The sequence below is a fragment of the Caretta caretta genome, chromosome 11 (genome assembly GCF_965140235.1).
Source record: "Caretta caretta isolate rCarCar2 chromosome 11, rCarCar1.hap1, whole genome shotgun sequence".
In the NCBI taxonomy this organism is placed as follows: domain Eukaryota; kingdom Metazoa; phylum Chordata; order Testudines; family Cheloniidae; genus Caretta; species Caretta caretta.
The window spans coordinates 39,107,401-40,260,833 of record NC_134216.1 but is presented as its reverse complement, the minus strand read 5'-3'; the positions used below and the strand labels follow the sequence as shown (position 1 = coordinate 40,260,833).

At 40.9% G+C, this 1,153,433-nt stretch overlaps 17 protein-coding genes and 2 long non-coding RNA genes across 64 annotated transcripts; 7 read left to right on the top strand and 12 right to left on the bottom strand.

The window, feature by feature from the left end:
* The first annotated feature begins 16,439 nt into the window (after nt 1-16,439).
* On the top strand, nt 16,440-145,988 carry TLK1 (tousled like kinase 1). 2 transcript variants are annotated; one of them, XM_048869419.2, is made up of 21 exons: nt 16,440-16,854; nt 65,398-65,516; nt 69,073-69,144; nt 80,690-80,765; nt 86,669-86,715; nt 87,354-87,446; nt 92,166-92,255; nt 93,109-93,201; nt 94,915-95,025; nt 96,299-96,435; nt 98,044-98,232; nt 108,406-108,472; nt 117,904-118,001; nt 124,979-125,060; nt 126,150-126,241; nt 126,335-126,424; nt 127,216-127,385; nt 129,486-129,621; nt 138,718-138,829; nt 139,171-139,278; nt 144,239-145,988. In XM_048869419.2, the coding sequence occupies exons 1-21, from the start codon at nt 16,710-16,712 to the stop codon at nt 144,413-144,415; spliced, it is 2,304 nt and encodes a 767-aa protein (XP_048725376.1). In that variant the 5' UTR covers nt 16,440-16,709; the 3' UTR covers nt 144,416-145,988. The 2 variants fall into 2 exon arrangements, with proteins under 2 accessions (XP_048725376.1, XP_048725377.1); XM_048869420.2 differs by lacking the exon at nt 16,440-16,854 and adding an exon at nt 46,128-46,280.
* Nucleotides 145,989-187,844: 41,856 nt separating this feature from the next.
* On the bottom strand, nt 187,845-226,373 carry GORASP2 (golgi reassembly stacking protein 2). Its single transcript, XM_048869367.2, has 10 exons — nt 226,207-226,373; nt 205,062-205,142; nt 202,167-202,370; nt 199,466-199,552; nt 198,755-198,885; nt 197,539-197,671; nt 197,294-197,417; nt 196,124-196,210; nt 190,074-190,184; nt 187,845-189,151 (listed from the first exon to the last, which is right to left on the bottom strand). The coding sequence occupies exons 1-10, from the start codon at nt 226,267-226,269 to the stop codon at nt 188,859-188,861; spliced, it is 1,314 nt and encodes a 437-aa protein (XP_048725324.1). The 5' UTR covers nt 226,270-226,373; the 3' UTR covers nt 187,845-188,858.
* Nucleotides 226,374-254,426: 28,053 nt separating this feature from the next.
* On the bottom strand, nt 254,427-301,134 carry GAD1 (glutamate decarboxylase 1). Of its 2 annotated transcripts, none has more exons than XM_048869399.2 (17): nt 300,697-301,134; nt 299,113-299,259; nt 295,673-295,735; nt 288,110-288,268; nt 286,792-287,034; nt 282,790-282,880; nt 278,325-278,437; nt 276,931-277,046; nt 276,744-276,823; nt 276,483-276,537; nt 275,205-275,321; nt 274,845-274,909; nt 270,023-270,101; nt 267,264-267,413; nt 262,805-262,912; nt 261,803-261,892; nt 254,427-259,520 (listed from the first exon to the last, which is right to left on the bottom strand). In XM_048869399.2, the coding sequence occupies exons 2-17, from the start codon at nt 299,180-299,182 to the stop codon at nt 259,347-259,349; spliced, it is 1,773 nt and encodes a 590-aa protein (XP_048725356.1). In that variant the 5' UTR covers nt 299,183-299,259; nt 300,697-301,134; the 3' UTR covers nt 254,427-259,346. The 2 variants fall into 2 exon arrangements, with proteins under 2 accessions (XP_048725356.1, XP_048725354.1); XM_048869397.2 differs by having other exon boundaries at nt 300,638-301,133.
* Nucleotides 301,135-328,119: 26,985 nt separating this feature from the next.
* Nucleotides 328,120-373,695, bottom strand: ERICH2 (glutamate rich 2). Of its 19 annotated transcripts, XM_048869446.2 has the most exons (13): nt 373,236-373,693; nt 373,100-373,148; nt 365,743-365,776; nt 361,268-361,304; nt 358,179-358,212; nt 357,842-357,890; nt 357,553-357,589; nt 353,506-353,595; nt 352,324-352,418; nt 344,708-344,895; nt 341,738-341,795; nt 334,617-334,688; nt 328,120-329,764 (listed from the first exon to the last, which is right to left on the bottom strand). In XM_048869446.2, the coding sequence occupies exons 1-13, from the start codon at nt 373,241-373,243 to the stop codon at nt 329,622-329,624; spliced, it is 894 nt and encodes a 297-aa protein (XP_048725403.1). In that variant the 5' UTR covers nt 373,244-373,693; the 3' UTR covers nt 328,120-329,621. The 19 variants fall into 19 exon arrangements, with proteins under 19 accessions (XP_048725403.1, XP_074974054.1, XP_048725416.1 ...); XM_075117953.1 differs by lacking the exon at nt 358,179-358,212 and having other exon boundaries at nt 353,502-353,595; nt 373,236-373,695; XM_048869459.2 differs by lacking the exons at nt 373,100-373,148; nt 373,236-373,693 and adding an exon at nt 365,279-365,415.
* Nucleotides 373,696-388,547: 14,852 nt separating this feature from the next.
* SP5 (Sp5 transcription factor) lies at nt 388,548-391,364 on the bottom strand. Its single transcript, XM_075117949.1, has 2 exons — nt 391,055-391,364; nt 388,548-390,302 (listed from the first exon to the last, which is right to left on the bottom strand). The coding sequence occupies exons 1-2, from the start codon at nt 391,103-391,105 to the stop codon at nt 389,253-389,255; spliced, it is 1,101 nt and encodes a 366-aa protein (XP_074974050.1). The 5' UTR covers nt 391,106-391,364; the 3' UTR covers nt 388,548-389,252.
* Nucleotides 391,365-394,314: 2,950 nt separating this feature from the next.
* Nucleotides 394,315-735,502, bottom strand: MYO3B (myosin IIIB). 7 transcript variants are annotated; one of them, XM_048870179.2, is made up of 39 exons: nt 730,432-730,476; nt 730,181-730,220; nt 697,340-697,384; nt 693,598-693,781; nt 685,531-685,665; nt 681,748-681,852; nt 681,389-681,488; nt 673,741-673,817; nt 658,274-658,419; nt 625,611-625,676; nt 605,076-605,231; nt 586,104-586,200; nt 585,004-585,120; nt 584,428-584,532; nt 581,858-581,941; nt 580,746-580,948; nt 580,121-580,219; nt 579,305-579,419; nt 578,748-578,874; nt 578,393-578,603; nt 576,627-576,774; nt 574,676-574,829; nt 572,064-572,152; nt 570,086-570,215; nt 554,372-554,416; nt 541,885-541,964; nt 539,304-539,324; nt 531,587-531,664; nt 527,596-527,801; nt 511,273-511,384; nt 509,810-509,972; nt 509,001-509,081; nt 499,457-499,577; nt 483,931-483,994; nt 482,955-483,090; nt 432,511-432,617; nt 432,090-432,136; nt 430,413-430,579; nt 394,315-394,944 (listed from the first exon to the last, which is right to left on the bottom strand). In XM_048870179.2, the coding sequence occupies exons 3-38, from the start codon at nt 697,354-697,356 to the stop codon at nt 430,444-430,446; spliced, it is 4,062 nt and encodes a 1,353-aa protein (XP_048726136.1). In that variant the 5' UTR covers nt 697,357-697,384; nt 730,181-730,220; nt 730,432-730,476; the 3' UTR covers nt 394,315-394,944; nt 430,413-430,443. The 7 variants fall into 7 exon arrangements, with proteins under 7 accessions (XP_048726136.1, XP_048726138.1, XP_048726137.1 ...); XM_048870181.2 differs by lacking the exons at nt 539,304-539,324; nt 554,372-554,416 and adding an exon at nt 568,789-568,824; XM_048870180.2 differs by lacking the exon at nt 539,304-539,324.
* LOC125645114 (uncharacterized) lies at nt 495,785-502,590 on the top strand. Its single transcript, XR_007359186.2, has 4 exons — nt 495,785-495,897; nt 498,063-498,236; nt 498,717-498,857; nt 502,041-502,590. It is a non-coding gene; the product is annotated as an uncharacterized LOC125645114 (long non-coding RNA).
* Nucleotides 735,503-749,318: 13,816 nt separating the features above from the next.
* Nucleotides 749,319-960,432, bottom strand: UBR3 (ubiquitin protein ligase E3 component n-recognin 3). Of its 4 annotated transcripts, none has more exons than XM_075117938.1 (40): nt 959,896-960,432; nt 933,085-933,224; nt 929,962-930,120; nt 927,847-927,990; nt 927,156-927,205; nt 921,953-922,019; nt 918,226-918,356; nt 913,161-913,389; nt 902,759-902,938; nt 901,006-901,139; nt 897,930-898,016; nt 897,233-897,298; nt 897,028-897,117; nt 895,791-895,919; nt 895,646-895,698; nt 894,574-894,707; nt 892,652-892,736; nt 890,781-890,923; nt 877,877-877,973; nt 869,278-869,419; nt 862,608-862,712; nt 858,649-858,822; nt 858,344-858,376; nt 856,639-857,099; nt 851,421-851,509; nt 828,545-828,694; nt 827,879-828,012; nt 823,372-823,482; nt 820,546-820,758; nt 819,501-819,637; nt 811,070-811,155; nt 798,916-799,021; nt 787,798-787,898; nt 769,902-770,026; nt 765,966-766,073; nt 764,767-764,892; nt 759,702-759,881; nt 758,234-758,443; nt 755,093-755,232; nt 749,319-751,735 (listed from the first exon to the last, which is right to left on the bottom strand). In XM_075117938.1, the coding sequence occupies exons 1-40, from the start codon at nt 960,333-960,335 to the stop codon at nt 751,618-751,620; spliced, it is 5,607 nt and encodes a 1,868-aa protein (XP_074974039.1). In that variant the 5' UTR covers nt 960,336-960,432; the 3' UTR covers nt 749,319-751,617. The 4 variants fall into 4 exon arrangements, with proteins under 4 accessions (XP_074974039.1, XP_074974040.1, XP_074974041.1 ...); XM_075117939.1 differs by having other exon boundaries at nt 820,558-820,758; XM_075117940.1 differs by lacking the exon at nt 858,344-858,376.
* Nucleotides 789,599-802,564, top strand: LOC142068543 (uncharacterized). The gene is made up of 4 exons (XR_012664371.1): nt 789,599-789,751; nt 793,129-793,295; nt 794,725-794,939; nt 802,503-802,564. It is a non-coding gene; the product is annotated as an uncharacterized LOC142068543 (long non-coding RNA).
* Nucleotides 960,433-960,460: 28 nt separating the features above from the next.
* METTL5 (methyltransferase 5, N6-adenosine) lies at nt 960,461-973,163 on the top strand. Of its 6 annotated transcripts, none has more exons than XM_075117943.1 (9): nt 960,461-960,767; nt 964,657-964,779; nt 965,609-965,723; nt 966,239-966,420; nt 966,986-967,068; nt 967,495-967,546; nt 968,436-968,485; nt 968,993-969,114; nt 970,351-970,465. In XM_075117943.1, exons 2-9 carry the CDS (start codon nt 964,671-964,673, stop codon nt 970,370-970,372), a joined length of 735 nt encoding a protein of 244 aa, XP_074974044.1. In that variant the 5' UTR covers nt 960,461-960,767; nt 964,657-964,670; the 3' UTR covers nt 970,373-970,465. The 6 variants fall into 6 exon arrangements, with proteins under 6 accessions (XP_074974044.1, XP_074974046.1, XP_074974045.1 ...); XM_075117945.1 differs by lacking the exon at nt 960,461-960,767 and adding an exon at nt 963,362-963,952; XM_075117944.1 differs by lacking the exon at nt 960,461-960,767 and adding an exon at nt 963,362-963,956.
* Nucleotides 970,120-983,188, bottom strand: SSB (small RNA binding exonuclease protection factor La). The gene is made up of 12 exons (XM_048870186.2): nt 983,040-983,188; nt 977,220-977,294; nt 975,106-975,209; nt 974,759-974,933; nt 974,412-974,519; nt 974,205-974,305; nt 973,918-973,989; nt 973,787-973,829; nt 973,071-973,211; nt 972,110-972,296; nt 971,802-971,936; nt 970,120-970,563 (listed from the first exon to the last, which is right to left on the bottom strand). The coding sequence occupies exons 2-12, from the start codon at nt 977,283-977,285 to the stop codon at nt 970,466-970,468; spliced, it is 1,230 nt and encodes a 409-aa protein (XP_048726143.1). The 5' UTR covers nt 977,286-977,294; nt 983,040-983,188; the 3' UTR covers nt 970,120-970,465.
* Nucleotides 983,189-983,267: 79 nt separating this feature from the next.
* On the top strand, nt 983,268-987,534 carry LOC142068542 (myb/SANT-like DNA-binding domain-containing protein 7). The gene is made up of 2 exons (XM_075117947.1): nt 983,268-986,413; nt 986,996-987,534. Exons 1-2 carry the CDS (start codon nt 985,834-985,836, stop codon nt 987,076-987,078), a joined length of 663 nt encoding a protein of 220 aa, XP_074974048.1. The 5' UTR covers nt 983,268-985,833; the 3' UTR covers nt 987,079-987,534.
* Nucleotides 987,535-993,213: 5,679 nt separating this feature from the next.
* On the bottom strand, nt 993,214-1,005,321 carry KLHL23 (kelch like family member 23). The gene is made up of 4 exons (XM_048869866.2): nt 1,004,930-1,005,321; nt 1,002,660-1,003,874; nt 1,000,197-1,000,349; nt 993,214-996,910 (listed from the first exon to the last, which is right to left on the bottom strand). The coding sequence occupies exons 2-4, from the start codon at nt 1,003,870-1,003,872 to the stop codon at nt 996,600-996,602; spliced, it is 1,677 nt and encodes a 558-aa protein (XP_048725823.1). The 5' UTR covers nt 1,003,873-1,003,874; nt 1,004,930-1,005,321; the 3' UTR covers nt 993,214-996,599.
* Nucleotides 1,005,322-1,016,988: 11,667 nt separating this feature from the next.
* Nucleotides 1,016,989-1,020,337, bottom strand: PHOSPHO2 (phosphatase, orphan 2). Of its 3 annotated transcripts, XM_075117937.1 has the most exons (4): nt 1,020,211-1,020,337; nt 1,019,552-1,019,659; nt 1,018,793-1,018,841; nt 1,016,989-1,018,503 (listed from the first exon to the last, which is right to left on the bottom strand). In XM_075117937.1, exon 4 carries the CDS (start codon nt 1,018,479-1,018,481, stop codon nt 1,017,756-1,017,758), a length of 726 nt encoding a protein of 241 aa, XP_074974038.1. In that variant the 5' UTR covers nt 1,018,482-1,018,503; nt 1,018,793-1,018,841; nt 1,019,552-1,019,659; nt 1,020,211-1,020,337; the 3' UTR covers nt 1,016,989-1,017,755. The 3 variants fall into 3 exon arrangements, with proteins under 3 accessions (XP_074974038.1, XP_048725828.1, XP_048725829.1); XM_048869871.2 differs by lacking the exon at nt 1,018,793-1,018,841; XM_048869872.2 differs by lacking the exons at nt 1,018,793-1,018,841; nt 1,019,552-1,019,659; nt 1,020,211-1,020,337 and adding an exon at nt 1,019,392-1,019,544.
* A 59-nt stretch (nt 1,020,338-1,020,396) lies between these two features.
* On the top strand, nt 1,020,397-1,036,944 carry CFAP210 (cilia and flagella associated protein 210). Of its 4 annotated transcripts, XM_048869864.2 has the most exons (10): nt 1,020,623-1,022,125; nt 1,022,226-1,022,452; nt 1,022,647-1,022,836; nt 1,023,235-1,023,408; nt 1,023,513-1,023,706; nt 1,026,365-1,026,521; nt 1,030,192-1,030,331; nt 1,031,310-1,031,502; nt 1,033,038-1,033,202; nt 1,034,332-1,036,944. In XM_048869864.2, the coding sequence occupies exons 3-10, from the start codon at nt 1,022,762-1,022,764 to the stop codon at nt 1,034,692-1,034,694; spliced, it is 1,461 nt and encodes a 486-aa protein (XP_048725821.1). In that variant the 5' UTR covers nt 1,020,623-1,022,125; nt 1,022,226-1,022,452; nt 1,022,647-1,022,761; the 3' UTR covers nt 1,034,695-1,036,944. The 4 variants fall into 4 exon arrangements, with proteins under 4 accessions (XP_048725817.1, XP_048725816.1, XP_048725821.1 ...); XM_048869860.2 differs by lacking the exons at nt 1,020,623-1,022,125; nt 1,022,647-1,022,836 and adding an exon at nt 1,020,397-1,020,601 and having other exon boundaries at nt 1,022,229-1,022,452; XM_048869859.2 differs by lacking the exons at nt 1,020,623-1,022,125; nt 1,022,647-1,022,836 and adding an exon at nt 1,020,441-1,020,601.
* Nucleotides 1,036,945-1,049,785: 12,841 nt separating this feature from the next.
* Nucleotides 1,049,786-1,091,981, bottom strand: PPIG (peptidylprolyl isomerase G). 2 transcript variants are annotated; one of them, XM_048869856.2, is made up of 14 exons: nt 1,091,683-1,091,981; nt 1,081,011-1,081,071; nt 1,077,356-1,077,435; nt 1,077,172-1,077,246; nt 1,074,025-1,074,132; nt 1,073,442-1,073,486; nt 1,072,396-1,072,483; nt 1,071,044-1,071,073; nt 1,070,765-1,070,904; nt 1,058,858-1,059,062; nt 1,056,783-1,056,950; nt 1,054,973-1,055,057; nt 1,051,375-1,051,511; nt 1,049,786-1,051,059 (listed from the first exon to the last, which is right to left on the bottom strand). In XM_048869856.2, exons 3-14 carry the CDS (start codon nt 1,077,414-1,077,416, stop codon nt 1,049,940-1,049,942), a joined length of 2,262 nt encoding a protein of 753 aa, XP_048725813.1. In that variant the 5' UTR covers nt 1,077,417-1,077,435; nt 1,081,011-1,081,071; nt 1,091,683-1,091,981; the 3' UTR covers nt 1,049,786-1,049,939. The 2 variants fall into 2 exon arrangements, with proteins under 2 accessions (XP_048725813.1, XP_048725812.1); XM_048869855.2 differs by lacking the exon at nt 1,081,011-1,081,071.
* Nucleotides 1,091,982-1,095,438: 3,457 nt separating this feature from the next.
* FASTKD1 (FAST kinase domains 1) lies at nt 1,095,439-1,117,098 on the top strand. Of its 3 annotated transcripts, XM_048869853.2 has the most exons (17): nt 1,095,439-1,095,657; nt 1,096,791-1,097,003; nt 1,098,575-1,098,682; nt 1,098,896-1,099,373; nt 1,100,365-1,100,433; nt 1,101,585-1,101,710; nt 1,103,429-1,103,827; nt 1,105,181-1,105,291; nt 1,106,566-1,106,697; nt 1,108,615-1,109,101; nt 1,109,922-1,110,036; nt 1,110,924-1,111,052; nt 1,112,717-1,112,848; nt 1,113,396-1,113,509; nt 1,113,876-1,114,011; nt 1,115,422-1,115,536; nt 1,116,927-1,117,098. In XM_048869853.2, the coding sequence occupies exons 4-17, from the start codon at nt 1,099,039-1,099,041 to the stop codon at nt 1,117,014-1,117,016; spliced, it is 2,490 nt and encodes an 829-aa protein (XP_048725810.2). In that variant the 5' UTR covers nt 1,095,439-1,095,657; nt 1,096,791-1,097,003; nt 1,098,575-1,098,682; nt 1,098,896-1,099,038; the 3' UTR covers nt 1,117,017-1,117,098. The 3 variants fall into 3 exon arrangements, with proteins under 3 accessions (XP_048725810.2, XP_074974037.1, XP_048725809.2); XM_075117936.1 differs by lacking the exon at nt 1,096,791-1,097,003 and having other exon boundaries at nt 1,098,962-1,099,373; XM_048869852.2 differs by lacking the exon at nt 1,096,791-1,097,003.
* Nucleotides 1,117,099-1,123,095: 5,997 nt separating this feature from the next.
* On the bottom strand, nt 1,123,096-1,132,576 carry KLHL41 (kelch like family member 41). Its single transcript, XM_048869858.2, has 6 exons — nt 1,131,406-1,132,576; nt 1,128,036-1,128,193; nt 1,127,840-1,127,947; nt 1,125,754-1,125,939; nt 1,124,525-1,124,671; nt 1,123,096-1,123,466 (listed from the first exon to the last, which is right to left on the bottom strand). The coding sequence occupies exons 1-6, from the start codon at nt 1,132,513-1,132,515 to the stop codon at nt 1,123,355-1,123,357; spliced, it is 1,821 nt and encodes a 606-aa protein (XP_048725815.2). The 5' UTR covers nt 1,132,516-1,132,576; the 3' UTR covers nt 1,123,096-1,123,354.
* Nucleotides 1,132,577-1,133,150: 574 nt separating this feature from the next.
* On the bottom strand, nt 1,133,151-1,151,821 carry BBS5 (Bardet-Biedl syndrome 5). Of its 4 annotated transcripts, none has more exons than XM_048869869.2 (12): nt 1,151,572-1,151,818; nt 1,149,785-1,149,867; nt 1,146,338-1,146,403; nt 1,143,948-1,143,997; nt 1,143,426-1,143,553; nt 1,140,023-1,140,158; nt 1,138,896-1,138,991; nt 1,138,284-1,138,346; nt 1,137,226-1,137,360; nt 1,137,023-1,137,106; nt 1,134,997-1,135,020; nt 1,133,151-1,134,879 (listed from the first exon to the last, which is right to left on the bottom strand). In XM_048869869.2, exons 1-12 carry the CDS (start codon nt 1,151,631-1,151,633, stop codon nt 1,134,778-1,134,780), a joined length of 1,029 nt encoding a protein of 342 aa, XP_048725826.1. In that variant the 5' UTR covers nt 1,151,634-1,151,818; the 3' UTR covers nt 1,133,151-1,134,777. The 4 variants fall into 4 exon arrangements, with proteins under 4 accessions (XP_048725826.1, XP_074974035.1, XP_074974036.1 ...); XM_075117934.1 differs by lacking the exon at nt 1,151,572-1,151,818 and adding an exon at nt 1,151,308-1,151,492; XM_075117935.1 differs by lacking the exon at nt 1,138,284-1,138,346 and having other exon boundaries at nt 1,151,572-1,151,821.
* Nucleotides 1,151,822-1,153,433: the final 1,612 nt, after the last annotated feature.

The following is a 1,153,433-nucleotide window of genomic DNA, read 5'->3' as shown; positions in this document are numbered from 1 at the left end:
ACTTTCCTGTCATATATTGTAGTTACTTACATAGTTCTTAGTTAGTGTTAATGCATATAGTAGTGATAATAGTTGTCCCTATTGTTGAGGGAGTTTTGTTCCAGGGGCTGGGCATGCACCAGACCCTGTGCTTCAAACCTGTACCTCCTATGGCAAGCTGATGCCAGTGAGTGGCTGTCTAAGGTGCCTCAGGGAAACACATTAAAGAGAAGTGCCAGATCTTCAGACTGCACACTCAAAAGAACAGAGACATTCATTTAGGCCTTACTCATGGACCAGCTCTCGGACCAGTCTTGGAGCTGAGCTGCTCTGAATTGATGTTGAGCACTTTGGCTTCCATGCTCCTGGCACTGTTCTCCGTCTCTGCTGCCAAGGAAGAAGCATAAGAAACAGCGCAGCAAGAGAAGGTGCTCTCTGTGCTGAACAGGGACAAAGGCGGACTGACCAGTGTACTGAGACCCGAACCGGGCCACTCATCCTCCCCAGAGGCACTGTTAGCACCAGCAACTCTGCCTAGACCGTTGAGTCCAGTCTGGGACCTGCCTCCAACTCCTGGGAGCGACCATGTGCCTGTGGACCCCTACAACCCCACAGGCTTTCCAGGTGGCAAAGGACCTGATGTCCCTCCCGATCCCGCAAGGCTCCCTGCCAACTAAAGTGACCGGGGGTGGAAGGGAACAAGGGGCGGTGAGGTCCACAATAGCACTGTCCAGGGGCAAACCCCTCATGGTACCAATACAGTGATTTCCAACCCGCCACTGGTCCCCAGGTGACCGGCACTGCCCAGAGACAGACACAGGTACTATCCCGCCATAGTCTTCAAAAGAATCCTCTTCAGAGTCTGAAGGGGAATCCTTTGCTCCATCTAAGTCCTACCGGTACCTGAGCTACTCACTGGGGTTTGGTACCAGCCCCCTGACTGACGCATGGCCACTGGCCAATGCAGTGGCAGTATTGGAACTTGTGGGGGTTTCCCCTGGTACCAGGCCCCCCTTCCTACCACCCACACTCAGTGGAGTCCGAGAGGTGTGTCTGGCACCGGACCCTGACTCCAGTACCACCCCTGGTGCCGATGTCCAGGAAATGACCCCAATGGACGTGGTGCAGGTGGAGGAAGAGGAGGCAGGCCCTCCTCCAGTATAGGCCTCTTCCTCACCATCCCTGGATGAGGCAGTTGCAGGCTCTAATAATCCACTCCCACCGGACGACTTCAGAGCCCACCAAGAGCTCCTGAAAAAGGTCACTGCAAACTTGGGACTGGAAGTCAAGGAGCTCAAGGAGTCTGCATGTAGCCTAATTGACATCCTGGCTGCAGCAGCTCCCTCCAGAGTGGCCCTGCCTGTTAACAAGATGGTGATGGGACCCATCAGGGCACTATGGCAGACTCTTCCTTCTCTGCCCCCACACCTAAAAAGGGCAGAGAAGAAGTACTATGTCCCAGCCACTGGGTATGAATACCTTTACTCGCATCCCCACCCCCACCTGGGTCCCTGATAGTGTCAGTGGCGAATGAGCAGGACAGACTGGGTAGTCGAATGCTACCCCCAAAAATAAAGAGATTGGACCTGTGCTGATGCAAGATTTGACAGGTAGCCTCCAGTTGCATATCTTCAACTAGCAGGCTCTACTGCAGAGGTACAATTTTAACCTATGGGACTCACTGTCCAAATATAAAGATTCCCTGCTGCAGGAGTTCACGGCCATCCTAGAGGAGAGCAAGGCAGTGGCCAGGACCTCTCTCCAGGTGGCTCCAAATGCAGCCAACTCAGCAACCAGGACCATGGCATCAGCAGTCACCATGAGGCGCTGTTCATGGCTCCAATCATCGGGCCTCCCTCATGAAGTGCAGCAGTCTGTCCAGGACCTCCCCTTTGAGGGTACCTCCCTGTTCTCCACACAGACGGACTCCAGGCTTCAGCCCTGTGCCAGGATCTTCGGCTGTGGGACTTCTACGAAAAACACGCTATTCACCTTAAGGCTTCATGTCTTTCGGGAGCCCAAAATGCACTGGCAGATTGCCTCAGCAGATCCTTTTCCTTTCACCATGAATGGTCTCTTCATCCGGAGATCCTCAGTGTCATCTTCCAGAAGTGGGGGCCTCCCCAGGTGGACCTGTTTGCCACCAGGCTCCCTCTCCGATGTCTTCCTGCTTTTGTGGGCAGACCACCTACTATACGCCTTCCACCAATCCCCTTGGTTCACAAGATCCTCTTAAAAATCAAATGGGACAAGGTGAAGGTTATCCTGATAGCTCTGACACCAGTATTGGTTCAGTATACTTCTGGACCTCTCAGTGGCAGCTCCACTCGTGCTCTCACCCCTCCCAGACTTGATTTGACAAGGCCAGGTCTGGTTGCTTCACCGAAACCTTGTCTCCTCTTCATCTGATGGCATGGTTGCTCCGTGGCTGAACCCTGAAGAGCAGGTCTGTTCGGAACAGGTTTGGCAAGTCTTGCTAGGTAGCAGAAAGTATTCCATCAGGGCTACCTACTTGGCCAAGTGGAAACATTTCACTTGTTGGGCCTCCAAACAGAATTTTTCTCCATCCATCTTCACGGCAGTCTATCTTGGACTATCTGTTCCATCTAAAACATCAAGGTCTGGCTCTCTCATTTATTAAGGTTCATGTGGCAACCATCTTAGCCTTCTACCTGGCAGGGCATGGCAGATCAGGGTTCTCTCATGAGATGATAATTAGGTTTCTCAAGGGGCTGGAAAGACTCTACCCTCAGGTTTGTGATCCGATCTCCCCCGGGATTTAAATCTGGTCCTGTCAAGGATCACAGGGCCTCCCTTTCAGCGATTAGCATTGTGCCCCATACTCTTTCTCTCTTGGAAGATTGCCTTCCTGGTGGAGATTACCTTGGCCAGAAGGGTCTCTGAAATCAAAGTCCTGACATCAGAACCTCCTTGTGCAATGTTCTTCAAGGACAAGGTCCAGCTGCGCCCCCATCTGGATTTCCTACCAAAGGTGGTGTAGCAGTTCCACAACAATCAGGACATTTTTCTTCCTGTCTTCTTTCCAAAACCTCACAAGACCACTGAGGAACGTTGGGTTCATACGTTGGATGTTAGGTGAGCCCTCGCTTTCTATATTAAGAGAACTGAGTCCTTCCGCAGGTACCCTTGCGCAGGTACCAATCCAGGACATCTGCAGAGCTGCAACATGATTGTCAGTTCAGACCTTTGCTTCGCTCTATGCCATCATCCAACAGGCCTGTGACGATGCCAGTTTCAGGAGAGAAGTGTTGCAATCAGCATGTCTATGAACTCTGAGCACACCTCTGGACATGAGTGGACAGGAGTGAGCACTCGAAGAAAAAACGGTTACTAACCTTTTGTAACTGTTGTTCTTTGAACTCTCTTCCGAGTTACTTACAAGAAGGAACTGAGAGGGTGCGGGGCCGACAGCACCCCTTATACTGGTGCATACACGCTTGGCTCCAGAGGGCACTAGAGCCGGTCTTACAGATACCACTGTGGAAAAAATCTCCAGCAGCTGTGCACACGGTGTCAACACACTTAGCATAGAATGGATATGAGCAACACATCTCGAACAACAGTTACGAAAGGTTAGTAACCTTTTTTTTTCCCCTTTCTGTCTTACTACTTTGCTAAATTCCTTCTCTGCCTCCACTTAACTAGTTGTGCCTAATACCAGCTTTCAGGAAGTACACACATCATACATGGCTATAAAAAGATGTGGTAGCATAATCTGAGGTCCATACTGTTCTTGGTTAAGTTATTTGGGGGGGGAAGTTGCTAGCTTGTTTTAAACGGTTGACAACGTTTTAGTAAGCCTGCCAGCCTGTCAAGGCTCATCAGAATTCTCCTGCAGGGTTTAGGGTTAGGGGTTAGGGTTAGGGTAAAACAAATTGATAATTGGGACCTTTCCACTGTATGTGGCCACACATCTAATGTTTTGAATTAGAATTCCTCTATTTACTGTCTTGTTGTCTCCTTGTATCCCACTAAGTACAAATCTAGGATGAAAGACCAAATAATGAGGAATTAGATTTAGTGTTTTGTTTTGAGCTATGATTTGAAGGTTGGTTGGAACACATGAAAAACCTATTGTGGTGCAGTGTGTTTTGTAAATTACTACAAGCCCCAGGTTTCAAAACCTTGCCATTTTGGGGTTATTGGAAAGTAATAAAGAAAATCTTCTAAAATGTTAATGGAATAGAGTCTCTCTTTCATGGTTGGATAACTAAAAAATGACCTTTTGCCATTTATGAAAAAACAGTTTTGAAACCTGGGATAAGGCTAAGTTCACCCAATGGTGCTTTTGTTTCTTTAAAAGAGTATCAGCAACTCTCAGGATGAACCTGTCATCTCAACTGTAATTATACGTTGACACTTTGTGCTTGTGTGTATGTATATAGATTGATATTATCTGAATACCAGTAACTGATACACAACACTACTGTATATAAAGTTGAGAGTTTCTGATGACAGCATGTTAATCACAAGAGTAAAGCTCATGTGGTTTATGATATCATCATAATCCTGAGGTGCTGACATACTCTTATTCACAGTTTTCCTGTGGGGTGTTTTTAGTTACTATATGTATCACTTATATTTTTTCTTGTTAAAATCTTTTATATTAAGCTTATTTACAAGTGTCCCATTGTTTTTCCCCCTTTTTAAATTAACCCAATTAATCATGAATCCATAAAAATTAAAATACTCTGTACCTTCCTATTTATTTTAAAAATATTTATTCTTACTTGATTTCAGAATACATATCAAATTCAGGGCAGTGGAATTGTGCTTTCAGAGACAATTCAACTAATTAAGAACACAGTTTAGTTAATGTGAACACTGTAATATAACTTCTTCCATGTGACTAGTTATTTCCATCAATGTGCCATTGTCAGTTCTTCATTTTAGTGAAGTGGGTTTTGAATGAGGCAGTTCCAAAGACAAATCCATGCACAAATGGTGTGAGCTGAGTTTAAGGTTAAAAACCAGACAACTCTTGATGCCCAAAATCAAAGATTACTGGAGTCAGAGAAGCAGCATCGGTGTTGTGTTCTTGAATGTCTATTATCTATTGCTGAATATCTATCGACAAACAATCTTGCTTTTAGAGGAAGCGTTGAGAAATTATACTAGCCCAAAAATGGCAATTTTGGGGCCTTGTACAACTGCTGGGAAAATTGGACAAAGTGATGAATGAACATCTCCAAAGAGTAACTGAAAATGAAATACATGATCACTATTTGGGACCAAGAATTCAAAATGAACTGATCATGCTAATGAGTGGTAAAGTGAGAGACAAAATTGTTTCATTGGTTTCTTTGGCAAAATATTTTGCCATAATTCTAGATTGCGCTCCGGACATAAGTCATAAAGAACAGATGTCATTAGTAGTGAGATTTGTCGACATTAGTGATTCAACACAGATTACAATTAAGGAATCATTTATCACATTTTTAGAAGTAGAAGACACTACAGGTTTTGTACTTCTTCAAGCTCTCCTTGATGAACTAAAATGAATGGGATTGTCCATAATGAACATTAGAGGACAAGGCTACGATAATGGCACCAATATGAGAAGATGCATTTCTGGCATGCAGACTAGATTGCTGGCAGAAAATCCACGAGCCTTTTTTGTTCCGTGTGTATGCCACAGCCTTAATTTGATTTTGTGTGATATGGCCAAGTCTTCTGTAGAAGCTATTTCTTTTTTTGGTTTGCTGCAACACATTTACGTGCTCTTTTCGGCTTCCACTCAGTGATGGCAAATATTCAAAGCACATGTCAATGGTATTACCGTTAAGTCTCTATCTGAGACATGCTGGGAAAGCAGAGTAAAATGTGTAAAAAAGTTGAGATATCAATCCGAGGAAATTTACGAAGTACTGGTTGCTATTTCAGAAGAAGCCAGAGATTCAAAATCTAAAAGTGAAGCACAGTCATTGGCCTCTGAAATATTCAGCTTCAAGTTTCTAACATCTGTTGTAATCTGGTATGACATTCTTGTTAAAATCTCAAGTGTAAGCAAAATAATGCAGAGTCCAGTGATGCAGCTTGATTCAATACTTACCTTACTAAACAACACACAAGACTTTTTAGTGAAATACAGAGAAAACTGATTCAAAAAAGCACAGGTCACAGCAAGAGAGTTTGCAGAGGCACCCAGTGTAGAACCAAAATTTCCATTTCTTGTCCAAAGTGACAAGAGTTTCAAGGAAAAAACGGCAAGCAGAATATGAAGGAGCAGATGAGCCCATAGAAGATCCAGAAAAGAAACAGAGGTTGAATTTTTTAATGTTGTGATGGTTAAAGCAATATCTGCCATTGATGAAAAATTTAATACTTTACAAGTACATCATGAACAGTTTGGATTTTTGTATGACATGACTAAATTCAATGAAATAGGAAAACGAGAGCAGCTAATGACAAAGTGCAAGAAACCTTGAGAGCCTCCTGAAACACAGTGATAGTTTTGATTTAAAAGGACTTCAACTGTACGAAGAATTGAGTACATTATCACCGATGTTGCCACATGCAAAGTCGTTGATGAACACTGTACAGTTTATTCATACCAGCAAACTTGTTGACATATATCCTAATATGTACATTGCCACTTGTATTCAGCTGATAATTCCTGTAACAGTAGCATCAGGAGAACGGAGTTTCTAAAAACTAAAGCTCATTAAAAACTATCTCCGCTCTACAATGAGTCAGGAACGCTTGATTGGTCTTGCTATTCTTGCAATCGAACAAGACATCACTTTGTCATACAATGACATTATTACTGATTTTGCAGACAAAAAAGCCAGAAAGATTGCTTTTAATTAAAAACAAATCCTTGTTTCAGTACCTCTTCATAGAAATTTCCAATAAAATGTTGACAAATTTAAAAAATTATCTTATTTGAATCATTCTGTCAATAAATCAGAATTTTTTCTATAGCGCTACTTCTTTAGTTCAAGTATAGTACATAAGCATTATACTGTGCTTAATTTGTTTAAACTGGTTTTAATAAAGTGCATGTGGCAAGTTTTCCAATACTGTAAGCTTATGTTTGTGTTGCTAAGAGCAAATCTGGCATAGGGGCACCAGTTTAATAATACTGCATAGGGCACCATAAATCCTAAGGATGGCCCTGAGTACATGGTAGAATACTAAATGTGTGTGACATTAAATGTTTTTGTCACAATAGCTCATAAGTTTAACAGTTTTTGAACCTGATTCTTTTTTGTGCTATGGCGCCTTTGCACCTAGGGGCTTTGTATTTAAATGCAAAAGGAAACGGCAGGTAGAAAAAATCATATTTAGAAAGAATTTGAGCAAAACAATGTTTTTTATTTATTTTTTTCTTAAAGCAATTTGTAAAAATCAGATAGGACATCCTAGTAGTATGACATTGAAATGTCAGTTTTAAAAACAGCATTTATAATGAAATTAATTATAACATTTAATTTAAAATTGTACTAGTACAAATTTTCAAATTAGCTTAGGCTTTGTAAAACTGTCTTAAAGCAGTTATTTTTAAAGGTAATTCAAATCTTGTTTAAAATCAGTAATTTAAATCTCCTGGAATTAGAGCTATCTACCCATATATTACAGTATATACATTATACAATTAGCATATAATACTTGATAGGCAGCTGTGAGTTACAAGGAAATCGTGACCCCAGAAATTACATAAATAATAAATACTCTTATTAAATATACCAGTGTACCAAAATTAAAATAAACAATCATAATTTAAAAAATAAATAAAATCATATTAAAATGTGTCTATTTCTTAATCACAAAATAAATGCATTATACACAAACACACACACATTTTTACTATGTAAGTGGAGATAAATGAGATGTTTCTTTTCTTGCTTGAAGTGCTTCTTATCTGGATCTGTCAATCTGCTTTCACTGATGCCCAAAATTTCAAGTCCATAGTTGTTTATCTCCCTCATGATCTGTGACATCTTTGGTGTTTGAAACATTATTCTCATGCTCCAGTAATTTACTTTATCTAGGCTTGGGACCAGCAGCCACATCAAGGTGCAGCAAAGCTTAGAGAAGAACAGGCTCAATTCAGGCCCAAGGGATCCCATGTAAATTAGCTAGTCACACTTAGGACATCACAGAAGAATGTGTAGAATGGGCAGCTTTCCTTATCATCAATTTACCTGATTTTTCAAAAGGCATTTGCCAGCCTGAACAGACTTACATTGTAGAGTATTATTCTGTCCTATGGAATCTGAACTAAAGTTATCAACATCATCAAGGCCATATACAGAAATGTAAAGTGCTCTGTAAAGGTGGACAACCAGACAACAGAATGGTTCAGCATGGATACTGGTCTGAAACAGGACTGTGTTTCATCTTGCTGTTGTTTGGCATTGCTATAGACTGGATAATGAAGAAGTATATTAGCAACACAAACACTGGTATAGCCTGGGTAGATGGCAAATACCTGGACTTTGCTGATGGTATTGTGCTACTGAATGACACCTCTGAAAAGTTACAAGTAAAGACAAACAACTTGGCAAAAACAGCAGGCCACGCAGGGCTCAGAATTAGTTATGCTAAAATAAAGATCCTGGAAACCCAGACATCAAGCAGTAACATCACATTACTAGGCAAAAATATCAAGAAGGTAGAAACTACCTGGTCAGCATCGGCTTGGTCAATGGCGACTCCAAGAAGGAATTGATATCAAGGATAAGAAAGCATTTACCACAGCATTTACTAAACTCAACAATGTATGGAAATCAAAGGTATATAGCACAAGAACAGATCTCAGAATTTTCAATTCAGATGTAATCTCAGGTCTAACATAAGAATTTTGGAAGCTAGAGATCTCCCAAAATGTTATACAGAAAACTAGATGCCTTTGAAAATAGGTGCCTACAAAATATTCTGGGCATTGGTTGAAAAGATTTCATAACCCAACAAAGAGAGCCAAGAAATTACTGAACCAGCAGCTTGTTTCCACAGAATCAGAAGAAAGAGCTGAACATTTGATCTTGACACAGTGGCGAATTAAAGATGGATACATGGATGGATTTTTAGCAATAAGCTTCAACTTTTAGTAAATTTGGACACAGAAAGGGACGCTACCTGTCTATCACCCATAATTTCCTATACCAGGCATTTAAGTGATTCCAGTGCAGGGGTTATAAGGGTCCTACCATATAAACTATAACTCAGGGTAGGCTCTCCTAAGCCTATTGCTAAGGATCAGCTCACTATGAGTCCTACCAGTCCTCAGTCCATGAGTAGGGCCCTACCAAATTCACGGTCAATTTTGGTCAATTTTACAGTCATAGGATTTTAAAAATCATAAATTTCATTTCAGCTATTTAAATCTGAAATTTCATGGCGTTGTAATTTTAGGGGTCCTGATCCAAAAAGGAGTTGTGGAGGGGTTGCAAAGTTATTGTGTGTGGGGGGTATGGTACTGCTACTCTTACTTCTGCACTGTTGCTGGCGGCACCACTGCCTTCAGAGCTGGGCAGCTGAAGAGCAGTAGCTGCTGGCCAGGGGCCCACCTCTGAAGGCAGAGCCACCGCCAGCAGCAGCGCAGAAGTAAGGATGGCATGGTATGGTATTGCCACCCTTACTTCTGTGCTGCTGCTGGCAGGGTTCTGCCTTCAGAGCTGGGTTCCTGGCCAATAGCCGCTGCTCTCCAGCTGTTCAACTCTGTGGGCAGTGCAGAAGTAAGCATGACAATACCGTGACCCTGATAAAATAATCTTGCAACCCCCCTACAGCTCCCTTTTGGGTCAGGACCCCCAATCTGAGAAATGCTGGTCTCCCCCATGTAATCTGTATAGTATAGGGTAAAAGCACACAGAAGACCAGATTTCACAGTCTGTGATGCGTTTACCATGGCCGTGAATTTGATAGGGGGACAGAGGGCACACAAGCGTGAGGACCTTGGCCCACGAGGGCCACAAGTCTCTCACCCTATCCCATGAGCCCAAGGCCCATCAGCAACATCCTAGGTCTTTTACCTCTGGAAACTGTTCATTTTATCCTTTTAATTGTACTGGAAAGCAGCCGCAAGTTGCGATGAATTAACAGCTCAACCAACTACTGTAGTTAGTGCTGCATGTACTCTAGATGCCAACACACAGATTCCCACATGGAGTTATCAAGTGGGAAGCCAAGTGGTGTGAGGAAATGCCCAAAAGAAGCCCTAAGAAGAACCCTGAGCAGGGAGGGCAGAACAATTGATCTCAACACCGTAGAGCAGATGGAAGAGATTAATTTCTGGACTGTGTGCCAATATGGGTGAGGGAAGGATGCAATATATATAATGCAAATGGGGATAAATTGCCAAACTAGTAAATAACTGTATATATCATATACATTTGACATTATTACCTCCAGTCATGTCTATTAACCCATCTGTGCCAGGGCTAATTACATTCCAAAACTCTAAGCAGCCTTCCAATAGTTGTCATTTAAAAAAAAACAAAAATCAAACTCATCTTGTCATCTTGCCACAGAAATGTTTCTTCTCCATCCCCAGTCCCACATGAATGTGGAGTTTCCCCCCTACTCTAAGGTATAGGTTTAATAGCCACACTCAGCCCAGAGTCAGTGATATTTTAAGGTCCTCATTTTTTTCTGTTACTTTCATAAAAATTATAATTAATTAGTACTAAGGGTGTCCCGGTGAAGATCTGAAAAATCCCCTTTTCTACTACATAAACTTTCCCCAACATCTCTGCTGCCTCCATATGAAGTCTCTCTCTTGACCCTTGGTAACTGTAGAATTATCAGCAATAATGGTGAAGGGTTTGGAGTAGGAAGAGAACTCTCTCAGCAGCTGGCCCATGGACATGGAATACACTTCCTCAAGAAGAAGTGGTGTTTTATGCACGAAAGCTTATGCCCAAATAAATCTGTTAGTCTTTAAGGTGCCACCAGACTCCTTAATGTTTTTGTGGATACAGACTAACATGGCTACCTCCTGATACTTCCTCAAGAGAAGCTGAGGATAAATGTGGAGTTTACCATACCTTAATGTTTAAAATAAAGTCAGTTTATGTTAAGAATGTTTGTTAAAGTTCTGCAAAAAGAAAAGGAGTACTTGTGGCACCTTAGAGACTGACAAATTTATTTGAGCATAAGCTTTCGTGAGCTACAGCTCACTTCATCGGATGCATACTGTGGAAAATACAGAAGATGTTTGTTTTTATACACACAAATCATGAAAAAATGGGTGTTTATCACTACAAAAGGTTTTCTCTCCCCCCACCCCACTCTCCTGCTGGTAATAGCTTATGTAAAGTGATCACTCTCCTTACAATGTGTATGATAATCAAGGTGGGCCATTTCCAGCACAAATCCAGGGTTTAACAAGAACGTCTGAGGCGGGGTGGGGGGGTTAGGAAAACAAGGGGAAATAGGTTACCTTGCATAATGACTTAGCCACTCCCAGTCTCTATTCAAGCCTAAGTTAATTGTATCCAATTTGCAAATGAATTCCAATTCAGCAGTCTCTCGCTGGAGTCTGGATTTGAAGTTTTTCTGTTGTAATATCGCAACTTTCATGTCTGTAATCGCGTGACCAGAGAGATTGAAGTGTTCTCCAACTGGTTTATTAATGTTATAATTCTTGACATCTGATTTGTGTCCATTTATTCTTTTACGTAGAGACTGTCCAGTTTGACCAATGTACATGGCAGAGGGGCATTGCTGGCACATGATGGCATATATCACATTGGTGGATGTGCAGGTGAACGAGCCTCTGATAGTGTGGCTGATGTTATTAGGCCCTGTGATGGTGTCCCCTGAATAGATATGTGGGCACAATTGGCAATGGGCTTTGTTGCAAGGATAGGTTCCTGGATTAGTGGTTCTGTTGTGTGGTATGTGGTTGCTGGTGAGTATTTTCTTCAGGTTTGGGGGCTGTCTGTAGGCAAGGACTGGCCTGTCTCCCAAGATTTGTGAGAGTGATGGGTCATCCTTCAGGATAGGTTGTAGATCCTTGATAATGCATTGGAGGGGGTTTAGTTGGGGGCTGAAGGTGACGGCTAGTGGCGTTCTGTTATTTTCTTTGTTAGGCCTGTCCTGTAGTAGGTGACTTCTGGGAACTCTTCTGGCTCTATCAATCTGTTTCTTCACTTCCGCAGGTGGGTATTGTAGTTGTAAGAATGCTTGATAGAGATCTTGTAGGTGTTTGTCTCTGTCTGAGGGGTTGGAGCAAATGTGGTTGTATCGCAGAGCTTGGCTGTAGACAATGGATCATGTGGTGTGGTCAGGGTGAAAGCTGGAGGCATGTAGGTAGGAATAGCGGTCAGTAGGTTTCCGGTATAGGGTGGTGTTTATGTGGCCATCGTTTATTAGCACTGTAGTGTCCAGGAAGTGGATCTCTTGTGTGGACTGGACCAGGCTGAGGTTGATGGTGGGATGGAAATTGTTGAAATCATGGTGGAATTCCTCAAGAGCTTCTTTTCCATGGGTCCAGATGATGAAGATGGCATCAATATAGCGCAAGTAGAGTAGGGGCGTTAGGGGACGAGAGCTGAGGAAGCGTTGTTCTAAGTCAGCCATAAAAATGTTGGCATACTGTGGGGCCATGCGGGTACCCATAGTAGTGCCGCTGATTTGAAAGTATACATTGTCCCCAAATGTCCCCATCTTGGCTAATAGACGTTCTTGTTAAACCCTGGATTTGTGCTGGAAATGGCCCACCTTGATTATCATACACATTGTAAGGAGAGTGATCACTTTAGATAAGCTATTACCAGCAGGAGAGTGGGGTGGGGGGAGAGAAAACCTTTTGTAGTGATAAACACCCATTTTTTCATGATTTGTGTGTATAAAAACAAACATCTTCTGTATTTTCCACAGTATGTATCCGATGAAGTGAGCTGTAGCTCACGAAAGCTTATGCTTAAATAAATTAGTTAGTCTCTAAGGTGCCACAAGTACTCCTTTTCTTTTTACATATATAGTATACTCCTCACCTCCTACTGGATATAAACATCCTCACAAATACAAGAGTAACTGGGATGGAGACTAGAGGACCAGGAAATAAGACTTCTTCACACATTTATGGAACAATTACAAAATAACTATGAAGAAATTATGAAACTGCAGGTTGCATGCCTGATTACATAAGAATGGTCACAGTGGGTCAGACCAATGTTCCTTCTATCCCAGTAACCTGTCGTTGACAGTGGCCAGTACCAGACATTTCAGAGGGAATGAACAGAACAGGGCAATTTCAAGGGATCCATCCTCTGTTGTCCAGTCCCAGCTTCTGGCAGTTGGAGGTTTAGGGACACCAAGAGTATGGAGTTGCATCCTTGTCCATCTTGGCTAATAGCCATTTATGGACCTATCCTCCATGAATTTACCTAATCCTTTTTTGAACCTCGTTATACTTTTGACCTTCACAACATCCCATCACAATGAGTTCCATAGGTTGACTGTGTGTTGTGTAAAGTACTTCCTTTTCTTTGTTTTAATCCTGCAGCCTATTAATTTAATTGGGTGACGCCTTGTTCTTGTTACGTGAAGGAGTAAGTGACATTTCCCTATTCACTCTCTCCATACCATTCATAATTTTATAGATCTCTCTCATATCTCCTTTTAATCATCTCTTTTCTAAGATGAACAGTCCCAGTCTTTTTAAGCTTGCCTCATAGATGAAGATGGTTGTCTGTGTCTGGCATGGTAGCATTGAGAATCATGGCATTAATAATCAAAGCTGTACTCGGCAGTAAGTTACATGTACAAATTAGAAACTACTAACACTGAATTCCCTATATACCCCAAACTCTTACTGAAGTCCATGGGAGTTTTGGGTGTGCAGGGAATGAGGAATTAGGCCTTATGTTTGTAGCTGTGCCTTAATACCAACTACTCAATACATTTAAATATATTAATACTATATTAGATATAGATTAAAAAAATAAAAATCATATCTACAAATTATATACAGTACTGACATACCATACCAGACCATTATTGTTGTTGCTAAATATTTATACTATTGTAGCACCGAGAGGCCCCCAGCAGGATTGAGACTCCCTTGTTCTAGGTGCTGCACAAACACATAAGTCATGGTTCTTGCCCTGCAGCATTTAGAATCTAAGAATACATAAAAAGAAAAGGAGTACCTGTGGCACCTTAGAGACTAACCAATTTATTTGAGCATAAGCTTTCGTGAGCTACAGCTCACTTCATCGGATGCATAAAAGTGGAAAATGCATGTTTTTATACACACAGATCATGAAAAAATGAGCGTTTATCACTTCAAAAGGTTTTCTCTCCCCCCCACCCCACTCTCCTGCTGGTAATAGCTTATCTAAAGTGATCACTCTCCTTACAGTGTGTATGATAATCAAGGTGGGCCATTTCCAGCACAAATCCAGGGTTTAACAAGAAAGTCTGAGGGGGGGGGGTAGGAAAAAACAAGGGGAAATAGTTTACTTTGCATAATGACTTAACCACTCCCAGTCTCTATTCAAGCCTAAGTTAATTGTATCCAATTTGCAAATGAATTCCAATTCAGCAGTCTCTCGCTGGAGTCTGGTTTTGAAGTTTTTCTGTTGTAATATCGCAACTTTCGTGTCTGTAATCGCGTGACCAGAGAGATTGAAGTGTTCTCCGACTGGTTTATGAATGTTATAATTCTTGACATCTGATTTGTGTCCATTTATTCTTTTACGTAGAGACTGTCCAGTCTGACCAATGTACATGGCAGAGGGGCATTGCTGGCACATGATGGCATATATCACATTGGTGGATGTGCAGGTGAACAAGCCTCTGATAGTGTAGCTGATGTTATTAGGCCCTGTGATGGTGTCCCCTGAATAGATATGTGGGCACAGTTGGCAACGGGCTTTGTTGCAAGGATAGGTTCCTGGATTAGTGGTTCTGTTGTGTGGTATGTAGTTGCTGGTGAGTATTTGCTTCAGGTTGGGGGGCTGTCTGTAGGCAAGGACTGGCCCGTCTCCCAAGATTTGTGAGAGTGATGGGTCGTCCTTCAGGATAGGTTGTAGATCCTTGATAATGCGTTGGAGAGGTTTTAGTTGGGGGCTGAAGGTGACGGCTAGTGGCGTTCTGTTATTTTCTTTGTTAGGCCTGTCCTGTAGTAGGTGACTTCTGAGTATTCTTCTGGCTCTGTCAATCTGTTTCTGATAAAGGGTCTGAGGAAAGGGAAACTAATATATGCAATCTGTGAATACATTTGGATTATCTTTATTATTATAATTAGACAAAGTATCCACTATCTGTATCTGCCCCTCAAGCCATCATTAACTGGCTGATTTCTCATAGGCATGGAAGCAGAGATGGGTTTTGAGAAGAGACAAGGAGGAAAATGTTGTGGCGTTGTGGGATGGAATTCCATGCACATATGTGGATAGGTGGTGATGGTGAGGTGTGTGTATGGGAGAGTCAGTGCAGCAGGTAGGGCTGTGTTAGGGGCATATGGGAAGGTAGTGGTGAGGTGTGTGTATGTGGGGGTGTCAATGCAGGAGGCACAACTGCACTGTGCAGGATCAGTGCAGCAGACACAACTGTGTTAGGCAGAGGGGTGATAGGGTCCATGCAGCAGACACAACTGTATTATGTGGCTGTGTGGGGCAAGGATGGTAGGGTGTGGGGGGGTGTCAGTGCAGAAAACAGGGCTGTGTAAATTGAGGAGGACTGCCGCAGGCAGGGCTATTAGGTACATGGGGGTGGTCAATGTAGCAGGCATGCCTGTGTGAGGTGTGGGTGGCTGTGTGTGTGTGTGGGGGGGGTCAGTGTGAGCTATGGGAGGTTGTGTGTGTGTGTGTGAGGGTAAGTACAGCAGGCAGGGGGGTGTGAGGGGTTAGAGTGTGCGTGGGTCAGTGCAGCAGGCAGGGGGGTGTGAGGGGTTAGAGTGTGCGTGGGTCAGTGCAGCAGGCAGGGGGGTGTGAGGGGTTAGAGTGTGCGTGTGTGGGGCACCAGTGCAGCAGGCAGGGCTCTGAGATGGGGGATTCTGTACATGGGGGGGGGGGTCAGTGAAGCAGGCAGGGTTGTGTGAGGTGTGGGGGTCAGTACAGCAGGCAGGGTGGTGTGAGGAGCTGTAGTGTGTATGTGGGGGTTCAGTGCAGCAGGCAGCGTGGAGAGGGGCTGCAGTGTGTGTGTGGGTTCAGTACAGCAGCCCGGGCTGTCCTGTGGAGGGGGGGTGAAGGGGTGTAGTGTGTGTGTGTGTGGGGGGGGGAGGTCAGTGCAGCAGCCAGGGCAGTGAGGGGCTGTAGTGTATTGTGTGTGTGGGAGGGGCTGTAGTGTATTGTGTGTGTGTGTGTGGGGGGGGTGTCAGTGCCCCTGCCGGCGGGGTGAGACCGGGCAGTGCCGGCCAAGCGGCCGGCAGGGGCAGGTGTACGTGCGGGTTCCCTACCCTGCCCGGCGCGCCAGAGGTGCGCGGCGCTCGCTGCTGGTGGTGTTTGCGCATGACCCCTCCCCGCCCGCCTGCTCCCTCCCTCCTGGTGGCGGAGGTTAGCCTGAGCCTCAGACACAGGCGGCTGCTCGGCGGCGGCCGCGGCGACGCAGTGCAGAGGTGCGGGCAGGTTGCGCCGGCCCTGAGCCCTGTCTCCTTCGCGCCCCGCCTCTCTCCGGAGCCCTCTCCCCGCGGCGGCCTCCTCTCCCCGGTGTCGGGCCGGCCCCCCGGCCATGAGCGCGGCGCTGGGTGTCCCCCCGCCGCGCCGCCTCCCCCGCCGCCCCCGGCGGCTGCCGGGCTCCAGGAAAGTAGCTTGATGAGTGTCCAAAGTAGCAGTGGAAGTTTGGAGGGGCCGCCATCTTGGTCCCGGCTCTCCACGTCCCCACCGAGCCTGCAGGGCTGCTCCTCGGCGGCGGCCTCCCTGCTGCACAGCGCGCCGCCCGGCAAGCCGCCCAAGGAAGGTAAATAGCGCGCTCAGTGCCCATGGCGCTGCGAGGGGGGCCCGGCCCTTGGGGAGGGGCCCAGCCGTCGCCGCCGGAGGCCAGTCCCAGGCTCGTAGGGCCGGGTGCGCCGTGAATGGGGGTGAGGGCCGGCGAGAGACTTGTCCTCCTTGCAGGGGTATTTCCTCTTCAGTACAGGGGGGACCCCCAGATCCTGCCGTGCGGGACCCTCCCTTCTCCTGAGGGACAATCGGGAGACACCCCGTGGTCCCTAAATCCAGCAATCTCTCTCCCATCCCTGTTTGTTAGCAGTAAAAGCGTTTTGATATTCTCCTCCCCCCCCACCTTTTCCAGGGCTACGGAGGGGGATTGATTAATGTTTGTTCATTTCTTTGACAATCCTTATAGAAGGGGCTAAGTGTACGTGTTAATTTTTCATCCCTTCGCTGTGATTTTTATGGCAGAGACTTGCATCCTCTGTTCCTTTCCTTTCCAAATTTTATTCTCCACCTCATATTACAAAGTAAAAGTGATTTGTTAGATGTACTGGGTGAATGTGGCTGTTGTTGCTTAATGGAAAGGGTCGGGTCCTTTTGGCATCATGGAGGTGGAGTAGAAAAAGAGACCGAGATCAAGGAATTTGTTCCCATCGGGGAGACACTTTTCTGAGCAGCTAATTTGGAAGACAAAAGTGACACGAGACCTTAAAACCACCACAGAATGACTGCAACTTTCTCCTCTCCTCCATCACATCTTAGATGATGATATTTTTCTACTCCCTCCCCTGCTCCTCCCCTCTTGTGTTATACCGACAGTGAGAGCAGGGTGTTGTGGGTGTTTTCAGGGAATATCTGTATGAAGGTTATGTGCAAACAAGTCTCTTTTTATTCTGTTTGTTATTGTCCATTTTTCTTCCTTGCACTTGAAATACATTGCCACAAGATGTAGCAATTATACAGCTAGTGAAATGCTCAGTGCTTTTAACTAAAATGACTGCTTGCTGTATACCAGTTACTGCTGGAGAAGTTTTATACCCAAGTGCGTATATTTGGAAAGGAAAAAATATGCATATTAAGCAGTTGTATAATTTGACTTGGATGTTTGATTCAGTACTGAAGGCCTCAGAATATTGAGTGCTTCTGTTGTCTTGTACAGAGAACACTGGTAGCCATGCTCAGAACTTTCAAACTTAAAATAGGCTAATAAGGTCTTAGAGAGAAATTGGATAGCTTCATTTAGAGGACACTTGTGCAGTACTACAAGTTTTATCAGTGAACAATTTAAAGACTTGTCAATGTGTTCAGCCCCTTGAAAATGTTTAAGAATGAGTGTGTTCTCGGTCTCCATGCCAGTAGTTGTTAGACTTGCATCATTCCTTGTGACTTTTGCACATGCTCCTAGATCTGAGATTGGCATGAATACCCCCCAGAAGATATATGGAAAGGTTGGATGTATGGCATTACGTTAAAGGTGCCGAGTAAAGTGGCAAGAATTTTGTACTCTTGCCTCCTCAAGCTGAATCTTTAATAAGAGAAGACAGTGGTTTGTGTTTTATATATATAAAAATGTTTGGACTAGATTTACCGGGCTTAGAATTGTACATATTTTACTTTGTGAATTTTTTTAGGCAATATATTTTTGGATGCATTTATTAATCTGTCATAATTGGGATACTTGGTGTATAAATCTTAAATTACTGTTGCAGTGTTAAGTTTGTAATTCTTTTTGTTAATGAGTGTGCAACAGTACAAGTGCTGCTTGAACAGCCTTGACAAAAACAATACACAGAGGCATAATTTTACATTTATATTTCTTAGCATTTAAAACTGGTTAACAGTATTACTATTTTTTCTGGCTACTGTAATTTAGGTTGTGCAGTTCAGAGGTTAGAGAGCAACTACAAAACCTGCTCTGTGCTTCAATGTAGCATAGTGTATTTATGTACTATAGAAATATCATTTATTCCCTGTGTGAAAACAGCAGACTCTGCTTTTGCCTCTTTCTTACTGTAGAGCTACTGAATTATTTCTGTCGTTTAAAAGAATGTGAGATATAAACAGTCTTTGGGGTTGGTTTTTTTAATATAAATCTCTACCCATTGGGCATTAACACTACACCTTACATTAACGCAAAGGAAACTTGCATGTCAGAAGAGCGTCGCATCAAGGTAATACGTCCTATAAAATAAAAATTAGCTATTTAACAATAGACTTGCACTATTTTCCATTTATGCACATCAGTAAGCTCTATAAATGAGTGATGGTTAGAAAGTTCTGTTAGGTAATAGATTCATAGCTGTTTTTTCTCCCATTGATTAGTGCTTGTAGTTCCCAGTGATGTTAATGCAAGTTACTTACAGAATCATAGAACTGGAAGGGACCTTGAGAGGTCATCTAGTCCAGTTCTACTTGCTTGTCTCAAGTAGAGCCTGAACCTGCATGTCCACGCTAGGTTAGGGGGTCTGTTTATATTTTGTATATGTTTGTGTAAATAATAATTTAGGTTGGCTGATACTATCAGGTATGACGCACTCAATATTAAAATGAGCTTTGCGTCCAATTCAGATGTGTTGATGTAACTCCAGTCCAAGTGAGAGTTGTGCCTATGCATTTGAAGGCAGCATGGGAACTTTATTGGATACGTCATTCATGCTTTGATTTATCCAACCAGTCTATATGATTCATTTTGAAAGTTCAGCCTCCCCAAATCACATGCGCTGGCTCCTAAAGTGTCTAATTCATTAACAACAAAATAATAATAAAACTGACATTCAGAGTTCGGAAGTTCCAAAAATGTTCTCTGAAGCTCTTGTACAGACTCCATCATGACATTTTTTTAATGTAATTATGTCCCAAGAAATTATCTTAAAAGTCATGCTTACATCTAAGGAGCTGATCCTCTAAAATCCTGTCATCGCCCTTTCCTATTTGCATATATGTGTAATCAGTACTTGTAGATGCATGTTATTTACATATATCAAACCTTAACTCTATCTCTTGTATATATGCATTATAGTTTTTAATCGGTATGTGCTATTTCTCAATAATACCACATATCACAACTTTTCTACCACTTCTGATACGCGTGTGTACTGTCTTACAGTACTGTATACTGCTGTGTATTACAGTAACTTGTATGTGAGATGCTTGATACAATATATATGGGAGTCCTACAAGATGCACCTTCAAGAATATAAAACTATTATTTTGCATTATTTGAGATATAGTATGTGATTATGTAACTAAAGCTTAATACGTAAATAATAATACGTAAAACCAGTACAGATTTAAGGTAGCGCTATAACCTTAAATTTGGAAATGTTGATTATTTTTTTAATGCTGTAGCTATGACTAGCATTCTTTTAAAGTTTTTTTTTTTTTTTTGGGTTGGAACACCCTATTTTGTGCCATTTACTAGGTATTTAGGAAGGAGACACTTGGTTGTGCAAGTTATAGTCTTCAAGGTATGCAGCGGCTGAGGGTGATGGAATGTAGTTGAATACCTTATGTTTGCTGTTTTTTTGTGTATCACGCAACATCTGTTACTTAAGTACTTACCAGATATTGCTGTTGGTAGTGAAAACTTCAGTAAAAAACAAAAGGCCAGATTCTGCTCTAAATTACAGTGGTATACAAGTGTTGTATATCTGAAAATCACCAGTATAATGTAGTAGAATTGGACCAAAATTTAATGCACATGATTTATTAGTTAGGCAGAAATGTAAGTTTTGTATGTATTAAATTGATACAACTTTGCAAATACTTAAAGACATTTGAGGAGTTCCTATAAAAATACTGACAGACGTTGGCAATTTTTTCCCCAAGAAGTTTCTTGACAAATATTAATACTTATTATTATTCGTATTCCTATAGCACCCATACTATGCTAGGTGCTGTCCGTACAAACATGAAAACTCAGTCCCTTCCCTGAAGAGTACCCAATCTTGGCAGTGTTCCCAAATGCAGGTTTGCCTTGTGCATGGTACATATAGAGCAGGGGTTCTCAACTGGGGTTTGTGAGGTTATTACCTAGGGGGTCGCAAGCTGTCAGCCTCCACCCCAAATCCCACTTTGCCTCCAGCATTTATAATGGTGTTAAATATATAAAAAAGTGTTTTTAATTTTTTTGGGGGGGGTCTGACTCAGAGGCTTGCTATGTGAAGGGAGTCACCACTACAAAAGTTTGAGAACCACTAATATAGAGTGTTGTTCATAGGTATGAACATAAAGGCAGCCTGTTCATAGTGGTTCCTTGTCTAAATTAAATTTTAAATACATGTATACTTGGGCAACTTTCAGGGATTTTTTTCTCCGTTATTACTTGTGTGAAGTGTAAAACTCAACAACTGCAAATTAGTTACGGGTAAATTCTTAGCAAGTCCACTGTCTCTTGTTGTTTTTTGACATCTAGTGGGAGATGCGTTTTGAGTTTTGAATTGTTTTATTTTACTTTATTTTATTTGACTTTGAAGAAATCAGTTGACATAAGGCAATGCAAGAAATCTGGGAGGTAATTCAGATTTCACGGTGATACTTTGCTTTTACTTTGTTTTAAAATGTGAATGAATGTAACACTCATGAAAGAAAAGGTTTAATGTTAGTACTGGCTTATGCTTCCCTACATATTTTTACCAGTGTGCTCATCTTCTTGTTTTAGGTTTCCCATTAACAAGCTGACAGTCATGCCATATCATGTGGATTTGTGATGTGTACAAAATGAGGAATGGGAAAGGTCACTAAAATCATTTGTATCTTTGCCCTTTATGGGGGTGGGATACAGCAGGTGCATTACAGGAGTTCTTACCTGACCAAATCCTCTGCTTCTGCTGGCTTCCAACTTGTAGCCAGCTACACTTTCCCCTTTTCTGTACACCTTTGGAGGAAAGTACTAACACTTCAAACTTTAGGAAGTCAAAACGAGGGGAGCTACATTCTTATGTCCTTTCTGTAGGAAATGAGCCCCTATCTTGAGTAAGTATCTTGGGTACTTACATAGATTTGCAAGTGTCGGGCTCTCTTTCTGTTGACCTTAGGTTTTTGCCAAATAGATCCCCCTCAGGATATAGATGGAGACTTTTGTAAGTATTCAATATTGTGTGGCCAGCAGCCAAGGAGATGTCTTCCCCTTTCCTCCACAGTTTCTCTCTGGACTTTTGTGGATCTTCTAGGATTTCCAGGATTAGGGCTCTTATCCAGTGTCCCTTAATATAATTTGTACAAAAATTAAAAAACAACCACAAACAACCACAAAAAACAACAACAACAACAAAAAAAGGTAAAATGTTACCTTTCAAGAATGTTAATTTGACCAGTACACACACAAACTTCAGAAAAACCCAGCAAATTCAGAATTAAGATTAAATTTACAAAAAAACAAAACCTTTGGAAGTATGGAAATTCATAGTGAAGGTAGCCAAGTTATGTTAACTCTGCCTCATGTTGATTCTAGGCTACTATTTTTCCTTCTTTGCATGTAGAGCATAAAAACTTGGCAGTACAGAACACTGCACTCTATAACTTTGATATGGTTTTTCTTATACAGTAACTAAAATCTAGCACATAATATTTAAATGTAGTTGAATTGACATTCTTGGCCTATATTCTATAGAATGTAAGGCATTATGTTACGAGATAATTTTATTAGTACAGCACCTTGTGCATCATTAAAAGTGATGTGCATCTATCTGAGCTAAACTTTCACCACCTATTGTTGAGTGCTCAGTACTATAAATAAACAAGTTAAGAGAAACTGTCAAGGTTCCTTCCCCACTCTGAACTCTAGGGTACAGATGTGGGGACCTGCATGAAAAACCCCCTAAGCTGATTTTTACCAGCTTAGGTTAAAACTTCCCCAAGGTACAAACTATTTTACCTTTTGCCCCTGGACTTTATTGCTGCCACCACCAAGAGTCTAACAAGTATATAACAGGGAAAGAGCCCGCTTGGAAACGCCTTTCCCCCCAAAATCCTCCCAAACCCTACACCCCCTTTCCTGGGGAAGACTTGATAAAAATCCTCACCAATTTGCATAGGTGAACACAGACCCAAACCGTTGGATCTTAAAAACAATGAAAAAGCAATGAGGTTCTTAAAAGAAGACTTTTAATTGAAGAAAAAGTAAAAGAATCACCTCTGTAAAATCAGGATGGTAAATACCTTACAGGGTAATCAGATTCAAAACATAGAGAATCCTTCTAGGCAAAACCTTTAAGTTACAAAAAGACACAAAAACAGGAATATACATTCCATTCAGCCCAACTTATTTTATCAGCCATTTAAACAAAACAGAATCTAACGCATATCTAACTAGATTGCTTATTAGCCCTTTACAGAGTTTTGACCTGCATTTCTGCTCTGGTCCCGGCAAAAGCAACACACAGACAGAGAGAACCCTTTGTTTCCCCCCCACCTTCAGCTTTGAAAGTATCTTGTCTCCTCATTGGTCATTTTGGTCAGGTGCCAGCAAGGCTATCTTTAGCTTCTTAACCCTTTACAGGTGAAACGGTTTTTTCCTCTGGCCAGGAGGGATTTAAAGGTGTTTACCCTTCCCTTTATATTTATGATGAACATACTAGATGACTTTGAAAAATGGTGTTAATATTCTGTGCACAAAGTGCAGGCATTAAGTGGATTCACTTAAGAGTGGTAATATACACTTCAAATAAATTTGCTTCTAAGTTGCTTATCTGCTGCTCAGTGTTAATTTTAAGCGTATCACTAACTGAAAGCTTAGGCCTTGTGTACACACAGTTTTTATACTGGTTTAACAGTTTCAGGTAGGGGGTTGATTTTTTTGTTTTACCAAAATAGTTAAATTGATAGAACATTACAGCTGTGTCTAGAGGTTATAAATGCTCTTTTATACCGGTATAACTGCACCCACGCTAAGGGGTTGTAATGCTTTATACCTGTACAGTTAAATTGGAACAGTCTTGTGTGTAGACATGGCTCTACTCAGTCGTCTTTCAGGTACTAGCTACCGCAAATATTTGTTGCTTCCTGAAACACAATGCAAGGATAAGAATGTCATAACAGAACTTTGTGATGTCAGTACCTGAAACTCTATTGCACTATCCGTTTTGTTTTGTTTTTTTCCAGCAAAGGGGAACATTTTTCTTTCTTCTACTGGCTTAATTACAGATGACCGCTTATTTTAAAGGTAATATAATGTGCAAATATCTTTCAGAATGAAAAATCATGAGAACTATACTACGCATTCTGCATGCCACCAGACACAGAGTTAAAAGTTAAATTTAAAGTTAAATTTCACATTATTTTTTGAAGATCAACAAAGCCCAATCATGCTATGTACTAGTGGGTCTTGCTTGGTATTAGAGTCCAGCATGCACTTTACCGGCATTTTCAAATAAATAATCATTGATGGCTGCTTGACATAATAATCTGCCCAAAGTAATACTGAAACTAACCCCATTGAAGAGGTCACTGTGAGTATTATGTTATCCCAAATCCTTTTAGATACTTGGTAATTTTCTGAGCCTTCTCTATACTAGAAGGAGTTTGCTAGTATAGCTTGTATCCATCCCCTAAACAAGTCCTTTGTTGGTATCTCTTATTTTTCTTATTTAGAAGCATCTACACTAAGTCTTATATCAGCAAAAGCTGTCAGTGAAAAATCACTCCCTTCCCCCCCACCAACATAGCTTTGCCGTTTTAAAGTTTTAAGTATAAATCAGGCCTCAGACATATATGATATAGACACTCCAAGCACTGTGGTTAACAAATTTAACTTTTGGTGGCTTCCCAGTAAACATTCACATGCTTCTAGTAGGTACAGGAGAATTGTTCAGTACGACTGGCTGGTGAGAGGATGCTCATACCCTAGGTATAAATCTTAAAGGTTAATTACAAAAAGAAAGTAAAGAACTTCCAGACTACATATGTAAAGGCAACCCAAAAGAAGAATACCAAAGGTTCTTTGCCTTAAATGCCCAAGCTGCTGCTTGTAGCCCACATGATTCGGAGAGAAAGAAACAGTAGTAGACCCTTGGTTTCAGCTTTGGTGGTGGTGTGCTTCTGGTGCTCCGATGGTTACATCAGGGGCTCCTCTGTTGTCACTCTGCCATCCACTCAGTTGTTGGTCTGTGTCCACTGCTGAATGGCTTCTGCTTCTGGGCAGGACAAGACTATGTGACACACCCTGTTCCCTACACTCCTTTGGCTGAGGCTGGCTTAACTCCCTGCCTGCTACTCGATTCCCCCAACCCCCTCTCCTCTGTACTAGATTTTCTATTTCTCAGCAGTTCCACTGAGTCTGTTCCAACCCCCTATCTATTAAGCTACCAAGCCTCCTTGCTGGGTTGCTGTCCCTTTCTCAGCCTTGTACTCGGCCATGCTCTTTTCATGCCCCCCCAAAAAAGGAGTACTTGTGGCACCCAAGACTCCCAGAGACCTTCTGATCCTCCTAGTCCTAGCTATTCTAGGCTCTGTCTGTGACTATTTTATCAGGCATTGCTACCTTGCCTTCCTGCTGCTGTCTCAAGCCTGCTGCTTACATGCAACTGGCCTTCAGGCAATTCCTGGTTCTTTTGTGCCTTGTTTCCTCCATCTGGTCACTTGAGACCCCAAATATACTCTACTGTCTTGTTAATGATTTGGGTCCCTGCCCTGGATGACCAGAAGCCAAATCCTGTCTCTCCAAGTTATTCTAAATACAGGTAATGGGAGAGGATGCATCCAATAATGAATCAGCAGCTCATTACAAATCAGGTAACACATTAAAAACAAAATAAAGTATCCCAGAGTTCTCTTTTTAACTTTATTTTAAGATTAATTAAAAAAACTAAACATAATTGAAAATTATAGTGAAAAAGGGGTTTACTCTTTTCGGCAGGCAAGTGAATATTATCTTGTAAGATGGCTTATTTGGCATTGGTGACTTAACATGACAAAATTTCTTGTAAATTACATTGTTGTAATTACCCATTGTGCTTATACAAAACTTTAAGGAGAGCCATTCTCTTAAACAACACAACAAATCTCATGTCTGCTCTGCATCTTTTAAGGGTCGAAGTCTTTAAATCATGATTTGAGGACTTCAGTAATTCAGCCAGAAGTTATGGGTCAATTACAGGAGTGAGTGGGCGAGGCTCTTCGGCCTGTAAAGTGCAGGAGGTCAGAACTGATGGTCCCTACTGGACTTTCTATGAGGGTATAATAACTCTTTTGAAGTAGTTCTGCTTTTTAACGTACTTTGCAAATATTTCTTCATACGTCGTGTGTAAAAATATATTTTAAAGCCATTATACTGGAGGTTCTTTACCTTTTTGCAAAATGCATTCGATCTGATGGATAATGAACAAATTGCCTAGTTGGGAGACTAGAGATTTGCTTATGGTTTGTTTGGGGTTTTTTTGGCTGGGGGGTGGGGAGACACAATTACCTCAGATGTGGTCTAGTGACAGCTTAAAATAGATAATTGATTAAATGATTAGGTACCCCCAAAGGAAATGTGTAATATTTTGAAAAATCAAAAAAAAATCCATAAAAGCACAAATGAGGTCATACAAGCCATCTAACATTTACTGATTGGGGCCAAAGAACTGGCCCCATTGATTGCAAGTGTACAGATCATTCATGATATTCTCTTTGGCTGCCAAAATGAATGGGGAACATACAAGCCATCTTGGATCCCAAAATGTTCAACAGATTCTCCTAAAAATAAATAAGTTCATGATGGAGATCTTAAAATGTGTAATAGCAACTTTAAACTCTTGTGATTTCCTTTCATTGATAGACTTGTAATAAGTGTATCTCCACATTTCCATTGAGGGTGTGTCCTCACAAGTTGCTTGCACTTCTGCTACCACTGAACGTGCTTCCAGTACAGGGTCCTTTCTTCTGGTCTATTGACCTCGTGTCGGGATTTTATCTAGGCCATGCTTGAAGCCCTGTGTGAACACAGAATCCATGCCTGCCTGTTTCTGGACAACTTACTCATCAACTTGCTGCAGAGTGAGAAACTGATCGTAGATTTGTGATCCAAGAAAGATATGGAAGGGTGTGCCTTTGTTATGTGAAGAGCAACTAAAGTCTACCCAGATAAGTCTGAAGTCTACAGAAAGTTGTCTGCACTGCACCAGCCAGTAGTCAGAACCAAAAAAGACACCAAGGCTTCTGTGGTAAGGTGGATCAAAGCACTCAGCTTGGAATCAGTTTTACTCAAAAACTTCATATATTATTCTACTGAGAGCTGCAGATGAAAGATGAAATTTCAGGAGGGATTGTCGACTATTTAGAGAGCTAGCTTGGGAACCAGAAAACCTGCTTTGCCATAGACTTCCTCTGTGACTTGGGGCAAGTAACTGGGTGTGTGTGTTCCCCATCTGTAAGATGGGGGTAAGAGTACTTCCCCATCTCACTGAAGTGTTGAGGAGAAATACAGCAAGAGATTGTGAGCTGCTCAAATTCTGTGATGATAAGAACTATATAAGTATCTATGTGAGGTAGAAAGGTGTCAGGACCACATTTTCATCTTTCATACTCATCTCTCTGCACATTCTCAAGATGCTGCAGTGTAGATATCATGTCCTCTGAAGACACAATATTTGGCAGGGGAGTCCTTCTGAATGTGTGATGCTTTTAGTAATCTCTGACTTCTCTATTGATACCGTTTATTGCACATAGTTGTTCAACTAATCTTTTCTTTCCCAGGATGACTTTTACTGCTGTGAACATCCCTCAGTTAAGTTGTTGGACACGAAAAGGACAGAGACGGGTAAATTAGTTCTTGCCAAAGAATTTCTTGTATTCTTCATATCTCAAAGTGACTCTCTCTTGGAAGTTATTTCTAAGGAGAGAAAGATTTAAGGTGTGTTTTCTTTAGATCTGTTGCCAATAGGTGAAGGTTTTCTTGCAAACAGGTATTAGTTTAATTTTATAGCTATATTGAGTATTTTGGTTAATTAGAATTGTAGTATTTTAAAACTATAGAAGTTTGTGTACTGGGAACAGATCAGAAAGATAACGGTGCTGTGCCTCTTCTAGGACAGAATGTCTGGAGTGTCGCCAGTTACCTACCAAGGAGGGAGAAGGAAATTCATTGTTAAAATTGTGGAATATAAAGGGTCCAAGAAAGAACAAATTTTCCCTTCTTTAGTGTTCTCTAGTGCTTTAAAATACAGTGAAATCTTATAAGTAATAGAAATAATTATTTTTAAAATTTCCATTTAAGACCAGGGCATTTACAGTTGCTCTTCATTAAATTATATTTGATATTTTGAATCTATTGGTTTTGTTGAAGGTATTGTCTGAAGATAGAGCATGGAAGGCTTTTTTTTTTCAGTAAAACGTATTATTATTTATTATAGGAGAATTCTCTATTCTGATAAACAAATGATTTAGCCTGCAGTCCGTTTCGAAAAATGTCTTTACTATACGGAAGCAGTAAATTACAAAATGTTGAATAACTCCAACAAATACTGAATCACGAGACGAGGGGTCGGCAACCTTTCAAAGAAGAGGAGTCATTTTTTTGTTTTTCTCTTTGACCAAAATATTTTGAGAGCAGCATCACACGCAAAGCTACTTGTAGAGTTAGAATTTATCAACTAATAATAATTAAACATATTAAAGTTGCTACTACTCACCAATACTTTTAATGTGACTTCTGCCATTTGAATTTGAATACAAACAGGAGTGGGCTCCGGGCTGGGGCAGGGGATTGGGGTGCAGGAGGGGGTGCAGGATCTGGGAGGGGGTTCTGGGTGCAGGAGGTGGTTCTGACCTGGGGCAGAGGGTTGAGGTGTGGGGGCGGGTGCAAGATGCAGACTCTGGCCGGGAGGTGCTTACCAGGTGGCTCCCGGCTGACGGCGCAGCAGGGCTCTGGCCCCATGCTGCACCTGGAAGCGGCTGGCTGCTGGCACATCTCTGTGCACCACTGATAGTGGGGGAGTTGGCTCTGTGCTCTGCCCCCACCCTCAGCACCGTCATCACAGCTGGCCAATGGGAACTGCGGGGGCGGTGCTTGAGGGCGCAGGCAGCGCACAGAGACCTGCTGCTCCCTCCCCCCAAGGGGCACACAGAGATGTGCCAGCAGCCAGCCGCTCCCGGGCGCGGCGTGGGGCCAGAACCCTTCTGCGCTGCCAGCTGGGAGCCACCTCTGGTAAGTGCCTCCCAGCCAGAGCCTGCACCTTGCATCCCCTCAAAAAACAGCTGCCTGCAAGGAGGCAGCCAAAGAGACACATGCTGCTCCAGAGCCGCAGGTTGCCGACCCCTGCACTAGACCTAAACTAGCAAAATATGTATGGCGATAGCTATTAAGGATTTAAATTGGTTTCATTAGAGACTCGACTGATTTATATTTGAACAATAGTAGCAAAAGAAACTGTATGCTGTGGTGGTTTTTGTTAGCATGTGCCACATATTTTGAAGGTTTTCAATGAGTAGGCTTTGCCTTATATGCATATTAATTTTGATAAAGTGTTGTCGTCAATAAAAATCATGCCTTTTTCTGAAGCGGCATCTAATACCTGTTTTACTCTTGCTTTGTTGGAATGTTCTTGGAATTGATGTAACAATAATGTAGCAAGAATTGTATGATTCACAAAAGGGAAAACTCCAGTATGCTTTCATTTAATTTTATTCTATCAAAATTTGATTTTGTATTCTGAGGATGAAAACGACACTTCATGAGGGAAGGAGGTAAGTAAATGTGCCTGTCTCCCTAATCTTCATTCCTTTTTGTTGTTACTTGTTCAGCAATTTCCACTTGCCCACTGTATGTGGTACTCTATTATCAGGGCCTGGAATATTTGCCAGATGCCTACTAGCCAAAAGTAGATAGGAAAGATGAGTAGGGTGTCCCCAGTTGTCCTCTGCCTCTTTTTCAATTGGCAAATGTTGGTTGTTAAACTATCCCTCTTTGCTTGACAGTTTTTATGTAATTATCCTTAATTAGTTCTCAGGTTTTTAGTAATTTTAATAACTTTTTTGTCCATTCAACAGCCACTTAAAATGATAAATCCAGAGAGCAAGCCTTGTTTAAGAGGAGTATATGACAAAATGTTTTATAAATCTTTGTATCATGTGCCCCTAAGTTGTTCTTCATGTCTTAGGGCTTCAGCCTTGTATGCTAGGACATGGGCCAGTCTTCTCGCACCTGTTCAGTCTGTGCCTGATTCACGCCAAGGTGAATGTGGGCCACCTCCTCCTTGGATGTCACTGGGGGGAAAGGGGGAGAAAGGCAGAAGATCTCAGACTCGTTCAGATGTTTTGGTTTGGAAAATTTTCAGTGCAGTTGAATGACACTTTTGAAAATGAGTCTTGCTCTAAAGGCAGACAAAGATAAAGGCGTGAACAAAGATTAAATTAAGAGAGCCTGACTAATCAGCCAATCTATAATTTAAGCTATCACCTATCTAGTAACTATTACAGCCTAGTTGCTGCTGGAGCGAAAGAGGAGTGGACCAGCTGTGGTTCACTTTGGGTATGTTTACATGGCAAACAAACACTCTTGGCTGTCCCATGCCATCTGACTCAGGCTCATGGGGCTTGGGCTGTGGGGCTGTTGCACTGCTGTGTAGATTTCTGGGATAAGACCCAATCCTGAGACAGTCCTAGAGCCCGTGCTCCAGCCTGAGCCTGGAAGTCTACCCAGCAGTGAAACAGCCCTGCAGCTCAAGCCCTGTGAGCCTGAGTCGCCTGGCCCAGGCCTGCCATGAGTGTCTAGTTGCTGTGTGTGGGGCTAGGCACACATTTAAGACTGAGCACATGGCATGAGTTGCCCATCCCTGCCGCTGGGGACAACATACGATACAGGAGCGCCTTCTACCTCCACCTAATAGCTGTGTCAGTCTTCCCTCAACTATAGCATGGGCTCAGCAGTCCATCTACCCCTTCTCCTGCTACTAACTAATGTAGTTTGTTCTGTAGATTAAGTGGTAGAAGTCTGTGCTATAGAGCTGAAGGTTCAGGATTCAAAGAGTACTGATGATGTGAGATGTAGGAGTTGTTACAGTTGTACATCATAACATTTTTACCTTTCTCCTTTTAAAACAAACAGAAATGCCATTAAAAGAAAGCTATTTAGGTTGCGACGTCAAACATTTGAAAACTAGGAAATTCCAGATTCTGTTGCCCATACAACCTTAACACTGCTCTTTTTGTGTACGCATTATGAGACTCTAATTAACCCAAACTCGTCACATACTGTTGTTCTTCACAGTGCTTCATTCAGTGCACAGGATGGACTGTTCTCGGAAAACGAATTGGTGCCATGTTGTGAATGAAGCTATTGTCTCTGGGATTCCTACTCTAGAAATTGGAATGTGTGAATTTGAGAATTAGGTGGGGCCAGGAGGAAGAGAGAGGATGGTCTTATGGTTAAGACAGGTGAATGCCACACACAACTTGGTTCTGTCCTTTTTTTCTGCCACTGACTTTCTGTGGTGAAGCTGAGCAAGTCACTTAAACTAAAATGTTGGCAAGTAGTCACTAATTGTGGTGGTCTTTTTTTTTCTGGATGCCCTGAGCACTGAATTTTCAGAAATGCTGAGTGCCTGCACCAGAAGTCAGTGGGAGCTGTGGATACTCAGAACCTGTGGTAATTCTGCATTGGGGACTGGAGGAATGAGCGCAGGATTGAGTCAGTAGGTTTTAAGTTGTAAACTAAGCTTTTTCACTGTGTGGCCTTAGGCATATCTCTGTTTTCCCCTCTGCAAAATGGGAGTAATACTCTTATCTCACAGGGGAGAGCTGTATATAAATGTTTTAATATTTGAAGCGCTTGGATGCTGCAGTGATAAATGCCTTAGAAAAGACTGAGTAAATGAATAATTCCACATTCAGTGCAGAGTTAGGAGGGTGCACAAGTAAGTAAGGCGGGGCCTCTCACTGAATGATGAGGCTTAAAAGTATTGAACTGATGCCTTATTTCCTGTACACTAAGTGAGGAAAGACCCCTGTTGGGGGGGGGGTCGGGGGGAGTATGGAGTATTTTAGAATGATTTATACATATGCACAAGGGGACAGAATTAAGGTTGTGTGGGCAACCCAACTTTCAAGTGGTTGACTTTGCAACCTAACTAATGTTCTTTTAACATAGGTGTTTTTAATATGTTATGTACTACATATGTCATACAAATGGTTATAAATGAAAATAATTGAAAGTTGATTGAGCCACATGAACTTCAGTTTAAAATGGTGGTAGTTTTAAAAGTAAAGTAATCCATTAGCCTTACAGTTGCAATTAGAGATGGTGTAATAAGACTTTTTTTCTGTAGTGTGCGTTTGAGAGTTTTGATGTGTACACCTGAGTTTTAAAGTTAGTCAAATACTGAAAATGATGGTGTATTTTTGCTTCTGCTCTAAAATAATAATTGATCTAGTATCTCTCCTGAACTATAAATAATTTTCATATACACTGTTGGAATAAAATATACCAATAATAATTTTCATATACATTTTTTATGAGTCTTTTCTGCTGTGGCTCTGTCTTTCCTCCACAGTGGGGGAAATGTAGACATATCAAAGTTTTATGACATTACCTCTTTCTTCTGCTTGCCAGATGACTTTATTTCCCCTGTCTGCCCTTTCTGAGAGAAGGAACGATTGTTGTATTTGTTAGACAGGACATGAACATGGGGCCTGCGCCATTTTAAACTCTGACAGAACAGCCTTTTCATGGTAAATACTGACTTGAACATTCAAAGCTTCTGACTTGTCTCCTGAAAATGTACAGAAAATGTGTTTGGCTGGTAGTGGTTTCCAGTGATCCTTTGGTCAGATGTTCATTCTTGCTGTCAGCATTGCTCTGGATTTTAAAGATCTTTCAGCATCCAAACAGAAATTGGGACAGATGATGAGTTCTGTGTTAACAGATAGTGACATATGTTACAGCCCCCAAAAAGCCTAAATTTATTCTGAATTGGTCTGAGTCTTGACCTCTCAGTTGAAATGGATTTTTGGCTAGTGCATTGGGCTGGGACTCAGGAGGTCTGGGTTCTTTTCCTAGGTCAGCCACAGACTTCCTATATGACTTGGGGAAAGTCCCTTAGTCTCTCCTCTTGTGTATCACTTTCCCATCTGTAAAATGGGGATGTGTTCCTTCCCTATACGGTAAACTCATTGTTTGTTGGATCCTCAGATACTCTCTTGGTAAGCATCATAAAAATAATCGATAAAATAGTTCTTCCTGATTGTGGTGAGTGGAATGCAACACTACTGCTTCAGTATGTTATGAAATGCTATAAAACAAAACTAAGGATATTTTATGCACTTTTTAGTTCCCTGAGAGGCAGTCATGTCCCATAGACTCTCAAAAATGTGTGTACTCATTTTCATTTTCTGCTGTGATGGCCTTTTCTAATCTGTCCCCTGTCTTAGTAAAGTACAGTCATAGTAGCAGTACTTCTGAAGTAACTTACCTTTACCCGAGTGTTCCTGAAGACTCCAAATAAAGTGAAGATGTTCTCAGTTCAGGAATAAGTTGTTGTGACCCTCGGTGATTCAGCATGCAGTTCCTGTTTGAGGACTCTCATTGTAGGGAGCACAGATGGAAATGACTGTTCTTTCTTTTACGAGGAGCCTGAGAGGAGGAAGTTTTATCATTGTACAAAACACAGAAAATGAAATGGTCATGGACATGCCCAGTGCCCCAGCCCCATGGTTCTTGGTACTTCCCAAGTTGCTGCCAGAACTGACAACTATCTTGAACAAAGACTTCCCTAGAAGTGCTTGGTTAGAGTAGACACTTGGCACCTCTTCTTCCTCCATCAGCACCTCCGCTCATATGCTATTATTAAAATAGACAGTGGAGATGTTTTTTGAGGGTGCATAATGTTTGAACTCCCTAAATGTTTAGAGATAAATCCTCTAGATAGTGAGAGTTAACTGGAACTTAACTTTCTGTCATCACTGTCTTTGGCTACACTAGGAGCTAAGTATATTTTTAATGTGTTAATTTGTCAGCTAACACGTTGTAATGTATTTTCCTACTGTAGACATGGCCAGTCTCTGCTATTCTATTGTAATCCTTGATGATGCTGAAAATACACCTTAAATCCTTGTGCCAAATCAGAAAGTTTCTCCCTTTGGTTACCTAGTTGTGTTGTAGGCAGTGCATAATAATCCAAAAAACTGCTGCAGGTAAACAATCTGGATGAAAGAGTGGGTGGGGAAAAAATGGCATCAGCTGTTAAACTACAACACAAATTCCAAGAACAACATAGGACGCCACTGCTTGTGGAAAACATACTCTGGGTGTGTGCATCTAGTTTATACAAGTTCATAGCGTTCCCTTCTGTTGGTCCTTTGTGAGACTCATTCAAAAGTACCATGTAGCCAAAAATCTGCTAAAATTGAGGAATATATTTTTAGCAAATGTTTCATTATTTGTAATTTTCACAGCTTTCTCAGTTCAGTATAGTTCTTCACAAGTAGGAACACTTCCAAGAGGGATGTTTCTTCTTGGTGTTTCTCTCTCGCAGGGTGTTGTATTGTTATTGTCAATGATGCAGAAAGGTTGGAGAGCAAGTTCAGAATGTAGTTGGGACCCTGAAGATGAGGAAAAGAGAGGGGAATATATGCTTTCATACTATTATCCCTAACCAGATCAGTCTCAGTATTGTTCTCAAGAACAGAGAAGAGATTACTGAATCTGGAATGATATCTTAAATATCAGGATTCCTACGCCCAATATGATCATTCTTCCCTTTTGGCCACTGCACATGTTTTTGTGTGCTGCTACTCCCAGGATATAATTTGTTGGTCTCTTCTCTAGTCCAGTAATAGCAGTGGAGAAAGATAAAAGTACAAATAATTTTGATCTTCATACTGCAACCTTATGTCTTCTGTGTTATCAAGCTGTAACAATTCTGTGGAAATAGCATGTTACTGATGTTATGTGAGTCTGTCTTTATATTCTTCTAATCAATTATTTCCTGCACCCAAGCTAAACATTATTCAACAGACTCAGGAAGGACCTTGTCGTGGTTCTGTTGCTCATAGCATTATTTGCTATGCTAACGCTTCCTGTGCATGCTGCAAAAAGAGGCACCTTGAAGTTTGGGAATAGGGCAGACAGACACATAATGTTGGATCTTCTATACTCTTTCGCATCGTCTCTGTATTCGCCTTTTTATGCTTACTGATTTATTTGGGGCCTCTGTTATCGGGATGGCCAAACCATTGCAAAGAAGTTTGGAACATGATTTAGTGATTTGAGGGGTGGGGTAGGAAAGCATGCCCAGTGAAGAATTTCTCTAGAAAAAGCCAGCTTAAAGAAGTGTCTGGCTAAAAACTGACTTTAGTTTTTAGCCAGAACCATTTGCCAAAACAAAACAAAAGTAGACTCTTCTTTTTTTACATAGAGGAAAAATAACACTTAAATGAGGCACAATATCTCAGAATTTCAATGAATTATGAATCTTTCCAAAAGACACTTAATATTTTTCAGAGCCAGCAACCATTGTCAGATTCAGTCTTAAAAGCATTTCTACTATGTGCTGTTCGTGAAAGTACATCAGGTACTGGATCAGAATTTTTATTTCAAAGGTGCTGGAGCTAGCCTTATTCTTCCTACTTCCATGATGGTCCTGCCACCTGGTTTAGTGCTTATCTTTCCATATGTTGTAGCAGAGGTGTAGAAATGTGTGCAGAATCTGAAATAAGGTATTCTTGGCTCCTGAAATCAAAGTATGCAGAAAATTTTGATCCCAAGTAATGCAAACTAGAAAAAGAGCAGCAGACTTGGTGGAAATTGAAGTAACAGTTATTTTGCACTCTGAGGGATTAGAACCAACTTTCCCTCAGTGTGGTAGCTATAGGGTATTTATTCTGTGCATTTGGGGTTTTTTTTTTTTTTATAGTTTTGTATTATGTCTCTCCTCTATTCCCTACTTCTTGGTATAAGAACAGAGGCTGGAGAAAAAGATTTGTATTATCTTGTGACTGTTGAACTAAAAATTAGTTTTGGGATAGAAAATGGGACAGAAACTGCTCTGAAAGCTGGCAGTTGAGTTTACGATTTCAGAGTGTCTGGAGAATGAAAAGCCACATCAGGGGATGCCAGTGAAAATATGAAAGGAAAAAATACTAAAATTACATTATTCTTGAAAATCTGTGAATGTTGTAGAACAGTGATCATCTAACACCCTAACAAAAGATAAGAACGTGACTAGAAAACTGACATTGAATATGCATGTCTCATAAGCAAATGTAGGAAATAAGTCTATTCTTTATTCTTAAGTGTGTGTGTGAGAGTCACTTGACTCAATTAGCTGAGCTTACTATAATGATGCAAAAAGTTTGTGGCCACGAAGAGACCTGAGAGTTCTTTTACTCAGTATTTGGGAGAAGGACCGTCAAATTCAGAAATAAGAGCTAAGGACGATGAAGGCAATTCTTTTGGTCTCTACTGGACAGACAGATGCTGGCTGTGTAAGCACTTGATGAAGTAACTTCTGCTGACTATTGCCGTCTGACAACTTTTACAGTAGTCAAAATGGAGACAACAGTGTAAAGTGGGTGGCTGTCCAGGAGGCAAGGGGAGGAGCAGTTAAAAGCAGTTAAAGGGACTGCTTTTTAATTTTTTTCTCAGTGTTGGTCTGCTGGCATTCTGCATGTGGTGTTCATCCATAATAATTCCCTGGAGACAGAACTGTTAGAGGCTTATTCCTTCCCTCATCCCCACTGACCTGCTCCTGTCTAATTAACCTTTCATTGCAGATTTTTGGTTGGAAAACTGGAATGAGGAACTGGCAGCAGAAATGTGGGTCACGTGAGGAGTGCGGGCTAGAGATCAGTTAAGAGTTTCCAGCATCAAGGAATTGGTTTGGGTTGTAGCTTGCTCTGCAAAAATGACTGCCTTTTCCTAATGTTGGAAGCTTTCTCCAGTTTCTGTTGCCTACTCCAGCTCTAGCAAACTGCTGAAAAAATGAGAACCGCCAATTTGTAAATGGCCAGAATTATTAATAAACTAAAAAAAAAATCACTTGAACCAGTTTCAAAATGTAGCTACTAAAAGCTTAAAATGTAATGTTTCTTCAAAAAAAATGCCCCAGAGAATTTTATTCCATGCTTTCAGTGCAAGAAAGATGAATATAGAACTATATACTGCCTGACTTCCAGAAGTGTTAAGTGCTCAAATTTCCAGTTGACTTCATCAGGAGTTAGATGGGCTCAGTAGCTCTGAAAATCAAGCAACAGGTTTCTCTTTGTATACAGATACACATTACAACTGTTTTAAGTCACTGATTGGATGCAAACTGGTTAAATTGCACATCAGTTCAATTCTGTTTGTTCAAGATAGATATGGATTTAATAATGACAACTCAGACCTGTTCTTCCATTTTGTGTCAACGAGTGCCCCTGTGCTTTAATGCACTCTATGGAGTATGCTTTTCTTTTGTGATTATTTTTCCCCCAAATATGGATACTGTTTCAAACAAAAAAGGGCCCCGCTTATTTTACCCTTCTCCAGAAGCTTCATGTAGACTGCATGACTGATCAGATATTTCCACCTGTACTAAACATCTGTTTGCCCCCCCCCAAAAGAAGATAATTAGGGTCTTTTTCATAGTTGAAATTATTTCCTAGAACAGCATATTTTGAAAGCTATATACATTTAGAAAGTAAAGATCATTCAGGAAAAAAGTGCAGACTTTTTGGGAATGTAAGTTACAATAAGCAGTTTTTCTCATACAGAAACCACAAGCTAGAACATACCAGTACATAACTAATGTTGATGTCTTTAACTTGGAGTGGTAAATTACATTGAAATTCAAGTTAGGAACACAGGTCTATCTTATCCATCCTTTCTTTTGGGGCAAGAACACCTTTTCCACAAGCTGCTCGTACATTCACTTTGTATCTGCTTTGCCTCTGTGAATTGCTAGTGGAAAAATAGCCAACATACTCCTTCACCACTTTGAAATGCTTTTGAGTATGTTTTGTTTTTGTTTTTAAAAAGTGCTAGACTTCACAGTACTTAAAGATTTGAGTTTTAAAGGGAGGTTGGCCACTGGTCCACTGAGGTCTGAACCCTGTTTCTGCATAGAGCTGGGTGACGTATTTTAATCAAATAGCTTATTTGCTGAAAAATTCAGTTTCAAGTAGTCTGAAACTATTCATAGAATCATCGAATCGTAGGACAGGAAGGGCCCTCGAGAGGTCATTTAGTCCAGTCCCGTGCACTCATGGCAGGACTAAGTATTATCTAGACCATCTTTGACAGATATTTGCCTAACCTGCTGTCGCGGGGGCTGATACACCCCATCACCCCGTGGGGGTGGCGGAGAAGTGCATCACAGCCCCGCGATCGAGTCTGAAAGGTTGCCCCGTGTCTCTGGGCTGCGCGGCTTAGTGGCCTTAGTCGTTAATACGGCTCTTGCTAGCACGGTGGTGCGGCCTAATGGCTAGAGCTAATACTACAGTCCTTGCTGTCAGGGCAATGCAGCCTACTGGCCAGAGTCAGTACTGCAGTCCTTGCTGTCAGAGTCAATACTGGTGAGTTGGGCCACCACCCTGGGGTGGGTGGTGGCCAGGATAGGGGGACCCTGACCTGCCCTCTCCACCAGGTCCCAACCCAGGGCCCTATTGGTGGTGGGGTTACCTGCCACCAGCTCAGCAGTGGTCCTGCTGAAACACGCCGAGTCTTGGTCTGGTTCTGTAACCGTTTCCCCTGAAGATTTCTTGAGTCACTTGCTACCCAAATCACTACAGTTCGCCATCTCTGGGACTCTGATCTCTCCACCCCCTGTGGTGTCCCAAGCCTGGGTGTCAGAGTCAGTCGCCGTCTGGCTGGCCTCTGCGTGTTGGAGTGCAGGCGGTCCTCTCCCAGGACCTATGGACGCACCTCCTTCCCTGCCAGTGGTCAGCCCAGACTGAGCTGCTCCGCTGCCTTTTGTATCCTGGCTCCTTGGCTAAGAGAGAAGGGTTAACCCCTGCTGTACCATTGTGGGGCTGATACACCCCATCATACCTGCTCTTAAAAATCTCCAATGATGGAGATTCTACATCCTCCCTAGGCAATTTATTCCAGTACTTAGCCACCCTGACAGGAAGTTTTTCCTAATGTCCAACCTAAACCATCTTTGCTGCAATTTAAGCCATTGCTTCTTGTCCTTTCCTCAGAGGTTAAGGAGAACAATTTTTCTCCCTTCTGCTTGTTTACAACCTTTTAGTTACTTGAAAACTGTCATGTCCCCTCTGTCTTATCTCCTGAGCGAACAAACCCCATTTTTTCAATCTTTCCTCATAAATTATGTTTTCTAGACCTTTAATCACTTTTGTTGCTCCTCTCTGGATTTTCTCCAATTTGTCCACATCTTTTCTGAAATGTGGCGCCCAGAACTGGACTCAATATTCTAGTGAGGCCTAATCAGCATGGAGTAGAGCGGAAGAATTACTGCTCATGTCTTGCTTGCATCACTCCTGCTAATACATTCCAGAATGTTTCCTTTTTTTTTTTTTGTAACAGTGTTAAACCATTCACTTGTATTTCATGAATTCATGTTGTTTGCTATAAAGTTTAGACTGAATGAATGAAAAAAAAATTGAAAAGTTTTGGTAACGTCAGAACAAAAGATTTTGTTTAGGCCTGAGTTAAAAAGTTTTGTTTTGATTTCAGGAATTCTGACAAAAGCAAAGTAAGTTAAGATTCACAAAACGACCAGAGGAGGTAGTGGTCCTGCTCCTGCCACCTCTTATAAGATTTAACTTAGTGGTTAGAAGAAAAGGAGTACTTGTGGCACCTTAGAGACTAACCAATTTATTTGAACTAAGGTGCCACAAGTACTCCTTTTCTTTTTGCAAATACAGACTAACACGGCTGTTACTCTGAAACCTTAGTGGTTAGGACACTTACCTGGGATTTGGGAGACAATCTCTAGGCCTGATGTGGAGAAAGGATTGCACGTTGCAGGAGAATGTCCTAACCACTGGTCTATGTGGGCTATGGAATATTCTGATAAGGGACTTTTTCAATCTCTCTGGTTGAAGCTGTTCCACTTTGAATAAATACTTAACAAGTCATTGGAGCAGGGACATGAATTTGGGTCTCCCACATCCTAGGTGAATTCTGTAACCACCAGATTGTAGGGGCATTCTCGGTTCTTTTCCTGTCCTAATGACGATTCATTTGTCATCCATAGTTGTAGTTCATAGTTGCTTGTGACCTCTGAAACATAATTGCCAGGGAACCAGAAAAATCCATTATTTCCTAGTTCTAATTCTTCATTTAGGTAGGTTTCCTTGTCTGGGGGTTAGCCTGTTAAGAAGGCATCACTGTTTGTTAGGGCTACATCACTACTACTGCACAGTTGCTTGCTATGTTTTTGGTTTTATTATAATGTATGTGCAGACATGGTAAGCTGCAGTGGTCTTTTCCACAACCCCTTTTCTTCATGGCAGGACAGGTTAACCTTGTGAAATGAAGACATTCATTGAAGATGGTTTTGAAACTGTTGGGTAGGGGGATTGAAATGAAAATAGGTTGATTTGAGGCTAGCTGCTCAAAAGGCCAAAAAGAAGCTATTGTGTATATAGTAATAGTGGTGGTTGTTTGGGTGTCTGTCTTGTTTAGATTGCCTTGGTGGGCTGCTCTGGAAGTTCTCTTTTGGGCATTCAGCTGTGGCAACTGTCACATTAGTGATTACCTCAGGTGGCGTAGATCACTGAACAATGCTATCATTTGATTACAGTGGACTGTAAAGAGATTTAATTGTAGGGCATGGGCCCTTGGATCAAAATGCTAGTTGTAGAAAGAGGGAGACAGCAGGAAAGACTATGTATTAAGTGTAAACCAGGGTCAAATGTTGCACTGGGTTTCACCTTATGTTTCTTTTTGGGTGTCTGTGTGTACATGGACCCAGCTCTGTGTGTCACACCTCTTAATGCAGGGTTGATGCTTATTAAAGTTACCACCAATCATGATATAATTAAGGGTGAAGCCTCCAAATTTGCATGTACAGCGGAGACTTGATTGCTTGCCATTACCTGTGTTGGCAGAATTGTGTCAGGCCCAGTATGTTGTTCAGCATAGAGAGGATTGCTTGTAAAGCTGTGTGCTGTTTGCGGCTCTGTGTGTGTATATGTCTGATTCAGATGTCCATCTCATTTATAAGTCTTTGGGATTGAGATAAAATGGGTCTAGTGTTAGTCTCCAGGATATTTCACTGCATATCAGAATGCCATTTTGAGCTCTGTAATGGTGCAGGTGATGAACTATTTTAGGTTACTATAGTGTCCATACAAATGACAGCTCTTCTGAGTTAGCTCAAGATCTCATGGACACCATGGCAACCACTGGACTATCTCATTTGGCTTCTGACTTCCATTTGTGTAACTTGAGTACAAGCTGAACTTTATGTTCAGATTTGGTTTGGAGACTTGTGCGCAGCAGGTTACATCCTCAGCATGGACTGACTGACTGCATCCTTCAGTTTAGTGCTGGAAAGTATCGTCCTCATCAGGGTAATGGAACTTTTTTGATGATCCATCAGAGTTTAATAAGATCAGTGGTGCTTCCTGGGGGATCTGAGCGAATACTTTTCAGTTGACAGTTGTATCAATGACCTGGGAGGACTTCAATAACTAACCTCAGATAGGGAACAGAGTATTTATAAATATTGTAAGTTCATTCCATAAGTAACCAGGATATATAAATGGTCTGCAAGAGATGAAATGAGAGAGAAGATGGCTGGTTTGCTGGTTACAGAAGTCTCATGCCAATTCTGGTTAATTAAAGCATAAAGGTACGATTGGCGGGGTTGGTTTTTTTTTGTTTTTTTTTTAGCATTATGCAGTGGATTTGTAAGAAGCAGAATTTTTTTTTTCTTCACCACTAAAACACCTGAAAAGTCCTGCATTAGTTTGGGTTTTCTGTACTTGGTACATAGCCAAGTTTACCTTGTTGCTTTTCATGTTATTTTGATAATTTGCTTAGGTCTAGATTGAGTTGTTTGCCTCTCTCTAAGCATAGCAAGTTGAACCAATGGGTTTCCTTTAAACACAGTCTACTTAATTTCCTTCTGATTTTGGGCATCTTATTGCTGTTCTTTGGTCCTGTATCATACAGAATAATTTTCCACATTAAAATGACATAATCAACTTCAAATCTAGTCAGTTTCAGGCACTACACCTGCCCAAGTCCTGTTTCCAGTTTTTGTGGATTTTGTTTTTGTTTTTGTTTTTAAAATGCTTTTCTGATTCTACTTGCTTTGTGAAATATCTGGTTATAAAAGGGAAACAGCAAACTGTCTATACACCAATTGCTGTGAAAGCATAAAGTAAATAAACAAAAATAGAAGTATTTTCTCTAAAACTTCAATTACAATAATCTTAGATGTTACAAGTAACAAGGTATGTAAATATTTTTGAGACAGAAATGTGACTTTCAAATTGTTGGTTTTAAGCAAGGAATGCTGTTATGATCAATATGATTTATTCAATTAGCTGAAAACACTATAAGTAGAATTTTATGCCCTCAGTCACTTGACATGTATATTTCTTCACATCCTTGACTTTTTTCTTTCAGCCAAAGTTGTTGCTTCATTGATCTGCCAATAAGTGGTTATGTTTGTCCTGAACTTAAATCTAGTAAAGCAGCTGCTGTTTGCTTGTTTCTTTTTCCTGTGCATAAACTTTGGATAACATTTTATGTTAATACTTTTTTTGTTGATATAAGGCTTATTATGGAAAATAATACTGCAATTGGATATTGCACTTTTCTTGCAGCAATGGGGATTATGTATTATCCCCTTTTAAAGATGGGGAAATGGAGGCACAGAGAAGTTAAAACCTGTTCTACACTTAAAACTTATATTAGAATAGTTACGATGTTCCGAGATGTTAAAAAACCACATACCTGGTCACATAGTATGCCAACAGCCTCCCCTTGTCCCCTCCTGGTAGGTGCAGATATGCTGATAGAAGAAGAGGGCTTCTGTAGACAGAGCTGAGGTCATTGGGAGAAGGTGTATGCCTATACCAGCAGAACTCCTCCTCCTGTCAGCATTCTCTGCATCTACACTAGGGGACTGTGCTGGCATAGCTATGCCAACATGGTGGCTACATTACAGAGCCTAAGTGACTTCCTCAGATTATACAGCAGACTAGTAACTTGGGGGTAGAACATTCATCACTGGATTCACAGTCCCATGCTCTAGCCTTTTGGTGAGCCGTACATATTATATAACTATTTAACAGAGAACTTTTTGGAATGAGGTTTGAGTTGCCAAACCAAAGCATTTGTTCAGATTTTTCCTGTATATTATGGAAGTATAATTAATTCTTCTGATTTGTCTCGCTTCCTTAATGCATTTAAGGTGACCCCTTGTGTATCTTTTTGTTGAAAGAGGACAAATGAGTGCTGTAGTGTCACTGATTGGAGCCATGACCTTCAGACTGCAGAATAGATTAAAAGGTTCTTAATGTTTAATGTGCAAAATTAACTATCTTAAAAATTAAAGCACAGTATCAAATAGCATAAGCCCAAAGTTATGTTCTGTTTCTTTTCCACTGTGGTCAGAGGGGCAGAAGTAACTTTTCCAGCACAAGGTAGGGGTATGTCTACACTAGAAGCGCTACAGCTGCACCAAGGGACTGCACCACCGCAGTGTAGGTTTTTCTGTTGGTGTAGTAAATCTACTCCCTTGAGAGGCGGTAGCTAGTTCAATGGAAGAATTTTTCTGGTTGACCCAGCGTTGACCTAGCTATGTCTGCTATGGGGTTTAGGTTGACTTAACTACATTGTGCAGGTCATGACATTTTTCCACAGCACTGAGCAGTATATGTAGATCAACCTAATTTTTAGGTGTAAACCAGGCCTAAGGAGCAGGTGAAATAGGGACCTTGAGAGTTGGCTAGCTTCTCCTGCTGTGATTTTTTTTTTTTTTTTGCTACTTTTATGAAAGTGAAATTGACTCATTTTCACTTTCAGGCTGAAGTGCAAAAAGTAAATAGAATAAAAATAAATGTTGAAATTACTAACTTTATTCTCAGTTATATTTACATTGTCTTTAAGAAACAATGGCTGGAAACTAGATCTTTTGAAGATTTTTTAAAATTTTCCTCCTGTAGATAGGCTGGTAATGCTGTTCTGAGCTGGCAAACTCATTTTGACAAACTTCTTTGCTTTTGAGATTTTACGTGGGTTGAAGTTAACTAAAAGTTGTGTGGTCACTACACAACTTTTTACCTAGTCAACAGTCTTCCCTGAGGTCAGAACAAGTACTCAGGTTGCTCCCACTGTAACTGGAATGGAGAGTGGAATATAGGTGCAGAATAAACTATTACTGGGTTGTTTTGGAAGTGCAGGGTGGGGGTGGGGGGAGAATGACTGAAAGGTATATTTTAATTGTAGGCTGAAGACGAAGTTAAATTTTTATCCTTGTTAGCATCATTTCAACTTTGTACTTAGCAAATGAGGAACCATCAATTCAACATTGAGTAATAATAGCCAGTATTCAGTACTGGATTCTTGTTTTCCTAAATCCTCTAGAACAGAGAATAGCTATTCCTGTCTAAACTTCCCTTGTCTCCCACAAAAACAGCTTCAAGCCTCCTTAGGGAAGGCAGCCTCAGAGTTTGAGCAACGTTGGAATATTAAAATGTTTACGACAGATAATCATCAGTTCTTCTCTGACACTCAGAGATGAGCAAAGATATTTTAAGAATTTTATACATCACATGGACCTCTCTACTCATGCATAAGAAATATAACCTGAAGTGAGAGAGTGTCAAGTTGACTTGTCCAGAGTGTTTTCAGAAACAGCTGCCTAATGGAAGTGATTGAAATTTTGGCAGAATTAGAATTGACTGTCCTTGCCATTGTTTACCATAAGTGCTTGTTTGGTGGTGGTTAGAAATGAGCGTGCCTTTTAAATCTTCCTTAAAAGCAGCTGATAATTTAACTGCTTGTTGTAATAATGCTCTCTGTACTCCTGTGAACACCATCAGTGAGGTGCAGTGAAGCTTGGGAGCTTTCATTTATTTTTCTAGTCCTTGATCTGGGTAAATTTTTGTTTGTCGTCAAAGGCTAGTTTTTGACATTTTCTAAATGAGGTCAAGACTCGTAAATACCTTCTAAATTGTTGCTATAGGCAGCAATGTGGATGTGGTAATGGTGAATTCATTTTGATTAAAAAAAAAAAGTTGGTTTCACCATCTTTTAATAATTATACACAAAACACCTACATTAAAAAAACAGTATTTAGGTTGCAAAGTCAAGCAGTTAGGAAATGCCAAAATTAAGGTTGCATGTGAAACCTTAATTTGGCCCATTTCTATGTATACTATGATACAGTCTATAATTACAAGATCACATGCTATTTTTTTTCCACAGGGTCCTTGCCTCATTCAGGATGGACTCTACAGAATTTATGAGCAGCTATCTGATACTTTATCGCAGGGTTCTCAAACTAGGGGTTGGGACCCCTGAAGGGGTCGTGAGGTTATTACAGGGGGGGTTGCAAGCTGTCAGCCTCCACCCCAGACCCCACTTTGCCTCCAGCATTTATAATGGTGTTAAATATATAAAAAAGTTTTTAATTTATAAGGGGGGGGGTCGTACTCAGAGGCTTGCTATGTGAAAGGGGTCACCATTACAAACGTTTGAGAACCACTGCTTTTATCGTCTAATTACTCAGTGTGTGTGATCCTCTGGCCTTATTTGCCACATACTATTCAAACCCTTCCTAAAAGACAAAATTATTAATTTCCTTCCATATTTTTCTATAGCACTCATATTGTATCTGCCTCACAAACATTTATTTATTTATCTTCATAAAACCTGTGAAGCAAGGGGGTATGATTCTCCCCATTTTACAGGTGGGAAGCTGAGGCACAGAGCGATTAATACCCAAAGTATTCACTGATTTTGGGTGCCCATTTTGAGGCACGATGGGTCCTGGTTTTTCAATGTTCTTTCAGAGCTCTGATTGACTTCAGTTACATCTGTGAGGGCTCAGCACTTCTGCAAATCAGACCTCATGGTCTCAAGCTGGGCACTTGGCAAATGAGGAACACACAGTTAGTGACCACCTGTGAAAAACTTGCCTAGCATCACACAGACACGGGAACTCTGTGGCACAGGCCGCATTGAATCCAGTTCTCCAGAGCAGCATTCAGCTGCCTTCACCATAAAGAACATCCTTTCTCTTTCTGCAATCCCCTGCCTCATGCATTGCATATCTTTCAATTTCTGCAGCAAATGAGGCTGGGTCCTGCAGCTGACAACCTTCTTTACTACTTCACCTTAATCTTTTACTATTTCATCCCCAGAACAAATCCAGTCTGTGCCCTGAATGAGGCAGGGCTATTATGAGTAAAGCCACGTCTTTTCCCGGAGCTTCATTCTTGAAAACATCTGAATCATTTTGACTGAAATTTTCCAAAAGTTCAGCCCGAGGCAAATGTCCAGCAGGGAAAAGTCAGCCCAAATGGTTAAAGTTTGAGAAAGTTATAAGCAACTGAAAACAGGGTCTTGCAATGGTAAGTGTCAGGCAACCTTAATCGGTGCTGCTACTAGTCCGGCCTATATAAAAGCGCCAAGCATGGGGAAGTTGTTAATCTTTGAATTTTGTCCAGCTCTTGTATAAGATTGCCTCCACAAATTCATTATACTGTTTAGATTGCATATAGAATCCCTAAATAATATTTGGTATCACATATTTGGTGAATATTGCTTCATGACTCTGTAAACTCAGGTTTTTTTGCCTTGCATGTATATGTGTATGTCTAAAACAGTCATTTTCACATCCTCATCTGACATAAGTCAATATTAGCACTAGTGAATAGTTTAGCTCAATCAACTGCAGAAGTTTTTTGGATTTGAGAAGTACCAGTTCCTGTTGCCTGTCAGTGTAATATTTGGAGGACACACCCATCAGTTTCAGATTTGCAGATTCTGAATTTGCAGAAACTATGATAGGTCTTCTGACTGTACAGGAAATTTATGAAATCAGTAGCCTCTCCCTGTTAACTCCTTTTTGTCAAGCAATAATCTACCATTTCATCACCATTGTGTATCCCGGCAGAGACTGAAACATATCAAAATGTTTGAGAATTTATCAAATCAAAGTCAACAGGTCATTATAAATCAACCAATTTCCAATGAGCGCCAATTTGACCACCACCAGTTTTAATCCATATAATTTTAGGGATGTATATTAGATTGCAGAACCAAGAGCTGGTGTCCCCTCTTTTGCAGAGTACACAGTCAAAATAATACACAGGCTAGTGGTGATGACTTTCTCCTGGCTTTTTTTTTTTTTTAAAAATGCTGCATTCTGGTGCATCTGGAACTAAACAAAGGAAGAAGATTCCAGCCAAGCAGTCCAATAAGATATAATTTTACAAAGTTTCTGGAACTCAGAGATTTGATTGAAGATGGAATCATTCTCTTGTAAACTTCCTTTTCACAATTCCCTATTTAGGGTGTGCATGAGAAGTTAAAACATTAATGAAAAGCATTTTTTCTTCTTTTAATACAAAACTTTCAGATTTAAAATCTGAAGTGTAATGTGTACACACAAGCTTGTGAATATTTTAGGGCTGTCAAGCAATTAAAAAAATTAATCGTGATTAATCGCACAATTAAAAAAAATTGTTAATAGAATACCATTTATTTAAATATTTTTGGATGTTTTCTACATTTTCAATTATATTGATTTCAGTTACAACATAGAATACAAAGTGTACAGTGCTCACTTTATATTTATTTTTATTACAATTATTTTTACTGTAAAAAACAAAAGAAATAGTGTATTTCAATTTACTTAATACAAGTACTGTAGTGCAATCTCATGATCATAAAAGTTGAATTTACAAATGTAGACTTATGTATAAAAAAAAAACTGCATTCAAAAATAAAACCATTTAAAACTTTACAGCCTACAAGTCCACTCAGTCCTACTTCAGCCAGTTTACATGCCAGATGCACTAAAGATTCATATGTCCCTTCATGCTTCAACCACCATTCTAGAGGACATGGGTCCATGCTGATGACTGGTTCTGCTCAATAACGATCCAAAGCAGCATGAACAGACGCATGTTCGTTTTCATCATCTGAGTCAGATGCCCCCAGCAGAAGGTTGATTTTCTTTTTTGGTGGTTCAGGTTTTGTAGTTTCCGCATCTAAGTGTTGGTCTTTTAAGACTTCTGAAAGTATGCTCCACACCTTGTCCCTCTCAGATTTTGGATGGCACTTCGGATTCTTAAACTTTGGGTCGAGTGCTGTAGCTATTTTTAGAAATCTCACATTGGTGTCTTCTTTGCGTTTTGTCAAATCTGCTGTGAAAGTGTTCTTAAAACGAACATGTACTAGGTCATCATCTGAGACTGCTATAACATGACGTATATGCCAGAATGTGGGTAAAACAGAACAGGAGACATACAGTTCCCCCCCAAGGAGTTCAGTCACCAATTTAATTAACGCGCATCATCAGCATTGAAGCATGTCCTCTGGTATGGTGGCCAAAGCATGAAGGAGTATACGAATGTTTAGAATATCTGGCATGTAAATATCTTGCAATGCTGGCTTCAAAAGTCTGTTCTCACTTTCAGGTGATGTAAATAAGAAGCAGGCAGCGGTATCTCCCTTAAATGTAAACAATCTTGTCTGTCTTAGCGATTGGCTGAACAAGAAGTAGGACTGAGTGGACTTGTAGGAGGCTCTAACTTTTTACATTGTTTTTGAGTGCAGTTATGTAACAAAAAAATCTATATTTGTAAGTTACAGTTTTACGATAAAGAGATTGCACTACAATACTTGTATGAGATGAATTGAATAATACTATTTTTTATCATTTTTACAGTGCAAATATTTGTAATAGAAAATAATATAAAGTGATCACTGTACACTTTGTATTCTGTGTTGTAATAGAAATCAATATATTTCAAAATGTAGAAAAACATTCAAATATTTAATAAATTTCAATTGGTATTCTATTGTTTAACAGTGCGATTAATTGCAATTAATTTTTTAATTGAAGTTAACTTTTTTTGAGTTAATCGCCTGAGTTAATTGCAATTAATCGGCAGCTCTAGAATATTTGTTTTACATTTAAAAAAATAATTTCTCTCTCTCCAGGTTTGTGTTTTGGTATGAGGATTTTTGTTTTGTTTTGTTTTTCACACTACCATGGAGTATATCCTCTTAGGAAGCACGTACCCACAGCAGATGTCAACATTCATCCTAGTAATCACAGTGATAACTGTGAAACCACAATTTCCCCCATAACTTAGATGAGAAAATAACTTCTTCAGATCTAGGAATGTACAATAAATGTAGCTTAGATGTTAACTCCTTTAAGGGCAACCAGTGTAATGTTCAAGTATCTGCAGCACCATACTCCTGACTATCGAGGGGTAGCCGTGTTAGTCTGTATCCACAAAAACAATGAGTCCGGTGACACCTTAAAGACTAACAGATTTATTTGGGCATAAGCCTTCGTGGGTAAAAAACCCCACTTCTTCAGATGCATGGAGTGAAAATTACAGATGCAGGCATTATTTTATTATTATATTACATTATTTGGGCACGAAAGCTTATACCCAAATAAATCTGTTTGTCTTTAAAGTGCCACCATACTCCCAACTGTGTGTTGTTAATCCCCAGAATTGTCTTGGAAATGAATGATAGCATTGCTGTTGAGTATAACACTGACAAAGTACTAATTAATATTTTTCAAACCTTTGGCACTAAATTTTCTTTATACTCTTCCTTGTATGTCTTCTTCCTTCTCCTATTCCTTTCTTTTTTATGTTCTAGTTTGAGATGTTTACAGCACTGTTGGCTCTATGAAGATTTTGTTCTCTTTCAGCATGAATGTTGAGAGGGAAAAGACAAAGATGTCCTAAGGGGAAAAATATTGGAATGGAAAAATGGATCCTGACTCCTGACCTCATCCAAATTTACCCTGCCTGTTTTTGCAGTTGTTCTGTGCTTCATGTGTTGATTTTTAGGGAGTATGCTGCTGAGAACAGTCATTGTCCTGAAGCAGATCATTATCTAGCCTAAAGGTGACACCATGTAGACGAGCTAGTCGTAGGAGGAAGTAAGGTGGATTGGGTAGGAGTTGGGGCATTGCGGCTGAAGAGTGATCACAGGTGTGGGAGAGCTCTCTTTTGAGACAAGAACTGAAGTAAGAAATTGGAGTGGCAAAGGAGAATTGGCTGTAGGCACAGAGTGGGAAACAGATTTTTCAGGTTGCCTATCCTTCACCCTAGACAAGAACTTCATCCAAGTTAAAATACAGGCATAGTCAGAAAAATAAGTGGTAATGATCTGATGGTCCTCCATATTTATTTTGAGTCACTTCTTGATTTTCTTATCTTACACACTTTCTTAACTTTCAATTCAAATAATGGTGTTCTAGCTGCCAGAATTGCACGCTCGGTGTTAGGGCTAGTCTACACAGGCAACGCTAAATCGTTGCCACGGCAGTGCTTTAACATGCCTTGTGTGGTCGTGGCGCTGTTAATTGCCAGTGTAGACAAGCCCTTAGACTTGAATATCAAGCTATGGTCTCTGCCTCTTACACGTTACCAGTAATAAAGATTTGAGAATTAAATCTTAACTGATAATGTCATGGATTATGCATAAGGCTGTGCAGAATCCAGTTCACTCTTCCATAGCTGTATTTGCTTTGCAGTGCTATCAGTGGTAAGAAGCTTAGTTATTTCTATTTTAGTGGAAAAGCTGGTGCTCCTTGCTACTGGTAAAATGTGTGCTGTAGATTTTGGTTATCTAACTATTATAGTGGTACCAGGTATATATATATTTTGAAGTTGTAGAGACTTCATGTTGCTGTCTGCCTCCTTCACTGCTAATTTGGTCAAGTGGGATGACTTGACTCCTGAATTCCCAGTACTGGATAATTATGGCCGTGGGATTGTGATTCACTTCCAAGTGTGCTGATAAGTGAACGGCTGCATTTTATTGCTGCTATCTTGGTTTTGGATTTTTCCTTCTTGTATTACTTCTGCTTGGCTTCACGCCATTCTACTGCCATCACCATCTCATTTTCTTGCAACATCAGTAATTCTCTCTCATATAAACATGCTTTTCTTTTAGGAAAAGGAAGTTTTTCAAGATTCTTTTTGACAGCCCAGGCCAGCTTGGTTTTCTCTCACCTTCACTGCCCCACCGCGCAACCCAAGTGTTGTATTTGGAGTGGTCCTGCTTCTTAGTAAAAAACCTGTTCTTACACTTGTTTAGACTTAAGTTTTATTTGATGAAGAGTAAGAATCTAGATAGAGAGCTGGTGGTAAAAATTTCATTTTGTAACCTAATAGTTAGAAGTTTTGAAAATCTGTTTTAGCTGTAAGAAGTAAAGAAAAAAGGGTCCTTCAGGACACTGTGCAAGGCACATCTGCCCTTCCAGTCTTCGCTGGTTGAGATGATGGGTGTTCATTGAAGATCTGGAGTTGTTAGCAATGAGTCTTCTGTTGAGATTGAGCCATTTTGTAAATGTGTCTAGTTGAATTACTCTTGTACAATGTTATGTAGGTGCTTAGAGACTTGGTCTGCTTATTTGAAAGAACTATTTAAAATATTTAGTATGAAGTCTGAAAAAAATTAAATAGTTATGTCACCATCATTGGGGTAGTAAATAACAGAAAATGTGATGGAGGGCAGATGAAAAGGCAACCAACATCAAATCCAAATTATTCAATCGTGTACCCAGCAATTTCATTCCTACTTCAACACCACTCTACTGAATTGTCCCCATTGCCCCCAAACAAACTTAAGGTAATTGGAGAGCAGTTGGAATTCTTCTAGCTAGATCGTGGTTACATATGTCCTCTGACAGTAGTTTACAAGCATTTACGTTTGAGTTTAAGATCTCCAGAGACCTCAGAAGGCTTATTGCAGCTTTGAGGAAACAAGTAGGCAATTTATTTGTGCAACTGCTGCCTAAAGGATCATGGAGCAAGCCTAACTATTCTTGGAAAACTAAGTGGAATCTGGAAATGAATGCTTCCTTTTAAAATGCAAGGTATTGAAGTAGAAAGTATTTCAGTAGAACTAGAAAGGATAGGCACTGGTAGCCAGCAGCAGTGTTCTTCCGTTCTACTATTATCAGGAAGGTTTGGATTAGATTTTTTTGTTTTGACCTAACTCTCCTGAGGTGAAAATGGAGTATTCTGGCTGAACTGATTGTGTTTTATGTTCTGAGCCCGCCACAAAGGAACAACTGAAATAAGGTCTGAAAGAGTCCTATTCAGCCCCTGATGTGCATGGGATCTTAACTCTGTGTGTGGGGTGGGGAGAGGAGGACTGGCTGTGATCTTCTGTGGTGTGGATGACTCATTGTCTACCAATTAGTATTTCTCATTGCCAGGATAACACAATTAAATGCATGTGGTTAACAGATATTTTAAGACCCTATAAGCATTATTACCATATACTTATATAAAAAGCCTCAAATGCACAATTATAATAAAATAAGGATATTATAATGTCTGATATACATAATATAGTCATTGCTTATTAATGTATTATAATTGTTAGGATTATCTTGGTATTCATAATTACTTTGAACTTTGGTAGTGATTCTCAAATAATCCAGTAGATCAAAACATTGATGGTCCTGCTCCACTATAAAGTAGGTCATTTTCTAAACTCCAGTTATTTATTTTAAAATGTTGTAGTGCCCTTACACTTATAAAACGTACACTCTCCATACATTTGGATAGTAAAGCAAAAGAGCAATTGTGTAACTGTACCTGCCTAACAAACTTATGCTGCTTCTGTTTCTTGCCATTTAAACTCTCTGCTTTTCATAACTGTGCTTTATGATATGTTTCAGAGGGATAAATTCTCACTGTGAGGGTGGGTCATTAGAATACACGTAAAGATATGTAGGTACATCTGAAAGCGTGTGCTGCTTTTAGAAACCAGCTTATCACATAGTTTGAGGAGCTCACCATTATTTTCTCTGGTACATTGGCCAAACCGGACAGTCCCTATGTAAAAGAATAAATGGACACAAATCGGACATCAGGAATGGTAACGTACAAAAGCCAGTAGGAGAACACTTCAATCTTCCTGGACATTCTATATCAGATCTGAAAGTAGCCATACTTCAACAAAAAAACTTCAGAAACAGACTTCAAAGAGAAAGAGCAGAACTAAAATTCATTTGCAAATTTAACACCATTAATTTGGGCTTGAATAGGGACTGGGAGTGGCTGGCTCATTACAGAAGCAGCTTTGCTTCTCCTGGAATTGACATCTCCTCATCTATTATTGGGAGTGGACTACATCCACCCTGATCGAATTGGCCCTGTCAACACTAGTTCTCCATTTGTGAGGTAACTCCCTTCTCTTCATGTGTCCGTATATTTATGACTGCATCTGTAGTTTTCACTCCATGCATCAGAAGAAGTGGGGGTTTTACCCACGAAAGCTTACGCTCAAATAAATCTGTTAGTCTTTAAGGTGCCACCAGACTCATTATTTTCTTTAAAAAGAAAAGGAGTACTTGTGGCACCTTAGAGACTAACCAATTTATTTGAGCATAAACTTTCGTGAGCTACAGCTCACTTCATCGGGTGCATACTCTGGAAAGTGTAGAAGATCTTTTTATACACACAAAGCATGAAAAAATACCTCCCCCCACCCCACTCTCCTGCTGGTAATAGCTTATCTAAAGTGATCACTCTCCTTACAATGTGTATGATAATCAAGTTGGGCCATTTCCACCACAAATCTAGGGTTTAACAAGAACAACTGGTGGGGGGGGGGGGGGGGGGGAATCAACCTCAGCCTGGTCCAGTCCACACAAGAGATCCACTTTCTGGACACTACAGTGTTAATAAATGATGGTCACATAAACACCACCCTATACCGGAAACCTACTGACCGCTATTCTTACCTACATGCCTCCAGCTTTCACCCTGACCACACCACATGATCCATTGTCTACAGCCACTCTGCGATACAACCACATTTGCTCCAACCCCTCAGACAGAGACAAACACCTACAAGATCTCTATCAAGCATTCTTACAACTACAATACCCACCTGCTGAAGTGAAGAAACAGATTGACAGAGCCAGAAGAGTTCCCAGAAGTCACCTACTACAGGACAGGCCTAACAAAGAAAATAACAGGATGCCACTAGCCGTCACCTTCAGCCCCCAACTAAAACCCCTCCAATGCATTATTAAGGATCTACAACCTATCCTGAAGGATGACCCAACACTCTCACAAATCTTGAGAGACAGGCTAGTCCTTGCCTACAGACAGCCCCCCAACCTGAAGCAAATACTCACCAGCAACCGCATACCACACAGCAGAACCACTAACCCAGGAACCTATCCTTGCAACAAAGCCCGTTGCCAACTGTGCCCACATGTCTATTCAGGGGACACCATCACAGGGCCTAATAACATCAGCCACACTATCAGAGGCTTGTTCACCTGCACATCTACCAATGTGATATATGCCATCATGTGCCAGCAATGCCTCTCTGCCATGTACATTGGTCAAACTGGACAGTCTCTACGTAAAAGAATAAATGGACACAAATCAGATGTCAAGAATTATAACATTCATAAACCAGTTGGAGAACACTTCAATCTCTCTGGTCACGCGATTACAGACATGAAAGTTGCGATATTACAACAGAAAAACTTCAAATCCAGACTCCAGCGAGAGACTGCTGAATTGGAATTAATTTGCAAACTGGATACAATTAACTTAGGCTTGAACAGAGACTGGGAGTGGCTAAGTCATTATGCAAGGTAACCTATTTCCCCTTGTTTTTTCTTACCCCTCCCCCCAGATGTTCTTGTTAAACCCTGGATTTGTGCTGGAAATGGCCCACCTTGGTTATCATACACATTGTAAGGAGAGTGATCACTTTAGATAAACTATTACCAGCAGGAGAGTGGGGTGGGGGTAGGTATTTTTTCATGCTTTGTGTGTATAAAAAGATCTTCTACACTTTCCAGAGTATGCACCCGATGAAGTGAGCTGTAGCTCACGAAAGCTTATGCTCAAATAAATTGGTTAGTCTCTAAGGTGCCACAAGTACGCCTTTTCTTTTTGCGAATACAGACTAACACAGCTGTTAGTCTGAAACCTGTCATTATTTTCTTTGACATGATTGCAAACAGTACAGTACACAAGATAAGAATGCTTGAAGGGCAAACAATTTTAAGAGGATTCCTGTTTAATTAGTTTTATTATAGTAGTGCCTAGAGACTCCAGCAGATGTTAGATTATGCTTAAATGTGGTAAAACACAATCCTTGCCCTGAAGAACTTATAGATAGTCATGACAGACAAAGGGTGGGAGAAAACATGTCAGCTAAACTTGCTTATATCTAATCAGTTAAGATCAGGGTGGATTTGATATAAATCATGTTAGGAAGACTCGATTTAATCATGGATTTCTACATAAAAGTGTATTATTGTTGGTTGTTATAACCTTTAATACATATTCTCACAACTCAGAGAGAGGTGTAGGTCTCATTTTCAGAAGACACACGCTATACATTTTTAAAGTGATTTATTTTGAAAACATTTCAGATTAGTTTTCCAGCTATTATCAGAAAATGAATGATTGTTCCGTTATTTCATTTACCAAAGATAATTGAAGCAGATATTTATGAAGTCATTGGGAGATGAACTATCTCCAATTTAACAGGTTAATCATTAATATGTGGAGGATTTTCTTGCAATGCTGTATTAGGAGGAGAACATCACCAGTCAGACATTTAAATTGTTTTATTTAAGTAAAACAACAACGTTATGTATTCTGGATTTTTTCTTCAACAGCAAACAGAATATTTTAGCAAAACAAGCATATGCATTTTTGAATTTAGTTAAACATTCGAGATTTTTAAAATCAGGTTTGTTTGGGTTAAAATTATTTTTAACTAAAATAGTTAACTGAAATATTTTTTTAAAAAATCAACTGTGTCAGCCAGGTCAACATGAGAAACTTAAAATATTGGCTTCTGCAGCTAACTCTAGTTGTCTTCACCTTTATTTTCCTGTTTGTTCATAATCTGGAAAAGAAAAACAAGCTTTCCTGCTTTTTCAAGTCCCAAACGATTTCTCAATTGGGAATGAATTAGTCCAAAGGAAGAAAATATTCTTTCTACACCAGCAGCAGAAGCCACTGCTGTTAAAAGTGAGATTATCACTTCAACAGTCTCTGAATCCTAGTGCTTAAGTGACTCCACTAATTCACTGGTGTGACTTTCTTTAAAACATCATCAGCAAACATATATTTCTTGAACGGTTCACCCTCAGCTCTGAAGTTTATTATAGTTGGCATTATGGAGGGATGATTGCTGGATGTCCATGTCATAGCCAACTTCTCTTCTTCAGCAGTTAAGGTTTGACCCTGGTACCAAGTTGTCAAGGTTCCTTCCCCACTCTGAAGTCTAGGATACAGATGTGGGGACCTGCATGAAAACCCCCTAAGCTTATTTTTACCAGCTTAGGTTAAAACTTCCCCAAGGTACAAACTATTTTACCTTTTGCCCTTGGACTTTATTGCTGCCACCACCAAGCGTCTAACAGATATATAACCAGGAAAGAGCCCGCTTGGAAACGTCTTTCCCCCCAAAATCCTTCCCAAACCCTTCACCCCCTTTCCTGGGGAAGGCTTGATAAAAATCCTCACCAATTTGCATAGGTGAACACAGACCCAAACCCTTGGATCTTAAGAACAATGAAAAAGCAATGAGGTTCTTAAAAGAAGACTTTTAATTGAAGAAAAAAAGTAAAAGAATCATCTCTGTAAAATCGGGATGGTAAATACTGTACAGGGTAATCAGATTCAAAACAGAGAATCCCTCAAGGCAAAGCCTTAAGTTACAAAAAGACACACAAACAGGAATATACATTCCATTCAGCACAGCTATTTTATCAGCCATTTAACTAAAACAGAAGCTAAGGCATATCTAGCTAGATTACTTACTAAGTTCTAAGACTCCATTCCTGTTCTGTTCTCGGCAAAAGCATCACACAGACAGAGAGCCTTTGTTTCTCCCCCCCTCCAGCTTTGAAAGTATCTTGTCTCCTCATTGGTCATTTTGGTCAGGTGCCAGCGAGGTTATCCTAGCTTCTTAACCCTTTACAGGTGAAAGGGTTTTTCCTCTAGCCAGGACGGTTATAAAGGTGTTTACCCTTCCCTTTATATTTATGACATGAGTATTGAGAATATTTGCAAGAAAATGAGCTGAAAATAGTGCTTGTCCCATTCATTTTTTTTAATGCTTGTAATTTAACTCTGTCATTGCATATTTCTCTTTTTAAGATCTCACTCAGTCCATTCCAAATTTCAGCAGCATCATCAATAAGAGAGCTATATCCCTGCATTTTGTTCAAGGCTACAGAAATATGCTGTAGGGTACTTAGCATGCGTTCAACATTTCTCTTAAGCCCAATGTTGAGAACTTTGGCTGTGACAGTGCCATCTATTTTGTCACGATTTTGTTCACAAACTGTCATCAGATTAGGCCAGTTCTTGATATCGTGCTGAAACCAGTCCACTACTGAGTTCCATCGCAAGTCTTGTGGGAGGGTTAGCTTGGTTCCTCCCACTTTTTTCAGAGCAGCTGCTGCAAAGTGGTTGTTTTGGAATTATTTTGCAATTTCAACATTAACCTTTATTTCTAAAAAACTGAAGTCTTTGGCTAGGAGGTGAAGCAAATGAGCACTGCAACTGTATGTTATTATCTTGGGACTCTCTTCTAAATAATTTCTTCTCATCTTGCCGGATACATTTGCAGCATTGTTTGTGACCAAGCTGTGTACTAGACATTTGAATTTTTTTTTCCACAGTTTGTTTAGCTTTTACTTCTACTACTTGTAAGTATTCTGCTATGTGTGCATTTCCTGATGTATCAGTTGTTTCTGTAAGGAAGATATTTCCTTCTTCTGTTGCCACAGAAGCACAAACAACAGGATCATTGTGGACATTGCTCCACCCATCAAGACTCAGGTTAACAATTTTACCCTCTAGACCTTTTGCACACTGCTCAATTACTCTTTCATACACTTTATCTAGCAATTTGCCTGTGACATCTGCTCTGTTTGGTGGACTGTATGCTGGTCTTAATGACTGAACCACATTAATAAAGTGTGAGTTCCCAATCATATGGAAAGGAGAGTTTGTTGCATAAACAAACCGGGCAATTTTTTCATCTATTACCTCTTTTTTGTAATCTGCTGGTTTTTATCACAAACTTATCTATGGTTATCTAAAGTACAAATAAGTGATGGTCACGTTAACACCACCCTATACCGAAAACCCACCGACCACTATGCCTCCCTTCATGCCCCAGCTTCCATCCCGGACACACCACATGATCCATTGTCTACAGCCAAGCACTGAGGTACAACTGCATTTGCTCCAACACCTACAAGATCTTCGCCAAGCATTCTCAAAAATACGATACCCACACGAGGAAATAAGGAAACAGATCAACAGAGCCAGACATGTACCCAGAAGCCTCCTGCTGCAAGACAAGCCCAAGAAAGAAACCAACCGAACTCCACTGGCCATCACATAAAGTCCTCAGCTAAAACCTCTCCAACATATCATCAGTGATCTACAACCCATCCTGGACAACAATCCCTCACTTTCACAGGCCTTGGGAGGCAGGCCAGTCCTCGCCCACAGACAACCCACCAACCTGAAGCATATTCTTACCAGCAACTACATACCGCACCATAGTAACTCTAACTCAGGAACCAATCCATGCAACAAACCTCGATGCCAATTCTGCCACCATCACCGGTTCATTCACCTGCACGGCCACCAATGTAATATACGCCATCATGTGCCAGCAATGCCCCTCTGGTATGTATATCGGCCAAACTCGACAGTCCCTACGTAAAAGGATAAATGGACACAAATCGGATATTAGGAATGGCAATATACAAAAAGCTGTAGGAGAACACTTCAACCTCCCTGGACACACAATAGCAGATTTAAAGGTAGCCATCCTGCAGCAAAAAAAACTTCAGGACGAGACTTCAAAGAGAAACTGTTGAGCTTCAGTTCATTTGCAAATTTGACACCATCAGTTCAGGATTAAACAAAGACTGTGAATGGCTAGCCAGCTACAAAATCAATTTCTTCCTCCTTGGTGTTCACACCTCAACTGCTAGAGGAGGGCCTCATCCTCCCTGATTGAACTAACCTCGTTATCCCTAGCCTGATTCTTGCTTGCGTATTTATACCTGCCTCTGGAAATTTCCACTACAAGCATCTGATGAAGAGGGTATTCACCCACGAAAGCTTATGCTCTAATACGTCTATTAGTCTATAAGGTGCCACAGGACTCTTTGCCGCTTTTACAGATCCAGAGCAACATGGCTACCCCTCTGATACTTGACACCATGCAAGGCACTGTATTTAGCCGTATGGAGTGGAACTCCATCAACCTCATGAAGAAACTTGCACAAATACAGACAGATATCATCTTCCTTTCCAAATGTAAACGGATGGACATCATACCAAATGGACTGAAGCTGAAAAATCCATTGCTATCTACATACTGCACAGACCACAGTGAGAGATTATGCCACACACTAGCAAAGAAACTGAAGAACCACCTGATAAGCATCCTATACAGCAAACAGGAAAACATCAAAAAGGAGCGCTCCAACCTGGAGACTCTCATAAATAACCAACCTTCCATACAAACGGACTTTACTAAAATAAGACAGGAGATCCACATTACACACTTCACCTCTCTACAAAGGAAAAAGGACTGTAAGCTGTCTAAAATCATACCTGCCACATGGGGTCACAACAGTGGTACCCCTAACTCACCCAGCAATATCGTCAACCTATCCAGCTACACACTCAGCCTGGCAGGATAGTCTTCAGAATCCTGTATTTTGAAGATGGAGTCTCCTTAACAAAATAAGTTGTTGCAGTTATTTCATTATTATTACCATACTGCTAATTTAGTATTACTCATTGCATTCCCTGACACTCTATACTACTACAAAGGTAAAATTGTAAAAGGAAGATCTGCCTATTTCAGCTATTTATTTTTTATCACAACTGCATCTAAAATGATAGTACCAGAGAGTAACAACTATATTTTTTGCTCAAACGTGAGAATTCAAGAATAGTCCAGAAGGAAGACAGGCAGTCCTTAAGAAAGAAGTACGAAATAAAAAAGTTTACCAACCTGAAGATCCTGTATGTTCAGACATGTTCCTTTCATCATCTTCAACACAGCTTCCTCCTGAGAAGGAACACTTCTCATGATGTTGTTTCATGTGGGGAACCAGGCCTTGCATTTCTTTGTTGCACTGTTTGCATTTTACACGCATACCTGTCTTACCTGCAGGTAGAGTAACTTCATTAAAATATTCCCAAACTGGATCTTTTTTACGGCCTGCTGCCATTACAGGTTTTCCCTTTTAGTGAGAGATGGTAGATCTCAAATCAATGAATGCTACACTCAGAAAAACCTCAAGACTTCTGAAATATGCTGCTCAAACAGTTTCACTTTTGTTTCTACTGCCTGTCCCTCCCTTCTCACATTTATCTCCAGACTTCTTCTCCTTGTCCAGATCTATTCTGCCCCCAACAATCTTCTATTCATTGAACTTTCTGAAACTTTGCACTTTTAGAGAGAGGTAAGGGATTGACTCTGTGTACACAAATTTGCAGAGGGACAATAGGGTTGAGGTCTGTTATTTCTCACCTCTATATATTTATTTAAGAACATTTTTGCTGTTAAGAAGCATGTTATCTCTGGAGACCCAAATCCACAGTTTGAGAACTGCAAAATTACGCATCTCTGATGGTCTCTTCTATACTGAGCCCCATTGGGTAGGTAGAAAGATTAACCTAAATAATCTATACAGAAGTCCCTGGAACCCCATAAGATTGGGTCCCTAATCCATGAATTATTGGAACGCATTTAAAAAATGTTCTTAAACATTACATGAATATATTCTCATACTATAAAATTAGAATTTATAATCCCTATTCCATAATGAGATATCTTTGAGCTATAATGTATCTTAATTAAAACGATCCTCAAAAAGCATTTTATCAAAAACATTCAATTTTTATGTATTTTTAAATAATTGATTTTTATCCACCCTGGTTAAGATTAACATTTAAGTATTTTCTAGAGAAACCATACACATACATCAGCACCTCCTTCATCTTTACAGAGGATAAAGTTTTATTGGAAGAAGTTGTCTAATGGTTTTTGGTGTTTGCAAAGAAATTAAAAGCTGAATACGTTTTAGATGGGATGGGATGTATTGGTGAAAAAGGCTTGATAAAAGGTATTACTGTAAAGCTATACTTCACTTTTCTTACATATTTCACTTTTCATATTAGCGTGTCAACAAAGTGAACAGTTAAACTTGGGAAAAATCTTGTAAGTGAAATTTGAATGTATTAAAGATAAACTTGCCTTTTTTAGTGAGGTTGTTTTTGGGGTAGGAGGGAGGGAAGTCAGCTTCTGTGACCAACAGGTCCTTCTCAGGTATAGCTTCCATTACGAATAGCGTGTATTAAGTCAGTTATTCTTCCAAGGAGGTAAATTGGTTAAGTTGTCTTTACTGTTCAGATTTCTGTAAGGTGTATCAGATTGCTATAATATGTAGAACTTAAAATTTTTTTTATAAATGGTCTTCCATATCCTGCATTGTACATATGTTCCTTAATCTGTTTAAATTACAATGTTCTTAAAATTGAAAAAATAGCCTTTTTGTTTTGGTTTGTAAACTGAATAAATTATAGCCTAGTTATTAAAGATACTGAGGACTTACAGATACCACTTGAAATCAACTTAAGTTTTAGGTGCTCAACACCTTTGAAAAATCAAGCCAGAAATAAAATAAATATTTTAAGAGAAGAATTTGTAACAGCTTTTTTTTTTAGTAAATGTAAGTGAAAATTGAAAGTGTTACATTTTTAAAACGGTGATTAAACAGTGTAGGGATATTTTTGGAGACTATAGAGAGGAGATTTTCTAGGCCCAGTATGATGATAAATATGAATAAAATAAAGGGCCTTTCATAATCTAAATTCCTGAGGCAGCACTATGACTGCTAGAAAGCCAATTATAGTATTCTCCTGCACCACTGCCAAAAAAAAAGGGGGGGGGGCTCTATGTGTACATATTTGGTGAAAAAACACTTGTGATTTACTTCACATATCTACTGCACTTTGTAAGGCTATGCCAACAACAGACTTCCTGAGTGTGTCCGCTTCCTGGCTGTCTAATTTCAGCACATATGCAAAGTTAAGCACGTGTACTATGAAGGAATATTTGTTTATTTTGAGTCCTCATGTGGTTTCTCATTCCATAAGAGTAGTTCTTGGTAGTAGAATCCTCAGTAAAGAAGAGAGACAATAACATTACATTCTTTGATGATCTTTCATCATATTTTCTTACAGTCTTATGTTGGGACAGTGAAGGAAAAACACCAAGGAAGAGATTAAGGCGATTTGAATTGGCAAAATAAGTGTCAGCACATTCCCTGTCAACAAAAATCAGCTGTGGTTTTGCACTGACACACACTCCACCTCGGCCAAATAGTCAACCCTGCATGGGTATAGATTAATCAAAATGAGCAGCCTGGGCACAAAAGGGTGCAGGACAGAAAAGTCTGTTTAATTGTTCTACAGTAAAGGGTTGTGTTTTATATACAGGGATTACTAATGCTAAATAAATAGTTCAATTAAATACATACGCAAATAATACAAACTAATTGTGCCTTATGCTCAGGTTAACGTGGGAATCTTTGTTTCTTAATTTCATCTTTAACAATAACAACCCTGTCTGCTCCTCCCCCACACATGCACATTTTCAAAATCTTCTCATTTGGGGCTTGGGCTGTGGGGCTGTTCCATTGCTGTGTAGACTTCCAGGCTCAGGCTGGAGCCTAGACTCTAAGACCCTGCAAGGTGGGAGTGTCCCAGAAATTGGGCTCCAGCATAAGCCTGGAAGTCTACACAGCAATGAAACAGCCCCAGCCTGATCCCCAGAAGCCAGGTATGCTGTCTAGGGTTTTATTTCTCTATTGATACAACACCAGGTAACCATGTGCGATCAGTTTATTAATCAAAGATAGATCAGCATAATACAGAAAGGTTAGTACATTACCAGTCTGGAGAACAGGTTTGCAGTGGTTACGTCTTCGCTCTGTCTCAAGTTGTGAGGTTATTTTGGGTGTGAAAAATGGCTAGAATCGTGATGGTCAGATCAGTCACGTGTCTAGTTGGTGTGGAGATATACCCTATATAGATTCTGGTTGACCAAAACTATTTGCAGATTTGAGATGAATTCAGCAAATAGTTTCAGAGGAAGGGAAAAAAAAAGGAAGAAAAAGATTTTGGAAATCTCAAAACATTTCTTTTTCGACTTTTTGTTTGAGCGAGAAATTTCATTTAGGAATTTACCACCTTTTAATTAAAAAAGAATACAAAATGTCCCCCCACCTCCAAAAACAAAATAAAATGAAAAACTGGAAAAAAATGTTTGGGGCCAGTCTAAAGTGTTTTATTTGATCGAAAAGTACATTTTTCCCCGACAAAATGAAAAAAAAAACAACCTATTTTTTTGTTTTGTGTTAGTCTGAAACAGAAGTTTTTCAATTTTTTTTTTTCAGGTTGACAACCAAACCAAAAAACTGGTTATTCCCACAGGCCTATTAAAAACTAGGTGTGCAAAGATGAGATCTACTAATTCTAAAATCCAAAAACCATCAGTTCAGTTCACAAACTACAGATAATACTTGCTTTGTTTAATAAATCGTTAGTCTTAAAAGCAAAGTATGTTTTGTTAAACAATTTTTCTTATTTAGTCATCACATTTTAAGGTAGTTTAATCTAACTAATTTTTTAAAATATGCTTTTTAAAACATTTTTAATTGAATTCTAATTTCCATCCAAATAGAGCATGATGAAAATCATGAGTAAAAATATCAGTCTAATAAATCAGAAATGCATCATTCACCATTTTCTAATATAATAAAAATGTCAATATTAAGACTCTTAAGTAAATGTATGTTAAACTAATATAATTGCTGAAATAAATGTGTAGGTACAGCATAGCCTCCTGGTTAGCAAAAGTGCCAAATTTAGTGTAAAGGCTATATTTCATTGCAAATCAACGTTTTAATGGTTACTAACCAATAAGAAACAACCTTTCTTCAGGAAAATAACAGAAAAGTACAAATGCAAAACAACTTAAACATCAATTATTTAAATTAAGGTTTTCTGCTTGCTGATTAAAATCAGCAATTTAAATAGCTTTGATTTAAATCAGTCTACCCTGATGCCCTATATTATACTGTATTTGTGCTCCTTGCTTTTTAAAATCTTTTAAGATTAAGTGGGATATAGTTTATACAAAAAATGCTATGTAAAATGTGTGGTTTTAAATATGAAGTAACTTAACTTTGTTTTAGAAAACTTTACTAAAACTTTTTAGTGTTTTCAATGTCACTTGAAAATGTAACAATCCAGTAGTTAAACTGGAACAAGCAGAGAGCAGTTGCACAATATAAATAATTCTCTGTGCAAATTCAGAGTATTAGGAATGTCCTCTTCCTCTGTCGGATTGGTTTAGATCCATAAGTGGTTTATAACGTAATCTAGAGGGTTGCATGCTTTGCTGCTTCTGTAGGCCGAGCTCACTGAACACACATCCCTCCATTCCTCGCCCAGGAGCTCCTGATGTGCCACCCTGCCATTTCTCTGTATGTCAGGGACTCCTTGCAACCCATCTACTGCCCTGCTTCATGCCAGTGGCTCTGTGCACCCCACCACTCCCCCTTCACTGCATATGGGGGAAATCTGTGCCCCCCCCCATTGCTTCCAGCTCTCCTCAACTTGCCAATGGCTCTTTGTGGCACCCATGCAAGGGTTTCCCATTCTCCCCCTGCAAGGGCTTCTATGCGTCCCCCATCCCTCTGCTCCCTCATACGTCCATTCACCCCTTCAACATAATGGCAGGGACTCTGTGCTGCATGTCCTCCTCCCCTGTTGGACCCTAGTCATGCCAGGAGCTCTGTGTGCCCCTGTTTTTCCCCATACCCAGATTCTCTCTTCCTCTCCACCATTCTTATTTCTTTTCAGTCTGGGAGACAAACTATTCAAGGTGACAATATATTTAAGTTGTATTGGACCATGGGCAGAGCTGGTGGAAGGGGTTATTGGTTCTTTGATGCTCAAATAAATTTGTTAGTCTCTAAGGTGCCACAAGTACTCCTTTCTTTTTTGTGGATACAGACTAACACGGCTACTACTCTGAAACTTGATCTAGACAATTACTGAGGTGGTTGAAGTTGCTGGATCTGCTAACATGATAAAGGGGCTCCTTTTGTCTCCTGTTTTCCTCTTCTGGATTTCTGATTTTCACCAAAATTAATAGAGTTCAGTATAGAATATTCCTTGAAATTTTGGAATTGGTTAGATGTTCACAAGTTACTGTATAATAGACAGATATGCCCTTGAGCTGAGTGTGAGACCTCGCTTCATGCAGCTTGTTATGGTCTATACTATAGTGAAGATTTTGTATAATTATTTGGAAACTTTCTTGTGCAAGCAAGTTTGTTATAGAATATAACTAATTAAAATTATTTCTTAGGTGCAATGGATGAGCTTCATAGCCTGGACCCAAGAAGGCAAGAATTGTTAGAGGCCAGATTTACAGGAGTAGTGAGTGGCAGCACTGGGAGTACTGGAAGTTGCAGTGTTGGAGCTAAAGTAAGTAGAATTGGGTGGCTATTTAAACCTCTCTGTGAAATGTTAATTTAATTTAAGAAAATATACTATCTATAAAACATACACCATGTATAACAATGAGTCTCATCAGAAAATGCTGTAGCCTATCTGGGGTAGGTTGGCATGATTTATTTTCTAGTTTAGTCTCTTATTCCAGTAAAAACATTGGTTTATGGGTTCCATATACTTTATAAAAGTTTTTCTTTTGGTAGGATGTGCAAGGGTCACTGTGAAAATGGGATATATGACTCCTCTAGGACAGCTTTCATTTTGGGAGAGAGAATGAAGGGGTATTCCTTTACATATGTACCTCCCGCACATCCTCATTTTTCCACTGTCTGAAACCAGCAAGACACACAGGAGTTGCACCTAAGTACATCTGTGTTTCCTGTTCAAGCAATTAGTTGAGATTCTAGAACTTTCCTCTTCTCTTGATGGGCAGTTTCCCTTATTTCCTGGGAAGAACAGTTATGAAAAGGCTATCTCTATCTAACTGCTGCAAAAGAGTTGTTAGAAGTTTGCAGAACATAAGGTGAAAACCATAATAAATAGATTCTTAAAATGAGTGCTCCTGGTTGGTTTCTGTGTCCAAATACCAAATATACAAATGTCAGAGGAACACCAGATATGACATGAAAAAGAACTACCTGAAGATGTTCCTAGATAACAAGGAAGATCCCTGAGAAAAGCCTACCAATTCTATTTATTCTGGTTATGTTTCAACAGGAACTTCAATTCACAAGTCATGATCTAGTCTGAGGTCAGTCTCATTCTGCAAACTGGCTGAATAATGGATCAGTGATCCAGTGTCTCCAAGATGAGCACTTGCTCTGGCAAGAGTTATAATTTTGCATCATAATATTTCTGCACAGCCTTGCTTTTGAGTATTGGATTTGTGGAAGAAAAGAGAACAATCCATTGATCAAGGAGGTAGAAAATGGACAGCCTAACAGATATCAAATGCATTGGCAATAGGGCAAGCGTTTCCACTAAAGGGCTTTCTGGAATTCTTTGTCAAACAGATCTCTGAATAGATATAAACCAGGCCAAGAAAAGACCTGTTTTACATTACTTCTCAGGCTGCATGACTTCATACATTTTTATAACCCAAGGATATTTATGGTTTAACTTCTTATTTTTTCTTGGCAGTCGAATCCTTTTATATAGGGAAAACTATTTCCATTTAAAGAGTAGGAAAATACTGGCAATAAGTTGTAGTTTTCGGATAAAAGAGGAGGGTTCTGCCATTAGGTTTGAAACCCACTCTAGTAAAACCTTTCTGCAACAGAAACATCTCAGTCAAAGCATAACTTGAGGACGTTAGATGATGGGGCTGAAAACTCAAGTATGACAGATGACAGTGAAAACCAAAAGGAAGCTGAGAATCTTGATAATCCTGACGATCAAATTTGTAACAAGAATAGGTATGCGGAATGTGTGTACTTTGCACAATACAGGAAAGCTGGCACGGGTTACATGAGAGGAAAAAAAATGATCTGAACGTACTGGATGTCTGTGAGAGGAAATGGGCGAGGAGAGGCAAGATGGTATGTGTGCTTCAATCTTATACTCAGGAGGAGGAATGTATTAAGTGTAGGAATTATGCTGGATAACATCACAGCAAAGACACTGTTGGCTTGGGAGCCAGTGAAAGACACAATAACCGCCAGGCTGTGAAAAAGACGCCCCTGTAATAATAGGGCACCATAGATGGTGGTTAGTGGAGATGTTGCACAACTTTGACTTTGCCAGCAACGTTGCTTTACTAACTATAATGTGGAACTGAATGATTGTTCTTACATCAGAGGTAGAATAGGAAGCAGCAAAAATTGGATTGGAATTAAAGAAAACCAAGATCATGAATGTAGGAAGCCAGACAACAGGTGCGAAAGTGCAAGTGGATGGAAAAGAAATTGAACAGGTGGTAGAGTTTTGCTATCTGGGCAATGTGATGACATTTGAGGGTGGCTTCGATAAGGATATTTATATGTGATTAGGAAAAGCAGACATCACTTTTGGAAAGATGAACAATATCTGGTCAAACAGGTCTCCACGCCAAACTAAAGATGAGATTATATCATGCAATTGTACTGAGAATGCTACGGTATGGAGCAAAGAGCCAATGATCGTGGCTAACAAAAAGAGATTGGAGGCTGCCCATCACAGATGATTGGGAAAGATTCTATATGTTTCATGGAAAGACATCATAACAAATGTGAGGGTATGGGAACTGACAGCAGGACGTTCTAGAAAATACCAAAGAAAGAAGCCTCAGGTGGTGGTGATGTGCATTGTATTTAAGATGGGAAGTGTTGAATTGAGCAAGTGTTGAATTGATTAAAGAAGGGAGAAAAAAGAAAATGAAGAAAGTCAGGGAAGAACTAGTAGAAGACAGTGACACAGGATATTGAATGCACTGACAATTACCTAGGAAGAAGTACCAGACCTAGTAAGAGATCATAATCAGTAGAGGAACGGGGCTGCCTGATGTCAGTGGCACTGGAGGAACTAAGGTCTAAGGTAAGATAAGGTTCCTGGTGTTATGTGGCTATTAGATAGCTTTTGGTGTTGTTTTTTTTTATTCTCTCAGAATCCTAATCTCAAGACAAGAAGACTACAGTCCTTACAAAAAGAAAGAATTGTTAACTCTCTCTTCACATCTACTAGCCTTAGTTGGTATATAAATGCATACTCTGGAGTCAGAGCTTTCAAAAAGTGTCTATCAGATACTTTGCTGGTCCAAAATAAGGCTGGAGGAATGTGGATTATTCTAGAGGTTTAACTTTTTTTTTTTTAGGAAAGCCTTTCAAAATGATGACTTGATTCTGTATCTGACATACTTCTTGGGCCACGTCGACACTACCACTTACGTTGGCAAAACTTACGTCACCCAGGGGTATGAAAACACATCTCGAGTGACATAAGTTTCGCCAGCATAAGGGATAATGTGCATAGAGCTATGTCGGTGGGCTTGCTTCTCCCATGGACATTAGCTTCTACCGCTTGTTGGGGGTGGTATAATTATGTTGATGAGAGTTCTCTCCCGTTGGCGTAGAGCTGCTACATGAGAGATCTTAATAGCAGTGCAGCTTCATTGGTACAGCTGTGCTGCTGTAAGCTCTCTAGTATAAACACATCCTCATTCTTAACCTCTTAATCATTTAAGTGGTTTCCTTACAGGTGTTATATTGGCGTGACTGTTTCATGAGTTAGTGGTCTGTCCTATAAATTATGTTCGTGCATTCTTTTCAGAGAGGATGTGTACATACAGTTGTTTACTTTCCAATTTTGTTACCAAACTACATTGTTCAGAAAAGCTTTAGAAGCAATTAAGAAACAGAATTTACTGTGCTGGAACACACCATTTGTCCATCAAATCTGGTATTCTGCTTGCAGGTCATATTGTCTCTGCAAGTGATCACTGTGTCTTGAAGCTTGAAATTTGTTTACCCTTACTTTGCATAACTGCAAATACTGTAATTTATTAGCTGTTTTAAAAATCTGAACATAGTATATGATATATTATTTTTCTCAATAGGCCTCAACAAATAATGAAAGTTCTAATCACAGTTTTGGAAGCTTGGGATCTCTAAGTGATAAAGAATCGGAGGTATGTATGTTTACAAAATTAATTACAAGTACAATATTTTAATGCAAACAAAATACTTATTATATGTTCTATTGTAGTTGACACTTTTATATGTAAGCTTCTTAAAGAAAATATAATATTTCTATATATACAAGAAGATTAAAAAGTGCATGTAGTGGTAAAAGCTGAAATTTGTTACACCTTTGGACCAAACTAATTTTTTTGAGATGGAGATGTGTATGGTAAGACTTCATAAAAGTGCTGTCATGGAGTGTCCTACTTGGAGTGCCCTCCTACAGCTGGCTGCAGCATGACAGACATACCTGCCTCAGTTTCCCCTTTCATAGTCCCAGAAATAGTCCAAATAGTCTTCCAAAGTATAACTATAGCCTTTGGGGTTAATTTTATTATAAAAGTTCCATGCACATAAACCATAAGAAAACAAGTCCCAATGCCAAGTTCTACAGTTACAGTCCTGTCTCCACACAGTACATCAAGTAGAGCCCCAGCATCCCTCATCAGTGCCCTGGCTATCCAGTGCAACCCCAGTGTCCCTCACCGTGTCCTGGGTCTCCAGCACAGTCCCAGTGTTCTTAATCAGGCCTGGGGTGTCAGCCTTCTCTGGTTTTGAGAGCCAGCAGGAACCTTTCTCTGCTGCATTCACCCTTCAGCCCTCTCCAGCCTTTTCTGACGGTGGCTTTCTCACCCAGGAAGGATAGCTGGGCTTCCATGGGCTTCCAAGCCCTCAGCCCTTTTCAGCTTCCCAGCACTGGCTTTGACTTCTGATAGTCAGCAGGCTAATCCCTTTGTTGGCTTCCTTGATAATTCCTCCCTCTTTCCAGGGAGTCTCCTGACTGGCAGCCTTAACTCACTAGGTCTCCCTCTTGCTGGGGCTCTTCCTCCCTCAGATTCTCCCAGTTTCTTTATAGTACCATGTGCTGCCTGGCTCTCTTAACTGGCCAAACTGTGGGCACCTGTTCAGGCACTGGAGAGCTGGACCCTGCTTAATTTAGTGGGGCCAGCCATCCTGTAAAAACCTCCTTTGGACCTGTGTTCAGAGAATTTTCACTTTTTAGCTTATGTTGGTTCTGCATTGTATCATGAAAGGTTAATTACATTTTATATATAAATAATAACTGTATTTTATCTCAGGCCTGTTATTAAAAAAAAGGGAGAGATTCTGTGCTATGCCTCTAAGAGCAGCTGGGGGAAAGATTAAGACCACCTATGTGCCCTCCTGATCCTGGGAGGCTTTGGAGAGGTGAGGCCTCTAGCATAACTCAAACAGCTCTGGAGGATCTGTCTGAGTTACAACAACGTCCTTGGGTTTCCCTGTGCGTTGGAGTGCTGTCCAGAAACTGCATAACTCTGAGTGCTGTGGCCCTGTCATTGAAATGCCCTTATGTTAGGACTCGCAGGTGAGAGCGGGGGCCTCAAAGTGGTGGTCTTCATAATGCATGCACTCGGGAAATCCCCCCTTTAGAGCACTTGCATACCACTTCAGCCCTTTTACCACTGGGGGGGACAGCATGAGGGTTAGACTCTCGCCCCAAGACTTGATATATAGCGATGCTACATAATGATTAAGATTAAGATTCTGTCGCAGGTATTTTTAATAAGAGTCAGGGAAAGGTCGCAGGCAATAAACAAATATTCACAGAAGCCTGCAGCCTGTCCCGGACTTTTAATAAAAATACCTTGTGGGGGACAGGGACAAACAGAGCGCTGACCGCTGCTGCTCCAGCCCCAGAGGGGCTGACCCAATCCCAGCTACTGCTCCAGTGGGTGGGGGACCGGTCAGCTGTTCCGGTGGCCCTGCTCCAGAAGTCCTGGACGCTCTGGAAAGTTATGGAATCCGTGACCCACGTGACTGTCATATCCTTCATGAAGATAAATTCATATTTTGGAATTAAGAATGGTGTGTATAGCTTGCTAAATTTTTACCTTAAGGCAGTAAAACTTTCACCAGCACAGGGAAACCTCCTTAGCCACTGTTTAGTTGTAGCTGTGTAAATACTCTTAAAACTTAATTAGTTTGCCAGTATTTATTATTCTGAGAAATACAGAAATGTGTTCAAAGATCAGACATTAGATCACTTTCCACTTCTAAAACCCTTTTTTTTCATAGTTTACAATATCTATAGCATCTGAAACCAAAATTTTTACCACCTTTATTTTTTTTCTTTTTGTGTGGTGTGTAAACTAGTTTTCTTATTGTAAGGATGAGTTTCTGGAGTTTTGGCAGCATTTTTTCCCCAAAATGTGTTTTATAGGAAAAATTGTAGGTTTTTTCATGTTGGGAGGAATACCTATATAAAAATTACATGGACTTTGTAAATGAAATATAAAAGAGTGGAGAAGAGCAGGAGTAAATTTGCACCTGTCATGCTTTGAATGTTTTTTAATATCGTTCAAATTAGAAACAGCTTTGACTTTTTCACATATGAAGTGAGGTACTGAACTTTTAGTCTGTAATTTCAAACATAAACTCTTTCTGCTGCTGGCTCATTAGCCCTATAAAAATGACAAATCAATTTTCAGAATTATTCCAACACTGCTAGTTCAGTTGTCTCCCTCATCTCTCCAGTCTTTGCCTTGAATCACTGTGAAAATATATTGCGTATCACTAAAGGTTAGTGCACTTCTGACATTCTGACCAAATGTGGGGTCAGTCAGTTGCCATTAATGGAGAGAGAGACAGAGCACTGGAAAGGACATTGTTGCGCCAAGTGGTTTTTGGATATCTAACTCTCTGTTGCCCATCTTATATTAGTATAGTTGTATGGACCCTCACACTCCAGAATAGTGTGGCAGAGGGCTCTGACTCATTGGGGATTCCCTTTTCCAGAGAAAATCTGCAGTCAGCATGAAGGACAGTGCAAGTGATGGAATCTTCTCTTATAGTAAATTCGCATTTGATAAATATTAGTGGGTCTCTTGTGCACCATGTGCTCCAGTACAGTTAATCTGTACTTTTTTAATTGGACCTTGTGATGGGGATGTACTAGGCCCTTCAAGGCTCCCTACTGGACTTAACCACATAACAGTTATAAATAGTTTTTAGTTCTTAAATAACCTATTTATTGATAGTTTTAGAACAGAATCAGATTACAGCCCCTTCCCCTCCCCCATGGTCCAATGTTCAGGTACCGGACTATGCTCAGAATTCCATGCTTCAAACTATGCATCTCCTGCCCGCAATCCTTCTTGGTCAGTGATGACTATCAGTGCTCTCTCTACTGCCTGGAGGAAGCTCACATTGTGGCTCAGTACAGTGTTTGCCAGTCTTTCCCCAGTTGTACCTGAGAAAGTGGGCACTTCGCCTCCACAAGTATCTCCTGGACATGGCCATTAGACCACAATCAGACCCAGGCCAGGGAACTCCCCCATACATCATCCTGAATCAGCAAGGAGAGCGCCTCCTGCTGCAAAGTCCGCCTCTGGTGCTGGAGAATCCTCTCCCACAGATTCTGTGACAGTGCCTAGTTAGGAAGCACTGTCATAAACATGGGACTAAGTCTTCCTCTAAGTCCACTTCAGAAAAATCAGACATCCCATCCACCAGCATTGCCTCTGAGGACTCAGTACGTACTGTCTTAAGTCCCAGAAACTTTGGGCTCCACTGGCTCCAGGCCGTGTTCCATCGGTACCACCATTTCCAGCTCCTCACAAGACCCAGGACCCCCGTCACCTGCAAAGACAAAGTTTACTTACACGTACACCCCAAATTTATCCCTGTAGTAGTTAGTTTCACCTTAATTAATCCATTCATTTAACTTTCATTCTTTCTGAAACTGCACACTCCCTCGATGTGTGATGAGCTTTGGCCTTTTACCTGAAGAGAACAAGACCAATCAGGACGTCCCTGAGACTGTTTATTGCGATAACAGAGAGAGCTGGGGGCATGTCATCTCCACCCAGAGAATTTCTAAATTGGTATCCGGGTGCATTCTACATTGGTATCCGGGTGCATTCTTCTGTCAACTCTTGAATCTTCCTCCCCCTACAGGGGTATGAGCTCACTCCACAGAGCACAGCAATCATGGCATCTCTTCAGGATATACCCTCCTAGACCTCTGTAAAGCTGCTATGTGGAGTTCCATCCACACATTTTAAAAGCATTACGCCCTGGTGCAGGACTTGGCTGCTGATGCCTCCTTTGGAACGGTGGTCCTCTGCTCAAACCTACTGTCCTGATCCTTGCACCCTCCTCCTACTTAGGTATTGCTTGTCAGTCACCCACAGTGGAATACAATAGGGACCATCACTTGAAGAAGTGGTTACTTACCTATAACTGGAGGTTCGTTGAAATGTGTGGTCCCTGTGTGTATTCCACTACCTGCCCTCCTTCTTTTCTGCTTTGGATCTTTCTGATTCATGGTGGAGAAGGAACTGAAGAGCTGGTTGATCTGCCCTGCCCTTTATTGCCTTGATCAGGAGCATGAGGTGAGCCTGGGTGCATGCACAGACCAACAGATACTATTTTCAAAGTTCTCTGATTCTGGGTGCATGATGCGCATGTCTAACCCACAGTGGAATACAGGTAGGCACAACACATCTAGAAGAACCTCCAGTTATAGATATAATCTTCTTTTTCACAGTACACAAAGGTTCAGACATGTATTAGGTTGCAGGATGCTGAATAAGTTCCACCTTGTCTAGACTGGAAATTTGTCCTGCTTACAGCCATAATCGGTCTGCCATTAGTTTAACTGCACTGGTATAACCCTTAAAATGGACAAGCAAAGCCACTACTTGCATCACTGGAGCTCACCCCATTTTTAATATGGGTAGGCTTGCCTGCTGTAAATAGCTAGCTTTGACCATCTACACCAGATATTGCAATGGGTAGCAATACCGATGGCTATAATCCGGGCAAATCTCCAGTCTAGACAAGTCCTTTATCTAGTATGCACCAAACCTAAGTATGGGTATCTTGAACTCTCTGGCTGGAATGATAGTTTGCTTAATCTGAATTGTTGTCACATGTTGTATTGCTAATTAGAAGCATTGCTGGTTAGCTAGGAGTGCTTTCATTTTAGGAGAAGTTTCATCATGTCCAGGTAACTTAAACCTTAAGGAACTATGTTTTTATAATTAACAAGGTAGAGAGCTCAGATTCTGCCTAAGCTGCTGAAGCTTATTTCAGTTGTCTAGTAAGTGTGTGTCCCTTCCAAAACAGGTTCCCCAAGATGGCTGTAATATACCAAGTTTACCAGTCACAAAGAGGATGTAGATCCTAAGTCTGACATTGTTTGTTTGTTCACCCTTTTAATAATTTTGCTAGCCAGATAAATTTTGTATCTTGTCCTTCCAGGATGCATTTTCTTGGCATTAATAAATAGACGATTTTCTTGGCCAGAGGGGTGTGACTGCCTATACTTTTTATTTATGGTTTTTCACAAGAACAAAACACTCAATTTTCTGCTGTGGCAGTCTACTTAAGAAAAAAGTCTTAATTCTCTGGCTTTTTTTGTCCATCTTTCTGGCAAAGGAGAAAGATATAGCATTACAATACTGCTTTCACATTTTATCTGGTTAGATAGAATTAGAGGGTGGCATAGATCTAGCTCTGATCTTTGTTTATTTTGTCTGAATCCCCTGAGAGCGATTGTGTAACTTCCAGAGTACTGGTAAGCAAAAATTGCCCAACTTTCAGTTATAGAGCCTTTTGGCTAACTGACAGCCGTGCAAACTCAATGTTGTGTCTAAAAGTTCTGCTATGTTCATTCTGGCTTGTGCATCATAACTAGTTAGAGAATCTTTGGGACACTGTCTATAATTGGGCTAAACAGGTTAATTTAAGGCCCAGTTTGACCTCTAGTTGATATTTAAACAGTTCTGTTGGTGACACACGGGTTAGACTAGTGTTCATCCTCCCAAAGCAGTACTGGTTCTTAAGTGCTAAAAAGAGTAAAAACTACTAACAATGTAAGTAAAAAAAAAAAAAAAGAGAGAGAGAGACAGACAGCAGAAAAACTTTTGAATGTATGCCAGGAGCAAATCTGACAGGTAAGAAGTTGCTATTTTAAAATTTCTTTTCTAACTATAATTGCATGTTGAAGATCTTGCATTGTCTGAGACATGGAGCATGATCTACTTGGGTAGTATCTCAGTTTTTCAAATAGAAAATTTCATTAAATTTTTATAATCTATTTACCTCTTTCTAGTTAATCTTGAAGGAAATTTGTAAACAATTCTAGAAAGCAACTGAGTGTTACTGCTAGTTGTAGAAATGCCTAATTAACTTTTTAATGGCACTACTTGGAGAACTATTAACAGCTATACAAAGAAATTAATGGTGCTGCCTGGTAACTCTCTTTGAACAATATTGCAGTGGTATAGGTTGGAAGTTAAGGGAGATGACAGTGGAAGTGTTCCATTGCACGCTGGAAATTATGCTACGTTGTTGCAATTCTGTGAAAGAAAAACATAATCCTATATCAGGGTGGTGCCTATTATCTAGGACAGAGCTTCCCAAACTTTTCTTGTTGCGTGTCCCCTTCCAGTAGTACCAGCTGCCCACAAACCTCTACCCTTCTCATCACTGGTACTTTGTGTTTTTTTCTTAACACTACCTGTCTTTAACCATCTGTCCATATTTCACTGTTACATAAAGATATAGTTATAGTGCAGGGGTAGGCAACCTATGGGACGCCTGCCGAAGGTGGCACGCAAGCTGATTTTCAGTGGCACTCGCACTGTCTGGGTCCTGGCCATTGGTCCGGGAGGCTCTGCATTTTAATTTAATTTTAAATGAAGCTTCTTAAACATTTTAAAAACCTTATTTACTTTACATACAACAATAGTTTAGTTCTATATTATAGACTTATAGAAAGAGACCTTCTAAAAATGTTAAAATGTATTACTGAAACGCGAAATCTTACATTAGAGTGAACAAATGAAGACTCGGCACATCACTTCTGAAAGGTTGCTGACCCCTGTTATAGTGTGACATACAACCAAAAAAAAACCTCGGACTAAGTTCTGAGCTCTGCTAGGCTGGACAATTGCTGGGTAACTAAACCTGCGCTGTACGGTGATTGGAGGTGGGGGCTCTGTACATCAGTGTCTCGGTGTATCTGTGTTCTCATTGTTACATTTTGAAGTAAATTAACTACCATATTTATATACAACAAATTCCCACTGAGTTTTAAAGCTTTGTCTCAGTAGCCTATTATGAAAATGCAATAAGTAAAATACAGTCCACCATTACATAATTCCTCCTGTGTACCCCCCAGAGATGTCTCATGTACCACAGTTTGGGAGCCCCTGATCTAGGATCTTGTATGACCTCCATCACCGGAGATCGGCGGTTCTCAAACTGTGTGTTGGGACCCCAAAGTGGATCGCGACCATATTTTAATGGGGTCGTCAGGGCTGGCATTAGACTTGCTGGGGCCTGGGGCTGAAGCCAACGCCCTAGGGCTTCAGTCATGAGAAGCGGGGCTCAGGTTACACACACCCCTCCCCCACAGGGCTGAAGCCCTGGGGTAGGGTGACCATCCATCCCGTTTTTTGGGACTTTTTCTTATATAGGCGCCTTTTACCCCCCCACCCTTTGTCCCGTTTTTTCACAGTTGCTATCTGGTAACCCTACCCTGGGGCTTTGGTCCCCCCACTGCCCTGGGCGGTGGGGCTCGGGCTTTGGCCCCCACAATCCTCCTGGGATCGTGTAGTAATTTTTGTTGTCAGAAGGGGGTCACGGTGCAATGAAGTTTGAGAACCACTGCCATAGATTATTTGAATGCCTCAGAAACACTGATGAATTTATCCTCAGAACATTCTTGTGAAGTAGGAAGGTCAATTATCCTCAATTTACATATAGGGAACTGAGACACACAGAATAAGTGATTGATCCAAGGTCACACAAGAAGTCTGTGGCAGAACTGGGAATTCAACCCAGATCTTCTGACACAAAGTACAGTGCCTTAATCACAAGGCCGTATTTCCAAGGCTGTGGTGATTATTTCTAAATTGTAAAGTACCTTTGTATATTGGATTCTTAAAAAAAAGTAACAAAAAAGCCCCCAAAATTCAGCAACCACACATTTAAAAAAAAAAAAATTTAAAGGGCCCTAAGCAGAGCTATTCACTGCGTTATGTCTCCTGCTGGAGGTTCCTTCTATGTTCTCTGAAAGATGATTTCTGGATTTCTGCCATGCCAAGTCTTTATTTTTTGCAGCTGTGATGATTCATAAAAAAATTAAGTGGAGGATGTCTTTACATTTTGAATGAGCAATCAGAAAAATGGTGGCACTAAATAAAGGAATGTGCTTTCTTGACCCATTTTTCAAAAGGTGTTACATTCTCTTCAAAGAGTTTGTAGTTATGCCAGATATTATGATGAGAGATTGTAACATTTTACTCCTTTAAGTAACATCTGGTTTGTTTTCACACTAAATGTAATATTTTAAAAGAATAAATTTAAACTTTTAATGTTACATAAAAGGGTTTTTGAAATGGTGTCATAAGAGTTGGTTATGGTAGACAATTTGTCATATGAAAGGTAAAGTAGGAGCTTGAAGATATATTCATAAGGTGAGCGGTGCTTCCCTTTGTGATGCTGAGACCTTAACTGTATTGCAACAGATTGTGAAAAATAATGTAGAAATTTAGATCTTGATTAGAAATGCAATACTAATATTAGTTTATGTAGTGAGAATGTTAGTTTATTATCAAACTCTGATGCAGTACTGATGCAATCACGCTATGCTTTGTTAGTGATAACGTGGTATATAAAAATATATCTGTATTTGACATTTTTAAATTTCTCAATGCATGACATACTTTTCCTTTCTTTTTTCCAGTGTATATTTATCTCCTGTTTTGTATGCCAGGCAAGGATGCAGAAAATATAGTAGAATTTAGAAATTAATCATTTTTCTGTGTCACTAATACGAGTATTAAAATCTAGGATTTTGGAATAGCAGAATTTTAATAGAGATGCCTTGCAAATATAGGTTCTGATCTGCATGGGTGGACCTCAGTTAATTTGGTTGGATTCCACCCATGCGGATCAGATTGCAGATTTGGTGTGACAATGAAAAGACAATTTAGTAAATGCTATATTTCTTGTACTACTTTGATACAAAATAGTCACATATAATTTTACTGAATGTTTGTTCCTGAAAACTATACCTGTATTTCAGTGTCCTTTTACATGTGAATGACATAAGTTTACTAGATTCTGTTCACATTTAAGGTATGTAGATTTTGATTGGAGTACAGATTGGCTATGTGCAATTCATGGTTAATCTTAAACCGAGTTCTGTGGATTTTGAGTGCTTCTGATAGTGTATGAATACCTTGGTCTTTCCCACCATTATAAGTTTGTATTTTCTATTCTCTGCAGATAAAGAATTCTTTAAAACTCTTTTTATAGTCTTTGGCTGTAAATCTGAGTGGTGAAGGGGGTAAGATTTAGGGGGAAAGTAAATTTTAAAAAATATAAACACATTAATTGTATATAGGAAAAATTTAATGATTATTAAAAACTGAAAATCTCAGCACCATTAAGTGCTGTAGAGAGGGAAAAACATTACATATTTAAGACACAAATAGTACAAATTGGTGGTTTTCCACATTTTTTCTTTGAAAAAATTCTATATGCTACTATGAATTGTTCTGCAAGTAAATATAAAATATTTATATAGATCTGTATTTCTATCTTAACCCACAATTTTGGAAAGAGAGAATAATTATTTTAGAGACAGACTATTACAAATGAATACGTTTTATAAAAGGAAATATTAAGGCCAAAATTAAAAACTAACAAGCCAAGACAGAAACAAGTGGTAAACCACAAAATACACAGGTAAACTAGGGCCTGAACCACATGAAGTATAGGGGTCTTGCAATATGCCAGGTTTGTGTTTTTCTTCATAGTTCTGGAATCTGATATTGGTGGCTTTCTAAAAATGTTTTTTCTTGTTTGTAAGTTTTGCTGAAGTTTTATACGTGAAGGCAGCTTTATTATTTGGGAAGTGTTCACCAGGAAGATATTTCCCCAGCTCCATAGCTCTTGAATTTGTTGTAATTCGTATGGTTCCATTAGAAGATGAAAGGTGCTGCTTGGTTTCTGGAAAACATTTTGTGGTGATTTGAGCTGATATGCCCAAGTTTTGCGTACGCATTGTGCATTATCATATGAATATTGTATTTACCAAAGTGAAAATTACCTCCAGTATAATTTTAGACATCTTATTAGAGTGCTAGTACTGTTTGCAGTTTACAGTTAAACTAAACAAAACAAATGAAAAGGATTAAAAGAAAATTGAAATATTTTTCTACAAATCACTGGAGTTATGATTTTTCAAAATGAAATTTAAATTCCTACAGAGGTTTATAGATGAGAAAGCTGATAGTTATTCTGCAATTGGAAAATTAACTTTTTGGGAAATTTGAAATGATTATGTAGACATATTTAATAGTTGTAAAGAATGTACAGTTTTAAAAAAATATAATTTGGCTATTTAAGATGCTGTATTAAAATGCTAATAATGGAATAACAAATTTGAGAATAAAATCACTTAACTATTTTCCAACAAAACTGAAAGCAGAAAAGGAAAGAGGAAAAGATTACTTTTTAATGTCATCAATACTTGGTTAAATCTTGTCAATTTATCACTTAACATTAACTTGCTTTGTTCGCAGAATGTTCATTAAATGTTTAGACTGAACATAACTTTAGATAACAGTGCATCACTCAACAGCATAATATAGAGAAACATTTGTAAGCATCATGTTTCTGTAGAAAGATACGTTTTGAAAATAGCTTTGACAGACTTTTATTCTTATATCAAAACTGTGCAGTATATGGAAGTCAGTAGTGTCCAGAGCTGTCAGCCCGGACTTGGGCCCCTTTCAACTGGGCAGTGTACAGATATAGTAAAAAAGCAGATTTTGACCATAACACCTTATTATCTCATTTAAAACTATAGTAGAACCTCAGTTACGAACATCAGAGTTATGAACTGATAGATTAACCACGCACCTCATTAGAAACTGGAAGCATGCAATCAGGTAGCAGCAGAGACCAAAAAAAAATACAGTATGGTGTTAAACATAAGCTACTAAAAATATAAAGGGAACGTTTAAAAAAAAGATTGACATGGTAAGGAAGCGGTTTCTGTGCTTGTTTCATTTAAATTAAGGTAGTTAAAATAAACATTTTTTCTTCTGCATAGTAAAGTTTCAAAGCTGTGTTAAGTCAAGGTTCATTTGTGAACTTTTGAAAGAACAGTCATAACGTTTTGTTCATAGTTACAAACATTTCAGAGTTACAAATAATCTCCATGCTCAAGGTGTTCATACCTCTGATGTTCTAGTCTAAACACAACAAACAGGTGTTATAAACCTTATGAAGGGAAGGAGTACAAGAGTAAGTACTCATATTGTCATCTTTTTCCTTCAGTTAAAATCTGAAATGATATTCCGGCTGAACTGAGACCATGTTTTATGAATGAGACTTTTTATTTATTGCATGTAACAATAATATAAATAAGTAGAGCTGTTGCTGGATCAGATTCTTTTGCATTTAAAGACATTAATTTGCTTTTTGTAGACTCCGGAGAAGAAACAATCAGAACCTTCCAGGGGAAGAAAGAGGAAAGCAGAGAATCAGAGTGAAAGCAGCCAAGGTACACCAAACATTTTTTGAATTATAGCAGATCAGTTAGGTATTACATGCATTTAGTCAAATTATATTTGCTTGAACACATAAAATTTAGGGTTTGTCTGCACAGTCCTGCAGTGCAAACTATGGGGGTATGAATTGCAGTGCACAGTAAAGTGTTATACTGTAACTGTCCTGTGTAGACCCTGCTAGCGCAAACTAGAAGGTTCCTAGTTCGTGTTTCAAACAGGACTACATCAACGCAAACCAGGTATCTTTTAGTTCATACTAGCAGGGTCTACACAGGACAGTTACAGTGCAACATTTTAGCACTCACTACAGTTCATGCCGGGTAGTCTGCACTGTGGGGCTGTGTAGACAAGCCCTTAGACAGCCTTACAGAGTTCTACACTCATTGCCTGAGACAAGTGGTGATTTTAACTGGTGAATAAAATATATCTTTTTCCCCATTATCAGTCTTGGGTAGGTACAGGCAAGTACATTCTGTATCTGAGCTGTTAATTGTGTAAAAGAATTTTGTATGGCTGCACTTAGCTCTTGCCATTATGACATTCTACCTGTTTGTTCAGAACTGCCGTAATTCTTCTCACTAGTATGCCTCTGCAGTTCCTTTTCTTATTCCAGCTGATGAGCAGGAATTCATGGTTTTAAAGTTTTCATTTGCTTGCTCTTCAGATAAATTTCCATTATCCTGAGTGACCTTTTTCCATCCAACAAATGTTCATAGGGGAGGATTAAATAGTTGGGGGATCACTAGAATGAAATAGATGACTTACATCTGATATGACTTGACTTTGACTTGAATCCAGCCATAACTGTTACTATCCAGTGGCTGTTTGGCCTTTGTGAAATGTGTGGTGCTCTCAGTCCATTTCCTAGTGGACAATATATATACTTGTTCCTCAAAACACTGTTATGATACTTACCAATTGGTACTCTTTTAGACAAGTATGGGGTTCATTGAAATATCCTGTCCCATTTTAAGGTGACTTCTTTAGGGCAGGAATGCTGGAGACTCATAAGTCTCTGGGTACTATCTAGCATATAAAGAGAAAGTAGTTGTGAGAATGGGGCTTATTTTATTGTTTTGGTGTTCCATTTGAACTAATAAATATCCCTTTAAATGCAAATATATAAGCCAGGAGCATTGTTCATTTGCCTCTTGGTCATTTACTGTGTTTTTTATTTTGTCTTTGTGGTTGGTTCTTGTCCTGCCTCCGAGTTGATACTTGAATACTTTACCTGTTCTAATCACTGGTAGGCCTTTTGAACTGGCAGTTCAAACTATGTAGAAATAATTCTAATGATCAAGTTTGCTATTTTAAAATACTGTGGCTTAGCTGCCACTTGCGCCTGATTTTCCAGCCAAGGGTATGTATTCCATTCTGAGCTGAGTGGTGTAGGTTTTAGACTCGTTGGTGATGTACACCTGGGCAATCAGCAAACTGGGACTCTGGCAGCTGAGGGAATAGAATATCAACTGATTAAAAGGAAATTAGAGCCAACTGTGAGGGCTTATGGGGTTTGTTCATAAAGACAATGTAGTTGGATGTTCCCCTTCCCTTTACCAGAGTGATTGATAAAGCATGACCTGCCCAGGAAATTACTTGGGAAGGAGAAGGGGTTTGGGGTCTTTAAATACAGAGCCTTCTTGGGAGCAAAGATAAAGAACTCCTTCAAATGGATGTTTGGTATTTTTGGATTGGAGAAATTTATTAATTTGTGACTGCATAGTTTAATGTTAACATGGTTTTAAGTCACTTGATAAATCACAGTCACTTGTTTGGGTATGAAAACTTATGTCTCTGGGACTGATTTCTATTAAATATCTCTGGTCTGCTTGAAGCTACAGTGGCAATATTTCACACATACAGATAAATAAGTTGGGAGTTTTTCTTGTAATGTCTTGCCAAGACCTGAATTTTGGGTTTTATATGTTCGGTGCAATAGCTGATGACATCACCGACATATAAAACAATGGAGGCAGCTGCATTCCTTATAATGCTTTAGATGTTAATGTTGTTAACTGTTACAGAAGATACTCTGAAAACTAGAATAAATAAATTAAATAACTGGCTTGCATTATAAAACAATATTTTTATCCATTTCTTTTAATACTTAAATTATTCTAGGAAATTTTTTAGTATTGTCCTCAAGATTAGTTTCTCCTCTAGCTACTTATGCATGGTGTAAAGTATAATGCAGGCAGTCTAACTTTGTCTTGCAATATTTTTTTTTGTACATTTTTCAGGGAAGTGTAGGCTGTCCCTTCCCATGTTAAGCCAAAAAAGCAAAGTGTAAGATATGTTGCTTTAAAATATTTCTGTTTAGGTGATCATTTTGATTTGAGTGTTTACTGCTATTTAAATGTATAATTTATTTTGTTCTTAAAAAAAAAAAGTTTCAGACAATATGACACTCTCCTCTCACTTGACTTTTGGTCTCTTAACTGTTGTGGTACAGTCACCTCACAGAGGCTTTGCCTATTATAAACTTTTTTGGAAAATTTCCCACAGCTGCTTTTCTAGTGCTCCCATCATTGCTGCCCCTCATGGAGTGGAACAAGTGGTAGTAAAAGCAGGAAATTTTAACCATTTCTTAGAGCAGATAACCTGGTAATAAAAGCTCTTATGCCCTGGTTACCATTTTGTTACTGCCCATAGAACTTTATAACTACAATGTATCCTAATGTAGACAAGGCAGTAGCGTCCTCCATGCTAGATAGGACAGAATTTCAAATGTGAAAAACAAGCAGAAAAAAATCTGTTTGTAGCATAGAATCACCTTTCTGGCCTTCCTTATGCATTATAAAGAAGCAAAGGCACAAAGCCCAGTTTTTTTCCTTACAGATCACTTTTAATGCTTCTCAGCTGACAAACTTCTTTCTTACCCATCCAGGTCAGCTTTTAGATAATTGGCAAGACTGGTATGGATATGGGGAAAGTGATAAAATGGTGCATTTGTTTAAAAATGTAATAAACCATCTCCTTCTTTACTGAAACCATGAAGAGTAGGGGGTAGGTAAGTGTAGGGAAATGGCTTTTATGAAAGAGACACTTGCAGTATGTGCTGGAATCCCCTAAACCGTGTCATTAAATGCCATCTTGCTTAATTAGGGTGATTCTAAGGGAACAGGTTTGTTTAATATGTTTCAAAAACTGTAAGAATTAGTTAATGGCAGAATAAGTCAATATAAGTTGCATTGTACACTGTAATAACTTAATGTGTTGTCGAGCTAGTTATCACTGAGTTGTCCCTCAGCATGATAATTACAATATATAATTACAAATGCTGTTGTGTTCTGTTCAGGTGTGTACAGATTTGTTAGCATAAGTTTCCTTCTGGTTCTTTCCTTTGTTCGCATCTTTCTGTTTTCCTGGTCTCTTATGGCTTCTCAATAAACCATCTTGCCCCTAATATGTCTAAATATATAATGATTTGAATGCTTTGTAAAGGCAATTAATGGAAATAAAGGAATATCTCCTAGCATAATGTATTTCTAGGTGTGTCTGATAATAGGTTTGAGTGCTTAATTTGAAACAGCTGTATGTCTACTGTGGTGTGACAATTAATGGGGTCTACAGTAGTTGTAAGAGACAGCTGCACCTTCATGATAGTGCTTACGTGAAACCAATGAACAAAAACCTCTAGAAGCTTAATGGCTGAAATATCAAATGCATTTTTTGTGGAAAACAAATGCATATGTATTTCTTTTTTAAAGTAAATTTTCTGTGGCTTGGTTCCCCAGTGTGGTTCCGCAGTTCTTCTCTTCTGGTGTCAGGAAGTGGAATAGCAAAAGATAGGCAGTCTCCCTCCCCTTTAAGGCACTGTTCCCAGTCTCTTCCTTCCTCTCAGTGAGGAAAACAAAAAACGCTTCACACTGATATGATGTTTTTAGACTTCAAGCACAGGCACTATGAAAAATAGCACAGAGGAAACAGACAGACTCCCTCGAAGTGGAAAGTGTAGCCTGAGAGTGGGTGCTTCCTGCAGATCATCACTGCAAGGCTGGTGGGTCTGAATTGTCTAGTCAGCAATTCAGCAGTCCCCTGTCTTGCCAGTGGGAGCAAACCTGTATTGCGTGGCTTTCCCTCGCTTTTAGAGCACTCCCACTAGATTCATTTTAGAGAAAATGCCTAGAAGAGCAGGGGAAAAAGAGCTATGGTGCTTCATCCAGGTCCCTTACCTATTCCTTCCTTTGTTCTGAGGGGGAGGCAGAGATGCTTAATCTTGAGACCATTGCATGGACCAAAAAGAATACAAAGCCCACCTGCTCTCTGTATGGAAGGACTCTACCCTAATTTACCCCAAGCAGTTCACTACACTCACTCCTTTGTGGAGCTTTTCTCTCCCACTCCCTCCTCAGTAACCTACCTTCTCTCTTTAGGCTCCACTAGAGATGCACAATGAGGACCCATCCCACTGGGACAATTTCCTTAGGTTTATGTCCTATCTTAGGCCTCCTGTGAAGTCCCTGAGTCCTCAAAAGGGTGCTCAGTGCTTTGCTCAAACCTTGTTGAATTCTTAGCTTTGGTGCTTCTTACTGTGCTTTCCTTGAAAGTGGAATTCCTTAGTCGAGGTCGCCTTCACCTGACAGGGCTTATGGCATTTGTTTGCCATCAACACTGTCTTGTTTTTCTTAAGGAAAAATTAATGCTTTGCACTTGTTACAGCTTCCTTACCAAAGCAGTTTCTTCTTTTCACCTGAACCAGGAGATTTCCCCCCCCCCCCACCCCAACTTCTGTCTGATCACCAAAGCCCAGAGGAAATCCCCTGACACTGTGTGGATATATGTGGGACAGTGAAGGTGTACCCTGTCTCAAACACAGGAGTTCAGAAAGTCTCATTCCCTCTTCATGCTCTCAGAGTCCCTGCAATGGTTTAAAGGCTCTGATTAACTTCCCCTGCTGGAATCTGTTGTTGCATTTGGAGACTCTCCTGCATCTGTTCTGTCAAAGCCGTGTCTACTTCCATAGCTGAGAAAGAAACCTCCATAGATGACTATGCATGGCAAAGACTCGCAGCTCTGTCTGCAGTCACCTTCACCAAGCACTAGAGACTGGATCTGTCCTCTTGGTCAGAGCATTCTAGTCATTCCTCTGAAGATTTATGACTGACTTGCAAGGGGAAAAGAGCTGCTATCATCTCCACAAGGTGATACTCATTCTTTCTACTCTCTGTTCAGCCCCTTTGCATCTTTATACTGCCCCAGCTATCACAGCCTACTGAGTTAGCTGGTCAGTAATTTATTGTTGCCTCCGTAAATTGGTACTGTACTTCTAGTTAGATTTTGTCCTCACTGTTTTTGCCCACTCAGGTTCAAGAACTGAGCAAAGGGACTAGTATAGAAAGTGAGTTGTAGGCTAACCAGATTTGACATTTTTGGCAAGTCATTAACTGGTGAGCCTGGGGACAGAGTGCCTAAAAGGTGGAGGAGCTTGGCACCAAAACTCTTGCCTGCTGATGTTAATGATGAACATCTCATCATGTTAGTTGGGGATAGTCTTGTGGCTAAGGCACTGGAGTAGGAATTAGGAGAGATGATTTAATTCCTGGCTTCTCTGCTACAGTCGTCTTGTGAGAGTTGAACAGGCCATTCTCTCTGTGCCTCAGTTTCCCATTTGTGTGTTTTTTTTAAAAAAAAAGCATAATTATACTTCATTGCCGTATGTGGATGATGTGAAAATAAATTAGTCAAAGTGCATGGAGTTCTCAGATGCTGTGCTGATGGGATGCCATATGAATATCTAGATAGAAAGATCACACATTGGCTCACCAAGCTGCAGAAAACTGCTTAGCAGATTCTAAGACTTTATTTGACATACTGTATACTTTTCACCTCCATAGTAAGTATAGCGGTCTATTTTTGTCACTTCTAACGTCTTTAATTTTTTCTTTAACTTCAGGGAAAAGTATTGGGGGACGTGGTCACAAAATTAGTGACTATTTTGAAGTAAGTTTTTTATTTATTTTGAAAATTATTTTTTTGACTTCTTTAAGATTGGAAGTAACTGTTTAAGATACTAAATTTAGTTAAATTCACAAGCATAAATGTAAAGAGTACTGCACTACTTAGGCAACAGATTTGTTTAGATTGTCACCTGCCTTGATTTAGAAACACAAAATGCATGGCTTTCTATACAAAAGTAACACATACAAGTCATGTCTACACTGTGAGCTAGCAATGTCTTTTAAATGTTACATTATTTTTACTAGTGTGGACAGGAGCTCAGTCTTTGAGAGAATAGTGATCTTTAATAGACCTTTTTATTTTTAGATCTAACAGTTATGGTGGGATGTTATCTTGGTCTTGCTGGAGCTGAAAAAGGATGAGGGGAATGGATGGTTTAAAATGAGTAGTTTTTAAAACATCTTTGGAGCTGTTTGTAAAATTTATATTTAAAAATTAAAGCTACATCTTAAATAGTGGTTTTTGGGTTTTGTTTTTTGTTTTTTGTTTTTTTTGCACTCTCTTGCCTTTAGACGTATAGGTTGTGCAGTAATACAGTAAATGATACTTTTTTTTTTTTGCCTTACAGTCGATTTTCGATAAGAATGTTAACTAATTCTTTGGCCATGTTTCCTCTTCAGTACCAAGGTGGAAACGGCTCCAGTCCTGTAAGAGGCATATCTCCTGCAATCCGTTCTCCTCAAAATTCACATTCACATTCCGCCCCTTCTTCTGTAAGTTTGAACTATTAGTCTGTTCAATTTCAGCATTCAGTTCAAAAGTTTTCAGTCAGTGAAAATAGCCTTAATTGGGAATCACTGATCATAAATAATCACTGTAAATAGTGAAACTTTCTAAACTTACTTTCAGAAAGAAATCTATAATACTACTTGTTTGGTTCGAGAAATAAAGTTCAAATTTTTAAAAATGCTTTCAGTAAATTTTAGGTGTATAAACTAGGATTACTGTCTGATTGAAACGTTGTAAAATCGGAAGGGAAGCTCCAAGTTAATTATTACACTGTATAACTTCAGGTAACTGGTCACCAGGTGTGGGTGGTTGTTGAATTCCAAGTCATTTATTTAAAATAAATTCATAACTTTTTCACTAAGTAATTTCAAAAACAGGACATAATAGCATCTGTTCACAAATACCCTACACACATTAAAAACATATTTCTTACTCCTTTTTGCTAGGAAGGAATAGTGAAAAATCCAGGTTGTTTTGTTATAAACAAAGATGCTGATAAACCAACAGATTCTAGTTAAATTTAAATACATGACTACTGTATCCCATATAATTCTCCTTACTAGTAATGTTTTGAAATGTGAAAGTTGGGATTTAATTTGAAAATAAATAGTTTCCGCTCATATACAGGCTTGCAGTGTTAATGTTGGACTTGCCTTTGTTTAACTCCGGGTGGAAGGACCATTTCTGGACAACTACACTTTATTCTACTTGCTATCAGCTTCAGAATTTGAACTCCAAATTTCCCTTACGCTCTGTTGCTCAGGAAATGTTTTTGAGTTTTGCTATGTATTAGAGCTGTCGATTAATCACAGTTAACTTATGCAATTAACTCAAAAAAATTAACTGTGATTAAAAAAATTAACCGCGATTAATCTCACTGTTAATAGAATACCAATAAAATTTATTAAATATTTATGGATGTTTTTCAACATTTTCAAAAATATTGATTTCCATTACAGCACAGAATACAAAGTGTACAGTGCTCACTTTATATTTTTATTACAAATATTTGCACTGTAAAAATGATAAACCCAAAAGAAATAGTATTTTTCAAGTCACCTCATACAAGTCTTGTAGTGCAGTCTCTTTATTGTGAAAGTGTAACTTACAAATGTAGATTTTTGTTTTTGTTACATAATTTCATTCAAAAACAAAACAATGTAAAACTTTAGAGCCTACAAGTCGACGCAATCCTACTACTTGTTCAGCCAATGGCTAAGACAAACAAATTTGTTTACATTTACGGGTGATACTGCTGCCTGCTTCTTATTTACAAAGTCACCTGAAAGTGAAAACAGGCGTTTGCGTGGCACTTTTGTAGCCAGTGTTGCAAGGTATTTATGTGCCATATATGCTAACATTCGTATGTCCCTTCATGCTTCAGCCACCATTCCAGAGGACTTGCTTCCATGCTGCTGCTGATCATTTAAAAAAAACAGTGCGTTGTGACTGAACTCCTTGGGGGAGAATTGTATGTCCCCATCTCTGTTTTACCCTCATTCTGCCATATATTTCCTGTTATAGCAGTCTCGGATGATGACCCAGCACATGTTGTTTGTTTTATGAACACTGTCACTTCAGATAGGACAAAACGCAAGGAAGGTACCAATGTGAGATTTCTAAAAATAGCTACAGCACTCGACCCAGGGTTTAAGAATCTGAAGGGCTGTCCAAAATCTGAGAGGGATGAGGTGTGGAGCATGCTTTTAGAACTCTTAAAAGAGCAACACTCCGATGCTGAAACTACCTAACCCGAAACACACACACACACACACACACACAAAATTAACCTTCTGCTGGTGGCATCTGACTCATGATGTTGAAAACGGACTGATGAATGTTCACTCTGCTTTGGATTGTTATCGAGCAGAACCCGTCATCAGCATAGATGCATATCCTCTGGAATGGTGGTTGAAGCATGAAGGGACATATGAATCTTTAACATATCTGGCACGTAAATATCTTACAATGCAGGTTACAACAGTGCCATGTGAATGCCTGTTCTCACTTTCAGGTGTCATTGTTGTGATGTGTTTGGTCACAGAGACCCCCTTGGGACTGTCACCTGATGTGCTGAAATGACCTCTGAGCCCATTTTCCCTGATGGCTTGGGACTCCAGAACCCTGCCTTGTTGAGCCAGACACTTTAGTCAGCTGCAACAGAGACCCATGCCTGAACCGCGCCTCCAAAGCTGCAGGCTTTAATTGAAAACCATTCAACAGGTTACCTGTCTCCAGCACCCAGAAACGCAGCTCCCAATGGGATCCAAACCCCAAATAAATCCATTTCACTCTGTATTAAGCTTATACAGGGTAAACTCATAAATTGTCCGCCCTCTAGAACACTGATAGAGAGAGATGCACAGCTGTTTGCTCCACCAGGTATTAATCACTTAATCTGGGTTTAATAATAAACAAAAGTGATTTTATTAAATAAAAAAAGTAGGATTTAAGTGGTTTCAAGTAATAACAGACAGAACAAAGTAAGTTACCAAGCAAAATAAAACAAAGCACACAAGTCTAAGCCCAATACATTAGGAAACTCAATACAGGTAAATTTCACCCTCAGAGATGTTCCAATAAGCTTCTTTCGCAGACTAGACTCCTCTTAGTCTCGGCCCAGTCCTTTCCCTGGTACAGTCCTTGTTCCAGCTCAGGTGGTAGCTAGGGGATTTCTCATGATTGGCAACCCTTTTTGTTCTTTTCCACCCCCTTTTATAGCTTTGGCACAAGGCGGGAATCCTTTGTCTCTCTCTGGGTTCCCACCCTCCTTCTAAATGGAAAAGCACCAGGTTTAAGATGGATTCCAGTACCAGGTGACATGATCACATGTCACTGTAAGACTTCATTATCCATTCTTTCAGGGTTGGCCTGCACGTACCCAGGAGGGTTTGTGAGTAAACAGAGCCATTCGCAACCAGTTGTTCTAGCTAATGGGAACCATCAAAATCCTAAGCCACCATTAATGGCCCACACTTCGCATAATTATATTAGGACCTCAGAGTTAACTTCATATTTCTAGTTTAGATACACAAATGATACATACATACAAATAGGATGAACACACTCAGTGGATTATAAGATTTGTAATGATATCTTACAAGAGACCTTTTGCATAAAGCAAATTCCAGTTACTTTATATTCACATTTCAAGCATATTTTCATATAGCATATGGAGTGCAACGTCACAATTTGTAAACAAGAAGCAGGCACCATTATTTCCTGCAAATGTAACCAAACTTGTTTGTCTGAGCGGTTGGCTGAAGTAGGACTGAGTGGACTTGTAGGCTCTACAGTTTTACATTGTTTTGTTTGTGAATGCAGGTTTTTTTGTACATAATTCTACGTTTGTAAGTTCAACTTTCATGATAAAGAGATTGCAATACAGTATTTGTGTTAGGAGAATTGAAATATGCTATTTCTTTTTTTACAGTGCAAATATTTGTATTCAAAAATAAATAGAAAGTGAGCACTGTACACTTTGTATTCTGTGTTGTAATTGAAATCAATATATTTGAAAATGTAGAAAATATCCAAAAATATTTAAATAAATGGTATTTTATTAACAGTGCGATTAATCGCGATTAATTTTTTTAATTGCTTGATAGCCCTTCTCTCTCTCTGAATATATGTGTGTGTGTGTGTATATACACACACACACTCTCTCTCCTTCCCCAAAAAGTGATTTCTCTTAGAGGTTTCAGACTGTTGTCTCAGTGATGTCTGGTTCCATAATATACAACAGGTTTCCCCTGTTCTGGGCCCTCTGATGTCAGAGAAGCCCTCCAAAACTAAAGGAAACCCAGCTTAGTTATTTTTGAGTTGTCAAACTTAGTCTAAGGCTTTATATACACTGGAAACTGAAAAAAATACACACACACACACCCCCGAACGACAAAAGTTTGGCCGACGAAAAGCACTAGTGTGAACAGCACTTTGTTGGCAGGAACGCTCTCCTGCCGACAAAGCTACCGCTGCTCATTGAGGGTGTAAGTTTTTTGTCGGTGGGAGAGCTCTCTCCCACCAACAAACAGCAGCTTCACTGCGCGCCTTTTAGTGGCACAACTGTAGCAGCACAGCCATGTCACTAAAAAGTGCGTAGTGTAGACAAAGCCTCACAAAAATCTAGCTGAGGGACATTGGAAAAGGATGCAAACTTATGATACTAGTTGCTACCAGACAAAAGTTGGTAGACTTGGTATACAAGAGTCATTATTAGATCAGCTTTGTTCATACTATCTAACTGCTGTGGTTGATGCCAATTTTTTTTTTTTTTTGAGCATTAGTGTGAATTGATATGTATTGTGACTGTTTCTGCAAACTTTATTCTATTCCTCTTAAGGTAAGTAACGGTCTTTAGAAATTTTCTAATAGCTCCTATTCCACAGAGAGTAAGACTAAATCTGTCATCCTTTTCCCTAGAAATGGGATCTAATCTTAGTTCTTTTAGAGTATGTTGCACCTCTCCAAAATACATATGTCATTAATTGCATGGTGAATAGCTAGATGCAATACTCCAAAGATAGATCGGTCATATAGTTAAAAAGTATGGTCTTTCCTTGTTTTGTATTTTAGCTTGCTAATTACAACCAATGGTCAAGTAGTTATTCTCACAGGATTTTGAGATACACATTCAAAATTCTTTCACTTTGCAATCTGAGTATTTCAATTTGAAACTGATATCTTTTGTTTATGTATTTTAGGTTCAACAGAATAGTCCTTCTCCTACGGCATTAGCTTTTGTGGACCACCCTGTTACACAGCCAAAACAGTTATCATTTAAAATCACTCAGGTAAACACTTTTGTGTAGACACTTCCCATGTTTTTTTTAGAATACATGAAAACATTGATCAGTGACCATTTATTTCCGTGTCTGATAACTGGTTCAAGACCAGTAATTACAAAATTTACAGGTTCTGCAAGCATTTGTAGTGGTCTGCAAAAACACTTCTGTCCTTGATAAATTTTGAGCTGCTAGTCATTCTGATTACCATCTTGCTTTTTATGCTCATATAGCATTTCATGAACCATTAGAGTTAGATGAATGCTTTGTACCTTTTGCTCAAGATTCAGGTTGTCATGTGATCTTAAGTGTTGGTTTCTAGCTCTATCAGTATTTAAGATAGCAACCACTGTGGCAATGAGATATGGTCAGATACAACATGGCCTTTCAGAGCTAAAAGTCAAAGTTCTTTGTCAATGAAAATGGCAATCCTTTTTATGCCCTGAAGCACCCTTATTGTTGAACCGCTGTTTCGTCTGGCATGTCCAGCCCAATCCTCTGACCCTCTCTCTTTCACAGTTGGTTAGTTTAAAACTTCCTTACTGAGAGGGATACCATTTCAGACCAAACAGATACAATTTAACATAGTGTTATTAGTAGACTTTTTCATTCAAGCCATTTCGTGTTTATCCCTTACTGAAAAAGAAAATTAATTGCTCTTTAATAGATTGGCTTTCAATTAATGAAGAACTTTATCAGTTAAAGTGGTTTGTCCAAACTCTTAACTCAACCCAGCCTGTTAATTGGCAAAGACAATTACACTAATTTAAAATAATTAACAACATTGATGCAAAAATGAGGAAAATCATGTGTTACAGCTGCCAAAGAATGGAATTAAATATTTGAAAATGTTTTTGTTTAGACTGATCTCACGATGCTGAAATTAGCTGCACTGGAAAGTAATAAAAATCAAGACTTGGAAAAGAAAGAAGGTCGTATAGATGATTTGCTCAGGGTAAGTGTAAAAGACTGAATAAAAGATGTCTATTTAAAATATCGGTTAGTGATGGTATATAGAAAATATTTGTACTACCATATAAAGCTGAAAATATATTAAAGTTTTAATATAAACATATGACAGAAAACACCAGATCTGTAAAGATTAAAATATTCTATAAAATCTGCATAAGTGCTTTTTCTGAGAAGCAGCATATACTATAAGCTCACTTCATCCGATGAAGTGAGCTGTAGCTCACGAAAGCTTATGCTCTAATAAATTTGTTAGTCTCTAAGGTGCCACAAGTACTCCTTTTCTTTTTATGGATACAGACTAACACAGCTGCTACTCTGAAACCTAGCATATACTATGTGATAACTAAGTGCATGAATCTCATTTTTTTTCTGCTTCAGTATTTAAAAGAAACATGTCTTTGGCATATCTAACTATTAAACATGGTTATAGACTTCTTGAGGCTCCAGACAAGGGTGATATTGTATAAGGCAGTGTGTTAATTTAATTTCTTTGGCTTTTTACAAATCTTGATATATTTTCACATGACCTATTTCTTGCTTTAATTGTAAAGTAAAGCATTCCTCAGTAGGACAACTTATTACTGCCTACGTTTTCAAGATTACCATGACAGAAGTACCGTGGGCACAAAATAACTGCCTATAATGAGAAGAAAATGAAGTACTTTGGAAAGTTCCTGTACTAGAGTAAGGGGGGTTGGGGTGGTTATACTCCAAAAGTAGTTGGGTTGCAGAGGTAACTATATCAACAACTAGACAAACAGGATGTGACAAAAAGCAGACAACAGTGCGCAGATACAACAAATAGAAGTCTTTAAAGGAGATGAGTGAAAGGGATTGTAATAACTTCACAAATTGTATATGTCTTATCTAATTTGTGTTCATGAAATCTTGTATGTTTCTGTTTTTACCTGCTAAGCAGTGTAGAAGTAATAAAGATAACATTGCAAAAATTCTAGTATGTTATAGCTAGAACAACGTAACTTCAGTCTTCTGAGGTCATAATGTGAATACAAAGAGCATGCTTTAAACTTTTCACTCCCTTCCACTCCTCAGATATTTTTTTAATTTGTCAGTGTGAATTTTTATTTTTCTGCGGGTTATGAAAGAGATTATTGTATTTCCATTTGATTCCTGTATGCATCCGATGAAGTGAGCTGTAGCTCACGAAAGCTTATGCTCTAATAAATTTGTTAATCTCTAAGGTGCCACAAGTACTCCTTTTCTTTTTTCATTTGATTCCTGAAATCCTTTATCTGAAGAGGAACTGGAGCTAGAATTGAGCTTCCTATTTAATATTAGAAGGGTGGAAAAGTACTAGTGCTAATGTACGAGATAAGATGTATTTATTTACATATTTTATCTGATAAAATGCATCTGACACTTAAATATGAAGATACAATTCAAACCTGTGTAATGTTAGGTATCATTCTGGTATTCAGCTTCCAATGATCATGGATCCCCTTCTTTGGGGGAGGGGGAAAAATAAGGCCACCTCTATACAGACCTGATGAGGCTGATGTACTGAGAATAAGGTTGTTTTGTTTATATATTTGTATATATGTAGGCATTCTGCTTTAGTGCATGTCACTGAAGATATACATTTGTATTGATAATAGTTATATGTTTTTGATTTGTAGTATTTTCCATAAAATAACACTGATCTGAAATATAACATTTTTTTTCATATTGTTCTTAGGCTAACTGTGATCTTAGAAGACAAATAGATGAACAACAAAAGCTACTTGAAAAATATAAAGAAAGGTTAAACAAATGCATTTCAATGAGCAAGAAACTTCTGATTGAAAAGGTAAGGTTGAACACTGTTTTTTCAGTGTGTGTGGTGGAAAGCACTATAGATAGTTACCTATGGAGTGCCGTTATTAAACTCTCCACCCCATTTTCACTTGCTCGTAACTTTCTGTTTGGACTGAAACTTTCTATGTTTTTGTTTTCTATGTTCTCAGTCCAGAACTAATTAATTTTAAATTTGAGAAAAATACCTTCAGCCATTTTTGAAATATGGAAGAGTAGAAAAAATGCATTTTTGAACATAAATGTTTGTTTGCTCACTAATAATTCAATCACTGTTGAGCATAAAATATATGACGTTAGCATGTGGCTTTTCCTCTGGGTGACATTCAACCTTTTTGTGAATTTTGGGCAAACTGTTTTAAAATAAATGTACAGGTGATTGAAAAATCACTTCTGAACATGCTCACTGGGGACATTCTTTTTGTGAAAAGCACATAAGAGAGCTAGGAGAATTTCTACTGTAAATAGATCCACTGCTACCTTCCATTTTCAGCTTAATATTAAGAGCAGCAAAAGCAGGTACTTACCCCTCTGCCATCCCATTCACCTAAATGAGATATGAAATTCAAATTTAATGCTAACATTCTTAAACACTAGCAATACTGCTTTTCTTAAAAACAACCCCAAAAAGTCAAGGAAAATGAATGGAAAAATTAGTTTAATGCAATGAATACAAGACAAGTCAGGACGTTAAGAAAAGAAACTAAATTTTTCCTTAAATCTGCTGCAAGAGACTGCGGAAGAATTCCCACAATGCAGGGTCACCCCGAATGCCTATACTGTCACCATTGCTAGCTCCAGCATCAGGGTATGCTGAGAACAGGATGTAGCAGGCTTGTTGTTCATCATACTAGGGGGAGTGTGGGCTGCTCTGGAGTGTAGAGCATCCCATAGACAGCTCTTGTGCTGGGGACACACCAGCCTGCTGAGCAGCCCTGAATTGTGACAGTGTAAAGGTAGCTCAAATTCCCCCTGCCTTCTTCCCTCATTCTTTGAATTCCATGTAACATTTGCAAGTAAAGTCAAGATTGGGTTTTCTGGCTCATGTATCATTATGAATAATAGCTAAATTCTGATAATGTATAAGCCAGAAAAAATAACATGTATCGGTTCTGCAGAGGTAATTGGAATATGAGTAGTTGAAACTTATTTCCATCCATCATTCTTTTACCTACTACTCAAAAAAAGACATTAGAGAGAGGACTGTGTTTTTTGCTAACTTGTAAACACTTTAGAAAAACTGAATGGTAATATTTTGATTTTCTTAGAGCACACAAGAAAAGCTGGCAAGCAGAGAGAAGAGTATGCAAGACAGACTACGCCTCGGGCATTTTACAACAGTTCGACATGGTGCTTCATTTACTGAACAGTGGACAGATGGCTTTGCATTTCAAAATCTTGTGAAGTTAGTCAATGTTATGTTTTTAAAATTCTCAGTAATTGTCAGTTCCCTCCAGTGGATTTTTTTTTTATTACTAAGAGCTTCTAGGATTGGAGCTGCTTTTCATATGTAGTATTTCACTTTGCTTTTTGAAGTTTCAGAATACAGTACAGAACTCCCTTAATCAACCAACAGAATGTAGAATGCTAAATCCTGTTGTTTTTGAAAGAAGATGATTGGGCCTCTCTTGATTTTAACAAGCCTTAGAACAAGTGTGAATTTACTAACTGAGCAGCATTTCATTAATCATCACAATTGATAGAAAAAGTTGTAAACCTAGATCAGTGATTCTCAAACTGTGGTCCACCGACTACTGGTGGTCAGTGGAACAGTTGATGGTCTGTGGAGGGCTTGCTGGTCACGTGGTGCTGGCTCCACATCCTTCATTATAGCAGCTTCTACAGACATCCAGGCTCTTCATTGCAATGAAGGAGGAGCGAGAAGGAGGAGCAAACCTAGCAGCCGCCACTAGGGGCTGCTGCTAGCATAAGCGGATGGGGGAAAGGAGCCTGTAGCCGCCAGCAGGAAAAGAGCTGCCTCAACAAGGTACTTCAGCAGAGAATGGGGCAGAGAAGGAGCTTGGGGAGATGGGGCAGAGGGTGGAGCTATGGAGTGGGAGGAAGAAACTAATTCATGACTTCAGATACATGCTTTGGAAAGTAAACTGATTTGACCTTTATATTGTTAAGTATTAATGTATTCACTAGAAACTCTAGTTTTCTCAAGAAAGATGTGGGAATGCAGATGGCGTTGTGATTGGGTAGGAATTTGGTCTGTGACGACACTCTTCAGAAATGGGTCCACACTAAATGTTTGAGAACCCCTGACCTAGTTAATATCTAATGATTTAGCTTTTACAGTCTTCCTTATGTGTTTTGTCCATACATACAATAGTTATTTATTGTGTAACCCAACTGATTATTTATTTAGGAAGGTCAGCTCAGCTAAAGTATCTGATTGGTAAAACAACCATATTAATATTCTGCATTGACATCTCTGACTTTTTCTTTTCTTTTGGTGTTGGTTGTAAGTGATAATGTCCACTTTGTCAGAATACCATTTGTTTCCAATCTGGAAAATCAAGTATGTATGTTACACTTTTGGAAACCTATTACAAAAGAAAATTATACCAACATGTTTCCAAAACTTTGTGAGAATACGCCTTCCTAATAGGGAACATTTGATTTCTCTTTAACATACTCTGAAATACTCTTACTCTTCATTTGTACAAAAATGATTACTGACAGAAAAAGTACGACCTTTTCAATTACCCTCCTCTTGCCAAATTGCAAATCTGTAGCGTATTATCCGACAAAGAATACACCAAGAAACAAACATACAAAATCAAATAAAATCATGCAAATTCTTCTTCTGATCCCCAAAATAAATATTCACATTTACAGTGCCTAGTTAAGAATGCCTGAAAGAAAAGCTTTTCATTTTTACCAAGAAAAGAGTTCGTGGTAATTCAGTGGATTAGAATCCATCGTTGCCATTATTAGAAGCCTGTTTTTTAAAATATTATTAGCTGTAAAAATATTAATAATTAATGCAATATTTTTGGTTTTACAGGCAGCAAGAATGGGTGAATCAACAAAGGGAAGATATCGAAAGGCAAAGAAAGCTCCTAGCCAAACGAAAACCTCCATCTACGAATAATTCTCAAGCACCATCTGCCAATTCGGAACCAAAACAGAGGAAAAATAAAGCTGTCAATGGGGCAGAAAATGATCCCTTTCTTAGACCCAGTTTACCACAGCTGTAAGTTTACCAATTCAATCAATCTTTTTCATCGTTTCCTAGGTGTTGTCCATTTTGTTTGCAGCGCAAGTAGTGGCATAACCCCAACAGTTATGCCATATGCCAGCAAGTTAGGGACTTACTCTGTTCTCACTGATGGCTTGTCTAAATTGAGGAAACTTGCACCAAAATCTATGTAGCTGCAATGTATCATTGCAATCTTGGGTAAATTGCATCAGTCTGTTTTGCCTTGATGCAATGTGTCTACTGGTCTCTAATTAGACATGCCTAATTCTAGTATTCTACACTTGTAACTCCACTGATTTCAGTGGAGTTAGCCTTCTTCTCCTTTCAGTTAAATTGATGTAAAGAAGGCTTTGGTGACCAATTCAGCTTCGACTGAAGAAGATAATAGTCTTTCAATTGGCTTCGAAAGGAGTTGGATACATCCTGTAGTATCTGAAGGCCTGCATCTAAATTAATAATGCGCTAAAAAAAAGTAAATGATCTTGCATCTTTTCTTCTAATTTAAATACTTTAGTGCTGGTTTAATGCACACCATCAATTTAAGAATTACCCTTCTGTCTGAAAATATTTTACCTACTATGGAAAGAGATTGAAAAAAAGAAAACTTTGCTTTTTTTCAATTTATTTACTTTGTTTTTGATTGCATTTCATCATATATACTGTATATTCATTATCACTATCTCCCTGTATAATTTCTCCTCTTTTGTTTGAGTTTTCCATACAACATCAGGAGGGAAGCACATTTTTACAAATATGATAATGTGGTTATTAAACTACAAAAAGTTGGCCAGCGCACCAGGAGAAGTACTTCAAAGTTCTTTTAAACTACTATTTTGAAATTGGCTAGATCCCAGGTTGATTGTGACCATTAATCATCAGAAAAATCATTATTTTAAATATTTACAATTATAACAATGTTCATCTTTTTCTGATTATCAAATCCAATATCCCCTTCACCTCTGCATCATTTGTTTCTGGCACATTTTGCACATGGTGGCAGAAGAATTGAGACTAAAAGGGGGCTGCAACAGGATTTAGAACTGACAGACCTTTAAGTTAATACTGATTGTGGTTTGTTTCTAAAAGTGATGCTTCTCAGAAAGTTTACTGTAGGAAGGCTGTTCAGAGATGCTAATTTAAAACACAAAAACCCTTAAATTTTCATATATAACTTACCACTTAAGAAGTGCTTCTTTCTCATATAAATGCTTCCCTCTGCAGCTGTATTCTGACGTTTTCTTTTGAAATACTGCTGGAACTAAAATGGGCTCTTCTCTAAAATATTTGTTTTCAGGGGAACTAGCTATTTCTTCTTCCACAGTTTGTCAATCCCTAACTCTTTGTTCCACTTAAGAAAAAGGAATACATACACTGGGATCTGTAAATCTTGTGTTGTGTTTGTAGAGACTTTAGCATTCTTGTTGTTTTATAAGATCTGCAGGGCAGCTCTGTAGTCACTTTTACTTTCTACCATACAAACAAAGCTTGTGCCAATGTAAATGTTCTATATATTAAAAGCCAAGCAATTGTTACTGTTACTCTTAGCCATGAATATACCTGACCAGTGTATTTGGCTAAGTCTTTTTAGTCTATATTCATGTTAAATTTTCTGAGATTTTCTGCTACTTTAGTAGATGATTAATTAGTAGATGATAAATTTTGCTTCAGTTGCATGTTTCACAAGAGCATTGCATATTTAATTGTACCGTGAATCTCTCTTGTCCAATTTGTTCCAGATTCACAAATAGCTATTCCTGTCCTTCCTTCACAATGTTCTCAAATTAATTATATTTACAATTTTCAAGTTCACATTTAATTTAGGTTTGATTAAGCAGATTAAATTGAATACAAATTGAGCATTGAAGACTTCTTTTGACAACTGTATATCCAATAAGTTAATTGCAGTTTGTTTTTTATATTTTAGTAATCAAATGGTAGTTTACACATATTAATCATGATTGAATCAAGACTAGCTGTGCATTTGTATACGTTAATTTGGTCCTGATATAACTGCTGTTTTATGTATAACACTGCCTGCCTATTTTGTCTTTGTTGAACAATTGTGTGTTATTTGCTGGGGTCCTTTATGCGACCTGGGATCACCAGAACACAAGGGCCTCTTGTGTTCCTTTGCCAGGAGCTTTAGGGGTTTTTCAAACTTTTAATTAGGATTTGTTGTAGTCTTGTTAGTGTGATACCTCTTCTTGTCTGAAAGATACCTACAGTAAAACTGCTGTTCCCCATTACAGAGCTAGACAGATAACACATGTCCATGTGTTAAAACAATTATTAATTATGCTTTTTCCAGTCTAGTATTCAGTATTCATTTACTCTTTCTGATCTCCATTACTGCATTCATATTGTGCTCATCAGTGTGCCCACATCACTCTGAGAATAATAGTTCTAATTAGCCCATAGCCGAAGGGAAGAGGCTTTATTTATACCTAACGGAGGGAAGTACAGAATTGCTGAGATTAATTAACTAAAACAGAGGTACATTAGTACAACATACATGTATGTGATTAGGCATACCTTTACACTGCTATGCTGAAAAAAATGATCTGGTAACAAAGCTTGTCAGCAGAGAGTCCCTCTGGCACCACCTTATTTAGTTTTGACAATGGCGTAGCTTCTTGTGTAGAGAAAAACAAATATTTTTTTAGCTTGGTTACAAAAAAGTGTGATTGAAACCAGGGTTGAAAACAGCTTTTTGTATATGAACAGTTTTTTAAAACAGTTTTCAAAACCAATAGAAGGTGATGGCCGTGGCTTTGCCAGTGACAGGTCATTTTCCTGATGTAGTTGGATGATTAAAGGAATAACAACTTACCATGTTTGTCTAATGAGTTTGAAAGTGAATCAAAGTATTCATCAAGATGGCAACTGACCACCTGAAGAAACCCTCAATGCTTGTGTTTAGATGCAATTGACTAAATGAGCAGCGCAATGTAAACACTATCCTTGTCTGCCAGAGCTCTTAGTAATTTTTGGTGTCCCAAGTGGTTAATGGTTCCATGTGAGATTTCTTTATTACCGAACAAGCAATTTTTTATAATAAGCTCACTTAATTGGCATCAGTTGAAATGTACCTCAACAACTGTTAACTTGAAGTGCACAGATAAACTCCTCAACTCTTTAAAAAAATCTATCCCAAATTTAATTCTACTTCAAGTGAGGCAATTAAGTGTTTAATGCCAGCCCCCACTGTTTGAATTTCTGGAAACAGCCATTATGTGCCCATCTATAAAAAATTACAGACCAGTCATTTTAACTTCTGTACCTGGAAAGATAATGGAGCAAATAATTAAGCAATCAATTTGCAAACATCTAGATGATAGTCAGGTGATAAGTAACCATCACCATGGATTTGTCAAAAACAAATTGTGTCAAAGCAGCCTGATAGCTTTCTTTGACAGGATAACAAGCCTTGTGGATAGGGAGGGAAGTGGTAGACATGGTATATCTTGATTTTAGTAAAGCTTTTGGTACAGTCCCTCATGACCTTCTCATAAATAAACTAGGGAAATACAACCTAGATGGAGCTACTATAAGGTGGGTGCATAACTGGTTGGAAAATCGTTCTCAGAGAGTAGTTATCAAGTTGTTCAAAGTCATGCTGGAAGGGCATAATGAGTGGGGTCCTTCAGGGATCATTTCTGGGTCTGGTTCTGTTCAGTATCTTCATCAGTGATTTAGATAATGGCATACAGAGTACACTTATAAAGTTTATGGATGACACAAAGCTGGGAGGGTTTGCAAGTGCTTTGGAGGATAAGATTAAAATTCAAAATGATCTGGACAAACTGGAGAAATGGTCTGAAATAGGATGAAATTCAGTAAGGACAAATGCAAAGTATTTCATTTAGGAAGGAACAATTAGTTGCACACACAAAATGGGAAATGACTGCCTAGGAAGGAGTACTGCGGAAAGGGATCTGGGAGTCATAGGGGACCACAAGCTAAATATGAGTCAACTGTGTAATGCTCTTCGCAAAAAAAAGTGAACACCATTCTGGGATATATTAGCAGGAGTATTGTAAGCAAGACCAAACAAAAAAAAAAAGTAGTAATTCTTCTGCTCTGCTCTGCTCTGCTCTGATTAGGCCTCAACTGGAGTAACATTTCAGGAAGGATGTGGACAAATTGGAGAGAAACCAGAGAAGAGCAACAAAAATGATTAAAGGTCTGGAAAACATGACCTATGAGGGAAAATTGAAAAAATTGGGTCATTACAAAAAACTAATTTTACCATACTAATTTTCCCCTACTGTTACTCGCAGCTTCTTATCAACTGTTTTAAATGGGCCACCCTCGTTACCACTGCAAAAGTGATTTTTCCTCTCTTGGTATTCTATTGTTAATTCAATTGTCTTGTTAGACTGATCCCCCCACTTGGTGTATGTGTGTTTGTGTGTGTACACACACACATACGTATATATGTATGTGTGTGTGTATATGTATGTGTTTGTGTGTGTATACACACACACACACACGTACAAACACACATACATATATACCTGCTACTGTATTTTCTACTCCATGCATCTGATGAAGTGGGTTCCAGCCCACAAAAGCTTCTGCCCAAATAAATTTGTTAGTCTCTAAGCCCTGGTCTACACTAGGACTTTAGGTCGAATTTAGCAGCGTTAAATCGATGTAAACCTGCACGATGTAAACCTGCACGTCCACACGATGAAGCCCTTTTTTTCGACTTAAAGTGCTCTTAAAATCGATTTCCTTACTCCACCCCTGACAAGTGGATTAGCGCTTAAATCGGCCTTGCCGGGTCGAATTTGGGGGTACTGTGGACACAATTCGACCGTATTGGCCTCCGGGAGCTATCCCAGAGTGCTCCATTGTGACCACTCTGGACAGCACTCTCAACTCAGATGCACTGGCCAGGTAGACAGGAAAAGAACCATGAACTTTTGAATCTCATTTCCTGTTTGGTGTTGAATGTGATTTAATGTGCTCCTAATTGCCAAAGTGAGCTGAGCGGCCTCCATGCTTGCCTTGGTATGGCGTCCGCACAGAAAAAAGGCGTGGAACGATTGTCTGCTGCTGCTTTCACGGAGGGAGGAAGGAAACGGGGGCCTGACGATATGTACCCAGAACCACCCGCGACAATGTTTTAGCCCCATCAGGCATTGGGCTCTCAACCCAGAATTCCAATGGGCAGCGGAGACTGCGGGAACTGTGGGATAGCTACCCACAGTGCAACACTCCGGAAGTCGATGCTTGCCTCGGTACTGTGGAAGCACTCCGCCGAGTTAATGCACTTAATGCACTTAGAGCATTTTCTGTGGGGCCGCACACACTCGAATATATAAAACCGATTTCTATAAATTCGACCTAATTTCGTAGTGTAGACATACCCTAAGGTGCCACAAGGACTCCTCGTTGTTTTTGCTGATACAGACTTAGCCCAGCTACCACTCTGAATCCTGAAAAAAATTGGGTTTGTTTAGTCTGGAAAAGAGAAGACTGACGGGGGACATGATAACAGTGTTCAAGTATGTAAAAAGCTTGTTACAAGGAGGAGGAAGAAAAATTGTTTTTCTTAACCTCTAAGGATAGGACAAGAAGCAATGGGCTGAAATTGCAGCAAGTGAGCTTTAGGTTGGACATTAGGAAAACTTCCCAACTGTCAGAGTGATTAAGCACTGGAATAAATTGCTTCGGGAGGTTGTGGAATCTCCATCACAGGAGATTTTTAAGAGCAGGTTAGATAAACACCTGTCAGGAGTGGTCTAGATAATTAGTCCTGCCACAAGTGCAGGGGACTGGACTAGATGACCTCTCAAGGTCCCTTCCAGTTCTCTGATTCTGTGTTCTTCAGATGAGTAATAAATTATTGCTTTTAGAAAGAACAATTTTGGTTTACATAGTGACTTCCTCCCTTCACTTTTCAGCTTTATCTGTTTTGGTGCTGGTGATTTCCTAACCATCACTTCCTCTGTCACTCCATTTATTCAGTGGCAGTGTCTCATGCAAATACTTCAGATTCGATCCCTGTGTCTAATTTAAAATGTTTGTAGGAGGGGATACTAAGCTGTCAGTTATGCTAATCTAATTGAACAAACTTGTTTAGAGCGAACATTCTGTTGAGCATGGAGGAAGTAGAAAATATATTCAGCAATTTTTTCAGAATTATATGTTTAAGCACCAACAATGTGCCTGGGTCTTTACAGGACAAATAAAGACAGCCCTTGCCCCAAGCAGCTTAGTCTATAAGACAAACAGAGATAAGATGCATCCGATGAAGTGATGAAGTGAGCTGAGCTGTAGCTCACGAAAGCTCATGCTCAAATAAATTGGTTAGTCTCTAAGGTGCCACAAGTACTCCTTTTCTTTTTGCGAATACAGACTAACACGGCTGTTACTCTGAAACCAGAGATAAGACCCAGAGCAGATGTTGAATTAGAACATTACGGGTGAGATTTTTGAAAATGCATAGCATTGGCCTAGCTCTGTAAAAACCTCCAATAGAGTTAGGCTAGCTCTGGAGCACTTCTAAAAATTCCATCCTAAAACATTTTCTTTTTGTTGTGTAAGGAAGGTATGAGCAGATGTATTTGAACATTTTGTTGTATTCATATCCCCACTTTTTTTTTTTTTCTTGGGGGGAGGTTGAGAGGAGAGATCATTATACTAGTAGCACCATGTTGGTTGTGATCCACTATAGATTATGTTTAAGGCTGCGAGTCTGTCATGGAGGTCACATAATCCGTTACTTCCATAACTTCTGCAGTGGCTGGTGCTGGCTCAGGGGCTGCCTGAGGCAGGCAGGCAGCCCCTGGGCCAGCAGCAGCAATTTGGGTGTGTGGGAGGAGGCTACGGACAGGAGGTTGGGGGGCACTTACCATGTGGTGGGAGGCTCTCACTGGCATGACCCTGGAGTGCCTAGGTGACTGGGGGGGGAGGCGCTCCGTACTGCCTGCCCCTGCAGCTCCCATTGGCTGTGGTTCCCGGCCAATGGGAACTGTAGCAGCCAGCGCTTGTACTCCTCTACCAGCTAGGAGCCGCAGGGATGCAGAGCCAGGTAAGGAGCCCCTGCCAGCCCCGGGCCACCTCCCCCAGCACCTGCAGGATCTCCGGACCACCCGTGCCTCTTTCCCATCCCCTTTCCCTCCCCCCACTCATTTTTAGTCACAGGTATTTTTGGTAAAAGTCATGGACGGGTCACGGGCCGTGAATTTTTGTTTACTGCCCGTGACCTGTCCATGACTTACTAAAAATACCTGTGACTAAAACATAGCCTTAATTATGTTGCATCACAATTTCTGTTTTAACTCCTTGTCTTCAGTCATTCACTTCTGAAATTTTCAGGTTTTAGCTGAAATTTAGCTGAAATTTTCCATGATTAGGTCTGTGCCTGGTGATTATTTTTGATAAGAGAAAAATCACTGAGCTGTTCTTGCATGAGAGGAGAATGAAGAGAAATATGTCAGTCAAATAGGGGTACTCCTCAGTATTTTTGTCAAGAGTTTTGAAATCTATCTATGAAAGAGACTATCTAAATTATGTGGCCCATCTAACAATTAGAAAAACTAAACCTGAAAATTTGGGTGACTTGCCTGGGCAGTACAATGATGTAGTGGCCTATAAACCAAAAAAAAATGACACCAGGTACGTTGTTAGAACTTAACATGTGATAAATAGGAGTAATATTGCTATTAAAGTTTCTATAAACTAATATGTGAGGGGTAGCACACCAAGATTATGAAAGGACCAGGTTTCCTAAACTGCCTTAGTTCCTTCCTTTTTTCAGCTAGCTGTGGCTGAAGGACTTTCACTCAGTGCCCAGAGTGATTTCTGGAGGATTTGATATAAAACTTATGTTTCCAGTGATTAGTTTGTGTTTGTGCCTTTATTCTAGATCAGGGGGTTCTCTAACTTTCTTATTGTGGCCTCCAAGTACTTTCATAAGAACAGCAGATTTAGGTGGTAAGCATTGTGTCTCTCCATGTTTCTAGAAGTAGACACGCAAACCAATAGTTTGTTCTTGCCATGATGTGTGTCGGGTCATCATATCTTGACTCCTTTGGGCAGCTGAGGCTCTTTGCCTTTCTACTCAAGGAAACTTAACAAATCCAGTCCCTGTATCAGACACTGGACATAGACCTTGTGGAGAAATCTCAGTCAGGGCCTTTCTTCTGTGAGTGTCTGGCTCAGCCTTGGTGCTGTCTTGTGCAGCTGGCAGGTTCATCGTGACAGTTCTTGGAACTGGAGTGGTTGGTTTGTCCAGGGCTCATGTTCTCACTTGTGCTCACTTCTCTGGCCTATTGGGACAAGCCATTTGAGGCTCCATTCATTTGCTCTCCATTTAGCATGTGGGCTATCTGACCTTAATGACAGGATAGCCTCTCCCTTGTGGGTTTGAAGAAGGTCAGACATAAAACCTATTGCTAGTCACCCATCTGCTGCTCTCAGACAGCTAAGGTTTTTTCTTCACTGCCACTTCCTCTGCTGCCCACACCAGTATCTGTAAAATTGTCCCCTCGGTTGGTGTGCATAACTGCCTTTCACCCAACAAAGAAGAAGTTGTCGGGCACTTTGAAACAATATTGTCTTAAAAGGAGGATTGCTTCTTCCTCAAATTTTCTTGGGGACGTGGCCACGTCCTTGTTTGTTTGCCCCCTGATATCAGCCGGTTTCACGAGATGTTAGAATGTATGACTGAAGCTCTGAAATTCAGATGTCCGTAGACAGCCTTTTTAACTGTTCGAATGAAATCCAGCAGTACTAAGAGAAAGAGGGTCTTGCTACATTAATAATGAGCTACTGGACCCTGCTAAAGACATCTGATTGATTCCAATGTCAATCCCAACCATATTTAAAAAAAGGCAGTGACAATAAGGAATTCCAGTATTTCTGTACCTATATTGGCTCATTAGTGGTGTCAGTAGTAATTGAAAGATTGACAAAAATCCAAGATAATTTTTACCTTTCTACTGGGTAAGGACACCAAAAAGCTTGACTTTTGGTGAGAGATGTTTAGTAAATTTCTCTGGGGATCTGTGTGGCTAGGTACCAATTGCATCTTTGGGAAGAGATGTGTCTTCTCATTGACCACCTTTCTGACAAGTAGAAAAATGCTCTAAGATGGTGACTGAAAAGTGTTCAGTGTCCTAGCATGTCTTACAGGCATGTCATGTCAGATGCTTTGATTCTTATGGTGGCATTAGTTGTTTTTCCTCAGTACTCCTACGTTATTCTAAGGCTCAGATCTGTGGAGACCTACTCCTATTTGATGGGGAGAGCCCTTTCAATTTTAAGATGAACGAGGTGCTTCAAAGAATAGAAGACTCCAAAGTATAACAGTCTCGGGAAGTCCTTCCATCAGTCCTGACGAGGGAGAACTCTTTTTGGTATTAGAGACCTTACATGACATTCTGAAATTCCGGCCTCACTTCTGGAAGGTGCAGACTTTGCAGTATCAGAAGAAACAGTGGAAAGTATGTCAGGCAGTGAGCTGATTAATCTTCTTCCACTCTTTTTGTCATCTTTAGGATCAAGCCTTCAGATTTGACACATTGAATGAGAACTGAGAGGTGGTTTTAACTTTGGTTTTTCTCCATTTCCCCTTCTTTTGAGGATCTGTTTAGTCTGTTTCCTTGCAGTTTTGAGTGGAATTACTACAACTCACTGGGTAGTTGAGGTTGTTCAACTTGGATGCATGATGCAGTTCCGCTCCATGCTACTTCCTAACTACCTTCCCTAATTTCTATGATTGGAGACAATGATCTGGAAATCCTGAGTCTTAAACTAGATTCTTTCAAACTGTCTATGGATTCCTTTGTGGTAGTGCACTGAGTGACATATTTTGAGAACCAAGCACTGAGGCAATTGCTAAGATTTTGGGGTGGGAGATGGTCAAGGAGAAGATCTCGTACTAAGTAGTGGTCTCCTGAATGGGAAGTGGTCCTAGCATAAACAATTAATGTTTCAGAGTACCAGATAGATTTCTATAAATAATGGAATGACATATTATTTTAAAAAAAAAAAAATCCAGACACAATTTTAAATGTGATGTTGTGTTGGTAGTTATAAATGGTAAATAAAGAATGCTATTTACTGTTGTTTGACAAATACATTAAAATATGAATATTTCTGTATCTTTTATAAGATAGTAAAATCTATAACTGTATATTATTATTTTTGCAGATTGACTCTAGCAGAATATCATGAACAGGAAGAAATTTTCAAACTTAGATTAGGACATCTTAAAAAGGTATGTGTAGTCATTTGCTCTGTGATTTTTGCTGCTATGCATCAAAGTGCAAAAACTAATACTGTCACAGTGTAAAAAGAGCTTGTTAGAGCTGTCTTACAAAATTGATTACCAGTAAGCAATGAAGAGTTCTGTATATGCTGAATAATGACTTTATTCCTTCCTGTTCCCTAATGTGGCATATTCTGGAGTATTGGAGAGACAGCATGCTTAGCTTCATGAAGTACTGAGTACATTGTATCAGTCTGCACTGACCTCTTGGATCAATGCAAATAATGAAGCAAGCAATTTACAAATACCTAGAAGATAATAAGGTGATAAATAACAGTCAGCATGGATTTGTCAAGAACAAATCATGTCAAACCAACCTGATAGCTTTCTTTGACAGGGTAACACGCCTTGGGGGTGGGGAGGAAGTGGAAGATGTGGTGTATCTTGACTTCAGTAAGGCTTTTGATGCTGTCTCGCATTACCTTCTCATAAACAAACTAGGGAAATATAATCTAGATGGAGCTACTATATGGTGGATGCGTAAATGGTTGGAAAATCGTTCCCAGAAAGTAGTTATAAGTGGTTCACAGTCATGTTGGAAAGGCATAATGAGTGGGGTCCTGCAGGGATTGGTTCTAGGTCCAGTTCTGTTCAATATCTTCATAAATAATTTAGATAATGGCATACAGAGTACACTTACAAAGTTTGCGGATGATACGAAGCTGGGAGGGGTTGCAAGTGCTTTGGAGGATAGGATTAAAATCCAAAATGATCTGGAGAAATGGTGTGAAGTAAATGGGATGATATTCAATAAGGACAAATGGAAAGTACTCCACTTAAGGAGGAACAATGAGTTACACACATATGAAATGGGAAGTGACTGCCTAGGATGGAGTACTGCGGAAAGGGATCTAGGGGTCAGAGTGGATCACAAGCTAAATATGAGTCAACAGTGTAATGCTGTTGCAAAAAAAGCAAGCATCGTTCTGGGATGTATTAGCAGGAGTATTGTAAGTAAGACACAAGAAGTAATTCTTCCGTTCTACTCTATGCTGATTAGGTCTCAATTGGAGTATTGTGTCCAGTTCTGGAAAGATGTGGATGAGTTGGAGAAAGTCCAGAGAAGAGCAACAAAAATGACTAAAGGTCTAGAAAACATGACCTGTGAGGGAAGGTTGAAAAAATTGGGTTTGTGTAGTCTGAAGAAGAGAAGACTGAGAGGAGACATGATAATAGTTTTCAAGTACATAAAAGGTTGTTACAAGGAGGAGGGAGAAATATTTTTCTTCTTAACCTCTGAGGACAGGACAAGAAGCAAGGGGCTGAAATTGCAGCAAGGGTGGTTTAGGTTGGACATTGGGAAAAACTTTCTAAGTGTCAGAGTTGTTAAGCACTGGAATAAATTGCCTAGGGAAGTTGTGGAATCTCCATCATTGGGGATTTTTAAGAGCAGGTTGGACAAACACCTGTCAGGGATGATCTAGATAATACTTAGTCCTGCCTTGAGTGCTGGGGACTGGACTAGATGACCTCTCGAGGTCCCTTCCAGTTCTATGATTCTATAATGTAGGGATATTATTGTTTTCTGGTCACTGAGTGAAGGAAGGTTGACTCAATGGGTAGAGCTTATCAAATGAGACTGGTACGGACAGGGCAACTTTTAATCTTTGTTTGGCATTAATGGTATTTGCTGCATATACATTTTATCAGCTATGTAACAATACATTAAATATGAAATATCAATATACGAAATACTACTGTTATCTTTCTGTAGGCCCCACAGATGAGGTCACTGGGAATTGAGGGGACTCAGCTTCCTGCAGTGAGATGCTCCATACCTCGTTGTCCCTTCCACTAAATCACATTTCTGATCTCTGCTTAGGAAAAGGGCATATTACTCCAGTTCTTAGTTTCAATGCAAGATGCAGTGAATAAGGCTACAATTCCCTCATGGATATTTTTAGTAAAAATCAGGGACAGGTTGCGGGCAATAAACACAGTTTCACGGAAGCCTAAGACTTGTCCCTGACTTTTACTAAAAATACCCCAGAGGGGGGAGCAGGGAAGGACAACAAACAGAGCACTGCTGGGGCTTGTAACTACTTCAGCCCCCTGCTGCAGCTGCAGCCCCATGGGGGTTGACCCAAACCCAGCCGCTGCTCAAGCGGCCCTGGAGACTGCTACTGATCAGTTGTTTTGGCACCATTCCCCCCAGCTGTTCCCAGTGTGTTTTCCTCGGGGCTGACAGCTGCTCCAGCCTTGCCCCAGAAGAAGTCACAGAAGTCCTGGAAAGTCGTGGAATCTGTGACCTCTGTGACAGAATCGTAGCCCTAGCAAAGAATGTTATACACATACTACAATTAGAATGGTTAATGTGAAAAAATTAGAATGGAAATAGCAAGATAGTTGGTAACCAGGCAGTGTTCTATTTGTGCAAATAAAATTTCTTGTCTCTCCCCTCTGGCTGTCTTTGTGTCCAGAATTGCCACATTTCAGCCTGAAGGAAGATTAAGAATTTCTCTTTTGTTTAAAAATGTTTAAACCCAGATTATGCTAACTGATTTGGTGTTACGATGCTTTGTGTGTCACACCTCTGAATGTTACAATCTGTCAAGTTCGTATTGTGTACAGAGGAAACAATGCTGTGGAAATAAATATTTTGTGTTGGCAGTATCCTGTCCATAATTCCAGGTGCGCTGATATGCTTTATTCTTGTTATGAACTTCCTCTGTTAGAATAATTCGTGAATTCAGCCGTTCCTTTAACAATGTGTTTTAAAGTAAAAATGAAAATTGATTTAAGGTCAAATATCTTTGCTGAATATCTTGACTAACCAAGTTGTCAGGGGCATTCAGCACAGAAATAAGTTTTACAAACCATTTATTTTCAATTGTATTTATCATTTGAAAGTGGAAATGATATCTGTCATATTGTGACTAAAGTTGAAGCTCTCTGTGAATCCTCATGATACTTTTTGACTCAGTAAAGATCTGAGAATGCTGTAACATTCTGTAACATAAATACCATGGATAAACTAGGTTGCAATGACAGTTTTGATATTTATGTCACATTCTGGAATAGCTTCAATCAGACAGGAAATGCAAAGGGGGTGTCACAAAGGAAGGAAAGGGGGTTTTTAAAATGTTAAAATACATATCCCCTTTGAAAATTCCCATATAATTTGATTAGTGGAGGCATTAAACACAAAAATTCAGGCTTAGTTATTATTAATTCCTCCTTGGCAGAGTACCGTTAATGGTCTCTCTGATCTGGGTGTCTGATCTACAGTTTCCAATATCACTGTTTTTTTGACATTCATTTCTGTCTTGGCATGGTTACTTTTTTATTTGTTTCTTAAACATTTTTCTTGAAAAATAGAAGAAAATATATTTAGTTTTAATTAATCAGCATAAATGTATTTGACTCTGTTCTTGTGGTTAAAAAGCAAATTGGAAGCACTTACTGTTCTTGGAGCAGGCATGTTTTTAGACTTCATTCTGGGGAGGAAATGCTTTTTGTCAGTCAGTGACTCAGCAACAGTTGAGTAGTTTTAGATAGATTGTTTAAAAAGCATTTAAGGCCCCACTGCTACAAAGGTTTACACACATGCCTAACTTTACTCATGTGAGCAGTTCCTTTGTTAAACAGAGGGACCATTCAAATGGGAAAAGCTAAGCATATGCTTAAAAATTACAAACTATTTTACTTGTAAATAATTCTGTGTTTCGTTTTAGAATCGAGTAATATACCTGGTCTGGTAGTTTGAAGCTAATGCAGCAACACAGGAGAACTAAAATGAAAGCTTAAATCCAATGTATATGTGTCTACTGATCGTTTTCCTTGCAGGTAGACATTTTGAAGTTTCACTAAAATTTCTCCATTTACTTCATATTAAAATTAATTGTAAGTCAAGGATATCGTCAAAATCACCAAAGTGGAACTTACAGTTTAAAACAAAAAAAAAAGTAGATTTTCAGATTTTATTTTTCACACCAAACTCAAGGTTTCTAGACTTTTCTTTGCATTGATTTTATATATACATTATTATATTTACATTTTGTACATTTGAATTCTATATATAAGCAAGTATATGTCCATGTTCACTAATGGCTCAGTTTAAAAATACAGCTAAATTAATCAGTGGCAGAATAAGTGTGTGTGTGTGTCTGTAAAAAGTAATATTAGAAAAATATTTATTTGTAACTCTATAATGTGCTAGATGTCCTTTTTTAGAAAAAATAATCAGTCTCCTTTTTGCTTTTCATTTTATCTTCACTTTTATTGGTTCTTCTCATCTCCTAGTGTTCCCTAGATATGTGTTTCTCTGCCACCATAACTCTTCCTTATTTCCATCTGCATGCCTTCTCCATCTGGTTCTTTGCTGCCTGGTCCTCCTTCCCTTCACTCTCTAAATGCTTTCATGTTGCTCCTTTCTTTGCTCCCCTGGGTGTGGTGCTTACAAATGGTCCTCTTGTTTCCCAGCTCCTCAAGAAATGTCTCTCCTGCTAGATCCTCATGGCTCTTGTTCTTATGTTTTTACATAGCTGGTTCTTCCTTGTTTACAGGTATTCAAAACCTTAGTGTCTGAAGTAACATCTGGAAACTGTGAGACCAGCCAATTCTCTTTGGCCTAACACTGGTCTAATGAACCACATTTTGAGAACCACTGAATTGCATAATATATGAACAGAACTCCAAAAGAGGCAAACAGGATCCCCCCTCCCCGTAGTCTCTGAGAATAACACTGGCAAGAAGAGACAAATAAGGTTTTTTTAAGAATGGGTGTGTGTCAAATTCTTTATAGAAGACTAATGGCTTATGAGAAGCTGCATATCATTTCAGGATATTCACCTGAAAGCTGCCAGGGTGAAGCTAAATATGAAAAAAATGGCTTGTTAACATACAAACAGGAAAATGCAAATAGTATTGTATACTAGGAAAAACCAATACTCCACTTAGTTTTGCCAGCAGAAGAGGTACCTTGCACTAGTCCAACTGCTGAAAATTGGGGATTTGGTCCTTCTTATCATTGAAAATTTATCTTGCAGATAGTTTTTTGTCCTGTCTGTGATGGGGAGGGATTCTTGATTCCATTGGCAGTCTTTTGATTGATCTGTGTCTTAAGACTGTTGGAGATATATTCATTTAATTTATATTCCAGATAGCAACAACATAGATTTGAGTCAATTATGCAGTATAGGTAATACTTCTTTCCTAGGGGGTAATTTTTCTTAGCGGGTATCATCTTAGAGTAATTCCATAATTACTTGCTTTTGTGTATGGATTGATTTCCAGTCCGCTTTGTAATTATAAAGGTTAATCAGAGAGGCAGTTATTCTAGAAGTAAGGTATTATCCATTCTTTCTAAATTACGTTCCAATTAATTTAAACTTTCTAAGCAGAACTATCTAGAGTGGAAACCTAACAAATAGTACAGGGAAAATATGAAAACATTGTCTCTGACATTTTCTGTTGAACAAGCGTAGACCAATTTACCAATAAATTTATTCTAATGTTTCACATTATAAGCTTGTAGTTGCAAAGAGAGGTATTCTATTCCCTTCGTGGGTCATTCCACTGAGGCAAGGCTGTCAACTCTCCCCCCAGTTCATGCAAGTCTAACTCTGTGGAAACAATGGTGCTCAGTAATCTGGCAGAATCACACGTTGTATTGTCACAATTATGAAGTGATATTCACCCAAGAATTCTGAAGGAACTCAAATGTGAAATTGCAGAATTACTAACTGTAGTCTGTAACTTACCATTTAAATCAGCTTCTGTATCAAATGACTGGAAGATAGCTAAATGTGACACAAATTTTTAAAAAGGGCTCCAGAGGTGATCCGGACAATTCCAGGCCAGTAAGCCTGACTTCAGTACCAGGCAAACTGGTTGAAACTATAGTAAAGAACAAAATAGATGAACATAATTTGTTGGGGAAGAGTCAACATGGTTTTTATAAAGGGAAAGTATGCCTCACCAATCTGCTAGAATTCTTTTAGAGGGTCAACAAGCATGTGGACAAGGGGATCCAGTGGATATAGATAGTACTTAGATTTTCAGAAAGCCTTTGACAAGGTCTCTCACCAAAGGCTCTTAAGCAAAGTAAGCTGTCATGGGATAAGAGGGAAGGTCCTCTCATGGACTGGTAACTGGCTAAAAGATAGGAAACAAAGTGTAGGAATAAATGGTCAGTTTTCAGACTGGAGAGAGGTAAATAGTGGTGATCCCCAGGGGTATATACTGGGACCAGTCCTATTCAGCATTCATAAATGATCTGGAAAAAGGGGTAAACAGTGAGGTGGGGAAATTTTCAGATAATACTAAACTACTCAAGATAGTTAAGACCCAGGAAGACTGCAAAGAGCTACAAAAGGATCTCTCAAAACTCGGTGACTGGGCAACAAAATGGCAGATGAAATGCAATGTTGATAAATGCAAAGTAATGCACATTGGAAAACATCCCAACTATACATATAAAATGATGGGGTCTAAATTAGCTGTTACCACTCAAGAAAGAGATCTTGGAGTCATTGTGGTTAGGTCTCTGAAAACATCCACTCAATGTGCAGCGGCAGTCAAAAAGAGCAGAATGTTGGGAATCATTAAGAAAGGAATAGATAATAAGACAAAAAGTATCATGTGTCCTCTATATAAATCCATGGTACGCCCACATCTTGAATACTGTGTACAGATGTGGTCGCCCCATCTCAAAAAAGATATATTGGGTTTGGAAAAGGTTCAGAAAAGGGCAACGAAATGATTAGGGGTATGGAGTGGCTTCCGTATGAGGAGAGATTAGTAAGACTGGGACTTTTCAGCTTGGAAAAGAGACGACTAAGGGGGAATATGATAGAGGTCTATAAAATCATGACTTGTGTGGAGAAAGTAAAAAAGGAGGTGTTAATAGGGGTCACCAAATGAAATTCATAGGCAGCAGGTTTAAAACAAAAGGAAATATTTCTTCACACAACGCACAGTCAACCTGTGGAACTCTTTGCCAGAGGATATTGTGAAGGCCAAGACTGTTATAGGGTTCAAAAAAGAACTAGAAAATTCATGGAGGATAGATCCATCAATGGTTATTAGCCAGGATGGGCAGGGATGGTGTCCCTAGCCTCTGTTTGCCAGAAGTTGGGAATGAGCGACAGCGAATGGATCACTTGATGATTACCTGTTCATTCCCTCTGGGGCACCTGGCATTGGCCACTGTTGGAAGACAGGACACTGGCTAGATGGACCTTTGGTCTGACCCAGTATGGCTTATGAACACAGTATGTCAGTGGTTCTCAAACTTTTGTACCGGTGACCCCTTTCACATAGCAAGCCTCTGAGTGTGACCCCCCCCTTATAAATTAAAAACACATTTTTATATATTTAACACCATTATAAATGCTGGAGGAAATGCAGGGTTTGGGGTGGAGACTGACCACTCCCAATCCCCCCCCAGCCCATGTAATAACCTCATGACCTCCTGAGGGGTCCTGATCCACAGTTTGAGAACCCCTGCAGTATGTCAGTAGATAAAATATAATGTAGACACTGTGCTAAATAACTGTACTGAACATTTCACAATCTTAAAGAAAAAAAATTGTAGGCTGGTACTTTTAATGTCCCATGTTCACCTATTTTTTGAAAATGAATAGTTCATTATCTGCCAGTATTGATTTCCAGGTTTTATGATGATCATTCTCTATTAACATAAACAGGATTTCAGATATCATTTCCCTGTTTTTTTGAGGAGTCCCATTTTAAAAGCACTTCTTACTGCTGCTCAGAAATTCTCAAAATCCTTGACTCCAAGTTTGGCTGTGTTAAATATAACAGCTTTGTTCATACCCAACTCTCGTGCTAGACATTACAACATGTGTGAAAGGTGGAGTAGAGTGCATACCAGTGTGATTTTTGTTTTCATTTTAGGACAAAAATGTAAAAATACTGAAGAATATTTTTTGAATCTACCTTTTTTTGAAAGTAGTAATAAAGTTCTAAACTTTCTGTTCACAGTACTTATTCAGAAATAGTTTGGAAATACCTTAATCTGAGATGTTTCAGAGGCACAGCCGTGTTAGTCTGTATTCGCAAAAAGAAAATGAGTACTTGTGGCAGCTTAAAAATAAATTTGTTAGTCTCTAAGGTGCCACAAGTACTCCTTTTCTTAATCTGAGATGTGTGCAAAATACTACTGGATGGGAACACTAAGAAAGCTAATAAAGAGTGTATTCCATTGACAGCGCAATAGTCATAGTAATAGGATGATGATGCTGGTGCAATGACTTTATATTTCAGTTAAATTTTAAACTTGTTAAACTCATTTTCTACTTGTAGGAAGCATATTTACTGATGCTAGAACATCAGTTATTAATATCTGTCTTTCTGCAAGTTAAGCACCATTAAATTGTGTACTTGTACTATGGGATATAAATCAGTGATACTCAAGAGAGCCACAATAGTGTGAATTCATTGTAGCGTGTGTGTGTGTGTATGAAACAATGAATGTGTGTGTCTGTGTGTGTGTATATATATATATAAAATTCCCAAAGCAAATAAGTTAATAACATAGTGCAAATTGATAACTTAATTTGTTAATAACATAGTAAAAGCATCCTGATTTAATTATTAACCAATCTAAGTTATTAACCAGTCACACAGTGTTTTAATATCATGTGCTGCAAAGAGCTGCATTAAAGAGACACATTAGAGAGCCACTTGTGGCTTGCGAGCCTCCGTCTGAGTATCACTGATATAAATTAATTGTAACTAAAGGATGTTTGAATAGGCAAGTATGGAGAGTACCGATGAGATTTTCAAAGGTGCTTAAATTAGGGGTTTTGCTCCTGATGCACCTACGTGCCTTTGAAAATCCCACCGTAAGTCTTTGACAACATACATTCAGCATTTGTGATCTCGATAACACATAAACGGGAGAACTCTGAAATTACAAAAATATTCTTTGATCAGTGTTACAGATCAAATGCTTAATTAAATAATATTTAGATTATTATGAATATTATTGCCTTGTCTTGCTTTGTTTCACACTTGAGCTTTAAAATATTTTAAAGCATCTTTTCTAAAACTGCACATATCTCAATTTTTTTTTTCACATTATACATCAATTTCAGACCCAGATAATCTCTCTCCCTGGCTGAGGTACAAAACCAGCTGCCACTCGAGTTGAGTAGCATCCCCACAGTACAGGACAAAACTGAACATCCCATTACTTATAGGTTTCATGGAGAGAAGGATTCCTTGAAATTGGCTTAAACCTTATCTCTATGAATTGTTCAGGTATTAAGAGAAAAGCAGTTCAGTTTTCTGGTTCAGCAGCATTTTGTAATGTAATGTTCCTCCATCACTACCAGTATTGATGCCTGGGTAAAAATATCCTTTTCAAACAGTGAGTAAATTGAGCTTTTATAGTTCATTCATTTCATTTGCAGGAAGAAGCCGAAATACAAGCAGAACTCGAACGTTTGGAAAGAGTTAGAAATCTTCACATACGAGAACTCAAAAGAATAAACAATGAAGACAATTCACAGTAAGCCACTAGATTTTAATTTTGCATGTTTATTCTTAAAATAGTAGTTTAATGTAGTTTAAAAACCACCTTCACCAAAATTGAACAGGATATACTATAACTTTTTATTAGGTGTTCTCTCTTTTTATATTTATCTTGCCTTAAATGGACTGTAATTTTACCTAAAAATAATGGTTATAATATAATTTACAAGGCATATGAGGGATTGAGCATGTAGAGCTGAAAATGCAGAAAATCTAAAACTTGCTACATCACGGTTCTGACATAAAGAATAGTTATGAGGGAGTCTAAAGCAACCCACTCATCTGAAAGTAATGCCTGTAGACATGGTGAAATCTTGATGCACTTGTGGAAATTTTATGTTGGTGTAACAATGTATTCAGCTCTATTGCGGTATTGTTCACATATTTATCAAAGCTCCAAAAAGCGCAAAAAAGCAAATGACTTAAGTCAAGTATATATTACTGATACCTATTACAGCATTTGAATTTGTGTGGTAATCGATTGTAAGATAAAACTTGCATCTAGAGTTAACTGTGACTCTATATATTACATAACTGAGTAAAGTGAGCTCCTCTATAATGGTAGAGGATACCAAAAGTTTAATTTTATGTTTACCTATAATGAAACTACATATATGGTTTCAGCACTTCCAAAAGTGTTAAAGTCCACAGTAACGCAAATGGATGAGTTTTTAATCTATAATATTTTTAATGGTTGCCATATGCTGCGAAAAGTGTGGTTGCTGTGAGGCTGTAGCATTAGGGCCATATTTTGCCATTGTTTTGGATTCAAGAAGTAACTGACATTGATGTTTTGCATAAAAACCAATGGCACAACGGTGTCCTTTATTAAAGACAAAAATTTCTAGACATTAGGTGGCTGTCCAATGTGTAGAACTCAGATGCACTGAACATTTGGTTAACTGAAGAAGAAAGCATACTTAAAGAAGCAGGATTAACAAGAAGGAACTTACTGATTCTTGGAGAATGGCAGGTTTTGGCTATCCTATGCAGTAGTACCTGGTATGGTTGCCAATTCTGGTTGGACGAATTCCTGGAGATTTCACCACATGACATAATCTTTCATTAAAGATTAATCTTTAAATCCTGGAGACTTGGCAACCCGAGTACCTGGATAGAAAAGCCCAAACTGTGCTTCCTGTTCTGAAATTGAGAACAGTACCTGTCACACAGGCTCTGTAGGAGTCCATGTACGTCAGTGCTGATTTTCTGCAGTAGATGATTATAAATTCTGTGTTGGAAAATGAAAAACTTCCTATCTTGTGTATGTGTTGGGTGGATGGAAGTACGAGTGTACCATCACTTAAAAAATAGATTGGATCCTCTGTTTCTGGTGCTCCTGGAGGACACTGTGTCCCTAGAGCTATGAAATCAACCTCACTGTTATATATGATACCCTGAATTTGGTTGGTGGTAGGTATAACTATCTGCTTTTAAAGTGTTTTGTTTTTCTTAGACAAAAGTTTTCATGAACATACAAATAAATTTTGATAATGAGAAATGAAACTTTTGATGTTTCATAGATGGCCACAGTAGATAGTAATGTACTTGTTACTTCTAGTAACTACATGTTACTATGGCTATGCCCGAACACATACTTCAACCCACACTTTTATGTAAACATAAAAACCCAGCTACTGGCAAATCCTAACATGCAAGGCCTTACATAAATTCTGCAGAAAACTAAGGAAGCAGTCCCAGATCAGAGAGAGAAAAGTACATAGCAGTGTCTCACCACTATGGCTCCATGTCTAGTTGGCAGCCGGTGTCAAGTGGAGTGCCCCAGGGGTTGGTCCTGGGGCCGGTTTTGTTCAATATCTTCATAAATGATCTGGAAGATGGTGTGGATTGCACTCTCAGCAAATTTACGGATGATACTAAACTAGGAGGAGTGGTAGATATGCTGGAGGGCAGGGATAGGATACAGAGGGACCTAGACAAATTAGAAGATTGGGCCAAAAGAAATCTGATGAGGTTCAATAAGGATAAGTGCAGGGTCCTGCACTTAGGACGGAAGAACCCAATGCACCGCTACAGACTGGGGCCCAAATGGCTAGGCAGCGGTTCTGCGGAAAAGGACCTAGGGGTGACAGTGGACGAGAAGCTGGATATGAGTCAGCAGTGTGCCCTTGTTGCCAAGAAGGCCAATGGCATTTTGGGATGTATAAGTAGGGGCATAGCGAGCAGATCGAGGGACGTGATTGTCCCCCTCTATTCGACATTGGTGAGGCCTCATCTGGAATACTGTGTCCAGTTTTGGGCCCCACACTACAAGAAGGATGTGGATAAATTGGAGAGAGTCCAGTGAAGGGCAACAAAAATGATTAGGGGTCTGGAACACATGACTTATGAGGAGAGGCTGAGGGAACTGGGATTGTTTAGTCTGCAGAAGAGAAGAATGAGGGGGGATTTGTTAGCTGCTTTCAACTACCTGAAAGGGGGTTCCAGAGAGGATGGTTCTAGACTATTCTCAGTGGTAGAAGAGGACAGGACAAGGAGTAATGGTCTCAAGTTGCAGTGGGGGAGGTTTAGGTTGGATATTAGGAAAAACTTTTTCACTAGGAGGGTGGTGAAACACTGGAATGCGTTGCCTAGGGAGGTGGTGGAATCTCCTTCCTTAGAAGTTTTTAAGGTCAGGCTTGACAAAGCCCTGGCTGGGATGATTTAATTGGGGATTGGTCCTGCTTTGAGCAGGGGGTTGGACTAGATGACCTCTTGAGGTCCCTTCCAACCCTGATATTCTATGATTCTATGCTGGAAACAACGTGGTGAGAGGATTCTTAATACACATGTGGTGGGTGCACAATAGCTCCATCTACAACAAATACAAGAATCATACCTACTCGGATTATTCTTATCATGGATCTCTGTCATAACCGCTGTACTCATCTGATCAACAGTTAAAAACAAAATTGCACACTTTATGAAGGAGAAATACACATACCCCATCCCATCTTACAAAGCCTGATGGATTCAGGGAGTTTGTTACAGTATGGGCATGGGTAAACTGAATTTCTCCTATTGGGATCCAGGAAGGACCCCCCTTAGCCTAAGGGGAGGATCCATAGGACCTGGAAACCAAATGATTCCGGGGGACAACTAATGAAATAGCAGGCACAGGAATGCAGTCAAAGGGTCAAATGAAGGGAACCTGATGGGGACACCAAGCAGAGAACCCCGGACAGCGCCCACTGCTCCTCGAAGGCATCAGGGGAGCCAGTGGACGCCACCCAGAGGAACTCTGCCCGGATGCGTGAACGGGCAGAGGATCGGAAATAGGCCCCACAGTCACAGGAGGTCCCATCCTTCAACCTCCTCTCCCTGGTTTTATAGATGGCCATTTTAGCCAGGGCCAGGAGGAGGTTGACTAGGAGGTCCCGTGACTTTGTGGGGCCAAAGATAGGGAGTGTGTAGATGAGGAGGTGAGGGGAAAAGTGCAGCCAAAAACGTAACAGGATATCTAAGAGGAGCCAGAATAGGGGCTGCAAGTTGGTGCACTCCAGGTAAACGTGCGCCAGGGTCTCCCTCAACCTCAGAAGGGGCAGGTGCCCGGGACGGGGGTAAACCGCACCAAGTACATGTTTGTGCTCACGGCCCTGTGAAGGAGCCGCCAACTGATATCCCCAGCGGGCCTTGGGACTAGGGTGGAATATAGGCTGGCCCACCTGGGCTCCTCACCCTCTAGAGGTGGCAAGAGGTCCCGTCACTTTGTGTCGGGGTGGGACGCAAGGGTAAGGAAGTAAAGGGTGTGGAGCATGAGCATGTATAGCTGTTTCCCTGGCACAGTCTGAAAACGAACCAGCTGCAAATTGTGCAGCCGGCTCACATTGAAGGGACTAGGGGGAAGCCAGTCGGGTCTATGGGGCAGGGGCCCAATGAAAAGGTCTGGAGGGCCTGGGGTGGAAGGTGGGCAGGGCATGCCCTCTCGCAGGACCCGGTCAAGGTAGGCCTGAGGAGCGGGTGATAAGGTGGCCCTCACCTCCTGAAGTACGCACCAGGGAGTATGAGGCCTGGAGAGCCCCATGCGCTGTGCAAGCATCAGGGGATCCAGCCAGTCTCCCTGGTCGTAGGCCAGGAGGTCTCCCGACTCTGGTGACTTCTGCCAGGACCAACCTTTGGCGCACCGAGGGGGACTCTGCCACCTGCACACGGAGCTGGGGGTTGTGTAGCAGGGGCTCCGTGAGGAGATCTGCCCCCTTGGTGGCTGCCACGGACCTGGTAGCTGAGAACAGTTTCCAGGTCCGGAGTAGGTCCTGGTAGAACACCGGCAGCCGAGAGAGTTCTTGCGGAAGACCTCTTGGATGGAGATAAAGGAGCTGCCGGTCATATTGGAGCCCTTGGAAGCGGCGCAGAAAGGCGTGTGCCAGTACTCTCCATGCCAGACTATCTGAACTATAAAAGAGCCTCTGTAGGGTCTGCATAGGCACTTCAGGCCCTGCCCTCCCTCCTCCAGGGGCAGGTGGAGGACCCCGCAGAGACCCAGTGCGCTTCTGGCCAAAAGAACTCCAGAATCGCCATCTGGAAGTTGGCCAGCAAACCCAGGGCCGGGACTAGGGTGTTGAGCCGGTACCAGAGCATGGACAGGACTAGTAGATTAAGCACCAGTGCCCTCCCTCGAAGGGAGAGGCACCGAAATAGTATTGTCCATTTCTGCAGCCGCTCTGTCACCCTGGCCTCTAAACCATACCAGTTTGTCGGCGGAGACTGATGCGTAGCAGAAAGGTAAATGCCAACATAGAGCGGCAGACCCGCGCTCCACCAAATGGCCTGAAGCTCGGATGGGAGGGAGCTCACCTGTTACCCGTCCCTGACCACCAGGCCAGAGCTCTTGACCCAGTTGACCCAGGTGGAGGAGGCTGCCAAGTAGACGGCCTGGCAAGCCTCCACCCGTGCCAAGTTGCCTGGGTCCTGGACCACGAGGAGCACGTTGTTGGCTCTTGCAGCACCAACCCTGTCAACCTCCGACAGAGGAGACAAAGGAAGGGCTTGATTGCCAGAGCGTACAGCTGGCCCGAGAGGGGGCACCCCTGCCGTACTCCCCGCCCGAAGCTGACCAACTCAGTCAGGGTCCAGTTGAGTCTGACCAGACACCCTGCGGAGGCGTAAAGCACTGGAGAAAACGCGCAAACTGGGGTCTGAAGCCTAACGCTCGCGGTGTCCAGGAGATACCCATGGCCCACCCTGCTGAACACCTTCTCCTGATCCAGGGACAACTGGTCCTTTCTCCTAGGCACAACTGACTTTGTCCTTGGCACAAAGACTAGGACTACTTTACCCTTGTTAGTTCTGAGTGGGTGGGAAGAGGTCTACAGTAGAAGATGGCTAAGCCCCACAACCTGAGAATGTTAGTGGGAAATGAACAGATTCAAAAAGGCTGATGATTTGCACATGTGACTATTAAGAACAGGACACTATAAAAAATATTAAAGCATTGCCACAATTCATTGTTGAAGAAACATATTACAATAATATACAATGCTACAGATGTAAATTTCGGAAATCCCACATATTGGCCAAAAGGTAATCAAATCATTCCCATTCTCCCGTCAGCCTTGGGGCAGCAGGGACATGCTTTGTCTGGGCCAGCAGGAGAAAGAAAACCCTTGGCCCCTTTAAGAACTTGTACTTGAGCCCTCCTCTCCTTATGGACACTTAGCCTCTTTATGGGCTTATGAAGGAGCTCTGTGGCTCATTGGTTGGACAGAAGAGTGCAGCATAAGCCTATGTCTCCCTTGCATCCAAAGGGAGGAATTATAAATCCTGCCCTGGGATGCCATCCTGTGCTGAGAAGGAAAGCTTCCCCTCTCTCCTTCTGGGATTAGAGTAAGAATAGATTTTGGGGCCTTGCTGGTGGGTAACACTAGTTTTGGGGCTGGGAAGGAACGAAATTTTCCCTCAGTGAAGTTTGGCTTGGACAAAGTACATTTTTCAACTTCCTCTCAGCAGCCCAGGGACCTGAAGGGTGGGATAGGTTGTAAAAATTAATTTTATTGCAGCTTGATAGGTGTGCAGTGCAGGTAATTGTTCCAAAGTGGTCCACTTCCCTGGTGCACTGGAATTGGAAGTGGATTAAGAGAAGGCATCTTGTAAAGAAAGTGGAGAATGAGGTTGGTGCTCCTAATGTCTGGCATAATAAGGACATAGCCCCCTCTTCTCCACTTCCTTTACCCTTGTTTGAGGGAAGGGTGGTAGGGTCCCAGCATGTTTATGGGGTGGGGGCTGTTGGTATGGGTAGAACAGGTTATCAAGAAAGGGTGGCCTGTCCTGGACAAGTTACTGCCAAATAGGTCCAAGGTGGGTTACTTAAAGTTGCAGCCTAATTAAACCACCTTCCTGGTGTCTTGTCTTCCTGTAGTATATTGGACATGGGACAAAGGCTAAACTGAGGGATGGGGGAAGGAAAAAGGAATGTTAGGAAATATTTTGGGTTTGTTTTTCTTTTGAAAACAAAACTGGAACTAGTGATGTAAAATGCAAATAGAAAATAAAATTTGTGTTGTCACTGATCCAATAAAATTTGAAAATCAGAAGTAGCTCGAACACTTTTTCCCAGACAGTATATACCCAAAAGAACAGCTGAAATTTTGTTTCTCATTGGATTCAACTCACATATAGTAAAAATATAAACAGTTAAAAGCTTAATGGTAAAACTTAGATTTCTCATAATCTCTCAAAAAAGACTTGAACAAAACTAAGTGTCTGAATGGCAGTGTTTTGGTAGCAGTTGTTGATTTAATACCATATAGTGATAACATTAATTTACTATTTTAAAAACTGCGTAGCTATATTACACAGTGCTGCCTTAAAATTATATTTAGTTGAATATTACTGAACAGGGTTTTTCTCTTATCAAAAAATACTCGGATAAATTAGGTTAAAATGATAATATGAAGGGACCTAGAATAGAGCTTGAAATGTATCTGTTACTTGAAGTCTTCCTACTTTCTTTTTAAGGTTCAAAGATCATCCCACATTAAATGAACGATATTTGTTACTTCATTTACTTGGTCGAGGTGGCTTCAGTGAAGTATATAAGGTAATCTGTATTTTGGTCTGCTAATGTAATATTTCATAGCCACATAAGTTTATATATATAATTTTCTTACTTTTGATCTCCCGGACTAAGGGACTAAGAAGGTTCTAGTTAGACGTGACAAACCCATGGAAAAAAATGCAGAAATTGAGCTTGTTTTTGGCTTAATTGGCTTGTCAGTTGCTTGTTGGCGTGTTTTTGGCTTGTAGCTTGTTGCTTCTTTTTTTTATCAGCTCCTGGCAAGCAGGGGCAAAGGGGGGAGAGAGTCAGGGGTGCACAGCGGGCCCACCACAATCCCAGACTGCACACCTGGGGGATCTAGTCACATAGAGTGTTGGGTTCTTAGGGATTGGCTTGTTTTGAAATGGGATTAGCTTGATTTTTGGCTTATTGTGAAAGTTGGGGTGCTTATTTACCCGTGAAAGTTGGCAACTGTGGTTCTAAAATAGTAGCACTTCTTAAACAAAGGCTGGAAAAACTCCTTAGCTTATTTATGGAGGGAGAGAGCATCACTGAGCTGAGCATCACTGATCATACTTATGTAATCAATAGACAAAGGCTCCATTGGTAATAGGGAAGAAGCCAGGATTGTGACTGTAGACTTGCTGATATGTAAACTAAGGAAAATGCATTACACAAATTGGAAAATTAGGGACTTGTGGTACAGCCATAGAAGGGAGTACGTGCCACTGAAATGAGCCTTCGTGAACCCAGACATAGATGTAACCTCTTGGTTAGTCATAGCTTCTCCGGATACATTTATTTTTCTGAATATAAAATTGGCAGAAGTCTTGCTGGATAAGAAAATATCTGAGGAAAGTGGAACAAAATTGTCAATGTTATGATAAGCTATCTAGTGCAACACCATGGCTCTAGAAACTGCATGTAGTGTTACTTGTGTAATAAAGTTTGTATACGTCAAATTAACTGGGTCTTCACGATTATGAAGTGTTTTTCTATAACACATCTGTGTAATTTCATTTTGCTTAATTTGTCTGTAGATCTGTGGATTATATGCTGAATTTGGACCTTTTTGGGTGTTGTTTTTTTTGGTCATCTTTGGTTGTAATTGTCCCATATCTGGTTTTCTAGGCTTTTGATCTTTATGAACAAAGATACGCTGCTGTGAAAATACACCAACTTAACAAAAGCTGGAGAGATGAGAAGAAGGAAAACTATCACAAGTAAATATTAATAATTTAGGATTCTTGTGGTAAATTGAACTGTGTTCTGTTGATCATGGAAAGTTAACAAACATATTAAACATCTTCTTTTAGACATGCCTGCAGAGAGTATAGAATACACAAAGAACTGGATCACCCCAGGATAGTTAAACTCTATGACTACTTCTCCCTGGATACAGATACGTAAGTGAAATGACACTGGTTTTAGAACATTCCAAGTATTCTTAATACCTTACTTTTATTAAAATGAAGACTGTATTTGAACATTAAGGGTGAGATCCTCACCTCAGCTCTGACCTCATTATCTAAAATGACTGGAGCAATAATGTAAAGGGGCATTAAAAGCCCCAGTTCTGGCTGGTAGAAAATTCCCCATGGTGCAGACATTGTGGAAGACAGTCGTAAGGCTGCCTTCTGGGGACACCCTCGTATAAGGGGCATGTTGGGATGGACTGCAGCATGCAGTGCTGCAAGTGAGTCCAGGTAGCACTGTAGTACATAGGACAGCCCAGGGAAGCTACTGCAACTTAGACAGACCTCCAGGGCTGTCTTAGTTACACCAGGGGCTTCTCCAGTTCCCTGTGCAGCCAGGATTAGGAGTATCCATAACCACTTCCATGCTTCCCTTGGGCTGTGCCTTTAAGATACCCAGCACAGAATTTCACTGTAAGAGATTACACTATGTTTTTTATCAAGAAACTTGTCTAAGTATGCAAAAAGGAAAGTTTTTACATGGCCTCACTAATATTTGTGTGGTCTCTTTTCTGTTGAATACAAATGCTTTGATGTTGGGTTTTTAATTAACTAGTTATGCCAGTTTCCCTTAATTAAAAAAGCTAGATTATTTTATTCATATAAATGAAATTGTTAACTTGTCATTATCAGTCTTTAATTTTTTTTCATATGATTGTGCAGTTAGATGGCAATTTGTACTCTGCCTTATCTGACGCTGTATTTCTGAATTTTTACTCTAGGTTTTGTACGGTGTTGGAGTACTGCGAAGGCAATGATTTGGATTTTTATCTCAAGCAACATAAACTGATGTCAGAGAAGGAAGCTAGGTCCATTGTAATGCAAATAGTAAATGCACTACGGTATCTCAATGAGATCAAGCCCCCTATTATACACTATGATCTTAAGCCAGGTAAATGAAAAAAGTTACAGCAGAAAATGCAATAATTTTGTTCTCTCGTATTTTATTTGTAATCCGTGTTGGAAAATCTCAGATTAATTTCTGGTTGTCAGTTCTTAAACATCTCCAAAATCCATCTTTCTCTTACATCTTTACAGCTGAAACCTTTGTCTGTTCTTTGCTAACACTTGCCTCAACTCATTAATTATTTTGTGTTTTTAATTTATGGGGTAAGTCCCTGTCACAAGGTGCAGCCCTCATCGCCAGACTGGCGCCTTCTGCTGGTCATGCTGGGGATTAGCTCGAGGCAGATGCCCACATATGCAGTCTGCACACCAGCACTCTGTCTCTGCTCCTGCCTACGGCTCCTCTATTAGCTCCCAAAACGGCAGCATCCTCTTCTCAACTCAGCCCTCTGGCTAGATCGTCATCTGTTTCCCCCTTCCAGGAGGGGATCTCTATCCAACAGTTGAGCCACTTCCCCAGTGACGAGTTCGGGGGGAGACCCAGGCCAACCCACTAATGTGGCCCAGGAACTCAGTAAGTAGCAGCCTCCTGCTGCTGCTCTATAAACTCAGTCAGTGCTGCTATATTTCCCTGGGCCACTTCTCTGTGGCCCTAGCACCTTCTTTGCCCTTACCTCAGGGCATTCAGCTGGGCTCCCTGCAGCAACTCACCCTACTCTTCCCTTTTATCTGAGCCTTTGGGGCCTGGGTTGCTCCCTGCATCTCCTCCCTAATTGGCTGTACTTCACAGAGCCTCTCTGGGCTGCTGGGAGGACTCACTTCCATTACTCCTTCCTGGGCAGGGCATGATTAACCCCTTTTATGCCTGTGTGGGGTACACACCCCATCACAGATCCAGAGAACATGACGGACACCTTCAGAAATACAAAGAAAATAATTTTTTGTTTCATTCCCCTCTGGTCTTTCCAGAATGCTGCTGTGAAAATCATTTCCCTTTATTGCGCATTTTCCTTGTTTACTCAAATCCTTTCACTGGCTATCACCTACATCTAGTTAAGGATTTTGCCTTCACATTGAAGTCTCTGTGTAATTGCACTCATGCCTACAAGTGTTGTCCTTCTTTGCTATAATCAGGCCTCTTTCCTAGCTGCTCCCTTTGTATCCTCCTTCCACTGTTATCTTCATGTCCTCTTCCATGCTATCCCCTTATGCCTGGAACGCTCCAATTTTTCTTGCATGTCTAATGACCATCATCTTTATTCAGTTCTCTCCTTAAATCTTAGTGGATGCGTCTTCCAATGGAGAAGTCTTCCAATAATGACTCAGCATAGAGTAAATAAAGTGAAAGTGACCATTTTAAACAGATTTACACCATCTTCTACCTTGGGGCTTCATTTGGCCATCTAGTTTGTTAGTACTCTCTTTGTGAATCTTAAATTGTTAACTCCTTAAGGCAAAGCTACATCAACTGTACAACATCAAGCTACCGCTTAATAAGTAGGACACTGTTAACATGGATTTCTTCTAGAGAGGATAGAGTTGTATGGTATGCATGCTCTTTTGCACAGTTCCAGGGATGACCGTTCTCATATAGAACAATTCTGAATATATTTTTATTAAGACAATTTACATTCTCTTTCAAAAATATTAAATTAAGATTGGTAAAAAAAAAATTGTTTAAATAATGAATAAAGTATAATGCTAAAGAAAAACAAAAATAATACGAGAAATTCACTGTGCAGTTTAAAAACATGAGGGGGAGGTCCTTGGCCTGTCTGCAGCCCCTTTGCACTGTTTTTGGGGGGCATATAGAGGCTGGCCTTAAAGCCAATTTAACCAGCTTCCTGTGAATTCTGTGATGCTGGTAGAACATGTTTTTGGGACAATACGTGGGGAAAAAGCACCATAGCCAGAGTTGCTGTGATCTGGTGTTTCCCAGCTACCCAATCAGTCCCTTGGGGGGCCACTGCAGTTGGGAGAAACTTAGAACTGCGCAGGGGGTCAGTGATTTGAGTAGGAGGGTAGAAAGGTGGTGTTCAGCTGTTTCAGCCGTATCAGGCACTGCTGCAGATTGAACCTATTAAGAAGCACTTATTTAGTATTTTTGTGATAAGATTGCACATTCATAATTTTTTGTTATTGTTAGGTAACATCCTTCTAGTAGATGGAACAGCATGTGGAGAAATAAAAATCACTGATTTTGGTCTCTCTAAAATAATGGATGATGACAGCTATGGTGTGGATGGAATGGACTTAACTTCACAAGGGGCAGGAACTTATTGGTAATTTTAAGTTTGGACAGATATGTTGTTTAAACTCTTATTGTTCAAATTTCAATAATGTAAAATCAGTTTTACACAGATATCTAGGATTAAAAGCATCAGATGTAAAATGGTGAAAGGAAAATGATTTATATGCAACATTTAGCCTGTGGATCTTAGTGCTCAAGAAACATCATAATACTGAATTTTGTAGGATGCATAATATAATAAAATGTTTATAGGAGTACAAATAACGTCTACAGTTACATTAGCTAATCTGTTTTCAAATCTGGGGATCAGCTAAAGTAAGAAAGAATCACCCTGGCCCAAAGCATAGAGTTGGACAGTTAGGTGCAATATGAGGGTTTTAGTATGGGGTTTTTTCCCCCAAAGTGTTGGGTGTTGGAAAAATGAAGTTAGACTAGGAGGACCTTTGATTACTTCTAGTATGGCAATTCCTATGTTTCTGTTTTTACTTCTCCTGTGGAAGTCAATTTATACTTCACTCATCATCTTCCAGGAAGGCAGCAGCCAGGATATATATTTGAACATTCTGAAAGAATCACCATTTTAGTTCAGAATGTTATAAACATGTTTTCCAAGAAGAAAATATATATTAAACCCTTTGACTTTTGGTAGTTCATGACAGCCATCCCAGGAGTGATGGGTTTGCATAGATGCTTAGCACTGGGAAATCTTAGTGGGAGAAATGTTATCAATTCCAAGAACTTCAGATCCCCAGATCATCATCTTCAGATAGACCATGTATACGCACACATTAAAATAATTCCTTTAGTCTTAAAGGTTCAGTTGACTGGAAAACTGACCAGCCATACTATATGTGTAGGGATAATATATATATTGCAGTTTTTATTACATATGTACATATAGGATAAATCTACTGTGTTAGTATAAAAATGTTATAGAGTGTTTTCCAGTATTGTGTATGTTAATTAAAATTTGTACACTAGGTTAGACCCTTAGGAGGACCTTTGAGAATTAGGCATTTCTCATATGCGTGCCTGAAATCTTCATTACCATGCAGTGAAATTGCAACATATGTCCTAAACGAAGCATTTTAAAAAATGTATACCTAAATACATTTCCCAGATCAGCACAAGTGTAAAAGTCTTATGGAAAAGTAAGACTGAATACACTCTGACCTCTCACTTTATGCAAAAGCCCAAAAACTATGAAGGGCATGGCCAGTTTATATCTTCATATGACTATTTATTTGAAAAATGTATGTGGGAAGTGGAGGGGGTGCCCGCTTCTCCTGCTACTTAGAGAGTTTAAGGCCAGAAAGGACCATCAGATCATCTAGCCTGACCTTCTTCATATTACAGGCCACCAACACCATCCAGCACCTGCATGTTAAACCCAACAACCAAAATTAGACCAAAATATTACAACCCACAGGAGACTAGCCTATTCAGTGCCACAGACAGAGAATAGGAGGGACCAAGGTGCACCAGGGCTCAAGGCCCCAACAGTGGCAGGGAAATGATTAAATGAGATACAACTAAATAATCATGCTACGTGACCCACATCCAGACTCTGTAGAGGAAGGCAAAAAAACTAGGGCTGTCAAGCAATTTAAAAAATTAATTGTGATTAATCGTGCTGTTAAACAATAATAGAAATACCATTTATATAAATATTTTGGATGTTTTCCACTTTTTCAAGTACATTGATTTCAATTACAACACAGAATACAAAGTATACAATGCTCACTTTATATTTATTTTTATTATAAATATTTGCACTGTAAAAATAAAAGAAATAGTATTTTTCAATTCACTTAATACAACTACTATAGTGCAATCTCTTTATCGTGAAAGTTGAACTTACAAATATAGAATTATGTATTAAAAAAACTGCATTCAAAAATAAAACAATGTAAAACTTTAGAGCCTACAAGTCCACTCAGTCCTATTTCTTGTTCAGGCAGTCGCTCAGACAGACAAGTTTGTTTACATTTGCAGTAGATAATGCTGCCCACTTCTTGGTTACATCACCTGAAAGTGAGAATAGGTGTTCTCATGGCACTGTTGGAGATGGTGTTGCAAGATATTTACGTGCCAGATGCAGTAAAGATTCATGTCTCTTCATGCTTCATCTACCATTCTAGAGGACGTGCGTCCATGCTGATGATGGGTTCTGCTCGATAACAATGTTCATTTTCATCATCTGAGTCAGATGCCACCAACAGAAGGTTGATTTTCATTTTTGGTGGTTCGGGTTCTGTAGTTTCTGCATTGAAAACTTCTGAAAGCATGCTCCACACCCCGTCTCTCTCAGATTTTGGAAGGCACTTCATATTCTTAAACCTTGGTTCAAGTGCCGTAGCTATCTTTAGAAATCTCACATTGGTACCTTCTTTGTGTTTTGTCAAATCTGCAGTGAAAAAGGTTTTTCTTAAAACGAACAACATGCTGGGTCATCATCTGAGACTGCTATAACATGAACTATATGGCAGAATGCAATAGAACAGGAGACATACAATTCTCCCTGAAGGAGTTGAGTTACAAATTTAATTAATGCATTATTTTTTTAACCAGAGCCATCAGCACGGAAGCATGTTCTCTGGAATGGTGGCCAAAGCTTGAAGGGGCATACGAATGTTTAGCATATCTGGCACGTAAATATCTTGCAATGCCGGCTACAGAAGTGCCATGTGTACGTCTGTTCTCACTTTCCGGTTACATTGTAAATAAGAAGTGGGCAGCATTATCTCCCGTAAATGTAAACAAACTTGTTTGTCTTAACAATTGGCTGAACAAGAAGTAGGACTGAGTGGACTTGTAGGCTCTAAAGTTTTACATTTTGTTTTTGAGTGCACAAAAATCTACATTTGTAAGTTGTGCTTTCACGATAAAGAGATTGCACTATGGTATTTGTATGAGGGGAATTGAAAAATACTATTACTTTTGTTTATCATTTTTACAGTGCAACTATTTATAATTAAAAAATATAAAGTGAGCACTGTACACTTCGTATTCTGTGTTGTAATTGAAATCAATATATTTTAAAATGTAGAAAAACATCCAAAATATTTAATAAATGTCCATTGGTATTCTGTTGTTTAACAGTGCAATTAAAGCTGCAATTAATAGCGATTCATTTTTTTGAGTTAATAGTGTGAGTTAACTGTGATTAATCAACAGCCCTAAAAAAGCCCCCAAGGTCACTGCCAGTCTGACCTAGGGGAAAATTCCTTCCTGACCCCGCATATGAGAATCAGTTAGACCCTGAGTACGTGAGCAAGAACCAATCAGCCAAGCACCTGGGAGAGAGAATGCTTGATGCTGCCTTAGAGCTCTGTCCAATATCTCATCTCCAGCTGTGGGTCCTCCCTAATGTTTCAAAGAAAGGAGAAAAAAACACCCACCCAGAATATACTGGGGAGCAAATGAATAATCCCTTACTGACTCCTACTGGTTGCCAGGTGAAACCCTGAAGTATGAGCTTCAGATGCATAAGACATAAACCAAAAGTGAGCCCCAGGGCAATTGAGCCCTTCCCCCTAACACCACGAGCAACCTCATCATACAGTAGCTCTCATAAATTTGTTCTGCTCTCTCTTAAAAATAATATAGTTGCTTGCCTGCTCAACTCCTTTTGAGAGGCTGTTCCAGAACCTTATCCCTCTGACAGAAACCTTCTTCTGATTTCCAGCCTGAATTTGTTCATGGACAGTTTATATCTGCTTGTTCTTCTGCAAGCATTGTCCTTCAGCTTAAATAGCTCTTCACCCTCCCTGAGAGCAATCATATCCCCTAATGTATTTTTAGAGAGCAATCATATCTCCCCTGCGCCTTTGTTTTACTAGACTAAACAAGCCATGTTCTTCCAGTCTTCTCTCATAAGATGGGTCCTCCATTCCCCTTATCTTATGGGCCCTCCATTCCCCTTATTCCTACTAGCTCTTCTCTGCACTTGCTTTAGTTGAAATTAGTCTTTCTTGAACATGGGTAACCAGAATCGTACCAGTATTCCAAATGAAGTTTTACCAGTGCATTACATAATGGCATTAATACTACTTTATCTCTACTGAAAATGCCTCATCTGATACTTCCTAGGATCACATTTGCCTTTTTCACAGCTGCATCACACTGGTGGCTCATAATCATCTTGTGATAGACCCACACATCCAGGTCTCTCTCCTCCTCTGTCACTTCCAACTGATGAGCCCCCAGCTGAAGCAGAAATTCTTATTATTGGACCCTGAGTGAATGACTTTGCATTTTGTACCATTGAATTTTATCCCATTTCTCTCACTCCCGTCTTCAAGTTCATCCAGATCTTCCTGTATAATAATCCAGTCTTCCTCTGTATTGACAATGCCTCCCAGCTGTGTCATCAGCAAATGTCATCAGCACACTTATACTTTTTATGCCAAGGTCATTAATAAAAAATGTTGAACCAGATTGGCCTCAAGACTAATCTTTGAGGAACTCCCCTAATAACCTCCCTCTAGTCCAGTAATTCACCTTTTAGCATAACCCACTGCCTTGTCCCCTTCAGCCAATTACTTATCCACCTTACAATGCTTGTACTGATCCCTATATTCCCTAATTTAAGAAATAATTTCCCATATGATACTGTTGTCAGACGCTTTACTGAAGTCCAAGTATATTGGTTTACTGCACTTCCCTTATCTAAAAAAACAATTATTTTCTCAAAGAAGGAAATCATGTCAGTTTATCATGTTCTACCTTTGTTAACCCTTATTGCATTACATCCCCTTTACCAATTTCCTCTATGAATGTAATTACTCTTTCCTTCACAACTTGATCTAAAACTTTACATATTACTGAAGTCTGACTAACAGGCCTATAAATGCCCAGATCACTTGTTTTCCCTTTCTTAAATAGGTATTTTACAGTCATATGGCATTACCCCTGAATAGACAGATTTATTAAATATCCTTGCTACTGGACTAGCAATGTCATATGTCAGTTGTTTCAGTATTCTGGGGTGGAAATTATCTGGTCCCACCGATTTGAGCACAATAAGATCTTTAAATTTTCCTCTACCTGAGATGTAGAAATTTCCACTTCTTGACACTCATTTCCATTACATGTACATATTCTGTAATGTCATCCTTACTGAAAACTGAGGCAAATTTTATGTATTTAGTTTTTGGGCTGTATCTAGATTATATTTAATCTCCATCCCATCCACACTGCATAATGGCCCAACCTCATCTTTCCATAGTTTCTATATAACTAAAAAACTTTTTATTTATTTAAATGTCCATGGCAAGAGCTAATTCAGCTTGACTTTTGGTAATTCTCGCTTTTCTCCTCCTTTTTCTAACCTCCACAATGTAGATCTTTTTTTGCTTTTTTTGCCTTTTCTTATTCCCTATAGGTTCTCTGCTTACTCCTAATAAATTTTTTAGGTGGTCATTCATTCAGCTGGGTCTCTAGCCTTTCCCTACAAGTTTTTTTTCCCTTTTCTTGTGATGCAAATTTCTGATAGTTTTGTATAGTTGATCTGAAGAAATTCCAAGCAACCTCCACATTTAAGTTTTTTCTGCTCTTCATTACAGTTGACTTCTTTAACTAATTCTTTTAATTGACCAAAGTCTGCCCATTTACAATAAAAAATTATAGTTCACAACCTGGTTTTGATTATCTTTTCACTTAATTTAAATTGAATTAGCCCATGATCACTTGATCCAAGGTAATTTCCTATGATTTGCTCTTCTTTGATGTCCTCACTGCTTACTAAAAGCAAGTCTAAAATTGCATCAACTGTTGGTTCAGTGATGATTTGAGGAAGAAAACTGTCATCTATCACATCCGGGATTACATGGGTCTTACCAATATTAAGAGCATTTGTTCTCCAATCTGTATCCAGGAAGTTAGTCTGTCATTATTATTGTTCCTAAACGTATTTGTCTCTAATAATATTGGAGATCTCTGTGTATATGCGAGTCTGACCATGGGGGTCTATAGCAGACCTCTGATACTATCGCAACAAGACCCTCTTTTTACAATCCTTCCATAAAGTGAATTTGAAACAGATTGTATGGACAAAACAAATTCTGTTTTGTCCATACAATCACTTTGTATTTCTTTAGTGTACCACTTCGTTGACGTACAACCCTTACCTTTATTCCTCTCTCTCTCTGTCTCAAACAGCACATACCCTTCAGTACCTGTATTCCAGTCATGAATGTTCTGTAATTGCTATAATATCTGGTTTCACTTCTGCACCAGTAGCACCAATTGCTCCATTTTATTGTCCAGACTCCTGGCATTTGTGTACAAGCATTTCAGTTGTTTCCCTCAGACCTCACCTGGTTTTCTTCCTTGTGATGTTCCACTACTACTTACTATAGCTTCATTTAGCTGATTTTCCTGTTCCTGTGTATTGAAGCCAGATGTGAAGATTTCACGAGTCTCTCCCAGTCTTGTCCCCTCATCTCCTGGTTTAAAGCCCTTCTTGTCAATTGTGCCACCTTTAATCCCAGAAATTGAATACCCCTTAATTAATACTACTTGGTTTCAGGAATAAGCTCCACACCTATTGATGAAAAGAGGGAGCACTTTAGGGAATTGTGTTTGCTATGAAATCTAATCATGTTAGAATATAACCTTAAAGAGTTAGTTAACAGTATACTGGCCACAGTTTTGTAATCATTGTAGACAAGGATAAATTAGATTCAGCATTGTCACCAAGACATGGTCGAACAGAATCAAGATTAGCTGACACAATGTGAAATACAACTTGCCCTTGTCTGCACTGACTGCAAAGTTATGTTCCGAATTGTGTTGGAACGTGCTTTTTAAGAGTCAGGTTAACTAACACATACATAAAATGTTATAACCAAGACAAGCCCTAGGACTTGCTCATGGCAGCCATGTGAGGAGGTAGTAGGAAACACCGTCGCTCTTGAAGAGCGAGGATATTAGCAGCTGTAGGGCAGGATTAGCAGCAGCAGGCTGTAGAGCCAGTCTGAGATACCCCAAGGAGGGAAATTACACTCACACCCTTCCTGCATCCTACCTTCACTAGGTAGGTAGGAGGCCCAGAGACATCCCACCAGTGTATCTGTTCGGTGGTAATGAAGGCTGGGGATAAACCAGCTCTTCTTTCTTGTGCACTCAGGCACTTTTACAAAAAGCTATTATGATAAAACTACCTACAGAACAGGGAAACCAGTGAGTGTCTTCATTGTTTATAGAAACTTCTTGGCTGGGGTTTGCTGTGCCCAGTACCTCCCTGTTCTGAAAGTGCTTTTGGCTTTTCTACTCTTTGCCATAGCAGCCCTTCAATCCTGCTAGTGGGTGTGAAGAGTAAGTAGGAGGGTAGTGTTGGCCAGCCCGTTATCCGCCAATTCTTCTGAGCACTTAGCCTCTTTTTGTTAGTTTACCTGCAGTAAGGAAAGAAGTCAGGGGCTCAAACTTAATTTTAAACAGAAAAGTCAACACTGTACCTATCAGTTCTGTAACTTTTTCCATTTACTAAGTTTTAAATAATAGAATTTGTTTTTACCTTTTTCTTTAGCTAACGAAACACAGAACCCCCCACATTGAAAAAACATAATTTAGGTAGCAAAGTCAAGCACTCAGTAGTTAGGAAATACTATATCCATATGGCAGGGGGAGGAGGGGGAGAGAGAGACACATTAATATTTGGAAATATTTATGTCAAATGAAAATGTTAAATAATATGGATGTGTTAGGATTATTTTCACTCATTGTGATATCTCTCTACAACTTGATTGACTTTTTCACTTTCTAGTCACTGTGTCAGGCTAAAGGTATTCTCTAGTCCACAACTCTATATAGCTTGTGTAAAAATGTCTGTGTATGTATTGTTTTGTTTCATTAATGTTTCAGTTTGGCCCTATAATTCGGTATAATTTATTATTTGCTGTGTTTCATCTTTTAAAATTATTGGTATATTAATATTCTGTTACTGGCATAATAATGCCTGTAGTCATTTATACAATACATACACATAAAATCACCTGACAAAATTTTCAATCTTGGGAGCCTAAAGTTGGGTGCTTAATTCCATATTTAGGTACTTAAATAAGTGGCTTTATTTTTTAGAGATATTAGGCACCTTGAACTATTTCTGATGTTATATCTACTTAAGCCTCTCAATATTTATTTAAGTGCCTAACTTTAGGGGAATCTGTTATTAAAATTTTGGTCCTTTACCTCTAGCTAGTCTGAAATGCCATGTGCACTAATTACATTATAAATTAGTACAAGTTCAAAAAATAGTAAGGTCCATGACCTTTATACCACTACTAAATTTCAACACATCACATTGCCAAAATGATTGGATTTTCTTTAGAAACTAGCTGTTTTCTGTCTCCTAGTATGTCTTGAAAAGGTTGATTCATAGAAGGAAATGCTGTAAGATAATTTGAAGAGGGAGTTACTTCATAAGGAATTTGTGTAAATTGTCATTTACAGAAGCTGAATGTCTATGTTCATTGTATCTCTTTTAAACTATTCACTACCTACTGTGTGTACTATACAGTGTATTTTCATTTAATTGATATACAATACGTTGCAGTAAGTCATCAGGTGTGAAGAAGGGACAGTAATGGAAGGGTTACATAAGCTTTAATGTTGATTCATGTAAAATACTGTATAGTCATTTTTAGAGTTTTCTGCTTCTATAATAGGTAGAAAACAATCTTGAGATTTACATAGACATTTTAATAAATACATATTTAATTTATTTACCTCCTGTGAGAACAGGCAACAAAAAGGGAGGAGTGTATATCCAGTCTAGGGACCCAATCTCTAAATAATTAGTATCTCAGGCATTAGTTATTTTGCCCACTCCTAGGAATATGAGATAAAGAATAAGGTCTATTTTATTCAACATGAACTTCACTTTCTAAAAATTGAAATCTCACTGTATAGTTGATTAGTTCTATTACCTGTGTCTGACACTATGGACAATTGAAAATTACAATGTCACTCTTGATATTAAAAACAAACAAACAAACAAACCCACAGACTTGAAATAACTGTACCCATGTTAAAGAATCAGGTGCAGTCAGATGTATAACTTTGTGTTTGAACATGTTCTAAAGATTGTGGGCTTACTTGCAGTGACAAGGTTTTGGTTTTACAGGTACTTGCCTCCAGAGTGTTTTGTAGTTGGGAAAGAGCCGCCGAAGATTTCAAACAAGGTTGATGTATGGTCAGTTGGAGTAATCTTTTTCCAGTGTCTTTATGGAAGAAAGGTGAGACAAAATGTGTTTAAAAACCTTGTACAGCTTTAAGACAAGCTTCTCTACCTATATTTCCACTACGCACTGAAATTGTGGTCATAAAGACCTTAAATCAATGTTACTTCAGTTTCTGAACATTGATACTATGTTCGTTGATGCCTCTTTCAAACAAGAGGTAGAGGAACAAATAGTCTAGCCTGACATAAAAATGTAATTTTACTTAAAAGTGGTGTTAGATATTTTTGTGAGCACAGAGACAGTTTAAAATAACATAAATTAGAGTGAAGATATGTTGTCACTGAAATTGATACTTGGATGCTTCATGAGGAAATTTATCTGAATTTATTTTTCAGCCATTTGGTCATAATCAATCACAACAAGATATCCTACAAGAAAACACAATATTAAAAGCCACAGAAGTCCAGTTCCCAGTTAAACCTGTTGTAAGCAATGAAGCCAAGGTAAATTTTCTTTGAACCTAATTAAGTAGCATGAAGCAAATACTAAATTTATTGATTGGTTTTAGAGTATTTACTTTAGAAGCAAGCTATAAAATTACCAGTAATTTAAGAATACCACGTAAGTGGGAAAGAGACAGGTTACAGCCTCTGGTTACAGCCTCTCTTTACAGTTTGAAATTATTTCAGTTTTTTGTAGAATATATCTCTTTTGGGACTTAACCAAGATCAGATGCCCAAAAGTAATCTGGGACAGACCTACTTCATATTTTACATTTACGTAGTGCCTTTCCTCCAAAAGGACTCCAAAGTGCTTCAAACCAGGCCTTCTCAAAAACTGTCATCACTGATGCTGTCTTTTTGTGGTGTTTATTCCCTAGAAGACTCTGGCTGCCTCACTGTATTAGCTAATTAAGTCATTTCATTAAAAGTTTGTTTTGTAACAGGCTGCTTCTGAAAGTAGTGGATGTTTGTTACCTAATTTTCTCAATCTGAAGAACCAGCATCACTGCTGGAATGCATCTGGAAAATGCCTTCTACTATTGCTCCTTCTGAAATTCATAATGTACCAGCCACATTAACTCTAGGCTGATTAAGTAGTACGTTTTCAAGATCGGATCAACTTCAGGAGGGACAAGAATATCAAAATAGCTGGGCTGCCATAGGGCATGCAGGGCAGAGATCAGTACATTTAAAAACACATTATTTTGGGACTGGAAGAAATGTCTAACCCCTTCTGCCTAGACATATTATTCAAGATTCTACAGAGAAGTGAGGATAAAAGGAGATTCCAGTGACTTTGGTGATTATAGCTGTGGACACCTGTACCATAAACTAGGTTCTAGAAATTGGGGCGGGGGGAAATAAATCTGAGGTACTTAATTTAAAATTGTTCTTATGCTTACTCTGGATATTAGTGACTTGACTCAAGCAAAAGACTCAGTGCTGGTTCAAAATAATGCTATAGGAAAAGGATTGGGCACTACTTCCAGTGTTGGAAAACAATTAATGTAACAATGTAAGGAATACATCTTTTGGAATCCAATTGGTGTAGAAGTAGGAGCAATGTGGAATCTTGTTCAAATAAGTAAGATTCTGGCTCTGAAGGTTAAGAGGGAAAAGTAGACATAATTTAGTAACTCTAGAGACTACTTTTCAAAAAGATGTGAATCTTTTTGGAATGAGTCTTTTTGTTATGTTTTGCCTGCATACATTTCTGTTGGTGATATTCTTAAAAGGAATTTCATATAGAGCAAGTTTCAGTTAGGGGTCACATAAAGTTTATGTAGACATTTCAAGAAGAATTGTTTGTCCTTTAATTTTTGTTCTCCTTTTGGAAAAATTGGGTCTCTTGTATTCAGTTAATGGACACAGGCACATACAATATGAGAACAGCATGTGACTGATAAGCTTACATTTTTTAATAGTTTATGCCCCTTACCTTTTAGTTTGACCCTGATGGTTTTTGTGATTGAATTTATTGAAGGAAAACATGAGGCAACAGCTATTTAAATGTGGTTATAGTCAGAAAATGGCTATTTAAAACTGGCAACTTATCACTCTATTTGTATTGTGAGTAGTATTTGCTTCCATTAGTGACATAAAATAATTTTTACTCATCTTTTACTGTTATTAGCATTGATTATCTACTATACCTATATGAGAGAGATGAATTCTTTTCTGATATGCACACCATCGTCAAGTGTAAACTAACATGCATTTGCAGACTTTGTATTGATGGCAGTGTGGAAGCAAGAAAGAAGCCAGACCTGGCAGTTGGAAAAAACACATTGTAAACTGAAAATTTGATCTAAAAATTATTTAGATTAAATAAACATAGATATTCTTGATGATATTTTTACAGTCAGTTTTCAGTGTGTGACTGTACTTTAAGGTCCTCATGTCATTTTCTTCCAATTTGTGTTTAGCTCTCTTTTGCATTATGTTGTTGTTTATACTGTGTTATAGGTGCACAAAGATTTAAAAACAAAACCCTGCCCCAAGGACTTAGCATACTATTTCAATAATTCATTTATTTTTTAAAATGTTAAAATGCTAAAATCCAAAAATGTCCAAGAACTGCTGAATATTAATATACAAACACATATATTTGCATGATTTTTTACTTTATTTTTCAGTAGGAAAGTAACATATCTTTATATAAAAAGACCTGCAGTTATTGGATATGCAGTAGTTACAGTAAATTATGATGAAACTGCTATGTACAAGTCCAGTTTCTATAAAATTTGCATCACTAACAAATGCATGTTTTTCTTTGATCTTCAGTCTTTATTTTAGGACAAAGGGTAAAAAACTGAATTGCTTTATCAGGGAAAGGAGGATTTTTCCCTAATCCTCCCACACTCTAATTACTTAACTAAATACTAATTATTTTTTTCAGGGTATGTTAGTTAAATCCATAGCACTGTGTCACAGGGTTAATGGCCCCTCTAAGAGGGAGCAGGGTCCAGTACAGATGCTATCCAGTTGGGCTTAAGGGAAGGCACTAGGGCCTTATAAAATGGGAGATAGCAGCAGGGGAAGGATGGCTACGCAGGACCTCTCTCAATCCAAGGAGGTAAGGGTGCTGCTAGAGGAAGCTGCAAGAGGGGCTGCAGAGAGAACGAGACTCCTGAACAAGAGAATAACTAGGGGAAGATCAGGACAGCAGCAGTGGAGGGTTGACTGCTGACCCTCTCTCTGAGCCCGAGAGAGTGTGTTAAAGAAGGCTGAACTCTAGTTAGGAAGGGCAGGTAGTGGCTGCTTGGTGCAGAGCAGATTTAGAGAAAAAAACAGCTCCAGGATTGGCTGAAGGCACCAGATCTAAGTATGAGCTTTTGTGTTGTGGTGATGGACTTTATTTTGGGACTTAAAGGCTCATTTTGAACGGTTTATGATGTTAAAGTCCCAGGCAGGGTAATGTTAATCACCAGAAGGCTGTGTGGAGTTTATTACAGAGCCCTGGGAGAAGGGGAAACTGAGGCAGGTCTCTGCAGAGCCACACTTGACCAGTAGGGAGCACTATAGGGAAAGCATGCCCTTTTACGTACTGGTGATAGGGATTACCCATCACTGAATGCCAAAGCCCTAGCCCCCATTAGGGTGCGGAAATTAATGTGTAGCCTGATGCTGGGCATTGGACTCAGGGACTAACAGCAGGAGATTGGACTTATTTAGGACTGGACAATGCCTTAGTATTTAACAATTCTGAGGTACAGAGAAGGATTCTGAGTTGATTATAGAATATATATAGGGTTGGAAGGATCAGGTATTTATCGGTAAATGTCAATTTAACTGTACCCATGAATCAACAAAAAATATTTCCATTGATAATTGAAATGTACAGGTAAGCAAAGTAAGAAAAATGTTTCTAGAGAACTTACTAGGAATTGATTTAAGGATTTTTTTACTTTTTATATTTTGAAATATGATGTTTACAATTTGTGTGTTAATGTTATTAAGCTTTAAGTTTTTGAATCTCAATGTCCACTGTTGTTAAATTATTTTCTGATCCTCCCCCGTGATTTCTCCCAACTGTAAAACTTTAAATAAATTAAAAATTGAAAAAAAAAATGTTTAAAAATAAAAATCAATATTATCCACAGAAATTATTTTTTTTAAAAATCAAATTTTGTCAAGCCTAGGGGAAGTAGGTTGGGGGCTAGGAGTTTGCTGTGAGGGGATTTTTCAGCCAACTTTTTTAAAATACAGGATGCTTAGAGGTACAGTGCCTTTCCAGCCTGACATCCAGCACCATCAAGAGTAGTTTTTTGCTAGATTCCCGCACATCTAGGCAAACCAGTGTGATAAAACCTTCTTAATTTACAGAGGACAACTAGAATGGAATAATTTAATCAACTTCTCATCTACTCTCTATCTGATTCACAGTAGAATTTCCTATGGTTTCCACAAAGGAAAGTTATAGAAATCTTCTAAATTCTGAAGATGCTAATTTCTTACATGCCATATGATCTTGTGAGAATATATTTGATTACACATTCAATAATTCTAGCACAGTCTGACAGCTGCTTAATTTCACTACCACAGAGCCTCCCAAATTCAATCTTTCTGAAATGGACCAAGATGATTCCTTCCCTCCCACCCACCCACCAGTGCCAATATCCTATTTCTGGAACATTGCCATAGCTATCCTCATTATTACAGAGAACATCTCTAAATCTGCTAGAGAGAACAACCCTTCTAGCATCACTGAATGGAAAAATAAGCATGTATCTGGAAGGACCATAAAAACCCACTGGCGAACATGCATTCTCTCTCCACATTCTCAGACTTCTGCACTTGCTTCAATTTATTGGTTGCAAATATTATTTCAAAACAGTAATGTGTTTTGTGTTGAAGGATGTTTGTTTTCATGTAAAATGTGGATTCCGTAGTTTTTGTCTGTTTATGAAGTTTTTCAAATAAGATTGATTTTTTTTTTAAAGTGACACTAGATTTGTTGTTACATGCTAGCAGACTAACAAGTATGTAAACAAGTGCCACTGAGAAATGGTTGGTGTAAAGTCAAGAGTAAGGGAAGAGCAGAGCACAGAAGCAGAACTTTAAATCAATGTAGGTGGTGGGAAAGGTAGTGAAGAGGTTTTTCAGTTTTGCAATCCTTAAGATGAAAAAACCTTGCATGCAGAAGAAGGAAGATTATCTTCAAAATTGCTGTTACAAGCGAATATTGTCATAGAAATGCCAGAGGCTTCACTGAAAGTTGCCATAGAATTCTGTCTGCTCTGCATTTGTTGTACCCTTCCTACCATTTTGACATAAGTGTTGCAGAATTGTGGGGACCCACTAGTTAGTTACAAATTACATTGTCTTGCTGAATTGAGCTGCTTGAAAACAACTCTTAAACTGTTTAGAACTTGTTAAATCAACTGGAGGAAGAATTGACTCATAAGCAGCATTCATTTTGTTTGGAATACTAGTAATTTTTCCCCCCCTGCTTTTCTAGGCCTTTATCAGACGCTGTTTAGCATACCGCAAAGAGGATCGATTTGATGTCCACCAGCTGGCTAACGATCCTTATCTTCTCCCTCACATGAGAAGATCAAATTCTTCAGGAAACTTACATATGACTGGGCTGGCAGCATCCCCTACGCCACCTACTTCAAGCATTATTTCGTACTGAAATTTCTCCAAGTGAAGACTGGCATGATATATTTGTAGTTTCCAGATGCAGACTAGTTTGTGAACATTTGAGTGTTTTTACACAGGACAAGTTTGATTACTGTGTTTTCAGACTGAAGTCCTTCTGCTTAGTGTCCATTTGTATGATGGGAATGGATCATGGACTGTGAATAAATATACCCTTCTGACTGTAACCTTTAAACATTGAAGAATGACACTGCTTGTTGCACACAAATCGATGTGCTATGTTTAAGAGTAAAGAAAAGGTTTGGGGGTTTTTTGGGAACACTGTAAATAATCTTTTTAATACTTATAAAGTACATTTGGTTGATACTGGAGAGTGCTAACATGAAGGGTAGTTTTTCATTATTTAAATAAGAAAAGTAATGGACAAATTTGAACACACAGGAAAGGTTCAGTGTCTGGACATAAAAACAAAACAAAAACTTACTTCCCAAGTGGTTGAAACCAAAGTAAGAAGTGAGTGTCACAGCTGTATTCTGTATTAAGCTTTTCAGATAAAGTTATAATATTTTGTTTGGCTATTTGGTCTTATTTAAAGGCTGTACCTCAAAACCCATGTGTTCTTGTTTCACTGAGATTTTGAAGGGTGATGCATAGTTTCTGGTACATTATCCCTCAAATAGTTAATTTTGAACCCATCTACATTCTTCAAATTTATTGTACTTGTCACAAGTTTTGACAATGCTGCCACTTTCCAGGCCTTTGATAAAAGTAAATGATAGCATATATCCAAATGCAGACAGGTTATGTATGATGTTCTATGCAGGATAATGATGAATTCCCTTCTACTGCTATTGTAAATTGTTGTACAGAGGTCATATTTTCAGTTATTAAATTTCAGCAACTTATTCCTGTACAAATGTTTAAAGTATGGCTTTTTCTAATTGGATATTGTATTTTTTTTAAGTCTCCTTGAAGGCGCTTTTAATTGCTGCTAAATTATGTTGCTTTTACTTTTGCAAAAGAATCAGATGACCTCCTTAAAGTGCAAGTCAACTGTACGTTATAGAGAGATTAAAAGTAGATGATTCATTAACAATCAAGGCATGTAAAAGAAATCTGTGTTGGACATATACAGTACAGATCTTTAAGTCAGTTTCTTGTGCTCTTAACCTGTGGAGCACATTGATACTAGATGTAGAAGTTGTTCATGGTTATTTTCTATTTCTGGAAGTTCCTATCAACAAGGAAATGTTTCTTGTGGCTTGTACAGATATTTTAAAATGTGAAACATTTTCTAACTGCCTTGTATGGTAGAAACTTATTCTTCAGAACTCTGTCTCTCTTACGTACATTATTCCTTTTACTGTCCCATTCATGATGCTGAATTCGTAAATGTAATTTTGTCCATGCTGCAGAAAAAGGAGGCTGTATTACCACAGGTTTTCATTTACTATTGTACAGTTAAACTGTGGCTCTTGTTTCTGATGTTACAAGCCATTTTGTTTTCATTGTACATAAAGATACATTAACTGTCTCTTTAAGATGCTGCTGAAATTGTAGAGAATGTAGCCAAAACAGTAATAAAACAATGACAGTTGAAATTTCAAGTATGTATAAAGTTATTGCACCTGGGGAATCGGCTTGGCAGTGCCTATCAGACACTGCTAGAAGTAATTCTTTTGCTCACAAAAAAGCCAGTAGAACTTAAAGGGTCCCAAAATATTTCAGACAACAGTGGTATTGAAGTAAACTGCTGCTGTTCTTTCTTACAGAGGCAATACTGTGGTGAGTGGGGCTCATAGAAGTCATTATCTTAAGTGAAGGTTTCAAACTACTCTGTCTCCCACAGAAGAAAACATAACATTTTAGGTCCAAATAGTGACTTTTCCTCCTCAAAAGTGCAGGGACCTTTCTCCCCATTGTACCACCCACACTGCAGAGACAAAGCCATTTCTCTTGCTCTCTGAGCTCAAGTGGGAATTGGAGTAGCTAGAAATGTTCTAGGCACTCTAAAGGTTGTGTTACCTTCCCACACCATGTCTGTACTGATATCTGCAATTAAGTCAAGGAGTATTTTTGCTTAAGCAAAAAAAAAAAGTGCAAGATTGAGTAAATTGTATTCTTGTTGTTCAGATTGTGTTAATTATGTATTACATCTATTATATGGTAGTGCCTGGGAGGCCCTGTAATAAGATACAGCCTGTTCCTGCCCAAAAGAGCTTACAATTTTATAAATGTTGTTACCTAAAAATTAGTTTTCACACATACTGAGTCTTGAGGCTCTGGAACGTCATCTGCTCTGGGAAGAAGGAATTTGATTGTTAATTACAGAAGTACTTAGAATTTAGCTTTATTCTGTATGGACAACATCAGTTTTTCCTGGTGTCAGTTCAGAATGTGAGATGCTATGGTGGAACATATCACAATTGTTTGTTTTTCTGTATTTTTGACGTTTTTATATCAAACTTTTATACAGATTAGAGCCCTAGCTCTGTAATATAGTCTATTCTTTTCATATAGCTTTCTAATCTGGATATATCATCACTAGATCCAGAGTTAGTGCATTTTAACTATCATCATCCAGGTGGCTTTTCTACAGAGGCTCTTCCTAGCCACGCACCCTAGAAAAGGTGCTGCAGCCCCAAACATCACACAATAAAACACCAACTTTGCTTAAACAAAGTTTGAAGCTGGGCATCAGTGGCTCCTGGGTGATCTATGTTAATACAGTAATTTTTCTTTCATCACTTTTACACCTGTGTAACTCATTAGCTTAACTGATGTTACTTCTGATACACAGTGTCACAGTTTGGATCAGAATCAGGCCTTACAGCTCCCCCAGGCAATTCAATGGGGCATTTTGATCCCAGATACGATATGAAAATAAAGGTGATTGAAAACTGGCTCAGGGTAACAGGAGAGTTTGAGCAGTGTTTGACCTTTTTATGTACCTTTGCTCGCTCTAAAGGTCAATCTAAATGGGAAGCCATAAGAAGGAGCTCTGGTTCCAGGTCCTGTCTCACGTTGCAGGAGATGGGGGAAGCAAAAGACTGCTTGATATGGGAAAATGCAGAAACTTTAAAAATAAAGATATTTATCAGGAACAACACTGTAATATAGCTTTGATGTACCTAATGGAAGGCTGAGAATGAAGACTTGCTTTCCTATTACTGTACTGCTTTTTGATGGCCTAGAAGTCAGTGTGTCCTATCAGTGACCAATGTCTGATCAGTTTCTTTTCAACTCATTAGAAGGCAAATAATTTGTTTGACTTTTTACATCTCTTCTCCCCAAAAGTTTATAATAGTAAAAATGATCCCTGGACTGGAGAAAGCTTTGAGATTCTTCAAGACTAAAAGTGTTATATAAATCGGGGAGAATATTAAACTGGCATAATATATTGTTTTTACCTATTCTTTCACTATGTACATGGAGTCGTTTTATATTTGCAATAAGACAAGCCAGTTTTATCTCAAGTTAGTACCCTCTAGTGCCTAACGTTCAGTACAGTATGTTTGGGGGGAAATTCTGTTTGTACTGACATTTGCAGCTTCAAGTGTAGCTTATGATAGAGAATGTCACATGCATCTAATGCTCTGCATGTGTATGTTCCTAATTAGTCGATATACATTTAAAAAATTTTATCTCGTATCTAGCTGTCACTAAAATTTTTAGATAATCATCTGACTTACGAGCAGGGAAAGAGAAATGAAATAAATGTAGGCAACATACTTTCATAATGAACTTTAGAAAAACAAGTCTAATAAATCTCAAAAGTAGTCAGATATAGAATTTTTGCCTTCACCTAGAAGTGAAATGGGAGTGTCAATCAGAAAAGCTGCACATTGTTAGCTGTGGTTATAGTGTTCTGTTACAGGTCACGTTAACCACAGTTAACAATGGTTGGTTTCTCTCACACAACACCCTTTTCAAGCTCCTCAGAGATGCCAGAATAGTCTGTTTGGATACTAATATCAGATTTGTTCGAACTGCTGTGCAGAACATCATGTACCACATCTTATTGTTCAGTCAGTTGTTAGACACAGTGTTCAGGAAAACTAGTTAATGTTTTAGTGTGCCCCAAGAACCTCAGCAATACCAGCAAGAAAACAGGAATTGTGTTGCATTGCTGGCCTTCTGCCCAGATCCTATTGACTGCACACACTATGGCTATTAGTGAACTGCTGCATAATTAGTGGAGCTTTCAAGAATTATAAAGCTCTGAATGCTTTTGGTATGCAAGTCATGCATAATGCTAGGTGCAGAATCACTGATGTAACAGCAAGATTCCCTGGAGGATGCTATATTTTAGTTAGACTGAAACAAAAAAATTAGCAACCCCTAAAGACTTAAGAGGTGGTTGGCAAGGTGTGTTTAAAATTAAATACCCTTGATACATGCTATATAGCTGTTAAGTAGCCATGATGTGCATTGATCAGACTTTACTATCTATCTAGAAAAATGAAAACTCTGGGGGTGGGTTGGAGCGGAATAGGTAAACTTGAGGGCCAAGGAAAATAATATAGGTGTGTGTCTACGAAGCTCACCTCAGCAATATTGAACTGTCCTGTTTGTTGCCAGGTGACAGTAAATTTGAGCCAAATTCTGCCCTCAGTTTTTCCAGTGTAAATCCATGTAACCTTAGTAGAGTTACTCTAAATTTACATAGCTATAACTAAGGGTAGAATGTGGCTCATTTGTGTGCAAGACAGCAGCTACACCAAGTTGTCACCTGAGACAGCATTAGGATTCTTATGATCTTCAGATGTTAAAAAGATGGAACCATGTTTAGGTGAGGGGTAAGCTTACCATCCAGGATGGTGTCAATGCATAAAGTTGTATGGGTTCTCATGGAGTCCTGCCATGTATGATCCTTATGTGTGATCTATTTACTAACGTTGGCTGAGCTTTTTTCAGAATTTAAGGTTTTTTCTTCAATATTCATTTCATTTCAATTGTATCGAGTAAAAAAGAAAGGCTGGGGAAATACAAATGCATCAGCCAGAGAAACATTCACGGGTGGTGTCAAACAATAATCCATTGAGAGGTTTCTCTTTATTGTGCAATGAAGATGGACAGTGAGGGAGCTCCAGAAGTTGGTTAATCAGTTTATTGCATGTACCAGTAAACAAGTATCTTTTCCCTTACTCTGATGGTGTCAGTTCTTACAATATGTCACCTCTGGTGCAGCTTTAGGAACCAGTGCTCTGTGTGTTTACTAGATAAATAGAAATGATGGTCAATGGCCTATGGATCTTATGAGGGAGCTGATGGATTTTCGTGCATGGCTCATGCTGGAGTCACAGGATCCAGGAGTGAGAGTTCTGCAGGAAGATATATTGGGAGAAGTGAAATCAAAGGAAAATAATTCTTTTTTAAAAATTATGCTTTAAATTCAGAGTGTGAATATTTTAAGGGGTGGGTTATTTAATAGACTTGCATGGTGTTGAAAGGTCATTATTAGCGCCACTTTGGTGCATGCATGCTGTATATCCCACGTATGCAGGGATTGAATTGCAATGGAAGAAGGAATCATGCTGTGTTGTTACCAGATTTACCCATTACTTTGGGGTACGCTCATTTATTAGGGTTATTTTTTGGCGGGGGGGGGGAAGGTGTTTTAATTCTATCAATGTACTACTTGTGTTCTCATCCGGAGCTCTACTTCTCCCTTCTGCAAGTTCCCTCCCAATGGAGCTATCCTGCAGGACCTAGGTTCCCCAGGGCTGAGTTCTTCCAGCCCCAGAATCAGACAACACACACACATTAACAAAGCGTGTCTGAGAGAACCAGGTTAATCAGCCAGGTGGTGGTGGTAGCCGAGGGTCTGGAGTGCTGGAGACTGGCAGAGCCCCCAGCACGATCAGTCAGGAGAAGATGCAATCCCAATGGAACTGATGCAGATTTTGGATCCAGGCATCAGAACTCTTACTTGAGCTTTCGTAGGGAAGAGAACGATAGTTCAAGGGAGATCTTCAACTTTGGTATACTCCCTTGAGCCATCAGTTTACCCAGATTTGTTTATGGGTAAACTGATGGCTCAAGGGAGTATACCAAAGTTGTTTTGTTCAGGCTAGACAATAGGAACTGATCATTCCTGGCTATAGGTGGTGTTCCTTGGAGGGAGCTCACAATGCAGTTAGGCAGCTTCAGTATTTTAGATACCAATAAAGGATTTATTACTAGAATTGGTCTGATAATTACTGATCTGGGTGTGTGCAGGCATGGGTTCATTAACATCTGGAGCAGAGATTCCTCATCATGCAGTGCTTCCCTCCTTCAGTGCAGTTCTTGCCTTGGAATCTCTGTTCTCCATTCTGTATGCTAATGGAGATGCCTCCCTGTCCCATCTTTGATTCAAATGAGTCTAGGCCCTGGTCTACACTAGGACTTTAGGTCGAATTTAGCAGCGTTAAATCAATGTAAACCTGCACCTGTCCACACGATGAAGCCCTTTATTTCCACTTAAAGGGCTCTTAAAATCGATTTCCTTACTCCACCCCGACAAGTGGATTAACGCTTAAATTGGCCTTGCCGGGTCGAATTTGGGGTACTGTGGACACAATTCGACAGTATTGGCCTCCGGGAGCTATCCCAGAGTGCTCCATTGTGACTGCTCTGGACAGCACTCTCAACTCAGATGCACGATTGTTTGCCGTTGCTCTGACGCAGGGAGGGGCGACTGACGACACGGCTTACAGGGTTGGCTTACAGGGAGCTAAAATCAACAAAGGGGGTGGCTTTACATCAAGGAGTATTTCAGGCAGGACTTCACGGAGGGTTCCAATAAGAAATGGTGCACCTAAGTTATTGTTCTTATTGGAACAAGGAGGTTAGTCTGGCCTCTGATTGATACATGGCTAGATTTACCTCGCTGCACCTTCTCTGTGAGTGACTGCAGTGTGACCTAGAGGAATGAGTCCCCTAGACGGGAGGCGGAGGGGGGTTTGCAAATGAGTACCAAACAAATCTGGTCTATTTCTTGTTTTGATCCACTCCATCTATCTTTTACATCTTTGGCTGGCAGCAGACGGTGCAGAAGGACTGCATGCCATCCACATCTCATGGCTGCTCGGCAGAAGATGGTACAATAGGACTGCTAGCCATCCTCATCTCTTGCCTGCCCGGCAGAAGATGATGCAATAGGACTGCTAGTGATCCGTATCACCTGCCTGCTCACCATAAGATGGTTCAATAGGACTGACTGCAGGACTAAAGAGAATTACTTGATCAAGTCATTCCAAATTTAGTCCCTGCGCCCATGTCTGCCCAGGCGCTCCTGATTGACCTCACACAGGCAACCAGGAGCACCTCAGACATGACGATGATGGCTACCAGTCCTATTGCAGCGTCTGCTGCCACAGGCAATGGGTTGCTGCTGCTGTGTAGCAATGCAGTACCGCGTCTGCCAGCACCCAGGAGACATACGGTGACGGTTACCTGAGCAGGCTCCATGCTTGCCGTGGTATGGTGTCTGCACAGGTAACTCAGGAAAAAAGGCGCAAAACGATTGTCTGCCCTCGCTTTCACGGAGGGAGGGAGGGAACGGGGGCCTGACGATATGTACCCAGAACCACCCGTGACAATGTTTTAGCCCCATCAGGCATTGGGCTCTCAACCCAGAATTCCAATGGGCAGCGGAGACTGCGGGAACTGTGGGATAGCTACCCACAGTGCAACGCTCCGGAAGTCGACGCTTGCCTCGGTACTGTGGAAGCACTCCGCCGAGTTAATGCATTTTCTGTGGGGACACACACACTTGAATATATAAAACCGATTTCTAAAAAACCGACTTCTATAAATTCAACCTAATTTCGTAGTGTAGACATACCCTAGGGGAGTTTCCTTAATGCTGTCATCCTTGTCTGGAGGGGTTTAGGTGTGTCTCCCACTGGCTTTTAACAGTGTGTGTTAGCGATTTGGAACCATCAAGCTGTGCAATAGTTAATCTTAGGTAGCTCTGGGATGATGTAGCCCTTGTTAATGTAATATAAGGCAAGGTATATAAGGGACAAGGACTAATTCCTGCTGTTTGTTTGTAGAGTACCTAGCACCATGAGGTGCCTTGCTTCTGATTTGGGGCCTCTGCATACTCTTGTTATACAAAAATGAAGCTCAAGTCTGAATTTCACAATGTGGGCTTCATTCCCAGCTCTGCCAGAGACTTCCTGTGTGAATTTGGGTAAGTTACTTCACACTCCCTGAGCTTCAGTTTTCTTCCTCTGTCAGATGAGAGCAAATAATACTTCCTTACTGCACAGGATAAATTCTTGGGCATTTGTAGAGTGCTTTGAGTGCAAAAGTAGTACAAAATATCACATGGTATCCCTTAAGTCTCATGATAAACGGAATCTGCATAACACCAGACCTTCTGTGCCCACTAAACATCAGACGTGTCCCTGTAATCTGTTCAAGTGGCTTTTATTACTTTTGTAGTGAAGGAGTCTGTCACTGGGAGCAGGTAGACCCAAAGGGTTGGTTGGTGGGTGAATGCAAGTCTAATGGGTAATTGTTCTTCATTCTCTCTAAGTTCCAGGCCAAGTTCCTTTGAGCTAATACACTGTGGAAGCTGTCCTGGTGGTAGTGCTTCAGGAAGTAACAGGAGCCCACGGTGTTTGCTATCAGTGGGGAGCCTCAGTTTTGAGTCAGGTGGGTGGGGCTAATTGGCTGTAGCCTATTGGATGAGGGGTATGGCACTATAAAGCCTGCTCCAGTCTTGATAGATTGTTTGCTTAGGCAGAGGCCTGTGCCAGCTTTGGAGGACTTAATTATCCTGGGACTGATGTTAGCCTGAGTCTGGTTTAGGCAGAGGCCTAGCCTGGACTTCCAAGACTTTTGTTTGGCCTCGATAAAGGTTTGTTCCAACTCGGTGGGGGGAGGGGGTTACTTTATTTGGGAGCTATATTGTTATGAAATTTCTGTGGTAATTCTGTCATTTATGTTTCAATTGGTATGGGACCTACATTTTTTTTAAGTACTCCCCCTCTCCCCATCTTTGGTGCTTCTAGGTCTTTTTCTACCTCTTTTCTCTCCATGGGATCTGTCTCTGTGATCCACAGTTCACACTTGTTAAACTGCTGTGTGACAACATGCATTGACCTATCCAGAGCCGGCAGTGCAAGTGAACCTTTATAAGGCTTGAGTGTTCAAAAGGGTCAGAAAGCAATAGCTCTAGCCTGGTAAAGCATTTGGTAAACTAAGTGCTGAAATGCTACTGCCTTTTAAACAAACACATTGCAATTAATCTGGCTTCACTTTTAATTAAAATTGCTTTGAAATAATCAGAAACAAAACATGCTTTAACTTCAGAAAATCAGATGAATGCCACTTGCAAATGACTGCAAGAGAGGCTGAAACACCATTGTGTCTTTAACAGAAACAAGTGTACATGTAGATGGAGTTCACTGACTGAGTCAGAGCAAAGAGTCTTAGCAGCTCCCTGGGAAATGCCATGCTCAATGAGCAAGCAGCTGTGCTTTGGTGAGCTCTAGAATCTATTGAGTGCATTTGTATGATTTTTAATAGGCCACCATCTTCTAAAAATAAATGTTTAAAATGTGTGACATTCCTGGGAAGGAAAGCATGTCTCTGGTAATTGGGAGAGAGATCTCAGGGACTCCAGCCCTTCTTTAGTCCGACTGTCTTCTTCTGATGTCACAAAATACGGAGTCAAGCAACAGAGGATGTATTCATAATAAATGTATTGAACACACATCATTTAACCACCTGAAAGAGAGGCTGTAGGGCAAAGCGGCAGTGTTACCAGACAGCATATTTATCTAGATTGGTGAAGAGTAGAGGAGGTTTGTCAGGAACTGCTCGTGGATCTCCCAAGCTAGCTAATACAGGAAACACTTTGTATTTGTCCACACTAAGCTTCACCTGCCAAAATAACATAAACTGGAAGGAACAACCTAAACTGCTTCTATGCATGTCTTTGTCTACAAAGTGTTTCCCAAACTGTGGTGTGGTGTGAGATGCTGCTGGCTCCACCGGCTTGTGTGTAGCTCCAGCCACGACAGCTGGAAGGATGTTCCCTGAGCTTGGCATGAGGGGCCACTGCTCTTTAAAAGCAGCTGTCTCTTGGGCTGGCCACCCTCCCTCCCAGGTGCGGCCACTCCACAGCTACCATGCTGCCACCAGAGCACTTGCCATCCCTGCTTTACCAGCAGAGGGGGACCCTACAAATCTGGGTTGGGGCAGCAGGACAGATTCAGACCAGCAGAAGTAGAGCTGAAAAACAGAGTTACATTTCAAAAGCTCAGGTCCTAGCTGGAGTAAAGAGACTAAAGCAGGCAGCATTTTCCCTCCCTCCCTGACTTTATAAAGCTGAGAGAGGGCAGCTGTGGCCCTTGGTAAATGGGCTTAATCAGCGCAGGTGAGACTTATCACCCAATCAGGAGCTTATAAGAAGGGCTGGCACCTGTTTTAGGGTAGGCAGACAGCAGGACTCCAAAGGGTGGAAGAGACTGCTCTCAGACTCTGCAAGGAACTTGGTATGTATCCAGTTCATCCCATCCCAAATTACTCTCAATTTGAGTTTCTTTTCATGCTTGTATTAAGTCTTTGCTGGCCACCCCAAGCCTGTCTGTGTATGTGTTACCTGCTCCTAGAGAGGGGGCTTTACTTCCTTTTGTCAAAAGGCATTCAGGTAGTGGGCGAGGGAGGCTTCCTGAGTAGACTCAGCCCACCCCATGAGAACATCAGCAGTGTAATTAGGGGGCTGCCAGTATTTTACTCACATGGGAAAAAATAGAAAATACCCTCATTTAACTGGTTTCAGAGTAACAGCCGTGTTAGTCTGTATTCGCAAAAAGAAAAGGAGTACTTGTGGCACCTTAGAGACTAACCAATTTATTTGAGCATAAGCTTTCGTGAGCTACAGCTCACTTCATCGGATGCATGCTGTGGAAAGTATAGAAGATCTTTTTATATACACACAAAGCATGAAAAAATACCTCCTCCCACCCCACTCTCCTGCTGGTAATAGCTTATCTAAAGTGACCACTCTCCTTACAATGTGTATGCTAATCAAGGTGGGCTATTTCCAGCACAAATCCAGGGTTTAACAAGAACGTCGGGGGGGGGGGAGTAGGAAAAAACAAGGGGAAATAGGTTACCTTGCATAATGACTTAGCTTTGTGTGTATATAAAAAGATCTTCTACACTTTCCACAGTATGCATCCGATGAAGTGAGCTGTAGCTCACGAAAGCTTATGCTCAAATAAATTGGTTAGTCTCTAAGGTGCCACAAGTACTCCTTCCCTCATTTAACTGTTGCTGAAGCATGCAGCCCAGGGTGTCTGTGCTGCAGAGCAGAGAGGGGGGAGGGGCTGGGCAACTCTGTGTTCCTGTTTTAACACTAACTAAACAGGGGGGGAACAAAACTAACATCCAAACCAATGCACTTGTGGGGGGAATTGTGTGTACTCTTGTTCCTGAGAAAAACACTAGCTTGTGCTGAAAGCAGGGCACTGTAATCAACAGTGTAGCTCTGAGGAGGGTGAGAGAGCGTGGTAGAAAGATATGAATCTAAGAAGGGCAGAGAGGCATCTGCATTGGGATTTTTTTTTTTAAAATAGAGGACCCCTGGCCCATTTCAAATGCAGAAGCTTTTCTCTTCTGACATATATAATGAGCCATGGAGAAGAGTCCTTTCTAGCAGGGATTACTGAGCAGTGCTCAGAGAGAGGTAGCACTCCAGCAGAGGTTTCCATTTGGGGGGCAGAATTGTAACCATGTTCCCCAAAGCCCCACATATCCCTCTACCTCACCTCACTGCACCTGGCGCTAGCGGATCCTCCTCCATCTCCCCTGCTGTGTGTTTGCTAAGTTTGATCAATTATGAGTATTTAGCACTTTCCTGTGACTCCTTTGGCTGCTGTCAGCATGGGGATCTAGACAAAGTGTCTCCTTAGTTTGTCCTAGTACAGCAATTTGAGCTTTCTTCACCCTTTACTAAGCATGGCTGATTATTGTAATGTGTGTGGATTAAAAGAAGTAACCAGTTAAAGGGGGTGGAGTAGTATTGTATATTAATGATGAAGTAGACTGTAAAGAAATCAGAAGTGATGGAATGGATAAGAGAGTCTGTCTGGGCCAAAATCATTATGGGGAAGAAATCTACCCGAGGTTCCCCTGGATAGTGCTTGGGGTGAGCTACAGGATCCAGTTTGGATATGGATAGAGACCTCTTTAATGTTTTTAATGAAATTACTACTACTGGGAATTGTGTGATTATGGGAGTGCTAATAAAATTTGTGGAATATACAAAATTGGCTGTTTTTGCCAATACAGAGGAGGACCAGAATATCGTACACAATGATCTGAATAACCCTGAAAACTGGAGTAATAGAAATGGGATGAAATTTAATAGTGCAAATGCAAGGTCATGCACTTAGGAACTAACAACAAGATTTTTTTGCTATAAGCTAGGGGCATATTAGTTGGAAGTGACAAGAGGAGGAGAAAGACCTGGGGTTATATTGTTTGATCACAGGAGCTGTCAATGTGATGCAGCCTTGAAAAAGGCTGACGCAGTTCTACGATGCATCAGGCGAGGTATTTCCAGTACAGACAGGGAAGTGTTAGTACCATTATACAAGACTCTGGTGAGACCTCATCTGGAACAGGGTGTGTAGTTTTGGTCTCCCATGTTTAAGATAGATGAATTCAAACTGGAACAGGTGCAGAGAAGGGCTACTAGGATGATCTGAGGAATGGAAAACCTACCTTGAGCTTGGCTTGTTTAGCCTAACTAAAAGAGGGCTGAGGGAAGATCTGATTGCTCTCTATAAATACATCAGAGGGATAAATACCAGGGAGGGAGATGAGTTATTTAAGGTAAGCATCAATGTTGGCACAAGAAAAATTGTGTATAAATTGGTCATCAATAAGTTTAGGCTTGAAACTAGATGAAGGTTTCTAACCATCAGAGGAGTGAAGTTGTGGAACAGCCTTCCAATGGGGGCAAAAAAGTAACTGGCTTCTAAACTGAGCTTGATCAGTTTATGCAGGGAATGGTGTGATGAGACTGCCTATATGCCATTGTAGGCAATCTGTGACTGCTAGCAGCAAATATCTCCAATAGCTACTAATGGCATACTAGATGGAGAGGGCTCTTGAGTTAATATAGAGAATTATTTCCTAGGTGTCTGGCTGCTGGGTCTTGTTGCCCACATGCTCGAGATCTAACTGATTGATTGCCATATTTGGGGTCAGGAAGGGATTTCCCCCCAGGTCATATTGGCAGAGACCCTGTGGGGGTGGTTACTTCCCTCTGCATGAGTGACCTGCAGGTTTAAACTGGTGTAAATAGTGGACTATCTGTAACTTGAAATCTTTAAATCATGATTTGAGGACTTCAGTAACTCAGTCAGAGGTTAGGGGTCTACTACAGGAGCGAGTGGGTGAGACTCTCTGCCCTGCGATGTGCAGGAGATCAGACTAGATCATCATGATAGTCCCTTCTGACCTAAAGTTGATGAATCTTTGAGTTTTGTTTCTTGGATTCATCATGTATATATTTGATATGTGAGAATTCTCTGCCAAGAAATTAGTCTGGTAACAGGCTTTATCCATTTGAAAGGATAGTGGCGCATTATGAGTCTGCAAAACCACATCACCTTGGGAATGCTGTCAGAGGCAACATATATTGTGATGGGTTACACCCCCCACCCCTTCCAGGATGCCGCCTGATATACTGGAGTCCCACTGAGTCTGCCTTTTCCACCAGTCTGGGTTCCCTCTCCCTGACCTGCTGTGCCAGGCCCTCAAGCCTCCTCTAGCGCACACTCACACAGAGGTAGGGACATACCCAGCTGCAGAAAGACCCAGACAGTGAAATCCGCTCGCAATGGGAATAATCAGCAAGGGGATTGCCCACTACTCAAGTGCACACCCCCTCTGGGGTGCTAACCCAAAATTGTATTGTCTTGTGCTACACAGAAAACTGTACAGCATAGGCGTATGAAATTTGCTCTCTCCCTCAATGTGGAGGAAGATATGCACAGCTTTTTGCCCCCCAGTTATGAATTGCACAAACTGGTTTATAGAAAACAAAAACAAGTTTATTAACTACAAAGGATAGATTTTAAGTGATTCTAAGGGACAGCAAACAGATCAAGGCAGATTACTGAACAAATAAAACAAACATGCAAACTAAGATCAATACGTTACTACTTGTAACTCATTTCTTTAATTTCTCACTCTAAATGTTGTTTTAGGCATTTCTTTCACAGGCCAGACAACTTTTCCAGCACAGGCTCAGCAATTCTCTCTCTCTCTCTCTTCCCTCCACCCCCCACCTGGAGGTCCCTAAACACTGCCAGTGTGTGGCTGGGAAGTGTTGGATGTAAGCGTGAGAGGCTGTGGCATATTCACTACTTGATTGCACCCTGTACTCCTAGTGGAGTTTTCACAGGATTGCCAAGAGGATGACACACGATGGGTTGTTTTTCTGGCTTTTATTACCAATTGAAGAGTATTATAAAATATATACACATAAAGGTTGAATTCGTGCTGCCATTTGTCAGGGGAGCTGCAGGCACCTCTCTTATAATAGATTTCACTTTAATGCCTTTGTTCCACAGTTTCAGTGATCATTACTACTTTCTATATATGCTGCATGGCAAACTTACAGCCTGGAAATATAATGAGAAGTAAATGAGGTGGGCTAGCTCTTTTTATTGACACAAATGAAATCTGTTGCTGGGCTAAGAGAGCTCCCAGCATCGTGAGTTAGGAACATATATTGCTGTTGCATTGACAGGTTTGACATGAGTTGGGGAATGCATTTGGGAATGATGTGAGGAGAAGGAGAATTGGATCCCCTCGTGCCCCTGAAGGATGAACTTTCCAGTCGTAGAATAAATTCTAAATTGATACTTTTCATATGAAGAGTACCACAAATGCTTTACCAGGAGAACACGGACTTGGGTGCAGTTATTGTCATACCGGGAGAAAGGAGAAAATGATGCAAAAATGGAGTAGAGGAGAAGAGAGCATTTGAAACATTAGTCATCTGAAATAAATAGCAGCATAGATTACCAAGGCTGGAGTCAGGCAGCAAGGACCTGCTGAAGAACTTGTGCTGGAGACTAACTGTTGGTTAGACAATTGTAACTGCTCTGGAAAGGACTTTGCACACCTGGGTAGAGAGAAATTTAATTGATGCTCAAGCTTTTTCCAGAGTTTTACATGTGGAAAGTTTTACAAACGGCAGGACCCTGGCATCCTTAAATCAGAGGGGTGGAATTCTGAAACAAATAATTTTGTTAGAGTTTAAGATTAAGTGCAATTAAAGAAAAATGGTCCCTACTGAACGCACTAGAGGTGAGGAAAAATCCTTAAAGATTAAACTACAGTAGGGATATGAATTTAATATTAACCTTGCTGTCAGATTTGTTTCTGCTTGTGATTTCCATATTTTTAATAGAGTTTTTTTAATAACTTCCTCTGTGGCACTCATCTTCTCTTGCACTGCATTTAGCTACCTTAATTGTAATTTAATTGAGGCTTTGGTTTTGGAGTTCTCCTAGTCTTCTCTCTCACTGAAATGTTTAGTGGCTGGGACCTGCTTCTTCCTGGCTGTGCTTCTCTTTGCATTCAAAGTCCATAGGACTGTTGCAGACTCCGTTGGCTGGTTTTTGCAGCTAGGGCATAACTTTTCTGTTTCTTGTTTAAGTAAATTGTCACACTCTGCTTTCCCTACATTGCTTTTCTACTGAGTCAAAGGACACAGCACACCCTAATATTCTTTTTTTGACAGGGTTACTGGCCTAGTGAATGGGGGAAGCAATAAACATCATATATCTTGATTTTTAGTATGGTTTTTGACACTGTGCCACATGACATTCTCATGTAGTCTAGAGGAAATTACTGTAAGGTGGGTGCACAACTGGTTGAAAGACCATACTCCGAAATTGTTGTCTTCTCTTTGGCTATCCCTCGATGCGAGGTTGATGTCTGCCAAAGGGGTTCATTGATGAGTTTTATGGGTGTGAGCCCTTTGGCAGAGGCCTGTGCATGAAATCTTTTAACGTGGGGAAACTGGTGTGCAGGTGGTAACCACATGAGACCTGACAGGAGGAAAACCCTGACCCAGTGGGAGACTGTCCTTTGATTTCAGTGGGCTTTGGAGATGGCCCCACATGAACAGCATGTAAATATTGATTTACTGATATATTGCATTTGTAAATATGATGGTAGTTCAGATTATGTATATTTGACTCTATAATACTCTATCTTTCATTAAGAACTGCAAGACTTGGGCACCATGGAAGCAACACAGTCTTGTTATAAATTAACTGAGATTTTTTTAAAATTAAATCCCAGAGTCTCTTATTAGTTCTATAAACATATTTTGCTGCCAGGCAATTTTGCAGCAGAGATGCATTTTAGAAGAGGCAAGCTGAACGTTTAATGGCAGCACAGGCTGATTTGAAAAGTATATGCCACCTAGGAGCAATAGGCTTAAGTTACAGAAAAAGAAATATTTCTTAGGAAATGATTAGCCAAATCTAATTCACTTTCAGGCAGCCTCTCACTGTCTGTATTGGCCCTTGCTTCTCTCTCTGGGGTCTGAAAGATGTCTTTTAACTCCTGGTTTGCCCTTTGAAGTTAACTGATTGGAAATAGCCCACCCCCTGAGACTCTCAATTTCTACACTTTTAAAATTAGATTAATTGAAGAGAAGAGAGAACCTGTTCGCCACTAACCTTATTTGAATGATTTCTCCTCAGGGTATTGGGGCTATTAGTGAGGAGTGATTCTCCTGTGTGGTATCTGTGGGTATTTGGCCCATGGCAATCCAAGACACAGCCCGTTGTGCTGATCTAGGTGCTTCTCAGTGTGGTGTCTAGGTGCTAACATCAGTGCAGTGAACAATTTAGTTCTGAGTTCACAAGCACCTGTAAGATCCAAATCCAGTGGAATGGGCCCATTTCAGCAGAGTTGTAGGGAGATAGGAAGTAGGGGGAGAGGATGCTGGGAACCCATGGACAGGGTCATCACCGCCAATGCTCATGGATTTGTTCTTTTAAAGGGGATCTTTTTGAAGACTTGGGTCTGAACCCAACTTGTTATAGCTGGACCCTGAGTTGAATGGTAATATTTGTCCAGATCTCCCCTTCCTCTGCAGACCCTCCCCCCACTAGTCAGAATTCCAGATATCCATGGCATAAGGGGACGGAGGCTGTAAAATGCCAGGGTCCAAGGCCCCCCCCTTTCACTTTAGGAGGCAACAATTCCACAGCTCCCCGAAGGAGGACACTAGAATTGGGTTTAGGGGCTCCCACACTGACCCCAGCTCTTGAGTATAAAGAAATCCAAATGCAGCCATGACATGCCAGCCACCAGAGGTCACTGCCCTCGCCCTGCATTGGTGAGGCTGGAGAGCATGACCATGTGCCAACAGCTGCCTCACCTGCGGACTGGGTCTGGGTCTGAGGAATTCTCTGGAGGAGGTGGGCAGTGAAAAAATCCCAGACAATCCTCTCTAACCAGCTGTGAGTCAGCAAGAGGAAGAAGCTTACCTGTGGCTGGCAATGTCTGCAAGTGGGGATGTAAAACTGCCACACAGTGTGTGTCTTCAGAGTCTATTTACACCAGGGAGTAAAGACTGAGCTATCTAGTGGTGAGCAATGTCGCCTCTGTAAAGTTAGCTTGGGGCTTCATAGTGTCACTGGATTGCCAATAATGAGCTCAGCACAGGAGTCACTGGCTGCTTTAATTATCCTTCCTGGGATTCGTAAGTGTTTCTGAAGAGCTGGTGGGAGACGGAGCAGCCTAGACTTCTGAAGGGACTAGACTGCAACAAGTGTCTGGCATATTTAAAAGATACCTTAGTGCAGGATACTCCCTGCTTCTCCACACAGTGTTCACCCTGCACCCCGCTCTTCAGTATACACGCTGGATGCCATGTTATGCTATCAATACACTCCCTCTGTTTCTCGGGAATCAAGTATAAGCATTTCTGCCAAGTACTTTTTATAGAAGTTTGCCAGGTGGAGTTGACAGCCTCCTCGACTGTGTGACCATGAGCGAGTATTTTCTATTTAAATGCAAAATCACAGAGTCTCTAGTCTCTCTGTGCAGCACGTGTACCCCTGGTGCAAAGAGTTTCTAACAGGCAAAGGGAGGCATTTCTGAGGCTGCCCTTTGTTAGTATTGGCAGCATATACTCGCTTGAACGGCACCAAATACAGAGCTGGTTTTCAAGATAATTTTAAAATTTTTTTATTATTATTTTTTTTAAGACCAGGACCGGTCTTGTTCTTTACTGGGGCTTCATGCATCTAACAATTGCATCTCTTCAGTGACCCTTTTCTCTCAGCCAGCAGGAGGATTTCATAGGCTTGGAGCAGCCTCTGAAATGTGGTGTTTCCCATCATGGTGAAGGAGAGAATTTGTGTTTGTATGCCCTTTGTATTTCAGCATCTTCAGTGCCAGAGCAGCCCAGGGATGTTGGCTTTGCTAGAGAACTCTGGCTCTATTGATTGATGGACTTGCTGTGCAACAGGCATCAGGGCAAAAATGTTTGGGGTGTGGATATTAATGAAATACTATTATTTGTATGTAACTTGTTTTATAAGGTTTCAGAAGTGGAATTAGCCCCCCCCCCCGTAGACAATGGGACTCTGCGCTTAATGATATAGGAGAACCTGAAGTAGGCAAGGTTCTTCCCCAAGGAACTCGCAGTGTAGAGGCCTGATCCTACCAAGGCTTAATGCTAGCAGTGTGCTGACTGCTTTGAGTAGTCTTACTGATGGCAAGAGAGAGAAGACTGCTCAACTAGCCAGCACTACACCAGTAGGAAGTGTTTGCAGGATAGGGCCCTCAGGATGTTGGGAATGTTACCCACTGGTTTAAAAGGTGGGACTCCTGGCAGTGCAATTAACATCCCCTCCCCTCTCTCAACTCAGCCCTCACGTTGAGGGTTATGGTGAATTCAGCCCTCGCACCTGGGGTTGAAGTATGCATGCCGAGCAAGTGACTCCTATGTTCCCAAATGTGACAGCTAGTGACATGTGAGGAAGGTCTGTTGCTGTGTGCCTCAGAAAGGGACCCAGTTAGCCAATGCTGAGGGTGCAAGATTTGGACTGTAATGGGTGTTGCTGTTTGGGTTTATGTTGGCATCAGGTAGGGGCATTAAGGCTTCTGGATTTTTCATAATTCTTAAACTGAAAAATACCAGAAAGTTATTCCCTTTGGCTGCTTCTTCTGAATCCCTATGTCAATTTTTCAGGCTTTGTCAGTTTTTTGCTCTTTCTGAGCCACACAGCAACAGACATTCCTCACATGTCACTAGCTATCACATTTGGGAACATAGGACTCACTTGCTCAGTGTGCATACTTCAACCCCAGAGACATGTATGACAGCCAGCACAGGATGCCTCCTGTAAGCAGTTTAAAATCTAAAAGGCATTAGAAACATGACATCTGCCTCTCTTGGGCCCTCAAATGGACTATGATCTGTGATTCTCCAGGTTGAGACCAAATGCAGCAAGAATCTTATTGTCAATATGTAGAATTAAATTTCTAGCAGAGCTGGGCAAAGCCCCAGACTAGCTACTCTACAAAGCTGGAACTCCAGGCAGGTTTGCTGGTAAATTTGCAACGGTTCTTGAACCTTTCCAATGACCCTTGGCTACCTACTACTTCGGGTGAAAACCAGACAAATCATCATGGTACCTAAAGGCTGAGGTTTCAAATTCAATCAAACAGAAAACTCCAACTCAGGCGGCCTGAACCCAAACTCAAAAGGTGCCAGATTTTTCACACAGTTATTCTCTAGGCACTGGTGTTTTAAATAAGGAGCAGCCCAAACCAAACTTCATTTCTGCACACCCCTTTAATTTTAGGAAAGTTTGGATCTGAATCACTGCTTAGCTGCCCCGGCTCTGTAGTGGAGTTCTGCAATTTGCTAAATCCCAAAGTTGAAGAGAGTGTGCAGATTTTCCCAGTGTCCACTAGATGGTGCAGCAAATTGCAATATTCTGATTGTCAAAAACCAGCTTGCAATTTACACTTTCCATCTGTGGGACGAGTGCATGTGATCAGGAAAGTGGGCTTTGTGCACCAAGCAATCTGTGCTTTTATCATCCGTGGGATATTGATATGCGGCTAAGCACATGACTTTCTGGACCTGCTCACATGGTTCACCAGAATCTAGAGACCATCCGTTCTCGAATTCTTCTCCTCATTAGCATTGGATGTCAGGTACTTGCTAGTTTGTGTGACAAAAGCAGTTGACTTGGTCTTTGCTTGGCTGGCTTTGAATTCAGCACATACTTCTTACTGCTCATATTCCCTTTTATTTTAGTTTTTTCCTTAGATGTAAACTTTGGAGAAAAGTTTATGGAGGCTAACAATGGAAAAGACTTACTAGGTCAGCAAGGCCATTTGCTCCAGAGCAGGAGTTCTGGAACCGTGATTACAGCTCTGCTAGCAAGAATCCAGCTGAAGCAGGGCTCTGGTTACCACAGTGTGAGTTGCAGTGTATGCTAGATGGATCTTAAAAGTAGCTTATTCCTATTGTTATTTATTATAATTGAGTTGCTGCCCATCTCATTGTTGTGTAATTCTTACCCTGCTAGAGCGCTCCCAGGTGCTCTGATATTGCAGTGATGACTCCTTATAAATACCTAGATAGATATACCTAATAGTCTGAGGCAAGATTCACAGAGATAATTTTCGAATGAAACTGGCTGGCAATATTGTAATTCAGCTCTATTTAACTCTGGATTTTAGTCATCTTATTGCCATCTTGACAGCTGAAATGACAAAATTGCAACTCAGAAGCTTTTTAAGTATCACATTTATCACTTTCAAGTCATACATTTCCTTGTGATGGTCACTACTTAAAATTCCCAACATAGTATTCCTGGAACATGTGAAGTGATAAAGATGAATTAATGATAGGGCATAGTTTTCAGTTTGATTTGTAGTGTGGCATTCAGGCAAGAAATAGCATATCTGATTACAATATAGCCTATACAAGGGAGTTTTGTACTCTACATTATAATTTTAAAATACTAGTTTCCAGTCTTAATTGCAAAGCAATTGTAGTTTTTCATTTCTAAAAAAATGCATTAAAATACATTTTACCATTACAGCTTTTGTTAGATCTTTTGTCCCAAGCAAATATTTCCACGTGATAACTGACTGAGTGCTTCACATCTGTTGGTTACATGGCTTTCTGATAGAGCTTTAATCTTGTCTTTTTTATTATTCAATATTATGTTGTACTTCATTGGCATAACAAAGAAGAAAATGCTCTTGTCTAATAGCTGCTATGGTATCGCCATCCACAAGGGATAATTAAGGATGTGACAGCCCTGACGTTCACATGTCTTTGTTCATCAATTTAAAACTGTGGTTAAAAATTTGCTCTGGGATAAAGCTTGTACTATATATGAGATCTCAGCAATCAGCTTAGTCTCTTTTTAATTAGAAGTTTGAGTGTGTGGTTTGGTGATGTGGCAGGGCACTGTGTGGCCAGGTGGCATTGTATGGCATAGTGACTACCCTGAATTATACCTGATGCCAGCCTGGAGCTAGAGCATGGTGTCTGCCCTGCCAAGGACTGGGTAAAATGGCAACAGACTGGCCTCCCTGAAACTGCTGGTATCCTGTCACATGATGCTTCAAAAACAGTGAAAATAACCCTGCATACACATAGTCAGCTGCACAATTTAGAGGCTTGCAGACTTTTCATAGTGTGGACCACATCTTACTAGAGAGCTTCTCTTGTGGACACCTCCCTTCTCCTCCTATCTGCACAGATAACTTCCCTCTTCAATTATGGTCTAGCAAAGTATGCCTTTTCCAGCTGAAACTACAGGGAAAATTTCATACACACTACAATAATGCATCTGGAATCTTATTTGCCCAACACCAATGCTGTTCCTCTCACTAAAGAAAGGTGAACTCATATTCAATAGCTATTTTTTTTCATTTGTACTTTACATGCATCTAACCTAACAAAACCCAGTCAGCACTTAGTGGTAGCCTGCAGTTCTCTGCTCTGTTGACAAGTCACAGAGCCCTGCATTCTATTACGGAGGGTAACATCTGCAACTGCAGCTTTGCATAACAATTATAGTCCCTCTATACAAGAAATAAACTCCTATGCTGGTGAGAAGTGGATTTGCTTCTTTTAATGACCACAGATGGTCATGGTGTGGGGGCTTTCTCTCCCACCTGATAGATACCGAGCAGTGAACAGTATGTTGAGCCACTGGGGAAGTGCTACCTCAGCAGGAAGAGTATCCCCAGCTGAGCCAACACTATTTCCTGAAGCACCCTGGGCTGGTTGGTTTGGCTGGCTTGTTTTGGTGTTTCTTTTGTTTTTCATGCAAGTACTGACCAAGCGTGATCCTGCTTAGTGCATGAGAGATGACTAGAGCACAGCTCAAGCTGGTATGTCTGGCCTAGTGAATCACAAAGAACTGAACTTTCCAAAGGGCAACAAAGATCAACAGAACTGTCTCAACCATCTTCCAGAATCTACCTGCACTTGTCTGCTCAGAGCCATTTCTGAACAGCTCTATCTTTAGAGAGCATTATTACAAGAATGTATATCGTTTTTTAAATGTTCCCTGGCTCTTCAAGCCAATACGATGGAAGCAAGAACCTGGTGTTCTAACTAACTCCTGTATATTAGACTTTAATTCAATTATCCTTTTAATTTTTGCATTACCTGAGTGTGCGAAGCATGCATTTATCATTGCATCTGTTGCTCATTCTCATTCATGGACATGAAGCTGAGCCTATCTGAGGCTTTGAACCTCTTTGGGTGCCCACTACTAGGATGTTGTTGAAATTGATCTTTGCAGATGTGCACCAAGCCATGCCACAAATATAAAGTATTTTCATCCATGCAATAAACTTGTAATTTTTTTTTGGCCAGAGAGATTCACTCTGACTGAATCAATAGTCTGTTTGCTGTTAAACTGATTAATAGCACTTCTGACTCAAATGAAATTTGCTAAAAGATTAGCAAAGATTGATGCTAAGCAAAGTCCAGCATATCTGCCATCAATATGCTTTCAAAGACACTGAAGTTACTTTAGAAATCATTCATTTTTCTTTGTAGATAGGGCTTCTTAAAGTCAATTAATTTTAACACTCATGAAAAATGTCAGCTTGACAATCCTGGAGACAGAGGTCTCTTAGTTAGCCACATAATAGGCATAGCACTTGTTACCTCAGAGGCAATGACCATGTTGTCACTTTGTCCTGGAGGGGGTCTCCTCTAGGGTGTAAAAGAGGAGGCCAGCTGCCAGTTAGTCCTGGACCTCTTTGTTGGGGCTGTCAGCTGGAGTACTGATTGTTATGGTGGCTTTTTAAAATTTTGCATATGTTCACTGAAAAGTGGACTGTCACAACCAGTCAATTTAATCAAGGCCAATGGCTAGGAATAATTTTATTGCCAGCTTTGAACTAGAAATCGAGTTGAAAGAAAAGTCTGAGGAAGGATGAGCTTGTGATCAAGTACTAGATTGGGAACACAGGAGATGTGCGTTCAGTGCCCAGTTCTGCCACAGACTTTCTGCATAAGCTTGGGTGCCTCACATCGTCTCTGTCTCTCACTTTGTTGGTTTTTTAAAAATGGGATAACAACAATGGTCCCTCCCTCCCACCGTTCCACTTTTCAACTCCCAGGCTCTCAAAGGAGGGACAGTGACCCTTGAAATGAGGGACATGTTTGGAAATGAAGGACTTCAAATTTGTTACTGCCCACCCCTAGGAGTATACGCTTCCTGCTCCTCCCTTTCAGCCCCATTACCACTGAGCCTCTAAACACCCCCACCCCAAACATTCCCCTCCCCTTCGCTCCTTCCTAATTGCCAGTGCTACCTCCCTTGCCCCACCAAACACACCAGCCCAGTCTTCCATAACAGACCGCCTCCTTCCCTTCCCTGGGCTCCCTCCAAACCTGTTTCCCTCCCGCCCCACAAAGACTGCTCTGAGTCAGTGTCTCCCCACGTGCCCTGCCCCCCCAAGCTCCTCTCCATGCCTGGATCCTCCTGAACTTGTCTCCCCCACATCTCAACCTTCTTCACTTGGATGACAATAGAATTGTAGGACTGGAAGCAGAGGTGCTGGAAGTAAGAAAGCTGGGGGTCCTGCTGCACCCTGTGGCTTGAAGTCATTTCCATTATATACATGGTTTACAGTTTGGTTCAATAGCTCTCAGCTCCTCCATGATGCAAACTGTTCCAGCACCACTGAGTGGAAGGAACCTTAATAGGTCATCTAGTTCTGCCATGAATGCAGGGAACTGGACTATATATTATCTAGACCATCCCTGACAGGTGTTTGTCTAGCCTGCTCTTTTAAAATCTCCAGTGATGGAAATTCCACAACCTCCCTAGGCAATTTATTCCAGTGCTTAACCACCCTGACAGGAAGTTTTCCCTAAGGTCCAACCTTAACTGCCCTTTCTGCAATTTAAGCCCATTGCTGCTTGTCTTATTCTCAGAGGTTAAGGAGAACAATTTTTCTCCCTTCTCCTTGTAGCAACCTTTTATGTACAGTACAACCTCAGAATTACGAATTGACTGGTCAACCACACACCTCATTTGGAATCAGAAGTACACGATCAGGCAGCAGCAGAGACACCCCCCACCAATGCAAATACAGTACAGTACAATGTTAAACTTAAACTATTTTAGAAAAAAGGGGGGGTGCTAAAAAAATTGACAAGGCAAGGAAACTGTGCTTGTTTCTTTTAAATTAAGATGGTTAAAAGCAGCATTTTTCTTCTACATAATGAAGTTTCAAAGCTGTATTAAGTCAATGTTCAGTTGTAAACTTTTGAAAGAGTAACCATAACGTTTTGTTCAGAGTTACAAACATTTGAGTTATGAACAACCTCCATTCCTGAGGTGCTCATAACTCTGAGGTTCTACTGTACTTGAAATCTGTTATAGCGTCCCCTCTCGGTCTTCTCTTCTCCGGGCTAAACAAAACCAGTTTTTTCAATCTTTCCTCATAGGTCATGTTTTCTAAACCTTTAATCATTTTTGTTGCTCTTCTCTGGACTTTCTTGAATTTGTCCACATCCTTCCTGAAATGTGGAGCCCAGAAGTGGACAGAATGCTCCAGTTGAGGCCTAATCAGTGCGGAGGAGAGAAGAAGAATTATTTTTTGGCTTGCTTTACAACTTTACAGCACTCCTGCTAAAACATCCTAGAATGATGATTGTGGGTGTTCTTTTGCAACAGTGTTCCACTGTTGACTCGTATTGAGCTTGTAGTCCACTTATACCACCACCCCCCTGATCTCTTTCCACAGTACTCCTTCCCAGACAGTCATTTCCCATTTTGTATGTGTGCAACTGATTGCTCCTTCCTAAGTGCAGTACTTTGCATTTGGCCTTATTGAATTTCATCCTAGTTACTTCAAACCATTTCTCCAGTTTGTCCAGATCATTTTGAATTTTAATCCTATCTTCCAAAGCACTTGCAACCCCTCCCAGCTTGGTATCATCCGCAAACTTTACAAGTGTACTCTGTATGCCATTTTCTAAATCATTGATGAAGATACTGAACAGAACTGGACCCAGAACTGATCCCTGCAGGACCCCACTCAATGTACTCTTCCAACTTGATTGCAAACCACTAATAACTACTCTGGGAATGGTTTTCCAACCAGTTATGCACCCACCTTATAGTAGCTCCAACTAGGTTGTATTTCCCGAGTTTGTTTATAAGACGGTCATGCGAGACAGTATCAAAAGCTTTACTAAAGTCAAGATATACCATGTCTACCACTTCCTGCCAACCACAAGGCTTATTACCCTGTCAAAGAAAGCTATCAGGTTGGTTTGACATGATTTGTTCTTGACAAATCCATGCTGACTGTTACTTATTATCTTTCTTGGTACTGAAGTTAAGGTGATTGGTCTGTAATTCCCTGGGTTGTCCTTATTTCCCTTTTTATAGATTGGCACTACATTACCCTTTGCTAGACCTCTGGAATCTCTCCCATCTTCCATGACTTTTCAAAGATAATTGCTAATGGCTCAGATATCTCCTCAGTCAGCTCCTTGAGTATTCTAGGATGCATTTCATCAGGCCCTTGTGATCTGAAGACATCTAACTTGTCTAAATAATTTTTAACTCATTCTTTTCCTATTTTAGCCTTTAGTTTTTTGGTGGAGGAGCTGGAGCTGAGTGCTCGTGCTCTCCTCTGAAGCAGGCTCACCCTCTGCTCTGCCCACAGAGCCTAAGGATGGGCAGGCAAGGACTCTGGCTCCTGAAAATCCACCTGCCCAATAGGCTGCAAGGGCTGCATTACCACCTGAGACTGCAACGGCAGGTGCATCCTCCCTGTGCTGCTGATCAGCTCAACAATTGATGGGCAATGTGGGACTAGGTTTAAAAACTGGAGCCAGATGTGGGATGTCCTGCAAAACATGGGAGGAAGGAATGGTATGCCACCATTTGCCTGTCTTGTGGGTATAGACTGTAAAACTTTGGGGCAGGCACTGTTTCTTACTATGTTTTTGTACCGTACCTAGCACAATGAAGTTGCAATATTCTTAGGGACTCCTGGGCATACTATTGTAATGCAAATAACAATAAGCTACTACTAAGCCTAAGTGTCAATTTCCAATGCTCTATGGAAAGATGGCAGTGTCAGCACTTATTTGCTCATACCTCAAGTAAGCAGACACAGCCCCTGAAGCAGATGACTTTCTAGAAGTGAGAAGTATCAAGGGTAGGAATGGGGTATGGAGAGGGTTAAAATTGTGGAAGCAAACACTTGCCCTTGTTGAATTCTTAGGAACTATATTTGTTCGCTAAATCTAAGCACCATTACGCCATGCTAATGAGACAGAGGCACTTATTTTCATTTGGAAAATAATTATCACTGATTTCTTCATTCGTAGTTTTAAAGCCCACTCATTCTAGCGAGGTGATTGGCAAAAGTTACATTTTCCCTGAAGCATATTTGGCTCAGAGTTGAAATTCATAGGTAGATTGGAAAAAATTTTAAGAGTGTAACTCTCCTCCTGGCAATAACTACTGATAAACTCATGTAAGCAAATGTGTTGTACATATCACCAGGGACTCAGTACCCATTAGCCCAACAAGGCACCTCTCCCTGCCCATTTAGTGAAGACTTGGGAAGATTCCTCTGTATGAAGTATTAGTGAGACCATTACTGGAATACTGTGTCCAGTTCTTCTGCCCACGCTTCACAAAGGGTGATGTAAAATTGGAAAGAGCTCTTTGCTCAGCCACAAGAACAATTCAGTGTCTGGAAAACCTATCTTACAGTGAGAAATTAAAGCAGCTCAGTCTCTTTAGTGTAACAAAAAGAGGGCTAGGAGGTGACTTGGTCTCTAAGTACCAACACTGTGAGAAGATTTCTGACCACACAGGGTTCTTTAATCTAGCAGACTCCGGAACAAAACAAAATCCAATGGTGGAAACTTAAGCTAGATAAATTCAGACTAGAACTAAGGGGCAACTTTTTAAGCGATGGTAACTAATCATTGGAACAATTTACCTAGGGATATAATCAATACTCTATCACTTAAGTCTATTAAGATTTGATGTCTTTCTAAAATATATGCTCCAGCTCAATCAGAAGTTATGGGGTTGGTACAGGAATTATGAGTGAATTGTATAGCCTGTATTAAGCAAGAAGTCAGACTAGATTACCATAATTGTCCCTTCTGGCCTTAAAAATCTGTGAATGTATAAACTAAGCTGGCCGAGGCTGTAATGGCTCCACTTGGATTTGTAGGCTTTATTGCTGATGATAGGTCAATAGTGCCCCTACCCACAGCAGCACCAGGGAGAGTCAGCAGCAGAGAGATGGAAGAGTTATGAGTCAGGGAGAAGGACATCTGAAAAGCAGGGGCAATATCTGAGACTTAAATCAATACAAATGTTTAGTTTGTTCAATCATGCTGGTTAAGAGGGGTCTTTCCCATTTTGTCTTTGGTTGGCCTAGGACTCAGGGCTACTTCTATTTATGCCCTAGTAAGTCAGATGACCAAGGATTTTTGAGATGGTTCACCCAAGTCTACCTACTGTGAATTACAGGGAAAATAGTTCTAGACTGCAGAACTAGTATCTTAATGACAGGTCAGCACATTCCAGAGAACCCCCACCAGATTCTCTCACACTGTGCCTGCAATTCACTGTTGACGAGGGGGAGAAGCATCATGAGAGGTGTGTGTGATGACAATGATTAAAACAATCTGTATCTGTTGCAAACATATGCCCATAAGGTAAACCATCCCCCATACCTCAATCATTGACCATAAATACCCATCCAGCTAATTAGAAGAATCAGCTGCAAAAAAAAAAGTCTTGTACTATGTCTTAAAGGCTGTTAGTTGGGCTTTGTTGAACATGAAGGGGGAGTGAAAGCAGAATGAGAGATGAGTGTCAGAATCCTATAAAACAATTGTAAAAGGTCTATTGGGTCCAACAATTCAGTGCAGGTTTGTTCCTTGTGTATATTATTCAGGCCTTTGTCCTTTAAAATGGCCCTACGGATGGGGATGCCACCATTTTCCGTGGGAGATTATTTCAGACTAACAGATCTCTGTTGTAGGAAGTGTTTCCTGCTATTCAGTCTAAGTTTTCCTTTGGTCAGATTAATCCAATGACCCCCACCAGATGATCCTGAGTAATGCCTCTCCTTTTTTGCAATTACATCCATTCAATACAGAGAAGGGCTACTAGGATGATCCGAGGAATGGAAAACCTGTTTTATGAAAGGAGACTCAAAGAGCTTGGCTTGTTTAGCCTAACCAAAAGAAGGCTGAAGGGAGATATGATTGCTCTCTCTAAATATATCAGAGGGATAAATACCATGGAGGGAGAAGAATTATTTAAGCTCAGTACCAATGGTGGACACAAGAACAAATGGATATAAACTGGCCATAAGGAAGTTTAGACTTGAAATTAGACTAAGGTTTCTAACCATCAGAGGAGTGAAGTTCTGGAACAGCCTTCCAAGGGAAGCAATGGGGGTAAAAGACATATCTGGCTTCAAGACTAAGCTTGGTAAGTTTATGGAAGGGATGATATAATGGGATAGCCTAATTTTGGCAATTAATTGATCTTCGACTATTAGGTAAATATGCCCAATGGCCTGTGATGGGATGTTAGATAGGGTGGGATCTGAGTTACTTCAGAGAATTCTTTCCTGGGTGTCTGGCTGGTGAGTCTTGCCCACATGCTCAGGGTTTAGCTGATCACCATATATGGAGTCAGGAAGGAATTTTCCTCCAGGGCAGTTTGGCAGAGGCCCTGGGGATTTTTCACCTTCCTCTGCAGCATGGAGGATGGGTCACTTGCTGGAGGATTCTCTGCACCTCGAAGTCTTTAAACCACAATTTGAGGACTTCAATAGCTCAGACATAGATTAGAGCAGTGGTTCCCAAACTTGTTCTGCCGCTTGTGCAGGGAAAGCCCCTGGCGGACCGCGCCAGTTTGTTTACCTGCCGCGTCTGCAGGTTCGGCCGATCGTGGCTCCCAGTGGCCGCGGTTCAGTGCTCCAGGCCAATGGGAGCTGCTGGAAGCGGCGGCCAGTACGTCCCTCTGCCCATGCCGCTTCCACCAGCTCCCATTGGCCTGGAGCAGCGAACTGCGGCCACTGGGAGCCCCGATCGGCCAAACCTGCAGACGCGGCAGGTAAACAAACTGGCACGGTCCGCCAGGGGCTTTTCCTGCACAAGCGGTGGAACAAGTTTGGGAACGACTGAGTTAGAAGTTTGTTATAGGAGTGGGTGGGTGAGATTCTGTGGCCTGCATTGTGCAGCAGGTCAGACTAGACGTTCATAATGGTCCCTTCTGACCTTAAAGTCTATGATTCTAATACCTACAGCTATACCGCTGTCTAAGAGGAGAAACTTGTAACATCTCTCTCCTTACTAACTGCTTAGCTGAGCTGTCCAATCAATCCATCAACCAATCACTTCCCACGCTCATCTCCTTAATTTGCTTCCAACTTCCAGAAAAGATGGCATTTTAGAAGTTGCTTCTTCCCTACGATGGTTATTTTGGTTGTCTGTTTATATAAATACTTCAGCATGTTAATAGATTAATTTATTCTAATCGATGGGCTTCGTGCTTTAAATCCTTTGCCTCTTTGGGTGAAGCATTTTTATCCTATTGTTTTTTACAGCAGCTAGACATAACCGATCCCAGGGAAACTGAGCATTAGTGACAGCAGGCAACAGGGATATCTTCTCTATTCATTAGACTTCCAGCCCTATGAGTAAAGGTTTCTCACTTAAGGCCTCACTGCCAGCAGCTAACTGGGAATATTTCCAACCCTTTCAGAAATTATACTGGTAACCATCGACCTGAGATGGCTGATTTATCATCCCCAAAATTTGATGGTGTTACTCCCCATCTGGAAGATGAATGGGGATCCATCATTTATTACCTTCACCTCAGAAACAGGCAGATTCCCTTTATGGAAACAAGAGGTTATTCTGTTTCTCTCTGGGTTAACAGTCAATTCTCTCCTCCCCTTTATTTCATTTAGGGTTTCACACACACACTGTCTCTTGAGCTTAGGGCTTGGAATCAGAGATTGTTGCTACCCTCTCCAGAGTGAGGAGATAGGAAGTAGGTTAGGTCCATCTCCATAGGAACACATAGCCGCCTTCCTAAGCCAATTTCTCCTGTTCTACCATGGCAGCCCAACCAAGAAATGGAAAACATTCTTGTGACTCTTCTTACTTCTCCAATCTAAATTACACCGGGTGCTTCTTTTCATAATATCCCTGCATGCACCATTTTGTGATGTGATCCCTTGAAGTCTCACATGATACAAAAAGATGGGCCAGATCAATCCTGGCAACGCCTTGGCCTTGCAGGAAAGGGTGTTATGGATTCAGAAGTTGGCACTTCCTTAGTGATTCAGTACTGAACCAACGCCACAGCACGGTGTTGGGCGAGCACTGTGCTGCTGGAGCTAACTTTGGAATAAGAGGTTGAATGGAGGCTCTGACCACTTATGGCGATGACCAAATCTATGAAGAGCCATGAGATCTTTCAAAGTTAAAATCAAACGATGGTACTCTGCCTTCTTAAATCTAATTTTCTATTGTATTTTTTTATTTGCCTCTTCTACCCTCCCCAGATTATTGGATTCTGTTGCTGTGAGCTGTCATACAACTATTCTCAACACCACATTACTGTTCTTTATTCAAGTTTCAGCCCACCATGAAAGGGAAAAGGACCAAAAATGGATTAGAAACAGTAATGAAACTGACTAGTCTCTTTTCATCAACTGAGCCAAGAAAAATAGAAATCAGCATAAAGAAGGAAAATATGATTTTGGAAGTTTTCTCTAAGTGTTACCGATAAGACTGGTAAAAGAATCTTTGTTATAAACATTTAACCTCTAAGCGAAAGGTAATTTTTTCCAGTTTCAGTTATTCTCACTACCCAGCATACCATCTGGCAATGCTTGGCTTCCAGTTGGTTTCTATTTTCTTAGCAATTGCAGTTGCTCTCCAAAATGATTTTATCCGAGCACTGTTCAAATTTACAAAATCACTCAAATCCCCTAATGTTAGATTGCTGGGCTTGCTGGAACTGTCACTACTGGGATCATTTTCATTCTGTTTTCAATGTCTTCTGAACATGAACACATGTTAGGACATAAACAAAGCTGTGAAATCAGTCCCATTTCCTTCCCTGCAATTCTAGCATTTAAAATTCTATTTAGTCAAGCTTTCTTCAATTTGATTGGTACCCAGTAAGTACTAAAAATGATCTGCTGCTGCCACCCCAGCTTCTGAGCGGATTTACTCTAATATTCTTATTGTTTGTCTCAACCATTACTGTTCATGTGGTTTCCTAAATCCCTTCTCCATGCTCTTTAGACTTTGCATAATAATAAATATTAATACATGTGTGTGTTGGTGTATAGGTGTGTATGGATGTAAAGTTCTGTACATAAGATACTGAGTCTTTAGTTTGGTTTTATTAAGAATGTTTTCAAGATTTAAGAATTGGTCTGTTGGGAAACTTTTTCTACTTAAGGTGGGATTTTCAGAAGCACTCAGCAGTGGCATAACTTTGCACCTATTGACATAAATGGGAATTAAATTTATCATAATTTACCTCATCATTCCTGTATGTTTTAGGCCGATGCTTACAGGATCAGTCTCAGAAATATGGTAAAGCTGTTAGCAAGGTATCAGCCAACCTGTCCTATCCCCACACACTGCAGGGTGTGGAAGAAGTGGAATATCTTTGCATCTGCTTGACTCCTCTTTATTGAGACTGTATGTGCAAATATGCATGCAGTGGTGGTGAGGCTGTAGACTATTAGAGAGACAAGGTGATTGAGATAATGTTTTATCTGAAGTTGGTCCAATAAAAGATGCTACCTTACCCACCTTGTGTCTCAGTGCAAATATGTAGCAGTTCAGACTCAGTGCTGAGACAATCAGCCATTTCTGGCTAATGTTCATTTATATAAGGGCAAGAAATCTGAAATGGCCCATCTGCTTCATGAAAGTTAACACACACTAAAATAACAAGGGCAAGGAAGAGACTTGCTATTAGCATAGGGTCTGTGCTGGAAACTAAGGGCTAGAGCCACAAAGATCCCCAAACTACCTGCTCAGATGCTGCCTAACCCTGTAGGTGCCTAAAATTCTCTAGATGCCACCCATTCCACCCATAAAGTCCCATGGCCCTTAAAAATCTGCCAGTGAGCATGTGCCCATCTCGTGCCTAAGCCCTGGTGGGATCCTCAATCTAGGAATTTCCCTGCTTGTCTTGCTTTGTGGGGCCCATCTGGTAATCCATTTCAGATGCTGCCTAACAGATCAGGTCCTACGCAAAACACAGCCAAATGGGGATGTGGTAGTACTCCCTCACCTTTACATTTTTAGCTCGGTGGTGGGCGCTCATCCAGGATGTAGGAGACGCAGGCAATGCGATATTCTAGGGTGGGGCGCTCTCAACCTACCTGGGGAACAAATATTCAATAATGGGCTTTTTCTATCTAGCAGCCAAGGGTGTAACACGATCTAACAGCTGGAAGTTGAAGGAAGACCCGTTCAGATTGGAAATAAGGCGTATGTTCTTAATGAGAGAAATTAACCATTGGAACAATTTATCAAGGGTCATGGTGGATTCTCCCTCGCTGGCAATTTTAAAATCAAGATTGGATGTTTTTCTAAAAGATCTGCTCTAGGACTTATTTGGGGAAGTTCGGAGGCCTGGGCTATACAGGTCAGACTAGATGATCACAGTGGTCCCCTCTGCCCTTCGAATCTATGAATTTTCCTGTTGAAGATGTTCCACTTCTGATAAATAAATATGCATTGGGCCAGAGAGTGAGAATAAGTCTATAGTGTGGCAGTTAGGGTACACAGCTGGGGGTAGGAGATCCAAGTTCATATTCCTGTTTTGATTACTTTGAATGTTTATACACACATCCTAGCAGGGGCCCCTTTAATGACATACATCAGGAAATGTGTTTCATTGTAGGATTTGCCTGTAGATCTAGAGATCCTGTGTAAACTGGAGTCTGCAGTTTGAATACACCTGCCAGCTGTTCTGGTTTTGTTACTACTGTAACAAAAGCTAAATGATGTAAAGAAACTTAGCTGGGAGTTCCTTCCTCAGTGAACAAAGCACTTCAATCTTCAACTATTGTGCTCCCTATTCGTGGCACAGCTCTCAAACTAGGGGACTGTTGTTAGTATGCGTTGCTGTGCTGGCAAAAGTAGCATCCAAAATTCCTGAGTGAGAGCGGCACACGGGGAGTCCATCTCTTCAGGGTCTGCTAGGTCCAGTCTCTTTCTTCTGGAGAGCTGTGGCAATGTCAGATGGTGCATTTGAGGCGGACTGTCCATACAAATAATGGACAGAAATGATAACTGTTCTGTGCTAATGAGTAAAAAAATTGTATTATGAACTTCAAAAAAAAAAAAAAATCTTTCTAACCCCAACTTGTTTGCCAGAAATGCTTGTTCAGGTGTAAGAGGCCAGGCTGTTAACTTACCACCCTTAGCCCTGGTCTACAGTACGAGTTTCAGTAGAATTTAGCAGTGTTAGGTCGATTTAATCCTGCACCCGTCCACATGACCAAGCCTGTTTTGTCGACTTAAAGGGCTCTTAAAATCAATTTCTGTACTCCTCCCCAGCGAGGGGTTTAGTGCTAAAATCGACCTCGCTGGGTCAAATTTGGGGTAGTGTGGACACAATTCAATGTTATTGGCCTCCAGGAGCTATCCCACAGTGCTCCATTGTGACTGCTTTGGACAGCACTCTCAAATCTGATGCACTGGCCAGGTAGACAGGAAAATCCCTGGGAACTTTTTAATTTCATTTCCTGTTTGGCCAGCGTGGCGAGCTGATCAGCACAGGTGACCATGGAGTCCCAGAATCACAAAAGAGCTCCAGCATGGACCGAACAGGAGGTACTGGATCTGATCGCTGTATGGGGAGAAAAATCCATGCAGGCAAAACTCTGTTCCAAAAGACGAAATGCCGATATATTTGCCAAAATCTCCAAGGGTATGATGGACAGAGGCTACAACAGGGACACACAGCAGTGCTGCGTGAAAATTAAGGAGCTCAGGCAAGCCTATCAAAAAACAAAGGAGGCAAACAGTCGCACTGGGTCAGAGCCCCAGACATGCTGCTTCTACCCCCCTACCACTACCCCACCACTGTCTGTGGACACCTGCAAGGGGGGAGTCTCATACAACAGGGAGGAGCATTTTGTGGATGAGGAAAATCAGGAGGAAGTTGAGGATAGCGCAGAGCAGGCAAATAGAGAATCCCTTCTCCCCGGCAGCCAGGAACTCTTCATCACTCTGGAGCCAATATCCTCCCATCCCTCCCAAGGCAGGCTCCCGGACCATGAAGCTGGAGAAGGCATCTCTGGTGAGTGTACCTTTGTATATATAATACAGGGTTTAAAAGCAAGTGTGTTTAATGATTAATTTGCCCTGAAGACTTGGGATGCATTCGTGGCCAGTATAGCTACTGGAAAAGTCTGTTAATGTGTCTGGGGATGGAGCAGAAATCCTCCAGGGACATCTCCATGAAGCTTTCCTGGAGGTACTCTGAAAGCCTTTGCAGAAGGTTTCTGGGGAGATCAGCCTTATTCCATCCTCCATGGTAGGACACTTTACCATGCCAAGCCAGTAGCAAGTAGTCTGGAATCATTGCAGCACAAAGCAGGGTAGCGAATGGTCCTGGGTTTTGGTGGCATTCAAGCAACATTTGGTCTATGTCTTTCTGTGTTAGCCTCAGGAGAGTGATATCATTCATAGTCACCTGGTTGAAATATGGGAAATTTGTTCAAGGGGACATTCAGAGGTGCCTGTTCCTGCTGGGCTGTTTGCCTTTGGCTGAAAAGAAATCATCCCCGCTGTTAGACACGTGGTGGGGGGAGGCCCATTCATGCTGAGCTGTTCACGTTTGGCTGACAGAGATCTTCCCTGATACTAGCCACATGGTGGTGTGTGTGTGTGTGTGGGGGGGGGGTGAGGCAATCATCCCAGAGAATTGGGGGGGGGGGGGGATGGATTATGCTGCACATTCACCCTAAAACAGTAGCCCCTCCTTTTAAATGGCCAACCCAACAGGCTTTGCTTGATATGGGAAAGGAGGGCACTGCTGTTTGAAACTGTTCCCACATGTTATGAAGGTTGAAGAAGCCCAAACCCTTTGCCTTACCATGGCTGCCTGCAAGCTGAATTCTGTTGCCCAGCCGAGGGTGTGTGATGTCTCGCACCAAACTGGCAGGCACTCAATATAAGAGGCAAAATGCGACCTTGTACCAAAAGCACATGTGCTATGTAATGTGAATCGCTTGATACAGTGTGAAATAGTCTTCCCTTTGTTCTCTAAAATGTATCTGTTAAAATACTACTCTCCCTTTTCTTCCTCCCGCAGCTGAAAATGTTTCTACGCTCTCCCTATCATCTCCATCTCAGAGGCTAGCGCAGATTAGAAGGTGAAAAAAAATGCACTTGTGATGACATTTTCTCAGAGCTCCTGCAGTCCTCCCGCACTGAAAGAGCTCAGCAGAATGCGTGGAGGCAAACAATGGCAGAGTCTAGGAAAGCATTAAATGAAGCGATGAGAGGAGGGAGGAGTATGATGAGAGGAGACAGGATGCAACACTGAGGCTAATGGGGGAGCAAACTGACATGCTCAGGCGTCTGGTGAAGCTGCAGGAAAGGCAGTAGGAGCACAGACCTCTGTGGCAGCCCCTGTATAACTGCCTGCCCTCCTCCCCAAGTTCCATATCCTCCTCACCCAGATGCCCAAGAACACGGGGTGGGGGAGGCTACGGGTACCCAGCCACTCCACCCCAAGCAACAGAAGGCTGGCATTCAATAAGTTTTGAAGTGCAGTGTGGCCTTGTCCTCCCCTCATCCACCACTTGTCCTGGTGCTTCCCTCCTCACCCACCCCTCCCAGGTACCTTGCAAGTTTTCCCCCTATTTGTTGTTTCAAAATCATGCATTCTTTATTAATTCATCAACCAATGGCTTTGCCTCTGAAAACGGTGATTGAAGTGGGGGGGGGGGAGGTCGGTTGACTTACAGGGAAGTAGAGTCAACCAAGGGGGCGGGTTTTCATCAAGGAGAAACAAACAGAACTGTCACACCATAGCCTGGCCAGTCATGAAATTGGTTTTCAAAGCTTCTCTGATGCGCAGCGTGCCCTGCTGTGCCCTTCTAAGCGCCCTGGTGTCTGGCTATGCATAATCGACTGCAAGGCCATTTGCCTCAACCTCCCACCCCACCATAAATGTTTCCCCCTTACTCTCACAGATAGTGTGGAGCACACAGCAATAACAATGGGAATATTGGTTTCGCTGAGGTCTAACCTAGTCATTAACTGCGCCAGCGCACTTTTAACCGTCTAAATGCACATTCTACCACCATTCTGCACTTGCTCAGCCTGTAGTTGAACAGCTCCTGACTACTGTCCAGGGTGCCTGTGTATGGCTTCATGAGCCATTGCATTAAGAGGTAGGCTGGGTCCCCAAGGATCACTATAGGCATTTCAACGTCCCCAATGGTAATTTTCTGTTCTGGGAAGTAAGTCCCTTCCTGCAGCTGTTCAAACAGACCAGAGTTCCTGAAGATGCATCATTCACCTTTCCCAGCCATCTCACGTTGATGTCGGTGAAACGTCCCTTGTGATCCACTTGCAGCACTATTGAAAAGTACCCCTTGCAGTTCATGTACTGGCAACCAAGGTGATCCGGTCCCAAGATAGGGATAAGCATTTCGTTTATCACCCCACCACAGTTAGGGAACCCCATTGCAGCAAAGCCATCCTCTATGACCTGCACATTTCCCAGAGTCACTAGCCTTGATAGCAGCAGCTCAGTGATTGGATCACAGCAGCCCCTACAGTAGATTTACCCACTCCAAATTGATTCCTGACTGATAACAGTCTGGCGTTGCAAGCTTCCAGGGGGCTATCCCCACTCGCTTCTCAATTGTGAGGGCTGCTCTCATCTTGGTATTCTTGCGCTTCAGGGCAGAGGAAAGCAAGTCATAAAGTTCCATGAAAGTGCCCTTACGCATGCGAAAGTTTTGAAGCCACTGGGAATCATCCAGACCTGCAACACTATGCGGTCCCACCAGTCTGTGCTTGATTCCCGGGCCCAGAATCAGCGTTCCACAGCATGAACCTGCCCCATTACCACCATGATGTCCAAATTGCCAGGGTCCGTGCTTTGAGAGAAGTCTGTGTCCGTGTCCTCATCACCGTGCTGCTGTCGCCTCCTCGCCTGCTTTTGCAGATTCTGCACAATAAGGCACGAGGTGTTTACAATGCTCACAACAGCAGCGGTGAGCTGAGAGGGCTCCATGCTTGCCATGGTATGGCGTCTGCAGGAGAGCAGACTTGCAGTGGAAGTGGTGGATGGCAACGGATGCTATTTATACAGAACAACGTGAGGACCTGTGAGGTGGATTCATGGGACCAGGAGAGCAGAGTTGCAGCGGAAGTGGTGGATGATGACGGTTAGCAGTCCTACTGCACCATCTGCTTAAAGCAGTATGGCATCTGCATGGAAAAAAGGCGCAAAATGATTGTCTGCTGTTCCTTTCATGGAAGGAGGGGCGACTGATGACATGTACCCAAAACCACCCGCAACAATGTTTTTGCCCCATCAGGTGTTGGGAACTCAACCCAGAATTCCAATGGGCAGCGGAGACTGCGGGAACTGTGGGATAGCTACTCCCAGTGCAACGCTCTGAAAGTCGACGGTAGCCACGGTACTGTGGATGCACTCCACCGACTTAATATGCTTAGTGGGGACACACATAATCGACTGTATAAAATTGCTTCCTAAAAATTTACTTCTATACATTCGACCTAATTTCGTAGTGTAGACATACTCTTAGTGTGTGCTATGCTACACTGTACCAGTGCTGTGCTCTGATTTCTCTTCCCCCAGCGCAGTGAATAACCACCTCAACCAGATGCTGCTCTCTTAGAGTGAAATTTGGTCTTTTGTTAATGTGAGATGCATTGGGTAAGAGAGAGGAAGGCAGCCAGTCGGAGGGTCCCTGAACCATCCTGCCTCTTGAGGAGAATTAGTGAGTAACTTAAGGAAAGAGCATGAGAAGAACTCAGAACACAGAATCATAGAACTGGAAGGGACCTTGAGAGGTCATCTTGTCCAAGAAGTTAAAAGGAGTTTTGTGCAAATAAACACCGAAGAGTTTGAAGGGAATTAAATAGTTGGGGGGTTGTAAAAGTGCTAAAGAGAATGTTAGTCTTTTTTTTTTAAAAAGAGTGCTTAGTTTAATAATAATAACCCAATGATGGCAGTATAATTTAGTGCAGTGATGCCTGGTAAAACCCTTAGTAAAAAAACAAATTATGGACAGGGGGGGCAGGTGGTGGTAACTACCACCACTAGATGCTTTTCCCCCCCACGAAGTCTTCCAGCTTTTCGGAATGGGCCCTTCCCAAAGAAAATGTCTACTACTACTCCCTTGTGCTGGTTGCTGCAGGCAGAGTGATAATCTGATTTAAATTATTGGACTATGACTAATTTAGTCAAAAACAGAAATGGGGATTTCTATATAACTGGACTGCTTCCAAATGTACTAGTGGGAATATATGCTGGGTACAGCTGTGCTTAAAAAAACATGTTCCGAGCAGGGCCAGAGGTGTTACTCAGTTCAAGTAACAGATTGTTTAAAACTAGGGGTTGGGGGTGCACCTAATAAGTTGAAAAAGAACTACTGCCTGTTTAAAAAAACCCAAGCTGCTTACTAAAGCCTTAACCAGCTAAGAGCCTGAAAGAAAAGAAGGGAGTACAAAGACCAATAACATTCTAAAATACAGCACTTCTCATAGCCAAGACCAAAAACCCCGTTACCATGCCTATTTTTAGTTAAAAAAATAAAGGAATTGTAAGATGGGGGTCACTGAACAACAGGATTGTGGTGCTTCCTGTGTTGGACCAATGCGGGTTAAAATAAACCACTAGTAATTAGCCTGCCGTGGCTCTTTGGAGAGTGGAGGCAGGCAGCAGTGCTGGTGGATGGCGAATGCAAAAGACTTGAAGTGAACATTTACCTTGAATAGTCAAAAGTGGGGAAAAAATAGCTACATCTGAAGTCTGAGCTAGTGCCAAAGATGTCAAACCCCCGCCCTCTGAAGTGTGCGGGGAATAATCCATTAGCAAGCCCTTCTTACTGGAGCCAGCTACTGCCCCCTGCAAACAGTCCAGCAACACCTTTGCTTCGCCTGCAGATGCAGGGTGCAGCAATAGCCCCACATGGCTGTCAGTTTCACACACGCTTGGGGGAGGGGGGACTTCCCTCACTGAAGAAGGAAAAGATCTCAGGTTCCAAGGTTGCCCTTTTCTGGCCTGCGCAGACTTAAACTGCCACAAACCCACCTCACCCCTGGACTGCAGTGATCAGGCTGGGCTGGTCTCCAAGCCCCAAACAGGCTGCTGCTTGTAATGCAGTTTTCAAGACACGCTTCAAAACGCACATGCCATAACTAGCCTGGTTTTTTTAGTTCTTCATAAAATTGCCAGTGGGTTCTTGGAGTCCAGCAACAGCGAGCCAGAGCAGGTCCCCTTACTGGTCTTCTCTGCCTCCAACTTACCGCTGGGTGGAGGTTAGGCATAATGCCTTAAAATGTTGTGCTTCTGTCCAGCTGTCACAGAGTCAAATGTGGTGAGTTTCTGAGAAAGACCACAGACACTGCTGGGCCTTTATTGGGCATTTCCTTGCCAGTTAAGGCAAAGAAAAACTACCCAGTGCCATCTAGTGGCACAACACAGCTTTCTCCCTCCGAAGGCAGCAGCAAGAGATTCTACAGGTGTAACGAAAAAGGACTCCAGTTATTTTAATTGACTCACTGTACAGGAATATTTTACTCCCTCTAGTAACACGTTTGCATATGATGGGATTGGGAGTAGCTTTCCATGTATCAGGCCAGAAAATACCTCAGTGAGATTTTGTTCAGCCTTCAGCATGAGCATCCAAATTTATACAGCTCCTTCACAATGTGAGCAGCTGGTGCTGGAATGGCAATGAAGACTTAGTACTCATTATGTACCAACTTTTAGTAGGTAATAAATTTCTTGAGCTTGCCAGTAATTAAACATAATGCCAATTCCTGGCTATTGATCAGCATGGCTCTTGCCCTGTGCTTACAGAAAAAGAGTGACCAGATGTAGCTTTCAGAGTAGCAGCCGTGTTAGTCTGTATTCGCAAAAAGAAAAGGAGTACTTGTGGCACCTTAGAGACTAACTAATTTATTTGAGCATAAGCTTTACGTGAGCTACAGCTCACTTCATCGGATGCATTCAGTGGAAAATACAGTGGGGAGATTTATATACGTAGCGAACATGGAGAACATGAAACAATGGGTGTTACCATACACACTGTAACAAGAGTGATCACTTAAGGTGAGTTATTACCAGGATGAATAGCTATTACCAGCAGGGCGGGGGGGGGGGGGGGGCGGGGCGAGGAGAACCTTTTGTGGTGATGATCAAGGGGGGGCCATTTCAAGCTGGGAACGTCTGAGGAACAGTGGGGGGAATAAACATGAGGAAATAGTTTTACTTTGTGTAATGACCCATCCACTCCCAATCTCTATTCAAGCCTAAGTTAATTGTATCCAGTTTGCAAGTTAATTCCAATTCAGCAGTCTCTCACTGGAGTCTGTGGTTTGAAGTTTTTTTGTTGAAGAATTGCTACGTTTAGGTCTGTAAGCAAGTGACCAAAGAGATGGAAGTGTTCTCCAACTGGTTTTTGATGTAGCTTGTTGGACATCCCTGGGCATGCCGAGCTATTAGCTTTTCAAAGCCGCAGCTCTACCACTGCCAGATTAAATATGAATCTTAGCTCTCTAATGTATGTGCAGTCTGATAAACTTTAATTGCATGATCATATGGCTTTTAGCTAATCTTCTAATACAAAGTGCCTCTCAGACAAATCACACAACTGGTCTCCATTTCTCCTATATGCAAAATGGGACTAGTATATCGCATTAATGTAGTCCTTCAGCAGTAGAACTCAATGTGCATTACAAACATGCATTATTAGCTCCAATTACACATGGAGTAACTACTCAGATACAGATAGTTGAATACATGAGAGGGTGAGTTACAATTAGCTGAGATCTGGCTCATGCCTGCCCTGATGACACCCTGCTATGCAAGGTCTTGCAGAAAGTAGATGACTTCAGGGAACTTGGGAGCATGCTGAGGAAGAGCATCCAAGCAATGTTCTCCAAGGTACTTCCTATCCCATGAGCAAATAATTCTGGAAGCGACAATAAGTGGTGAAGGGTATAGAGTTTTGTGGAACACTGGTCCACCATCTAGGAGGGAGGCCTCTCAGTTATTACCATCCAGGAGACTATGTAACTGGAGGGGAATGGTAGTTTCTTCAAAACTCTCTCTTGAACCAGGCATATTGTTAAAATGAAAGCTTTACTTAAAGCAGGTGAAATTTTAGTTTTCCCCTAAATTTAGTAAAGAGTTTTGCATAGTGTTCATCAGGGTCCAAAGCAGCTGAGGTCTCTGTATACCAAACATAGTTCAACATTGTTTAGTAGTGGACATGTGACAGAGTCATGTTAGCACATCTGACTCTTTGGGCCCATTTATTCCATCAAAATACATACAAGAGACTCCCATCTCCGGTGGAAGGGGGAATTGAACCAAGATCTCCCCCATCTCAGCTGAGCCCTCTAACCAGATAAATTTAAGGGGATGCTGCCTGTTCCTCCAGCTGGTTTTTGGGGAAGGTTAAGTGTACTCTGAGAATATAGGCCACAGAATTAAGCCCTTGGGTAAGGGCAACCTACACTGAGGATCCTGATGAGATTGAAAGTAGCAGTATGCATGCTCAGTGGCAGGTTAGGCAGCAGCTTTGGGGGAATCTGTGCTACCTAAATGCTGAACTGCCACTTTAGGTGTTGAAGTCCTTTTCTGGATCCAGCTTCTATAGACTTGTTTGCTTAGTTTTTTTTATAGTCATGAATGGTGCTGTGCCCTGCTGCAAAGGCATAGGAGGGAAGAACGGCAGTGATGTTCAAGTTTTCTGATCTGCCTGCAGTATCACCCTTTGTACATGTGAGTGGGGGTAAGGAAAAATGTTAGCTCCAGTAATTCAAACACTGTGGCAGAGCCTCAACTTCAGTGCAAGGAGATAGAATGGGAAGTACTGCAAGTATGCTGTAATCTTCACTACCCCAGGGGAGGAGACAGGGCAAGGTATGTCAGTTTCATTCTTTCAGTTTGACAAAGGTAGCTTCTGGCTGAAAGAATTCTTCCTTGATATTTTTTAAAATGATTTATTTTGTAAGCAGAGACAGGGATTAGCTCATCACAAAGGGGCTATAAGCACAAGCGCTGAGATCCCTATTCCTGCTGCAAAAGTGTGTTTGGGTGCACTCTTACAGAGCTATTAGTGAAAAGACAAAAATCCACCTCGCTTGTGACCACTAAAACCCCTCAATGCCAACAGGCAAAGGGTTCAGTGTGCTGTAACAGCAACTCTTTACAAAAGTCTCTAAAAAAAAAAAAAGGTTGTCATAGCGATCCTTCAACAGGGCTCAGGGTGCATCTATTTTTAACCTGCACTGCTAAGGGAGTTGGCTTAGGTCTGAGAAGACTGTTGAGGTGGTTGTGGCAGGGAGCTGCCACCCAGTTAAGCACCAGCAAGTCTTCCCTTGCTGGTGGTGGGGAAGGGTGTAATAAGGTGATTCTCAGTCCTAGGCAGCCTGACTAGATCAGGCAGACTTTCAATGTGTCCTGTTCAAGTGCAAATCACTCAAAATATCCCCACCCTGAGGCATTAAGCTTGAGGACCACCTTTGAGCAATACGAATATAATACTTGTAGAAAAAGGAAACTGATGCCCTTGATGTATGTGAAGATGCCAGCTATTGCACAATGACAAGGAAAGATTTGAAGATGAAGAAACCCTACTACATTTTGTAAAGCACTTTATTGATGTAGCAGAGTCAAAACACTCCCCTTCATCCTGAGAAGCAACTGAAATGCAAGCCTGTGCCACAGACATCACTGAGAGGAGACTTACCAGTGTCAAATGCACCACTAATACTAGGTCATGCCTCCCATCCTTTTCGGTGACAAAGACTATTTTCTCTAGGGTAGGGAAAAAAGTCACTGAAAAGTGAACACAAGGTTGTCACATCTTATACACTGAACAAAAATATTGTGCTATTTGTGTCTCAGAATAAAATTCCAGGACTTTATTGCTGTATGTATGTTTTCCTCTATGTAACTTTTCTTACAATAGTCCAAGTGCCACCTTCTGGTTTAAAACTGTGCAACATTTAACATTCATTTTCTTCTAAAGACCATTATACAGTGGGGGTGTAAAGCAATCCAGCAGCAGTTACAAAGTGTTGCCTGACTATTTTTTCTTAAAAGATTAAGAAAGATAAAGATCTGTACACAAGCTGAATAAAAAGATGCTCAATTGACAGACCATTCGGTAACTTTAATAAAATATTTTAAGTTGGAAGTTTTGTAATGCTAAAATTTACAACTAAAACGAAAGTAAACACTCCCCCCTACCCCCCCGCCCCCATAGCCACAAGATTTCCATACTTGTAAAGAACAAGAAATCTGGTATGTAATTGTCTCACAAACCTAGTTCATTTCTAACAGAAGCAAAAGTTGGGGAGGCTAGCAGACTGTCAGCCTGTTAAACCTGCAAGTTTGACAGTGGAAGTCTGTTTCACTACCATGATGCTTCTTTTTGGTTGTTTAAATACAAGCCTTTTTCTTCCCCTCCCACCCATTCAGCACACAGTATGAATCCCATTTCCTTTTATTTATTTTTTATCCTCAGTATTATTTACAGGACTCCTACAGATAAAGTACAAACGAATATGAAATTAATGGTAGTTTGCGTCTTCAAATATGCTTTCCATGGCTAAATTTACCAAGACACTCCAACAGAATGATTTGAAGTTATGATGATTCTGAAGTATGAACAGCTGTGACCGTGGATGGTTTTTCATTTACTGTAGAAGATTCATTTGATCTGTCATCAACAGGAGTTGCCTTAGAGGTGGGGACAGCAGTATCCAAGGTGAGTGCAGAGGTTTGTTCTACGCTTACAGTTGTGCTATGGGGAAGCAGATCTGTAGGTGGAGTAGATACCTCTGTGACCAAAGGAAATTGTGCAAGAAACTCAGGTGGCATTGGGAGAGGAGTTATTCCAGATAGATTTAGAGGTGGAAAGGAAGGAAGTGGTGGCAAACCTAGAAATTTAAAAAAAAAGCAACAAATCACACACCATTCACTTATACTTCTTTTAAAGTTTTCCCAGGATGCCATGTGATCAGTTTGATCTACACTAGAACTATGAGTCTGCCAAGCCTCTTTGTTCCCCTAGTCACTATGGGATTTCTTCTGCTCCTATTGAGTTTAGTGGGAACATGATCAGGACTTTTAAACAACGATAACTCAGAAACAGCTAGTTTTAAAGCTTTAAATATTTTGAAAGCCAAACAATCCTCTTCAACTAGATCATCAAGCATTCCTTAAAAAGGTTAACAATAATGGAACTTGTGTTGGCCTGCTGACATGTACAAGAGGCAGCTACAGCCTCGAGACAATGCTTTTAATGTATTTTATTTCTACTACAGCCTGGATTTTTTCCAGCACATCCTAAAACTGCCAATGCCCACAGAAGCCTTGTTCCACTTTTTGCTTGCTCAATGTGTATTTTTCAGCAGTTGTATTCAGTATCATAAATTTAGTATTTCTGATACTTATTCTGACTTCTCAATCTTCTTGGCTGGCACACAGAAAATATGAACTGTGCATTTCACTAAGCCTCCCCAAAAAGCTATATACTCCCTCTAATTTTTAGCACAAAGGAACATCTTTTGAAAGTCTTTATGAAGCCCTAAATCTGATGGGGGTAATGAGGAAACAACATAAATCTAAGACAGGGAGGACTAGATTGGATTATTTTGACACATTCCTTGACTGAGCAGAAGAGGTCACTAATGAGAGCACCATTCCATTGCAGCTCTGGCAACAGAATCAACCACCCTCTTCATGAATGAACCATAGAGCACAACATGGAGTTAGTAATGAATGGGTTGTATCAAGGAAACAGTGTGGCCTAAGGTCTTCAGAAACCAGTTACTGTAATATTTACATTTGTAAACATACCAGGATGTAGGATTTCTGACAATCCAGCACCAGGAATGATGGGTGGTGCAGGTAAATTCAGACTAGAAAGACTGGTCAGGTTAGGAAGTCCAGTTGGTAATGACATCAGACCTAAAAAACAAATACGAAACCTCAATTTCAAGAGCTACACCTAGCCAGCTGAAAAACTGTTCCAGACAGAACTTGCATATCACTGGCTCACACTATACTTCAAGTTGGTGGTTCTTTTTACAAATGGGAAAGTGAATAAGCTTCTCTTTTGATCTTAAAATGATGATGAAAGGGATTTACCTATACACAGTAATCACAAGAGTTAGGGCTAGAAAAATTCTATTTTTACTATCATAGTAATGAGCATCTTCCATAGGATTAGCAATAATGAAGGGAAAGGGTTTTTTATTTATTTTTTTTAAGTGACAAATAAAAACAGGAAAATCAAGGCTAAAACAAAACAAGCAAAAGTGTTAGTTATAAACACAAATAGAAAAGGCTAAGGTTAAGGACAAAAAATATACAGAAATAAGGGCAAGTTTTAAAGTTATTTTCAAAGTCAGGCAAGGGTTATAAAATGCAATACAAGTGTGGAATTAAGATATCATTCTGCCAACAGGTATATCCTGTTTCCTCCCCCACTTTCCTTTTTTTTTTTTAAATTGATCCTCTATGGTAGTGGTCTCCAAAGTTTTTGGATTGCGCACCCCCATGGTGCCGCTGAAGAAAGGAGGAGGAGAGACCTGCCGGAGGTGTGCCACTGGAAGGGAAGACCTGCTACAGGCGTGCAGAGCTGCCGCCGAAGAAAAAAAAAACCAGCAGAGTGCCATCCGGTGGCTCTCCTCCTGCCGCACACCCCTGGGATCCTCTGGCGCATCCCCTGGGGTGCACGCACCCCACTTTGGAGACCACTGCTCTATGGAGCATGGACCACCTCTTTCTTCTTAAGTGTGTACACAGGGTTTAGGTTAATGAGGACTAATCCTGAAATAAACCTTTTGTGTCACAACATTAATAGAATATTGTAAAATAAATAACTTTTTTGTTGGATCTTATTTAAAAGCAAAAATCAACAGATTCAAAACAGAACTAGCCCAATAAATCGTTAAGATTAATAAGTAGGTCAGCAGTAAAATAATGGCACACTGATTCACAAAGAGAGCTTATCTTTAGACTGAAAGCTAAGACTAGTGTGAATATTTATCTGGGAAACTCTTAACTGTACCCAGAAGCCCACCCTTAGCTACTAAAAAGGCTTTAAACATCTATACTTGTAGTAGTGAAACTGTAAATCAAAGAAGTGAACAGTTTCCCTGGGGATTTCAAAACCACATTCATATTGCCCAGAGTTGGCAGGGAAATGTTCACGCTTTAATGAAAGCTAAACTTCCTAGCAGTTTGACATTTTAACCTTGTGGTAAAGGAATTTAGAATTTCCTGACATCATCACTTCACACACATACTTAACTCTACTGTATTTTCTTCCCACACTGGCAAATCTGCCTCCAAGAGTTTTGGGTTAATTTTTTAAAAACTTTACTAAATTTCCAATATTTCAGTTATATTAGCATGCAAAGTACATTAAGTAATCCTATGTATCCTGTACCAGTTAGTAGGAAATATATAGAGAAATTCTACATAAGACTTGCATTGTCTGTCAAACCTACAATAGAACGATTTTGGCACATAAGGATTCAGTGTTTCATTAATCTCAGTGAATAAAACATTACTTTATTCACAGGGTATGTAGCAAGAGTTTCCACACCAGTCTAAAATAATACATTATGGAAACTGAGCTAGTAAGCCTGTGAAATATAGGAACTCTCAACAATTTAGAGAGATAATGGAATCATCACTAAACATTTTATGGTAGATTGACAATGCCATCTTTTAGCAAAATTTAATAGGCTATTATCTAAACTGCTGTCAGAAACTTTAAATTGATCCAAATGCAAAAATAGTTGGCCACCACCCATTGTTCTAGATTGATAATCTTATGATAAACTATGTGCAGAGTATTAATATGAATACTAAATTAATCCAGTGTAAATATACTTATGTAACTTTAGTCTAACCATACATAATGTGTTGCAAAATAGTGCAGTTAATATGTCAAACATATCTGACACCTAAGCCAGTGGAGCATAGCAGTCACAAGAGAGCTCTTAAGCCCACCCCACAGATTTGCTTCTCTCCAAAAAGGAGAGCCCGACTGGGCTATAGGGTAGCTGTCTCCTTCCTGGGCAAGGGCCTCTTGCTCTGCCCCTTTTCCCTGAAATGTAGCTAAGGCAGTCATGCAGCACTGTTTGTGGTGGGGAGAAATGAAGTCTGCTGAGAGCAGCTTCCAGCTCCACTAGCTATTCAGTGGACATCTAAATACACAACAGAAGTAAAACCCTCAGTCTTTGGGTCTTGCAGAAACTAGTCCTGCAAGACCTCCAAGATGTACTGAGAGTTCACCAAAAGATTAGGCGCTGCCAGATTGATTGAAATATTAAGAATTAAATGTATATAGGCTAATTAATAGCTGAAGTATAGTGTGATTTTAGTCTAAAAATATTTGAAGGATGTAAATATCAAGGAGAGAGAGAATGAGAATCATTTAGTTGGGACATGAGGGTATAATTAAGAAGGAGAAGAAGTTAAGATAGGTATCCTTTCCTGATATCTCCTAATTTTTTTTCCTGGCTCTATTAGGCTGTGAAAATCCCATTGCTTGAGACTAGACTGGACAATACACTACCAGATATACATTAGAGATTAATCCTTCATTGACAGGGGATAGACTAAATGACTTAGCAATGAACCTCTATTAATTTCCATGTTCTTTCTTGTATTGCATACACATTCAAATAGACAGCTATTTTTACATCAAGATGACCTCCAGATCTATGCCTTGTGTGTGCGTGCACTTATGGGGACAAAATCAGAAAGGCCAAGGCCCAAAATGAGTTATACCTAGCAAAGAACATAAGGCAATAAGAAGAGGTTCCATAAATGCATTAGGAGTAAGAAGGACAAAGGAAAGTGTAGATCTACTACTTAAGAGGGAAAGGAAAGCTAACAAATGACATAAATAAGGCTGAGGTATTAAGTGTCTATTTTGCTTCCATCTTCACTAATTGTAACCAGACGCTTAACATAATATTAACAGCAAGAAGGAAGGGACACAAATCAGAATAGGGAAAGAACAGGTTAAACAATATTTAGATGTATTCAAGTTGCCAGGGCTTGATGAAATTCACCTTAGGGTACCTAAGGAACTAGTTGATGCCATCATGGAACCATTAGCAATTAACTCATGGAAGACAGGTGAAGTCCCAGAGGACTGGAGAAGGGCAAACAGTACCTATCTTTAAAAAGGGGGAACAAAGAGGACCTGGAGAATTATAGACTAGTCAGCTTACGTTCGATATTTGGAAAGATAATAGAGCCAATTGTTAATCAATTTATGAGCACCTAGAGGATAATAGAGTGATAAGTAATAGCCTACATGGATTGGTCAACAAATCATGCTAACCCAATCTGATTTCCTTCTTTGACAGGGTTACTGGCCTAGTGGGTAGGAGGAAGCACTGGACATGGTATCTTGATTTTTAATAAGGTTTCTGACACAGGTCCACAAAACATTCAAGCAAACTAAAGAAAATGGCCTAGATTAAAATGCTATAAAGTAGGTGCATAACTGATTAGGAAAAAAAAAAACATTAAAAAGTATTTGTCAATGGTTTATCATCAGACTGGGAGGATATATCTACTGGAGTCCTGCAGAGGCCTGCCCTAAGTTCAGTACTATTCAATATTTTCATCAATGACTTAGATAGTGAAGTGGATGATATGCTTATAAAAATTTGTGGATGACACCTGGAGTTGCTATCACTTTGGATAACAGGATTATAATTCAAAATAACCTTGATAAACTGGAGAAGTGGTCTGAAATCATCAAGATGAAATTCAATAAAGTGTTACACTTAGAATGCACAAATACAAAATTGGGAATAACTGTCTTGGCAGTAATATCGCAGAAAAAGGATCTGGGGGATTATAGTGGATTGCAAATTGAATGAGCTAACACCATGTTGCAGTTGCAAAAAAAGGCTAATATTCTAGGGTGTATTAACCGAAGTCCAGTATAGTAATTGTCCCACTCTGCTCAGCACTGGGGAGGCCTCAGCCGGAGTACTGAGTCCAGTTCTGGATGCCACACTAAGAAAGATGTAGACAAGTTTGAGAGTCCAGAGGACAGCAACAAAAATGATATAAGGGTAAGAAAACCTTACCTAGGAGGAAAGGGTTTAAAAAACAAAAACAACACTGGGCTTGTTTAGTCTTGAGAAAAGAAGGGGAGACCTGATAAGTCTTTGAATACGTTTAAGGGAGGCTATGAAGATAACTACGATCAACTGTTCTGTACATCCACTGAAAACAGTACAAGTAGAATGGGCTTAATCTGCAGCAAGGTACGTTTAGGATAGATGTTAGAAAATAAACTTTCAAACTATAAGGATAGTTTAAGGTTTAAACACTGGAACAGGTTACCAAGGAAGGTTGTGGAATCACCATCACTGGAGATTTTTAAGAACAGGTTAGACAAACACCTATCAGGGGTGGTTTTAGTACATTTGGTCCCACCTCAGTACAGCAGGATGGACTAGACGACCTGTCGAGGTCCCTTCCAGCTCTACATTTCTGTGATTCTGTGTGTTTCATCCCTAACCAACTTCATATTCATGTGCATATATAGGCCTTAACATCTCAGTTCCACTGTAACGTAATATGCATTAGGTATATTTCAGACCACAGAAATTTAATGATGGGTTGATTATATTTTATTTTTACTCCAAATGTCAAACTGCAGTGAAAAATCAAATTAGGATGAACTCCTGACCCCACTGAACTCAATGGCAAAACTCTCATTTGTTTCAACAAGGCTAGGATTTCACCAACATTTACTGTAGATATAATTGTTCCCTGAAAATGCAGATATTACCAAATTGGGGGATTTTCAGATATTTGAGAGTCCAGTCCCAGTTTGCCAACCCACTACCTCCTCTTTATTTAGATTACGCCTCAAAACTCTGTTCCACAGTGTGACAGAGTGCTAGGTACAAAGGCCTGAGTTAGCCCTCTTCACAGCAGCCCCATTCAGGTAAAGCAGATTGGAGCTGACTATACAAGGCTGCACCTCATTTGTGGGCCCAGCAGGGCAGAAAGGCCAATTAAGCTATTAGGCAAGACCCCACAACTAGGCACAGGAAGGAGGACGGAGAGATTAAGCTCCTCTGCTTGGGAAAGGTCTTAGGTATGCTGTGAGGGTGGTGGGATGCAACTGTAAATAAACTACACAGGGTACTGAACCAGCAAAAGGGTCTCCGCAAAATTTGTGGACTGAGACAGAAGCAGGACCAAGGCAGCCTTGTTACACAGTGTTCTAGAGAATCAACATTTAAAAAACGTAATTGAATCATTAAGTTGAGCACATGTACCTTCTCCTTCCTATCGGTCACATCACATCTAAAAATTTGATTGTATGGTGTTTGAGGCAAAGGCCACACAAATATTTTTTTCCTGTTATGGGTCTAGCACAATTATAAGTGCTGAAGAAAAAATATGTTCTAAGTGAACAGCAAGTATGGTTTATCTAGATATAGAAATGTAGGGCTGGAAGGGACATCAGACATAATTTCATCCATTCACTCATGCCAAGGCAGGACCAAGTAAACATAGATCTTCCGTGAAAGGTGTTTGTCTAAACTGTCCTTAAAACCTCCAATGACAGAAATTCCACAACTCCCTGGGTAACCTATTCCAGTACTTAACTATCCTTAGAACACCATTACACCTTAATGCTGTTAGAACACACTATGACAACGAAAGGGACAAATTACTCCTACATTCCAGTTAAACAAAATGACAGAAATGGACATACATGGATAAACAATTTTCTAAAGAATGGGGCCAAAAAATACAAACCTCCTCTTTCTCCCTATTGTTCTATACTATCTTGCGTTATTTTGTTTCTAAAATGTTTGAGCTTGCTCAAAATTTTCACTACTCACCTGGCAATGTAGTTGCTGGGTTAACTGGTGGCACTGAACTGAGGGACTGATTTACTTGTGGTGGCAATAATGGTACTGTTGGGACACCTAATGAAAGATTCATGTAAGTATATACCATCATTTCAAATATGTCCAAGTATGCAACATTCCAACACACTTCCTCACACAGTATCTCAAAGAGGAACTTATAGGTTAGGTCATAGGATTTTAAAAAAAATAATAAATTTCATGATTTCAGCTATTTAAAATTTCACAGTAGTGTGGGTCACAAGATTATTGGGGGGTGGGGGGTTTGTGGTACTGCGACCCTTACTTCTGTGCTGTTGCTGGTGGTGGAGCTGCCTTCAGAGCTTGGTAGCTGGAGAGCAGTGGCTACTGGCTGGGATCCCAGCTCTGAAGGCAGAGCCGCCGCCAGCAACAGCACGGAAGTAAGGATGGCCTGGTATGGTATTGCCACCCTGACTTCTGCACTGCTACCTGCAGAGCTGGACCCCCAGTCAGCACTCTCCACCCACCCAGCTCTGAAGGCAGCAGTGCAGAAGTAAGGGTGACATGGTATGGTATTGCCACCCTTACTTCTGCACTCTGCTGGCAGGGCGCTGCCTTCAGAGCTGGGCACCTGGCCAATAGTCGCCACTCTCTGGCCGCCCAGCTCTGAAGGCAGTATAGAAGTGACCCCGCCTGCAACTCCCTTTTAAGTTAGGGCCCTCAATTTGAGAAACGTTGGTCTCCCCTGTGAAATCTGTATAGTACAAGGTAAAAGCACAGAAGACTAGATTTCATGGTCCATGATGTGTTTTTCATAGCATGAATTTGGTAGGGCCCTACTTATAGGGATTCAGTGTTTCTCCATTAGCATTTTATGCCATGTTTATAAGGTTTTGCTATCAGTAATTTTGAACCCTGGTGTTAACAGGTTAGGAGACACTCACCTTACAGTGAAAGTACATTTTACCATTGGGCTATGATGTGAAATATACTAAGTCCTAGTTTTTGGGAAATGGTTTTGGAAGAGGCAAAGGGAAGAAGTGAACTCTGGAAATCATATGCATTTCTACAAACATGTTTTCTCTTTGTGAAGTTAACTGACAAATCCATCTTTCTGAATTACAGAAGTCAATAAATTATGAATGCATTTCACAAGTGAGGTTGTTTTTATTTTATACATACCTGTACTGAGAACACTACTGACCGTAGTAGGGGTTGAACTAATGGACAGTCCTGACAGACCCTGTTCAATTCCTGTTGTTCCAGGTGGTAATGTGGATGGGGGATTAACTGAAGACAGTTGAACCTTACAAAAATGAGAAGTTAGTGTTAGTAGTTATGTTTCACTGGAATCCACAACAATGAAAACAAATGTTAGTTATACTTTCACAGTTATTTTATCAAGCACAAAAGAGATTACAACTTACCTCTGTAAATCCATCTTTGAGTGGACTGATGGGTGCACTATGCAATTGCCCAGGGAGAGAAATTTTCTTTCCCTCTTCAAATGGACGTGTAGGTATCCGATGTAAATACCCATAGCCAATGCCACAACCTAGGCTTTTAAAATATGAACATTTAAAGGTTAGACAGGAACAGACCAGTCTGACCTTGGTACATGCATAAGCCACCACCACCATGGACCCTACACTAAACAAACAGCACAGAACAACCTTGCCTAATGTGAAAAGGACTCAGTTCTTGGATTCCCAAAAACCACAAGAATGGTGTCTTGAACTACAGCGAGACACAGAAGTGTGTCCACCAACAGAGCTGTAGGCACTTATTGAAGAGACTTATTAGATTAGTCCATTCCCTTGCAACTACAGGATTGTTCCCCCTACAGTATTTTTTCCAAGGGCTTCCTTTGTGTAATCCAGTTTTAAGTGACAACTAATGAGGCTTCTGTAACTTCCTTTGGAGGACTGGTTTACAATATACCATAAGCAAATAGTTATTAGAAAACATAGCCAATTACCTGCAAATGGCTCAAGATGTCATAATGAATCTCAAGATAGAATAAAGCCTATTGTTATATGGAAAAGTACTAGAGGTACATGTCATTTTTCTGTGGAAATACTCTCATTAGTAGATTATACTTATTACTTTGAACCTCTATAGCTCCTTCCAACCACTAGTATCACTACACAAAACCACAGGTATTCAAAAGATTTAAAAACTATTAGAAACATAGCTAAGCCTCAACCACACCCTTATAAAATAGGTTTACAGATAGGGAAATAAGGTACAGAACTTAATTACCTGCCCCAAATCAGAGTAAGTTAAAGATATAGCCGAAAATACAACCCAGGTACATCAGTTGCAGTCTTCTGTTCTACCTACTACATGCTTTAGCATATTATACTGTATCAAGATTTCAAATCTAATGCACTAAGCATTCATAAAGTTTTATGAACTTTTAAATGAGCTAATTTGAGTAACTACAAAAAAAACAAGGGCCCTCCTACAAACTAATTCGTATGTAAATCACCACTGCACACAGTTTCTTATTACCAGTAATACGCTTTGCAACAGGAATTACCTTTTCCTCTGTTTCTACAGCATCAAGCACAGAGGGGCCCTAATCCTGAATGAGCTGGGTGCTGCTGCAAAACTATTATTTGGTATGTTGAATTAGCTTACCTGCCTTCTCCACCCCATGCAGAATTGGGGGTAATAATCACCTCTCGACAATTATCCGTGTCTGTGTTGTACACATAAAGTTTTAATGGTTTTCCTTCATGTGTTTCAATGAGAGAGAACAGATCTTCAGACTGAAAAAAAATAGGAACATTGCAAATTGGTTAATTTTTTTAAATAGTATTTTAATTTTAGGATCTATAAACATGGAAACTGCCATCTCATAGGCTCCACTGCAGAACTAGCAGAGCCTGGCACCTCTGAGGTGTTTTATTGCAGGACTAGAGCCTTAGAGCATGTGTGCATGTAAAATTTCAATATACTCCACAGATAAAATAGTTTATTTACATTTTCAGACTGAAAACAGATGATAAACTACTACATTTGGTATGATAACTCAGATTTCAAATCAGAATAAAAAAATTAAAGTTTAAATTATGTTTTACTACTTGTTTAATTCCTAATAAATCTTTCAAATTATTTTTAAAAAGTGTAAACTAATCCCATCTTATTATATGAAGGCATTTTAAATAGCATTTTTAAACTCTAAAGTTATATCTGTGTACTCAGAAATGTAGACTTGCTGTGCCAGAGCTCCTCCAACTAATTGGCAAAGAATGTCTATTAGCACAGGATACTGAGAAAGTTGGGCTTAATATTAATATTGCCCTGGTATTCTGCTTCTTGTAAATGAAATTCAAAAAGTTATACTACCTCATTCATGACAGTATCTGCTCCGATGACATAGTCACTATGTGGTCTAAGACCTGCTAGTGCAGCAGGAGAATTTGATTCGACTTCCTAGTTTCAAGATATAAAATTACAGAAGTTAAATAGGCTCAAAGTATTAGCAAAGACAGTAATAAAACCCTTCCCAAACTTTGAGTTTAAAGGAATTAACACACACAAAATGTAAAATGTTCCAAATACTTAGTCCCGTTTTAAAAGATACTGTAAGATATTCAAAATTCCTACTATAACAGTACATATGCAAAGATAAAATTTGATAAGATATCCCGCAGACATATGGATCTCTGATTTGTCACTATTATTCCCTGCCACACAAAATGTTTTGACTCCAGTCTTCAAGCTGGAGGATGTGTTGGGGAGACCTCAATATTTATGCAAAAATGAGTATTAACTGTTTAGTGTATTCTTACAATGTTAGGTCATTACAAACTAGATTGCACCTTTATTGAATTTTAGGATGTAGCTACAACTATGTTATACGATGATACCTGAGAAAACATTACTGGATACAAGCCAAGTGCCGAGGGAGTTAGCTTGTTTATGACCCTTGGACTGCAGCCTGACAGTCTGGTCTATTTGCCTTTGTTTTATGAATTGAAGGATGTGTATGTCTAGGTGTATGTATGTGTATGAAGGATGTGTATTGAAGGATGTCAAATGGTAGTTGTGTGTTGTATGGAATTTTCCACAGGCATATTTGATTTTCAAATAGAAATTGCTGCAACTGGGAAAACACCATTTACTTGAATAGACAAAGCTTATCACAGAGCAATACTTCTTCGGTATAAAATATCAATGGGCAAAAAAAGTTTTATCCCTATCAACATTTTTTGCAAATATAGTTAGTCCTGACTTCAAAATGGTGTTAAGAGCAAAAAACAAAAAAACAAACAAAAAGGTCATGAATAGGGATGTGTTATCCCAGTCATAAACTAGGAGTAAAGTGGGTTTCTTTCAATAAACACAATTACAGCTTCATTTTTCAAATGTAAAAGAACATTTATGGTTGGGAAAATATTTTACAGACAACTTTCAGAGGAACAGCCGTGTTAGTCTGTATTCGCAAAAAGAAAAGGAGTACTTGTGGCACCTTAGAGACTAACCAATTTATTTGAGTATGAGCTTTCGTGAGCTACAGCTCACTTCATCAGATGTTTAAACATCTGATGAAGTGAGCTGTAGCTCACGAAAGCTCATGCTCAAATAAATTGGTTAGTCTCTAAGGTGCCACAAGTACTCCTTTTCTTTTTACAGACAACGTTACTTATAACATGTTTCCACTCAAAAATAAAACCTCTTGTAATTCTTTAGATTATTACAGTGCATGAACCTCTTTCAGATCTATATTCACAAATATTTTGTCTAAAGTAAGCATCTAATGTCATAACTTCCTAATGCAATTGTTATGTTAATAGGAAATGGTTACAGACCAACACAGCAAGATCAATTGCTTAACTACCTATCTAAGAAAATATTTTAAAATAGAAATTTATATTGATGCAGTATTTCAGCAACTCCTCACGAAACAAGAATCACCTCTTCAAAGATTAACTTAGTAACTCTTCCAGTTTGAGGACAAGGTGGAAGAGGTGATATCTTTTATTAGTCTGACTGCTGCTGATGGAAGAGATAAGCTTCCGAGCTTACGCAGAACCAAACCCGAAGAAGAACTCTGTGTAATCTCGAAATGTTAAGACAATTTTAAAAACTTTTTAAAACTAGGAACATTGAACTTTTCAACAGGAATTGAAATTCTGTTTTTAACCCTAATGAAACTGAAGAAATATCTCAAATAGAATAAAAAAAATTAAAACCTCTAACATGAACATTATCTGAGAGAGTCCTGCCACAAAAGACCACAAGCACTTAGAAGTGTGCTACATATTCATTAAAGGGACTGAATATTCAGGAGCTGAAGGTGTCAACAAAACCAACTCATGAAGCCACCGAGTCAATACAAAAAGGATACCAATGAATATTTTAGTCCAACCCAATCATAAAAAGGTGCACCTTGGTCTCCAGTAAAGCTATGACCCGAGAAACTCCCAGCGATAAAGCTACCACTGCTTATTCGGGGTGTTTGGTTTTTTTTTTTAATCACCGAGAGAGCTCTCCCCAGCAATAAAGCACGTCTACGCTGCCCACGTCACAGTACGGTCGGGGCTGCGCTGTAACATGGGTAGTGTAGACATACCCTAATTGTAAGGATAGTTATGTACTGGAATAAGTTACCAAGACATGGGAGGTTGTGGAATCCCTGTCACTGGAGGTTTTTAAGAGCAGGTTAGACAAACACCTACCAGGGATGGTCTAGGTTTACTTGGTCCTGCCTAAGTGCAGGGGTCCCTTCCGGTCCTACATTTCCGATTCCGTTACTTTGCTTACTTGTAATTGTGGTGACTACTAAGGTATGTAGATGAACCCGTGTCTAAAAATAGTGGGAGCCACATCCCTAAGTTGGCCTACCATTTCTTGTTTCTCTATACAACATTTTTTAGTAACTTTGGAGATAAATTACTTGGCACTGAATAGCTAGCCTTCCCACTCCACAGGTTCATGTTTGTAACTTACTTTCAGCTAAAAATTAACAATAAATGCAATATGGTTAATAAGTTGTAGGCAATGAATTTTTACAGTAGAGAAACCTTGAAAAGATTGTACATACCAATACATGCCATACATTTTCATTGGCTCCATCAAAACTGCAGAAACGAATACTCACTCCCAGCAGGCCCTGTCCACCCCACATATTACTGGGAGTTACTGATGTTTCTCTCAGTTCCAGCGTTTTGCTACTGTACACTTGCATTTTTACAGGCTTTTCAACATTTGCTTTCAACAGATCCTTGAGTGTGTCATTGTCTTTATTCTGGAAGTACACATACAAATCACTTTGGTTTATAGTGTTTAACAAAAGTAGTGTTCAATTTTATAGCACCAAGTTTGCATTTCAAAGGTCATACAGAGAACACTGAGATTAGGAAATATTTATTGGATTTCTCTACAGTGGCTTTCATATTAAAAAATTTCAATTCCTCATAGTTTCCTATCAAGTAATTTCCTTAACTTCTCTATTCAGAAAAAGAAATATACCTAAAGTTTTGTCTTGATTTTTTTACACACAAATCACCCAAAACGTAAGCAATTCAAAATTAAGGAAATTAATTCTTTGTGCTTTAATGTGATAGGAATCTGGCATTGGTAAGCAATGATCTGTCTTATGCAATACATAAACTTAACATGGTAAGTAATTATTAAGCTTCCAATCACTTTGTATACAAAAGTCTTTAACTGTAGGGTTAAAGTGCTGAACAAGCAAAACAAGAATTGTAACAGGGCCATTCAACATGATGTATAAACTTACTTTTTGTTTGCTGCAGAAGTGCAGAGTGACAGTTTCTTCTGGACTTGTGAAAGTAAGCAAGCTTTCAAAATAGACATTTTATAGATAGACTAATGTTCCTATAGGATAGTGATATTCAGAGTGAGGCTCACAAGCCACAAGAGGCTCTTTTAATGAGTCTCCTGTGGCTTTTTGCAGCACATAATATTAAAACCCTGTGATTTAATTAACAACCAATCAGAATGTTTTACTGTTATTAACCAATTGTAGTTGATAAAATAATACTTGGTCAGTCATTTTGCTGTGAAAATAATTATATATATAAAAAATAAATAAAATGACTGACCAAGTATTTATATATAAATAAAAACTATTTCCCCATCATACTGTTTAAATATAAATATAGCACAATAAATGACATTACTATGACTCTCTTGGGTAATGTGATTGCTAATTTGACTCCTGAACCACTTAGGTCTGAGTATCACTGCTATAGGATCTGAAACAGTCCAAGTAATCTTACATTAATTTGTTTATTCAAAAACCATATAGGACACACTACTGAGCCCAAATCTAGCTCGAAATTTTAGCTCTTATTTAGTTGCAAAATAAAAGCACTGGAATTCAAAATGACTTGGCTTAAAACATAAATGTTCTTAAAGTTTTTGGGAAAAGAGTTGTTCCATAACTAACAGGATATTGCAAATAGCAATTCAATAGCCAAAAGCTAGCCCTTCCAGATGTAAACAATAATCAAAACATGCAAAAGTAACTATTTCAGACATATTTAGTTCAAGGCTATAAAATGTTTACATTTACAATACAATGTTAGTATAAGATGTCCACTTGTAAAAACAAGCCTTGTGGTTCAGAAAACTTTTAGAATGATATTTCCAGTTTACTTTGACTTCAAGTGCCTATTTTCTTTGCTTGCATTGGACCTATGTAGAATGCAACCAGAACTGCATTTTGATCATAGAAGGTCCTTGTTATTTCCCCCGTAGGCTTAGAAGTCTTCTGCGCTGAAAAGCCTGTGGAGATGCAGTTATCCTGCATTACAAACACTGGAAGATGTGGCTCTACTAAGGCTGTCCTATCTTCCTTTTTAGAAGTTCTGATCTTCAATCACCTGCTATCTAAAGTCAGAGAGGAGCACCTGTGTAGTTCTTCTTTAGTTATGGCAGCAGCATCAAAACAGTGCACAAGATTCACTTCAGTGACTGCAGAATGCACAAAATCTTTTTCGTTTACCCAGCGTGTCCCACAGGACCTGTTACCCTCTCTGGCAAGTGGCCTGTACCACATGGGAGGTGCCATGATCAGATTATAGATCTGAAAAAGTGAGTTCAGGTACACCAAGTATTCCTATTTTCCTCCTAGTTAAACTCTGCTCTGGCAGAGTTTGAGGAGTCTCGCTGAGATGTGACCAGGTCTTCCTCTTCCACTCTGCCAAAATCCAGTGCCAGAGGGACTCTAATGTATGTTTCACTTACTCTCCTCTCCACAGAAGATTCAGGATCCATTCAAATGGGAAGGGACCCTGCCCTCAGAGGGGAGAGACACAGCTTGGATCACTGCATTCTCCTTCGTTCCTGTTCGATAATATTTGCATGTCAAGATACCAAAGTCCAGAAGCTTTGATCAGGGTGGATAAAAATCAATGTTTTCCAAAAAATAATTTAAAAAAATATATAAATCATAAAATGGTGATTGGAAAAATCTAACATACTAAAATGTATAATTAATAGGAATGTGAAAATAAGTTATATAGTTGCTGAAATAAATGTATATCATTATTGTGTACCCTCCTAGGTATCATAAAGATGTACCAAATCTAGTGTAAAGGCTCTATTTAGCTGTAAATGAACAATGTTTCAACGGTTATGTCAATCAACAAGAATGCACCTTTCTTTAGAAAATAAGAAGTACAAATGGATGATTAAATAGATGATTTAGATGGAGCTTTTCTACTTGGCAATTTAAATCAATCCACCCTGGTTTTGATCAAGACAAATGCTGTTCTCCAGTTTAAGTTTTGCTGAAAGTCAAGCTGCTGGATAAGTGACTCAAGACTAACTTTTTAAGTATTTAGATTTGCCAATTTAGATAAAACAATTCAAGTAAAATATGAACTCAAAGTTTAGCAAAACCAGATTCTCACCACAAAAACTTATCACTTACATGCAACTAGACTGTTACAATACGCAATGAACTTACCAATCTTGAATCATTAATAGAAACAATAAAATCAAAGAATGGCTCCAGTCCAGCCCTATGTCCTGGTGAATTTTCTTGTACCTATCAAAAAAAAGTTATAATAGAGGGGGATTTAGTGGAAAAATTACAATTGTATGGGTATTAAAATTTGTATTTTACAACCATTAACTCCTACTATTGCAAACCATATAATTTTAGAAGTCACACAACACCCAAGTACAGTAGTTGAGTCTCAAAATTTGAACTGCCTTGAAATAGCTCGTTGGGAAAAATTCAGTCTTAACAAAATACATCATTAATTTGTTGGGAAATCAGTTATACAAGGTAGCTACTATTTCTCACCAACATTTAAATTTTATTCTTCTGCTGCAGGTAAATAGCTCTAGATAACTGGTAAAATTATGACAGGTTTCAGAGGAACAGCCGTGTTAGTCTGTATTCGCAAAAAGAAAAGGAGTACTTGTGGCACCTTAGAGACTAACCAATTTATTTGAGCATGAGCTTTCGTGAGCCACAGCTCACTTCATCAGATGTTTACCGTGGAAACTGCAGCAGACTTTATATACACACAGAAATCATGAAACAATACCTCCTCCCACCCCACTGTCCTGCTGGTAATAGCTTATCTAAAGTGATCAACAGGTGGGCCATTTCCAGCACAAATCCAGGTTTTCTCACCCTCCACCCCCCCAACCTTGATCTATGCAGGAAATAGCCCGACTTGATTATGTAAAGAGTTGTCACTTTGGATGGGCTAGCACCAGCAGGAGAGTGAATTTGTGTGGGGGGGTGGAGGGTGAGAAAACCTGGATTTGTGCTGGAAATGGCCCACCTGTTGATCACTTTAGATAAGCTATTACCAGCAGGACAGTGGGGTGGGAGGAGGTATTGTTTCATGATTTCTGTGTGTATATAAAGTCTGCTGCAGTTTCCACGGTAAACATCTGATGAAGTGAGCTGTGGCTCACGAAAGCTCATGCTCAAATAAATTGGTTAGTCTCTAAGGTGCCACAAGTACTCCTTTTCTTTTTGGTAAAATTATGATTCAAAGCCCAACTTTATTCAAGCCTGCCTTTTACAAAAAAAAAAAAAAAAAAAGTTAAATCCTTCTTAGCTTGTTCTGTTTTAGCACTATTAGGAGACAGTCAGCGCCATATCCTGAAATGTTAGAACTGTGGGTCGGGACTCCAAAGTGGGTTACAATCCTGTTTTAATAGGATTCCCAGGGCTGGCTTTAGACTTGCTGGGATCCGGGGCTGAGGCCGAAGCCAAAGTCTGCCACTCAGGGCTGAAGCGCTCAGGTTATAGGCCCCACACGCGGGACTGAAGCCCTTGGACTTCAGCTTTGGCTCCCCCCCTGCCCAGGGCAGTGGGGCTTGGGCTTTGGCCCTCCTGCCTGGTGTGGTGGGGCTTGGGTGAGCTCAGGCTTTGCCCCCCCCGGGGTTGTGTAGTAATTTTTGTTGTCAGAAGGGGGTCACGGTGCAATGAAGTTTGAGAACTGCTGTGTTATAATGACAGGTTTCAGAGGAACAGCCGTGTTAGTCTGTATTCGCAAAAAGAAAAGGAGTACTTGTGGCACCTTAGAGACTAACCAATTTATTTGAGCCATGATTGCAGTGCACCTTTAAGCGGGGGGGAAGGGGTGACATCCAGCTTGCCAGGGAAGAGGGAATAGTGCTTTACAGGCAGGGCAGGGGTGGGGAGAGAGGCTCAGAAGCTGCTGCAAAAGGAGGAGTGGGGTCAGCATGCTGATGCTGACTCATCCCCCAAGGACCGGAGTTGATAAAGGGCAAGCCCAGTGGGAGAAGCCCCTTTCCTCCAGACCAGGTGGAGCAGCACACACCCTTCCTCCCTCAGAGGGGCAAAACACCAAGTTTGGTTGGGACCTGTTGTGGACATTGCACTAGCCGCAACTTTCTAGGGGACTGGCCTAGGTGGAATGGGGGTTGAGCGCTTCACCTTCCCCACAGCAGTTTAGGGAGGGCTTTGTTATGGGAGTAGGGAAGGGAGTTAGGTTAGGATGATGCAACTCATGAAGTAAGTGTGGGGCAGATGTCCAGTGTAGGTACTCCATAGGGAAGGGATACAGTGACCAAATAAATGGCTTGGTAAAGGACTTAAAAAGGAGATGTGGTTTAAAGGAGCAGAAAGGGGGGGAGGGAAGGGGTGGAAGAAGATTTACGGCCCTATGAGTGGTACAGCATGGAGCCAACCCCCCCTTTCTTACAGCCCATTTTAACCCATGTTCCGGGGCGGGGGAGAAGAGGAGGAGGAGGAATGGTAAGGTCCCAGCAATGGGTTGGCTGGGGGACCTGGATGGAAAAAGAGGGAAACTGGCGGAAGCCCCCGGGCAGATATTGAATGAACATGGAGTTACCTACACTGTACAATTTTACCTGCCAAGTAGTCCCAGACATCTAAAAATAATAAAGTTATGGCCTGATTAAAACCCTACCAAGTGTCTCCGGTCCTCCTTTTGGTATAGCCGCACAACTGGAATACACACTATCCCATGAGTAAGCTGCACTCGTCAATATTATGGACAAAAACTGGGCATCTGCCAACTATAATTAGTTATATGGCGTATAAAAACAACAAAAAGTGCCTTTTTACAACCACATCAGCTCAGATAATCTATCTTCATAAGAAGAGAGCCTAGATATCTTAGGCTCTCAACCTTTTTCTTTCTGAGCGCCACCTTCCACATCCCCCGCAACATACTATAAAACTCCACAGCCCAACTGTGCCACAAAAACTGGTTTTCTGAATTAGGGGGTAGCAAGCAGGGCAACTGCCTGGAGCCCCTGCAAAGCTACATTGCTCAGGCTTCAGCCCCAGGTACTGGGGCTTTGGCTTTTTACCCTGGGCTCCAGTGAGTTTAACACTGGCCCTGCTTGGCGGCCTCCCTGAAACCTGCTTGCGGCCTCGACCCCTGGTTGAGACCCACTGTTATTGACTGCACCCAGGAGCTTGAAATCTGCTCCTAATACAAAATAGAACAACTTTAATCAGAAACTGTGACAAGCATCTTTGTATTTACATGGACTCATGCGGTACCAATCTAAACTACCATAACTTCAGACCCGAAGAAGAGCTCTGTGTAGCTTGTACCTTCCATCAACAGATGTTGGCCAAATAAAAGATATTACCTCACCTATTCTGTCTCTCATATCCCAGGACCAACATGGCTACAACACCACTGCAAATAACTTTAATGAAGATGCTAAATTATTCCTCCAACTGTTCCCTTCTAACATGATTCATTTCACCCAATGGCTTTATTGTTTATACTCTACATTCATCTTTGAGAGGTTTAAAACAGTTTAACATTTTCACAGAAGAGAGTTTTCTTACTGTGTATTTTCTGCAGTCTTAACAGAATTGGTGCCATACTGGTGGTTAGTCCTATGTCAGTCTGATAATTGCAAATTTGCTTTGCCTAGAGGAATGTGGTTTTCCTAATATGGGCTACCTAGAGTAAAATGTTCTACTATGGAAAAATCTGAGACTTACTGTCACTTTACCCTAATGTGTTCATGCATTTTTACAGATTATGCATACACAAAACTAGAACGTGAAACATCTTTTTGTAATTGGTGAGTGAGTAGCTTTCCACGGGAAATGTTGAAAACATTTCTACTTTACTCAAGCTTTTACTAAACAAATAAACAACACACAAACACATAGTGTATCAAGAACCTGTTAACATTCAGAATTTAAATTCTGCAATTTGAGTAGCAATATAAGTGCCACATAGCTTTGTCAAACAGCAGCAGCACGAAATTAATGTGTCTCTGGTCAGTTTCACAGCAGCAATTTAGAACCAAAGGGGCAAAATGAAACTACTAGACCAGTTACTTGCCTGTAACTTCAGCAGAGAAGACTGCCTACTTTTCAGTGTGCCTGCACACTAACATATACAACAGAACTTTGATGACTGGTTGCACGCACATTCCCTTGGATACAAAACATTCAGGGCTGTATAGACCCACAGCCCTGATTCATTACTCACTTTCTTGAACCACCTTGAAGTCCAGTTACATAGACTCCAAATATTGACTACAAATATCCAAACTCTTGGACAATTGAATAGCATTGGCCCAAAGGTGGTGAGTCTGAGTACCATCAAACTAAATAAAAAATGAACACTACACTAGGAACCTGAGCACTGGATCAAGATAAAAAAAATCAGGACTCTTTATGGCCTAAGAGTACAGACAGAACTCTATGTAGCAGATATTGGCGAAATGGAAATCACTGGGGCAAGCTTTGGCAGTTGATTAGGCTTTAGTAGATTGTGCCCAGAGGTTATCACAGAGTCACTAACTATTATAACCATGTCTTAATGCAAAGTGTTTTCAACTGAGACATTTTTGAAAATCCTACTAGACACATATCTGCATCTTACCTAAATCTTTGAAAATCTGTCAATTCACTACCTACACTTAATACTTCCTTAGTTTAACTGCAAAAATTGTTTTGTTAAGCTTACTTTTTTCGCATGTATCCATTACATTTATGGTAGTTTTATTTAATAAAATTTTTAAAAGCTATTTTTGTATATTTTTAATTGAAATCCAATTTCCTTTCCAATACAGCTTGACACAATTGAGTAAAAAATCATCTAGTAAATAAGAAATGCATCATTCACCATTTCCTAACATAATACAATTTAAAAATTAAGACTCTGAATAAATGTATGCTAACCTATATAATTACTTAATAGAGGTGTATCCTCCTGGCTAAGAAAAATTAGCATCAAATTTAGTATAAGGCTATATTTGGTTGCAAACAAACATGTTTTAATTAGGACTGTCAATTAATCGCAGTTAACTCACATGATTAATGAAAAAAATTAATCGTGATTTAAAAATTAATCACAGTTAATCGCATTGTTAAACAGAATACCAATTGAAATTATTAAATATTTTGGATGTTTTTCTACATTTTCAAATATTTTACTTCAATTTACAACACAGAATACAAAGTGTATAGTGTTCGCTTTATATTTATTATAAATATTTGCACTGTAAAAGATACTTATTGTATATACTCATTCATAAGCCGAATTTTTTTAGTAAAAAAGGGACGCACCAGAGAAGGGGGTCGGCTTATGAACAGGTATAGAGAGGGGGCAAGGAGCAGGCCGCGCGGCCCGGTCTGGCCTGCCGGAGCAGGCCGCGCGGCCCGGTCTGGCCTGCCGGAGCAGGCCGCGCGGCCCGGTCTGGCCTGCCGGAGCAGGCCGCGCGGCCCGGTCTGGCCTGCCGGAGCAGGCCGCGCGGCCCGGTCTGGCCTGCCGGAGCAGGCCGCGCGGCCCGGTCTGGCCTGCCGGAGCAGGCCGCGCGGCCCGGTCTGGCCTGCCGGAGCAGGCCGCGCGGCCCGGTCTGGCCTGCCGGAGCAGGCCGCGCGGCCCGGTCTGGCCTGCCGGAGCAGGCCGCGCGGCCCGGTCTGGCCTGCCGGAGCAGGCCGCGCGGCCCGGTCTGGCCTGCCGGAGCAGGCCGCGCGGCCCGGTCTGGCCTGCCGGAGCAGGCCGCGCGGCCCGGTCTGGCCTGCCGGAGCAGGCCGCGCGGCCCGGTCTGGCCTGCCGGAGCAGGCCGCGCGGCCCGGTCTGGCCTGCCGGAGCAGGCCGCGCGGCCCGGTCTGGCCTGCCGGAGCAGGCCGCGCGGCCCGGTCTGGCCTGCCGGAGCAGGCCGCGCGGCCCGGTCTGGCCTGCCGGAGCAGGCCGCGCGGCCCGGTCTGGCCTGCCGGAGCAGGCCGCGCGGCCCGGTCTGGCCTGCCGGAGCAGGCCGCGCGGCCCGGTCTGGCCTGCCGGAGCAGGCCGCGCGGCCCGGTCTGGCCTGCCGGAGCAGGCCGCGGCCAGGCCAGAGACATCCTCCCCTGGCCCTCCCCAGATAAGGTGTGAAGGGATAGGATGGGGAGTGTGTGGGGGTCCCGGCTAGGGGTGGGGTCATGTGGCAGGTGGTCACAGGGGTTACGCCCCTGACCCCCAGCTTCTCCCCCCTCCCCAAAATTTCCTCACCACTTCCTGTCCCGGCCCCTCAGGGTAAGCAGCTGGTGCGCCGGGACACTTTGTTTACTTAGGTTCACCTCTGTGCCTGCAGATGCTCGAGGTAAACAAACCATCTTGACCCGCCAGCAGCTTATCCTGATGGCCCGGGAGCCAAAGTTTGCTGACCCCTGAATTATAGGGTCGGCTTATGAATGGGTCATAAAAATTTTCCATTTTTACTTGTCTATCTTGGGGGGGATCGGCTTACAAATGAACCAGCTTATGATCGAGTATATACGGTATTTCCTTTGTTTTTCAATTCACCTCATACAAGTACTGTAGTGCAATCTCTATCATGAATATGCAACTTACAAATGTAGATTTTTTGTTAATGCACTCAAAAACAAAATGTAAAACTACAAGTCCACTCAGTTCTACATCTTGTTTAGCCAATCAGTAACACAAACAAGTTTTTTTACATTTACGGGAGATAATGCTGCCCACTTCTTATTTACAATGTCACCTGCAAATGAGAACAGGTGTTCGCATGGCACCACCACATTGCTAGGTATTTACGTGCCAGGTATGCTAAACATTCGTATGCCCCTTCATGCTTTGGCCACCATTCCAGAGGACATGCTTCCCATGTTGATGGTGCTCGGTAAAAAAATAATGCGTTAATTACATTTGTGACTTAACTCCTTGGGGGGGGTAATTGTATGTCTCCTGCTTTGTTTTACCTGCATTCTGCCACATATTTCATGTTACAGCAGTCTCAGATGACGACCCAGCACATGTTGTTCATTTTAAGAACACTTTCACTACAGATTTGACAAAACGCAAAGAAGGTACCAATGTGAGATTTCTAAAAGTAGCTACAGCACTCAACCCAAGGTTTAAGAATCTGAAGTGCCTTCCAAAATCGGAGAGGGACAAGGTGTAGAGCTAGGGTGACCAGACAGCACGTGTGAAAAATCAGGATGGGGGTGGGAGGTAATAGGAGCCTATATAAGACAAAGCCCCAAATATCAGGACTGTCCCTATAAAATTGGGACATCTGGTCACCCTATGTAGAGTATGTTTTCAGAAATCTTAAAAGAGCAACAGTCTGATGTGGAAACTACAGAACCCGAACCACCCAAAAGGAAAATTAACCTTCTTGGTGGCATCTGACTCAGATGATGAAAATGAACGTGGGTCAGTCTGCACTGCTTTGGATCATTATCAAGCAGAACCCGTCATCAGCATGGAAGCATGTCCTCTAGAATGGTGGGCGAAGCATGAAGGGACGTATGAATCTTTAGCGCATCTGGCACATAAATATCTTGCAACACTGGCTGCAAATGTCTGTTCTCACTTTCAGGTGACATTGTAAACAAGAAGCGGGCAGCATTATCTCCTGCAAATGTTAAAAAACTTGATTGGCTGAACAAGAAGTAGGATTGAGTGAACTTGTAGGCTCACTGTTTTATTTTTGAGTGCAGTTATTTTTTGTATATAACTCTACATTTGTAAATTCAATTTTCATGATAAAGAGACTGCACTACAGTACTTATATTAGGTGAATTGAAAAATACTATTTCTTTTGTTTCTTTTTTACAGTGCAAATATTTGTAATAAAAATATAAAGTGAGCACTGTGCACTTTGTATTCTGTGTTCTAATTGAAATAAATACATTTGAAAATGTACAGAACATACAAATATTTAAATAAATGCTATTCTATTATTGTTTAATCACATAATTGCAATTAATTTGTCTAATCACACGATCATAATTAATTGTTTTAATCACGCAACAGCCCTAGTTTTAATAGTGTATAATATAACCTCTAATTCAGGGACTCTCTGCAAAATTCCACTGCCTCCCTCACGCAACCCCCATAGTATGTCAGGGACTCAATGACCCTTCTATTCCCCACATACCAGGGTACCCATTCTCCTACCTTGTTAGGGGTTCTGTGTGCACCCCCATTTCCATGTTCCCTCATACCATGGTGATGGGTCTTCCATTCTCCGCCCCCCCCACCAGTAGTTCTGGTTCTCCCATTTCTCCTTCCCCCATGCCAATAGCTCTGCATACCCTTCACTGCCCTCCATACCAGGGAACCCCAATCTCCCCGCCAGGAGTTGTGTAGCCCCTCATTCCCCCATGGCTACCATTCCCGCCTCCTCCACACCAGGGTTGTCTCCCATTCTCCCAATAACCAGGGATTCTGAGTGCCCCTCCCCCCCCAAGCCAAGGGCTGTGTGTGCCCCCAGAACCAAAGTCCCCCATTCTCGCCACATGCCAGGGTCTTTGGATGCAATCCCATTCTCCACTTCCTCCAGTCTCATATTTTGTCCTCTCTTTCAGGGTGTCAACATTTTTAAAACTATTGGGAGGATCAGCAGAGATGCTACTGGGGGTTATGGTGGTGGGTGTAATTATGCTGGAATGTGGTAATGGCTGTCAGCGGCCAGTTCTTTGATCTACAGACAATTACAGAGGTATTTGCCAGTACTGCTGCCATTACTAACCAGATGCCAGAGGCTGTGTCATCATCCCCTTTCAGTTTTCCTGATTTCCACCAAAATCAATAGGGTTCTGGCCACTGAGCCCTAGAACACTCCCTTAAATTTTTGAATTGATCAGATGTGACCATCAAAAGTTCTTGTGTACAAAACAAAATGCCATTGGGTAGAGTGTTAGATCTCATAACGCTCTGCCAAAAAGTGGTTATTCTTCACACTACCTTGACTAGAAAAATCACTAAACATCAAAGCAGCATCTCAAAAAGCTTAATCAAAAGCCAGCTAATAATTTGTTTTCAGTTGCAATCAAGTTTCACCATTTATTATTTGAATTGCACAATATAGCAATTTAGTAGCTGGTGGCTTGTCTAAAGCACACATTTTAACTTATGAACTTACAGTATGCCTGTATAATGTATTTAATAGGTCTACATAGTGTTCATGTGTGTAGTGCGAGAGAGAATTTTGTTTATTATAAAGATTATTAATAGAAATACTTATTTGGCCAACAGGTTTATTTAATAAGGGATCAGAAACACTTTACCTTTTTAAAGTGCATTAGGAACATTGTCACACTACAAGAAACTGGCAGTCTATTCCTTTAGTAACAGCTGCCTCAGGCCCACAGAAATGTGGTTTGTTGTTGAGATGGAACCACTCAACCAACCAGTAGAGTGCTGAGCATGGAGCCTTGTCAGTCATGATTCAATAGTGAAATAAACAAGCAAACAGGCCAGCCGGTTGGCAAAAAACAAACACAGCCAACATGTCAGGAGGCATTGAACAACTGGCTGAGAGAGATATGTACTTGGGAACCACTGGAAGCATTTCTGTGTCTATGGCTGGTCTCAGATTGCCTCTGCTTTCCCCACCTCTCCTGTGCAGAATTGCACTTAAAACATATTGTTCTCTAGGCCCACCTCAGAATGCCAATATGCCCACTTCCTCACTCCAGACAATCATCACTACTCATTTCATTGTAGGCTTAGGTCTTGTCTTCCCTAGCTAGAAAATGTGTGTTCTTTACCTTGGGGTAACCAATATGCATGAGCTATCCCAAGGTAAAAACCATACTGAAGCCAAGGAACTTCAGTTTTTCCACACATTAAACTAAGTGGAGTCGGAATTATACCCATATCTGGGGTTAAATTCACCAAATTGACCTCACGGTAAAACTAAAGTGCTTTGTTTTCATTTTGTTTTTACCTTGAGATAGCTCATACATGTTAGCTACCCCAACATAAAAAGCACACCTATTTTCAGCAGTGAGGATAAGGCCTCAGAGAAGTTTACTCAAGTTGCTGAGCTCATTTTTCCATACTACGCAAAACCCTCTCTGTGATGGTGATGAATAATAAGGGTATTGTATGACAGAATGGTCAAGATTTTCAGTTCTGGATTTTTAATGTTAGGCTTCTAAATCCATATAGCTACACCTAAAACAGTCTGATTTTCAAAGGTGCTAAGTCCCTACAGCTATCACTGACATCAATGGATGCTGTAGGCACTCAGCACCTTTGAAAGTCAGGCAATTTATATAGGTTCCTAACTTTGGATTAGGAGCCTTACTTCATGTACCCAAGTTTGAACATTTTAGTCCAAATCCATGGACTAAGTCACTTTCAGCAGCAGAAAGTTTGAATTGACTTTTACAGGAAACCCTGCTAAAGTAGTATCCAGTTTATCACCTGCAAGACAGTGAAAGTAAAGCAAAAAATTGTGTAGGTATGTAGGCTGTAATAAAACTATTATGAATTGCTTGAATTAAAAGTAAGTTTTCAGAGCTGATGGAGTCATTTTTATCTCTGCCAGCTTTTTTACTGCATTATATGGTACACAGTTGTATTGAATTCCTTTATGAAACACCTACTTTTCAAGAGCAAAAGCTTCATAAGTGAATTGATCTAGAGGTTTTAAGAAATAAATCCACATACTCAGCACTGAATTTCACTCAATGTACAGTTCATATAGACTGGCCTTTAAAAAAATGACTATTTACTGCCTTGCTATAAGATAACTAAAAAGTGTTGAAGTAAAAAAGAAACCCTTGGGAGTATTTATACTCTGATTCCCTTTGCACCAAAGCAGGGAAAAAAGTACTCTAATATAGGTTTCAGAGTAGCAGCCGCGTTAGTCTGTATTCGCAAAAAGAAAAGGAGTACTTGTGGCACCTTAGAGACTAACAAATGTATTTGAGCATAAGCTTTCGTGAGCTACAGCCTTTTGTTAGTAGTCTCTAAGGAGCCACACTCCTTTTCTTTTTACTCTAATACAGTAACCTGTAAATCACGAGAGGTCAACTTAAATATCTTTATTTGCGACAAAGAAATTGGCTGAATCAATACAACCGCATGTCCAAATTGATTACTCATGCAAGGATACAGAGCAACTGGAATAAAATGGAGAGAATATATTATTTTCAGACTTTTACTCTCCATTTCGTCTTGAAAGTGCAGAAACGAATACATAATTGGTCAAAACAGAAAAGACTGTTGCCTTAATTAGCTAAGTGTGGTTTGAGCATTGGCCTGCTAAACCCAGGGTTGTGGGTTCAATCCTTGAGGGGGCCATTTGGGTCAAAAATTGGGGACTGGTCCTGCTTTGAGCAGGGAGTTGGACTAGATGACCTCCTGAGGTCCCTTCCAATCCTGATATTCTATGATTCTTTGAAGTGCACACAAGAAATAAGAAGCCTGACACTGTTTCTAGTGAAAAAACACAGTAGGCATTCCAACAACAAGACAAACGTTACTGGGGAGAGGTTATAGAGGTAAATAAGATTGAATGTTGTCAGCCTGAATGGGGTTAATAAATTAACAAATCTAAGGGCATGTTATACAATCAGCAAATACAAAGCAAATGGCAAATGTGAGGAAGTTTCCATTCCTAGAGGGCATACCAGAGAAGAGAAATTTTCCAACAAAAGCTTGGTTCATAAAGCATACTTGGGAAAAGATTACTTAGTTTAATGGTAACAAGGAAATGTAACCCAAAGTTAACTACTTTAAATTATATAACCACAAATTTATTGTATTTGAGGATTCTCCCCTCCTCACCACAAAAAGAAAAAAGTTACAATATAATTTTTAGTTTTCAATTTATATTCCTGGATAGCCCTAGAAAGACAACCCACCGCAAAGTTTCCCACTTAGCACGCATATAAACAGATCATTTCCCTCCACCACTCTTGTGCTTGAGTATTCAGTATATTCAAATGCCTATATTTCTTTTTCTAGGTGTACAAATAATAAGGCTTATAATGAAAATACTACATTAAATATAGCAAAATCAACAGGAACCACCACAATGAAATGCGAAAGGCATTTTAGATCATCCAGCCATCCCTTTTCCAAGGATGCATACTCCTAATACTTTTCCAGTCTAGTCTGAAATGGCCTGAATAGTGGTGCTTCTACCAGTTTTCTTGGGAGATTATTTCATAGTCTATAGGTCTCAGCACAAGGCCGTTTTCCCAGATACTAATCTTAATATTATCTTTGCTTAATTTCCTCCCATAACTTCCAGTCAACCCTTAGGGCCATTCTAAACAATCCATTGGTTTATTTGTTTTTTTTAAAACATCCTTCTAACTTTTCTTCCTCTTTAGTTATTCACCTAAACTACATTTACTTTCTTTTGAACCTCCTTCATAAATTCATTCTCACCAACACTATCAATCGTTTTTTGTTTATCTTTTCTGAATTTGCTCCAATTTGTCAACATCTAATTGAGACAAAGCAATCTATAGTCCAGTAGCCAAACAGATATAGTTTCACGAGGCAGTATTCCCCCCCCCCCCCATGGCCCTATCTGAACTGAATCCATAACAGAAGGCACCTACAGTTCAGCTTTTCATACTTTGCCCTACACTTTTATTAAAAAATATTAAGCTCAGGGAAGATACGCTTCAGTGTAAGTTAACAAGAAACACTTAACATTTTAGGTCTCTGAAAGCTGATCCATGCAGACAGATCCAATGAAGTCAATAGGGTTATGCCTGCACAAAGCTCATTGCAGGATATGGGCCTTAAAACATTCATTTTAGGGAAAATATTTTAAACAAAAAAAGCTCTTCAATATTTCTTGTCACTGTATATTATACGTGGGTAACTAAAGCACTCCTTTACTGTTGTGAAAAGCTTCCATTTGATTTTTCCTACACAGCATTAACGCAAACTCCCAACTACATAAAAATAGGTGTCATTCAATCGTGAGGTCATGTGCTATTTAAAGAGATTTTTTTTTTTAATATACAAGTTTGACCACAGTAGCAAAGAAAGTGTATTATGGTGTTTTCAGAATAAGTTAGCAACAGAGAACAAAAATAGTGAGAAATACAAAAATCATGTCTACCTGAGCCTATAAACTGAATTTACAGTGATGAAAACCTCATTATCCTGAATTTCTGACATGCCTCTACAGATAACATTACATACAAATGTTAATAAACACAATGTATTTCAGTTGTGCTGTCTGAAGATACTATACCAAAATTGAATTAAAATGAAGAGGTGTCTACCTGACTAGAAACAAAACATATCACATTTAAACAAGAGTAAAAAGAAAAAGGAGTACCTGTGGCACCTTAGAGACTAACAAATTTATTTTAGCATAAGCTTTCGTGAGCTATAGCTCACTTCATCGGACGCATCTCTAAGGTGCCACAGGTACTCTTTTTCTTTTTGCGAATACAGACTAACACGACTGCTACTCTGAAACCTTAAACAAGAGTGCAATTTCAACAACAAAGCGGATTATACCACATGGAAGACAGTCAATTTGTTAGTGTTCTTTAATCAGAGGGCAAATTAACCTATGAACTAATTCTGATCTTGCCGTTTTAGAGATGTACAATAGTAAATTGTGCCGAATAGTTATACTGTGCCCTTCACTTACGCTGAACCTAAATCGTGGGTTTTTTTTTTTTAATTATTCCATACTGAGCATACCAGTTTCCTCCTCTCAAATTCCAACCACCTCTGGCATGAAACACAGCAGCCTTTCTGTACTTAAATACAAAATTGTTTCAGTAGGAGAAATGAAGCACATACCCATTTGAACCCTGCATGGAAAATTGTAGGTACACAGAACACAATTACCCATATTGAGATTTGGCCAGTACTCCAGGGTTTTCCCATGGGATTTTCATGAGAAAAGGAGATTTACAGTTCTTCTGAAAGATGACCCTTGCTCAGCACAGTATTCAATATATACTTCTAGGAACATCTCCTTCATACTAGAGCACTGGCTCAGTACAAAAATCACCAGCCTGTAGGACAAGTTTACCTTGGATGCTTCTAAACTAAGCAGGGTTAGACCTAGTCAGTTAACAATATGGGAAAGTTACATGAGATCATATCTAAATGTGGTATGGCTACAGGCCATATATATAGTGAAAGATATCAATGGATGATATTCCAATCCATTCTCATTTACTTTAAGGGTATTTACTCCACAAGTACACAGAATACAAGTGTCAAGGTTCCTTCCCCACTCTGAACTCTAGGGTACAGATGTGGGGACCTGCATGAAAAAACCCCTAAGCTTATTTTTACCAGCTTAGGTTAAAACTTCCCCAACGTACAAACTATTTTACCTTTTGCCCCTGGACTTTATTGCTGCCACCACCAAGCATCTAACAAATATATAATAGGGAAAGAGCCCGCTTGGAAACGTCTTTCCCCCCAAAACCTACACCCCCTTTCCTGGGGAAGGCTTGATAAAAATTCTCACCAATTTGCATAGGTGAACACAGACCCAAACCCTTGGATCTTAAGAACAATGAAAAAAGCAATCAGGTTCTTAAAAGAAGAAGAATTTTAATTGAAGAAAAAGTAAAAGAATCACCTCTGTAAAATCAGGATGGTAAATACCTTACAGGGTAATCAGATTCAAAACATAGAGAATCCCTCTAGGCAAAACCTTAAGACACAAAAACAGGGATATATATTCCATTCAGCACAACTTATTTTATCAGCCATTTAAACAAAACAGAATCTAACGCATATCTCACTAGATTGCTTATTAGCCCTTTACAGGAGTTCTGACCTGCATTCCTGCTCTGGTCCCGGCAAAAACAACACACAGACAGAGAGAACCTTTGTTTCTCCCCTCCTCCAGCTTTGAAAGTATCTTGTCTCCCCATTGGTCATTTTGATCAGGTGCCAGCGAGGTTATCCTAGCTTCTTAACCCTTTACAGGTGAAAGGGTTTTTCCTCTGGCCAGGAGGGATTTAAAGGTGTTTACCCTTCCCTTTATATTTATGACAACAAGGAAGTCCCCTTTATATCAGTCAGGAATTCTATGAGTCTCTCATAGAGTAATTAACCTTCAGCATCTCTGAATTTTTCCCATATATGGAGAGAGTGGAATTCTAATAAGACATGGTACCAAAAGCAAGCATACCACGTGTACAGAAGTGATGCCACTGTTGCTACCGCCAATGGTAGGGTTCTAAAGTAAGCTTTCCCAAAAATCTAGTATTGAAAGGCCAAGTTTTCTTTCTTATCTATCACTGGCTAGCCTTTGCCTGATAAACTTTTCACACCCTGTGCATAGTAGCTACTTATTGTATCAATGTTCATAGCACAAATCCTCTAGCAAAAAGCTACAGTGCTGCCCAATGTACCAGGTACATGATTCAAAAGCCATCTTCAGAACTGCCCCATGTTTCTGGTAAACCCTCTATAGTGTCAATGGTCCAGTGGAAGACTGTATTTGACCACAGTGATGAATATATGCAACAAAGGTTTTTGGAAAAAGAGAGGAGAGAAATATGAAGGGATACTAAGAACCTGCAAATGTAGCTGTAGTTATCAAGAGTTTCTCTCCCTGCCTGGAAGTTACTTTGTTATACAATCTGTAACTCCTGTACCGCTTTCTCACCACTTTCCTCTCAGCACTTTCCTTAACCTGCCAGAGCCCATATAAAACATATTACTAGCAAATCAATTACATTTTAAAAATCATATAGTCAATTTCCAATTAAGTACTGGATAAACTCATACAAGCATAATCTAAACCACAACAGCTGATCAAAACAGAGTGATCTGAATTATGGAATAAAGTCACAGATTTGCTTCTTTATCAGAAGCACAGTGTATTCATCTTTAGAACTCTGGGTAATTATTTGAGCATTAAGACAAGCACAATACTATGGCAAGAAAGGACAAGTCAAGTCAGAGTAAGGCCACCCATCCTCCTTAAGCTTTTTAACATTACCATCCTTACAAGTGTCTAGAAATAGACCTAATGAAAATATCAACTTTAAGGATAAGTACTGAACATCTGTCCCCACGCAAACCAGGCTATGAGAAGAAATAAGCATATTCAGCCTCCCGACCCCCTGACCCTCCTGTGGTCATACCATATCCAGCCTTGTCATGACTAGTTTGCACTTCTCTACTTGACAATTCAGCATGCAATATGTTGTTGATGTCACAGCAACTAACGAACCCCACTGGAGCATAAAGCTAGCCTAAAAGGGAACAGGCAAAGTGGAAACATTCTGTTTTAATATTTGGCATGTTTTGGACCAGGCAGTTGTGCATTATGTTATAAACGTTCTCTCTTTGTCCTCCCATCTTCTGAGATTAATTCCTGTCCTCAATTTACAGTGGTACCTTGAAGGCATACATAAGTGGATCGTGTTTCTTTGCACTCCCCTCTTCTCTTATTTTTGCTATGTAAATCTGGCACCTAATTACTGTGTGTTGTCCAAACTATAATATGTCCTCATGTTGTCTGTTTAGTTTACTTATTACTTTACAGAGAAAATAAAGACTGTTGTTCTCTCTTAAGGAAAGGAATAGCCTTAAATTGTGAAGAAAAGAACATTATAAAAAGGCTAGAATTGAAGGAACAACAATTAGTAATAACCCAAGATTCCAAGCCGCATAAATATCAGAATATGCCTCCATGGACTAAAATGTGATGACTAAAATACAGAACTTGATGAAAAATGATACAATGTTCTGGGGGTGAGTGTTTAAAATAGACAGTTTTCTTCCCTTATGAAAACAGTGCCTTTTAGAAAAAAGTTTTCCACCATTGCTAATTCTGCTTCAGCTCCACTGGTGTTTACAACATTGGGAGCACTTGGACAGTCAACCTGCTGGTGTTTAAACATTGTGTTCATTAGACCTGGCCTGAATAGGGATTTGTGACAGCATTAAAAATGCCAGTAGCACATCCACACTAAGGATTATCAATAGTAAAAAATATTTAGAAAGGTTCCCTAATGCAAATAGGTCTTAGAGGCAAGATGTTAGACAGCAATCTTGATCTAATGAACACATTCTAAAACTCTAGCCAAGACAAATTAGCCTGTTCTAAAATAAAGTTTAACTAGTTGAATTAAAGCCTGGGGGAACCTAGGGTTCACTGCGACCAGCTAATGTGTTAGGAGGACAGTTTAAGATTTTAACACAGTAAAAACATCTTTTTTCCTGTTGTAGACATAGTCTATGTCTCTGAACACAACCCCAAAGGGAGCATAACAACATACATTGCTTACACAATGAAGTACAAACAAGGGGTAAGTGGTTAGTTATCCTGCCAATAGCTTCTACAGAAGTAACGTAGATACAGTATCAAGACACCAGAATTTATGAAGTTACATCGTTTTCTTGTACAACTACCGTTTTATTCTTCCATTTTTGTTGCAGTAATAGAAAGGACACTGACCATTCCTGGAGTCAGACTCAAAGCATGAAAAACTGGGGGTGGCGGCACTGCTATGGGTACCCGCATAGCCCCACAGTATGCCAACATTTTTATGGCTGACTTAGAACAACGCTTCCTCAGCTCTCGTCCCCTAACGTTCCTACTCTACTTGCGCTACATTGATGACATCTTCATCATCTGGACCCGTGGAAAAGAAGCCCTTGAGGAATTCCACCATGATTTCAACATTTTCCATCCCACCATCAACCTCAGCCTGGACCAGTCCACATAAGAGATCCACTTCCTGGACACTATGGTGCTAATAAGCGATGGTCACATAATCACCACCCTATACCAGAAACCTACTGACCGCTATTCCTACCTACATGCCTCCAGCTTTCACCCTGACCACACCACATGATCCATTCATTGTCTACAGCCAAGCTCTACGATACAACCACATTTGCTCCAACCCCTCAGACAGAGACAAATACCTACAAGATCTCTATTAAGCATTCTTACAACTACAATACCCACCTGCTGAAGTGAAGAAACAGATTGAGAGAACCAGAAGAGTACCCAGAAGTCACTTATCATAGAATCATAGAATATCAGGGTTGGAAGGGACCCCAGAAGGTCATCTAGTCCAACCCCCTGCTCAAAGCAGGACCAATTCCCAGTTAAATCATCCCAGCCAGGGCTTTGTCAAGCCTGACCTTAAAAACCTCTAAGGAAGGAGATTCTACCACCTCCCTAGGTAACGCATTCCAGTGTTTCACCACCCTCTTAGTGAAAAAGTTTTTCCTAATATCCAATCTAAACCTCCCCCACTGCAACTTGAGACCATTACTCCTCGTTCTGTCATCTGCTACCATTGAGAACAGTCTAGAGCCATCCTCTTTGGAACCCCCTTTCAGGTAGTTGAAAACAGCTATCAAATCCCCCCTCATTCTTCTCTTCTGCAGGCTAAACAATCCCAGCTCCCTCAGCCTCTCCTCATAAGTCATGTGTTCTAGACCCCTAATCATTTTTGTTGCCCTTCGCTGGACTCTCTCCAATTTATCCACATCCTTCTTGTAGTGTGGGGCCCAAAACTGGACACAGTACTCCAGATGAGGCCTCACCAATGTCGAATAGAGGGGAACGATCACGTCCCTCGATCTGCTCGCTATGCCCCTACTTATACATCCCAAAATGCCATTGGCCTTCTTGGCAACAAGGGCACACTGCTGACTCATATCCAGCTTCTCGTCCACTGTCACCCCTAGGTCCTTTTCCGCAGAACTGCTGCCTAGCCATTCGGTCCATAGTCTGTAGCGGTGCATGGGATTCTTCCGTCCTAAGTGCAGGACTCTGCACTTATCCTTATTGAACCTCATCAGATTTCTTTTGGCCCAATCCTCCAATTTGTCTAGGTCCTTCTGTATCCTATCCCCCCCCTCCAGCGTATCTCCCACTCCTCCCAGTTTAGTATCATCCGCAAATTTGCTGAGAGTGCAATCCACACCATCCTCCAGATCATTTATGAAGATATTGAACAAAACCGGCCCCAGGACCGACCCTTGGGGCACTCCACTTGATACCGGCTGCCAACTAGACATGGAGCCATTGATCACTACCCGTTGAGCCCGACAATCTAGCCAGCTTTCTCCCACCTTATAGTGCATTCATCCAGCCCATACTTCCTTAACTTGCTGACAAGAATACTGTGGGAGACCGTGTCAAAAGCTTTGCTAAAGTCAAGAAACAATACATCCACTGCTTTCCCTTCATCCACAGAACCAGTAATCTCATCATAAAAGGCGATTAAATTAGTCAGGCATGACCTTCCCTTGGTGAATCCATGCTGGCTGTTCCTGATCACTTTCCTTTCATGCAAGTGCTTCAGGATTGATTCTTTGAGGACCTGCTCCATGATTTTTCCAGGGACTGAGGTGAGGCTGACTGGCCTGTAGTTCCCAGGATCCTCCTTCTTCCCTTTTTTAAAGATTGGCACTACATTAGCCTTTTTCCAGTCATCCGGGACTTCCCCGGTTCGCCACGAGTTTTCAAAGATAATGGCCAATGGCTCTGCAATCACAGCCGCCAATTCCTTCAGCACTCTCGGATGCAACTCGTCCGGCCCCATGGACTTGTGCACGTCCAGCTTTTCTAAATAGTCCCTAACCACCTCTATCTCCACAGAGGGCTGGCCATCTCTTCCCCATTTTGTGATGCCCAGCGCAGCAGTCTGGGAGCTGACCTTGTTAGTGAAAACAGAGGCAAAAAAAGCATTGAGTACATTAGCTTTTTCCACATCCTCTGTCACTAGGTTGCCTCCCTCATTCAGTAAGGGGCCCACACTTTCCTTGGCTTTCTTCTTGTTGCCAACATACCTGAAGAAACCCTTCTTGTTACTCTTGACATCTCTGGCTAGCTGCAGCTCCAGGTGCGATTTGGCCCTCCTGATATCATTCCTACATGCCCGAGCAATATTTTTATACTCTTCCCTGGTCATATGTCCAACCTTCCACTTCTTGTAAGCTTCTTTTTTATGTTTAAGATCCGCTAGGATTTCACCATTAAGCCAAGCTGGTTTACTACTACTTACTACAGGACAGGCCCAACAAAGAAAATACCAGAATGCCACTAGCCATCACCTTCAGGCCCCAACTAAAACCTCTCCAACGCATCATCAAGGATCTACAATCTATCCTGAAGGACGACCCATCGCTCTCACAGATCTTGGCATACAGGCCAGTCCTTGCTTACAGACAGCCCCCCAACCTGAAGCAAATACTCACCAGCAACCACACACCACACAACAGAACCACTAACCCAGGAACCTATCCTTGCAACAAAGCCCGTTGCCAACTGTGTCCACATATCTATTCAGGGGACACCATCATAGAGCCTAATCACATCAGCCACACTATCAGAGGCTCGTTCACCTGCACATCTACCAATATGATATATGTCATCATGTGCCAGCAATGCCCCTCTGCCATGTACATTGGTCAAACTGGACAGTCTCTATGTAAAAGAATAAATGGACACGAATCAGACGTCAAGAATTATAACATTCAAAAACCAGTCGGAGAACACTTCAATCTCTCTGGTCACGCAATTACAGACCTAAAAGTTGCAATTCTTCAACAAAAAAACTTCAAAAACAGACTCCAACGAGAGACTGCTGAATTGGAATTAATTTGCAAACTGGATACAGTTAACTTAGGCTTGAATTAGGCTTACAGTGTGTACGGTAAAACCCATTGTTTCATGTTCTCTATGTATATAAATCTCCCCACTGTATTTTCCACTGAATGCATCTGATGGAGTGAGCTGTAGCTCACGAAAGCTCATGCTCAAATAAATTTGTTAGTCTCTAAGGTGCCACAAGTCCTCCTTTTCTTTTTGGGTGTTGAGTGTCACCGCACATGGCTTTTATAACATCAAAAAAGGTAGATGCACTTAATATTGCTGAAGTTGGACACGGACAAACCATAACAAACCCTGAGCTGAGGCGCAGAGTTACCTCTACTTTTAAACAAACACGAAGCAGGTTTAGCGGAATCGCCCTCGCAGTCACAGGCAGGGCTTTAAACTCAACCTGCGGCTCGGACATCAGGAGACCCCAGCGCAGGTCTGGGAAGCAGGTCACTCTTGTAGTGACCGCGCTGCAACTTTCTCTCTACCCGACCCTGGAAACTGGCCAGTCCCAGCGGCTCCACACACCTGGGCCCGGAGGCGGGCGGGGGAGACCCGAGGCAGCAAGTCACTGAGCCAGGCCCGGCGCCGGGGCCGCCCGAGAGAACCGGGGACAGAGGGGCCCCCTCCTCCCGGACCCCTGCTCAAGGGGCCAGCGAAGCCAGGCCCACCCGTGACAAGACGCCCGCCCGCGCGCCCTACCCGGAGCCCGCCGGCCCGAGCGGCGCGGCTGCCGTTAGGCCCCGTGCGGAGGCAGGCCCGGCCCCGCGGGCTGCCCCCGGCCCGGCGCCTACCCGCAGGACGTGGTAGCCCTCGGTGCCTCCGCCGGGGATCTCCACGCTCTGCGAGGCACCCATGGCTCGGGCCGGCGGAGGAGGCGGCGCTGCTCCCCTCACAAAGCGCCGCACTAGGGACGTGGCACTCTCTCCCTCAGCCCCGCCCCTGCCGGGGAGGCGGAGGAGCGGGGGATGCTGGGAGTCACAGGCACCAGCCATCCGCTCTCGGGACAGCGCCACCTGCTGGGGCTGGCGGGCGCCAAGGCTGGAGTGGGGACGGGCTGCGCGGTGGTTTGTGGGACAGCCGGAGCCTCACCACCCTCGTCCCACCAGGACGTCCTACGGTGGCCGTCGCCGGACAGTCTTGTCACCGGGCAGCGCTGCCGGAAGGAAGGGGCTGCCGAGGATGGTTCTGTGCCCAGCGGGCTCTGAACATCGGCCTCCCCTAGCCCCGCCTCGGGGTGGAGTGTCTCCGCCCGCCCCCCGAGCACGCGCCGCCCGTGGCATTCGGCGCCAAAGGGCCTCTTGCTGCCCGCCGCTCTGTGTGGGTCTCATCCTCATCGGCTTTGACAATGGAATGATTGTTCCAGGAATTTCTGAGTCTTTGTGTAATGCGAAGTGCAGTGGCACTCGTAGGAAAAGCCACGTTGTGTACATAATTTTTCTTCAGCACCCATAATTGTGCTAGGGCCCTTACAGGAAAAAAGAGACGGTGTGGACCTTGCTCAGAACATTTTACAAACTAATTTTAGATGTGATATGACCAATCAGACTCGCATCCAATAAGGGGGAGATGGGGAAGGACAAAATAGGTGTGCTCATCTTGATGTTTACATTAAAAGTGTTCTTAAAAATGCTGCCTCAGGTCTTGCTTGTATTGTAAAAAAGGAGTTTTGAAGAGTAAGCTAAATAAAGAGGGAGTAGTGAGTTGGCAAACCAGAATTGGAAAAGGATTGAGCTCCCAAATATCTGAAAATCCCGCAATTTGGTAGTTTCTGCCTTTTCAGGTAACAATTACATCTGCAATAAATGTTGGTAAAATCCTAGCCTAGTTTAAACTGTTGCCGGCAGCCAGTGCCGAGAGGCTAAACAACAGCAGGGGTTGGTTTGCTTCCCGGTCTGCTACACCCAATAATCACAACGGGGTGGAGAAGCAGAAAAGTTTATTTGCAACTGCAGAAAGGTAGAGGGAGAATAGAATCTCAAATCCTGCACACAGAGCAGGAAGTTACACAGGCTTTTATACCTCCTTTCTTCAGCATACTTATCCAATAGCAAGCTGCCCTAAGTATCCATATAGCCAGCCAATCCAGTTCCCAGCTAGTTCCCTTGTTCTCTGTATCATTTGTTAAACCATACATAAAGCTGCTTTATTCAGCATTTTTCTTCCATATCTGCCCTGTTTGGCCTTGCTTAGTTTCAGGCAGTCTGACTCTGCAACATATTGTTGCAGATCCTTAGCATAACTGCTGCGAGTGCCTCCAGGTGGGGGGTCCAAGGACACTTGGGCCTAGTACGCAGAGCTGCTGTGAGTGCCTCCAGGCGGGGGGGGGGGGTGGGGCAAGGACACGTGGGCCTAGTGCGAGGGGGCTTCATCGATACTCGTGGTCTTCCATCCCCTCGAGTTACCTAGTGGCCATGCCCCAGTGTCCCCAACAAAACAAATGGGAGTTTTACCATTGACTTCAGTAGGGTCAGGAGTTAATCCTAATTAGCGAAACTGCAGTGAAAAATCAAATTAAGTTTGGACATTTAGAATAAAAGTAAAATGTATTCAACCCATCCATGGTTTGAAATTTACTTTATACATATTAAGTTACAGTGGAACTCAGATGGTGAGGCCTGTAGATGCACATGAATATGCAATTGGTTAGGGATAAATTGTTCACGGATAGAATCATAGAAATGTAGGGTTGGGAGGAACCTCAAGAAGTCACCTAGTCCACCCCCTGCATTGAGGCAGGACCAAGTATACTGAAACCATCCCTGATAGGCGTTTGTCCAACCCGTTCTTAAAAATCTCCAGTGACAAGGCTGCCTCAATCTCTCTTGGTAAACTATTCCAGTACTTAAACTATCCTTATAAGTTAGAAAGTTTTTTCCCAATATCTACCTTATACCTGCCCTGCTGTAGATTAAGCCCATTACTTTTTGTCCTGTATTCAGTGGACATGCAGAACAATTGATTGCTATAGTCAGGCACCAGCAAGGCAAGCACGTGCTTGGGGCGGCACAGTTCCAGGGGCGGCATCATTCCGGCCACCCTTTTTTTTTTGCGTGGGCAGTTGCGCTCTTGGAGCTTGGGGAGGCAAAAAACCTAGAGCCTTTAGTCTTTATAACATCTCTTAAATGTATTTGAAGACTGTTATCAGGTCCCTCCTCAGTCTTTTTTTCTCAAGACTGAACAGGCTCAGTTTTTTTAACCTTTCCTCTTAGGTCAGGTTTTCTAAACCCTGTATCATTTCTATTGCTCTTCTCCAGAGTCTCTCAAATTTGTCCACATCATTCTTAAAGCGTGGCACTCAAAACTGGAAACAATACTCTCGCTGAGGCTGCCCCCGTGCTGAGGAGAGCAGAACAATTATTTACTGCACCACACTCCTGAATCACATCCTAGATTCAGAACATTAGCCTTTTTTTCGCAACTGCAACACATTGTTGGCTCATATTCAATTTGTGATCCACTATAATCCCCCAGAACCTTTTCTACAGTATTACTACTTAGAGAGTTATTCCCCATTTTGTATTTGTGCATTTGATTTTTTCCTCTCTAAGTGTCTCACTTGTCTTTATTGAATTTCATCTTGTTGATTTCACACCAATTCTCCAATTTAACAACTCCAATCTGAATTCTAATCCTGTCCTCCAAAGTGATAGCAACCCCTCCCAGCTTGGTGACATCCGCAGATTTGATAAGTGTACTCAATACTTCATTATTCACTCCCTCCATTATTATTTATAGTAAAAAAATATATAAGATGGAAGACAGGAAAACTGGAGCAGATCATCCCTCCTTACTTCTTTAATTCTCCAACTATACTACAGCTACGGTGCTCAAGGAAAAAATCAGTATTAGAGAGCCCTGAATATTATTCTTACCAGCAGAATTGGGCAAGTCAGGTATTTGGAAGGTAATCAGGAAGCACCATGACACCTGGTACTGTGAGACTGGCTGATAGCTAAAGTTTAAGTAAAGGGATAGGCGTGGAACATTTTGGATGATACACACTGATCAAGAATGACATTTTGAATCAAACTTTTTCTGAGGATGCATCGCCTTGTAGACATAAACAAGATAATGGTGTAGATTCTAATTTCAGAGGCACGTTGTACAGTGACCCAAAACTCAAAGAAATCTCTTTTGGTGCTTCTTTGTGTAGCAGTAGTCACTTCGAGCCAGTGAAGTGTGCCATACATCTAAGATTAGAAAGAATCTAACATTTACACAACACTATGCTACCTGTTCTTCCCCAGGGACTGTGTCTTGATATGGTAGGAAGGCTTGCATGTCCCCATGCCACTGAGAATTATGCTGTCTGGGGCATAACTCTTGGTAGAGTCACCTATGCCAGCCAGGTTGAAAAGTAGGAGCCAGACCCTCCTGATAGAGAGTTTGGAGTGGGCTAATGACCCTCTCCTGTAAAAAAACAAAATCATTACAGATACCTACACTACCACTGAGTTCAATAAACTATGCAACTCAACTCAATTCAAAGAGATGATGACACAAAGTGGCAAAACCTGCGAGAAAGCTACTCCACTGATTAATTTGTTCCCTCCTAAATCCATAACCAAAATTGGTAAGTGCAATATACACACACTATATGAGCCTGGTAAAACGGCCGAAGTAACAAAAGAAATGCACAGATATAAACTAGATATGCCTAAGTGAAGCAGAACTGAAAGCTATCAAGATGACATGGGAAGAAGCTAAGACTGGCAAAGATGGAAGGCAGTGGAGGAGGCCTTGTGTTCCTCATGGAATAGAAAGGCAAAGAGACTAAGAAGATACCATCTGTAGCTTGATGGACTACTCAAAAGTTATTACCAAGACATTGTTAGGATTAAACTTGTGAATGAATAAGGAATGCATAACACTGGCAAGGCTAAACAAAATTGTAAGAGCTTGATCAATTTTCTCCTGGGGTCAGGAGAAAATTCACTCCCATATTTAACTATTTTTCCATTTATAAAAGGCGCTTGTCACTAAATACAGCAGTATTGTACAATTATCCAGGTGCATAATTTGTGTGGGGAGGTGAGGATTCATCTTGCTTAAACATAAATTTCCCATGTAAGCCACTGTTGGTGACAAAATAAAGAATGAGGTAGTTCCATTTGTCTTTCCTAGTTTCTTATGCACATGCCATCTCTCCTTGTGTTGTTTGTTGGATATCATCAGTCCTGTGTCTTGCTTGTTGGTTTCTTCCTGTCACAAAGCAGGTGCCCAATAGCTGTTGTCCTCCTGGTTGGTTGGCTTTCTGATGCCAGGTCTCTCCTGTGTTGGCTCTGTGGTCATTAAGTGATTGCTTTATGTCTGCTGTCTCATGCTTAGCAGGTACTAAGTGATGTCTTCTGCCTTCTTGGTTTGATAACCCTTCTTCTTGTGCTTGCTCCTTCACTGCACTAGCCCTGCCTGCTGCAGCTATTGCTATACATTTTATGGTAGTGCCCTATACCCTGTTCATATCAATGGCCCTGGCTTTGATACTCTCTGTGACACTAAGCACCCTGTATTTACACCCTACGCACGATTGTAATTATCTTTGTACAAAATATGTCTTGTAAGGTATCATTTGAAAACTAATAACTCACTGTTCATTAATAGTCTTATGTAACAACTTCCCCGACATACCTGATTTACTCACACTTTAGTCATAAGTCCAGCATAGATCCATCTCTTAATACTCTTATGTACATACATCACATAAGTCTATCCTATAAAAAGAAATCTGTGTTTACCTCAATGTATGTATGCAAACAGACCCATCAAGCTAACAAGAGGTGGAGGCAAATCTCACGCTGACAAGTGCGGAGAAGACAGCATGGCCGCTACACCCAGCAGGAGAGAAGCTTGGTCTGGGTTTTATTTTTCAGAAGAATACATTAGAAAGATTTACTGGTCTATAAAGATGGGGCCCGGGAGGGGGTCACTGAGCCTCAAACGATAAGCAACTGATTGTATAAAATATTACTGTATGATAAAAGGGTATAGAGTGAAGTCTTTTCTGAAAGCTAATGGCACACTGGTGGTTATCATTATTGTGAAATGTATGTATTGACTCTATATAAGGACTTATGGATACTTATTCATATTAGGCTGTACAGTCTGCCCAGACAGGAGGGAATGTCACAGCTCTCTACCTGTCTTCTTTGCAAATTAAGCATGGTGGAATCAGAAACAATGGAAGCCGCATTTCATAGAGATCACACACTGAGACGGGAAGCCCACAGGAAGGAAAGAATAGAATGAGGTCATCCTGCTTCTTGAAACAAAGTAATTGAACTTTGGAAGATATAAGCAAAGACAAAAGTCATCTTTGACATCCATCACTAGATGGATGCAAGAGGTGAGAGCTCTTACAAGCTGAGACAGATGGTTCCTTCAACCAATGAGGGGTTGAAGTCTCTGGAATTGAATATAGGTGAGAATCCTCCTTAGGTAAATATCTTTCACCTAAGAACGCAAGAGAAGCCAACACCTTGTACTTTTGTTTATGGTCCTGACTGAAGGAAAATCAGCCATGGGAGAGAAGAAGAATGACTGGTTAGAGAAACCATCTTGAACAATGCCTGTATTTTACTAGATTAAGTTTTAGACTTGTAGATGTGATTTTGTTTTGTTTTACTTGTAACTCTTTCTATTTCATTCCTTCTACTTGAACTCAATCCTCTATATATTTTATGAATCAATTTATTTCATTTTTACCATAAACCAACTCAGTGCTGTGTTTAAATTGAAGGGTTTATTTACCTCCAGTTAAGTCAATAAGCTGAGGTGTGTTTATGTGTCTTTAAAGGAACAAACTGACCCTATTATTTCTCTGAACTGTCCAGGAGAGTGCTGGACATTGAAGAATACACAGTTTTGGGGAAAATTCATAACTGGGTGTGTTTTGAGGTCACCTTGCAAATGGTAACCAAGGCTGGTGGGAGCCAGAATGGGGCTGTGGGGCTGCAGACAGGCTGCTGGGGTCAGAGCTGATGAACCAGGGCTATCTAGCACACACAGACTCAGGGTGTGACCTGCATTCCGGTAGGCTGCTTGTGAGCAACCCTGGTTGGGAGCTACAAGAACAAAGTATTTTGAGACACCCAAGGGTACTGGGCAGGTAATAACACAGCCCCTCACTGGTCTGTATTTGCACTCAGAATGTGATACTCTCTTTCTTCCCAGTGCTTCTTATTGGTAACTTTCCTGCCACCCTCCTCTACAGTTATGTCTGACTGTTGCTCCCCAGCTCTGGCTAAACTAGTACTGCTGCTATGTTCTGAAACTGAATCATCAGTGACTCATTTTTGCCTGTCCACACCTGCTCAACTCAAGCTCACTCACAGGTACCCAAATAATGCAATTGTTTTTACTTAGTACTCTAGCCTCCAAATCCTGGATCCAGCCCATTCCAAAGCTAATTGCCTCTTACTCAGCTCACTCGGAGATCTTGATCTTTCTTTTGATTTTTAAAATTGTTTAAAACTTGTGCTCACGCATTGTCTTACATGCTGCCTCACCATTGCAGCTACACTATTGGCTGAAATCCCAGTGTAGCCAAAGCCTTAGACAAAGGTAAGGTGTCTTGATGGCCTGGAAGCCAGAAGGTATCCTCTTGCAGAAGAAAAGCAAAAGGTAGTCTCCAGTTATCCAAGTCCATTAGAAGAATGCCATACATGCTGTTGATGTCTTGCCAAGTGTTTAAAATGCTGTTTGGTTTCTAGCCTGACTCAGTGTAGGACAGAGGGTTGGAAACTTGGGGCCATGTTAAGGGAGTTGATGTATACGCTAATTTGTCAGACTTCTTCCACTCAGTCTCCCAGCCTCTCATACACATTGATCCAGATTGGTGTACCTTACATGGCAAGGTGAGGAAGTAAAGTGTTGGAAGGTGTATGTTAAAGTTATGTGGGAGCTACGTTCTCTTACTCCTTTTTATACCTTTGTGGTTGTTGCTTTTCTTGCTACACCGGTTTTCACTGGTTCTCCGCACCTGAGTTACAGGTAGGCCCCATTCCTACAAAAATGCATATAACTTTACATATATGAATAGTCCCTTTGAACTCGATGGGACTGCCCCCATGTATAAAGTTACTCGTGTGTAACTGTTTGAAGGATCAGGTCTTAGACTCCATCTAAACTTACTAATTCTCAGTTTAATCTTTCTTAGTCACACCTCTGCATTTGGCCTTTGGCCTTTCAAAAATGTATGGTTGGCAGTTGTAACCTGAGCAGCAAAAATAGCTTGATGAAGAAAAGCTCATAGTGGGAATCTTTGGATGAAGGTAGGGTGACCAAACAACTAGTATGAAAAATCGGGACAGAGTGTTGGGGGGTAATAGGTGCCCACATAAGAAAAATCCCTGAATATCGGGACTGTCCCTATAAAATCAGGACACCTGATCACCCTAGATGAAGGCATCTCTAGGGGAGATTCAGTTTCATGATTTGCCTTTGGAGTCGAGGAGCCTGGAATTATGTTGCTGCTGTTAATAAAAAACCCAAACTGCATTGCAATAGAAAGCTTCTCTCCCCAGCCAAGGTACCATAAATTCTAGAGTGGTTTTAGACCACACAGTAAATTTCAGTGGCAATTCTGTTTCTCCCAGAGATTACAAACAAATAAATGGCTATGGTGCTGATAAATACTTCATAATAGTAGGTATTTCCCACCCAGGGTTTACGGTGAGTCAGACATAATAATTGCTAATGTACTTCATTGAAGATACGTTAAATCCTCACCTAGGACTGCTGCATGTCTCATCACTTACAAAGCTACCCTTCATCAGAGCTTCCTATAACATAAGCTCTACATTACACTGAAAAGTGCTGTAAAATACTTTTAAAGGCTGCTGTATAATTAAAGATGGGCTAGCAGAGACATATCTAACCTCCCTGGCTTCCTCTGTATATCACCTACAACCCCAAATTGGACATTCCCGGCTGGCAAAAAAGAATTACCTTTTGCCCTTGCTGCAATCTGAGTGAAAACATGCATGAAAATTCTCAAGGTGCATATTGGTGATTTTCACACACTTCCATCTCCATACGTGGAAACAGATTCTGAGCTGGTCATGAGCAAACTACCCACTGCTACTGCTTTGTTTTTCAGGACAATTCCAAATTAATATATTCCTGTTGGTTGCCAAAGTCACAACTACCTCTTCCCCGCCTGCATCCAGACCACCTTCTAATGGGCAGCCATAATTTGAACTCCCTCATCATTCATTCACAATCATTCAGTGGGCTAATAAGGCAATACTGTGATAGTCTATGTCTCCAAAGTGATTAACAAGTGATTTCTGAGTGCATTACATCTCTGAGACACTTCCTCTGCGAAATATTAACTTTACCACACCATTGTTACTTCTAATGAAAATGTAATCTGCATGTTAAGTCCATTTGGGATCTTTCCAGTTAGTAATGATTATCCAAGGGGTTTTTAAAATGCCCATTACTGGCCATTATGTACTGAACAAAGACACCTGCTTCTTTTATCTGGGGAATATATTTTAACTTGATCCGATGCTGTAGAAGTAAAAATCCAGTTTTGTAGGTAATGAAAGAAAAACATTAAAAATAGCCCTTTAAAATGGAAAATCCACAAATACAAAGTGAGAAATATGGAGGACAATCATCAGTTAATACCTAAAGACAACAGACTGTATTTGCAGAAATTAACTAACAAATATGGCCCTACCTGTTCATCTCTGTATGTACCTGAGCAGCTGCATTTCAAAGTAATTAAACTTAATGATCTGTGCTTTGTGGTAGAACCATGGAAACTTAATTGTTGTAATTAGTTGGGAAATGGCAAGTGCATCTATTGAAGTAACACCGTGTCATCATCTAATAAGAGTAATTAATTTCATAAATAAATCAAGGCCCTTAATACGTTAATAAAATAATGACATAGAACCCATACATATCTTCAAATTATGAATTATTAGTTTGGCTATTATATATAATTGACTAAACAAGATGGACATTTGAGTGGCCTTCTCAAAAACTGACAGCCAAAGTTCATCTTTACAAAAATCCACCCACAAATATTTTGAAATGTCCCCTGTGTGACTGTTGAAAAGAGGGTGCTGTGAACACTTTAATGGAGGGGGTAAGCCTCTCAGAGGAGCACTACATACAGCGGCTGGAGCAAAGCAGACGTGAATCCCTTCTTAACACCTTATGGACGCTCAGTGCTGTGCAAACAGGAATAAAGATGGAAGCAGAAAACAAATCATGTGTAACTGCAAGTGAGGAACTACTGAAATATAGTGTACAAAAACATGACCCATCAGCCCTAAAGCATTTCGCAGCCAAGGCAGCCAAAAAATGATGATTTATTAAAGAAAGGTAGCTAAAGTCAAACACAGTCAATTATGCCAGACCAAAAACTTTTCTGGAGAATATTAGGTATCTATAAATAGAGTGGGACAGGGGAACATTACACTGTGGTAGTCCTCTGCTGCCAGAACAGCAGCTTGAGGGCAACTGCAGCCAGGTGAAACTTAAAACAGCCTTGAGTCTTCTTGAAATTAAGCTGGGGATGGAATCAGCCTCGCTCTGGATTGGGGAGCTGCAAAGGGTGTGCAAATCTTTGCACCACTCTCCTCAGCTGTGCAGGTGCAGCACTGGGGTAGCTGAGGATCTGCCCCATAGAAATAAGAAAAGGCTTCAAGGAATTTAAAATCCCACTTGTGCCGACAACTCAATGGGTAAAAACGTCAAGTCATGGGCATGGCTGGGAAGAGTAGGTGCGAAAGCATGGGAGATGAAAGCTCCTGGAATAGAAGGGACCATTATATGATAAGTTAGTTTGACCACCAGCCATAGAATTTCACCCAGATTTCTATTTATTTATTCTGCACAGTTAGGTGCTGACATCTGAGGACTGCTACAGGCAGGTAACTTTCTGGGTTAATTTTCTGTTTTGTTTTATAGCTTTATCATGGGAATGCCAATGGGAATTATCTGAGTGGTGAAAGATGGACTTTAAGGAAGAATTTGGAGGTGTGTGAAGTTCCTTTTCATTGTACCATCTTCAGCAGACAGTAAGAAAATATACTTTACAAAGTAATTACTGCACTGAAGTAAATAACAGGAACGTTAAGGGCACAAGTGTCTCAGGTAGATAGACAGATGAATCTCAGAGAAAATGTCCCTGGGGGCAGAGAGCTAAGGGGAGATAGTTCCAGGTAGAATGCACAGCAACAGTGAGACAGTGTGATCTAGTGGATTGAACACAAGACCAGGAGTAAGGAGCTCCTTGTTTCTAACATCTAATCCTATCTTTTCCACTTGATCAATGCATGACCTCATGTATTCAGTCTGTGTCCTAGTTACCCACTGTAAAATGCAGGGCCAGATTCCCTTCTGTGCAGCCTGCTTGTTTGTTAATCACACACACAAACACACACCATTTAGAAAAATAGATCTTCAACTTTGTGGGGTCCTCAGGAGTTTAAATTCCACTCAATACCAGTGTCACAAATTACAGTTGTCAGGGAGCTGTCCAGATGTCACTAAGCCACTTGGAACTTCACATCAGCGGAGGGGACAGAACCTAGTTCCTGCTGCACCAGGACACAGACTATATCACTAGAGCTAAACGAGTAGCAATATTAGCTGTCAGCAGTATAGGTCTGATGACACACAGTGGAGCAGTTCTAAACCTGTTCAGCAATCTGCAGTAGTAGACACACACTAGCCATTTCATTGCAATATTAGCCTAGGTAACCTTTAGATGGATGTGGCATAAGGATAGTCAGTCTGATAAAATAGGGACAGCTGGCATGGATGCAAGATACAAAACACTGTTAGCTTTAGAACCTGACCTTGACTGGGGATGTTAAAAAGTTGGTTTTTCTGGTTCTCAGATCACGTGAGAAATGTAGTAAGAAGTAACAGTGAATCACTTTGAACAGACTCGAGCATTAATAACTCTCACACCAAATGATCCCCAGAAATTAGGCAGGTTGTGATAAAGTACTATGGTCTGATGCGCTAAAAGTTAATTAAATTGAGGAATAAAGCATTTCTTTAAATGGTCATTAGTTGTTGAACAGCTGTAAAGGGAGGGAGAGGTTAGAACTAGCCATCCAGCTTTCCCTGTAAGTATGTTCTCCTCACTCAGAACTCTACAGGCCCAATTCCCCCCTGTGGCAGGATTTGTGGCAGGGTATGAGTTGCTCCCACTGAAGTCTGAGGGCCTGATTCTGATCTCTCATCAGTTTTATGACAGTGTAACTCCACTGACTCGAATGCAGTTACTCCCGATTTAGACAAGTGGACATGAAAAGGGAAACAGGTCCAGTGGGATTTCAGTGGGAGTTACTCATATCTTGCAGAGAAAGTATTAGGACCTATTAATTCACCATTTTACAACTAAAAGAAAATTCTAACTTGGTAACACTGGCCATCAGTCTGGGCTGTGCTGCAGCCCCCTTACACCTTCACTAACAGGAAGTGGCCAGAAAGCTGGCAGATCTGGGTCCTGACTCCTGGGTCATATCCCCTACTGCTACATAAGAGGAATATATGAGGCACCTAGAGCTGGCTGAAGGGCTCTCACCCCAACCTCGGGGACAGGCAACATGCCAGAGGAGTAGACGAAGTGCTATTATTCTCTAGCTATTATCAAAAGCAGAAACATCCTCTTGAGGGTCATTACAGCCAAATGTAAGCTAGAGAAGTTCTCTGCCCTCTCTAATTTACCCTGAGGACTAGAGCAGTCACCAGTTAGTCAATCTCTTTAGGGTGAGGAAGGTTAAAAAGGTAACACACAGCCCTCCTTCCCAAGCCATGCACAGCCCAGCTCAGAATCAGGGCCATTATTTCAGAAACTAGCAGCTAGGCCAAATTATGCCCCAATTGGCTTGTGATGTTACCATTAGAAAATGAGTTAGAAGTTAAGTAGAATTTTCATAGACATTTGGGACTTGTGTAGACTAGCAGAAGTGGTTGAGTTTGGATCAGGCTGAACACCGACTAGATCCCATTGACCTGGAGTTACGGATGCTTTGTATCACAGTGCCAACATAACTGTGCCTGTATTTCCCGTCCATGATCCACTCCAAGAGCGACCATTTAGGTGTCAGGTCTCCAGCCATCACCTGTCTCTGAGCAGGGACCCGGGTCCCATTCCCTTCTGATCAGGGTTTTTAAGGCTGCACAGCTTCCTCCTGCCTTACACTGATATCCCCACCAAGCCAGTCTGCCTAAAGGCCAGCACTTGGGCTGTGGTTTCTCTCCAAGGGCTCTGAACAGGGTGTTGCCAGCTGTTACAAGTTACCACACAGCACTTCCAAAGCAAAGTACATTTATTCTTAGGGCAAAAGCAGCACAGAGAAAACATAAAAACAATAAAAGTTCCCACATGCCTACTGACTGTACCAGAAATCACCCATCTTCCACATGGGCAGTCTGGTAGCAATATCCTTTCCAACCTTTCCCTCCAGGGTTGCCTCTCCCAGGACCAAAGCTCCTGTCTGTTCACTGAATCAAAAAGAAGATCCTGAGTCTGTTTAAATTCAGCCTTTTATTGCAAAATCTTGCTTTGTCCCCCAGCCTCCTGAAAACAGGTAACACCAGTGCCTGCCTCTGTTGCCCAGGAGATCAAGCTTCAAAGGCTAGGAATTTACATAGCAAGCCGTGGGATTTTGCATTAATCACCCCCTAGTGATTCCAGAATCCACAGGAGACATTCCTCCTTCTTCCCCTCCACCCCCCACAGTGAACGAGGAACACATAAATACACATCACCTGTATTGATACGAAAGGCCATGAATATTCTACAGCTCACACTATCTGGGTCATCTCAATATAATGGCTTTTTGAGGTTTTCATGCTTCAGCCATAAAATACAATATGGTCTTCAAAGATGTGGCCTGTGGCTGCAACATCGGTCACAGTCGGCACTCTTGAAAATCAGGCCCCAGGTGTCTCCAGTCGGACATCCAAAAACCAAGATCCCCAAAATGAGTGGACACATTTGGAATGTGAACCTGAATGAGCCAGAAGAAGACAGTTTAAGGTGAGACTGGCCTTGATTTTTACCCCTACAAGTTATGGCTTTGATCCTGCAGTCCTTATCCAAGCATAGTCCCATTTTCTCCAGTCATCAGCCCCTGATTCCTGGCCAGAATACCAGAGAAAAACAGGTTATTGAATGGATGACTAAAAGCAGCAAGAATAAAAGAGAATAATTACTGTGTTCATGCACTTGGCATAAAAGATGCCTAGGTAAATGGCTAATAGAGAACTGAGAATTAATAACAAATGTCAGAATGATTTTAACTCAGGTTTGCTTTGTTTTTAGCTAGCCAGTTACATACTGCACCAGAATCATAGATAATGGATGGTTTCAGAGTAACAGCCGTGTTAGTCTGTATTCGCAAAAAGAAAAGGAGTACTTGTGGCACCTTAGAGACTAACCAATTTATTTGAGCATGAGCTGTAGCTCAAGAAAGCTTATGCTCAAATAAATTGGTTAGTCTCTAAGGTGCCACAAGTACTCCTTTTCTTTTTATAGACAATTGATTTGCTTCTTTGTAAGTGAAAAAAATGGTTGAATGGCTCTTTTATTTAAGTAAGCTAGAGGCTGAAAACAGGGTTCAGAATAGAAACACTGAGAATCTTAATTATACAAGCAATTCTATAATCTACGGGGTCTATCCATCCCATTTAGGAATTAGAAAGCAAGTACTTAATAGGTTTAATAGACCCAACTACTAGTCTGCTGCAGGTGGCAGCTGGCCCTTAGAGTGTTAAGGCTAAAGATGTTCACAAAAGAGGGTTTATAATGGCTGTTGAATGAAATAATTTTGCACCACTTCTTTACATGTGATTTCAAAGTATTTTATCCAGAAATGGCTCTCAAACAAAAGCCTGGATCTGAACTCTCCCAATTTAGGAGTTTGAAAGTTGGATCCACATCCAATCTTTACTAAAGTTTGGATTCAGCTTGTTATAGAGAGAGACTTGAGCTACAAACTTGGATCAGGAATTTGCTCAGTGCTTAATTTGTAATGAAAGAGGTGCTGGGACCAAGCAATTATTTTACATTCATAACTGATGAAACAAGCCCAGAGGTGCCGGGGCTATGAACTGCCAAGCCCAGAGGTGCTGGGGCTCAGCCCTGGCACAAATTAAGCACTGTTGCTACCCAATTGGCAGTTTCTGCTCCAGAAAAGTCTAGAACTAAGCTAGTATGGAGACTAATTTACATCACATTCCTAAGAGCAGTCTGCCTAGGTTTGAGGTCATGGGTGAGGAAGCTTGAATTTAGAAATGGGCCAACACTGAAATCTTTTAGTCCTTTACTCTGAAGTCTGAACTGCCTAGGTTTAGCAAAAATCTAAATCTGACTTTTTTAGCTGACCTCCACTTACCTTGCAAGTGCCTAGGGTTACTATATCTAACGGGTGTAGAAGACTTTACTTTTCATGGCTGCCAACCCCCTGACTCTTCACACATATGTTATAGAGATAAAGAAAATGCACAACAAATTCACAAAAGAAATTACACTTGGTTAGATGGCAGGAAGGGCAACATCATTCCTAATATATCTATAAGAAAGAATGTTTCTGTAATGGTTTCATAACTTGTACCTAATTGTGTATGCTTGGCCCAATACACAATGTTCTCCAAGGCCCAAGAGCAGCCTTAGAGGCCTTCAGAACAAGGGAACTGCATATGAGCCAAAGCTCAAATAAGGCAGAGATTTGTCTCTAGAAATTTCATGATTCACTTCAGTTCCCCTAAATTTTAAACAGTCACCCCCTACTGGCACTGCCCACATTGGGCCCTATATAAATGCAGAGTATATTATTTCTGGTGTTACTGGGCCATTTGAACTTTCTCTTGCCTGGCAAGAGGAATGTGAGAGAGACAGAAAGCCTCTCTCTACAGACAGGTGCAAGAAAAGGCACAAGAATTTCATTATTATTTATTAGCTGTAATACAGATTTGTATTTTATTATTATTTATGAATTCTAGAACCTAGAGGCCCTAGCCAAGGTGCTGCAAAACCAGAAAGGAGACAATCAAGCCTTCACCTGAGGAACTTCCACACTAAGTGGACAAAAGATAGGAGGAAGGAAGTATTATTATTCCCATTTTGCAAATGGGGAACTGAGGCACAGAAAGCAAGGGCTCAAGATCACACAGAGCCATGAACTGAACCCAAAGCAGTTGAATCCCAGTCCAGTGCCTTAGCCATAACACTGTCCTTCCCCACTCACACAGTTACAGTTTGACATTCCTTCCTTTCTCCGTCATTAGTCATATAAAGGCACAGTCCTCCATCTTCTGGGCAGCTTCAGACTAAACACCATTAGAAGTTCTCACTCAGAATGATACATTTGTAGCTCAACGTAATCTTTCTGTAGCAGCAGTCAAAAAGGCTCATGGTATGTTAGGAATTATTAGGAAGGAGATAGAAAATAAGACAGAAAATATCATAGTGCCACTATATAATTCCATGGTGTGCCCACTCCTGGAATACTGTGTCACCTGTCACAGGGTGTGCACAGGTTCCCGTCCTCTCATCTCTGTGCTCAGGCTGGTCAAAGAAAGGGTCCCAACACCTCTTCCAGGTGTTTCACCCATGTCTCTTTATTTACAGTGCTCAGTGCAGCCCCAATTCCCCCAACACCGATCCCCACACTGACCCTTCCCTGGGTGTTCTGGCCCCTGAGGCTTCCTGCAGTTGGTAGAGACAAAGCTGCAGTCCCGCTGTCTTCTCCCCTGGCTAGCGTCCCTCACTGAGCCTTTCCCTGGGCTTATATCTCCTCCCAGGCACCAGCCGAGCTGGCTCCACTTGGCTCAGCTGATTCCCCTGAGCCTGCCCCCTTTAGGGTCTGTAGCTGAGCTCCTTGCTGAGTGTCTGGGCTCCTACACCTGGCTGCTCTGCCAGGAAGCAGGGGAGGAGCCATCCCTTTGGCAGGGCATCCAAGGGGTTTATACCTCTGCCCTACCACATCACCCCATCTCAAAAAGGACATAGTGGTACTGGAAAAGGTTCACAGAAGGGCAACAAAGATGATCTGGGTATTGAAAGGCTTCCATACAAGGAGAGACTAAAACTATTAGGGCTGTTTAACTTGGAAAGGAGACTTCTAAGGGGGGAATATAATAGAGGTCTATAAATTCATGAATGGGTGTGGAAAAAGTGAATAGAGAAGTGTGTTTTACCCTTTCACGCAATTAAAAAAAATGGGGTCACGTAATGAAATTAATAGGCAGCAGGTTTAATACAAACAAGAGGAAATACTTTTTCACACACCCCTCAACTAACCCATGGAGCTCATTGCCATGAAATGCTATGATGGCCGAAAATATAATTCGTTTCAGAAAAGAACTGCATAAATTCATTTGTTAGTCTAGATGGTCAGGGACACAACCCCAAACCTCTGACTACCAGAAGCCAGGAATGGAAGACAGGGGTGGATTACTCCATAATTGCCCTGTTCTGTTTGCTCCCCCTGAAGCTCTGGAATGGACCACTATTGGAGACAAGATACTGGGCAAGATGGATCATGGTCTGACCCAGTATGGCAGCTCTTATGTTCTTAAGTATGGATTTGTTTAGTCTCTGTTATATTTTGAGAGTTATTTTTATCCATGACACAGATTCTGCTTACTCTGTTGTATATTTCTTGAGCTATTTTTTCTCCCTCCTCAAGAAAAAAGAAAGGTTCCTCAACTCTCTCTCTCTCTCTCTCTTCCTTTTTTTTCTTCTTTTTCTTGGCCCTGAGATGCCTTTAGTGATTTATTTGCTTCTGCCCTGGTGGCTGATAACTTCTTTCCCTTCAGACCTCGAGGAGAAGGGCTCTTTTATCTTCCTGATTTTACTACACCTCCTTGCTGTGGATTTTTTAGCATTTCACTGATATTTGTCACCTCATTGAAACAGGGCACTACTTCTGTTTGGAACTTCTGGAATATACCTTACTAATTCTGAGCTTATATGTTTACGAAGGAATGAAATTTAAAAGCAATCAACCAAGGTGGTGACCAAGGCTATGTCTAAACAGCAGTTGGGAGATGTAATTCCCATTTCCGACAGCCATACACTAGCTCTGCTCAAGCTAGAGTGCTAAAAATAGCAGCATGGTCATGGCCGCACAAGTGTAATGTGCTAATTGGGAATAGTGGCAGGGCAGCAGCAAACAAACAAAACAAAACACCCTAATGAGAGTGCAAGCTGGTGAAATGACTCCACAAAAATAGATTTAGCTGCAGTCAGCAAGGTCTTTCCTCAAAGGATCATTTTTATAGGAAGAAAACAAAATAAATTAATATAAATAGAAAAGGAAAGAGAAAACTCCCTTGTGCTTGAGAGCAACCAATCCTAGGAGCTTGGATGTAAAGCCCTGCCTTCCCAAAGACATTTTCCTATCTTTGTCTTAAAGATAAGCTGGTCTTCCCATGTACACCTGTTTAGAAGGGATAGGGAGCTATGTTGAGGTTAACCCCTTGTTCAATGGGGAGCACAGAGTGCCCTTGGACAGCATTGTGTGTGTGTGTGTGTGTATGTGTGTGGGGACCCTCAAAGACTGCAGTGTATAAACTAAAAAATGCCTTGCAGCAGAATTACTTGCTCTTTAGAAGGAAAAAAACTGCACCATTTACTTCCACTGCTCCCAAAAATCAGCAGCAATTAAAATGCAATAGCTGTATAGCTTAGGAAAAGATGCACCATTCCATATATGGATTTATTTAATCTTATATCCAATTTCAACTGCAAAGTTTGACAGGTGAATAGGGCTCCCTTGCTTGTTTCTACTCATTTAAATGCTGTAGTGTACTGAGAGCGACAGCAGAGACACTGCTGTCACCCATGTGTCATGCCCAAGGATGATCCAGACTAGTTTGTCATTTTAAATGACTGCAGCTAGGACCAAATGAAACTGAACAATAACATTTTCAATTGCAACTGGGTTACTAAATGTTCTCTTCTAATGTCCCTGGTGGAATTCTTTCCAGAACAAACCCTAATTTTGGCATAAGAATTGCAAGACCCACCTAATTGACACTGGCACTTCCCAGTTACTCATGTCATCAGTCATTCTCCTGATGCTGGCCTAGAAACCAGCCCTTTGATCGGATCACTAGCAGTCAATGGCTTTAGCAAACGGACAACAACGGTGTATCTTGAGTTGCTGTGGAAAACGCCTAGATACAACATTTGAAATCTATAATAAATATTTCATAATAATAGTTTTAACTCAAACATCAGACCACTGGCTTAAGGATAAAACTTTTTCCCAGATGAGTCCTTTCCTTCACAGCCTTTTCCTTTTGCTTTAGAAGAGACTGACTGCAATAGACAAAGAATTTATGTACAAAACATTATGTCTGTTTTACTGGTAGGTATGTTTCTAAGGTGCTCATGTCTGTAATACCTTAGTTCAGGAATCTTGGGAGATTGATATAACAGAACTGACCTCTTTTTCTGAGCGTCCTGGGCTTATCATGACCTCATACCCATTCACTTCTTGTGTCAAACCTATAACCTTCTTTGTGGTGGGTCCCCTCAAAAGGCAGGATGTGGGACTGGACTCTAGAGCAGGTATAACAGATGTAGACTGGGAACTGCTGGGGAAAATGTGACAAAGCTGCTACAGGAACAGTAATTGAGAAATGGCAAAGACAAGCAAGGAATCAGCTGGGATCCTTGTTAGTGTGGGCTGCATGAAGAGAAAGAGCTTTCGCAGAAGGCAGACAAAAGGTCAAATGCCAGTGTAGAGAATGTTACTGAGGCCAGAAGACTGAATGAGTATCTGCAGTAAGCCATTGGCACTGGCAGTAGCCACAAAACTATTTAGGCTCTGTGCACACTAGGAGCACTTTAGCAGTAAAGGAATAGCGGTGTACTGTATGGGTAAAGCGCTCCTAGCACGGACACAGCTACACCAGTAGCTGGTATAACTGCATCTACACTGAGGGCTGTTGTTGTCACAGTTATGTCAGTCAAGGATCACACCTCTTCACACCCCTGACCGACATAGCTATGCCAGCAGAAGTCTGTAGTGTATACCTGGCCTTAGTAAGCTAGATCCTAAGAGAGAAACAAGGGGGTTCTATAGAACCGGTTGGGGCCCTACAGGCTTAGGCCTTGATCCAGCAAGCTACCAGAAGGTAGCTCCAAAGCGGAAGGGAGAAGATTGCGAGCAAAGGGCCTGCAAAGGTTCTCTGAGCCTAAAGGCCATGATGCATTGGGTTGGAGCAGTGAGTTTACGTTGTACCACACTGCGATGTTGAGTACTATGTTCATTGTGAGTCCCTGAACATCTTAGAAGGTATGTAGTGTTTCTACAGCACTTGTTTCAACCCCTGTGGTCCTTTACTACGGTTTTCAATACATAGCTGAATTAGCCTTGCATGCATTTGCCACAAAATTGGCCATCTCTATCTGTGCACTCTACAAATGTGGCAGGAAAATACCCCAAAAAAATCTACTGATCATGTGCTGCATGCAATTTTCAAAGGTTCAAAACTTGACTATATCAAAAAGATCAAAGGCACTTCTCTGCCGTGAGGGCTATTTCCATGCCAAATTTCAGCTTTCTATTAACAAGTCATTTTGGCTGTTTATTAATTTTTTTAAAATAATGGGGAATTCCTTTCCTTGCTCTCCTATTCAAAAATAGCTATGTTGCTTTTGCTCAGATTTTCCTCAAAATTACTTCAGGCAGAAATTTAGCGTGAAAAATTCAGTCTGAAAGGTGAAAGTATCAAAGGCATGTAAATACAGACAGGGAGTCAGAATGCAAACACACACACAAATCGGGGGATAGGAGGTTGTCACATAAGTGGTTTGGGTTTGGTTTTTTGTCTCTGTTTCAAACAGAACTGTAAAACCAAGATTTATTTGGTTTTGACAGACCTTGTTTTTCAGATTTCATTTGAAAAACCCAAACCCGGCCCATTTTGTCTTAAATCCCACTTTAAAGAAAATGTGTTACAAACTGTATAGGATATCAACAAGGATATGAAGATAGATCCTAAAACCAGGAAAATTAAAAAGCGGAAAATATTTTGAATAACATAACTTCAGTCAATATGTGTCATGCATCAAATAACCCAGTCTCATAAGACACTAAGCACTTGTATCTCTAGTAGATACAAGTGAGATACATACAAATGGTTAGTTAAACTACCAGTCGGGACTTTTATATTTTATATATATCTGATAGGTCACATTATTTACCTACAGAGGTCATTGCAGGACTGTTACCTTACATTCGCCATTGCTTTGCCCCTTCCAGTTTCAAATGACTCAAGTGATGAGACTTTCATTATTTAACTCTATTTAACTGTTATAGACCCCCCGTACTATTATGAATTGTTCCTGATATATGTTAGTTTTCCTTTGCCCATTTTGTCCCATTATTTTAAATTAACCCCTCCCATCCAGAACTCCCTAAACAATTCCCTTCATGGTATCGTCACTTTTCAAAGTTTTGTAAATACTTATAATATCTACCTAAGTCATTGTTTAGTGAAATACATTAACAGACAAAAAATTAATGAACTAAGCTAAGGTTTCTATTAGAGATGCATGTATTCTAAAAATACAGATAGCAAAACCCCTAAGCATTTAAAAATATGGAAATTAACAGTTAAGGGAAGGTAAATATTCAAATCAATTCACACTTTGAATATATACATATAAATTATCACATGGTAAACTGGGATGGTGAGAACATTCCATTGCAAGCTGTATAGAGTGGATAAATCATTAAATAATTCTAGATTCTGTGATTAAATAATTGGGCTGCTCTTGATTGCTTGCTACCTTATAAATTATTCATTCTTAGGGGTGCTCTTTGTTTCTTTTTCCTCCTCTTGGCAATTTTGTTTTGACATGTCTTTGGAATGGGCACTGTGTGAATGTTACTTGGAATTGTACCATCCCTTTTCCCTTCTACTTGTATTTGGGATGAGAGGGTCTGATTCACAATTTCACATTACTGTGATCCCTTTTTGTACACTCCCCCCACCTCACAAACACATGCACCACCCTCTCTTGCTTGGTCTGATTTTCCATCCAGTACAGGGCAGAGGTACACAGTACTGGGGGACAGACAGGCAGAGCATTATTCATTCTGACAATGCTTTGGGATACTGTAAATGAAAGGTAAGACAATAATGATACCCTTCATTTATCTATGAACTATGTTTGTAAAGAGAGCAACATGACTGGGTGGATTACAGACGAATGCTCAAATAAATTGGTTAGTCTCTAAGGTGCCACAAGTCCTCCTTTTCTTTTTGCGGATACAGACTAACACGGCTGCTACTCTGAAACCAGACAAATTAGAAGCTCATCTCATAAAACCAAATGGAAGGACATGTTTTCAGGGGTGTCGTTTGTTGGATTTAATGCATTTTTTGGACAAAAAAGTTTCTTCTATTAACCAGAGTCTTCTTTAGAGGCCTGGAGATCCAATAGTACTCCTTTGGGGCCCATGACGATTCCAACTATCCCCTTCCAGTCCCCTTGCCAGCCTTCTATAAACCTTCCAGACAGCCAAAAGCAGCTCCTGAATTGAGGTGCAGCATATTAAAGAAGTTCTGTATTAAAATCACAAATGAGTTTGATTCCCCAGAGTTTAAATTCCAGGGTATTACTAATTAAGAGGTCTCTTGGTTTTTGGTACTGTTTCTCTCCCTCTATGTGTGAAACTTGCAAGCTGCTAATTGTGTTAGTACATTCTAAGACAGAGTCTATTCTCAAAGCAATTCACAGAGAGAGAGACTCAAAACAATACTCTAACAACAGAAACAGCACCCAGAGACTCCCCACCCTTTTGTTGTATTAACAATTGTGATTAAAATAGAGATAGAGGATGTATGTGGATGGATGCTTGGTGTGGATAATAACTGAATGATCAGGGAGGTGCCAGCCTAAGAATCCAGTGTCCATCGGCTGAAGAAGGCGTCAAGTGGAAATAACCAGAGGACCCCCCGGAGGGCAGACTGGAATCCACCCAACAGCCTCAAGAATGGGAGAACCAAAGAACAAGATAACATCTTGGAGCCGTCACAGGAATGTGCTATCTGCTGATTGATTCAGCAACAGCATGATGAAGCAATTCCCATAGACTGGCATAGGAAGAAATTCCTATAAAAATAGACTCTAAAAAGTGAGAACTTTGGGGGTCTGATTCTGCAAACCACCTTCCAGGAGCATCAGATGAGCATCTGACAAGGCCCTGCTCCCTCCTCATGTCCAGGCCACCTGGCCAGTGGCTTGGCATGAGCAACTCTAAGGCTGGTAACTATGATAACAACCTTGCAGAACCTCTGTGTGTGTGTTTGTGTGTGTATGTTTGTATGAATGAATGTGAGAATAAATGTGAGATTGAATGGAATGTTATAACTATAACTAACTGCTTACTATGATTCTTTCTGTATTCACAGTAAATGTGGTATTTTGCCTTTTTCCCTTTAATAAGATCCTGCTGGTTTTTATTTTATTGGTACAACACTATCCCCTTCCAGTCCCCTTGCCAGCCTTCTATAAACCTTCCAGACAGCCAAAAGCAGCTCCTGAATTGAGGTGCAGAGTAAACTGAAGGTTCTCCAGAGCCCCCAATGGCTGTACATACCAGTTCTGTAGCACTTTCAGAGCTTCAAAAATTCTAAAATTATAGCAGCATATAGACAATAAATATGGATACTTGAATCACTCAACACCATAATTATTACGACTATGCTCACAGAATTTCTGACACCCCCACCCCTCCATGAGATATGACTTTTTGGGAAGGCAACTTGGTGCAGTTACTGGACTACTGGTTATTTTTATAGTGTAGGTGATGTATTCAAAAGAGGAGAATTTTGTGGAGGGTTTCGGTTTTACTCAGGGTGTGGGAGACTAAAGCAGCTTGTATTCCAGAAATGCAATCAGAACATGGCTTTTGCTCACAAAAGAAATCTGAGGGAGCTGTCTGAAGCCAATTGAAAATTCTCACTGTGGTGGGGCCATGTTACACAAATTAACAAATATAAAATTGAAGAGCATATTTTGATCTCTGATCACATCTTGAAAAACATAAATCATGGCTTTCTTTGGAAGACAGGCAAATATAAAACACAGTGTCATTGTCTAACACAACACTGATAATAAAACCACTAGCTAGATTACTGAGGATCAAATGCACTTTTATAGAAATACTACAATTCACTAGGAATAATAAAACAGAATGGAGACTCCTAGAAGTCAAGCTTCCAACTTGAGTGTGTTTAATAGCACTGGTGCTCTTCCATGTGGAAAAATATGTGAAATAATTGAAGACTCATAATAATGCAAACTAACCCTGAAACCTAACTCAATAAAGTGCAAACAATATAATAGGAAAAATAAAAGTGATATTAATAAACTGACCTAATTAACTGTAGACCTTTACATAACAGTAAATTAACAAAGCGTTAATTTTTGTTAGTTAATTTTGCAGTACTCTGTATTTGTTGTAGTACATTCAATATATATTCAGAAAAATACTTGAAACCTGGACAAAATGGTCTAAAAACATCCAGAGATTATGCAAACAAGGTATAACCAGGAAAAATTAATGAATATTTAAAATTAGTTATTTTTCCAAAGAGAAATCTAGCAATAACTAAGAGCCAATTGGTTTTGTCCAAAAAAATTAATTCCTCAGTCACACACACACACATAGACACAGACACTTGTGCAATCCCAATAGTAACACTCACCAGGCCCACTTCTTCTGATATGTCAAAAATAAAAGCTACAATCTCTCAGCCCACTGAGCTGCTACTCTGACTCCAGAATTCTCCATTAATCTGTCTCAGAAGAAGGAATCTATGACTTGCAGAAAGCCACAAACTTCTAAACCCAGGTTTTGAGACTCGAAGTAGCTACAACATTCAAAAGCCATAAACTAACATCATCGGGTCAATAAAATTCTCAACAGCTTCTTCTTCTCTAGCATCTGAGGTGTTTACTTGTATCAAGTTCTACAGTTCAAATGCCAGGTAATTAACAAGAAAAAACACCTCTTTTCTGCTGTTCTCACTCTTTCTTTAAACACTTTCCACAGCGTAGGGCCAAAAGTGGTACTGTGCAAGCAATATGGACCAGATCTACATTCTGAAAATAATTGCTAATAGTGGGGAGCACCAATAGTTCTCAGGTGTTTATTAATATTCCATGGACTAGAAGATATACCTCACATTCCTAAAATTTCACTGTACATCCATAGTTTAATTTTAAGTCCTGCTAATTGAAGTATCTGTTACTTGTTGTTAGTACATTGCTAAAAATAATATTCCTTGCTAAACAATTCTCATAGAGGTTGTCAGATCTTTTATGGTAATTCTTAGCAAGCTATTTTCTGTCTTCTTAGCCAACTCCTAAAGCACTTCGGGAGTTTGGCTCAGAGGCAATTATGAGCCTTATAAAATGTCTAAACCCCCAGATTAATAGATACTAAAACCGGGGGGAACCATTCTGATGATGCAGTCGGACTTCCTGCACAATGCAGGCTGAAGAATTAAATCTAATAATTCCTGCATCAGACTCTCAATTTCTGGGTTAACTAGAACACATCTTTTAGAAAGGCCTTAAATCTTGATCTAAAGATTTCAGGTGCTAGAGATTCTATCACATATATATTCATAGAGAAGAGAACATTATTGCTTTCATTCTTGATGGAATACTTGTTTTATATGGAATACTTGCCCTGACTTTTAGAATTTTTTTAAATTGTATTTTCTTACCATACATGTCCTGGCAGAAGTCATAGCCAGCCTGGCCAAGATCATTCAATTATGTTATATTATATGCACACACATGTTCACTCTGTAAGAATTCCACCTAGGTAACAGAATAGATTAACTAGTACAAATTAAAACATTTTAAATTTTGGTGTGTAACATGTTTCTGTACCTTTTTATGTCTGTCTGTACTGAGAACCTTCACCCCTTTCTTCAGGAGACTTCTCTAAAGGAACAGAGCATAAGATTTTTCTTTCTTTACTGAGTCCATTGCAAAACCTATTCCCCGCCTTTTTTTCCTAACTGTAATTGAAATTCTTGCTTTGTCCAGAATACTGATCCCCAATCATACTCTGATGAAACCCAGATCACTTCACCTTGTGCAGTTCTCCTTTTAACCTTCTTTGTTTCCTGTTGATGCTGCATCTTCTCATTTTAACTTCAGCAGCTTTACTTCTCTCTTTGTTCTTCAGTGAGTTGCTATTTCCCATTGAAAGCACTTCTTGTTTCAAATAACTTCATCCCTAGTGTAGAGCTTGTAATTGAAAATCATAAAACTCTAAGGGACAAAGTCAGGCCTGGTGCAAACAGGTGCAATTCCCTTGACCTCAATGAAGATGCATCCACTCCCAAACTGTCTGAATTTGGTGCTAACATTTTATCAGTCAATCACGTCTCTGCATTAGCTGATCATTCCTAAACATCCTTGGGGGAAGAAAATATTCTCCAATATAATACAATAACTCTTTTATGTCAGTGCTTTATTTTACACTTTTATATATTACACTTAGATATTAACCTTTAGCACACTTATTTGTAATATAAATTGCCTGCCTCCGTCTGTTTTCTTTCTGTAATCTTATAAATCAGAACTAGAACAGGTCCTAAAATCCCTTAGCATATAAATACAAGCAACCTCAAAGTTTATACAAATCCACATTTGTGTGCATGCTATTGAAATAAATTGATACAAATTTTAATATCATGCTATAGATAATATATAAGGCAATATTTTTACAGCAGTTTCTATCATCATGCAAGAAGAAAATGTATTTGTTATTTTGAGTACTAATTCATAATCACCTTTATTTTTCAGTGGCACACACAAGGAAAATGTTAAAATTAATTAGACTCCTATAATGGCACTGTAGTTTGCCATAGAACACAATACATTAACTAAATGTACACTAACCTTTTGAACCATCTTCTTCAACTTATACATGTAAGATAGTATTTAAGAAGTTTTATGACAAATTGCCATACATTCAGATATTTCTTACACAGGAAAAGTCTTGGCTTTTGTATTTATGATGCATAATTCAAGTCCAATTTAAAATTATGTTCTACTGCAGTAAATTATAGGTTTCAGAGTAGCAGCCGTGTTAGTCTGTATTTGCAAAAAGAAAAGGAGTACTTGTGGCACCTTAGAGACTAACCAATTTATTTGAGCATAAGCTTTCATGAGCTACAGCTCACTTCATCACATGCATTCAGCCATCCTCCTTTTCTTTTTGCAGTAAATTATGGCATTCTTGCAAACCCTTTGTCTTATTTTTACATGACAGGTATGTTACATCCATGTATAACACATAAATGCTATTAAAATATAATTAGTATTTTGCTCAACTATTACATACTCGTTGAAATGCATATTGTGGCTGATATTAAAATTTATACAATATTAGCTGTAATCCTCTGAACGTGTGTGACCTTGGTATGCCAGTGCCTACTTTTACAAATAATACAGAAACGTGACCATTTTTTTCCCAGCTCTGATTTAGAATCCCATTCTATAGTTGTTATGTTAGCAAAACTCCCATTGTATGTCACTTATCAGGGACTGGATTCTGCTTCCTTTGAAATAAATAGAAACTCCCATTTACTTCAGTGGCCACAGGATTGGGTCTTTCATGTATACTTTACAAAACGATTTATTTTAAAGTTTGTTCAGGTCATTCACAATATAAACATTTAAACCTAATTTATATATGTTTAAATGAATCATTTTACTATAACTGAGTGTGTATTATGATACTCGGTCATTCAAGATGTTGAACCTTCTAGCCCTGACCCAATAAAATACTTAAGAACATACATAACGCTACACATGTACGTAGTTGCATTGACTTCCAAAAGAATACTCCTGTGCCTAAAATTAAACAAGCACTTAAATGCTTTTCTACAACAGGTCTAGGGCATTCTGCGCCTTGTAGGACTGAACCCATAATGAGCAGGTAGCCCTTGATCTTGCATTTGATTGCGTGTGGGTGCAGTCTGGCACCTGTGCTATGCAGGATCAACTAGTTGCAAGAGCAGGATGCAAGTAAATACACATAACACTTCTGCCCACCCTTGCAAAACCTGATCCTGTATTTATTTTACACACAAAACTCCCCTTGCAGTATATAGCAGTTCTGATTGCATAAAAAAACTGGATCCCTGAACCTGCAAAGACTTGTACACATACTTAACTTTTCACATTTAGTAGTGCCATTGACTTTAGTGGGACTATTCACACTGTGTAAAGTTAAGCATGTGTGTAAGTCTTTGCAGGAATGGGTCCTATGATTGGGATCATGATGACCTCTGCTACAAGGATGTTAGTTTTATAAAGACATCCACATATTAAGTAGCAGTGACATGCAAATATTTGGCTCTGTGTCTTCCAGAAGAGCTTGGTCCACCTCTTATTAGTTCACCAGTTCTCAAACTGTGGGTTGGGACCCCAAAGTGGGTCAGGACCCCATTTTAATGGGGTCACCTGGGACAGCATTAGACTCGTTGGGACCCAGGGCTGAAGCCAAAGCTTGAGTCCTTTAGCCTGGGGCAGCAGGACTCGGCTTTGCAGTTCCCCCCTACCCCCCAGGGTCACATAGTAATTTTTGTTGTCAGAAGGTGGTCTCAGTGCAATGAAGTTTGAGAATCCCTGTTTTAGTCACACTAAACTCACATACTTTCATGTGAGTTTTGCTTGAATAAGCTGAATTGGGCCTTTAGCAGTACCAGATGAAGAGATATTTCTACTTTATGCTTTTCACCAGATGAGCCACAATCCCTGCAAAGTGGTAAACTTCATTACTCTGTTCATATCTAATACTGATGTTCTTATGCAGCTTGTGTGCATGCAAGATCCCACGGAATTCAGGATTAAAAGCTGTGTAGTGTCCTTAAGATTTGGCTCACTGTTTTTTGTGTTTAAGATTTGCGGTGAGATGTACATCTTGTGTTCTGGATGAAAAGCAGAGAACTCACAAATAGTATGAGACAAATGAAACAATTTTAAGATAAATTTTTATTGAAAAATTTAAATTGCATTGCTTATCATTTTTATAATTTCACAGTTCTTTTAGCCACGAAACACAGAGATTCTGTTTAAAAAAATCTCTTATTTGTCACCATTCAAAAACCATGTTGTGCCCTGAATAAATGATGATTTTAAAATTCTGGGCTATTCTCCAGAACCCTGGTTCTGCCTGTCTGCCATGGATGGTAGAATCTTCTTGTGTTCTCCAGAAACGGGTTCTAACAACTGAAACTGGAACTTTTCCTACTTAAAATCAACAGCTGCTTTGGCCAGTGATTATCCTTTTCCAAATCTAATACATCAGCTAGTAAACACTGAAGCAACAATTTCCAGTTTGGCATCTTCCCTCTATTTGGCATTTGTCAAGGTACTTTGAATTCACCCATCTTAATAGTACAGCACTTGTCAGTAAGATTTTAAAGAAGAAATCACAACCTCAGAGTTTCCTCGTTATATCAGGAAAATTGAGTTACTCATCTATAATTGTATTTCTTGGAATGAGTCACCTCGTCCATGGCTTCACACTATCTGATCTTCCCCACATATTGCTGTGTGGATTTAAGAACAAGATAGTTCCAGAGAGGTCTTTGTTTGAGAAGCCGTTAGAATATTACTCAGATGAAGATTGCCTACTGGAAGGGAAATAGAGAGAATTTGTCTCATTGATGACCATGGCAATCCCCTAAATAAGGCTCTGTTAAATCAGCTATCTGAGTTGGGGTAAACAAGGACCCTGTGCTGGTGGTGATAGGCAGTCATTACTGATAAATATCCTAATGGCCGACACCAATCACCAGAAGACACCAGAAACTGGTTGTGGGCATCATTTGCCACAAAACTAAGATACAGTGATACCAGAAAGGAAAAATCCCATACATCAGGTATGAAGATAAACTTAACTCTCATGGCTGCAAGAACCACCTCAAAGATAAACTACATGATTCTGTGATATGCAGCAGGATCTACATTATTAAATGTCTCTTCTAGATGCAAGCGATCATTTGCAGTAGCTAGAGCAGTCTGGTGGTTCTGATCTGACAAAAGCAAGACACTGTGCCAAATGGAAGAGGAGCCATTTGTAATCAAATTACCGTTTGCACACTACTCAGGAGAATGAGATTCTGTTCCCAGCCAGTACCATTCAGGACTTGCTGCATGACCTTGGACAAGTCACAAGTCTTTGTCCTTTTCCAGTCTGCAAAATGGGGATCCTGTTATTTAGCTTCCACACATGTTTCTAAAGTATATAGAGTTCTTCAAATATTATTGTTATAAAATGGTGATAATCTGGAGACTAGGGCCGGAAAGTTAAGCTTTTAAAGTTAGAGTGTAAAGTATGAAGACTGCATCTTACCTCTCCAGTGGTACTGTCACTGAGACTCCCTGAGTGAGGGAATGAAGGGGGGGTCATAAACTCTAAACTAAAAATTGGTCAAAGAAACCACAAGAGGCTGTTGCTGATGTATGTGGAAGAAGTAGACTCCCCTTTCAAGGGTGGTCAGATGTCTTGGCAATGACTATCATAGGTCATAATGTTTTTCATACACTGTGAAGAGTAGAGAGATGCTGCAATCTTTTGTAGCAGGTATTTGAATAAAGTGAACTATTCAGAGGGGAAAAAAATCTCATCCATAAGTTTATGCTTCAAAAATGAAACCAGCCTTTTCCTTTCTAAGAAAGGAGTTCCTTTCTGGGCACCTGAGAACAGCCTTGTGAGTAGGAGAACTCTGACATTTAATGAGAAATGGCCTGCATCTAGAGAGAATGGCATTTGATTTTAAAAGGATGAAGCCAGAACCAACACTGATGCTGACAATATCCATGGTAGCAGGATTCAGACCTTATATCATTGACTTTTATACCAAAGGTGCTAGCATCAAAGAAGGGAAGATGTCAGGAATATTTATTCTGGAAGATCAAAATTCAAGAGTGTAGAAGCATGGCCCACTGCAACTATCTGCACCAGCTGCGTGAAGCAAAAACATTGCCCTAAGGAGATGGGACTACTGTGCTAGTGGGATTACTGGGTGGCTTCATAGTCATAAGATTTTGAGGTGGATAGTATGGATCATCTTCTGTATGTCACTGTTAGGAGGCAAAAAGAGAGCCACAGGAGTGAAACAAGCCCTGAACTTAGCTCCAATAAGCAATAAGGTCATAACAAAATTGATTTAAAGAAAAAACTTGTACAGAGGGTAAGGGAGGAGACAGGTATACTGGGTCTCTAGGAAAAGACAGAGAAAACAGTGCTTGGGAATGACTAGCCACCCAAAAATCATCTCCTTAAATTTTGGAAGAATCCTGGTGACAAAACTAAGCATGGAGTGCTTATACATCAGCATTAGAACCTCTGGACCAAGTTAGATTGGGCCCACCAACATTAGACTCTTGAAATGGGTTTCTCAATTTTTCCATGTCACCACAGAATGTCAAAATGCCCCAGGCTTTCCTGGCTATATGAGACAGGTTAGACATGGTGTTTTGAATATCCAACTGGTATTTATTCCAAAGACCATGGGTGAGACTCTGTGCTGTGCACAGCATAGAATTTGCAGCCCAAGGGGTCCATGGTCACCTTTGCGCCTTCCCAATCCTGGGCTGCTCCAGGGGCTGGAAAGACCGGCAGGGGAGACTGTGTAAATGATGGCTGACTCCCTGGATTGTCCTATGAGCTGCAGTGATGTCTGGAATTTCCTTAGTGCTGTGTGATGTGGCCCTGCCCCTGGCACTCCTCTCTTCCCCAGCCCTGCCTCCAGCATGCCTACTAAGCCAACCTTACATATGTCTTCTGCATTGCCTATACTAAGGGAATCCTCTTCTGGCTACAGCCAAGGCTTTTAGGGCCCCTTCATGCTACTGCAGCCCGTTAACATGGCATAAAGAAGGGCGGCGAGGTGGTGAGTCTCTCACTCCCTCTAAATAAATGAAAAAGCAACACAAAGGGTGAGGGACTTTTTGGACAGAGTATTGCTGTAGTTTTAAATCAAAATGTGTCTCTTTACACTCCTTTAATAGAATGTTTCTAATACAATTAAATTTTATTTCAGAGCTGAAAGAAAAGTAGCTTATTACAGACTTTCCTGTGCAATAGCCATAGCTGCATATTTTGAAAAGATTTTGAATCAGCATATTTCAGTTATCATCACAATAGTCATTCTGTAGACAGAGGACTATTGAGCCTTTATTTGACTCCACTACTTCGCTGGTCTGCCAATACAAAACCATGTACTTTGTAGATCTGGTTACCTAGCTAGTTAAAAACTGAATGGGCTGCGGATGGCTCTGGTGTCTATATTTTGAAACGTCTGATCAGTTAAAATTATGGTGACAAGCCAGCTGTATTTAAACATTCTGTGGTGAGTTTTTCTTTTCCTCTCCTGTGAACTCCAAAATACATAGTGAATTCCCCTTCTGCAAAACATTACTAAACCTGGTTAACACTCTCACAGATTTGGTACAGATTTTCTTCAGGAATCTTGCCACAGAATTTAGCTAAACTAGTCACAGAGATTGGTCCTGAACTACAACAGAAGTACAGGGGCCTTGGTTATTATCCAATATTCACTAGAAAAGCATTCAGAACACTGGACGTACAGGCAGACATAACAATTAATAAAGGTGAAGAGTCATAGAATCATAGAATATCAGGGTTGGAAGGACCTCAGGAGTCTATTAAAGTAACGGGATTTAATTATACTAGTGTCTATATACAATGTTAGAATTCCTAATGATCAGTAAAATTATCTGTAAGTTGTTATTTTAAGGGTACTATTATTTAAATGAAAGTGTCAACTAATATTTTTATTGTCTCTTTGGCTCACAAATGCACTAAAATACCATAAACATCATTTAGAACTTCAATAATATATAAATAGGATACATTACAAATGGAAGAAAATACAAGACAACTCTTTAGCATGGTAAATCTCTGCATATAAATAAGCAAATATTTCATATACTTAGAATTGAACAGTTATCTTGCTGTAAAACTGTTACATTTAAATCCTTTTCACAAAGTCATTTAACAATAATATACACAATCTACACAAATTAATCTCTAAAAATACATCAATAATATACCTGTTACAATGACTCTGCTACTATTATCCCCTGATATGACACTAAACGGGAGATACAACTATCTTACTGGGCGGTGCTTTTAGGATCCATTGTTTTTATATGTGAGAGAAGCACCAACAATAAGGTTTAATACTGTTAAACATTTTTCTTAGCTCCTAAGAGTCTACATTTTTTAAAATGTTTCTTTACAGCAATTTGCATCTGTTAGAATGATCTGCCGCACATTGTCCACATCATTAACTGTTGAAAGAAAAGTTAGTTCTCTTAAAGTGGAAAACATGCTGTGGCTTAGTTCTAAATTCATTACTATATATATATATACATATATATATATATATATATATATATATATATATATACTGTACATAGTTCTTAATTCTCTATTTTAATACTTATTAGTTTCCTGCTATAATATAATAAACAGACTAAAATAAGGATCAATAATACACTTCAAGATAATATATTCTCCTTCATTAAAATGACCTACCAATACATATATGTTTCAGTAACTCATAGGTGCTGGAACTAGGGGTACTGGGGTGGGTGTGTGAGCTACTGCACCCCTGGCTTGAAATGGTTTCCATCATATACTGGGTTTACAGTTAGGTTCAATGGCTCTCAGCACCCCCACTGTACAAGTTGTTCCAGCACCTCTGCAGTAACCTACAGATTTTTTTGTGTTAAGAGTTTTTTAGGAGAGTGGAACATTTAGAAAGGGAATTTCCTTAAAGGGTGTTCTGCAGAACTGGGTAAAAAATAGCCAGTGCTGGAAAACAGTGGACTACAGGAATAAATAGTTTGCCAAGAGTATTACAGATCCTGCCCCAATCTTTCTATTTCTTCAATGAGGAAGTCAATGTCAGACTTAGTTGCCGCTGGGTTTGAGACAACCATTCGGAAGAAGTTGACTTTATCTCCCTGTGGCTGATATCCAACCATTGTGGTACCTGACTCCATCATCAGAGCTTTGATTTTGGGTGCCACCTTTATAATTAAAACAAAACAGGAAAGAAATTTAGAACCTTTTTCCTTTTATTAGTCACCGTATTTCTTAATTTAGAAAAGAGAGCAATTACACCAGAGATAGATGTTTACATAAAATGTCTGTAGAAAGAAAATGCCTGATTACATATAAGTTATATGTAAATTAGATGTTCAAAATTCTTCCATACTTAATACTCTAAGATGTTATGATTAGCAATGATGTCAACCTAAAAACCATCGCTTATGCAAACAGTATTCCTTATTAAGCTACTAATAACATCTTAGAGTACTGGAAGAATTTACAAATCTTAATTTACATGTCACTATTTATTCCTCTGATTAATTATTGGAATTCTTATAGTTTGGACAATGAAAAGTAACAAAGCCAATTTCATTCTGGTTTATAGTCTCATTTTCAACTTCTTAATGCTTCAGTATTTGGATAACAAACACTGAAAGTGCATCGTTAACGTTTAAAACGGGTCAGGAAAAGAATTCAGTGGAAAATTTTAACAAACATGAAATTTTTTTTGTCTTTGTAGGAATTTTCAGTGGAAAATTTGGACTTTTTATCAAAAAACAAGGAAAGGAGACACTTTCCATTAACATTTTTGTTTACTCAGAAAATGTTTCTGTCAAAAATTTTGATGGAAAATTTTCAACCAGTCCTACTGTATAAAGAAAACTTTCTACTGGTATTTTTTTTTTAAATCATGAAAACATTTGGATTGATTTTACAGCACCATGCAGTTATTACAATTATCTTCTTTATTTTCACTTTCAAAGAAAAAATTCCATCAAAGTCTTAACCGTTGCACGATATCTGTCACTAAAGAGCAGAGCACCTTGTCTTTCCTTGTCTAATTATGGGCCAGATTCTGCCACCCTTGCTCATCTTGAATAGTACTCCACATGAATAAGGGTGACACAATTTAGTCTTGTGAAATCAGGGGTCTATCTAAGAAGACTCAGTAGAGTACACAGGCAAGTAAAATGATGATTCCCAGAACTACTTCATCTCTGACCTAGCCATTCAGTGTCTATCTCCGGGGGCCATTTGACACTTTTTCCTTGATGTCTCATAATGTCCCATCACCAGTTCACTCTTAACACGAGCGAGCTGGTCAAATCAAACACTTCATCTTTCTTCACAGACTTTTCCCTCTCCCTCTCTTTTCTGTCACTCTTGGCAATTCCATTAGTCATCTTGTCCCATAGGTTCACACAAGTAATTTTAATTCCTCTCTGTCCTTCTTTCCCCACAATGATCCAGCCACAAAATCCTGCTGGTTCTTCCTCTACAATATCCCCAGTCTGCCCTCTTCTTTCTATTCTCACCACAAAAAACTCTTGGTCAGGGCCTGATTATTTCATCTTAACAACTGTAATCTCTTTTTGTCTCTTGTATTCTTAACCTCACCCCAATCTTAACTATCCAAAATGCTGCCACCAAAAAATATACTTTAGAAGAACTGGATATGTTCCATGTCTGATTTCAAAAAGAGAAATATAACTTCAGCCCCAATAAGAACAGGAGAGGAAGTGTCAAGGTCCAGAGGCCAGTCAATAACATGGAACTCTGGGGTAGAGCTGGTCTGGAATTTTCCAGTGAAATAGGTTTGGAAAATGCTGATTTGTTGTACCCAAAGTGTTTCATAGCAATGTATGGGGTTCAACAAACTGACTAACCACCTGCCTGGGTTCCTGCCAGCTCAGTTCAGAGGCAGTCCCACCATGGAGACTGTTCCTGGATCCCAGAGATTCCAGGCTCCTAGTCCCAATGGCTCTCTGGGCTGTTGATTCCCCAGGCTGCAGGAATTGGGCAGCCCAGGGAGCTAGCTAGCCTAGGAGTCTAGAAGCCCTGAGGTTCCTGGCCCTAGACAGTCTGCATGGTGTGGCTGCCCAAAGACACAGACCCTTGAAAATCTGACAGCTGTGGACTGAAAGGGACATTATTCTTGTCACTTTCACTTCCACCCATCACTGAAAAGCAGCTGTGAAAATGACAAGAATCATGACAATCTCAGTGAGCAGTTGCCAGGGTCCTGCGGGAAATATTTTTGGAAATACCATGTGTTGGCATTTCCAGAACAATGATTTTACGGAATTCCCCTTTCCCCTGCTAAACAGAAATCCCAAATTTCCATCAGCTCTGTTTTGGAAACCTGGCTCAGAATAAGACTCATCAATCAGCACATGCAGAGATATGTTATTTTAGATAAATGGAACCCTTTGGCTTAGAAATGAAACAATATATTATACAATTAATGTGAGCCGCATACCCTGTGTAGCTTTTCTCTTCTCTCCTCAGAGTCTGGTATACCCCTGAGACTCTGAGGAATGTACCAGAAACATACATTTGTGTGTTCAGGCTGAAAAAAGAAAAAACAAACACGTAAGTGAATAAACATAAGAAGAAAATATAGATCGCCCACACCAATCTCCTGAAGGACAATAAATTGTTATTGAATATTTTATTACAGAAGTGGAGTCCATACATTTTATTAAGACTGTTAGTTCTATATATTAAGAAACAATAAATTCTGTGTAATATTGCTACTTCAGTGTACTTGCAGCCGCCATCTTGGATTCACTATGCATTGTCCCTTTTACAGTATTCTAGAGTGCTGATGAAGTACGAACATTGTTCAACACTTATGTAATTTTAAGAGGATGTCCCTTCCAAGATTCCAGTGCCAGACAGCCCCCAGTCGTATTCAGTGACATCCTACGCAGATGGGTCTGTCTTTTGGTAACTGATTTTCCTCCTCTTAGTAAGTGAAGAGACAAAGTATGTATCAACCAAGACTTTATACAGAGGCACCAGCAGCAGAGGAGGTAGAAGCTTTCAGAGAACCAGGAGTGACAACCTCAGGAATGTCTGCGTGAATAGGCTGTATTAAGGCCATCTTCATACCCTAATCTGAAAAACCAAACCAGTTCCTCTGCACTACATTCTTATGGGAGTCTGGCTTTTTGCTGATAAAGTATTCAGCTTGTGGTCCAATACAGTCCTTTAAGGTGAAAAGAAAAGAAAAGAAAAAAGAAAAGAAAACGAGGGGAGGAATCCCTGTGTTCATAATTGAAATCCATACAGAAGTTCAGTATGTGTCTGGATAAAAGTCTGCCCAGATGTCAGTGGCCAGGTTGTTCTTTTTCATACGTAACTATGAGCTCTTGAGAAACCTACAGAAATTTCAAGATTGCTCCAAGAAATGTACACAGACTTGGTTTCCAGATGTCAGGTTACATGAAAAATATTTTTGGTCTATGTAATGACTTACCTCTCCATCAAAAACCATCTCAAATTCTTCCCTGTTTTTAATTTTAGTATAGAGGTATTCTGACAATTCCAGACATTTGTTGATCTGATTTTCAAATCCTACTGTACCCTATTTTAAAAAGAAAATGTTTTATTAGTTAAAAAAGTTTCCCCTCTTTTCTTTTACCATCTGGTCATCTCTAGTAATTAGGTTTGGACAGAAAATAAAATATGTAACAGGATTATCATTTTGCAAGTTAAAGGATGACCACAGAAATAAATAATACTTTTAGTGCAACTTATTTTGTAAATAGTGAAATTCACATGGTTAAATGTGACCTACAAAAGAATTACTATTTTGTTTGTGCACTATTTTGTTTTTAAAAGAACTTTATTTATGGTGATAAAAATAAATAAATAAATAAATAAATGAATAGAGGTCTTTTTAAATTTTTAAAGAAGATTAATTTTTCAGGGTTTTTTTTTTTTGCCTTCAAAATATCAGGAATATTAAATCTTGGCTCCTCTGTTTTTGCTGGAGGACTAGAGCATTGGGGACAGTTTTAAATCTTTTCTCCCAGCTGTTTGTCAGGAATTTGCATTAAGAAAAGCAAGCTAGAAAGCAAATGAGTTTTAAATAGTTTGACTGAAAATCCCTTTCCCCACTCCGTTGCTCAATTTTCCAGCTGGTCTTTTGTAATGTCATAATCCCACCCATTCTCCAGTCCTCCAAACAAACAAACAAACAAATAAAAACAACCCTGGAAAAATAAAGCTTTAAAAAAATCCAGACCACCTTTGTGCTTCATTGAAAAGGTAAATAAGGGCATGTACACATTTTTTCCCCCTCTTGCAGGTCACCTTTCAGCACCAGTGAAGCCCTTAATGCCACCCTCATTATGCATTTGTGGTGCAGGTTCTCTACACTGGGATAAAATTCACACTGAAAGAATATTTGCAAGATGATTCAAGGGCTTAAATAAATATCGCATTAAACCCACTGTCTATTTTGGAGGCAAATTTGTGCTCATTTTTGGCAGCTGTTAATGCCGGAAGAAAAACCTCCACAGCTTCCAATGTCTCATTTTCCCAAAAAATGACCCAAAGGCAGTTGTTGCAATATAACATCCAATTTACTAGAAGTGGGTCCAACCCAAAACCTCAGAGCTGAAAGCTTTGAGAAAGTCTGCCTCTATAAAAGGCCCAGACCAAAATGCTGACTTTGAGCGCCTCAATTTTTGCAGAAATTTGAATTTCTTCAGTTGAATTTTGTGGTGTGGTCTGGGGACTACAATTTGTTTTAATAAAGTATCACAAACATCCTACTCCACTTCTGAAGTGCAAAGATGGCCGTATCCAGGGGTGAAAGTAAGTTAGAGGACTTATCGGTACGCAGGAGTCCTGAGCAGGGGGCGCGGCCTCAACCGGAAGAGGCAGAGCCTTAAATCCCCAGGCCCTTTAAATCTTGATTTAAAGGGCCAGGGCTCCAGCTGCAGTAGTGGCAGCTGGGAGCCCGGGGCCCTTTAAATCACCCCTGAGCTACCAGCTGCAGAGGAGGCTGGGAGCCCCAGGGCTCGGGGGCGATTTAAAGGGCCCGGGATCCAGCTGCTGCTACCACAGCGGAGCCCTGGGCCCTTTAAATCCCTGAGGAGCCCTGGAGGCTCCCGGCTGCTACCAAGCTTTAAAGGGCCTGGGGCTCTGCTGTGGGGATTTAAAGGGCCCTGGGGCTCCAGCCACCGCTACCCCAGGCCTTCAGCAGCAGGGCTCCAGCGGGGATTTAAAGGGCTGGGGCAGTAGCGGTGGCTGGAGCTCCGGGGCTCTTTAAATCCCCGCCAGAGCCCCCCACCCCTACCCCAGGGCTCGGGTAGCAGGGCTCAGGCAGGGATTTAAAGGGCTTGGGGCTCCAGCCACCGCTACCGCCCCGGCCCTTTAAATCCCCTCTGGAGCCCCGCCGCCGCTACCCTAGGGCTTCGGCAGCAGGGCTCAGGCAGGGATTTAAAGGGCCCCAGGAGGGTAGCGGGGGCTGGAGCTCCGGGGCCCTTTAAATCCCCGCCAGAGCCCCGCCACTGCCGCTCCCCAGGGCTCGGGCAGCAGGGCTCAGGCCAGGATTTAAAGGGCCCCGGGGCAGTAGCGGTGGCTGGAGCCCCAAGCCCTTTAAATCCTCACCTGAGCCCTGCTGCCCAAGCCCTGGGATAGGGGTGGGGGGCTCTGGCAGGGATTTAAAGAGACCTGGAGCTCCAGCCACTGCTACTGCCCCGGCCCTTTAAATCCCCGCCAGAGCCCTGCCGCCGCTACCCCTGGGCTCGGGCAGCAGGGCTCAGGCCGGGATTTAAAGGGCCCTGGGGCAGTAGCAGTGGCTGGAGCTCCGGGGCCCTTTAAATCCCCGCCGCAGCCCCGCTGCCGCTACCCCAGGGCTTTAAATTGCCCTTTCGGAAAGCCGGTCCTGGTACGGCGCACCGGCTCTTACCGGTACGCCGTACTGGGGCGTACCGGCTTAATTTCACCTCTGGCCATATCACATTATTGCTTAGATGTAAGCTTGTTGGGGCTGATGACTCTTTATGTTCTTGTACAGCACCTATTACATCGGGTTTCTGTTCCATGACTGGGACTCCTAGGCACTAAAAAATGCAAATAATAAATAGTAATAATATTAAACACAACAGTCTTCCTCCTATTCTCCCTCTCTGCACCATTGACTGGCAGTCAAATTCTTCACACACCACACTGGTGCTCTAGCCTCTCTTTGATAAGCAGGGGAGGATTTTGCACTTCACACCTGTTCTATATTCATGCTTGATTTTGGTGTGCTAAATGGCTCTCAACCATGGGTGTCCGGTGAACTGGAGGTTGGGGAGGCTAGCCCCCGGCCGCTCCCCTTCTGCCCGAGGCCCCGCCCCTCCCCTCTCCCATAATGCGCCCCTCCCCCGCAGGAGCTCAGAGCACCCCCATTGCAGCCCCCGGCCCCAGCCCTGGGCCACCCAAGTGCCCCCAGTCCTGGAGGGCCCAGCGGCACAGCAGCAGTGCCTCCAGCCCTGGAATGCCAGGCGGCATGGTCTCAGTGGCCCTGCCCCAGAACACCAGGCAGCCAGGAGGTGCGGTCCGAGCTCCAGGTGGGTGGCGCACCCCTGGCCCCAGTGCCAGCTGCCCCGAGTCCCAGTGGCAGGCCATTCCGTCCCAGCCCCAGCCAGCCTGGACCATGGAAGAGCGCCAGAAACTGCAGGATGGGGTCTGGGGGCAGAGTCTGGGTGAAGCCATGCCAGGCTGTTTGGGGACGCACAGTCTCCCATGGCCTATGATACCTGCTTGCCCATGCTCTCAGCCACAAAAGAGAATGTTTGTAGTGAGGTTAGCTGCCAAAAGAGGGCCACAGTGTGGACTGCTGATTTTGTTGAAGAAAGCCAAAGGCAATAAAACACATGCTAGACTGATTTTTAGAAGGCCAACTGATCTATGGGTGACTCAGGGTTGACAGGGTTCTGTAGTCAGTAAATGGTGATTAGTACTATACATATAATATTTTCAAGTTATGGGTCACAATCCAATTTTAATGAATCGTAGGTGGATTTATGCCCTGGGCCTGCAGCCCCAAAAGGATTTGATTTGGAGAAAGGAACTGGTACTCAGTGTATTCAGAACTACCACCAAATCTGTGTTGGATACCACAGTAATTGGAAAAATGAACACAAGAAAAGATAATTTAGGATGTTCCAATAATTCTTCATGCTTTTGCAAATCTGAATGTTAATATTTTGTTCAGTTGTATTTCCTTTGCTGCAGTATTTTTAAAGACACTCTGATGACTCAGAGAAAACTTTGAAAAAATATTTTGTTTAAAAAACAAAAATAGAGATGCATACTTGTTATTTGATTCCCTCATTTTTTAATATTAAAGAAATTTATAGTAAAAATGAGCTTTTATTCATCAGAGGTTATGTGCTGCTTAATCCTCCTCTGAAGCCAAAATTCTCTTTATATGACTTTAGAGTGTGCCATAGCAATAATTATCATTTAATAAAGGATTAGATTGTGGCCACCTTATCAACTGAATCACGCATTTGGGTAATTTTGCCTGACTGAGTGCTACAGGAATGGCCACAGAGTATCACAATTTCATGTAGCGAAATAGAGAGCAAGAAAGTAGTAGTATTAACAGGAAGAAATGTGTTTACCTGCAAATTTGGGCCCCGATCCCACAAATACTTATGCATGTGCTCAACATTAGTCACATGAGAAGCCACATTGACTTCAATGTTATTAATGTTAAGCATGAGCCTAAGTGTTTGCTGTCTCAGGGCCTTGGGAACCAATCCTGCTGTCCTTTGTCAGGCAAAGCTCTTCACAGAACCAAACTTTGTTTTCTAAGTTTTCCATAAAGTCCAAACAAATCTTCTAAAGAAACAACATAGGTATTTTCTCTATTATATACATACAAATTAAATATATTTCTGAGTCATTTTAATTGGACATTTATTGTTTACCTTAGCTTTCCACATCAACCAGAATTTGAAAATGTCCACATGACGACCACATTGTATTGCTTTATCTCCAGTGTCATAGGATATATCATATTGTTTATCTTGCTGGAACAGATATCCGGCACACATCTGATTGCAACCCTGAAGTAGACCCTATGATGAAAAAGCGAATATGTATAACACATATGTAATATATCCATTGAATATATACAAACATACATATATTGTAGAAAAATTGTACTTTTAGGGACCAAATTTTCAGATACTGACCTGATTTTGAGGGCACAAGCTGTAGACACAATTTTGTGCTCTCAAGCTGATCATTTAGATGTCTAAGTTCCTGATTATTCAAGCGATGAAGTTGCATGCATATCACACTGAGACATTTTTATCTCTGTGTGATATGCATGTAATAAGTTTTAACAATACTTAAAAAAAATATTACTGAAAATGCCAGGCTAAATGTATTTGAATTCTTAGTATTCCAAACAAATGTTTCCTGCCTTATACTCCTGGATTCTAGAATATGAGACTACTGTTTCTTAGAAAATAAGACTTTTCGGAGAATCATAAAATACTAGGGTTGGAAGAGACCTCGGGAGGTCATCTAGTCCAATCCCCTGCTCAAAGCAGGATCAACACCCACTAAATCATCCCAGGCAGGGCTTTGTCAAGCCAGGCCTTAAAAACTCTGAGGATGGAGATTCCACCACCTTCCTAAGTAACCCATTCCAGTGCTTCACCACCATCCTAGTGAAACAGTGTTTCCTAATATCCAACCTAGACCTCCCACACCGCAACTTGACACCGTTGTTCCTTGTTCGGTCATCTGCCACCACTGAGAACAGCCAAGCTCTATCCTCTTTGGAACTCCCCTTCAGGTAGTTGAAGGCTGCTATCAAATCTCCCCTCACTCTTCTCTTCTGTAGACTAAATAACCGCAGTTCCCTCAGTCTCTCCTCGTAAATCATGTGCCCAAGTCCCCTAATCATTTTTGTTGCCCTCCACTGGACTCTCTCCAATTTGTCCACATCCCTTCTGTAGTGGGGGGACCAAAACTGGACAGAATACTCCAGGTGTGGCCTCACCAGTGCCGAATAGAGGGGAATAATCACTTCCCTCGATCTGCTGGCAATGCTCCTACTAATACAGCCCAACATGCCATTGGCCTTCTTGGCAACAAGGGCACCCTGCTGACTCACATCCAGCTTCTTATCCACTGTAATGCCCAGGTTCTTTTCTGCAGAACTGCTGCTTAGCCAGTCAGTCCCTAGCCTATAGCAGTGCATGGGATTCTTCCTTCCTAAGTGCAGGACTCTGCACTTGTCCTTGTTGAACCACATCAGATTTCTTTTGGCCCAATCCTCCAATTTGTCTAGGTCACTCTGCAACCTATCCATATCTACCTCTCCCCCCAGCTTAGTGTCATCTGCGAACTTGCTGAGGTGCAATTAATCACATCATCCAGATAATTAGTGAGAGTTGATTGGTTGAGAGTTAATTTTTCATTGTCATTTTCTTTGTTGTTATATGTTTATACTGAACTGTGAGACTGAGTAAGCTTGCTCTGGTGCATAAATTAATTTAAAATGTGGAGGATGGCTTCAACTCCATTTAGGGCCCAGCTCTGGTACTACTAAACATCAGTAATAAGTATGAGCATAACTGGGTCCATACTAGACACATGCTGCTTTTACAATGAAAAGAAAAAGAACTGTTCCACTTCTTCACTAGCTCGATTAGTAATACTATTTTTCCTTGACTGCATACGATCTACACAGAAATATGAAGAGAAACCAAAGTTCTCATGTTCTGAGTTATCATATTAAGAATGTATACTATACTTTCATCTTTAGATCTCAAAGCACTTTACAAAGGAAGGCAATTATCCCCATTTTATGTTGGGGAAACTGAGGCACCAAGCAATGATGTGATTTGCCAAGGTCACCCAGCAGGTCATGGCATGACTAGAACTGAGGCCTTCCAAGCTCCACTCTTGTGATCTATGCAGTAGACCAGTGTTTCTTAACCTTTTTGATGCCAGGGACCAGCTTGCTGCCTTCCTAAACTGTGTCAGTGAGCTCTCAGGGACCAGTACCAGTCCATGGGACTGGTCGTTGAGAAAAGTTGCATTAGAGACTAGACCACACTGCCTCTCTAAATTACCATTTCCGAGAGTGATAGTTAGACAAGTTAATGGAAATTAGAAAGATTAAAATGTCCTGCTCATAGATGATAATGTTCACCTATTGAAAGAGAAGTATTTGGATTCTAATCCTGCTCCCACTGATGACAAAGGCAAAACTTTGAGGATCCTAAAATTGCTTCTGGAGTAGAACTAAAAGTAATGTGGCTACTTTCCAGCAAGATTTTAAACTCTTAAGCCACTTGTGCAATGCAAAATGTTTGCTGTTTATTTTTAAAGCCTAATGTTTGTCCAATTATCAAGTCACAGGGTGGATGTACAATGTTTTATAAAAACACAGGGCCAGATCCTCAGCTGGTATACATCAGCATGACTCCATTGACATCACTGAAACTATCTGAGGATCTTGCCCTGTAGTGTTTACTGTGTTAACCAAAAGCTGAAAAAGGAAAAAGTACTTCCCTCCTCCTCCAAATAAAACAAACATAAATCTACCCAACTCTTCCCGTCAGAAAGAAGCCTACAAAGAAACATACCTTGCAGCATGCCCTAAAAAACTCATGGCTCATTTCACTACTTGTTCTATTGCAAGACTATCAAACAATATAAAACAGACCTTTTCCCGAATCAGAATGGCTGAACATTGTAACAAAACTCCCATCATCTTGTGTGGATTCCATGTGACCGAATTGGCTCTGCAAAAGAATTATGCCCTCAGAGTAGATATGGAAAACAAAGATAAACTTACACCAGTGTAAAGCCAGTGTAAGTGACAACAGAATTGTCATAAACAGGTTAGCTGTTTTGCCTAATTGATGTAACTATGGAGGGTATCAGTGTCTTTGATGTCACCTTTCCCAGATGTGCTGCCTAGGAAAGCAGTTCTTCCAGGATTGATATTACTGTGTCAGACAATAGCGATTACTTGATCTTGTAATTAATGTCAACTAATTAGTGTCAAACTATGCTGATTACTTGATATTGTAACTTTATTCCCAGAAGAATCATCTTCTGGAGACAGCACTAACAGGAATAACAAAACCAGCATGACAGCTTCAATTAATTCAAAGTATCTGCAGGTGGGCAGGGAATTAAGGAGACATTCTCACACACCAGGTATCTAGAGTTCTTTGCTAAATGGCTGGTGCTGTTATAGTCCTCCAGGAGGGAAAAGAAGCTGCTAATTCTTACCCACTTTTCCAGCTAAAGCTCTAATGGATCTTTTTCTTGTTATTTTGTCAGACATATAGGTTGTTAAGAGGCTATAAAACTCTTTACAGTGCATGCCAAACATATAATGTATAAACTTTTTAGGCTGAAGAGTCAATGAATATGCAAGATCAGTTAATTTACTTGCCAAGCAGGTGAGATGTCCTGTGTTTTAAACACACTATCCTAGATAGTTTCATAGTGTTGGTAGAAGAAATGTCCCAACATTTTGCTGCTACTGCCCTCTCCATTCCATCTTATTAACTACTGAATATCCCCTTGTGTAACTATGTATTTTAGATTCTTTAAAGAAGGAAAGTATATAGTATGGGTGAGATTTTTCATGGTGTTTGCCTGGGTGCACACAGGGTGGGGAAGGACAATTCAAAGAGTCGTTCTCTTTTCTTGCATCCCCCTCTCAAGAGCCAGAAATAATCATAGTCCCTGCATTCTGGGGAGAACAGTGACTGGTCCACCCTAGTGGCCACAAATGGAGCAGCTGTGCCCTCTGCTACCAGAGCTATCTCAGGGATGGAGAATGAAGCACATCCACCTAAGGAATAGCACAGCATGTGTGGTCACCCTGCACCTTTGGGAACTCATAGTCCCTCCAGGAACTCCTCTTTGGGCAATGCAGTCTGATACAGGCCCCGCATGCACACAGCACAATCTGGACTCTTTACATAGAAACCAGACTGTGTGGGATGTGATTTTTTCCAAAAAAGTTCAATGACATATTAGAAGAAACATTTAGGAAGTAGAATTTATTTGTTATATTTTCAAATGGTGAGATATGGTCTCAATTTACCATCTGTGTTACAGAATCTTATCTTTATGTTTCAAAAGCATGAGAGAATTTTAAGTAGTTTTCTCAGGACATGTTAAAAATTAAAAAAGGGGGATATTAGGAGGGTTTTAACATAAGGGCACCATTCACTGACTTGCACAATAAAAGGGCATGCCAAGATAGCTCATTCAGGCCCTGTCTCCATGGCAGAAGGCCATTCAGAGCATGTACACATTTTTTGGTATACCAAGTCTGGCTAGAGTGCTAATAGATCCCAGCTGGGGCCTGTGAAAATCAGTTATGCAGCATGTGTCCTCTACCAGTCACTGCAGATCAATGTGGTTTATTATGGTAAGAAAAATCACAACACCCACTGGGATCTGCTGTTTTCAGTCACTGCTTAGAGTTGGGATTTAATGATTAGCCCCAGCTGCCCTCAGGTCAGTATCAGTGTGCCAGATTCTGTCCTGATTTACCAATGGGTTGAATAGGGTGTGAGGGCAGAATTTGGCACAATGGCTCTTCAGTGGACCTACTGCCGTAATAAGAGTGGCTGGCCAACTGGATTGGCTAGTGGTTAGACCTGGGTTTGTGTGGCTCAGTTGCTTTGTGGTTTCCCTGCCAAGTGCTTCATACTGCTTTCTTGATCTTTGCACTAGGAGGGTCCACATTATTTTCCCACCCACCAACCTCATTCTTTGTCCTATTTTTGCTGGTTACTTGCTATATATGCTAAATTTCCCACCAGTGGGAAATTTTGGCTTTTACAAGAAAGCGCTTATGTTTCACTGTTTCCTTTTATCGTGCTACATTATATCTATCTTTGTGTCCTGGGAATTAGAAATGAATGGCTCTAGGGTATGGAAGGAATTTTGTGCTAGGCTTTTCCATGCTAATTTGACTGGCCATGGCTAGATTTTACCTCAAATGCCTTTTTGCTTTCCTTGGAGATTCAGATATCTTGCACATATTAATGGTGCACCTTGTATGGTGTCTGGGTATGCAGCAGTTTTCTGATTTACATGCATATGGTCAGTTCTTGCTGATAGAGCAGTATCCAGTGGGGGCAGGTGAGTCAAGAGACAGAACCTCACGTAGGTTAAGGCCTTATCATCATTGGATGAGAGCCACACCTGTGGAAAAGTCTTCTCATCATACTAGACTGGACCACTGTTGAAGTATGGATAAGCTTGGAAATACAGAGGGGGTCTGTCCTGTGACACAGGCTGTGGACCAAGACAGTGCCCTGGTGATGCAGGTTACCGCACATGAATCTGGGTCAAGTTCAGCAAGAACTTCCTGCCTGTTTTAAATTTGGTTGATTTGAATCAAGGTTATTTAATGAAGGTCAGGTCCTTGCCTCAGTGAACATCCGGATGAAAGGGGCTGTGTAAGAGGGAATGCCATCAAGGCCCATGGAGGTAAGGTATATTTCCCACAGACCATTCTCTGGACACTACAGCAGCCTTAGGCTTTCAGTAGCCCTCCCGGCCCCTGTGTCCTGCTGGAAAGAGGGAATAGCTTTTGGAACAGTGTATTTACGGAACCACTAGCCCCACCTCCGAAGTCCCCTGCACATTGAGGTGCAGTGACTCTATGATGCTGTGCCTGCGCTGCAGGAAGACCCCTAGGTGAGCTCCACAAATCCTTCTACCCTTGCGTAATGGAATGGCGCCAGCTCTGCTGCGGTCGTTGCCCTTTTCAGCCATGGAGAGCGAAGGTCTGCCCCCAAAAGCTGCTGCCAGTGTGACCCCACCATGTGTCCCTCTAGTTCAGGGGTGGGCAAACTACGGCCTGCGGGCCACATCTGGCCCTCCAGCTGATTTAATCCAGCCCTTGAGCTCCCGCTGGGGAACAGGATCTGGGGCTTGCTCCAGCCAGAAGCAGGGTCAGGGGCCACTCCGCATGTGTGTGCCCTGGCTTCCGGTAGCAGCGGCATGTCCGCCCTCCGGCTTCTACATTTAGGGCCAGCCAGGGGGCTCTGCACGCTGCCCCCACCCCAAGCGCCGCTCCCGTAGCTCCCATTGGCCAAGAACTGTGGCCAATGGGAACTGCAGGGGAGGCGCCTGCGGACGGGGCAGCGCACAGAGCCACCTGGTCACGCCTCTGTATAGGAGCCAGAGAGGGGACATGTCGCTGCTTCCAGGAGCTGCTTGAGGTAAGCGCTGCCTGGATCCTGTGCCCTTGACCCCCTCCCATGCCCCAACCCCTGCCCCAGCCCTGATCCCCCTCCTGCCCTCCAAACCTCTCAGTCCCAGCCTGGTGCACCCTCCTGCGCCCCAAGCCCCTCATTCCCAGGCCTACTCCAGAGCCTGCACCCCCAATTGGAACCCTCACCCCCCCAAACCCCAAATTCTTGCCCCAGCCCAGAGCCCCCTCCTGAACCCTGAGCTCCTCCCACCCCAAAGCCCACACCCCCAGCCGGAGCACTCACTGCCCCCCGTGTCCCAATCCCCTGCCCCAGCCCTGATCCCCCTCCTGCCCGCCGAACCCCTTGGTCCCAGCCTGGAGCACCCTCCTACACCCCAGATCCCTCGTCCCCAGCCCCACGCCAGAGCCCACACCTCCAGTAGGACCGCTCCTCCCCATACCCCAACCCCCTACCCCAGCCAGGAACCCCCTCCTGCACCCTGAACTCCTCATTTCTGGCCCCACTCCAGAGCCCACACCCCCAAGCAGAGCCCTCACCCCCTCCTGCACCTGAACCCTAATTTTGTGAGCATTCATGGGCCCCCATACAATTTCCATACCCAGATGTGGCCCTCGGGCCAAAAAGTTTGCCCACCCCTGCTCTAGTTGATGTTTATATCATTGGCTCTCATTTAGAGAAGATTCATCTGTAGCTAGAATAAAGGCTCAATATTTACTGGAAGTGATTCCAAAGAGCTTCCAGATGAGGAATCCCATAACCTTCCCCCCCTCCACACACACACACACACACACACACACACACACACACACACACACACACACACACACACACACACACACACACACACACACACACACACACACACACACACACACTCGAATCCCTTCCCAGGATTCCTCTTTTTATTCCCACACCAAGTTTAGCCTTCTAATCCTTACTCTCAAGGCCCAGCCCAGCTTAAATCTCATTTCCTACAGGTCAGCCTGTCCTCTCTCTTTAGTTTTCCCATTGTGCCTCCTTTGAAGTTACGCTTTACTTTTGGAACTGCCTCCCCTCCTCCTATTTGCTAAACAATCTCTCTGTCCTCCTTCAAACTTACCTTTCACTTTGCTTTCCATCACTGACCTCCTCTCCAATGCAGTTTTCAACCCCCTGTTCAACCTTTTATTGTTTCTGTTTAATTTACAGTGTAAGATCCTTGAGGCAGGGACTTTGTCCTTCCATACATTTGTGAAAGACCACGTACAACTGCATAAATAAATAGCAACACCAATAAGCTGTGTGCAGTACCTTTCTATTCCATTCAGTTTATGACGATGCTTCCTGGACATTAGCAGTCCACCTCCCCAAGCAGCCTGAAAGTGTTGCAAGAACAGGTAAAAAGTCAGTATTTTTGAAAAGTCAATAATATTTTACTTTACCGTGCACCCAGCCCTTTAAACCTTCCGGCCACTGGACTACTAATGGAAGTTAAATACGTGGAGCATTCTTAGGATGGGGCTCTATATCTATTTGCAACTCTCTTAAACTCAAAATCACAGGGAAGATGAGCACTGCTCAACAGTAAAGATTTAAATTCAACACCAAACATTTGCAGACTAGAATCCGCTGTCACTAGGATTAGTTTTAGCAGATTGTTCAGTTACTTACATCTACATGGAGCCAGAGGTTATATTTTTCACATATGTCTGCAATCTCCTCTATTGGATCAAAGGCCCCGTAGACTGTTGTTCCTGCGGTTGCATTTACATAAAGTGGAATATGTCCCTGCAATATAAATAATGTTGATTCAGCGTGAAATCTGGTCCACCTCAAAAATCAGACTTCAAGGTGATTTCAGGTGCTTCACCTGCCCCTGTGTCCCTGTGTCAACGTTTGTGGGTTTACTCTCAATTTTTCCATTTAAAAAAAATGTTTTTGTCTCCATTGTTGCTGCATGAAAGCCCCCCACGAACAACCATGAAAACTGATTCCCTGATTGGCGACACAGGGGAAATGGGGAAACTGGTTATACAAAGTGCTGTCAAATGCCCAAAGTAAACAAACAAAGAAAAATTGTGTCTCTGATCTCCTTCAGTTATGGTAAAGTTAGGAGACTTTTGTAACGATATTAAGCAAAAAATAAGTAAATGAAAAATAAAAAAAATTCAGACGGAAGTGTGATTTTAAGTTGACAGTTGTTCCTTTGATCTTTCTTGTATACAGTAGAATTTTAAAAGTGCAACTGCAAGCCGTATCAAACTGAGATGACTTTGAACTTCATTAAATAGAATTTAAAATATACCTATCTACTTGTTACTGGGACAGCATAGCTACAAAAATATATTTAATTTAATATGCAAGCTACAGCTTGTTTAGAATAGGTACTCTTGAACACCAACTTTTGAAGATTCCTCTTCACTGTTTTACAAAACATTAATTTATTCTTGCATTGATTTTTATTTTTAAATATAGGATTCCTCACATGGAAAATTAACATTAACGTTTAAAGGGACCAATCCTACAAACCCACCCTTGAAGCCAATAGGAATTCTAAAGATTTCATAGGATTAGCCCCAAAAAGGTTCTTACATATTTTCATATAATTTTTCATATTAATAATAATCTTTTTCAATTTTTCTAAAACAGAAAAATAAAAAGGAAAAATCCTACCCATTTAGGCCTTGTTCAGAAAGATATATGTGTATATCAAGAGTTTGAAATAACTACATGAATTAAATAGTAAATTAAAACCAAAATCTGTAGATTATTTCTTGAACAGTGTAGAAATATAGAGCTATACAACCAAAATCATCATTGTAGAATAAAATAGGTCTCTGACAGCGTCTAGAATAAATATTCTGATTTAATGTTATTCCTCATCCTCAAAGGGAAAATGTAATAAATTCTTAATCTAAACATTAAAGCTCTAAGCTTTAAAATGTGTACCTTTTGCTTAGCTTCCAGAATTTTGGCTTCCAAATCAGCTGGTATTATTTTCCCTCTGTAATTATTGCAGAAACAAAAAGATAAAGAAAATTAGAAGATTGTGCACAAAGAGTTTCAGCTACAGCAGAAATAATTTAATGGGATCTTTTCAACAGACCATTAGCAGCTTGACACACTGTACTGAACCAGTCCTTAAGCACAATAAAATAAATTTAACAGATGAACACATTTAATACATCAAGAACTTAACATTCATCCTACCTTTCATTGCATTTTATCAAAATCACATTTTCTGTTCCAAACCCAAGTGCAGCCCCAGCTTTCTTTATTGAGTAGTGACTCTGCAGGAAAAACATACACAGCCTTACTGGTGGAATAGTCACTTATCTGAATGTCTTAAAAACATTTAGCAATATATTAACAACAATTAGCAGCGTGTTAAACTCACATGTTCCGAAGTGAAGAGAACCAGTTTAGGAACTGCAGCCATGCCTTTAGTTTTGACTTCAGGGAAATACTTGTAGCGAGCAGCCATTATGCCGTACATATTGGATATAGCCCCTCCTATAAAAGAGCACAAAACATTGAAAATGAGAAAAGCAATCTGACCTTTTATAGAAGAAAGGCATGTCAATATCGTTTGTGCAATGTAGTGAAAACTTCAGTGAAGTATGAAAGAACAACTTACTGAGATGCATGGTTATCTGTCAGGAAGGTCTAAAAGACAGACCTTTTAAGAGTCCATATTAGAAGTCAGAATTTCTTATTTATCTCCCCTTCTGATTGTTAATATTTCTGTAACACGTTCATTAGAGGATCAGTGTTCAATATGCTGCACTTGGGAATGAGGCCCATGACCTTGGTTAACAAGAATAGCAATTTCATACCTAATTCCATGTTACTGAAGACTATAACAGACTCTAAAACAACTTTCCTTAAACATTACCATTAACCGGTGCATTAGGCCAACTGTTTTGTGTCTTTTTCCTGCATAAGGGACGAGGACCTTAGTGAGTTTGCATTCATGGGTTTTGTGCTTAAGATTTGTCCTCCATCTTCTGAAACAAGAAGGGGATTTGTCCCCCAAAACCCACACATCTCAGGAATCCTGCTAGAAACTAGGGCCATCAGCAAAGAGGCCATGTACCTCTGCACTGCTTCCCAGCCCCCTCTGCCACTGACCATTGTCCCTATGCTCCACTCATGGAGTGGGTTCAGAGCATGGAGGGGGGGTGATAAGAGAGGTACTTTGGCCTGAGCCAGCATAATCATACTCTCAGATTCTCTGCAGGTTTCCGGGGAGATGATGCCATAGAAAGTGGCCAGCCTCCAATCCTTCACCTAGGATTTGATCCTTCATCAAATCCTTATTGATCACCCAAAGAGTTGCATCTGTGAATTATGAGGAAGGGGAGGATGATGCGGCAAAGACAGCACACTCCTCTTCTACAACCTCCAGCTCAGATCTGTACCTAAACATGTGTCAGGATTTTTAGAGGTGTGAGCTGTCAGGCAAGGAGATGTAGTTGCTCAACACCTCTGGAAATTAGGCACCTAAATATGGATTTTGGTACCTAACTTTAGGATTAAAGTTTGAAAATTTTGGCAAAGTTTCTGAATGGCCCCTGCCATTATATTCATAACTATACTAAAAGATGAAAACTGCATATAAATGTTTTTAACCCTTTATGGGAAGTTTAAAAGAAACAAATGCTTTAGAAGGACCATTATTAGTTTTAAAACTCAGACACTGCGTTTTCTATTACAGAACTTACATGACTGTATGCTTTCAGCTACAGGCAATATTTATCTCAACTTGTCAAAAGTGAGACTAAAACCTACCAGGTGAGAATATTCCATCACCATCTTTATTTGACCATCCAATAATCTCTCTCATCTTTCGAAGCGTTATTTGCTCCATGAGGACAAAAACAGGTGCAATTTCATATGTAAACCTGAGTGGATAAAAAAAATGGATACATAGTTCCCATTCCAAAAGGCACATAAATGCTTAATCTTTGATCTTTCGTGAAAATATTTAAGACTCATAAAATTGCCTGTGAATTCAGGACCTTATACTGCAGCTTTTACTCAAACAAAACTTCCTACAAGGCCAGTGGGAATACTTTGCAAGTAAGGACTGCAGTATTGGGCCCCACATATGTTTTCCACTGTTTCTGTGTTTATACAATTTACAGTAATTACAACAATATTGACAGTCAGTACCATGCAAAATTAGACTGTAAAATATTTGGTTCACAGAGTGCCAGTTTCACACTTGTAGAATAGCATATTGTCAGAATCGTAGAGTTATGAAAACGGTAAGCGTTAGACAGCTTACCACAAAGATAATTAGAAATATTGAACTATGGCTTAAAAATCTAAATACAATTATTTATGTGGACGTAGTCTGCTAATAATCCCCAAGGACAATTTATTTCTACAATGCCATGCAATCAATATCTGTCAAGAGTAATTATAAATGATGATTTTCTAATTACCAATTACAAACAACAAGAGAGCAGTCAACTGTTATATCCACCTAATGCAGACCAGAAGTATTGCATAGTCTAGTATGCCATGCATGTCATGGACAAAAATTTGAATCTAGATTGATAGGCTATGCTACTCTGTTAGGTGACCAAGGAAGGCTTATTGTCAAATTACTATCAGTGTAAACAAGCTATGTGAGACAAGGTTTATTTTGAACACTGAAAAAAATGAATTTAGAATGGGGCAGAAAGTAACTAAATGTAAGGAGTGGAATTTTCAAAGGGGCCTAAGGGAGTTAGACACCTGAATTTCATGGGATCTGGGCATCTAAATTCCTTAGTCACCTTTTTAAAACCTAAACAAGGTCCTTAATGATATCCCTCTTCTGTCCTAACACCAAGATGACTTTGTTAGGATATCCATTTAAGATGCGATAGGCTTTGTATTTTTGTCTATTCCTAGTTATTTTCAGTTTTGAAGAGTCAAAACAGTACATTTATTTTTCTTTAGATCATCAGAATTGCAACAGGGAATCACTTCTAGTGGTGTTCTGGAAGTTGGGCATTGTCAGCTATGACAGAAATAGAGTTTATAAATTAAGCTCCACCTGCAGTATATCCAGGAGCAAAGTTATAACATTGTTTTTAAACACTGCAAATCTAGGGCCCAATCTTCCATTCCTTATTTGGAAAAACTCCAACTAAAGTCCATGTGAATCCTCTCGTGTACAAGTCATTGAGGGCCTAATCCAAAGCCAACTGAAGTCAAAGGGATTTTTTTCTGTTGATTTAAATGGCCTTTGGATTGGCCCCAAGTACTTTCAAATGGAACTCCAAATACCTCCTGAAAGAATAAATTGCCTGTACACAGAGTACAGAGCTATTAACAAAGTTTTTGTGTGTGTGCCATATTAAGAGTATTCACAGAGAAAATTTTAAATAAGTCAAAATGAATTAATGAAATTGCTAGGGAAAATATCGCATGAGCCTGCAAAGATTCACAAAGAAATGATGGAAGATTGTGGATGATAAAAAATCGTAAGTCCAATACCCAAAGACTAAGGCTAAGATCTGCAAAATCACTTTTGGGATTTGGATGCTCTAGTCTAGTCCCATTTATTTTTACCCTTAAGTGGCTTTGACAATCTCAGCCTAAAAGTATAAAATGTGTGCAGCCATGGAAAAACAACTCTTGTTATGAAATGACCTTCATGTGGATATGACCCTTGGAACTCCCATACTAATATAGTCTTTACCAATATCATTGACAGTGATTGCAAACATGGAAGGGTGGGTTTTTTAAAAACTACCCAGCAGTAGCTTAATTCTGCTCCCACTGAAGCCAATGGAAACTTTATCACTGACTACATGGGAGCAGAGTTAGATCAACACTGACCACTTCTGAAAATTCTACCCTAAATGTCTTATGAGTTGTCATTTCAATTATTGATACTACCCTGGTACTCAATTTGTATATCTACATGATGACTCTAGTATGATTAACATGGCGTATCATATTCATAAAAACACCAACAAAATATAAAGAAGGTAAGATGAAATTCTGATCACCATATGGGGAAAAAATATTCTCTGCAATTAATCAAAAGTATTGAGAGGTGTTTAGAGGTGGAAAAGAAAAATGGCAGTAGGAAGATAACTTAGTCACAAGAGTCCAATGTTACATGCTTCTGTAGCAGAACTAGGTTAGAACAATTTTTAGATAAAGGTCATTCATTAACTCTTCTTCACTACTGGAAAGCTGCACTAACCAGAGAACCTATTCTCTAGAATTGATCTGTTTGAATCATATAATATTGTATAAACACCTCTTTAACAGTATCTGTAATTACTGCGTTCTATTAAGCTATTTCATTTTGGTCTTAAATTCTTTAAATATATTGCATTTTTCCACTGCACAGCTGAGGTAAGAGAACAGTCTATGTGATTTGTGTTTGGTAAATCCAACACAAAAAGGGGAAGTTGTGCAATTTTCATGCTTACAGAAAATCATTTTCTATATGTATTTAATATGTGTCTCTGTTAAAGTGCAAATGGTCCAGAAAGGGTACAGAACTTTACTGAATTAAGCTATTTTAACAGGACAATTTTCTAAGTCAATCCAAGAAAAAAAAACCCTTCATAATAAATAATCACCTTTTTGAAATTAGATAAGTGAATGAAATGGTCTTAATAATTATTTTTAATATATACAGCCACACAGTATGCTGTCATAAGGTAAAATGCTGCTTTGACTTACAGCTTGTGCAACCTAACTGACTTCACTGATTTTGCATGAGCTGATAGTCAAGACAGAATTTGGCTCACAATAAGTGTCATCTGCTTAATTTACCTGATAACTTTAAAAACAGAGTATGCTTTCTCCCTACACAGTAGTGAAATTTAAGCAATGTTTTTTAGAAAATTAATCACATTTTTAATTTTAAAATGTTGTGTGTCATACTAAACAAATAATTCAACAGTCACATTACAAATTGAGTGTATAATGGGTTATTTTCAATTATTTCTCTTATTTGATTTACTAATACAATTTTTTTGAAAATACGAAATTAACTGGGAGCAGTATTATTAAAAAGAACTAGGTGTTTTTGAATTGAGTCTTTTATGTGGTTTTCTTTGTTTCTGGAGTCACTGGATGGGCACATCTGGCAAACTACATACAACAGCTAGTAATCAGCTGTACCCAGTGAACCATTATCAATGGATGAAGGAAATGAAAATAATCTTAATTTTTCAATTTGCAGGTAAATTTCATTGTGCCGTACACATTAGCAACAACAACAAAGCTACACTTCCATGCTAGCGGCAGTTTTAGGTGAAATGAACACAGCCATAACACAATACATACACACATCCATTAAAGTCCTGAAATGAAAAGTGGTATTTGTTATCTGATAAGTATTTTGACTCCAAGCATGTCACACTTTTTGGAGCATACACAAATCAATACATAATTTAAAACTGCCCAAAGGCTTTCCCCCCCACCCTCTCTGAATGACACTATTTGTTGTAGAAATACAACAATACACCTTGAACTTAATTTTCACTTTCATTACATTGAAATGTAATGAATAATGGAGTGTAATTTATTAAATAAAATCTAGGTCCAAAAGGTTATCTGTCTGATCCTGCCATACTCTGTATTTTAACTAATCTCAGTTAGGATAATTCCTTCATATTATCAAGTTAATTTGGAATGTTATGGTTTTTAATCCTTTTGACAGCTTTTCTGAAGCCACTTAAAAGCCACTTATGTGATGACAACTGAATAAAGAGGAAGCTAAGGGCCCAATCCTGCTCTCACTGAGGTCAATGGGAACAGGAGCAGAATCAGGATCATAAATAGTTTATGCTTTAGTGTTTGCATTAGGCTAATTGCAAAATTATTAATTGGAAAGTCAGATCTTAACAAGAATTAGCAAAGAAAGAAAGAAAGAAAGAAAGAAAGACCATCTAAATTATAAGAGTTCTGGTTGTAACACACTGGGATAGATAAACAATAAATTTCTCCAAAAGAAGTTCCATCATTTGGTTTTGCATTATCAGAATGACTATAGTTTACTTACACTTTATTTTGGGATATTTGAGTTTGTGTGTGATAGTAATGCAAGATTTCCTCTTAAAATCTGTTCAAAGCTATAATTGTTTCCACGAGTTTATTGCTGCGCTATATAACATAAGAATGTGTAGGACACATAATACATTACATGGGACATCTTCATTATAAATGAGTTGCAGAAATCAGTCCTGTATAATCATTAATCACAAAAAAGAAAGAAAAATAGGAGACTGCTTACATGTTAGTATTTGCAGTTGAGGTCAGCCATTCACCAGCCAAGCCAATAACATCCAGTCCAGTGGAGAGCTGGTTGAAAAAACGAGGATGACCTGGGAAGATGATTGAAAACAATATAGCGCATCTCATGCCTTTCATTGTTATCTTTGAGAGTTCATTTTTATTTCAGCAGACACCCAAAGCCTGGCTTTATAAGACAAAATGTGTGACACCAAGTAATACCTTTTCACAAAGTGAAAAGGTTGAATCTGTGGTTTATTCTGTTAGATGCCCCTCGAACTGCTGTAATTGAGGTGATGGTGAAGTCCAGGGGGATAACATATTTCAGCACCAGTGGTCAGCAGACTTGAGCCATATTTGCATTTAAATAGAGAAAGGAGAAGAGCTATTCAGAGTGTACCCCTTGGTCTAGATAAGCAATGATTAGGGTCGGGAACAGTAGGCACGCGGAGCTGAACAGCCAAGAACTCTGCTCTCCCTTCTCTTGCATGAGCCTCTGCAATAAGGAAAAGTTTCACTGGGCCTGATCCTGCTTGCACGGAATGCATGATTCCCACAGACTTCAGTGGGACAGGATTGGGGCGAGGGCCCTGAAAAGTTTTGAAAGAGAACATTCAGCTAAACTAAAACGAGGGTATTGCTCTAACTGTGAATTACTTTAGAGTCAGGCAGACCGCTGTATTTTAGCTGGCCTCTCTTTGCAAAGACAGAGTGAGTCCAAATATTAGAACAAGTCTGTTCACTCCCCTAACACTAACAGGTGGTAATCTCTCCCGATCAGAAATCCTGAGCTTCTGAGGAGTACCCGGAACAGATGTATAATCCAAAGCTCTCCCACGTATTTATCAATTCAACCCCATACATCGGGGAACTATGGTAAGGTTCAATGCTGGACACCAAAAAGGGACACGGGCACCTCGAATTTGACCCAACATTTAGCTTGAAAACAAACAAACAAACAAAAACCAAACTAAACAACCTCCCCTCCCCTAAAAACAAAAACAAAACAAAACAGTTTTTTACAAAAAGTTGAGCAAAAGAAGTATTGCCATAGGATTGTTAAACAATTTTTAAAACAAATAAATATTCCTCTGTAGTGTTTGTATCCCCAACACTCTGCAAACCCTGAAGCTGATGCAGACTATAAACTGACTATCGACTTTCATTGCCCAACCTCAATAATGCATGCATGCATCCATAAACAAATACATACAACAAACACCATTAATAAGAAAAGGAAAATAAGAACTTTAGAATCATCGCAGTTGTAATAAAGGGCCAAATCCTCCTACTACAGAAATCAATTGGCAGAACTGCCAGGATCAGGCTCTACAATGTTTAATGTACTGATTTTCACACCATCCCCATTTTACAGATGGGGAACTGAGACACAGAAAAACAAAATGATTTGGCTAAGATTACACAAAAAGTTTGTGGTGGACGAGGGAATTGAACGCTGCTCCCCCAAATCCTTGGCTAACACCCTAGGCCATCCTTCCTTTTGAGGGATCCTTAATATAGATAAGAAAATTTGCTCTAGAACATTGCTAACATCCCTTTCTTGCAAATAGGATACACTGTGAACAATTGATCTGTGAGGTGCTTTAAAATAATTGATAGAATAAAGTAAAAAAGGCTCCAGAACTCTGTTGTAAATAGTCTGTTGTAGAGCATAAAGATTCCACATATTTGTGATTCACTGAGTATACAACTGTAAGATTTGTGGGGGATTGGGGTGGGGGAGAGAGGACTGTCCACTAGTTAACAACATTCCTAAACAATAGGCAACTTGCTCAACATCCATTAATTATTATAGCCTAATTAATTATTTTTACTTATACAAAATTAATTGCTCATGTATTTTACACTTTTCCTGCAAGCCCCTCTTCAGGGGATTAGATACATGCATGGGGTTCACTACTTCTTTCACTCGGCTGCATATAATGTCTACATTACATGCCCACCAGGATTTTACAGTTGTATATTAACAAGCCACATCTTTTCTAACAACATTAACCCACACAGTTTTTGTAGGGAAGTTTCACACTCTCCAGAAAACCATATGCTAAATGAATGTAAATATTTGCTTCCAGATACTGCTCTGCTGAATAGTGGTTGGGTAGAGGTTAAATAGCAGTTATATTAAAATGAATTCGCTTTTGATTTTACAAAACAATTATTCTTCTCTTGCTGTTCTGACACAGTTTGAGAAACTATTTTAATAAATCAGCGGGGTTATCTTCCGCCGATGCTTTCAGCGCGTATCCTTTCCCCCTTATGATGGATTACTTTTAAACAACAGACTAAATAAATCCCATGGACTTCAACTGGGAGTTTGGCCTGAAGAAAGCCTTTACAACTCGGTGCCTGATCCAAACTCCACTGAAGTTAATTTATTGGAATATTTCCATTGCCTTTAACGGCTGCTGCTGGATCTGTCACCAAGCCCTAAATTTCTGATTTTAAAGTCCTTAACCTGCTGCTTCTATGAATACAGTCTGTTTGACCGTATCTGCGTCTCAAATCTCGGGAACAGGTGTCCTTTAATAACATGAATAAGAAATAGCTGCCAGCATACAGCACCAATAAACTCCCAGGTAACAAGTAGGAGGAATCAGGAGACAAGTGCTAGCTCAAGAGCATAACAACATAACCCCACTAACAGGACAATAGAGAACACAGACAACCAGGCATGGAATTAGGAAATTCAATTAAACTGCAGTAACTGTTGCTTTTGTTGAAAGAACATGCCGGCCACAGGTTAATAGGGCTTGGGAGGCTGAAATACGCCATCGCTTGTTAAAACAAGCACACGACCAAAACCCACAGTACTGCTGCTCTTGAAGAATTCAAACGGTGCAGGTTGGGCCGACAAGATTAAACTGTTGTGTTCGTGGTTTTTGTTGCTTAGTTCAAATCTATCGGTTTGTACTAGGGAGGAAGATACGATGAATAACACCCAGCAACCCTATGTGGCTGAACCGATCCGCAAGCAGTGTTCGCAGTTTAGAAAGCATGGCTCTTAATAGCTCATAGGCAGAATTTCAGAAGGAAGATTTGAACAGCCCCCCCGCCCCTCCCGGAGCGTCTATTGTCAAACCATATGAACAATCTGGAGCGATCCTGAATAGTTGTGACAGAAGTTGTAGCCTTTCCCATCGGTCTCACGGAGTGAGCAGAATTAGCTGCAAACTGCAACTCTGGAGCAGGGGTGGGGGAAGAGGGGATCTGCCCTGTTATTGCTCCAGGTCCTGAACTGCTATTCGGGTAACTGCCATATGCTGAGTTATTGGCAATTTAAATTTCTACCATATAGACTTAAAACGTTTCAGGCGAAACAACAGGCGGAAGATCAGTGGCTTTACTTTGGGTTTGTGGCTACCGCTCACTGAATAAGAAGGGAAGTTGTGATACATGTATTTATTGATATGGGATTCAAAATGAGCTGGAAGTGAGAGACTCCCTGTGTGGTGAGTTGAAATCTGACGATTTCAACTAGTTGACGAATTTCAACTAACGATTGAACTAGTTGACGATTTCAACCAACGATTCCTAGGATTTCATTAAACGTCTTGTGAACATAAAGAAGAGAAATTGCGAATTCAGTCTCATTTATACCCTCATTTCCCTAATGGCATCGCTCTCTGGAGATGCAGGCGGCTTGCGTTTCATCAAGTGAAAGAGATTACGTCTTAAAAACTTGTGTCGGGGCTCCCCAAACAACCCCTGGAAATGCCCGTTTGAGCGACGGATGGGGCAGCCGCGCCTGGCACCGGTGACAAAGTCGCTTTCCGCGCGAGAGAGGGGCTGGAATGAAACTTTACAAAGTTGAGCCTCTTCCGGCGAGGTAGGGGCAGGGACCCAATCCTGCTCTGATGACTCACGCAAGGAGCAACATTAGAGTCAACAGGCCCCTGGGCCTGAGCCAAGCCCGCAGAAACCAGCCCCTTACCGCGTTTTTCCCTTCCCCCCACTCTAGAGAGCAGGATCTCTGGGACTGTACCTGTCCTGACTCCGTACTTCAGCGTGTCCCTGCAGTCCACCAGGATCTGCTCCAGGGATTCGGGGTTGTCCGAGAGCTCCAGGTTGAAGCCCTCCATCCCTTCCAGCAGCTGGTGCGGGTGATGGAAGTCCAGGACTTTGGTGGACCTGTCGAACGTCTTCCTCACGTAGTTCAGGAGAATGTCAACCACCTCCAGCAGGAACTGCATGGTCTGCTCCTCGCCATTCTTGGCAGGCAGCAAATCTGCGGCGGGCGGGACACAAGAACTCAGCGCCTGCCTTGCAATCAGGAGACAGTATATGGACCAGCTCCCTTCGGAGCGTCATTTCCCAGGGTAGCAGCGGAATGCCCCGGCTCCGGCTCTGCCGCACCGCGGCCGCCAGCCCAGGAATGGTGTGACAGTGTCTGGTGTCCCCTGCCAGGGCTCTGTCAGCTTCCTCCCCATTCGTCATCGGGCGGCGAGGGCACTAAACCGCAGCTTCCTGCTCGATGCTAAAAAGCGCATGTCACTGAAATCATGACACCCTACAAGCTAATCTATCGTGTTCCGAGGGAAAACATGCTCACCAACCAGCCCGAGAATTAGACGCTGCTCCCTGCACAACATTGTCTCAGTTCACTCGCTCTGTCTGGCGACAGAAACCTGTGGCTGAAGGTGCTTCTGGTTCTCCCCCCACATCACCCCATTAGGAGTAAATTAACTGCGATGCTTCCTAACCGGATCGCTATGCTGTTTTAACTAGCTTTTAAACACACATTGGTAATGAGCACTCTTCCCAAATTAAAAATAGATTTACTGTAAGTATTCATGGGATAATGGAACAATAAAATATAAGACCAGCACTCTGCCTATCCTCTCTCGCCTGCAGCAGATTGTCAGAAGAGACCAGCTTATGCATCAAAACGTAATCACAGCACTCTGACACAAACACACCCCTGTTAAGCATACTTTGTACTGGAAAGAATTTAGGGTTTTTAGTGGCCGATTTAAAATGAAAAAAATGCGTGTAACTGATTGTGGGGCAAATGCTTAGATGGTGCAATTGGCCTAACTCCACTGAAGTCACTGAATTAGCTGAGCCGATTTACGCCAGCTGAGGATCTCGCCCAAAGTATTTTAAATACATATAAGTACGTATATATTGATATTATACATGTTATCTACATCTACAGGGTGTTACTCTGACAGCAAAATTCTCAGGGAAAAAAAGATATTCATTATTAAAAAGCAAAATCTGCAACTAGATGAAATGCCAGAAAGACAGACCATAAAAACACTGCTGAGATTAAGCAGCCAATTGTTCTAAGGATCACTTACCTCTAGCAAATAAATTGGAGAAGTCTGTCTCGGCCCGCCTGAACCTGGCTTCCCTCTCGCTGTTCTCACAAGCCAGCAAGTTCTTGGAAGACTGCCTTTCCTTGAGAGAGCTCACAATCCGGCTCTTATCTTCCAGGCTGTTGTTCCTTTGCAAGAACCCTACATTATTATTACAAGATCCACAGGTCAGAGTATTCTCACTTCCAAGCATGTTTATAAACGCTTAAAGCTGCTCACTAGACAACAGTTCAAAGTGGGGTTTATTCTGTATCTACCTAATGAGGTCAGGAAGAAGAGTATTTATAGGGATTATTTGCCTCCAGGAGGGTGAGCTCCAAATGACATCGACTACAGAAACCCAGCCATGCAAAAAACGAATTTTCGTCATTTAGTGCAGTGGTAAATTCTTATTAAGTCGATCAGACAGATTCCACTTCAGTAATCAGCCACGGGAAGAGGGTTCAGGATAAGTCAATGCCATTGCAGCCTGCAGGCGAAGTTTATGGGCCTAGCAGACAGGAAGGGGCAGTGATGTGTGATTAAATCAGGGCCACTTTCAGTTTTCCTCCTAGTGTTGCCATCACGCTAAGGAAGCATGTTAGTAACTGGCTAACCTGGGAGATTGTCCAGTTCTAAAGATACAGGCACTAAGCTCAGCGAGAGTTCTCTCCCTATTAGTGATGATAAATTAATATCAGTAAAAAGTGAGGAGGTGCTGATTTTCAGGTAAAAAAATATTTGTGTTTTTAACCATTTCCTCCTGGCTTCAGAAAATCTGCTATTATCAGAGATACAGTTCTAACACACAAGATTATATAGAAATAATCATTATGACAATATTTTCAGGCGCTGAAGTACTTCCGCGATGGGCTCCATACAATATCCTAATAGAAAACAACAATATTCTCCGTGCACAAAGTAGAAATGAAACAATAATTATATTTGCCATTCAATCCACACTAGCTAAACAAAGTAAACCAGCTAAACCTGTCTCCTTGTGTTAACGAAGTAAATGGATTTTTATTTCCCATCCGGCAACATTGTTTTTATTGGAGACCTTAGAGAAACGTCTTTAGACATGATCAACTCTTCAGCCTCTGTAGCCACTTAACATCAAACGGTGCCATAGTTTTGTTTTAGTTTGAGAATAGCACATTCTGTGGTAATTCGACATTATGAAAGGGATACTGATAAAGTAAACATTTAACTAGAACTGCAATCATCTGTCATCCAAAGGTTCCCACTGACCCACCAGCCTCTGGAGCCTTAGCACTTGAAAAAAAACCTTTACCATCAAATTTGAATCCATCAAAACCAATCACACTTCGTGTTACCAGTTAAGGAGATCGACTGCGTGTAGGAAAAGCCAACACTGTAACTAGAAAAGGAGTACTTGTGGCACCTTAGAGACTAATAAATTTGTTAGTCTTTAAGGTGCCACACGTACTCATTTTCTTTTTGCGGATACAGACTAACACGGCTGCTACTCTGGAACACTGTAACTGTTTTCCTTGTTCCGTTCTGTCCATTTCCCTTGGCTGGCTTTCTAGACTCTGGGCTCGCAGCAACCAGTATACTAACTAGCTAGAGGTTTATTCTCTCATAGGTAAATGCTACGGGGGGCTGACGAAGGAAATAGCCTTCATGATTTTAGACTTTTGCAAACTGAAAATTGCAGATACATCTTGAATATGGGGGGGGGGGGGGGGGAGAGATTCTGCTCTCAATTACTGCGCAGTAAATCCGCAGGCTCTGGAGTTCCTTTTACAGATTGTCTCAGTAGACCTGGAGCGCAAAATGCAAAGAAGAGGGAGTGATAGCCTTTTTTATTTAAATTGAATTGAATGATTCTGTATTAAACCACAATGGATTTAGCTCCTGTTGCTACAGTTTTAATCTCAACAGAGTGAAAAATCACCTCTGCTGCTTTGTTATGTATATGAAATAGCATACGGGTCAGAGTTTACCATAAAACTAGATAACACGATGATAACTAGATGAACTAATTGGCTACAGAGTAATACCTGTGGAACAGTTAAACTGAGCCACTAGCTGAAAATTGATGGTCTTGGAAGTTCTTCGTTTCAGTTTCAAACGTAGAGAAGAAATTTGTCGCATAAGACCAACACTAAAAGGTGGATGCAGGACAACAAACCGTCACTGCACGAGTCACTTAATCACCTAAATGAAATGAAATCAACAGGATTACCCCCATAATTGAGGATTACTATCCCATGGTTTACAAGGATGGCCCCAGATAGTCATTGTACTCTGGACCACCACTTGATGATCACCTCCACCTGCTCTAGCTTGTAGTTCTCATCCTCCCACCTCTACCTCATGCATTTAAGAAATCAACAGGATTACCCCCATAATTGAGGATTACTATCCCATGGTTTACAAGGATGGCCCCAGATAGTCATTGTACTCTGGACCACCACTTGATGATCACCTCCACCTGCTCTAGCTTGTAGTTCTCATCCTCCCACCTCTACCTCATGCATTTAAGAACATGAGCCTCCAATCCGGAAACTTCAGAAAAATTAAAGGGCGTCTAGGATCTAGTGCATGGTAAGGGGAGCTGTTCAGGTATTAAAAATAAATGATTTCTTACCAACAAACAAAAGACAAACGAACAACCCACCTAACTGCTGTAACCTTATGAGTAAATGATCCTCGAATAAAGAGAAACAGGCTGTAGCATAACAAAGTAGGCATGTGCTATACCGGGTGTATGGTCTGCCTCAGGAAGCATATTATTTTCCATATAAACAAGAAGACATTTCCTTGAGATATTCAGTGCAAGAAGTTCTGTAAAAAGGACAACTGCTCTGAAAAATAATAATACAGCGATTCCTCATTGTTGCATACCCCTTATGGCGTTCATATTATAGAGTGAAAATAAACATATATTTAAAATATTTCCAATACTAAGCTGAGGGGCAGATCTTGAATTACAGACAAGATGACAACTACCTCCCGGGAGGCAGAAGATTGTATTTAAGATGGTTGGAGAAGTTGTCTAGATGCTAAAGGGATTGGTATAGCTGGCAACTGCTTGGTTGCCTCTCCTTGGCGGTCGCAGTGTTTCACTGCTCAGATTGATCCCCTTACCGAGGAGACGGAACCAGAGTCCTTGTCCAAATTAAAAGACAGCAATATTTCCTTTGACATAAATAAGAAAGTTCCCCCAAAACCCCGGTCTATGTTGTTATCTAACTAATCTAAAGTGAATAAAGGCAAATGAGGTTAATTCCAGAACAAAGCAATTGAACTATTAATAGTAAGCTTCAGAGGGGTAGCCGGGTTAGTCTGGATCTGTAAAAGCGGCAAAGAGTCCTGTGGCACCTTATAGACTAACAGACATATTGGAGCATGAGCTTTCGTGGGTCCGCCGAAGTGGGTATTCACCCACGAAAGCTCATGCTCCAATACCTCTGTTAGTCTATAAGGTGCCACGGGACTCTCTGCCGCTATTAATAGTAAGTGACAGCTTCACTTGAGCGCACACCCCTAATGTAAGGACTTTTATCAGTCTTGATTCCCATTTAGCAGAGAGAATCTAGCAGCGCTGGTTAACGTTACAAGTCACTGAGAACACGGTTGTACCGCCAGACGTGAGACTCATGCTCCGAGATGGGTTTATATAACTACTTCGTAGCCAACTTGGGGGCCTCGTCTTGTATTTTTTGCTCATCCAAAGCTTCCAGAGAAATCAATGGACATTTTGCGTGACTCAGGCTCAGGACTGTGAGTTGGCGCATTACCACCTATGTATAGACTCACATGGGATAGGACCACCTGGCCTTATTGAGAACCTACAAGAGAAAAGGCTGGTTTGAGGGCCTACATACCACAGGACTGAATTTAGGGGCTGTTGCTGCTTTAACTTTATTTGCCTACAGGTATACCTCTGTACGTTGTGGAGCTCTCCTCGACCACAATATTATTTTAATGGAACTTGGTGAATTTATAACATAAGGGAAACCAAAGTGGTTAAAAGCTGCACCAATAACAGAATGGTCTGCTGCTTTCTGATTGGCCGACAACAGCGCAACAATTTCTCTTCCCGCCTACTTTTTTCCCCTGGGCATCTTCTAGGAACTGGTGATTTATAAACGCCTAACTAGCTCATTGGAAAGCAGAAAAGAGTAGCCATGCTAGGGCTTTACTTGGAGGCTGTTTCTGTGCCTGAGGGTAAACACATGAATAGATCAAAACGTTAAAATATCTGTATCCCACTTATGAATTTAAATTAAGAATTATGTTGGAGAGACAGTGGAAGCAGCGGAGAATAAATAACTGTCCATGCAATTTGTCGTCTGAGAAGACGAAAGCCCTTATTAGCACCTGCTACACTCAGACATTAAACTGCAAGTTATTTTCATAGCTTTGCATGGGCAGCATTTTTAAAAGCTACTTTTCTCAGGAATGTACCAGAAGGGACAGAACTAGAGTCCTGAATCTCAGGCTTAATAACAAGTAAAATGGATAAGAAACAATAGCATTTGCATTCTAAAGAGGGAATGGATAGTGTGCGTAAAACCGTCTTTTATACAACTTACACTGCAGATCAAATAGACTTCAGAAGGAGGGATATAATCCAGATTTCCCAATTCCCAGTTCAGTGCTTTAACCACAACATCACAGTCCCTCCATACACACATAAATCTTTTGTACTAGATGCATCATAAACCTATATCTCCCTGGGGTGTTAATTGCAAAAGCGCCTGGATGAGTCATGAGCAAAAGTCTCACGGACTTTCAGTAAGACTTATGCTCTAACTCACTTAGGCGCCTTCGAAATTCCCCTCGTGCCGTGTTACTTGCTGTTCTGTAGAGTATCATCATCAGCCGTGAAAGCAGACTGGGCCCCATCGCCCTACGCGGACGCGTAGTCCCACTGGTCTCAATGGGAGTAAAATCAAGTGTTTGTCGAATGGGGTCCCGTCAGCAATGATAGCAGTCTGGAGCGGACACTTTTTTGAGTGGGTCATAATGAAAGATTATAAACAAACTACACCCATAGTGAAAACCTTGAGCACGGCCAGCAAACTTGGCTTTCAATGAAAATCAATCAAGCCATTTAAAATACATTTGCTTATAAAAAGGTATTTCCCCCTTCCGACTGTGGCTTTTAATTAGATAAGAGGGCAGACAGACATATTTAAGGGAAGATATGCCGCATACATTTTGGACAAGTAGTTGGTAAAAATTTAAAATACACGATATACAAAAACATTGTTATCCATTGCTCACGCGTTTGCTTTTGCTTTGAACCATGTTTTGAATCTCATTTAAAGTTTGCGTTCAAAATTAATGGTTTTCAAGAAACAGCAGTTCTGCCTGACAGACAGGAGCGACTAATGTCCGGTTTACTGTAAAACTCTGTAATTCCATGATATGTAGGCTCTGAAACAATATTGTGTAGAATTAAGAGGAATCGACTGTAAATATTCAAATGTCATATTTCTAAATAGCCGTAATTAAAAAATGGTATTTGGCAGCATTCAGCTTTTACGCTATTTAGTTTCCAAGGGTAACTTTTTATTCCTGTGCTTGAGCTATATAGCAGTGTGATTAATTGTGTGTGTGTACTTATACATGTGCTGAGTAAAATAAATCACTGTATTAGATGAATTACCGTGTATTATCACTATTACCGAGTGTATCATTTTACTATAAAGCAGAAAAGAGTAATAAAATAAATAGTACTGAAAATAAAAGTAAGCCTTCATGCAATACAGTGTCCTTTCAATCCTTGTTTGTTTGCTTGCTTGGAAACCAGATGGTTATTTGTTTGAATTCCCCCCTACAGTCCTTTTCCTTCTTCAGATCCAACATGGTGGGATTGTTCATTTTCAGTTTATTTTATTTAACACCTGCACTGTGTGGTGCTGTGATGTCCCTTCATAACCCTGGTAGTCTAGCAACACAGAACAAACCCAGCGGTGCGTTACTTTATCAGTTCTGCTTGCCGTACTAAATTAAAACGATGATGAAAAAGCCCATAGCTCCAGACACTGAAGGGACCCGTAGGGGAACGGTCCATTAAACCCAGATCAGGGGCTATTTATAGAACTAAGCGGCTACCCGTTAATAGCACCATTGGGTTCCAATGCAACTTCTTAATAGACCGAGGGCTAAAAAAATTGCAACCTACAATTTCCTGAATCCAAACTTCCATGTAACAAAGCATCTAGCGAATGAGCTTTGATTAGGGAAAAGGGAGTTTAAATAGTTCTTTGCATTGATAAAACGCTCTCACCGCCCATTTCACACACACTAAAATGGTCCTCTTACTAAAAGGTAATTGAGAATGGGGAGAAAATAATTCCTATTCATAACGGGGGAAATGCTGCGTAAAAGGAATGATCGTTTGGCATCAGATAATAAAGATCAGACTCTTTGTCTTCAAAAGGGAAGGCGCGGTGAAGAAATCTGGAGAGGCGAAGACAGCTTGTTATCTGTAAATGAATCTCTTGCTGTAACGTTGCAATCTGATTGTATATTTGTTTCCTTTCCTTCATTTAATCGGCCTGCACGCTGACTGGCTGCCAGCACTATCTCCCAAACACAGCGCTCTGACGAATTGCTGTTTAATAAGGCTCTCGTTAATCTCTCCCCCCACCTCCACCCCAGGAGATTCTATTTTCCGGCCTGATAAGGTTGAAAATTTTCAGACAGTGAGATGTGGCAAAAACCTTGCTCGTTTCTCACAGCCGCCCTTCTGGCCGCTCCCTCAGTCTCATTAAGCTTCCACCAGTTCTGCGCCAGCCCCTGCCACTTTCGCCTCCCCTTAGCCCTCTCCCCAGCTCAGAGGAGCTGTGTCATCAGACAGGAGACCATGGTGAGCTACAATGCTCCTCAAAGCTCTTCTCATAAAGAAGCAGCATAGAGACAACGCTTCGTTTTTAGCAGGTCAAATAGTGCTGGAATGGGTAACCACCCGCCACAGCCCCACACAGACTCGGTCACTTTCTCCCAAGCTCAGTGCTTGAAAAAATGCTTTTAAATGTGGCTCAGAAAACCTCCGGGACGAAAAGCTGCGTAAAGCGGCGCTCTGAGCCACAGACCTGCTCCCGGGGACGTCGATGGGAGCGCTCCGATTGACTTCAACTGGAGCAGGTTCGAGCACAAGGGGGTCGGGTGAAATGAACCAGGGATTTCATTGTGTCTAGACCGAGTTAGGGCGGTGCTGCGCCTCCAAGCCCTGCGCTGCCCTTGCTCTTTTCTGACAGCAGAGGGCGGAAGAGTCCGCAAACAGCGGCGCTCACGCAGCCTCCCACAAATTACTAAAAGCAAATCGGATTGCTAACTGAGGTTAGGGGCTTAATTGGGGCTCACTGGGAGGAGGCACATCTCTTCTCATTTTGTTCCCTTTGCTGAGTTATCTTAATACAAAGAGATGGCTTACTAAAGCTTCCCTCTCTCAGCCTTGCTTCATACCAGGAGAGAGCGCTCTGTTTGGCAACAAGAAACTCCCAGGCATGGAGGGGCTCAAAGACAGAAGAAGGGTCACAAATGCACATTGCGAACTATGGACAGCCTCTTTGCACTTACCACATATTTTGAGACCAATTTTTCTGGTACATCCATGAGCCACATCACACCAGGTGTCGTAAGCTAAAACAAAAGACAGATTCACATAATACAGAAGCCAGGCACTAGCGGCTAAGATCCAGACACTTCCATGTGGGGGGCATCTGCTGTTAAATTGTAATAAAATACCCCCAAACCAATACAATATACACTCCGCCTCTTGCCTATCTCCTCCTCCCTTTCCACCCTCATCCTCACTGCCCTATAAGGAGGTATACAGATAATTTCAGAGATCACCATTTTAAAAGGGCTCCAAGCGCCTAGTCTGTGTTGGACCAGCGTCTGGAGTCACCCGGGGCAGAGACGACTCTGTCTTCAAATCAGCAGCACCATCGAGATGTCACACCAGCCCATCAAGAAAGAAAGAAAAGGCATCTGGGACCTTAATAGCTAATAATTTATTGGCAGCCCTCCAACAAAATGGCAGCTTAAAATAAACTGGCATGAAATGGGGTCCTGGAAGAGTTCAGGAATTAATTGGGTGAAAAATAGTATTTGACTACGTGATCGGACTTGCATGAATAAGCTTCAGCCGGACTGACAGTGGGCAGCACATTAGTGCGTCTCACGTCTTCTCCCTACTTCTGCTCCCCACTTTCCAGCCGTCCCTTCATTCAACCCCACCCCCGGGCTGTGCTTTCAGACAGTGCACTGCCGGCAGGGTTCACTGCTGAACTGGGGATGGGCGTGTGGGTGTGGGCGGAGAGGGAGGAGGACAGAAGAAGCAATCGTTGACATAATCACAATTCTCTTTGCCTGGCGTTTGCCGCGTGTATGTGTGTGGTTTGAATTGCCGACATTCAGCTACCAGGAGGTTACTGTCCCCCTACAGTGCCAGGCAGCTACACCGCGTAAGTAGCGGGTATATTTCCACGGTACCATAAGCAGCCCCTCTCCAGTTGCCTCGATCTATTTCCTCGCAGGGCACGCTCCTGTGGTCACCTGAGCTAACGTGAAGCAAGTAAGGGGCTTGGGGTGAAAAGATCAGGCAAGCTAGCCCCTCGGAAAACAACGCCGGGAGGGGAACGGAGGAAAAACAAAACCAGGCAACGAGTGAAAGAAGGGCGAGAGGGGGGTAGAGAAGAACAGAGGAGGGAAAGAACGGGCCCAGTCTTTCCCCTAACAAACCTCCCCGCGCAGAGCGCCGGCTGGGCGGCGAAGCCGCGGCAGGGCGTGGGCCCCGATGGGCTCCGGGTTACTTGGCGCCGGTCCGTAACCGGACTGAGCAGTCGAGGTATAACACGTGCCCCACAGCCAGGGCGAGTCCTGTGCAGTGAGGGACCCCACCCCGCCGCCTGCCCTGGCTCACGCGCCCCGTCAAGGCTGTGGGGCCGGGCTCGGAGCTGGGCCCCTGGGATCCCTCGCTACTCGCCGCGGAAGCCGGGGGAGCCCGGGGCATTGGGCCCGCTCTGTCCCGCCGCTCACAAGCCGCTGGCGGACAAGGCAAGCGCCGGGCCTCTGGTGATGGAGCCAGGCCACCGCCGGAGGTAGGGCCCGGCCGGCTGGGGCAGGCGGGGCCACCCCCTTGGGCACGGCGAGCCCAGCGCCCTGGAGAGAGGTCCGAGCGTGAGCCCGCCCAGCTGCCGCTCAGCGTCCGGCCACAGGCGGGACCGGCTTTGCCGCCTCTGGTCTCCCGCCGCCCGGGCCCGCGCGGCTCCCTGCCTGTAGGGGGCGGCAGGGCGCGACGGGCTGGAGAGGAGGAGCGAGAGCCCTGGCCCGGGGCTGGCTGGAGAATAGACAGGGGAGGTCACCCCAGAGAAAGGGCGGGAGCAGGAGCTTCAGAAGGGCAAGGGGGCTTGGGGAACCCGGGGCGGCTGGAGGGGCCCGGGGAGAGAGGCCGAGAATAGCCGGGGCTGCGGAGCAGGCAGCAGCGAGCGGGAGAGGAGGGGCTGGGCAGAGGCAGCGGCGGGGAGCAGACTGGGCAGGACCAGAGCCGAGGCTCAGGACCGCAAGGCAGGAGGTGGCGGGCGAGGGGACCTCAGCCGAAGGGGTGGAGACTGGCTTGGCCAGGAGGGAAGAGGTGCGGGGGCTGGAGGGGTCAGAGGCGGACCCAGGAGGGCAGGAGAGGAGAGAGTGACAGCCTGGAAAAAGAGCTCGGACACTTCAAGCAGCCGAAGGCATTTAAGGGCTAGAATAAGATGGAGCCTGACAGCAAGACCATGGCCAAAGGGAGCCAGGGGCAGAAGCACATTCTCCGGGAACATGGCAGCCCTCCCCAGTCAACGCCCAGGCGGCCAAGAAAACAGCAGGGCGGGAAACAGCTCGTGTGGATGAGGGAGCTCTGCACTCCTGGGCTATTTCTAGCCCACGGATTTGGTTAGATAGAGAATTTCGTTAAGTGCCCCTCTGGGTGATTTTTTTTTTTAAAGTTTAAACCCTATCAGATTGTCCCCTAACCATTTTTTTGCTAATCCATCGTAGATACAGAGAGAAAATGGGATTTTGTATTGCTGGCAGACATAGTTATTTCTTCCTAAAACTGAATTTCTGATTAATCCGATTTTAGTCCTGACATCTCAGCAAAAGACAACCCCCCCCCCCCCCCAACAACTCAAACCTCACACAAACGAACTGTTTTCCAGTGGGGTTTTTGCATGGTGGGTGTCCCCCGCCCATTCTTTCCAGTTGCAGAATAATCACAATAATGACACTAATGTTCATGCCTCATAGCCCAGGCAGCCCTTTCAGGGTAAAAGCTATTCCCCGCGTTACTGTGCCTGTCAAGCTTTTATTTCTTACTATTCCCCCCTCTTTGTCTCCGGTGATTATGTCATCGAGCTCCCCCCCCCCTTCTTTTGGTAGTTGATTGTCTGAATTGCCTAGGCAGAGCGAAAAAACGATTCTCCCTCCACCTGCACCAGATCTGCTTCCCACTCACACCTCAATAACTCAAGGCAAATTCGGAGCAATTAGGGATACAGAGCTCTGAAAAGCTACAATTAGCATCGATTATAGGCCTCAATGTAAGCAAAAAGGAAGCCATAGCATTAGCAGTATAAAATGCAAGTCTGGAACACACTTCACACCCAGGGTCTAGTTTCACCTTCTAACCAAGTCAGTTCCCTCCACCCCTTAAAAAAAAATCTTGACTTTCTAGCCATCTGGGGAGTTAGTTTATTTTCTAAATCTCCCAAAATGTGCCTGTAAAACCAAACGCTACTGGAGCTGAGGCTTTTCGGCATCCTTAGAAAATTAGTGAAAAATCTAAGGAGCAGCCTCTGATTTTAAACCACCAGAAAGATGGGATCTTTCTACAGAGCAATTTCCACACCTAGTTTAAGGGCATGGAACAAGGATTTCCAGCTTTGTCGTTTTGTGGCGAATTTGGTCTCACCGAAATGCCATGCTAAAATGATAAAGCATCCAACAGGTTTAAAACGAGGAGAAAGACTAAAACCTACTTGTGGGTCGTAAATTAGTGGGGTTGGAGTCCTGATTGGCGTTGGAGGAGGATGGAGCAGAGGATGCCATCACTTCAGAAAGTCAAAGTCGTTTGGTCCCGTATTTTCCTCCAATATTTCTCTGGTGGATGGACAGTAAAGAATTTACTGGAAGGAAAGAAAAGGCGGCTTTAGAGATCTGGTCTCCTGAAAGGATGAAACGCGAGTCCTGTCTAGATTAACTAGTCAGGGTATGATTCTGCAGCCAACAATAAGCAATTAAACTCCTCACGAAGTGACAGTGTCTGGGAAAGCCTGCACAAAGGGTTGCATCTCGAGTAGAAGAGTCCTTATCACGACGTTTCTTAGCCAGGCAAAAATATTCACAAACAAAGCGATGAAAAGGAAAGCTCAGGGAAGGCGCGCCGCGGACACTTATTTAGTTTAAGGCAGCTAACATGGAAACATGGCAATTAGAAAATTCTTCGATAGACTGAAGAGCCAAATCGTTTTTTGCTGGATGTTGAAGCGCTATATCCTGTGCGGAATGATGGATTTAGCAGACCATGAAGTCTATCGCAATTATATCAATGGCCACTGAAGAGGGCAATTATGGCTCATGTCAAATTGAAACCAACTTATAAAACAGGCTTTTAAATTATCAGTCAAAATGACCTACAATCGCAACAGAATTCTTGCTGCGATTCTGTGTTTTATCGTCTAGTCCCTGAAATATTAATCAGATTAAATACAAAAGTATTCAGGAAGGATTGATATATAAATCTTCAGATCTGTCGCCGGTAACAAAGGCACATTTTCTTTTTTGCCTTTGTACGCGTATGTGTGTTATATGCATGTATTCATGTGTGTGCATAGATGCACGTTCAACGTGCACACGACTGAACCATGCCATTCACATTTAAACTTTGGCATATGCTATCAGGGGGTACGTAGCTGAAAAAGGTGATCATAGTAAGATCCACCTCTTATGGACTAACCCTTGTTCCCAGCCAGCTGTTAAGTTCTTTACAGGCGGACATTGCATTCCAATAACCAGTTTTGGTTCGCTGATCGAGAACCTCCGGTCAATGCCTCGCTTTTCTGATGGTCCCCACCCATGGCTGGGTCTGATTTATTTTATCCAGAAAAATCAAGAAAGAAAATCAAGGTCCAGTAAATTAAGAAGCCCCCTCCTCCGAAGCCAATAATAAAAAAAATCATTTTCACTGCGCGGATTAAAACCAGCGTGTAAATACAACGGGCCAGTGATTTCAATGGTAAACGGGTAAATTATTTTAAAAAACCCACAACCAACCAAGATGTAAATAGACATCCTAAAGCAGAGGGACTCACTGGACAATGCCTGGAAGTGAAGTAACAGGTTAGCCCAACAGTCTACCACACCGGTTGTCTCAAAATACATATTATTTCTCCCTGGACAGGGCAGCCACACAAAAATGGTTTTGGGAAAAGCCCCCTGTTCCGAAAGAGCCTCCTGAAGGCTTGAATAATACAATCTAGTGAGGAGAGTTAAAAGGAGACTTACCGCGGAGGAGAGCGAACCCACCCTTACTCCAAGTGTCCAAAAAGCCAGGGGATTCTAACCTTGGGAGGGAGTCGCCGCTTATAAACTCCGCGAGAAACGACGTCGGAATACCAATCGCGCCTAGGAATTTAATTCGCGATGACCTTTTTCCACAAGTACTTGGATTTGCTTTTTTTAAAGCGTGATTCGCCGGGTGATCTGCTCCGACGCAGGCATGAGTCACACCGCTTCCACCACCTCCTCTTCTTCAATATGGAAGGCAAGCAGGCAGGCTGGGGGGAGATCGACCAGGTCAGTTTGCTGGGTCGGAAATCACGCGCCCAAGTGTTGCCTTCCCAGGCTAATGTGACTTATTTGCAGGTGTTTTGGTCGCCTCGGGGTTTTATAGCTCGCTTATGAATCCAGATCACGAAGATGCACCCAGAAAGGCTGAACCTATGAGTAATACAGTACGTACTCAACACGCTCTGTTTTCAGAGAAGGGCAGGGGGGCTAGTAGGAAAGACACTTCCGCTCGGCGATGTGCATCTTTTAAAATACCTATTGAGTCCTTTCTGAGCCCGAGAGGGTTATCTCCAACACAACAAAAACGTTCATTATATAAACACGAAGCAATCGTGACTGCCAACAAACAGCCGATTTTTTAAAAAAATCATCTCTTTAAAAGAAAGCTATTTGATCTCAACTTTAGCTGCCTTTCAGTCTCTTTTGTTCTAACTCATATCACACTGTACTACCATATAAAACATGTTATCTCAGGAATAATTTCAGGCAGTGTCTTTGTTAAATGGGGCTTAGCAAAAATACCCCCCACTCTTCACTGTGATCAGAATATTATACCCCATTCATTTTTTCTTCTTTAGGACCCCCCAAGCTATGAGTAATTATTTTTGTGAGTCTCCACCAGAGGGCGTCAAAGATCCAGACGGATGAATCTTTTGGTCTTTACCATGGCTACAAGGAACACCTGTTTTTTTATGACTTAGTTTAAATGTTTTAATTAGATTCAGGACTTACCACCAACCTCCTCTTGCTAAAAATAAATACACTCAGAAAACCTTTTTGTTTTTAGCCTCTAAAACTCAGAAGAGCATTACATTTTAAAGGAGATGTTTTGCTAGCAATTTCCAATGAGGACTGAAGTGTTAGGTTTCAAATTGTTGAAGTAACTAGACATATGAATCAATACGAATGTCTCTAAAGAAGACAGGTACATGATTTGCAGGAATGTGCAAATGTGAATGTGAAAATGTGAAAATGTGAAAAAGAAACGTCTTATGGAGGTCAAAGAAGTGTTCGTCAGTCAGAAATGTTAGCAGCATAACAGGTTCAGACGTGTCCTTTCTGAAGGACTTGGTAGTTGGAAGAATGAAAAAAACACCTTAAAATCTCCATTCAAACTACCGAATGACAGCACTAAATGCCCAGAACTATCGCTCCGCCGTGAAGACCCGCTGTCTAGGAAATGGACACACAACTAAAATACTCTGAATAAAAAAAAAGCATCTTTTAAATCTACTTTGAAAGGATCTAATAGCTCCAGCTATTCTCGGGAAAACTATTAAAAGGATGTTTCAGCTAATGAGACAGAACGTTTGCTCATTACAGAGAATGAGACAAAATAATGTAATTATAGTTAATTGTCTATATAATTGTAAATAAATATATTTGCTTTTAGAAAATTAATACAAAATATGGCACTGGGTGCATTTACTCTTCTAGATCTTGAAACTTTTCAAGCTGTGTCTTCGGGTAAAAGAGAATATCTACACGTCTAGGCTCAAGAAAAACTCGAACTCGTTAGTGGGAAGTCAAACTATTAGAACCCAAAGTGCTGTCAGTGGCAAGCTGAAGACAGTTGTTTCAGCGTCTGAAACAACAAATCATTAAATGGCACGAACGTCCGTCAGGCTGAGTTCTGAAAAGTGCTGTTTAGAATTGCAAGGCAAACGGACCAAACTTTGCATGTTTTAGTCGACGTTTAGCAAGCACCATGTTTCCAACCGAAAAGGTAATGCGAGAATAATGGCAGCCCAGTAGACAGCAGAACATTCCTGCATAGGCTATAGAGTAAGAAAATTGCATTCACCCCTACACGCTCATTTAGCTGTCAAAACCCCAGCGCTGGTTTCAGCACCTCGGACAGCAATCATGTAACGATAAGGGAGTTCGATGCCGGTGCCTTCTGTGAATTAGCACTTTGAAGGGCAGGCGACGATTCTACCTCACGCCTCTTCCTTAGAGGGTTTTGTACGTACATGCAAACTGCCCGCAAGGTTTTTTGCTTCAGCTTTATGATCCACTCAAATAATTCAACTAACTATTGGGAGCGAAGCCGGAAGGCAGGGATCTGTCAGGGCCATAATTATTTCAGGCTGTTGCTGGAGTAAGAGTGGGAGGAAAGGGGAAAGCTGAGTGATGGGAGAGGGAAGGGGACCAGTGGCACACGCTGAGCGCTCTCTCATGGAGGTTGCCTTAGAAAAGCACGCAGAGCCTTGAAGTCAATGCAAAACCAGCAAAAACATGGTTCTCTCTCTCCCTTAGCCCCCCCCTTCGAACCCGAATCCCCCAGACCCGGGCACATTTACCTGACCAGAGCTCTGGCAGATAAAAGGTTTTGTGTTTGAAGTCAGTTCTTTGTCAAGGCGGATAGATACGGAACTTCGGTCTGAATTTAAGGTGCCCTTATGCCTTAAAGATCATTTTACATCCTTCTCCTAAAGGGTGGTTCAATAACACACCGCATTTGCTTAGATCCTTTTAATCCTGCAGTTTCATGCAAAACATAACACCCTGCCCATATTACATTTATCGAAGGCAACCCCCTTCATCAACAAGGGGAGTATTTATGTGCTGGCAGCTTCTGTGTCACAGCAGTAGTCCGAACCTTCTCACCGGGCAGAGGCTTTGTCAAAACCAAATTAGGGAGCAGCGGTTATCTAGGGGGCAAATACAAATTTGTGGTCCCCAGTGTAGATTAGTCAGGAACGTAATTTTATAATTTAAAACAAACGTAAAATAAATCCGAGTTGAATCAAAGTGATTTCAAAAAGGCGTTTACAAGGGTGCAGCAGTCTATTGATTTTGACTCAGTAGGGCAGAGGGGGAAAACCCCGGGATAAACACAACAGTAGTGAAGATAGCCTTTGTTACAAGGGGAAAAATGTTTTAAGAAAAATTCCTGCAGATGGCGCTATTTCTCAATTTCAGCTTTTGAACAAAAGTAACCTTAATGGAGATGGGCCTGTAGTGAACGCAATAATGTATAGCTTACACTTACTGCGTTTATTTCACTCTGTGTCCTGTCATCTGAATTAATGTACAGTTCAAGGGGGCCGAACCATCAACTCCTGTGGCTTCAAGGGCAGGCGAGGGTGATCTACACCGTGTAGAATCCATCCTTACATTAAGGGGCCTAGAGTTTCATTTTACACCCATTGGAGAGTATAAGCAAGACACCCGGGGAAGAAGGTGGGAACAGTATTAGGCCCTTAACATTTTCCCAGCATAAGTCCCTGCATTTGCTTTCAAAATTCAGAAACATGGTAAATATTTAGACTTTTAAAACATAAAAGGTTCCTAAGCAGTTGTAAAGATTATTTCCTATGGTTAGACAGGGTCCAAGCTGAGAGACACTGGTTTCAGAGGGAGCTGCAGGTACTCAGTACCTCTCAAGATTAGGCCTCACTCTGTGATACGAACTTGAACTATTTGTACAGTTACTTTACCTTAAAAATGTGTGTAAATTGTGCTTTCGCTGCCTTGTTTGAGTGCCCCTTACACAGACCATGCACACAATTGTTTTCTGTTGTGTGCTTTGCAAGTCAGAAACCTGACAGAGTGTCTCCATTCTTTAAACTTACATACCTTTATTGAATGAGTTAAATATGTCAAATGAAAACTGTTAACCTGCTGTATAAATTCAAAGATAGTAGGATATAATATGCTGTAGTGCTACATTCTTGGTGCCTTTATCATCATGGTGCAGGTTAGAAATCTCCTATACAAGTATTGTTTAACACCTAGTATTGGTTCCATTTAAACTCATCCGAATAAGTTCTCCGTGAGCAGGGAGCAGTTAATATGAACCTTGAGAATTCTGGGAGGCTACCGGAACCAAAAATAAATATCTGTATGGCTATCCCTATATGGCTATTCAATAATTAAGGTGCATATATAAATTAACATAGATCTGAATAAAAACAAATGGAAAGGGTCATTAAGATACAATATACCAAACACTGGAAGCTAGCTCTGCCTGTTTAGAGTTTCAGGAAGTGCATTACCAAATATGGTAGTTTCTCCAATACTCTGGCCTCTGTCTTCATTTGTTTTTTCTACACTTGTTGCCTCAGTCCTCATATGTTTAGACAACACTCCCTGGGGCAGGTACAATCCTCACACATACCCCAGTCCCAGTTGGGGCCTCTAGTGTCACAATAAAAATTATATTCTACTCAAAACTCATGCTTCTTCATTACATCACACTTGTAACCACTGTAACTAGTTATGCTGAGCTCTGTTGCAAAATATTTTGTTGTGTATAGTTATCTACTTGTACTTAATAAAAGGTTGCTTTCACTGTTGATGCTATTTTTAAATCCTTGCATGAGAGACCGTCTGCTTTATGTTTATGATTGATCAGCCACAGATCTATGCTAAGTGTTCCACACTTAAAATCAGGCCTATCAGTTATTTCAAAAATAGCTAAATAAAGGATGCCAGCTAGCACATTCTGCACCCCTGCAATGAACGACATGCAGAAAGGTCTAATCAGAAATCACATTATTTTACATACACTGTGGTCTCCCTATAATGCAAGATATTCCCTTCTTTATTCACGCTTGTTTGTGCTGCTGTCTATTCTAAACACGTCTAATCTCAAGAAGAAAAAAAAGTATGTAGTTTTCTTTAATGAAAGGACCAAAAGGTGGTCCTACTTTGAAAAGTAACTTTGTAAAAATGGTACTTTACTCAGCAGATCTGCTCCTTGGGAGTAGTTAGAGAGTTGCAGCTGCTTACTTTTGTGATTCATAATTTTTTACTCCCTCCTCCCCAATTAATCCCGTAGTGTTAATATAGCTAGAGCTGGATTCCATTCGTTCCTGTGTGTTGTCAATAGAATTGTTTACTTCCCACTCAGCTATACCTGCACAACCCAATTAAAGGGCATAAATGAGGCCCACAGAACCTTCAGTAATGGTGGTAATATACAAAAAAGTAAAGAACCCAGGTTGAATCTCAAATCCTAGGTAGAATTTGGAGGGCTGGAAATTAGAATATATATTCTTTTGGGGGTGGTAACAAAAGTGCATTTGATAAGGAATAATTGAGATACAGCAAACAGCAAACACTTGCCATGTAAAGAGTCACTTTTCAGAGTATAACCAGACCTGGGAGACCTGAGCTATTTTCAGGATTATAACATTGGGCATATGAAGGCTTCCTACAGGGGTTTCTTAAATCAGACTCAACTTATCCATTAACAAAAACTTTGCCCTTGATTAGATATTTTTCTCCTACCTAAAAGTGGTATTTCTCCTATGGAGAAGGTCAATCTCCTGCTTGACAATTTTTACATAGGTTACACTTGAACAGGCATCAGTGAAATTGTAGGCCTCTAGATCACCAAGTCTGGTAGTCTTGAGCCTTCTATTAGCTTCCCATTTGCAGTACTGTAGCAATCCAATCAAATTTACTTCCAAAATGGAAGGTGAAATGCCCTTGACTGAAATAAAAGAAACATAGGAAGAGATAAATCCACTCAAAAATAACTGAACAATTTTATTTTCAGAGTGCAAATTACAACATAGAAATGACTGGAGAAATACATTTTGTAAATAGGCCCATTTCCCCTGCATTGTCCTATCTGAATGAGGCCTTTAGATTCTGGAAACAATATTTTTTCCTTAGTTTAATTAGGATTTATATGAATAAAATCTGACAACTCTTTTGCTAAGAGATGAGCAAATCCAATTTAGCAAAATTGTTAGTTTCCCAATTCTTTACCAGTAAAAAGCCCAGTGAGAATTAAATGAACGAGCGGAAGGATGAGTGAACAACACTGATCATGTGAAGACCACGTCTGTACTCGCACAAAGGAGGGAAGCTAGGCCACATCTGTGAGTCAACTCCTGCTGATCCCATGATTTTTAATATTATTGGATTAATCTGTTATAGTCCAGTGATGTAGGTCATTACAGAATTGCCAATAAGAGATAAGGCTTTCCAGTCTGACCACATGTCAAGCTCACTCACCCTCAGCTCAGATTGGACCATGTTATCAGGGTGATCCCCTGATTTGCTCAGATCTCTGGGGAGGTGCCGAGGGATGGAGTGAACTAGAGTTGCAACTGTAAAGATCCAGGTGATCTTCCTAGGCCACCACAATACTAGAAAGGGCTGCCCCTACCATCCCATTCCCCTAGGAAGGAGGGGACCAAGCCTATGCCATCTGACTAGCCAGGTGCTTCAAAGGGAGTCTGCCAGAGAGCATAAGGTACCAACTAGAGATGATATCACTTAGTCCCCTGAACTGCAGTTCGGACTGGTGCTTTGAAGACCAAGAAAACTAAAGAGATAACCTTTTCCTCTAAGTAACCTTTCTTCCTCTTTTTTAAGCTACCTGGAGGGGATGCCTGCCACCTGTTTTAAAGATTTTTTCCTCAATACTTTTTAAGGTGTGAATAAGGGGGGTGGGGAAGAGAGAGAGAGAGAGAGAGAGAGAGAGAGAGATTATGTCAAAGAAATAGCACATGCTTATCTAAATTTGAAGTAAATCCTATCTTAAATTACTCTTTTCAGAGTAACAGCTGTGTTAGTCTGTATTCGCAAAAAGAAAAGGAATACTTGTGGCACCTTAGAGACTAACCAATTTATTTGAGCATAAGCTTTCGTGAGCTACAGCTCACTTCATCGGATGCATACTGTGGAAAGTGTAGAAGATCTTTTTATATACACACAAAGCATGAAAAAATACTTCCTCCCACCCCACTCTCCTGCTGCTAATAGCTTATCTAAAGTGATCACTCTCCTTACAATGTGTATGATAATCAAGTTGGGCCATTTCCAGGACAAATCCAGGTTTTCTCACACCCCCCCCCCCCACAAACCCACTCTCCTGCTGGTAATAGCTTATCTAAAGTGACCACTCTCCTTACAATGTGTACGATAATCAAGGTGGGCCATTTCCAGCACAAATCCAGGGTTTAACAAGAATGTCTGGGGGGGGGGAGGTAGGAAAAAACAAGGGGAAATAGGTTACCTTGCATAATGACTTAGTCACTCCCAGTCTCTATTCAAGCCTAAGTTAATTGTATCAAATTTGCAAATGAATTCCAATTCAACAGTTTCTCGCTGGAGTCTGGATTTGAAGTTTTTTTGTTGTAATATCACAACTTTCATGTCTGTAATCGCGTGACCAGAGAAATTGAAGTGTTCTCTGACTGGTTTATGAATGTTATAATTCTTGACATCTGATTTGTGTCCATTTATTCTTTTACGTAGAGACTGTCCAGTTTGACCAATGTACATGGCAGAGGGGCATTGCTGGCACATGATGGCATATATCACGTTGGTGGATGTGCAGGTGAACGAGCCTCTGATTATCATACACATTGTAAGGAGAGTGGTCACTTTAGATAAGCTATTACCAGCAGGAGAGTGGGTTTGTGTGTGTGTGTTTTGGGGTGGTGGTGGTGTGAGAAAACCTGGATTTGTGCTGGAAATGGCCCAACTTGATTATCATACACATTGTAAGGAGAGTGATCACTTTAGATAAGCTATTAGCAGCAGGAGAGTGGGGTGGGAGGAGGTATTTTTTCATGCTTTGTGTGTATATAAAAAGATCTTCTACACTTTCCACAGTATGCATCCGATGAAGTGAGCTGTAGCTCACGAAAGCTTATGCTCAAATAATTTGGTTAGTCTCTAAGGTGCCACAAGTACTCCTTTTCTTTTTAAATTACTCTATTACCCTGGGTTGTGAAATAATATTTGCAGAAACTACTCTGTCCTGAAAGGGGAAACTAAAGGTTGCTAATCTATTCTGTATCACAGTGGCTAGATTAATCAGAAAAAAAAAGTCAGCTGTAGAAGTCACTCAGTGAATGGCAATTTTGCAGGAGTTTACATACTCCTTCACAGGGCTGTGTAGTAACAAGAGGGTTTTCAGGACCTCAGACAAACAATTTATCAAAGTTTAATTAGCGTCCCTTTAATCAGAGAAAACCTATTTGGTGTGTTTTTATGCTCTCAAAAAGCAACCGTAAGCTACTATAAAGCTAACTAATTTATTATAAATTTCTAAAACATGAGAATTCAATTCAGGTTACAATGCATGTTACAGTAAGGTTTTTAACAACAATGCACGTTAAAATTGGTGAGCCATCAAGAATAAAATTTGAGACTAGAATTGATTAAATCATTGCATAAGTACAATAACCCCCAGATTTCGGTGCCTAAATCCCATTTTTAGGCACCACTGCAATCCACTAAACCCCCACTTTGCTGCCACCTAAACCTGTAAGTGCCTAAACTCAGCACCTAAGCTTGTTCAGTAAAAGTTTCTGCTTCTGGGTATGCACACTGCTGCTTCACTCTGTGCCCCTATCTCCCACTTATTCCCAAAAGCGATCCATGAACTGCCTTACTGGCTTTTAGGCAAGAAAATGTCAGCTTCAGCCTGTTCTAACGGAGACAACATGAATTTCAGCTTCTTAGCACATTGTTACATATTTCAAGGTTTCTTTAGCGTCTGCATCTGACACAGCATTGTGCAGCAAAATGTTAAACTCAGCTGGGGCATTAGAGTACCCAAAGGCACCTATTTCAGATGTACTCTTAGGGACTGAATGAAAAGACCAATTTATATTGATCACCAGGATCTACATTTAAGGTTCAAAACCACATTTCCCATGTCCAGAGCAAATTTTTGCCTCAGTGACCTGTCATTTTCTGAACTATGTATTCCATTGGGCACCATGATAATGGTACTTGTTGGTTGAACTGTCTATAGTGTACCAGAAGCCACCAATTTCTGTTGGGTTTTTGAACAGGCAAAGGTGATCTATTAAAGGCAGAGTTACACCTTTGTATGCTATTTGTTTTAAGAGTGTAATTAATGTCTTTTGTATAGATTGGTAAGCAGTAAGCAGTATTCTAAATTGCCTTTTAAAAAAAGGAGGCACTCCTGCTTCTGTGGGGACCTTACCCTTTGTAGGTTTGTTTCTCCAGTCACAAAAGTTCTTTGCAAATATTTCACGGTGTTCTATCTGTAGCTGCTTCAATTCTTCACTTTGCTGACTATTCTCTAAAGCATCTGCCTGGTGTACTTTTTCCTCTACTTCTTGTTCAAAGTCAAAGGATGCCTGGGTTTTTTACATTGCACTGGGCTTTCAAGAGAAGTTGTTTTTTCCTAAGAGGTTTTTACTGAAAGCACCAAGCCATTCCTACCGATGTCATTGCTTGTTACTCCGTGCATAGTATTTTCCAAAATGGATCCAGAGTAATAGGAGCACAAGGCTACATTTGCATTGTCTCTCTCAGGTTTCTAACCTGTAATATTCCTTCGGGTAATACCCAAATTGTAGAAATTTAGAGCTCAAATAAGTAGAAACCCTTATCAACTAGATAGCTAATTTCACTTCATGCAGAGAGGTTTATCTCTGTAGGGGTGCAATTGGTAACCAGGAGGTAATAGCGTTCTGACTGAATTTTAAGGAGGGAATTGTGACAGTTTAGGAATCTCCTTGTGCACATTATGAGTTGTGAAAGGTTATGAACTCTGTTTCTTTTCCAAGCTACAAACTCCATTTTGAAGGTGTAGAATTTTGCTTTCTCTATGGTCTGTTTGCAGCTCAACATGAAGGAAGTCCCAGCACATATTGCTACAGGGCTGACAATAGAAGGTCGTTACTTTAAGTATCCGAGCACCGGAAGTCTATTCACTCTAGCCAGGAGATTAGCTTCTGTCCAAGGGAACTGGTTTTGTCAGAGGACAGGTCGCCTTGACAGTGAAGTCACTTGGCATGGGTTGGAGCTTGTGGGGGAAGCTGGTGAGGGTGTCACCTCACAGAGGGAGCCAACAAGTTTTAAAAGGACAGAAGATGTTCTGCTCAGGACAGGAGCCATTTTCTGCAGTCCATGAAGGGGAAGCAACCCAGGTTGTAATGTCCCATGAGATAAAGAGCACCCTGCCTGTCTGGACATGGATGGTCCCTAAGGATATAAGATGGAAAGTGAGGAAATAGAGGTAGGGACATGTATGTAGTGTTTATTGGTTTGTATGAGCTGTTGTCTCCTGTGCTTATATAATTAAAGTATAAAAGGAGCATAAAATGTGCTAGACTCTTGTGCAAAGTGTTCTTGTATGTCAACTGCTGTGTGCCCCGAGAGTTAAACTGTAACCACAAATGTCCTACTTTCAGGGGGGAATTCTGGAAGAGGGGATGTTTAAGTAGAAGGAAGCCTGAGGGGTGACTTCTGTGCCCAGAGGGGTTAGGCAGTTGGAAGGCAGGTTCCCACTCTCAGAAGGGGTGTTAGATAGAAGGTCTGCACCCGGAGAGTATGCCTAGGCACCACAAGATTGAGGCAGTGGCTGGACTTTATTCTGACTCCAGATTAAAACACCCAGGGAATTAAGGGACACAGAGGCTTGGATTCCCCTCACAGCAGTCCAGTGAGTGGCTGACAGGGGTCACCCAGCTGGATCTGTGACAGGGATACACAAAAGGTCTCAACTGTGTGGACAGCAACTACTGTGAAGAGATTAAAGGGAGCACATTCACCCCCTGGTCTCTCTCCCTTCTATATTGCAAAATGTAGGGGCATCCCTATCACACCAGCTGGGATAAACCACTCAGCTTCAGAAGTTACTTATCAAACCTGGGGAATGCTTTGACCTGATCTTTGATGCTCTGGCTCTTAGGGTGCATTTGCTCATCCCTCAAAATCAGAACCACAACATTTTGTTTATTAAATCTACCTGGACAAGAAAGTCTGCTTTGAGATAAATCGCAAGTTTTAGTCCTGTAACCACTGAAGCCCAATGTAGTATTGCAGAGTTGCCCACTTGAATGTTTAAAGCATAAACTTCTTGGCTTTTCACACACTTTTTCCATAGTGGGGCCACCTTAAGGATTTCAGTCTTTTGGACTACTGCTATGGGCATCGGTTCTCTCTTCATTGCTTGACTAGGAAATCTTTAACTAGGGTTTTTTCAAAGGTGAGATTTAGCAAAGCTTCATTTACCAACCCCCCTTTCCCTTTATATGGGGGCATGGGGCAGACGTATGGTCTCTGGTTGTCTGGATTTTTAGGGATGTTAGTGAGGCAGTCAGCAATCCCGTGCTTATCATGCTGTGAAGCAAGGATTTCATGTGCCTCTTTGCCAGTTTTTTTAAATAAACTCCACATTTAATTCTTTGTCCAGATTTTGCATTGATAGTTGTTTTTCCTACTCTTGTAGCAATTCAAGTTCTCCAAGGATTAACATTTGTGTTTCTTCCTAAGGTCCAACCTGCACTTTCAGCACTGTGGACTGTTGTGCACAACCATATCTACATAATATTTTCCCATGTGGGTAATTTATATGCCAGAGGCTTTTTAACTTGTGCCCACAGGTTGTAGGAATTGTAATCTATTAGAAATTTTAAGCAGGCTAACAGGTCATTACTCACTAACAGACTCTTAGTTTAACACAGATGACAAACTGGGTATGTTGCTTTCATGTGCACAAAGCTTTGAAATTAAGCAAAACCCCACAGCATGGTGTATTGGGTATAGCTAGTGAAGTTAGCCCTACTTTTCTCAATGTTCCCTCTGTCATGAGGGTTACTTCTGCTCCCAAATCAAGGAGCTCTGTGCATATCACAGCATCTTGCACTTTAGTCCAAAAGTACAATCTTCTGGCAGCATCTTCTGGGATAAACTCTCAGAGACAAACTTCCCTGAACTCCCTATTAGCAGTAGAGGGGAAAGAAAAAAAAATGGATTCACCTGACAAGTCCTCCTGCCAGCAATGTGACTTCTCATTTTTGAACTATTAGGAGTTTGTTTTCCTCAGTCATGGAATTTACCCTGTATTATCAGGTCCCAGTCAGCTATCTTGGGAAGGTGGTTCCTGTGTGGCCACCTTAGATCTGGGGGTTTCTTGTCTTCCTACATACGCCTTATGGCTAGAGGATACAAACAGCGACATAAGCTCTAGTTTGTCATCCATCACCTGGACCATCTGCTTAATATGGGCACCATGCCCTTTAACAGTTTCTTTTGGCCTTTCCAAGTCCTATCACCTGTATTCTGACCTTTCTTTGACCATGTCAGTTGGGAAGGCTCCCTAAAGGCTGAGACTTTATCTTCTTATCCCTGCTTCTTGGGGAATGATTTCTTGTTGGAGGTTGGCACTTTACCTTCTAACAATAGCTCAGTTTTTCCAATCTCTAGGACATAAACGCTGCCTGGCACATCAAAGGTCCTTTTTCTGCCTCCTTGGACAGTGCCTCTTGTCACCTATACCTTCTGGGTCAGAGTGACTGTTTCTCTCATGGTGTTTTGCCTGGATCCATAATCAACTTCATTTTTTCTTTGATGTAGGCTGGTAACTTTCCCAGATACATCATCTTCAAATGAGGGTGCTGGTCTGGATCCACCAGCATTTAAGCAAATTAGCTTTATTTTATCATAAAAGGTGCATCATCCTTACAAAACAATCTTATAAATCAGAGCAGTGGGACTTACCTCACTGTAGTGATTGATTAGCTCAAGACATGACTTTTCAAAGTTCTGGCTGATGTCTGGAGATAAAGTAGATAACCAGACCTGGGATTTATGGTTAAAGTCCTCCTTAAAAACCTCATCTTACTGTTTTCTGAAACTCCTTCAAAAGAAGCTAGGGAAGTTTTCACCACAGTAATATGCTTGTGAATTTGAGCTCCCTTCTTATGGGGGAATTGAACTTATCAATATGTTTAGCTTCCTTAAAATTTCTTTACCTGAGACTTGAGGTGCAATGTACCAATCCAAGGGAAGGGCTAGATTCACCTCATGAGTATCTGGGTTGCCTTGGGCTCCAGAAGCTGCCACAGCTCTTCTTAACTTCCACTTAAGAGTTCCTTGTCTGCTAACAACTCATGGTTCTTCTCCTCCACCTTTCTACATTCTGCAATTTTTTTATTCAATCTATTGTTTGTCCCTGTGAAAGCCTGAGTTGCTTTATCTCTTTCTATCCTTAGGTTGTCTAAGTCTTGCTTTCTTTGACCAGTTCGCCATCAACTTTCTGTTCAATAGGGTGGAATCATAGGGAATATGAAGAGGCATATTCCTGCAATATAGAGCCTGCCACTGTGCCTTTGATGATCCAGCTGAGGGTCTCTTGCAACTGATCAGAATCTTGTCTTTCCCATTTTGATAGAGTGAGAGAGAGAGAGTTTGACATCTCTGGCCAAACAGTCTATAAGGAAGGGACTTGGCTTCATGTTTCAGATGAGTTGGCTGACTCATGTTTATGGGACAGAATTAATTCACCCCCTATCACATTGTGGTGTTGAATATGGGTGGGGACACTAGGTGGAAGGACAGCTGAAAGATGCTTAACACTCACCATTTGATTCTTCTTGGTGTGGTGGCTAGCTGTCTTTTCCCATGGCTACTTTGGGTAACAGTTCGTCCTCTGAGTTGAGGGAGACAAAGTTCAGCATCTCTAACAGCTTTCTTGCAGGTGAAGGCAAATCACAACGTGTGAAGCTTTTTATCTCACAGCTTTATCAAAACTCCTAGGAAATCCTCTATTCTGACTTTCTCAGGTTTGTTTGACCAGTGTGCCAGACCCCACCCTCTCGCCTCTTTCAAACAGGAAACTTCACTTCCTCACAGTGTCAATTTAAGAGTACAGGTGATTGGAAAGGAACTTCCTCTCTCCTCTTACTGAGCAACTTTCAGCTTAACTCTTTACAAACCTATCTTATGTATAGGTACACTGTTCAAAAACACCTATCACGCCTTCAAAGGATTTCTTTCCAAATGACTGATGCAGGCTCCTGACTGACTCACCAAATCCGTAGTAAGAATAGGATTGTTAGGGCTTAAATCAAATGATTAATGTTTAATTAAAGACACTTTAATTACATTTTTACCTCATCAACCCAAGATGATTTTTAGTGATGTGTGGTAAAATTTGCTTTGCACTTACATTAATTTATACTATGTGCCTATATGCATGTGTTATTATCAGTCACCTCCAATCCCTCTCTAACAGCCTGGACAAGTTTTTTCTGGCAGGTAGTCCTACCCAGCTATTCCGCTCAAGAAAGAAAAAGAAGAAAATTACTTAGGAAAAGAAAAAAGACCTGTTGTTTGACTTGTTGGGTTCATGGAGTTCTAGAGTCAGTCAGGAACTGCAGTTTGGCAAATCAGGCAATCACACTCACTGGTATGGTCTTTCAGTCAACTGACTGTGTTTTTGTCTCCACTTTCCTTGGGACCAGCCCAAGGTAAATAGAAGCATTAGACAGCCAATTGTGTTAGGGCTAGGACATGGGCAGCCTGGCCTAGGAGTTACAGCAGGAATGGGTGGAGGATCCAGGAGCCAATTACCAGGAACCAGGCTGGATCAGAACTACAGGAGATCAGAGACTAGCGACAAGCCAGATGATCAGAACCATGAGACAGGTGTGAAGCGGCAGGCTGAGTCAGGTTAACAGGAGGTCAGGATCACACAAGCGTACCAGAGAGCAGGAACCAGGAGGCAGTTCCCAAGAGTAAGGCTTAGGCAGGATACCAGAAGGTCAGGAACAGAAAAACACCTGGGAAGAAGTTCATGGGAGGGTAAAGCGCAGCTGTTCAGCCAACTTCCTGCCACCTCTTCTGGCTTCAAAATGGTCTGCAGCCCAATCAGAACACAGGGGCAGAGCTTAGGTCCCATTTGGACTTTATGGGCTGCAGTCCAGCTGTTGTCTGTGAGCTAATAAATGGAGGATTGGAGTGCGATGGACTCCATGGACCTGGGTTCAAGGCCTGTGGTGCCTGACAGGTTGTCACTGTGGTGACCTCAGGATGAGCATACTTCTTCCTCATTTACCTGGTTTTTAAGGTTGAGATAAAAGTTGGTAACATCTCATAGGGCATTCCCCCAGAGACCCTCTGAGCAAATCCAGGGACTACAGGTTTCTCACCCCTGCTGCATTGTCCAATCCTGGTCAAGTGTGGTCAGTCTGACCCTTGGTCTATACTTCAGGCCCTCCTTCCCAGGGGACTGTTTCTTTGTCATGTCCACACATTCACATGTTTTTCTCATGCAAGCAACAACAGATGAATAACAGGAGTGGATGTTGTTGATCAAAATTGTTTTAACTCCCCTTATTTGGGGGAACAGTTAGGGCTCATAAATGGCTTCTTAACGACTGGGGAGCTCGCAAGTTTCCTGGTCCTAACTTATGATCCATTGTCATTTAAAATAGAAAAATTGTCATTGTTTCTTATTCATTAACACATCTGAGGCTTACACTTTTTCAAGACCTGTGAGACCTCATATGAGAGAGCACCATAAGAAATTACAGAACTGTCACTGCAGTTGGGAAACTGGAGACCTGGGTGCAAGAGTATTTCTCTCTAGCAAAGCCAAGCTGCTTCAAGAATACTTGCTGAATCCCATTAACACAAACCTATTAAAATATGTGCTTAGTGTGGAAGACAATGCCACAGCTTTATAATGCAGATTTAGGGCATCATTACTTCTCTCAGACCAAGAGACAGAGGTGATTCTAGCTGAATGCCCAAGGCTCCCAGTGAACAAGTCTGACCCTAAGCATTACAGGCATAATTGAGACACATTCAGATCTATTTGTGCAACTCACTCTTGGGCCCTGCTTTAGTCTTTTGAAATAGCTGAACAAACCCTCACTCACCCCAAACTATTACATTCTGTTTATGTGAAGTTTTATGATGCATCTAACATGTTTTCATAGCTTAGATGGCAGTGTATTAGACTAAGAAGCACCCAAGAAAGAAAACAATCTCTTGATTGTGATCAAAACTGGGACATTCCATGAAGGTGGAAATGGTAGAAAGGATCACTTTATTCTCATTGAACACTTGTAAAGGAGATTAAATCCAGCCCAGTTATCTCCAACACTTGGTATGCTGACACGATAAGAAAGAATGTCTTCATATTTTTAGAGAACCCCCCCCCCTGCAAAATTAGATTCAATCTCCATGTAACATGAGGGGCTTGGAGGGCCAGATGGCCTAGTGGTTGGTGTCTCTGGCTTCCTGCCCCTGCTTCTGTACTTCACTCTTTAAGGCAGGGGAATAGGGGAACCTGGGGCCCTCCCAATCCACTGGTTCCCAGCCCAGGGCCCTGTGTAAGTCACCCCTGAGTAAGGGACCTCCCAGTAAAGAGTCTATGTTCACTGCCCTTGGCTACTGCCTACTGTTACCCCTTTAGTTTGGGGCATGGCCCCGATAGTCCAAGTTCCTGTGTTGGCTTATCTCTTAGTAGGCACCCCTGGTGAATCCTGGGTAGCATCCTGCTGCAGTCCCAGGTTCCTCCAGGTGGGACAGCCATAAGTCTAGGTGGGATCAGAACCCCACAAGGTGTCCATGCTTCAGTCACCGAGGATCCTCTCAAGCCGAGTGCTCCTAGGCCTCCTTCACCATACTCTTTAGCTCAGAAGACACCCAGGGATTCGGCTACACCCCCCCATGGGGGTGTTTACCCACCCTGAATTTCCTCAATGTCCTCCCCAGTTTTGTGAACTAGTGACAGGCAGTATTGCCAATTTAGTGATTGTTTGGAAATTTGAAATTGAAACATTAATACACAATTTAAAAGCATATAAAGTGTATGATAAAATACATGTATCTGAAAAAGTATAATAGATTTGAAAAGTATGAACATTGACTAGCTTCCTTATATAGCAATTTTTTTATGATCATGTCAGTGCAATCATTTCGGTGATGTTGGCCAACCTAATAATTTCAAATTATGATTTGTAAGCAAAGTCTAAATGAGCTCTCTCTGACAGCTAGTGATGGGCTGGGGGAAAAGGCTTCAGGACCTGATTGTATTTACATTCACACCTATTCTACCTAGGTATCCAGCAAACAGAGCTGTGTTGCCCAAGTGATAGATTTTGGCTGGGGTTGGGTTACAAATCACTTGAATGTGTGTGGGAGGGGTGGGGGTAAAGAAATGTTGTTATTCTTATTGCTTAAGTAAAGGACAGCAGAACTGTACTTAGCCTCTGCTGATTGAGGGCGTCAAGAGAGAGGGTGGGGACAGGTGTTTTGCTTGATGGTCTGCCTGAGTCACAAGTATTATTTGACCTGCCCCTCTCCACTGTTTAAAGACAGAGCTGATTAGGCTCCATAGATGGTCTTTTGTTCTGTTAAGTGATCACTACAGCTGAAATCACTGAGATTCAGGTCTTAAGTGCAAACAGTCTTAAGTGCTTAGACCTGCTGTGGGGACAGTGTTTCTGTGGAAGAGACAGGCCAGTCTGCACTAGCACCGAGGTTCCCCCACTGAGAGCGCAGCTGAAATCACTGAGAGCTGGGTGGAACCTCAAGAGACCAACTCGCAGAGGTCAGAGTGGTCAGAGTGGCAGGTGGCTGCAAAAGGTGACAGTGCAGGGCCATTGGCAACAGAACGATGGAATGAATGGTGGCACAATGAACAACAGTGGCCAGGGTGAACAGTGAGCAGCTGGAGGAATGAGCAAGGTGCCTTCTTGCCCCCCACCTCCGAGGTGAACTCATGTGAAAGCAACTCTGAATCTCCACTGACCAAAGACAACACCAGTGCGTGTTAATGAGGCTATTAAGAATGCTGGAGACACAACACAGCTCATGCGAACAAACATGGCTGTGACATCATACTTTCTATTTAGGCAAGAGATACCACACACTACAAACTGGAGGCCAATGTTATGTGCATTGTCACTTGTTGAACACTGGCTCCGAACAAGACCAGCAAATGCTCATCACCTTTCTGCAAGAAACTCAACTGACTGGCTAGACGCATGTGGTGCAACAGTGAAAGACTCAACAGTTGAAAAAGTGAAGAACTCTCTCACCACATTCAAAAAATTTGCATACTTGGCTGATGAATGCACCAATGCAAATGGTCATCAAGTATTAAGTAATTGTGTACGTTATCTTGATGTCAGCGGTAGGCCAGTAGATGCATTTCTAGATGTTCAAGTTATAGAAGACAGATTGGCTGCATCTGTGACAACCCACATCTTAGAAGAGTTAAATGCTTGTCAAATGGCTGCTTGTGCATTTGGTGGAGTTGCAAACTTCTCTGGAAGACATGGTGGAGCACAAGCTTTGCTCAGAGAAAAAAGTATAACCCTTGTCTCTCCTATACACACTGCAGAGGCCATCTACTTCAACTAGCGCTAGTACGACCTGCAGACTCTTCAAAAGACATTAAAAAGCTATACATTTAAGGTCTTCATTATATTATTTTTTCAGCAAGAGTCCAAAAAGACTGAATATCTTGGAAAATATAGAAGATACACTGGGACTGAAGTTCAAATTAGTCCAACCTGGGAAAATCCTCTGGTTTTATCATGAGCGATCCTTGGCTGTTGTCTTAAAATTACTCCAACCATTATTACTGGCTTTGGAAAGTATCTACCAAGATGGGATGGATCTAAGTAGGGAGGCTGGTGGATTACTTTTGCTACTACGTTCAGAGAAGACTATTGCCATTCTCTCTCTTGTAAGTCTACTGTTGAAACCACTTGGGTCATTAAACAAGGCCATCCAGGCATCTGCTACAACAGTAGTAGATCTTTGTCCAGCAAAGCTTGTCCAGAAGCTACATTTGGATCAATCAGAGAGCTATCCATTGAAAAAGTACTGGAAGAAGCAAAGACTTCAGTCCAGAAGTTGACTAATGAAGGCATTTATACTGAATCCTTAAGTGAAGAGGACAAGAAGGGGTTGTTAAGACAACTGGAAAAAGTACACAGACTTGATTCTTAAAAATCTATAACAGTGACTTCTAGATTCTACTCAACCTCTACCTAGCTTTTACAAATCCCTGTCTTATAAAACACCGACAGTTGAGTGGAGTGATGCACTACCAGCAATGGGGCTGCCATGTGCTCAGGACAGAATAGAGAATTTGAACACAGAGTGGAATATCATATGACGAATTAATGAAGATTTGACTTCAACTTCTTTTTTATCATCACTAGTGGCTCAACCCGATCTTTATGCTATGTTTCCTGGGCTGAAAGAAGTCGGAATTCATCTCTTGCTACTCCCAGTCACAACAGCTACAGTTGAGTGTTCTTTCAAAACACAAAATTCTATTCAATGGTGAAAAAGAAGTCACCTTCTGGCTGATCATGTGAATGACCTAATGAGCATATCAATTGAAGGAATGGAAATACCGGACACACGAGAAGTCACCAAAGATGACTGCATTTCATTCAAGAAGTTCATTAACAGAGTTGTGCAAAATTATAGCAAGAAACCAAGAAGGATGTAGATGTAGTGCTTCATAGAAGGCTTGGGTAGCCAACTTTAATTTGTGTGATGATTTTAAAATCTAATAAAATGGTCATGAAACATTTTTCAGTTTTTACTATGGTGCCATACAGCCCATCTTCACCCTCATGGACTCACCCCTCATTGGCCCTGACCCCCCCTTCCATAAATTTGAACACACACCCCTAATTTCAATTCCTGGGGAAAACACTGCGACTACTTGCTCCTTGGTGGCTGGCTCAACCGGCAGGCTAGTGATCCTTCCCTCAGGTAGCACAGCAGCTAGCTCCTGTCTGTCTGGCAGTCAGTCCCAAACTGGGGCAGGCTTCCTTCTTTTCTCTCCTCTCCATGCATTGGTTGAAGGTATAATGGGGTGGGGCTAGCTGTGCCCAAAGGCTCTCCTTAACCCATTCTGGGCTGGTGGGTGTTTCCTCTGCTTCACCACACACAACATAAGGATAATCTGTTTGAAGATTTATAAGGGCTACAAGGAAATGTCTGGAAAGGGATGCTAGCCTATAGGATAACCCAAATAGTACTCTGACAACCTTGAAGGCCAAGTCCTAATGCTTTGTCGGCCTGATAGTAAGGTTAGTATCAGACCTTTGCTGGAATAAATCTAAGATCTTACTGACAGGCTCATTCAGGCTGAGTTGTTCTGATTTGCCACAAGAGGAACCTTTTTTATGTTTGCTTAGCCTTCTCAAGTCTATGCTCCATTTTTAATATCCTCTTAGAAGCCTAACTAAACTGGGTGTAAACTAGGTTAGCAAAAATTCTGAAAGTCCTGCTGGATCTCCCACTCATGCTTTTCACACTATATAATGCAAAGAGACTTTGAGTTAATTCTGTGGATCCATTGGCCATCTCCCCCAGGAAAAAGGAGTACACTGGTTACAGGGATTACAGCAACCTTAAAGCTACAATACTGACCACAGAGTAAGGCCTAAGGGCAGATTCCTTTTCCCTCACTTTGAAAACTGAGGTTCAGTATTTGCCCCTTAGCGTTTTCTTAGGCTAAGATGTAACTCTGCTTGTCAAAGGAATATATATATAAAGATTAAGGCAATTTGTATTCCAAGAATACAGGTTCTCATGGGTGACTTTAATCTTCCTGATATCTGCTGGGAGAGCAATACAGCTGTGCATAGACAATCCAGGAAGTTTTTGGAAAGCATAGGGGACAATTTCCTGGTGCAAGTGCTAGAGGAGCCAACTGGGGGGGAGCTTTTCTTGACCTGCTGCTCACAAACAGGGAAGAATTAGTGGGGGAAGCAAAAGTGGATGGGAATCTGGGAGTCAGTGACCATGAGTTGGTTGAGTTCAGGATCCTGACACAGGGAAGAAAGGTAAGCAGCAGGATATGGACCCTGGACTTCAGGAAAGCAGACTTCGACTCCCTCAGGGAACGGATGGGTAGGATCCCCTGGGGGACTAACATGAAGGGGAAAGGAGTCCAGGAGAGCTGGCTGTATTTCAAGGAATCCCTGTTGAGGTTACAGGGACAAACCATCCCGATGAGTCGAAAGAATAGTAAATATGGCAGGCGACCAGCTTGACTTAACGGTGAAATCCTTGCGGATCTTAAACATAAAAAAGAAGCTCACAAGAAGTAGAAGTTTGGACATATGACCAGGGAAGAGTTTAAAAATATTGCTCGGGCATGTAGGAATGAAATCAGGAGGGCCAAATCGCACCTGGAGCTGCAGCTAGCAAGAGATGTCAAGAGTAACAAGAAGGGTTTCTTCAGGTATGTTGGCAACAAGAAGAAAGCCAAGGAAAGTGTGGGCCCCTTACTGAATGAGGGAGGCAACCTAGTGACAGAGGATGTGGAAAAAGCTGATGTGCTCAATGCTTTTTTTGCCTCTGTCTTCACTAACAAGGACAGCTTCCAGACTGCTGCGCTGGGCATCACAACATGGGGAGTAGATGGCCAGCCCTCTGTGGAGAAAGAGGTGGTTAGGGACTATTTAGAAAAGCTGGACATGCACAAATCCATGGGGCTGGACGAGTTGCATCCGAGAGTGCTAAAGGAATTAGCGGCTGTGATTGCAGAGCCATTGGCCATTATCTTTGAAAACTCGTGGCGAACGGGGGAAGTCCCAGATGACTGGAAAAAGGCTAATGTAGTGCCAATCTTTAAAAAAGGGAAGAAGGAGGATCCTGGGAACTACAGGCCAGTCAGCCTCACCTCAGTCCCCGGAAAAATCATGGAGCAGGTCCTCAAGGAATCAATCCTGAAGCACTTACATGAGAGGAAAGTGATCAGGAACAGTCAGCATGGATTCACCAAGGGAAGGTCATGCCTGACTAATCTAATCGCCTTCTATGATGAGATTACTGGTTCTGTGGATGAAGGGAAAGCAGTGGATGTATTGTTTCTTGACTTTAGCAAAGCTTTTGACACGGTCTCCCACAGTATTCTTGTCAGCAAGTTAAAGAAGTACGGGATGGATGAATGCACTATAAGGTGGGTAGAAAGTTGGCTAGATTGTCGGGCTCAACGGGTAGTGATCAATGGCTCCATGTCTAGTTGGCAGCCGGTGTCAAGTGGAGTGCCCCAGGGGTCGGTCCTGGGGCCGGTTTTGTTCAATATCTTCATAAATGATCTGGAGGATGGTGTGGATTGCACTCTCAGCAAATTTGCGGATGATACTAAACTGGGAGGAGTGGTTGATACGCTGGAGGGCAGGGATAGGATACAGAGGGACCTAGACAAATTGGAGGATTGGGCCAAAAGAAAACTGATGAGGTTCAATAAGAATAAGTGCAGGGTCCTGCACTTAGGACGGAAGAACCCAATGCACAGCTACAGACTAGGGACCGAATGGCTAGGCAGCAGTTCTGCGGAAAAGGACCTAGGGGTGACAGTGGACGAGAAGCTGGATATGAGTCAGCAGTGTGCCCTTGTTGCCAAGAAGGCCAATGGTATTTTGGGATGTATAAGTAGGGGCATAGCGAGCAGATCGAGAGACGTGATCGTTCCCCTCTATTCGACATTGGTGAGGCCTCATCTGGAGTACTGTGTCCAGTTTTGGGCCCCACACTACAAGAAGGATGTGGATAAATTGGAGAGAATCCAGCGAAGGGCAACAAAAATGATTAGGGGTCTGGAACACATGACTTATGAGGAGAGGCTGAGGGAACTGGGATTGTTTAGTCTGCAGAAGAGAAGAATGAGAGGGGATTTGATAGCTGCTTTCAACTACTTGAGAGGTGGTTCCAGAGAGGATGGTTCTAGACTATTCTCAGTGGTAGAAGAGGACAGGACAAGGAGTAATGGTCTCAAGTTGCAGTGGGGGAGGTTTAGGTTGGATATTAGGAAAAACTTTTTCACTAGGAGGGTGGTGAAAAACTGGAATGCATTACCTAGGGAGGTGGTAAAATCTCCTTCCTTAGAAGTTTTTAAGGTCAGGCTTGACAAAGCCCTGGCTGGGATGATTTAATTGGGGATTGGTCCTGCTTTGAGCAGGGGGTTGGACTAGATGACCTCCTGAGGTCCCTTCCAACCCTGATATTCTATGATTCTAAGATCATTACTGCTAAATGCTAGTTACTGTTTTTCCAACCAGTGGAACAATTCACTTAGATTTGCCTGTCAGAAAGAGGCCTTTTCCCAAGCTGTATCTAGCATGGAATCAAGATGAATGCAATGTAACTGATAAGAACTTTTAGTAACTATTGTCCTAGCAATGGTGTTACATATTGATCTACTTACCCCTTTTATGTTTTTGTTAATCAATAGACTTGGTAGAAAATTGTATATTTTAAGTTGGAACAGAGCTGATCAACACTTTTGGAAAACATATGAATGACACCAAGTTTCCAAAAGGTTTGCCCAGTACTGCTAATGAAGCTGAAAACATGCTTTACTGTAATCATAATCAGAAACCAGATCTAAATTAAAACTAGTTGGCTGTACAGAGAATATAAACAAGTTCTGAAGTTAGAATTGAGAAAAGTAACCCTTGATTCAATTATTCAAATACTTCCTTTCCTTGAAGAAGAAGAAGAAAAAAAAAGTCTGAGGACTTTCTAATGATTAGAAAGCTGTGAAAGGCCTTGGGCAGCATGGGTTAATGCCCAGAGGATATAGGACTTTCAGGTGTGTTTATGTGTGCATGGGAATCCTCTTCTTGGGATTTGTATTTATTTGTAGCTCAAGTGACTCACCATAAACAATATCATCTTCCTGAATCACCAGCTGCACCCTCCTTCATATGGGTTCCAAATCAGTTACCAAGAATGAATCCGTTTAAACAAAATGGTACAAAATTCCTTCCTTAGGCTTCTAAGATCTAGAGCCATACCAGATAAGTCCTCCTGCCTGTACCTCCCTCCTTTCCTTCTCTTTGAGCAGGTGAACCTCTTTTTATAGTTCCATTACCGGCCTTGTTTCCAGGTAATAATTTACTAGATGAAGAAGTGATGCAAACCCAGTTGTTTTCCCTTTGCACCAGATCAAAAGATGCAATTCATGTTTCAGGGGGCAACCACACCTGACTAGAATCCAGGTTCATTATAAAGCCTGAACATTCCTTTGTTCAGTTGATGGTTTTGGAGGCCACTGTTCCTTGTCTATATACAACCCGGTAGAGCCCTGCAGTCAGACTGGGATCCTGCAGGTCCCGCTGCCATAATAGTGGGAGCAGAATTAAAAAAAAGTCCCTGCAGGGTTTTGCAACATGACACTTCCTGTAGGATCCAATGGAGACAGAGAGGGAACTTCACCTGGTTTAGAAAATGCAGCACAGATGTCCTGGTCTGACAGGATATGTTAAGCCTAAGAGTTTGTGCACAGAAAGTTATAGTGATTTTAATAAAATCCTCTTAGCTATGTGGTGATGTATCATATTTGTTTGTAATAAGAAAACTTGAGATTCCATTACCTTTTGATGATTTTGCTCACAATTATCACTATTAAGACTGGGAAAGTGCATTTTGTATTTATTTTTCATAATTTGCATGGCTGTCTTCCACAACTACAGAATGTGTTGTAGAATTCATCCCCTCCCCCATGTCCGTGCTTAGAAATAAGCATTTCAGTTAAAAACGTTTCTAGACTTTACAGTTTCTAGTCTCTAAGGTTCAAAATATGAACTAAACCTAAACCAAAGAGTGTTGTGTTCCTAGCTTTGCAAACAGCCAGCCTGAAAGAATAGCTTTAGGAGAGATGAACTGCTCCTATTATCTAATGGACACTATGCTTCACTGTCAATGAGCACACTTTAAACATGGATACAAATATATGCAGTACACTGAAAACCTGTAAATACAAAATGTATTGAACTGGAACAAACAGAGAATAATGTATTGATTGCATTATTCATTTTTCTATTTAATTCATTAAAACCTTCATTTAAGAAAATTTTATTTTTGGGCAAAATTTCCAGTTTCTTGCATTGGAATGCCACAGAATTTCACTATAGAATTTAGAGTCCGCACACCACAAAGTATGGAGGGGCACTGGGTATCTATAGTAGTGTCTGCTTGTCAAAGCTGATTCGGAGTCACTACTCATGATACTTAGTTCTTGCAGTAGTACACTGAATCCAAAGGAGTTACACTAGAGGTGAATCTGGTTCAATATATTCCGATAGGTAGATCAATATCCCCTCTTGCGTGCTGCTAGAGAGGATGGGGCTCAACCTACTGTTATCAAAATATGGTGCTTAGGAGGCACTGGAATATAGAAGAAGGGCTACTAGAAAGAAAGAACAAAAAGATTAGATCATCTTTTAGGAGTTTTGCCTGTCTGCCTCAGCTTCTCTGATTGTGTAAAATTTTCCAAACTTTCCAAGGAAATAACTTTTTCTGGAGTCAGAATCATAGGCTTTCAGAGAAATAAGGCAGGTTTCTAAAGCTTCCATGATTGCACTATAACAAGGGTGGCCAAACTGTGCAACTGTAGTGAACATAGTGGTAAGTTACCAATAGCCTTAAGGAAGTCACATGATTTGCATATATTTTAAATCCTCAACACACCCATACCCATAAGGCTGGTTTGTGTTTGTGCAGCAAACAGAAGCTTGTTGTTAGAGGTCAATAAAAATGTACAATTAATTGACTTTGCCCTTGCCCTCCAGAAGAGAGCAACCACAGGACATATTTTAGGACTTCTCATGCTGCATCTGGCCCTTGTGCCACACTTTGAGATGCTCTCCTCTGTTGCCCTACCTCAGCATCAAGGAATGAGCAGATTTCCTCTTCATGAAATATTCTTTGCTATAGCATCAGGCCATACAAGCACGTTCTTAAGGGGAAACAATATCAAAACTCAGATCAACAAACATTTGATCAAAACCTTAAGTCCCTATTTCATCCTTGTTGGGGTGTGTACAGAGGCATCCTTCTCTTCTAAGGTTGCCCCGTTTTTATCGTTATTAAGTAATATATGCAACTGAATGATAATGAGAAGTGGTGAACTGGGCAGTAGTAGTGCAAACTTCCTCACATTACCCCATCAATATGCTCCAAGCCTAGATCAGGGAAAAACTTCTAGAGAAGAGAGGGTAGTTCAGACTTAATGCCTATTCAGTCTTTTACCTCCTTTTGAGTGGTCCAAAATGGGTGTGAAGTAGGGACACATGATGTTTTTGTGATATGGACAACCTTGTCCTGTCCACAAGGAATAACTGACACCACTACCTAATTTCACAAAGGCCAAGAAAAAATGTGATAATTTGCAATCACTATTGCCCTGGGATGGATCTAAGCCATTTTTACAAGGCTTTGATAACTAAAAGTAACATGAAATTTTGTAGCTAGTTCTATCACAGCCTTAGATAAAGAGGACTAGTCATGGTAGACAATCCAAGAGATCTTTGTAATATTAATTGCTCACCACTTTGAAGTTTGGTTCTTCTCTGAAATGTGACTGTAAAAATGGCATTGTGAGGTTCCACATTTATTGTGTCTCAATAAATTCCTTATCACAAGTGTGCTCAATGCAGTCCAAATGTTTCCAAATAAAGATCTGTTCTGTCAGCCCTGCAAACTCAGTCTGGATTCTGGGAAACAAGCAGAGTTCTCTTCTTCTGTATCAGCACCAATAAAAAGAAATAAAATAAAATTCTGCAGGACAAAACTTTGCTTTCAATCAGTAGAGCTTAGTAAACAATTCTATTGATACACAAAGAATAGAATTCCACTCCCTTTCTTTTCGCTGCGTTAGTTCTGCAGGGCTAACAGGAATACATAATTATTTCAGCCACTGAAGTTAATGGATCTAATTCTCAACACATAGCAAGCAGATCTCCTTGGTAAGAAAGTGCCATTTTTAAAGTAATTTTTCATAGTAAAACCTCACTTACAGGCTATACCCTATGCTTTGCTGAAAAGCTGATACGTGCTTGGCATAAGTCCAGGTATGGGGACAAACATGTCTTTAAGCATCCCTAGTGACTTCCCAGCCCTGGGACCTGTGGGCACCAGTTCTGGCCAGAGCCTGAAGGCTGCTATCTTAGGCTAGCTACAGACAGACTCCAGGAGGTATAGGGACACCCTGGCAATGCTCCCTGTCTCCTTGGTACTACCTGCACCAAAAGCCACAATGGGAATGCTGTAGGAGCTGCTAAGGTATCCCTATGCCATGGGAGGATTTTTCTATGCAGAGAAAATCTGCCCAGGTTCATTTAAATTTGGGTTACAGCTCCTTTGTGCTATCAAACCTATACAAAACAGCCAAAGGGGCCTACAAATATCTACAAGAATCACAAATATTTGACAAGTATCTTCTAGATCTTATTTGAAAAACATATTTTCATAATGAAATGCTTAAGAAAAATAACTTACAAAAGAAATAAAACAGCTCATAAATAAGACAACACCAACAGTAACAGATATTATGTATGCATACTTATCTATACACACAGGTAAAATGTCTTACCCAACTGATTTCTCTCACTTATCAGACTTAACTTATAAGAGGTGATGCTCCCATAATGACTTGAACATGTGTACCAAAATAAACAGGCAAAACATTTATTCTGTTATATTTAATAATTTCACTAACCAACACATTTGTTCCACTGAAGAGGAAGCAAGTAACAATTAGGAGCTACAACAAGAACCATGGTGTCAGACAACTACTGACATTAACAAGGGGTCCTGAAATGTTAGTAGTGAAAAAGCAACACTGTACTTAAGTGTACTGGTGCATGAAACAAAAGATGGTTACATGTGTACTGTGACACATTTTCTGCACACTAGAATGCAGTATTTAAAAATATGAATGGTTTTCATGGTTAGACTACATAAAACATAACAACAGTGTTCAATCCAAGTCTTGAATACATTTTTTCACACTATGCTGTCCAATGCTTTTTCTGCTGCATTCCATGCCACCTGAATGTGTTCGTTATCCTCACTTTGCACACCCGCTGAATGCCAAAATTGGTACAAGTTACTCTACTTTATTATTTACATATATTTTCTGACTAACTTTATACCTGACAAATCTTAAACAGTAATGTAAGTTTTGTCTCCAAATCTGGCCAAGAAACTTCCATTGAAGTTGCACCCACTTATGTCAGGGCTATTGTAATTATCTAAGGTAAATTGTGGGGGAGTGAGGTGGGAGGAGACAGGTTGCATGAACAGAATTTTAGCAGGTATTTCCAAAAATATGGTTGAATGACAACATTTTGTAACACAAAATATTTGTTTGAAAACCTGTATGTTTGATTTCTTCCAAGAAGCTGTATATTTCTCTTTAAATTGTAAAGAGACTTTTTACCCCATTCAGAGTCTTACCAGCATTGTGTGAAATCAATTGCTCTGCACAATCATTTAGGAAGATTTTATTGCCCTGCTGAACTGGTGTCAATGAATTTTGAAAGCACAAAATTTCTCAATAAAAAATCATGTCATCAACTGATGACACGCACCCTAGCTTTTCATCTAGCTGATTGCTCCAACAGGAAAATTTTTTAGGAGTTATGTCTAAGGAGATCAATTTTGTCTATAGCATCAAATATGCTATGGAACAAAGTTAGTCTGATGCAGTGGTTCTCAACCTTTCCAGACTACTGTACCCCTTTCAGGAGTCTGATTTGTCCTGCATAATCGCAAGTTTCACCTAGCTTACAAAAATCACATAAAAATACAAAGTGTCACAGCATGCTATTACTGAAAAATTGCTTGCTTTCTCATTTTGTCTGTATGAAATTTTACTTTATACTGACTTTGCTAGTGCTTTTTATGTAGTCTGTTGTAAAACTAGGTAAGTATCTAGATGAGTTTCTGTACCCCCTGGAAGACCCCTGTGTACTCCCGGGGTACATGTACCCTTGGTTGAGAACCACTGGTATGGCGGGCTGTGTGTGAGTGTGGAGGCAATCTATATGAAAAAGAATGCAGCAGTTTAAGAGGGAGAAAAGTTATAATGATTAAACAGTGCATTTTAATATGGTGTTTAAAAAGAGACTGTACAGAAGAATCAAAATAATCAACCTAAAGGGAGTATAGAAGAATTACCAAACTGCTATACATTTTCATCAGAATCATCAGAACTTTCTTCTCCTTCATCATCACTGCTATCTGAACTGCTAGTATCCTCTTCACTGTCCTCACTGCTTCCTTCATCTGTTTCTTCACCCTCTTCATCACCAAAATTCTGTGTACTTTCTAAGGCATACAGGTACAAGATATACATTTTAGGTAAGTCTTAAGTTTTGGTTAGTAAATAATTGACTATTTCAGGCATGTGATAAATACATAATATTTGATATTATATTCCAAATAAATTCAAAATTATATATCCAAAATAAATAGGTTGTACATGGTGTTTTGGGGTATTTTTCTGAAGAAAATAATTGTATTCTAAATCAGTCATTGCATTTTGCTTTGTACAGAGAGGGATTAATACAATTGTTTTGCTTGATAGCGCTGTCTAATTTTCAAAGAAATATCTAAACAAACGTTTTCCCTTTTCTACTACAGGAAGAAAATTATGTGTGTGTTTTTCCTGAGAATTTAGTAAACAGTCCATATATTCACAAATATTCCAAATATGTATCTTGTTTGAGATGGTGCAGGTTTTGGAAACTTTCAGCAACAGTCTTATAGTGATAGGATGACTATTTTTGTCAGTTACACCAATTTTTTGTCTATATAGTCAACACCCATTTTCCAAAATATTTTATAAAATACACACAGCTTTTCGACAACATGAAGGTGAACGGGACTTCTCATGTGAGTAAAACTACTCATATTTGTTTTTACAGGATTGATAGCCAGTTTGAAAGAACAAGAGAATGTTAAATCATAAAAATGATACTGCTGAAATTGATCTCGTCTGCAAGGAAAACAAGAGTCTCCAACCTGTACTACTATGGGAACATGGAACTTGACTGAAATTTCCCATTTCAAAACCAATTTAAAAGTGAAGAAAAAAATGAATACATGCTATTAATATTTTAGGTTCTTAGCCACAGAAGAGTATTTTTAAAATAGGAATACTCTCATAATACAATAAAATACTTAAATTAAAAACTGATTTAAGGCAATTATCCATTTTGAGATAATAAGCTACAGGGCTAATGTTGTGAAGCTGGCACAGATCTGTGTGCTGTGATCACTTTGCTCTCAATATGGAAAACGGGAGAGATTCCAGAAGACTGGAAAAAGACAAATATAGTGCCAATCTGTAAAAAGGGAAATAAGGACAACCCAGGAAATTACAGACCAGTCAGCTTAATTTCTGTACCCGGAATGATAATGGAACAAATAATTAAGGAATCAATTTGCAAACATCTAGAAGATAATAAGGTGATGAGTAACAGTCATTTGTCAAGAACAAATTGTGTTAAACCAACCTGATACCTTTCTTTGACAGGGTAACAAGCCTTGTGAATGGAGGGTGGGAAATGGTAGATGCGGTATATCTTAACTTTACTAAAGCTTTTGATATTGTCTCGCATGACCTTCTCATAAACAAACTAGGGAAATGCAACCTAGATGGAGCTACTATAAGATGTGTGCAAAACTGGTTGGAAAACCATTCCCAGAGAGTAGTTATCCGTGATTCACAGTCACGCTGGAAGGGCATAAGGAGTGGGGTCCCAGGTCCGGTTCTGTTTAAAATCTTCATCAGTGATTTAGATAATGGCATAGACAGTACACTTATAAAGTTTGAGGATGATATGAAGCTGGGAGGTGTTGCAAGTGCTTTGGAGGATAGGTTTAAAATTCAAAATGATCTGGACAAACTGGAGAAATGGTCTGAAGTAAACAGCATGAAATTCAATAAGGACAAATGCAAAGTACTCCACTTAGGAAGGAACAATCAGTTGCACACATACAAAACGGGAAATGACTGCCTAGGAAGGAGTACTGCGGAAAGGGATTTGGGGGTCATAGTGGACCACAAGCTAAATATGAGTCAACAGTGTAACGCTGTTGCAAAAAAATCAAACATCATTCTGGGATGTATTAGCAGGAGTGTTGTAAGCAAGACACGAGAAGTAATTCTTCTGCTCTACTCTGCACTGATTAGGCCTCAACTGAAGTATTGTGTCCAGTTCTGGGCCCCACATTTCAGGAAGGATATGGACAAATTGGAGAGAGTCCAGAGAAGAGCAACAAAAATGATTAAAGGTCTAGAAAACATGACCTATGAGGGAAGATTGAAAAAATTGGGTTTGTTTAGTCTGGAGAAGAGAAGACTGAGAGGGGACATAACAGTTTTCAAGTATGTAAAAGGTTGTTACAAGGCGGAAGGAGAAAAATTGTTTTTCTTAACCTCTGAGGATAGGACAAGAAGCAATGGGCTTAAATTGCAGCAAGGGCTGTTTAGGTTGGACATTAGGAAAAACTTCCTAACTGTCAGGGTGGTTAAGCAGTGGAATAAATTGGCTAGGGAGGTCATGGAATCTTCATCCTTGTAGATTTTTAGGAGCAGGTTAGACAAACACCTGTCAGGAATGGTCTAGATAATACTTAGTCCTGCCATGTGTGCAGGGGACTGGACTAGATGACCTCTCAAGGTCTCTTCCAGTCCTATGATTCTATAATATTGGCACAAAGTAGCTAAAACTGGTGTAGCTGACCACAACAGGATCACTCCAAGGTAGGGGGATCCTGAGAGGAGCAGAGACAGTATAGCAACTCCTATGCCACTCTCTTTCCCTGCAGCCCACACAGCAGTTATAGCAGGCAAAAAGAGTGTTTCTGCCAGCTTGCTAATATTCGTTTGAGTGGCCTGATGGCAACTGTAACTCACACCAGATGCCATTGGTCCCAAGGGGCTAATACAACTGTGACATGCCCCGAGGTGCAATCCAGACAGTGGAAACCCTATACCCCCTTAATTCTCCTGCCTCCTCTAGGCTGTCTTCTACACTGCTATACTAGTGAACAGCAAACGCATCCAGGCTCTGTTCACTCAGCCATCAGCATGCAGAGGAGCACCCTGCTAAGTTGCATGAAGGCTCTCACAAGCCATTCATGAACTGTATATAGGGAGATATAAGCAAATTCCCCCAGCCTGGCACCCCAGAAATGTGCATCTTACACTGCTCAAGACCTTCTTGATCAAAGTTTGCCGCTCGTTCAAAAGGTAGTGGACATGTCCCAGCCTCTGTAATCTGAGCAGATCCCCCAAGCACTTTAGACAAATTCACTGGTTTAGATTAAACATCAAAATAAGTTTATTAACTAGACAAAGATAGATTTTAAGTGATTAAGTGGAACTGGCACAGAAGATTAGAATTGGTTGCAAAAGGAAATAGCAAAACCACAATCTAAATTCTAAATTTACCAGGCTAATAATTCTAAAATCAAGATGATTTCTCTCATCCAAAACTTAACAGCAGTGCATACTAACTGGAACACCTTCCAAAGTTTCAATGGAGATCTCTTAGTTTTCCTTGTATAGTGATGGCGGTAAGAGGCAGGCCCTGTGGTGACATCACTGTCCCTGATTTATACTTTTCTCCAGATACTGGAAAATCCATGCTGTGTCATGGGGTTAGGCAGCACTCATGGTGTACATAAGCGGCTGATCATCCTTCATTATGAATTGCAAATTTTTGCTTGCACCTTTGGTCTATGTGAAGATTGGCACATAAGGCCTCAGTTTTCCGTTTCTTTGTCCTCTCTGAGTTTCCCAGACTCACCATGTTTCAGTAACAAACATATAGCAAAATGTCATAATTTCATATACATTGATGACACTTACATTTCAACAGGATAATGAGGTTCACCAAATCAAGACTTTTCAAATGATACCTCATAAGGCATACTTTGTACAAAACATAACACAATCATATAACAGTGGTGAATATGTGGGATATGGGGTACAGTATGTCACAACAACAGCTTGAGGTCATCTGGGTTTTAAAGGACACCCCAGACAGTCTTAGGCTGTTGTATTAGCCCCTGGGGAGCACTAGCATCTGGTCTGAGTTAGAGTTGCCTTCAGGCCACTCAAACTAAGGTTGGGGGGCTGGCACAGCTGAACTAGCACTGGGGTAGGACGATGACAGGTTAAAGCCATCTATGCAACTCCTTTCCTCCAAGTTCTTCTGTATTCTCCTACGCCTCTGCAAAGGATTTTGTACAAGGGGGTTACCATTTTTCAGTCTAGTATGCATTTTCTGAGCAAATGTGATTCCCAGACATGACTCTCTGTTTAAGTCAACTCAAATGTCTACAGTAAGGATATCCCAATATACTGAAAGACAGTATTAGTGCTTGAAATTGAACATTGACAGTTAGGAAATGGTTGCTTAATGTGATTTTATAGCCTAATGCAGGGGTTCTCAACCTTTTTCCTTCTGAGGGGCCCTCTCAACATGCTATAAAAACTCCACGGCCCACCTGTGCCACAACAACTGGTTTTCTGCATGTAAAAGCCAGGGCACACGTTAGTGGGTAGCAAGCAGAGCAATTGCCCAGGGGCGGCTCTACCAATTTTGCAGCCCCAAGCAGTTGCCGCCGAATTGCCGCCACCGCAACAGCAGTGGAGCTGCCGACGAACTGCTGCCGTGGGACACGGACTGCCGCCCCGTTCTAAATGCCGCCCCAAGCACCTGCTTGGAAAGCTGGTGCCTGGAGCCAGCCCTTCCAGGGCCCCATGCCACAGGGGGACCCACAAAGCTAAGTTGCTTAGGCACTCCACTGCTTAGGCTTTGGCTTCAGCCCTGGATGGTGGGACTCGGGGCCCCAGGTTTCAGCCCCATGAAGGGCGTCAGCTTTCTGCCCTTGGCCCTATTGAGTCTAACACCAGCCATGCTTGGTGGACCCCCTGAAGTCTGCTTGCACCCCCCCACAGGGGGCCCCAGACCCCTGTTTGAGAACCACTGGCCTAATATATTACACTTAAGACACATTAAACACAAAAGTGATAAAAATATTTCTCACCCTATAGTTTTTAAAAATAAAATAGGGTCCATGCAGTTACAGCAGTCCCAAATATTGTTTACTTGTGAAAAGCATGAACGCTTCTCCAACAGCTAGTTACTGTTCTCAAACTTACCTATCAGCAACTTTTCTTCAAGAAGTGGAAGAAACTGCTTGGCCTCAGTATTTTCTGGTTCATATATTAGAACTGAAATTTGACAAAAGGATACGTTAATAATTCTGTATGGTGACAATAGCAACTGACAGACTGCTGAACAGTTTCAAGGCATATTGTTAAAGTGCATGCTGTCAGATAGTGGCATAATTTTGATTTCAGAGACTTAAAATGCAAACAATGATGTCTCAGTTATTTGTATTTATATTGCCTCATGAAATACTATATTAAGATGGAGTTAACTTTGAGAATACATATCAGTAAATATGTAACTTACAAAAATGTATTAATGATACAAGAAATAGGCATAACAAACCCAAGAAATTCAGATATAAAGTTAAACATAAAATAAACCCAAACATGTTCAGGAATGAAGATGCTGAGTTAATGTTGTTTGGATGCCTTTACTGAGCCCTGTAGTGATGCCACGAGGGAAAAAATATTTATAAAACCTAATCTATTGAAAAATTAGTGAAATCTAATCTGGAACCACAAATACACAGTTACTGTATGGAAACCTACAGGAAACATTTATTCACTGATCCCTGTTACAACAGCACTTTGCCACACTATATCACACTCAATCATATCAGTACTATTAGTCGCTTACTTTTCTGGGAACTAAATTCATTCACATTTAAAAATGAATAGGTAAACACACAAAATTATTATTAAGCTGCCTTTTGTAGACAAAACAGTGGAAGTGTGCACACTGGAATGCTCCTTCTGCTGACAAAACTCTCTTGCTTTGCCACCAAATAAAACCACCTTGATGAGAGAGAGCTTTTTGGGGCAAAGTTATATCGACAAAGCGTCAGTGAAGACACCGCAGTTGGTTATGTCACTCCAATTGGCCTCCATGAGGTATCCCACAAAGCCCATCCTGACAGCTCTGGTCAGCAGTTCAAACTCTGCTCCCTTGCACCTAGATACACAGGCATCCACCCCATAGGCCCAGGAATTTTTGAAATTCCACTTCCTGTTTACTCAGCGTATACAGCTGACCATGGCGGCGCTACACAGCAAACACTCTCCTGCTTGGACCACACCTGAGCTGTTGTATTTTCTGGCAGTGTGAGGAGAAGAGGTTGTGCAGTCCAAGCTCCACTCCAGCCACAGGAACTTCGATACCTATGGACAGACTTTTTGTGGCTTGTTGGAGAAGGGCTACAACAGGACATGCAGCATTGCCGAGCGAAGATAAAGGAGATGAGGTAGGCGTACCAGAAGGCAAGAGAGGCAAATCATCACTCCGGTGCTGCGCCGCAGTCCTGCTGCTTCTATAAGGAAATGGATGCCATTCTCGGCAATGACGCCACCTCCACTGCCAACAGCCCTGTGGATACTTCAGTGGGGCTGGAGGCAGTGGACAGGGGACTCGACCCCGTGGACAAAGTTATGGATGAGGAGGTCAAGATGGAGGACGACGTGGAGCACACGCCAGGGTTGTCCAGTGGCATAGTGAGTCAGGACCTATTTTCCACTCCTGAGGGGTCTAGCAGTCCTGGCAGCCAGTCTCTGGCGCACATGATGCAGTAGAGGATAGTCTTAGTAAGTGATCTTTTTGAGTTGATGCTGCTCGGTTATATGAGGTAGAGCTGTCCTTTGCTCTGAATATTCTAAAAGTGGGTGAAGGGATAGAAATCTACAAGACTAGCTGTGTTTCCGTGTGCTCCACATTATCTTGTGCAGCTAAGTAGTGCAGCGAAACAGTGTGTTAATGCACACCGAGATTTCATGAGAATCCTCCTGCAAGAACTCTAGGAAACTTTCCTGGAGGTACTTGGCAAACCTCTGCTGAAAGTTCCTTGGCAGAGCTGCTTTGTTCCTTCCCATATTGTAGGAAACTTTCATGCACCAATCGGCAATTCCTTGAGCAGGGACCAAAGCAGCACATGGATGAGCAGCATAGGGACCGGGTCTGAACTTCCAAGCATGCAGGAGATGCCCCCTTGCATACCCTCAGGAGTGAGAGATTGGCTTCAGTGATCTCCGCTTGTGGAAAACTGGGGCAGAATTTGCAATACTCTTCCGCACTTATTCCCTTAAAAAAACCTAGACCCTTTGCCCCATCTTCAACATCCAGGACCACCCTCCCTCCCTGGACCAAACTCACCATGTTTAGGGTGTTCCCCGAGATGTGTGCTTGCCAAGGGACAGTGAGAAAGTGATTCATTTGTGAAAAGAGGTATATTTTACTATAATGATTCAATGTTGTGCATGAACTAACAATCATGCTTCTGTGTATTGTTTCTTGTACTTCTGCAGATGTGGCCTTCAAGGGAACCCCCTACACACTGGCAGAGCACCTCTGCCGGAAAATGAAGTGACCACAGTGCATCAAGGAGGACATGTTACAGGAGGTGCTTCAATCCTCAGAGGTCAAAAAAGAGAACACAGGGAGTGGAGAGAGACCCTGAAGGAAAAATTTAAAATAGAAAGGCAGCACAGAAAGGAGAGCAAGGAACAAATTGTAAAGGGCCAGGAGCAGATGACAAAATTGATGGAGGAGCAAACAGAGATGTTGACGTCCCTAATCACGCTCCAGGCAGAACAGATGCATGCTTGCCCTCCCCACCCATAGCCAATACAGAACTGCTTTCCATGACCCCCCAAACTCCTTCCACACAGTCCTTGCAACTTCTCAGAATGTCTCGGTACCTCATTCACTCCACCTCTTCAGACAGCTTCCAAAATGATAGCTGGAGTTACACACAGCTAGGAAAGCATATACTGCCCTGCACTCTTATCTCCCTTCCCAGCAATCCTTTTGTGTGTGTTAATTGTTATTTAATAAAAGCAAACTGTCCCGCACATAGTGGTTGCGGCTGATAGAAATACATAGCGGCAATTTGATCATTTGCTGACTACAAATCCTGGTCAGGAATCATCACAACTTTAATGCAAGGAGGCAAGATAATACAGCATGACCACTGTATAGAAAGACATTACTGATGCTCATTGTCAAAATGTTGCCTTGAAGCCTCCCTGATTCGAATAGCCCCCTGTTGTGCCCCTCTAATAGCCCTCGTATCTGGCTGCTCAAATTCTGCAGCCAGCTGATCCGCCTCTGTGCTCCACGCCTGGGGGAATCTTTTCACCCTTAGACTCACATATATTATGGAGTGCGCAGCAGGTTGCTATGACCATGAGAATATTTTCCCCATTTAGGTCTAATCTGCCATAAAGGCAGTGCCAGTGCGCTTTTAATCTGCCAAAGGCACATTCTATGGTCACTCTGCACCTGCTCAGCCTATTGTTGAAGGGCTCCTTGTTGCTGTCCAGATGCCCCATGTAAGAATTTATGAGCTACAGGAGTAAGGAGTACATTGGGTCTCCCAGGATCACTATGGGCATTTCCACATCCCCCACTTGAATCTTCTGGTCGGGAAAGAAAGTCCCTGCTTGCAGCTTTCTGTATAGGCCAGTGTTCCTGAAGATGTCTGCATTATGCATCTTCCTGGACCACCCCGTGTTGATGTCAGTGAAACTCACTGTGCTCAGGGTGATCCACAAGCGCCTGCAGTACCATAGAGAAGTACCCCTTTCTACTGATGTACTCCACTGCAAGTTGGTCCAGGTCAAAATTGGAATATACGTGCTATCTATCGCCCCTCCGCAGTTAGGGAATCCCATTGCTGCAAAGCCATCCAATATTTCATGCACATTTCCAAGAGTGTCAGTCCTTCATAGGAGGATGCAATTAATGACGCTGCATACTTGCATTAACGCTGCCCCAACGATGGACTTCCCCACTCCAAACTGATTTGCGACCAATTGGTAGCAGTCCGGAGTCACCAGCTTCCACACAGCGATTGCCACTGGCTTCTCTACTGAGAGGACAGCTCTCATTTTGGTGTGCTGGGGCAAGCTCTGCACACAGTTCTAGGAAGGTGGCTTTCCGCATACAAAAGTTGGCAGCCATTGCTCGTCATCCCAAACCTGCATAAGTATGCGATCCCATCAGTCAATGCTGGTTTCCCGAGCCCAAAAGTGACAGTTCAATGTGTTTAGCTGCTCCGTGAATGTCCAAAGTAATCTTGTGTTGTTGTTTTTTCCAGAGCGCACACAGATCAGGCAACTCCGATTCCTGTTCAAATTGGGAGCTCATGATATACTGCATGATCATTCCGAGGTGTTCATAACAGTGACTACAACAGTAAAGAGCAGTGTGGGATACATGCTTTCAACCAAAGATGGCGGGCACACAGTAAACGGGCTGTTGAAAAATGCTGCGAAATGCAGTCAGAAGCCCATGGAATGCTGGGATGGAAAGAATTGCATCATGGGATATTGAGCCCACACGCATGATGCACTGTGATCCAATCTGCCTTCCCACAACTTCTAGCTGCAGAAGGTGGCGAGTAGCACAGTAGGGTAGCTACCCATAGTGCACTGCTCTCACTGTCGATGCTAGACCACCAAGTGTGGACACAGAATCATAGAATATCAGGGTTGGAAGGGACCTCAGGAGGTCATCTAGTCCAATCCCCTGCTCAAAGCAGGACCAATCCCCCATTAAATCATCCCAGCCAGGGCTTTGTTAAGCCTGACCTTAAAAACTTCTAAGGAAGGAGATTCTACCACCTCCCTAGGTAACGCATTCCAGTGTTTCACCACCCTCCTAGTGAAAAAGTTTTTCCTAATATCCAACCTAAACCTCCCCCACTGCAACTTGAGACCATTACTCCTTGTCCTGTCCTCTTCTACCACTGAGAATAGTCTAGAACCATCCTCTCTGGAACCACCTCTCAGGTAGGTTGAAAGAAGCTATCAAATCCCCCCTCATTCTTCTCTTCTGCAGACTAAACAATCCCAGTTCCCTCAGCCTCTCCTCATAAGTCATGTGTTCCAGACCCCTAATCATTTTTGTTGCCCTTCGCTGGATTCTCTCCAATTTATCCACATCCTTCTTGTAGTGTGGGGCCCAAAACTGGACACAGTACTCCAGATAAGGCCTCACCAATGTCGAATAGAGGGGGACGATCACGTCCCTCGATCTGCTCGCTATGCCCCTACTTATACATCCCAAAATGCCATTGGCCTTCTTGGCAACAAGGGCACACTGCTGACTCATATCCAGCTTCTCGTCCACTGTCACCCCTAGGTCCTTTTCCGCAGAACTGCTGCCTAGCCATTCGGTCCCTAGTCTGTAGCTGTGCATTGGGTTCTTCTGTCCTAAGTGCAGGACCCTGCACTTATCCTTATTGAACCTCATCAGTTTTCTTTTGGCCCAATCCTCCAATTTGTCTAGGTCCCTCTGTATCCTATCCCTGCCCTCCAGCGTATCAACCACTCCTTCCAGTTTAGTATCATCCGCAAATTTGCTGAGAGTGCAATCCACACCATCCTCCAGATCATTTATGAAGATATTGAACAAAACCGGCCCCAGGACCGACCCCTGGGGCACTCCACTTGACACCGGCTGCCAACTAGACATGGAGCCATTGATCACTACCCGTTGAGCCCGACAATCTAGCCAACTTTCTACCCACCTTATAGTGCATTCATCCAGCCCGTACTTCTTTAACTTGCTGACAAGAATACTGTGGGAGACCGTGTCAAAAGCTTTGTTAAAGTCAAGAAACAATACATCCACTGCTTTCCCTTCATCCACAGAACCAGTAATCTCATCATAGAAGGCGATTAGATTAGTCAGGCATGACCTTCCCTTGGTGAATCCATGCTGACTGTTCCTGATCACTTTCCTCTCATGTAAGTGCTTCAGGATTGATTCTTTGAGGACCTGCTCCATGATTTTTCCGGGGACTGAGGTGAGGCTGACTGGCCTTTAGTTCCCAGGATCCTCCTTCTTCCCTTTTTTTGCTCCGTCAATAGAAGGAGAGTTGTGTGAACATGCACAAGTGATGTAATTATACCAGTTTCTGTCGGCATAACTTGCGTCTACAAAACTCTGTAGTGTAGACAAGGCCTGACTCTTTAACAAAGACATCCTTTCTCCAAAATGTCCATTAGCTATTGAAGTTAAATGGGTGTTAATCCAACCCCTCCCCCAATTACTTGACTATTAAGCAACTGTCAACTGTGGTGTCATAATTTCACTATTTGTTAATTTATTACTGGTCTTGTCTTTGCTAGACTTAGTTTCCTAAAATTTCACCCCATTTGGTCTGCAGTAACTTGCAATACTACCTTCCCCATTTTGGTTGGAGAAGCGTATAGTCTGGCTAGAAGATAAAATAGGGAACTGGAAGTCAAGATTCCTAGGTTCTATAAATGGTTCTGACACTGACTCACTGTGTCCTCAAGCGAGTCATTTAATCTCTCTATGCATCAGTTTACTCCTCTCTAGAACTACACTACCTGTCTACTACATAGGGATGCTGTGTGGCAGAATTAATTAATACTTAGAAAAAAATCTTTGCAATGCTCATAATTACTTATTGCTACTATGCTTCCATACGGTATTATGGTCTCTATGCTTCAGACACCTTTCATAAGCCTGCAGCTACAGATCCAGGTGGAAGGGAGAGCGCTAGCTTCATAGCACGTTCCTTCCTTCTTTCCAACTATGTGGAAATCTGTCTCTGGGAATTCCACAAGGTTACAGTTTCGTGGATAGAGAGAGAATGTAGCAGGGTAGGGATGCTTTGAGGTTTCATCAGAATTCTCTCCTGCATGGAGAAGAATTATTTTTTATGTAGGAAGCTGGCACATCTTACTGAAAACAGAGAAATTTTATGTAAGCCAAATCCAAAATGAAAGCCACCTGAACAACTAAGAAATTTATTTATCAGCACCAGACACAGTGGTGCATGCCTGTAATCCCAGCTACTGGGGAGGCTGAGGCTGGTGGATTGCTTGGGCTCAGGGGTTCCAGGCTGTAGTGTGCTATGCTAATCAGGTGTCTGGTGCCACTGAAAGCCTAGCCAGCGGGTGGCCGAAGGAATGGCTAGAACAACATGAATGACATGTTGTGATTGGCTCTCTCTCTTTTAGGGCTGATGGACCAATCGTTCAAGGTGACTAAGGATTTATCAGCAATTAAGAAAATAGACATGAGGAGAAATAATAAAATGAAACAGGTGAAATGTAAAGAAGTTTTATATATATATACTTACTCATCTGACAAAGTTTCTTTGAGAGACTGTAGTCTTGATCCATAATTGCTTTCAGGAACTAAAAGAACAATATGGTTTAGTATGAAAGTTAATATAGAAAACTGTTGATGTGCACGCTTTGAGAATTAGTTCCAAGTTTGGTCAGTTTTTATATAAAAATACTTTAGTGAGAACTTTGATCAATTTTCCAACAGCTATAAAGTGCAGAATTTTTCTATTGTTCTAAGTAGATCCACCAGGGGACAGTGAACAACTGCTAGTCCCACCACGACTTGTACAAACTCCATCACAGCTACTACATCTTAGAATTGAGGACTATATTTCTGTGTAATTGTGTTACCCTAAGCACAAAGCCAAGTTACTCTGGAAACAACTTGGTACATGTGTTGCTTTACAAATGAGTAATCCAATTGACTCCAGTGGAACTACTCACATGAGTAAAGTCATGCACACTCTTAAGTGTCTTCAGGATTGTGGCCTAAGTTTGATGTGAGAACTGATTATTTTTTTTACAACAGGTATCCTAAGTAACACCTGTGCTCACATAAGGTAAAAATTAATAGCCCTGAGATATGTATTTGACAAGAGTAAATAACACAAGGCTTCACTGTCAGTATGGCACAGTGTGGACAAAGGTCTTGAATCAAGCTCTGACAACACCTGTTGGGTCCACAGTTTACTTTTGGCATCAGATGGAACAGTCTTGGATCTCAAACATGCTATCATTCATTGCTATCAAGTAGGAGGGGGAAAAACCCCAAACTCAAACATAGATCCATAAAGATCTCAATGACCTAAAAGCAGTAATACTAAACTAACAAATGGAAATCCACAACACACCCATTTAACTGATGTTTGAGGTGGCATTATTGGAATAGTGAGACAATGGTTAAAAGCAGTATAAGAATCTACTTATATAATTAATGACAGAATGTTAAAAACTAATTATCACATAAGCAAATATGATAAATACAATGGTCACCACTAAAAAAATCCAAAAAATCCCCCCCCAAAAATCAACATTGGCTAAAAGTTATCTGAGGTATCATCATTTTCTCTCCTTAGACAATAGAGTATCTCAGACAGCACTGTGTGGTAACTGCTGGCTGTTGTTTTAATAATGAATATTATCACTATTCTTTCATTTGAAGTCAAGTATTCAGTTTGAGAGTTGTTAAAGTCAACAGTTCTCTTTAAATTCTTGGAGCTATGTTCATAATAGGCAGAGCCTAGACCTACACTACTTTGAGTTTTGCTCATGTCTCTCCTACAGCATACGATCTAGATTTAAGTCTCTGACCCTTCCCACCTTTTGTACACTCAGTAGCAACTAATAAAGCTTTGTCGGCGACTGCAAAGATAGTCAGTCCCGCAAAAGAGGAGCTGAGTAAGGTTTTCTTCAGCTTGCCATGCAAAAATCTTATTCCAGAGCGTTTCTTACTGCACTGTCATTTTACCTGTAAGCGTATTAGTATCACAATGACAGCAGAGTCTTAACTTTAAAACACATACTTAACTCTTAATGAAATCAATGGGATATAAGCATATGCTTAAGTACTTTGCTCCATTGGGGCATTTGACAGCAACACTACACATCTCATGCTTCGTTTTAAAAAAAATAAAAGGAAGCACTGGATGTTGAGCAAACACAACTAATTAGCTGAAAAAAAATAATACCATCTACCATTTCACAAACATTTTGATATTCAAGTCTAGGTAACAGGAAGGAAAAAAAAAACAAAACTCTTTTCCATATACCCTGCATACTCCAACTGAATATTAAACACACAGTGGGCACTCAGGATCTCTTGCAGTGCTTAGAAGAGAAGCCATCATACAAAGCTGACTGAACTGTTTTCCCTCTTCAAACAACTAAATACAAGCAAACATCTTTCATACAGGAATATTTTTTGAAAAGTTGTTTTTGAGTGTCAGCAAAGATTTTGTTTGCATAGTACATGCATAAAAATACTAGTTTTCAACAGAGTATTTAGCATTACAGTGCCAGTCGCAGAGCCCCAAGTATTCCATAACTGCAGAACTTGCCACAGAATTCACCCCTTGCTGCACAAGTGTGGTTTAGGATTCTATTAAAAAATTAAGTTTCTAGCCCTTATGGGTATGCAAACCTAAAAAATGTAAGCCAAGTGTGAATGGTGGCCATCTGAGTCTACAAGCATGAAAACAATAATTCTGAGAGATGTGAATGGCCCCAGTCATTTCACTCAGGGCTCCAGGGACTCTGATTGTGCAGCTGTGGGCTTTGGCATCTTTCCAAGATACCACAGAATTCAGTATTTTTGTTCAGTTTACTATTTTGCTGTAGCCAGATGCCTAGCATCTTGGGTTCTTTTGTCATCTTGTCCTGCTGGGACTTGCCCAAAGCTGCCTCTTACTCTGCATCTTTATCCACAAGGGGGAATTAATTGATTATAGTGTATCACTATTCTACAGAAAAGACAAGACAGGTTCAGGGAGCAAGGGCTAGAGACCAGTTTGTGGCCAGGGAGCAGGGAGAAAACCATAAATTCAGGCTGGGCAGCTAGACTGCCTAAAGAATAGAGGCCTGTTGAACTCAGATGAACCACTGAATCTCACAATAAGCTCCCCAGTTTTGATGGCATGCATGATGAAGGGAAAAGAGATTCGGAGCTGAGACACCCAGACAACATTGTAACCACTGAAGCCCACAGAGCTGGGTCATCTGAAGGACAAAACAAAAGATTAAAAAATAGTCATTGCTGAAAATAATCATTGATGAATTGTGCATCAATGAGTATGTTCAATTTTGAAACATGGTCGCAAGCATGTTTGCACATGACAGATACAATAAATCAACACTGATGCAGAATTTGACAGAATTATGGAGTGTTTGCTACAGAATTGGGTCCCACTGTGCTGCAGAGTACATGGGTCCCTCAGTCTATGTTCACACTGTTCGGGGAGGCAGGGGCAGGGAGTGAAATTTACCTCTCCCAGCAACTCTATTGGTGCATTTCTTTTTCTATCTTCATTTTCACTGCTGCTTTCGTCGTCATCTGTCGTTTCTGACAGCTGCTCATCAATATTATGGTCATCTATACTATTTGTCTGAAATTCAGTGCTGAGTTCATTATTTGCTGGCTTTTCTACATTTCTGGAATTTTTCTCTTTATTGTCTAAATTCAAAATGAATATTATATCAACAATAAAAATAAATAATACTTAGCACTTACAGAGCATTTTATGTGTTCAATTCATCAGCATTAATTAGTTAATGAGATTCACTGACAAGATGCTTTTGCATACAGTTGAAAAATATTTTTGATGTAAGAAGATAAACAGAAAAGTTAATGCTTACATTACTGAGCTCAACTGTGCCCTCATATACACTAGGACAATTACCACTGAAGAAAATAAGAATTGTATGGTACCCCTCAGGGAAGGATTAGGCCTGCTGAATGTAACATGTCATGACTAGAACTCCATTTTAAAACTTGTTATATTACAGAAACTCAGCTGTAATACCATTCTTTCAGCTAAATATTCTGAAAGAAGAGTAATTGTACTGATGGTACTTATAACAATGTTTGATCTGCTTGGAGCCAAAAGGCAGTATATTTTTGTTTTACAGAATGAGCGTCTTACATGTCTTCGAAAGCACTAAAGAATAACTACTTTACCTGAAAAAGAATGCAAAATTTGAGAAAGTAATAGTTGCTTTGGGAACCATAACTCTCACCTTCCTAACTTTTGTTGCACTTATATTCTCAATCATAACAGTGCATTAAGTATTTATTATTTCATTTAATTTCTTCTTCATTATATTTGTAAAGGTTTTCCCATGAGTACATTTTGAGTATTTAAAATTGCTGCCATGTCATATATGAGTAATACCTAATACCTCAAACTGCAGACTAGCATTTCTTGGACTTGCCTAACAAAACCCAACCAAGAAGAAACCTGCTCTGTCACTTTTAAGTATTATAAAGCATTAGTAAATTTACAATGCCATTCCTCTAGTGAAGAAGTGAAGAGGAGTATACAGCCTGGCTGGCAATTTTGAAGAAGCTGCTGTCTTGGTCTGAAACGCCATGGTGTGTAGGGTGTTTTTATTATTAATTATTATTATTAAAGATAAAAGCTCTCTTCCAGCACAAATACAATGCAACAGTCCACAGAGGCTTAAATGCATGAGATGATATCTCTTTTTCCCAAGAGATATTAGAATATCCAGTTAATCAAATGATCTACTGGCTGAACACATAGGTGCTTTAGAATGAAAAGAAAATAAGAATTGTGATTGAATGCACATTCAAATAAGTACATCTATATGCATGTGCAATGTGAATGAAATTATTATAGAAGGACTTATTCACTAATGAGGGAATTTATTTCTCAGGTCTCATATATAGGACTATATGTTGAAATGAACACACAGATTAGCCCCTAATCTTTTGAGTTGAAAATCAGTGAGAGGTCAATAAAGGTTGCTGGTCTCGGCTCAGTCCTAGTGGGTTTTTGTTCACATCATTGAACCACGACCTAATGGAGTCCAGCTGATAGCCTTTCCTGCAAAGTCCCAAGATTGAAATAAGCAGACATGAGCTACTGGCAGAACTAGGTGGCAAAGCTTGGATTGTGCCAGCTTGCAGTATATGCCCTTCTTCAGCCAAATCTCTCCTCTTAAATACACAAACTACAAGCTAATGTGTTTGAGGAGAAGTTCTATGAAATTGTGGTAAGAAGGTCTGATAAAGTTTTCTGAGATTTCAAATTAACAAAGTGCAGAAACATATACAAACACACGGCCTGTTGAAATCAATGCAAAGACTCTGACTTCAGTGGGCTCTGAATCAGGATCATAAAAGCAGTATGGGTTCCGATAAGAAAATTTTACCTCAGCTGTAACACCATTCTTTCAGCTAAATATTCTGAAAAAAGAGTCATTGTACTGATGGTGCCTATAACAATGTTCAATCTGCTGGAAGCCAAAAATGCAGTATATTTTTGGTTTACAGAAAGACAGTCTTAGACGGATATCAACTGTACCAATTTTATCCTTAAGAGGTTCTCCTATAGAGCAATTTAGCTAACAGCAGGTGTCACCGAACAAAGTAATAAGGAAGAAAAATGAAAGTTGAAGAAAAGACAACTTCTAATTAGAAAAAAACCATGGAATTCATAAAGTTAATGAATACCAATACTCTGTTATGGAGGTGCCAGTTGCAGCTCCATTATTAAGGCTGAGCTGTTTTGCACTTAAATCAGAAATTCAACTGCTTACGTATATACAAAATTGTGTATCCTAACCAAAATTACCAGCACTTACTCTTTGATTATAGAATTAATTTACATTCCTTTGATTAAATTAAATTTAAAATTAAAATTTAAATTAAATTTAAAGATAAGAAATTCAGCACCTGCTGCTAGACTTTTTGTCCCAAATGATCTTATGAAGAGAATAATGCACTTTTTCAAAATTTCCCTGTGGTTTATTTACTGAAATCTTTACTGTGTGTAGGCTACATTTGAAAAAATGTTTTTTTTTAGTATTAATGGTCATTTCCCCCTGTGATACACTGTACCTCAAAATAGCACCCTGTAATCCCCACATTCATCATTCATATATTGTTGTGATATTTCATACAAAGCTTTGTATTAAGTACTGTAAACCAACCTGCAACATCCAGTGGCGTAAGAAAAACTGCTTGATTCAAATACTGCTCAGTCTAATAAGATTCAAAATTTAGACTGCATGCTTACCTTTTATTGTCTTTGGTACCTTTCATGCCTACCACTTATAATCACTTAAAATCTATCTATCTTTCTGTAGTTCACAAATCTGTTTTATATTTTATCTAAAAGTGTGTTTTGGTAGAAGTGCTTGGGAAATCTCAGCTCAGTTTACAAAAGCTAGTGTGTGTCCTCTCCACATCAAGGGAGGGGTGGACTGGGTAATGAACTTACACTAGTCAGGCTTCTGACCAGGGCTAGATGGTACAGTTCTGGGTACAAGGCTTGGGAAATCTGCTGATGCCTTTTCAAGATCTACCCAGCAAGAGGGCAGGAGTGAAAAGGGAACCATGTCTGTGTGCAAGCAGGCACACATGTAAGCAGGGGTATAGAAGGGAGAGAGGGAGAAATGGGGTGTGCACACATGTGCAGGGGAACCTAGGGAAGTAGAGGAGGAGGGAGAATTTGGAGGATAGGAAGAAGAGGGAAACTGGGATGTAATTCCCCACTTGCTTTGAGCTATTCTGGTGAAACAAAGCAGCTGTAGACAGTTTGACTGACCAGGATGCTCTGACTGCATCATACGACTGCAGACTAGAGTAACACAATCAGGACATACTAGTGCATCTGGCTATAAAAAGTTAAAATTGTTAAAAAAAATATTTAAAGCTGGTAAGTCTAATGATTTGAAGATATGAAGTATCACATAGCATTATCTTTGGAGTTTCTTGGTTGGAGTTAATGTATGGAATTTAAAAAACAAAAACAGACATTCCTAAAAAATTATATTAAGTAGATGAGGAGAGTATATATCAGTAATTTAGGGTAAAATACACTAAAGGATGTTGTAATTATTCCCAACCCAATTGTTGTAAATCCAGGAAATTCAGGGTTAAAAGTTAAATTTAAAAGAAAGCCAAACATGTTAAGTTATGGAAATGCCTCAATTCTGCCCTGTAGTGAAACCACGAGGGGGTGGGTTGGGGAGGGGGGGAATCGAGAATGTCTTTAAAAGTCAGTTTAATATAATCTAAGATCACAGACATTAAAATGCCTCAATAACATTCATATAGTTGTTGCATAGAGCCACTGAAGGGCAGAACTAGCTTGTCTGGGAATGCTTTTGGGTCTGATCCAAAGCCTATTGAAGTTAATAGGAATCTGTTGACGTCAGAGGACTTTGGCTCAGGCCCCAAGACAGAACAAGATCTCTTAGACTTTATCCTGGGGTTAGCTCACCAACTATCCCAGTTTCTATTGCTGACTGCAGCTCCATAGAATCTATCAGTAGTCTTCTTGCCAGATTTTAAAGAGTTTCAGGTTTGCATCAACTCAGTTCTTTATTAACTAGCCTTGACTTAACTATGACATCATATGCTAGCTCATAAAATGGAGTATAAGTACTGGCAGAGCAATTGTATATTAATCACCAAGATTCCCTTAAAGGGCAGTAAAACTGTGCTAAATACTATGTCAATTATTAATATTATGGAATTGAAATGCTGGTAAAAAGGAACTTTAAGACTAAGAACTCTAACAGGTAAACAGTGAGCAGTTTTCAAGGTTAACACTTTCTGTCAGGCACATTTGAAAGAAGTCAAATTATCATACCAAAATGACTTTTTCCAACAACAATCACGTGAGAGCTGATGAGATGCAAATGTAGGCTAAGAGTCATGTGCTGTGCGGCTATACTTTCAAAGGAACATTTGGAAAAATAAGTGTAACAGTAGCATAAACAGAAACCCAAACTTGTTTACACAAGGGCAACTATTATAATAGTGAATGTTTTTAAAATATATAGGACATCCTATAAGAATGTGTCATTTGCCCTCAAAAGGGATGTCTGTAAACATCTTTGTTTGCATGTCTGGGATTGATGAACAGGCTAACACCTTTGAACATCAAAAGCATCACTGACTAAAACTTGGGGGATTGGAGATACCTGAGGAGGAAGGAAGAATGGATGACAGTTACCTGGAGCGGAAAGACGGTTTCACTGCCAAGCTGCTCAGCAAAAGCAGCAGAGGAGAAAGAGACAAGCTCACCAGAGAGGATATGTTGTGCATAAAATGTAATGTCCTTAATTGTACCTACCTATGTTATTTAGAAATTAAGAATAAGTATGTTATGCAGGCTGTTTCTTTGGAGTTAAACTGGATTTTCTCTCTCTCCTTAATATATTTTATTTTTGATCAGATCAACTGAGTTATGTGTACAATATGGCTTTGAAAGGAAGGCAACATTCTGACAAAGTACCACCCAATGACTGGTTGGCTGATGACAAGAATGGCAGGAATAGGTTACAATTACTAGTAACTGATTTCACTTTGTTTAGTTTTTATATTACATCAGTTGCACTGGTAGCAACAGCTATAGTTAATATTATAAAACAGTTCCCATTATAAACTAGAGATTTCTACTCTTGATTTCTAATTTTACTCCTTTACAAAGTTTATTTCAGGCTACTTTAGTGCCTTGTAACTTTCTACAAAAACATCTTTTATAGGTCTCTTTGAACTAACTGCATACATCTGAGCAGACAGTATTTCATTAGAAATAGAGATTAGAAATGAAGTTTTTTAAATCTATTTTTTTGCATCCTATGTTCCCATTCTGTGTAACCACACAATAAAAAGACTGCTGTCCGCTATGTGCAGTCAAAAAATGAGGCATGCAGAACCTGAGCAGAAAGTGAAACAGCTTGTAATTTACAGAGGACAATGTGAACAGGATGTTAACTCCACTGAAAGAATCATTAAAAGAACGTTGCTATTTTGTAAGGTTTACTTCATATTTTTTAAAATAGACTTAAAATTACACTAAGTATTATTTTCTTGGTTGATTCTGGATTATACTGAAAACCTGAATTGCTACCTTAGCATTTAGCGAACAGGACGATGGATCTATTTTTAATGGCCCATATACCCTACAAGGATAGCGCTGGCACATAGTTCTATGCCACAATTAGTGGTATCTGTGTTATAACACTTTTTTACTGCTAGAGTGGAGCTAGAGTAGATCTGTACTATGCGGAGAAACAGTATTTTATATTCCCTATTGACCTTAAAGATTTCCCATATTATTTTCCTTTATTTAAAAAAAACAAACAAAAAAAAAAACCCAGAAAAAGTTATGGGTCCCAACAGCAATATTAATACAGTGACATTGCTGGAATCTTAACTTTTGCATATCTTGACTTCTTGTATTTCTAACTATGCAACCTTAACATTACTTTAACATTATATGGTATTTTATTAATGATTTTGATTAGTTTATTTTGGTTTTTTATAAACCTTGGGCCAAATTGTGCCTGGCCCTGATACAAGTGCACAGCATATGCATACATACGCAATTGCGCACACGCATAACCTCCCTGCCCACCCTAAATCAAGACTTGTCTACAGTTACAGTGCGGCAGCAGCAGGTGCAGCTGCGCAGCTGTAGCGCTTTGTGAACATGCTGCCTACGCCAACGGGAGACCTTCTTCCATCGGCACAGGTACTTCACCTCCCGAAGAGGCGGTTGCTATGCTGATGTGAGAAGCCCTCCTGTTGACATACTATCTACAGTGGGCGTTAGGTCGGTAAAATCTGCACCCCTGAGTGATATAATTATACCAACATAAATTTGTAGTGTAGACGAGGGCTAAAGGCAAAGTAGAAATCAGTCCCTTTCCTCAGAGCTCTGACCCAAAAACACAGAGTAGCTGGCTGCAGGAGGAAAAGACAGATGTACCCAAAGAAGAAGAGCAATAGCAAGAGGTGCAGCCTCTGCATTTCCCAAAGACAGAAGGCCACCAGTGCTCCTTTCTGGGTAGTGTGACTGAGATTCACCCTTATTGTGGGCTGTGTCTAAAACCTACAAATTAAGCTTCAGACTACTACACTTTCCCCAAACCAATCTCTGAAGCAAAAAACATTTTTTTAAATAATAAAAGGCAACTTTGAATAGAAAATATTTGCATGGAGAATTGTCAGGGATTCAGAGAGACATTTCACTTCAACCAAACAACCAATGACTTCTGATTTGATGCTATCTCTCCTAGCTTCACTGATCCTTGTTTCATGATGTAGTTTGTGTAAATCAATTTTTAATCGCTCACCCATATAAAATTCTATAAAATTAAAACAAACAAGGGATAAAAAAATGCAGTCTGTTATTGTGCAATTAATGTTAATTCCAAAAGGGAAAGGATAATATATAATATTCTATGAAGACATTTATTAAACAAAAGAAAAATCTGCACAGCCTAATGTGGAGTTTCCTTTGTAGAACCACTTTACATGTGGCCAGATCTTCTTGTATGCAATATAATATTACTGAAGCAAACAGAATTCTAGAAGTTCAGAACTGACGTAGTCAGATAATATACTGTACATGCTTTATGATGGCATGAGCTGTTCTGTTGTGTCAAAGCCATGAAATTATAGCCCCTTTTCAACCTAACTGAGAATAGTGTCTTCCATGAACACTGTAGATATTCCCTAGAGTCTTCTTAGATAAAACTAAAATTTTCTTTTTGCAATTTTACAATGTATTATCTTCCACCACTCCTAAATTCAGGAGATATCAGAACTAAAAAAGATGGTTTCCATAGCGTGATGTATAAGTTATAGGCAAGCACGTCAGACAGTTAACCTCTGATCAAAACCACGGCAATGTCTCCATCAAACCAGATACACAACAAGGCCTAAGATATCACATTCAGGCCTTACAAGAATCCTATTCTTTCCACAATCATGCAGCACAGAAACTAATATCACTTTATAATGTCTACTCCTTACCCATTGTTAGACTCATTTTTTTGGGGATGTGGCTGGCTGAATAAGAGACTATCTGTAACTCAGTGAAGAAAGTGCAAATCTTACCTGTAGTTTCTTGTATGTAGTGGGGTGATCTTAAATTAGTCTCTTGAATCCTAGATGAATTTTTATTTTTTGTACTTTTTGCAGAAGAATCCCATCTACATGTTGGATATGATTTCCAGAAAAAAAAATAAGCATCATAAAGACTAAAAATAACATCTCCAGGTTAGGCCAATTTTTACAGAGATGTACAGCAGCAGCACCAAAATAATAAACCAGATATGATAATCCTGTCATAATTAATAACTGCTTCTTATGGAAAAGTGATTTGCCTGCTGGATGACTGTGCACTTTTTGAAGATCATGATGGATATTTCTAGACATAAGATTTATTCCTTAATTGATGGTGAGATTAAGAATTCTCCTAATCAAAATTATAAATTAACAAAAGGGAGCAAAGTAAATTTAGTTACTATTTCTCTCCTGCCATGGGTTCCCCACAGCAGCAGGAGCTCCATCTCTCATCCCAAGAAGTCTCCTTCCACTGCCTTAGATTCCTGGGAATTTATAGCCATTTTGTTTCAAGATAATTAATCCAAGGACAACCTGGAGCTCAGTTTGGTTCTACAATAAAAAAATTAAGGTTGATTCAGGTTTGGTATAGCAGGGCTTTTTGGTAGCCATGTCAGTAGCTTTTCCAGTGCTATGTTTTTACATTGCTTAGTGTTTACACTGCACTGTACTGTTTAATGTTTTCTGATTATTCTCTGGCAGCTCAGGATACTATTTGCTCAGCCCGCTCTTGCTCCTGCTAGGCACTGGCAATCCACGCTGGCTGCAGTCATCTGAGCTGCCTAACCAATGCTCATGCTACAGCATGCTTTTGTCTTGCCTATACACCAAACCAACCTAGGCTTCATATTAGAATTTTCCATCCTGGCCCTGATGTACATCCCCTTTTCTGATGTACGTCCCCTTGTTAGTTCCCAGCCCAAGGAAGTGGTCATTAACTTGTGATGGGAGACACAGGGCCATTTGATACTCATTTTAGCAAGATTTCCAGCCCAGCATTTCCTCCCAGTGACCATAAATCCATCCTCCTCTGTCAGAGTGCTCCTGACTGGCCAATGCCTGAAGCATTAATCCAAAGGGTTAAAATTATTTATTTAACAAGCACAAAGTTAATATTTTAATAGCCCATTTTTCTTAAATGCACCTAACGAGCTACAAAGATATAAGACTTACTTTTCAAAAGTTGATTTAGCTGCACATAATGAGATTTGTTTTGTTGGCGTATAAACTCTGTTTGTAGATTCTGGTCCACATCCATGCTGCCTTGGTTTAAATTAAAATGGTTTTTCACATAATGAAACACAAATAAAATATCGCCATTAACTGAAATATAATTATGTTCATTCCATTGATACTTGTAAGCTTGTGGCTACCCAAGATTAATCCCATCTGCCCTTTGTCCCATCAAAAATCCAAAGCAAACAAAAAGGCTGTGATCTGTACAATGGCTTCAATACATGTTTCTATTTTTTCCCTTTCATTTAAATGTATATTGTGATATAAAAACCCAGTGCTGAATTTAGCCCCCATTGGAGGCAAATCATTAACCTGAATATTTATGTCTTTCTTTATATAGATTATGTACAACAGAGATAACTGTATTTCTGTTTATGTACAAGAAATGCTGAATAGGGTGCAGCTGTTTCAAACTTTGACAGTCAATAAAATGGTTAAAAATGTAAATTATTTTATCATCACATCTTTGTGGTACAAGACTACCATCCCACAGCATATCAGTCTCCGCAAGGACCAGTCTTTAGCAACTAGCCTAAGCCACAGAAGACAAATTTTACCTGATTAGTGCCCCATCCATGTTGAGAACATTCCCCTGTTCTTCTACACATACTAAATGTTGCAGTTAATGAAAAGAATTATATTTTATTTAATGGCATGTGCTGATTAAATGAATCAGTAGTGGAAATCACATTTATTGATTATCAGTTCTTGGCTATATCATCAGCTTCCCTGTGTGTTTACAGTAGGGGTGTAAAATGTTAACCTGCCTTAACTGTTAACCCCTAGGCCAGCCAGCTGGAGTGGCTCCAGCTGCACCACCTGGCCAGAGCAGCCCCAGCTGGTTTACTATTTAAACGAAATATTTTTACATCATTTAAACGGTTTACTTTTTAAACGGTATTTACATCCCTAGTTTACAGCTCACAAACATTCACTATGCCTTTTTAATAACTCTCTCAGAATGACAATGACAACTGATTTATGGAACTGAATATGCTTCCCAAAAAGAGCATATGTAGCTTTCTACACTAAAGCACAAAAATATAAAGTTGGGATCACAGAGAAATTAATTTTCAACATTGATTTTTGCATCTTGAAGCTTCAAATCCCCAAAACATGTCATTTGAAGTCTTGAAAGTAGATCAATAACATCAATAATCTCCACAAATAACCAAATCATCATCAAAATGATCAAGTCAGTGAATATATGAAGCTGCCAGCTAACTGGGTGCTAAGTTAATTATTTATCTTCATTTTTATTTCAGAAAATAGAAACTCCAGTAGACACCATTTCACAAATAACGACAGATCGTTCACTGGAAAAAGATATTTTCTCCAGTTACAAAATCTGAGGGAATGTTTGTTTGGCTCCTATTACCTTTCAAAATCCCAGACACTTTTAAAATCCAATTACATTAGCTCACATAGGTGATAAAGCTACTCAGACATGGAATACAACAAAAAAATCCGTGGACAGATGGAGTTTAATATCTATTCCTCAACAATATTGATATAGACAGTATTCAGCTAAAAACAAGAATTAAACTGAATAAGATACTCTTGGATTTAAATAATAAAGTATTACTTAGTTTTGAGAAAATTAGAATAAATGCATGCAAATGGAGAAAATGCAACATATATGTTGTCTGTACAAAGTACATATTGGCGTATTTTGTATATGATATATCTCCTATATACCTTGGATCATTAGCCTGAAGTTGTCTTTAACTAATGCTTTTCCTTAAGAATCTAGACCAAATTTCCAAAAGTGATTTTGAGTGCCCAACTTGAGCCTCTTTAAAAGGGGTCTGATATTCAAAGGGCAGGTGTTTAATACTTTCTGAAAAATCAGACTCCTTTAAAGTGTCTTAAAGTGGGCATCCAAAAATCACATTTGAAATTCATACCATACAAAACGTAAGAAGGCCTATACATAACTGATCAGGAATAGGCCTTTCTCATGAGTGGGAATGAATCAAATGCAATATAGCATTTAACTCCTATTTTCTCCTTTTAATTAAATATTAAAATAAATTCTATGCCTGTGATCATTACTACAGGTACTAACCAGTTTACACTGAATTGTCCAAGACCATTATAATGTAGTATTTCTATAAATTTAAGATTACTTTTCAAAATAACTTTTTAGAAGATTCACCAGATAAAGTCTACATAGAGCTGAATGTGAAGAAATAAATAGATCATATCCAGATGGCAGGGAAGATGTTCTCATATCTTTTATACACATTTTCTAACACAGGAAACAAGCATCCGTGAACTGAGTTTTGAAAATGTACAGGTAACTCTTCCAACTGTGTTAAGTGCTACAGAGGACCCTTAACTGAATAAGAGTTTTCAAACTTCAGTAAAAATATGGAGACAGTCTCAACATAATTATACAAACTAGGGGTTACATATTCGTATAAAATAAATACCTCCATTCAATTACTTGCCTGTAATAAAGCTCAGTGCAAGAAAAAAAGACAATACCCATTCTTACAACCTAATTACTCTTTTACTAGAGATTAATATTCCATTTTTTAAATATTTAGTGATATATTTAATATACACATTTTAATGAATTGCAGTTATATTTTACATAATGATTGTTCGGAGGTGGGGAGAGGAAGAGTCACAAATGGAATTTATTCCAATTCCAGCGATAAAAAAAAACCTAGTAACTAAAGCAATTTTATAGAGTCATATGGTAAGAGAAGTATCATAACATCAAGAACAGTCCACTTGGCAAGAATTTTAAGACCAAGTATTAAAAAGTGGCTTTAAAAAAATTGCATCTACAAGCTTTTCCACAAACCAGTACATTTTGCATGGGTATTTCCATTATTTTACAATTTCCAGGTAAATTATATTTGTGTGAAAACTGGGAGGTCAAAAGTCCAGCTACCTACTACCTACCAGATTACATGTGTAAATACAGTTTGCATGCACAAAAATATGAAAATGAATATATCCAGGAACAAGAGTTCCCTTTTAACAGTTTGACCCATTTAGTCTTTGGAGTTACTCCAGGTTTACACTTGTATAAATGAGATAAAAAACTGGCACTCCACACTGAGTTTTATGGACATGACAATAAAGGAAGGAAGGATATTTTGGAGCAATCATGGATAATCACCAGGGGACAAATTTTCAGACAGCCTTTAACAAGAATATTCACAATTTTTCATACATACCCTTTCATGTGTACAAAGTCTACAATCCAAATTTAGAAACCACTTCTAAAAAAATGTGATCTTAGATCATTTACTGTACTGTGGCACCTGCCCTTTGACTGCTTACATGGATGAAGGGATCTTGTCATGATGTGTGATCCTGTTCCACTGAAGTCGATGGGAGGTTTCTGTTGACTTTTATGGAAGCAGTCTAAGAGCCACGGTAACTTATTTTGGAAAAATTTTCACAGTTTTCACTTAACCTCATAAGAATCTTAAATATAATGGCTGATATTTTCAAAGTAATTGAGATCATTCACGGCCTGAACTTGCACTTATTATGGCTAATAGCAAAGCTCTTGCTGACTTCAGTGATACAGAATCTGGCTTTTAGATAAATCTTCCATTAAATTTTAATCAACTAATTTCAGTTTATACATGAATTCTATTATTATTTTCAAACCAAAAGAGTATGCACAACAGAAAATGTTTTCATAGTTTCTGAAAATTTTATGTAAGTATATTCTACAACAGTAAAAAAAAAAAAATCAAACAAAGAAAATAACTATTCAATAACTCAAAATTTAAAGGCCTTAATTTAAACAATATGTACTTCTACAATATCATCAAGATTTAAATTCTATTTTAAATACCCCATCTAAATAATAATGGTGCCAACTGAACCAAACGTTAATCCATGCATTTCCAGTCTTTCAAAATTAATTGGGTGACAAATGATTTCATTATCTAGCTCTAATTGCTTAAAAAGGCATGTAATAGATCAGCTGCAAAACCAAAGACATCATCTTACCATGGCATTGTTTGAATTGGTTCAATAACCACTTCTTCTAAAAAACAAATGAACAACAGCTGTTTCAAGTTCTGATTTACTTAATACAAATTCTGATTTTCAATTCTAAACTTTCTTTGACTGTGACAGATATTGTAAAACGTTTCAAAGTTGCAAATAAAATGTGCACTGCTAAACTACTCAAAAACTTGCTTACTGGATTTTTTTAAAATCATCAGGGAAAGCTAACACATAATAAAAAAAAAAAATTTTCTCCCCCCCAATACTAAATCATTATTAGGTCACTTACCTTTTGGACCAAACACATGTAATCTGCCATTTTGTCCATTCTTTTGGTCCTAAAATAACAACAATAGTAACATTAAAAATGAAACACGCTGTAATTACTTAAGACACCCATCCCGCATTTATGAGGGTTCTTGCAGTGATGCAAATTCCCAGTAACTTTAACAGAATTCCACACCAGCATTCAGAATTGGAGCTTTGAAATTTCTTCACCACACATACAAAAATTCAAATAGCAGTAGCTATTGTTTTTCAATAGCAATAGCTAAATAAAGAACAAAACACATCAATTGCCCATGAAAGAGATGCCGAAGTAAATCCTATGGAAAACTAAGTCTTACCTTTATGGTATCTATCCTTTCTAAACAGTTCTGCCTAGTAGAAAACACAGACATTTGTATTAACACATATACTCCTTGAACACTGGAATTTCTGTTTGTTCAAGTGGACATGTGGTAGCAAAACAAAATAAAATAAAATAAATCTGGAAGGCACCAAATTCTTACACAACTGCAATTACTGCAACAATTACTTAATCTGGCCTCTAAAGTCTGACTCAACAAAAAATACCCAGGCCTTTTCCCGGGTTTGTACTAGCCTAGGATGCTGGGTTCGCCATTAGGGCCCACACCCACACTAGAAAGAATTATAACCAGATTTATGATCTGATTCAGCAAAGCACTTAAGCACACACTTAAGTCCATCCCCTATTCTGTAAATCCCTTACGTTTTTACTACTGAGCTCACTAGGACTTAAATATGTCTTTAAGAGCTTTTCTGAATTGGAATATTAGTAGATACAAAACACTTTCAGCTGCAATGGTATTACTAATATTGTAAGTAAGCTATTTAGTGTAGACAGGGCACAGGTGATTACAATATGATTTCAGAAAATCTTGTTTCTCTATTGTGAGCCAACTTTCCTCAGTATAGGTTAGCCCTTATCTAAACTAGGACTTTTTATACTGTGTAGCACCAGTACACCACCACACAGCAATGATGTAACCAGGTGCAGGCATTTTAACCCACAGAGTGATTTTTTTTTAAATGTCCAATTTACACCAGTCTTTTCACCATTAGAGATTCATTAAAATAAACTTGCCATGCCCTACACTCTACGACTCCCTAATCTGGGTCCATGTAGTCCTCTTTTTTCTCCACTCCTATTAAAGCCATGAGGTTGGACCTTGTCAAGGTTCCTTCCCCACTCAGAACTCTAGGGTACAGATGTGGTGACCTGCATGAAAGACCCCCGAGGCTAATTCTTACCAGCTTAGGTTAAAAACTTCCTCCAAGTACAAACTTTGCCTTGTCCTTGAACCCTACGCTGCCACCACCAAGCGTGTTAAACAAAGAACAGGGAAAGAGTCCACTTGGAGACATCTTCCCCCCAAAATATCCCCCCCAAGCCCTACACCCCTTTTCCTAGGGAAGGCTTGATAAAAATCTTCACCAATTTGCATAGGTGAACACAGACCCAAACCCTTGGATCTTAAGAACAATGAAAAAGCAATCAGGATCTTAAAAGAAGAATTTTAATTAAAGAAAAAGTAAAAGAATCACCTCTGTAAAATCAGGGTGGTAAAAACCTTACAGGGTAATCAGATTCAAAACATAGAGAATCCCTCTAGGCAAAACCTTAAGTTACAAAAAGACACAAAAACAGGAATATACATTCCATTCAGCACAGCTTATTTACCAGCCATTTAAACAAAAGGAAATCTAACGCATCTCTAGCTAGATTACTTAGTAACTTAACAGAAGTTCTGAAGAGTTATGAAGAGCATTCCTGATCTGTTCCCGGCAAAAGCATCACACAGACAGACCAAACCTTTGTTCCCCCCTACCCCAGCTCTGAAAGTAACTTGTCTCCTCATTGGTCATTTTGGTCAGGTGCCAGCGAGGTTATCCTAGCTTCTTAACCCTTTACAGATGAAAGGGTTTTGCCTCTGGCCAGGAAGGATTTTATAGTTCTGTACACAGAAAGGTGGTTACCATTTCCCTTTATATTTATGACAGACCTACACAAGAAAATTACTCCAGAACTAGCAGGGGAGACATATCTTTGGTCTGTTAATGGCTAAGAATATTTCTTTAAGCTTCTTTACATTTCTAAAACTTATCTAAGAGACAACAGGTGGCAGACAGCTCCTGTTCATTAAACTACTGTGGAAGGAAGGAGGGAGCAAGAGGAGTCAAATAATGTTTCTGCTGTCTGGCATCGAGAACAAATATGTACAACACCCTACTCCTATGGAAACTTGCATGGCATACTATCGCTGACAAATAGAGGAGATAGCTCGCAGATTCAGGAGCAGCCTGTGGAGCTGTGCAACACAGAGAGGTCAGAATTATTGTGGGCCAGAAGCCACCTTGATAGGGACCTAATCAATATGGGACAGACTCAAAATGTTTAAAAAAACAGAATAAAAAAGTCTCCTTTGGGCTGGGAACAGGTATGAGTTAACTGAAAAGATACATTTTTCTCAACCAGAACTAAGCATCACTAGCACAAATCTATAATATTCAAAGTACAAGATGTGAATTTAACTGTTAAGGAAGTGCTTGAAAATATGACATTTTACAGTCATATCACAACAATTATAATAAATGCTATATTTAACCTTTTTTTATCTTTCACAATGTGCCCTTTTTGTATTAAAATTTTGATTTAACCACAGGGCATGACTCCTCTTGTGCTTGATCAATTTAATGCAATAGAAGAACCTTTAACATATGAAATGGTAATTGAATGTAACACTTTGTATTGTATCATTGCAAATCACAGTAAACAAATAAAACAATCCATTTTATATATATTATGGTTTTGGTACAAACTTCCAAAACCTAAAGAAGGAAGCTTTTTGGCCCCAAAGATTGCATATTATTATATACTGAGCCAATGAAAACTCATTTCACTTACTTTTAAATACGTATAAAGGAAAGAATAGACCAGGGATCGGCAACCTTTGGCCCGCGGCCTGCCAGGGAAAGCTGCTGGCGGGCCAGACAGGTTTGTTTACCTGCAGTGTCCGCAGGTTTGGCCAATCGCAGCTCCCACTGGCCGTGGTTCGCCTTCCCAGACCAATGGGGGCTGCGGGAAGGGCGGCCAGCACATCCCTTGGTGTGCACTGCTTTCCGCAGCCCCCATTGGCCTGGGACAGCGAACCACAGCCAGTGGGAGCTGCAATCGGCCAAAGCTGCAGACGCTGCAGGTAAACAAACCGGCCCGCGGCCTGCCAGGTTGCCAATCCCTGGAATAGACCAATAGATGGTGGATGTGGGAGGCGATCAGCAGATCGCCTTGACTCTTCCTCTACCACCAGGTCTCCCCAAATTCACACATCTCACATTTCTTTACAGCTTGCCTTACACAACAGAAAACTTCTGGAATTTTTTTGGGGCCTAGACTGCGTCTTTCTTTTCTTACCTTGACATTGTCAAGCAGGCTTCCAGAATAAATCCATCTAAACAGAAAGATGTACATGATGTATTAAGCACAACACAGAACAGACCATGTTTTTTCAAACTGTATATTTTTCTATTCACAATTAGTTCATTATCAAAGTGTACAGTTAACGTTGGGCGGACAAAGTTTCTATATATATACCAACGTACCACTTGATAATTATTAGTGAGCCTATAAGAAAATGGCAAAGAGTCCTGTGGCACCTTATAGACTAACCGACGTATTGGAGCATAAGCTTTCGTGGGTGAATACCCACTTCGTCGGATGCATGTAGTGGAGATTTCCAGAGGCAGGAAATTTCCACTACATGCATCCGACGAAGTGGGTATTCACCCACGAAAGCTTATGCTCCAATACATCGGTTAGTCTATAAGGTGCCACAGGACTCTTTGCCGCTTTTACAGATCCAGACTAACACGGCTACCCTTCTGATATAAGAAAATGGTTTATAAAACCGGACAACAGAAAATTTTTGAAGCACTGAATATTTCAAAACACTGAGCTATTAATGGATTGCTAAGATGTCAATTTATACATTACATTAGCACTTTTCACTTTATATATTAATTTTCTCCCTGACTTTACCTGGGTGTTCAAAAATCTCTGATACAATGCCATTTTTAAAAATGTTTCTGTATTATCTGTCTTCTTTTCCTTTATATATGGAGGACTGTAAATGTCACATAGAACAGACTTAGTGTTGGTGATGTGAGACTAACTCAAGAATCTTATCTTTGTACATTTCCTTTTTGATATCAAACTATTGTAAAATATAATTTTAAAAAAGTAAATTACAATTTTCTTAGTTTAACTATAATTCATTTGGTAGCACTCATCCTTGGACAAGAAGACTGTGGGTCCAAATTTCATACTAGAATTAGGGCTTATAACCAGTGCTGAAAATGCAATTAAGAATACTGTACCTCTGATGAGACATTAAACCAAGGTCCATATTGTCTATATCACATGGCTATCCAAGTAGAAGTTAATCACATAGAACTTTTAGAGTCAGGGATAAATCCCGTGGTCTTGTCAACATTCCTTTCCTCAGTTATAAAACAGTCTAAGTGTACAGTATAAGATAATATGAATCTTTGTTGAGTGCATAATGATCACTAATTTTTCTTGTTCTGCATAATGTTATTGTAAAACAATTTGGGTGCATAAAGCCAATTTATATTCAGTTTTTCTGGAAAGTTTAAAGACCAGACCCTGCTACCATATAATCAAGGGCAAATTCCCATTGACATCACTCAGAAGACACCTAAAATATTTTTCACAAGTTACATTTATTCAGTAGACTAAAGGAGATTTTTAAAATCTTGTGAAGTTCTATTATTCTGTATGGTCTTCCTTCCTTTCTAAAGGTTTTAGAACTATTTGTTCATTAACACTCTTCTGTGAATGAATGTAGATCAAATTTAGAAAACAGCCAGGAAGAGACGTGAAAGCCAGGAAGAACTGTGAAATACTGCAGTACTCTAGAGTAACATCTACCTAAGCATACTCAATGGAGTCCCTGGTCATCAATGGCATGTGCTCAATGGCTTGCCGTATATTCCAAATATGTTATACTGAACCATTGACTCTATGCTGAAAGGACAGAGCATACATGGTATAGACGATCTAACGTATTCATCAACTGCCAACAGAAGATATTTTAACAACCTTCTTTCCTTCTGAATAATTATAAACCAGAAATAGGGCCAGTTTTCTTTATAAAAAAATTGTGTGTATCATTATATAAATAAATACAGACAATTAAAAACCTTTTGGGATCACTGAACCAAAAAAACTACAGCAAGATGACTTTATAAATGTAAGAAGTATGTACAATTAACTGAATAAATACAGACTGTTAGACAGTTCATTTCCAAAGTTTGCATATGGTACACGGAGTTCCAGTTTTATGACACAGCCAGGTGTGCAGTACAGTTTCAAAGGTCCAGATGCAGGAAGGGACTTAGGTGTTGTGATGCTGATCATTGTAGCACCTGGCTTCTAGAAAAATCACAAGAACAGCACTGTGATCCACAAAGCCTGAGGTAGGCGCCTAAGCTCCTATACAATGAATGGGGAGAGATAGGAGCCTTAGACTGTGATCTTCAAAGCCAGCATACTAGGTGGGCAGCCACCGAAGCCAACCAATGGGCAACATCAATCAGATGTGTGCTAAAACCTGTCCGTCTCATGGAGATAGGTGCCTAAGTCTAGGGTGCAGGGAGGTGCCTATCTCTGCTTGCAATCCACAAACCAGGGAAGACAGGCATTTGAAGCCTAAGTCACATGCAGGGGCCCAATATGGTAGACTTACTCAGAGACTACCTACTGGATCAGACCCTTCAGGTGAGTTCATACAAAACAGACGGGAGGAGGAGGAGGAAGAGGACCACCTCCCTTACACCCTTTTGCCTAGCAGATAGGATACTCACCCAGGAAGTGGGAGGCCCTCAGTTCAAGTCCACCCTCCTTCTGAGGAAAAGTGATTTGAACAGATGCGTGTTATGAAATATTCCAACGTGGGTCTCCCTCAAATCCTGCATGTTGAAGTTGTTCCACTTCTATTAAATAATTGAATAATTAAATATTAATTGGGACAGGGAAAGCATTACAATGCCTCATGGTTAGGGCAGTCACCTGAGAAGTGGACAATCCCTGTTCAAATCCGCTGTCCCTCTCAGCAGGAGAGGGGACTACGTGAGTAGCCTATCCACGAGTTTATAAGGGAATTCTTCCTCCTCCGACCCAAACTCCTGGCTGTCTTGTGTGAACTCACCTGAGGGGCAAGATCTGTTAGGTGGCCTCTGCTCATGCCTCCCAGATCAGGTCCCCACACGCAACTTAGGCAGCTGAATGACTATCTTCCCCAGCTTGTGACTTGCTCTGGAACTCAGGCAGGAGATACATGCCCAAGTAACTAAAGCATGCACACTGAAGCCTGACTCAGGGAGGAAATGGGCGCCCAGCTGCCTAGTGAGACTGCAGCACACATGCTCAGTGATAAAAACTTAGGCGCTGAATGAGTTGAGGCATGTCAAGGTTCCTTCCCCACTCTGAACTCTAGGGTACAGATGTGGGGACCTGCGTGAAAAACTCCTAAGCTTACTTTTACCAGCTTAGGTTAAAACTTCCCCAAGGTACAAACTATTTTACCCTTTGCCCTTGGACTTCCACTGCCACCACCAAATGTTTATCTGGGTTTATTTTTATTAGGAAAGCGTTGTTTGGAAATGTCTTTCCCCCCAAAATCCTCCCAACCCTTGCACCCCACTTCCTGGGGAAGGTTTGGTAAAAATCCTCACCAATTTGCATAGGTGACCACAGATCCAAACCCTTGGATCTTAAGAACAATGAAAAAGCATTCAGTTTCTGAAAAGAAGGATTTTAATAGAAGTAAAAAGTAAAAAAGAATCACCTCTGTAAAATCAGGATGGTAAATACCTTACAGGGTAATTAGATTCAAAACACAGAGAATCCCTCTAGGCAAAACCTTAAGTTACAAAAAGACACACAGACAGGAATATCCATTCTATTCAGCACAGCTTAGTTTCTCAGCCATTTAAAGAAATCATAATCTAACACATATCTAGCTAGATTACTTACTAAGTTCTAAGACTCCATTCCTGTTCTGTCCTCGGCAAAAGCATCACACAGACAGACACAGACCCTTTGTTTTCCTCCCTCCTCCCAGCTTTTGAAAGTATCTTGTCTCCTCATTGGTCATTTTGGTCAGGTGCCAGCGAGGTTATCCTTGCTTCTTAACCCTTTACAGGTGAAAGGATTTTTCCTCTGGCCAGGAGGGATTTTAAAGGTGTTTACCCTGCCCTTTATATTTATGACAAGGCACCTACAGGGTTAGAAGGCAATTGAGCAGGAGTTTTATGGATAACAGCGGTGCCTGAAAATGAGACTTAACTGCCTAAGTACCATCGTGGATCACACCCAATTCATGATCTGAATTTATGTTTTTACCGTGAGGAGGTGTTGAAAAGATTTCCCTTCATTTTTAATTTGAAACTTGGAAGCAGGACTGGGAATTCACATATGTATTTCCATACTAAGTCTCTAAGCTTGTTAGCAGATTCTTACTCCTTGGTCTGTGCAATTTCCTGGAAAGCAGAGATGTGAACTACATAATTCACAGGATAACACCACTAAGTAGATCCACATCACTATACTGCTATTAGCTTTGAAAAAGCGTGAATGTGGCCACTCTGAAAGACAAGCTGCAAATATGAGGGACATTTCTTAAAAAAAATGAAAAAAAACCCCTTCCGTTTGAGAAAATAAAAACATCTGGATGAAAAAAATATGCTTACTTATGATTTTACAAGCAAATATAATAGCTACAGTTTTTTAAATTCAAATGTTGGAAATAATAACACAATTCTTCACTTTTAAAACAATTGTATTAATTGATAACTTATAACAAGTACCATCTGGTCCAATCACTTCCAGCATTCCAGAGACCTGAAAAAATTGACAGGAAAAAAATTCAAGTTATCATTAAGAAACACATTTTATTTTATGGGGACAGTAAACAAATTTGTTGGATGAATATCGATATTCATCCGACTAGATAATTCTTCAAAATGTTCTTTTAAACAGAATCAGTTAGCCTGTTATGTGACAAACTTTCTATATGCTACAAATTGTCTGATTGCATACCTCAGATAGATGTCTACAACTTTTCTTCTGACTCAAAAACAGAACTATTTGTGAAAGGGATTGACATGAAGTATACAAAAATATATTCCTGTGACATACAATTTCCTAACTGTATGTTAAGCAGCTACAAAAAGCCCAATTCCATATAATGACAGTAAAAAAGATCAGCTCTCCAACTCCTTAACTGGTAGTGTTTGTGGATCCCTGGTAGCAGTCGCCCAATGCCTCTCTCCCCTATTTACTAGTATGGGTTTTTGTGCTCCCCCAATCTGCTATCCCCTTTTGAAAAAGGGTTCTACTTGGCCAGCTGTATTTCTATTGTTGTATTTGGTCACTGGTGTAACAGAGTGGAGAATCATACACAGTGAAACTTAAGAAATCATTGGGAAAAAAAATCTGACAGTAGACTTCTTGGCATTTTTATACATACCCTTCTCAGAGGAGAATTTAGCACTAAGTTCATCAGATAATTATGTAACTGTACACCTATATTTTTCTAAACAAAATCATGTGAATTCAGTGCTCATCAAAACCAGTGAAAGAGGGACTTCAGTCTCCAGGGCTGTCAGTCTGGGACAATGACAGTAAAAGCTTTCCTATATTGCCCTGCCAATATGGCACTAATCTGATTTGAATGGACCATCTCTATGGGTTGGAGGGTAATGCATTCTTCATGCCCATTTAGTCCGTGGCTTTACTGCTGAAACTAATAGCAATTATGGTGATAATTTTTACGATGTGGATACTTTTTCACTAGTAGCCATACTGAGAACACCAATCACATCTCATGCAGCCATCAGATGGTAACTTCTCAAGCACTAAGGGTATGTCTACACTACGAAATTAGGTCCAATTTATAGAAGTCGATTTTTAGAAAGAGATTTTATACAGTCGATTGTGTGTGTCCCCACTAAGCGAATTAAGTCAGCGGAGTGCGTCCACAGTACCGAGGCTAGTGTCGACTTTCAGAGCGTTGCACGGTGGGTGGCTATCCCACATTTCCCGCAGTCTCCGCTGCCCATTGGAATACTGGGTTGAGCTCCAAATGCCTTATGGGGCAAAAACATTATCTCGGGTAGCTTTGGTACAGGTCATCAGTCATCCCTCCCTCCGTAAAAGAAATGGCAGACAATCGTTTCGCACCTTTTTTCCCCGTGCGGCTGCCATACTGCTTTCAGCATACAGTGCACTAGGTCTGCAAACCATAGTCATCGAATGACCGCTTCCACTGCCACTCTGCTCTCCTGCTGCTATGAATCCACCTCACAGATCCTCTATATGACCATCGTCATCCACCGCTTCCGCTGCCACTCTGCTCTCCTGGTGGTCTTGCAGGTCCTCTGTCGTCATCTGCCGCTTCTGCTGCAACTCTGCTTGGCTGCTCTTGTCTTTCCATACCACGGCAAGCGTGCAGCCCGCTCAGCTGTTGTGTTCTGGCAGCAGACGGTACAGTAGGTCTCCAAACTGGTCATCCAACCACCACTTCCCCTGCAACTCTGCTCTCCTGCAGACGCCATACCACGGCAAGCATGCAGCCCGCTCAGATCACCGCGCAGTTATGAGTATTGTAAATACCTCGCGCATTATGCAGTATATGCAGAACCAGAACCTGCAAAAGCAAGCGAGGAAGCGATGGCAGCGCAGCGATGAGGACATGGACATAGACTTCTCTCAAAGCATGGGCACCGGCAATTTAGCCATCCTGGTGGCAATGGGGCAGGCTCATGCCATGGAATGCCGATTCTGGGCCCGGGAAACAAGCACAGACTGGTGGGACCGCATAGCGTTGCAGGTCTGGGATGATTCCCAGGGGCTGCAAAACTTTTGCATGAATAAGGGCACTTTCATGGAACTTTGTGACTTGCTTTCCCCTGCCCTGAGGCGCAAGAATATCAAGATGAGAGCAGCCCTCACAGTTCTCAAGCGAGTGGTGATAGCCCTCTGGAAGCTTGCAACACCGGACAGCTACCAGTCAGTCGGGAATCAATTTGGAGTGGGCAAATCTACTGCAGGGGCTGCTGTGATCCAAGTAGCCAATGCAATCACTGAGTTGCTGATATCAAGGGTAGTGACTCTGGGAAATGTGCAGGTTACAGGTGATGGCTTTGCAGCAATGGGATTCCCTAACTGTGGTGGGGCGATAGACGGAACCCATATCCCTTATCTTGGAACCGGAGCACCAAGGCAGCCAGTACATAAACCTGAAGGGGTACTTTTCAATGGTGCTGCAAGCACTGGTGGATCTCACGGGACGTTTCACCAACGTCAACGTGGGATGGCCGGGAAAGGTACATGACACTTGCATCTTTAGGAACTCTGGTCTGTGGGAATGGCTGCAGCAAGGGACTTACTTTCCAGACCAGAAAATAACCATTGGGGATGTTGAAATGCCTATAGTTCTCCTTCGGGACCCAGCCTACCCCTTAATGCCATGGCTCATGAAGCCATACACAGGCACCCTGGACAGTAGTCAGGAGCTGTTCAACTATAGGCTGAGCAAGTGCAGAATGGTGGTAGAATGTGGATTTGGATGTTTAAAAGTGCGCTGGTGCAGTTTACTGACTCAGTTAGACCTCAGTGAAACCAATATTCCCATTGTTATTACTGCTTGCTGTGTGCTTCACAATATCTGTGAGAGTAAGGGGGAAGACGTTTATGGCGGGGTGGAAAGTTGAGGCAAATCGCCTGGCCGCTGATTACGCACAGCCAGACACCAGAGCGATTAGAAGAGCACAGCAGGGCGCGCTGCGCATCAGAGAAGCTTTGAAAAACAGTTTCATGGCTGACCAGGCTACGGTGTGACAGTTCTGTTTGTTTCTCCTTGATGAAAACCCATCCCCTTGGTTCATTCTACTTCCCTGTAAGCCAATGGCCCTCCCCTCTCCACTTCAATCACTGCTTGTAGAGGCAATAAAGCCATTGTTGTTTCAAATTCATGCATTCTTTATTAATTTGTCACACAAATAGGGGGATAACTGCCAAGGCAATCCGGGAAGGGTGGGGAAGGAGGAGGGAAGGACAAGGCACAATGCACTTCAAAACTTATTGAATGACAGCCTTCTGTTGCTTGGGCAGTCCTCTGGGGTGGAGTGGTTGGGTGCTCGGAGCCCCCGCGTTTTTGGGCATCTGGGTGAGGAGGCTATGGGACTTGGGGAGGAGGGTGATTGATTACACAGGGGCTGCAGTGGCAGTCTGTGCCTTTCCTGCACCTCAACCATACACCGGAGCATATCAATTTGATCCTCCAGTAGCCGCGGCATTGCATCCTGCCTCCTCTCATGACGCTGCTGCCACCTCTCCTGTTGCTCCAGCCATCTATCCTCTTGCACGTCCCTCCAGTCCTCGTGTTCATTTTGTGCTTTTCTGGACTCTGACATTGTCTGCCTCCACGCATTCTGCTGGGCTCTTCCAATGCGGGAGGACTGCATGAGCTCAGAGACAATTTCATCGCGCATGCGTTTTTTTCCACTTTCTTAACTGCGCTAGCCTCTGGGACGGAGATGCTAGGGGCAGCGTTGAAACATTTGCAGCTGCGGGAGGAAAAAAAAGGGAGAGTAAAATTGAAAAAGACACATTGGCCATTTAAAAGGAGGGGCTGATGTTTTCAAGTTAACGTGCAGCATAAACCCAATGAAACCCCCCTCACACCCAATTCTCTGGGATGATTGCTTCACCCCTCCCCACACCGCGTGGCTAACAGTGGGAATGATTTCTTTTCAGCCACAGGCAAACAGCCCAGCAGGAATGGCCACCTCTGAATGTCCCCTGAATAAAATTCACCTATTTCAACCAGGTGACCATGAATGATATCACCCTCCTGAGGATAACACAGAGAGATAAAGAACAGATGTTGCTTGAATGCCAGCAAACACCGGGACCACATGCTGCCATGCTTTCTTATGCAATGATCCCAGACTATGTGCTACTGGCCTGCTGTGGTAAAGTGTCATATCGTGGGGGACGAATTAAGGCTGCCCTCCCCAGAAACCTTTTGTAAAGGCTTTGGGAGCATCTCCAGGACAGCTTCATTGAGATGTCCCTGGAAGATTTCAGCTCCATCGCCAGAGATGTTAACAGACTTTTCCAGTAGCTATACTGGCCGAGAATGCATCCCAAGTCTTCAGGGCAAATTAATCATTAAACACGCTTGCTTTTAAACAGTGTATTATATTTACAGAGGTACACTCACCAGAGGTGCCTTCTCCTCCTTCAAGGTCCGGAAGCCCGGGTTGAGAGGGTATTGGCTCCAGAGCGATAAACAGTTCCTGGCTGTCAGGGAGAACGGTTTCTCCGCTTGCCTGGCGTGCACTATCATCTTCCTCATCCCCAAAATCCTCATCCCTGTTGCGTGAGACTCCCTTGCAGGAGTCCACGTACAGGTATGGTGTAGTTGTAGGGTAACCCCCTAGAATTGCATGCAGCTCATCATAGAAACGGCATGCTTGGGGCTCTGACCCTGAGCAGGTGTTTGCCTCTGATTTTTTGATAGGCTTGCCTGAGCTCCTTAAGTTTCATGTGGCACTGCTGTGGGTCCCTGTTATAGCCTCTGTCCTTCATGCCCTTGGAGATTTTTTCAAATATTCTGGCATTTCATCTTTTGGAACGGAGTTCTGATCGCACGGATTCGTCTCCCCATACAGCGATCAGATCCAGTACCTCCCATTCGGATCATGCTGGAGCTCTTTTGCGACTTCTGGGACTCCACGGTCACCTCTGCTGATGAGATCTGCACAGTCACCTGTGTTGATCAGCTTGCCACAGTGGCCAAACAGGAAATGAAATTCAAAAGTTTGCGGGGCTTTTCCTGTCTACCTGACCAGTGCATCCAAGTTGAGAGTGCTGTCCAGAGGAGTCACAATGGAGCACTCTGGCCTCCAGGAGCTATCCCAATACCGTCAAATTGCATCCACACTACCTCAAATTCGACCCGGCGATGTCGATTTCAGCGCTAATCCCCTCATTGGGGAGGAGTACAGAAATCGATTTTAAGAGCCCATTAAGTTGACAAAGATGGCTTTGTTGTGTTGACGGGTGCAGGGTTAAATCGATCTAATGCTGCTAAATTCGACCTAAACTCGTAGTGTAGACCAGGGCTAAGAACACGAGCTGTAATGGACTGATGCTGTAGACATGAACATTTCTGTACCTCACTACCAGTGACCTGTGCCAGCCAAAATGTTTTAAATATGCAGACAATGGAACTTACCAAATCCTATAGTCTACAGTGTAAATATGTACTTAGGTTCAAAAAAATAGCTGATTTTTTTTTCTTATAGAAATTAAGCACCTTTACAAAGGTTACCACTCACATTAATAACTTTTACCTTTGTTTTAATATACAAAAAAGGGATTTCAGTGAAGTCGGGACTATTCATGTGTCAGATTGTACTTTAAACTAAATTAGCTTTCAAGTTATACAAGCGTATTTTTACATGCTTTTGAAACCAGCAAACCCATATATTTCATTCTCAGCTTTAAAAAGCTTTCTGTTAACAAAAAAAAAAAAAAACAAACCTTCTTTAGACTTGGTATACCAAATTTCTGCCTAGGAGTAGGGGAGATTTTACAGAAAAATTACAAAGTTCTGAAAAAGAGAGTTTTATAATGGAAGCACTGACACAATCTTAACTCTCAACAACATGAACTGTGATGATATAATACCAGATACTAAAAACAAAATTAGGCCTAACAAGACAGTGCAATAAAAATGTCTTGATGTCAAGTGGCTTTCACCAACGAGATATTGAGTAACTGTGTGTAGGATTTACAACTGTGCAGGATGCATTCCTGAGATCCTGATTGCTATATGCACATCTGAGATATGAAGGATATTTGCATCAAGTGTCTTGTGCTGAATTCTTGAAAATCCTGTCTATCAAAAAAATGGGGAGTTAACGTTTGAAAATAGAAGAGCCAACAGGTAGTTTCAATCCATGCCACAAAAGCAGATGAAATTTGACCATTTACATTAAAAAAGTACCATAAATTATTGGAGTATTACCAAGACTACATTTAAGGTGTGGGGGGAGACTTTAAAGAATAGGAAACAATAAATAATTCATATAATAAAGTATATAGAGCCTTACACAACCCAGGAAGATCAAAGTAAAAGATAAATTCTACTCTTGATTAGGACAGCAATTACTAATGCCCATAATGTGCCTGCATTAGAAGGCAGAATTTGACACTAATTAAGCCACAAATCACTCCTATGAGTAGGGACCTACCAAATTCACATTCCATTTTGGTCAATTTCACGGTCATAGGATTTTAAAAATTTTATTATTTCAGCTATTTAAGTCTGAAATTTCACAGTGTTGTAATTGTAGTGGTCCTGACCCAAAAGAGAAGGGGTTCCCAAGGGGGTTGTGCTACTGGTACCCTTACTCCTGCACTGCCGGTGCTGCCTTCAGAGCTGAACAGCTGGAGAGCAGCGGCCGTCAGTCGGGAGCCCAGCTCTGAAGGCAGAGAAGTCACCAGCAGCAGCACAGAAGTAAGGGTGGCAATGGTATGGTATTGCCACCCCTTACTTCTGCACTGCTAGGGGGTGGGGGTGTGGGGGGGTGTGCTGCCTTCAGAGCTGGATGTCCGGCCAACAGCGGCCACTCTCCGCCCACCCAGCTCTGAAGGCAGCACAGAAATAAGGGTGGCAATACCATGACACCCCTAAACTAACCTTGTGACCCCCCCTGCAACTCCCTTTTGCTTCAGGACCCCCCAATTTGAGAAACACTGGTCTCCCCTGTGAAATCTGTACAGTACTGTATAGGGTAAAAGCATGCAAAAGACAAAAACTGAATTTTACCTTGCCCCGGGGCTGCAGCCGGGTTGGGGGGGGGGGGGGAGAGGAAGAATCTCTTACCTTAGGGGCTGCAGTGGGCAGCCTGGGGGGGGGGAAGAATCTCTTACCTTAGGGGCTGCAGTGGGCAGCCTGGGGGGGGTGGGGGGTGGAGGAAGAATCTCTTACCTTGGGGGCTGCAGCGGGCAGCCTGCGGGGCAGGGGGCAGAGGAAGAATCTCTTACCTTGGGGGCTGCAGTGGGCAGCGTGGGGGGGGGGGGAGGCGGAGGAAGAATCTCTTACCTTGGGGGCTGCAGTGGGGGGTCGGGGGTGGGAGAACCTCTTACCTTGGGGGTTGTCGTCCTGGGAGCCCGTGGGGCCCAGACCACATCACACCTGGAGACAAAAGCAGGGTGTTTAGAAGCAGGGGCCGCACCCCCCAGGCACGGAAAGGCGCCGGGAAAGAAGCAGCAGACCCGCTACCTGTTCATATCGCAGGCCGAGCGCGCTGGCGGGGTGACCGGCTCCCTCCTACTAGGACCGGAGCGCGGGAGCCGGGCCTGGCTGCCGGAGCGTGACCATGGCAACAGCGGCGCCAAGGCGCGGAGCCCAGGAGAACAGGGCCCGGCCTGCAACGCTCCGGCAAAACTAAGGGGTCCGGGCCGGCTCCGCCCGCGGCCTCCCTCTTGCCGGGAGGGGGGGCACTCCCGCGTCTGGGGGCGGGCAGCGGGGAGCCCGGCGCCTGCTGCTCCTTCAAACCGGCAGGCCCCGGATTGTCTCGGGGCGGCAAAGCAGCTCGTGTGCGGCTGGCTTCGCCGGCGGCGCTCCGCCCTCTTGCCCCGCGGAAGGCACCAACACTGACTCTCCAAAACATAGGTTGCTCATGGATATGAAAAAAACCACACCCCTGAGCAACTAGGGTGGTCAACTGTCTAATCTCCCAAACCCAAACCCCCTTGCCCCACCCCTTACCCCCAAGGCCCCGCCCCTTCTCTGAGGCCCTGCCCCTGCTCACTCCATCCCACCTCCCTCCGTCGCTCGCTCTCCTCCACCCTCACTCACTTTCTCCAGGCTGGGGCAGGGGTTTGGGGTGCAGGACGGGGCTCCAGTCTGGGGCAGGGGGTGGGGGTGCAGGCTCTGGGAGGGAGTTTGAGTGCTGGAGGGGGCTCAGGGCTGGGGCAGAGAGTTGGGGTGCAGGAGTGTGTGTGTGTGGGTTCTGGGAGGGAGTTAGGGTGCAGAAGGGGGTTCAAGGCTGGGTCAGAAGGTTGGGATGCAGGAGGGGATGTGGGCTTCAGCTGAGAATGGGGATGAGGGATTTGGGGTGCAGGAGTGGGCTCAGGGCTGGGGTGCAGTGTGCAGGCTCTGGGAGGGAGTTTGGGTGCAGGAGGGAGCTCAGGGCTGTGGGGTAGGCTCTGAGAGAAAGTTTGAGTGCAGGAGGGGGTGTGGGATGCGGGCTCCAGCTGGGCAGCGCTTACCTGGGGCAGTTCCCAGAAGTGGCAGCATGTCTCTGTGGCTCCTACGTGCAGGCAGGGGCAGCCAGGCCTGCAGCTTCTATTGGCCGCCATTCCTGGCCAAAGGGAGTTGCGGAGTTGGTGCTCAGGGCGGAGGCAGCTCACAGAGACACCCTGGCCACCCCTGCCTGTGCCTAGGAGCCACAGGGACATGTCACTGCTTCCAGGAGCCACATGGAGCCAGGGCAGATAGGGAGCCTGCCTTAGCCCTACTGCGCCACCCCCGCGGACCAGAGTTTTGGCCTATTAAAATCTCCCGGATTGCTTTCAATAGCAATCGGGAGATTGAGGCTGATTCCGGGAGACTCCCAGCCAATCTTTGAAGGTTAGCAACCCTATGAGCAGCAAAAGTTTCACCGGCATAAATTCTTGTGTGCATAGCGCTACGTTGGCTGGAGACGCTCTCCCACCGATATATAGCTACTGCTGCTTGTTTAGGTGGTTTTATTATGTTGACAGGAGAGCTCTCTCATATATAGAGCAGTGGTTCCCAAACTTATTCCGCTGCTTGTGCAGGGAAAGCCCCTGGAGGGCCAGGCCAGTTTGTTTACCTGCCGCGTCCACAGGTTCAGCCGATCACGTCTCCCAGTGGCTGCGGTTCGCTGCTCCAGGCCAATGGGAGCTGCTGGAAGCGGCGGCCAGTACGTCCCTCGGCCTGCGCTGCTTCCAGCAGCTCCCATTGGCCTGGAGCAGCAAACCGCAGGCACTGGGAGCTGCGATCGGCCGAACCTGCGGACAGGTAAACAAGTTGGCGTGGCCCGCCAGGGGCTTTCCCTGCACAAGAGGCCGAACAAGTTTGGGAACCACTGCTATATAGTGACTACACATTTTTCAAAAGCAAAAACAAAAAAAATTATATATTGTGTGATAACTTCCTGTTGCACTCCATCAGGAAAACTACAAGAGAGCCAAACTTTGTAAGTCTCAAAGCTCAGGACAGAAGAAATAAAACATTAATTCTCTGGGCACATGAGCAAATTAGAAAAGCAACATACTTGACCCTGCAAATATTTACGTCTGTGCTTAACTTTAATGTGCTTATCTCCAGGATGAAAGGTAGGGTATGCCTTTTCTATAAGTTGCTTCCTCTGCCAAGGTAGAGCTTCTTCAAGGTTCTGTGGAATAGCTAGCTCTGTGCTGCATCCTCCCGTTGTAGATTCTAGCAACAGGCTGCATGGCCAGAACATGTTGTGCCGTACTCTAGCTATTCTTGACTGCCCAGAGCCATGAGAAGCATGCGTGTAATTTGGGCCTTGACTACACAAGAGAGTTACACTGCATATGAAAACTACAGATGTGATTTTAAACCGATTTAGTTAAACCAGTATAAACCCCTCTGTGGACACTTATTTTACTAAGATTCCCTTTCAGATTTTGGGATCTATCTGTCTTCTCAATATGTATCTATAACTCAGAATAGCCTAAGTGCATAATGTTTTGCATTCTTTGGGAGCACATAAGCCCTAGAAAACATCATAAGCCAGCTGCACACTGGTGAGTTTTATTAAATGGGCTCTTACTTGAAATTCACTTGGTTTCTGAAAGGGAACAAGTAACTCATACAAATTAGCTTTCTTACTCCAGTCAGACCACGTACATTTTCTTGGTTGTGTTCTCTCTCTCTCATGCTGAGCTACACAAGGGACAGGGAATTACTACAGATGTATGGCTCTTGCCTTTTGTGAGATCCAAGGGGATGGGAGAGAAGAGAATTCAGATTCTTCATTCTGTGCTGTTTATTAAGAACCATACTTGTGAGTATCTGGGCTGAGGGATTATTTTATTCATCTCTATTGGATCCTGCAGGGAGCTAGGTCGGGGGATTCTTGTCCAAAGGTGCATGCCTCCCCAATGAAAACTGACTATTTCCTTCTCTTTTCCATCATCCTTGAGATTATTGGAGGGGCAATAATCTTCAGACCCCTGCCTCTCTCATCTCTCTTCTTGAGGTATGTGACCCTTTCCAAGAAATGTCTTCAGCTGACAAGGGTGGGGGAGGGAAGAACCTGCCTTTGGTGAGATGTTGGGGGTGCACTGAGCATTGCAGTCCTCCATGTCATTTCCAAGAAGTGATTGGGGTAGAGCCATATATTAGTGTTGTAGTTTTAGAGTTTGCATACATTAATTGTGTTACTCCAAAGTCAGTTTTACTTATAGTACCCCATGATATCAGTCAGTCTAATTACTCTGATAGCACTGCTTACAGTGCTGTCTGATTGTGATCTCTGTCTAACTTAACTATTCAAACACTGAACATACCCTCTATACCTTTCCTTTGCAAATACTGTAGATTTAATAAGCTATATAATGACCTTGACAATCTTTTTATTAAAAAGCTCATAAGATTTGGTCTCATGTAGGCACATATAAGAAGATTTGGTTAATATTTGGGAAAAATTGAAAAGATGATTACCTTTGACTACTGAAAAATATTAACACCCTGGCCCTAATTCTCCTCCAATGAAGTGAGCTGTAGCTCACGAAAGCTTATGCTCAAATACATTTGTTAGTCTCTAAGGTGCCACAAGTACTCCTTTTCTTTTTGCGAATACAGACTAACATGGCTGCTACCCTGAAACCAGTTCTTATTGTGTACATGAAGAGTAACTCCAATGAAGTCAATGGAGTTACACTGTTGTAAAATAATGTACAATAGAGAATCAAGCCTACTGTATTTAGCCACTAAGGTCAACATGCAATTCTTTTTAAAGTGTAAAGTAATTAGGTGTCAAGATTTTGATTGACCCTTGCAGGGCTCTTCAAAGACCTTCCCTCCACCACAGCCCTGCAAGCACAAAGCACAAGCGCAGTCACTGCGAAAAGAGACTGCTCTGTTCTTGCTTCCTCTAGGGAGAAAATCACCCAGAAGGGGATGGGAGGAGGTGGAGCCATTGCCTCCCTTCCCTGAGAAATGGCACAGAATGCCCACTGGACAGCCTCAGGCTGACTTCTCTTTACACCAATTTTTATAAAGGGGTCCAGAGGCAATTCTCACTCGTGAGCCTAACTTCAGTACTGGGCAAACTGGTAGAAATTATAGTAAAGAATGGGGGTATCAGATATAGTTGTACATTATTTGTTGGGGAAGAGTTAACATTGCTTTTGTAAAGTGAAGTCATACCTCACCAATCTATTAGAATGCTTTGAGGGTGTCAACAAGCATGTGGAAAAGGGTGATCCAGTCAATATAGTGTACTTGGATTTTCAGAGAGTCTTTGACAAGGTCCCTCACCAAAGGCTCTTAAGGAAACTAAGTAGTGATGGGATAACAGGGAAGTTCTCTCAATTATCAGTAATTGGTTAAAACATAGGAAACAAAGAGTAGGAATTAATGGTCAGTTTTCACAATGGGAAGGGATAAACAATGGGGAGTGATCCCCAAGAATCGGTACTGGGACATATGCTGTTCAGCAGATTCATTAATGATTTGGAAAAGGGAGTGAACAGTACAGTGTCAAAGCTTGCAAATGTTACAGAGTTATTTAAGATAGTTAAGTCCAAAGCTGACTGAGAAGAATTACAGGGGACCTAACAAAACTGAGTAGTAGCCAGCAAAATGGCAGATGAAATTCAACATTGAAAAGTAATGCTGTAAAATGGGAACACTCACCACCAGTGTCACCTAAGGCTCAGGCAGGGGTGCAGCTGGTGGTTGCTCCTTCTCACTTATAGTCCTGTCCTTCAGCTTCTCTTAGGGCTTTTGGTGGGCAGCTATGTTCTGCACTTTAGGGTACTATGCAGCTGCCTACCCCCGGAACTATTTCCTACCCACATTTCCCTTCTTCCTATGGAGTAAATTACAGAATAACAAACACAATCTCTGACCTATCCAATCAGTCAACTATCTCTCCTTTGTAGGTCCTATAAGGTCTGTTTAGCAAGGCCTCGGGTTACAAGAACTCCTGGGAAAGTATTTCCGCAGAGCTCTGCTTCCTTCCGCTGCCTGCTCTCCTCTGAGCAGCTCTGCTTCCCCTTTTAAGCACCGTCTCCAGCTTGTGCAGGCTTTGCAGGTGTGGCTTGTTGGGGCCACCTGGGCCCAGAGTTGCTCCTTAACTCCTTGTTCTCTAGTGTGGGTTTTGTCCACCCAATCACAAAAGCATACTGGAAAAAATAATCCCAACTACACACATATAAAGAAAAGGAATACTTGTGGCACCTTAGAGACTAACCAATTTATTTGAGCATAAGCTTTCGTGAGCTACAGCTCACTTCATTGGATGCATACTGTGGAAAGTACAGAAGATCTTTTTATACACACAAACCATGAAAAAATGGGTGTTTACCACTACAAAAGGTTTTCCCTCTCCCCACGCCACTCTCCTGCTGGTAATAACTTATCTAAAGTGATCACATTTGGGGACAATGTATACCTTCAAATCAGCAGCATTGCTATGGGTACCCGCATGGCCCCACAGTATGCCAACATTTTTATGGCTGACTTAGAACAACGCTTCCTCAGCTTTCGTCCCCTAACGCCCCTACTCTACTTGCACTATATTGATGACATCTTCATCGTCTGGACCCATGGAAAAGAAGCACTTGAGGAATTCCACCATGATTTCAACAATTTCCATCCCACCATCAACCTCAGCCTGGTCCAGTTCACACAAGAGATCCACTTCCTGGACACTACAGTGCTAATAAATGATGGTCACATAAACACCACCCTATACTGGAAACCTACTGACCGCTATTTCTACCTACATGCCTCCAGCTTTCACCCTGACCACACCACACAATCCATTGTCTACAGCCAAGCTCTGCGATACAACCGCATTTGCTCCAACCCCTCAGACAGAGACAAACACCTACAAGATCTCTATCAAACATTCTTACAACTACAATGCCCACCTGCGGAAGTGAAGAAACAGATTGATAGAGCCAGAAGAGTACCCAGAAGTCACCTACTACAGGACAGGCCTAACAAAGAAAATAACAGAACGCCACTAGCCGTCACCTTCAGCCCCCAACTAAAACCCCTCCAATGCATTATTAAGGATCTACAACCTATCCTGAAGGATGACCCAACACTCTCACAAATCTTGGGAGACAGGCCAGTCCTTGCCTACAGACAGCCCCACAACCTGAAGCAAATACTCACCAGCAACCACATACCACACAACAGAACCACTAACCCAGGAACCTATCCTTGCAACAAAGCCCGTTGCCAACTGTGCCCACATATCTATTCAGGGGACACCATCACAGGGCCTAATAACATCAGCCACACTATCAGAGGCTCGTTCACCTGCACATCCACCAATGTGACATATGCCATCATGTGCCAGCAATGCCCCTCTGCCATGTACATTGGTCAAACTGGACAGTCTCTACGTAAAAGAATAAATGGACACAAATCAGATGTCAAGAATTATAACATTCATAAACCAGTCAGAGAACACTTCAATCTCTCTGGTCACGCGATTACAGACATGAAAGTTGCGATATTACAACAGAGAAACTTCAAATCCAGACTCCAGCAAGAGACTGTTGAATTGGAATTCATTTGCAAATTGGATACTATTAACTTAGGCTTGAATAGAGACTGGGAGTGGCTAAGTCATTATGCAAGGTAACCTATTTCCCCTTGTTTTTTCCTTATCCCCCCCTCCCCCCGACGTTCTTGTTAAACCCTGGATTTGTGCTGGAAATGGCCCATCTTGATTATCATACACATTGTAAGGAGAGTGATCACTTTAGATAAGCTATTACCAGCAGGAGAGTGGGGTGGGGGAAGAGAAAAGTGGTAAACACCCATTTTTGTAGTGGTAAACACCCATTTTTTCATGGTTTGTGTGTATAAAAAGATCTTCTGTACTTTCCACAGTATGCATCCGATGAAGTGAGCTGTAGCTCATGAAAGCTTATGCTCAAATAAATTGGTTAGTCTCTAAGGTGCCACAAGTACTCCTTTTCTTTTGCGAATACAGACTAACACGTTTGTTACTCTGATACACACATATAATGATGGGTTTTAAATGAGCTGTCACCTCTCAAGAAAGAGACCTTGGAGTCATTGTGGATAGTTCTCTGAAAACTTCAGCTCAATGTGCAGCTGCGGTCAAAAAGGCTAACAGTATGTTAAGAACTGTTAGGAAAGGGGTAGAAAATAAGGCAGATAATATCATAATTTCAGTATATAAAACTACGGTTCAACTGCACCGTGACTACTGTGTCCAGTTCTGATCACCCCACCTCAAAAGGATATAGTGGAACTGGAAAAGATTTATAGAAGGCAACAAAGAGGAACAAGGCTAGGAACGGCTTCTATACAAGGAGAGACTAAAAAGATTTGAGCTGTTCATCTTAAAAAAGAGACTATTGGGGGGGCATAATAGAAATCTATAAAATCATGAACAGTGTGGAAAAGGTGAACAGAGAAGTATTATTCGCCCTTTCCCACAATACAAAAGCCAGGGGTCACCCAATGAATTAATAGGCATCAGGTTTAATAGAAAACAAGAAGAAATACTTTTTCACATAATGCACAATTAACCTGTGGAACTCATTGTCTTGGGATGTTGTAATGGCCAGGAGTATAACTGGGTTAAAAAAGAACTAGATAATTTTAGGAGGATAGGTCTATCAACAGCTATTAGTCAAGATGGTTAGGGATGTAACCCCATGATAAGGGCAGTTCTGAACCTCTGACTGCCAGAAGCCAGGAGGGGAAGATAGAGTGGATTTCTCCATATTGCACTGTTCTGTAAACTCCCCCTGAAGCTCTGGTACTGGCCACTGTCAGAAGCAGGATTCTTGGCTAGGTGGACCATTGGTCCATAACACAGCCCTGGTCTACACAAAGAGCATGGCTACACTTGCAGATGTAGAGCGCTTTGAGTTAAACCAGCCTTTGGAGAGCACAGTAGGGAAAGTGCTGCAGTCTGTCCGCACTTGACAGCTTCAAGCTCACTGGCGTAGCCACATTTGCGGCACTTGCAGCAGCATTGGGAATGGTGCATTATGGGCAGCTATCCCAGCATGCAAGTGGCTGCAACATGCTTTTCAAATGTGGGGGTGGGGGTGGAGTGGAGTGTGACAGGGAGAGTGTTGTGTGTATGTGGGGGGGAGAGAGTGGGTTTTTGGGGGGCTGAGAGCATGTCAGCATGCTGTCTTGTAAGTTCAGACAGCAGCAGACCCCCCCTTGCCTCTCTCACACACAGCATTCCACACTAATGGTTGCTTTGTCTCGGAGCAGATAAGCAGCTGGCTGTCAGTAACGGAGCTTTCAAAGAGCATTTCCACATTCCTCCAGCCAATTCCAAACAATGACAAGAGTGGCCACTTGACTTAAGGGGATTATGGGACGTTTCTGGAGGCTGATCAGAGCACAGTAAAGCAACACCTCGTTCACACTGGTGCTGCAGCACTCCAGCGAGGGCGCAGCAAACGTTATTCCACTCGCCAAGGTGCAGTACCAGCAGTGCTGTAGCCGCAGAGTCAGAGAGCTCTATGTGCCTTGCCAGTGTGGATGTCTAGTGAGCTAGTGCGCCTGGGGCTTCTTTATTGCGCTGTAACTCACAAGTGTAGCCAAGCCCTAGGAAATTAGGTAGCTATAACTACATCACTCAGGGGAGGGAAAAATCCACAGCCCTGAGCAATGCAGTTAACCCAACCTAACCCCCAGTGTAGACAGCACTAAGTCAACAGGAGAATTCTCACATTGACCTAGCTACTGCCTCTCAGAGAGGTCAATTATCTATGCCAATGGGAGAATCCCACTCTGCTGCTGTAGTGGTTTATGTGTAGACAAGCCCTTAATATGGGAGGTCTCATGTTCTTATCTAATCTCTGATAGGGAAACAGTGTGCATGTATATAAATAATGTGTCCTTCCCCACGTGTACATCCTGGATCTGTGGAGAGCTGTTTGGCAGAAGGGGGAATGCTGCAGAGGAGACATCTCCCTTTAGCATGGAAAGGGAGAGATCTGCATGTGGAGGGCCTCCATGTGCAAGTCGCAAAGGTATAATCTGGTCCTGAATAAGGGTGGTAGGGCCCCCAAGTAAGAACTGTGGGGTTTGGTCTAATAATGTTTCCTTTTACCTGCTTTACAATTACAGACTATTTTGAAAAAGTGCTTTGTGGGCTCCTTCCCATTTTAAAAAGATCAGAATGGTTTTGAGTAGTATGTTATGTAACTTAATGCTGGAATCTTGTCTGGAGAGCTACATACTGCCATATATAGTAGGTACCTTGCAGGTAATAGAAAAATATCTAGTTTTAACAGAAAATTCTACACTTTAATAACAATAACGAAATTGTAGCCACAAACTATGTTTTTTTAAATCCAGCTAGGGACTTGGAAGATGCAATTAGGAACTTTCTAACTACGAAAAAACTTACTATATACTCTATTTAATCGTATATTTTTGTACTTTTCTTATGCTTTTTCCAATGTTCCTTCTACTTGTCAAAAATAATTGTGTTCTAATTAAGGGCTTTTAAGTCATGGTTCATCTTGCATCCCATGCAAAAAGCTACAGTAATATAATGCTGGATTTGTGACATCACAATTGGTGTCCTCACAATAAAATATTGTGACGGGGTGGCCTGGCTCTTCCGTTGACTCATGCGGTTTCTTGGTGTTAGAACCAGGGCTTAAATTCAACCAGAGCTATCCAGAGCAGAGTATTCATTTCTGAATGAGTCTGACGATGGAACAATTGCAAGATCAGGATGTGGGTTTGATTTTTTTTAAAGATTTATCTTATTAGGAAGCTCACCCATTATAACATATCACAAAGGGAAAGAATATTATCAAAGAATGAGAGCAATACAATTGCAAGCAGGACTTCCGAATTCTCTTCCAGCTCTTATGTTGACTTGTTATGATGTGGACATATCATTTGACCACTCTGGGCCTTAGTTTATGCTTCTCTATAATAGGTATCATACTTATCCAACTGTTGTGAGGCTTACTGATTGCAAAACACTTTCAGGTCCTTGGATGAAAGGTGCTGTAAATGCGATTATTAAAATATCTAATAGGATGTCCTTTGTGGGAGGAAATATTGTTTTGAAGTTTCATTTTTCTTAAAGGGTTAGGGAATTACAGTAGATGCACGACATATTTTTCACAAGTTTGGCGTGAAAATCTACCTGACCTGTGGGTTGGCAGGTAAATCCATCATCTGCTGAGGTAACTGAAATCTGCGTATCTTTAAATAAGAATTCAGATGAACTTCACTAAAATGGGTATATAATTAATGAGTAAGCCTAGATCTTTTAAAATAGTTGGAAGAATAAAAATAAGAATAGAGGATCTATTCTAAAGTCATAAAATTTCTTGTCAATAAACTGGATAGTCTGTGTGTACTTCACTACATATAGAATGAAACTCACCCAGATGAGGACCAGCATAATGCCTATGCACTGCTTAAGACTCATTTAAAGGTGCATTGGTACTGTGTTGGTCCTCTGCATGGAGGGAATATATTGAATAATACCTAAGCTACAAGTGGACTGCCGCATGTCTAATGATTATACCAAAGCCTGAAATACTATTGGGGATAATGTTTCAGCATAATAAAGAAAGTGAAGGGTAGAATGTACATCATGTCCAATAAATAAAACTAAAGTATGTAATATTGCCTTTCTTCAGTATTCAACAGTCTGTGAGATCAGATATGAGTAATGACAAAGTTCAAATTTGTAATATGTGAGCTAGAGTTACTCTAAAATTAATGTAATCTATAGATATCAGCAAAAATCCCAATACGTCCCAATTATGTGATTACATCTTTAACAAATTACATCTATTTGCTTTCTGTCATGGAGGGAAGAATCATATATGTGGACATTATTTTAGTGGATACCCCAGTCAAGTAAGAGACCTTTAAAAATAGCTGCCTGTAGCAACTAATCTGATTCAGATGCAACACAGCCCAACTATTAAATGTGTAAGAGAAATGTGCAACAGAAAAAAATGGATATTATGCTTAGAAAAAAAGAGGTGTCTGGGATGTTAACCCTCATAAGCTAGAATCCATCTGAAAACACACAAAAAATGCCCAGGAATAATTTAGAACACAGGACCATATTCTGACACTGATTTTTATGCAGAACTTCCTATTGTTGGTTGAATTTACCAGTCATGCTATTAATAAATCATAATCTGTTAGATTAGCTACATCACCTTCAGTGGTTTTACAACTTTATAATCATCACTTTAACTCGAGAGATTTTAAATATATTTCATTTACCTTTTTTTTTAAAAAAAAATTTTCATTGTCACTTTTGTTTCTTTACCAAAGATGTGTGTTTAAAGAAGAGATTTCCCTTCACAATTTACTTTCTCCTTCTACTCAGTTCGGAAGTGAAGTTATGCAGCTGAAATTGTGATATTATATTTACTTCTATAGTAACAGACTGAGATTCTCATAAACCCAAGATTATGGTTTTGTTGGATTATCAAGCAGAGAGGGAATGTGATCTGTAAAGACTAAAATTCTCATTTTGCAATCCTCATTTAGGCATGAGTCCTACTGAAGTCATCTGAGTCACGTCTGGCTCAAGGCCTGAGTCAGGATTGCAGATTTTGGCCTTTAGCTAATAATAGTCATGGGGAATATATCTTTTTATTTTAATATAAAATGTTCTTTTCCAAGTTTCCCCTGCTGTGAAAGTCACCTTTCAACACTGTACAGAAAACATTTCAAGATTTAATTTTTGAGACCACATAATGTATTTTTCTTATAAATTAATTTGAATTAACTGTGAGATAAATTAGCCTATATGATGTGTCTGTTATAGCAAATAACCTAGAAGATTTAAAATTTAGAGCTGAATTAAACTTGAATAGCATACATACTCAACATTTATAATAAAACAATATTAAGCATTTAATTTTATAAAACTAACAGCTAGTTGATTGGAAGCAATTATAGGTGCACAATGTATTTTAGGAATGCAAAGTTAATACAGTTACTTCTAGTGTAGTGTACAAATTGAGGTAGAAATAAGTTCTAGAAATGTATGCAATATGTTATTGCAATGTGTTGTTCCTTATATCACAAAATTCACTGGAGCGTTAAATTCTATATGAGTTTTGAGGCTTCAATATTTACATTTGTCACTGATTCCAGATTTTCAGAGTTTAGACGAGGTTTTTTGACTACCACACAGATTAAGATTTTAGGTAGCATTGACATAAAGTTTTAAATTAGTGCATATTTTGTCTTGCAAACATTCTGTTAAAGTTGACTTTCTGTATTTTTAATGTTAGCATTTTCCTGTTTTACATGTGAGTATCATGTAAAATGTATGGACTACATCAAGCCTTCAGGGTTTTTGTTTGTTTTAGCAGAAATCCCCAATGACATAGTGATAGCACTATCTGGCCCTCTTCTACCATTTGAAAGTCCTATGGCCTGATCCTGCTAGCAATTAAGTCAATAGCAAAGCTTTATCTGCTTCAACACTTTTGTCTTCAGGAACCAGCCAAAACAGAACATACCACTTTACTATGAGCTTGATCCGGCAACACCAAAGTCAATGGGAGTTTTGCCATTGACTTCACTGGAAGCAAGATCAGGCCCCAAGTACATTATACCAAATGAAATAATGTGTCCCACCCACTCTGAGTAATATATCTGATTAGTAGCCACAAACATAAGAACAGCAGCTAACTAAAGACCAATTTAATTATAAAAAAGTAAACATAAAAATGAACAGTTACAAATAGTGTGGCTTTTGATTAGCTAGATACAGATCAAATCCATGCTGTAATTCAATTAGAATACAGTTTTATCTATACTGATCTAGTTTAGAAACTGCCACTCTGCTGCATCAGGCTATTTATGTTAGCCTTGTTTAGTAAATAGGATAAAGGCATTGGAATTGAACCCTGTCACAGATAGGAGCCTTCTCTGCATTTCTTACAGATTACAGACCAAACTCCTGCTATAAAACAAATATTTTGGTTCACCTCATATTTGTGCTTCACTTTGGTCTTTCCATTTTTTAGCAGCAAAAGGCCCTTGTACTGTGGCAACATCAAAGTCTATGATATTATTTCTTGAATGGAGCTTTCACACTGTAAAACTTTATGTCCTTTCTCCCCATTGCTATCAGCAACAGCACTGTCCATTTCCTTTAGAAGTGGAATTGAATAGAATTGAAATGTACATGGAATTGAATGATTTTTTAAAAATTGGTCATTTCCCTGTTTTGTGAAACAAGTTCCTATTTAAACCAGTGCTAAATTTGAAGCTCTCTATATCTTGTCCAGTTAATTGTACTAACCACTTAATGTGACTTAATCCCAAAGAAAGGAAGGTTGAGAAGAAGCCATTTTACACCAGAAAATATTTTAACATTGAAAATCATTACATAGTTAACATATTCAGGGCCTGTTCTTGGCTCAGTGAAAGTGTTGCCTGAGTGAGGACCTATGGATCTGGACCCTCTGTATGCCTATCATTTTCCCTGTTATTGTTGCTTTCTTCTTTACAATATAAATAATATGTCATTAAGTAGTATCAGCAGCCTAAAGTTATATCTAAATGTATATTTAGCAATGGAATGTCACTAATTCATTAAAATTAAACTATTTGTCATATAAGATATTATAGAATAGATATGCAAGAATCTTTAATAGCTCATTATATCACATTCATTTAATACTTTGACCCTGAAATTATTGCTGCAGAAATTATTTTAGGATCATACAAATGAATATATTCTCCTATAGATGTAATATGCAATTTTGGAGAATTACAAATTAGACAGGAACTCCTAAGTGTTTCAGATGTTAAGGTTCACTGGAGCACTTTTGAATTGGGCTCTTTTCATAGAGAGATAAAATCTTAAAAAAATATATAACACCAATAATTTTACATTTACCATCATTAAACATTCTAAATATTTTTAAAACTGCTAACTCCAACACTTGATTAAAAGCTGTCTGGCAAGCAATATCTGTATTTATAATTAAGCCTGTCCCAGAACTTCTATTACAGTACCCACTTCACAGGTCTATTTGAGCCTGAAATTTCACATGTAATATTCAACCTAAAAACAAGTTTTGACCAATTTGTTAAAAGAACCTTTGACTTTTTTATTGATAATTAATGGAGTTTTATGTTTCTATCCCATAGAGAATTGTTAATATATTAGCCCCTATTTTTAAAAGTGACATTTTGCAAGTGATTAGTCAAAGATCCTGGTTGGTTTGATTTTTTTTATAATTACTTTAATTTTTTTATTAGCAAATTGCCTAATGTAAAATACAGTAATTACTTTTAAAAGACATTTGGCAACAGTATACAGTGCCTAAATATATACATACATGACTGATAATGCCTCAAAGGGAGCTGTATTAGTTTTTTGGTAAATATCATATTTCAAGTACATAAGTGTGTGTAAAAAAATCACTAGATGCTGACTTACTCAACAGTTACTTGATAGTAATTTTGGCCTCTTGGACGAGAGGGAGCATTGTATATACCCTACGCCCAAAATACTGCAATGGTTAAACAAAAGGAAAATTAAAATATGAATAGTATTTTTAATCGTGCTGTGACATAGCCCAACAAAAGGCAGGAAATGGCTCGTTAAAGCTGACGCACAATATCATGCTGTCATGCATTTCTTTTTATATAAGAAGTGTGTATTAACTCTGACTATTCCCACCTTTCCTTGGATTCAGAATACAGTTTGTACCATCTAGTCTGTGAAGATTTAATTATTTTTTTCATCTTTTGTTCCCCCTTTATGCCTATGGCTTGGCTTTACCAGAACTAGTGAACACAGCATCAGCCCAAAGGACCCCACATTTTAGACCATTTACAAAGTTTGCAATTGTTATTCCTAAAACAATTCGCACTCTGTTGTAAAAGTTTAATGTTAAACATTGCTGAAGTTTGGACTAACATCCGTATTATAGGTAAAGTGCACTCAGCGGAAGTTAGTCTTATAAAGTTAGATTATCCCTGTAGATCGCAATGCATTCCATAAGGAATACTATGAAAACTTTGTCTTGTCTTGGCAAAGATATCTGAGAGCATGAAATGTGGGGAACAGATTGTGGCTTAAGCTATTGCAACAGTTGGGTGTTTACCAAATAAATGTTGTCGATGCATTTGTTCAGACTAAATAAACGATAAAATAGTTCTTCAAACTGCGGCGTTTTGTAAAGCCTCCAGAAGGAAGAAAAGATCAAATGAAACCGACTCAGTGGGATCTTCCTAATGTGACCCCAGTGTTAATGTATTTATTTTCACGCTGCAGTTGCAGGTCGCTTTACAGAAACATCTCATGCTGGAGCCCCGCGTGGAGCCAAGGACAAGAAAAACACTTTTATTCAAACAAAGCTATTAAATAACCTGTACACAAAAGTTCAGTCTCTTCCCCTGAAAGAAATGAGGACGCAAGAGCCAGGTCCCCAGACTAACGCTGCTGCTCCTATTTACTGTCTTGGAGCAGCCCCTTGTAAGTAACTCCGTTTCCAAACTGGGGGAGTGATCCTATGGCCCAGCCTGCGTCCAGAGCTCTCCCTGGACGGGAGCGGGACAGTGGGCTGGAAACAGCTGGCACTTCACCCCATTGAGCAGCAGCGACAAAGATCCTGATGCCAGTAGCAAGGCGTAAAGGAGTCACGTATTTCCCGCATCTTTGCCCTGGGGCCAGAGAAGGGGACTTGTCCAAGGGCTTCTTCAGGACAACGGGGCGGTATAGGGCAGTGCCGCCGGGGGGGCCTGTAAATCTCCAGGGCAGGGCTCCAGTTCCCAGAGCGCCGGGGCCGCAGACCTTAGGCCCTCCTGGGCCGGGCACGGGTCCTCGATCGCCCTCGCAGGGCTAGAGCGCCTCCCGGGAGAAGGCGGCAAAGCCCAGAGCTCTCCCCGGCCAGGGCTCCAGGGCCGCGGACGCAGGCGCAGCTCCTGCCCCTCCCAGGGCTGCAGGTCCCCCCGGGCCAGGGCTCCGGCTGCGGGGGCCCCTCAGGCGGGGCGGTGGGTCCCGAATTTCTCCGGCCGGGCGGCGGGCCCGGGTCACAGGCCCCGCGTGTCCTCCCGCTTCACGCCGTCGCCCGCGGCTTTGAGCTTCTTGTTCTGGTGGGTCTTCACGTGCTTGGCCAGGTGGTCGCTGCGCATGAAGCGCTTGTTGCAGACGGGGCAGGCGAAGCGCTTCTCGCCCGTGTGAGTCCGCAGGTGCCGCTGCAGCTCGTCGGAGCGCGTGAAGCTCTTGCCGCAGAAGAGCCAGTTGCAGACGAAGGGCCGCTCGCCCGTGTGCCAGCGCAGATGCGCCTTCAGGTGCGAGGTCTTGCCGTAGACCTTGCCGCAGCCCGGGATGTGGCAGATGTGCTGCTTCTTCCGGCCCGGCTCCGCCTCCGGGGCGCTGCCCGCCGCCGCCTGGCAGTTGGGGCAGCGGCAGCGGCGGCAGCGCCGGGCCGTGGCCGCCAGGGGTGGCTTGGTCTGCAGCAGGGCGGCGATCTGCGTCTGGTACTGGGCCAGGTCCGAGGGGCCCAGCACCAGGCTCCTCGGCAGGGCGGCGCCAGGGAAGCGGTGGCCGCAGCCGCCCGGCGCCCCCGCTTGCTGGAGGCTCCACCAGGGGATGTCCTCGGGGGCCGGGTTGGGGGAGAGCTGCCTGCAGGGCTGCGGCGGGGGCAGCAGGTTGGAGTAGCCGGGAGGCAGGGCGGCCTGGGCGGCGTAGGGGACGTAGGCCGGGGGGCAGCTGGAGGGTAAGGCGGCCATGGAGGAAGGGAGCATCTTGACTGGGGAGAACTCATAGGCGTAGGAGGGGTCAGCCGGGGGGGTGAGGGGCAGCTCGTGAGCGCCCCCGAAGGAAGGCTGCAGGTGGCTCTTCTGGGGGGTGAGCCCCAGGCTGGGATGCGGAGGGGGGAGCCCCCCGGGGGAATGGGCTGGCATCTCGCTACTCCACGGGTGGAAGATCCTGGATGGGGATCCCAGAGCTGGGTCGTAGGAGACCTGCAGGAAATCCGAAGGGGCGGTGCCCGGCTGTCCGATCCGGCTACAGGTGGCGGCCAAGAGCGCCAGGGGCGAGTGCTTCGCCAAGTCTGGAGAGGCGCTGGGGGTGCGATCCTGCATGTGGGCGAGGGAGGAAAAAGATCAGGTCACTAACCGCTCCCAGAGCATTTGTTGTTGCTGCCTACCCCGCGATCGTCTCCCCTTTGCACCCACCAGCAGACGCTGCAGCTCAAGGAACAGGAAAGTTTCTGTGTGTGTTCTCCAGGGAACCGGAGAGCTCTAATCGGTCATCACATGGGCAGAAACTTTCCCCAGACAATACTGAGCTGTCTGTAAAGAGAAGCCTGAGTCAGCAGCAGGACAGGCCACAACTAGCGTCTCTCCCGCTCTCTAAACACACGCCTGCTCTGTGCTGTGTGTTCTTTCAAGTAACCCTAGATCCCGCATGCAGAAGTGAATGCCCAGCACTCAACCCCCCGACGCTGCTCCGTAGCCCAGGAGTGACTGTTTACAGTGCCCGTGGCAGGCGAATGGTTTGAGCCCCCCAAAGATCTTACTCATCTAGTGACCAGCCGGACTCTAAACGGAGTGGGGAGTTATTAATCCAAGGAGATTTCTTTAGTTTACCTTGAGAGCTGTCCTTTCAGCTGCAGCAAGCCTCTTACGGTTACGGGCTGACACTGCCTTCGCAATCCCCAGAGCAAAGTAGCCTGGCTGCCCCCTGCTTTAGCGTTACTTGGAGCGTTGTCTCCCCCATAACTTCAAACTTATGTTCCTCTTTGTCAGAGTGTGAGACACACAGCGAGCCGCCAGCCGCCCCCCCCCCCCCCCCAGCTGGGCTCTCCTTGGGAGGCGCCGGTACTGACCTGGAGGAAAGCCTGCAGGGAGTCGTTCCGGAGGACAGCCACTGCGGCCATAGTTACTGCTCCCGGAGCGAGGGGAGGACACCGGGGCAGTGCCGAGGCATGGAGACGCCACGGGGAAGACGAGGAGCTGCCCAGCTTCCTTCTCTCTCCTTCCCTCTGATCTCTGTGCTCTGCGTCCGGCCCACCCCCCCGCGCTGCGCGATCTGCGCGGACTGTCTGACTGCACCAGGATCACCTCCAAGAATTTGATAAGGACTTTGCTGGGCCGCCAGCCAGTCAGAGGGAAGATTTATGGCTTTGAAGTTTGCCGCTACCCAATCATCAAAGAATAGCGGCTCTTTCAGAAGCGAAAGCAAATCCTTTGAATCCACAAAGCTCCTATGGTGTGTTTGTTGGTCTGGATAAAAGAACTGATTATTAGGGGGGATGGGAAAGGAGGAGATAAAGGCGGGACAATTAATGAAGTAATCACTATGTGGGAAATGTATATACACAAATAATTGGATTTTCTTGATCAAAGGAGACCGCCTGGAGACCCACGCATTGGATGCTCAAGACACTGGATCTCCCCACCCCTTGTTGCCTTTTTGTGTGTGTGTGCAATTAAGGATTTGTAGCAGAGCCCTAAAGTGACAATGTGTCTTTGTTATCCCCAGAGAAATCTGCCTGCGGATTCCGCTGGTAGAGTTTGATGACTCAAAGTAACAATACAAACACAGCAAGTTCACCTGAGCCGAGCTGGGAGATCCCAGCTGCAAAACTTCCCGACGGTTTTTTCCTCTCTCTCCTGAAGCTGAGAAAAGCGAACTCCATCGAGATGGCTTAGCTAACGCACATTTCCCCCGCTCTGGTGCTGCTTGCAGGAAGAGCTCTCTGTGCTCTCTGTATTTTCTGTAATTACGGAGGCGCTGGTCTCAAGCCAGGGGTCGATGTAGCGGAGTTACAATGAGGGGTTCTTTGGTCACGTGCAATCAGCATTAAAAGTTAAAGACTGCGAAAATCACAGAGAAAGTGTCCTTTCCCCGGGGGGAGGAGGGCGATATAAAGGTGTGCAAAAGACGTGACTTTTTTTTTTTTAAGTGAAGGTGAACGTCTCTCTCGGTAGCGTTTGTGTGTTAAACTGAACGGTTTGTGTGTCAAACGCCTCCCAGTTCAAACTGTCGGAACCGTAGCACGGGTGGCCACACCGGGGAACTATTACTCCGATCTCCGCCGAAGCCGCTTGTTGCCCTCCTGCCGTTGGCCGCAGCTCCACTGAATCGCTTCCTCCCAGCTCTGGGGCTCCGGCCGTGTTTTAAAACCGAACGGGCTTTGGCCCACGTGGGCGAGAAAACTTTCCGCGGCAGCCGCGCCAGGGGCTTCCCAGCCTCCCCCGGCCCGGCGTTCGGCTCCCAGCGGCACCCCGCCGCCCGCCCCAGGGTGCGCGCCTGCGGCGGGGAGCGGTGCAGCCGAGCGCCGCGCCGCGCGCTCTCCCGTCGGGTCACAGCCCCCTCTGCTTCCATCTCCTCCCCGCTAGCTACGGCGGCCGGATCGATCCGGACACGTGACGGACCAGGACGTTCGTGAATATCTTGGCCAAACGTGAGAGCAGGGAGTGCCCTGCCCCTCCTTTCGCTCACATTTCTGGAACTGTTCCCCCAGGTAACTCGAGCCTCCCAGTAGCCGTCGGGGTCAATTGTATTCACGTTGCCAAGGAAGCCTTTTTAAACGCCAGCACACAGAGATCTTTATCTGGCTTTCCTGTAGAAACAATCACTGGCCTCTCAACGATTTCCAAGAGTGGTGGGGCTTGAATCAGATCGGTTTCTTTGAAGGGATTAAAGTGCCAAGTCCTCTCCCACGGCTCCATATTGAGTCCTGGGGAGAAGTTTGGGCTCCCGCTGCTCCCCCCCCCCCAACACTGACCCCCTAATGCATGAGTCACTTGAGGCTCTTCCCTGGGACTTGTAAATGCTTCATCAGATCGACACTATGGAAATGAGTACAACACACCCAAGCTTTAAATCGATTCAGCCCCATTGCTAATGTTCAAGACTTCTCTGCCATGTATAACCTAGAGATAAAGACGCCTCCAAAACTTGGTGAATTATTCGGGGAAGCTGATATCTGGGTCTGTTTGCAATGTAGAGTATGGTTTTGGGGCGGTCATTTCTTGTTGTCCTCACCTGATAGCAGAGGGCGAGGAGGAGCTGGTAATTACTGGTCTCCAGGACCCCTGGGTAGGATTGTAACGCCTATGACAGACAATCGGAGAGCGCCGGAGTGGGACACAGGAGTTCCCAGCCAAACTTAAAACCAAACGCTGGCCGTGCCTTGCGTGTGATCTCTCCTCCCAGAGAATTGGGAAATGTTTACAGCTGATTGAAAACATGCGAGTGAATGCAGCAGCTCCAGCGCTCCAACAACAGAGGCATCGAATCGCCGGGGAGCAGGGGCAAGGCGCTCACTCTGGGCCACTTAGAAATCTCCGCAGCCGTCCGCTGGTCCTTTGCGGACTTTTCCCGGGTGACTTGAACACACACACGTGTAGTGCCCGGGGCTCTTTGGACGCAGCCTACTTGCCGTTTTGTTTAGGCAAGGGACAGAAACGCGCACCCATCCGGTTTTACTCCAGAAGCAACACTCGGGGCAGAACAAGAGGTTCGAGTTGCCGGGACACAACACACAATGGATAGGATCCTCATTCCTGCCCATTCTGATGACACGTCTCTTTCCTGGAGATGTAATAAGCGAACCACCCACGTCAGAATATGTCACTTTCCCCGTTCTTAAACTTTTACAAAAAGTTTGATCTGATTTCTAGCGAGATCTTTTTCACGCGTGAATTGTATCTTTGATTAAGGAATTATTTGAATAATAAAATTCAGAAACGAAATGGAAGTCAAAGGTACAATTTTTAAAACAACTGAACGCGCTGGTGTTTCCCTTTCCCCTTCATATAAATTATTCCTCCACGTATATTGAATATGCAGAATGATTTGTTACATTGCAAAACAGTTAGTAGAAAGTTGGATTAAGTTCCTATATGGAATCCATACCTGGGATCCCATAAACTCCGCATGGATGGAAGCAATTGACTTAAAAAATTGAGGGGGAATTTCTAGTTTCCGGAACAAACAATGGGCAGAATAATGAAATGTTGCAGCAGTAATTTTCTGTACACATAATTAGTGTTCAAACTCGGAGCATTTCGGTCTCCTGAAATGTATTCTTAATGAAGTGATGCTCAGAGCTGTCATTAAAAATGCAGGACTGGAAGATCAAAGTACAATATTTATTTTAGAAATTTGTTTCAGTTATCAGGAGATACAGGTATCAAGGCCAAATGCCAAGTCAGTTACCCAAAGCACTATTTTCATGAGCAGTGGGCGGCTGCTACTTGCTAATGTAAAATAAAGAGACATCAAAGATCAGGACCAAGACACGAACCAGCCCTTAAAAGAGGCAGAATGGAATAGGATTCCACAACCACAAAAAAACCCAAACCCACCCAATGTGGGGGTAGAAGAGGGTCAATTCAAGCAGTTACTATCTGGGTTACACAGCTAAAACGTACGCGGCGGTATATACGCAGATGAAACATGACACTTCTACGTAAACCCAAATTCCACGGCATAACGACTAGGCTGTAATAGCAGGGACGGAGTTTTAAAGCAGCGAGGGCTAAGGCCAGACCCAGCTGGGAGACGGCAGCTGTAACTTGTCCCAGTGTGTGTGTATTTCTCTCCCTCTTGGATGGCTGCCGCCTGGTGTAGAGACCACAAAGAGCAGCAGCAAAGCGAGCCCTGCAGGAGGCGATCTCCCGGCCCAGCAGAAGCGTGGAGCTGTGGGAGTAGTGCGCATTCACACGTCTTCCCCAGTGAGCAGAGAGAACCGTGACCCAAGGCGAGCTGTGGAAAGAGAGGAGAGGTGGGGCAACGTCCTGTAGCACACCCAGAGATCAGACACACTAGCAGTGAGTTAGCTTCAAACAGTGCATTGGGGGCAGGCATTTCCATGGAGCGAGACTCCATGTGCCAACAACACACCCCACGTACTTCGTAAGTAACCCCAGTGGCGGCCCCTGCCCTGCCCTGCCCAGGCAGGCTGGTCTGGGCTCTAGCAGCCTCTTCCAAAGACAGCCTCAGCCTCCTGGCTTGTCTGAAACGCTCACATTTCCCACCTCTGTCTTACACCATGTTCCTGCTTTGTTAAAGGTGCTTCAGGCTGCTGGGCACTGGAACTGTGAGAACAGCACACAAAGCTCCCGAAGGGCATCTGCCAATATCCCCAGTGATCTACAACAAAGTATTCCTCAGCGCAGTCACTCAGCGGGCCTTTGAAATCCTGCTCCAGCAGAAAGCTCCCTTTGTTCCCATCCTTCAGTGTGGAGGAGATCAAACTTTATCCTCTCCAGCTGGAAAGATTACTCCCCCCTCCTCCTGCAATCCGATATCCTCTGCCTTCACCTCTCAGGTTGGAGGAGGTTTGTGGGTTACTCTCTAACTCCTGAACACCTGACCCTAGAACATACTGCCTGTGGTAAGTCAAGCCCAGTGACAGATTTCGGAGGGTTTGGAGAACCTGCTCCAGAAAGCAAGTTCTGTCACAAACAAATAGCTTGTCTAAATAAAAGGAGAGTTTAGTACAAACTACTTTCCTCTGTCTACTGCTAGTGCCCTGTCTCTCAGGCTAGGGCCAGTCAGGAGTGTCCTGAAGGAAGGCTCAGAGCAATGTACTCCAACTGCCACAGTAGCTGGGGTCAGTCACATACTTTAATATTATGTTTACAACACAGGCTCCATTTCATAATCAGGCCTGTATCTTTAACAGATACTGCTTCAAGAAGATCTTCTGAGCATGCATTTAAAAAGGAGCAGGAGGATTAAAAAGCACTGGGTCTACAATGGTCAAAATACCGCTCTTTGGAGGTCTGAACCCTAATGAGGTGGCAATTACAGCTTTTTTTTAAAAACAGAAAATTATGCATGGATAATATTGACAGTCCTGGAGGCTGCAACCCTCAGAACAAACAGAGCATAGGCAGCAGCTGCAACCTTGAGGTGCGGAGAAAGTGAATAGGGAAGTGTTATTTATCCCTTCACAAGAACCAGGGGTCAGTCAATGAAATTAATAGGGAGCAGGTTTCAAACAAACAAACAGGAAGTACTTCTTCACACAACACACAGTCAACCTATGGAACTCATTGTCAGGAGATGTTGGGAAGGCCAAAAGTGTGACTGGGTCCAAAAAAAATTAGCTAATTCATGGAGGATAGGATATTAGCCAATATGGTCAGGGATGCAACCCCATGCTCTGGATGCCCCTAAACCTCTGACTGCCAGAGCTGGGGCTGGGTGATAGGGGATGGATCACTCGAGAACTGTCCTGTTCATTCACTCTGAGGCATCTGGCACCGGCCACTGTTGGAAGACAGGATACTGGGCTAGATGCACCATTGGTCCGACCTAGTATGGCCTTTCTTATGTTTTTAAGGTATTCCAGAATAGCCCCCTCCGTGGACATCCTATTCAGGGACAAAAGTAACTTTTTTCCAGATAATTACTCTACTTTTTGAGAAAGAGCCTCCACTTTTCACCCCTAGGTAGGTAGGCTCTGCTTCTCAGTCAGCCCACCAGGGTGAAATATCCACCCCCATATCTGACATAGACAACACAGTAATGAGAGACCCAGACGAAGTATTAATAATTATTAAAAGCATCCCTCACAGGATATGCTCTGGATTGGAGAAAGTCTAATGAGGAAATGGAGTCCTCGGTTCACATTTTTTTGGTACATTAGCCTACAGGACTTGTTTACAAGATCTGGATATCTGGCAAACAGGTTTGATGCAGTTGTACCTCTAGAGCCTTAACTGTGTGCAATTTGCATCTTGGATGGGACAAAAATAAAAGTGAGACTGAAGTTTTTTATGAAGTCTCTTGAGTCCACTTAAACATGGCACATTTTTCCTTCAGATGAAGGAAACGCACTAAAACATATTGAGACTGACACAAAGCAAAAATATATTGAGGATTTTGAGGCTTGCGTTATCATTTTCCAACCAAAGTTTCAATTTCACATAGTTTAATGTAGTGTTTCCTTTTAAAGCTAATATGCCATTCAAGAAAATAAGACCATTTGTATCCCTGCTACAACTTTGCCACGTGTTGTTAACAACCTAAACATTTTAATATATACATGTTCTGCACCATCCCTGGCTAGTCTTTTATGCCACCTCTCCTTGCCTTTTGGAAACATTGGTATAGATTTTCATAATATGATACTTCCTCTAATTTTTTCCATGCTTTAATGAGCGGTGAAAGAGTTAAAGTATCATCACTAGCATCCAAGTTAGAGCCCAATAAAATTTATGCCATTCTCTTCTCAAAGCTATTGTTTCAAGCTCTCTGGAAACTCAGGTCGACATTGCTACATTGGTTATACCTGCTTCACATTTTGAAGATTTTCTTCACAACCATAACAGCTAGAAATTTATTGAAAGAAAGAAAAAGAAAGAAAGAAGCAAGCATGCTGAGACTATAGATAGCAATCAAGAGCCCTGTTTGTTGATGTCCTTCTTGCCCTCACATTTTAGGAAACACTGGATAAAAAACATGATTTTTTTTAGCTGCATGATTAGTTTGGGTGAGATTGGTTGGGATCATTTCATTTTACAGACACAGATAAACAAACACTAACCATCTACTTATATTTAATTATTCACTATTTAGTGTGGTTATGTCTTAACTAGACAGCAAATGTAAAATCTAAAAACTGGATCTGCATGGTAATTCATTTTGGTTACTTAGTACATTTATAGACAAATTACACAGCTGTTTATGCTGTGTGTCAAAACTGCAAACAACAAAGTTTAAATGGAAACAACATATGATCAATCAGCACTTTAATATCAGGTGGATCATCCAGTTATCAAACTGTATCAATTTGACTGAATCAGTTATTCAAACTTAATAATAACATACAATTGTTAATGGATGACCAAGTTATGCTACAAATGCAGACTGCTTGCTGTTACATTAAATCTGTTCTAATGACAACAGAACTGCTTTCCAAGTAGCCTGTTCTTCAAAGACTACTGAAGAAGAGAGTATATCAAATCCATGTTTTTTCTTGCATGGTACAATAGCTATGTAACTTCAGCTACTGTACCTTGCAAGAAATAAAACATGGTTTTGGTGTGATATAACTGCAGCAACCTATAATTTACAAGAACTATCCCCCTCCCTCCCCGAACCGTTTCCACCCCCCAAACAAAAACCAATCCAAACCAAAAAACCCAGCAGGACTATGAGGGGCAGATCAGGGGAAAGGATGAATGGGAATCTAGTCGGGGACCAGAAATGTGGTGGGAGGGACGCCCTGAATGTTGGTAGTTTTAAAGCTCGCATGCTCCTTTCCACACCAGTCAACCAGGACACAGGAAAGCTTTCCTTATCAACCAATGAAGAATTTTATAATTTACAAAAATGTACAAATTATTCCCAGAGTCTGGGAGTCAGAGTAATTTAAGAAGACAAAAGAGCCCATCATGACCATGACTCCAAATCAGCCCCACAACTTCTGGAACATCCAGCAATGCAGCCAGCCAAGGGGCCGTAAGAAGCCAGCTAGGAAGCATATTACATACCCAGATGTTACCAGAGAATACATTCCAGTGCTCAGTATATGGGTACTGTAGCTGTCAGCAATCTGTGTGTGTAGCCACTGGTACTAACTAATATTGGGGCACATGTGGTTACCACCATTTGTCTGGTTAATAACAAGGGATTGTAAAAAGTACTAGTCCCCTCACGTCCCCTCCCGGCCAGCATTTCAGGTCAGGGCCCCCAAGAAGGTTTTTGTGAAGTATCAGTCAGATTTATGAAATGACTGAACTCCTCTTCTCCAGCTGGACAGCTCTTTACAATGTTTGATTTTTAAAACCGCTCTATTTAGAAAATCTCTTACAAAGTATGTGGTGTGTCTTCTGTATCACATCATATTCTGAGGTCTTTGTATTCATTCGATGTAACACATAATAACTCAATACATAAGGAATGTGAAAAATTAAATTATTCAATGTGCTGTAATGATAATTTTTAAAATTATGTTTTTCTATAAACAAAACAACAATATAAATATATATATAATGTTGAAGACTTATATAGCGCCTTTCATCTTCAAAGTTCTTTACAGACATTAACTAAGCTCTTAGTAAAACAGGGTTAGCCTTCTTCTCCCATTTAATGGATGGAGCAATCAGGGCAAAGGATTTAAGTGACTTGACCTAAGACACAGAGGGAATCAGTTTCCGAGTTGGAACTAGAACTCAGGAATTCTTTGGCTTCTAGTCTGTATTCAGGTTACTAGATTGTACATCTCTTCCAACCCATTTTTCTTGATCAAAGATTTTAGATACAGTTTGAAACACGGAACTCCAAAATTAATTAATGATCAGGAAGCATTTATTGAGAAATTTACCTATTACTACACCTGGCCTGCCATTCACAGGCTGGAGCAGGCAGGATCATCCCACCCCACATTTTACTTAGCTCTTAAACTAGTTCCTATTGCTCAGCCCAAAACTGGGTTGGATGCTTGGAACTTCATAGGAAGAAACAGGCCATGGAGCAGCCAGCATAGCCATCACATGATGACTACTCCAGTCTAATGGCTCGGATAGTTTCCATTGCCTAATAGTCCCTCTCTGGCGGAAGGAGTAGAGGATCTTCAAAGTGGAAGGCCTTCTGGTCTTCACCCCTTGGTCTAATCCTGCACCACCCCCAAATCCCCTGTATGACAATGTGCATCAAGCCCCAAATCCTACCCATTTGGAGCAATAGGAACCATGCATGTTTTATGGCAAGAGGGCCCTCTGCACCCTGGGTGCAGACGACAGGCTCTGCTTTTACAGTAACACTTTTATTAAGAAGATATACTTGTGTAGCTCTCAGATCAGAGAATCAAGACTAAACTGTGACTTTGAGAGACAGGTGCACTGGGAGGTGGAAAGGCAGAAGGGCAGCATTGTAGCGGCAGTGACTGGTGACATTCTGATTATGGATGGCATATGCATTTAGGGCACTGGAGGAGCATGCCCCAGTGCAACAACTACATTTAGTCTGCCTGATAAAATGACCCAGTGTGATCATTTTAATTTCTATCCGTGGGGATTTCTAGGGTGTATCTGAGAGCTGAATTTAACCCACTATTTGTGTACCACAGTAGAACCTCACTAATTTACAATGAATGGGAGACCCATTGCAAATTACTGATGTTTCTTTGCATGGTAATTCTTTGCAAATTATCAAACAAGTGTACAAATAAAAAAGGAAGGGATACCGCCTCCGTAACGATAGTTTGTTAACATACTCTATCAATTGCTTATAATACTATGTAGCAGTAAAAGTACTGTAGTACATTTAATAACATAATGAAACCTTAGCAATATGAGACCTGACTATAGCCCTATATTGCAATAGGTGTTGATTCTACTGTAGTTGAGTGCAAACAATATATCTGGATTATATTATCAGTCCTAATCGCTTAGTCCTTAGGCCTTGTCTACACTGCATAAACTTTGCTGAACCAGCTATACCAGTATAGCTATACCAGCAGAACCCCATAGACTCATCCGATGAAGTGAGCTGTAGCTCACGAAAGCTCATGCTCAGATAAATTGGTTAGTCTCTAAGGTGCCACAAGTACTCCTTTTCTTTTTGCGAATACAGACTAACACGGCTGTTATTCTGAAACCTGTCATATATGCCAACAAGAGTTCTTCCGCTGGCATAGTAATGCCACCTTCCTGAACAACATTAGCTATATTGACAGAAGCACTTTTATGTTGGCATAGTCACATCTACACTGGGGTTTTTCCTGGCATAGCTGTGTTGGCTAGAGGATGTGTTTTTTCACGCCCCTGATCGACATAGCTATGTTGACCAAACTTTGTAGTGCAGGCCTGGCCTTTGTCTGGAAGGGGCTAGGAAAACTATCAAATATCTTGTGATGCAGTGCAGTGACTCTAATACCAAAATGGCTCAGCTCTGTCAACACTACCACTTCAAATCATTTTTAACACCAGTTGAGGGGAGCCAGGAAGGATCAGTGGTTGACAACAGAGGTGAAAGTAAGCTGGTACGGTCCGATACAGTGTACCGGCAAGAGCCAATATGCCGTGCCGGACCGGACCGGCTTCCCCAGGCTGGCGATTTAAAGAGCCTGGGGCTCCCCGCAGTGGCCAGAGCCCCTGGCCCTTTAAATCACCACGGGAGCCCTCCACCACTCCCCAGGGGCTCCAGCAGCGGGGCTCAGGCAGCGCTTTAAAGGGCCCGAGTCTCACTGCCGGAGCCCCTGGGTAGCGGCGGCAGGGCTCCGGCGGTGATTTAAAGGGCCTGGAGCTCCGCTGCAGTAGTGGCGGCTGTAGCCTGGGGCCTTTTAAATTGACCCTGAGCCCCAGGGCTCCCAGCTGCCTCTGCAGCTGGTAGCTCCAGGGGTGATTTAAAGGTCCTGGGGCTCCCAGCTGCAGCCAGAGTCCTGGGACTTTTAAATCTTGACTTAAAGGGCTCGGGTATTTAAAGGCCCTGCCTCTTCCGGCCCTGCCACGCCCCCTGCCCAGAACTCCGGAGTACCAGTAAGTCCTTTAAGTTACTTTCATCCCTGGTTGACAACCACTGTCATCTTAAGGGTGGGGGAAAGAATATTAAAGCACAAGGAGCCATTCACCACAAAATTTACCTTAAAATGAAGAAGCAGGAGAGGAGACAATGGAGTAGAGAATTAGAGTTCTGTGGTCATTTACATGCCAGCATCTAAACTTAACAATGAAAGATTCTTCTCTTATTCAAAATGTCAGAAAACAGGGCCAAACGCTGCAGTCTTATACAATCAACATTCTCACTGAAGGCAATGGGAGTGTTGCCTGAATAAAAGCAGAGCAGAGACCTCATGCTTTGCTGCTTTTTTTTTTTTTAATAGCCATTGCTACACATGCTAAGTATATTTGGTACATTGAGTGATTCAGGAAGAAGCTCTTCTGTAGTGTCAATGATTCTTTTTAATGAGATATGGTTATTGGCTGATTTATGAAGTTCTCTTGCCAGTTTTCATTTAGTTGTTTCTAATTTAAGAATAAGATAATTTGCCTTCTAGAAGCAAAACAATGTTTATAAGGGAACAGAGTAAACACAAAATTCCTCTTAAATCAGAGGTTCAGAAATGCACATAGTGAATTTTGGCGTGGTTCTTCCCAACATCAACAGAGAAATTGATTCCAGCAATGTTCACAGTCCTGTCTATTAAATTCTACAGCAGGCACCCAAGAGAAAACATTACATTTACAGTTTTATCTAGTTTTCCATATTAGGTTAGTAAAAAGAAAAGGAGTACTTGTGGCACCTTAGAGACTAACCAATTTATTTGAGCATGAGCTTTCGTGAGCTACAGCTCACTTCATCAGATGCATACCGTGGAAACTGTAGCAGACTTTATATATACACAGAGAATATGAAACAATACCTCCTCCCACCCCACTGTCCTGCTGGTAATAGCTTATCTAAAGTGATCATCAGGTGGGCCATTTCCAGCACAAATCCAGGTTTTCTCACCCTCCACCCCCCCACACAAATTCACTCTCCTGCTGGTGCTAGCCCATCCAAAGTGACAACTCTTTACATAATCAAGTCGGGCTATTTCCTGCATAAATCCAGGTTTTCTCACATCCCCCCACCCCCATACACACACAAACTCACTCTCCTGCTGGTAATAGCTCATCTAAACTGACCACTCTCCAAGTTTAAATCCAAGTTAAACCAGAACATCTGGGGGAGGGGGGGTAGGAAAAAACAAGAGGAAACAGGCTACCTTGCATAATGACTTAGCCACTCCCAGTCTCTATTTAAGCCTAAATTAATAGTATCCAATTTGCAAATGAATTCCAATTCAGCAGTTTCTCGCTGGAGTCTGGATTTGAAGTTTTTTTGTTTTAAGATAGCGACCTTCATGTCTGTGATTGCGTGACCAGAGAGATTGAAGTGTTCTCCAACTGGTTTATGAATGTTATAATTCTTGACATCTGATTTGTGTCCATTTATTCTTTTACGTAGAGACTGTCCAGTTTGACCAATGTACATGGCAGAGGGGCATTGCTGGCACATGATGGCATATATCACATTGGTGGATGTGCAGGTGAACGAGCCTCTGATAGTGTGGCTGATGTTATTAGGCCCTGTGATGGTGTCCCCTGAATAGATATGTGGGCACAATTGGCAACGGGCTTTGTTGCAAGGATAAGTTCCTGGGTTAGTGGTTCTGTTGTGTGGTATGTGGTTGTTGGTGAGTATTTGCTTCAGGTTGCGGGGCTGTCTGTAGGCAAGGACTGGCCTGTCTCCCAAGACTTGTGAGAGTGTTGGGTCATCCTTTAGGATAGGTTGTAGATCCTTAATAATGCGTTGGAGGGGTTTTAGTTGGGGGCTGAAGGTGACCGCTAGTGGCGTTCTGTTATTTTCTTTGTTAGGCCTGTCCTGTAGTAGGTAACTTCTGGGAACTCTTCTGGCTCTATCAATCTGTTTCTTTACTTCTGCAGGTGGGTATTGTAGTTGTAAGAAAGCTTGACAGAGATCTTGTAGGTGTTTGTCTCTGTCTGAGGGGTTGGAGCAAATGCGGTTGTATCGCAGAACTTGGCTGTAGACGATGGATCGTGTGGTGTGGTCAGGGTGAAAGCTGGAGGCATGCAGGTAGGAATAGCGGTCAGTAGGTTTCCGGTATAGAGTGGTGTTTATGTGGCCATTGTTTATTAGCACTGTAGTGTCCAGGAAGTGGATCTCTTGTGTGGACTGGACCAGGCTGAGGTTGGTGGTGGGATGGAAATTGTTGAAATCATGGTGGAATTCCTCAAGGGCTTCTTTTCCATGGGTCCAGATGATGAAGATGTCATCAATATAGCGCAAGTAGAGTAGGGGCTTTAGGGGACGAGAGCTGAGGAAGCGTTGTTCTAAATCAGCCATAAAAATGTTGGCATACTGTGGGGCCATGCGGGTACCCATAGCAGTGCCGCTGATCTGAAGGTATACATTGTCCCCAAATGTGAAATAGTTATGGGTAAGGACAAAGTCACAAAGTTCAGCCACCAGGTTAGCCGTGACATTATCGGGGATAGTGTTCTTGACGGCTTGTAGTCCATCTTTGTGTGGAATGTTGGTGTAGAGGGCTTCTACATCCATAGTAGCCAGGATGGTGTTATCAGGAAGATCACCGACGGATTGAAGTTTCCTCAGGAAGTCAGTGGTGTCTCGAAGGTAGCTGGGAGTGCTGGTAGCGTAGGGCCTGAGGAGGGAGTCTACATAGCCAGACAATCCTGCTGTCAGGGTGCCAATGCCTGAGATGATGGGGCGCCCAGGATTTCCAGGTTTATGGATCTTGGGTAGTAGATAGAATATCCCAGGTCGGGGTTCCAGGGGTGTGTCTGTGCGGATTTGATCTTGTGCTTTTTCAGGAAGTTTCTTGAGCAAATGCTGTAGTTGCTTTTGGTAACTCTCAGTGGGATCATAGGGTAATGGCTTGTAGAAACTCGTGTTGGAGAGCTGCCGAGCAGCCTCTTGTTCATATTCCGACCTATTCATGATAACAACAGCACCTCCTTTGTCAGCCTTTTTGATTATGATGTCAGAGTTGTTTCTGAGGCTGTGGATGGCATTGCATTCCGCATGGCTGAGGTTATGGGGCAAGTGATGCTGCTTTTCCACAATTTCAGCCCATGCACGTCGGCGGAAGCACTCTATGTAGAAGTCCAGTCTGCTGTTTCGACCTTCAGGAGGAGTCCATCTAGAATCCCTCTTTCTGTAGTGTTGGTAGGGAGACCTCTGTGGATTAGTATGTTGTTCAGAGGTATTTTGGAAATATTCCTTGAGTCGGAGACGTCGAAAATAGGATTCTAGGTCACCACAGAACTGTATCATGTTCGTGGGGGTGGAGGGGCAGAAGGAGAGGCCCCGAGATAGAACAGCTGCTTCTGCTGGGCTGAGAGAATACAGACTAACACGGCTGTTACTCTGAAACCTGTCATATTAGGTTAGTGTTACCTTATCTGAAGAGTTTAATATAGGGAGAGACAAAGGAAAATTTCTGCCTCAGTTTTCTGATATCCTTGTGACCTCCTACTGGGCGATCCTATGCCCTCTGTTAATTGAGATACCCCTGCTGCTCCCTACTTTATAGTCCTAGCTGGGATTCTGATCATATAAAACCAGCCACTTCCTCTGTTCACTGCTGCCATTCCAATCCTCAGACGATCAGTATTTTCGCTCACACACTGAGTGTAGTACCCTTTATAAGGCAGAGCATATGTATAAGTAGAGATGCTACAGCCTATTTGCTGTGCACAAAGCACCAGACAGGAAGGGCTGGAGCAGGCAGGGAGCCTGGGGTAGGAATAGGACTGAAGCTGGCAGAAGACCCAGGGTTAGGGTTGGGGCTGACAATAAACCAGAATCCCTGGCAAGAAGCATGAAATGGGATGTGGTAGCTGAATGGGCAGTACTTGTCAGCTATATATAGCAGAAACCCAGCTCCCCTGTAGTTAGGGTTGAACATGGCTTTCTGTTTAAAGGTGGGCTCTTATAAGTGATCTAAAATCTGCATGCTTAACTGGATTATCTTGAAATGCAATGTACCTAATGGGGGTGCTGGGTAGTCCAAGTCTGAGGTCGTTTGAACATAGAGTTCCTGATATATAGCCCTCCTTAAAAACCCAGAATTGTACAAAATCACCTGTACCTTATGTTTTTGTGCTCATATCTGGGCCTTAGACTGTGGCTGTGAGCCTCCCAAACTGATCTCAGTACCTTGGGATTTTTCTCCATTACTGCATGGCACTTCTACTTTGGGGAGAGGGGGTTATATTAAAGAATTTATTCTGCGGGGGCACATCTCCCTGGGCTCCCATGTGAGATGGGATCTAAGGGCCTTGCTCCTCTGATGGGGTCTGAGCTCTTCTCCCTCTCCCCCAAGAGCAGTCTGAGCCCCTCTCCTTTCCTGCCATGTGTGAACTAGGAGCTCAGCCCCTTCAGGGGGTGGGGACTGAGCTCCTCTTTCTGGACCTTGTGTGTGAACCATGATCTAGGGGGGCCCTGCCCCTCTGCAAGGGTGAGTGTTTAAGCCCTTCTCCCTGACTCCTCCTGAGAGAGCCAGGATCTGGGAGTCATCCTTCTGGGTGCAGAGCTGAGAACAGACATGCTTGCTGCATAGCACAGGTTCATAAGCACTGATAGCAAAGCTACATATATATGCTCTACACTCAAACAGTGAACCTGCTTTACAGAAACACAGTTGCTAAATTTTACAACACCTCCACCACATATTACAACTGCTTCCCCCTTATTCACAAGATTTCATCTAACACGGTCCTTTCACTACCCGTCATTAAATACACAGACCTCATATCCCACCTCACTGTTGACAAACCCTATGGCAAGTTGACACCGGTGTACTGCTACTGACAACCTGCAGAACTCAGTGCTGAAATGAGGAATATTGGGTTCCTCAAGGGGCACAGGCACTCTTTCCTTGGATCACACACACAGGAGGTGAGGGGTGGCTGGGAGAGGGGCTCACACACTTCCCCAAGATCCCACCCGGATCTCTTCATATCACAATCACAGCTCTGCCAGCCTTCTCTAACTAATCCCTCCAAAATTCATACAGCTTAAATACAGTGAATGCAACTGGAGTGCATGAAGATAATTCTCAGTGGGTGCTGTCAGCTCCAGGTGGGAAAAAGTTAGGGTTGCACTGGCATGTACCTTAACTCTGTATTACCTAGTTTTCAGATATTTAAGATTGCATTACTTTAGTTCTTTATTTCCTGATTTTCAGAGGTTTGAGTTTAGCTGAGCTTGAAATATTGGAAGGGCACAAGGCACCACAGGGCAACCTCAACTTTGTTACACTTTGTTAAATAAGTTTTTGGGCATTTAATTTTTTCCTTGCTAGTTTTACTCAAACTTTCCTAAAGCCATTATTTTATGACATAATTCACAATCTCACATCATGCGGGGCTGGATGGTCCAGAAGACTGGTAAATTGTGGAGCTTTTCACCTTTTCACAGGCTTGAATTCAGGTCCGGGCAGTAGGGATGGAAAATCATTACCACATGACAGCTATTCAGTGGTCTCCCTACATGCAATGAATTTCAATCCTGTTACACATCACAATTTGTAGGCAATTCCAGATGAACTAAGAATTGAATGGAGACTCTAAGGATACTGAGAACAAACTTGTACTGCTACTTTTCATACTGTACTTGATCTGTGATTAAACAAATTTTGTGAGCCAAGGAATCACTTATCAAGTATTTTGTACAAAATTCACCAAACGCTTACTATTTTTAACAAAAATACCCGCCCCCTCCCAATCCCCTTATTTGAGTGATTCAGTCTGACTGCAGGCAGGGACTGTGTATTTTACTGCATATGGTCTATAAAACATCTACTATAATTTAGGCACAGTATAAATAATAGTATTTATATCTTTATCTAGGTATATCAGCTCTGGAAGGAATTTTTCAGGGAGGGACTAGCAGAAACAAAATGAGATCTTTTGATCTTGTGATATCTGTGTGATATTTTTTGACCAGCCTAATTTGAAGGGGAAAAGATGTTTATGTTAGAGGGATCCAGGGGTATCCTTCTCCACTCCCCCTCCAGGCAATTTGTTTGAAAATGCTCGCCATTCGGTGCAACATGGTACATTCAACAGGGGCAAAAATCATCCCTAGGAGGAGTGGGTTTGCTACAGAAGAGAATGAATTCCATCAGAGAAAGCCCCATACCCTACCCCCCAACCCTTACAAATAGAAATATGTGGTGAATATGGTGGTGATAGCTATGTGATAAATCATGGAGCCATATGATAATCAATATACAACATATATGTGGAAGTGATATCTCTGTGATAAATTGGAGAAGGATGTGATAACTTTGTGTATCACATTCCTGTACAATTTCTCACATACCTATGATTTCATCACTTGCCCACTATTCCATCTCTCTGAAACACCAACAGCCACACCACTTGACAGTACCAAACAACCACTATTTTTAAAAATCAACCTCTCTCTGAAATATTTCGTCCTTCTCCACCCAATGCTGGAATTGCCCCCAAACTCACACTCACTCGTGGTCCAAGACACACAAGATTCTATCCTAAGCCGGTAACAGGTTTTTAAAATGTCATGACTTTAAATTCCAATATCTTGTGGCCCTGCAAGTCTAGGTGAAAGAACATTTTTTTCTTACCATCAGAAAGGGGAGATTTCCACCCCTTCCAATGGGACCCAGGACCTAGCCCGGAAGTCCTGATATCAGATTTTAATGCCATGGCTATTTTGTTTAAAAAAGCTACTTAAGTTATTTTTAGAGGTATTTTATATTTTATTGTTCTGATTTTGCTTTTTTTCTTTGAGCTTGTACATTTAGCCTCATGGTAGCTAAGTTACTAGACTTTATAGGTGGAGTGATACAAAAAATAGTCCCAATATTTTAAAAACATATCTCCAAAGCATCTCTGAGTGTTTTTCTAATGTATGTGGAATGTGGAACTTAAATGATGATTTAATATGGTAAAAGGGCTTTATCACGGCACTTGTTAGGGATAACGTTCATAACTCACTTTAAGGCTACGTCTACACTATGAGATAGGGGTGTGATTCCCAGCTCTCGTCGAGCTAGTGCTGTAAGAATAGCAATGTAGCTGCAATAGTACGGGACATGGACTAACTGCCCAAGTGCACACCCACAGGGTTCAGGTGGCTTTGTACTCAGGGTGGCTAGCCTGTGCCCATTCTACCATTGCTACACTATGGCAGTTTTAGTATGCCAGCTCAGATGAGAGCGAGCATGAGTTTGTGTATCACCCCTGGGAATCACCCCTCTACCTCATAGTGTAAATACAGCCTAAATATCTTTTATTTGCTCCCTCCTTTATCCCAATCTTCCAGTCTTTTCTCTCTCATATTCTATTGTTTCTTCCTGCCTTTTATCCACTCCCACCTGTCTCTGTACCCCCATGATCCCGGAATCTACTCACTTTTCCATTCATTCATCAGAGATCACCAGCAATGCTTTGTCCATCTCAACCCCTAGAACTGTCTCCCTCTTTGCAACCCCAGAAACTGGATACTACAGTGAAAGGAATTACAGGAAGCCCTAAGATATAACAGAAATAGTTTCCTCTCTCAGAGATAACAGTTAGTGTGCTGTTCTGTTGAGCTCAGTGCAGCAGCATGAAGCAAAAACATGGCTGCCACTATCTCATTGTGCTGAGGGGAAGGAAGCCATCCCCACATTTGTAATCCATCCTCTTTTGAAATGAAATGGGAGATGGTAAAATCGTGGCCATTTTGAGCTCAGATTCCCCCCTTTCAGTGAGACGGAAGATGAGGTCTTTCTAGCCTCAATTCAGGGAGCTGATGCCAGTCATGTTTTCTGCTCCCCATGACTGAGTTGAGCATAAAAGAGGAGCACAGCACAGAGTTAGCTGTAACACTGAAGATTCCCAGGAAAGTCCTCAAAGAGCCCCCTGAGCCACAGTCTACAGTTCAAGAACACCCCAAAATAGATCACTTTAGCCTTTAACTCTGTCGAGTCAGCACCTATCATGAGCACTACAGTCATCTGAAAAATTCACATCACTATACTTTCATCTGCTCAGCAAAAGTTTCAGATATCAAATGAGAGGAACCTTTTCTCTTTATTAAAGCAGTGCAAATATTTGTATCCTCTAGATTTCTGCCTGCAAATCAAAAATAGGCAACTTTGAAATGTACAATATTTCACTAGCCACTCAAAATTCTCTCTAAAAAGAGGTAATATTATTGAGCTACTAGACAGTTTCTAATATATAAAACCTTATATATTTTACTCTCATTTGGTGGTTTGATGATAGGTGCTCTCACCTTCTGAAAATCTGGCCCATTTAGCATGCTGCAAGTTGGCCCCAAAACACTTGTCACTTTTGAAAATCATGCCTACCGTACCCTCTTAGTTGTAAGATAATTTACAGATAGATTCTGAAAGAAATTGCTCTCTGAAAATTGTTGGAAATTTCCACCCTGAAGAGAAAATATGCAGAACATATTGAGGCTTGAAGCTCAGTAAAGGCAGGCGCTGAGTTTATAACATACCTAGTTTACCAATCCATGGCTACATACAAACCCAAACAGTGTCGGTTAATGCCTCCAAATGTGGCCTCACAAGCCCTATACTTGAACCAAAGGAGAATCTGCATTGCCATGTAAAAGCAATATTGATTCTTTGTATCCTCTTTGTAGGCCAGACACTAATGTAGGTCTTTTCAATTAAGTGAAGGCCCAGATGCTGGCATACAGACACACACACGCTGATAAATTTCAACTTATTGGAGAGGAGGATCAAGCTTTAAACTGTAAATCTTACACTGTTTTCTCTCATTAATATGAAACCACACTACATTTTTCTGCTACAAATTCTACTGTGCATATATTTCTTTCAGTTTTAGCCCCAAGTAATCTCTGTGTAGCATTATATGGAATATAATTTTGCATTGTGAAACATGGTGCAAAAGCATGTTCCTCTAGAATAAATCATTCTAGAAAGACAGACATGTTTTATCCCATCAGTATTTTCTCTAGGCTTTTGTTACCTGTACAGAAAGAAGCCACGCTTTCTGGGCTGCCTTAACTGAAATGATCTGCGAGCAGAGCAAATGAGATTTGTAAGATTTGTTTCTGTTGTCATTATTAAACTTCATATGTGTAGCTATCTAGAGAACATGTCGTATTTCTCCAAACTTGAAAAGAAGTTTCTGTCTTATTGTTGCAATTTATTGAGGGCAAACAATCTGGGGCTTATAATAGGCCTGTAGGCAGAACAAAGCCCTTGTCAAATGGAAGGGGTGGCTGCTCAGCTGGGTATCATGTAAATGTGCAAAAAGAACTGTTCTGTTCAAAGACACTAGACATGCTTTTTAAATATAGCATCACTCAGATAATTGAAGAGTTGCCATTTAACTGTTGTGTTGGAAATGTTAATTAAAAAAATTAGCTCAAGAAAACAAATAGAGCTGCAATTGTATATTTTTGTAAGATCTCATGCTAACAAACAAAAACTCGTGTATCACTTATGTTTGTATTAGATTTCTGAGTATTATATGAACCTAAACAGGCAGCTCTATTGGCATTTAGATAATTATATTATGTAAGTTAGGATAAGTTCATTGACTGATCTATTCATCTGGACAGATAGTTTGAACCTTATCTGATGCAAGTATGTCTTTTTAATAAAACAGGTTATTTTGACTTTTCCTTTGACAGACACTTGTGTCTCAAAAACCAAGTCAATTTCTCATTCTGCAGTTCATTTAAGATTTCTAATTATGTGATTGCTTTGCAAGGACTGAAATTAAAATGACAGATAAAGATAACAATGCAATAATAGACATTTTGCATGCAGTGGTTCACTTGAGCTGAAAGATTTTTTCCCCTCTTCCTTTTGAAACAGATAATCAGGACAGTGTCATCAATTAGATTTTCACTTTAACTTTTCCTAATGTTTCTGGACTTCACTGCTTGGCAAAGACAATTGGTACAGATTTCTTTATTTTTTCCTCTGGCCTAAAACTCAACCCCCCCACACTTCCCAAACTGTTACCACTGAAGAGTTTATTAAATGGCTGAAAAAGACAGCTGGTCCCACCATCTGTTAAAATTTTTCAGGGGCCAAATGAAATAGGTTACACCTTTGGCCATGCCAAGTCTTCCAATACCCCCTTCCTCTCACAGCCTGCGGAGGGCTAATCTGAATTTCACGCTCTGATTTTGCTATTGCTAATGTCTGAGCTTCTTTACTGTTGCTTATATTACTTCTCTTTTCAGTAACAAAAGCCATCCTCTCCTTTCAACCAAGTTCATTTGCAATCAATGGAATACTGGTTCTACAGTTTCCCTTGCAGAAAAGACTACCTTGAAGGAAACCCACAGAGAACAAATATCTGACTTTTTGGAGCAACAGCAAGGAGCAGGAGTATGTTTCTGTTGTTTTGGAACCACTCTTCTATAAATGCTAATGGAGGTAATTCACATGTGCCAACAAAGACATAGTCTACAACACACTGCAGGTGTGAGGGGGTTGAAACAAAAGGGATGCTAACCCTAATGGTATTTCTTGTCATTAACAATTCTTTGATGTTCACACTCGAGGCTCTCTTTTATCTTGTAGTTTTTCAGCTATCTTTGTTAACATGCAGCACAACTGAACCTTCTCTCTCCCCCCGCCAGCATTTAAAGACATCTGCAAAATGTTCAAGCTGAGTTAGTTTCCACAGCATCTTTCAGTAACACACATTGAAATAGAATGAGATAAAGCTTATAAGGTTATTATTAAAACATCAGTAAGTTCCTATCATTAAGTTGAAGGAGCAGATCAATAAAAAGGAACACTTAAGTTACTTTAATAAGGATGAGTTTCCTGTAACAGAACTGGGGATTAACTTCAGTGTAACTCAAGTGGTGTTTGTAATACAGCAGCTCTGATAAGAATAGTTTGTTTTACTTGCACTCACTAAAAATAATTGCAAATGTTTCAAATGTATTAGATCAATAAGTTCCTGTATTAAAAAAGCTTTTATAATAGAGCGATATAAGGACATTTAGTTTTATAGAAGGGAGGGATTTCTCTACCGCTAAGCAGAAAGTGGGATTCATCCAAGGAGCTGTAGGTGGAGTTTCTCCACGTCCATCTGTCTTTTCATGACCTACAGATGGTAAAACACTGTGTTTTTAAAAATGTACAACTTGGTACGATGACAGTAAAATGAAATGAACAATCAAGGCACAAAAGACATTGTTCTAAACTAATGCGCAGTATCTCCAAACAAATACTGTAGTACAATGCAGTAGGGTTTGTGCATGCTACGAACAGTGCCAGCATTTTGCTTTCATCTCATCAGTCACATCCTGTTAGATCGAATCCATTTTATCACTGTATGTTGTGTTACATTGCAGTATGCTGTAATGTTAAATATCTAACAAGATCAACACCCCTTTCCAATCAGATTTCTGCTGTAAATCTGGATATTAGCAACTGTTTTTCAAAATGCTGATGATATAGTTATCAGCTATCAAAACTGCAGGTGATGTGAAATCTCTATGGAGAATTTGCTTTTGTTGCTCTTTTAGAACTCCATCATTAATTTAGTCAAATAGTAATCTGTGCCTGGATAGGATGGCGTGAAACTCTGAACTGGGATATACATACAAGGCTCTTCTGCTACCAATGCTAAATATCAAGAAGCGGGCAGTAAGCAATGCTAAAGAACTATCATATTCATTATCTACCTGCTTTATACCTTATTTTATACGATGTCTGAAGGCAAAATAATAACATTGCACTGAGTATTATCTTATCCCAGAGTTTAGGTGAATAAAATGATGGACTGAGTGCTCTGATCTCTGTTTATTGCAGCATAAGGCAGACTCAGAAATGTTTATGGCAATTAAAAATATCACCTTATCAGCAATTTCAAGAAAAGAAAATGTTGTTATTTTTAAGTTTTGTATTGTGATAGTGCCTAGGAGTGCCAGTTATGGACCATTGTACTACGGGCAGTGCAAACACCGAACAAAAATACAGTCCCTGCTCCAAGCACTTTACAAGCTATGTAGGAAATGTTCTGTGATCAAAGTTTCTACATAATCTTCCACCTTAAATTGGGTAAATTTGGTGCTTACCAAAAAAGAGTACTAATATTGTCAGATATTGCATAACTTTCCTCACATAGCTGTGCCAAAGCCTCTCATTCCAAATCTATATCATCCCTTCTGTTTCAGTCATGGGCTGTGAAAGAGCACTGCTTTTTCAGCTAATCCCTGATCCACAACAATCTTGCTATTCCAGTCCTGGCTCCCAGATAAACCCGGATAATGCATCTCCATCAGATTAGCCATACTCTTGTTATGCCAATCCACACAGCCCTGCCAATAAATTGCAATCCAGGCTTGCCACTTTCCTGCCATTGCAATTCTGGGCTTCTCTTGAGCAGAGATTCCAGGTGTGTCACGTAATGTGGCTTGTGATCAGGTTTTGTGATATTTGCCAGTATCATCAAGAGACTAAAATGAGGCCATCAAACTTATTTTCACTAGTGGCCTTGATCAAAATTTGGACCCAGGTCTCCTTCAGAAAAACACATATACATTAACTTGTGAGCTCACCCTAGTACCTGTCTGGAGAATAGTTAACAGCACTTTACAATTGCTCTAGAAATTGTTGCTTAGATTGTGTAATAGTTGTACATTCTCTGCAACTGAATAGCAATGAGGCCTGCTAAACAAACAAATGACATTTAATCCATTATTGGCATGGGCAACTAACATATAGAATCTGTTTCTGGAAACATAACTAATTTCCTTTTATGGCATCCAACACCATGGTATCTGAGTCTATAGAAAACAGACCACTGATGAGAGTACATATACATTTGTTGTTCAGATGTGTGTGGGATGCACACCTATGACAAAATGAATTTCTAACAATTCTTAAGAGACTGCAGAGAATGAGTCTAAGATTCAACTTGAATTTACCCGTAAAGGGGTGTTAACTTTTATGAATCATTACCCCAAGGGAATGGAAAGACTCTCACTGACTTCCATGGGCCCAAAGGATTGCTCCCCAGCATTTTGGGTCTAAGAGGCATCGCATGCTGTTTTCATAAAGCTGGCAATCCTGCTTTGCTTGCTGAGGAGTGACTTTTTCTCCTGGCTGGACATTTTGTTCCACAGAGTGCTCTATCTTAAAGAAAAAGAGTACCAACAAAATTTGTCTTCAATGCTAACAGAAAGATATGAGATTATTGACAATTGTTTATTGCCAGGGATGAAAGATGGGGTGGGTAATGGGTACATTTATTATGGCACAACAGTGAAGTCTCTTGTGATCAATATTTGGTGTCAGAGCCACTGGGTTGGTTCTCGCAAGCGGATACTCTTATACCATAAGATGTGTTCTTAACTACATGTATTCATTTGTATTTGAGTCATTCCAAGAAACAGGAGATATTCTAAAATGTCAAGGACAGATTGTCTTTCTGATTTATCCCATTTTAGGACTTTTAGGAAATGGGAAGGGCAGTATAAAGCCCCATGTTTGCCATTTATTATTTAGGTCTCCATTAATACTTTTGTAATGCAAATAGTTGGCATTCTTCAGTTTCAAGAGACCATGCGTATGCACCCCTCAGAGGTAAAGAATTAACTCAGTTGGTTTTATGGCAGCTGCAAACATGGATGAAGAGACCAACTTGAGAGAGAGCCCCTGGCTCTCAACTCTACGCCAATAAAGTATGAGATTAGAACAGGTGGCTGCTGCCTTCCGTTTTGTGTCAATGCTCAAAGTAAAGCTGGAGTACGCTTTCCAGGGCGCAAGCCTGGGAAGATGATATAGAGGCCCTGAGTTGCCCATGCATCAGGACCCTGCTCTTGGCATCACCGGTAAAATCCAGAGGAGAGGAAGAACTAATACATCTGGTACCAGATCCACTGCAGGAGTTGCTGGAAAGATACTAAAATATTAGTACCTGACCACCTTTGGGGCTCCACTCCAGATTTTCTGTCTGAGTTTACTCTCATAGCCTCACATTCTCCTGAATTCCTCCACAAGGCAGTGGGGCTTTTCTGTCAGGGGCTGCTCCCTTACCCAGGCTACCCACAAGGCAGTGGGTTTGATGAGCCTCAGGTAGTACCGTCTACTCTCATTACGGTAGCAGGCATAACCTGACTTGACTGTACAATTCAAATACAACAATAATTTATACTTACAATTTTTATAGAAGTAGAAATCTAAGTATTTGATAACACTTCTCTTTTCACCTTTGGGACTGAATCTGATCTCACTTTCATCAGTTCCATTCTGATGTCACTTCACTGATAGTACTAGCTACAGTTGATTTATAAAACTGTGAGATCAGAATTATGCAGTTGGAATCTGAGCTCCAGTACACAATTTCCCCTTTGGAATCTAAGTAGGGGCTTGTCTATACAGCCCTCCAGTTCGGACTACAGGGATGTGAATGGCAGTGCACACCAAAGTGCTGTGCTGTAATTCCCCCCCTGTGGATGCTGTGGGCATGAACTAAAAGATTCCTCATTTGCATGAAAGTAAGCTTCTTCAAACAGGATTTCATTAATGTGAACTAGGACCCTTTTCGTTCAAGCCTGAGGCATCCACACAGGGGAGTTTCAGCACAGCACTTTGGTGCACATGGCTAGTCACAGCCCTGTAGCCCAAACTGTGGGGCAGCAGAGCCATGCCCTAAGTTTAAGCATAAATCGTTTTAATGTTTAGGATGACAGAATTTGGAAGCTACTATTTAAGCAAAAGCAAACACCCTACAAACATGAATGGGGTAAGCCTCATAACACCATTGTAAGATAGGTAAATTATTAGTGTTATCATCATCATCATCACATTTTACAAATGGTGAAACTGAGCCACCGGAAGATGAAGAGGAAGTCAGTGGAATAACTGGTGACACAACGTAGATTTCCCGACCTCCAGCCATCTTCTTTAGTCACAAGACTACCTTCTCTCTCTCCCTATTCCTGATATCACCATCCTTTCCCCCATATTATGTGTCTCCTGAATAGGACCAAAGAAACAACTGTTGTGAGGACTCTCTATTTCCAACACCAGACCTTATTTCTGACAATAGTTATGCTTGGCTGACTATACTCACTTGAATGAAATCTGTAGCCTCTTCTCAATATCTGTTGGCTCATGCAGGATTTCATGCAAGTGAGTATGGGCCTAGCTCTGGGACCTTCTACCCTCACAGGATTCCAGAGCATGGCCTTCAGCTCGAGCACTACATAACAATTTTTCAGTCCCAGAGCCCAAGCCGCATAAGCCCGAGTCAGCTGACGTAGGCCAGCTGCAGGTTTTTTATTGCTGGGTAGACATACACTGAGGGGCTTGGCTATACTCAACACATTTCTTAAAGTGGGTGCAAATGTGAAGTGGATGTAATTTATGCATACTCTGGAGCCCCTTTATAGTGCCAGAGTGGTGTAAATGGGTCAATGAGAAGCAAACTGAAAATGCACAAACTAGAGGCACCATTATTTAAAATTAATTCCCAAATGCTCATTGTGCTTTTTTTTTTTTTTTTTGTCAGCACTGGGAGGAATTTTCATCCCAATATAACAGTGAAGTCACGGGGAATATTGCCATTGAGGCCTCATGCTGGGATTTATCTTTCATTCAACCCTTTGCCTGATGATAAGGTTTTCTTATTTTATTACACATACTGTCTAACAAAGTCTTTCAACTAGCTAGTTCACAACAAGACCTGTATTCTGTGTACTTTGAATGCCCTCTAGGCAACTGGTATCAGATATCAGCTCACCATGGCTGCTCAGCAGCAAAGGTTTCCCTCTACTTTTGTTTCACCATTAATCTCTCTCGCTCTCTCTCTCTAAATAGAGCTGTTTGGAAAATTTCCACTGGAAATTTCAACATTTTGAAATTTGTTTTCATTCTGAATCAGAACAAAAATCTGACATTTCAAAATTTTGGAAAGGAAATTTGGAAAAATTTTGATGCAGAACCATTGAAACATTTCATTTAGATAAACTAAAAATGTCTAGTTTCAATAATGCAAAAACATTATCATATAAAATATCAAATACATTATGATTATGTTATAGATCATATAATATTAAAATTCATATTTAAACATACAGCAAAACTAAATGAATTGAAATGACATAGTGAAAACAAAATGTTTCAACATTACTGAAATGACAAAGTTGAAATGATTTATTTTGACTTTTTTCCCATTGAAAATGTCAAAACTGACATTTTCCAGCAAAGTGTTTTGATTTTGACAAAACTGAATTTTCCAATGGAAAACTTCTGTCGAAAATGTTTCCACCAGCTCTATATACCACCTTTCTTGAAAGCTTTTTCCTGTATCCTTTGCCCCATTTTCTTCTGACACTGGAGGACAAATGCATGTCGTCTATATAGCTACTGGAGAATTTGGATTGGGTTTCATAAACACTCAGAGCTAACTCCTTCAAACTCATTTTTATATTTTCACCTGTAACTGTAAAAGCCCATTCAAACAAACAGGGCCAGATTAACTTTCCTGTGGACTCGGGGCTATTAGATTTTGTGGGGCCCCTGTAGACAAGTCTTTTTCCTAATTTAAAACAAAATGATTACAATTATGGCATCGAGGCTACTAACGCTATACTAAACTTGCCTTTTAATTAGGGCTGTCAATTAATTGCAATTAAATAAAAAAATCATGATTAATTGCAGTTTTAATTGCACTGTTAAACAATAGGATACCAGTTGAAATTTATTAAATATTTTGGATATTTTTCTACATTTTCATATATATGGTATTCTGTGTTGTAATTGAAATCAAAGTGTATATTATTTTTATTACAAATATTTGCACTGTAAAAATGATAAACAAAATAATAGTATTTTTCAGTCCACCTCATACAAGTACGGTAGTGCAATCTCTTTGTCGTGAAAGTGCAACTTACAAATGTAGATTTTTTTTTTACGTAACTGCACCCAAAAACAAAACAATGTAAAACTTCAGAGCCTACAAGTCCATTCAGTCCTACTTCTTGTTCAGCCAATAAGACAAATAAGTTTATTTACATTTGCAGGAGATAATGCTGCCCTCTTCTTATTTACAATGTCACCAGAAAGTAAGAACAGGCATTTTTATGGAACTTTTGTAGCCAGCATTGCAAGGTATTTATGTGCCAGATATGCTAAACATTCGTATGCCCCTTCATGCTTCGGCCACCATTCCAGAGGACGTGCTTCCATGCTGATGACCCTCGTTAAAAAAATAATGCATTAATTAAATTTGTGACTGAACTCCTTGGGGGGAGAATTATGTGTCTCCTGCTCTGTTTTACCTGCATTCTGCCATATATTTCATGTTATAGCAGTGTCAGATGATGACCCAACACATGTTGTTTGTTTTAAGAACACTTTCACTACAGATTTGACAAAATGCAAAGAAGGTACCAATGTTAAATTTCTAAAGATAGCTACAGCACTCAATCCAAGGTTTAAGAATCTGAAGTGCCTTCCAAAATCTGAGAGGGACAAGGTGTGGAGCATGCTTTCAGAAGTCTTAAAAGAGCAACACTCTGATGCTCCGATGGAAACTACAGAACCCAAACAACCAAAAAAGAAAATCAACCTGCTGGTGGCATCTGACTCAGATAATGAAAATGAACATGTGTCGGTCTGCTGCTTTGGATTGTTATCAAGCAGAACCCGTCATCAGCATGGATGCACGTCCCCTGGAATGGTAACGGAAGCATGAAGGGATGTATGAATATTTAGTGCATCTGGCACGTAAACATCTTGTGACACTGGTTACCACAGTGCCATGAGAATGCCTGTTCTCACTTTCAGGTGACATTGTAAACAAGAGGCAGGCAGGAGTGGCGTGAGGCCATGGCATGCAGGCAGCCTGCCTGAGCACTGCTGCGCCGGGGGTCCCCCTTATACCAGGGCCCTGGGCTGCAGCCCCTAAAGCCCCTGCGTTAATCCGGCCCTGCAAACAAACAGACTTATCATACCTATAATAGAATAAAATAATGATTATTATATAAAGATATCCATTCATTTCCTTCCAGGCAACTCAGACCCCTCTGATATTGACATTTTAAAAATATGGTGATACCTGTATTAAAGGACACCTGTCTTAAATGACTGATGTACATCCTCTCCAAGCATTTTACAATACTAAAATATCTTATTAAGTGATCTCCCCACCCCCAATGTAAGCAGAGACTGAACAAATATTGCCCCACTGTGAAAGACACTATATAAACATACAGTAAGAGACAGTTCCTGCTCCAAGGAGCTTACAATCTAAATAGAGAAGACAAGACAAGAGTTGGGAGAAAGTAATTATCCTCATTTTACAGATGGGGAACTGAGGCAGAGAGAGACTAAATGACTCACTCAAGGTCCCAGACAAAATCTGTGATAAAGTTGGGAATTGAACATAGATCTCTTGAGTCCCAGGCCAGTACCTTAACCACAAGTCCAACCATGGCCAAAAAGCCAGAACTGAAATCAGCAATGGCACTCAAGCTGGAGCTTTTCTGGTATAAAGTGCAGAGATGGGCTGGCAGGATCCTCTCTGGGAAGATACCTGACTCTGGAACTCAGCGTTCATTCATTTCTCCCCTTGGTCCATCTCAGCTTGGATCTATTAACCCTTTAGGGTCACACTGCAAGGCCCATTTTTTCTCCCATGTACTTGGTAAGAGGACAATTTGAGGGGCACTTTTTTTGAGGGGGACATTTACTGTTAGGAACATCAGGGATGAGGGTCACCTATTTATCCATCAATGTGGGATTGAGAAGTCCGTCTGTGCTACTGGTTCATGATATGAGATTGCTGGGTTACCTGTTGGGAGGGCCCCAGGAGAAAAGGCTTGGCTTCTGTTAATGTAATGAAATATTCTATACCTCAATACAAGAATACAAACAGGAGGACTGGAACATAATTCTGCATGCATTTTGTTTGATTGCTGGGGTGGAGTAGCCTGGGCCAGTTCTTGACCCTTCTGCTCAGCAGCTGCAAAGCCCCATCAGAGCTCTGCACTCATGGAACAGTAACTGAACCCTATGGGGGAAGGTTTAGTTACCTCCTCACAGCCACTACAGAGCTGAGCCCTGCATACACAGGCCACTTTCTCACCTTGAAGCAGAATCAGACTCTACCTTCCCATGTCCACATAAGGCAGTGGGACCACCAGGGAGTTGGTTCCTTTGCCGAGGTCCCTATGGGGAAGCAGGTTCAGCCAGGGCGGCAGTGGGAGGGCCGAGAAACCTCTTCTCTCCCAGCAATGAAACAAGTTGAGAGCTCCCAAACAGCTGATGGGGTCTGGCCTCATGATGGATAGGATGCCACAGAGCTTCCCCCCTGCAAAACTTCCCTCCCCCAGCCTGCAGGATTTGGCTCTGCATAGTGGTTCTTTGAAAAAGCAGCTTTTGTTCAGGACTGCAGCAATATGAAACAGTGTTTCTTCAGTAGCAATGCAACACCCTGCCCCTTTCCCTCACTGTGAGCAGAACAAGCCTAAACAAACGAAAGCTGACAGACTCAGTGACAGCAAAATCTCAAGTTTTTCAGCTGACTTCAGTGTAGATACACTGATTCACAGCAGCTGAGAATGTGGCTCTTAGCAGCAAAACTGTGAGATAAAAGTGTATGAGTGCACTAAATTAAGGATGAGAAGGGAGTTAACCTGCTTAGGTCTCTAGGCACTAGACTTATGTAGGGAGCAATATACATCTGGGGGAGGATACAGAGATGTAGGCAGCTATATTTATGTCTATTGTGCGTTGCATTACGATGATGATGATGAAACATTAATATTATGGTAGTGCCTAGATGCCTCAGCCACATCTTTGGCACCCCATTCCCCTGTTCTCCTAGTCAGTGCACAAACAGGTAGTAAATGGGAGTCCCTATTCCAAAAGGTTTATATCCTAGAAAACAATACGCAGGTGGACAAGACAAAGAAGCAGGTGGAGAAGGGAGGACAGGGTACAAAAGTAATAGGAAGAACAGACTTGTTGTGGACACAATTCTTATCCAATTAGATTTTCAGAATGGCACGCGATTAGATTATTCAGTAATGGGTGCTTAATGTTGTAAATCTAATCATTTGGGGCCAGCTTCACCCACAGTTAATACTATTTTATTCTGCAAGCAATCTCACTGGAAAAAACAGTCACTCACCTTCTCGTAACTGTTGTTGTTCGAGTGATTGCTCATATCCATTCTAACTAGGTATGCGCGCGCCGCATGCACAGTCGTCGGAAAGATTTTCCCCTAGCAGCACCTGTCGGGTTGGCTGTAGAGCCTCCCAGAGTGGTGCCTCTATACTGCTCTATGTATGACCCTGCCAACCTGGCACCCCCTCAGTTCCTTCTTGCTGGCTACTCCGACAGAGGGGAAGGTGGGTGGGTTTGGAATGGGTATGAGCAACACATCTCGAAGACCAACAGTTACGAGAAGGTGAGTAACCGTTGGGTTTTTTTTTTTTTTGAGTGATTGCTCATATCGATTCCAATTAGGTGACTCCCAAGCCTTACCTAGGTGGTGGGCTTGGAGTTATGGAATCGCTGATTGGAGCATTGCTCTGCAGAAAGCTGCATCATCTCTGGCATGCTGGTGTAATGAGAGGTGAACATATGTACCCAGGACCAAGTTGCTGCCCTACAGATTTCTTGGATCGGAACCTGGGCCAGGAACACCACGGATGAGAACTATGCCCTTGTCGAGTGTGCCGTAAGTGCCAGGGCTGGTGTCTTGGCCAGATAGTAGCACGTGCGGATGCAGGATGTGATCCAGGAAGATATTCTTTGAGATGAGACCAGGAGTCCTTTCATCCGATCTACCACTGCTACGAAGAACTGGTTCGACTTCTTGAATGGCTTAGTGCACTTGATGTAGAAGGCTAGCGCCCGTTGAACATCCAGAGAGTGCAGCCTCTGCTTATGGCTACTGGCATGAGGCTTTGGATAAAAAACAGGCAGGAATATGTCTTGGCTGGTATGGAAATGTGACACAACCTTCAGAAGAAAGGCGAGGCGGAGTCTGAGCTGCACCTTGTCTTTGTGGAAAACTGTATAAGGTGGGTTGGAGGTAAGGGCCTTTAACTCTAACACTCTTCTTACTGATGTGATGGCAATTAGGAAGGCTACCTTCCATGACAGGTAGTGAAGGAAGCAAGTTACCAGCAGCTTGAATGGGGGCCCCATTAATTTGGGGAGGACCAAATTAGGGACCCACCCAGGAACAGTCTGTCTAATCTGGGAAAGTAACCGGTCCAGACCCTGGAGGAACCATCCAACCAGGGGGTTGGCGAAGACGGAGCATCCAGAGACTCCAGGGTGGAAAGCCGAGATAGCAGCTAAGTGTACCTTTATGGATGGCACTGCCAGGCCTTGCTATTTCAGGTACAGAAGATACTCCAGAATAAGAGGTAACAGCACCTGAAGTGGGGGCATATGATGCTGGTCACACCAGCAACTAAACCTCTTCCACTTTGCCAGGTATGTGGCCCTTGTGGAGAATTTCTGCTTCCGAGTAAGACCTCCCTTACCTGTTCCGAGCACAGGAGCTCCACAGGGTTCAGCCAGGAAGCTTCCAGGCTGTGATCTGGAGGGACCAGAGGTCTGGGTGATGAAGCCGCCCTTGGTCCTGAGTGATCAAGTCGGGGAGGAGCTGCAACATGACCAGGGCGTCGACTGACAGATCCAAAAGTGTGATGTACCAGTGTTGTCGAGGCCATGCTGGTGGTGCCAGAATTAGTTCCACTCTGTCCCTGCAGACCTTGGGCAGGACCTTGTGCACGAGAGGGATTGGCGGAAAGGTGTAGAGCAGATGGCCTCCCCAGGGTAGCAGGAATGCGTCTGCAATTGAGCCTGGGCTGCTTTTCTGGAAGGAGCAAAACAATGGGCACTTCCTGTTGTTCTGAGTGGCGAACAGGTCAACCTGGGGAAATCCCCATCTCTGGAAAAAGGCGTGAATGACATCCGGCTCGATGGACTGCTCATGGCTGTGGAAGGACCTGCTGAGGTGATCCGCCAGTACGTTCTGGACTCTTGGCAGATGTGATGCTTCCAGGTGAATGGAGTGGGCTATACAGAATTCCCAGAGCCTGAGAGCCTCCTGACAGAGGGGCGAGGACTGGTTCCACCCTGCTTGTTGATGTAAAACATTGCAATGGAGTTGTCAGGACTGCCACATGCTGGCCTTGCAGACGAGACTGTAAGGCCTGGCATGCAAGTCACACCGCTCTGAGCTCCTTGATATTGATATGGAGAGAGAGCTTGTCCTGTGACCAGAGGCCCTGTGTTCGGAGATCTCCCAGATGTGCGCCCCAACCTAGAGCTGACGCATCCGTAACTAGAGACAAGGACAGCTGAGGGCTGCTGAAGAGGACTCCTTCACAGACTATTTGAGCATTGAGCCACCACTGGAGTGACTCTAGTACCTGCTGTAGCACCATGACCCCTAGTCCCAGGCAGTCGTGCCACGGGCGGTATGTCGAAGCAAGCCACGTCAGCCTGGCATGTCAAACCACGTGTGTGCAGGCCTCCATGTGACCGAGGAGACTGAGGCAATTCCTTGCTGTAGTGGTTGGGTACTCATGCATCGAATGATGCTTGGAATCGGGACTCCAGCAGATGTGCTCTTGCCTGGACTGAGTCCAACACTGCTCCGATAAACTCTATTCTCTGGGTTGGTGACAAAGTGGACTTGTTCACACCCAGTCTCTTGAATGTGGATGTGGCCAGACTGACCCACGACTCCACCTGCTGTCTGGTGTGCCCCCTGAGCAGCCAGTCATTGAGGTAAGGGTAAACCTGCAGCTGCCTCCTTTGGAGGAAGGCTGCTACCACTGGCAATTACTTGGTGAACACTCGTGGGGCTGTCGACAGGCCAAAGGGAAGGACCATGAACTGATGATGTTTCTGGCTGATCATGAACCTTAAAAGCATCTGTGTGCAGGGCGAACTGCTATGTAAAAGTATGCATCTTTCATGTCGAGGACAGCAAACCAGTCTCCCAGATCCATAGAAGGGATAATTGTATTGAGGGAAACCATGTGGAACTTCAACTTGTTGAGTCCTCGCAGGTCTAGAATGGGACTGAGACCCACTGGGGATTAGGAAGTATCTTGGGGATTAGGAAGTATCGGGAATAGAATCTCCTGCCCCTTAACTCCTGAGGAACCTCTTCCACTGCTCCTATGGCAAGGAGTGCCTGCACCTCCTGGATAAGGAGTTGCTAGTGAGAGGGGTCCCTGAAGAGGGACCGGGAAGGGGTGTGGGAGGGAGGGTAGGAGCAGAATTGGAGAGAATATCCCACTTCCACTGTGCGAAGAACCCAGTGGTCTGAGGTTATTTGGGACCATCCACGGTAGAAGAAGGATAGACGGTTCAAAAAAACACAGGGAAGTATCCGGCTTTGAGACAGGTGCTCCTTCCTCGGGCGCACCTTCAAAATGTCTGTTTTGAGCCTGACGAAGGCTTAGTCAGGCCTTTGCCTTGTCCGGATGGGGGATGGGAAGGCTTACGCCCGGGTTGAAAGTGGGCCGGTACGGGCTGGTATGGCATACTGGTAAGAACTCGCACCGGCCAGCGCTTTAGTGTCCCTGCCCCTTTTGCCTCCCCCGTCGGCGGCCTGGCTGGTAGGATCCATACTGGCAGGGCCGCGACGGGGGTGGGGGCAGCAACGTTAAAGCGCTCCTGCAGCAAAGGACCCTGCAGCGCTTTAACATCCCTGCCCCTTTTGCCCCCTCTCGGCCACCGACAGGTGGGGAAGGGCGGGCAAAGAGAGCAGCTGCCCCGGGGCCGGCGATTTAAAAGGGCCCAGGGCTCCGGACGCCCCTGAGCCCTTTAAAATGCCACTGGAGCCCCAGGCAGCATGGGCCAGGCAGCTGGGAAGGGCTGGCTGGGAGATGCTGACCCCCAACCCTGCCCCTTCCGCCCGAGCCCCCACCCCTTCCGGGGGCCAGAGCTGGCCCCGGCCCCGTACTGGTAAGAGTCTGGAGTTACTTTCACCCCTGCTTACACCTGCTATTCCTACCCCTGCTCCTGTAAATATCCTGCCTCGGCCAAGGAGGATACCAGGTGCTGTTGCAGCAGCTGGGGCTTAAAGGCTTTCGTTGGGTTGCTGGTGTATGCATACTCAAAGATTTCATTTTCGCCCTGGAGTCTTTGAGGCTATGCAGTTTGGAGTCAGTCTGTCTGGCAAACAGGCTCACCCCTTCAAAGGGTAGGTCTTGCATAGTTTGCTGAACCTCGGACGGGAGCCCCGAGACTTGCAGCCATGAACTACACCACCTATCTATCCTGAGGACAAGGTGTACACTGCCTAGTCTGCAGTGCTAAGAACTAAACAACTACAAAATAAAAACATTCCGAAGAGAAGCTAGGGAAATGTGGAGAGCTTGCAGAGCAAGATGCCACAGTTCCAATGACCATCACTGGCGGTAAGAAGGAACTGAGAAGGCGCCGGGTCAGCAGGGTCATATATAGAGCACTAAGAAGGCGCCACTCCAGGGGGCTCCACAGCCAACCCGACGGGTGCTGCTCGGGGAAAAACTTTCTGACGACTTTGCACGTGGCGCGCACACACCTAATTGGAATCAATATGAGCAATCACTCAAAGAAGAATATGGCATACCATCCTTTAAAAAGAATGTCAGAAGATCTAAGATTAGTAAATGCTTATGCTTAATAACAGAAAAAACTGTTAAGTGTCTTCCTTGTGTTTTACAATTTAATGCCTTGACACAGCTTTCGCTGACCAGGGCCGTAATTCAGCAAAGCACCTAAACATGGGTTTAAGAGCTTTGTTAAATAGAGCTGGGATTACAGACATGCTTAAAATTAAACATGGGTTTACATGCTTTGTTGAGTTAGAGCCATATTTGGTATTATTGTAGAATTATATTCATGTCGAATTTATGATTTTTGTTCCCTGTTACTTATGTGCAAAACTTGGCTACCACCAAATAATATACAATTGGTAACCTATAATTAAACTGCCTATGACAATAACGTGGATTACAGCCATATGTCCTGACTTTCTGCATTTAAAAATACATAAAACTACTTTAAAAACTGCTTTTTTATGAATGTCTTTGAGAGACAAAAAATTGCACTATGAAGAAATCATATATTTTTGAGGGTCTTGTGACCTAAGTCAGTGTGGGAGCCCCACATTCATGTGACTTTCTTCAAGACAGTTTTATTTCCCATTCTAACATCTCATAAATTCTAGCACTTTGAGTTTTAGCAAATTATCTCAAGAAAAAGTTTTCTCTTGAGATAGTACAAAGGATGCTCATTCATGGCAAGTTTTAGTGAGATGGAAAGAGGCTGATGGGCATCCAAGAGATTTCTGGAGAGAGAGAAACAAACATCCATCCATCGTATTAGTTACCAGCCATATTTGTACTGCACTTCTGGATTTCACTAACTCATTGGCAGCTGCCCACATGTTCTCATTCAGAACTATCTGTATTTTAAAGATTCTAACATGCACCCTCACACACTCAGTGTTCTCCATAATCCAAGGTCATGGCCCATTGCTTGCAGCTCTTTGGCCTTTAATCTTGCCAGCCATTCTGTCAGGTTTTTGGTGGAGATTGAAGAGAAGAACATGAATGGGAAATATTCTTTTTAAATTTCACTTTCAGCCTCGTAAGCCAGACTGCAGGAACAGTACTGTGACAACTAGGAGAGATCTGAGGCTTCTGCTAGACTTCCTGTCTGTCTCCTTTTTCCTGGCCCAAAGCTTTAGGAAAGATTGAAGAAACTGGACATGTTTAATCTTGAAAAAAGAAGATTGAGGGGGGACCTGATCGGAGTCTTCAAATATGTTAAGGCCTATTATAAAAAGGACGGTGATTAATTATCCTCCATGTTCACAGAAGATAGGACATTGCTATGGCAGTAAAAGCTCTACATAGATGCAGTTATACAAGTTATAAAGTCCTTTTGCTGGTGTAGCTTCTTTTGTTCAGGAAACTGGCATAAGCTGCATTCCCACTAGAATGGTTACCAGTACAGCTATAGCCAGGGGTGAAAGTAACTTAAGGGACTTACCTGTATGCAGGGTGGCCAAGGTCCTGAGCAAGGTGTGTGTAGGGAGGGGAGGGGCGCTCAACTGGAAGGGGCGGGGCCTCTGGTAAAAGGGGCGGGGCTGGGACCAGACTCCCCCAGCCAGCCCTTCAGCGCGGCCCGGCGGTGATTTAAAGGGGCTGGTGCTCCCGGCTGCCACCACCACTACTGCTACCCCAGGGCTCTGGCAGTGATTTAAAGGGCCCTGGGCTCCTGGCCGGTGCCATTGCTATGTACCAGCTCTTACTGCCGGGCCGGGCCGGCTTACTTTCACCTCTGGCTATAGCTGGCAAATCCTTTTTAGTGCAGTCAAAGCCTGGGACTCTCTCAGCCCTTAAGTGAAGGGTTATGGGCACTGTGCCCCAATTCAGCGCAGTGCTTGGATCTACTAATATATGACAGAGACTAACCAGCATGGTTTTACAAAGGAAAATCATGTCTCACTAATTTTTAGAATTCTCTAAACTTGTCAGTGAAGTAGTGGATAAGGGAGAACTGGTTCATATTGTTTATTTAGACTTCCAAAAGGCCCTCAACAAGGTCCTGCATAGGAGGGTACTGAAGAAGCACAGTCACAGGGTGAGACACAAAATATTGTCATGGATTAAAAGTTGTCTGGAAGACAGAAAGCAAAGAGTAAGATTAAATGGTTAATTTTCATCATGGTATCAGGTTAACAGTGAGCTGTCTCATGGTTCTATACTAGGTCCTGTGTTGTTTAATTTATTTATTAATGATCTGGAAAGGGGGCAAAATTTGCAGATGATGCAAAGTTATTTAGGTTAGTTGGGACCATACATGACATAGAGACACCTAAACAAATTAGGTGACTGGGCAACACAGTGGCAAATGGAATTAAATGTCAGTAAATGCAAAGTAATGCACATTGGAGAGGAAAATTTAAACTACTCAGACAGGGTAGTTTAACAATCGTACAGGGTTCTAAATTAACTGTATCGGCTCAAGAAAGGGATCTGGGTGTTGACAGCTCAAAGAAGACCTCCCATCAATGTGCAGCTGTGGTCAAAAAGCAAACCAGATTTTAGGATGGATAAGAAATAGGATGGCAAATCCTACAGAGACTATTATACCACCTTTATGTAAATCAGTGGTGGCCTCATCTGGATAACAAGAATGATCAAAGGCACTGAAAAGTCTCCAATGAAGAGAAATGAAAAGGTTTGGGATTGTTTAACTTCGAACAGTGATGAATAACAGGATACATGATAAAAGAACACAAAATAACGACTGGTCTAGAGAAGGGAGTTTGGGACCTTCTGTCCTTCATCTCATAATACAAGAACAAGGGGACATTCAGTTAAATTAAAAGGAGGGAAATTCAAAACTGACATAGGAAATACTTTTTCATATAATGGGTAATTATACTATGGAATTCACTGCAACAGGAAATTATTGAGGCCAAGAGCTTAACAAGATTCAAAAAGGGGTTTGAGTACTGATATCAAGAATATCCAGAGTTCTCATAATTAATGACATTATATTTCTGTGGAAGGGATATTAAACCTCATGCTTCAGGGTTTAAGGTAATACCTAAATAGTTGAGATTAGGATGAGACAGAACGTGGGGGGCAGATCACACAACATCTGCCTATTGCAAAGTTCGTACATCCTGCTCTGAATCTTCTGGTGCTGACTGTTGTTGGAGACAGGGTACTGCCAGCCAGGATGGATAGAGCAATCTGGGTCTGAGCAATTCTGGCAGTTCCTATGTCCCTATACATGTTAGCATATGCTAAATTAGGCGTGCTTAAACCTCATTGACTTCAATGGACAGTGAATTTCACCCTAAATGAATTAAGTTTCACAACACACAAGAGGCAAGGAAATGCTATCCACATTTTGCATATGAGGAAACTGCAGCACAGAGAGATTAGATAATGTATCTAAGATTACGTAGATCTCAGAAGGGAACCCAGTCTTGTGTTTTAGTCAAAAGTGCCCTATACAATTATACACTAAATTATTTTGTATCAATTCCTTTTAAAAACTATGTTGACTCATAGGTGCTGCCGCACCCCCTGGCTTGAAGTGGTTCCCATTATATACAGGGTTTACAGTTTGGTTCAATGGCTCTCAGCACCCCCACTCTTTTTGGTAACTCTTTCAGGGAAAGTATGAACATTACTAAATTAAATACTCTCTCATTAAATACTATCTTATGAGATAAATTCTGAGATACATATTCAGCATTTTAAATGGTTTTTACACAATGCTTTTTATTGTGTTAATTCTTTGTAGTTTTAAAAAAACATATGAAGTTCTGAAAGGCCTATATGACATATAATATTTTTACTGTGACCTCAAATTATGCTGAACGTCAATACAAAGTCCCAGTCCCAGTTCTGCAATGCCATGCTGCCGAGTTTAAAATTATACAGTATCCTGTTTTAGAAGGGATGCCTATTTAGGGCCTGATCCTGCGAACACTTACATCTACAAGTAACTTTATTGACTTCAACAGGAATTCTTATATGAGTAAAGTTAAATGGAGCTACTCAGGTGGGTAGTGTTTACAGAATCAGGGTCTAATTTTGCAAGAGGCTTCATAAGCTGTAACTATGTCTGTCTCTCTCTCAGACACACATGCAAACCAGATTTGCTAAACACATGCAATGACTCTTACCAGCATTAGACCAAAGCATAAATGGTGAAGTTCAGCTCTGAGCAAAAGACGCTCCTCTTGAGGAAAGAGAAGATGTGGGGTTGAGTGAGTTGTCATCTTCAGTGATAGATTCGACAGCTGACAATGATTTGTAATATTCATCCTCCCCATCAAGCACTTTGATCTGGCTTTGAAACAAAACACAAAACAAACTATTTTTATTAAGTATATAAAATAAAAAGTACAAAGTAGTTCTCCAAAACCTTAAGAAATATACCTCTCTGTGGATGGTGAAATGAAAACACTGAAAAAGTGTTAATACAAGAAGGGGAAAAGATGGGATGATTTTGTTAACAAGATGCAGCCTTTGTACATGTCTCTCAATCTTGCTGCCGCTTTTCAGTGCTTTAAATCTCTCTGTGGGAACTGAATGGCTCTGAGGATTGGTAACAGGTCACACAGCCTTTCATCTCTAGGTCTGCAGTACAGTCACAGCAATTATTTGTATCAAGTATTTTATTTCACAAATGTAGCATTTTTGTCTGATTGAAAATTTTCCACACACAGACTTTGATATTCACAAATACGTTCATTATTCAGAATTGTTCGAACTCCATGGGCAAACATTTGTTTGTGAACTATGGGCCTGATCCAAAGCCCACTAAAGGGAATTTCATTAGCTTCAGCGGGTTTTGGATCAGGCCCTATTTGCTCCAACTGCGTCTTCAGCTTCTCATGATGTATGATTGGACACCGAAATTACATAGTATTATTTCTGCTCCCCGACTGGGGGACAGAGTTTTATAAACTGGAGGAGGTAACTCAAAGAGCTACCAAGACAGCCATGCAAACAATTCCGGTTTGAACCTTCTCACAAACCCCATTTGCATTAGTATCCACAAGACTTTCACTTTCCGTGAACATTGTTGTGAACAAAAGAAAGTCACTTATATAACTATCTGCAGAAAATGAATAAAAAAGGGTCAAAATACATCAAAGAAAATGTATGGGTGTCACTGCCTGAGGGTTCATTAATATGTCTTTGCTGTGTTCATCCAGCACTAGTTGCTGCGCAAGTCAGTAATACATGAAATTTGTTACTGCTGGATGGTGGCTTTTGTGAAATGCAATAGTGATCTCTGCCCACCTCCTGGTGAAAAGCATCCACGTTACAAGTGGTACTAATTAGTACCACTGGTGGCAGTCTTAGCTGAGAGCTAGTGGGCAAAGAACAACCCTTTTTAGGAAAGAACTCCCCTCTCTGCCTTCTCTTAGAACTGGTCCCTCCTGAGGCAGGGCTGAAGCATATTGCTTGGGTGGTGAGAGGAAGCCTGCATGGCTTTTATCCATGTTATGCTTGCTGTAGGCTAATGAGCTTCAACCTCAAAGACTCTCAGTCCAGCACCTTTTACTATGACTAAATTTGTTTATTTAAAAACAGGAAGCTAAAATTTGTTTGAGTTGTACTGAGAGAGAGAGTTGGGGAGAATATTTTGTAAGAGCCAGTTCTAGTGTTTGCAAACAGTATTAGATACATGTTTTATATTTGCTTCTGTAGAAAATGTCCAATGTCAATGCACTGAGATATGGTAATTGTTTATTTTTAGAAACTTCTCTAGAAAGTTTTTCATTTTCTGTAATATCACAAAGGACTTCTTCTGTTTACAGTTGCTTAGAACTAAGAAGATAGATATTTACCCAAGTTTTCTTGGCTTCCTCTTGCTCCCTTGATATTCTAGAGTTCCCTGTGGAGAGGGCCAAGAACACACAGTCAAAGCAAAGCAGCAAGTCGTTAATTTTTAATTCAAAGTGATTTTGTGTTGAATGCAAGCAGATGCTGATAATATCAGAAGTCACAGCATAATTTTTTTGATCAAAGGGCTCAAGTGAGCCTGATGAAGCATGCATCTTGCTCGTCTTTGATAAACCACATCAATTATTCACCGTGAAGGCAGACATCCTGACATGAAAGCAACAGATAAAGAGCATAAGCACATGTTCAAGACGAGAGCAAAAGAACGTGGGGGTGGGGCTGGAGGGGCTGGAACAGGTATTAATAACCGAATTATTAACTGGAAACAAAGCCAGTAAAACAGCTTTATTGCCACTTTGAACTCACATTTAACTGGTTATAGTACATGTTGTCCTCAGGGCTATTCAGCATTTTGGGCTGCTGACATCGTCGACGAGGTGTTCTCAGCTTCTGTTTGAGACAGTTTTCTGAACCTACAGTAAGATAACGCAATTTAGTTTTAAGCCATGCCAGGTGCTGCGAATGTCTTAGCATATTTTAGCTATAAGCAGTCCTTTCTTCTTTCCTGTTCACTCCTAGATTTATTAGCAAATCTGTCCTATTCTAAGAAGGTATACAGAAAGTTTGGGATCTCTGTTTTCTGTTTTGGAACTTGGTTTAAACAAGAGTTTATAGATGAAACTTTCTCTGATAACATCATTTTATTCCAGGTTTCAGAGTAGCAGCCGTGTTAGTCTGTATCTGCAAAAAGAAAAGGAGGACTTGTGGCCCCCTAGAGACTAACAAATGTATTTGAGCATAAGCTTTCGTGAGCTACAGCTCGCTTCATAGTTCCTTGTTCCTTTGACCCTTTATATTGACATATTTTGTTATCTAAGCAGGATAAGCACTGTGACTAGCTAGGGACTAGTAACAGCATCAGCATCAAAACCGTTCATCTATGTTTATAGATGCAACAGTAACAAATCCCTTTGATGAGAATTAGTTTATTGTTGTCTTTGTTTTATTATATCAAAAGCGACTTTCTTGATATAACATTCTATTTAAACAGAGAAATCAGTGCCATTTGAGATAATGCCTCCTTGAGTTAATTTGTGATACACTATGGAGTAAGAGTTGGTTAAAGCCATCTGGAACACACACAATTTAAAGATTAGAAAAACATTTTAGAAGGGTGGATTTTGTAGAAAATATGGTTTGAGCTAGTGCAAGCTAACAGCCTTCGTATTTTTGCTTTTTTCAAAAAAGAATATTGTTCTGTGGAATCTATAAGAGGTGATTCAGAAAAAAAAACCAGTTGGAAAGAACCTAACACAGCAAAACTAATTGATGATATAAGCACTATTTTAAGGACAATTCATAAATATGCTAATAGAAAAAAAAAAACTGGGAATTCGTTTCTTTTCCAAAAAGATCATTCACACAGCCTGTTTTGACCTTTTTAATATCTGATTTTAACATGATTTTTTAAAAAATAATAAATAATCTAATATTTCCAGTTCAAAGAAACAGGTGAATATTTAACTTTCAATACAAACATTGAAGGAAAAATATTAGTCACATTACACTTGGATCCTGCCTGAAGAGTCAAATTTGCCCCTCTTCAGAGGCCCAGCACAAGGTCCTTGTTCCACTTAAGCCCCTTTGAAAACTTCAAAACAGAAGCTGATGGGCGGCCCTGTGCAGATGGGGGGGCTCTGTCCAGACAGATCTATTTGTAGGATCTGGCCCTTGATGATAAGATAATTCTTTAAAGCAGTTTTGTGATGTTCCCAGGTCCACAGACTACTGATTGCTGGGTTTCTCTAAAGTTTTTCAGGTGTTATCCCCATTTTGGGACACATCCTGCCATTGTTCCAGATGTGAAGCACCCATGGAAATCAGTGTGAGTTTTACATAAAAACCAGTGTCAGAATACGGCTGTCTGTCAGCAAAGATCCAACACTGCCTTCTATGCCAAGGAGCCTTTATATAAGGTCTTTTCAAAAGAATTATCTAGTCCTTAAAGAAAGGATACATTTCAATGCAATTATATTTTTTAAAGAAAATAATTCTGCTAGCATAAAAAAACCCACAAATTTCACAAACCCAAAGATTTGACAAACTGTTTTTTCTACCCAATTGCAGTAGCTTTTATAACTTGCCTGGTACTATGTAGTGTTCACCTATTATTTATTTGTTCTTCATGGAACTTCAAGCTTGATGCAAATCCATCCCTCAGCTACCACTGCCCATGAATTATTGTAGGAGAAAGCCCATTATCCACATTTGCCTATGTGTGTTTACTCAGTTTTACTCTCAACTATGATATGTACACAGTGCACAGGTGTGATTCCCACTATGTGACTCAGGGCAAAGTCAGGCTCAAAATCTTAAAGTTATTTGTTTGAAGAAATTAACTCTTTACAACAACAAAAGACCCTCTAGTAATAAATTCATATTATTTGCTAACTATAATCACAAAAGCTTAAGATCTTGATGCTTTCCAATGTTCTACTCATTTTGCAAAGAGTGGTTTGTGGTTCAAGAAATTCTGGCGGCACTGCCTACACTTTTGCTGTTTGCCGATATTGTCTCTAAGTAGACAAGGTACAAAACTCTTCCAGGGTATATTGCTCGAAAGTCAATGGGAGTTGGATGTCTAACTCCTATTTGTGTCTTTGAAAATGTCCCCTATGATATTTAAATATAATAAAGAGATTATCAATTAAATCTTGGTCCCATTACAATCAATGGACATTTTGCCATTGACTTCAATGAGGCCAGGATTTCACCCTATATCACTGAGCATTTCCAAAATTATTAAGTTTAGGTTTGGAAGAGACCTTAGGATTCAAAACTAAGGTCTCTGATTATGTCAGGATCTGTCATTGTCCTCGTGGTGATGTTTCAGTTTTAGGGCCAAATTATGATCTCCCTTACATAAATACAAATCAGGAGTCATTGCACTGAAATCAATTCTTGTTATACTGGTGTAAAGCTAGTGTGAGTGAGTGAAGAATTAGACACTCTTTCAAACATCTATCAGATGCTTGTCAAAAACACGCAATTATTACAAAGTTTAACATCCGTACCCTGCTGTGATGCGATGTACTGGATTATGTGACAAAGGGAATACACTGTATTCTTTTTTCAAAATATATTTTAATTACCTTTCTTTTATTTTCCAGCAACATCTACATTAAAATTTTATGTTGCTATCGTTTATTTTGTCCATCTGAAGTCTAATTTAATAAAGTTTTGCTCTTGCTTTTTATCCCTACACAATTATTTCTGCATATTACACGGGTGGCCTGCAGATTGCGTCCTCCAAAGGAAATACTTTTTCAGTGGGCCCATTTGTCTTAGCATTTAGTAGCATAAAATAGGAATAGTAAGAAAATCTGGTAACGTTTATCATACACTACTGTATCTGGAGAAAAGTGTATTAACATATGCTCTACATTCAGCAGTTAAATAGGCATTTCAAATAGTGTTTTAAAATGTTTAGCTTTGATGACAAAGTTAAGGCCACTGACAGGAAAAACTACTTGTCATTGTAATAACAACAACTATCTATTTATTTTTTTATAAGCACCCAAAGTGTGCTACGTGCCTCTGATATGCCCACAAGAGTCTGTGTGCTACACATTCAGATGCCACTCCTAGAATTAGAAAAGAGGGCCAGCTTCATTTCCTTCACTCTCTCCTTAAGCCAATATTTCTATAGGGCAGATTTGACCCCCTTTCCTCATACTAAATCAGAGACTTAGGGCTAGAATGAGACAACCATTTGCCCTGTGTTAGGGCTAGGGTATTGCTGCACTGCCTCGGGAGCAGTACAAGGATGGACCTGTGACTCAGAGACCCAGTTTTGTTCCTTGTGGCAGTGTGAAGTATTACCCCCTAGTTCTTTACCAGGTGCTGATTACTTCTGCCCACTGAACCAGCTCAGCTGCACTGGCTGACATGGTGGTGGTAGTGGTGAAGGGGAAGATGAGCCGAGGCTCCACTCAGCCTCTACCTCTCTCTCTGCCCACAGACCTCGCTTTTCCCCACTGTGCACACAGACCAGAAAATCTGGACAGAAGCTGCAGGATGGGTGGACAGACACTTATTCCTGTTACATCCCTGATTTTTGTACCAAAATCAAAGTAGTCCATTTAAAAAGAGTTAAAACTGGCTGACAGATCTAAAAAAAAGTCATTATAAATTGGGAAACATTAGCCAATAGGGCTGTTTCGAATAGGGTCCTGAAGGGATCTTTTCTTGGCCCAATGCTACTCAATATCAATGATTTGGTAGAAAGTATAAAATCATTGCTGGTAAAGTTTGCAAATGACATAAAAATTACTGGCATAGTAAGTTATGATAAGGACAATTTAATTTTACAGAGCAATCTAAATCACTTGGTAAGCAGGGTTCCCTTGAACTATATGTGTTTTAATAGAGCTAAATGCAAGGCCCATACATCTGGGAACAAAGACTAAAGGTCACATTTTCAGGAATGGGGACTGATTTTGGAAAGCAGGGATTCTGAAAGGTACTAAGGCATCATGGTGGATACCAACCGAGCATGAGCTCCCAGTCTGACACACAGCTAAGACGACCAGTGTGATTCTTGGATGTATAAGCAGGGAATAGTGAGTAAAAGTAGGGAGTTGGTATTGCTATTGCAATACCCTACAGCGTTAGTGAGACCATTACCAATGGAACAAATTTTCAAAGAGAAAGGAGTTAAGGACATAGAGGTAAATGGGATGAAATACAACATCACTTTACAAAGGGTAGATTGTGCCAGACCAACCTGATCACCTTCTTTGAGAAGATAACTGATTTGTTAGACAGAGGAAATAAAGAGGAAACCCTAACCCTAACTCTGAGCTACCTGGATTTCAGTGAGGCATTTGATAAAGTTCCACATGGGAAAGTATTACTTAAATTAGAGAAGATGGAGATTAATATGAGAATTGAAAGACGGATAAGGAACTGGTTGAACGGGAGAATACAATGGGTCACCCTGGAAGGTGGACTGTCAGGATTCGGTCTTGGGATCAATCTTATTTAACATTTTTATTAATGACCTTGGCACAAAAAGTGAGAGTCTGCTAATAAAATTTTCAGATGACACAAAGTTGGAACATATTGCAAATACAGAGAAGGACCAAAATATCATACAAGAAGATCTGGATGACCTTGAAAACTGGAGTAATAGAAATGGGATGAAATTTAATAGTGCACTAAGTGGAAGGTTATGCATTTAGGGGCTAACAACAAGAATTTTTGCTATAAGCCAGGGACATATTAGTTGGTAGTGACAGAGGAGGAGAAAGACCTGGGCTGTTTTGTTTGATCACATGGTGACTATGAGCCGCCAATGTGATGGGGCTTTGAAAAAGGCTAACACAGTCCTAGGATGCATCAGGTGAGGTATTTCCAGTACAGACAGAGAAGTGTTAGTACCATTATACAAGACTCTGGTGAGATCTCGTCTGGAACGCTGTGCAATTTTGGTCTCCCATGTTAAAGAAAGATGAATTCAAACTGGAACAGGCACCTAGAAGGTCTACTAGGATGATCAGAGGCATAGAAAACCCATCTTATAAAAGGAGGCTCAAAGAGCTTGGCTTGTTTAGTCTAACCAAAAGAACACTGTGGGGAGATTTGATTGCTCTCTATAAACACATCAGCAGGAAAAATACCAGGGAGGGAGAGGCCAATGTGGACACAAGAATAAATGCATATAATCTGGCCATCAACAAGTTGAGGCTTGAAATTAGATGAAGGTGTCTAACCATTTAGAGGAGTGAGGTTCTGGAACAGCCTTCCAAGGGGACCAGTGGGGGCAAAAACATAACTGGCTGCAAGACTGAGCTTGATAAGTTTATGGAGCGGATAGTCTGATGGGACTGCCTACAATGTAGCCCATCTGCGACTGCTAGCAGCAAATATCTCCAACAACCAATGATGTGACACTAGATGGGGAGGGTTCTTAGTTACTACTGAGAATTCTTTCCCAGGTGTCTGGCTGGTGCGTTTTGTCCACATGCTCAGGATGTAACTGATCGCCTTTAAATCAAAGTCTTTAAATCAAAATCTTTAGATGTTCTAAAAGATATGCTATAGCTCAACCAGAAATTAAGGTCTTGATACAGGAAACACTGGGTGAAATTCTCTGGCCTGTGTTATGCAGGAAGTCATACTAGCTGATCACTGAATTTAAGAGGCCAGTAGGGACTGTTATAAATATTTTAGTGTGTCACTTACCCTGAGTCCCAATCTGCTGGGGATTGTTCTGTGCTGTTGATCTCAAAGAAAAATTTTCATGCATGAATTTCCCTTTTCATTGCTGCTTCTTTGTTTTATTATGGAACAGGAACATTTTCCTTTGAGTTAAACATAGCCTCCAAGATACTAATAATTTTGATGACAAACGTTGGCCTGGAGGGGATTTGTATATTTCATGTCATATATTACATAGATTACCTACTGATCAAGACACCATCATTTGGACAAACTGCAAAGTACTCCCACAGAACTATACAAGGGCCTCAAAAACAAAAGTCAAGTGCTCTTTAACTCTGGGGCAAGGACTCTTTTGCATCTAGGGGCCCATGTTTCGACCAGTACAGTCAGGAAAGTTGCATCCATAAGGAATGTTCTTTTCTAAAGAATTCATATAATGGGAGTGGAGGAGTGATTCCATCTTTGAAATTCAGCAGTTAGATGTCTCACCTGTGAGTGATAGTCCTGCTTATCAGACAGGCACTAGGTCCATTACTGACTGGAACTGTTAATACTGCCCTTTGAGATGAAGGCAGGGTGCTCCTGAACAGGTTCCCTGCTTTAAAAACCATCTCTTGACGTTGACAATTTTGCCAAATGTTGCACAATTTTTAGGGAATTTCGTAGAGAAAGTGATGAAGAGGCAGCTGCAGTTGCATCTGGAGGCTATAAAATTCATTGACCTTCTTCAGTTATGTTTTACATCTGTGTATGGCACAGAAGTGGTACTAATATTTCTGGGTGATGATATATTCCTGGCAAGGGATGCCCAGAATATATCCTTGCCTATGTTATTAGATCTGTCAGCATCTTTTAACATCAAGTATGATGAATTGTTGACTCCCTTGTAGGAGTGGATGGTTCTTTTCCTTCCTCTCTGAGATATTTCAGAGGGTGGTGCTGAGTCCTTCCCCTCTCTTTTTGAGTGCTCCCAAAAGCTGGGTGTGGCAAGGATCAGTCTCTTGTAACTTTTCTTGTTACATGTAAACAGCATGCCCTAATGTTGAAATATTGAGACACATGGAGATTAACAGCAAGAGGTGAAGAAAGAGCAACCTAATAAATAAAACATACCAGAGCCATTTCATTTACAGGATTTCATTTACTATTAATGAAGTAAACAAATAAAACAGATATATCAGTATGACCAAGAAATATAGCAAATATGTGGCTGATTTCCAACCTATATTATCAGCTGAAACATGAAAGTGCAGCTCTTAATTATAGGCAAATATTAGCACAGACTCATGGGATCTCATCATAACATTTCAAGGTCTATATTCATGAAAATTTAAGCAATGTTTAAAATCATGTTAATTTGTTCTTTGTTTGTTTCTTTTCCTGCCAGTCTAATTTATTCCAAATGACTTTGGTTCTCAAGCTTGGTTATATTGATCATGCCTATGTAAAGCATTGTTATAGCCTGGGGAGAAGATTTTTGTGCAAAAACTTGTCTTTGTTCTCTTTTGATACTTCGTAGGTATTTTGATGCTTTCGAGCTTTTCCAGTTTTTCCTCAGATTTGCATCTTCTTTCAAGGCAGCAGTTAACTTCATTTTTCATCCTGAAGTATTGGACAAATGCACAGATGACCTCACAGAGTATGATAAGGTACATCATCCTCCCTGACTGGATGCTAAGTGGATAATTATGTGCAGCCAGTTGATTCCAAGAAACAATCATATTTGGTTTCCATGAAATATAAATATATTCCAACACCAAGCATCAGATTCTGATCCCATTCATACCAGCATAAAATCAGGAGTAACTCCATTGAAGTTGATGGAGTTACACTGGAGTAAAATTGGTGTAAGTGAAGTCAGAATTAGGCCCTAGGAGTTGAATTATGTCAGACTGATTGAAAAAAAGAAAGAGAGACAGACATTACAAATGACATGTGCTGCTATGTATATGTCAAGTATTCATACAAAGTCACAACCCTCCAACCCCCACTCCCATACTTCAGGCCTGATTCTTCAGTGCCTTCCACCTTGAGGAGTTATTTAGATTTATGCAAAGTGGATGTAAAACAATACATCATCATGAGGAAAAATCAGGACATCTAAGAGATACATGACCCAAACCAGGAAGTGCTTTATATTGTAGGCCAAAACTAGGTCCTCGAATTGCACCTAGAAACAAATCAGAAACGAGTATGGGTTTAAGAGCAGAGCTGTAACATGCTCCATGAGACCGGCACTATGGAGTAATCTGGAAGCTAAGCTCTGCAATAGCCGAGGTTTCCAAGTGGTCTATGTTATAGATTATTTATTTATTTTATTAATTATTATTATTAATAATAATTATATTATGGTATTTCCCCATATGTGCTGGGTGCTGTAGAAAGATATGGGAAGATATAGCCACTGCAGCAGAAAGATTACAATCTGAATAGAGATAAAGACACATACAGAGAAGGAAAACAAAAGTGGGGAGGGAGGAGAGAATACACAGATCATATGGTTATTTAGGTAATTATGCATGTCTCTAATGCGTTTGAGGTTTTTAATGGGAGAATTGGTGTTGAAATGTAGGAGGAGAATAGTGGGAAAAAGACGGTAGGAAGAAAAATGGAAAAGAAAGTGGGAGAGCAGTGGAAGACTGAGGAGAAGGAGGTTGGAAGGGAGAAAGAGAAGAAAAAGGAGAAACCTAGTTGCCAGGGACAGAGAGCCTGGGGAGCCATGGAGTTGAGGGGAGAAACCACCACCACCGACTAAGCAACAAAACCTAATTAGTCCACGTTTCCAAGAGTTCTGTAAACCTGGTGACATTAAGAAGCATCTTCAGTCTTGAAAAAAAGAAGACGGGCGGGGGGTGGGTGGGGGGGCAACCTGATAACAGTCTTCAAATACGTTAAGGGCTGTTATAAAGAGCACAGGGATCAATTGTTCTCCATGCCCACTGAAGGTAGGACAAGAAATAATGGGCTTAATCTACAGCAAGGGAAATTTTAGGTTAACGATTAGGAAAAGCTTTCTGACTATAAGGGTAGTTAAGCTCTGGACTATGCTTCCAAGGGCAGTTGTGGAATCCCCATCACGGGAGGTTTTTAAGAACAGGTTAGACAAACACCTCTCAGGGATGGTCTAGGTATCTGTGGTCCTGCCTCAGCACAGGAGCTGAACTGGGTGATTTCGTCAGGTTCCTTCCAGCCCTACATTTCTATGATTCTATGAGTAACACTACCATCAGGCTACTTAGCACTGACATTGTGCTTTACAACTTCAGACCGCTACAAATGTTAACCAAGCCTGTTCCCTCTGTTTACATAAAAAAGGGGACCTGACATGAGTGGAAGTTATTCTTTCCATATGGTTTAGGGTATTGCCTCCACAGCACCGTCCCCTCATCCTTCGTTTCCTACAGAAGAGCATCTATGAGGGCCAGTGCTCCCCAGGAATTTGGGGGCAGGCATGGATGGGGCGGTCAATCAGCTACTCTCTGCAGCCCTGTGTCACGCTGAACTCCTGAATATTTGCAAGGAAAATCTGGGGATTGGCTCCCAGGAGTCACCTTTGTAGCTGCAACCAGTGGCTGCATGGCTCTTGTTGGAGGCATCCCCAGGGTAAGAGTGAGGCAGGAAGACAGCAGAGCAGTGCAGAGGGGCATTCACCCATGCAGGATAGCATCTGTCTCCACGTCTCTGGGGGTGGCCTATATGCAGATCCTCTGAATCTGTGGGTCTAGAAGGCTGCAGCCCTTGTCCTCTCCAAACCTCTAACCAACAAGAAAATATCTTCAAAGCTGTTGGGTTCATGTTGCAGAGCTTTCAGTCATCACTGGCCTCCTCCCACAGACAGGCAGGTGCTATCCTGCAGATGGCTGCCCCCTGCACTGCTATGCTGTCCTCCTGCCCCACTCCCACCCATGACAATATATCCAAGAGCCATGCTGCCCTTGAGGGTAGCTGCAGAAGTGACTCCACAGGGCCTGATGCAGGAGGAAGGTGACCTGGCCCTAATTAAGTTAGGATATGGTGCCTTAGCATGATTTGCTTATCCTGGCCAAATCCTGCAGTTCTTGCTCAGGCAAAACTCCCATTGGCTTCAGCTGATGAGGCAAATAGGACAGCAGGATTTAGCCTTCTGTGATTTTTAATGTTAAGTACTTGGCACTGCAGCTTCGTAACACCAAGTGTGATTATCTGATTCCTTGGAAGTGTATAGCATTTTTAAGACAAACAGCTCTATAACAGAGAGACATAAAAAACCCAACAACCCCCAAATCAGCCTCTGGTATCACCTGAGATCCTGCACAATAGTGGCCAACTACAGTTTTGTTTACTCAGATGGAGTGTGTTCATAGTGCCAAGAGCCCTAGATTGCTAGGGAAATTCATTAGTGTAGACTCTTTGATGTCATGTGCATCTCAGAATCTGTAACACACTGCTGAAACTGCCTTTTGTTTATAACCCTAACCAGAACCATTTGAATACACACACTGAAAGAACTCATAACAGAAGCAAAGCATTTTCCTCCATGCAGTGATTCATTACTTATGTCTTCATTTTGGCCACTGCAGCTCTATGTGAAGCCATATGCTTTAAATTATAAAGCACACTAAGCAAATCATAAGTTTTTCAAGATGGTGCATAAGGACTTTTTCTGCATCTGTTTGTTGCCAAAGACCCAGATGATACTGTAATTAAAACAAATATTTTCTGTGATATCAATCATTTAGCTATTTATGAACCATGAGATTATGGCCTTGAGATGCTTTGTTGGGAAACAAATTCTACAATTAGTTAAGATCTTTTTCCCCCCACCAGTACAATTCTGATCTTTCAGTATTTATCATTTCTTTCTGTTTTTATTGTGAACAATGTAACTGTAGAAGGAGAAGGCAGAAGTTAAAACAAAGCAAGCAGTAGGACCAAAATGTCAGTAACCAACATGGATAAGATCAAACCTGTCAACAAATAGCAAGCTCCTGGAAGCACTGTTAAAGCCATGCGTTCCTATTCAAAGTGAACTGTAAGGAAGCTCATCATACACTTTACTATAAAACTGAAACTAAACCCATATCTAATAGTGAATAGTGTGCATCTATGATTCCAGAGGAGTAATAGCATATTTCCTAACTAATCAATGTCAAATGGGTTTACAAGGCTGCACGTCCTTTAGCTTTGTGAATTGTTTCTCTTCATGGTTCCTGAGCTTGTTTGTAGAAGCTTCTTTTAGGATGGGATTTAATTGATGATAATCTGCTCTCACCTCAACAACATTCTGTCTGATTCTTATGGCCAAAAATCTGGATTTATGCAATTGTGGAAGTTGCCTTTTGGGCAATAATCCAGTAAACAGCTGGAGTGGAACCTCATGACCTGATTTTCAGAGAAGTTGAGCACTGGTGAAAAGCAGGCTATTAGCATGTACAGATTGGCTGGAAACACCACCCAATACAACTATATTTCACAGCCCTATTAGGCCTTCCTGGCTTGTTAGCCAACCACCTGGAGAATATGTGGCCACCTGCTTTCAAGATGGCCAGCCTAAGCATAAGCACCAGGCAACGAGAAAGTAGCTAGTTTAGATCTTTATATATCTTAGATCAATGTCTCTTTCGCTATTTGAGTGACATTGCATGATCAGTCTGGCTGACATTATAAATACTAAAATGAAGAGTAAAAAAGTCCATCTTGCTTGAAATGAGATCACAACAATACAAATCACATCCAACAGGGCATCAGATCCTAAGGTGATGCAAAACTGCCCAGAATGCACGTCAGGGGCTTGTGTGCAAAGATGGTTTATAGCTATCATTAACTATGGACCCTGCTGCGGCACTGTGCAGGCCATTTCCCATGGAGCAATCCAAGAGCTGCTCTCATTTATGTCAGACAGCAATGGCTAAGAGGATGGAGGTGGAAAACTCAGCCGAGCATTAGAAAAGTGCAGGGGTATGCCAACCATACTCCATTCCTCTGGACATTCCCCACTTTCCCTGATACAATGATAGTAGGGAGGTGGAGTGGCATAAGAACTCTTACACTGGCTCTATACAACCAAAGGATCCCCCCTACACTACAATGGTCTTCACACGTCAAGCTGAGATGGCTTTAAGGCCAGATTCCACCGGAAGTAGGGCACAAGCAGCTATACAGTACGAAAGCTCCCACACTTCCACAAAATATATTTTGCGATTATACTCAACACAAAGAAATTTCTTCACATACCTAACAACAAGGGTGGAAAGATCCATTATTATACCTGCACAATGGGAAGGAGACTATTCTTTTAGAGAAGCATTACAATAGTCAGCCAAACAAACACTTACTGGTTGACTGAACATCTGTGGGAGCTTTAAAATACTGATCCTAAGCAACTTCATGCCAGTACTGTGAACCTCTAGAGCTGTTTTATAGATTATATTTGGAGCCCCTGGTAGAGAGGTTCTCAAACTGGGGTCTGTGGAACACCGGAGTTTTGCAGATTGCATGTTAATGCACAACAGAGTTGACTGATCACATGGGGCTGGCTTTCTTTCTGGTTTCCAGCTAAGAAGAGCTAAGCAGATGGAGGGAGAGAGTAAATGAACAGCAAAAATTAAACATTTTAATAATCAGTGAAAACATTTATTGCATTAAATACAACTAAAGAATCACAAATACCTAATATATTTCTCCATGTGAGCAATTGCTGCAGTTGCCACAAAGATGTTATATGATTGTGGGGAGCTGATCTAGGCAATCATAAATAGGATGGGTGGTGCTCCATAAATTCTCTCTCAGTTAAGATTTGGTTTACAATATACATGTGTTTGAGAGACCCTGCCCAAGTATAAAGCCTTGATTTTTTATAGGTAATCCCTCACCTTCCTCCAAACTGTGATAATAGCATTTTCATCCCATATCCCAGGAGATTAAGACTCTTGATTGACTTTGAATTCTGGACACACAGGAAATTTGTATTAATTTAGCATAATGATGAGGCTCAATAAAGGCTCTGTGGAACCACAAGAGTAGGGTCTCTAAGGTTTTGTTCTATAAAGGAACAATTTGCATTTCTAAAGGCTTGAAATGCATAGGTCCATATCAATACACGTTCTTAAATCTAAGTGTAGCAGATTCAGCATGTATTTCAAAGAATTGATGATAGAAGCCCAAGATAAAACTCTGAGTAGATATTTTGTTTGTTATGGCAGAAGTTTCTTCTAAATTCAAGGTAGTTGTCAGGAGTAACTTTTAAGGGAAGAATTAAAGACACTTCCACTGAAAGTGGCAAAAAAAGTCTAGTAGCTAGATGATAAAGTATATGTTCCCCAGTGGAGCCACAGTGATTTATGCCAGATGCTGATTTGGCCCTGCATTTGTAAATGCGGAAAGTGAAGAAGGTATTTTGGCCAGATACAGAAGACTAGAACTCCAGAGGCCTATAAACCTATGCATGGAAGTGCCATAAGATCCATTCCTTTTAAGGGTGAGTTAATTGCTTCTGAGACTTGTAACATAAGACCAATAAATAATTATGGTTCACAACTCCACCACAAAATCAGTCAAACCAGAAAATTCTCAGGAAATAATCTGCAAGAGCAACTGAAGAAGCCTGAGCGAACTCTTCAGCCAATGACACCTAATTACAAAAATGAATAGTTGGTAGTGAAACCTTCAGAGTTCAAAGGTGGATGCAACTTGTGAAAAAAAATCACCTAGATTTTCTCCTCACTCCAAATATAACTCAAAAGCCGTTTACTGACACTTTATAGTTTTAGAGTTTTGTGGCAGAGAACTGGGTGTATATAAGAGGTCAATATTTCAGAAGTCGGAAGCAGGAAGAGAATGGCTCAGTAACATTTATTCTGTCTATCTGAAAGCATATTTAAAATGTGAAGAGAAGGGGGTTAAAGAGAACCTATGAACTTGGGGGAAACTGGCTTTGAGGAAATTACAACACCAATATTAAATACCCACCAAATTGGATTTTGCATCCAAATTTGTATTGTATGCACACCTGAGAATCTTACTGCCTTTAGTAGGAGTTTAGGGAGTGCAAAGAACATAGAAATAGAGTGCATGAACCCTCCCTCTAATTTGTAAATAACCATTTCCAAAAATTTCTATCATAGAACATTAGCCAGTGTGGGAAAAATTGGTGTGCATTTAACAAGCGTTTACAGACAACTGAATTAATTTTCCAAAGTCATAATGGTTCACTTTAAGCAAAAACATTTTGGACTCTTGAGCTGTGAAATTCAGTTTCTTGTACAACACATATGCTCGATGTTACATATTCTTCAGAACTGGGCCCTGTCCTTTTAACATAGTGCTGCTTATTTTAGGTGGTTAAATACTAAAGAAGAAGATGAAGGTTTTATTTTTATTATGAACATATAACTGATGATTTTGGTAATTTTTACATTTTGTCCATTAGCACTTTAAACTAAGGGCCTTCATTTTCCAAAGTGACTAGTGATTTGGGGGGCCAACCTGAGATACCTCAGAGGGGCCTGATTTGCAGAGGGTTGGTGCTCAGCACTTCCTGAAAATCAGACCCCTTCAAGAAGTCTCAGTCTGGTTACCCAAAAACTGAGGCATCCAAAATCACTAGTTGCCCTGGCAAATTTAGAACAAGAATTTTAAGATAATTGCTTAGGGAATGTAGTAGGTCTTAAATTCTATAATACTTGGTGTCTGTTTCTTACAACTCTGGTCTGTGCTAGTATAAATTAGCAGAGCTCCACTGAATTAGACTGTGATATTAAACTATTTAAAATATCAAACTGCAAAATTAATTTAGGAATGATCCTATAGCACTTTCTATTGGCTTTACTACTATGTATAGACCCGTCAAAGTATACTACTAAGTAGTAGACTGTAGTCATAAGGACAGTAGTAGTAAGGACTGCGCCCTATCCCCAGCACTTAGGGTCTGATCCTGAAAACACTTAACTCTTGTGGTTAATTTTACTACCAGGTGTAGGCCACAGAAGTCATCGTAGTAAAGTTAAGCATGTATATAAGTGTTTGCAGGATTGGGGCCTTACAGCATTGGACAGATATTGTACAAATCTAAAATCAACCTACCAACCAAACATAAAAAACAAATCACTGTTCTTTAATCCATAACAGAGCATGAAGATATGGAAAAAATGGAAGGCACAGAAAAGAAAAATATATTTATATTAATATGGTTTAAAGAAATATGATTAAAAATGGAAATACTTTTTAAATTTAATAGAATTTTAAACTATTCCCTTTGGAGAGTAATGTTTTAATTATTTTAATTATTAAAAAGGCTGTAGAAAGTAAAAGGCTAGGGGCAGAGAAAAATAAGCATTTTTCTCGATTTGCAGAAGTTATATAGAATGTAAAAAGAACCATCTCCTCCCACCCCCTACACAAAACTTGAATTAACTCATGGAGCAGTTTTAATTCAGAGATAATCAAGACCTTTCCACTTTCTATAAACACAGAATAACATGTAGGATTACTTAGGTTGATCTTTGAAGAAAAATGAATATGTTGAGTTTTTCAATAAAATAAGTACAAGAACAATTTTTGCTTTTATGAAAAGTATCAATTCCACATGTAATTGCTCAGCATTGTCTAAATTAAGTGAACATGTGGCTGGCGGGTGGATGAAGAGGCTCACTGAAGATAATCAGCAAAATTTATGTTTTCAAATAAGGCACAAAACACATAAATCACTTCAAAGCAGTCCACCAAATTATCATTTTCAAACAAATATTTAAATCATCATGTAAAAAAGGGCAAAGAAATATGACATGTGAACCATAAGTTACAGTTCATTGTTTGCTTTTACAAGGTAGAATGGCAGGAAATTATCTCCCTCTCGTCATGCTTTTCATTTTTGATTAGTTGATGTTGCATTATTTGTAACTTCAAAAAGCAGCAATAAAAATATGAAGACCTAAAGTACCAAAGATAATTTTTTTCTATGAAGGTGCAATTTCTATGAGAAAACTGATTTGTCTATAACACCAGATGCTGAAATTTAGAGCACAAACCTGTACTCACTTACTCATGCTGGTAACCCAAGTGAAGTCATAGAATCATAGAATATCAGGGTTGGAAGGGACCTCAGGAGGTCATCTAGTCCAACCCCCTGCTCAAAGCAGGACCAATCCCCAACTAAATCATCCCAGCCAGGGCTTTGTCAAGCCTGACCTTAAAAATATCTAAGGAAGGAGATTCCACCTTACCTTCCTAGGTAACGCATTCCAGTGTTTCACCACCCTCCTAGTGAAAAAGTTTTTCCTAATATCCAACCTAAACCTCCCCCACTGCAACTTGAGACCATTACTCCTTGTTCTGTCGTCAGCTACCACTGAGAACAGTCTAGATCCAAGTCAATGGACTATGCCTGTGAGTAAGGCCTCCTCATGCAAGGGCTTGCAGGAGCTGACCAATACATGTCATGATATCACTTATCACTCAGTGCACATCTACTCTGCAGCTGGAAGCGTGCTTCCGAGCGTAGCTAGACACCCACTAGCTCTGCTCAAGCTAGCATATTCAAAATAGCAATGCTGTTGAGGGTAGCACAAACAGTGGCTCAGGCTAGCCGCCTGAGTGCAAACCCATCCAGACCCTTAGGGCACGTTCTTGGGCAGCAGGCCTGAGCGGACACCCATGCTACACCCACCTACACTGCTATTTTTAGTGTGCTAGGTTAAGCAAAGCTAGCAGATCTATCTACCCATGCTAGGAAGCATGCTCCCAGCTGCAGTGTAGACATGCCTTTAGAAATTCATCCCTTTTAGTGCTCATAATAAATGACAGATATCAGTCTGGAATTAATAATCACCATTTTGTCTTCAATATTTCATTATCATTTTGTTCTGAAGACTCCACAATTTTCTAAAAGCCACACAAATCCATGTATAATTACCAATAAATGCACCCTTTGCTGTATTTTGCACAAATTATGTTAGATATTCACTTTAATTATTGCACTTGTACTGGCCATTTATCTATCAGCAGGGCTTGAATTAGGGGATTGTGTAGAGGGACAGAATACTGGCACTTCTCCAAAGCTGCCATCTTGTGCCCCAGAGTCCCAGCTTTTATTTAAAAAAAAAATCGGCAAGTCTCTAGATTTTATGTTTGCAAAGAAAACCTTAAAAGCATGAACCAAGCGCAGCCAATGCAGTGATGTCTGCCTGAATTTGCAGAGAGGCTGCGACAATAGTTCTGAGAGGAGCAAGCTGCATCATTCATCTCAGTGAGGTATAAATTAAGATGCCAAATGATAATTCTTTAAATGTTAACATTGTTAACTATTTCACTGTGCATCCCAGCACATAAGAAAAGGGATGGTCGAGCATATTATGAAGAACTGAACAACTTACTGAGACAGATCATATTGGCACCACGAATGGGTTGGGATTGGTAAAGATATCACCGCTTTTCCCCTCCCATTCAAGAAGGAGTCCATGAACACTAGCAGAGCACAGCTGTACATCTGAGCCCCACTGTGGGGAAGCTAAGCCCAAGGACCGCAGCAAAGCCCCAGGCCATATTTAAACCTCATAGTGGAACAGCCATTTCCAAGGGCCCAGGGGTACCTTGAGTGCATGCATGATCATATTTTGAACATCTGCATGATCTACTGTGAATGACATTTCATATTGGCATATCAGGTGGGTGCTCTGTAAATGCTAAGTTTTATTTTATTATTATTATTTGTATGGAGAAAGATGCTTATGACATCTCCATTTGGACCCCATATTTTTTTTTCACTCTGCTGGTAGATGCTTACGGGTTTAACCAACTCATTTTAGGTAGAATGCAAAGGTGGGTTCTTTTCGGATATCAAGAAAAGTTGTTTTACATGGCACCACTGATGGCTTGTCTAGGTTACTATTGTCATTCAAATCCCAAAGGCTTTGCCAGCTGACATTTTCTGTTCTTGGAGAAACAGAAAACACCATTGACAGCTATGCAAGTAAGAAAACATACACTGGTACATCCAGCCCTGTCCCAAGTTTTGGACCTGATGTTGCTTAGGAAACACTAAGAAAATCAGAAGAGCTTGAATCCTATTATTCCAGAGGAATAGAACTGTTGAGTCAATCTGGCTTCTCAGGCTTGTATCATTCAATGAAGCTATGTCCGTTTACACCAGCTGGGGATCAGGCTCTTGGAGCTATTATTCTACCACCTTTAAGACAACAGTTATTCAGGCTGGACACTATGGAGAGATGTATATGAAGAAAATTGTCTGACATTACTTTTTGGTATTCTACCTTGTTTCACACCATTGAAGAAAATGCAAAAACTTCTATTTCATGTTAGAATCTAAGGAGTATGTCAGAACTAGCATTCCTGCATCCAGGGTCATTGCTGGCAAATTCATGGCAGTGCAACCAGGTGGATTTTACTGGTCCCTTTTGAGAACTTTTGGTTCTTTGCGGTCACTGATATATATTGAAAGTAGCTAGAGATCCTTTGATAACTTCTGTATCTCCTGAATGTACCAGCTAGGAGGAGTTTGGCATTTTAGCTGTCATGGCCTTCCAGAACAGGTAGTAAATGGCAATGGACCTCATGTTCAGTCAGATAACAACTGTGTAAAGCACTTTGAGATCTAAAGCCGAAAAATGTTCTTTAGTGCCAAATAACTTGCCACCTATCTCAATATTTCTCAGACCATACTGATGTTTGACGATTATTGTGCATCGAAACTTTGAGCATAATACCAAGCAGTCTGGAAATCCTAGGATTTGACCTCCTATCCCCTGGCCTAGAAGATTATTTTAATTTTTGCTAATGCCAAAGGAAAAGAAAAGAAAGAAAAATCTTTATGTATTTGGCTAGGTGCTACAAAGCTAGCCAACGACATGACAATACAGTGTCTTGCTTTCCTCTCTGATGGTGTGACAAGTCACATTTGCAATGTGAGAAGCTGTCAGGAGTGGAGCTAGAAGTCAATAAAATGATCGTACTAACATTCTTTCAACATACCCAGGGAGTTTTAACTCTAAAAATAGTCAAGTGCTTAGTTGCACAAAGTCTAAGTGATGTTTAAGTGGATGAGAATGATTAAAGATATCTGAAAGGCATTTATACTAGTTGGCCATTAGCATGTTTCATTTGAGATAATTCAGGTTTACTTTTAGGCATGAATACTTAATGTGGGGGTCATGACACTAGATGTCAAGGTGTCACAACCATTCTGTCCTTCTATCATCCTAAATGGGAGGGGTCCTAACTAGAGCTCAGCTACATGGAAAGGAAGCCCAGGAATGTCCCAGTATGGAAAAGATTGAGACCCACTGATCCAAGGGATAAATTCTGGCCAGGTTCCATGGCCCTGGACAAGGGGGTGAATGAATTGGTTTAGGAAGTGGACAGAAGAATCTTAACTACTTGGCTCATCCAGGGGATAAGAGAGCTACTCTGCACAGAGAGCTACTTCAGCTAAAAGCCTGAAACAGCTTCCTTAGAGTAGCAACAGAACTGCTCTGTAGTTTGGACAGGGAATATTCCTCCTTTTCTTTGCCTGCATATCTGCCCAGTGCAAGGCCAGCTGTGTGGAAAGACAATATCATGGAGGGTGAAGAGCTAATATTTCCTAAAATCTAGTTTGTTTAAGGACAGATTAGTTTAATGACAAGAAATAGTGTGGGTTTTTTTTAAAGGAGTAAGACATCTGTATCTATTTGTATCCACTGTTCATCCCCCTTGGCACAATTAATAAAAGTTATGCATAAATCACATGAAGATCATTCAATCAACTGGCTTACTCTGCTGACTAATTGGTAAATACACACTTCATAAAAATGTGATGTGCATGCTGACTCTACATTTTAAAAGTGGTTTCTCCTTGAGCTGCCCCTGCTCCCAGTTGTTTCTCCAACTGAGATTGATTTGCATGGTGTTCGGTCTTATAAGACCAATAACATCTAGGGAAAGAACATGTTCTCAAAGAGATCTCTGTCTGCAGAGCTGTGAAGACAAAGTGTTTGTTTTTGCAACACCCATTTTAGGGTTTCAAATAGCCCTACTTAAAGGCATAATTCCTGAGTGGAACTCTCAATGAGCCAAAGCAGGCAAACGCAGCTGGAGAGAAGGATCCAGCCCTATACTTAGGACAGAAAGACAAGTCATCTGGTCCAATCAGAAATGCAGCATATTTAGATGTGGAGAAATGTCAACTGAAAAACTGAATACAATTGTAAGATTAGCCTTTCTGCCAATGACAGGAGTCACCCACATTAGACTCTTCAGCAGAAGTGATGGGGAACCCTCCACTACTTTTGAGGGGGGACACACTGAGGCCTTGGTGCTCCCAGTCTAATGCTCCCTGTTTTAAGGCAAAGTGGGGTCTGTCCAGGAGAAGGGAGCACTCAACCTCCCCCTTTAAAAAGCACTCTGTGTGCGGTCTCCCATCACCACCACAGCAAAAGGTTCTACTGACACTCTCTCCAACCTCCCCACAGAGAGCCCCGTGTGAAGGGGCTCTTCCTGATGCCCTAGCAGAGGTCTCTGTTTGTGCTGGGCCCTCCTGATATCACAGGATCCCAGAGATGAGGGCCCTGTCATCATCATGTTCCCATTATGCCTCTGGCGTTTAGGGCAGTGACGAAACTCCTCCACTCCTGTCTGTTTCTGGCAAGTCTTTCAATGGTTTCCCAGCTGTGCTTCAGGTTTTTCAGCTCAGTTTCCACAGCTCTTCGCTATGTGTCCATCTCATTGCTATTCTGGTGATGGAATCAGTTTCCATCCGAAGCACATGGCCAATCCATCTCCAACACCTCCTGGTAATGATGGTGCTCATACCTTCTTGGCTGCAATATGTGTGAATAGGATGAGTTTATTGTGCCTAGTATTTAATCTAGAGCTGACTGCCAGCTCTCTTCATTTGAGGTCTCTTGATCCAAATCAATAAAGATGCTGAACTGATATTAGTGGACATCAGAGCACTTGCTGAGGGATGAAGCAGAGACTCACAGTAGAAGCGCAAGAGATATAAGAGAGCAAATCAATTTATCTCACATCTAGAGATGGGTCTGAACAGAATCACAGAGCAGCCCCCCTCCCCACCAGGTTTTATCCCTCCTGCCACAACTACGGGTAAGTTGGACCCCCTATCCAAATAACAGTGTAATTCTATTACAGGCTGAACCAAAAACTCCATGTTTGAACATGAACAGCCCTGTAATTGGGGGATTTTGTGGCTCGAGCCCATCTCTGCTCATAATCCCTACTCCTGTCATACAGTGTGCAATTAATAGAACAGCACATTAAGAGCTCTGATTTCAACACTTCTATCCAACCCCCACTTACCCTGTGCATAGTCAAGACGATGGATGTATAAATATTATCAAAGAATATTAGGAAATGGTTACAGGTTCATTAGTGTAAAAAAGACTCAAATGAAGGAGATGGAAATAAGAGACTCCCTCCTTGTACATCCAATGTGTGGTGAAGGGAGCTGTCCACAATGGGGAAAAAAATGTTCCCAAAGAAAAACATTCGGAAACAATAAAATGACATATGGCCAGTTACGTCAGCTCTGCTATGCCTCCTAACTCCTTCAGGGTGAAATTTACCCTCCTTCTAAACAAATTCCAAGTAAGTGGGCTTTGTCCAGGAGGACTGGGGGAGGGTATGAAACCTGCCGTCCACACATGGCCAGGCCAGGCCACAGAGCTGTAAAGAGGCTCCTCTTCTGCTGTGATTCTAGCACTTGATTGGAGCAGCAGCTATAGCTCCTTACACCCCATATGAGGTGGCTGCACTGAATGTTTGAGAGTGTTGCTCCATAGGCCCATGCTCACCTGATCCCTCTGCACCAGCCTGGCTAGGGCCTGTTTCCTCTGCATTCCCACCATGCAAAGCAGCAGAGCTCAAATGATGCAGGATGCAAACCCTTGTGTGGGCTTTCTGCAGCTGTGTCTGAGGAGTTCTCTAACAATCAGCACTACACCACCCTCTGCAAGACCAAGACAGCAGAGTAGCTAGGGCCACATCAAGAGTTCTGCATGTGAACAGCCACATTCTGGAGTATAACGAGCATGCCAAGGCCTCCAGGGCATGCAGTTTCTGTGCAGTAAAATTTTCCCATAGAATAATATAGGTGCTAAATCAGGGGTTCTCAAACTGGGAGTCAGGAACCCTCAGGGGGTCGCAAGGTTACTACATGGGGGGGGGCGCAAGCTGTCAGCCCCCACCCCAGATCCCGCTTTGAACCAGCATTTATAATGGTGTTAAATATATTTAAAAGTGTTTTTAATTTATAAGGGGGGGGGGGTCGTACTCAGAGACTTGCTATGTGAAAGGGGTCACCAGTACAAAAGTTTGATAATCACTGTGCTAATGTCTTTCTCTTTTGAAATCTTTATGTACTGAAGGTTCTGAAGCTAATTTACGTGATGCATTTTATGACACCTGATCTTGTGAGGTATATAATCTCCACACATACAAGCCTGGCTCTTGAGGAGCTTGTCAACCCAACAAGTGCAGGGGCTTGTATCGTTTGGCAGTTTTTTAAGGCTCCACTAATACAGATCTTTTAATTTACTGAGCACAGCTAGTCAAATACTCAACAAATAATTTAAGTGACTCATTTCTAAATATTGTAAAAGAAGTTGCTCCAGAGGTTTTTTTTTCAAGGATGTAAAGTTTTCATTGACACTTTTTTGGGATGAGCTGCATAATCCACTTGTGGTATCACTGTTTGTGAGTAATACAGACATCCCAGTCTTGTGCCAAAAAACCCCTTTATTCCACCTTATCATGAGCGTGGTACAGTGCAGTGGATAGAGCATCACACTAAGTAAGGACTTCTGAATTCTATTCTAGCTCTTCCACTTACCAACAGTATGACCCTGAGTAAGTCACTTTACATCTCAGTGACTCAGTTCTTCCATCTGTATAATGGAGATAATTACACTTCCAAAGCTCTCTGAAATTCAAGGATGAAAAACACTATATAAGGGCGAAGCCTTACATATTTGCTCTCATTATATATAAGCACGAGTGTGTGTACATCATATTACATATGTATTATGTTAGATATGGACCAAATCCACAAAATCATATCTGAAAAATATATAAATACTTTTGTCAAATCATTTGTTCAAAACCAGGAACTCATAATTCCCTGATAATTTCCACCTACAAACTGGGATTTCCTGCTGATACACCAAAGATACACTCCACCATTTGACAGTACTTGACATCAGTAAAACTGTTTGACTTCTAGAGCCTTATGAAAACACTTTAAAGTTACAATTCCCCTCACACATTGTGACTTTTACACACAGTCAGCCTGCAATATGCATCCCATACACGTGGCCAAGAGCTGGCCTTCACAGACTTCTGGCCATTTGTTTGCTCTCTCCATTTTGTCCCTGCCAGATCGAGAGTGAATATTTCCCTATGGGGACAGAGTATGGTAGTAAGAGGGTACTCTAGGGAGCAAATCCTCAGAGGATATAAATTTGTCATAGTGCGATCAGTGGAGGCAAATTACACTATCTGAACAAGGACACAGCAACAGGAGGTTGGCTGTGGAGAGGCTGTGTACAGGAGAAAATGGGGCAGAATCGTACTGTAATTTAGAATGTCTGTACATTTCTGAAACTGCTTATTTGTTGTTTTTCTGTATCTTTTTGTCTGTCTTGTCCTTTTAGCTTGTAAGTTCTTTGAGACAGGGGCCATCTACGTTCATGTAGCGCCTATCACAATGGGGCTCCCATTCTGCCTGGCGCCTTTAGGCCCTATCAGAATACAAACAAACAACAACATTGTACCATTTGAAACTCCACACACAGATCTTACAACCATCAACTAAATGCATGTCAAAACTTGTTCTTACTGTATCAAGAGCCCTTTGCTTCTGTATCATCTCCCTGCACTGAGGATAGACTGCTACCTACTACTACCTGTCTCCCAACAAGTGTATTGTTTATATCACTGTATTTTGGTTTTAAAAAAACCTGAACTTAACATTGGCTGTTTTAGAGCAGCACCAAAGCTGAGGAAAAGCGATCTCTCTTCACATTTAATATTTGGAAATGCTCAAGGGTTTTGGAAAAATATTTTCATGGAATGTTTGATGTTCTGAAAGTGCTCCAGGGCAGTTAGAGTTCTTTAGTTAACATTTCAAAATTGCTTCAGGACTGGGGGTGGGGGGAAGGATTGGATGAAATGCATCAACGTTTTAATTTTCAGCTGGAAAATGAAATTCTCTTTAATATTTAAAAGGTCTTTGAAAAAGTACACAGAAATATTAAACACTACCTGGGCTGTATTGTCAGGAAGGGAAAGAAAACGCACATGCCTAGAATACAAGGTCCTGGAGCGACTCAGCCTTGGTGCAGAGCAGCTGAGTCACTTCTTCTCAGTGAAGTCCCCTCTCCCAGCAGACGTAGAGTGCTACATGTCTTAGCCAAGTATTTGAAATACTAAATGGAAAAGCAACAGTTTGCCTGGGCAATTCTTAACCACATCTCTGATGGATTGTGCCAGGCCCTTGAAAACTTCAAGAACATCCCCCATTCTTGCATCATTTGCAAAGGCCAGACACAATGTGCTTCCCTGAGTGCAAGGACTGATGTTTCCTAGTGCCCTAGGTCACATGCCACTCCAAACAAGCAGGGAGAAGGCGGAGGTCACTCCACCTCATCTCTCTCCTAAGAGGGCAGACATGCAGCAGGGAGCAGTCTGCACCATTCCAAGGGATGCTGCATAAACGCTCCCTGTGTGCTCCCTGGGGTTCTCAAAGACAGTCTCCCTGGCATCTCTGTGATTGCCCCAACCAGGGCCAGTGCCTTTAAAACACAATTTTGCCCTCTGTGGGCATGGAGAGGTTGGAATTAATGCAGTGGGAGAAAGAATGCAGAACACCTGTGCAGGGGGTCTACACCTCCCATGTGCTGCAGAGGTGTGCTCTGCTGAAGCACCATCTCCCTTAGCATGGAGGGATATCTTAGCAAAGGATGGCTTGAGAGATGGGGTTACAGCTGGCAGGTACACTAACCAACTGTCCCATCCTGCTAATTTTGTAGTGGTAAGGGGAGCATAGCAGGACCTGTGGCGGCTATTTCACCCTTGAAGTGCACTAATGGCTGTAGAATGACTCCACAATTACTTTGAGGGCATTTTATCTACCTTGACCTTGCGCAGAACTCTCCCACTCACAACCCGTTTATTCAAACTGGGTGCAGAGATCAGGATTTGGGCTATGGTGAAGGCTGCATTTACTGTTCTTTCAATAAAATTATAGGAACCTGTGTCACGAGCACTCGACAAGTATTGTCTGGTGGTGTGAACATAGGACTGTGAGCTAAGAATCAATATTCTAGAACCTCCCAAATAGCCTCCTGACCAGGAAATGTCACTGAGATGGCTCTGGTACACAATGTCCTTTTAGCCATGGAGGAGGGGAAATCATTCTTGGTGACATTGTCAGATCTTTCGGTCATAGTTCAGGGGAAACTGTATTCCTGCTCTACGGTTCAGCAAGGGCACCCCCTCTAGACCATTACTTCTCTTGGGCGGAGACCCACATCTTTCTCCCTCCTCCTGGGGGTATTTCCAGACTGCACAGCTGTAACCTCCCCAGCCCCATCAGGCTGTTTTACTTTTCTCCTCAGAGATGATAAACAATGTAATTGCCACAGTTAAGCTACCACACAACTCTGTCTAAGCAAGCACAATTAGTCTTAAGGTAAAAGCATTACAGAGAAAATGTATAAAAATAATAAAAGACCCTCCATGCATGCTATAAGCTTATCAGTGATCACCCCCTCACTTCAGCAAGGGCTCTGGTTGGTGATTAGTCCTTCAAACCCAACACAGGGCCTTTTCCTCTGGTTACAAGTCCATCTCAGCTTCCGCTCAGACAAAGCACACTCATGAGTAAATCAGTTACTCATTTATACAGCTTGTCTTTGAAATGTCCTCATGTAACAGGTGCTCAGTAGACAAAAGATTCTGCCCCCTCCTGGGTAAGCTTCAAAGACTGTCACGAAGTGGGAGTTTGCAATCCCTTCCTCCCAAGAACTTCCTAGGCATTCCACTTCACATGTATTGTCCCAAAATATCATTCACATCTGCTACATTGTTCGGCATAGTCTCCTGAAGCTCACAGTACTTCCCAGAGATTGCATTAATCCTGCTTTCCTCCTCAAGAAGTTCCATTCAATCCCACAATAGTACAGAAACATTTGCATTTTTAATACTATGAACTCCTAACATACTTAAACTTAACTCAGTCAAGTTTGTCCAGGATATTGCAGGCAATTACCATAACTATCACACTTTCATCAGCCTTCTACAGTCAACTGTGAGGCACTTTTGGTTCATCCACAAGACCTGGCAGGACTGGGGAGAGTTGCATTAAGCTGGCTCTGCTCATTCCTCTCACCTTCCAAAGGGTTGTAATAGGCGGGTCCTCCTAACTGAGAGCTGCCACCTGCGGGGTCTCAGCAGGTTAAATCCTGCCCTCCCACTGTTTAACATTTATGGTAAACAGCTAGGAGAGAGTGTAAGATGTTATCGGCCCTAGTGACAACAACGTGCTGAAGTTGTCTAGCTCTACATTCCTTTCTCCTTATGCGCAGTCAGTACTGTCACTCAGGGTATGTCTACACGGGAATAAAAGATTTGCACCATGGACTTGGTTGGCCTGGGAGAGCTGACTCGGGCTCATGGGGCTTGGGCTGTAAGGCTAAAAACTGCTGTGTAGACATTCAGGGTGAGGCTGGAGCACAGGCTCTGGGACCCTTCCCTGTTGCGGGGTTCCAGAACTTGGGCTCCAGCCTAAACCCGAATGTTTACACAGCAATTTTACAGCCCCACAGACTGAGCCCTGTGAACCTGAGTCAGTTGACCCAGGCCAGGCCCGGATGTTTGATTGCTGTGCAGATACATCCTCAGTGCTAGAATGACATCAGCAGCTGGATGAAAACTAGAGGGATTACATTCAATCCAGAAAAACAGAGGTAATGCTGGCAGGTAAGGGAATCCTTTCAAGGACCTGGAAAGAAAACTGCCCTCTCTTCAGACTTGTGCTAAATAGATGACCAATTATCTTGACTCCTTTAGAAATAAGCCAAAGAAAACCATGGAACTGCCAAGATGGCTTGCTTAACTTCACCTCTCGCTTGCACTCTTCTCATCACTTCCCATCCCCCCATGTCTGAACCATAAACGCTTTTGGGCAGGAGCCTTGTCTGCATACCCGTCCGTAAAACACTAAGCACCCTGTCGGTGCTAGACAAATAATGAAAAAGAAACTCCAGGAGCTCTTGCATGCTGTGGGCTGTCTAAGACGGGTACTCCACACTCTACCTTGACTCTTCCTGATCTGATTTAAAGTTGTAGTGCTGATCAGTAAAGTCATCAACAGACAGGGGCCTAGCTGTTTAAAATGTGCCTCTCTGACACCACAGCCCACTGTGCCTGCAGTGAACGGGAATGCTGAAACTGCTGAAGGATGGGTTGGATTTCTCATTATCTGGGGACTCAACATTCTCAGGAGAAGGCCTTGACTCTAGAATTCCCTACCATCAAAGATTAGGATGAACCCCATCTTGCCAATAGAACGTGTTGAGGATTCCAAGGCTCCACACCACCTTGACACACAGGGACAGACGCCTTCAATGAGAGGGGCGATCAGGGATCTAGGATTGCTACAGACCCACATTTTTAGGCAAGTCACAAACTCTTTGTGTCCCAGTTTCCCCAGCTGTAAAATAGGAATATTGATTCTTAACTACCTCACTCCGAGTTGGGAGGTTTATTTAATTAACACTTGCAAAGTGCTTTGAGATCCTCTGATGGAAAGTGCTATAAGAATGCAAAGGATCATATGAGAGCAGAATTTGGCCTGTCCTATAAACTCAAAATCTCATATTCAGAATTTGTGGCTGAAAATAGTTAATTCTTCAGTTCTTTTAAAAATCAGATCTTAACTTTGCAATGACTTCTTTTTCATTTGCATGCAAAATTTTAAAAATAGGACTGGTGTTTCCTTTAATTAGTACTTGATACAGTATTAATATTCCTATTTATCTTCTACATGCCATATGGATTAAATTCTCATTACTTTTGATCTTAATACTTTTAGAATATGTAAATCAGCAGACAGATACCCTCTTTAAAGCAGTGTTTGCACACCACATCTATTATTGCCTTGGGCAATAGGGAAATATCTGCATTGCTATAATTCCAAAATTGTGTGGAAATCTTAAAAAAAATCAGACATTAAACTGATCAATCTCAACAAATTAAATAATGACCAAGTAAAATAGTCATTCAGATGTACCTAAAATGTGACCAAAAAATGGACACATGCTAGGGTCAAACATACATGAAAAAAGTAAATTTAGTTAATTTAAGGGAGGAGAAGTGTGTTTCAAAGACTAGTCTATTTCCACATGGGAAACAATTGCACCATCTAAAATAGAAAAATACTGTAGTTTATTTACTCAGACATTTTTTAAATATAAAATTCTATGTTCATAGTTACAGAAGCTAAAATTATCTTACATCATGTTTTATTGCCCCAACATTACAATGCACTGCTTATGAGCAGATTTTCATGGGCATATATTTCAGTTTACCTGAACAATACATTTAAATGGAGAGGGAAAATGTATGGGACTTAATAACATAGAAGACATGCAAAGAGCGGCCCAGAACAGACAGGGATGGCAGAGCCTGGTTCAACATCTGATGGTGTGGGAAGGACTCAGATTCAGAATTGACATGCCAGCTGGGTAGTGTTTATAAGCATGTGAATCTGAGCAGACACCAATCCTAGTCAGTTTACCATGTAATCTTCCTATAACACATAATAAAATCTTTTTAGCTATGACTTTTTAACTTCTCTCCCTACAATATGCTGCTACTGTTTATTGCACAAGTTCTAGGAACTTACTGAAGGAATGAAGAAAATATTGTTATGAAATATTGAAAATGCCCTGGTAAAAAGTGTCACTGCTTCTCAGTGCCAGGGAAGCCATCTTCAGTGGAGTTGGGCTCTCAGGAGTCAAATTGTCTCATTTTGTTCTCTCTCTCAACTTTTGCTTCAATTCCCTTTTTGGGGTCCTGCTCTAATCTGCACTGAAATCAATAGGAGTTTTTCCATTGATGTCAATGGGCTTTGGATGAGGCCCTATATTACATAACTAACCAGTCTGTCTTATTTATAATACACATACTTTGCTTTTATCTTGTTTACTGTAGGTGTTTGTACTCCTGAAGCTTGAAGGACTGACAACTGGTATTTATCCAAAACTTATTGGCAAGCGCAGATAGCTATTTCTTATTCTTTACCCTGCTGATAACCTCAACATGCTTCTACAGGGGTCTGACATGGGTTATATATATATATATATATATATATATATATATATATATATATATATATATATTTGGCTAATAGATTTTTGGCTAAAAATGCCTTTTTCCAAGTCACTAAAGATATTCACAAATTTGAATCAAATTCAACATCTAGTTTCTGCCATTAAAACACTAATACTTTTTTTAAAAGTAGCAACATTTAAATATGTTTCATTTGAAATGTTTTATTTAGACCATTTCAAAATGTTTCAGCTTGACCTTTTGTTTCAAATGGCATTTCATTTTCAAATTAGACCAATTAAAAAAACCCTGAAAATGGCTGACTCAAAATCAAAAATATTAGTTTCAAGCTGGCCAATACATATTGGTCGATTCAAAACAAATTGAACCCCCCCCCCCCCCCCAAAAAAAAGTCATTTTGAGTTGACCTGACCCGAGCACATTTTGGTTGATTCAAAACATTATTATTAATTATTATTATTATTTAGTTTTCCAATCTGATGAAAAATTTCAAGAAAATTTGTTTTGGTTTGAATTGAACCAATTCCCCCCCTTATCCCCCTCCAGATTTTTCAGATCAGTCTCCAAACCAAAAAATCCATTATTTGCTCAGCTCTAGTCTGAATTAATGTAGGGCCTGAGTCTGAGATCACATATATCAGTTTTAAACCAGTTGCACTTCTCTGCCTTCACTGGGATTACTTCAGATCATATCAGTGAGAAGGTCTGGGGATCCTGCTTCCAGTGAAGCCAAGGACAGTTTTGCCAGTAGGCAAGATGGAAAGCCCTATTCTGTATGGTTATTTAGTCTAAAGGCCTGGTTTACACTAGAGAGTTTTACTGACATAGCTAGACCAGCAAAATCCCTAGTGTAGATGTAAAAGCCCTTTTGCTGGTACAGCTTATTACTTTTGTGGAACTAGTTTATGCTATAAGAGTTCTTTTGCTTGTATAAATTGCGCCTATACTAGGGGGGTTTGTTGGTAAAGCTACACGAGGAGAGTTCTACCAGCACACTCTTTGAGCAAGTCTACATTTAAAACGCTGTATTGGTGCTCTCCCGTTGGCTTAGTTAATCCACCTCCCCGAAAGGCGGTAGCTATGATGGTGGGAGAAGCTCCCACACAGACATAGCCCTGTCTACACAGGAGGAGGTCAGTTTCACTATGTTGCTCAGGGCTGTGGATTTTTCACACCCTTCAGCGATGCAGTTATACTGATTATAGGTCTGTAGTGTAGACCAGACCTTTGCAGTGTAGACTAGGGTTAAACCAGTCAGTTCTGTGCATGGTAGTGTACCCTATGAAAAGTCTGCTAATTTTGCTGAATTATGCTGATTTATTTTAGATGCCCCACTGTCTAGGATCACAGATCATACCACAACATAGAAATCCATAGGCTAAATTCATAACTGCACAACAAAGAGGGTATAGACTGATACCTGAATCTCTGAACTACCCACTATTCTGATAAGGATGAAAAAAGCATAAAAATATGAAGCTAAATTAAAACTCTCCAACATTTGATTTTATAGTGCAAAATTAGTCATTTACCAAGGCATAATTAGAAGGAGAATTCTATTCAGCTATATGGTAATTGCACGTTCCATAGTGTATATAATTACTGTGTTTAGAATTGCTAGGTGACAGAAAATTTCAAGTAATTTGAATTTGCCCTTTTTAAGTGTCATAATGACACTGCAGGGGACAATGCAGAAATAACCAGTTATTACACTATAATTGTTTTGTGTATGTACACCACAAGTAACTGCTCATTACTTTTCTGTTGTACGGGTATTATGTTATCTTTGTCCTAAGCATGAAATATGTCAAGCAATTTTTATGACAGTCACTACACTGCCATGCATTTGCCGATATTGTCAAGTCAATTTATCTTCCAGGCCTTAAATAAGAATCCACAGTAATACTGTAAGCTGAATGGCACATACTCAGGCAATTACTGCCATGAATGTCAATGAGACTACACAGGTGAAGAAGTACTACTCAGTAAGGCCACGTCTATCTGTACAGTGGTGCACTTTGGGGTCCTGACCCACAGTTTGAGAACTGCTGCTCTATGCCAACAGGAGAGAGCTCTCCCACTGGCATAAAAAAATCACCTCCACGAGTGGCATAAGCTATGCTGGCAGGAGAAGTTCTCCTGCTGACATAGCACTGTGCACACAAGCGCTTATGTCGGAGCAATTTATGTTGTTTAGAGGGTGGAATATTCACACACCCCCCCCCACCCAAGCAACATAAGTTTTGCCAAGATAAGCTGTAGTGTAGACATAGCCTTAAGGGTTGCAGAATCAGGCCTTTAGGCATCAAATTCTATGGCTGAATATTGCACTTGTTATATTCAACAGGAGGGGGTGTTGCAAAGAAGGCAGTGAAAATCTTTGTTAATAAACCAAGGATCTCTTTGCTTCTGAATGCACAGCTCTGTTCTCTAGTTAGTTCACAAGTATTTCATATCAATGGGATGCAAATGTGATGGTTTAGAAAGAAAAGAGTAACTTGCACATAGATGAGGACTAAATAAAAAGCCCCAAAGCGGTAATATTTAAGAACCTATAATCAAACTTTTATCCTGTCTCTTTTGCTATCACTTAGACACAATGTTCTCATAATGGTGGTAGAGTTCGCTGTTGCCTTTGCTCCAGATAAGAGACTCTCTTTTTCCATACATGAAACACACACAAAATTTGCATCTTAGTTTACTGTATTTTAGACAGTTGACCCATTTGGAACCCAACCACACAATCACATGCAGGCAAAACTCCATTGCCTTAGTGGGAGTTCACCCTTCATAAAAACTGCAGGATCTGGATTTGAATAGATTAAAATTGGATCCTCTCCTTCTGGAATTACCAGTGTCTATGAAAGCCTCTGAGTTTCCTAAGACTCAATTATGCTTTATAGGCCGAACAGAAAAAGATATTGTGGTGCTATTCCAGGTGGCATTCTGATTGGGAAGCAGAATGCCTCCTGGAGTTGCAGGGTGCTTGGTGGACTCCTCCTTATCCCACAATCCATGTGGCTGGCGAGTTGAGAGTCAGAGCCTTGGCCCAGCTTCTTGCCCTTCACCTTTGGGATTCTCTATGTCCCCAGTGGAGTAGGGAGAGGCCAGCGCTTACACTCCCCACAGCACAGAGGATGAAATGCTGTCTGGCCCTTATATATGCCATGCAAGACAAGGGCCATTCCCAAACACCTGCTCACTGCTCCCTCAACCTCCACTTCTTTGCACACTCACATAAGAACCAGGCACAACCAGGGCCCCACACATTAACTACATCTCCGGTTTTCAAGGGACTGAAGTGGTAGCTTTTTTGCATGTGTCCTTCCAAGCAGGCCAACTGTTTCAGTGACAGATCACTTCGTAAGTCAGCAATGGAATGTGAACAACAAAACGTACACCCAAATCCCAGTGCACAAGGTTCAGCACTGCTCCTAGTTTTGTCATTTGAAAGCAGGCTCTGGCCCATCCCACAAAAACTTGGTTTGTACAGTTTGTTTTTGTTTGAAAAAGTCCACGAGGGGAAGGAATCTGGACAGAAATCCAGCTACAGTTATTCACAATGGTTATGTAAAACACACTCAGGACGTCTATCTGTGGCAGCAACATTTTCAAATGTTTGTGTTTTTTGTTTCTGATTTGTTGTTCTTCCCCCATGTTCTGATGTTAATGTGAACAAAGCCAAACCAAACCATTAGTTTAACTAATGTAACCCAGATACAGAGGGACAGATTTTTCAAGCCAGCTAATTTATGCTTGATGCAGAGTGAGGGTGGAGGGCAAAGTTAGGTGGAATGGGCCTGATCCATGGTTGCTCTAAGGTGTCTCCACAGAACAGCGCCAGAGCAGGAGGTCCTCACTGCCACATGTAGAGCCAGCTGTGGGCTGCTGTCCCTGCTGCTCTCATGATAAGAGCTTCTAATGCTGGAGCCATTCTGGGGCAGGCTGGTGGCACGTTTGAGCTGGTCCTACTTCCTCGCTATTTCTCCGCGGCTACCAGGCCCCAAAGGGTCTTCAGTAGCTTGATGCAAGCTAGGACGATCTGACCCAGTATCAGGGGCAAAACCGGCCCCCATCAGCTCAGAATCAGTGAGCACAACACTCCCCTCCATGCATGCTTTGACAAAGTTCCTGCTCTACCTTGGTGGGTCTTGCGCTTATTGGCAGATTTGCTCACCTTGGAGCTTCACAGCAGCCCTCAGCTTGGCCGTTTTTCTGAACCCACAGTCCAGGTTGACTCCTCCTGTGTCTGACCAGGAGTTGGGAGGATTTGGGGGGAACCTGGGCCTGCCCTCTACTCCGGGTTCCAGCCCAGGGCCCTGTGGAATGCAGCTGTCTAGAGTGCCTCCTGGAACAGCTGTGTGACAGCTACAACTCCCTGGGCTGCTTCCCCATGGCCTCCTCCCAACACCTTCTTTATCCTCACCATAGGACTTTCCTACTTGTGTCTGAAATGCTTGTACACCTCAGTCCTCCAACAGTCCGCGTTCTCACTCTCAGCTCCTAGTGCCTCTTGCTCCCAGCTCCTCACACGCACACCACAAACTAAAGTGAGCTCCTTTTTAAAACCCAGGTGCCCTGATTAGCCTGCCTTAATTGATTCTAGCAGCTTCTTGATTGGCTGCAGGTGTTCTAATCAGCCTGTCTTAATTGTTTCCAGAAGATTCCTGATTGTTCTGGAACCTTCCCTGTTACCTTACCCAGGGAAAAGGGACCTACTTAGCCTGGGGCTTATATATCTGCCTTCTATTACTCTCCTATAGCCATCTGCCCTGACCCTGTCACAATGCATACACACACACACACACTCTCTTCAGTCCCGGTCTTGTGAATTTGGCCCAATGCCTCCAAGAGCAGGGACAGGATAGACCTGAGCAGTGCTTGCTACCCTCTTTTACAGGTTACCAGAGGCGGTTGTGCTGCACTAGTCCAGCTCAATTGGCGAGGCCATAGCCCTGCATTCATCCTTCCTCCCTACTTCCTTAGGAGTGTCTGCTCCTGCAACCTGTGCTAGACACCTCATGTTCTTGCAGATCAGGAACACAGACTGGGATTGTGCCTGTGATCTCTTGTACAGAGACACAAAGGCTCTTTTCGTATCTTTCCCTCCACCTCCATGTCTCTGTGCAGGCCTAGGTACAATGTAGCTGTTAATCTGAAAGTAAAATAAAAATGCAACACAGGCTATGCTTTCAGGGCAAATACTTCCCTGCTTAGGACCATCAGCCAGGTGTCTCTAACCAATGGCAGTTCATTTTCAGTTCTTCACTGATTAGGCTAGAAGATAATAGAGACAAGCAGGAATAAGAGAAGGGTGATGGCTGCAAAGCTAGAGTGATACAAAGCATCTACAGAACAGAGAATAGGTCAGGGTAATCTATTTTCACAGGTGTCATGAATGGATCCTGAACCTTCCTCAGTGAACAGGCCTTTCCATCACAAGAATGACACTGACAACATCAACACCCCTCTTCAGCCCAATAAGTCCCTACTAATGAACAAACAAAAATACCCTCCCCCACAGAACCCTGAAACAAATCAACCAAAAAGTAAATACAATTTAAGAGCCCCCAAATGTCTGGCCCAATCAGAGTTCTTCCCCGCAGACAGGAGAAGTCACATCATGCATATTTAAAAAAAGTACCAGGGTGCTGAACAAATCACAAATGAGCCTTTCATACACACAGCTTCAGATTTGCTTGGGGCTGTGGACTGGCTGGTTTGTTGCTAAGGATGTGAACTAGAATGTCTCTGGGAGCTTCTCCAGCGCAGTGGTTTAAACCCACAACTTTGCCCCATGAATCAACCCATGAGGTAAGGCCCCTGTATTCTGTTCAATCCATTAATTACAGTACTTCATTTAAAATAGTAGGCCACTGAAAAATACCCATATTATAGAATCACAGAAGCTAGACAAACAGCAAATTGACTATGTTTCTTCTTTGTTACTGCTGTGCTCCAGGGAGCTGGTCTCAATCACGCTGAGCCATAAAGAGCACTCACACACTACTAATCTTATCGCTTGCTGGGTGATACCAACAGGACAGGACTATGCTAATCAAAACCATTGGAACTATAGACTCACGAGCCTTTGCACCAGGTGAACACATTCTCCACAGCAATATGGAGAAACAAACACTTCCAATAACTCTTTGTGTGCTCCGTGGGCAAACTACCATTGAGGCAGCTCTAGGTTACGCTAGAAGACCAGTGTGGTACATAGCAGTCCAAAGCGGCTGCAAAAGTAACCCTCTGCCTGCCCTGCATGCCTGCATGGTACTAGGTAGTCTTGGCTGGAGCCAATCATCTGGCCCAGCATATGTGATGCCCAGCTTGAACCCTTCATAGGCAGCAACTCTATTAAATAAGCCAAAGAAAAGCTTTCTAGTGGCTCCTACAGAAAAGGCTGTAGTAAGGTTGTATGAAAGAGAGAAACTGCTCTTCTATAAATCACAGCTATGAGCCAGAGTTTTCAGAAGAGCCCAGCTCCCATTTAGACACCAAAATAAATTACTAGATCTTCAAGGGCACTCAGTACGTTGGGCGCACCTTAGGTGTTGAACTCTTTGGAAAACCTAGCCTTTATTTAGGCTCGTAAATGGGAGCTGAGCTCTCTTGATAATCTGGCCTCACTGGTGGGTGTTGAACTCTTGAGAATCTGGCCCTGAGCTCTTTTGGAAAGGTGGCCTTTATTGCTCATGTATTCCTTTGTCAGTAGATGATACTTCCAGCCAAAGCAAATGTACAAATCTTTAATCTTCAGTAAAAGCAACGTGGGGGGTATCGACATGTGCTACTCAATAGAATACAAGACAGCTAAATTCAATGTGCCCCTCTTGGAGAGTCCTCCAAGCTCCTCTCAATTTCATTTTTAACCTCCCTCCTCACACAGATCTGTGGTGGTGTGTGTGGTGCATAGCGGTCTACGGAGAGGTACTGTTGGGGCAGTGAATTAGAAAACTGCGTGGATCACTGCAGGAGTGACAGTGCCAGGGGTTTCAGAGTAACAGCCGTGTTAGTCTGTATTCGCAAAAAGAAAAGGAGTACTTGTGGCACCTTAGAGACCAACCAATTTATTTGAGCATAAGCTTTCGTGAGCTACAGCTCACTTCATCGGATGCATAAAACTGGAAAATGCAGTGAGGATATTTTTATACACACAGATCATGAAAAAACGGGTGTTTATCACTTCAAAAGGTTTTCTCTCCCCTCACCCCACTCTCCTGCTGGTAATAGCCAGGGGGATTCCTATCCCTCCTTTCCACTCCCTTACCTTAGTAAATGTGACTGCCACTCTTCACCCTGTTCTCGCCTTGGACTACTTCCTGCCTTACTTCCACTCCTCCTAGTCAGAGTCCTCTCTCCTAGGGTCTACTAGGCCTCAGGGATTCCTATCCCTCCTTCCCTCAGGGAAAGTGACTACTGCTCCCTCCGTGGCCAGGCTCTTGGCTTTATGTAAGCTCTGCCTGTTCCTTCAGACATGAGCATGCTTTCAATTAGTGGCTGCCTCCTAGCCCAAATGTCTCCTGTTTGCCACTTAATTGCCTGATTGAGCCCACCTGGCCTAATTCAGCTCTCTCAAGGGCCAGGATGGGGAGTATACCTATCACACACCCCCTTTCCTTTAGCTCTTCATCGGCTCTCCCCACCTGTTCTTTTCTTCATTCTTCTGTTTCTCTGCATAGGTTTCTTTCCTTGGTGGTCCTTCTCCCCCTCCCCACTTCCCCCAACAGCCTGCTGGCTTGTTCCTCTCTTGTGGCTGTCTGGTTTTTAACTTTCCTGAACATGCAGTCTGGTTCCCATCTCCCACAAGGCATTACTTTCTGGTGGAGGGCTTAAGTCCCACTGGTGTCTCCTGTCACCTCTCCTAATGCTACTGGTGGCTCTAGCCCCTGAGATAATCTTGTTTCCTCTTCTCCTCCTTATGTAGCTGGAATCCTTATAGTGGTGGCAGCTAGGCTGGTTCCTCCATATTTCCAGCTGCTTTACAGGCATCTAGGTTCTTCTTTGGAAACATGTAGCTGGAAACAAGGCAGAGAGGAGCCAGCCCCATGTGATGTACCAGTTCTCTGAAAATCACAAAGTACTCTGTGGACTACCAGAGATCCATGGACTAGTTATAGAATCTCTGTTGCAAAGTGACTGATACTTATTGCTCTTCTGCACCTTTGTTTTGTGGACAAGAAGAGGGAAGGAGAGTTTATGAACAGAGACTCATTTTTTGCACCTTGCACTATGACTGCCTTGCCTGTGTCACATTGTATAGCAAGTCTACAGCCACACTCTGGATCCAAATGTTTATAGTTTGAATTTGGAACTTGATTATTTTGATCATAATCTTGCCCCCTGATTTACATGCCCTGGAACTTCTCTGCAAGTTGCTGTCTGTGCTGACCACTTTCAAGTGAGTGACTCTGTACAGACTAGAAGCTGCCTGCTAATTTAGAGTTTCCTTTGTTTTATGTAGTGAAGCCTTGTTGGGTACCAGGGTGAGGAATTTATACATGCTGGGCCTTAAACCAACTATCACAAGGCCCAAAGCACCAGCTCTGGCACTAAGTTGAAACAGATGTCAGTATTAGTAATATTTATCATCCCTTTGCAGGATTCTATTTGGTGTTTAGACTGCCTTTACTGTAGTAGAACTTAAAGATCACAACTCTTCAAGAGTAATATTGCTACCAGTTTTTTAAATCAGTTTAATATAATTCAAAAATGACTTACAGAAACGCAGCCAAACATAATCTAATGGAAAGCAAAATACGAACGGTCTTTATGTCTGATAACATACAAATGAGAGATGAGCCCAAAGTAGAATCCTATATATAAACCTCAAGTAAAGTTTGGGGAAGTTTGGATTCGGATCTGAACTTCACGTCTCAGGCCCATCACTAAAAATAAATAAATGACTCAAATGCTTTTGTTCTACAAACACCTCTTCTACCTGTTTTAAACTGCAACAGCTGGTTATCTCAATATAGTTTGAAAATGACATCCGTAAATGTTGAAACTCAAATTAGATCACTCTGTGTTTTTGTAGAGCTGCAGCAAGCTGTTTGTTTTCCTGGCAAATAAACCCTTTAAAGCTCACAAGCTTATTGTCATTCTTCCGATAGTCATGCTCTTTATCTTAAGTAAGAAAATGTGGTAAAGAACAGTCTTAAAAAAATATACAAAAAACAATCATGCCACTTAGCTGGAGGACATTTTCGGTGTTTGCAAACTCTGGAGTCCACAGAGATGCTGAAACAATGCACTGACCATTTCCTTCTTCTGGGAATGAATGTTTTTTTGCATGTACGCGAGGCAAATATGGAGACAGATTGGTGACTATGTCACAGAATCTGAAAGAAGAATAGATGAGAGGCAGTCTCCAAAACAGCACTGTACAGAGTTTGGTCAGGCCATAAAATCAGGGCCCAGATCTCCTGACTCACAACCCTATGCTTTAACCACTAGGCCGTGCGCCCTAAAGAACTCCTCTGGTACCACGACTGCCTTCAAAAAGCAGTCACCTGGCCCGAGTCACTAGTTAAGAATGGCAGAGAGTTGTGAAGACAGTTGTGGACCTTTGAAACCTTTATTTACAGCACTTGTCATGTGACTTTCTGGCAGAGAAACTAGCAGATTTCAGAAGATCAGAAAGAGGTGGTAATTGTCTCATTTGTCACTGTTAATTACATTTTTAAATCACCCATAAATATAGAGTTTTTTCATTTCCCAAAAGATTGTTTTTAAAACCTCGCCATTAGCCTGCTGTGACCAAACAGTCCTACTTGTGGAGAGGATGGAAGAGGAGTGTTAATAGTGCCAGTGGAGATGGACAGCTCTCAATGTGTGCACCTGTAGATTGCTCATCCTATACACCTATGTAGCTAGTAGATCCTAAGTGTACATAAAATGTGCTACTGCTGATCCATTTGTAGAAATAAACAGATACAAATAGCTTATTTGAAAGACCCCAATTTATTTAGGTTGTTTTTTCTTGCTGTTCTGATCGACAACTTTAATTTAATTAAATGTAGACTCGTGGCTTTCCAAGGCTGAAAACTTGGGAAGAGGATTTTCCCAGGGATCTAATCAAATTCCATAATGACCTTGACCACAGGATGATTTTCTGTGTCATCACATCAGGTCTCCATGTTTTTTTTATAACTTCTTTGGAAGGGATTGAGAAAGGAAATCCTTATTGGATGCATCCAGGAATTTGTAGCATGATGCAGTGAATGCTGCCTGTCCAAAAAGTGTCTAAACATACTTTATTTTGAGATGATACTCAGAGTCTTTTGCAACATCACTCAAGCTCTAAAAGACTTTGGTATAGTAAATAACAGAATTTGACCCTTTTTGAATTTTGACTCAGGAATGTTTTCCTTAGGGCTTTGACATTACACCTTTCTCACTGACATTCCAATCTCTAGTATCTTCTGTTAGTTAATGACAGATTTCCTTTCATTATGTACGGTTTCAGAGGAACAGCCGTGTTAGTCTGTATTCGCAAAAAGAAAAGGAATACTTGTGGCACCTTAGAGACTAACCAATTTATTTGAGCATGAGCTTTCGTGAGCTACAGCTCAAGTGAGCTGTAGCTCACGAAAGCTCATGCTCAAATAAATTGGTTAGTCTCTAAGGTGCCACAAGTATTCCTTTTCTTTTTTCATTATGTAATTATTTGAAGTCCTAAAGTTTTCTGAAGCAAAAGCACCAAAGAGCTCTGCATTGTTTTCTTCTTTGCAATGTGAATTCAGTATTGTGCAAAACTTTAGTAAGTTTATTTTTTAAAAAGGGGTTCTCTGTGCATATACTCAAAACTCTTAATCATTGTACATGGTCAGGTAAAATGTACTCAGATACTAAAGCAGGGATTTTGTTATTTTTACTGAATAGCAAGAAGCCAAATATACCCTTCCCGCTAGTGATTTTTTTAAAAAAGGAAATGCATGTGTAAATAAATTAAGCCTACATAGGGGCATAAATATGAAGTTGTTGTATTTATTGGACTTAATAGAGTATATATAGAAAATATTATACAAATTGCAGAATGGGAAAAATAATACAAAAAAGTCCTTATCAATTATGAGGAAATTATTAAAAGAAGCTCAGGTCTAAGGTGACTAAACAGACAAAGAAAGCACATAGAAAGGCAGAATGCAATTTTTATAATTCCTACAGCCATAGACAGTACTTTAGAAAACCATAAAAAAGAACTGAAGAGAAATTAACTGAAAGCTACAACATTTGAACGAGTGGAACAGTCATGTGTGACATAGTCTGCTGTTTCGGAGCACTAGCAACAATGGCTAAGCTTCATAGGAAAAGCTGTCAAAGATTCTCAGAGAATACTTAAGAAAACTTTGAGCAATAATAACAGAACAGTGAGGTACAGTACGATAAAAAGCTTAACCACCAACAAAGAAATGGCAAAAAGAAGTACTTAGGGAAAGCTGTGTGTCAGGGATGGAAGATGAAGAAGACAGAAAAAGTAAATATACTGGAAGCTGGAGTGAGAAACACACTGCTAGCCATGATATTTTATTGGGAAAAACCTGAACCTTTACTAAAATATTGTCGTGTGGTACTATTACATGTTGGTTATTGAACTTCATTACATTTCATTCTTATATCATCAGGTTTTTTTGTATTTTAATGAGAGATTTACTTATTCTGCTTTATCACAATACAGTCTGTACTAATCCAGATCCAATATGTTTACATCACTAGCAATAAGAAAGCTGTCTAAAGAAAACTATTCCATCCAATTCACACAGTTCTGTGTATGCTATTCAGTTGCATCCCATTTTAATCTCTCACATTTGATCCTAATCAGCATTGACTACAGGTTAGATCCTTCTATATCCAAAGCAATAACAATAACCAATCCTCAAGTAAACCAGCCTGTAATGAAATTCACAGCCCAGGGCTAAACACAGAGCTAACATGTGTTTAACAAATCAAAGCTTGTATTTATCATTTGTCACTGCTTGTGTCTTGGTTGTTTTTTCTCTCTCTCTCCCCAAGAGACAATTAAGAACCCGCATTGTGAAAGAAACTTCAGAACAGTCTGACTTTTTTTTTCAAAATTGGTTTATCCATAACATCTGCAAAATGCAATCTGGACATGACGCCTACTGGCAAAAGGGTTAATAATAACGAGTGAGGTGTGAACCAATTCAAACTACAAATCCCTAAAATGTAGTCACAAACCAAACCTTCATAGGAAGTTGGGGGGAAATATCAGCTAACCTTATAAAAACTATTTTATTAAAATTATGTTTGTTGGCACTTCTGGGTCCCCATTAAGACGGGAAGTGGAAGCGCTGACATATCTACCTAGGTATCCGCACTCCATCCAACACCCTAGTGTCTGAGCACCTCACAGTGCTTCTGGCTCAGTTAGAAGCAGGAAGAATCAGAAACCTCATAAAACTAAGGATTCCCACAAGGTTAGCAGACAAAGGTCCCAATTCTGGGATCTCTATGCAGGTACAGGGGCCCATCCATGTACAAAACATTACACACTTGGAGCCGAATATTGTAATCAAAAGCAACTTGGATAAGCTTCCATCCAAATCTATCCCAACGGAACCAAATCACACAACTTTTTGAGTCATTCATCGTTATTAATAATGACCCCCTTTGTGATGTACATGTATGTCTATTTTTGGTTCATTTTCCCAAGAGCCACCTTGAAACAAACTGGGCATGTATCTTTCTTCTGGATGATATATCATTACAGCTTATACATAAAATCTATAAGCAACAAAATGAACTGGAAATCCTATTTATGTCTGCCATATCTAGAACTGTGCATTTGGCACAGCAGTCAAAGACACTCATGATCCAACAGCATGCAGTTTTAAGAGAAAAGGGTGTTATATCTTCTCCTGCCTCTCCCCAGCCAGATGTTGGACCAAACACTAGAAGAACACAAACAAATGGGTTGTGGTGGGGATAATCAGCTGAACATGAGCTCTCAGTGCAATGCTGTGGCCAAAAGGGCCATTGCAATCCTTGGATACATAAACAAAGGAATATTGAACAGGAGCAGAGAGGTTATTTTACCTCTGTATTTGGCACTGGTGTGACTGCTGCTGGAATACTGTGTCTATTTCCGGGTCCTACCATTCAAAAAGGATATTGATAAATTGGAGAGGGTTCAAAAGAGGACCACAAGGACAAGCCAAAGAGGAAATATTTGGTGGATATTCTATGGCCTGTGTTATGCAGGAGGTCAGACCAGATGATCACAATGGTCCCTTCTGGCCTTAAAATCTCTGAATCTATGAACTCCATCATGTATTCCTCTCAACAGATGGAAATCCACTGAAGTGAGCTGTAGCTCACGAAAGCTCATGCTCAAATAAATTGGTTAGTCTCTAAGGTGCCACAAGTACTCCTTTTCTTTTTGTATCACATCAAGAATTTCTCCAGTGAGGCTGAGAGAGCTACTTGAGCAGTACCCCATCCAAAGCTTCTTCTCCATATTGTGGCATACAGCAGGAGAACACAATGGGGACACAGTGGAGCACACCTAATTGTGCTGTCCTAAAATCCAGCTGGATCATGCCAAATAGGACCTTTCCCAGCCATGTCCATAATATCCAGAGTGACCCATGAGACTGCTGTTATTTTCTTCATGACAGAATCATAGTCCTAGCCCTGACATGCAAAGAAAAAAGCCACATGGAATTTTTGAGCAGAATCAATGGGATTCTGCTATCACACAAGTGAGTCCATTGACTTGAGTGGAGTTATTCCTGATTTACACAGGTGTAAAATGAATCAGAGTGTGTCTTAGAATTAATGCAATTCTTGTATATCATCTTTCACCCAAATGGATTCTAAAATGCTTCACAGCCTTGATGTATTGGGATCACTTCACCTACTGCTGAAACATTGCCACCTATCAAGGTAGAATATGGGTGCCACACTACACAATAGTGTCTTTGAAATGTATCCAAATGAAACGAAATAGGAAGTTGAGTTAGCCCAGAATGAATTCAAACCTGGCCAGAACTCTAGGATTAATCCCGTAACTCTTACAAAATGTACCATGGCATCTTTGATTAAAAGTGGTCCACTCCAGACCTCAATATTACATCTCCTCTAGAACACAGCCTGTCCAGGAACACAGTGCCTGCTAGCACCATGTTGGGGACCTTGACTCTGCGGATTCAAAGGGAAGGAAAGTGAATCACTAATGCAGGATGGAGTATTCTAGTTATGTTTTTTTAAAGCCATGCACAAAAAGAAGTTAAATATGAGAATATAGTTAAACTTCTTCTCTGATATAAAATCTACCTAATAAAAGTATGAATACTATACCTGACTTAAACATCCTGTAACACATAAGAAAAATATATCAATTCATTCTAGGATTCAGAATGGCACTTCGAGGATGGTAGATGAAAGTCTATTCTTAATATTAAGGTCTGAAAGATATTGTAACTTGATTGTTAATGTTATTTTGTAGGGATTGTAAATTTCAAAGAGTGAACTCCCGGTTCAGTATTTATTCAACACAGAATTTGTAATGTATAGCACCTTTCATTCAAGCACTTTATGCAAACTATTATAATTGGCAAAAACAATGAGGAGTCCTTGTGGCACCTTAGAGACTAACAAATTTATTTGGGCATAAGCTTTCATGGGCTATAACCCACTTCATCAGATGCATGGAGTGAAAAATACAGTAGGTAGGTATAAATATACAGGACATGAAAAGATGGGAGTTGCCCAAAGATGGGGGGGCAGTGTCAGTGCTAACGAGGCCAATTCAATCAGGGTGGATGTGTCCCATTCCCAACAGTTGACAAGAAGGGGTGAACATCAACAGAGGGAAAATTACTTTTTGTAGTGACCCATCCACTCCCAGTCTTTATTCAGACCTAATTTGATGGTGTCAAATTTGCAAATTAATTCCAGTTCTGCAGTTTCTCATTGAAGTCTGGTTTTGAAGTTTTTTTTGTTGAAGAATGGCCACTTTTAAGTCTGTTATTGAGTGTGCAGGGAGATTGAAATGCTCTCCTACTGGTTTTTGAAAGTTACAATTCTTGATGTCTGAGTTGTGTCCATTTATTCTTTTGCATAGAGACTGCCCGGTTTGGCCAATGTATATGGCACAGGGGCATTGCTGGCACATGATGGCATATATCACATTGGTAGATGCGCAGGTGAACGAGCCCCTGATGGTGTGGCTGATGTGGTTGTCAACACCATCATAGGACCTGTGCACACATCTGATGAAGTGGGATTTAGCCCACAAAAGCTTATGCCCAAATAAGTTTGTAGTCTCTAAGGTGCCACAAGGACTCCCCATTGTTTTAGCTAACATTGTGTCCTTTCCCAATGCAGACAAGCTCAGAGATACAAAAACCTCAAGGACTGGACAAACAGAGATGAACACAAACACTCTGGAAGACTTGACATGGATAGTTTGACCGAGACTGACATGCTTATGTTTCTCTCATAATTGATTGTCCCTCTAATCTACCCACTGCTTTCACTATAGACATCTGAAGTCATTATTAAAAAAATATGTGTTGAGATAGTTTACTCCTCTAACTTTCTGAAATGTTACTTGGATACCAAACCGAGTAAGAGTTGATAAAAACAGCAGCATTTGCTTACAATACAACAATTTCCATCTCAGCTATATCGTGTACATAGCAGCACCATATAATCCTTATTAGCTTTTTTGCTTTTCAGAGGGAGGGCAATCACATCATCTGCAAACAACAAAACAAGGAGAACAATATCCTTCATGGTCCCATCCTTTAGACTCTGCTCAGCAAAGCTTCCACATTTTCAGTTAGGGTTTTGCCTGAGTAAGAGACTGCAAGATTGGGAAACATAATAATAATTCCATTTGCTTCTGGGATCTTGACCTTACACTAATGAACACCGACAGATCTGCCAGCTAGGAGAGATCAATGTGTTTTCCATACACAAAGAGAAAAACATGCACTCTCAGTCTACTTGACTCATTTGAGATTAAAGAAAGCAATGACAGACATGAGAGAGAACACACAGTGCCAGTCTCACTCTAAGACCCCATCCTGAATTGTCTCACAGCCCTGCCTCCCAGTGGACAAGCAGGTAAACCATGTATATTTAAAGTTGCAGTACACAGAAAACAGAATCTTAGTTAGAGCATCACATAATTCAGAGTCAAAAGATTAAAACAGGTGGGCCAGTTTCTGCCTTTGGTTACAAAGGAGTGAAACAAGGGTGCAGCCATTTAACAGAGCCAAGTTTGGCCCATTCTGTCTGAAAATGGGGGTAAGGACCAGTGATGTATGAGTCATTGAAAATAAGGAACTGCTTAGAAAATGCAGCCTACCGTAGATTTTAAAATCTTGCTTTATTTTCTGTTTAGAATGGGGAATGGGTAGTATCACCTGTGTAACAGCAGCCTTTTGGTAATGGCATTTGACTCTTCCTTAACCCACAGTGTCCCTTGCCAGACTTCAGAATGGTAGCCGTGTTAGTCTGTTTATGGTACTGTTTGAGACGGCAGACCGCAGCTGTCCCCTTGCCAGTAACTTTGCACATAGGCAAGTACCTACTGCATTTCATTACCTCCCTTGAGAATGCAGAGACTAGCTGCCCTCTCTACACGCAGCAGACAGCCACCGCCTCACATTTCTCTCCTAGCCCAACTCAACTGGGCTCCAGTAAAATCACATGTTACTGTCAATTTTACAGAAAGAAAGAGACAATCTATTAAACAAGAGATAGATAAAAAATAAAGATGGTGGTGAAACTATTCAAACGGGGCCACTGATTTTAGGTGTCCAACTTGAAACTCCCCGGGCTTCATTTTCAATAATGCTGAGTACCCTAGTGCCCCTTAGACTTAACAGGCCCCCCCAACATTGAAGAATCTAAAATCAAAGGACACTTTAGAAAATGTTGACTTCTACAACACTATGGGCAGCATGACTAGACTGGCATTAAGATTAGTTACAACACAGCTGGCTGTTTAACTCGGAACATCTTGGAACCTAGCTATGTTTCGACATTTCTGACAAAGTTTCAGTATCTCAGACAATAGGGTGAGGAGCATGGCATAAAAGAGATGTATCCTATTTCCCTGCAAGAGCGCGTATGTGACTAGAGACTCTTCTCTTATATTCTGTTTGACTTTTGAAGCACAGGCATCCATATCTCTATTAGCATTTGAAATTACATCATCTCCTGGTCAATGGATAAATACTATTAGCGTCTTCTTTTACAAACATATTTCCTTTTCATCTAGAAACTCTCTGCTGTATTTATTCTTGGTCCATCCATAGCTAAACATTAGGCAACTCTCTCTCCAGGCAACTCTCTCTCTCTCTACTTTCAAACACTGTGTTGGGGCTGAGACATAGGTAGCCAGGAGTCTGAGTCTAGTGGTTAGAGCAGGAGTCAGTGTTGGGAGTCAAGCCAAGTGTCAGAGCTGGAGTTGAGCCAAGGCTCAGGAACAAGGCAGTAACCAAGAACAAGTCATTAAAGCAGAGTCCAGGAGTCAGGCAAGGTCCAGTGTGGCAGCCAGGTAAAGCCCAGTTGCATGGACAACTTTCTGTGCCTCTCTTTGGGTTTAAATAAGAAACCCTGACCAATCACAGTTCACAAGGTTCCTACAATTAGGCCCTGATGTAACTTCAGGTTTCATGGTCTCTCCTGTTCAGCTGCGTAGTAATGAGCTGTGGAGTAGAAGCAGGGTGGTGCTAGTTAACAGGGAACCCTATGGACTCAGGTTCGAGACCTACAAGATATTCTCCAGTCTCTCAGGAATATGTCACTACTCTGCCTCTAATGTTACCTTATTGTGACTTAAATAGTCAGCTTCTATCATATTAACTGGACTCTCCTCCCGACCTTACCAATAAAGGATAATATCAGGGAGAAATTATTCATATAGAAGAGATTGGGCAGGATCTTTGGCCCTGCTGCAGCACTCTGGTGTTGCTAATGGACTATAAGGCTGGCTTTACTGTCTGGTGGAAGCTCCCCCCACGCTCCCCTCCCCTTGTAGGGAGAATCCTTGGGTGACACAGAGCCAGCATAGCTTTGAGGGGAGACTTTCAAAGGCACAAAGAAGAATTAGATGCCCAAATCCCAGAAAGTCTATAGGAACTGAGCTTCTAACTCCCCATCTGTGCCTTTGAAAATCTCCCCTTTAAGCCATTTTAGCCTGTGTGTGGACACACCTTGCACTGTGTGTAGTTTGGCCATAGCTTTAAATATGTTTCTTATAGGCCGAAGTCAAAGCCCAATGAAGTCAGTGGGAATCATTCAGTGTCTACATTTTTGCATAAATCATTGACTACAGATTTTGCAGTGTCTGTGTGGAATCTCCCAGCTCTACCTTTTCCTTGCCACTGTAGCATAATTGGGAACATCCTAACACACTAGAGAGGTAGGTATCACAATGTGATGACCACTGTGCATGACAAACACACTGGCAAATTTTCAGAGGAAATTTGCAAACTTTTATCATTCCATTTCCCCCTTTTTTTCCCCTTGGGCCAGTCCTGTTTGTAACATAATCTAAAATGATTTAGAATCAATTTATAAAATTTGCAGTGTAAATGTTTCATCAAGGAAAAAAAGTACCATCATCATGTACTTTGGATCACATAGTACATATTGCTTTTATGTGGATAATAATTTAGATATTATATTCAAAGGTTATAACAAACATATTTACACCATACTTACCCCAAAGATAATGCTCTATATTTGCCATTTCATTTTGGTTTTCATAAGTGCTACAGCACTGGGTGCCTAAAACTACATATCATGGACCAAAAGTAAATACAGAATTCACTGGGGTGTGAAAGCATTTGAATCTCTGATTGAAGAACTATGCTTTCACAAAGCACTGGAAGAGGCCATTATTCTTCAACAGGTTTATTTCTTTAACAGTTATTACTTTAAGTGTGATTTATATCATTTCCAATCTTGAATACCTTAAATGCTTTACTGAGATTTTTATTTCTTTGTGGCTGTGTGCTTGTTCTTTTCACATATTTATTTCCTGAATAGATCAAATCAATGTTTCAGTGATCTCTTCTTCAAAACAAGTTTTTTAATAGGAGAATACCAATCACAGTTATTTTAAAAAGTCAAATCTTAATTATTGGGTAATGGACCCTGAATCACACAAGGGCCTAATTCTGCCACGTTTAATCCCTCTACGTAATAATTTTATTCCATACCTAATACCATTGGTTTCAATGGGACTACTCACAAAGAAAGGTACTACTCACTGAGATTTGGGGTGACAGAACTTGACCATTAGTGCTTCTCTTAAGAAGGTATAGTGCAATGAAAATATTTTTGTTTGACAGATTTATTGTTACTATCATTTAAACGTTTTCCACTGTAATGCACACACCTTCTGCAATCCCATTCCACAAATTCAAGTCCCCTGGGAACTGAAACTCAGAACAAGAGTATAACGAATTTCCCAACCTATTGTGTTTATGTAGAACTCTGTATTTGCAATTGAAAACAACTGTGTATCTATAAAGGATGAAAAATGCTACATTTGTGTAATTTCCTACAACATAAGTACCTGATCCTGCCAACATCTATGCACCTTCTTAACTATATATATATGAATAGCTTCATTGACCTCAAAGTAAACATTATGTACATGTGAGTTGGCAGGATCAGGGCCTAAGTGTGCAGAAAAATGATTGTAGTTCTATTGACCCTGTAGGAAAAAAGTGTACAATAGTAATAATATGGAACAGTGAATTGCACAATCAGATTAATTAGCATATATAAAGAGCTCAGGACAGAAATGCCTCATTTTAGGGTTGTCAACTTTCTAATCCCTGAAAACTGAACACCCTTGCCCCGCCTTTTCCTGAGGCCCCGCCCCATCCCACCTGTCCCCCCCATCACGCGCTCTCCACCCCAGCTCCCATCACTCGCTCCCCCACACCCGGGACTCACCTGCTGCCTGCAGAGCCGGGCTGGGAGGAACTGACGCAGAGCCTGCCCAATCAGTGCACAGTGGGGCATAGCAGGGGTCACTCCCTGGAGCAAGGGGCTGGGGAGAGGTAATCAGGGCACAGTGGGGTGTGGGAGGGTCCGTCCCTGGAGCGAGGGGCTGGGGTGGGCAAATCTGGGCTCAGCAGGTGGGGGGGGGAGAGAGGGAGGGTGGAGGTTCTGACCCAGTAGCAAGGGACCGGGGAAATCAGGGCATAGCAGGGCGGGGGGAGGGGGAAACTGGTTACCATCCCAGATGACGCCGGTACCTACTTTGGAGCTTGTTCCGAGAGCCAGCCAGTTCTGTCGGTCAGGCTCCCGCAGCAGCTGCTGCTTTTCCCACCCCCTGATGGCAGAGGCTGGTTACTGCAGGTAACCGGACTTTTAGCGACGCTGCCAGTTTCCCTTTTCGACTGGACGTTCCGGTAAAAAAACAGACACCTGGCAACCCTACCTACTTTTCAGGAATGGCCTGCAAGCTTGTGTATTAGCATGTAAATTTGGGGTCTGATAAAAGATATCAAACTATCTACCTTTTCTATCTTGAACTGTGGGTAATAATTTATGGCCCCATACTAAACCCTGCATTCAGTGATATGCAAATACAGCTCCATGACAACAATGGAGACAAGCATTTTGATAAGTAACAATTTCTGATATTGATTTCCTGGAAGACTAGAAATATGGACCTCTTAAAACAACCTCGGGTGCTTCATTTTACATTTTTTAAATTGATAAAAGAAATCACCAACCAAGACAAGAAGGAATAGATTATCAAACAGAGTAAGAACCACATTGGGTAGATTTTAGCATTGTTGTAGGCTTCACTGTGTTGCAGAATGAACCTCTCTGAATGCAAACAAATCAGTTGTCTTTCATTCTGACACACATAAGAGGTTTCATAACTTCCAGTTTGTGATGCTTGCAGCCAGAGGGAGAGGTAGAGTTCTCTGATGTCAATTTTGTTTCATTAAAAAGGTATTTTTATGGAGTGAAGATCATGGCTCATGTTCTTAACAGAATGTTATCACACCATACTTCTGTCTCCGTATTGCACTTAAGTGCATTTGACAATGTAAGTTCAAATAAATTGCACATTTTCAGATGGCAAATGTTAAATAAATAGTTACTTACAGTATGTTTCCTGTCTTCCATGGGACTGTTAAAAGAACTCATCGATATATTAACTTACATGCAGACAACATGTATCTTATAAATATTAAAAAAAATCGTCATTACTTTAATATATTTCTTACCTTGTTTTTTAGGGGATCCCAGGGGACTTGATAATTGATTATTTGCAACTGCAAGGGCTTGGCTTATAGGCTGTGAATCATTCATTTGGAGTGAATGCGTTAGAAGAAACTGAGATGTGGGAATCTCATCCAAATCCTTTTTGAATAAGGAACAATGTTTCAGAAACATAAAATAGTATAAGTATTCCACTCAATGAAGTCAACTTTTAACCACAATCTTACAGAAAACAAATGTATATTTTGTATACTTCATTGTAAAATGTCTAATGCTAGATTGAAGTCACACAAGATTCTTGTGGCTTTTAGCCACAGTGACTAAGCACCTGTGTCATAAACATTTATTTATTTCCCCCCTCTAACTTATTTACCCCATACTCATGCAGTTAATCACAGCATGCACTGTATGCTGATTTCCTCTCATAGTTAATTTGTATCTTTAGAAAAAGGCTATAGGAAGGTATTAATCTGCTTAACATTTCTAAGTACATCATCCAAGGGATTTTGTTTTTTTAATCTTACATATGCTCAGCAGAGTTACTGGCAAAAACTGTACATTTTCTTCATTTCATCCTTTCAACATCAAATGGTAAGCAGCAAAAATTGGATCAGACTTCAAAGACTATGCTGTGCTCCAAGTCACAGAGCGACTCCTCCATTTCACATATTGAATTCAAGCCGGATATCAAAGTGCTACCAAAGAACCTCAGGTCCTTACTAAAAAAGAGACGAACATCTGTAGAAAGTGAAGTGCACAGACAAATCACCTCAGGGAGTAGCTAGCATTTATTCTCAGCAGCAAATTTCCAGCCTTTTGATTCTCTTATTCACCGTACCTCCCTGTCTTTCTACAGAACTAAAGTTCTTAGCAAGCAGGCTTTTGTCTCAAAGACTTCAAAACATCACTAAGTTCCATGTTTAGATGGCTATGCCAAGCAGAACTGTGGACTCAGGAATTTGAATCTGAACTTAATAGTACCTTTTCCATTTGTTTGTGAAGAGAATCAGGCTCTGCAGGAGAAGTCTGGTTGTTGGTTTGCTGCCTAAAAATTACAGTAAAATAGAGAGTTTAAATGTTATTTTCCTCTGTGCCACTAAAGAATTACAGGAATACACAAGTTTTGTCTTAGTGTTTTTTTTTCCAGTTGCCTGCACACGATCAGTTCTGAGAAAACAGACCAGTCACATTTCCTCTAATGATGAAATTCCTTGATATTAAATACATTAGTACTGTAACTAGAACTGAGCAAAATATTTGTCATTATAGCTTTGTGTGCGTGTGTGAGAGCAAGAGAGAGACAGACAAGATTGAGATTATGAAACTTCTGTGAAATTAGAGAGCTTTTATGAAATGCAACAAGAGCTAACACTAAATGTTTTTCACTTTCAGAAGCCTGTGAAAAGCCACTTTCCCTTGAAAATTCAAACTCAGAAATTCTTGAAAAGCCAGCAGGAGGACAAGGTTGTATACCCCTCCCCAAAGCAACATGGTCTAATTGATTAAGCAGAGGTCAGGGAACGAGGATTTCCCAGGTTTTTATTCCACCTCTGCTTGTCTTAATACTTCACTTATATAAACGTCACAAATATTATTTAAGGCCCAGTCTTGCTCCCACTGAAGTTAATCAGACCAACAAAAGACCCCTTATGTAGGCCCCAATTCATGTGAGCAGACTCTTGAAGTCAATGGGACTCTGCACTGACAGGAAAGTCTACCCACACAGATTCTGCTGCATGATCCCTAACTATCAAGCAGGTAAATACCACCAATGTCATTTTACAGATGGGAAAACTAAGGCTTACAGTGGTTAACTGATTTGCCCAAAGTCACAGGTCAGGATTAATACCTAGGTCTTCTGATTGCCACTAAGGCCTAATCCACTAGACCACAGGATCCTCTGATCTAGTCGCACCTTTCCTGAAAATGAAGCTAATATCAATTACATACCTATCTTTCTGGGGATGAAAACATCTTAAATCCTGTATATTTTCAGACTTCATCTGCAGTAAATATCATTGCTTTCATTTAACAGATAGGGGAAATGTATAGGAGGGTGGGTAAGAGATTTGCTTGAGTAACTTCTTGAGTCTTACATGCTTCACTGTGAATAATTTTCAGTCCCTCATATTTTGAAAAAATAAAACCCAGGTTTTTTGGAGGGATAAATATCATATGGAACTATATTAAAAATACAGCACGCATATCTGTGAATTACACTTTTTGCCACTCTTTCCCAGTTTTACTCAGCTCTGTTAATAACCAAAAATTACTCTTGAGCAGTGGTGCAAGTATGGTAGTATGGTACGCCACGCTGAACCAGTAAGGTATTTAAGGTTGGCACGGTGTACCGGAAAGACCACTTCCAGCCCTGTCCCCTGCCCTTCCATGGAGCTGCGTCTCCTCCGTCTGTACAGCAGCCCTGCCGGAGGACAGGCTGGGGGGGTTGGAGGCGGCTGAGGGCAATACAGCCATCGGAGGAGCCACCGGCGTTCTGCTCTTTTCCCCGCTGCATCCCAGGTAACGGAGGATGGATGTGGATCATGGGGAGGGGACGAGGAGAACGTTGGGGCCCAGGCTGGGGTTGGGGCAGGGAGGAGTCGCATGGGGAGTCATGTGCCCCCCCCTTTGTGTCCCTCCCATGAGTGCAGCGTACTGGGAAGAAATGATTTCCACTTACACCACTGCTCTTGAGTAACAGCAGAATAACTTAACACACTGTTTGAACAGTAATTGGTGATAGCTACATGTACAGACTTACTTTTCAAAAACACCTACAATTAAAATAATTGAAACTAAACAAGGACATGAAATCTTTTAAACTGTTACTTTGAGTACTTAACTTGACACATGTACATCAAACGCATTACATAACGTGCATATCTTATCACCACATCCACAAATGCAGACTACAATTTTTGGGCTCTGACTTTCAAAGGGACTTGGGCTCATGAGTGTCTCAGTCATTTTTGAAAATGGGACTTTTTTAACATATGAAAATGTTACCCCAGGTCCAGAGATCTGATTTAAATTGCAAGTTTTACAAAGCTGGTTGCAAAAGTAATGACAATTTAAGCAATTATTTAAATAAAACTCCCAAGAAGTGGCAACAAAATGAAGAATTCACTGATGAGTTCAAATGTCTAATTTCTCTGGAATATTACAGTTCACATGACCACAAGATGGGTTTTATTTATTGTTTGTTTTTTTATAATTTATTCTTTAGAAATTGTTATTTGGAAAGATGACAAAATATTCTGCCCAAAGTCATATATTAAATTTGAACATAAATATTTTATTTAATGTATAATATATAACTCACTATCAGAGATAAAATGCTACCCATATTCTGCAATCAAAGAATCACTGGACAGTACTGTTTCTGATAAAAGTATTACCCATAATAAACTATCTCAAAATGACAATGAACCTGAGCTGCATTAAAATAGCATCTAGGCACAACCCTGAGGATTATCCTTAGGGCAGTTCTAAACCATTTGCAACTAAATACTTTGCAAAGTAATGTCTCCTACCCCCATCCCCCCACAAAAACCAAAAAAACCAGACAGCACTGTTATGTGCTCTGGGAACAAGCCAAAGAGTTTGGCTGTGCTTGTGGATACATAGAGTTCTTTTCCATGTGTATTACAAGCCAGAATTGTGGAAGGCTTTTTCCACTTTTAGCCTCCAGACCTTAACTGACCATGGGCCACTAAAATCTTCGTAACAAGGAATTGACTGGTATACAATTTTCCATGTTCCCTGTTCCAACTAGTTCACAATTCCTCCCTTTCCCTAAAGATTATTAATAAAGTTGGAATTGAGACAGCTAAAACATTATCTTTATTTAAACATAGCCTTTTTAGATAGAAAACTGCTTTCTTTTTCTTTTCTTATGAAAAGGGTGGAATGTGGGATTTACAAGTAAACATACAGGGCCAAATACCATTGGAATTCGCAAAATATACCAGGCATGAAATGGAAATATTGCATTCTTTGTTCAGAATTTTCGGAAGGGGTTAGCTCCCATAATTAGGCCCAGATTTTCAGAAAAATTCAGTTCCCACACAGGCACCTAAATAAGCAGTCAGATTTTCAAAAGAGCTCTGCATGATGAGTGAAGAGCTCATTTAAAAATCTGGCCATAAGAGTCACAGTGGCATCTGCTGAGAGTGAACTTTGGGAAATCTGGCCTCAATTGTGGGTGCTCAGCACTTTAACGTCTGGCATGGAGCTCTTTCGAAAATCTGGCCCTTAACTTATGACTAAGGAAAGAAAATGGAACACAGTTAATTACCTGTTATGACAAAGACTGCAATGGGACTCAGGAAGCAGCAAGACAGTAACTAATTCTCATGATGCATTTAATAATATTGGCAAACATTTTCAAAGTTGGGTACTTAAATCTAAGTGGCCTCATCCTGAGAGGTGCTGGGCACTTTCAGATTCCACTGAAGTAGAGAGAGTTGAGAATTCTCAATATCTCTCAAAACCAGACCTTTATATTTAGATGGCTAAATATGGATTTATGAGCCTACCTCTAGGCATCCAACTTTGACAACTTTGACCTAGGGGGTAGGGGGGAAGTAGTAGACATGATATATCTTAGGCCTAGCCTACACTAGCACTCTAAGTCAATGTAAGTTACGCTAGTTAAGTTATGTAAATAACATAACTTAAGTCAACATAGCTTACATTGACTTAAACCGGTGTCTACCCAGCTCTTTGTCTCCCATCAACATAGCTTCCACCTCTCGTTGAGGTGGATTACTTTAGTCAACAGAAAAGTGCTCTCGCGTTGACTTATCGCATCTTCACTAGACCTGCTAAATCTATGCCACTGCATCAATTGCAGTGGCGCCAATTTAGTCCATAGTATAGACAAGGTCTTAATTTTAGTAATATTCTCACAAGCAGACTAGGCAAATGTGATCTAGATTAAATTAATATAAGGTGGGTTCAAAATTGATTGATAACTACTCTTTAAGTACAGTCTTTCAATGGTTCACTGTCAGACTAAGAGGATGTATCTAGTGGAGACCTGCTGGGGTCTGCCCTGGGTCTGGTACTAATCAATATTTTAATTAATGACTTGGATAATGGAGTGAGGAGTATGCTTATAAAATCTGTGTATGACACCAAGCTGGGAGGGATTGCATGTACTTTGGATGACAGGATAAGAATTCAAAACAAACTTGATAAAGTGGAGAATTAGTCTGAAAGCAACAAGATGAAATTTAAGAAAGAAAAATGCATACTACTACACTTAAGAAGAAAAAATCAAACACACAGCTACAAAATGGGGAATAACTGGCTAGGCATTAGCCTGCTGAAAAGGATCTGAGGGTTATAATGGATCAAAAATAGAATTCAAGTCAACAATGTGATGCAGTTGTGAAAAAGGCTAATATCATTCTGGGGTGTATTACCAGGAGTGTTGTATGTAAGACATGGTTGATAATTAACCTGCTCTACTTGGCACTGGTGGAGTTGGAGTACTGTGTTTAGTTCTGAGTGCCACACTTTAGGAAAGATGTGGACAAACTGGAGAGAGTCCAGAGGAGAGCAACAAAAATGATAAAAGGTCTAGAAAACCTGACCTATAAGGAAAGGTTAAAAACACTGGGCATGTTTAGTCTTGAGAAAAGAAAACCAAGGGGGGACCTGATAACAATCTTCAAATATGTTAAGGGCTGTTACAAAGAGGACAGGGATCAGTTGTTCTCCAGGTCCACTGAAGGTAGGACAAGAAGTAATGGGCTTAAACTGCAGCAATAGAGATTTAGGTTAGATATTAGGAACAACTTTCTGACTATAAGGGTAGTTAAGCACTGGAACAGGCTTCCAAGATTATGGAATCTCCATCACTGGAGGTTTCAAAGAAAGGGTTAGACAAGCACTTGTCAGGGATGGTTTGGAACACTAGGTCCTGTGCAGGATGCTCGACTCAAGGTCCCTTCCATGCCTTCATTTCTATTATTCTATAATTATGATTCTCTTTTTAGGGGAGAGTAAATTACTGTAATCAAAAGGCCACTGAATAACCTACCTACCCTATATATTCACTCTCAAAGTAAAATGCTGGTCTTTTCCAAAACTCTCCCAAATAGACCTGATATGAAAAGACCTGATTCATTTAATTTTTTTTAAATCAACCTATATTTTGCCTATTTTCACACGTAAAATTTAAAAATGCCTAAGTAACTTAAGTGACATAGGCAATTAGGAGCCTAAGTCTCACTGAAAGTCAAATGGAATTTAGGTTCCTACATCACTTAGGTCCTTTTGAAAATTTTAACCAACATTCTGAAACACTCCACTAGGAAAATTGTTGATCACACTGCAGAAATAATACATTCCCAGATGCACTGAACTTTATTCTCCCATGCAGAAAGAATTATAATTCAGAGAGAAAAAACAAGGCAGAATAATCTGAAAAATTCTGGGCCTAATTCTGCTCTGTACACCACTATAATCAGGAGTCATCAGACAGTTTAAAACTTGTGCAGGTGAGAGCAGAACCTGACCTCTTGAGTTTTCTCACACTGGTCATGTAAGTCATGGATCCCATGATTTTCTACTGGAAGCGAAAGGCTGAGGGTTCATCTACACTATGGGGACTATACTGTCATAGCTACAGTGCCATAGCTATGCTGCCATAACTCAGTGGTGTAGACCCAACCTATATTGATAGAAGGGGTTCTTTCTGTTCTTTCTGTTCTTTCTGGTTCAATTCCAGGTGGATTTAAAGACTTAAGGGGATGACAGCTGATGAAACTCAGTTTGAAAAAGGGCAAGGATATTGTACTGATGGTTAAGGACCTGGTTCAATAGGCATTGGATCAGGTCCTAAAAAGGAACGGGGAAATTATATAGAAAATATGCTAATTACAGTATTGAGAATCTCACAAATTCATAAACAGATTTTTAAAAATCATAAGTTTGGCTTAAAAAAACCAAGATATTTTTAAAACTCACATAGCTTTTTAGTCTAATTTCTCATTTTGGAACCCTTTGTGGGAATTGCCCCTTTGTACATATGTGAGCTTTTCAGGACACTCTCCTGGAATACTCAAAAAGTAAACACAAATTTGGGGGCAGCGAGGGGGACCTCCTCTCTTTTATTCCTGGTTGACACTTCCTACACTATCCCCTTCCCAGGCACTGATCTCAGCTGCCTCCTTCGTGCCCTGCTCTGAGTAACCCCATCACTCCAATGGGAACTACCTCCAGGCTTGCTCTTTCTGCTAACAGTGGGCATAGCAACAGGCAATCCTATCATTATGCCAAATAACAATATGCCCTTATCTGTCATAGGGTGTCCAGTTTTTATCTTCATGCCTTTAAAGTGAATTGCAAGGTTAAAGTGAAAACACTGAAACCAATAGTAATAACAATCCATCTCCGAGACCTACAAATACTGGCTTGGCATACACTTGTGTATAGCCTGCCAACCCAACACAATATGGGGAATACAGGCAAATTGATAACTATTCTGAATGGCATAAAGGGAGTCTAAGATGACCTTAGCTGTACAGCAGGCAACTTGCTCTGCAGGGTGTGCTTTGTGGAAGCAGGCAACCAGAGGTCAGTATCATGCAACTGTCCAAGCAACCTGAGAAAACCAGAGATCATTGTCAACAAAAGAGTGAAATGGACTTGTAGCACAAATCAAGAAGTGATACAATGCTGGATTTTGACAAAAACAGAAGATTGAGGCTGGAGGAAATGAATGCTGCAGGAAGGAAAGAAACAACATCAATATGAAGAAAGAAGTGACCAAGCATAGAGTTTGCTAGATAACTGAGAGCTTTATTCCAAAGAAAAGAATTTACGGAATTGGAGCTTGAAAGCATGAAAAGAGAGATCAGTGGTGTTGAACCACATGCAAACATATTGATAGAAGCAATGATACAGGATAAACAGCAGCCACAAATGACTGAGGAAATATTGAGGACAAATATGAGTGAAACCTCACCTGAACAAAGTTTGGGAAATATGAATGATTTGTTGCTTGAGATCATACAGAGTTAAGAGACATTGATCACCTCAACTAACTCTACCATGTATGAAATTTGTAGGCCAGCAAAGACCCAATGATATAGCGCAAGAATTGAAAGAAGCACTCAAGGAAACTGTAAGACCAACGAGTATTAGCTAGTTAAATATATGCTACAGCAACAGTAGCAGCTCATTGGCTTAACATCAAGCCTGATGAATGAACCACCAGGAAACTCTCAATATGCCACACCCTCCATGAAAATGGAGGTTAAACCAGAAGATTAAGCTTTTATGCTGATATCAGTCTATTGGATGAATTTGAGAAAAACCATTTGAAGAGAAAACAGAAGTGAAAGACCCTGGAGATGAAATATCCACTGAATGAAAGGGATGTGAGAGTGGTGAAGGAACAATGTAAACAAGCTGATCACACTGAGTCATAGGCTTGAAAGATATTTAGCACGAAGCTGTCAGTATCAAGAGAAAAGACCTTTCACAAGAGACCCTAAGAGATTCTTTGATCAGATCAATATTAAAAGCAGAATGGGAAAAAAATAGAAAGTCAATAAATAATGTGGAAGAGTTTCAGTGCTCCTGGAAGGAAATCTGGTCTGGGGATGTACAACATAACCAGACAGTGAACTGGATTAAAAATGTGAGAGAGAAATTTAAAAACGACACAATAGAAGAATACACAGGAATATCAAATAAATAAATAGATGAGGTACCAACAGGAATGAAAAATTGGAAAGCATCCAGACCAGATGGGGTGCATGGATTCTAGCTAAAATGCCTATCTCTATGCCTCAATCGTTATTTATTTGAGCAACTTAATAAATGTTTGAAGAATGAATGTCCAAGATAGATGGCGACAGGGAGAATCATCCTTATACAAAAAAAAGAAAGAAGGCTGGAGTGATTCTATGAATTATAGTCCAATCAAGTATTTTCTAAATATGTGGAAATTTCTAACAGCATCTCTGGCAAAGAAGATCTGGATAGTGCTAGCTCACAATGGAATTCCGCCTCCTGAGCAAAAAGGTTGTACAGTAAACATGAAAGGGACAAAAGACCACCTTAGGCTGAACAAGAGGATCACAGAAGATGCACACACACAACCCCCCGCACCGCAAAAAACCCAAGAAAAAATAAAGATGGTGTAGATACCTACCAAAAAGCATATGACAGCGTCCCACATTCATGTATCCTCGACACACTGAAAATGCACAAGGTTCGTCCAAAGATTGTTTCCTTTCTGCTGCTATCTATGATTAACTGGAACACTTGACTCTACCTGAAAGGGACTCTCATTAATGAGGCCCAAATTAAAAGAGGAATTTTTCAAGAGAATTCCTTATTACCAATGCCATTTGTGGTTGCAATGCTGATGCAGACATGGATGCTCCATGAGATAAATTATGGTTATGATAACAGCAAAGAACCACAACAAGTTAACCATGTGTTATACATAGATGATCTGAAACTATGGATGGTCAAAAAAGGAGACAGAGAGTGAAGATCTGTTTAGAACAGTTTGGTGAAGATATAAAAAGCTATAGGTTGGGGTAGATAAATGTGTGTTGGTGTCCGTACAGGGTGTAAATTGGTACAATCGAATGGCATACAAGTTAACAAAGGTACTATTTAAGCTATCTCTCAGCATGGCCCCTACAAACACCTTGCAATCAGTGAACTGTTAGACTTACACCATAAGGAAGTCAAAGAAGAAGTGAGGAAAGAATATGAAAGACAAATAAAATCTACACTGAGGACAAAACTCAACTCAAAGAATTTGATCCAAGCCATTAATACTTGGACAATACATTTGCTGGAGTGATCAAGTGGAATCAAGAGAAGAAAAATGTTGTCATCCAAACAAGAAAGCTCCTGGCAAAACATAAAGTAGTGAATATGAATCAAGAAATGGACAGAATGTACATCTGACAGTGTGATGGAGGAAGAGGTCTGCTATCTCTGGAGGAAGCAATTGACAATGAAGAATATAACATCAAAATATATGAGGAGTCAGCCAGAGTAACAGATCATCTGGTTATGATAACATGCAATGGCCGAGCATGCATCCCAGCCCAAGACAGCATAAAAGAAAGAAGAAACCAAATTGCCAAAGAAGGACTTGAAAGATTTACAGAGAAATCAATACACAGACAGTGGTGGAGAGAGACTGAACACATTAGTGAACAAAGATTAACAAACTCATGGTCTGTAGAAGGACACCTCAAAAAAATAGACAGAGTGCCTCATTATGAGTGCATAAGAGAGGTCCTTAAGACTTAATTACATTTGAAACAAAATCAGCTAACAGAACTGCTCCCCAAACTGCAGAATGTGTTCCAAAGAGCAAGAGCTAGTGGAGCATGTGTTGAACACATGCAGGAGCCTGTCTGGGAGAGAATGTCTGAACAAACACAATGAAGTCACCAATGGTATGTCTACACTGCAGTAAAAATCCCACAGCTAGCCTATGCCAGCTGACTCAGGCTCATGGGCTAAGGGGCTGTTTAATTGTGGTGTAGATGTTTGGGGAGCTTGGGCTCTAGGACCCTGTAAGGTGGGAGGGTCCCAGAGCTCAGGCTGCAGCTTGAGTCTGAATGTCTACACTGCATTTAAACAACCCTTAGCTAGAGTCAGCTGGCACTGGCCAGCCGTGAGTTTTCAATTGCAGTGTAGACATAACCCAAGTGCATGTATTGGAGCCTCTACCACAAGTATGGACTCAAACACACTATGTGGTATTATGACCACTGAATTGAAAATGCTCTAGATAACGAACAGGCTAAGTCTTTATGGGATTCAGCAAGTGCCACAGACAAATGGTTCAGGCAAATAGGCTGGACATTTTTGTTGTAGAAAAGAAGACAACTCTGACCGTGTTAATTGATATTGCCATACCAGCAGACAGAAATATAAAAAAAGGGAAGAAGAGAAGATAGTGAAGCATGAAGAACTTTGCCATAAAGTGGAATAATTATGGAAAACTAAAACAAAGATGATCCCAGTGATTACTGGGGTACTTGGAGCATCCCTGAGGATATGAATGAGCAACTCAAGAACATGAAAAGAAGCGCAAGACATCGCGATCAGTAACATCCAGAAGAGCATGCTCCTAGGCTTTGCAAGATTTTTAAGGACAGTCAGAGGAGAACGAGAGCATTTGAGCACCTAAAATTCAGGAATTCTGTGGAGGGTTTAACAAAAGCCCTGACTACCAAAGCTACAGAGTCACCTTGTGGTCAGGATTTATTTGGTGACTCATGGGACAAATTTTAGATGGCAGCTTTCCTCTTTTTATGCTTATATATCTTGTATGTTTTTAAGGTTATTTGTTTAAAAACAACCCCCAGGATGTATTAATAATGAGGGATAATAATAAAGTTAATCCTGTATTCCAGTGCTTTATTTACCTGCCACCCGCCACCTTCCCAGCACCCACTGAGAAGCCTGTGGGGAGCATTCAAAACAGAAATAAGTTTTAACTAACTACCTAAAGAAATTCCCTCCCCCCAGTCATCAAATCCAGCACTTCCTGGTTAGCTGACGATATCCCAAAATACGTCATTTTGTGACATCACAGATACCAGCTCGGAAAGATGTAGCATCTTTGGCTTCATAGAATGATACATTCTGAGATGGAAGGTTTTGAGGAGGGTTCAGACAGTTTTTCACTTTCCTTGATGGGATTAAGCATTGGCCAAGGCAGGCTCCTCAAGGTAAATTTTGCCCATTCTGTTTTGAATTAGATATTATATCTGATTGTGATTTGGCCCCTGTGTGCTGCTCAGGCCATGAAAAGGAGCCAGTTTCTAGCTGTAATTGACTTGTTAAGGATTCCTGCTCATTGCTGGGGATATCAGAAAAAGGGCTGGCAAAACTCATATATACAGATGTGCTTCGTTGCCAAATTCAGATCAAGGCAATTCCCATTGAAGCCAATGTAACCCTAAGATTCTTCACAATCAGAAAGTTCCACAGGCTGCCCCTCAGTTCTATACAGCAGAATGCAAGAACATGCCAGTTAAATGACAGGAAGCATTTATGCCACTAATGTTTAAGTTAATGTTATGCAGCTATTTATACTCCTACTGTGTACAGTAAAAAGCTATCTGTTAAAAGCTAGCAACATAGACACAATTGTGATATCAATTACTGAGGTTCATATAAAAAGGTCCTTTGTATTTGAGTACAGTTCCTTCTCATTTCAAATTAGGCAGCTAAATGTAGGAGATATTTAGTACTTAGTTGAAATAAGAATCTTGTGTTTTTAATAACATTTAATAGCGTGTATTTGCTTCTACTCTGTTCTACAGGCTAAGTGGATAGCCTAAATTCATTTGAAGGAATTTAAGTTTTAAAAAGCCTCTTCTCCTAGATGTGCCCATTTCTTTTGTACATTTTGGAAACACCATGATTTCCTCAAATATTAGAATATGTACTCTCCATTCAGTTATGCTGAACTTTTGAATTTTCTTCAGGAAGAAGGCCAGATTGTGATACATTTAATTGTATACAGTTGTGTTCCTGTGGATGTCATGAACTGAAACTGAGTACCTAGATGTGATTCTGCTTTCTGACCCACAGAATACATTTCTCATTTTTCATTCTCACAAACTACTATCTTAAAAAACCCAACCAACTACCAAATAAAAAGAAACCTAAAGATAATTGTATTATTCTACACTTGAATGTAAAGGTATGTGAATTCACAATGAAGCTTCCTTCTCTAGGGATATATTACAAGCTACTGTGTTAAACATCTGAACTATTATTCATCAGCATTCCTATTTACTATGTTTCCTTTATGACTGAACAGCCATATGCTTAAAAAAACCCAGCACGCAGTAACAGCCTCACATGGAAGTGCAGCTTGATTTATGAAAGGTAAATTATAGAATCCAGACTTGCAAGATACTGAGTGCCTTTTATGAAATGGTGAGTACCCCCAAGTCTCATTGAAGTCAATGGGGAGGTGGGGGTGGGAAAGAGGGTGCTGCTGAGAAAATTATAGGATCAGGCTCATAATCTTCAATATTTATCAGGGATAAAACCCAGTATCACCAGAAGTGGTGACATTTTAACAGAATACAGCTTTGGATTAGAGAATGTGTGGATTTTATTGAGACTCATAGTGTGTACAGTAACTCCTCACTTAAAGTCGTCCCGGTTAAGATTGTTTTGTTGTTCGGTTGCTGATCAATTAGGGAACATGCTCGTTTAAACTTGTGCAATGCTCCCTTATAATGTCGTTTGGCAGCTGCCTGCTTTGTCCACTGCTTGCAGGAAGAGCAGCCCGTTGCAGCTAGTTGGTGGGGGCTTGGAACCAGGGTGGACTGGCAGCCCCCCATCAGCTCCCCGCTCCTCTAAATTCCCTGTGCAGCAGCCGCCCAGCAGGCTACAAATTGCGGGCAGTTCAGTGTCCCTCCCCCCACTGCCATGTGCTGCTCCTGCCCTCTGCCTTGGAGCTGCTCCCGGGAGCCTCCTGCTTGCTGTGCAAGGGAGGGGGGGAGAGAGAGGGAGACTAATGTCAGGGTGTCCCCTTACCCCCATTCCTGCACCCCACTTACCCCATCTACATGGGGGGACAGGACACGACAGGGCTCAGGATGGCAGGAGCTTCCTGGCAGCAGCAGCTGCTGTCTCAACTTGCTGATCTACTTAAAAAGGCAGTGTACTTAGAGTGGGTCAGCGTACTTAAAGGGGCAATGTGCATCTCTCTCTCTCACACAGGGTGTGTGTCTCTGTCTGCCATGCTGTCTCCCCTCCCTTCGTGCTGCCTTGTAGAGTGTGAGGCTACATTAACAACAATGGGTTAACCCTTGAGGGCTCAGCCAAAAGCTAGTTCATCATTTAGCAGCAAGGCATTCCCTGGGAAATATACCACCCTCTTCCACCCTCTGACTTCACCACCTCAACCAAGCTTCACAATCATCATCGCTGTGTACAGTATTAAATTGTTTGTTTAAAACTTATACTGTGTGTATATATACACACACCTCGACCCCGATATAACACGGTCCTCGGGAGTCAAAAAATCTTACCGCGTTATAGGTGAAACCGCGTTATATTGAACTTGCTATGGAGGGCCAGATAGGGAAGGCTGTGCCTCCCCAAACCGCGTGGCCCTGCCCCCTATCTGACCCCCACCTACTTTCTGCCCCTGACTGACCCCTCAGAACCCCCCGAGACCCTCTGCCCCTTATCCAACCCCCCAGCCCTGGCCCGGCCCTCTTAACACACCACTCTGAGCAGCGTGTCGGAGCCAGACACGCTGCCACCATAGGTGCCAACTCCGGGGCTGGAGCACCCATGGAGAAAAGTTGGTGGGTGCAGAGCACCCACCGGCAGCTCCACCCCTCCAGCTCACCTCCGCTCCACCTCCGCCTCCTGTCCTGAGTGCGCTGCCGCCATTCCGCTTCTCCCCCCTCCCTCCAAGGCTTGCGGAAGCCTGGGAGGGAGGGGGGATGAGGGGAAATGCTTTACTGCGTTATATCCGAATTCGTGTTATATTGGATCGTGTTATATCGGGTAGAGGTGTATATATAATATAGTCTTGTCTGGTTAAAAAAATTTTCCTGGAACCTAATCCCTCCTATTTACATTACTTCTTATGGAGAAATTGGATTTGTTTCACATCGTTTAGCTGAAAGTTGCATTTTTCAGGAACATAACTACAACGTTAAGCGAGGCGTTACTGTATCAAGTACATTCCTGCATAAGAGATGGATGGGCAATGTACTCCCATTAGCAACTTAGTGTTCTATCCAGCCCAGATTTGCCTCAATGCCTGCTGGTCCCTGAAGCTTCATGAGCCTGAGGGGCTATATAGCTGTGAAAAATACTACCTAATCCAAGAAAACACATCTACCTGGAAAGCAGAAAGTAATTCCAAAAATAGCCTGATGTAGGGTGGGGAAATAGTCAGCCTGGGATGGGCCTATCTATCAGAGAGGCAAGGTGGGCAAGGTAATATCTTTTACTGGACCAACTTCTGTTGGTGAGAGAGAGAAGCTTTCAGGCTTACACCGAGCTCTTCTTTGGGTCTGGGAAACGTACTCAGCATGACACACATGGTGACAGCTGATTTTTACCACCACCAGCAGGCAGCTGAAGGGATCACTGTGCCACTACCAGCATGACTGAGATGGCGGCAAGAGAGTCCCACTGGAGTACCTTGCAAGGGTAGGGAGCTGCACCCTGCTGGTGCAGTTATGGATGGTGAGTTATGGATTTCCACAGGGAGAGAGGACCAGCATGCAGACAAAGTTGGGGTGGTAAGTTGTACAGAGCTCATTTTCATGAACTCTCCCTTTGCCTGAATGCACTGCAACAAGCTTTTATTTCTTCTTTTTGCCCTTGTTCATTGGACCAAACCTTTCCCTTCCATAAATCAGATTGCTGCACTAAAGAGCATCTGTAGCGTTCTTGGCTTGCATGGCCCAGGAGTATACATGTGGTTGTACCTGGTTAGAATCTTTTAATGACACACATTGTAACATTTAGTACAAATTATTCAATCTAAACCAATCACTAAGTTATCATTGAATTTAACTGAACTGAATTTTATGAGTACAAGCAGAGAAATCAGAAGTATGGGTTTGGAGATTTCAAAGGTCACCTCTTTTTAAAACTATTACTCCATGGAATAATGCAGTCTGCTTAAAGTCAAGTAAGTCATCAGTTTTCTCAGAGAGCTCTCTTAAGAGGTGTAGCAGGCTCTTGCTGTACCGCTAACTGGGAAGTATATATTCCAGAGAGAACCCAGAACTGTCATTCCTTGGGCCAGAGGGACAAAGATGTGTCAAAGAGGGGTTCCTACCCCGGTGAATAATCAATGCAATGTCATGGATGGCAGCTATAGAAGAGTAAGCGGCCTCCTACAGTTCCAGCTGAAGGTAAGATACATGAGGACAACTGGGTGGAGTGAATCAGCTGGTAGAGCTTGGAGTGAGAAAGGTTAAAAATCCTGCTCTCTCAGCAAAGAGGTAGGAACCAGGGTGAAGATTTGCTGTACTCCTAGGCTCTCTGAAGGGGACTTACCGACCTGCCTTTTACTGTTATGGTCTCTACCTTAGATATGCATGGAGCATTACAGACATAAAAGAAAACCATGCCCCTACCTCAAGGAGCTTCCAATCTAGCAAATCTAGTCACCGGTATGTAGTCCAGTCCTGTGAAATGCTGAGCAGACTCAACTCTCACTGAAGTCAATGGGTGCTGAGTGTGCTGCTGAGAAATGTACAGGCCCACAATCTGGACAGATAATACAACAAACAAAGACATCAAACTCTGACAAGAGAGAGAACATTGAGATGACTAAACTGGTGGAGGGACTGGCCCGCTTACAGGTTTCTTGCTTACAGAATAACAGGATCCCAAAGAGATGGCTGAATGCTGAAGCAGGGTATTTGTTTTCAGAGCCTATTCCTTTCACCTTGTGTTGTATGGGATATGATTTTTGTGAAAATAATGGACACCAAAGGATTCAACTCACCAATGTTCTTCACAGCCAAAACTGGGGGCAGAGCAGTTGTCCACAGACTCAGTATCAGCTGGGTAACCATCGCTACTTTTCAATCTTGAATAATTTTTTCGAACAGTGTATCCTCTGAAAGCTAGACAGACGTAAGTATGAATAAGAGGAAGCTTCACAATCACTCCTAGTCAGAACTACCAGCTTCTCTTATACAGAACAGGCACCCTCCTGCTCAGAGCTGAGTGCTTTCAGTCTCTATTTAAATAAATGCAGGCCAAAGGCAGCCAGCACCTTGCAGAATTGGCTCCACTTTTAAAACACTGTAAAAATATTTAGGGCCTGATTTTCACTTACACTAAGGCCACTTTACACCATTCTGGTAGTGCAAACAAACTTAAAGTGAGAATAAATGTAATTAGTTAGTTTGATGAAAATCAGGCCCATGGTATATTAATTAAAACAGTCATAAAAAAGCCATTCCGTTTTACCCACAACTACCAGGATTAGAACAGATTAACATTTTTCAAAATTTGAAATTTTTACTTAATTTTTTGTCTAGGTTTAACAACAAAAGTCAAAATTTTTTCTTCCCCTATTTTTCAACCAGTTGTAACCATAACAGAGCATTTTTGATATACATTAGGCTCAGTCATGTCAAATATCTTTACATGCCAAGAAATGTTTTGAAGTTATATCACCAACGCAAAAGCACACAAGTTAAGTAGGAGGTAAGAAACAATAAATTAGATAGGAAGCTTCTACTGCAGTGGAATGACAAAAAAAGTCAGTGGGTAAAATTTTCAAATGTGCTTAAGCCCCACTGAAAATCTATAGGATTTTGGCACCTGAGTCAGTGAAGCACTTTTCAAAATTGAATCCAATATAAATTTGGGCTTCATTCTCTCTAGCATTGAGCAAAGATATTATAACTCCTGTATACAGTACAGGTAAAACCAGACCTTATAAATACAGTGTTGCATTTGAGAAGCAAGAAATTTAAGGAAATATTAATGTCACAAAGGAAAATAAAATCAAGGGTCTCCTTCTCTCCCCTAGGATCTATATCAAACACTGATTTATTTTAAAACATAAATAAAATGATTAAATGGCAGGAGGGGGTGAGGGAGGGATAGGTCGGGAGGGGGAGGGATACATCAGTGGTTTGAGCATTGGCCTGCTAAACCCAGAGTTGTGAGTTCAATCCTTGAGGGGGCCATTTACAGATCTGGGGCAAAAACTGGGGATTGGTCCTGCTTTGAGCAGGGGGTTGGACTGGATGACCTCCTGAGGTCCCTTCCAACCTTGATATTCTATTGTATGTGACATGAGGAAAGTACATACAACGGAATTTAAATACAATACCCACACAAAAATGATGATAACCTTCTACTGCACAATATATGAAGCATGGAAACAACATAGGGAAAGGATTGTTTGTCATGGACCACCAGGGTATAGTAAAAACTAATAGTATGATAACATGCAAAGGAGAATTTGGGATGAATATGAGGACACATCTCCCAGCGGTGGCCTCAATTAGGAAAGTATCTTTGCTTTAGGAAAGGCAGTTAAGCATCAGGTTCAGTCTGCAGAATTATTCCACAATGGAATAGGAGAAAGCCCCATCACCTGAGTTGTTGAAATCTATGCCCTGATGTTGCAATGACATCAGTGAGACTCTGTATGGGCATAGTGGATCCCAATGCAGGATCAGGCCCAAGAAATTTGAGAATATACTGAAGGGATTGATCCTGCACTGGCTAAACGATGTAGCAGGATGGAGAAGGGCCTGGATAACCTAAATATAGGAGGTCTGATGAGAAGACCTACAGGTCATTTCCATCTCTAATGCGTATGGTTTCTATGAAAACAGAAATGTGTGTTGATAACAGCTATTTTCCCCAGTATCAGAGGAGTAGCCATGTTAGTCTGTATCCACAAAAACAACGAGGAATCCGGTGGCACCTTAAAGACTAACAGATTTATTTGGGCATAAGCTTTCGTGGGTAAAAAACTACACTTCTTCAGATGCAACATCTCCTCGTTGTTTTTATTTTTCCCACGGTGTTTTAAATTCCAGGACTACTAGGCACTGTCCACGCAAAGGAAGTCCCTGCCCTGTACAGTTTACACCTTAAAATCCTCACATTTTGGGATTATTCATGGAGTCTCATCTTTCAGTGTTTAACTACTCTTTTAAAAGCAGCCCACACTGATGTTATGTTGCATATTAATAAGTGTGTGTTAAAGAAAACAGAAAAATAGTCACCATAATCTCTTTTTAAGGGTTTCCTTAGGGAGAACTGTAACCAATCCCCTTCCTGTCTAGTTTAATCACAGGATAGCATTAACTACCTTCTCTTCAACCAGTGTTTCTCAAGAAAAATCTTTGTAGTTACATTTTTCTGTGCAATGCACGAAAATGAAAGCCACCTGAACTGCTTGAGTTGTGGTATGCAATGCACCATAATAACCTAAATATTTCAGTGCCTTTGGGAGTTTTCAGAATTGCCAGTGTTAGAAGCAGCAAAAAATGCTTTTTAGTGAGATGTCATTATCTTTCACTTCATTTCCACTGAAATAAATAACCATTCTTTTGCAGAAAGAATGACAGAATTTGGGCCTGCTGAGGTGCTGTAAATACAGCATTCAGGTATCATGAGACTGAAGCACTTTCCTTCCTTAATAAGAAGACTGGAAAAGTCTGCCTACCAGGCAGAGAGGAGGCAAACATTCAGCTGCCTCATGTGATCAGTCTTCCAATCCTTAACTATCCCCTACTGACCAGACAAGAAGCCTACTCTGATGTTGGCTGCAAAGACAACTGGCCAGCAGCAGCTATCTCTACAGAGCTGAAATGTGCCAAATACTGGTCAGTCTATGGACAAGTTTAAATAAAAAGGAGCATTGAAAATAAACTAAAATAATAAAATGATGATAGCATCAGCAGGCTTGTTTTTCACCTTTTCTTAAGTCTGAACCTTTAGACTTTTTTTTCCTCATTACTACTATTTTAAAAAACGGAGTGTCACATTTCTTACAATGGCACTTTTTACCCTGTGGATACACTGGACTGCTCTTCAATTTTTTTTAATGCAATGAAACAATTCAGGATTGTCCTTCATTCACTAAATAAATGGAGCTTGACTATATCTGATTTCACTGTAATAGGTTCCACTGTATTCCTTTGTTTTCATAAATATTTTAGAACTTAGCTTGTCTTTGATTAAACTCTATCAAAGGCAGGTTTCCTAGAATGCTTAGGTGCTGCAAGGTAACAGGTGTGCAATTCCTGATTCTCCTTTGACTCCTGGGATAACCTCAATAGCACGGCAGACCAGCATGTTTCCTAAAGGTTTCATTCAACATTCAGAGGAGTGTTTCGCTTCAGCATTTTTGAAATGGATCCATAATGTTTCCAAAGCAACATAGACACAGGGCATTCTACTGTGGGAGGCTGAGAGGTCAGGAAGCTGCTCCATCACAGCAATTTGCATTACTGACTATGGCTGGTTTTGACACTAAGCACTTGGCTCAAAGAGTGTGAAATTAGTAGATGCATGTTGCTAATGCCCCATGAACAATCATCACATCACTGAAGAAGAATGATTACCAGCTGTCACTTTATTTTCACCTTATGTATCTCTACCGCAAACTTCATAGCAACAGTATATTCAGTCCTGATCCTTACACAGCTAATGACAACAGGATTTGAGCTTGGAGCAAAATGGGATGTGAACTGCACATTATCACTCATATTAATAGTCATTTGGTGTTAAATATTATATGTGCCATGCATTTTGGATACTGATGCTCATACAAAATGAGTCTTCCCTCAGGTTCAGTGGGTAGCAAGTTGCAATTATTTTTACCTTCAGGACTCGGACTTGATGCTTTGCTGTTAAAGACCTTTATTCACAAAGAATTTACTGAGCCATATAGATTACACACAAAGCTGTTCAATTTTGGTCAGCAAAAAGTCCAGGCATTTTCCTGCTGATTTACATAGAGCAGTGTTTCCCAAACTTGGGACGCTGCTTGTGCAGGGAAAGCCCCTGGCGGGCCCGGCTGGTTTGTTTACCTGCCACATCCGCAGGTTTGGCCGATCGGGGCTCCCAGTGGCCACGGTTCACTGTGGCCAGCCAATGGGGGCTGCGGGAAGCAGCGGCCAGTACGTCCCTCGGCCTGTACCACTTCCCGCAGCTCCCATTGGCCAGGAACAGCGAACCACGGCCAGTGGGAGCCGCGATTGGCTGAACTTGTGGATGCGGCAGGTAAACAAACTGGCTGGGCCCGCCAGGGGCTCTCCCTGCACAAGCGGCATCCCAAATTTGGGAAACACTGGCATAGAGCATGTCATGCTACAATGGGCTGTTGAGCACAATGTAGAGAGCAATCAGGACAATCATAGATTGATGCATAAAACATATAGGCAGGAGGTACGAAACATTTTAAAGCAGCAAGAGAGGATTCATTCTTCTCAAGAAACATCTCTCTCTCTCTCTCATTCCTAACCATAAAAGAGCAGGTAAAACAGCTACTTACATAGACGGACACTTTCAAATCCTAATCCCATTTACAGTAAAAAACAAGAATTACTGTGCCCTTGGAAATGCAAACTAGTCACTTGTTGAAGGGATGATACCATAATATCGTGGTACTTTATAGGCCCAATTTTCAAACTTGGGTTCCCAAGTAAGACCTCCGACTTCCTCATTTGTCTTCTCAAATAAGCACTTCCAGAGTTTAAGTGCCAAAATTTGAGAGGGTTTGGACACTATGATCCTCCACTTTTTTACACAACTTTTATGCCAGCCTAGTTATCCAGAGATGCCCATTGTCTCCTGTGGATCTCAGGAGGTTTGCAGGTTTACAACCTTAGGGTGCAAAACACTTCTCTCCCCCGCGCCGCCATTCCGTCAGTGGAAGAATGAATAGAAAACTGAGTTTCAACTTGTGGAATTTCTTTTCCCAGCATGTATTCTCTCATAAAGGGGAGAACAGAGCCATAAATGTACTAGTAAGTATTAGCACCTTTTTTCCAGGGTTGCAAACAGGGCTTATGATGCTGCTGGGTATTATTGTCTACACAAAGTGTTTTAGATTACTGGCTGTTATGGTAAAATCTGGAGTGCAAAAGCCTGTGACAGCACCCAAAATTGTAACTGCTAATCTGAACCTCTTAAGTCTAGAAATCAGGCTGGATCAAGTAGGAATAGGTTTGCCAAGGAGTTCTGTCCTTTCCTGGCTCCAGCTGGATCATGAAATAATGCAGGAATAGGCTGCCTGTCCAGTGAGCTTTCAGTGCTTTTCCGTTTACAGTCAAAACCAGGAAGTACAAATCTAATGGAAATGTAGATGCACTCATAGTGTATGTCTACATTTGGAGCTGAAGGTGTGATTCCTGAGCACTTTTGAAAATCCTAGCCATATACATTTTACATACATATTAACTTAATGTAAATCATATGTAGTTCTCCCCAGTCACAAAATTTTGTTCTTAGAAGGTTGTTAGTTAAGACTGTGAAATAGTTGGTGAGCAACATCACATGGTAAAAAGTTACAAGACAGAACTAGTTCATAGAGGGATTGTCTCATTTCTCTTTCCTCCTGAGCATCACAAAAAAGAACTTGAATCTTGAGTTCTCAGTAAAGAATTCCACAGTAAAATGTGGCATATGGTGAGTGCATGAGTGTGTGTCGGAGGAGGGGATGGTGGCTCAGTGGATTAATCATTTGCCTTTCACCTCTGGAAGCAGAGTTTAAACTCAATCCTGACTAGAGTTGCACAGCGTATTCCAGATGGCTAAAGAGGCCTTAATTAACATGAGTTCAGTGATGTCACCTCAGATCTAAGTGAATTGCATGCACCACTCATTTGGCATTTTGGCAGTGTCTGCTCACAAATGAAACAGAGATTAAAATCCACTCAAGTCTTTGGAGAGAGCTGTCACTTGACATGGAAATCCACGCTATAGTGACTGGGAATGGAGTAAAAACAAACAAAATTACCATTATAATTGAATTTACTTGGTTTTAATTCTAATTAATAAAACATGGTAATACAAATATAGCTACAGATCCAAAGCTGGTGTAAATCAGCATCGTTCCACTGAAATCAAACAATGGCAATCCATTGATTTACACCAGCTGTGAATCTGGGTCAATGTAATGTTAAAATTATTTCAACAAAGTGATTTTTTCCTTGTTCTAGGCTTTAAACAAAGCAATACAAACCACAGCACAAAGAAATAACTACTTCATTTTTGTTTGAGCAACTCAATTCTTTCACAATACGTTTGCCTTCTCTTTGAGGTAGAAAATTGTTATGATCCATCCATGTTTTACTGATTGGGAAACTGAGACACAGTTAGGTGGGTAAGGTTTTGCCTACACTGGGGATTTTAGCTACCAGTGTAAATACACTGATGTAGCTCACATTGTGTGAACCACTATTGTAGATGTACTGAACTGCTTAAATTCATAAACATTTTACCTATTAGCAAGGGGTTTTTTCCACCCCCAAATAATGACTTCGTTTTGGTGTAATATTATACACACAGGAAATGTATCTTCATGGATACTTGGGTTTTTTAAAAATTTGTTTTTTCTTCCAACATTTCCATCAATGGATAGTGAACTGGTTGGGCCCACTGAGATCTCCAGACCAACAGCTCATGTATTTGAAAGGCATCTGTTTATTTTTAAAATGCAAATGTAGCCTACCTCAAAGACTGACTTCACGAAATGAACAATCTGAACAAGTCAAGAGGTTTTCAATCAGAAGCTGTGTTCCTCCTTTCTATCAGGCTGTGCTCACTTGCTGTCAAAACCACTTAAACAATATCCTGGAATCTGAATGAAGTCCCCCCACAATTAAAATGAGCAGGATAATCCTGTGAGAATTATTCAGGCAAATCATTTTTCACACAGTTTAAACTAATGATAAGGTCATTTACAAAAGAAATCACTGCCTTTGAAATGTTGACTTGTAGACAGAGGACTGCCTGGAGCAGGGCCATAGATAACAGTGAAGACTGGCTTCCTAACACCACCCTTGCAGTCTTTGGAACTGATTCCAATGAAGAGAAGGCCCAATAAGGTTAATACCCCCTACTTTGATCTCTGTCAAAGCGTACCAGCAAGAATTAATTTACATTTCAGATGAAAAAGGTTGACAGCATGAAAAGGCATCTTGTTTCTGGTATGTGAATGTGCTGTAATAGATCGGGAATTCTGAAAGGAAGTTCTGAGGAAGCTAAAGGGATAAGCTGCACTGCTGCTTTTATTGGGAAGGAGATGAAAGGAAAACAAATTTCAATATGTGCTGTTCTGTAGAAACATGTAAGCCAAATGCTTCCAAAATTTCAAGGACTGTTTTATTTTGGTATATATACTTTAATTATGCGGTTTTACAAATGCCTGACCAGCAAACGCAAGTACTGTATCTCTGTGATCTAAATTGCTCATTCTTTAAAATAATGTTAAAATGACCACATTTCTTTTTCTTGAAATGCTGTCCTTTATCTGTACTTACATTGTAAGCTCTTCAGTGTGGAGATTATGTCTATTTGCCTGTTCAGCACCACACACTTTTATGGTGGCATGGGAGTAACAATAGTAATAGACAGTCTATTTTAAAACCCAGATAATGGTCACACTTTGCAATTATTTGCTCAGCCTTGAAACACAGAAAGACTAATCTGCAGAGATAAACAAAATGTTTAGAAAGAAGTTTCAATTAGAGAGTCCTAGATATAGATTTCCTAAGGCAGAGAGTCACACACACTGAAGTTTTATTTTCTGAAATAAATGATTATGCACCATAAATTCTAAAGCTGTACCAAAGATGGGAATAGCTGTAAAGCATGATTAACACGAAGGTGCGCTGTGTCACTCTGAACTCTGTAGTCCTAATGCACATACATCCAATCTGATCAACACAATGATCAATGGTTTAGCAATGGGCATACATATTCTGCATGCCCAGGACCTCTACATGGAATTCTAAGGCAAAATGCTGCCTAGCACCCTCCAGGGCCAGGTGTTGTACCACATTGCTTTCCTCTGTGCTGTGCCAAATGACTACTTTAAGAACTGGTAATAGTGCAGACTGAAGGGTCATCTGTGACCTAGCCTTTCTTTCCCCCTGTACTGCACGGGCTGTTGGGTTGGCTGGGAAATTGAAGTGCAGGCATCCAAATGTAAATGTAATAATGATTTCCAAAAAGAGCATTACTGTCAAGAGTCAATGCTTTACAGTACATCTAAAGATGGATTCCCTGTATGAAGAACTGGTACTCTGTGTTAAAACGAGAACAATGGAAGATAACAGCACAGGGGTGGGGAGCAAGTAGAGCATATGATTATCCAGTCACTTGGTGTTTGCTGTAACTTGGAAAAACCTTCCCGTTCAATAGCTCCCAATTTCATTGAACATACAGCATATAGCCCTAGAGCAAGGCACATGGTATTTTATGAACATACAGAATAATGTGTATAAAGAGCCTTGCCCTAAAAGAAACATACATTGCCTTTCTAATACTACAGCCAGAATTGTATTATTTTGCCTTCCTCTTAAAGTCATAGTGATGCTGACTCTCAAGGAACAGGGTTGGGGACAGGAAGGAAGTTGTTGGATTTATAATGAAAATGGCTTGTCAATAACATTTTAGTTTTATGTTCAGAAGTGAGAGAACATTCAGCAGAAAATCTTTTCTTTCAGTTTAACTATCATCTGAGAAAAACAGAACTCAGAGGTAACAGAAGTCACATAATTATAGTAAAAGCAATGACTGGACTGAAATGTGGAGCACAGGTTTCTCTGTTGGTACATCTGCTATGGCTCTTTTTAGATCTGCTACAGAACGACTTCACCCTTGGTTGCAGGGAACAATGGCATACACAGGTGTGGTACATCATCCCTAGTTTGCTGCATGTTGGCTGCATTTGAAACTATAGCCTCTCTGCTACTGACTTCAGTAGGTTGGATCTTATAGTTTCAGTGCCCTATGATCTCTTGCGCTCTACTAGAGACCTGCACCAGCCCGCAGGCCTGTTCCTTCAATAATCTCTTTCCAGTTTATCCAAATTCTTATTGATATGCATGCATTGAAGCCTGGCAGGGAATCGGAGGCTTGGCCCATGCTGGGAAAATCCACAGCAATTAAGAATAAAACCTGGCAATCTGCCAATATTAGGGATAACCACAAAGCCAGAGAGATGGCATGTCCAGTGGCTATCATCCACACTTTAAGCAAAACGATTCTAGTGCTTCACACCAACTCTACACATGGTTAATACACATTGATTCTCTGAGCCCAGATGGATCCCTGAGAATTCATTCAATGGCTTTTAATCAGCATGTTTTGCTTTCAAAAATGTACTCACCATAAAAGCTCCAAAGTCCTGTCACTGGTGACATTTGATATTGAAGAACACATGATCAGAAGCAGTACTTTCTGATTGCTTTTGTTTGGGCTGTTTACATTTCTCTCAGCTATAAATACTGACATGAAGTTATCCATAGCAAAATAGTCTGTGGAAATAATGTTTTAATTACCTGCTTGAATATGTATAGCAGCATCAGTTCTTCTGTTCCTTATTTCCTTGTACTTCCTGCGAGTTTCATATCCTCTCCAGGCTAAAAATACAAACCCATGTGTTGGGAATTACGGTACAGTTCTTTAAGGAAGTGTTATAGAGTCAGAGATGTGCCTAATCTTTCATCCTCCTGCCATAACCACCCCCTCCCACTACCTCTTCCTCACCCACCCACCAGTTGAACTCTGGGCTCAAGACTGGAGTATAAGCATCTCCACAACTTCAAACGCATCTCCAGTCTTCCAAATTTTAATTGTCTACATGTGCTCTCTGATGTCACAAAGTCAAGCAAAGACTGAGGTGCAGAATCATTGGAGGTCAAAGTTCAATGCAAACAACTGCATCCCTCTAACACCGCACCTCCCAAAAAATACATCAACAGAGTGAAGCATGATAAACTACTAATAATCAACCTTCCCAGCCCATGGCAGTATTTATGTTATTTGGAATGCAGAGGTACATGCAAAAAGGAGACTGTAGCTATTGCATCTCTTCTGTGTGCTGCACATTAGTGGAGAAACACTAAACAACACTCTTCCTTTGTTACAGGCATAGTCTATAATAATAAAACATTTAAACAAAGACATTAGTGATTACTAAACTGATAACTTAGAAATTAATCTGTAATGTTGGTATCAGTTAGCTGGAGGGGGAAAGCACCACATATTATTTTGATTTCACAGCAAACCATTGAGAAAATGAATAGATAATTTGCAGGCAATTTAAAATGTCAAGATTGTGCATGAAATAAGGAATATGAATGTTTACCTGACTGAATGGCGACGGCACTATTTTCTCTTCTCTCTTTGATTCTCCTATATCTCCTAGCTCCAAGCCACCCCTTGGTATAGGCCTGCATTACCACCACCCTGCCTATAACTTCTCGCAGCAGCAAATTTAACTGCTCTATGTGGTAATACTTTAGAAACACCTGAAATGGAACAACAGGTTCAGCATTACATGTAAGCAGCAGAATAAAATCTTTTATACTGCCTCCTCATTAGTATTATTTCAATCTACATTACAGCATCATTGCTAGAAAAAGCTGCTAACTCTTATAGCTAGAATTTCAGAAACCATGTGGTAGAATATATGTTTTTAGTTCATTGCACTAATTACAATCAGCCATTACAATGCAAGTCACACAATTATCCCCGTTACCCCCAAGTAAATCACTGGTGACAGCTTGGTCAGAATGCTGCATTTCTGTATCAGCAATGTTTAAATATAGCTTTTCAAGCTACAGCTGATTTGTGGTAACATTTTCAATAATGGTCTCTTTCATTAATGTGGCATTACACTGAAAATCTGGTGGGAGTCCTTAGGATAAACATTAGCACAAAGCGGTCCTCATGATAATGATAAGAGGGGAGAAGGGTGAGTTTATAAATACAGGTTTCAGAGGAACAGCCGTGTTAGTCTGTATTCGCAAAAAGAAAAGGAGTACTTGTGGCACCTTAGAGACTAACCAATTTATTTGAGCATGAGCTTTCGTGAGCTACAGCTCACTGCTGTAGCTCACGAAAGCTCATGCTCAAATAAATTGGTTAGTCTCTAAGGTGCCACAAGTACTCCTTTTCTTTTTATAAATACAGTATTGTATCCTAGTTCAGGGGCCAAATCCTAAGAGCCCCTATTCAGGAAACTCCCTTTGGCTTACTTCTAAGGAATGAGTAAGCAATTTCAGGATTTGACCCCATATTTTGCAAAATCGGTCACACCATTTTAAACTATGAACAAAGGCTGCTACTAAAATAGCCCAAAGCATCTCATCTGAAAGGCTGGACAACTTCTGCAAACCGATACTGGCCTAAAGTGGTTCACAGATAGCAAAGGCTAAATGGTGGCATTAAGCCACAACCTACAGTAGGGAGGATTGTGGAGGAGCCCCACACCAGCAGGCACTACTGGAGGCACCGTGCCCCGGAGGCACCCAGGGGTGGTGCGGGTACTATGCCACCTTTGGGAGAGGGTTCTATGTGCATCTCTCCTTATGCAGGCTAGGCAGGAAAGGGGCAAGGCATTCCCTCAATCTAGGGAGGCTAGCACCTGCAGCTACACTAGCCTGAAGCAGCAGTCAGCGTGCAGGAGCAGTGGACATTCCTTGCACCCTCTCCCTTTCCCATCACATCCACACAGGGAAGAATGAGCCACAGCTTCATTAAACCACTCATTTGACATGCCTCGCTGCAGAGAGGACACCCCTGGAGAAAACCAGAAACATGCCCTACCTTTGTTTTCCCAAGAACCCAATTGTCTAGTTTCGATTTCTCCAAAATAGCAATACAGCTTTCTCTGGTACCAAGAGGGGTCTGATGTGCCTTGAAAGCCAGGTAATAATACCTACAAACCCCAAAGAACAAAGAAAGAGCAAGTTAATTGCTACATAAACACACTTGGATTGCAACAGGAAATTATTATACTCCCGCCAAAGAAGTACTTTGAGTATTGTGGGCAAGATCCTCAGCCCTACTAAGTCCCAAGACCCCTTTCCACTAATACGGTGGAAAAAGGGGATTAAAATCCTAAATGGGCAGCTGAGGATATGCCCGGCAAAGGGAAATCTTTGAACCAATATTGCCGCCACCTATTCTATCCTTGGGTACACGAGGAAGGGGCTGTGGCTAGAGTATACTGCACTCTAGCAATCCCTGCTAGTGTAATGGCCCATAAGGAGATTTTATGAGGCAGTGCCATTTAGAACAGCCTAAAGGCTGCACTAAGTTTTGCTTGGGAATAGAACTATGCCAGTGAGAGGTTGGGGAGGTGGCAGAAAGCAAAACAATGAAAAGGAATGAGAAAATTAAAAAACTCATCTCCCCGGAAATCTACAAATGTGCCACTCAAGTTTAGATGTAGCCCTAAATGTCCTGAGAAGTGGGAGAAAGAAAGCACTCCTCTTTCCCTATGTGACACCATTGCATTCACACTCAGTGAGGCAGCAGAAGTGCTCAAGCTAAGTCCCAAAGACAGTTTAAATGGAAGAGGGCTGCTCACAAAGTATTTTCCTTGAAGTCTCTTTTTCTTTGGCACTTGTTAGCCTCTGGCCACCCTGCAAAGCCCTTTTTTCAGGTATTTGGGAAAAGTGTGGGGAGGTGAGCACTAAGGAGATGTTTTGCTGCTGCTACTACTGCTGCTAACTAGCTAGTAATTATTAGTTAGGATTGCGTGAGGAGTTTCTCTCTCTCTCTGTGTATATATATGTGTGTATGTATGTGTGTGTGTGTATATATATATATATACACACATACACACTCATTTTTATTGATATTATGCATTTTTAATCATTATGAAAGCCTCAAGGGCAATGGTCTACCAGTTATTACAAAGTGTTAAATACAAATAAACACACATCATCATTCGCCAGTATTTAACAGGATTAGAAGATCAGTCTTATTGTTACACTCCATCCTATTCTCCTATGCTGCATGTACCTCTGTTTTTTGTATGTAGATAAAACCATGTCTAAAAGTAATGCCGTCTTTTTAAAAATGAAGGGCCACATTCTCTGTTGGTGTAAATTGGTTCAGCTCCACCAGAGTCCATTGGAGCTGTGCTAGTTTACACTAGCGGTGAATTTGACTCTGCAACATTTTAGGTATTAGTACTTCTTAACTGTCAGTTGAGCAAACACCTTTTTTAATCGGGCGGAAACAAGCCTAAATCAGCATACAATGTCTGAATTCAATATCAGACCTTATCACCACCAGTTATGGGACCATATTCAGCTTCATACTTATCTCTGGTCCCACAGGAAGTGATTATGGCTTCTGGAAAGAAGAAGCATAAGAGAAAGGTGCTAATCTGGAACTGGTGTCACACTAACAGAGAGATGACATTCTGGCTCCAGTGAAGTCAATGGGAGTTTTGCCTTTAACCTCCATAGGGCCAAGATTTCATCCAGTGACCACTCTTTATGCCTTTAAATTTCTGGAGTAAAAGTCTGTGTACACTCAGCAGTCAGTCTGGCCCACCCTGCATATTTACATGTAAATTAAAACCCTCCAAGTTCCTTTTAACAGTCGGGTGCTGTCAGCTAGTCAATGAGCTGAGTCCACTTGTCTCCAGCAGGAACAAAGTCAAATACCAGCACCAGAGAGGAAGAAATACAGTGAAGCCATGTTAACTTGTTATCTAATGAGATGTTCATTTTCTTACATCAGAAGTAACAGAAAGGATTATTTCATCCCCAGTGTCAATGAGCGTGTTTGCTATTGGTATTTGACTATTTTTCTCAGAGAAGCATCAGCAGCCATAGTGCTCACTGGGCAGCCTGAGCTCACACTGGGGCCCCAAGTTTGCATTCATGATAGGGCTGCCCTCCATAAATGGAGCATTGCAGGGGGAGGTCTCCCAGTGATCAATATACCTAACAATGAGACCACAGATTCTGAGCCACTGGCGATAAAAGCCAGCATTAGCAGGGTTAGTAATATAGTGTTTACTGCTGTCTGTATTAGTGACATAAACTGATTATCGAAGCTAAGAGTCTGCCAGTGTGGCAAGAATTTAAAGATTTACAATAAAAATGACTCTTGTTTCAATCTTCACTTACAGAAAATGGGAATCTTGGACATTCTAAGAGACCACCCGTGCTCCCTATCTCTGGCAAAGGGGTGTGTTCATGAGAAATTAAAACCAGTAAGCCCTGCCTATCTCATTTCTATGGATTCATTGGTGGTAGAGGTGCTAGCTGATGGGAGATCATGTGATGTTTTTAATTGGAAGCATTCCCACTGACTACAGTGGGCTTTGAACCAGGCTCATAGGGAAAAATAAATTATTTTGTTTTGCTCAGGTGACCTTCACATGCAAGATTTTCATACAAAGAACAGTCATCAACAATTATGTGAACAAACACTTTGCAAATAGCTGATGAAAAAGGGATATGAACGTGTTCATACTGAACAGGCATTCAGATTATGAATGAACCAATGTTCCCGGACTCTGTTTTTGCACTATTCAAATAGCTCTGGCTAAAAAGTACTGTATTAATTAAATAACTGATATTATGCACTTCCATTAGTTTACAAATTAAAATTATTTTACAATTGCACTTCTTTAAGCTGTGACAGCTCCAGAACTGTCACCTCTACCACATTTAAACTACTTGGCTGTTAGTCCTTAAGTGACATCTGTGTACGAGCTCATTTTTTAGACTGTGATTGAGGGAGGGGTGACAGGCTTAACTAACTGTTCCCCGACATATAAAATAAGGAACAGCAACCAGGTGCCCCCTTCAGATCCAAACAAGAGCCTGAGACGTGCAACCATGTAAGGACAGAGCACAGTCTCACTCATACTAAAGAAAACATGGATAGTTATTATGGAGGATAGAATATAATGGCAACACTTTTTAACAGGAGAATATGATTTTCAAATATTAGCTTCAGTTAATCTCTAGAAAGCAGCACCAATTGTCACAAGAAAGAACAAAGAACCAGTAAAATTATCAATTAAGATCAAAGGGTAACAAACCAATGACTAAAGCATTGTAGCCAATACTGGACCAGACACACTGAGGAACTATGCTGATGTATCACGATTGAAGACATGGTACACACTGTGTAATGAATGGTGGCAGATTATGTATTATTAAAGTACTTTTTTAACGCAGTGAATTTCTCCATACCAACCATATCTCATAATTTATTGAGGCAAGTACTATGAAGGAAATTTAAGGGTGATATCATTTAGCAGCTATGGAGAGCAGTGCTACATTCAGGAGAAAATAAAGGAGTGGATCTAGTTTATTACTAAGGTTAAATTTGTTTTTAGTGTTGTAGCCTGGCTGGTCCCAGGATATTAGAGAGACTTCTGTTGGCAAAAGAGACATGCTTTCAAGCTATACAGAGCTCTTCTTCAGGACTCAGGCCCTGAATGTTGTCAATCCCCAGAAGGGTGATGGACTTTTGCACTGCATTGGTGAAACGCAATCAAAACACCCCCAACATTTCCTAAAAGGTATGTGCTAGTTTGCAGTCCCACAACATCTATTTTCAACATGGCCCAGAATATACAATTTATGTAGAGTTAAATAAGTTCTGTCATAAATAACACTGGATGTTCATGTGATTTATGCTTACTGATAACTTAAGTTTGTTTTCATACTTCTTTGGAAAGGTCATATCAGTTTCCCAGTAAGCCATGTATTTTTAATGTGTGGGATGGGCTGGGGCATATAAAAGTATAGAATAGTTTTCAGATCGTCTGGCTTTTTTGTAATTAATATCAAATATTCTTTCAGCATCTAATAATCTTCTGCACATTAATATATTACAGCTGGCATCCTAGTAATTTAGAAGCTACATCAGAGTCACATATTGAAAAATTCTTGGTTATACAGGTTTTCGAGGTATTTTGCTTATAGACTTGACCATACAATTTAGTTACATTATAAACTTATTACCATCATCTTTAGTTTCCTATACAACTTTGTATTTCAAACTGTTCATGGCTTACTTTCTGCTGCTATCCTTATAAAACAGTATATAGTTGAACTGTAAGTAAAAGCAATGCCACTTTTCAGTACCAAATGCTTTTCCTGAGTGCTATGTTGACTGTCTGCTATTTACAGAAGATGTTAATCTTGTAAAAAACTATGCGCTTTATTAACTGAGAGCTTCTGGGAATTTATTTTTGTCTAAAGAGAGTGTTCTATCTGTAGTCAGTCTTTTGATGGTTCCTATAAGCTTTGTTTAGCTTATCCTGTGCTTTTCTAAATTTGTCAAATGTTCTTACAAAGTCCAGCCACTGGATGGAGGACTCCACTAACTGGTTAAATAAGTTTCCTTTAGTGTAAAAAAGAAAAGGAGTACTTGTGGCACCTTAGAGACTAACAAATTTATTTGAGCATAAGCAAGTGAGCTGTAGCTCACGAAAGCTTATGCTCAAATAAATTTGTTAGTCTCTAAGTGCCACAAGTGCTGCTTTTCTTTTTGCGACTACGGACTAACACGGCTGCTACTCTGAAACCTTTAGTGTCAAGTTTCTTGTTGGAAGCTACAACACTAAACCTTTTTGTTTATGGTGTCAAATGTAAAAACAGAAGTGTTGTCATCATAACATACAAAAGAGCTGCAAGACTGGCAAATCCTTTCTCATTGCTAAAAGCTCTTGTGTAAGAACTTTTTTCCAGAAATGGTCCTGGAGTTTGAATAGTCCCAAAGTTTGAAGGTACTTAGATTTGGGTTCCAAAATTAAAATCCAGGTTGAGGTCTAGATTTTGGATCACCCCTGAAGCTCAGTGTTTGAGACCAACTCTAGTTTTTCTCTTTTTCTGTTAGTGGATAGTCCAGTTTCCATCTGGTTCCTGCCTCTTGTTATATTGTAACCCACACACCTTCTGGGTGTCGGGTGTGGTGTTCTGTCCCTTCTAGTCAGGGGTGAAAGTAACTTAAGGGACTACCAGTACGCAGGGTGGCCGGGGTCCTGAGCAAGGTGGGGGCGGGGCCTCAACCGGAAGGGGTAGGGCCTCAGGCAGAAGGGGCAGGTCTGGGGCCACACTCCCACAGCCAGCCCTTCAGCATGGCTCCAGCAGTGATTTAAAGGGCCGTGGCTCTGGCCCTTTAAATCGCCACCAGAGCCCCACGGCTCCTGGCCGCCGCTGGTACAGTCGGCTGTGTACCACTCTTACCGGTACGCCGGACTGGCTTACTTTCACCTCCGCCTATAGTGGAGAAAAGGTGGGGTGAGGGAGTGGGAGAGAGAGAGAAGATCACACTGTTGTAGGCACCTATTTAATCTGTACTAAGGCTCACTCCCTGTTGGAACACAGGATTTGCCAAATGGGATCATACAATCAGTTCATCTAATCTAACATCTTGGTTCTGGCAATGGCCAGTACCTGATGCTTTAGAGGAAGGTGAAACACCTGCTTGAGTCACTGTTCAACTGTGCAATCTTGTACAGGGTGGAAGAGGGAGGGCAAATGTGGCTCAATTGAGATATACACCAAAACATCTTGAGGCTATCCAAAGCAGCTGAAATTCTAAGAATTTCTAGTTTTTGGGCCTAATTCTGACCTCCGTTGTACTTGAGTAAATCCACAATAACTCTACAGAAATCACATACAAGATGGAGTTACTCGGGATTTACTCAAGTACAACTGAGGTCAGAATTAGGCTATATAGTTTCTATCAATTATGTAGGGATAAAATTAGAAAGGCCATGGCACAAAACAAGATCAAACTCACTAGGGACATAAAGGGTAACAAGAAAACATTCTACAAATACATTAAAAGCAAGAGGAAGACCAAGGACAGAGTAGGCCTGTTACTCAATGATGCGGGAAAGACAATAACAGAAAATGTGGAAATGGCAGAGGTGCTTAATGACTTCTTTGTTTCAGTTTTCACCAAGAGTGTTGGTGGCAATTGGACGTCTAACATAATGAATGCTAGTGAAAATGAGGTAGAATCAGAGTCTAAAATAGGGAAAGAACAAGTCAAAAATTACTTAGACAAGTTAGATGTCTTCAAATCACCAGGGCCTGATGAAATGCATCCTAGAATACTCAAGGAGCTACTGAGGAGATATCTGAGCCATTAGTGATTATCTTTGAAAAGTCATGGAAGACAGGAGACATTTCAGAAGACTGGAAAAGGGCAAATATAGTGCCCATCTATAAAAAATGGAAATAAGGACAACCTGGGGAATTACAGACCAGTCAGCTTAACTTCTGTACCCAGAAAGACAATGGAGCAAATAATTAAGAAATCAATTTGCAAACACCTAGAAGATAATGAGGTGATAAGTAACAGTCAGCATGGATTTTTCAAGATCAAATTGTGTCAAACTAACCTGATAGCTTTCTTTGACAGGGTAACAAGCCTTATGGATAGGGCATAAGTGGTAGATGTGGTATATCTTGACTTTAGTAAGGTTTTTTATATTAAGAAAAGGAGTACTTGTGGCACCTTAGAGACTAACCAATTTATTTGAGCATGAGCTTTCGCTTTGGATGAGCTATTACCAGCAGGAGAGTGAGTTTGTGTGTGTGGTTTTTGGAGGGGGGTGAGGGGGTGAGAAAACCTGGATTTGTGCTGGAAATGGCCCACCTTGATTATCATACACATTTTAAAGAGAGTGGTCACTTTGGATGGGCTATTACCAGCAGGAGAGTGAGTTTGTGTGTGGGGGTGCGGAGGGTGAGAAAACCTGGATTTGTGCTGGAAATGGCCCAACTTGATGATCACTTTAGATAAGCTATTACCAGCAGGAGAGTGGGGTGGGAGGAGGTATTGTTTCATGGTCTCTGTGTATATAATGTCTTCTGCCGTTTCCACAGATGCATCCGATGAAGTGAGCTGTAGCTCGCGAAAGCTCATGCTCAAATAAATTGGTTAGTCTCTAAGGTGCCACAAGTACTCCTTTTCTTTTTGCGAATACAGACTAACACGTCTGTTACTCTGAAACCTGTTTTTGATACGGTCTTACATGACCTTCTCATAAACAAACTAGGGATATACAACCTGGATGGTACTACTATAAGGTGGATGCATAACTGGTTGGAAAATTGTTCCCAGAGAGTAGTTATCAGTGGTTCAGTCATGTTGGAAGGCATGACAAGTGGGGTCCCACAGAAATCAGTTGTGGGTCCAGTTCTGTTCAATATCTTCATCAATGATATTGATTTAAATAATGGCATAGAGAATACACTTATAAAGTTTGCGGACAATACCAGGCTGCAAGGGGTTGAAAGTGCTTTGGAGGATAGGATTAAAATTCAAAATGATCTGGACAAACTGGAGAAATGGTCTGAAGTAAATAGGATGAAATTCAATAAGGACAAATGCAAAGTACTCCACTTAGGAAGGAACAATCAGTTGCACACATACAAAATGGGAAATGACTGTCTAGGAAGGAGTACTGCGGAAAGGGATCTGGGGGTCATAGTGGACCACACGCTAAATATGAGTCAACAGTGTAATGCTGTTGCAAAAAAAGCGAACATCATTCTGGGATGTGTTAGCAGGAGAGTTGAAAGCAAGACACGAGAAGTAATTCTTCTGCTCTATGCTGTGCTGATTACACCTCAACTGGAGTATTGTATCCAGTTCTGGCCACCACATTTCAGGAAGGATATGGACAAATTGGAGAAAGTCCAGAGAAGAACAACAAAAATGATTAAAGGTCTAGAAAACATGACCGATGGGGGAAGATTGAAAAAATTGGGTTTGTTTAGTCTGAAGAAGATAAGACAGAGGGGACATGATAACAGTTTTCAAATACATAAAAGGTTGTTACAATGAGGAGGGAGAAAAATTGTTTTTCTTAACCTCTGAGGATAGGACAAGAAGCAAGGGGCTTAAATTGCAGCAAGGGCGGTTTAGGTTGGACATTAGGAAAAGCTTCCTAACTGTCAGGGTAGTTAAGCACTGGAATAAATTTCCTAGGGAGGTTGTGGAATCTCCATCATTGGGGATTTTTAAGACCAGGTTAGACAAACACCCGTCAGGGATAGTCTAGACAATACTGCCTTGAGTGCAGGGGACTGGACTAGATGATCTCTCGAGGTCCCTTCTAGTTCTATGTTTCTATGATTCTAATTAGTTAAAATAAACTGCAGTGCTAAGTTTCCAGTAACAAACCTTTGACTGCTAATTTTGATGCAAGTCTGTTATCTAAATATTTCAAAGTAAAAACACTGGAACTTATATGCAACCTGGTGCAAAAAGGAATATTTTATTTTCTACATTTGCCTGTTCCCATTTGCAAACTTCCTATGTATTGTATGTATTCAGTTACTTAGCGCCTAAAAATACTTGACTAGTCACATTTGTAAGAGCAGCAAGACTGCAAGCTAAAGAGAAGGCAATACCTCTTCAGAAGGTTTTATTCCTCAGAGATAGAGATACACTTTAAATAGTGTTAATGATCATTGTATTTATATAGCCTTTTTGAACCCAATGATTCCTACATTGCTTTACAAACTATGCTGCCTGATGTGCAAACACATATATTTATAATATTCCCAAACAATATGTTAAAATGGAGTTAAGATTAACTGTACACATCAGTAATTTAGGGTAAAACAACATTACAAAGAAGTTGTATTTATCACAAAATCGGGCATTATAAACCTGGGAAATTTAGAGTTAACCTTAAACGTAAAAGAAATCCAATCACACTAAGGTATGTAAATGCCATGAAGTGGCACTGTCCAATAACCCTATGATTATGATTGAGAAATTTGAGTGTTTGTTGTCCCATATTAGATTAAACTGACCTTTAAATAAATATTTGAAGTTTTCTTTTTGGCTCCCTCATATGATAAACTGCATTTATCATCCACCTGTGACTACTAGGTCTATACTCCACCCTCTAGCCTATCTCAGAAAGATCCACTTCTAACACTCCAGATCTCTGAGCAGCTGCATAGAGCTACCATTTAGAACCAAATAAATGATTAACCCTTTCCCTCCCACAATCAAATCTCTGCCCCAAAGTACACTGGTATGAAGTGCAGAATGGGCAATGTTCAGTGAAAGGTTTCCGGTCCAGTATCTCACAACCCATTACTAGCTGATCCCTAGCTATGAGGGGAGATTCCCAACTTTCCAACTGGACACAATGTGGTCAAAATTCCTAGGTGTGGTCAAAAATTCCTAGCCCTGGTAGGTCCTGAGATATTGGACCTTCAAATCATGGCATTTTTATGCATGAAAAAACACTATCATTTTCAGAGATTTCTAAGCTGTATTGGCTATGATTTTTCTCTCATTCTCATGCCTGTACAATTGAACACCTGGTTCTAAGGGACTCTGGCTTTACCGGTGGAGAATCTGGAAAAATGTACCAATAATAATATTTTTTAACTTTTTAAAAATCCCTCTAAAAGATCACTAAAATAGTTCTTCTGTAAAGGATTCTGTAATAGCAAACAGGGTCTGTCTACCCTTCAACCTGGAGTGTGGTTCACAGGTTGAAGAGGAAAGGAGTACTTGTGGCACCTTAGAGACTAACCAATTTATTAGAGCATAAGCTTTCGTGAGCTACAGCTCACTTCATCAGATGCAGCTGTAGCTCACGAAAGCTTATGCTCTAATAAATTGGTTAGTCTCTAAGGTGCCACAAGTACTCCTTTTCTTTTTACGGATACAGACTAACATGGCTGCTACTCTGAAACCTGTCATTATGCAAGGTTGAAGAGAGACACTCACACTAGCTGCATTAAGCCAGTGTACTACAAAAAGAGTGTAGCTGGAGTAGCACCAGCAGTTGAATGGGCTAGCTGCCCGGAGTATGTGTGCCTAGGGTCTCAGACAGATACGTACTTGGGGCAGCTGGACCCTCCCGCAGCTCACTCTGCCTGCAGCTACCCTCTATTGTTAGCAAGCTAGCTTGGTGAGAACAAACACAAGTGTGTCTTCTCAGCCTGGGAAACACTGCTTCCCCCTAGCTCTAGGTGTAGACATACCCACGCAGATTACATGCATGTGTGGTGTGGTGTAAGGGTTTCAGTGGTGCTCATTTGGGATGCCCTATATAACTCACGAGTGACTCTGTACATACTTGCACATAGGCAGTCATTTTTTTCCACCTATTGATTGCAAACCTCTCTGGAGTAAAATTCTATCCTGCAGCTGTTTAACAGTACACAACAAATGGCAAGAGTCCGGGAACAAGATATGGAAGATAAACTACTGTATCACATTTAATTTACAAGAGAAATTTGGGTAGATGGACGAGGTGAATTCCTGGTCCCACTGGAGTCAATGACAAAACTCCCACTGACTTCAGTGGGGCCAGGACACTAAAGCCATGTCCCCAAACATCATGTTGGGGCACTGGTTCAGTGCTGACTCAGAAGGAAGAGTGCCACTCACTTTATCACTTATTACAGAAATTAGGGATGAAATATTGGCTTCATTGAATCAGTAACTAAACTCCCATTGGCTTCAATTGGACCAGGATTTCACTCTAAGTTTTCCATCCTAAAGTGCTCTCTGTTTGAAAAACAATCAAACCATAGGAGCTGCAATACCAAATGAGATCTGTGGACCAGAGGGATCCTACATCATCCCACAGTGGATGATTATGGAATAAACTGCCTACATAAGGGACGTTTCTTTCAAACTACCATGGGAAGCAGGATGGTTTACATTACTTATTTAAAAAATATCTAGTGTAACTGAGGATGCTTTTATTATTCATATAAATACCCAATCTATGTTATCCCACTAATCTCTTGTCCTTGATGATGTCAAGACCCCAACAAGGGCCGTGAGAGCCAAGAGTCAGAGCAGGGGCAAACCTGAAGCTGGGAGTAGTGGTGGAGTTTGCAGTCAGGTTGCAGGCCAAAGTAAACACCAAGGGCCAGAAACTGAGCCAAGTTTCAGGGAATGAGCCAGGAGGCAAAACCCAAATCAACCCAAGGTCAAATCCATCAAATTCAGACGCAAGGAGAAGGAACGGTCATGGCAGCTACAGGAGATGCACACGGTTGCCTGCACACATCCTGGAATGCCCCTTGGGTTTATATAGGGCAGGGAGCTATGAGGCTGCTGTCTGTCAAACCCTCAAGGCAGAATGTCCCATGGTTTGAGTCCACAGCAGTTCATGGGAAGTGGAGTGCAAGCTGATTATAGCTGCTCTGGGCTGGCAGCCTGGAGATGTCAGCTGCCTAGGAGCTCTACAGACCTAGCTTCTTATAAATATCTTGTGGAAATCAGTTCCACAGATAGATTTTTTAAAAAAATAAGTATATCTTTTTCTCAGTTGTAAATGTGTTGCCTTTTAATTTCATTCACCTGTTCTTGAATTAATGAATGAGATTAGACAAAAGCACACATTGAGGGGAGATGGCTTGAGGATTGCATATATTGAGGAAAACATATTAGGGATTTAGAATGGCAGAGCAGTACTAAATGCAGTGGTTTCCACTCCTCTTCTCCCCGCGTGGACCCCTCCAACCCAAACCTATCACAGAATTTGTGTAGGTGGATCCTTGTGCCCCTAGGGAATCTATTAACATCAATGGTGCTCTCTACAGGTTCATGAGCCAGCTGGGGTAGATGGAGTCATAAGACCAAGGCCATGGATTGTAAACTTTTTGAGACAAAAAGTATGTCTTTTTGCATATTGTACAGTGTCTAGCACAATCAGGACCTGCATTGGCCATCCCTGTTATATAATAAATAATAATATCATCATAATCCTGCCATTGAGGAGGCAATGTTCACAGGAAAAGCATAACAGTGGTGTGCCCTGTCACAATCTTGGAGTGAGGCATTCTGTAACAAAGGATAGGAGGCCAGAGAATAAGGTAATGAAAAAGAAAATCACAGCTATCTTTTATTTTTTCCTCCCTAACTTGTTATACAACACTTCATGTCACATTTTTACGTGCTTGTGAGGATCTTGGAAGTGATACTATTCAGTTGTGTTTATAGGGCTAGTGGTTTACTTCTTTCCTACTTCAAGGGAAGGGATATACACAGATATATATTTTATAACAGATGGTTGTATCCTTGGTTAAGGAAGCAGTGTGTGAATGGGTGAGAATTAAGCTCTTTTTCACTATCTGTTTTTAAACCCAATAAACTATCTTCCAGGTCTGCAACACTGTGAAATAATCTGTTCTACTTGAAAACAGAAGACAGTAAAGAATAACATTAAACAAGAATTTATCTTTTATTTACCTCCACCTGATAAACCCTGAATGGCTCTGCTCCCTGACTTTGATTGTTTTGTCCTCAGATTTCCTGCTAAGAGTTTACAAAACACCACTATTGAACAGGAAGATAAGAAGCACACCTATTTGTTTAATAACATCAAGGGGAAAAAAACTGCTGGCTCATCCATTTTGTTGTTATGTTGCTCAAAAGGATCAAAATACCAATTAACTTGCTGGCTTAGAAAATCTTTGATATCCTCAGATTTACTGACATATTGAAACTCTTGTTCTTAATAGCTTTTTGATTATGAAAAAAGAAGTGCCAATCTGTTTAGCATTTGACCTGTTTTCTCAAATATTTTTATGTCTTCAACTACTTCAATGCCTAAAATCACTTGACTAGTTAAGGGAGCCTGCTTTCTCTTCTACCTATGAATTTTTTTAAGCATTGCTAATTTTTTTTTTAAGTAGGGGATATGGAAATTGTTTTAAGAGAAGTAGGAAGGTGTGGACTAAAGACAAGGCTGGAGCAAGAAATTTCTGGCCTGTATTCTGAGCTCAAATACTGAGTCCCCTATGGTGTTGGGCAAATCAATTATCTCTTGGCCCTCATTTTCCCTACTTAGATTCTCTTCACTAGAAAATTACATCAAGTTAGACCACAAACCTAAGGACCCTTTGACAAGATGTTAAACATGACTTGCACCTGTCTGCACTGATGGCAAAGCTGCAGTTGACATTATGACAGGTTTCAGAGTGGTAGCTGGGTTAGTCTGTGTTAGACTTACCATGGCTTTTCAAGGTTGTGTTCTCACACTGTAAATTTATAGAGAGGAGAAGCCTGCTGATAATACTGGCCCTGTTCTCCATTCAATTTACAGCTACATTTCAAGGGAGGTAATCCTGATGTACTCAGGAGTAAATGAGAGAAGAATCAAGCCCACTAAGTCTCCCTCATCTCTCTTCAAAAGTGCTTTGAGTATTAGTTAATGTTCATAAAACACTACAAAGATGATGGGCCTGGTATAACCTCAGTGAAATCAATGGAATTACACCAATGTAAAACTGGTATAATGAGTGAAGAATTAGACTCGAAAAGTAGAGTGTTTTCAGTGAACAGAGAACTCTTCCTACCTGAAAAATGTGTTTCTTGCTCTCTTCCTTCACAATCTATTTTCCTATTGTATATTCATTAAATGTATGGCTACACTACACAGCTTTTAGCAACATGACTGTGCCACTATAGCTGTGCTGCTAAAACCCATGCAGTATAGATCCTGTTTGTCTGCAGGAGAGAGCTCTCCCGCTGACAAAAAGCTTCCCCCCCCCCCCCCCCCGCCCCAGGAGCAGCAGTGGCTCCTGCTGACAAAGTGCTGCTCATATCAGCGCTTTTCGCTGGTAAAACTTTTGTTGTTCGGGGTGTGTGTGTGTGTGTGTTTTTAACACCCCTGAACAACAAAAGTTTTGCAGACGAAGTGCCAGTGGGGACATGCCCTTAGCATAAAAAGTCATTAAAAATTTAGTCCCTATTAGTTAGTGATTGTTTATGACCTGATCCTGATTTTCTTTGAATGGATTCATTATTCACGAGTATTCTCTGTATCGCCTGGATGATCAGTTTTCAGACTGTGCATTATTTCTGAAGTCTTTGCTTTAGCTATTCACTGCTAACGTTGTCACCTGGTACTGGGTCTGATCCCTGACTAGACGACAAATATTTTAAACAGGAGAATAATGAATAGCAAATAATTCACAGATTCAGAAATTTTAAAGCTAGAAGGGACCATTAGGACCATTTAATCTGACTCCTGCGTAACACAGACCATGGAATTTCACCCAGTGATTCCTGCATTAAGCCCATAACTTCTGTCTGAGCATCTTTTAGAAAGACATCCAGGTTTGATTTACATATAATTAATTATGGTCTTCCAGTACAAATGTTCAGGTCAATAAACACTTGTGTTAAAATTCATGATGCTTCCAGGACACACAAACATTTTCACAAATATCCAGAGGCTGTCAGAATGCTCACAAGTCCTAGCTATAACTACACCAATATAGTTAAACCAAGATAATTATAACCCCCCCATATGGACACTCTTATTTCAAAATAGGCCCTCATTCCTGAAGAAGTGGCTTTTTCAGTGTAGCTTAAACCCCTTCCAAAGTGATATAAACTAAGCCAAAAAGGTGCTCTTCTACAGGATTAAGTCTACATGGGGAGTTACATTGTTATCTCAATTTAAATTCGCACTTTAACTCAGACTGCTATAACTTTCTTATGTAGGAAAACCCATTACAAATCAAACAATGTTTTTAGTCACAAAAACATTTATAAATCATCTTTTACATTCATCTAGCTGAATGTGCAATATCCGCAGCGCCACTGCGATGTTGTCATGTGGCAGAAATCACCAATGGTGAAAAATGTCTGATGGGGTGTGGTTAGTTTTTTGCCACTATTTGATTAGTGCTGTGCAGACAGCTTGAGACAGAGGCCTTGTCTCACTACAAAGTTTTGTCGGCAAAAGTTATGCCGCTTTAATCAAAACCGCTGTTGCATGTCCACTAGGAACTGGGGGGGGAGGGTTAGTCTGTGCCTAGGTCTAGGTCTTTGTGTCTGCAGAGTGCATCCACACTAATTGCTCTTGCATCAACACAGAGAGCAGTGCATTGTGGGTAGCTTTCCCACTGTGCAACTGGCTGCAGGGTGCTTTGGGAAGAGTTTGCAATGCCTCATGGGGCAGGTGCAGTGTCACATGATGCAGGTTTCTCAATCCCATGGTCCAAGGGCCATCCTAGTAGATTGTCAGCCCCAGCCCCCTTTTCAGCTGAAGTGTGGGGTGGGGGAGGGAGAGGAGAGTGGTGTGTCTGGGGTGGGGGAGACAGCAGGCTGACCGACCTATCCGGAGGCAGGGAGTGGGGACACCCCCCACGTCAGCCCCCAGCTCTGCTTAGCACAGCAGTCTCTCCCAAAACAGCCCGCTCTGTCTGCCTGCCTGCGGTTCTGTGATTCCCTCAGAGTTCTCCCACAGCCTCCTCAGCTGCCCTGAGCGGCATCCTAAGCAGCTCTGTGAGCCCTCCATGCTGAGGAATGTCAAAGCAGCACAGCAGACCCCCCTCCTTCCCCCCCGCCCCCCCCAGTTCCTAGTGCTGGGCAGAACAGGAGCATTCCAGGCTAATGGTTTGCTCTTTGTTCCCCAAAGGGAGCAGAAGGCTCAGCTGTCAGATACTTGGAGCTTTGTAAGGGGAGGGGCACATGCCTGCAGGGCAGCGGAAATCAAAACAGTGAGCAGAGTGGTCATGGCAGGTATTGTGGGATACTGGTGGAAGCCAGTTCTGTCAAAACAAACAGTGTCTACACCGATGCTTTGTTGCTTTAACTTTGCCACAAAAAGCGCTATGCCTCTCATTGAGGTGGTTTTGTTTTGCAGCCAAAAATCACTTTGTAGTATGTACACCTCTCCTGTTTTGTCGGCAAAAGGCAGCTTTTGCTGACAAAACTTTGTAGTATAGACAAGGCTGAACACGCTGCTCTGAGAGATTTTGTATAAAGGTTTGTGTTAATCCATTTCTAACCATATGCATAGTCTTTTTATAATGGTTGAAGGTGATTAATTTCCCTGTACTTGTAATATAAGTGTTCATTTACACATCACTACTACAGGGACACGTGATGGGGATATTTTTTTGTATAGAGCATTAAGAGCTTGATTCTGGTCTCACACTGGTTTTATACCAGTGTAGCTTCATTGACCTCAGCAGGGTTATGCCGGTTTTCAGTGTTGTAACTGGGAGCACAATCAGGCCCTAAGTGTACAATCCAAGATTTACTGAATCTTCTGCATTAAAACACACAGTGTGTCCAAGAATGCACAGTCTACTGAATGGAGTCTTAAAGGAAGAATCATATTACAAAAGAGACCTGTTTTACCTTTTCACAAACTCTTCAAAGAGGATGCGGTGAGAATAACCTTGTTGACGTATCTTGACAGTTTCTAGAATTCCTGTGTACCGTAGCTGTATTAGAACTCTTTCTTGGGAAAATTTCAGTGCCTCTCGGTCATCATTTGGTTTAATGCAGCGGACAAAGTGAGGTTGTCCAACCACCATTTTGGATAAAAGATCCATCAAGGAATACTAACAATGAAAGCAAAAAAACCATACAATTGACAAGAGACCCCAGTACACTTATTTTAAAGAAGCAATAAATATCCATAACTATATGTACATGCCTGAAGATATCACATAGAAAGGCTGGGAAATTATTTCTTTTTCTAATAAAATGTTTTGATTAATTTTTTTTTCATTTTCATTCAAGCTTTTCTTTGACTTTTTTTCATTTTTACCTAAGCACCGAACATCCAAAAACCAATCCCAACCCTACCCCCAGTTTTCAGATGCCACAAAACAACCTAAATTATTTTAACAGTTATTGGAAACTGAAATTTTTTAGTTTTTTGAGGAACACACTAAAACTTTTGATGAAAATTGATTTTTGTTGCAAATTTCCATTTAGACATTTTCTGTTGAAAAATTCAATTTTTACAAAATTTCGACGAATCTAACATCCAACATATTTGGCCAAGCAATATTACAAACAACATACCAAATTGTACTAGAATGAAAAATATATTTAAGTAATTAAAATATTTGCTACTCACGGGTACTTGTATATAAGTGGATACCCCTGTTACAACCTAGCTCAGTACCCCATTTTCTGGTCACCAATCTGTCGCAAGTGGACCCAATCACTGAATCCCATGCTAATCCAAGCCAATTTGATCTATATAGAGTCTAGTCACTGTTTCTAGCTCTGGGTCTACATGGCACATTCCCAGGATCAAACCTGTTGTTTGACAACCTTCTTTAGGATGTAGGTACTGCCACTCAGCTGGTCTAGACCTCAAAATCAGTATCTCAGACCTCCTGACCCCCCTCAGTTGCTTACGTATGCTTCCCCAGAGTTCCATCTAGGCTGTGGCCAGTCTGGGCTTTTAGTTCAACCACTTCAGGGACAATATAGCAGACCAGCAAGGAATACAGGCTTAGCAAAGGAACTTCTTAACCACAGAAACTTTACCCTTAAAACATTTGAGAGTTACAGATCTTTGAAGACAGAATTCCTGAGGTGCACTCTCCCCTGACCTGATCTCACCCCTTCTGTGAGTATGAGGCCTATCAGTAGTGCAGGTTAGGCATTCACTCCTGCTCTCATCCTCCTGCAAGTCTTTCCTACATATGACGATGGTCAGCCCCCCCGTACAGAGCAACACCCTGCTCTTAAGTAGGGTCTCTGTTTCTATGTCATGTGCTTAACTTTGAAACCTTCAGCCCCTGCAGACCATGCTTGCCCTGCCCCCGCCTTCACTGTCCCCATTCCCACAAATCCCCATATAGAAAAAAATATTGTTTCAAGGTGTGGGGCAACAGTTTAGAGATGATCAAAGTTAAATGGCCCCAGTTTTCAGTCTTGATGGATTCTCAGTGATAGTTCTTTAATGAGGGGTCAAGTATCCTTTCTGGGCAGGGCAGCTGTCTGTAAAGCATAAAGTTAAGTTGCCCTCAGGCAAGTTGAGCCACAGTTCAATACATAATACAAAATGGAGTTCAGCATTTGATAAAGACATACCCCACTCTTATAACTCTTCCAGCACAACTCCCACCCACAGTCATGAAATTTCTGGACTTTCAAACTACAGAAGCAGTGCTTTTGGAAAGGGCAATTTCATACCAGTGATTCCAATACTGATGCGCCATCTTGGCCCCCATTCACAAGGTATTTGATCATGTATCTAATTTCAACTGAGAGTTCCAGGGACAGCAATAAATATAGTCCCAGCAGCTACTCACATGTTTAAAATTACACTCACATACTTCAAATACCTTGCCAAATCAGGTCCCAATAAAGAAAACCTTTAGAGAGTTTGATGTGCTCAGACTTACATACCCCAGGATACATAGACAAGGTATTATTATTGAGCTTGAAGTAAAAGTAACTAATAGTCTAGAAGTAAATCAAATATAATAATTTCTTTACTATGAAGCTTAATCTAAACTATACAATCAAGAGCTGGCGGAATAGTGGAAAACATTTTTGGTTTTCAAAAATACCATATACAACTTAATAAGGTTCCTGCCTCCTTGTTAGTCACTATTTGAAAACATTCCTGTGAATGGATGTTACTCAGAGGTGAAAGTAAGCTGGAGTGGTGTTGGAGGACTATAAGAGTGGGGTATGTCTTTATCAGATGATGAACTCCATTTTGTATTATGTATTGAACTGTGGCTCAACTTGCCTGAGGGCAACCTAACATAAGCAAGAGCTGGTACACAGCCGGCCATACTGGCAGGGGGCAGCTTCCCCAGGCTGGCAATTTAAAAGGACCCTGGCCCTTTAAATCACCCCCAGAGCCCTGCTGCAGGAGCCCTGGGGTAGCAGCAGTGGCCAGAGCCCCAGGGCCTTTAAATCACCTCCAGAGCCCCGGGTCTTCCAGCTGCCACTGCTGCTGCCGCTACCATGGGGCTCTAGCAGTGATTTAAAGGGCCCAGGGCTCCTGGCTGCTGCTACTGGAGCCCCAGGGGTAGCAGTGGCGATTTAAAGGTCCCGGGAATTTAAAGGTCTGGCCCCTTCCACCTGAGCCCCCCCACCCTCCTTTTTCAGGACCCTGGCCCTGCATACCAGTAAGTCCCTTAAGTTACTTTCACCCCTGATGTTACTTAATTAATGGTTAAGAAACAGCTGCCCTTTATGCAAATACCTATGTTTACATGCAAAGAAGTGTATTTGTGAATGAACAGTATTGGCATTTGGCTGTGAGCAAGAGGACAGTTAATTACGTTCCTGCTTTAGAGTTGCAATCAGCCATTCAGGGAGCAGAAACAATAACATATTGCTTAGATAAACAATCACTCCTTCTAATGGTGAACAGTTCAATTGAACAGTTTCCAAACAACCCAGAGGAAACTGTTTCTCCAAATCATCCAGCAAACAATTTTGAACAACAAATACTTCACTGAAATCAGGATCAGTTTGCAAAATATCTGTGAACAGTAAAAAGAGCAAAAATATTGGGCCAAATCCTTGGGTACTGCCAGAATCCACAGAGCACAGGCAGGTGGGTGTGCCACGGGGGCATAAAGCTTCCACTAGAAGTGCCCTGATCCTGGTTCTGTGCTGTAGTGTACACTTCTTCCAATATGCGCTGGGTTTCAGTAGCTTGGGAGCTGCTCTAGGCGATGCTGGCCGACAATGACCACATGAAACCAACAAAATAACCCAGGATCAGCATGTCTTAGGAGTGTTCTGACCAGACTCCCTCTTAATAACCACCTCACCCCGTCCGTACCAATCTGATTGTAATAAATTCACCTGCACGGTCTATGTTAACTCAATCACAGAATTATTACAGACAGACAGACGACCTTTATCTTCTGTAATGGTGCTTGCAAAAATGGATTGACTTTACTTATTTATTAACACACATGCGGCCAGTATTTTTAAAAAGTAGGCCCACTTGCACAAGCAAAGATGCCAGGACAATTGAATAATTGCAATTATAATATTTGTATGCACAAATACAACTGCACCCTCAGTTTTGGGTGCTAAACAGGCCTTAATTCTTGGCCCATAGTGTTTTAGAGGGAGAATATTCAACTGCAGCTCATCATGAAGTCATAGACTGCAAGTCACTGTCTAGGCCCTAGATCCTAGTACCAGTATATTTTTGGCCAGTTCTGAGAAGCACCATGGTCAAGTGATGAGAAAGAGCAAGAAAAAGAGTCAGAGTTCTGTAGGTCTAGTGAGGCATCACAGTGGACGAGGGATACGCTCTTATCCACCGCTCTCACTTCGCCGCACAAATGCTAGATTAATCATCTGTTCATGTAATCAAAATGCACTTTGTAAAGTTTACATTTTATACCCTAAAATAAGAAGCCACGGTTTGCCTCTTCATGTTGGTTGTTTCCTCTGGGTGTCGCATCATCTCCATTGTGTCAATCTGGAAATACAAACTCAGACATCAGTGGTGTTTTACAGACCTTCTTGGATCCCAAATCTGAGAGCAAAGTACAATATTTGTCAAGATCATTCTTTTGTGTATATATACATTTTCAATGGTTCATTAGAAACCTATATTTACACATGGCAAGTTCCCTAAGAGGTGCTGAACACTCAATTCTTACTGACTTCAGTAGGAATTGTGGGGGCTCTGCAGCTCTCAGGTCTTGGCCTGCAGAATTTCAGTCTTGTTAATCCATTTGTCAACATTGCCCTTCAGAACAGAGAAGAGCCCAGACAATAATCTTTTATCCCCATCCCCTCTTTGAGCATTGTCCACTCTGATGCAATGGAACTTGGATCCGATTCACCATGGTTTGGATTTGGGTTTTGCAAGCCCAAATCTTCTGATCTGAACCACTGAAATATTAATAATTCAGGTAAAATGGAACTCAGATCCACGCAACCCCTTGCTTGGGTTGTACAAAACTAAAATCTGACCCACACAGCATTGCAGAAACAAAAGGTGGTGTCTTCTGCCCTTCTCTATCCTGAGAGAATATAAAACAGTGACCATCTGAAGAATGTGCAGGCTACTTGTTCTCCACAGGGTATCATTGGCACCTCTCAAGTGAACACTACACTACGGTATAGAAACAAAGTACCAAATCACCAAATTACTAAAGTAGTGAGTAGAAAGCAGAAAAAACACTGGGAATCCATTCAGCAAATTTACTAAGAATTTGTAGATCTTTTATAAAAAGAAAAGGAGGACTTGTGGCACCTTAGAGACCAACAAATTTATTTGAGCATAAGCTTTCATGAGCTACAGCACACTTCATTGGATGCATGCAGTGGAAAATACAGTGGGGAGATTTATATACACAGAGAACATGAAACAATGGGTGATGAAGTGAGCTGTAGCTCACGAAAGCTCATGCTCAAATAAATTGGTTAGTCTCTAAGGTGCCACAAGTACTCCTTTTCTTTTTGCGAATACAGACTAACACGGCTGTTCCTCTGAAACCATACACACTGTAATGAGAGTGATCACTTAAGGTGAGCTATTACCAGCAGGAGAGCGAGGGGGGGGGGGAATCTTTTTGTAATGATAATCAAGGTGGGCCATTTCCAGCAGTTGACAAGAACGTCTGAGGTACAGCGGGGTGGGGAGGGACTGGACTTCTATATAGAGTGCTTCCGCCGATGTGCACGGGCTGAAATTGTGGAAAAGCAGCATCACTTGCCCCATAACCTCAGCCGTGCAGAAAACAATGCCATCTGCAGCCTCAGAAACAACTCTGACATCATAATCAAAAAGGCTGACAAAGGAGGTACTGTCGTCATCATGAACAGGTCGGAATATGAACAAGAGGCTGCTCGGCAGCTCTCCAACACCACTTTCTACAAGCCATTACCCTCTGATGCCACTGAGGGTTACCAAAAGAAACTACAGCATTTGCTCAAGAAACTCCCTGAAAAACCACAAGAACAAATCCACACAGACACATCCCTGGAACCCCAACCAGGGGTATTCTTTCTGCTACCCAAGATCCATAAACCTGGAAATCCTGGACACCCCATCATCTCAGGCATTGGCACCCTGACAGCAGGATTGTCTGGCTGTGTAGACTCCCTCCTCAGGCCCTAAGCTACCAGCACTCCCAGCTATCTTTGAGACACCACTGACTTCCGGAGGAAACTACAATCCATCGGTGATCTTCCTGAAAACACCATCCTAGCCACTATGGATGTAGAAGCCCTCTACACCAACATTCCACACAAAGATGGACTACAAGGCGTCAAGAACAGTATCCCCGATAATGTCACGGCTAACCTGGTGGCTGAACTTTGTGACTTTGTCCTCACCCATAACTATTTCACATTTGGGGACAATGTATACCTTCAAATCAGCGGCACTGCTGTGGGTACCCACATGGCCCCACAGTATGCCAACATTTTCATGGCTGACTTAAAACAAAGCTTCCTCAGCTCTCGTCCCCTAATGCCCCTACTCTACTTGCACTACACTGATGACATCTTCATCATCTGGACCCACGGAAAAGAAGCACTTGAGGAATTCCACCATGATTTCAACAATTTCTATCCCACCATCAACCTCAGCCTGGACCAGTCCTCCCAAGAGATCCACTTCCTGGACACTACAGTGCTAATAAGCGATGGTCACATAAACACCACCCTATACCGAAAACCTACTGACCGCTATGCCTACCTATATGCCTCCAGCTTTCACCCAGACCACACCATATGATCCATTGTCTACAGCCAAGCTCTACAATACAACTGCATTTGCTCCAACCCCTCAGACAGAGACAAACACCTACAAGATCTCTATCAAGCATTCTTACAACTACAATACCCACCTACTGAAATGAACAAACAGACTGACAGAGCCAGAAGAGTACCCAGAAGTTACCTACTGAGGACAGGCCCAACAAAGAAAATAACAGAAAATAACAGAATGCCACTAGCCATTACCTTCAACCCCCAACTAAAATCGCTCCAACGTATCCTCAAGGATCTACAATCTATCCTGAAGGACGACCCATCACTCTCACAGCTCTTGGGAGACAGGCCAGTCCTTGCTTACAGACAGTCCCCTAACCTGAAGCAAATACTCACCAGCAACCACACACCACACAACAAAACCACTAACCCAGGAACCTATCCTTGCAACAAAGCCCGTTGCCAACTGTGTCCACATATCTATTCAGGGGACACCATCACAGGGCCTAATCACATCAGCCACACTATCAGAGGCTCATTCACCTGCACATCTACCAATGTGATATGTGCCAGCAATGCCCCTCTGCCATGTACATTGGCGAAACTGGACAGTCTCTACGTAAAAGAATAAATGGACACAAATCAGACGTCAAGAATTATAACATTCAAAAACCAGTCGGAGAACACTTCAATCTATTTGGGCACTCGATTACAGACCTAAAAGTGGCAATTCTTCAACAAAAAGACTTCAAAAACAGACTCCAACGAGAGACTGCTGAATTGGAATTAATTTGCAAGCTGGATACAATTAACTTAGGCTTGAATAAGACTGGGAGTGGATGGGTCATTACACAAAGTAAAACTATTTCCCCATGTTTATCCCCTCTCCACTGTACCTCAGATGTTCTTGTCAACTGCTGGAAATGGCCCACCTTGATTATCACTACAAAAGGTCCCCCCTTCCTCGCCCTCCCCCCCCCCCCCGCTCTCCTGCTGGTAATAGCTCACCTTACCTGATCACTCTTGTTACAGTGTGTATGGTAAAACCCATTGTTTCATGTTCTCTGTGTATATAAATCTCCCCACTGTATTTTCCACTGAATGCATCCGATGAAGTGAGCTGTAGCTCACGAAAGCTTATACTCAAATAAATTTGTTAGTCTCTAGGTGCCACAAGTCCTCCCTTTCTTTTTGCAGATACAGACGAATGCGGCTGCTACTCTGAAAATAGATCTCTTATGTTTCCATGAATTACTTAAAGTTGGTTTAAAAACAAAAAATATTTTTAAAAAATAACCAAACACTAACGATTTTGAACATCTTGAAAGAAGAAAAGAAAAATTAGTACAATAAGTTCTTTGGTTCCAAGCTATGTATTGAAGCATTTTATTATTTTTTATTATTGTTTTATTATTATTTTTACCCATTACTGTTACAGTTCCACCCCAAGATTTCCACTCATATACTCTTTCCCGACAGTGCAATGCAGGCTGAAGTGCCATCCTTTAAAAACAAAGATCCATTCTGCCCAAATCTGCTGACTGTCTATTTAGATGTTAAAGACCTCCTAGCACTTAGTGAAGCATATGGTATAAGCTCAGTGTACCAGCCAGCATTACTTCTTTCACTAAAATTTTTCTTATTTTCAAAGTTGTTTATGTGGTATAACAGACCACATAACAGCTGCCATGTTTGCCTTTGTATTACCAGTATCCAATTTGAAAAGGAGTACTTGTGGCACCTTAGAGACTAACCAATTTATTTGAGCATGAGCTTTCGTGAGCTACAGCTCACTTCATCAGATGCATACCGTGGAAACTGTAGCAGACTTTATATATACACAGAGAATATGAAACAATACCTCCTCCCACCCCACTGTCCTGCTGGTAATAGCTTATCTAAAGTGATCATCAGGTGGGCCATTTCCAGCACAAATCCAGGTTTTCTCACCCTCCACCCCCCCACACAAATTCACTCTCCTGCTGGTGCTAGCCCATCCAAAGTGACAACTCTTTACATAATCAAGTCGGGCTATTTCCTGCACAAATCCAGGTTTTCTCACATCCCCCCCACCCCCATACACACACAAACTCACTCTCCTGCTGGTAATAGCTCATCTAAACTGACCACTCTCCAAGTTTAAATCCAAGTTAAACCAGAACATCTGGGGGGGGGGGGGGGTAGAAAAAAACAAGAGGAAACAGGCTACCTTGCATAATGACTTAGCCACTCCCAGTCTCTATTTAAGCCTAAATTAATAGTATCCAATTTGCAAATGAATTCCAATTCAGCAGTTTCTCGCTGGAGTCTGGATTTGAAGTTTTTTTGTTTTAAGATAGCGACCTTCATGTCTGTGATTGCGTGACCAGAGAGACTGAAGTGTTCTCCGACTGGTTTATGAATGTTATAATTCTTGACATCTGATTTGTGTCCATTTATTCTTTTATGTAGAGACTGTCCAGTTTGACCAATGTACATGGCAGAGGGGCATTGCTGGCACATGATGGCATATATCACATTGGTGGATGTGCAGGTGAATGAGCCTCTGATAGTGTGGCTGATGTTATTAGGCCCTGTGATGGTGTCCCCTGAATAGATATGTGGGCACAATTGGCAACGGGCTTTGTTGCAAGGATAAGTTCCTGGGTTAGTGGTTCTGTTGTGTGGTATGTGGTTGTTGGTGAGTATTTGCTTCAGGTTGCGGGGCTACCTTGTAATGTGCTTTGAGACAGCTCATGTATGAAAGGCTTTACATAAAAAATCCACATAGGTACTACTCTTCTCTTCTATAAACTAAAATGCCAAAGCATTTTAGTTTATAGAAGACGTTAGAATTTCAGTGAAATACAGTTTAACATCCTGTTTTCCCCTAACCACAGGCAAGGACTCACGCTTACAGGTATAACTATAGGGTATAATAGAAATGACCAGGCAATTGCTGATTTTCAATGGACCCATTAAGTATAGGTGACATCTCTTTCACCCCAACATTGATTACTCCTGTCTGATAGCTGGGTCTTGTCTCAACCCCCTTCCTTAAGCAACAAACTGTACTTCACCTATATCTTCCTGCCAGGACAAGGACTCCCTCCAATCCTGTTAATCCAGCCTTTTACTAAATCATCACAGATTGCTAAACACTTCTCACCGAGTCAGGGTCTCAGTTTTGGATTCTCTGCGTGGTAACACAGCTCTGGGCCCATGGAGCAGTCACTAAAATACATTTACCTTGGAAACTGATTTTAAAAAAGAGTTCCTGCCCCAAACCACTGGGAGGAAAAAATCTGACTGTTTTTAACGCTTCCTGTAAATAAAATGAAACGTTGATGAAGGTCAGGAAGTAAACTGTAAAACAGCTGCCCTGTTTTTGTAATGCACAGAAAAATTACCACTCTCAGTTAATTAAATAGTATGTAAGAGATAATGAGGGCACAGAACACAGAAGTATTTGCCTACCCACTGTTAGGATTGCTATTACAGTAAAAGCTTTGTTATCCAACATGTTGGGGAAATGGGGGGTGCTGGTTAGTCAAAAATTCTGGTTAACTAAGAGCTATACTTACCAATGGAGGGAGGGAGTTTGGGTGTAGGAGGGGACTCAGGGCTGGGGCACAGGAGGGGGCGTGGGGCACGGGCTCTGGGCGGGAGTTTGGGAGTACGAAGAGGCTTGGGGCAGGGGATTAGGGTGCGGAAGGGGTTTTGGGGTGCTGGATCCAGGCAGTGCTCACCTTGGGTGGCTTCCTGCAAGGGGCAACCTATCCCTGCTGCTCCTAGGCAGAGATGCAGCCAGGTGGCTCTGCATGCTGCCTCTGCATGCAGGCGCCGCCCCTGCAGCTCCCATTGGCCGTGGTTCTCGACCAATGGGAGCTGCACACCCAGTGCTCAGGGCAAGGGCAGTGCGCAGACCCGCCTGGCCATGCCTCTGCCTAGGAGCAGCAGGGATATGCTTGCTGGGAGCTGCCCAAAGTGAGCGCTGCCTGGATCTGGACACTTTGCAACCCTATTGAAGATTTGTATTGGGAGATATCAGAAATGGTGGTTTCTAGAGCTTTCTGGTTGGTAAAGTGCCGGATAACACAGCTTTTACTGTAATTACCCTCTGTGACTGTTTAGATGCCCAGCAATTCTATGTTTCACCCAGCTGAACTGCCATTGCTCAAAATACCACCTTCTTGGCATTTCGGCAAAGAACATGTCATAAATATAAAGGGAAGGGGCTAAGAAGCTCTGATACAGTACTGTAAAATCCTCTTACCTGTAAAGGGTTAAGAAGCTCAAGTAATCTGGCTGGCGCCTGACCAAAATGACCAATAAGGGGACAAGATACTTCAAATCTGGGAGCGGGGGGAGGGGGTGTCTGTGTGATGCCTCTGCCAGGGACAGATCAAGAAAGCAAGCAATCCAACTCCTATAGAGTTAGTAAGTAATCTAGCTAAAATATGCATTAGATTTTCTTTTGTTTTTGGCTTGTGAAATTCGCTGTGCTGGAGGGAATGTGTATTCCTGGTTTTTTGCTTCTTTTTGTAACTTAAAGTTTTGCCTAGAGGAATCCTCTATATTTTGAATTTGACTGCCTGTAAGATTATCTTCCATTCTAATCTTACAGAGTTGTTCTTTTATCTTTTTTTTGTTCTTCTAATAAAGTTCTGTTTTTTAAGAATCTGATTGGGTTTTTTGGGTCCTAAAAACCCAAGGCTGGTCTGTGCTCATCTTGTTTATTCTCAAGCCTTCCCCAAGAAAGCTTTTTTTGGGTGGGAAGATATCTCCAAGTGGTCTCTTCCCTGATTCTTTGTTAAATCGCTTGGTGGTGGCAGCATACTGAATCCCAGATATGGGGAATTTTGTGTCTTGGGAAAGTTTTAACCTAAGCTGGTAGAAATAATCATAGGGGGTCTTTCATGAGGGTCCCCACATCTGTACCCCAGAGTTCAGAGTGGGAAAGGAACCCTGACAGACCACCAATAGAGGGTAGATATGGACAGCAAGTATATTGTTCCTCACACATCTCAATTATACTGTCGATACAGCTGTTCTTATGAAAATCAAACCAGAATTTGTGAATGACAATAACCAGGGTTACCAATCACAGGCAGATTGTGTTGCTCTATTACAGCTCAACAAAATTACACAAAACAACCAGCACACAGCTTGCCTGGAGCATTAACAACATTTTAGTGCTCACTTGCTCTGTGGCAGTTTACCATCTGCTCTGAACAGGTGGCATTTGTATAAACTATGAACGTTTGAACCAAATAATGCTATTGTCAGCACATGGGCTACACTTACTTGACTTCGCTTCACTGATTATTTCCAAAGCTTAAGCCCACTCTTTGTAACTCTAAAAATAGTTGCAGAAAGATTATTGTTCTCAATAAAGTAACTGTGTGTCTTACCTTGAGGAGATATTTAGGAGACTGCATGCAAAATATAAAGGAAATGAAGCCCTAAGTAGTATTAGATCAAGAAAACAGACTTTATATTGGGAAATAAATCAAAAGGAAAGATTGGATTTAGGCTACAGATGGTACAAAGGCAACTAGATTCCATTAAAGGTGACAGTATGGTTTTATAATCTGTGATGCTCTCCGTTGCCCAAAGTTGTGTAGGCATCTTATATCAATAGAATAAAAGATCTCTATGAAGTATGATATTTATTTTTAAGTTGCTAAAGGAAAGACCCTGCTACATAGCACAGGAGAAATGCTTCATCAGCCCAGATAACATCAAACGTTTCGGGAGGTCATGTGATGATGTAAATATCGATGTTCTGGTCAGAGCAGCATGGATGTCAATTGGAGGGACGGGGAAGAGTTTTAGAACTATTTTGGCCAGGCAACTATTTTGAGCTTCCTATCTGAACTACAGACTAAGGTCACATAGGAGACAGGGCCACACTATTGAGCTCTGGCTGTTTAGGCAAAGGGGATAGGGAAAAGTTGCTACTACAATTAGTGTTACCTCTGAGAGGTGTAAGGATGCAAAGCGCCTCTCAATAGTGAGGTACCATAAAGGTCAGTACAACAAACGGGCTTCTGTTCCTACAGTCATTTTTATTTCTAAAGAATCCATCTTGAATGCCCAACAGGGTGTGCTGAGTCCAAAGGTGCAAGTATAAGCAGGTAGACAGACACATTGGGCCAGATTCTCGTTTACACTAAGAAGAAGTGCTTCTTTATACTGCTCTGGCAATGTAAAAACACCTTAAAGTTACATTTACACCCCCTGAAGGGCACTTTACACACTGACTATAAATGATAATCAGGGCCAAGGTCTGCAGTGCCTCAGGAAAGGGCAGGTGTGAAGTTTATTTAAGGTCTTGTCTATATGGGAACATTTTTTTAGTATAAACTAAGGTGTGAATTTAAGCCAACATAGTCAGTCCATTGTTCAGACACCCTTATTACAGTATAAGAGTAGTTTTTTTCCGTTTAGCTTACGTCACTTGGGAAGTTAAACTAAAAAAATCCTCTTACACTGAACTAAGACTGTCCACAAGGCTGCTGCTGGTGGTGGGGATAGCAGTAAAACTATATCATAAAAACTGGTAAAACTTTCCCATGTAGACAAGGCCCTAGTGTTGGAAGTGAAACAGACTATTCACCTAAACAGAAAAAAATAAAAACAAAAAACAGCACCCATAGATTCTTCTTCTTTCAATGGAGCTGTAAATGCATTTCTCGAATAGTTGCATGGACTAAGAACTGGCTTTAAATTATTTCAGTCACATGGGCCAGCATCCCTTTCGGTAGGTTCTTTTTTTTTTTTTAATCCAATTCAAGGATAAATAGTTTAAATATTATTTAGTTTAACTGAATGCTTTTGCTAAAGCTGCCAAGACAAAGTTGCTCTGATCCACCCACGCAGAATCAGTAAAATGTATACAGAGATGACTAACAGTGGTTGGAGCTGAAACTGGAAAGACAATGTGGGTATAAGTGCTATCTTGCAAGGAAATCCGATAGGGTATTGTCTTCCCTTCAGCACTAAACAAGTTTATACCAGTGAGAGAATAAATCTCTGAAATCTGAGTCTATATTTGCAGGTATAGTGAAGCGTACCAGCTCCAGGAAGATATATGAATGGCCATAAAAGGCCCGGGGGGGATCAAAACAAAACAAGCCTGGAAGGATGGTTGTTGTTATTACCACTGTTTATTAATAATATGCATTGTAGGCATAGACAAAAAATAAGCAAACAAAACCCAAACAGTAATATACCTCACCAGCAGACTGATAGAATATATAGGGAAGGACCAGGAATAACTGCCTGAATTCTTAATACTATCAACCTGATGCATAGAGTTCTCTCCCTTATTGCCTGAGCTTGGTGTAACAAATTTTATTAATGGTCAGAAAATTATCACATCCTTTTAGAATCTTGCCACAGTATTTACTTGATGAAATCTAGCAGCAACTAATTCCATAGTTCCACTGTATGTTCCATTAAGAAGCATGTCCTTTCAGTGGTTCCACATTGATTGTCCATCTCTTTCAAATGTTTTTGCCTTAAAGGCAGGATAAAGCAGAGGAATGGGTCAGTTTTCTATTTTGCCTTCATAATGTTGAATACTCCAACCAAAGTCCAACCAATTAAATCTCCTTTTCAGGCTATACACTCCTGGGGTGAAATCCTGGCCCCACTGAAGTCCATGGATGTTTTGACATTGGCTTCAATGGAGCCAAGATTTCATCCTTAGTCTTTTCAATCTGTTGTCATATATAAATTCCATCACTTCTCTAACCGTATCTGTTAGTGTTTGCTGGACTCTTTAATGGGCTGGTGACCAAAACTGGATACAGTAATCCAGATCAAGGTGCATATTTTCTGAAATAGGGCCAGATTCTCAGCTGATATAAATCCGCCCATTGTGGATTTACAGCAACTGAATATCTTGTCTGTAGTTCCACAATAATATTTGCTGACTTAAATTTCTTCCCTTTTGCAAATGCCTCCAGGAAATATAACACTACTAACCTTGATGCGCCCAGCACTAAATTGTGGAGGCAAAGACCTAGATGCTGCTGTCACTCTGGCTCTTGCCTGTGCCAAGTTACCTGTTAAAAGAGATGGAAACACAAATTGAAAGAACAGTTGCTGTTTCACTCAGAGAAGGGAAAATCTGAAAGATGAGAAAGTAGTCTAAGTAGCAGCACTAAGAATGCTACCAGATATAACCACACTTCTTCTGCTGAACCCAGATAATCATAGATCCTCCACATCACTGAGCATTCAGCAATGGTAGGGGTAACAAAAGAGAGATACCAGGGTGCAGTGTTGATTTAAGAGGAAAAAAGTCGGTGATAAGGAGGCTTGTCATTGGCCGTAGCGTACAGAGTTGATGAAAGCAGCAGCACAAAGGCATAACAGCTCAGTTGCTAGTAATCAATTTATCAGTGAATCATTCAAAGTTTTGAGAGAGAAAGAGCAGAAATAAAGCTATCCAGTAAGAAATCACATTGATCCCTGATGTGCGTCAATGGCATCTAAAATCACAAACTAATGAAAGAGGTGATAAAACAATCTCTTTTTTTGATCTTTGGACACACAGGCCTGCTTAATCCTGAATGATATTGTCTTTTGGGATTTTTAAAGACTGACTGTACTCCTTGGTCAAGACCACACTGTTCTGCTGTGGAGTCAATTGAATGACATGTTTACATTTTTTAAAAGTACAGTGTGAATCACCCAAAACATTTCAGCTTTATTTGCAGAATAACAAAATAACTTTTCAAAATAAAGGTTCAGAGAAGAGAGAGGAAGTGATGTGGACTGTGCATACATATGCAAGACACACCATATATTTTAAAGTTTTAGCAAGTCTAGCACAAGATGTCCAAATGTTTTCTCTGGCTATATCTTCAGAGGCTAAACTGTGATTAATAGCATTGAAAAAACCCTTTGAAGCAGGATTGGTGACATCAAAGTCCTAATCCATGGGTGGCAGGATTTTTATAATGAGTGGGAAGCATTTTAACACATTTCAAAGGATTTACAACATGAATAAACAATAGACCTCTGCAGATGTACCACACACACCTTTCAGAAACATAAAACATAAATAAGTTTCCATTTTAATTTAAATGTAAATAAAGTGTTAACACTTCTCTCAGGTGGTAAGTGCCTTGTTTGCATCACTCCAGAGTTTAGCTATTTGCTTTACAGAAGACTTGTAACTCCAAACATTTTTCAGGGTTTTGCTAAAGTATACATTATATAACTGGTAAGGAAGTCAAATGAAATACACAAAAAGCAAAGAATATTTATTTAAAAGTACTTATCCCACAGGGAAATTGCGAGAGTACATTACCCACATTAAACTGAAAAGAACCTTTGACAGTCTGTAGTCTCACTTCCCTTCTAACAAGGAAACTGACAACCTTCTGAAAACAATCTGGAGGCTGACACTCGAAATTTGGAGATTACATGCTCAGGAGCAATTCAAACACTTTGGACATTTATTCACTCAATGTCTTTTTGTGTTAAGGTCCTGGCATAGAGGACGGTGACACAATACTGCACAAAAATGATACATTCTGTCCAGTCCAAACACAAAATGTGTCAATGTTTTCAGAACTTGTTTTGGAATGTAACTTTTAGATGCTAACAAATCTGAGCCTGTTTTGAAAATCTGCTACAAAACTAAGGACAAAACCTGGACATTTTTCTCCTAATCGTAACAAAATTTCTCAACATGAGCTAATAGCTGGCAATTCTCACATAACAATGTTTCCTCTTATTGAAATGTACTTTTGGTTAAAAATGACTGGGGGTGTTGGAGCGGGAGGGGAATAAGAGTTTCGGCTTTTTATTATATAAGGCTGAAAACATGGAAAAGCGTTTTGTTTGATTTGGTTTCATTTGTTTTTTTGGCTTGGGTTTTACAACAGCCATTCAGGTCCTGTTTAGGCTGGAAAGTCATGAACTGGAGAACTAGTATCAGTACACAAGGATAAAAGTTAAGCAATAGAGAGGGGAAGGAAACGTAAGTTGGATTTGTTCAAAACTGTTTGGTTTTTGTTTGCTTTTATTAAAGCATATCAAACTTCAATGGCTAATTAACACGTTGGATAAATGATGTTTTTGTTAAAGGTTCAATTATGATTGTAGAGCTCACAGTCAACATCCTAGCTCCAGACATCCTCCATCAAAATTCAGACTAAACCTGACATTCCTGATAAGGCAATAAACAAGCAGGGGGAAAAAAGCAGACATAACCTTTCAGGCCTTCTTTACACATCATAAGGAAGAAAAAAATGGAACAAGGCCAATTTAAAAAAAAATCCTACTTATTTTATTGGTTGGTTATTTTCAGGTTAGGGATAGATCAGAGCTGCAAATTCAGGTCCATATTTCAAACGTCCTAAAGTTCTAAAGTGTTAAATTCTAGGAGCTTGGTTCCAACTCATCTCTTGTATTTTTTTTTTAAATCTGATATGTTATTATTTGTGTATGAAAATTAATTTGCTGTGCATTTACAATATTTTTCCAGTGTGCACACTAATTCCATTAAATATTAATCAAATACAACTTTATACCATTCCAACAGCGTTCTCTTTATAAACAGATTTAAAAAAAATCTCTGTTTCTAGGGCTGTGGAACAATTATGATCACTGGACATCTTCTTTGAGCTTGTAATAAAATAACAATATAATATCACTTTTACAAAGTGCTTTTCATGAGTAGATTTCAAAATGCTTTCTAAAGGAGATCAGTATAATTACTGCCATTTTACAGCTGGGGAAACTGAGGTACAGGGAGGTGAAGTGACTTGCCCAAGGCCACCCAGGAGACGAGTGACCAAGCCAGGAACAGACCCAGATTTCCCAAGTCCCACTCTAATACTCTATCAATTAGGCCATTTTATAGAGCTCTGACAAACATTATTGGGTCATTTACTATTATTGGTGGTTTTATCTATCTCTGAAAATGAATAAATGAAAATTTATTTTAAAACTTTGGGGAATATGTTAAGGTATGTACTTTAAGGTCAAAAGAATGATTTGTTTTTGTAGAGAATTTCAGGTTATTGAACTTACCACTTAAGAAACAGGTTTATCTGCTACTTGCTACGAGGAGAAACAGAGAGATTCTGATCCTCCTAACACTACTATAAAGCCCAACACTGCAGTCTTAACATCAGCATAATTACTACTGAATTCAATTAGATATTTGCCTTGAATTGAATTTAATTGATTTAATTGAATATTAAGAGACCAGCAGAGTCCATTCCCGTTAAATTTTTCCACATACCGTGGGAGAACTGAAACATGGGTCTATATGTTCTGTCTAGAACAAACTTTGAATACTCTCTGAGTTGTAGTTACACACCTAGAAGATATATGATTGCTTCATAATGAATGTAGCGAAGTCGATGGTCATCCTCACTAAGATTATTATCCTGTGTTATTTGCTTCCTGTTTTATTAGCTCTGTGACTGATGGACTCTTATTTTGTTACTGGCTCTTTAGACCATTGGTGCATGTATATGATTTTCCATGATACTGCACTGACTGATAATGGTGTTTAAAATCAACAAAAAATTTGTTTACAATAAATAATTCAAGCATTTATAATGTACAATGCACAGAATGTGTGATTCTGTCTAAATACAGTGTGGCTGAAAGAGACTGCCAAGTCAAAAAATAAGATTCACACACAGTGATCTGCTGCCTCTTCTAGAACAGTTGATTTTATTTATTTTTACTGGCAAAAGCAATAGCAATTCTAGGCCAAATATAAGACCCCCTTTTAAGTTTATGAATTCGTATCCATTCTTATTTTGGACTTCATTTTGTATTTCAAATGAGCTCCTATATAATTACTACATAATGGACAGCAGCTTCAGTCAAATTGAAAGAAAGTTTTTATTAGGATTTTCCAAACCAAATACAAAATAATGCTTTAAATAAAGGTTTGTGACCCAATAATCTCAGAAACTCAAGTTCAGGAAAATAACTCCTTCACCTATACCTTTAAAACTAACAAACAGAACAAGCCTTCTTTGCAAATCACTCCACATAACAAAAAGTGATAGACAAGAATTAATATGGGGTTTATTCCCTGATCAGTAAATATTAGAAGCTGTGCTCTCTGCATTTGATTTTCATTTACAATGTCATTTATTACTTTACACACCAAAATAATTAAATTTTATTCCACCTTATGAATAATATCAATATTTGAAGAATAAAAGTTTTTAGATAATATCACACCCAGTTAAAACGTCCCATCTGTTCCTGGAAAGGTTAAAGTGATTAAAGACAGCACTGTTTCTTTTAGAAGTCTAGCTTCCCACATACAGCATTACAGACAATCTAGAGGAAACAGAGTATCTGCAGGTGTAGATGTGTTTAAATAAAATATTGCTTACATTAAATCAAAATCCATAAAATGGGGAAATTAAAGTGACTAAAAATTAGAATTTTTCCTAAACTACCAACATGGATGTTTAATTAGCAAAAGAGGGAGCACTGCCTAGTGGTTACATAAGAACAGCCATGCTGGCTCAGACCAGTGGTCCATCTAACCCAGTATTTTGTCTTCTGATTGTGGTCAATGCCAGGTCCTTCAGAGGGAATGAACAGAATAGGTAATCATCAAGTGGTCCATCCCCTGTCATCCACTCCCAGCTCCTGGCAAAATACAGGACTATGGCCCCCGTCCTGAAAACATGCATATGTTTAACTTAACTTCAGTGGGACTACTTACATGAATCATGGTAAGATCCTCCTGCCTTAGTGTTTGCAGGATCAGAGCCCAGAGACTCTGAGACTGACTTGCTGTGACCTTGAGGGAGTCACTTAACCTCTCTATTCTCAGTTATCCCTTCTGTACAAAAGAGCTAACAATGCCACTAGGGTTTAGGTAGGCTTCATTCATTAATCTTTGCAAAGTGCTTTGAGAGCCTTCTACAGAAGGTGTTGGAGTCATGCAAAGACTGTATTATTATGTAGATGCTTATCCAGACTCCTTTTGTCAGAAACTGTGCTGGAAATTTCACAAGTACAGGCTTTCTTTCAAATACCCTCTTTAGTGCTGGCTCATTTCAACCATGTAAGAAAGACAAGACTGTCAAAATACCCTGCCTCCTCGTTCCACCTAAAGCCAAGTAGCACAGGTTTTGAAAAAGAATTATAAAAAATTCACTAGATGTTTACAAACTGCAATAAAGATCAGGGTTTTCTTTTTTCAGGTTCAGTGTCGGTAGTGTTATCTAGTTGTTAGAAAGAGAGGACTCCTGGGAGTCACATGACTCCTGGGTTCCAAGCCTGATGAGTTGTTTATTTTGCATGATCATCATTTTTTCCAACTGTAATATAGATAGCATAATACCTACTTGCCTCAATGAGGCCATAGTGCTTAATTAAGGATTATAAGAGCTTTACTATTCTCAGATGGCAAATGCTACAATATCTAAATAAATATTAGTAAGCATTACAAGAATCATTTGCGTCAGTTCTGATCTGATTTGAAATGGTTCATCTATTCCTTTAAAAAGGGGCAAGGATAACATTGTTCTTTTAGCATAATATTTACTTTCTGAAGTGAAATTGACTCAGAGCAAAACATCTTAATGACAATGTCACCATACCTATACTGACTGTATCAGGAACATTACTGAAACCTGAAGCTACAATATAGGAGGCATAGCACAAGCTCTTGCCTTATCTCCATCTATTTTATTAATTTCACTCATGCTTGTTCCTAGATACGGAAGGGGCATTTTAAATATCAAGTAATATAATATGGTGGGGAATAGTAAAATGCATTCATATTTCATTGACACTGCTTCTAATCACAGCTAACACTTGCATCCTGGAAGAGGTACAGTCAGACCATGTCTTTGACATACAGAGATTCTTTTCCGCCTTTCCTTTTAGTACATTTTATCTTGCCTGAGGAAGTTGACTGCTTATCTCTATAATGCATTTTCATCTTCTGCTACTGTAAAAGGTTAAGCTTCTCTGAGCTAGACAATAAAGGAATACATGTCATTTTTTATTGGGTGCTCATTTGAATCTGGTCACTGACTATCAAAACTCGATTGAGTCACTGAAGCCATTTAAGTTAATCTGTCTGCAGTAAAATAGCTAAGAATCCAATTTTCATGCATATTAAACATTTTACATACGGATATAATATTTATATAAATACTATATATATATATAGGATAGATTGTTTGTCAACACACACACCAGATACTGCAGCCTCAGATACTATACTGGAAAATACAGTGTACTTTCTCCCCAAAATGAGTTATCAGTCCTGTTGAAGTCCCTAGAAGTAAACAGAGGTCCTAACCAGTTTTTCAAAATCAGAACTGTACAAACAGCATGGGAACCATGATATTTTAGTAACAGTAGTATGTATCTATGTGTGTATATATAGCTCCAAAATTATGATTACTATCTCCACAGTACATAATATGTAAATGATCTTTGTAGACAAATAAAAATGACAAGCCCCATGCCACAACAGTTTGAGCCTAACAGTTTGAGCCTTTGGTTCTCATTTACACAAAGGCCTCCTTACACCACTCTGGTAGCATAAAGGGATCTAAAAGTGGGCATAAATGAAAATTACACTAACTTTAAAACCACTTTCCATTGCCAACGTGGTGTAAAGGGGCCTTATTCTAAATAAGAATTAGGCCCTAAAGGCTTCCTTGTGCAGACTTCCCATAGACTTGGGCAAGTCACTTAGCCTCTCTCTGCCTCAGTTCCCCATCTGTAAAATGGCGAAAATAGCAGTGCCATGCCTTGCACAGGTGTTGCAAGGAAAAATACATTAAAGATTGAGAAGCATTTTGAGATCTACTGATGAAAAGCACTATATAAGAGCAAATTATTATTGTTATTTGTCAATGACCAGGCCCTAAATTAGACATAGCACACCAATGGCTGGCAAACAAAGGAAATTATGGGAAGCAAGAGGTTTACATTAAATACATTAAATAATATGAATGATTTTGTTATGTAAGCATATTGGTCATTTCTGTTTTGAAATCATCATTTTACTGGAATAAATTAATTTGTAATTTAAAGGAATAAAGTTATCAAAAAGAGTAGAGGGTGACAGAATAGATGCCAACCAGCCGATTGTTTCAAAATACACAAACTTACCTCAATAATGAGGTTTTTATTTTCAAATTGACCACTAGGATTGGTTTCATTGACCAGGACACAGTGATCAACTCATTGGTCAAATAGCAGTATTACAACGGTTATCCTGAAGAACGTGAATTAATTATAACAGCTAGATTAGTTGAGTACCTGTGGAATCTGACCAAGAGCTAGTTGTCTGAGGCTCAAACCAGACAAGACAGAGGTGATGATAGTTGCTTGGGGGAAGCAACCAAGGATATGGTGAAAAACAGTGTCTGTCCCTTAAACGGAGGGGTTGTGCACCACTTGAGGGTCATGGTTTGTAGCCTAAGGGTCTGGCTGAACTCTCAAGTCAGTGCTACCACAACATCAGGCAGCGCAATATGTAGCTCTGTTTTTTATCATTTCTGTACAGCCAGAAGGCTGAGACCATTCCTTTTGGATCTGGACCCTGCCAATGTCATCCATGTCAATCCACAAGATTAGATACTACAATGCATGCTACATAGGGCTACACTATTCAGCTTTCAGGAACCAACTGCAGCTGCAAGTTGAGCATCTCTCCGCCTGCAAGCCATTCATTGTCTACACAAGAGACAGCCCTTCTTCCTGTGCCACACCACCAGAGTAGAGAGCAGCGGAGGGGCTCAGGCTAGAGCACCTCTAGAACAAACAGGAAGTGACTGCCGGCAGGGCCCCACAGATTTGGAAGTCTCTCTCCCACCTTGGTCCAAAATAGCCCAGATCTGATGACCACCCTTCAGGACACATTGCAAGGCTCGTCTTTTCCCAATTTCAAAATGGATGTGGGGGATGGAGGCAGGGATTAAAAGGGTGGTGAACTGCTGAATGAGGAGGGGAAACTTGAGCTTTTAAACCTGCTTGGCTTACTGGTGGTAGGTTCTACTGAACTGTACTGCTGCTCTTACAGGATTGTCTCCGGTGTATTGTGACTTATGTCAGGCACACCCAGATCATATGGACAGATGCCCTTTTCAGTACTTGTACAAACCTAAATAGATTTATCAAATAAATTTACCATAACTAACAGCCTACTGGATATTGCTCCAGCACTGCTCCATTTTGCTATCTAATATATTTCACATTCTCTTTTATTGATTATGTAAGAAAATAATTTGTATTGTCCACAATTCTGTTTTCCTCAGATTAAAAAAATTATTCACTAAGATGTTAGAAGGAAATACACTATGTTGGGTATCTATGATTTACATTTTATCTATGTTCTTTTACCAATGGGAGCCATACTTCTACAAACACCACCACCACATTGCACTTTTCCAACACCTTGCATCTGAAGATCTCAAAGCTGTCCTCAAGCATTAAATGAGCCTCACAAGATGCAGTGAATAGTGTTACCAAACTCCTGGTGTAAACTGAGGCACAGAAAAAGTTAACCAATTTAGCCCAAGTAACATTGAGTAAATGGTGGAAGTAGGAGTAGAATTCAGAAGTTGTGATTTCCAGCCCTCTGTTTTTGCACACTCCCTTTCTATACACTGTATGCTATGTGTTTTATTTTAAATATCTCATTACTTAGTGCCTCATGCTGCAGTTGCTCCATACCCAGACCCCCCTTGAAATCAGTGTGAGAATTTGCACGGGGTGACTGCAGCATCAAGCCTTTACTTATTCTGTACAGTATTAAGGTAATTATAAGGATCATAGTACTATGTTTTCTGATGTAGTCATCTCTATGTTTAGCTGTTCCCACTGTTATAAGATGCACTGTAGGATTGTTCATTACGGAGTTTGAATTCAGCTGTGTGTTGTGCCACGTTCTCCTGGCATGTATGGGGCATTGGGCCAGCAGTAGTGGAAAATCTGCTTGGAAGTTACTGCAGGAGACCCATACTTCCTATTCCCTTTGAGACTTCATAGCTAACTAGCAGGGTCCCAACACTGGACAATAGTGACTGGAGAGGGGGTGTTGGCAGGGCATCTCAGGAATGCATTGTTTCAGCTCCTCAGTCGGACATCCTCAGCTAATGGGGCTCCTGTGGCAGTCTGACCACTCATGAGGAACTCTTGGAACTCATGAGGAAGAGCAGCAGTGAAAACACAATCTGCCACCCCCGGCATGTAATTTTGTGGTGTGTCAGGGGTGGGAGGTTGCTTGTTTGTTTTCTTAATCAGGACATCCCTCTTTTAAAGCTTTACCTTCCCACTTGAATGCTGCCCAGTCATATTGTATCTATAAGGAATACACTAAAAGATTGAATGTAAGAAGTAATATCAAAGAGAGAGAAAAAAAGGTTTCTCCTCCCATTCAAACAAAAGCCAATTAGGTATCCAAAGTTAGATCTACAACTGGTATAAATAGAAGGTACCATGAAGGGGAGGGTAAATTAGTTAGTAAATGAAATAGCCTGTTGCTTGCAATAAAGACTTAATGTCAACACCTAGAGCTGGTCGGAAAAATGCAACTTCCATATTCCACCATTTCAAACGACCCCTCAAAATATAGATATTTCCTGCAGAATGAAAATTCCAAAAAATTTCAGTGTGAAACCATGGTTTGGTCTGGTTTGGTTCTATAAGTGTTGAAAGATGATAATATAAAATATTAAAATATTTTAATAGAAAAGTTTACATGAAATAAAAAGGAATGAAAATGTCAAACCATTTTACCTTATCAAAACAAAATTAAAAAGTCAAAATGATTAAAATTAAGCTGAAATGTTCCTACAAAACATTTTGCTGTAATTACATTTTCTGACAGAAAACTGCTTGGTCAAATTTTTTCAACCAGCTGTATGAAGAGCTGTCAGTTGTGTACAGCAATATTGTGGATAGACTGTATTAACTCATGGCAATTGTAAAAAGAGGTTTCATTTTCAAAGTGCTTGAAGTACTCTAACTAGTCTTTATAGTATCTCTTTACATAATTAGTAATAATATTCTCATTTTCTTGTTATGGAAACAAACTAGGTACTTCAGTTGACACCTAACTTTAGGCACAGGAGCAGTCCAGTTGACTTCATGTTCTTAATACTAGGTTTCTTGTTTACATTCTTTCCTGAATCAGGGTCATAGAGAGGCTAAGGCAGGGGTGGGGATTCTTCTTTCTATCAGGGGCCACTGACCCTCAGAAAAAATCAGTCGCAGACCACACACAGCCCTGGGGGTGGGGCGGAGGGGGGGCTTCCTCTAGGCTCTGGGGTAGGACCAGAAATGAGGAGTTCAGCATGCAGGAGGGGGATCCGGGCTGGGGCAGAGGGTGGAGGTGCAGGAGGGGGTGAGCGCTCTGGCTGGGGTGCAGGCTCTGGGATGGGGCTGGGGATGAGGGGGCTCCAGGCTTGGGCCAAAGGGGTTGGAGTATGGGAGTGGACTCAGGCAGGAGGATAGGGTGTGGGCTCTGGGAGGGAGTTTGGGTGCAGGAGAAGGCTCAGGGCTAGGGCAGTGGGGTACAGGTGGGGTGCAGGAGGGAGTTCCAACCTGAGGCAGGGGGTTGGGGTGGGGGTGGAGATGCAGGGTCTGGGAAGGAGATAGGGTGCAGGAGGAGGTTCCAACCTGGGGCAGGGGATTCGGGGTGTGGGTTCTGGCTGGGTGGCGCTTACCTCAGGTGGCTCTCGGTTGGCGGTGCAGCAGGGCTAAGGGAGGGTCCCTGGCTCCGTGCTGCTCCCAGAAGTGGCTGCCATGCCCGGTCCCTAGGTGGAAGGGTCAGGGGGCTTTGCGCAGTGCGTGCTGTCCGTGCACACAGGCACCGCCCCCGCAGCTCCTATTGGCCATGGTTCCCAGCCAATGGGAAATGTGGAGCCAGCAATGGGGGCAGGTGCAGCGCGCAGAGCTTCGCTGATTGGCCCTGCTCCTAGGGGCCGCATGGACATGCCAGTTGTTTCCAGGAGCTGCGTGGAGCTGACCGTACTTTTAATGGCCATAGATTCCCCACCCCTGGGCTAAGGCCTGTCCTTGCAAGCTGGGTGTGTGCAAAAATCCCACTGGCTTCAACAAGAGTTCCATGAATACAGGATTTGAAGGATAAGGCCTTAGTATGAATGACTTCCTCAAGCTCACAAAAGGCCTGATCCTCCTCCCAGTGCAAAGCTCCCAATGAGTTCATTGGTGAAGCTCAGACTCAAAACACATTAATGGCAGATTAGAAATGATGTGTTCTTGTCCCAAGCTCAGTCCTCTAGATCAAAGTGCCTCTCTCTCTCTCTCTCTCTCCTGTGCAGGCACTTATGACTGTATGGTATGTGAACACCTTTTACTATCTTAGCATTGGTTTATTTTCATAGATCATTTTAATTACCACAGACATACTGCTTCTGTGTCAATATTTCCTGAAGCATCACCTTCCAGAGTCAACAGCAATGTTACTACTGTTCATGACTTTATTACAAATCTCACAAAGTTTGTCTTGAAGCCCTAGCTCCTGGCATCAGGTGATTAAGTGAAGATCTCCACTTTCTTTTTAAAACAAACAAACAAAAAAGCTGGAAAATGTGTACCCTAAAGGCTCCTACACAAGAAAGTAAATAAACCCAAAATGTATTTTTTTTTTTAAATCTCATGATTTTTAAGCCATTCACATGGTTTGGGGGACCTGATTCATGATTTTTGAACACTTGGGGTTTGGGAATCCTGCATCAGGACTCGTGGGAACAATATCAAATTGCACCAGATTGGTAGCCCAATATTATTATTACTATTCATTGATTGTCACAATGAAAACAACCGCCTAGGTCCCTACCCATAGCTCTTTTTGAAATCTGTCCTATAATGCATGAATCAGGAGAAATAACAATAACGAGACACGGGATATTAAAAACTACCAGGTAGTTGCCATCTGAAGGCAGTACTGCATTGTATTTTCTCTTTTCTTAATTCCAAATTTTCCTTTACAGGTAAGACTAACATCAGCCAGCTCAGAGAGATTTTCCAAACCTAGGAATTCACTCTTCAGAGACAGCAGTCACCTTCTTCAGGTTTTACTGAAGTACAAAAGACAGCTATAGAGCCTTGTGCAAGATGCGGAGGATCCATTTTGGAAGTCTGTGAGTTAAAGAAGTTGACTGTTAATTCTTACTGAATTGGGTCTCAAGGGTTACTCAAGTGAGTGTTTGTTCCTTTGTATCTCTGTACATCTGTATATTTTATGTCATGTTCCCAAAAATATCCATTTCTGATAGAATATAATATTAAGGGAAATTATTCTATTTTTAATCTACGCTTAATAAATGGAACAAATACCCAGCTCTTTTGCTATTTTTGACATTATCTTACTGAATCATTGCTATCCATTGCTGATGCTGTTCTCACAAGTCAAGTCAAAAGAAACAAGACTGTGTTAACTAACAGGAAAACAGACATGCTGGTTCAAAAGACCACTGACCTTTGCAGCTTGTTGTACGGTGAAAGAGTAGTGAAGGTGGTGGACCTTGTTAAAACAAAGTACAAAATCAGAGCTCAACAGCACCACCATCATACAAAACATTGAAATGAATATATGAACAAAATCTAACGCAGACTCAGAGGTAGTTTGCCATAAGACACTTTGGCTATTTGCTACAATAAACACAAGCTGGATGATTTAGAGACATTTGGATTTGTTAGCACATTCTTTGTAAAAGTACAGTACACCCACAAAATATTATGGATGCTTAAGTTGTCAGTATGTTGCATGTATTACTTGAACATCCCACATGCTTTATCTGCTGTACCGACTCATATGAAAGCTTAAGAATTATTAATTGCTCATTTGGATCTTGATCCTTTGAGCTGCTGAGAGCCTCCTGTGAGGTGATGAGCACCCTCAATTCCATTTGACGTCAGAGCACTCAGTGTCTGGCAGGGTTAGCTTCTAATAAATTCACTTTTAAAATAATCAGTGTACATGTTATGTAAACATTTGACTATTAAAATGACAGTATATACCACACAATGGGATCCATATTCTAATAGTTAACATTAAAACCAATAATATCTTCTACATAACACATCTTTGCTACCTCTAAGTTAATTTATATTTTAATTAAATCAGTATGAAATGAAATATTAAGATTAATTATTGTGTATCTATGTTAAATGACATTTTTTAAACAGGTAAGAAGTTAGGTTAGAAGTAAGGCTGGCTGGATAACACAACCACCATTCCATTTTGTGAACATTTTTGAGGTTTCCACATTTATTTTCATTCCACAAGAGAAAGAAAACGAAGACCTTTTGACTCTTGGTATGAAAAGAAAAAAAAAAGTGAGTGAAAGAGACCCTAGAACAGCCAAAAGCCCAATGGTTAGGGCACTCACCCCGTATATGGGAGACCCAAGTTCAAGTCCCTGTTCTTCCCAATTTGGAGCAGGGACTTCACTGTGTGGCACTCCCACATCTCTGGCAAATGCCCTAGTGACCAGTCTATTGGCTATTCTGGGGTGGGTCGGTGTCGGTCTCACTCTCTCTCTCTCTCCTGCACCCAAGAAACCTTCCCAATCAAGTCTTTATTGAAACTTTATTCATGGAAACATATTGGTTTAGACAAAACAGCATTCTTCAACAGGAAACATTTTCATCAAAAATGTTTCAACCAGCTCTAGTAGTTGGAAATATTAAAAGAGAAAGGATCATCTTCCCTACGCTATTAAGAAGGCAGAGAACAAAACAAAGTTCCTCCCAAGTTTTGCTTATTAGGAATGGCCTTTTATGAATTGACACAATTAAACCATCAATATCTATTTCTTAAAATGACTCAGTCCTATCTATTAGGGTCCAAGTCTTCAGACACTCACAGCCAGATTCTGCCATCTTTATCCAGGAGTAATTTATTCTGCAAGTACTCACATTGAAGTCAATTGACTTCTCGTGGAGTAAGATACTACTTAATGAGAGCAAGGCTAGCAGGATCTGGCCTAGAGTAACAATTGTAGCGCTTACTGCCATGAGTAATCCCAGAGATTCAAGTCACTCTTGATTGTAATGGAATTATTGACAATAGTGACAATAATATCTGGTATTGTGTGTTAGCATGATTGGACCCTTACTTGTGATTTTGATAGAAGGTTCTGTCCCTAGGTGAGCTCCATTTTTATGGCTATCCCAGATAGCCTATATGGGTGGCATGCTCTGGATCCTACTTTTATTGAATCTCATTATGAGCATCTGTATATTTCCATTGCCTTGTGACACAAATCCTGGGATCTGAGGAAAAGCCTCAGACAGAGGAAGCGTGGAACTGTATGTATACTGTGTAACTGGGAACCTAAATAAAATGTAATCAAACACCCAACTCTAAAGCTCAGTTAAGCTCCATTTAATTTAGTTTACTGATGTCCCACATCTGCAACCCAGTAAAGTTCACAATTGTTACTGTGCACAGCTGTGGTTTAAAGCCTCTCTTTGCACACAATACACTGGCAGCAAAGCAAAAACAATTAATTTTTATATGCTTTTAACATATGGATCAGACAGTCAGAAGTAGGAAAGCCTCTTGTGTTCTAAAAAGAAAATATATAGCTTCTATTAACTTGACCCAAATTCTTAGAAAATGTAAGTTCTGATTCATCTTTAAGTAGAGAGATTATAATTATAATGGCTTTGTTTCGGATTCATTTGATTTAAAGTGCCTGTAGTTATCTTTTAATAGGGAAAATATATGACACAAAAGTCCCATTATAAATAGATTTTATTATGAGATAAATTAATAAATTGTAAAATGTTTGGAGTCTTTTGTTCTGTTGTGATCTGTGGAATTAAAAGGAAAAAAAAAACAACCTTTAAACCTAAATGGAAACACATTTCATTTCAGTGAATAAACACGATGTACACTAAGCCAAGGACCCAATTCTGCAAACACTTATCACCAGGCAGAGTGCTTGTACTCAATGGGATTACACAGTAATAAGCACTACAGGTAAAATCCTGACTCCACTGCTGTCAATGGCAAAACTCCCATTGACTTCAATGGATCCAGGATTTCACTCTGTGTATTGAAGTGAAAGGATTGAAGGATTGGAATCCAAAAGAATCTAGTTATTTTTCACTATTTCTGATTGTTCAGTAGGTATCATTTGCTGTCAAAAATATAGATAATTTATACAGAGACACTGTATATTAAATTGGAAAATTGCCAAGTTAAATTGATAACTGCAAATCATTTAAAAAAAAAGTCAGTCCAGCCCCCATTGAATTCAATGTGGCCAATATTTCACCTGGTATATTTAATGAAAAACAATACTCTTTAAAAAATAAAACCCTATTACTCCATCTTTACACACTACATAGGAACCAAAAAAGGTTCAAACACAAACATTTCCTCCCCTCCTTCCCAGGTCACTATTAATGCTAAAAAGGTTGCTCGTGCTTTTTTTAAAAAGCGTGTATGATTTGTTGTTAGGGGACTGTCACCAGATTTCTGCTAGTTGATTACGGCTGAGAAAGCAAACAGAAGACCCAAACTGCAGAGAACTGGATGTAGGCCTCTTCAGAATCAGCCGTGGGACTATTAGCTGAACCTTTGCCATCCAGCAGAGGCAATTGTCCCCTAACAACTCATTCTACAGTATAGAGCTTATAAAAAGAGATAATACATTATCTTGAAGATAAACAACAGTGGGAGCTATGGAGAATCATGGATGATGGCACAGTGGCAACAGACCAATGGGTGTCCCTCAGGAAAAAGAAGTTTCTTCTGAGACCGTTCCATGATTTTAGAAAGTTGGATGCCATGGATGTTGGAATCACATATTAAATCAGGTGTTGTGACGCTAGACCATGCACAGTGAATCCTCAATTCAAGACCAAAAGAGTTGGGGCACTCATGAGCATTGAACACAACAGGAAAACAAAATTATGCAAGTGTGGACCAAGAAACAAATACCATTAGGGAAGCAGAAAATGAGTTCCCTCTTCTTCTGGGCTCATAAAACAGTTATCATAGGATACCATGGGAAGAGTCTCCAGTATGCCATTATCTGTGTGCCACCCTGTTACTTTTAAATGATTCAAGGAAGACACTCAGAGATGGTCCTTCCATGAATAAGGATGAAGAAATATTTAAAAGATTTCCCTTGCCATAATGTAATCCAGACAAGTGCACAAAATGGCAGGCAAGTGACTAATACACATTTTTTCTTTAGGGGAGCAGGATTGCTCAGGAACCTTTAACAATTAATGTTGGAAAATGGTCTCGGTAAGACTGTGCTGTGGACAGCAAACTTTGCTTTCCCATCACAGTAATTATTTCTTCCCTGTCAACACCTGAAACTCTTGGAAAATCAAAATATTGCTTTGTTAGTTGTTATGACTGGTTTTCCTAGAAGGGATCTGACATTAACTTCCAAAACACCAAAAAAGCAGCTCAGTTCAAATTTCCAGCCATTTCTCACACAAAAACTGTCTCCAACTGGTCTGCAGAACCTGAGAGTCTAACACCATCCAAAACACAGGGTGTACACAGCAGCTGAGAGTATGCCTCCCAGTGCAGGTAGACAGCCACAGGCTAGGTCTGCTGGAGCTACTGTGCTAAAAATAGCAATGTGGCTGCAGAGGCACAGACAGGGGATCATGCTAGCCACCCAAGTATAATCCTGCCTGACCCACTGAATACATACTCAGGTGGCTAGCCTAAGCTTCTACCCTTGCCACCATGGCCGTGCTGCTAATTTTTAGCCCACAAGTTCAAGAGCTGTGTCAGTCTACCCACCTGGGAACCACATGTACCAGCTGCAGTGTAGACATACCCTATGTTAGAACATTTATTTGAGCCATCCCATTGTGATGAACTGGCGCTATATCTGCACAACTTATGAATTCTGATTGATACTGTGAAGTCGTATTATGAAAATCTGCTCTGTCATGAGTGCCTATATGTATGTAGCTCCATCACTGCTGACAAGTCAGGACTTGTCACACCAGACAGAGATACAATGGAGCAGTCTTAAACTAAAGACCCTATTCAAGCACAAACACCTAAACAGTGGGTGAGATGCATCCTTAGAAAACCATTTTTAGCTTAACTCCTCTGAAGGGAAGCAGAAGGCAGGAGCATTGGAAAGTTATCCAAAAGACAGAACAAAGGAAGCCAGGTGGGTTTAAATAAAGAGCCACACGGGAACAAGGGGGCAATAAAAGAAGTGAAAGCATGGGGCAGGACATAGCAAAGTCCCAGTGCTGCCAGTCCTCGTGATTTTGTCATGAGTCTCATGATAATTATTGTTTTCCTTAAAGCCCCAGCTCCTGGAGTCAAGTACATATGTGATGATTTCAGCCTTCATTCTTAAAGAAAAAGTAAGCTTCTAGTCCTTGTGGCTGTGGAGAAAGTTTCAAAATGTGACTCCAGTGCACTCTAAAGACTCAAAAAGCAAAAGGCAAATAAAAAGAACACCAAATCTATTATTTTACATAATCTTGTTATTTTAAAGCAAATCTCATGATTTTTGGTGAACCTGACTCATGATTTTTGAACATTCAGGGTTGGCAATACTGAGTCACAGAAGCTGGGAAGGGGCTCCATGAGGGAGAGAGATCACCTAGCATGCAACAGACTGCATGAGGAGGAGACACTCTTCTTGCCTTCCTAGACCAGATGGTTCCCCAAGGACTCACAAGAGAACTGTGAGACAGAAATTGAGAGATATTGCTGTTTCAGATGTTTATTGTTTTGTATCATGTGTACATGGTTAAGTATAAAAGAGCACAAAGGTGTTAGATTGTGGAAAGGGTGTGTGTTGACTACTTCACAACTACTGTGTGCCTCTGCGAGTTAAACTGTAACCAGAAGCTTCATACTTTTTGGGTGGAGTTCTGGGAGACAAATGTGTTTAAGTAACTGGGGTATCTCAGGGGTCAGTGCTGGTCCTGAGGCATACTGCAGGTAGGCTGAGGTGCTCCATTTTGGAGAAGGGATAGCAAACTGAGAGCCAGTGCCCAGGAAATGTGCTAGAAAGGCCAAGAGAGAAACCACTGCTGCAGCTTTAGAAACTTGAAGCACCCTAGGGTTTCATAGCACAAAGGCTTGGATTCCCCTGGTGATGCTTCCTGGGGCACCCAGGGCTGTGAGTCACTTTGTTACTACGCGAGAGAGTCTTGCCTGTGTTAGCTGGATGTCATCTCCCTAACACAACCAGCCCGTCAGCCACTCAAGCACTCTCCTCTGGGCTACACCAGTCCTGTCTTTGCCTTGTAGGTTGACCCCAACTGCCAAGTCCCTTCAAAACGTCCTCCTGTGGTATCCATACTTTGATCACTGGATACTCACAGAAATCCCAGATGGAACAGACTACCACAGTTTACCAGTTTTGGCTTAGACCAATGCTTCTGTAGTATGCACAGCACTTGAGTTACATTATACAATAAAAGGACATTTACTTAAAAAGAATAGAAATTTGAATAAAAAACAGTGTGAGAGACCGGAACAAATAGTTACATATGAAACAAGATCATATCACACATTCTAAAGCCTCAACTTAACTAAATAACCAGTTATCCTTATGTCTAAAGAAGCTTATCTCACCCAAATTCTCTTCAGCATTTTCAGCCAAGGCATGAAGCAAACTCGCTGTCCATTTATTTCCTAGGTACAGGATACCATCATGCCAGGGTGCCTCTTTGCACCCCCAAATCTACCAGAACAGACTATCGATTTTCACTTCAAGACAGGCCCGCCCTTCTGTTTACCTCTTCCTTTAATTTGCTTCTCAGGTCTCCATCAGCTCTTCATTAGCATTTGTCTTAGAATGCTAATACACACTGTTGCACCCTTAGGATAAGTGTCTCCCATCCCGTCTGGGAGGAGTTTTGTTTCAAGAAACACTACCTATGAGTGACCTGTTTTTAACTACAGACCTAGAAAACATAATTTGTAGGATATATACATAACTCCTCATATATATTTTCCATACGTACATTTTGCAATGATTATGATGACTAGTATGAGACAGGCTTTCAATAATGACATCACATGACTTTTTTGGCGAATCCAGGGGATCCCTGTACCCCTATATACTGCTGTGCCCCCTGCCTATTGGTATCCAGAGGTTCTTGGGTCACACTGCTCACAGCAGTCCTAGTGGATGGCCAGGAAGGGGCACTCATTAGGATCTAAAACACCCATTTATAGCTTGTTACTAAGCCACTCTGGTGGGTAGTGGTGATGGTGGTGGGTAGCCGGGTTTAGCATAGAGCATGTCCACACTGGGGAAATTTTCTAAGTGATATTAAAATTAGTTCAACAAAAGCAATTTATCAATCAGTTAGAGCTGTAGCGTAGACATAGTTTTAGGCAGTTCAAAGTGGCCTGAGCTGGTTTTACTGAACTAGAATGGTTTCAGAGTAGCAGCCGTGTTAGTCTGTATCCCCAAAAAGAAAAGGAGGACTAAGGTGCCACAAGTCCTCCTTTTCTTTTTGAACTAGAATTGGTTAGGCCGCCTAAAACCAAGTCTATAGTATAGGCTTAATGGCTTTTAATATAGATTTAGGTGAGCTAATTTAAAAATTTAAGATTCTCCAGTTTAAACAAGCCTAGTACATTTAAAAGGAACTTTTGCTTGTTAAACAATAGGGAAGGCAATATGGCAATAATTTTCCATATTACTTACTCAAGTGCCTTAAAAACATTGGTTGTAAGCTCAGCGCAGGCAGATTTTCCTTCCTTCTATTCCTGACACAATTGTTTTTAGTGCAGTTTGGTGATAGAACATTTTAGAGATGTGTCGGGCTACAGCACCTGGCCTGATCAGTGGGGATCATGGGATTCTATTAGGATTTCTGAGGCAAGCTCAGGTGATATTTAACATTACTGTATTTCCACAGCAGTAAAAACAAGTAACACATTGTAGCTGGCACCAGAGGCTTAGTGCATAAGTTCATGGGCTGTTGACAATCCCATAACCATGCAAGCAACCCTTCTTTTGTTCAACTATCGATCTCACCTAAAAACTAAGCCTTTAAAGGACAGTTATAGCCACCTTCCCTCAGAAGTTGAGGGTTTTTTAAATATATTTTATCTATCTAGGGCACTAAAATGGCTCCGTTACCATAGTATCTGCATGCTTCACAATCCAGTGAGGTAGAAAAGTTCTCTTATCTCCATTTTGGGGGCAACCCAAGGAGCAGAGACACTAAGTGATTTGCCCAGGCTCATACAGAAAGTCTGTGGCTGACCAGGGGCTTTAACCCATGTCTCCTCAGGGCTAACCACTGGACCATCCTTCCTCTGACCTCTTCCTGGTTTGAGGCAGGAGTAGAGAGAGTTACTCTGATGGTATAAGTATCAGACTCATCAGCTACTATAGGGAAATGCCAGGTATAATCCTCACCAATTTGCCCCTCCTTGTGAGACCACAGATCCACACCCTCACAGCACGAGTTCAAGCCAGGAGGGCATATGCAAGCCCTTTGGGGCAACTTGCTCTGAGGGGAAGGCAACACCACCAGGTAGGTTTGCAGGATATTTACTATAGATATCATAAAGCAAAATCCATTCTCTAAGAGATTATGACAGAATCTGCTCAAACATCAAGGAGACATCAGTATCAGCTTCTATAAGTGAAGTTACTAGGGTTACTTCTACAACTGCTGCTTGAGCCTTTTATAAGGCCACCTTCAATTAAACTCAGTATAATGTATAGTTCTCGGGTTACTCTCTTTCCCAGATTATTTAATCCTTTTGTCTCTGACACTGTGACTCACGATACCAATCCCCCAAAATCTGTGAAACTAAAGAGACCAAAATAGTTGCATTTGGCTAAAACAGGAACTTGCAAATTCAGCAAAATAGACGCATCTTGTTTCTTGCAAGTACACTATGCTTCTCTCTTTTAATTGGGGCACAATCAACACTCATTTCACATACACAATTCTCATCAGCAGGAACTCTGCCGATGGAAATAGTGTAGAACATGGAAGCAATTTGGAAAATTAGTGGATTAATATTTAGGTTCACTATGCAGAACATATTCATTTCTTTTTGAAGTTAAAGGTCACTAGAAAGTGAAACAGATTCTGCAAGGTTCTGAATGAACCTTACTTCCCATTGAAGTAACAAAATAGGAGGTCTGAACCCTGTAGAATCAGTCCTAGAATGTTCACTTTGAGTATGAATGTCAGTTAGTGAGATCTGTGAACTCTTTTAACGGCAAACTATACTACTACATACATGTTCTTAACATCCTGCTGTTCATTTCTGGCACTTTAAACTACACACACTGCTCCAATGAAACAGAACCATTCACTGAGAGAGGGTAAGAACATTTGATAAATTACAGAGATTCACATGATCCTAAATTAGGAAAATAATTTTGTCTTTTTAATATTTATTTTCTTGCTGCTGCTCAGTTTTTGACACTTGAAAACTATATGTAAGGCATTTAGATAAATTTACTTCAAACAGAGAAGAGTTTGTCAGGGCGTGGAGGGAAGCAGTCATCTGGTTTCATTATTTTCATTCTTCGTGGCATTTAGGAAATGCATTTTGTAATAATCATCATGCTTATGTTATTTTCAAACTTCTGAGATAGCACCACCTAGTGGCCATTGCACAGATGGAAGAGGGCTCTTCGGCCAACAGCATGAACAGCAAAAATTCCAAAGCTAGTTGTGAACAGATGTAAGACAGTCCTGTTGCTTATCTTCAAACAAAGCATTGAAGACACTGAAAGAAAGGCTCATATAAAGCCAACACTGCCTTGGTACATTTTTTTAATGTAGCCTCCATTTAAATTTTATTAACATTTTGTGTCAGTAAATAAATAATCTACACAAACTGAAGAAAATGTTGTAAAGCCTTGGAATGTTAAATGCAATCCTGGAATCAGAGTTAGTATTTCGTTTTGGCTTGCTTTGCTAATGAAGTATATGTTTGGGGTTAGGGATGCATTCAAACACAAGCAGAGGATCTTATGGGACATTTACATAATCTCTATTATTTTGTGTACAAGAGCTTCTTTGCAGAAAGTTAAGAGGAGACTGCCTTTAACTTCCTTCACAAAGCAGGGATGAGATATTAATAGCCACACTTATACCGTCTATTCTCTGCCAAACCTTTCATTTATCCTGCAGGCTGCCAAAGACAAACCTGGCAACAATCTGATTTCAGAACACAGGTCCCTACACCAGAAGTGGGGCCAATTATATTAGATGGCTGAAAAAAAATAGACCACAAAGTGTCTGGTTTTTTTTAAGCTCACAAAGACTTGTAGCACCCTATGCAGGGGTACATGTTTAACCATTCCAAGCTACACGGACCCGGCGGAAAGTATTGCTGCTGCTATTTCAGAGAGAGGCAAGAATTTTGTAACGGAAGGCAGAAGTCACCTGATCCATTTAGAGAGTGACAACAGTAAAGAATTTAAGATACAAAAAATCGTGAAAGCAACTTGGTATAAAGTAACAGTGGTCTGCAACTCCTAATCGGCATGCCAGAGTGCAGTTCCTCCTGTGTCTCACCCAAAGCACTCAGTTCAATATTGCTGCCGGAGAAAATATTTTTAAAAGCCAGAGAGACCAGTTTGTGTGAAAGGACCAGAGTTCAGGAGAAGCTTGTATGGTATAATTACCTTGCTCACAATCAAGTTCACTGCTAATAACTGACAGTTATTATAATAACTGGGACTGCTAATTGGGACAAAGAACCTAAACTGTCATTTAAGAATAACAGGAAAAGCACAGAGTCATTGGATCAGAATGACAAAAACATTGACAAAAAGAAAAGGAGTACTTGTGGCACCTTAGAGACTAACCAATTTATTTGAGCATAAGCTTTCGTGAGCTACAGCTCACTTCATCGGATGCATACTGTGGAAACTGCAGAAGACATTATATACACAGAGACCATGAAACAATACCTCCTCCCACCCCACTCTCCTGCTGGTAATAGCTTATCTAAAGTGATCACTCTCCTTACAATGTGTATGATAATCAAGTTGGGCCATTTCCAGCACAAATCCAGGTTTTCTCACCCTCCGCCCTCCCCCCCCCCCCCACACACAAACTCACTCTCCTGCTGGTAATAGCCCATCCAAAGTGACCACTCTCTTTACAATGTGTATGATAATCAAGGTGGGCCATTTCCAGCATAAATCCAAGTTTAACCAGAACGTCTGGGGGGGGGGGGAGGGTTGTAGGAAAAAACAAGGGGAAATAGGCTATTTTGGAAATATTCCTTGAGTCGGAGACGTCGAAAATAGAATTCTAGGTCACCACAGAACTGTATCATGTACAGATACAGACAGACATCATCTTCCTTTCCAAATGCAAACAGATGGACATCGTACCAAAAGGACTGAAGGTAAAAAATCCATTACAATCTACATACCACACAGACTATGCTGACAGCTTGTGCCACACGCTCTCAAAGAAACTGCGGAATCACCTGATCAACATCCTCTACAGCAAAGAGGGAAAGATTAAGAATGAGCTCTCAGAACTGGATACTCTCATAAAAAACCAACCTTCCACACAAACTTCCTCGTGGCTAGAATTTACTAAAACTAGACAAGCCATTTACAACGCACACTTTGCAAAATACCTCTGAACAACATACTAATCCACAGAGGCCTCCCTACCAACATTACAAAAAGAAGGATTCTAGGTGGACTCCTCCTGAAAGTCGAAACAGCAGACTGGACTTCTACATAGAATGCTTCCGCCGACATGCACGGGCTGAAATTGTGGAAAAGCAGCATCACTTGCCCCATAACCTCAGCCGTGCAGAACACAATGCCATCCACAGCCTCAGAAACAACTCTGACATCATAATCAAAAAGGCTGACAAAGGAGGTGCTGTTGTCATCATGAACAGGTCGGAATATGAAAAAGAGGCTGCTCCGCAGCTCTCCAACACCACTTTCTACAAGCCATTACCCTATGATCCCACTGAGAGTTACCAAAAGCAACTACAGCATTTGCTCAAGAAACTTCCTGAAAAAGCACAAGATCAAATCCGCACAGACACACCCCTGGAACCCCGACCTGGGATATTCTATCTACTACCTAAGATCCATAAACCTGGAAATCCTGGGCGCCCCATCATCTCAGGCATTGACACCCTGACAGCAGGATTGTCTGGCTATGTAGACTCCCTCTTCAGGCTCTACGCTACCAGCACTCCCAGCTACCTTCGAGACACCACTGACTTCCTGAGGGAACTGCAATCCATCGGTGATCTTCCTGATAACACCATCCTGGCCACTATGGATGTAGAAGCCCTCTACACCAACATTCCACACAAAGATGGACTACAAGCCATCAAGAACGCTATCCCCGATAATGTCATGGCTAACCTGGTGGCTGAACTTTGTGACTTTGTCCTTACCTATAACTATTTTACATTTGGGGATAATGTATACCTTCAGATCAGCGGCACTGCTATGGGTACCCACATGGCCCCACAGTATGCCAACATTTTTATGGCTGATTTAGAACAACGCTTCCTCAGCTCTCGTCCCCTAATGCCCCTACTCTACTTGCGCTATATTGATGACATCTTCATCATCTGGACCCATGGAAAAGAAGCACTTGAGGAATTCCACCATGATTGCAACAATTTCCATCCCACCATCAACCTCAGCCTGGTCCAGTTCACACAAGAGATCCACTTCCTGGACACTACAGTGCTAATAAACAATGGTCACATAAACACCACCCTATACCGGAAACCTGCTGACCGCTATTCCTACCTACATACCTCCAGCTTTCACCCTGACCACACCTCACGATCCATTGTCTACAGCCAAGCTCTGCGATACAACCGCATTTGCTCCAACCCCTCAGACAGAGACAAACACCTATAAGATCTCTATCAAGCATTCTTACAACTACAGTACCCACCTGCAGAAGTGAAGAAACAGATTGACAGAGCCAGAAGAGTTCCCAGAAGTCACCTACTACAGGACAGGCCTAACAAAGAAAATAACAGAACACCACTAGCCGTCACCTTCAGCCCCCAACTAAAACCCCTCCAACGCATTATTAAGGATCTACAACCTATCCTGAAGGATGACCCAACACTCTCACAAATCTTGGGAGACAGGCCAGTCCTTGCCTACAGGCAGCCCCCCAACCTGAAGCAAATGCTCACCAACAACCACATACCACACAACAGAACCACTAACCCAGGAACCTATCCTTGCAACAAAGCCCGTTGCCAACTGTGACCAAATATCTATTCAGGGGACACCATCACAGGGCCTAATAACATCAGCCACACTGTCAGAGGCTTGTTCACCTGCACATCCACCAATGTGATATATGCCATTATGTGCCAGCAATGCCCCTCTGCCATGTACATTGGTCAAACTGGACAGTCTCTACGTAAAAGAATAAATGGACACAAATCAGATGTCAAGAATTATAACATTCATAAACCAGTTGGAGAACACTTCAATCTCTCTGGTCACGCAATTACAGACATGAAGGTCGCTATCTTAAAACAAAAAAAACTTCAAATCCAGACTCCAGCGAGAAACTGCTGAATTGGAATTCATTTGCAAATTGGATACTATTAATTTAGGCTTAAATAGAGACTGGGAGTGGCTAAGTCATTATGCAAGGTAGCCTATTTCCCCTTGTTTTTTCCTCCTCCCCTCCCCCCCCCCCCCAGACGTTCTGGTTAAATTTGGATTTATGCTGGAAATGGCCCACCTTGATTATCATGCACATTGTAGGGAGAGTGGTCACTTTGGATGAACTATTACCAGCAGGAGAGTGAGTTTGTGTGTGTATGGGGGTGAGGGGTGAGAAAACCTGGATTTGTGCTGGAAATGGCCCACCTTGATTATCATGCACATTGTAGGGAGAGTGGTCACTTTGGATAAGCTATTACCAGCAGGAGAGTGAGTTTGTTTGTTTGTGTGTGTGTGTTTTCGGGGGGGGGGGGGGCGGGGGTGAGAAAACCTGGATTTGTGCTGGAAATGGCCCACCTTGATTTTCATACACATTGTAAGGAGAGTGGTCACTTTAGATAAGCTATTACCAGCAGGAGAGTGGGGTGGGAGGAGGTATTGTTTCATGGTCTCTGTGTATATAATGTCTTCTGCAGTTTCCACAGTATGCATCCGATGAAGTGAGCTGTAGCTCACGAAAGTTTATGCTCAAACAAATTGGTTAGTCTCTAAGGTGCCACAAGTACTCCTTTTCTTTTTGCGAATACAGACTAACACGGCTGTTACTCTAAAAACATTGACAAGGTAGCACAGTCTCAGACATCTGACTAGGTGCAAGGCTTCTTTTGCTTTGCCTCACCCTACCAGGATGAATGGAATAGGCTCTCTCATCAAGTCAACCAGGACCCAAAAATCAAACCATGTAAAGGTAAAGGGGTTTTCACCCCCAACTGGGCACAGAGCTGACCCCAGTCTCATAAGATAGTCCTCATCCACATTTCACCAATTGCTAAGCTCACAGCAGCAAAAGGAGAAGCAGACTCCTCCTTAACTACAACATCCCTTCACAAGCAGGCACTGAATAGTAAAAAGTAGTTCTTCCCTCTCCCTTCCAGCAAGGCTAAGATCATTGTCTCTATCTTGTTCAGCCTTAGTCCGCAAGGGAAGAGAATCCCAAAGTCACATCCAAATGCAAAACCACAAGAAATAGGCTGACTCATCAAAAACTCAGCTTAGGTTGTGCTGTGAGGGGCAGCCCTTGACCTTATCAACTTGTTGCTAACATTTCCCCCAAGGATCTCCTAAAAGGAGGAGAGAACTGACATTTTGAAAGAGCACAATAATCCTTGACCTAGTGAAGTTACAGCAAAGTGCCTGTGAAGATCAATCAGGTTACACAGTAAGGTCTCATAATACAAAAGATGAACGATTTTCTTACAGGAAAGTTCAGGTTCTGAGCTCCGCCTCCCACCTCCTAAAAGGAGAGAGAGAAGGTACCTTCTTAGGAATGGTTTATAGAAGCCCAAACCAAAGCCACACTCACAAAAATAGTCCTCAAGCTATACAGCCAGCATAATAGGCATCTAGCCTATTCAGAATATAGTCAAATAGACTCAAAAAGTGCTATCAACTACACTTGTGCAAACCCACTGAAGTTAATGCAGTTTCATGGCTTACAGAGTGGAATTCAGCCAAAAGCATTTAGAGTAATTTGAAATGACTTGTGCTGTACTCTGTGTATTAGTTTTGACATTTTGTATCAGCAAGATACTGATTATTGCATGAACTGGATGGGTATACATCATCGTATTCTAGCCTGTAATTCTCTAACCACAAGTGAATTACCAAAGGTCTCCTTACTCCTGGAAAGAAATGTCATATCAGACCAAAAACCTTCAGGTGTCTACATCCTTTTCTAACGTGTTCTGAAAGAGACTTTTCCTTTTATGTAGCAACTCCTGACAGTCTCTTAGCTTTGTATGTGTGTTGTAGTGTTGGTGTTTATGTAACGTCACATGCACACTCTACTGTAACGTTTGCAGACTCTTTTTGGCTGTGTGTGTGTTGCATTGTTGGTGTTTGTGTGGCAGAAATGTCACATGCACATTCTGTTGGTATGTGGCAGCTATCTTTGAAGTCATTGAACTTCACCTTATTGTTATAAATTAGCAATAGACATAGGCACATATGTGTACGTCAATATCACCAAGTTTCAAATCATCTGAAATAATTAATTCTATCAGTTTAGTATATTTTTTATTCCATAACTAGTAAGATATTTTTAAAGTATTGTGCAGGTGTGTTTAAACAGAAAGGATGTTACTTGCAAAAACTATCTTTGCCTAAATTGGATATACATGGTTTACACAATGTAAAGCAAATTATGCAAGAAGCTAGAGACAGAGAAGTGTTGTCTAGTGGTCCAAGCACAAAACTAATACCAGGAAATTCCTGAGGCCTCATCCCTACTCTGACAATGAAGTCTGGTCTTGGCTATCATTTAAGCTCCCTGCATCTCTGAAGTGGGGATACCTCACAGCATTGCTGTGAGGATTAATTAATTAATGCCCATAAATTGCCTTGAAAATAGCAAGCATTAAGTATTTTACAACTCCAGATTACTTTCTGTAACCTTGATGGAAAACAATTCCAGGGTTCTGCGCAGCAGTAGTAGAAGGCTGCGGGGGCATCTAGTCAAGAAATCTTAATATTAACAAAGCTATGCAGAGAAATACCTGTTTTGGTTAATGGACTAGAGAACAGCTGCTGAAGAAGTTTGTTCTCTGAAGTTCTCAGCACCACCACTGTATCAGCAGGAAGAGTGTCTCTGTTCTTCTCAAGGAAACCATAGGCATCATATAATACCTAGGTGTTGGAGACAGAATGAACAAACAGCTGAAATAGACTACCAGAACCCTGCCATTTACTTTAAACAGGCAAGTTGACCAAATAAGCTAGTTCAAACCTGACAAGCTGGTGAATTACTGCAGTGTCCTCAAAGTGTGAGCTGGCTTTAGGCAGCATCTGCCTTCATAACGTGTCATTGGTATATCAAATTGGTTTAAGTGGCTTAGGCTGAGTCACACTGTATTACACTGTATCACATCAAACTACGACGTGCCCAATGCAACATAACACACTGCAGCACCACACTAGTCACATAACTTGACAGGTTACATGTGAAACAGGCAATGGTTTTCAGACAGAGCAGCCACTCTGCATTTACTGCATGTAGCCAGTGTGTGATTTGTAATTAAATCTTCTGGAGAAACAGGAGAAAATTTCATATCTAGCACACTGGCAAAATGGATACAAAATGTACTACCACTGTTACCAAATGGATATTTATTCATCTGGGATCCTCTCTTTAATTTGCACTGGCTTAGGGCACAGTATTTTTAACATTTTAATTCTGAAGGCTTTGAAAGGCAAAATTGCTCTGAATTGTTTTTCTCATAGTTATTAGTAATCAATGATCAAATCTTTGTATCAAAATTGGAATAGAGTTATTCTGCTTTAGATTTTATTTTTTAAAACTACAGTAATTTCCAGCATCCAGCTTTACTATAAATGGCCTTACTGCTGGAAAAACACAGGCACAGCACATGGGGCTGGTCTACACTACCGCAGGGACCGATGCTCTGAGATCGATCCACCGGCGGTCGATTTAGTGGGTCTATTAAAGACCCGCCAAATTGACTGCAGATCACTCTCCAGTAGTTGGAGTTGTGTAGCGTAGTTTGACTTACCACGGTAGTGTAGACATATGGTCTTGATGTTACACTAGAGCTGAATTTGGCCCTACTGTGGAGAATGACAGAAAGTCAGCACTGCCTCTAGGACTTTACATTTAGGTGGCAATGAATTTACTGGAGCTTTGTGGAACTTTACAGTTTTCCTTAACAATCCCAAAAGTTGGGCGAGGTTTACTGGAAGATTTGTAGAGGTTCTTGACCCTTGCATTGAGCCTAAGCTAGGTCTGCATGGAAACCATGCAAACGTAGGCTGCTTTGGTTGAGTTTTGTGTACAATTGGGAATTTAGACCTTAAATTCCAAACAAAACTCAGTGGACATGAAACCAACTAAAACCAAAACGGCTGAGTTCTGCAGAGTACTAGAATATACCTACAGTATGTAGGTGGGAATTCTTCCAGTCACTCCTCTGCCCTCTACAGGAGTTTAAAAAGAAAGCACTATTGCAGAGACAGTTTTAAACTGTTTTATTCATTGAACCTCCTTTCCTTTCCTGCTCTCTCTCTTCCACACAAACAATTACTACTGAGTATATGTGTTAATGGCTAGAGATATTATAACTGTGCAGGTTGTTCTGGGTCAAGGAGGGCCACCACTTCTAAGAAATGTCTCAGCTGGGGTGACCAGATGTCCCAAATTTATAGAGACAGTCCCAATATTAGGGCCTTTGTCTTATATAAGTGCCTGTTATCCCCATCCCTATTTTTCACAATTGCTAACTGGTAACCCTAGTCTCAGCTGGGGTGGCATTTCATGCGTCAGGATGCCACCTCCAGAATTGGGTAAGGAGCATTTATAACATGGGCAATTTTGCATTGTAAATCATATCACAAATTCTAGGTTTCTTTAAAAACAATTAATCCATTAAAAAGAGAGAAATCTGCAAGCAATTTAAATGCCTCTGGATGGAATGGATAGTGACTATACCACTTATTACATTCAGACCATATGACCTTTACCTTCCCAGCATAGTGCTGAATGCCAAAACACAGCTCCACTCGTTTGGGCCTCCAAAAGTATTTGCATCTTAAATTATCTTCAAACTTATCTAGTCATTAAAAAAAGGTAACGGTTAAAGGTGAACCACAGCAATTTAAACCACAACTCCCATAATTAGGGACAGCTTACAACCCAAAAAAATCAGAATTAGTACAAAATACTCTTATAAGTTATCACATTGTCCACCAATGATGTCAGCCTTTGTCAGCTTTTGCTACAAGCACCTGTGTTCTTTCTTCCAAGTTGCCACTTATAAATGAACAGCTTCCCCAAATTAGTCCTTCAAATCCCTCACGATTCACTTCTAATGGGATGCCTATCAGAAACTAACAAATGACAATGGCTTGGTAGGTAGAAGGCTAGAAGAAACTTCTCATATATATCCTATTTATTTATTCATTCGTTTATATCTTATCTTTTTAATAAATAACCAACTCAAAGCCCTCTAGCTATGTACATATCTGCCCTATGTGAATGCCCTTGTTCCTTCCCATAGTTGGTTATATCCACAAGAAAGAAAGGGCACAACACTCCAGCCAACAACTAGGTCCCCTCCAAGATTACACCTGTCACTTCTGTGGGAAAATCTGCAGGGCACGAACTGGGCTCCTCAGCCACCTAAAAACCCGCCAATGAACCCCCTTGGTGGACAACATCCTCGCATCAAGGGATAGCCAAAGAAGATGTCCACCTGCACTTTGATTTAAATACATGCTAAAGCCTTTAGGCATCTTTTATCCTGCATTTGAACTTCTTCAGAAAAACAGGCTTATGTCCAAAGGGGCCTTCTGGGATATGTCTACACAGCAATTAAACGCCTGCAGCTGGCCTGGGTCAGCTGTTCGGGCTTGGGCTACAGGGATGTAAAACTGCAGTGCAAAACACTGGGGCTTGGGCTGGAGCCTAGGCTCTGGGACCCATCCCACTCATGGGCTCCCAGACCTTGGGCTCCAGCCTGAGCCTGAACGTCTACAGTGCAATTTTACAGCTGCGCAGCCCAAGCCCTGGTTATTGAGAAATACAGACACACTATGAGGTACATGCCCACAATACACTGAGCTAAGGGAAAGAGAGACAGCTTATAGAGCTGAGTGAGAACAAGGCCTTTTCTGCCCTTTGAGATAATCCTGTGATATTTTGTACTGAAACTAGTGCCTGTATAGTGAAACTTCCCATTGCATTTATTTATCTTAGTCAGCAGTTATGGGCTTGATACAGGAATCACATGGAGAAATTCTCTGGCCTAAGTTATGCCGGAGATCAGACTAGATGATCAGAATGGTCCTGTCTGGCTTAAAATCTGTGAATCTTAAATTTCATGATTTTTTCCTATTTATGTTTCACTGCCACTAAAATATTCTTTCGTTTAAGACACAGAATTAGGCTTTGAGCTTTGTTTGGAGTGAGTTGCTGGCTAGCACACCTGCATACGGTCAAAGATCTCAACTTGCTACACACATCTTGAGATCTTCCAGGACGCCCTGATCTCAAGGCAGCAGTAATAGAATTGAACAGCTCTGAGGCAGGAAGTCTGCCTATGGGGAACTGTAAACTCAGTATTCAATATTGGCCTATTTATAGGACCCACAAGCAGGCTTCCGGCTCCAGCACATGAATGGGGACTGGAATGAAACTCTCTCATTCATTGCACCTTTGACCTAAAATCAAGTATGAACCCAGTTCTCTGGAAGTGAAAAACGTGTGTATGCACTATGCTATCTAACCTGCAGCTATTATTTTAAGGCAAAATTCGGCTCTCTAAATTGCTGTGAATATCTCTACTGTGCGTTCTGCACTCATTCCATTGACAGCAATCGGAGCTCTGTGTTGCTGATCAGAGAGGAGAATTCCACCCTAAGTAAATAAAAATAGGATCATATTTTAATATTGGCTGCACACATTTTAAAGTTGGCAACAAGATTTATTAAAATGTTCATGAAATAATCATCAAGTTAAGGAACTATCTAAGCAGATGGCACAGCAAAGTCACACACACACTTTCTCCTTATGATGAGGTAATCAGTAATAAAAGAGTGGTGTGTAATGGGGTAATAATGTTAAAAGCCAGGAAGATCTGAATTCTACCCTTGTCACTACTACTAACTCAATGTATGGTCTCGGGCATGTCTCTCTTCCTTTCTGTGCTTCAGTTTCCCATCTTTTTAAATGAGAATAAGAATCCTTAAAGTACCTAACACACAGCAGCATTGTAACGATTATTTAATATTTGCAAATCCTGTAGATGATAATAAGCCCTATTTAGATAGGTATTAATATTTAAACCATAAAATAACATTAACCATATAAAAACAATTAGGAACTAGCAAAATAGTTGAAGAAGTGAGCACCTGAGCAAAAAGAGAGAAAATAAATACTTAAGTAAATAAAAATCCATTTATTCATGTCTGAATATTGGTGACAACATAGCAGAATTTTCAGAAGCCTTCACAATCCATTGCTAATGCCACAGACTCAGTGGTTATGTAGACTAGCAAAAATACTATAAGATGGCATGACTCTCACTCAATGTGTATCAATCATTCTTCAGGGTTTTTTTAATTATTATTCTTACCAACTAACGTCAGGTCTGTCGCCTGGGGAAATCGACTTTCTTCGTCAAGTAGAGAAAGTACTCCCATTGGTTTCTGGAGGAACATATCTAGAAGTGGACGATTGTCCTCATACTCCACTGTAGTAGCATCAATGCCCTCATTCTGATATTCCATCTACAAAGTCATAAACACAGTTAATACTGAATTGACCATGGGAACATTACCATCAGGACATTTCTGGCACAAAACTTCTTTCTTGTTTATAGCACCGCATAACGTTTAATTTCCTACAAAGCTCACAACAATTGTGTGGCAGCTAGGTCACAATATCATGTGGGAAATGGGTCTGAGTGAGGTCTAGTCTCTAAACTTCCATTTTCTTGTTCTGTAAACTCTTAATTTTTCTTTAGCTTAAGTAAGATTTGTATTAACTGAAAGTGACAGCGCTTTTTCTTAGAGATAACCATATGATCAAGCCATAGAATTGTCAGTGGCCTAATTCTATGCCAGTAAAAAGCCCAGAATATTTTAAGATCTGCTAAGGGAATGGAAATATGAATGGGTGGAAGTAGGAGTGAAGTAAGAAATAATATTAACTTAATTAAGTCTTCAATCACTCTAGACCACATTTCTTTCTTTGGTTTGGTGACTTAGGTTGTTATAGAACTGCTAGTAAGAGATGGGACTTTCCAGACTGACCAAAGGTCAAACTCACCTACCCTCAACCTGGATTGGAGGTCTATGATCCCTGGATTAGCTTGGAAGATTTCCCAGGATGTGGCATGGGGTGGAGTGAACTAGAATCACAACCTTAAAGATCTAAGTAATCACAGTTGATTCTCCCAGGCCACCACAACACCAAGAAGGGCTGCTGCACTCTCCCAACCCCCTTTCCCATAAAAAAGAAGAGACAGACCAAGACCACTTCAGGCTATGCCAGCTGACTAGCCAAATGCCCAGAGGCAGCCTGCCGGCCAGCATAAAACACCAACTAGAGATGATGTCACCTGATCCCCTGAATTACAATTTTTACTTTGAAAATCTGAAACCCAGCAAGCAGAAGCACCGTTAAAACATTTTTCTTTTTAAAAACCTTTTATTATTTTTCCTATTTTGTGGATTGGTAGAGGCACCTACTTCCCGTATTCATTATTTTTTGTGTTAATACCTTTTAGATGTGAAAGAGAGAGAGAGAGAAAATATTAAACACATAGCACATGTGTATCCAATTTCTAAGTAAATCATATCTTAAATCATTTTGTGTTACCCTTTTGTTCTGCACTAACAAGGGAAATTATAGGTTGTTAATCATTCTGTATCACAGTAGAGCTAAATTAATCAGGGAAAAAGTCAACCACTCAGTCAATGGAAATGTTGAAGGAATCTAGCTGCTTCAGAGATCTGAAAAGTAAATTACATCCCCTTAGCTTTCCAGGCTTAAATATGTATAAGACTTGATCATGCACTATGCTAACTTCATGATTTAAATCCTGATTGTGTTTATCCAGTGATTTGGTCAATTGCTGATTTCATTCCATATTATTGTCAATATGTTGATTTATTAACTCAATTATAATTTTGATTTGATAACTGTTCTCTTTAATTCTTAGTTTAGTAAAAGTCTAATAGCTATTTTTAGGAAAAAGTTTCTTTAGGTTTGTCTTTTTATTAATTTGTAATACAATCCATAAAAATTACATAAAGCTAGTTTTTCTTTCAAAAATGCAACAAGGGTCACAACACACTTCCCAATGGCAAAAAGTCTTTTAGTAAAGTTTTTAAGAGCTACGTAGCTCTGTCCCTAAATTAGTACCTGTATCCCTCACAGTAGGGTATATTGTTCAGCCACAGTCTTGTATTAGAAATAAATTATTATAAAGAGAGAGATTCAGGAGTACTATATTGGACAGACAGATAGATAGATAGACAGAACTCCTGAATCTAGCTTACAATCACAGCAGCCCAATTTACCTGTTCAAGTGCAAAGATGTGCTGATTGAAATAAAACTGGATTTGTTCATTCGCAATGTTTATGCACAGCTGTTCAAAGGAATTTCTTGTGAAGTTCTCAAATCCAAAGATATCCAGTATCCCAACATGCATCCGGCTTTCAGCATTGCTATGTAGAAAAGACACACAAAATCCAACATGGGGCAAAACCCAGGATAAATCAAAAGAAACAGGATATTCAAGATCAGATACTATCATTAATTCAATCCACCACAAAAGGAAGAGAGACAGCCTGTATAAATCAAACACAGCTTGTGCATTTGTTTATAGTCATTACTACACTCCTTTTTAGGGTGACCAGATAGCAAGTATGAAAAATCAGAACAGGGCGTGGAGGGTAATAGGCAACTATATTAGACAAAGACCTGAATATCAGGACAGTCGCTATAAAATCAGGACATCTGGTCACCCAACTCCTTTTCAACTCTGAGATTCTTGCATTACACAAGTTCTGCTAAGGTTTTGGGAGGAGGAAGAGAGAAATCATTGGGAAGTACTGATTCCAAGCAGCACCTCTTCAGAGGTATTAAGGGAATGGTTTCAGCAAGCAGATCTCAACAGAAAACTATTTGACAGCCTCCTCAGGTAGAAGAGGGCTGTGTAGACTCTTCGGTGGGCAACCTAGATAGCCATGCTAAAGTAGATTGAGAAAGAAAGAGGAGCTCTCATGCACTGGCTATGGAAGAGGAGGAGTTTTCCCTCTGCTGTTGACAGAAGAGGGGGAGCTGTGCTCCCGCCATTTCCCATTACTTTGACCCTGCCTAAGACAGACAGACAGGCAGTCTCAGACTGAAGTCTGCATCCTTTACAGTGTTGACCTCATGTACCGCACAGTTATGAGGAGACAAAGGAAAGAGAAATATAAGACACCTTTCCACTTTCCCAATTCTGGCACTACAGGGAATGAAACAGCCCCTAGCATAACTCAAAGCTGCCTAAGGGCTGCTCTAATTTACACCACCAGCAGCTGTCCCATGAGGACACATTGCTGCAACCCTGCCCCCGATATATCCTCTCCATGCCTTCCCCCACTTCCAACATATCCTCTCCATGGAGAATGTGGGGGGAGCCAACAAAATCAAAGCACCTATGCCAGCTTTACACCACCTGAGGGATTCACTTATGCTTGGGAATACCCAGTTGCTCCTTGAGAAGTGCAAAGCAGCTAGAACGGGGTCTGAGTATCTGTCTTTGTTCCAGGAAAGGAATAAGATGTTACAGTGTAAACATTTCCATAATGCAAATTGGCATTTAAGTTTTCATAATTAAATGTTTTGACAGCTGGTTTTAACAGCTTGCATTAGAATGTCAAAAATATATTCATGAAGTAGCTGTTCTGTAATCATTTATATTTATATTTTATCACTAGTTTAATAGTACTTGAGAATTGTAAGGACCACATAGAACAATACTTGTGTTTAATGTATCCAGTCTACTGTAATTGGTTATCTATGGGCATCTGGTATGATTTTCATGCTTACCAGATACACAGGCTCTTTTCAAAGACTTGCCTGAGATTTTAACCACACAATTCCCATTGATTTCAGTAGCCAAATCCCAGTGAGCTCTTTGAAAAGGATGGAGTTAATGTCCTGGAAACAGAATTCAGGATCACAGCATGAAGGCCATTTTGAGGTCTTTTTCAAATAAACACAATATTCCTCCAGCAAAATCAAAACTACAAAAGGGGATGATCCCATCACACACGTCAGCAATATGTAACTTGCCATATATTTTTATCTGGCTGCAGCAGTGTATTAATGCGATTTACAATCCAGCTGAAGAGTCGGCCATAAAGTGCTTTAGACATGGCATCTCGCACATCAGAGGCTTTGTCCACAGTGTTTGTTCGGATAATAGTCTCTCCTCGTGTTACAACACAGTGAGAGGTTAGAGCTTCTTGGAGCTCTTCTGAACCAATACTGAGCAGTGCAGCAGCTGGAAGATAACAGACAGGAAAGATGGCTGTGACTGGAGAACAAAAATTGCCAGCACTACCGACCTGATACCTATCAGTTAGAGATTCTTACAAATGCAATCAAGCTGCATTTATAGAACTGACAATATTAAAAACATATTTACCATTATCTAAGGCCTCTGCATTGGGAACTTCACTTTTATCAGTTTGGTGTTGTGAGGAAATGGCAGCAAACTCAATGTTTCCTGTATTCAAGATTCCAGCCAGAATTTTGTAAACTGAATGCACTTCCTGCAAAATGAGACAAGAACTACCTTAACAAGACACAATTAGTTAGTTGTAGCCCCCAAATGTGGTCTGTTTAAAAATAAGATAGGGAGTGTGTGTGTAAAGCCCATTGGGTCATTCTGAGGTTTTTACTTGCCCAGTTCAGTTTTTACTCTCTCTTTATTCAGGCAAACTCCCTCTGAAGTGGAAAAGTGAGATAGAAATGGAAATGTGAAGGGGATAGAATGGAGCTTGCCTCAGTAAAACTGAAGCCTCAGTCTGTCCTCCAGTTCTGTGGGTGCAGTTTTGTACACACTATTACAAAGGTGAGATTCTGTGGAATAATGATATATTTAGACAACAAATGCCACTATTTGCACAGGAAGCGTTGGAGGTGGTTTTTAAAAATAAGGTCAATAATGCTTTGGTAGCTATTTCATGATTAATCTCTTACCTCATCAGTGAATCCTATGATCCTAAAGCAATGCTGAATTGCTTCAAATTGTCTTCCATATGAGTCTTTAGTAATAATATCTTGCATTACTCTTCCAGTTTCGTTATCAATATACCTAAATAAAGTGGCATAATTAAAATGCTGTGTTAACAGATGTTAACAGATGTTCAATAGCATTGCATCAGTAATGCAGCAGACCACTTATTGCAATGTTTTTTAACCAAATAAATATTGTTATGCTAATCAAAAAGTTTTGGATTATTTTCTTTCTATTAGTTTTTGTTCCTTCAGCACAAATTAAAATGTTTTCCCAACATTATAGTTTTCCAATAAAGAGACGGATAGCAAATGAAATTAGTAACTCAAAGTTAACGAACACGATTCAGCCCTGAAATAAGACAGTGCAATTCCATTTACTTTAATGGAACTACTAATGCATTCAAGTAGAATTTTCCCTAATACGCAAAGAGTAACATAAATTTAAACCAATATATTTTGAGTTGCTCCTTCAGTATTACCAGAAAGCTCTACATTCACAGCCATTCATTTCTAGGGATAGAGAAGACCTGAAAGAAGGAATGAAAATCTAGATAATGATGAGATGGCTTTTTTCCCTCTTATTATAAATGCTGCGAGTCCTCAAACAAAATAATAATGTAATTCCTTATTGTCCATCCACTTCTGTACTTGGGAGGATTAAGAAAGATCCATAAGGGATAGAAAAAGATTGAGAGAGATTTTAAAGCACCACACTGAAAGCAAGCCCCGATCAATAGCCAATTACAGCCGCATTAAAAACAAATTAGTGATAGTTACCGAGGAGGCTTTTTTTCAGGAAGTCTATACTCAGAAAGTTTCTTCTGATGAAAAAGACCAGCATAAATATAGTAAAATATATGGAAGTTTTTTTCTCCTCTGGAAAAAAAAAAGTATTATTTTAAAGCTTACAGGTATATCTGCATCTACATGTTTGCACTATGCTGTACACTGTCAAGTTAATGGAAGAGGGATTGATCCTATGCTCATTGAAGTCAATGGCAAAGCTCCCAGAAGCAGCAAAAGCCCAATGAAAAGCTCTTCCATCTTATCTGTTAAACACACAAAACCCAGCCCAACTAGATGGTGGCAATGAGTCCAAGATCAGGCTCCACTCCTTCCCTTTATAAGTTGTTGGAGGTTGAGCACAAAGGTACAATGATATGTTTATAGGAAATAGGCTCTGGGAGAAACATTATACTATACAGAGCATCCTTTACCAAACAATGGAGTGGTATTGGTCTCCAGCCCAGAAGAATGAAACTAACTGTACTTCCAGCCAGGGAGTTTGAACAAAATTTCATTGAAAAGTGTTTTTTGAAAAGTAAAAACTGTTCTGGAAAAGTAAACACAAACCCCAAAAAAGGTAGACTAGATTTGAAAGGACATAGTATTATTAACCTACACAGCCTGCTTTATGACTCTGGATTTTTCAAGTAGATATTCAGAAATTTTTGCCCCCATTACAGCTCCTGTTGGTGTAAACAGCATTTCCAGGTATTTTCCAAAACGACTTGAGTTGTCATTGATTGCAGTGCAGGCGTTCCCAAACGCTTCAACCAGAGGGTTCACTTGAAGAATCTTCTCACGCAAAGCGCGGTTATTGGCCTTGACAGAATAGACACAGGTCAGAAGGAATGCCCCAAAAGAATGCTTACTCCAGGCTTCTTCCCAGCCTCAGAAACATAGTGTGCATTATCAGGTGTCCAGCATCTTCAGCTACTGGCACATGTGAATTGACCTAGTTACCGATACAACACACCCACATATTGAAGGGGAAAACAAAGTCTCTAGCAGGTGTGAAGATATTGGATTTTCCCCCTCTTTGCAATTTATGTGCCTTAGGAGGCTCCATATATTTTATTTTAACAAAATAAAATTTAACAAAATAAAATATCAGACAATAAATAGCATTTAGGCTCTGATCCAGCCAGCATTTATACATATGTTTAACTTTAAGCACTTGAGTTTTCAAAGTGCCGTGACTTCAATGGCATTATTCATATGCTTAAAGTTAAATATGTGCATAAGTGTTTGCTGCAGCAGACCCTTCCCAATTTCATTCTGGCACTGATCCTTATAGTCTGAATAATGGACCTAGGTCATAAGCACTGTAGATAACCAGAGGCACTAATCATTATGGGCTTGATCGTTTATACATTGAAGTCAATGGCAAAGAAGGATCAGACCCTAAGGTCCCAATTCTGCAAACAATGGTGCATGTGAGTACTCTCACTGACTTTAATGGGACAACTCATGTGCATAGAGTTAAGCACGTGCATAAGCCTTCGCAGGAGCTGATCTTAAAACTAGCATATTCTTTATGTTAATAATTAATCACTAGGCCATGGTCTCTTCAGTGTAAAATATCAGATCCAAATTAATAACAAAGTCCACAGTCTGTACTGCTCAATTTTCAGTGTTTTCAACAAGCTAGAAATAAATGCATCAGGCTTTTTTCAGCAAAGATGGTTTAAAATGCAATGCTCACTGGGCTACCTGGCTGGCTATAAATACCTTTCCCAGGAATGTCAAATGCTGGACAATCAGGTGGGCGCTTTCAGTCTTTCCAGCACCACTTTCTCCACTGATGATAATGCACTGATACACAAAACAAAGTTGTAAATGCATTGTTCACCATAAAGCTGATCAACTCAGATGTTCAACTGCTACTTTTACATTGTTTTGAATATATACCAAGACATCTTCAGAGTCAACACTCTGTATATCAGTAAGAGTCACAAGTATGTTTGTTTCTTCACTCTTTTGATCGATAAAAGGTGCATCATCATAATCTCTGGGTGCTTATACATTTATGGAGAGAATAAGATCCATAGAGCCCAATGCTATGACACTATTTGAAACATGGACTCTTTTACTGGGAAAGTACCATTCTACCAAACGTACAGTCTCAGGGCTTGGCTACACTTGTGAGTTACAGCGCAATAAAGGCGCCCCGGGCACACTAGCTCACTACCCGTCCACACTGGCAAGGCACATAGAGCTCTCTGACTCCGCAGCTACAGCGCTGCTGGTACTGCACCTTGGCGAGTGGAATAACGTTTGCTGCGCCCCTGCTGGAGCACCGCAGCGCCAGTGTGAACGAGGTGTTGCTTTACTGCGCTCTGATCAGCCTCCGGAAACGTCCCATAATCCCCTTAAGTCAAGTGGCCACTCTTGTCATTGTTTGGAATTGGCTGGAGGAATGTGGAAATGCCCTTTGAAAGCTCCGTTACTGACAGCCAGCTACTTATCTGCTCTGAGACAAAGCAACCATTAGTGTGGAATGCTATGTGTGAGAGAGAGAGGCACGGAGGTGAGGGGGGTCTGCTGCTGTCTGAATTTACAAGATAGCATGCTGACATGCTCTCAGCCCCCCCAAAATCCACTCTCTCTCCCCCCACATAGACACAACACACTCCCTATCACACTCCACCCCCCATTTGAAAAGCATGTTGCAGCCACTTGTATGCTGGGATAACTGCCCATAATGCACCACTCCCATGCCACTGCAAGTGCCGCAAATGTGGCCATGCCAGTGTGCTTCAAGCTGTCAGTGTGGACAGACTGCAGCGCTTTACCTACTGTGCTCTACGAAGGCTGGTTTAATTCAAAGCGCTCTTCATCTGCAAGTGTAGCCATGCCCTAAAAGCCTGATCTTCCACTTAAAAAAAAATCCTCAGTGTTTGGTACCATGTACAGGGAACACCCTACACACAGTGCTAATCCCTGAGCTGGCACAGCATCCTGGGCTTCTAAAGAAGTCGGACAAACAAATGTGTTTCTGTTTATGAGAGGAACCCAGAAGAGAAGATCTGCATTCCTCCCGTACCTGGTGTCAGAACTAACAGATCCGTAGCCACAGATTTTATTGATTGGATCAACCAACCCTGGGAGTCCTAGGCTCAAAGATTACTTGTACAGTAGTCTTTTGGAAACAGTAAACAGTAAATTAGCTATGCTGACAGTATACCAAGATGCCTATAAATAGTTAGCTACCTAAGCTCAAGGATATGGATCCACAAGGCAAAATTAGTTTGTAATCATATATAAGGCACTTGAAAAAATTAAGATTTACAAAATAAACCTGATGGGCTGATTTCAAAATGATGAACTTGCTTCTTAACTTCAACAAATCCCCTCATCCCATTTATTCTACACAGATACTAGTTTCTTAGCAAAACCCCTCAAGAGTTACATAACTAATAGCTACATCTAATGGACCCTTGGTACCTGCACTCCCCAAAACCCAATAAACTGTCAACCCTCTTTCTCCTTTTTCATGTGCAGGGTTCATCTATATTCATCTTTGTCTGGTGTATTCTGAATACGGTTTTATTGTATTATTTTATTGTGTTTTTAAACCTTCTTTAGAAGTATTTACTATGAACTAATGTGCAGTATGCATGTCACAAATAAAATCATTATTATTCCCCAATACCCATATCTATGCATAGTGCATCATGTGAAAAGGAATACAAGAATTACAATCTTGAAAATATTGTAAGAAGGAATCCAGTTTCTGTACACTATATTTCCATTCTCATTAAAATCATTGCCATATAATTGGATTTGCGTCCTCATTACATTTATGTTAGAACTCTCATTATTATATTTTACCATGAAAATGAGTGATCCCATAGTTAATGGTTTGTATTTTCTGTGACTTGTAGTCACAGGGACTGATTCTCCATTGTCTTGCACCTGTGCGAGCTAAGTGCAAAATGCCACTGATATGGCAGCATTTTACACACATTTTGCACAGTTGTAAATGAGTGTACTGGATGCAAGATAGTACAGAATCAGGCCCATAGGGCAAAGATCGTCAGCTGGTGTTATCTGGAATCAATGGAGCTACGCTGATTTACACTGACTGAGTATTCAACCTTATAGTGTCTACTACTGTACCATGACCTTTTCAGTAGTCCTAAAACTGATTGGAATGCTGTTCCATTTTTTCTGCTATACATACATACTCTGGAACAGAAGGTTTCACAAAGATCAGTGACAGAATACTAAACGTAACCTAAGTAATACAGCATTCTATGACCAATGTTAAGTATAAAACGAGATGAACTCGTTCTTACCTGATCCTTGCTGAAAGTTACCATGCCCTGGTAAGCAGCATCGGCAGAGGCAAATATGTGGGGGGGATTTGATGACCGCTTCACACCATGGTAAAGCGTGGAAAACTAAATGAAAAAGAAATCTGTCAAAATAAAAATTTCACCCTGTGTAATCAGGGATGTCAGGAAGGATGGTCTGGTGATTAGGATGCTAGCCTGGGAAGACGGTTCAATTCCCTTATGTGCCGCCGACTTTCTCTGTGATCTTGAGCAAGTCACTTTGTCTGTCTGTGCCTCAGCTCCCTATTTGTAAAATGGGGATAATAGTACTGCTCCCCCATAGGGTGTTGTGTGGGTAAATATATTAAAGATTGTGAGGGCTCAGATACTTTGGTGATGGGGAAGGGCACATAAGCTCGATAGAGATGTTCTCCACAGAGTAATGATTTAAAGAAATTTTGTAAGTTTTATTTTAAATATATTTTTGTGGTTTTCAGTGACCAAGACTCCTAACCATTTACAAGCCTTTTCTTTCTTGTGCATCTTCAATTTTACAATATACAGCAGGTATTGTCCTCATCTTGTTGTTCCTCTTACCTGTGGAGAATATATGCTGAGATTCTGGAAGGGGTTTAAGGCTATTAAAATGTCTCCAACATAAGTATAAATTTGTAGATCAGCATAACGCTTCTGAAGTTGATGGATAATTGTATCCTAGGATTATAAAACATTTGACAGTTAAGAAATATTTTTCCAGATAGCAAAATTCATTGTAAATATATTGAGAACACTGAGTAATAACTGATTATCTTAAATGTTATTTGTCATTTATGTCAACCACTGACCTCACAAAACCAAACCAATATTTTCAAAACATCATGCATCTCTCTTTACAGTATTGCAACAAAACCAAATTAAAAACAATAACCCTATTTTTTTATTAGTTTATGCTGTTATGCCTGTCAGAGAAGCAAACACTTTAATGCAGTAAATGGCCATAGAGGTTATCGGATTTGGGGGGGTTTCATTGCCAAACTTGCATGTAAACTGTCACTTAATTTTAGTAATTTGACTCTTCATGCTCATGAGTTCATCATAGAACAAAAAGGAACATAAAACAAGATCACAATTTTTCAGGTATTACTCCATAAAATTGTTTTATATGGGAACCCAGCACATTTTTATATTATATGTTGTTCCTGTTGGAATACAAGTTAAGGTTCCCCCAAGCTAAAATTAACAGGTTCTCTGCACACATGTGGTGTATTAAAACTTGAAGATTATACGTATGAGTTTATCACTCTTTTCATAATAGAGTCTTTATTATCTGTAGCTGGGACATTCTTTTAAATACATTATTGGTTTTGAAGAAAAATAATTCTAATCCTGGTTTTTGAGGCTAAGCTTCAATTTTCTTGCAAATAGAAAATAATTTAAACTAGCATCATCCATCATTCAGTTCTTCTGTGCTTTAGGTTTTACTGAAACTGCTTTTATATCACTGAGTAGAATATAAATGAACTTGTGATAGCAGATCAGAATCACGTGTGGAACAGTTATTCTTTTATGCCAAGACTATGAACAATTAATTTTGTGACATGATGACACTGTTAGAATAAAACCTATAAAGCAGAAGCAAGCAATACATGTGATGTAATGGTCAGGGCTGAGAAACTGATGCCTGAATGGTACAGTACCTCATCTAGAACCTCTAGATTTACTAGATCATCATCTAGAGCGTATTTGTTAGCCGCATCCACATGATAAGGTCTTCTAGTATGTATTCGTTCATACCTGCAGGTGTGTTAACAGAGTATCAGTGTGAAAACACGATTCTAAAAAATTCATCCAGTGAGAGGCAATAATAATTAACTTAGGGGGTGATCTTTTCAAACAGAAAACAGGCACACTCTCTAAACTACTTACCATGGAGCATTTTGAGGGAATATTTTTAAATAAATGCATCAGCTAAAAGCCCAACATAGCTCCCATATTTTTTCCTTCACAATATTTACCCCTTATCTTTTTAGCAGTGCTCTCAGATGAAGGATTATCTGTGGGCAGGCTGTCTCTGAATATTATATGTTCCAGAGTAGCAGTCGTGTTAGTCTGTATTCAGAAAAGAAAATGAGTACTTGTGGCACCTTAGAGACTAACAAAATTATTTGAGCATAAGCCTTCGTGAGCTACAGCTCACTTCGTCGGAATGCATCTGATGAAGTGAGCTGTAGCTCATGAAAGCTTATGCTCTAATAAATTGGTTAGTCTCTAAGGTGCCACAAGTCCTCCTTTTCTTTTCTGAATATTATAGAAACCTATCGAAATACCCTCCCCTTCTTTCCCACCTCTTCATCACAAGATATTAGTCCCACGTAAACATGAATATATTACCAGTTCATCTAATTGAATATTTTTTCTAGGAACTTTAGTTATTCCAACTACTGGGGCTACAACAAACAACAAAGAGTACAATGTCCTTCCCGTTACCTTGGCGTTTGCCAGAGCGTCTCCTCAGATGACCCTGCGCCTGGTCCAGAACAACATTTTTGAACCACAACTGCCATCAGACTTTAAATTCTATGGATGTTCAGTCAGCTTCTCCTCAGAGATTTAATGATAGTCTTTAAGCCACCCAATTAGAAGCAGAGACAAACTGTCCCATATCCCCTTTATAATCTGATTACACTGAAGGAATCTTTGAAAAAGCTGGTGTATTTTTTTAAACAACATATCACATTTTATAAAGAAATGGGAACAAATTAAGAGAGTATGAAATGTCTTCCACAGAGGAGGTGATAGATGAACACCATGTAAGCACGACCATGTTTTTTCTCTACAACAAATATAATCAAAGCATAGCAGGAGGACACCCACTGAGATACAGCAGCATCCTGCTGCGTAACACTAAGCATTGATCCTCAATGACAGCTCCTGACAGAATGCTGCTGCATCAGTTGCCATGTATAAAGTAGGAATCACATGAGAACACATTCCTAACCAATGATAATAGTACATCTGGTAGGTAGGACAATACTAGCATGCTTCTGTCGACACGTGTATATAATATGGAAGGTTGATGTGCAAAGAAAAAGATACCAGGTCTTTTCCCCTCCCCCCGTCTACAATTACTGACTTTTGAAAATCATGTTTCAAAGAGCAGCATAAGTGCTCTTGCTCTACCCCCGCCCCCAACACACATGCAGTTCCAAACTTAAGTTTTCCGATACAACAAGCAAACTTACGGTCAGGTGCATAAGAATTATTGATCGGAATTAGCCTTTTAGCAAAGAGGGAGGAGGTAGAGACATTTAACTACAGTGGCACCCTGACAAATGCAGATTACATTTAAGGATCTTGTTTCTTGGTTTTTTTTTTTACTCATTTTCATTGTTAGTTTTGGCTACTTAGTACACTGTAACATCCTAGAAAAATCATTTCTATAGATTTATTTGAACTCTGATTGTGTAAAATAGAGTCAGGATACAATTGTTTCACCAGCAATGAAAAAACCCCACCAAAATACTCATACAAATTTTTTGAGACAGTCTTATTTATATTTTGCATCCTATGTTCCCACACAATCTGGTGGTTTACTATGCTGCTATGCATAACCAAGAAGTGACACAAGGAGAAAATGAACAGGAAGTGATGAATTAATAATTACCGTAATGGGAGTCATTTCCTGTGGACAGCATGGATAGGATGTGTATTAGCTGAAACTCCCATCAAAGGGAACTTGTCATTTTCTGTTTTTTCCTGTGTTTATTTTTTTAAAAGGTGATATTTAGAGATTTACATTCATAATGATGGGCCAGATCCTCAGCTGGTGTAAATCAAAGGAGCTGATCTGGCCCATCGTTGTTTTGTTGATTGTTTTTGGTTTAAGCTTAAATCCAGAGTCTCTAATTAAATTGCAGAGAAGGATGTCATCGTGAGTAATCAGGTCCATCCAAACATAGGAACATTCATTAATCCAGAAGTAGAACAACTATTTTAACATTAGTTCCTTTATCGGCCTTGAGACGCACCAGGCAAAGTTGTTGTCAGAAAGGATGATGGAAGAAAACATCCATATTCAGACATTATTGAAGTGAAAGATTGCAGGAGCAATGTCAAATCACAGCAAATTTGCAAGTACTTTGGATGTGCCTATGTTTATACCATAGGTGCACGGAGGAAGTTACAATCATACCTACACATCTCCAATTGCAGAGTGGCTTTGTAAACTAATCTCTTATCTGATTATAAAATTCCAACTGTTTCTTTTCCCTATGCGATAAACAAGTCAGTTTTATTACTGGAAATTTTCTTTTTACCCTGTACAAACAAATGAGTAAAGAAACTATTCTTAATCAAACATAAGGAAAACAAAGACCACTGTGAATATATATTTTCTTGTGTTTAACTCATTTTCTCAAGTACCTGATTAGGAGGAGAACATTAGGAGCATAACATCACATTAGCTTCAGATCTCATGCTTGCCTCATCAGTTTTCTATTGACCCTATGGCCTGCAGATATGTTGACAGAGAGAAGGTTGAAGGAACGCAAATAGTAATATTTAATGGTTCTACCAATGTCAGCCCTCTACAGTTCATATTTTACCTAAAAAGTATATTACCAAAAAGCAGAGAAAATCAATTTTTAATTGGGGAATAGCCATATTTTTATGAACAAGATAAAATCAGTGACAACTATTCTTGGTTTTGTGATATATATGTATGTATGTGTGTGTGTGCGCACCTGCACCTATGTATGAAAATAAACAAAAGAACACTGACATAGGGTATTGGTGGCAGCAGCATAGAGGAGGATTATTTGGTCATTTGGGGAAGAAAATGTAAAGGGATCACGTGGCCCAAAGAAGAAGACATCCTCACTGACAGCTCCAAACTCAGAAGAAAGGCAGAGTGGACCAAAGATTTTCATCTATGTAGTGTCTGGAAGTACCAACACCCTCTCAAATTCCATCAGAGCCTCTTTCTTGGCCTAAATACTCTTGGTGCAATGAAACTTATCACAGTTTTTAGTTTATTCATATTTTATCTAGGACCAACATAGGAACAAATAGTTTGTGCATAGAAGAGGTGGAGGAAAAACAAAGAGTCTAAACTCCTAGCTCACCCTTTCTTACATTATTGTAATCTGAAAGCAAACGATTGCTCCTGGACTAAGACTTTGCAAGGAAAATATTGAACACAATGGGAAGAATTAACTGTGAACCTCTCACTGACCTTAATGACAGTCATAATGGAAACACTGACACAACCTTAAATGTTAACATCACAAATTTTGGCCTGGCTATAATAAAAATCTGTGTGAGCTCCAGCATAAGTATATACCGTGTGATCAGGCTGGGAATCAGTAGTTTCCTTGCCCATAATAGTTTTCAGGTTTTTGTCTTTTAACTCCTTCCCTTGATATTTATACAGCTGATGTCTGGAAGAGTTGCATTAAATCCTGCACAACATTTTACAATCTGAGCACTACTTTTGGTTTTGCTTGCCATTATACGTCTTAGCTCATGCAAAGAGGAAATTTCAAGCTTTATAAATTCTTTATAGTTAATTGATTTCAAAACTGAATGCAAGCTGCCAAAGTAGCTGGCTATCTGTTTGTAAGATCTTCCCCTCCTCTGATAGGGTCCTGCACTAATCAAACTGACTAATGACAATGCAGGGGGCTGCCAGGCCAGTGCAGTTCTGGTCCTGATATTTGACCTGCCGGCACTTCTGAACCTGCTCTCTTTCTGCATTCTTTTAATGTTAGCTAGGAGGCTTTTAGACTTGCCTCCTTCCCTAGTGACAAATTTACAATCTCTCATTAAGGGCACGAGGATTCAACACCAGGTTCCACCAGCTTCTACCACAGATAGAGCCCACAAAGAAGGGACCCCAGTAATGGAAAGCCTGCTAGGGTAGGCAGCAGTGTCACCAAGCACCTGCAACTTCCCTTCCTTTGGGGAGTTCACAGCTGACCAGTGGATCCTCCAAAATGGGCAGCAATGGGCAAGGAGAGGATGCGGAGAGGATGGCTGTGGGATGGGACAGATTCAGCATATTTCTTGGGCAATCTTCTTCAGTAGGTCTCCTATGGCAGGTAGCCAACTGCAGCTTAAAACTGCCCTCCACCTGGAGAGAGTATGGGGGCAGTGTAGTGGTGTGGCTGGAGCAGTGCCCCTTTGTGGACCTTCCAGGTGCCCTGGGGGAAGAAGTCTCTATTTCCGGTGTCCACTGAGGCAGACTGTGACCCATTGGCTCATTGTTGCCTCTTCAGTCTTACCCCTTTCTGGGTAGGTTAAACCTCAAAATGTTCTACAACAAAAAGCAAGCCTACCTCAATGCTGGGCCATCCCCCAGTCTTCCAGGACAGTGTTCCTGTCCTTTAATTCGGGCTTTCTTCCCAAATAGTCTCTGATTCAAGCATTGCTCATTCCTTGGGGTATGATGTTCCTGCCCAGTGACTGCTCCAGCAATCAGGCCCATCTCTCTGCAACTCTGCAAGCGAAGCTCCCTTCAGGCGGAGAGGCGGAACTCTGTCCTCCTTCCTGACCAGTCAACTGAGTCAGGCTCTCCTTTTATTGCCCCTCCAGGCTTTGAATTGGCTGCAGGTATAGCAGGCAGGGCTAGCTGAGCCCACAGGTTCTTCTTCATCCTTTCTCTGCTGGTGCAGGGCCCCATCTCAGGGGAGTATAATTTGTAACTTTCTGTGCCAGCATAGATGGGGGGAATTAAATCTCACAAAGGGTTAATTTTTCTGCTAATGGTTCTCTCTCTCTCAGAAATGCACATGGCAACAAAGCTCGGTCTTCGCATTAAGACAGGGCGGCTCAATATGGATCAAATAAGAACCCATCCACTCAGACACTAAATCTTCACTTTCCCCTATTATCATGAGAAGATGAGCTGGCCAGAAGCTGACAGAACAAGTTGCCTGACTGACCCTTCTGAAGGGAAGAACTATTGGTAGAGGGGAGCACAGGCTCTCCAGATAGCAGAGAAACAGCAGAGAGAGTAGAGAGCCAGATCTGGAGTGAGGCTCCTTAAAGCCTCTGTTAATCTGAGAACTGGCCATTTTGAACCATAACCATTTTGGATTTGCCCAACACCAATTTGTGACCATCAGCTTGATTCTTCCAGACTGCAGTTCAGCCTGGGAGTGCTACAAAAGACCATTGTTTTTGTCAATTTTAACCACTATGATGGTTGATTGAGAGGGTTAGCAAAGTAGACAGGTGGCAATGGATTAACAGAGCTGCCCCATATTAACTTCCTCTGAAAATCAGCCAGATGCCATCAAGGGACTTACCAATGACCTGCAACCTATTTATTAAGCATATCTCTGCTAGACATGACATCCACTACCTTTTCATCTCCTAATATCAATAGCATTCTATAGAGGGCCCTCTAAGGCTCCTTTCTGTTACTCTTCTATTTCATCACAACAGTATAATTTGAAGTGTTTTTGCTGCACAATACCTAAAATGTTGAGGGCTGGTTCAGGAGGAGGATGCCAAGTGAAGGTTAAAATGCATATTCTACAATTTTTTTAATTGTTTCTAAATTCCAGTATTTTTCAAAATTGTTTTTCCTCACCAGGACTTGCAATTATTCCCCCAAACCCAAAAAGCAGAAACTGCTCTTACTGAATTTGTATTCCTCCAGCTCACACATGGCCACTCTCTGTTATTTTAGATTTGCTCCTGATTGCTAGAATGGGTACAATGATTTTTTATTTTAGGATTTCTTTTTACTTGCTGCCTGAGATTTTTGAGTATTTGAAATTGCAGGGGAAACTATTTGCAAAAATGTATCATGAATTATTTTCTGGTGTTTTTCAAAATGTCAACAAAATATTTTATGCACTCCCCCCCCCCTGCATTTTCCAACCAATTCTATTCACAATTACTCGGCTGTTGGAAGTATTTCTTGCACTCATTTTTTAGTTTTGAAAAAAATACCATGGAAGGATTTGGTTCAGGGATAAATCCATATGAAGAAATCAAGAATTGGCAATCAGACTTAAGGATGCAAGAAGAAGGTAGAATTTTGAGATTCCCAACTTTGAAGTTGCTCTTCTAAATGTAGCACAACAACATCTTTAAGCATAATGATATTATGAAGTTTGACATATGTTTTCCCATTGTTTACAATTTGAACCAGCTACCAGCTCTGCCAAGTTTGGATGAGGTCTTGACATGTACAATTCCACAATACACACCTACTTTTTGCAGTATATATTGCCAGTGAAGTCAGCTCAAAAAGCAGTTTAACATTTAGGAGTATCAGGAAACAGCCTGCTGAAAATCAGTCTAGATGGTGGAATCTCTTGTGCCATGAATCAAAAAAACAACTGACCACAAAAATGAGTTCAAGACATCAAAATACATGTTTGGAAAGGGAACAGCTCTCCATTATTAACTCCCCTAATGGATTATCCAACATACCAAAATGCTATTTCACAAAAATATTTACCTACCGGAACTGAGCAAGGGTTTTATTGTGAACGGAGAGCTTGGAGTTTCCATAATCAGTAATACTCCCCCCTTCCCTGAGCCTTCCAAGGGACAGAGAAAATAGATAGAAGTAGGCAATATTCAAGTTCTTCTTCATTAATATTTTTACAATGACTAAAAGTGTGCCTAAGGGTGTCTAATAGAACAAGTAAAATACAAACTTCTGCCTTCAAGAGATTACAATCTAATTTTATAGACATAATGCAACAAGTGAAGACGTTATCATAATTACCACTTCACAGGTGGCTGAATTGAGGCACAGTGAAATTAAGTGATTTACCAAGCTGCCATATGGATTTAGTGACAGAACGGGGAACAAAACTTGGTTATGCTAATTCCCTGTCCTATTTTTTTTATGATAATGATTATGTATATAGTTCCATGAAATGTTCCATGCAAATCGATGAGGTCCCTGCCTGGAAAAATTTACAATCCAAATATAGCAAGACTGTGCCCTAGCCACATTATTACACACCCTCCTTTACTTATGGCATAGAGTATTTATGTCAAAAAGTCTTTACAGACACTGCATGTGACCGGGAGCTCTGCTCATTTGCTCCTGAACCATGCATCCATCTTCTGTTATTGATACCCTTTCCTGAATTTGAGTCCACCTCCCTTCTAGTTTTCCCCAGTTCATTACTATGTGGGGCCTGAGTCTATCAAAACAAACTCTGTTCCTGTCCCTCATTCAGCACCAGGTCATTTTCTGTAGCAATATACTCAGTCCCTTCCCCAGCATCTCACGTTCATTATGTAAGGCCAGGTTCAGTAACAAGAGTTTGATAAAAGAAAAGGAGTACTTGTGGCACCTTAGAGACTAACCAATTTATTTGAGCATAAGCTTTCATGAGTTACAGCTCACTTCATCGGATGCATGCAGTGGAAAATACAGTGGAGAGATTTTATATACACAGAGAACATGAAACAATGGGTGTTACCATACACACTGTAACAAGAGTGGTCAGCTAAGGTGAAGTGATGATGAAGTGAGCTGTAGCTCACGAAAACTTATGCTCTAATAAATTTGTTAGTCTCTAAGGTGCCACAAGTACTCCTTTTCTTTTTACAGGTAAGGTGAGCTATTACCAGCAGGAGAGTGGGGCGGAAAAAACCTTTTGTAGTGATAATCAAGGTGGGCCATTTTCAGCAGTTGACAAGAACATGTGAGGAACAGTGGGGGATGGGGGGAAATAAACATGGGGAAATAGTTTTACTTTGTGTAATGACACATCCATTCCCAGTCTTTATTCAAGCCTAAGTTAATTGTATCCAGTTTGCAAATTAATTCCAATTCAGCAGTCTCTCACTGGAGTCTGTTTTTGAAGTCTTTTTGTTGAAGAATTGCCACTTTTAGGTCTGTAATCGAGTGACCAAAGAGACTGAAGTGTTCTCCAACTGGTTTTTGAATGTTATAATTCTTGACATCTGATTTGTGTCCATTTATTCTTTTACGTGAGACTGTCCAGTTTGGCCAATGTACATGGCAGAGGGGCATTGCTGGCACATATCACATTGGTAGATGTGCAGGTGAACGAGCCTCTGATAGTGTGGCTGATGTGATTAGGCCCTATGATGGTGTCCCTTGAATAGATATGTGGACACAGTTGGCAACGAGCTTTGTTGCAAGGATTGGTTCCTGGGTTAGTGGTTTTGTTGTGTGGTGTGTGGTTGCTGGTAAGTATTTGCTTCAGGTTGGGGGGCTGTCTGTAAGCAAGGACTGGCCTGTCTCCCAAGAGCTGTGAGAGTGATGGGTCGTCCTTCAGGATAGGTTGTAGATCCTTGAGGATGCGTTGGAGAGGTTTTAGTTGGGGACTGAAGGTGATGGCTAGTGGCGTTCTGTTATTTTCTTTGTTAGGTCTGTCCTGTAGTAGGTAACTTCTGGGTACTCTTCTGGCTCTGTCAATCTGTTTCTTCACTTCAGCAGGTGGGTACTGTAGTTGTAAGAATGCTTGATAGAGATCTGGGAGGTGTTTGTCTCTGTCTGAGGGGTTAGAGCAAATGAGGTTGTATCGGAGAGCGTGGCTGTAGACAGTGGATCGTGTGGTGTGGTCTGGATGAAAACTGGAGGCATGTAGGTAGGCATAGCAGTCAGTAGGTTTCCGGTATAGGGTGGTGTTTATGTGACCATCGCTTATTAGCACCGTAGTATCCAGGAAGCGGATCTCTTGTGTGGACTGGTCCAGGCTGAGGTTGATGGTGGGATGGAAATTGTTGAAATCATGGTGGAATTCCTCAAGGTGCCACTGTATTTCTTTTTGCGGATACAGACTAACACAGCTGCTACTCTGAAAAGAGTTTGATACTGTCCTCTACATTTTCTGAAAAATGCTCCCTTCCTAGGGAGATCTAAACCTTGATAGGTGCGAGATTATTCTGGCTCCCAAAATGGGCTGCAAATTAGTTTCCATTTGCTAAAATGTGATGATATATTTTGGCTCCAGGAGAGAGAGAGAACTGGAAAATATAGCCTTGCTGGAACACTGGTAACTGAAACCCAAGATTCTGGTTTGTTTATTCTGCTTTCTGGACTTTTCCTTATCCATGAGATACAATATTTTTAAATGAAAACCTTATGCAAATATTGTTATGGTAAATGTGATAATGAAATGTATGTGGATATTATTATTTAACATATATATTGCAGAAGCATCTAGGAAACAAACAAACGGCCCTATTGTGCTGGATGCTGTACAAAGATACAGTAAATGACAGTCCCTGCCCCAAAGAGCTTATTTGCTGGAGTTGGAGGAGATGGGGAAATAAATGTAATGGCCAGAACTCATTTCCATGCAATGGTGACACCTGATTTTGGGCTAAGGGTTTACCAAGCGAGAATAGAAGGGACAGGTTAGACACAAGACCAGAGTACTAAAGGAAGGACAGAGGGTGAAATCCTGATTCCATTTAAGTCAATGATAAAACTTGCAGGATTTCATCTAGAGAAACCAGATCAGATCCTTGGCCCACAGTGGCACGAAGTAGTCGGAAACCTACAATATCAATGGTGATTCTCCCAGTGCTGGGCGAATCTCTCACTGGCATAGAGACAATCACAGCATGTGTGACTGAAATGCAACTGTACTCCAGTGATCTGTCTGCCAGGTGGCCCCTTGGGTTGTGGGCAGCTGAAGAGTTTTGGTCAGCCCAGAAGTAGCTCTATTTAAGTCATAGGGCTTGCATGGCATCCATTCACCCTAGGACCAGAAAAGTAAAAAAGGTGACTTAGAGCCACTTTTTCTCTCCCTTCAGCTGCACTAACCATAACTTGGCCACAACCACTGGTTGAGCCCATTATGGCAATAAATTCAAAGTAATGTATTAAACTGAGGCCATTTGAAATAACGTGGCCCAGAGTTCTAGAATTTAGCTTTTGCATTTCTTCCTAATAATATTTTTACAGTTTTTTCATTTAAATACAAATTTATGTAAAGGATAGAATTCTGCCAGTGTGATTCTGATTCCAATTTTATCAGTGTAAATCAAGAGTAATTCTCTTGAAGTTAATTGAGGTAGACCAGTGTAAAACTGGTGAGTGAAATCACACTGGGGCCATATGGATGTTCATCTGAGACTGTGAATTCCTTTCACAGCTCATTTACTAATAATGAAAAGAGGAGAATTTTCTCCAAGAGAAACAAGTAGGTCTTTTGCTGCCTGTCACAGCTATGGTTCTAAAGATATGTCTACACAGCAAAAGCTGTGCACAGGCTCATCTACACCCAAGCTAGCTTGAATCCAGCTAGTACAGGAAACAATACCTAGAAAGACAGCACAGTGTGGGCTCCATCACAGATAATGCAAGCCTGGCATGGATCTTGGGTATGAACTTGGCTTGGTCGCCTGCTCTGAAGCCCACACTGTGCTGTCTTCAATGCTATTACCCACACAAGCTGGATTCAAGCTAGTTCAGGTAGTCTAGCCCATGCTCAGCTTCTTCTGTGCAGACACACCCTAGGGTTCCTTCCCATTTTTAAACAAGGAAATTGACAGTGTGATAAACACCATGGAGACTAACGGCTTTGAGGCGAGCAAAATAATTTCACAGGAAACTGAAAATAAAGGCTGCAGAAACCATAAGGGAAGAAAAGGACACAGTATCCTGATTTCTGCTTCCTTGAGTCTAGATAAACGCTACTAACCAGGGTGGTGGATGGCACATTAAAGAACAGGTGGTCTTAGAGATAACATGGATCTGTTCCATTGAGGGTGTTATAGCTCAGTATACATTGGAAATGGATCTGATAGCACACAAGGTTCCAGTGCAGGATGGGTAGAATGGGCCTAATAGATGGTCTTTGGTTTATACCACTTAAAAGTATTATTTACCAGTTGCAGCTTCTTCATTACTTTCTTGCTTAGGTCTAGACAGCATGGTTGCAATTGTCTAGCCTGGATATGACAAATGCATGAACTACTGAGGCGAGGAATTTATCCAAGATAAAGAGACTGAATCTTATTAGCTGGAGATGGCGGGAGCAGCTAACGGTAACTGACTGTGGAAAGCTGCCACCCCAATACACCTCTTTGTGATCAGATGTGAATCAGTTTCCCCCACTGTCGTTTGGTCTTCTCTGATTGTAGGAGAGTCTTGGCCATCCAGACAGCCCACGTTGCAGATTCCTGCTTCTTTTGGGGCCACAGAGTCCTTTACCAAAGGACAACAGAAAGGTAAACGAAACAAAACCTTCAGCCCTGCTGTGCCCAGCTAACCACCTCTTCCTCCCAAGCACACCTCACCCACTACAGTTTGGCCCCACGCTTTGTCTCAGGCTCCTGTGCCTTCATTAACCCCACAGTCCAGAGGCTGACACACTCCCCACCCCAGAGTTCAGGTAGGCTACAGCTCCTCAGGACCCCTATCTCCAGTCAGGCTTCCAGCTCACCCCTGCTCTGCTCTGCTTCCCCCTTCTCAGCCTTCTTTCAGGTTGCTTCCCAGAGGGACGGCATTTCCCACCTCCTCTCCTCTCCATTTCTCTACGTGGACTCATCCAGCTCATTATGGAGGAAGAAAAACCACAAACCCCTGCTCTCCCCCACCTGGACTTTATCTCTAATTAGGCCTGGCCCATCCTCCAGGTGAACCCAGGCTGGCTAATTGGCCTCTCAAGCCCATATTAACCCTTTCATGACATATGTGGGGTACACACCCTATTACACTGATGTTATTTGATTTTCCGGGGTCAGTGATGTGTTCAGCATGACCTTCAGACTAAGCACTATCTTGACTGACAGAGGGTATGTGTCTTTGACTGTAGGTGAAGTGATGGTGTTTACCACCTCCTCAGAGCATTCACATCTTTCAAGCATCATTTTGGGCTTTCCTGGTTTCAGTTTGCACTGTTCTTCTGCTTAATTTCTTGCTTTGCTGTAAATTGTGGAATAACAACTTGAGTTACAATCTCTACAACTTTGCAGCATTTCTAAGTCAGTTCTCCTAGGGTTTCTAGCCTGTAGCCCTGCCATTTGTGTTGTGATCTCACAAAATAAGCAAGGCTAATCTTCTTAGATTCTCTCAGGATTTAGACGAGACACCTGCAAGGAACACATAGATGCTGGGTCAATAATGAACCAATGCATGATAGTGAGCACCATTCTGATGCTGAAATCTTTCAAATCAGACATAAAAGTGGAACCTCCTTATCACTTGTAGTCAGTAATCACTAAGGAGTCTGGCTCTTTTCACAGGAAAAGTCTTGGTAAATTCCCAGTTCTAGATAATTGCAGTCTGCCTCCTTAGTTTCCTTTAAGTTTTAATGGGAAAATACATTATTTTCTGCTCTTTCTTCTAGACTGTTTTGTGGTGCTGATATGCACTCTCAAAAAAAGTTTCCTTATTTCCACACCCAAGCAGTTATTAGATAGATGATTTTATATAAAGACTAACATTTTATTATACATTACATATACATGTACACATTAAAGAGTCAGAGAGAGCACGCACACCGCGTGGTGTGGCAAAAATGTTTTATCAGCATGCCCTCGGAATTCCAATGTATTTACAAAAGGTGAAGCTATTGTACAAGTGACTTCTGCAGATCAGCACAAACGGATACCAATAAAACTTTTATATAACACTGCACCATCATGTGTTCTGTGTATGTCATATACTTGATTGAAAACTATTTTTAAATGCTTTAGAGACTTTTAAAACTTTTCATTGGTACTCTTTTTTCATATCCCTCTGCAAAGCCAGGTCCCTAAGCCCTGGTCTACACTGAGGGAGGGAATCAATCTAAATTTCTCAACTTCAGCTACGTGAATAATTTAGCTGAAGTTGACGTACTTAGACCTATTCACCACAGTGTCTTCACTATGGTGAGTCGACTGCTGCCGCTCCCCCGTCGACTCTGCCTGCACCTCTCATGGCAGTGGAGTACAGGAGTCGACTGGAGAGCACTCGGGGGTCAATTTATCATGTCTAGACTAGACATAATAAATCAGCCCCTGCTGGATCGATCGCAGCCCGCCGATCCAGCAGGTAGTGTAGACATACCCTAAGTATCAAAAGTTCAACTGTACAGACCTCCGAGGAAGAAGAAAATTATAACTAACATATGTATGATACCTTTAAAAATTAACTTAGTTAGTTTTTCTACCAATAATAATCTTATGATTATTAGCATCAGTCCAATATCTCAATGTCTTTCAGAGCTGGAAGTAAGTGCCCATTGAGAAGTTATGGATCTCCCAATTCCCAAAGTATACTGGGGCAAACCTTAGTGATGGCCAGATGTAAGCTATTAGACCTTACTCACACTGGAAGCTCTTTTGGGGAGGGGATGTTTTTTTGCTATATGTCCACACAGTACCTAGCAAGACTGTGCCTGATTCCGGATTAGGAGCTCTAGGTGCCACTGTAATTCAAAATTAAAATTTGTTACTGGGCTAGGGCTGTATATTGCCCATCCTGAATCTCAGCTTAATGTTGTTTTGGGTGGAAATGGCACATTTAAAAGGTGGGAAGTATAAGGAAACATGTCTCTGTCCGGTTGTTTTATAGAAATGATAACCTTGTGATGGTGTTTAAGTCTTTGGAATGTTAGAAAAAGATGGATTATCCGGTGGACAGCAGTTAGGCAATCAAAGGTGCATGATAAGTGCTATTTATAACAAAGTTCCATGATTAATCACGACTGTCACCTCCTAGTAAGTGTGTATGTGTGTATCTGTCTGTCTGTATGTACATGTATGTATATGTCCCTTTCCATCACAGGGGTATTACAAAGAGTAATTTATTATTTTTATTATTCATTTATTATTTGTATTTTAGTAGTGCCCTAAGAGCCCCAATCATTGACCAGGGCTCCATCATTCTACGTGCTGTACAAACACAGAACAAAAATATGCCCGAAAGAATTAGAGCTTTAAAGAGTTTTGAGATCCCCAGATAGACCATATATAAATATACAATGTATTATTAGTCTGTGTCACACAGGGGGAGCCCAAACCAAAACCCACATTCCAAACTAACTCCCCTTATAAGACCCTATTGTCACTTGCTTATATCTTTGTGAAATTTTAACCATTTGGACTGAAATTTTCCATGCCAGGTGTCTTCCTCAGCCTGAATTTCTTTGGCAAATTTCAGCCAACTGTTTCTGAGAACAAGGCTAATGAAGAATACATTGTTTTGAGATGTTAAAAAATTCTTCAGACCTTTTCTTTGAAATGCTCTAGCTCCTCTATGCTTTGGAGCAGGGACTTGAAATTTGCCAGCAGAGTGGGCTGTGTGTCTGGGACATGCCTTTTGCCACCCCCATGAAAATCCACCCACATTTTGCAAAGTTATAAACCTTTGAATATGTGCAGTTCACAGGTGCTCAGTAGAGACTTCTTTGATTTTAACAGCTAAAATCTGACTTTGCAACTTTAATTATGTTTGTAATGTAGCATGTGTGTGTATAATATGAATAGTAGTGTTGGGAAAATATGACTTATGCAGAGGAAAAAATTATTTCTATACTGTGTTGAAATATAACGAGAAGTCCGATAGCACCTTAAAGACTAACAGATTTATTTGGGCATAAGCTTTCGTGGGTAAAAAAACGCACTTCTTCAGACGCATGTGAAAACTACAGATACAAGCATAATTATACTGGCACATGAAGAGAAGGGAGTTGAAGGTGCTGAAGTATTTTTTTCACAATACTCAGCAGAAGTAGTACTTCATTTAATAAGAAACTAATAAACACAGAATCATAGTAATGTTAGGCTGGAAGAGACCTCGAGAGGTCATCTAGTCAATCCCCTCACCCCGCCCCCCAGCTGAGGCAGAACCAACTATATGTAGCTAGACCATCCCTGACAGATGTTTGTCTAACCTGTTATTAAAAATCTCCAATGATGGGGATTCCACAACCTCCCATGGAAGTCTATTCCAGTGCTTAACTACCCTTATAGTTGGAAAGTTTTCCCCAATATCTACCCTAAATCTGCCTTGCTGCAGATTAAGCTGATTATATACTAAGCAGCCTGTGGATTCAAGTTTTCTGAAAATTTCCACTTGCTATTTCCTGTCTCTAAGGCCTAAATTGTGCTTCTTCAGTCTGCCCTGTCTAGTGGTGGTACTGCCGCAGTAATAGCGCAAGGAAGGAATCGTGTCCCAAAACAGTTAAGGTTCCTTCCCACCTTTCCTGTGTTTTTTAGGGAGGTGGATAGTAATCTGCTACTGGTCTTGATCAGTCGCACATTGCTAACCCTCCCTGCAGTTGAGCTGCACTGGCCATAGCATAGAGTCCAGGATTCCTCCACTCAAGGGGAGTAGCAGGTGGGAAGTGCATATTTACATCTGTGTGTCTGGACCCAAGGGCAGGGCTTTATGCTGACAAGCCAAACTATTTTTGATGTTGGTAAAGATTAGTCTAAAGATGGCAACAAATTCTGTATCTAATGTATTTGGAATGGATCAGGTTGTAAATTCTTTGGAGCAGGAACCATGTCTTCTTAGGGACCTGAAAGCAAGATCCCTCAGCTGGGCTTTTCCTTCTCCACTGATGATTCCCAGTTTGTAGAGTTTTACTGGGAAACTTCCCCAGCCAGGCTGAATTAGCCCCCCAGCTCCCTAGGTGAGACCAGTCATCACATGCTCAGCTCTGCTCTTTCTGCTAGTTCAGGGCTGCTGCCTGCTGTGAGTGTGTCTGGATGCTGGGCTAGAAGACTACAGTTTGGATTTTAGTACAGTTGTGTAATCTGCACCTTGAGCCCTGCACCCCTTTGTGGTGAGGGAAAATCCTGGGACCGAAGCAGCCTGATTCCTGCCTGAAGAGGATCCCTGCCAGCAGAAATCAGCCCCTCTTTAGCAACTGAGGAATCCAGAGTCATCTCTGAACTTGAGGATCATTCATGGAGTTTGTGAGTGCACCATCTTTTAATCCGTCAGGGAATTTGTTTTCGGGACCCCCTACTCACTGAACTGTGTCCTCAAGCCAGGGAGTAAGGGTTTGGGGTTTTTATAACCTGCTGCATATTAAACCTGTGGAGGGATTTACCACCTTCTCCCACTTGCGAGTCCTTTGGGCTGTACTGAACCCAGTCAGCCACACTGCTAAACCACTGCAGAGAAGAATTTTGTGGTCATAGGTCATCAAGGGCCCCAACAAAATATGTGTACCAACAGGACACTAATCTTACATTTGCTACATCAAGTCACGTGACTGGGGAAAGTCACAGGTATTAGCAGCGTGGGCACCAGTGAACCTAAAAATAGTGTTTTACCCTGTTATGTTATATTTGTCTCCTGTTTAATATAATTATTGTGTTGAATATATTGCACGTGTTTGTGTTATTTCTTGGAAGTCTCCAACTATCTGGCAAGTAAATGGGATTACCCTGTGATTAGAATTTTCCTCCCAAGCTGCTCTGGTGACCCTGCCAGGAAGAAGCAAGGGGGGTGGAGCCACCACCAAATAAATTCATAGGAAAAAATAAAGAAGATACACCCTGCTGAGTGGGTGGCGGGACCCAGAAGAACCCAGACCTGTCCATCAAAACCTGTAAGCAGGTTGGCATTAAAGAAGGTAACCGGGTGGAGAGGGTATGCTAGACTTGTGTTATTTGTTTATATTCATCCTTTGTAATTTGACCTAGTTTCCACTTCTTGTAGGACTCTTTTCTGATTTTTAGATCATTTGTTAAGCCAGGGTGGTCTCCTGCCATACTTCCTATCTTTCCTACACAGTGGGATAGTTTGCTCTTGTGCCCTTAATATCTCTCTGAAAAACTGCCAACTGTCTTCAATTGTTTTTCCCCTTAGACTTGCTTCCCATGGGATCTTATCTACCAACTCCCTGAGTTTGCTAAAGTCTGCCTTCTTGAAATCCATTGTCTTTATTTTGCTGTTTTTCCTCCTACCATTCCTTAAACTCATGAACTCTACCCTTTCATGATCACTTTCACCCAAGCTGCCTTCCACTTTCAAATTCTCAACCAGTTCCTCCCTATTGTCAAAATCAAGTCTAGAACAGCCTCTCCTCTAGTAGCTTTCTCCACCTTCTGAAATCAAAAATTGTCTCCAATACATTCCAAGAACTTCTGTGCCCTGCTGTGTTATTTTCCCAACAGATGTCTAAGTAGTTGAAGTCCTGCATCACCACTAACTCCTGTGCTTTGGATGATTTTGTTAGTTGTTTAAAAAAAGCCTCATGCACCTCTTCTTCCTGATTAGGTTACTTGACTAATCATAATGGAGAACTGATTTAACATGGAGCCAAGTACCTATGGCAGTAGCAGGGCAGGCAGAGAGTTAGATTATGCTGGACAAACATGGGCTAACAGGCACAATCCCTCCCCCAGCTCCCAGGCATACAGGGGCAATTCACATGCTGCATCTTACTTTTGGGTGATTGCAGCCTGCACCCCACAGCACTCCCAGCTAGCTCTATGAGATGGCATGGAGAAAGGGCCATGGCCATGGTCCTGACTCTTCCTCATCCCCTCTGTAGAAACTCTTGGCGTGCAAGGAGGATGCAGTCTTTGAGCTCCTCCAAGCATCGGAAGGACACTGGTGAGTCTAGATCTTCTGCATGGTGCATAACTGGGTTGGGGAAGGCTCCTTGTGCCTCTCCCCACCACTCCCTATTCATACTCTACCCAGAGGCAGTCTGGTCCAGAGGTGAGATAATGCAGAAACTGTTCTGATGTGAGCCTGGGCTAGATGAGGGATTAATATTCCACCAGCAGAAAAATAGGGAAGACACATTCACCTTGAAACCTCTAGCTATTCCAGTATTTTAACTTGTACATGTACATTTAGGCTTTTCCTTTTTAATCAGCAGATTCTTACAGTATATAAGTATATACATTTTTATGAGTCATGAATCATGACATTTAATTTTCTTCATCAACATTAGTGGGTATTTGTTTATAACAATGGGCCTGAGCTTATCTAGTACTAGACAAATTTTATATTACAAAATGATTGCTGAGCATAGGAAGGTGTGTTCATTTGCATTTAAATTCACTTTCAAAACAGTGAAATCCTGCCACCTTCTGGACAGTAACCAAACCAAGAGACATTTCTTATAGTCAGCCTTAAAGGATGCTGGAAAAAAGTACCCTCTACTGATGACGAACATTCATTGCTCTTTTTCACCACATTTTAAAAATTAAGTGTTAGGCTGTATAAAAATAATTGTTCTTATTAATCCACAGGCAAAACAATCATATTAAGTATTAAAGGGCTTCCCCGCTCACTAGTAATAGCTAACCAAGTTGCAAACAACTTTAAAATGTTCAATTCTTAATCTTTTCTGATAGTCACTTTGCTGCTCATGTTTATACTTTCAGGTCTGCTACCAAAACATAACAGAATTTCTATCCACTCAGTGTAAATAGCTTATTAACTGTTCAATAAAAATCCCTATATTAGCAGTACTAGTGATAAATGCATTAAATGAATATATATAAAAACAAAGTCAAATGGGACAGAGAAAGATAGTGTGGTTTTCATGTTATGGTTGAATAAAATAAGTTATAAAGGCACAAGTGGGAAGATTATTTCTCCATTCATATGGCATGCAGCACTTAATACAAATAAAATTGCTAATGCATGTAGGTGATCATCTGAAGTAATAAATGTCTGAAAATTAAGCATTTTAAATTGTGCTTCCAGGACTAGTCAGAGGAAGGCTGCAGAATAATGCAATGCACAGTACCTTATTTTGGCTACAAAGTCTAGCTGTTCTTGTGCTTGGATGAGATCAGCCAGCTGTTTTTGCAGAGACATATCCTTACCATGGGCTTGTCTAATAAATGGATGCTCTAAAAGGTGGGTGACTGAAGGACGCTTTTCAAAATCCTTAATAAGACACCTGCGGAAATAGAGCAATAGCATTACACATACAGTACATGCTGTTTGATAACAAAATCATTTAATTTGACTTGAACATTAAACTGTTGACTTATTCTCTGGCAGTTCTGTCACAGAAACCAGATTGCTTTTTCTACTTATTAGTATTATTAATTATATGAGAGGACCACATTCACTTTTCATTTACAGTGGTGTAAATCTGGAATAACATTACTTAACTCAATGGAGTTACTTAACACTTATAACACTGGTGTAACAGAGCAGAACTTGGACCAGTAAACATATGTCAATCTTTTAAAAAAGAGTAAACAGCATAAAGTACAGGTTTGCAGCTTTACTATAGTCTTGTTTGAAGTATCCATTCAAAGTAGTTTTCATCTGAGAACAAAGAGTAAAGTCCTGGAGTAATTAATTTCCTACATATTATCCAATGGGAATTCTGACTGAGTGAGGACTGCAGGATTTAGCCCCAAAAAATAAATGAGTAAGTGAACACTGGTCAGAACAATTTGATGCCAAGTTTTTAATAAACTAAGAATGTTTTCAATGGGCTCTTACATGCTATGGTGATGGGTATTAGTATAAGAACCTTGACAGGTAAATTAGTAAACCTACTTAATATAGATCAGACTAGACACAAATGACTCAGACTTAAATGCTAACTAGGATGGGCAAGTTCAATCGCTGACAGGGTCAGGTGATCTCGTAATGAGCAAACAGACAGAGCTTATGAAATTAACATGGAATAATGCTTAACTAATAAATATCATAGCATACTGTCAAAGATCTAAAATCTAGGAAGCCATGATAAGAAGTATAATTCAGTGCCAGTACAGTAAAGCTGGAATAATATGTTCCAAATAGAGAAATGCATTTAAACTATCATATTTTTTTCAAAACTGTCCTTTAATTTCTTTTTGTATTAGTTTGTTCAATTTTATTTAGTTCAGTAATTATACTGTGATTATAACCTTTTGATCATTTGAGAATCAGCAAAGGAAAAACTATATTACAGTATATATGGCAATCCTAGCATATATCTATCATTTCAGGGAACTCCTACTGGACTCCAGTGCAAGATGAGATTGTCTGAATAGATGCTTTAAAATTAAAATGTTTTACACTTCATATTTACCAATGTTTCATGAAGCAATTACACTAAATATACATTTAAAGAAGTCTTTCCTTTACATGAGAAAATTTGTCAAGCAGAGGATACCATTTTACACAAAAAGTGCAATGAAACTTTCATACCTTTTATAGCGCTCAATACTCTACCAATAGCAATCCGCAGACTTTAAAATTATATCTAGAACATTATACATTTTAGTTTATTACAAAATGCACTAGCAAATTATTAAAGCTCAGCCTCACCTTGAATATTTTCTAGAACATTAAAGCCTGGTTCCCAGAATAATCCTGCAACATCTGTCTTTCAAAATAATTTTAATAATTGTGGTTCATCGGGACCATTTTCACAGCCCTTCTCGTTGACCTTCATCTAGTCCAGAAAAGACAGCCTGTAAAATGTTCTGTCAGTTTTACAATTGGTCAGGGGAGTTTTGCTATCTGTTAGAACTGGAGCTTCCTGATAGACAAACTAAACCAACAGAACCTACATTATCTCCATTCCTCTGACTGCGGAGCTATAAATACCACTCCTGTCCTGCCATGAAAAGAAATCAATCATTTGTCTTTTACATGTTCTGAGTCCTTTTTGGTTTGTTTTGGGGTTTTTTGTTTTTTATCCGTGATTTTTAAAAGTGAATGCACTCACATATAAAATATTGGGCATGTCAATCTCCATTTAAATGTATACCCTTCTCTTTTGTGTGTGTGAGTTGTGTAAAAGGAGAGCGAATATTATAATGAAAATAGAGAAAAACACAAAACAAGCAGGTATTCAAAGTCTCATATTCCTTATTTAATAGAACTAGTGACTAACTTTATTTCAAATGTCTACCATGGGGAATTGGTACTGAAAAGTTTATATTGAATTCATTTGAAGTTTACCACCCTTGACGATACTAGGTTCAAAGACAACATTCCAATTGTTTTAAGGCAATAGGGTTAGAGTGAAGTCTGCACAAGAAATGGGACAGCTAAAGTGCTGTTAAAAGCACTAATAGCATGGAAACTTTTTATCTTACTGTCTTGCAGACACTAGGACAAATTCTGCTCTGAGTTACACCACTGGAAGTCTACAGAAACTCTGCTGACTAGGCCTAGAGCCGCTGATAGATGGTCTTACATGTAGGGATGGCCCAGGGCTGAAGCATCCAACTGTCCATGGTACTGCATGTAGTATATTATAAAATTACCGACACTATACTGTGGTTTTGTCACGGATTCTGGTAAATGTCACAAAAATATAGTAAAAAATAGAAGTTAGAGGCATTGTTTTGTTCTCCCATTTTTAATGCAATTAAAAAGCACAATGCTTAACACAATTATTATTAACAACAACAAGGTGGACAGAACATAAGGCAGGATAGAGAACTATCAGGTTAAAAATATTTAGATAAGTTAGATGTATTCAAGTTGGCAGGGCCTGACAAAATTCATCCTAGGGTATTTAAGAAACTAGCTGAAGCAATCTGGAAACCATTAGCGATTATCCCCGAGACCTCATGGAGGACAGGTGAGATCCAAGAGGACTGGAGAAGGGAAAATAGAGTGCCTATCTTTAAAAGGGGCACAAAGACTACTGAAGGAATTTCCAGTCAGCCTATATTCAATACCGGGGAAGATATTGCAACAAATTATTAAGCAATCAATTTGTGAGCACCTAGAGAATAACAGGGTAATAAGTAAAAGCCTACATGGATTTGTCAAGAACAAATCATGCTAGACCAACCTAATTTCCTTCTCTGGCAGGGCTACTGGCCTAGTGAATACGGGGGAAGCACTAGATGTGCAATGTCTTGATCTAAGTAAGGCTTTTGACATGACATTCTCAAAGCAAACTACGGAAATGTGGTCTAGATGAAATTACTATAATACGAGTGCACAACTGGTTGACAGACCAGACTGAAAGTGTAAGTATCAATGGTTCACCGTCAAACTGGGAGGATGTTTTTAGTGGGATCCTGCAGGGGGTTTGTCCTGAGTCCTGAATCCAGTGCTATTCAACATTTTCATTAATGACTTGGATACTGGAATGGAGAGTATGTATAAAATGTGGGGATAACACGAAGCTGGGAGCAGTTGCAAGGAATTTGGAGGACAGGATTAGAATTCAAAATGACCTTGGCAAATTGGAGAATTAGTCTGAAATCAACAAGTAAAGATCAGTACACAGCACTATACTTTGGAAGAAAAATATCAAATGAACAAAGACAAAATGAGGTATAACTGGCTAGACAGTAGTACAGCAGAAAAGAATCTGGGTGTTATAGTGGATCAGAAATTGAATATGAGCCAACAATGTGATGAAGTTGCAGAAAAGTCAAATATTCTGGAATGTTAGACACAGGAGCTAATTGTCCCACTCTACTTAGCACTGATGAGAGCTTGGCTGAGATGCTGTGTCCAGTTCTGGGCACCACACTTTAAGAAAGATGTGGACAAATTGGGGAGAATCTAGAGGAGAGCATCAAAAATGAAAAGAGGTTTAGACAACCTGACCTAAGAAAAAAAGTCAGAACCTGGGCATGTTTAATCTTGAGAAAAGAAGATTCAGGGGTAACAAATAGTAACAGTCTTCAGATATCTTAAGAGCCGTTATAAAGAGGCTGGTGATCAATTGTCCTCCATGTCCACTGAAGGAAGGACAAGAACTAATCAGATTAACTTGCAGCAATGGAGATTTGGGTTAGATATTAGGAAAAACTTTATAAGGATAGTTAAGTACCAGAATAAGTTACTAAGGGAGGTTGTGAAATCCCTGTCATTGGAGGTTTTTAAGAACAGCTTAGACAAACACCTGGCAGGGATGGCTTAGGTATACTTAGTCCTGCCTCAGTGCAGGGGGATAGATTAGATAATCTCAAGGTCCCACACAGCCCTACATTTCTATTATTCTATGGATTTAGATGCTCCCATAGGGGAGAGAATAGTCAGAAAAATGTATAAAGCTCTGGAGCCAATTCTCCCAGATGGGGTCCTGAAATTCATGGTAGAAATGTCAGAAATGACAGACACATTTTGGAGACACCACACCATCTTTGTAAACCAACTCCACTCTTTAAAGAATATTTTTTAAATGATCATTTTGGGTGAAATTCCAGGCCCACTGAAGTCAATGGGAGTTTTGCTAATGGAGCTGGGATTTCACCTTTTGTGTTCAAAGGTCCCACCTTGGTCCAGATTCCCTCTGAGACACCAGGATCCCAATGCCTGCCTTTCTTCTTGCCTCCTAATAAGCAGGGGAGGGCAGAGTCACCACTAGCACATCACATAGGCTGACCTATAAAAATCCCCCACCCGGAGGAAGCAACCTAGAACTGCAGTGAAAGCAGCAACAGTATGATCAAAAAAAGAAAAGGAGTACTTGTGGCACCTTACAGACTAACCAATTTATTTGAGCATGAGCTTTCGTGAGCTACAGCTCACTTCATCAGATGATCAAAGACACACTTCACTGTCCCATGAACCATGTCCTCACCCTCCAAAGTCAACAGGACTTACCTCACAGAATACTCAGTTTCTGCAGGTAAAAGAGGGATGGTGAGGAAGAAAAGGAACAACTTGACATGGGATAAATTGTAGGCAAGTTGCTGGAGAAAGGGTCATAAATAATGTGACATGACTGGGAACAATCATTATTGGAGGCTGTATTTAGCAAGAATTTTAGTGTATGTTAAACACTCTTCCCCTCTCCTTTGTCTCTTTTTTGTCTATTTAGACTGCAAGCAGTTGAGCTGGGACCTATTTTATTGTTTATCCATAAGTTTTGTAGAGAGAGTGGCTTGAAGCTTGTATGGTAGCTGGAAGTTTTCAGGGACTCTTTACTGAGAGGTTGACTTTTACGAGAGGGGTCAGTTGTTAGATTTTAGTGTTGTTATTGTCTCCATAACCTGTCATAGGTGCCTGAAGATTAAGATTGTATCCTTCGTGTTAATATTTTAATAACTCTAATTAACTAAATAAATAGAAAGTGCCTAACATACTTGGGGCACTCGATGAATAATATTAATATAACAACAACAACAGGGAAATGAAAGTTATCCTCTGCTCTGGCCCTTTGTTTCACTGCTGTATTCTGTGAAGCCTCACTGTTCCACACTGCAGCTTATAAAGAAGTTTGTTCAGCTGTTTACCACTCTCTCCTGACAAGCAAAAATTCCCAAATATCAAAAGTCATGGATATTGTAACAAATCTGCAGTCATCTAGGACTTCACTTGAGTTAAAGGTGAAACTTCATGAACTCATCACACTAGAGACTGATGACACACAGTTGATCAGTCTGGAGGTGATGAAGGGCTGAGGCCAGCTGGCAGATCCTGTCCCGGAGGAAAAGGAGAAGTTTCTTACTAAGAAGACATTGAATTGTTCTTCACTGTATCTTGCACCACCTATGCGAGGTATAGACATCTTTCACATGTGGTGCTACATATAACTCTTGGAGATTGTTGAGCTTCAGCTTGTATGTTAGGCCCAACCTCTGCCAGGAGCCACAGGGTGATCTCAGTATATTGGTTGCACTGAGTTGCATGGTCAGACAGGAAAAAAGTATGTGGAAAAATAAAGAGTAAACTACTGAGTACAGTAGTTCCTTATCTAACCAGTGGACATATACTAGTAGGGATACTTCCAGTGTTTGTAACTGGTACACTAGGCTTCATCTCTCTGCCTTAGTCCCCAGTCCTGCATAGGGTCTTTATGAGAGACCTTTGAGCTTGTGCGGATCTGACTGCAGATCATCTACCCTGTCCCTGTTGCGTTTATTGCCATTCAGCAGTGTGTGTTCCAACTCACAATGGAAACTGGACTGTACAAACTCCATATGTTCACATAACTTATTTTTAGGCAGGGAAACTGTATTAGAATATTTAAAAAGGATTGAAATCCTGGGGGGAAATCTGGCAAAGTCAGGAAAAAGTATGCAGAAGCAGGAGCACATACCTTTGAAATACAGAGACATTTAAAAGATGAACATCTACAGAAGGCCTAGCACCACTTTCTTGATTAAAATCCTGGGCTTTATGCCCTACAGCAGAAGTCCTGTATCCTCGCACACTGCTCGCATGGTTTGGCTCTGCTAACATTCTCATGAGCTACTTCCCAAAGTGTTTTCTTTTATACGTTTTTAAAAGACCGTAGCTCAGAGGCAGCTATGGACCAACCACAGTCCTGTCTGCCTTATTGTCAAGAACATATCAAAATGTGTGTTGCATTATCAAAAAGATATTTAAAAGTTCATATCACTAAGGAAACTGCTCTCTGAAGTAAGAAAAGGCTTCAACTAAAATATGTTCAGGTGCCTATTTGAATACTCATCTAGGACCAATTTGGACAGTTAGTCTAATTAACATGATCAGTCCAACATCAACTGTACTGTAACTACAACTAAAAACACCAAGCCTACTGCACCTGCAAATTAATTAAATTTGTTTGGCCCATGGAATTTATAAATGAAAGTCCAAGCTTGTGGGACTTCTACTTCTCATTGTACAAATTGGCTCAAAAATCCATTGCAAGATGTGTGTCATATAAGATACACTAAAATGTTGTTCAGATTTGGTATGTGTGCCTATAAAATAAAAAGAGGGGTAAGTAAGTAGGGTTGAAAAGGAAACAAACACTGTACATGTTGGCCTTGACGAAAGTCAATCCATTACTTAATTTGAAATTCTAGTATCTTCCATCATGCTTTCTTTGCTGAAAATTAATTCTCAGAATTCATTAGTGTCACTACATTAAACATAGGTTGCAGTCATTTGCTGCAATCTCACAGCCAGGCTCCTAAGCACCATTTCCATTCTGCCACAATTACTGGCAAAGATGAAGCATTTATTAGCAGGGAACAAGAGCAGACACCCACACATAGGCCTGTCTAAGATAGCTTCTAAAAATTCACTGGCTGCTTGCATTTGGACGATAACATTGTTGGAATTGCTCTGTCTCAACAATGTAATCTGCCATTTGCAACTGGCAAATCAGATGACTGAAAGGGGGAACTATTTATCAGCAGTCATGAACAAATATTTACTAATGAATAAATGGAATGAAATAGATTTTATAAGAGCACCAATGGTGGTCTGAATATTTTGTAAGCTCAGAAAGAGAAAACAATTACTAATGCCCCTCATTATTCCAGCCAAAGCTGATTAGACTAGCATTAGTGTTTCTTTTTGAAATTCTTTTTTTTTTCACCAGAGTGATTACAACCTCCATAGCTACAAATTTGTTCTTTAAAAAAAATTGATTAAGTGAGCGGATCCAGACCTCATACATATTTTTAGGCATACTTTATTTTATTTCCAGCATTTCATGGACAAAACAATATACCTCCAAGAATATTTTAATCCAAGGTACTATGTTTTTAGATACACAAAATGCAGAATGACCTTTATTTAAATTAAGTGGACAAAAACAGGAACAAAAGTAAGGTTTCCATGAGAGATCACAGGGTGTCTTTGTGTTGCAGATGTCTGTAGCAGGTACAGCAGAAAACAAAATTGTAACTGAATCTGCAGCAGAGAGAATATATCTTGTCCTGTGAGAAGATGCGTGCACACACAGCAAGTCATAACAGATACACATTACACTCACCAAAGTGTCAGTCACTGCTATGGGTCTGTCTATCCAGGCATTTACACTGCATCCATCAATGTGATATCTAAATGCCTGTGGATAGGCAACCCTGTCCAGCTGTGATAAGAAATGCCCCAGTTCACACAGAAACTTTCCTGGGATTCAAAAAGTGCACTTTCTGGATCCAGTCAGAACTGGAGGTAGAAGGGCCATAATGTTGCAAGAAAGGCCAGTGTCTCAGCCTAATTTGCAAGCTAACAAGGCTTAGATAGTTCTGCACCCAAAGTCTGAATAAATTTCAGCCAAACCTGTCACGAATGAGGGCCTGCATCTGGGCCCAGGGTCAGCTAGTAGCCAACCGTAGCCAAAATTCCTCATTGGCCAAATCACCTGATTGACCAAGCAGCACAGCCAGAACTGCTCTTAAGACCAGCAGTAGCACTTGGCCAGATGTTGTTCAATGCTTACACCAGCAGGTGTGATTGCTCCTGTGCCGGCCTTGTTTCTAGCCTTCCTCAAGCCCTGTTCAGCTCAGACTCCTGTGTCCTGGTCCCAACTCTGACCGACACCGCTCCAACTGCCAGGTCTGACCACCCACGCCCCAGTCCAAGACAGTGGCAAACCTTTACAAGTTTGCCCATTGTCAATTGCTGAATACATTAGCTACTACATCTCAGTACTACTTGGCAATACCTTGATGATTCAGGGTAAGATTTATTTTTAATATTTATTGTTTCAATAACTCTGCATGGTCAAAAAAAGTCTTAAAAATACACATCAAAGGGTTAAGCCCCCAAAACAAAACTGAAAAATTAATAAAATCCAAGGCATGATCATGCTCAGTTAATCTGCCTTTGGCTAACCCCTGCTGTTTGTAAAGTGGAAAAACACTAAAAGGCAAGATCAGCAAAGCCAGGTCTATATGACAGTTCAAACATTTCCAAGCACTTGAATCAGTTACATGTGTGTGCTTACAAGAAATTTGCAGTTCTTTCTCTCTCTCTCTCTCTCTCTCACACAAAAAGATACTGCATTAGATACTTAGCATTTTCTTCTCTTTTAGTTTCTATGGATTTGTGCTGCCATTTAAGAAAAAATAGAGTGGAAACCACTTATAAGGATCTCACTCCTAGTGAAAATGAACCCGCAATGAACAAAAAGTGAAGTCCTGGGTTTTGTCAAAGCATTCCAAGGAATTAAGCTCCCTTTATAATGATGCGTAAATTAGATTGTAAGGAACTATGGGAGCTAGTGTTTCTTGAGTCTGGGATCCCACAGTAGCAGTAGCAGGACAAAGCACGCTTCATCTATGTCCTCTTCCAACCTTTCTGGAGCTCCTGCATCCTGTACAAGCCCTACTGTATCTTTCACTGCATGCACATCTTATACGGGCTGCAAATACACATCTATTAGATGTGCATGTTGTAAAAACACAAGTATGGTTCTTACAGAATACAGACGCCTTTCTTGCATGGAAAATTAAAGGGGGGCTTTCATGCAGTTGCCCTGCACCAGTTAGGTCTTTTCCACTAAGGGTCACATGCAAATTATAGTGAAGCTACTTCACCGTAAAGCAGATTCTACTGAATTTTATCAAAAAAGGAACAATTTTAGAAAATAAAATTCACATGGAAGTGCTTATGGCTACATGTTTCTATTCAGCTCAGTTATAATCTCAGTGGGAATGACTAAATCGGATGTGGATCCTTTCACTTTTAAATTGTCAATTTGGATTTGACTCAAGTCAGTACAGAATGTGACCAAAAGTGGGGGCTCTCCAGTGGACTATGTGGAGTGAGTTGGTGGGCTCAGTCCAGTTCCTAGTGCCCAGATGTATACAGTGCATCACGAAAACCACCAACACAGTTGGGATTATTTTGCTCCTTTAGGGCACATCTCAAGGGTGAGATTTAGGATTGTTTAAGGCATTGAAATTAATCTTCTCTTTCACCCCCAGGTGACTTGCTGTAACCAATGTTTTTCCTGCTGACCAGTCTCATCTCATTGTTTCCTTGTGCTCTCCCCATCTGCTTGATGTACATACCTGTTGTCTATAGTCTTACACTGAGATAGTAAACTTTTCAGAGCAGGGGCTGTCTTCTCATTATATATTTGTACAGTGCCTACCACAAGAGGACCCAGGCCTGTAGGTGGTACAATAATACAAATAATAAATAATGGCTGAGTTGCAATGGCAGATTGCTGTGGGGAAGCATGTTCTACTCTACAGACCTGCTCTGTGGAGAAACAAAGAATGTCATTCACTAGTATCATCAATCCAGCATTTTTCACCAGCTTTAAATCCATATAAAATCATTTTTTAAAGTGAACAGACACTGAGTGGCAATGAGTGCCTAAGGATAGCACGGAGCATACTGGCACGATCCATTATATCAAAGCCTCATCAAAGATATTTTAACCCTTTCAGGAAAAAGAAATTTTTAACAATCAGCACTATCATCTCTATCACACTCGTAAGAAGAATTCTGATTAAGTTAATACTTCCCTGTTATCAACACTGAAGAAGATCAAACATCAGGTTCCCAGTAGCTGGGAGTGAAAAATAAGCTCTTTTGGAAGGTTGCTAAGTGGTTAATTTTCTATTCTTTGTTCCCTCTCTACACCACCTGCCTCTGACTGCTCATCCCTGCCTCTGTCTTCCATGGAGCTCTCTGGCAGATGCTGGTTAGTCACATGCAGCAGACAGGTGGAGGGGAACAGGCACATCATGAATTACATTTGTAATAATGATCCAATGATGATGTGTTCCTTTCTCTGAGGCCTCCCTGCCTCCTGTTCTTATTCCTGCCCATCCCCCCACTGCTACTCCTGTTTTGAAAAATAAAGGGAAAACGGTGGCAGATTTACCTACAACATTTCTGTTTCAGTCCTAATTCAAAAGGGCACAGACGATACAGACATTATTGTCTACAGAGCTGCAGACCGATGCCCTATCACTAAAAGCACACTCTGTGACTGTATGTAATAGGTTAAATAGGTCTTGTATCTCAAACCAGCACACCAAGAGAAATAACATATTTTACTTTTCCTTTAGCTACAATCAGAAACCAAGATAAAGGATTGAATTTATGACACAATGGTCAATTATCACATGCATAATATAAATTTTATTGCACAGAACACATTTATGTCTGCATTGATCTGCCATTTGGTAGCAAATACCATAAATTATTAATCTTCCCTAATGACGAGAGAAATATTCTAATACTGGAATGTCAACAACTATTTTCTTAAGTCCTCTTTCAGTTGGATTTTATCACGGGTCATCATGTAATCTAAATACCAACAAATGTTAGAAAGCTAAGAAAAGCTCGGTTACTGTGAAATTATAAAGAAAGGTGTAACCATAAGAGACCACATCTGCAAGCTTTGAAAAAAAATGTCTATGGAACATCTCATGTGGTTTTGGCTCGCCACACACAGGTGGACATTACTCTGAAGGGTGAGGGATTTAAAAATAACAGATGGCATTTTCCAGAACACTCATTGCTGGCCTAACTCTGCTCCCATTGAGAATTTTAGCATTGGCTTCAACAGAAGCAGAGCTAGGCTAACAGGATGTGGTTTTGAAAATCCTGTTGAATATATGATGATGAAGTCAGGATAAAGTCACAGCTCACCTTTTCCTTCCTCAGGCACAGTGTCTCCTCTCAGACACTCACGGCCATATTTGGCTTTCAGATTTCTCTTCCCTAGAACCAATAGGTCATTGATGACCTAATATTACAAGAAGTATCTTTTGTCCTCAGCTTGGTAGGCTCTCAATGTGCTCCCCTTTTTGCCAGGTCATTGTGGCACCCAGATGATTTCTGCCAGATGAAGCATATAAGGGGCTAGAGTTGCAGCGAGGAAAACAAATTCCAAATGTGACAATAAATTGCTAAAATCGGATGCAGCTGGAATGAAGACAAAGGAGGTTTATATCTCCTCTCCATCAGAAGAGCATGTGTTTAATGAGATTTTTCCCATCATGCAGTACAGATGAGGCCTCTTTTTATTCTAAGTCCTGTGGGAAGAAATCCAACAAAGGTGCCACCTGAGCCCACAAGCACCAGTCACAGGGCACATCTGCATTTCAGCTGGGAGGTGAGAGTCCCAGCTTGTGTAGACAGACCCGCACTCGCTCTGCTCAGGCTAGCATACTAAAAATAGCAGTGTACTGTATCACAGGCAGCAGCCTGGGCTAGCGACCTGAGTATGTACCCAGCTGGATCTCCTTCTCCAGAGCTAGCTTCCTGAGCTGCTGCCCATGCTACCCTGGCTACACTGCTGTTTTTAGCACACGAGCTCAAGGAGAGTTAGCATGTGTACGTCTACACAGTCTGGTCATCACACCTCCCAGCTCAAATGTAGATGTAGCTAGAGAGAGCATAACCACTTGGCACTTAGGAATATACGTATCATCTCTACACACGACACAACAAATGTATTGTAAGAAAAAGATTTAGCAAGGTCAATGTCCCTGGTCCCTGGGTCTGGCTGAGCTATGCCACCTTTATATCTCCTAACCCCCCCATACTGAGGCTGGCAAGGGACCAGTTTGGCCCTTATGCCAGCTAAGAATCATTGGAGCTTAATTGTATGTCCAGAAGCCACAGCCCCACCCCTAACCCCCAGCTGTCACACAAGGGAGAGCCCCTACCCCCACACATCCATCACCCATCCCAACCCTCTATATTTTACTCTGGTGTGTTCAGCCCTTCCCCAGCACACAGGCCCTGCAACCCCACAGGGCCTAGCACAGGTTAACTTGGCCTTTGTATGGGCCACTTGCTACTCCCCTCTGAGTATAGACTTTGCTGAATGGTGAGTGTGATGGGTTCCCCCCAGGGTGCCACTTGGAAATGAGGTACCACTGAGTACCCTGACCCACCAGCCTGGGCTCCCTCTCACACTGTATTTCTGTGAAAGCTGCAGAGCCCTCCAGCCTGCACTTTCACCAGCATTCATACAGGTCCCACACCCAGCTGCAGTTACATGCAGGCTCCCTAATCACCAGCTTCCCAGCCTGGGACCCCACAGCAGTACCATCCTGCCCTGGTCAAATCTGGCCAGCATATATAACACCCAGTCTGCATCTCCCACAATATGAAGAGGACCATGCACACTTGTGGTAATCAAGCAGAGATTTTCCCGAAGCACTCCAGTCAAAGCTCACTGGTTTAGATTAAACAAAAAACAAGTTTATTAACTACAAAAGATAGATTTTAAGTCATTATAAGGGATAGCAAACAGATCAAAGCAGATTGCCTATCAAATAAACAAAAAACTCAAACTAAGTTTAATATACTAGATAATCTGCTAATTCATATCCAGTCTCTCACCCTAAGAGATGATACAAGCAGGCTTCAGATTCTTAAGGGACAAGCTGCACTTGCTTTACAGCTTGGCATCCACAGGTGTTTTATACACAGGCTAGAAATCCCTTTAGCCTGGGCCCAGCCCTTCCCCCAGTTCAGTCTTTGTTCCTCACGTGTTTCCAGGAGTCTTCTTGTGTGGGAAGTGAAGAACCCCAGATGATGTTACTCCCTGACTTGTATAGCTTTTGCATATGGTGGGAACCTTTTGTTCCCAAAGCTTGGTTCCCAGAGCAGTTTGTGGAAAAATACTGACATCCCAAGATGGAGTCCAGCATCATGTGGCCTGGTCACATGTCCTTGTAGTCACAGCAGCCATCACTCACAGGCTGTCTGTAGCATTCTCAGGAAGGTTCACCAGATGGGAGATAAGCCTTTCCTAAGGCCTAGTATTTTTAATGGCCCATTACCCTGAATAGATCCTTTTACAACCAGCTATTTAGACTGAAAGCATCTTGTTTAGTGGGCGTTACCCAGGTGTAACTACATTTGAAGTACAGATACATAGTCAGTATTTATAACTTCAGTAGCTCAGACATAGGTGAGAGGTTTTTCGCAGGAGTGGATGGGTGAAATTCTGTGGCCTGCGTTGTGCAGGAGGTCAGACTAGATGATCATAATGGTGCCTTCTGACCTTAGTATCTATGAATCTATGAAACAATGCTTCTCCCACAACCACACACCAAACATGATGTATACATCAGGGGCTGGAAGGGATGGCATGCAGATCTGCGCCACATGGCAAGTCTCTGTAGGAGGCAGTGTGGTAACAGCACCAAACTGCAATTCAGGAGACAGGTTCAATAACTGGCTCTCTCACTGAACTGCTCGGTGACCTTAGGCAAGTCACTTCTCCCTCCTTGCCTCAGTTTTCCCATCTGTGACATGAGGATAATAATAATTACCTCCTTTGTAAAGGACTTTGAGATCTAGCAGTAAGAGACAGGCATTATTGATGTCTCCTTTCACTGCCAGCACAATGCAAAGGGGCAGTTATCAGGGAGGAGGTTCTGATCGATTATCTAGTTTATATTTTCTTTTCAGTTTTAGGCCTTTATTTGTCCTATCACTGTTTCATTGTTAGTTAATTCTCTCTCTTTCGTGCTGCAAAAATATATAATACACAAAAGCTGGATCCTATGTTGGTGATGCTCTAGCCTATCTATGGGAGATAGAACAAGTTGACTTGAAAGGATTAAATCTTCCCCTGAAAATAGAGCTACTGGAAGAGAAATAGATGTAGAGTTTCTGTTCTCTCTGTTGCATTAGAATCACAGTTGAATCCTCCAAAAGAAATGCCAGGTATAGTAGATCCTGAAACACAAGGATCTCCTGGAATAGTGTCTGGACATCCTGAAGAGGTATCAGACAACTGGGATTTTCCTTGCAGTATTCTCTGGTGAATGAAAAAATATGTGTGAGGTGAGGGGAAAGAAAATCTACATAACTCATTGTAGAAATGCTCATGGAAAATGTCTGTGTCCAATATATTGGAGAAATAATTCAGGAACAGCCAATATCATCAGGATTTCTGGTATAGAGATATTTGAAATTGCTGATCTCTCACCACATCCTTGTGTTCCTCTGATTTCCACCTCTTGACCATCTCTTAAGCCCTCTCTGTCTAGCACTATGCTAAGACCTTTCTTTTCTAGTGAAAACACAATGTTAAAAACACTTCAAAGTCACTTAATGCATTCCCAGAGCAAGCCTTAAGAATGGATGCACCATAGAGTAGCATGTGGCACCTTGGTTCTCAAGGGGGTCTCAGCAGCTGAAGCACTGGGACTTTGAGCAGCTGCAATTAAGGCTTTCTTTCCTATAAAGGAAAAGATGGAAGTAGTCAGAGTATTGTGAGCCACTAGGCTTTGAGCTGAGCTGCAAGAACATCTTGGTGGGTGTGACAGGAGACTCTTTGGCAGGTTGCGCAATGAAGAGTGGAGTTTAAAGAAGGAAGACATGAAAGAAACTGGTACTTCACAGGCAATTCTTGCATTTCCTTTGTCTGACTGGCACTATGCTCTCCCTCATCCTGCTCAGTATTCCTAGTATTGCCTATCTTCCTCCTCCCGCTCTTCTTGGTACTCTGTGGCAATGGGCAGCTGAGAAAAGCAATAGGATAAGCCCAGTGAAACACGAAGAGAATCAGCAGCACTCTTAAACTACTGCGGCATCAACATTAGTGTTAAGTGGTATACTCTATTGGAAACAAGGTACCCCTAAAAGTTTTTAGATCTCTTTAAAGATCTTTTAGTTCTCATTAAAGAACTCGTCTCTTCTCTGGTTAGTTGAAGGCAGTGAACTTCACTGAATACTCTTTTTCCCCCTCACCCTGAAAACAGCTCCCGTGTGTGAAAATATGACCTCTGCAATACTGCCAGGTTAATGAGATACAGGTTCAGCTGCTGAACATGGACTACTTTAAACTTATTCTATACCTAGATTTTCTAAGATTTCAGAAAAGTGGGAAGTGGAGAACATGAGTAATTTACTCATTTGTCCTGCTACCCCAATTCTAGCATCTCCTTCTCTTTTTGACATTTGCAAACACTGCTCTCTTCCCTCCCACTGAGTAACTGACAAGTTTCTCAAGTCAAACGTACATCGCATCCCAAGTGAGAAAATACAGTAATATGGTCTTTCTCTGTGTCACATTTTTGTGACCTACAGCCAGAAAACTGAGATCATAAATGAGACATCAGTGAGATCAAATAGGGCCCTTAGGATCTAGATGATCAATTAGGAGATATAAATTACTCTTCAGTCTGAAATTCAACCTTGTGATGCATGGCTATAATCATGTTTTACATGAAAACGTAATACAAAACTCTAAATTAAAAAAGTTAGGAAATCCGGTTTCCATTGTTTTTACAATCAGTCATTGATCATATACGTGTTTATTATTGTGTTCAATGCTGGAGACCCTAAATCTTGAAATTTTACATTTTGAGCTTACTACTCCCTGAGTTTCTTAATTATTTAATTCCCTGCAGCTTGAGAGAGACAAATTAATTTCAGGAGCCATAATAGCTAATTGTTGGCTGAATAAATTTAAAAGGAGGTGCCTGGCCCTGGAGAGAACGTTGCTCATTTTAATTAAAATGACCATTTTCTGATGTAATGTAAATAAAGGTTACTGGAGCCTTCTGCTCCAAGAACATATTAACTCTTCTTGCCACTTCCAGAGACAGTGCAACATTATATGTGGTGCTTGAACTCTTTTAAACTAATTTGTATCTTTACTCATTTTACCATTTACCATATTAACATTCCTGCGTGAATTCAGAAACACCACCTGTGTAAATGGTGCTCGACATAAATTGTTATCATATGAGGACATACGTTAATGTTGCAGCTGCAAAAAAAGAAGTTTAGCCTCATAAATTTTCACAGTCATAGGATGGAGTGAACTTTTCAAACCTGAGATTTTATTTCAATTGAATGAACATAGGTAAAAGTCTATCATTTTTAGTACGTATCAAGGTGGCTATCGATGCAGTTGTTTAAGTAACTTTATAGATAGGCTTGGTAGAATTCGATTTTTATTATTTTGATGGATATCGATATTTATTTCTAAGCTTTTTTTTCCAATTTTTATCAAATTTTCACAGTTGCAGGAAATTATAGGGGGTCAGACAGCAATTATTTAATGACAGTAGATGCTGAGATTCAAAAAGCTAAAGCTCTATAACCATTAAAACACATCACATGTCAAAATATACAAAGTAAACATCCTTAAATCAAACCACAGCTCTCACACAGCATTTTTCTTACTTTGCCTATCTGTAAATTTTTATCATCATTGATGGGAATATATTTTCAGTTTGTGAGTGTGCAATGAAATCAATGTTTACCAACTTTACCAATAAAATCTAATCCTTCCAAACCTACTTATAGGAAATGACATGCCATTTTGCTGTTTTCTGAGATGGTTTGATAAAGGCTATGTCTTCACCACCAACAAGGTGTGTTTCTACAGCAAGCTAACTATCTCATTAGCTATATCACTGCAAAATCCTAGTGGAGACAAGGTGCTGTAGTTTTTACCTCAACGTAGCTAGTCAAGGTCAACACTAGGTGAGGGAAGGGAGAGAGTTTTGACCTCACCTATGTACATCCAGGTAAAAACTACCTGTGCTTTGTGTCCACTGGGATTTTACAGCACAATCACTAACTCAAGTTGTACTAGTATTCTGTGGATTTCATGTTAACAAAAGTAATGTACCTTTATTGCCTACGATCGGCTCAAAAGCTAGATGAGAAAAACACTACACCTTCCAGCTTGGAAGTTTTACAAATTATTGTGATATGTGAGTGACTACTTAGAATACAAAAGGCTCTCAGGACAGGAAGAACATTTTGGCATTACATCTGGAGCACCGCTATTACTCTGAACAAGGCACAGAAATATGGAAAAGAAACTACATTGCCTAAATTTGCCAGTGTTGGCAAGGATGAAATCACTGTATCAACAGAACTTAAGTCAAAGGTATGCTTAGCTGAAGCAGCATGCTCCGTTTTGTGTCAATACACAGGTCTGGACCACAACTTGAACCAGATAAGCTTGTTATGCAAATGATGTTGGCCATCAGGAGAGAAGTAGATAATGAAATTACTACAAAGCCAACCACTCATCACAAGGGTGACAGAAACATCAGGCAAGGTCCTAACATATGGACAAAAGGCAGTAAGGAATTTATATAATCATTACTTTTAATTTATCATAACTAAGCTGTCATGAGTCATGCATTGACAAATGCATAACTAATGCATATAAATGAGCCAATTATCAGTAATGGCTAAAAGGTTCACAGCTGTATAGTCTGATGTTTTTATTATAAAAAAAATGAAGGTTTACTAATGTAAACTGAACCCTGGGTAAAAATGTTTCGTAATTCACCTCTTATGGGAGATTGCAAACCAGTAAACAAAATGTGGCAATGTCACAGCAAATTCCATTCCAATGTTCTCTTTCATGAAACTACAAAACTGGTAAATTTATTACAATTGTTGTATTGCTTCAGATATCATTTATGCTTAAAACACTGCTTATTAGTACACTTTACTGCTTCACTGTGTATGTTACTGTAAGAACAAAAAGCAGGTTCAACGAATTTGGAGAATAGCTGTTGGGAAAAAATAATTAAAATTGATCAGATTACAAACGTATAATTTTAGGATATCAAAAAACTGAAAAAACAAGTATTACACTGGATATATAAACCACCAAACCTTGACTCCTACTATAGAGTTATTTATACCCTATTGGATTTCAGTGTTCACATTTAATTAAAAGTTTGAATAAAGGTCAGGAAGTGTTAAGCTTAATTTATTGTATTGTTCCCAAGCTCTGAAAGGGTTTCCAAGAATGAAGGCACCAAGAAGGAAGCGTGTGGAGGACAACACTGAAGCAGGATGTATCAAATAGTTGAATTTTGTTTTCATATTTACCAACTGCCTTGTCTCTACACAACACAAACAGAATATTAGACCATCGGTGATGATTTTCTCCCAAACATTGGCTGCCCGCCACAAGCACCTCAAGCTTCACATTTTAGGGGTTCTCTGTCAATATGGAAGAAAAGCCAGCCATCATCCATTGCAGACTTGGAAGATTTTTATCCTTTGTAATTAATCAGTGATCACAATGTACTACATAGTTACTAGTTAAACCAGGCACATGTAGCATAGAAAAAGAGGTCGGGTCTATCTGCTCCAAATGCACAGAGTTCTACTACTTCAGCAAAAAAAATCTCCTTTAGTTTTCAGCAGTAGTAGATACCATCTGTAGGTCAGCCAGCACCTTGCCTTACCTTATGGCCTGATCCAAAAAACACTGAAGTCAATAGGAGTCTTTCCATTGACTTTAATCAGCTTTGGATCAAGTCCTTAATCTTCAACCTCCTAAAATGGGAAGTTGCCCCAAAAGACCAACTTCAGAAAGTCTGTGTCAGACTCAGTTCATGTACCACTGCTAGTTCAAGAGATTTCTGGATACATTATTTGTGGCACAGGTACAGAATGGACCTAGCCAGGTTTTCAAAGCCAAGGGGAAAAAACAAAAACTGAGGAGTGTTGTTTCAGTTGAAGCACCAGGAATAAGAGATTTAAAGCATTAAGTAACTTGAATAGCGTTGAATCAATAAGGATCTGATAACATAAGGGCATATTAGCGCAGAATGAAGTCCTAAGATATGATGAACATAAGAACATAAGTATGGCCATACTTGGTCAGACAAAAGGCCCAAATAGCCCAGTATCCTGTCTTCCAACAGTGGTCAATGCAGGTGCTTCAGAGGGAATGAACAGAACAGGTAATCATCAAGTGATCCATTCCCTGTCGCCCATTCCCAGCTTCTGGCAAACAGAGGCTAGAGACACCATCCCTGCCCATCCCAGCTAATAGCCACTGATGGACCTATCCTCCATGAATTTATCTAGCTCTTTTTTGAATCCTGTTATAGTCTTGGCCCTCACAAAATCCTCTGGCAAGGAGTTACACAGGTTGTTTTAAATCTACTGCCTATTCATTTCATTTGGTGACCCCTAGTTCTTGTGTTACGAGAAGGAGTAAATAACACTTCCTTATTTACTTTCTCCACATCCATCATGATTTTATAGACCTCTATTATATCATATATTTGCTTATTAATGGAAGTTATTATAAGAGTTTTAGATTTGATGATAAAAGATAAATTATGCATTTCTTAGTTTACTTGTACTAACAAACAAAACATGAGTTTGGTTTATTGAGGATCCCATGCTGAAGCTGAGTGGCACCTAGATAACACATCAGTCCCTAACTTAATATTTTCTGCTGGTTTTGGTTTGTTAGAGGTATCCAAGGTTGGATGGAAGGGGGTTAGGACAACCGCTTTGTTCCTCTCCTTTTTCATTTTGATTTTAATTGCCTAGAATTTACTTCAGCAAACCCTTCCCTGCAAGGCAAGTCCATATGTTGCTACCACATTTAGATCTCCTATACCACCAAACTTTACCTCTAAACCATCAAGCAAACCAAGTGTATTAATAAATTCATCCTGGGTCCATCACAAGTCAAGAAGCTAGTCAACTTAGTATAGTCCACAGCTGCTGTTAAGCAAATTGCATGAAGAGATCAAACTGAGCTGGTCAGTTTTCAAAACATGATATGCAGTCTTCAATTTATGAGATGATCATATGTGTTATAACCTTCTACCAAGCAAAACAACTGTGTGAACCAAGTAAATTCTGCTTTCAGGGTTTCATGTCACACTGTAAGGCCTTGTAGAGTAAGCAGTTTTTAAATGGAGGAAAAACTCACTGTGAAATGAAGTGGTTGAATCCTCTGCACCATTTTTCTGGGTGTAGCAAAGTAGGGGGAGGATTTCTGAAAAATAAACACAGTTTTCAGTTTTAAATATTAAGGGAAGATCTGTTAAATCATAATGTTATTGCAATTTTCTCATGGATATTCAATAAAGATAACATGAGCTCTATTAGAAAATGGTGACACAGAAAGGAATGTCCAAATAGTCTATATGCTTTGGATGCCTGTCTCATTTGGTTTGGGTTTTTTTAACAATTCCCTTCCCTCTTAATGAATTTCCCCTTTTTATTTCATTGATGTTGATGCTGGTGACAAGTACAGAATGCATAGTGCACATCATGCAAGCTTCCCTACAGTTTGCTTTAATTCAGCTTGACTCTGAAGGGATCATCTGAGGGCTGAGCAGTTAATCCAGTCTCCATGCCCATTCAGTCCTTGGCCTCTCCACTCAGCTAACGAATTATGATCATGATGTGCAGAAACATGGACACCTGCATATTAAAAACTAAGGGAGAGATCATCAACAAATGGTGGTAACTTTCAATCATAAATGACTTGATACTTTTATATTCTGGTAACCTGGAGATTAATGTTTCCATATAATGAACACTAAAACTATTACAAAAGTAGCATATGATTTTTTTAGTAACATTTTCCATTCATTAGTTCTTACATTACATATTAACAGGGGCTTCCATAAGAATGCACCCAGAAGCTTACATTGTTGTATTCAGTGTAGTTGTAGCAATGTCAGTCCCAGGATATTAGAGAGAAAAGATGGGTGAGGTATTATCTTTTATTGGACCAACTTCTGTTCCCTTTCCAGACCTGAAGAAGAGTTCTGTGTGGCTTGAAAGCTTGTCTCTCTCACCAGAAGAGGTTGGTCCAATAAAAGATATAACCTCACTTATCTTGTCTCTCCAGAGTCTTAGAAATAACAAATATGCTGCCACATATTAGTTGCCATATAACCACTTTCCTCACTGAATACTACAGTAAGTTATATAGACAAGTAAATATTGGCCCTTAGTGGAACATCAAATCCAAACCATTTGAACACTGAGGAAATTCAGACCTGGATACAATCTTGGTGACTATCATCATCTCCATCAGAAGGATCTACCAGAAAACCAGATCTGAACTCCACAAACTTTGTGTAAGTTTGGCTCCACTTCCAGATCCAGTAAGGCCCATTTCTAGTAAAAACAAAACAAAGTTTCCTGCCTGGCATGTTGGGTCATTATCTTCCATAGCTTTCTTCAAGCAATTAAAGTTTTCAAATATGTTTGGTACGAAAGGTCTGTTAAAAAAAACTTTACTAATTTGTGTTTTATAGTATTTGAGGACACACTGAACTAGCAAAAATAGTCATATACTTTAGCTTAATCTGATACCAAATTGTCATGAATAGTCTCTACATTGCATTATGAATCACGCTCATTTAATTCAGGGCCACACTCTACAACAAGACATGGTTTGGAAACATTTTGGAAAACAAAGAGTAAGCAACATAAACACAATGTAAATTTGTACTGATCTGTTTAGCAGTCTTTGAATTTCTCACACATGTACATTCAAATAGTAGCTCCATTGAACAATTACTAGTCCAAAAAAAATCAAAACATAGTTTAAAAAAGACAATGTGGCTTTGTAATAAATGGACCATTTTCATTCATCTGTATCTATTCAAAACAAATGCAGTCATTTCATTTCATTGCAGGTTGTCACGTTGTCTGAGCTGAATATGTTATTATTTTTCTCTTTTGTTACAGCAGATGCTGAGAGTGTAATTTTCTTCACAAAGTAAAGAAATTCAGAATGTTTGAGGTGCACATCATTTATCAAATTTACCATTAGAAAAAATATGTGATGGGTTATTTTCAATGGCACTAATATTTCAGTCCTGTCTTCCAATAACCATGTTTATATCTTTGGGTACATCAGAGAATCTGTAACTGTACCTTCAAACACAAAGCACAGTAGATGCTTTCAGAAGATACATCAAGAAACAAGACTATATCTGAAAGAGAGACAAGCTTCAAAAATCTCTCTAATGAACAATGGCTAGCACGTCAGATAAAACCAAGCCTCTCTCTAATGTACTTTCAGAGTGGCCTTGAGACTCCTGTTCCTTATTGTGGATAACAGCAAGTATGTTTCTGGTCATTCCACTTTTGACTCCACCTACCTTACTTTACAGGAACACTGCTTTATCTGACTCTCCAAGTTCTGATAATAGCACCAATCACTACAGTGTCTCAGTGTAAAGTATATTCCTACTGCCTGCCAAATGTTTGCAGTTAAACCTCCCTAGTTTGGAATTTCATTTCAAATTCAAAAGTCAAGCCTGGTTTGTGAAAAGTTTCACCAGTATTCATGAATTATGTAATGTAGCTAATATAGAATTGTTTGCATGTTCTTTTAGATACTATTCTCAAAGTCTAGCATCTGATTATATTCATGAAGGTAATAATGGGGTTTAATATAAAGAATGTAATTCAGAGGTAGTGTCAGTTCCATAGCATTATTTCACTAAGAATATTCTAAAAAGAAGCTTTATAAAGAGACCACAGTGTAAAACATTTACACTTTAATACATCCCATGGTTGCAGATGTTATCATGGATCCAGGTAGAATTTCATAATAGAAGAACAGACCAGTGAACCAAATGTTATTGTTGATTTGCCTGTGGGAATACACTTAGTCAATTGATTATTTTCTGACTAAAGGAAAACCAAGTAAAAACAGAATGATTCCTACAAATGGCCATCAGATTATGCTAGCATCAAAGGCGCCTGCGTCTTCTTTTATTGGCTTCTCAATATTCCATCCACCAAATCATAAATCACTGACAATTATAAAAGTAACTAATGAGTCCCTGAGTTTATGGACAGTTTCTTGAGCCTAATATTTCTATATCTGTTCATGGAAGAATTTGGTATTATTCCTAAATTCTCTCTAATCATCTAGGCTATATTGGAAAGGTGGCTTTATAGTTGAAGCACAGAACTGGATGCCAGAAGTCCAGGATTCAATTCCTGGCACTGCCGTAGACGTCTGTGTTATTAGGCAAATCTCCTAATCTGGGTCTCAGTTGCCCTATCTGTAAAATGGGGTGATACTGTTTACACATCCCAGAAGCTTGTTAAGAGGCTAAATTTAATTAATGTTTGTAAAGCACATTGAGATCCTTTGATGCAAGATGCTATTTAAGTGCAAGGTATTAATACCTTTATATGCTTCTACTATTTAAATTACCCAGTAGATGAAATGTTGCCTCTTGGTCCATTGCACAGAGAGTCTAGCAAGTGACTTTGGTTAATATAACCAAAGAATGTTTAACCAACATTAAGGCCTGATTTAAAATCACAATATTGAAGAATATTGAATGAAGTTTGGAACCCAGTCTTACTGTCCACTCTGCAGTCATATGTGTTCAGAAAAAAGCCAATTCACTTGCCACTGAAGTTAAGTCAGATCTACTGTGTTACTTAAGGATAATGTTATGCACTCCCATATAGCCTTCTATAGGCTGATTCTATGGAAGCAGTGGTAACCTCATAATAAACCATGAAGCCAAGAAATGTAGGCATGCCTATTATTGGAGTTTTATGGACACCTAGTACTCAGTGGATTTCCCTATAAATGGCCACATATGCAGGAGTAAATAAAATACCAGCTGGAATAAGGTATAGGACATGCTGATTAACACGTAATGCAATTCACTGAGAGTCATGTTATGCTACAATAAGAGATAATACAATTGTAACAATTCTAATAACAATACATTTAAGAATAAAAGTCCTTCCCAAATGGGATTTCTCAAGTGGTTGGCAGTTTTCTCTTCCACTAATCACTATCCTAGCTTTAGGGATATATCTCCTATGCCCAGATCTGCATTTTCCCCCAGGCAAACTAGAAATCTGGCTCTTTCAGCTATCCCTCACTGCCTGTATATATGGCTCCCTTGTTCCTCTTGGGTGACTGGAGCATCAATTTGCTTAGCTTCTCTTCTTGAAGCACTACAAACCTCACTTGTGCCACACTAATCCCAATTTAACTGAACTTAAATTAAAAACTAGTAGAAACATACTATAATGTTAATTGTTCCAATCCTTTGCAGCATACCATGACAGGCTTTCCAAAATTGACTAAAGTGTCTATGCAAATTTTAGCAATCCAGATAAACTTTGACCTTTAGCATTTCCAATGCTCAGGGCTTTTCTTGGCTGCTATCCGTGGGCTGAAGCTCCCCTCCTGAGCTCACTAATAGGAGATTTTAAAGAAAATTCTAGTGTTGGTAAGGCCACCCCTCTCTCAAAATCATAAGCAACACTCTGGCATTCCCTTCTCCCAGAATGGAGCCAACATATATTCCCTCTGGACCAGAAGGATGCCTTTCTTTTTTTCTCCTTTTGAGAAGCACCTTGTCCACTGGCTGTCCTACCCCAAGAGGATTCCGGGAGCTGTAAGTGACTCTGTTGTCATCAAATATCTCCTGATCTGTCCTGAGGCTGTAGCAGTTCAGTCTCTGCTGGAGGAAGCTAAGTGATGGCCTTTTAAAGCCTTTTAAAATAGTGTGTTAGCTTAATTTTTCTTTTTATAATAGAATTTTTAAAAATTAGATTTGCCTTGAACACACAGTACTCACCAAGGATTCCTACAGAGTTTTTATGGACAGTTCAATATATAGGACAAGATCTTGCCATTCTGTGGAAATGCACTTTGCAGGTCCCAAAGTTAGATAGGACAAAATGTGGTTTAGTTAGGACAAAGGTTTCACTGCATTTTATGGAGGAGGTGGGGATTACCAAGGATCTTGGAGCATCTGAAGAGGCCAAGGTTCCTGCAAAAGGCAGTCAGACAAACTCCTAAGAAAATGGTTGAGTGTTAAGCACATGGAAATAGGTTAATATCCAGGGATACGTAAATGTCCACGAATTTGGTTTTTCTTTGAAAAGACTGTAACTTTCCTGAAATCTGAAACTAATGATCAATTAAAAACTCTGATTTATAATACTGGAATTGCATGTATGAAATATAAAGTGACTGAATCAAATAGCTTATGTAGCACATACTGTTGAATCACAGCCAAATACAACACTTGTCTTGGTACTTTGGCCCAAACAGGGATCTATCTAAGGTCATTTGTGTCTCAAGATTATGTTATATCCAACATGTGTTATTCTATTGATGGCATCTCTTTGCATCAGCTGATGTCATTGGACTTCATTAGTATCTGGCAGCTTCTGCAGCATTTTGCACATATTCATAGAAAAGCTAAATATCCATCTCTTAGTAACTTGCTGATGCGTTTTATGCTATTCTTCTTCTTCAAAAAGAGCACATGTAACCAGTTCAATCATCCTTGCCATATATAAGTAGCTCAAGGACAATAGCAGCTTATTTTCTAATATAAGTGATGGATAATTGCAAGAAGTAGATAAGAAGTTCATTGCATGAGCTGGCATAGCTAGACCTTTCTAAATGCACTCTGATGCAAGAAGGGTGATCAACCATTTATTTCCCAAGTTTGTGCCTTTTTTCCCCTAGTCCTTAGTTCTATAATTAGACCAATACCAAATGTTCCATTTCCTTCGGCAGAATCATTCTTCTGCGGATGGATATTGTCCTCCTCTCACTACATTCTCTGCCTTCCATGGTCTGATTGTTGTACTTACTTTGTGGGAGTTTTGTATGAGTGAGGACTGTTGCACTGAGCCCATACAGAAGGTAACCTACATACGCACACACAACGTTTTTAAAGTTCAGAGCTGCTTAGAACATGAAGACATTAGCAAGCTCAGCCCCAGAGAAGAATTGATTCTGAATGATCAGTAATAGGGAGTAGGTGCTGGAAATGTTTTAATTCGTTGAGTTTAATGTGTTTTCTGTCATTCAGTTTGCCTCCAAAGTCACAGCTGGTAAAACCAAAGGGGTTATTTTACCACAATCAGACCAGCGACATGATTCAGTGAGCACCATTTGTCCTTTACATTAAGCAGGGTGCCTAATTACTGCTCATAGTTAATAGATTTATGATACGCAAAAAGAAAATAACTGCTTCAGATTTTAAATACTTTTTCTGAGAAATTAAAAATGCTTGAAAAGCAAAATGCACTTTAAAAAATTATGTCAATACATTTAGCAACGTATTTTATAAAGGAAAACCAGACCCAATCTCCAATGAACAGACTGTGTCATCAGAGCCTGCCACATTGTTTCTAATGGGGGAATTAGCAGCTGAACATCCACACCTGTCACCATGAACAGGCTCTGGCAAACACACCCAGGTACATGTTTCTTATGCATTTCTTAAAACAGTTTGAAATGAGACAACCAGAGACAATATTTATGTTGATATTGGCCAGGTTTATACTTAAGCAGATTTCACTTGAAATTATACATATACACCTATTTCCTAAGGGGAAATTTTCTGTCTATAAAAAAAGTGAGAAGTTAATGATGTGTAATAATGAGATACTACCACAAATGGTTATATAATACAAATGGCTTGTATGAAAATAGGTAAATACCTGAATGAAATTTATACCTAAAAAGTTCTCACACAAGCTTAAGGTCTGACCCTGCAAAGACTTACTATTCTGTACAGTAACACAGAAATTAATTAGATTGATCACAGCAGGAGTGAGTACCTACCTATACCAGCACTATGGCAGATTTTCCATAGACTTTAATGGGAGCTGCCTGAGGCTTTAGGCCAAGAAATACGCATTTACAGATTCAGGTCCTGAGGTAGCAGGACTGGCTAGAGAGTTAGTCACAGCTAAATGAGCATCCTTTTCAAGCCCAAAAGATCTCCCACTCCACAGCCTTAGTCACATTAAATTTGAAAGGGCCCCAGGGCACTTTTATGTTGGGGTCTCACATAAGGAGGTCAAAGAGGAGATCATAATGACAAGAAATGGGCAAGACATGCTGTCCTCATAATAAAGCTAGTGTGATTTGTCAAAAGGCTTGAAAAATATCCCCAACAGCCACTAAACCAAGGAATAAGCCTAATAACCAGTATGAACACCTCCTGGGCCACTAATCACCCTAAAGCCATGTGCCCTGAAATTTTAAGGAATACAACAGTTGTTAATTGTGCACTGTATTTAATTAAAATATTATCAATCCACATTGAATTTAATTCTTTTTAAATATGAAACCTACTAAAAAGCTGGTCACATAGCAGTAAAATATATTTGTTACAAATATTATCTGATGATTTTTACATCTATTTATTAAATAATACCTTCAACAAATAGTATTTGGTCAGCTATCGAGCTAAGTGAAGATTGCAAAAAAGTATTGTTGAAGAAATTATTTGACTAAAATCTCTCATATTATATATTCACTGAATGCTTATTCAATCAGCCCTACTTTCTATAGGCCACACCCATGCTCCTCCTTTCTTATGCCCATCTGTACCCTAAGCACCCACATACGAGGCTTGGAAAATTTACCAAGCACCTTACAGCCAATAGACTAAACCTACTAGCCACAAACTGATAAAGATGGAGGTCCCACTAGCAATGGGTAATGCCCAAGAGAGAAAGCAACCCTGCACAGTCTCCCTCAGCTCCAGAGAAAGAGGAGAGTGCTGGGATGCCTACCAGGGTGCTGTCACTGGGCCGCATGCTCAGGAAGGTCCATCTTTCTTATCAGCCTCTGACTAGTAGGTATCTGATAAATTTTAAGCCTCCCTTCCCAGGGAGAAGGAGCATTGTCTCAGTTTCCCCCTTCTCACACCAAAGTCATCTGGCTGATACAAAGGGTGGGGTTCTCTGCTATCTTAGCCCTTCCTCAGCTTTCCAGGTGTTACAAAGGAGGTATGGCCATGGACTCTATCCCTGCCCTTTGCAGTCGTGGAGTCTGATCCAAAGCCAATTGAAGTCAATAGGAGGTTTTCCAGTCACCTCAGTGGGCTTTGGATCATGCCCTTAGATATAAACAGTCATATTCTGAGGCACAGAAACTAAAGAAAGAAAAGACAAGTTCTCTCTGCCTCACTGGTAGGACATTTTAATTTGCTTAATTTCATCCCATGTTTCCTAGTTATACCAGCCCCTACCTAAGTCCTCTCCACAAAACACCCTTAACAATTCTTCTCCTTCAGTGCTGGAGTAAGAGGGGAAAGTGCTAGAGTGTTGCTGCCAACCTCCGTCTATCTTTTTTTTGACTGACAGCAGCGTATTTATGTATAGGCTTTCCATTCCCCACTCTCTGAAGCATTGCTTTCCCTCCTCGTAAACACACAATTTATCCTGCCTGAGGTTTGGGGGGGTCTATCTGACAAAAATATACATAAAATATAAATAAAAAATGTCGTGCCAAACCTGTGCCTCTGCTTACGTTAAGTATTCTCAAATTAGGATGAGGTGAAGCGTTCCGCTTTGGTTTTTTCAACCTAATTGCTGTGGTTTTTGTGTAGCCAAAAAAAGTCACTAAAAAAGGCAATAGGCTCAATTTGACCCCCCAATGTTAGTCAATAGGGAAAATGAAAGTACTACACTTCCAAGGTCTTTGGGGGTCTCTTGGATCCTAAACACATACAAACATTTAAATAAAGTATGACAGGCAAACCACTGTCTATTCTTTCTTTAAGTATTCTCCATCTATGATTAGGACAACCTGTTAGCATTGGTTTTGGCTGCATACCTCTAGTGGTTTTAGTGTAGCGAAAAAATGTCACTCACCAGGTACTGGGGGTCAGTTATACCCCAAATTAATTTTGCAGGTATTCCAAGACTAGATTATTTTTGTTTTGAGGCAGCAATTACAATATTATTATATGACTCTTTCAGCATTGTTTTTATCATCAGAGTTTCAGTGATTTGTTTGTTTGTTTGTTCAAAAGAATGCACCAAAAAGGTCTTGGGGGTCTGAGAGACCCCAGATAACATTTGCCTTATGTATGATCACAATAGTCCAGCAAATTGAGTGTCTTTGAAGATAACACTGTCAAACTGAGTTTCTGAGAAGCCTACACTTGGTAGGAAGAGTTTCTGGGGAAGCCACAACTGTCAGATACATTTTCTCGCAAGCCTACACTTGACAGATGCTGTTGCTGGGGCAAAGACTCGCTGTTGCATTGCACATGCACTGTGCACGTCTGAATGCATACATTGTTTGGATTCTGTTGAATTGCACATGGCATAATAAATCTCTGAATAAGAGATGGATGTTTCTCAGGGACCTGAGTACAGAAATGGTAAAACCACTCGTGCAGGTAAGAACATTGCAGCCTTGCCTCGCTTCAGGCTGCCAGGGAAGCCATGTCTAGTGTGCTGGATGCTGATCTACAGCCTAAGAAATGGGAAGATGTTACATCTGCTCAGAGAACAAGACAGAAAAACACATCCAAAATGTGCAAAGTGTCAAAACTGTGGTATGTTCAGAACATATTTCACCTATTTGTTCAATTTGTTTGAAGTACTAGGCCATTTACAGCTACATTGCTGTGCCTGTGCCTTTTATATTGTTCATAGAATCATAAAATATCAGAGTTGGAAGGGACCTCAGGAGGTCATCTAGTCCAACCCCCTACTCAAAGCAGGACCAGTCTCTAATGTTTGCCCCAGATCCCTATATGGCCCCCTCAAGGATTGAACTCACAACCCTGGGTTTAGCAGGCCAATGCTCAAACCACTGAGCAATCCCTCCCCTATATAGATATATATGCTATCTATATTCATTGTCTAAACATGGGGTCAGTTAGAGCCTGACACCTGTAGACAGTGTAGCTTTTTAAAAAATGTGTTTGATCATGGGGTCAATTAGACCCCAGCAAAAGCGTTGTGTAGTGTGCTTTTGAATCTAGGGAAATTTTAACTTGCTCATAGTTTATTAGTTCACTGGCTACAATAAAGTCTATGTTAAATGCATCCCTTGTGCTTTCCTCCCCCCAATTTTGACATAATAGGGGGTCTGCAAGACCTCAATATGGAATTAGTTGGGTGATTTTTGGTCCAATATGAAGGTTAAATGTGCAGAAAACAAAAACATTCAGTTTAAATTATTCCAAATCATCGTCACTTCTGAGCAGTAAAGATACGCCAGTTCAAATCACATGGGATTTCCCTTAATTTAAACAAGAAATGGCTGTCCTCAAGTTAGACCAAAAGATATTGACAGACCAGAATCAGTTAAGGGTATCAGCACTGGAAATAAAATGTTTCTATATGTTTCACTATCTTTTAATTACAATTCCAGAGCCAGCAGATATTTCCTCCACCACTGGGACTCTCACTCTGACACTTCATTGTGTGCATGCTACTAAAGTCAGAGCGAAGTCCCATGGAATATAATATGTATATTTTGAGATCCAAGTTAAATAGACAAATATACTGATAAGATTGTGGATTATTTATTGCTGAAAAGACTGTAGAGAGACAAAGTATTTTTCCCCGGGTTTTTATGATTCATTCTCCTGATCCCGTAAAATATAAATTGGACATTTGTTTTCTTTTCACTTCCCAGAAATGAATGATACTCTGGGAGCTTTGTGAGAATCATAAAGCCACATTGGTCCTCTTCTTTTTGTGATTTCAGGCTATATTTTTTCATCACCACTGAAGAGGCCAAAAAAAAAAAAAAAAACCAGATTAACAATTAGACACTCCGGCTGGTTTGTGAAGTTTTGACTGACAGCTGGAGAGAATTTTTTCCTGCAGCTGTAAAAGAAAAACGAGTGAACAAGATACCAAACAGATTTTTAAAACTAAACTTTTTGTCAGGATTTGTTGGCAAGTCTCCAGCCATGAACATTTTTTGGCAGTTGGCATAGTAATAAGCAAGAACCTATATCGACAGATAAATTCAGTTTCAAAATTATACAGAAAACATCTTTCACGTTTCAAGAAGCACTATATAAATCACTGGAAGAAAAGCATTTCGAGAAGAATATAAGGAGGTGGCCAAAAGAGATTCTTTTTCATGTAGCAAGCCCAGTGTTTCAAAGCAGTATGTGTATAACAGATCATGAGTCACTTATAAAGCAATAATGATGTATGCAAATAAGTATGCATTTAGCATACTAAATTATTTTGAAGGTCAGATCATAACCTTCAAGAAAATAAACTCAATTATATGAATGTTTAAGTTCAAGTTCATACACATTGTTGAAGTATGGCAAAGTGTTCTGCTTGGGAACATCTGGTTTATCTTTGACTTTTTCCCTTGAACACTGCAATTCACAGGCCACTGGTTTGACAGCTGCAAAGGTTTCATTAGCTTTTTGCAAGACCTGACAAGGCATCATTTATTTCTGTCATTTACTTTTCAGTTTCCCGTTTCAGTTTCTAGCTTCATTCAGACAGAAACAAGTATTATATTTCACCAAAACCTTCAGATGCAGAAGAATAAACACAGTTTTGCTTTTCAATGGTCAAGCTTCATAATGTATATTTAACCTAATAACTTTATGGTTATGGTATTGCAATTCATTTCATCATGAAAGTTTCATGTTTGAAAGTTAAGGGGCAACTGAAATTAACAGCTGGAATTGAAACTGGGGAAGTATTGTGAAAGATTTTTTTTATTTATAATCAGTTCAAATCTTTACTGCAATGTATTATTTTGCTTTTCGATTAAAACCATGGCTTTGTGAATTTGCAAAGTGGAGAGTGCCAATTACCAAAGAAGAAAATATGGGAAGTAATACTTTTGCGCCTGACTGAAAAACATACAGTATTGTCTAGACATTGCAATTCTGTAGTTAGAATATTAAGGTTTCAGAGTAGCAGCCGTGTTAGTCTGTATTCGCAAAAAGAAAAGGAGTACTTGTGGCACCTTAGAGACTAACCAATTTATTTGAGCATGAGCTTTCGTGAGCTACAGCTCACTTCATCTTATGCTCAGATAAATTGGTTAGTCTCTAAGGTGCCACAAGTACTCCTTTTCTTTTTAGAATATTAAAACATTCCAATTACACTGTATATTTATATCTAAAATTCATGCCTTTAGTAGAATCCATAGGTGAAAATCTGGCAAGTGGGTTCATAAGGACACCCATTCGGAGTTCTTTGTGTACCACAAAACTCTCATTGATTTCCAGCCTATTTACCATCCTTGCCGGGGGGGGGGGGGGGGCACGTGGCTAATAGCAGTACTTTCCTTTCCTGCAGAGCAGATCTGCCTCTGTTCATTCAGCCTAAGAGCTGCAAATGAGCAGGGTCAAGGGAAGGAATACTGATTGGGTAGCCACAAGTCATTTTTCTGATGGGGAGGAGGAGCACATATTAGGAGGGCCAGATTAAGGCAATCCAGAAGCATAAACACACCCCACATGGGGACCATGTGACTCTGCTCCCATGCTGTGATTCGCCCCTGCTTGGGATAGCGGGGACCATGAACACAATAGCTGTCTGCTGAGGTTCCATCACCACCTCTCCCAGACTCAGGAGGGTTGAGGTCTGTCCAAGAGGAGGGAATAATCTCCTCCCTCCCACCCCATCAAATGTAGGGACCCTGCTGACACTACCCCAGCAAACCAGGATTTTCAGGTCTTCAGCTTCCATTTTTTCATAAAAAAACTCCAGCATACGACAACCAAAATCTTTCCATGACAATTTTTCTTTTAGTCAATAAGCCATTTTTGGTCAAAAAATGGTTCTATGAAAAAAATGCTGACCAGCTCCATTATTTATTTGTTTGTTTATTACACTAGGTACTTTACAGGCAAAGGCTATTCCCTCCCTTGAACAATTTGGAATCTAAGGGCCCAATTCTGCCATCCTTACTCACATGGAGTACTGGTCCATGAGACTAGTTACAGAGGGAGATACTATTCGATGTGGACAAAGGTAACAGTATTGGGTCCGGAAAAAAAAAAAGCAGGACACAACAAGTGAAAGCAAAATGCACAGGAGTGGGTAGGAGAGATAGGGCACAGAGGTTACATACACAAAATTACACCATGATGTCTGAGAGGAAAGAAAAGAAAGAAAATGGAATAGAAGGAAGGGAAGCAAAGTCTAACAGAAGGAATAGTAACAGGGTTACATTTTAAAAAATGTATTAGAGAAGATACAATGGGGGGCAGTCCCTCCAGAAACAATGGAGGGCGGTGACCCTCCCATCCCCCACCTCTAGATAATCAAAGCTTCTGGAGGTGGGCCTGTGCCACCTCACCGTATACAACACAAAAGCACTGTGCAGTGTGCTGTGTTTGGCTGTCTCCATTCACAAGAGGTTGGGGACTGAGATAAGAAGGGTCACAGGAAAAATTCAATAGCTGAACAATGTGAAAAGGTTTCTACAATGCCTGCCCACAATCAACCTTGCTTGCACCAGGGTTGTCAATCACTCGCTCTCAAGAAGAGTGCATTCACTTCAAATTTTTAAAACAAAGAATACCTAGAGAAGTCACATACAGCTTGACTGACAATAGCATAATAGGGGCTTGCTGGTTTTCATCTGAAACAGACACCACGCAGCATTTTGAAAATGATGTAGGGGCCCAATCTTTATCCCACTGAGCCTGTGGCAAAAGTCTGTGGCAAAACTTTGTATAATCAACACTGCCCATTTAAAGGATTTCCACTATAGCAAACATCCACGCACAAGACAGTATCCTGAACGACTGCAGCATTTTTGCCTTAAAACCACCAGAAAATTATATTAAATTTCTATGCACAAGGTAGGTGCCTATTCTCCACATCTGAGTTACATTCCCTTTAAAGGTGTCCTGCAAAGCCAGGGGGAAATGAGGCTTGTGACCTTTTTCATGTTTATGACATATAAAGAAGGCTTGAAATGCTAACAATCACCCAACCAGGGTCAACAAGATCGTAATTTCTAATGTAAAATCCAGAAAGAATTAAAAAAAAAAAGAGTCAGGTAAGAAGAAGAAAAAAGCACACTTTTTTCTCTTTGCAGGTTCACCAGTAATATTGAGGTATGTGAGTATGTGATCTCCTCTCAGCAATTCATGTCGCCACATTACATGATGCACAACAATATTAAATATACAGATTGGCTAAACATTAAAGGAAATTTAATACTCACTTTCCTCAGGTCAGATCTCTGCTTTTGTTTCCATTGTAGGATGTTTTCTGGCTTTTTCTCCCCCAGACAGTTCAAGCAGATGTTGCCTGTAAAAGTCTGATGTGTTTGCATGCTGGCAACACACCATGGCTCATCAACTAGCCAAATAAAGCTATCGTTTTGAAATTCAGCACATCTCTTCTCTACACTTGTTTCTAGTATGCAAGAGGCCTGATCAGAGGGAATCCATGATAATCTCTAAACTATTAACTTTTTGTAAAGAAAGAAACCTAGGAGATGCATTCTGGCAAGTTCTACCAAACTAAGTTGCACAATATAAAATCTCCACTTCTAGCCTTGTATAGCGATGGAAGGCCAATATACTATACCAATTTTTTGATCCTGAAATTTCTTGGCACCAGGGCTGCAGGAGGCAAGTGCAGACTTGGGTGCTAACCCACCCGAAGAGGGCAAGAAATGGGTCATGTCCCTATCTCACTTCCCACTGGTTAGAAGAGCTAGGGTGGCACAGATAATGATCATATGCTACAACCTTTCGAAGGGTATGACAGGGTTTTCTCTGACCCATGTTTCCAGCTCTCAGAGTCCTCATAACCTCTTCCCCCTCAACATGTGTCTGTGGTTGTAAAGCCACAACCATATGGTCAAACATGCTAGACTTTCATTTTTAATATTTTCCCTTTCTGCAGGTACAGTGCAAAAGAGAGTATGATGTCCTTCAGTGTAGAAATGATGATACCAGAGTCAGGCTGTCAGGAAAAACAAAAGCTGCTATTTCTCTCCCACTTACATCTTCTCTGGTCCTATTAGTCCAACACTCCAACCCCCTGCCCAAGCCCTGAGCCCTCTCCTACACCCCAAGCCCCTCATCCCTGGCCCCACACCAGAGCCCACACCCCCAGAGCCCGCACCCTCAGCCGGAGCTCTCACCCCCCCCACAAACACCCCAACCCCCAACCCCCTGCCCCAGCCCTGAGCCCTCTCCCGTGCCCTAAACCCCTTATCCCCAGCCCCACCGCGGAGCCCATACCCCCACCCCTGCCCAGTCCGGTGAAAATAAGCGAGGATGGGGGAGAGCAAGTGATGGAGTGAGGGGGATGCAGTGAGGGGGGAAAGGGTGTTCGGTTTTCTGAAATCAGAAAGTTGGCAACCCTACATGGTAGCCAAAATTTGCATTTTTTTTTACCTGAAGTTAGGCATCTAAATCCACTTAAAGACTCCTAAATAAGTGGCCAAAGTGATATGGCTGTAACCTCTTGCCTTCAGAGTTTATTCCAGAGCATCTCCTAGTTAAACCCCCTTGAACATTTTCCTGCTTGGTGTTTACATCCATCATTTGATCATGATGGATAAGGACTATTTCATTCTTGCTATTAAAATGCTTCCCTGTCATATCCAGTCAAAGGTAGATAAGAAACCATGTGGTCTGAATATTTTATTTCTCAGTGTTGTGTCTCCTATCCCAACCCTCTCTCTCTTTCCATGAAGACAAGCAGAGAAACCACAGAATCTTCTACTCCATACATGCATGGGGCCCACAGCTGGCCAGCCGAGCCTCAAAAGTGGGTGATGTTGATCAAGAAAAGCTCTTTGGCCAGGGAACCTAGGGGATGCACCGATCCAATGTATTCTCCATGCAGCACTGACTGGTGGGTCTCCTCTAAAGCCATTATTCAGTTTAAAGCTGCCAACCCTTGGTGACATCCCAAAGGGAAGGCAGCAATGAAAACACCATGTGTTCTCCCCTGGGGCTGGGGTGCAACTGGCAATGTCTGCCCTACAGCTCTTTGGGGATTATTTTTTTCAGAAGATTGAAAAAGTATCAACAGCATATTCACTGTTTAAGATCAGCTAAAGAAAAAGCAAAGCAATGTTCTTCTTCCTTCCAGTATTTAGAGCATTCAAAACAACCGCTAAGGCTTTATTTGCTTGCAGCTGCTACAGGAAAAAAAAAAAAAAAAGATGAGTTTACACAATTTATATCCTGATGGACCACAATTTAAATCCTGACTCAAACACTAACTGTTTTAAAAGGGAAACTGAATGCTATTTGAGCAGACTTTCTAAATGTATGCTTCATGCACGCTTGCTTTATACAGAACCAAGGCATTCTTAAAATTTCAAGCAGGAAAATCTGCTCTGGTTACCTTGGTGATAAACTAAAGATAAAAATTGTACATAATTGTTGCTGATGTCACTGTTCTTATATTGTTTCCAAGGCTACAGAGAATCTCAAATAATTGTGATGTTTCATTTTTATACAGTATTGGAAGCCTATTTTGTTTGCTCAATAAATTGTTTAGTACTGCAGGTAATCTATCTAAACCTTATCTAATAAGGCATCAGTAGCCTCTCAGCAACCTCTGGTAATGATGTAGATATATATGTTGAAAATGTCGCTAGCTAGGTCTGTATCAAGCAATTTGGCCCCTAGATTATCTCAATTATTTTTATCCTAAGATTCTATTTCCATAACAAAGTCTATTGATCAATCATATAAAAATATCAGAAAAGTAAGTGTCTTACTGCAAAGCAATATTATATGTAAATTATTAACCTAGCAGAAGCTGTTCTCTTGCCTGAATGGCAGAAAATTGGCTGATAAGTATTTATAGCTCACTGATTTTTCCATCCAGCCTTCAAATTCACAAGTACTTCCCTGCAAAACACAAACTTAGCCATGCCCCATTTTCTCCATTATAACCTCTAGTTTACATTGCTCAGTAGCGAGAATCTCCTTAACATTATTAATTACTGTATTTAATGACAAGTTCTTGTTTAGAGTGTAACTGCCTCAGGACAACTACAATTGATGCCATTATCTAGTGTAGTTTCTTAGGAATTCTTGCTTAAATGGTAACCAGTTCTGACAACATACTAAAAAAAAAATTAATTTGAAATTATTAGCAAAGCAGAATATGTACAGCTAAGCACAGTCCTATAAATCTAACCAGAATGCTGCATTTCCAATGCTCAATTGTGTTGAAATAGACAATGGTTAGTGGGCATCCATCCACCCCTCTCCTCGTGTAGGATGTGCCTTTCATCACTTGACTGCACTCAGAGTGCAGGGCTTGACCTTGCCAGCATGAAATTTTCCACTGGAGCAAGACAAAATGGCACTTACTGTATCTTAGCAGTCTGCTCTTACTTATGGACTGGATTCTGAATAGTAACAATTTACTTTAGGAACTGGTTGACTAAAATAGCTTATGTGTATATAATGCATGAAATGGGCTACATATGGATTCACTAAACAAATTTGGCAGGCAACTCTATTCTGTGCTAGAATTCTGACAAAGTCAAAGAGCAGAACACAGAACACCACAGCATACAAAAGATGGTCCTTTCCCTCTGTTTGTAAAGAGAATGGCTAGTATAAGAGCTGGGCAAATACTGCCAACATGTTTCCATGATTATTGATTTACAATTCTCAGCTAATTCATTTGACTGTGCTCACATCTCGTCTGTGCTCACTTTCCACGAATGCTCTAGCAAACAGGTTTACTGGCAGGAATGCTTGCTGAAATTGCACATTTTAAGCAAATATTGCAGAATATTTATATAAAGGAATTTTTTATGTTTGCAATTGCAAGTATTCATATTAGAAACGTAGTCTAAGAATGACCCTTATCTAATCAAGAAACAGCAGAGTACCATGTGCCCATGTCCTATCCAAACAGCTAAAATTCTGAATATCAAAGACTGACAGTGAACTGCTCATGAACATGCTACAGACCCTGAATTACCTGCTGAAATTATTCCATAAATAGATGTGTACAACGAATGCATCTGCTAAAATCACAATCCATTGTGGAAAATTGGTGAACAGAAGAAAAATAAAGGCAAAATCTATCGAATAAATTCTTAATTCACCCTGCACTAACTGTTACATATTTGCAAATATAATTCACCTAAGAAATTATATATAGCAAATAGTATAGACCAGAGTGTTAATGTTTAAAGAAAGAGTTTTAAGTACGCTATAATGGGAAGAACTTACATTCTTAAGGTCTTGCATCTTGTACAATTTACCTGTACAAAGCGAGTACCAAGTGGATGTAAAACACTACCGCCCAATGTGAGTGCAAAATTCTGACTTGATATCACTTTACCACCACTGTGGATATGTATAATTGACCACTCATGGTGTAAGGCAGGGGAGAATCAGGCCCTCATTTTGCTATCATATGAATTCTAAAATCTGCAACACAAATACTATTTTGATTGTAGCCATGTAGGACTAAAAGGGCAATAATTAATGGATGTATTTATATGGCTTTAGAAGCACACACACATCTCTCTCTTTGCCTTTTTAGCCACTACTAAACCCTACAATCAGCAACACATTATTGACTCAATTCATCCCTGGCACAACTGTATTTAAGCCAGTGGATTACACCAATGATGAATTTGGCCACTACTACTTTTCATAGGGATTGGATTCTATGCACGGTTCCCAACCTAGCTCTGCCAGTACAAAGTCCTGACTTTAACACCCCTAATAGTTGCAAACTGTGACAAACTGTGGGCTCTTTAATGGTGACAAAATATTGAAATCCCAGAGCCTGAGACAACAACTCATTTCCCATGGAACTAAGACCTATTTCACCAGCCCTCATAAGTAAAAAACCCATATCACTCCTGTCATAAATATAAAGGGAAGGGTAAACACCTTTAAATCCCTCCTGGCCAGAGGAAAAACCCTTTCACCTGTAAAGGGTTAAGAAGCTAGGATAACCTCGCTGGCACCTGACCAAAATGACCAATGAGGAGACAAGATACTTTCAAAGCTGGAGGGGGGGAGAAACATAGGCTCTCTCTGTCTGTGTGATGCTTTTGCCGGGAACAGAAAAGGGATGGAGTCTTAGAACTTAGTAAGTAATCTAGCTAGATATGCATTAGATTCTGTTTTGTTTAAATGGCTGATAAAATAAGTTGTGCTGAATGGAATGGATATTCCTGGTTTTTTGTCTTTTTGTAACTTAAGGTTTTGCCTAGAGGGATTCTCTATATTTTGAATCTGATCACCCTGTAAGGTATTTACCATCCTGATTTTACAGAGGTGATTCTTTTACTTTTTTTCTTCAATTAAAATTCTTCTTTTAAGAACCTGATTGCTTTTTCATTGTTCTTAAGATCCAAGGGTTTGGATCTGTGTTCACCTATGCAAATTGGTGAGGATTTTTATCAAGCCTTCCCCAGGAAAGGGGGTGTAGGGTTTGGGGAGGATTTTGGGGGGAAAGACGTTTCCAAGCGGGCTCTTTCCCTGTTATATATTTGTTAGACGCTTGGTGGTGGCAGCAATAAAGTCCAAGGGCAAAAGGTAAAATAGTTTGTACCTTGGGGAAGGTTTAACCTAAGCTGGTAAAAATAAGCTTAGGGGGTTTTCATGCAGGTCCCAATATCTGAACCATAGAGTTCAGAGTGGGGAAGGAACCTTGACAGCTCCTTAACTTTCACACTGTTGTGTGAATAATTTAATAGATTGGATTGTTAAAACAGAATGTTTATATGCGTGTCTGGTAGTACACTTTCCATGAAGACCTTAGCATTCTGTATCCCCAGTTCAGTGGGTGATGGGAGCATCAAAAAGATTATACGGGATTCTCACAAGGGTAAGCAAGCTTTTGGTTCAAGAAGAACTGAAGCTTTGTCCACCCTAGAACCAAAACGAGCAATTTTTAAGCTTTAGAAAAGTTCTGATAGGACCCCTCAAGCTACACAGAAAAGGAGGGGCTATGGCTGAAAACCGTGGGGGTGACCTCCAGCTGAAATAGCAGTTTAGCCTTTCTCCTGACACCAATTTTCTAGGTTTATAATAAGGTTTCTTATACAGGGTTTGTTAATAAAATTAGTAACTACCACGCTGTTTGCAGCACTTGTACTGAGAATGTCTTGAATACCATGGCACAGTTATAGCACTAGTTGTAAACGCAACTGTGCTGATGCACTTCCAGAAAATTCTGTAGGGATAGCAATACCCCTTAGTCAATCCCACAAACAACCTAAGAATAGAAACACCCCCATTATGTACAATAGAACCAGAAGAAATGTCTCAGAATGGCTTCTATCTGTCTTAGGTACTTATATGCCCTGCCAATCACCATAATATCTGACAGGTTTCAGAGTAGCAGCCATGTTAGTCTGTATTCGCAAAAAGAAAAGGAGTACTTGTGGCACCTTAGAGACATAGAGACAAATTTGTTAGTCTCTAAGGTGCCACAAGTACTCCTTTTCTTTTTGCATAATATCTGAGTGTCTCATAATCTTTAATGTATTTATTCTCGCAACTCTCCCCTAGCCCCCGCCCAGTGTAGGAAAGAACTATAATTCCCATTTTGCTGAAAAAGAACTGAGGCAGAGAGAGAAAGGACAAGATTTTCAAGGTATTTAGGCGCCTAAAGATACAGATAGATCTCTAGTGAGATCATTGGAAGTTAGGTGTCTAGGTGCTTTTGAGAATCCCACTAGGTGCCTATCTGCATCTTTAGGCACCTAAATACCTTTGGAAATCTGGCCCTAAGAGACTTGCCTGGGGAAGTCTGCAGCAGAACAGGGGATTGAATGTAAATTCTCAAGTCCCAGGCTAGTGCCCTAAGCCCTAGACCATACTTCCTTGCTGCCTCTGACCAGCATTTTTACTCTTGAGTCCCTTTACTCTTCATATAAGCCAAGCAAAGAGAACAAAGAAAATCTCATATTTCTACTTATCTGGGTACTTACAACGCTCTCATAACTTAGCACCTGATTCCAAGCCTGCACCTTACCACAGCAAAAACATAGCACATGATAACATTTTGACCGGGAAAGGTAAAATTATTCCCTCCGATATGCACACAGGGCTCACATTGAAGTCAATATGAGCCACATGCATCCATGGCAGAATTTGGCCCTTTAATGTGATTTAATGACTATGTCACTGAATTGTTTTCCATATACCCAGTAAGTATGAGACAACTTAGGCTCTGATAGATTCAAACCTTCCACCAAATTGTTCAGCATAAGACTATATTAAGCATTCCTCTTTTATTATTATAACTATCAAACATTTCATTTTAAATAACTGTGATTCCTTCTTTTGGCTTTCGCTACTTAACTTATCAACAGAGAGTTTTCTTCTGTAGTTCGTGTTTGCAATATTCCCTCCATTTCCATGTGTGCAGAACTCAGACTGTCAGCTGGACAATATTTCAGAATCACTACAAAGAGCAGGATAACCTGAGTCTCTTCATTGTGGCGGCTGGGAATGTCACAGAGTACATGGTAGATCCATTTGCAAGTAAGAAAAGCTAGAGCTTTTAAAGAGGAAATATTATCCAAGAAAGATGTGTGTCCCCTTTAGTTGTCCTTAACTAGCCAGCAGGTGAGGAAAGAAAGAGATCACAGTCCAATGTACAGGCCTTTCCTTCCCCACACAAGGACACAGAGTGAAGGACACAAAAAACTACTTTGGCATCTTCTAAACCACATGATCTCATGGCTACACTATTTATAAAAACAAAGCATAGGTTTATTCTGTCCTTTCATTATACTTTATCTATCAAATAATAATAAAAATAAGTAGTAATTTTGCACTTCTTTAGCACCTGTCTTTGGAGGTTCTCAAAATATTTTTCAGAGTAGCAGCTGTGTTAGTCTGTATTCGCAAGAAGAAAAGGAGGACTTGTGGCACCTGAGAGACTAACCAATTTATTTGAGCATAAGCTTTCGTCAGCTGAAGTGAGCTGTAGCTCACAAAAGCTTATGCTCAAATAAATTGGTTAGTCTCTAAGGTGCCACAAGTACTCCTTTTCTTTTTTCAAAATACTTTGTCAATATTAATTACTTAAACCAACTCTGTGAGGTAAGTAAATATCATTTTGCTCTTTTTATAGATTGAGAAACTATGAGCTAGAGAAATTAAGAGCCCAGTTCTGAGCTCACACCAGTTTTAAACCAGTTGCATTCCATTGCCTTCAAAAGAGTTACTCCTGATTTACATTGATGTGAGAGCATCTAGCTCTAAGTCACACAGGAAGTCTGTGGCAGAATCAGAAACAGTCCCTTAACTGCCAGCATTCATGCACAGAACTGCCCTCTCTCTACCAATCCCGTCAGCAGCATAATGAAGAGTTAGATCCATAAAGACAATACATCTACAGCCTGGAAATAAATACGTCATTCTGTACTGGCATTTATACCCATAATTCTCAAACTACATTGCAAGATATTTATCTCTTTTTTGCCACAGTTCTTATCCTAGCCATTAGTTTTCTTTTCAAAATTTCAAGATGCTACTAGCTTAAGAGATTTTATCTATATGTTAAAAAGAAAAGGAGTACTTGTGGCACCTTAGAGACTAACCAATTTATTTGAGCATGAGCTTTCGTGAGCTACAGCTCACTTCATCAGATGAAGTGAGCTGTAGCTCACGAAAGCTCATGCTCAAATAAATTGGTTAGTCTCTAAGGTGCCACAAGTACTCCTTTTCTTTTTGCGAATACAGACTAACACGGCTGTTCCTCTGAAACCTATCTATATGTTGTAATACTTTTCATAAGATAACATAGCTTGAAGAATTTATGGGTCTATTTCACTTTAAAATGGTTAGTTCTAATGACAGTCAACATTAGACAATCTTTTACCTTATAATATTGTGCCAAAACAGACACACTTAAGTAGTGGCAGCAGATGGAAGAGGTTAAAAGTATCAAATCCTGAATTACCAACTTTGCTAGGCCACCTTCCCTTCATAATTTAGACCCTTCTGTTGGAGATTTGAAAATATATTCTAGACAGATGACATGTTAACAGAATCATTTCATGGTTCAGTGTCTTCTCAGTATGATTTATCTCTATCTGTAGGCACCAGAGGTCCCTATTCAGGAGATTTATGAGCTAGTTCCAAGAATTCATTTTCATGAGGGAGAATGTGTGCATTATCACAAAATAAAAGATTAACATTTGCTTTAAGATTATGCTTTCTTTTCATGATCAGTTCTAGGGTAAGCTGCTTGCATGTAACCCCAGCGCTACCACCATGACTTTAAGGATGCATATAATTAAATGTTTTTGAGGGTATGAAAGTGGTCTTTATAACATTTGTGCACTAGCCCATGAACATATATCCACTCCTCTTCTAAAGCAATACAAACATACAAAGCTAGGTTCAGAAAGTTAGTGTATAATGAAACATTTTGACCTGAAACTTAACTGAGACTTTTTAAAAAAATCTCTGCTATCTAATTCTTGCTGCAGGCACTGGATTTTCCACAGGACCAGGAAAAGGGAAGAGTTTGGCCACTGGAGCTTTCTTAAACACAGATTTTCAAACAAGTTTGGGGCCAGCTTTTCAAGTACTCAGCATCCACAGCTGGGATCAGATTATCAAGAGAGCTCAGTTTCCATTTAGACACCCAAAGGGTAGAATTTTAAAAGGGCTCAGCTTCCAGCAGTTCCAACTGTGACACTTCCATACTGCCGGCTGCTAAGTAGTTTGGCTATGCCCTTTTAAATACATTAAAAATGGGGGACGAGAAACAGTGCCCTTGTTTTTTTCCCAAGTGACGCTGTCCCTCAATATCCACCAGCCTTCCACTATAATAATGCTAATAAGTTCCCAACCTACATGGGGGGGGGGGCGGGGAGGAGGGCAGGGCAGAATGCAAATGCACCAGTGCAAGTAAGAAGGCAGGAACCCTTCCCCTTCCCAACCACAAAGGAAAAGCAAATTGAACAAGACAGTCTGGTGCGTGGGCTAAGTTGAGCGAGGGAATGACTGAAGCTTGCTGTACCTGCAAGGTCCCGTTAAGAACAGTCTACATTCAAACCAAACACTCACCAGACTCACGAGGGCCCTGAGCAGAGACAGGGGAATTGGAGACTTTTAATAGTAAAGTCACAACCATAAGGGCAAAGGTGCAGAGCCTCCACAATCAAAGAAAGAGAGTCATGAAAACAAGGAGGAGCAGGAACCTTGGAGCAATGACGGGTCGCTGAAAAAAGACATCTTAGTTCTTGGGGTTCACAAACATCACCATAGCATGAATTTCATCTTAATAGTGAGAATCTTATAGACCACCCTCACCTCCCATTATAGGTCACGCAGGCCATCTGCCCTCCCATTTATGGACATATCCCCTCTCAAGCATAGTCCCATAACTACGGCAGCTACAGCAATCGGTTACATGGAGGAGTAATGTTGGGAGAGTAATGACTTTTAAGTCTCTTTTAGCAAGATCTAGCAACTGCTATGGTGTTCATAGTGTAAAGACAAACTACTTTGGTGTGGCTAGCTATTCCCTAGGGATCAACTCGCTGGAGAACAATATGAAGGGTTTCGATTAGCCATTGGTTGGAGTTACAGAATTCAGATCTGGATCAGGAATGGCAGGAGGCTGTGCGTAAACAGGAGCAAAAAGGGGGAAAGGAAGCAAGGGGGAAGAGGGATATGGGATAGGATACCAGGAGGTCAGGTTCAGGACATGGAACCAGAGGGCAGAAACCAGGAAGCAGTTACCAAGGGTCAGGCTGAGCCAGGATACCTGGAGGTTTGAATCTGAAGGCAGGAATACAAACACCAGACCAGCAATCCATGGCAGGGAGAAGCCCAGTTGTACCTGTTTCCTCCTCTGGCTTAAAAAGACGCTACAGCCCAATCAGGAGCCTTGGATCTCTCTCAATGGAAGGAATGATGGAGAGGAGCATGGGTGGCAAAAAGAGAAGCTAACAATGAGGGGACTGTGAGGAAAAAGGGTGTAAAAAGTTCGGACAAATACCAATCAGCATGCACAAAACAGCGTCCAAGGTTCAAACTGAGAAACCTGATTTAGTTTCTTCCATCACAGTCACTGACCGAAAAGTGTATTTCACTTTCAAGTTAGAGGAAGAGTTATAAATAAATTATGAGTATTCCATATTCTGAAGCATTTCTGGACTGAACTTCTGTTCCAAGGATACACTTTTGTATATAATCCACATAGATTTTTAATTTATTTCCTGCTAGAAGAATGTGTTGGATTTATACCTTGTAATAGCTACATTCTAATATCAGACCCTGTGTGTTGTTTGCTTGCTGACAAGAATGTTTGGCTATTGCTAAGTTTTTTCTATTTTTAACATTTCCACTGAAACTCACACATGAAAGCATTAGGAATCCAGCAGTCCAGTGCATGCAATGCCTATTAACTTCAGTGGGGTTCCAGATCCAGAGCGACTACAGGATAAGACCCTTAATAGGGATTTGTTTGTGTGTGAAGGGTGTGACTATGGGAAGAGGTACATTCATTTATGGTCTGATCCAAAGCCCATTAAAGGCAATGGAAAAACTCCATGTGACTTCAGTGAGCTCTGGATCGTGCCCTTAGCTCTTACTGAAATGCATTGGATTCAATTATTTTTTCACAGAAGTCAGAGAGGGAAAAGACCCCTCAGCCATCCAGGCCATATCCCTGCCAGTGCAGGATTGTCCCTTGTATGTTTCCCATTGATAACTGGAAAGATGATGGAGCAAGTTATTAAATAATCAATTTGTAAGCAACTAGAGGATAATAGGGTTATAAGGAATAGTCAACATGGATTTGTCAAGAACAAATCATGCCAAAAAACCCTAATTTCCTTCTTTGACAGAGTTACTGACCTAATGGATAGGGAGGAAGCCGCAGACATGATATCTCTTGATTTTAGTACAGCTTTTGACACAGTCCCCCATGACATTCTCATCAGCAAACTAAGGAAATGTGGTCTAGAATAGATGAAATTACTGTAAGGTGGGTACAAAACTAGTTGCAACACCGAACTCAGAGAATAGTTATCAATGGTTCACTACAACTGGGAAGGTATATCTAGTGGAGTCCTGCAGGGGTCAGTCCTGGATCTGATACTATTCAATATTTTCATTAATGACTTGGATAACAGAGTGGAGACTATGCTTATAAAATGTGCAACTGACACGAAGCGGGGAGGGGTTGCATGCACTTTGGACGACAGGGTTAGAATTCAAAACAATCTTGACAAATTGGGGAATTGGTCTGAATTCCACAAGATGAAATTCAGTACAGATAACTGCACTTAGGAATGGAAAATCAAATGCACAACTATAAAATGGAGAATAACTGGCTAGGTGGTAGTATTGTTGAAAAGGATCTGGGAGTTATAGTGGACCACAAATTGACAATGAGTCAACAATGTCTGCAACTCCAGTTGCAAAAAAAGGTTAGTATCATTCTGGGGTGTATTTACAAGAGTGTTATATGTCAGACACAGGAAGTAATTGCCCTGCTCTAATCAGCACTGGTGAGGCCTCAGGTGGAGTAGTGTGTTCAATTCTGGGCACCACACTTCAGAAAAGATTTGGATAAATTGGAAAGACTCCAGAGGAGAGCAACAAAAATGAAAATGGTTTAGAAAACCTGACCTATAAGAAAAAGTTTAAAAGAGGGGCATGTTTATGATTCTGTGATTTAGTCTTGAGAAAAAGACAACTGAGGGGGAACTTGATAACAGTTTTCATGTATGTTAAGGCTGTTTAAAGAGGATGGTTATTAATTGCTCTTCATGTCCACTGAAGGTAGGACAAGATGTAACTGGCTTAATCTGCAGCAACAGAGATTTAGGTTAGCAATTAGGAAAAATGTTCTAGATATAAGAGTATTTAAGCTCTGGAATAGGCTTCCAAGGGAGGTTATGGACGCCCCATTATTGGAGGTTTTAAAGAACAGGTTGGACAAATACCTGTCAAAGATGATCTAGGTTTATGTGGTTCTGCTTCAGTGCAGCTGTATGGACTTGATGACTTCTCCAGGTCCCTTCCAGCCCTACGTTTCTATGCTTTCTTGTCAGGGCCAAGGAATGGACAACCTGGCTTAGGGGTTAGCATTGGGTATGGGCTAAGGGGCCAGGAGCCTGTTTCCAGGAATCAGGCCAGGTTAGAATACCAGGAGATCCAAATCAAGAGACAAATGGACGGGCAGTGATCAAGAGTCAGTTACCAAGAGCCAGACAGAATCAGGAACCCAGGATGCAGTTACTAAGAGTCAGGATATCAGAAGGTCAGATTCAGGCAACAGAACCAGAGGGCAGGAACCAGGTAGCAGAATCAAGAGTCAGGCTAAGTCAGGATACCAGGAGGTCAGGTTCAGGACATGGAACCAGAGGGCAGGAACCAGGAGGCAGTTTCCAAGGGTCAGGCTGAGCCAGGATACCTGGAGGTCTGAATCTGAAGGCAGGAACACATAAACACCAGACCAGCAATCCATGGCAGGGAGAAGCCCAGTTGTACCTGTTTCCTCCTCTGGCTTAAAAAGGAGCCCAAGCAGGAGCCTTGGATCTCTCTCAATCAAAAAGTAGGGGTGAGGCTTGTGCCCATGTTGGACATCATAGACCCCTGTCCCGCTGCTGTCTGCAAGCTGTTGGGTGGAGGACTGGAATGTGATGACTCTCAAAGACCCGTGGGGCCTGACATTTCTATGATTGTTTTGTCCAGTTTAGTTTTAAAAGTCCCAAGCAATGTGGCTTCCACCAGTTCTGTTTCCTTCCTTAAATTTTCTTTCATTGCTCCTAGTTATACACCCCGGCCACATTCATTTACTCTCCTCCTTGGTGCTGACATCCTTCAAATATTCATAGACTGTTACTTCCTCCACAATCACTGCATAACTAAGATTAGATAGATAGCTAGATTAGATGGATAGATAGATAAGATAGATAGATAGATCTTTTAACTTTCCTAAGAAATCAATCCTTCCAGCCCCAGGATAATTTTGTTGCTCATTCAGGGCTTGATCCATTATCTTCAATGGGCTTTGGATCAGTCCTTTAAGGGACACAGCAAAAAAGAATAATAATTCTACTAAAAAGAGAGTGAAAGAGAGAACTATCCTGCTCTTTGGTTGTTTATTGGAAATTAAGTTGTGGTCTTATTCCAGTTCCTAACTGACAAGTGTCTAAATCATAATGCTACTGTTACTGGCATGCTTGTTGACAATCTGAGCAGAAAGACCCAGGATTGAATTAGCATGGCAACTGAAATATTCTATCACACAAATTCAGGGATTAAGGAATATTGGGGTTTTAGTGTAGGGAAGCTTGAACTGATGCGGGCTATGCTGTATCTGTCCCTTGAACAATTAGAGGACTTGTGTGTCCAAATCTGTCAGTCTGGCACTTCTCATTCGCACTAACGTTTCTTAAGTTCATTCATGAGGGTTAATTGTCCTTTCCTTGATGAAACACCTCAAAATTCTATGTTAATGTAATGAAATGAGTAGCGCATACAACCAGTCTGACACATAAAAATGGTGTTGGAAATGGAAAGGTGTGGACCAGCTGTAGCCATGTATGTAGAGGAAATGAGGACACGATATTTTCAGACAATCCAAAACAAATACATGGGTCACTCATCGCAAATGGCAGTTACACCCCTCCCTTTCAAACTAGGATTCAAATCAGTCCATTCAGCAAAATGGCCAATAGAGAATCAACAAAGTTGGAATAATAGAGGATGCTTTGCAGAAATGAGATTTGGACAGTAAATCAATACTTCATAACATTTATTGTCCATTCTAACTTGGTGGCATTTTATATTTCCAGATTAACCAACAAGAAATGCTTGTTTGACTGTAGGTTATCATAGTCACCGCAGAATTCTGTAACAAACTTCAGTGCAATCTCATCCCTGCACCATTATACAGTATATATGTATAAATAGCAGAAACTTAGCTTGTAATTGCCATTTAAACTATAAGACAATGAAAGCTTGAAAGAAACAGAGAGCCTCCATTTTAGCATGAGACGCTATGGGAGAGTGAAAAACTGGGAGCTGCCTCCCCACATATAGATATCTTTTAACATTGTTTTTTTTATCCAGGCTGGGGTGGGTATGCAGGGAGCACTTAGCCTCCCCGGGAACTTCCCCCTCAGCGTACTGGTAGATCCAGTGCTGTATAACTGAGAATCTGCAGAAGCAACTGTATGTTGGGGAGCTCATTTGAGTTCTCTTTCCTCCCTCTCCTTTGATTTGCTTTGCATCAGCACTCCAGAGAGCTAAATATGTTTGTTTGGGCCTATGAATAAATCAGCTGATCATGAGGGCAGGGTTTATCGCTTACACAAGCCAAAAGGCAGTGGAATTGTTTAATTAATTTATTTAATTGTGATGGATTGGATCAATAGATATTAAGAGAAGATATTACAAGCCCATTGTATTGTTCCCCCAGCCCATACATAATGAACAACCATAGACTTTCAATCAAATGACTTACTTTCAGTTAAGGGAAAACAACAAGAAGGAACAAAAGTAAAAGTTCTACGAGTGAGCATCATGTACATGTCTCCTCTATAAGGGGCTACAGCAATTCTAAGAACAAAAATGACTGATGTCTCTGCCACCAGCAGATTTCTTAGAAATTCAAAAGTGTCAAAACAGCTTCATGTGCACACCTTGCTCTAAAGGCCTGCCTCCTTACAGTCCCTGTCCTGCTCATGAAAGGTGCCAGATTGACAGTCATGGAAAATTAAATTCAGAGGATTGTGTACTATACAACGCAGGCAGCTACGCTGCAAGCTTCCCCCATGTGCAATGCTTCCACATACTGCTCCCCTAGTGTGCTTGAACCATGTCCTGGAGACAAAATCTTTGAGTGAGAGAGATGCCTGTGACCCTAAAAGCTCCTCAAGGCCCATTGGCAAAGGGTTGACTGTTCTGTAACAGCAACTCCTATCTGACCTGACAAACTCACTGCTCACCCAACATACTGTTTTCATGGTATTTATCTATAAAGAATGCCTTGTGAGGTATCAAATGAAAGCTCAGATGACACTAGTCATCAGAAGCATTGCAAGATATACGCACGGTCTAGGTGTACGGAATTTTGTGTACCTACCAAAAATACATGTGTAAGCAGGCAGCTGACAAACAGTTTTTTTCTTCCAGATAGTAGATAAGATGTATCTCTCTCTGTCACAAGTAAATTAAGCCAACACAATGGACGCCCTGTTTGCATGTGAAGTCAATAGGTAAAATGGGTTGATGGGGATGTAAGACCAACAGGAGGGAGCACACTGGACATCAAGCATTTGGGAGAAGAATCTTATTTGGGGGTGCATTTCAAAAGTTTACTGGACTATAAGAGGAAGGAAAAAAGCCCCTTTCGTATTCCATTTACTGAGGAAACCTCTTGTAGGGTGGGGGAAATATTCATGAAAACTTGGATTCTGGTTATGACTGAAAACCAGCGGGTCTGACAAAGACTGAATGATTGGAAGGACTCCACTCTATTAAATAGAAAAGGTAACCATTGATAAGTGAAGACCTAGGATTGCATTTTATGGTTTTGTTTTATTTGTAACCTGTTGTTCTTACTATCTTTACTCACTAGCTCTTAAAACCTTTGTTAATAAAGGTGTATTTATTTTCGCTATAGATAGATTACAGTGCTGTGTTGTTATAAAGAATCTGATCCTGAGTTATTCTAGTCAAGCTGTGCGTACTCTGTACCTTCAGGGAGAGCCTACCTGGTTATTCATATGAGTGTCCAGTGACAGGAGTTGGATACAACAGAGGGGCAACAGAGAGACACTAGCAGAGGATCTTGGGAATTGGTTTCTGTCTGTCAGTAGCCTGCACAAGAGAGAGTGAGATCTGCAGAGACCTGGAAGTTAGTGTGTGTTGGTGGCCAGAGGCTGTTGGTTTTCATGGATAGACAAGACTGCTTCATGCCAGGGGCATGCACAAGTGGGGGAGGGGCAAAGCAGCAGCATGGGACCCCCTCCAATAATTGGGGAGGGGACACAGAACTCCGCTGGCCCTAGGGCTGCGGCAGGGAGAGCAAGATCTTCTGGCTTTAGAGCCACAGCGGGGTCACAGAACATGTCAAATTTAAATTCCTGTGCACGCCCCTGCTCCATGCTAAGGGTAGATAGTAGCAAGGTACCTCACAACTCTGAGTAACCCTGGGGAGCATCACAGTACCAACATGCTCAGTGCTGAAACTGCTAAAAAGGACATCAGATGTAGTATGGACAAGAGGAACTGGACTGAGATGGTCAAACACCACTAGATGGTCAAACAGCCCCCCTGATGGTAGCAACTTTTGGTCACTACTCACTATCCACCTGGACTGGATTTAAACCAGTTCCTAGAGATGACAAGCTCCATATCCCATTAGCAGTCCCTCTTCCCATCTAGCACCCACCATAGTCTATGATGTCTTGTATAAGTGGATAGTTTCTAGTAGTGGCATTCTAGCTCGTAAAATGCAAAGCAGAAGAAAATCACTTCACTCAAAAAAATAATAATAAAAATTCTGCCATTAAGGAGTTTACATAGTAAATACACACTATTTATCTTATCAAAGTAGACACCCCATCTTACATATTGCAAAGTCATGCAGACATATATCAGTGAGTAGGGAGAGAGGTAAATCATACACAAAAATCAAAGCATCCACATGTCCCATTCCATAGATCTTCCTATCACTTGCTGTTATTTAACACTATGACATGATTACAGTCCTGCTAAACTGGTTTGAGTATTCATCTGATAAAATTTATGGACATTAGTTTTGAAATCTGGAGACTCCCTGGCTGCTTTAATTGCCATGTCCTGTTTTATATTTGTGCCTCAGCAACAAGATGAACTGCTGCCTCAGTCTGAATAATTGTTGGAAGAGTGGTGGCAGTTCACATCTGGGTCGGGTACAAGGAGATAACATTATGACGCAGAACCGAAGACAGTCTCATCTGCATATAAATAGACCTAATCAGAAATGCAAATTGCAATCAGAAGAAATTTTAAAAGCCCGTGATAATTGTGCGATTGTTCAGATAAGAAAAGGTCAAACACTTTTATTGTCAAAGCTTTTAAACTGCTATCAGCCAGTGGCGATTCTTTCTTTACAAACGCAATGTGGAAAAGGCAACCATATGCCACTTTGCAGTCAACCTTGGACAAATTCTTGAGAGATTTTTCCTATTATGACCGTGACCCTCTTGTTAAACCCTATTTCGCACTGTCAATAAAATCCTGACTTGTCCTGTTAGAAACCCCAATCAGGTGATGATAAAGCAAAACAAAAACAGATGATGTGAAATGAAATATTTAGGTGATATTAATAAATATGGAGAGAGCTTCCATTTTCTTTTTATATGCATACTGCACATCTTATCATCCAAGGGTAAATTAAAAAAAGAAACGATGGACACAATTTAGTGCAACTGACAGATTGCTACAGAACATTCTCAAAATTACATGTATTTCTTCCATAATCAGACAAGTCTAAGATTCCAGAGGAATGCCATTTAAAAACATTATGCTACATTTCAGATACTAGTTTCTGCCTATGTTGAAACAAATGCTTTTATCAACTACAGCTAAGAAAATTACATTTGCAGTCTATTGTTGAAGGTATATAAAATCAAAACCCAAGAGAAGAATAAAGTAAATATAGAATTCTATTATTTCAACGAGCCCTTACTATTAATTATTTCTAAAGTCAGATTGAATAGGAATCCTCATAATGATGACAACTCTTTTTTTATCTATTTTCCAGTGATGGTTTCTTACAATTCGAGGAGAAATTGTTTACCAAATATTTATTTTACTTCTCACTAGACTCCCTGTGAACAACAAACTAGTGAGTCAAGAGAGCCATCTAGTGCCATACCTTGGAATCTTAAAAAGCGTTTTCACAGGATGCATGTCAAATAAAGGTGGGTCTCCATCACCCAATTCAATAGCTGTGATCCCAAGGGACCATACGTCACACCGAGCATCATATGAGTAGTCAAACTGTTGTTCACAAGCAATGACCTATCAGATAAAAGCAGGAAAAACAATGTATTAACCTTCTCATAAATTCACGCTGTGCTAGCATGACATTAATGTACTTTTGATTACCAAAAATCACATGCAATCCTATTTCTGCAGCTTTGCCTGCATTTCCCAGATGGAAATAGTCCTATAGAATTATAACCCTCTCCTTGTTTGTTTGTTTTTATTTAAAAAAATATTCCCACAAAATTTAATAGAGAATTATACCCCTGCTATAGAACTGTACAGGATGCTTCAAACAACTCCACAAAAAAATTCTCTATTAAATTCTATATATTTTAATTTGTACTGAAACCTATTGCAATTCTATTTCATACCTATTAATTTCTACAGCTATTTGTAAGGTGAAAAGGTGATTTGCATGATAAGAATATTCCATCGTTCACTCCCATCAGTCAATTTCTTGCAACTATACGTAGTTTGCCCCCTCTGGATTTGAGTAAATAGAAAAAGCTGAATCAATATATCATAGGCCTGATCTAAAGCCCATTGAAGTTAATGGAAGAGGGGGCTTTGGACCAGAACCTGTATGCATGCTGCCAGTGAAAGTCAGTGTCTACATTCATATTATCACAAGTTTCACAACTAGATATGAGCTCAAAACAAACCGCTAAATGTGAATGTCCACAAACCTTGCTGGGGAGGTCAAAAACCAAATCCAGGTTAAAATTTGATCCTTATCTCTATAAATGCATGAAACAAAACCTCAGACCCCAAAACTCCTTGCACTTACTGTGGTTTGGAATCGTGAGCCAAATTTTCCAGCTCAAACTCCTCAAACACCACCACCAAGTGCTCTGAAAACTTTTTACACTCTGCTGTGTCATTAATAGGTATGTGCACGGTTTTCTGAATGGGGTTAAATTAAATTGCAAATTTGTACTCACTATAAACAGAATTGCTGACAGCACAAATTATTTTCTTATAAAAGAAGTAAAGAGCATTGAATATACAAGATAAGAAAATCTAGCAGAGGCAGTAGAAGTTATGGTTAGAAAAAAAGCATCTCCTATGACAGCAATAATTTATTTTTAATCAGGTCTTTCCACTTGGTCGATCTAGTTTATTTGTTTGTCTAGAGCAAATTGATTCAGAAAAATTAGACCCCGCCCCACCTGAACTTTCTCGCAAAGCTAGAACCAAATGTTCAGATAACTCTCCTCCCTAATTTTTTTCACTTTAGTATGTCAGAGAAATTCCTGCTTCTATTCTGTTCTGTTTGGTTTCGTATATCACCCTCATCAGGGGGATGTCTGAGTGTTCTCCAGTAGTGCATTAAAGATTATCATCATCGTCATGTGAGGTTGTTTTTTTGCCTCTTATCCTCACTCAAGAGGTAAAATTAGAGTAAAAAGTTTGTGGGGGTTCATTCCATAATCTTGGACTGACCCCCAGGAAAGGTCCATCTCCTAAACAGACAAGCTTTACTCTTGACACTGGACAGTTCCATTGTATCTGAGGAGTGGAGTTGTCAATCACTGTCCACATCTCAGAACTTTAGATCAGGGGTTCTCAAACTGGGGGTGGGGACTCCTCAGGGGGTCATGAGGTTATTACATGGGGGGTCGCGAGCTGTCAGCCTCCACCCCAAACCCACTTTGCCTCCAGCATTTATAATGGTGTTAAATATATTTTAAAAGTGTTTTTAATTTATAAGCGGGGGGTCGCACTCAGAGGTGAAAGGGGGTCACCAGTGCAAAAGTTTGAGAACCACTGCTTTAGATGATCATGAAGGTATCATCCTAGGCCCAAGCAATTGAGTGCCTTGAAAATATGGACAAAGACCTTGAATTTGGCACGGTATTCTAGGGGACGCCAGTGTAAAGACCAGTTTGATGTGCTCACAGTAGCCCATGTTGCTAAAAAGATATGTTGTCATGTTCTGTACTAGTTACAGTTTCCAGGTGACTGCATGCCCAGGTATGTTGCAGTGCTGTAGGACTGGAAGCACCAAAATACCCCACAGGCAGAACAGGAATCAAGACATGCAGTAATTGTCTGTGTGGTCACTGTGGGCCAGAAGAGGTAGACATTTGCTGGGCTGCCTAGGCTGGCAGGACTCATGGAGTTAGCCATGCTAGCCACAGGGAAATAAAAGTAGAAGTCTAGTGATAAAACCTCTTCATGACATGTCCTGCTCCAGAGGTCTGGATAACTTTTATTTTTACAGTACCACATGAGACTTCGCACATATAGGATGATACTTTCCCTGCCAAGAGGAGTTTATAATTTAAGGGTATAATTCTACACCCATTGAAACCAATGCCAGCTTTGCCATTAACTTCGTCAGGCCCTAAACTAGACAACATATGGACACACAAGACGGGGAAAGAGAAAGTAACACACAGGATTATGCAGTGGAGAAGTTTGGCACGTGTACTTCTAATTTGGGGACAGGACGACAGACGCATTCGTGTGTACATTTATAAGAACTGAAACATCAAACCCTTTTGAGATTTGCCTAGGACTATTTAGAACTGAAGTTATTTTTGTCTTGGCTTCAGTAGATATAGAACACGTAGAAAAGCATCACTGCAAGCATATAATATACTGCTGAATGATTATGACTGGAGCTCTGCTAGCTGGAGACAAGCACTGTATAATTAGCACTACTGACCCACCAGCTGAAAGTAGTCTTGAGGTTAAAGGGCTGAAGCTTCTTGGGAAAGGTGCTACTGTACTCAGTTGACAGCACGAGCTAAGCAGCTTATGAGGTATGTGAGCACAATGCTGAAAGCAGAGCAGAGTGTATAAAAAATGAAGCTGGTACAAAATTGTTACCCTTGCTCCAAGGAGAGCAAAACTGCTAACCATGCAAGTCCAACAAATAAAATAAACCAGCTGAATGTCTTTCCACATGACACTATGCAGCCTATTTAATTTAATCTGATCGCACCTTAGGGGTAAAAAATATTTTTGTAGGCCTTGTATACACTAGCGACATTTCCTAAAAATCTCCCTCTGGTTCAGTTCCACTGGTGTTTAGCAACACTGGAAGAGCTGGTGTAGGCACACCAAGGTGAGTGTCTCTCTCTCTCTCTCACACACACACACATCCACACAAGCCAGAGTAAACACGAGACCTAAATTGGTTCTTTATTCCCATTTCTTTATTCATGACTTCCAGATCTTATTCAAAGATGACATTTTTTTAAAATGTTTATCAATGAAAGATAAATTGTAATTGATTTTTTTAAGTTAATTGAATTTCAGAACAATTTATATTAGTAGTCAATTATTGATTAGGACACACAGCCTCCCTAACCCCTATCCTGTCAGTGCAGGGTTCATACACCGCAACACACACAGTTTTCACAGGGAATTAGGCTCGGGGGCTCAGAGGTAATGGAATCTTCTTCACACTGCAGAGAAGCTTACCAAGCCCTCCATATCTGTCATTCCAGCTGGATTGGAATAGCATCTAGAACCACTGCACCTTACAAAGGCAATTGTGGCAACTGGCTCTACAGACCTATGGGGTGTTCCTTCAGCTTCCCTCAAAGCCCTGCTTCATGCTGCCTATCTAGGAAGTCAGCACTCCTGCAGGCAAAGGGTGACATGATGCAAATGCCCCCACTCTGCACAGTAGATTTGGTGTTGTCCCACTGCTTTTCTGACCTTCTCGGATACTGTGCTGATAGATCAGTTTTTTCTTTAAGGACTTATCTGTAGCTTTCTGAATTCCATTGTATTGCTTCAATGCTGTTAGCAGCTCCAGCATAACTTTTTCATTCCTATTGCAGTTCATTGTAGCTTTAGTTTGACCTTCATCAAAACTTAAAAAAGAAAAAAAATAACCAAAAAAGAAGCTAAATTTTCTCTAGTTTGTTTAAATTCTTTATCCACTTCCCAAAAACATCTGTGTTCCCAATGACACGTCACTTTACTGAAATCATGTGAGTCAGCTCCCATAAGGTAGTGACTCAGAGGAAGTCACAAGCAGTTAGCCCATACATAGCTAATTAAATTGACATTGTTTTTCTCCTTCACTTTCTTGAAATGTCAAAAATATTTATCTGCTTGGCTACAAAGCTGCTACAATCTATCCCCGGATCGTGTTTGTCTAGATATTTGCATGGTCCTCATCACAGCATTGTGTGAGTTCTTCACAAATATTATGAAATTTGTCCTCAATACCCTGTGAGGCAGATGTAGCAGTTCCCCCATTTTGCAGTCAGGGAAGTGAAGTGAAGTATGGAGAGATTTAGTCTCAGGATCAGCTAAAGGTCACAGAGGTTAACTTTGGCAGAGCCAGGGAAGTAAATCCAGATCTCCTGAGTCCAAGTCCAGTGACTTAAAACACAAAGCCATCCTTTCCCCACATAAGCATGGCATGTTGCCATTGATTCTAATTCTAAAATCTATTGTCCGCAGTTTGACAGCAAAATTCACTCTTCATCTAAACTTTCTTAGAAAGTTTATTTACAAGCTATGCCAAAATAATTAAATGAGTGTCACAGGGAATTGCATTCATGATGGATGGTGTAGTGAAGGGATATCAGCACTGTTTCCAGAACAATGTCATTGAGCTTCTGTAGGCTTCACAAACAGTTTAAGGCCTACAATAGTTCAACAAAGAGGAGACAACATATGAAGCATCTTTTGATACTCTCCTCTCTACAGCAGCTGACAGCTTATGACTTCAGTAAATACAGTACATCCAAGTAAAACTACATTACATTAAAAATCCCGGCATCCCAGGTGAGAAGCACTTAAAAAAAATCAAATTCTATGTCCATCTATTGTGAGTTCTCTTTGTTTCCAAATAAATTTAATCTGCAATGAAACATGCATCCAAGTGCATTTCAGGCAGTTTTCCATCACTCACCTCTAGCAAAAGAAGCTGCTCAGAAAACACATTCCATTGGTTGCCACCTTGCTATTGAGTATGTAGAATGTATATGGATTGCATTATCACAGACTCTGAGTGATTACTGAACTGAAGTTTGCCATTTATCTTGGGATTTGTTAGGATTTTACCATTGTGTGCCCTTCACAGAAGCTTGTGGTGGGGTGGGAGGGAAAGTAAGATTCTGATTTATTGCTTCACCCATGGAAGATGATCATGGACAGCAAAGCAATTGTTTGGAGGTTGGTTTGTGCAGCTGGTCCCAGTTTCTATCTTGGCGCCTAAGGCCTTGTCTATACTACAAATGCTTTTCTGGTATAGCAATACTGGTATAGCTATTCCAACAGAGCACCCTGGCATAGATGCAACATATGCCAACAGAAGGAGTTTTTCTGTCAGCATGGTAATACCACCTCCACAAACAACAATTAGCACTGTTGTGTCAGCATAGCTGCACCTACACTGATGGTTTGCTGGCATAACTCCATCTGCTCGGGCGAGGGGGGCTTCACACACACACTGACCAATATAGCTATCCAGACAAATCTTTGTATTGTAGGTCTGGCCTAAAACTGTGACTTCCTGGTCCCAAAACGATACTGCTACCTATTTTGAGTACTGTACTAAAGTTAATGCTCATTCTCCTGTGCATCCAATTCCATAGACCCTACAGTGGGGCTTCAGGACATATGTGGCTTTAAGGGACCAGATCCTGACCTAGTAATCACAGGCTCATTTTCAAGATCCACCCTTCCTGAAGAGCATCTGGGTTTTGTCCTGTCTTCTGAGATATAGCTGGTGTCTAGACAACCCTCTCAGAGCAAGAATCTTTTAAATTGAAACAAAAGGCAAAACATGGCAGTCTGCCTTCTCTGCAAGAGATCCAGAACCCCATATTCCTGGGGACACTTGCCCTTCTCTCAAAGAGTGCTTTAAGCCCCTCAGGTTCTTAGGGACTGATGTTTGAGATTTTCTTTTTTCTGCTCTCTGCTGTGGAAGGAGGCTAGAAAGGGAGAGGCACTAAAAGAAAATCATAGACCAGGGAGTACGTTACCTACCCTGCCTCCCTTGCTCAAATACATAGTCAGACTTGCACCATATCCAGGAGTGTTCTTCCTCATTGACCCAAGCACAGACTGAGGAGGATTTCACCTTGGCTACCGTCCTCCAGGTCCAAAGCCTGGATCCTAGCAGAAGAGTGCAGTGTCTCTCACAACATATGCTTAGCATGATGTGGCCCTGCTCTCAGCTGGGACTTAGGCCCTACAGTAATACAATCATAAATATAATAATAAGTGCCAAACATTTCTTGAAATTTCTGTGCAATAAAATTCAAAATTGTATCTATGCTCTACTGCTACTATACTAGATTTATTGTATTGTTTTCCTACCAAATGAGTTCGATTTTCAGAAATTTCAATATTCATTCATCTTCATGGCAGATAATACCAATTCAGAGGAAGGTGCAAGAATCTTCTTTAGAGGCATTTATGAAATAGCCTATCCTGGGAGAAGTTTCTTCCTAACCCCAGATAGTTAATGACTGGTTTATGCCCTAGATAATTTAAGATTAATATCCCCTTTTGTTTTTAATCTTATCTGATGTAATGCATGCTGTGAAAACAAAACTAACCTCTAAAAAGAGTTCTTTCAGTAATGCATCTTATAAGCAGTGCTCTGAAAATAGATATTTGCCACACATGCATTACACGTGCTGTAAATACATATTTTCAAAATTTTCCTCACAAAAGGCAGAAAGGCCACACATTTTCTTCTTAGATTTATTTTCTATTACAAAATGTAAACAAGCTTTGCATGCACGATCATTTTTAAATTACTTTCAGGCAACAAAAAAAATAAAATAAATTTGTTTTTATACTTTCTGATTTCTCACCTGTTTAAGTTGTCTCCCTTTACCATGTGGATTCCAAGAGTTTCTTGTGGTAATCAGAATTTACAATAAAAAAAAAGTTTCATATTTGAATGGCACCTAAATGCATAGTCAAAATGCTCATATCAGAAGAGCTAATTTTAGCTAAATAGAAGTTAAAGCAAAGAGACCTAAAGCTATTAACCCAGGGCTGACCTTGAGTCCCATGATGTAGGCAAGTGAGCAGTGAACAAGATAAATTGAAGGCTGGAAAATGGGGGAACATGCTGGGTGCTTTTTGGAGGATTGTATGCACCGCACATGTCTATTTAGAATTAACTTTGAAACACAGAGTACAATTTTCAAATGAATGCAATTCTGTGATTTGGGCGGGGAGTTGGAATTTCTGTTCCAGGTATTAGATGCCTTTTAACTACAGGTACTAACCTGATTTTTAGGGTTCATATAGTTTAGGTTTAAACAAAAGAAACCTGCTCTAAGATGAAATCTGGCATAAGGCGACTTCTTGGAGCAAAAATCCTGGCCCTGAACCCGAAAGCCCTTTATTCACATGAATATTGGATGTCAGAAGGACTGCTCTTGTGAAACTTTGCAGGATCAACCCATTGCTTCAGATATTTTTCAAATATATGAATGTAAACAAAAATATTGTGCTAGTTTAATATTTGTGTTTACATAATGTGGAGAGAGCACCTCATATTACAGTATGACACTGCAAGTATTTTCTCATTGTTCCAACATTCCGTTTATTCTCTCTCTGTCCAAAAAAAAAAAAAATCAGATTCAAAGCCATAAAATAAACAGGAGTTTTTTAAAATAAAAGGTGCTGTGGGTATATCCAGTTGAGCACCTGCTCCTCTAACATTCTCAAGAGCAGGCTCATGTGCACTGAAGTAGCAAATTTCATGGAGATGTCTATTTCACCAAGGAGGAGGAAAGCATTCTGCTGTTACTGGAATAATCTTGCTGAATGCTATGTTCTCTTGGCTGGTAACACGGACCCAAAACCAGGAGCTGATACAGCATCAGACTCCTCGTTTGAAGTCCTGGCACCATTTAGGTCAACAGCAAAACTCCCGCTGATTTCTAGGATAGATGCTAGCAATGAAATCTTGGCTCCACTGAACTTATATGATATCTTTTCCAAGGTGGAAGTCCCTATTATAGCTATATGTCACTCTCCTATCCGTACAGCTCTTCAACGGACACATTTTTAAATGTTTTGTGCTCAACAGCCCCATAAGTAACTAGTATCTACGCACCTCTGTCATTTTCTGATGGTTATAAGTAAAGTGTAAAAGTTGGTGTCCATGCTACCTCAGTCTGTGTTGTTTTTAAGTCACCCCCAATGTCTGTCCCAGATCCTGTATGGCAATTCCTGTTCCTAAAACCAGATTTGGTACAGGGTAAAAGTGTGCTGATTCACTTAGGTTTACACTTAAGTTCTGAGGTTCAGATTTCAGGCTGGACTAGGTCAAGAGTTTAGCTTTAATAACTGCTAAAATCTTGCATAATGACAGGTTTCAGAGGAACAGCCGTGTTAGTCTGTATTCGCAAAAAGAAAAGGAGTACTTGTGGCACCTTAGAGACTAACCAATTTATTTGAGCATGAGCTTTCGTGAGCCACAGCTCAAGTGAGCTGTGGCTCACGAAAGCTCATGCTCAAATAAATTGGTTAGTCTCTAAGGTGCCACAAGTACTCCTTTTCTTTTTGCTAAAATCTTGTGAGCTTCTCTTGCAAAGTTTTGGATGAATGTGTCAGAACTCAAATGAGATCATCTGATTTTGTGATATTTTCACTATTCAGGGTAAGAATCTTACAAAAACCACAGCACTGTTCCTTTGACCACTTCTGAACCAGAACTGGAAATGAGACACCACTCCCCTCCCTTTATTATTATTATATTTTTTTAAGACTTGGAATTAAAGATATATAAGTGAGTTCAATTCAAAGGTTTCAAATTTGACTCTCCTCCCTTGCCCCCGGAGCATTTTAGGGATGACAGAGAGAGATTTGAGGTAACTTATTTAACAGGTGACAAGTAGTATGTATAAAGTAACCTCAACAATGATTCTGCTGAATCTAGCCTGGCTGTATTCTCTGTTTCAGTCTCTGCAACTGATCTTGTATGTGTGAGGTGATTATGATTGACATAATAACCAACTCTTAAGTTTAAACCTAAGAAGTAATCTTTTTTTTTCCCCCTGAGCTCTTCAGCTGCTTCTATACAGCTTACTTTCTGTACAATTATCCCCCACTTTCACTTTCCAACCATATTTTGGTTAAACCCAGGATATGCACTGATCTCTTGCTCTTTTTTCTCTGTCCTGATGCTATTATTTGACATACAAATACATCAGAAAAACATCTCTGAAAAGCCCAATTACTCACTGGGGGCTTAGTCCAATTTCCTCATTTTTTTCTAAACCATATGCTTTCAGTTTCTCTGAATCGTATTATTTCCTATTGACCCACTTGTTTTAAGCTGTTTCAGGGTTCTCCTCTGCTGTTTCTCCATAGACACCCCCACATATCAAAAACATCAGGCAAAAAGGAGCAAGGAAACTTTCTTTGCATGCTGCCCTATGTTTTCTCTTCACTGTACAAGTTTCCATTAGCTTTCACTAATCTTACCTTAGACTCACTGGAAAATTTTGTTTTCAAAAAGCTGTTATCAAGGAGGATTTTTCAAGTTCTCATAGTTCTAGATTTTCATCTTTCATAGCACAATTTACACATGCATTAAAAAGAACTACGAAGGCATCACAAAAAGTAATGCAAATCCTACAGCTGATGGAATATAAATGTGTCATTCACACAAACACAAGGAAACCAGCCATAATGATGTAAGCCCTTAAGTCTTACAGTACTTGAAATATAAAAGATAGTTCAGGGAGCAGCATAATCAGGGTTGAAAAGATTAGATTTTTATCAGTAAATATCAATTTCACTGTACATACACACACAAACCTATGAAAAAATATATCCATCAATAATAATCAAAAGTTACAGATAGGCAGTGTAAAAAAAGTGCTGCTTGAGAACTAATAGAGTTTGACTTTAAGGATACTTTCTATATTGAACATGTGATGTTGACAATTTGTATTTCAACAGTTACAAAACTTTCACGTTTTGAATCTCAACTCCTACTGTCATTAAATGATCATTGTCTGATTTCCCCTATTGTCTAACACCCCCCCCCATAATTTCCCACACCTATGAACATTTAAATCAATAAAATTAGAAAAAATGTTTAAAACCCATAATTTTGTACAACTATGAAAATTTAATTGCTAAGAATTTTACAAATGTTAAAAACTTAACATCGATATTATCCCTCAAAATTATTTTTTTTTAAATCAAATTCTGCCAAGCCTAAGCATAATGGATAGTTGAGCATTGTGCAGTTATTTCACAGAGTTGTATGTCTACAGTGCTGAGCAGTGCATACATGGTGGCTCACACATGCATGCTTACTTGCTGAGGGTGAATGTGCTTAGGATGCTGGATTACTTGGAAACGTCTTTTCAGAACAGGAACTTCAAAAAGAGCTGCCCCTGTTCTGATGTGGTACGTACACAGTCATTACGTGTAACCATATTTTCAGACCACTTACATCAAAATGTCCATTTATTTCTTTGGATTCTTATTCAAATTATTTTTATTATTTTCCTGCGAGATAATTAGAAGGGGGATGGAGAGCAGGAAATTTGAGTAAGATTTCAACCATTAACCCTGACAGTAATTACTGAAGAAAAACACTACTGTAAACAGCATCCTTAATTATCTGGGTTTCATAAGAATATTCTGTCTTCATAGCCCTTGGCAATGTCAGAATGAATGGTCTAAACTGTTTTTAGAGTGTCTTTAAGCAAGGTGATGTCATAAATAATGATGGCACAGTGGTTACTAAGGTGTCTCATGTCTCTTCTGTGACGTCAGCTGGTTGTTATGGAGATGGTAAAATATCAACCATTCTTTGCGAGTCTGTACGAGATCAATTTTTGGATCCATTACAGCAGGTTCATTTCTCTGCTCAACTGTAATCAGTTTTCCATGGCAAAAGAAAGAAGACCAGATGGGACTGTAACATTTTAAAAAAGAAACAAATGTTTGCATTATATTCAAAACTGCATGCCGTATGATACAGACCTTTGCTTGTTTACAACAGATGCAGAATGTAAGCTCTATCCCAAATAGCCTGTGGTTCAAACAGATGATATGTTCCATCATTTTTGTTGGAGGCCACTATTTTTGTTTAGATTTAATATTGCGCATTCTCTCTCTTTTTGTGTGTTTTTGTACCATTTTATAAAACACAGACTCCTGCAATATTTGCAGTTAAAGGGATACTGTCAAGGTTATTGTTCTCTGTCATGCAGTCACTGCAAATGCAGGTGGGTTAGTTCACTTTTAATCCAAAAGTAAGACAAAATCTCCAAAAGCTGCATGAAATGGAATGAACAGTAAAAATACAGTGGGTAGGCTGTTATAAAAGTGCACTGAGTCAGTTCTCTTGCCTAAGAAGCTTGATGGGGACCCTTTAATTTTCTTCATTTCTATTCCATGTTATGCCCAAGGATCTAAACATGCTTTGCTACTTATGAGCATATAGAGGCCTTGCACCCCACGGGACTAAGCCAACCAATTCCACTAATAGTCTACCTAGACTATCCGCAGTCTCAGCGACTTGTGACCCCCTCCTCTATGCTTAGCCTCTCACGGTCCTGCCTCATCTATCCAGTGTTTGGCGCCAGTGCTGCAGGCTGGCAAGGAGCTGAGCTAGAGCTCTTTATCTCTTGGCACGCCTCCTCATGCTGTTTGCTATGTCCCTGGCAGGCTAGCTGGTAGCATTTGTGGGTGAAGGAGTTACATGATTAAGCAGATGTTGGGTGCCTGGTCACAAGCGGGGAAAAATCAATGGCCAAACTAAGTCTTCACAGAAAAAGACCGAGTAAAACCTAAGGCGGAGCTGGTAATATGCTGTTCACTCTGGGAATTAGCTCAGTTCATGCGGAGCGCCCTCTGCTGGTGGTGTCCCATCCGTCTCTCGCCCTAGATTGGCGTCTCGACCCGCGTTGCTCCCAGCTCGCGGCGTCCTCTTCAGGACACTGCCCCTCCGGCAGTGCCCACTGCTCCGGTCTCATCCCCTTCTGGGGGTTTGGTGTTATCAGCAGTCCTTCTCTTCGCCCCAGCCACAATGGCCAACTACACCCCAAAGTCTAACCCCCTTTGGCAGGGGTCTGGTGCAGTCCGTGATGGCCACTCCTAACGGCCAGGAGAAAGTGCAAGGAGGAGGGGGGGACCCAGGCCCACTCTCTACTCTGGGTCCCGACCCAGGGACCCTTTGGCGGCAGCCTTCCTGCCTGCCCTCCTTCTCTCCCTTTGTCCATCTCTCTCTCCGGGTCGTTTCCCCTTTGGCCCCTTTGCACCGGGTAGGCCCTTTTTCTCAGGGCCTGCGGCCCGGCAGGTACTGGGCGGGACTTCCCTTCTGCTCCCCCTGCCTGCTCAGCACCGCGCTGTCCCTGGTGCTAGTCTCCTCACACAGGAGACAGACCTTCACCCTCTGAAGGCCTGGGAGAAACTGCCTGCTCCCTTCCTGGGCAGCCTTTATATAGGGCCTAGCCTAGCCCTGATTGGCTGGCTGTAATACTGGCCCTGATTGGCTCTCTAAAGGCCCTCCCTGATTGGCTGCCACCTTGCGCAGCCACTCTGGCCTGTTGTAGCCCAATCTGGCGTGGGGGTGGGGCATCGCCCCACCACATGCACATTAAAGATTAAAATGAAAGAAACATCTACAGTCTTAGAATCTTAACAGTTCACCTTATCTGCAGGAGGCAATCAGAGTTTTGTGTGTTTGTTTTAAACAAGAACTCAATGGAATTAACCCTGAAGCTCAGGTGGAATTTTAGGGGTCTAAAGCTGAATGTATCATTCCCTGACTTCTGATCAACATAAGACAGCAACATGCAGTGTAACAGACTTGCTACATCTAAGGCTGGTGCTCTTTCAAAAGGCTGGTGCACATGTTCTTCGTAAAGAATGATTTCCATGTGGTGAATATTAGCTATCTTTATGCACAGTTGATATTATGGAACCTACATTTATTTCACTGTTTTTACTGTAAAATTGTGTGTCATATGAGTGCCATCTGAACCTTGATTTTAGACTATTTGTCTTTAGTTGAACACTTTCATGTACAGATTGTGGGCTAAGGGCTAAAGAAGGCAGAGCTGAATCTAGGTTTTGCAGGACTCCATCTGCTTTCCTTCAAGTCTGTAAGTGGGAGACCTGGGTTCAAGTCGCAGCTCCACACCAGGCACAGCAGGATTCAAATCTGGTTTTCCCATATCCCAGGTCAGTACTTTAATCATGAGATCATCACCTATTCTGGGGTGGGCTGGTGACTCTCTCTCTGTCTCTTATTTTTTGTAGAAAATGTCTAAAGGTCTCAGGTTAATCCCCATACAGAATGGAAAATTTTTTGAAATCTTCAAAATATTACCAGGATGGGAAAACCATTTTCCACCCATTCCTGCACAATATATAATTTATATATATAAAAGTAAGAACAAGTTCAGTGGACACTAGCATCCTCATTAATTTAAACTTCCTGTTTACTATGGGGATGTTTAGTTCAATACAGTAATAGATAAGGATAAACATTACTACTTATAACTTTGATAGCACACAAGAGTAGTGTACTAACTACCAACCCATTCCTTTTAAATACGTTCCCAGTGCTCAGTTCTTCCAGGACAGTATGATAATATTGACCACCTTCAGAACTAAGAAAATAGAGCCACAAAACAAGTCAACTAATCAACTGAAGAAAAATTATATCCATTTTGCTAAGCCCAGTAATCTTAGCACGTGTTATGGAAGAAGTATATCTTATCACTGTAATGGTGTGGCTCCCACCTCTCACAAGTGCCTCTTCTACTCGGGTGTCTCTACAGTCTTTAAACATGCCTGGCCCAGGTATCAGGCTATATCCCTGGGGCTTTCTCCCTGAAGGCAATGGTTTCACCCTCTGTGGTCTGTTCTGGCTCCAGATCACTAGCTAGGCCACTAAGAAGTTCAGATCCCCTTCTAGGGGTTTATCGCTGTCCAATTATAGGCCGCTTCCCCAGTGGCCTATAGAAGGGACCCAGGTCCACCCAGTATTCTGGGTCCCAGCCCAGAAACACTAAGAATAGCAGCCACTCACCGCTGTGTGCTTTTAATGAAACTGCTTTCAGTTCCCTCGACCACTTCCCCACCACCCCAGTCTTCACTGATGCTTCATCCTTATCTCGGGGCTCTTCCGTGTTCAGGCCCAGCAGCCAGACAGGAGCTCTTTCTCGCTTCCCCGGTCCCTGCCAGCATTGAGCTGTCTGCAGTGCTGTAGTTCCCTTTGGCTAGCCAGGAGCATCGTCTGCATTCCTCTGGCTCCAGGAAGGAACTGCTTGTGTCTGGCTCTGCAGCTCCTTTTTATATGACCCTCCTGGGCCTTGATTGTCTGTTCCCTGCAGCCTTTCTGATTGGCTAGCCCTTTGAGGCCTCCCCCTGATTGGCTGATTCCTGCACAGTCTCTCTAGGCCGCTCGGAGAACTTAGCGCCACTGCTCTTTTCCTGGCCTAGTCCACCCTGTCACAATCACAAATAAACTGCTAAAGGTATTTGAAAACACTGACTGATGTGCCACCCATCCTGCACAAGAGCATGTGGAAAGGACCAGATTACTTCCAGAACTCTGGATTTCTACTGTAGCACAGAGTCCACATGTGACCCTCCTCCCCAGGTTGGTGAAACACCTGGGGATGGGGGACTGGCAAGGGATGAGCCCAAAAAGACAGTGCAGGCTGGGAATCTGGATCCTCAACTAAGCAGATAACAGCCAACTGAGCAAAGGGGCTCACTTAATCTGCTGTACTGTAACACCCCACTTAAGGATAAGACCTATAGAATATAATAGAGATAAAATAATAGGATTAGATGTATATATATTATGCTAAAAACCCACAGAATTTCATAGAGGATTAGATCCCTTCTATAGGCTTTTTGAACCATATAGAGTTCTATAGTTGGAATATAATTCTGTACTAAAATCCACTGAATGATTCACAGAAATCCATGGAAAAGCTATCTATTAAATTCTATAGGACACTCCCATAAGTGCCTCCCCTTGCCATGGCAGGAGCAATAGCCATTGGCCCTGCTCTGTTACTCTGCAGAGGAGAATCACAGAGCGTAAAGCTAGAGTTATTTCATGCCTTAAGGAAGCATTACCGTAAGTTTCCTGTAGATTAGCCTATAGTTTTATGGAAAAGCTGCAAACAATCCTCTTTAATAGAAGAGGATAATGCCTCTGTTATTAAAGGAATCTAATTTGTCAATTCATCCCATTGCATAAGAGATGTGGAAGGAAATGAAACAGACCCATAGCTGGGAACCACCAAATGCTTTTTCTGGTTATTATCGGTATCAGATTTTTGAGTCAATGTAGAATTGGGACAAAATTGTGTATTGCAATGAACAGAGGCAACACAGATAAAATAAAGAAAATGCTTTGCCCACCTCAGGTGCCATCCAAAAGGGTGTTCCCACTGAAGTGTTTCTGCGTAGCCGGGTGCTGGTGAGCTGGGCTGAAACACCTGCAATAAAATGGATTCAGATTTTGGCCTAAAATTAATGATATACTTTCAGTTCAGATTATATCAAGTCTCAGGAAAACAAATACATGATCCTTAAACCAAATCTGGAAAACAACAGTCAAAATCAGAGCAAGATGTATCATTTGTACAAAATTATTTATTAGATGAATTTCACATTTTGCTTTAATCATGACTTGTTCAAGGGCAGATCACAACTTTCTCTAACATATTTGTTATTCAGAATTGTTCAAATAATTGCTCTGAATAATTCTTGGCTTGAAGCTCATTCATTCAAATTCAAACTATTTGACTGGTTACCTAAATCACATGGTCTCTTTCCATTTGCTGACTGGATGAATACAACTTAATCAAGTCTGTAATGCAAGTGCTCACAGAAAGTGAATCTAAAACTTATTTTTCACAAATATTCCCCAATTTTCAGCTAAAATTCACTCTCTGAACCTTTCTGCCAGCAGACTGGCTTTCCAGAAGATTCACAAATGCCCCAGTTCAGCAAGGCTCTTAAGTACATGCTTAGGTCCATGCCTGTGAAGGAAAGCACTGAAGCTCATCTTAACCTTTAGTGTGTAATAAAATAAAGTACATGCTTCAGTGCTTTGCTGAAGAGGAATGAACTAATGTGACAAGTGCAAAAGCAAACACATACAGAGAGCAAAAAGAGCCAAATCAAATTCATTAAAAAATTTGAATAATGTACACAGAAAATGTTCTGCTCTATCCAGTCAACCCAGGTCAAAATACAGTTGAACCTTGGAGTTTCTGAGATTCCAAAAGATTTTACCACTAAGCCAATATTGTCTTCAAAGTATTTCAAATGAATGGGTTTTTTTTCATAAAACATAATGTTGCTTTCCTACAGTATTATCCACAGACAGAGAAAAAATTGTGGAATAGATATAATTTAGCAATGTTTGCTGCTAATAAATAAGAAATTTGGAAGCTGGAACATCAGCTTCCTCAGTTTACACTGTTACCATCCATCCATCCTGCAGTATGCTTCCCAGTATGGTTAGACAGACATGCACTAGCTTTGCTCAAACTAGCTTGCTAAAAATAGCACTGTAACCAGGGCATCAGCTTGGGCTAACCATCCAAGTACATACCCAGAGATTATATCCTCAGGGGGACAATCCAAACTGCCCTCTGGGCTACCCCAGCTACATGCAGTAGCTCAAGCAGAGCTACTGAGCGTCCGTCTACCCATGCTGCAGTGCAGACATTCCTTACGTCTAAGATCCAATACAGTATTTTATTTTTAATCTCAGCATGATTGCAGCCCTTCAGTGATTCCCCCAGTATCACTCTGAACCATGTATTGGTTGCAGCCCTACAGCAAACTTATTTATTTAACTCTGATTCCTACTCACACCTGCAGAATTTGTAGCTGCTATATATAGACTTGTCTATGATACAACCGCATTCGCTCCAACCCCTCAGACAGAGACAAATTCCTACAAGATCTCTATCAAGCATTCTTACAACTACAATACCCACCTGCTGAAGTGAAGAAACAGATTGACAGAGCCAGAAGAGTACCCAGAAGTTACCTACTACTGGACAGGCTCAACAAAGAAAACAACAGAACACCACTAACCATCACCTTCATCCCCCAAATAAAACCTCTCCAACGCATCCTCAAGGATCTACAACCTATCCTGAAGGACGACCCATCACTCTCACAGATCTTGGGAGACAGGCCAGTCCTTGCTTACAGACAGCCCCCCAATCTGAAGCAAATACTCACCAACAACCACGCACCACACAACAGAACCACTAACCCAGGAACCTATCCTTGCAACAAAGCCCGTTGCCAACTGTGTCCACATATCTATTCAGGGGACACCATCATAGGGCCTAATCACATCAGCCACACTATCAGAGGCTCGTTCACCTGTACATCTACCAGTGTGATATATGCCATCATGTGCCAGCAATGCCCCTCTGCCATGTACATTGGTCAAACTGACAGTCTCTACGTAAAAGAATAAATGTGCACAAATCAGACGTCAAGAATTATAACATTCAAAACCAGTTGGAGAACACAATCTCTTCGGTCACTCGATTACAGACCTAAAAGTTGTAACTCTTCAACAAAAAATCTTCAAAAACAGACTCCAATGAGAGACTGCTGAATTGGAATTAATTTGCAAACTGGATACAATTAACTTAGGCTTGAATAGAGACTGGGAGTGGATGGGTCATTACACAAAGTAAAACTATTTCCCCTTGTTTATTCCCCCCCACCGTTCCTCAGACGTTCTTGTCAACTGCTGGAAATGGCCCACCTTGACTATCAGTACAAAAAGTTTCCCCCGCTCTCCTGCTGGTAATAGCTCACCTTAAGTGATCACTCTCGTTACAGTGTGTATGGTAACACCCATTGTTTCATGTTCTCTATGTATATAAATCTCTCCACTGCATTTTCCACTGAATGCATCCGATGAAGTGAACTGTAGCTCACGAAAGCTTATGCTCAAATAAATTTGTTCATCTCTAAGGTGCCACAAGTACTCCTTGTTCTTTTTTCAGAGAGATTAGAATTACAAATGTACACTAAAGTGGTACTGAATACCAATGAGCCAAAAAAAATGTTTTAAAAGAGAAATAAAGAAAAAGAACTGTAGTTCTCAGACATTTTAGGACAATTTATACAGTATGTGTTAATATGTATCATGCTGAAAGCAACTTAAGGAGAAATATAAATATATATTACATCCAAAAAATCTACTTTAAAGGAATGATACAGTTGCAAAGTCAGGCAATCAAAAGTTAAGAAATGCCACAATTAAGGTTGCCTGTGCCACTTTAATTTAGCCCTCTTGAGATAATCTTTAATTACATGATCACATGACCCTGCATATCCCCCACAGGAACCCTGCTACATTCAGTGCACAGAATAGATGGTGTTTATCGAAAGGATTCAATATTTATTTTTATCCTCATTCAATGTGTGGTTCTATGCCTAATTTCTGCCCACCACTCAAACCCTGCACGAAACACAGAACTATAATTTTTCTCATGGGATTTTCTATGGTGTTCTCATCATAGTATCTTAGCATTTTTAAAAAATAATGAATGTATCTTCACAATGCCCCTTTGAGGTTAGGCAGTATTATTATACCTATTTTATACCTGGGTAACTGAGGAACGGAGATTAAAGCCAAAATTCTCAAATGTGTCAACTAATTTTCTGTGCCCAATTTGAGAAGTCTAGGTCTGCTTTTTCAGAGTACTTGGCATTTTAAAGCACTTTATATGTTCAGAGCAGAGCTCCTATATACCACAGCTGCAGCTGAGCAAGGTCAGAACTTTTGAAAAACAGATCCCAGAGTCCTGAAACTCCTGCCTCATTCATTACACACCTTCCTATTTCTGCAACAGATCATAGAATCATAGAATCATAGAATATCAGGGTTGGAAGGGACCCCAGAAGGTCATCTAGTCCAACCCCCTGCTCAAAGCAGGACCAATTCCCAGTTAAATCATCCCAGCCAGGGCTTTGTCAAGCCTGACCTTAAAAACCTCTAAGGAAGGAGATTCTACCATCTCCCTAGGTAACGCATTCCAGTGTTTCACCACCCTCTTAGTGAAAAAGTTTTTCCTAATATCCAATCTAAACCTCCCCCACTGCAACTTGAGACCATTACTCCTCGTTCTGTCATCTGCTACCATTGAGAACAGTCTAGAGCCATCCTCTTTGGAACCCCCTTTCAGGTAGTTGAAAGCAGCTATCAAATCCCCCCTCATTCTTCTCTTCTGCAGGCTAAACAATCCCAGCTCCCTCAGCCTCTCCTCATAACTCATGTGTTCCAGTCCCCTAATCATTTTTGTTGCCCTTCGCTGGACTCTCTCCAATTTATCCACATCCTTCTTGAAGTGTGGGGCCCAAAACTGGACACAGTACTCCAGATGAGGCCTCACCAATGTCAAATAGAGGGGAACGATCACGTCCCTCGATCTGCTCGCTATGCCTCTACTTATACATCCCAAAATGCCATTGGCCTTCTTGGCAACAAGGGCACACTGCTGACTCATATCCAGCTTCTCGTCCACTGTCACCCCTAGGTCCTTTTCCGCAGAACTGCTGCCTAGCCATTCGGTCCCTAGTCTGTAGCTGTGCATTGGGTTCTTCCGTCCTAAGTGCAGGACCCTGCCCTTATCCTTATTGAACCTCATCAGATTTCTTTTGGCCCAATCCTCCAATTTGTCTAGGTCTTTCTGTATCCTATCCCTCCCCTCCAGCGTATCTACCACTCCTCCCAGTTTAGTATCATCCGCAAATTTGCTGAGAGTGCAATCCACACCATCCTCCAGATCATTTATGAAGATATTGAACAAAACCGGCCCCAGGACCGACCCTTGGGGTACTCCACTTGATACCGGCTGCCAACTAGATATGGAGCCATTGATCACTACCCGTTGAGCCCGACAATCTAGCCAGCTTTCTACCCACCTTGTAGTGCATTCATCCAGCCCATACTTCCTTAACTTGCTGACAAGAATACTGTGGGAGACCGTGTCAAAAGCTTTGCTAAAGTCAAGAAACAATACATCCACTGCTTTCCCTTCATCCACAGAACCAGTAATCTCATCATAAAAGGCGATTAGATTAGTCAGGCATGACCTTCCCTTGGTGAATCCATGCTGGCTGTTCCTGATCACTTTCCTCTCATGCAAGTGCTTCAGGATTGATTCTTTGAGGACCTGCTCCAGATGATGCAGGCGTAATACAGACAACAGCATCATTCACTACACAGCCCTGTTTCATACCCCAAGAAGGTCCATCCAGTGCACAAATGAGGCAGGGCTCCTGCCCTATCCTCTTCCCCATAACTAACCCACAAACTCCTGTGCCATGTCCCCCCACACCAGTTCCTGCCCCTATCCTCCCATTGCCCTTTCTCCTCCTTCTGTTCTTGCCTGTGTTCTCTCCCCCTGCTCCTATTCCCTATCTGTGGCTCCTGCCCCTTTCCCCCGTCCCTCTGCTCTTGCGCCTCTTGTTCCTATTCCTGCACCCGTTGGTCTTCTGTCTCCCTCTGCTCTTGCCCCTTTTCCAAATTTTTAGTTTCCTGTTCATAGCCACCCCCACAGCAGGGATGGTTCTTGGAGTGTCACCCTGGGCACCAAATCACCCTGCCACTCAGCTTTTTTGTTTGTTTTTACTCTACTGATTAGCTGCAGGCAGGAAGGGATCAAAAACAAGCCACAGCCAGCCACTCAGGGGCATGGGGCTGCAAATGTTTTCCACCCTGGCCAGCAAAATGGCTAGCGCCATTGCTGCTCCCCAGACTCCTGTTCCACCACCCTGAATCTCTTCCTCACCTTCTGAATTTGAGTCACACTGTTTCCTCCTTCCCCTTCACACTACCTGCAGCAAGGGGATCCAGAACACTGGAGAGATTGTTTCCCTGTCAACTCTGCTCTCAGTTCCTGGGCCTGGGTCCACAACATCCCTTGGTAACCAAGAGGAGTAACTGCAGGGAAAGTGTTGCCCAGTCCCTGGAGCCCCAGAATAGGGCATGCTCAGTCAGCCCTTTTGTGAGGATTGCACATGCATAGTCCTGTCACATGCAAGGGCTGTGAGGGGATGGCATGGGGCATGCTCAGTCACTCCCTGGAGATGGCACATGTACAGTCCTGTCACACACAGGAGCATGCTCAGTTCACTCAGAACCTTAAGAGAACTTAGGTGCAAACTCTAGTAAATCTCTACTGAGTATGTGTGAATTGCAATTTTTTAGACAGTCACAACTCAACCAAATTTGGGCAAATTGTCAGAGGACAGACAGAGTCACGTCCCGGACATTAGGGGATCCCCCTGCCAAATTTAAAAGTCTCTGCTCCAAAGAGTGGGAGTGCTAGAGCTTCTTGGTGAAATCATTGTCAGTATTTGTTAAACACTGGAAAAACAACACACTTTTCCCTAAGCTCATTCTAAGAAACTCTAACCTCAAGCTGTAGTTTCCTCCTTCATATCAATATGTCCAGTGGTGTGTTCTTGTTTTAGAAAGGAAAAGGAAGATTTCTGCCAGTCTACACTAGTTATTGCTCAAGATTATACTGGCAAAACCGCCTCAAATGAAAAGTAGCGTTGCTGTAACTGTGTCGGTCCCAGGGCATTAAAGAGACAAGGTGGGTGAGGTAATATCTTTTATTGGATCAACTTCTGTCAGTATGAGAGACAAGCTTGTGAGCTTACAGAGAGCTCGTCTTCAACTCTGGGAAATTTATTCAGATTGTTACAGTTAAATACAAGATGGAACAATTATGCTAAACAATCTGTTCCATCTTGTATTTAGCTGTAACAAGCTGAATAAATTTCCCAGACCTGTGTGGCATGGAAGCTTGTCTCTCTCACTGACAGAAGTTGGTCCAATAAAAATATTACCTCACCTACCTTGTCTCTCTAATGAAAAGTGATTTTTAGCCCCACCATTAAATGCCAAAGAGATTACTAGACTATCACTAGTTTTGCCTTAGGCCACATATGTTTCTCCCAGCGCCACTTAAAATTGAGTGTCTCTACACTCAACAGTAATGAATTTCTGTCCCTAGCAGCTAATAAAGAGGCATCTGCTTCCTAAATTTATTCCACAAACAATCACAAACAGATTTTAAATATAATGCTAGTTTTATAATATTGTGACATTAAAATAGTTACGTTTGTTTTCCCCTTCATACATCATATTATAATTCTGGGCCATTCCTTTATTGCCAGAATTCTGGCATGCCAGTTTTATGGTACTTTCTCGTTATATGAATATTTTACTTTAGCAACATGCAGAGTTAGGCAAACAGCTGTACAGTACTGTATTTTCAAAACTGTTTATCTAACACTTTATACTGACTCACTATGATTTCATATATTACTATTTTCCTGCTCCCTTTACTGTTAATAAAATTTCTCTTTATATGTACATATCTGATTCTAGAGAGGAACTACAGCATTCTTTTACTTTACTAAACGTATATGTATTTCAACATAGAAATATTCATCTGGGGTTAAATTCTATTGCAAAGTTCCCTTCCTCTGTCTCTCTCTTTATGCCTCTTGTGATGTTTCCAGTCCTGCCAGGCTCATATCTAACAGCAGTAATCACAAATTAAATGGATCTGTTAGTTTGTGGACCCATAGGACCACTTTACCTTCTGCTCAGAGGGAATAAATGTGCTTAAGGCTAGTGAAAGCCATTTGAAAGAGAAGAATGTATCCTTTTCATATGCAAAAGATGAAATATTTAAATTTAAATGAGAGACAACTTCCCTGAGATATGACATTCCTAATGGAATGCAAAAGTGTTTCAAAAATAAAATGGCTTTTTAAAAATTATTGTTTTAAAAAGCCTAAAATAGATTTTCTGACAGGATTTCCTAGATTGCTCTATCTGCTACTTTTCCCCATCACTTCCTAAATATCTCAAGATTCCTCCTGGAAAATTTTTCTCAGTAATTGGTGTTCCAGAAACGCCTCTACTTTCTGAGTGGAAAATAAATGGATGCCTTTGGCTAAACTGCACACATCAAGAAAACAAATAGTAAGCCATCATTACCAAAGTCAACAAGCTTGACTCCTCCTTCTGCTGTCAGAAGAATGTTGTTCCCTTTGACGTCACGATGGATGATTCGGTTATTGTGTAAATGTTGAAGGCCCTGTATGCCCATGACGACAAAAAATAAGTTTACTCACTTATTTAAAAACAATTACCCTACTATTAGGGAGTGTAATGAAGACAATCTGCTCCTCACTATAGAAACATCTGTCCACTTGATCACATGCTTGATATGCCCCCCTGCTGCTATAACAGCCAGCATAATATTGTCATTATTACCATAGTTTATAAATGGAAAATGTATGAGATGGGTAAATTGCACCCTCTACTGTCATTACAAGCCCGATGAACATCCTTACCAAGAGAGCACCATATAAGATGTATGAGATTATAGCTTCATCCAACCGTTGGCCACGCTTCAGCAGGCCTTTGACAAGATCTGTGACAGAACCTCCATTACACAGCTGTGAAGAGAATGGGGAAGGAAAAAAAGAAACAAAACACAAGACCTCTATTACTCAACAGACTTGCTTAGGTTGTGAATTCCTACTATAGGAGTCTGAAACATAACACAAATCCCAAACCAAGTAGATTTCCGCCTACAATTATTTAAGTTGTCATTCTTGTCATAGAGCATATTTTATTAACAATGTTGACAATAAATCACAGTACTTCGGGGGGAGGGTGAAAAGCAGAAGTCAGAGATTGTAAAATTTAACTAAAAGTGAAATATTAAAACAGAAAAACTATATTTTATTATAAAAACAGAATCTATAGATCCGGTTTAATTTATTTGAGTATTTTTACAATAATACGTGCGTTGTCTTTTTGAAAAACTGCCTTTGTGTGAAGAAAAGGCCAGAAAAGACAAGATTGATGCACTTGATAACTGGGAGGCAACAAATTACAGTCATTTCAAACCTTCACTCCATCAATGCTCCTGCTGGCAGGCAATATAAAATAGACAGCAGCCATATCTCTATACTCAGACTTGATGGCGTGCTCTGCCAACAACTGAGATTAAACATTCTGATCCAGAAAAGCACAGCTTCTTGCAAGCACTTTCCATTAATGGGCTGCCATACATCAAAGGAGGAGGAGGAGAAAAAGTAAAATTAGAACCTTTGTAAATGTGTTTTCACCCACATCATTAGTTCATCATCCATGCCCTTCTAGCAACTGTTTCCCTCTCATCCTCCTGCTCTCTCCCACTTTCTCCTTTTCTTACTTTTATATTTACAACAACTGTATGACACTTCAAATTAAAAGGAGCGTTGTTTGGAAGGGGGGTTTTTTGGGAGGAAGGGGGTCATTATATTTGTTCTTCTGGAGTCACCTCTTATTTTTGCAGAGCGGTCCCTTCTATACCATACCAAGCTTTCTGTCACATAAAAATCATATGTCTATATCAACAGGATATTTGAACTCAGATCTAAATTCCCTTTGCATTGCCAATATTCAGCCTAAAACTCTAATGCATAAAATCAAACAAATGGCATGAAACCAAATACTAAAATCCTCCTTTGAAATCTGGTGATCTACTTCTCTTTTGTTTTTCCTTTCATCTCTAAATTTTGTCAATCTAGTATCAGTCTCTCTGCACGTTAATTTGCTATGTGCTATGGGAGGTGTGGATATTTTTCACCATACATTGTCACCATTACTGTAGGACTAAAAAAACTATTAGAATTCTGAACTTTTCTGCACATGAAAAGTGCATTATGCTAGCTACTTAGGATCCAGAACACGTGATATACTGGCTTCCTTTATGCAAATAAGCTACTGAAATAATATTCCATCAGTGGCTGATGCAAGAGTTTGCCTTTCCTTTTTTACTTGGTAGCTTGTTCCATCCAGTTGGGAGAGTCCTTAAGCCACTATCATACACCAAATACATCTGAAGATGAACTAAAACCTTAGGTGGAAGGGAGTGTGTGTGCTTACTTACCCATGTTTAGTTATTTGCCTGGGGAGCAATCAATGCCATGTATAGTCTTTATTATCTTTATTGTACTCTCTGTGTACTATTGAGATGTGTTGTGCTAATTTTATTTGCATTCTTTTTTCACTAAAAGCTGAAGCCAAACAGAAAAGTAATCCCAAGTAATGAGCTATGGTAATGAGCTATGAAGCCATTCAGCTCTAGGCCACCACTTCAAACCCAACCCAAGTTGATTGAAAGTGATACAGTCTTATGGCTGTTCAGTAGCATATATGAAATCAATCACCTTCTCTCCAAATAGCTAAGTACCCACAACATAAAGACCACCACCAATTTTGACAGTGACACCTGTGTTGGTAGTCAATAGAGAGCTCTGGAATGAAATGATCATGGACACTGAACTAGCCCCCTGCCCCTAGAGGTGGTCCTTACATAAGAGAATTAATGCATGTTTTTAGGGAAGAGTGGTTAAGCCCTCATTACACAGCTGTGTGATATATCTTTTCTATGAATAAATATAAAATGTTAGTTCTCAATGCACCTTCCACCATCATATAAAATTAAATTAAGGGCCCACTTCTATTTCCCTTACTCACTTTGAATAGTACCTTACCATGGACTTTAATGGAACTACTCACCTGACTAAGGGATAGCTCATAGTAAGTAAATGTTGCAGAATAGTGCAAGAAAAAAAATTTTAATTAGAAAATTTTAAAGATGCTCATCACAATGATGATATGATTTCATCAAAGAAACAGTGATCACAGTAACTGAGAGCTTTGTATATACCCTTTTATTGAAAAAAATTATTACACTATTATAAAATGTAATTGCTGTGCACAGACAAATCTGTGTGCAATTCTAAGGCAAGGAATATTTCCACGGTCAACTGTTTCAATAAACTTGTCATATCTAAGGAAAATGAGAAGTTTTGTCTTAAATTTCTTTACAGATTTTAAATTAGGTGCACCAAAAACAACAAGCTATACATCATTAATGCAAAAAGCTAGCTTGAGGAAATGGTATGTTCTTCTGACATTCATGACTGTATTATACAGAACAGCATGTCTGATATACTTTGGGATAAGAGCATTAGCTGTTTTTCTATTAGTCATTAAGAACCCATACAGCAAAAAAACCTGCTAATCATTTTGATAGCCATTGAAACTTATTATGAAAATTGGCATATGGTACCAAATCCTGTCCTCCATACTGTATAATGCTGCAATGCATAAAAGTCAGGTTTATTGTATTACTGGGACAGGGATAAAGTAGAGCATAAAGTGATAGTACTTTACTCTGATTCCACCCACAATCCCAGAATAGCTGGATGGTCCTTCTAAAATGATCAGTAACAAACAAGTTAGTACTCACATTTATATTGATGTAACTATGTTATAGAAAAATACTGCTATGGTGCCACACCCCCTATAAGATCACTCTAATCTCTGTGCTGGGCTCAATACACAATTAATCCTTTAGGAACATCCTAATCATCTGAGTGAAATCTTGGACCTACTGCAGTCAGACAATGACATTAACTGCAGTGAATGACAGAACACGTGAGCCAGAATGACATCCCTCATTTTGAGAACACTGAAAGCCTGCTAAAGGGGCAAAGTCTACATAAGCCATTTAAAGTGCTAGATATTCAACAGCATCCTGCTATTAATTTTACACTGCCATAAGACAGTTTTCCCCTTACATTCTCTCAGCCCACATTTGCAATGGGTCCCAGGTTTGGTAAATACTGTGTGTGGTACTTCATCCTGAAGTCATCTTTTGGATTATCCAAAATGAGACCTTGACTTCTCAACACTAACACAGATGTTTTCTCCAGCATGGAAGGCCAGTTTACTTTCAAGTAAGAAAACTACTGTGGAGCTCATTCTATGTTTCTGAAGACAGAACAAAGTACCTTGAATGGCAATAAAGTGCTGATACCAAGCCCCCATGTCTGGGGCTTGTCACTGAATAATCACTGAGTGTGTTTTTTTGAAGGGTGAATCTGCAAACACCTCCCACGGCCAGACTGTTTGATCAATATCTCTAAACACAGAAAAAAATTCTAAGGTTTGTCTCTCAGTACAGAGCATAGAGACCCATCATTTGTTGTTTCTGTTTTGTTCACTTCTAAAGGGGAGCACCTCGCCCTGAAAATCCATTTTAATTACATTCTAACATTATCAAAATATCTTACCTCAAGAACCAGCCAGAGCTGACCTCCCACGTATTGATCTGCTTTGTAAAACATTCCATAAAACTTAACAACATTGGGATGATTGGGAAGAAACTGTAAAATATTATATTCTGCTTCAATTTCCTCATCCACATCCTAAATGAAAAACACAAACAAATATGGTGTATAAATAAATAATAATTCAGTACAACAAACAAGTGAATCTTCATGGATAAAAAGGAGTATCTATATATTATTTTATGCTTTGAAATGTCTTTATTGTGATGCACTGAAAACAATCTGATCAAATAATAAAATCTGGTCAAAAACCAGTCACACCACAATTGTCTTATTGCAAATAAAAGTGTGAACTCCATGTGGAGTCAGTAGTTTTGCCTCAAGGGTACTCTTAATGCATAACACACTGCTACCACAAAAGCAAAAATGATGCTTCGCTCTGCTCACTTGTCTAAATGGAAAATTTGCATATATATCTTTTCTAATCTGTTCATTAAATCTGCATTTCTGATGGTTGAACTACTGTAAACACATGTATCTTAGCTTCATTTTTTTCTTTTTAAGGTAATCTAGTTATATAGCAGTTTTAAAAGACATTAAATGGGACATGAATAAAAATAACTACATCTTTAAAAAAGGAGAAATAAAGCCCACAGTGGAAAACAGACACAACAGGAACTATTAAACAGAGCGAAAATCAAAATCTACAAGATAAGCAAAAATTTGCCTAAAGAGGGATTTTTGTGAAGATGAAATAACAAAGTACCAACTATATTGCACAATAACCCACATGAGCCCCAGTTCAGCAAAGCACATGCTTAAGTGTATTCCTATTCAGCACAGACTTTGACTTTAACAGGACTTGAGCACATGCTTCAAAGTTAAGCATGTGCTTAAATAATTTGCTGAATTGGGATAGTTTGCTGTATCAAGACCCTGGTACTTTATTCCGTTAATCACATATTACTTAGTACATTCCTCTGACTCATATTGTACAAGGGATGAACAAGTTGTATTTCTGTAAATAAAAAAGGGGCAACTTTTCTCAGTAAGGGTTTTAGTCTGAATGTCCCAGTCAAATTCCAATGTGGATAATTACACACTGAAATACTGTGGTTTCTATTGGACACAATATTTGTCACACATTGAGGTGTAGGTGGTACAACCTACTGGTCAGAACAGGAGTCTGGCCTCGTGATCAGAGCAGAATCAGAGGGCAGAACTGGAGGCATGGTCAGGAGGCAAGTGAATGGTCAGCACCAGGGGTCAGAATAGAGCCCCAGGGCAGAGCTGATGTCATGGTTAGGAGACAAGCCAGTGGTCAGAGCCAGTAGCTATGAATTAGGGGGTTGGAGGTATGCAGAGATTAGGGATGGAATGGAGCAGGCAAGGAGTGGAGCAAGGGCTGAACAGGAGCAGGTCTGATGCAGCTATGGGCATGGAACACATTGAGCAGCCACTCTGCTCCTGTTGCTACCAGGCTTAAATAGGGATCTGTTGACCCTTCTGTCCAATCAGGGAGCACAATCACTTTGTGAGGGTTTACTGAGTCCATTCAAGATCATTGCATTGTTAGGTGACCATGCCCAGCGCCAACTGAGTTTCTGACAGTATTCCCCCCTTGTGGGCTCCTCCTAGGGGCTCATGGCCCTTGCTTGTCAGGGTATCTTCAGTGAAATTCCCTCAGTAGATCAAGAATGCGAACGTTTTCTTCTGGTTCCCAGAATCACTCCTCTGGCCCATACCCCTTCCAGTCTGTCAGATACTGGAGCTTCCCCCTGACTTATTGGGAGACGAAGACCTGTTGGATTTCATATGCCTCCTGCCGATGGACAGAGGGTGGAGGAGGATCTACCCAGTTGGGGAAAAAATTGTCAACAAACGGCTTAAGGAGAGAAACATGAAAGACAGGTGAATCTTGAGGGATTCTGGCAGTTGAAGCTTAAAGGCCACTGGTTTATTATTATTACTGGTCTAATACTTGACCAGGTATTGATGGTCAACCTTGACCGAAAGATGGCCTGTTCTCAGATTCCCAGTTAAGAGCCTGACCTTAGCCCCTACTGCAAGGTTAGGGGCAGCCTATCGCTTTCAGACCATGTAATGCTTATAAGTTTCTTTACTGGCAAGTAAGTGTTCCTTGAGTTTCTGGCATGTTTTCTGGACCATATCCATGTCCCCCAGTACAGCAGAGCCTTCGGGCAGGTTTGGATGGAATCAGAGGTGAAAACCAAAATTTGCAAAGAATAGAGTGTGTTGGGTGTAAGTGTGGGTTGAACTGTTGTATACAAACTCAGCCAAACAGTACTGGGAGCCAATCATCCTGACAGAAATTCAGAAAACAGAAGAGATACTGCTTCAGGGTCTGACTGCCTCTTTCAGTTTGATCATCAGTCTGCAGATGGGAGGCTGTTAAGGTGAGGAATTTAGTGCTGAGAAAGTGAAGAAATTCCTGCCAGAATCAAGAAATAAATAAAGGCTCTCAGTCCAAAATGGTGCATGTCAGTATGCCATGGTACGTGCACATGAAAGTTGTGCTCCAGGAAAGCTTGTGCTGTTTCATGGGCAGATGACATAGAGCAGCAGGGTATAAAATGGGCCATCTTGGACAGGAAGTCCACTTGAGTCAGGATAACTGAGTGCTGTTGGAGGTGCAGGAACTCCACTATAAAGTCCATTGAGAGGGTGGACCAAGGAAATGGAGGTTTGGGGAGGGGCTGTGTAGCGGGGTAGTCACCCGCTCTGGCCCTGAAAGAGCTAAAATAGCCCTAGGAAAGGGCTGCCCAGGGGAGCCAATGGGCTAGGCTGATTGGGGAAGGAGCCACAGCTGGGGCCACGCCTTAATCAGGCCACAGCTGGCCCTATAAAAGGGCTGTGAGCCAGGAGCTCAAAAAGACTTTCTCTCTCTAGCTGTAGAGAGAGAAGGACCTGGCTGCCTGGGAGTTGAGCAGGGTACCTGAATGGAGCAGGGCTGGGGAAAGGCCAGAGGAGCTGGGGAGCTCCAGCCTGGAGAACCCCCAGGCTGAAGGCCCAAAGCAGGTACTGGGGTTGCAGAGGGGCAGCCCAGGGTTAGGCAAAGGCAGCAGGTCCAAAACCCTCCTTGCTGATGATAAGTGGTTTACAGACTGCAGTCTGCCCCAGTGAGCGGGGGCTAGATCATGACTGGCAGTAGCCACTGAGGCAAGGGGGGATAGAGAGTTGGGGGTTCCCCTGGGTGGGGAGACCCAGATTGTGGGTTACTGCTGGGGGCAGAACCCTGATGTAAAGGGGCACCAGGGTCCGGAAGGGACATGGGGGCCAGCGGCAGGCAAGACACTGACCTGCAGAGGGCGCTCCATGCTGGAAGAGCTAATTCCCGAGACAACCAGCAGGAGGCACCGCACCAGTGAGTAATCGCCTAGCTACAGGCTGAAAGAGGCCCATATAGTTGTCTCACAGGTTCTTCATACAGGCACAGAGGTCACAGGACTTCACATAGTTTTTAACATCTGTTCATAGGGTCAGCCACCAGAAGTAACTGGTAATCAGGTACCAGGTTTTTAATTGGGCACAATGTCCTGCCATGGGTGAATCATGGCACAACCTTAGCACCTGAAGTTGGGAGCTGGAAAGTGGTCATCATGTGACTAGTGAGGGCCCCACAGACAAATTGGGAGGGTTTAAGGAGAGTGTGAGGGCTTTCTGCTCCACCTCACAGTACTCGTCCTTGCAGGACAAGGCATTTGCCTTCTCATTCTTAGACCATGGATACTAGGTACCCATAAAGTCAAACTGGGAGAGGAAAAGGACCCAGCGAAACTGACATTGGTTGAGTCATTGTGTTGTCTGTAGATGCTCCAAAATCTGATCTATCCAGACTTGGACAGGGGCATAGGCCCCCTCAAGGAGGTGGTACCACTCCTCAAAGGCAGCACTGATGACCAGGAGCTCCTTGTCCCATACATCTCTCACCAGGAGTCATTTTCCAAGAGAAGGCAGCACAGGAATGAAGCAACTGGTGAGAGGACCATACCTATTGCAAAGTCCAAGGCATTAGTCTCAACTATGAAGGCCTTTGTAGGGTCTGGATGGGTCAAAATGGGGGCAGAAATAAACAACTTTTTCATGTGGTTGAAAGCCCCCTGCATGTCAGGGGATCAAGTGAACTTAAGTCTATTCTTGAGGAGGGACATTATAGGGGCTACCAGGTCAAAGAATCCTTGGATGAATCGCTGGTACAAATTTATGAATACAAGAAACCATTGCACTCCACACATATTCAAGGGTGCCTTCCACTTGGTGATGGCTGCAACCTTGTTGGGGTCCTGCTGGAGAGATGAGACAGCCCAGAAACTCCACAGTATCCTTGTCAAATTCACATTTCTTGTGTTTCACATAAAATTGATTTTGGTGAAGCCAATCAAGAATGGTGTGGCACATGGTCGTCATGGAGTTCTTGGTTTTCTGGAAAAAATGAGATCATCTAAGATAATCACAAATTGAGGATATCTCTGAAGACATTGTTCATGAAATGCTGGAAAGTTGGAGGGGCATTACGCAGACCAAACAGTTTGACCAAATATTCAAAATGGCCATAGCTAGTTCAAACCATTTTCTTCCATTCATCCCCCTGTTGGACTCTGACCAGGTGGTATGCTCAATGCAGATCTAGCTTCATGAAGACCTGAGCCAAATGGATTCTTTCCAGGAGTTTGTTTATGAGAGGAAGAGGATATTGATTACAGACAATTATCTTTTTTAGGGCTGGATAAGCAACGTAAGGTCAGAGGGAGCCATCCTTCTTAGGCACAAAATAGATAGATGTTCCCATGGGGGAAGTCAAAGGGTGGATGAACCCGTTACATAGATTTTCTTCAAGGTACTCCTGGAGGGCCTGCAGCTCAGGTTCAGATAAGGAAATATGCATCCAAAAGGAACCTCGGTTGAAGACTGATTGGGTAATCATAACTGTGGTGAGGAGGTAGGGCATGATCCTTCTGTTTGCTGAATACTCTGACATATTCTAGGTATTTGGCAGGAATTTCAGGCACTGCTCATAAATCTTTGGTTCCTAACTCTGGATCCTTCAGGGGCTTCAGCGTACTGCAGAACGTGACCAGCCATTGGCTTGAGCTGCGGAGGCATGTTCGTTGGCACCGCAGGGAACACAACAGTATAGATCATGGGCACAATCTAATTCGGGGGTCATGAATGGCAAATCAGGGGATACCAAGGACGCCTGGTGAGTACAAAGCACGGATGACCCTGAACTGCAAGATGCCTCAGTGACCACCAAAGGTAATGACCTCCAGGAGAGCTGTCTGATGCTTAATGGGGCCTGAAGAGAGAAGTGACCCATTGATAGCCTTGACAAGCTCAGGGAAATCCTTGCAAAGGATTCCATACCCCTTAATGAACTCCTGGTCAATGAAATTGCCAGAGATGTCCAAGTCAACCAGTGTTCTAAGTGGACATGAGGGATGGCAGAATGCCACAATTGAAGAGGGAGACAGAGCAGGGAAGCGTGCTGGTTAGGGATTGCCAAGATTCTGGCAGATAGCTGGCTGCACAGCTTGCTGTGGGGAAGAGGGGAGCATTGACCCAACTCTAGCCCCCCCCACACTGGGACTAGGCTTTGGTGCTTCCCAAGCTGGAGGTGGACCAGTCTTTGGTAGGACACCCTGCTGCAACATGCCTGGGCATCCCACAATATAGGCACAACCCTAATGCCTGATAAGGATTTTTTTGTTGGCAGAGAGGTACGGCTCAGTCAACTTGCATCATTTTGGGGTCTGATAGGGCAATAGGAGCTCCAGGAGACATAAGAATTCTGACCAGCAGGGGTCTGGTGGCCTGTTGTTTTTCTTAGGCTCCCTCTGTTAGCTGATCATCAATCCTAAAACAAAGATCAATTAAGGCTCCCAGACTAGGTGGAAGTTCCACCCATGCTAATTCATCTTTGATTGGGTCATTGAGTCCCTGCTTGAAGTTGTGTCTCTGCACAGTGGATATCTGCAGCCAGACATTTAAATTCCTCTGCATATTTGGTGATAGAACCAAGACACTGCCAGAGGACATGGAGAGCAGCTTCTTCAGTATATTCTTGATTAGGATAATCAAAGATACTCTCTGTTGCCTAAACAAAGTTCTCAAAGTGTTCAAGGAGAGGACTGGACCCCTGCAGGAGTGGTGATGCCTACTTCAGGGCCTCTCCAGTGGGCAGACTAAGCACTAATCCCACTTGGGACTGATCCATGGAGCATGACTGTAGCCACAACATGAACTGGAATCCACAAAACTTGGCATGATCCCTATTTAATTTATCAGGTAGGGGCAGCTTAGGCTCACAAAAAGTGGGTGCATGATTTGGGAGTACAGAAGACACTGCCTGGACATGTACCTGGGCCTGGAGGGACGCACTGTGGTCACACAGCATGGTGATCTGAACCTGAAGTTCCTGTAGGACCCCAACAACCTCTGAGAAGGTGGGTTGGCCTCCTTCTGGGGCCCCTCTATGCCAGCTAGTAGGCTGCTCAAACTGTCACACACCAAGGTATACGCAGTGAGACCTAGTGGTCAGAGCAGGGGTCTGGCTTAGTGGCTGGAGCAGAATCAGAGGGTAGAACTGGAGACAAGCCAATGGTTGGAGCCAGAGATCAAAACAGAAGCAAAGGGCAGAGCTGGAGCTGTGGTCAGGAGATAAGCTGGTGGTTAGAGCCAGGAGTTAGGGGGTTCAGAGGTAGGCAGGGCTAGAGAAGAGCAGGTAAGGAGGCAAGGGCAGGACAGGAAGCAGGTCTGACGCAGCTTCAGGTGCTGCTAATGCAACCAGGTTTAAATAGGGATCAGTTGGCTCTTCCATCCAGTCAGGGAGAACAGTCACTTAATGAGGGTTTACTGGGCCCTGCTGAGCTCATTGGGTTGCTAGGCGACTGCAGCCAGCTGAGTCCCTGACAATATTCTTCTTCAATTCCTGTCTTAACTATTGTGCACTGTCTCTGTGCACTGTTAAAAAGCTGCTGCTTTCTATTCTACAGCTGGCAGCACTTTGGTGGTGGGTGAAGGAATTCCATTGCAGAGTTTGTATAGATTTGACAGTGATATGGATCCTTTATGATGAACAGCACTATAAGAATGTAAGATATTACCATTAGTGTACTGGAAATGCCACCATGCAATCTGATCATATTCCTGCTCCAACTGCTGCAACCTTGGATACCTAAAATCTGTACCAGCGAACTGCCTAGGTGCACTGCCAGAAATCAAGGTCAGCATGAATGCTGATTTTGAATAACACATAAGGCTATGAAAGGGGCAGATCTTACCAAGTGCTAAGCAACTTTCACTCCCACTGATGTCAGAAGTCTTTGTGAGTTGAAAGTGTTCAGAACTAGAGTTGGCTGAAAACCACAAAACAGGGTGCAATTTCCAAGTGGCTGTTTGGGTCAACCAGATTCATGCCCCTCATTCTTGTGATGTTTAGGGGTTGGCTGTTCATCATACGAACACACACATTTGTATGTGAACAAGTATATTCCCTACTTATTTACCATCTGCTGTGTGTCATTTGCAATTTGCTCTTCTGCTGTTTGAAAAATTTCAGTCATCCAATAAGGGAGCAGAAATGATACCATGTGTCTTAAATGACCAGTCACTCAGTGAGAATAGTTTGAGTGAACAGTTTTCTAACATCTCATTTATGCAAACAAGTTTCAGCCAAACTACTGATGAATATTTGTGAATAATGACTAACCATACAATTTTGTCAAGTCATAGAAAAAAGGCAAAATTAATTATTCTAAACAGATAATTCAGTCTGCTCTCCAGAGCACCTTGTAGGACTGTGTCCTAAATTATACAAAAGAGCCTTACGAAGGGGTCAGTATGAGGCTGGATGCAGGGTTTAATCAGTTTTTTTTTTCTCTTTCCAAACCAAGTAGCCCACCCCTGCTCATAATATATTTAACAGTTCCCTCCAGGATATTTTCAGTTTGCCTAAACTTTGAGTCAGAGCTTCAAGCCTGTTTGAGAGTAAAACCTTTTAATTGTAACAATGAAGATATTATTAAAATAGGATTATAATCTTTTACTTACACTGATAGGATCCAGAATTTTTACTGCAGCCAGACTCCCATCTTTCTTATTGGCAACCTTATAGACTTTACCATAAGTGCCTTTTCCAATGGTCTCTATAATTTCCCAGGTATCTGAGGGATCAGCTAATGATGCCTGTCCAATCATATTGGGATTATATTGAAATAATCCATATAGTGGCGCCCTGGAGAACAAAGTTTGTACATTCGTTAAATGTTATGGGATTTAACAAACTGTTTCTTATTCATTTATTTATTTAACAAGCTATCTGAGGAAACAGATCAAGCACAGAATATGGAACAGAATGGAAACAATAAGCTGCTATTGATGGCTTCCTTCTGCCCTGAGCACTACTGCTAGCCATAGAGCACTGAACCAACAGGGCAGGCAAAGGAAGAGCCAAATCAGAATCCAGAACCTCACCAATGAATAAATAAATATGGCCCCACTGAACATTTCATTTTCCCAGTCTTCAGCTTTACAGGTTTGGAGTACTCTGCCCATTGCCTGGAAAACCAATGTTGAGCTCTGCTACCTTCTTTTCTAGCATTTGGACCAAATGGCTCTCAAGTGACTCTATGCTGGAGATGGATTCTTGTGAGCAGGGAAGGGAAAGGTGCCCTACCCTGGGGACATGAGAAGGGAAATAGTGTGGGCTCTTGGAGGGAAAACAGGAGAGAAACTGAGAAAATGCATAAGGAAGGACACATTCCCTGATTATTAGGACCTTGAGCATGATTCTGGGCACAGCTATTTTAAAGATCTCCAAATACCCAACCAACCTGTGATCAAAATTTGATCACTCTGGAAAGGAACTAACATACAGCCAGAAGGGAAAGCCAGGGAAGGGGAGATCCAGCAGGCAGAAAACTGGCAGGCTGAAGAAGTGAGTGAACCGTAATCAGGGAGAGCAAGCCATTAGAACAAGCAGCCTGCATTATTATCATGATATAGGTACTGGGTCAGTTTAACTCTGGTGGAAGGTGGCTCAACTCCATTGACTTCAGCAAAGTTGTGCTCACTTATTTCAGGCTGAATTTGGTCAATACTTTTATTGTGTAAGTAGCATCCTCTAATGTTCTTATTCTCACTAGTTGTGTCAGGAGGATTCATGTGGGAAAAATTACAACTGGAAACATGTAGTAATATAGTGCCTCCCATCTGAAGCCAGGGACATTCTGTCTGGTCTTCAATAAAGGGGGAGAGTGAGCTTGGAAATGTGTGTTGGGTTTTATAAGCACAAAGTTAAAATTCATGTTTAGTTTATGCACTTTTTTAAATTGTATGGACATTGTACTCCTTAAACCCAACCTTATTCTTTACAATACTTTGGTTCTTTACATCAGGCTTAAAAAGTCCATGATAACATTTCGGAAGCCCCAGCAATGTGCTTGACACTGTTCAAGGAACAAGTCCTTTCTCCAAAGTCTAAAGGACACAAATAGAGAAACAGGTCATGTTGGGAAGTCTACATTAGCTTGAAGGTTTAAGGAAGGGGGCTTTGAGTTTGGTTACTGGCTCATTTGTTCAGGACATAGGGTGACCATACATCTCATTTTGGCTGGGACAGTCCCCTTTTTAAGACCTGTCCCTGACATCCCAACTTGCCCATTTGCTCTTGCCAACTGATCATCAGCAAATGTGACAAATGCCAAGTTTTGTGAAAAAAGCGGGGTGCACCAATCTAAGGGTACGGAGGAACATTCAGGAGTGGCGGTGCTCAGGCTAAAACTAGACCCCAATTCCAAATAAACCCAGACATGACTGACCTGCAAAACAAGCTGCACAATCTACCTGAAATACAATGTTCATTGACTTATTTGCCCTTTCCTGTCATCTACAGTTACCTACATAATATTTTCATCCCCAGTCACAACAAACTAGCAAGAGGATTCTTTACTTTGAAAGAACCATAGGGCTGACTGGAGATACTTATTGCTGACAAAGGGTCATGAAATGAAGTGGGAGCTCTTGAATGTACTTTTTTTTGTTAAGTCTGAATGATTTTGTTATCTGATCAGGATAGAAAGGGCATCTCTGTCAACAGAAATTCAGTGGCCATTGTGTACAACACAGTGATGAACATGAATTTGTAAATATTTTATCTTAAAAAGACAAGGACAATATTGGAAATGTTCTTCATTACTGTAGCATTTAAAATAAAAACAAGAATATACAAAATCATGTACCTTTTGGTCTATTTTTACTACAATGAACTTTTGTTTGTCTTTTTCCATATGACTAAGTTTTATGAAGATAAGTGCTTTCAGGCAGGGACTGTCATTTACTATATATTTATACAGTGACAAACACAATGAGTCCCCAGCCTGGTTGAGGGCTTTAGGTGCTAGCACAAAATAAATGTTGAAATGTTTATAATAGAAAAACCTACAAAACCTAACAGCCAAATGCTAAGTTACAATGTCTTTAAGTTGTGCAGGAGGCTGAACTTGACGACCTCTTTTCCCCCTTCTGTTCTCCCAAAATCTCCCTCATATGGAATACAAAGAGTGGCTTAAAGCTCTGGTAAGCTTAGTTGTAGTACTTCCACTGACCTCACCAGAGGGTGTTTCAGTTGCCTACAGACCATAACGATTCTGTGAGTTCATCCAGCAGATGGGGGACGCTTTTCAGTAGTTAAGTCTGTTCTAGCGTACAGCCCCCAATTGGCAAGCAAAAAGCAGTCTACACCAGATGTAGAAAAATAAAGATTTGGCAATTAACACTACTGGGAGTGGAGCAGCAGAGCTATTTGTGACTGTGCACTAGGGGTATTTCAGAAATGACCAGATGGCATCAGCCCGTGCATAGTACTGCACCTAACCTTATTCACAAAGTCAGAAGTTACCAAATACAAAACAGGTGCAACTCAATGGATTTTAGTGGATTTGCACCCACTTACACTAAGATCGAACTGGGCTGCAGGCCTGTGGGGTTTTTTTAAAGAGGAAATGATAACCTAAAATTAAAATAAGCCTAGTAAAAATCCATCTGCCAAAGTGAATAGCCGGGCTTATACAACAAACTATCCACAGAGTGCAACGTCTCCTTGGCCATCTCTGGAGAGTATTCCCTTTATTTCAAATAGACACACTCTCCAGCAAGAAATTAAACTTGTTTTTCTAAAAAAAAAGTTTTAAGAATTATTTTAGGGAATTTCTATGGCCAGTGTTATACAGGAGGTCAGAATAGATGGTTACAATGGTCCTTTCTGGCTCTCAAATGAATTCACACAGAAAAATGAAAAGACAAAAACATATCACTCATGGATAAACACTTTTCACAAAGTGATCGCTCAATATCTCACCTCTCAGTCCTTGTCCTCAAAGGAAACTTGCACAACACCTTCAAAAGACAAGCCTGGGGATTTAAATTCATAACTCTGCTAGGCTCCAAAAGTCATGGACTTAAACAGAGACACTGGTTTATGACTCATTACAACAATTTGCAACATACCGTACTGCCTGCTAACCACTAATTAATTCCCACTTCATTTTAGTGACCCACCTACAGCATGTGTGGAACCCTTCTGCGTAATCATCTGTCCCACCTTGTATTTAGTGCAGACTGTCTGGTTACTTTATCCAGACCTGAGGAAGAGTTCAGTGAAGCCTGAAAGATTCCACCAACCTCACATACCTTGTCTCTCTCTCTCTCTCTCTCAATACAAATTCAGTCAGATCTGGTATGACAGCTAGAAAACTTTCAAATACAAGAATAGACATTTGTTAACTGCACTTACAGAAAACTATCCTTCATTGTGTAGTATCATCACGTAACAGTATTTCTGAAATAAAGATAGCAGAAGTTGAACTCATTATAAAAAAAAGATAGGAGGATGTGAAGGGGACATGGCATTGGCAATATCAGGACAATCTGTAACTCAATGCTCACTGTTAACCACAGTTTTCAAAAAAGATTTTGAGGAAAGTTATGTTATCCCTTAATGTTGCATAATAGGGGGAAGCAAATATACACTTATTGTTACCTACTTTATCTCCTCTTTTGAAAAAAGATAGGATAAATCTGACGCATCTCCAAAAACATAAAGGCAACGGGCAACTTGTTTTTCCCCCAGAACAGTGCTCCCAAATTAGTGGATCTTTTTGCAAACCAGCATCTTTCATTCTCTAAAAATGCACTATAAAATACAGAAGTTTATACAAAAAGCATATTCCAAATAAAGTAGAAAAATCAAATCTTTGCATGTATTAATGTAACAGATGATATTCAGCCAAAAAAAAAATCAGAATCAAAAGGAGTATCCGAATAATCCAGTGTTCAATAGCATCTACATTCCAAATGTACAAAAAGTAGCTATCTGAAATATCAAGCATGACAACTCAAAAATCAGTTGTGTATCTCATCATTGTAGTATCATTATTCACAAATCTGATACTGAGGTGTAAAAAATTTAAAAAAGAAATTATACTTGGATTTTTCAAACTGTTCCTGTTTTCAAAGCAGAATATGGCTCCCTCCTTGTCCTGTTTAGTGTGTCATAGATTTCCATGCCTCATACAGCAGGTGAGAGGACATGATATGAGAGACCAACAAACAAGGATAACAGAGTCAACAATTGCTTGATTGTGTTATTTTTACTGTTGCCTCACTGAAGTTGCAAATATGGCAAATAGCAACAGAGGCTCGCCCATTGCTTTCCAATAGACGGTCATTATCTCATCCTGTGTAAAATGAGCCATCTGGACAGGTTTGCCATAGCCCTGAAATTAGTACAAGGTTCAGCTCCAGCCTAGTGCTTATGAAAGTCATGATGTACAGTACTAAATATTTTTGGACTCCACTGTAGCTGGTAGTGGGCACAACAGCAATTCCAGTACATATACTTACACAATGAAATAGAAAATATTGTTATTGTTCCATATGCACAATTCTGCACGTTGTTAGTGTTTGCATAGCATTCTGGCTCTGCTTCTCTCACCACTTGTACGAGAGTAGGTTAAAGCTGCTCTTGTGAAGTAGTTGGCTGCATAACCTTTTAGCGCCTATTTAAACAGTAGAACCATCAAAAATATCAAATTCAAAATCAACTATTCAGCATTTGCAGTGAATTAAATTACGTTTTTGTTGTAACTGAATGGGCCCTAGCATTAAGGCCCCACTCAGGCCTAGTCAGGAAAAGTCAACACACTCGGCTAGTGCTACATCAGCTGGCATTCTGTCTCTTCCTGATGTTCTTACCCAGCCAGACACTAAACAAGCAGTTGTTGTTAGTGGAACTAATGAACCCTTGAAAGGCACAGGAAAATCAATAGTCAGAAAAGCTCCTTCTACTAGTCTGACTCCTTCTGGCCTCCCTTCCTGAATGGGGCAAAACAAAGAGAATGTCAATAGCTGGAAATTAAATGTTCAAAAGAACTCATCAAAGCACTAATCTGTAACTATTCTCATTTTGCCATCGACAAGGAGATCACAGAGTTTTGTGCAGAGATTTCTCCTGAGGCTGAGGATCAGTCAAAAAGGGAGCTGGAGAAAAAAGGCCCTGACCTCTGTGAAACTCACATTGAGGTGTAGGAAAATTAGGCAAGAGGAGAAAATAAATAGGGCAGGTCCACTTCCGAACAGCATTATGAACCAGTGGAGTGAGGTACTAGCAAGACAGACTGAGAGGGACCAGGGATGATAAAAAAAAATAATTTGTCTTAATTGCAGTTTACAGGACAAATATCACTTGAGTAACAGAAACTACTAAATGAACAAGGTACACGTAGTTTCCAGCCCTCTGTCCATTAGCCCATGGGGTCCTTTGCCACTTCTCTTCACTCTGTACCCTTCTTACTTATGAAGAGGACATTGCCACCTTCAAGAGGTAAAGCCAGTAACAGGCACACTTCCGGGTGATCAGCAGGTGGGTCAAGATGAGCTGTTTGCAGATTACAGTACCAAGAGAAAGACCATGAACGGTAGCTTCCTTCTTTCAATCTTTTCTGAGCCTGATCTCTATGCCTCCTGCTCAGTTCTGTTAAGGGCCAGAAAATCCCATGATAGATGCAGCTCCTCAAGTCATTATGTGCAGCTAAGACAGACCAAAGCAGCAAGACCCATGATAAAACTGTGAGACATAACAACGCTGTGACTGAGCCCAGACCAAAACCTTGGACCTGAACAATGCCAAACCTTGGGAAAATTTAAGCTATCTCCAAACTTCACGGCTGGCCCCTATATTTGAATTGGGCTGAATCAAAACCAAGCTCTGGATCGAACTGAATTCTGGGGAAAATCCAGTTCTGAATTCCATCACTTGAGCCCATCTCTACCACTCACCTGCAGGGCCCAGGTTTCAGTCCTAAACTAGGTCATAAGTGAATTATTTGGAAGGCTTTCTCCTAATATTTACTGTAGATTTAGTCCACATCACAAAGTTAGCATACATTTGGCACCATTTTGGTTTGTAGTAAAGATAAATCCCCAGGACCAGCTAAGCAGAACTGATGAATATCTGGACTCAGATGCACTGACAGAGAAATATGTGGAAAATTACATATTCTTCTCCCTCGTGGTGCTTCATTCAAGCCAATACTATTAGATAGGGCTGTCAGCGATAAAAAAAATTAATCAAGATTAATCATGCAATTAAAAAAATTAATGATTAATTGCACTGTTAAACAATAATAGAATACAGTTTATTTAAATATTTTTGATGTTTTCTACATTTTCAAATATATCGATTTCAATTACAACACCGAATACAAAGTGTACAGTGCTCACTTTATATTTATCTTTGATTACAAGTATATGCACTGTAAAAAAACAAAAGAAATAGTATTTTTCAATTCACCTAATACAAGTACTATAGTGCAATCTCTTGATTATGAAATTTTATGTCCAAAAAAACTGCATTCAAAAATAAAACAAAGTCCACTCAGTCCTACTTCTTGTTCAGCCAGTCGCTCAGACAACAAGTTTGTTTACGTTTGCAGGAGATAATGCTGCCCACTTCTTGTTTACAATGTCACCTGGAAGTGAGAACAGGTGTTCTCATGGCACTGTTGTAGCTGGCATTGCAAGATATTTTCCTGCTAGATGTGCTAAAGATTCATATGTCCCTTCATGCTTCAATCACCATTCCAGGGGACATGCGTCCATGCTGATGATGGGTTCTACTTGATAACAATCCAAAACTGTGCGGACCGACGCATGTTCATTTTCATTACGAGTCAGATGCCACCAGCAGAAGGTTAATTTTCTTTTTTTGGTGGTTCGGGCTCTGAGGTATCCACATCGGAGTGTTGCTCTTTTAAGAATTCTGAAAGCATGCTCTTCAGATTCTTAAACCTTCGGTCAAGTGCTCTAGCTATCTTTAGAAATCTCACATTGGTACCTTCTTTGCGTTTTGTCAAATCTGCAGTGAAAGTGTTCTTAAAATGAACATGTGCTGGGTCATCATCTGAGACTGCTGTAACATGAAATATATGGCAGAATGCGGGTAAAACAGAGCAGGAGACATGCAATCCCCCCCTCCCGCGGAGTTCAGTCAAAAATGTAATTAACGCATTTTTTTTTAAATGAGCATCATCAGCATAGAAGCGTGTCCTCTGGAATGAAGGGGTATGCATGAAGCATGAAGGGGTTTATGAACGTTTAGCATATCTGGCACATAAATACCTTGCAATGCTGGCTACAAAAAAGCCATGCAAATTCCTGTTCTCACTTTCTAGTGATGTAAATAAGAAGAGGGCAGCGTTATCGCCTGTAAATGTAAGCAAACTTGTTTGTCTTAGCGATTGGCTGAACAAGCAGTTGGACTTTTAGGCTCTGAAGTTGTACATTGTTTTGGTTTTGAGTGCAGTTATGTAACCAAAAAAAATCTACATTTGTAAGTTGCACTTTCACGACAAAGAGATTGTACTACAGTACTTGTATGAGGTGAATTGAAAAATACCATTTCTGTTTCTCATATTTACAGTGCAGATATTTGTAATCAAAAATAACATACACTTTGATTTCAATTACAACACAGGATATAATATATATGAAAATGTAGAAAAACATTCAAAATAGTTAATACATTTCAATTGATATACTATTGTTTAACAGTGTGATTAAAACTGCGATTAATCGCAATTAATTTTTTTGAGTTAATTACGTGATTTAACTGTGATTAATTGACAGCCCTACTATTATAAACATTTATTTAAAGGAATAGCAAAAGAAAGTCCAAATTACTTAAAGGATTTACCCAAGAAACTGTGCTCACAAGCTTGGACATGCATTGAAATTTACACTATTTAAAACCAAAACCAAGAGGTACTTGTAGCAATGACAGGGTGAAAGTGAGCCTCATTCCTGAATGAAACAATAATTGTTCACCAAATAGCAACAGACATAATGTCCATGAAATCCAAATGCCAGCCAACTCATTCAGCTACTGAGAACTGAAATAAGGTAAGAAAATTATTTGGTTAATCTGTAGCTCTGTTTTAGTGGTTTTCACTTCAGAATCTGACTGTTGCACTTAAAACAGACCCACAAAATAATCTTCTATCATGGATATTTTTCGCCATCAAAATTTTCTTCAGGTGTATAAAAAATATACAGATCAGTGGTAAAATATAGAGTACTGCAGGGAAAAGAAAGAGAAAGTGTGTGTGTGTATGTGCTGTTGAGTATTTAAAGATTTGTGTCAGCCAACTGCATGAGTTAGGAGAATACAGCTGGCAACTGACTAACATTTCTTTACTGCAGTGGAAATATACCTATATTTTTAACTCCTTCCTCAGAAGCATGAGGGATGGCCACAGCTGGAGATGGAGCACTGGACTGGGAGGGCCAGGACTCGGAGGTGGCACCGAGCATTCTCTCTCTCTCTCTCAGGTGCTTGGCTGTCTGGTTCTTGCTCAGATGTTCAGGGTCTAACTGATCGCCATATGTGGGGTTGGGAAGGACTTTCCCACCAGGTCAGATTGGCAGAGAGCTTGGGGAATTTTGCCTTCCTCTGCAGCATGTAGGTACAGGTCACTTGCCCTGATTATCCGGGTATATCTCACTTAATAATTTCCCTGCCATTGCAAGACCTCAGGCACTGGTGCACCTCAGTCCCTCCTAATCTCTGCCTGTGGCACAGAATAGTCTAGTCTTCTGTGAGCTGTGATACTTTGGTCTAATTTCAGTTGTTGGGTTTAGTGTGTGGGTGCTGGTGGTCAGACAGATGATCCTGTGGTCCCTTCTGGCCTTAAACTCTGTGGCACATAACAGTCACGTTTATTGTATCCAGTTATGTGCCACATAGGCACTGACCAAAAAAAGCAAACTGTGATTTGTTAAAAATGCCTGTAGTGCAACAAAGCAATAGGCTAAGTCCCCTAAATACTATGGTGAAATGTTTCTCTCAAAATAAAAGACTTCGGAAATGCCGCACTATCGCCAACATTTTGCAGAAGTTTGGCAGGTCCCATGTGGCTTATCCCTAAGTATTTGATAATCTGCTTTAACTGTCTGCTAAAGATACAATTTTACAAGCACTGATTGTTTCTGCTTTCTCAGGGGGTCCAGTATATTCCTGTCAAAGCTCTAAGGCTGATGGATTTTCCCATTTCCCTTGCTCCATACTTTAACACATAAGGTTCCACATCATAGCCTCTATTCATATAGCCAACTGGATTTGGACCACACCCAATTTGGATCCAATTGAGGATGCTTTTTAATTGACTTGCTGGTAGGAGCTGCAAGAAACTGCCTTCCCAATGCACTTTATCCATTACTTGCACTTTATTGTTATTGGCTTCGTCAGAAACAAAGAGGGCATTTACAACATAATTATGGTGGCTCTTAAATTTTTCGAACACCTTAACCTGACAGTAAAAGCCTTACAAAATCCTAATAGTTCTGAAAGAACAGAATCAGTAAGAATGTAACTTCAGAAAAGGAGGTTCCATACTGTTGGAACAAAACTCTTCTACAAGCGTGAGTACAAACGAGAAACCTTTTCATAAATATCCTGGAAAATGGTGCGTGTGTCCAGCCCAGACCTGAGCCCAATGAAATGTTTTTGTTGCACTTGTTACCAGCACTGTTTGTTGCATTAGTTACCAATTCTTGAAAGTTAGCCCTCATTTTGCCACTTTATGCATGAGAGAAGCCTGAAGCTGTGTCATTCACATTGTCTCACAGTGTAGCACAATGGATCTGCAACACAGGAGACTACAGCTCCCATCACCCTTCTCCCCACCGCACATCACTTTCCTCCTGGCCTGGTATGATGAATCCTGAACCAGGAAATGGCCAGGCTTTATTGGGAAGCAGCTCCTGCATGGCAAGCCAGGAGATGCAGAGAAACTGGAGGCAGAGAGGAATCCCCAGGAACCATATGCAGAGCAATGTGCAGAACAGACGATGGTTTGTGAGGGACTTATGGAGGAGCAGCCATGTGTGGGCAGGAGGCCAGTGCAAGAGGGGTCCCAGTAAGAGACACTAACTGAGCCTGGCCTGGAAACCCACAAGCTCCTAACTGCTTGAGTAGTGACTGAATTGGGGAGGGCAACCCCAGGTACTAGACCTGAAGAGCCCTGACTCTTGACTGGACTGCCCTGGGGCCCAAACAAGAACCGTTATTGCTCAGTTTGAACTGTAATTGTTTAAGACCCTGTACTTAGGGTATTTGCAACCTTTCCTTTTCCTGCCAGCCCTATTAAAATATCCTTTCCCTTAGCCCTGTGTCTGAGTGGTTACTGGGACCCACCAGGGCTGGTGCCTACAAGGCATAGCTGCTAAAGAGCATACAATGCTCGCCTCCAAGTCATGGTACAAATGGCACACTGCTGGGTTTGGTGTATTCCAATACTAAGCAGCCCCGCTAAGTACAGTATTATAATTGGTGGTATTGGATTGTAAAACTATTGTCTGGCCTGCTTATTACTCACACAAATAGGTCACAGAAAAGATCATTTATTTGTGTTTACCTAAATTGTATCCTCCAACTGCAGGATCCCTTCAGGCCTACTAGGGGTGTTGCATAAGCCCAGGAAGCACTATCCACTCTAGAGCTGGGACACTAAGAACCCCTCCCCTCAACTTCTCTACTCCTCCTGGACTACCTCTTTCCTTTGGCTCACCCCCATTGCTCACCAGTCACCTATCAAGCTCTCTATGGCCACCTCTATTTTGGCTCTGCTCCATGGCTGCATGACTGTCAGCCTCGGCCCTTCAACACCACAGCTCCCAGGAAAATCAGCCCTCTGCTGCTTCCTGGGCATTCACTTCCAGATTTCTTCCGCCTCCAGTGTTGTTTTTGGACATTAGCCCTCAATGGGACCCCTGCTTCTGCAGCCTACAATCATCATAATAAACAATGGTCCAATCTGGCCTTGAAATCTATGAATCATCCCAACTTGCTCCTTAGTTGAGTCATTTTTATTGTCTTGAGGGACTAGCAAAAGATGCAATATTAACCCTAGAGAGGGCTGCTCTGGGTTCCCAGAATGAGGCCTCGCAACTTGTGTTCACAACTCCTCTCAGACTGGTTGCATATTTAGGAATAGAGGGAATGACTATTAGGGTTTGGTACAGCAGGAAGGGATTAAAGATAGATATGAGCCCTGGCCCACCTCTAGATTTTAATGGCCATATGTTCCTGAATGGTCCTATTACTTGTTTGAACTATATAGCTCATTAAACTACACAATTCTGAGTTAAAAGGCAAAATAATGCTAAAGTAGATTTTCACACTGTTTTAATTTTTAAAAAACAACTATCAAGGTGTCTGATCTCATCTTGGTGCACGTTAATATGATCATTCATACCTCAGGAGAAAACTGTACCCTTCAGAGCCATATATTACCCATGCAAGAAACTTCCAGTGATGTCAATGGCAGCATATGATCCTATGGAACAAATTCAACCCTCAGTTATAACCATTCAGTTCCGTTCACTTCCATGGAAGTGAAAATTTCATGGGTTTAATAGAATAGATTTTGGTCCATCACAGAATGGCATTTCTCAATGGAATATCTACAAGACAGTGATGCATCTGGACTCAGAAAGATGCTTAAGCAATTATTTAAGAAAGCCAGACAGACAGAAAGAAACCCAAAGTACATTTACAAAGTAAATGTTCTCCCATGAAACTTAAAAGAGTTTTCAGGAAGGCTCAGCATAAATATAATGGTGCTGGATTAATGATGGCAGGCTAGAAACAGTTTGATTAAACAAAGCGGTACAAAAATAAATAGTTTTCACAACTTCCAAAACTGAAGCCTAATTGCATTTCTCACAAATTTGCGCAAAAAAAAAAAAAGGGAAACATGTCAGTTTGATCTTCAATTTTTCATTATTTTTTGTCACAAAGGTATATTTTACAGGTAGAAAACTGTTATTTTGCAATGAAAAACTAAATTGTCAAAATTTCTGGGCAAAAATTGCAAATTTCTGCTTGGAGTAAATTCATGAATATGTATAAGTTTGCTCAGAGTTAGCAGAGAAATCTGTGTCAATGGTGCAAATATTAACGTTTTGCTATGGCTCGAATTAAGGAATAAAGGCAACAAAAAAATGAATAACTAAAAAGGTAAAGACAGGTACACTTACTTTGTCTTGGGAAGTCCAATCCTCAATGGTAATGAGCACCTGCACTGAAATCTATGGGAATTTTCAGTGCTCAGTACCACTCAGGATAAAGCCCTTAACAGCTAATGAATGACAATAGTGCAGTTCATTTTACAGTAAAATTAACAGTGCTATATCTATAGTTTTGATCATTCACCATATCCAATATTGAATAAAAGTAATAAAATGATTTATCTGATCAGTTACATTTAAATGATTAATATAAAAATGTAAAAAATATTAAAAATAGTTAACGTAACAAAATAATATTAAGCAGATGAGATTTTCCAAGATAAGATCCAGTTGTCAGTCAGTTAAAATTAACAATTTTTTTAAAAAATTCCTAATCAATGGCATCGCCACTGCAAAATTATTATTCATCTTAGCCATCTAACTAAAATTCCTGTAAGTGAAATACATTAAAACAACTGCAAATCTCTAATAGCTAATACATTTCAATTTTGCCTCAAGCTGGGAGTTCAGTGCTAAAATGAAGTTTATAATCCCATGAGCCCATTCAGTTATAAACTGCAGGTGACAAATCAAGAGACTACAAACTATGCTCCCTGTGTGTGAAAATCAATACCCGAAAAGGTTTTCTACACCTCCTTTGACAGCAATTTAACAGCACCAACAAAAATGCATGTGCTAGTGGTGTAAATGTAGGGATGAAGGGCTATGAACAGAACAGTGACTCTTAGACAGCCTTTCACCACATTCTACTTACAAAGCTTGAGATGCTGTGTGCACAGATGGGAAAAGAAATCTAAGGCAGGTGCAGGAGAAAGCTGGAAAGAAAATAACTGCAAACTTACATTAGTGATCTATTTTCTGAAACCAGCTTATCTTATATTGGATTTTTCTCCCACTAAGAAATATCAGATTTCTTCAGGACTAAGAAATAGTTCTTCACATCTGCCAGTGCTGCACATTCTGCATTTTGTTCCAGTGTCCTGTACTAGACAATACAGCATGCATTAGCTTAAGATGCTTGTCATGGAGGGTACAGATAAATCGGTTCAATCCCCAGCAGCTTCACTTCATTATTACTAAAGATTAATGTGACACTAATTGGTCCTGAGCCTGATCTATTTATTGAGTCTTTTACATGTATGAGCTGTAGAATTAAAGCCACTTAGCCATTCACAGGGAATGAACAGCAACTGTTTAATTTTTCGAAGGGATTTTTTCCTATCATTTTGCAATACACCTTCATTTTATAATGTAATCAATCATATTTCATCATTGGAGTGCTTGAATATTACTTTTAAGGCAGTTTTATATTAATGAGGATTTTTAATAAAATTGGACATTATTCTTTATCCACAAGAAAAATAATAAGAAACTGTTAACCATGATACATACTGTAATCCTGAGTGCTGACAATAGGTCTTGCTCAAGATGAAGTATTTTCATCAGTAAGCTAGTTATTATGCATTACCAGCATGTGCCCAGTAGCCTAGCGTGACACCAATTTGCATAATTTTTCTTCTCTAACAGGCTTCAAAAATAATAATATGCATACTAGATAAAATCTATTAATTTTAAACTTTAGCTGTTATTTTTAGGAAGTAACTTATCAAAAGAACCTTGAAAGAATTAAAATTAATAAATTATGAATGTATCGTTCTGGCTATCAGCTGTGGGCCTGTAGCCATCTAAACTGAATTCAGAAATGAAGCCTAAGGCAAGTCCAGAAGCAAATTGCTCTGGGTCCTCCCCATGGAAGTGACCACAATAAGGTGAAAGGAGAATGCCACTGTCCGATAATTACCAAGAGCAGCAATGACCTGGAAAATCAGTTGACGCTTTCATTGTACAGCTAGATTATATAGATAGATAAATAGTGATGAGTATTGGATATGCACACAAAGCTGTTATGGCTGAAGTATTAACAACACCTTAATCTACAGCAAGAAAAAACACCATGAATACCGATTTTTTTTTGCACACTGAATCTAAACAAGATATTCCTGTATGTTAATATCCATCAGAAAGATTAATGTGTTAGAAAACTTTGATGGCCAATTAGCTTCAGAAAGAAGAGTGAAAATATCTTTACATGGCATAATGGAATAAATGAGGGCCCATTCCTTATCTTTATGAATTAAACATTTGTATATCCCAACTTGTATAGCAAGTAACATGACTGTAGTAGAGTATATTCTCTTGGATATTCACCCTGTCAGAAGTCTGGCTAAGTGACATCTTCAAAGAGGGATTTAGGCCTGGGTGCAATTTACTACACATTTGATATATTGCCATTGTGAAATAATATTGCTCACTGTACAATGTATGAGGAAGGTGATTACACATTTACACATGGACTCAGTCTCCACTACTACAAAAACAAATTACCAAAAAGCACTCATCTACCCCAGTGACAGATGCTGTGTAAAAACCTAAAGACACATACGGAAAAACAACATATGCTCTTGTACACACACATGCCCTCACAATAAAAGCAGAGAGGGAAAACTTTGGGGGCCTGATAGCGCCAGATATTTGACCCCTGAGAGGCACTCATCAACTTCAATTCCTACTAACTTCAGGGGATTTGTGGCAGTTTAGCGTCTTCCGGGATTGGGGCCTGGGGGAGAGAACAGGTTAATAACAAAAAATCCTTCATGAGTGGAATCTTCAAACAACAAGTTAATAGAAAATGAACAAACCAACCCTTCTTCTTACTCTAGATTAACTCTTGGGCTACTGCAGGTGCTCTGAAAGAGGGATCAGGTAATTGGGGCATTCAAGCCAAGATGGTGAAATGGAGCACACTGCATAACAAAGAAAACCCAGTTCAAAAACATAATAAACAAGGAAAGATGCTCTCATACCAGTGTATTTTGATGTATTTTTCCAGTTCAGTTTTTTAAAGCTCTTCTGATAAACTTTGACTTTACATAGTTCAATCATTATAGTGTATCACCCATCACTCCATTTTCTCTTTGTGCCTTACACTTTTCTTTTACATATTGGTTTTCACATACAACTCCATATTCAATAAAAATGGACTTTCAGAATGAGAAATGGATTAAAATATTGTGATATAATTTAATATTTCAAAGACATGATCTAGAGATAATACACTGCACTGTGTTGTATTCTAGCACACACTGTTCAACAATAGAGTCATTTTCCTCAATGAAAGTATTGGCTGCATATAATTTTAGAGCCCAGATTTCTGCTAAAGAAGGCAGGGGGAAAGAGAGAATGCAGTATGGTGTAAGGGGTTTTTTTGGCCTAACTTTGGGAAGGCCTCATTAGACAGATAACACCAAAAGGCTTCATTTAAAAGTATGATTGTGGGAGGCAGGAGTTGGTGGGTTCTGTTCCTGACTATCACCAACTTCCTAACACCAGTGTTGCAGAAACTGAAATCTCTATGTACTTCAGTTTCCTCATCTATAAAATGGAAATACTATCACCTGCTTGCCTCCCAGGTCTGTTGAAAGGTACCTCCTGTGCACATATCACAGGTATAATACTTCCAGTATTGTAGCATAGAACTGTCGATACTACTGCCAGTATATTTCCAGTATACACACTCACACATTTACATGGAAGGACTTTGAATTTCTTTCATGGTTACATTTCTATAAACTAGAAATTGTATATTACATAGTTTACAACAAAAACACTCTCACTAGAAAGGTATCTTTTCAAAAAAAGAAGTCTTAGCAAAGTTTACCCAAGAAGCTCAGTCCAGGGTACTTCAGCAAAAAACCCTAAAATCCTTGTTTAATGTACTGTACTGCTCTTTTGCAATTGCTGTATCCAATTTGTATTCCTGTCGTATCAATGCCACCAAGGTAATTTTCTATAATGAATTATTTATATTCTGTTGTAATCAGACATCTGAGATAGTCTAAAACATTTATATGGCCACTTAGTTCACTAATGATAAGTGAGCTAGTCCTAAAAATGTGAAGCTATCTTAGAGACCTGTTGAACTAACATTCTGGCCAATATTTTATGTCAGAGGAGCCATCTACCATATGGATCAATGCAACCACATAGAGTAGAGAGGAAGGATAGTTTTGTGCTTAAGGCATGGGTCTGGGACTGAGTTTTTCATTGATTGGAAGGTCAGAAGGGACCATTGTGATCATCTAATCTGACAACCTGTGTAGGACAAATAAAACTTCCCCAAAATAATTCCTAGATCTTATCTTTCAGAAAAACATCCAATCTTGATTTTTAAATGGTCGTTGATGGTGAATCCGCCAAGAGCCTTGGTAAACTGTTCCAATGGTTAATTACTCTCTCGGTTAAGAACGTACACCTTATTTTCACTTTGAGTTTGTCTAGGTTCAATTTCCAGTCATTGGATCATTTTATAGCTTTCTCTACTAATTTGAAGGCCCATTATTAAATATTTGTTCCCCATGTACAGACTTGTAGACTGTAATCAAGTCACTCCTTTAATCTGCTCTCTGTTATGCTAAATAGATTGAGTTCTTTGAGTATATCACTATAAGGCATGTTTTCTAATATTTAATCATTCTCGTGGCCCTTCTCTGAACCCTCTCAAATTTATCAACATCTTTCTTGAATTGTGGGCACCAGAACTAGACACAGTATTCCAGCAATGGTTGCACCAATGCTGAATATAGAAGTAAAATAAACTCTGTACTCCCACTCAAGATTCCCATTTATGCATCTCAGGATCATATTAGCTCTTTTGGCCACAGCATCATACTGGGAGCTCATGTCCAACTGATTGTTCACCACAACCCCCAAATCTTTTTCAGAATTGTTGCTTCTTATGATAGAGTCCCCCATCCTGTAAGTATGGCCTACAATCTTTGTTCTTAGATGTATACATTTACATTTAGCTCTACTAAAATGCATATTGTTTCCTTGCACCCAGTTTACCAAGCAATGCAGATCATTCAATCAGTGACCTGTCCTCTTCCTTATTTACCACTTCTCCGATTTTTGTGTCACCTGCAAATTTCATCAGTGATGATTTTTTGTTTTATTCCAGGTCATTGATAAAAATGTTAAATAGTGGAGGGCCAAGAACCAATCCTTGTCAGACCCCATCAAAGCAAACCCAATCAATGACGACTCCCTATTTACAATTATATTGAATTACCAGTTTTGTGAAGAACATTGTGTCTGACCTAGGGCACATCACAATTTCTCTTTGCCTCTGTTTCCAGTTTGTAAAATCTAGGATAATAATCTCTACTTCACAAAGGTCTCATGAGGATAAATTAAGTATTATCATAAGACATTCTAGTATCACTGTGGTAGAAGAGGGTATATGTGCCTAGAAAATTGATTTTAATTATTAAGAGATAAACATGGGCACTGTGACTGGCTCTGAAAGATAGGCCACAAGTCCAACATGGCCAGAGTCATGGTTCAGTCCAGAACATGGGTATTCTGGGACTTGTTTGCAGGCCTGATAGGAGTTAGAGGCACAGCTAGGAATGCTGGGAAGGAGTTCCCAGGCTATAAGAAGCAGCCCTCCCCTCAGAACACGGAGTTCTCTCTGCCAAGAAAGCCTAGGAAAGAATAGGGGTGGGTCTCTGTATGGTGGGAGGAGACTGGTACAGAGCAGGTGGTTTATGCATAGGGACCTGATAGATGCCTAAGAGGTATAGAAGGGGCCTGCAAGGCTGGTAACAGGAGAGTTTCCTGGAATACCCCATGGAGAGTATAAATAGTACCACTGGGGGGAAAGTAAAGTGAGAATAGCATGTGGATGGGATTAGAGGTTCACCTCATGGGATTAGAGGACCCCAGGGAAATGTGAGCTCTCCAATGGGTTTAAGGGACGGCCTTTGGTACGGGTGAATGAGGCAAAGGCCCGGAGTGCCATTTGAAGCAGAGCGCCTCTGGAGCAGCTGCTTCCCCCAGCTCTACAGCTACTCCTGCTCCCTGCCTTGGAGCCACCCCGGCCAGCTGCTCCCTGGAGCCTCCTGTTTGCTGTGCAAATGGTGGGGGAGCGGGGTGCTGATGTCAGGGTGTCCCCCTCTTTCTGCCCCCCATGTACCCCCATCTCCGCTGAGCTGGGGTTGGGGGACAGAACTGCTGGTGACTGCTGCTGTCTGAAGAAGCCTTCAGACTGTTGAGTGCCACTCTGCTTAAAGGGACAGCGTGCTGTCTCACACACACACACACACTCTCTCTCTCTCTCTCTCTCTCACACACACAGTCTCTTGCACGCTTCCCCGACACCCACTGTCTCTCTCATACACACTCTCTCTCCCAACACTCTCTCTCTCACATACTCTCCAACACACACACACACGTGTATTATCATCATCACTTTTTGGTACTTCCTGCAATGCGCATATATTCTCTGTAATTTTATTCTTTCAAAGTTGTTAAGGATTAGAGTACTGTTATTTTAGTTTTTTGACTGGTCTGTGCATTATATAATTTTATTTCTCTCTTATGCTTAAATTTAATTCTTTGAGCAGTGAGTTCTAAAATGCCTAATCTGTCCTGGCTGGGATAATTATCATTTTTACTTTTATTATCCTATTGTGCTTTGTCATTCATTATTTAAAGTGGTACAATCAAATAATAGTATCCTTCTAGAATGTAATGTGAGCTTGTACTAACCTTAGCAGTGCCAGTTTAAAAGCCATTAGCTAAACATATAACTTTAGACACTGTGCAGATGAAGGTCACTTATTTTCAAATAGTATTTTTAGTTATATCTCTAAAATAGCTTCAAATTTGCATGGAAATAAATTCAGGTCCAACTATGATACCAGTAGCAATGATGGAGTCAAGTGTTAGTGAGTCATGTACATGATTGTGATCGGTAAACATAAATGCCAAAATAATTAGAAAAATTAATTCCCTTTTGTAATGAAAAAAATCTTAATCACATATGTTAAAATTAAGTATGTTTTTAGTGGAGTGAAAAACAATTGACTAAAATAGAGTAGATAATTGTAGTAACACAGAGTGTGTCTGTTAGAGAAAGTAAGCAGATTTTAAGCAGATTTTTTTTATTTTTATTTATCTCTGCTAAAGATAGTGTACAAAATATCAAACATATGTTTCTGGTATCTGCATTACAGCTCCAGAACTGATAACTCAAGGCTTGGAATTGGGAATATCTTGCTGTATTATCTCTTGATTATTCTAAATTTACGTATGAACTTTAAACGTGGCTTTAATTGGAGTTTGTATATATATATATATTTTTATATAACAATTAGATACAGTATTCCTGTCAGCTAATTCCTAAATTATTATCTGCAAAAAGCCCTAGAGTTTTCAGGTGCCTAAGTAGTCCCTGGAATCACAGTTAAAGTTTCCTACTGCCTCCAAAAATCTGAAATGGTGTCCCGGTGAGCCAAGATTGGCCAGTGGGCTGCAGGAGGGCCATGCATTCCCCGTGTGACAGCACAAAGCCCGCCTTGAGGCACATGATGAGCACAGGCATCACAAGCCACAGCAGCAGCACAGAAGGGTGGCAATACACCACATACCATACCACCCTTGCTTCTGCACTGCTGTTGGCCATGTTGCTTTCAGAGCTGGGTGCCCGGCCAGCATGCTCCAGTATCAGGCCACCCTGCTAGTGCTTAATTTGTGCCAGGGTTCAGCTCTGGCACCTCTTTCAATACAAATTAAACACTGGGGGAGGCAGCGGGGCCCAGGGGTGATGGAGGAGGGGTGGGAATCCCAGGGAGCACATGGAGGCCAGGGGTGATGTGGGAAGCGGCGCCAAAATACAAGTTCGCCCAGGGTGCCATTTTCCCTAAGGCTGGCCCTGAGGGCATGAGTGTGGCATGCAGCAGGAGATACTGGGGATTCTGCAGGAACAAACAGACATGTTGAGGTGTCTGGTTGATCTTCAGGAGAAACACCTTGAGGCCAGACTCCCTCTGCAGCCCCTCAGAATGGCATTCCTGCATCACCATAGTCTCCCTCTCCCAAACGTACCAGAAGGCGAGGGGGGAACGTGCTATATCCCTTCCACTCAACACTGGGGGAGGGTCGTACGAATAAAAGGTGCACACATGATGATCTTTGACAGGCAAGGCCACTGTATTTAAAAGACACAATCACTGTGTTTTCCCCAATTTTATTCCACTGACTGTCCAAGGTTTCATTCTTTTTCTGATCTTTCACTTCCAATATGTTTGTGCAATAAAAGTCCATGTCCTGAGAATGAAATAATCTTTATTACTTCACACACTGGGGAAAGGGGGTAAGGGGAGGTACAGGGAAACTGAGGCAATGAAGGAGATTTGCTAGAGATATAAACCCAGCAGGCACAGCAAGTTCATAGTATGGGAAGGCACAACTCAAGAAGCAGCGCACAGTACTGTGGGTCTTTACTAAAATGGTTTTTTAAAGCCTCTCTGAGATGCAGTGTTCCATGCTGAGCTCTTCTTATAGCCCTAGTATGTGGCGTCTCAAAATTAGCAAACTGCCTATCCACCTCCACACCCACCCCTGTGGAAAACTTCTCACCCTATAACCATTGGGATATTGCTTTCACTGAGGTCTAACCTAAACTGCACCAGTGACCCTTTAAAAGGCCAAAGGTGCATTCAACCACCATTCTTCACCTCCTCAGTCTATAGTTGAACAGTTCCTTGCTGCTGTCCAGGTGGCCAGTGTCCGGCTTCATGAACTATGAGCGCAAGGGGTAGGTTGGGTCTCCCAGGATCACTAATGGCATTTCAAAGTCACCAATGGTGATGTAAGCAGGGTCTGAATGAATGCTTCCCTGACATCTACCTGGGAGGGGGAGAGACTTGGGTGTGCTTATGTAAATACAGTTTACTCCTGCTCTGCTTACATATTCAACAGATACAGCGGTGCCAAAGTAATCAACTTTGGCTGGTGTTGGGTACAAATCACCTTAGTACTGAATGCAGGGATGGTGAAATATGGTTTCCCATGTTGTAATTATTGTAGAAGTAAATGAAAGCAGGACTGGGCTTAATCTGTCTCAAATGAGGGGGCCACCCTCAGTTGAAAGAACCTCTCTAAGCCAGGGGCTCAAATGTCAGAGTCCTGTGAAAGGCAAGGCAAGGCAAGGCAAGGGGTATCCCCAGCCAGGAGGTTGCATACCCTCAAGGGTCCTCCCTAGACTGGTTTAACCTGTTCCTCCCCACTGTTAGAGCTAAATAGGCTTCATTAGGAGCCTCTTCATTATGTTAAATGCCCAGTCAGAGCTGAAATCCCTTGGGGTAGGACTGTGTTTCTGCCCAGCCTGCAAAGAGCTAAAAATCATTGAGAGCTGAAATCACTTAAGATGGGTGATGTTTCTCCCAGCCTGCAAAGAGCTGAAAATTACTAAGAGACTGATGTGCAGAGGTCACAGCAGAGAGGTAGGTGGCAGTAGAAGGTGACTGACAGTCAGCTGGTGAACGAGTGGCTGGGGCGGCAGAGAGGCGCGACAGGTGGTAGAAGGGTGGCTGGTGGAGAGGCGCAGCAAGAGCGGTGAGCAGGCAGCTGGTGGAAGCAGTGAGCAGGCAGCCAGCAGGAGCGGCCAGCAGTGTGGCTGGCAGAGAGGGGTGGCAAGTGCCCAAGCAGCTGAGCAAGTAAGATACCTCTTTACCCCACCCGGGGAGTGGGGGAGGGGGAGGTGAACTCTGCAGATGCATCTCTGAACTGTGGGTCTGCACTGACCAAGGACAGCAACTGTGAGTGGGGTGCAGAGAAGGGCCAGGCATGTGAAAGGGACTTTTTTGGGTTGCTGGACTTAAGAACCTGAGGAGAAAAGGGCACTGCCCAACCTGCTTGGGGGTGGGTCTTTTACTCATGGCTTATGTTTATGAACCCTGTCTGCGGTGTTTTCCCAAATTAACACCGAGTTACTTCCCTCCTTTCATTAAAAGTTTCTTTTCCATGCTCAGACTCTGTGCTTTCAAGTGGGGAAGTATTTGGTGTGTAAATTTCCCAGGTTACTGGGTGGGGGCTCGAGCCAGTTCTGTGTGGTATCAATGGAAAGGAACCCCTAGATATTGAACCTGGTCCTGGTTGCTGCTGGCTCCACCTGGCAGAAGAGTTACAGTTATTTTGCATTCCAGAAAGAAAATCCCTGCTTGCAGCTTTCTGAATAGACCTGTGTTCTTAAAGATGCGTGTGTCATGCACCTTCCCTGATCATCCCATGTTGATGTCGGTTAAATGGCCCTGGTAATACACCAGCACTTGCAACACCACTGAAAAGTATCCCTTGCTGTTTATATACTCTTTGACAAGGTGATCTGGTGCCAAGATAGGGATATGTGTGCCATCTATCATCCCACCGCAGTTAGGGAACCCTATTGCAGCAAAACCATCCAGTATGTCCTGCATGTTGCCAACAGTCACTACCCTTCTTAAGCAAAAGGAGATTAATGGCCCTGCATATTTGGATCATAACAGCCCCCACAGTGGATTTACCAACTCCAAATTGATTCCTCACTGACTGGTAGCAGTCTGGCATTGCAAACTTCCACACAGCAATTGCCACTCGCTTCTCCACTGTCAAAGCAAGTCTCATTTTAGTGTCACTGCAATGCAAGGCTGGGAAGAGCTCCGTGCACAGTTCCTGGAAAGTGGCCTTGCGCATATGGAAGTTCTGCAGCCACTGATCATTATTCCATAGCTGCATAACGGTGCAATGCAACCAGTCAGTGCTTGTTTCCTGGGACCAGAAACGGCACTCCACTGTGTTCAGCTGCTGTGGGACTGCCAGCAGAAACCAGGAATTGTTTCGTTCTATGCCTTCCAGCAGGGCTGCTTGAAGGACATTGCCATGTTCTGCATGGCTGCTCCTCTCCCAGCTCTGGAAATACTGCAGGATAAGATAGGTGGTGTTTGTAATGCTCCAGAGAAGAGTGCACAGCTGAGCAGGGTCCATGCTTCTCAGGAGATGGCATATGTGTGGCTATGCCAGCCTTTAATGGCATGAAATATTATGCGTTTCAGTTGAGATCAGGGGTGTGGAGGAGAAAACTGCATCACGGGACGTTGAAGCCATGTTCCCACTCCCCCTTGTGAGAATGTTTTGGTCCCATGAGGCATTGCAGGCGCTTTCCAAAACCTCCTGCAGAGAATTGCACTGTGGGATAGCTGCCCACAGTGCATTGCTCTCAGCATGGATGCAAGTGCTGCTAGTGAGGATGCGTTCCACCAACACAAGGAGTGTGGTGTGGACACGCACTACTGACTTACTGCGGTGACTGGATATTGATTTAACTGAAGTAGACTTAAGTTTGTAGTGTAGACATGCCCAGAGACATAAGGTAGTGGGGAGTGCTACAGTGGTTCAGAGATTCCTCCTTCTGTGCATGAAGGGGAGAAAGCCCCATTATGTGGATCTGGTGAAGCACTGTCCAGGCCACAGATACAGAGATGGAAAGGGAAAGGACCTATGAAGTCATCTAATCCATCCCCCTTGACAGTATGGCATTGTTCTCCACAGTACATTTTCAAGTGCTTTATCTAATCTGGTTTTAAAAGTTTCAACTACTGGAATTTCCACTATCGTTCTGTGGATTAAACAAAATATTCCCAGTATCTTGTTGGAGTATATGCTCTTCAAACCAAGGAATGTGCTTTCTTTTGTGTTTTTACAGTGCCTAGCACATTGTGGGAGCTAGCAGAATACAAATAAATAATTGCCATATTAAAGGATTTATTCCAGATAATTCATAATGTGAAATGTAAAGGCATAGCACAAAGTACTATGAAAGTACTCGAGTGTATGGATGTGTTTGTGACATACTCACACAAAGAGAGTAGCCCAGCGGTTCTCAAACTTCATTGCACTGTGACCCCCTTCTTACAACAAAAATTACTACATGACCCGCGTAGGGGGGATGGAAGACCGAGCCTGCCCGAGCCCCGCTGCCCCGGGCTGGGGGGCAAAAGCTGAAGCCCAAGGCTTCTGCCCTGGGCAGTAGGGCTTGGGCTTCAGCCCTGGGCAGTGGGGCCCAGGGCCAACACTAGCCTTGGTGACCCATTAAAATGGGGTCCCAACCCACAGTTTGAGAACCCCTGAGGTAGCCTAATATTTCTGTCCTTACAATATTGCTATTTTCAAAATACTGAAAATAGCTGAACTGTCTAGAATTTGCTAACTGCTACTTGCAGTTTCCATCACATCATTTCTGAAAAGCAGGACCTACTTCAGAGGGCGATTATCATCTTTTCAATCCACTGGATGATGGAAATGTTCTATAAATCCCTAAGTGGATTTGTCACCATGTTTCTGGAGGCAAAACAGGAAGCAGTTTCTGCTCCACCAGCTCTACAATTGGATAAGCTAACATAAGTACTATACAAACAGCTATATCATGGTCAATATTTTCATCCGCTTACATAAAGGTAAAGTCTGACATCATTTTAACATACTAGTGTTTGGGCCTGACATGGACATTTTGGGTGTACAAGGAATACAGTAACAAATCCTTATTGCTCTATAGAGTATACATTCCTATATCCCTCAGGTATCATCTGGCATTTATATAGCAAGTGAGCCTTTTAGGAATAAAAAGGATCAGTATTACAAAATACATAACACGTTCATGCTGTTTTTGTTTAACCAATAGTCAGTGATTATTCTCATAAATAAGATTTAATTCTAAAATCACCTAACATGTAAAGCAAATCCTGGTTCAGAGCCTGGTCAAAGAAACCCAACCATCTATCTTTCAACTTTTGTTCTTTTCTTCTTTACATTAAATTAACAGTTCTTACACACCTCTGCGGATTCTGTATATTTTATGTACTGAAGATTACTCTCAGCCTGAGCAGGACTACAAAAGAATCCAGATCTTTAGTTTATGGGAGTTCATAAAAGGTACATAGATGCTAAGTCTGAAGTGTAACAAAATATGCCTCTGGCTGATGAAATATTCATGCCTATTTGTCATCAAGGACTAACATCGTTTCTGGAAGACTTTAATGAGTAAATAAGAATACAGAAGCTCTCCCGCCTTTCTACAGAAATTACATGTACAAAAATACCTTTGCTACATTGAACTTTGGGTGTTGGAGTAAGAGGCATCCATAAACTCTCCTGGTAATGTCCCATTTCCATGAAAACCAATAACTTCAGTATTTAGGATACAGTTTTCATCTACAAATGATGATTCTACCTCTCAGGAACACAAATCTGGACTTTGTAATAGCCCCATCCAAACTGTACCGAAGATTATGACACTCATGGTCCCACCTGTGGTTCACATTTTCTCCAGGTGTGCATCCTTAGCACTCAGAAATGGAAAGTTACGTTAAACAGAAAGAGAAAGCTACCATAGCTCACCTTGCAATGTTACAAATGTGCCTCTTGCTAAATCAGTGTTACTGTGGCATTCCTTATAAGAAATATCAAAGTAGTGTTAATTACTTGCAAATGGAAATTGCAAAGATGTTGGCCTACATTCTTGGCTGCACTGTAACCACTTTGCACAAGTCCATAGCTGCAAACACAAAAGGATCAGGAATGTGATTCTGCAACTGCTCCATACAAGGCAGAGCAAGAGATGAGAAAACAAGAGACAGTTGGTTCTTAGAGCAGAAACCTTTGCAATAATTTGACTGGTGCGACTGCCTGTATCTCACATGATGCGAAACAACTATCCATCAGTTCTGAATAGTGTATTGAAGTAGCAGGAAATCTCCTCAACTCACTCTGTACATGCTCATTCAAAGGAAACTAGAGCCCCAACATTTTACACCACATTCAATCCCAGATTTCAGGACAACATATGCAAAACAAATACTGTAGCACTGCCAACCACATGTTCAAAAATCATGAGTCTGAACACAAGAAATCATGAGACTAGTATTAAAAAAAATCCCAAGATTGCGGAAAAGGGAGGCTGGTTTTTAGGGGGTGTTGTTTTGGTCTGTCTTCTGATTTTGAGATTCCCCTTAATTATCCCCAACAAGTGTGTTACAAACCACAGGTCGAAAAATCAACCTGAAATGCATGAAAAGGTGCAGGCCTCATTTCATCCGTGCACTTGCTCCAACTCCCTTCAATACTCCAAAGAGGAGGAGGAGGAGGAGTTAGAAACAAGGTAACTAACATGGCGTAACTGTCTTCTTGAATGAGCATGGAGAGTTCAATCCTTGAGGGGGCCATTTGGGATCTGAGGCAAAAATTCAGGATTGGTCCTGCTTTGAGCAGGGGGTTGGACTAGATGACCTCCTGAGGTCCCTTCCAACCCTCATATTCTATGATTCTATGAAGGAGGTACCAATTCCATACATGAGGAAGGAGGATGAAGTGTGAAGCAGGGCATGTTATTGTAAGGGACGACCATCAGAGCTTGCCAATTACAGCAGGGGAAATAAATCAATTCTAGTGGAAGAACTGAAGAGATGTAATGTATACTCTTAGAGCACTGGTGATGAGTCTGCGTGCAAGAGAACCTTTCCCTTCAGATCTCTGTCAGGGTAGAGCCATTAATTAGGCAATATTTCATTCAAAGCCCTCCCCCCCATTGCAAGACAATCATTTATTGAGCTCTTGCTGCTTTGTTACATGGTGCTGATCGCTGGTTCATTTTCCAGCTGCTCCTGCAGCTCTGACTCTACCACCAACTTTCTGACTTTGAAAAACCTCATTTGCCGTGCTCCCGCTGCTTTGCTGCATGGTGCTGATTGCTGTCTGTCTTTCCCAGGAGGTTCCCAATCTCACTGTGGCTTAGATTACACGACCAGCTTCCTGCCTATATGGCTCTTATCAGAGCCTCCATCACTACTCCCTGAGGTGCTGTTTGTTGTTCTTCCTCCTGAAGTGGTTAATATTCCCTTTATTTTCTTCTTCTCAAGTCATGGTAAAATGCAGACAGGGTAGTTATACAGCAGCTTCACTGCAGTACACTGCACTGGACCATTCCAAAACACATAGAGCTACTTTCTCTCTCTTTTATTTGTTACAGCGCTGACTGCAGGACTGCAAGTCTCCCTCTCTCCTGTCAGGGACTGTAGTTAAAAACAGTGAAATCGATAAGTAAAGGGAGTAAGCAGCACTCGCATGAACTGCCAGTAACCATGTGAATGTCTTTGAAAGGCTAAAGGCAGCAAGTGCAAGGTGAGGGGAGGAGAGAGGAGAGATGGCAGAACTGATGAATCCCCCTTTATTTGCAAAGAACAAAGCTCTGACTGACGTCATTTTGGGAGTTCTTCAAAGACTCTGGATTTTCTTTAAATCCTTTTTTTCCTGATCACTTTCTGAATCTGTATTTGGCAGATGAAGCCATCCTGTGGACCTCCTTTGCAAGCTAGCGAGGGGTGTGTCTGTGAGGTAAGCACTATCACGTCCCAGCATAAGAACATGGAGGTTTTGCCATGCCTACTGTGATACAGCATGGCCAGAGGGTAGCAGGAGCGTGTTAGAAGGAAGCCTTATTCCCTGTAGAGGGAAGAAAGTTTGCTATAGTTAAAGCAATTATAATTATAATTAAAGCACCTGAAGCCAATTAGAGCACCTGAAGCCAGTCACCTGATAAAACCCTCCTGCTTCAATCAGAGAAGGAAAGGAGTTGAAGCAGAGTGGATTGGTGTTGGAGGGAAGCAGAGGAGAGTTTGGAGAAGTGCTGCGGTGGGCTAAGACCAAGACCCTAGGTAAAGGGATGCCTGATTTGTGCAGGGGGAGGGCAGGATGCCCCACAAGCTGAAGGGCAGGAGAGGGAAGTAGTCTAGGGGAAGGAACTGCTAGTTCAAGCAGTTTACCGCTATCCCTAGGGCCCCTGGGCTAGGACCCAGAGTAGAGGGCAGGCCCGGGTCCCTCCCTCTCCACTCCCCTCCTCTAGGACACTAGTGGGGCAGTTAATACCTCAGTTCAGGGGCGAGAAACGGTGCCCTAAACCCACCCCAAGAAGAGAAAGTGCGAGACACATCAAAGTAGTGCCGGCAATTTGCCACACTACCTACAACCAAAATCAAGTCAAAACAAGTTCCCATTTCTTAATTCTAGGGCCTTCATTTATATCCTTATTGATCCTAAAATCTCTGTCCTTCTAGGCAACCACCAAGATCACTATCTCCCTTCCCCTTTCTTCCTCCCCACCCCCATTTTGGAGGGCAGATGAGCTGCCTGTTTCAAATCTAAGCCTAATCCCTCTTCCTACAGCTGGTCAGCAGGAAGGGTTCATTCAACAAGCAGTTAACCTCTGTGTGGGGAGTGAGACCAAGCACATCCCCTCTGATGGACAGCTGAGCTTTACCAGGCTACCATCTGAAATATCTGAAGCGACCCTAAACCACTTCTGTCAAGTTACTGGACCAACTGGCTTCACTGATTGTAATTACTGGTGTATGCCATATTACTATCAAGTTATGGTAGTGCCTCGATGCTAAAATTGGAAAAATCCCGACCAATACTTTCCTTACAAGGCCTTACAAATGTGATGGGAAATCTGAGCTACTGCAGTCCCAGCCAAGGAAATTATTCTTTTTGTGAATTTATACAGGTCTGTGTATTAGCATGTCACAGGGTTCTCTACTCACCACTGGGCTGCCTCCTGGTGGCTCATCTGGGGATTAGCTCACGACTAGTTTGATGTCCCCTCCTTCAGTTTCTTGCCCTGTGGTCTCGCTTTCTCTCTGGAGTCAGATTATTCCCTTTTCCTCACTCGGGGAGCTCCTTCTTTGTGGCTTGAACGTCTGGCCAGGTTGCTTTAGTCCTCCCCTTCTGGGGTATCAAAGTCCATTGGACAACTGTCTCAGGAAGTCTTCTGGTCCACTACCCCTCTGTGCCATTCCCCAGTGGCTGATAGGGGAACCTGGTCCTGCCAACTACTCCAGGTTCTAACCCAGGGACCCAATGAGAGGCCAAGGTCTGCACAGTCCCAAACCTTGCTGCTGTTTCCCTGGGCTACTTCCTACTTCACCTCTATCAGGCTCCTTCTCCACCCTTCTCTGGGTATGCCCTTCCCTCCAGGCTTCTGTTCTCTCTCTGGTTTCCTCCTTTCCCTCTATAAGCCCAGAGACTGACTGCAGGCCTTCTTTACTGCAGCCCCCTTCTTACTTGCTGCCTCCAGGTTTTAGAGCAGCTTATCCTGCCCCTTACCCAGCTGGGCTCATCATCAATTAAAAGCTTATCAGACTTGACTCTCCTGCAGGTGCAGCCTGTCACAGGGTTAATTGGCCCTTTCTCTCTCCTCACGCCTTGTGTGGGGTAGGCGCCTCATCACATAAAAATCATTAGGTTAGTGCCAAATGTGCCCTTCTTATGGAAACAGATATAGTCAAACTTCAGAAAAATACTTCATTTTCTTCAATAAAATGGAAGTCTGATTTTAATTGAACTGGTCAAACACTTACATGCTGGTGTGAACTGGGAACAGGTGTTGGTTGTCATTGGGTCAGAGGCAGTTGATGTTATACATCTAAAACAATCAGCAGGGTCACTTAACCTTAGTCCATTGCTGGATGGCAATTCTTGACCAAGAAAATCAGTGGAGTTTCTATAATATGTTCAGGTTTAAAATCACAATGACAGAGTTTAAGGAAATTAGAGGTATTGCCAGAACCCTTGCCCCACACCTTCTTAATCTTCCAAAATATAAGATTACAGACAAGAGATTATTTTCTAAGTATGGGCCTAACAATCATTTATTTAAGGGGAGCTTGCAATTTGCCTTTCTGAAGGGAGTTCTTGACAGTCTCCTCTTCTAAAAAAAAACAAAACACTCTTCAATAGACCCTCAGTTAGCATAATTGTCATCGCTCCATTGTGCATCTTTAGTTTATGTGGGTAACTGTCCTAATGTCTCCTTGCTGGACTTACATTTGGCCCTTACTTTGCCTTTAACAAAAATATCTATTTTGTTGTTGTTGTTATAGAAGAAACCTACAATAGACTTCTCAGCTGAATTCTGATAGAGTTTTTCACTGACATATAGATCTTCGTGTGAACAATGGAAGCCACATCATGTGAATTTTATAAGCAAATGATCCATCTTTCATCACTTTCAATATATTTGTTGCAAAAATAGAAGCCAGCCAGGTGCACCTAAGGTCCTGTCAGGTATTATTAAAATAAGTGGTAACCTAGCTGATATTTAGCTCAAAAGTTGCAATTTAATTAAAATGTTATTAGCTTTTTCTATAAATATTGTTATAGATAATGCTTTGCTAAAAGAACAACAAACATCTTATCCAAAACACTTCATAGGTGGGAAAAAAATTAACAAAAAAATAAGGAAATCTAAAGATGGGATCTTTACAAAGACAATCACGTTAAAAAAGTATTAAACATTCAGGCCCTGATTCAACACAACACAAACACATTCTTAACTGTAAACATGTGAATAAACCCATCCCTATGCATCAAAATCTTTGAGCATATATTTAAATCTTATTGAAGTCAGTGCACCTAACTTTTTAATCATAGGAAATTATTTGGATCAGATGCCGAAAATCTGTTTATCTCATCTCATGATCTTCCCTTTGTCTTGCCCTATAACACAGCCATTAATACAATGCTCAGTCTGCCATGGTTTCTCATATGGTAGGTGACATTTATGTTAGGTTTGTTTCTTCAGAAGAAAATAGATTAGAGGAGGTGTCTGACAGGTCTTTATATCCACTTCACAAGCTGCACATAAGGTATAAAGATCATCCATGTAACTATTGACAGAAATAACCAGAGAACAACTGAAGACAACAAGCTGTACACTAAACATGCCCGCTCCTTAAGAATTAAATGCAATTAATCCCAGCCTAGCACTCAGCCCTTCAGGAAGTTTGAAAAACAAAGTCTGGAAATCTCAAAGGGCATAACAATCAGTAATGCAAAAGTACTGCATCCCATCCTATTGCCTCCAAATGACTGTACCCAGGAAGACATTTGGAGACAGCAGGCCAAACGCCTCACCAATAACACATAGAAAATGTCCCGTGGAAAGAGAGAGCCACATACAGCTTTCAGTATTGGAAATCTGGGTTGCTTTATTTTTTGGTCATTTTTGTTTTTAATTACTATAACTAAGGCTATGATTTAGTCAGGGGTATTTATAGTATAAGTCATGGACAGGTCACAAGCAACAAACAAAAATTCATGGTCCATGACCTGTCCATGACTTATACAATAAATACTCCTAACTAAATCTGGGGGGTGAGGGGATGCCCCAGAGAGCCACTGGTAAGGTGAGGGCCGGGGCCAGTGGCACCAGCTGCCAGAGCTGCTGAGCATTGGCTGTTCTTGCCACCCGGGGACCATGGCCAGGGGCCATGAAGTCACGCCTGCTCCTGGGGGCCACTGCCAGGGATCGCCACTGGAGGCCGCTGACAGTGGCTTCTGCCAGGGGTTGCCAACAGCAGCTGTTCCGGCCATCCTGGGACCACTGCTGGGGGCAACCAAGCAGTGGCTGCTCTGGCTGCCCCCAGGGACCACTGCTTAGGTGGTCCCCAGGGCCAGCTGCACTGGCCACTGCTCGGGTGGTCCCCAGGGCCAGCTGCCCGGGGCTGCAAGCAGCAGCCGGTACGGCTGGTCCTGGAGCCCCAGTCATATGCTGAAGTACCATCCATTACAAAAGCAAATTTATTCCAAATACTGGTATTTGCTGGGGGGGGGAGCGGGGGGGAAAGGGGGACGGGGACATAAAAATCTTTGGGATCATTACATGATGCAAAGCATCATAATTTATGACATCTAGTTATCTAACCATTATTCCTGACCCTGTGGAATTATTCAGTATATATTGTATACAACACAGTTTTATGTTAAAATTTCTCAGAAGGTGTGGCTTCCCTCGTGTCTCTTGGGAGGCTATTACACAAAACAAACTAATAGACCTCACCTGCTAACAAGTTTTCCTGATATTCAACCCAAAAGCTTGTATGCTTAATTCCATTTTATTTCTTCGATGGTTAACTCTCTTTCCAGCAGGAATAATGTTTTCAAACACATGTACAGTACCTGGCAGAAAGGGGTTCCAGTCCTCACTGGGACTCCTTGAAGCTACCATATTACAAATAATAAATAGAGTGATGGAGGGTCTGGAGACTTCCTCATCATTCATATTTTTGTAATCAATGAAAAATTGTTTGGAGAGGAAACTAATTAAAAAGAAAGGTTTTAAACCTGTGGCCGGGACAGGCTGGGTTTTAACCAGACACAAAAATCTGTAAAATGCAGACTCTGAGGTATGTTGTTAAGCATTTGAAAGACATCTCTTAATCACTGTTAAGGGTCTTTCTTTCCTCAGTGCGCCATCTCTCAGACCTGACCTACACACGCTTGTGGGTCAGCGTAACTATTAAGGTTAGGGATGTGGGCTTTTTGTTTGGTTGGTTTTTTGGGGAGGAGGGAGTTGTTGTTTGTTTTGTTTTTACCAAATAGGGACATTGGTACAACTCCTAGTGGACTCAAGGCACCACTATTCTGGTATAATTATACCAGAATAGCTTATTACCCTTCCTGATGGGAATAGCTATACTGGTATAAAGCACCTTTGTATATAGCTGCATCTACACTAAGAGAGTTTTATTGCTTGGTTGCCCCCAGCAGTGGTCCCAGGGTGGCCAGAGCAGCTGCTGTCGGGCAACCCCTGGCAGAAGCCACTGTCAGTGGCCTCCAGCGGCGATCCCCGGCAGCGGCCCCCAGGAGCAGCTGCGACTTTGTGGCCCCGGCTGTGGTCCCCGGGCGGCAAGAACAGCCAGTGCTCAGCAGCCCTGGCAGCTGGTGCCACTGGCCCCAGCCCTCACCTTACCAGTGGCTCCCTGGGGCATCCCCTCACCCCCCAGGAGTAACATCCCCCCCCCCCCCCCAGATTTAGTCAGGGGTATTTATAGTATAAGTCATGGACCATGAATTTTTGTTTGTTGCTTTACTAACTAAATTGGACTTCATCCATTTTGAGTTTCTCCGTGTCATGCATCACACGCAAATGTGGTCCCTGGGGGAAGCCAGAGCAGCCACTGAACACAAGCTTTAACCATATCAGTATAGTTAAAGTGGTACAATTTTGTGTGTACACAGGCCCTTAGAGAAAGCAACAAGCCTAAGTTCTATTGTGTATAATATAGAAACCTGGAGAAAACTGGTTTAGAAAGGGGGTGTGGGGCAAGAGATGTTGTTAAGAGAGGTCTCTGAACACAGAACAGGGAGTTGCTATCCAGACAGCAAGCAATGCTGACAGCTTGGCCAGAGACGGGATTGCTCTCATGGGAGGTAAGCTATTCACTCCTCTTGCTTTCTCTTTGTGACTCAGCTCAGGATGCCTTATCTAGTTTAGTTTATGAGAAATGAAAATCTAGAGGTGTGTTAAGCAAAGAATTTCCTTTCTTTTAATTCCATTTTCTCTTTCTCTATTTTTCCTCAATCTTGGTTTAAGAAAGTCCCGTTGCTTCTACGGAGAGGGGATGAAGGATAAAGACTTTCTGGAACCTCCATTTCCTACCTAGTCCCCCAGTCTGAGTAAAAGTTCAAGGACAGAGGCATCTCCCCAGTGAGGTGTAATGCTGTGGTGAGTAACACACACTGGGAAAAGCCAAAAGACCAAGGAGGAGTCAAGAACTGGCAGCTGTTTTGTTCAGAAAAAATAATAAAAACTACTCTAATAGCTGGACCATGATAAACCATCTCTCCCCCTCATTGGTGTTTACAGTGTCCTTAAGCTGAGGGCAGGAATACCTGAGCATACTGAATCTAAAGCCTCTCTACGTGGCCCAGAGTAGTAGATGAGTTCTGCTTGCTCGTGTGAATGTTTAAAGGAATGTTTGGGCTGTACTGAACCCAGTCAACCACACTGCTAAACCACTACAAAGAAAAATTTTGTGATTATAGGTCATCAAGGGCCCCAGAAAAGTACGTGTACCAACGGGACCCTAATTTTACATTTGCTACATCAAGTCATGGGTATTTTCAGTGTGGGCACCAGTGACCCTAAAAATAGTGTTTTACCATGTTATGTTGTATTTGTCTCCTGTTTAATATAATTATTGTGTTAAATATATTGTATGTGTTTCTGTTATTTCTTGGAAGTCTCCAATTATCTGGCAAGTAAGTGGGAATTACCCTGTAATTAAAATTTTCTGCTCAAGCTACCCTGGTAACCCTGCCAGGAAGAAGCAAGGGGGTGAAGGCACCACCAAATAACTTCAGGAAAAAAAAGAAAAAAGATACACCCTGCTAAGTGGGTGGCGAAATCCAAAAAACCCCAGACCTGTAAGCAAATTGGCATTAAAGGAGGTAACCAGGTGGAGAGGGGGCACTACAGGAAGATGGGTGAGGATTTTTCTTTTCAAATTGGATTCATAAGTGAGACAAGATCTCCCTTGATATCAGTACTGCAGTCCCAATCCTTGCTCTGTCCACCATAGAAGAGCAGAGCCAGCACTCCCCAGCCTATGGACCCTTTCCAGGTCCCTTATAGTTTGGAGCATTTATTACTCTGGATTTGACTGGCAAGAAGCAGAATTAAGCATGAAAGCCAGTATCTTCTCCTCAACCACCCATAAGAAGCAGCAGATGATACCACTTCATTGCCAACAAATCTGTACATCAGTAAGGGCCCCCACCCATTTTACAAGGTGCTGGGTACCTTCACCACACATTAGATCAATGGGAGTTGAGCACATCTGGCACCTCACAGGCTCAAGGCCCTCTATAAGCCACTGATATAGCTGCGGCACAGAAAGCATTTCAGAAAGGAGAGTTTGGCATATAGTACTGACCATTGTCAATTTTATATCTGCAGATATCTTGCAAAAAACACCTTTGTCAAGGGCATAGGCATCTGCCAGTTAACAGGAGTCAGATCTTTTGCACATGAATGACTTTGTCTAGCCCTGTAAAAATGTGCTAATCTAAACTACATTTTGCCTTGCAGAAATGGAGATCACTTTAGTGCAACAGAGCCAACTGTCTTGTTTTCAGATGTGTTCATACAGTGCATTCAAACAAAGCTAGTCTTTTTAGTCATTTATACATACGTACCCCACCCAGAGTAGATAGATTTTAAAACATAAGAGGTAACTCCATGTAAGCAAGTCTATAGGTAGGATCTATGTTCCTTAAAACATTAAGATTCTCAATAAAGCAATTTTCTTCAAAAGTTCCTGTATAGGCAGGCTTCTGAATCTTGCATAACTGTAGTTAGCCATTGATTCAGCCACCATCCTTGCCCTGAGAAGGAGCCACCATCTCATTCTCTAGGCAAAGAATGTATACCACGAGTCAAATAATGAGAGTAAGAAATGTTACACACTTGACAAACCCATTCTTCTTTATAGTTTCCAGGTGGTAAATACATCTTCATGTTCCAATACCATAGATACTGCCCATCAGAGAAATCATCTTCAATGCAACAAACCCATAATTCAAGATTGGCAGTTTATAAAGTACCATTTATAATTATTATTCCTTTTGGGGGAAGCTAGCAGGTGTGGTTATTGGAAGTCAAGTTCTGTGCTGTGTTTCCAGACTCAAAGTTGAAGAGAAAAGCTTTCTCACCAAATGTAACTAGAAATTTAACCAGTCAAGTTGATCCTTACTTCCTAATTATGTACATCATACTGACAGTCCATGAACACCTCTCTAGGATGTAGTTTCTGCACAGGAATACAAGCCGGCAAACTGGAGGGCAGTTCTGCCTTCAGGGAATACTAGCAAAATGGGTATTAGTCATGCCTTGAGGTCAAAACTGTGTCAAACAAGTTTGTGCTTATCACAAGGTGGGGTAGGTGTGAGGAGAAGCAATTCAGCAACAACAACAGGGACCACTCCACATGGTTCTATTTAAATAAATTTCCTCAGTTGAATAAGTTATTAGTTCTTTCACCATGTACCATGGTTATGATAAACTTTAGTGCCAGTTATTTTCCCTAACTTGATAGATTCAGTTTCCTAAAGTGTGTAATAAAAGGTTAAGAAATACAGCTGCAAGTATAGCTAGAATTCACCAGCTAACAACTGCTCATCTGGAAGATAATTATGAAGGGTTAGCAGAATTAAACAAGGACTGTTCTATTTTGAATGAAAGGGGACAGAGCAACAAAACTCCTCTTGTAAACATTCACTCCCATCGAGCCCCCTCAAAAGGTGATATATGATATGAATATTAATAATTCTGTCTTACCCAACTCAGTTTGCTTCAAGGCTTGCTGCATTCTCAGATGCTGCAACAACATGAAAAAGCAAAAACTTGACAGCCTTCAAGACATGTGAAACCTTTGGCATTTCTCCAGCTATTTCACAGTGACAGGCCACCCAGCCCAACAGCTGTTGAAGTACATGCACCCTATTGTATAGATTACATTTCCATTCCAAAGGTGACCCACAGCAAAAGAGAATGTGGTTAAAAAAAACCCTAAAGTTTCTGCTTTTTACCTGCCATGGTTCTTGTTGGCCATATGCTGCACTAAGCAAGAGGAATTTTCTCTTCCAAGCAATAAACCTAGCACAGATACAGATTTAATAATTAACAAGAACTTGAGGAGAACATTCGTGCGTGATGCATGACACAGAGAAACTCAAAACGGATGAAGTCCGATTTAATTAGTAAAGGGATTGAAGAGAGTTTTCCTGCGCTGCCTGTCACAGGGCTCAGTCAATGTATTTTAAAACCTGAATCCTGGACTGCAAAAGAGCAGGATAAAATTTGGCCAAGATTTTCAAGAGCAACTAGTGATTTTGGAAGTCTTGATTGATCAACACACCTTTAAAAGGCCTGATTTTCAGAATGTGCTCAGCACCAACCCACTGAAAATCAGGCATCTTTAAGGTGTGTCAAGGCGAGCACCCCAAACTCATTAGTCAGTTTGCAAGTCTTGGCTATTGAATTGTCGTTGGAGGGGACTTTCTCACGAGAGTTGGGGAGGGGGTACCTACGTGGGTATGGTTGGACTTTGAACTGGAGGTATGAATTCCAGCTTGAGGAGACAGAGCTTGTCTCCAGCGGCTAGCTGTGATCGAGCTAGTTTGGTAAAAAGAGAGGGTAGCTGCAGCAGCACTAGAGGTTCGACTCCCTGCATACGTACCCCACTGAGACGCTAGGCACACACTTGGGCGGCTACTCCCACCTGCTTGCTCAGGCACTCTATTAGCACGCGAGCTCAATCCTCAGGCTTGGATTTACACCTCCAAGTCAAGGTGTAGACATACCCCTATGTCATGTGACCAGAAGAAAACCAGGAAGGGAAGTTTTCCTTAGGAGTAGAGGGAGCTGTTTGGGAGGAGCACGCTGAGCAGAGAGTTGTGGGCAGCATAAGGAGTGACCATGTGGGAAGTGTGGCAAATTGCCGGCACTACTTTGATGGGTCTTGCGCTTTCTCTTATTGGGGAGGGCTCAGGGCACCGTTTCTTGCCCCTGAACTAGGGTATTAACTGCCTCACTAGTGTCCTAGAGGAGGGGAGTGGAGAGGGAGGGACCCGGGCCCGCCCTCTACTCTGGGTCCCAGCCCAGGGGCCCTAGGGATAGCGGTAAACCACTTGAATTAGCAATTCCTTCCCCTGGGCTACTTCCCTCTCCTGCCCTAACACCAATCCACTCTGCTTCAACTCCTTTCTTTGTCTGATTGAAGCAGAAGGGTTTTATCAGGTGACTGGCTTCAGGTGCTCTACATAATCTATAGCAAACTTTCTTCCTATAGGGAAGAAGGCTCCCTTTTAACTCTCTCCTGCTGCCCTCTGGCCATGCTGTGTCACAGCAGCAATGTGTGTTTGGTGCCTGGTGGGTGCAAGAGGCAGCAGCAGCGGCTGTATCACAGGCAGGCTGACCGAGCACTCACAGTAGTATGACAATCGCAGCTCCCAGCCACTGTCACGGTGTTACTCTGATTAGAGACGCAAGCATATAAATAATTAAAAGAATGAATGCATCGGTCTTGGAATCAACTGCACCTATCTTGCCAGTGGATAAGTCAGCAAGTACAGCTGTGGAATGCTCTGCTACAGCCTGACACCTTCACTTGGGACTCTGACACAGACTGTAACTGCTCTATTGCAATAGCTAGCTCCCAAAGGACACAGGGTGAGCCCTCACTTTTCCCATATTCGTAACAATTTGTGTCACATGCACCCCACTCGCTTTTTGTAAGTACTTCATAAAACGTACAGGGAAAATATTAAGCCCACGAAGCCCAGGAGGCATCCCTGCTTCTTCAATTTTCATCAGTTTTGCAAGCGAGAAATCCTATGTTAACTGTGTCAAATGTTTCTAAATATGAAATTCTCTCCAAGGAAACAGAAAACCCAGAACGAGAACTCGGGTGCTGCTATGAAATACTTATAGCTCAATGCTCTGTCCACACGTTAACACTGTAACATCACACACTTCCCACAATCACCAGTGCTTCATACTAGCACAGAAAGTTGGGAGAGACAGTAACTAATCCTACTGAATCAGACAGCATTATCCCAAAACTTATTGCTCTCCCCCATCTTTCCTAAACTCCAAGCTGCCCTCCCTTACCTCTCCCCCAATTCCAATGACCTTCGGACACAAGCAAACAATTTTAAATCTTTGCCCTTTCTGCCATCATATCTACTCGCAAATAAAAGAGCCCAAAAGATGGTTCAAGCGGAAAAAAAAATTACTTTCCTGTATACCTAAAACTCACACCAGCCTTTTGGGAAACTGTAATCAGTGACTCAGTTCACTGCACACTGGAGCTATTTTATGGTGTCCTTCATATCCAGAATACATTTCCCACTAATCATGCTAGTTAACAGAAAAGCTGCACAAGCCAGTGAGCACCTCTGGCCTAATATCTATCATTCCATACAAAGCACCACCAAAGAATGGGGAGATCCTGCTCCCCCCGCTTTCCCACACTGTGACATCACTACAGGAGAAGGCTCAGGTCTTCCCTGCACAGTCACTTTCTACTGTGAAGTGTTCAGAAGGGAAAGCTCAGCATTGCAAGGGACAGAGCTTTATTCCACAGTAGGGTCATTCTGGCAGGAGCTTGCAGCATCCCAGCATTCAGTGAGACCTTGTCACCACACAGGAAGTCAGCCTGACCTTACACAGAGCACCATTCAGAAAATAATTCTTCACTGAAGAGACAAAAATTCCTTGTGAAAACATCACTCCCTTGAAAAGCAATTGGTCAGTGATTAGAAGGTTGTTTTTCCACTTTCTTGAACTGGGAACTAAAAATCGGGGCCCCACTCTACAATGCAGTGGTGGGGCCAAGCAAAGAGCCATTCTGTTTTCCCTTTTGCCAAGATGCTGTTTAAATCCATTTGCACTTCATCAATCCACAAAAATGGTCATTTCTCATCAGCTCTCCCACCTGTCCATCCACCCGGAGAGGGTGTGTGTGACTAGCTGGGACGGTGGAGGGAGGAGAGGGCATGAAGGCAGGATCATCTAAGAAGGAGCAGGATGCCTAAGGTGCTTGGAACACAAGATGGTTGCCACCCCCAGGGCTTTCAAACTGCAGAGCATAATTCCTGTCGTTCTGTTTGGTGTTACTACAGCGCCGACCACAACGGGGTCCTGGCCCGTGACAAGGGCTCCGACATGTTACAGTAATCCTACTAATAAATAACAACTCCCCAGCCCTGTAGGACTTAGGAGTGCCCCATGGCAGGGGCCTTCCCCAGCTGCACTGCTCTGCTTCTTTGTGGCTTAGGAGCCCTGTGTAGGCCTTGCATGAACAATGAAAGAAAAGAGAATAAGGAAACAGGCTAACAATGGACAAAGCATGAATTCACAAGTGGCCTTGTAAATAATGTCATTAGTAGATAAAGAACTAGTAAGAAGAGTAATGTGTGATAAATTGACAGCTGCAGTTTTGTTTACTAGCATATTTTGTAGCCTGTGGACAGTCCAGGATTTGTTTATGTAACACGCACACAGTCTATATCTCTAATCTGATTTATAATTGTGTGCTTTTGGAGTTGTGGTAAACCCCTGATAAACCCCTATACCCACCCCCACTGCATTTGAGCTTCATCACTGTAGCATAGTGTTGCTGTATGCCAACGATGATATGAATAAAAAAAACCTCAATGACGAATCTGGAGTTGAGCTAATTTCTTGGGAACTGAGTGAAAAAGGTCTTGGAGAAAAATCTCAGCACCCTGGATGGCAGCAACCCCTTCCTGCTCACTACCAAGTGAGTAGGTGACTTAGCCTCTTCTGCTGTTGCTTCCTTTCCTCCTGCTCTCCAGTTTAGGAGCCACTCAGCTTCATCATGACAGGTTTCAGAGGAACAGCCGTGTTAGTCTGTATTCGCAAAAAGAAAAGGAGTACTTGTGGCACCTTAGAGACTAACCAATTTATTTGAGCATGAGCTTTCATGAGCTACAGTTCACTTCATCACGAAAGCTCATGCTCAAATAAATTGGTTAGTCTCTAAGGTGCCACAAGTACTCCTTTTCTTTCAGCTTCATCAAATGATTTTGGAACCATCTGACATTGCAAATACTTCCACGTAATTCAGTGCATCTCTTTTGCACAAAGAGGAGGCTGGACCCCAGAATTTAGTGAGATGTGCCAGGGGCAAATCTTCCACTTCATATACAGAATCTAAACGGTTTTCAGCATTTGGGACATTTGTCAGGCATGCTGCGGCTTTCACATTTTTGCACTGCTGCACCCCCGTTTCATGGGGAGGCAAAACTCTTCCCCATTGCCACGAAGGGGCTCATCCTACAAAGTGCTGAGTGATCTCAGCCCCACTGAAGCAATGAAGAAGTGGGTGCTCAGCCATTCACAAGTGGTTCTCTGTACCTTAGTATCAGCTTCAAAATATGTTGATAAAACATCGAGTGCTTACCTGGCCCCTTGTGTGTAAGGTTTGCATGATGCTTTTTTTCTCACTCCTTTTCTTTTGCGAATCTGCAGCCTCTCCCCTCAGTCCTCTTCTCTTCCCTTGCATGTCCTTGGGTTAATTTCCTAGACTCTGTGTTTAGGCTATTAGATCATCTGCATGCATTAACAAAACAGGCTGTCTCTAGAAGGCACTATACAAGTGCAGAGTATATGTTACACACCCAGTTCTCAGGTCTCCTCTCAGACGGAAATGAGCAATGATTTAAACATTTAAGATAAGGGGGAAGTTGCTGGCCTTTATTTTAAAAATGAAGAGAAAAAAAAAAGACCTACCATAGTTTCCAAATTCCTCGCTGAATGCTGACGTGTTTCAGGTTAATTTACACTGCCGCACTCTCTGTAGGAGATTATTCCCCTCTCCTCTGCTTCCTCAGTGATGGAAGGCTGATTAAGACTAGGACTTGTCTCTCTCTTTTTCCTGTTACAGTTTCCCCGCCATACTTGCCTGATCTCAGGAGGCCTCTTTAGTGAGCCTCTCTGGGCACCAACATAGCAAGAATTGCATCATTGTCCTTGTCCAATGAACTCTGTCATACAATCTGTGTTTGGCAAAAACACTGCAAAACTGGTTCCTGGCAAATCTTCAAGCACCCAAAGAGCCACAGCATCACTTCCCAAACCTCTTTCTTTCTATAGTCACAGGAGGTCAGTAATACAGACACTGCAGTATTTCTAGCTGAGATTTTGGACAGCACAGGATACATGATTTAAACTGCCTGTACACCAATAAAATAGCAAAGCAATTCTGAGGCGGAGATTGTGCAGTTGTCTTAGACTCCTCAAAGTGGGCCTATGTATTGCTGTGGGTAATATTTTTATGGGGTACCCACCCATGTAGCATCACCAGTGCTGCAAATCTTGGGCACAATGGAGTGAGCATATTCAAATTTCCCTTGCTTTTGGACTGACCCATTTGCACTCTTATTGTACTGCTGCTACAGAAGACACTGGCCTGGCTCTATGAAAGTGGAGGGCAATGAAAATGATTAGAGGTCTGGGGCACATGACTTTATGAGGAGAGGCTAAAGGAACTGGGTTTACTAAGTCTGCAGAAGAGAAGAGTGAGGGGGGATTTGATAGCAGCCTTCAACTACCTGAAGGGGACATTCAAAGAGGATGGAGCTAGGCTGTTCTCAGTGGTGGCAGATGACAGAACAAAGAGCAATGGTCTCAAGTTGCTGTGGAGGAGGTCTAGGTTGGATATTAGGAAATACTATTTCACTAGGAGGGTGGTGAAGCACTGGAATGGATTACCTAGGGAGGTGGTGGAATCTCCATCCTAAGAGGTTTTTAAGGCCTGCCTTGACAAAGCCCTGGCTGGGATGATTTAGTTGGTGTTGGTCTAGATGACCTCCTGAGGTCTCTTCCAACCCTTATCTTCTATGATTCTATGTCATTCCAGCTGTCTTTCTTCCTCAGGAGCATCCCTGAATTCCCACAATACTGAGGGGACAACACAACTAGGAAGACAACTCAGGGCATTCTACAAGGCTCAGGAATAATGGAAGTTAGAGCTACTTCTCCTTTTCACTGGACTCTTTGTTCTCAAGGCTACTTTGCCTCTGCAGGCAAATGTCTGTACTCTACAAAAGGCCACTTCAGCACTACCCAATGCTTTTCCCATGGGTCACTTTGGTGAATGGTCATCATGGGAGTATTCCCACAGACCTCCGTATGCACTCTCACCTCTGGGCTATATCCGACATCTACTAGAACCAGCCCTTCTCCTGGGTCCATGGTGCCCAGCTTCTTGTCCAAGGCCTTATCTTGCATCTTCTTATTGTAATCTCTCCTTTCTGGGCTTGACCCCCTGAGCTGCATTCAAAATGCGCCTGCTAGAATCCTCACTTGTCTGTCACTTTGATCCTCCAGTCCACATTCTGAGTCCCTTCTACTGGCTCCGCTTCCTCAAGTGCATCAGAAATAAGCTTCTTGACTTCAGCTGTAAGGGATGCCTTAGCCTTGCCCTTCCTTTCATTACTGTGCTCCACTGCCACTGTTGAATTGTAGTGGCAAGGACATCCCAGAAAACTGACGACCTTTCCCTGGGGATGTACAGGGACTGGCACTGGACATGTGTTGCTGCTCCTGTACAGGTTAAGACCCCAAGGTAAACTAATTTACTCTGCAAAACTCCAAAACTTTTTAAAATCCAGGGGGAAAGATTAGTATACTGCAAGCACTGCAAATTAGGGTACAACAATTTCACTACTGTTCTTCCTGATAGGTGTTTATACATAACCTTACATCTGAGAAGTTCCATTCAGGTCAATAGGATTATTGTTCATATTTGTATTGCAGTACATCGGGACACTTTGCAAACACAAAACCAAATGGCAGTCCGTTTTCTAAATAGGTTATAATCTAAATATAAGACAAAAGACAACAAGGACTCAGAGTACACCACAATTTTTAAAGTCAGTTATTACAGTTACAGTATTTAGACTCTGAATTGTGGTTTGCTATTTCCTACAGAAAGCAATTCATGATAGAGCAGTACGCACCATAGTTCATATTTATTTCTGTATTATTCAATAGCATATGTAACACTGCACCTTTAAATGGACACACACACACACACAGCAAACACAACTGTCATTTTGAATTTTAGTGTAACCTGTTACAGTGGAGAGATGCAGCTACATGGTGTGGTCTCTTGTGGAAACCTTACTTTTGTTCCCTCTTGTTTTGTTTTGTTAATGTAAAAGCCACTGCCTGGAAGCAGATGTTTGCTGTGTGTACAGGGGAAAAGAGAACAGGCACCCATACACATTGTACCATTTGGACAAAGACTTCACACTATCATTAACCAAACATGGTAATTCGGTCTCTAGCCACTGACGTCAATGAGACTGATTCTGGAGGAAGAGTTTGAAGAACTGGACTCTTGTTTTTTAAAATATGTGTAAATGTTTCAAACCGCAGTTTGATTGACAGCTCAGAGCAATGCTGCTGAGAGGCCATCTAGGGTCACAGACCATCCTGGGCTGCAGCCCAGTCCATTTAGCACAAGGATATTTTCTGCTTTGCCTCTTATATGAAAAATAGGGGCCAGACGCCGTCACCCATGTGACGCCAACTCCAAAGCTTTCTACCTGTATTTCCCTCAAGACTAGTGATTTTAATACCCATTTAACATTTAGTTGAAATGTTTATGTAGCCTGGGGCTTTATTTTTCTAAGCAAATCTTTAATTTATTTAAAGTAATTGCTTTACAAAATACAGCACAATGCCCTACAGAAAATATCTTGGGTTTCTTAGAAAAGGGCCATTAAACACACCCTCTACATAATATTTAGCGAGTTTTAAAGAAACGGCTACTTCAAGAAATAAAATTAATGAATATAAACATATAATCAGTTAAACTGCCTTCACTTGATGGGTATGAAATGTTTTAGTTATTTGCATATATCCAAAGTAATCAGTTTAGATTTCATCCCATATGGACTTTGAAAATCTTCCTTTTAAAGGAAGGTTTCAGAGTAACAGCCGTGTTAGTCTGTATTCGCAAAAAGAAAAGGAGTACTTGTGGCACCTTAGAGACTAACCAATTTATTTGAGCATGAGCTTTCATGAGCTACAGCTCACTTCATCGGAAGTGAGCTGTAGCTCACGAAAGCTCATGCTCAAATAAATTGGTTAGTCTCTAAGGTGCCACAAGTACTCCTTTTCCTTTTAAAGGAAACAATAATTGTAAGACCTCTTTTCCAAACCTTTGTGGATTTTGTTTTTTTAAATACAGTTACCCTTGTTGACCCAAGCAGTTAGGAGGAGAAATTGCTGATGGAGTCAGGTATGGCAATCCTGTTTATTTACAAAAAACGTATACAAAGTGCTGTTTCCTTAACACAATAGGAATCAAGCAACAGGAGAGAATTTCCTTGCTCCATGTTCCAAGCCTATTTTTCCAGCCAGCACTCTGCCCAAAAAGGCTCTCTTTCTCTCAGGGTCACACTACAAGAGCCTCACCAATCCACTAGAATTCTTTGAGTGGGTCAACAAGCATGTGGACAAGGGGGATTCAATGGATATGGTGTACTTAGATTTTCAGAAAGCCTTTGATAAGGTCCCTCAACAGAGGCTCTTAAGCAAAGTAAGCTGTCATGGGATAAGAGGGAATGTCCTCTCATGGATCAGTAATTGGTTAAAAGATAGGAAACAAAAGGTAGGAATAAATGGTATGTTTTCAGAATGGAGAGAAGTGAATAGTTGTGTCCCCCAGGGGTCTGTTCTGGAACCAGTCCTATTCAATATATTCATAAATGATCAGGAAAAAGGGGTAAACAGATGGCAATATTTGCAGATGATACAAAAACTACTCAAGATAGTTAAGTCCAAAGCAGACTGCGAAGAGCTACAAAGGGATCTCATAAAACTGAGTGACTGGGCAACAAAATGGCAGATGAAATTCAATGTTGGTAAATGCAAAGTAATGCACAATGGAAAACATAATCCCAATTACACATATAAAATGATGGGATCTAAGTTAGCAGTTACCAATCAAGAAAGAGATCTTGAAGTCATTTAGATAGTTCTCTGAAAACATCCATTCAATGTGCAGAGGCACTCAAAAAAAGAGAATGTTGGGAATCATTAAGAAAGGGATAGATAATACGACAGAAAATATCATATTGCCTCTCTGTAAATCCTTGGTACGCCCACATCTTGAATACTGCACGGAGATGTGGTTGTCCCACACCTCAGTCCCTGGAAAAATCATGGAGCAGGTCCTCAAGGAATCAATTCTGAAGCACTTAGAGGAGAGGAAAGTGATCAGGAACAGTCAGCATGGATTCACCAAGGGCAAGTCATGCCTGACTAATCTAATTGCCTTCTATAACGAGATAACTGGCTCTGTGGATGAAGGGAAAGCAGTGGACGTGTTGTTCCTTGACTTTAGCAAAGCTTTTGCAATGGTCTCCCACAGTATTCTTGCCAGCAAGTTAAAGAAGTATGGGCTGGATGAATGGACTATAAGGTGGATAGAAAGCTGGCTAGATTGTCGGGCTCAACGGGATTGTCAGGATCAATGGCTCCATGTCTAGTTGGCAGCCGGTATCAAGTGGAGTGCCCCAGGGGTCGGTCCTGGGGCCGGTTTTGTTCAATATCTACATAAATGATCTGGAGGTTGGTGTAGATTGCACCCTCAGCAAGTTTGCAGATGACACTAAACTGGGAGGAGTGGTAGATACGCTGGAGGGTAGGGATAGGATACAGAGGGAACTAGACAAATTGGAGGATTGGGCCAAAAGAAATCTGATGAGGTTCAACAAGGACAAGTGCAGAGTCCTGCACTTAGGACGGAAGAATCCAATGCCCTGCTACAGACTAGGGACCGAATGGCTCGGCAGCAGTTCTGCAGAAAAGGACCTAGGGGTTACAGTGGATGAGAAGTTGGATATGAGTCAACAGTGTGCCCTTGCTGCCAAGAAGGCCAATGGCATTTTGGGATGTATAAGTAGGGGCATTGCCAGCAGATCAAGGGACGGGATCGTTCCCCTCTATTCGACATTGGTGAGGCCTCATCTGGAGTACTGTGTCCAGTTTTGGGCCCCACACTACAAGAAGGATGTGGAAAAATTGGAAAGAGTCCAGCGGAGGGCAACAAAAATGATTAGGGGACTGGAACACATGACTTATGAGGAGAGGCTGAGGGAACTGGGGATGTTTAGTCTGCGGAAGAGAAGAATGAGGGGGGATTTAATAGCTGCTTTCAACTACCTGAAAGGGGGTTCCAAAGAGGATGGCTCTAGACTGTTCTCAGTGGTAGCAGATGACAGAACGAGGAGTAATGGTCTCAAGTTGCATCCTCATTAGAAATGGAAGGGTATTAGCACTAGATTCCTCAGAAACATTTCAATCATAAAGTGTATTGGAAAGTAAAACACCCATTCTGTCTGCAATTAAAGAGACATGAAATGTGTGTCCCTACCTTGGATAAAATAACGCTTTGCATGAACAAAGCCTACGTGCAGAGCTTTATGAACTGTGTGCAGTCCCGCTGAAGTCAATGGGATTGCTCACACTCTATAAAGATAAGCATGTGCTTTAGTCTTAATTTGTCCAAAGTGAGTGACGGATGGGCAGGCCATCGTTCAACATTGTTGAATGAAAAGCAAAGACATAATGGAGAATGAAATTGTTTGAACTAAAAATTGTTGCTAAGAGACAGTAGTGATATTTGGTGAGGTGTATGACAGCTGTTTGCATTTCTGGCTGACTGGCATGAGGAATAAAAGCGTCTGAACTCATCATGCATATTGTGCTCAAGTGATCTTACCTCATGGGGTCGCATGTCTGCTGTATGAGTTTCCTCTTCTTAGCTCCCCATGAATGTGCACTCGCAGGTCAGGTAACAACCCCTTCTTGGGATCTGATTTGTTAAACCACAAAATAAAGAAACAGTTCCCTTTGGCCTTTCAATGTAAAGTAGTTCTTCATAAGCCCCTTTTTGGGCTCAGTAGTTCATCAGCTCTCTGCCTAGTTACTATGGGGATACCGCCACTAGAAATTCCCTCACTCCCTGGTCTCTCTTCCAGGTCACGTCTCACTTGATCCATGTGGAGATACCCCATCTCACCCTGGTCCTTCTCTGACCCCCAAGTCTCTGCTGTCAGATCCTCTTTGCCCAAGGGGCTTTTCATGTGGTTTTCCTGTAATTTACATGCTTGCACCTAGTTATATGCCCTGTCACTACAGTTCCCACCTTTAAAGTACTGGGGTCCATAACAGACACCCTGGGGTGTACATATGCGTTCAAGGCTGAGGGCTCTGTAGCACACACACTATAGCTAGCTTTTTTAAGGATGCTAGGGGGAAGCCTCTATTTTTGAAACATACCAACAAGACAGAAAAAGGTAGAAGAGGGGTCTTGGGTATTAAATTTAGATCAGATTATTAAGAAAGTTTGAGGATGGATTTTGTCTGAGATGCACCCAGTTAGTAGTCAGAGGGTCAGCAACAGCAGGAGAATTAAGGTGTTTCACTGCATGGAGCAAAATAGTGGAGGGATTTCAATTAAGCACTGGAAACTCTTTTGAGAAAGGAAGAACTTTTGTATAAGGGAGTGTTTCTGCCTTAAACAAAAGGGGAATGAACTGCTAGCAACGTTCAGTTAAAACTTGATCCTATTCCCACTGAAATCAATGGAAGTTTTGCCATCAATTCCAATGGGAGCAGGGTTGGAGCTTTAAATAGGTTTTGGAAGATTGTTGAAACTGGGAGCTTGGGAGAAGCCATCAGCTGCAGGGCCACAGAAGTACAAATGAAACTATGTTGCCTCATGAAGTAAGACAGTAATTACAGTTGCAGTGGGAAAGAGCCAGAGAACTAATTAAATAAAGTAAGTTTCTCATCAACCAACTTCTGACCAAAACAAGATATACAAAATAGGAACAATAACTGCAGATAGCATAATTAAGTCCCAACTTAAGGTATAGAAAAGCAAAAAATGGTGAGTTGGAATGTCTGACATTAAGACAATTCCTAGATATAAAGTGGCAGTGCGAACTTACAGTGGGTTGAGAATAAACCAATAAAGAGGTTCATTGATGGTTATAAACTACATAGGAAACATGAGTTAGGCCATAGGAGGTGATGAAGCAGCACTATAGGTAAAAGATTCCATGTGATATAAAACAATTCTAGGTGGAGAGCACTGTGAGGTAGAATCTATACGGCTCTGTGAGTGTGTGGACTAGGCCCTGAGGCCCCCTGCTGAAGGCCTTGTGGCCCTCCACACCCCACCCCAGAAAAGGGTAGTAGAGAGGTCCTCCAAGCAGCCTAGAGTGGCTGTGTGGGAAGCAGCCGATCAGGGCCCCGCAGGTCAGTATAAGAAGAGCTGCAGGGCAAGAGCGAGTTCGGTTCCTTGCTAGAGCTGGAGGAGTGTGGGTGGTGGTCCAGGCTGGCTGCTGGGACTCCACAAGGACAAGGCCCTGAGGTCAGGGTGAAGACTGTGCGGGAGCCATGGGGAAGTGGCCTAGGGAATTATAGCAGCAACACAGTTTATTTAAAGGGACATTGTGGATGGCTGCTATCTATAGGGTCCCTGGGCTGGGACCCAGAGAAGAGGGTCCCCCCCATCCACCACTGGGAAGGTGGCCTGGACTTCGAGGCACCCCAGAAGGGGAATTGAACCGTAGTGGCCCAGTTGAAGAGCTGTAGCCAGAAAGGCCCTGAGAAGGTGAAGACATTGCCGCCAGGGAAGGAGCTGTGGGGCACGGCAGGGACAAACTGAGAGAGACATTACAGAGGGCACTACGAGAGGCCCCTGTTGGTCTTGTACCCCGAAAGGGGTTTGTGTTGCTTTTATCTCACAGACAGACTGTGTATGACTTGGCCAGAGGCCTGTCAGTGAAGACATACCACAAACAGGTGGAGAGAGAGTGTGCAGGCACACACACTCAGCCCAGGGGCACTCGCGAGATGTGAGTGCAACCCCATTACAGGCTCTATTGAGCACGCTGAGCTATGGCCATGGCAACCGGTGGCAGGATGGCACCTCAGGGACATGGCCTAGAATGACCCAGAGTCCATAAATTTATGCTCTTTTTTCTCTGCAGATCCTTGGGGTGTACGCTGGCTGTGTAAGGCTGAAGACCTCTCCTCCCTTGAGGGCAGATATTTTACATAGATTTCATCATGCACATAATATATATATATCTCACACACGTACATAGGATGACTGAACAGGGTTTCAGCCTGGTCTCATTGTTGCTCCCAGAATTATTTGTGGGAAGAACTGATTTAGCAGGAATGTCTAAATACAGTACCTGAGTTAGATTGTCCAAAGCTCAGCAACTGCCCCAGGGTTTTCGAATCCTGGCCCATAGTCTGTGCATAGAATATGTTAATAAAGTGGATTATCAAACATTTCAAAATCAGTTTTTCTTTTCAGGTTAATGAGACAAGTGCCTTCTACTCTTCACTAATCCCCCCAAACAGGGGACACACTTTTAGCCACCAATACAGAAAATTGGAAACCGGAGACACAGTAATAAACTGAGATATTGAATTCTGTATCTAACATGTCAATTAGGAAATAGTCCCTAAACAGACAGTACTTGACACTTTTTGTGTTAGAAAGTGAGCTGAATTATGTCTACATAATGTTTTTTTTTAAATCCACAAACCTGTATTTGCTTCATTTTTGCTCACAGTACAATACCTTCTGATGGGTTATTTAGAGTTCAAATCCATCTGTGCAGCCCGCTGCTTAAAAAGGTAAATTACTTAAATGGTTTGAGCTTTCTCCTATTTATTGTTGCCAGGGGAACCTCTTCATTGGTATTCACCAGTGTAACATTGTTTGACTTGTATTTCTGAGAGCCAGATGCAACATTCAGGGAAAAAATGCACTGCAGCATACCTGAAAACAACCTGATGTACTTTAAAAAGGTCACAAAAGCATTGTGGTTTAGGTTGTTTGTTATGGATTTCTTTTTGGTCTTTTAGTTAAATAGACTAACAAAACATACACAATTTGACATTTTCACTGTCATCCTATGCATAAAATTGATCACTTTTGACCACAATTTACATGAAACACTAAATAGTGCTTAACCAGAAGCCCTGGTCAATAAATTGTGTTTCTAAAATAATGTCAATTTAATTTTTCTCTGCTCACCTAATTTTTTTGCCCTTTTAATGCTCTTTCCACTATTCAAATTAAATATATCATCTTCATTATGTTTAGGAATGAAGTCTTGATGGCATCAGTGTATTGTATTTTCAGTTAGTTCCCGTATTCTATTTATTTGAAGGCATTTGTTAAGTGGCAATGTGAGCTACTATGAAATGGCTGTGTTTTACATGTGGACAGAAGGTTATTTGAATTATATGAATGATTTTTAAAATATATACCCTGTTAATACAATATCTGATGCATGTAAGGTGCTAAACACCCTTGACTCTGAGTGTTTTTAATGATGCTAGCCTCTGGCAGGAGAAATTGCTCTGGAAGGTGTAGATACCCACAGGGTCATAGCAGATATTTAAGCCACAGTTGGTTTTGGGAAACAAGCGTATGCTCACTGTCGAACGACTCAGATCATGGAGAAATCTTTGTGGGCAAAGGAGTGAAGTTTTAAAATGTGATCGAATTGTAGAATCTTGCTGTGCTCCAAGTCTTACACATGCTCCGTTTTATATTTACTTCATGATAGCAGCTATTATTATTTGCATGACCATAACACCTAAGAGTCTTCATCATGGACCAGCACTCCATTGTGCTAAGCACTGTCCAGACAGAATAAAAAGATTGTTTCTGTTCCAAAGAGTTTACAACAGAGGTGGGCAAACTACGGCCTGCGGGCCACATCTGGCCCACGGGACCATCCTGCCCGGCCTTTGAGCTCCTGGCTGGGGAGGCTAGCCCCGGGCCCCTCCCCTGCTGTCCCCTCTACCCCGCAGCCATGCCACCATGTGGGCAGTGGGGCTGCAAGCTCCTGCCGCTCTGAGCAGCATGGTGAGGGGGCGGCAGCAGCGCACACATGCATGGCGGTGGAGGGGGTTGGGTAGGGAGTCTCGGGGGGGCAGTCAGGGGAGAGGGAGTGGTTGGATGGGGCGGAGCTTCTGGGGTGGTTGAGGACGGGGAATAGGGGGGGTTGGATGGGAGTCCTGGTGGGCCTGTCGGGGAGGGGAGAAGGGTGGATAGGGGCTGGGGGGCAGTCAGATGACAGGGAGCAGGGGGGGTTGGATAGGGGGTGGGATCCCGGGTGAGACGGGGGGTCCTGGGAGGGGGCAGTCATGGGACAAGGAGCCGGGGGAGGGGGTTGGATGGGTCGGAGGTTCTGAGGGGGGCAGTCACGGGACAAGGAGGTGGGAGGGGGCAGATAGGGGGTAGGGGCCAGGCTGTTTGGGGAGGCACAGCCTTCCCTACCTGGCCCTCCATACAGTTTCGCACCCCAATGCGGCCCTTGGGCCAAAAAGTTTGCCCACCGCTGGTTTACAATCTAAATATAAGACAAGAGAAAACATATGGAGACAGACAGATGGGGGAGGATGCGGAAACAAATAATATATATATAGAACAGAAAATCCCTGCAGCTGCTTTCAGACCTTTGTTTTAGTTTCACAAAACCAAGTTGACTATTGCTTATATTCTACACATTGTTATGCCTCAGTAATGGTAAGTACTTGACCCATAATTCCTCTTGAGCCTTGATCTAAGGAAAGAAAAATCCATGTACTGACTTAAGTCCCCCCAAGAGTTGTAGGGAACTTGCCCTATTCAAGTAGAATGTGGGTCGTATTTTGGTCTGGAGGTGGGTGGGATGGGCTCAATCCAGAGAAGTGATCAGAATCCTCAAGTTAAGCCTCACACACATGCCAAACCACGCATTATGTACATTCACTGTAGGGGCCATAGTTTTCTAGACCTATAGCAATACCTTGAAACCCAGAAATAACTGACTTTCCATTTGTTTCTGGGTAAGTCTTCAAAGTAGAGGTGTAACATACTCCATATGGCATACATCATTAAGCAGACAGACAGCCACATTCTGAACTAGCTGTAGATTCTAAGTTGTCTTCATTGGTGGCCCTCTGTAAAAGCCCATTTCAGTAATCTAAACTATTTACTAGTGTATTTTTATAAGATTGCCAAGGGCTCCCGGAGCTTTGGATGGGTACTCTTTTATTGTGGGGGTAGTGAACATATATAAATAAATAATGTGGAGGTAACAAAGGCATGGATAAATTGTGGTGAGGTGTGCATCACAGAAATGAAAAGGAGCTATTTCACTCCAAGGCTATAGGTCCCCCAGCAATCCCACACCCATGCTGAACAGGACCGACTGGAACCACTTGTGAGAGGGAAGAATGGAACTGCTTAAGGATGACGACTATAATCAGAATCTTCAAGTGCATCAGCAAAACCTCCTGATCACATGCTAAAAGTTGTTGACAGATCTGAAAGAACAAACACACGTTATCTGTTCAACACCAAAACTTCCCGCTCCTCAATAGTTCAAATGAAATCAGTCTTGTACATGAAGCACATAAAATTCAGAATCGAAACAGAATGACTGAAACATCCAGCTGAGATGGAAGGCCTGGCACTACCAGATTTCAAGAGATACCATACTCTAGGGCATCAGAAATTAGACTGGTACTGGCATGGATCTCCAACAGAGAGGCTCAATCATGTATACAGATGGAACTGAAACTGGTTATGTAACTGTGCTGGACTTACATCCCAAAATGCTTGCATGAAGTATTACCCACCATTCAAAAGTGCACTTACTAATTGGGTATATGTGAAGCACTTGATCAAACAAAAAGAACACATTTCAGGAATATTAAAAATAATGGTGCTTTCAACCCTGGGCTGAAGGAGGAAGTTTTAGATTTTGGGACAAATGTCACTATGATGAGTGGAAGTATTTCTTTAGGATTGAACAACCGTTAAAACTTATCTAGCTGACATATTAAAGTAAGAAAAGAATGTGGAACATGAGTTTACAGAGAAAAGATGGGTGAGGTCAGCACTCTGTGTAGCTTGAAAGCTTGCCTCTCTCACCAACAGAAGTTGGTCCAATAAAGAGATTCTGTCACTCACTCCGTTTCACTGATATCCTTGGACTGACACGGCTGCAACAACACTGCATACATATGTTTATGCATATTGCCTACTTCATTAAAAACATTTCCCCCCATTCTTGGTCTTAGAAACCACTTCGCTACTTTTGCTGAAACGTTCTAAAAAATTTCAGCCTGAGTCAGATACCCAGCATGGAAAATTTCAGCCAGAATGGTTAACGTTTGGCAAAGTTACAAGCAACTGATCACGCAAAGCGTCGGGCATCATTAACTATAAGCAGCACTACCAGCGTGCACACAGAGTATGAAACTGAATCCAGGGAATGGTAAATCCATTGCTTCAAACTAGGCTTTACAGAGAAATACATTTCTCAGAGAAAAGTCGCGCTTCGTGAGGATGGGATGGTGGAGCAGAGAAAAACATTGTAGGTTTCAGCTCGTAAACATCTGTTTTCACACTTGACTAATAAGAAAGGTTTACTAGCCATTTGGTACATACCAGAGCTAAAATACAAAATGGATAATAAGTTGTTTATTGGGTAGTAAATTATTCAATGATGTGAGGGTTTCCATGGAGTCTGTTCCAATTTTCACAAATTAAAAGAGGACCATTCACTGAATCAAGAGATAAAATTATACAAAATAGCTTTCCAAATGATACTCTTATATGGACTCATTTTGAATAAATTTAAGTAGGGCTATGAAGCCTCATTTTAAAATGTTTTTCAAAATAGGTGAGTTGTGTGTTTTTTTTTAAACATGCTAGTGCAGACAAAACACGAGTGATGTTTGGAGGATAATTAGATTAATTTTTTGAAACTGTCACCAATTTAATAATAGAACAAACAGTAAATTTTGCTTTCTCAAACACTATTTAAAGGAACAGGCATATTTAATATGTATAGCATATTACACACAATCTGTGGAATGTAAGACAGTGATAAGAAAAAGTACAAATTAAAATGTAATAAAAGTGAAAGTGTGAACAAAAGAAATTACAATTAAAAATAACCATTAAAACCAAAACATCAGTCTTCATCTTATATTCCTACACCATAGCATACTGCAAATTCAGTATTTCACACACACACACACACTCTCTCTCTCTCTCTTTAAAATCTGGTCACTACCAGTGATAACCAGACCTCACTAAAGAATGGTGCCACACCTACCAGGCCCTCCATAGAGCCTGCAATGGCAACATCTGGTCCCACTAAAACCATTTTTTAATGTTAATGCAGGGCACTGAGCAGAAGACAGAATGGAGACAGACAACCAAATGGTAAGAACCAAAGTGTGGGTGGAATTGCTTCATCAAAACCTTCTCAATAAACCACACATCCACACCCACAAAGAGGATAAAGACCAGATTAGTAATAGTAAGGTGAAGCAATGTTTTTTTTGAGCAGAGCATTATTATCACCTGTTCAAGATTCAAAGAGGCTTAATAAATCAAATTCATTACTAGTTTAATTCCACTGATAGAATTACCTCAAATATAAATTTGACTTAAAACCAAACAAACATGATTTCCCCTAAATCTTGGTTTCTTAATTTGGACTTTTTTTTGTTAGCAGTTTTCCATAGCAACAGTGAAATAACAGCAGACTGAGGTAAAGTTTGGACTAAGATAAGGGACCATTAAGTGGTATAACTCAGAGCAAAATGAAATTAAAAGAATTGAAGTGAGTAATCAAACACACACACACACCAGCTAAGTGGCCAAAAAGGTAAAACATTCCAGAGTTGCTTTATGTACAAAATGTTTTTGCATGCATTAACTATTAACTATAAATATTAACTATAAATATTTAGACACCGAACACATTTCAATAACAAATATACCTCGGATCATTAAGGTAGAGAGAAAAAAAAGCCCACAGACACAGAATGATAGTAGACTTTTATTAACATATCTTACAATGTTGATTACGGTATTCCTACTTTTGTACTTTTTGATGTGTTATAAAGATTGATTTAAATTCTACAGTAATGTACTGTACTTAAATAATCAGTCATCCAGGATACCACACCAGTACATTTGAAGAATGCACACACCCACACCCACCACTCTAGTTTGGAGCTGTTATTTTTCAAAGTAAGCTTAATATAGCAGGCTTAAAAAACTTATGGGGGAAATCAAAATTCTAGTTTAGCAGCATGCATGTATATTCAAGTACAATTCTTGAATCAAGTGCTTTTTTCTTTTTCTTCTTTTTATTGACTGGTGACTAATTCACCAATACCAAAATAAACACTATGAAATACCCAGATTTTAAAGTTAAGGCTAATAATTTTACTTCACATCCATATGCACAACCATAAAACATTCCATTTTAAATAATACACAGTAATCAATTTCTGGAGACATTATCTCTTGTAAATATAGCATCAGCGTTTCAAACTATAGATTACTCAAATTCATGAGCCCTGTAATAATGTTGTGCTGGAGATGTAAAGAATCTTTTTGCTCTTCAACCACATTTACAAAATGGCCTAATATTCATTATGCGCAATGCAAAAATATTACAGGCTGAACTTATGATACAATATTAAAAAAGTAGTATTTTGGAAAAGACATAGCTATTCAGTTGGTGAAACAGAATAATTCTAATCTTACAAGAAGTATTCTAATACTTTTGAAATATATATATGTATATATATAAAAAACAGCACACCATTATAATGTATTTTAATGGTCGATCTTGGGGAAAACTCAGGGCGTCACTTTTTTAAAATTTTTTTGTTTGTCCACTTCTCTTGACTGCTGTACAGTCATTGTATTTCCCCTATACACTTTTCACTAGATAATGACTTTCAGTGAGACCCTTAAAGAGGAATCAGTTTCCATTTTGTACACATGGTTTTAGCATTAGATTTTTTATTTTACACATATAAATTTTATTTTACATAAGCTATGAAAAGTCCCTAGTACCAGGAACTGCTTGATAGCACTGTATGAAATAGCCAACAAATGTCTGACTCATTTGAGAGAAAAGCTTAGTAGCAATATATTACATACCAGTATTTATCTGTAGTCTTCCCTACCTACGTACAGTGTGGAGTTTAGCCCAATCATGCCTATTCTCATGGATTTGTAAGCCCTCTGAATATAAACTGTTTATTTGGTATTCTTCCAATGAGGATTCAGATGCATTGCTCATTCACCAGGACCACCTCTATTGCGCTTTTTTCTTTTTAGGAAATCAAGCAGAAAGAGCACTGATTACTCTGCACAAATATAATACAGATGACCCTCTTGAGCTGACATGGAAGATTCAAAATTGTGTTTTATTTGCAGGATAACCTGCATGTTTCCAATCCAATCATTCTGCAACATGCATCTGGTTGGCAACGAAAGGCAGGCAGGCAGGGTTGTAATTAGAACCTGCCATGTTGTATGTCTGACAAATTTTGTCGACAGTAACATCTATATATGTTATCACCAGTAATTTACTCAACTGAAATGGCAAATTTCATTTCTGGAAAAGAAAAAATAAGAAAGAATGCGTGTTCTGTTTTCATAGCAAGCTACCTAATTCACAGCTATTTCACTTATACATGGAAAATATCTATGAAATTCCTGAGAATAAATAAGGTTTTCAGCAATGCGTGAAATCTTTCAATAGATCTTTAACAATAAGTGAAATGTTCTTTAAAGTTCTACTTTTAGACCAAGTGTTACTATACAGTCTCACAAATCATGTGTTTTATATCATTACAATTGGATATCAAGCAAAAATCTCAAATTAATACAAGAAAGGTAAAGAAAAATCTATCCAGTATGTTTAGCAGATGTAATACACATATACAGTGTTTCAGCAGAAGATACTAAATGACTCAATTCCACCCAGAGAAATATAAGGTTCCTGGGACCTGTCATCCCTAAACAAGTAACTTGTGCTTGTCATCATTAGTGGAATTCTAAAAATACAAAACAAAAGGAGACTACTGAATTAATTTAGATTTTTCACACCATTCAGAAGAGATTTTTAAATTTTAAACTGTCGTACCATTAATTTGGTAGCAAAAGCACCTAATTATTGAAAGACTTCATATATTGGCATAGTTTCACTCCCCCACCCCCCCCACCATGAAAGAGCTAAACCCCCATTCAATTAAAGCTATTGTCAGTCAAGTTGCATTCATTCATGGTAAAGGCGATGATATGGTACAATAATAGTGATAGTTTACAATCCATTGTAATGTGGTCCCCATCTTTTATTGATGTGATCAAAGGTATGAGATATCCACTGCTGTTCAAGCACCTTGTATCTTTCCTTACATATGTAGAGAGGTTTACCACGCCTACAGGGAGAGAAAAAAAAATCAACAGTTAATAGCGCAGAACAAATGTAAAATATTTATAAGGTGGCTCTAAGTTAATAGTAATGTTCTAAAAGCGAAGTTTAATGATTTTTGCATTTTTTTTCTTTTCAGTTTCCATGTACATATGCATATATTTATATTATAGGATGCCAGTCTTAATTTGTTTTAAAGCACACATGCATTGAAACTCCTGACAAACAAACACCTTAAAATAATGAACTTAGCGGTAAGACATTAATGCTCAATAGCCCATATTGTAGGGAAAGCTGTGGGAGAGGCCAGTGGGGCAGCAGTCTAGGTACTGAGTACGCTCCCTAAGTCTACAGAGAAGTGGTGCTCTGTGTAGAAAGGGCTCTATATGGTTGATCAGAACATGCAGAAGAATGAAACACACAGAGGTGGAGTGGCTGCCCGAGCGGTCTGGAATGTCACTCTGGCACCTGAAAACTAGGGCAGAGCAGCACTGCGACCCCATGTACCAGACGAAGGGGCTATCGGGCATGAATGTCTTACTGCTTAGTTCATTATTTTAAGGTGTTTATTTGTCAAGAGCTTCAATGCATGTGTGCTTTAAAACAAAGACAAAGACAGGCATCCTATAAAAATACATATATGTACACAAACTGAAAAGAAAAAAATGAATGCATGACGGAGGGGAGGCCACCTGCGCCAATCTTGCATGGTGCTGCAATTTGATGGGCCAAGTCATTACGCCACTCATCACTCAAATTTGGCCTGTGCTCGTTAGTGCAGGGGAGGTGAGGGGAAGGAGCAGAGCTTGGCACCAGGATCAGGAGAAGCTGCCTTAGTCCAGGAGGGGAGCAGAGTGCTGAGCCAGAAGAGGTGCTGGTGAGTGGCCAGAAAGGTCATGGAGCAGTGAATGAGGGGCTTGGGGTGAGTTGTTAGTAGGCTATGGGGTGAATGGGGAGAGGCTTGGTGGCTGTAGCTGATGGGGCTGTGGTGAGTATTACAGGGTTGCTGGGATGTGAGGTGGGTGGTCTGGTCTGATCAACTAGTTAAATTGGGTTTACGGAGTGCCCCAAAAGAAGCTGGCGCATACCCGCATATCTTGCCCTTATTTGAAGTTTGCAGACAATATTAATTTTGTGAAAACAGTATTTTACTTGCACCACCAATGGACTTTTTGACTTAAATACATGTGTGCTTTGGATGGAGATTAAAGACTAGGACTCTTCACCTTACAAAAGAGACAACCAAGGGGCGATATGATAAAAGTCTATAGAATCATGAGTGGTGTGAAGAAAGTGAATAGGGAAGTGTTATTTATCTCTTCACATAACACAAGAACCAAGAGTCACCAATGAACTTAATAAGCGGCAGGTTTAAAACAAACAAAAGGAAGTACTACGTCACACAACGCACAGTCAACCTATGGAACGCATTGCCAGGGGATGTTGTGAAGGCCAAAAGTATAACTGGGTTCAAAAAAGAATTTGAAAAGTCCATGGAGCATAGGTCCATCAGTGCTTATTAGCCAAGACGGTCAGGGATGCAATTCCATGCTCCTGCTGTCCCTAAACCTCTGCGTGCTAGAAGCTGGGACTGGATGACAGGATGCCCTGTTTTGTTCATTCGTTCTGTCGCACTTGGCACTGGTCATTGTCAGAAGACAGGATACTAGGCTAGATGGACCACTGGTCTGACCCAGTATGGCCACTCTTATGTTCTTATGCCTTGCTACTTGATATGTGTATTTATTACACATATTGTGTGAAGTCTCAAAATTGTTGTTGTGCAGACTTCCAATTTGATAAAATTTGTTGGTAAAATGTAAGTTAGGTTTTGAATATGGGTGATTTATCTTATAGTTACATCACACTCAAGATGGATTTTGAAGACTCTCATTGTAACAGAATTACGAGCTTGATATCATTTCTACAGGGCTCCTGCACAATAAAAATTTAACACTGCATAATTGGAAACAAAGACACAAGGATGAATTTTAACATGGAAGGGTGCAACTTTCTTAATTTTTATTTCATCTGGGGGAGGGGGATTGTGTGCTAAACCACACTCCAAAATACCAGGCAGTTATTTGGGCCCAGTCTGGTGTTCAGTGGCCAAACAGCCAATATTCAGGATCAGCTCCTTCAGCCTAACCCCATGAATTCACTCCACCTCTGACTCCTCTCACCCTATACCCATGACAAGAAATGAAGGTACATCTCAATCTGTGAAGACTTAACATCTCCCCTTCTTCCTCCAGGCCAATAGGGTCCACCAGATCTCTGGGAGCCAGCGCCCTGGAGCCTCCCACCTGCACTAAATACCAGCTGCAATTTGCAGTGAAATTACAAACATGCAACTTTTAAATCCCCTCCTTAAACCAGGCCTCCAGGATCCTGCTGGAGAGGCGGAAATACCTACTGGAGACCTTGTCAATCTTGTCCTGATCCCAACACCTGGTGATTGCTCAGGCCCACATCATGACAGAAGCACAGCTCAAACTATACCTCCATTATTCGGCAGGGCAGCAACCACAGCAGAGTGGCTGCTATATGCTCTGAGGGCTTCACAAATAGCAAGCAGGGTGGGGAGCCATGAGAAACAATCAACTTTCCCTTCCCCACCACAGCCTAGCCAATGGCAGCAAGGAGAGGTGGAGAATCTCTCTCCTCCTCCCCTACCCCTTCTTTGCCCAGGCACAATCTCCACATGCATTCTAAATAGGAGGAGGGCTCAGAAGGTGCCAAGTCTGCCCATCCCTCACCTTCTTCTCAGGATCCCAGTGGTTGTCTTTCTCCTATCAGTCCAATCAAACATCCCTCCCATCCTGCTAAGATGGGGGCGGGGAGAGGAGCATTTTGGAAATGGGGCTGTGGTGGAGCAATAATGAAGAAATCTGGCAGGGAAACCTGGATCCCCTCCAAAGCTGCTACTGAGCATCCAGAGGAACACTCAGCCAGTTGTAACAGGGGTCCTGAAAGACTGGGGAAAAGGGAGCCAGTAGAGTCCTCCATAAAAGATTGATCCTGCTTTCAATCAGCAATGAATGCCATTCCATGTGAATCAGCAGGATCCACAAGGATGGCAAAGCCTCTCCTTCTCAAAGTGACATTCGGCAGGAAATTCCTGCACCACAATGTACACCTTGCAAGTAGCACAATTCATTTTTTAGTTAACAAGTTTCAGATCATTTTATTTATATAAAGAATATAAATCTAATTAGCATAATATAACAAATACAATGACAACATTTACATTTCTAAATATGTGTTACTCAGGAAGGGAGAACTTGTTAATTACCATATCTGTTTTATTACACACTGTAAACATAAAGCACCAAAATCAAAACATGCTCTATTAAAATGTTACCTAAGATCTCTGTCTTCTTCACCATGTGCATCTAGATAAACAGAACCCCAAAGGCAGAAACGATGGCCTCGAATGATGATGATTACAGATGCATTGATCAGAAGAAATATTCCTGTCCCAGCTCCACAGTTCTGAGAATGCTAGAAGTTATATTTTGGGGTTAGGGGAGGGAAGAGTACAAATATCCTATTAATGGCTGACAGTTTTATAATAAAGAGGCAAGAACATTTTATTTCAAACACACTACTTATATTAATTCAAGTCACATCACTTACTAAGGAACAATTTGATCCTTGCCCCTACTGTACACTTACGGTTATAACATATAATCCCTGGAAACATATAACTACAAGGGTTATATGTTTCCAGGGATTTGCATGACAAAGTAGAGCCTACCAAACATTTTATGAATAAGCCAAAACCTCCTACATGATATGTTGCCATAATGCATATACACAAAGTCCCATGTAGAAGATGGTTCCAAACTCAAAAAGGGAATAATGTACTTCTGCTTTTTTTAGACAACATGCCACTCTGGGGAAAAACTAAGTTACTATAGAAAACTGAGTGAAAGTGTTCACAACAATATCACTAACTTCCTACTAGCAGAAGTGCACAATTTGGTGTGGCAAAATATTTTTTAGTGAACAGTGAAAATTTGAGATTCTCTCAGATTATGAAGTACTCAGAGTAGTTTGCTACACACTGCTTTACAGGATGGACTCCTATTTGCAGATGTTGCCATACTTGTGTATTTGCTCCTCATCTTGCCCTTCACAGTATCTACACCGGTCATAATTTTTTTAAAAAAATAACACCTTAAAAGGTGAAACTCCTGGTTACAACAATATATTTTAATTGTTCATGAATGACACAGATATTAATTTATGCAGTTCATTTCTGTAATTGTATTTTGCAGATTTTAGCCCTTTCCACACATTTTTACTACAAAGGAAATTTATGACCACACAACTAAAATATAATTCTGAATATTGCAAAGTATTCTATTCTTTGTCCTATACCTTTATTGTCTGCAGTATATTTTCATAAAAATGACCTCTCAAATGTAGTCCTTATGTCCAACTATTTTAAAGTTTGATTATTTTTTCTCATATCATATTATTTTTTTGTGACAGAGTTGGAGATAAAACTATTTTCCACTTATAAAGCACCTGTCACTTCAAGCACTTCAGAAAGGTGCATGAGTATTATCCTTATGGGGGTTTTTTGTCATGGCAATTTTTAGGAAAAAACACATGTAGAGCTCATGTTGAAAAAAGCAACTAATGGAAATATAATTTTAAAAGGTCAAGTGTCATTTAATCCCCAATGCCTTAAAATAAAACATTTTAGAGGAAATTACTAAAACTCTGCTTGTGATCTGAAAACAGCAGCCAACTTTAGGTATAGTACCATAGTTACCATCTTGGCTGATATTTGCAAATCCATTCTACTATTAACTCTTCACAATTTATGTCTTTTTCTTGCATTTTATGCTGGATGGGGCAGAATCCCCTTCAAGGAATTACCAATCTGACCCAGAGTTCCCTGAGGTGGGGAACCCGAGGCACAGAAACGTGGAAACTTAGAACACTAGCAGTTAAGGCCCAATTTTTCAGAAGTTCCTGCCTACTTTGGGTGTTTCAGTTTTTCAGAGCTCAGTTCAAGACAGTTGGGGCCTGGGCTTTGATCTACCTGATGAAAACCTACAATGTCCCTTGAAGTCAATGGGAGCTATGCACAACACAACTTTTTTTAGAAATCGTCTCAAGACATCTATAGCCTGAACACTAAAAACTGAACACCCAAACTTAGGGGACATTTTGAAAGTTATAGGCAAAGTGACCTGCTCAAGTTTACACATCAAAAAAGTGGTGGTTCAGAATAGAATCCCGGTGTGCTGACTCCCCCCTCTGCTTTTCTCTAATACTGGAAACATATTCCTGCAATAAAGAGCATGTGGTTCACAGGAACACTCATCAAATGTGGAGCCTTTAATTTTTAAGTTATTGATATGAATATCCATCTAAAGACAGTACTGATCAAATAGTAAACACTGATGGCTCTTCTGTGGCTTATTTGAAATGAGTTTGTGGTCTTAGTCAACTTCCTAGTAGCCAAGCAGCCACAAATAAACAAACAACACACACACAAAAATCATAACCACAATTTGTAGCCTTGTTGGAAAACTCAATGGAGCTTTATAATAATTCAAGTTTCATATTAAGATTTCATGGGATTGAACATAGTAAATTTAAAAGACAATGTTAAAAATCCTATTTTCAAAAACATTTTCTTAATGGTGTTATTAGCAACAATGCAGATGAATCAAACAAAAATTGAAGATCATTATCTGTGTTGTTTACATTTTGCATTTCATTCAGAAAAGGAAAACAGACCACTCAGTTTTACTTTTATTTCAGTTCAGTTTTACTTTGTAGCTTCCCTGCACTAGTACAATGCTATAAAGTTTAGGATGAACACACTACAGGAAATTAAAAATAAACTTGTTTTCATTCATATTTAAATAAAACATCTATAAATATCAGATTCTATAAAAATTATATACAAAACTGATTTTTGGACTTAAAAACCATGTGATAGTTTCTCTTTAAATATATTTATACTAATTTTATAATGGCTAGTCTTGTGTTAGTACCATGGATATACTAATTCAGGAACAATCACAAGATTCTTTTCGCAAGCCAGCTTTGCAGAGATGGCAAATGTGAACTTCAGAGCGAGAGTGGGTGACAGCCATTGACTTACAGAACTGTTCCACCCATTTAGTGACATCAGCACTGGCCTCAGAGCAGACGATTTATTCTCCTTCATTATGAAGGGAGAATAAGGCTAGTTGCTGTCCAAACAAGGAAAGTAAGGACTGGCTCTTAGAGGAAGGAGTACCTACATATTATCTCACTTGAGTTGCCTTTGAGATCAGGCCAAATACATAAGGGCCTTCAGAAGTCTCCTGTGAGGGGGCAGACTAAAAATTTAATTAAAACATGTTTGGAAATGAAAACTGTCAGAGCTGAGAAAGGAATGCAGAACTTCTTAGCATGATTTTTTTTTTAAATTTAAAAATGGAAATAAAGCTACAGTAATTTGAAATTCTCTTATTGTAGAATTCTCTCTTACCAGTACACATTCACAGTAACTCTGTTGTTTGCAGCAAAGTCCTTTCAAGCATACAAAAGTACCACAAACTAGACAAACAGCAGGATCTTTAGGAACCTTGGTACAGACAGTACAAGTCTTTCTGTGATAATACTGGAAGATGGTATTATAATTTTCAGGCAACTGAAGGAGACATGGCAAGTCCCACTTAGGCTCTTGTATAAGCAAAACCTAAAAAGAAAATGATAGAAATATTTATCAGTATTGCATGTATATTTATCTGTGCTGTGAGATTTAGAACTACAGAATATAAATGTAAGAACTGTTTTTAAAGGAGGGAAATGTACTCTTCGAGATGGCCCATTCTTTCTACTGCATTCCACACAAGCACTGAAGTGTCCTTTAAATGCTTTCTGGCTTCCTATGGAGACTATTAATGCTGCATTAAGACTTCAGCCAGAGAGCATCACTCAAGAGCAACATGCTTCTTCTTGCCCCAAGGAGCTCAGCATACTCATACACATTGCTTTAGTAAGGTTACAAACGGACTACTGACTGCCTTTCCTCAGGGCACAATGCACTACACCTTCTAAAGGCAACAAACTTTACAGGTAAAACATGGGGCTTAAAGTCTTGTTTACTTTGGGGATTTGCCCTGATTATAGCCATTAGTGGACAGCCAGTGACATAGCTGCGCCACTGCCAGTCCCTAGCACAGACAGGCAAAGCTGTTACTTGTACTGAAATTTGGGGCCAAAAACAGTAGATTAAAGTTAGGCTCTGAAACTGATGTCTAGGAACTTGTTTGATTTTCAAACATATTGAGCACTTAACAATTCCCAGTTAAATTGATGGGAACTGCTATTCCCTCTGAGGTCAAAGGGAACTGCTGGATACTCAGTACATTTAAAAATCAGACAGGTGCCTAAATATTAGTTTCAGAGTCTAACTTTACCCTCTTATTTTTGAAAAACTTCGCCTAAAATTTTTAAAGAGCCAATAATACATTACCATTGAATCTATTCCATTTTTTGCAGGTTACCCACTTAAGGGCACATATGTGTGAGGAATTTCTTACAAATTACTGTTCTGCTATTTCAGTTTGTTATAAAAACTGAAAGAGGTCTTATTTGAAAAATACAGTAAAACAGCAGTGTTCTTTTTCAAACATAAAAACGATATCAATAGTTTTATGACCATGGCTCAACGGTCTATTGAATGAATCAGATCTACTGAGGGCAAGAACATTTTGTGACTACCATTAGGGTTCAAGTTTTCATAACAAAGTTGTACCTGTAAAATATGCAAGTGAAACAGATGCAAACACAAAACACACATGTTGTGGGTTCAACTATGCATTTTGCCTCCTTATTTTATCATGATAAATTTAAAACACAGCGTTACACATACACACTCAGCATAACTAGAATCAAGTAATTCCATTCTTACACATCAGCACTGTATGGGGGGTGCAAATTTTTTTACGTACCTTCACTTGTTCTGCATGTCTTTCTGCAAATGAAGCCAATTCTAAGCACCACTGCGATATCATATTAAATGCTGGCGCTGGCCAATCAAGGCAAGAGGCACTGGTGAATTGATGTGGTGACTGAAAAGATGATGGTAATAGACCCAGGCAGTTTGCAAGAACTGTAAATTCTTCATCTTCCTTTTAGACATGAAACAAGAAAGACTTGATCATTTTGTGTTATAAACTCAAAGCACAGCACAGCACTGTATGTATCAATTCCATATCAATTAATATGTAAGTGACTGGGAGGGAGCACGGTGGACTGAGGCTCTGCTGCACCTGATTCTCCAGTGGTGTAAAATCCCGGAGGGATCTTACATCAGAGATGCACGTTAAAGCTGCCCCTGAACTTGAGTGAAGTGGAGAATGAAACCCATAAAATGTTAGCTTACAGTTCACAGACCTAAGAGTGAAGTCTAGTTCGAATGGAAGTACTGTATTCTCTACAAATCCAGAACAGGTTTTAAGATTACTTTGGTGATATATCTGAGAGGCAGATAAACCGCTGTAAGGCCCCAATGCTATAAACACACACGTGCTTAATTTTAAACACAAGTAGTCCTACTGATTTCAATGGAACTACTTACATGCTTAAAGTTAAGCACATACGTACATGTTTAGAACTGAAGCCTAAATTGATAATTAGAGAAAAGAAAGAAAACATAAAATAAGACCATACATTTATGCAGAGCACATTGATAACACAGGGATGAAATGAATGGGATAAAACAATACAGGAAAAGGGTAGAAAGAGAAAAATGTGAAGTATTCATAAATGAATTAGACTATGTCCAAGATGCACGCCAGCCAGCAACAAGTATATGATTAGGAATAAAATAATAATAATAAATAATAATAATAATAATAAAAGACCAATTTGGATAAATATATGCAGAGTAATCAAGGGTGAGAGAGAAGAGGCTGCAAAGTATTAAATGACAGATGATGAGAGGACAAATTATAGAATGAAGATAAGGGAGTGTAAAAATGGAAAGAAAATTTAAGTAGGAGAAAGTAAAAGAGGTTGCACAAAAGATTAAGCCAAAGATTAACACATTTTTCATTGGAACAATAGAAATCAGCAAAGGAGACATACAGCTTTTAACAAATATAGAATATAACTGATTGACAGAAAAGATATTACAAATACACATATTATTTTGTAAAATAGGACAAGAGATGGATAACAGAAACAAGATCAGGAAAATATACACTGAATGAAATTAGGATTGTTTCCAAATGGGTATGAATGAAATGCCTGAGAGTCATCAAGTTCTAAGGCAAGACAAGATTCACTGCAGAATTATGGGGTGAAAGTTGCAAGAGATACAGGGCAAACATACTTGATCAACTGGCAAAACATATGGATAGAAAAGAGCTATTTACTAGGATCCCCTGCCAATGAAAGATTAGTAAATGCACAGCAGATAACGTTTTTTCCAGTCTAGTTTTAAAATACAACAAGAAGGGTTCTAATAGTTTTTCTATGGAGATCATTTTACTGTCTAGTACATCTCCTTGGTACATTCTAGTCATACTAAATTTTCCATTTAATTTCTTACCATCACTCCCAATTATTCCCCGTTTCCTATGCTATGTTATTTCTCCCTTTTCCTCCTTAGTGTCCTTTAAATAACTCTAAACTTATGCCACCCATTAGTCTGTTTAAGCAGATGCAGGTTGCTACGGCAGAACAGGAGCTATTGCTGGTTCTGGGGAGCATTAAATACATACAGTCAGACGTGCATACTGTAGTCCGATGGATGCTAGTAGTTTTTTCGGGTGGTGGCTAGTAAGACTGTCCAGAATGACTCCATCTTGAACATGGGAGTATGTATATGAAGGAGAAGGACCATCTTTTGACTATGAAGTAACCCTAGTAGGACCATGAGAATTGCTGGTCTGAAGAGAAAGACATCCCTGTTCCTATCACTTTTCTAATTTAACTTGCATCAGTTCAAGTACATATTAAGCAAAAACCCATCCAGCTAGAGATTGAGTTTGTCCACTTGCAGAAGAAAAAAGGAATAGATGACGAATATATTTTAAAAATGAGTTTTGTGAAATATGGAGACTCATTAAGAAGAGAAATACAGAAAGACGACTACAGTCATCCAGAGCTGCAGAAGAAAAGGGTCTCTCAGCTACAGTGGCAATACTGTGCAGAAGGACTGATTTAGGAGACCATTGCCAGAAGAAAGTGGTGGGATAAGGTCAAGATCTACTGAATCAATAAAAATTGAAGGGCAATAGAATATAGAATGACTACAGTAGTCTGGAAAAATAGGAGAAAGGGTGAGATGAGTTGCAGTCAAGGCTGGCCCACAGCTCTACCCTTCCTACTCCTCACTGGAAAGGATAGGGGAGGAACAGAACTGCTCTTTTTCTATCTCCCTTTTAGCACAGGGAGCTGGCCAGCATCTGTGTTTATTCTCTTCCAGGAAATATGTGGCAGTTGTCTTAAACACCACCACTGAAGAGAAAGAAGGTGGTACCCAGCTATTTAAAGACCACCTCCTGCTCCTCCAGTAGAACCAATGACCGCTGAAATGGCTACTTGGGTTTCATGTAACTCCCAAGGTGGCCAGAGATAAGGAGCGAAAAAAGGGGAAAAAGCCTGTCCCAGACCTCACCCCTCCCACCAGTTTGGGTATCTAAATTCTGGCAGGAAGCATGAAAGAAGTATGGAGAAGATCATCAGCAGCAGCAGCAGCAGACATTGTAAGAACCCTGACTGAGGATTTGCCCAGAGCCAGAGCAAAGGAAATGTAGCATCATCTGAAGTGCAGAGGAAGGTTATACAGTTCCATACTAATGCCAATAACAACTTTGTGTGTGTGCGCCACTTCTGGAGAAGAAGTCTCCTGCCTGCACTATTATGGCATCCTTTGCAGGTGTTGCCATTGCTGCATCCACTTTAAATGATCATGATGCAAACGGTTTTGGTTGTTGGCTTTAGTTTTTTGCCTTTTGCTGGTTCATTCTCCTTCTCTACTTGTCTATAATGACTTTCAGCAGATTTCTTTGTTTCCCTTTTTAAGGTCTGGGTTAAATATTATTTGCAGGTAACTTAGCCTCATCTCGCTCAATTTGAAAGCCAAGTGTCTTGATCACCCTCTTTAACACGGTCTCAATTTTACCTGGCCCTTTTAAAGATGGGCCTCAGAAGTCATTCTTATTATTTTAGAGGCAGACTAGTGCTATCAATTCACACAGACTCAAGAAGCCAGACTGTGAAACAAATGAATTCATTTTGGAGAAATTTATTTAAAGCAGGGAATTCTTGATAGATATTTTCTCCCATTGGCCTTCAAGTTCACATCCAATGGTTGCTGTGACTATGCACGGGACTGCTCTCCTCCTCCACTATTCCTCTGGAAGAGCTTGGAGGGATGTGGCTGCTCCCTAAGCCTCCTTCAGGGGCCCTGAACCTTTCCCTTTATGCACACATACTGCAAGGACAAGTACTGCAGGAAAAGCAAAGGCACTCCTTTTGTCATACAGCAGGTCTCTTCAGCTGCTGAGTTCATGTTAATAAGCAACACGGTGAAGAAGAAGAGATCCCTGTGCTGTGGAAGTAAAACCAGTTAAACTAATTAAACTAAAAAGAGCCCTGAAGTTATCCTGTCAGCAAGAAGTAAGATACATTTGATCAAAAACCCAGTCCTATGAGAAGAATTCACAATAGGAATAGGACAGAAGCAAAGGCCTGGTCTACACTGGGTGGGGGAGGGAGGAGGGGAATCAATCTAAGATACGTAACTTCAGCTACAAGAATAGCGTAGCTGAAGTCGACGTATCTTAGATCGACTTAGAATCACTTACTTCCCGTCCTCGCAACACGGGATCGATGGCCACCGCTCCCCCATCGACTCCGCTTCCACCTCTCGCCGTGGTGGAGTTCTGGAGTCGACGGCAGAGCGATCAGGGATCGATTTATCGCATCTTCACTAGATGCAATAAATCGATCCCCGATAGATTGATCACTACCCGCCGATCCAGTGGGTAGTGTAGACGTGGCCAAAGGCAGGATCACTAGTTACTCCGGATTTCCCTTGACTAGAAGCCAGAAGTCTGAGGAACAGGTGGTTGGCAGGTCACAGTGCCACCTGCTGGAAGCAGATAAACTTCTGAGGGAAGAAGACCCTCCCAAACATACAGGATTGTCAGACATACCTTTGAGATGGAACATTACTATAAATGAAAAATACATCTTCCCTATCTCCAGTCCCCTATGCACAAAATGAACTCCCTATCCCCATTTATTAAGCCCTACTGCCTCGCCACTCAAATCTCTATTAAAAATTTTATCTGATCTTAAAAATAACTTTTGGACGTTTATATTTTTTTACACACCCACACCCCCATCCACCCACTCTCACAAAATAAAAGAACTTTAATAAGGTTGCAAAGTTAAAACACTCAAAAGTTAGGAAATGCCAGAATTAAGGTGGCCCTGGCTAGTGTATTAAAATACAGTATCTCTTAATTCTTGATGGAATTGTTTTTAACACATTACTTGCACAAAGAAGAAAATTCTGTGGAGGTTGAGATTAAACATTGGGGGTGTGTGTTTTTTTTAGCATAAATGTACGCAAAATAAAGTTACACCATGGCCAGTGATTTCACTCTATATTTTGTCTTTTGCATGCAAAAAAGCCAATTCTAAAACCTTTTTGCTCACATATCTCCCAGAGAAGCCCACAGGAGGTTATGAAAATGAAGAGGAGGAAGTATCTAGCATATAATATATTGCAAAGTTAGCAGTTCTTCTTGCTATGACACCTTCTACAAAAATATGCAAAATATAGTAAAACATTCTCTAGAATCTTACAATGTATCTGAAGTCTTTCATGCATGTCAGATATGAAGCAATGTTACAGCTAAACAAATATCTGCTCTAAATAATACAAAATGTTGGACCTTTTCTCTTTTGAGGGTGGCGTAATACAGGTTTCAATTATAGTATATAAAACTTTCAACAGAAAAAAACAGTGTCATCACCTCCCTCCCCGTATTGTACCTGACAACTGGGTAAATCCCCTCCAAAAAGATGATGTTGAAGAAGGCAGGTGATCCTGAGGAAAGGCAGGCAGAACTGCTGCAGATAACACTCTATTGAGTCAGGAGACCAAACACTAGGGCTAACCTAGAGTGAAAAGAGAGGTTATTAAATTCTGCTTTCCAAATTCTATGTTCCAAAGGCTAGTAGTTCACTTATAATCTCAAGTGATTTTCTAACAAACAAATCTAGGATATAGCACCTTCCAGTTAGGCATTCTCTTTCTCAAAAAGCTGCTTTATACATAAAGCCAACTTTAACAGAAGCAAAGGCTTCTGGTCCGTTAAGAAACCAAACAAATAACTAGATAAATTACCCCAGAGGAATGGGCTTTGATCTGAAAAAGAGGACCTTTATCAGTCTGTAGCACAAAAAAAGAAAATTTCTTCAAAATACCGTTTCAATGGTTCTCACGCCAGTTAGGTTAAAATATGTATATAGATTGAATGGAGATAAATGTTGGAAAAACTATAGTGAGAGATTTTATGCATATGGTGGACATGTCCAGTCATTAAAGAATATGGGGATGTGATTTGTAACCAAATATTACGAATTGCTGAATATTTATTATCAAATGATCCTTTGGTAATGCTCCTGGGGCTTCCTAGCAGAAGTGGTCACACCCAAAGATATTAAGAATTAATCTCTCATCTGCTAGTAGCCACTAGATTACCAATAGCCTCCCACTGGAAAAAGAAAAATAGTTCAACACTAGAGGAATGATTAAAAAAAATGGGTGGTGGATGTTATGGAAAAATTAACATATCAATTATGCACCCAGCAAAACAGACAGAGGACAATAGATGCTTAGGTATTTTTTACCATTCAGTTCATTACTCAGACAAAATATATTCACTGCAAAAAAAAAAAAAAAAAAGCAGCACACATGTCCAATATTTGATTATTAACATTTATAGACATGCCTGGTTTAATAGAGTCAGTAGTTTCATTCAATTTAATAAAATCACCAGAAATAACACATGCTGGGTGGTGCAAAGAGGCTCACTGTAATTTGTTAGCATCCTGCTAAACAAAGAGTTTTAATGACTACATTACTGCATAATATTTCCAAAAGAAACAAAAGGTCATTTTGTTTCTATTTACATAGTAATGATTTGTAAACCTGTTAAAATTGTCTAAACAAAACTGTCAAAAAATACCATTGCTAATTCTTCAGTTTCTCCTTCCTCAAACATCTTCCCTTTAGAGAGCTCAGAAATCACATGACTCAGTAATGCTTCCCAAGACTTTTCTCCATTGGATGTATTCTGTGAATAAAGACAAAGGCAGACTCAAATTGCATCAGTCATACAAAATAAGGAGAAAATTGTTTCTGTAGAAGCTGCAAAGGTGAAATATATTTCCTTTAAAGCAACACACACATTCTGACTCAAAGAGAAGAGATACATATAATATTGGAAGGGTGATGTTTTAAGCACAAATAAATACTGCATAATAATACACAGGATGTAGAAACTGAAACAATATGTGGATAGTGAAAAGCTCCTAAAATCAAATACAATTCAGATGGAATATATTTAGCATATACAGTGAGGTTAAGTGGCAGTTTTGAAACTGTAATTTGCTATAATGTGTTAATTAAACTGAACCAAGAAATGCTTGAAATTTAGATGTATTGAATGAGAAAGAAGCTATCAGAAAATTTAATGCTATGTAGAGAATGGGTAACATTTATACAGACAGGGAAAAATTCAATGGAATTTATTTTTTTAATCAGTCACTTAGCTTTGTGCCATAATAACTGTGTGTCAAGAAAGCTAATAATTACAGAAAACCATGAGAAATAAGCAGCATATTTCCATAAATGTCTTCCTTGAAATTACACAAAAATAGCCACAAGAAGAAACAATATCAGATACAAACTTCAGTTCATGTGAGAAAAGTATAAACATGATCAACAGAAAGACAAAATGTTGCCAGGACGAATATTTTAAAAAATACCAAAACAAATGAAGTGGGTTGTAATATATAAAAGCTCTACCATACAATGCTGTATAAAAACTGACATTCATTTCCCTAATGAACAACAAGGTTAATCATCTCTTTCTAGGAGTTTAAACTCCTCACTGAGGGTGAAATTCACCGCAGGGGCCAGGCCAAATCCCTTTTCCCCATTTAGGCCCTTAGCTCAGGCTCTAAGCCAATGGTCTCCAATCTATTTTGTTGGAGGTTCCTCTTGTGATGATTTGGCAAAGAGATGTTCCTCTTTTCACCCCGTGTTCCATCTCTCCAGGACTCTCAGCACCACTATATGTCCTTTCTTCTGCCCATTCACACTCGCATCTACCATTTCCAGCCTAGCCTTAACCCTGGTCTTTAATTTCTTTCTTAAAATCTTTTTTCTTCTTTTGCTCCCTCCTCATTACTGCTTCTTCTTCCTTATTCCCCCAGTCACCAAAAGGCTACATGCAGCTTGCAGAGTGATTAGGGCTTCCCTGGGCTGGGTTTCAGATAATCTCATGGCTGAGCTGAGTATGAAAAGGAGTAAAGAAAACAAACTTGACATTGAGCTACTACCTGAACCTGTAGCCCTGTACACATGCCAGCTGTACTAAGGCATCTGCCAGAAACAGGCAGGGAAGGCAGGCTGCTGCCAGGAGCTACCGGAGATGCTTTAATTGCCACTATTGGACTATGTCTGCTGAAGGGTGCAGTAGGTAGTTCTGTGTCCAGTGGGTAGTTCTCTGCCTCTCTCACGCTTTACCTAAAGTGGCGTATGAAGTGGTCAGTGGGCTCTCTGTACCCAAAGCAGGGGGGGTGGGGGTGGGTGGTGTGTGTGTGCGGAGAATATGTCAACCTTCTTGAATTGACAGACTTTCAGTTACCATTCACTTTGATTTACCTACACAAACCCTGAACAGCCTTCAGCAGCAGGGTGTCATATAATGTAAAACTACTACCCACATAACTTTATTAACGTCTGTCAGAGACAGGCATGCCAATGAAAATGCCAGTTTTTCTTTCTAGAATACAAAAATATGTTACCAATACATATTTAGCTGCATATGTCAAGAGGTTTCAGCACTTGTGATTCTCAGTGCCTTTAAGATGAAAAAACTCTGCTACTTCATAAATCCATTTGCTGATCCATGAACATAATTTGCAACCCTAAGGCACAAACTACCTTATGTGCTAAAAAAGCTATTATTCTACTAGAGAGAGAAAATCTTAGCATGTAGCAAACCTGACTACAGTATGCCATCATTCTCTATTTTCATACAATAAAATATTTCATTGTAGATAGCTGTTGAAACATTTAAAATATATGTTCAGATAAAACTTGACCCATTCTACTAACATTTTATGAAGGATAAAAAAGCTGCCTACATTTATCAACTTGACTGTGAAAAAATATAAACTGACAGCGCTTTCAAGCACTCTCTGTCACAGATTTATACCTGTAAAATTGTCTGTCACTTAGGTCTCACTTAGATAAACAAAAAAGTGCACAGACCTCATGCTAAAATTGTGGGTTTGAAATTGAACTCTTATTATGACAGTATCCTATGAAAAAATATGTATTTAACAATAATGCAGCATCCATCCTATTGCACAGTATCCTCAGATACCAAATAGCACATAACAAAATTTCGTTACTTAGCCCCCTCTGGACAAACTACTGACTTGCACTTAAAAACTGTAGTGTTGTATGTGCTGACAAGCATGGCCAATTTGTGCTTACATGGGAAAAGTAGGCCAGGTGTCTCAGTTTCCTTATAAATACTACTAACGGCAGGAAGGAGCATTACCTGCCTGGCCCACAATATTGCTAAATTCCTCCTCTGGTTCCTTTCTCAGTTGTGCATCACATATTGCATATTTTGAGAGGATTGCACATGGCTAGTAATTAATAACTATGAACAAAACTAGAAAATTCCATATTTTCTTTGCAGACAACTTGCTTTTTTATTTACTCAAGTAAGTATATTAGATTGCTGTCTGGTACATCTAACAGGACTTCAATTTTACAGTGAGAGGAATACTCTATTCTATTCCATTATATCTAGCTAAAGAATCAGTTTAACAGAAAGTCTTATTCCCAGTCTATAAATCAGTTCTTTATCAATGGCACATTGTGAAACTTCCAAAACCTCTTCATATAAAAGTGTCTTTATCTGATTTCCACTGTCATTCAAACACAAAGTTACACATAGAGAAAAGAACAGGCAGGACTTTCTGTTCATGAGAAGCAGAAGAATAATCTTCTGCACTGGGGGAATGAACAATTGTACCATGGTTGGACCTAATGAAGAATTTTATTTCTATTCCAATAGTTAATTAACAATTTCCAATTACCAATTTTGAGATCTAAAATTGACTTTGGACAGGTCACCTTAAAAATTTCCCTGTCCTGGCGACAACACATTGACACCATCATATATTAACCAAAAATGTACTAAACCAATCCATACATGGATTTTTTAAAAAATGAAAAGCAGGACTAATGTGTAAAATTAAAATACTACTTGAAATATTTTTATTAGCACTTTTGTAGATTTTAGTGCTCCTGTCAGTGAGGGACTTACACCACTAGACACAGAGGCAGTATCTAAGCTTTTAAGCACAACTCTGCAAATCTATAGTAAAACAATACTAGAACTTTGATATATTACAAAGATACTTACTTATGCCAAAATGTATTTAGAGTCCACTGAGATTAAGCTAAAAAGTAAACAAATCTGATTCACTTGTTACTTGAACAGTAGTTGAACCAGAGATGAAATTCTAATGATGCTAGGCCACACCTATTCTACATTAAGTTCACCACTGAATTGATACAATATACTAATAAATCCTTCATAAATTTAATAACAGGTTTCGGAGTAACAACCGTGTTAGTCTGTATTCTCAAAAAGAAAAGGAGTACTCGTGGCACCTGAGAGGCTAACCAATTTATTTGAGCATAAGCTTTCGTGAGCTACAGCTCACTTCATCCGATGAAGTGAGCTGTAGCTCACGAAAGCTTATGCTCAAATAAATTGGTTAGCCTCTCAGGTGCCACGAGTACTCCTTTTCTTTTTGATAAATTTAATAGACAATCTTATCAATATTTAGTTTTTAGTAAACTGACCAACCTTTTTCAGAGCTCCTGAGTTCTTCCATGCCACCCTGTCTTCAGCGCTGCATTTTACAGAAAATGCTGCTAGGGCTTGGGTATACAATAATGTAAACAGCACCTTTACAATGCAGGTAAAGTGTTCTATAAAGTAAACAAAGAGTCATTGTCTTTCACATTTTTTAACCCATGACTTCAGTTTATTATAGACCAATTACACAGTCTCTTTCAATTTGCAAATAAAATGCTTCTCCAATGAACAATCAATTCAATATGAAAAAATCCAAAGAGCACAAAATCATTTTTAAAGTACAAGCTTTGGAACTCTCCCACCTCACAGGGTCCTAGAGGCCAGGCTGCAGCCCGAGCCCCATGAGCCCAAGTTGGCTGGCACGGGCAAGCCGTGGGGTTTTCCTTGTTTTGTTTACATACCCTCCGTGCGTTAGAAAGTTATGGCAGACAGCCCTGGAGGCTGTGAAGTCTTCAATGTACAAAAGAGGTATAGTGCAAGTATACTTTCATTTCCCTGAAAATTCACCTCAATCTTGATCAGCAGTGACTTCCTTCTAGGGGCTTCACAACGTTTGTCATGCTCACGTTATTGTAAAGAATTACTGATAAGATGTTCACCACAATCGACTGAGAGTTGTAGACTAGAGCAAAATGTCTATCTTATCATGTCCGCAAACCTGATTCAAATATCTGGGTTAATCACAGTTCTAACAAATACTGAAATAGGTGCTGAATGACCCAAATAATCACAGTAACAGGGGCATTCAGCACATTTTTTTAGCTTAATTCCTGACTCTCCACTTTCATTTTTCAGATACTGAAATTCCAGACCCGCCACAAGTCACTAGTTCCTACTTAATACAGTACCACACCTGTGCCTGAACCTTAGTAGAAAACAGAGCTGGGATGTGGAGCTAAGATAAATCCTGTTGTATTCTTATATATAAAAATATGAATTATGTTTCAACTTTTTTTGGAAAGAGGTTTCTCTTTTCTTTCAGAAGTCCTCAGAATTGTATTTAGATATGTATGCATACCACACCCACCCACCCACACTATAGATATATAGATTACATAGACAGACAGGACATCTCTCCCTACAGGAAGACTCCAGTCTGCAGTGGGTACAGGGAATTGCTCTGAAATCAGCTGTGAGCAGCTGGCAATCAGAGGCAGAACGAGACTTCACAATATTTGAAAGAGAAGAAAGGTGAAAGTGAGGGTTAAGGTGCAGATGTGCTAAATGTCCCTTTTTCTCATCTTATTAGAGGCTTACAGCACTTCCTGCTCCAAACAATTTCATTTATTTTCAGTTTTGCAGATCAACTTTAAAACTTAAGTTTGCACAACCTACCCCTTTCCTACTTCAAGTCAAATCAGTCCCATACTAAGGGGACAATCTTCCATACTAGCATCGATGTAACTCTGATTCCTATTAAAAATAACAGGAGTTAGGCGCTTAAAACAAGTGCTCCCCCAGATTTTGGTTCACTTTTAGTTACATAATATGATGCAACAACAAACCAAAACTGGCTTAAATTCATTCCTCCTTAACCAAGGGCTGAGTGAGCTTTGTGCATGAAAACATACAGGAGTTGACGTTGATTTAATTAAGTGCTTATCCAGCATATAAGCAAGACTGAGGGGGTGCAGCAGGGGATGTTGGGTCCTCGGACCCAACATTGGACTGCAGGATTCATTTGTGAACTAGTGTCCATTTTTGTCTTTTTGTTTAGTAAATGCTCACAAGAAATCCATACACAGACAGAAACCTATGGATTTTCACATTCTTTAAACACTATCTAAACAGCATATATTTACTAAGCACAATTTACATCTAAATGGTCTATGTAATTGAAAAGGTACTAGTTTTTGTATAACCATATGCGTCCCATATTAAACAAACCAATGCATGGGCTTTACTTCTTATCTCAACATAATTACACTAGTTTTCTTATAATGGATTTCATAGTATATGTCATCTTCTACTCCCACATCCTCCCCAGAGAGAGGACAATCTCCTGAGCCTCTATCACAGCCCCCCACAACCCAAGCCCTTCTTTTGTTCCTCTTCCAGAGGCTCCATTGTCATGGCGTTTCCACCTACAAAGACCAGCCTTCTTCGATTCACGCAGGGGAGGAGATCCACAGTTTAAAGGCCATGCATGCGCACGCACACTCGCAGCTTTACATGGCTACATCTACAGACAATTGATTCCATTCTAGTTTAGGACTGAGCTCAGGTCCTCAATTCTGATCCCCCTTGTGGCAGTACATAGAGATCTGAGCCAACAAGAGACTGTGTATTAATTTTACACCATGAAAGTGTAAATGAAAAGAAATACAACTTCATATTTCTTACTGTAAAACTGGGACACCCTCCTCACCCAGTCTGCATAGCCACTACCTTTGTCTCCCCTTCAAATCTCTTAGTAAGACTTACCTCTGTCATGTTGCCTATGATAGCAGGACTCTGTCATGATGCCTAGTGATAATAGCTAGGGAGGTGGCCTTCCTTAGAGTTTCTCATGCACCTGTTCTAATTTTTTTTTTTAAACACACTCCAAACAGTGCACCTAGGATAAGATTGCGTACGTAAGCTATAAATGTTACACTTGTCTTCCTCCTCCTTGTCATTCACTTGTATTCTACACCCAACTGTCACCCATCTTAACCTCGCTGGATGATAAGGTCTGTGGGGCAGGGGCTATACTATAAGTGTGTACAGCACACTGGGTCCCCAGTCCAGTTTGGAGCTCTGGGCTCTACTGCAGTACAAAAAAGTAACAATGATCATAATTAGGGGCCTATCAATTTCACAGCAGTGAAAAACGCGACACGGACCCGTGAAATAAGCCCTTCCCCGTTAAATCCGATGTCTCCTTGCTCCTAGGAGCACCCCAGCAAAGGGGGATCCTAGTTCCAGATAAACCTTGTCCATCCCCTGCATAGCTGCTCGGGTGGAGGGAGGGGCGGGAGAGACCAGACCCACATCTGGGTGCCTCCCCCTGCTGCAGGATGCTCTGGGACTGGGCAGCAGCCCTGGAGGTTCCTGTCACTGGAGGAGGCTTGTGGAGTTGGATCTGATCTTCCCTGTGCTGCTAGGAACACCCCAGCAAAGGGGGCTCCTAGCTGCTAGTCCAGGCAGGCTGGGGCAAGACAGGACTTGCTCTTTGGAATCTCTCCTGGCTGCAGATAGCTCCACACCCCTCCTCCCCACTCTGTTCAGCCCTGAAGGCAGCACTGAAATTAGGGTGACAATCCCACGACGCCCCCTTACAACAGATTTGTTACCCCCCCCTTCCAATACCCTTTTGGGTTGGGACACTGTGAACAGTTACAACACTGTGAAATTTCAGATTTAAACATCTGAAAACATGAAATTTACCAATTTTCAAATCCTATGGCTGTGAAGTTGACCATAATGGACAGTGAATTTGGTAGGGCCCTACTTATAATGACATTATAGGATAACTACCACATAGATTAAATATAAACTTTTTGCATGTCCATTTTACACATTATTATTGCTGAAATTAAAGATCTATCATGCTTTTGTTGTTCTACTTACAAAATACTTGCATTGTTTGCATTAATAGTAAAAGATGAATTTTTTTCTCTGATGTGCAGAAATTTTAGTAGAAGCCAGAATTTAGCAGAACCAATTTAAATTACTTGGTAACATCAAAAGAATTAGGTTAAGAATTTACAATTTGCAGAAAATGTGATTTATACAATGTACAGCAGTAAAATAACGAAATATTTCACATAAAATACCTCAATACATACATAATACAGAGATACCTTGCAGAACTGCTAGGATTAGGGGTCTACCAGCCTTTCCTTTATAAACTCTGTTTTCGAGCAGGCTTTATCGTAGGCTGTGTAAAGGGACACTCAAGAATTTGGAGCCCAAAATGTTGTTTTTGTTTAAAAATTTATTTTAAAAATCCAGTAGAAATAGCTGTGAAAAGCATTCCTTAGTGGTGTTGAAAACCCAAACACCAACAGCATGGCAATAGTTTCACCCTTGCTAATGATAACCTAGTCACAATAATACATAACTCCACCTTCTATCTGGATAATAGCAGTGCAGTCTATTTTGTTATGGAAACATCAACCCTGAAAGGACTGCACCTGGCGCAGAACGCAGCAGCAGGTCTCATCACGCACAAACGTTACTGAGAGCACATCAGCCCAGTGTTGTTCTCCTGCCACTGGCTCCCTGTAGAGCATGATGTTAAGTTTAAGATCTGCATCCTGATTCTCAGAACACTAAACAGCCAGGCACAGGATACCTAAAATAGCTGGTCCCTTAGGGACCAGAACTGCCCTCAATGTGGCTCCACTCCTCTGGTATCTGCCTCAAGGGTGAAGCCCATCTGTACAGAAATCAGGGCTTTCCTGGGGGCTAGCCCATACTGTAGAACTCTCCCCTGCAGGATCTAAGGAGTATCACAAACTGCACCATAGTGCAGCACAAACGCAAGACTTATTTTCTCAGTCTTGCATTTTCTAAGAACAGTATTACCACATTAGCTTACTTTTAAAAACCATACATGCACACTAACAATACGTTTTCGCCTGGGAGCAAGGAGCAGAACAGGAATGAAGAGGAACTGCATTTGATAGATATTTGTCTCCTTGTTTCATTTCATAATTCTAGAAGGAACTAAGATACAGTGTTGGGTGCTGTGAAATAACCTAAGTAGAACAGAGTCAGAACTGAAAGATTAAACTGATTTTAATGGAATGGAGAATGACTTAAATAAACCAGTCTAGTTTCTCTCCAACCTGAGCAAAGTACATGAGGTCAACAAACATCATAAATGGTAAAAATAAAATAAGTTTTTAAAATATATTTTAATTCTAATAAAGCTATTGTTACAAAGAGCTTTTTTTATATAATATACCTTTTATCTTGAAAGTGTCTCTTTAAATGCCAAAAGGAAAGGAGTACTTGTGGCACCTTAGAGACTAACCAATTTATTTGAGCATAAGCTTTTGTGAGCTACAGCTCACTTATGCATCCGATGAAGTGAGCTGTAGCTCACGAAAGCTTATGCTCAAATAAATTGGTTAGTCTCTAAGGTGCCACAAGTACTCCTTTTGTTTTTGCGAATACAGACTAACACGGCTGCTACTCTGATATCTTTAAATGCCATTTCCTTGATTTCTATTGAGGCCCCTTTGCTTTGCTTTCTTGTGCCATAGGGTGAGAAGTCTTTTCTAAACCCCTCAAAAAATGACAGGAGAGCACATGGCATCTTGCATTCCACTAATCCAAGGCAAGAATAAATGACCCTAGTGGGCTCTTGCTACCAGCAAAACTTAAAACTGCCCTGAGGCAGTCAGAAGAGTTCAAATGCTACATTTGAATTACTTTCGGTTGACCCCCTCCCCTCAAGTCCTGCACCATTGCATAGCTTTCATGGACTTCAGGGTATGTCTACACTGCAGCTGGGTGTGTGCCCCCCAGCCCCGGTAGACAGACACATTCTAAGTCTGCTCAAGCTAGTGTGCTAGAAAAAGCAGCGTGAATGTTGTAGCATGGTTAGTGGCATGAGCTAGCCACCCCGAGTACAAGCCCGCCCAATCCTCTGGGGCCGTACTCCAAGGCTAGCCTATGCTGCAAAGTCCACACTGCTATTTTTGGTGCTCAAGCTTAAGCAGAGCTAACGCATGCCTGTCTACCAGGGCTGGGAGGCACACTTCCCATCTACAGTGTAGACATAGCAAGTCCTAGTCAATAGAGATTTAGGGTATGTAAATTTTCATCCTAACAAAACTAAATTCAGTCATTGTATTTAGGTAGGTCAAAATGCAGGGGTTTTTTAAAATGTGGTTATGCTTTTTGTACTTTAATTAAAAAAATTAATAAAAATAAAATTTGCAGGTTAGTTTTTTCACAATATGAACTTTAGGCCCTTTGGGAGTCCAACACACCCCCACTCACACTCAAAAGGCAGAAGGTGTTTGCAGTGGGGCATCTACTATAAATAACATATTAATACCTACTATTGTTTGTTGCATGTTAGGGATAAAACAAAGCTATATTAATGAGACCATTGCACATTGGTGTAGTATTCTCATTTTGCATTTACATGACTAAAATATCCAGGCAGTGTGTCTTTTATTATTTGTTAACTGTACAGCTGATTAGGGTGAAACAATTGTGTGCAAAAATCATCCCATTTATCTTTAATATATCTTTACACAACCTACACTGAAGTCCATTATAGAGTTTATAAAGGAAAGGCTGGTGGACCCCCTAATCCTAGCAGTACTGTGATAAGTCATTTATTGATAACTCGGCATATGCCTTTTTATTCGGTCATTTATATAAAATTAAATGTCATATGCTGGAAGGCAACAACTGCAATAAGAGAGCTTGCTGACTAAACACATTCAAAGGAAAAGGTTAGCAATTCTGCATAAACTGGAAATAGTCACCTTACCTAAATAAACCTTTTTCTTTCACTGAAACGTAAACAGATATTTGAAAAAAACATTTTAAAAAAAGGAAGTCAGCATTAAAATGTAAAACAATCCATGAAAGGCTAACCAAAAGCCCTGTGTATACATAATCTACTTTCAGTGTAGAAACTGAAATATTTACTGTTTAAGCTAATACTTTTTCTCTATTTAGTCAAGATACGTATCCAGTGATGAAAGATAAATGTTAATGTTCACCTGAGGTGCTGCTGGCCCCTTTATGGTGCCGAGGGAGATTCAGGCTCTAAATGGGCAATGGAGGGAAACATTACTTCCCTTATGATAGGCTACAAGTCACTTAACCTTAGAGTGGCATAAATTAGTGCAGCTCCCAGGCTGCTTTCACAGATGCTCATGCTGAGCTGGTGAAGAAGCAGGAAGCTATAAGCAGTTCTCTGATGGTTCATGCCCACCTCATTCCCGTGGCAAGCTGAGTGCCAAGCTGAACAGAGGAAGAACTGAGCTCCATATTTTGGTTATTCAATAGGTTGTGCTCTTCTTTCAGTCAGTACTAGATCAATGTCCTTGCATATTATTGGGGGCACTGTGCTTTCAGACAAGATTTTAAAAAGGATTGCCCTGGCTTGGTCATTAAACCTTCTCCCCCCGCCTGCCCCCAAATTATTTGCTAGTTTGCCCGTACAACCTTCATTTGGGCCCCCGGTGTTTATGAATTATGAGACAAGTCTTTTACTACACAATCTCATACTATTTTCTCCACAAGATGTCTGCCTTTTTCTGTTCTGGGAAAAGACAGTTACCTTTTCTGTAACTGGTGTTCTTCGAGATGTGTTGCTCATGTCTATTCCACAATAGGTGTGCACGCTCATCACGTGCACCAGTGCTGGAAGTTTTTCCCCTAGCAGTACTCATAGGGGAGAGCACCCACCGCGACTCCTGGAGTGAGGCCTGCCTGGCGCGGTATAAGGGGAGCTGCATGCTCCCCCAACCCTCAGTTCCTTCTTGCCAGACAACTCCGACGGAGGGGAAGGAGAGTGGGATGTGGAATAGACATCCAGGTAACTGTCTTCTCTTCTTCGAGTGATTGCTCATGTGTATTCCACAATAGGTGATTCTAAGCTATATCTGATGGAGGTGGGTAGGAGTTCACACGTTCCCAGGACAGAGGACAGCCTGCCGAACCCTGGCGTCATCCCTGGTTTGGGGGACGATCGCATAGTGCGAGGTGAACGTGTGAACCGAAGACCACGTGGCGGCCCTACAAATGTCTTGGACTGGGACGTGGGCCACGAAGGCAGCCGATGAGACCTGCGCCCAAGTCGAGTGTGCCCTCACAATGGGTGGCGGGGGGACAAGTCCGCTCAAGGTAGAAAGCCAGAGCCCGCCGCACATCGACTGTGTGGAGCCGGCGCTCCTCACTGGATGGGTGAGGCTTGGGGCAGAGGACCGGTAGAAAAATGTTTGACCCATATGGTAGGCGGAGACCACCTTTGGGAGGAACGCAGGGTGTGGGCAGAGCTGGACCTTGTCCTTATGAAAGACCGTGTACGGCGGCTAGGAGGTCAGGGCCCTGAGCTCCGAGACTCACCTGGCCGACGTGATTGCAACCAGGAAAGCCACCTTCCACAAGCGGTGAGACCAGGAGCTCGTGGCCAGTGGTTCAAACGGGGGCCCCGTGAGACGAGCCAACATCAGGTTTAGGTCCCACTGCGGGACCGGGGTTCTAGAATACGGAAAAAGACGGTCCAAACCCTTAAGGAACAGGCCAGTCATAGCATGGGAAAATACCGTGTGCCCTTGCACCAGCGGATGGAAGGCCAATATGGCTGCCAGGTGCACCTCGGCTGATGAGGGCGCCAGGCCCTGGGCCCTCAGGTGTTGGAGGTAATCAAGGATAAGCTGGATCAGGGCAGCCACCGGGGAGACACCAAGGTCTGCCACCACCAAGAGAACCCGGATCACTTTGCCAAATAAGCGCGGCGAGTGGAGGGCCGTCTACTTTCGAGGAGGACGCGCTGAACCTGTTCTGAGCACGTCCTTTCCTCTCCACCTAACCACTGAGCATCTACGCCGTGAGGTGAAGCGCCTCTAGGTTGGGATGGAGGAGGTGGCCCTGGTCCTGAGGGAGAAGGTCTGGGTGGAGTGGCAACAGCCATAGTGGAGCTACCACCAGGCCCGTGAGGGTCCCGTACCAATGCTGCCTGGGCCACGCCGGGGCAATCAGGAGGACTGGGGCCATGCCTGTCTTTATCTTTTCCAGGACCCTGCTGATTAGAGAGAACGGGGGAAAGGTGAAGTGAAGCCAGCCTGACCGGACAGGAGAAAGGCATCGGAGATAGCGCCCCTCCCCAGGCCCCCCCTGGAGCAGAACCAGGAGCATCGCCAGTTCTGCCAAGTCACGAGTAGGTCCACCTGGGGAGTTCCCCACCTTCGGAAGAAAAGTCCCTGCTCAAGCAATCCACCCTCTCATGCCAGGCACCCACTAGGTGGAAGGCCTTCAGGAGGATGTCATGGGTTATACAGAAGTCCCACAGCCTGAGGGCTTCGTGGCAGAGAGTAGAGGATCGGGCCCCGCCTTGCCTGTTATAGAACATCGAGGCCGTGTTGTCCGTGAGGACCCTGACTACCTTGCCCTCCAGGTGCAAGCGGAAGGCCATACACGCCAGCCGCACTGCCCTGAGCTCCTTGACATTTATATGTAGGGTCAGGTCTTGAGCCAACCACAGGCCTTGAGTCTGAAAGATCCCCACATGGGCCCCACAACCCAGGTTCGACGCATCAGACACCAGCGCCAACGACGGGGCCCTGTCCCTGAACAGGACCCTTTGGAGCATGTTGTTTGGGGCGGACCACCACTGTAGGAAGGTGATCACAGAGTCCAGCATGGTGAGGACCTTGTCCATCCTGTCCATGGCCTGGGAGAACTTCAAGGCCGACCAGAGCTGGAGGGGCCTCATCCTGAGTCTAGCGTGACGGACCATGTACGTGCACACCGACACGTGACCCAAGAGTTGCAGGTAAACCCTGGCTGTTGTCACCGGGAATCTTGTGACCGAGTTGATGAGACCTTTCAGAGTCTCAAATCTGTCTGGCGGGAGAGAGGCCCTGGCCAACACTGCATCCAGGAGCACCCTGATAAACTCTATGCGTTGAACTGGGACTAATGTGGACTTGGTATTTTTTACCAACAGGCCCAAGGTAGTGCACGTGGACAGGAGGAGCGCCATGTAATCCCTCACCTGCGACCAGGAGGTGCCCTTGACAAGCCAATTTTCCAGATAGGGAAATATCTGGACCCCCCGCCATCTGAGGTAGGCCACTACCACCAACATGCATTTGTAAAGACCCTGGGGGAAGCCAACAGACCAAATGGGAGGACCATGACTTGGTAATGATTCTGTCCCACCACAAAACAGAGGAAGCGCCTGTGCCCCTCAAATATGTGGATGTGGAAGTATGCGTCCTGTAGATCGAGGACAGTGCTCCAGTCCCCAGGATCCAGGGAGGGGATGACGACGGCCAGGGAGACCATGCGGAACTTGAGTTTCACCATGTACTGGTTCAGACCTTGCAGGTCCAAGATGGGCCTGAGCCCCCCTTTGGCCTTCGGGATAAGGAAATAACGGGAGTAATACACCTTGCCCATGAACTCCTTGAGCACTGCCTCTATCGCTCCTAGTCCTAGGAGCCACCCTACCTCCTGCTCGAGCAGATCTTCATGAAAGGGGTCCCCCAAGAGGGATGGGGGTGGGGAATGGTTGGGCGGGGAGGAAGTAAACCCTGGGAGATCATGTTGAGGACCATCGGTCCGAGGTGAGCCACGACTATTCTGGGAGAAAAGCACACAACTGATTGGAGAAGGGTAGTTTTATTGGGGGTGGATCCCTGGTGAGGACTGGCGGGGTACCCCCGAGTGTCCTGTCAAAAACGACTTTTCCCCGCCTGCTTGCCCAGGCTGGGGGGCAGGCCGAGACCGCCTCTGAGAGTGTCTCTTATAGTCCCACTGCCTCTTATAGGCGGCCCCATACTTCAGGAGGGCAGCCTGGAAGGGAGTCTGCTGTGGCTTGAACTTAGGTTTTGCTGGAGCCGGGACATAGAGGCCCAGAGTCTGGAGGGTCGTGCGGGAGTCTTCCATGCCATGCAGCCTTGTATCTGTTTCCTCTGCAAACAGAGCCTTCCCATCGAATGAGAGATCCTGCATGGAAGACTGCGCCTCGCTGGACAGCCCAGAGACCAGAAGCCATGACGCCTGTCTCACGGACACGGCGGAGGCCACTGATCGTGCGGCCATGTCCGCAGCATCCGAGGCTGCCTGCAGCGACGCCCTAGCAGCCGCTGCCCCTTCCTCCACTAGCGCCCTGAACTTCTTCCTATCACACTCCTGGAGGGAGTCCTCAAACTTGGGCAGGGAGCCCCACAGATTGAATTTGTACCAGCCCAGGAGAGCCTGATGGTTTGCCACTTGTAACTGTAAGCTCGAAGACGAATAAATTTTCCTTCTGAAAGAATCTAGTCTCCGAGAGTCTTTGTTCTTTGGGGTCAGGGCTGGCTGACCTTGCCGTTCCCTGTGGTTGACTGATTTGACCACCAGGGAGTTGGGCGCCAGGTGGGTATACAGGTACTCATGCCCTTTAGTGGGTACAAAGTACTTGTGTTCCGCCTTTTTAGAGATGGGGGCCAACGAGGCCGGTGTTTGCCACATGGCATTTGAAATTTTAGCCACCTCCTTCATGGAGAGGCAAGGCCACCCTATCCGGTGTTGATGAGGACAACACGTTAAACAGCGAGTCTGAGGGCTCCTTCATCTCTTCTGCTTGGAGGTGAAGGCTTGCTGCCACCCTCTTTAAGAGTTCTTGGTGAGCCCTGAAATCCTCCTGCGGGGGGGGAGGGGGCGGGGACGGACATCACAATCACCTCCTCCAGGCAGGGCGAGGAGGCCGGTGCAGTGCTCTGGGTGTCAGCAGGCACTGGAGGGCCCACCACCTGGTCGGACTCCAGGAACAGTGCCGAGGACGTATGTCCCACCGACTCCTTTCTCAGGGTTCTGGAGAGGGAGTCTAATGGTGCTTCCAACGCTCCAGCCACCGAGTGAGCTCCCACCGGTGGCTGCGCCGGAGGCCACGGTGCTCACTGATACCATTGGGCTGGTCACGACGCTCAGTGCCACTGCACCTGCTGTGGCCCCGGCAGGGCCAGCTGTTCGGGTTGACTGGCCTGGCCCACCAAAGGACGGCTACAAATGGAGACCGGGGTTGGCATAAGATCTGCTGCTATCTCTGGATCGGGAGGAACAGTGGTGCTAGGATCTATGACGGCCGTGGGACCGCGATCTCGACATGGAGGACTGGTATCGATTGCAACAGATGCTCCGCAAACAGCCTTGACGGGCGGACCCACAGCGGCAAGATGCCAGTGATCAACGCCCGGGGCTGCGGTGCCTTGGCAGAGACTTGGAGCAGGAGTCCGAGTGGGAACAGCGTCGATGACCGTGCCGTGACCGACTGCAGTACCCTCTCCGAGATGAGGACCATTGGCGACGCCCACTGCGGCCCCATCAATATTCACTCCTTGAGGACAAGCGGTGCCGAGAGTCCAAGCCAGAAGGAACCCAGCCAGCCAGTCTGGTTAGCGTTGAGGGTGAGCCACATGGACTCTGCCCTGAGCGGTCGCTGGGCGGTGAACGGTGTCAGGAACGTTCCCTCGACCAAGACTGGTATCAGGCCGGAGGCAACTGCGGAAATCCCAGTGGCGGCTTGCCTCTGGAGCGTGGGGCCAACATCGGTGGTGCTCCGGGCACCGGCATGGACATAATATCCCAGGACGCCTGGAGGGCTTCAGGTGCGGATGGCATCCAGACATCCAGAGAGGCCTGTTCCAAAGGGGCCAGGCTACTCTACTCAACCTGAGTAGGAGGCCTGGAGCCTGGTGGGGATCGAGGACTGCCCGACATGGGCCTAGCCTCTGTCCCTGACTTCCCTCAGTGCTGCTGCGAAGATGGAGTCTTCCTGGCCCTCTTGGCAGGCCCCGTGGATGGGGAGCAGTGCCAACTGGTCAGTGGCACCAGAGGGTCGCTGCATACTGACGCCGCGGTGCCGGGTACCAGTTCGGAGTGGCGTGCCGGAGTCGGGGTGAGCACTGACTCCATCAGGATGGCCCGGAGCCTGATGTTCCTTTCTCTTTTGGTCCAAGGCTTAAACAACTTGCGAATCTTGCACCTTTCGCTGATATGGGTTTCTCCCAAACAGCGCAAACAGTCTGCGTGCGGGTCACTTCTTGGCACAGAACACCTACATGAGCTGCATGATTTAAACCCTGGGGCGCAGGGCATGCCCCGACCCGGCCTCACTGACTAACTAAACAGCTAACTAACTACAGGTACTAACACTGAATGAATGAGCAGTTCTGGGGACAAGCTACAGCAAAGCTGGAGCAGAGCAGTTCCAACGCACCTTCACTGGCGGCAAGAAGGAACTGAGGGTGCGGGGAGCGTGCAGCTCCTCTTATACCGTGCCAGGCAGGTGCCACTCCAGTGGTCGTGGGGAGTGCTCCCGCTACAGGTACTGCTAAGGGAAAAAACTTCCGGCACCGGTGCACGTGGCGAGCACGCACACCTATTGTGGAATACACATGAGCAATCACTCAAAGAAGAAAATGGGATAACTATTTAATATTTATTTTTACCTCATTGTTCAGTGTGTGGCCCTGGGCCTTATTTACTGCACACGATCTAAATCCTGCTCTGAATACAAAATTATTAATTTCCTCTTGGGCTTTTCTGTAGTACTCTTGGGCTTTTCTGTAGTACTACAAACAATCCATTTATCCTCACAACGCCCCTGTCAGACTATATTATCATCGTCTCCATTTCACAGATGGGGCACAAAATCACAGAGAAAGCAAGTTCAAAACTGTCAAAAGTGTCTACCAATTGTGGTTGCCCAACTTGACACATCCAGATCCTGATTTTTCAGAGTACTTAGCATGTATATGATACTTTATATGTTCAAAGCACAGCTCTCCTTGACTTCATTACAGCTTTGAGTCAAATCGGACCCCACAGTCTCAAGTCAGGCACTCAGGAAATGAGGAACTTATGTTGAGTGGTTACCTGTGAAAAGTTTGGCTTACGTGATTTGCCCAGCATTAAGAATATTGTGGCAGAGGAAGGGGCAGAATTCAATTCACAAGGATGGCATTCAACTGCCTTAACCACAAGACCACCCTTTCTGTTTCTGCAGTCTCCTGCCACATACATTACATAACTCTCTACTTCTACAACAAATGTGCCAGGGCTTCTACAGACAATAGCCTCATTTGCTACACAATCCTGATTCACTCCCTGAGAAGTGTCTATTCTGTGCATTGCACGATGATGCACAAATATTAACTCATAAGCACATACATGTAAGTGTGCTTCAAGAGACCAATATATTTAATCTCACATTGTAAAGATGAATTCACAGTATCCTACACATATGAAGAGAATTTTACTTAATCACAATGCCAAGCATGTCAAGCACATAGCAGCTCTGCCCATCTTAGACTTTTTAGGTTTTTAAAAGTCACAAATTGTTTCAGCAAATGAACACAGTGACTATTTTGCAGGTCACACTACACAGCAGGTGCACTCTACACGTACAATGTGTACCCTCTTAGTCCTATCCTAATAAATTGATGTGACTAGAGCCTGTAAATGTTCTGACCTCTATCATTAAGCTTCTCTGTAATAAAAGACTTAATTTGTGTTCTTTCTTTATGATGGGTTCAGATCAATTTTCACTCTCTGAATGAAGTGACTGAACAGTTATAATGGTATTATTTTGCCTTAATCAATGTAGGAATGAAAAAGATACCAAGATGGTACAACAGTTAATAAGGTAGCTAATGCAATTCCCAGAGCTATACTTGAAGGCCAATATATGAAGTTTCGGTCCTGCTTCGTAAGTGCTAATGTTCTCAAAGAATACTATGTAAATATGATTAGATCTCAAAAATGGATTTGAAGCAAAAAAGATGAACTGACACATTAAATACTTGAAGAATAAGGTAACTGTAGTTTACCACAGAGACCACAATCAAATGTACAAATATTTTATTACTTTAAAACTGTCTGCACTCCAAAGAAATGGTATTGTAATATGATGCAGAACTCAATGCCCATATAAAATTGTTTCTCTCAAAAAATAAAGAGAAAAAAACCTCCATGTATTCTATACACAGATTTTCTGTTTGTTCTTATGACTCAGAGTCCCCTGGTAGTAGGTTTAGCATCATACTGCAGTACCATTTTGTCTATGAAATACTTTAGTATAAAGTTGGAAGAGCATTCTAGGGATAGGTACAGTATATAGGGATAGGTACCGTATATACTCGATCATAAGCCGGTTCATTTATAAGCCAACTCCCCAAAGATGGATAAGTAAAAATGGAAATTTTTAATGACCCATTCATAAGACGACCCTATAATACAGGGGTTGGCAAATGTTGGCAAACTTTGGCTCCCAGGGCAACAGGATAAGCCGCTGGCAGGCCGAGACGGTTTGTTTATCTCGAGCGTCCGCAGGCACGGAAGTAAACCTAAATAAACAAACTGTCCCAGCCTGCCAGCTGCTTACCCTGACGGGCTGGGACAGCAACTGGTGGGGACATTTTTTGTGTGTGCGGGGGGGGGAGAGACGCAGGGGGAAGCTGAGGGTCAGGGAAGTAACCCCTGTGACCACCACCCCCCCATGACCCTACCCCTAGCCCAGGACCCCCACACTCTCCCCATCCCATCCCTTCCCATCTTAGCTGGGGCGGGCCAGGGGAGGATGTCTCTGGCCTGGCTGGAGCTGCTCTGGCAGGCCAGACTGGGCGGCGCGGCCGCAGCATGTTCCGGTGGGCTGAGCGGTGTGGCCACAGTGTGCTCTGGCGGGCCGGGTGGCGTGGCCACAGAGTGCTCTGGGGGGAGGGGCTGAGCGGCACGGCTGCAGCCTGCCAGCCCCGGAGCTGCAGCTGCTTCGAGGCTGGGGGAAGATCAGCGTGGCCAGAAGCAGAGAGACTCTGGCCCTACCTCTTCCCTTCTGGCTCTGCTGCCTCTCCTTGTCCCCTCTGTTGGGGGGCGGGGCTGTGTCCCACCTCTCCCGCTCTCTATACCCGTTCATAAGCCAACCCCCTTCGCTGATGCTTCCACTTTTTTACTAAAAAAATGCGGCTTAGCGAACAAGTATATACGGTAAATATAAGACCACATCCCATCCATCCTCTTTGCCTCAGAATCCTCATGTCCAGTCCTGCCACAATTGCTGTGCTCTGGAATCAAACTGAGAAGTTGGAGAAAGCTTGGGAAGCCGCATGGTGAGACGTAGGTGCTATTCTCAGCTCTACCACTGACCTGCTGTGTGACCTTTGGCAAGTCACTTTACCTCTCTCGGTCTCAATTTCACCATAAGTAAAAGGGTGATCATGATACTTATTTTGTGAATTACATACACATTACATAAGAGCTAAATATCACTATTACTGTATGTACAAATAATAACACATTTCACTGAGCTCCCAATCTCTGTGTTTGGAGAGTGAGAGTTGAAGAAGGTTTTTCCTCCTTTTTGTTCAATTTTCTTTATGGAATAAGGATTACAAAAAGTGGTGGACTTTGGTTTTACCAATCTCATTTTTCTATTTCCAACTTAATACTTCCTAGATTTGAAAAATGTATATCCATCTTTTCCCTGTCACTTCACCTTTCCCCTTTCAACTGGAACATATTCTGAGTAAAAGCAAAAACAAATGAAAATTTACAGAACTCTCTACATGACGCCTTGCTATTAACTGAAAGTTGTTTTCCTGATGTAAAAGTGTACCTGCATGCAAAGCTGTCCTACATTCTTAAATAAAATAGCCCCAGAAAGGTTAAATCATTTGTACCAGGGTTCATTCCGTCCTTGTATAAAGAATAATTTTAGACCACTTTCATAGATAGATTCATAGATACTAAGGTCAGAAGGGACCATTATGATCATCTAGTCAGACCTCCTGCACAACACAGGCCAGAGAATCTCACCCACCCACTCTTGTGAAAAACCTCACCTATGTCTGAGGTGTTGAAGTCCTCAAATCGTGGTTTAAAGACTTCAAGGATCAGAGAATCCTCCAGCAAGTGACCCGTGCCCCATGCTACAGAGGAAGGCGAAAAACCTCCAGGGCCTCTTCCAATCTGCCCTGGAGGAAAATTCCTTCCCAACCCCAAATATGGCAATCAGCTAAACCCTGAGCATATGGGCAAGATTCACCAGCAAGATACTACAGAAAATTCTTTCCTGGGTAACTCAGATCCCACCCCATCTAACATCCCATCTTTCCTCAGTTTAGTCTCCTTAGGGTTCAGTTATCCCTGTTCGTTAAGCCCTTCTGATAAGACTCATATTTAAAATAAAGCACATTAGTATAATGAATGTTTTATTTTTGTGACAAACTGTATCCCACTCTTAATTTTGATTCTTTAGATTATTAGAATACCAAACTATTCAGAGAACATATTTTTTGGTGCATTACAAAGAAAGTACATTATAGTACAAGGTAAACAAAAAACATAAAATTGCAAAAGGATATACTCAGACACCATAATTTTCCAATCCTGAGCTGAGTTTTAGTGGAACACTCAACACTTAAGGGTCTGTTCCCTCTCACTGGGCACAAACAGATTCTATTATCCTTACGGGGAGTTAGGTGCATGCATCAAGAGGAGAATAAGCCCCTTACTTAGCTAACTGCAAACTAACAGAACACAACTAAGTACCTCCGCTGGTTGCATCCTAAGTAAAAATAAAGAACTGTGAAATCAAAACCTAAGTCACTTGTTTAGGGCCATACATTGACTACTCACAAAATAAGTCAACTGTCCTTTTTACAAATATAGATATATTTCAAATATCTTGAATTTTGGTAACTAAGACTTCAGTTCACAAGTGGCTATTTAGAATTTATACCAAGTTATACTATATGCTGACTACATTATAGTTCCTGCATTACTGCAATTAACATCTTTGTATGTGACCTCCTATTATACATGATTGCTGCAATTTGAACTCAAACTCAAAATAAATTACTATCTTTCACCCTTAGGCACTCAGTTCAACTTGAAATATTGAGCTGCCCCTCTAGAGAAAAGAGATGAAGGTCATGCAAAGGACACATTTTTTCCAGTAAAAGAACTTAATAGTTTTTCTCAGGCTTCAGGTCTTTATTGTATTGGTTGACTGATAAGGTGCGAGAAGACAGGGGACACAGATAAGCCTGTCAAACCACAACAAAAATTTCTGTTCAATGCCACCTTCTTTAGATAAAGGCAGAGTCACTTTTTCAGAAAACACAGCAGACAAGCTCTGACTTGTTGTGTTTTTAAAATCACCATGAATGCACACAGTTATGTTTACAATCATTTAAATATATGCACTTTTGTAGAATACCTTTGCGCAATGGTTGTGGCATGGTTAAAATCTGGATGAGCAAAAGGGATGAGACATCTCTGTAAAGTACTGGAACCTCTGGCAATTCTTCACTGCTCATCCTGAAAAATTATTAAAATCATCACTTTTGACACTATAATACATCTTTCATTTTTACATTTTACTTTGCATTTTAATTTTAAATGGTTGTCATTGCAATATTACATGATTGCAAGCTTTTGGAATCCTAATATCTGATAATACTAATGAAACTATAGTTTTAAGATCACATTTTAGTCTACTGTACTTATGACAAATCACAATTTGAGCATCTGACTATTGTTACTAGTAGTTTTAAGCTTTTAAAAAACTGTCTGTAAAAAGGGTTTCTAGAGATCCAAAGATACAACTCACCTGCGACATTCAATGTGTCTCCCTAAATGCTCATGATCCACAAACTCCCAGTCATTCACAAAAACAATTTATAAAAAACCTTAAGATTCTGGCAGGCAATTTAGTTTGTTTCTCCTCAAAAGGTTTAGCATATATACATATAGATTCACATGCACACACACATCACTACAGTACTCATGATTAACTTTCTGTCCCACAGGATGAATTCCACTGAAAAACATTGAGACCCTATATAAGACTTTCCTTTCCTTTACGAGATGGAATAAGAACTGTATTGCCATATGTATAGGCTTGGAAGGATTCGATTTCACTATACACACAAAAAACAACAAAAATATTTACATCAACAATCATCAAAATTTACAGATAGGCAAAGTAAGAAAAATGCTGCTTGAGAACTTATTAGAGTTTGATTTAAGAATATTTACTTTATATATTTTGACATGTGATATTGACAATTTGTGTTGTAATGGTTATACAGCTTTAACTTTTTGGATCTCAATGTCTACTGTCAATTAATGTCTGATTCCCATATTGTCTGACTCCTGCCATAATTTCCTGCAACTGTGAAAATTTAAATTGAGTAAAAAAAGGAAGAAATGCTTAAAAGCAAAATTTTGCACAGCTATATTTAAATCGATAAAAATAAAACATACTTAAAAATAAACATTAAGAAATCAACATAAATGCTTAACCAATACACATTATCAATCAGAATTATAATAAAAATAAAAATTGAATTCTGCTAAGCCTACAAACGTTAGGGTAAAGGAAAAAAAAAGTCAGCTAGATTTCTGCCTAATTTTTAGGGTCTTAATCCTGCAACATTTTATTAAGAACCATAAGTTTTATGAAAAAATTCAGATGGCTAGATTGATAGAGAGAGCAAGCACAGAAAAAGATACTACAGATTTCTTGTTAGATTAATCAGCTTCATTCAAGAATACAATTTTATCAGTTATCTACTTATAAATATCTACTTACAAATTTTCATCACAGATATTTTTAGTGAAGTCATGGACAGGTCACGGGCAGTAAACAAAAATTCATGGCCTGTGACCTGTCCATGATTTTTACTAAAAATACCCATGACTAAAACTTGGGGGGAAGGGTGGCTGCCTGGGGGCGCCACAAGTGCTGGAAGGGAGGGCAGACAGTGGCCCAGGACCTCTGCTGGTGCTGGAGTGGGGATGGAAGGCGGCGCATGGCCCGGGACCCCCGCTGGTGCTGGGGGCAGGTGGAGCCAGCAGACTTCCTACCTGGCTCAGTGCCTCTGCCCCCTCCCCCAGCTGCAGAGTTTGGGTGTGGGAGGTGGGGGCACAGGACGGGTGAAACGGGCTCTGGAAGGCACTCACCTGGGGGGCTCCCCGGAAGCAGCGACATCCCTTTCGCTCAGTTGCTAGGTGGAGGCGTGGCCAGGCAGCTGTGCACGCTGCCTCTGCCCAGAGCACTAGGTCTGAGTGCAGTGCCTGCAGGTGGAGGCAGTGTGCACAGCTGCCTGGCTACACCTCCACCTAGCAGGTGAGCGAGGGGGAGGTCGCCGTTTCCGGGGAGTCCCCAGGTAAGTGCCGCCCAGAGCCTGCCTCACCCCATCCTGTGCCCCAACCCCCTGCCCCCTCCCACACCCAAATTCTGCTGGGGAGCGAGGTGTGTGGTGGACCAAGACTGCCCCAGCAGAGGCTGGTACGACTGGCGCAGGGGCTGCCTGAGCTGTCCCCGAGCCAGGCACACTGGCCGCTCCAGAAGTCACGGAAAGTCACGGAATCTGTAGATTATAAACAGAATATGTTAACAAGTATAAACAGAATATGTTAACGTGCATTTTTCTAGCTTGGTAAATGGCTTTAAGTATGTAGAGCAGTGGTTCCAAAACTTATTTGACTGCACTCCCCTTCTTTGTGTCTGTAGTAGTTTACGTTCTCCCCCCACCTCCTGCCACACAAGTATATATACACACCAAAAAACAAAAAAAACATGCAACTCTCACTTAATGCTAATTATTCATTGCTTTGGGTAAAATGTGCGCAGTAAGTTTTTTTCCCCTAAAATTTCTCATGCCCCCACCCAGAATATATTCCACATCCCCCACCCCCTCCAGCAGGGCTCGCCTCCCAGTTTGAGAACCTCTGATGCAGAGCATACAGAACCACCAACTGGGTCAAATACTGCAATCTATGTAGCAAGGAAAATGCACCTTGCTAGCTGGGGTGCATTTTTGATCGGTCCAAGAGCAACAGGGATAGCCAGTTCCCTGGGAACACTCCACCTCCACCACCCTGAGTGGGAGTGGGGTAAGGGGAGATCTCAAGGAGCTGCAGCTGGGGGCAGTGCTACGCACATTCCCTCCTGATGGCCTGCAGCATATATGTATGGAAGAGGGAGAAGGTACTGCTTCTTTCTCATTCCCCTACCCCATGCTGCAGGACCTGGGAGCAGGGGCACGGCACCTCGCATGGTATCCAAGTATCGGAATCTGTCCTGTCCACTCCTGCTGCCAGTGAACAGCGGAGGCATGGGGGGCCAGCTGATTGCTTCTCATCTGCCAAGACAGGAGTGGAGAGCTGCTTTTGCTTGCTGCAGAGTAGCAGCCATTTTGGGCTCTGTCCAGCCCCACCCTTCTCCATCCTTATCTAATGAGCTAGTTCTCCGCTGAAACTGGGAACTAGGCTGATCACCACATTTTGTTTGTGGCCTGGAAGGGATTTTCCCCTAAAGCAAAACTGGCAAACTGCTATGTGGGTTCTTCCACCTTCCATCTGGCATCCCGGAGTTCTAGTTTTGGGATTGAAATTACATTTGTCACAATTTAGTGGGCTCCAGTGTGGTTGATGGGTTAAAAATGGTCTGATGTGGTGTACCATAATTCAATGGGGTACTTAGGCACTGACCCTAAGCATGGCATTGCATGTCTCATGCAGTGTGTTGCTCTCCTCATATCATCTCATCTCACCTACCTCCTCTGTGGAGGTGGGGAATGGGTTGGGACACTAACTTCCAGCCCCAGTCCCAGGTCAAACCTGAGGGTGTATTGACCTCATATCCACCCTCAGCTTTTTAGAATCCGGGACCACTGGTGCCCAGCTGAAACATGCACTGGGACAGCCCTGTCAGGTAATTTGGGGAATGGTTCCCTATTGGTTAATAATTTTAATCAAGTTGAATCCTCTGCACTTAACTATGCTATGGTGTTTGTCTATTATTATTTCTGTGTCTGTAATGTCCTTTAATCAGACTGCCTCCCTGGAGAGTTAGAAATTCTTGAGAAAGGGGTTTGGAGTGAATATATCACTGAGCTGGCATACATAGTTAACATAATCACACTGATTAACTATCTCTAAGTTCATAGTGACAGGAGCCCTTAAGGAAGGATTCAGTAAAAGGAGTTTATTTTATATCTACATTATCTCCTTTTATACTTGAAAACTAACAATGTATACAATGAGCACAAGTCACCAAGCATCAAGTCACTCTAAAACAGTGATTTTCAACCTGTGGTCCGCAGACCCCTGGGGGTCCGTAGACTATGTCTAAGATTTTCAAAGGGATCTGCAACTCCCTCAGCAATTTTTTAGGGGTCTGCAAATAAAAAAAGGTTGAAAACCACTGCTCTAAAAAACAGTGTTGTGAACAGTTAGAATTCTAGAAAAGGCAATGAAGAAGTCAAATTTTCAAAAGCACCTAGTCCCATTTTCAAAAATGACATAGGCATTTATGAGCTTAAGTCTCACTGAAACTTAGGGATGTAGGCTCCTAAATCACTTAGGCACCTTTGAAAATTTTACCCATGGTTAATTTTATTTTCCCTTTTGTGAGACAGATTTATAAGTTTCATTAGGCTGATGCCCTAAATTATAAACAAGTCATTTTAATTTTTTTCCAGAATTTTAAATTCATTAAAAAAGAGAGAAACAAAGAAAAAGAACTCTGAACTCTAGTTGATCATGTTCATATTTGAAAAGTTCTTTCCTTCAGAAAGCATCAGAGTTAAAGCCATTTCACAGCAACAGACAATTAGGTCAAATGCCAATTTTGACACAATAAATTAGACAAGATTCCAATTTATATAGTGTGCAGTGATGACTGGCAACATCACCAAAAAAAGTATGGAAGACTCACTTTTTAAATGCGAGAACAAGTGAAATGCTTGCTTAATTTATTCATTCCATATGAATTGGAGAAGTAAAGCTATATGAAATGTCAAGGTTTTCGATAAGCTGCTTCAGACTACGTCAAGCACTGCAGCACATTAAGCACTTAAAAAGCACTCTGTCATTCATTAACAGCCTAAGCAACTTCTTCATTATGACACTGAAACTGCATTTATAAACTCTGTTTAGAATATGGAATTTATCCATCCTGCTAATCCCCTATGCATATGAGAAAGCCTGATAAGTCTGACTTTCCAACAGATTGTACCACAGTAGCAGCTAATGAAAAGCCAGTTAATGTAACTTCTCATGGTGCTGAAGCAAGGTACTGTAAAATGAATCCATGCATCCATTTTCAAAAGAATCTATATGATACAGTTCAAAGAGGTACCTTCTGATATGCCCATAAACGAAAAATTTGTTACTTGATTTCCTTTCTGGGACTGACCTCTCCCTCTAGTCCAAGACAACTGGGCTGCATTTCTCTGGCAGAACAAAAGTCCATGGGCTGGGAGCAACTGTGGAAATGCTCCACTTTACCCTTCTGTGGTTCCTGAGAGGGTCTCCTGGAGTGCAAAACACCTCTTAAATCTTGTTTACTCCATTTGGCCTGCTCTGTGATGAAGGGAAGGGGAAACAAAGCCACTCTATGGGTGATTTCATCAGGGAACAAAGGCCTAGAAATATTGGTCCCCAAGAGAGAGAAGAGAATGACACATAAGCTTTAAACGTTAGGATTTGCAATAAATAAGGTGTGAAGGCTGAACCAAGGCTCTGTTTGCATTGTCAGGGGCAATCTGACGGAAGGGAAGAAGAGTGGCCAAGTACAGAAGCTTCATCAACAAGGACAAGCCTATATCATTTCTAAATTCTACTCTTTGTATTGGGCACCACATAGGACGCAACACAGCTTTATGTTGTTGCCCTTTTGCTAATGTTTGTGCGCTTTTGCAGCAGGTCAGTTTTTCATTTGATGAGAAATTGGTGATGCAGTGTCAATGTATTTTCTAATATGATTTATTTAAAAAATGCTTATTACTCGTTTCCCTGAACAGAGGTGGGGTCACAGACTGTACATAGGCAACTGCAGCTTGCAAAAACCTCAACTAATGCACTGTCACTGTCTTTTGGTCTCTGTCTCTCATGGACTGTGTGCTTAAAACATTGTTTCCTCTTCCTCCCTCAGCCCCTGAGCTTTACTCCTGGTAAATGCAAAGCTGCTCATTTAGCACCATATGGTGTCAAAACGTGACTTGACCATTAATCTTACTTTTGTGCAGCTTCTCTGCAACACACAGGAAATGGGCAGAAAAGGTCTCACTGCCCATCCAGGCAAAGAGTACTTTAACTTGCACAGTTCTCTTAACAACTGTCTGGGTGCACCTACCGTATAGGGGAACATCACAACTTTCTAGGGACAGTTCCATCCTGAGTGCCTATATATCAGGGCTAGCCAAACTTACTTACCCTCTGAGCCACATACAACTATCTTCACAAGTTCGAGAACAAGGGCGCTCCTGCCGGAACTTGGGGCTTCAGCCCTGCAAAAGGCGCCTGCTGGGGCTCGGCGACTTCAGCCCTGTTCCTGCTGAAGCCTCAACCCCTGGCAGGTGTGCCCCATGGGACTGAAGCCTCGATCCCCTCCTCTCTGCTGGACAGAAGCCCCTACCTCACCACCCTGTTGCAAGGCAGAAGTCTTAAGCTCCCGCCCCACATCTAGTAGGTGGAGAATGGGGCGGGGGCTCCGCGAGCCGTACTTTGACTGTAAAAGAGCCACGCCACCTCCACTATATATCAAAGACTCATATCATCCTCAGCATAAGCACCTTTTGCCAAAACATTTTATCTGTCAACATATCAACCACAGAAGACTAAGCCAACCCGGAGAATTCAGTTTAAAGCAATTTTCATTTTTATTCTAGATTTGGGATGGCTATGTCACCAGGTGGTCAAGCAATGACCAGGAACATACCACTATGTCACTGGTTCAGCAGAAACTGTAAAGAACCTGGTATATCACCACCAACAACTTAGTTTACCACAAAAATCTTCACAATTTATTAGACAGCTTTTTTGCTTTACAGAATAATTCACATATTTTAAGTTCTTTTGGACACAGTCTTCTTGCTTAATATTTCTCACACACATAGCACTTCACTTGTGTGTGGCTAACGGACACCATATTAACCCCTTCCTAAATTGTCTAGCGTTATTTATTTACATGGATAAAGTTGCATCCAATGATCTGTGCGCCATACAAGAGTTAAAAACAACACAACTGAGGGTGTGGAAAAAAAAGACTATAAATTTCTCCTTATTCCTTCTTGCACAATAAATCACCTCTCCATCCAAACCTACACCTCAATCAGATGCTTCTTTTCTATAGGAACGGCCAGTAAAAGCAGATGAGTACTGCTGTGTGTATCCTGAAGTTCAACAAGTCTGAGCTCTTGCAGACCAAGTAGATGGTGGAAGAAATTTCCAGAGTCATGAATTCCTGACCAAAAATTCCCCGATGCTATCCTGCTTCTGATTAAACAAGAGGACTGTTCATTCAAGCACTCAATGAGGCATCACCCAAGAATGGAGGCAATCTCTCAGGTACCCAGATCCCTCACCAATTATGGAGGCAGATCTTGGCATAGATTGGGGCTGTTGGCAACAGTGCAATTATATGCAGATGTGCACACTGAAATTTTTTTTTAAGTAGCAGTATTATTTGGATTTAATTTCCCTATACATTTGGCATAAAATCTCCAGCCTGATATACAAATTAGTGCCAGTTGTGTAGAGGAAAACCAAGCTAAAAGTATGAGATCAAGAGTCAGACGATTTTAATTCTAAATTTGTATTTATATAAATAAAGTTATTAATGTTATATAAGAGCTGCAAGAATATAATGCAATCTTGCTTGTGTTTTGTAGATTACTTACAAAGCTGAAAAGGAAGAAGCCTTTTATTAAGTAAATGGTTATGCAATTAATCTCCTTACAAAAAAATTTTTCAATTAAAATGTTAATTTAAAGTAAAAATGAGATAGAACAAATCCAGAGTGTTACTAGGAAGTTTTGTTTTGTTTTAGAAACAAAGAACCTGGATAAACAGTACTCTTCTGACACAGACCAGGTTTTGCTAGCGTTGATTTTTGTCTGAAGATTAGAAGTAGCACAAGTGAACACATTAGTGATGTTCAGTCAAAAGTTGTTTAGCTGCTGGGACTTTGTCATGCTGTTTGCAATCAGAATAAGCAAGTGAGGCTATTTGGATCTTTTTCTTTTATTGACAGATATTGTTCTACTGGGAGAGTTCTGACCTGGGAAAGATGATGATTTAAATTACTAAAATGCTTAGTTAGACTCAAAATGACAGAGTACAATCCATTTCCTAAATCTGCACTGATATTTCTCCATCAACCTTCTAACCTTCTGCAGGTTGTAGTAAATCACCTTCTCATTAGCTGAGTTCTTACAACTGTATCTGAAAAAGATGCACTTTCAAAAGATCCTGTGAATTTTGAAGCAGCTTCAGATCACACATGCTCAATATGTCATAGTTCACTTGAAGATTTTATTTATTTCTTCAAATTCCAAAAGTGTAATTACAGGAGCTCATATTGTGCTCCAGGTGCCTACCCTACAAATTAAAATCACAAAATAACGCAAAAAGACTGGCTGCAAATATATCCTCCTTTGCCACCCTTTCCTCAACAGCTGTAGAGAGGAAAAAAGATGGGGTTTGCAGTGTGCTCAATAGGTTACCAATCTGAGCTCCGGAGGACCAAAGCAGGAAACAGTCCAAAATTGAGGAACCTTCACAGAATGCCCAGCCAGCAGCTCCCTCTCATTTCTACTGAGGGAGCTCGAGCTTGAGTTCCTCTGCTGATCTGAACTGTGGTAATATGGCATGATGAGAAAGGCTCTCCCTCGGGTAAACAGGTCCTGAACCACTTAGTGCTTTACAGTTTAAAACCAACACCTTGAATTCTACACACGTAGTATAATGGAGTAATCAAGGCAGTGTTCCTCTTGTATGGCTGTTCACCTTGCAAAATAGATGAAGAATGGGTACAAGAACACTTGGAAAACTTGAACCTGTCAGCACTAATTACAGTAAATATTTAGAAAACCAGGAAACATCAGTTTCAGAAGTAAGAAACCTATTATACCACCAGCTGCATCTATAGCTACTTATCTGAGAGGTTTTTGAGCACAATATCTAGTACGGCCCATAGCTCCATAATCACTAAGGGCTCTAAGTTCCATAAACAGGCTCTGTATAAACCTGTACAGGTTCCATGGGGCTTGTTTGCTATGTCACATAGATATGAAATCTTTCAACTGATTCAAAAGCTCAAATAGGAAAAAAAATCTCATAGCCACTCATAGCCAAATCTCCCTCTTCTCCCCTAATACCTCTCCACAGACATAGGTGATTTGTGATTCCCATTGTTAAACTTTAATATTATGAAATTATGCACAAGCAGTACCCACAACGCCTTTCACAGATGGATAGACTATCCCTGGCTGACCAATGACAGTTTGTAGAGATCAGTATGGAAATCGTAATATATGGAGAAAACTTTAGAAAGGTAACTTTCAAGCGTTCTTCATGCAGAGCACATTGCACTAATCCAATCCTGATATCACACTCAGGTGTGTTTTACTGTAACCAGGTCCATATCCAAGAGAAAAGGCAGCAATTGCTTAACTAGAAGCAGGCCTGGTCATTACAATGATTTTTCCTAAATATTATAAATTCTAACAGTCCCTGCCACAGTCATCCAAGATCAGTTTTGAAGGCCCAAAAGCCATTCATCCACCAGTCCTCCATTTACTGGAAGCTCTCAGACCAATCTTTAGCAATAGGGAGAGGGGAGAAGCACTCAGACTGCAGAACTGTCAATGGGTATGTTGACAGAGCCAGTGGCAGCATGCCGCCAAGCCCAGGTTGAAAGACTCAGGCTCAAGCTACCACATTAAAAATAGCCATGTAAACAGCACTTTGAAGTTGCAGCTCGGGCTCTGAAGCTCAACCCCTTCGCTAGGCTTCAGAGCCCGAGCAGCAACATCTACACAGCTATTTTTAATGCACTAGCACAAGCTCTGTAAACCCCAGGCTGTCGACCTTGGCTTCGAGGCTCATGCTACAGGCTGTGTAGACATATCCAATATGGCCACAGGGGAGCAGCTCATCTATGAGGACACTGCTCAGTGTGCAGAGAAGGAGGGACTCAGCATCCTTCCAGTGTTACTAGCTGCTCCCTTGGCGGATCAAGAACCAATGTGGTTTCAAAGAAGGAAGAACCTAGCCTTTCCCACCACTCTCAGTAGTGGTGGTAGCAGACCCTTCCCACCCCCTCTCATTAAAAAGAGGTAGGGAGATTGAGGAAAAGCAGAAATATGAGTCTCCACAAAGAGAAGATATACAGATTTTACTGCCACAAAAAAAAAAGCATCAATTCAAAGCTCTGGATGCCCTTGACAATCATTTAAATAATACAAATAATTGAACAGATTGTTCTAATTGTTCTAATAAAGAATAATATTTTAGCATAAATTTTTTCTTGGTCTCCTCACAGATCTCCCTATTGCCCAGCTTTTCAAACCTCTACCCTCCCAAAAGCCAGGGAGAAAAAGTAGGCCTTGCAGTGTGCCCAAAAGAGCAAGAAACTCTGGTTAATTCAGACCAGGACCATTCACAACTCTTTCCCTTTCTTGCTTCTCTCTAACCAAGTGATTTCCTCTCCAGCTCCTCCACCATTTGGCTATTTGTCATCTTTGCATGTACACAACCTCCATGCTTTCTTCCCTACTGTTTATTGCTAGGTATCTGGGGATTTCCCATTAATTTAATTTTATATTTTTCTTTTAATTAAATATTCAGACAACTTTTACTATTGGATTCAGGCACTCTCATGAGGATAACCACAATGTGAAGGAAGGAAGTATAAAAGAGAAATTAGGATAAAGTACCTCAAAGAAAATGGGGTCACATTTTATATCAAAATTCCATTTTGAAATCGTTTCAAAAGGGTTAATAAGTGATTTATAGATGTTTGAATATATGGTTAATCAATTGTTATAAAGTCCAACAGGTCAATAAACTGCTTATAATAAACTATGACACATTCTAGCCTATAACATATACTTTTGACATATACTATTTATGTCAGTAACATTCTTATAACATCTATTAATTATTTAACTCTTTATAAACCATTTATAAATGGAATCTTAAAGTGTAACAAAAAGAGTTGCTTCCATTGTCCCTGGCTATCTAAATTAAAAGATCAAGATGTACAGAAAATTATAAGCCCAATTTCCTACCATCCTTAATGTTGGGCCTACTTGTCTTAACAGTATTACTTTAAAATCACAAATATGAATCTCTAATATTTTGTATAAAACAAATTTGAAAATTTCTTCTCTGCAAAGAAATACACTGTGTGTTAGACATTAAGTTTTGTATCTTACACGTTTGGCCATTCAGATTGTTGACAAGTAAAGATTTTTAGTTTCAGAAAGGGACCATTTCGTCCAAAGAACTATACTGATGTTGCGTATTTTAAAATACTTACTGTGAATTCCTATCCTGCATTATCTGTGTTAATTTTCTCCATGGGTTATACGCAGAGTCAATGCTGTAAAGCCGCATGTGCATGGCCAAAACATGGAACAGTTGATCTGAATTGGTGAAGGAAAAAAAGATAATTTTGTTAAATATATCTAAAATATTTTATATCAGTTTAGCACCATTTATTTCCGAAATCTTCTACAAAACCTGATGTCTTCTAGAATGCTATAAATGATGCTTTAGTGACAGGTCTACAAGATTCTCTCTCATAACTTCACTGGGTTTCTAAGCATAAGGGATTATACCTAGGGCCCTACCAAATTCATGGCCGTGAAAAACACATCACGGATCGTGAAACCCAGTCTCCCCTGTGAAATCTGGTCTTTTGCGTACTTTTACCCTATACTATACAGATTTAATAGTGGAGACCAGCATTTCTCAAACTGGGGGTCCCAACCCAAAACGAGGTTGTGTGGGGGTCACAAGGCTACTGTAGGGAGTCGAGGTATTGCCACCTTTACTTCTGCGCTGCCTTCACAGCTGGAGAGTGGCACATGCTGGCTGCCCGCCCAGCTCTGAAGGCAGTCCCGCAGCCAGCAGCAGTGCAGAAGTAAAGGTGGCAATACCATGACACCCTTATTACTGCACTGCTGCTGCTGGTAGTGGTACTGCCTTAAAAGCTGGGCTCCCAGCCAGCAGCCACAGAGATTTTGGTCAATTTCACGGTTGTAGGATTTTAAAAATTGTAAATTTCACTGTTTCAGGTATTTAAATCTGAAATTCATGGTGTTGTAACTGTGGGGGTCCGAGCTCTAAAGGGTGTCATGTGGGGTCTCAGGGATATTGTAGGGGGGGCTGCAGTATTGCAGGGGTGGCCAACCGGCAGCTCCGGAGCCACATGCAGCTCTTCAGAAGTTAATATGCGGCTCCTTGTATAAACACCGACTTCGGGGCTGGACCTACAGGCGCCAACTTTCCAGCGTGCCAGGGGGTGCTCACTGCTCAACCCCTGGCTCTGCCACAGGCCCCAACTCCACTCCACTCCACCCCTCCCTACCCCCTCTCCTGAGCCTGCCATGTCCTCACTCCTCCCTTTTCCCCCCCACCAGAGCCTCCTGCACACCACGAAACAGCTGATCGGGATGTGCGGGAAGGGAGGGGGAGGCACTGATTGGCGGGTCTGCTAGTGGGCGGGAGGTGCTGGGAATGGGGCGGGGAGGGAACTGATGGGGGGCTGCTGATGTATTACTGTGGCTCTTTGGCAATGTACACTGGTAAACTCTGGCTCCTTCTCAGGCTCAGGTTGGCCAGCCCTGCGGTATTGTCACCCTTATTGTGCACTGTTGCTGGCGGTTACTCATGACACAGCAGATTTTCATAATACAACTTCACAATATCAATCAGAATTCATGAGTTGCATAGATATAGCCCCAATTCATAACAGTGATACCATGCTCTCACTTGTTTGTCTCGTATCTGAAGTACTCTTCTTGTATTCCATATGTCTACGGTTTAAAATTCCTAAAGTTCCTGGAATCAAAGGTTCAGATCCCAGCTGGGTCAACTCAGCCCTTCATCTTTTGGGGGTAGAAACTTTTAGTGCCACCAGTTTATTATGCAGTCATCTTTTGGATAAGACTTTAAAAACAAAGTTTCTGCCAACTTTGCATTGACATTACAGATAGCATGGTATTTTTCTTAAGGACACTATTTTGCCCACATTTCTGCAATGCACTGTGCAGTTTGTTGTCACCCTCCAACCCAGATGCAGCTGTATTTCAAGGGCCCCGGAGATATATGATTATTTTCAAAATACTTTTTGAATCCTTTTGAACAAAAGACACTATTATGTTATTAATGTAAGTTATTACAGAATCATATATTAAATGTGATTATTGCCACATAGATGCGAATTGTACAATTGGTCAATAGAAACAAACTAATATATTCATGAATTACAGATAACTATTCACTTGGACTACATCCATCTGCTCTTTTTTCAGATTTCCTCTTTGTTATGTAACTTAGGCTGGCAGTCACAATTAGTGCAGGCAGCATCTTCAGATTTTTACATTTTGCAGGTTTTGAGACGCCCTGAAGCCCTTTCAATTACTTCTTGTATGTTTGTTGTACTGTTACATCCCTAGTGAAAGTGTATATGCTATTCCACTGTAATGTGTTGATATGAAAGTCCTATTTTTAAAAAATGAACTCTCTAGGTTTCCCATAATTTGGCTCAGTTTTCCCTTCCTTCACTACATGTTTTCTTTCATTCTACACTATATATTGGTGTCTTCTGCTGTGTCTGTTTCAGTGTCTCCCCCCCCCCCCAATTTTTCTGTAAAGTTAAATAATGGTTCCTTCTTATTTTCACTCTCTCTTCCTCTACTTCCCTTCAATTTTTCCTTTTTGCTCAATCCTCTCTCCCATTTTCTCCTCTATTATTTTACTTTTCTCTTGCTTCATGTTTAATCTCGCTCCTTTCTTCTCTTTCTGCAACCCCCATTCCACCTGCACACACATCTACAGGTCTCCATATTTAAATAAAAATAGTAGCTATTAATTTATTTTCCACAAAAAGATAATTACTCAGAGATATTTGGTCGCCAAAAAAGTCTTATGCTAAAGTCAGCTGACTCTGCCAGAGCCTGAGGGCTGTAATTAGTTCCCGGGGTTTGTAAAATAATTGAAGATGTAGATGACACTGGAACTGATTGCTGTCACCTGCTTTCTGAATAAAGTCAGTCAATGAGGACAAAATAAACCCTCATTTCTCCTAGCAAGAAATTATAACAAAATGTTGTTTTGCTGACAGATTTCTCAATGTCCTAAGAATATACTGATCTTTCAGAAAATTATACTAATTTCTTTTTATTTAAATGAACACCACAAAACTATTGGTTTCCTCCTTTCTCGTCTAAGGGAAAAAAAATAGAAAACATGATAATTTACATTAAACTGCTCCTTGCTTCAAACAGAAAGGAGCACCGAGGCAGAAATGTGCTCAGAGTAATTAACTCTTTGTTCCCATATTGACTATTTTCCAACCTTACATTTAACATAAAATGAATTGGTCAAGCATCAAATTCTAGCACCAGAGGGTTTATTATTTGTATGTTCTGGCTATATGTTTGTGAAATTAGGGCGTGTTGTATTGTAGTACTAATCTGAACAGAAACATTTTTGTTACCAAAAGCTTTATGAAACACAAAATCTTAGGGTTTGTTAGTTTGTGATGGATCGAGGAGACAGCAATCCTACTACCTACTTCTGTTCTATATAAATATGATGCAGGATATTCAGTCTAAGATAGGCAAAAATAAGCAATGCTTCTGCTGGATTTTTTTTGAATGAAAAATTTTCTACGATGCTATTTTAAAATATAAAAATAATTCTTCCATGTCAATGGAGCACAAGCATAGAGTGTTTTTTTCTAGATTTAGAGTAACAAAAGAATACATTGCCCCTAATGGGAACACAGTAGCAAAAAGACATGGTTTCTGAGTCTCTTCTTGATGTCTAAATATTCTTCACTGTTTAGTAAAATGAAATCCTGAAGTGGCCATTTGTTTTTTTACTACTCCTTTGCAGTGACTATGTGATTATGAAAAGCAAGAGAATAAGGACTGAGAGAGAACAGAGAAAGGCATGATATGCCATTTCTTCACAAAAATTGGCTTGTCTTGGATACATCAATATTCAAATGACAACATTCCTGCTATTCTACTCCGAAAGTTTTCCTGCTTATGTGTTTGTGTGATGGCGTGGAAGTCCATGTGGGGCTACACAAAGGCAAAATTTATCTGCCTTTATATACTGTGTTCTGCCATGACTGCACCTCACCAAAGTGTGGATAGAGGCCTATAAAAAGCAGTTACCTCATTTTCCATAGACTTTGTCTTAAAGATCTACAGCCTCTTCTGTTAAGAAGCAAAAGCAATATATTAAATGACAATGAATCATTAAAGAGCCACCCTAACTACTCTCCAGCAGCAAGAAGATGACAGCCATAACTCAACAGGCATCCCAGACACCCCCACAGACAACAGTGTTTCTTATGGGCCCCTCTCCCAGGAATAATACAAAGTCATCAAGCAGCGATGATGGTGTGCAGAAGCAAGTGAGGGGTCTGGCCTGGAATCTCCAAACTAATATACTTCAAGCTATTTGAAAAAGTCTGTTAATTTTTTTTAAATCTTAGAAGTACAAAAAATTACAGGTTTACAATGTAATGAATGGTATAGGACAACGTAAACTGGACTCTCCTATTTTTCCTCATATAATACATGAGTGAGGTTACAGCCAATTAAGTTGACCAAATGTAAACAAATTGTTAGAGTTAGATTGTTAGATTGTTTTTGTTTTCAGAGAGTACCTATTTATGAGCACAAACTATGTAACATACTTAACAAAACATCATCTACATTTACAGTCAGTTTTGACTTTGATTCATGGTAATTTATTACCAAACACTCCCCTCAAAAATTATCTTGCTCAAAAAAAATACTTAACCGGCTACCAGGGGTCTGTTCTTTTCAGCTGTCCCATGCCAGCTCTGCTTTCAGTGTTTTCTTACTGTGAAACAGCAGAGATGAATTAATCAGAGTCAGCACTTTCAAAAGAGCAGCTGGAGAGAAAAGACACTAGCACTGCTTTGGGACTGAAGCTGCTAGAGAATAGTCTTCTGATGTTCTCACCCTCAAATATCAAGGATAACAGGCATTCTATATATATCTACATCACCAGCACTTGCTGCTGTAATCACATCCTTTATTATTTTCAATATTAAGGAATACTGGTATACATTTTTGATTCCACAGGAGGACAGAAAAAGATGGTCCCATACATGTTTTTATCTTTCATTTCTATCTATACACAGGACAAACTAAACTAATTTGGAGAGATGATTACATATGATTTTGATAGGTGAATGGAAAGATGTATCCAATGTCTGCTAAATTTACAATATCGACATGAAATTTACTGAAGCTACACATTTTCTTCTTGTTTAGTTTGGAACTCTTCTTCTGCCCTACACAGAAACTTTGCATAGCTATTTAACATTGTCTTTTGCCAAAGAGAGAGTTTAGAAACTTCATTCACATGAGGTATCACATTCTACATACGGAATAGAGGAGGTGCTGTACGAGTGATGAAAAACTGCATGTTTGGCTCACATTTATTTTACCCTTCAAAAGTCAGGAGCACATTTTTATCCTCAATTCTTCTCACATTTGTATTTTTAAATACAGATAAATATTACCTGTTTTGCTGTAATGCTCATAAGTCTCTGTTTTGACTTTACTTTTCTTGATCTGCCCTTTTTTCTCCCTATTCCAGAGACTATTATTCATATTTCCAGTGTTAACAGGGACAGCTTGCAGGAGGCAACAAGCAGTCCTCTGCAAGTGAAGCATAGTAGGTGCTTCTGGTTTCAGGTGCAGCATGAAACCAGTAGCCCTATTGCACTCCTCCCCTCAACCTCCTGGTCAGGACTCTATGTAGATCATTACTGGAGACATTGGCTAGAGTATTGATTTTTAACAAGGAGTCGCAGATTTCCTTTTTCTCTTTATAGAGCTTAGTTAGCCTTAATATCTTCAGTAGGAAAGACTTGCCGTCTGTCTTCCCAGTCATCACTGATCCTGTAGACTGGAAATACTGAGAAAGATTTTCCTTTCTGTGAAGGTCAGGAAAATCCTTTTTCTTTTAGGCAATAAGTGATGCAGCACTGTCAGACAAATCTAAGGCCTTGAGCACTACACTGATTAAATAGCTAATATCCTCTGGACCAAAACTCTTCAGAGTGGTGTCCTTACAGTAGGAGATCAATTTTAGAGAGGATGAGGGAGAAATTTTCCCTTTTTCTTTGAAGAATATCATTGGCTTTCTTTTTAGATTCCTTCTTCGAGTATAGAAGATATGTCAGACTTCTTAGCAACCAGCAAGTGGGGCTCTCTGCTATGTGATAAAGAATGCTTTTTGCTGCTATATTTTTAGAGTTGACCTCGGTGGTTAAGCTGAGTGGGAGCTATCTAGGTTCGACAGAGGTTTTGGCTTTCTTGAAATCAGTGTCAAGACAGACTACCAGCTGTGACTGAAGAAGGCAAAAGGGGAGACGGGCACACCCAGATGGCTGAGGAGCCAGCAGCAACAGGAATGTTTGCATACACCTGGAGATGCTCATAGTAGCAAAGGATCAGGAAGTAGTTGAAAGAGAGTTTTACCTTTTTCTATGACTTCTGTATGAAGTTAGCTGGGAGTCTACTCAATTGTGCTCACGTTACTAGACTCTGCAAGATGGAAATGATACAATCTACACTGGGAGAATGATACAAGAACCAAATTACTTTCCTGGAAGAAACAACATACACCATCTCTGGATGGCGGATACAAATTGCAGTGTGGAAAGTGTGGTCAGATCCAAGGATGGTGCCGAGAGCTATCATTTGATTTGGCTAAGGAACTTGGTACAGAGTTCAATAGAGAGCATACTTATTATCTCTGCAATGCCATTTGTTTCAAGTGCTTAAGAAATTCTGTGTATCAAGAAAGCTAGCTGTGTATCAAGAAAGCTGAGCTCTAAACTGAACAAGAGCCATTAGAGAGGAGGTAGAAACAACCTAATGAGACAGTTTTTCATTGTTTAGGACCGCTATACAAGGATAAGAAGGTATTGAGCGTTTCATTTTAAGGACAGCTTACAAGAGTCCCAAATACTCTTCCTATATTCATATACATGTGAATTTCCTTCCAATTTAAAAAACTGGTGCTGTAAGCTCATAGGGAGATCACTGTTTCCTTTGGCTTTCTCACAGTCAGCTCTGACAGGAAGCCTACACCAGAAATGAGCTTTCATCCCAGGTTGAGATCAGAAATGTTGTTGAATTTTCCTATCGCCACCTGCTGCTATCAGGGCACTTTGAATTAATAGTTACTTGGAAAAGATAAGCAAATACAACTACTTAAGGAAAGCAAGAAATATGGAAAAATAGGCTTTTGTGATATTTATGGACATTAGAGAGATACCATAATGAAACACACATCAAAGGAACATCAGAACGTAGTAGAGAAGACAGGTGGAAGAGAGAATCTGGATCAAAAATGTCTGTACTACATTAGAAGATGAACACTGCTACTTAGACATTGAAGGAATCAATAGGATTTATAAAAAACTCAAGAAGATGACATCTCTGTTTTCATATCCCTTTCTCCTTAGCATATGTTATTTACATAAGAAGAAAGAAGGTATTTCATATCACATTACATAACATTACTATCATAGGACAGGAGAATTCCATTCTGCATTCTTCTGACCAAATCCTAGAAAAAAAAGCAATTGAGATATCTGAACTTTTTATAAACCTTTACAATATTCCAAAGTAAAAAATAAAATCTGTACAAATATTAGAGGACATAATTATTTCTCCTTAACCACAACATTTCATGAACTCTGATGTCATGTTGCTATCAATGCCTAATGTCACACCACTTCTAAAAAGAACCTACATGTGAGATAAAGAGGCCTTGACCTGCACGTTTGTGTTTTATACTGTATACAAGCATATATTTTCTTAAATTCACAACATTTTTAAACCTTAAAATGACAATTACATGGCCAGATTTCCTTTATCATTCTTGTCACATTGGCTCAGTCACTGACTCTAGCAGCTACATTAATCATTCTTAATTTTACTTCCCAAGTACAGTTGCCCTCATGGTGCAATCTACTAAAACAGCACTTGACCTATTTGTTCCCACCATCTTCACTGACTCTTGCTGCTGTAATAGCTCACCTGGGACACCATATTCCATTTTCTCCACTATCTTATCGACAAACTTTACAGTTGTTACAAGACTAATACAGAGTGGTGTGCTTAATCACAAGAGAGATACCTCAGTACCAAAGCTGTGAGAGAATCAAATGAAAGATCTGTGGGGGCTTACATTGTCATGAATTGTAATTGTTCTATACTGAACAGAAGCAGGTTTAGAAAGACCACAAAGTTAGTATAGTACTGCACAAATAAAGCCTATATTTCCTAAGAATAAGATTAAACTCAAAATAGTATTAAATTCCTACATAGGGAAACAAATGGCTTGCCTGCAATCATTTCATCTTTAAATAAGAAAAAAAAGTGATTCAGTTCTATCTACATAATGAAGAAACTGTAGGTATTTTGCAAGTACATTTTTTAAAAAAAAATGGAACAAAATACAGGACTATGGAAGGATAATTTACACATGGCAAACAAGAAGAATTTTGCCAGGCTTATGTTTCTAAATTATATTTTGTAAAATAACTATATAGAGAGAAAAACAAGAATTCCCCTTTTTAAAAAGTGCAGCATCTGTTTTATGGCTACAGCTAACTCATATACTTGAGGGACATATTTTCACTCAGTCCACAGACATCCCAATGGCCTGAATGGACTCTCTCTGTATGGGAGGTTGAGGACAGAACAGTCTCATTAAGTTAAACACCATTTCATAAAACCTACTAACTAGGAAAAACAATTCTCTTCTCATTAGTCAAAATCTTACTGTTCAAAGCTAAACATATTAATACCAAACTCAAGTCCAGTGTGATTCTGTTCTAGGAGGACCTACATTTAAACAGGAGTCTATTTTATTGCAAGATTTAATGTGACTGAATAGTTTTCCAGTTAGCTGACAATCCAAGCTTTTTTACCAATTTAATGAATGCAATATAAATAGCGTGTGAATGAGTTAACAATAATTAGATGGCATTCATGGTTTTGTAGTTTGTTTATTTAAAACAACATGATCTTAGTTTAAATAGTGCATTTCAACTGAAGCATCTAAAGCCCTTTTTCAAATTTCCTGAACTATGGGCAGATTAAATTTCAGTATATAATATTGATAAAAATAGCAATGCAAGCTTAGGAAATATGCAATTATATTTATAAAAAAGTAGAAAAACAACAACATTTTAGGGTATGTAACAATATTACCAGAACTTAATTCCAAAGTCTTTTCTTTCCCCTCTTGTGTGTGACATGGTCCAAACTCTCATAACATAATATAAAACTATTAATTGTTTTTGTCCAAAAACCCTATACTAAAAAATTCTGTCATGTATGAAAATGAATCTGGATTGAAATCTTAAGGTTTTGTTTGTGAGACTATTTACCTTTCAACACATGCAATTAATTCCCATTAGTATACCAGGAATTCTGTGTATCAAAGGGCAAAGTACTCTATCACAATATTCAGTGCAAACTTCTCAAGTCAGCTTCTGACAGGCTGAGTGGTTAATCAGGAGTTTATCAGAAAAACCTTTTAAAGTACTGTAACTTAACCATTTTTAATGAAACGTGTGTTATGTACTAGTTTATGCATATCATCTGTATTTAACCTTGGGTATGAGAGAAAGAGAGAACTTATTCGTTAAATTACATACAGGACCCTTGGGAGGATGTCTTTCATATACATTTTTCTTTTCTTTTTTTTTAAATTGTGCTTTGTTTTAAATAAAAGCTACAGTTTGAGTGCTCTTTTGAAGAGCCCACTACAAAAAACACTCTGGAAACTTTCCATTTAAATGATAAAATAGGTATCCTCATGGTTGTTTGGGTTTTAGTTTTACTTCAGTAAGGTATATTTCTGAGGCATAAACTGCTTCACCTTTCCTTTCAAATACATCAAACTTATCAGTTTATTTTTCAACTGTTTTTCCATTAATTTTCCAAAATTCCATTAATTTAGAAGTTACATGCTGCCCTAAGAGACTATCAGTATGTTCACAAACAGTTGTGTATTTCATCAGGGTGATTTTCAACACTGGCTGATATTCAGATGTTGGTGATAAAATACTGATATAAGGAAAGTGAGACTATGCATTATCAAAACTTTTAAATAGGCAAAAACAATATGTTCTTTTGATATTAATATAACAACAAATATTTTTACAGTGCTTTAAGGTCTGGTGAATTTAGTTCATTCCACTTTTATCATACATCAAAAAATCATAAGTGGTACTACTATGCGGCTGATAAGTTTCATATTTCTGAAGACTCGGGGCTCAAGATAAAAAACATTCCTTTACTCACTATAGGCCACTTTCTCCAATTAAAAAAAATTACCCTAACTGAGAAACATTAAAAAGGCAGAGCATGAACAGACACTGATAGTCATGTGGGCCAAAAGGCCAGATTGCTACTATCAAAGACCTGTCATTTATTAATGGGTTGCACTCAAAACACATCCAGTACTTTCTATACATAGCAAGACGCAATCCTTGTCCCAGCAAGCGCACAAATACTTTTCACTTATATAGAGACTCCCATTCAAGGTTCATAGCCTTGAACCCATTCATAGCCCTTTACAAATATTATGCGTCACAACAACCCTGTGAGAGAGGTAATATATCTGTTTCACAGGTGGGTAAAAGGCAGTGAGAAAATCTCCATTATACCAATTTTACATTTGGATAAACTAAGGCACAATGACTCATTCAAGGTACCCAAACACAGACAGAAACAAAACTGGGAATAGAACCATAGTCATCTTCGCCAGCCATGAGACAATACCTCCACTTCAAGAATTCCTATGGAAATAAGCCTTACACAGAAGAAGCAGTTGTTCTGCAGCTGTGTGGGAAATGTTTTGCTAATACACACTGGATAATATGCTGCTTATTGTACATTACATTCAAAAAATGATGTTAAAATAACATTATTTAGATTGCAAACCAAAGCACTTGAAATTTAGAAAATGTCCACACAATCTTAATTCTGCCTCTTTGTTCACCCACCCCGTGCACTGAATGAGGCAGTGGGTTTTATGTAGAAAATAGTACGCGATTATGTTATTAAAAACAACATAATGCAGATACACAAGTGGGCAGAATTAAGGTTGCATGGATAATTGTAAATCTGGTGCTTCCTAACTTTAAAATGCTAGGATTTTTTTTTTTAAAGGAGAAAGGTGAACATAAATCCTATTATGTGCAACTGTACCCTCCCATCACTTATCAGCAGAATCTGAACCTAAGCCTTCAGCAATGCAACACAGACTTCAAACCACTTAAGCTACAGAATTAACTACATTGGCTGGTAAAAGGCTCCATCACCCCTACTTCTCCAAGAAAGGGAATGAATCACAGGGTCCTGATGCTGGGTCTTGGCAGTGATTGTGGACGACAAAGTCAAGCCCAGCCCAGCCCAGGCCTCCTCCCCGCCACACACATACACCCCACCCCAGGGGCTGGGGTAAGTTCCTGGTCCATGTGACGCCCAAGAGATGGGCATGGGCCACTGGGACCATGTGCCGGTCTTGGTGGAGAGCCTAGCACAGTCCGGCTCCCTCAACTATAGCCGCTTGGATAGTTCCCTAGCCTTCCCAGTATAGCATCTGCTGCAGCATGAGCCCGGCCTCAAAACGTGCTGTGTTATTATTTTGGCAGGCTGCCCAAATTTTCCTGAAAAAGGTAAACCACAGAAGGGAAATGATCATTTTTAACACTTTATATCTCCGCGAATTCATGGGAGAAAGAAAAAGGTACTTAGCTCTCCTTGCCAAACAGCAAGGTCTTTCTGAAAATAATGGAAGTGTAAAAGCTTCTCAAAGTAAAGGTCACAAGAATTTTTATCATGACAAGTGTTAAACAACTAAATATAGGTGTCACCACCAGCTCCCCCATTAAAGAGTCAGTGTGTGTATCTAGTGTGAGTTACAAAACCAAAGTTGTGGATATCTTTACTTACTAGCAGTAGCAGCCAGGGTTGTACAAAAATTCTCTGGCAAAGTAAACTGCTTTTGTATAAGCATTATCGTTTGCTTTTAAAACGCTTATAGCTGCTTTGTTTTTATAATTTTAAATCATTCAAATGATATTACATGGTTATGATGATATTTGCTTTCTAAACGGATTATCTTTACAATACAGGAATATTCTTTGTGGATAATCTTTGTAAATTACACTTCTGTTTTCTCTTAACCAAAATTACAGTAAACAAAAACAAAAAATTAACAATCTGAAAAAACTCTAGCATAGAAATAATAAAAAGTTGACAACAGTAAACTTAGAAAATATGCTAAAATGTAAAAACAGGCAGCATCTTTATTTTAAGCTAAATTTCACAGTTCTCGTTTAATTTTAAAATAATTTAAATCACACAATAAATTAAACTTACTTAAACAAGATCTTTTTCCAGCTGTGCTTGCCCCGCCTAAGCATAAATTGCCTCCTCGATGAACCAGTTCAAGTTCCAAGTTTGTTCTGCATGAAATATATAAAGGTATTAGGATGCAACTTCAGGATTCAAGCGTCTACAGACAAAAAGGAGCTTCCATAAGCTCGCATTGTATACCATAGGGAAGAACGCCGCACATTAGTCGCTTGGTGGTTACAACAAGGCAATGTTTGACCATTAAAAATAGCAAAATAGAATACTTTTTTGATTTAAACAGCTTGGTTGGCAAGTATTGTATGAGGCACTCAAACTACAGTGGTGAGTGCATTACCGATAACTAAGTATATTTATTTTGCAGCATGCATCTTTTTCAGACATTTTCACAACTCATTGCTGCTAGTGGAATTTTTGTGCAAACCTGGAAAGACCATTTATAACTCAAAGGCAACAAAATTTTAGGAAGTTAGATATATTTAGAACATGTGACTTCCTTTGTGAGGCACAGAATTTTTTAAGTAATTTACAAATAAACAACATAAATCAGATACTTCATCTTCAGAATATTTTAATTCCATTACAATGGAAGCCCTGTCCTTTGTTTGATAGCAATGTTATTGGAAGCCGTGGAGGTAAATTTTCAGTGAAAGGCACTGGGATTTAGCTGTGTAACTCATTAGTATGAGATGGGAGTTGTGCAACGAAATCCCTGCATGTCACATTAACACTTTACTTCTTAGTATATTATAATATTCTGATGATTCGATGATATTTTTTGGCCAAATTCAATAACAATGTTTGACTTTGGAATTGGATGTTTATGTACTGTATTACCGTTTACCCTCAAGACACTGATCAAGCAATTTACATTTTGTCTTCTGAAAGTTTGTTTTAACAAATAAACATGCATCCCTACATTTCTGGTATAGGAAGACAAAATTACTATTCTGAAGTGATATTATGCTAAATTAATTCAAACTGCAATCTTTTTCCTTATATGTTTTTCTTTAATTGAAATTAAATAAACCATTTCTAGACTCAGTATAATTTGACTGAATATCATTAATTGCAAGAAAACCTATTTTAGAATTTTAGGCATATGCATATTTAATCTAAACTACAGGATGAAGAGAACAGAAAAATACTTCATTCAAAATAAAATATTTTGGAAAAATTTCAGCTCTATCAGTTTAAGAGACTACAGGGTTCTTCATATACAGTGTTTGTAAAGATACTTTCATATGTTTCTAAAATAGTAACATTTCAAAATATTAATATCCCTAAATTTGCAGCTCATGCCACCCATTTCTGAAGGAATGCTTTAATCCTCTCTAGCCAGGGGAAAAAAAAAAAAGCAATTTAACACTGATAATGTTCCTACTCAGAGCTCCATCTGGTAGCTGCTGATAAGGGCATCTGTGTGACAGGGGAATTTTCCACTCTTCAGGCGATTTGCAGTGCTCACTGAACTTCTAAAACCTACCAGCAAGGAAGCAGGGACAGGGATTTCATACTAGTGGGCAGAACAGCAAGTGTAGATCAGCATGTGTTAGTTCTTCTTTGGAATATAAATGAGACAAATGTTTTATTTCTACAAATCTTCTGATGACTAATTTGTAAATTAATGGCAGTCTTCTACTACTAAAACCAAGACATTTGCTAGATGTTATTTAAATGATTTAATCAGAAACACTATCTCAATCTCTTAAGAACAAATATGTCATATCTAGAATTTTCAATTTTCCTTTCACTAAGACATATATACAATTTTACAAAAGCAAAAGTCAAGGACAAATCTGACAGATCAAGACATGCATGCAGTACTATGCTCCGCAGAAGGAGAGTCCTGGTGACAGACAATCCCTCCCCAGCCCTCCTCTTCCCGCAATCCCCCAGCACACTCACTCTCTTTCCCTCCCGAGAGAGTAAGGCACCTCCTTATAGTGTATCATATCTCCACAGCAGAAACACCAGCCCTCTTCTGGTGAGGTATCCCCTCCAAACATGCTCTTATTTATGGGAAATGCTTTCCCCTATTATGCTCAATCTTCTGAGAGACTAGAGCACTTCTCCCATAAATAGGCACTTTCTACGTGGCGTTTTCCCCATATTACCCGAAAACATAGAAGATATGGGTTGGAAGAGACCTCAGGAGGTCATCTAGTCCAACTCCTTGTTCACAGCTCAGTTGTTGGACAGAGACCTGCACCTCACTTCCTGTTCTCTTCATCCCCATTCACATTCCCATCCATACTGAGGTACTGGTTAACCCCTATAGTCAATCACCCACTGATGGAAAAAAGTAAAGCTGAACTCTTACCATCTAATCTCCTGTCACTGATGGAAAAGTAGGGACACCTGACATACCCTAAATAAGAGACGTGGAAAGTAAACTTGACTCTTGATCGAACCCTCCACTATCCCACCTCCCTCAGTGAAAAGTAAGAGAGATCAACCACTTCCAGTCTGATACACCATATCTCTCAGAAGAGGAGAAGCAAAAGGAAGTGCAGCCTCTCCATCCTTCACTGGGGCAGGGACGTAGGAAGCACAGCCTCATTTGGGTTGCTCTTCCTCCCCCACTGAAGAAACTGAGAAGGGAGGGCTGCTTTGGCTCAGCTCTTGCTTCCTTCTGATGCAAGAAAGGGACCTTTTTTAACTCATGTTTGTGAACTCCAATTAACCTGAAAAATATATGTGATGCCGTGTTTTTTAGTAGCCATCAGAACACAGAGTAATACAGGGGTATAGATAAGTTACCCCTCTGCTACTGCTCTTGAGGAGGAGGTGCAGATAAAGGGATGGAAAGTATGTCTGGAGGAACCAGCCCCTCTCCTACCTTTTCACAGGAACAAGTATTAGAATTGGAAAGTCCACTACCACTACCATTGCCTCTCTCTCACCCCTTTAAAAAGTTAGCATGTATGAGACAGTGAAAAGTGAAAGGGGGGAAGGGAGAGCTGTGTGTCAATGAATACATAGCTGACAGCATAAACAATGGCTTTGTCTAAACATCAACAAAGGAGAGATCTATCACATGCGATGCGACAGAAGCAGTTTACAAGATGCTGCCACAAATGACAACCATCAGTACAACATGGAGCTATTACAATTAAAAGTAACATACATACGCCTGTGGAGGGAGAGAAATGGCGCAAATGGAGGAACAGACTTAGGTAGCAAGATAAGAGATTGGGCGAAAGAAAAAAAGGACCTCTATAGATAGCTAAGTAGCTGCTTCTCCAGCTGCACACGCAGATCAGGAGGCAATGGCCACGGAATGTGTCTGTACTGGGACAGCTGGCAAGAACTAGCTCTCTCCCCATTAACAGCTGCAGAATACCCCCTCTACTTCTATTCCTTTATCTCTACTTGAATGTGTCTAGGCAGCAAGAGAGTAATGGGTGAGGAAAGCATGTTGCATTCACACTGCTACAGAAAGGAATGAACTGCTACCACTGGCTACCTCAGGACACCATAACCAATCAATAATACCACACTTTCAGTATGTGGAGTTTACAAATGGCTGCCCAAATGCCCCTTTCATCTATTGCATACCATATCTTCTCCTCAGCTCTGCTTCAAAATTTCTTCTTACCTGCAAGATGTCTCCCTAGAGAAGGCAGGAAAGGACATTTCTCTTACTACAGATAGTACCCCAGCCTATCCTCTGACAGACAATGGAACATGGGGCTAATTAAGGCAAGACGATTCAGAGATGTATAGATTAATTCACTGGCTAATAAAACGGCAAGGCTGAAAGTCCAGTGGATACAATCAAAAAATATTTTTGAAAAGTGCTTTATTACGAAGTGGCCAATTGTCATCTTGACCACTTTACATTGCGCCATTACCCCAACTCTGTCTGTCCGTGTTTTTGATTGTAAGCTCTTTCGTGTTTGCACAGTGTCTAGTGTATTTTGCACAGGCAGAAACAAAATAATAATAATAGTGAACTAACTATATATAGTTTGACTAAGACAGACTACAAAAGGAGAAAAGTGGGCAAGAAGGTAAGAATCGACAAATAGCAGAAACATCCAGAATAGTTATTTAGTGTGCTACAAGGAGAAATGACAGCCACAGAAATAATGAGATGGGATTAAGAAGGGAAAATTTAGGCTGAATACCAGGATAAACTTCCTGATAGTGAGGAGTATAATTCTGTCATTTAACAGTGAAGTGGAGGATACTCTATTGCATGGACATTTAAAACGACACAAAACAAGACGCTAGAAAAAGTACAACAAAGAACAATCCTGCTTCAGATAAGGAGATGAACTGCTGACCTACATAAGACATATTCTTATTTCTATTAATGTTATGTGTATTAAGGTTAAATTAAATGCTTTTAAAATAAAGGTTTATGATCATAGACATTCCAACCCTATAGTCCTTATACAGATAAAATTCAAGGACAGTTCTGTGCACACTGGATTGCTGAATCAAGTCCTAAATCATTAAGAGTGAAATTAACAGTGCTGCAGAAGACCTGGCAAAGGACCTCCATGCTATATCACATGTATGGGAACAATATGGAGTGGCTGGATCCAGGGTCTGAAAACCTCCATGTAAGGGAAACAGAAAGCAGCGACCACTTATCCAGTCCAAAGGATGAAAGAACAGCCATGGATAGGGAATGAATTTTATCTCCCCCACCCTAAAGGATGTTCAGGTCATTTATCTCTAAAGCAGTGTAAGGAACAATGTAACACTGTTCTGGTCTGGGATATTTTTAACTCTCACAGGAGAAACACTAAATTCTGAATTTAGATTTTAGCACAAACACGGAATGTCCAATTTACTTTTTAATTTGTTCAGCTGACATTTTCTATGTTGCATACCTTTTATATTATTATAAACAGGATTTTGCATTTTAAAAAGGCATTTAAGCAAATCATTTTTCACACAAGGAACATATTCATTAGATGAGCTAAACAGAGTGACAAGAAAACCTCAACTATGTACCCTTGTATACAATATAGTGTATAGAATATATTTAGAGGGGGTGTACTATAACTGTTTTTTAATTTGAAATTATCTTTACCATACATAAAAATAAAGTTACTGTTTCACATTAGCTAAATATTCTACTTACAATGTCAAAAAGACCCAAGAAAATCATTAAACTATTATGAAACAAAATACAACTGAAGTACTTTTAAAGAATAATTTAAATAATTTTCCATTTAATCGCCTAGTTTGTTTTATAAATAAATGCAACAGTAGTTAGTTTTTATGGATATATAATAGACACAACAGGGCTGCAAATCTTTACTGTGACATGACTGTATCTGAATCAGCAAAATATTTGTATGAAAGCTTTAAATATTTGGAATCAATAAATGAAATTGTTCAGAAGAGGATTAAAATGTTATTCAGTATTAACAAAAAATCATCATTAGAAACTATATCAAAACCAAAAACTTTCTTTTACCAGTTAAGGTTGCTATGGTAAATTATAACAATATATTTACCCTTTGCATCACTTACAAAATCAGGAAGTGTTTAATTAAGGATATCATGAGGCTCATCAATCTACAGATGCACCAGGGCTCTGTTTGGTGCACAGTCGGGGAAGAGAGGAGAAAAGTGGGTGGCATTAGGCCATCTTTCTTCTCACTCACTTACCCCTGATACTGGGCATAATCTAAGGGCCATTATGCTGGCAGCGATAATCAGCGTGTAATCCATGCAAAGAGGAGGGGAAGACTGGGGGAAGAGGAGTGGCCAGAAGTGGGCGGTACAGAGCTGACAGAGTTGGGTTTACACAACTAGGTGAATCCCTATGCAAGCAAACTCTCCAACTGCACTTTTTTACGGTAGCTTTAAGTTCCCTTTAAGCTGCCAAAGAGGCACAAAGGGCAACTGGCATAGGACAGAACCTGGTCCATAAGTCTTATACTGTCCACTTTATTTTTATCAATGCATATTTCACCACAACACAGCCTTGACTCTGACCCAGGATTTTTATCATCTTGATTTCAATTTCCAAACATTTTAAAAGACAGTATTAAATGGGAAACGTTATCAGTATTGTTTTAAAAACTACGCATCATTGTTCTTTCTCGTACAGATACGGACAGATCTTGCAGTCATATCTTTGGAAGCAGACATTTGTGCCCCCACTGAGCCCCATTGAAGTCAATGGTGCACTGTGTGGTTGTATGAACCCAGATGTAGGAATCCAACTGAGGCCTTTCGTTTAAAAAGAAATGTGTATAACTTTATTGATTTACAGAAAAATTGTGTGTGTGGATTTGCATTTGAGACTGAATCAATGTGTTTTAAGAACAACTGAATGCTGCAGTTCTCGTCTGAGATTACTGATGAAAGAACAGTATTTATTTTGGGAATTAAGGTGCATTATGATGCAATTTTTTTTACACTTGATAAAGAATAAATGGTTAGGCTATCATGTAGGCAGTGTAAGATTTATGATCCTGTACCCTTAAACTGGTCATTTCCTTGCCTTCCAGTATTTCCGTTTTGCACATAACTCCGTAAATTTAGCAATTTCGGTAAGCTAAGCAAGCATAATCGGGTTTTGAAAGAAATTGATGCTGATCTAATATTAAATATTAGCATTCGCATTTTAATAAAATCCTGTTGTAACAATTTAGGAGTTCATAGCTAAACTGCTTAAATTTTCCTTTTGTTTTTAACACACTCTAAGGCAGTGGTCACCAACTCATAGATCACAATCGACTACTCAATCCTGGAGCCTCTGCCAGTTGATCGCAATCCCCGAACGCTAAAAGTCCGGCAGCAAAGCAGGGCTAAGACAGGCTTCCTGCCTGCCCTGGCCCCACGCCGCTCCCAGAAGTGGCAAGTACGCCAGGCACGGGGAACTGCGGCCAAAGGAAGCTGTGGGGGTGGTGCTTGCAGGCAGGAGCAGCACGCAGAGCCATGTGCCCCCCACCAGGGGCCGCAGGGGCGTGCTGGCCACTTCTGGGAGTGGTATGGGACTGGGACAGGAAGGGAGCCTGCCTTAGCCCTGCTGCGCCGCCAACCGGGAGCCCCTTGAGGTAAGTGCCACCAGGTAAGTGGCCCATGAGGTAAGTGCCCACACCCCAACCCCTAGCCCCTCCGGAGCCAGCACCTCATACCTCCTCCTCCACCCCAACACTCTGCCCCAGCCCGGAGCCCCCTCCTGCACCCAAACGTCCTCCCAGAGCTTACACCCCTCACCTGCTCCCACACTCCGCACCCCTCAGCCCTGGCCCAGAGCCTGTACCCCCCCCCGAACCCCAACCCAATGAAAGTGAGTGAGGATGGGGCAGAGCGAGCAACAGGGGAGAATGGAGTGAGCGGAGCAGGGCTTTGGGGAAGGGGCTGGGACTCAGGGAAGGGGCAGGGTAGATCCTGGGTTGCACTTAAATTCAAAAGGTGATCTTGTGTGTAAAAAGGTTGGAGACCACTGCTCTAAGGGTACAGCTATTCACCATTGTGTGGAAACCATTGCTCTTCTGTCAAACTTCACCTGCTCAGCCACACTAGAGGAGCTTCCTGCCTGTCCGAGAAAAGTTTGCTAGTCCTCATACTAGTATGTCACATCATTGCTATTTAACATTTTCCTATTTCTCAAGCAGAAACTAAATAGCTGCAGTACCATAAAAGAAAATTTTGTAACATGGGAGGAAAGAGGATATTATGTTGAATGAGCTAGACTCAGAAAGAAATTAAACGGGCTTTTTGATTAGCAAATTCTATTTTGCTTTAATTGTAAATTTACTCCACAGAAGTAAGTCTCTAAGAACAGCACTCTGTAACCATACCGACTTGTGTTGAGAGCCAGTCAGATCTCCCATATTAAGTAGGGTCACGCCCAAATCAACACATAAATGGATGACCTATGGGAAGATATGTTGACGATTCAGGAAGCGACATCTCATTCCTTTGAGTCAGTGCTAAGCCAATGCCCCGACATGGTGGTTATGTCCCTTGATAATGGAGATGTGGTCCTTCAGAGGATATGCAGAACTCGGGTCCTATCTCTCCACCTCATTAGATTGGCTATTCTTAGTAGACAAGGGTTAAATAAGGTCTATTCCAACACAGATAATTCACTTCATACAACTAGTGATGTTATGACAAGTTTCACAATAATATGTGCTTTTCTTAAAGCTCCAGCCGTTGGAGTTATGTGAATACATGAGAAACTCAGAATGCATTAAGAAACAAAACAAAAACAAAACAACCCCTCCCCCATAAAATTCTAGCCCTGATTGTCCTAGAGTGAAAAATGTTACTTCAGGGCACCCTACATGTTGAAAAAACAGAAAATAAAAAGAACCCAAACTTTATTATTTTTTAAATCTCATGATTGTTAAGCCAATCTCAGGATTTTGGTGGGTTTTACTAATGATTTTTTTGGGCACGATTACTAATAACAAATGCAAAAGGAATGGTCAAAACAGCTTAATGGACCTACCTAGCTACAGAATACATGAAGAGAAAATCATTGTCTGGTGATCCAGGAGTCTTGCTGTAGTCTGTATATTTCTTCTGGGTAGTACTTTTTATATCTTTCATTACAGATTCCATTTCCTTACTAAGATTGGTTTCAGACTACGAAAAAAGAAAAGGCATTAATAGGTTAATTTACTTATCTGGTCAAAAGCAATACACAATTACAAAGCTTAACATTGTCATTATACCTATACAAAAGAACATTTATAGGTTATATGAAAAATGTGTATTAAAAGCTGCTATCATACTTTTTTGTCTAGTAGAAAGGTATATTCTGAATACGCAGGGAGATGGACAAAGCAATTTAACTGTTTTGTCCATATAATGTATAGAATTTTTAGTCTGTGCTATCCTGAAGTATAGTCAATGGGGCATATGGATTGTGCAACAAGTACCTGAAAATAACACATTTAAAATTGCAATCCTTAGCAAACTGAAGTATTGTTACTTTGAAATACCTTTTAAATAGAGGTATTTCCTATGAGATTGGAAGACTAACATGATTTTACAGATCTAATTACATCTTTTTGAATGACATTATAAAGCGGCTACATTATGTACAAGTAGAGTAAATTGTCATCTTTGCAAAACAAATAATCCACAATCTTACATGGTCTGAACTGACATACTTTAAATAGCTTCCAGTTACAAGGGATTCATGTTTTACATTGAAAAAAAAATAGTGAGCTTCATGAAATATGATTCAGTTCTAGGTAAATTACAAGAATGAATTGAATTAAAGAATAAGAAAAAACTATTCCAAAAATAAACTTTTACATTAGTAACGTTTTGATCATAATTCTGTTTTTACTTTTAATAGGTAATGTCATAAAAGGTATAAACCTTTAAAATGTTTTGATTACATTTAATCCATTAAAAAATAGTACAATTTTCCCATACAGAAAGAGGAGGAAAAATGTGGTTTCATAATTCAAATAAATCACAGAAAGAAATATGAAACAAAGTTGAAAGGTAGAGGCAAATTAACAAGGATCTTTCTGCCTTACACTGATGCTTACTGGGAAAGTTCCCAGCTGTTCTTGAAGCTCTTCCACCTCTTTTATAAGATCTTGCATACTCTTGTTACTATGACATTGCAAAAGGCTTCTTTCCACATTGTTTCCAGGATAACAAGGAAGAACACTGTTTGCAAATTGCCTACAGAGGGGGCAGGTAAATTCTCCTTTGTCCACAGAAAAACCCTGGAGGACCTGGTCATTCTTTAAAAAAAAAAAAAAGAAAGAAAGAAAGAAAGTAGATACATATGAACTCAGTGAAGATCACAATTGTGTTCTTGAAATTTCATAGACAATATCTCACAGATAAAAATATAGACCATCTACAAATAACTGTAAACCAAGAATGATACGAATGTGCGCTGAATTTTGTAAGAGCACTCTAATTACTTAGACTGTCTCATGATATCCCTATAATTTACAAGTATTCCAGAATGTCCAAGACAATCCATAGTTAAAATGTCACACAGTTAAAGGAGAGATATTCATGTTGTTCCCATACCACAGAAACAGTGACTGCATCAGCTCTAACTGACACTCTGATTTGCTTGAACAAATTCTGGGTGGGACATGAAGCACTCAGCAGAGGACTTCTCCTACTCTGCTTGATTCATGTTATTTCAGGCAGAACAAGGAGTGGTATGACCAGCAACAGAGAACCCTGTGGCATTGCAACAGCCTTCCATCATTGGGAAATAGCGCGGCTAGGGTGGGATGGGGAGATTAAAGTCGTTTTTAATGTTTATTTTTTATTGTTGATTGTTAGCAACTGCCGTAGAGTTTGAAAGTTTCCCTTATTAACTTTATTACTCTCCATCTAGCAAAAGGCAAATTTACTTATCAGTAATGGGAAATATCTGAAGTTACTGTCCCAGGAGAAATACATTCTTGAGCTTAGTTCACACTATAGTCCACAGGCCAAGAACCTAGCCATTGGAGAGCACCATGCCAGATGGAATGGCTCAGTTCCTCTCGACTACAACAGAGGAACTGTCAATGTTTCTTGACTTTAGCAAAGCTTTTGACACGGTCTCCCACAGTATTCTTGTCAGCAAGTTAAGGAAGTATGGGCTGGATGAATGCACTATAAGGTGGGTAGAAAGCTGGCTAGATTGTCGGGCTCAACGGGTAGTGATCAATGGCTCCATGTCTAGTTGGCAGCCGGTATCAAGTGGAGTGCCCCAAGGGTCGGTCCTGGGGCCGGTTTTGTTCAATATCTTCATAAATGATCTGGAGGATGGTGTGGATTGCACTCTCAGCAAATTTGCGGATGATACTAAACTGGGACGAGTGGTAGATACGCTGGAGGGGAGGGATACGATACAGAAGGACCTAGACAAATTGGAGGATTGGGCCAAAAGAAATCTGATGAGGTTCAATAAGGATAAGTGCAGGGTCCTGCACTTAGGACGGAAGAACCCAATGCACCGCTACAGACTAGGGACTGAATGGCTAGGCAGCAGTTCTGCGGAAAAGGACCTAGGGGTGACAGTGGACGAGAAGCTGAATATTAGTCAGCAGTGTGCCCTTGTTGCCAAGAAGGCCAATGGCATTTTGGGATGTATAAGTAGGGGCATAGCGAGCAGATCGAGGGACGTGATCGTTCCCCTCTATTCGACATTGGTGAGGCCTCATCTGGAGTACTGTGTCCAGTTTTGGGCCCCACACTACAAGAAGGATGTGGATAAATTGGAGAGAGTCCAGCGAAGGGCAACAAAAATGATTAGGGGTCTAGAACACATGACTTATGAGGAGAGGCTGAGGGAGCTGGGATTGTTTAGCCTGCAGAAGAGAAGAATGAGGGGGGATTTGATAGCTGCTTTCAACTACCTGAAAGGGGGTTCCAAAGAAGATGGCTCTAGACTGTTCTCAATGGTAGCAGATGACAGAACGAGGAGTAATGGTCTCAAGTTGCAGTGGGGGAGGTTTAGATTGGATATTAGGAAAAACTTTTTCACTAAGAGGGTGGTGAAACACTGGAATGCGTTACCTAGGGAGGTGGTAGAATCTCCTTCCTTAGAGGTTTTTAAGGTCAGGCTTGACAAAGCCCTGGCTGGGATGATTTAACTGGGAATTGGTCCTTCTTCGATCAGGGGTTGGACTAGATGACCTTCAGGGGTCCCTTCCAACCCTGATATTCTATGATTCTATGAGATCTCTTCCACATTGCTTTAGAGTCCATTGAGGAGTGTGGAGCTATAGAGGGTGGGGGGGCAGTTTCAGGGAGCTTCAGTTACAGCACGTAACTTCCCATTTTCATCTTCACAAAGTGCCTCACTGGATCCCCACACCTGAGAGCACTGCAGGAATAGGGCTGACTAAGTGTAATTTGAGCTTCAAACAGGTAGTCCCCATACTGAGACAGTCTCCAGCAAACTGACAGAATTACCTTTGTAACTTTCTGGGTCCCTGACTAGTTAGAACAAGTTTAAATAAAAAGTTTTACCCATGAAATGGGAATACAGTTTTCTACCAAAATTTACGAGACATACAGTATATACAAGGCACAATTACAATATTTTTAAACAATGAGATTAACTTGTTGAACTTTTCTTCTTCATAATTGCTTTGGTAGGTCAAAATAATTAGATACAAAATCAATTTTTTACAAAAATGTAAAGATGAAATAAAAAGGAGATGTTAAAAATACACCATTTGGAAGACGATCAAAAAAAAGTCTTGCACATCAATGTAGAAAATAAAAAGGACTCAGTCTTGCTTCCATTCAAATTAGTTGTAAGCTCCCATTGACTTAAATGGGAGCAAGATCAGGTGCAAACAATACAAGACAGCTTTTGGAATTGCAGATCAACTTACTCTTAATGATTCCATGTAAGATTTATGACAATCTATGTGTAACGTATGACCACAAGTTTGTACATAAACACCTCCTTCCCAGCCTATTGACACTGCTTGCAGACAGGAACTCTTAAAAAAATATAAATGTACATGATGTTATTCAACAGACATTTCCAGCTAAAATGTATACATGTGCTATTCAATAAATATTTCTTTCACTTTTATAGGGCTTAGTTATAATAATCCTTCCACTATACAGCTATTGCTGTGCTTTGCATTGAAAACCCAATTTAAGCTCTTATTAAAGTTATAATACTGCAAATGTTTGCCTCCCAGGATGGTGACAGAATTAGGGAGGAATAAAATGCATATAGAGTTCACATAGATTTTACCGTGTTAGAGCATTCATAGTTATATTGAAGGTAAGTGTCACAATGTAGTTCTTGCAATTTTATTTCTGACCTTCTAATACACTCCACTCCCTTAAGTTACATATTATTTCAGCACCAAAGCAATCTTTTTTAAAGAATCTCTGGCATTCACTGTATTCAGAGAGCTTTTAAAGTTCATTGTGCTGTAAAACTACAAACTTTTCCCTGCTTCATAAAAGCTGACTCAAATGTATTTCATTCAGAATGAGCAATACGATGCCATAAGGCTTTGAACATAACATGAATCATGTACATTAATAAAATGTCCACAGTTGCATAATTAAATATCTATCCAATTTTAATTCAATTCAAAAACTTCAATCCTCTTGCTAACTGCTTAACAATACAGTCAGGAATACAGTATAAGATGAAAAAAGGCATTAAGTGACATAATAATTCAATGTATCAACTTTTGGGCTGTGGAGATCTGAAGTCAAACCTCAGCCCACGTCTAAAGCCTTACATAGCTTGTTGGCATCATCCTAGCACCCTATTTGGCCACATCACAAAACTACACAATTTGGTGAATGGTACTCTAACTCAAGAAATGATCAGCTAGAAAACCAGACAGAATTATGATGAGAAACTTTTATAATACATGCAATTTCAATCACAAAATTAAAATGCATATATTGCATTTATACAAAAAACCTGTCCTAATAGTGAAGAGAGAACAGTAAAAATGATCAGCAAAAATACCTGTTTTAGCCCTAAAACAGACTTGCCCTGCAATGATTTGTAATGGACAATGTAAAAATAACATAGTGGTGGTTTGCTTTTTTTGGTGGTATAACACCTCTCTTTTCCTGCATGTGAACATATAGAAGATTCTTCTATTTTACCTGCTCCAATTTGATCTCTAACATTTTATAGCTCTCCAAGGCCTGAATCTACCACCTTAACCATAACACAGTCTTTCTTCTTCCCACTGGCCCCCAACTGATTGAGGGACAGATTGGGTGGTGAATCAAGTGAGATTATATAGCGAACTAGGATGAGTTGCTATATAATGAGACTCATTCACTGAGAAAGCTCATTGTCTGCAGCCAGAGAGACTGGTGTCTGCAGCACTTATTACATAAATGGGATGGTCCATATAGCGAATAAGGCAGGAGTCCACAGAAAAAGGAAGGATAATCAAGAGATGTAGATTTTATTGCTAGTTCACCCACAGATCTTCAACAAATAATCTCTCTATGCCTCAATTCTCCCATATGAAATGGTGATACCACATTTTTACCTGTACTGAACACGAATTATATTAGGACAAATTCATTAATAGTTGTGAGGCAATCATAAAATAATAAACACCACTGAAAAAATCTATCAAGAAAAATTCCTGCTCCTGAGCGAGATGTGGATTTTATGCAGTGAATAAGGTACAGGGCGTCACACAAACAAAAGGCTTCTTTGAAGTCCTGCTTCCTTCCACATGCACCTTACCAGACCAGGTTCCACAATCTCCCTACCTGTTAAAATTGAAATTCCATTAAACTTTCTTATGTGTGCATGTGAAAATCCCTTATAATAGTTAAAGAGTGCCTACTCAGTGGAAGTCTGCACACAATTGATAAATACACATGCACATGAAGTGCCACTGGAAAGTTGGGAGATTGTTAGTTTTGTCATATGACAGTAATCGGTGTGAATACACAAAGTAAGATTTATAAACATTTTTAACTTCAATAAATCAGAACAGAATTTTTACCATAACATGTGTAAACAACAAAGGACCAATAAATGAACTAGGGATCTGCCAAATTTCAAGATTCTAACAGCTTCTAAGGGTCTAGAGTTGTGGGTTGGTTATTTCTTTTAAATTTTCCCACAGTTGAAAAAACACTATTTCTCTCCCCCCCCCACACACACACTCTTTCCATTCTTAAAAATAGCTCAGCCATTTTTCCCTGACTGAGCAAATACACCAAATTTCAGCCAAAAAAGGTAAAACTTTAAGAAAAAAATTAAAATGACCTTCTTTTGCACTATTTAGTATATGGCTTTTGCCACAAGTACTCCTTTTCTTTTTGCGAATACAGACTAACACGGCTGTTACTCTGAAACCAGTGTTTATGTTGTTCTTCAAGTGGAAGAGTATGGATCCTATTTTGTATCTTACAAACAATTTTCACAAATAAGTAAAATCATCCTTCCATCTCCTGAAACCTTCTGCAGTGCCTGTCATTACGGGAAGGACACCTACTGCTGAGGGTACAGCTGATCAACAAAAGGATTTCTTATTGCTTAGCTCAGCGGAACAAGCCACTCAGGACACTAACAGATGTTTCTGTTTTTATGCCAATAAGAAATTTAAGGATTTGTTCTTTCATGCAGAGACATTTTTAGCACAGTAGTGATCTAGAAACTTGAAAGCAGAAACAACTAATCCAACTAATGTCTGAATTGGAAACAGAGTTTTTTAGAGCAGAAAGTATTAAGCCACTGAATCATTATAGTATCTTTTAGATTATTTTACAAACACTCAATGTAGCCTCACAGGAAGGAAGAAATCTGATTGATCATGAAGTTACACTTCCATAAGGTCAAGTTTAAATAAAATACACTTTTAATGAAATCCCCTGATATTTGTATCATGAGAAAAGCATAGAGATTAAGATTATATACATTTTTTAAAAACACTTCACTGGGGAATAACTGTCCACTGCCAGACTAAGATCGACAGTTATATTAACCAAGTTTTGGTTTGTTAACAGGTCTCCTTCTGAGCTTGACAAAAGCAATATATTATTAATTGCAACAGGTCAAAGTAAGTGCATTACTGTCATTCTTTGGTGGGTATCTATAGCACAAGTATATTATGCTAGGGTTGACAAAATAGCATCATGAAATGAAAGGTAACATCTAAATAATATAATGCCAAAATTAAAATCTATCTATGGATACTTTTAGTAGAAGATCTGTTTGTTCAGGAAAGTTTTCCTGACGGATTTAAACACCTATATCAAAACAAATCGAGAATTCAAAGCAGACTACTAACCTTCTACTGCATACAAATCAGACAAGCTGCCAGAAATTGGCTGATTTCAGTTTTCTGTTTAGAAACTGAATGTGTTATGAGCACATCATGGGGCTGCCACAAGTCACATTAGAGTTAAGATGGCAGTGACTTTTCTGTTTAAAACCAGAGTTTCAGTGTTCTAAGCTTCATGTGTCTAGTTAGATCAGTTTGAAAACTGGTATGCCAGCAGAGGTCCCAGGGTAGCATTTGTGCTGCAGATCTGGGTTCATTTGATCCCAGGATTCGGAGATGCAACCCTCTCCCCAGCAAATGACCTTTTTTTAAAATTTTCACTCTTTTACAATAATTGTTTGTACAGCGACAAGGATAAAACTATAGGCTGTCTCTACATAAGTTATCACTGGGCTAGCCCTGCTGAGATGTAGTGTTCAGTACCAAGAACCAGCTCCAAAACCTAACAATTAATAAGTTATTAGACATTGGTTTTGGTTTTATGAGGAGGTGAACTGGGCTGCTGGGAGCAAAGCACAGAATGTCACAGCAACTGTGTGCAGAACCCAGGCTGGAGCTGCAACACAGAGAAAGCATACCCAGTCATCCGGGGAAAGTGCAGTTGGCTGGCTAGTCTTTGGCTGTACTCCTATTAACCAGGCATTATATCTTTACCCTCGGTAGACCACTATCATTCTTTCATTCTGCAGAAAAAATAACTGGGGAGGATGAAAAAGGTCACTTCTACCAGAACTGGAAATAGAACTGAGGTCTTTATTATGGCAAACCAAGTCTCATTCCCCTAGCCACACTATCTTTTGAAATGACATCCACTATTCTAGTATTGCAATGATACTGTATGAAAATTTTGCAGAGTTTCCACTGACCTATGCAGAATAACCTGCACAAGGAGAATTAGGCCCTAAATTTAAAAACCAAGGAGCTTATCAAATTTAAATACTTTACACCATTCTTATTTCAATTAATTTTTCAGATGCAGAAATAAAGTCAGGAAAACCAATTCTAAATACACTGAGCACAATTATTATACAACTGGTAATTCAATTCATGTTTTTACACCGCACTTTTAGAGATGATAGTACTGCCCTGTATCAATACTTACATCTTTAAAGTACCGCTGTAATGTTGTAAGCCTAACATCATGTACTGCTGCACATGTATCCGAAGGGTATATTTGCTCCTCTTCACTGGTAGGTAATTTCTTTGGCTCAGTGCTATTGCGACATTGCCCTAAAACTATACATAGAAAAAAGATGAGCAAGAGTAAAATGGACAATGATATATGCCCAATGAAAAAAGATTAAATGAAAATTACCCCAGGAAATTGTAGATATAACCATATTTGTCAGATAAAAAGTTTTGTTTCTGTTGCTAACAGAAATCGTAGGGAAAAATTAAAGAAAAACTACATTGTGAAAATAATATCTTTTGCTCTATGCTCTGATGGAGTAGGTACATACTGCTAGTTTTTACATTTTTCCTTTAATACCAGGTTCCTATGCTCCCATCAGGAGGTTTTCCTTTGGGATTATTCAAGAGGATCTGGAGGATCGGGAGAGTGAACAGGACGAACCTCCTTCTCATCTCCAGCCCCACAGAGGCGGCTAAGTGTTTAGCTCTTTAAACCTACAGATCTGCATGATGCAAGGACCATCCATATGGAAGCATGTCTCCCTAATCCCCTTGCCCAGGCTCCATGAGGCACCTTAACAGCATGGGGTTTATGCTGTCAAGGACTCCTGGAACACTGGCTCTTCCCTTTTCATACCTGAAGAGGCTTGTAAAAGCACAACTAGTCCTGTAGGTCGATCTTCAGTGGAAGGGCCACTCTGTCCACAAATAACACAATCATACACAGCCTCAGAAACATGCTGTTCTGATGTGGCTATCTCCATAGCAATATCAGCATCTGGCAATTCTAAGAAAAACAGACAAGTTATGGAATAATTAGGATGCAACAAACATCTTGCATATGGATCCAGATAAAATGTCATTATCCTATTCCCAGACAGGATATCATCAAAAAACACAGACGACTACTTACAACTAACCCTGATACTTCAAGTAGAATGGGTACACATGCAGACTGTGCACTAGAGCCAAAACACTGTAGAAAAGCAAAGAATACTCCCTCACAGAACTGAAGTTTCACTTCAAATTTATAAAGAGCCTTAGCTCTGAGATGCCGATTTCTTCCACCTACTTCGATTCTACATAAAAAACTCTGAAGAGCAGCAATGAAGGGTGATGAGTGTGAATCCATATCCATTGAAATCAGCTACTGGTAAGTAACCTTTTCTATCTCTAATTAGTGTCAGAATAAATTCTGAAGATCGTGGGAAATCAGCAATAAAAACACTTTAAGGGGGCGGAGCTGAGGAGAACTAGTTAAATAAAGGTATCAGGACTGATCTGTGAACTGTTTGTACGTGCGTGAATGCACCTCCAGGTAGCAGCCTGGCATATCTCAGGGATGCACACATACCCAAGAAGAGCTGCAGAAATTGCTTTAGAGTCAGTGGGCACTGATAAACCTGCAAGGGCATAACTGGTTTGTATAAAAGTTTGACGTTCCCCCAGCTTGTCTTCATACATCACAAACAAATAGGTAGTTTAGAAAATATTTAAGCTTTTATCAAGATAATTTGGGGCCTTTTAACATCTAAACTGTTCAACGTGGCTTTCTCCAGTAACAAATGTCATTTAAGGGGAAATACATGTAAATATAGGTTCAGATGGAATGTAGAGAAGACCAAATGTAAAAATATGGAGGTGCAGTCATAAAACCTTTTGCTGCTATGCAACACTATGTAAAGAGTGACAGACATCAGGATCTGGATTTCACAGACTCTCTTAGTGGATATTATTGCTTTTCGGGATATAAAATCAAAACATTTAAAACTTACGTGCCTAATTTTAGGCACCTAAATAAAAGCCTGATTTTCAAAGATGTTCAGCACACGCAACTCCCACTGTGGGATTTGCAGGTGCTCAGCACTTCTGAAAGTCAGGCCACTTATTTAGATGCCTAAATATGAAATTAGGAGTCTACTATACCTCCAAGCTCCTAGGTTTGAAAATCTTGCCTGGAGTTTTTATTGATATAGACAGTGAAATCTCTCCTAGTGGCTTGTTATCAATTTATTAAACTAAATACAAGTGGAGTTTCACACACACGTAGAAAAGTATGGCCATTATTTTATTTTTTTTAAAGGAACCTTTTGACTGTCAGAAGTCTGGACAAAAAAAATCCTTGGACAGGAATATGATTCATTGATATGTCTAATAGATTAAATCTGACTAGGTTTAAGGCCAAAACCAGAGAGCCAAAATCTGTCAGAGGCTCTCAATGTCTCCTCTAAATAGGAGGACTAAAAATAGAACTGATAATCCTTACTGGCTTAAAAGTGAAGATTGAGTATCTCCCAGGCAGGCAACCCTATACCAGTTGCTTCAGGGTGTTTGTGATCCACATCTTGCCCTTACAAGATGGGCACAGTTGAAACACAGAGTTTTTTCTGTTTTGTTTTTAACTGGACTCGGCCATGGGAGATGGATTTACAGAGGGGGAGAGATCTTCACACCTGCTCCAGCCCCTTTACGCAAGCTAAAAGGGCCAGAGCAGCATAAAGGGGGCCAAAAAGCCCTGGCTGCAGCTGGCACAGACACTGCTTATGACAGCTATACGGCTGCCTTATATGGACACCATTTCAAGCTGGGAGCAGGAGGCGCATGTTCAGGGCAGGGCAGGATCACGCAGAGTAGTGGAGATTCCATGCAGCGCTACTGCCCATCAGGCAGTTCCCAGGGCTATCTAAGGTCAGCTGAAAGTTTCTTGAGGTCCCATAGCAGCCCATTATTGGGAGGGCACAAAGCTGACGTAAAGCCACTTTAGCCAGTCCCTGGGCAGCTAGTTTTGTACTGCGCCTCTTACATGTGCAGCACTGAATCTCACACAGGGACTCTAAATGAAAGCAAAGACTAACTGGACCTGATGACATCAACAGGACTGAGACAACAACGCACCTCCAACTCCAACATTTCAGTAAATTAACAATGCTAACTCTATACAAACGAGAGCTGGAGTTTTGAAATTGGAAAATAAAAACAGCCAAACGTAACAGCAGGAGAAGCAGAAAGAATTCTGAACTCATTTCTCCATAGACTGGAAAGGGGGGAAAAATGAAAGAGAGAGAGAGGTCTTGAGAAAACAGCATCTTAACATCTTGCACTGAACATTTACTACTGCACAGAACCATGAATGCTGCTCCAATAGTCATTAATCTTCTAGAGGGTTCAAACTTCAATGTAAAGGGCTCACATGCACCCAGAAGAGCAAACTTGTACTGACACTATTTGAAGGATAGCATGAAATTCTTCCTTAAACGGAACAAGTATGCAAAAACATGGCTATGAATTGTTTCAAAAAACCTTAAAGCTAAAACTAACCTGGACTTTAATCTTCCTCACTGAAATATGGAATTGCTGATCTAGTCATTGTACAACAAAAATTTTTAAGTCATGAGGAAGAAAGCATTTTTACAGAGTGTTGATGAGATTTTCAGTAAGCCAAAACCTGGCTGCCTCTTTGGTTTTCCTTGTATATCTCTGGAACTCAAATGGAGGCCTGATGATTATTCTAACCTTCCTCCCCTCTCCCTCAGTAACATCAAGTCCTTTTGCTGATCACAGATTGAACAGAGCTATTTTCAGAGTTTAACAATATTCTCAGTGGCCTACAGAGTATGGTGGATCTGTGTAACAGAAGGTGAAACAAGCATATCTGCAAAAATTACAAGCTACATTTTTCAATAGATACTGCTTAAAAACAGAAATGTTTATTATTTAAAAGTGCTCCAAGGACAGTGACCCATCCACCATCAAGCAATAAACAAAAACAAAACTGTCCTTTTGCATTCTAAGTATTAGTGTAGGCCACTCAACTGAAATGTCTGAAGTATGACAGTGGTCACGAATAGTGTCTATTATAGTAAAGGTTGCAAGACAGTTTTCACCATAACTCTGTTTTCACTTGCTCATAACTTCCTCATGAAATTCAGATTTGGACTGCATTTTCCATGCTTAGTCTCTTCCCACAGATGATGGTGGAAGTTTGAAGTCATTTTTGAGTTATGGGAAAGTAAAACAAAAACAAAACACAACACACTTTTGCGTTGTAAAAGAAAAGTTAACCATTCAGCAAAAACAGCCAAATATAAAGTTGATAGTTGGCATCTAAAAAGTCCTTACTGAAGAAGCTTTTGCTTGGAGTAAGGTTTAAAAACATGGTTTTAATATAAGTATTTATAAACGTTTAAAAATAGCATACTGATCCTGCTTTCATACAGTATTCTAATCTATAAAGTTTCTTGGGTTCCTACACCATGCTCAATGCTATAGTATCTGAGCCTTCCAGTAGCGTAACTAACATCTGTCACATTCTCTCATTTTCTTGCCAGCAGAAGGAAACACGTGCAGTGGAGCGTTTTTTCTTTTCTTTTACTTTTTCAAAATATATTATAGTGTACACACACAACACACACATTTACATATTTCTATGTTTGTTAGAGAAATCAAGGTCATAGAAGAGTGCCTGGCACTTAGAGTAGAAGGTAGTGGTGGTTATGGTTATGGTGTGATGGTTATAAGTTCCTGTGGTCAACTTGATGGTAATGGTATAGTTGCACGGATAAAGAATAGGTAGAGGTGTGTGTCATCTGCATACTGCTGGCATGTTAGTCCGTGTCAGTTCCTTTAGTGGATGCATGCAGATGTTGAGAGGACTGGAGAGAGAATCAGTCCCTGTGGGACTCCATAAGTGAGAGAGGCCCAGTTGTGAAGGTGTAATTTCCCATCACTGCTCATTGGGTGCATCCCTCCAAGAAGCACTCAAACTATTTTAGCCCAGGACCAGTCTCCTCTCTCAGGTGAGAAAATTCACAACATGTAAATACAGAATGCAAGTGAAGTTTACATATCTTGCTTTAGGCACACATATTTAGAAATATCAGTATTTAGAATAGGATTGCTTAGAAGCGTAAACAGCAATAAAACCATTTTCATTAAGGTGGCTTTCTAACAGCACTAAAATCAGTACAAGTTACAGGATGGAAAAAACCATCATTTCCAAAATGATATTACTTTAATAGGTATTCATTCCACAAACATTCATTTTAATGTTAAATGAAAATGATAACCTTCAATATTTATATTCTTGAACACAGCAGTTCCACCTGAGGTGTTTATATTAATTTGGCTGTACCATTTCTCTAGCAGCAAAATAATGATAAAAATTATATTTAGTCTAGTCACATAATGTAATCATTGAAATCATTCTTATAATTATCAAACGACCTTTCTGTTCATTTGTAAATTATGCCCCCAGTTCTATTGATTTCCAGGTTGGTTTTCTTCCCTTCTTCATCTTTTTGATGGATGTACCATGAACTATCAGTTCTGAAGTACAAAAGGAAGGCTCATGATTCCTTCCTACTGTATTCTGAAATGACTTTGTATTACTTTTTACTTAAACTTAAATATCTGAATTTCCTTGCTGAAAATCTATAAATTTCCACAGACTACAGACTTGGAATTATTGCGAAGATTATAGATTTGTTTAGATCACAAACAGATATAATAATATTCAGTATCTGGTTATTTGTTTCTTTAAAAGGGACTTTCTCAGAGTGAAGACTGTCTGAACTGTGCAATAATATTTACTTCATACAACAGACGGACCTTCTTGACACGATTTGGGATATCACACAAACGGTTATCAGCAAACATAGAGGTAACCACTTTCCTCCAGGAAAGCTGAGGATATGATAATCCTCCCAACAGCAGTTGTATTTTAGAACTTTGCTAAAGGAAGAGGTGAAAATAGCACACCCGTAAGTGAAATCACAACTCTTGTCAGTCACCAAGCACCACCCTGGGAAACAGAATAGCACATTCAGAACTGGTGTTTATTGTCATAATACCCAGTACACCAATTCATAAGTCAGATATTTATCAAACGTCCATAAAGAGTGTGGTGTGAAAGGTAGCTCACTTCCCATTAATCTCTAATTTATACAAAAAATAGTATAAACATTTCCAACTCTAAATGCAGCTTAAAACACCTACTGTATAAAAATAAATCATCAATTGTCACAAAAGGAAGATATTTTAAGTTGTCGGGAGCTAAAATTACAATGGGAAAGGAGGCCACAATATGCTGATTATTAATTTGTATATGCACTTAATGAATATCATTGCAATATGATTTTTCCATATATTAGCAGAGAGCTAAATCACTTTATGAAAAACAGTTTCCTTGCAATCCTTATTAGCCTATGGTTATTAAAATTGTGCAAACATTTATCACCATCTAGTGGCAGCCTGATGAAATGAAAAGCGAACTATATAAATTTCAAATATTTTTCCCCCACTCTGAAATTCAAAGTACTCTATTATACATTAGCTATCAGAGAAAGTGTGTGACACATCTGTTATCATAAGGGGGAAGCAGCAACACTAAAGTTATTTTTAATTTTCAATATTTTCGGTGCCATTTTAAACAATGGCTGACTGGCCAGGGCTTTGGGGTTGTTTTAGATTCTTTTGGTTGTTGTTGTTTTACAATATCCCTCATCTCCTAAAGCCAGAGGTGTGTGGAAAGGAAATAAGCGAAGTGTTCCTGCTTTCTCAATACTGTCAGCTTTAAAAAAAATATCATTTTCAAAACAGCACATACTGGCACATCCCAGATGTAACCTATATTGTTCACAGCTCTTGTATAATGTGTGCTACCAACCTCTGTGTTAGTTTGGTGTAAGCAGGTTTTTTGCCTTTTCAGCTAATACTTTTCAAGACACTTATTGCATTCTGCTTGTCAGTCATGATGACGGATGCAATTTCGATTGCCCCAGTTTCTGAGAAATGGTCAGCCTTGTCTCTTCATTTTTAACTCTTCCAGTGAATTAAAACCACGTAAGGCTATCTAATATGAGAGCATTTTCGCCTTTTATTACTTCCTTCAAAGTTCTCAATTCCCTAACATGCAATTTTTAATATAAACAGGAAATTAAAATAGTCTAGATTAGCAGTATTTGTTCAACAATTTTCAGCAATATACTGTAACACAAAAAAAGTTATGCATTTGATTTATTTAGGCTCTGCTTCCCTCCGATTAGCACAAAAATCAGCCAGATGAATTAGTGCACAATTTGGATGTCAGGGTTCAGGCAGATTGTTGAAAAATATATATATATTTGCACATTGCATGAACATAACAAAAATATTTTACTCCAGGGTTCGCGCATTTTACAGTTGCTTGCAGGGACAAGTGTCAACATCTGGTACTTGTATTCACACTATGATAATCTATTTCTCAATAAAATTTGTCTTTAAAAAATGAAAATAAAACTAGCATAAATTTCAAATGTAAAATATAGATATTACTTTAAAAAATTTCAGAGCCACAGCTTCAAGACACGGTGATGTGTGCCAACATTGTTTCTTACTTCCTCATTGCATGTGGGGAACAGGATCAAAAACACATTTGCCTGGATTTAAGAATGCAAATGACCAAAAGTAGGCTTACTCCATAAACTTTTCGATGTGATGCAGGGCTCTTTTAGCCACTATTTAAAAAAATAAAATAAAATAAAAAAGAATTAAATACAATGGGGCTAGATCTTTGAATCCAGAAGACTACTTACTATTCAAATGAGAAGGCAATTTCCTGACTGACACTGAAGGAAAAACGGGTGAGGATACAAAACCTCAATAGTAATCATTAAACCAAGACAAGATTTTTGTTTAAACAGACAAGACCGTACTTAAGGTTGCTGGTTCAGGCTAAATTAATTGTCCCAGTTAGCCTCTGAGCTGAAGTCAAGTTTTCTGCTAAAAAAGCATCATCTATGTAAGCTCCACACACTGTACTTATGGTTTCTGAGAGTGTACTGTCCAAGAACAAAATTCACAAATACTGTTCCATTAGCCTAAAACTCCAAAGAATTAACCCAGGTTACACATATTTACATTTGAAGAAAAGAGAGGTGTATTTATTGGTGACACAGTAGTTGCAGGTAATTAAGCATGCCTTTTGCAGTTAACTAACCAGATAAAAGTAATTTTGGGTCTCTGCCAGAAGGACATTTTTTAAAGTATACCATCAACTTCTGGCTTTACAATACTGTTCTAAGATGACAATATAGTAACAAACCTGGGACCACAATCCTAAAATAAACATAGGGAGGAGGAAAGTGTAGCTTGCTTGGTAGAAAGGAGGGTTAGAAGAATATTCTGAGGGGGATCAGGAGAACTGAAAGGATTTTGGTAGTTTGGAAGAGCAAATTCAGGCTGTGGCTTATATCACAGAACAGAGTTTTGCAACTGGAAAGAGGATGGGCACAGGGTGCATGACTGGAACAGGACGCTGACGGTGAACTGAAAAGAGCCATATCACTAGTGGTGAGGGAGGTTTAGGACGCCTGGCAATAAGTGGGTGCGTATTCCTATGTTCCTTCTTGCCCCAGCCTTTCCGTTTTCCCACTTCCTCTCTGTTGAGCAACCTACCCTCTCACTACCTTAATTCTAAGCACATGCTCCCAGCTGAGCTTGTGCTGCATCCAGACAACCACGTTTCTCACTCAAGACACTGGAGATCAATAGAGATTCCTCCCCACAACCCTACCGCCAAAACACATTACTACTATATCTTATGAATGTGCAATAAGGACTGTGGTACTCAAACGGTTCAGAAGTACTTGGATTTCAGTTATCCATTTTGGATTTCACTTGGAGGTCGTTCACTCAGATGCAATAAAACTCAGGGTTTTACAACAGATGGAATTTATATGCAAGTTTAATATTCAGTATACTTTTTGACACCATACCTATTTGTTTTAATATATAAATAGTGAAAATAATAATGCAGAAATGTCTTGTGTAGTCTCTCATAAGTTATTCATGCCTTGTTAGACATTTATAATTTTTTTTTATATAATATTCAATTGAGTTGACTGGTTTCTCTCTCTAGTATTTAGGTAATTTTATTTTAATTCTACCAGTGATGTTCTCTTTTCCTTCCTATCATTTTTTAGCTGTAGTTGAGGAGTTGAAGATCATTAGTGAATTAGATGGGATCTAGTTAATTCATTCCTTCTTCCATGGAACCACAGTTGTATAACTTCACAAGGCTTATATTGTAAGGTGAGCAATGGTTTGGTTATTTCAAGTCTTGGGAGACAGGCCAGTCCTTGCCTACAGACAGCCCCGCAACCTGAAGCAAATACTCACCAACAACCACATACCACACAACAGAACCACTAACCCAGGAACTTATCCTTGCAACAAAGCCCGTTGCCAATTGTGCCCACATATCTATTCAGGGGACACCATCACAGGGCCTAATAACATCAGCCACACTATCAGAGGCTCGTTCACCTGCACATCCACCAATGTGATATATGCCATCATGTGCCAGCAATGCCCCTCTGCCATGTACATTGGTCAGACTGGACAGTCTCTACGTAAAAGAATAAATGGACACAAATCAGATGTCAAGAATTATAACATTCATAAACCAGTCGGAGAACACTTCAATCTCTCTGGTCACGCAATCACAGACATGAAGGTCGCTATCTTAAAACAAAAAAACTTCAAATCCAGACTCCAGCGAGAAACTGCTGAATTGGAATTCATTTGCAAATTGGATACTATTAATTTAGGCTTAAATAGAGACTGGGAGTGGCTAAGTCATTATGCAAGGTAGCCTGTTTCCTCTTGTTTTTTCCTACCACCCCCCCCCCCCCCCAGATGTTCTGGTTTAACTTGGATTTAAACCTGGAGAGTGGTCAGTTTAGATGAGCTATTACCAGCAGGAGAGTGAGTTTGTGTGTGTATGGGGGTGGGGGGGATGTGAGAAAACCTTGATCTATGCAGGAAATAGCCCGACTTGATTATGTAAAGAGTTGTCACTTTGGATGGGCTAGCACCAGCAGGAGAGTGAATTTGTGTGGGGGGGTGGAGGGTGAGAAAACCTGGATTTGTGCTGGAAATGGCCCACCTGTTGATCACTTTAGATAAGCTATTACCAGCAGGACAGTGGGGTGGGAGGAGGTATTGTTTCATGATTTCTGTGTGTATATAAAGTCTGCTGCAGTTTCCACGGTAAACATCTGATGAAGTGAGCTGTGGCTCACGAAAGCTCATGCTCAAATAAATTGGTTAGTCTCTAAGGTGCCACAAGTACTCCTTTTCTTTTTCCTTGTAGTAGTAGCTACTCCTGTTGAAGTGAGTTGATGAACTGTATGTTCACTGACAATATTTTGTTTAAAAACTTTTAAGTAGTTATTTATTTGGAGTTTTTGTTGAAGTGCTGTGCCTCCTTACCCAAATCCTTTGTATTAGTCAATGACTGTAAAGTGCTGTAAATAAGAAATATATAGAGAATCTTAGCTTTGAATAATTTTAAAAATATGTGAACTGACATTTTCTAGCTTCTAGGATGGTATTAAAACAATGTTGGCTACATAAAAAGCAAGTGTCTAGGTACTTTTAAATCTGAAAATTATTCTTTATATTCATCATCATTTTCTTTGGGTGCCTGTAATATATTAAGCATAAAATATCTCCTATTATCATCAACAAAACTTCATTTGAAACAAGGTAAGCTGTACCAAATTAACTGAAATACATTTTGAAGGACAGAAAGTAAGTGAGCTGTAGCTCACAAAAGCTTATGCTCAAATAAATTGGTTAGTCTCTAAGGTGCCACAAGTACTCCTTTTAATTTAACTCTGAAGCCACTGTTTGTTTCTCATATAGCAAACTGCATTGTTAACCCAATAGTGAAAACATTTGCTACAGGGTTTGAATCATTCACCAACTAGAATGGCACTGACTGCACATATCAAGAAGACAATATGGTTAGTTTGTAGGCTAAGGGCAATTTGCTCTTTCTGAGCAAGGGAAATTTTTGCAAGCCATTTGCAAAGAGATACTGGTGTCAAGCCCTTAGGCAGTTTACCCTTCCTCCCTTTGAAAAACACTTTCTAACAACAAGGAAGGAAGGAAAAACAATGATTTAAGGGGGAAAATGGGATTATAAATAATTTGCTTCTCAACTCCAAGCTGTTTAAAGGGGCTTCTTCATGCTATTCTGAATATGAAAAAATATATTTATGTTCTAACCAGACAAAAATAAAAATATTCCTCCCACAGGACAAAGAAATCTTGTCTTGAATTCTGTATGTATAGACAAGACAGCATTGTTCTCTGTAGCATTCCAGTGCTGAATTCTATGGCAAACTGGACATTTTGCAGTAGCTTCAACTAAATTTAAATAACCCAAGTACTTTATATTCAATACAACAAATAAATACAAGCTAAAAATAGGACAAAGAAGAACAAATAAGGAGAGCACGGAGAAAAGAAGAAATAAAACCTTAGGTGCTCACCAAATTTCACCTCTGATCATAACTAGTCATATTCTTTAGGGAAGGAGTCTGTAACATGAAACATCTAACACACCCTTGTAGTTTATTAATAAAATTAAGTTACATATTCCTTGGTTTATTTTTATATTCAAGTGCTAGGGTACACCTCCATGTTTTCAGTTTGCATCAGCTTTTTTTTTTTTTAAACATATACGCACTGTAGTAGTTGCTGATGAAAAGCTGGAGGTCTTGGCAGCTGTGAAGGTGACATTTAAGGATATTAACACCCAGGAGGGAAATTGTGTGAAGCAGAAACCAACCAAAAGGTGATTGTGCTGTATGCAATTGACAAGAAATGCATCTCACCCCTGCTCTCCTTCTAGTGCAAGGTCAGAGATGATATTTTTGTTTGTGCTTGATCGCGCAGTTCCCTAGGCCAGCAACCTTTGACAAGAACTTACTGCCTCCACTGCAACCAGCAGTCATGGATAAGCATATTAGCTAGATGTTTTTGCTAAAATGAAGTAGCTAAAAATGGTTGATTAAACTGAACAGTGCAAACATCTCACAGCATTTGGATTCAGGCTCTCTGCAGCCTCAGGCAGACAACACAGCAGCAGTTTACATTTCGTTCACATTTGGAAATGTAAATGTCTAGAAATGTAATTAAGGGCAAAAGATTCTTCTAGAGGCAGTTTAGGTTATAGATTCTGAGACAAATTCCAGGACTGCAGCTTCGTGGACCTGTGTACAAATCAATTGCACAGAATTCTAAAATCCAGTCCTGGTAATTAAAAAGGTTAGCCTTTAACCATACTATTTTAATATAGCACCAGCCATATGTTTTCTGTCACGGTGAAGTTTTTCAATTTGTGGAAAGGATGAAAACGGCTCTCGTCAGAATGTAATTCAGAATGGAAAAAAATCAATGTTTTTAAAATCTCATAATAAAATGGCATCAGGAACTTCTGTGTTTTGACTGATCTAATATAGTCATGATTCTATCCTTGCACACGACTATTTGGGAATCCTTTTGTTTACTGAAGCATGCTATCACTGACACCAAACATGTAACTTACTGTTCAGTCAAAATGCAGGTTTTCAACACCATCTCAGTACATCTCTTGTTTTTCTTCCCTTCTGTCCACAGTTCTCTGGTAGATGTTTTATTATTCTCCTACTCCTTTCAAACTCATTCACTCTGCTCACCTAAAACCTTCCTTCTCATTGCCCTTGGTTGCAGGCCCTTCTTTTCCAGTTATTTAAACCTTCTTCCCCTGACATTTTTGCCACCTACATCCAACAGGTTTCTCAGCTTCTCCAGTGCTGTTAGGCAAGAGCCACTCCTGGCTGACAGGTGTCACTTCAATAAGAAAGCAGCTGATGCTTAAGACCAGCGGTACTTGGGGTTAGTTTGTTGGAATTTTTTAAGCACCCCTGCACAGAGGCACTACAAAGATGGGGATGTTAGGAAGCCAAGTTGGGGAAGAAGTGAATAAGACAAGGGAGGGAGACAAGGGAAAAAGAAGAGGTTAAGTTATTCTAGCAGAGAAAACAAAAAAATTATCAGCTATTGACAGTTAGGAAAAAGGTATTTTGTATTTTTTTAAATTACCTTAATTTTGAATCTGGAAATATTTCTCTTGGCATAAAAATTATATGGTCTGTTCTGTACTTTCCCTTGCCCCGAAGACCTCACTCACACCTTTCTGCTGTCTTGCTCACTCTTGCTATTCTTCCCCAGTTTGAGAGAGAGACAGGCAAACACCCCTACCCACACTTCCTGGCTCATGCTACTCATTCTCCAGAGTCCTTTTACTCTCTGCCTACATCCAGTTTGGCTCAAGAGGTATCTCAGGGCCACATCTTTCCTAGCCCTAGAGAAACATCTCAGTGCTTTCTCCTTATGAGACTTTCAGTACTGACTGAGATTCAGTATCCAGCAGATACTGATAACCACATTCGATATTCAAGAAATTCAGAAAGCCTGGAATTATCACATCCCTTTCCTGAATATTGTATATCTCCACACAGTTGAAAAATACTAGTACTGTATATGTATTTCCGGTCAAAACTAACACACACAAACTTGGACACTGTCTATATTATACTCAGTTTAAGGCATCAATCCTCCAAAGACTTATATGCATGCTTAACTTTGATGGGGTCCCACTGAAATCAAGGAGATTACTCACAAAGAAAGTTAGGCACCTGCTTAAGTCTTTGTAGGAATGGTTCCTAAGCATATGTCTTCACTAGCAATGTTAACAAAAGCTCTCCCAGCACTGTAAAAAACCCACCCCCATGAGGGGGGTGGCTCCCAGGGCTGGTGCACTGTCTACACTACTACTTTACAGCGCTGAAACTTGCAGCATTCAGGGGGGTGTTTTTTCACACCCCTGAGTGAGAAAGTTTCAGCACTGTAAAGTGACAGTGTAGACAAAACAGCAGGTGAATAAAACAAAAACAGGAAGAACAAGGTAACAATGAGATGATAATGGTCAGCATGATGATAATGCCCCATCTCAGTCAATCATGTTTTTCTTGCATGATTTCTCTGAGGTCATAAACCTAGTAGTTCTCCAGTCAATCATTCGGAGTTTCAGGAAAGAATAAGTAGAAAAGATATAAAATTTCTCAAATAAAATAAAAAATTCTTTAAAAATCAATATTAGGCCTCCCTTAAAAGTCATAACACTTAAAGAGAATATTTTCCTCTTCCTTTGCACTTCATCCTCAAGAAGAGCTGAAAATGTCTATCTTTTCTATACCACACAATTCGTTTGGAATTGCTGGAAACTGTGTCAGGTTTCCTTCATGCCATGGTTTGGGAGTGAAATATCAAAGTGAAATTTCAGTACATTACTTTCTGATGCCAATTTCTCTGCACTTCTAGCTCTGGAAAACATGCTAACCTTATTAAGTCAACATAACAGCTACATAGTTCAGCTTGCACACAAAACTTTTGTCTGTTTTCCTGAAATCTAGTGTCATTTCAACACAGTCTATGCCCAGGAGATAGTCAAAGTACTTCAGAGAGGTGCTAGTGATAGAGCCATCCAGCAATACAGAATAGGAGGGCTGCTTTAGAACTATGGGGGATTCTCTGATTATCACCAACTAGAAAGTTCTTGTGATTTTTTTAAAGGGTTCCATCGTGTCCTCAGATTTCTGTGTATCCAAAATTATTAAATAAATTGACTATAACCCTGTGTAGCTATAGGAAATAAAGTTTACACTAAATATTACTGAGGGACAAAGAAAGCATTTAAATCTGTGACTGATATCCTCGGTGGTGCAAAGCATCCACTATTCCCATGCATTTCAACGGGAGCTGGGGTTGCTCAGCACCACTCAGGGTTTGGCTCTGTATCAACATAACCGAGTGCCCCAAGCTAACAAAATCCCAACATACACTTCCTCCTAGTATAAACTTTAACCAATTTGATAAACATCTGGTGCTTTGTTTTATTATAGAATTTAACAGTGACCTTGCTGACATTATATTTCATTCTGTATTCTCCTGAGTTTAGGTGCATGAGATTCAGAAATCAAAGAGTTAGTTAAAGGTGTCTAAACATGCTAAATACAGTTTACAATGCTAACTGTAGGCAGCGTTCCTCCAGCTGAATATTATGTGTCAAGGTGGTCCCCTAGCATCAAAGCATCTATTAACACACTAATATCTTTTGCCCTGACCCAGCATGTGTGCTCTCAGGAGACCAGTAAAAACTAATTTATTTTTCTAACTGGCTTCAGAAGATTGAGTGTTAGGAAATGTGTGTCACCTTGCTTTAAAAATGTGCACTTTTTTCCCTGTACTAAGGAGCATTGCTTCAAGGACTGAAAGATGTCCTGCTGAGAATCACAGCATATTAGGAAAGAACTGAGTAAGCACTGATAATTCCCATTTGTCAAGAGGCATTGCCATATAAATTCAATTGAGTACTCCAAAGATGATAAAACTATTAAAGGAACACAAGATATTTAACATTCCTAATAAAATAAATGATAAAATTATGTAATATGTCAAGTTCAAGACAAAGGTATATTTGAGACAATAGTTTAGAAGTTTGCCTGGAACAGTTTTTACCAATTCACTTAAGAGTTCATTCAATTATTTACAAGTATCTATACAATTTATTAGAAGACATTATTAATTTGAAGAAGAGGACCTGAGCTTTGCTAATTAGTTTGTAGGACATTAAATATCCCAAATTCTTGTGTGACATGGATGCAACATTGTAACTTTACGACACTGCACTGCTATGGAGTGGCAATGACAAAGCCTAATGTCATCACATGACAACTTTGTTTTAAGAGAAAGTTTTAAAAGTAGCAATTTGGGGGGGGGTTACAAGGCTCAGGAGATTACATCAGACATCATATTGCCAGCTTTACTCTGCAACGTGACTATACAAAGATAGTTGTTTGCAGTGTTGTTGTAGCAATGTTGCTCCCAGGATATGAAAAAGACAAGGTATGTGAGGTAATCTTTTATTGCACCAACTTCTGTTGCTAAAAGAGACAAGCTTTTGAGCTCCACAGACTTGAAGAAGAGTTCTGTGGAGCTGAAAAGCTTGTCTCTTTCACAAACTGATGTTGGTCCAATAAAAGATATTACCCCATCCACCTTGTCTCTCTCATATAAAAATTACTTTCTTAATCAATAGATCTTCTCCTTGAGTATATTCAGAATTGTATCTGCTTACTTTAGTGGCATATATATTATATATATTGCTGTAAATCCTGCAGAATCCATACTATTGTTAAAACAGAGTAAGCTGGACTCTATTCTTTCTTGTGCATGAATACAAATGTTTACTAAGTTTCATTCAATTACATCTAGGCAACCAAATGGCATAATTAGAAGACAATGAGGAATATAAAAACGCAACTGAAGGCCTAAATAATACGCAGAACTTCTGTTACTGGTGATTACATACAAGAAAGAAAGAGCTCTGAGCTCTCTCAATCAAAACTGAGTTTGCAAGGTTGCAGTTAAAAGATTCATTTGAATTGTAAAATGAGCACATTTAATATTAAAACACAACCACGGAAAGTCATGCCATTTGTATTAACACAGGAAGCCCTCTGAAGATCAGACTGTGTCTGTGTTTCAATGTGCAGTGTAGTTGTAGCCATGTTGTTCCCAGGATATTAGAGAGACAAGACAGGTGAGGTTTTTAATCTTTTATTGGACAAACTTCTCTTGATGAAAGGGACAAGTTTTCAAGCACTCTGGAAACTGTAAAAGATTTGTGTTTAAAGAGATACCATTCCCTATCCTCTGTCATTTTTATCACTGTCTACCCACATTTACTCTAAAAGAGAATGATCATACTGTAATACAAACAATACAACACATACTGAATGTAGCAATTTCCATTTTCAAATAACTGTACACAAAATCAAATTAATTAATTCTCACATCTCCCCAGTGGAATAAGTGTCCTCATTTTACAGGTGGGGAAACTGAAGCTTAAACGTTAACTACTTCCCAAACCACACCAAGGAAGTCAGTGACAGCTGGGGAGGTCTTAGCTCCCTGTAATAGACTCTGACCATGACTAACACTACAAAAACATATTCATAAAATTTAAAACAGACTGGTTGCCAAATAATCCAACTGTGATACTGCTGATAAGCAAGACCACAGTACAGATATTTGAGAACAAAGTATTTTGATTAGGTTTGGTTTTAGTATTAACATATTGTTTTCCAGATAGAACAACACATTCTATAATAGCAATACACTACAGGGTGTTGCCATTTAATAGCATTCCTTCTGTGGGTATGTCTACACAGCAAAAGCCATGCACAGACTAGCCAACTGAATTCAGCTAGTGAACGTAACAACAGCAAGGAATACAGCACAGCACAGCAGATTTCAGCGTGGATAGTAGAAACCTAGCACAAACCCTGGGTACGTCCTCTGCTCACTAACCCACTCTGAAGCCTGTACCATGCTGTCTTTACTGCTACTGTTAGCCACAGTAGCTGGATTCAAGTGAGATCAGGTAGGATAGCCTATGCACAGCTTTTGCTGTGTAGACATACCCTATATTGAGTAAACACATGCAGAATTTAGTCTTGCAGCCCACTTTAGACAGATGCCTGACTAGTACTTAAATATCGTATCTTTTTCGTTAAATATTTCTAATAGCTGTTCCTGCAAAGTTTACAGTGATTTGCTGTTAACTAAAGAAGGTTAAAGAAATGTGTTCAGTTTGTTCAACATGCTCTACTTTAACTAGGAATATTCCATTTCAATAATAAATTATTACAAGATGATGGAATGCAAATTTCTTCTGTGCATATTTTAATTTAAATCAGAATATAAAAGCTATTTTATGTTGGACAAAACTGCAAATTACATATACCATATTCTCAGTAAATAACCAGACTTGGGGAAATGGCAGAGTAGCCTGGAAGGTGCACAGAAAAAAAAGTAAGCTGCATAATGTTTCTGTTTTTATCTATTAACACAATGCTTGGAGGTTGGAACTGTATTAAGATGTCACCAAGAAATGTCTGCACTCGTAATAATCATTTTAAAGTGGAGTCCATTAAATTGATGCTATGTACTACTGTGGCATACTAACATCATTAGTAACAAAAACACATTTTCATGCTAAGAAGGGTACTTAAAATTATTCACTAATTAAAGTAGGAAGCAAATACATATTTATTTTAAAAAGTTACTGAACTGTTCTAATTTGCATGCCCAGAAACCTTTTATGCATAGACCTAAGCACAACGACCTAGGTTTGTCTGTATAGATGTTAAAAATTCTATGGAATTTTTCCAAAGAGTTAGATTCACCTACATAATCTTGGTAAAAGCTGCATTCTTACTAACACACATCCTCTCTCATGTACAGTGGGTCTAGCCACCATTCCTGGATTCTGGGCAGGACCGTAACTATTTGGTCATATGATACCTGGATGGGGAGTAGACTGTGCTCAACCAATATTACAGAGGCTGGAAGCAAAGTCAGGCAAGTGGTGTCACATATATGCACGCACTCATACGGCCAAGGAGCCCCAGACACACAAGCACAGTCATCACCAGTCTTATGCACTGGCCATTCTCTACTGACTGAGGCAACCGGAACCTGTCCTCTGTCATGAAAATATTTACCAAACTGGAATCAAGTTGAGCTTCTATGAACTTTGTTGTCTGTGATGGTGCAAGAGACAACATCTCATAGCCCTGGTCTACACTGGGGGGTGGGGGGGAAGGGGGCGAAATCGATCTAAGGTATGCAACTTCAGCTACGTGAACGTAACGTAGCTGAAGTTGATGTACTTAGATCGACTTACCGTGGTGTCTTCACCGCTGTGAGTCGACTGCTGCCATTCCCCCGTTGACCCAGCCTGTGCCTCTCGCGGCACTGGTACAGGAGTTGACAGGGGAGCACTCGGGGATCAATTTATCGTGTCTAGACTAGACGTGATAAATCGATCCCCGCTGGATTTATCGTTGCCCACCGATCCGGCGGGTAGTGAAGCCATACCCTTAGTTCACCAGGAGACCAAAGTAGGGAGAGAACATGATCCGGGCTGTTTCAGTCTCTTTGTGAGACCCGCCTCTGATCAGGCAGACATCTAGATACAGGTAGACACAGATTCCCTGGTTGCTATTCTCTGTGCCATCAGCATCATGTGCTTTTCCCTGTGACAGGCACTTGGCGAAAACTCTCAATGCCATGGAGAGTCCAAAAGGTAGAACCCTGCAGTGATTTCATTTGGCCCCTACTATGAACCTCAGGTACTTCCTGTGGGCTAGATGACACCTGAACTTATGACAGCATATGAATTTGTTGTCCGGTGGCACCTTAAAGACTAATAGATTTATTTGGGCATAAGCTTTCATGGGTAAAGAACCACTTCTGCTGAAGTCCTCATCCATGTCAGTTTCTTGAGCCATATTTGATACTGCCTCCAGCTTGACTACTGGAACTCCTTTGTACATAGCTTCAACAAGTCTCAGCTTTCCATGCACGGGTGTAATCAGGAAGGCCAAAGCACAATTGGAGTTGCAGCTAGCAAGGGATGTGAAGGGTAACAAGAAGGGTTTCTACAGCTATGTTAGCCACAAGAAGAATATCAGGGAAAGTGTGGGACCTGTATTGAATAGGGAGGCAACCTAGTGACAGATGATATGGAAAAAGCTGAAGTACTAAAGACTTTTTTTGCCTCGGTCTTCACAGACAAGGTCAACTCCCACACTGCTGCACTGGGAGCACAGTATGGGGAGGAGGTGAGCAGCCCTCAGTGAGGAAAGAACAGGTTTAGGACTACTTAGAAAAGCTGGACATGCACAATTCATGGGTCTGGATCTAATGCATCCGAGGGTGCTGAGGAAGTTAGCTGATGTGATTGCAGAGCCATTGGCCATTATCTTTGAAAACTCCTGGTGATCGGGGGAGGTCTCGGATGATTGGAAAAAGGCAAACATAGCGCCCATCTTTTAAAAAGGGAAGAAGGAGAATCCAGGGAACTACAGCCTCACCTCAGTCCCTGGAAAAATCATAGAGCAGGTTCTGAAGGAATCCATTTTGAAGCAATTAGAGGAGAGGAAGATGATTCAGAACAGTCAACATGGATTCACCAAGGGCAAGTCATGCCTGACCAATCTGATTGCCTTCTATGATGAGATACCTGGCTCTGTGGGTTTGGGGAAAGCGGTGGACATGATATACCTTGACTTTAGCAAAGCTTTTGATACGGTGTCCCACAGTATTCTTGCCAGCAAGTTAAAAGAATATGGATTGGATGAATGGACTATAAGGTGGACAGAAAGCTGGATAGATCGGAAGCGATCAACGCTCAATGGGAAGCGATCAACGGCTCAATATCTAGTTGGCAGCCAGTATCAAGCAGGTTGGTCCTGGGGCTGGTTTTGTTCAACATCTACATTAATGATCTGTATGATGGGAGGATTGCACTCTCAACAAGTTCACGAATTGCACTAAACTGGGGGGAGACAGATACGCTGGAGGGTAGGGAGAGGGTCCAGGGTGACGTAGACAAATTGGAGCATTGGGCCAAAAGAAATCTGATGAGGTTCAACAAGGACAAGTGCAGAGGCCTGCACTTAGGACGGAAGAATCCCATGCACTGCTAGAGGCTGGGGACTGACTTGCTAAGCAACAGTTCTGCAGAAAAGGACTTGGGGATTACAAGGGATGAGAAGCTGGATATGAGTCAGCAGGGTGCCCTTGTTGCCAAGAAGGCTAATGGCATTCTGGACTGCATAAGTAGGAGCACTGCCAGCAGACTGAGGAAAGTGATTATTCCCCTCTACTCGGCACTTGTGAGGCCACTTCTGGAGTACTGCATCCAGTTTTGGGGCCCCCCACTACAGAAAGGATGTGGACTAACTGTAGATTCCAGCAGAGGGCAACGAAAATGATTAGGGGGCTGGGGCACATAACTTACGAGGAGAGGCTGAGGGAACTGGGATTATTTAGTCTGCAGAAGAGAAGAACGAGGGGGGATTTGATAGCAGCCTTCAACTACCTGAAGGGGGGGTTCCAAAGAGGATGGAGCTGGGCTGTTCTCTGTAGGGGCAGATGACAGAACAAGAAGCAATGGTCTCAAGTTGCAGTGCGGGAGGTCTCGGTTGGATATTAGGAAAAACTATTTCAGCAGGAGAGCGGTGAAGCACTGGAATGGTTTACCTACGGAGGTAGTGGAATCTCCATTCTTAGAGATTTTGAAGGCCCAGCGTGACAAAGCCCTGGCTGGGATGATTTAGTTGGGGTTGGTCCTGCTTTGAGCAGGGAGTTGGATTTCTTGAGGTCTCTTTCAACCCTAATGGTCTCCTGAGGTCTCTTCCAACCCTAATCTTCTATGATTCTACAATTCCAGAATCTATCATAGGTAGAATGCATACTCACATGTACAAAGAAATGAAACATCTCCTTTATTATATCTTCAAAGAATTCCATTAACCTTTCATTTCAAATTGCCATTCAAAGTTAATCTTGTTTTTAAAGTAATCCATAAACATATTTCAGCACATTCTACAGGTTTTGTTTTGCCCTACTTTTGCCAAGTGCGCTGTCCCTTCACAGAATCTCAACCTAGTCGGTAAAAGACTCTTTTTGGTGACCCTTGCCATCTGGAACAGCCTTCCTGTATCTCTACTCCATTAATAAAACATCTAAAGCACCTTCAAATATAATATGAAACTATTTCCTCTATTACATCCTGTACCCCTCTGCTATTTTTTTAAATCTTGTAACCACAATATTTAATTCTAAAAATTGTTTGGGTTATAGTGTGTATGACCATCACTGTATAAGATAAAAGTTCTGCTTAAATAGGGTGGATTGATTTAAATTACAATTATTTAAATCACTCATTTTAATCATGACTTAAATCAGCAAGCAGGAAACCTTAGTTTAAATCACTGGTTTTATCTTGGTTTGCATTTGTGCTTTTTAGTTATTTTCCTTATTAAAGGTTAGTTTTCATCAATTAGTATAACCATTAAAACATGTGACTTTGCAACCAAAGATAGCCTTTACACTAAATTTGACCTACTTTTTGATAGCCTGGAGGATATACTATATCTATACTAATTTATTTAAGCAATTACATAACTTAATATACATTTATTCAGAGTCTTAAATTTTTATATTATGTTAAAAAATGGTGACTGGCCCATTTCTTATTAACTAGATGATAGGGTTTTTTGTCAATCTGTATTTGGATAGAAATTGGAAATCAATTAAAAATTTACAACAGCAGTTGTTTTCAAATTGTTTTCATTAGTTAAATAAAACTACCTTAAATGTGCTTGATACCTAAGAAAAAAACATCAAAATACTTTTTGCACTTAAACTGATTTTTAAAATAAAGGATTAACTTCAGTTACTCAATTGACATTGTTTCCAGTTATCATAAGCCAGATTTTTTTAAAGGTATTTAGATGCTTAAAGATGCAAAATAACTGCCTAGTGGGATTTTCAAACTTTAACAGGTTAGGTGGCTAACTCCCATTAAAATCAATAGGAGTTAGGCACCTAACATACTCAGACACTTTTGAAAATCCCATTAGGCACCTCTCTGAAACTTTAGGTGCCTAAATATTTTTTAAAATCTGGCCCCACATCCTTCAAATTTTTAGAATTAGCAGAGCTCATCCCCTCCCACTTCATTTTTATTTATACATTTGAAAAGGAAAAACAAGCTTTCCTGCTTTTTTAACTCCCCAAAATGTCATCTTAACTTTGAGTGAACTAGTCCAAATGAAGAAAATATTCTCTGTATCTGCTAGCTAAATTGAAAACAAAAGTAATTAATGAAAAAGCTTTTCTGCACAACAGAAACTAAAAGTACTTACATTTGGAAAAAAGTAAATACCAGTATTCGCTCCATGGTCTGAAAATAATATATATAGTAATGCAGTGCATGACATCGTGATACATTTACAAGCTTGCACTGACCTCAAATGTTAAGATGTTTTCCTTTTGATTCTCCATCTAATTAAAAAAGCAGCATCTTTTAACTATTAACATGTGAGAGGGCTCATGTTTGCAGTTTTTTTTATTTAAATGACTTTAATAGTTTACAGTAAATGTAGTCCTAACATAGGCTGTCATAATTTCAATTTTAAACAGGTTTATTTTAAAAAAGAAAAATGTATTAAATTTAAATTTAAAAAAAAAATCCATCAACTTTTATCCACCCTGTGTAAAAACTATTTGCCCTTTATGGATGGTTTGGGCTCAGTTCTACAAATTAGCTCCTGAACATTTTCATGATTGCCATGCTTTGTTTGGTAGACAGCATGGTCAGGTGGTAAGAGAGCAGAATTGGGAGTCAGATTCCATTCCTGGGTCAAGCCACTTACCATTACTTGGCCTGAGTTTATCTGTGAAAAGCACTGAGTGTGTGTCTCTCACAAGAATTTGTGATGTTCAGTGTTTGTGAAGTCCTTTGGAAGTCCTAGGATATAAGTAGCTACACAATGTAAGTGCATAGTATGAAGAATTATTTGAAGTCCAGGAAATGTAGCCTATTTGTAAAGGGCGCCTTATTAAGCAGCAGCAGCATTTTCTTTTTTTTTTTTTTTTTTTTTTTTTTTAAGAGAAACTGCATTTGTAAACATCTGTGGGAGCATCAAATGCACAGAAATTGGTACAAGGGACTTTTTAAAAATAACTTAACTACATACAATAAAATAAGTAATACAACTTACCAACATCCATGGCAGTTTCCATGAAGCTTTTCTGTCTCGAAGCAAATTCAGCTAGCAACTTTTGTTGCCTCTCTCTGGCCTTTTGTCGTCTACATGAAAGATATTAGAAATTTACTGAAGAACAGTGAGAGAAGAGTTAAAAATGTATTTTCTTGGGTTTATAGCATAGCAGTTAGCACTCCACACAATTGCATCTGAGATACAAGATTTACCACGGTCCCCTCTTTGCATTCATTTGTTAGACAGACAAATGAGGAATCTAATACCCTAGAAGTGGTCCTTGATGATGAATGATGACTAGTTTTTGTTGGTTACACGGGAAGGGATGAAAGCCAGACAACAAAACCAAAGGATGATGATCTAATCAGGACTTACCAGTGTACAAGAAATAAGGACATTACTCCTGAATGTTATTTTTGTACCGCATTAGGGAAGAGCAACTCACAAAAAATGGAAGCAAGCCGGAGAAAAATGGCAGCATCAGTATACACATCCCCACAATAACTTCTAGTGTCCATACTTTTCTGCTTCCCTTGCAAACAGTGATTAAAATTTACTAGTCCAGGCCAAAAAACAGCAACAAAACTGCCTGATTTGTATGCCATTGCCTGTGATCGGGATAAAAGAGGATAAAGGAGATGGAGTAGGAGGAGGGCACAAACACCAAATTCTTGTTTTAGCTATCCATTTAAAAATATGTACAAAATGTATAAGACATATAAAAGGATGCTAAGGTTGCAACATCAAGCATTCAAAAGTTAAGAAACACTAAAATTAATGCTGCTCAAGCAACCTAGAGACTGATTTTTCCAAAGATGCTGAACATCCACAACTCCAACTGACTTCATTTGCAGTTGTGAGTACTCAGCTCTTCTGAAAATCATGCTCATGGTGTCTTAAATTGGGCCCCCAAAAAAGGAGTACCACACAATTAGTGGTCACCTAGGGAATTTTGGTTTCAGTGTCTTCCCCAGGATCACAAAGGAAGTCCATAGAAGAGCCAGAGGTAAAACCAAATTGTCCTGGGTATTATTCAACTGCTTTAACCACAAGATCATCAATGCTCTTCTTAAGTTGCTGCCTACTAAGTGGTTCCAAGTTCAAATTAAATGAAAGAAATATGGTAACTCCATATATTCAGTTTCATGTGACTAGATCATCACCACAAAATTAGCATACGTTATTTAGCATAAAACAGCCTGGGAAAATATCCAAACTCTGCTCATAAAGAGCCTCAGGACAACACTAGAATCAAGACTGAATTACTTTTTTCAACCAAAGATGATATCAATGATTTTAATCCTTGCTAAGGTTTTGAAAAACCTCATCAGCAGTTGCTTACACTGGTGGGAAAAAAGTGGCCTTTAAATGCCAGTGCTGCCCGCTCATTATCTTTCACAGGTCTGGTTTCTCCTCATCACACGCTTCCCACCCAAAAACACAAACAAATTAAATTAGAGCCAATAAAGAGCCAATAAATAAATATCCCTGAAATGAGCTTCTAGCGCTGTGATATTCACTGTTTTGTCACTCCATTTTATTTTTTTAAATTAAGTTTGCTTTGGAAATGTTTTGGAAATGCACTTTACACAGTTTATGTTCCTATTAACAAAGAAAACTCACTAATTTATTTTATTTATTTTAAGATACATTTTAAAATATCACAATAAGTATAATGATACCTATTAATTGTTTGAGAATTTGGAGGAATCAGTCACTAGGCTCTCTGTAGGCTGTCCCATCCCTCTCCTCCCCTTCCCCTTTACTGAGAAAAATGACACACACACGCATTATATGGAAAGATAAAATTTTATGTTTTAAAGGAAACAAAAAGTCACCCTTAAAATTAAATCCACAGTAAATTGTACAGTGACTCAATAGGACCCTGGGAATGAAATTATTTACACTGATTAAGTAAAATATAGTTTTAAGAAAGGGCAAGAGTAATTAGAAACTGTTTTTCTTGAGCAAGTATTATTTAACTTAGTCAATTTTCTTAGGCATTTTTAGAATTCAAGTATCCCCACATCCGCACATATTTATTTGTCACATTGAAAAGTCACCACTTTTTAAATTTTTTTTTCTTACAACAATTTTAAGATTGATTATTTTAGAGGATGCATCCGTAATGTGAGACAACCTCCTATTGGAATTATTGTGGTAATTTTTCTCCAGAATTTTTTCCTCAACCTATGCTTCGTTTTTACTAAAAGAGTCTGACTGTAAATAGAGAACCTTAATAAGGAGACATAAACAAACTCTGACAGATTCAGTACAGCTCAGTAATTTTCCATGATAGCCCAAGGGCCTAAGATACTGAGGCTGAAAAATATTGTAAGCAGCTCAGTCTCTCCTCTAGCTCTGTCTTGGTTTCTATGGTGACAATCGATCATGTGAGAGATGCCAAGTTTGTCTTTGTAGGTTGAGGTAACTAGAAATGGGTCATCACTGAGTGCTCAAACACTGCCTGCTCAATCTTCATTATTACAAAACTAGACTTGAAATACAAATGTCAATTGAAGCTTAGATTCATGCTGCTCACATAGTCATCAGATTAGATCCATTTGAATTCTAAACGGTCACAAGGTACTGCCTGTTAGAATATTTGTTTCAAGTCTTTGCAAACAACATCGCTGATTCAAGTAGGTAGAAAAATAGTCATTTGGATGACAAATAACTGGAAATTATCATTTATCATAATCAAGTGATCCTTTGAGCTTTATTCAACATAAAAGTATTCAGAACATGTCTGCTCAAATGTCACATCCTTTACAGAGAAAATGCATGGAATTACCCTTTATTACATGAAAAATACAGTTCTGTTTCACTTATTCTCTCTTCCCCTCTGTTTAAACTGAAGAACCCTCAGTTGCACAACTGAGGCATAAGTATTTCAAAGTGTAGCACTGTATTTTTAAAGAGACAATCAGCACATTTAAAAAAAAGCAAGTTTCACCTTCTAAAGTTTCTTCTTTAGTTCACTGAATGATTGAAAAAAGTTTTAATTTTTATTTTGTAGCGTTTAGTTTATATTGAGTTTTGGTTTTATATTTAGTCAAGGTTTTTAGATAATATGGTTCATAAAAACATATGAATTTATTTTGGGTTTATTTTATTTAAAGAAAAATACACTTCTAGTATTAGGGTTTTGCATGAGTCTAAAGCCTTCAGTAATTTTAAGTAGCCATAGAGACTTCAGTGAAAGTACTGATCATACAGCAGGTCATTTACCCTTAACTGCTCAAGGTCGCACTGGTCTTTTCTGTAAAGACCAACTTTCTTCTTTGCCACTCCAGCCAGTATAGCTTTTCTTGAAGTGCCTAAAAGCTGAACGTCTTAGAATCCTACAGTTCTTAAGGTCTATACTGTATTTCTAGCCAACTAGAATAGAATGAATTTTGTTGTTGATTTTTTTAAAACTTTCCCAAATCATTTTAAAACAAACTGAAATTACAAGTACACTATACATACATACACGCACACACACTTGATGTTCTTGGGAACCTATAGCTTTTATAAAAGACTGAAATCTTTCTATTCCTGGATTTCTTGCAGCTATGTTCATACCAATATTATCTTGCCAAGTAAACCACTTGAAGATGGAACAGCTCAGAAGAAAGCTCATCTTTTCAAAAAAGAAAAGTGTTCCTTGAGTAACGAAGGGCAAACTGACCTGCTAGGTGATCCAATCTTTCACTGAAGTCTCTCTGGTTCTCCAAAAGTTACTAGAAATGTAACTATATGAAAGCTACTGGAAATGCATTTTTCTTCAAATAAAATAAACCAAAAATAAATTTAGATGTGACATTCTGTGTGTAGGTGTGTATACAACCACACACAAAAATATCCCCTATTTACTTAATGTTATTAAGATTGCATAGTAGCTCATTAAAAGTTCCTCATACAACCTTAATTCTGCCCTGTCTGCATATGTACTAACATACTCTTCAATTACATGATCACATACTATTTTTTGCCACTTAATAGTCTTTTAACATAACTTTTTGCATGTTCTATCCAAGTACTTAAAAAAAAAAGAGAGAGAGAGAGAGAGAGAAAGAGAAGGAAAAACATGTTATGTGTGATGGTGCCCCATCCAGAAGCTCAATTCTGTGTGGCAAAACGAGTGACATGCTGGAAAGCACTGAACGTTGAGCAATTTTAGTAGCAAGCCACTAGCATGCTTGTCTGGGCATAACACAAACTGCATACAGAGATTTTTGAAAGCTTCTCTCTGCCAAATTTGAACAGATTTTGATGGGATCATCAGTAGGCACTTCCCTGATCCCAGGACTATCCTCTTGCCAACTTTCAAAATCATACCGAAAACAATGGGACATTAGTGTTCCCCCAAAAAAAGTAGGAAAAAAGCATCAGACAACCTTTATATAGAAGTCACGTCTCTTCTGCTACAATATATACATAGGTATACACAGAGACAATATACATGTGATTGTGCACTTTATCACAGACATACAGTGTCATGATGTGCCCACTAATTCATCTCCCCTGATCTAATTTCAACCTTGCAAGCCCATGGTCAGCTTCAAACTGCCTTATTTAAAAAAAAAATTATCTTCCTTGGAAACGGTTTCTTTCTTGTCTTTGCTAATGTAGACTTTATCACCCCTTCCATCCTCCCAAAAGTATAGCTCACTCAAAGCCTAGGAAAGGAGAGAAAGTCCTCAGATAGTAACAACTGTTCTAGACATTAAAAGGTGTCTGCTTTAAAGTTCTTTATTTTGTAGCCCTGAATGTCTAGAATCTACATTTTTGACCATGGACCAAAAATGATTGAGAACCACTGATGCAAACAAAGAAGTCATGATCGCCAATCAAAAGACCTCACATATAACATGACACAAGATGACCAGGAACAATGGGAAGGATTAAGGAAAGGGAAGACAAGCATTACAAAAACAAAAACATATGCTAACTATCATTAGTTATACACACAGCAGGAAACTTTCCCCAAGAATTTCTTTATGTAAAGGCCCAATCCTGCAAGGTGCTGATGACACTCAACAGACATTTAAATCAGGCAGCTTGCAGGACTGGCTGTTGAAGACTAGAGTTATAATTTAAGATTTTAAATTTTTTGGTAAATTATTTGTTGGTTTAGAAATTACTGCCAAACAAATAGATCAATTTATCAGACAGACAGGGGTACATACCACCACCCGCTCCATTGTGCCCCATATTATTTTTAATACATTACCTTTCCTCTTTGTCCAAAGTTTTCTTCTCTGCAGGACTAATCTTTTTTGGTGGTACAGGAGGAGTCACTTTTCTGCATATCTCTTCAATGATACGTTTATTCAATCTGCTTTGTACTGCAGCTTTCAATAAAATTCTTTCTACTGCTGTCATCCCATCACCATGAGAATATTTAGGAATTTCTGGTTGGATTAAAACCTCCATATCATCAAACCATGGAGGATAGTAAGAGTTTTGTTTTCCTGAGAGTTTGTGATGAAGTTTGATAAGCAGGGACAATATGCTTTCTTTGATTTCCAGAATGGCTGTGGTTAGCTGTGGTGTTGCACCAGGTGCTGACCATTTCATTGATGTCTTGGGACGAACTACCTGACTTGCTTCACTACTATTGCGATTGATAATTTCCTGAAATTTCTTTCTACGTTCTGCAACCAAGCTGAACACTTGAGCTGTCCCTGAGTTCTTAAAAAAAGAAAGAGCTATTTGTAGTGGATTAATAAAAGGGAGTACAAGAATCAACAATAATCATTTTGCAAAACTATAGGCAACATCTTTTCAGCTTCCAACAGCTAGCTAATGAAAAAACAATAAAGCCATTCCTATGCCTTTAATTTCCTCTTCCCATGCAATTATTAGTTATTTTGCCACAATTTAAAAATATTTCTATATTCAAAATATCCTGCATGTTCAACATGACTTTATACATACTGGTTATACTCATAAATATAAAAAGCCAGGTATGAAAATTTAAAGTATCCATATTAATATTTATGTTTTTAGTTGAACAGCAAATAATCAATTTCATATTTAACGTTAAGATACTGATCTCAGTGTAAGCTGTTGAGTGATCAAAACTACAAAGAATCAAGTTACTTTTTAAGTGCCTAAATATGGCATTAGGAGCTTAACTTATGGATCCTATTTTTTTTAAAACGTAGTCCTCATTTTCCAGAAAAGGTGAGCACTCAACAGCTTCCAATTATTTAGGTGACTAAATTTGGAGTGGGGAGTCTGACTTCAGGCACTCCCGTTTTTTCTTTTGTTTCTTTTAAATGATGGCCAGTTTTTATTGGGAAAAAATGTTGTGCTAACACACAAAAATACCTGCTATATAAACTACACGTCACTGCTGTAGCTCTCTTTAAATCTGGTGTTCTTACATAAAAACAACAATGACAATAGAGACTGGATTATCTACCGGTTATAAATCTTATGATTCCAGTTTATAAAAATTAATTTTGCTTCCACAAAAACAAACCAATTTGCCATTAATCATTTCGAACACACTTTCTACATAACATTAATAGGTCAAGATTATTCAGATATGAGACACTAGACAACATAACATTATAATATGTTAGTAACATTAGTTTGCCATCTGCAGTGGCAAAAACAAAACAAACAACAAAAGGCACATACATAGTGAGCCCATATTTGCTCCAGTAGTAGGCCAGGAAAAAAAAACATTTAATACCTTTAATAAATGGGAATTATTTTAAAAACCAAATTATGTCAAATTCTAAGTCATTCAAATCTATCAGTCTATTATTTAAGAATGAGGGGCTGACAAAATGCATAGGTACTTGCAAAATAAAAAAAGTCTCAGAAATTAATGGATTGTTATGGTAATGGAAGTTAATGGTAAGCGTAGTTAAAGCCATGTTGCCAGTTAAGGGCATTAGAATACAAACGGCACACAAATCTACCTCTCTTTGAAGGCTCTTAGACCGCCTTGGACTCTGGTAGGTTGGGCAGGGAGGGAGAAGAGGGTGGAATTAAAAACGGTCATTTGGAAAAAGGCATGTTTTGAAATAACTTCCACACTTCAGGAATAATCCTGCCACAGAAATAATGTAGTGGTATTGATGAGGAAAAATACTCCTGAGAAACTTATAAAACTAATCAGTATTAAGGTAAGTTAACTGGTGTTCAAAACAATCAATACATTAGTTACATCTTTCTGGCACTCTTATTGCAGAAGACAAAAAACTTAGGATTTCTTTACACTTACCTGGGAAAAAGCTAAGCCATCAGAGCTGGTACTTGCAGGTGGTTCTCTCTTCACTTCTGGAGCAGTCTCTGGTACTCTCACTCGAACATAGTTAATAAAGTGACGCATGTTAGACACCAAGTTACTACCTGGAAACCAACTGTCATGGCAACGTTCATGTTCACCAACAGAATCCTAGAGTAATAGCCATGAAAAACAAATCAATGGAAAAAACTTTGTGTACATTTTATATATATGTTAGCTAGATAGATATTTCTTTTATAGACTATGATAAATAATGTTGCTTTTAGAACTGTACCAAAGCTGATTATTATCTCTGTAGTAAAAGGGAACCGTACACTGGAGTATAGATTCATAGATACTAAGGTCAGAAGGGACCATTATGATCATCTAGTCCGACCTCCTGCACAATGCAGGCCAGAGAATCTCACCCACCCACTCCTGCAAAAAACCTTTCACCTATGTCTGAGCTACTGAAGTCCTCAAATCGTGGTTTAAAGACTTCAAGGAGCAGAGAATCCTCCAGCAAGTGACCCGTGCCCCATGCTACAGAGGAAGGCGAAAAACCTCCAGGGCCTCTTCCAATCTGCCCTGGAGGAAAATTCCTTCCCGACCCCAAATATGGCGATCAGCTAAACCCTGAGCATATGGGCAAGATTCACCAGCCAGATACCCAGGAAAGAATTTTCTGTAGTAACCCAGATCCCACCAAGGTATGTACCTTGGTAAAATGATACAGATCTTCAAAAATGCTAGTGACAGACTGCTGGACTGAAAACCTCAAAAAAATGTAGAAAAATTATATTTTGTTCAAATATAAGCATCTATAAATATATGAAGAGAGCATGCATGAGGAGGAAAGGAATTCTTCAGGGTAGTACAAAGTGGTATGAACTGAGAGTAATGGGATAAAATTTCTAACTGTGAGCTCTAGCATAGGGTAAACTAATCTTCTAAGGAGAATAGCAGAAGGCCAGTTTCCTGAGTCATATAAAACAGAACTGGATAAAGTAATGAAAAAAATATATATATTGTAAGGAAAAATCCTGCACTAGTTAGGGGGCACGGACTAGCTGACCTACACAGAACCACAGATATTCAAGACCTATCTATCTAGGTTCTTACACTGGTTGGAAAAGGTAATGTGAAATTCAATAGCTTTCTTCAAAATAATGGTATATCACTGCCTTCTAATGCTTTTTGTTTTGACAAAAAAAAATTAATATTCTAGGTCAGCGGTTCTCAAACTGTGGGTCGGGACCCCAAAGTGGGTCTCGACTCCATTTTAATGGGGTTGTCAGGGCTGTCTTAGACTTTCTGGGGTCCGGGACCAAAGCCTGAGGGCTTCAGCCCTGGGCATCAGGACTCAGGTTACAGGCCCCCTGACTGGAGCTGAAGTCCTTGGGCTTCAACTTTGGCCCCCACACAGGGGCTCAGGCTTTGATATCCCGTTCTGGGATCATGTAGTAATTTTATTTTCCGAAGGGAGTCACGGTGCAATGAAGTTTGAGAACCCCTGCATAGGTCAAATAGTCTTTCGTTATGCTGCCATTATATATTTTTATCAAATATTGTCTCTTTCACTGGTATTATGGACATTGTCATCTACAGTACTAATGTTTAATGACCTCAGTATCTTCAGTGCTGATAGTTACCTGGGTAAGGGACAATGATTTCTCCAATGGCTACTAGGATTCCTCTATGAAAATTTCTCACTTAAACACACTAAACTGGATGCTGTTTTCAATATTGTATTAAACGGGTTGTTCAACTTTACAAAAACTGCGAGATGGTTTAAGATAACTGTTGTTCTGGAACTGTAATGCTGTCAAATAAATTTGAGGAATGGTAACTTCCTCTCATCCACCGCCACTTTATCTCCATTTTAAAAATAGTTTTTAAGAGTACAGTTTCTGTCCTAAGTGCTTTCTCCTTTTTTCATATGATGTTTCTTATTAAGCTATCCAAAATATAGCTACAATTCATTTATTTCCTTGTTTGCACATTACATTAAATAATGGAACAGTATTGTTCTGGGAATAAAATGTGTTTGTTAAATTCATTAATAAAAACACTTAAGATTTTGCTTCCTTTATGTAATGTCTGGGGCCAAATTCTGCTCTCAGATATTCAGAGATTTTAAAGGAAGAAAGATCATTGTGGTTATCTAGTCTGACTACCTGCACAAAATAAGCCATAGAATGACACCTAGGAAACTGCTGCATCAAGCCCAATAACTTGTGGTTGAACTACAGGCTGTCTTTAAGACAGACAACCAATCTTGATTTAAAGATGTCAGGTGATGGAGAATCCACCATATCCCGTGGCAAGTAGTATCCATGATAAATGACCCTTAATGGTAAAAAAAAAAAAGCACTTCACTTCCAGTCTGAACTTGTCAAGCTTCAACTTCCAGCCATTGGGAGTTATAGAAACATTTTTAAAGGGAATAATTTGATTCTAACTTTTTCAAAAGTCCATGGAAAATGGAGATTTTACTTTGGCCCCTGATCCTGCATGTTATTTGTTCCAACCACATGGAGTCTCACTGAAGTCAATGGTAGGTGCAGATGTGCAGGTACAGAACCTGTCAATGTGCAGGTACAGAACCTGACCATGTGGAAAAACAAGATTGGGGTCTTGGTGAATAGTGGCCCCGAATAGCCCTCAGCCTACTGTTACGATATCCTCCCCGTAAAGAATCCTCCCAGACGTGGGATACTCAATTTTAAAGCTACTAAAAAAAAGGGTATCTTTACAACATGTTTCATTTGTGTAGCCTTCAGCTGGTGACTATGCGTTGGTGTGAAGATTAATATTATCCAATTAGACAGACCTACTCTAGCTTCATAGAACATGTAAGAATTTTTGTTTGTTTTTAGCTAGCAGAATATTACTGATTGCCAAGAATTCTCTGAACATCTCATCGTTTAAGGTTTTTTTTGGTGCATACAGATAGGCTTTAAAAACCTCTATTCATCATTAAAAAGCCAAACCTTAATAAGAGTTTGACCTTGTGGTTGTGACAAACCTTTGCAGACCTGTTGTTGTGAATTCATTTGATAATTTTTGCAGTTTTTATACTTTTTTAAAAATTTTGTAATGTAGAAGAATACTGAAAGTGAGAAGACCAATATGCTTGCCTGTTCTCAACTGGATATATTGGTTAAGAGATACTTGAAAGCTATTCTTTAAGTGAGCTTTATAGTCAGTTCATTTTCAATAACCATCTTCAAGCAATAATTTACTAAATATAAGTCCATTAGCATTACACTGACCATTCCAGCATATGTACTACAAGACTTTAATTTAATTTTCACAACTGTATGCTACTTTATGATATTCAAAAACACACACATTAATTTAAAACAAAAGTTAAGCAAAACACTCCTGAAGTAACTATTAACTGGCTATTATTTATTTTCTCAAGAAAATTTTCCCAGCAAATATCCCAAATCTTAAGGAAGAGTCCTGAAATCCAAAAAACATTGGGCCAAGAGCCCCATCTTGTAAACCTAGCTTACACACGTAAATACCATTGAAATTGCATACAAGAGGGACTGCATGATTAGGTGCCAAGTCTTTAGGTTAGACTACTAAAATGATATTGTTTTACAAAGACCTGTTTAAAATAGGAGGAAGCAAGAGAGAAAAAATTCCAACACCAGCTAATTTCAGCAATTTGGCAATGTTCAATCGTAGTCACATCAACAAATAATAAAGCCACTTAACTGCCTGCCTTGCTGTAACCTGAGACAGAAAGATTATTTAGCCTCGAACTGATCCCTGGTTATACGATAAAATGACAATCTTGTATCCCTAATCAAATTTTAAAATTCTCGTTATTAAATTTGATTTTAAATCATGCCTATAGCTTCTTAATGTTATTGTTTAAAGATCATATACAAATAATACTTTCCTTATTAAAAAGGAAAAAACTAATGACATTTAACACTTACCTCTTCATCGGACTCCTGCTCTGGTGAATCTTCGAGTCCCAATTCAATCAAATACAAAACCATGCAAAGGACATGTTCTGACAAATTTTGATGATCCATCAATATCTAGGAAAAAAAAATTTACATTTGTAACTCAGATGACGGCATTTTGAGACCCTCATATGAAAAGTGCAAAGTGCAAATTATTGCTGCCAAAGAAACTGATGGAAGAGGTCTGTAACCTAAACTGAAAGATAAAGAAGATAACCAAGATTTTCTTTTGATGGGGAAAGATAAGGGGTTCACATAAGATTTGCTGCCCCAGAACATAAGGCTTTTCCACTTACAACTAAATGCCCTTCCAAGTAAGCTCCTTCAGAGAAGGTAGATGGATTTGAGACACTTGCTTGAAAATACCAAACCTTTCTCTTTTACATACTCTCAGGAGCCATACCTATTAAGAGAGGAATCCTGAGTGGAAATGTAGAAAAAAGAGCAGATGGACAGAGACAGTATGCTGCATCAACACTTCTGTTGCCCAATTCTTTCATTCAGAATTTAAGCTCTGATTTTAAATACAAGTTTCTTGCTCTTAGAATCATGAAGGAAGACTGCCAATGTGAACTGATTTAGTGCTATCCTACTTCATCTACAAGGAATGACAGTCTGAAACAATAGTCCTCACATAGGTCAACTGCCCTGTTCATCTTACTGGGATGTTTACTGTGAAGCACCCGAACAACTTAAACGCCATTCTTTACCTCAAGAGAAAACTCTACATGGTTTCTAGACTCCAACCCAGTATCCATCTCCCAGTTTGCCTGGCACCTGAGAGGCTATAAAAACAAAAGATTTGGGGTCTCCAAGTAGGTATCTCAAGTCCTCCTAACTTCCCTGAAGGAGTATGCTGGAAGGACATTCAAATGTAAATAGAGAATGACTGTTTTACTTTTTCCCCACCTACAGCCCAGAAACTCCTTCCAGCAGAAGCCTATGAAGATTAAAACTCTTCAAGTTGACACAGAAAAGAGGGCGAAGAGAAAAAAAAAGAGTGAACATGAAAACAAACTAAGAAAGGCATAGCACGTGGCTCCTACCCTACTGTTCAGTACTCAGAGACAGAACTCTACCAGCAGAAGCCTTTCCCACAGCTTAGTACAAATAAAGTACTACAGACAGGCAGTTATTCTGCTCCCATTAAAATGCATTTTCTGCCTACTACCATGCATCCATCCAAACTCCCAGTGCTAATAAGAAAAAGCAAAATATGAGAAATGTAAGGTTATACAAAAAACAAAACAAAACAAACAACCCATCAGATGCCTTTGTCACTCAAGCATGCTCAGCTTATAGCAATGAGATGAGAACAACTCATGTAGTTGTTAATTGAGATCATGTACTCACACTGCTGAGAGTTTGACTATTGGATTGTTGACCCTTGATCTACCAGAACCTTAGAGGATGAGAACCCCATCTAGGTTTCTTTTTAAGACATGGTTAGCATGACATTACAAGCCCAATACTGGCTCATGTTGTCCCTCCCTATTACTCATTCACCATACCCTTCGAATGCATAAAATGAGGGCAGAGCAGAGATTCTACTCCCAGCCAGTCCTCATGTGCAGAAAAGGCTCCGCTAGAAAAACAAGACTATCCACCTCATCTTCAAATCAACAGACAATCCTAAAAACTCTACTCAACTACAGACAGAAAAGGCTTCTCAGAAGCACTGCTGGAAATGCTGAAATGACACGACAAGGAGTCTGCTATTGTACCTCATTTTTCTTGAATGCTTCAACATCCGTACAGATAACACTTTGATACTATTGCGCAAAACCTCCTACCCACTGTAAACGATGGGTCTTGTACAAGTTATTTCCACACAAGACACAATTGGTCACACAACAGACTGGCTCCTTTACCTACACATTACTACCTCCTACAAGCAGTCTGCAGCAGAAGGGTCCGTCTGGATTTCCCATTGTAGCTGAACACACAGAGTAACAGCATCAAAAATTACTTTTCTTCCATCTTCCACTAGCCAGAAGACTGAGCCACATTGTCAGACAAAGTGATCCAAGGCTTTGTGAGCTCCAGGCTGAGACTATTAAAATTCACTCTGCCTCGGCATAAGCAGTCCAATATTAAAATAAAGCTTCCTCCACCAAAAACATTATCTGGTACTTCACTCATTATACTGGCTCCTCACAGAAACGGGGCTGAAGGGCAAGATCTCTGGGTTACCTTTCGAGGCCCCCCCTGGAATTAGCACAAGATACCTCAGAAAGTGCTTCCCTCTTTGAAGAGGCCTCCCTTGACAGTTATATTAACCAGGAACAACAAAGATGTCAAACTCAAAGATGAAGCTCACGAGAGCCGAAGGCAGGGCTTTCTTGGCAACAGGACCAATTCCTCAGAACTCATTACCTAAGGAGATATGAATGACCACAAATTTCACTGTCTTCAAATTGAAGTGAAAAGCTCATTTCTTTGACTTCACTTTCCCACAGTTCCAGCTAAACACAGCAAAGAGAAAAAGGGGGGAGATGAGGTAGGAAATAGAATGAGGGGAAAAAATAAATAAATGCAAACAAACAAACAAAAAGAGCCCAACTGCCTTGGGTGAAGTATGGAGGAAAATTAGGCCACTAGCCTATTATGATCTTGGTTATCTCAGAGAGGTACTCAGATGTTTCAGTGATGAACACCATTATAAGGATCTAGATAAGTATCAAGACCAACCTGAGCTCATTTTTTGAAACACAGACTTGTTTTCCAGCTCAGCTCCCACATGTGTGTTGATTTTGGTCTCTTACTTAAAAACCTCTGCTAAAGTACACAAGCATTCAAATTGAGTTGGTGGTGAAGAGTGGTGAGAGAATGAGACTACTGAAGAGCAAGTCTGTCTCTGGAATGCACCAACTGGCATAGTTATCAGAGAAATATGAAGAACTTCAGCAAATGCACTTTATGTACAGTTGTTCAGCAAGAGGTGATGACCTCTTTCTTAATTATGTTCAGGTGAATATATAGTTTAAATGGAAAAGACAAACATAGTTCCCTATTCCTCACCCTTTCTTTCCAGGCATACATTATGTGTACACTAGGATTATGACCAAATAAAATTGTCCTATATTTTAAATCAAAATGTCACGTAAGCCTGGAAAAATGGTAAGTCTGCTCAAGCATTACTTTTAGCTTCCAGCAAACAGCTTCTCATCCTCCTCGCAGATAAACATTGGTCATCACACTCTGCTGCTAAGATCCTTGTCCATGTTTCATAACCTTATCAGAGGATTCCAGTCCATCAGGAATATTCTCTTTTTCTACCAGGACTGTAAATGAGAGCTCCAATTTATATCCTTCTTGCTCACTGTGATCAGTTTTGAAGTAGCTATTTATGACCCTAAGAAAATAAGCAGGATTACTAAATCCAGCTGACACACTTTCTAAGAGCATAGAGACTAATGCAATTTCCAGAAGGTCCAAGGAGAGCACCAGCCCACTTCACTCTTCTCTGATGAGGAGCATATTCAAAAGACTTCAGAAAGATACATAAAAAAGCAGCCAAACAAAGCTTCTCAAAATAAATACATACATTAAAGAGATAGCTTAAGATTTCACCCTTATCAATTCAGGGAAAAAAAGAGTTCTTAAAAAACCCCACCATTTCTCCTGAAGAGGGAGAATTATTAGAGTCACAGCCAATGGAGTTCGGAAGAGGAAATCCAGAAAGACCTCCCCTCTGGTGAATGTTTTCATTCAAAGGGAAGAACAGTTGTGAGAATGCTCAATTTATGAGAAAAAGTGGAGGCGAAAGTAAACTAGAAGCCTGTCTATACTGAGCTCAAACTGATTTTGTTGCAATAAAGTTTAAAACAAGTTTTAAATACAGTTTAGTTGTGAATGGGCCAGCTTATTTTATAAACATTTATATCCCTGAGCTCTGCCAGAATGCCATTTTAAAAGTTTTTATAACAAACGCTGTTTTGCACCTAGTCTGGTCTAGCTACCTAATGATGTTTGCACAGTTTTAAATTTATTCAGCAAACTCAGCTTAACCTCACTGTGAATGGGTCTTGAGAGAACTGTATTCAAGATAGCATTAGCATGAAGACTGAAACAAAATCATGAGCTATTACGCCACTCAGAAACAAAAGGCAAATTATGCAATATTTCCCAAAACAGTCATGTGTGTACTTGATTTTTTGTGATCTCAAAAATGGTCAAAATGACAAATGCGGTCTTAAATCAAAAGAACTCACAAATGTACAGAAAAACTCATGTAGAGACCCCTTAAGTCAATCCTTAAAAATAATCACAGCTTAGTTCCTATATTCCTAGCAGAAGCAAATTTGTATATTCTGATTAGGAAAGTACACTGAGTATTTCCTTTTAGATTCTTGAGAGCTTCCCAGTGAGACAAGACAGGGAACCCACATACCCCAAGAGATGAGAGCAAAGAAGTTTGGGGTGATGCATTCCTTAAAGACAGTGCAGAGCCTCTGAACAGCACAAGCATTCGAAGTGTTCAAATCTACTGAAATAGAGGACTATGAAACTAGCCTTAACATTATTTTAAAAGATCATAAAGGAAAAACAGGTGTGGATAGCTGTGTTGTCCAAAAGTTTCCAATCTGAAGCATCAGGCCATAAACAAGAGATGGTTCATTAGCAGGGCTGGAACTTAAGATCCATTGCACAGACCTCTGTTACTTGAACTAATGGAGTAACTGATAGCAGTAGTAAGTTGTCATCCTCCATTTAGACCAGCACCAGAGGAGGAGGAGACACACACTTGACTATAGGTTTCATAGATATCTGCTGACAGGAGAAGAGTCCGAGATTCAAGAATTTTGGGTTCCATTACAGGATCTTAAAAGGAGTGTAGTCTTCTACCCATCCTCCCCAAACTTGACCCTTCTGTCTCATCCCCTCCTTCAAGCTGTCCCCGTCCACCCATCTTCCCCAACTCTTGATCTTTGTCTCAGTCCTATTCTTCTTGCCTACCCAGTCCCAGTCTTCACTTTTCAAGCTTATTATCCCAGTGCCAGGCTCCTGGCCCAGCCAATTCAAGTCTGCCCCGCTTCTCTCCCCATCCCAATCATCCTGCTTCAGTTCCCCCCTCAGTCCCATTTTCCCTGCCCAGCCATTCCCACTTTCCCCCTTGTCCCCAATCTTTAGACTTCTGCCCAGGTCCTCATCTGATCTGTCTCTTCACTACTTCCCCTCCACACATCTGCACTGGCTATTAGTCCCAGTCTCCCTCCCTAGACTCCTCATCCAATCTCCATCTTTCCCACTCATGCGCTCCTTGTCCCAGTTTCTTTACACAGTTCTCCCCCTGCTCCCTGGCTTTCCCTCAGTTCTGGCTCCCCAACCCTAACCTCCACCCCACTTTTTTTTCACTCCTAGCCTCCTCTGGCTCCTGATCCAATCTTCATCTCTCCTGCCCCCTCACTGCCCCTCATTCCCTCCTCCAGCTCCCAGTCACTTTGACCAGTCATTCTAGTCCCCCACATCCCAGCTTGCAGTCCCGGTTTTCCTTTCCTGCTCCTACCAATTTCCTGTCCCAGTTTCCACCCCAACAGGCTCTATGTCCCAAACTACTCGCCATCACCGTGGTCTGTTCTTGTCCCTTCTGCATTTCTATAAGGCAGCTTCCTCTTCCACCCTGCCTGGATATCAGCAAGGAAAGGCAATGAGAATACAGGAGATATAAGCTCTCCATTCCAGTGCCTGGACCTGCAACTGCAATTGCAGGGCAAGTCCTTCTCATCCCTAGGGATCATGCTCAAGTGTGAATTAAATCTTTAGAGACTTTAGCTGCCAATATTTACCAAGTATCTACTGAGCAGATGTGAACTGTGATTTTTCAAAGGCTTATAACTTGGCCAAATGTGGACGTATTTTCATGGGGATGGCAAAAGGCACATCCCTGACACACAGGGCACCTCCTTGTTAAATTTCAAGTTCCTGCTCAAAAGCATGGGGGGTGTTAGAACAGATTTATTTATTTTTTAAAATCATGGGCATGACAATGTATTTTTCCCTAGCCTCATTCTTAGAAATGTCTTAACTGTTTTAGCTGAAAATTTCCAAATAAATTCAGTCTGAGACACACACGACATGTAAAATTTCAGCCTAAATGGTAAAAGTTAGGCAAAGCCATAAGCAAATGAAAACACTAATGGGACACTAATGTGTCAGGCAACCTTAACAACAGGTGGTGCTATTAGGACACCTGACTATTAAGGAACATACATAATATATAACAGACAGTGACAAACACAGAAAAATCATAGAACATGAGCATGGTCATAAAATAAATTACTGAAAAAATTTAAAAAATTTACATCTTTGAATACATGCATTTATATTCCACTTCATTTAAAAACAGAAGCTACTAAAAAAAAAAAAAAACCAGAAAGCAGAAACTGAAAATTTTTAAAAGTAGAAAATGCTGTATTCTGATGTTACAACTCAACCTTAGTTTAATTCATAAACAATCCTTCATTAATCAAAAACAAATGATTTTTTTCTCTAAAGTACAAAAGTATCAATATTTACACATATATGAACCTGAACACTATAAATCAAGTGTAAGAAATCTACTTAATTTTAAGCACTCTTATTTTAAGATAAGAAAATAAAACTAGTTTTTTCTCATTATGCAGAACTACAACTGTACCTTATAAAGAAGTGTGAACAGTACAATGTGCAAGGTTTTACAGTGCAAAAGCTTCACGAGACCTTTATAGCTTGGATGCAGTGGTGTTCGTTTCTTGTAGGGAGGCCAGGGGTTTCCGGGGAATTTTCCACTCTGCTTTAAACTGTTTAAAAAAAAAAAAGAGAGAGACTAAAATTAAATGCTTCACTAATCAGAACAAAAACAATAGCTCTATTACAGACAATAGGGAATCAAAATATACAGGTAACTTATGTCTTAGGGTACTGACAGTTTCAAAGCAGTATTATTTATGTTACACAACATTTTTCAAACATATCTCCTTTATGAGCAATGGATTGACAAAGGTCACTCATTACTATTACTGGGAGTCAGTGCTGGTGTAAATCCCCTCTTGAATCATTATGAGAATGGACCTGTACAAATCAGTTGCAATGACTTCAAGAATGCTTGTTTCAGTCTTTCAAAGAGCGTAAAAGAACAACAATTTGCAGAAATGTCTTCACCTCAGCAAAATCTGTTTTTCCATGTGGCTACAGTTATAATATATATTAGCATGGACCAAAGTTTTCTAACTTGTGTGTCAAAAGTAAGGCACCTGCCTTTGACTTCCGAAAGTTAGACTACTGTATTTAGAGATACTGAGCAACTGTAATACCTATTATTTCAATACGAATTATCTTCAATGGGAGCTGTGTGTGCTCAGCACTTCTGAAAAATCAGAATTGACTTTGGGTATCTATATTTGTACATTTTGGCCGTGGTCTCTTCCCTTAGTACCTGACAAAAACCAATATCATCATGAAACCAAGATACACAACATTTCAATACTGCACAAATTATATTTGTATATACTGTTCGAGCATCAATTTTTCAGAATATGCTAGTGTATGGCCCAGTTCCTCTCAGCCACTTATTCCTCAGAAAATTATGAGACTTGTTGCTTCAGTCAAACATATACTTATCTATAGACAAGATGATACAACAGGACAATGTTTTTGTGTTTAAAAAAACTAGAAAAAGGGAAATGTTGAACTACTTTGTATAGTATTTTTAATACACATGGTATATTTAACACCTTATAAAATTAAATTATTCATTGAGGTATGGAACATCCTCCCTGTATCTTTACATTTTTCCCAAATCTCTCCTGAAACCATATGTTTTCTCCTTTGCTTAAACCAGAGGTGGGCAAACTATGGCCCACGGGCCATATCTGGCCCGCAGGACTGTCCTGTCCAGCTCTTGAGCTCCTGGCTGGGGAGGATATCCCCTGGCCCCTCCCCTGCTGTCCCTCCCCCCCCCGCAGCCACACCGCCATGCCGCCAGCATTCTGGGCAGTGTGGCTGGCTCCAGCCTGGCTGCACGGCTGCGAGCTCCTGCCACTCTGAGTGGCATGGTAAGGGGGCAGGGAGCAGAGGGGATTGGATAAGCGTGGAAGTCCCAGGGAGCCTGTCAGGGGACAGGCCTGTGGATAAGGGTCGGGGCAGTCAGGGGACGGGAGGAGTTGGATATGGAGTGAGGTCCTGGGGGGAGGTTGTGGCGGGGGGGTCCTGGGAGGGGGCGGTCAGGGGACAAGGAGCGCGGGGGGTTTGGATGGGTCGGGGTTTCTGAGGGGGGCAGTCAGGGGGCGGGAAGTGGGAGGGGGCAGATAGGGGGGCGGGGGCCAGACTGTTTGGGGAGGCACAGCCTTCCCTACCCTGCCCTCCACACAGTTTGGCAACCCCGATGTGGCCCTCGGGCTAAAAGGTTTGCCCACCCCTGGCTTATACCTTGTAATTTCTCTCCCTTTGTTATTGTGTGTCTCTGTCATTGTAGAATGTAATTAGCTGATGGGGTCATGTGACTGTTTGAATGAAAAAGCCAATAGCAGCATTCTGTATGTGCCTGCATGTGGACATCTGAAATCTGGGAAAGCCTCACGGAAGAGCCTTGCAGTTTTCAAGGGCATGGATGAAAATTTCTGCTGAGAGAATTTGAGGCATAGCCACATACTGGTAGTCCTGTGTAGGTGGTGACAGGCATGCCTCCAAACACAGAAGTAGTGGTGGAGCACAGTTCAGGGTAAAGGACATACAGTTGAATATCAGTGCAAGAGTAATAACTAAGGGAAAGTACTCGGAGTGGCTAGCCATCCTGTGGCTCCAGCTGCTACAGTTATACTCTATTTTTAGCATGCTAGGTCAATAAGAGCTGGCGTGAATATGTTTCCTTGAGCTGGGAATCACGCTGCCAACTCCAAGTGTAGACATACAAATGGTTAAAAGGTGAAGAGGACAGGGAGAAAAGGCAGACCGAAAAAAACAGGGAGCCTAGAACAGAATCCTGTCGGATTTCACAAGAGGAACAGTATAGACACAAAGTCCACTAAGGAAGTGGGTGTTACAGGGAAGGGGGGGCATGGCAGAGCTCAGCCCAATTCTCAACTGGCATACTAGTTCTAATGTGTGTGCAGCTGGATGGCTGTGAATTCAGAAGCCACAAATAGGTCCCTGCAGTCCCCTTGCCCTGCATGTGAGCAGAACTTGGTTGGAGTAGAGAGTCTAATAAAAGAGGAAGAAAGTGGTGTTAGCAAGAGTTGAGGAAGAGGAAAAGGATGGGTGAATTAAAACAGTAATGTAGAGAGCAAAAGTAGAGAGAATGGAACAAAATGAGCAAATGAATGAGTAGATTTCTCGCACCTGGCCTGGGATAGGCTGGAAGGAATGGGCAAGCCCAGATGCTGAATTAAACCAGTTAAAGTAAAGAAGGCTCATATTCTATCTTTCTGAAACTCACCTCCATCAAAACTTACTTGCATAGTAGTTTCTTGGTATATGAAAGTGACCTGCATTTTTTCTTTTCAAATGCAGCAATTCTAAAATTATGTCTTGAATGCAAAAGTTACCCAGCCAACATTTAATACATCAAATTACATTTTTTTTAAAAAAGTGTTAAAAGATGGGCTCCACCTACAACAAAACAGAACAAGATTGCTGGCATATATAATTAAAAAGGTCATAGAGGAGTTTTTAAATTAAGGGCTGGAGGAAAGACAACAGGTGTGGAACAACACATACTTTGGACAGAGACATCTTTTACGGGAGGACTTATTAAAGGGGTTACGCTAAATCCTAATAAAGAGGAGAGGATAGAAGTTGATACATACAGGTAGGAATCAAGAGAAACAGTCAAATGACAAAGAGTCCCATTCAATTACATCTCATGAACACAGACAACTAAATATTGGCAAATTTAATCAAGTGCTTGTATACAAATGCTAGAAGTCTAAATACTAAAGGCCTGTCTACACATACAGCGCTGCAGAAGTGAAGCTGTACCGATGGAGCTATAGCACTTAGTTAAGACACTACCTATGCCAACGGGAGATCTCTTCCCATCCCTTCTCAAGAAGCAGTAGCTATGTTGATGGGAGAAACCCTCCTATCAACAGAGTGCTGTCTATACCAGGAGTTCAGTTGGTATACCTACGTTGTTGAGGAGTGTGGATTTTCTACACTCCTGAGCGATGTAGTTATGCAGTCGTAAGTCTATAGTGTAGAACAAGCCTAAAATGGCTGAACTTGAGTGGCTGGTATTGATATAATAGGTATCACAGAAACTTTGTGGAATGAAGATAATGAATGGGACATGATCATACCAGGATCAAAGTATACAAAATGAGTAGCACTATATGTGAAAGAAAGTAAGTATAGTAAAAATCTTAAATAAATCAAACTGTACCATAAAATCTCTATGGATAGAAATTCCATGGTTGAATAATAAGAGTATAGCAGCAGGAATATACTACTGACCACCTGATCAGAATGGTGATGGTGATTTTGAAATGCTCAGGGAGATCACAGAGACTACAAAAAACAGAAAACCCAATAATAATGGGCGATTACAACTATCCCCATATTGACTGGAAACATGTCTCCTCAGAATGGGATGAAGAGATAAAATTCTGAGACATTAATGACTGCTTCTTGGAGCATCTAGTACTGGAACCCACAAGGGGAGAGGGAATGCTTGATTTAGTCCTAAGTGGCGCAAAGGATCTCACCCAAAAGGTGAATATAGCTGAACTGCTTGGTAATAGTGACCATAATGTAATTAAATTTTATATTCTTGTAGGGGGAGAAATACCAAATATACCCACCACAGTAGCTAACTTCAGAAAGGGGAACTACACAAAAAGTAGGAAACTGTTAAATGAAAATTAAAGTCACAAGAGTGAAATGCTTGCAAGTTGCATGGAAACTTTTTAAACACATCATAACTAAATGTATACCCCAAATTAAAAAAAAAAAAAAAAAAAAACAGTAAGAGGACCAAAAAACAACAGAGTAAAAGAGGCAGAGACAAAAAGTGACCCTTTAAAAACTGGAAGTCAAATCCAACTGAGGAAGACAGAAAGGAGCATAATCCCCAGCAAGCCAAGTGTAAAAGTATAATTAGGCAGGCCAAAAAAGAATTTGAAGAACAATTAGCAAAAGACACAAAAACTAACATGAAAATTTTTTAAGTAATTCAGAAGTGGAAAGCCTGCCAAACAATCAGTGGGGCCACTGGACAATCGAGGTGCCAAAGGAGTGCTCAAAGAAGACAAAGCCATAGTGGAGAAGCTAAATTAATTCTCTGTATAGGTCTTTACTGCAGAATATGTGAGGAAGATTCCCACATCTAAGCCATTCTGTTTACGTGACATATCCGAAGAACTGTCCCAGACTGAGGTGTCAATAGAGGTGGTTTTGGAACAAACTGATAAATTTTACAGTAATAGGTGACCAGGACCGGATGGTATTCACTCAGGAGTTCTGAAGAACTTCAAATACGAAATTGCAGAACTACTAACTGTGGTATGTAACCTATTGCCTAAATGAGCCTCTGTACCAAATGACTGGAGGATAGCGAATGTAATGCCAATTTTTTAAAAATGTTCTGGAGGCAATCCTGGCAATTACAAGGCAGTAAGCTTAACTTAAGTACCAGGAAAACTAGTTGAAACTATAGTAAAGAACAAAATTATCAGACACATAGATGACACAATATGTTGGGGAAGAATCAACACAACTTATTTAAACGGAAATCATGCCTCACCAATCTATTAGAATTCTCTGAGTGTCAACAAGCATGTGGACAAAGGTGATCTAGTCAATATAGTGTACTTGGACTTTCAGAAAACAAGGTCCCACACCAAAGGCTCCTGAGCAAAATAAGCAGTCATGTGATAAGAGGGCAAGTCTTTTCATGGATCAGTAACTGGCTAAAAGATAGGAAACAAAGGGTAGGAATAAATGGACAGTTTTCAGAATGGAGAGAGGTACAGAGTGGTATCCCACAGTGATATGCACTGGGGCCCGTGCTGTTCAATATATTCATAAATGATCAGGGAAAAGGGATAAACAGTCAGGTGGCAAAGTTTGAAGATGATACAAAATCACTCAAGATTGCAATCTGCTTTGGACTGAACAGAGGCCTTGTCTACACTATTGGGGTAAGTTGACCTAAGTTATGTTCCTCCAGCTACGCGAATAACATAGCTGGAGTCAACGTAGCTTAGCTCGACTTACCACTGTGTCTTACCTTGCTCCTCTCGTTCCAGTGGACTACCAGAGTCGACCAGAGAGCACTCTGCAGACTTATCTTCACTAGACCCACTAAATTGACCCCCACTGCATTGATCGCAGCAGCGTCAATCCCTGGTAAGTATAGACATGGTCTAAGACTGGGATCTCACTAAATGGGGTGATTGGGGAACAAAATGGCAGATGAAATTCAATGTTGATAAATTCAAAGAAATGCACATTGGAAAATATAATCCCAACTATACAGACAAAATGATGGCATCTAAATTAGTTGTTACCACTCAAGGAAGATCTTTGAATCATTGTGGAAAGTTCTCTGAGAACATCCACTCAATTTGCAGCAGCAGTCAAAAAAGCCAACGTTAGGAACCATTAGGAAAGGGATCAATAATAAGACAGAAAATATCACAATGCCACTATATAAATCCATGGTACACCAACACTTTGAATTCTGCTTGCAGTTCTGGACACCCCATCTTAAAAAAATATATAAGAATTATAAAAAGTACAGAGAAGGGCAACAAAAATGATTAGGGATCTGGAACAGCTTTCATAAGAGGAGATATTAAAAAGACTGGCACTGTTCATATCGGAAAATGGATAACTAAGGTGGGATCTGACAGAAGTGATTAAAATCATGAATGGCGTGGAGAAAGTCAATAAAGAAGTGTTATTTACTCCTTCCCATAACACAAGAACCAGGGGTCACTAATGATATTAATAGGCAGTAGATTTAAAACAAACAAAAGGAAGTATTTCTTCACACAACACACAGCCAATCTGTGGCACTTGTTATCAGGGGATGTTGTAAAGGACAAAAGTATAACTGGGTTCAAAAAAGAATTAGATAAATTCACAGAGGATAGATTCACCAATGGTTAATTAGCCAAAATGGTCAGGGATGCAACCCTATGCTCTGAGTGTCCCTAAACCTCTGTCAGAAATTGGGACAGGACAGGGTATTCATCAGATGCTCTTTCACCTACATCCAGTGCATACACAGGTATATGTATGTGTAGTGGTGCAAGGATGCATGCATAGAGCAAATCCAAAATGAAGGCCAGGACTTTTAATCTACTGGTCTCAAAAAGTCTTCTGCAGTTTGTTCCTCAAGTCTGACACATTCCCACCACCAGTTAACAAAAAGAAAAGTCACATTTTCACATCTATGATGTAGCCAGAGGGCTGTGTATCAGAACTATGAATAAGGCAACACACACACACACTCAGGGTTCCGATGCTTCAGTCTCTTGATTACTATTACCCCTTACTCAGCATTACATTGTAGCCGAGTTCTGTGTTCTGCTTCCTCTCATTCCTAAAAGTTATTTGCATTGATGTAAGATCTTCTACCCAAAGGCCTCGAAATACTTCATTAACAATGGATTACACCTTGCAATCCCCTGTGTTATGTCCATTTATCATTATTAATATTTTTATTGTGATTGGGCCCATCGATCCCAGTTAGGATAAGCACCTTTTTGTGCTAAGCACTGTACAGACAGATATGAAGATGCAGTCTTTACCCTGAAGATCTCATGTATCTAAGCAGAAAAGACAAACAAACAGTGATAAAGACAACATGTAAGAAAAGATCAAAAAGGTATATAATCTTGTTGGTTCCTTTTAATTTGCTTTGTGCTTCCCCTGCACACCAAACCATCCCATTTGTCATGTTCCTCTGTACCAGATATGGACTGGCTACAGACCTTGCTTATACACACCAGATGTGTTCGGCATAAGCTCCTTTAATGCTCTGCCAGGTATGGCCGGGGTTCGTTTAAATAAGGTATTTCACAGACTGTGCCTACCGTTTACACTGACACTATCACCCTGTCTTTGAAGTTCCGTACATATCAGTCTGTTAAGAGTCTCTGAATCTTACTGGTTTCCTAATTACACGACATAAACACTTAACAACTTGGTCATCTGGCTGTCCACTAGTTGCAACCACTGGCTGTGGTCAGTTTGGAATACTTTAGTCTTCTTCATGAGAAGAAACTTGGAGAGTGGTCAGTTTGGATGAGCTATTGCCAGCAGGAGAGTGAGTTTGTGTGTCCGTGTCCCGGGGGGGGTGAGAGAGCCTGGATTTGTGCTGGACATGGCCCACCTTGATTACCATGCACATTGTAGGGAGAGTGGTCATTTTGGATGAGCTATTACCAGCAGGAGAGTGAGTTTGTGTGTGTATGGGGGTGGGGGGGTGAGAAAGCCTGGATTTGTGCTGGACATGGCCCACCTTGATTACCATGCACATTGTAGGGAGAGTGGTCACTTTGGATGAGCTATTACCAGCAGGATAGTGAGTTTGTGTGTGTATGGGGGTGAGGGGGTGAGAGAACCTGGATTTGTGCAGGAAATGGCCCAACTTGATTATCATGCACATTGTGTAGAGAGTTGTCACTTTGGATGGGCTATTACCAGCAGGAGAGTGAATTTGTGTGTGGGGGGGTGGAGGGTGAGAAAACCTGGATTTGTGCTGGAAATGGCCCAACTTGATGATCACTTTAGATAAGCTATTACCAGCAGGACAGTGGGGTGGGAGGAGGTATTGTTTCATATTCTCTGTGTATATATAAAGTCTGCTGCAGTTTCCACGGTATGCATCCGATGAAGTGAGCTGTAGCTCACGAAAGCTCATGCTCAAATAAATTGGTTAGTCTCTAAGGTGCCACAAGTACTCCTCTTCTTTTTGCGAATACAGACTAAAACGGCTGTTACTCTGAAACCGTTCATGAGTATAGTTTGTGGGGACCAGAGGAGGTTTTGCCCCCCAAACTGCAAGCCCTGATCAGGTGTAGAACCTGGGGTTAAGTTGATTTGAGGGAGAAAGATAGATTAAAATCATAAGAATCCAGACACTGTCTCTCAATGTATAATTATTTGCTGAAAGTCAAATTTGGGGCCTAAAAATATTGATATTGTCCTTTTAACGACATAATGACATAGCATGCCAATGAATACCCATAAAATAAAGACCCTGTACGATACGCAGTATTCTGTTCTTATACTACTGAGTATGATCAACTTACAATGCTGTATATCTGTCCATTGCAGATTGCACATCTCTACGGTAAACTGTACGAAGAATTACCATGACTGGGTCAAATTCTTTATCCCAGATATCAGCTGTTTAAAAAAAAAAAGCAAGCATAAATTAACATTAACTTCTAAACACTATAAATTATTCTAGATTATTTTGTTAATTAGATTACAGGAGGCACATGTATTTTATGTAATTTTTAATTTTCTAAATTGTCTTCAGCAGCAGACAATGTAGCTTAGTTTCTTACTTTTTCATACATCAGTGCATATCTTCACAATTAAAGATATTTTCTCTCAGTTACACAATAAAAATTAAAAAGTAAGAACTTTTCAGGCAATAGATAGCTTTTACTAAGCAGCTTGACTTCAATACCTTGTAGAACTTCATTTATTTTTGTATAATACCTTACATTATACAAAAAAACTTGTATGATGCCTCTCAAATGACAACTGACTATAAAAGAAAAACTGGATTTATAAAGCATCATTCAAAAATTATTTCAAAGCCCTGAATAACAGCAGTGTTTCCTTAGTTGCAGTTCACATCCCCACTTTTTCATATTCATGATATTTTGCTTTATTTTGAACTCTTTTAGGAAAAGACAGAATTTGGTAAATATAGCCAGTCATGGAAATAAGAGATAATGAACAGGGTTAATGGTTGGATGACATTTAGGGGTTGTCTACACCAGGGAGAGGGGCGTTAAACTGGATTAAGTCAAAATAATCCAGTTTTAAAATACTTGTGTATGCACAACACAATTTATTGTAGTACACTGACTCTGTATTTATGGCAAACTCTGGAGTCCTCTTTCAAAGTGAACTAACTTTGCTGGAAATCAAGTTAGTACAGTCCATTGTTCATGTGCATGCAATGCTGTTGCAAACTACTTTGGCACTCTTCCAACAGCTACCCCACACTGCTTTGCAGGTTAATGTTACTGACCTGTTTACCTGTGTGTCCTCCCCTCCTCTGGGGTCAAGTTAACCAGATGTCCCCCCATTTATCAACTGGCACACAGCCAGAATTTGTCCTTTTGCTCATGGATTCCAGTTTCTCACCATAGCTACGATATTACTCCAGAAGCTCCACAACCTGCCTCAAGCAGCTGCTTGGAGCTGCACCAAAACCCTGGATCTTTTCACCATCTGGGGAGAAGTGCTGGGGCAGGAAGTTCTTGTGACAGCCACCGGAATAAAGACCTATTTTTGCAGACACTGCTAGACAAATGTCTGTGAGGAGCCAAGACCAAATGCCAAACAGTACTAGATAAAGAACAAGTAGCTCAGGAGGACCTACATTAAAACAAGGGATGACAGTGAAAAAATCTGGCCAGGGACATGTAACCTGTCAACTTCTTGAGATACTGGATAGAATTTTACATAACTATACAATCCAGAAACTTGTGGAGCCTGCTGCCCACTCACCCCTCCACTCCCTCAAAGATGACCAGAAAGACCAGCAAAATTCATTGGATGATGAACATGAGGAGACCCATGAAGAGATCACCCCCAGAAAGCCAGGATCTGTTCAAGACTCAGGATTCTGATACAGAAGATAGGAGAGCCAGATTCCTGACATGCAGCAACCAACTTCGATTCCCAGGCAGCAATGCAGACCAGGACTGACGAGGCTGATCCTATCGGTGTGTAAGTCTATTAATAATTTTTTAGATAATTTAATATTAAAGTTTTAATTCATTATTATTATTGTTATTACACAGCCTTGCTAGCCTGTGTTCTGGTGCCCCATGGCCATAGCCAGTGTAGGTAGATGTGAGCTAGAAGCCTTTCTGAGTCCAAGATCTCCACCTCCCTCCCTCAGCCCATGCTGTCTGTTTGGTGCCCCACATACCTTTCCAAGACAGCAGCTACTCTGGCTGGGCAACTCGCCTCCTTCTCATACTAAAGCCCCAACTACTGACCGTTTTCAGGCCCACACTATGGAAGGGATGCGTCCGTGTATCTATTTTCTTTTCCCCTTCCCTCAGCTGTCCTGCCTGGAGAACACCCACTCCACACACCCCAAATCCAGTTTGCCACCACAAAACGGCAGCTGGCAGCATAGCGAAGCCACAATCTCTATCCCCCCTCCCTCCTGCAGTAGATTCAAATAAGGAAAACATTATTTTGTGTGAAATGCGAAAGTTTATTGAGACAGCGATTACAGGAAAAGAAGTTTGGTTAGTGTTCTGACTTTACACAAAGATAGACATCGATACTGCATGCCCATACGGCCACAAAGGGTACAACCCCCTGCTGACGTACAAATGTCCTGTAACACCATTCTCAGTGATAATAGTGAATCTTCATATAATCAGTGCAGAAAGCTAGCTATTTTTCACAGCACTTTCAACATGTCTGCAGGGGAGATAAAGCAAAATCTAAGGCTCAGAGATAGTTGTTCAGCAATCATAAAGAATAGCTGCATGGCCTTCTCCCCAGGGTAGTTCGCAGCTCCCCTCCTCACCTACAGCACTTCTGGGGGAGAATCATCTTGGCGAATAACTTCACAGTGTATCTTGCTGGTCTGCCCTTTGCCTTTTTCAGTAAGGCCATTCTCTGCCTCCTAGTCACCCATCTCAGTGAAATGTCATCCAAAGTAAGGACAGACTAACGGGGATGTAGAGGGGATTACTATAGCGGCTCCCCCGTTAACTCGTCCTATTCCATGTATGCACCTCCAAGACACAGCAATACTGCAAAGGCAGATCAGGATCATAATTCCCAACAGCATCTCCATATCCAGAATATATTCCTGAACACACACTCACACACTCTCCCTCAGCCTCCAAGGCACAACTGCAAAGCCAAACAGTATATACTGCACAGACAAAAATCCCAATGCACGCATCATTGTGTCCAAGATTCCCTCCCGCCTGGAAAGAATCTCAGAGATGGTAAAACCAGAAATATGTGTGAAAAAATTGCTATCACATTCTCCCTAGAACATGAACCATAACCTCTTGTTATGAACAAATATCTGCACAGCTATGGCACCCTGCACTGGCCAGACCATTAAGGACAGGGATTTTATCAATGGCGGAGGGCTGGCAAACCTGAGCGAGAGAAAACGGAAAACTTGTGATGAAATGTTCATGGACATCATTTCAGAATCTATGCCCCCCATCCTCCACCAAAAAAATCCCACCCACACATCACCACACCACACCAGGAGAAATCCAGAGAGGTGGAGACAGAGAGCTGTGTCTGATGATGGGAAGGGAATCCAACAAGATGATTTCCAGGGAGATTGTTGCAGTGGCAAAGGACTGCATGGCAGTTGCCAGGGAAAGCGATGTTGTGGCCAAAGACAGTATGGAAAAAAGATAGTGAAATGCAGAGGCAACACCTGGAGGCAATTCAAAGCTAAGATGTCCTGTTGCAATTCATGCTACTACTAAAGCAGCAGGCAAGGCAGTACTGCAAACCAACACCCAGCCATGTTATACAGACCCTTCAACAGGGGTTCTCAACCTTTTTCTTTCTGAAGGCCCCCCGCAGTGTGCTATAAAAACTCCACGGCCCAGCTGTGTCACAACTGGTTTTCTGCATATAAAAGCCAGGCCAGCATAAGGGGGTAGCAAGGGCCTCATTAGGGCCTCATGCCACGCAGGGCATCGCGAAGCTAAGTTGCTCAGACTTTGGCTTTAGCCCCGGGTGGTGGGGTTTGGGGCCCCAGGCTACAGTCCAGCGTGGCAGGCATTTGGCTTTCTGCCCTGGGTCCTAGAGAGTCTAATGTTGGCCATGCTTGGTGGATTCCCTGAAACCTGCTCATGGGGGCCCCAGGCAGCCACAGACACCTGGCTGAGAACCACGGCCCTACAACACAGGCCTCTGGGAACAACAGCTCCTCCTCCCCACTGTCACCTGCAGCACTGCTGCCAGAAGCCATTCCCCTTGCAAACCCCAGCTCGGGGCACTGAGAACAGTGGCACCTGGGACCCCAGCTCCTTTGAGCCCTCTGTGGCCCCCAGTAATTTTGAGCTTCAGCGCTCAACACAAGAGGTGCAACAAACTAGAAGAGGCAGCACCAAGACATATACTTGCCTGTGATTCTAAGCTTCTTGAGCGTCGAGCTGGCTCCTGACGCCTGCACTTCCCTGCTTTGTTTCATTGCTTTTTTAATGAAACGACCTTTTGTGTTTAATACAGTGTTTCATAATCAAAAAAAGTCATTTCATTTTCATTTCAGTTGAAGGTTCATTTCTGTTTGTTCCTAACAGATTGTTTAACCATTAAAACCTTTAAAATGTCATTGTCGACAGTTCATTTTTCACAGAAAATAATTAACTTTGTACTAATTCGTAAGGCTTTACAAACACATGGAGGCAAAGACACAAGGTACAAGACAGACTGCCACAGCATTGCACTTCCACTGCCCATAAAAAAAAACCCCACTAAGCTGCACAAAAAACTTCCAGACCTTACCCCCTCCACTGGTCAACAGCTGGATGCACAGCAGCACAATTTCAGGCCGGAAGACTCAAATTAAGCGCAGTACACATTCCTGATGATATTGCCCCAGCTCTTTACATTCTGTATTAGGCACCTTGCTGGCAGCTCAACTACTGAGGAAGTCTCTGCACCTTAGCTTCCCACCCATCACTAAGGCACCTTAGCTTCCCACCCATCGCTAAGGCTCTCTCCTTTACTCTCACAAATATTGTGCAAAATACAACACACTGCTATAATCTTTGGAACTTTTTTCCTGCTGCTTCCAGCCTGTTCCACAAACAAACAGTGCCTTCCCCCCTACAAACAGCCAAATGCACACTCCAATTCCATTCTGCAACTACTGAGGCAGCAGTTAAACAGTTCCTTCCTTCTATCCAATTATCCTGTGAATGGCTTCATTGACCAGGGAAGCAGAGAATAAGTTGGGTCTCTCAAGATAACCGGAGCAATGTCCACCCCATTAATGTCCATAGCATGCCCACCGACAAGTCCATTGAAGTAAATAGAGCTGAGTTCCAAAAGATCCTAGCTTTATGGACCCTTCCAGACCACCCAGCATTTCTGTCCATAAGTTTGCTATGGTGGTGACAAGCCCTTGGAGCACAATGGAGAAATACCCCTTTCTGTTTATGAATTCTGAGGCCTGGTTGGGAGGGAGGGGACAAATAATAAGCATGTGGCTCCCATCAACTGTCCCAATCAGCTTGGGAATTCCATGTGTGCAAAGCCATCAATAACCATTGCAACAGTATTTTTTCCATGGCATCACACCAGCATGACAGTGTTGATCTCTCCTTGCCAAATTGGTTTGCTACAGACTGGAAGCATTCAGTGGTGGTCACCTTACAGATGGCAATTGTTTTCCACTTGCACATGGATATGGGCACAGCACATTGCTAGGCTGCCGCTATACTTCTGGAGTTAGCTCAGTACACATATCCAGAAAGGTTGCCTTCCCCATCCTGAAATTCTCTCACTGCTGCTGGTCACCTCAGGTCTGCAGAACAATCCTTCCCTACCAATCCGTGCTAGTTTCCAAAGCCCAGAAATGGCGCTGCATGCTGTGAAGCTGCTCAAGGAACCAGTCCTCTATCATCAGTTGCCTTTGGTCATCGTCTTCTTCATCCGTGCTCTGGTTCCACCACCACTGAAGTCCCTCCGACTGTCTTGTTACTGGAGGAGCTGCTGCCGCCATATCACCTGTTTGATGACGCAGCAGGCAAAGTTCCACGCCGAATTCATGCTGCTTTGAATACCGAAATACATCACAAGCAACCTCTACATATTCAAGTTTGCCAGCATAGCAGCGCGGAGCATTATTGGATCCATGCTGGCCGACAGCAGTTCAAAAATGGTGCTAGCCCACCCTTAAAGGAAGTACGGGGGGAGACAGATGAATCACCGAATTTTTTTCTTTTAACAATTTGAATTAGCCTGACTTCTGCTATGCATCCCACAATGCACAGTGAGAAAAATCCCAGAATTTCACACTGTTGAGCAGCAAAGCGAAGTAACATGGGATATCCTCTGGGAATGTTACATCCTCCATTCACAGCAAACTGTTGATGTTTGTACACAACAATGCGCTTTGACATAAGACACACCGTCCCATGTGCATGCAATTACTGTGACTTGCATACTGCCAAAAGCTCTGGTTAAACACCTCGTGTAGACAAGCCCTTAGTTACAAAGTACTGTGATTTTAAATTTATAAATTGTGCGTATAGTTCTTAATTCAATCTAGCCAACAATTCAGTTTCTTTTCATGTGTTTATGATCAATCATTTTGAAATTGGACTTACTTTTATAACAAACATTTACAGCTTTCACCTTATTTCTGGAAAAGGTTAGCATTCCTCTTCTCCTTTGAGATCATCAACTTCTCCTGCATTAAGTCCAATTTAGTCTGCAAGCTCCTCAGAACAGGAAAGGAGAGGTTACTTACTTTGTACTTGAGTTCTTTGAGATGTGTGAACCTATGGGCACTCCAAGTCAGGATACACATGCCCTTGATTGGATATTTTTGTCAACAGTGTCCACGGATCTGCATCTGTGCCCTATACAAACTCATCCCCAAATGAGGATATACAGAGAGGATCACCTCCAGTTTTTTCTCAACCACAAAATTCCCAAGATAGAGACTCCCAGGCAGAGAGGAAGGGGGGCAGGCCGCAGAGCACCCAGAGGAACACACATCTAAAAAAACTCAACTTACTGTACAAGATAAGTAACCTCTCCTCCTCCTCTGAGAAGCGTCCCATGGGTGCTACAAGTCAGGAGACTCCCTTCATCATGGAGGAGGGTGCCAAAGAAGTGGATTTAGTATGGACAATGTCACCAAAAACCATATCAGCCCTGGAAACAGCCACAAGAGCATAATGCCACTAAAATGCACATGGTGAAGACCAGGTGGCCACCCTGCAGATGTCTGAGATGAAGGTCAAGAGTCCAGGGGAAGCCCAGAAGAGCATAGTCCTGTCGAGGTAAAAGGCAAGAGCTCTTTTACTGCTCAGTGTATGGAGGCTCACTTCTTCTCTTGAAGAGTGAGGCTTGGTGTAAAATAACAGGAGATGAATCTCTTAACCTGGAATTCAGAAGAAACTTTAAGAAGGAAGCAAGGGTGTGGATGCAGAGACACCTTATAACACTGTGTATAGTGGCTCCACCATCAACAGTCCAAGCTCCCAAATCATCCTGGCTGAAGGAACAAGGTCTTAAAGGGACAAATGAAGGAGGGTACAACTCCCCATACGTTTAAATGGGGGTATCCCTCAGGGCACTGAGAACTAAGGTGAGGTCCCATGGTGAAGTTGGTTCCTTGGGTAGGAGGAAAGAGATTGAATAAGGCCTTTAATAAATCTTGTAGTGGTAGGATGAGCAAAGACTAAGAATCCTTCTATAGGAGGGTGAAAAGCTGCGATAGCAGCGAGATGAACTTTGACGGAGTTCAGTGATAAGCATGTGGTCTTTAAATTCAGCAGGTAAGCAAGGATGTGAGCCAAAGAGAATTTGACAGGACGTAAAGCTTCATGGTTGTACCAAGCCTGGAAGTGTTTCTACTTCTGCAGGTAAGTTTCCCTTGTTGTGGACTTTCTGCTATTAAAGTAGCACCCTTTGAATATCTGGAGAGCAGACTTGTTCTATACCAGAGAGCCACAAAGAAGCCAGGCCCTGAGATGACTGGGGTGGGGTGACCAAACTCTGGGTGAGTCAGGCTCAGAGGAAGGTGGCGAGGAGGCTGAATGGACATGCGGGTCAGCTCTAGGAATCACACCTGTCTCAACTCTCATGGTGCTAGGAGGATGGCCATTAATTTCTCATCTCAATTTATTTAGGAACTTGAGAAGTAGAGGTATTGGTGGACAAATGTACATCAGAACTCAAGGCCACGTAACAACCAACTCATCTCCCTTTAAGTTGTAGCTATGCCCTCCCCTTGAGCAGGATCGTCTGCACTTTGCATGGGGTGAAGTAGCAAAGAGAGATCTACCTGTGGATAGCTCCAGCTAAGAGATCTCTTGGAACACCTCATTGTTCAGATCCCACTCATGGTTGATGCTAAAATGTCTGCTGAGGGAATCCACCACTGTGTTCTGTAGTCCTAGTAGATAACCGCTGAGATCTATATGTGGTGTGATATACACCACTTCCATAGTTTTATGGATTCAGTGCATAAGGACCGGGATCTTGCTGTTCCTTTCTGACTGATGTAATACATCACTGCTCTGTTGTCCAGCATTATCCTGACTGGGTGAACCTTGATGTGTTGTACGAACTGTTGGCAAATTTAACGGACATTAAATTTGAGCTCTAATATGTTGATATGGAGGATCACCTCCTAAGGGGTCCATTTGCCCTGAGCTGTGAAGCTTTGGAAGTGGACACCCCAACCTATGAGGGAAGCATCTGTGGTGATAATCCTCATGAGAGGAGGCTGTACACATGGAACTCTGAGGCACACCTTTTGTGGGTCCTTCCGCCAGTTCAGACAATCAAGGACCTTCCGAGGTACAGACAGCAGCTTGTAGAGACTGTCTATTGGGGGTGTACACAGTTCTCAATCATGCTTGAAGACTCCAAAAGTGCTAAGGGAGTCACGAATATACGGCTGTCATGTGGCCCAGAAGTTGCAGGCAAGCCCTTGCAGTGATTTGTGGACTCTGTTGGATTGCTGAAACAAGGTTGGACATTGTGGTGAATCGGTCCCTGGGTAAGTACACTCTGGTGGAAGAGGAGTCCAGAGTGGCCCCAATTAAATCTATATGTTGTGTGGGTGTTAGGGTAGACTTCTCCATTCTGAAGTAGAAATATAGAGAATGAAACAGAGACAGGTGCTCCTTGCTGGTTGCTGTCTGTACTTTGAGAAGTGAGCAGCCCTTCAGGAGCCAATCATCCAGGTAAGGAAAGATGATATGCCCATCTAGTAAAGATAAGCTGCTGGGGCTGACAGAACTTTGATAAAGATCCATGGGGCAGTGGAGAGACCAAGGGTAGGACACAATACTGGGAGTGATCTCTGTCTACCACAAAACTCAGAAATAATTTCTGCACAGTAAGAATAGCAACATGAAAATAAGCATCCTTAAGTTCGAGGGAAATGAATGAATCTCCCAGATCTAGTGAGGGAATTATTATTGCTAGGGTCACCATTTTGAATCGCTGGGAGCAGATGAAGGTGTTTAAAGTCCTGACATTGAGCATTGGTCTCCACCCCCCATTTTTCTTTAAGACGAGGAAGTACCAAGAACAGAACCCTTCCTGAGAAAGTCTGGTGGGACAGGTTTGATTGCCCCCAGATCTTGGCAGGATCGTATCTCCTGCTTTAAAAGGTCTTTTTGAGAGGGGTTCCCGAAGACAGACTTACAACAAAAGGATGGACGGAATAGCTTGTAGAAATTTCCTCCAGAATCCAGCTGTCTGATGTGATGAGCTCCCAATAAGGTAAGAAATGAAAGAGATGCTCTCCATAAGAGTGGAAGGGGAATACGTGCAATGCAGGATCTAGAGTGGGAGTTAGTTTGTGACCCTCAACTAATGGGTCAAATGGATGTTTTGAAGATGTCCCTGGTTGAACGGTCGCTGAAAAGGAAGGCCCTTTCTTAGGGAATCTGGTCTTCTATGTGGGGAGCTTCAGCCAGTTTCATGGGCTAACAGTTGACTGGGAGAGATTGTTGAGCTGTCTGCAACCTGCTGTATTTTTTTTTTTTTTTGCAGGTGTATAGATGCCCTGAGCTTGTAGAATCACCTGATGGTCTTTGAGAGAATGCAGAAACCTCTCGAAGGCATCACTAAACAACTTTGCGCCTTCAAAAGGAAGGTCTTCAACCATATTTTGTACCTCGTGTGGGAGGCCAAAATACTACAGCCAGGAAGCTCAGAGCATGATTACTGCCGTAGCCATGGAACACGCAGCTGTGTCAATGGTATTGAGTGAGGCCCAGACAGATGCCTTGGAAACTGTCTGATCCTCTATCATGAGGGCCTGAAATTGTTGTCTCTGCTCCTGAGAAAGGTGTTCAATAGAGAAGAAAATTTTGAATAGACTGTGAAGTCATACTTTGACATCAGGGCTTGATAACTGGCTAGTCTATGCTGTAAGGAGGCCAAGAAGTAGGTTGTACAGCCCAAAAAGTCCAACTGTTTTAGGTCCATACCAGAGGGTGTTGAACAGAACCAATGTTGCCAATTCTGTTCACTGGCGCCACCTGCGAGTTGGGAATCAGACAGGAGGTACCCTAAGTCTCTGGGAGGGATGTACTACTTTTTGTTGGCTTGTTTACATGTTGGTGGTTGGAGTTGGCCACACTGTGTGTTGCAGTAAGCAAAGCTTCACTGATGGGCAAGGCAAACTTGCCCTGAGGAGATGAAGGAAGGATATCCAACATGAAATGTTGGGATTCCTGAATCTCATCTAATGGGACTTTTAAGTTGTCTGCCACCTTTTCTAGGAGTTCTTGAAAGGCCTTGAAGTCACTGGGGTAAGATGGTGGGGGAGGCATGATAGCCTCATCTAGAGATGAGGAGGATTTGTGGGAAGGTGGTGTTTCTTCCTCTTCCACTAGTGCCCTCTCTGGAGGGATCTGGGGGCATCAGTTTATGTTCCTAATAGGACCTCTTTTGTGATGGCACAATGTAGAAAGACACCATAATTAACCTACAGATTCCAATAAGCCTAAACTCTCAGAAGACCAGAACAAAGAGGCTGACCCAGAAAAGTCTCTGTTATTATGAAAAATATTTTTTAAAAGGATACCTCCAGTATTAATTCTCCAGTGTTTTCCTACGAAAAATTACAGATTTCCTATTCAACATTTGGTAGATGAAAAATAGATGCTTTAGGTATTTAAGTCATATTAAAGAGATTTCAGATTTTCAATGGCTGTGGATATGCCTGAGCTTATTTTACAGACTAGTCATTTACATGCTAGCAGGCAGGAAGAAAGATAATTGAAAACAAAAACTCATTTTGCCATGGAATCAGAGTAGAAAGCACAGTATTTTGAACATCAACTTTACATAAGTTTCTATACACACGTTTTGTTTTAAAATAAACTCTCTTCCCAAACGGAGTCCAGAGATTTCAAGTTTCAGAGTAGCAGCCGTGATAGTCTGTATCCACACAAAGAAAAGGAGTACTTGTTTCACCTTAGAGACTAACACATTCATTTGAGCATAAGCTTTTGTGAGCTGCAGTTCACTTCATTGGATTCCGATGAAGCGAGCTGTAGCTCATGAAAGCTTATGCTCAAATAAATGTGTTAGTCTCTAAGGTGCCACAAGTCCTCCTTTTCTTTTTGCAGAGATTTCAAATCACACACAGGCTGCACTAACACCCTGAGAAATGTCCCCCTTCTCAGTCTGGTATTCTCAGACCAGACCACTGTGTCAGAGGGCAGGTAGGTTACAGTGTGCAGAACAGGCTATATAAGGAATCTTCAATGGGTGTTCTCGAACAAAGCAAATCAGGAAAGGTGGACAGATCTAAGGCACACCATTTCCAAGGAAGAGAAATTCTTAGACAATCTGGCAATAAAATTAAGCTAAGTTACAAACAAAACTACATTCATTCTTTTTTTTAAAAAATATATATATTTTGAAAATTCCTAAAATTAGTGTTCAAAATCCAGTGCTTTGCCTATTTAGATGTGCAGAATAAACTTCTACCTGTTCCAAATTCCCTTGATCATTAATAAGTCCTGTCTTCAAAAATATATTTCTGTTTTTGGACACAAGTTTAGTTATTTATGAACATAGAAAAATACTGTAGCTTTTATTCTAGCTTTAAATATGAATACATCACTGAGAACAGTGCTATCAGTGCATCAATACAGACCACAACGAACAGGTGAGAACTCAGTTTGCTTCTCTGAAGTCTTCATTTGCTGTTCTACTTAATTTTCAAATGAAGAGAGTGCTCTTACATAGCTCGTTTATCAGTAGCCCTCAAAGCACTTTACAAAGGAGGTGTCTGTCATGTCTCCATTTTACAGATAGGGAAACTGAGGCATAGAAATTGGAAGATTTCCCCAAGGTCCACCCAGCAGGCCTGTGGCAGAACTGGGAATAGAACCCAAGTCTCCTAAGTCTGAGTCCAGAGTTGCAGATCTCACTTGCATCTGTTAGTCATTTTCAGTTAGCATTACAGTAGAACCTCTGTACGTTATCCTAGTCACTACTTTAGTCACTGCAGATTGTTTACATGCAAACTTGGAAATTCCAATAAACAAATATGGAAGGATAATATATCATGTACATTACAGTTGTCAAAATAAATGATCAATCTTATAATATACTTTACAGTACTGCAGCCAATATACCATATAATAATTTGTCAAAGTAAGAAAATCTACCTAGGATATGTGGCTATTAAATCTTCTCTGAGGAGACACCAACATTTTTTGGTGTCTGACTCGAAGTATGCTAATCACTAACTGCAATTTAGCAAGATTCTTCTGGTTTTGATTTTAGCATTGGCTTGTGATGACACAAGACTAAGACCACGAATCTGTCACTGAGGTAACTGATTCTGTGATTTTACGAGCCCCTTGTGACTTCTTGAAAATTTCAATAATTCAGCCCTGGCCGGTGGGGCTCAGGTTCCAGCTTCACCCCGGCCAGCGGGGCTCAGTCTCCTCAATCAATCCATGCTTTATTGTTTATTGCTCACGTCCTGTCCATGACTTTTGATAAAAATACCCATGACAAAATCATAGCCTTATACATGGTTAATGCTTGCCTCATTGGGGCTTATGTTTGGACAACAGGTAAAAACTCATTTTACATCCAAACTCATTCTATGTCCATCAGTACTTACTATGCAAGAAAATGATTAAAAAGTCAAAACAAACAGAAGGGATAAATAATTTATTTTTACCATGAAAAGCATCTTCCATCTATGTAACTTGCTTATAAAAAAAATGTGAATTATTATACCTTTGGGTGTATACATTCCTTGTTGCATAGAACCTCCAGGTTCAAAAACGGGAGCTTTAAAATCAGCAACTGCTGACAACATTGATTCAAAGCTTAAACTTCCTGGAACAATGCCACTTTTGGGATTGGGGTTTTCTGGAATGTGATCTTTATGTTAAGAAAAACAATTGTTATCAAGGACTATTTAACAGCAGAAATATAGCACATCACTATTTTCTTTTGTCTTATATTTTAAGAGCTTCATTTAAGATGCTAAACTTTTGCAATGTTTTAATTTCACCACAAGAGGTCTATGTACTACAGCAGTTCCAGTGCAATCAAATTTGTATTGTACCATATCAACACTTTTGGCGTATAAATTTTAATTCTGTACACTACTTGCATTATTGCTCAAGCTGCTATGGTCTTATTCAGGGATTATATACTAAATGCACACGTTCTTGAACATGCTGTTAAACTTGTGCAGCTACCAATAAGGTGTGCTGGGGAGGATTGTTTAAACTTTCCAAAAATCTCTTCTCTCAATTAGCAATCTTTCTGTATAGAAACACTCTCATCCGCAGAAAGTAAGTCTTGAAAGTGAAAATGTCAAGCAAGCTCACTGATTGGCCATTACACATACATACGCACTCACATGCACACTTTTTGTTATTAAAAAAAGTACATGCTTGTATCCATGTGATAAATAACGATCATTTTTCCCTAGTACTATTAGTAACATATATTATTTTGAGTTAGAGTTAAGCACAAACAAAGTAAGCAGATGACTGGGACCCACAGACCTGAAAGCTCTGTAAACTGGGTTGACCAGATCTGATTTTATGGAAGTGGTAACCTGCAGGGGAACAACTCATTTCCTGATCTCCCGTTCTGGCAGTCCCCAAAATCAGAAGGTCAGCCCTGCTTTAGCTATTTTAACTTTTGGCAAGCAATAGGATTTATAAAAATTTAAGTAAGCCATTAGCGTTGAGTAAATAGGCAGCTAGGCTGACCCACAAACCAAGAGGCTCTTGCAGAAATGGAGGAAAAAGGGGGTGGGTAAGAGAAACTTGGCATTGACTCTCTCGAAGAAGAAGAAAAGTTGGTGAACTGCAAATACAGAGACAAGTATATTCATTAATTAGTCTGGTTTTAAGTATTAATAGAAATCCTCCTCAGCATGAAAGGGTGACATAAAAGTTGCTGAAAAGGAGGCTATATGATTTATGTGCAGGGAAAGATGAGCGGTGGAGTGCTTGATGGTAGAAGGAAAATTTAGGAAGGGGGAAAACGAGTGGATTTAACTAAAAATATTAAAAGTAATATTGTGTGTACAGCAGTGGGGGATGGATGGGAAGATATAGGTGGAAACACACTAGGGAAAGAAAAAACAAAATAAAATGGAAAAAATAGATTGTGAAACTAGCATGATGTGCACATATCATTCCTAAGCACTCATATTATTACCTTATTATTGTAAACCTCAAGCTACTTTTCACCATTTCTGCCTTTAAATTATTGCTGTCACTTACTGCACTATGTTTACAATTGACTGCAAGTTCTTTAAGGAAAAGATCATGTCTATTTTACTTGGCTGCAAAGCACCTAGTACACTGTGAAGACAGCTAAAATGTATTGCAAATCCTCACATGTATCATTTTCATACAAACAATTAAAGAAGACTAAAGTACTGAAGAAAATTTCATTGTGATCAACAGCATCATAATCCTATAACATCTGCCCACAACTCCTAAAGCTTGAGGTTATTACGAGCGAGCAATATTGATGGCATCGTGCACAAGCTTTAAAATTCTGCAAAACACAGATTTCTTTTATAGTACTATTTACACACAGAAATCAAAATAAATAAGTTAACAGATTCCAAGGATATGAGATCCAGTAGTGAGCTATGAGTCCTGTCGTTCATACAGAGCTGGGCTACCATCTCTGCTCTGAGGATCTCGTCATCTGTCATTCCTAGGACAATAAAAATAAAATTAAATACCCTGTACAAGTTGTATGGGTAAAGAAAAAGGGGATACACAGGCACACACATGCAGTCAAATCTCAGTAAGTTAAACACTAATTACAAATGTGAGACTCAACAGTTTGATATCCAAGTTAACACAGTTACATTGTTACAATTCAATTCAAAGATTTCTGGTCGATTCCCAAAGATGTCCACAAGAATTTACTAAACTATTCCTATTTTCTTATAAGAGTTCTCTGTGTATTTGGAAGTTGTGTAAAGTAACAGCTCACTGATATTTCTCAATACATATGCTATTTTGAAAACAGACCATTGCACAGTAGACAACACTAAAACATGTTTTCTAAAGACTGCATTGTAAAGCACGGTAATAAATGAAGCTTAATAAAACACAACAGAATGCAAGTTTTAGCCAAGATTTTAAGTAATCACTTAGGCCCAATACTGCAAACATTTATGCACACTCTTAACTTCATACACATGAGTAATAATCATATGCATAAGTATTTGCAGTACTGGAGTTTAATTCATTTTTCTATGGCAATATCAAAATAATTTTATTCTGTGTTAAATACTGTATATTTTGGGGGGAGAGGAGAATATACCAACAAAAAATCACAGGAAAGGTTTCACAGATCCTGTGTCCCTAGCTGAATGTTTGGAATTTATGCCACTGAAGCACTATCAAATTAGCATACTTCACACTTATTGTACCAACTAGCACATGTTTCTACATCAGTAACATTAGAAATGCTGAAAAGGGTGATTACAAAGCTCAGTTCAGCTAGCTCTCAGTTCAGCATAATTCTGAATAAAGATCAGTGTCATAACACTAAGCTATATCTACAGGACTTTATCGGGGGTAATTCCCCTCCCTCACTCTGCAGGTATGGAAGGCCCAACAGACAGGATAACTGCGGTAGTTGCATGGCTCACGTTTGGGCCAAGATGTAGGAAGCGCATGCAGAGAGACTGAATGCCACAGCAAGTGCTCTGAAAGGGTAATTTGTGCAAAGCTGCAGAAGTAATTTATGGAATGGGTTAATGCTAGTGGATCCAAAGCAAGAAGAGCAGCAGCCACTGTGGCAACAGTAACGCTAAAGTTTTACCAGCTGCCAAGTTTTGCGTGGCCGGGGAGAAGGTTTGGTACAAGACCAGGATTTTGCCCCAGGTTACTGGCAAAGATATTTTCTACATCATTTCTATTACAAATTAACAGAAAAGGAATATTCACAAAGCTGAAAATATTGCACATTTGCTTCTTCGCACATAATTTTTGAGGTGCCCAAGTGGGAAATGAGTCTCTCCTTTAATTCAACTGACTTGATAATGTCCTATTCAGTTTACTTGATACAAACAGCAGAAACCAAGTCATGTATATAAAAATAATATAATACAATAAAATTTCAGTTAATAAGGAAAGTCAAAGTTTCAACAGGGGAATAAGAAGCTCAATCATAAGAGATTATTACAAGTGGGAGCTTTAGGATTTGCTGATTCAAACACTAGTATTGACATTTAAGCTTCAATATACATCTCGTGATCATATGTATAAAAAAATTCAGCCATTTATTTCTCTCAAGAAGAGGAATGGACACCCTAACCCTGTATTTTGGCTGTTTCTAGTTTTTAGGATGGTTAAAATGAAGCAACTGATGAAACTGAAACCAAATTATAAACATAAAGAATGATCACTCAATTTTATTTAATAATTTTACTTATTCTGCTACAGGATAGCTATTAAATGCCAAAAGATTTAAAACCAAATACACATAAAATTCCATGTTACAGTAATATTTGTGGCTAGACAGTTGTGATTCTTACCTAAATGTAAGCGAAGACTTAACAGAATGACGAGAAATGTTAAGGCTCCTTCCAACATAGATCTCTCATGTTCTGAATCAAGAACTGTATTCTGATGCTGCGATGCCATTGTTAACAGATCTACCACCTTGAATCTACAGGACACAGAGCAAAGTTAGCGACCTCATTCTTCCGTATTAAGAGCCTGATGCCGAGAGGTGCGAAGTATCTGGGATTCCAACTGAAGCACCATTCAGGCCCAGGCCCAAAAGGAGTATAAAATAAGATGTACATAATCTAATTAGAAGCAATCCTTGAAGTGAAAGGCTTTTTATTTTCACAAGGTGTATCCTTACCTTCATTGTACCATTCTGATCCTATTCATACTTCACATTCAAATACATCACATTTATATCAATTGAATACTTGAAAGTAGGTTAGTTGGTATTCACATTTATGTCCTGCTTTTCTTCAGCCATGTCTATGCTACAGCAGCACAGTTACCGTGCTGCAGCTGTGATCCTGTAGCATAGACACTGCCTATGTCAGCAGACGGAGTTTTTCCGTCAACATAGGAAATCCACCTCTCTGAGAGACGGTAGCCAGGTTGACAAAATAATTCTTCCATCAACCTAGCTGCGTCTACAGAGGGGTTAGGCTGACCTAACTATTTGCACAGGGTGTGACATCTTTCACAGCCCTGAGCGACAAGGCTAAGTTGATCTAAGTTTTAGGTGTAGATGGAGATGCAAGCAGACTTCTTGTGATCCTCACTGCTATTCATTCTCCCCTTCAGTGTGGGAGTTCCAAATACTTACACACCAGAGTGTGCAACACTTCTAAAATTGGAAAGCTCAGGAGATTCAACTCTGGAGTTTCATAAACATATTGCACACACTGGCGTATAAATCCAAAACCAGCCCTGAGTGAAAGGGAGGATGAATGAAACTGCCACAGTGGAACCCATCAGTGCTGTGGTGCAAGAGGGATTCAGCAGGTCATACACCTTTTCCCCATGGTATATTTTAAATAGTCAGTAAGTGGCAGAATGCTATATAGTGGTATTCATTCTATCCTTATGCTTTGATCTTACCTTTCAAAAACTGATGAAATAAAATAATCTGGGTCAAGTCTAGAAGCACAGACCTGTAAAAACAAACATGGTACATTCACTTTACTCATCAATCATTAGCGTTCTTATAAACACAGTACTTGGGTTCACAGAAACTATACCTTACCTGTAACAGGTAAATGTCAGGATCAATCATGGAGTTACAAAAATGAGACTGCACATAAGTCATTGCTTGTCCTTTAATTTGTAGACCATTTCTTACCCACATGTTACTATGGATTTCAGAAAGGCTTGCCTATTTTTTAAAGAAAAAGAATTAGCTGAAATAAATATTTTGCAAACGTTCAAGGAAAATCAGCTATTCAGTTGTCTGTAGTCACACCATCAGCTGCAATCCCCTCAGATCTCAAAATCAGCAGAGCTGGACTATCTCAAAAGTTGGATGAGAGACACCCCAGAAAATACCCCTGATGCTGCAAAAAATTCAGTTGGTACCAGTATGTATGTGGTTCTCTTCTTGCTGAGACAGTACTGAATCCATGCATGAGGCATGATATTAAATTACAGTGGTGAATAAGACTTAAAACGAAGGCTTTGATCACTAAAAAGATACTGTACTATTTTTTGCAAGTTTGTTAACCAGGTGTCCTGCCCAAATTCAAAGTAAGGTATTTATATTCCACCACAGATCTGTAATATGTAGAATATGGTCCACTCTAAAAGAAAGGGCATTTCAGGAAATGGAGGGGTAGGCATGTGAAAAGATCCATGGTTCGTGATTCTTTATCCTGAAAAAGTACCCGAAAAATGAAGTGTGTGTCTTATAACAGATTATCAATTATTACAACTATTTCTCTTCATCTCCTAACTTGGATATAAACAGAATGTTAAGTGTAAAGCCACAGGCAAGAATCCTGCCCATCAAGGAATAAAGGGTCTTCACAACCCAGCCTCTACATTCACTCCTGCATATTCTGCATCCTCAATTTGTACATATTAATATTAATTGAATGCACAAATTGTTCCAAGCACAAGTATGTACTCAAATTTAGCAGTAGCTTTTTGAAAATGTGATCCTAAACATTAAGCATAGTCCTCACCTAGGGTCATTATATGATGTTAACAGTATTTGAAAAAGTAGTTATCTGATTCTAAGAATACTTTTCTAAGTTTATTCTGACAAATCACTGTAAAACTGTGCTTACAAGTGATAAACATTTCATATATTGCAAGGAGTTGTCACCTATGTTAATTTTTGTATTCCACAATTAATGTGTTTTTCCCCAGCTGTTTAGACATTTTTTAATATACTTAAACTATTTGGACTGGAAGAGGGGAAAAGAGATAGCTGTCCTCTTTCGTATTCTGTACATTCAAACCAAAGAAGCAGCCTGGCACCATACCTGAATCTGAAGTGGATGAATCATTAGTTTCATCAACATCTCCTGATCTGGTAAAATAGAATCCAGATCTAGCTCTTGGCATTTGACAGCCTACATACAAAATGGAGTATAAATTTTACTGAGAATATAAGGAAATGATTTTTTCATACTATAAACCAACACCACCTTATTTTCTTATAGAATATGGTAACAAATCCATGCTTACCTTACTCAAAAACATAGCATAGTAACGATGTAGTGGCAAATGAAAAGTAACCTGGTTAGGCGCTGGCTGCAATGAAAATACAATGCATTTTACCATCAAATACAAAAAAGTATACGAATCATACAGACTATCATTTCACCTGGCACATCCACTGCTGATGGCTCTTTCCGCTAGATATTGCTAACGTTACCGTATCTCTCCCCCTGCCAATGCTTCATCTCCCTTTTCCCAAACAGTTCAGGTTGATCTCTCCTGCCTAGCCGCTAGGATATTAGTCTCACCCCACCTGGAATCAGAGAAATGTCTCCCAAAACACCAGAGCTGCCCACACCCTAGTACTCCATACGAAATGGAGTGCAGAGAGTCTTTATCGTTGCTAAAGCTCTCCACTCTACTGCCTTGGAGTGCTCCTATGGCATCAATTGGTAGAACCTCAGTCTGAATACAAGTTCACATTAATTAAATTGGGGACTCCAGTGTTCTTAATTCACAGATGTATCACATCATACCCATGAATTACAAAGGTTTTAACAAGAGTAGCATTGTTTTTAACATGGTAATCCATCTGTTACGGTATTTAAAAGGATAATTTTCTTTCTCCTTTAAATAATAAAAAATACTTTAAAAGTTAATATTTTAACAAGTTTAACAAGACATTTCTGACAACACTTTGTTTAATCATATAAAGGATGCAAACCTCATCTACAAAGTTGATTGCATCAAACCAGTCCTGAAGTGCTTCAAGGCAGTACCTAACAACATTTCGTGTGTACTCTTGTGTCTCCTGCAATAAGAAAAATTATTTGACATTGCATCATCGTACATTGTACCACACTATTCAAAAACAGTTTTGCGTTTACAGTTTCATTAATACAATGGGGAAAATAGTTTGTTAACTAGTATGATGGTTTAAGGATTTTTTCAGTTCTTTCTGTTCATTTTTAAAACAGGGCACAAATACGGAATTTGCACAGTGTTTCTCTTTTTATTTAAAAAAAGTTTTCTTTTCCACCACTGAAAATTAACATGGTTTAACGATTTACCGGTGGTTGACACTGTCTTTCTCTACACTGAGGTTTTTCCCAAATTCATCAATGGCAGGAGTGCCAGCATACCAGAGCCTAGAATATTTTTGTTATTGTGTTATCCAGACCTGTTCTGAGCTGCGATGCAGGTGTCGCCCTCTATCACATTCAACCAAGTTTTATTAAAAAAAAAAAAAAAAAAAAAACTTTCATTTTATTGTGTCAACCAATTTACTTGGTACTGAATTAAGTTTTCCGGGTCTATAATTCCTAGGACCATCCCCAACACCATATTTTAAGAGACTAGTAAACATTTGCTACCCTCCAGTCCTTGGATGTAATAACAGTGGATTTAAATGTTTGTTCAGCCACTTGATTGAGTTCCTTTGAAATTCTTACAAACAACACTATTTGGTCTTGGTGGCTTAATGTTGTTTAATTTAATCTATTTGTTTTAGCACAGAAAAAGGAACCTGTGCATACAAAGGGACCTTTCATGCACAGATCTTAAAAGGAATTACTAAGCATCCAATATCCTATTCAAACATTTCTACTGCAATGTCTTTAGACTTTAGCAAACTCAGTGTAGTAAAATTCAGTGCTCACCACTAGATTAACAAATGTGAGTGTAATTATAGTGAACGTATAGGAGTAATTTTGTTTCAGGTTAACCATAAACTTTATTTATATATATATATATATATATATATATATATATATATATATATTTTCTCACATTGAAATGCAATTTAATTTAAATTGCATCTCTCAAAGTTAAGGCAAGATAGGCTATAAACCTCAAGCAGTGGGGCCAAAAGCATGTGGTGGGGGGGGGGAAGGGAAGACAACTAGTTGGCACTTCAAAAACTAGTAAATTGTAGTACAGTATTCTAAGGGCAATTTAGCCTCAGAAGTGAGATTTAATAAGAATATCTTAATATGATTTACAATATGAAAATGCCTTTGCAATTGCTAATTTAAACTTTTGGAATATTTAGTTTACACAAAGAAGTCTTTTCAGTGCACATTTCAATCCAGACTTCACTGTCCTATGAACACCAACATAACTCCTCCTACTTATTTTGGAAACTAGTTAAAATTAGAAGATTGATATTTATTATTCATAATAAATGATGATGAGGTAGAAATATAAAAGTTTTCATGTTTCAAGTATTCCTCTCAATAGAAGAATTCCATTTTCTGCTAGTCTATCATTGTTTGACACACAAATTAACAATTGTGTGGTGTAATTGTGAGAAAAATCATCATTATGCAAGAGATTTAATCTCACATAGTTAATACTCCAGATCTTTGATTTGATAATTATGCACAAATACGTAGTTTTATTACTGTCCCAAAATGACTATTTGCAGGCACAACCAACCAACCAACATTATAATCACATCACAGCAGACTTAATTTTCTCTTTTCCCAATATTACAGTATAATCACCAGAGTTGTTCGGACACAGGTATCAACCTATATCCCATTACATTTTAACCTCATTCCTATTACAGTCAGTGTTCACCCAAGACCTCTAGTCCCAGTTCTGGAGACTATAACTAAGTAACATCAATCATATTTAAATAGGCACTTCAAAGGATTTACGAGATTGCTGTTACAGAGTTATATCCTCAGCTCTAATAGGTACAGCCTGAGATGTCTGTTGCTTGCCCACTCTATCTTTGTTTTCACTAAAATAATGCTTCTTTCAGAGAAATGAACAGTGGCTTTTCTCCTCTTCCATAGAAACAAGTCTCCAATATCATCCTCCTTATCAAAGCTCCTGTGAAGGCACTAAAATCAAACTGGGGGGTTGATACTCTCATATACATTTCCTTAGTTTAAAGAGATTACTCTCTCAAACTCCTATACATTGCACTATGCAGGTCAGAAGCTATTTACAGTATCATTCAGTTGGCTGGCAAAGACAGTTCTCCAGGCTTGGGTACAACCCTACATGTAACATGGACACCAACACCACAAGGACAGATGTTAGTGCCAAGTCTCATGTGGCCTACTTGCTGGTAGTTGTATCACCTACTAGAAGAAAGCAGCAGTTGGTGCACATATTACAGAGCTCCAGCCATTACTGCCCTAATCTAACGTCTTGATAAGCCAACAAAGGGGACTAGTTTGCTTTTTTTAAGCCCCCTTATTTGACATACAAATGAAAAGCCTTAATTCACCTAAATAGAAAAATAAATCTCACCACACTCAGAGGCTTCACACAATGAAGATTCTGGAAAAGCTTGTCCTGAATCATCAAGACAAACCCGTGGGAACATTTCAGCCTGCAGGTATTGATGAAAGTCATGATTTAGTGTATGAAAAAAATCTTTGGTGCTCCAGCTGAGCAATTTGGAGGAAGAGAACCCTTCAGCCAAGAATGCTTTTATTCAAAAACGCGTATCTCGTTTGTTTCAAAGATCTTCCAAGTGAACATTTGAAGTCATCACTCTTTTCTCCAGTCAAATGTCTGGCCAAATCTTATGCAGAGAACTTGAGTATAAACATCTTTTAAAGGATTTGTGAGTTCTGTTCAAATAAACTACAAAATACTGCCGGATGTGTTTTTAATCAACTTCAATTTCATACACCATCCAGAAAGTAGCACTTGATGGAGAACTGATACATGACCCTAAAATCCAACTATTTGTAATATTTGCTGAGACTACAAAAAGGAAGTTAAAAGGAGTGGTTGTTTTTTAAAAGACGAAGCAAAAATGAAAAAAATGTTTGCCTTACCCTAACTTTACAATGTGATAGCAGTCCCCACATTGGTTGGGCACAGGCTTCCAGTTCAGCAGCAAATGCAGCATAGTAGGTCTGTGATTCAAACTCCACATGCTCATTTAATTCTCGCTTATTTAAATTCATACCTTAAAAGACGTAAGCAGTGTTATACAACAGTATCTTTCTCTACCATTAAGTGGATCTTAGTATTTTTTTTAATTATACACACACTTACATATATGCATATCTATACAGGGAGATGACATCCTTGCAATAAGATTCAGAGGGTGTGATCAATTTTACCTAAGCATCCACAAGATTAAGGATTTGAACTGAACAGGGACCTTGAAAGTTGACTAGAAAGAGATCAGTTGAGTAGAGAAAGTCTGGCCATGTTAAGCTAGCAACTCAAGCACCCATGCTGAACAGGCACGTGATCTGAATTGGGCCCCTTCTAGTCCCAACTCCAAATCAAATCAATGAGAATTTTTAAATTGACTACAAAATCTTGGATCTCTCCATAGAGGAAGCATGCTTTCCACTATGCAAACATTCAGAGAAAAACAAATCAATAAAAAAATCTCTCACATTTCCACGTTTATACAAAGAATACCTAAATACGTCAAGTTCATTTTCCCTAGTATTGAGTTTACAACTTTGACATTAAAACATATTTCTATCAAAGTCATAACTTACACTGTTAATACAGGTTTCAGAGTAACAGCCGTGTTAGTCTGTATTTGCAAAAAGAAAAGGAGTACTTGTGGCACCTTAGAGACTAACCAATTTATTTGAGCATGAGCTTTCGTGAGCTACAGCTCACTTCATCGGATGCATACCGTGGAAACTGCAGAAGACATTATATACACACAGAGACCATGGTATATAATGTCTTCTGCAGTTTCCACAGTATGCATCCGATGAAGTGAGCTGTAGCTCACGAAAGCTCATGCTCAAATAAATTGGTTAGTCTCTAAGGTGCCACAAGTACTCCTTTTCTTTTTACTGTTAATACAACAATTTCATGAGAACTTTGGCAGTGTGTAACCCAATGCATTTTATTCACCCCTTCTGTGCCTGATCAACATGGGCTACATGGGTCTGTTAGAGCTTTATCTCCAAAGCCTAACATTTTAACTCAAGCGTAGAGAGATTCATGCTTTAAGCTCTGGAGATCCTCAGCTGCCATGATACAAGTTGGAGCTTGTCCAGAATTCAAATCATGGTGTGTCTCAAACACAGTTTCCATGACTAGAAGTAGTATGTAACCCACCAGTCAACATGTATTACGCATTCCCTGGTGTGCCCCAATCCACAGTGGATGCAAATCTATTACAGCTCTCATTTTGAGACCCTGTCTTTAGTTCAAACTACAGAAACTAATGCTTTTAGATCTTGGACGTCCCTGGTTCAACGCCTGGTGAGGGTCAAGATGTCAGTTGTCACAATTGCACATCGGAAGTACTTAATGCCTTTACATGTTCAGCCTTTGCTTCTCATCAGTTGGCATTTCAGAAACAGAATTCTTTTGGCTTGAGTAATTTACAAGAAACTATCCACTTCCAGAAATTTGCATCAGATTAAAACTGAACACGCTAATGGATTAAATATTTTTATACAAGTGCGTGTAAGGTATATGTTATTGTAAACATTGTGTCACCTTTAAAAATTCTTGTTTAAGTACAGGAGAGAAAAGACTTTAAATTAAGCAGATTCCAAAAAACGTATTTCTAATCACTAAATAAGAAAGCTAAAAGCCACCTACCTTGAAAGAATGATACAAAATTCATCCAAGTTACTAACAGACTATGATCCTCCAGGAATTTCTTAGCCACACTTTGGTGTGAAAGGATATTAATAAAATCACTAACAAGTGGCCAGTAAGTATTATTCTTTAATAGTGCTTCCCCGCAGTTCACTACGACATGTAAACTGTTTTCTTCATCTAGGAAAAAAGTGATTAAAAAAATCCCATCATGATGTTTTTTAAAGAAAAAATATAGTAACTACCACAGTGAACAATTTAAAAAATCAGGGTTTAAAAACATTTATAGCATGCACAGCACACGGCTGTAAAGAACGATTACTTACCTTATAGCAACGATTGTTCTTCAAGATCTTGTCATCTGTGTGGATCCCATTCTAGGTATACATGCCCCCCACTTGCATGAGATTGGAAACTGAATAGTAGCGGTTGTTGGGCCATGCCTGCACTGCACATGTCCTTGTGCCCTGCCTTTCTAGAGCATAAAAGGCACTATTGCTCAGTTACCTTGCTAATTTAAAATCTCAGGTAAAGAGGACTCCAAAAAAGCAGAGATGGAGGGCAGCTTGTGACACACACACACACCCCAGCTCCTCAAAGAACCAAAGTTACTAGAAGGTAAGTAACTGTTCATTCTTCAAGTATGTGTCCATATGGCTCTCACTGAGGGTGACTAATGAGCAGTGTCCCATCTGGACAGTGTGACTGAGGAGTCCCAACGTTCACTAACTAACTAATGATTGTAATACTGCCCTACCAAAACTGGCATCTGACTCATGGCCAGGACCAGAGCATAGTGTTTAACAAAAGTCAGGCATTACTCTAAGTAGCTGCCTTGCAGATTTCAGACATAGGGATCAGAGTAGCAGCCGTGTTAGTCTGTATTCGCAAAAAGAAAAGGAGTACTAATGGCACCTTAGAGACTAACCAATTTATTAGTCACTAAGGTGCCACTAGTACTCCTTTTCTCTTTAGACATAGGGATGTTTCTAACAGACCTGATTGGAGGACAAGCCCATTTTACAGCAACTTTCAAAGTTTGTTTTCATTCTGCAGTGGAATGAAAACAAAGTTGTTATAAAATGTCCTTTCTCAGACCGAAACCAGAGAAAAAGAGAAAGTGTACATACTGCCTCAGACATGAGAGATCCAGGTACAAGTTCCAGATATCCCTGATTCAGAGGAAAGTTTTTCCAACCCTGATCACTCTGAATCCCACCTTGAACCCCACATCCAGGGCAAGTACCATAGCCACTAGGCAAGTGAGAGAGAAAGACACTCTCCCCATTCCCCCCCACACACACACGCTTCCTCCCCAATGAAAATGTTGTCAAAAGCAATAGGTTTAAACAAAACTGCATATTTCCCTGAAATTTCATTGACTCAAAAAAGTTCCAATCAGCTCCAGTTTGTAAAGCATGGAGAGGAGGCAGTTTCACTCTAGGGAAATGGAGCTTTGATGTTTGGAAGAAGAAGTGTATGAGACATGCCTTTGATTAGCAACTCTCTAGATATGGCTCAACGTGAATGCCGCGTCTCCTTAGGTGCGCTGCCATCACAACTAGGTATTTAGTGAAGACTATTGGTACGGTGGAGAGAACAAGTTGTAGCACTTTGTATTGATGTGATCGGGCCCTACTAGGAATTGCAGGTTCTTCCTATGGGCCAAATGGATCACAATATGGAAGTACACATCTTGGCGGTTGTGATGCTTCTCGGGGTTATGGCCAGGGTTGTGCAGCACCTTGTCACCACCTGTCCTTGTCTCACCCCCAGTCTCTCCTCCAGCATTAAACAGCCAGACCAGCTCTGAGCCTCTATTTATAAAACAAGCCTGCTGATAGCTTACCCTTAGGTGAAATATACCAGGGCGTACCTCTGTAGCCCCAGACATAACTCCAACAATCTGTTATCTTCACTTGGAAACAGGGTACCTTCTGCTGCTTGTCTTTTCTGTAGTGACTCTCCCCTGAAGACTTTGCAATCTGTTGATTAGTATTTTGCTCAGTCTGTAAATAGGCATTCATTGTGAAGTATACAATATTCAGTTTACATATAGCCACATCAAGTTTCTTTCAGGTGGGAGATGCTTTTTATCACCTTTTGGTGACCAGTCCAAACTCACAGACCTTAAGACCATAATTTTCAGGAAGGATGGAGTGAGAGAGAACCTTACATATTATCTGTACATACATTTCATAAGGATTATGATAATCAGTGTGACACAAACTTTCAGTAGAGACCTGACATGACCCCCTTTAACAAATTATCATGTAGGGACCAGACCCAAGGGATCGCTGTGCCCACTGCCAGTTGGCATCAAGAAGTCCCTGGGTGACAAAGATCAAGAACCACAAACCAGTCTTGTGCCTGAAAAGAAGGAATGATGTAGGCTGAATTTAAGACTGTGTATAAATGTGTTCAGTCTTCTCAGGTCTAGAATAGGATGAAGAGTCAGACCCTTTTTTCCTTCGGAATAACAAAATATCAGGAACAGGGGCCTCTTTCCCTGAACTTTAGAGGTAACTCTGCTGTGGCTCCTAGGCAAAGCAGGATAGCCACTTCTTTTAGTTGATTATAAGAAGGGTCTCTGAAGACGGATAATGAAGGGGAATGGGTAGAGGGCCATGGACTGGAATTGGATGGAATAACCATGAGAGAACTTCCAGCACACACGTCTGTTATTCCAGTCCAAGCCCCATAGAAGAGAGCCAACCAGCATCTCAAGAAGGAGGTCTGGGCATAGCCCTTCCCCGATCTGAATGTGGCTCTCAAATCTCCTGCTGTCTGGAAGCAAGTGTAGTCTGGTTAGTGACTAAGGAAGATAACAGTCTCACACAAGAGTACCTCGTCTTCTTCCTAGGTGGTTACTCAGAGAACTATTGCGAGTAGCTGGGTGTTTTCTGTCTAGCTTCCCTTGCCCTTGATATTTAAAGGGCCTGTGAATGGGGCAGAGGTGTAAATGCTTAGGGAGCCACGTATCTAGTATCTTTTTTGGGTGCATAGTGCATCATTGGTACATATGGTGAGTAAGTCTGAACACTCCAAGGGCAAGTCCTCAATTGTATTCTCCACCTCCCTAGGGATGAAAGAAGCCGGTAACCATGATGCTCTGCACACAGCTACCACAACAGCCAGGGATTTAGCCACCACGTCCAACGCATCCATGGCTGTCTGTAAAAGAGGCCTTTGCCATTGGTTGTCCTTCAGCAACAATGGCTTTAACGCTGACTTAGAGTACTGAAGAAGTTTGGCCAGAAAGGGAGATTAGTCTGCCCTAGGTCAGATAGTTTCACAAACAAAGCTTGACAGTTAGCTACTTGTAGCTGGAGTGATGCTGACAAATAAGCCTTCCTTCTAAAGAGAGGCAATTTATTTGGGCCCTTGTCCTTAGGAATGTTCTTGGACAGTTTGGTTATCTCATGCAGGGCAGAGACTACTAATTAACCCAATGTTGGACAGGTATAAAATTGCTCAAACCTCTTTTGGGGGATTGGTCTTCCTTTCAATTCTTTTAACAGCAATGTGGCTGGCATCTGCCATAGAATTTTAGCTGGTTCTAAGATGCCGTCATTAATTGGCAATGCTAGTCTGGCAAAAGAGGAGGAATGCAATATGTCAAACAGCTTGTAAGCTTTTTCTTCAATTACTGAGGTTTCTATTTCAAAAGGTCTCAGCTAAACAAGAGAGCATCTTCTGAAAGGCTCCAAAGCAGGTATGGGAGCCAAGGAAAATGCCTCATCAGGGACTATGAAAGATGTTCAAGAAGCTCAAGACATGCCAGTTCCTCCTCTGTCAGCTGTACTTGTTCCTCCCTGTCTTCAGATGGGGTTCTGACAATTGCTGCGGAATTGGAGCATGACCTTCTGCATTTTCTTCAGTGATAGGAGGGAGTTAGATTCCAAGATGCTCTAGACGGAAACCCCCACTATGCCCAACAGGACCAAGGCAGAACAGGATAAGGCTGGTTTTGGTCAGTCCACTATCATTCCTGAGATGGATAAGTCAGAGATCTGGAGTGCCCCTGATTTGCAGAGAAAGACTTTCTCCTGATCTGTGTGAATGGTGAGAAGATTCTCTGCTGTAAGGTGGAGAGGTGTGTCCCGGAGATGAAGAGGAGTAGACTGCCTCCAAAGATAAGTCTGATTTTTGAGGTGACCTCAGTACCATGAGGTCAGAGACTCATGTCGATGCTGAGTGCAGTGCCATTGGTGCCAGAAATATAGCTACCTCCTCTAACAGTAGATTGGACAGTACCATAAATGTGTCAATTGTTACTGTCAATGCTGACACTGGGGGCAGCAGTTTGTGGTTGCCAGCACAGTCAGATGTAGGCACTGAGGATGCCTTATATATCTTCAGTGTACAGCTGGAAGTTGAACCAGCATCACTTGCTCCGGTCACAAGAGCAGACCACGTGCTCAGTTCCTCGGAGGAGAGTAAGGGTTTAAGCATCTCCTCGTAGGAAGAGGGAGTTTTCATATCTCCCTTGCTTTGGTAAGGAGGCAGTAGCGGTCTTTGGTGCTGAAGTAGTAGCTGGAACCAATGTGGTCAGATGGTCTCAGATCCCTGACAGACAGTGCCATGGATTTTTTTGCCAGTACCAACATTAAGTGTTGTGTGCTGGCTAACAAGGGCACTGGCTAACTGGGACTTGGACTTTACCAGTCCCATCTTAGAGATCAAGGCCTGTTCTTCAGGGTCTGAGGTCCCTTTCACTGATTGTCCAAGAAGATTCAACTTCAGCAGAGCATCTCTGGATTTTCTTGTGACGGTAGAAAACAGCACAAAGGATAGTAGTCTGGTACATGGATCTCACCAAAACAAAAAATGCCAGCTGCTATGACAGTCTGTAAGCAGAATGAGTCTGTCATGGGACTGGCACTGTTTAAAGCCTGAGGGCTTTGAATCTGCTATTGTAGGCAAAGATAACTGCGTAAAACACCAAGCAGAAATTTTAAGTTTCCATTTTAAAAAACAGATCTTTTAAAAATCGTTTTTTTGGCAAGGGGAAAAAATAAAATTAAAAAGGGGGAGTTTGTTGAGAATTATGCCTAGCTAATTAACCAAAAGAGAAGAATATTCCACTAAGGGATAGCGAACAGACACCTTGTTCTGTCTCACTGCCACAGGCAATAAGAGGGAACCGAGGGACAGCTGCAGCCACTCTGCCCTGTACACCCTTTGGGTTGGGGCAGTCATGAGGACTCGCAGGGTGCATGAGCAGCCCAAGGGACACAGTTATTCAAAGATTCCAGGCTCACATGTATGAGGCACATGCACACTTAGAATGGGATCCATGCTGACACACACTCAAAGAACCACCAAGGTTTTCCACTGTGTCTTTCATAACAGTTCCCACTACATTTAAAAAAAAAAAAAAAAAAAGCTGGGAAAATAAAGGAAAAGCTATGTATAATCTTGCCCAACTATTTCAACAGCAGTTCTTCCTAGCTTGAAAAGCATGTCCTCTTTAAATCAAAGCATTATATTAGATAAGGGTGTCCAATCTGTAGCCCTCAAGATCAACTTTGTTAGGAAAATTTGTATTGCATTATAAATTGAAACTGTTCCTTGAGCCATGCCTGGCAATTTTACATGGTAGTATGCGAATCAGCCCTTTTGCTACAGGAAGCTAGTAGGGGACACCACTTCCTTAACTGCCTCCTGTCCCTTTTCTCTGCAGTACCAGAAGCAGCATAGAGCAGGAAGCACTTAGATCAGCAGCCTTCCCACGGTCTACTTGATGCTTTACAGGGGAGGGAAAGAGTAATTCTGGCTACTCCACTGCCTACATCCCTGATAGGCTTGTGACTGCACAAGAAAGAGCAGGATATAAACTCAACTGGCTCTGCCTGAACCTAGGGAAATGCCTAGCAAAGAATTATTTCTCTTCCCCACACAGTAACCCAGGGCAGCCAAAACAAGACTAAAGAAGCTAAGAACCAACTACAGGTTTAGTTCCCTAATCTTCTGCCCCAGAATAAATTAACTCAACCTAGCAGCTGCTCTAATTTGCATCAGCATTTCTTCAGCTGCTTTTCTTCTTCACTGGTTCTGAGCAGGGGTAGTTGGGTAAACTCAGTCAAGGAAGAGAGGGCCTTTTACAAGTGAGCCATCATGGAAAACTTTCTTTAGGGTATAAAAAGCTACTCTTTTAGTGGCTCAATGGGATGAAAGCTCTGGTAGAGAAAGGACCTATAAGAACAGAAATGACCTATATCCCAGTAGCACACCAGTGCTGCTTTTTGTGCCAAGTTTTTTGTTTGTATTTTTGCTTTGTTTGTTTTCACATTTTCTTTTTGTTTATGTATATGTGCGCATGTCTGGGTGCGTTAAGCTAGGATTACTTTAACATTTGCAAATTTTGGGTCATTGCAGTGGGATAGTAAGTTATCTCATAATTAAAGACTATTTCTCAAATATATGCATTTTTCAATTCTCGGGTTTAATTGTGCAACCTTAAGATTGCATTAATGGATGCAAGACCATTATATTTCTTTATTATTTTTCTTTTTCCCCTTACAAAAATTGTTCCCAGTTTGGTAAGAAGCACCTGTTGGCCATGTTCAAATGGTCTCTATGAATCTCATTAGTGAACTTTCTCATTAGTTAACCTGAATAGCCACCAGATGGCCAAAGGACAAATGGTATCTGTCAGTAATGCAGACTAAGGCTATGTCTACATTATGGACCTTACAGCAGCACAGTTGTACGGCTGCAGCTGCGTCATTATAACATCTTCTGTGTAGCCACTCTTTGCCGGTGGGAGGCATAATTAAACCATTCCCAATGAGCAGCGGTAGCTATGTCGGCGGGAGACGCACTGTCCACACCAGAGCTTTTGTCGGTGAAACTTACGTCGGTCAGGGATGGCCTTTTTCACACCCCTGACCAACAAAAGTTTTGCTGACAAAAGTTCCAGTGTAAACAAAGCCTAAATATACCTTAGTAGATTTCTTGCTACATCTTCTCGTTCCTCCTTTCCAGCATATCAGCATAAGCCTTTGGGCCAGTTCATCCATGCCTGAATCTCATTCAGATGGATAAGGCATTTGACCGTGTTAACTAGTTTTATGATTTAGAGGAAGAGCTGTGTTTCATCAATATACTAAACACACTGTAACACACCCGTCTATGCAAATAAGAACATAAGAATGGCCATACTGGGTCAGACCACAGGTCCATCCAGCCCAGTATCATGTCTATCGACAGTGGCCAATGCCAGGAGTGAACCTAACAGGTAATGATCAAGTGATCCCTCTCTCGCCATCCCTCTCCACCCTCTGACAAACAGAGGCTAGGGACACCATTCCTTACCCATCCTGGCTAATAGCCATTAATGGACTTATAGGGCCACTGACCCAAGGGAAGAACAAGATGGAAGCCTGCAGAACTCCACGAGACAGCCATTGAGAGAGACGAGTAACTGTCCAGAATTATTCTGGAATCTTTCAGCAGTATGAGCAAAGCCACCAAAAGGCTTCCTATGTTGAGGGCTGCAGGCAAGTCAACCATACTTCATGATTAATGGAACTGGTAGCAGATGATAGATTCAAAAACAGATCACAAGGGACACAATCTCCACCCTACCAAGGAGAAGATCTACCAAAACCATTTCCGCGCTCCAACCACATCTGTACCCAGACTCAAAAACCTCAAGGAGACCAAGGCACCTCTCTCATATAAAGTTGCCTTGCCACAGCCTTCACAATAGTTTTAAATTCTAGAACTGAAAATGAAATATTGGCCAGAAATAGATCATTTTGAGTGCTGGTCATAGTAAGTTTCCTTACTTGACACTGTCAGTCTGCCCTGTCCTAAGGAAGGAGCTAACAATCTCTACCAATAATGAATCCAATTTTAATTTACTGGTCTTCACCGTCTCTAGTATCTCAGTAATCATGAATGGTCTAAATATCAAATCATGGCCACAGCCACAACAGTGAGCAATGATATGTACAACTGTGTATTACTGATATCAAAATCTGCCTTCCTATGTCTGCCTTCATATGCAGTATGCGCAGATACAAAATGGGGGATGCAAACCACTTCATGTCAAAATATAAAACATATAGTAATTAAAACAGCTGTCACTGCTAAGAGTTTCCTTGAATTATTAAAAAGGCAAACAATGAATCTTTGTGATACATGTCCAAAAAAGATTCTTAATAAGCTTTAAAATGCATTCAAATGCAAATGAACGTGCAAATTTGCTGTTTTCCTTCTTCCCCCTATTGAAACACTGATTCTTGAGTGCCCTAAACTCTCTTGTGTGTTAGCTGTTTGTTCCCAAAGTCTTTTAAAAAAAAAATATTAAAGCAGTTCAAGCAACCACCAGATTACTTCATCATAACTACTGTTAAAACACTTTTTTTTAAGTAAGTCTTCTTAGTGCAAGACTAACAAACATAATCAAGATTAATAGCTTTATTTAGGCATAAGCTTTCGTGGGTTTAAAAAAGATGCATCTGAAGAAGTGGGGTTTTTTACCCATGAAAACTTATGCCTAAATAAATCTGTTGTTAGTCTTTAAGGTGCCACTGGACTCCATGTAGTTTTTGTGGATACTGACTAACACCTCTAATAATTAAGATTGTCTTCCAAGTAGGAGTGTAGATCACTGTCAGTCTACACAGGAGGAGATTTATGTTCCAATTAACATTATCTCTACCCCACCCAACAATACGAATTCGGTGCAAAAATGGCACCTCTCTAAAAGCAGGGAAAATAGCTTTGTGAGGATTCTAGCAGATGATTCCCTAAGAACATGCAGTTGCTTGCCACAGCAGACACCAAATATCAGGTGAGATCCTTACCGCCTGCTCAAGCTCCCACTACATCTGGTAAAAGGGGTGGAGCTGCATAAAGGAGCACTAAAAGTCCTCGGTGCAGATGAAGGAGGAGTCCCCTTGCACAGGCACTACAGAAGGTGGACTGCTTGCAAGCCTTGGGATAGGCTGTATACCGGGGTTGGGTACATCATGCAACACAGTGGAGATTCCAGACAGCTCTGAAGCCCATAGGGGAAGCCAGGAACGTGCCATAACTCACAAAAGGCTCTTAGGGCTCAGACAGGCTCTCTCAGAGCAACGCAGAAGCAGGAAGGAGCAAAAGGTGGATTAAAGCTACCATAACCTCGCCTGCCACTAGACTGCAATTTCTGGCACAGCACAAACAATGAGGAGTCCTTGTGGCACCTTAGAGGCTAACAAATTTATTAGGACATAAACTTTCGTGGGCTAGAACCCACTTCATCAGATGCATGGAGCGGAAAATACAGTAGCAGGTATAAATACACAGCACATGAAAAGATGGGAGTTGCCTTACCAAGTGGTAGGTCAGTCTAACAAGACAATTCAATTAACAGTAGGCTACCAAGGGAGGAAAAATCACTTTTGTAGTGATAATGAGAGTGGCCCATTTCAAACTGTTGACAAGAAGGTGTGAGTAATAGTAGGGGGAAATTAGTATGGGGGAAATTAGGTTTTGTAATGACCCAACCACTCCCAGTCTTTATTCAGGCCTAATTTGATGGTGTCCAATTTGCAAATTAATTCTAGTTCTGCAGTTTCACGTCCCAACATGCTTACATATGATTAGTCTATACTGATAGCCAAGAAGCCAGAGTCCTAGAGATATTTAAACAATACCTAGTTTTTAATAATGCAGTGTAAAGTTCTGCTAGTGCATCTCTGGTCTAGCAAAGTCACTTGACATTTGAATTGGCAATGGTAAGACTAAAAGACATCAGCATATATGAGCAATTCAGAGGATAACATTGTTATTCAAAACTTTTAAAGTGATTTATTTTGGGCAAGGAAAAAGTAGGCTCTGGGTCTTCACTAATGGGTTTACCCACTGTGCAGTATATTACATTCAGGTCTCCACTGTATCAGAATGCAAAGTGTCTAAACAGTAGTGTTTTTGAGGAGATTAATCATATTCTTAATTAATAATATCATGCATCGCAAAAGGCACTCCTCTCAGGGAAGGAAAATTAGAACCATTTAGAAGACAAGTGATGTCATGAAAGACTTTGAAAAATATTATGTTTAATAAAATCTCAACTTATATATAGTGCCATTCATTGCAAAGCACAGCACTTTATGAACTGTATAAATGGAATGTGAAACTGAAATGTGGCTACCTCTGAGGTGAAACATTCTGCTGTTTTATGTCATCCTACACTGTAGTTAAAAAAAACAGCGTAAAATGCCAGTGACATACTGAATAAAACTATTCTTACATTTCCCAAAAAGTTTTATGGTCTCTAGCTCCCAGTATGTGAGGCTACAACCTGTCCAGTTCTGAAAAGTTAGTGGCTAACTCAAAAACAGAAGATGAAACATTCAGTACAAGTCTCTTGTTTGATATTAATGAAAACAAGAATTCAACTTACCTTGCAGCTCACTTTTAATAAGACAACTTTCCATCATATATAATAGGACAGTGACCATAATATCCAACAGCTGACATTCTTCTGTCACTTGACGTGCTAGCTCTTCATTGCTGAATAACTGAACGCTGATATGCACAATTCTATTAGACATAGTGTCTGATTCATGGCTTTTCTTCAGTGTTTTCATAATAAAAGCATAATGCTGAACAAAAGTTTTAGTAAAGGCAATCTGCAAATTTAAAAATAAAAAGAATTTTAATATTACAATAGTTATATTTCCTCTTATTTAAAAAAATGTATTTGCAAACATACAATCAGTATTGCAGAGAAACATCAGATTTATCACAACAGGTCAAAAATCTGTGGTCCACCTTATCCAATATCCTGCTTCAGAAGAAGGTGCAGGAAATCTCACAATGGAATATCCTGGTCTTCCCAGCCTTCATCTTATATAATTGCATGTGTTCTCATTACACATGTAAATGACTCATCCTTTTTTAATATCTTGGTTCTTATGACTGAACCCTTAATTGTAGCATAACTGTTCAGTTACAGAAGGAACTAATCTAATCCTACTAAAATCTTGCTATCAATATCTTCTGACAATGAGTTCCACAAGCCAATTAAACACTGTATAAAAACTCATTCCTACCAGTTTTAAATTTGCCATCTTTTTCATTAGATATCCCCTTGCTCTTGTATTATGAAAAGGATAAACAGGAACTTCCAACTTAACTTCTCTACCATTCATTGTTTTATATATTTCTATAATGTCTTCTATTGGTAATCTCTCTAAACTAAAAAAAATAGGACTAATGTTTTCAATATTTCCTCATCGGGAAGTCTTTCTGTGACTTTAATTTTCTTTCCCTGTCTCTAGATCCCAAATTTTTCTTCTAGAATCTTTTCCAGATAGGATGACCGAAATGAACAAAGTATTCACCTAGACAAATTAGAGGATTGGGCCAAAAGAAATCTGATGAGGTTCAACAAGGACAAGTGCAGAGTCCTGCACTTAGGACGGAAGAATCCCATGCATCGCTACAGACTAGAGACCGAATGGCTCGGCAGCAGTTCTGCAGAAAAGGACCTAGGGGTTACAGTAGACGAGAAGCTGGATATGAGTCAACAGTGTGCCCTTGTTGCCAAGAAGGCCGATGGCATTTTGGGATGTATACGTAGGGGCATAGCGAGCAGATCGAGGGACATGATCGTCCCCCTCTATTCGATATTGGTGAGGCCTCATCTGGAGTACTGTGTCCAGTTTTGGGCCCCACACTACAAGAAGGATGTGGATAAACTGGAAAGAGTCCAGCGGAGGGCAACAAAAATGATTAGGGGACTGGAACACATGACTTATGAGGAGAGGCTGAGGGAACGGGGATTGTTTAGTCTGCGAAAGAGAAGAATGAGGGGGGATTTGATAGCTGCTTTCAACTACCTGAAAGGGGGTTCCAAAGAGGATGGATCTAGACTGTTCTCAGTGGTAGCTGATGACAGAACAAGGAGTAATGGTCTCAAGTTGCAGTGGGGGAGGTTTAGGTTGGATATTAGGAAAAACTTTTTCACTAGGAGGGTGGTGAAACACTGGAATGCGTTTCCTAGGGAGGTGGTGGAATCTCCTTCCTTAGATATTTTTAAGGTCAGGCTTGACAAAGTCCTGGCTGGGATAATTTAGTTGGGGATTGGTCCTGCTTTGAGCAGGGGGTTGGACTAGATGACCTCCTGAGGTCCCTTCCAACCCTGATATTCTATTCTATGATTCAAGTTGAAAGTGTGCCACTGATTTAAGTAATGGCAATATTAAAATTTCAAGACCATTATTCAGTATTACTATTATTTTTACATTCTAACATCATGCTTGATTTTTTTACTGCTGCTGTCATACAGCAACTGTTCTCATTGAGTTGTCTGCAATGTCATCCAGGTCTTTCTCATAGATGGTTTCACTTAAGACGGAGCTGCAGTGTATGTGAGCAGTTCATATTATTTGCCAACATTGAATTTCATCAGCCATCATGGCTTCCCATATATTTATCTTTGCTAGGTCTCTCTGGATTCCTTTAGTGCCTTCTCTAGTGCCAGAGGATGTTGTGAAGTCCAAGACTATAACAGGGTCCAAAAAAGAACTAGATAAATTCATGGAGGATAGATCCATCAATGACTATCCAAGATAGACAGGCATGGTGTCCTTAGCCTCTGTTTGCCAGAAGCTGAGAATGGGTGACAGGGGATGGCTCATTTGATTACCTGTTCTGTTCATTCCCTTTGAAGCACCTGGCTTTGGCCACTGTCAGAAGACAGGATATTGGGCTAGATGGACCTTTGGTCTGACCCAGTATGGTCTTATGTTCTAGGTTTGTTCTAGGTTTGATTCTCCTAAATAATTCTGTCATCTACAAAGGTTTCCCACATCATTGTTAAACTGTTTTTTTCCAGATCAGTAATTAATATATTGAAACAATATCAGTCGTAGTATGGATCCTTGGGGCACCCCACTCTTAACGTTTCATCATGTTATAAACTGACCTTTTATTTATACTTTTGTCTTTTAGCCAATTTTTAATTCATTTCAAATTTCAAACCTAAGTGCCACTGCTGTTCTAAACTTCCACCATATGGACTTGTTTAGTCTGAAGAGATGAGATAATGCAAGCTGTCTTGGTGATTAAAGAAAATTTTCAGCTCAATAACTAAAATCCCACGTCTAGTCTAAAACCTGTCCTCTGAAAGTGTTAAATCTTTCTGGAACATAAAGTAGGCATTTTAAGGCTACCTTTAAGCCAATTGTGGCTTCCATGGTCTGAGAATACAAAATCACTACTTCACTTTACCCATGTCTGTCCACACTCTGAAATACATGGCCCATTTTTATTAAGAACACTGCAGTTTCCTACTTTTATTGGAACTGATTCTCCACAATACTGTGAAGCATAAAGGGACCATAAACAGGCCCCCTCTCCCCTGAATAAAGTAAGCCCAGAGTAGCAGATGTGTCTGGAGTATACTGTGCATTGATTATTCTTGGCTGGAGGATAGCCTTCAGATACCATTCAATCCTGACCATACGTTACAGTGGATGACACTATATTTCTGCAGGAATGAAAAAAGAGGATTTGGCCTTTTTAGAGAGACAAGGTGGGGGAGGTAATAATTTTCAGAGACAACAGAATTTGGTCCAATAAAAGACATTATCTCACTCACCTTCTCTCTCTACTATCCTGGGACTGACGCAGCTACAGCACCGTAAAATCTATCCCTACAGCATTCAGTGGGCCAAAGAGCACCAGTAGAGAACCATATAAAATTAAGTCAGAAGAGCGCAAGCATAGGTATCGTAGAATATCAGGGTTGAAAGGGATCTCATGAGGTCATCTAGTCCAACCTCCTGCTCAAAGCAGGACCAATCTCCAATTAAATCAAACTGATTCTTCTGCTGAAAGCCAAATAACTGACTTCTGATATTCCTATCCAAACTTAGGCTGGATTTACACAGGGAGGGTTACCCTTGAACTATCTATGCATCTACATAGCTTATTTCCATTTAAGAACTTTATTTCTTGTGGTACTGTACAGCAATAAGAAACTGAACTAATTGATGATCTTGTGGTTAACATATGAGACTAGATGCAGGAGATCTGGTTTCAATTACCAGTTGTATCAGACACTTCTCTCTGTGCCTCAGTTCCCCATCTGTAAAAGGTAGGTAAACCTTCCTTTCTCCAATAGCTTGTAAGGTCTTTAGGCAGGACTGTCTCTTTCTACATTCATTTAACATTTTAAAAAAGGAAAAACTGGTACAATTCAATGACTGAACTGAACTAATATGTAGTATACAACTTCACAGAATAACTTTGCAATCTTCACCATTCCTTTCCCTTCACTTGTGTCTCTTGTTACATCATATCTAGTAGGACTTCTAAGCTCCCTGGGACACGGTCTGTATATTACTTGTTTTGTAAAGCACTAGAACTGGTTGTAAAATGGTGGTTTCCTCCCTGCAGATGATTTCCTATTTTTGTCCAAAAAAAAAAATCTGAACAAACTTGGTTTTCTGATTTACTAAAATTTGAGGAAAATAGACATTTTCTGCAAAAATATAATTAAGTCAAAAACCCAATTTTCTGCCAAAAATAAATTCGATTAAAAAGTAATTTGACCAGTCCTACCTGACACACTTCGGGAGCTGTAGAGGTAATAAGGCATAATGTTCTGCTTCCAAAAGTCATCAGTTAACACATATTTAAATTAGCAGGTCTCAACAACAGCAGATATTCTTTCACAATAAAGATGTGAACCAAGTCATTTCTTATAACCAGACGAGATATGAGTTATTATTTATTCCTCAATTTATTATAGGTGGCATAGGTAAAAATGTCTATAGTTAAGCCTGACACTTTCCAAGAGATTTTAAATGAGCACCAGGGGATTGAGGAAACCCAATTAAAAACTACATAAAGCAGTCAAGCTAATTTTTATCATAGAAAAAATATTGTATTAACACATCCTCCTGCCACAAGAATTACATGCACTGGATCTTTAACTAACTAGTTCTAAAGAGTATATTAACAGTAACAAAATATCTCAGGAGCAGATGTCTCTTCCCCATCCTAAATGTCTGATGTCTAAGGAAACTTGAGGGGGTGGGGAGGGGGAAAGAATGGGTGTAGAGAAACAGCTTGTTGATATTGCACTTGCTCCAAGTCTGGAAACTAAAACTGTGAAGGCTTGTATGTATCTGCCCTTCAAAGAGCTAGATCTTATAAAGTCTAACAAAGCTTATGAGCTAAAATGGAAATAGCCAAAACAACAAAACAAACAATACTCTGGCTCCTGAAGGAATTTTCAGAACGGAATTATTCAGCCAACCTGTTTTGTCCACATCTCCTTCCATGTATTGTGCGGCTCTGGGCATACCAACAAACCCTCAAATAATAAAAGAACACAGGGTTTGTTATATTAATTATTTATATCAACCATCCATGTACTCATGCAAGATGCAATACAAGCTGAAAGTGAGTGAGTAAAGGAAATTGTTTTGGGGGGAAGGAGGGCATGTAAATACCTTATAATCTTGATCTGGTAGCATGTTGAGTAAGAAAGTTACCATCTTTTGTGGAAATTCATATTTTATTGTCCAAAATAATAATTCTTCTAGAAAACATTTATGCTTTAAAACATCCATGATGGACTGATCTGCATAAACAGTAGGAGAACAGAGGGGAGTAAAAGACTTCAGAATGACTTTACATATCACAAAGGACATCCCAACATTAGTTTATTAATATTCTATTTAACTTCCTAGATCAGGGGTGGCCAACCGGTGGCTCGGGAGCCACATGCGGCTCTTCAGAAGTTAACATGAGGCTCCTTGTATAGGCACCCACTGAGGGGCTGGAGCTACAGGCACCAACTTTCCAATGTGCCAGCGGGTGCTCACTGCTCAACCCCTGGCTCTGCCACAGGCCCTGCCCCGTTCCACCCCTTCCCACCTCCTCCCCTGAGCCTGCCCTGGTCCTAGCTCCTCTTCCTCTCCCCCCTCATCCTCCCAAACCTCCTGCATGCCACAAAACAGCTGATCGGGGGGTATGGGGAGAGATGGGGAGGCACTGATCAGCGGGGCTGCTGGCGGGTGGGAGGCACTGGGAGCGGGAAGGGGGAGCCGATGGGGGGCTGCTGACGTATTACTGTGGCTCTTTGGCAATGTACATTGGTAAATTCTGGCTCCTTCTCAGACTCAGGTTGGCCACCCCTGTACTAGATGCAAATATCTAAGAATCAGGAACATCTTAATGCTACTATCCTGCTAATGTTGATTGAAGGGTTTTCTAATACTTGAGGAAAAAAGTTAGCTATCACCAATACTGTATCAAGTATATGCTTGTAATGATTTCATTCCTGCAGTCATCAGTGGAAGTCCTCAGTACAAATCAGCTGCAGAATCAAGCCCTTATACAGAACCCAATCTATCAACCTTACACTGGGTAGTGACTTACTCTGCAAATAGACACACTGGGTCAGACCTTCAGCTGATGGAAATTGTCATAGTTCCACTGACTTCAATCGAGCTACAACAATTTATACAAATTGAAGATTTAGTCATTGATTTCAGTAGAATTACTGATGGAGTACAGTACTATTCAACAGGAGCAAGTGTGGCAGAATCTCACCCACACTAATTGAATGTTAAAACTGTGATATAAATTAGGTTTAATTCCTAAAAACATATATGATCTTTTTGAAAACTTTTAAAACCTTTAAATAAAATGTAACACTTACATAACATTTTGCCTCTTCCAATCAATTTACATACAAATAATAAATTCTCAAAACAATCTTGTGAAGTAGGCAAGTATTATCCCAAATCTATACAATGAAAAAACTGATAAATAAAGCAGCTTTTCCAAAAATTATAAACCAAGTTAGTAGTAGAACAGGGATCAAAACCCAGTTTATCTCAACTCCCACACTCATTATGAGTCTACTAAATCACACAGTATCTCCACTGTCCTTCAAAGCTCTAATACTTACTATTCACAGATAACATAACATGTCCACTCCTACAGTATGGAGAGATTTATGCAAATATGACCCTCCTGTACCTACTGGAGCCAACCGGGCTCGGGGAAAAGGGAAAGGGCAAGCAGCAGTAATGCCACCTCTCCCCCAAAGAAGGCAGAGATAAATTCCAACCAGGATTTTATAAAGGCTCCACCAAATCAGGGCAGGCAGTGCAAGAAATGCTGAATCAGTGCATCTCCTGGCCTGGCACTGTTCCCCACCCCTCCAGGCCAGACCCAATTATTTGTGGGATGTATTGGATGGCTTTAGGCCCAACAGTGATGGGGGAATTGCTAGCATTTTGTGCCACTTTGCCCACTCCAGGTGAGCTTACCACCTGCATAGCCAACGTTCCATAGTCACATGCCAGTGGTGGACTCTGTCCTCTATGTTGGAATTTTCAGAAATTGTTAAAATATCACAAGAAATATGAACAATTTAAACTTGAGAGGCATTTTCATGAGGAGTCTCTTTTTCCAATCCAAACAAAGAAGAAAATCTATCTATGTTCTAGAAACGTGATATCAGAGAATTCATTTTTACCTCTCTTAATCCTGAATATTCCATCAAAAATCACCAGTCGCTTACTACAGCAAGCATGCTACAATAATTTAGGGTCTAATCTTCCTCCCTTTTAAAAAGAAGTGTGTATGAATTTACTACTGATTAAAGATGCCGGCTTGACGGCCATGCAGATTGAAATCATCCATCTGCAGAACAGACAAAATGATTACAAGAAGTAATGCTTCCGCTCTACTCTGGGCTGATTAGGCCTCAAATGGAGTATTGTGTCCAGTTCTGGGCACCACATTTCAGGAAAGATGTGGACAAAAGGGGGAAATCCAGAGAAGAGCAACGAAAATGATTAAAAGTCTAGAAAATGTGACCTACGAAGGAAGATTGAAAAAACTGGGTTTGTTTAGTCTGGAAAAGAGAAAACAGAAGGGACATAATAACTATTTTCAAGTGCATGAAAGATTGTTACAAGGAAGAGGGAGAAAATTGTTGTTCTTAACCACTGAGGATAGGACAAGAAGCAATGGGCTTAAATTGCAGCAAGGGAGGTTTAGGTTGGACATTAGGAAAAGCTTTCTAACTGTCAGGGTGGTTAAGCACTGGAATAAATTTCCTAGGGAGGTTGTGGAATCTCCGTCATTTGGAGATTTTTAAGAGCAGATTAGACAAACACCTTTCAGGGACGGTCTAGATAATACTGAGTCCAGCCATGAGTGCAGGGGACTGGACTAGATGACCTCTTGAAGTCCCTTCCAGGCCTATGACTCTAGGTACATTTCAAATTCAAACACCACATCCTCACTTTCAAGTCTTTCCAAAGCTTTGTTCATGCCTTCGTTACTGTTTTCCCTACAGACATTCCCTTCTCATGCCTTGTGGCTACCCAGTGCTATCTTCCTGTCTTATCATACCCACAAATAATGGTATAATGTAATTTTAAAGAAAGGGAGGCATTTGTCTCTTGAAAATATCAGTATGGAAGGCATTAACAATTGCCATTAGCACCTTTTCAGAACAATAAACCTATCAACAAAAAGCTTAAAACATGGATATTCTCCCACCTCTAATCCCCAAAGGGCTAAATCCTCATGTACTTTGTCAGTCATTCTTCAGATAAAACTCTCATTGACCTCAGTGGGAATTTTGCTTAAACTGAACTAAAGATGGCAGGATGTGGCCCACAGAGAGGGATGATTTAAAGGCAAGTTATAAATGTGAGTAGTTTCAAAGGAGTCTCCATTTGAATATCTATTTCTAATGACATTTCTTTTCATATTAAAGTGTCATTACAGGATCAGTTTACTTTAAGACCAAAAAGGATCAGAAGGAAAGTGTTCTTGTCTGGCCCAAATTACAATTATATTGCTCACCAAAATAAAGACAGACATTGTCAGGAACAAATTAAGCCTTCCACTAGGTTTTTTAATTTATTAGCATTTGAAAAACCTTCCACCTAAATACTGACAACACAATGTGTTTTTAGAAGTTCCCTTGCAAAACAAAGGCGACGAATGATCAGCTGATACCAAATACTGAATGGTAGTACTAGCTTCCTCATGAGATGAGAGCTGCAGATTAAAAATACTCACTGACAAGTTAAATGCCTGTGTCACATGCAGTTTCCCAGTGCTTAAAAACAGACTGAGCGTTTTTAATTACAATAAGATAAGACACAAAGAAAGCATAATAAATGGAGATCATTACTTCATAAATACCTTTGGTACTGGTGCTTAGTTTCACCCTCTTGCGCTTGCCCACACCTTGGCTTCCATCCTGGTCCTCCTGGAGCAGGGGAAGAGATTACAAAACTCAATAGCTGTACAGAGTTTACTACAGAGAGTAAATACTCTGTAATTCACTTCTGGATTAAACACACAGCTAAAAAACAACAGGAGACCCTGTGCATACTTGCTAATAGGACAATGTTTTATCTGCTAAGGGAACCACAGACTCAATAAAATGCATTAGAAAAATACATTTTAAAAAATGGTTTCCCCAAGGACAACATTATTATGTGCAAGATCAGACATTTTAACTTATTTGATTCATTTTGCTGGCTACTTTACTTTCTTTCTGAAACTAATTGCTCAAAAACGTTTACATAGGTAAAACATCTAGATACGGTACATGTAACTATGAAGTTTAATTTTTATCCCTTTATAGGTGGTTTTTTTGTTTGGGATTTGTTGTTTTTTGCACGGATAGCCTCTTCTGGCTTTTCCAGCCAAATAACGTCTATGAATCTGAGATGGCAACACAAATAATTGAGTAGACATTTTCTAATCAATTTAAATGTTTCTATCCCACATTGAAATAATTTAATTTGTTGGCAGCCAGTTACAATTAGAAGAGCCCTAGCAAATAAAGTAATATTTCAGATATATAAAAGGCACTTGTCATCTAAAGTGCACAGAACGCTTTATAAACAAGCAAGCCAGCCTTACAGAAACCAATTTAGATTAAAAACATGATCATCACCACTTAAATGGGAAAGATGGGGCATAAAAAGAGAAAGTGACATGCAGACAGATATATGAGTTGAGGTTAGGATGCTGGATCCTGGCCTCCAAGTCTACTGTTCTAACAAGCAGATGACACTACGCCCACTATAATATTAGCGAAGCAAGTTAAATATATTTGTCTTCATTACAGTTTCTGAAATGTGTGATTTCATCCATTTAAGAGGATGAAAGCTATGATCAAATTTGGGGAATAAAGTATCATTTTCTTGAAGAATATTTTCTTGAACTGAAATGTGTGCTGATTATTTGGTCTCCCAAGTCTCAGTAGGGGAGGATTAAATCTTAATGGAAAGAGTTGAAGTTTAACAGCAATGCATCCTGAACACTAATCTTTTTAGATTCATCTTAAATACAAAAGGGAAAGTACCTTGCTGAATGTCATCTCTCTCCAATTACTCTCCCATGAACTAAAATACACTTAGAATTCTAAAGGACAGAATAATTCACCACTACTACTTATTCAGGAAAAAAAAAGTACTACATGAGGAGAAAGCACGATCTTTTCTAACAAACTTATTTTCAATTTTGCTTTAAGGCAGTTTTGCGTTAGTGTTCTTGATGCAGAGAGTTATTGAACAGTAAGTAATATTTCCCTTGCAGTAATTTGCGCTGGAGAAACTGAACAAGGTTAAAAGCTTGTTTATTAAAGTATCTTAGAGTAAATTAACTGGATTTATATTTATAAATGTGTATTTCAGGTCCCACATTTATAAAAGGCTCTTCAGTCTCTTTTTGAGTTGCTAAAAAAACTGAGGGAACCTGGAAGTTATTTTTACCCTCACCCCACATCATATTTACTTGTAATCTCCGATTTGTCTGAAAATATGTCAGATAAATTAAGAAAAATATGTACTCATAAATTAAAATTGGTTGTGTTTGTTTATTGTTAATCCTTCTTGCTATAGATGTCTCTAAATAAAAGTCCTGGTTGAGATCAAGTGTGAAAATGCTCACTCATGCTCTTTAAGATTACATTTCAATAGGAAAAAAGGAGTACTTGTGGCACCTTAGAGACTAACAAATTTATTTGAGCATAAGCCCATCCGATGAAGTGAGCTGTAGCTCATGAAAGCTTATGCTCAAATAAATTGGTTAGTCTCTAAGGTGCCACAAGTACTCCTTTCCTTTTTGTGAATACAGACTAACATGGCTGCTACTCTGAAACATTTCAATAGGGTAACTGAGACCTTGACTCAGATCCCAGATAGGACCAAATTTCTCAGTTTTAATAATAATAAATAATAAAAACAACTGCATTCTTAACATAGTTGCTAGTTTGATCTAACATATGGCAATTTGCAGCTTTATACTCGAGTCTGGAAAGAAAGAATGAATTAAGTGTCCACAAGGTGTAAAACGCTAACTGACAGGCATATTTCAATTGCTGCTATTCTTTCCCCACTAACCCAAGCAATTCCTTTCCCTTGGGCCATCCATTCTATTCCCCAACCTTCCTTTTAAACTGTTATACTTCACCCAGAGAAATAAATCCTTTTCCCTTTCCATAGTACCAATATACCTCCCTAGTCCCCATTCATACCCCACCATCCTTTCCAAAAGGAATGCCATATCTGATCCCTCCCCAAACTACCATAATAGCATCAGTTTCCTTCCCTCACAATAGAGCAATCACAAACAAGGAGTGAGCATCATTCTGAATCAAATTCAGAATATTAAGATGAACTTTCTTTTGTTTCATTTAATGTCTCATCAGTAGTATTTCTAGTTGTTACTTCATATTGTGGGGTTGTGTTCGTGTAAAGATATGGTTAAAGAATAGCAAGCAGTACTTTGAAAAATGTCAACTTATAAATAGCACTGCTGAGAGCATAACATGCAGGGAGCTGGTGACAACAGAGTCAAGCATCTGATGTAACTTATTGTAGGTATAAACAAACAATAGATTTTTCATTGCTACACCTGTTCAAATAGATTTTAGGATACACTAATGACTGCTGTCTATTCCTGTCAGCTGGGACTAAGCTATCATCTGGAAGACTGTTAAAAGTTTTGTAAAAAAAAAAAAAAAAAAAATTAGGTCCATAAAAACAATATTTCAAGCAAGTTAAGAATACATTAATAAAGCAACTCTACAGTGACGTAACTAGTCCCCAACAATTCTCTTTGCCGATTCCAGCTAACCTACACATAGGTTTTTCTCCTTCTCTCCTACCAAACATGATTAGTAAATAAGGCCAGGTCTACACCAGGGAATTTATGTAAGAAAATATTCCCACTGTTGCTATCACCAGCTCAGCTGCAACAGTGTTAGCATCACTGGGATATCTAGTGCCTAACACTGCTCACACCCCCTTTTGCATTATCTGTATTAAACCTGCTTAGAACAAGTCTAATTGACATGATACTGAAAATGACTGCTGGAAAGAGAAAGCCACCTGTGCTAGATATAGCAATTTCCTGCCATACCCTTGGGTGAGCTATTTGAATTAAGTTTAAGTATCTTTGGGGCCCATGGTATTAAATTAATGGTTTATGTATTACTGTGGGCTAGAATTGTATGTAATTTCCTGGTGGGGCGGGGGGAGGCGAGGAGAGGGAAATGTAACAAATGACAGACCTTGGTGTTCAAAGGACTATACCGAACGAAGTGCCAAACAAGAATGGACTTTTGGAACAAAAAGTGTTAAGTGAACTTCCTGGGGAATATCTAGGGGGAGGTAAATATAAATACCTCACCTCCAATTATGCAAAAAATCAAACCTTTTGAAACTATGCTCTGAACAAGCCATTGTCTGCTGATCGCCTGTTACCTGTGGCCAAGATCAAAGCCCAAGCTGTATAAAGGAAAAACTGAACTGTTCATGGTGGTTCTGGTTCTGAATACAAAAAAGTTATGAACTTATAACCCTGGGGGGAAACCCAGTTATGGACTTGAAGCTACCAGAGCACAAGAATGAAGTCAGGTGACCGCTGGTTAAGTTTTTTAGCACACATGTAGGTTCTTTTACTCTTTTTAATGTTTTTTCTGTAATACTTTCACTTTAAAAATAAATTTGCTTGCTTATGAAGTGCTGTGTGGTAACTTGTAACTGTGGGCAATTACACTATTCATAGCCATTAGAGAGAAAGTAAAGTGCAGATGCTGGCCTGTTTAGGCAGGCTGGCTTGCTGGGAACATCACAGTGTAGGCAGGGAAGTGCACAGCCTAGAAAAAGCCAAGTCAGGAGGGAGAGAGACATGGGTCACTAATAAGGCTGCGAGTTTGTCTTGGAGGTCACGGATTCCAAGACTTTCTGTGACCTCCGGGACTTCTGCAGCGACCGGTGTGCCTGGCTCAGGAAGCCCCTGCGCCAGTCACACCGGCCGTTGCTGGGGCAGTCTCGGGCCACCACGCTCCCCTCCAGCAGCAGCAGAGCTTAGGTGTGGGAAGGAGCAGGGGCACAGGACGGGACGGGACGAGGCGGGCTCTGGCCGGCGCTTACCTGGAAGTGGCAACATATTCCCCCTCGCTCAGCTGCTAGGCGGAGGCGTGGCCAGGCAGCTCTGCACTCCGCCTCCACCCAGAGCGCTGGCTTCACAGCTCATGTTGACTGGAAACTGCGGCCAACGGGAGCTGCAGGGGCAGTGCCTGAAGACGGAAGCAGCATGCACACGCTGCAGAGCAGCCTGACCACACCTCCGCCTAGCAGCTGAGTGAGGGGGCTGTCACCACTTCCAGGGAGCCCCCCAGGTAAGCACCGCCCAGAGCCCACCTCACCCCGTCCCGTTCCTCCTCCTAACCCCTTGCCCCGCCCACACCAAAACTCTGCTGCTGCTGGGGGGAGACACGGAGCCAGGTAGGGAGCCTGGCGGCCCCACCAACACCCCCACCCGACCTCAACACCAGCAGGGGTCCCTGGCCATGCTCTGCTGCCCACCCCCCTGCAAGCACCTGGGCTGCCCTCCCCTACCCTGAGTTTTAGTCAGGGGTATATAGTAAAAGTCATGGACAGGTCACAAGCCGTGAATTTTTGTTTACTGCCCGTGACCTGTCCATGACTTTTACTAAAAATACCTGTGACTAAAACATAGCCTTAGTCACTAACCATTACGGCTGAAGACCTAGAAGCCTAGAGTGGGTTCCCTTGTTGGACCACGAGGGGAGAATACGGGTGGCAGTTACCCTGAACTGTGACACCACATATCTGTGTTGCTTACACCAGTTCAGCTGAAGCAGTATTAGCAACAATGGAAATTTTTATTTTTTTTAAAGTTATTTAGTGGAGCAAGGGCATAAGGATCTGGTCCTGTAGATCCCTACTAACAGCTTTTCTCTCCACTGAACTAGACAGACATACACCAAGTAGTAAAGATTTGCAGGATTTGGACTAAGGTATTCTCTCTGTTTATATATTGTTACATTTCTATTTAATTTCTTTTAAAAAAAAAATCTCACCTCATCTGAAGTCTCTCCTTGTCCTGATGTTGCTGTAGCACCCGCTAAACCTTTTGAAATAAAAATAAAATAAAATAAAGATTTCCTTCACAATTCTTTTACTGACGAGAGACACGTTTTATAAGATTTAATGATCCATAAAGAAACACAAAACATAATCTTAACTGTAGCCACACTGCCTCATACTGATCTGGTTAGCTCTCACGAGATAAGCAGTACTGGGCTTGGCAGTACTTGAAGGGGAGATCTCCACGGGATGTTCAGGGTACTTGAAGAAGTGATGCTTGTGATTTTATATCCCACCATAGTGCTTCAGTGCAATATGTTGGTGGAAAAACATTCTTTCAGAAGGGACAAACTGAAGTCCTGATCACTTCTGGCCATCAAAAATCCAGGGCACTATTGCAATAATCAGGACTTAAACCAGTTACAGTCCCTAAATTCCAATATGAGTAATTACATCTTGCCTACTCGAATTCCACTAATTCTCTGATTGGATAAGGATTATTATTCACATCCTATCCCTGAAGTACTATGTTTAGTTTTTTTGATGCATTTTGGCAGTATGTGAAGTGATCCCTACGAATAGTTTAATTCCATGAAGCACTTCAAATACTGTTTAGGACACAAGAAAGAGAAGGTTTTTTTTAAAAGCAAGATTTTTTTCGCCAAGATGTTTTTCTACACAAACCTTGAATTGCTAAAGTGCTAGTCCCAGATGCTTGCTCCTGCATACCACATGCAAGTTTATCCTCAGGAAATGCCAGTCCAGAGCCTTTCAAAGCTATGAGGTACTTTTCATGACTTTTCTTTGCACATGCATTTTCTCCAACACCTTGAATATATATTTAAGACAACATTAAAGCAAAGACAAACAAGTATTCAGTTCATGTACTAACACAAAAGGCCTCACTTAATGAGATTCGTGCCAAAAGCATTTATTTTACAAGACTAAAAAATTTTAAAAGTGATCCACAATATTTGAAAAAAAAAAAAAAAAAAAAAAAACTTGAACAAGAATTAGAGATGCAAGTCTACAACTTGACCCTAAACACACACAAAAGTCAGTTTGCCAGCAGATGAATTTAAATTCAAAATACAAAAGACTTTTCTGATTCTTTACTTTTTCCAAATCAAGAAACATTTTTCTTCTAATCAAGGCACCCAACATTTCTGTTTAAGCAAGATTGCTACCTACTATAATAATTCAACCATCTTCAGCTCAACAGAAAAGCTTGTTTTGCAATACAAATGGGAAAAAAAAAAAAAAGAGAGAGACAGAAACTCCAAGTTGGTGGAAATAAAAGGATATTGAAGTGAATTAGGCCTAATATATAAAACTCATTTTAAATTGTCTACATTTTGGCAGAGAATGTTCTTAGAGCATCAAACAGGAAAAAACATTGTCACTTTAGTTTTGGATCTCAAAATATAAAAAAAAGTTGAGTTGAGACCACTGTAGCAGCAGTTAACCAAGATTATTCCCAGAGCTATAGACACTTCCACTCACATCCAAGTTGCTGGTTCACAAAGAAGTAAATAAATTGCACACATTGGATTAAAATCTTAAAAAACAAATGGCTAGGAAAAAAATCAATATTTCTCTAGCGAAAAAAAAAGTATGGGGAAATAATTTTGTTTTCAGGTTTTTAAGCAAGCTATTAAACAATGGAAAGGCAAATGCCACAGAGATGACAACATCCTTTTTAGCTGCCCACCTGCTAGTGGGCCACAAAAACGCCTCAGGCTGTGCTGTGTTCTGCCTCCATGGAGGCTAGGTCTCCACTCATAGAGGTACGTTCCCTATTCCTGCAGGCATATTTCCTTATTCCACACAATTCTCCCCCCCGTTGTCCCCTTCGGAAAAAACCCAAAAAACTGGCTCTTTCACCTAAGCACAAAATGCATAGGAAGTCTGCTACTCTGTGATGCAGGGTGAGCTTTTCCCCTGCAAAGTAAAAATTATTAAACTTCTTTCATTCAAAAGAGATCGTACTTGGCTCCCAAAAGACTTTTCCCTTAAAGCATGAAAAAGTCAATTTGGGAGAGAGGAGAGGGCAAAGTACTTTTCAGCAGTATTCCTAAGTACTTCTCTTTCAGACAGAAGACTGCTGTCTAAGAGTTTTGCCCTCCTTTAACCCACAGCTGCTCAAGACAATTACACTAACTTAAAAGCCAGAGTAACTCCTATCTGCTTTGTAGTCATATAGAAGTAGGTTAGAGAGACTCAAAAATGAAAGCAGCAAGCCACAGAAAGCAGGGAGTTCATTTGCATCAGGTCTCCCTAACCAGTGACTGTGTAACATTTTGAGCTGAGTGGGAGGGGGAGCATCAGAGGAAGAAAATAGGTGGCTTATGTATCAGGCTATTTTTACTGTGAACAGAATACCCCACAGTCTCAGGCAGCAACAGGTATTCTTTATGAGAGCAGGTCCTAAAATAAAATATGGGGCATTTATGATCATATGTTTTTATGGTAATTAAATGTTAGTTAAGTCAGCTCTGTTCTTGATCTTAGACCAATTATAAAAATCTTTATTGAAATGATATGTCCTTATAAAAATACTTGTGCCACAAAAGACCCTACTCCACAGTTCTTATATCAGCAAAATTCCCATCGGCTTCTCAAGCCCTAAAAATAGCAATCAACTCAGATGACCATTATGCTTATAATTATTTTTCTGATCTTTTTGGTGACATCAGAACAAAAGAATACAGTACACTGGCCTGATAACGAACAAAAATGGCTTCAATTTAAATTCCTAATAACTTCAACATTCATTAACAGGAATATGCATGAACTCACCAGAGCTCAGATCTTTGTAGAACTGTTGGTTTGTCAAAACCTGGGTAAGGACTGATCGCATTGCTCCTCCCATTTTGGTCAAGTCTTCTAGAAAGGAAACATGAGGCTCCAACATCTGAAGGATTCTGTGAAGGTCTTTTTCTGATGGCAGATCAAGAGCTAGAAACCCAATAAAAAGAAGTTTAAGGAAGAGAAAGACAATTGTTTCATTTTATTTTTATTGTTTCAATAAAGCATTATACTGAACATTTCAGTAGATTAAAACACTAGTTAGGTCACCAGTAAAATGTGTTTATAGACAGTCTGGTCTCACTTAAGAATTATCCCCACTTGACAAACATACAACATTAGATAATTGGATTTATGATCAAGAGAGATCCACGACTGAAACAACAGGGACACTACAAGTTAGTACTATGATGCAAAGGCAATAATACAAATACATAGTGAGCTTACAGAGCAAAATGAACGGCCATAGCCAGTGCTGTCAGTACAGTACAGACCTGTTTACGCGTGAATCCACTTAACTAGCGGTAGCTAGTTTGGACATGTGGCCAGAAATCATTACCGAGTGAAGATTGCCTGACTTCAGAATTTCTGTCCAAGGAAGAAATATTAACTGGCTGCGAGGCTACGTTGGGCCACGAAAGTGATGGCGAGGATGTTATTGAAAAGGTCAAAATTTTGCCCACAGAAGCCCTTAGTGCTGTAGAAACTGTTGTAAGATTTATGGAGGAGCAAAATGCGGAAAATATCTAAATCATTCATCTGCAGACTTCATAAGAAAGAAAAAAAATGCAAGCCAGAAAGAGCAGAAAATAACGGCGTTTTTTCCTAAGTGAATCATAGACACTTTTTTCAGCATGGCCCTCTTAACCCCGGTCCGTTAACAAGCGGTCGTGACGGCTTGACTCCCGACATCCGTGCGTAAACGGGTCTGTACGTATATTACTTTCAAAGAAATAAGATCTCTATACAATAGAAAATCATGTTTGACAGAACTATAACCGCATGAATCATGTGTATGTCAATATCTCTCCACAAGATGAAATTTGTTTTACAATTTGCTTTTTTAAAAAAAAACATAAGAAACTACATACAAAAAGCTATGTTAAAAGAATATTACGATTGTTTGTGAAACCTTAATTTTGTCCCCTTGTGCGTAAGCATTACAAGAGACCTTAATTACACTTTTAAAAAAATTAGTGTTATGGAGAATGGTTAAGACTGATCAGAGCTTTCTGTTAAAGAGAGCATTTTTCAAAATGCTTTAAAATCCACGTCAGGGCAACTGCACCTGTATACCCCCTCCAGAGTCCAAGGGCACCCACTTTAGGCTCCTAGCTAATCAGGAATCACCGCTTGTGGGAAGTGACCCGCATCTTTCTCTCTCTCTCTCTCTCTCCTGACTGGGAGTTTTCCAGGCTGCATACTTCCCTGCCTAAACTGTGATATCCTCAGCAAGCCAGACTGCTTAAAAAACACACAGATCTTTATAAGCAAGCTAATTTAAAATGAAAGCATTACAGAATTCTTTTTAAAAAATAATAAAATAACCTGCATGCCAGTAAGTTTACCAGAGATTACCCCCTCCCCCATGTTTTAACAAGATCTTTGGTAGGAGTTAGTCCTTCAAACCCTAAAAAAGGGTTTTTCTGTGGTTACAAGTTCATAACAGCCTTAACTCAGAACAAGAAACACCAAAAATAGTTCAGTCTTTCCTTTATACAGCTTGGGCCTTTGATTTCAGATTCCAGGAACAGGTAATTGTAGGCCTGGCTTGACATGAGTAATTGGACATGGGTGAGGTTTCATGTCTTGAGAGAGAAAACTAGGGAGGTAACTGGATCAGCAGGTTGGAATCAGAATGTCTGTACTAGCTAAGACAAGGGAGATGTCCATTGTAAATGGTTTCCTGGGTCAGAGAAGTTGGGAACATAAAGATGAGGTAAAGAGTAAGTAATACATGGATGGTGCATGGACAGAGGATGCTGCACAGGGATTGGTTCCTACAAAGTAACTAAGCCAATCCCAAAATATGTAATGCAATGTATCGTAAATGCAGTGCAATGTGTAAATGTATATAAAGGAAGAGGACTGCTGTACAACTGTGTATATGTGGTATGCCCTGTACCCACCCCTATGCTTGAAACTGATCAACTCAAGTGTAGTTTGATTGTATGCCAATAAAGAAATGAGTGATGAGTTCGGAGTCTAGCTGAATTCTTGGGGAACTAAGTAAAGAGGTCTTGGTGAAACCCCAACAGTAATCAGCAGACAGTGGCCCTCTCTTTGGGGTGTAGCTTCAAAACGTTTGATTTTTGCACAGAGTGGGATATTTGCATTCACTTTCCCCTAGAGATTCCAAAGAAAACTGCACGACACTGTCCCAAAAGTCCATTCTTATCTGGCCCATTCCATTATAATGTTCAATTACAGTCCTTTGAAGCTCACAACACTTCCCCAGGCTCATACATCCCATCTCCTCTCTCTTCCCGGCCCCAAAAAGAGGTTACATACAATTCTTCCCACAATAATACATAAACTCTGCATTTAATACAATGGACTCCAAACACACAAACTTAATTCAATAAGATTCTTCAAGGATATTGCAGGAAATTGCCATATCTCTCTCACCATGAACACAGGGAGCCTGTTATGAAATCTGATATGCCACAAGAAGGATCAGCATAGACTTTATAGTGCAAGTTTAGCATAATTCTGTCAAAAGATTAAGGAGATACAGCCTACCCAAAAGTGAGCTGCTTTCAATTGTTAAAGTGCTCTGAAATACACAATACCCTCTGTGGCCTGTGGCTTGGCATGAGCAACTCTAAGGCTGGTAACTATGATAACAACCTTGCAGAACCTGTGTGTGTATGAATGAATGTGTGAATAAATATGAGATTGAATGGAATGTTATAGCTATAACTAACTGCTTACTATGATTCTTTCTGTATTCACAATAAATGTGGTATTTTGCCTTTTCCCCTTTAATAAGATCCTGCTGGTTTTTATTTTATTGGTATAACAAGCACAGACTAAAGTTAGCATCTTCACAAAGAATCATAATCAAGAGACAGCGACATAAACCATGGTATCCACATGCAAATTCAAACATACCAGGTTCATTATATCCTTCTCTTAAGTACTGAATAAGACTAAAGATGAATTGTGGAAGAACTAGTTCTGACATCATCAACAAGTCTTTTGGGACACAGGGAACATTTGAACTTGATTTCATCCGGTGGCGCTGACAAAACCTATAAGACAAACAGGGGAAAAAAAAAATAAGTTAGCCAAGTACCAATATAGTTCAGAACAGGTATCTGAAAAACAAAACAAACAAAAAAACCAAACCCTGAGCCACCACTATTTTCAATTCCCCTTACTGATCTGCACACTTACGTGCATAAAAGAGGGTACCACGAAACAGGTATTCTGTACAAAAGTTAGTTACGATGAAGATACAATTGTGTTCACATCCTCCCTGCCATATCCCCAGTAAATCATAAAATAAAGTTGAGATATACTTTCAGAAGTTAATCAGAACATAGGGTGTTTTCCACATTATGAGCATCTTCCAAAGAACTGGGAAGAGAACACTGTCACGGTATTTCTCATAATTAAAATGTGTTTATGCCTGCCATCCAAAATAGAAGTCGAAATGTTTTCCTCCAGTGAATCTGTACTGGTTTGCTGTATGGATATTGGTAAGCACTGAGCTGACACAAACACCTCTTTGAAAGCATTAAAACATTTGTTTTGAAAGGGAAACACACTTATGATCACAGACAGTTAAGAAAAATCTTAAAATCAGACATGGGACCTACCAACTTTCAGAGTCTTTTCAACGGAGAACAATTCGATATTTTATTCTCTTTGCTCAATCTGGATATTACAAGTTTGTATGTTTTGTTCAGTGTGTGTAAAATAGGAGGGGGAGATTGTCACCCCACTACAACATGCACAGGACCGATGTACAGGAACCCCACAAACACTGGGTCCAGCCATGGGAGGATTCCCCTGGCACAGGAACTACAGAAGACAGCCATGAGGCTTATGGGGCTGACATAACTTAGACAGGCAGCTGGGGCTGTCTAAGTTGCACCAGGAGTCCCAGAGCACCCCATAATTAAGGGGACACAAAGGTGGCCTCAACCTTCCATATCCCACCTTTCCACCTGGCCTCTACCGTCTGAGAGGCAAAGCACAGGATCACACTCTGAGTCTTGATGTTATTTTAGTTCACGAATTTTCAGGCTTAATTGGGGGGGGAGGCAAAGAAATAATCCTAAAGTATGTCTGTCCCCCACCTCCTACCAATATTTAATTTAACTGGGGGGATGGGGGGGAAATCTAACTACACAGCTCCACTTAAATCCTTCTGTGAAATACCTGAATCTCTACACAGCCAAAGAGAAGGACTAATCCTTCAGACCTTTAATCACAGAAGCAGGCTTGCTGACATCAGCAGAACAACTTGTTTGAGTGTAAGGATTCACATCAGGCCCTATCTTTGACTGTGTAGCAATTCAGAGATATCTACAAAAGAATAATAGGCTGATCCTGCATCAACTTAACTATGCATATTGCTTAATAAAAGCCACTCCTCTTGTCCTTGTTGGGAAGCCCTGCAGATGACAGAACCGCAAGCCTGCAGGATTCCTTAGGCAACAGGTATAATCCGAAGTCCACTGAAGTCAATGGAAAAACTCCCACTGATCTCAATGGGCACTGAATCAGGCCCACTTGCACTCTGCCAGGTTAGTGTTACCAACTATCCCAAATCACACATCTGGGATATTTACCCAGACCAGAAAAAAAAAAAAAAAAAGGCCAAAACCATGGGAGGAGGAGTCTAAAAATACATGGTTTAAAAACAGTAAATTTGATTTGACAGTGTCACTTAGCAATAAACAGCTACTCATGTTTATCATCATCATCTATTGATGTATCACTGACAAATGGCTGTGCCTGAATATGCAAGTTATTTTCTATAGTCATACCCTCATTGAGAAATTGGCTATACCACTACTTTAGGAAGAAACTCTATGGTGCCACAAGTACTCCTTTTCTTTTTATGTTTTCTATAGAAGATTCTTCAAGAAGGAGAGGCTCAAAAGAACCAATTCAGGTCTTATAGTCAAACACAGTAATACAGGAAGGGGCTTAGAAAAAGAAAAATCAGGTCTAAGGAAGCGGGTATCAGACTTTTAGGCCACAAATAGAGAGGCTGTCCAGTCCAAGGATCAACTGTGCATTCAGACAATATACAAATATTTCCCAGCTCACAGCAGCCCAGCTTTCAATAGCTGCACCTTCACAAGAGTAAATGTTCTCTCTTTTTCTATTACTCATTTATTTTCTCTTTCATTGAACAAATAAGGCATTGCATAAGTGCAGTTATAGTCTGTTGATTTAGAGAGCTACAACTATTGCTTGTTCATCCCTGGGAACAAAAGTGCCCTCAGAGGAGAAAGACAAACCAGGTGAAGTGTTGTGGTCTAGTGTCTGTGGGTTAGTTGAACAGAAAGCCAATGAAAAGGAATTTAGGAACAGATGCACTCTGTACTCATGTGTATTGCTGCCTACAGATGGAGGTCCACGCTGGCAGAAAATGAACTCCGAGTACCTTTTGGTTGGAGGATCAGTACCTCATTTAGAACACTAAGATATACAGTTTCTCTTTTATCCCAGCTACAGCCTTTTCATGAGGCTTTTCCAAGGCCAATCAAAAAATTTGTAAGATTTAAAGGCACACCTGCAATTATAAGGTGATTATTTTAGAATAATGTATATTTTATATCCTTATCACTTTAATCAGTCCACTGTACATTTTTATGTTCCTCAAATGTATTTTTTGTAGGTAAGCATCTCACGCTGGTGTTCTGAAGATTCTTGTAACTAAAAGCCTGAAAATGTGCATGTAGAGCAAAAACTCCAACCCACCCTATGATGCTGCCATCTCTTCCCCTTCTCCAGAAATAGCTCTGCTCCTAGGAAGCCTTTCCAAAGGGGAGATCCACTCAAGAATCAGGCCTATTGAATTTACCCCACATCTGATCTACCTGGAGCTAAAGGATATGAGGCATGTCTCCTCCCTAAACACCCCCAAAATAATGTGATTTATAGCAGATCTTTTTCTAGGGGGGGTGTTGTTTTTTTTAATATAGGCTCTGCAAGATCAAGAAGGAAAGCAAATTCCATCCACAGTGAAGGACCTTACATTAAAAAAATAATAATAATAATAATAATCTCAGCAGTCTCCCCTCCTTCTTAAACTGAGGGAGATCCAGACATGGATTACTTTCCAGATAACCAGGCCCGAAGCCTTACAGCATGTGTGCCAAAATCATTCTGTAGAAAGATACACATTCCATATCTGTGGTTCATGGACTCCTCAGTCCACAGTGTCAATAAGAGCTTTGAACAATGATCAGGAGTAAAATACAGCCATTAAGTAGTAACTAAACTATGTTATTGTCACACTCAGCATTAATGGAAAATATGCTGCCTTTTGTCTCTCTTCCTTTCTGCACTTTCTCTCCCACTCACACCTTCCTGTCAACTGTTTGAAATGGGTCATCCTAATTATCACAACAAAAGGGGTTTTTTTTCTCCTGCCGATAATAGCCCACCTTAATTGATTGGTCTCGTTACAGCTGGTACGGCAACACCCATTTTTTCATGTTTTCTGTGCGTGTGTGCGCGTGTGTGCAGATTTATATATCTTCCTACTGTATTTTCCACTCCATGCATCCGATGATTTCAGCCCACGAAAGCTTATGCCCAAATAAATTTGTTAGTCTCTAAGGAGCCACAAAGTACTCCTCAGTCTTTTTTTGCTGATACAGACTAACACAGCTACCACTCTGAAACCTCTCCCACTTCTCTTTGTATCTATCCTTCCCCCCACACACACACACATTTCCTTCCCTTCTCAATTTCCACCTCCTGAGTTTTACTCCTACCCCTTCCTTCATCCCATCTGCTGAGCAATTAAACAGCTAATGCTGACATTTAGAGTGTAAACATTAGTCTTTAGAGTTACCACTCCAAAGAGAATAATGGGGGCAGGGGAAATCACACTTCTCAGAGCCATTATTTCAAGCTGTCTGTAGATTCAGTGAGGCTTGGTCTACAGGAGCAAGCCACAATCCTGAACAATGCAGTTATATTGATCTAACTCCCAGTATAGACAGCACCATGTCAACAGGAGGGTTCCTCCGATCGCCTCTCAGGAAAGTCGATCACCTATGCCAAGGAGAAAAGCTCTCCTGTCAGCATAGGTAGCATCTTCACCAGTGATTCTCAAAATTTTGTATTGGTGACCCCTTGCATCCAGCAAGCCTCTGAGTGTGACCCTCTTATAAATTAAAAAAAACACACTTTTATATTTAAACACTATTATAAATGCTGGAGGTGAAGTGAGGTTTGGGGTAGAGGCTGACAGCTCGCAACCCCCACATGATAACCTCAATGATCCCCTGATGGATCACGACCCCCAGTTTGAGAACCCAGGGTCTTCGCTGAAGCATTATGGTGGTGGAGCTGCATCATGTCAACTGCACCACTGCAGCATTTTAAGTGTAGACAAGCCCAAAGACCACACCACACCAGTTTACACTCAGTTCATGTTTTCAAGGTTATCTTTGCACTCCTGGGGACCACAAACTTGCCCTTTTATCAAAAGAAAGCTTAGATTCTGCACTCTGAATATGCCAGATAGGCACATAAACATAAAATGCAAGATGGACCCAGCCCCCAGTCCAGGTGTTTGATACTCTGCTTTATAATTTAAGATTAACATCTTAAATAACAGCAGGAAAACATCAGACAGTGAAGATCACAATAGGTCCTTGCTCCAGAGAGGAGTGGTCCTTAGTTACATCTAGTCAGAGGTGAAAGTAAGCTGGTACGCCCCGGTACGGCATACCGGCAAGAGCCAGTCCGCCGTACTGGGGTGGATCGGCTTCCCCGGGTGCAATTTAAAGGGCCTGAGGCTCCCAGCAGCAGCCAGAGCCCCGCTGCTGGAGCCACTGTGTAGCGTCAGGGCTGGGGCGGCGATTTAAAGGGCCCGGGGCGATAGCTGCGGCCGAGCCCTGGGCCCTTTAAATCGTCCCCAGAGCCCTGCCGCCGCTTCCCCAGGGCTCCGGCAAGCTCTGGGGACAATTTAAAGGGCCCGGGGCAGTAGTGGCAGCAGGAGCCACATCCCCGGAGTCCTGGGGAAGCGGCGGTGGGGCTCCAGGGATGATTTAAAGGGCCCAGGGCTCTGGCCACCGCTACCGCCCAGGGCCCTTTAAACCGCTGCCAGAGCCCCCGGCTGCCGCTGTTACCCTAGGGAGAGGGAAGGAGGCACTTGCCGGTACAGGGTGGGCCAAGGCTGGCTCTAACCTCCCCCAGCCCCGCCCCTTCTGCCCAAGGCCCTGCCCCTTCCGGAGGCCAAAGCCAGCCCCAGCCCAGCCCCGTACCGGTAAGTCCCTAGACTTACTTTCACCCCTGCATCTAGTCCAGTCCATTGTTATCTTTAAAAATCAGGACCAAGACTGGATCTAATCTAAGATAATCTAGAAAGCAAATTAAACACATGAGCCTGGTTTCAAAATAAAACAAGTTAAAGAAGGCTTTGGGTTTATAGTGCTGACTGCAAGACATTTCTCTTACCCATGTTCCAGAAAGCTTGTTCTACCACCATCTGGTATTTCAAATGCTGAAATACTGATCCTATTCACTATTCACAGATCTCCTGACCTGTCACGGGATCACTTTTTTTTTTTTTTTTTTAAATGTGTGCCTTGGCAGACACCATGTAAACTGAACCAGGAACCTAAAGACTAAAAGCACGAGCTTCTACGGCTAGAGCCAGGGCTCTGCAACTATTCATACCTTCTTTTAATTAACACAGAGGTGGACCTATTATACTCACCAATGGAAAAGGAGTACTTGTGGCACCTTAGAGACTAACCAATTTATTTGAGCATAAGCTTTCGTGAGCTACAGCTCACTTCATTGGATGCATTCAGTTTTTTCCACTGAATGCATCCAATGAAGTGAACTGTAGCTCACGAAAGCTTATGCTCAAATAAATTGGTTAGTCTCTAAGGTGCCACAAGTACTCCTTTTCTTTTTGCGAATACAGACTAACACGGCTGCTACTCTGAAACTCACCAATGGGTTACATGTACACTAGATTCACTGGGAAAACAGAAGACTAGGCTATTCCATAATCATTCTCCAATATTACTGTAAGAGCCCCGTGGCTGGAGCATCAGTTAAGCAAATGCCTGACTAAATAGTCAAACATTTCAAAACACCCTGAAGACGATCAAAACTGTATTCCGATACACTAGGAAAGGGAGTATATTCCACATCCTGGACCTGCCACTAGTCCAAGAGTTCCAGTGTCTGGACCTGACAAGAATACTGCAGCTAGTCGTCTCAAGTGCTGTAATAAGGCATTAGAGAAGTAGCCGCCTCTAAGGTAGACAACATATACAAATATATATTTTACGGCATCTTCCGCCATAGTGAGGCAACAGAAAACACACTGAAAAGTAAAATTCTGTACTGGAAAATTGAGAGACTAGCTAACTAATAGGTCATTTCCAGGTCTAGTTTCTATTATTACAAAACACTCTAGTACTACAAATAATGTGTTTTTAGATAGGAAAATATATTACTTTTTATGTGTCTTATGCTGCATGATTTTTCCTTTGTGAATATTTTACTTCTATAAATTCTCTGATAATCATATTTGAGAATGTGAGTATGTTAGGAAGAGCCATTTCATTAGTCAGAGCTGTGGAAATCCCATTTTATTGGAGACATTTAATTGACGGTAGGGGGTTTGGTTTGGTTTTTTGATTACAAACCCAAAGACAAAGGGAAACGCTGTTGTCCTTCCCTGTCCCTATTCCCTTCACCAGTAATTTGTTGAGGTTCATCTTTGCACTACGCCTTCAAATACCTTTTCCGGAAACATCCTTGAGCTAAGACCAAGCATGTAAAGCTTCTGCTGAAAGAATTTTTGAGAAAGTTATAATTAACGAAAACAGAGGTTTACCATGGAAATGCCATGCAACCTCAGTTACAATGTTTTCTCAGATTTATAATCACAATATATCGAGATTTTTCCCTGCAATTCCCTCTGCCATGTTTCACACCTAATACAGTTTATGGTATGCAATAGCAATTAGTGTATGAAAGTTCACCTTTAAAAAATAAAATAGGAACAAGAGATACTATGTATCATCAACATGATCATGTTAACATTTCATCAGAAACCTTAACTTTAGGATTTTTTGACTTGATCATTTGATTTCACAACCTTTCATATTACCCTGCCTTTTTTGTCTTTGACTTTTCCTTGTCAATTTAAAAACTAAGTGTCAAAAGCAATTTCAGGCAGGACACCTGCCCAAGTCTCCACAATTGTGGTAGTTTTACAAATCACATTAAAGTCCCAATAAATCCCCTCTCCACCCCCACCGCAATCAGGCAATTTCCTCTGCATTCTCTTCTGGACAGTTGGTGGAGGAGCTTCAAAGACTCCAGTTTCCCTAACTGCCAGAGCAGCAAAAATATATAGAATAGGGAGCTAGGGCAAGTGCAGGGCCTGTCCAGTCTCTCCCCACCACAGGTGGACCATGGTAGCACAGGTCCATCATGAAGCCTTTTAAGCCAACTTGTCTACTAGTCTGCTAGGGACAAGTCTTTAAACTCCCCAGTACACACAGCAGCAGCTGCAGCCAAAGCCAGGGCACACCTTCGCAAGTCCTGGACATTCTTATCACTGCAGCCCTCCTCACTGCATTGCACTGTCTCCAGTTTCAGCTGCATTCCACAAAGCCAGACATACAATCATGCAGTTAAGTAATCTAGTTATTATTTTACCTTCATCTTCCCCTCCCCTCCTAGTGTTTGTCACATGTACTTGTTTCAAATTAGATTATAAACATGCTAGGAACAGCACCATGTTTTCCAGTGTGTTGTACAACACCTAGCACAATGGGCCCTGTTCCTGATTACAGCTTTTGAGCACTACCAGAAATTAAATAAATAAGGATTATTTGTATGTTCTGCATAAAAGACCCACACAAACAAGTGGGGGAAACAAACTACTCAAACTGAATTTGCACTAGCCAGGAGCACAGAGTAAATGAAACAGAAAAACAGAGTAAACATTTATTTTATCTTAGTTTTAGTAACGTTAGGTGTTGCATATAATAAAGTAAAATAGCGTGATGTTTTAAATGGACTGCCTTTTAATGCAAAAATAAACCTTATAAACATAACAAAATTCCATTCTGTTTATTGCACTGTTAACAAGATGCTATACTGGAAACTAATCAAAGTACTTTTTGTACTGAATAGTTTGACAAGTTGCAAATAACAACTAAGCACTAGCTTAAAAAAGGAGTTTGTATGTTGTGCCAACTATGAAATTCTCTTAAGCACTTAATTTCAAAAAGCTTTTACACAGCATAATTTGGTTTTTCATGCACATCTTCCCTACATAGGTAATAAATGCATACATTTTCTGCATTTCTTAACTGCCGCAATACTTCCTGAGAGTTCTTGTAAACTGCATTTCCCCCCATTTTCTTTAGTCTAAAGCATTCTCTGTATAGCTATTCAAAATGTCTTTGCATGTTTTACAGTTCACTGTTTAACTTTATGACAACTACTCTTAATTCTTCAGCACTAGATACATCTTTTTACATCAGAAGTGGAAGATGTTATATTGGTAAATTAGGATGCTATACTAACTGTGCTTTGTATAGGCTTGAATAAGTCCCTTTGCCCAATCACTGGTGGCAAGCAGCAAGTCCACCCTAGAGAAGAGAGTACAGTAAGCCATCAATTTCTGCAGAATTTAAGATGTCATTTTTAAAATAGTTAAGTTTCTAGTCCTCAGATGCAAAGATAACCTTCCAAGAGTGAACCAACGCAATGTTGACTTCCGAGTCTGGAGAATGCCTACTCCTGTACCTGTGCTGTTGTTCACAGCTTTCTCAAAAGGCAGGGGGATGAAACTGACATATCTGATAAGTTTCATTTCTGCTATTCAGGACTCTCCAGGAAACCACAAAACTGACCAGAATCTGTTTCACTCTGCTACTAATTGAGAAAGCTATGGAGCAAAAGTACAGGTATTAGAATTATAAAAGAACCGTGACCATGAAGTAAAGACTGGAAGAGCAATGCTCAGGAGGAGGCTTATGGAAGAGAGACATAAAGCATCTCCTCCTTTACAAGCAGTAAGGGAATTTCAAAATTGGTGCCTACTAACCAGAAGCTAATATAAGCAGGTGTGAGGAAGAGCATCCTGGTGGCCTTCCCTCGTCTAAAATTAGGACTGGAGGTATAGTGTTAGTCTTGTCACCAGGCCCCCCCCCCTTTTTGTATCAGCCTCTTTTTCAAGATTTCCTGAACTTTGGGTCACGACCCTATAAAAAATAATTCAAGAAGTGATAAAAAATTAACATACCATGTAAGCCCCATAGCTCTGTGACACTTTAAGGCCACCACATTTTTGGAACCTGAAAATCCCAGCTAGCATTTCAACCTAGGCTAGTACATGATGAGAGCACATGCAGCACCCTGCTACAGACTCTCCAACTAAATCAGTAGAATACCTGTATTGGTGTGTGTATGCCTGGATTTTCTTTATGTAAGAAATAGTATCAGCTTCATTAAATACATATATTAAGTACTCTGATAAATGTGGAGTTGGTATGTAATAAGATTATGAACACTGTATGTGACCTGTTCAACAAAGGGAAGTGTAAGACAAATATGAAATTAAAGAATACGAGTTATTTTAAGTTTGATTAAGGAAATACAGTAAAAGCTGTATTATCCGTCCTTGTACCAACCAGAAAGCTCTATAAACCAGCATTTCTAATCTTCATAGAAACTCCGGTTTATAGTCCGGTTGGAACGGGGCCGGCAGGCTCCTTATCTGGCTTTGCGTGGCTCCCCGGAAGCGGTGACATGTCCCTGCTGCTCCTAGGCGGAGGAACAGCCACAAGGGGTTCAGAGTGTGGGAGGGGGTGCGGGCTCTGGAGGGAGTCCGGGGTTGCGGCACAGGAGGGGGTGCAGGGTGCCGGATCCGGGTAGAGCTCACCTTGGGTGGCTCCCCACAAGCGGCAACTTGTCCCTGCTGCTCCTATTCGAAGATGTGGCTGCCTCCGCCTGCAGGAGCTGTGGAGCCAGGGCTCGGGGCAGGACGGGAACACCATGCAGAGCTGCCTGCCACACCTCCCCAACCCCTGCCCCAAGCCCCCTCCCACACTCAAACTCCCTCCCAGATCCCACACCCCCTCCCGTGCCCCAAGCCCCAGCCCTGCACTTCCTCTTGCACCCGAACTCCCTTCCCTCTTAGTTAACCGGAATTTGTCACTTACCGGATCCCCCGTCCAGCCCCCCATTCCCCAACATGCCAGACAAAAAAGCTTTTATTGTATATCGGTGTTGTAAGGAAAGGCCTTGAAAATAATGAGTTATTAGGCCAGAAGAAATGAAGTAAGGAGGATGTCTCGTTCAAAGAATAACTAATGAGATAAGGGGAAGTTTAAAGGCCTCTGACTGATTGTTTTATTTAAAACCATCTGCAGTCACTACTACGAGAATCCGTCTTAAAATGAGCCAACAAAGCCTTTCTCAACCTACACACTAGCATTAAAGCCTATTTGAACTCAGGTGCAATGGAAAACACTGTTGGTCAGCAAGAAGTAGGAGAGGAAAGACTGGGAAAAGAGGAGGTTGTAAATCTTATCTGGATTAAAACTGGAAATAAGAGCATACTGTCTCAAACTGGTTTTTAGCTCAAGTAATTGGCAATGTTATCATTTGTTTGTTAAAGGGTATAAAAGGGTATAAAAAGTAAACTCTTAAAGGGTTCATTGCTATTACCTTCCTGACCATGTTGGAGCTGATCAGTATAGGCCTAAGTACTCTGGGTTTGGCTTGTATCTTGATCAAATACTAATAAATGTTTTGTTACTGTATTGGATGTAGTGAGTGCTTATTTTTAGGATGCTAGACATGTTTAGAGCAATTGTATAAACACCATTTGGTCCTTGGATTTAATAAAGGAATTTATTATTAAACTTGTGTTTGGTGGTTTCCTATATCAATAATTTCAAATATTATTAATTCCAACAGGAAGTTATTAAATATTGGGGGTAACAATGTTTATTATACACCTATAATGCACAAATTCAATGGGATCTTTACAGGAAGGCAACACAATGGTTTTCCAGATAAGAACACCCAAGCACACATTTGAAAGACAGTGGCATCCTTCCAGGCCCGAGGCTGAAGTGACACAGCTGTTTTGGCAGAGTGAGAAGCTAGAGGGCTATAAACAATTTAAAAGTCTCTTGATCTCTACAAAATATGGGAGGGATGGGGAGAGTCACTAAGGAGCATCCAGAGCGTGTCAGTGAGCTCTGATAGGGAGACAAGTGGACACAGAAGCTCTGAGTAAGAATCTAGAGCAGGGGTGGGCAAACTTTTTGGCCTGAGGGCCACATCGGGGTGCAAAACTATATGGAGGACCAGGTAGGGAAAGCTGTGCCTCCCCAAGCAGCCTGACCCCCGCCCCCTACCACTTCCCACCCCGACTGCCCCCCTCAGAACCCTCGACCCATCCAACCCCCGCCCCGGTCCTTGTCCCCCCACCACCCCCTCTCGGGACCCCATCCCCTATCTAACCCCCGCACCCGCTCCCCATCCCCTGACTGAACCCCCCCAAACCTCCTCCCCATCCAACTGCCCCCTGACTGCCCCCTGGGACCCCCTGCTCCTTATCCAACCCCCCGGCCCCCTTACCATGCCGCTCAGAGCAGCATGCCTGGCCACTGCGCTGCCCGGCTGGAGCCAGACACGCTGCCGCGCTGCCCTGCATGAGCAGGCAGCCCCGCCGCCCAGAGCGCTGCCCGTGCTGCGGCATGGCTGCAGGAGAGGGGGGACAGTGTGGGAGGGGCCAGGGGCTAGCCTCCCGAGCAGGACAGTCCCGCGGGCCGTAGTTTGCCCACCTCTGATCTAGAGCTAATCCTATTAGGATCCCCACATGAAAGACGGTTAAGCACTTTGTAGGAGAGACTTGCATGTAGCATATTTTATGGTTTTTAAGATACGTTTTCTCTAAAATGCGTTTGTTCTAATCAATAATACTTTGCTTGAAGAAAGCTGTTTGGTCACTGTTTACAACTGTCATTTCCCCAGGGGAAACAAAATTGCAGAGGGGAGGGACTCAAAACCTTAAAAAAAAAATGATTTGGATTATTCAAACTGAGAACATACAGATAAACGGCCTTCAAAGATGTTATAAAGGTAGAAGGTGTTTCTGCAAATTGCACAATCATGAAAAGTGCACACCTCTACAGAAAATCTTGTCCGTCCCAATTCATTATAGTTTCAAGGATTACGAAGCCTAAATCAACTACCAAGTTGAAAACAGTGATTCTGACAAATAACATCGTTTTGCAACATATCAGTGACATGACTGAGGAAGTCAGAGCAGCTACTTTCAAAATGCAGAAAAAGTGAACATTTAGCAATTCAGCTTGATACATCGTCCAGCACAGCTTCTATAATTTGTGAAGCATGTTTATGATGGTTCTATTGAAGAAGGCTTATTCTTTGATAAAGCTATATCAGGAATCACAGTAAGATAATTCTTATATTTCAAGAGGATCAAGATTTTCATTTTCAATCGGAGTGGTGTAATGCAATCTGCTTAGATATTGCCAAGGCAATGACAGATAAGAACACTGGCCCTAGTTTCCATTGTTTCATACATAGCAAAATACTTGCTAAAAAATGCTAACAATTCTCAGACAAGTATTTTATGAGATGTTAAAGCAATGACAATTCATTAAAGGACATCCAGTGAATTCTCAAATTTTTGTATTTATATACGACATTGGTTCAGATTTGGAAAATCCTACTGCCCAAAAGCCTGGGACAAATAAAAGAGCTAACTGGGCAAATAAACGTGTCAGGTTTCCTGTCTGTTGGACAACAACAACAAGACAGGCTGGGGCCAGAGTGAGTGAGATCAAGCAGAGCAACACTCAGCTGTCAGTCAAGAGTTCTGAAGGAACTTAAATATGAAATTGCAGAACTACTAACTGTGGTAGGTAACCTATCACATAAATCAGCCTCTGTACCAGATGACTGGAGGATAACTATAACGCCAATTTTTTTAAAAGGCTCCAGAAGCGATCTTGGCAATTATAGGCAGGTAAGCCTAAATTCAAATTGATTGAAACTATAGTAAAGAATAGAATTATCAGACATAAAGATGAACACGATTTGTTGGGGGAGAGTCAACACAATTTTTGTAAAGAGAAGTCATGCCTCACTGATCTATTAGAATTCTCTGAGTGTGTCAACAAGCATGTGGACAAAGGTGAGCCAATGGCTATAGTGTACTTGGACTTTCAGAAAGCCTTTGACAAGGTCCCTCACCAAAGGCTCTTACGCAAAGTAAGCAGTCATGGGATAAGAGGGAAGGTCACCTCATGGATCAGTAACACATTAAAAGACAGGAAACAAACAGTAAGAATAAATGGACAGTTTTCACAATGGAGAGAGGTGAATAGTGGTGTCCCCCAGAAAGCTGTACTGGGACAAACGCTGCTCAAAATATTCATAAATGGTCTGGAAAAGGGGGCAAAAAGTCAGGTGGAAAAGTTTGTTGATGATATAAAATTACTCAAGATAGTTAAGTCCACAGCAGATTGCAAAGAGTTAAAAGGGCTCAGTTTTGTGAGATCAACTGGAAACCAAAATGGCAGATGAAATTCAGTGTTGACAAATGCAAAGTAATGCACACGGGAAAACATAATCCCAAGTATATATACACAAAATGATGGGGTCTAAATTATCTGTTACACTTAAGAAAAAGATATTGGCAGTCTCACAGAATCACAGGACTGGAAGGGACCACAGGAAGCCACATCATCCAGTCCCCAGCACTCCTGGCAGGACTAAGTATTATATAGCATTATCTCCTGGATAGTTCTCTGAAAACATGTACTCAATGTGCAGCAGCAGTCAAAAAAGCTAACCATGTAGGAACCATTAGGAAACGGAGAGATAATAAGACAGTAAATATCATAATGACCATATAACACTCCATGGTACACCCACACTTTGAATACTGCATCCAGTTCTGGTCACCCCATTTAAAAAAAATATTAAATTTGGAAAAGGTACAGAGAAGGTCAACAAAAATGATGAGGAAAGATTTAAAAAACTGAGATTGTTCAGCTTGGAAAAGACGATAAAGATGAAATATGATAGAGGTCTACAAAATCATGAATGGCGTGGAGAAAGTGAATAAGGATTTGTTATTTACTCCTTTGCACAACACAAGAACCAAGAGTCACCCAATGAACTTAATAAGAAGCAGGTTTAAAACGAAAGGGAGTACTACTTCACATAACGCACACTCAACCTGTGGAACTCATTGCCAGGGGATGTTTTGAAGGCCAAAAGTATAGCTGGGTTCAAAAAAGAATTAGATAAGTTAATGGAGGATTGGTCTGTGATGGGTTCCTCCCCTTCAGACTGCCACTTGGAACTAGGGTACCACTGAACCTGCCTGACCCACCAGCCTGGGCTCTCTTTCACCCTGTAATGCTGACACAAGCAGCAGACTCACGCTTTCACCAGCACACAGGTAGGGACGCACCCAGCGGCAGAAACACAGACACTGAAACCAGCTCTGCATGGGAATTGCCTAGTACTCAAGTGCACACTCCCCTGTAGAGCAGAGGTGGGCAAACTACGGTCCCCGGGCCACATCCAGCCCACGGGACCCTCCTACCCGGCCCCTGAGCTCCCAGCCCCTCCCCTGCAGCCCGCCATGCCGCCAGCGCAATGCTCTAGGCGGCCGGGCAGCACAGTTGCAGAGCTGCGGCCTGACCCGGTGCTCTGGGCAGCGCAGCTGTAGTGCCGCCAGCCACTGGTGCTCCAGGCAGTGCGGTAAGGGGGTGGAGGGGTTGAATAGAGGGCAGGAGAGTTCGGGGGCAGTGGTCAGGGGTGTGGATAGGGGTCGGGGCGGTCAGAGGGTGGGGGACTGGATAGGACAGGGGTCCCGGGTGGGGGGGCAGTCAGGAATGAGAGGAGGGGTTGGATGGGGCAGCAGGGAGCAGTCAGGAGACAGGGAGTGGTGGATGGGGCAGGAGTCCCGCGGGGGCCCTCAGAGGACAGGGAACAGCGGGGGTTGGATGGGGCAAGAATCCCAGGGGAGCCGTCAGGGGGTGAGAAGTGGGGAGGTCAGATAGGAGGCGGGGTCCGGGCCACGCCTGGCTGTTTGGGGAGACATAGCCTCCCCTAACCGGCCTTCCGTACAATTTTGGAAGCCCAATGTGGCCCTTAGGCCAAAAAGTTTGCCCGCCCCTGCTCTAGAGGGTAAACCCAAAATTGTACCGTCTTGCACTGCTCAGAGAACTGTACAGTGTAAACTCATGAAATTTGCCCTCTCCCTCAACGTGGAGAGGGATATACACAGCTTTTTGCCCCACATTATGATTTCTACACACACTGGTTTTAGACAAAAAAAAATGTATTAACTACAAAAGATAAAATCTAAGTGAGTATAAAGGATAGCAAACAGATCAAAGCAGATTACCTATCAAATAAAATAAAAACAAAACTGGATATGAGCAGCAAATTCTCACCCTAAATGTTGTTCTAGGCAGTTTGCAGAGAGTCTTGAAGGCAAACTGCACTTGCTTGCAACTTAAAACTCCAGATATTGCATTCACAGGCTAGACAACCCTCTAGCCTGGATTCAGTCCTTCCCCCTAGTTCATTCCTTTTGTTTTTCAGTTGTTTCCAGCAGTCTTCCTTGTTGGGCAGAGAGTCAGTGAAGAACGAACCACGATGATGTCACTCTCCTGCCTTCGTTTTTTCATATGGTGGGAATCCTTTGTCTCCCAGTTTGATTCCCACCCCCAGTCACTGGAAAGACACTAGTATTATCATAGAGTCCAGTACCAGGTGACTTGGTCACATGTCCCTGCAGCCATATCTCAGGGCTTGTCTATACTGGCACTTTACAGTGCTGAAACCTTCTCACTCAGGGGAGTGAAAAAACACACACAGCCCCGCCCGAGCGCTGCAAGTTTCAGTCCTGTAAAGTGCCAATGTAGCTATTCCCCTCGTGGAGGTGGGTTTTTTAGAGCGCTGAGAGAGCTCTCTCCCAGCACTATGTTACACCTACACGAGCCACACTGCTAGTGAAGACCTGCGCTCAGAGGCTGTTTGCAGCATCCCCAGGAAGGCTCCCTGGTGGGAGATTAGCATCTTCAAAGACCTTGTGACCCCTCCCAAACAGCCATCTAGACTGATTGTATTCTGTCTAGTGGGCGTTCCTCAGGTGTAAACACATTTGTAATTGATGCATAGACAATATTCCTAACCTCAGATACAAAAATGTTACACGCATACAAATAGGATAATCATATTCAGTAAATTATAACCTTTCCAATGATATGTCACATGCCCGTTCTTATATAAAATACATCATAGTTATGCCATAATCATATCATAATATCTCTATGAAGAATATGGGGTCATAGTGCCACAAGGTCCATCAGTGATTATTAGCCAAGATGATCAGGGATGCAACCCCATGCTCTGGATGTCCTAAGCATCTAATTGCACAAGCTGGGAGTGGATGACAAGGGATGGATCACTTTATAATTGGCCTTTTCTGTTCATTCCCTCTGAAGCATCTGGCATTGGCCAGCATCGGAAGGCAACATACTTGGCTAGATGGCCCACTGGTCTAACCCAGGGTGGCCATTTTTATGTTCATTTGCCTCAAAGTTAGAAACAATTTGAAGCTACTCTAAATTTTCCCCATTACTTTTGAGAAGACTAAATTCAAGGTTGTTTTTTTTTTTAAACGGCTGTTTCTACCCTGACATGCATGGATAGAAAACTCATACAGTGCCCCTGAAGAGAAGAATTCAACACTCGTTGGGGCTGGCTTAATTATGCTGACAGGAGAGCTCTCTCCCATCAGCATAGAGCAGCTACACGGGAGGCCTCAAAACAGTGCAGCTGCAGCAGCACAGTTAATGCGCTGTAAGGGCTCTAGTGTAGACATAGCCTTAGACAAGTTAGAAGTCTTCAATGAAGCCTGATGAAGCCTGATGAAATACATCCTAAAATACTCAAGGAGCTGACTGAGGAGATATCTGAGCCATTCGCGATTATTCAAAAAGTCATGGAAGATGAGAAAGATTCCAGAGGCCTGGAAAAGGGCAAACATAGTGCCAATCTATAATAAGGGGAATGAGGACAACCTATAAAATTATAAACCAGTGAGCTTAACTTCAATACCTGGAAAGATAATGGACTAAATAATTAAGCAATCAATTTTCAGATACCTAAAAGATAATAAGGTGATAAGTAACAGTCAGCATGGATTTGTCAAAAACAAATCATGTCAAACCAACCTAATAGCTTTCTTTGACAGGATAACAAGCCTTGTGGATGGGGGCTGGGGGGAAGCAGTAGATATGGTATTATCTTGACTTCAGTAAGGCTTTTGATACTATCTATCATGACCTTCTCATAAACAAACTGGGGAAATACAACTCAGATGGAGCTACTATAAGGTGCGTGCATAATTGGTTGGAAAACTGTTCTCAGAGACAGGTTTCAGAGAATAGTTATCTGTGGTTCACAATCAAGCTAGAAGCACATACTAGTGGGGTCCCACGGGAATCAGTTCTGGGTCCGCTCTGTTCAACATCTTTATCAATGATTTAGATGATGTCATAGAGAGTACACTTATAAGTTTGCAGACTACACCAAGCTGGGAGGAGTTGCACGTGCTTTGGAGAATAGTATTAAAAAAAAAAAAAGGCAATCATCATTTTGGGATGTAGTAGCAGAAGCGTAGTAAGCAAGACAAGGAGTAGTTCTTCCACTCTACTCCACGCTGATTAGGCCTCAACTGGAGTATAGTGTCCAATTCTGGGCACCATATTTCAGGAAAGATGTGGACAAATTGGAGAAAGTCCACTGAAGAACAACAAAAATGATTAAAGGTCTAGAAAACATGACCTATGAGAGAAGATTGAAAAATTTGGGTTTGTTTAGTCTGGAGAAGACTGAAGGGGGACCTGATAACAGTTTCAAGTACATAAAAGGTTTATTACAAGGAGGAAGGGGAAAAAAAGTTCTCAACCTCTGAGGATGGAACAAGAAGAAATGGGCTGAAATTGCAGCAAGGGGGGGTTAACTTGGACATCAGGAAAAACTAGCCTCTGTTTGTCAGACGGTGAAGATGGATGGCAGGAGAGAGATCACTTGATCATTATCTGTTAGGTTCACTCCCTCTGGGGCACCTGGCATTGGCCACTGTCAATAGACAGAATACTGGGCTGGATGGACCTTCGGTCTGACCCAGCATGGCCATTCTTATGTGGCTATTAATGCTATACTAATCTTGCCTATTAACATTAAACTGTTCTGTGGTTACATTTCAATCTTAAAACATGTAGAATATAGTTAAGTTAATTCAAAATAGCTGTTCTAAGATAAGAAGTAGGCTGTTATATTAGTTTGTTTCTGTGAGGGAGTTTGGGTGCAGGAGGGGGCTCCAGGCTGGGGCAGAGGGTTGGAGTGCAGGAGAGGGTGAGGGGGTGCAAGCTCTGGGAGGGAGTTTGGGTGCAGGAGGGGATTCTGACCTGGGGCAGGGGTGCAGGAAGGGTTGTAAGGTGTAGGCTCTGGCCGCGAGGAGTTTACCACAGGTGGCTCCTGGCTGGCAGCACAGCAGGGCTCAGGCAGGCTGCTTGCCTGCCTGCCGTGACCCCACACCGCTTCCAGAAGCGGCCAGCTGCTGGCACGTCTGTGTGTGCCCCTGGTGGGAGGGGGACAGCGTGTCTCCGTGCGCTGCCCGCACCTGCAAGGGCCACCTCCAGAGCTCCCATTGGCCAGTTACCTAGGGAGGTAGTGGAATCACCATCCTTAGAGGTTTTTAAGGCCCGGCTTCACAAAGCCATGGCTGGGATGATTTAGTTGGGGTTGTTCCTGCTTTGAGCAGCGGGTTGAACTAGATGACCTTCTGAGGTCTCTTCCAACCCTAATCCTCTACGATTCTATGAACAACTTTGTTTTCCTTAGCTTCAATCTCAGAAACAGTTCAACCACTTTGGCTGAAATTTTCCAAAAAATATTCAGCCTGAGACAGACACCAAGGATAGAAAATTTCAGCCTTAACAGTTAAAATTTGCCAATGTTATAAGGAACTGAAAACAGGGTCTTATCATGGAAAGTGTCAGGCAACGTCAATAATATTCAATGCTACCAGCCCCTGCCTATAATTAAACAAGAGCAAAATGAAATGTCTGACCAAGTACAGGTCAAACACAGTAAAACAAGATAACATAAGTGAGAAATCCTGGCACAAGTCCAAAAAAAACATAAGCAAAATATGAAAATTGCCTGTAGACAATCACAGCAGCAATAATATTTCAATTAACTTGAGAAAACACCCACATTCTTAGGTGGTGGTCTCAGATATATTTTCTTGTCAGATAACCAAATGAGAAAAGTGACCAGAATGCAGATAGCAAAATTTTCTTTGTGTGTTATTCACCAGCAACTCCTCTTTCATGCCTAAGTGAGGTGACTTTCATAAGGTAAAGTGCTAGCTATTCTTAGAATTAAGGCCAGAAAAGCAAGTTTTCCTGAATGATCTCACTTACACGCTCCATAATTCACCTTGCTCATCTTTGGGATCAAAATGAGTTGAATTCTTCTCTTCAGGAGCACAATGTGAGTTTTCTATCCATACATGTCAGAGTAGAAACAGTCATCAAAAAAACTTAGAAGTTCTTCTTCTCAAAAGTAATGGGAAAATGCTGCCTTTCAATTTGAAGATATTCTACAACAGTCAATGTAAGTAAGGCAGTGTCTACCTTGACACTGCATCGACCTAACTACATCTACCTAAGCACTACGCCACTCATGGAGGTGGAATTATTAAGTCGGGGTAGTGGACAAGTTACATCAGTGGGAGCTACATACTAGCGTAGACACTTACGGAGTTAGGTCGATGTAAGGCAGCTTACGTCGACCAAACTCTGTAGCATAGACCAAGCCTTAAAAAGACCTAGATAAGAACTATCAGGAACTCATAGGTCAGCATTTGAAGAACTATTTTTCTGATGACCCAGAGAAGCAGAAAGAGACTGCTTTCCTTCACATAAATCAGAGGCTGTTTACTTGGCAAAACTGACTGGGCAACTGCAAAACAAAACAAGCAAACAAACACAACTGACTTTCTATAGCTCATATTTCATAAGTTCTTAGTGATGCTCTGTGAAGAAGAGGGACTCAGTTTTAGTAACAAAAACCTTGAAAGCTCTCATTCCATTTTCCATCCTTGTATCTAACAGTCAGCATTCTCTTGAGTGGTAGTAATAAAAACAAAGTCCCTCCAGTCGCCTGTCAACTGAAAGGGACCTAAGTCTCCCCCACCGCAGCCACTTCAACTTTGGATGGGACAGTTTTCATCAACAAGACAGGCTCATCCATAACACTTAGTTGGGAGTGTATTTAAACTCTTGTAAATCTTTTATAATTAAAGTTTTCTTTTCAAAACTTCATTAGTTATTTCTGATACATTGATGAAATTTCACTTGCTCATGGTTAGACGTCTTAGGAGAGAGGGTCATAAAACATTTTAGTCTGAAAGCAGGTTGCTGGCTCTTAAAAGTTTGGGAAATCTTGCTCTAGATAGCAGGGTTAATCTTCTCACAAGTAGGTGTCCAAGTAAATTTTCAAATCCTGGTATAGATCATTTCTAAAGTCCAAGATGTATTATCAGAACTACAAATGCAGTGGCTATGACAACATTATGTAATAAAGGAGATCAGAAATGCTGAAAATGGCATGGATATGAAAGATTTGTACAGCAATTTATAAATTTTAACCTAACGTTTTCTGTAACATCTCAAAACTCAATAAGCTACTTGACTCACACACCAGCACCTAAATGTCATGCTAGAACAGGGGTCGGCAACCTTTTAGAAATGGTGTGCCAAGTCTTCATTTATTCACTTTAAGGTTTCACGAGCCAATAATACATTTTAACGTTTTTTAGAAGCTCTCTCTAAGTATATACATTATATAACTAAACTATTGTTGTATGTAAACAAGGTTTTCAAAATGTTTAAGAAGCTTCATTTAAAAATTAAATTAAAATGCTGATCTTACACTGCCGGCCCGCTCAGTCCGTTGCTGGCCTGGGGTTCTGTTCACCTAGGCCGGCAGCGGGCTGAGCGGGGCCTGCGGCCGGGATCCCAGCTGGCAAGGGGCCAACAGCCAGAACCCCAGACCGGAAGAGAGCTGAGTGGGGCCAGCAGCCGTGACCCCAGACCAGCAGTGAGCTGAGCGGCTCAGCCCGCTGCCCGTCTGGGGTTCTGTCTGCCGGCTCCTGCCAGCCAGGGTCCCGGCTGCCGGCCCACTGACAGCAGACATTAAAAATTGGCTCTCGTGCTGTCTTTGGCACGCGTACCATAGGTTGCCGACCCCTGTGCTAGAACATAAGAATGCCCATATTGGGTCAGACCAAAGGTCCATCCAGCCCAGTATCCTGTCTGCCAACAGTGACCAATGTCAGGTGCCCCAGAGGGAGTGACTCTAACAGGGAATGATCAAGTGATCTCTCTCCTGCCATCCATCTCCACCCTCTGAAAAACAGAGGTTAGGGACACCATGCTTTACCCATCCTGGCTAATGGCCATTAATGGACTTAACTTCCATGAATGTATCCAGTTCTCTTTTAAACCCTGTTATAGTCCTAGCCTTCACAACCTCCTCAGGCAAGGAGTTCCACAGGTTGACTGTGTGCTGTGTGAAGAACTTCCTTTTATTTGTTTTAAACCTGCTGCCCATTAATTTCATTTGGTGGCCCCTAGTTCTTATATTATGGGAACAAGTAAATAACTTTTCCTTATTTACTTTCTCCACACCACTCCTGATTTTATATACTTCTATCATATCCCCCCTTAGTTTCCTCTTTTCCAAGCTGAAAAGTCCTAGTCTTTTTAATCTCTCCTCATATGGGACCCATTCCAAACCCCTAATCATTTTAGTTGCCCTTTTCTGATGCCAGTATATCTTTTTTGAGATGAGGAGACCACATCTGTAAGCAGTATTCAAGATGTGGGCATACCATGGATTTATATAAGGGCAATAAGATAGCCTCCGTCTTATTCTCCATCCCTTTTTTAATGATTCCTAACATCCCATTTGCTTTTTTGACTGCCGCTGCACACTGTGTGGACGTCTTCAGAGAACTATCCACGATGACTCCAAGATCTCTTTCCTGATTAGTTGTAGCTAAATTAGCCCCCCCATCATATGCTAGATGCAAGCTTCCTTGTTTACAGACATCTATTATAAAATTGTATATTGTTGTAGCTGCAAGAAATAGACTACAATCTTAAATACAAGCCTTACTGAAGCATTTATATACACCCTTCCCACACCACAGCCTATTTTATTTGGGTTTTTATTAACCCTCTTAAAGAGACAGTGCACTACATGGTGAACTAAACAGATTTATACTACAATAAATAAATCATCATGTACTTCGCTAAGACTGCATTAGAAAGCATTCTTCTAAGTCAATATGTCTTGAGTAAAAGTTCAGAACATGGGTGATCAAATCACAAAAACTGAGGAACATAATACCAATACTTGTGTCTTTCATGGATAGTAACTACAAAATTTTATCTGAGCAAAGCAGATGGCAGACAAAGTTTGTAAGCAGGTTCCACATTTGAATCTCTCAGCTATTAATAGAAGCCTAGGCTGCAGTGACCTTACGTTAAGCTAGAAACCCAACTTCTATTGCATGAATCCAAGCTGCTATCTTAGCTTTGCACACCTCAGCACTTCTTATGTATCGATGACCTAATATACACACAAAATTGTACCAGTTTTACTAAAAGTGCTACGTTAAACCAATTCAGCTCAACCAGTGGAACTTAGCATGTGGACACTCTGACAGTAGTTTAAACCTGTTTTACTTTGGTTTAGCTTTTCCCTGTACAGTAAACTGCACCAGCTTATCATCCTATCTTTACTTAAGCTGAGGAAATTTTATATTCATAATTTTATTAAATTTTATATTTAGACCAGGCTACTTCTAAGTACCAAAATGCACTTTGTAATGTATTTATTAGCAAACTGAAGCTCACTTTCACAGTATTGTTCTTGTACTTTTCAAGAAAAATCAAAACAAAGACAGTAGAACCTCAGAATTACAAACACCTCAGGAATGCAGGTTGTTTGTAACTCTGAACAAAATGTTATGGTTGTTCTTTCAAAAGTTTACAACTGAATATTGACTTAATACAGCTTTGAAACTTTACTATGGAGAAGAAAAAAACGCTGCTTTGCCTTTATTTTAGTAGTTTACATTTAACACAGTTCTGTACTGCATTTGCTTTTGTGTGAATGTATCTCTGCTGTTGTCTGATTGTGTACTTCCAGTTCCAAATGAGGTGTGTGGTTGACTGGTCGGTTCATAACTCTGGTGTTCGTAACTTTGAGGTTCTACTGTATTGCTTTATCTGGAATGACCATACCCATAGAATGGGATCTGCCCCACACAACAATTTCAATCGTTCCTACTCCTACCCCACCAATGACAGCTCAATCCATCTTTCCCCTTCCCATTTGTCTACATTTTATTATTTCTATCAACTAATATTATAGGTAACACCTTAGATTGCTATAACTGAAAAATCAGGTGAGAAATGTTATATATATTTTAATGTGGTTACTCTGTGGATTTAACAACAATTTTCTTTCTTCTTTATAAAACCAATTTCCCCACAGGTGAGAATTAGTTTTAAAATAGGAAACTGATTATAAAAACTGAAATTTAGGATAAGTTACTGACCCAAAAACTGCTTTAAAACTATTCTGAAAATGTGTTTTTCAATTTGGCCATGTCCCACTAAAATCCTGCCCTGTGTGTCACAAACGGACTGTTGATTGGTATGCCATTCAAGTCTTCTCTTTCTCTGGCCTCCCATTACCAAGGGGAGCTGTTACTTGTGCTCTCACCTTAGTGCCTCAGAAGAGGAAGACTGGAGACACCAACAGTAGAGATAGCTGACTGCCTCAAGAAAACAGCTGGACCACTGACCTCATGGTTTTAATACTTCAATTAAGATGAAGGCAAGGCAAGAGAAAGACATCCCATCTGATTGATGGGAACTGAAGAGAGGGAGGGGCTCACAGAAAACAGGAGAAGGAAAAAATGAGGGATGAAAGAGACAGGCTAGAAGAGCAGCAAGAGAGAAATAATAAGAGAGGCAGAGACTATTGAGTAAAGTTGTAGGTTATAGAGCAGGTGAATGGAGATTATTATAGGAAAAGAATGAGTCAGGAAACAACTTAAAAACAAAAACAAAAAATCAAAAACGGCAGGATAAGAAAAAACCCTAAATTGGAATGCAGAAAGAAAGGAAATAGAGGAACAAAATTAGTTAGATCAGTGGTGGGCAACCTGCAGCCCATCAGGATAATCTGATTGCAGACCACGAGACATTTTGCTGACATTGACCATCCGCAGGCATGGCCCCTCACAGCTCCCAGTGGCTGCAGTTCGCCGTTCCTAGCCAATGGGAGGTGCGAGAAGTGGCAGCCAGCACATCCCTGCAGCCTGCACCACTTCCTGCAGCTCCCATTGCCCGGAAGTGCCGAACCGCGGCCACTGGGAGCTGCAAGAGGCCGTGCATGCACGTCTCACGGCCCACCAGTGGATTACCCTGATGGGCCACATACGGCCCGCAGGCCGCCCACCACTGATTTTGATTAATTTATTTAAATAAAAAGGAATAAAGATGTAAAACAGAGAAAGGGAAACTTTTAACGTTTCTTTACATTCCTGAGACAACATGGGTGAGGTAATATCTTTTATTGGATCAACTTCTGTTGATGAAAGAGACATGCTTTTGGGCTTATTCAGAGCTTTTCTTCCGGTCTGGGAAAGGTACTCAGAGTGCCACAGCTAAAATTCAAGGTAGAACAAGTAAGGAGTTAACATAATGTTGCAAGAGACCATTCAAGGTGAAGTGGGCAGTTGTAACACCTCTACAGTCATAGGAAAAAGGAAGGTTAGTGGGTTACAGACTGTTGTAATGAACCATAAATCTATTGTCTTTACTAAGTCCATGATTTTTGGCGTCTAACAGAGTTCCCAGGCTTTCCTTTTAAAGGTGTTGTGCAGGTTTCATGTGAGGACGAGGACTGTGAGGTCAGATAGGGAGTGACTGCAGAGTCCTTTGTGCAACATGTTCATCCTAGGGTGATATGGTGTTTTTGTCTTCTATCATTTTTCTGTGAGAGTTCACTCGAGAGTGGCTACAACATTCCTTGCATTCCTATAAGTTACTGTCAGATGCCATGTCTGAAAATTGTATAGAAAGAGACTGGATGGCTGTTTTGATAACATTGTCGAATACTATCTACCTTGTATTTACTCTGAGTAACGTGGTTAAACAATTGGTATTCTTTTGGAAGTCAGCCAGTACACATTCTGTATTTAAATAACCAAAAGCAGTGTTATTGCTGTTTACTTTTTTCCTCTAATTATGCTTTCCCCACTACCATCTTTTTCATCTCCTCAATAATCAAGACATACCTACAAATTAGCCATTGTTTGACTACTGCTTGGCTGATTGCTTTCTTTTCTGACAAGGCATACCTCGTTCCCCTTTTTATAACTGTATACAGGGCCAGCTCCAGGCACCAGCTATCCAAGCTATGGCGGCAGCGGCAATTAGGCGGCGACTGCTTCGGGCCGCAAAATTGGTAGAGCCGCCGCTGACTGTATACCCAGGCCTGGTCAACACTATAACTTGAATCACATTAGTTAAAGTAAGAAGGATCCTTGATAGTCTACTCACTTTTCTTGGAGCCCAGCCGGGTTCTGTGAATCACGCACCACTCACATAAGGGTAGTGACTCCAGGATTTAAAAGTTATGAACAGCATTCAAATTGAAGGGTAAAATAATCTCAGAATAAAGTATGTCAAAATGGCACTCTTAGCTGATCTCTGTGTATTTCATCATACATACTGACAAAATATTTTGACATTTTTTGTCTTGTTTGGTTCTGTTCAACAAACACAGCTAACATGGAGCTGAATTTTCTTTCTTTTTGTGCATTATCAGACTCATTACTAACTTCCATGTACAGTAACGGTTACATCTGAGAAAGACCAGAAAGCAATGGGTTTGTACAACTGTCCCTGTATAATTGTGCACTCGTTGCCACTGGAGGAAGAATTTAGCCTGCAAAATCCATATTGCTGATGATGGTATGGGGCATGAGAAGAAAACAACCCAGCTTGACTCTCTGATCAATTCTGCAGGGCTGACAATGTTGTTAAAAAATGCACCTTTTTACTTTGACACAGATTCACAGATACACAATCAGTGTGGAACCCACAAAGCCATTTTCGTGGTTACTTTCCTCGCACTCCCTACCTCCGGGGCGAGAGAAAGGATTTTGGTTTAAAGGGGGAAACAGATGAATACATTCCCACAGTTCTCTGGCCTCCCCTTTGCGGCACACGCACCTTAATCACAGAGCCCATCACAAGCTAACGGGTGACACTTCTGCCTGAGCCCTCCGTTTAAATACTAGCAGCAGATCACCGCGCCCGCCTGACCCTCCCCTCAAAAAAGCGACTCCCACCCGCTGTGCTACCTCTTCCCTTGGGAGCCGGCTAACGACGCACCTGCAGTCCTAGGCCCACCCACTAGGGCAGAGACTGCAGGTGCCAGCCCTCAGCCTCCAGCCACAGGCCCCGTCGCCCCCGGCCCACTCCCCTCCCAGCCAGGTCGCCCCCCGGGGCTCACCCGGCCTCCCGCATGACGTTGCCGTCGCCGCAGTCGCAGGCGCCCCCTGCCTGGCTCCGGAACATGTTGTAGTCGTGCCCGGCGTGCTCGCCCTGGTGGAAGCACTCGGCGCACAGGCTCATGCAGGGCGAGATGCCGCACGTCCGGCAGCGATAGGCCACGAAGTTGGCCGTCCAGACCAGGCCGCACAGCGTGGCCGGGTCGTAGGCCCGCACCGCCTGCACGAAGCCCTCCCAGGGCTCCCCGCCCGACAGCAGGCAGCGGCACCACTCCAGCGCCTCGGCCGCCGCTTCCCCGCCGCCCGGGGCCGGGGCCAGCGCCCGCTCCAGCAACGCCTGCAGCTCCGCCGCCGCCCCGCTCTCCCCGCCGTCGCTCAGGGCCGCCTTCAGCCGCGCCGCCGTGGCCCGCTTCTCCCGGCCGCTCGCACCGGCCCCCGCCATGATGAGGACTGGGAACCTGGGACGCTGGAGCCGCTACGGCTGCGCCGGGCTCCCGGCTCTGGGGCTTCCGACCCCCGCCCTCTCTCCCCTCCTAGCGGCGCCTCTCTCGCGATAGCCTGGGAGCCGGCACAGTGCCCGCCGCAAGACGCCCGTTCCCCCCGCCCTGCGTCTGCCTCCTCCTGACATTGTCCCTCCTTCCCCTCCTCTTCCTCCAGGGCCCTGTCTTGGGCGCCGCCGCCCGCCTTGCTCAAGCACCCTGCTGCCTCTCACACAGCCCCTGCGCTGATGAGCACGTCCTAAGCAGATGCCACCTTCGGAGGAAACTTCCCAGGAACTCTTAGAGAGGGACACTGTCGTGTCCTTTAGCCCCATCCTCATGTTTGGCCTGGTATTTACAGCGTCTCTCATCTAAGACTCTCAGCGCAAAATAAGGTGAACCCTGGTTTCAGTGATATTGTGAGATAGGCGCTTAAGACAGAAGATTGCTTAGGGAGGTGCCTTGTGCAGGTTTCACTGTAATCGTTTAAGAAAAAATAATGGATACAAGTTTTGACCAAAATGATGATAATATTACCTCCTCTATGTGATCCTAGCCCATCCGAACTTAAATATATACTGGTCGCTTGGGATCAGTTGCATTCTGCCATGGTATTTATGGAGAAAAACAATAGTTCTAGAAAGATTATACAAACCTATACTAATAGAAATGTTTTAATTATTTTTAATTTTCAAGTAAAAGCCATTTTGTTTGGATTTAAACATTGCACTGTTGTGATTGCTGAATGGGGCCCTTAATATGCAAGTTCATCCCTAGAGATGAATCTGTGTATAAACTTGCAGGATCTGGCCCCTGCCTTCGAAGCTGAAAGACAAAAATGACTAGAAACCAAAGTGAAACTGGCTAGCCTATTTTCATTGTCCACATTGAATGAAATGTTAACCGAGAATAAAAAGTGAACAGTAAAGCCACAAACCTGCAAACACTTGTGCATGTGTTTACTCACATGAGTAATCCCATTAAAATGATAAAGGCTGGATTTAGGCCTCTACTTGTTTTGTGAAATTGCTAGCATTTTTAGGCTCTTAAAAATAAAATAAATACATAATGAAGAAACACTCTTACTATTAAGTAAATGAAACCACAAATCAAATTTGAGCAGCCATAGGTTCCAATCCTTCAATTTACAATACAGAGCAGACTACTGCTGTATCCGTGTGGAGCTCTGCACTGTAAACTGCAGGAACAGGACTCTACATTTTTACAGATTAAGGGGGAAAGTCCTCAGGATTATAATATTTTTAAATTTACAGCTGTTGGCTGCAATACTTTTGAAGCAATATTCGCTCTGTAATTAAATTTACTATTGAGTGATGACAAGTTTTTTAAAAAAAAATGTTGCCTTAACGAAAATAGTCCTACATTTTATTTGGCCTGCCAAATAAACAAAACAAATAAACAAAACCTAACAACGTGGATACTCCCTCTGCTGGTTTTGCAACATTATTCCTAGGGCTGTCCGCTTCTCTGCTTGGAGTGTTGTAGCTGCGTTGGTCCCAGGATATTAGAGAGGTGGGTGAGGTAATATCTTTTATTGGACCAACTTCTGTCAGTAAAAGAGACAAGCTTTCAAGCAACATAGGGCTCTTCTTCAGGTCTGGGCAAGGAACTGAGAATGTCACAGAGCTGAAAAAGATACTAAAAGATATTACTTGTTTCTCTAACTCTCCTGCTGGCATACTCCACAAGTAAAGTAAACTAATGCATCTTGTATTTTGGTACATTAGGAACATAAAACCCAAGTAATAATGTGCAATCAGCATGATATTTTTTCCACAGAATTCTAGGAAGGAACTGCAAATGAGTGTAAAAACATTTAAATCCAATCTATTAAAAGGTGACAGTCTTTCTAAAAGACAAAGGAGCTGCCAGTGTTTTGGTCACTAAAATCTGGTGCTAAGCAACGGCTATGATATGAAATAAAGAGATGGTTGCTAGGGAAATGGTGACCTGGGAGGAATTCAAATCTACCTCATAGCTCTTGAGTCACTGCTTTGAAATACTGGAACTAGAATTATGTTGCAGACATTTATTGGTCAGTAAACTGTTGGGCAAAGAGAAAGCTGTACCTGGCAAGTGTTTTGCAAAACATTGAACATTTGTACTTTGCTAGAAAAATAATGAAAAAAGTAGTATCTTGATGTATTTAACTCTAACAAATGTGCATTTGCAAGAATATGTACTCAGTTACAGGTGCATTCGCTGCCTTTTCCTATGTGTATCCTCAAAGAGTGGTTATCATGTATCCTTCACAAAGCCCAATTTCAATTCAGCTGAGAGAGAACAAACCAGCAAAGGAGGAGAGTGTTCCTCTCCATCTGCCAGCTAAAAGGCTCACAGGGTGATCTCTTCCATTTCTTTCTGCTGTGTCTAGAAGGAGCAAAGCAGGGAAAGATAAGGTGGGTGAGGAAATATCTTTTATTGGGCCAACTTGTGTTGGTGAGAGAGACAAGCTATGGTGCTCACACAGAGCTCCTCTTCAGGTCTGGGAAATGTACTCAGAGTGTCAGCTAAATATAGGTGGAACAGAGTGGTTAGCACAGGGGTTCTCAGACTGGGGGTTGATCCCTCAGACGTCAGGAGGTTATTATGTGGGGGTTGTGAGCTGTCAGCCTCCACCCCAAACCCAACTTTGCCTCCAGCATTTATTTAGTCTTAAATATAAAAAGCGTGTTTTTAATTTATAAGGGGGAGTTGCACTCAGGCTTGCTGTGTGCAAGTGGTCTCCAATAGGAAAGTTTGAGAACTACTGGGTTCGAGTAAGTACTTAACAGAGTGGTTCTCAAACTTTTGTACTGGTGACCCCTTTCACATAGCAAGCCACTGAGTGCGACCCCCCCGCCTTATAAATTAAAAACTTTTTTTGTATATTTAACACTATTATAAATGTTGGCGACAAAGCAGGGTTTGGGGTGCAGGCTAACAGCTTGACCCCCTATGTAATAACCTTGCAACCCCCCTCAGGGGGTCTTGACCCCCCAGTTTGAGAACCCCTGACTTAACACATATTTCAAGGAACCATTCAAGGGCTTTAAAGTTTGTCTCGGGGGCCAACAGATGTTGGTCCAATACAAGATATTACCTCACCCATCTTGTCTCTCTAATAGCCTGGGACCCAAAGAGGACACCACCACCAATGCACACAAGAAAGCAGGAAGGGAAAGGTGCTCTGGGCAGGGTACAACGCTGCTAGTACCTGGGTGGAACTCACAGCGCTGGTCTCAGTTTCTTATGTGCATGCGTGGGGGACGGGTTAAACTGCTGCACTGTGTAGAGCGAAGAGGAGGTGCGCGGAAGTAGGTGGTGGGGTCTGCAGCAGTTGCTTGGCGGTCTCCGAGCCTGGGCTCCGGCGGGGAGCGGCCGGGAATGGGCATTGTGCTGGGTGCTGTGCAAAGACGCAGGAGGCAGCCCCAGGACAGGAGCGCCCTGCCTTGCATGTTTTGCGGCGAAGGAAATCAGCAGCACAGCTCACAGCAGCACGCTGTCCCGCTGTGAGGCTCCCCTCGCTACGGAAAGTACTTCGTTTGTGCGTGGTGATGGGGTTGTGGCAGTGACCCAAGTGGGTAGGCGATGGTAATCCACTTCAGTGGGTAGGGAGCGCTGCTGATGGGCAGGGGGGTGTCTGTGCAGTGAGTTCAATTTTGGTAGCCCTAGAGAGTAGTTGAGCCACTAGAGCCCCAGAGGGAGAGGATTCATTTTTCTGGCTCTTCAGACAGGTGAGGATGCAGAAAACCTGCTTCAGAACAATTTTTTTTTAATTAACCTCAATGTTATTACAGTTAATATTTATATATAACTTTATTTAATCCAAGTCCCCTACTAGCATTAACTAATTAATGTTCACAGCACTCAATTTTTGTTCTGGGATAAATTGCTAAGTGATGGAAAAAGGAGTCAGCTTGCAGATACATCATATTTACATGACTTTTTCCAGCTAGATTTGCAGATATCCCATTAGCTATGGGGCCTATGCATCAAGGCACTGAACATCTGCAGCTGCCATTGAAGTTAATACTGGAGTGTGCTCATTAGCCAAACAGGACTGTAGGGGGGCTGGGTTTGGTTTTTGCCAACTATATGATCTCTTAAGTCACACTTGTATGCTATATACATAAAAAAGTAAGTCTGAGAAACAGGATGTGTTTTTTTCTAATGTATGTTTATTTTTAATTAGTTTTTAAAAGTTTTTGTATTTTATGTATAACTATAAGAACAATTGTAATAGTGCAAACTATGCCTGGTTATAAATTAATTTTTTTTTAGTTGAATAAACAAACATGAAGAAGTTAAAACTTAAGGAACTAGAAAGCCGTCTTCAGCAAGTTGATGATTTTGAGAATCCAAAATTACTTCTTGAACAGTATCCAACAAGACCACACATTGCAGGTAGAAATTAAACATAAAATTGTTGTAGATTCTCAGTTTTCTGGTGCCAAAACTGTATCAATACTTAAACTGTAAAAAACAATTTTTAAAAAATCTGCTAAATGTTTTTTTGTTTCTAGATGTTTATTTTGTGTGTCCTGAGAGAGTAATAAATTCATTAGAGGCTTTTGCATTATTGCCAGAGATAGCTTAAAGAGAAAAACTAATGCATTTGTTTCAGTAAATGTCTCTAATATCTCAAACAATTAAATCTAATAAATGGATTTTAAAGTTAAGGATGTGGGTTGCAGAAAACTTTCTGATTTGTACGGATAAGAACTGTTAGTTTGCGTCAGGTATTAAGAACACAGAAACACGGCTCTTAGTTTTAATATCGATCTTTCAGTCTGAGTAATTATAAAATACCATTTCCACTGATGAAGTGAGCTGTAGCTCACGAAAGTTTATGCTCAAATAAATTGGTTAGTCTCTAAGGTGCCACAAGTACTCCTTTTCATTTCCACTATAGGACCATCACAAACAAAATTTTCTTGTACACCTTTCATAATTACAAAGAATACACTGCTGTATATATGAGACCAACATGTAAGACCAATGATCTAGATTCTTTCTTACTCTTCATTTTTTGTTTCCATACATAAACAAGGATGTGTATTCTACTGGGATCACTAGATTTGTGTATAGCTTGGTTCCTGTATAATCTACCATAGCCTATGTGTCCTTGCTTAATTTTGAATCTGCTTCAAAGCTTTCTGAAAGACAAAAGAAAATAATACATTGACTTGTCAACTGCCTATTTGTTCTTATCCTATAATCTCTTATTTTTCAGCATGTATGCTTTATACAATTCACAACACTTTTGATGATATTGAAAACAAGGTGGTTGCAGATCTAGGATGTGGTTGTGGTGTACTCAGCATCGGGAGTGTAATGTTAGGAGCAGGGTAGGTGTTTAACACCCAAGTTCTCTTAGTTTCTTTCCCAGTATAGAATTAAATGAGATAAGATTAAGAATGTGACCAGTGCTAGACTGTACTTAATTTAGGTAACTAAAAATGGGTGCATGACCACACATTTTAGTAGATCTAGCTCCTGTATGTGCATGCAAATAATGACTAGTAATAGGGGCAATTCCTCTATATTTAAAATAGAGAATTATTTATTAGAAACATCTTCATAATTTAGAAAATATTTTTCTCCAAACTATTATTCATATCCTGTTCAAAAAGTTAAGTAAAAAGCTTTACACTTGCATTCCTTTTAGTAATTTACTTCTAAAATATATCACTGTTCTAACTCATGAAGAAGATAACAGAATGTTCTGCTTTAGGCACCTCTCTCAGAACTTGAGTGGAAACAAATATGACTGTGTTTAGAAATGAGCCTTCTGAAAAGAAAATGTACCACATCTTTTTAAAGTAAAAATACTGCAGTTTGTTGATTGATTTTCATTTTCCAGGTTGTGTGTGGGGTTTGACGTAGATGCAGATGCCCTGGAAATATTTAGTAGAAATGCAGAAGAGTTTGAGCTCACAAATATTGACATGATTCAGTGCGATGTATGTTCTTTAGCTGCCAGAACGTCAAAAACTTTTGACACAGTAATCATGAATCCTCCTTTTGGTACTAAGCATAATAAAGGTTGGTGATTCTAAAAAGCAATTATAATACTCCTACTTACTTTTAAGAATGAAATATTATAAAGGAAATCTTCATCTGCTAACAAATTTTAAAAGTGGCAAAACCTTTGCTATTCTATATGGGACCTTAGAGACAGTTACTCCTTTGCCCATTTTGTGATGTAGCCACATCCACCTGTGAGCCATATGTAAAGTCCTTGGTTAAGTTGAATCATTTCAGGAAATGGTGTTGAAGTTTTGATAATTGGCCTTTAATAACTAGTTGAACTAGTAGTTCTTTTGTATATTGCTGTATACAATTAAACTTATCTACACCTATGCTAGACACCACAATTAGGAAAAATATGGAAATACACACCCTCTCGTCTGTGCCTGCCTTTACTCAACACTGCTTTTCAAAATGTACAGGCTAGCAAGCATAACTGCAATTATTAGGTTTAAAATTATGCTATCCTTTCCCTTTATAGAAAAGTAAGGACACTTAAGCATGAAATTAAAGAATTTAAGACTTTAAATAAATGCAGACAAATAAGGCTTTAACTGCAGCTTGGATCCTCTTTTTACAGGAATGGATATGACTTTTCTGAAGGTAGCTTTGCAAATGGCACAAACAGCTGTATATTCCCTACACAAAACTTCAACCCGAAAAGTAAGTCCTTGACTTCAGCCAGTTAAGCACTATGCAGCTGTAAGTGGCACTCTAATCTTCCGCTGTTTCTGTAAAATCAAATGTGGATTCAGTAGCCAAGATGAATGCCTGCGCCTTGGGTGTTTGAAAACTAAGATACTTAATTTATAGTGCTTAATATTTGAGTGGGTATACATACATATTAAAAAAAAAAAAAGAGAGAGAGACAGACTCTGGTTGGAGTTCTGTCTTTGGAGCCTTAGTAATTAGCTGGTGTGAGAATGACTTAAGGAATTGAAGCAGGAGAATGTAGATGTCAGACAGATTAATACTTCAACTCAAAACTCAAGTACACTTAAAATATAAAACATCTTATTTTAATGGGGTTTCCTCAAAATGCCATAAACTAATTGGAACTAAGTTCATGGACTATTTTCTTATGTTCAGCATATTCAAAAGAAAGCAGATGAATGGAAAGTGAAGATGGAAGTTATAGCAGGTAAGATTATCTTGTACATACATGTTTTTATAAAATGCTCTGTTAGTTGGTAATAGCCTCCAGGACCAGCTACTATTCAGATGTAGCATATGAGGAGCTCATTTAAAAATATGATCTATTGGGATGAAAAACTGGTAGATTGGGAAGTGGAGGGTAAAACAAACTACAAGGAGCAAGTGATAAAGAGGTCTAAACTAATGAAATAGGAAGTTTTGTAGATTCTTCTGCCCCCAGGACAAACGCCTCTAATGATGAAAGATGTCCAGGTTGATCAGAAAGTAAAGCAAATATTCTGGATATAGTCAGGAAAAACTTCTCAAAAGTTGCACCAATTTGGTCTTAACTGGACAAGATTTAGTACTGAAATAGGAGCAGTTTTGTCATCAGAGAAGGCAGCAGACCCCACCTCAAAGCATTGTCAACAAGTTTTATCTTTCATTGCTCCTGCATTCCCTTAGTCCTCAATTTGAGCTGTCAATTTTTCTGATCTCCAAATTTTGGTGGATGTTTCAAGACTTGTGACCTACTTTAATGGCGTAGGAGTGAAGAATGTAGGGGGGAAAAAGACATAATGCAATATTTATACAGCAGTAGAATGCAGAGTTCCTTCATTGTCATACTCGTTTTGTGATGGTTATCTAGTAGCAACTTCCTTCTAGAAACAAACTTGCTAATATGAAAATGCCTGTTCTGGTATTAATGTGCATTCACTAATCAGGCCAGAGCTCAAGAACAGGCAGACAGAGACTGAATAAATGAAAAGCCAAATCATTTTAGTCAAGTTGCTGGCAACAAAAAAAGTGGTCAAGGTAGTACAGTACAGTTTGTTGAATACCACTGAGCAACTAAGTGATTTTAGTATGACAGGTGTTCTCTATGCTCTTCACAGAACTTAGATATGATTTACCAGCATCATACAAGTTTCATAAGAAGTCTTCTGTAAGTATTTTCCTAATCCCATATTAAATTATGAAATTGTATCTGAAATCTAGAGGTAATTGGTTATTAGTTTAAGACTGAAATCTGAATTTAGTTTAACTTGCATTGGAGTAGTGCCTAATCATGTGCTGGACGCTCTACAAAGGGGTTAGAGCTGCACTTGTGACTCAGTTTAGTATTGTTACCAAACTCATTTGGTTTCAGGATTGATGTCATGTGCTTTGTTACAGAGCAAGTTAGGGTATAATTTGAAGTTGGTGGAGTAGAAACATTCCAGAAAAGTTGTCTCTAACCCTCTTCTAGATGGGTGGAGACCACTGTAGTTAGTACCTCTAGCATAAAGAATTCTATTGAAGGATTGTGTGTGTGTATTACATAACATTTAGGCTCAGATCTTGCCTAAGGTTTACCACACTAAGGCCCTGAATTAATCTAATTAAGACTTAGCAAGTGGGTGCAAGAGGCTACATGTTTCCATGTATCAAATAAGTTTACTGTCTAAACCAGAGGTGGGCAAACTACAGCCCGCAGGACCATTCTACCCAGCCCCTGAGCTCCCGGCCAGGGAGGCTAGCCCGCAGCGCTCTGGCTTACTGCTCCTGTCGGGCAGCGCAGCTGGCTCCAGCATGGTAAGGGGGCGGGGGCAGTCAGGGAGCAGGGGGTGTGGATGGGGTCATGGCTGTCAGGGGTCAAGTTGGGGGGGTTGGATGGGTCAGGGATTCTGAGCAGGGGCAGGAGCCAGGCTGTTTGGGGAGGCACAGCCTTCCCTACCCAGCCCTCCATAGAGTTGCGCAACCCCCATGTGGCCCTCTGGCCAAAAAGTTTCCCCACCCCGCTCTAAACTCTTACTCCTACCTACAATTGACTGGGGTGAAATCCTGCCCCCACTGAATGCAATAGCAGAATTCCATTGGACTTCAGAAGGGGCCAGGATTTTATTGTTAAAGGAAGGGTCATGGCTTTTCACGAGTGTGAGGGTGTACCGTGTATAAGGGCTGCGTGGACAAAAGCAATCAAGAGCTGGTGGGAACAGGCAGTTAAGGGATGGCAGAGCAGGAGACAACAGAAGCAGCAGTAAGTGATGTAAGATATGAGTTATAAATAAGGACCAAAACTTTGTAGTTCACAAAGTGGAAGCAGTATATGTTTCGGGTTTGTTGTTTTTTTGGAAGGAGAGGAGATGATCACCTGGTTAGAACAGGCTGCATTTAGAGTGGATCCAAGGGGAACAAGGTGGATGCCAAGAAGGTTAAAGGGGAGGTCACAGAAGTCACACAGAGTGGAGGACCTGGATAAGAGTCTGATCAGAAAGACGGTATAGTTCAGCAGTAACCTGGAAATAAGATGCAAGGCTTGGATGAGACTAGATGTAACATGAAGGCAGAGTCAGAGACCAAAAATTGTAGCATCAGTGGAAGTTTTGATTGTGTACGTACCACTTGGAGTTGCATTTGGCTAGATATCTTCTCCACAGTGAGGGACTAAAAAAGAGTTTTATCCCACTGAAGCTATCCTTATGCTAATCAGGAAATAGTTTGACTATCTACAGACGAAGTAGTGTGCACATATCTCTGCTTTGACAAGAGTTCTGTCCACTAACATTAATAAGTCTGAAGCTAGCATTCAATGGTCCATGATTTTTAAATATGGAATTTTATTGGTGTTTTTCATACAACTTCAAAATTACAGTCAGATTCAGGGATATACCCTCCCTTTATACATTTGACTCAAATGCGAGAAATACTGAGAGGATCAGACAGTATAAGCAAAACTATAAATATAAAAAAATACCCAAGTTGGCATGTTAAAGTAAGCATGCATCTGGGGAAAAAAAAATTCACAAAAAAGCTTTCCTCTCATTACAGGTGGATATTGAAGTGGATTTAATAAGGTTTTCCTTTGAAAAACTTCCAAACTGAGGACTGTCTTAAAACCTATTTAAAATGGATTAATAAAAACTCAGTGCTTTTTAAAACAGTATTACTGATCTCCAGCTCCATTTTCTGTTTTCAGCTGTTTTGATGCAGGTTCTTCTTTTTCAGTCTCTTCTAGTGGTCTTTTCTTGGGACTTGCTGGCCCTGTAAGAGTTAATATAGACAGACACTTATGGGACTAGTGAAGTTTGATATTACTTTCAAGACTGTTCCTATCCAGTTCAAGACATTCAATCTTTCAGGCTGCTACATATGAACAGGTTGCCTTGAAATTAGTACTTCACATATTGCCTGTGGAACAATTCCAGGTGATCCACAGCTACTATAAAGAAAAGGAGTACTTGTGGCACCTTAGAGACTAACCAATTTATTTGAGCATGAGCTTTCGTGAGCTACAGCTCACTTCATCAGATGTCACGAAAGCTCATGCTCAAATAAATTGGTTAGTCTCTAAGGTGCCACAAGTACTCCTTTTCTTTTTGCGAATACAGACTAACACGGCTGTTCCTCTGAAACCTGTCACAGCTACTATGTAACAATGATGCATCACCCATTCATTACTTGTTTCCAGCGGCTTTGGACCACATAGCAGGGGGAATTAACTAAACAGGAGCACCCAGAACTTTTCCAGTCTGAAAAAAAACAGGAACGGTATTGGTCATTTAGAAAGACAAGGTAGGTGAGGTAATATCTTTTATTGGATTAACAGAAGTTGGTCCAATAAAAGATATTACCTCATCCACCTCATCTCTCTAGTATCCTAGGACCAGCACAGCTACCACAACACTTCAAACAACGATGGAAGATACCATATTTTTCCTTTTGAGTCAGGCACCAAATCTCAACAGGAAGGGAAGACAGCCCACAATATGGAAGAGTTAAGAACCACTGCTCTAGGCTATGGCTAACAGACAAAGGTTTCTTCTACCATACTGAGGTAAGGGTATTCATTTACTTGGAAAATGGTGAATGATTAATTTACTGTAACAGCTGTGTAGAGCTAAGCAAATGGAGGACTAAGGACAGTATCTCTTCACTGAAAGCTGCTTTGAATTGCCCTGTAAATGTTCAACTCTGCAGAGGAATATGTCCGTTTTTGTACCAGTTCAGTCCTTCATTTGACAGACCGCCACAGAGGCATCAGTTAGGTGTCCCTGTGAACATGACTGAATTTGAATGATCAGGAAAACTGCGCTGGGAGGGAACAAAAACTTTAATAGTATATGATAAACCATATTTTGCAAATCTCAAATTTCTTGAGCAGTTTCTAGAAAATACAAGAAACTACTATTTGTTCAGTCTTCTCTCTATACACACAGATTGCAAAGGGTTGCTTCGCAGCAGCATGCGAACTACTCCCTCTCATGCACAGAACAGCTTACCTGTTTTAGTGTTCTCTTCACCTTCTTCATCCTCACTCTCAAATTTTGTTTTCTTGCCCTGGAACTGTACTTTCCCTTTGTTCTGTGAGCCCTGGGGTACTTTGCCACCTCTTCCTTTACCTTTAAATTTGCGACCTGTCAAGTTGTACAAGATAGTTCAGGACCTTTTAAGAACCATGCATTAGTCATTTACTGATCTAAAATCATACAACTCTGTGCATGTACCATCTGACAAGTTCACATTAATATAATAGAACTTCCATGAAAGTTATCCAAGTGGTATTCAAATTAGTCAGGAAAAAAGTCACCTTTTGCTTTCCATTTGTTTAATGATTCTTGCTGACCCTCCATGATTTTTTTCAATGCTTCTTTCTCTGCATCTCCTTCCAGCACCTCCCATATGACATCTTTGTTGCGCAACTGTAAGTTCCCATTATTTGCTTCTTTGGCTTTATCCAGTGCTTCTTTTGCATTATCCTTAAATAGGATAATCCCCTAAACACAGAAACAAGCACCCTTTGCATTATGGACTCTTGCCAGTGCAAAAGCATTAATAGGACTGTAGCTGGAGTGTCAGGTAGCCCCAGGTCTCCTGCCAGACTCAGATGCTGCAGTTTGCAAACTCATTTAGAATAAATTTCTAGCCCATATGGTTTTGAAGATAACCTATATATTAACAGGTTTAGTGCTTCATCATTTTCAGACTCATGAGTATTAACTGACCTACAATTCACGTCAATTTAACATTTGAGCCTAAAAATACCAGCCCCCAGATTTTAAAAACCCTTAGATAACTGCATGTGCACTTCATATGGACAGTGATATGCTTAGCTAAGCACATAGATGGTTGAATAAGAAAAAGGCCAAGGTTTGCTCTGCATAATCTCTCTCTACTCTCCCAGCAATCCGTGATGTTGCATTTAATAACTGGTTTGTTTAATTGAGATCTTTAGTCTAGCCTTTGTTTTATGCAAACTTCCATATCAGTGTGCACTCCTCTGTGGCTCTAGGTTAGCATGTCCTTACTTTAGCCATAGACTAAGCGTAACTCCGCAGGAGGAGAGTCACATTAATGCTTTTACCTTTTATTCAGACCACTTTCTAATAGTAGTTAGTCTAGAAAGCTGAAGAAATAAACTAATTCTGCAGTCCCAAATGGAAGGTGTAGTATACCATTGCTAAGTTAACCATCAGGCACTTAACCAGCATTCAGATACCAGACAAATTTCACACAGACAAAAGTAACATCTCATCTGACAGCCTCCTGACCTCCTTTGCCCCTCTGACAAAGTCTATCCATTTAATTTCTCCATGGTCAGAGAAAACTGCATGAAGATCTTCTCTGCAAGTCTGATCTTCTAGGTCGCCAGAGAATTTCAGCAAGCATCCTGTCTTTTCATCCAGTGATTTCTAAATACAAGAGAACTTTGTTAAAAAATAAGGCAGCTAGAATTTGAGATTTGCACTGAAGTGCAGAGTTTCAGGGAGCTGTATTAAGGAGACAGTATTCAAAAGATTGCCGCAAGAGATCAGAGAAGAGATCAAGTGATACGGATCCAGCTGTATTGCCAGCAGGCCAAATATCTCGTACTTTTACACCAAAGCACCTCCAAGCACAAAAAAGTTTCTAGAAGTCTTGCATAGCATTGCTTTTTTTCAGCCTTTCCAGACTCTCCATAGGATATTTACAACCCTTGATACCCATGCGCCACTAGCCCTGGAGGCTGAAACCCCAGTTTGTGAACCTATGCACAAATATTGTCAGTACCACTAGAAGTGCTCATCTGTGCCATTCTCCCCCACACACACCCTCCTATACCTATGTTAGATCACAGGGTTACTCTAAAAACACAGGGTAGAAGTAGGTTTACTACTTATCAGATATATGAAAGCATACAGTATCAAAACAGACTTGACAATTACCAAAGTAGATTCATTGTAACCTTGTTTATTCTACCCTTCCAGACCATTCAAGAGGTACATACCATTTCAGCATCTTCTGCTTGCTTCTGTTTTTCTTCTTTCTCCCTATAAGAGTTCAGATCAGAGTTGGTTAGAATATAAATTATCTAAATAAGGTAAGGTGCTTCATTTATTAAACAAGAGCCTAGCTTACTGTTTTGCCTTTGCTTTAGCCTCTACTTTGTTTTGTTTCCTCTCTTCATTCTTCTTTGTAAAGTACTCCTCCCTTCAATAAAGGTATAAATTAAGTTAATGCAGCCTATAAAAAAAGGCTTTATTTTATTGAGAGAAGATGGTAGTAGCCAAATAAACTTCTAGCTCTAGAACATCTTTATAATTTGAGACTGTTCCAGAGGAACAGCAAAGCCTGCACAAATCAAGCAGTATTGGACCTATATGGCAATGCAGGTATCTGTTCAAACATAAATGAAGTTGACTTACTTGAAAAGCACAATCAGCTCTGTGTCTTTGTACTTTTGGTTTGGTATTTCTGTGAACTTCTTAGCAGATTCAACACTATCAAATACTGCAAAAATTGATCCCTATTGAATAATTGGGGAATATTAAGAATTAAATAGATTAATGGAATGTTCTCTAGTAGCCTGTTTTTCATACCTTGCAAAGCATCAGTTATTGTGATACAATTACCTTGAACGTTTTACTCAATGTTCTCCTCATTTGAATGTTTTCTACTGAGCCTTTACCTTCTAGCCATTCTTTGATATCATCAAGTGTTGCATCTGTTGGAAAGCCTTTCTGCAAAGTAAAATTGAACTTCCAATAATTACATCAAACAGAAGCTATAACATTCCAATTAAAGAAAGTATCATTACAAACCAGTATGGTGACTGAAAAATACAAATCAGTTGCTTAAAACTTATGCTACACCTCATTTTATATTAAAATAAACCTAAGCAATAGAATCAGAATTTCATTTGGGTTAAAGCCTTTTAAGTAATAAACTGAAAGTAATGCAGTAGAGTATGAAAGCTTACAATATATACAGATCTGTTTTTAATTGCATTTTTATACTGGTCATTCACTTCAGGGAGGGGTTTGCTTGGAGATCTTCTGATTTTAGTTTTGTCTTCACTTATTTCCATAAGTCCAGCTTTAGATTTTCTCAGTGCTTCTACTATAACATTGAAGTCTTTTGAGAGACTGCTTAACCTATGGAGAAAGAACACAGTATATCAAAACATGTCCACATACTCCATCCCCAACATTACTCAATCAGGATTTGAGCTGTACATACAGACTGAGGCCATATGGCCCCTAATTCAGACAGTATGGTAATTTGGAAGGCACCCAGCCACCAAAGGTTACGTGCACTTCATTTTACCTGTTGAATTTGATCATTATTTCTAAAGGCACCCAGCCATCATCCAGTTTGACCTGCTCCTTTAGGAACTTGTCTCTTGGTAGATTGTGATCACCAAAATAGTACTGCAAAAATAAAGACAGATTTGTCCTAGACTGTTGAAGCATAAGATAATTTGATGGAGACTTGATGCAGTAATGAACTAGCCAATGGAAGTTTGGCATGCCCCTTTACACCAGTATCATAGGAGTTATCTTTAACTCAATTATGCAGATATTTAACTTCAGAATTTCTAAATTCTCCATTTAACTGGAATTCCTCCAAATCTAAGTGCAGGTAGCTGACCATCTAAAGAGTGATCTTGTCTAGTGGGACAGTAGTAAAGAGTTTCAGACACAAACAAAGTCTATGGCCTTGGCTGAGCAAATACATGGAGACTTTTGTTCTGATAGCATTTAGACATCAACCTGATCAAATTAGTCTGATTACTAGTCAAAGTTGGTATCCTGATGGCTTTACATTTTAGTTTAAAAAAAAAAATATGAAAGGTAGCATTTGTCCTAGTAGGATACCATCTATATGGGCCATTCATATCCCATTCAGGAAGCTTCTAATTAGCTTTTATTTTGGAGGTTTTATTTTGCCAGTTTTACTACCATTCTCATTTCAATTGGACCCAGTTCAACAATCCACAGAATGTTCTGCTCCTTCAAGGATTTGCCTGGCCTACTTTGAATTAGCCAGCAGAGTTGTTTGTAAGGGCAGACTCTTGCTACAAGACTCTTGCATCCGATGAAGTGAGCTGTAGCTCACGAAAGCTCATGCTCAAATAAATTGGTTAGTCTCTAAGGTGCCACAAGTACTCCTTTTCTTTTTGCTACAAGTGATAATCCAAATGTCAAACATTTTATGCTGCAAGAGTCAACATGGAAATATTTCACTGATCATTCTATACCAGCATCAGTTATATTGTGCACATATTAATCAATCGATTTATACTTCTATGTGAATTTAACCTACCATTGTTACATTACCTCTGTTGATTTCTCATTTTAGTTATGGCAGTTCTCCCCCCCCAGCATTAACTCTGAATTTCACAACACTTCCAGCATTACTAATACACGAGTGGATTAAGAAAGCACTACAAGGACACTTCTACTAACCTATTATGTCTACTACTTTCAAACTTAGTTTTTAGACCTTTACATCTTGTGATGAGGAGATATAAAGATAGTTGATGCCTTATGTCCAAGTCTTCTTTAGTCAGTAATTCAAATGTATTTTTTCCAATTAAAAAAAACAGAATTACAGGGTAGTATAGGACAGTAGTTCTCAACCAAGGGTACATGTACCCTGGGGGTACATGTACCCTGGGGGTACACAGAGGTCTTCCAAGAGGTACATTAATTCATCTAGATATTTGCCTAGTTTTACATCAGGCTACAGAAAAAGCACTAGTCAGTACAAACTAAAATTTCATACGACTTGTTTATACTGCTCTATCTACTATACACTGAAATGTAAGTACAATATTTATATTCCAATTAATTTATTTTATAATTATATAGTAAAAATAAGCAAGCAATTTTTCAGGAGTAGTTTGCTGTGACACTTTTGTATTTTTGTGTCTGGTTTTGTAAGCAAGTAGTTTTCAAATGAGGTGAAGTGGGGATACGCAAGACAAATCAGACTCCTGAAAGGAGTACAGTAGTCTGGAAAGGTTGAGAGCCACTGGTATGATATCATCACAGCAGATAAAAATCAGGACACTGAAGAACTTAAATGTAATAAGTAGAAAGATGACATCTTTACAACCTTGCTCAGACTATAACATTAAATACCTTTCTCTATTTGCATGCATAGGGAATGACTCCCAAAGTTGCAATAAGAGAAGTTAATATTTTGGTTGAACAGTCCATAAACTTGCCAGTTTGTAAGGGGACTAGTATTTAAGTTGTTAGTAAATTCACAGAATGAACACTGTCATAGAACCACGGACAAGCATTTCTAGAACCAGTTTTGAAGACTGAAGTTTAAATACTAGGTTTAGCATTTTTGTTTAGAATACCTAAGAAGATTAACAGTTTAGCTAATGAGAGAAACTGATTTAGCATCCAGTGTTAAAATAAACATACCTCAATTTGCTGACAGATTTTGTTTTCCAGGTTAGACATATTTTCACCCTCTCCATTTTCAGCCATTTTGGCCACCTGTATTCACAAACCGGAGTTTGATATTACTTAGTATTGTTGCTTCACCATAAACTTTGCAAGAAACTAGAAACTCATCAAATGAAATCCCTAATTTTGGGCAACAGCCAGATCATATAAAATAAAATTGATATTCTTCATACATTTAAGACATCTAATCAACTTAGAACATGAACTCAGAACCTTAGTTAGGAGTTAGTCAAAAATGCAAGATAAATAAAATGTGTATGAGACTTAAAGTATCAAATCAACATGCAGCATTATCCACTGTAAAAAAAACAAAGCAATTTCACTTCTTTCCAACAGTGATTTAGAGAAACAAAGTGGATAAGGTAATACCTTCAGGTCTGAAGAATAGCTGTGTGTGGCTCAAAAGCTTGTGTCTCTCACTCAAAGAAGTTAGTCCAATAAAATATAATACCTCACCCACCTTGTCTCTCAATATCCTGGGACAGATACAGCTACATCTATACTGCATACAACGGTGATTTAGGCATTTAGCCATCTAGTGCTTAGAAAACTTCATCACAGGGGAAGTCTGATGCCATCATGTTGACACGAATTTTAATAAAATCCAGTCTCACCCAGGAGGTTGTGGCCTCAAGAAAAACCCTTGGTGGTCACATGACTGCATCTGAGAAACCCTGGGTTAGACTACCTTTTAAGGAGTACGATGAAGTTATTTACAATTCCTAATCCTGCCTCATCTTCCAGTTTGAAAGAAGCTGGTCATTGACTACTCTGAAGAGGGAAGCAGAAGCATCAGAGCACCATACAGTAGAAACCCAGCTTCTTCTGGTGCCCCCTATAGAAAGGGGTTTGTTCTCCCCTATGAGGGCTTGTCTGTTGCACTGTTTGCTCAAGGTATAACTCAAGTGTTGCCTGTATAACCCAAATTGCATCCATACAAACTTCTAGCTCAAGTTAAGTGGTGCTTTAAGCTCCAGCTGGGCTAGCTTCTCGTCAGGGTTATGGGTTGAAAGCTCAAGTGCTGCTGGCACTGAAGCTAGTAATGCAGTGAGAATGCAACTAAACACTACACCTAAACAAATACTTTGTCCATTTTCAAGAAGGGTAATGAGATCTGGGGCAGTGGCGGGATGCTGAACGGGAACAAGGATACAGAAGTAAAAATTACCACATCCAAGGTGGAAGCCAAACTCACAGTTTAATGGGACCAAATCAGGGGGCCCAGATAATCTCCATCCAAATGAACTGGCACATGAAATTGCAAGTCCATAGCAAGAACTTGGAAATCAAACCTTATGACTGGAGACTTGCAAAATACAGTACCTATATTTAAGAAGGGGGCAAGTGATCTGGGAAACTACAGGCCCTTTAGTTTGACCTCAATTGTATGCGAGGTCTTAGAACAATTTTTAAAAGAGATTAATTAAGGACTGAAGTAAACAGTAATTGGGATAAAATACAGTACAGTTTTACAAAAGGTAGATATGCCAGACCAACGTGATCTCTTTTCTTGAGAGGATAACAGATTTTCTATACAAAGAAAATGCAGTAGAGCCAGTCTTCCTGGACCTCTGTAAAGCATTTGATACAGTTCCACATGGAAAATTAGTTAAATTGGAGAAGACTGGGATTAATATGAGAATTGAAAGGTGGATAAAGAACTGATTAAAGGGGAGACTACAATGGGTCATGCTGATAGGTGAATTGTCAGGCTGGAGGGAGATTACTAGTGGAGTTCCTCAAGGATCAGTCTTGGGACCAATCTTATAGAACATTTTCATTAATAACCTTGGCACAAAAAGTGGGAGTGTGCTAATAAAATTTAGCGGATTCGCTGCCAATACAGAGAACCAGAATAGCCTAGTTTTGGATGACCTTGCAACTGGACTTATAGAAATGGGATGAAATTTAATCGTGCAAAGTCATGCACTTTGTGACTAAAAAAACATTTCTGCTGTAAGCTGGGAATGTAATGGTTGAAAGCAACAGAAGAGAAGAAAACCTTGGTATATTGGTCATTACAGTATGATGAGCCACCAAATATGCTGTGAGAAAGGCTAATGCAATCCTAGGATGCCCCAGGCAAGATATAGCCAATAGAGATAGAAGTGTTATTACCGTTATACAAGGCACTGGTGAGACTATATGGAATACTGTGTGCAATTCTGTTCTCCCATGTTTAAGAAATGTGAATTCAAACTGGAACAGTTGAACAGGTGAAGAGAAGGACTACTAGGCTGATCAGATGAATGGAGAACCTACCTTATGAGAGGAGACTTAAGGAGCTCAGCTTGTTTAGCTTAACAAAACAAAGGAGGAGGGAAGATCTGATTGCTCTCTATAAATAAATCAGAGAGATAAATACTAGGGAGGGAGAGGAGTTATTTAAGTTAAGGGCCAATGTTGGCACAAGAACAAATGGATAGAAACTGGCCATCAACAAGTTCAGGCTTGAAATTAGATGAAGGTTTCTAACCATCAGAGGAGTGAAATTCCAAGGGGAGTAGCGGGGCAAAAAACCTAACTCATTTTAAGACTGAGCTTTATTGGAGGGGATATGATGAGATTACCTACAATAGCGTATGAGCTCTCTCTAACGGTTATTAGCAAATATCTCCACCAGGTGGAGATGGGATACTAGATAGGGCGGTTACTACAAAGAACTCTTTCCCAGGTGTCTGACTGGTTGGTCTCAGCCACATGCTTAGGGTCTAACTAGTCACTATATTTGGCATCCAGAAGGAATTTTTCCACAGGTCAGATTGCCAGAGGCCTGGGGGTGGGGAGAGGTGCCTTCTTCTGCAATTTGGGAACAGGTCACTTGCTGATTTGAACTAGAGTAAATGATGGTTTCTCTGTAACCAAGATTTAATGACTTCAGTAACTCAGAAGTTATGGCCTTTCTATAGGAGTGGGTGGGTGATGTTCTGCAACGCACATGAGGTAAGCCCAGATGATCATGATGGTCCTTTCTGGCCTTAAAGTCTCTGAGAATCTGTAAAGGTAGCATACTAATGGGTGCATGGGTGTGTTAAGACAACACGTAAAGAGGTCAGAGTTAAGGTTACATTGTGGAGATAGCACAAGAAGAAGAAAGAGTTAAGTTATGCCTTTTCAGAATGAAGAGTGGCTGAGGTAGCACTGGGCAATCTTACTCCTTAAGAGAGTTATTTAATTTCTGTGTTTAAAAAAAAAAAATAATTCCTCTGTGTACTGCAGCCCAGTTCTCTTCCTCTGCTGTCTCTAGCTCCTTAGCTATGATTTCCCTGGCCACAGAATGCACTGGCTGCATGCTACTCCTTTCACAGGAGTAACTAACATAATACTCCACTATGTTCGTTAAAACATGCTGATCTCAAAATTTGCAATTTCATTAGGGATCTCTAAAAACTAAAAAGGCATAGTTATGCCAGCATATACCTTCAGCACAGATGCATCTACACCAAAGGAAGGGATTTTTTCCATCCCTGTAGAAACATCACCTCCCTGAATGATGGTTGATACATCGACTGAAGCATTCTTCCATCAATATGGCAGTGTCTACACTGAGGGTTAGGTTGGCATAACTATGCCATGACCAATGTAGCTATGCCATGACCAATGTAGCTATGCTGACTTAAATTAACAAGTCTTTATTAATCCTTCCATTTAGTCTACTCCATATTCTTTCATTCAACTGCACTTTTAAAATCTTGAGTCTGTAGACAACCTTGTTGTGTTAGGATAGGTGCTTTTACCACTATCAAAAATTAGTTGATGTTCCTTGACTACTTTTTCAGTTTACACTTGAAAATGGTGCATGAGCAACAAGTTCACATTAAGGCCTCATACAGAATTTAATATGCAGACTCGATGTGCACTTTTGGACAGATTCTGATTAGAAGCCAGGATGGGGCCTTTTATCTGGGCAAGCTGCCAATGGTTTTATACTAAAACAGTTCTGATAGCAAACACGATCTTGTCATGTCAATAAATGGTCCGGGCAGATCAGAGGAGAAAATCCTATGGTCAGCCATTACAGCATAAAGCTATATGGTAGCTGATTGGAGTTAGTAAGGGCTGGTCTACATTTACATTTTACCAGGATAAGAGTGCCTTGTACCACACAGATTATTTCAGTTCCCAAACCAGTATATTCACTTTTATACCAGAATACCTGTGTCCACGTTAAAAGGGGCCCAGGGGCTGCTGCTTTAAGATATACTGATATAGTTCAAGTTGTAAAGCTTTCTGGTTTAGACAAACCCAGATTTACATTATCCAAGATGACAGGTTTCAGAGTAGCAGCCATGTTAGTCTGTATTTGCAAAAAGAAAAGGAGTACTTGTGGCACCTTTGTGGATCCACTGAATGCATCCGATGAAGTGAGCTGTAGCTCACGAAAGCTTATGCTCAGATAAATTTGTTAGTCTCTAAGGTGCCACAAGTACTCCTTTTTATTATCCAAGATTGTAGAGATTCTTTGTTGTCCACTCATCCCTGCCTAGCAGGCTCACGTCTCAGGCTATATTGTATACTATAGCGAATGCGATTGGTTACAACCAATGCACTTAGGTCCCATCCACACTACTAATTAAGCTGTTGGCATAAAAGGGATTCAACTAACAGTTTGCCTCCCAAGAGTAGACTAGCCCGACCATATTGAAACACTATTACTAACCAGCCAGTGGTTAGACAGAAGCCTAATTTTACTCTGTAAAACTGAGTCAGCATACACCCTTGTTAGAGTGTTAGCATTAATAGCTTTCTAAAATGGCTCAGGCTAATACATTTACTCCCAGAGCATACAGGACATGAGATTGAGATCCAGCAGCATTATTAATCACAGAAAGATAACAGCCAGGCTGCCATATGAAATACTAAAATCAGGGAAATAAATGAAGAGTCAAAGTGGGCAACATCTGTGACCCTGTTTGCATTATAAGCACTGATACAAGCATATTAACCTTAGTACTTAGTTTAGTTTATCTGCACTACAAGGACAATCATGTTAAAGCAGGTGAACTTGAAGCTTCCTACCCCTGCTATGATCAGTATAGCTCCACTAGAGGTAATATGGCAGGAGCACGGGTGCAGAAGTTAGCAGCAGCCCTTGGGGTGTCAGCCACCATGTGGTTTAGACCTAAACCCATCCTCACCAACGTTAAATAACATGGTTAAAGCTCTCTCGAGGGGCAAGTGACCAGTCTACTAACGCCACGCAGGGCTCCCCCACGGCTTCCCCACCACAGCCCTAGGCGAACACACGGTTCTCGAAGATGCTTCTCCCCGGAGCCCAGTAGCGCCGAGACGGCCCCAGCGCTTCCCCTGGGGGCGCGCCGTCGTTAACCGCGCACCAGGCCGGCGCTGCGCGGAGCTGAAGTGACGCTCCCGCTCGCTGTTTGCACAGCCAGGACTGTCGGCCCCGGTAGTGCCGTTTGGCCGCACGCCGGTTCAGACCCGGTTACGTCTCTAGCGCAGCCCAGGCCCGCCGCACCTGTTGGAAAACCCGGCAGCGCTGTACGAACAGCGGCCCAGGCCCCGCAAGGGGGCCCAGGCATTGGCCCGGGGCAGAGCCGCCGCAGGAAGCCGCGTGAGGCAGAGACCGAAAGCTCAGAGCCGCGGGGACCCGCCAGACCGCACGCAGCCGCCACCGGCGGAAGACCGACCCCAGCCCCCGACCCCGGGGTCTCCGCACGTGGGGCTGGTAGCGGCCCGGGCCGGGGGAGACTCTGGGCTGCGCACAGCACCGGGGGCGGCAGCTCCAGGCTCCCGTCGCGCGGCTCAGCCACAAACCTGCCGTGGACCCTAGCGAGGGCAGCACCGCACGCGCTCGGACCTCCGGTTCCGCCGGCCCCGCCCTCCGCCTTTAAAAGCTGCGCGGAGCGCTCGACGCCAGTCCGGGCAACCCCAGCATCCCCCGCGAGCGTGCGCCTCCCAGGCCCCGCCCCGCCCTGCCTCACGTGGGGCCCCGGGGCCGAAAGGAGGCGCGGCTTCGCAGCGGGCCGACGGCGAGGCGGGCTCCGCTCTGCTGCTGCTGCGGAGTCAGCGAGGCTGGTTCCAGGCGCCTGGGGCGGCCTTTCATCGCCCGGGCTCCGAGCCCGCTGCGCCCCCGCGAGGGAAGCTGATGCCAGGCTCAGCCCCGCCGTCCACTCCGCACGGTCCCGGGGGGGCGCCCTCCCTCAGCACAGGCTGCCCAGCCCTGCCTGACCCAGCCTCACGGCGGGGCGCGAACCCTGCCTCAGCCTCAGCCTCACCCTCACCGTGCCTGGCAGGGCCGGGTTCCTTGGGGTGGACGTGCCCCGAGCTAGTGCCAACAACGGGCCCGCTCGGGCTACCCTGGCGGGGGCGAGTTGGCCCACTCGCTGTGAAAACGCCAGTGGCCCCTTTACACGAGGGTTGAGCTGACTCGCTCTTAGCAATCGTGGGGAATCTCTGCAGAACTTCCCTGCTCTGGCCAAGGCCAAAATACGTTGTGTGAGGATGATGCAGCTGAGGCATCCAACCCCGATCCCTCCGTGACTGCAAGGCCTGAGAGAGGTGTTTGGGGGACAAGGGTTTGGTTTGAGAAACCCCCAAGTGCGGGTAGGATACAAATCGCCAGCCACTTAGTAACCCCTTATGCCATTCTCAGAACCAGTTTTTTTGTTTGTGGGCTCTTTGCCCTCCAGGTCCCTACCCCAGTCTAGTTGATCTTTCATTTAGATTTAATTCAGGAGTTGCCTGTAGTATTCTATTTACAGTATTTTCCTGCAGTCCGTCTCATGCCTCATTTGTAAGTGCCACAAAGTGGGGAGTTTCTGCCATATTGCTGATTCATGTGAGCAACATAAAAAGCTGCAAGTGGCCAGCCTCTACTGCTCCAGTCTCGCACTTTGAATTTATTTTTACAATAAACAGTGCCAGGTATAATGAGACTCTGTAGTTCAATAAGAACACCACAACCGCTCTCTTACATTCAGAAGTTTTCTTTCAATTTTCCTAGAATCCTTAGACGTATATAGCTTTAATCAACTGCATTTAAATTTTTGCAGTTAGTAAAATCTTACTACACTCTTTTGCTGGGAAAAGAGCCAAGAGCTTTAAACACAAGATTGCTAGCTCCAAGCAGTCTTCTAATAATGGGTTGGGTTTTCTTTAAATTAATAGTGAGTCTAAAAAATCTTATATTTCAACAGCAAAAAGTTAAGAAAATACTTATTAAAATGGACTTGCTTTTGTTTGTGGTTATGGAAAAATTAACACCAATTACCTACCCAGCAAAAGAGGACGTTAGATATTTGGTTTCTTTTATTCAATACTCAAGTACATTCACCTACCAAAAAGTACCTGTCCAAGTATTTTAAAAAACATTTGATATACATTCCTGCTCTGTTAAATGTGTATATTCCAATTTCACTCAGTCACTAGAAATGTCACATAACATCCATAATGTGGATCACTCTGTAATATGGTACCAGCCTCTTAAAAAGATCTGATTACTTTATTCCTGCGTAATGTCTCTAAACAAAAGCAAGCTGTTGTAATGATCATTTTGTTTCTGATACTAATCCTTGCCAACTAAGTAAACTTGTTAAAATTTCCTAAATAAAGAGTTTAAAAAAGAAGCCCAGCAGGGCTGCTTTAAACACATTGGGAGGGTGGGGGAGAGGAGAAAAAGGAAGAGAGAGAGACCTGTGTGTGTGCGTGCGTGCGCGTGTGTGCATTAAATAAATTACTTCAGGTCTTGTATAGTTCCTAACCATGAGAGTCTTATTTCCTTATTCATATATATATAATTAATTTAATTAAATTAATGTGAGTTGTTTCTTAGATCTCAATTTTTGAAATTCATGTATTAACAGTAACTGATAGTTTAGATCTATTACATTGTTAATTTTTGTAAAAAAGTTTGTTCAAAAGTGGTATTAATATTTCAGTGGATTCAAACAATGTCCTTTCTTTGTTTTTTTTTTTAATAGTCGCTTTTGTTCTCTGAGCAAAAAATTAAGTTTGGTCTATATTTGCAATTAAACTGCATTAGCCAAGCGAATTGTAAAACAGTTCAGATAAATTAGTTTGAAGGTAATTTCCTTGACACAGTGGATAGCACTTTTTTTTTAAAAAATTGATGGGAGCTCTAGTGCAGAAAAGGCAAAGGAGTTTAAAACATTCTGTTAGCTAAACCTGTAGTCCATGGAAGTTCCCACGTACTAAGACTTCAATGGGAACAAAATTGGGTAGCTGGACTCTAGGCCCTGGTCTACACTAGGACTTTAGGTCGAATTTAGCAGCATTAAATCGATGTAAACCTGCACCCGTCCACATGATGAAGCCCTTTATTTCGACTTAAAGGGCTCTTAAAATCGATTTCCTTACTCCACCCCTGACAAGTGGATTAGCGCTTAAATCGGCGTTGCCGGGTCGAATTTGGGGTACTGTGGACACAATTTGACGGTATTGGCCTCCGGGAGCTATCCCAGAGTGCTCCATTGTGACCGCTCTGGACAGCACTCTCAACTCAGATGCACTGGCCAGGTAGACCGGAAAAGAACCGCGAACTTTTGAATCTCATTTCCTGTTTGGCCAGCGTGGCAAGCTGCAGGTGACTATGCAGAGCTCATCAGCAGAGGTGACCATGATGGAGTCCCAGAATCGCAAAAGTGCTCCAGCATGGACTGAACGGGAGGTACGGGATCTGATCGCTGTATGGGGAGAGGAATCCGTGCTATCAGAACTCCGTTCCAGTTTTCGAAATGCCAAAACCTTTGTCAAAATCTCCCAGGGCATGAAGGACAGAGGCCATAACGGGGACCCGAAGCAGTGCCGCGTGAAACTGAAGGAGCTGAGGCAAGCCTACCAGAAAACCAGAGAGGCGAACGGCTGCTCCGGGTCAGAGCCCCAAACATGCCGCTTCTATGATGAGCTGCATGCCATTTTAGGGGGTTCAGCCACCACTACCCCAGCCGCGTTGTTTGACTCCTTCAATGGAGATGGAGGCAACACGGAAGCAGGTTTCGGGGACGAAGAAGATGATGATGATGAGGTTGTAGATAGCTCACAGCAAGCAAGCGGAGAAACCGGTTTTCCCGACAGCCAGGAACTGTTTCTCACCCTGGACCTGGAGCCAGTACCCCCCGAACCCACCCAAGGCTGCTTCCTGGACCCAGCAGGCGGAGAAGGGACCTCCGGTGAGTGTACCTTTTAAAATACTATACATGGTTTAAAAGCAAGCATGTGAAAAGATTACTTTGCCCTGGCATTCGCGGCTCTCCTGGATGTAATCAGAAAGCCTTTGCAAAAGGTTTCTGGGGAGGGCAGCCTTATTGCGTCCTTCACGGTAGGACACTTTACCACTCCAGGCCAGTAACACGTACTCGGGAATCATTGTACAACAAAGCATTGCAGTGTATGTTTGCTGGCGTTCAAACAACATCCGTTCTTTATCTCTCTGTGTTATCCTCAGGAGAGTGAGATATCATTCATGGTCACCTGGTTGAAACAGGGTGCTTTTCTTCAGGGGACACTCAGAGCAGCCCGTTCCTGCTGGGTTGCTTACCTGTGGCTGAACAGAAATGTTCCCCACTGTGAGCCACGGGGAGGGTTGAGGGGGTAGCCACGCGGTAGGGGGAGGCAAAATGCGACCTTGTAACGAAAGCACATGTGCTATGTATGTAATGTTAACAGCAAGGTTTACCCTGAAAGAGTGTAGCCACTGTTTTATAAACTGTGTCTTTTTAAATACCGCTGTCCCTTTTTTTTTTCTCCACCAGCTGCATGTGTTTCAATGATCACAGGATCTTCTCCTTCCCAGAGGCTAGTGAAGATTAGAAAGAAAAAAAAAACGCACTTGTGATGAAATGTTCTCTGAGCTCATGCTGTCCTCCCACACTGACAGAGCACAGGCGAATGCGTGGAAACAAATAATGTCAGAGTGCAGGAAAGCACAAAATGACCGGGAGGAGAGGTGGCGGGCTGAAGAGAGTAAGTGGCGGGCTGAAGAGAGGTCTGAAGCTCAAATGTGGCGGCAGCGTGATGAGAGGAGGCAGGATTCAATGCTGAGGCTGCTGGAGGACCAAACCAGTATGCTCCAGTGTATGGTTGAGCTGCAGCAAAGGCAGCTGGAGCACAGACTGCTACTACAGCCCCTGTGTAACCAACTGCCCTCCTTCCCAAGTTCCATAGCCTCCACACCCAGACGCCCAAGAATGCGGTGGGGGGGCCACCGGCCAACCAGCCACTCCGCCACAGAGGATTGCCCAAAAAAAAGAAGGCTGGCATTCAATAAATTTTAGAGTTGTAAACTTTTAAAGTGCTGTGTGGCATTTTCCTTCCCTCCTCCACCACCCCTCCTGGGCTACCTTGGTAGTCATCCCCCTATTTGTGTGATGAACAAATAAAGAATGCATGAATGTGAAGCAACAATGACTTTATTGCCTCTGCAAGCAATGCTTAAAGGGAGGAGGGGAAGGTGGTTAGCTTACAGGGAAGTAGAGTGAACCAAGGGGCGGGGGGTTTCATCAAGGAGAAACAAAGAACTTTCACACCGTAGCCTGGCCAGTCATGAAACTGGTTTTCAAAGCTTTTCTGATGCGTACTGCGCCCTCCTGTGCTCTTCTAACCGCCCTGGTGTCTGGCTGCGCGTAACCAGCAGCCAGGCGATTTGCCTCAACCTCCCACCCTGCCATAAACATCTCCCCCTCACTCTCACAGATATTGTGGAGCACACAGCAAGCAGTAATAACAGTGGGAATATTGGTTTCGCTGAGGTCTAAGCGAGTCAGTAAACTGCGCCAGCGCGCCTTTAAACGTCCAAATGCACATTCTGCCACCATTCTGCACTTGCTCAGCCTGTAGTTGAACAGCTCCTGACTACTGTCCAGGCTGCCTGTGTACAGCTTCATGAGCCATGGCATTAAGGGGTAGGCTGGGTCCCCAAGGATACATATAGGCATTTCAACGTCCCCAACAGTTATTTTCTGGTCTGGGAATAAAGTCCCTTCCTGCAGCTTTTGAAACAGACCAGAGTTCCTGAAGATGCGAGCGTCATGTACCTTTCCCGGCCATCCCACGTTGATGTTGGTGAAACGTCCCTTGTGATCCACCAGAGCTTGCAGCACTATCGAAAAGTACCCCTTGCGGTTTATGTACTCGCCGGCTTGGTGCTCCGGTGCCAAGATAGGGATATGGGTTCCGTCTATGGCCCCACCACAGTTAGGGAATCCCATTGCAGCAAAGCCATCCACTATGACCTGCACATTTCCCAGGGTCACTACCCTTGATATCAGTAGATCTTTGATTACGTGGGCTACTTGCATCACAGCAGCCCCCACAGTAGATTTGCCCACTCCAAATTGATTCCCAACTGACTGGTAGCTGTCTGGCGTTGCAAGCTTCCACAGGGCTATCGCCACTCGCTTCTCAACTGTGAGGGCTGCTCTCATCTTGGTATTCATGTGCTTCAGGGCAGGGGAAAGCAAGTCACAAAGTTCCATGAAAGTGCCCCTATGCATGCGAAAGTTTCGCAGCCACTGGGAATCGTCCCAGACCTGCAACACTATGCGGTCCAACCAGTCTGTGCTTGTTTCCCGAGCCCAGAATCAGCGTTCCACAGCATGAACCTGCCCCATTAGCACCATGATGCATGCATTGGCAGGGCCCATGCTTTCAGAGAAATCTGTGTCCATGTCCTGATCACTCACGTGACCGTGCTGACATCGCCTCCTCGCCTGGTATCGCTTTGCCAGGTTCTGGTGCTGCATATACTGCTGGATAATGCGTGTGGTGTTTAATGTGCTCCTAATTGCCAAAGTGAGCTGAGCGGCCTCAATGCTTGCCTTGGTATGGCGTCCGCACAGAAAAAAGGCGCGGAACGATTGTCTGCCATTGCTCTGACGGAGGGAGGGGCGACTGACGACATGGCTTACAGGGTTGGCTTCAGGGAGCTAAAATCAACAAAGAGGGTGGCTTTACATCAAGGAGTATTTCAGGCAGGACTTCACGGAGGGTTCCAATAAGAAATGGTGCACCTAAGTTATTGTTCTTATTGGAACAATGAGGTTAGTCTGGCCTCTGATTGATACATGGCTAGATTTACCTTGCTGCACCTTCTCTGTGAGTGACTGCAGTGTGACCTAGAGGAATGAGTCCCCTAGACGGGGGAAGGGGGGAAGCAAATGAGTACAAAACAAATCTGGTCTATTTCTTGTTTTGATCCACTCCATCTATCTTTTACATCTTTGGCTGGCAGCAGATGGTGCAGAAGGACTGCAAGCCATCCACATCTCATGGCTGCTCGGCAGAAGACGGTGCAATATGACTGCTAGCCATCCCCATCTCTTGCCTGCCCGGCAGAAGATGGTACAGTACAACTGCTAGCAATCCGTATTGCCTGCCTGCTCACTATAAGACGGTTCAATAGGACTGACTGCAGGACTAAAGAGAATGACCTGGTCAAGTCACTCCAAACTTAGTCCCTGCGCCCATGTCTGTCCAGGCGCTCCCAGCCGACGCGGCCAGGAGCACCTCGGACATGATGATGATGGCTACCAGTCATATTGCACCGTCTGCTTCCAGAAGGCAATGGGTTGCTGCTACTGTGTAGCAATGCAGTACCGTGTCTGCCAGCACCCAGGAGACATACTGTGACGGTTACCTGAGCGGGCTCCATGCTTGCTGTGGTATGGCATCTGCAAAGGTAACTCAGGAAAAAAGGCGCGAAACGATTGTCTGCCCTTGCTTTCACGGAGGGAGGGAGGGAACGGGGGCCTGACGATATGTACCCAGAACCACCCGCAACAATGTTTTAGCCCCATCAGGCATTGGGATCTCAACCCAGAATTCCAATAGGCAGCGGAGACTGTGGGAACTGTGGGATAGCTACCCACAGTGCAACACTCCGGAAGTCGACTCTAGCCTCGGTACTGTGGAAGCACTCCGCCGAGTTAATGCACTTAATGCACTTAGAGCATTTTCTGTGGGGACACATACACTCAAATATATAAAACCGATTTCTAAAAAACTGACTTCTATAAATTCAACCTGATTTCGTAGTGTAGACATACCCTAGGGTAGGGTTAGATCTAGTCCAATTTAAAAAAAAACAAAAAACAAAAAAACCACACACCACCGTATAGCACCAGGTCTCAGAGGCCAGGTAAGCTGACTCAGGCTCCTGGGGCTTGGGGGTCTAAAAATTGTGATGTAGACCAGAGGTTCTCTGCCTCTCTCTCTCTCAGCCACCTCCAACATGCTATTAAAAAAGGCACATACCATCCATGCCACAACTGTTTTTATGCATATCCAGTAGATTAAAAGCCAGGGCCAGCATTTGGTAAGCATGCAGGGCAATTGCCTGGGGCCCCATGAAGCAAAGTTGCTCAGGTTTCAGACCCACATAGCAGGGCTTAGGCTTCAGCATTCTGCTTTGGGGTTCAGCGAGCCTAACAGCAGCCCTGCTCTCATTTGTTTTGGCAGACCCCCACTTGTGTACATTTGGGCTCAAGCTGGATCCCAGGCTCCAAAACGCTCCTCCATCACACACTCTCAGAGCTAAGCTTGAACATCTACATTGTAACTTTATACCTCTACAGCCCAAGTTCTGGGAGCCTGAGACAGCTGTCAGCCCAGAGGCTGGTCTACTCTCACAGCAGTGCAGTGGCAGAGCTGTAGTACTTACTGAAGGCACCACCTACACTAACAGGAAAGTTTTTCCCCACTGACATAGCTACCACCTCTCTGGGAAGTGGAGTACCTGTGTTAGCAGCAGAAGCTCTCCCATCAACATAGCATGGCCTACACTGGGGGTTAGGTCAGTATAACTTACTCAGGTGTGGATTTTCCACACCCCTGAGCAACATAGATATACTGATGTAAGTAGCTAGCATAGAGCAAGCCTGGGTCTTTTATTGCAGTGTACTAGCAAACTGAACTGGGTGTGACAAAAGGTGTTTGACAGCTCTCCCAGCCATATCCTGCCACTTAATGAGGTCCTGGTCTCACGGAGGTCACAGTTAAAAGCCCAGTATGTAAAACATGGGAGATAATTGGCCCATTCTTTGTTGTGGTGAGGCCTTGGGTGGAGTACTGTGACCAGTTCTGGGGGCCACGCATTTGGAGTCTTCCATTTGTCCTCATCTTTCCTGATGAGAGCAACAAACATGATAAAAGGTTTAAGAAAACCTGACCTGGGAGAGGGGGGGTGCTAAACAAAAAAACTACACATGGCATGTTTATCAGGTCCTACTTCAATCTTGTCTCAAGACTAGTCTTCAAATAGGTTATGGGCTGTTATAGAGGGCAGCAATCAGTTCTGCACCTCAGCTGAATGTATGATAAGTAATAATAGACTTAATCAGCAGCAAGGGAAATTTAGATTAGATTTAGGAAAAACTTTCTCTCTGGAATAGACTTCCAAAGGAATCCCCATCATTCAAGGTTTTTAAGAACAGGTTAAACAAATGCCTGTCAGGGATGGTCTAGTTTCATTTGGTCCTGTTGCAGCATAGGGGAATGGATTGGAGGTCTTCTCAATGTCCCTTCAAGCCTTACATTTCTAGGCTTCTATAGCAAATCACAGTTGACTCTATTCTAGTAGAATAAAGACAGATGGTTGATTTCTGGTCCCACTGCTTACACAGACATGATTTAATGAGTTTTAATAGATACTCTCAAGTTAAAAAAAAAGTCACATCTCTTTAGCTGACCATGTACTTGCTAGTGTTAGCTATTTTAGGGGCTACCTATAATTGAAAGATTAAGAAAATCTATATAATTTGTTACTTTAGGCACTTTGGGTACCATCTACAAGAGTGCCTAGGTGCACAAGTTCTGCCTTTAGGTACCGCTCGGCTACTGTCTAAACCCATTCAGTAGGTAAGTTTTTCTTCAGGGCATGCACACTACATCCTCACTTTAGGCACCTGTCGCCTACCTGATTTTATGCACTATGTCTACGCTGCACACTTTACAGTCTAAAAGGCACCTCTCTCCCCCCCATTTATTGTAGAGGTTTAAGCACTTAACTCAAGGTTTGTGGCATGCAGTAGTGTTCCTATGATTTTCTAGGCAGTGCAACATTTTAGTGCCATGACTGTCAGTCCCTTTGTGGATCCCACCCTTTGTGTAAAATTAACTTCACTGTATTGTTGATGGCCCTTTATATCACGATCATGCACATCTCTTCTCTTCAAGACACTTATCTGCCTATTCTCCAAGCTCTGTACCAGGGTGTTTACCAGTAACATTAGCAGGATCTGTTAAGAGTTTTACCACCTACCTTCTTCATTAATGGTGTATGTCCAAAGCCATCTGAAAGCCTTTGATCATAATACCTAGCACACTGGTATTGAAAAAAATTCCAAAATTCCTTTAAGCTGATAATCAGCTCAATCATTTAGGCTCCAACCTGCTAACATCTTCACACACTATTTAACTTTAGCACATGAATAGTCCCGTTGACTTTAATGGGATCACTAAAGTATGTAAAATTAAGTACATACCTCTTTGCAGAATCAGGGCATTTTTCCATCTCCAGAATGGTAGTCAATGGAAATATTTTATTGTAACTCCACATTTTGCCTAAAAAGCTTTTTCCTTAGGTCAGAGAGGGAGAGAAAAGAAACCTCTCATCCTTAGACTTCTGCAGCTTACCCTACTCTTGGAAACAGAGTCTCTACAGTCAGTCAGTGCTAGAAGCCTATTGTAAGCCCTAAGAAGTTTTAAAAATATCCTACTATAAAAGGAGTTGGAAATGCATCATCATATAATAACTAAAAATATGATTCTGTGTGTCCGGGAATCCGAGAGCCAATACACGACTAAAACAGAAACAAGACTTCAGACTATTCTTCTGATATTCTATTCAATCAAAAGAAATTTCTGTGGTAAAATATACCTATTATTTACAAGATTAGTTTAGAAGTTTGTTTGTACCTTTTTTTTTTAACAAACAAAAATTCAAACATCGTTGACAAATTAAAACATTCTCCATACTAACAGTTTTCATTTTTAAAATTTGTTTAACTAGTTAATAAATTTAAACATGAAAACAAAACATTGCACTAAGTTTTACATTTAGTAGAAAAAAATCAGTTTGACATATCCATATTGCCAAATCCATGGGTATCACATTTATCAAAGTGAGTATGCCTATAATTAAAATATATTATACATACTAGTAGTAACTTGAAAAGTGATTCAACTTAGGTATTTCATTCCCATTCCCTTTCTTTCCATTTTATGGATGTTAAAACCAGGAAGTTATATAGTCAACCCCTACCTTGGTATGAATACAGTAGAATTGCTTCATAACTTAATCATCACATTAATCTATTAATATTAAGTCTGTTGCATTGGATGACTGAAAAAACTGCTGTAATCAGCCTTTTGATACTCCGGAACTCCCCCACCATAGTCTAAACAGCACATGAAACATACAGCCTTGGCCTCTCACACCACACCCCAGCACAATCCTCTCCTATCCTTGTACAAGGACAGTTATCCCAGCCCTTCCAACTGAAGTACCACCCAACTTATCCAAGCAGAAACCCCCACATCCTCTCTGCTGGGAGCATCTTTGCCAAAGGAATATCCCTTACTCCCCCTGGCCTTCTCACAGTTCCTCTGGGTCCAGCTCTGGAGAGGTCAGCTGATGAACTCCTTCACTGCCTTCAGTCTCCAGCATAGAGCCAGCAGGCAACTCCCCCTGCTGCTTTCTGGCATTCAACCCTCATCTAGTCCTCTGACTCAGGGATACCAGCCAGCAAAATCCTCTTACCGCTCTCCTGCCTTCCTCCAAGAAGCACATTTTACCACCTTCTGCAAAGACACTGATGACTTACAGTTCCCCTGCTCTCACCTGCCCTTAAGTGACCCACTCCTTTCTAACTCCCTGAGCTCTATTTCCCTCCTTGGGTCTCATTCTGCTGCTGAGCCACCCTGATCTTTTATAACCTTCAGGTGCTATGCCAGGCCACCCTCTTAATGGTCCAAATTGGGAGCACTTGATCTGGCACAGGGGGCTGTCCTGCTTCATTTACTGCAGCCAGCCATCCTGTGATACTGCTTTCTACTGTAGTAATATTGCTCTTTAATTTTTCGTTTAACTTTTTAAAAAATACTCTACCATAGAGAATAATTCCAAATAGAAGGAGAGAAGAAAATAGGGGGCAGAAACAAACTCACAGCAGATTTATGTCTCCTCATCTCCTTTTTCTAGTGTCTTTGCCTTTCACTCCACTTTGTACTAACCTGTCTGGCCACCCCATTCAAAAGCAGTAGGAAGTTTAGTTATCAAGGCCTCTTTATATTTTATGTTCTTTAAGCAAACTATATTAAGATCATTCAATAGCTTTCCACTAGGCTTTAAATAAGCACAGCTCACAATTCCCTACATGCACATGAGCCTCAGAATGGGAAGTTTGCAAACACCAAGACGAAAGTAAATAAATCTACTGTTTTAAATTAAAACTCAGAGTTTAGTGCAACATGCTTACAAGTGCTTAATGCAATAAACAGAGTAGGATGATACAAAAAGGGTAGCAAAAAAATAATAATTCAAAATTTTTATAGATTAGAGGGGAAATAATTATAAATTTGGGGCATACATGCTCTGCAATCTCCTAGGATATACTTACAATTCTTTGTAAATAAGGAGAACATTTTTTCTTCCTTTTACCCTCCATCTACCTCATATCATCAATGCCTGTTTAGGCAGGTGTTTCCTCCAACAACCCCTGGTAGATCCCTGACAGTTCTCACTATAAGACAGTGGCTTTGAAGGAATGGGCAGAAGATTTATTTTTTCTAAAGGATATATTAACTTTTTTGTAAAGTGTCCAGATACTACAGTGGTAATACTTAAAAAGAAAACAAAAAAGGGTATAATAATTACCCTGTGAGGTAGGTGTTTATTTATTTAAATTATTGTATATATTATTTAAATTATTGTATACATTATTATCATGACATTGGGGTGCGTGACATGGAAAAGAAGCAAAATTAAACTCCCCATTGTAAAAGTAACAGCACACCATAAAAACAACACACCATAAAAACCTCTGAAGAAATGATCAACAGTCAATCAAATGCAATTTAACAAAAGTTACATCTTGTATATCCTCCCTGAGATGTGACAGGGCCCATTTTATACATCAAAACATTTGTAAGACGACTGATGATGTCTGAGTCAGAAGGTCATGGGTTAAATCTTTCAGGTGGACTGTACCAGTACCTTATGCTGTGTTGAAACTACCTTGCTGCATTGTAGGGATCACAATGCAATATCAGATAGCTAAACTGATCTTTTTTTCTGCTCATCTCAGACAGCTCTCCAGACAGAAGTTAAAGATCCCAGATCACACTTCTAAAAGGAGTAATGGATAAATCTAGTGTCCTGGTCAGTATTCTATCTCTAAACTTTTTGCTGAGTTCCTGTGGCTGCTGAGCCTCACTCACTGCACTACCAGTATCTAAATCATGGTTTAGTGCTTTTGGAGATCCTGGTGTGAAAACAATTATATAAAATATAATTCTCTTTTTCTAGTCTGTACCAGAGGTGTTTGTATCTCAAAGAGTCCATTAGATTCCCTGCCAGTCTTTTCCACTCTAAAACACATGTATCTTAACCAATTCTGCAATCAAGAATATAGCATTATCTGGAATCAATCAACAATATTCCTGAATCAGCTTGAGAGGAGGCCATCGTGGAGCAATGTGAGGCCCTCTTCCGTTGCTCCCTAAATTCCTTTTCAGTACCGGAATAAAGGAATGACCACATGTCTTAAACTTGAATCTTTAGTATCATAGGGCATTATTTTACCTTTAGAGCACTAGGGCAAATGCCTTCGATCTATGTTTTGTAAGGGGATTTGAAAGCGGACTAGCAAAATATCCTAACAAGTCAATCAGCTTGTGACAGTCACTGAACAATAAGTGGTAATAGCCACATTCAAATTATTAAAGGTTTCACTTGAAACCCAAGTAGTCCATATAAGTGTAAAGTCTTTTGTTTTTCAGTCCTCCTAGCAATGCGACAAAACCTTGAGCATGGTTCCCTCCAGTGGTTAATTAATACAAATTAGTTTTTTACATTACTCCGTGTATGTCCACTGGAAGTATATTTTGTAAAGATGCTTTGTAAACCTTTATGAAAAACAATAACTGGTGAATTTATTTTGAAAATGAAATTATGTAAAAATATTGTCACAGCATTTATATTATATGAAGTGAATTTTAATAAATACAGGTTTGTATACAGATTTATATTAAATGTGAGTGATGGGTTGTATTAAATACATTGCTGAAGAGGTAATCTGTACTGGTACAGATACTGTACTTGCTTGTCTCTTGCAACAGACATATGATATTCAAATTGTATTAGACATTGTACACACAGACACAACCATGTGAACGCATAGCACTGGGAAGATTGCCGACTACTTCCCATTTATTATGCTCAGGATCATATTTCTCAATACTCTGCAGATATGTTCCTTTTGAATAGGAATATCCTCCTGTTACATAGATGCATCCATTCATGACAACTGCACCACATTCCATCCTTCTTTCCATCGTATGCGCCATCTGCCTCCATTCATTTTGTTCTGGATCATAGCAGTCAGTGTTTGCGGTTTGTCCACCCACAAGATAGAGCTTGTTTTGTAAGGCAATGGAACACAGTCCATATTCTTCAGAAAGAAAGGGAAAATAATTTAATTTAGAATAATAAAACAAACAAGCAGTACTACCTAGTTAGTGAAACTGCAGATACATATGATAGACTCTGTGTCACAATTTCAGAGTAACTGAATCTGTATTCCCTCTCAGATCCATCAAGGGCACCACTTAAGGTTTCAGGCTCCCAGACATCATCTCTCTTGGATAGAGATCATCCTGCCATACACTATGAGAAGCCCTACAATCCTGTCTGCCCATGCGCCAGCCCCTGTATATTGCCTCTTCTCCAAAGGCTGTGAACAATGCATTGTCAGCCGTTACAAGTTACCACACAACTTTCTCAGAAAAATACATTTATTCATAGGATAAAAAAGCATTACAGAGAAAGCATAAAATAATAAAAGCTCCTACACACTTCAGAAATCACCCATCCTCCACACTGGGAGTCTGGTAGGCCAACATCCCTTTCAACAAGGGTTGCGTCTTTCTTTGGACAGAAGGTCCTGTCCATTTGCTAAATCAAAAGGAAGCCCCCCAACTCAGTTCAAGCTCTACCAAAAAGCTCTTTCTTTGTTTTGTAGTGTCTGGAAAACCCAGCCTGAAGCAGTATATGTCTAGGGACTGGTACTTCTATGGAGCTGTTTCCAAACAGGGACTGTTAGTAATCATCCCCCGCTGTTTTCAGTTCCTGCAGGAGCTGTACTAACCCGCCCCCAATGGAGTTCCATACAATCTCTGGCCCACAATGAAACATAAAACATTCATTAACTTCATGCACTATCGTCCCAAAAAATACAGCATCTGGTTGCAATATCGGCCACAGTGGGGTCTTTTTTCAAAAGAAATTCTCCATTGACTTAAATTGGTTTTGGACCAGATCAGATTTTGAAAAACCTCAACAACTTCTGCTGTATCTGATCTCAGGAAGACTAAGGGCATCGTAGAAGCTACATACATTTTAACCAGTGGTTAAAGAGAGTCTTGTTTAAAAATTTATGCAGATGAACATAGGAAGTAGAGGGGGAAATTTATTCTAACCCTGTCCATTCAGGATTGTTCCCTTGAGTTAATTTTCTTGTCCTTTATCCAATCTAGATTATATTACCCTATATGCTGAGGCTTCCACCACTTCTGTAGCAGACTATTCCACAGTCAAATCAATGTAACTGTCAATAATTTCTCTTTATTAATTTCATCCCATTACATTACAGGGAGGCAGTATGTCCTAGTGAATAGAGCACAAGACAAGGCTGGGACTCAGGAGACCTAGATTCTATTCCCAGCTCAGCTATTGACCTACTGGGTGATCTTGGACAACTCACTTCACCTCTCTGTGGTTCAGTTCCTCCCTCTGTAAAATGGGGATAATCATACTGACCTCCTTTGTGAAATGCTTTGAGATCTACTGATGAAAGTAGATCAAAGCATTTCACAAATGAGGTGCTAAAAAAGGTGCTGAAAGGTGCTACATAAGAGTTAGGTGTTATTACTTCTCTTTCCATTCGAACACGTCATCCTCTTCCTTATTAGGGTTCACACCTTCCATATATTAGTGGTTTATCATCACTGTCCTGTTCCTGAGCCAAAATCTTCTGACCTTTTTTGTCAATCTCCATTTCCCTAGTGTTGCAGCCTGTCTTTATGCAGACTCAAGACAATAGTTGGTTGCACTGTGCATGATCTCTGCAACCAACAGAGCTAGAATTAAACTTTATTTTTTAAAATTAATATGTAGATTCTGGAGCAAAATCGGCTTGAGACTTTCTATTCTGCCAGCCAGCAATCCATGTAAACCACCTTTGCCAAATGCCCAAAAGGGTATGGAGTTTCTAGGAAAATAGTGTACTGTATTGATAATATAGTCCATACTTAGTAATATAGAAAATAGCAATATATTAATTATATGCTTAATACAGTTCTGAAGCAAACTAAGGCCTGGTCTACACTAGAAAATTAAGTCAGCATAACTACTTAGCTCAGAGGTATGAAAAATCCACACCCCTGAGGAGCAGAGTTAAGCCAACCTAAATCCCTGTGTAGACAGTGCTATGTCAATGGAAGAATTCTTCCATCAACCTTGCTACTGCCTCTTACAGAGGGGGATTATCTATGCTGACGAGAGAGCCCCTCCCGTCAGTGTAGACAGTGTCTACAATGAAGTGGGACAGCGATGCAGCTGCACAGTTGTAACATTTTAAGTGTTAACAAGTCCTAAGGCTTTGTCTACACTGGAACCTGAATGACAGAACTTTTGTCGTTCAATCATGGGAGAAAAACACACCCCCAAATGACAAAAGTTTTGCCGACAAAAAGCACCCGTGTGAACAGTGCTTTCTCTGCAGGAGAGCTCTCCTGCTAGAGCACTCCCAGAAAACCCCACTCCAGTAAAGATGTGTATAACGTGAGTACACAGCTGTCACCATGAAGTACATGCTCGAAAGGTTGAAAATGAAACCTGAGCAGGAGCACAGTCTCCAACAAAGGGATTTTAGAGTAATTAACAACCAAGCTGTACTGCTACTGAATGTATCCATTAGGGATTGCTGAAACAATCATTTATCTTCTATGTTGTCTTTAATGCTAACGCCCTATTACACTTCACAGTCATAAAAAAGCAGGTGCACACAAATAAGAAAACAAAAATAAAAATAAGAACAATGAAATAACACTTCACCTACATTTCAATACACTCAGTACAACAATTTTAAAATATTGTTAAAAGTTCTGTAAAGCAAATCTTTAAAACATAAAACTCATATGTTCCCCTCCCAAACTGTACATAGAAAACCATTCAAAATGTGCATTAAAAAGTGATTTTGGTCATACATTTAGAATGTTTTCTCTGAATATAACTCTTATTTTCCCTTTCTATAATATTTTTAGAGAGAGAGAAGCTAGGTGAGGTAATACTTTATTATTGGACTGGCTTCTGTTGGTGGAAGGTACAAGCTTTCGAGCTACACAGAGCTCTTTTTCAGAACTGGGGAAGGAATCAAAGATACTACTTCACCTATCTTGTCTCACTCATTTCCTGAGACCAGCACAGCTACAACAACACAGCAAACAACTTTATAATATTTTAACACTTTTCATACTACATTAATATTAAACATTTATTTGTTGGCTTGCTGATCAAATACTTTGCTAGCTATTAACCTTACAGCAATTTAGAATGCATTTAGAATGCACTTGAAGCTTATTCTCTTTACAAAAGAACATTATCTAAAGCAATGACAAAGATCATTAAAACTTTCAACTAGAAGTAACCAAAGTCAAATTCTATATGTTTCTGTTTACCTGGATGTGGACTTGTAGTGACTATGCTCCATTCATTGCTACCTGAATGATAGCTCTGAATTTTGTCATAGGTGCAGCTTCCCCTGTAACCATAGTGGCCTCCAATTACATAGATGACTTCACACAGGACACAGGCTGTGGCATTTCCAACACCTATTTATAGTATTAAATTCACAGCACAACTTCAGATTCTACAGAATACTTACTGCCACTTCAATCAATAACACATCAATAAGCTGAAGTTACTTGTTAATTAATATTTTAGTATAAAATTATTCTTTCAGGTATTTAAATGAATGTGTAATAAAAGCACCAGAGAGAACTCTTATGACACCTTACCTTGTCAATATAAGGCAAAGTCAGTGAAATCAATAAAGCTTCTTACATATTTTATTGCATATTAATCAATATCAATCCATCCTTTCAGACCACACAAAAGCTATGTGTAATATTTATATGTTAGGTACTGTACCTAGTTTTGCAGTACTTAAAGAAACACTGACAAGGTGGATGAGGTAATATCTTTTATTGGACCAACTTCTGTTGGTTAGTGAGACAAGATTTCAAGCTACACAGAGCTCTTCTTCAGGCCTGGTAAAGATACTAAGAGTGTCACAGCTTGTCTCTCTCACCAACAGAAGTTGGTCCAATAAAAGATATTACCTCACCCACCTTCTCTCTAATATCTTGGGACCCACATGGCTACAACAACATGGCATACATTAAAGAAGCACTGTCAATGTTAGGATGGAAATTTGACTTATTTTAAAATTATTTTAATTTCATAGAGAATTTTAAATACCATTTTAAAATAATCATTTCTTTACCAAGAAAAATTTAAATGGCAATTGAGGTTACTCAGCACCTCACAGAATCATTTATACTATTTTAATCCTCTGAATTACATAATTAATTATGCTGTTGTACAAACAAGGAAGTAAACAAATTGGAGCTATGATAGGTTTCAGAGTAGTAGCCATGTTAGTCTGTATCTGCAAAAAGAACAGGAGTAATTGTGGCACCTTAGAGACTAACAAATTTATTAGAGTATAAGCTTTCATGGGCTACAGCCCACTTCATCGGATGCATAGATTGGAACATATATTAAGAAGATAGATAGATAGATAGATAGATAGATAGATAGATAGATAGATAGATAGATAGATAGATAGATAGATAAGTTGGAAGTTGCCATACAAACTATGAGAGGCTAATTCGTTAAGATGAGCTATTATCAGCAGGAGAAAAAAACTTTTGTAGTGATAGTCAAGATGGCATTTAGACAGTTGACAAGGTGTGAGGATACTTAACTTAGGGAAATAGATTCAATATGTTTATCTCCATTTAAAAAAAGTAACAAAAATGAATGCTTGCCAAATTAATATGGAAAAAAATCAGAAGGAAATTATAGAGAGAAAACATCTATACAAAAGAGACAAAATAGTTTATAGTATAATTCTAATATTCTACTCTTTATAAATTAGCAATAAATTAGATCAATAAGAATAATGGTTTATAGTAAACAATATGGACATCTAAGTAATGGCTGCATGAGCAGTATGAATTCTACTGATTTTTAACATTAAGTCACTATCCACTTTCTAGGTGTTTTGTATTTTACAGACCTCTTATAAAAGAGAGAATATGTAATTTAAAAAAAACATGCAGTGACTTAATTCATATTTTTTTACTTGCATTATCTTTGATAACAAGATAATACAGTTTATTCTTTGCAATAGTTCAAATTCTAATATTAAAAATAACTAAGCAAATCAAATGTTTTTCAATCTGTAGAATAAATTGCTGCCACTTTTCATCTTCCCACCAAGGACTTTAAAAGTCCTGGACTGATAATACACAGAGATGTGACAAATTACATGAACAGAAGTTATGAATGACGGAAATGTGGCTATAAAGAAATGGATCACAACTGTAAACATTGTGATACCTGGAATTTGTTATTCTGATCAGAAGTTTTTATCAGATAGAACTTAACTGCTGTTTGGATACAAAGTAATTACCATCCATTGGAGCTAAAGTTAAATGACATTTTCATTAGAGTACAATCTGAATAAAAATATTATGATCATTTTATTGAAACTCAACTTCAGGTTTCACAGATTACTTTCTGAAGGTCCATTCAGCACCAGAAGGGCTGAAATTGTACAGTGACTTTTCTATACCTTATACAGAAATTTTGCGCAAGAGAAGGTAACATTAAACTGAACATACTACCTTTAAATTCACATTAGTGTTGTTGGATACAGTCCTGTACAGAGTTCAGATGTTTCAAGTGGTTTGACTAATAAAGACCTGAACCCATTAAACCCATTAAAGTTAATAGAAATACTCCCATTTACTTCTATGGGCTTGGATCAGGCCCTAAATATGGCTGTAAAGTTTACAGGTGGCAAGTGAAAAAGGACAGACATTGAGGCAATAACCATAGGAAAAGTTACATACCTTTGATCATGTTTGCAATGGGAACCCATTTCTTTTGTAAAGGATCATAGAATTCTGCTTCTTGTGCTGGAGCCCCTTTTCTGTAGCCCCCCAAAGCATAGACACAGCCACCCAAGGTAACTGCACAGTGATAGTACCTTGTATTAAGCATGGGGCAGCCTTCTGTCCATTCATCAGTTTCACTGTTATAAATCCACACAGTATCAAGGGCTTCTATGTTGTCAGTTCTATAGCCCCCCATTACATAAATGTTGGGTCCCAAACTAGTGACCCCATAGCTCTCCCTTGCGTGATCAGGCATTTCCGTTCCCTGGATCCAAGCATTAGTTAAAGGATCCCACACATGGACTTCTGATAAAGGATGCCAGTAATATCCTCCAATCACATACATAGCTGCTGTGGGCCTTTTGGAAATGTCTTTTGGGTTTGTGTTTAATGCACTGTATATCAGAGACCTTATCTTGTTTTCATTAAGCTGGCATTTCTTTCGCAAGCTTAAGGCTGATCTTAAATATATTTCATTTAAATCTATTTTGAGGCAGTTCAGCAGATCAAAAATGCATTCAATTCTTTTCTTCACGTCATATGCTATCCATTTAACCACAGGTTCTATGGCTGCCTCTTCTTTCCAAACATTGAGATTCTCTCTGGAGAGAATAAATAGGAGTTTCTCATAGCTGATTTCCAGAAATTCTTCCTGCCTCCACACTTCTTCAAATCTTGATAACAGTATCCTCCTAGATTCTTTCTCTAGCTCTGAACAAAGGTGATACTCTGCGAAGGAGTGCATCCCTATGCAGTTGACAGTATCTACATGCCTTACCAGAAACTGCTCACAGGCTTTCTTTACTGACACAAACTGGAGGAGATCCGCAGCTTGGAGGAGACTTTGAACATTTCTCTCTGTTATCTGGATTTGTGATGTGTATGCATAATTCACAAGAGCCTCCAGTATAGCGTGGCTGATCCCAGGAAGTTTGATCTGATTTTTAGATTTTTCTTTCATGTCAGCTGTGAACATTGCCCTAAAATAATTGCTACAAGCAGCTAAAACAGCTTTGTGGCAAAGGAAGATCACACCAGAAGCACACTGAAGAGTAATATCAATAAATAAGCCGTCCCGGTAAAATGTTCTGAAAGCCTGCAGGAAATCCACAGGGTGAGAAAGATCGTTGTAAATATAGGTATAGTCCTCTTCTCCGCTCAGAGCCATCTCTGGAATAAAGTCAAACAAAAGGGGGTAGTTTTCAATTATGCAAATTGCTTTGGGTAGTCAGCGCTGAATGTCTTAATTGTCCGTGTACATTGTATCAATGCTGCAGTCCAAAAGGCAAAATATTTCCCAGTCACGAAGCAAAATCACACGCATTTTCAAATAAGGTTTTATTCATGGCTTTATACATATTCAACCACATCCAGGGGGACAGTAAACTCGATGCATATGGATGCGTCTCCTTTCCCCCTTCTAATAACGGGTCTGTGACAGACTTTGCTGTATTGTACTATTCAAATTATTTGACGTCGTACAGCCAGAATGCGCACAGAAAAACAGATCTCTCACCACGCAAATATGGCACGTGAAGAGCTAACTGGAACCCACATGTCTTAACATTTTACATCTAACTCCATGTGGAGTCCAAGCTGCGTAGAGACCCAATGTCCAACTCCAGCGCAATCCGTTTGTAGGAGAGCTGCTGCCTATTTCAATACTAAAATGACGGGGGAAGCGGCAATGGACAGTATCGCACTCGGGTGGAGTGGCGCGGCCGCTGGGCGCGCGGGGAACTCAACGGGGACGCGGAGCCCTGCAGCACTGGGTGCCAGCCCCTTATGGCTCAGCCCGCTAGCGCAAAGGGGCTCCCGTTGCAGGCAGCCTCACGCCACGGGCTCAGCCTGAAGCCCCGACACGACAGCCGGGCTCGTCCGGCTCCGGCTTGGAGGAGCCCGGCGGGGAAGCCTGCGCTGCTGCGGCGCACCCTGGATCAGCCGCGCCCGGCCAGCCTGAGAACGCAGGGGACTCCCGCGAGGACCCTGGGCCAGCGCCCTGCCCGGCCCATCGGCCCTGCGGCAGCGGGGAGGCGCCCAGCAAAGCCCCCCAGCAGCCACGCGCCGCCCTCAAACCCCACGCGGGGGGCCGGGCGGCTGCGGAACGGGAACCTGCCGGCAGAGGGCGGCGCCGTCAGCTCGCAGCGCCGGCGGGGTAACGGCTCGCGCGCCCCAGCCGCGCTGCCCGCCCCGCGCGCGGGCCCAGACCGCCGCGAGCCACTTACTGCTCTGCCGGAGGCGGCCGCCGCGGCTGGGCTGGGGCCGGGCTCAGGCGGCGGGCAGCGGCCCCTTGACCTTATTCGTGAGAGAGGCTGCCGCGGGAGGCGACTGACGAGCTGAGGGGCAGCTCCCGGCCCGTGTCGGGGTGTCTCAGCGGTCTCCTCTCCCGCCGCCCTGCCGCCGCTTCCAGCCCGGCAGCGCCCCCTCCTCAAGGTCACCGCGCCCCCGCGAGACACCAGCGCCCCGCTCCAACAGCTGCGGCTCCGCCTGGCGCGGAGGGGGGCGGACTGTGGGGTAGGGCTCCTGCCGGGGCAGGGCCCGGGGCCGCTGCAGCTTTCCCAGCCCAGCAGCTCAGTGACACGCAACCAGGCGCAGGGAAGCTACCCTAGGACGTGGCTTTCACAGTCCGCCACAGTGGCCCACGCCGCGAGCATCCCCCCAGCACCTGCCAGGGCCCAAATCAGCCTCTTCTGCAACCCGCCCAGATGCTGCTCAGCCGAACCCCGCAAACAGCGAAGGCTAAAGAGGCAGCAAGGTTAATTGCTCCAGGTGAACTGCAACCTGCTCCGGTGCGATCCTGTCCTCACGTGTAGAAGGCACGCTCAGGGCTTGGCCTGGGCATGCGGGGAGCTCCCCACATCGTGCCGCTCAACCTCCCACTGCCCATGTGGGACAGACTCCGCATGAGGAACACAGCAAATGATCCATGCCGGACACCGAAGTAGCTGTGGAGTTCCCTTTCTGTAGGTGTAAATGACTCTTCTCATTATGTCTAACTGTCATGTAGACGTGTCACAACTAGAGCTGTCTACTGTTCTCATCATGTTGATTCTTTTTTCCTCCTGTAAATAATTAGCAGCACTAGTAATCCCAATTATGGTTGGCGCATAAGTAACTCTGGATTTAAAATGAATGCTGTCCATCAAAACCAGGGAGCCAAGGCTCCCTTGAAACTGGAAAGGCTGGAGAAAAACATTCTCGGAGCAGGACTATTATTTGTTATTTGCTAAGTGCCAGCAATGAACTCAGTGCAGTAGAAAACACAAAATAAGAGAGTTGCTGTATCATGGCTCCAAAGGACTGGTGCTAGGACCCCAGCTTTGGAACAGTCAGAGAGCCAGGCCCTCCCTAGGGATCTCTAGGGCAAGCCATGTGGCTTCACTGCCTCCTTAGGCTGAACCTCTGGTCCTTCAGCACCCTACTTCATACTGTGAGTGTCGGTCAGCGGGTCCAACTAAGGCGACCTCTTAGGGAGACTTGTACAATCTTGGGGAGCAAAGTGCCTCCTCGGTGACACTCAGCCAGCGTTGTAAAACAGAAAAGTTTTTTAGTTGCCTGGAACACAGCACCAGTAGTCATTCGTTAGCATAGAGAAAAGAAAATTACAGGATAGTCCATCCTGGTCAGCACAGAACCCAAAGCCCTGTGCCTCGCACCTATCTTTGTCCAGATTCAGATGTGCCCGATGGCTTCCTGCAGCCCACACTTCCACCTCACACCTATTTCCCAGTCCTTTGTTCCCGAACTGGGGAGATGTGGCTCGGCCTCCCTGCTTAGAGGTGGGGAAGTCCATCTCTCTTTGGGTCTTTGGTTGCTAAATGTCCATGTCTGGGCAATTGGATTTGTAGTTGTCTTCTCAAGAGCTCCACTGACATGGGATCTAAGACCCCAGACAGCCAGGTGCCACTCACACCTGTGTTTTAGCTTGCCCAGAGAGCAAACAGTCCTCCACTCAGGTAACACTGCAGCAAATAGGGGAAACTGAGGCACTCATAGGCTTCATAAAAATATTACAGAAATTCCTACTTCGTCTCATGCTGCCCCTTGGAATTTACAATGTGAAAGACACACACACAAAACAGAAGGCACTGTGAAGTCTAAGGGATTGGATAACTTGGGAAGGAGAGAGATTTAAAATTTATTTTTTATTATTTTTGGTGCGCTTTTTGTGGGTATCAGAGGAAAAGTGAATCTTAAAAAGGGATTTAAACGGGGAGAGGATGCAGATGACACACAGCTCTACTTATTCTTCAACACATACATCACTACCACCAAGATGGCCCAGTGCTTGGACAAGCTCAGGTCATGGATGAAGAACAGCCTATTATAGCTGAACAGGAGCGAAGCAGAGGTGATGCTGATTGGCAGAGGAAAGAACTGTGAGGACTTTGCAGCCATGGTGGAGTGTCCTTTGAATGAAGTCATATACCCACAATTGGTCAATTCAGTCCATAATTTAGAAGAGCTCCTAGATTCATTGCTGACACTAAGCTCTCACATAGCCCCACGTACAAGTAATGCTTTCTGCCATCTCTGTCTGGGTATGAGACTCTACCCACTCATGGCAGATGATGACTTGGCCTTGGTTATATGTGTCTTTGACTTTGTCACCTTTCAGCTGGATTACAGCAATGCAATACCTAAGCATGAAGAATCAGCTCTTCATACCTGGTCATGGAGCCATCAGCCCTTAGGAAACTCCAGCTAGTACAGAATGTTGCAGTGTATCTGCTCACCAACACAGGATACTGTGAGCACATCAGACCTGTCCTCTGCTCTCTACATTGGATTCTGATAGAATATCAAGTCAAGTTCAAGATCTCAGTTCTTATCTTCAAAATGATCAATGGCTTATGCGCAGCAAAGACCACCTATAGTTCCAAGATGAGGGCCACGATCAACAACTCCACTCCTCAGGTACAATAGAACTTTCTGTCTCAAGTGTAAAACTTGTCTGTGCAGAGGACAGAGCTTTCTCAGGAGCCAGATCCAGACTGTGGAGTGAATTTCCACAGAACTAAGGACCATCACAAACCCCACCACCTTGTGCTCTAAGAGCAAAATGCCCTTTTGTCCTTTCCTTCTCTAACAAACACATGGCAGCATATACATATTTCATTATAAAAAAATCAAACCCCACCAAAACACTACACTGCACATAAATTTCCTCCTTGGGGAGAGAATGAGAAAGAAAATTAACCACATGTGGCACATGTTAATCACATTGATTAATGCATAACCGGAAGACACCTGGATATTATGGTAATGAAGACAGTAAAAAAACCTATATAGAATAGATGCTGGATGCTTCAGTGGAAATCATAAAATCTTTTAACACACTTAATTGTGGATTAACAGGAGACCTGAAAGTCCCTATGCTATTTTTCCTATCAAACACCTTTTACAAATGCTAAATTAAAAGATTTAATAACAAAGAATGATTGCACTTCCTGATGTAGCTATAGTTCCTTCAGTGGGTAGCAATAACTACTTTGAATACTTATCCAACCTTGGATATTTTAATTGTAAAGTGCCAAGCTATAAAGCCACAGCAATGTTCAAAGATGGAGGACAAGTGATCACATGGACAATGAAATATCACTGCAGACTATCACATTCTATTCAAGATCTCAGTCCTTACTGTCAAGAGGGGAAATCCTGGCCTGTTGAAGTCAATAGCAAGACTCTCCTTGACTTCAGTGGGGCCACGGTTTCACCCAAAGTGCTTAATGATCTGGGCCTGGAACATGTGAATGGTAAATAAACTAAATCTGCAAGATGAGGATCATTGTTGACAGCTCTGTTCCTGTGGCACAATGAAACGGTCTAAATGCCAAATAAATTCTAAATAAATAATACCCTGAGGGCAAAGCTCATTTCTACATGAGATGGCCCTTTCCCAGGATCTATTCCAAGACTGTTTAACAAACCCTCCACAGGATCTAACAACCATCACAAACTTTGCAACTTTCCCTTTACAAGTTCAAGATGCACTTCTTTGAGTTGGGCTTTACTAATAAAAATAGTAAAATAGTAAATAGACGAACTAAAAACAATATTTAAAACACAATTTCCTTCTTAGGAGAAAAAGGGAAAAGAAAGAACCACACATGACAGCTAGTCACATCTCTTAATGCATGACTAGAAGGCACTCAGACACTACAGTATTGGAATTTGAACAGAACAACTTGAAATTTTAATTTACTTTCTTTTACTAAATTTAGTGGTCTGCAACTACTCTAAGGAGAGTAGGCAGCACTGACCTCTCCAAAGAGAATAAAGAGCTTCTCCATATCACACTAGAATATGAAAGCCAAAGTAGACAAAAGGAATGCAAGCAAAAATATTGTTCATTGCTTGCAAACTAAGCTATGTAAAAGATTCAGCTCCATTTTAACACTCAGTTTCAACTGTAAAATAGGCAAGAAAAGTGCTATTTTTGCTATTTAAAAGTGAGGGTCATGCCTGTAGAAATGTTAACAAAATGAAAGTGAAATGTGAACCATGGAAGTGAAAATGTCCTGTATACATGGGTGGGGTCTTTCAGGTTTTATTGCTTAGGGAATTAAAATTAATAAATCCAGTTTAATAATGCAATTGTGTTTTGTTTACTCCCAGAGTTTAAATTTTATTTTTAGAATGAAGGTTTCCAGGGCTTATGTTTATATTTTTATGAGTTAACATATACTAGCTGTCACACTGGCAATGACTATTCAATCATGTTACTTTATTTAAGACCTACATTAATTTTCAAATAACTATTTTTACACAGAGTCAGGGAATGGAAGGCTCTGGTAGCATGAATGCAAACATCTTGTTTGTTGTAGCAGCATCAGGTTCTCAGTTTTCAGCTACAGGGGTTTGTTTACAAGATGACCGACAGCCAGCAAGCATTAAAACTTGGCACTACCAGCCTTCCCATTAACCCATGACACAACATTATCAGCAAACAAACTGGAGAAAATGCTTGATAACCATGCAGGGGAGAGTATTAAAAACTGATGTGTGTGAATGTTTAAGCCCTCATTTAAAATTTGGATACAGGGTGACAGAAATTCAGGTTCTTAGAACTTTAAAACTATAGTCACTAAGTATACTAGGATCTATTTGCTCTTTTATGGGAGCTGGGCATAATGGGAACAATGGGTTTGGTGATGCACCAATGGTCAGAAATAGTCACATAGAAGTTAAATTATTTGAAATATTTCATTAAAGTATTAACAGTTAAGTGTAAATATATTTAATGTAAACAATTTAATAAATATGTTTTCATTATTAAATGCATTAAGGGACAGATTATATAACCCTTACTCACATTTATGAGCACTTATTCACACAAATATACCCACCATGTGAAATCCTGGCCCCAGTGAAATCAACGGAGTTTCACGCACTGACTTCAATTAGATGATTTGTGGGAGTAAATGCCCACCACTGTAAGAACTGCAAAATCTAGCGCTAAGTGTTTATTGTATTCCATAAACACCCATACTTTCTCTCCCTGCTACAGCAGTGGTACACTATTTTCTATGGTTGCATACGACGTGTAATTTTTCAGATTATATTTTATCCATGATCCCAGCCTCCATCACCCACTTATTAAATATTCAAACAAGCACCTGCATGCTTTCTCTCATGTTGCCCCTTGCCCTTGGGAGGAGCTCCTTATAAACATCCACAAAACTAACTAACTCCCTTCTGCCGCGATTACTACAAACAACATGACAACAGATAGGCTACTGATGTGCTGAGATCAGTTTATCATGCTGACCAATACTGTCTCAGTGTTTTCTTGCATGTACTTCCCCATCTGTCTTATACTTCGATTGTATTGTGTTTTATACAGTGCGTAGTATAATGAGGTCCTGGTCCATGACTGGGGCTCCCATGTGCTACAATACAAATCATAATTTATTCTAAGCAGAAGCCACTTTTCTATAACAATGAAAATCCCAGGGGAAACGCTTTCACATCAGCAATTCTGCAGTCCTTTTAGATTATTTGTTAATTATGGGCTATGTTTTGCAGAAAGTTAAACAGCGATTTACATCAACCTGTGGAAATTAACTGGTTTGACAGAGAGGCCCTCAGCATCACTGCTATGATAGAGGGTCTGTCAATTTTATATTTTAAACTCTGTGTTCACAGCTCAGCCATTCTCACATTTTACTCAACCCAGCATCCAGAAGATTCACATAAGAAGCACTCACCACGAACTGAAAATAAATTACTCAAATTACTCAAAAATGTGAGTTTTAATTATTATTCTCAGTTTTCCTACCAACACAAGGGTTTTCAGTAATTTACAGCAAGACTTTTCTTTTTCATTGTACCAGGGGGCTTAATCTATTCAGTTATTTGTAGTAACAAATTATTTGCATGCCTGTCCACCAGCTAGGTAGGGAGCAAGTGTGTATTTAACACATTTAGGTTAGTTTTGTTGAAACTTCAGAAGAGGCAAGGTGCTGTAAGGGCAAATAAGGAGGTAACTGTATCAGTACCTTGGGGCTGATTTATCTTGTTAGACTGACCTCACACTTGGTAAAGCAACCCCACATCCTTTCATGTATTTATACCTGCTCCTGTATTTTCACTCCATGCATCCGATGGAGTGGGTTCTAGCCCATGAAAGCTTATGCCCAAATAAATTTGTTAGTCTCTAAGGTGCCACAAGGATTCCTCGTTGTTTTTGCTGATACAGACTAACACGGCTACCCCTCTGAAACCTAAAAAGAGTGGTGGGCCCAATTGACTAGTCTGGAGATTCAAGTACATTCTTGCATTTTACATACAGAATTGCATGCTTTTAAGTGTGGATAATGTGCATTTTTTTGTTTGTTTAAGGAATAAATATGTCTATGAAGTAAATAACATAGGCGTGTTGTATTTTATGTCTTAAAACCTTTGTTGTGTTTTTGTCACTACATCACTTTTGTGGTTGGAGAAAAACCCGATAATCCTTGTTTCCCTATTCTGAAGAGGGCAGATCTAGTCCACAAATAACAGCATGTATTATCATCCTGCACTAATAGTTATACCATATTCCAATCAGCTGTGAAATTCTGATATGTATAATCTATATATACACATTTTTGTTTAAACAAAACAATGTCTGTAACTGAAAAAGCTTTGGGGTCAATACCATTAAATGTTTAGATGTTCAACCCTTCACAGATTTGTCCTCCTACCTTCTTTCTCTGCTCCCCTCCCACTCCACTTGTCTCCACTCAGCTATTTTTTCACTTCTTTCATTTAGGCCAGATTATGAACTGTTTGGTATATGTGACCTGTTGCCCCGCCCTCCTACCACCACACTTATAGTTTGCTGTATCCTAGCATTTTTCACACATAGATCCCAGAGACTTTTACAAGGGAAGGCAAGTATTATCCTCCCCTTTAACAGAGATAATACAGGAGGTAAGTGGCATAGCTACTCTACCAGAATGCAGATCTGCCTCCTAGCCCCCTACCCTATACCCCAGACCATGCTATCTCTCTGCTTAAAGTATTTGTGAATATGATGGAACTCACTCACTAGATGACCAAATGCTTAGTCTGCACTCACTTCCTGCTTCTGCTTGGGTACATTACATTCAGAATACAAAATAACAAATCTCCCCTTTTGTAGAGGAGATGCACTTTTCATCCACAGTGACTTGGCACTCTAAACATAAATATCTACAATCTAAATAAAAATGGGTATGTATCTAGGCTCCAACTTGTACTCCTTCAACTGGGAGTTCAGTCTACTTACATAATACTATTTTTAAAGACTACTTATTTTGTACTTTTTATGGGACATTAAACGACTGTAGTTTAGGCCCATAATTTGTCTTTAGTGAGATTTAAAAACAATCTGATTTTTTTAAAGTCTTCCATTATATGTACACGTCCTGGCATGGGTTCATCCTACTGCTGCAGAGCTGCAAGCAGTCAGCAGAGGGAGCACAAGTTAACTATTTACCAGTTATTACCCAAACTTCTGGACTCCACAAAAGATTTTGATAAATAGTGACAATGGAAATTACAGACTGCTGTCAGAGTGTAAAGGGGCAGTTATCCCTCCACTGGCAATTACACTGGCAATAGGGAACAAATTGAGGCAGAAAGTGGACCAAGAGCTCATGTGAAACTGAACAGAAACTCCACTGTTCGGAGGGCTCATGGTGAAGATAGAGAAGCCACCAGAGGTAGCAGGTTCCGTGCCATCAAGAGCAAAAGTACATGGCAGAGTCACACGTCAAAACTGGAGGTCTGGTCCAGCATTTGCTTCCTATAATGGGAGTAAAGTGGTGATAGTCAATGGCTTGGGAAACTGTTGTATTGTCAAGAGGAGGCCTTGGGTTCTGTGGCGCAGGGTTTCTGCTCCTACAATAGTGGATAAGGGTCAGAGATCTGCATCTTTAGAAGCAGATTTAACAGATTCTTGAACTACCTTTGGATCTGTGGGCATTAACCCCAGTCCCTCCCACAAGACAGGCAAATACTACTTCACAGACTGGGGCCTCAGGTATTTTTGGAAAGTAAACTATCCTCTTTTACACCTTTTTCCATACTCAGCATTGATTGAGCCTAGGGCCTGGTCTACACTACGAGGTTAGGTCGACTTTAGCTGCATTAGGTTGATTTTATAATGAATGCATCTACACAACCAACCCATTCTGCCGACCTAAAGGGCTCTTAAAATCGACTGCTGTACTCCTCCCCGATGAGGGGCGTAGCGCTAAAATCGACCTTCCTGGGTCGAATTTGGGGTAGCATAGACACAGTGCTGTCCAATTCAATGGTATTGGTCTCCGGGAGCTATCCCAGAGTGCTCCAATGTGACTGCTCTGGATAGCACTTTCAACTCTGATGCACTAGTCAGGTACACAGGAAAAGCACCGGGAACTTTTGAATTTCATTTCCTGTTTGGTCGGCATGGCGAGCTCAGTAGGTGACCATGCAGTCCCAGAATCACAAACAAGCTCCAACATGGAGCGAATGGGAGACACTGGATCTGACTGCAGTATGGGGAGAAGACTGTGGAGGCAGAACACCGATCCAGCAGAAGAAATGCTGATATATATGCCAAAAATCGCACAAGGCATGGTTGAGAGAGGCTACACCAGGGATACACAGCACTGCCACGTGAAAATTAAGGAGCTCAGGCAAGCCTACCAAAAGACAAAGGAGACAAACAGTCGCTCCGAGTCAGAGCCCCAGACTTGCCACTTCTATGATCAGCTTCATGCCATTCTGGGGGGGACCCTACCAGTACCCCAACACTCTCCATGCACACCTGCAAGATGACAGCCTCACGTACCACAGATGAGGATTTTGTGGAGGAGGAAGTGGAGGAGGAGGAGAATGTGCAGCAGGCAAGCAGAGAATCCATTCTCCCAGGCATCCAGGACCTCTTCCTCACCCTAGAGTAAATACCCTCCCAGGGCCTATTGTTCCCGGACCCTGAAGGCAGAGAAGGCACCTCTGGTAAGTGCACATTTGTAAGGACACTACAGTGGTTAAAAGCAATTGTGTTTAATGTTTGATTTTCCCTGAACAATTGTGATGCATTTGTGGTCAGTACAGCTAATGGAAAAGTCTGTTAATGTGTCTGGGAATGGAGCAGGAATCTTCCAGAGACATCTCCATGAAGCTCTCCTGGAGGTACTCTGAAAGCCTTTGAAGAAGGTTTCTGGGGAGGGCTGCCTTATTTTGTCCTCCACGATAGGACACTTTACCATGCCAAGCCAATAGCAAGTAGCCTGGAATCATTGCAGCACAAAGCATAGCAGCGAATGGTCCTGGGTTTTGGTTGCATTCATGCAACATTCGGTCTTTATCTTTCTGTGTCAGCCTCAGGAGAGTGATATCATTCATGGTCACCTGCTTGAAATAGGGGAAGTTTTGTAAGGGAACAGTAATCCCCTCTATTTGGTGATCCCCAACACATTAGACAGGTCATAGTGGATGAGCCGGGCTGTTTGGGCTTGACTAAAAGGGATCATCCCAGAGAATAGCCACGCGGGAGGGAGGGGTATGCTGCATATCCACCCCAAAACCACAGCCCCTCCTTTTAAGTGGCAAACACAACCAGCATTGGTTGCTATGGGAAACCAGCTATCGGTTGCTGCAGTTTGAAACCATTCCCACATTATGAACGTGGAAAAAGCCAACCCCACGTACCCTTTGGCTTACCATGGCTGCCTGCAAATCAAATTCTGTTGCCCAGCTGTGTGTGATGTGTCACCCCATACTGGCAGGCGCTCAATATAAAAGGCAAAATGCAACCTTGCACCTAAAACATATGTGCTCTCTGCTGTGAATTGCTTGATTCACTGTGAGTCTCCCTTTTGTTCTCAGAAATGTATCATCTTAAAAGTCTACTCTCCCTTTTTTTCCTCCCTGCAGCTGCAAATGCTTCTATGTTCCCCCCATCAACTTTGTTCCTGAGGTTAGTACAGATTAGAAGGTGAAAAAAATGCACCCACACTGACATGTTTTTCGAGCTCATGCAGTCCTCCTGCACTGATAGGGCACAGCTGAATGCATGAAGGCTTGCAACTCCATTGAGAAGCACCCCTTCTGGTTTATGTACTCTTTGGCAAGGTGCTCCGGTGCCAAGATGGGGATATGCGTTCCGTCTATTGCCCCACCACAGTTAGGGAACCCCATTGCAGCAAAGCCATCCACTATGACCTGCATATTTCCCACAGTCACTACCCTTCTTAGCAGAAGGGTACTGATTGCCCTGACTACTTGGATCACAGCAGCCCCTACAGTAGATTTGCCCACTCCGAACTGATTCCTGACTGACCAGTTGCAGTCAGGCATTGCAAGCTTCCACAGGGCTATCGCCACTCGCTTCTCAACTGTCAGGGCAGATCTCACCTTGGTATTCCTGCGCTTCAGGGCGGGGGAAAGCAACTCACAAAGTTCCATGAAAGTGGCCTTATGCATGTGAAAGTTTCGCAGCCACTGGGAATCATCCCAGACCTGCAACACTATGTGGTCCCATCAGTCTGTACTTCTTTGCCAGGCCCAGAATTGGCATTCCACTGTATCAACATGCCCCAATGATATCCCAATTGCCACATCCCGTGCTTTCAGGAACCTCTGTGTCCCTGACTTCCTCACAGTCTTCCTCATGCTGGGGGCGGCTCCTAATTAGGTTCTAGGCATACTGCAGGATAATGCGCAAGGTGTTCGCAACGCTCACAAAAGCGGAGTGCAGCTGAGTGGGCTCCCTGCTTGCTGTGCTGTGGCACCAGGAAAAAAGGCGTGAAATGATTGTTTGCTGTTGCTTTCAAAGAGGGAGTGAGGGAGGCAGGGGAGACTAACAACATGTACCCAAAACCACCCGCGACCATGTTTTTGGGAGGCATTGGGAGCTTAACTCAGAATTCCAATGGGCAGCAGGGACTGTGGGATAGCTACCCACAGTGCACCACTTCGTCAGTCGACGCTAGACAAGGTATTGAGGACACACTCCGCTGACCTAATGCACTTAGTAGGGACATGCACGATAGCCTGTATAAAATCGGTTCCTAAAGATCGACTTCTATAAAATTGACCTAATTTCGTAACATAGACATGCCCTCAGTATGTGGATGAGATGGCGGAGAGTGAGAAGAGAATTACAGTGTGCAAGCTAGAAGGCGGCAAACCCTTTATGGCAACAGTTGTGATTCAGGTTTCAGAGGAACAGCCGTGTTAGTCTGTATTCGCAAAAAGAAAAGGAGTACTTGTGGCACCTTAGAGACTAACCAATTTATCTGAGCATGAGCTTTCGTGAGCTACAGCTCACTTCATCAGATACATCTGATGAAGTGAGCTGTAGCTCACGAAAGCTCATGCTCAGATAAATTGGTTAGTCTCTAAGGTGCCACAAGTACTCCTTTTCTAGTTGTGATTCAATTACTCTTATATTTCTGAAAAGGTGACAGAAATCATGTATAGTGAAAAACAAATAGAATCCATGACTAAAAATAATTTCCTGTGGAGTGGCTCCCTATTTACATGTGTTGCATCATGTTTCTGAATGAGAATTGAAGAGAACTCTTGTTCCTTAAACATACTGTTTCCTTAAGGAAACAGAGGAAATGTCTTTGAGTGACAAAAGGCACTCTTTCCACCCATAAGCTTTGAGCATTTGAGCTCCAGTAAGTATGCCTTGAAAGGCAATTAAACATATTGCACAGACACATATTACTCTTTTAGACAGACAATGTTTAGATTCAGGAATTGTGTCCTTAGCCTCTGTTTGCCAGAAGCTGGGAATGAGCAACAGGGGATGGATCACTTGATGATTACCTGTTCTGTTTATTCCTTCAGGCACCTGGCATTGGCCACTGTCAGAAGACAGGATACTGGGTTAGATGGACCTTTGGTCTGACCCAGTATGACATTCTTATGTTCTTAAAGCCAATAAAAACTATTGGAAAACTTGCTTTTGTTTAAAATAAATACTAAATATTTAACTAATATGTCCCTTTAAACCAAATATACAAGACCATAAACATTAATTTACATATTAAAATATTTTTGCTGCTTTAACAAATATACAAAACCAACAGTGGCAGTACCTTGCTTTTAGTGCCTAATATAAATCTTATACATATAGATGAACCCTTCCATTAAAAGCCATTGTTCTGTGCACTAACCCTGCCTCTCCCCCTAAATATCTGACGAGAAGTAATTTGCACAAACTGGTAAAGTCAAGATTTGGAAAAAAAAAAAATAGTTGTAATAAATTATCCTCTTTCCAGCCTTTCTCCCTGCTCCCTTCCCCCTGTGCCCTCCCTGCCACCCCCCATTTAAATGAATGGAAAAAGCTCATACTAAGTGTTTTTCCATATAATAAATAATCCATTTCAACATGCTCACTTTCCCACTACGGTAAAGAGTAAATACAATACTTTATATCCTGTATTTCAATGCCTTAGTTTCAGATAATAGCATCCCAAAATTGTGACTGTGTGCTTTGAGACAGATATGGTTAGTATTATTCACTCCACACAAGATAAAATACCTTTACCAATTTACTTTTACCCATCTCTATAGTTTGAGTTACTCCTTCATAAGTAATTTCAAATGAGACAGAATTTCAATACCTGATGACCAAACTAGAACAGAAGACTGCACAGGATCAAGATCCTCAGACATCTGAGAAATCATTTTCTGTAATGTGTACCCTTGTCTGGGCATAGCAATATCATCCTTCTTTAAAAAAGTTACTGGACAGAGATCATTCCCACCATCACCTACATACACAATTTTTGTATATTTTACTCCTTGGTGTAACTTTTTATCTACAAATTCTTCTAACACTTTTCTTTTGCAGAGGTTTTTAGGGCACTTTGCACAATGATGACTGTGAAAATTCTGCACAGTAAGATAGCCAGCGCCACTGAAAGTTGCAGGATTTGTAAACACTTCATCAAGCACTTCATGAAAGTTAGCAGCTTTCAAAATCCAGTCAATAAATACTGTATTAGAATCTGAAATTATTATGCAATCAAATAAATCTTTGTTCTTGCCAATAAAATCTAAAAGATCTCTCATTCCTGTAGTGAAAGGAATTGTTGTCATAGTTCTTTTCATTTCATCTTCTTTTACTCCACTGTCTCCCAAATATCTAAAGACCCTGCTCATATATTCTGTCCAATGTCCTTTTTGATAGGAGTTTCTTAGTTTGTTAGGCAGTTTTTCCTCAGGAGCACATTTCACAATCCAGGTGTCACTGTTTTCATCTATGACCGTATAGTCAAAGTCAAAAACCAGCAGAAACTTCATAGTTGTTAGATAAGAATATATTCTGAAAAAAAAAAAAAAAGAGAAATATTTTCTTTATATAACAGAAGCTTCTGCTAAGTATTTAATTCCTACCATGACCTCCTGCTTGGAAAAGTGCAATTCTGAAAGAAAAAAGAAGTCAAGACAAATGTATAAACATAGTGAGCTGTTTATGAGTGCTACAGCTGTGGGAAAGGTTATGCTCAAGCAAGATTATCTCTCAAGGTCAAATTCTAATTCACTATCCAATTACATTTTTAATTAGATAGTATAAAAAGTATCTGAAGCAACATAATTATATTGTTACTCACTAGTCTTTGCTGACACAAGCTCAATCTTCAGAGTAACAGCCGTGTTAGTCTGTATTCACAAAAAGAAAAGGAGTACTTGTGGCACCTTAGAGACTAACCAATTTATTTGAGCATAAGCTTTTGTGAGCTACAGCTCACTTCATCGGATGCATACTGTGAAAAGTGTAGAAGATCTTTTTATATACACACAAAGCATGAAAAAATACCTCCTCCCACCCCACTCTCCTGCTGGTAATAGCTTATTTAGAGTGATCACTCTCCTTACAATGTGTATGATAATCAAGTTGGGCCATTTCCAGTTCCTTGGACAGCATCATTTAAACAGCCAGGTTGCACTTGAGTTCTAAAAATTTTTATCCACATCACCAGCCAAAGCAACCCTCACAGCTTAAATTCTTCAGCTTGCAGACAGGAGATAGAAGCTTTTTATGAAAACCTTGAGACACATTTGGAGATGCTGCTGCTGCTAGGACTTTAACCCGTTTTCTCCCACCCACCCCTTAAAAACAACAACAATTAGTAACAACATTCAAGCAGCCAGGTTGACTCAAAATCAAGAAAGCAAATAATGCTGGTGGTGAATATTAGTGTTGACTTACTATGGGGAGATTTGTAGGTGACTCTTAATATACTGTGGTCCTGCAGCATTAGAGTTTATGGACCAGGTATCTGAATACCCTGGAGGAAACACCTCACCCTTTGGTTAGCACAGTTGTAGGCACATATTTTGTTTATCTTAGTAATAAGTTCGTTCATCACCTTTTCTTCATTCGGAAAGAAGCCAGGCAAGTCGACAGCGGTTGTGTTAACAATATTTAAGCTACAGCTCGAACTCTCGTCTCAGCCTCAGTAACTCTATAAAGGACACTTCACACAGAAGGAGAAAGGACCATCCAGTATTAGGCAATATCACTCTTTTGGAAACTCCATCCCCGCCCCCCCCAAAAACCCCCAGAACCCCCCACAGCATGACACAGGAGCAGAGGGAGCGCAGAGCACAAGCAAAGGCGAGCAAGGTTTTCAGCTACGCTCCGGGGAAGGGAGCTGCCGAAGGGAGGGGGCAGCCAGCAGGCCGGCAGCACGCCGCAAGGCGGCCCGCAGGAGAGGCTGGCGCGAACGGAGCGGAGCGGCGGGGGGGGAGCAGGCCAGGGACTCTCTCAGAAGCCGGGCAGGCCGTTTGCATAGTAGCCGGGGACCAGGGGAGCCCAGCGACGTGGCCACAGGGCAGGTGCCGGCAGGGATGGGAGGCCGGCGGCGGCAGCGCTGTGCTAGCGCCGGACGCGGCGTCCCGGCCTGGCGAGGCCCCGGAGGCGAGCTCCGACAGGAGCCCGGGCGAGGCTCGCGGCGGCAGCGGCAGCCGGGAAGACTCGGCCTCACAGACGGCAGCCGGGCCGCAGGGGGCCGCGCGGAGCGCTCACCCTCAGCCTCTGGGCGGCTGCAGGTCCGGCCCGAGCGGGGACAGGAACCGCCAGCGGAACGAGGGGACCGTCCGGGCCCGAGGCGCCCGACTGGGGCTACACCTCCACAGAGGGGAGGCGCCCGACTGGGGCAGGCGCTGCGACAACTCCGGTCCTCCAGCTCTGACACGGAGCCCCCCCGCTTCCGGCTCCGCCCCGCGACGTCACGTGACACGCCTCTCAGCCAGTCGTGCCGTCTGTCTCCCCCCGCCTTTCGGTTGCCTGGTAACCGCCGTACACAGGCACCGAGCGAGCTGCGCGCCCGCCGGCCCCGCTCGTAGGGTTATGGACGCGGCCGCCAGGCCCGCGGTGCTGTATGGGAGGCGCAAAGGCCAGAGACCGGAGCCCACGCGTGAGTGACACGAGGCTGCCGGGGCTACGCGGAGACCACGCTCGGGGCGACACGCGAGTGGCGGGGGACAGACCGGGGACGGTGCCGGGACGTGGTGCTAAGAGCGGCCTGGGGGCGAGGCCGTCCACCTCTGAGCCGTGTGGTGTCGTGCCCGGCCCCAGCGAGCGCAGCGCCCGGCCCTGCAGCCTGCGACGTGGCGCACGGGCCAGGCGAACCTGTGCCACGGCCTGGGATGGGTCGGTGTGCGGCAAAGACCCCACAGGAGAGACGGATACGCCCCTTGGCTAATGCACCACACAACCCCGGGGCTTCCTTCCTTCCTTGGGTGTCGCTGGCCCGTAGCCACGGCGGCACCCTGAGGCAGGGGAGACTACACTGACCAGTAAAGCAGTTACGTGGGGGGTGAAGAACAGGGGTGGCCATTGAAGTGAGGGACATTTGAGGTGAATGGTGCCTACATGTGTGACGTGGTGGTGCCCAGACAGGTGGGGGACGTGGTGCCCAAACGTGGAGCTGACATGCCAGACACAAGGAAGACAGCACACTTACATACAGAGGGGACAATGCCAGGACACGAGGGAGGCATTACCAGTTCCCGGAACCAGCGGGTTAGATGCTGAGCCTAAAGAGGTGTAGGATGTGAAGTGCAGTGAAGAAGATGTAATCCTCTTTTTCCATTCTCACTCCAAATGAGCCCTGGCATCACACAAGAGTGCAGGGGAAATACAATACAACCCCCTTTATGCAGTCCTTTGCTAGGTGACCCTTTAAGAAAACTGGCAATAGAGATTGTAAACAAAGAACAAACTGACATAAAATATCTCTGTCAGAGAAAGCAGTATCTCACATGGTAAAAACCCTCCGTCTTAAATTCCCGCCCAGCTCTGGCTTCTTAGAGACATGCAAGTAGATTTCTAGAGCCTGTTTCTCCTCTCACAAGGGTATACATAGGAGTAACTCAACTGAAATTAATGAAGTTACAGGTATGTGAAACTATTGTAGGAGTAAATCAGGCCACTTATATAAAGATGCAACCTATGCTAAACAATCATGGCTACATACAGTATACTACTGCTGAAACTTTGTTTGTGCAAATCTCCTTGTTTAGAGGTGGAAGACCAGGCCCAGTGCACCAGCCAAAGGGCAATTAGCAGAGAAGTGATTTTATCTAAAAGTAGGTTTTAATTTTAAACATCATTGTCAGAACAGGTAAAAGTGTCCCCTTTTTTAGATTTGTCATACAGTACTCTTACAAACCAGATGGGCAAGGTTGAATTTAACGTTACTCAAATATCTGTTTTTTAAAGCAGTAATGACCAACATGAAGGACATTTTCTGAAAATTAATGACTGGCAGGAGGAGTTGAGGGCCTGAAAAATACAGGAAAACAGGACACATTGGTCTGTCAAGTAACACGAGGCTCTGGAGCTGAGGGTTCGTTCTGACTGTGCTCCTGCTCCTGGATACTAGAATTACATTACATTGTAGAGTCAAACGAATATGATGCTTTACTGTCAGCACTGGGTAGGAGTCCAAATCTTGGTGTGGGTTTGAACCCACAATTTTCTGGTCAGAAGTGCTACAAAGTGAGTGAACTCATTCTTTTGTTCTTTCTTTCACATAGCAGCAAATGGTTTAGAAGAATATAATGTTCCAGATAGTATTTTTCTTCCAACTGGAGTGGATCTGCGCCAGGTTACTGTTCTGCCAAAGGCAGAATGGGTAAGGATTCGAGACAGTGTTGACAGTGCAGCTAGAGAAGCAGCACGGATTCATGCAGAGAGGAAAGAACGGAAAGATATGCACTTACGTTCCAAAGCAGTTGTGAAAAACTGGCCCAACACCATTGCAGTAAGTGACATGTACGTTTGGAAATTGGAGGGTTACTTGTCATATACATTAGAACACTCAGAGTGCACTCTTTCCCTCCCTTCTCCATGTACAGACACATACACACACACAAACAAAAACTTCTATTAAGAGTTTCACTATAACCGGAGTCTACTTTTTGGTGGGCCTGCTTATTAATTCTGTCTCCTGCTTAGGTACACCATAGACCTGCCCATGTCATGTCATGGATAAGTTTAAAACAGGATCATAGAGAGAAGGAGAGAGTAAGAGGTGTGAAGGAAAGGTCTCCGTCTTCCCTGCAGACTGCCAATGGAGCCGCTTGCCCACCAGGCCTCCAGTCTTTCCCTTCTCCCTACAGGATTCTTGTTCAAAATATTTCAGTGGGCAAGTCTTTTCTTTACTTCCTGTCCTAAACTGCTACATAGTGCAGTGCTGTTAAACTGCTGCTTATTATCTCAGAGATGGCTGCACATCAGGGGTGATTGAAGTGATCCATATCCTTTATCCAGTGATGTGAAGCTTACTATAACTACTCATAAAACACTTTAAGATCCTCATATGAAATATGCTTTTTAACTGCAAAGCATTTTTATTATACACCTAAATTTCTAATAGATATTTAAAAACAGGACAGCAGCACAAAAATTGTTTGACTGTTCACTTTAGACATAAGTAGGTATAATCAACTTCTTGCTGATTTGGTCTTTTGAAGAAGTTGTAGATTTTTGAGTCAGTTCTTTTCAGTGTGATCTGTAATGGAAATGAGTTTTATCTGCATTTAGGGCCAGGCACAGAGAAAACTTAAAGCTAAAAAATTGCGAGAAGAAAAGGAGGAAGAAGAAAGAAAACTACTTGATCTGGAGGAAGCACAATTTCAAGCAGCAAAGCGGAAGGAGGCCATAGAACAGGCCAAAACTTATCAATATTATCAGAATGAGAGAGTGAAAGGGTTACATGTTTGTAGATGGTTTATTGTCTTTAATTCAAATTATATTGTTTCTTTGAACATACATGAATGTGTAATAAAATAAACATGAAATGTTCCAATTCCGTTTTGTAGAAAGCACTTTTACTTACTGAGGTCCTAAAGGAAAGAGATGCTCAGATTGAATTTAAAAAGACAAAGCCAGATATTTACAAAAAAAAGGAAGAAGAAATGGAACGTGAGCGCGAAAAAGCTATTCTTAAAGAGCAGGAAAAGGCATATGAACGCTATATGAATCGACAGGCACTTTGCAGAGACCATCTGGAACAGTAAGTAAAACAGGGCTGTTTCTGACTAATAAATTGAGTTAAACTGCTGTTGTTAAAAGAAATCTAGTGTTCATCTGCTAAACAAATGAGTTACCAGGAATTTTTAACAAACAAAATACGCTGTCATTTTCTCAGTAGAGAGAGAAAGACCTATTAGATCATCCATTCCATCTTCTTGGCCATGCAGAATTCTAGTGACAGTTTAATATTTTGTCTAATATTTAAAACAGTACAGTTTTAAAAGCCCCACTGCTTCCTTTGGGAAGGAACTTATACTACTTTCCTCAGGAGGCTATTCTACAATCAACAGATCCTATTCCCAGGAAATTTATATTGCAGATATCATAAAAATTGCAACAAAATTGGGGCTCCGTACTAATTCACTGAGCACATCTTCCATCCTGCATACTTTAGTAAATTTTGCTAGAAGTATAATGTAATTGTCACAACCTGGCCCAGCCTCACTCTCTGGAAGGATACCAGTCTTTCATGGAACCAATCACTGGATCCCATGTACTTCTAAGCCCCCTGGATCTTGGTAGTGACTAGACATTATTTCTAGCTCTGGGTCTCAAGGACACTCCCAGATGCAGACCCCATGTCTAACAACTTTCTTCGGCAGTGCCCCAACCCTTCCAAACTCCCAATTGCTTATAGACACTTCCTCAGAGTTCCATCTTGTTTCTCAGTTAACCCTTTCAGGGACAACATGGCTGGCAAACAAATCATTCTGGAAAGGAATTATCAGTGGTTCTGTCTCTTTCTTGATATCTGAAAACTTACTCTAAGGAGCTGCTACTAAATTCAAATGTTGCACTGCACGAATCCATTATGAGGAAATCCTGCTCCATTCTTTGAATATAAAGGGCTTCTGGCAATGGCACTAGTGTAGTTCCGCTGCAGAGAAGATGGGGAGGATTTGTGCATCAACTTTCAGAATACCATTGTACAAGGTTGTGGTATATCTTCCTTTTCTTCCCACAGTGGAAGGAGCACATTAGGGCTGTGATGGTTACTGCCTCTGTGGAATTCTGCTGCTGCCATGTGAGTTGGGGAAAAAATTCCTTTTACAACACCCAGAGTTACTAAGTTCTCATTTTGTACTTGGGTCAAGCATTGGCTTGAGGATTTGGGCCAATGGCTTTAAAATGCATCACTTTGATTTTGAATTCTGACACTTTACCTGCCTTCAGTTCAGACAGCAGTTCACACAAGAGATCCACTTTGTGAACACTTCAGTGCAAATAAGTGATGGTCACATAACCACCACCCTAAACCGGAAACCTACTGACCACTATACTTACCTACATGTCTCCAGCTTTCATCCAGATCACATCACGCAATCCATTGTCTACAGCCAAGCTCTAAGATACAACCGCATTTGCTCCAATCCCTCAGACAGAGACAAACACCTACAGGATCTCTATCAAGCATTCTTAAACTACATTACCCAGCTGGTGAAGTGAAGACACAGATTGACAGAGCCAGAAGGGTACCCAGAAGTCACCTACTATAGGACAGGCCCAACAAAGAAAGTAACAGAACGCCACGAGCCATCACCTTCGGGCCCCAACTAAAACTTCTCCAGCGCATCATCAAGGATCTACAACCTATCTTGAAGGACGACCCATCACTCTCACAGATCTTGGGAGACAGGCCAGTCCTCGCTTACAGACAGCCCCCCAACCTGAAGCAAATACTCAGCAGCAACTACACACCACACAGCAAAAACACTAACTCAGGAACCAATCCCTGCAACAAATCCCGTTGCCAAATCTGTCTGCATATCTATTCAAGGCACACCATCATAGGACCTAACCACATCAGCCACACCATCAGGGGCTCTTTCACCTGCACATCTACCAATGTGATATATGCCATCATGTGCCAGCAATGCCCCTCTGCCATGTACATTGGTCAAACTGGACAGTCTCTACGCAAAAGAATAAATGGACACAAATCAGACATCAAGAATTGTAACATTCAAAAACCAGTAGGAGAACACTTCAGTCTCCCTGGACACTCTAACAGATTTAAAAGTGGCAACTCTTCAACAAAAAATCTTCAAAACAGACTGCAACAAGAAACTACAGAACTGGAATTAATTTGCAAACTGGATACCATCAAATTAGGCCTGAATAAAGACTGGGAGTGGATGGGTCACTACAAAAAGTAATTTTCCCTCTGCTGATACTCACACCTTCTTGTTAACTGTTGGAAATGGGCCACCTTGATTGCAGTGGCCTCGTTAGCACTACAAAAGTAATTTTCCCTCCCTTGGTATTCACCCCTTCTTGTCAACTGTTGAGAATAGGCCACTTCCACCTTAATTGAATTGGCTTGTTAGCACTGACCCGCCCCCTGCCCCTTGGTAAGGCAACTACCATCTTTTCATGTGCTATAATATATATTCTGCTTACTGTATTTTTCATTCCATGCATCTGATGAAGTGGGTTTTAGCCCACGAAAGCTTATGCCCAAATAAATGTGTTAGTCTTTAAGGTGCCACAAGGACTCGTCGTTGTTTTTGCTGATACATACTGACTCGGCTACCACTGTGAATGTTGTTTAACTCTTAGAAATGTGTCACCTTTGTCCATTGTGTACTGTGTACATTTTCTTACCTCTTTAGTATTAATATTTTATTTTATACTTTAGAATAAAGGAACATAAGCACCAGGCCCAATTAGACAAATTAGAGGCAAAAAAAGAAGGTGAAGAGATTCGACGACTGATCGAGTTATATGAATTGGAAGTGCAGAGAAAAAATGAAAAGAAACTGGAGGAAAAACTTGAACATAGGAAGATGCATTGTGTAAGTAACAGAAAAGCAGAAAGCCCAATATTTTTCAACTAGAATGCTTAAAGTTAGGGACTTACATTTATATTTACATACTTAAATAAATGACCAGATTTTCAGAGTTGCTAAACTCAACCTAACAGCTCTCACTGAAAACAGTGGAAGCTGCTAGGTGCTGTGCTCTTTTGAAAACCTGGCTCTTCGTGCTGATTTGCAGTTTGCCAAATGCATTGTGAGCAGTCCTTTGCTGAGTGCAACTGGCAGGTCCCCCAGAGCAGGAGATTTTGGAGTTAACACCTCATTGAAGTGCATGAAGCAGTTCACACCACTCAGAACTGTTGTTTCAGGCTGTTTGCAGACTCAGGCAGATATCTCTGCATCAGTTATACTAGAGTCGTGTTTTCGGGCTTTTCTTTGCAACCAAAGTAAACTGCGATTTTCACCTCATCACATGAATCCAGGACTTGGTGCCCTAAACATAGGTGCCTATGCCTTAATCTGGCCCTGATGTAGATTATTGAGGCTATCGGGAAAACATTTCCCTTCTGAATTTTATGCACTTACTGCATAAGAAAAGTCCAGATAAGCCAATGGAGAGAAAGTTCCCCACACAGTTAGTTGGAATAAGTGAAACTGACTACTAGCAGAAGAAAATTATCAGGCAAATGTCACAGTTCACGACAACTGCACCTATATTTCCACCTTGTGTCTAGCAAGGGCACCCACTGTCAGGCTTCTGGCTCCCGGCTCCCCAGGTGTCATGTCTCTTGGGCAAGAGACACACCACTCACTCACTCCTGATTTGGATATTTCCAGGCTGCACAGTTCACTGCCTACACTGTGTACTTTCCAAGAAATCAGACTGCCTAAGCAGGTCTGCTTTGCTTTTCTCTCAGAGGCTATATATAGAATAATTGTCCACAGTGATAAGGTACCACCAACCTTGTCCTAAGTAATTACATTTATTTCTTAAGGTGAAAGCATTACAGAAAAAACATTAAAACAATAAAAGAACCTACACACATTAGTAAGATTATCAGAGATCACCCTAACTGCAACAAGGACTGTGTTATCGGGTCAGTCCTTCAAGCTCCACATGGGTTTTCAGTGGTTACAAATTCACAACACTGTCATGAATCTGTGAGTCATTCCTTTATACTGCCTGGGCCTTTGAGCTGAGAATAGGTATTTCATAGACCATGGGTTTTTCCTCAGGTCATAGCTTCAAAAGGTTGGGTCCGGAGGTGGGAATTTTCATTCCCTTCTCCCATATATTTCCTATGAAACCCACTTAACTTTGTTTATCCCAAACATTCCTTCTTGTTTGGCCCATTGTTAAATGAGACCCTGGAAGCTTATGACACTTCCCTGGATTTATGTTAGTCCTTCCCTGCCTCCACCCCCCATTACATAAAATCCCACAATAATACATAAGCAGTTTCATTTTTAATAAAAATGAATTCCTAAAATACTTATACTTAATTCAGTAAGTTTGTCCATGATATTGCAGGAAATTGCCATATCTGTCACAGCAAGTACAAATATCTCCTTGCAACATTTGCCTGTGAGGAAGCTCTGAAGGAGCCTTCAGAGTTGACTCAATATGTGGAGTGGCCTTGGTAATACCTGCTGGTGGAGCCTCTGATGTCACTGCTGATGGGAGCGGCCTAGCTACTACCCCCTCTTCTGGTAGTTGCCTTTTAAAAACACATTGAAGGTGTTGATATTCCTGCCTCTGGCTACACTGCAACTTAACTCAACTTTAATTACGTCACCCAGGGATGTGAATTAGCCACCCCTGAGCGACATAATTTATGCCGATTTAAGTGCCGATGTAGCCCCCCTGCTCGCTGGTGCTAGAGTAATTAAGCCGAGGGGACAGCTCTCTCCCAACGGCTTAGAGTGGCTACATTAGAGAGCTTACAGCGGCGCAGCTGCATCAGTACAGCTGCACCGCTATAAGCTCTTTAGTGTAGCCATAGCCTCTGTTGTTTAAGGGGGAACTGCCAGAGGTTGATGGCTGCTGCTGTGGCCAGAGCTCCTGGAATTATAGTCCTGTCTGTAGGGGTTGCTGTGCTGTGTCTTGCTGCCAAAAATATAGAGGTTTGCTCTCACATTTAGCTGAAGCTTTGTGGAGCACCTCCTGGATTATGCCAGGATGCCCTGACATAGAGAGGAGCTCCGGCTTAGAGGTTTTTCTTTTTTTCATATGTTCTGAAGACCAGAAATCTCCTGCCACGCCTAAAAGGCAGAGTGATTTGAGGTTTTCTCCTCAAGTGAGGAGAGCCTAGATAGTTCCCTTGACTAGCAGGTCTGACACTGCTTCCTAGCTGCAAAAGCAGGGGGGAAAAAAAAAATCAATGTTTTAATGGCACACCTAGCTATGCAGGAGAATCATGCGACTCCTGACTGAACAGTAAATATTGTCAAGGATGCATTTCACAAGTTACAGGCCAAGTTCTGCCCTTAAATTCACACACACAACTCATTGACTTCAAAAGGTCACAGACATTAAAGGGCAGAATTTGTGTGTACACCAGTGGTTCCCAAACTTGTTCCGGCGCTTGTGCAGGGAAAGCCCCTGCCAGGCCACACCGGTTTGTTTACCTGCCACGTCCACAGGTTCAGCCGATCGCTGCTCCCAGTGGCCACGGTTCACTGCTCCAGGCCAATGGGAGCTGCTGGAAGCGGCGCGGGCCAAGGGATGTACTGGCTGCCGCTTCCAGCAGCTCCCATTGGCCTGGAGCATCGAACTGCGGCCACTGGGAGCCATGATCGGCCCAACCTGCAGACGTGGCAGGTAAACAAACCGGTGTGGCCTGGCAGGGGCTTTCCCTGCACAAGCGCCGGAACAAGTTTGGGAACCACTGGTGTACACAATACAGGAATTGTATCACTACTGAAATACAGCCACCTTTGGGATGAAACATTGGCAGCTGTTTAAGCCCAATGTCTCACATCAGTTTAAGACAAAGTGAAAAATATAATATTGTCCTGTTGAAACAGTATGAAATGTATGATGATGCACTGTAGGTCCAGTTTCATCATCCTCAGCATCACGCAGACTTCAAAAGGAAACTGAACCTGGGCAATAAGGTGGGATAGGAAATAAAACTGACTTTCCCCTGTAAAGTTTAGACTCAGATTCTGATTTGTGGTCTGCAGCTGGCAGAGGCCAGAAATGTCAGAGCCCAAGAGGTAGTGCACCCCGAGTCCATCTCTCCTTCACACCTGTGAAAAAGCCTTTCTACAGGTGCTCATTGACAAGAAACACAGAGGGTCTTTCCAGTGTAGCACCTTGAAGTCAGGGGACATGTATCAAGTGTTTCAGGCCCCATTGCTGGGTCAGTGAGCACCATGTACATGCATGGCATTGATATCTCCTGTTGCTGGCATGAATAGTGTGTGCATTAGAATATTGGTGCATATTAATGTTACTTTTGCAGCAACTTGTGGTAATTTGGGTCTTAGAATGTAAGGCAGTTCAGGGCTGGGCAAGAACAATGATCCTTTTCTAGAAGCTTCTCTCCTCCACAACCTTGTTCTCCCTGCTGCAGGCCTAGGGGCACCTCCATAATTTCATATAGTATGGTTTAAGTCTGTATCAGATTTTTTCCTCTTTCTTTAAAAAGATTTAGCTACTTGTCTTAGTATATATAATTGGACACTTTTTTTTTTTTGAAAGGCGCATGTTGCTGACCAGGATATTCTTAAAGCTATAGAGGAACAAAAACAAGAAGAGGAGAATGATAAAATTCGAGCTCACTTTAGAGCAAAACAAAATATGGCCAAACTGAGAAGAGAAAAAGAAGCTGAAATGAACAGGTGGGTCAAATGTTAGAGAATTAAATAAAGTATAAATTCAGAATTATGCCTTTGTCACATGATTATGATAACATTCTAAACGCTTAAGTCAGCAAAAAAGATCTTACAGTATTACAGCATGGATACCTGGACCAAAGTGCTTCATGGTATTTGGAGGTTATGAAAGAGGAAAAGGTCTGAAAGGAGTTCCCCTTCTACTGGCCCTTTGTAGTCACAGATGATGTGCGGTGAGCTGAGTACTCACCTTGATCGTACAAGGCTTGTGGACTTAGCAGGAAAATGGTTCTTAACCAGAGGTACCTGGGGGTGTGCAGAGATCTTCCAGGGGGTACATCAATTCATCTAGATATTTGCCTACTTTTACAACAGGCTACCTAAAAAGCACTAGTGAAGTTAGTACAAATTAAAATTTCATACAGAGAATGACTTGTTTATACTGCTCTGTATACGATACACTGAAATGAAAGTACAATATTTATATTCCAATTGACTAATTTTATAATTATATGGTAAAAATAAGGCAGTAAGCAATTTTTCAGTAATAGTGTGCTGTGACACTTTTGTATTTTTGTCTGTTTTTTTAAGCAAGTAGTTTTTAAGTGAGGTAAAACTTGGGGGTAGGGAAGACAAATCAGACTCTTAAAAGGGGTACAGTAGTCTGGAAAGGTTGAGAGCTACTGTTGCAGGACATTGGGCCCCACATCCATGTGCTGGAGCTGTGGGCTTTTCATCTGGTCTGCAAGCCTTTTACTCTCTTACCAGTTCCAAACTATCTAAATCCTGATGGAAAACAACATCATGATGTGGCTGTGATTTCCTTTCAGTGAAGAAAGGGAGAAAAGACAGAAAAAGGAAGGGGGAAAACGGATTTCTTAATCAGATACTTGCATATAATTTGATTCCAGTGAGACAGTTGTAAGGAAACCAGGTTTATCTATTTAACGTTGACATGTTGCATTAATTGCTGTTCTGCTATAGGTTAATGCAGGAGCGTAGGGATATTACTATTAACCATCTAGCTGAACAAATGAAACAGACATTTGAGAGGATAGATGAACGTGTTGCTAGAGATGTTGCAGAGAGAGAAGCTGAGTGGGAAAAAGAGCTCAAAGAGAAAGAAGAAAAAACCAAAGCTGAATTGAAATCAATTGCAGAACACAGAGCCACCGTGGTAAGATACTTAAGGAAAAAGCTACATTAATGTGGTTGTGTACAGTCATTCTTATAAATATTTTTGGGAAAAACAATAGTTTTTGTAGTTCATGGTGGGAGATACATATTGAACGTACTGTTCAACACTTACATCTCACAATTAAAGTAGATAGCAAGTCTTTAGACAAAATGTATATGAACAGGCTGGTTGTGTGTCACAAACAACTAAAAGTGAAAGTCTATGTTATCATTGAGAATTGATGCAAATCTCTTAGTTTTAATATTCATTATTTCAAACAGAGTTTTTTGAGCTAGTACAACCAATATAATCACTTGGCACTTTTAGTGAGAAGGGCATACTGGCTAGTAGCTGTAACCTAATCGCTTAGCTGATGCTCCTGCTCTCCTGCAAGCTCAGAGTCAGTAGGGAATGAGGGCTGCTCTCCCGCAGGCGTTAGAGAGGCCTTGGTCTGCCTGGTGGGGGAGATGGTCTTCAGACTGCTGGCTTCCATCCTACTTAATGAGGCAGAATAATCTGACCCATCACATTGTCCCTGCTTCTTCCATTTTTAGTCTCCTTCATGCACACTCCTCCTAGAATCATCCACGTGCTCTTCTGATCACTCCTCTGAACACATCACTGGCATACCACTCAAGCAGTGTGACGATTCAAGAGCTGTTCCTAGGGGACTAGCCTCTCACAACCCTCAAGGGTGAGGACCTGAAGCACAGCTTCTTCCAGGCAATTTGACGACAACCCACTAAAACTCATGGGCTCAACAAAGCTATGGCCTCTTACTGGGTGATGTGTTAATCACCAGGTTTAGTAAGCAAGTAAAGTATTAAAAATCCTTGGGTCCTTGACTTCTTTACCAGCATAGTAAAGACCTCTCAAAAAAGCATTAATGTGTACATGTAAATACATAGTGCAGGGTTTGCAACATTTTCATGCTGTTAACCGCATTTCTGAACAGGGGAATAACCTCTCTTGTTCACAACTGTGCAGCCAAAGTACCTCCTGCTTTGGATTTCATAACCTCTACAACAGTTGCTTATGTGAAAAAGTAAAAGTAATGATTTTTTTAACCAACTTTCAATGGAAATTAGTATCTGAAAACAATGGGGTAACCAGAACCATGTCACAAGATAGCTCTCTGAGGACCACTAGTAAGTGGTATACCAGCCAGTTTGAAAATTGCTGTTATAATGAAATGAGCATTTTAAGGAAACACTGGGGGATTTTCCAAGCAACTCTGGTAGGCTATTGACAGGTGACTGACAAGTGACATCATTAATCAATCACTGATAAAATTAGGAAATATTGAGAAAAATGATGTAAAGCTTTGGAGTCGAGGGGAAACTCTCATAGGTGTGTGGAATTACTAGATTTTGGAAATGTTTTGCTGATGTTTCACTGCTTCTTAATATTATGGGCCTTTGGTTTTTTAGTGTCACTTGCCTGTAGAATGATAAAATATGCCTGAAAAATATGGTTTTCAAATTTGTTGGTTTAGCAAATTGAGTTAATTATTTTTTTTTTTTTATAAAATATAGATAAAAATGAAAGAAGAGAGAGAAAGAGAGGCAAGATTAGAGGGTAAAGAAAAGCTTCATGAACTAATGGAAGCAGACCGCATCTATCTGGAAATGGAGAAAGACAAGAAACGAAGAAATCGCAATGAAAACATAAAAATGCAAGAGACTCAAATCCAGCAAATGGTAACTAGGGGGATTATCAGACTGTCAGACATTTTACAAAGCTATTTCAACATACATCTACGGTATAGGAGTCTTGCATGAGACCTAATCTTTATATTATCACAGTACTGTTCAAAACAAGAGAAACATGAGAAAATTATTTTTATCCCTTTAAACATAATGCTTCAAGAGTTGTTTCTCAGGGACCAACGTCTTCACAGCGCAAGGGTGGGAATGTGAAGCAGAATTTATATACATGAGTGGGGAAAGCGTTAGTTCACAGGATTGGCAGTAGGATATAGATCCTTTCATCTCCAGACACCTTGTGTGACTCAAGCCCAGTGTGCACTGAAAGATGTCCCCTTTTGATGATGGCTGCTAGGTTGGATTATATAAAATAGCATTTGGTGTCTCAGTCCAGTTGTCAGTGGACATGTATCACAAAATCCCCTACCAGTGCCAACACTAGCCGTATGCCAAATATGTGCCATCACAAGGCCCCATGCTTTTGGGAGACTTCCCCAGCCTGCTGTGCTGCCCCATCACCTTAATAGATCAACACTGAGGCTCAACCCTTCATAGGCCCACGACTACTACCATTGTCCAGTCCCCTCTCAGCTGCTGAAACCATCTGCCAGTGACAAGCACCCCATCTCCTGCTCACATGCCAAAGTCTAACCATACAAATATGTTATGGGAGTACTGCAGTCTGCCTAGGTTCCCAACAATCATATTTTGTACATGGATCTGCAAAATCTAGGGATAGTTTAGCATGGTCTGCGCAAATTGGCAACCATATGGGTAAGAATTAACTGAGCAGTCAAGACTTGAATGAATGACGTTGATTGAGGTACCCTTTCAGCTGCAGATAATGGTCTCTCTGAATCAGTATTCAGGCACATTGCTAGCACATGGTTACTGCTTACTTTGTACCTATTCTCTGGACAAACGGAGAATGTCAGTTATGCATTTCTAACTAGAGTTAGATTGTGATTAACAAATAATTGTTTTTATCAGAAAGGTATTTACAGCCAATTATTAAAAAAATGTCACATAAGGACTTCCACGACTTTATGCCCTGTTAAGCTATTCTACCACAAGTTAACCATGTGGAAATATTTAAGCTTTGTTATTCCCTTCCCCAAAACAGGTTGAAAAACGGGCAAAAGAACAGCATGAGAAACAAGCAGAATTGAACTATGAGGCCCAGAAAGAAGTTATTGCAATTTGCAAGGAGCGGGAATTTCAAGAATATGCAAATCAAGTAATTGATTCAGAATCCAAGACAGCCCGAAATATTTATCCTCTTCTCAAAGCAGCAAAGGAAGGGGCAGGTGGTGGGCATGGACCAGTTTACAGAGAAAGAGGAGGAATAAGACCTAGTTACCAAGCACGAGATATCAATGGCACTCAGCTACCTTCTTATAATTGTAACACTACTGAAGAAATAAAAGAGCTAAATACCAATGGTAACATCCAGCAAACTAAGGGAAGACTTGGTTTTACATGGTAAAAATAACTCTTCGGAGTCTTTACAAAAACAAGTCCAATAAATCGGTAAATGATCCATGTTGTATGAAACCCATGAAAGGAACTAGAAAAGCCATAAGTACTATATGGAACGTTGATAGGGATCCAAGTGTATTTTCCTAAACATTGAAAGTTGTATTTTACCGAAGTCACTATGTTAAATCAAATAGAGAGGCAGAACTGAATGATGTACTGAATGATGTACTGATAACCAGTGTAGAACCTTACTTTATATAAGGCTCATATTAAAAAAATAGAATATTTTAGTTTCAATTTTGTAAGTTTCAAGTTCAAGCTTTTACAGCTACTCTTGAGTACACTGTAAAGTGCTGCATTTGGCTTCTTGCATTGTTATAATCAGAGTGCTAAGGAAAAAAATTATCCTCAAAAGATGCCAAATACTTTTCAAAAGTGTAGGGAATACATGAGAATCAAATACTAAATAACATATGAAAGATCTGAAAAAAACATTTAGTATTGCTAAAAGTACTTTGATACAAATTTCACATTCCACATGAAATATTTCTTCAGATTCCACTCTTTACTGAATTTAATCAATCAGCATGCAGAGCACTAGTTCATTATCAGTATATAATTTCTTTTCTTTTCTCTTAAAATCTGAATCAACTCTTGCAACAAACTAATAACTACCTTGCTGCTGTTACACAACTTTAACTATAATAGGCCCAGCTTTCATTAACATAGTTTTACTAAAAGAACGAGGAGTCCTTGTGGCACCTTCGAGACGAACAAATTTATTTGGGCATAAGCTTTTGTGGGCTAGAACCCACTTCATCGCTAAATTATTTCATTACTAAGTTATTCTGAGTACAAAAAATACATGCAAAACAGTTACAGCAAAGCGAACATGTTGCACATACTCAGCTTATATGCCATTTTCAAGGTTCTGTGTAAAAATATATTATCAGCTTATTATATAGAAAACTAAGAGGTGACTATCATGGTGTGCAAGTACACCTACATGTGAAGAAGAGGGCTCTTTGATCTAGCACACAACAAGAGGCATAAACAAGGTCCAGTAACTGGCAGTTGAAATTAAATAAACTGAAACTGGAAATAAGGTGTAAATCTTTAACACTGGAACAATTTATCAAGGTATATAGTGGATTCTCCATCACTTGAAGTCTTTAAGAATGGATACCTTTTTAGAAGATATGCCATAATTCAAGCAGCAATTACAGGTTTGCTACAGGAATTACTGTGGCACTAAATGGTCTGTATGCTTTTATGTAGTAGGTCACATTAGATGCTCCTAATGATTCTTTCTGGCCTTGCAGTCTGTGAAAAAGGGTTAGATGCTTACAGACCAATCCCTGCAAGGTTCCCTACAAACATGCTGTCTAGTACAACATTTTATTTTAAAAAATCTGAATCATACATTTATATAAGTTCTATTCTACTATGTTTAATGTGTCAATATTGGAAATTTGATTGCAAACATGTAATGCTTAATGTAGATGACTATAGATATATACACAGCTTGCAATCTAAGGCCCTGATCCAGCAAAACACTTCAATACATGCTTAGTAACTCAGAACATGAACACAATAGTTCTGATGACTTAAATGGAACTATTCACTGTTTAAAGGTCAGCATATGCGTAAGTGCTTTGATCGATTGGGAAAAATGTAATTTGCCTGTATTTCTAGTGCAGCAGGAGCCATATTGTGGTAATATATCCTTGTATTTGTTTTTGCACAAGTTTAAGTGTTATCAGCAGGAGAGTATGTGCTGCAGTGTAAATTCCACCCTTTGATCAACTGCTGCTGCAAAGACAGCACAGACGCAAAAGACAGCAAAGAATATTGTTTGGAGCTATCTAACAAAAATCCTGCCATTTAAAAAAGAACATTCTCTACATGTAAATGTGTATTTTTAATACACACATTCTGAATCACATTATATCCCTATTGTAACTATAACACAGAAGCAAGGTCCAAACAACTTGAAAGTAGAGCTTTTATACTTGTAATTTCTTTGCTTTGGTTGAGTTGGTTCTTTAACTTTTATAATGTAGGCACTGTTTATATCTAATCTTCCATTCCAAACCTATTTCTTCTCCATCCTGCTAATTTTTGCTTGGAACAACTGATTTGTTTGCAAATTGTGATGCTTAAAATAGAGATATAGAGAATTTTTCTGAAAAACTGGAATGTGTCAGATTCAAAATTTCTTTTACCACTTCATTAAATCATTACTTGGGGTTTATTATCTCCCTGTCCCTGTGGCTCATTTTTTAATCATCATTTTTACCCATACATTCTCAAAAAAATTTCAGAGCTCCCAACCTTACACCCAAAGATGGTTCTTCAAACACAAAGAAGGGGGCATTTTTCTTACTCAGGGCATTAGCCAAGACACAATTATTTAGCAATTCTTACCATAATGGGTTGGAACCAGAGCAGGAAGGGCTCAGGCTAGACAATCCAGTTAAGTGAACTGCCTGTTTACTCTCTAGAGCTATAGCAGTCCTCCAAGACCAGAGGATGAGAGAGAGAGAGAACAACGGTAGGGACTGGAGAGATTAGTCAGGGGAAAGAGGAGAAACTAGAGACTGGAGAGAGAAGCCAGAAGAAGGATAGAGGGGGACAAGGTAAGGACTGCAAAATGGAGCCTAGGGTAAGTGTGGAAGATGGTGGGAACTAGAGAGGGGTTAACTAGGAGAGTGAAGGGAGATGTGTGATGCATACGCACAGATACTTGCACACTCCCGTGCACACATGTGTAGATAACTGACCTCACAGAGTATGGTTAGTGTGTTATAATTTAAATACATCCGAGGGTCACTCCATCCCAAAACCACTGATCAAGATTTAGTGGTGGTATAATTTACTCAGCAGGTGAGAGCTGGGGTGCGTGTTACACCTTGATAAAAGTTTATTTAATGGTAGACAAGATAATACAACTAGCTGTTCAAAAAAATAGGGATTTTATTTAAAAAGGAACAAATGCATTCCACCTACCTACAATAACATTCAATATATGAAGAATATATATAATAAAAAAATAACAGACACTATAACTTACTAATAAGCATACTTAACTAAATATAACCCTCTAAATAAAAAAAGTCTCTGTATGCACAGGCTATTTATTATCTTATAGGTTATTACTATTAGTTCAAGCTTCTCCTTTCCCCAAATCACTCACTGGGTTGACACAAAAGCCTAACTCGATAGATATTGTTGAATCACAGTTCTAGACTTAAACATGATAGAAGCCATGCACCTACACCTGCTATTTTAAATCAGGTTTGCTCTTTAAGGTAATTTCTTCTATGCCATTCTGTCATGTATTTCATGCTTCATTTTTTTATTTTTAAAGTCAGCCCAGTATTTTCAGTAAGGTGGTAACACGCACAGTGGTAGGCCATGCAATAACGTTGTGGATCATCACCCTATCTAATATGTTGGGGAAAAAATCAAACATATATTCTCACCTTGATGAGTGTGGCAGCTTAACTCCCCCTAGGAAAAGGTTTACCTAGAGTTGTAAGTTTAGGATGTAAGTGTATGAAATACTCCTTTACTTCTTCATCAGTTTCTTCCATTATAAATAGACAACCCCACTCTCAGCACAGCAGCTGTTCTCTGTTACAGTCAACTGCATCTGCTGTTTCGTGCTGATTTGCAATTTACTAAATGCATTGTATGCACTCTAGCCTCTTTTCAAAAAGAGGGTGCTTTGCGTCAGGCCATATGGAAAGAAAAGTCTACTTTTTCATGTTTTTCTGTTAGTAGGCTAGATATTCCAATATTGTTAGCCAGGATGTGGCCACAAATGCAGTGTGAACACAAAAAAAGTGCTAAAGTCTGAAATATGTCCCTCTGTATACTTACAAAAAACATGAGAGATGGTACCTGCTGAACACCTTTGCAGCGACAGGTCTGAATGTACTTAGGCAGAGTGGGGAGCAAAGCACTGGTTAGACAAGTGTTCTAAGAAGCAAAGGGACATCCTAGGAAAAGTGAGAGGCCTCTCAGTGCAGGTGCTTCACTACTGACACAGGCAGCTGGGGTGATTCATGTTTAAAACAACTATTCATGGGAACTGAGAACAGTTTAAATATAGCTGTCCAGTAAGAACCATTAGCCACATCCTTGTTACTCATTGGAGGTCATCACAGCTTGGGTGGAGAGATAAGCACAAAGGTGGACAGTACTTTCATGCCCCTAATTCTTGAGTTGCTAGTCTGATCCCGAGGAGCAGGCTCAGGGCTGAGCTAAGTTACTGCAGCTGCCAATGGCCTAGGGCTTGTTGGGATTGCCAAAGCTCAGGATACATCTCCTTTCCACTCTTCACAGCTCCTGTTCTTGGAGGTTTGGGAGGAGGTGGCAAAGGAGCTGCTATTCCACCCTTATGCTACTTGGGGGTTCTGCAGTGCTAGAGGAAGTCCCAGATGTTGAGGTATGCTAGCTTTAGGAGTGCAATCTTCTATATGGATGCTGCAGAGCTGAGTTCCTGACCCCATGGCTCTCCAGACCAAATTATCCTGAATACTGGCAAGGATATGCATTATGGCTATGGGACAATGTCTGCCCTCAAATACCTAGAGACTGCTCTCAGTTGACATAGTATGACCATCGTCTCTTTACCGAGATTGCAAGTTGCAGTGGGGGAGGTTTAGGTTGGATATTAGGAAAAACTTTTTCACTAGGAGGGTGGTGAAACACTGGAATGCGTTACCTAGGGAGGTGGTAGAATCTCCTTCCTTAGAAGTTTTTAAGGTCAGGCTTGACAAAGCCCTGGCTGGGATGATTTAATTGGGGATTGGTCCTGCTTTGAGCAGGGGGTTGGACTAGATGACCTCCTGAGGTCCCTTCCAACCCTGATATTCTATGATTCTATGATTTAGAGGCTTGACAGTAAATACAACTGGACATTTTCTTATTTTAAAGGACCATATTGCTGAACAGGATATTCTTAAGGCTGAAGAGGAAAAAAAAAGTGAGCTGAGGAGGCTATTCGAGATCACTTTAAAGCTAAACAAGAACAGGCCGATCTGTGGAGAGAGAAAAAATTCAAACAGCACAAATGGATACATGGTTATAGTATTCCATAAAAGTGATAATATGGCTCCTGGATTATTTTCTCTCTCTTATGTAAAAGGGTAGGATGAAAAAAATGTAGGTGACTCTGTAAATTGACTTAGCTGTGTCTCTCCCATAACATGTAGATGAAAATGAAGGACAATACAAAAAGACTGGAGAAAGAAGAGACTAAAGAGCAGCTGCATGGATTAGTGGAAGCAGACAAAAGCTACTGGGCAGCTGAGAATCAAAGCAGGCGAGAAGAAAACAAGAAAATACAGGAAGCTTAAATCCAGTAAATGGTAATTGGGGTGGGGGGGAAGGGGATTATCCACTTTGATTTTTTAATGCTAAGAGGCATTTCAGTGCCTGTCAGTGGCACAGGGTTGCTGCATCGGACCTTAGCCTTTACTGTTCTAAACCAAAGCAAGACTGATGCTTATTTGGTTTGGGTCGTGGGTTTTTTTTAAACAAACTGTCACGGAGGGAAGGAGATGTCTTGGGTCTGATAATTGGTGACCTGTAGGTGTAAACTTATTTACATTCACCCCAGGCAACTGGTAACTGAAAAATGGCACCATCTGAAGATGGCTCTGGTGACCACTGTAGTCTGATTGGATTCCCACCAGCTTTACCCTTTAGAGGTTAAGTGAAATCTTGGGCTGTCTGAGTGCCGCTCTTAATGCTAACTGGCAACATTAGTGATAGCCTTAGCTGAGAAACCAAAGCCTGAATGGGCATGGCTTCAAATATTTTGTCAATAGTAGAGGTGGTTCCTTCAGGTTAGAATTCCAGCACATCGTTGGGGTAGCGTGGGGAAGCTTACACTGATGCTGTGTGAAAACTAAATTCATAAGGGGTGAAATCCTGTTCCTACTGAAGGCAATGGGAGTTTATCAAAGCATTTCACAGCCAAATTTAAAAATAAGCACTTACTACATTCAAGAAACTCAAGGTCCATACATGGCAATGGATTGGAGTACTAGTGCCACAGTTGTTAGATCACTAGCCTCGGTAATCATTGTTTGGAGACTGTTTTCCAGACCAACCCTCACTATCGGAGCTCAGTCTTGAGTGTTACACCATGGAGTTTTAGGACATTTAACAATTCTCTTCTGATCCACAAAATGGAAGATAATTTCAGTCCAAACACAGACAGAAATTTAACTGCTATTTAAAATTAATGGAGGCTAAATTCTGTTACACTGCTACTTCTGCCTTGTGACTGGCATTCTGGTATATTTGACTTAAGTGTGTATTTCTGCATAGCCACTCACCTTTCCATAGGAGCCAGGGTTATGTAGCATAAGTGTTTTGAGACTGGACAGTTTTAGCTTCAACAGTCACAATCCTTCAGATTCACTTATTCTTTGAAGCAAGTAGAAAAGTTTCCTGCCAATAGGAATCCCTCAAAGCCTGTAAGCAGTTGGTTTCTAGACTGGATCTAGTTATTCATGAGATGAAATCCTCAATTAGATAAAATTCCAGTGCTTGCCAGGCAGTGATTTTACATACATCTTGGATTTTCTAGCAGTAGTTCAGTTCCCCTTTAGAGGCCTAGAGATACACTCATTACAAAGGTTTCCCAGATCAAAACTCCTTTCTGAGACCTCGTGAGGTGTAATTCTGTTTATCTTCTAACATACATTTGAGTTAGTTCCCTTCTATCAACCCTCTTGTCTCTGATAATATCTTTGTCAGGCCCTGTCCTGCAATGGTGAAATTTCCCCCAAATTCTAACTGGCTTCAAAACTTGTTCAAGATTTAAGTTATAGCAAAAGCTAGTTTACAAGTGGCCTGAACTTATTTCAAAACCAGCTCTGTTTTGGGCTCTTGGCAATAAATTAACCATTAATCAATTGCTTGGGGGAGGAATAGTTCAGTGGTTTGAACATTGGCCTGCTAAACCCAGGGTTGTGAGTTCAATCCTTGAGGGGGCCATTTAGGGATGTGGGGCAAAAATTGAGGATTGGTCCTGCTTTTGAGCCGGGGGTTGGACTAGATGACCGCCTGAGGTCCCTTCCAACCCTGATAGTCTATGATTCTAAGTTGATGCTATGCAGCAAACTGAGCTGAAGATCAAGATTTCACTAGTCACAACTTACTGACTATTCTATAAACAGGACAAGCTTTTCATTTTATGCTCTGCTACTGGAAACTTATTTGGCGGCTGCTAAAACTTAAGCTTTTTTGCCTTTTCACAGTCTTAAGAACATAGTAACTGCCATACTAGATCAGGATAGTGGGCCATCTATTTCATTATCCTGTTTTCAACAGCAGCGTTTTGATGCTTCAGACAAAGGTGCAGACAAATTAGACAATAACTCTGCACAGAGGAGAAGTTTCCTTGTAGTCCTTAGCAGGAAGGTGGTTCGTTTATGCCTTGAAAGGCGACTTTATATTCTTTCCAATTTGTTATCTACAATAACACGGGATAGGGTATTTTTATTCCAGAAATGTCTAATCTTTTTTGAATCCTCCTAAGCCTCCACGAGATATGGCATTGAGTTGCACAATGTCCCCCTGATCTTTTATGCTGGGAGGATAAATAAGAGCCCTCATTTACCTCTTCTTCTATAGCACAATGTTGTATTTTTATCGTTTGTTTTTCATCAACCTTTCAAATAGCCCCAATCTTTCAGTCTCTCTTCACATGGAAGTTTTTCTCTACCAATGAGGACTTTCACTCCCTTATGCTGAATTCCTATTTCTGCTATATCCACTGATAGGGTGGCCAGACCCAAACAGTACTTTAGGTTGGGGGGGGGGGGAATAGTATCAATTTTATATTTTGAATATTTTTCTGTCCAATATCCCACTCCCTAACACTGCCTGCTGGGGCTGCCTATTTTTCCAAACTGAAATAATGACAACCCTCAGTCTTGTCTAACCATTTCAGTTCTTCCCATGTTGAATGGGTGCACAAGTCAGCTGCAGGCCCATAGCAAGCTCAAAAAGACAGAGTCCCCAACCAATTTTAACAATAGACAAAGGCATTGTTAGTTCCACCTCTGAAGATACATTTTAAATAAAAATCAGAGAAAAACCTAATTGTAGAATAGGTTACATTTTTCTGTTAGAACCAGAATGTATAGTAAGATTTTTGGATGTTTCTTTATTCACCAAAAAACCTGCAGATAAAATACCATAAGTACTGACAGACAGAAGCTTCTATGACTTGCAAGTCCAGTCTACAACAGTTGTTTTCAATCTATGGTCTGCAGACCCTTGGGGATCTGTAGACTATGTCTAAGATATCGCAGGGGTCCACACCTCCATTCAAATTTTTTTAGGGGTCCACAAATGAAAAGGGGTTGAAAACCACTGGTCTACAAAACACTCTCTGCTGCAAACAGCCCAAGGCAACCAGAGAACAAGAATTAGCTATTAAGTACATAATTCCACTAGATCTCACCGAATATTTAGTTTAAAACTGCTCAAGAAATAAGTGTCACTAATACCCAGCAGATTAAGGAGAAGGGTAGAGTCTACATTGTAAAAGCTGCCTGGTTGTAACTGCTTTGTACAGTTACCACTGATCAGTAGTTGAATAGATTTGTTTTATGAAAAGATACTTAAAACAAACGAAGGGTAAAAAGTATGTACTGTCTGTAACCAGTGCCATACCTTACTTAATACTCAACATCTTTTTTCATAGAAGTTTTAGCTAAACCTTTAACAGCTGGCTTCTTGAATTAATATAAGAACAATTCTTGGTCATGCTTTGTAACAATCAGTGAAACAATGACAATTATTAAAAAAACTTTCAGTACATGAATCCAACATGAAATCATGCTTACCAGTAATGATTTTTCTATTCTTTATGTACAGAACTCTAAATTTATGACTGAAAGTTGGACAAAGCAGCTTTCCACCTGGACTTCTTTTTGAAGAGCATAATTTATGTGATAGTGAACATTACAAATAAGAAAAGTTTAAGTAGCCAAACTATTGCGTGACAATGGTCAGCATGGTCACAGCGACTGCCTGACAATTTCTGTGCTATAGTGTTGAAATCAAGTGTTCACCCATTTCTCTTTAAACAGTTAATAATGACAGAAAGGTGAGCTGTTCTGGCGCAAAGCAAAAATAACCCTATTTTGTGAGCAAAAACTAATACAGGATAAGAACGAAGGATGAACAGTAGTTAGTGAGGTCAGAAGTGATGTCCTCGGAAAATTACAGCCTTAGTTGCAGGGTTTTTTTTTTTTTTTTAAAAAAGATAGCCTATATTCCAAGAAACGTTGGTGCATTATAGGGCATAGAAATATGCAGCAAATGCCTGTTTTTACATAAGCATTCGTAGTCAGCAGTTTCAGAAACATTAAGATGCTGTGGTGTGTGACACACAACCCCCATACACTAAAAAAAAATTCTGATCATGGAAGATTATTACTTTTCAAAGAGGGTGCACGACATTTTAGAGCAATTGTTAAACTTTTCAAAACTGATATTATTAACTAGTATAAAGTGTGTTTAGGTACAGAAGTTTACCTAGAAATTTGAAGCAGAATATCTTGTGGGACTTCTCTCTCCTTGGCAATTGTCATTCCTCAACCAAGTCCCTCCCACATACCCTGTAATAAATAAATAAATAAAAAATGAAGACTAAGTTGGGAAGTTACAGGAATTTCTGAAACTGTCAAAGGAATTTAAGTTATGGGAGAATCTTTTGTCTGCTGTCAAGGAACTCATCACACAGCGGCATCCCTTTTTTTATACATTCTGTAATACAGGCAAAGTTCTTGTCCCATGCGCAAAACAAGTTTTCTATGCATTGTGTAAAAAGCCACAGACAGCTGTACAAATAACAAGGCTCAGCCAGACTAGAAGTGGAATGGACAACTTCATCTTCAGACTGCATTGTAAAAAGTCTTTCCTATAAATGAAGATGTCGGTTGGAGATCTTGGTTTAATAAACAGCCTGACACTAACAAAATATGAAAAAAGCATTTAATATTTCTGAAAATACTTTAATACACAAGTTGCACATTCCATATCAAGCACTCACATTTTGGAATGTTCTCCCATTAGAGAACTACAGATTAAAAATTTCCATGAGACTGAGACCTCAGATTACTTTGTTATCACTACAATTCTTAGCTATTGCAGCAAACCAATAACTAGATAGCTCCTGTTACCACAGCTCACAAAATTAACTAGGCCTAACTTTTTTCTTTCTTTCAAATAAATCATTCACAGTAAAAAAATACATGTAAAAGTTAACAGTTACAGCAAAGTTAACACAATGTATATACTTATTTTACAGGGACAGATGTATAAAAGGGTTTAATGCTTGCAGAAAAATCACTGCAAGTTTTCCTACAAACATGCTCTGCATGTTGCAAAATTTTTAACCAAAAAAGTCAACTATTGCATTACATTAGTGCAAGTTCTAGTCTATGTTCAACGTATTACCATTAGAACATTGATTAATGCACACATTTAATACTTTATGGAGTACAGACATGCACAGTTGGCAGTTCAAGGGACTGATCTGCAGTCCTTGCTCATGTGAACAGCCTCACTGGTTTCAGTTGGGGCTGCTCATAGGAGCACCTTGCGGGTACTACTTCAGCTTGATTTATCAAAACAAGACATACAATCCTGTTACTTATACTTTCCCTTTGAATTGACTTTAAAATGCCCAAACTTACCATTTGATTATCTTTTGTCATTGCTGCCTCTTCCCTGAAATTTCACAGTGAACATTAAATTTTATTTTGGAGATCAGAGCTTGGAGTTTTTTGTTTGTTTTTGTTTTGTTTTCTTGTTTAAGCATTGTGTTCCTTAACGAAAAAGAAAAACAGTGTCATTTTGCTAATTTGGTACTCCCAACTACTTTGGGATTTTAATTGTTCTGAATGGTAAGGGGTAAAATTTACATCAAATATAAATCTACATTCAAGAGGTGACAGTTCCAAAAACTGAACACATCAAAGGTTTCATTTACCATACAATGCTTACACAAGCAGACTTAAGGGTATGGAATCTAAATTCTGCAAAATGCAGTTAGTTTGCAGACATCTGGGTAGGATTTAAATTTCTTGGATAAATGATTCTAAATGAAGTATTGTTCCAGAGAATCATGTGAAAGAATGTGTAATGTTTCTTAAAATTTACACTACAGTGACTTTAGGGATTACGAAAGTGTGAAGTTTTGTGTGTTCTCATTTCCTCCTGGAAATTAAGCAGACATTAGAAATTAATTCACATCACACATGTAGAAAAACAAATATCCAGCTCTTTTCTCATACAGACTTCTTCCAAATACTATAGACAAGAATGGAAGGCAATTTAGAAAGATATATATCGGATAACGTACAGTATGTTTCTTCTGAGGGTTTATAGCATAACAGGAGTCTTACTAAAATTCAGTAATAAATATTCTTCTGCCAGTAACCTAAGCAGTAAATCAAATGCACACCTGGAAGGTGTGTCCAGCAGAAATATTTTGTCCCCTTAATATAGCAACTATTCTAGGAAAGGAGTGTAAGATGAGAGAACAGAAACAAACCTCAATTAAGGTTTATATTATGTTGAAGTCTATTTGCAAGACTGAGTAATATTTATAAACTATCAGAGGGGTAACCGGGTTAGTCTGGATCTGTAAAAGCGGCAAAGAGTCCTGTGGCACCTTATAGACTAACAGACATATTGGAGCATAAGCTTTTGTGGGTGAACACCCACTTCGTCATGCATCCAACAAAGTGGGTATTCACCCATGGAAGCTTATGCTCCAATATGTCTGTTAGTCTATAAGGTGCCACAGGACTCTTTGCCGCATTTATAAACTAGACATCCCTCTGGGATGGTCATCAGTAAATACCTGAAGCCATCCAATGGAGAATTAATGTCATAAGGAGTCCATAGTGTGACAATTCTAATAGAAAATGACCTTTTACAAGGTAATGTTGATAATTAGATGGATTGGAAGAGGGAAACTTGACCCAGGGCCTTTTTAAACACTAACACTGTGGTTACTCTTATGTAAAAACCAAAAAATTAGAATACGGAAACATGTCTTTAAAAGGAAATGGCTTTTGAAAAATTGCACAGTACATCCATCTTCAAGGAAGAGTCTGTACTTCTAGGTTAATGATGGCTTCAGGAATACCCAACAACAAATTTGGGCTTGTTCTGATAAAATTTGCAAAGAAACAATAATTCGATTCTTCAATCACATTGCACATAGCATTCAATTCCATATTATAAAATCAGTAATCATTACAGGTCATTAGATTAGCCGTGCACTCTTTTGTCAGGGTTTGGAAATCCACTTTATCAGCATGTGCACTTAATGCATCACAAGATGGCTTTGATAAAAATGAAATGAATATCCTTAACAAGGACAGTACCACACTCTCTCCCTGTCCTTACTGTTTTTTCTTGCACCGTGGCACATAAAGACTCTTGAGTGGACCAATTTTGGGAGATTAGTTAGAAAAACAGCTTTTCCCATTACAGTGTACAATATGCTTTCCATGCTGGATAGACCACAAGCATTGTTTAAATTACCTGAAATAAAATATTTATATTTCAGTTCCCTGTCTAAGCAACTGTGGGTAGGATTTTCAAAAGCAATCAGCCTTTGCCCAATTTACCATCAATTTTAGCATGAGCAGAGGTAGGCCAACATCAAGTGCTTCTGAAGATCCCACCATGTGTAGTTAAAACTGTACCGCCTAATTCCCCATACTACAAAATTCTATTGCATTAATCAGTGACTGATCTATGGTGCTATCTCCTCAACTGGATTTAAATCAGCTACAAAGAAAGTATAAGAACATAAAAAACTATTATAATAATTTTTTGCAACAAAACAAGGGAGGCAATATATGAAACGGTATAAAATATATTTTAACTTCTTAAATAAACAGACCATACAAACTTATCTTTCCCAAAACTATACTGAAATAGCAATTGGAGGACTTATTTTTCACCCCTCTATCCAATAAGAATTCCATTTTAAAAGGAAATACTTCTTAAATATACACGTTAACACTTTCTTTAGTCTTTGATTGCAACATAGTCTTAACCTTGAAAATTATTTTCTACTGATTGTCTTTTATCCCCACCACACATATTGGGCAGTTTTCCCCCCTGAATTCCTATGCAGCAGGAGCCAACATAGCTACTTATTAGTTTGCTACTTTGATTTTATACAAGCTTCAGTGATGACAGCAGGCATATGCATAGCAATGCAAATACCGCTTGCTGGTTAATTGTTGCTGAAGAACCAGCAGAGGCAGAACAATAATTTATTTATTTGTACAGAGGCCCTACAAAAATAATGAAAAAATCCTCCAATTAACTGCCTTTTTTAAATTAGAGAGACTCTGGAGCACACTATATCCCTACTCAATTATAAATATGTCAAGGTAGGCTGGGCCCAAAGTAACCTGATAGTGCTCTTAACTTTAATTTCTTTGCTTTTGTTTAGTGTCACCCCCAAAACAATGTGATTGGATCAGATGCAGTTCTGTAACTTTACAGACACGGTACTGGGTTCATAGTTGTTTCATGTCCAATCCAGTGACAAAGAATCTCTTATGGATCTTTCATTATTATCACAACCCCTCTTAAGCAGCAGTTTTTTTTCACACCCTTTAATGGGCTTGTGTGGCATTCTTACCCATTCTGCATTAAGAACACCACATGCAAAATGTGTATTAAAAACATTATGAAAAATAGTTCACAGGAGCTCCAGTTACTTTTCTAATTTAAAAAAACAAACAAACAACTTTGTAGTTTTAGTTTTATTCACCCACAGGCCAGTCCACATGGTTTACCAACATCCTGCATTCCCCCATCTCCTCCCCTGCCCCTTAAAACAAGTAATTATTTGTTCCTTCCTTAATTTTCTGGATATCACTACACTGAATTCAGGCAAGTTTTAACAACAATGCACATGTTCAGAATGAGGGGGTCTGTTGTATAATGAAAATGCCTGACAGACCTGTAACAATGCAGTGGTATCAGGCATCAATGTCATAGTCAACTCAATATTGAGATTTGCCCAAATCCAATACTAAAATAGCAAGTTATTACTGTTCTCATAACACAATAGTAGCATTACAGTAGTGTGGTGGCACTTCTTTAGGAGTGCATCGATTTGCTGACCCTCCAATATGCTTTTAGGCTACAGAAACCAAGATGACTCATCACTGCTCACTATGCTAAACTATGGTCAGTCCCTAACGAACAGCTCTGCTCTTCTATTCGATTTTTAATGAGGCAGTGGTTACTAAACATAATTAGGAACCAGGAGTTCCCAGGTGCAAATCCAGTCATAGTATGAATTCTGGGGAATCACTCGCTCTCTGTGAATCAATTAACCAGCAATTAAACTGGATAAGGAAAGGACTTTCCTCAAAAATTTAGCTGCTGCATCCGAAGTTGGGTTTTCCACAGTAGGCAAGTTAAAAATAAGGTGGCACTCAAAGACAAACTGCGACCATGGAAGCAGGAAACAGAAAAAGGAACATTACAAAAACTCACATTGAATGATTAGCCTTTTTGTAAAAAAAAACGAACAAAAAAAGCTTTCTATGAAAATATTATTTCTCCCAAAGAGATGGGTCCCAAGTGCAGATGGCTGCCCCACAGAAGAAATGAATTCTACTGTTATACTGATCAACAGTACATGACAGCAGTTCAGGCAGAGAGGAGGCTCAATGAAACTATTTCACTTTGTGATTACAAAATCTCTGTCCCCCACACATCCATTCCTTAGGCTTTTTAACTACTGTATTAGGAATATAATTACATTGTAGTGACAGACACAGCTTGGCAGAGTTCTACTAGCTTCAAAGGACATTTAATATATTTGAAGCTTCTCCCTGCCCCCAACCAAAAAAAGCCTCTTTACAAGACAGTCATATGTTTGCAATGGGCCAAACAAGTTTATAAATTAAAAATGTATATGCAACACAGAAGGTATTCCCCTGGCTGTCAACACACAAAAAGGATACACAAGCAATGAAACAGTTAAAACACAGCACACTGTATTACACATAAAATGTTTCTCATTTCAAGTTTATTAAAACTTTCGCGGTACAAATGATCCAGGTTTTAGATTATCAAAAGACCAAACTGAAGTCCACATTAAAAAAAAAAGGTGTTCCCCAAAATGTCTCAAACTTTGAGACAGAATGGAAACAACAAGTCCATAGCTCATCCACGTCTGTCTTCATCTGTTCCAGGACTTGATTCGTGATCAGACTTTTTATCCTTACGATCGGCATGGTCTCTTTCCTGACTCTTTGATTTTTGGTTAATTTCTTTTTCTAATGAGGATCTAGTCTTCTCTTTTTCCCTACTCCTGTGTGTAGACGATTTTTTAAATTCTCTATCCTTACTGCTTTGTCTTCTCTTTGAGTCTGGACTTTTATCCTGATCTCTACTAGCCTTTTTATCTTTATTGGTCTCAGGGCTACTACTTTCATGGCTTTTTGAACGCTTCTTCCTTTGGCTTTCAGCGTCATTTTTCTTATGTGAACTTCTGCTTTCTCTGTTCAGATACTTCTCTTTGTTTCTGCTTTGACTTTCTTCTCTTTCATGGCTCCTTGAGTCTCTCCTCCTCTTATTCTCTTTTCCTTTAGATTTTTCTGGTGTGCCTTTTCTCTCTCTACTTCTTGATCTTCCTTTTCTTTTTGCTTCTTTATCTTCATTTTTTGAATGCTCTTTACTTCTACTCCGGTCTCTGTCTTTACTTCTAGATCTGGCTCTCTTCCCCTTGTCTCTGCTTCTGCTCCGTTCTCTTGCTTTATTATTGGAACTATGTTTTCCTTTAGTCTGCTCACGTTCTTTGCTCCTTGACTTAGCATGTTTCTCCCTATCTTTGCTTTTACTGTGATCTTGTTCATTACTTTTTGATCCTGCACTTTTACACCTCTCCTTACTTCTGCTCCTTTCTTTAGCTCTCCCTCTAGAATCATAGTGCTTGTCTTTACCTCTCTCATGATCCCTCTCTCTGCTTCTTGACCTCACTCTCTTTTCTTCATGTCTGTTGTGCTTAGAGTCTCTTTCTCTGCTCTTTGATTTCTCTTTGCTTTTGCTCCGGCTTTTAGATTTAGCTCTTTTCTTGGCCTTGCTTTTATTATGCTTATCGTCTTTTTCTGAATTCCTCCTTGTCTCCCTGTCTTTACTACTGGATTTGTGGTCTTTTGTCTTCTTCTCCTTTTCCCCTCTTCTGTTTGGACTCTCAGAGACTTGTCTGTGGTCTGATACTTTTCTCTCTTTTCCTCTCCCAGGGCTTTTTTGAACATCTTTCTTGTTTTCATTTACTTCACCCCTTGGAGAAAGAAAATATTTATTTTAAAATCTTTTGAACTAAAGAAAAGTAAGAAGTAACTTCACTCCTGAAACTGTTAATCATCACATTAAGTTTAATTTGTATTATGACATCTACATTAATGGCTACACAGTTACCATAACCATAAAGAGGGGTGCTTTAAAAGGGATAAAGCAAAGATAGGAAAGAGATAACTAAGCCAAAACCACATATTCTGAGACTAAAAAAAATTCACTGTGATACAACAGATCAAAAAGGCACCACCGTATTCTAGACGGAAATTCCAATGTATATAGGAAAAAAGCAGTGTCTTACTTGTCTCCCTTTATCCATCTTTCTCCACTGGAAACTCTCATTCTTTGAGCTCTTTGCATTTCCTGCCTCCAATGTGGAGGAGTCTCACTGCGTCTGAAGCGATCCCTTGACCTGGATCTGGAAGGCGTCCGATAGCGCTTGAGAAGGGAAAAAGAAAGAATGTTAGATACAACAGAGTTTAACATTCCACAGTATGCAAGATTTCTCATACATCTGGGGTGAGATTCTGAGTTGCTCCTACCAGAAATGCAGCACAGAACTCAGCCCAGCAGAAAAAGGAGCAAAAGTGGATTTATGTCATCTTTACAGCACTTACGTTCTGGGCTGCTCTGAGGGCCAGACTGGCTGCTAGCATAAATCAATTCTGAAAGCTGGTATAATTTACAACATTCCTCCCACAGTCTGCCAATGGACTGCTCCACAACTTATAGTAACTGACAATTCACATAGCTGTCTCAGGCTACGAGGACTCCCCTATATCTGACATGCCCCTCCCATCCCCACTACTAGGGTTTAGGGTGGGGGGAATCCAAAGAAGATAGTCTGCAGCTGTCTTCCTCAGTTACCCTTGACTGGATCCAGGGCTTTTAGAGCCAGTTTACATTGCTCCGGCCCCTTTACCAGCAAGTAGGAGAGAATCTCACCTCTGGACTGCAGTCAAACTTCATAGTAAAAGCACTGAAAATAAAGGTTAACACCTGTATAACATTATCTGGAAAAAAAAGTTAGTGAAGAAATATAAAAACTTGCAACGCAGTCTCATAAGCTCATTTTTTGTTGCATTTGCTATTGAATTCTGATATGCAAAGTATCTTGGTGCAAATCTACCAGCCTTTATAAACTAGAATATTTCCCTCCTGAAAATCAGTTTAGCCTGCCAGCACTTTATTAAGCCTCTCACTAACATAAAAGGTTAAAGAACCATGTCATTTTTAATCCCCATTTTCACTCACTAATTGCTTCCTCAAAAAAAATTTTTTCCCCCATACGTTTCTTGTGCTTACTCTCTGGGCCAAGAAGCAGCTTTCTTTGCAAGTTTGAGCAAAATGCCGTTTTGGAGTTGAGAGTGCAGGGCGTGGAGAGAGTAAGGGAGGGGTTTTGGGGGCATTTTTTATTAAAAATTTTGAATCTGGTTTATTGCATTCAAGTAACTCAAAAGTGGCTTTATTTTCAAATATATACGCAGCATATAGGTGGTTCTGGAAGGAATGGAATCTGAGCCATATTTGGAAACAAACAAACACACAAGCACTTGAAAATTATGTACTGAATGACTAGGGCTCCTAGGCACTATAGAAATACAAAAATAATACACTTACATTTTATATTCAGTTAAAATGGATACCCCAAATGGTTGATCATATATCCACACAGCAATCTCAGAAATTCCAAAAGACCTTAAATGAGTTTTATGTAAGAGCCAGGTATTATTGTTTGAAAAAGAATGGTTGGGCTTGAACCTGAAAATCTTTGAGATATTATATCAAGTTTAAAGAATTTTCTTCATCAGGATGAATGCTGCTCAGCCTTGTCCTGCAATGAAAACTCCCATAACATTTTGCTAAGCATCACCAGAGCAATACTCTGGTGATAATAAATAAATTTTCACCATTAGCTTTAACATTTAAGGGCTATTGCAAATGTTCATCATTGTAGGCCTGGCTTGACATGAGTAACTGGACATGGGTGAGGCCTCATTTCTTGAAAGACAGAATTAGGGAGGTGAGTGGATCAGCAGGCTGGAAACAGAATGTTTGTACTAGCTAAGATAGGTAAATGGGTCAGTAGGCGAACAGACAGAATGTTTGTACTAGCAAAGATAAGGGGCAACACTCAGGAAACCATTTAAAATGGCCAAGATAAGCCTGGAACATAAGATGAGGTAAAGAGTAAGTCATGCATGGGCAGAGCATGCTGTACAGAGATTAGTCACTTTGTAGGAACCAAACCAATCCCAAAACGCATGGATGCAATGTATAGTGAACACAATGTAATGTGTAAATTTATACAAAAGAAGAGGTTTGCTGTGAATTTAGATGTGTGATATGCTCTGTACCCATCCCCTACACTTGAGCCTGATCAATTCCAGTGTAGTTTGATTGTACGCCAATCAAGAAGAAACCTCAAGGAAGAGTTCAGAGTTGAGCTGAGTTCATGGGACCCAAGTGGATAGGATCTTGGGGGCTACTGAGTGGATAAGGTCTCAAAAGCCATCCCAACGTACCATTAAGTGGATAAGGTCTCAGGTTCTGGCCTGCTTTTTACCATAATTTCAGTTAGGCTTGCTTTCAGCTGAAATGATGATAAAAATGGATTCAGCCATTGATGATGAATCTACATTTGAGCTCCCACAAATCCAGCTGAACTAGGATTAGTATCAGTGGGAATGTTTTTTCTGCATTTCCCCTAGTATAGATGCTGCCTCAGTGTCACAGTATAGAGTACAACAGAAACCGCCAACCTGATTTAACAATCTAACTTGAGTGGACTTTATTAAAATTTAATCATGAAAAAATAATTTACTTGGAATTTTGTTATTGAGGATTATTGTTATTACAGATTCCTATCCTGACTCTCAAACCTCTGGCACCTGACATGTCAGCACTTGATGGAACTAGGTTGTTTTTCTGAGCCATATTTTCTGCTGGTGCCTGTCAGTAACTTTGGGATTTTTTTAATATTAAAAACTGTTCGATACATTCTTAGAGTTTTCTGTTCTCTATAAAGTAGAATTTTGTTGTACACTGGATCCTTTGAAGAAAACTGCTTACTGTTTTTCTGAAGATTTATACAGATAAGAAGATTACCACTGACTTTTCCCTCAGAGTTGGGGATTGTTTGGGCTTTGCTACTTTTATATATATCAAAAGTGGATTTCTAAATGAGCAGAGGAGTGGCATTGCTGGACACTGGAACAATCAAGCAGGAAGGCATGCACTTCCTACCAGTTGGTAGCTCAACAACTCAGAGCTTTGAGCTACACACAATTTCACCTGTCATGCATCCAGGTATGAAATTCAGCATAGGGGACCTATTACAACAAGACACTATTTCTCAAACCAATATTAAAGCAATTTGGAAAATGCTTAACCAATCTCTTCCACCAGACTTCAACACTAAGCATAACAAATTAATGTTACTTTTTCATGGGACCACTGGCAATAAACTCAGATTTTGCCAGTGGTATTTAAGATTTTACAGTTTATTCCAAATGATTAACAACTCATGCTTTTGAACTTTCAGGTAATTTCAGCAAAACAGATGTAGTTTTCTTCTAAAAACTTCAACATTAAAAACAATTTTCTTTTAAATGTATTTAGTGAGCAATAGCTAGTGCACAGACCAGGAGGATTGGAGTCAGAACTTCTGGGTTCTATTCCCAACTCTATTAGTGTCTCACTATATGATTAAATCACTTAACCTCAATGCCTTATTTTGCCAATCTGTAAAATGGGCATAATCCCACCCTTCCTCTTTCCCAAGAGGGATGTGAAATTGCCTTGCGATCCTCAGATGATATGTGCTATAAAAGTGAAAATCACCACCACATACCAAGGTTGGGGTTTTTTTTTGGTTTTGTTTCTTTGTTTACACTTACCCTTGGTCCTCTTCCTTTTATTTTCCTTCCAGATCTGGTCACTAAAAGCCTTCTCTGGTATGACGACTGGGAATTTGATGGATTACTAAAATAGAAGAGAACTGATGCTGTCTATTACATTGTTTTAAAAATTGTGGCGGGAGAAAGACAGGAAAAGATCATTGAGACAGACTCCACTACTATTTTGGATTGGTTCTTTCGCAAATTAAAAGAAGTCAGCCCAAATGAAAACAAAGATTAATTATCACTCTCCAGCCAATTCAGATAATAACTAATGGTCATCACTTCACTACTTTAAATATTATCATCCTATTCATAGTATATAAAAAAGCATACAAAGTTTAAAAAATCCTTTTAGGGGCAGATGGGAGAATAAGTGTTCCCTTACAGATTTTTGGAAAAAACTTGGCATAGGAACATCTCAATACATGTACATGCCAAAACAAAGTCACTGTGTCATCATAATATAAGCCTGGCCCTTCCTCATCCCTATTGTTCATTCTGCCTAAATTTGTCCTGTCTAATTCTTAAGCATAGGGACCTGGTCTCTTTAAATGTTTCTCAGAGGAGTCTAAGCACTCTTTTGGGTGCTGCAAAAATAAATAATAATTTGCAGAGGAATTACAGCTTGTGAAATGTTCCAGGGACAGCCATAAGGAGTGAACAACTCTGTTTAGCCTCAGGATAGGTATTGTACCATCATGGCTTGTGCAGTACGAGACTGACTACACTAACTGACCAGTGTGCTCCAGCCTTGATCTGGAGAGAGAATTTAGAATGCTGAGATTCATCTGCCTGTCCAATGGAACTCCCTCCCACAAGATAACATTGAGGCCAAGAGCACAGTAAGAGAATTATACACATATATCAAGAACAACAGATATACTTTTTATCTTGTGTAGTACAGGGAATATAAATCTCTACACTCCAGGGCATAAGTAAACCACTAACTGCATGTGGTCAGGAATACATTTCCTATATGGACAGTTTATTTCATAACTATCCATTATAATGTTTCTTGTACTTGTCTCAGAAATTTCTGTAGTAGCTATAGTCAGTAATAAGATACTAGAGAAGATTAACTATTGGTCTAATGAGGTATGGCAGAAAGAATCAGTGTCCAATTTAAGGTGGTTCATCACAAACTGGATTGAGAAACATAATATTTCATATGAGCCACTGAACTGTAATATGGTGCTGAATTTCCACTGGATACTAATGAGTCAAGGCATGTGAGGTAGTATCTTTTACTGGACCAACTTCTGTTGTAGAGAGAAGCAGGGGGCCATACAGAGCTCTCCTTCAGATCTGGGAAAGGTCTCAAGAACTGTGTGTGGCACGAAAGCTTCTCTCTCTCACCAACAGAAGCTGATCCAATAAAAGATATTACCTCACCCACCCTCTCTCTCTAATTTCCTGGGACCAACACGGCTACAACTATGCTGCATACAACACTTGATACTAAAGCAGTGATCTACACTTGAAGTGAAAAGCTCCATATACTGTTTGTAAGTCCCCAGAGCCAGCCATCTCAAGTGGAAACTGTATTTGTAAGTCAGGCTTAAATTTTCTATATTCCTTCTTACATTGTTTTCCTTGTAAAATTCCCTTAAAATGTATCATTGTAATACCCACACTATTCACCCTTACAAACAAGCACATTTAATGAAATCTGAAGTGCCACTGCTCATAACGTGCTAGTGGTTAAGCAACACATGGGAAACCTGGACTTGACCTATGAATCTAAAAGTACTGACTTGATCACACCATTGTCAGTGTGCAGTCCCACTCAAAACACATGTAAGCTTACCTCTCTCTTTCCTTCTCCCTACTCTTCCTTTCTTTTTCTTTTTCATCTATTTTAGGAGGACTTTTTCTCATGAGGAACCTGTTTTCTGGTACAGGAGGGATCTCTTCGGGACGGACAGTAGACAATGGCTGTGCTTCAGGGTTTTCATCTTCACTTTCACTGGATGAGCTTTAGTTATACACAAACAAAAAGCTATCAATGCTTCAGTTTTAAATATCTGTGTACTTTAGATTCAGGCTTTCCAGGAAAGGCCTCTCAACCTGTCTATACTTAAATACTTCAGAAGCTTTGTCAACTGAAGATACAGATAGAAAAAAAAAGAGAAGAATTATTTATCTCATCATCAGAGCAATTTAGAAAAGGTCTGAGTTCTGCAGGTTATAGTTAATAGTCTTCTTAGTAGTAATAAAAAAGAAATCTAGCTAAGGCACAAAAATCTGAAAGTTATCAACCCAAGCATTTACAGATATTTGAAAGTATTTATACATATAAAACAAAGGCTAAGGCTTCAAAAACAGCTGCCATTTTGCTCCCATGAGGTCTTCACTCAGAGATGTATATTATGTATGTATTCCCACCTGACATTATAGAAGATTTTTCACCAATTATTTTTTCATACATACAGTGAATTGCTGAATATACTTATATTACATCTTTAGATTAGGGCTGGTTGTTAATTTTCTGGGGAGCCTGAGCATCCATAGTCTGTAGCTCTGAGCGCAGCCCTGCCATGCCAGGGTTTCTAGGCTAGGAGCATGGAAGCCCCTCTGTGGAGCTGGGAGCATGGAAGAGTCCAGCTCCCAGCTCCTCAGCCACAAGCATGAAAACTGTGAGAACTTTGGTTCATAGGCCTTCCAGGATCCCTGCCACAGAGCTGCGAACCTGGAGGTCCTGCGATGGACTTCCAGGGTCTGTGACTCTAGGGCAGCCACACAAAGCAGACTCCCCTGGGCTGGGAACCCCAGGGCTTCCAGACTCCTGGGCCAGCTGGCTCCATGGGTTGCCTGATTTTGAATGAAATCAAATTTCCAAAAACCAAAATTTCTCACAAATTGGAAGTCCCAAGTTTCAGCCAACTCTATTTTAGAAGAAACAGAGTTTGGAAAATTTATATAAAAAGGGTCACGTTCAGATTGTATGTTTGAATGTAAAACTGTGAGGAATTGTATGATTATTTGTTGGAATCTAAAGGGAGCATGAGAAAGCTGAGTGCGTTTAGACGGTAAATACATGAAGCTGAGGATGGTCTGGAGAATAGCACTGCTGTAACAGATGATTTCCTTGATTCTTAGTGGTTGCGCTGAAAGAAAAACACACTTGTATAACAACTTTACCTCTAAGTCAGATTTTTGCATGGGAATACTGTAGTAAACTGTGGGTAACATTTTCAGAAGCAGCCAAATGACTTAGGAGCCTAAAGTTCCATTGCCTTTTAAGGAGACTTTGGTGTGCTTGGGCAAAATTTTCAAAAGCACCAGACAAGTTTAACTTTGGCACCTGATTTTTGAGAAGTTATTACAAGTTACACATCAGTAAATTAAGGTGTTAATATGTTTGAGGTTTTATTTTGTTCGTTTTAGACCTGTAGGCTCCTCATCACACATTATAAAAGTCTCATTGTGTATAAATTAATTCAACTTAATGAATATAAAAATGAGTCAAGGTATTAACTTTACAATGTGCAACTTTACAAATCAACACATGAAAATCTCAATCCAAACTATACAAGTGGCTCTCGTTACATATACATTATTGCCAGTGTAGTATTAAAGCAGGAAAACCGAAGTCATTTACAAAAAAATAATCAAGGATACTGCAATCCTCCACACACCTAATGGTGCTAGTTCAAACAGGCATGTACCAAAGAATTATATTATATATGTGCAAAAACTGAAATGATTGTATTCACAGAAATGTTTTCCTACATCAACACCAAAGCAAGAAAGTAGCTAGCTGAAAACATTTATTTTTCTACAGCATATGTACTAACATATATTAAGTTTTACATTTAAATTTTTAAAAAAGCAAATTTGGTCTGGTTCCAAAAGTCTTTTAGAATAGCAATATAATCCTACCTTTTCTTACTTTTCTTTCTCTTTTTCTTTTCCTTCTTATGTTTTCTAGAATTTTTCTTGTGTTTCTTTTTTCTCTTCTTAGGTTTCTCTTCAGAAGCACTTTCAGAATCAGATGATGAATCAGAGGAAGATTTTGAATCACTTGAACTTTCTGAATCGCTGGATGAGGAAGAAGACTTGTGTCTTTTCCTCTCTTCTTTCTTGGCTATAAATCAAAGTTACAAAGACATAAATTTAGATGTCAAACAGTTCCATCGAAAGCTCAGAATAGACAATTCTAATATCTCCCAAACTTCCTAAATAATTCTGACACGATACTTTACCTTGTAACTAAAGTCATTATGGTAAATACATAATAAAGATTTGGGGAAAATATTTTGTCATACAAATAAAGGAGAAATTTTAAAACACATAATAGTCCATTTATTTTAATGACAAAGGAAAATTTTATTACCAACTGTGAACTCTCAGTAACGCGTAGCACTTTAATTGTACTAAAATATTACTTCTTTTTAGAAGCAATCTTACATTAAAAGTATATCACAGAATGAAAAGTCTGATCAGAAGTTTGTTCTATAGATTCCAGTATTAACAGCATCTCAGACAATATATTCTGTTCAAACCCAATTAAACCACTTTGAAAGCAGCAGCACATGACCTAGGCTGATCCAATGAGTCACTTAGCAGCTAGCTCACCATGAAATACCACAGACTGGGGAAGACCCACGAAAAAGATAATTCTTCTGAAGTGAAACTGAGCTCAGAAAATAGAAGTGACCCTCAAAGCTCATCATTTTTCTACAAAAATATGCCATGAAGTATGATGGTGCAAGCCAACTACTAATTGTCTCAGCTTAAAAGGAAACCTCCACCATGGGTAGGTTTTCCCACAATTGTCCACTATAAAGTTCCTTTCACCATCCTCAGTCCATGAAAGGATACTGGGCTCGATGGATCACTAATCTGATCTTGTATGGCAGTTTCTATGTTTTATCATATCCATGGCCTCTAATGAAAAAGAGTACAGTGCCACTTTTGGAGGCAGATATCAAATCCATTAGGGCTAATTTCTTAACTTTGACAGTATGTGAAGCACGTATCATTAAAAAGGAGCTGATGATGGCAAAAGTAGTAGTGTAAAAGACACAATTTTAAAACAATAACACGTATTTCATCCTTTCATCAATCAGGTAAATTAAAAAATAAAAAGGATGTCTCAACTAGATATATTAACCAATTCAATCCAAGCTATTCTCCAACCAGATTCACCCACACCCCTCCAAAAGAGTGTCAAAATAGGGGAGCTGTAGGATATTTTCAGACTCTGGAACATCATCATTATAATTGGCTAATGCAATTAGTTTTATTTTCCCCTCTTTCTCTCTGTAAGTTGCAAAGAAAAACATCACTGGGTATAGAACAGTTTTGTATGGTAAAAGGCTGAATCTCAGGCACTAGAGAAGACAAGATACGCCAAAGACAATTTTTAAAAAGTGAAAAGAACCCCATTGTGTCTGTAGAAAACCGCATTTCATCAGAAAATTTGTTATGATCTTAAAAACAGACTTCAGAGTAAAAGAAGAATTTTAAATTTGAATATGACTCCCAGCCGGGATCATGTTTGTCTACTTAAACAGTTATTGGGAGCTATCTTAGAAGTGAATGAATCAGCTTAACTACTGGTTTATGCTGATTTCAGCGGGCATACACCAATGTACAGAAAATGGAATGTCTGCGTGGTACAAATTATAGTGGCAAAAAGCAGCCTCAAACTTCCTTCTAAGGCAGGGGTGTTTGCAAAGGGAGAGGCAGGAGCACAAAAATGTGGGCACAGAAAGTCAGTACAGCTAGAAAGTGGATGCTACTATCTCAAAAGAAGGTCTGGTTGGATGTGCATCAACTCAGTGAATCCCCTTTGAAGCTGAAAATTAAAACATTGCCTCCTCTGGAAGAAACCATGAGAAAGAGCACCAAAAGAAGACAGTGAGGTGAGCTGAGCACAAGGGCTTTGATAGTGCAGAGACGCGTAATCCGTACCTAGCTGTAGTGGAATAAGATGTGGTTATAAAATAAATATTGAGCTAATACTCTGGAGTAGCTGTTCTTCAGAAAAATGGTCACATTTACAATTACCTAAATTCCACAAAATATAGCCTTAATTTTCTTCACTGCAGGTTTACAAACCTATGGAGGTTGAAATGACTGGAGCTCCACAGTTCAACAGAAGCAAGCCCCTCAACAGCTCCGAATAACTGAAGGCTGACAACCAGCTTCCTTCCTGTGAAGCTCCTTAATTCTGAAGAAGTAAAGTTGCAGAGAAACTCCACTCCAGCAGAGATCTCTGTTGGCAGCCCTGACAACATGAAGCTGTTGTGTATTCAGAGAACTTAAGAACAATGAGTGGGTTTACTGTGTTCAATTGACAGTAGTAAGGAACCTTTTAACTCAATTCAGGTACTGGAAGTTGTATACTAGTTATTTTGAAAATGAAATGGGAACTCAGTTAATTCCATATTTGAAGTAGAACCACGAGACAGTAGTCAGAAGCAGAGGACTGACCTTTACGTACAGAGCTAGAGGAGGTGAAAAGCTTCTCCTGAACAACTGTATACCTGGAAATCCCGCTTAGAGGGGTATTAACTGCTAATTCAGAGAGCAGTGTGTTCATTCTGGAAATTATTAGTAACTTTAGGTCCTTCAACCACTCAGCTATCATTAACAAAATGTCTGTCTTTTGACAGAGTCAGAAATTGAGTTCCATGATCATAGTCATAGACATAAGTGGCCAGAGTAGGGGTTGTCATGTTCAGCCCTCAAGGTGCGTTTTTTTTTTTTAATAGAAATTAGAAAGAGGCGATAACCCTATAAAAACAGAAGAAGAAATTAATACCATTCAGATGTTCACATCTATAGTCTCCTGCCCAGTCATTTATCTATGCTAATTACCTCTTATACCCAATGGAGGGGATATAAGGAGAACAGTTACTTCCCCCTTTCCCATCCATTAAACAAAAGGGCAAGCCAACAGCACACTCGTTTTTGAAAAGGTGTAATTTTGGGGACCTGCAGACAGCAACACAGAGAGAACAAATCTCTCTGACCTAATTCAGTTTCACATTTTAGGCCTAAAGGTTGTACAATCAGTGGATTATTCAACCAGTAGCTAGGACAGGTTAGCCATTTGCTTTCCAGTTTTTATTACACCATCCTGACAGATCATAAGGGTTGGAGGTAGCTGTATCCCAACAATCAACTGCAAAAAGTGTATATAAAATGCTGTATGATGGCCGTCATGGAGGCAAAAGCAACATACTTCTTCTGTATCGACGCATCACCTGTAATCAGAGGTTAGTATTTCTCACTAAGTTTTTTAATGTTATCACAGAAAAATCTGTTCTGATCTGGACTGGACTGACCAAATCAGTGGGGATAGATCCACCTCTGGAAGGCAAAACATCCATACCATCTCTGGTTGAGTTTCAGCCAACTTCCATCACGTACTCTCGATGTGCTGGGGGAACTTCAGGTTATTGTTTGCAAGTTGGACATGTCCCTCATGGCTAGCAAGATCAAGTAGGGAGACACTGTTTGCTGTTGGTAGAGTGTGTTAATTCTTTCTAAGGGAGGGCAAGATGCCAGTGTTTCTCATATGAGCAATAATTAAGCTACTGATAACCATCTCTTCATCTCAACACTCTTACTACCATGCTGTCTCAAATATGCCTTTTCTGGATAAAATTATTGAGCATACAGTAATGAGGCAATATGTGAAGTCTTCAGATTTTCTTTGTTCCCTGTCAATCCAGTTTTTGATTGGTTGTATTTGGCTGACTTTTCAATTGCCCTTTAGTGATGGAAGCAACAATTTCAAAAGCTGTCTGGGTGGGCGGGTAAGATCACTGAAGCGGTTCTGCTCTTTCAGAGATGGTGATGTTGACTTGCTGGTCCAATGGCTTTCTAGAGGAATTCTGCAAGTCCAATGGCTTTCTAGAGGAATTTATACTGAGGTGCTACAAGTACACTGGTGAAATGCAATTTTATTTTTTTCATTGCTTGCAGACTGGGTGCTCTCTTTGCTTTTCCAGTGCCTGGCTGAGACAGTGACTTGGATGACAGCAAGCTGATGAAGCTGAATCCAGACAGCAATGAGGTGGCTATTCACTGCAGAGAAGCTTCTAGAGCAGCTGATGGGCATAGTATTTTGCCCCTGAATTTTGCTCATCCTAAACAAGGGGGTTTGCAATTTATGGGTACTTTTTTGAGCCCCAGATGGTACAATGGCCAGAAGTGTCTTTTCCCAACCGCATCTGTAACAACTGTAATCACTTTTCTTTTCAGATTTACACAACTTCACAATTATTCATACCTTTGTGACCTACAGAATAGATGAGCATAACGTTCTCGATATTCTCACTTGGAAGTTTCAGCTGGTATAAATTGCAAAGGCCTGATTGCCTACTGCAGTTGGCCACAGACACTACATCAGTGCTCCATAGATTGTTAGCCTCCTGTTCACTTCTGGGCCCAATTGAAAGCAAAGAATTCTCTATAAGAAGGCATATATGGTTTGGCTCTTAACCACCTGAGACCATTTCTTTAGTTATGCACCACCATGACAATTGAAGTCAGCTGACAAGCCTGTTAAGCATCCCTAATCCTACTGGCAGAATGTTTTCAGTGAAGAGGCCTCTACTGTATCATCTGCTTTCCTTGTTGGTCCAATAAAGAAGAACAAGGTATAAAGTCTATTTTCTCAAGCTTTTGCCTAAGAAGCTTATTTATATGGTTTGTATAGAATGTTGACTTAGTAAATTATTTGTTGTACAAATTCAAACAATACAAAATTTGTGTATCTGTCTACTGAACATGATGGGTGCATTTTTAAAATTGAAAAATTAATAGTTTCCAAAGGTATTCTATGAAAAGAAGTCTGGTATGAAATGTCCACTCTTTCTTTGCTGTACACAAACAGAGGCATCACCACATACTCTGCTGAACAGCCAACAGAAAACAGTCCATTCCATTAGCTCTGAACTAACTCGTGAGAAAGACCTACGGTACTCTACTTTCATACTCTTCCCAAACATCGAAGAACTTTACTTTCTCTCCACTCAGGACAGCATCCTCCTAGAAAACACCACTGCATTTCTTCCTATCTAAACTTAACTGAAACAAGATGGCTCCAAGCCCCGATTAAGAAATGTCTCTGTACACAGTGAAAGAAAGGGTGAAGTCAAGTACTGCAGTTCCCCTTTCCTGTGATAATATCATCTAGAGCTTGTCAAAACCAATTTGGGATGCAGTTTTATTTCCATCTCTGTGGCAAGTTTAGATCTATTCTAAAGTTGCTACTTCAAACTGACTACTAACTAAGTGGGAACTGAAGGTAAGGAGCTCTCAAGGGTAGACTGTCTACCTGAACAGAGCAGAATGTAGAATGCAAGCAACTGCTGGAAGCTTTCTTCAATGGCTGACATATTTGTGGAAGAGGACAAACATGGAACGCTGTGAAATTGCTGTGCAAAGCAAACACAAAGAATGGCAAGGATTTTCTGCAAACACATAATCGTTTATGTCCCCAGGCAAATATGCCTTCTTGAATACCAGGACAAGCTTGCCCCCAGTCAATTACAGGCCACAGCAGAGAACTCACTGTCAGAGTTTACTATAAAAGAAAGAGGACTTTGGCTGACAGCCAGGTATTATTTCTCTCCATTCATTTTCTTATAAAATTTCAGCCTATAAATATGTCTAAAACAGGCCCCTTCCTCCCCAGCCCATCCACCATATTGTCCAGAACTTGTCAGACTTCATAAATCATAGCCAAATGGCATAGTTGTCCACTCTCCACACTTCAAACCTCTAATGAAATGTAGCCACTCTTATAACACCACAGAGAATTGGGCTTGAATTGGAAACAGCATGTGGCCCAACAGTCAGACTTAACTCAGATTCATAAAAGGCCAGAAAAGACCACTTGATCATAGAGTCTGACCTCCTGTATACCATAGGCCATTACATTTCCTGTACTGAGCCCAATGACTTGTGTTTGACTAAAGCGTTATTTTCCAGAAAAGCTTCCAAGTCTTGAGTTCAAGACATCAAGAGGTGAAGAATTCACCACTTCCCTTAGTAGTTTGTTCAAAAGGTTAATCACCTTCACTGTGATTCATGCCCAACTTCCAATTTTAATTTGTCTGGCTCAACTTTCAGTCACTGGTTCTTGTTATGCCTTTCTCCACTAGATTAAAGAGCCCACTAGTACCAGTATTTTCTTTCCACTAAGGTACTTATACACTAATCAAGTAACCTTCAAAGCATCTTTTTTGGTAAGCTAAACAGATTGTGCTCTCTGTGCTTGTCTGTGACTGCAAGGCATTTTCTCTAGCCCTTGAATCATTTTTGTATTGCACCTTCTCCACATTTTTAAAAAGGATACCAGAACTGGACATAGCATTCTAGTGTCTCTCGCCAATGCTGTATACAGAGGTAAAATCCTCATCCTACTTACAGCTCCCCTGTTCATATATCTTAAGAATCACAATAGTCCTTTTTACCACAGCATCACACTGGGAACTCATGTTCAGTCACTTGTACACTATGATCCCTAAACCCGCTCCAGAGTCGCTGCTTTCCAGGATACAGTCCCCCATTCTGTAGGTTCCTTATTCCTTACTGTGTAACTTTGCATTTTGCTATATTAAAGTTCATTTTGTTTGAATGGGCCCAGTTCACCACATGATCCAAATCACTCTGTATGACTATATTAACCATTCCAATCTTTGTGTCATCTGCAAAACTTATATTTTTATATTTACTTTCAGATCATTGATGAAAATACTGGACATCAAGCCTAGTACTGATCCCTACAAAACTCCATTAGAAACACCCCTATTTAATGATTATTTCTTACTGAAAACTACTTTGAGGTATTTCAGTTAGCCACTTATTCATCCATTTAATGTGCACCCTATTGATATCATATAATGCTAATTTTTTAATTCAGAATATCATGAGGTACTAAATCAAATACCTTACAAAAGTCTACATATATTACATCTACAGTTACCTTTATCAACCAAACTTGTAATGTAAAATAATTAAAGCAGATTTGTTTGATAAGACCTAGTTTCCACAAAACCATGGTCACTGGCATTAATTATATTCCTATTCGTTAACAGTTGAATCTTATACCAGCTTTTCTTTTATTTTGCCTGAGACTGATGTTAGACTAATTGACCTATAGTTACCCAGATCACACCACTTGCTCTTTTTGAATACTGGCACAATATTAGCACTCTTCCAGACTTCTGGAATTTCCCTGGTATTCTAAGATTTATTAACAATTTATACCAGTGGGCCAAAGATCTCCTCAGACAACACTTGCAGTTGGCTGAAAGTTATCCAGGCCTCCTGATTTAAAAACAGTATCCTTAGCAGATGATGACACCCTGCTTAGTTACTAATGAACTAGACAGTACTTCATCATCCCCTTGTGATACAAGTACATCCTGTGTCTTTCCAAATGCAGAAAAGGAATATTTATTGAACACTTCTGCCCCTTTTGCACCATTATTAACAATGTTACTATCTCCATGTAGTAATGGGCCTATACCATTATTAGAATTTCTTTTGTTCCTAATGTATTTTTAAAACTCCTTATTGTCTTAGTCCTACCAGCCATAATTTTTGCCCTTTTGTCTTGTTTCCTTTATCAATTTTTTATACTTCATAACTTCTAATTTATATTGATTACTATTTATTTCCCTTTTTTTCCATGTTACATATTTCTTTATTACTAATTTCTCTGAGGTGTCAAAGGGGAGAAAAAAATGGTAATATCATTCCCCTCACCTTAGCGAGAAACCTATCGGACTCCAAGTGAAAGATTCTGTTTTGGTCTTCTGTCACTTATGTCGTGCTTTTTGTTCTCTGCAACCCTCAGAGACAGCCTTCCAACTATGCCCAAAGTCCAATTAAATTAGCCCAACAATCAGGTAACCAAGCAATCCTTAATTCCCTGTCACCCATACCCCACATTTATCACTTCTCTGCAGAAGCACAATTCCCCTCCTCCACACAGTGCTTCATTTACCGATGATAGTACCCTAGAATACAATCCCCTTATTACTCAGTTGAAAGTATCTGAGAATCCAATTTCTATCCCCCCACACACAAAAATTTATTTTTATCCAATTTTACGCCCTCCAACTGCAACTCTAGCCATTCCCTCTGACCTCATTGAAGCTCCCCACTAAACCCAAGATCTGTCAGCTTTATTGCTAGTCCTTACAGATACAGCCTTGTAATCCATTCACCCCCTTCCTTTCCTGGATATTGCCACCTCACCAAGTCCTAAGCCAAAAGTATTTTAGTTCAGCCTCCCTTGCTATGAGATGATGATCAAACTGCAAAGGTATTTTCAGTCACTCTCTCCAGGAACCCACCCACCCTTCGTCTTTATGCCAGTTCCCCTGAAGCAGTCTGCTCCAGTAACTGCCACACTCACATAGCACATGCTCCCTCTTGCTTCCTGCAGTAAAACACTGCATAGCTCCACTGTTTGATGCCTCTCTGCTGCTGCTTGTCCTCCACGAACACCAGTAGTACTCTGTTCCGCTCACCTCCCAGGTACTGGTCCTCACATCTGGATTCCCTGGCCTCTTCCTGACCATGGCTCCAAGGGTGTCTCCTGCCCCATCACTCAGCTTTGGACTGCAGCTGAGCCAATATCCTTTTGCTGATGTGACGACAGACTGTTCCTCCCATCTCCAGGTACTCAAGTCATCACAGCTCACCAGTGGATCCTGGTCATGCCCTCAGCGAACCAATTTAGCCATACAGTCATCTCCCGCAACGGGGATAGATTTCCTCTTGCAGTAGCCTGCACAGGGCCTCTCTCTGCTAACAGCAGAGTCCTCCACTCACCACGAACTCCGCCACAGTCTGCCAGGTAGCACCTTCATCAGGCTTGTTCGGCATTAGTGCCCCTTCCTGGGGGCCCACACTCCTCCCCGCACTCAGCTCTGCCCTCCACCTGCCCGCTCCTGGCACCTCTAAGGCCTCTTGTTCTCCATGTTCTCCTGCTGCCCACCAGTATCTAGTACTCCCAGGTGCCTCATGGTCTGTTGAGTGGCTCAACCCACGGCCCTGGCAGCAATCTCCCTCTGCGGCACATCAGAGCAGCTACAGGAAGCAGGATCTCCAGACTCCTAGCTGAACCCAGGCGAAGAGGCACAAGAAGAGGGCCCAGGACTCAGACATACAGGTGGGATCAGACAGTCAGATCTCTCCAGAAGTCTGTTTTCTTTCAGGAAAAGTTAAAGGAAAAAGATTTTATATTTATTTCTTTTATTCTTTTGCTCGGTGCCACTTTAAAGCCCTCAAGCAGGGCCTTAAAGCACCAGACAGTTCAGCTCCAACTAAAACCTCTGTTAACCATTCAGTTTCCAACTTTTTAGAATAGTCCTATGAAGGGAATAGGGTGGACTAGGATATATGTATCATGCAAGGGATTGTCTTACCCACAAGCTCTACCCATTATATATATTAATCTATATCTACTAGCCCTTCCCATCCACTGTTAGAATATTACGTCTGTCACAAGACAAGTGCTATCCAGGGAAATTGCTGGAAAATAAAATTTGACATCCTAATATCCAGGACATCTTATGAACCAGCTGAAAAAGTTGTCTGACTTCTAGACACCTCTAGCCATGATGCAGTCTATCACTGAATTTTTGGGAATGAAGGAGATCACTTCATAACCCAAAGCCATTCTTCTGCCAATCATGTCAGAAGATGGAAGAACAGCATGAAAGAGGAGAGAAATAAATCAAGATGTTCAAGCATGAATGTTTGTCTGCTTCCCTTAGGCCAAAGAAACAGGGTAATCCTTGTCTTGTGCTTCAACATCTTTGTTGCAACCCTTCCGAGTAGGCATAAACTGGAAGGTGCTAAGAATGAGAAAGCAAGAGGGTCCCTATTAAAGTTCCTATCAAACAGGCATCCTGAGGCTCCTGTACTGGGGTTCTCCATCACAGTGACAGCAGTCTTCGTACAGTAACTCCTCACTTAAAGTCATCCCAGTTCATGTTGTTTTGTTGTTATGTTGCTGATCAATAGGGAACATGCTCGTTTAAAGTTGTGCAGTGTTCCCTTCTAACATCTTTGGCAGCCGCCTGCTTTGTCCACTCCTTGCAGGAACAGCAGCCCATTGCAGCTAGCTGGTGGGTGGTCGGAACCAGGGTGGACCGGCAGCCTCCCTACCAGCTTTCAGACTCCCCTAAATTCCCTGTGCAGCATCAGCAGGCTATCAACTGCCAGCAGTTCAGCTGTCCCTCCCCCACTGCCATGTGCTGCTCCTGTCCTCTGCCTTGGAGCTGCTCCCCGAGCCTCCTGCTTGCTGTGTGGGGGGGAGGGGAAGAAGAGGGGGGGGCTACTGTCAGGGTGTCCCCCTCCCCTCTACCCCTGCACCCCGCTTACCCCATCTTCCATACAGCAGGGGGGATACAGGGATGGAAGGAGCGGTCTGTGGTCTGGTCTCAGCTTGCTGATCTAATTAACAAGGCAGTGTACTTCTGACCCCACTCTTCATACTTAAAGGGGAAATGTGCATTTCTGTCTCTCAAACACACACAGGGTGTGTGTGTCTCTCTCTCTATCTGCCCTCCCTCCTTTCCTGTTGCTTTGTAGAGTGAGAGAGTTAACCTTTAAGGGCTCAGCCAATTGCTAAGTTCATCATTTAGCAGTAAGGCATTCCCTGGGAAATATCCCACCCTCTGACTCCTCCACCTCAACCAAGCTTCACAATCATCATCACTGTGTACCAGTATTAAATTGTTTGTTTAAAACTTATACTGTGTATATATATATATATATATATATATTATATACACTATATAATACAGTCTTTTGTCTGGTGAAAAAATTTTTCCTGGAAACCCCCTCACTTACTTTAAGTCTTATGGGGAAATTGGATTGGCTTAACATCGTTTCACTTAAAGTGGCATTTTTCAGGAACATAACTACAATGTTAAGTGAGGAGTTCCTGTACTGAATTATTTTGTCAAAAAAGCAGGGGCTAACTTCCAATACCATGTTCAGCTCTGGAAGAGTACAGTAGAGCAGACATCCTTTACAGAGAAAGAGCAAGATTCTGTTATATCCCTGTTTATAGTTCGAAGTACCTTACAAAGCACGCTTACAGCAGGGCAAATTACAGGTCTTCCTAACCTAGCTACTCACCTGAAGCACTGTAGATGAGGACTATACCCAGAACCACAAGCTCAACAGAAGCAGTAGGTGTTAAGAAAAGTCAGACTGACATCAGTATATTTATATGCCAGATGACACTTTATGGGAGCAGTACCTATCAGAAAAGTACCAGAAGCAGGGTGGGCTAGCATAGAAAGGCCAAACCTTGAGAACTATTGAGAAAAGCATTAATTCATTCCCCAATGGGCAGGGGCAGGGGAGCTGCTGTTCTTCCTTGTTCCTAGAAGGGAAACAAAAGATAAGAGGCTGGAGTGCCAAAATGTGCACTCCAGCTGCCAGGACAAAGGAAGAAAGACTGAAGAGGAACATCTGGGACCAACTCGTATAGGCTGTTCGAGATTGATATTTATTTTGTCTATAGGTTGCTTGTTCATATGACTATGTGGGAAATGCTTTTTTTTACATTGGGATAAAATACATAACAAAATCATATGTCTAACAAAATGACATTTCTTTAATAATGTCTGTCACTAGCTTTTCAGTTAGTGGAAGGTACACAGTTCACTACAGGCAATTACTAATGTCTTTATGAACTCTCCATCCACTACAAACATGATTCTATTTACTATTATAAGAACCAAGGAAAAAAGCTACACTTACATATGTTAGAAATAGGTAGTTCAAACTTACCTTTGGATTTTGGAATCAACTCTCCACAACTCAGTATTCGTACTTCAGCATACGGTTTACTAGATGCATCTGTTTTCTGGTTTTCTATCTCTCTCACAACTTCCTGTCCTGTGATGACTTGTCCAAAAACAACATGAAGTCTGAAGTTCAAAAAAAATAAATAAAAAAAGATAAAATGCAGGTTTTCTACTGCAATAAAAGATTTAAAATATTTAGCATCTCAAATTTTCAAAGCAGTGTCCACTTCACAAACACAAATAAAGGAGATAAGATATTTACCCATCTAAGTGAGGTGTAGGCTTGGTTGTTCTTTTGATATCATCAAAAGGAATAATTAAAACAAAGAGAAAAACAAAGTTAGCACCCTTTACAAAGGAAACAAAACTGCATTCAAAACAAAAGTGCATGTATTAAGTTAAAAGTTATTTTGAATGAACTAATAAATTAAGGATTGTTTTGTTCAATTTTATAACAGTTATGTAGTTATAGTTTAAGTATCACTGAATGAAACATTACATAAGGTTCCTACTAAAATCCTTACTTTGATAAAAAAAATTAAGTAAATGAAGATATTCTAGCATTAATCCAATTTTTAGATAGTATCTTGTATACATACATTACAAAATTCTATTACTGATTCAATCATACGAACAATTGAGGGCAGATTTAAAAAGAAAATTAATCTGATTCTCAGAAGAGACTGCAAGTAGTCTTATAGTCATTAGAGAAGGAAGCAGTGGGAAGTCAGAAAAGAAAAAAAAACAACTAGGCACCGGCTTCATGACATTTGATGTAGCTCTAGAATGGACTTAAAGAGTCTTCAAGGAGAGCTTTATACCTACAGACAATGCATGTGATTCACGCAAGCTCCTATAGCCCACAGGTCAGGGCTGGACATTCCACGGCATGCAAGTATCAGTCATGAGAGAAATCATAAGCTGGGCTGAAAGAGGCTAAAGATCTGTCAGCAAGCCAAAAATAACTGTCTACTTTTAGATGATGCATGCGACTCATCACATTAATTAAATTTATCAATTATAGGTAACGGGATCAATTTCAAGAAAGAATTTTTTCTGGAGATAAGCCTGATTCAAAGGAATCTCTCTGTTGTAGATATGTTGTGATAAATTCAGCCTTAGATTTATTATATGTGGTGATAAATTTAGCTTTGTGGTTATTTTTTCCTTGAAAATGAGATTGCTCTTAGAATGATTTCCAAAAACCAGAACTTCACACACACACACACACACACACCCCCTAACCATGATCCCCAGAGCTCTTCCCATCCAAGACTCTAAGCTGACAAGACACGTTACATAAAATTGAGTAAAGTTTGCTGAGAACATCAATTAGCTTTGCATTACTCGCCGAAGTTAGAAGCAGGTAATGAAATGTTTTTCTATGTATATGAGAAGCACTCATCTAAAACAACAAGACGTGCTAAAAATGATCAGTTTATCTCCAAGATAGGCATTTTTAGGAGGTAGCTATTTTACATAGAGCTTCAAATCTGGAAAACCAGTTCACATTTGATAAATGGAAAAAGGTTTAGTTTTTTTTTAAACAATTAAATTATTACTACAACCTTAACGTTGTAAGCAACATGCATATCAGAATAATACAATACTTACATAAAGAACTGTGAACCGTTTGTATCTTTCCCTCTGTTGGCCATTGACAGAAGAAATTCTTTGTTGTGCTTTACAGCAAAGCTTTCATCTAGAGAAAGTGTTTTTGATTGCTTTAAAATACCAAATATTTACTTTGTTCTATTAGTTAAATGGCATTTAGCTATTTTTCCCCTCAGCCAACCCAGATAAATTTATCACTGCAGTAAAGAGCATTAAAAAAATTAGTTTCAAAATAAAGTATATTATGTCATGTCCTTGGGATACATTATGCTTCACATTCTAATGCCTAGAATTTAAAGAGGAGAAAAGTAAATGTACTTTCTTATTTTCACCTGCCTATTAATTGTAGTTATGATATGAAGAGTGATTGTAAAAATGGAACTCTTAGTCAACAGATGTACTTCCTGCATATACTCATGCAACATCTGAGTATAGTAAGAGCAGGTCTTTGCTATTTCTCACTCTTGTTGGCACATGCAGATCCACACATCTTTGGAAGACCAAAATGATGATGTTTTTTCTAGCTCATGCATCATCAATATAATTTTTAACTATGTTTTGATGAAGAATTTTTATTAATGGTGGTGATCCAGTTTGGTGTCAAGCCAAATAAGCAGCTTTACTTTCAGATACCAGGATGAGTTTACAAAGAGCTTGCTGTTAGAAAAATAAGTTTACTTAAGATGATCAAGTTGGATACGGAAGTCACAAAATTAATCAGGTTTAGAATAGATATGTACAAATGTAAGTCTGATAAAGTTGACAAATTTGAATCAGAACAGCTTGATCCTCATTTAGACACAAACATTTTCTGAACAAAATAGTGAAGTAAACAAAATACACCTTTATGGCCCTCATACTGCCATCAGATCAGATAGCAAAGACTTCTGCGCCCATGCAGAACCCAAATAAACCAAATGGGACTCAGATTTGATATGCACAGACCCCAGATGATTGTAGGAGCATGACCATGGATTACAAGTTTAATATTTATAAGACAGAACATTTGAAAAAGGTTTAGATTGGCTTGATAAAAAAAACTTTACCTTCAAAAAAACCACCATAAATGGATTCTCCTCCTCTCCCATTTCCTTGAAAGAAAATACACTGTATTACAAATAAATGTAGTGAAAGTATAAATCATTTAAAGTTCAAGATGTGCCTAATGACTCCTAAAGAAAGTATCATAATATAAAAGATATTTCAATTATTGCATCCAAGTCAAAATATCTTCAAGAACAGTCAAATAGGAAGCTACATCTTGACAGTCTGCTTAAGTAGAATGGGACTGAGAAAATGCAGGCTGTGGCTTTTCCATTTATTCTGCATTGTCTCACACATTTCTAGATCAAGCTAGGACTACTACTGGGAAATACAATGTTTTACACTGCATTACACTAAATTTTTTCACTGGGAGGCCACACCAAGCTATAAAGAGAATGGAACTGAAAGCTATTTATAAATATGTTCTTATTTGAAGGCCCTATTCAGCACACCTTACTCGAAGAACACACACCTTAACAACACACAGTCAACAGACATTTCATCTGAATGTAGGATGCTGAATAGGACCCTTAAAAATATCTTACTATTTAAAAACTGGAGTTTTCTTTTAAGGCTGTGTCCTACCTTCACTGAAGTCACCTCCTTGGATCATAAAATCTTTCACAACTCGGTGAAACAGACAACTTTTGTAATGCAGTGGCTTCTGGGTCGATTTTCCGGTACCTTTTTCACCTAAAAGGGAGAGAGGAAAGAGACATGGAAGGAAGGGGCGGAATTAAAAAAAAAAAAAAAGATACTTTGCATTTGTGCAACACCTTTCATTGGAGGAGCTCCAACAGTCTGACTAACATTAACTATTAAGTCTTGCAAATCAGTTTGAGAAGTAGGCAAACATCTGTTTTGTAGATGGGAACACACAAATAGATTAAGTCCAAAGCTGGCCAAGGATTTTGGTTCTCATTTTCTCAGTACCCATCTTTCAGAGGTGCTGAGTGTTCACAGCTCCAAATGAAGGTCTTAGGAGCTGTGTATGCCCAGCACATCTGAAAGTCAGATCCCAGGTGTCAGGTTGGGCACTCAAAACTTGGGTTACGCCATTTCAATACCCATTTTTGAAAAATTTGGCCAAGGTAACTTGCCCAAGGTCACAAAGGAAGTCTGTGGTGAAGCTGTAGATAGGACATAAGTCTCCTAGGGAAATTTACCAGCATCACTCAGAAACTTAAATGTATTATCATTCCAGAGTAAGACTGTCTACATGGGGAATTATACCAGTATAACTATGGTGGTAAAATTATACTTGTATAAATTTTCCTGTCAAGACAAAACCTAAAAGACTACTCCTAAAAGGCTAACACACTGCTGGTCTCAATAAGTACAAAGTCTGAAAGGCAGGTAACTGAACGAACACTAAAATTAAAAAAGCACTACATTGTCTCCTATAATCCAAAGACAAGTTTTTAGACATTTGAAAAAACCCTGCAAAGGTTCCACTACTTTCAGAAAGTTGAGTATATCTTTCTCTGGACTGATCGCCAGAAGAAAACCTAAGAAACAGATTCCTAGTCCCCTGCTCTAAACACTTTTGACCATACACATTCCCAATGTTTCAATAATAAGATCAAATTCCAATTCTGAGCTTGAACTATTTTATGTGCACATATATTACTTGTTTCTGACATGGAAGTGATAAGCAAAAACTCGTGAGATTGAAATGTAATAAAAATATTGAAGGGGAAGACGGTGGGAAATGTTGGAGATGGAGGAAAAAACAAGCGAGTTTCTATAAATCCACTACTGTGATGAACTAAGTTTTTAGTAGAAAAATTTGTTAAAAGTTACCTTGGAAAAAAGGTGATGGAGGTTGGAGAAATCTGGGTCAGATTCACAATCACCATTTAAAACACTGTTTTATTTTAATGACTAGGCTTGGACTCAATATCAGTATTCTTCAATTAAAGTAACAATTCAGCAGGATAAAAATGCCATTTCAAAAATATTTCCATGATAGGTTTTTGTAAGGACTGGTAATTTGACTAAGAAACAGGGAATTTGAATTTAATTTGGGATTAGAGATTGCCACACATCTGTTACAAAGACAAAACTTGTGGCACCTTAGAGACTAATCAATTTATTTGAGCATAAGCTTTCGTAAGGTGCCACAAGTACTCCTTTTCTTTTTGCGAATACAGACTAACACGGCTGTTACTCTGAAAAGAAAAAACTAAAGGGGATAGTTAAGAAGTGGATGGCCAATCTTAGAAAACAAAGGCCACGAATATTAGTGGTAGTTCAGTATATCACAGGAATCAGAAGATTCCATTAATGCTCAACTTCCTGACCTTTCACTGTCTACCTTTATTGTATGCTTATCAGTTTCAGGATTAATTAATATTATATAGTTTCAGCCAGCACAAACTGATTTAAATAACTGATTTTAATCATGATTTAAATCAACAAGCAGAAAAACTTGATTAAAATCATCAATTTTAATCATGTTTTGCATTTGTACTTTCTACTAACTTTTCTAAAGAAAAGCTGATTCTCATTAGGTGGTAACCGTTAAAACATGTTGATTTGCAATTAAATAAAACCATTTACACCAACATTGGTGCTTCTTTTTGCTAACAAGCAGGATACACACACTCTCTCTCCACATACACACACACACACACACTAATTTAATCAATTATATAACTTAACTTGCAATTATTAAAGCCTTAATTTTTACATTTTTATTATGTTAGAAAACAGTGAAATTTTAGATTATTCTTTTTTACTTGTGATTTATGTCAAGCTCTATTTGGATGGAAATTCAAATTCAATTAAAATGCACAAAATCAGCATTTTAATTATTTTATTATTAAATAAAACTACTTTAAAAGTAGATATAAGACAAAGTTCATAAAATATGTTTTGCATTTAAAACTAATTTATTAAACAAAAGGAAGTATTATCTGTAGTTAGTGAATTGAACTGATTGTTTCTGGTCACCAAGTCCTTCGAGATTTTAGAACTAATAAATCTCATCCTATCATACACATTTTTATTCATAGATTCAATCTGGTAAACTAGTCCTACTTTTTTCATCTCCTTTGTTTTTTTACTTTGAATTAACTGAAATGAAGAAAACATTCTCTCTGCACCTGCAGTAGAGGCTACAGCTGTCAAAAGCTGGTTCCAGGTGTTTAGCCAGTGACTTACACCGAACCAGTGATTTGACTTTCTTTAAAACTTACCAGCAAACATACTGCTTAATATTTTTTTGATTTTAAATTAATGATTTTAATAGATTACAGTAAGTTTAAATCTTAAAACATGTTGTAAATGTCATATTTAATTTTAAATAGGTTTATTTAAAAAAATTGTATTTAAATTAAAAGAACCCAATTTAAATACAAAATTCTAATTTTCTATTTTTTTTTTAAAAATTGATTTTTATCCAGCCTGCTTTCAACAGGATTTTTGAGGGCTGTTGCAGTTAGCCTGACACTCCAGTATCTAAGTTGGATTAGCATATGCTCCACGTACTAATTGATGCCACAACTGCAAGTGCTTCAGTACACAAACCTTGCATTAAATGCACACAAGACACCAATGTTAAACCTCTACAGAGACCAAGACACATTATTTTAAAGTCTACCTTCATTTTCTGGTATGCAAAAAGTGATAATCATTGGATGTCTACAGGGGATTCTGTCGAATATAATAATTCACAATATGAAACTAACCAACAATGAATTAAGTTAAAAATCATAAATATCTACGAACCTGTGCAAAGGCAGCGAAAATTCTCACACGTCTTTGGGCACACATCAGAAAACAATTCAAAGACCACTCTTCCAGCTGAAAAAAATCCCACACATTTATAAAGTTAAATTAGACTTGTCTTCATCTGACCATTAAATATTTATATTGCTATAACATAATATAGCTTAGAAATTATTCTTCTCACCAGGTACATTGTTGATGGCTATGTCAAAAAAGCAACGTGGCCGCTGGACCTTGATTCCCATGGCTTCAAAAGTTTAAAGACTGTAAACAACAAAAATATAAAAACCTTTGAGTTTTCTCCTCTGTGTATTGAAACTATATATTCACTTGATCTTGACCGAAAAGCTTTTTATGAAGGAAAAAAAGGTGTGATCATCCTGATACATAAATGAGCAAAACTGAGTGTTGACATGTTGAAAAAGGTGGCCTTTTTGCTCTCAAGCCGTTTTAAATATGAAAGTCTATGAGTTGTTATTTTTCCTTTTGTCCTAAAGACCAAAGATTAACTTAAAAACAGTTTTCTGTGCATATTCAGTTCAACTTTACGTTATTACCAACTCTCACAAAACTTGCTGGAGCTTTAAGAGAAACACAAAATACTGCATTTTTCCTGCAACACCAATCAAGGTGGTATTATTGTATGTATTACAATAGCACATTGGAGTCCCAGTCATGGACCAGGGTGCCACTGTATTAGATGCCATACAAACACAGAAAACAAAAAGACTGTCCCTGTTTCAAAGACTAAGAGTTTACAATCACCAATTTTGGTGAATCAAAGAGATCAAAAGATCTCTTTTTATTTTAAAAAAATTCCAGTTGTCATCGTTGCAGAGTAAAGCTTGTAAACGTGAATGAATGTATTCTAAAGGCTTAATAATCCACTATTTTAAAATCTTGTGATTTAAGCCAATCTCAGACTTTGGGGGGGGACAGACTCATGATTTTTGAATGCTTGGGTTTGGCAATACTGACTTCATTCATGTTTTCTTTGATAGTTTTTTAGAGGAAAGCATACAAGAAAACTGCAAGGGAGACTAAGGCATCAGTTGATGAGAATGTCATTCAACTTCCTAACCGGCTTTATAAGAACATACTTGAAAAATGAGAGGATTTGGAAAAAAGTGGGAACAAGACAAACATCTTAGGATCTTCTGCTCTCCTAGTTGGGTAAAAGGTTAAGACCTAGTAGAGTACTTTGATAATTTGCTCCCAGAAGCCTTGGATCTTCAGACCCAAGGCTGAATCAAGTGGCTAAGGGGGCATGAGGTGGAGAGAAAGAGTTAACTTTAGGGCCAAAGGACTGTGCACTCAGGCAACTTATTAAGACTACCTCTGAACTATTTGCCAAGAAAAACAAACAATTCCCTAGTATGACAGACAAATTCTTACTGGCCATAATAAGAAATCAGAATATTTTTGCAGGACTATTCAGTATACAGAAGTCAAATGGCACAGATTTACATAAGACGGACATTAAGTTCCTATTAAAGTACCATATGTGGAGCGGAAAATGAGATACTCCTGAGATTAAATTGGAAGAGATGCAAGGTTCACTGAGGTTTTAAACTTACACCAAATAAATAAAATTGACTAGCCTAAAAAAAAAATGCTGCATATGACAAACACTTGGATCCTGGGTTACCCTTCACTATTTATACTGAAAAGGGAAGCAGCATAGCTATTTGTTTACACCTTTTGCAACAGCTGCTTACAGAGTTTACAAGGCATATGGTCCCTGCCTTGTAATAGTTGTCCACAGTTACTGATATACATCTTTCAGCCTATGGACTTTGTAATTCCTGAGCAGCAGAGCTGGGCATATAACTGATTTTTCAGTTTGTTGGCAGTTAAAAAAATATATTTTTGGAAGAGAAGTTGGGTTTGGGTTGAACTGAATTCAAAAAGTGTAAAAAACAAACAAACAAACAAAAAACCCTTCAGCAAATAAAGAAGTGTCCATTTGGAGCATTTTTAAAGGGCTAAATGCACAAAACAAGTGGAGGCAGCAGTGCCTCCCTTATAACCATTAGGCCTAATAGTTAGAACACTCACCTGGGATGTGGGAGACCAAAGTTCCATTTCCCCTCTGCCTGATATGGAGAAGTGATTTGCACTCAGGTCTCCCACATGGCAGAAGAGTGCCCTAATCACTGGGTTTTGGGATATTCTGGTATAGGTTTATCTCAGTTGCTCCTGTTGAAGCTGTTCCACTGCATCTAAACAATTAACGTTACTGGAACAAGGACTTGAACTTGGATCTCCCACATCCTAGGTGACTGACCTAACCGCTAGCCTATAGAGTGGTTCTCATTCTCTTTTCCTAGCCCAATGACTATTCATTGTCATTATGAAAGACTACGAATTGCCATTAATGCAAAATAATCACTGGGATAAAGGTTATAAGGCACCAACACCTCTTCTTCTGGCCATTTTGTGAATGGCCCCCAAGTCCTTCCCACCTCCTCCCCACCCCAAATATTTGCCCAAAACTATTCAGTGAATTTGAGTCAGCACTGATTGAGTCCAGTGGAGGGACTTAGCAATCTTTTACGTGATAGGCTATTCCTGTGATTATTGTAAGCTGCATTAGTTATACTTTATACATTGATTGAAAAAAATAAGCAACACTTTGTACTTTACTACTTTGTACTGTTAAATTCCTTACAATTGTGTAAGATGGGCAAAGGCCACTGCAGAAATGTCAGACTGGGACTTGTGCTATAAACACCAAAAAACTAAGGGTCAAAATGTAAAAATAGTTTATCATGATCCATCAAATCATTGACAATATTGATAGGGTTAGCCCTAAACATTTAATGTTGCAAATATTTTTAAGATGCCTATCACTCTAGTATCCAGGAGCTGCTCTAATTATAACGCAGCCCAACCCTTTTTATTGGTTTCTTTTAAAAACAGAATACATCTTGAGTAGGTAACTGTAACAGTTTTTCATTAAGCTTTATAGCAATCAATAAACACATTTTCAGCTTTTTATCTCCTGTGTTTGTTCTTTCCCTTTCATGGCACTGTTTCTTTCTTTATGTTGACTATCTGGTGTGTCTTTTTCTGTCTATGTTTTAGTATATGTTCCTTCTTTATTAGTTTTCAGTAATAAAAATAATTTTTCCCTCATTTCATTCCACAAGAGTCACTCTTCCAGCGCTGTGCCCTTTGCCAATACTTTCCTTCTACTATCATCCGCTCTCTTGGACCCTATTGCCCTCTCTCCTGGGCTCCACTCTATAACACAGTGACTGAAATGAAGACAAATTCTTTTCTATGAAGGAGAGACTGCAGCCAGCATATGCGTAGAAAGTATTACATTATAATTTATTGTCAGTTACCAAAAAATGTCTAAAGTTATTGTCATATTGAGCACTATATACCCTTACTCATATTGATGGATAGTAAGTTGGAGTTCAGGTTAAAAGTTAGTTTTATGGAACCTTAAGTCTCAATTCCTTGACCTTAACAAAAAGCCATGAAACATTTTCAATATTTTAAACAAACGAACATATTAGAATGTCAGAAGTGAATTTCCAACTTTAAAGTTTTTATGTGGAAATTATACAAAAATGTTGCATACTTATTAGGCCATTAATATTAATCTAAATCTGTTTCTGCATTTAACGATTCCAAGTATCCTACTGTAGCCTGGCACACCATCCCTGACATCCTAGCTTGAGTTTTTACAATGATTCAGACCAAGAAAATTCCTCAAAATATGTTATCTACAAATAAAGTTAAGTTCTCTCATATTATAATTATTAACCTGGCAGTAACTCCCCAAATGCACCCACTGAATAGCATAGTAAAATGGTAGCCACACTAACATATACACTCTCAGAGGTCCAGCAGGAATGCAGATTCAGCACATGGCATCCTCAGGTTGCCCTACAAAGGAAATCAACAGGTTCCAGTTACTGAAATTTGATTAATCTGATTTTACCAGAAGTTTGTGAGAAATTCTCATACTTTCTGCATTGTTGTGGAGGGCGGTGATCGTGCAGCTGCCTCCTCAAATGAAGACAGAGTAAACTGGAGTCAGTGTGGTCCTGCAGCAGTCTAGCAGAGAGTCTGAACTGAAAAGACTAATAAGGAAGCCCAAGCTGCCTTCTGCCTACATTGTGGAGGAATGAATATGTCTAAATCATGAATAACCTCTGGATCAGTGCATGCCATGCATAAGAAAAAAACAAACTCATTTGCTTTTTAAAATGAAACAAAATTTTACTTACAAGCTACTAGAATCAACTGAAGAAATAAAATAAAGTATTCTAAATCTTTCTATCATGAAGATGATTTAACAAAAGAAAAATGTTAATTATCTTTAGAAAAAATGTTTGCCTTCTAATACAGTTTGCACTGGCTCACTAACTTCTTGAAGCAAACAAAATAGTATCCTTAGGACAACGCATATGTAGACAGATACAGAAGATACTCCTGGGGGAATTCTGTGCTACTGCGCACGTGCACAATTAATGAGCCCTGCATATTTTTAAACTTTTGCACAGGAAAAAAAGCTTCTGGTGAAATAAAAGGAGTACTTGTGGCACCTTAGAGACTAACCAATTTATTTGAGCATGAGCTTTCGTGAGCTACAGCTCACTTCATCGGATGCATCCGATGAAGTGAGCTGTAGCTCACGAAAGCTCATGCTCAAATAAATTGGTTAGTCTCTAAGGTGCCACGAGTACTCCTTTTCTTTTTGCGAATACAGACTAACACGGCTGTTACTCTGAAACCTGTCATTCTGCTGAAATGTTGCTGCAGTTCCACCTTTCTCCCACCAGAGGGCGCGGTGGCACAGGAGAAGCAGCAGCTCCCAGGAGAAAATAACATCTGCGGTTCTGCCTTTTGCCCACCAGAGGGCCCTGTGGCAAAAGAACAAAGCAGCAGCTTCCTGCCAGCAAGGGAAGAGAAAGAGCTGCCTTCTTCGCAGTGGGCCAGGTCAGGAGACAGGAGCTATTGGGAGACATACAGCTAGGGGTGCTGCGGGGGAGGGGGGGGTCAGACAGGGGCTCAGGGGGATGGCAGACTGGGGCAGGGGCTGAATGGGAGTGGAGGCACAGGGCCACTGGGGGGGAGGAAGGTGCAGGGCCACATGGTGATGGGAGGGGGGAGGTGCAGAGCTACATAAAGATAGGGGGTGGCTGGGTGGAGGCACAGAGACATATGGGGACAGGGGGAGGGGTACAGGGACACATAGGGACAGAGGAGTGGCTGGGTGGGGGCACAGAGACATTTTTAGCCCCAAAGATTTTTTTCAAAGTTTGTGAGCGTGTAAAGGATCGTAATTAGAGCTTATGTTTTTCAGGGTTTCTTTTTAACCATTTTTGAGTTTTACGTAGATGTCTAAAAATTGCAGGTTTTCGGGCTCTCTCTTTATATATATATTGTAATGAGTAACCGATTATACAGTAGTATATACTGTAATGAGTAATCTATTTGTAGTGTTCCATACTATGCTTTAATGTAGTGCTGTTTCAAATACTTAACGAACACAAGGAAGGTCTACACAAACCAATTAATGTGCAACACATTAGTGCACTTTAGAAATCACACTCCCTGTAGGCTGGTGAGTTTGCATCTGTTCACCAGCTCAAGGGATAAAATAATCAGCTACTTGCAAACCCTGTTTCAGCTTGCTGCGCAGGCTCTTTTACTCTTCTGTCACACAAATGCAAGGAACACAGAGAAGTAACAAAAGTGATAGTCCTGATCTGGACTGATACTGCTCTGGCCCCAGCACCTCAAGGGTCACTGCTGTTCCTTAGTCTCAGGGGAACTGCAAGGCCCTACCAACCCTTCCTGTTGCAGCCTTCCGTTGCTGTCCAGCAAAAACTTTGTTTCTACTGGCCCTTCCTTTCACAGAGCTGGGTCCTCACTTATGTCTTCCAGCTGGAAATCAGAGCCAATTGTTAGCTACTTTTTAGCTGGATCAACTGGTACCCAACACCTACCTGGTGGGCTTCTCCATAGGTCAGGGCTCACTGCTCCCTGGCTCCGTAGGCCTTAAAGGGGTAAATTGCCCTGCTACACCCCTGTGGTCTGTATTACTGCTTCATGTAGACAAGCCCCTTAGACACAAGTACCCATTTCCAGCATTTATTGGATAAAACACCAATATTTCTTTAGTTTTTGTATCAAGGTTGTTTTATCTGTGTGTATTGGTTAAACCAAAAATCAGAAGCCCTAATCATAATCACACAGTTCACCCAAGGCATAATTTGACTAGTTAGGGTGAAAAATACCTACATTACCCCTCTAACAAATCTATGCCCGCTACAGTTTAAATGAATAAAAGTTTCACACTTTGTGTACTTTGTCACTGATAACATACTGTCAATTTTCTATACAATCTTTTTTTATAATACAAGTTGCCTTATTTTTCCTATACCTTATTTTCCTTCACTCCATTATCCCTTCCTAAAACAGATCATGCTGTATCTTTTTCTACATTGTTTTCAATGTTATTTCCTCTTTTCTTCTTTCTTCCTTCAATTGCTATATCCCTTTCTTCCTGTGTTCTCTTTCTCCTATTTCTCTCCCAAAAATCTCTTTCAGTGAACCCTATGTCGCTTATTTAAATGTATTCCACTACTTTTTCCTCCCCCACTTGCACATACCTTCACTACCATTATTTCACTCACTTCTTCACACACAGGTTTTGAAAAATTTACCAGAACCAAACTGTCAAAGAATTAATCCACTAATCAAAGATTAATACAAAAGATTTCCTGCCACATAAACAGCATGTCCAGGAAAACACTGGTGAAAGGCCAACCTGTCTCTCCCCCACCCCTCTCGCCCTCTCCAAACGAATCCTGGGATTCCAATCATAGCCCTGGTCTACACTAGGACTTTAGGTCGAATTTAGCAGCGTTAAATCGATGTAAACCTGCACCGGTCCACACAATGAAGCCCTTTATTTCGACTTAAAGGGCTCTTAAAATCGATTTCCTTACTCCACCCCTGACAAGTGGATTAGCGCTTAAATCGACGTTGCCGGCTCGAATTTGGGGTACTGTGGACACAATTCGATGGTACTGGCCTCCGGGAGCTATCCCAGAGTGCTCCATTATGACCGCTCTGGACAGCACTCTCAACTCAGATGCACTGGCCAGGTAGACAGGAAAAGAACCGCGAACTTTTGAATCTCATTTCCTGTTTGGCCAGCGTGGCAAGCTGCAGGTGACCATGCAGAGCTCATCAGCAGAGGTGACCACGATGGAGTCCCAGAATCGCAAAAGAGCTCCAGCATGGACCGAACGGGAGGTACGGGATCTGATCGCTGTTTGGGGAGAGGAATCCGTGCTATCAGAACTCCGTTCCAGTTTTCGAAATGCCAAAACCTTTGTGAAAATCTCCCAGGGCATGAAGGACAGAGGCCATAACAGGGACCCGAAGCAGTGCCGCGTGAAACTGAAGGAGCTGAGGCAAGCCTACCAGAAAACCAGAGAGGCGAACAGCCGCTCTGGGTCAGAGCCCCAAACATGCCGCTTCTATGATGAGCTGCATGCCATTTTAGGGGGTTCAGCCACCACTACCCCAGCCGTGTTGTTTGACTCCTTCAATGGAGATGGAGGCAATACGGAAGCAGGTTTTGGGGACGAAGAAGATGATGATGAGGAGGAGGTTGTAGATAGCTCACAGCAAGCAAGCGGAGAAACCGGTTTTCCCGACAGCCAGGAACTGTTTCTCACCCTAGACCTGGAGCCAGTACCCCCCGAACCCACCCAAGGCTGCCTCCTGGACCCAGCAGGCGGAGAAGGGACCTCTGGTGAGTGTACCTTTTAAAATACTATACATGGTTTAAAAGCAAGCATGTGAAAGGATTACTTTGCCCTGGCATTTGCGGTTCTCCTAGATGTAGTCCTAAAGCCTTTGCAAAAGGTTTCTGGGGAGGGCAGCCTTATTGCGTCCTTCATGGTAGGACACTTTACCACTCCAGGCCAGTAACACGTACTCGGGAATCATTGTAGAACAAAGCATTACAGTGTATGTTTGCTGGCATTCAAACAACATCTGTTCTTTATCTCTCTGTGTTATCCTCAGGAGAGTGAGATATCATTCATGGTCACCTGGTTGAAATAGAGTGCTTTTCTTCAGGGGACACTCAGAGGAGCCCATTCCTGCTGGGCTGTTTGCCTGTGGCTAAACAGAAATGTTCCCCGCTGTTAGCCACAGGGAGGGGGGAAGGTTGAGGGGGTAGTCACGCGGTGGGAGGAGGCAAAATGCAACCTTGTAACGAAAGCACATGTGCTATGTATGTAATGTTAACAGCAAGGTTTACCCTGAAAGAGTGTAGCCACTGTTTTATAAAATGTGTCTTTTTAAATACCGCTGTCCCTTTTTTTTTCCTCCACCAGCTGCATGTGTTTCAATGATCACAGGATCTTCTCCTTCCCAGAGGCTAGTGAAGCTTAGAAAGAAAAAAAAACGCACTCGCGATGAAATGTTCTCCAAGCTCATGCTGTCCTCCCACACTGACAGAGCACAGACGAATGCGTGGAGGCAAATAATGTCAGAGTGCAGGAAAGCACAAAATGACCGGGAGGAGAGGTGGCGGGCTGAAGAGAGTAAGTGGCGGGCTGAAGACAGGGCTGAAGCTCAAATGTGGCGGCAGCGTGATGAGAGGAGGCAGGATTCAATGCTGAGGCTGCTGCAGGACCAAACCAGTATGCTCCAGTGTATGGTTGAGCTGCAGCAAAGGCAGCTGGAGCACAGACTGCCACTGCAGCCCCTCTGTAACCAACCGCCCTCCTCCCCAAGTTCCATAGCCTCCACACCCAGACGCCCAAGAACGCGGTGGGGGGGCCTCCGGCCAACCAGCCACTCCACCACAGAGGATTGCCCAAAAAAAAGAAGGCTGTCATTCAATAAATTTTAAAGTTGTAAACTTTTAAAGTGCTGTGCTTAAAGTGCTGTGTGGCATTTTCCTTCCCTCCTCCACCACCCCTCCTGGGATACCTTGGTAGTCATCCCCCTATTTGTGTGATGAATGAATAAAGAATGCATGAATGTGAAGCAACAATGACTTTATTGCCTCTGCAAGCGGTGATTGAAGGGAGGAGGGGCAGGTGGTTAGCTTACAGGGAAGTAGAGTGAACCAAGGGGCGGGGGGTTTCATCAAGGAGAAACAAACAGAACTTTCACACCGTAGCCTGGCCAGTCATGAAACTGGTTTTCAAAGCTTCTCTGATGCGTACCGCGCCCTCCTGTGCTCTTCTAACCGCCCTGGTGTCTGGCTGCGCGTAACCAGCAGCCAGGCGATTTGCCTCAACCTCCCACCCCGCCATAAACGTCTCCCCCTTACTCTCACAGATATTGTGGAGCACACAGCAAGCAGTAATAACAGTGGGAATATTGGTTTCGCTGAGGTCTAAGCGAGTCAGTAAACTGCGCCAGCGTGCCTTTAAACGTCCAAATGCACATTCTACCACCATTCTGCACTTGCTCAGCCTGTAGTTGAACAGCTCCTGACTACTGTCCAGGCTGCCTGTGTACGGCTTCATGAGCCATGGCATTAAGGGGTAGGCTGGGTCCCCAAGGATACATATAGGCATTTCAACATCCCCAACAGTTATTTTCTGGTCTGGGAATAAAGTCCCTTCCTGCAGCTTTTGAAACAGACCAGAGTTCCTGAAGATGCGAGCGTCATGCACCTTTCCCGGCCATCCCACGTTGATGTTGGTGAAACGTCCCTTGTGATCCACCAGAGCTTGCAGCACTATCGAAAAGTACCCCTTACGGTTTATGTACTTGGCGGCTTGGTGCTCCGGTGCCAAGATAGGGATATGGGTTCCGTCTATAGCCCCACCACAGTTAGGGAATCCCATTGCAGCAAAGCCATCCACTATGACCTGCACATTTCCCAGGGTCACTACCCTTGATATCAGCAGATCTTTGATTGCGTGGGCTACTTGCATCACAGCAGCCCCCACAGTAGATTTGCCCACTCCAAATTGATTCCCAACTGACCGGTAGCTGTCTGCCGTTGCAAGCTTCCACAGGGCTATCGCCACTCGCTTCTCAACTGTGAGGGCTGCTCTCATCTTGGTATTCATGCGCCTCAGGGCAGGGGAAAGCAAGTCACAAAGTTCCATGAAAGTGCCCTTACGCATGCGAAAGTTTCGCAGCCACTGGGAATCGTCCCAGACCTGCAACACTATGCGGTCCCACCAGTCTGTGCTTGTTTCCCGAGCCCAGAATCGGCGTTCCACAGCATGAACCTGCCCCATTAGCACCATGATGCATGCATTGGCAGGGCCCATGCTTTCAGAGAAATCTGTGTCCATGTCCTGATCACTCACGTGACCGCGCTGACGTCGCCTCCTCGCCCGGTATCGCTTTGCCAGGTTCTGGTGCTGCATATACTGCTGGATAATGCGTGTGGTGTTTAATGTGCTCCTAATTGCCAAAGTGAGCTGAGCGGCCTCCATGCTTGCCTTGGTATGGCGTCCGCACAGAAAAAAGGCGCGGAACGATTGTCTGCCGTTGCTCTGACGGAGGGAGGGGCGACTGACGACATGGCTTACAGGGTTGGCTTCAGGGAGCTAAAATCAACAAAGGGGGTGCCTGTACATCAAGGAGTATTTCAGGCAGGACTTCACGGAGGGTTCCAATAAGAAATGGTGCACCTAAGTTATTGTCCTTATTGGAACAAGGAGGTTAGCCTGGCCTCTGATTGATACATGGCTAGATTTACCTCGCTGCACCTTCTCTGTGAGTGACTGCAGTGTGACCTAGAGGAATGAGTCCCCTAGACAGGGGAGGAGGCAAATGAGTACAAAACAAATCTGGTCTATTTCTTGTTTTGACCCACTCCATCTATCTTTTACATCTTTGGCTGGCAGCAGAGGGTGCAGAAGGACTGCAAGCCATCCACATCTCATGGCTGCTCGGCAGAAGATGGTACAGTACGACTGCTAGCCATCCTCATCTCTTGCCTGCCTGGCAGAAGATGGTACAATACGACTACTAGCAATCCTCATCTCTTGCCTGCCTGGCAGAAGATGGTACAGTACGACTGCTAGCAGTCCGTATCGCCTGCCCGCTCACCGTAAGACTGTTCAATAGGACTGACTGCAGGACTAAAGAGAATGACCTGGTCAAGTCACTCCAAATTTAGTCCCTGCGCCCATGTCTGCCCAGGCGTTCCCAGCCGACGTGGCCAGGAGCACCTCGGACATGACGATGACGGCTACCAGTCGTACTGTACCGTCTGCTACCACAAGGCAAGGGGTTGCTGCTACTGTGTAGCAATGCCGTACTGCGTCTGCCAGCACCCAGGAGACATAGGGTGACGGTTACCTGAGCGGGCTCCATGCTTGCCGTGGTATGGCGTCTGCACAGGTAACTCAGGAAAAAAGGCGCGAAACGATTGTCTGCCCTTGCTTTCACGGAGGGAGGGAGGGAACGGGGGCCTGACGATATGTACCCAGAACCACCCGCGACAATGTTTTAGCCCCATCAGGCATTGGGATCTCAACCCAGAATTCCAATGGGCAGCGGAGACTGCGGGAACTGTGGGATAGCTACCCAGAGTGCAACGCTCCGGAAGTCGACTCTAGCCTCGGTACTGTGGAAGCGCTCCGCCGAGTTAATGCACTTAATGCACTTAGAGCATTTTCTGTGGGGACACACACACTCGAATATATAAAACCGATTTCTAAAAAACCGACTTCTATAAATTCGACCTTATTCCGTAGTGTAGACATAGCCTAAGTGCTGTCCCTGAACTGTTCAGGGGCTCCATCCTTCACAGCCTCCCTCTAGTACAGGAGGGAAAATTCCATTTGTAATAGAAGAAATGAACTACATTTGTAATTATGATCTGTGAACTAGTGTATAAATTCAGGACTAAGTACTTGCCTCAGGCTCCACCCGGGTATAGGCCCATGGCGGTGGGTGTATGTGTGTGTCAAAGAGATATTTGCAGAAAGATCAATCGCAGAAAATTACCTTTATATAGGGTATGTCTATGGTCAGTATAGATACTACCTATTCCAATGGCAGGAATTCTCCCTTGGGTGTAGGTAATGCACTCCCCAAGAGGCAGGAGCTTCCACTGACCTAGAGCGGTCTACACCAGGAGCTAGGTCAGTATAGCTACGTCTCTCAGGGGCAGTTGGGAGGTTGCAGAATTTAGACGTGCATTAAAAATAATGTTTCTAGCCCCTATGGTTCTTCTGTCTTCAGATCGATACAGTACATTTGTTGAGGCCCAGGACTTTCCAAAAACCAGCAGAGTGAAATTGATCACTCTAATCAGTTTCATTTCTGCTATTCATAACTTTGGGACCATCAGGGACAGGACAAGAACCATGTCATTTTACTCTGAAGATTCTGTTTTTGAAAGCTGTATGCAAAATCAAGCTTTGCGGAAGATGGATTTTTTTTTTTTAATCTTCTAGAAATAGAGCAGCAAGGACAACCTAGCCAGTAGGTTCAGGGGCTACAAGGGAGAAGAGAAATTGTTCGATACTAAAGATTAGCAGACAGTCAGCACAATGGTAAGAAACCTAGCACATTTCCCCAACAGATAATTGGACAGCAGGCTCACTCATCAAAGCATTATCATTGTTGCTGCTCCTCGTACACCTCCTTCATACTGGACTGGCTGTGTACATTTGTTCTGACAGAACAAATAATTAGTAAATAAAACCTACTAATTCAACACAATGTAAACTGAGCTGAAGTTAAAATAGGGTAATGCTTCATGGAGAGTGCTTGAGATTCAAGCTCAGTTATTATTATTCTTATTGTGGTAATGCCTAGGATTACCAGTCACAGACCAAGTCCTGGTCTACACTATGAATTCATGTCGGTATAAAATCCACAACCCTGAGCAACACAGTTATACTGCCTGAACTCCCTGTGTAGACAGCAGTATGTAGACAGGATGGCTTCTCCCATTAACATAGCTACCGCCTCTCGGGGAGGTGGAATACCTATGCCAATGAGAGAATCTCTCCCATTGGCATAGGTAGTGTCTTCACTAAGCACTGCAGCTGTACCCCTGCAGTGCTTTAAGTATAGACAAGCCCCAAGACTCCATAGTGCCGGGCACCATAAAAACACACACAGAAAATACAGTCCCTGCCCCACAAAGCACAAGTATGTGGCCTCCTCTGTAGATAATAGGGAGCAAATAAATATTTTCTCTTAAAAGAACATACAAGCACTTTATAAAGTGGATTTAAAATTAAAAGAAGTGAGTGGGCAAGGTTCTGTGGTCTGCAACGTGCAGGTCAGACTAACTGATCTTGATGGCCCCTTCTGGTGTTAAAATCTATGAGTCTAAAAAGAGTCTGGCTCATATTACCCTATGCACAAATACAGGTGATAACCAGAACAAAGGGCTTCAGGGGATCATCCAACGAAGTGGGTTTTAGCCCACGAAAGCTTATGCCCAGATAAATTTGTTAATCTCTAAGGTGCCACAAGACTCCTCGTTCTTTTTACCAAAGATACTTTACCAAGTCCCATATATTTATGGGAGGCAATTCCTTCACTGGGAAGGAGTTTTAAGGCAATATTTAGCCTTGCGATGGAAGATTTAGCTATGTGTACTTCAACAAGCCATGTGTCATCTTACTTTTTGAAATCTCATTCATTCATACTGTCCTAACAGCTCTGCTAAATCTATTATCATACATATGCAGTATTCATTATTTTCAGTTCATTAATGCCTGCAAACAAAATGAGTCTGTAAGTGATGTCATAGCCATTAAAAAAAATATAAAAAAAAAATCTATGTACAGAGTTGGGACAGCCCTTCAAACTAGAAGACAGAGAGTGGACCCTCCAGCCAGCCATGGAGCACCCTTCAAAGCAACATCCCCTGTTCTAGAGGCCTGCAGGGAAGGAGGCCATGTGGCAAGCAGAGTCTGGTGATTTTGCCTGCTAGGGGAGAAGAGAGAGGATCCATTCAAACTCTGGAGCAGGCATGGAACAAGGCCCCCTGCGTGTACCAGCAGCTGGAATTTTCACTAATGATTTATGTCTGGAGGACTGAAAGTGTGGCCAGCAGCACATCACCAACGTGCGTGGAGAAAAGGCTCTTGTCCTGCCCCAAGGAGCTGATTTTTTTTTAAAGCCATTCACCACAATACCCCATTTGTAACTAATCCCACCCCACTTGGATCTCGCCCATGACCCTCCACACCTCCCTCCTCTAACTTCCCTCCAATTTGCAGTTTATTCCCTGCCACTCAACGCCCCCTTTCTTCTCACACCAAACCGGACCACAAGACCGACCTCGTCTCCCCTAGGGCTGGGTCACCCCCACCCTTTCCCCAAGCCCGTCACAGGCAGGCTGAGCCCCCCCGGAGGGCTAAAGCCCCTGCGGCCCAACGAGGGGTGGGCCCCTTCCCGTGACGGAGCGGGTAACTCCCGCCCCTTGGTGGGGGTGTAGGCCCCGGCCCCCACTATGGCGCGGAGGCCCTCGCCCGCATGGGGCTCGGCGGGGCAGACTCCCCGAAGCGCCCCAGCACTCACCCGCTCGCGGCCCGGCTCGCTGCCCGCGCTCCTACTGCCTCGCCGCCGCCGCCATGTTAGAAGCTGGTGCGGCAGAGACTGCGTCAGTAGAGGAGACGGCGGGAGCAGGGAACCCCAGAGGCGGCGTTGGGTGGAGGCTGACCGGACGGGCGCCGGCGGGGTGCGTGCAACGGTCGCGGTAAACCCCGACCCGGCTGTGCTGAGGCGGCCAACTCGGCCGCTCGGAGCCCACAGTGATTAGGGGGGCCGCTCCCCGCCTCCTTCCGCCGTCAGAGCTGCTCCGCCCCCTCGTCCACTCCACTCCACTCGGCTAGGCCGCCTGCCTGTGCCTGAGCTCAGCCCTGAGCCCCGTGCCCCGAGCTAGCCGAGGGCCTCAGACCTCCCTCCCGCGCCAGAGCGCGCGTGCCCCAAGCGACGAGGGGGGCGCAGGGGCCGGCTCTGTTCCCTGCCAGTGCCTTGGGTTGCCAGGTTTGGTTGGGTGAATTCCTGGAGGTTTCATCACATGACATAATCTTGAATTAAAGATTCATCTTTAATTCCTGGAGACTGCAGGACAGTCCTGGACTTATTGGAAAACCTACTGACCTGTGCAGGCACAGCGCCCTGTGGCCAGAATAAGGAGAGGGCCTCAGCCCTCCCCTCCCCACAAGTCTCTGCCCTGAGTTAGGATATGGGCATAGCACCCCCAGCCACTAGCGCCCTGGGTGGTGAGAGGCCTCAGCTCCCCCCTGCACTAGTGCCTCTGTACCCCCAGAGGACACAAGACCCCCAGCTGCCAGAGTCCCAGTTTCTTCAGCGAGGAGAGGAACTCAGCCTCCCCACTCCCCTAGAGCCCCTATGTCCTAAGTGGGCAGTGCTCCCCACTTGCCAGAGCCTCTGAGCAAGGAGAGGAGCCTATGCCAGAGCCCTTGTGCCTCAAGCAAAGAGAGGGGCCCTGGCCCATGTCAGAGCACCTATGCCCCAAGCAAGGAGAGGGCACGGCCCCCATGCCCCATGCCAGAGCCTCTGTGTCCTGAGCAAGGAGAGGGGCACACGCACACACTTCAGTGTCCCTCCTCATGCCAGTCTGTATGGATATATTGCATTATAAAATATGGGCCTGATTGGGCCTTCTGTCAGTTAAGAAATTAGCATGTATATACATTATCTGAATATTGTTCACAAGGACGTGTGGGCAGTCTCCAGCAGGAACCTTGGGCCTGGACTCCAGTATTTAAACTGGAGAAAGGGCTGATGACACTCAGATATACTATGTGATGGGCACAAAATAAGGAACAATTATATGCACACATATTATTTTTTCTGCAGGACTTCTGCCTCATTCAGTGCACAGGATTGACCTACTCGGGATCTGGAGCAGGATTTTGTACTATTTGTACCAGTCTGGGGCCGGTGGGTCTAGGCCTGTCCCCTCAGCTAAGTGGAAAGCACCACAAAGCCTAGGCTACAGTTGAGTTCTTGGGACAACAAGATTAAGCAATTAAGAATGAGGAATCCGAGGAGGAAACCAAGCAGAGAACACCAGACAGCAGCACCTACTGCTCCTCAAAGGCATCCAAGGAGTCAGTGGATGCCATTCAGAGGAACTCTAGACAGAGATGTAAGCAAGCAAGGGACTGGAAATAAGCCCCATAGTTGGAGTGTACCCCCCCAGTCCAGCTTCCTCCTCCTGGAGTGATGGATGGCCATTTTGGCCAGCACCACGAAGTGGTTGCCAAGGAGGTTTTGCAACTTAGTGTAAGTGCAGATGGGTTGTGTGTAGATCAGGAGGTGCAGAGAAAAGTGTAGCCAGAACCTCAGTAAGACATTCTGGAGGAGCCGGAAGAGAGGTTGCAACCTGATGCACTCTACACAGATGTGCACCAGGGTCTTCCTCTCACCACAAAAGGGACAACTTTTTGGGGAAGTTTGTGAACTGCATGAGGTACGTGCCTGGAGGAGCTGTCAACTAATATCCCCAGCAGGCTTTGAAACCAGAGTGGAATACAGGCTAGCCCAAGAGCTCCTCACGTGGCAGCATGTCCACTTGGTGTTAGGGCAGGAGCAGGACACAAGGGTGAGGAAGTGGATGGTATAAAGTACAAGCATGTATAGATGTTCTCTGGGCACTGTTTGGAGGTAGACCAGCTGGATGTTGTGCAGAAATCTGTGATGGGCTAGGCCTAAGCAGATTGCAGGAGGAGAAAGGACTGTCTCATGATTAAGGCAGTTGGATGTTGCCTTTAACTGGTTTCTATCCCTGCCTGTGCCACAGAGCCATAGGTGATGCTGGACAAAATATTTAATAGCTTCTGTTGAAGTGAGCACCATCCTTCCTGTGCACTGAATGAGGGAGAGGGGTAGAAGAAAATGATATGATAGTATAATTAAAGACTGTATTATAATGCTATTCATAAGGGACCTGAAGTAGTTTTCCCTCTGCTGATACTCACACCTTCTTGTCAAAGATTGGAAATGGGTGACGTCCACCTTGATTGCAGTGGCCTCGTTAGCACTACAAAAGTAATTTTCCCTCTCCTGATATTCACCCCTTCTTGTCAACTGGTGAGAATAGGCCACTTCCGCCTTAATTGAATTGGCCTCATTAGCACTGACCCCTCCACTTGGCAAGGCAACTCCCATCTTTTCATGTGCTGTGATATATATACTGCTTACTGTATTTTTCACTTCATGCATCTGATGAAGTAAGTGGGTTTTAGCCCATGAAAGCTTATGCCCAAATAAATTGGTTAGTCACTAAGGTGCCACAAGGACTCCTCATTGTTTTTGCTGATACAGACTAACATAGCTACCACTCTGAAACCTTAATTATTTCCTAACTTTTTAGTGCTTGTCTTTGTAACCTAAATAATGTCATTTTAATGTATGTGCAGGGGCATGCGCAAGGGGGGCCACAGGCCCCTCCAATAATTGGCAGGAGTATAGAACCACTCTGGCCCCAGGGCTGTAACAGGAAGAGCGAGCTCCTCCCATCCTGGGGTCATGGCAGGAGCTGACAGCTCCACCGGCCCTTGGGCTGGGTTGAGGAGAGTGAGCTCCTCTGGCCCCAGGGCTGCGGCGGGGCACAGAATGTGCCCCTCCAAAAGCAGGGAAATTTAAATTCCTGGACGAGCCTTTTTGTGTGTGTGTAAAACAACAGATATAATGACTTAGTACATCATGATTGCAACATATGTACAAGTTAAACATACTGTAGGGACATTTTGCTCTGTTAGTATAAACTCTAAGTCCAAAGATAAATGCTGAATAGAAAAGTATTTGGGGGAAAGAAAAACAAAAAAGGCATGATCATTTTTTATTGGAAAGTCTATTTCTTCTGTGTTCTCTGACTTTCACTGAGGTGGGTCATAGGGCATCTAAACTCTGCTCAGCTGAAGATAGAACTTGTTCTCTAAGGTGCCACAAGTCCTCCTTTTCAACTTGCCCAAAGTTTGCCCAGTAGAAGGAGTCCTACAGAATTGGCAGTTTATCATAGAGCTGTGGAGATGTCAGGGTTTGACCAGCTGAAGAAGCCAGAGTGTTTGTAGTTTGTCAGGAGCCTAACAAGGACTGCATGTAACTTGCATAAAACTGAATGGATTGCAGCCACTTTCTTCCCCAATAAAGAGAAGCTGTCCATGGGAACTACAACTCTCCCAGCATGCAATGCACCCAGTGGACACAAAGTCTATCGGTTAATGATCCGCCTTATTTCCAGGAGGAGAGACTACTGATCCCAGCATTCAATGCTCCCAGTCGGGCTGAGCGGCCCGTCTCGAGCATTGCATGCTGGGCGTCTAGTCTGCACTGCTCGAGGCTGGTCCTGAGGTTTCCGGGGCGGCTGGGGTGGCAGCTCGGTGTGTTCCCATCGCATCTTGGCAGTAGGACTGCAGAGCGGGGCGCGGTTGCCAGGCGTGAGCCCCCCGCAGGCGTGAGCCTGGGGGCTGAGGCGATGATCTTTTGCCATGTGGCTCCGAAGAGCCCGGGAGCGCCACGGTGAGTGGCCGGTCGCAGCCGCGTGGTTTTGCGCCTCCCTCCAGCTGTGCGCTTGCCAGGAGGCTGGGTCCCTCAGGTTCCGGGTGGAAGCTGGTAACGGGGTTACTGAAGCGCTGGCAGACATTTCAGGAGGGAACCAGAGTAAAACTCCCCTCCCTTGGCTGGAGGGGGGTGAATGCACCCACATGGGTACCCTGGTCCGAGGAGGCCCCACAGGGGTCTCATGGGCACCCGCCTGCCCCCACGAGCATCGGCATGGCAGGGAGAGGGTCATCATACTCCCATGCCAGTTTTCGAAGATGTATAATGCTAAATCTGGAGGAGTTTTCATGGGGACAAAAAGACCTCTCTCTGACTTTTGGAGTTATCCCCCTTTCAGATTTTAAAATTCTGTTGCAAACCATGCAGAGGTTGAAGTACCTTAAAATTATATACAGTATTCATAAAATGGGAAGTGTTAGGCCACCCAAATATAGGGCTAATTACTGTTCCTCCTGTAGTACTTGGCATACAGTCCTATACATAGATTCATCGCTCTTAAGGCCAGATGGGACCTTTACATCTTAGAAGTGCTGTATGAATACTTGTTGCCAGCATATTGAATTGCACATGGCAATAAACTGCATGAAGTTAGCAAACAGAAGGAAAAAAAGTTAGGTCATATTTTACCAACCTTGATGCTGCCTTGGCTATGACACAACTCAATAAAAGTAAAACAATTAGGTGATGAGGGAAATCCACCCTGTTGTATGTCTCTGATCTCAAAACAATAATGCACTGCTAAAAATGGTTTTTTGAATGTGCCTTATTAGTATGTTATTGGAGGACATATAAAGTTCATCCTTAACTGAGAACTTTGTGGTTCTTACTGGTTTATGAGCCAACTTTAAATGCTCAATATGTTTGTTTAATCTGTTCTGGGGTAATTTAAAGGAGTTTCTTGTCCTTTCAGTAAATCTTTTGTACAATACATAGAAAACTATGTAATAAGCCTGTTCTTTGAATAGGTTTTTGTGTGTTTGTTTTGCCCAGTATATTTTTAAAGCTTATGGCAAAATAAATTTTACTCTGTACTTATTTTATTTCACTTCTCTTTGTAAAGAGTAACAATTGGAATTAATGTTGTCTTCTAGGATTTTTAAGAGCTTTGGGATAAATCATCTGCTTCAGTTAAAAGCCTACAGGAAGGAAAAAGTTTATTGGAAACTGTGCAGCTTCACCAGGCAGAGGTCCCAAGCCCTAGTCCTTGGGATGGAGGAATTTGTGGGTCTGCAGAGGAGCTGGGGGCATGGATGTTCTGAGCTCCATGGGGAAATCCTGTGGTACACAAAACATCTCCAGAGAAGGTCATCATCTCCTTTAACTCTCTTCCATGGGGCTAGGGACCTACTTTCCTTCTCGCTGTCTTGCAGCATAGCTTGTTAGCACATGAGGCAGAGCCTGTACTTGCCTCTACCCTGATCCTATGAAGGGTCAGGAAGTGTGGGAGTTATTACCGAAACCAACTAATTTCTTATTGTCTGAACTGAGGGAAATACTTAGTTTACAGTTATGTATTGCTAGTAACACAGATAAGGAAATGTTTTAAAAATTATTTTTAACCTGACAATGCACCTTTTAAGTGTTTGTGTGATGCTTTCTTAATTGTGTTGTAAAATTAGGCTAGGAAAATATCTGCATCAGTGTTAGTTGGCCAGCAAGATAATGGGGTTGTCCTAATTTTGATCTGTGCTCTCATTCTCTCAGAATGAAAGAAAAAATAATTTTCTGTTTCTTTAGATTGTTTACTTTATGTAGTTTAACAGCTCTGTGTAAACTCAGTCTCATCTTTTCTACTGAAAACCTGTCTCTCCTGAAGAGTAAATCAGTTTCCCCTTTTGAGTATCTGATTTTGTGTTTTTTTTCCCACACAGAGAAACAAGGGAGAGAGAAACATTTTTTGAAAAATGGGAAAATGTGATTTTGTAAAATTACAAAAATTGTCAAATTGACCAGTGTAGTACTTAGAATGTTTTTAACTTATTTGTTGAAAACTACTAGATTTCCAGTTTACAATGTCTCTTTATCGAGTATTGGTCTGCATTTTAGCTTATTTCAGTTCCAGTAATAAAAGTCCTATGTTAAGAGGTCATAACTGGTATAAAAAGGCCTGCATCTCAAGGAAATGAGTAAGTGTGTTGCATTGCTTCTAGAAGGAAAAGTTCAACTACACTGGAGTTACTTTTTATGGACAAGGTTATATAAAAATAATCATAAAACTCTTTATAATATAGAGGTAGATCAGAATGAATGTTTTATAGAGATCAGTACAGTGCAGAATGGATAGAAGAGATAAAAGTATTTGATAAAACTGGAGTAGAAAGGAAATTGAGGAAATAAAAAAATACTTAAAATGGTCTACAACTTGATAGCAGGGAAATTCCTGTCCCTTCTGATTTTTTTTAATTATTTTTTGTTCGCTTTTTGTACAGAATACTTTATTTTGTGTTTAAATGGAACATAAATCATGACAGATTAATTTTCTTTGTTTCGTAGAATCCCAGGTTTGGAAGGGACCTCAGGAGGTCATGTAGTCCAACCCTCTATTTTTGTCCCAGATCCCTCAATGGCCCCCTCAAGGATTGAACTCACAACCTTGGGTTTAGCAGGCCAGTGCTCAAACCACTGAGTTATCCCCCCTCCCCATTTGTTTCCTTATGTGTGCACCAGCATCCATGATGTCATGAATGTGTGCCACACTGAGAAAAGCATGTGATGGCTTTTGGAGGGTTTTTTGGGCTTTATTATTATTTTATTTTTTTAGTTAAAGGTGAACTACAAAAATGAAAATTGCAAGTGCTCCCATGTACCTTTGGAATAAGTTCACTACCACGTATGAACTGTTCAAAATAATGTATGAGTTTTCTTTCTTTTGTAGGACTGCTGTGTATTGCTGGCTTGGGTTTGGTGTGATTCCCAGTACGTGCTATGCTGGTGAAGTCAGACCTGCACCTGAAAAGCACTGAAGTCTGTTGATGGAAACAAGGTAAATCCTGTTTTTGGATGTCCAGTATGGGGGGAGCATTCACAGGAAGAATTTGGGCCTCACTTTAAGTCTGACGTATTAAGAAGAGAAATTAACTCAAATGTTTAAAAAGAAATAGTTTTAATTTTTAGCTCCTAATTATTAACTTACCTAACTGTCTTAAATCAGTACTATTACAGATACATTAGAATTCATTTATACCTCTTCCCACAGTGTCTATAAAAGATGCAAGAAAAACAAGTTTGTGCGTCTCAAAATGCCTCATCTTCTTGCTAACAGAAGCTGTTTATTATGAAAAGTGAAAGAGGAAAACATCTTTCTGGACATCTTAAAAGTAGCTTGTGGAGGTGACAAAAATGCTTTGTTTGAGGAATATTTACGCATTTGCACTGAGACGCTGCCAGTTTCGAACTCTGAGTAGTGACACGTTGCTGAGCCAGTTAAATAGCTGCACAACTGAAGATCAGGTCTTTGATCTTGTTGGAAAGAACAAAGCCAAATTATCTGAAAAACACGTTGGAAGTGCAATTAGTCTACTATGGAAATTTCAAAAGGAGAAGTCCCAACTGTTGAGGAATATTGACTATGTAAAAAATCATTCCCAGTTTCTTACTCTTCGCATTTTAGCTGAAAACAAGATAGAATTTATGGATAATGATCTCTTGGTGGATACGCTGTACAATGTATTGAGGTAAGCAGTATAATATTAAATTTCATATAACCAATTTTAAATGAACCCTGTAAATTGCTTGTAAATATAATCTTAAACATTTTATTGTTCAGTTAAATAATATTGGCTTAGAAGTTAACTTTTTTGTCAACTTTTCTTCTTCTTGACTTTTATAGCCTTCTTCCAAAACTCATGACTGTACTCCTGGCTGTCATGCAAATTGGTCTCTTTAAGGTCCGTTAATATTCAGTCCATGTAATGAGTCTTTGGCATTGATTGTCTTCCATCCACAATGCTTGCAAGGGCCATCCTATCAATATAACTCTTGGATCTACGCTGAACAATGTAGCCTGGCCTCCCTCAATTTGTCTTCAGTTAGGGAAAACCACATTTTTGTTATCTTCTCTCATTTTAGTAATCATAGATGTAACAGTACTAGGTACAAAATTCTCAGTCACAAATGTGGGTTTTTTTCAAGTTGATAGTGTCCATTGAACTATACTTTTACATTTGGTAACCTTAATGGAGATAACTGCTAATTTAATTTTTCCAGTGAGCAACATGTGTTTGTTTTAAAAATGAACAAACCTGACTATTTTGTATTATTTTGAAATGTATTAGGCTAAGCTTCTTTTATTTAATTTCTTTTATATAAATATATCCTTCCAGCCTTGTGATTAAAACACAAGGCTGAAAGTAAAGAGATCTGGGTTTTATCCTGTCCTAGCTTTGCCATACTGACGGTGAGACTTTAGACAAGTCACTTAATGTCTCTGTGCCTCAGTTTCCCCATGTGTAAAATGGGAATACTTATCTACATCACAGGGGTGTTATGATGCTTAAGCCATTAACATTTGTAATGTGCAATTAGACCTTTGGTTGGAAGGTGCCATAGAAATGCAAATTATTACTGGATATAACTCTCTTACTAGAGTCTGTGTAGCTCTTTTAAAGCATATGTTAAGAGTTATGTACCTCTGCCTGGTTTGTCTTGTCTTTAATCATTATGAAGGTTCACTGTTGAGGCCCATGATTCTCTGGTAGAAGAGCTGGTCATGGAAGCATGGAGAAGATTAGAAAGGCAAGTATTATGCTATTCTACCTCCAGAGAGAAGTAAATTACAAGCATGTTCAGCTTGAGTTAATGTCTATAAAAGTTCTCTCACACGGTGCTTACTAGAGTTTTAGACATTATCTAAGTATTTTATATCATTATTTTAAACCTCAACTATCTTTTTGGATTGTCTCCTCTTTTGAACTGGTTTTGTTTTGTTAACATAATCAAGCTTTGAGTATTGATGGAGTTTTGAATTGCAGGTGGCCAATGGAGGTGCTTAGATACTAAACAATAGAGGCTGTTGTACCTAGATGAATAAATGCAGATTTAAGATTATATTTAGATGTGTGAACACATACACCACCGACAAAGGAAATTCAAAGAGGGTATACATGCAGTTTTGTATTGATAAATAAAGCAGAGATATGCTTCTTGTCCTGCTCTTTAATGGTGGATATATCCCTCTCCTCCTCACCATCTTAATTTTGGAAAAGACTTTTAGTATAGAACCCTAGTATTTTTCCTTCTTTGCATTTGTGTTTATTTTGAGATTGCATTTTTTGTTCCTCAGTCCCTGGGTGAATGCAGGGGTTGGCATCACTCTCTTCTGTTGTCACCAACAGGACAGAATAGTCTGTCCTAGCCTACTAACTAAGACTAACTAACTACACTGACAGGCTAGTGAAAAGCCAGTACTGCATACTAATACCCACACCAGGTGACTTTCAGATTCACTTCAGCAACATCTATTCAACATGGCAGCAGTTTACTGCATGATAGAATAATCTTAACCACTCCACTACAGTGGCCTTACTAAACCTAGGAACTCCTTCTGTACTTTACCAGACTGTGTACACACGCTTCTTATTGTCTTATTTTGATATGAAAATCAAATTTTTTAAGGTTTAGGTTTTTAAGCTGTTCAGAACTCTCTCCTTATGGACTTCTGTTTTATTTTGGTTGAGGCATGAATGTTACTAGGGGATGACCTATCAGGAAAGCAGTTTATATTGGTCTGATTTTGGGGGGAGGGAAAGGGCAGAGAGATTTTCTTAATTTTAAACTTCTGTCTACTTGCTAATTTAATTATTGTATTAGTTGTTTTACCTCCATGCTTTTATGGAAAGAAAAATAATGTTTACCTTTCAGTTTTCTTTTGTTTGATGTATCAACAGGTTTAGTCTGCCAACTCTATCTAAGTTTGCAATGTGTCTGAATGAACAACAGATATACGCTAGCCCTCTAACTGGCAAAATAGCTGATATTGTGAACGTGAACTTGGATTCTATACAGGACACAAGGTAATTCTGGTTCAATGAAGCTGAATAATATTAGATGCAATATGTACAGAATTATTATGCCTTGTTTATTCAATACTTTGACTTTTTATCAACTCTTCAAATTTTGGAAGAGGCAAATAATTGTACAATGGCATAGGGTCAGTCTTCATGGATGAATCCAGTCTGGGAAAATTTAGATAAGTCATCTTCTGAGTCTCTTTGGGGAAAACATGTGCAAAACTTGTTCAAGAATTTATTTGATCCTTTTACTGTCCACAGCTTGCTTAAAAGAGTAGTTTTATACTGTGCTAATGAAAAAGCAGGGGATATTACTGTACCCTAATTCTGAGTCTTACCTTGCCTTTTCTGAGGTTTTAGACCAGAGGTGGGCAAAATACGGGCCGGATCCAGCCTATCTAACATTTCTGTCCAGCCCGCCATAACTAACATTTCTGTCCGGCCTCCTCTGCCCCCTCACAATCTCTGAGTCCCTGCTGCTAAAAGTCCCACAGTGCAGCAGGGCACTCAGGTAGGCTGCCTGCCTGCCTGCCATGGCCTCACGTCGCTTGTGGAATTGGCTGCTGCTGACACATTTCTGCGAGCCAGCTGCAGCCACTTCTGGAAGTGGTGTGGGGCCACGGCATGCAGGCAGCCTCCCTGAGCCCTGCTGTGCTGCCAGCTGGGAGTTGCCTGTGGTAAGCACCTCCCAACCAGAGCCTTCATCCCCACCTGCACCCTCACCCCCTGCCCCAGGTTAGAACCCCCTCCTGCACCCAAATTCCCTCCCAGACCCTGCGCCCCCTCCTGCACTCCAATCCCCAGCCCAAAGCCCCTTCCTGCACCAAACTCCCTCCCAGAGCCCACACCCCTCACCCTCTCCTGCACCCCAACACTCTGCACCAGCCCAGAGCTCCCTCCTGCACCCAAACTCCCTCCCAGACTCTGAACCCCTCCATTAATATAGTAGAAATGTGCAGCCCATGACAACTTACCAAAATTCGTGGAGTTGCCCCCCTGTGAAAATTATTGCCCACCCCTGTTTTAGACTCAAGTAAACAGCAAGGGATATGATATCTCCTGCCCTGAGAATGGTAGTTTTTCAAAAATGGAGTTGAAGCTAAATCGAACACTAATGGCCACTGAGAATAGTAATAATGATGCTCTCTATTTGTTTCGCATTTTTCTTCTTCAGAGCACTTACAAAATTTAAGTAACTAATCTTCAAAACATCCCTTGTGTTGGACAGCTTTTGTGTTCTGGACTTACTGACCTTGAGGGTGGTCAGTTCACCAAAGGTCTACCTAAGATATGGAGAAGAGGAGAAAGGCCACATCTCTTTCTTACTTTTCAACTCCCCCTTGAGAACTGATTTGTGTATTTTAATTTTCTTTGAGCCCAAGCTTTTGCAGTTTTTATCATCAGACATGACATAGGTTCATCCCAAGCAGTTTACATCTGCAAATGGTCTGTTTCCTTATAGCAGAAAAATCCCAACTTTTTTATGAATCCCAGCAGAAACAGAATTTTTCATCGTTTTGCTTTAATGGAGAAAATATTTTTTCGCTCAGCCCTACTTTTCAGGTTGGATTTTAAATAGCCTTCAAAAAGAGAACTTCTGCAACATTCTCCATAAAGCCTTTTCCTTGTCCATTTTCTGATTTAGTTAGTTATTTCTAAAAACGTTGTTAGGTTTTTTTAAAGCTCAGTGTGTAAGTGTAAAATTTCTTGAATGTTTTTAGGGTCCTGTCGGTTTTGATGATCAATATATCTGGTGTTATCTCACAGAGTTTTCGAGAACGATTAATACAAAAGGCTGAACTTCTGTTGGAAACAGTGAATTTCATCCATTTCAACCACGCCAGAAGGATGGTGCAGTTTCTTCGAAATGTCAGACGAACTTACCGTCCATTGCTGGAAAAATGCAATAAGGTTTTCCTTGAGAATCCCAGTCAGCTTGATCTAGAGAACATCAGTCTTATCCTTGGACTATACCAGTCATTACAGTTTAACAACACTGAATTCCGATTAGTCATTAAACAGAAGCTAACTGAAACTATTGATGATTGTAACAATCCTATGAGTTTCACAAAATTATTTGCTGCTCTAGGGCCTATGGCAGGACCAGAAGTACGAGAACGGTAAGTTTAGCCCTATTTACATCTTATTTATGCCACGTGTACACACGTGCTCCCTCACACAAACTAGTACCTAATAGGATTACTGAAACTAAGACTTTAAATGTTTAAAGCTATACAAATCTTGAGTTTTCTCCATGCTCAGTATGCTATTAAAATGGATCCTTGTCTGGCCTGCTACTCTGTGTTATCCATGCATGCATGAGCAGAGAAGCAATTTTTTTCTAGTTGGCTTAATTTAGATTGCAAATTTGTTGTTACGTTGTGATACAATATTGTAACAGTTTGTCCCAAAAGCTGTTGTCTGGAAGGTGGAAGGGCAACACTGCTACACAGCCCCGCCCCCATAGCTTCATTACTAAGGCTGTGGTCCTGCCCTCCACTTGGAATGGAAGTGGCAAGGCCTAAGAAATTGGGACAGCAAAATGTGTGTCTTCTCTTTACACGAGAATCACAGCAGCCTGGAGTACCTCCTCCCCATTCTGTCCTGGAGAAGCAGAGGTTACAGCAGGAGACCTTCCAGTACTTATCCCAGCTGCTGGGTTGTAACTGGGCGCAGGGACTGGTTCTGTCTGCTCTTCTCATGCTACATACAGTCCCAGGGGGGGGAGGAGGCAGCGGGGGACTCTGCGAAGCATTGTTTCAAGCCGTCTGCAAACTCAGGCAAACGATTACATTTGGTCAGATTTTCAAACTTTCTTTGCTGTCATAAGCTAGACTTCAAATGAAAGTTGAGATTTCGGTGTGTGGGGTTGTGCCCCCTCGCAGCAACTGTCCTGCAAATGACAGTGGTTAGCTGTGCTCATGTAGACTTGTTGGTCTATGATAGAGAGTTTCTGGGCCAAACTGGTGCCAACAAAGTGGTTCTCTATTTGACCAGATTGTGCAAAAAAATTAAGTTTGGAAATTCATTGGCAGACTGATTTTGAATAATTTAACACTCTTATGTCCTCTAAAACCAGTTTAAGTCAGTGCTAGATCCCATTATAAAGAGCGTAGCATACTGGTTAACAGTGACTCACTCTTAGCCTCCTTTTAAATGTTTTTTTTCTTCTTCTTACAGAAGTAGACCATTTGCTGGCTTCTAGAATGATTCAAATCATGTGCCCACCATGTACTCTTTCATCTTTTACCCAGTTGTTTATGCTTTTTTTACCCAACTGTGCTGAGGGAGGAAATAAAAAAATGAGGGTCTTTATTTTGAAGGAGTTTGTTTCCATTATTTTCTACGATAGTTCCCACAGTACAAATCTCTTTTCTCTCCTTCTTCAGACAAATGTGATTACTGTATTCTCCTCTATTACACAGGAGAATTGTTGGAAACTAGCAAAATGCATCTTTTCTCTTACTTTTCAGGTTAATAGCAACTGCGCTACTAATGGTGGAAGAATTTAACTGTCACCAAGCATTAGTAGTAGTGGAAACGATGGAAGAAATGGAATGTAGAAATTCACATCTGATTCAAAAGTAAATTTTTCTAATAATAATACAACATTATATTGAATTCTCGTTGTAAGCAGTTTTCACTTCCTACAGAAAAATACTCAGGCATCCTCACATATGAGGCAGAATTGTGCTCAAATTTGAGGAGGGTTGGAAGTGGAAGCTGATAAAGCCAGGATATATTGCAGTGTATATATGCTATGCTTGTGTTTCTTAGTTATGTTGTCACAGCTGGACCCAAAGTGATTCAGTTGGTTCAGGATATTTCTTTGAAATACATGTGGTCTCACCAAATTGACAATAACATCCTGAGCTAGTTTATGAATATGTGATATCTCTCAGGCTCTCTGATCTGTTGTACAATACAGACACTCAATTCAGAATACATACATATGACAAGCTGCATTGGCCCTGCCCTGTCTGGTGCAAAAAAGGAGCTGATAGGAACTCAGGCTCATATAGGTGCTGCAGGGAGGATCTGTAACAGCAGCTGTTCCAGGAACTGTGAGGAGGAGAGTGCCTGAGAAAAGGCTGTGGTCTGATCCCAGGCCTGTCCATCTGGGTTAAGAAACCCAGATCAGGAGGAATATTTTGGTATATTCTGATGTTTTGTTAAGTGTTCTGTAACAAACACACTGATCCTGCACATTTGACTAGCTGATCTGGTTTTCTGCTGAATTTTTTTCTCCAGTTTATCAGACTCTATTTTGAATTATTAGTTCATGTATCCAACCAAGCCAGATCCTCTCTTAGTGTAAACTAGTATAGTTTCACTGAAGTTGATGAAGCTATTCCAGCTTATGCCATTCAAGTATCTGGTCCACTGATTCTTATTCTCTAAATTTAACTGACAAAGTAAAAGGTCAGCACATATTTTCCTTGTTAGAGCAGTAGGAGGCGGTCTTAGTACTTCATAGTGATAGTTGAAACCATTTGGCCTAAACAAATCTTCATAAGATTAAACAATGGAGAGGCGCCTCAGAGCAAGGCCAGAGGTCTGACCGCGTCAGACCTTACATTATAGAGATAATACAGGACTAACACTGATCAGTTGCCAGTCTCTGAGGCTCCGATCCTACAATTCAGTATGCACAGATGGACTGCTGCATCTGTACAGAGCTCCATCGAAGTCAATTGGGCTTCATGTGGATGCTGCAGTTCACCCACGCGCAACAAATTGTACGGTCTTAGGTGTTGTCTAAGAGATGTCTTGTTCATGATGTAAGAAGTTCCTCTGTGATGTTTTTCCACAAAATTATAATGAAGGAATTGATCCTTATCTTTCTCATTGGTTTCAGAATTGCTTCTCTTCTACATAAGTACTTGGATAAGTACAAGCCAGTAGAGTTGGCAAAAATAACACAAGCCTTGGTGCTCCTGCATTGCCAAAATGCAGAGCTTTACACCAAATTAAGAAGATTGGTAGTTGGGTGCGTATTCTTTTTGTAAATATTACTTGATTATTACATTAAACAATTGTTACTTCACAATTGTATACAACTTGTTAGATCTTAATGTTTTACTAACAATTAAACTGTTGTAGGAATTCAAGTCTAAAAAAGCACATGAACTTTAGGATGGGAAGTGAATGTGGTTTAGACTCTAGACATAGTATTGATCTATGTAATAAATATGATCTCCATTGAATATAAGAATGGGCAAGGAGTCTTCTTACACTGGAACTCTAGAATAGGTGGCATTCCAGCAAGATCGTTGATAGCTGCTACTTTGATTTTATTAGTGTTTGTGGGAAGAGATGATGAAAGGGGCATTTCTGCCTGGAGAAATGCCTAAAAATAATCCATTTTTGAGAAGTAGGGACTCCGGTGTCAGCCCAAATGAAAGAGAAAGGAGCACAAATTAGGGTATTCTTCTTTAATTGGGGAACCTCATGCACGTGGCCAAGTTGCTGTGCCATAGTTAACCCAAACAAAGCTAAGGGGGTTTAATGACTCTGAATAGTTCATGTTGGGGGACTATTGCTCCATTGACAAGGAGACCCTTTTAGGAGCCACAGAAAAGGAGCTCTCCCGCAATGGCTTCCCCCCATTGACCTTCCTGTGTGGGGAAGGAGCTCAGTCTGAATGGCTTGTTGGGGATAACGGTGTCTCTACGTCCCTAACACACTGTCCAAGGTTCCTCTTGGAAAGGCCGGGAAAAGGTTCATTTCATTTCTCATAATCTAAAAGATTTCTCTTCCTTCTCCTGCAATGTTGATACAGTAGGGGTATCCTTGGCAAAGGATGTGTTAATTCCTGACAAGGGGGCTTTTTTCCCCAGAGGACCCAACAGACAGGAAAATAAAAGCTGCCCTTAGAAGGGACATCTAAGTTTTATCAGCAACCCTTAGAGCCTCATTGACTGAATTAGCTTCTCTGTGCCTTCCTCCCTCTTCCACTACTAGGAAGAGTGATTCAGAATATGATAGAGGAGAAAGGGACTATCCTCGTCATCATCCCAGACTGATAAAGAAGGCTGTGATACTCAGACGTAGTGCAGGTGTTGGAAAGGTCTCTTCTCTGTCTCTTCAAGTAGGCATGATCTCCTCTCTAAGGGCCTGCTCTTGCATCTCAGGCAAGACTATTTGAGCCTGGCAGTTTTATATCTGAGTGACAAATCTGAGATATTTCTGTTACGTAATATGGTTAGGCGCTTTATGAAGTCTTCCACCCTCTTGGTCTATGCAGCTATTTGGACAGAATTCTTCTACTAGTATCAAGGTAGACCAACCCTAAAAACAGGCATCCCAGCTCATCTGAATTTCTTAGAGGATGGTTTAAATTTCACATGCCAAGAAAAGAAAATTTATCTGATGACTTCATTTTCTCCAATTAACACTATACCTCTCTCCTTCCTTCAGCATGTAGCTTAGTCCCATTGCCTCAGCTTCGTCTTAGATCCTCTGCAATGTGGCTTCCACTATTTCCACACCAAGGAGATGGCTCTATTGACCTCCAATTGATCAGCCTGAGAGCTTCTTTTCTTTTCACGTTTCATAATCTGCTTGCATTTAAATAGTGCTTCCTGTTCTCTGCTTCTTAGGCTTTCATGCCTCTGTTTTCACCTGCTCTGGTTCAGGTGATTCTATAGCGGTAGTTTTGGTGACAGATATTAGTGAGTAAAGTGGCAGGAAAATGTTGGTCTCACAATAAATAAGACAGTAGTCAATGCTTTGAGCTTTTACCACATTGTTGTTGTCATTATTGCAAGCTTCTGAAATGTAGATGGCTAATGTGGTTAATGCTTTATTTTTCAAATAGAATTTATATTTACATAATTTATTTGCTATTTTTATCCATAAATTATATTTGTCAGTACTGATGGTTTTTCTTTCCCCTTTCTTCCAGCTATTTACAAGTTAATGTTATACCCAGTGACATTTCTATGCTAACTCGTGTTCTGTCCATGCTTCCTTCTTCTCAAGTGGATGAAGTAGTGATTAACAGAGTTGATGCAATTTTGCCTCAGTGCAACTTAAGTGATTTGAATGCCTTTGCTACAGCTCTTGTCAGATGGGTTCGTCATGATCAGTCACATCAGCAAAGCACTTCTGGACCAGGTGCGAAGCTTCTGCAAAAATTAAGTAACTGCGGGCATCAGAGGCTTCAAAAAGCCAGTGACATGGATCTGTTGCTGGAAGAACTTAGATATATATCTGGAGAATGGTTTGAAGAAATACTTGTTGAAGAAACAATGAATACTTGTCAGCGCTTGATAGACCAGATTACATGGATGAATGTACTAGAATTTTCATCTTTTTTCGTCAAAACAAACTACCGCTCTACTCCATTACTTGATAGAATAGCTTCTGTGGCAGTTCAACATATAAGCAAGGTATTGATGATACTTCAGGTGTTAACTATAATTTTAGTATGTCAGATGATATATGTTCATTTTTAGAAGTTTGGCTTCTGATGGTATGATCATATGTGTTGCCTTTTTCCTATAATATTTTTATTACAGTGCAGTGAGTGTTATTTCTCCTCTTCGAATGGCTTTGTAAATTATTCAGTAATGGCTGGAAAGAATCAGATTAACATAATGGTGGGAATGGGATTAAAGACACAGGAGACCTACCGATTTCAAACCTGTTAATTGGCAGTTCTAGAGGTTTTACTCTACTTCAGGTGTGAAATAGAGGAGGTTTTACTCCCAGAATGAAAATTTTCCTGAAAAAGGATTGTCCTTTCTAAGAGGACAGATGAGTTAGTCTCCTTTTCAACTGAGTTGTCAATACAGTATCTCCTGGGGAGACTCTGACAGTCTTAAACCTAATGTATTTTTACTGGTCTTGTGGTACTAAGATAAAGCTAGAAGATTTTAGACAATGAAGCTGGGCATGTCTCTGATTTTGGAAAGAAGAGAATAATGTTTATATTGCTATAGCTATCTGCTCCTACTTTTGCCCTGACACAGAGACTTTAATTTCAATACTTCCAAATATTATTCATCTGTTTTGTATATTTTAAAATATTTGTATGCTGTAAAATCTGAGGAGCAAAGGAAATCATTGGAATTTAAAAGTAGTCCATGTACTCTAGGTCTTCTGCTTCTGAATTAGTTACAAACCTCTTTGTTACAATGCAACATCAGGCTGTGTTGAAATTGATTCTTTTTCACTCTTCAAATGGTTATTTTAAAATTTCTTATCCAGATCCATCCTTCTGGAACATATACTATTCTCCTCCCCTTCACTATTATGAATTATGATCCTCCTCAAAGTGAAGAGTTCTTTGAGACTTGCATCCAACATTTTAGCTCTCACTTAGGTAAGTGATGGTAGGTAATGTGTAGGTAGGTAACGGTAGGTAAGTGATGGTAGGTAATTGTGTCAGTTACTGTTTTTCCAGGGCACAAATTTAGGTACACTTGAGAAAAATGGGAATTGGATGGCTATTGAAACATATGGAATAATTTTCTTTTCTTTTTCTAAGTAATGTTCTGCAGAATTCATTGTGTGTTTCCATGAAAGTTCACAGCCTTATTTCAGCCTTCAGAAATCGCTCTTGCTATGGGACTAAGAATATATCTTGAATTGTTGTACAAAGAAAGTGAGAATTTAAATTAGCTGATATTCATGTGGATAAATGGAAAATCCTGTAAAAATAATTACTGTGGCCTTTCCTAAAGGGACTGGAATCAGTCCCTTAATTATTTGGGGGAGAGGAAAGATCTTGATGTTGATTACCAGAAGATAGTGAAGCAGGAAAAGATGAATAAAGACAGATTTCTTGGCTGATAGAATAGTTTGAGAGTTGTATGAAAGATTGCCATGTAATGTAGTACCTTGCTATTATCTCTTCTAAGACTAGTCAGTTTCTTTCTGCAGAGAATATGCCATAATTAGGCCAGGCTTTTGTGGAGTAGGAGAGGCACAGTTCCACTTGGCTGGTGTGACAAGCCTCGCTACTAGAAACAATATATTTTACAACACAAACTGAAATTTACTGTGTTAGAGTTTTACAGCCCTCACTGGGCAAACTGGAGAAGCAATGGGCATGTGCAAGTCCGTGTGTGTGTATTTAACTCCAATCGATAGTAATGGGAGTCAGGCATGTTAATGGATGGAAGAATAGAGCTCATTAGACAATTTTCATTAGACTTTTTACAAATGTATGTAATACATCCATATAAATATATGTTTTGGTTTTTAAAGGTTGTTTTGAGCCTCACCTCTTGGTGCTGCTTGGTTACTCCTTGGCTGTTGCTGAATATTTTCCTCCAGCCCTGATAAACGCAATATTTAATGTTGATTTCCTAGCCAAACTGGATGCCCAGCTTGAAAGTAAGTATTTATCCCTTAGTTTTTTATTATGCTTTTTATAAAGACTGTAAAGCTTTATGAAATACCTTTTACATTGTAAATGATCCCAAATCAGTAACCAAGTAGATTGTAGATTTAAAAAAAAAAAAATACTGTTACATTGAAACTCCAGTAACTACAGTCTCTTCTTCCTTTTACTTAAGGCCGGCTTTGAGATGTGCTGAGCTCATTCTATGCAAGGGCGCTTAGCACCTCTCAGGATCAAGCTTTTTATATACTAAATCCTAAATTTCTATTTCCTCTGCAAAATCTTATTACATGAGCAGGACAGGAAGTGCTGTTTTCTGCTCTTTTCTGTCATGATGTTGTTGGTTGAGGTAGGGAAAACATGAACTCCTGTCTTGGCTAGTCAGTAAAGGAGGAGTGTCTTTTCAAATATTTTCTCTTGAATTTCAAGTATATTTTCATTTTAAGTCTTAATCCCATCTGCTCAACCAGCTGGCAAATCTGCCAACTAGCAAACAGGCTCTTCCTGTAACAGAGTGAGTTTGATACTACGAAGAATGCAATGGTTTAGGGAGATGTTTTATGTTTTAATCAACCTGCTAAATTGTACCATAGTTAGTCTGTGTAGCTATCTATTTCTATTTTTACCCTTGTGCTCCTTCCCCCATCCTCTCTGTTGATTTGCTACACACACTTGTTGCATCTTATCTAAAGTTAGGCCCTATCCTGCAAAGAATGATTGTTGTTTCACAACACCTAGTTAAAGTATCTGTGTTACGTAAGGAAAGACTGACTTTTATAAAGTTTGTTCTTCAAAAAGTTCTTTGCCTTTTAGACTAACACCTAGATTGTAACCAGTTATAAACATTGCAAATTAAATTATTTTGCTTACTTTTGTCTGATTTAACTAAATTAATTATGTAGGATGTGGTACAAAATGGTGTGGTAGATAAGTATGCTAATATAGAAATTGAATTACTTCTAAATAATTGAGTCTTCCTGGAAGACACTTTTCCAAATACAACTTGATTCAGGTGATGGTTGGAATCCTTGGTGGAAAGGAGTGGGGAAATCAGTGTATTGGTTTTAAAAGACATAGTGGGAATCTGAGCATCATCAAGGATTTTGTTTAGGCTTTGTTTGCAGTTAGTTTGTCCTCGTATTAGAGCTCACATAAAATTTTCAGAGTGGTTATTCATTTCCCAGACCCAGTTTCTGTTTTGAAACAAATTATATTACTGCAGGAATCTTACAAGAATACTGTCACATGTATTGCTCAGGAAATAGTGTGGAGGTTTTGTCCACAATAGAAGACTCCCCCCAGACTTTCTCTCTCTGTAACCGAAGGAGTGAGCGCTAGTTCCAAACTTTGATTCCGTTCCCCCATACACATTTTGCTACAACTAGGCTGCTGGGCTGGCCCCCTGCCATTTAGTGAAGAGCTGATGGGTAGGAAATTCAGAAGAGATGTTTTGAATGGCTGTATTTTTCTGATGCCTTATTGTTGAATAAAAAGAGAAGGAAAAAATTCCAGTTGAGGGGTTTCCATATTCTGTGTAAGATTCTGAACGTAAGTGCATTAATGCACTGCTAGCTGAAAGGCTATTTCTCCATTAATTAAGTAGCCATTTTGAATGCCCTCCAGACTTCCTGTGTTCTAGCTGACTTTTTAAATTCAGCCCTACCAGATTCCTTAAATTGGAGGGTCCGGTTACGCCTGATGGAATTGAACAGAGCCGTGTGTCTGGAATGCCCTGAGTTTCAGATCCCTTGGTTTCATGAGCGCTATTGTCAGCAGATGCAACGTAAAGGTCAGTATTTTAGGAGCGGCAACGCCATTACTGTTGTTAGTTATGGAGGACCAACAGTTTGGTGGGTGCTACATTTCTTGTAGCATTTTAATGGGATTATTTATTAGCATACTATAAAAGCTGATAACTGAATGTAATACTTAGCACAAAAAGAAGTCAGATGAGACCCTAAAAATGGATGTCCTGTCTGTCCTGCATTGATGTGAAAATATCCTGTGGCAGTACCTGTAAAAAGTAAAGGTTTACTCCAGTGTGCTTGGGCAAAATTTGCCCTCCCCCTTACCTTGTTGTGGTATGTGCCATTTATGCACCTGGCTGCCACTCTTCTCCTCAAAGATGGTGGAGCTGCATGTAGGTTGTGAAAGGTTAGCTTACAAAAGTAGAACACCACCAACCTTAGTGTTCTGCAGAAATGCTTTCATCCCACAGTCTGTTTTGGGATATCTAGTGTAACGATTGCAGTTTTCTGTTTACTGTGACACTATTTTTATTTCAAGCCTGCAGGCCTGTATGTTGATGCTCTAATTTGTCCATTTTGCTTTTGTAGGCAATGGCAGCACAAATACAGCACAACAGCAGATTCATAGAATGCTGGGGGAGATCTTGGGAGGAAGCCAGTATGCAAAAGTATCTGTTCTCACGCCTTACTACTATGGAATAGGTGGGTGGTTAACCAGGTTGGTGGAAATAGCCTTGGATCCACTAGTCCACAGTTAATTCCTGTAGGGGTTATTATAGGCCTGAGTCTTCTCCCTAACTCCATTGCTATATAATATCTGAAAATTGTGCCCCAAATGTCTAAGTATAATAAGCCATCCAGCAGAATGTTGCTATTTTGGAAACTGGATACAAAATGGGTCTGAAAAAAGGCCCCACAACTGACTTTGCCCTATATAATACAAATAATATTTGATAACTCCAGTGATAACGGTAACTTAGTTTTTCTTAAAATAAATGTTCTAGATAGTAAATCAGATCCATTTTCCTCCTATATTGATTAGCGTACTGGGTTATTGCATTTTCTTAGATTTTGAATGCATTCTGGATAAAAACAAAAAGCCTCTTCCCTATATGGATCAGAGTATAGTTTTGGCTGACTTAGTGCAGTGGGGACCAGACATCCAGCTCCTGGGGAAGAAGGGGCTACCACCGGGAGCACAGAGGTTAGTACATGGTTTTCTATACATTAGATTTTGCTAAGTAGATGAACCAAGTTTGTATATTCAGGCTTTTTCTTACCCTTCATGCTGGCTGTGGCGTCTCTTTTTAATATACACATCACACCTCCTGTGATTAGAAGTGGTATTGAGTGCAAGGCAGGAGGGACAACTGTTCCTTGTGAACACCTGATATCAATATGTCCCCAACTCTTTTTTTTTTTTTTTTTTACCCCTCTTATTTGGAAGGTAAGAAATCAAAGTCTCTTTGGCCATTTGTAGGTGCACTGAATGGCTGTGATGCAGAAATTTAGCCATACAGCCCTGACTTCTCAAAGGCTATTTCTTTGCAGACCTCGTGCAACTGCTGTTGAACCTAGTGAAGTTGTAGGTGTAGAGAACCTAAAAGGATGAGGGCCTTATTCTCGGGGCCTCAGCATCCCCCCTGTAAAATGCAGCTACAACTCACCCAGAGGACTGCGCCAGGCTGTGGAGGGTTAAGAATTGTAGATGAGCTTTAGCATTCTCAGATGTAAAGGACAAAAAAAAGTATAAAGTTTTAAAGTGTAGAGTGGTTGGCTCTAAAAAGTCAGTCAACAGTCACCACAGCAGTATCTGAGATGCTAAACCTTTGCCTTGTGCTGGTCTTGTTCAGAAACAGGCACGTGATAACTGTTAATAAACACTGACTTTTCAATGGCAACAGCACACTCTAATTAGAAGTTGCTTCCAAAAAATGTGCATGTGCTCCCATTGGGTGAACACACCTGGCATCTTGTACATCTACGTGGTTTGATAATGGCAAAGCTGATAAGCTAGAAGGGCTTTTCCATCAGTAGTATTTTATTCTAAATGTAGCAACACATTTGCTCCTGAGCTTGAGCAGTTGATATTACACCTGTGCTGTGTTGGCTGCCTTTCCAAAGGCAGACTGGTTTCAAGTTGGCTGCCTTTTTAAGTCCTTCATGCCTATACTTAAGGCTTCCTCTTTGAACTTTGTCTTTAACAGTGTTTGTGCCGACAGCTTTCCTTTCAGGGATATTTTTACTATTCTGTATGTGCAAATCAGGTATTGCTTATACAAATCAGTAATTAAATGCACAAAAATTATGTAGGGAGATGCAACAAAAGTGTCTACCTTGAAAACTCTGGTTTGGCTGTTTTCCTGTTTTGCAACTACCAGAGGTGTAAAAGGGAAAAGCTTTTGGGAACCATCTAGAGTTCATATTTGTCTAGATAAATATGAAGAAAATTTAGTCTTGACTTAAAGAATGAGTTTAATTTTCTTTAAATTTTTAAACCTTAGTTTTCAGGTTATTCTAATGGTAGTCTGACTACAACTATTATAATTGAATAGGGGGAACATTACTAGACATCCTACTAATATTTGAAAGTAACTATTTTGTTTGTTAGCAGAATTGCCGTGGAGTTTCTGGATTCTAAAGCTTTTTGCAAAAATTCATATCACCTCAAAGGAGACACTGCAATGAAAAAGAGACACCTGGAAATTTTGGGGTACCAGGTGGTTCAGGTATGGTGCACACAATCTGTTATATCAATATCTTATATTTGGACTGGTGTGTACAATAGAATCCTCTAAGCTCTCCCCTTCAAAAACTTTATACAGTTTCTCTTTAACAGGAGAGGGCATATGTGGCAGAATGCTCTCTTGTATTTGCAGGGGATTCTCTAGGCTCTGTAACGTTGTTGGGGAAAGACAGTATTTTTCCCTACCAGGAGGAAATAGCTATGGAAAGTGTGTTGTCTAGTTCCTGTTCACTCGGAGCAGCTGCAGCAAAACAAGGCAAATGATCTTGTATACCCTTCCTCCACTATAGCATAGTGGCTGCTTTGCCTCTGCTGCTCAAACAGAGGAAGTGAGGGATGTGCTACTCTCTTTGGAACGCAGCACTCCTTGGTAGATGACTGCTGCCTTCTAAAAGGAATGCCAGACTGGAACCACCTCTAAGTGGAGAGAAGCTCCATTTAAAAGGAGTGAAAGTCCATTGAAGTACACTGAATCAATTTGGAAATTCTGCTCCACTTCAGTTCAAGTGGGGGCTTTCTACACTAGGCCCGCCTAATTCTCCACTAGTGCAGCTCCAGCAGTGGAAGTTGTGGGATAGACAAGGCATGGACGCTTACCACTGTGGTGTGTAGCCCAGACACAGTGATAAAAACACATGCCCTGCCTAAGCTACTGCTTCCACTGTTGCTACAAGTGGTGGAGCTGCCCCAGTGGAGGATTAGAGATCTAGGGTTATTATTCCTCCAAATTAGTGTCGACATACCCTAGAAGCAAAGCTTCACTATAAGCAGGTTCCACTCTAACTCTTGCTTCATCTACTGTAATTTGAAACAGAATCCAGTCCATGCGACTTACAGTTTTGTTCTTCAGACAGCTTGAATTCCCTTAATTTTCTCCCTCTGGTATTCTTCTGACACTATATGTTACCCAATTTTTATCATGTCATTTCCTGTCTGAGGCAGTTTTTAAAATTTAAGGGTCAGATCCTCAGCTGGTGTAAATTGCCAGTTTATACAGTGGAGGATTTAGTCCTTAATTAGAAGTATTTTGACATTCGGACAGGAAATGACATGATGATGGAGCTATGCCAACTTACTCCACCTGAGCATCTGGTCCTTCATCTCTACTATTATTATATGAAAGCAAGCTGACTGTTACCAGGCAAATACATTTAGCATTAAGAAATTCCTAATATTAAAAATGAAGCATAGCCCATATAACGATCTTCAATCTTCCATATCTTATCTCCTATAACAATCTTCCATATCTTAAAATGGAGAGCATGGGTCTTAAATAAAAGGTGCCACGCATTGCATATGTGTATCTACTATGACACTGTGTCTAACAAGAAGAAATGTTAACAGTAAGTTACCGTGCAAACTCTGTCTTACAGATTCCTCACTTTGAATGGAATTCCATGGAGCTGTCATCAAAAGATGCATGGATGGAGTATCTGAAAAAGAATATATTTGAAACAAATTAATATAGAAGAGACAATCATGAATATATATTTTCATATAAACATTTAACTTTATCATGTAATATTAAATATTTTGTAACCTTAAGACATTTATTCTCCATTGAAATTTCTTTATAGGCTTGACTGAATAAGGCACTGGGAATCAGGAGATTAGAGACGTAATCCTGAGTTTATCAATGACTTGGCTGGTTGCAAAGGTCTAAAAAAGTGATAAAGTTAAATTTTACATTATTACCAAGTTATAGCTTGCAACCAACTGGGACTATGGCAGCTTGACCATAAAATGATACTACCACCTCCTCAGCAGGGATTGGGGAGGACACACAACATTTATCAAACAAAAATTTGGAAATGTTATTGCAGATACAGCATAAAATCCTTCAGAAATGAGGAATGCTTTTTGGTGTGTGACAAAATGGATAAAAAGAAGTGAATGCAGAATCTCACTAGTAGCACAGAAACATTGGGAATGCAAGAATCTTAACCAAACGTATTAAAGCAGGCTTTCTTGGCCATACTGCAGCTATTTGGTACCTGTCCATCAAAGTGGCAGTAAACTTAGAAACTAATGAGGATTTTCCTCTGGGGTGGGGAATCCTGGGCCTCTGGTGTAGGGAGGGTGGCTGGGACCTCCCTGAATATTTCTTGGGCCCCAAAAAGTAAACTAGTCCAAAGGTGTGGCACCCAATCAGACCCCCAGTCTGCACTGCACAATGTTCACATGCAACTCATGATGTGGCTGTAAAACTGTAGCTATAGAGCAAATAAAATTAAAGGATTTCCAAAATGGGGGGCAGGGGCAGGGAAAGCTAAAGGACTTTACTCTAGGAGTACTGTAGGACTACCTGAAGGATTTTACTAGAGCTTGGGATTGCACATGGCTCATTTGCACAGAAGCTCTCATTGGACTAGCCCATTGGCAATAAAATTACATACAAATTAAAGGCAAAACAGTGCAGAAGTTAAAGGTGAATTATATTTGGGAGACTGGTAGAAGACAGCAAAGACCTTCCAAAAACTAATGAGAGTATCTGATATTACATGGCACAGCTTGCAGCCAAACTTAAGTTCAAATATGAGTAAGATAACTTCTCCTCTTAGAAAGAGAGTACACATTATTCAATATTGTTAAGTTTGAGATGGAGCTTATGACCTCAGTGTCCTAAAGAACAGCACTGCCTTTAATGGTTAATGGGGGATTTTGGGGTTACTTTTCTTACTCATTTTCCAAAATATTGAATGGCATTTCTATAAGTGAGGGAGAGGCTTTCTAATGCACCAGATGGCAAAACTATGAATATGTACTGAAAACTTAAGTAGAGTATCAGGAAGGCCCTCGTCATAATGAAATCTCTAACACTCTCTTAGGACTGCTGGGGGAAGAGGTAACACCATGCCTACCTGATGTCAGGCTTTTTAGGGACTTCCCCAAACTATCTCCAGAGTAACAAGGCTTCCAGTAGTCTGACAAGCACTCAGGATTGTTGAGAAAACCTAAGACAATGAGATGCAGGAGACGGGAACAGAACAGACAAGAAAGCATTTGTTGGAGGGAGATATGGATGGTGTGGTGAAGCAATGCTATGCAGAAGCAACCTTTCTCAGGAGCAATTTTCTTTATGACTGCCTGGTCATTAGGGCTCCTCTGATAGGTGGGCTGCCCTTTTAACAGAAACTTTGTCCCAGAATGCCTTTCTGGTGCTTTTCCTTTAAATCTGGCAGGGGCAAGTTGCTGTAACTCTAAACTAGCCATCATGCAATTAGCTCCTACGTCTCCCTTTACTAGCCAGTAAGTATTAACTTCTATTATACTAAATGCTATCTGCTTAGGACTGAGGGAAAAAACTTCTAGCTTGCAAGGGTAAGCTGCTCCTTTCCTCTGTGAGAATACCTGACTCTGTGGGGCTGTATTTACTCTGGCCTGTGGAAGACTGGGTGGGGGCTGCTGGTTCTTTCCCTAGGGCCATGGGACTCCTGATCAAGCTGACTGGCATTGCAAGTGCTGTGGATTGCTCTTCTACGGCAGTGCATAAAAGCAGTACTGTACAGGAGGGCTACCCCTTGCAAACAGGGCCCTGAGGACTCCACACACCGTGCGCTTCATTTTGTTCCTCTTGCAAAACAAAACATCCAAAAACTACCAAAGCTATTAAAGGCAGAACTGCATGTGAGGAAACCTAGGTTAGGCTGCAGTAAAATGGAGCAAAAAGCTGTGAACTAGTCAGAAGTCACCTGCATAGACTCTTGCTTTCCTACAGGCAGACTGCAGGCTACAGAAGCTGTTGGGAGTGTAAGAAAGGAGGTTGGGGCTTGTAGCAGAAAGTGGATAATGTGTTTCTCAGCACACCTGATGGCCTCCTACCTGGCTTGCATGTGAGAGAAGCTGAACACAACTGCCCTGCTGCAATTAAGTTTTTCATTATCCTAGTAAAGGGGCAGGCATCAGATCTTGTGTCCATGCTGATAAATGTTCATAAGTTACACAAGGCTGGGTTCTATGCTGAATATTTGTAAGGAGAAAGTAAGACCTAGATCAAAACTGGTGCTGAAATGGATTAAGTACATTTGTCCTTGAAAAGTGAAAAAAACTGAAACCAAGTGTGTTTATTTTTTATTTTATTTTTTAAAGTGGTGTGTTTAATTAGTTTGAAATCATTTTCATTCTGAATTAAATCAGTGAGTGTTATTTAAAAAAAACTATTTAAAAATAGTGGTAGGTTTGTTTGTCCTTCCTCCTAACCACTGCTGTTGACTAATGCCATCTGTGTTAGTCACACATCCTGAAGAAGGGCTGTTATCTTGTAGTGCTGGTTTAAAAAAAAAACAAAAAGTCCTGAGAAAAAGAGCTTCAAAGTCTCCTAAACATGTGACTTTTCCACTGGTACCAGCTAGTTAATATATTAAGGAATACTGAAACAAAATGAATTAGCTAAAAATTCATGGAAATAAATTAAATTTTACTTGGGGAAAAAACCTATTACAATAAATAATTTGACTAAAACTCCAAACATTTTACTATATTGTTCCTCTAGAGTAAATGTTTAAATGTTATTTATTTAGTGAACACTCTGTGTGTGTGACCCTCTGGGTGGTGGTCTCTTGCCAGGGGATTTTACAATCGAAAAGGAATTACAATTCATTTGTTAAGGGTATTAACTGGCAGCAAGTGTTGATAGTTGTCAATATCAGGGTCCTATTGGTCAGCAACAGGTGTCTTAATTCTATGTCTGAAGTCAGAATTGGGCCTTTGTGGAGGGAGTCTGAGTTTTCTTTACTCATGACTACAGCCTATAGCAGAGGCACCAAGAACTCTAAAAGAGCCTGCAAAATAAACTACAGAACCACAAGTGAGCATTTTGGGTAAGTGTTGAAAAACAAAGGAGAAGTTGGAGAGCCTGTGTGCTTACAAAGAGAAGACCCAACAAACTATCAATCAGTGTCTCTCATTTCAGTCTTGGATATAGTGACTAGAGCTAATGCCATGTATGTACTTTATCTTGATTTCAAGTAGTAAAAAAACTTATCATATGGCACCAGCCATAGGCCTCAATTGCAATTGGGGCCCAATTATGCTAGTTGCTGTAGAAACATGTACAGTTCAGGTTTTGCTGCTGACTCAAATACAATGGATAACAGAGCAGGGGTAAGGTTGACCTGTAGATCACAAGCCAAAAGGCTTTTCGGGTGCTGAAAAGTATGAAAACCCTCTTATTCAAACCCAGTACTCCTCCATATACAGAGACAAAAAGGAGGTGGAGCCTAAAGGCATAATCCATATCTCAATTATCATTTGAGATAATATTAACACTTTAAAGTGTATTGTGCTAAACTGCACAAAGGCACTTTTAATGTGCAGTGTCCACGTGGGATTTAAGAGTGGAATAGTTAATGCACTTTAAATTCACACTACCTATTTTAGACGTACTTACCTGTGTAGACAAGCCCTGAATTATCAAGGCAATCCAGCGTACAGCTGGCAGCAAAGATCAATGTAAACAGATATTCCTACAATTATAGGGCCAGTTCCTCAGATGGTGTAATTCCATTGGCTTAAACAAGGCTGTCAATTGACTTCAGCTGAGGAGCTGGCTGATACTGTGTGCTCTGGGGAAAACCGAAAAGGTGAGACCTGGGAATATACTTGTACAATGTCATCCTGGAATGCGTTTTTGTGCCTGTGCCTTTGAGACATGCTAAATTATCTCCCCTGGAAGTATCTACATTCATAGTGGGTTTTTTTAATTTTTGTACAGTCCTGACATATTTGCTACAATCATATTGGATTAGATTAGTGGTGTTTCCTCATTCATGTGCCATAAAAATACCAGCTGTACTATATTTTAAAGAATATATAATGCTAAGTTATATTTTGGCCAAAGGCTGCATGAAATTTGTATAATTGCAATTTGATAAAAATTGAATATACAACCATCAAAAGCCACCAATACATTTTCTTTGCTGATTCCTAGCTGCATTTTAGTAAATATGTCCAAAATTAGCTCTATCCAGACCTCGCTTTCCCCTTTCAAATTGTGGGAAGCATTGCATAGCAGACAGTTGTTGGTGCTCGCGAGGCTTGTTGCTTTTCACAGGTCTCTGGAGTGTTTTAAAAAAAAAATTATTCCAAGGGCTTGCTGACTCAGTCATGTGCATTTAGCATGGTCCTCTTCCCAGATGGGTGGTGCGCAGGAAGATATTTTGACACTTACCTTTGGAGATGTGATATTAGATCACATGCTGCAAAGATCAATGCGTTCCTCTTCACTGGAAGGAGAGTTGTGGTGTTGCGAAGTAGGTACATAGTTACTGAAGCCAAAAAGGGCTGTGTGAATATACTGCTTCAACCTGCTGCCACTCCCCATGTTGTAAATAGCACAACTAAGTCCCTGCTGCCTGACGGAACTTCAGCTTGGTGGGGAGATGGGAGAAAGGAAAAGAAATTTTCAACACAGAATGAATTTCCTTTGATCTTTGTAGTGCAGCAAGAAAACTCATGCCTCTCCCCTTCCACATCTTATGATGCTTCTTAAACTCCCTTCAGTTTATCAATATCTTACTGAATACAGTCTCTCCAGAGCCCTATACGTGAAGTACCCTATTAGATAGATTAGTTGGGTGTGGATGTGATGAACAGGCTCACTAGGACTTTGGTCCCAGCCCCTCTTTGCAGGTTTCCTCCATTTGCACACCTGCACTCTCAACAGAAAAAGTCTAAGAGTTTATGATGCCAAGTCTCATAGCATTGTTTCTACAAAATGCCCTTTGTTGTTTTCTTCTCCTGCCTCCTCTAACATATGTAAGTTATTAAGGAATGTAGACCTTTTGTATGATGATGACTATGACTTACTGAGCAGCAGACATAACTAAACAAGCACCACTAAGACCGAGATTGCCAAGATATTTTTCATATCACTTTTTAAATAATTTTTCCTTACTACTATTTAGAAGCCCTAATTGAAATTCATTTCTTCACTGAAAATATTTCCCTTTGTCACAGGTACACGCTGAGGGTTTATCATTGGAGGGTTGTTCATGAGTGCTAGGATACGGGCCTTGAAAATGTCTTACAAAAACATTACGGAAGAATCTGCTTTATAAACAAGCCAAAAATCACAGCAAAGAAAAAAAAATTACAAGGATTTTGCAATCAGAAGAAAAAGCAAAGCATGTCAAATTGTAGGGCTAATAACCTTGTAAACTTCTGTTTTCATGGCTCACAGAACCACTAGTACTGCATTAACTGAAGCGTGTTTCCTAGGCCACATGATGTACCTTTGCCTTCAATAGGCTTATGCATATGTCAGATTCAATTACTCTCTTCTAAACGGTGCATATAAAATATGTTTGTAGATCTGGCAAGACAATGCAACTTTTGTGTATATGATTGGAGTGGAAAATAAAGCTGTATAAACAGCATGTCAATAGTAAGACAAATAGAACTAGCAGGTAACTAAAAATTAATTGGCTTTAGTGATGTATCTCACATCTGTGGTGGGACTTCTTAAAACTTTTTCAAGATAAGCGCCCAACACTGTAAGCAGAACTCTGGTTAATTCAATGAGAATTTCACACATGAAAGGACTGAGTTTCACATGATATCTTCATTTATTCAAAACCAGTTCCAGTCAATGTCAATCAGAATTCTTTCTGATTCTAACCTTGAGCGAAAAGTTAGTTTTGGTTTATTATCTAAAAAAATTAGTAACCATTTAAAACACAGCTGCAGTCACAGTTTAAGGGACACTTAGCTATAAATCTCTGTACAGTTTGTTTTTCGCAACAAAAATAAAATTACCATAATCAGAACTCCCTCCTCATATTTAATTTCCTAGCCTTTTTGTTTACAGCTTTGATAGCTTGAATAGATTTAAACGTGTTGAAAGGCAGGAGGCTCCAGAGGCATAGCGAATCTCCTTCAACATGCCACACCATTCTTTCGTCTCGTCGTCATACCTGCAGTTAATAAAAATACTGTGAATACAAGTCCACTTCAATTTCTTAGCTCTTTGAGCTTGACCTTTTCCCTCAGACACATGTATAAAATGGAAAATAATCCACAAGTAAAGAGCTCCCAGCAGCTTTTGTGTTAAACTGTTACTACATAAGAGCCCTTCTATCCTTCCAAATAGAATGTTAGGATGCTCCGATTCTTTCCTGCTCCCTTTGTCCCTTTAACTTATTATTGGCTAGGCACCTTGCAGCATGCTTCCCTCATCCCTGGAACAGTCTCCTGGTGCCTGTTCTCCAAGTATCCCCTCTCTCCCTCTTCCAATCATTTCTAAACTCATTTCTTCCCAGAATCCTTTCCACCTTCCCACCAATTGCTCCCCATGCCTTAAGTTACCAGAACAATTCTGGAGCTGCAGACTATATGGGATTTTTCACATATTTTAGCTAATTCAGATTCAAACTCTAGAATGTGTGTGAGACTCTCCTTAAGGGAGTTTGGTCTAGAAGTGTATATGTGAATTGCAACTCATCTATCTATTAGTGTATGTGAACGTAATAATAGGGATAATACTGTCCATTTTGCTGTCTCTTTCAGATCATCCTGCATCAGAGAACATAATGAGCTAGAAATTGTTTAAGCAACTTAAGAAAGAGGCTTGCAGCATTGTGTACAAAGTGACATTAGGGTACTTTAGCCAAAAAGTCAGAGTGTAACATGTATTTCACTTTATGGAGCTGAACAGACCCAGAAATACTGCACCCCACTTTCCTTTTTCTATACTTTGCTGTAGCCTGCAACTGGCGGGATGTGACTTAGAATGTATTGTTTACATTATTTCACCAGAAGGTGGAAGTATTCCCCAGGTCCAAGTCTCACATCCGTATTACTTCATAGCACACAAAGATTGTGCTGGCCAGACACTATGGCAACCGGTCCCTTAAAGTGTATAAATAGTTCATTTATTAAATGAAAGGGTAATACTGATTTGACTTACTCCCTAGCTTCTATAAACCTCAAGGTGAATTTTCCATTTAGGAAATGTGATTACAATAGAACTTACTTCCATATGTCATTAACTTCATTGGGCGCAAATTCCTTGGACTCAAGTTGAACCATAGCAAAACCACCAATAGCATACAGAGATCCATTCAAGTTGACTAAACTGATAGAGCTTCTCTCCTGGGGGAATTCAGACATAACCTCCCACCTATAAGTTATTATATAAAAAAAAAAGGCAAATCAGTCAGACAATATTTAAGAAACATTCTGAACAGAATGAAAGAAGTATCTGAGATACCCCATGCTGACAACTATGGTTGGCAGAAACACAAGGGTTAAGGATTTGCCTTAGCACGTGGGAAAGCCCATACTATACCAACACTAACATTCTGCTTCTCCATTCACCAGCATTAAGGCCAAAGTGTGCATGCTCAAGATCCTTTATGCAGGGAAGGTCCTCAATACTTCCTGCTGCAGCCTCCAAAGGGGGGGGTGGGTGTGTGCGCTTTCTGTTCACTCTGTTGATCCAGCATTAACATAATAGAGCAAGAAGAGTCAAGCTAATTAGCATTATGAGTTTTCCACAGCAACATTACTCTCCCCTGGGCAGAATCATGGACGTAAAAACCTAAAACACTTGCACAGGTAAACCCTATCCAGCAGCAGTGTAAATGCAACAAGAATGTTATACTTTCCTGATAAGATAGGTTTAAATGCAGAATGAAAGTGTAAGAGAGCCATAAAAAATACTAAAGAAGGATGATAGATAAAATTCCTATATTCTGACTTGCTTTTGTCAAGCATTTGGGCAAAATGAAGAATTTCTACAGGAAAAGGTCACAGAGTAGAAGCTAAAGTCAAATATATTCTTCCCTACATGAGTAATTTTTTGGTAAAACTTCCACTTTTTATAGTATTAGTTTAATTCTAAATATGACCTGGTCTGGGACAGAATATATTTAACTGGAAGTGTATCTGCTATGTAAAAGATCAGCATATTTTCTAATTTGACTTTATGGATTTTACAGTAATCTCATTACAATTATGACCTACCATAAATAGTGTAAGTAGTAATTAAGAGCATGGATTTAAAACTGAAAATCTGCTTGGAGTTTTTATATTAAATAGTAATTATTTGTGAAGCAAATAGTTTATCCTGAATTGTTTCCCCTGACCTTAACACGCACCTTTACCATTTTCCCCACAATAAAATTAATTAAAAATAAGGCAACTTAGTCACTAAAATTCCAATTAAAAAATTGTTTAAAAATTGTCTGGATATGCACTCACTTATTTGTGGTGAGGTCAAAGGCTTCGACGGAGGCTGAAAGGCCTTCTTCAGTAACACCTCCTGCAATCACAATTTTGCCTTTATGGACAGCCACTCCAAACATTGAGCGAGCCACTTTCATGGGAGCCAGATCTCTCCAGTCTCCCTTCTTGGGATTGTATATAAATACCCTGTTAGTACATTTTCTGTGGGGAAAAAGAAAAACTCTAAGCATCTCTGGTAAATCCTTTGAATAGATAAGTTTAAAGAGACACCTCATTTAAGTGGATTTTCTGTGTAATGTATACTCAGTGAAAGAATGACACATACCTAGACCACAGTGTTCCTGCTCATCACACTTATTTCAGATATAGGTAAATGGCTAAACAAAGGTGGGTGGAGATAGAAAGAAGAGCTAGGCACTTTGGGTTTTTTAATGCTAATATGTTAACTAGATCATCCTGATTGAATTTGCTCTTCCAAGTGCATATAGTGCTGTACAAGGACTTTTAATTCTTTTAGAAGTCAATACATACAAGCACAATTCATTGAACTAACTACATGGTTTGATAAACCTCTGTCTGAGCCATGTTAATTATTATTCCTCCTTCTCTGCACCTGAGGTTCTCTCATTTCTAACTTAGACTGAATATTCCGTAGGGAGGGACAAGGCCTTGTGTATTTCTGTAAATCCCCATTCACATCCATAGCACTGGATATAAATGTTATGCTATTTACATAGTGCCATAATGTGTATGGTGCTTTACACACAAGAAAAAATGTCCCTGTTCCATATAGCTTGGTTAAGATGGCATGTGTTGAGGGATGGTAACAAAGAGAGGGGACTGAGCACAAGGATTACTGCAATAAGATCACACAGTTGCTTTAGTTGATTATATATAATCCTTACAATGTGTGCATTAACATGATACTGTCACTAAGCCTGGAAGACTACAGCTGATAGGAAGAAATGTGTATTTAAGGAGAGACTTGAGATGTAGAAATGGCAGATCAGGTCAGGATAAGAGGTTATTTGCTTAGGGGCTACAGTGTAGTTTAAGATAATCAAATAACTAACACTGTGGACTTTTATTCTTTTGCAGAATATTCTGTTTTGGAGAGATTTATCCACAAAATATGAGTACTGACGTACCCAGAGATAAAGCTGCAGGGGCAAGTCTACTGTCTGTGCACTAGACATTTTCAAAATGTAATTTATATACCATAGTTCCTTGATTACAAGAGTCAGGGTTTTCTCAAGCTATCTTCCATTGTAGTAGTTTTGTTGCATTAGTGTTTAATGTTGGAAAATTCTAACTCCTGTACACAATTTGATTCTTTATCCTGGTTTATAGGAAAAGTGAGAAGATTTGCTCATTGAGTTCCTCATTTTATATCCTGTACATGAAGAGCAAGCATTTCACTTCCAGTTTCTACTGGAATGGGAGGATCACTTTCACTCCAGGAGAATAAGACAGCAGCACCAAGTAGAGTGATGACCATGTCGTATAGTAGACAACCTGCTTTTAGAAATTAGCTAATTTCTGATTGTAGCAGACATCTCTGGCACTTGTCAAACAACCCTATCAGGGTGTCCCAAGTTATTTCTCAAGACTATGATGCTTTACATTGAGACACATCCTATTTCCACTCATACTCCTAGTTTCTTACTTTAATGAAATCAACATAGTAGGTCTCTAAATACAGTGCTAACAAGGCTTTGCAATTTGGAATGATTAAAAACAGGAGTTTCAGTAGCTGGATAGAGTCATCAATGTGCTGCAAGTGTTTGTCGTGTATAATCTGACCAAGAAGCTAGGAATAAACTTTTTGTGAAGAACCCAATGAGAAACATTGAATCATGTATGCACAACAGAATATAGTATGACACAGAAACAAGAAAGCCAGCTAATCAAGCCCACTGGCCATAATAATAGATATGTAGTACTTTATAATATCATGGATATTTTGTTCTAGATATCATAATGTGATTCCATGTACCAAAACTACAACCAGTTGCAAAAAAAAAGTGAGCTTTGATTGCTGAGTGTGAGGACACCCAACTAAACAATGCTACCAATTACCATGAAATTATTTCGTACTCACTTGTCATCAGTCTTTCCTCCAAGACAGTATATCATCCCATTGTATGAAATTGTTGCATGGCCATATACTTTGAGTGGAAGCTTTTTGGCCTCACTCCATTTTACTGCCCTGGAATTGGAAGATCATACTATTAAGGCAACTTAAATGAAAAAAGGGTTATTTTAAACATGCTCATAAACATAAACTGTCAACATACACAGGATCGTAGCACAATACCGAATCCAGAGATTCCTCTGTCTGAAGGTCCTTTCCTGCAATTACATACAGTTTGTTGTCCGACTCTCCCAGACCAAAAAGGCATCTGGCTGAAGGCAGTGGAGGAAGGCCTATCCATTCACCAGCAATGCTATCCAGCTGAAAGAACATCAAAATAGGAAATGTCAGGAAAGATGCATAGTAAAAGCCCACACAATGAAAACTGCTGTGTGAAATAGATTTAGATGCAGTAAGTGGATCAGTAATGCTCCACATTATATTTATTCTAACTGCCCATCCGCTGGATCAGCTGACGTGTGCCAACTCCCCCCCACCCCCACAGGATAGTTACTGCCAACTTTTTCCACTCTATTCTCTCTCCAATACTCCTAGTCATTTTGTTTCTAGTTATTATTAATGTATGGCCTTGGCTCATCATCCTGCACAGAGGGATCAGCAGAGGATTGCTGCCTATACCATATTAAGGGTGAGTCGAGTGAACCTGCACAGCACCCTGCCCCTAGCACCCAGGAGGCATTATGTCCCAAAGGGCATGCAGTTTCCTTCTAACTCTGCTGGAGCAATAAGTGCTCCTCCCATGGTCGTGCTTCAAAAGCTCTTAGGGTCTTAGTGTGCATAAAGCAGAGTGAGGGTGAATTGTGACTTTTCTACAAGACTTAAAGGAACGGAAAAAAAATCAAATACCCCCAAGGCTTGGTTTCTTAACAAACCAGTCTCCAGTCCCACTGGTCATATTACTGATTTCTCATGACACAGTCAGAAGATTTTGTTTCCATTCACTTTCACTGTGCTGTAAGCAGTCACAGAAGAGGAACAACGGGCAAACAGAGGAAAGACCGTGGGATGTTTTCAGAGACCTACCCTACATAAGATTGATTGATTTTGTTTCTACCTATGTCCTTACATAACCCCCCCTCCCTGTAGTATCTGAGTACCTCCCCAGCAGTTAAGAATAGAAATCTCTCTTTTTCTTCCTTGCTTTCTAGCCTATAGACAATAGTGTGAGTAGTTTATAGTGGAATTTTTTGTTGGTATGTGGATGGATGTTTTGTGTGTCTGTGTGAGGTTTGTATTTAGCTCTGAGAGGTGAGGTGCATGGTTATTCTTGTCCCTGTGGAAATGAGTTCCATAGTCTAGGTCCAGCTCTGGTGAAACTTCTGGCTCCAAAACTCACTAGTTTCCCCAGTTGGTCAACAGTTTATTTGTTGCAGTGGAACTTGGGAATTAATGGACACAGATTCCTCAGGTAGTTAAGGCCAGTTCAGGCAGATCTTTGCATATCAGGACAGAGGAACTCTTGCATCCTATTCATTATAGCTGATAACATAATCAGTGAATCAGCAATGTAACTGGTGTGGCGAATTTCCTTTTGTGTATAAGCTCTGATGGAGTAATGTACAATTAGGGACAAATTTATCGAGGGGCAGTAGCTTAGTTTTCTCCCACCTTGCCAGGCACTGGTAAGGCCAGTGAAGCAGAAGTGGTGGAGAAGCAGGGACTCATGAGGAATGGAAATGTTGTAGGTCTACTATGTTAAAACTTTGAAGGAAACAATCACCAAGCTGGTAGTGCAGAAGAGTAGAGATATTTTAGCAGTGAGCAACAGCAGCAACATTTAGGAGTATCAAGGGGTGGGTGAATGGAATGAGGACAGGAGGGCAGCAGAAATTCAGGGCATGGATCAGGGAAATATGTAAAAAAGAGGATTCTGGAAATTACATCAATTACTAGCCTCACTCCTGTGGTGTGTGTCACTAAAAACCCCATGATGGAATTATAGCCTGATAATTCAGTTCTAATTCTAGATTAGATTTTCTGAAACCAATGTAACACTAGCACTGCAAGCAAATTTTTGTAGCAACTCTTGTACTTCATTGATTAGAGCTTTATGTCTATGTAAGGAAATGAAACGGTACTAATGTAATCCCTCTCTAGAAAACTAACAGTTCTTTCTAAAGATTGTAACCCCACTCATGACCTTAGTATCTGAACACGATATATTAATCCATGAAACAGTTGCAATAATTGCAATAATTATTATAATATAATTAATATATTATAATATAATATATTATAGAATATATAATTATATTATATAATATAATATTATATTATAATTATAATAATTGCAATAATTGCTATTTTCAGTATCTGCCAATGACTTTACAATTATATAACTTAGTATTGCCTTGTTGTACCATATGCTAACAAAGGATCCGATCTTGTACTCCTTAGGCTAATCGCCCACTGAAGTCAAGGATTTGGAAACAGAGCATACCATCCAATAAATCAAGAGATAGTTGAAATACCCAAGGGTACAGAATGTAGCTGTGTATCTAAAAACCCCAGGATAAGTTTGACATAAGCATACTCCTTGAGCTTTTTTGTGTGTGCTAATTTTACATCATCTGTGTCACTATAGTTAAGGCTCAGCCATAGTTTGTATTAATAAATCTTACATTTATATGGATTTAAATGTCCACATTCACTCTAGGCTGAAATATGGTATTTGGAGCATTATTACAGGCTGTTTGCCAATTTAAGAAGGTTGTATTTAAACTGACATATCTCAAATTACTTCAAGCTTTACAATTTTGGAAATCTGCCAGCCAGCAACATGGTAGGACACCTACTGATGGTTTTTTTTGGAGGGGGGGGAGAAAAGAGTTAAACTGGTTAGGACACTAAGGACCAGATTTTTAAAGGCATTTAGGAACCAAAAGATGCAGAAAGGCCCCTAGTGGGATTTTCAAAAGTGCCTAGGCACCTCTGATAGAAATCAATAGGAGTAAGAAATCTAGGCACTTTTGAAAATCCCACTAGGTGCATCTTTAAGTGCCTAAATACCTTTGAAAAATTGGCCTTAAGTGATTAAAACATGTTAACTAAACTTTAAGAACTTACCTAGGCCTTAATCCTGAATGACACAGAGAACATGCAATTCCCATGGGTTTCTGCACTGGATGCTCAGCACCTCTTAAGAATGGGCCCAAAATGCAGATTTTAATAAAAGCTTTTGTTTTAATAGGAATCAGTTTAATATAGAAACCTGCCATTAAGGCATCTGTTAAAAGCCAAGCAAGTTGAGTGAAAGACAACGTTTGTCCCTAATGGACTATGCTGTTCTGGGAGGAATCTCAAAGACTACAGCAACAGGTAAACTTTTATAGGAAAAATCATGTGACTGAAATTAATGAAATCAAACATTACCCTATTCGATATTTAGAGTTAAACCTAAATACTCTTCAGTAACTTGCAGAAAGTCTGTTTTTCATGTCATGCTAACACCAAACTGATGTTGAGGCTTATACCTGGAAGAAGCGGGACTGTAATGAATATGAGGCTTATACCTGGAAGAAGTAGGACTGTAAAGGCTGATCCTTGTTCTCCTCATCCACATACAGTCCTCCGACGACATAGACCTGATTTTGTTTGGTGACTATGCTGGAATGATTTCTGGGAATCTGTTCTGCCAGGGCTGCCAGGAAACATTCATTCTCTACAGGGTCATAAGCCACTGCAGCTGTGTCATTGACCAGAAGAATAAGGTCTTTGACAAACATACCATGTCTCGGAATGTCATTGAGGTATCCAGGGAGTAAATCTTCATCCCCTACATCACCATTTACTTCCCCTTCACCTGACTTTCCCTTGCTTACAGTAGGTTCAGGCAATTTTCCAGCAAAGGCATCCTTAATAACCTTGATTTTTTTCTGAAGATCTGAGTTGCTTTTGATTATATCATCCTTCTCAACATGCTCCTTGAAATATTTTTCTGCCATAAGACGAAAACGAATGCAGTCAAAAACTTCTCCCAGGCTCTTTATTTTGTTCTCTTTGTCTGTTCGGACCCATGTCATTACTGCTTCAAATACCACTTCTTCCTTTTCTACGTTTAAGCTGTCAGGTGAAATAACTGAGATGAGCTCATGGGGGGCAAGCTGCATGAAGTCTTCTTCTTTGCAAATTTGCACAAAGTGGTCTGACACAAAGTCACGGGCAGACAATGCAAGTCTTGGGCAGTCAAGGAGGAGACCTAATCTAAGGATGGCTAGACAATTAGCAACAGCAAGTCTTTTCTGAAGATAGGATACACACACAGTGAATACAGAAGGGATCTGAAAGCGGCTGGCCAAAGCAAAAATATCTTGCACATTAGAGTCGTTGAGATCAATACTTGCAGAGTAAAGGTACTTGACAATCATATCCAGGACGCTAGGGTCCACGTTGTCGAGAACTACCTCCTTTTTTTTCTCTTCACTTTGCTCAGATAAGAAATACTCACGGAAATAAGGACTACAAGCGGATAGAATCAATCTGTGGCAAGGTAAGCTTTTATCACCAGCTTTTAGATAGCAATCAATGAACTTTTTCTCATCCAGGAGTTCCCTGAGGCCATCCTGAAGAAGCGTGGATTGGTAAAGTCGAAGCTCTTCAGTGAGTTCCCTTTGGGAATCCATTTTGTGAATAATATGGGTGTGTGGGAGGAAACTGAAAGCTTTAGCTGTTGTCAGCACTAAGGTCTGCCTGTAAAAAGGCAGATCAATGTGCTTTGACCAGCCTGAAGTCTCTGTAATTTAATCCTTCCAACTAAATATAGGTACAGCCTCTTACAAGTTGGAATTTAGGCTGGATGGTGGTGTGGAAAGAAGAGTTGCTCTTGCAGCTGTCATAGATTGAAAGAAGCAACTGTTGCTTTTAGTCACTAAGGGCAATCATTATGCATATTTAATCACTGAAACTTGCAGAGTAAGATATAATGCAATGTGAGTAAGGATGGCAGAATCTGGTCTTTAAGGAAATAGCTATGAATCAGATCTCAAATATAAACACACTACAGAATACTCTGAAATAAAAGTATTATCTGCAAAGGGTAAAGTTAGCAGCTATGATGTTATGTCTATTCACAGTGGATTCACAGAAAATGTTTTTTAAAGAGATTGCTTCACAAAAGTTGCCCAGTATGAATGTCTGGTACTTCATTATGAGTAAAATTCATTGTGATTCATTAGAGACAGATATTTTGTGCTAGGATGTTTTTTCATACTCACATATATCATATCTGAAAAGATAATTCAGTTCTGGAGAAATAATGTAATGAAAAATATGTATTTTATTTTGGATTTTCACTTAACAATACATGATAATTTGTTTGCAAGTTAAAATATGAAAAGAGTCTCCAAGCAAAATTCCACTTAATTATTTACAAATGAAGCTCCAATTTTTTTATTCTTAAAATGTAGTTCTCACTCCAGATCATTTTCCTAGACATATTATCAGTTCCCTTCCCCCTCTCCCCAAGTATTTGTTTTTAAGTTTTCATTTTAGGGAAACATTAAAAGTGACATCAGTAAGGGGTATCCTCTATCCATTTAAATGAAGGTAATATGTACGCTAGAGACAGAATAAAAAATGTTTAAAAAAAAATGAATGCCACAAATGAAAATTCTTTCATCAATGAGAATGTTCACAAAACTAAAAATTGAGAAAAAAGAGCCTTTGTATTAACAGTACAAACTGTTAATAGTCTAACAAAGTAAGAAGAGCAGATTTAGAAAATATACATGAGTTAGGTACTCACAAATTATTTTTGTTAAAAGTTTCAGGATTTAGGCAGGGAAGGCTTAGATTTCGATTAAATTTGGAAATGTAGAAGTTTAACAACCCAGAATTTGCTTAACATGCTTTAGTGACAAAGGGCTTGATCTTGCTCCCACAGAAGTCAATGGCAAAACACCCATTAATGGGACTTAAATGGGAGCAGGATTGGGCACCAACTTTTATAAATACATTTGATATAAACAGGATTTCATTTAATTATAGTTTTATGTATATAAGTTTTACACAAATATTTAACAGGCTTTTCTTCCTTTCCATACCACAGTGAAGTCACTGGTGCAGTCAGCTGCTACAACAACAGCTGAAAGGAGAGCTCATTTGACTTTTTCCATTTATAGGAAATAGTGTGTAAGGTCTCATCTCACTAAAAAACATAACAGCTGCATCTCCCCTTTAAACAATAAATGACTCAATTCTCTCTGCATAAAACACAACATTCTAAAGGTCTGATGAGTCAGAAGCAAAAGATATGTAGTGTGTGATTCTTTCCTGATTATCTCCTTTAAAAAACAAACGAGTCAGTGCTTTCTGAAAAAAATTTGTACTGGAGTCTTTGGATGAAAATTAGTACCTGGAATGATGATTGAGATACAGTACATGAAGTTCTATATGTAATACGAAAACTAACAGTTACACTTGGAATAGTACAGTACTTTGTCAAAATGATATTAATACCACAATACTGCCATGATACAACTATTCTTTCTAAAAAAAAAAGTTTCCCACGTTTATATATTTTTGTTTTTATTCCCCTAAATAACATTTTAAGAATGTGTCACAAAAGTTGCTATGGAAATGTTGTTTACATAAAATTATAGATCAGTACATTTTTTTTCTATAAGCAAATAAATAATTTAAAACTTTAGCACAAGAAATATATACAAAAACAACATACAAAATACAATTGTTACAAATGTACAATTTCTTTAACAAGTTTTCTTTCACAAAATCAGTTAACTATGCATTGTATGATATTTATACGTTCCTTCTCTTTGGTATAGTTGTTCTGTCTTACTCAAATATTTTCAGTCTTCCTAAAGATCTGGTAGTAACATAATGACTACATGCCTTGCACAGATTAGGAAAATAATGTTAAATCTAAATCAACCCATTACTTCCCAGAGTCCCTGAAGCGTGAATCCATCCTTCAGTTTCTCTATTGCTAGTCCCAGTTCTTCTGAAAATACAGGTTCCCGATCTTGTTGCTTTTTTGGAGGTGAAGGGCATAGGGAGGAGGAACAAATAAAAGACAAGTTTCATTAGAATCTGTGAATAGCGAATTATTAAATAATATGCATTTTACAATGTTAAAGTGTTCTTACCTTATTACCATCAGCAAAGTAAGCCTACAAAGAGAAAAAAAAAAAGTATCATAAACCCGCCTAAATGATTTAAAATTGTTTTCTTATGTACAATTTAAAAAAATACTTTCCATTTACCATTAATACTTTTTATATCTACACAGAGATACTTTAGGCTTCTCAGTTCTATTAACTTTACATTTTAAAATAAATTTCAGTATTAAACAAAATCCCTTTTATTTAAAACTGCATTTGGCATGTTTTCTGAGATTTACATATGTGCTTGGTAGAATCTTTTACTTTCATTTTATAAATAAGACTAAAAATTCACTCTGGGTTGAAATTTACTATGCAAAACTTCAACCAGAAAGCAGTGACTTAATATAAAATAGTCTATCTAAATAACTGCTAAAATGTCTGTTGTAATAAATGTGTGTTTTTCATGATAAAACAGAGGCAGAACTGATGGCATCCTCATAGTTCCTGCTGCACATGCAGCAACATTTACTATTCAGTTTCTCAAAATGGGCTCTTTATAATATCTTGGGGAATGTTCATAAAAATTAAAAATAACATTATCAAAATGATTAGTCAACAACACTAATGGGCTAATCTAACACTTACGCAAAGTCATTCCTGTCTCATGCAAAGACCTGTATAAAGAGGTGGGCTTTATACCATCCCCTGAAAATCAGACTGAGTCTTGGACAAGCACGGGAAGCAAATTCCAGCATCAAGGGCTCTTCTCTGAGAGGTCCAGGCCAGCAGCTCCTAGACCTTTAAATCTAGGGATTTAGCAAAAAGTGTCTCAGCTGACCTCAGCTGTCTTGGTGGGCCAAAGCATTTTCCCGAATAGGCCTGAAATCACATGGGACTGTACAGAATACTAACGCCTTCAATTACAATAACAGACTATTAAGGAGCCAGCCTGTGGAATTCAGATGAAATATGTTCCCTGTGGCAACTACCGCTAAGCAAGTAGATCACTACATTCTGTACCAGCTACAGCTTCCAAATATTATTCTAGGATAGTTAAATACAGAGCACATTAGATTAATCCAAAGTAGAAGTGACAAAGAAAGGTATAGATAACCCAGACAAAATCCAAATGTAAGAGAAAAGGATTGTAACTGTGATGACAAGCTCATAGAAATAAAAGTACTCTGGGCACTGAAACCAAAAAATAAACCAAAACAAAAGAAAAAAACCCATAAGAAAAGTGGGGGGGAAAAAAAAGAAAGGAAATTACAGACTGAAAGAAGAGAAAAAGGAAAAATATAGAGATTAAAAAACTGAAGGTTAGCAGGACAGATAAGGGATAGGAAAGAAGAAAAGTAAGGGCAGACTAGTAGGATTGGTTTTAGGATTGTTGAGTCTACCAGATTTCAAAGGTGAACTATGACAATGTGTATTTTGGGTTAGGCTACCATATAAAAATACTTGTGCACTCTTCTGTTTATACTAAAAAACAGTTTCTGGGTGTAGGGAAAGAACTACATTTAAAATAATTTCAGAAAAGACTCCACCTCATCAGAATATCCTCTTGTGTTTGTATCAATGGAAGTTGTAGGTACTCATCACTTCTTCATATTAGGTTTAGGGACAACAGTTACTATCACCTTTTCCTAAAATCTTGTGGGGGCAAATACTGAGACAACCTTCTAGACACAACATTATCAAATCAATCTGCCCAGAAAGAAAGAAGACTTAATTTTAATATCTGTATGATATGATTAAACTACAAGCTTTTAGACCCTGCTGGACCTTAAAGCATGCTGCAAGTTGCTTGTGACTGCTACTTTAAACACCAACTACCTTGACTGTCAATAATGATTTGAAATATAGCTCTTTCTACAGAGACTGTTGAAAAAAGCTTATATATTTACAGTTAGAGACTATAGCATAGTTTTGGACTTTATGCCCAAAAGACATCTAAATATGTTATCTAACATCAGAAGACCAAACATATATTTTAGTAGGAACCCAAGTCCATAAATGATTTATATTTAAATAATCAAACAACAATTGTTTTTCTGGAGTAGCTTACCACAAAAGCATCTGTCTGTTCATCAGATTCGATTTCCACATCATCCTGAACCTGTTCGACTGTCAGATCTTCAAGAGGTTGAGGCTGTAAATTGAGACAATGAAGTAAACAAATACATTTATATATAATGTTTTTAATATAATTTTATTTCTTCTGTTAGTGCAATGCTGCATGTAGCTTCTGTAATAAAAGGAACAGCATACCTTTTCTTCCATTTCATAATCCACTCCAAATATAGGGCTAGCTGAGTAAACTCTATACAGTGAATTTATTTCTTTCACTGCCTCCTGTAGTTTCTCCACAGGGTCTATTTTAAAACCAAGTACATATCCTCCACTCTACAAGAAAAGAAAAATATGTACTCAAATTAATTAATTTTTACTATATAAAAGATATATATACTTATAGACTAAGTACTTCCTCTTGACTTGACAGGCATTTCTTAATACTAACAGTGAGGACTTTTATATAAGCATTTTATACATTTCAAACTGCTGTACAAACCCTGGGTGCAATTCTGGCCCATGGACTTCCAGTGGGCTAGGATTTCACACCCTGTGAAGTATAAAAGCTATGCACTGCTATTCTGTTTTACAGATGGGAAACAGAGACATGGAGACGTCAAGAGAAAACTGAAAATCAGTAGCAAGTCTAGGATCTGTATCCAGGAGTTTCGAGCTGCTCAATAAATGCTTCATCCATTAGATCGTAAGTGCTATTGTGAAGGTAGCTTTTCAGTTATAATGAATGCATTTGATGTAGCCAAAAATAGTTTTTTTCAACTGTAGAAACGTTTTTGATCATGGTCACCAGTAGAAGAAATTACCAACTTTTTACAGAGAGTAACAAAGATGACAATTTTTTTTAATGGTATTTTTTTAATGGTATTTAGCTGCACAGTGCTAAAAGTAATCCATTATTACTCTCCCTAAACCAGAGTTCCTGTGTAACAAGGCATTACCTAAATAAATAACAAATTAACTGGCCATGCTGGCCAGTTTGTGTTTCAGTCAGAGACCTCATTAATCAGCTGATGGTTCATTCATCAAAATCTTTGTTCAATAAATTCGTAACTCAACAGCCATATTTTCACCACAATTTTGGCCTCTTATGTAGCCAAGTTTTCTTGAGTTTAAACTCTAAAGAGCATATAGGAGTTCAGTCTATTCATTGTTTAAAAAATAGCACACTGAATATCAGAATTACATAGCTATATAGGTAAAAATGAAAGTAACTAAAGAATGCTATTAAATCATCTTACCTGCTGAGAACTTTCTATGACAAGTGCCAAGCCAAACTTTGAGTCTCTAATCTTTATTGAACGCTGGTTGTAAAGTAAAAAGAGGTAAAGTCTGTTTTTAAAAATGGTGTTCTTTAATTCCTTGATACAAACAATTTATTAATACTATTAACTACGATTATCAGCTCTGAATGCGTGGCATCTTCAGCCATTTGGAAGTCCAAATCTGAACCACTGACAGCTGGTGGAGGAGTATTCCATCGGAAATGATGACAAGGTCTTGGCAGTGTTCCTTTCTGAAAACTTTGATCAAAAGATGAATTCCAGCGGTCACATACAGTGGTGTACACTACTGACACTGGAGCAGCAGCATGGTAAGCACCATGGAAATCAGAAATGCAGAGCAGATCCAAGCATCCAGCTCCTGATCCTGAAAGCCTTGATTTTTCAAGGAATCTGGACAGAAAGTCTGCTCTGCAACAGATATTAATAGGGCCAAATCTTCCCTGAGATAAGGGCATGCAACTCCCTTTATGTTCAATGTGAGTTAGGTGTGTGAATCGAAGGTTGGAATTTGACCCATATCATACAATATTTAGGTTTAAAAAGGATTGTTGAAGTTAAGATACTTACAATTTGCAGATATGGTATGCTGACATTAAAGCTGTCATTCATATTTGCATGCCAAACTATTCTCACATTAGTAATGAAAAAGGTCCCCAGATTTCCCTGTAAAAAATAGATATATCAGAATTCCTTTGAAATGTAGGGCCTGTTTTCATTTGCATACCCTACTCATATCCTGCACTGAAATGCTAATATAATGGAACTCCGCATTCAGTTCAATTAGGATTTGATGCTGCCTAACTGAAGTCAATTGGAGTGTTACCACTGACTTCAATGGGAGCAGGAGAAGATCTTAAAAAAGACTATCACTACTCAAGTGGTGAAAACCCTTGGGGGATTGCTATTACTGCAGCAAACCAGGATCACACTACAGCACAGTGAACCTTAGAGGATAATGTGAAACTTTCAAGGGTTGTTCATTGTATAGTTCCAGAACGGGTATACTGTACAAGTACAATGGCATGTGCGTTAAATTTAAGTGACTGGGGAGATGTGTGCCAAAATCAAAACTGGAGCATAGAGGGAAGAACTCTTACTCATCAAGACTGATGTTATGCCCATTTTGGACTAAAATTACACAGACAAATAACAGCTTCAATTTTGTTCCATGCCCTAAACAAGTACAAATAATAGTGCCCTGGAGAAGAACACCGACATATTGTACATGTCACTTGCAACCACTAGTCTCTCCCCATCCCCAAGAAATAATCTTCTATTCCAGTGCTTTTAGTTGCTAGCAACTAAAAAACAAAGGAAAACATGCAGTCAAAAACTGCAAGTAGATTATACAAATATGCAGCAAAGTGTTTTAGAAATAGCAGGGTATACTTTCAGGATGATACACAGACCATTAGGCTCTCAAATACTTCTTGTTAATAGGAGCTGTGTATCTAGTTCCTTGTATATAGAGCTGAAAATGTCTCACAAATGTCATGACAGGTTGCTAAGAGGAGTACTCTGTTATACTGAATAGCATACACACAGGATGGACAGCTTCTCATGTAACCCACTCATGAACTGAACCAAAAGAGAATTCCTGTGAGGTTATAGAACTATAATAGTACAGTTGCTAGGAAGAGGAAAAACAAAGCACAGTTTTAGTAAAATTGCATATACTCTTGTTTTAACTATACCTGGTCGCTAGATAAATTCCAGACTCCATTGATTTTGTCATATACTTGTTCTTGTGGTAATAATCTCAGTTGCTTGTTTTGAATCAATGCACTTCTCAGCTTAAGATCACGGTACATTTTAGAAGTTTCATAAGCTCTACAAATAAAAATACATGCCAAAGCTGAAGATTTCAATGTCTTTCATAGTTCATATTAACACAGGTTTATAAAATATTTCAAACATCCCACTTCAATTATCTACATTCTACAAATAAGTTCAGCAATTTTATTAAACCTTCACTAAGTAAAATATCTGTTGTTGGGTGTGTGGTTTTTTTTTTTGTTTTGAAAAACTAAAAACCATTTTAAAAATTACTTTTTAGCTTGAAATCAATTTTTGTCTTTTGCAGTGTTCTGATGCATGCTGTCACTTTTCTGCACCTTGCAGTTCTCCTCTTTTAGCTGTTAAAATGCAACCAAAGCCTTGCTGTTCACACATTATATACAGTATGGACATTGGGAAACATTTAATTTTCAACTCAGATCAGGCGCAAATATGCTGTGTGTATAAGATATACACAAATCACTATTCCACAATTTTTAATTATGTATATAGTGTAGATCAGTGTTCATGCCATTAGACTATGTACATGTTCACATCTATATAACTTATTCTTTAGGGGTGAAATCCTGGCCTCAATGGGCTTTTCAATCAAGTCATGATTCCTCCCTTGATTTACAGTAAATGATTCACTACTGTTATGCAAATATTTCAATTAAAAGTGTACTTAACTTATTAATATTGGTTTTTACCTTGAAAGAACTTAATATTGAAATTAGCTCTAGTGTTATTTAGAAATCAGAAAATTTTTTCCCCCCTAATATCATACAGGCTACTTTAAACCATAGGAATTATTTAAAATCATTACTTGTAGAACTTAAGCTTTTGTATTCAAACTAGGGCTGTCAAGCAATTAAAAAATTAATCATGATGAATTGCATGATTAAAACAATCACTATTAATCGTGCGATTAATCACAGTTAAACAATAACAGAATGCCATTTAGTTAAATATTTTTGGATGTTTTCTACATTTTCAAATATATTTCAATTACAACACAGAATACAAAGTGTACAGCACTCACTTTATATTTATTTTTTATTAAAAATATCTGTGCTGTAAAAAAACAATCATTTTTCAATTCACCTCACGCAAGTACTGTAATGCAATCCCTTTATCATGAAAGTTGAACTTAAAAATGTAGAATTATGTACAAAAAAAATTGCATTCAAAAATATAAATTTAAAACTTTAGAGCCTACAAGTCCACTCAGTCCTACTTCTTGTTCAGCCAGTCACTCAGGGCTTGTCTACACTTACCGGGGGATCAATGCACGGGGATCAATGCATTGGCGGTTGATTTAGTGGGTCTAGTGAAGACCTGCTAAATCGACCGCAGGTCGCTCTCCCGTTGACTCCTGTACTTCACCTGAATGAGAAGCGCAGTGGAATCAATGGGAGAGTGTCTCCCATCAACATTGCATAGTGTGGACGCCATACGTAGCTGAAGTTGCGTAACTTAGATCGATCTCCTCCCGTAGTGCAGACAAGGCCTCAGACAAACAAGTTTTATTTACATTCGCCGGAGATAATACTGCCCACTTATTGTCTACAACATCACCCAAAAATGAAAACAGGCATTCACATGGCACTGTTGTAGCCAGCGCTGCAAGATAATTATGTGCCAGATGCGCTAAAGATTCATATGTCCCTTCATCTTCAACTACCATTCCAGAGGACATGTGTTCACACTGATGACGGGTTCTACTCTATAACAATCCAAAGCAATGCAGACAGATGCATGTTAACTCTCATCATCTGAGTCAGATGTCACAAGCAGAAGGTTGATTTTCTTTTTTGGTGGTTTGGGTTCTATAGTTTCCATATCAGAGAGTTGCTCTTAAGACTTCTGAAAGCATACTCCACACCTCGTCCCTCTCAGATTTTGGAAGGCACTTCAGATTCTTAAACCTTGGGTCGAGTGCTGTAGCTATCTTTAGAAATCTCACATTGCGTTTTGTCAAAACTGCAGTTTTTAAGAAAGTGTTCTTAAAACAAACAACATGTGCTGGGTCATCCGAGATTTCTATAATATGAAATACATGGCAGAATGCGGGTAAAACAGCAGGAAAGATACTATTTTCCCCCAAGGAGTTCAGTCAAAATTTAATTAACACTTTTTTTTAATGAGAATCATCAGCATGGAAGCATGTCCTCTAGAATGGTGGCCGAAGCATGAAGGGACATAAAAATGTTTACCATATCTGGCATGTAAATACCTTGCAATGCCAGCTACAAAAGTGCCATGCGAATGCCTGGTCTCACTTTCAGGTGACATTGTAAATGTCACTATTTCCCTTAAATGTAAATAAACTTGTTTGTCTTAGCGATTGGCTGAATAAGAAGTAGGACTGAGTATGCTTGTAGGCTCTAAAATTTTACGTTTTGTTTTTGAGTGTAGTTATGTAACAAAAGAATTCTACATTAGTAAATTGCACTTTCACGATAAAGAGATTGCACAACAGTACTTGTATGAGGTGAATTGAAAAATACTATTTCTTTTATCACTTTTACAGTGCAAAAATAATATAAAGTGAGCACTGTACACTTTGTATTCTGTGTTGTAATTTAAATCAATATATTTGAAAATGTAGAAAAACGTTCAAAAATATTTAATAAATTTCAATTGGTATTCTATTGTTTAACAGTGCGATTAAAACTGTGATTAATCGCAATTAATTTTTTTGAGTTAATCGTATGAATTCACTGCAATTAATCAACAGCCCTAATTCAAACAAATTCCAGGTCATTTATGAAAGCAAGATGAATGGTTTTGATGCAAATCAATTGACAAATTTTATTTAAATCAAAACATAGTTAAGACAAAACCACGTAGTGAATCTTTAATAGAATGCAAGGATGACCCAGGAGAAGAATCCAAGAATTTTAGTTTCACCTAATAATTGATAACTGTTCCAATGGAATTTTTTTCTTAGGTTTGCACTGGAGTTATTGTAACCTGTACTGTGCTCGGGCCAGAGCCTGCAGTCTTCATTCACGTCACATTCCACTTTGAGTGAAAGTTTTGGCTGAGGCAGGGTGTGGGATATTGTCCCTAGTCAAAAACATATATGAATGAAATGAGTTTTACGGTATTTATTCATTTAATTGGACTCATAGGCTTTCTGCCCCTCATCTCTCCACCCCACATTTTAAGATTCCTTGCTCATATTTCAAATACTTCTGTGGACTTTACGTATGTGAGAGTATGTGACGGGTGAATCAGTGATAGCAATCCCAAATTCTGCATATATACTTGATTTACTATAATTTTTAAAATTAAACTTTATTTTAAGTAAGGTACCTGTGTACAGCAATAACTGAAGTGAAAAGTCTGGGACTCCCAGGAACCACATTAGTAAATATGAACTCGAACCGTGTATTGTTACATTTAGTTAATATATAAAGAGCTTCTGTCTGTCCTCGTAGTTTCTATAAGAAAAATTGTTAATATTTAACATTTTGTAAACAACACAGAGAATCAGCAATCCAAGCATGCTATTTCTTTTTTTGGTCATATTCTAATTATAATCACTTAAGGTGAAATTCTGGCCCCCAGAGCAGTCTATGGAAGTTTTACACTGACTTCCTGACCCCCTGGTTATTAAAATCCAGGCCCCACCAAAGTTACTATTTCCCCCCCAAGAATCTTATAATAATAATCCCTCTCCTTAGAAAATTAAAAGTTTATTTCTAAATATTTAAAATAAAAAATTCACTACTATTTTATTTCTATGATTAAAGATGAACTTTCAGATTATATAGTGAAATGAGTGTTTATGGTACTTTTACACCTTTTTAATTTAAGAAGTATTTTGAAACTTACTGAGTTAGCGGTTCTCGTGGTTATATTTATAATGCAGTTGTAACCAACAGCTAAAAATTGGGGGGGGAGGGGAGAAAAAAGCACAGTTTTGATCACAAGAAAATTATCAGTTATACAGAACAATACTGTTAGAGCACTGCTTGGGACACTGATTGTGAAAAGCCCACATTATGATAGGCTGGCTACGCCTTTTACATTATGTCATACCTGTTCCCAGCTAGAATCTGACCCTTAAAAACAAATCCCTACCACTATTATATTAATATTGTTGTGAGGATCCCAGGAGCTAAGAGTGAAAAAATAACAGAAGCAGTTTGGGTAAGGGAATGGATAGTGTGTCTGAAAAGAAGAGAATGAGGGGACAGAGGGAAAAGAAGGTAACATTTTTAAAATGCTTTATTGCCCTGACCACAACAGTTTGTGTTATAAAAACTGAGACCCCAATCCTTCAGTTCTTCCTCTGAGCAGACCTATTGAAATAGTTCGGGGCCCAATCTGAAGCCAATTAGTGTTTGTCACTGATTGCAATAGGAGCAGGCCCAAGCCCTACCTAAAGTAAAATTGGTCTATTCATCTGAGTAAGGGCAGCAGAACTGGAACCTAAATTGGGATGTGCTCAATATTATTTCCAATTTAGGCTCCAGTTCTGCAAATAAATCTGAATAGGATTTTCTTCCTTGCAAGGATCCCTATGCAGGATTGGGACCTTAATTTTTATAATAGAAAATTCGTTGAAAGTAACTGCTGAATGAACATGGGGACTTCTAGGAAATACGATAAAGGATAAGGGTCCAAATAGTCCAAGAAATCTTAATAAATCGTTATTAAAAGTAAGCCTAGTCAAAAGAGTAGGGTCAAGGCATTCACAGCCTTCCCCGTTTTTAATCTTTCTGCTAGAACAGTGTTTCCCAAACTTGGGACGCCGTTTGTGCAGGAAAAGCCCCTGGTGGGCCCAGCCGGTTTGTTTACCTGCCACGTCCGCAGGTTCGGCCGATTGTGGCTCCCACTGGCCGCGGTTCGTTGTGCCTGGCCAATGGGGGCTGTGGGAAGTTGCGCGGGCCAAGAGACGTACTGGCCACCACTTCCTGCAGTCCCCATTGGCCGGGCACAGCGAACCGCAGCCAGTGGGAGCTGCGATCGACCGAACCAGCGGACGCGGCAGGTAAACAAACCGGCCGGGCCCTCCAGGGGCTTTCCCTGAACAAGCAGCATCCCAAGTTTGGGAAACACTGCGCTAGAAAATATTAAATTATATAAATTTATATGGAATAAGGCTGCAACAATGAAATAAGTAAAGAACAACTAGGGAGCTAGTTGTGGGGAGATTATGCAGTCTTGAAAGCTAGGGTAAGGTGGCAGGTAAAAGGATAAGGATGTTTATATCTTTACATGATGCACAAGGCAGTCTATCCTAGTATTTTTGCACCTATTAATACTACTCTCAAGGTCATCATTCAACACCTACACTGATGTCCAGTGTGAGATAATCTAGAATTAGCAAACTCACTCACTCATTAATACTTGCTGTTATTTGTCAATAAATTACCTTGCATTATCTGTTATATGTATTACTTTGACAGTTATAAGATAATCAATTTTTAAAATATCTAAAATGTTGAAGGATAGAATTGCCTCTGCTTATAGCAGGGGTGAATCTGTACTTGACCATAAGCAAACTTTATACAACTTGGAAAAAAATATCACCACAAATACATAATACAATATAGGGGGGATTGAGTTTGTGAGCATCGGGACTTCTACTTTCTTGGCAACTGGAAATTGAGTATCTGGAGCAAAATGCCTGCTGAACAAATGTACCATGACACATACTACCGTTCTGCAAGCTACTTAAAAATATTCTTGACTTTAAGCATCTGAGCAGTTTCATTGAATACTCATGTAACTGAAGTTAGACGTGTTTAAGTAGCCTGCTGAATCAGGGCCCACAACAGTAAATGATATATTTCTGAGGAGAGAAAAACTGAGGATCAAGATTAAATCAGAATAAAGAAGTGGCAACAGCATATACTGATATGACAAGATGGCAATTCAAAGTACAGTAAAACGAAACAGTTCTTCCTAGGCAAACCTTCAAATTCCACAGACTTTAGGAAAACTATAACACACTTTGTTGTGATCTTCAGAATTCTAGTTTGAGAAATTGTTATTAAACATTGACAGTTTATCTAGGAATTATTATATCAATTCTATATTACTGAAAGGAATAATGAATACTGCTGGCTTATACCCAGGTTAGATAGCAATGGGAGACTGAAGAGTTTATTAGATTGTAACTTTATTGCTATACTCATTACTGTTGTGAAAATTCAGCATACTACCACATAAAAAAACACAAAACTTTATTCATCTTAACTAAAGGGGATACTTACAGAGATTGACTCTAGGTAATGCCAATGAGTGCCAAATAATCCGTAAATTTGTCACTAGAAGTCTACCTGGAAACAAAGAGTGCAACATTTTTCATTAAATTTGATGACAACTATCCAGATTAAATGTGAGATTTCAAAGTTGTTCCAGAAAACTTAACATTTAAACATAACTGCCTCCCTTCCTCTTCCTGAAAAACCCCTGCAAAACAAATGCCAATCTGATCTTTCTTTTGTTGTAAAAACCTTTATTTTAGATGGAGTTCATTACCACCATAGAATGACACTGAGTCATGTTCAGCACCTACGCCAAGATCCTATTAGAGGAATGGGTTTCCTCCAGGTGACTGTGCAGCTACCAGTGCAATGGTGGTCGTGAACCTTAAATGGGTCTCACACACAAAAAGGGAGCTTTAGGCTAACAACTCTTATATAGCGTTGTCAGCTAGAGAAAGGACTGAGGTCTGTTATAAGAAAGATCCCTCAGGTTGGCAATCAGGAAGGAGGGAAACAAATAGTTTCTGATATAGAACTGGGTGACTTTTTTGACAAAGTAGTTTATTCACTGAAAAAAATGCAGTTTCAGGTTAGTCAAAACTAGTTGCGAATGTGCGCTTATTGCAAATAGTTTCAGTCAAACTAAAAAACAAAATAACTTTGGTAATGTTAAAACAAATGATTTTGACATATCTGAGACAATGTGTTTGATTTTTTGGGCTAAATTTACAGGATGGCCAGGGGCAATGGTGGCAACAGTAGCACAGCTGCCTTCCTAATAACCTTTACTCTAGGCATTAGGCCCCTCACCTGGGACGTAAAAAAACCCAAATACAGTTCCCCCCAGTCTCTCGCTGATGTGGAGAAAGGATATCCCATATTGCACAAGATTTCCCCAACCATTCTGTTTGGGGTATTCTGGGGTAGGTCTCTTTCAATTTCTCAAACAGGGTTTGGAACAGGGACTTGAACGTGGATCTTCCCCACCTCAGGTGAGCCCTAACCACTAAGCCATACTCATTCTCATTCTCTCTCTAGCCCAGTGACTATTCAAGTATTTTATCTGAAGCAGTATAGCTTCAACAGGAATGACTGAGACACCTGCTTCACAACATCCCACAGCCCAGTGGATAGGGGATTCTCTTGAAATCTGGGAGACCTACGTTCAAATTCCTTCTCCACATCAGGCAGATGGAAGAATTGAATATAGGTCTTCTACATTCAAGGAGAGTGCCCTACAGGTTATAAGTTGGGTACCACCACCACCTACTCCTCCTCCAGTTATTTTGTGAATCTAGCCCTTCATTTCTTTTGCTTTTATTTTAAAAAGTTAAAAATACCCAGAAATGAGACCAAACATTTCAGATTAAAAAAATTGTTTGCTCCAAATCAAAGTTTTTGCTGATGTCTTTGATTTGTTTAATTTTTTTTGTAATCTACAGTTTTGGAGCAAATCGAAACCCCTCCAGCCACCAGAACTGCCAGAGAACCAAAAAGTCAGCTATTCGCCCAGTTCTACTCCCATACACCAGTGACAGCCACAAGAGGTAAGCCCTAAAAACAAAAAAAACAGTTATGGATTTCACTCTCATTCCTTTTCCCTCACATATCATGGAAGCTGCAGTAATCTTCATGGAAACAATAAACAGAATCTATAAAGGACTACTGGTGGTGGGTGGGAGGATGAGGAGTTCATTTACATGAGCTTCCTTCCCAAGTAGCCCTATACACATGCACATTATGCAGATCCCCTCTATTCCTTCTGCTTGCACATCAGCCCAACCATCTTCAGGAGTGTTTGGCTGAGCAGGAAGGCAGCTTATGTGGCTATGAAGGAGCAGAGAGACAGCTGCCAGGCACAGCAGGGGTTAAAGAAAATCTGTGGGTTCAGCTAGCCCCGCCCCGTTATACCTGTAGCCAATGCCAGGGCTGGAAGGGGGAGAAAAGAAGGGAGCCTGGCTCAGTCAGGTACTCACTGGTGAAGAGGTGGGAGCTTTTTGTGTGTCTACCTGAAGGCACAGATGTAACCAACCAACCAACCAACCAACCAACGCAGCCACTGGAAGCAAGCAAGTAAGTAAGCAAGCAAGCCTTCCCCTGCTAAGGGGAATCTACTGCCAAGCCCCAACCATGGGGAAACTGGACTAGCAGGGCCATGCCCCAAGCTAAAAGACTTCCATAAGGAGCAACTCAGACAACAGGTCCTGAGCATCCCCGTCATGGCTAGGAACAAAATCCATCTCCCCTGTCTAGGAGTGTGAGTGGCCCAGGACTCTGAGCCAGGACCTGAGGGAAAGGAGGGCAGGTCCCCCCTCCAGCCCCTAACCAATGATATAGCTGCTAGGCTGCCTGGCCACTGAAGGCCCTAGCACAGTGGTGAATATCCCTTACTACTGTATAAGAAAGGCCCAACATTTTGCTCTAAGTAGAGATAAAGGAATTATTCTCCTCTGTGGGTTCTTCTATTAAAGGGCTTTTCAATAATGAAAAGATCTCACATTGTATTTAAGTTCCTGCATCAGGTTGGCTCATGAATTAATTTAAACAAATTAAAGAGGTCCAGTTCCTGCAAAAAGTTGATAAATGAAGATTTTGTTACCATTTCGAACAGTCCTCTGAGAAATAGGCTATATCATTTTAAAATGTAGTTACCTGATGATAACATCATTTTAAAACCTAGTCCAATGACACTCTGATGAATTTACCACTTCTTTTGTCCACAGAAGCACCTTAAACTATGATGGGAGAAACCACTGAGATAATTAGAGAGTACAATAAATCTTGAAAAGAGAAATCCTCTTGTGTTATAAAATTTAAACAACTTCCCACTAAAACTAGACATTATACAGTTGTAGTACAGGCCTATACAACCTTTTGTAGGATTATCGCTTAAGATCACCAAGTTGTTTTTAGGGAGGAAACTGAACCCAAATGAATTGCTTCCTAACCAGGCTTTCAATTCCAAACAAACCCACAGGTACAGTCTTTCCATCACCTATTTTGCTTTTCATCAAACCCATGCCATTGGCACCGACTGCACTACCTGATGAATACCCTTGAGAGAACAGATATATGTCTGGTAGTACAAGTACACTAGTATAGTCTGCATTATAGTCTACATGTTTGTTTTTCCTAAGATCTTTTTCAGAGAGAAGACTAATGACCAACATCAGATATACATACAGTAGCTCTCTCTTACAAGGTTCACAGACAACTGTAGAACATTACTTGCTAGATCTGCATTTTCCTTTCAGAAATAACCTAACTTCAGGTATAATCATTTTCTAATGGCATAATTCTTTCCTTTCTGACAATTATGCATTCAGGATCCACTCCTGTTCCTACTGAAGCGAGTGGGAGTGTTCCCATTAACTTCAGTGGCAGCCACTTTAAACCCTCAATGATTAAACAAATTAGAAGTTAAGAGGAGAATTTCATTAGGTACACACTTACCTCTGTCTCCATTGTTTCCTTTGGTATCTTCAATAGAATCTAAACAGTCTATAAGAACCTCTCCTGGTCTCATTTTCATTTGTCTAAAACAAGGTAACTTTATTTGTTTTGGCTATTCATTTCCATTTAAACAGACCACAAAATACTCTGGTCTAGACATAACAAAATAAGGTACAATTAAGATATTATTGGGTTTTCCCTCTCAGGCCCTGAAAAGTGGTGATCATTTCTACTCCCACATAATCCCTTTAACACCTTCTCCCCAACAAATGCAATATTCCATGGGCTGCTGTAAATATTATCGTATTTGCATAGGCATGTAGCACATCAGATGAGAACCTAATATTCTTCACTGTATTAATGGGAGTGTGGTGTACTCGCAGAGATGTTCCCATTTAAATACATTGAAGACTGACGGAAAGGCTGTGTGTCTGTGCAGACAGTATAAAATGACTATTATTTGTTTACGATCCAAGAAAATATTATTTGAACATCTGTAGTAATATTAATTTATATCTGAGGGATTTTTAAAATAACATGAAATGTCGGGGGGCAGGGGTTTTCAGAGCAGACAAGCTGCAGCTCAAAAAGGGTCCCGATTGGTCCCCTTCCTGATTGGTCCCTCCCCTACATCTGCAATGGCTGTTGCTGCATCCTGGGCTTATACCAGCCACCTTCGCACTGTGATGGGGGGCAACACTGCCTCCCACCTCCAGTGAGTACTCCCCCCAGCTCTCCTCCCTTGGTAGTGACCTTTTTTTTGGGAACCGGAAATATGGTAACCCTTAAACACAATGAAGGCCAAAGTGTTCTGTAAGCAGGGGTCAGATCTGTGGGAGAGAAGTAATCTTCCAAGCGTCACCTATATGAGTCGCCAAAATGTGAAGTTACTCACTCTAGATTGTGCAGAAGTTCAAAACACAAAAGTGTGCTCTGTGAACTTTGATGTGGCTTCAGTATGCCTATGGGTTCTGCTAGGTTTCTTGGGGATGTGAGTGTGTGGGGAGGGGGAAGCAGTATCTTCCAAAATGTCACTTACATGTACCACCAAACTGAGATTATCTTTAAATAGTATAGATCTGTGAAGATCCCGCTTTCTTGCATCAAGAATTAAACAGACAGCAATGCTGACACTTAAAATCATTGTCATCTAAGTAAACGCCTTGATTAAGTGAACAGGGCGCACATCTTTGCATTAGTTACACTTAGTACACGTTTTTTGAGATTGTCTTTGCAATCACTGCAGCTGGAGCACTACTTTTTATTTTAAATGAAAGTGGAGATTCTGGAAAATAGATCGGAGCTTCCTAGAGGATTTAGTACACAGAAGGAGCAACCTACTGCCTGTTTCTGAGCCCTGACTACACTCCAGGCCCTAAACTTAAATAGCAGGATTAGTATCTGTGCTAAAACTGCAGCGAGCCTTCAGGCTTCCACAGCGTGCCCCTGCATCCCCCTGTCCTGCCCCCTCCCAGCATGCACTGCTCCCTTGTTTAAAAAAAAAAAAAAAAAAGGATGCCGACCGCACATCCGAGCCGGAGGGCCTGGCGGCTCCTAGCATGTACCGCTCCGTCGTGACGTGACCAGTCACCAGCGCGGCCCCTCTCTGGGTCTCTCCCAGGCGAAGGCAGCTCCCTGCTCTAGGCCGTGCCGGGAGTTGCCTCGGGCCCTAGCGGGGCGGCCGGGCCGGGCCGGGCTCTCCGAAGCGGCCCCGCCACCCCGAGAACCAGCCCCGCAACGGGGCGGAAGGAGGCTTCGCAGAGGGGAGGCCCGGGGGCGCCACTCACTGCGGGGAGATGTCGAAGCGAACATCCCTGTCCTCCCACAGCGCGTCCAGCACAGACGTCATCACTGCCCAGGGCCCTCGCCCGGGCCCGCCAACGGCTCCGCGGAGTTCTCTCCCGCGTCCGGCACCTGGCTGGCAACTGCCCGACGTAGCGCAGCGAGGACCAAACTTCCCAGGCGCGACCGCCGTTGTGGGGGGAGCTGCCGCCGGCTCCGCCCGCAGAGCGTGGGGTGGGGCCTCTCCCTGCACGCCAGTCGCACGGCCCTGTCCCCAAACAGCTCTCGAGACGCGCGGTTACTGCCGCCTCGCCGGGCGGGGCGGGGGAGAGGTTCGCACTGGTTTTGTGTCGGGTGGCTCTATGCCGCGCTAGCCGTAGCCTTCCCTCTCCGCGGCCGCCTCTCCCCCCCACCCGGTTGAACGCAGGGCCCGCCTGCTGCGGGGGTGCCGTGGGGCTGGTTCTCCTGGGCTCTGTGCTGTACAGCGGCAGGGGGCCGACTCAGGGTCGGGGGTCTTATCTCTCCTCCCCCTCCCCAAATCCAGGCTGTAAACCCGGGTCTGACCTGTGCGGACTGGGACAACGGCCACCAAGTACTGGACGCTGCTGTGCGGGTTTGTTGGCGGCTCTGCCAATGGAAACCGCTTAACACCTTTAAATGTAGCCTTCCTGTGAAGTTAGGAACGTCGAGTCTCTCTGGCTGCAGCGGTTTTCTTCTGTTACTGGCGGCTCTAGGGCTCCTGCTGTATCAGCTTTGGGTAGGGGGCTGGGATGGGTTTCAGCCCATTCAGCTGTTGCCTGGTATTCGCCTCTCTCCCTTCACCTCAGCTACTGCTCTACTCCCTTTCTTTGGGACAGGCCTTCTTGAACCGGACTATGTTCTCAAGCTGAGTTAGCAAGAGTCTAACTTCTTCCCCTGGCTTTTGTGTAAACTCAGGTTTTGAAGACACCAAGAGATCTTCATAAAAATGTTTAGTGATACTAAATTTTAAAAGCTTTTTCAGTATTCATAAATATCTGGAGAGTCTGAAATTCAGTAAGAACATTTTGAGACATCTAGTTTAGCTGCTTCTACACATCTGAATACTTTTTTTTAATGTTATTTGGAAATCCAGAAAAGCTTAGTTGTACTAGTTTCCCTTCTATCGCTTAATTTCCACCAGAAACAGTAAAAGTTCCAAAATAATAAATAGCATCCAAGGATACACAAAGATTTATATAATATGTCATATCTGCAACCAGGTTACTTTGAAAAAATAAATGATCATAAATTATGGATCAGATAAATAAGCAGTCTATTACTGATTATTTTTGCATTGTGCATGTAAATTGAATAGTGAATCTTCAATCATACTTGATACCATGATATTACATTTTGAACACACATGACATATCTACTATAAAAAGTATCAAAGGAACACACGGTACATTTCTTGTAGAAAATATTATACCTGTTAACTTAAATACATTTAAATTGTTTACTTAAAATAATTTGATTGATTACATACCACTACTTACATTAAGCTATTTTAGTGACCGATGAGCACCCGGGGCAAGATCATATGCTGTTTGGGGTAGGGACCATCTTTTTGGCTAGCACAATGGAGCCCTGATCCCTGACTGGGAGCTCTAAGTGCTACTGCACTGTAAATAATAATACAAGTCTTGAGATAATTTTGTCCTTGGTGTAACTCCATTAGTTTCACTCTAGTTACACCAGGGATTAATTTAGTCCTATATAGTGTGTAGGAGCCATCAAAGAAATGTAGTGGACTGAAATTTCCCACGTTTTCCTTTATAAAATTGTTCTTTGAGTTATAAAAGAAAACCCAGACATGTGATAACCAAAAACAGTTCTCTATCTCAAA

Excerpts from the sequence above, each read along its gene's own strand:
- TLK1 (XM_048869419.2), top strand. The coding sequence starts at position 16,710 with ATGAGTGTCCAAAGTAGCAGTGGAAGTTTGGAGGGGCCGCCATCTTGG. Across the intron at positions 65,517-69,072 it reads GTTGCAGTGTTGGAGCTAAA|GCCTCAACAAATAATGAAAG; the intron begins GTAAGTAGAATT and ends TTTTCTCAATAG. Across the intron at positions 80,766-86,668 it reads TCAGAGTGAAAGCAGCCAAG|GGAAAAGTATTGGGGGACGT; the intron begins GTACACCAAACA and ends CTTTAACTTCAG.
- GORASP2 (XM_048869367.2), bottom strand. The coding sequence starts at position 226,269 with ATGGGTGCCTCGCAGAGCGTGGAGATCCCCGGCGGAGGCACCGAGGGC. Across the intron at positions 199,553-202,166 it reads AAAATGTATGGCATGTATTG|GAAGTCGAATCAAATTCTCC; the intron begins GTATGTACAATC and ends TCTTGAAACTAG. Across the intron at positions 189,152-190,073 it reads GTCAGAAATCCTACATCCTG|GTTTGCCACCACTTCCTTCC; the intron begins GTATGTTTACAA and ends TTAAATTTCTAG.
- GAD1 (XM_048869399.2), bottom strand. The coding sequence starts at position 299,182 with ATGGCATCCTCTGCTCCATCCTCCTCCAACGCCAATCAGGACTCCAAC. Across the intron at positions 276,824-276,930 it reads TTCTCTTCACTTCGGAACAT|AGTCACTACTCAATAAAGAA; the intron begins GTGAGTTTAACA and ends TTTTTCCTGCAG. Across the intron at positions 267,414-270,022 it reads CCATTCTGATTCGGGAAAAG|GGTCTACTTCAGGGTTGCAA; the intron begins GTCTGTTTTATA and ends TTTTCATCATAG.
- ERICH2 (XM_075117950.1), bottom strand. The coding sequence starts at position 363,292 with ATGATCAGCATCACAACACCTAAGTCCCTTCCTGCATCTGGACCTTTG. Across the intron at positions 361,305-363,162 it reads TGGAAATGAACTGTCTAACA|ATGGATTTATTCTGGAAGCC; the intron begins GTCTGTATTTAT and ends CTTTCTGTTTAG. Across the intron at positions 334,689-341,737 it reads AAAGAAACTTTGTCAGATGA|TTCTAATATATGAACCAGAA; the intron begins GTAAGTATATAT and ends GTCAAATTTCAG.
- SP5 (XM_075117949.1), bottom strand. The coding sequence starts at position 391,105 with ATGGCCGCAGTGGCTGTCCTCCGGAACGACTCCCTGCAGGCTTTCCTC. Across the intron at positions 390,303-391,054 it reads CCCTGCAGGCTTTCCTCCAG|GATCGCACCCCCAGCGCCTC; the intron begins GTCAGTACCGGC and ends GCCCACATGCAG.
- MYO3B (XM_048870179.2), bottom strand. Across the intron at positions 625,677-658,273 it reads ACGCTTTTTAAGATTCCAAG|AAATCCTCCCCCTACTTTGC; the intron begins GTATGGCACTAG and ends TTTATTTTTCAG. Across the intron at positions 580,949-581,857 it reads ATTTGACATTCCTGGGAAAG|GCCAATAACCGCGCTTTGCG; the intron begins GTATTTATAGCC and ends TATTCTGTCAAG.
- UBR3 (XM_075117938.1), bottom strand. The coding sequence starts at position 960,335 with ATGGCGGGGGCCGGTGCGAGCGGCCGGGAGAAGCGGGCCACGGCGGCG. Across the intron at positions 901,140-902,758 it reads TTTTGTATCATTCTTTCAAG|GTATGAATTTAAATAAGCGA; the intron begins GTAGGTGGCTTT and ends ACGTCTTTTAAG. Across the intron at positions 828,013-828,544 it reads GCTTTTACAAGCCTCTTCAG|TTTTAGGGCAATGTCGCAAT; the intron begins GTATGAAAAGGG and ends TTCTATGTATAG.
- METTL5 (XM_075117943.1), top strand. The coding sequence starts at position 964,671 with ATGAAGAAGTTAAAACTTAAGGAACTAGAAAGCCGTCTTCAGCAAGTT. Across the intron at positions 965,724-966,238 it reads AGTGTAATGTTAGGAGCAGG|GTTGTGTGTGGGGTTTGACG; the intron begins GTAGGTGTTTAA and ends TTCATTTTCCAG. Across the intron at positions 968,486-968,992 it reads AGTTTCATAAGAAGTCTTCT|AGGTGGGCAAACTACAGCCC; the intron begins GTAAGTATTTTC and ends TGTCTAAACCAG.
- SSB (XM_048870186.2), bottom strand. The coding sequence starts at position 977,285 with ATGGCTGAAAATGGAGAGGGTGAAAATATGTCTAACCTGGAAAACAAA. Across the intron at positions 974,934-975,105 it reads ATAATGATCAAATTCAACAG|GTTAAGCAGTCTCTCAAAAG; the intron begins GTAAAATGAAGT and ends CTTTCTCCATAG. Across the intron at positions 970,564-971,801 it reads TGAAGAGAACACTAAAACAG|GGCCAGCAAGTCCCAAGAAA; the intron begins GTAAGCTGTTCT and ends TAACTCTTACAG.
- LOC142068542 (XM_075117947.1), top strand. The coding sequence starts at position 985,834 with ATGCAGAGCTCATCAGCAGAGGTGACCATGATGGAGTCCCAGAATCGC. Across the intron at positions 986,414-986,995 it reads AGGCGGAGAAGGGACCTCCG|CTGCATGTGTTTCAATGATC; the intron begins GTGAGTGTACCT and ends TTTCTCCACCAG.
- KLHL23 (XM_048869866.2), bottom strand. The coding sequence starts at position 1,003,872 with ATGGCTCTGAGCGGAGAAGAGGACTATACCTATATTTACAACGATCTT. Across the intron at positions 1,000,350-1,002,659 it reads CATTGCAAACATGATCAAAG|GTGTTGGAAATGCCACAGCC; the intron begins GTATGTAACTTT and ends TACTATAAATAG. Across the intron at positions 996,911-1,000,196 it reads CACTACAAGTCCACATCCAG|AATATGGACTGTGTTCCATT; the intron begins GTAAACAGAAAC and ends TTCTTTCTGAAG.
- CFAP210 (XM_048869859.2), top strand. The coding sequence starts at position 1,020,535 with ATGGACGCGGCCGCCAGGCCCGCGGTGCTGTATGGGAGGCGCAAAGGC. Across the intron at positions 1,020,602-1,022,225 it reads CCAGAGACCGGAGCCCACGC|CAGCAAATGGTTTAGAAGAA; the intron begins GTGAGTGACACG and ends TCTTTCACATAG. Across the intron at positions 1,023,707-1,026,364 it reads TGCAGAGACCATCTGGAACA|AATAAAGGAACATAAGCACC; the intron begins GTAAGTAAAACA and ends TTTATACTTTAG.
- PPIG (XM_048869856.2), bottom strand. The coding sequence starts at position 1,077,416 with ATGGGAATCAAGGTCCAGCGGCCACGTTGCTTTTTTGACATAGCCATC. Across the intron at positions 1,073,487-1,074,024 it reads AGGAGGTGACTTCAGTGAAG|GAAATGGGAGAGGAGGAGAA; the intron begins GTAGGACACAGC and ends TTTTCTTTCAAG. Across the intron at positions 1,071,074-1,072,395 it reads AACGGTTCACAGTTCTTTAT|AACAACCAAGCCTACACCTC; the intron begins GTAAGTATTGTA and ends TGATATCAAAAG.
- FASTKD1 (XM_075117936.1), top strand. The coding sequence starts at position 1,099,039 with ATGCTTTGTTTGAGGAATATTTACGCATTTGCACTGAGACGCTGCCAG. Across the intron at positions 1,112,849-1,113,395 it reads TCAGCAGATGCAACGTAAAG|GCAATGGCAGCACAAATACA; the intron begins GTCAGTATTTTA and ends TTGCTTTTGTAG. Across the intron at positions 1,114,012-1,115,421 it reads CTACCACCGGGAGCACAGAG|AATTGCCGTGGAGTTTCTGG; the intron begins GTTAGTACATGG and ends GTTTGTTAGCAG.
- KLHL41 (XM_048869858.2), bottom strand. The coding sequence starts at position 1,132,515 with ATGGATTCCCAAAGGGAACTCACTGAAGAGCTTCGACTTTACCAATCC. Across the intron at positions 1,128,194-1,131,405 it reads TACAGTCCTACTTCTTCCAG|CTGGATAGCATTGCTGGTGA; the intron begins GTATAAGCCTCA and ends ATGTTCTTTCAG. Across the intron at positions 1,124,672-1,125,753 it reads TTTGACCTCACCACAAATAA|GTGGGAGGTTATGTCTGAAT; the intron begins GTGAGTGCATAT and ends AATAACTTATAG.
- BBS5 (XM_048869869.2), bottom strand. The coding sequence starts at position 1,151,633 with ATGACGTCTGTGCTGGACGCGCTGTGGGAGGACAGGGATGTTCGCTTC. Across the intron at positions 1,137,361-1,138,283 it reads TCATAGAAAGTTCTCAGCAG|AGTGGAGGATATGTACTTGG; the intron begins GTAAGATGATTT and ends CTTTTCTTGTAG. Across the intron at positions 1,135,021-1,137,022 it reads AACAGACAGATGCTTTTGTG|GCTTACTTTGCTGATGGTAA; the intron begins GTAAGCTACTCC and ends TTCTCTTTGTAG.